Source organism: Homo sapiens, chromosome 10 (assembly GCF_000001405.40).
Source record: "Homo sapiens chromosome 10, GRCh38.p14 Primary Assembly".
NCBI lineage: Eukaryota > Metazoa > Chordata > Mammalia > Primates > Hominidae > Homo > Homo sapiens.
Genome location: NC_000010.11, coordinates 70,938,560 through 72,047,817, shown reverse-complemented (window position 1 = coordinate 72,047,817; position 1,109,258 = coordinate 70,938,560). Strand labels below are relative to the sequence as shown.

Genomic DNA, 1,109,258 nt, shown 5'->3' with positions numbered 1-1,109,258 from the left:
TCACAGCTAACTCTCATCCAACATGGGCGGATGAGAGCCCCTCTTAACTCGTCTCAGCCTCAGCTGTCTTAGGGGTGGGAGCAAACACCTTTTCCATAATTTCCATCTGTAGGTCCACTTTTCTGTTTTCCACCTTTTAAGAAATTTTTTAATGGAGATGGAGGTCTCACTATGTTGCCCAGGTTGATCTTGAACTTGTGGGCTCAAGTGATCCTCCTGCCTCAGCCTCCTAAAGTGCTGGGATAACACGTGTGAGTCACAGTGCTCGGCCTCTACTCATTTTTCAAAAATCAGATAGTATGGGTAAAACTCAGTGGTGTATTTTATTTTATTTTATTATTTTTGTTTATTTATTTTTTGAGATGGAGTCTCACTCTGTCACCCAGGCTGGAGTGCAGTGATGTGATCTCGGCTCACTGCAACCTCCACCTCCCATGTTCAAATGATCCTCTGCCTCAGCCTCCCGAGTAGCTGGGATTACAGGTGTGTGCCACCACGCCTGGGTAAGTTTTGTATTTTTAGTAGAGACGGAGTTTCACCATGTTGACCAGGCTCGCCTCGAACTCCTGACCTCAGGTGATCCACCCGCCTTGGCATCCCAAAGTGATGGGATTACAGGCATGAGTCACTGCGCCCAGCCTCAACAGTGTATTTAAATAATTGCCCAAACTCAGCCTTGCTGACAGACAAAGATGGCCACTGCCAAAGCTCATTTCTTGGCCGACACTTGGGCCTATCACAGCTCAAAGTGTTTGTGGGTTAACTGAGGCCTATGATGGCTGAATTTGGTGTAGATAAAAGGTAGTCTTAGGGTGTCAATGTCAAATGTTCAAAGGCCAAAGGTTTCGGGACTTGCATTTGCCTCAGTTTGTTCTTACCTGCTCTGGATATTGGTGATGGCTCTGTGTGGAAGATTATATTTTCCAAAGATGGTTGCAACATCCCTCAATCTACATGATGTTGAGTGACCTTGACACTCCTTCCATGGAGAGGTCTGTGTCCTGCATCTTTGAATCTGTTGGGCCTGTTGCTTGCTCATAGCCAATAGAAAGCAATGGAAGTAACACGGATGACTTCCAATCCTAGCCTATAGTATGTGATGCAGCTTCTGCTTGGTCAGTTAGAATACTTGGGCTTGGAGGCCCGAGCTGCCATATAAGTAGACTAGCCATCCTGAAGCTGCCATGCTGTTAGGAAGCACAAGCTGTCACACATGAAGAGACCACATGGAGAGGCCCTGAGACTATATGAAGAGAGACACTCGGCCATCCCTAGCTGTTCCAGTCTTGAGCCATTCCAACACCAGCCTCCATCTGACTACAACTTTATGAGATCCTTCCTGAGCCAGAACCACCCAACTGAGCCCATCCTGATTTCCTGGACCTCAGAAACTATGAGAGATAATAAAAGGATTGCTGTTGTGAACTTTAGTTCACTAAGTTCTGGGGTGATTTGTGACTCAGCAATAGATATTTGGAACACTTTTGAATATGTTCTGTAGATTTTCCTCTGAGGTTGGTGGAAAAGCCCTCCTAGGCTTGGGTGGAGTGAACAGCTTTCTGTATATTCTGATTTCAGTAACCTCCAAATATTCTTCTACTTGTGCCAGACAGTCGACAACTCTTGGCTGACTCTTTGCGATGTTGCTACCTGTCCTTCTTATGAAGAAGCGAACAGCGAGTGTCTGACCCCATCTCACTCTATCCTATTTTGAAGAAATGAGTCAGCCCCTTTCCTGAATGGGGCCAGCCGAGGGAGGCTGCCAGGTGTTCCCCTGGACAGATGGATTGTCTGATATTTGCAGATGCCTCAGCCCCTCATCGAGGCTTCCCTGCACCCTGTCCTCACACTCTATGAGCCAGCCTCCTTCCCAGTTGCCCTGCCTCTCCAGAGAACTCTCTACCCTCTTTAATGCCAAAAGCAGTCACTTATTTTCTCCTATGAACACTGGGAAATAGTAACTGACCACATTTTTGGTTTTGCTTTGGTTGCTTGAAGATGTATGGCCACAGTTGTGGCTTACCATGATAAGGGCATAGATCACGCTGGTAGAAGAATGATGAAAAAATACACAATTCTAATACTCAGAGATAAGGACACTTTGAAGTTTGTGGTACAGCCTCCCAGACTACACACATACGTAAAAGTGGGATTTTACAATACATAGAGTTTATACTGTGACTCTTGACTTCTTGGAGGCCATAGTCATTTCAAGAAGGTCATGAGACTTCTAGCTCCCTTTGAGGAAAAATCCTCTTAGGCCTATACATACAAACTTGCCATTAGGTTCTATAAATACATAAGTAGTAAATTAATTAGGTTCTATACCTATAACTTCAGTATTAATCACTGCATAATAAATATTATGAATTGAATTGTGTGGCTATATTGTAATTTATTTAATCAATTCCCTATCATTGAACATTTACATGGCTTCTGATGTTCCTCTGTTTTAAACTATACTCAAAATCTCGACCTGGTGTGGTGGCGTGCACCTATAGTCTCTACTAAGGAGGCTGAGGCAGGGAGACTGCTTGAGCCCAGGAGTTTGAGGCTGCAGTGAGCTAGGATCCCACCACGGCACTCCAGCCTGAGCAACAGAGTGAAACCCTGTCTCTTAAAAAAAAAAAAAAAAGTCATTCTGAGCATTTCATCCGAGTCTTCATTTACACTGGTTGCATCTGATGTGTCCTTGTAGCTGCTTTAGATCTTCTCTGGAACAAGGCAGGGCATGTTTAAATACATGCAGTGTTTTAAAAATGAGAAATACACCTTGGAACTGTCCCTAGCTGTGGCCCCAGGCGGATCCCGGTCCTGCCTCACCCACAGCTCCAGGAGGCCTGCGGAAGCAGGACTGGGCCCTGTTTCCAGGCAGCACGCGTCAGTGGTGCCTGTGATACATGCTGCCTGGCCAGAGAAGCAGTGACTTATGTTGTGGGTTGAGGAAGAACAGGGGCTGTGTGTTCATTCCTGGATTCAGGACCTCGCAGAGCTGGGTGGGGAGGGGGCTGGGAACGTGGCAGAGGCTGGCTGTCGGTCCTGTTTACCTCCTGGATGAGCAGGAGGGGGAAGCAGCTGGCTTCCAAGGGCCAGGGTGCACCAGCCGGCTGGTTCATGTGTCCACAAAGGCGGCCCTTCAGCAGCGGGCAGGGACTGTGTCCTCGTGCCTGCCAGCAGTGTCTGGAGGCTGCCCGTGGAGGTGGGTAGGGCCCAACACAAACAGCCACCAGAGAAAGGGGCCTTTATGGCCAGTGGAGGACGGCTGCTGGACTGCAGGGAGGATGCCAGCACCGTGCGGCCAGGGAAGTGGCCAGCAGGTGCTGCTCCAGGCCGTCCTGGCATGGTTGCACCAGGGCATTTGGGAAGAGGCTGTGTGCAGTGCTATGGGTCAGGGGCTTGTCTGCACTTCCTTCCTTCCTCCCTCCTTCCTTCCTTCTTGCCCTCCTTTCTTTCCTGTCTGTCTCCCTTTCATTTTTTTGTGGGGGGTGGTTCTTTCATCATTTTTCTTTCTTTCTTTTCTTTCTTTTTTTCTTTTCTTTTTTTTTTTTTTGAGACAGAGTCTCGCTCTGTTGCCCAAGCTGGAGTGCAGTGGCAAGATCTTGGCTCACTGCAACCTCCACCTCCCAGGTTCAAGCGATTATCCTGCCTCGGCCTCCTGAGTAGCTGGGATTACAGGCACCTGTCACCATGCCCAGCTAATTTTTGTATTTTTAGTAGAGATGGGGTTTCACCATATTGGCCAGTCTGATCTCAAACTCCTGACCTCAGGTGATTCACCTGCCTTGGCCCCCAAAGTGCTGGGATTACTGGCGTGAGCCACTGCATCGGGCCATGAGCTTCTTTTCAAATGGTGACTGGGCTGCTGATTTTCCTGTTGTCAATTTCCATTGTACATGCCTCTGGGGAACCCTCGTGGAGTAGGGGAGCTTGGTCCTGTTCACTTTCTTGCTGGGTGACACTTTCTTGCACTGATTGTCCATTTCTTCAGGGCTCAAGGATTGACAGTGTCACCTTTCAGGGTTGTTGTAAGGTAGTATCAGCTCGCAAAGCGCCATTGCCCTCAATCATCCTGACCACCTTTGCCTTTCATAGGCCCTGCCTCATCTAATTAGAGCACCCTCGTGAGATAGGGATGGCCGTTTCATCTATATTGCAGATAAGAAAACAGACCCAGAGAGGTTAAGCTGCTTGCCCAAAGTCACCCAGCAAGTAGACAGCACAGCCAGGATCCAAACCCAAGTGTGAGTTCTGAACTCAGCTCCTAACCACAGCGGAACCTCCCCCTCGGCGCCCCGTGTCACCTCTGCACGGATGCTCCCCTGCCTCTATCAGCCCCAGGAAAGCCCCTCTTCTCCTCCTTTCCCCAGAGACCCTTTCTCACCCAGCCTATCTCTCTCCCTTCCCTGCCAGCCCTGCAGGAGAGTGAGGACAGTAGGCTCCTGCCTGCCAGAGCTCACCCCAAACAGCTTCCTTACTGTTCAGCCAAGGAAACTGAGGCCCAGAGAGGGCTAAGGACTCATCCCAATCACACAGCAAATTGGCAACAGAGAACCAGAGCCCAGGCCTCCTGACCCCTTCCTCATTAGAACATTCTTTGCATTCCCCGTAGAGTTCATTGGGAACTGCTGAGGAATCTGTACCAGTTTGACCTGAATATGAAGGCATGTTACTTTCCACCCAAACACTGCTATCAGCTGGGGAAAGCCAAATGCCCCAATTTCTACCCCTTGGAGATATCTTGAGAAGATTCTCTGTTTTTCTGCTGACATAGTTTTCTGAATGAGTCCTGTCTAATTTAAAGTGCTGGTCTTGTTCCTGATTGGGCATTGCTTCTGCACGCCCTAGTGGGGGTCAGAGCTGAACCCTCACGGTGAGGGGTCTCTGACACTGAGGGGGCTCCTTCCATCTTTGTTTTGCTTGTTGCTGGGGACAGGAGCAGACTCGGGATGCAGGGGACACTCATGGGTTGTGGGTGGCTGAACTCTGATGTCCCAGCTGCTGGGGCCCTGCAGCTATGGGGGTCTCTTTGTAGATGGGCTGCATGGCCTGCATGGGCAGTGCCCAACTTCATGGCAGCCCCCCTGTGCTGAGGACCCTCAGAGAGGGGCCCTGGGTCCTGCCCGCAGTCACACCTTTACCCCTTCTGCAGCTCAGGCCCCTGGTTCCTCCCCCATCCTCACCCCCACCCACAGGGTTCCTTCACAGGGACGCCTTTCCTGCTTCCAAGGGCTGTGGGGGCCTGGGGCACCCCACATTTGCTTCTCAGGCCTCCTGCCCAGGCTGCTTCCCAGGTATGTGGCCTGTGCTATCGCCCAGGCCCTGTGCTTAGAAGGGCTTGGCGTTTGGTTTAACACTCTGCTGTCGTCTTGAAATTCCTCATAGTCTTTGAGGAGTGTTGGTAAGTTATCTTATAGAATGTCATTCAATTTGGATTTGTCTGATGATTTTCTCCTGGTTAGACTGGAGTTATGGGTTTTGTTTTGTTTTTTAGACAGAGTCTCCCTCTGTCACCCAGGGTGTAGTGCAGTAGCACGATCTTGGCTCACTGCAACCTCTGCCTCTCCAGTTCAAGAGCTTCTCCTGCCTCAGCCTCCCGAGTAGCTGGGACTACAGGCATGCACCATCATGCCTGGCTAATTTTTTGTATTGTAGTAGAGATGGGGTTTCACCATGTTGGCCAGGCTTGTCCTGAACTCCTGAGCTCAGGAAATCTGCCCGCTTCAGCCTCCCAAAGTGCTAGGATTATAGGTGTGAGCCACTGTGCCCACTGAGTTATGGGGTTTTGGGAGGACCCCAGAGGTAAAGTGCTCTTCCCCTCACATCATACCAAAGGCACATGGTACAAACATGGCCTCACCACTGACGTTAACCTTGCTCAGGAATCCTTGAACTAGAGCCCTGCATTTTTATCTTGTGTGGGGCCCTGCCTTTATCCCATGCATCCGTGAACACCTACTGGTGCAGCTTGCCCTCCTGTCATCCTGTCCTGTGAGCAAGTGAACTACGATGATAGTTCTGGGCCTCGTGCAGAGGGACCAGGCACCCCTTGCAAGCCAGGCCCTGTGCTGGGTGTTGGAGGCAGTGGGGGAAGCCAGACAAAGCTGAGCTCCATGGATTTCACAAGTTTGTGGATCCAGGACGATGAGGCAGAAATAAAGCATGTGAAAATAGTCACCAGCACCCAGCAGGCTGGGCTGCTCTACCCAGGCAGGTCAGGAAGGCCCTCCTGAGAAGGTGACTCGAAACTGAGAACTAAATTAGAACCACTGTTAATCCAGCAGTCCCACTACTGAGCATCGACCCAAAGGAAAAGAAGTCATTGTATCAAAAAGATACCTGCATTTGTATGTTTATAGCAGCACTATTTACAATAACAAAGATATGGAATCAACCTCAGTGTCCATCAATGGTTGATTGGATAAAGAAAATATGGTATATATGCTCATAAAATACTATGCAGGCATAAAAAAGAGTGAAATCATGTCTTTTACAGCAGCATGGATAGAACCAAAGGCCATTATCTTTTTTTTTTTTTCTTCCTGAGATGGAGTCTCTCTCTGTCACCCAGGCTGGAGTGCAGTGGCGTGATCTCAGCTCACTGCAACCTCCGCCTCCTGGGCTCAAGTGATTCTCCTGCCTCAGCCTCCCATGTAGCTGGGATTACAGGTGCCCACCACCACACCCAGCTAAATTTTGTATTTTTACTAGAGACAGGATTTCACCCTGTTGGCCAGGCTGGTCTCGAACTCCTGACCTCAGGTGATCCATCTACCTTGGCCTCCCAAAGTGCTGGAATGATAGGTGTGAGCCACTGCGCCTGGTCAAAGGCCATTATCTTAAGTGAATCAACTCAGAAAAAAAGTCAAATACCGCATATTCTCACTTGTAAGTGGGAGCTAAAAAAAAGGAGTGCACATGGACCCACAGAGGGGAATGAAGGACACTGCAGACTCGGGAGGGTGGGAGAGAGTGAGGGGTGAGGCATTACTCAATGGGTACAATGTAAACTATTCAGGAGATGGTTGCACTAAAACCCCAGACTTCACCTTATGCATGGAACAAAACTGCACCTGTACCTCTTATATTTATACAATTTTTTTTTAAAGAGAGAAACTAAGGCCTGAAGTATGAGGGAGCAGCAAGTGTTCCAGGCGAAGGGGACACCTTCATTACCCTGCCTGGGTGGTGAGAGATGTCATGGGGTCATCTCCAGCCCCAGCTGTCCAGCCTTGGGTCAGATAGGCATCTCCCGAGATGGGGGCCTGGCCCTCCCCAAGGCCCCTGGGTGCACCTTGCTGCAGGTGCCATCTCCACAGCTGCCAGTCATCCCTTGGCAGGAAAGTGTGGGCGGTTGGCCTGCTCCTCCTGGTTTTCCATCCTCTCTGTCCTCCTAGTCTTTCCTGGCCTCCTCACCGCCACCCCGCCCTGTAATTTCCCTGTCTGCCATGGGAGCTTATTTGGGACATACCCAGGAATGGTTTCACATAAGGCAAGAACAGGGTTCTCAGTGCTCACCCTGAGTCAGGGCGGCCACCCATCCACCACCACCACTTCCCTGCAGAGGCCTGTGCCATGGAGGTGTGGCTGGCAGAGCCCTGACCCTACGGCGGGGGGCTCGGACCTTGTCCTGGCATGCTTCAGCTCACTGGGTGACCCTGGGTACATCACTGACCCTCTCTGGACTTTTCCAAACTAACTCCACACAGTTCAACTGAGGAGAACTTAGAATCCCATGAGAATCTCAGGTGGCGAGAAGCCCGGCATCATCCCAGGGCACAGAGGGGGAAACTGAGGCTGTACCACAACACGTGAGACATCAGAGATGGCATCAGGGGTGCAGGCACTCAGTCCGGCGTCACGGTTCAGAAGCTTTCCAGTGTGGGGACAGGAAGCCAGGCCTAGACAGTGGAAGACTTGTCCCTGTTCTAGTCCCATCTCTGACCCCCACTGGCCGTGAGGCCTGGCCACACAAGACCCTCAGAACCTAGGTTTCTCCATCTGTAAAACGGCGTTAAAGCTTTTTTTCTCCCAGGGTTGCTGTGAAGTTAAAATGCAATAAGCAATGTTAAAGGGTCTTGTAGGGAGCATCTCCTGGGTAAGAGTCCTCACTCTCTACAGGACGAGGCCCCAGTCTCAGCCCTGCCCAAGCCTCTGAGAATACAAACCTCATGCGACTCAGGGACAGCTCAGAGGCACAGCTGTGGAAGACACCTCCTCCTGGGTGGCCGGGAGGAAGTCGAGAGGGGCGCTGTGACAGGGACGTACCTTCTTCAAAGGCTACTATGGGACAGTGGCTGACTACAGATAGGGAAGCCTTGAAACCTCAGCTCCCTTCTCTATAAATACAGATGCACATATTAGCAATTTACCAAGTGAGAAGCTGCTTGGCTTACTATTTGACTGCTTTTTATCTGCGAGGGCGGCATGAGGCAGATGTGCGCGCCTCCATTTTGCAGATGAGGACTGAGTGACAGAGGAGCCCAGTGCCAAGCTTGAGCCCCAACCTGCCATTCTCCAGGCGGGGATGGATGGGCTCCAGAGACTGGGTGGGACCAGGGAGGTCTGAAAGCCTGGGGACAGGGTCTAGCCTCCAACTCTGAAAAATCACATTAGGTCACCAGGGGACAGGGTGCTCTGAGGAGACAAAAACAAGGCCAAACCACTTCCCGGCCGGGTGCTGGAAGTCAACACCAACTCTTTTTGCTCTATAAATAAATTTCATATTTAAATAAATATGGAACAACGTGACCTTTTTTTTTCCTTCTGCAAAAGAAAAGAGCATTTATCCCACCTCCAGAAGCTCATTTCTTCTTTCCAGCTCCTCTGACATCACCCAGGGGCAGCCAGGGAGGAATTTTTTCTTCTGGGATGACTCGATCCCAGCATCAGGCACATCTGGGCGGCGCCTGCTCCACAAGCCACAGACAGGCCCTGTGCCCACGATTCTGCTACAAGTCGTTGTTCAGAACTCAGAGCGGATTTTCCCGTGGAAGCAATATTGCTAGGTGACCGTGATAACCATGACACCATGGACACTCACTTGGAAGCAATCTTGCGTGTGGGTGTTTGGTTCCCAGGCTAGACCAGCAGCCCATTTTGGAGGCAGGAGGGAAAGACAAGGGCTTTGGGGTCAGGTGTGTCCTGGCTGTGTGACCTTTAGAAGTGACTCAACTTCTGAGCGCCTCCCTTCCCCAGTCTGTTGACGCTGGGAGATCGTTCTCCAGGGCCCCTTGCATTCCTGCTTGTCTTGTGACAGCTTTTGTTCTGGATTATCTTTTCAAGGACGTTTGTGTAGTCAACAGCCTAGGAAGTGTACACAGAGTAGCTGAGACAAGTCCCAATCAATTTAGAAAATTTATTTTGCCACGGTTAAGGATGCGTCCTCAGGAGGTCCTGAGGACACATGCCCAAGGTAGTCGGGGCACAGCTTGGTTTTATACATTTTAGGAAAACATGAGACATCAGTCAATGTATGTAAGATGTATATTGGCTGAGTCTGGAAAGGTGGGACAACTCAAAGCAAGGAGGGGGCTTCCAGGTCATAGGGTGGATAAGAGACAAAAGGTTGCATTCTTTTGAGTTTCTGATTAGCTTTTCACTGAATACCCAATTTACAGGAATAGCTACTTGTGCCGTAGTCTGGCTTAGTGAAACAATAGGGCAGAGGAAATAATCAGACCTGCATTTGTCTCCTGTGAGCAGAGGGATGACTCTGAACTCTGTCTGTCCTTTGTCCACAAGGAATTTCCTTGTAGGCAAATTGTGAGGGAGGACAAGGAATTTCCTTGTAGGCAAATTGTGAGGGAGGTATGTAGCTTTGTCTTGGGAGGCAGGTTTGCACTACTCAGTTCCCAGGTTAAGGACCTGCTTGACTTAGTTCCCAGCTTGATTCTTCCCTTTGGCTTAGCGATTTTGGCGTCTCCCTCCAGGGAAGAGGGAAGATTTATTTGTTTGCTTTCCAGGGGAATAAAAACAATGCTTCCCATCAGGGCAAAGATTGGGCAAGTTTGCTGGAAGCCCCCTCCTAAGACTGGGAGTTTTCCAGGTTTGGGGTTCTTCAGCTAAACCCACTGAACATGGGCCCACCTCCAAATCTGCCCCACGAGACAAGGGGAACCAAGGCGAACATGAACTCCTGTTGCCTGTTGTGTTTGAGCAATAAAGCCCTTTGTCTGGGTCCCAGGAGTCTTGCGTCTTCTGCCAGCATCCATGAAACCATGGCAGGCTACCTTGCTAGCCTAAAAGCAGGGTGAAACTCAGACCCTGCAGTTCTTGACGGTCAATTCCATGCTTATAATACTCACCTTGTTGCTGTGAGGGAGATGCCGGGCCGTGCCTTGCCCTTGGTGGGTGGTTAATAAAAGGTGACTGTGGCAGTTTTACTATCAGTGGCCAGGAAGTTAGTTATTTACAAGCCACACAGGATTCCCACTCTGAGTGCCAGTGGTACAACCTGGCCCTAGCCCTGGGATTAGAAATTCCATTCCTTTTGTGGGGTCTGGGCGCCTGGATAGGCTCGCTGCGCCTGGGGGAAGGGCTCCGGAGGGTGAAAATCCTCCTTGGTCACCCCTTCAGCCCCTTCGGGTAACCGCTATAACCCATGTAAAATATATCTTTCTAGACCTTTCCCTGCACATCAGTATGTTTAGAGAATGTATAGCAGTTTGTTTTCATATAAATTATTTATACTGTATGTGTTGTTTTGCAATTTTCATTTTTCACTTAAAAATATTTCAGCCGGGCGCAGTGGCTCACGCTTGTAATCCCAGCACTTTGGGAGGCTGAGGCGGGCGGATCACGAGGTCAGGAGATCGAGACCATCCTGGCTAACATGGTGAAACCCCGTCTCTACTAAAAACACAAAAAAATTAGCCAGGTATGGTGGTGGGCACCTGTAGTCCCAGCTACTTGGGAGGCTGAGGCAGGAGAATGGCATGAACCCGGGAGGTGGAGCTTGCAGTGAGCCGAGATCGTGCCACTGCACTCCAGCCTGAGCCACAGAGTGAGACTCTGCCTCAAAAACAAAAAAACAAAACAAAACAAAAAATTCCTGGACACCTTTCTCTGTCAGCCCACCTAGCTTCTGACTGCTGCATACCTTTCATAATAGGACTCTCCAGCCATGTGTCTGCCCCTCCCCTCGTGGTGGACCTTTGGTTCTTTCCATTTCTCATCAGTTCAAAAATGCGCATTGCGTGGCCAGGCACGGTGGCTCACGCCTGTCATCCCAGCGCTTTGGGAGGCCGAGGCGGGTGGATCACCTGAAATTAGGAGTTCAAGACCAGCCTGGACAACATGGTGAAACCCCATCCCTACTGAAAAAACAAAAATTAGCCAGGCGTGGTGGCTTGCGCCTGTAATCCCAGCTACTTGGGAGGTTGAGGCATGAGAATCGCTTGAACCTGGGAGGCAGAGGTTGCAGTCAGCCAAGATTGCACCACTGCACCCCAGCCTGGGCCACAGAGCAAGATTCTGTCTCAAAAAAAAAAAAAAAAAAAAAGAAAGAAAAGAAATGCACATTGTGTGTGTTGGAAAAGCCTCCCTGGATGCACAGGGCAGGGCTTCCCCGGGGCAGAAGCGAAGACTTCACTTGCACGCTACAGCCTTGGAAATGGAGGCCCGAGGGGCTGTAATGTCCCAAGGTGAGGTCACACCAGGCGTCTCAGCCCCTCCTTTCAGGCCCTAGAGCCTGGTGTCCCCCTCCTTCCTCTCCACTGGGAGTCTCTGCCCTGAAAGAGGAGGGGAGGGACTAGGAGATCAGGCTGGGGAAAGGAGGGAAGGGGTGACTAGGTAACAGGGGGCTTCTCCCTGTGATGCTAGCAGACCCAGTGGGGACAACTGGGGAGGCAGCACAGAGACCCCTGAGGAGCTACCACACTGGAGGGGAAATACAGCCACCAAGGGCCACTGGGCCCCAGGTCTCCTGAGAACCCTCTCCTGGGTGTCCTGCTTTGGAAAAAGGCTCTGTCCAGAGTGACACTGACTCAGAAGCTATCAGGTAGGGGCCCAGACCCTTTGAGCTCAGCCTAGAACCCTGCATCCGCCAGCCCTAGGTCCTCTCAGGCTGCTGCCCCGTCACATGTTCTTACAGTACAGATACTGCACAGCAGATCCGTCAGGTCAGCCAACGAACGCTCAGGGCCGGAGGAAGAGGCCAGCTGAGCCTGTGCAGCCCACCCCTTTTCACAGCAGACCAGGTGACAGAAACGCCAACTCGGGTCCCCGAGAGCTCCTGCCATGCTTTGTGCTGGGCCTGCTGGGGACATCCACGGAAGGCACAGCTAGCTGAGGTTAAACTGGCAGGAGGATTTAGAAACTTCTAGGTGACATCACACAATAACAAGCAGAACAGACCTAACTAAAGGTTAACTAACCAACCACTGACTGGGAGCTTGAAACATGCCACATACTGTATCGAGCTGGCTCCCATCTCTCCTGCACTGGGAGGTCAGTGTTATGACAATCCCCCTTCTACAGACCAGGAAACAGGCTCGGAAGGGCACAGAACTTAGTCCAGTCCTGCAGGGGATAAGTAACGTGCCTGGGACTCAAACCCAGGCCTGTCTGACACTGACCTTCTGCTACTAAATGGTTTATAACCTTTGGAGTATCCTGGACCTCTATGAGATTTTTTTTTTTTTTTGAGACAGAGTCTCACTATGTTACCCAGGCGGAGTGCAGTGGTGCGATCACAGCTCACTGCAACCTCTGCCTCCCCGGCTCAAGTGATTCTGAGGCACAAGAGTACAGCTCTGGAGTAGCTGGGTTTACAGGCATGTGCCACCACACAGGGCTAATTTTTGTATTTTTAGAAGAGATGGGGTCTTGTCATGTTGGCCAGGCTGGTCTCAAACTCCTGACCTCAAGTGATCCGCCCACCTCAGCCTCCCAGAGGGCTGAGATTATGGGTGTTAGCCACTGTGCTGCCACCCTTTGAGATTCTAATGGAAGCCTGGAGCCCTTTAACCAGAAAAGTGCCTTGGTGTAAACACAACATGTGTGTGCAGGGCCTGCTTCCTGGGCATATGGCCTGGGCAGTTGCACAGGACCCCAAATTCACAAAAGCCCCATTTTTGGTTTAATGCTCTGCTGTTGCCATCATGAAATGCTTAATGCTTTTGTACAAGGGGTGCCACATTTTCATTTTGCCCCGGGCCCTGCAACTTCTGTAGTCTGTCCTGCATATGCGACACTGACACACACATGTCCACATGCACCACCACTTTGCAAATGACTTTAGGTGTGCAGGAATCCTATAGGCCATTATAGACTCAGGAGATACCCTTTCGCTTTGCCCTGCACCCTGGCAAGCTGTGCACACGTGCATGTGTGTGTGGAGGAAACTGTCAGGTGGATCTGAGTGTGGGCAGGGAGCTGGGCCAGCAAGCAGGGGAGGGGGCGGCAAGGCCAGCATCGACTTCCACACAGACCGTGACAGCAACTCCTACGCCTCCGGGAGAGGGAACCAGTCCTGGTAATAAATAGCCCATATCCTCAATCCATGTCCTTAAAAATCTGTCCCCTTCTTGGACAGGACAAGGGGCCTTTGTCAGGCATGGTGGCCTCAGAATAAACACAGGAAGGCGACCAGTGGCGGATGATCGGGCTGCTGTCTGGGGCAGAGTTTTCTAAGTCAGGCTTGGCATTTCACTCAGAATGCTCCTGCCTGTGGCCAACTGGAGGGATCCCTGTGCCCACGCCTGAAAGCAAGAATGTCCAGGCCGGGCAACGGGGCACAGAGATGGTTACACAAGCCTCTGAGGACAGAGAGAGCACCCTGAGCCTCTGCAGTCGGGAAGCGGCAGCTGGTGTGGGAAGGGGCTTTATACAATCTTCCCTTGATCTGTGTGATCTTGGGCAAGTGGCTTAATGTCTCCATGACTCAGTTTCCTATCTGTAAAATGCAGGTGATCATGATACCTACCCCAGGATTTTTGTGAATGTTGAATTATTGTCTAATGTCCTTCCAACAAAGCACAATAAATAATAGCTGTATTTATCATTATCATTATTATTATTTGAAACTAGGTTAGAGGACCAGGCTTCAACATAGCTGTGCTTTTAGTTTCACTGTTTGTTCATGTTATTTTTTAAAATCAGTTAAAGCCCCATGTGAGAGATCATATGCGGGGAGTGGGGAGGATTCACCAACAAAGGTTGGAGAATTAATACGGGGATGAAAAGCACCCAGGGAGAGACACAGGGCTGGTGTGTGTGTGTGTGGGGGGGGGGGTCATCCCATGACACAAGAGTCTGGAGTGCCTGGGAGGGAACGGGCCAGAGTCTAAGGCTAGGCTCTCTTCAGGGGAAAGGTTTGGAAAAGGAGCATTTCTTTTCTTTCCTTTTTCTTTTTATTATTATTTTTTTGAGACAGGTCTGTCATCCAGGCTGGAGTGCAGTGGCACGATCACAGATCACTGCATCCTCGCCCTTCTGGGCTCAAGCGATCCTCCTGCCTCAGCCTCCTGGGTACCTGGGACTACAGGTTCATGCCACCACTCCCAGCTAATACATTTTTTAATTTCTTTGTAGAAATGGGGTCTTGCTATGTTGCTAGGGCTGGTCTCAAACTCCTGGGCTCCAACTATCCTTCTACTTTGACCTCCCAAAGTGCCAATGTTACAGGAAAGGGGTCCCCACCCCATGTCCCAAGAGAGGGTTCTTGGATCTCGTGCAAGAAAGAATTCAGGGCAAGTCTGCGGTGCAGTGAAAGCAGGTTTATTAAGAAAGTAAAGGAATAAAAGAATGGCTACTCCATAGACAGAGCAGCCCTGAGAACTGCTGTTTGCCCATTTTTATGGTTATTTATTGATGATATGCTAAAAAAAAAAGGGGTGGATTATTCATGCCTCCCCTTTTTAGACCATATAGGGTAACTTCCTGATGTTGCCATGGCATCTGTAAACTGTCATGGCGCTGGTGGGAGTGTAGCAGTGAGGATGACCAGAGGTCACTCTCGTCACCATCTTGGTTTTGGTAGGATTTAGTGGCTTCTTTACTGCAAGCTGTTTCATCAGCTAGGTCTTTATGACCAGCATTTTGTGCTGACCTCCTGTCTCATCCTGTGACTTAGAATGTCTTAACTATCCGGAAATGCAGCCCAGTGGGTTTCAGCCTCATTTTACCCAGCTTCTATTCAAGATGGAGCTGCTCTGGTTCACATGCCTCTGACACTGGAATTACAGGTGTGAGTCACCTTGCTGGCCTCTTTTCCCTTTAGTAACAGCCAAGGGGCTGTTTCTGTGTCTTCACATGTGACAGATTCACGTGTGACACATCACTGGGCTCCGGGCTTGCGCCCAGCCTCGTCTTTCGGCCCAGTCACAGGAATAAGGTGCTCCGGGGGTTGTGAGCAGCCTCCTGGCACAGAGCAGGACAGGGTGTTGGGGGGCCAGGGAGGCTGGCAGTGGGGACTGGAAGGAGGGTCCCATGCTTTACCCCCCCACACACCCAGGGCTAAGAAGAGTGCTGCCCTGGAGTCCTGGGGCCTGAGAGGAGGGGGATTTAGTCATCACTGTTCACCCTCCCCCAGTATTCCAGAGGAATTGCAGCCATCTCTGTGGACAAGGCAGCTTGTTGTCTGTGAGCACTTTATGATTTTGAAATTCATCCCTGCCATAATTATAAATTAACATTTGGAGGGCTTTCTACATGCCAAGCTCTTTTCTAAGCCCTCCTGTCCGCCTTTTTTTGGAGTCAAGGTACCACTCTGTTGCCCAGGCTGGAGTGCAGTGGCTACATCTCAGCTCACTGCAGCCTCGATGTTCTGGGCTCAAGTGATCCTCCCGATTCAGCCTCCTAAGTAGCTGGGACTACAGGCATATGCCACCACGCCGGGCTAATTTTTAAATTTTCCATAGAAATGGGATCTCGCTAGGTTGCCCAGGTTAGTCTCCAGCTCCTGTCCTCAAATGATCCTCCTGCCTCGGCCTCCCAAAGTGCTGGGATTACAGGTGCGAGCTGCTGCATCCGGCCTCTTTTTAAGCTCTGTCTGCATTATCTCATTCAAATCTCACAACATTCACAACGTTCAGGGCTGAGAAAACTGAGGCTGTGAAAGGGACAATCACAAGCCCCAGGTTGCCCAGCCAGGGAAGCACTGTGAGCCGGGACGGGAACTCAGCTCAGGGGAACGTCAAAACTGTGTTCTTAACAACAGTCAGCCCAAACATTGGGTCCCTAAGCCCATGGCTTCAAGCTGGCCCTTCTCTGTGGGACAGTAGCAGCCCTCCCATCTGCTGATGTTTCTCTCTACCAGCCCCTCAGCATCTGGACAAGGCAGCTGACCCCTTCCACGTGCCCACATACCTTGGTAGCAGAGGGACCTCTCAGCATTTTTACTGGCTTTTCAGATTAAAAAAAAAGTTAGCCAGGTGTGGTGGTGGGCACCTCTATTTCCAGCTGCTTGGGAGGCTGACGCCCGAGAATTGCTTGAACTCGGGAGGCGGAGGCTGCAATGAGCCGAGATTGCGCCACTACACTTCAGCCTGGGCGACAGAGTGAGACTCCATCACAAAAAACCCCCAAAACAAAAAAAACAAAAACAAAAAAACTGGGAGAAGAAGGAAATGGGGAGGAGTTGAGCGGAGGCTCAGGAGAGTCAGGCAAATGAACCACAAGAAGCTGGGAGAGGGGCTGATCTTTCCATCTCCTGTGAAGGCAGCCGTGACATCCTCCACTGGAAGGATGAGTACCTGGGGCTGGAAGGGGTTGCACAACTTGCTCAAAGCCACCAGCCTTGTTCCTGACAACCTGACACCCTCACAGACCCACCATTGTCCCCCTGCCCAGAGTTCCAGCACTGCGTGGGGTGAGGCGGGAGGTGAGGCAGTGTTTGCAACAGCTCAAGGCCGCAGTCCAGGATGACCCTGCCTCCCCTTAAGCTGCCTGCCCGAGAGAACAAACACAAGGCTGCCGCCAGAACTGTTTGTTCCAGCCAAGCCCCGAAGATAGGGCCCCTGCTCCCACTCTCTGTAGGAAGATAGGAGCCTCACTCCCATGGCGCCGGTTAGCATTGGACCAAGCTCCTTCTCCCGGCTTTTTGTAATGTATCACTTTGTCCCATCCATCCTAATACACACACACACACACACACACACACACACACACACTCACAGGAGGACTGGTCAGGGTTCCCTGCACATGACCCTCATATTTTGTAGGGGAAACTGGGATTCATTTCGGATCATCCACTCTTTCCTCCCTCCTAAGACCATGTTCCTCATATTCCGCCACCTCAGACGAGGTGGGGCTCAGTCTTTGTTCAAGCCGTATTGCTTCAGCCTCATAACTTCAAGACCTTGAGCAAGTTACTTTACACCTCCAAGCCCTGGTTTCCTCATCTGCAAAGTGGGAATAATAAAATAATCTAGTTTGCAGAGTTGCTGAGAGATTGTTTTATTTTTGTTTAGTTTCTGTTTTGTTTTGCTTTTTTTGAGAAGGAGTCCCGCTCTGTTGCACAGGCTGGAATACAATGACGCAATCTCGGCTCACTGCAACCTCTGCCTCCCGGGTTCAAGTGATTCTCCTGCCTCAGCCTCCCGAGTAGCTGGGATTACAGGTGAGCACCACCAGGTTGGGCTAATTTTTGTATTTTAGTAGAGACGGGGTTTCACCATGTTGGCCAGGCTGAACTCCTGACCTTAGGTGATCCGCCCACCTCAGCCTCCCAAAGTGCTGGGATTACAGACGTGAGCCACCACGCCTGGCCAAGATTGTTTTACGTCAACAGCGAAACAGTATCTGGTACAGAGTAGGTGTTAAACAAATAATTGCTATTGTTATTTTGTTATTATCTGGTCCTCACCTCTATCCTCAAAAATAGCTCCAGTTGACTCAGTTATTCCTCTTTTATAAATCACTACCAAAACCAACACTTATCAAAACACCACTCTGTATCCCATAAATATATACAATTATTATATGTCAATTGAAAATAAAAGGGAAAAAAACCAATACAAACAAATAAAAAACACCCAGGTGTGTTTCAGCATCTCTCGTCTCCTTGGGGCACTAACTCCTTGCCACACTTCACCTGCATGAGAGCTGAGTAAGCTTCTGGAGCTTTGGAGAAAGTCTGGGGTCAGGAAATTGGGAGATGTTACTGGCACCTGAGAGGGGGAAGCTGTGAGTGGGGACAGGAGAGACTGCCCAGCTGCAGCTCAAGTCCAGAGTGGTTCAAAGGGCATGGCTGGGGGACAGAAAGCGTATACTCCCTTGCCTCCTGTACTAGTGCAGGAACTGTGAAATAGGCATTCAAATATGCAACTGGCAGGAATGTCATTTGTACAACCATTTCAGAACATTGGTTGGTAGGCTGGGATAGTGGCTCAGGCCTGTAATCTCAGTACTTTGGGAGGTTCAGGTGGGAGGACTGCTTGAGCCCAGGAGTTAGAGACCAGCCTGGGCAACATAGGGAGACCCCATGTCTATTATTTTTTAAAAACAAAAACAACAACAAAAAGAACATTAGTTGGCAGCATGAATTGAGAGATACTAAAATGTAGATTTTTGTTGTTGTTGTTTTGAGACAGAGTCTCACTGTGTCGCCCAGGGTGGAGTGCAGTGGCGCGATCTCGGCTCATTGCAGCCTCTGCCTCCTGGGTTTAAGTGATTCTCATGTCTCAGCTTCCCAAGTAGCTGGGATTACAGGCATTTACCATCACACCGGGCTAATTTTTGTATTATTAGTAGAGACGGGGTTTCACCATGTTGGCCATGCTGGTCTCGAACTCCTGACTTCAGGTGATCCACCCGCCTTGGCCTCCCAAAGTGCTGGGATCACAGGCGTGAGCCACCACACCCAGCCTAGATATTCTTTGATGCTAAAATTCTGTTAACAGAAATGTATCCTAGGAAGATAATAGAGTACGAGAAAAAAAAACCCCAGAGATGCAGATTGAGTTTTTTACATAAAGAGGTTCATGTTATGCTATTTAGAATAACAACAATTTGAAAGTAAATCTAATGCCCCAAATTAATGAGTAGTGGCACGACGTGTGACACCTCTGATTTAGCGAGGATTAGATTCACTCTTGAGTAATAGAGCACCCAAAATTACAGCAACATTATGAAACACAAACTTCACACACATTCCAGAGATAGGCTGTCCAAGGCTAGCGTGGTGCCTCCATAATTATCAAGGACTCAGGAGACGTCTATCCAGTTCTGCTGTCCTCAGTGAGTGGCTTTTACCCCACACTCCAATATGGCGGCTTGAGTCTTGCCATTATGTCTGCATTTGAGCTGTCATGAGGTGGAAGAAGCAAAAAAGAGTACCACTCTCCCTTTATGAAATCGCACCTAACGCTTCCACTTACTTTCCATTGGTTGGACATTAGTCACATAGGTACACCTAGCTGTAAGAGATGCCAGGAAAGACGATAAGACAATAAAGAAACACCTTTCTTTTTCTTCTTCTTTTTTTTTTTTTTTTTGAGACAGGTTCTCGCTTTGTCGTCCAGGCTGGAGTGAGATGATACAATCATGACTCACTGCAGCCTCCACCTCCTGGGCTCAAGTGATCCTGCCACCTTAGCCTCCCAAAGTGCTGGGATTACAGGCATGAGCCACCGCACCCAACCTAGACAGCTGACGCTGACCCAGAGCCCCAAGAGGTCAGGTCTCTGGCACCTTACAGCATTGGGGTTTCGGTCCATTTTTGTACCACAAATAGGTCTAAAATGATTTTGAGTGTGACTGTGTCTTTTATTTTCTGATAGACGGGGTGCTTTTAAATTTTCCCTTTTAGAGGCAGAGGTTGCAGTGAGCCGAGATCACACCGCTGCACTCCAGCCTGGGCCACAGAGTCAGACTCTGTCTCAAAAAACATACGTTAAAAAAATTAAAAAAATAAATTTTCCCTTTTAATGTTTTGCCCGTTTATTGCTGTTTCTGGGACCACAGGGCCTCAAAGCATGGATGTGAAACTAACCTGACTGGAAGCCCTCCCCACCTCCCTTGACTGCATTTTATAGATGGTAAAACAGATTCAGAGAGGCAAGAGGGCTTGGCTGCGGGGCTGCCCGAACCCAGTCGTAAAATGACTCACAGGACTATTGACACCTAGACTTTAAAACTTTCCAGCGATTTTCCTCCCATTTGAGATAAGGGGAATCATATAACAGTTCAACATTTCTCTCTCTCTCTCTCTTTTTTTGTTTTTTTCAATTAGGCTGGGAGGCTCCATGGGGGAGGTTATGGGCAAAGACGAAGATTTAAGAAAATGAAGATGGAATCTGTGTGCGCTGGGGCTGGGAAGACTGAGGGGTAGGAATCAACACACACATGCACACAGGCACACACACACCTGTATGCACATACATGAGTGCTTACCCGTGCCCTTTTGCCAGTTCCCACTCGGCTTGTTTGTATCAGACCCAAGGAGGCAGGATAGGTCAGCAGTCACATCTTCCAGATCAAGGTCTACTGTGGCATCATAAGGATTAATTTTTTTTAATTTTAATTTTTTTTTTTTGCGATGGGATCTTGCTCTGTTGCCCAGGCTGGAGTGCAGTGGCACGATCTCAGCTCACTGCAACCTCTGCCTCCCAGGTTCAAGCAATTCTCCTTACAGGCACTTGCCACCATGCCTGGCTAAGTTTTATATTTTTAGTAGAGACGGGGTTTCACCATGTTGACCAGACTGGTCTCGAACTCCTGACCTCCTGATCTGCCCATCTTGGACTCCCAAAGTGCTGGGATTACAGGCGTGAGCCACTGCGCCTGGCCGTCATAAGGATTAATTAGGATATTGCCTATAATTGCCTGGCCCAGGAGAGGTGAGATGTGCATGTCTTCCTCCCCAGTCCTCACCGTGGCTGCTTGGTCACTGGCTTGCCTGCTTGGTTTCTCTTTGAGGCTCCTCTGAGTAGGATTGGCCAGCATCCATGGGCCACTCCCTTCCTGAATGTACTGGGACCCAGTCTGCAATGAAGTCATTGTTTGAAGCATCTGCTCTTTGTTTGGTAAATCTTCCCACAGGGGGCTGGAAGCCCACAGCTCCCCTCTGCCAGGCCTCGGCTGGAGGCAGGGTCCACAGTCTTGCCTTGGCATCCTTGTGATTTATGTCCATGTGGGTCTCGCCAGGCGGAGGGATAAGGGTCATAGGATATCGGCTATTCCACAGACCAAGGCAAGTCGCTTTCTATCTGCTCAGTCGTAAGGAAGGCAAGTCATTGGGGATCTCTGCACATAGACAAGATGAGGGAATGTTTCTCCCAGAACAAAGGAAAGAAGGGGAGGCACTTGAGAGAAAATCAGAGCAATAAGATGTCAAGGAAACTGTAGACTCAGAGCCAAGAGATGCCACCAAGCGCTCCTGCCCCAGAGCTCAGCCAGGCCAGGCCACGTGGAGACGGCTCCTGCAAAGCTGCAGAGGGGCTAAGACCAGGATGTGGAAAGGGAACAGGAATTAGATGAGGTTGAAGCAGCTGGAGCTTAGCAAGTACTTAACTGAGAGCTGGATGTTTCTGCTTATTTCTACTTTTATGTTATTTATTTTTTTTAGAGTCCACGTCCTGCTGAAAGTGCTTATTTTTATAATGTGCTCTCGTAGAAGATTCTCCATAACTGGCCTTGATGGTGTGAACCATGGCTCTTCTGGGATACCCTGGGTGCTTTTAAACAACAGCTGCCAAAGAAACCCCACTCCAAACCAACCAAATCAGTCTCTGAGGACCGGGGGTGGGGTGGTGGTTCTCAAAGTTGGACCCGGGGACCAGCAGCATCAGCATCACCAGGGCACCTGTTAAAGTGCAAACTCTCAGGCCCCACCCTGACAACAGAATCCAAAGCTGTTAGGGTGGGGTCCAGAGATCTGTGTTTTAACAAGGCCTTCAGGAGCAGGGCGTCGCATACCCAGGAAAGTGTGAGAACTAGTGGGAGATTTTAACTTGTGTCCGGTGCTGAAAACCACTGGGTTTGTTTAGTATTGAGTTTGGGGACTCTTTCTTCCCTGTAGAGGGCCAGAGTTCAGAATGAGGAAAGCTGGTCTCTCTCTACTCCCTGTAGGGGAATGGGTATAATGACTTTACCATTCATTGAATCTCTTCTACATACATAAGTGAGAATAAGGAAAATCGATCGCCACAATTAATGTCCCTGACCACTGTTCTATCTCCAACACCAGTAACAGAAGAGATCCACCCCACCCCCGCGCAGGGCAGCCTTGCTAACTCTCCTGAAATGCTGAGACGTCCAGGACCCCGTCCCATAGCTGCGTCATGGCTAGCTTCTCTTAAACCAAGTTCACACCCTGCAAACACAAAGCCTTTTTCTTAGGTTTTGGCACCTCCTTCGCAACCCTGATCCTGAAGGAATTAATTTCTCATTTGGAGTAGTGGAGTTGTTGTGGGAAGTGGGTGGAGTGGGAACTTCTAGGAATCACAACTTCTTTCATGCACTTCTTTCTCTCATTTTCAACCTGATGCTCCCGTCAGCCCTTCCGACATGCTCGTCAGCCACAGTCACTCTGCTTTGTCTGGGGTCATGAGACATCCGCAGGCAGAGGGGCTACAGTATCCCTACAGGCCAGACCAACAGGAGGAGGGACTCTAGCTGAAGCTCCATGACCCTTCTGCCCTCCAGTCTGGGAGGAGGGGGCGTGTGTATGTGTGCGCGCGTGCGCGTGTGTGTGTAACAACTACAAGGTGTCCCAAATCCTGTTCTCCCATATCTGGAAAATCTGTGACCTACATAAAGCCAGTTCCTGCCTAGTGAGGAACAACAGGAAAGGATAGAAACCAAGGGCAGGTGGTCGCTTCTGGAGGCTGCTGCTGGCTTCAATGGGCATGCCTCTGTCTGGCCCATAATCTTGATTTCTGAACACATGGGTCTCAGCTCACCTGCCAGATGCGCCCCGGTTCCCACTTGGTTATTCACCATCCTCCTCTTTCCTGTCTGTCTCTTTGCCTCTATGGGTCCTTGCTGGCAACCCCACAGGGTTTCTCCTTGGCTTCTTCTAAGTCTGCTGGGCAAAGGAAGATGTCTTGGATTTATTAAATCAGCCCCATATTGGGGCCAGATGTTCCACAGCAAATGAGGTGGTCAGGACTGAAGTCAAGAAACTAAGTGAGGAAACAAGGAGGCCCCAGTGATGAACGATGGTCTCTCCTCAGCCCTTACTGAAAAATCTCCTTTCTGTCCTATTTTGCTCTCGGTATGAGCTCTGCTCTTCCTCTCCTCCCAAATCAAACATTTGGTGATGCATTTCTGCAAACTTCCACGTCTCGCTCTGGGGCCAGGAGACTGGTGTTTGCTGGGCTGTTTCTTCCAAGCCTTCTCTGCAGAAAAGGGCACGGAGGAGAAAACACGGGAGTTCTGGCAAGTGTGGGCTGAAGGCCTCACAGTAAGTCTGAGAGCGAGCGCCAACCTGGCAGGGAAGAGCTGGTGGGGACAGCTCTCGGGGACTCTGGGTGGCCAGAGGATATGGGCAGAGGCCAAGGCTTCTCACCTTCCTAATTGCAAAGGTTATATTAATAATTATAACAGTAATTAGTCATGGTGATAACAGTAACAGTAATGGATAACTGTGGGGTACTGTGCCAGGGGGAGCACACGGGTTGTATCATCTCACTTAGAGCCTTCCAACACCCACCCAGCCAGCGTCTTGGCTTTATTATTATTCTCTCCATCTTGTACCTGAAGACTGCGGCTCAGAGAGGTCTCAGCTAACCCATGATGGAATTGGGATTTGAACTCAGGCAGCCTAACTCTGAAGCCCAAGCTCTTAACTGCTATGTGATGACACAAGGAATACGTGTTTGTTAAAGAAATTGTTAACAATTCAGATAAAGAGAGGGAAAACCATAAAATACTCACCATCTACTGTCAACACTTTGGTTTCTTTCTTTTTTTTTTTTTTTTGAGACAGAACCTCGCTCTGTCACCCAGGCTGGAGTGCAGTGGCGCCATCTCGGCTCACTGCAAGCTCCGCCTCCCAGGTTCACGCCATTCTCCTGCCTCAGCCTCCTGAGTAGCTGGGACTACAGGCACCCACCACCACGCCTGGCTATTTTTTTTTTTTTTTGTATTTTTAGTAGAGACGGAGTTTCACCGTGTTAGCCAGGATGGTCTCGATCTCCTGACCTCGTGATCTGCCTGCCTCGGCCTCCCAAAGTGCTGGGATTACAGGCGTGAGCCACCGCGCCCGGCCTTGTCTTTGTGTTTTAACTAGCATTTCATGTTTTTATCTCTCTCTGCTGCATTCTGGGTAGTTTATGCCATGATAATTTATTCAGCTCTCTCTTTTAGATTTATTGTTTTCTTTTTAGTTGTGTTTAATCTACATTTTTTTTTTTTTTGAGACGGAGTCTCGCTCTGTCCCCCAGGCTGGAGTGCAGTGGCGCCATCTTGGCTCACTGCAAGCTCAGCCTCCCAGGTTCACCCCATTCTCCTGCCTCAGTCTCCCGAGTAGCTGGGACTACAGGTGCCCGCCACCATGCCTGGCAAATTTTTATTTATTTTTATTTATTTTTATTTTTAGTAGAGACGGGGTTTCACAGTGTTAGCCGGGATGGTCTCGATCTCCTGACCTCGTGATCCGACCGCCTCGGCCTCCCAAAGTGCTGGGATTACAGGCGTGAGCCACTGCGCCCGGCCGTCAACACTTTGGTTTCTATCTTTCCAATCATTTATCTGTGCAGATATATTCATATTAGAGATAATACTTCATTTCACAAAAATGAGGTCATATGGCGCTTGTTGTTTTACAGCCCACTTTTGTCATCTAATGTATCCTAAACATTTTTGTCATGAAAAAACCTGCATGATCATTTTAATGGCTGCAGAGAATCCATCATATGTGTAACCATACTGATGTAACCAGCCCCCTGTCATTCAGCAATTGAGTGGTTTTCCAGTTTTTTACTATTATAAACAACATTTAATGTTTAATAACATTAAATATTAGCATTCAGCCACAGTTAATTCCTTAGGATAAGTTCCTGTAACTGGGCCAGGTGCGGTGGCTCACGCCTGTAATCCCAGCACTTTGGGAGGCCGAGGTGGGTGGATCACTTGAGGCCAGGAGTTAGAGACCAGCCTGGCCAACACAGTAAAACTCTGTCTCTACCAAAACAAACAAACAAACAAACAAACAAACAAAATACAAAAATTAGCAGGGCGTGGTGGCATGTGCCTGTAGTCCCACCTATTCGGGAGGCTGAGGCAGGAGAATAGCTTGAACCCAGGAAGCAGAGGGTGCAGTGAGCTGAGATCGCCCCACTGGACTCCAGCCTGGGTGACACAGCGAGACCCTGTCTCAAAAATAAAATAAAATAAATTCCTGTAACTGGATTTGCTGGATGAAAGGGTAGGAAACATGTTAAGATGTTTGATACACGTCACCAAACTGCCCTTCAGAAGTCTCCCATCAAAAGAATGAATGTTTCCCCACACCTTCACCAGCACTGGGTTTTGCTTTTTTTTTGTTTGTTTTTGAGACGGAGTCTCACTCTGTTGCTCAGGCTGGAGTGCAGTGGCATGATCTTGGCTCCCAAAGTGCTGGGATTACAGACGTGAGCCACTTCGCCCAGCCAGGTTTTGCTATTTTTTAAAAAAAAAATATTGCCAGTGTAAGAGGTCACTGTTATTTGGGTTTGCCTTTCTTTGATCTCCACTGGGTCTGAGCTTTATTCCTGTGTTTATTTTGGGCTTGCATCTAGAATGGAACAGGAGACTTTGTCTAGGAGCTCTTCATGTGGTGTTTCCCTGCCTTTGCACAGCATCACTGGCATCAAAAGCCAAGTTCTTTTATTTTATTTTATTTTTTTTTTATTTTGAGACAGAGTCTCACTCTGTCCCCCAGGCTGGAGTGCAGTGGTGCCATCTCGGCTCACTGCAACCTCCGTCTCCTGGGTTCAAGCAATTCTCCCTGCCTCAGCCTCCCAAGTAGCTGGGATTACAGGCACCTGCCACCATGCCCAGCTAATTTTTGTGATTTTTAGTAGAGAAGGGGTTTCGCCATGTTGGCCGGGCTGGTCTTGAACTCCTGACCTCAGGTGATCTGTCTGCTTTGGCCTCCCAAAGAGCCGAGATTACAGGCGTGAGCCACTGTGTCCAGCTGCAATCTTGTCATTTTTGAAACAGACCCAATTATCCCATAGAACTGACATTTATGGCTACTTTGGAATAAATATTGAAATGAAACCTCCCAGTCTTGAAACTTGGCAAAGTTACATTTGTCTTATCTGAGTTCATTTCTCAGGAAACCAACCATCAGGCCTCCCTGATTGAAACTCACTGGATCTGGACAATGAGATGCCAGACCTCTCACCCTTCATGATTTCCTAAGCCAACGCCTGCCTGTTGTTGACCAACTCCTCTTCCTTACCCCTCCCTAATTCCTGTTTTCCTAGATGTAGTTACATTTCTTCCTTGCTATATAAACCCCTAAGTTTAATTGGTCAGGGAGACAGAGTTGGGACTGATCTCCTTGGATGCGGTACCCAGTTGAAGCCTTCTTCCCCGGCAATCCTCATTGTCTTAGTGATTGGCTTTCTGTGTTGTAAGCAGCAGGACCTAGCCCGAACCCCTGTGGTTTCAGTAACAATTTCTTGAAAGAAAAACCATTAGAACTTCCTGTTTTACCCTCTTCTACCTCCGGCCAGGCTCTTAGCATAGCAGTAATCATTTCTGAGCGCTTACTATGCGCCAATTTTCATGCATTAACTTAATACTTACAACAACCTCATGAGGTAGATACCAGCTTTATCCCCATTTCACAGATGAGGAAACTGCAGCAAAGACAGGCTGGGTACTTTGCCCTAGGCCACACAGCCATGAAATGGGCAGAGCCAGGACTTGAGACCAGGCAGATTGGCTCCAGATTCCACACTCTTGTCTTCCATGTCATACAAACACTGACATTTGCAAAGACAGTGCACCACTGTGTATTTAAAAAGACATGGCTGGGTGTGGTGGCTCATGGCTGTAATCCCAGAACTTTGGGAACCCAAGGCAGGAGGATCACTTAAGCCCAGGAGTTTGAGACCAGCCTGGGCAACATGGCAAAACCCTTTCTCTACAAAAAATACAAAAAAATTAAAATTAGCTGGCTGTGGTGGTGTGCACCTGTAGTCTTAGCTACCCAGGAGGCTGATGTGGGCTTGAGCCTGGGAGGCTGAGGCTGCAGTGAGCCATGATCATGCCACTGTACTCCAGCCTGGGCAACAGAGTGAGACCCTGTCTCCAAAAAAAAAAGTTCTTATTCCAAATGCTTCTAGAACTTTATCACCATTAATTAATTAATTCATTCAACCACTGATCTTGCTGGGTCAGGCACAGTGGCAGGCTATGTGAATGCTGAGGTCAGGGACCGAGGCTTAAACACCCCTCAAAGAGAAAGAGAAAGGCACTGGCGTCTAGAAGTAAGATGTCAGGAGCATTCCCCTGTAATGGGCATCTTGGATTCCTGCTTCCATGAGCAAGTCTTGATACATGTCTTCTCAACTGTTTCCCTGCTCCCCAGCCGAATAGGACATGTGTCAGGAAGTGGTGGGTCAGGCCAAGTGTGAACATGCCACTATTTGGGCTGGCCAGACCCCTCAAGAGCCAGGGCTGGAGGGAGAAGCACTGCCCATCAGCCAATGTCTTGAGTGAACTGATTTAAACCAGGGTCTTCTTGGTTCTAAGTGTCGGTCTCTCCACTGATAGAGACAGAGGCAGAGGGCATTTTTTCTTGGAAGGGAAACTGCTTAAATAAATCAACCTCAAGTCAGGGGAAAGAGAATGTTAAAAAAATACAGAAGTGGAATGAATGAACACTCCCAAAAGGAACGAGAAAACTCTCCCCTGCTCACTTGTTCAAACTCTGGGAATTGCTCCATGGGGTGTCTCAGAGTTGGTCCCTGGAACCTCAATTCTGGTTTTCAGTATTGTCCTGCAGTATTTGTCCTTTCAGTATTTGTCCAGGTTTACAGCCTGCCTGCCTGGGGCAGATGCCGAGGGACTCATTCTATGTGGCCCTAGGTTGCATGATAAGCTCCACTTGGGCCTCCATTCCAGACTTCAAAGTATTTGTTGATTCAGGCTCACTGCAAATCAGGCATGCGCCATACAGCACCCTACCCTTCCCGTCGATATTATCCCCCATTCTACACATGAGCTAGCTGAGGCTCAGAGAGGGCAAGTCACTGGTCCAAGGTCCCACAGCTAGGACACATTGTTGCTATTCAAGCGTGGAGAAGAGCAGACTCAGGGGCAGACTTTGGAAAGTTAGCACCCAAGAGAGAGCTGGGGCTTGCCCTGTATGACTCCAGAGAGAAGCCTGTGATTCTGGCTTGGGTTTCATAGCATGTACACAGTGTCTTCATCCAATTGTGTTGCTATTAGGTTGGTGCAAAAAAATTGCAGTTTTTTACGTTAAAGTAATGGCAAAAAACCCATGACTTTTGCACCAACTTAATATACTAAAATACCACAGACTGGGCAAGTTCTAAGCAATAGAAATTTATCTCTCAAGTTCTGGAGGCTGGATGTCCAAGATCCAGGTGCTGCAGGTTTGGTGTCTGGTGAGGGATGTTCTCTGCTTCCTGTCTTACTCTGGATTCTTCTGGAAACGACGAGTGCTGTGCTGTCACATGGCAGAGGGCAAAAAGGAGTGATTACTAGTTTCCTCCAGCCCTTTCATAAGGTTGCTAATTCCACTCTTTTTTTTTTTTTTTTTTTGAGACAGAGTCACTCTGTCTCCCAGGCTGACGTGCAATGGTGCGATCTCGGCTCACTGCAACCTCCGCCTCTCAGGCTCAAGCGATTCTCCTGCCTCAGCCTCCCGAGCAGCTGGGATTACAGGGGCCCACCACCATGCCTGACTAATTTTTGTATTTTTAGTAGAGATGGGGTTTCACCATGTGGGCCAGGCTGGTCTCAAACTCCTGACCTCATGATCTGCCCACCTCAGCCTCCCAAAGTGCTGGGATTACAGGTGTGAGCCACCGCACCCAGCTGCTAATTCCATTCTTGAAGGCTCTCTCCTCATGATTTACTTTCTAAACATCTCACTTCTTGATACTATCACACTGGTGATGAAGTTTCAACACATGAATCTTGGGGGACATTCAAACCATAGCACACAGCCCATGGGGTCTTAATACATTGGGTGGGAGGTGTGAGGCAAAGGATAGGACAGGAGGATCTAGGCTTGGAATCCAAGGATGAGTGGCGTGGGTTCATGTTCTGACGCTGCTGGTCATTTCAGCTCTCCGTGCCTCACTCTTCTCTCTGTAAAATAGAATACAGTTGATCAGACCAAACCACTCTGCTTCACTCTGCCTTTCAATGGCTCTCTATAGCTCTTAGGAGCAAGTCAGACCTCTTTTTCTTAGTACATTCGGGCCCCAGTTTTCCTCTCCAGCTTCCTGTCTCATCACCATCTCGGCCAGAGCAAACTGCTTCTTGGTCTCCAAACTTCCCATGTCCCCTTTATCCTCCAGGTCTTTGCACACACAGTGTCCTCTGTCACTCTGTTGAGCTTTCTTGTGTGGGAGAGAATGGAGAAGCATTTGAGCCCAGGCACTGGGAACTGCCATGCTGATCACAGTGAGCGCGTGCCCAAGGGGTCTGTGTGCCCCACAGAGGAGCATGCCCCACTGTGTGCACCGAGGCAGAAATGAGTTGAAAACATTCCAGGGGGCAGCTCTGGCGTGGACTGGATGCAGGCCTAGCCCTGTTCACCTCCAGGTGGGCAAAACCAGCTGTCCTCTTCTTCAGTGTTTATTCTGGCCATCTGCTTAGGTGGGCGGGAGAAGTCTAGGTAGGTGCCGTGAGAGATGGCCAGGGGGTGTTGAGTTCCATGGTGTGCAGACCAGGGAGAGCAACCACCTCATTCCTGAGGTCTAAGCATTAAGAAGCCTAGAGTGTATTTGTTTTTTTTTTAGTAGAGACACAGCTACTGGGGAGGCTGAGGCAGGAGAATGGCATGAACCCAGGAGGCGGAGCTTGCAGTGAGCCGAGATAGCACTGCACTCCAGCCTGGCGACAGAGCAAGACTCTGTCTCAAAAAAAAAGAAGCCTAGAGTGAATGTTGTCAGGAAAGCCAGCCCAGCCCTTAGCATTCCAGGACTTTAAGCCAGGGCTGCAAACCCAAATACCCGTAGTGGCTGGGGAGCTGTCACAGTGAATGGCTTGGGAGCCGTGGCCCTCTTGGCCTGACACTTTCTCATGTTGGACAGACATGAATTCACAGAGAAGATATTGTGTTGGAAGTCAAACATCAGTGCAAGTGCTATGATACATGGCAAAGGGCATTGCTGCCTCAGTAATTGGGGAGACCGGGGGATGGGCAGGTGGGGACCCTGACCTTCTCCGGTTAAAAAGGCTGCTGCCCCCTCCCACCAGAGCCTATTTTTCCTGTGGGAATGAGAGCACCCCAGGGCGTAGATGTTGTCAGACCGTGCCCTATCCCCTACACCTAACCTTTTACTGTGCTCTGGAAACTTCTAGCCACCTGTATCTTTACCTCTGAGTCTAATGGTTTGTTCCAGAGTTTGGGAATGCTGTTCTGCTGGGGCCAGCGGCTGTGCTGTGAAATTAATACCCTCCAAGAGCAGTCTCAGCCAGAAGCTGACAGGCACTGGTGTAGGAACCTTCAGACTCCCTCTCCTCACCCCGGGGTGGAGTGAGTCCAAGGCACCGGCTTTGCACTGTGGTTCCCAGAGGGATTCGGCTCCAGTTCCCCAAAGTGGCAGCTGGCTCAGCGGCACGGTTCTGCTGGCTGCCTGCCTCCTCTCCTCCCTTGCCGGACCATCCACAGCTCCTAAAGAAACCATTTTGCCCTTGTCCCAGTGTCAGCTGCCGGTGTAACCCAAACCAAGACACCTGATTTTCAAGAGGAGCCAAGTCTGCCTTTTATATAAAACCCCTTCAGTTTTTAGTGTTGTCCTTGAATGCCAACTGTTTGTTTTTGAGACAGAGTCTCACTTTGTCACCCAGGCTAGAGTGCAGTGATGTGATCACAGCTCACTGCAGCCTCAACCTCCTGGGCTTAGGCAATCCTCCCACCTCAGCCTCCCGAGTAGCTAGGACTACAGGTGCGCACCACCACACTCGGTGAATATTTTGTTTTGTATCTGTAGAGACAGGGTTTCACCGTGTTGCCCAGGCTGGTCTCACACTCCTGGATTCAAGTGATCCACCTGCCTTGGCCTCCCAGGGTGCTGGGGGTTATAGGTGTGAGCCACCGTGCTGGCCTGCCGATTGTTAAAAACAGAAACAAACATGGTGTGAGCCACATATCCATGGGGCAAATTAGCCCCATGGCCAAAGGTGTACAGGACTGAGTGTACCTGGGCTTGGCCTGACCCTCTAAACTCTTGGGCACTGTGGCTGTGGCTATCCCCAAGGGTGTTCTTTTCAACAACTTGGCTGTCTTCCTCCTCTGCATTGGCATGAAATGCATCCCACTGTCACCCTCCCTCCCTTCCTCTCTCCCTTCCTTTCCCAACCTTCCCCACCCTTCCTTCCTCTTTCTTTTTCTTCTTTTTAAGAGGTGGGATCTTGCCATGTTGACCAGGCTGTTCTCGAACTCCTAGCCGCAAGCAATCCTCCCATCTCAGCCTCCCAAAGTGCTGGAATTATAGGTGTGAGCCACCGCGCCCAGCCTCTTCCTCCCTTTTTTCCTTCTTTCCTCTTCTCTTCCCTCTCCTTCCTTCCCCCTCCCTCCCTTCCTTCTTTTTCCCCCTTCTAATTTTCTTGGGCGGGCCTCTCCTGCTGGGCACTTACTACCTGCTTCTTCTTCCAATAAACGGCCCGCAGATTTCAGCGAAGGTTTTACTAGCTACTAGAGGATTACACCTCCAGGAAACCTATTTACTGCTGGTAACCTTTGTCCCACTGTTTCAGAAATGGCTCCTTTAAGAGCAATCTCAAACTCCTATTTCTCAGATAAATAGTATCCCGTGGTGTTTATACCTGGCCTGGTTCTCCAGAGTTCCCACTCTCTGTGGGGTGTTCCACATCTTTTGGGTCATGCCACGGAGGCCCCACAGCGTGGGTTGAGTTGAGGAAGCCAAGAACCAGGGAGGTTTGGGGACAGCAAGTCTCAGGGCCTTGAACCCTGGCCCTCAGTGCCCCGAACCCTGGCTCTCAGTGCCCCTGAGGCTGCTGCAATCTCTGAGGGCTCCTCTTAGCCTGGCAGCTCGGGGAGGATGGTGTGAAGGGGGATGGGCCTTAAACCCAACCCTAGATTTTTTCTCCCAGCCAACTCACCCACCACCTAATGGCTGCTTAGGGTGGCTTTTGGTCCTACACACTTCCAGCTGCAGGCTGCTGGTAGCTACTAACTCTTTTGCAGAATGACAGAGTCTTGGCTAGGTATAGTGTCTCATGCCTATAATCCCAACACTTTGGTAGGCTGAGGCCGGCAGATTGCTTGAGTTCGGAGTTCAAGACCAGCCTAGGCAACATGGCGAGATCCCATTACTACAAAAAATACAAAAAAGCTAGCAAGTGTGGTGCATGCCTATAGTCCCAGCTACTTGGGAGGCTGAGGCAGGAGGACTGCTTGAGCCTGAGAGGTCCAGGCTGCAGTGAGCTGTGATTGCGTCATTGCACTCCCACCTGGGTGACAGAGTCTTAAAAAATAAAGAAGGCCAGAGTCTTGAAAAAGACTGTTGTTTGGAAAAAAGTTTTTCATGATAAACGAATTCCATAAAAATGGTTCTTTCTAGAAGGTAATCCTTAATGCTGGGTGAGTCAAAGGAAAGCGGCCTACCTGGAGCCTGTAATCGCAAATGTGCACTGTAACTTCCCAAGAGCAATCCTGTGACCACAGTTTCTCCAAACACACTTGAGGATGCTGCTGCAGGCTCCAGGGCTGGGCCAGTGCTGGGCCTGGCAGGGCTCTGTGGGCAATGGCACAGGTCCCTGACCCCAGCCCCCTGCTGATCAAACTGCTTTCCAGAGAGTCCCAGCCAACTCTCCCTGTCCCAGAGAGCCCACGGGGCGCTTGACTCCTCCCCAGGGTTGAGTAAATTGGGGTGTAGGAAGGAAGACTGACGATCCTGAAGGGGTCTGGGGGTGGGGGAAAGGAGGAGGAGGAGAGACGGTTCCGGCCTGGCAGCTGAGGGGTGGGTGGGTGGGGAGGTGTCCAGGCTTCTCTGCTCTGTGATTAGTGCAATTTGTTTCCCCAGGGGGTCATTTGTGGTAGGAAACACAGCCCAGAAATTAAACTAACTATATCCAGCCCCCAGCGTAGGGGAGACAGCAATAGCACCTGACTGGGGTGGGCAGCTTCTGTTCAGGTTGGGATGACAGGCACCGGCTCAAATACTTTAAGAGGTGGGAGGGAGCTGGCTTGAGCTTCCCAAGCCTGGACTGGGTGAACTGGCAGAGACACAGGTTAAGATTTGGGGAGGGGGGCCTGTTCCCTCACATTGAGCCTCTCTGAGTCTTCATTCCCTCACTCCAGGAGCCACTGTCCCCGTGCTCAGCCCTCCTCTGCCTCTTCCTGCAGCTGCTGGTCCTGCTACCCCTGTGTCCTGAGACCCACAAAGCCCCACCAGCTCTGGCTTCTGTGTTCCAAAATGAGCTCTCTCCCTTCTCCCCAGGGAAACACCCATGCTCTGCAGGCAGCTCTTGGGAGACAAGCAGGGCTGAAATGTAGTAAGAACTAAAGTTGTTATGACGGATGTAACTGCAATTTGAAAGGACTCCATTCAATTTCTTAGCTGAAAGGGTCCTTGGCAACCTTCTTATGTGTTTTTGGAGATTTAGTTGAAGGCCAAATAAATCTGAAATGCTATCTGAACACGTGAAGCAGATCAAAACGCACAGTGACTCTTGTTGAGAGGGTGCCGCCTGCCCTTTCAGCTGACTTTTGAATCCCTAATGGGGCTTTTTGGGAACAATGTTTGTGAACAACTGATTACACCTTCATTCTAAAAGGAAACTGGTGTCCAAGTAAGGGAAGTGACTTATGCAAGGTCACACAGCCAGACAGTGGCAAAGCTGGGACTCATCCCCAGGCCCCCTGACCGCTGGCCCAACACTCCTGTCTCTGCCCCCAAATACCTGGGTTTTCTCTCTCTCCGCTCAGCGCAGTCCCCATCAGCTCTGCCAGCCTGGTGACGCAAGGTACATTCATCCTGCCCCATATTCCCCTAGTGCCTTTGGTCCCTTGGGAATGGGCAGGGGGATTCTCTGTCCTGCTTCATGCTGGAAGTCACCTCCTTTCTACCACTGTTAATTAAAAAAAAAAAAAAATTATGACCCAATTGCTGCTGAGAACAAATGCAAAGGAAAAGGCAGAGACACGCTGCAGGTTTTGCTCATTGCATGATTTCATCTTTAATTAAATAAGTCAAGTAGGCCATCAGGAGTTGGGTTCACATTCTATTCTGCAAAGCAGGCCCTGACTGCTGGGGCTGCCAGCTCTCTGAAGGGCAGCCCCAGCGTTTCCAGGAGACGGCAGATTGTCTGTGGCCATGGCAAGGACATCTGGGACGACAGTGACAGCAATGGGGCTGGGAGCAATGTGGAACGGCGCCAGAGGCTGAGCAGAATGAGCTACATGCTACACATACACACACGTGGATGCATATGTACATACCATGGCAGTGTATGCCGTGAAGGGGTGTCTCGTACCATGCAGACATGAAATAGCAAACAGGGCTGAGGTGTTGGCAAAAAGACAGTGTGCAGGACCTGGGAGGGAGCAGGGGAGCCAGGAAAATTTGGACTAGAATATACAGCTGAGATGGAGACTTCAGGGGGTGCCCAGTTCAAGCCAATGGCAGAAGACGCAGACCACATGGGTCATTGTATCCCCCCAGCAAAGCACCTGATCCATGACATGAGCTAGGCCTGTGAGGATGGCGCCATGTCTGTAGCCTTGGAAACACGTAACAAATTTGTCCCCAGTCCAGTTACGGGGTGCCAAAGGACACGAGACCAAAGGATCTTGGAGCTCTTGAGACAAGTGAAGTTGCCAATTCTGCTTTGTGCTTTTGAGGTAAAGAGCAGCTTCCACTGTCTCTGAAACTGCAGCGAGTTGACAGGTGATGCGGCTGCATTTAGGAAGCCCTGGACCCTCTCCCTTCCATCTGGCTGCGCCTTGTCCTAGAAGCTTCACAAGCAAACCCACCAACTCAGGAGCCCTGGATTTCAGCAGATGGTCCTTCTATCAGCTTGTACAGATCAATAAGACACACTTGGCTTGTGCAGGCATCTGCTTCCACTCAGCCCCAATTTCTCTCCCCTTAGCTCTCCTTGCCTCAGGTATCAGCCCTTGAGATCTGGCTTCACTTTCTGACTTTGGGAATGGGGATGGGAGGGGACTGCCTTGAGGACACAGCCATCCAGTCTTCTGCTCCTGTCTTAGCAAGGGACAAGCCCTACAGTCAATTGGTCTCACCATGTTGCCCAGGCTGGTCTCCAACTCTTGGGCTCAAGCAATCCTCCCACCTTGGCCTCCCCAACTGCTGGGATTACAGGTATGAGCCACCGCACCTGGCCTCTACGGTCAATAGGCCCTAGTATAGGAGAGGATGACCCGGGGCTGGAAGACTTTAGGGTCAGGATATCTCCTCTACCACCCAGGCCAAGAATCAACCTTCTGGGAAGGACCTCCTGCTGAAGCTCCTTCCATTGCCAGACAGACAGATGGCAGAGATGGGAGGGAAAGATGTCGTGTGATGCCTGGTGCCCTCTGTTCTGTGGGGTTTGGTCAGCAGCTGCCCCACTACGCCAGCCTCTGGCAGTAGCTCCCAGGCTGAGGGTGCTAGCAGACCGGAAGTAAACTTGTTATTAAACATCTCTTTTCTGTTTATTTTCAAGTGCATGTATTGCAGAAGGACAAAAGCCTAAATTTGCTTTATGTTCCTCAGCTTTTGGAAAATAACTCGGTGACCACCTGCGGTGTATGTGACAGAGACTGGCTTCTATGCACATCTGGTCTTCTCTTTCCCTCTCTATGGGGACCTGAGAATCCTGCCCTCCACTAACTACTCCCAAGGACCCTCCAGGGCCCTCATCCATTCCTCAATTTATAAACAGGTCCCGAGGGGAAGATGGGAACAGGCAGAGTGGGGACAGCCTGTGAGCATTGGACGCTGCTGTGTCTCACCAAGGCCTGGAACGTTCTGAGCCATTTCTATATGCTGGGCCGCAGAACTCATCAACAAGAAAGAACATGAGTAAACACTCATTGCTGAATGGTCCCCTTGTGCTAGGGAGGCTGGCGGCCAGTGGAGAGAGGCCTCAGCTGCTCCCTCTGTCTCCGGGCAGGTGGGCACCTTGCAGGGGAAGGCTTCTGGCAGACAAGCTGGAACAGAGGAGAAGCCAGGGCTGGCCTCGCTGGAAAAAGAGGCCCGGCCACCAGTGCTTCCATCTTCTCCATCCCAGCTCCAAGCTGAAAATCATATCCACATGGGTGACTCCAACCATATCCATAACGTTTCAAGCCAATAGTCACACCACACTGTCCTTCCCCAAACCCCAAGGGTTCCCAGAGCATCGCTGAGCCCCAGGGGAATACACTTCCAGGAAACATCCACGCGCTTGTGACCTGTCTCAAACACCCGGGCAGAGGTAATACAGCAGCAAGGGCCCTGATGTAGCATCTCAGATCAACAAGAGAGAAACCAAGGGATCTCAGATCTTAAACAACGTCCTGGGGCCATCGTGGTGCTGGCGCTCCAGCTCATTCTCCTCTTGTGTTCTGAATCGTCTTCTGGTGTCCATGCATGAACGGAGTGTGTGAATGGTTTCTATTGTTATTTTGTCTTTCTTGATTTGGGTACAGCTTTGAGTCCCTGCAGATAATAAGGTATTTTCTGTCTCTTCTTTTCAAAAAATAAATAAATTAAGTCAACCTGCAGTGTGCACATTGTCAATGTCCTGAGAAGTCCCAAAGGCCCATTCTTGGTACCATCCTCAGAGGGCGGAGTGGGAGGTCTTGGCCCAGAGTAAGAAGGAGGGATAAAGTCTACTGTCCACATTAGCAGGGCCCCTAGGAAGAGCCTTGGATGGAGGTGGCTGCCCCCTCCCCAGTCCCAGCCCCTCCGACCTCCACATGGGGAACAGAGGAGGGAGCAGTGGGGAGGCTGGGGAAGAACGGCCAGCACTTCTGGGCCTGCCAGAAACATCCTGGCCCCACGGTCATGTTTTCAGAGCTGGTGTTCCTTTGAACTCCAAATTAGAACCATGTCTCTGCACAACTTACTCTTGGACTCTAAAACCAAGAGTGTTGGGGTGTTCAGGCAAAATAGCAAAAGAAAAGAAAATAAAAAAAACCCAAGAGTGGAGACCTCCTTGAATGACTGGAGTCCACAGTGACAGAGACCCAGCAGCTCAAATAGGCTGATTATAGCGAATCCCATGAGATGGTTACTGGCCTCACCTTCTCCAATGGTGGCTTCCTGCCAGGACACACTCTTCCCTCCCCCATGGCAATGTTGGACTCAGATCCTGTACTTCCATGGTGTCCATATTACTCAACCCAAAATGCAGCCCTCTGGGTTTACAATGGGCCGTATCTGACAGAGAAATTGTCCAGGAAACCAGAAGCAGAGCTGGGCAGCCCTCGGCAAACCCTTGCAGCTCCTTGTAAGCTCTGGATACTGAGTTCTGCTCCTGGGTTTGAGGTGGGAGTGGGGAAGGCCTTCTACTCTGGGTACACTTGTCGCTTGTCATGAGGCCCCTGCCCACCCAGGAAACATGTTAGGGCCTGTGAGGGATTTTCAAATCCAGCTTCTTCTCAGGGAGGGGCGAGGGCTGCAAATCTCTGCTGCTCTGGACACTAGGCAAGAACGCTGGTGGCTTTGAGATTCATCCCACATGGGGTTCAAACAGAAAAGCCCATAGGGCACTGTGGCCTGCCACGTGGCCACCTCTCCTCGTTCCTCCTGGGGAAGGCTCCTCCTCCTGTCCTCTCCCTCTGCCAGGAGCCAAGTGCTCCCTGCTGGTTTTCCCCAGCCTCCCTCAAGCCCTCAGGCCTCCACTGCTTGGAAGAGGCGCTCCTACAGAAACAAAAGCAAAAACACAGCCATGAAACAAGAAAGACACCAAGCCATAAATAAAAGCCCGAAACAAAACACCCAGCACATCCTGCGTTAAGCAATACTCTTCCCAGGGCCCTAAGGAGGAATTCCAGGCACTGGCTGTAACCACAGCAACCAACTGGCTGACTCCTGTCCACGAGGGAGAAGGCGGGCTTCTCAGGGGAGGGGGGGCATCCTGGTGGGACTTCTCCCCCACGGGCACTCTGTACTTTCCTCTTGGCCCTACCCCAGATGAGGCCTGGCTGGAAATGGAAGGCCCCGTGAGCTGCCTTTTGCCTCCAGGGACCACAGCTGCTTCTGCCTGCCAGGCCTGAGGCAGCCTTCAAATATGGACATGTTCGGGAGCCAGCCAAGCTAGACGGGGCCTTTGGCTGCACCATTTCAAAACATCCTGCCTGCCAGCCGCAAGGATGTGGATGGGTCAGAGGAGGTAGCCATGAGAATCTAAGGCGGGCAGGGGCTTTGAACGCTGCAGTTCTGAATCCACTGTTCAGTCCAAACCCGGCCAGGGAACTGTGTCATGTCATGGCCCTTTAACGCGTTTCTTTCCCCTGCCCTGCCCTCGAAATAATCCTACAAATGTTAAGCACAGGCTCCTCTGAGGTGTGTCATACAGAAAAACCCTGTGGGCATAAGCAGCGAGGAAGCTTGTCTGCATAGATGTGTGTGCACTTGTGCCTTTATGATGCTTGTCTATGTATGGTGTACATGTATGTATGTCTATACGCATGTGTGTGTTTTGCAGCTCTATAAGGGGCCCATATTCATCAGTAACCAGCACAGCCAACCCATTCATGAAAACGCTGAATCGCTCTGTACTAGTTGGTAAACAGCCACTGTCACCTCAAACGAGCCTCAAATGCCACCTTTGACACCCACGGCTGTCCTAGCCCCTCCTCCAAGGACCCACCCAGATTCCAGACTTCACCATCCAGACAAGAAACGGTTAACACCAAATAAAGCAGGAGGTCTGACTGTCACTGGTCAGAGCCTTGCCCCTTCTGATTGTTAAATATTTGGACTCTGGCCTGCAGGGTCTCCAGGCACGAATGTATGTTTCTGTGTGTGTGAGATCGAAGCTTGCCAACAGGCCCGGGCCTGCCTAGGCCTGCTCAGGAGGCTGCAACCCGTTGGGTCTGGGTGTGATGGCCCTCAAGGGGACCGGGCACTGTCCTGTTCTCCGCAATTAACCCTGGGGCCGCCGCTTTGGCTGGAGCGCTGGCTGGGGGCCCTACTGCTACAGGAGGCGCTGCCCGCTCATGGCGCTGTGCACCCGCCCTCTGCGAGGGCTGCGGCAGAAAGACGGGGCAGGCCTTTCACGAGGAGGGGCATACGGGGCCCCGGCCCCCCTACGTGACCCAGAAGGTGCCCCTCTCCTCCAGCAGGCTGACTGAGCGGTTGGTGAGGGCGGCGGCGTCCCGCGCCAGTTTGTAGCCGAAGAGGCGCATGGCAGGGCCGCAGGCGGCCTGCACCACCTGGGCCAGCTTGAAGGGCATGCTGAAGCGCCACTTCTCGAACTGCTCCGAGGAGTTCTTCTGCGTGGAGTAGATGCCGCTGCCGTCGTGGGCCGCCTGCGTGTTCTTTTGGATCCAGTCTTCCACCTGCGGGGTCAGGGGGATGCCGGCGAAGCGGTACATCTCGCGGGCCTTCTGCAGCGGCCCGCGTGCCACGTCCTCGTAGCGCACCAGCATGTAGCGGCCCCGCAGCCAGGCGGGCTGCCGCAGCCCCAGCTCCGCGGACAGGCGGATGCTCTCGCAGTTGCCCCGCAGCCGCTGCACCTCCTCTTCCCTCAGGCCGTCCTGGCCCTCGTCGTCCAGCCACTTCTTCCAGGTCTTATACTTGCCGGCGAAGGCCACCATGCGCGAGGCCAGCACGGCCCGGGGGTCGCGCACCAGCTGGATGACGCGCAGGTCCAGGCGGGGGTCCTCGGCCAGCGGCTGCAGGAACTCCAGCTGCCGGATGCGCACCGCCTTGAGGGCCATGTGCTCCTTGCGGCGGCAGGCCTCTGCGGCCAGCGTCACGTTGAGGGGGCCGCAGCGGCGGTTCTTGCAGTGGTACTTCTCGAAGACCTTCTTGACGAAGGGCGTACAGACGGGGTCCTCGCACAGGGAGCGGCTGGAGCCCCGGCGGAACATGAACTGAGTCAGGTGGTCCTCGGGCAGCGGCGTGATGAAGTGCTCCAGCACGTACAGGTCGCACAGGAAGAGCTGCTTGAGCACGTCGCGGTACACCAGGGCCGAGCCCGCGGCGTTGGCGCCCCCCGGCTCGAAGGACACTGTGCGCTCGATGTGCCACAGCGGCTCGAAGAGGTAGAAGATGTTGCCCTGCTGGTTGAAGAACTCGCCCACGAACGAGGAGCCGGTGCGCGTGGTGGCCATGAGCAGCACGTGGCGCCGGGGCCCCGCCACGGCCGGTCTGGGCGGCTCCTCCTCCTTTCTCTGCTCTTCCTCTTCCTCCCCTGCGGCCTCCATGGCTGGCTCCACGCCCAGCTGCAAGCTGAGGTTGCGGAGACGGCTCTGAAGCTGGGAGAAGGCTGAATCGAGCTCGCTCAGGGACAAGAGAGATGCGTTCTCAGCTAAGATCAGGGCTGGGTCGGTGCTGTTGGCATCTGCTAGAGCTTGGGGAATCTGCTTCAGCTTGTCTGAGACCCTGTGAGGACAAAGAAGATCAGGGTCAGTGGCTGACTGGGGACCCCGTCTCCTGGGCAACCCTAAGCAGTCCTCCAAGCAGATCACCAAAACCTGTCTCAGTTGGGTTTCCCCAAAAGCAGACGTTGAGGCAAGGATTTGTGTTTAAGTAAGTTTATTTGGGACATGATCACAGGAAGTACTGGATGGGGAAGTGAGGCAGGGGAGGAAAGAGGTGCATGATGGATGTGCTGCTAGGAGCAGGTGTGGGCATCGGAGGCTTAGTCTGATGGGGATCTGGGGGGGACAGTTACTCCCTAGTACTTCCGGCTTGCCAGTGTGCCAGTGGAGAGAAAGCTCTCAGGTGCAGAGCTGTAGGGGCTTGCAGTAGAACCCAATAGGCACAAGCTAGAACGGTCCTTGCTCAGTGACCCAAGGGGGGGGATTGACGGTGTCCACTATATTGCCCAATCCCTGACCCACCCATCTTAGCTAATGCTTTCTTGCAGGGCTTGTGCCTGGGAGGAGAACAGGCTAAGAAATCTTTCTACATCTAACAGGCCCACTGCACATAGCTGTATGCTGCCAATTCAAAGGGGTAAAGGGGCGTTCCCAGATTAGCCTATTTGAGGGACATGCCCCTGGAGTTGAGCAGTACACAACTTGGCAGCTGCACATTGGCAGCCTTGCCCATCAGAGTATCCATACTAGGACCTTGCCTTTCCATGGGCTCAGTGACATCAAGACTTCTATAGGGGATGTGCTGCTAATGCAAGGCCAGGAGGTAAATTAACAGTAATAGTCACAGCCAGCAAATACTGGACACCAACTATGTGCCAGGCAGTGGGCTAAATGCTTTTACATTTTCTCATTTAATCTTTACAACAATGCTGGTCCCATTATTAGCCATGTTTTACAAAAGAGGAACCGAAGACTCAGAAATGTTAAGTATCTTGTCTAACCTTTCACAGCTGTAGAGGGCCAACATGGGGGGGCTCCAACCCAGGCTGTTTGAGTCCAGAGCCCAAGTCTCACCCCTGTGCAGTCATGAGGACGTGTGCAGGAGCCACTGCCTGGGACATAGAAGGGGCCTGGGGATGGCTCGTTGAAGGAATGCATTTGCAGGTCCACAGAGAGCCCTGCAGTTACCTCCCTGTCCCCACCCACCCCACCTTGAAAGGAAGATGAAGACTTGGGCTTGCAACCCTCACCTTGATATGATTTTATTTTCCTTTTCGATGAAGACAAAAACTATCACCACAAAAACCAAGAAAAGGGCGTATTTGCTTCTCATCTTCAGGCTGTGCACAAAGTCCCGGCAGTCCTGGGGCAAAGTGAGTCCTTTCTCCATGGGGAAAGGTGGGGCCGTGGGGGCTCCTCGGGCCAGCCTTGGACACTCAGCTGAGGGGCATCACTCAGGACCCAGCTTGCCGTCTTCAGGTGGGGGACACCCTTGTCCTGCGGAGAGACAGGTGGTCAGAACACCCTTGTCTGTACACGAGGAATGCAGAGGATGTCTCTCCACCAGACTTTTGAGGATCTCGGCCCTGGTTAGCAGCCAGGACCCCAGACCCACTCTCCAGACAGACTGTGCCCCAGAGACACTGAAGGTCTCTTTAATAGGTCATTTAAAATGCTAATGAACCATCGGGTTCATCCATCCCACCTCCATCAGTTTCTCCCTTGACCTCACACATCAAAGGCCTGTGCACGGAAAAGAATAACCTTTGTAGCATAAATGTTTATAATAGCAAAAAGAGTGCAAACACCTAAATGAAAATGGTGGAGCATCCAGGTAATGGATTTTTATGTGGCCACAAAGAATAATGAGGTGGATGTATAAATGTGAATGATCCAGAAAATACATGAGAACACACACACACACACACACAGACACACACACACACACAAAGGTGCAGACCCTGTGCTTATGCAGGACGGGGCTTCCCAACCTCAGCACTGTTGACATTTTCCACCAGGTAAGTGGGGACTGTCCTGTGAATTATAGAATGTTTGACAGCAGTCTTGGCCTCTACCCACTAATTGCCAATAATTGTTTGTTTGTTTTTGAGACAGGGTCTCACTATGTTGCCCAGGCTGGAGTGCAGTGGCACGATCATAGTTTACTGCAGCCTCAACCTCCCAGGCTCAATTGATCCTCCCACCTCAGCCCCCTTAGTCACCACAAGTGCACACCACCACACCCAGCTAATTTTTAAAATTTTTTGTAGAGATGGGGTCTTGCCATGTTGCCCAGCCTGGTCTTGAACTCCTGAGTGCAAGCAATCCACCTGCCTCGGCCTCCCAAAGTGCTGGGATTATAGGCACGAGCCACCACGCCTGGCCCCCACTGCTCATCTGTAACCATCAAATATCTCCAGACATTGCTAAGTGTCTCCTGGGGTGGGAAGGTGGGGGGTGACAAATCATCCAAGGTGGAGAGACTCCGATGTAGCAAGCTCCCATTCAGAAACAAATGCCGGGAAGAAAATATAGATGCGGGATACAAATGGACTCTGGCTGCAGGAAAACGCAAGGCCTGGTAACAATGGCTGCATCTAGAAGGTGGACAGGTAGGTGGAGAGAGAAGGTGGAGTGAGGCTTATGTTTGCTATGTAACACTGTGCCTTGTTACACATTTTACCATGTGTATACGTAAATTATAAAAAATTAACGAAAGAAAAAAATATCATAGCGCATAAATTCTACCTAAATCCTTAACATGGCCTCAGCCTTCAGGTCTCCACTTTCTAGGCAGCCTCCCCCAGGCTATGTTAGGGCTCCCTACAGCCCCACCACTGTACAAAGATTATCATGAGCACCTGGGACTTTGTCATAAAGCCATAAAGCAACAATTGTTCAATACTGAACATCCCTTCAGGCAGGACAGGGAGTTCATCTGGGCCCCTCATTATCTCTCAATCCTGGGCCAGGCAAGAGATACACAGTTGGTGAACAACAGATGGATAAAGGAAAAAATGACCCTCGACTGAAATAGTATGTATCATTATTATTATTATTATTTTGAGATGGAGTCTCGCTCTGTCGTCCAGGCTGGAGTGCAATGGCGTAATCTTGGCTCACTGCAACCTCTGCCTCAAGCAATTCTCCTGCCTCAGCCTCCCGAGTAGCTGGGATTATAGGCATGCATCACTGCGCCCAGCTAATTTTTGTATTTTTAGTAGAGACGGGGTTTCACTATGTTGCCCAGGCTGGTCTTGAACTCCTGACCTCAGATGATCCACCTGCCTTGGTCTCCCAAAGTACTGGGATTACAGGTCATTATTATTATCTAAATAGATAATATCTAACAGGGTCTTGCTATATTGCCCAGGCTGGCCTCCAACTCCTAGGCTCAAGCAATCCTCCCTCCTCAGCCTCCGGAGTAGCTGGGACTATAGGTGTGCCACTGCACTTGGCTACAAAGTTGTTTACAGCTAGAGCAAATACAGCTGCAGAAAGAAGAGTCTATTCCCTTTTTTTTTTTTTTTTTGAGACAGAGTCTTGCTCTGCAACCCAGGCTGGAGTGCAGTGGTGCAATCTCAGCTCACTGCAATCTCCGCCTCCTGGGTTCAAGTAATTCTCGTGCCTCAGCCTCCTGAGTAGCTGGGATTACAGGCGTGTGCCACCACTCCCAGCTAATTTTTGTATTTTTTGGTAGAGATGGGGTTTCACCATGTTGGCCAAGTTGGTCTCGAACTCCTGACCTCAGGTGATCTGCTTGCCTCGGCCTCCCAAAGTGCTGGGATTACAGGTGTGAGCCACTGTGCCTGGCATAGGAGAGTCTATTCCTAACTGGAATAGTCCTGCCTCTTCCTAATTTTCCTGGGCCTTTTCTCATGAACTTATTAAGTTAATATTTTCTGAGCATTTACCTTGTGCTGGCTTCTGGCCTAGGCACTGAAAATATGGCGGTGAACAAGCAGGTATGGTCTGTGCCCTCCCGGGGCTTGCACTCTGGTTGGGAGGGCCAACCAATGATATGGGCAGCTTAAGTTTACTGAGTGCATATTTCTCTGTGCCAGGTGCCATGCTAAGCACTTGCACTCATCAAATCCTCAGCAAAGCCCTGTGAGGCAGCAACTAGCCCATTTTACAGGTGAGGAAACTGAGGTTGAGACAGGTTAGGTAACTGACCTAAGGTTCCTCCAGCAGAAGCCTCTGGCCACCCCTCCCAGGTCCAGGTCACTTGAGCTTCTTGGTGTACCTTGGGGACCCCCAACCTAGCTCCTATGGTGGGGCTTTCTGGCTGACCATCTCCCTTCCCAGAATGCAAGCACCCCAAAGTCGGGACTCGCATCTAGAATGGCACTTGGCACAGACCAGCTGTCCAAAAATCAATGGTGAGGCTGGTGCCTGGTAGCTGTTGGCATGAATGTGTAGAATGGCCAGTGGGGCTACGTCCCCCATGCACCCTGTTTAGCCTGTGGTGGGGTGTGAGGCCACCTGCCCCACTGACAGGGTGAGAACCACCACTGAGTTTTCAGAGTACGAGGTGTTGAAATCCTGACTTTCTGTCCTCTCCAATCTCAGGTTGTCTGGAGCTGATGATGTGAGGGAAGCAGAAGGAGCTAGGGTTAGAAGTCCTGGGCTCTAGTCCTTCCTGTGTCTCTACCATGCTGTGCAACCTTGTATAAGTGACAACCTCTCTGGGCCTGTTTGTAGCATGAAAAGGGCAGTCCCTGCTGATAAAGGTGCTGTGAGGAACATATCTGTTGATGCATGGTAAATGCTTGTGAAATAGGAGAGGGGTGAAAAGGCAGGTGCGGGTCGGGGAGCTGCCCTGGCTACCCCCTTCCCTCTGGGCCTGGCACCTTGGTAAGGTATAGAAGTTGGGGTGCCTAAATGACAAGCCTCTGAACCTTCTCCTTCCCTCCCTTCCAGGGACTATTTCTTTTTTTAAGTTGCTGTTCCAGCCTCCTCATCCCCAGAGCAACACAGCTTTCCTAAGATCCTTCTTGACGCTGCCCTAAGAGGAAGAAGCAAAGCTGGACACTTGGACAGGAAACCCAGGCAGGCTGTTGGCTCCCTTGCCCTGCCCAGACAGCTGCCCCTCTGTTTAGCTTTGGAAACCTAGCAGGCAGGTGGGCAGGCAGGTGAGAGAGGTTTGGAGCTTCCCAGAGCCAGAAGCGGGGAGAGGGTCATGGTGCCAGGAAGTCACAGGGCCATGAGGGAAGGGGATAGAGCCCGGATGGGGGTTACTCAGCAAAGCCCCACGCAGAACTCACCATGCAGGAGGCCCTTTACAAGAAGCAGGCCTGTGACACCTGTGACATCAGATACACCTTTGTATCACTTCTCTCCCACTTCCATGGTGCAAGGGCTAGGCCTGCCTCCCTTGCTTAGTTCATGGGTAGAACCGAAAAATCTCTTCCTCCTTCTCTTGGTCCCTCCTAGCCCCTAGTACTCAATACCTTTCATCCGGCCAGGCACGATGGTTCACGCCTGTAATCCCAGCACTTTGGGAGGCCAAGGCAGGTGGACCTGAGGTCTGGAGTTTGAGACCAGCCTGGCCAACATGGTGAAACCCTGTCTCTACTAAAAATACAAGAAGTAGCCAGGTGTGGTGGTGGTCGCCTGTAATCCCAGCTATTTGGGAGGCGGAGGCAGGAGAATTGCTTGAACCTGAGAGGTGGAGGTTGCAGTGAGCCGAGATCATGCCATTGTACCCCAGCCTAGGCACCCAGAGTAAAACTCTGTCTCAAAAAAAAAAACAACCCAAAAAACAAAAAAACCTTTCATCCCCTCAATGCCCCAGCAACTACATAACAGCCCAAGGAACGGGTGGTATCCCCTGCTTGGGCCCACTGGGGGCCTCTTTGCAGGGTGCCAGGGCCAACAGGAAGTATGCCAGAGGCATGTGCCAGGTCAGCTCTGCTTGAGGGCAGCAGGCAGTGGGACAGCTCCCTTGGCCCAGTTTTGTCCAGCACTCTGCATATTGACAGCAAACACCAGAGGCAGGAAAAGAGGCACAGTGCTGAGTTCTTTCAGGGCGGCGACCATCTGGTGAGTGCACACCACGTGCCAGGCCCTGGGCAGAGCCAGCCCAACCTTCTAGGTGCTGGCTGGGATGTGGACTCCTATCCCACCTACGATACAGTTCTCAAATCACTGTCCTCCCTCTGTCTCACATTCTCACCTGCCTGCCACCTCCCAGCTGTCTCATCTGGCTTCTGCCCCGCACCCCTCCACCGAATAATGCTCCCGACGGCGTCCACAATCTCCTGGGGGCCTAGTGTGGCTGGTGTGGGCTTCTCATCTTCCATGCTGCATCACCTCCTCCCTCCCCGCTGAGGCCCACACCCCTGCTGGCCTCCCCACACCCCCTCCTGCTTCCCTGGCTTCCTCAGGCCCAGCCTCTTCTATGGGATCACATGTGGGCAGCCACCCAGACAGGGGAACACCTGAGCACTGATTATAACTGTGCTGCCACCCAGCTTCTCAGCCACATGGAAACTTCTCGGAGGCACAGACAATAAGGCAGCTTCTGCTTCAAACACTCTATGCACTACTTGGTAAAATAAAAGCCCTGTAAGGGCCTTCAAGATCCAGACCCTGCTCACCCTTCCCACCTCTTCTCCCAACACCCCCACCCTGGCCCTTCCTGCCACTCCCCACCTGGGGGCTTCTGCATCAGCTGGTACCTCTGCCCGGGCCAGATCTGCTCTGGCTGGCTCCTTCTAAGCAATCAGGACTCAGCTCAAATGCCCCCCCAGCTCTGGAGTACTTCCCTGACCCCTGACCTAATGTGGGCCACCCCCATCACTTTCCCTCTTGGCGCCCTGCTTTACTCCCTTCATAGATGGAAATGCACTTGCTGATGGCCTCTCATCCCCCAGAACGTTGACTCCGGGAGAGGAGAGCTTCATCTGTCTGCTCCACCCTTGCATCTCCAGTGCCCAGAACTGTACCTGGCACAGAGTGGGTGCTTCATAAATACTTGCTGAATGAATGAATGAATGAATGAACGAATCAATGTCCTTCCCAAAGCATTGAGCCTACTGCAAGATGCTTAATCGTTCTAAGTTGACAGAAGATATGAAGAGGAAGAAAAAAAGGCAATTGCTCCATACATGAGTGGCTGTGAGCATGAGCGTGTGGGCCACAGGTGCATGCTGAGGGCGTGTGCTGGGACCACGGTGCGAACCATGGCCACCAACTGTGGGCAAAACTTCACACTTGGGACCGCACATAACTTTAGTCTCTTGAATTCTTGTTTCCATCCAGCCTCTCACAGCTGTGGGGTAACAAGGGGGAGGGCAGAAAACAGCCTAAGCCATCTGCAGACAAATGTGAGGGAGAGAACGCTGTGGAAAAAGGGGGCTGCGAGCTGAGGCCAGGCAAGCCCCAGCAAGTGAGGCTTCGGCTTCCCTCCCTTCTCTCCCCCAGGGGTCTTTCTGCTCAGGCCTCCCTCGTGACTTGGCAAGGTGCCTCCCAGAGAACGAGTTTTCTACTTGGATGGCCTCCAACCAGGCCCTTCCACTGAGGCCCAAAATGGACTGCGGCCTGTTCCGGCCTCCTCCGGGGAAGGTGGGGGTCCCAGCAAGTCGGCTGTGATAAGGGACGGCCCTGCCAGACATTGCATCAGGCAGCAAAACTCCACTCCCCTCGCCTGCCTGGGGCCAAGAGCACAGTGGGGTGGGGTGGGGTAGGGAGAGGTTGAGGGGATGCTCAGCTGTTGCTGGCCCGGCCTCTCGGCCTTTCCCACGAGCTGGAGGAGGAGCTGCATGGGAAAGAGGAGCCAAGGGAGGGCAAGAGCTGGTGACAGAGTAGCTCCGAGGCAGAGTGGGAGCGCTGAAACCCACTGCGGGAAAGCTCCATGTGTGCTGGGTGCTGGGAGGCTGCCCCCACCTTGTTGCCAAACACCTTGGAGTGGGCTCTTTTGTGAGTTTTCTCAGAATCTGCAGAGTGGAGAGAGGCGGCAGGGGAGCCCCCAGGCCACTGGCACAGTAGGGCAGGGAAATGGAGCTCCTATGCCAGCCTGCCTGGTTTTTATTTTTTAATTTTGTTCTTATCATTTAGCCCACAATGTCAACTGCCTTGGTTTTAGATGAGAAGAGCTTGTCCATCCGGTGGCCTGTCCAGCCCAGATTCCGTTTCACTTGGGGACAGCCAGAGACAGCTTGGGAAGGCCAAGGCCACCCAATCAGGAGTGTGTTGCCTGACAGGAGAGTAAACGCCCAGCCCAGAGGCTGCTGAATGAGTCAGTGAGCAAAAGAAGAGCAGGAATGAAAGAACGGGAAGTGAATGAATGCCTGGCTGCAGCTCCCCCACCACCTCCACCCCCCTGCACCCAGTATAGCCCCGGGGCTATGGGGCTATGTTACTCCCAAGAGCATCTGAGCACCCCAGGGCTCCAGCTTGCTCTTCCTCTCCCAAGAAAGAACCGATCTTTGATTTCCTTTTGTCCAACTGCTGCCAAGACTGAGTAGAAGCAGGCAAAGGTGTGTCACCTGAGTGTCAGTGGATGTCCACGTAGCTGTAAAGGGGCGAGTGCCATAGGTGGATCTTGGGGCTAAGGGCCAGCCTGGCAGGGGTGGGGCTGCCACAGACTCTGAGCCAGCCCTAGCCAGGACAGGCCTGGCTGCCCCTCGGCCCTTTATGCCTGAGTGGGGCTGTGGGGGAGCACACTTTCTTGCTCCCATTGGATACGATCCCTTCCAACAGCTGCAGGAAGTGCAGGACCTCAGGTTGGAGAGGTAGGAACTGACCTACACCTCCCGGCTTCACTGCACCTGCCTGGTCAGGAGCTGTGGCTGAAGCTGGTGTCCAGGATGCCCTCAACCATGTAGCCGGGCAGCCCCGGGAGGAGTCTGCTGGCTCATTCAGAACCGACCTGGACATAGACCAAGATTCATGCCCAAGGACGTGGCCCAAGTCCAGCATGGGAGAAGCATGGCGAGCATCTTATCAGAGCCGGCAGGCTGGGTAACTGTGGTGCATTGGCACAGTGAAAGCAAGCCATGCAGGGGGCACCATCACAGAGGCAGAGCTACAAAAACATAATGTTACGATTCTTTTCACCTTATGCCCTTTGATTTATTTATTTTTGGGGGGGACAGGGTCGCACTCTGTCACCCAGGCTGGGGTACAGTGGCATGATCTTGGCTCACTGCAGCCTCGACATCCCACACTCAGGCAATCCTCCCACCTCAGCTTCCCAAGGAGCTGGGAGCACAGGCACGTGCCACTACGCCTGGCTACATTTTTTCTTAAATCATTTATGGAGACTGGGCGTGGTGGCTTATGCTTGTAATCCCAGCACTTTGGGAGGCTAAGGTGGGTGGATCACGAGGTCAGGAGTTCAAGACCAGCCTGGCCAACATGGTGAAACCCCGTCTCTACTAAAAATACAAAAATTAGCTGGGCATGGTGGCGCATGCCTGTAATCTCAGCTACTCAGGAGGCTAAGGCAGGAGAAATGCTTGAATGAGGACCCGGGAGGTGGAGGTTGCAGTGCGCCGAGATCCCACCACTGCAAGACTCCGTCTCAAAAAAAAAAAAAAAAAAATTTATGGAGACAGGGTCTCTCTACATTGCCCAGGCTGGTATTCTCTTTTACACTGTTTGAATTTTTGGTAACCATACACCTGTATTGCTTTAGTAACCAAATCTAAAATTTCAAAAGAGGAATGTATTATCACTTTGGAAGTGGTATGAAAAATACATTAGAAGAGGGCAGGACTGGAGGCCAGGAGCCCAGTCAGTCCCTTCTGCAAGGGTCCAGGAGAGAGCAGGTGGCTGAGCGAGGCAGTGGCAGAGAGGTAGAGGGGGAGGTGACACCCACGAGATGTTTGAGAAGTCAAAATGATGCTAGCACCTCTTCCACACGGATGCTCCCAGAGGACATCACGCTTGGTGAGATAAGCTGGTCACCAAAGGAGAAATACTATACAATCTCACTTATCTATGAGGTACCCAGAGCGCCAAAATCATAGAGGCAGACAGAAGGGTGTCTGCCAGGGGCTGGGATGAAGGGCCGGGGGGTTGATGTTTAATGGGGACAGTTTCGGTTCTGCAAGATGAAAGGGGTTCTGCAGTGGAAGAGTGGGGAGGGTTACCCAACAGTGTGAATGTACTTAGTGCCACTGAACTGTACACTTGAAAATAGTTAAAACGGTCAATTTTATGCTATGTACATTTGACCACAATAAATAAATAAACAACGGCCAGGCACGGTGAGGCCGAGGCAGGAGATTGCTCGAGCCCAGGAGTTTGAGACCATCCTGAGCAACATAGTGAGACCCTGTCTCAAAAAAACAAAACAAAACAAAACAAAAAACAAAACAAACCAACCAACCCAGGAAAATACCCCCAGCAATGCCTGTGGGTGAGAGGAGGTTAGGGGGACAGAGGAAGCTAGGAGGAGCCCAGCTCTTGCCTCGGACAGTAGTCTTGTTCTCCACGATACCCACAGTGCCTGGCACGTGGCAGGGCTCAATGAATGTTTGTGAAGCAAATGAATGGACTTATGCACTGCCTTAAAGAGTTAGCTGTTGTTTCCTGTAGGCTGGCCTTCTTCCCCCAGAACCAGCAGAATATTGGGCACATACAAGATGCTTAATTAATACTCCACTGAAAAAAGAAGGCCAGCATAAAGTTAATTTATTGCCTAGAAAGATGCTTATGTTATGACGCTGCACCAAAAAATAGGACACACCAGTATCTCCAGTTGCAGTCTATTTTATAAAAAAAAAAGTGGGTGTATACATGCATATGCACACACACACACACACACACACGCAGAGACACATACGTTGGGGGGGGGTTGGTAGAGAGACAGAGAGAGGGAGAGAAAGAGAGAGAGTCTTGGCACAACGTCTGACAAAGTTAGCAATGAATCTCTGTGTAGCTATGAGTGCGTTCAGTTTCCTTGCTTTTGCTTATTGTCTTTGAGGTCCTATGACCTTAGGCAAGGAATTTAAACCTCTTTGAGTACAGTTTTCTCATAGGTGAAATAGGGACATTTACAGCAACTATTGTATACCTTTGTCCCTTGCTTGGCTTGTCTTTCATGAATGAGGGAGGAGGTGGAGGCACAGAGAGCCTGGGAAATGGCACAGAACTGCTGCCAATCCATTCCACACCACAGCTGGCAACGATCTTGACCCAGCTAATTTTATATTATTACTCACATGCCTTTATATGTTTTTGTGAATACAAACAGGACAGACTTTATTGTGCTTTGCTTTATTATGCTTCACAGATACTGTGTTTTCTACAAATCAAAGGTTGTGGCAACCCTGTCTTGAGCAAGTCTTATCAGTGCCATTTCTCCAAAAGCATGAGCTCTCTGTGTGTCTCTGTGTCACATTTTGGTAATTTTCGCAATAGTGCAGATTTTTTCATTATTATTATATCTGTTATGGTGATCTGTGATCAGTGATTGTTGATGTTACTATTGTAAGTGTTTTGGGGTGCCACAAACCACACCCATAGAAGACAATGGATTTAATCGATAAATGTCTGTGTTCTGACTGCCCCACCAACCAGCCATTCCCTGGTCTCTTTCCCTCTCTCCAGGCCTCTCCTTGTTCCTTGAAATGCAACAATATTGAAATTAGGCCAATTAATAACCCTGCCATGGCCTCTAAGTGTTCAAGTGAAAGAAAGAGTCACGCTTTTGTTGCTTAAAATCAAAAGCTAGAAATGATGGAGCTTAGTGAGGCAGGAATGCTGAAAGCCAGAAAGGCTAAAAGTGAGGCCTCTTGCACCAAACAGTTAGCCAAGCTGTGAGTGCGAAAGACAAATTCTTTTTTTTTTTTTTTTTTTGAGACAGACTCTCGCTCTGCCCAGGCTGGAGCGCAGTGGCGTGATCTCGGCTCACTGCAACCTCCACCTCCTGGGTTCAGGTGATTCTTGTGCCTCAACCTCCCAAGTAACTGGGATTACGGGTGCCTGCCACCACACCAGGCTAATTTTTGTATTTTTAGTAGAGAGGGGGTTTCATCAGGTTGGCCAGGCTGGTCTCGAACTCCTGACCTTAAGTGATCTGCCCACCTCAGCCTCCCAAAGTGCTGGGATTACAGGCGTGAGTCACCGCACCCGGCTGGAAAAGTTCTTGAAGGAAATGAAAAGGGCTACTCTAGTGAACACACAAATTATAATAATGTGAAAAAGACTTGTTGCTGATATGGAGAAAGTTTGAGTGGTCTGGATAGAAAATCAAACCAACCACAACATTCCCTTAAGCCAAAACCTAAACCAGAGCATGTCCCTAACTCTCTTCAATTCTAGGAAAGCTGAGAGAGACAAGGAAGCTGCAGAAAATTTGGAAGCTGCTAGCGTTGGTTGGTTCATGAGGTTTAAGGAAAGAAGACATCTCCATAACATAAAAGTGCAAGGTAAAGCAGGAAGTGCTGATGGAGAATTGGCAGCAAGTTATCCCAAGGATCTAGCTAAGATCACTGACGAAGGTGGCTACAATAATCAACAGGTTTTCGATGTAGACCAAACAGCCTTCTATTGAAAGAAGATACCATCTAGGACTTCCATAGCTAGAGAGGAGAAGTCAATGCTTGGCTTCAAAGCTTCAAAGGACAGACTGATTCTCTTGTTAGGGGCTAAGGTAGCTGGTGACTTTAAGCTGAAGCCAATGCTCGTTGACCCTTCTAAAACTCCTAGGGACCTTAACAATTAAGCAAGATGTACTCTGCCTGTGCTTGTAAATGGAACAGGCCTGGATGACAGCATATCTGTTTACAGTATGATTTATTCAATATTTTAAGCCCACTGTTGACACCTACTGCTTAAAATACTACTGCTCATTGACAATGCACCTGGTCTCCCAAGAGCTCTGATGGACAGGTAAGAGGAGAGTAATGTTTTCATGCCTGTTAACACAACATTAATTCTGCAGCCCATGGATCAAGGAGTAATTTTGACTTTCAAGTCTGTTTTTTAATTAATTAATTTTTTTTTTTTTTGAGACAGGGTTTTCTTACTCTGTCACCCAGGCTGGAATGCAGTAGCATGATTATGGCTTACTGTAGCCTCAAACTCCTGGGCTCAAGTGATCCTCCTGTCTCAGCCTCCCAAGTAGCTGGGACTACAGGTGCATGGTATTTCACCTGGCTAATTTTCGTTGTTGTTTTTGAATGGAGTCTCGCTTTGTCACCCAGGCTGGAGTATAGTGGCGTGATCTCGGCTCACTGCAACCTCCGCCTCCCGAGTTCAAGCGATTCTCCTGCCTCAGCCTCCCAAGTAGCTGGGATTACAGGTGCCCGCCACCACGCTTGGCTAATTTTTGTATTTTTAGCAGAGACAGGGTTTCATCATGTTGGCCAGGCTGGTCTTGAACTCCTGACCTCAGGTGATCCACCCACCTCAGCCTCCCAAAGTGTTGGGATTACAGATGTGAGCCACTGCACCCGGCCTCCTGGCTAATTTTTAAATTTTAATTTGTAGAGATGTCTCACTATGTTGCCCAGGCTGGTCTTGAACTCCTGGCCTCAAACAATCCTCCTCCCTTGGCCTCCCAAAGTGCTGAGATTACAGACGTGAACCACCATATCTGACCCTCAAGTTACATTATTTAAGAAATACATTTTGTAAGGCTATAGCTGCAATAGACAGTGATTCCTCTGTTGGATCTGGGCAAAGTAAACTGAAAACCTTCCATTGTAGATGCCAGTAAGAACATTTGTGACTCAGGAGAGGAGGTGAAAATATCAACATGAATAGGAATGTGGAAGAAGTGGATGCTAATTTAGAAGAAGTGGATGCTAAGAAGTGGATGGAGGAAGTGGATCCATGTGGATGATTTTGAGGGGTTTAAGACTTCAGTGGAGAAATGAACTGCAGATGTGGTGGAAGTAATAAGAGAAAACTAGAATTAGACATGAAGCCTGCAGATATGAGCGAATTGCTGCAATCTCATGATAAAACTTGAATGAATGAGTTGCTTCTTATGTATGAGTCAAGAAAGTGGTTTTTGAGATGGAAGCTACTCCTGGTGAAGATGCTGTGAATGACAACAAAGGATTTGGAGCAGGGTGTCCAGTCTTTTAGCTTTCCTGGGCCACACTGGAAGAAGAATTGCCTTGTTCTACACATAAAATACACTAACAACTAACGATATGTGATGAGAAAACAAACAAACAAAAAACGCAAAGAAAATCTCATAATATTTTAAGAAAATTTACAAATTTGTGTTGGGCCACATTCAAAGCCGTCCTGAGCTGCACGTGGCCTGCGGGTTGGACAAGCTTGATTTAGAATATTCTATAAATTGTCTGGGAGTGGTGGCTCACACCTGTAATCCCCACACTTTGGGGGGCCGGGGCAGGTGGATCACCTGAGATCAGGAGTTCAAGACCAGCCTGGCCAACATGGTGAAACCCTGCCTCTACTAAAAATACAAAAAATTAGCCAAGCGTGGTGGCGGACGCCTGTAATCCCACCTACTCTGGAGGCTGAGGCAGTAGAATTGCTTGAATCTGGGAGGTGGAGGTTGCAGTGAGCCGAGATCGTGCCACTGCACTCCAGCCTGGGCAACAAAAGTGAAACTCCATCTCAAAAAAAAAAAAAAAAAAAGAATATTCCATAAACTTAGTTGATAAAGCAGCAGCAGAGTTAGAAAGAATTGACTCTAATTTTGAAAGAAGTGCTACTGTGAATCAAACAGCATTGCATGCTACAGAGAAATCCGTCATGAAAAGAAGAGTCAATTGATGCAGCAAACTTTATTGTTGTGTTATTTTAAGAAATTGTGGCTGGGTGCAGTGGCTCACACCTGTAATCCCATCACTTTGGGAGGCCCAAGCGGGCCCAGGAACTCCTTGAGCCCAGGAGTTCGAGACCAGCCTGGGAAACATAGTGAGACTGTGTCTCTGCAAATAATAAAAACATAGGCTGGGTGTGGTGACATGCACTTGTGGTTCCAACTACTCGGAAGGCTGAGGTCGGGGCATTGCCAAGGTGATCAGGGCTGCTGCAAGCCATGATTGTGGCATTGCACTCCAGCCTGGGCAACAGAGCAAGACCCTGTCTCAAAACACAAAAAACAAAAACAAAAAAAATAAAAAGAAAGAAAGAAATTGCCATAGCCACCCTACTCTTCAGCAGTTAGTCAGCAGCCATCAACATTGAGGCAAGACCCTCTCCAGCAAAAAGACTACAAGTCGCTTGCTAAAGTCTCAGATGATTGTTAGCATTTTTTTCAGCAAATAAAGTATTTTTAAGTTATGTACTTTTTTTAGACATACTACTGTACACTTAATAGACTACAGTATAGTATAAAAGTAACTTTTTTTTTTTCAGACAGAGTTTTGCTCTTGTTGCCCAGGCTGGAGTGCAATGGCATGTATCTCGGCTCACTGCAACCTCTGCCGCCCGGGTTCCAGCGATTCTCCTGCCTCAGCCTCCCGAGTAGCTGGGATTACAGGTGCCTGCCACCATGCCTGGCTAATTTTTTGTATATTTAGTAGTGACGGGGTTTCACCATGTTGGCCAGGGTGGTCTCGAACTCCTGACCTCAGGTGATCCGCCTGACTTGGCCTCCCAAAGTGCTGGTATTACAGGTGCGAGCCACTGCACCCGGCCGTGTAAATGTAAATTTTATATGCACTGGGAAACAAAAAAATTTGTGTGATTTGCTTTATTGTGATATTAATTTTGTTGCAGTGGTCTGGAACTGAACCTGCAATACCTCTGAGGTATGCCTGTAACAGCCAAAATATAGAATGTCTTAGGGCTTCCCCACAAAAGGTTTTGGGGTTTTGGGAAAATTTGGGGAAGGCCACTGGAGTGTGTCTGGAGTGAACATAATCCCCTATGAATATTTCAGCAGAAAAAGGCGGAGGGCAACTGCCCAAAGAAAGCACAGACGTGCAGGGCAGAACGACAGTCTACATGACGCCATTTTTCATATATTTAATTAGCGAAGAACAAAACGCCCTGGAATATACTGTGTGGGTGAATTTCTGGGGAACCGACTGGCAGAGACGTGAGGCTCATCGAGTGGCCAGGGGCTCCTCCACATTGCCCAGACTCTTTTGCAGTCAGGCTGAGGCCATATGACTGGTTCTGACAGGTAGGATGTGGGTGAAAGTGATGTAAGCCACTTTGCTTAAAATTTTCCCACACATTCATCCAGGCCTCTCTCCCCTGGCTGTGGCAACAGTGGAGGCCACATGTTCCAACTGGCTTAGTTCACAATGGAAGCAGCCTGGATCCCTGGGATGCTGCTTAGAGAGCCACCCCATCTGCATCAGATGTGACGCAAGAGAAAAAACAAGCCTTTGCTGTGTTAAATACTAAGATTTGGGGGACTAATTGTTCCTACAGCATAGCCCGTCCCGTCCTAATACATAATGTTCATGGGAGTGTCCTTTCTGAAGGATGATTTGGCCAAACCATCACAAGTTTTAAATATGCATACTCTTAGCTATGGGCTGAATGTTTGTGCCCCTCTAAAATTTTTGTGTTGTAATCGAATCCCAGTGTGCTGGCATTAACAGGTAGGGCCTTTGGGAGGTGACTAGGTCACCAGTGTGGAGCCCTCATGAATGGGATTAGTGTTCTTTTTAGAGGCTGGGCATGGTGGCTCATGCCTGTAATTCCAGCACTTTGGGAGGCCGAGGCAGGTGGATCACCTGAGGGCGGGAGTTTGAGACCAGCCTGACCAATATGGACAAACCCCATCTCTAATAAAAATACAAAATTAGCTGGGCATGGAGGCGTATGCCTGTAATCTCAGCTACTCAGGAGGCTGAGGCAGGAGAATTGCTTGAACGTGGGAGGTGGAGGTTGCGGTGAGCCAAGATCACACCATTGCACTCCAGCCTGGGCAACAAGAGCAAAACTCCGTGTCAAAAAAAAAAAGAAAAATTATTAGAGCCCTAAGGGAGCTTGTCTGCTCCTTCCACCAGGTAAGGACGCCACAGGTAGGTGCCATCTTGGAAGCAGAGAGCAGCCCTCCCCAAATCAAATCTGCTGGCTCCTTGATTTTGGACTTCCCAGCCTCCAGAACCATGAGCAATAAATTTCTGCTACTTGTAAGTTTCTCAGTGTATGGTATTTGTTATAGCAGCCCCAAAGGACTGCTATAACACTCTTCGACCCAGGAATTCCACTTCTAGGAACTAATCTTGCTGATATATTTGCATGGATACAACAAGGACATATACAACAATAAATCGATTATAATTACAAAAGGCTAACCATGACATTAATGCATGTTAATAGGCAAAACCAAAACCAAAACAAAAAACAGCAACTTGTTAGCTCAATGTTAGGTACATTTATCAGTGCAATACTCTGTAATGATTAAAAAGAAAGAGGAAGTTCTGGAGGGCTGACATAAAATGCTGTTCAAGACATGAGTGATAAAAGCAAGGGCAAGAGTATGCGTGGCATGCTACCAACTGCCTACAAACTGGACTGGATCCATGCAAATGCTGGATATCTTTGGAGATGGAAAGAAGAGATTGACAAGAGTGGTTGAGGGAACTGGGGAATGGGTGGGAACTGTCACTGACTTTTAACTTCTACTTTCTTCTATTGTTTAAATTTGTTACCATGTTACTAAAATATCAATATAAGAGAAAGTTATAAAAATAATGGAAATAAAAAGCATATGGAGTTGTGTCCCAATCCATCATCCTACACACAGTTAGCGCTTAATATTTACTTGAATAACCAAGTCCATCTAAGCAGCTTTGTGATGAACCTAACCCAGAACAAGCAAGAGGGATCCTGACAAAAATGGTGACTGTATCAGGTTTCCAACTTTTTTTTTTCTTTTTGAGGACGGGTCTTGCTCCACTGCCTAGGCTGGAATACGGTGGTGTGATCATGGCTCACTGCAGCCTCAACCTCCTGGACTCAAGTGATCCTCCTGCTTCAGCCTCCCAAATAGCTGGGATCACAGGCATGTGCCACCACACCTCGCTATTTTTAAAAAAAGCTTTTTGGAGAGTCAGGGTCTTTCCCTGTTGTCCAGGCTTGTCTCGAACTCCTGGGCTCAAGCTGAGGCTGGCAAATTATTTTCTCCTTCCTTCCTTCCTTTCTTTTTCTTTCTTTCTTTCTGTCAGACAGAGCCTTGCTCTGTCGCCCAGGCTGGAATGCAGTGGCGCAATCTCAGCTCACTGCAACCTCCACCTCCTAAGTTCAAGAGATTCTCCTGCCTCAGCCTCCTGAGTAGATGGGATTACAGGTGAGTGCCAGCATGCCCGGCTAATTTTTACATTTTTGTAGAGATGGGGTTTCACCATTTTGGTCAGGCTGGTCTCGAATTCCTGACCTCAAGTGATCCACCTGCCTCGGACTCCCAAAGTGCTGGGATTACAGGTGTGAGCCACCACACCCGGCCTGGCAAATCATTTTCATCTCATGAGTAAAAGCTAATAGGTTGGTAATTGGCAGCCTGGAGCACTTTGATGAGAAGAATCCTGAGATCAGGCTTGTTTTCTGTGGGAAAGAACATGGCAGTTGAGTAGTGATGTCTGCTGTGTGTATAGATAGGGTGTATTAGGCTGTTTTTGCACTGCTATAAAGAAATACCTGAGACTGGGTAATTTATAAAGAAAAGCAGTTTAATTGGCTCTTGGTTCTGCAGGATGTACAAGAAGCATGGTGCTGGCATCTGCTTGGCTTCTGGTGAAGCCTCAGGGAGCTTTCAATCATGGCGGAAAGCAAAGCAGGAGCAGGCACTTCAAATGGCAAAAGCAGGAATGAGAGATAGAGAATGGGGAGGTGCCACACACTTTTAAATGACCTGATCTGGCAAGAACTCACTATGAGGAAGACAGCACCAAGCCATGAGGGATCCACCCCCATGACTCAAACACCTCCCACCAGGCCCCACTTCCAGCATTGGGGATTACAATTCAACATGAGATTTGGGTGCGGACAAATATCCCAACTATATCACAGGGGAAGGGCTGGCACATGTGCCATGTACTTATTACCCCTACTTTAGGAGGAGGTGGCTAAGGAAGCCTAGGAATCTTCTGGGCCCTGGAGTCCTTTTTCTTCCCTCATCCCTCATGTGCCCTATTTTTTCCCATTTTGGTCATGCTCATTATTACAAAACGCTGTGCTCATTTGTGGGGTTTGGAGCTTTTGTCAGTTTTATCAATCATCAACCTTTTGACCAGAAATGTGTGCATGTACGTATACATGCAATGGGTGCATCATACGTGCACATGCTCGGGAGAAGCCCATGGAAGCTGTGAGGGGACCATGGGCTAGCCTTCAATGGCTACACAATGGCCACAGCTTCCCATTTTGTTCTGCACCTCTGGAAAGACGGCTCCATTACAGGATTTCTGAGATAACCGGGTAGAGAAAAACTCTCCATGCATAAGTCTAGGATCCCTAATTCTTGCTCTATCCTCCTTCCTGACCTTCTAAGGAGGCTTTCTGATCCTGGAGAATGATCAAGTAAGGGACAGGACAGAGAGGAGAATTTCTTCTGCTCCCTGTTTTCTTCCAACCCTACTTCTATTTCCTCTGTCTTTTTTTTTTTTTTTTTTTGAGACAGTCTCACTCTTGTTACCCAGGGTGGAGTGCAGTGGCACAATCTTGGCTCAACGCAACCTCCGCCTCCCGGGTTCAAGCCATTCTCCTGCCTCAGCCTCCCGAGTAGTTGGGATTACAGTTAGGCACCACCACGCCCAGCTAATTTTTTTGTATTTTTAGTACAGACAGGGTTTCACCATGCGGACCAGGCTGGTCTTGAACTCCTGACCTCAAGTGATCTGCCCGCCTCAGCCTCCCAAAGTGCTGGGATTACAGATGTGAGTCACTGCGTCGGTCTCCTCTGTTTCTATACAGTGGCAACAGAATTTGAATCCTCTGGAGCTTCCTCAAACTCCCACTTAATGGTCCCATTGACAGCAGGAAGGGGTTTTATTCCTGTGATGAAAGGAGGAACTCCAGCCTCTTTTCTTCTTATTCTTTTTTTTTTTCCTGCTCCCGCCCTGACTTCAACCTCTTGTGTTCTGTCCAACATCTCTGCACTAGATCTGTAGGAGAAGCAGCGGTTAGGGAGAGAGGGGCCACAGGGGTCTTGGGCAGCAGGAGGCTTGGTCCGCATGTGTCTGCTGCTATCCTCTGACTGATCTATGGCCACAGAGGAGCCCATCTACACTCGGTCTGCCAGTGGAAACAGAGGTCAATTGTCTAACTGCTCTGAGCGTTGGACAGATGGCCCTGAACTCGGACAGACTTGGAGTGGGTCCCAGCTCTCCCACTTACTCTCTGCTGACGTTGGGTGAGGAATTTAACTTCTCTGAGCTTAGGCTGGCCCCACAGGGTTGTTGTGAGCATCAAGGAAGCTGTGTGAGCTCCGAAAATTGGGAAGATTGCACACAGGCTGGGCATTATTGCTGGTCTGAACAAATGTCAGCCAGAGCCCGTCTATGCCAATGGCACTGTTGGTTGGTATTTCTTGGGTACATCTCTCCCCATGCTGGGCTGCAGGGGAGGGACACTGGCTGATCCACTTCGGGTTTATCTTATAGAACCAGCCCCAGGCGATCTCTGCCTGCTGCAACTATTCCTATCGGTCAAGGGCCCACCTTTCCAGCATTACTTACAGGGACACTCACCTAACATGTCAGGCCTCGGGCCTGGGCACACCTGGACATGGCCATGGCCAAACGGTTTCTCAGCTAAGAGGGCAAGTCAATTTCCACCCCGGGCCAAAGCTGACAGATGGGAAGGGGCTGCCTGGAGCGCCGTATTTGAAAATACGAGTGCTGCGATTGCTCTGTGACATCTATCATGGGTGGAGGATGGCACAGCTATTGTGAATCTGCTGCGGCTGTTTTAGAGGACTGGTTTTCAACTCTGACAGCATAAGAATCATCCAGAGAAGTTTACAAATCACTGAGGCCTGGGTGCCACCTCCAGATTCAGATTGCATTGGTGTGGCCTGGGCATCAAGATTACTTAAAGCTCCTTAGGTGATTCTAACCTAGAATCAGCAAAGATGGAGAGCCACTACTTTTAGAGCACCCAACTTCACTACCCTGGCGCTCTTACAGACAGCGGGAGCTGCTGCCTGCACACACACTAGCTATCAGCAAGGCCAGAGTGGCAGCGGCCTGCTGAATCTCTTGCTAACCAGGGAGGGATGCCAGGAGAACAGGTCTGTGTCCCTTGTTTTACCTACTTAGTAAAAAAAAACAACACTGATACACATACAATAACTTGGATGAATTTCCAGGGAACTGTGCTGAGTGAAAACAGCCAATCACAAAAGGTTACACACTGCATAATTCCATTTATAGAACATTCCTGAAATGACAAAACTGTAAGAATGGAGAACAGACTAGTATTGCCAAGGGTCAAGGAAGGGGTGGGGGCAGGAGGGAAGTGAGTGTAGTTATAAAAGGGCACCACAGGGGATTCTGTATGAAGTCAACATTCTGATTGTGACATTAGGCTAGGCTTTCACAGAATGTTACCATAGGGGGAAGTGGGTAACAGATTCATGAGACCTCTCTGTACAATTTATTAAAATTGCGTGTGAATCTACTGTTATGTCAAAATGAAACTGTGTAATGAAAAGGAAAAAAAAGAAAAGAAAACTAGCTCCCACAACAGGAGGCAGGGTTTCAAGAGATCTTTGCAAGTTGGAAGTAGAGGTGGGGCAGTAAGATTGAGCAGAAATGGCCTTTCTAGGGCAGAGGAGTGAACTAGTTGGGTTCAAACTGGACCTCAACTGGAGTTTGGCTTTTTGCAGAACCATGAGAAAGTGACCTTCCTGGGATCTATTCATGTGTAGTGATAAGCGTGGGGACTTTCTGAGGGAAAGGCTAAATGAGGATGCTACTCCTCATGGCAGGGGGAGAAAAACAGGGGACAGGATCCTGGAGGGAATAGCATGATATGTGATCCCCCATCAGCTGGACAACATGGTGTGGGTTCTGGTAAGGAGGGGAGCTGGGACTAGCGGCTGCAGGCAGTGAGTCCCATGAGACCATGCAAGGCTTGGTGCCCAAGCAGTGCTGCTACAGGGCCCAAAAAGCTCTGCGCAACCTCAGCGGGTCAGGGGGTCGGCCAAGCATGGCCTTGGGGCGAAGGAGACTGGGGCAACCACGCCAGCTGCGCAGCACAGGCACTCTGGCTGGGAGGCTTGGGACATCTGGGTTATCTTTGAACGGCTCACTGGACTTTGCAAGGGGCAGAGCAAGCTTCAGGCTGCTCTATGGCAATTCTGCGGCAGGAAGGAGGAGAAGAAAGATTTGAAGAACTAAGATGGAAATTTGTAAGAGTGCAAGCTTTTGGGAAAGTACCTAAAGAATCTCTGAGTGACAAAAGCTCACATGAAACAAGTATATTCATTTGCTGAGGACTTGCTCTGGGCCAAGCATGGAACCAGGCACTAGGAACAGGAAGGAAAAGACACAGCCCCTGCCCTAGAGGAGCTGAATAGTAACAGAAGTTAACACAGTGAACAAGGAATTGTTCCAAGTACTTCATGTACATAAATGTACTTAATCTTTGGAAGAACCCTGGATAATGCTTATGGATAATAGTCACCATCCCCATCAAAGGCAAGGGGATGAGAAAACTTACCCTGAGTTAAAGGCAGAGCTGGGATCGGAACACAGGAAGCCTGGCTCCACAGTCCACAAATTCAACCACTATGCTCTGTGTCTGAGCAAGCTGATTTAGCCAGAAGGGAGCAGCTGTACAGCAGTGGACAGATCAGAGTCCTAGTCAGGAACTGATCTTTCAGGACCTGTCACCAACTTGTGGTGTGGCTTTGTGTTAAAGGTGGAGGGTGTCCAGGTTCTTGGTGTCTTGAACACAGAGTTAGACAAAACGCACAAAGCAAGGAAGGGATGAAGGGATTTACTGAGAAAGTGCGCTCCACAGCGTGGGGCGGCCCGAGCACAGGAGCTCAAAAGGCCGTCAGCCGAGCATGGTGGCTCACGCCTGTAATCTCAGCACTTTGGGAGGCTGAGGCGGGCAGATCACTTGAGGTCAGGAGTTCGAACCCAGCCTGGACAACATGATGAAACCCCGTCTCTACTAAAAATACAATAATTAGCTGGGTGCGGTGGCGCATGCCTGTAATCCCAGCTACTCGAGAGGCTGAGGCAGGAGAATTGCTTGAACCTGGGAGGCGGAGGCTGTAGTGAGCTGAGATTGCGCCACTGCGCTCCAGCCTGGGTGACAGAGTGAGACTGTGTCTCAAAACAAACAAACAAACAAAAGGCCCGTTACAGAATTTTGGGGAGTTTAAATACCCTCTAGAGGATTCCATTTGTTATTTTGGGTACGCCCTATGTAAATGGAGAGGATGAAGTAAAGTTACAAAGTCATTTACAGAGCACGAGCTATGGAGAGGGTATTTCCTGTTATAGCTGAAGTGTGATTGGCCTTACATTCCCTGCCTCTAGACCCTATTTTCCTGCCTCATCTGGAAAACTCTCTGTATTTGTTTGTATTTCATACTTTTACTCTAAAAAATATGCATGGTCTTGGGCAGGCGCAGTGGCTCACGCCTGTAATCCCAGCACTTTGGGAGGCCGAGGCAGGTGAATCACTTGAGTTCAGGAGTTCCAGACCAGCCTGAACAACATGGTGAAACCCCGTCTCTACTGAAAATACAAAAAATAGCCAGGCATCGTGGCATGTGCTTATAATCCCAGCCACCCAGGAGGCTGAGGCAAGAGAACTGTTTGAACCCGGGAGGCAGAGGTTGCAGTGAGCCAAGATTGAGCCACTGCACTCTAGCCTGGGCAACAGAACAAGACTCCTTTTCAAAAAAAAAGGCATGGTCCCAAATGCATGGTTCTAGGAGAATCTTGGAAGAAACATTTTGGAGGCACCAGGGCCACTGCTGGCTTCCTGGGAAACAGGAGCTCACTGGCCGTCCCAGATAAATGGCTGTCACTGGCTGTGGGTGACAAGGAGTAGAATGATGATTCTGGTCCCAATCCTGAGGTTCTCAATGGGAGCTGGGTTGCTGCATTATGTCAGATCTCAAAGACTGAGCAGGCCTGCGGGTCTGAGGCATCATCAAGAAATATGGCAGAGGAGACCAGACAGTGCCCTGTGGGCTCCATTCCTCCAAAATCAAGTCCAAACTCTTCCACCTGGGGACAACCTGGCCCACCCTATCTTTCCAACTGGTCTCCACCCCTCCCCTTCCTGGGGCCTCCCCCTGGCCAAACAAGCCTCACCAGCAGCACAGGACACACAGACAGAAGATGACAGAGCTGAGATTGAACCCATGTCTGTCTGACTGCCAAGAGGGGGCAGTGTGGTGAGGTGTGGTGGGCAGTGAAGAAGGGGTCGGACAACCTGGTTCTTCCAGCTCGGTAGCCCACTAGCTGGGTGAGCCCAGGTGACTGCCTGGCCCCCGTACTTCATCTGTAAAGCAGGGTTAATGACAGCCCCGTATCTGTTTCCTACTGCTGTTGTAACACATTGCCACAAACTTAGTACCTTCAAATAACACTTACTTTCTTTCCTTTTTTTTTGAGACAGGGTCATGCTCTGTTGCCCAGGCTGAGTGCAGTGGCATGATCATGGCCCACTGCAGCCTCAATCTCTCGGGTTCAAGAGATTCTCCCACCTCAGCTTCTGAATAGCCGGGGCAGATGCGTGCAACCACACTCAGCTAATTTTTTTATTTTTGTAGAGACAGGGGTTTCATCAGGTTGCCCAGGCTGGTCTCAAACTCCTGGCCTCAAGAGATCCTCCCGTTGCAGCCTCCCAAAGTGCTGTAATTATAGGCATAAGCCACCGTGCCCAGCTGGAACAACACACTGATTATCGTACAGTTCTGAATGTCAGAAGTGTGAGGTCAGTTTCACTGACTTAACATGAAGGTGCCAAAAGGCCTGGGTTCCTTCTGGAGAGTCTGCAGCCTTGCCTTTCCCAGCTTCTGGAGGCTATCTGCTTTCCATGGCTCATGCCCCCTTCCTCCATCTGCAAACCAGCAATGGCTGATAGTTTTTTTCACCATGCATTATTCTGACACTCCTCTTCTGTAGTCAAATCTTCTGCCTCCCTCTTATAAGGACACTTGTGATTATATTTAGGGCTCTCCTGGATAATCCAGGATAATCTCTCAACTCAAAATCCTTAACTTAATCCCATCTGGACAGTCCTTACCATGCAAGCTCACATATCCACAGGTGCTGGTGGCTCATACGTGGACATCTGTGGGGGCCACATTTCAGCATCCCATAAGCACCTGCTTCCTTAAATGGGGTACTCCAAGTTAAATGCTTAGCACAGCATCTGACAGACTGGAGGCCAGTGATGCTGCATCCCTGCTGGGCATGAGAATCACTCTGAGAGCTTTTAAAAAATATCAGTGCCAAGGGTTCACCCCTGAAGATTCTGAGGTGGGAGGAATCTGTGCCTGGGAATTTTTATAAGTTCCCTAGAGACTACTGGGCAGCCAGGGGCGGGGTTGACAGTAAGAAGCATTGAATTCATGTCAGCAGTTATTCTTATTCCCCACAGCTACTTAGCACCAAACCTCAGTGGCCAGGACTATTCAATAACTGACTGTTGAATTGGACAGAACGGAATCACTCCTGGGGCCTTACACTGCCCTGGGATGGGCGTTTCTCCCTGCTGCACCAGGGCCTGAAGAATGAGGTTCTGTGGGCAGACAGAGGCTCAGGCCTCTGAATCAACCTCACACCCAGAAATGGCTGCCTGGGGGGGCTGGAGTCCTTTCTCCTCCTCAAAGTCCAGTTGAGGGAGCTGACCTGGGCAGAATCTAGTCATCAACGGGCCATTGTTACTGGAACAGAAGTGCTCTGTGCCCACTGAACATTCCCCTCCCTCGCAAAGCTGCTCCCAGCTGAGGGCTGGCTTCTGGAGGGCTGCGAGGCTGGGGAGGGGCCCATGGAGGCCCCAAGGCTACAGAGGAGGAGGCTTAGGGGTGGGGGCTGACAGTCCCTGGTTGGAGAGCAGAAGCAGTTTGGGATACAGGCCAGTCTCCAAAGCTGGCAGGCTGCAAGGCCGAGGTGCTGCCGCGTGATACAATGCCAGGAAAATTTCCGGTTAAAGCTGGGAAACTGGGGACCGCCAGTGAAACCCACCAGACCCCTACCAGAGCCAGCGGGGACAGCCTTCCCCATGGGGCAGTCACGCTTGACCTACCTTCTTCCCTTTGAAAAAACAGAAAGTTGAAACCCACATGCTAAATAGCGCCTTTCATTGCCTTTAGAAGAACAGTGTTTTCAGAAAGGCTGGGAGGGTTTTATGTTCTGCAGGTCTGGGATTTGAGAGGCAGGGAATTCAACTAGGGCTAGGCATAAATGTCCCTTTGCTTAGCAGGCCTTTTCTACATGCAACACTTTATATTAATAGTGTGAGCTGGATTTTAGGAGGGTGGTGTTAAAGATCCCAACGACAATGCCTGACCAGCATCCTCAAGTATCTCAGAGATCCACCGTTCGGATGTTAGCAATCAGCAATTCTCATCCATTCAATAAAGCAAATCCCCTGATGGTCTTTGCCAAGGGAGCATGTTGCCTTAAAAACACCCCAGGAGGGTGGGTCTCAAAGTGGGGTCCCCAGACTGGCAGTATCAGCCCCTCCTGGGAACTTGGTGGAAATGCGAATCCTCAGGTCCCACTCCAGAACTAATGACTCAGAACCTCAGGAGAGGGGAGCAGATTGTTTTAGCACACTCTGCAGTTGAGTCTGATGCACACGAACGTTTGAAAATCGCTGGTCAACAGTGACATTTCTCAAACTGCAGGCTGTGCCAACAATTTGGTAGGTTAAGATAAGCTTTTTTTTTCTTTTTTAAACACAACAGCATTGTGTAGATTAGAAAATATCAGAATGCCTCTGTATCATAATGATAAGCATGAGTTGATAAGCATGAGTTTCTTTTTTCACTTTGTTGCCCGGGTTGGAGTACAACGCTGCAAACACTGCAGCCTTGATCCCCTGGGCTCAAGTGATCTTCCTACCTCGGCCTCCCAAAGTGTTTGGAATTACAGACATGAGCCACTGTGCCCAGCTAAAATATGGGTTTCATAAGGCTTTTGTTTCAGTTATGTGTGGGTGTCTGTGTCTGAGGTTTTAGTCTAAAAGTTGGAAAGCCACTGTTCTAGAGCTGGAATATGCTCACTGAGACTGGCTCCTTTTCTGTAATTTGTCTGAATGGGGAGGTTTTGAAGGCCATGGCCTGAAAGTTCCCCATTCCCTCTTTCCCCATCCGATACAGTCATGTAGGCAGCGGACAGAAGGGAAGGACTGTTTCAGGTGAGACAATCTTTCCAACTCTGGCCTGAAGGTAAATTTAAACTGTGCATTTTCCCTGTGCTTATAAAACTTTCTGGCCCTCCAGCCCCCATGCTCCCACTCCCACCCACCGGGTAGGCCTACTGAGGTGTCTATACGCATACGGACCAAATAACTAAACAGTTCCATCTGGGTGGTGGGAGTGGTGGTGATTTGCTGCATTCTTCTCTGTATTTACCCATTGTACTTGAATTTTACATACTAAGCATCTAGCATTATCACAAAAATAATATTCTGACTACCTTAGATAGAGAAAAAAAATAAAAACAATAAAGTCACTTCCTAAAAAGAATTCAAAGCTGAGAGTCCATCTCTGGGTGGAAATGCAGAAAAGGGAAGGCGGTACCGGAAGGGAGGGTGGCAACCATGAGCCTAGGGCTGGTGATGCCCAAAGCACCACCCCTCCCCCATCTGTGCCTGGCCAAATTCCACCCATCCCTTAAGGCCGAGCCCAAACCCTACACATCCCCAGAGCCTCCCTCCGACTTCCCCCACAGCCATAACCAATCCCCCAGGGGACTAGTCTAACCCCTCTCCTGCCATCTAACCCCTCTCCCGCCATCTAACCCCCCTCCCGAGACTCCGTCTAAAAAAACAAAAAAGAAAGCCCTTTTACACCTCCAATTCTCACAAGAGCCTGGCAGGCAACCTGGGTCCTCACCTCCACCCTCTCCTTCATTATCCAGATGAGAAACAGAGGTCCAGACACGCTGAGCGACCCGCCCAAGGCCACCGGCTGGAGGTTTGAGGCCAGGATGTGAAGGGAGGGCCTCCTACCACACGTTCCTCTCCCAGCACCATTCCTCTCTCTACCTTGCACCATTCATATCACTTTTCACCTTGTATTAGAGGTAACACGTGTGCGCTATCGCTGTATGGCACTGAATAAATATGTAAGGAAAGAAGGAAGAAAGGAAGGAAGGATGCAGGGAGGAGGGAAGGAAAGGGAAGGAACCTGTCCCAGGGCCAAGGAGAAACCTGGTATGTTATTGAACTTCCCCCTTGGCACTGGACTCCCCAAGGTCAGACATGGGGAGGCATCCTGGGGAGGGGTCCAGACATCGTCTATCTGTGCCTCAAACACTCCTGCTCTTGGCCCACAGAGCTGTGCTGAGCAGGGGCCCCTCGGAGGCCATTTCCAAAGGCTCAACAGAGAAGAGGCAGGGCGCCTCCCCTCTGGGTACAAGAGGAGCCCTGCATTCCCTAGAGGCCGGTTCTTCACTGCCCTTTAGACATGGGCTGCTTACCAGGCAGGCTCCTGTGCCTTGGGCTTATCTGCAAAAAGAGTATAAGGACAGCACCTACCACATGGGAGCGCTGTGAGGACTAAATGATCGATGTGTGCGCTTCTAGAACAATGCCTTGCACATAGTAAAGGGTAAAGAAGGTTAACTATGATTACTACTCTTGTTATTAAATGAGCTCTGGGGAATGAGAGGTTGCCCTGCAGAGGAAGGGAGCGGATTGTTGAGTTCATGATATTGTCCGGGGAAGCCTGGCAGCACGGGGTTAGGAATCTGGTGACTGGGGCCCAGCATGTTGGAGATCCAAGCCCAGCTGAGCCACTTTGTTTTTTTTTTTTTTTAAGACGGAGGCTCGGTCTATCGCCTAGGCTGGAGTGCAATGGTGTGATCTCGGCTCACCGCAACCTCCGTCTCCCTGGTTCAAGAGATTCTCCTGCCTCAGCCTCCCGAGTAGCTGGATTACAGCCGCCTGCCACCACGTCCAGCTAATTAGAGATGGGGTATCACCTTGTTGGTCAGGCTGGTCTCAAACTCCTGACCTCAAGTGATCCACCCACCTTGGCCTCCCAAAGTGTTGGGATTACAGGCATAAGCCAGTGAGTCCAGCCCTGAGCCACTTTGTACAGTGTGACCGGGCAAGTGACTGGCTTCTCCAGAAGTCAGCATAGAGGCATAGGAAGGCGTAGGAAGAAGCACAGAGGCAGGTTCAATATGAGGAGGTGGTGGTGCTGTTACTATTGCTGAATGCTTCATGGACTTCACTTCTCAGCCAGTGGCTCAGATCCAGCTGGTGGGAGACCTTCTTTAAAAAAATAAAAAAATCAGCCTGGCCAACATGATGAAACCCTGTCTCTACTAAAAACACAAAAATTAACTGGGTGTGGTGGTGCACACCTGTAATCCCAGCTACTCAGGAGGCTGAGGCAGGAGAATCACTTGAATCTGGGAGGCAGAGGTTGTGGTGAGCTGAGATCACGCCACTGCACTCAAACCTGGGCAACTGAGCAAGACCCTGTCTTCAAACAAACAAACAAACAAACAATCAAGCTCCAGCCTGGGCAACATAGAAAGACCCCTTCTCTAAAAAAAAATTTAAAAATTAGGTGGAGCACACCTGTAGTCCCACCTACTTGGGAGGCTGAGGTGGGAGGATCACTTGAGGTTGGGAGGTCAAGGCTGCAGTGAGCTATGGCTGTACCAATGCACTCCAGCCTGGGTGACAGAGTGAGACCCTGTCTCAAAAAAAAAAAAAAAAAAATCGAGCTTAGGGGACTCCGAATATACAGTCTGGCTAAGAGGCAGCATAGTTTGGTCAGATCACCCTTGCCATGCCCTGACCCCACAGCCCCAGCTGTGGCTACTGCCCTGCAAGACAAGAGGGGACAATGTTGAAGGGGCAGCTGGGAGGCCAGGGTTAGCCCAGAGCCTGAGACTGCTAGGCTTGGAAGCTGAGCGGGCAGGCTGGGGCTGGCCCCATTCATGCTGTGTGGGTGACTGCTCAGGTCTGGGGGCTGGGACTGTGGGCAGCAACACTTTTTGGGAAGGGACAGCCTTAGCAATGATCGTTATCATAATAACAGTCCTCGGGAAGAGCTGGACGCTGCAGGGGGCCCGATGCTATTTCCAGGTTATTTTTCAGGTTGTGCCTCGGTCAACCTAATTGTGAAACAGGGAAGGGTTTTGTTTTAAAGCTGGACAATTTAAACACAGCTTACACACACACACAAAACTAACAATGCTGAGTGTCTGAGTCCGGCATGGGAAAGAGACCACACATAGACTGTTTTGTGCCTTTTCAACTTTGCACCATGGACATGTATTATTGATTTTATACAATTTAATAAAACTAAAACCAAAATAAAAGTAGGTTCCAGTTTTCTATCCGTAGAGGCAAAGTTCTTTTGAGGGTAGCCTCTTGTTTGAGAAAAGTCATTTTAACAAGTCTTTGAATTTAAGCAGAGACAAAGGACAAATCCTATCACAGAAAGGAAAATTTGAGGGCAACTGGAAGAAAAATGGCCCCTCCAGTCTGAATTCAAGGCCTGCCTTCTCTGCAAGAGCAAAGACAGCTCCCCAGAAATTATTACAGCAACCATTGGGCCTGAGCCTGAGGAGGGGTAGTTACTGGTTTGAGTTCTCTCTCTCCTGGAGGGGAGGAATGGCCACCCCTGAAGCCTGATGAGACTGGGGCTGGGGAGGGCAGACTGTGAACTTATCAGCATTCCTGGGGGCTTCCCAGAAATCCTTGGGGTAGGGGCCAGAGTTGTACAAACTACACAGAACTGAGGCTTGGGGTACACTGATACACGCGTTAAAAGGCATGGGGGACCCCTGAAGACAGCAGGCCCGCAGACCCGTGTCCCCACAGCACCTGCCCACTGAGAGCAATGGCAATGTGCTGCATGCTGGGTAATGAGTCACCGCAGTGAGGCCCTTCCAGGGACAAGTACTGCCAGGACCAGGGTGGTGTTGGCATCTGGGTGGAGAAGGAACATTTTCCAAAGCCTGGAAAGGGCCTCTATGGCTTCAAAAGTGCTCCAAGAGCTTTTCTCCTACCCTAGAGGGTCATTTTCCCGAACCACAAAGAGCCAGTGACTGCAGAATGAATCAGAAGTGCAAGCCCCGAACAGAGAATCGAACAGGGCTGTGCTACCCAGTGTCAGAGGGCAAGCTGGCTCCTCCCTCCTCCAGGAAGAAACTGGCCATCTGCCTGCAGAAAGAAGACTTGAGTCTCGGTTCTACCGCGGGAGCTCAGGCCAAGGGAGCTCAGACAGCCAGAAAACTTCTCTAGGCCTCAGTGTCCTCACCTGGAAAGCAAGGATAATCACGCTTCCCTTGTGAAGGTGAGAGGATGTCATTCTGCACAGGGCACGGCCACTGGCCCCTCCACTCCAGCTGGCCTGACTGAGGGCGGCACCGGGAGAGAGCTGTGAGTTGCAGCAGCAGCTGCAAAGGCTGGCATCTGCGCCCACAGACAGGCCAAGGAAGCTGGCACTGGGCCCCTGGCTTGATTCATAGTCCGTTTCTAGGTGTGGCCACCAATGCCAGGACAGGCGCCCCCTGAGCCCCCGTGCTCCTTCCAGAGAAGAGAGTCAACAGACATTTAAAGAAACTTCTCACCCCAAACAGCCGCATGGGTGGGATTTGCACAGCCAGTGAAGCTGGATGTTCTCCTAAATGGATCTACAGACTTCAAGCCACTCTGGGGAGTGACCTACACTTTGAGATGAAAACTCCCTGTACTTCCTGTCTGCACTATACAATTTATCGGGCAAATGTTGGATATGTTCCACCTTCTGTGGTTCTCTGGTGGCTTTATTTGTGGCCGGATGGCAGAGTGGCTAAGAGCACATCTGGAGTTGGACAGTTATGGGTGTGAATCCTGGCTGTGTGGCCTTGGACAAGTTGCCTAACCTCTCTGGGCCTCGGGGATGGCATCTGTAAAATAAGACTACCTCGCGCAATCAGATGGACGAAAATAAAGCACTCAGTTCAAAGATGCTTAGTACAGAAAGAACTCTCAGACACTCAACTGTATTCTGCAGGAAGGCAGGGCCTGCCCGTCAGTCTGAATCTCCTCTAGGTCATGGCATAGTGCTGGTCACATAGCTCTACCAGGCTTTACTTTTTAAAAGTGATCCCACCCAAACAGCAGGCACCATTCTCAAGGAAAAGCAACTCTAAAAGCTCGACACAGGCTTCTGAGCTGTCCCCTCCCCACCCAGAATTCCAATCAAGGGCTTGGCATGGAAGCCCTTCTGGAAGCTCTTCATGCCCATCACCACTTCCAGAAGCTTCTGCCTCAGCAGTGTGTATGAGTAGGGCTGGGGCAGGGGACCCAGGCAGGGAAGGGAGTGGTGGGAAGGTGGGAGACAGTGGCTGGGGAGGAGAACCCAGTGCAGGAAGCTGGAGTGCTGACCTGGCCCTGCTACATGGGGTGTGCGGGTCCCCTTGCAGGACTTGGGGCACTGAGGTCATCAGGAGAACCATAGAGGGCAGACAGCAGGTGGGCGGCAGACAGTGAGACTCAGTGATGTCATGTTTTCCCCAAATGACTCAATGGTTTGCCCTGGGCTATGAATGGTGAGCTGTATGCTGTAGCCTCCAGTCCTCCCTACCCTCCAGGCCCGCCTGGCATCTCTCCCCGTCTCCACCCTGCCCCAGGGACCCACAGTTGCCACATTCCTGCTCTGCTCCTGGCTGCGGCCCCAGCCCAGGGCTCATCCCTGTGATGCCCCTGCCATGTCTCTCCAATCTTCACTTTGAGGGAAGACTCAAGCGACAGCAGACCTGGGTGTTATTACTGGCTCTGACTCTCCCTGACTGAGTGACTTTAGGCAGGTTACTCAACCTCTCTGAGCCTCAGTTTCCTCATCTGTGAAATGGAGACATTGCTAACAACCTTGCCGGGTTGTAGGGGGCTTGGTGAGAATGACTGTGAAGAATCTGGCACATGGCAGGTGCTTAGTGAATGGAAAGAATGACATTCAAGGGCCTCTATGATCTGACCTCAATTTCCTTTTCTAGCTGCATTAAAACATATACCTATATAATAATAGCTCACCCTTCCTGATGCTCAGTGTGCCAGGCACTGCTCTCAACACTTGTATAGAAATACATTTTATTCCCATGTCTTCCCCATGTGGGGGGTACCAGTAGTGAGAAAACTGAGCTCAGAGAAGGTAAGCAACTTGGCCACGGCCACACAGCCAGTAAGTGGGGAGTTGGGGTTCCCGTGAAGGCAGCCCGGCTCTAGAGCCTGTGTGCGTAACCACAACTCCATCCTGCCTGTCTCTCCTCGTGTATCCTATACATTTCAGTTCAGTCCAGCCAGACTCCTCACCAGTCCCTGTCTTCAATCGGAACTTTCCCATCCTCGTGCCTTTGCCCAGCTTCCCTCATGCACTGGAATGCCTGCCTCCTCTAGGAAGGCTTCCCCAAGTCTTCCCTCATGTCCACCTCTGTGGGCTCATCACAGTGGGACTCAAAGGTGGTTACTGGGGCACCCAGCTCTCCTCTCTTCCAGCTTGAAAGTCCCTCCTGTTATCCCACCATCTTGCAGTGTCAGCATGAGCATAGGCGCGCAGGACCTGGACAGGTGATGCCCAAGAACCCAGCACTCTGTGCCCCACTACTTTTGCAAGGACAGACAGCTTGAGGGCTGGAGGTGGGGCCACAGAACAGTTCTACCCACCCCTGGGGAGGCAGCCGGCCAGTAGGGCTTCCTTCTCTCTGCTCAGGGAAACGACTCAGCCACGGCAGGCCTCGTTACTTGCAGATGGGAACTGGACCCTGGGGCTGTTGAATGGCTCTCCACTTGCTGGTGGGGTTGAGCAGTGGGCCCAGAGTGCAGCCAGCCACCAGCCCAAAAACGGGCATCCAGGGCAGGCAGGCAGACAAGTGGCAGGACTGGAGGGGCTTCTGGAAGGGTTTCAGGCTCATCCTCAGTATCCCAGCCCAATACCCATGGGGTAATGACCTCAAGAGGCCATGTGCCGGGGTCCCACTCTTCCTGTCTGTCCCTTCCTTGGCCCACGTTAGCCACCCCTCCCGCTCACCACGACTCCTGCCACCCTCCCCAGACTCGAAGCGCTCCCTCACAGAAGCATCCTGGACTGGGCCTGCCCCACTGAGGGCTCTGTGCCACATCAGTCACTCATTCCTTCCATAATCAGGTAGCAGCATTCACTGCTAAGTCGGGGGCTACAAGGATGGACAAGGCAGACAGCTGTCCTGCCCTTGCACATCCCATTGCCTGGTGCAGACCACAGATCACTGAACCAGCAATCATAATACCACAGGCAAAGGGCAGTGAGGGGGACCTGTGGGCAGCCATGGGGAGGGCCACCACCCAGGCTTCCAGGAGAAGGTGGCATCCAAGCCAAGGGGAAAAGGGGGAAGGAGGGAATGTTCTTGGCAGCTGGGAAGGCTACAGAGAGCAGGGTGTGTGTGTCTGGGAAATTAGGACAATTTGGAACATGGGATACCGAGTCCAGGTGAGGCTGGGGAAGAAATATTTGCTGAAAGGTCACAGGGCCAGACATCACTCGGGGTGGGGTTCCTGTCTTGCTGGAATGGCCACTAGGGAGGCAGAAGTCCCTGGATCTGCCAGCTCCCCCTTGCTAACTGAGACCACACTCGCTGCCATCTGCACCCTTCCTGTGACCAGGTCAGGGCACAGGGGAGTGGCATCAGCAGAGCGGGCAAAAGACCCTGAGGCAGGATCCAAAATGCCCTGCCCAGGGCAGCCGGCAGGTACTGGAGTCAGACCTGGAGAAGGCCGAGGCTCACTGGTAGTGCCCACAATAGGCCATGCAACGCCAACATTGCCAGAGCTTCCCAGTCAGAACGCAATGACATGCACTGGCCACGGTTTGAAAATGAATGCCTGTGTGCTGTTTCTCCTCTCGGTGCAGCCACAACGGGACAGACGCACGCACAGGTGGTACTGAGAGCACAGACTCTGGAGTCAGCTGTGGGGCTCAGGCCCGGCTTTGCCCCTCACCGGCTGTGGCATGTCAGCAACTTATCCAGCTGTCTGCCTCTGTCTTCCCATCTGTAAAATGGTGGGAATAACCGGAGCCACCTCTAGAGCTTCTGGTGAGAACTCGGTGAGGACGCCTTGTAGGTGCTCAGGGCAGTATTAGGCACACCAGCTGCTCTTACTATTATTGTTTCCTGGGCACGCTACCCCCAGGCACCTACACCAGATGCAAGAGAAGGAAGAAAAGTGAAAGAGAAATAGCATGTCTCGGTAAAAAGAAAGCAAGTGGGTGACCTGCGAGGTCACAGTCAGTTCTTCATCCTCTGGTGGGTGACACTGCTTCGTGACTGGCAGGTTCTAGATTTCTATTCTCGGGGCCTCTTCAGACACATCAAACCTGCAGGACAGGCCCTCAGCTTCTCTCCGTGTCTCTAACAAGCCCCTGGAAGTCTCCAGAGGAAAGCCAGGCACCTGCGGCCCTGCCCTGTGGCTGGAGTGAAATTCCTTGCTGAAAATCAGTGTAGTCACAGTGCGGGGACGGGGGTGGCCCAGTGTGTTTTCAAAATATTTCCTCAGATAGCACTGTTTGGCTCAGACACATTAGCACTTTCCAGAATCTTGCAGATGGCGAGGCAGCTGGAGAGGAAGGGAGGAGAGGAGGGGGAAGCGGGAAAGGGTAGGGGAGATGCCCAGGGCTAAATCTCAGGTAGCTGTGTGGGCTGGGGCTGGCACAGGCACAGGCGGGCATCGGCGCAGCATGTGTGAACAGGAACAGCACACACATGACAGAAAGCTGATCAACCTGCAGACTGGTCTGCAGACGGCTAAGCTGTGAAGCCGTCTTATGAACCAGAACTTTTTTCAGAAGCCCAATATGTAGAATACGAACATGTGGACGTGCGGAGCGCAGGACTCACCCCACAACCACCCTCTCCAGAAGCCTGGCAGCAGCAGAACAAAGCAGGAACCAGAACCTTCCAGCAGTGCCCCACTCCCCAAATCCCAGAGGCTTCAGGGCTCGCTGACTCAGCTCAGCACAGCCACAGAGAACGAGAAGGGCCCTCAGCCACTCCCTGGATGCAAGGTGAGGACCCTCCGCTGCCAAGCCCTGGCTCTCCCCCTTCTAACCGGGTGCCTGGTTTTAAAGTTGGTCACTAAGTAAATTGAAGTTATTAAGAGATGGAAAATGTGCTTCCTATCCCACAGACTTAGTCACTCAGAATAGTGCTTGAGTTTCTGGAAATCATTGGTGTGACCTTACACCACCACCCCTGAGCTGATAGGACTCCAGCCCAAAGCAAAGAAACCTGACATTTTTGTCCAGGTAGCCTACAAAGTAAATGAATCTATGAGGGTTTGCTCACAGGTAGGCCCCGTCTTGGAGAGACATAACGGGAAAATTAGCTTTGGTCTATCCACCCTAAAGCAATGTTTAAGAAGCAAAGCTTCTCAGATGCCACAAAATGGAGAAAAGTCTCATCATTCTGCACCATCAAAGTTAAACTCACCAACCAACCAAGACGTCACCGTCTGCCTGCTGGGGAGGGTCCAGGCTTGGGACTGACTCAGAGGGAGCAGGGCTGAGCTGGGACCCCCGGCCGTCTTCTCTCCCATATACATGTTCCTCCTGTGCCCAGCCACCAGCGTCCCTGCAGCACAAGGACTGGCCAGCGGAGGGTGTGTTCCCTGACTTTTGAGGCTCTTAAAGTTAAGGAGGAGGGACTGGGCGGGGAGGGGGCAGGTGTAACCACAGAGGCCAAATAAGAACATCCCGGGCTGGCCTCCGAGGTGGTTGTTTACTTGCGGCATTCAGGAGAGGCTGAACTGGGAACTGGCTTGTTTATTTTCCACACTTTTTCTCCAAATCCTTTTCATAGAGTCCTCTGAAACCTCAGTGATAAATTTCCTAGGGCCCAGGGAAGCCACAGTCCCTCAGCACACAGCCATCTTTGTGAGGAGGTGGTGGGGGGTGAGGGGGATCAAGAGGACGGAGGGCAGCTGGAGACAAGAAGTCACTGGTGGTCAGGGGCTCCCGGGGCCCACCCTGCCCTCCAAGCTGGTGGCGGCCCAGCAGCCACAGGCCAGATTTGGGGCAATAGAGACAGAGGGCTGAAGCGTGTCCACCGGCAAGCACAGAACAAACCGTCCAGGCCTGCCAGGGGCCACCCCACACCCCGCTGTGGAGTCCACGCGCTCAGGGTAGGACCAGCAGCATTCTGTCATCTCTTTAGGCCTTAGAGAAGAAAAGGTGGCAAATATCATTTCTGTTTAACGAATGAAAAGGAGAAGTGTCTCCTCTCCTGAGGCATAACCTCACGAAAGCCAGAGACTCTCTGAGTGTTCCTTCGCAGCAAAGACCCTCTCTGTGCCGCCACTCTAGGAGTTCCCAGCAGAAGCATTCACGGCCCCTCCTGGGGCTTCACCCAGCATCTGACTACATTTCCAAGAACTTCCCATGCCTCAGGCACTGGGATGGAACCAGGGGTACAAAGATGGACAGCCCCGGCCCCTGCAGTGGGGTGGCTTCTCCCCACACCCAGTCCCCCAACTTCCGTCCTGGTCACTGTGTCCCCTCTGCAGTGGAGGGGGAGAGGGCTCCAGTTTCTTTGCAGCTCAGCACTAGGAAGGCTCTAAGAACTCACCCAGGTGGGCTTCCTGTGGAAGGTGGGCAGGGATCAGCTGGGCAGTGCTCATCCAATGCTCTTTGCGTCCTTTGAAGGGCGCCAGCCTTTCCCGTTCTATGGACATCTGTACTGGGGGCTCTCAGGGCAGAGATGAGGGTGGGTGGAGCAGTGAGGACCCTGCCCCAGCAGGGATAACCACTCTCAGCCCTTGGGGCCGGGGATAGAAAATACCACCCCGACTGAAAACGTGGCTGTCCCAGGCCTTTGCAGATGCCTGGCTTCGTGACCTTGGGCATCCACTGCACCTCTCTGAGCCTCATGTCCTCATCTGTAAAGTGGGGCCAACAGATAATTGCTGTCTCCCTGTGGGGCGTGGATGTAAAAGCAAGAGCTGGGGACCAGATGAGCGTGTGGTTATCACCTCCCCTGGCTGCTCCGGCTCTGCCCCATTCTTCTCTCCTGTGGACCAGGTGCTGCTGAGGAGTCCAGCTCTCCAGAACACGTGGCAGGGGTGGGAAGGACAGCTGTGACATGGCCCCTTATGTTCACCAGGTAAATGACAATAGGAGGTGTCAGGTGAAGGCTGATTTCCCCAGGTAATAGATTACCCTGGAGAGGACCAAAAAGGGGAAAAAAATACAGTAACCCATTTGAGGATGTTTGGTCTACCTGGCAATTTCTTCCCTATTCACGGTATGGTCACAAGAGGCAGCTTTGTCCCAACTTCTCAGATAAGCAGTGAGTCATGTCTCACTGGAATTACTGCAACATCTCCCTGTGTGCCCCCCCAAAATCTCCACAGTTTTCTGACTCCAGAGCCACACAGAAGGCTCCAGCAGCCTGGTACCACCCAGCCTTTGATTCCCACAGCCTAAGGTATATCCAGGCTCGGCAGAGTGTATGGAAAAAGAAGAATGCAAGCAGAGGCCCTGGGACCACGTTAGTAAGAAGCATCAGGGCTGTTTCCCTGTTGCCATGGAGAACCAATAAGGGCCTTGCAGACAGCCTGGCATGGTGGAGACAGGGTGGGTTCTGGAGTTAGACAATCTGGGTTCAAATACTGGCTTTGCAATTGCAGCAAAAACAAAAATTGACAAATGGGACCTAATTAAACTAAAGAGCCTCTGCACAGCAAAAGAAACTATCAACAGAGTAAACAGACAACCTACAGAACAGGAGAAAATATTTGCAAACTATGCATCCGACAAAAGTCTAATATCCAGAATCTATAAGGAACTTGAACAAGTTAACAAGCAAAAAACAACCCCATTAAAAAGTGGGCAAAGGACACAAACAGATACTTTTCAAAAGAAGACATACATGTGTCCAACAAACATATGAAAAAACGGTCAACATCACTAATCATTAGAAAAATGCAAATCAAAACCACAATGAGATACCATCTCATACCAGTCAGAATAGCTATTATTAAAAAGTCAAACATTAACAGATGCTGGCCAGGTTGTGGAGAAAAGGGAGTGCTGGCCAAGCGAGGCGGCTCATGCCTGTAATCCCAGCATTTTGCGGGGCTGAGGTGAGCAGATCACGAGGTCAGGAGATCGAGACCATTCTGGCCAACATGGTGAAACCTCGTCTCTACTAAAATACAAAAAAAAAAAAAAATTAGCCACGCATGGTGGTGCACGCCTATCAGGGGGCTGAGGCAGGGGAATTGCTTGAACCTGGGAGGTGGAAGTTGCAGTGAGCCAAGATCGCACCACTGTACTCCAGCCTGGTGACAGAGCAAGACTCCATCCCACCACTCCCACCAAAAACAAAAAACAAAAAACAGAGTGCTTATACACTGCTGATGGGTATGTAAATTAGTTCAGCCATTGTGGAAAGCAGTTTGGAGAGTTCTCAAAGAACTCAAAGTAGGATTACCATTCTACCAAGCAATCCCATTATTGGGTACATACCCAAAATAATATAAATTGTTCTACCATAAAGATACATGCACACGTATGTTTATCATAGCACTAGTCACAATAGCAAAAACATGAAATCAACCTAAATGCCCATCAACGGTAGACCAGATAAAGAAATGTGGTACATATATACCATGAAATACTATGTAGCCATAAAAGAGAATGAGATCATGTCCTTTGCAGCAACATGGATGGAGTTAGCGGCTATTATCCTAAGCAAACTAACACAGGAACAGAAAATCAAGTGCCCCATGCTCTCACTTAGAAGTGGGAGCTAAACATTGGGTACATCTGAACGCAAAGAAGGGAACAACAGACACCAGGACCTACTTGAGGGTGGAGACAGTGGGGAGGGTGAGGATCAAAAACCACCCATCTCGGGCCTGTGCAGTGTGTCAGACCTGTAATCCCAGCACTTTGGGAGGTGGAGGCAGGCAGATCGCTAGAGCTCCAGAGTTTGAGACCAGCCTGGGCAACATGGTAAAACCCTGTCTCTACAAAAAATACAAAAAAATTAGTCAGGCATGGTGGTGCCAGCTACTCGGGAGGCTGGGGCAGGAGGATCACCTGAGTCCAGGAGGTCGAGGCTATGGTGAGTGGCAGTGATCGTGCCACTGCACTCCTGCCTGAGCAATAGAGACCCTGTCTCAAACAAACCCAACAACTACCTATTGGGTACTATGCTTACTACCTGGATGATGAAATAATCTGTACACCAAACCCCCATGGCATACAATTTACCTATGTAACAAACCTGTATACGTACCTCTGAACCTAACATAAAGTTTAAAAAAACCAAATACACAAACACTGGCTTTGTCTCTCACTACCTGTGTGACATTGAAAAAGTTACTTAACTTTTCTGGTCCTCAGTTTCCTAATCTGCAAAATGGAGATGAAATGCTAACCTCATAGGGATATAATGATTTAATTAGAAAATGTATACAGAACTCTCGATTCACAGAGGGCATAATGAAGGTGGAAAGGTGATATAGGGAAGGAACTGGCTGCAGGGTTCCACCTGAAATTGGGGGTGCCCAAGCCCAGATCACCTCCTCTTTCATCTGAGGCCAGTCCTTGGTGCCGCCCACATGCCTTGCTAATTTCAGCATTTAGAAGTTTGAAATGCACACTGAACCTAGTCAGAGCTCTTCACAAGGGGGCAGGGGTGGGGAATGACACATTTCTTTTGGATGACATGCCCAGGCCACCCCCACATCTTTGTGCACTCTCAATCCCAAGACTACTGGCAATCCAGTTCCAGGAACACGAATGTTTCTGCTCCTCTGGGAAACTCATGCAAGCTGGCACAGGAGAACCCACAGCAATACTCAGTACAGGGACTGTGACCACTGCTCTACCTGCTGCCACCACAGAGCCAAGCCACTGCTGCAGAACACAGCTCCTAGACCCTTCATGAGACCCATCTCCAGCCAGGCCATCAGGAGCCAGGAAGAAAAACGGCTGCCCCCAAATTCTACATGTTCCCATGTTCCTCCTACCCCCAGCACATGCCCAGCAGCACGGCCCATCTCTTTCTCCACTTACCCACCCCTCTTCTCCAGCAGCCAGGAGATGGGAGGGTTGATGGAACCAACCCCTCTCTCTGCTGCAGATCTAAAGTTATTCTTCAATTGAGACCCCACAGAATCTGCCAAACAGCCTGCCATCTACCAAAACCCACATCAACCCCATCTTAGCCAGATACAGAAATGAAGCTTTTCCTGCTGCCCTCTTAGAGGGGCAGAGGCCAATGATGAGCTCCAGTCTCCCAAGGCCAGCCCACGGGACACAGTGGAACACACAGTGCCTGGGCCACTGGCCCAAGCAGATCAGGCAGGGCTCCTAGGAGCTACTCAGGCCCCCTTCTCTGCTGGAAAATCAATTTCAACCCAGCAGAGGCCCACTGGCCTTGCCGCACAGTGAGTCCATAATGAATGATAATTACCGGTGTCATTATTCATCAAGCAAGTACTGACTGAGTGCCCACTGTGCCAGGCACTATGCTAGGCCCAGGACAATCCCCCGTACATCCTGGGGCCCAGCAACACCACGCATCAGAAACCAAACACAACTTCAGGTGCAAGGAAAATAATGAAGGCGTCAGGCCTGCCTTGGTTTCTCCCTAACCTTTTAGGCTTAAATCCCCCCACCTCCCCTTACCCCGTCCACACCCAGGACTGGAATCTGCTCACCCGGTTCCCTTGGAAGTCCCTGGAGGAAGCACATCCGCTGGGGGGAAGGGTCCCTGCTTCCCTGGAAGACTGTCACGGCCACTACCCTTCTGTCTAGCGCAGCAACGGCCTGCCAGCCTCTTCCACGCTGCTCACAGACCCTGGCACGCCGGCTCTGAGTTTATGAATCACTCCCTCCTCTCTCCGGGCCTCGCCTCCGGAAGGGCTTCGCACACTCACACATCACCCAGACACCGAGTTTCCACACCAAATTCGCTCCTGCAGAACTCCGAGAACCGACTGCAACATCTGCTCCCCTTGGTCTCGGGGTTCTGGCCACAAGTTTTCAAAACCCAGGCAGCCTCTCTCCTGCCCGCTGCGCTTTGGGGGCTCCCTCTCCTTGGGGGCTGCGGGGGCAGCAGACAAAGGCCGTGGATGTGACGGAGGGGTGTGAGGACGTGCCTGCTGTAGAGGCCAAATCCCCCGCGCTCCCAGGAATGTGCATTTCGGTGTGTGGCATGTGCCTGGCCGGTGTGGGTGTGCGCAGATCAGCCTGCGCCGTGTGCGGGGTATGAGTGGCGATGAGCTGTGTGTACCTGGCAGGTGTGATCCGGTTGCAGCGGGTTGTGGGTGCCTGCCTGGGCTTTTCCCCGAGCTGGGAACTCCACCTCCCACCGTCCGCTTCGCCCCCTTCTCCCTCCAAAGTCTGGCGCGCGCGCCTGGACGCGGAAGGCGGGGGCTCCCGGCTGGGCGGCCTCCCCCGGGCTGGGCGGCGGTTCCAGGACGCCGGCGCCCCACTTACCCCGGCCGCCGAGACTCCACCGGCGGCCCCGACCCTCCGCGGCTGGGGTCCGGCGCGGGCAGCATCCGCTCGCAACTTCGCTTTCCTCCTGGAAGATCCCGGCAGAAGCGGTTCCGCGGCCCCGGCGCCCGCGCGGCCCGAGCTGTGCGTCTTCTCCGGGGCGGGCCGGAGGGATGGAGGCGCTGCGGGGCCGGTCGGCACGCTGGAAGGGAAGCGGCGCCAGGCGGGCGCCGTCCTGCGCAGCGAGCCTGCGAGAGGTCCTGCCTGGCGCCCTCCCCGCTCAGGCCCGAGCCGGCTAGCGGCGGCGGATTCCTGAACCGCGTCCAAGGCGTCCGGGAGCCCTTCTCCTCCTCCTCCTCCTCTTCCTCACCCCACCCAGCTCCCACCCCTGCGCGCCCGGCAACTTGGGAACCGTTGGCGAAGTTGGCGCTGCTCGGGCCGCGAGCCGGCCGGGCCTCTGGGGGAGGAAGGGGAGGAGAAGGAGGAGCTGGCGGGAGAGGAGAGGAGGGGAGAGAGGGGAGAGAGGGGAGCCGCCCCCGGGGAGCCGCTGTCTCCAGGACCCCTCTGCGGGCCTTTGTTCCGGGCGCTGCCCCTCGGCCCTCCAGTCCCCGGGGACTCGCTTGGGGCCGCTCGGGTATCCACGCTCTCCTGGCGAGGCTGGTGGGTGGAGGCTGCTTGGAGAACCCCCTTGGCTTCTCCGTGCCGGAGCGCCCGGGGCCGTTACGGCCGCCCCCTCCCCCGACCTTTGCCAGGGAGACCCTCTGGCTGCACGGGTTCCCCATCATCTCTGCCCGGAGAGGATCTTCCTGCTCCCCCCTGGGGCAAGTGGGCTGGAGGACGGTTTCCCTGGTTCCAAAGAACAGAGCACCGTCTCCCTGGGCGGCAGCAGGTCCCACATCCGCCCTCCTGCACTTTCCTGCGCCGCCAGCCAGTCCAAGGCTCCCCTAATTCAAGAACTGGGAAACGGGAGGGACAGAGGGTCTTCCCGGCCCGCCAGGGCTGCCTGGCATTATCTTCGGACCCTCCCAGGCAGCTGGGTCTCCGGCCGGGCTGCCAGGCAAGTGGGGTCCCAGTCGCCTCCCGTGCATGGCGTGGTCGGCTGGGCAGCACCGGCTGCGGGGTGCAAAGGCCAGCTTCTCGAGGGATGAGGTAAAGGGCTCAGAACTGGAACACAAACCGAACCTCCCTGTTCCTTTCCGAATCCTGGTGATGGCCCTGTCCCCGAGAAGGCGAGAACGTCTTGGATTCCACTTGCTGGGCATTCCTCCTGGGACTTCCAGTACGTAACGTCATGAGCTAATTCAGGCCTAAGACAGCACTCCTGACATTTAATGGGATAGTATGGGGTTTAGACAATAAGTTATTTCCTGTACAGGAGAAGTAGGAAAATCCAAAAAAGCTAAAACCTGATTATCTACACTTGGCCTCCCTCTGCCATTCTCAGCATTTACAGATGGACAGCAAATAGAGAACCAGATAGAACTAATCCTGACCCTGTTAGGGACAAGTTGCCCCAGGAACCCCCCGCCCCACACACAATGCAGCTGACCCTTACCCTGAATACTCCGAAGCTGCATTCCTGGACCCTTATCTAGGTGCTACAGCAAGGTCACCAGACTTGCTTACAGCCCAACAGGCAGCATGGGGAAGGTCACGAGAAATGTGGATAAACTTAAGTTACACCCTCTTCTAAATTCCTATATTGTAAGCGGTCACGAGATGATATGTGGTAAAGTTAACCGACAACCCCAGGGTCTCTCTCCCCCATATGAACCCCTCATTTTATAAGCTCCAGGGCTGCCTCCTCTGACTGTGGTGGAGCAGCCCGGCAGGATAAACTTACTCGCCTAACTTTGGGTCTCTCTCTTGTCCTTTCTCTCAGCTAACGTTACATTTTGGTGCCGAAACCCAGGAAGGGGACAGGCTCTGGCTGCGTGTCCTTAGAGGTGTCTCTCTCTCTCTCCCTCTCCCCCCTCCCCTCTCTCTCTCCTATCACCCCTCACCCAAGGGCCTTGTCCAGAATAGAGGAGACCTGAAGGACACCTGACTCGGTGGCTGCCTCTATTCCAGACAAGGCCTGCAGGACAGGGGACACCCTCTCTCGCCATCCTTGTCATCTGCAGTCTCTTCTTCCTCTACCCCCCACCCTCCATTCACTATGGGAGCCTCTCAGTCTACCCATCCCAAGACCACCCGCCTTGGCTGTCTCCTCTGCAATCTCAAGGCTCTCAGCCTCCATTCAGAGGTCCGTTCTAAGAGACTTATCTTTTACTGCAATACCACTTGGCCTCAATACCAATTGGACAATGGCTCCCAATGGCCTGAAAATGGCACTTTTGATTTCAATATACTTAGAGACTTAGACGACTTTTGCCATCGCAGTGGGAAATGGTCTGAGATTCCTTATGTTCAGGCTTTCTTCACTCTCCGTAACCGCCCTTCCCTCTGCCAGTACTGCTCCACTTTCCAAATCCTACTCACCAGACTTGTCTCCCACCACCCCCGTCTCCCACCACCCCCGCAACAGCCCCAGCCGACAACTCCTCTTTCTTTGACCCCGCCAATTTTGCCCCTCCCTGACAGCATCTTGATCCTCCACCAGAGCATCATGATTCTTCACGGTATGTCCCTGCTCTGGCTCTACCCATCTGTCCCCCTCTCTCCAACCACCCCGCTTCTGACTCTGAGTCCTCTCCATCTCCACCCCTCACCCGCTCTTGGGCCCAACATACTCAGCAACCAGTTCCCTTGCTTCCTCTCTGGGAAGTAGCAGGAGCAAGGGGATCATCCGTGTCCATTTCCCTTTCTCCCTCTCCAATCTCTCACAGATTGAAAAACGTCTCAGGTCCTTCTCCTCCGATCCTGATACTTATATCAAAGAATTTAAATATCTTACCCAATCTTATGAACTCACTTGGCATGATCTCTACATTATCCTCTCTTCTATACTCTCCTTCCAGAAGAGAAGGAAAGAGTGTGGCTTGTAGCACAGGCACACACTGACGATCTTCATGGGCAAGATCCTGCTAAGCCCATAGGAGCCACTGCTGTTCCCCAGGAAGAGCCTTCCTGGGAGTACCAACCCACAGACCCCAGCTGGGCGTCTGTAACTATATGATTACTTGCCTCATTGCAGGCCTTAACAAAGCTGCCGGGTAATGGCCAGGCGCTATGGCTCACACCTGTAATCCCAAAACTTTGGGAGGTCGAGGTGGGCGGATCACGAGGTCAGGAAATCGAGACCATCCTGGCTAACACCGTGAAACCACGTCTCTGGACTCTTCAGAGGACTCTTCCCAGAGTCCTCTCTTCCTGCTGTAGCTCATGATAGATTTTCAGATGTTTGGTGGGCACTCATACAGGCACCTGATTGTTACCTGAGAGACACAAGCAAATCCTATTCCCCATATAATTATCCACCCTTTGATTAAATTTAAAGGGCTATGTCACTCTCATATGAGTGACATAGAAAGGGGAATGCCTTTGTTGTACTGCTTGCTGTAAAGAATGAAATAAAAGATTAAGTTGGTCATTAGTCACATTTTGAATTAAGGCACATTCAATATTTTGTGTGGCTTGCACTACATAGGCTGAATCAGAAACAGTGTTTATTGGCTGTTTAAAAGTTTTTAACACTGTTATCACAGCCATAAGTTCAGCATTTTGAGCAGAAGCAAAGTCAGTTTGAAAAACTTGTTGTTGAGGTCCCACAAATGAGGCCTTTCCATTACTAGATCCATCAGTAAAAACAGTAATGGCCCCTTCAATAGGGGCTTTTTGAGTAATGGAAGGCAATATCCATGATATTAATTTAAGAAATTGGAATATTTTGGATTTAGGATAATGATTACCAAGAATGCCAATAAAACCTGCCAAATTAATTTGCCATTCCTGGGAATTAATATAAGCTTGCTGAATTTGTTGTTTGTTTAATGGAAGTATAATTTGATTTGGATCATATCCCATTAACTTTGTTGTGCACAGCCTTGCACACTACATTAATACAGCAACTTGATCTAAGTACAGAGTAAGCGTTTTGGTTGTATTGTGAGGTACAAAAAGCCGCTCAACCAGATCATTCTGTTGAACAATAATTCCTGTACGTGAATGTTTAGTAGGAAAAACTAAAAACTGTAATGACTGCAATGGGTCAACTCGAGTCACTTGTGCCTGTGGAAATTTTTCTTCAATTAATTGAAGTTTCTCTAATGCCTCCTTGGACAGGGAGTGTTTACTGTTTAAGTTAGAATCACCTCGTAAGGTAGAAAAGAGGTGAGACATAACATAAGTAGGACTGCCTAAAGTGGGATGAATCCAATTAATGTCTCCTAATAATTTTTGAAAATCATTAGAGGTTTTAAATTATCTCTTCTAATTTGAATGTTTTGAGGCTTAATAGTACTTTGTTCTACTTTCATTCCTAAATACTGAAAGGGAGTAGAAGTTTGGATTTTATCAGGGGCTATGATTAACCTTGCTGCTGTTACAGCCTTTTCCTCCCTAGTTTCAGCTGCACATAAAATATCATCCATGTAATGGATAATATAACATTTATTGAATTGTTCTCTAGCTGGCTTAATACCTTTTCTGACATAAGTTTGACAAATAGTAATACTTTCCAATGGTATTTGTCTGCTGGTTCTTTGTTATTTATAGCGGGAACAGTAAAAGCAAATTTTTCCTAATCTTGGGTAGCTAAAGGAATGGTAAAGAAGCAATCTTTTAAATTTATCACTATTAGAGGCCAGGATTTAGGAATCATAGTTGGGGAGGGCAGCTCTGGTTGCAGTGCACCCATGGGTAGAATGACAGCATTAACGGCCCTCAAATCTGTTAACATTCTCCATTTCTGGGATTTTTTCTTAATAACAAACACAGGAGAATTCCAAGGAGAGAGAGTAGGCTCTGTGTGTCCCTTTTGTAATTGTTTCTGTACCAATTATTTTAAAGCCTCCAGTTTTTCCTGTTTCAGTGGCCATTGCTCCACCCAAACTGGTTTAGCAGTTAACCAAACAAGAGGAATGGGAGCCGGAGGCTCAGCAATGGCCGTTCCTAAAAATGATACCCTAATCCAGTTTGATCTGTTTGTCCTTTTAGTTCTAAATGTTCTGGTTGGCCATTTTCATTTTTTCCTAGTCCCTTCCCTGGGAGATATCCCATTTTTCTCATCATTTGTTTACCGTTAATACTATACTGATCAATAGGAATAGGTATTTCAGCACCCCATTGTTGTAATAAGTCTCTACCCCATAGATCGACAGGAATAGGTGTAATAGGTTGAATTGTCCCTTCTTGGCCATCTGGCCCTTGGCATGGCAAAATTAAAGAACTTTGAAAAACTTCTGAGGCAGCCCCTACTCCAACAATACCAATGGATGCCTTTTGCTTAGGCCAATGCTGGGGCCATTGATTCAAACCAATATAGAAACATCAGCTCCAGTTATCTACTAGCCCTTCAAAGTTCTTTCCTTGAATGGTTACTGTACAAATAGGTCTCTTATCAGACACTTGATTAACCCAATATACAGCTTTTCCTGCTGGATTCATACTACCAAAGCCTCCCATTCTTTTTACTATGCTGCGTCCCAGTTTTGCATAAGGTAACAGTAACAACTGAGCGATTCTTTCTCCTGAGGAAGCAGACCATGGAATTGAGGAACTAGCAACTAATTGAATCTCTCTGGTATAATCAGAATCAATTATTCCTACATGCATAGTGACACCTCTAAAATTTAAACTAGACCTTCCTAGCAATAGACCAACTGTTCTGAGGGTAAAGGGCCCCTGACTCCCATGGGGACCTTCTTTGGTGGCTCCCCAGGAAGTAGGGAAATGGGAACTGTGCTGCAAAGATCTACAGCAACACTGCCTGCTGTGGCAGGGGACAACTGTTGTACATTTGTAAGGGCACTGAATGTGCCAGATATACCTTGGTTTGTTGAGGGGCCCGAGGTGGGCCCCTCTTCCCGTTTCCCAAAAAAAGGTTGCCCATCTTTGCTAAATTTAGAATGACACCGATTTGCCCAGTGATTGCCCTTCTTACATCAGGGGCATACGCCAGGACTTTTCTGTTGATTGATGGTAATAGTTTTTGCCTTTTGATTTTCTTTTCTACATTCCTTTTTTGTGTGTCCAAATTGCCCACAATTAAAACAAGAGCCTGAGAAACGGGGCATATTTTTTCCCACCTTTAGTCCAGCCATAGCTTGGGCTAAAAGAGTAGCCTTATTTAAGTTACCTCCAATGCCATCAGAAGCCTTAATATATTCAGCCAAATGAGCCTTCCCTCTCATAGGTCTAATAGCATTTTGACACTCTGTATTGGCATTATCATATGCAAGGAGTTGTATTACCACATCTTGAGCTATTTCATCAGTTATGGCTTTACGCACAGCCTCTTGGAGCCGAGCAATAAAGTCAGTATATGATTCTTTAGGTCCTTGTCAGACAGAACTGAAAGAAGGATATTTTTTCCCCATAACATTTATTTTTTTTCCATGCCCATAAACACACAGTGTGTAACTGAACAATGGCAACGTTTTTCATTACTGCTTGATTGTCTAGTCGGCCCCAATTAGGGCCCAACCCCATTAACTGTTCAAAGGAAACAGGCACAGGCGGCTGTGCTTGTGTGTTTTCTCTTGCTTGAGTTTGAGCTTCATCGGCCCACCAAGTTTTAAACTGCATGTACTGGGACGGAGTGAGAACAGGTTTTGTTAAAGTATCCCAGTCATATGGTATTAATCTATTATCAAGAGCCACATTTTTTAGTAAAGTTTGTACAAAAGGAGAATTTGGCCCATATTGACTAATGGCTTCCGCTTGAATTCCTTTAACAACTTAAAAGGAAAAGTGGCCCAATTAGCTATATTCTGCCCTCCTTGCTGGGTTATAGTAACTGGAAATTGCCATACTTCAAGGTCTCCCTCGGCTCTAGCCTTTTGAATAGAATTTTGTATAGCGCCACCAATAGCTCCAGGTTTTAATGTTGCAACTACAGGAGCAGTTTTTTAGTTTTTTAGCTAGTTCATGTTCTTGTCCATTAAGGGGAGAGGGAGGAGGTGGCCATTCACTTAATTCAGCAGGTGGAACCGACAGGCTAGTGAAATGTACCTTTTTCAGTTTCCCTCTCTTTTATTTAATTTCCTCTGGTTCCTGTTCCTCACATTCAGAATCTGAAGTTAATTTTTTACACTTGTCTGCCTCTTCCTCATCTGAATCTGTCTTGTCATTGTTTGAAATGGCTCAAGAGCTGCCTTTATCAATGCTCACACTGACCAAACAGAAACTGGAATTTTGGCTCCTTCTTTATGCACCTTTTTAAAATCTCTGCCAATTCTTTCCCATTCATCCAACCCCATTGTCCCTTGTTCTGGGAACCATGGGCAAACTGCTCTACTGTACTAAAGAGTGTTAATAAATTCTGAGTACTAACTTTCACTCCCCCTTTCCATAATAAATGCCTTAAGAAATTTAAATAACTAAGGCCGGGAGTGGTGGCTCACGCCTGTAATCCCAGCACTTTGGGAGGCCAAGGCAGGCATATCACAAGGTCAGGAGATCGAGACATTCCTGGCTAACACGGTGAAACCCTGTCTCTATTAAAAATACAAAAAATTAGCTGGGCATGGTGGCACATGCCTGTAGTCCCAGCTACTCGGGAGGCTGAGGTGGGAGAATGGCGTGAACTCGGGAGGCAGAGATTGCACTGAGCCGAGATCGTGCCACAGTACTGCAGCCTGGGTGACAGAGCAAGGCTCTGTCTCAAAAAATGTAGGGATCAGCCCTACAGGGCCTGTAGGTTTTTCTCCTTGTGTGCGGAGACGAGAGATCATAGAAATAAAGACACAAGACAAAGAGATAGAAGAAAAGACAGCTGGGCCCGGGTGACCACTACCACCAAAATGTGGAGACCGGTAGTGGCCCCGAATGCCTGGCTGTGCTGTTATTTATTGTATACAAGGCAAGGGGGCAGGGTAAGGAATGTGAGTCATTTCCAATGATAGGTAAGGTCATGTGAGTCACATGTCCACCAGACAGGGAGCCCTTCCCTGTTTGGCAGCTGAGGCAGAGAGAGAGAGAGGGGACAGCTTATGCCATTATTTCTTCTATGAATTTCTTGGAGAGATCAAAGACTTTAATATTCTCACTAATTCTGCTACTGCTATCTAGAAGGCAGAGCCAGGTGTACAGGGCTGAACATGAAAGTGGACAAGGAGCGTGACCGCTGAAGCACAGCATCACAGGGAGACGTTTAGGCCTCTGGATGGCTGTGGGTGGGCTTAACTGATGTCAGGCCTTTCACAAGAGGTGGTGGAGCAGAGTCTTCTCTAACTCCCCCAGGGAAGGGGAGACTCCCTTTCCCCGTCTGCTAAGTAACGGGTGCCTTCCCAGGCACTGGTACTACCGCTAGACCAAGGAGCCCTCTAGTGGCCCTGTCTGGGCGTGACAGAGGGCTCGCATTCTTGTCTTCTGGTCACTTCTCACCATGTCCCTTCAGCTCCTATCTCTGTATGGCCTGGTTTTTCCTAGGTTATAATTGTAAAACAGAGATTATTATAATATTGGAATAAAGAGTAATGCTACAAACTAATGATTGATAATATTCATATATAATCGTGTCTATATTCTACGTCTAATATAACTATTCTTATTTTAAGTATTTTCTTTATTATACTGTAACAAGCTTGTGCCTTCAGTCTCTTGCCTTGGCGCCTGGGTGGCTTGCCACCCACACACAAAAAAAAGAAATGTAAATAAGCAGAATGTTTACTTTCATTCTGTCCCATTGTTACCCTGGTTCTTACGAGTGCCCAGCTTACCTGCCGAGCTTCTTTCAGTCATCCTCGGGTGTCCTCTGACAATGTGTCCTCTGCTTCCACATGCTCTAGTGTTCCTTCACCAGGGTCTTCATAGCCCCATGTTGGGCGCCAGAAATGTTAGGGTGATCAGACCCAACACTAGGCCATGGGGGCTACGAAGTCTGGCAGAGTCAAATGAATGAGAAAAGACAAGTTAAGAGTGCATAAGGTGGGTCCAGGGGGCCAATGCTGGTATGGAGGCTGTGAAGCACCCGAGCTCTGGGAACCCACACTATTTATTGGTGATCAAACAAAGAAGCAGGTGGTGAGGACATGCGGATATGGGGGTAGAAAGGTAGCGGTGCATCAAGCGTAGCTGTGACACTTTAGCATTTTCTTTGACACATATGAATATGCTCTGCTGCTTGAGATAATGGAGAACATGTTTATGAGCCTGGGAGAGCAACCAACAAGTCTGTGCACATTCCAGAGGCTACGAGGGGTTGTATGCCCTGAGCCCTGGATTCCATCCAAGTCATGAGGAGTTTTATGCCCTGGGCTTAAATTTGTGGTGCGGCAGGGCAGCCTTCCACCCTTTGGCACAGAGCTTGGTGTTCCAAAGGCCACAAGGGGTTTTAGACCCGGACCCCGGACATCTTCCAATACTCTTTTATATTATGACAGACAAGCCAGTCCTGCCTCAGCAACTCTACCAACATCAAGTCTTAGTTGTGGGGGTTGATGGACTCATCTGACGTCCATGCACCAGCAGACCTCCTACTTGTTCCCTGTTTGATACCGTTTTCTCACACTCTTTCCTTATCATGCCTCGTTGCCCCACCCCCATTCTAGGCCAAGACCTTTTAGCCAAATTCAAAGCTTCTATCACCTTTTCCTGCTCCCCTCAAGCAGAGTCCCTCCTGCTCCTCTCCACTAGTCCAGCCTCTGATCCCTCTCCCCAGTACCACTTCCCGCCTCTCTCTTTAACCCAGTAGTGTGGGACACCACCATCCCTTCCATAGCTGCTCACCATGACCCCATCAAAATCCAGTTAAAAGACCCCTCCAAATTTCTCAATGTTCGCCAATACCCAATCTGCCTAACTCACCAAAAAGGCCTACAACCCATCATAAACAAGCTCTGCTTATGCACTCTTCTTAGACCGACACACTCTCCATATAACACCCCCATCCTCCCTGTTAAAAAATATGATGGCTCTGGGCCAGGCGCAGTGGCTCACGCCTGTAATCCCAGCACTTTGGGAGGCCAAGGCAGGTGGATTGCCTGAGGACAGGAGTTCGAGACCAGTCTGGCCAACATGGTGAAACCCCGTCTCTACTAAAAATAGAAAAAAATTAGCCAGGCATGGTGGCATGCACCTGTAATCCCAGCTACTCAGGAGGCTGAGGCAGGAGAATTGCTTTAACCGGGGAGGTGGAGGTTGCAGTGAGCCAAGATCACATCACTGCACTCCAGCCTGGGTGACAGAGCAAGACTTTGTCTCAAAAGAAAAAAAAAATCTGATGGCTCATACCAACTCGTTCAGGACCTCTGAGCCATCAATCAGGCTGTCCTCCCTATCCATCCCATAGTCCCTAGCCCCTATACACTTCTCTCTCTTGTCCCCACCAACACCACCCACTACACCACAATTGACCTGAAGGATGCCTTCTTTACCATTCCCCTACACCCTGATGCCCCAAACCTATTTGATTTCACCTGGACTGACCCTGACACCCTCCAGTTACAACAACTCACATGGACTGTCCTTCCTCAGGGCTTCAGGGATAGCCCTCATTTCTTCCGACAAGCTCTAGTCTGAGGCCTCACCTCCTTAAACCTGTCTCCCAGTCTTCTTGTTTAATACGTGGAAGACCTTCTTCTTTGCAGCCTCTCTCTAAGAGACTCTCAAATTCACACGGCCACTCTCTTAAACTTTCTCACTATCAAAAGGTATAGGGTCTCCCCCTCCAAGGCCCAACTAACTCTCCACCTCCATGGTGACCTACTTAGGAATTCAACTTTCCCCTGGGGCCTGGGTTATGACTCCAGCTGGGGCAGCATTAATAGATAATCTACCCCCATCCTCCTCCAAAAGCGAAATCCTTTCCTTCCTAGGGCTAGCAGGCTTCTTCAGAATATGGATTTCCAACTTTGTCCTCCTAGTTGATGTCCTCTATGAAGTGGCCAAAGGCCCTCTCAATGAACCCCTAAACCCCACACATAACATACACCCCAGCTTTCGCAAACTCCAAACTGCTCTTGTCACTGCATCAGCTCTGTCCTTACCTGATATCTCCCAACCTTTCACTCTCTATACTGCCGAAAGCCAAGGAATAGCCCTCGGTGTCTTAGCACAACAGAAAGGAAATCCTTCCTTTGCCCCTGTAGCTTACCTCTCTAAACAACTAGATAACACAGTCAAAGGGTGGCCAACCTGCCTTAAAGCACTAGCAGCAGTTACCGTTTTAGCTCTAGAAAGCAGGAAACTAACTTTCAGCCAGAATACCACCATCCACAGTCCTCATAATCTACAAGATCGCCTCTCCTCCCGAGCACTAAGCTCCCTTCCTCCTTCCTGGATTCAATTACTCCATGCCCTCTTTATCGAAAATCCCGAATCCAGTCTTGCCAAAAGTGCTCCCCTGAACCCAGCATCCTTACTCCCTGTATTCTCTTCCCCTCCTACTCATTCTTGCACTGACATTCTGGACCATGTACAGCTACATTTCCCAAACATTTCCTCCGAGTCTCTCACCAGCCTTGATGAACAACTATTCATAGATGGCTCCTCTTCTGGGCCCACCAGCTCCCCCAAAATTGCTGGATATACATTTGTTTCCCTTGACAAGTAATTGAAGCCAAGCCCCTACCCCCAGGAACCTCCTCCCAAAAGGCAGAACTCATAGCTCTCACCAGGGCTCTAACCCTTTCCAAAGGCAAATGAGTCAACATTTATACAGACTCCAAATATGCCTATCACATTCGTCATTCCCACACCTCCATCTGGCAAGAGAGAGGATTCCTTACTGCCAAAGGAACCCCCATCACTAACAGCCCCCTTATTTACCAACTCCTTCAGGTTGCACACCTCCCAGCGAAAGCAGGAGTTATACACTGTCGAGGACATCAAACAGGATCAGATGAAATCTCAAGAGGGAACAGAAAGGCCAATGAGGCAGCAAAAGAATCCTCCCTTTCTTCTGCCCCTCCCCCTCTCCTCCTCATTATCTCAGCAATCCAACCCAAGTACTCTCTCACTGAGAAAGCTTCGCTACTACAGCAAGGAGCCTCCTTTCAAGGGACTGGATAGTCAAAAATCAAAAGCTCATCCTCCCCCAAGAGCAAACCAAAGAAATTCTGACATCTCTTCACCAATCCTTCCATATTGGTGAGCACCCCTGTACCTACTCCATCGCCCTTATTTCTCCTCTCCCCTTCTATTCACGTCACTAAAAGACATAACCTTAAACTGTCATATATGCTGTGTTACTTCCTCCCAAGGGGCCCTCCGCTCTCCCCCTATTCCTACACATCAGCTCAGAGGAACACTCCCAGGGCAGGACTGGCAAGTAGACTTCACCCACATGCCTCCCGTCAAGAGGACAAAATTTCTTCTTACTCTTATAGATACCTTCTCTGGGTGGGTAGAAGCATTTCCTACCTTTCCAGAAAAGGCCGCAGATGTCCCCCAAATTCTTATAACAGAAATCATCCCTAGATTTGGTCTCCCTCACTCCATACAATCAGACAGTAGCCCTAGCTTCATCTCCCAAATCACCCAACAGGTTTCTCAGTCCCTCAGCATCCAGTGGTGACTTCATATCCCATACTGGCCCCAGTCATCTGGAAAAGTCAAGAGGGCAAATGGGATCCTTAAAGCTTAGTTGACCAAACTCATTCTTGAAGTCCAAAACCCATGGACCTCCCTTTTGCCCATAGCACTGGCCTGCATCAGAGCCAGTCCAAAAGCACCCTTGTTCCTCAGTCCATTTGAGTTAATGTATGGACAGCCTTTCCTCTTACAAAACAGGCCCCCTTCTAACTCTCAGCTAGGAGAATACCTCCCAACACTCTCCCTCATCCACCATCTCCTCCACCAACAAGCTGACCAGGCCCTCCCAAAACCCCACGAAGGCCCCCCAACCGGAATCTCCTTCCAGGACAGCATGTCTTGCTAAAAACTCTTAACCCAACAACCCTTAAACCAAAGTGGGAAGGCCCTTTTCAAGTTCTTCTCATACCCCCACTGCAGCTAAACTCTCAGGACATATCTCTTGGTACCATCTTTCCAGATTAAAAAGAGCCCCCGAAGCACCCACCGACCCACCAACTGCCATCCTCTGTCGATTCTCCAGTACTCTCCTTGGCCCAACCAAACCCCGCCTCACACCTGTCCTGAAGAAGACCATTGAACAATACCCAGACTCCTCCTTCCCTTCCTGACAATCATAAGTACACTCCTGATTTCTTAAATGCCCTGTTCTTGCCTACCTTGCTGTTTCACCCTCTTCCTCATCTCCGTTTGCCAAGACATCTCTTGGTTTCATCCCCAAACTCCCAATCTTGACTCTCTTGTAGAGTGGATAGATGACGTTCTCTTCCAAGGCACCCTATGTGACTTTTCCTCAGATGAAATGCACTTATTTACTTTCCTACTCACTCTTTGCCTGTCTACCTCTCCTACTCCCTTGGCTGCCCCACGTAGCCACATCTCCCCTTACAATAGTACCCGACTACCTCTATAAGACCCTTAACCTAACTCACTCCCTGCTAAACCAGTCCAACCCCATCCTAGCAAAAGACTGTGGGCTCTGCCCACAGTCCTATCAACTACCACCTATGTTGCCACCCCCGTTCACTCAAAAAACTGGGTTCTTAATTAACCTATCACACCCGTTATGAAGGAAAAAGCCCCTTTCAACTTTTAGACATGCAGCTATTGGCCGAGTTTTCTATCACAGATATGACAAAAAGCACTCTGACAGGGAACACAGTACAATTGTTACGCTCCTGTATCTCCAGTCTTACCCAACAGACAAGTAATAACAAGCCCATTCATGGCCCTGTGACCACCGACACCAGTCTAACTTTTCAAGCCCTAATATGTATCCAACACAACCTGTCCTCAGGTCTGACTTTAGGTCACCTACCATCCCATCAATGTAACTATACCTTACAGCTTCAAGTCCCAAACGACCACCAAAATTTTAAGGTCACCCAAACAGCCGAATTTAAACGGCTTGTCAGTTTTTCAGGACCCCCAAAGGTCATTACCAGCTCTTTACTAAATAAACATTCAGGATTTTGTAATGGCAGATATACGAACTGTATAACCATTCACCCATGGACCCCTTGCAGCATGGCTTCCCTCCCTGCCGAATGCCTCCTTATACCCTCTTTCAATTACTCCTCTGAATGGCTCCTAATAGACACAAAACGATTCTTTCTCCAATGGGAAAATAAAACACAAGGAGCCACTCAAACTATCCCTGCAACTCCTTTTCAGTCACTCACTGGAGCTGCCTTAGTAAGGACTCCAGGCATGTGGGAAAATGAAAACAATATACTCTCGCACCTTTTCAATAAACATAACCAGTTCTGTCTGCCCAGCCAAGGCATATTTTTCTTGTGCAGAACCTCAACCTATGTCTGCTTCTCTGCCAATTGGACCAGCACCTGCACCCTGGTCTTCTTAAGCCCCAAAATTGACATTGCCCCTGGAAATCAGAGTTTACCAGTCCCTGTTAAGGCTCAAGTCTGTCAGCGTGGAGCCGTACAGTTAATACTCCTGCTTATAGGACTAGGAATTACCACTGCAACAGGAACAAGGATAGCAGGCTTGTCCACTTCCCTGTCCTACTATCACGCTCTCTCAAAAGATCTCTCAGACAGCCTACAAGATATAACTGAATCCATCCTTGCTCTCCAATCCCAAATAGACTCTTTAGCAGCAGTGACACTTCAAAACTGTTGAGGTTTAGATCTCCTCACTGCCAAGAAAGGTGGACTGTGCATCTTTTTAGGAGATGAGTGCTGTTTCTATACTAACTGGTCAGGACTAGTGTGAGATGCCACCTGATGAATAAATGAAAAAGCTTTTGAAATCAGGCAGCACCTTTCAGACTCCTGGCCCCAGTGGTTTCGTAACTCCTGGGCACAATGGCTACTGCCCTTCCTAGGCCCTGCCATAACCCTCTTCCTCCTTTTAGCATTTGGCCCTTGTCTCTTATGTTTCCTTACCCAGTTTTTACAGGACCGTATTAGAGCCTTCACCCACGGAACAATACAGGATATGATGCTGCTCCAAGAATACCGACAACTCCAGGAATGGCAGTCCCCACCACCCAGACTCTCCCCATAACCGTCGCCCCTATCCAGCAAGAAGCAGCCAGATAACAATGGCACCCCTCTTCTATTACCTATTAAAAGGCTGGAATGTTAGGGACAAGCTGCCCCAGGACCCCCCACACACAATGCAGCTGACCCTTACCCTGAATACTCTGAAGCTGCATTCCTGGACCCTTATCTAGGTGCTACAGCAAGGTCACCAGACTTGCTTACAGCCCAACAGGCAGCATGGGGAAGGTCATGAGAAATGTGGATAAACCTAAGTTACACCCTCTTGTAAATTCCTATATTGTAAGCTGGTCACAAGATGATATGTGGTAAAGTTAATCGACCAACAACCCCAGGGTCTCTCTCCCTCATATAAACCCCTCATTTTGTAAGCTCAGGGCTTCCTCCTCTGACTGTGGTGGAGCAGCCTGGCAGGTTAATAAACTTACTTGCCTGACCTTGGGTCTCTCTTTCATCCTTTCTCTCAGCTAACCTTAGACCCACGTTTCCCAGGAGCCAGCCTCTCAGTCGGTGGGAGTCAAAAGTCCCAGTTCATCATCTGGGTCCAGGCCAGCTAAAGCTTCCACCAAGACTGCTGGGGGAGGGACCCGGATGAAGCACTCCAGATCCTCCTGTGAGACCAAAGAGTCTCTTTTAGCAGAAAAACCTGTTTGGGGGCCTTGGTCCTATTACTAATAGTTCTGTGACCTGCCCTAGGGAACCAGAGGTTTGCTGAGAATTCAGAGCCCAGCTCACCTCCAAGTCCCTGTCTGCATCTTCAGCAGCCCTGGCTGCCCTCACCCCACCCCACCCTACCGGTGGCCTCTGCCTTGGAATCAGTCTGCCTGCTCTCCAACAGCTTTTCAGCGCTCTTCTGTCTCAGATGGGAGGGCCATGGTTCAGCCTCACAAGTTTGTCAAGAAGCCACATTCTAACTGCACCTGCTGGCCTTATAAGGGGGCTTTCCACTGGGACATTTGGAGTGTTGTATTTTATTGCGGGAACTTTGTGATGCACCTCAGGGATACAAAGGTCAAATGCCAGAACTGTGTCACCATCAAATTAAGGAGAAAAGGACTGTGCTGCTGTTTTGGGGCAGAGTGGTGGTGGGATGAAAAATTCCCGTGTTAACCCACCCCTTGTTGAGCACATACTGGATGCCGGGTCCACAGGGGAAACAAGCCTTAGTCCTACTCTGTCTAGAGAAGACACACATACGTCTTAACAAATACTAATGAGAAAATGTGCACATGAGGTGAGGCTGGGGAGGGGTTTCCAGAGCAGAACCACAGGCTAGCACAACTCCAGGGGGTGCCAGGCACCCCTGGAATTGTACAATGCTGCAGCCTTATTTCTGGAGCTGAACCCTGGCCTGGGCTTGAGAGATGAACAGGAGTTCTAGAGGCAGAGAACAGGTAGAGGTGGGACAAGGGCTTTTCTAGAATCTTCTGATCTGTAGTCAGATGTGTTATCCATTGCACCACTGGCCCCTCCAAGGGCTTTCCAGATGAAGGAACCAGTAACAAAAAGAAAAAACAGGTGTGAAAGGACATTCGTTCTCCAAGCTGTGGACTGGCATGACAGCTAATGCTTGGGCCTCCAGTGATGGTATCTTGAGTGCAAATGAGAGCTAGAGGGTCTGATCCAGGACATAGGGAATTTTTGTCCTAAAATAGTTTCCAGGCTCAATTTCTTCCCACAGTTTCTCAACCAAGAGAATTAGTCTCATTTTCTACCCTGTTTGAAAAATGGAAAGAACTTTCCTGGCCAGAGGCAGAATTGCATAGTGGTTAAGAATATGGGAGCTTGAGTGGCCCCTGGGGATGATGGCTCATACCTGTAATCTGAGCACTTTGGGAGGCTGAGGCAGGAGAATCTCTTGAGCACAGGAGTTTGGGACCTGGACAACATCTCAAGACCCCATCTCTACAAAAAAATTTACAAAATAGCCAGGTGTGGTGGTGCATGCCTGTGGTCCCGGCTACTCGGGAGGCTGAGGTGGAGGACCACTTGAGCTCAGGAGTCCTAGGTTGAAGTGAGCCAAGATCACACCATTGCACTCCAACCTGGGTGACAGAGTGAGACCCTGTCTCAAAAAAAAAAAAAAATAAAAAGAAAGAGCTTGAGCACTATTTTAAACAAGCAATCCAAGTTACTATCACTAATAAGGGGACAAACCTCCTGATGCGATGCACTAAGAATACAACATTGAATGTGAGGTATTCCTGAAAAAAATGCATTGCTTGAATGGAATTATGAGGAAACATCAAACAGACTCAAACTGTTTACAAAACAAAGGATGTTTACAAAACAACTAGCCTGCAATATTTAAAATGCCAAGGACATGAAAGACAATAAAAAGGCTAAGAAACTGTTCCAGATCAGAAGAGACTAGAGACATAAACATGTGATAGGCAGATGTCAGTGATGAGATATCACTTCTGAGATTAGGTTACAAAGGACTGAGACTTCCATCTTGCTAGAATTCTCTTTCTGGCTCTTCTCAGCTTGCTTGTTCTGGTGAAGCAAGCTGCCAAATTGTGAGCTGCCCTCTGGAGAGGCCCATGTTTCAAGGAACTGAGGAATTCCTAGCCAACAGCCAGCCAGGAACTGAAGCCCTAAATCCAACAGTCTGCAGTGACCTGAATCCTGCCAACAATCACTGAATGAGCTTGGAAGCAGATCGTATTGCACTTGAATTCTGAGATGACTGTGGCCGACACCTTGGTTGCAGTCTTGTGAGAGACCCTGAGCTCAAGAGCCCAGCTAAGCCATGTCTAGATTCCTGACCCATGGAAACGGAGATGACAAATATTGTTTTGAGCTACCAAGTTTGTTGTGCAGCTAAATTTAACTAATACAACAACTAAATGCATCCTGAACTAGATCCTGAAACTGAAAAAAAGGATTACTGTGAAAGACACTATTTAGATAATTGGTAAAATATGAATAGGGACAAAATAGATAATATTGTCTCAATGTTAACTTTCCTGAGTGATAGCTGTACTGTGGTTTTATAAACAGAAGTTTTGTTCATTAAAGATTTTGTAGCAGGACCGGTCTTAGACAAGACCTCTCGGACACCAGTTTTAGGAAGGAATAGGCTTTAATCAGCTGGGAGCATTGGTAGACTCGTGTCTCAAGATCTGAGCTCCCCGAAGTCAAGATTCCTGTCCCTTTTAAGAGCTTACAACTAACTAAGGTGTCCAAGTGAAAGGGTCATGATACATTGTGCAAGCGGGGGCTACGTGACTGGGGCTGCATGCACCGGTGATCAGAACAGAACTGAACCGAACAGGGAGTTACACAATGCTCCCTCATGCAATGTCTGGAATCTATAGGTAACATAAGCGATTAGGTCAGGGGTCAATCTTTAACTACTAGGCCTGGGGTGTGGTGATGGGCTGTCTGACTATTGAATTTCACTTCTGCCTTTTCTTTAACTCCTACTTTCTCTTTCCTTTGAGGCAGAAATTAGGCAGAAGACAATATGAGACGTGGTCTCCTCCCTTAGTCCCCCCTTTGAGAACCTCACTTATTAGTGGGAGTTCTCATCTTCATCTTCACTATCTAGGTTTTCTTGTAAGACAGATCAATAGCAATTCATGTAGTACACTTGTGCTGAAGTATTTTGATGGACTAAGTTGTAACAAAACTTTTTATTACTTGAAGGAGCAAGGGCAGCACACAGGGAAGCAACAGGCAGGTTCCTATTATAATTTCTATTATAAGAGTTTTAAATCCTCTTAGCACTGGAAACCATTTTCTAAACATGGTCCCAGGATCAAACCCATGCCACACTTGCACGGGCACAAGTGCCAGCTTTGTTATATCTTTAACTATATTTTTAACTACTTGCCCTTTATGTGCAGGCAGCAATTGGTTAGGTTAAATTTCCCACAAACTCCTCTTTCAGCTGCTAGCAAGTAACCTAGGGCTAGTCTATTCTGATAAATGGCATTTCTCATCAGGGTTTCTTGCCTGGCTAAAACGGTCAAAGCTCTGCCAGTTTCATTAGTGATTATTTCTTTTTTTTTTTTTTGAGATGGAGTCTCACTCTGTCACCCAGGCTGGAGTGCAGTGGCACGATCTTGGCTCACTGCAAGCTCCGCCTCCCAGGTTCACACCATTCTCCTGCCTCAGCCTCCCAAGTAGCTGGGACTACAGGTGTCTGCCACCACACCTGGCTAATTGCTTTTTTGTATTTTTAGTAGAGATGGGGTTTCACTGTGTTAGCCAGGATAGTCTCGATCTCCTGACCTCATGATCCACCTGCCTCGGCCTCCCAAAGTGCTGGGATTACAGGCGGGAGCCACCACGCCTGGCCCATTAGTGATTATTTCTAAGACAGCTTGTAACCGTATAATCTGGTTGAGCACATAGATGGGGGTTCGGCATCCCTATGAGCAGTCTTGTGCCCATGTGGCAGGCCCATAGTACTGTATGATTCTTTCAGGGGGCCACTCATCATTTTTCCAATTGCCTATGGCTGTGCTCCTCTTTTCTCGGGAAGCATAGACAGGGAAGGCTAGGAGGTCACCCATTTTTATGGGCAGTAGGAAAAAGGATGGCTTAATGGTGCTAACAACACAACTACCTGCCCATTGGTCAGGTAGTTTGGTATAGGCTCTATGCCCGCATATCCAGTATAGTCCAGCTGGAGCCATCCAGTCCTGGTGAGACTCTGGATGGACCCAAACAGTTTTCAACTTAGGAAACTTACTAAATGGATTTTTCTTAGTATGGTTTAGACCCCACCAGGTGACTGTTCTTAATTTTATTTCAAAAACTGTGACCACAGGGGGCTCAGATGGGTTATAACACACATCAGGCTGGTGAGTTCCTGGGCTACATACCTTGTACTGGGTGGCATTATACAAACAAGTCCCTTTTAGGGTTCCAACATATTTACAATAACTATAGAACAAAATGACAGTTTTAACTTTTTGCCCTACCTCAGTGACCTGATATATACACTAGGAACAGTCCCTGGTTTGAGGGAGGTCAGTTGAAGTCCTTACTGTACAAGTCCAAAATTTAAGGAAAGTAAGTCCCATGGTGAGTTTCATTACACTTCGGCCGTGCATGGACCAGTTGGCTTCCAGGTGTAACTGGAGCAGGGCTTGTCATCTTCCTCAGAGTCACTTTGCAGGGATTGTCTGTGCTTGGTCTCGCCTCCCAGGTCTCAGGTGCTGCGGGTTTCAGGCGGCTGTGGTGGATCCAGGCTGGGATTCCTTCTACTTTCACAGCTGTGGGAGTGGTCAAGATGGCGGTCTGGGGTCCTTTCCACTGTGGCTCCAAGGGGGCTACGTTCCAATCCTTGATCCATACCCAATCGCCTTTGCTGTCTTCTGTACCAAGTCATCCACAAATGCTAACCCGTTGTCCGAGCCGATTTGCAAGGGCAGTCCAAACCTAGGGATGAGATCTCCACATTTGGGGGTCTCGGTGAAGTCTACCTGGGAATCTTCAAAGGGGGCTGCTCCATAAGCCTGTATGCCAGGCGGGATGGTTGGACCTTGCCTAGCATTGTGCTGCCGGCAGGTGACACACTGTGGCACCACTGTTTTGCCAAGGGCTGACAGATGTAAGATGTAGAAGTACAACTTTTTAAGTGACTCTTGGCCCAGGTGGGTGGACTCATGCACAGCCAGTACAACTGCGGCTCCTAGCAGTTGTGACATGGCTATTCTTCTGTCCAATAACCAGATCCATCCTTTTTCTATCACCTGCCTTCCCTCCGGCTGATGAAATGCCAGGGTGAAAGGGATAGCCAATTGGTGTAAAGCAAAAATGCCACTCCAGTTATTTGGCAGAGTGTCCAGTAAAGGTCCACCACAATACCACCACACATCCGCTTGGAGATGAACAAGGGCTGACTTGTTGGTAAGCTCTTGAAAGTTCTTAAACTCACTACATCCCTTCAGGTCTCCAAGGAAAACTAAGTTTCCTCCCTGTTGTGAGAGACACAAAGTGAACTTAGTGTTGGGAGACGGAAGCTGGATGGCCCTTGGGGGCTGACCCTCAGGGTACTGAACTTCGGGATATAGCAGAGAGAGAACTTGGCATGACCTTTACTTCAGGCTGTGGAATCCTGGAAAAGAGCTACCATGCAGCCCACGCCTGGTCAACTGGAGGACCACCTTAGTGGAAAGGGGACAATCTGGGCCTCTGGCCTGCCACGTGCACAAACATAACAATTGCTTTTGTTTAACGTGCGGACGGAATATTTGATCCTTTCCAACCAGGCATTTGCATCTTGGTATCCTGCCTTAATTGCCAAAGTTTGTTTTAAGTCTTTAACTTCTATGATACTCTAGTAAAATGAATGTATGGTTTTAGGAAATTACAAAAACCAGTTGGGGCAGTCATCCTTGCTCTTTAGTGATCCACAGAACATTGGACCAACTATGGCATAAAAGCTCTACATCAGGGGGCAATACTCCAGGTTGACACTGGGGTCTATCAAAATCTCCCCGGATTAAATGATCCCAATTTACTAATGCCCAGTCTGAGGACAGTCAGGAGGGACAGAGGTACTTTTCTGAAGTAGAGAGCTGTCTTTGAGACTTGGCAAGTCCCCACAGGGTATAACAAGGCAAGCATTAAATGCAATAGTTTGAGGCGAAATTGACTTGGTTATGTTAATAACTAGATGGTCAGCAATAGAACTAGGAAAGAAGAAAGAGTAATAGAATAGATGAAAGAGTTAAATTTTTCTTAGCTTTAGTTTGGTAGGGTTTTCCCCTGGGACTATGGCCCACAACTCCGGACCGGGTGGCGCTTTCTTGACTCGGGTGTGATGAGTCCATCCTTTTTTGCTGTACGAGCAGCAGTCTCGGTGGTTAGCAGCACAAAGTAGGGTCCTTCCCAGGCTGGCTGGAGTTTTCCTTCTTTCCACCCTTTGATGAGAACGTAATCTTCAGGCTGGTGCTGGTTTACAGGAAATTCTAGGGGTGGTACATGTGCTAAAAGACTTTTAGTTTTGAGGGAAAGGAAAGTGGAAGATAAACCAAGTATATAATTTCTAAGAAATTGACCTTTTGTTTTAAATGTGGGGTCATCAGCAGCAGATTTTATAGTCCTTGGTGCCTTTTTACTGAGAAATTTCCTTTAGCACCTATATTTATTAGTTTTTAGGCCAAAGAAAGCCATATACCATTTTATATCTGACGATGCTTCCTGTATGATTTTTATACCAGATAAGCTAAAGTTCACCTTTATATTAGTGTGTTATTAATGTCAAACTTAGTTTTAATAAAACTTTGTAGACATATTTATTCAATTTTTGATGTCTGACCATAAGGTAAGATTTTTATAGACTCTTTTTAACCTATTATAATTTTTGTTAAAGAGCAGGTTAGTGCTTTAAGAAAAACCCGTTGTGTTTTTACTTTAATGTCCAGTTCACAGAAAAACTGGATGATACCTCTTTAACTTTAGCCAATATGTTTATACACAGAATTTCTTTTACAATTAACGTTTTAAAACTTGCTTAAACCTTCAAAACAAAAACAATTTTTTAACTTTTTAATGTAGATAAAAATCCACATTTTTATGCCTCCTTATAATCCTTTTACTAAAAGTATATTTTACTTTCCTCATACACCTTGCATATAAACTGTTTCTTCAATAGTTTTACATTCAGGAGGCCTAATTACTTTTAAATTATACAACATTTCTTGCGTAAATTCCTTTTTTATAACACACATTTTTTTCTTCTTTCACGACTTTTACAGACAATTCTTCGACATGTCTCAATTTTCTGACTTATTGCAAACATCCTTTTCTTTAAACAACCAGTTAATTTATTTTAGGACAAGAATTTACCATATAACATTCTTTTTACATAAACTCCCCCCTGCCCCCCTCTCCCCCCCCCCCGCTTTTTCTCTCTCTTTTTTTTTTTTCCCCTAATTTCCCGGGAGGAACCATCTATCGTCCAGTCTTGAAGGGGGTTCCTCCTAGGTCTGGTCGGACCTTTGTAAGGTAATTAAGATTTAAATCCCTTGTTAGGAAACCTGCTGGGTTAAGGGAATTTTTATTGGTTAATATTAAATCATCTTTTTCTAACAGAATAGCCTCATACTTTAAGATTTTTGAGTCAGGAAGTTACGTTTTTGCTTTTTTTTTTTTTTTAATTTAGGATAGTTCTGAACTGGTGAAGTGTGCTCACAACGAGGTTTCCTCTAAAAGTTATTTTTCTACTTGCTTCTGTTAGCAAAGCCGTTGCCGCTGCAGATTGAATGTATATGGGCCATCTGTGGATTACTGGGCTAAGAAATTTTGATAGGGAGGCTACGGATTGCCAGTGGCCTCAGTGCTTTTGGGCTATGCCCTTGTTTACGCTGACAACAAAGTGGTATTGGAGTGTTACATGGTCACGGAGAAGACCTTTAATTATCAATTATAGGTTCCAAATTTAGCTTGGCTTTTAAAGGACTAGGACACACTGTTTTTTTCTTAACTACTTGTATATCTCTCTTTTTCTCTCTTTGACTTTCTTTTTTTCTCTTTGACTTTCTTTTTATCTCTGTCTCTTCCTCTCTCTGCCTCTCTCTCTCTTTGACTCCTCTTTGTCTCTCTGTCTCTTCCTCTGTCTTTCTTTCTCTCTTTGCCTCTTGTATTCTCTCTCTCTTTCCTCTCTCTCTTTCTCCTCTCTCTCTTTTTCTCTCTGCTGGTCTTTCCTTGCCTCTGTGAGCCGCGTATTCTGCTGTTCTCCTCTCTCCTTCCTCTTCCCCAAGGGAAAGGACCGACGGGAGTGGAGCTACTCTTTCTTCCTTGGCTGTCTGTCCCTTTGCCACTAGTACTACTACTGCTGCCTGTCCTCTTAACCACTGTGAGGGGTCTAAAACCAGCTGCAACCAAGTATCTATGTATGGAAACTGATCTGGGTGTCCTGATTTACCAGTTACTTTGTGCCATACCTTTGAAACTAGGGACCTGTCTAGGCTTCCTTCTGATGGCCATCCCACCTCTAATGCCGGCCAATCTATCTCACCAAAGCTTTAAGCTTTTCAGGTGTCATAGCGATTCCATAGGCCCCATTGAATCCTTTCTTGAAATTCTTTAACATAGTTCCTAACGGGGTAGGCTTACTTTGTGTTTTACTCATTTTCCTCTCTCAGGAGACAAAACAACACTCTTACCACAAAGAGGGAAGGGGAGAGGGGGCAAAAAGTCACCCGCTAACCAAGCAATTCACACTAAAACCAAAGTACGGATAAGGAGTTACTCATTCATTAAGCAATTTGAGCCAAGTCAGAACCGAAATCAAAGCCAAAACAGTTCAAATCCGAAGGTCAATACTGAAATCTAAACCAAAACAGTGCGAATCTAGTCAAAATCAAAACCAAAACCAAGGTACCGATAAAAGCACGTTGTGGGTGATCAGGCCAGGCTTCCACTCAAATGGAGTGGGCAAGTTCCAAGACCGCTTCTTACCATATTCCAGATGTCCGGACACCAAGCGACTCCAAGCGCCGATTCCTTGCCGGTGTTCATCCGCTGCGTTAATCCTCCGCGGGGCCCTACCATGCCCTGCTCTGGAGAGGCATTCCACCCGGGCAATTCCCTACCCGGGAGCGCTCTTTTCGCGTCACTAAAGCCTGCCAGAGTCCCCCGCAGGGATGCTCCACAGGGCAGGCCTAAGCCGCCTAAGGGGCTGCCTCAACCGTCCACTAATCACCTGGCTTCTTGGTCAGGGAACCAAGAAATGTAGCAGGACCTGTCTTAGACAAGACCTCTCAGACACCCGTTTTAGCAAGGAATAGGCTTTAATCAACTAGGAGCATTGGTAGACTCGCATCTCAAGATCCGACCTCCTCGATGTCAAGATTCCTGTCCCTTTTAAGGGCTTACAACTAACTAAGGGGTCCAAGTGAAAGGGTCGTGATACATTGTGCAAGCGGGGGCTATGTGACTGGGGCTGCATGCACCAGTGATCATAACAGAACAGAACTGAACAGGGAGTTAAACAATGCTCCCTCATACAATGTCTGGAATCTATAGGTAACATAAGTGATTAGGTCAGGGGTCGATCTTTAACCACCAGGCCTGGGGTGTGGCGCCAGGCTGTCTGACTATTGAATTTCACTTCTGCCTTTTCTTTAACTCCTACTTTCTCTTTCCTTTGAGGCAGAAATTAGGCAGAAAACAATATGAGAGATGGTCTCCTTTAATTTAGGGTTATGATTTTTGCCATTTCCTCTCAGATGGTTCAGAAATAATAAGTAATATTATATATATAACAAATAATTATAAAGTTTTATCCATATATTAATTTATCTGTTGCATAACTACCTCAAAACTTAATGCCTTAAAACAACAGAAATGTATTATTTCTCACAATTTTGTGGATTAACTGGATTCAGCTGGAAGATTCCTTTGCTCTGTATGGCATTAACTGAGATCATGCACTCTGCTTCGGTCAGCTGGGCTGGGCTGGGCTAGAAAGTCCAAGAAAGCTTCACTCACATGTATAGCACCTTGTTGTTTCTTAATATGGCCTCTATGGCTCAAGCTATGTGACTACCTTGGGTTTCCTCACAACATGGTGGTTTCAGAGGAGACAGACTTCTTGTATCGGCTAGCTTGCAAGAGGGAGAAATGTAAGCTGCCCATCCTCTTAAGGCAGGAAGTTGCTGAGCCATATCAGGATCTAGGGCAAATCCTCTTTTCTAGGCCAGGAAAAGCCAGTTAGGCAGTGACTCAGGGAGGAATCCTAGGGGCAAAAGAGGAGGAGGGAGAGGAAGAACACAAAGAGGCTCCCCCCAGACAGAGGTCAGAGGGTTCAGAGGTTCAGTAGCCTAGAGTACTTCCTTTGCCTCTAATATCTTTAGCCTAGGAGCTCATTTAAAGAAATCAAGGGGTGGAGAGGAAGGAAAATGTCACTGACTTAGCACAAAGTGCCAGGAGCTCTTTCACATCAACTCTGTGAAAAAAGCCATTACTATCTGCTTGAAAAGAAGAGGTAGCAGAGGACCTGTGAGCACACTCATGCTACATGTTTTGGATTAATGAACATATTTGCTTCTTTATTTCAGTGAATATCTTTTGGGCCAGGACTCTGCTTGGGAACACAAGGATGAATGATGTCTTAGTCAGCTATTGCTGCCATGATGCCATGTAACAAACATCCTCCAAATCTTGGTGGTTTACAACACCAAATATTTATTTTCCTCATTCACAGGTCAGTGGGTCTGCAGGCTTCTGTTGCAGACCAGGAGTTGGCTGGCGCTAGGACCAGGCTTTAGGTTGAGTTCAAGTCTACTCATATCTCCACACTCTACTTGGCCCAGTGGCTACCCTGGGATATGTTCTTCTCAAGAGAGATCACAGGAGTATGAATACAGGAGATGGGCCAAACCACACTGGCACAATGAAGACTTCTGCTTATATCATTGGCCAAAGCAAATCCCATACCCAAATCTAAAGTCACTGAGGCAGAGATGTGTATTCTGCCCACTGTGAAGCCATGATATGGCATAGCTGGATAATTAATGATGATAAGTCAGGAAGGGAGTGAAAAATTGAGAGCAATGATCCAGTCTGCTCCAAGTGATGAGGCACAAGCTTTGCTTGTACTCAGAGAGCTTACAGTCTAGTGGGGGGATTCATAAAGCAACAATTACAATGCAATAAGGCAAGTGCAATGAGGAGGCATAGGTGGGTGGCATGGGAGTGTGTGTGTGCACATGAATGCATATATATACATGTGCATGCAGGCAAGTCCCTGCAGCCATCTGGACATCTAGAAAGACTTTCTAGAGAAGGAGATGCCTAAGGTATAAGTGCAAAAGGGTAAAATAAGGACAAGCTCTTAGTTGAAATGGAGAGAAGTGGGTAGGGGAGGGAGGAAGGGCATTACAGGCCTTGAAGACTGTGTGAGCCAAGGCAGGAGGCCAGGAGCAGGGTGGTATGTGCAGGGAAAATGAGAAGCAGTTTTCTGTCACTGGAACATGCAGGGGGAGGGAGTAGGCATGAGGAGAAGAGAGGCAGAGGTTGGCAGGACCCAGCCACGGGGGGCTTTCTAATGCTCTGGACGTCTTCCTTTATCCCCCTGATCTCTTCTCATGTCCTACTCCATTTCTGTTGCTCGTAGCATAATACCTGAAACTGGATAATTCGTAAAGAAAAGAAATTTATTTTTTACGGTTATGGAGGCTGAGAAGTCCAAGGTGAGGGGCTGCATTTGGTGAGGGCCTTTTTGCTAGCAGAGACTCCCTTCAGTCTTGAGGTGGTGCAGGGCATCACACAGCAAAGAGGCTGAGTGTGCTGGCTCAGATCTCTTTTCTTCTTATAAAGCCACCATCCCACATCCATGATAACTCATTAGTCCATTCATCCATTAATCCATTAATGGGCGGAGACCTCATGACCCAATCACCTCTTAAAGGCCTCTCAGTACTGTCACTTTGGGGATTAAATTTAAACATGAGTTTTGGAGAGGACAAACATTCAACCATAGCACCGTAATTGCTCCACTTTGCTCCACGTCCTGGGTAGCTGACCTGTGTGGGCTGTCTCCAGAGCCTATCTTATTCTGGGAAGATGAAAGATAGCAGAATGTAGTTTTTGCCTTTCTCCATATTCCCCCTGTGATGGACTCAATTGTGCCCCCCACCTCCAATTCATATGTTGAAGCCTTAACTCCCAGAGAGACTATATTTGGAGAAAAGGCCTACTGCTATGGTTTTGAATATATGTGTGTCTCCAAAATTTATGTTGGAATTTAACCCCCAAAATAATGATATGGGCCAGACGCGGTGGCTCACATCTGTAATCCAGCACTTTGGGAGGCCAAGGTGGTGGATGGTTTGAGGTCAGGAGTTCAAGACCAGCCTGGCCAATATGGTGAAATCCTGTCTCTACTAAAAATACAAAAATTAGCTGGGCGTGGTGGTGCTCCTGTAGTTTCAGCTACTCAGGAGGCTGAGGCATGAGAATGGCTTGAACCTGGGGGGTGGAGTTTGCAGAGAGCCGAGATGGCACCATTGCACTCCAGCCTGGGCCACAGAGCAAGACTCTGTCTCAAACAAACAAACAAACCAAAAAAAAAAAAAAAACAAAAACCCAAAACAAAGGAATGATATGAAGAGGTCTGGCCTTTGGGAGGTGATTAGGCCAAGAGGGCTCCACCCTCATAAATAAGATTAACACCCTTATAAAAGAGGCTTCAGAAAGCTTCCTGGCCCTTCCATCTGCTCCACCATGTGAGGACACAGCAAGAGGCACCATCTTGAAAGCATACACCGGGCCTACACCAGACACCAGATTTACTGGTGCCTCAATCTTGGACTACTCAACCTTTAGAACTGTGAGAAAAAAAATTGCTATTCTTTATAAATTACTTAGTCTCACCCACAGAATGGGAGAAAATCTTTGCAAACTATGCATCCGGCAAAGGACTAGTGTCCAGAATCTATAAGGAACTCAAACAAATTAGCAAGAAAAAAAAACAAATATTCCCATCAAAAAGTGGGCTAAGGACATGTATAGATAATCCTCAAAAGAAGATATACAAATGGCCAACAAACATAGGAAAAAATGCTCAACATCACTAATTATCAGGAAAATGCAAATCAAAACCACAATGTGACAATATCACCTTACTCCTGCAAGAACAGCCATAATTTTTAAAATAAGAAAATAATTGATGTCGGTGTGGATGTGGTGAAAAGGGAACACTTTTACACTGCTGGTGGGAATGTAAACTAGTACAACCACTATGGAAAACAGTGTGAAGATTCCTTAAAGAACTAAAAGTAGATCTACCATTTGATCCAGGAATCCCACTACTGGGTATCTACCCAGAGGAAAAGAAGTCATATGAAAAAGATGCTTGCACATGCATGTTTATATTGTATATTATGATAGCAGCACAATTTGAAATTACAAAAATATGGCACCAGGGCCATGTGCAGTGGCTCATGCCTGTAATCCCAGCACTTTGGCATTGGTGAGGGGATTGCTTGAGCTCAGGGGTTTGAGACTAGCCTGGGCAACATAGCAAGACCTCATCTCTACTAAACAAACAAACAAACAAAAAAAAAAAAAAAAGAAAAGAAAGAACGAAAAAGATGGATCAATTCAAGCTACATAAAAATCAAAACTTCTGCTTGGTCACGAACAACAATAATAACAAAAATATGAAACCAGCCCAAATGCCCATCAATCAATAAGTGGATAAAGAAAATGTGGTATATATATGTTGAAATATATATATATACACACACACACACACATATACACACACACACACATATATATATACACACACGTATAACTCAGCCATGAAAAAGAATGAAATAATGGCATTTGCAAAAACCTGGATAGAGTTGGAGACTATTATTCTAACTGAAGTAACTCAGGTATGGAAAACCAAACATCATATATTCTCACTCATAAGTGGGAGCTAAGCTATGAGGACGCAAAGGCATAAGAATGATACAATGGACTTTGAAAACTTGGCGGGTGGTGGGGAAGGATGGAAGTGGGGTGAGAGATAAAAGACTACACATTGGGCCATCCTGGCTAACATGGTGAAGCCCCATCTCTACTAAAAATACAAAAGAAATTAGCTGGTCGTGGTGGCACATGCCTGTGATCCTAGCTACTCGGGAGGCTGAGGCAGAAGAATGGCTTGAACCTGGGAGGTGGAGCTTGCAGTGAGCTGAGATTGTGCCCCTGTACTCCAGCCTGGGCGACAGAGCGAGACTCTGTCTCAGGAAGAAACAACAACAACAAAAAACGCTACACATTGGGTACAGTGTACACTGCTTGGGTAATGGGTGCACCAAAATCTCAGAAATCACCACTAAAGAACTTATCTGGGGCTGGGCACAGAGGCTCACACCTGTAATCCCAGCACTTTGGGAGGCCGAGGGGGGTGGATCACGAGGTCAAGAGATCGAGACCATCCTGGCCAACGTGGTGAAACCCCATCTCTACTAAAAATACAAAAATTAGTTGGGCGTGGTGGCATGCACCTGTAGTCCCAGCTATTCAGGAGGCTGAGGCATGAGAATTGCTTGAACCTAGGAGGCAGAGGTTGCAGTGAGTGGAGATCGCTGCACTGCACTCCCGCCAGGCAACAGAGCGAGACTCTGTCTCAAAAAAAAAAAAAAAAAAAAAGGACTTATCCATGCAACCAAACACCACCTGTTCCCCAAAAACCTATTGAAATAAAAATAAATTAATAAAAAAAACTAGTCTTAGCTGTTTTTTTTTCTTTTTCTTTTTCTCATTGCCAGTGGAGGGAAATAGTCTTGGGTGTTTTTGTTCTTGTTTTTTTCTTACAGCAGCACAAATGAAACAAGATAGACCTTTATGGAGATTTAAAGGTCTAAATTACAATTAACTGAGGCCATAAGGGTGGGGCCCTAATCCAATAGGACTGGTGTCCTCATAAGAAGAAGACACAGCATACACCAGATATCTTCCTTTCTCTGCACCTGCACAGAGGAAAGTCTATGTGAGAACACAGCAAGAAGGTGGCTGTCTATAAGCTGGAAGAGAGGCCTCACCAGGAACCAAACTAATGGCACCTGATGTTGGACTTCCAGCCTCCAGAAAATAAGTTGCCATTGTGTAAGTCTGTTATGGCAGACCTAGTAGAATAATACACCCCAAATGAAAACAAAAGTAGGATTTTAAAAACCCCAGATCTACAGATCATATCCACAACAAAACTAGGTGACGGGTTAAACCCACAAGCTTAAGGTGCAGGTGGGTGGGGAAAAACCACAGCAGTTACAAAGGCTTCTTGCACCAAACAGTCAAGTTGTGAAGGCAAAGGAAAATTTCTTGAAGGAAATCAAAAGAGCTGCTCCAGTGAACACACAAATGATAAGAAAGCACAACAGTCTTGCTGATATGGAGAAAGTTTCTGAGTGGTATAGACAGAAGATCAAGCCAGCCATAACATTCCCTTAAGCCAAAGCCTAATGCAGAGCAAGGCCCCAACTATCTTCAATTCTATGAAGGCTGAGAGAGACGAGGAAGCTGCAGAAAAGTTGGAAGCTGGCAGAAGTGGGTTCATGGGGTTTAAGGAAATATGTCATATACATAACATAAAACCTGCAGAAAGTTATTCAGAAGATCCAGCTAAGGTCATTGATGAAGGTGGCTACACTAAACAACAGGTGTTTTAATGGAGACGACACAGCCTTACGTGGGAAGAAGAGGCCATCTAGGACTTTCACAGCTAGAGAGGAGAAGTCAGTGCCTGGCTTCAAAGCTTCAAGCGACAGGCTGACTCTCTTGTTAGGGGCAGCAGGTGACTTTAAGTTGTTAGGGGAAGCTGGTGACTTTAAGTTAAAGCCAATGCTCATTGACCATTCCAAAAGTCCTAGAGCCCTTAAAAATTATGCTAAATCAGCTGGGTGCGGTGGCTCACGCCTGTAATCCCAGCACTTTGAGAAGCTGAGGCGGTTGGATCACCTGAGGTCAGGAGTTCAAAACCAGCCTGGCCAACATGGTGAAACCCCATCTCTACTAAAAATACAAAAATTAGCCAGGTGCGGTGGTGGGCGCCTGTAATCCCAGCTACTTGGGAGGCTAAGGCAGGAGAATTGCTTGAACCTGGGAGGCGGAGGTTACAGTGAGCCGAGATTGCACCATTGCACTCCAGCCTGGGCGACAGAGTGAGACTCTGCCTCAAAAAAAAAAAAAAAAAAAAAAAAAAAAAACTAAATCTAGACTATATCAGATTATTATTGAAGTGGGGAAAAAAAAAGAATTATGCTAGGTTCACTCTGCCTGTGCTCTATAAAAAAAAAACTTGCACAACAGCTTATCTGTTCATTGAATATTTTCAGCCAACTGTTGAGACCTACTGCTCAGAAAAAATATTTTTTTTCAAAATATCACTGCTTACTGACAATGCATCTAGTCACCCATGGGCTCTGATGGAGATGTACAAGGAGATGAATGTTGTTTCCATGCCTGCAAACACAACATCCATTCTGTGGCCCATGGATCAAGGAGTAATTTCAACTTTCAAGCCTTCTTCTCCTTAAGTAATGCATTTCATAAGGCTATAGCTGCCACAGATAGTGATTCCTCTGATGGATCTGGGCAAAGTAAATTGAAAATTTTCTGGAAAGGAGTCACCATTCTAGATGCCATTAAGGCTGTTCAGGATTCATGGGAGGAGGTGAAAATATCAACATGAAGAGGAGTTTGGAAGAAATGGACCCCAACCCTCATAGATGACTGAGGGGGTTCAAGACTTCAGGAGGGAAAAAAACTTGCAGATCTGGTGGAAATAGCAAGAGAGCTAGAATTAGAAGCGGAGCCTGAAGACAGGATTGAATTGCAGCAATCTCATGAAGCTTGGACGGATGCGGAGCTGCTTCTATGGATAAATCAACTTAAGTGGTTTCTTAAGGTGGCATCTACTCCCAGGGAAGATGCTGTGAACATTGTTGAAATGACAACAAAGGATTCAGAATATTCCATAAACTCTGTTGATAAAGCAGCAGGAGGGTTAGAGAGGATTGACTCCAATTTTTAAAGAAATTCTACTGTGCGTAAAATGCTATCAAATAGCATCACATGCTACAGAGAAATCTTTCCTGAGCTGAAGAGTCAATTACTATGGCAAACTTTACGGTTATCTTATTTTAAGAAATTGCCACAGCCTCCCCAGCCTTCAGCAACCACCACCCTGATCAGTCAGCAGCCATCAATATCAAGGCAAGACCCTCCATCAATAAAAACATATGACTCACTGAAGACTCAGGTGATTGTAAACATTTTTTAACGTAAAGTTTTGTGGGATTTCTTTTTGAGACAGAGTCTTGCTCTGTTGCCCAGGCTGGAGTGGAGTGGAGTGATCATGGCTCACTGCAGACTTGACTTTCTGGGGCTTAAGTGATCCTCCCACCTCAACTTCCCAAGTGGCTGGGACTACAGGTGTGTGCCACTCCCCCCAGCTAATTTTTTCTACAGGGTCTCACTATGTTGCCTAGGCTGGTCTTGAATTCCTCGGCTCAAGCCATTCACCTGCCTGGGTCTCACAAAGTGTTGGGATTACAGGCATGAGCCACCATGTCTAGCCAGTTTTGTGGGTTTTTTAGAGACAGTCTTGCTCTGTCACCCAGGCCAGAGTGCAGTGGCATGATCATAGCTCCCTGTAACTTCAAACTCCCAAGCTCAAGGGAACCTTCCACCTCAGCCTCCTGAGTAGCTGGGACTACAAGCATGCACTACCACATATGGATAATTTTTTTTTCTGTAGTAGAGTCAGGGTCTTGCAATGTTGCCCGGGCTAGTCTCAAACTCCTGACCTCAAGTGATCCTTCTGCATCAGCCTCCCAAAGTGTTGGGAGTACAGGTGTGTGCCACTACCCAGCCTCATTTTACTTTATAAAGTAGCATCAGAAAAGGATCAAATGTGACTGGATGCAGTAGCACATACCTGTTGCCCCAGCTATTGGGAGGCTGAAGCAGGAGGATCATTTGAGCCTGGAAGGTCAAGGCTACAGCGTGCTATAATTGCACACCTGCACTCCAGCCTGGGCATAGCAAGACCCCGTCACTTAAAAAAAGAAAAAGGAAAAAAAGAAAGAGGTTGAATCTCATGTAAAATTATAAGAAAAAAGAGAATAAGTAGCAGAACAGAATTCCTACAAAGCAAGCATGCCAGAACATGTTCATGAAGCAGATGAAAACTACAACCTAATATTTCAAAGCAAAATTAGAAAAATTATTTAAATGGTAGACGTTATGAAGTTATATAAATCAAAATTAAACTCAGAAGTTAGGTAATTGGGGAAAAAAGAAGGGAGATTTGGGAAAAATGATAATAAGCCCTGGTGCCAGGGCTCCCGTCTCTAATCCTAGTGCTTTGGGAGGCCAAGGTGGGAGGATAGCTTCAGCCCAAAAGTTCGAGGCCACAGTGAACTATGATCGTGCCCCTGCACTTCAGCCCAGGTGACAGAGTGAGATCTTGACTCTTTTTTTTTTTTTTTGAGACGAAGTCTCGCTCTTGTCCCCCAGGCTGGAGTGAGATGGCGCAATCTCGGCTCACTGCAACCTCCGCCTCCCAGGTTCAAGCAATTCTCCTGCCTCGGTCCCCACTGAGTAGCTGGGATTACTGGCGCCTGCCACTATGCCTGGCTAATTTTTGTATTTTTAGTAGAGACAAGGTTTCACCATGTTGGCCAGGCTGGTCTAGAACTCCTGACCTCAGGTGATCCATCCACCTCGGCCTCCCAAAGTGCTGGGATTGCCCTTGACTCTTAAAAAATAAAAAGATTATAAAGGTCAGCAAATAATTAAATATAAAAGAACAACAATTTCAGAAATGAAGATGAAAACAAAAGAAATGAAAGAGAATAATTACAATAAATAAGACTTTAAGAGAAAAATAAGATACAAAAGAGGGCATTTACCAGCCTGCAACATAGTGAGACCGTCTCTAAAAAAAAAATTTTTAAATTAGCCAGGGATGGTGGGGCACACCTATTGTCCTGCCTTCTTGGGAGGCTGAGGTGGGAAGATCACTTGAGTCCAAAAGTTCAAAGCTGCAGTGAGCTATGATAGTACCACTGCACTCCAGCCCGGTGACAGAGCGAAATTCTGTCTCTAAAAATTAATTTTTTTATAAAATAAAAATAAAAAGAGGGCTTTTTTTTTTTTGAGACAGTTTTGCTCTTGTTGCCCAGGCTGAAGTGCAGTAGTACGATCTCAGCTCACTGGAAACTCTGCCTCCTGGGTTCAAGCGATTCTCCTGCCTCAGCCTCCCAATTAGCTGGGATTACAGGCGCCCGCCACCATGCCCAGCTAATTTTGTATTTTTAGTAGAGACAGGGTTTCACCATGTTGGCCAGGCTGGTCTCAAACTCATGACCTCAGGTGACCCAGTCGCCTTGGCCTCCCACAATGTTAGGATTACAGGCATGAGCCACCCCACCCTGCCAGCAATTTAAAATCTAGAAATAAAGGGGCTGTGAAGAACTCTAAAGAAAACCAAACCAGTAGATAGAACAAAAACCAAACTATAATTGAAAGAAATGATCCTCACATAAAACATGGCTTGAAATTAACTATTGGGCCGGGAGCGGTGGCTCACACCTGTAATCCCAGCACTTTGGGAGGCTGAGGCGGGCGGATCACGACATTGGGAGATCGAGACCATCCTGGCTAACACGGTGAAACCCCGTCTCTACTAATGATACAGAAAAATTAGCCGGGTGTGGCGGCGGGCGTCTGTAGTCCCAGCTACTGGGGAGGCTGAGGCAGGAGAATGGCGTGAACCCAGGAGGCGGAGCTTGCAGTGAGCCGAATCGTGCCACTGCAGTCCAGCCTGGGCGACAGAGCGAGACTCCGTCTTAAAAAAAAAAAAAAAGAAATTAACTATTGAAGAGGCACACTGTATTCCTGGACAAATCAACCCTGAGACCTGTGTCTAAGAAAACTACTGGGCATTGAAGAAAAAGGAAAAAATGCAGGGAATTCAAGAAAAAGACAAATCAGTCCGGGCGCGGTGGCTCAAGCCTGTAATCTCAGTACTTTGGGAGGTTGAGGTGGGTGGATCACCTGAGGTCAGGAGTTCGAGACCAGCCTGGCCAACATGGTGAAACCTCATCCCTACTAAAAATACAAAAAGTAGCGGGGCGTGGTGGTGCGTGCCTGTAGTCCCAGCTACTGCGGAGGCTAAGGCAGGAGAATCTCGTAAACCTGGGAGGTGGAGGTTGCAGTGAGCCGAGATCATGCCACTGCACTCCAGCCTGGGCAACAAGAGCGAAACTCAATCTCAAAATAAATAAATAAATAAATAAATAAATAGAAAAAAAGAAACAGACAAATCACTTATAAACAAAGGAAAAATAAATTGTCATCTTACTTTCAACAGCAATGCCTTATGCCAGAAGACAATCTAATGACATGTCTCAGGAAATGTGAACCAAGGATTTTATACTGAGTGAAACTGACCTTTAAGTATAAAAGACATAAATAAACTATTATGAACATGGAAAAACCCAAGGAATATTGTTTCTTTGAGCCTTTTCTGGATAATCCACTAAAAAGCAATCTTTTTTTTTTTTTTGAGTGAGGGTCTCACTCTGTTACCCAGGCTGGAATGCTGTGATGCAATCACGGCTGACTGTAGCCTTGACCTCCCATGCTCAAGCAATCCTCCCAAATCAGCCTCCTGAATAGCTGGGACCACAGGTGCATGCCACAACACACAGCTAATTTTTAAAAAAAATTTTAGAGACAGGGTCTCACTTTGTTGACCAGGCTGGTCTTACATTCCTGGTCTCAAGAGAGCCTCCTGCCTGAGTTTCCTGAGTTGCTGGGATTACAGGGATGAGCCACTGCAGCTGACAAAAAAACAATCTTCAGAAAACTGAAAAGATTGGTGAATCATTTACATGAAGTATGTGAAGTATTCCAACTAATAAACAAGGAACCATAGAAGTGGAATATCACTGTTTTGCAATCCGTAATGAGTTAAACAATGCAGGCAATGATTACCAGCAGTTGCTAATATCACAAAAAAAGATCATCAAGTATTATGTATCTCCTGATGGAAGAACAAAGTGTCACCTATTAAACAATCTTGCTGAAAAGAAGTAGAAAAAGGAAGAAGAGGAGAGAAGAAATGACCTAGAATCTGATAAAGTATGAGAGACCGTGGCATGGTGGCACACACCTGTAGTCCCAGCTACTCAGGAGCCTGAGATGGGAGGATCGCTTGAGCTCAGCAGTTCAAGAGTTCAGTGAGCTATGATCATGCCATTGCACTCCAGCCTGAGCGATAGAGCAAGACCCTGTCTCTGAAACAAAACAAATATAAAGGACAGAAGAATATTGCTAAAATGATACCACCAAGATCAGCATGCTCCAGACTGCGGAAAACTCTACCGATGGAAAACTCAAGGTTTTCAACAACCACCACCAAATAGAAATTATAAGGAAAAAAAAAAGAAGAGATATAAGGGAAACTTACAGAATAAACAAGATTGAAGGGGAAAAAAAGGAAACCTAAGGGATACTGTATTATATATTTGAAAAACTTCGTATTTTCCTGAAGCTTCAACATCCTCACAAACAGGCTGTGAACACCCCACCCAGGTGGCCAGGTGGCCAGGTGCCCCAGTGTGGGAAGGCTGGTCCCTCCCATAAGTCCCTCTCTCCTTATTCCACAACCCCCATAACTGCGACTTAGGGCCACTCAACACACAATGAAATCTTTATGCCTTTTAGCTCCCCACCTGCTCAGTGGATCCTGGGAGCTGCTTCCCAGTCGCCCTCCATGTGGCATGGTGTATCTCCTGTCTCCAGGACCTGTGAATATAAACCCTTCCACTGCATATGCCTCTCCAAGTGAGATTTCGTAGTTCATTTTGGGATGATACTCAAAGGCTCCATGAGAGGGGCTTACAGCCCATTTACAACACAGGCATATTAGGCAAACACAATGTGTGGACTTCGGCCGGGTGCGATGGCTCACACCTGTAATCCCAGCACTTTGGGAGGCTGAAGTGGGCTGATCACTTGAGGCCAGGAGTTTGAGACCAGCCTGGGCAACATGGTGAAAACCCATCTGTACAACAAATACCCAAATTAGCCGGGCATGGTGGGGTGCACCTGAGGATTGCTTGAGCCTGAGAGACGGAGGTTGCAGTGAACCGAGATCATGCCATTGCACTCCAACCTGGGCGACAGAGCCAAACCCTGACTCAAAAATAAATAAACAAATAAATAAATAAAAATAAAAACAATGCGTGGACTTTATATCTTGATTCAAACAAACTGTATTTTTTTAAAGATTTATAAAATAATTTGGTGAAATATGAATTTTGATGGCATATTTGATGATTTAAGAAACTGTCGTTACATTGTATAGGTGTGATAATGATATTGTGGTTCTGTTTTTGTGAAAAGGAGCCTTTGCCGTATAGAGTTATGTGCGGAAATACAGTTAAAATGATGTGCCTGATGTGTGGGATTCCCTTCCAAACACTCTGAAGAGAGGGAGGCATGGGTGGGTGGGAGTGGGTGGAAGTGTGGATGAAACCTGTGCCTTGTAGTGATCATTGTTGAAGCTGATGATGGGTATGTTGGGCTCATTAGACAATTCCTTTTAGTTTTTTACCTGTTTAAAAATTTCTTCGCTGGGCACAGTGGCTCATGCCTGTAATCCCAGCACTTTGGGAGGCTGAGGTGGGCGGATCACTTGAGGTCAGGAGTTTGAAACCAGCTTGGCCAACATGGTGAAACCCTGTCTCTGCTAAAGATACAAAAAGCAGCTGGGCATGGTGGCAGGCGCCTGTAATCCCAGCTACTCAGGAGACTGAGGCAAGAGAATCGCCAAGAGGCAGAGGTTGCAGTGAGGCAAGATCGCGCCACTGCACTCCTGCCTGGGCGACAGAGTGAGATCCCATCTCAAAAAAAAAAAAAAAAAAAAAAAAAAAATATTTTCTTCAGCCGGATGCGGTGGCTCATGCCTGTAACCCCAGCACTTCGGGAGGCCAAGGAGGGTGGATCACCTGAGGTCAGGAGTTCAAGACCAGCCTGGCCAACATGGCGAAATGCCGTCTCTACCAAAATACAAAAAATTAGCCAGGCGTAGTGGCGGGCGCCTGTAATCGCAGCTACTTGGGAGGCTGAGGCGGGAGAATCACTTGAACCGGGGAGGCAGAGGTTACAGTGAGCCAAGATCGTGCCACTGCACTCCAGCCTGGGCAACAAGAGTGAGATTTCATCTCAAACAAAACAAAACAAAAATTACAAAAAATTGGCTGGGTGTGGTGGCGTGTGCCTGTGGTCCCAGCTACTCAGGAGGCTGAGGCATGAGAATTGCTTGAACCTGGAAGGCGGAGGTTGCGATGAGCCGAGAGACTTTGTCTCAAAAAAAAAAAAAAAAAAAAAACAGGGGTTTCAGCTTCAGGCAGCCCTGAGCTCAAATGCCAGTTCCGCCATATGCTGGCTGTGACCTTTCTGCGTCTCAGGTTCCTCATCTGTAAGATGGGACAATAACGGACTCTACAGCATAGGTACTTAGCACAGGGCTGGCACAGAGTGTGAGACACTTACTGCTACTGTCATTGTGTGAGACGCAGGGAGAGGAATCCCCTTATACCCAGGGACACCACGGAAGGCTTTGCAGGGGAAGGATGCTTAACACAGGTTTTATGGTGATTCCATTTGCCTCCTTCACACCCCATCCACTCTCTGCGCTTCTCAGCTTGCTCTATGCCAAAGGGCTGGGCCTCTACAGGCGGCATTACCTGGGCCCTATCCTCTGGCTTCTAGCTGGACTCAGCCTATGAAACGCACTGGCAGAAGATGGAAGCAGGGAGGTGAGAGAGGTGGGAATATTTACTCCTCCCTGGATCCAGCTCTCCCTGGCTCCAGTAGCCCCCTACCTCTTCTTGCCCCAAAGGCCTCCAAGCTTACCCCAAGTGCTAGTCCCTAGATGGTTCCCATCCCATGTTACCCCCAACCCTGCCCACATCTCTGTCCTCTGTCCTTTCTTGAGAGCATCTTTAGTGTGCCGGGACCTTAACCAAATAAGATTGGAATCGGTGTCCCTGGTGAAAAGGGAACAGCATGTGCAAAGACACAGAGGCATTCATTCATTCACTCATTCATTCATTCATTCATTCATCATGTAGGACTAGCCACATAATTTGTAGGGCCTTGTGAAAAATGAAAATGCAGGTATGTTTGTTCAAATTATTAAGAACTTCAAGACAGCATCAGCAGAGCATACAAGTGCAAAGCCCTTCTAAGCCCAGGGCCCTGTGCAGTTGCACAGGTCGCACACTCACGAAGCTGGCCCCACATTCATCAAAAGTTTGACAAATATCTCGTACAGACCAAGCACTGGACCAAATATTGGGGATACATTGGGACCAAGACAGATAAGAACAGGGACCTTGGAGCAGGCAGACTGGTGGGCAGTAAAGCAGGTCTCACTGCGGGAACTGCAAGAGTTTCAGGGTTGAAATGTAAGGTGTGAAATGGGGAGTGCCTGAGAGACAGAAAGTCCAAGTGCCCCACAGAGTGGTGCTCTGTAGACAGCGAGAGGATTGGATTGCAGGAGGAGAACTAGAGGAACGGAGGCCCTCAGGACCTGTGATGCTCTAGAAGAGAGATGAACAAGGTGTGAGCAGGGCCAGGCAGATGGAGAGGAGGGGACATGAGTTATCTGATTCTAGAAATAACCAGCCGGTGCCCAGTCCTGGGGGACCTAAGGGAACGGTGACCACATGGGACTCCACAGACCAGACTCTGGCCTGCTCACTGATCCACACAGCCTTGGGTGTCTATTATCTCTTAAGGCCTCAGTTTCCCCTTCCACACATCAAGGGCATGGTGCCATAGCTCTGAGCACCCTCCCTGCTTGGGATTCTGCAACACGGAGCAAAACCAAGTGCTCTGTGCTCCAGCTTCGCCTCTGCCCCTCTGACTTCTGTGCACTCACTGGTCTGGTGCGTTTGGAGGATGTGCACATTGGCCAGCAAGTTCTCTGAGCGTTTCCCTTTTTTTTTTTTTTTTCGAGATGGAGTTTTGTTGTTGTTGCCCAGCCTGGAGTGCAATGGCGCGATCTCAGCTCATTGCAACCTCCGCATCCTGGGTTCAAACAATTCTCCTGCCTCAGCCTCCCGAGTAGCTGGGATTACAGACATGTGCCACTATGCCCGGCTAATTTTTGTATTTTTAGTAGAGATGGGGTTTTGCCATGTTGGCCAGGCTGGTCTCGAACTCCTGACCTCGTGATCTGCCCACCTCGGCCTCTCAAAGTGCTGGGATTACAGGTGTGAGCCACTGCGCCTGGCCTCTCTGAGCATTTCTAGAACACCTCCTGTGTGCAGAGCCGGTGTGTCAGTTGGAGCCAGACACACCAATGGCTTGTCCAAGCATTGCCTGTCTCCTCTTGGCTTTCTCTTCTTTCACCTCCCTGATTTCCAGCAGCTCAGGGTGGGAACGTGATGAGAAACATCTGAGTAAAATGGGAAACTCACAGGACTTGGAGCCAGGGGAGTTGGTCCCAGGCCTGCCTCTTCTATTAACTAACTGTGTGACCTTAAGCAAGTGACTTGCCTTCTCTGAGCATCAGTTTCCTCCTCCGTACAATGAGAGAGAACCTGGTGAACTCTGGAGCAGATGAGATCTTTCCTTCCTGCTCCCTTCACTTCTGGGCCACCCTCTCCCAGTGTGCTCCACCCCCTACAGCCAGCGTCTGCGTCTCTTTGTTGAAGGACTGTCCTGGGCTGCATCACCTGCCTGGCCCGTGCTCAGGAGGGAGCCCTGGAAGTACCTGGGAATTCACGCTCTCCTGGGGCAGATTTTTGTCAACAGCTGGCAAGTGGGGAGCCATAGAATTTCCAGCTCCCTTGTCACCTGATCAGGATAACTTTGAGATGTGTCAACCTAAATAACGGAGAGATGCTCTCCAAAAGAAAAGGAATATATTTGGAAATGGAGCATTGCTTTGGGAATATGCAGCCATAGTAAACTATGCGGGTATTCAGGGAGGTAAAAGAAGACAGAGGTTTCTAAGGGAAAAATGAGGAGGATTACATAATGGTCTTGAAATAATTATCCTTGGCTACAAAGATCAGTAACATGGTGACGCCAGTTCAAGTTTGGACAGGCAGTTGCCAGGCAGATGTCCTTGCAGAAAGACTTTTTGTGTAAGGTTGTGATTGGCCTTTCTGCAAGGCTGTGGTTTTGCAGTCTTTTGTGATAATTTTTGTTATCAGGCATACAAGCATGAGAACCATCTCTTCATGGCCTTCTCTGGCTCTATTTGTCAGGTTTTTTTTTTTTTTTTTTCTTTTTTAGTGTTAGTGACTGTTCGGCCAGGCACCATGGCTCACGACTGTAATCCCAGCACTTTGGGAGGCCGGGGTGGAGGGATCACCTGAGGTCAGGAGTTCGAGACCAGCCTGGCCAACATGGTGAAATCTCGTCTCTACTAAAACTACAAAACTTAGCTGGGCGTGGTGCTGGGCGCCTGTAATCCCGGCTACTCAGGAGGCTGAGGCAGGAGAATTGCTTAAACCCGGGAGGCAGAGGTTGCACTGAGCCGAGATCGCGCCATTGCACTCCAGCCTGGGCGACAAGAGTGAGACTCTGTCTCAAAAAAAAAAAAAAAAAAAAAAGGTAGTGACTGTTCTGACAACTTCATAGGTGTGACCCACGTTGCCTCCACAGCTGAGCTCTCTCCAGGACTGGGTACCCCCCACCTCCCCACCTGTGGTACATGACTTGACATTACCCCTTTGTTTGGCCTCCATCTCTCCCTACTCCCAAAGAATTCCAAATAATCACTTTCACACAAATCCTAGACTCAGGGCCTTGCTTCAGGGAATCCAACCTAAAACCATTTCCACTCTGACACTCACACCCTGCATGACCTTGGGCAAGTTGCTTCCCCTCTCTGGGCCTCAGTCTCCCCATCTGGACAACAAAGACATTGGATGAGTTGATGCTGAAGGTCCCTTGTAGCTCTGGAATCAGTGACTCTGCAGTCGCCTATTTTCCAGTCTTGAGCACAGGGTTCCAGCCACCCACAACCCCCTGCCAAATGTGCTAATCCTGGCAATCTCTCCTTTCTTGGAATCCTGATCAGAAACTGAGTCAACAGGTCAGCCCTGCAATCCTGGATACCCCAGGCCACTCTGAGCCTCTCCTCAGGGCCAGCTTGGGCAGGAGGGGCTGGTTGGATGCTGTCCAAAGATGTCCTTAGAAGGAAGCCCAGGGGCCCAGTTTCCATGGTGACCAGAATCCGCTTTGTGCTGGTGAGGAACACACAGACCCATCTGACTGTGACTGCAGGCCTGGCACTGGATACTGGCCTTTAGTCCAAGCTGGCCAAGGGTTTCATACAGGGGCCGGCCACATTAGTAACCCTTACCCTGCTGGAGAACTTTGAATGGGTTTTGCTGCCATGCTCAGAAATATCCCAGATGTCTACCATTCCCTCAAATCCCCTTGCTTAAACTCTCCAGGCAAGAGGTAGGAGGAAGGATCGTGGGTGTTTGGCAAACTCTTTTGCAGCCCCACCCACTAGGGACTCCACCAGGACAGCCTGGGACTGGAGGACCTGGGTTGAAATCCTGAGCGCAGCTGGAGCTAACTCTGCAGCCTCCTTCCATCACATAATCTCATTATGCCCCTGTAGTAGGATGGCAGATGGAAAAAGCAACCATTTAGCATCAGGCAAACTGAAACTGCCTTTGCAAAATTATGACAGACAGTGAAGATCTAACCTAACCTACTCTATCTTGCTTCTAACCTCTAAGCTGTCCTCATTCATTCCTGGGCGTTGACTGAACTAACTTTGGGAGGAACTTAGTTTATAGTTTATGGTTTAAAACAAAGACAATAACAGCCCTTTACCAAAACAAACTTCCTTCTTGCCCGGGGACAAGACTGCCTTTGTAAGGACTAATAAATTAGCCACAAGATTAGAAATTATAGTTTAGAAGTCATGCAGCTGGAGGCTACAAGATTCTGACCCTCCCTAAACTGCTCCTAACCTCAGTGCTTGGATATGTTGTAGACCCTGCACTTGATGGATCAGCTGACACCATGCAGATCCATAAACTGGCTCATCTGATCTTGTGGCCCCCACCCAGGAACTGACTCAGCACAGGAGGACAGCTTCGACTCCCTACAATTTTATCTCTGACCTGACCAATCAGCACTCCTAGCTCACTGGCTTCCCACCACCCACCAAGTTGTCCTTAAAAACTGATCCTGTTATGCTCAGGGAGACTGATTTGAGTAATAATAAAACTCCAGTCTCCTGCACAGCTAGCTCTGAGTGAATCACTCTTTATTGCAATTCCTCTGTCTTGATGAATCGGCTCTGTCTGTCTAGGCAGCGGGCAAGGTGAACCCATTGGGTGGTTACAAGACCTGGGTTCGGATCCGGACTTTGCCCCTGAATTTGTTCCGTGAAACCAGCTGATTGCCCTCAACATGCCATCCCTGCTCTAGGTGCTGAGATTCAGCTGCGATCAAAGCAGACTAAGTCCCTGTTCCCAAGGGGCTTATACTCTAGGGAGAAACAGGCCAGGATCTGATAACAGAATGGAAAGCAAATGACACTCCAGGAGGTAGAGGTTAATGCTGTCAAGGGATAGAATTCGGGGCTGCCTGCTCTGCCTATGGAGTAGTCACTCTTTATTCCTTTACTTTCTTAATAAACTTGCTTTCACTTTATGGACTCGCCTTGAATTCTTTCTTGTGCAAGATCCAAGAACCTGGCTGGGCACGGTGGCTCATGCCTGTAATCACAGCACTTCGGGAGGCTGAGGTGGGTGGATCACCTGAGGTCAGGAGTTCAAGATCAGCCTGACTAAAATGATGAAACTCCGTCTCTACTAAAAATACAAAAATTAGTTAGGCTTGGTGGTAGGTGCCTGTAATCCCAACTACTCTGGAGGCTGATGCAGGAGAATCACTTGAACCTGGAAGGTTGAGATTGCAATGAGCTGAGATCATGCGATTGCACTTCAGCCTAGGTGACAAGAGTGAGACTACATTTCAAAAAAAAAAAGAACCTTCTCTTGTGGTCTGGATTGGGACCCCTTTCTGGTAACATCTTTCAGGTGAACCACGGAAGGGACAATACTGAGGAAACCCCCAACCCAAAGAAAATAGACTATAGCACTGATTGGTTGACTTTAGATAAGTGGGATGCATTTACCTGGATAAAGGATGGGATTGGGTTAGAGGCCCAACTTAGGGGAGTTAGAGTCTCTCCTAAGACAGAGAAGTTTAAAGCTTCCTCTTAATGAAAGGTAAGAGGCAGGAGAATGGCATGAACCTGGGAGGCGGAGCTTGCAGTGAGCCGAGATCATACCACTGCACTACAGCCTGGCAACAGAGCGAGACTCTGCCTAAAAAAAAAAAAAAAAAAAAAGTAAGGACGCTTGATTGAACTTGGGTTCAAGTCTCAACTCAGGAAGGTTAAAGCCTTCCTAAAGTTTAGGGAGTTAGAGGCCCCCCACCTCAGTAAAGTCGCTCTCAGCAAAGAATGGGTTTGGCACTATAGGATGTTAACTGCTATTGTCTTTGAATTAATCTGCCTTGCACTCTTTGCTGAGGGCTGTTGGTGACAGGATTAGGCATGTACAGGGATATGGAACATGGGGAGTGTTTTCCTCCCTAGAAGGGGAAACTTGAGAGCTGATGGGACTGCTGGAAAAGATCCCTTTGCAACTGACAAGTGGCTGCCTGAACTTTTAATTCAGCATTGAGGCGATGGGTGGGTCTTTCTCTGGCTTCCCTGAGCACCTTGCCTTCCCCACCCTGCTGCAGGCAATGCTTTTCTCTCTCTCTTTCTCTCCTTTCCCTTTCTTATCTTTTCTGTTACTCAGGGCGACCATCTTGCCCAGAGACCACATGTTGAAAAATGTCCTTGGGAGCTTGACCTTGTAAACACGTGGCGGAACTTCCTCTTGGTCTCCACCATCCAGGGAATGGGAATTTAATTTAAAATGATCATTGCTCAAACCTAAGCCAGTAATTAAAAAAAAAAAAAAAAAAAAAAAGGGCCGGGCACGGTGGCTTACGCCTGTAATCCCAACACTTTGGGAGGCCCCGAGGTCAGGAGATCAAGACCAACCTGGTTAACATGGTGAAACCCCATCTCTACTAAAAATACAAAATTAGCCAGGTGTGGTGGCGGGTGCCTATAGTCCCAGCTACTCGGGAGGCTGAGGCAGGAGAATGGCGTACACCCAGGAGGTGGAGGTTGCAGTGAGCTGAGATCATGCCACTGCACTCCAGCCTGGGCGACAGAGTGAGACTCCATCTCAAAAAATATAATAATAATAATAATAAAAAGAGCTTAAATCAAACATTTAATCAGAAAAATAAAAAGTGTAATGCCTTTTGGTTCACATGACTTAAGTAATTTTTGGGAAATACAGACAGTTTTAAAGATTATTGGTAGATGGGTATGGTGGCTCACGCCTGTAATCCCAGCACTTTGGGAGGCTGAGGCAGGCAGATCACCTGAGGTTGGGAATTTGAGACCAGCCTGACCAACATGGACAAACCCTGTCTCTGCTGAAAATACAAAAAATTAGCCAGGCATAGTGGCGCATGCCTGTAATCCCAGCTACTCGGGAGGCTGAGGTAGAAGAATCAATTGAATCTGGGAGGTGGAGGTTGTGGTGAGCCGAGATTGTGCCATTGCTCTCCAGCCTGGGCAGCAAGAGCAAAACTCCGTCTCAAAAACAAACAAAAAAAGATTATTGGTAAAATAAAAGTGTCTTGAAAATTTAGACATTTGATCTAAATTAGGCAGGTCAGATATTAGGTTTGCTAAATGCTTTAAGGTCATAAATTGCTTCTTTGACTTTTAAAAATTGTTCAATTTACCTACTTTGGAGCATTAGATTCTAGAAAGGCTTGGGGACATGTGGATAACCATGCCCCCTGTGATGCTGGAAAGAGTCAGCCCTTACCTGCACTTCTGTCTGATGTCTTAGGCTTCACACCTAGTACATAAAAATGTAACATGTAATTGAGACTACTGAAGAAACAGTTTTACATGCAAGGTATATAAAGAAAGTGAAATGTGTTTTGGTAAAAGATTATAAGAAGTCATGGGAATTTTTTTTGGCTTTGCCTAAAGGATTAAAACATTAAGTTAGATAAGATAAAGCTGAAAGTTTAAGCAAGTTGTGGAAGGTTTGTGAAAAGTTAATCTTGTAAAAGAAATTCTGCATGTGAACATATTGGCTAAGGTTAAAGGGGTATTATTCGGTTTTTCTGTAAATTGAGCATTGGAATAAAAGCAGAACAGGTCTCTCTTAGAGCAGACCTACTCTTTAACAAAAATTGTAAAGGTTATAAAAAAAGATTTATGAGAATCTTAACCTTATGGTCAAACTTATTAACATGAAATACATTTGTCTATAAGGTTTTGTTAAGAATTGGGTTTAACGTCAATAATGCAACAGTGAAATTTGGCTTATTTGGTATAAAAATCATATAGGAAGCATTGTCAAATATGAAATGGTGTTTGGTTTTCTTTGTGCTGTATTTGTATAAATATGTAATTGGTATGTGTTCCAAAATTACAGGAAACTCTATAATTCTTGTACAACTTAGTGTATGTTATTAGTAGTTATAATTGTTAAGTAAATTGTTGTATGCCACAGAAATAACCAAAATTCCTAGTCAATTGTGGCTTTAATGGAGGCCCAAAGACCTTTTGTCATTCACAGACAATTGCTGTCTTGTTTCAATCCTCTTCAAAAGGTAGTTTTATAATCAACTATAGAACTCTTAACAGGTGCTCTTGAATGCAGATTTCTGATAACTTTGGAGACTGTGACATTAGAATAGAGAAAAAACATTCAGGACTCTCATGTACAGCTGAAATGTTCATGAATACCAAGCAGAACAGGAGTTAATAGCATGGAATAATCTTTCTGACTTTTTGGTTAAAACATTGCTGATCCTTTGTTTTATTTTTCAGAGTCAAGAAAACTTTTAAGCTATTTACAGCTTGTAGCAATTGAATAAAATATATCCCTGTGAACAAAATTTGGAACATACCTGATTTCTCCAAAATTTGGAAGCTATTTGTGAGTATTCTTAATTTATGGCAAAATAGTAATTTACACAAGTGCAATAAGAATCTGTTTTCTTTTGCAACAGGACACAATTTGATAAATTGATTATTTTACCAAGGCTTTGACTGGAATGGTGTGCTTTCCTTTAAGGAATCAAATTTGACTTATAAAGTCAATAAAAGCCCCTTGGGAAAACTGGCCTCATATCTTGTCTACACAGTCCATTTGCAGGGTTCCTGACCTGTGGTAAGTAAAGAATGTCACTTTCTTTTTTTTCCTTTTTTTTTTTTTTTTTTTTGAGACAGAGTCAAGTTCTGTTGCCCAGGCTGAAGTGCAGTGGTATGATCTCGGCTCACTGAAAATTCTGCCTCCTGGGTTCAAGCAGTTCTCCTACCTCAGCCTCCCAGGTAGGGGCTGGGATTACAGGCATGCACCATCACACCCGGCTAATTTTGTATTTTTAGTAGAGACAGGGTTTCACCATGTTAGCCAGGTTGTTCTTGAACTCCTGACCTCAGGTGATCCGTCTGCCTCAGCCTTATAAGCTTGTTGGCTGCTTCTGATTGGTTAAGTTCAACTTCTGTTTTTCTTTAATATAAGCATTTACAAGAAATAGCTTAAGTTCAGTTTTACTTATGTTTGTAAATCAAGCAAGGCTTAGATCATTTATGATGCCGAACTGGTTTTATCTGCTCGGGGATTCTTCAGGCCTGACCTCCATTTCAATTTAACACATACTAGATTCCCTTCTTCCTAAGGAGCTAGGGCTTTATTTTGTGGATTCTGGAGGAGAGGTAGGATGGAAGCTGAGTTTTAGTGAAACAACCTTGACAGGCATATAAAGGACCCCTAGTGTCTTCCTTGAGGCATGACAGCATGTAGCCACATGATCAATCTAAGACAGGCTGCAGAGGAATTCTGCCTCTCTAAAGTGATGGTGCCCAAGAAACAGGGATGGGCTTTACTGAAGGCTGCCTCAGCACCTGAGCCACCGGCCCCCCATGCTGCTCCTCCAGCCTCAGGTTTTTTTTTTTTTTTTTTGAGACAGAGTCTTGCTCTGTCACCCAGGCTGGAGTGCAGTGGTACGATCTTGGCTTACTGCAACCTCCATCTCCCTGGTTCAAGTGGCTCTCCTGCCTCAGCCTCCTGAGTTCCTGGGATTACAGGTGTGTGCCACCATGCCCGGCTAATTTTCATATTTTTAGTAGAGACAGGGTTCCTCCATGTTGGTCAGGCTGGTCTCGAACTCTTGACCTCCAGTAATTCACCTGTCTTGGCCTCCCAAAGTACTAGGATTACAGGCCACCACGCCTGATCCGGCCTCACCTTTTTATAGCAAGCCCCACTCTCAGCACCAACTGGTCTCCTTTGAGAAGTGGTGGTACACTCATATTTCCAGGACGGCCAGATGCAATTTGATGGTGGAAGTGAGACGATTGCAAAAAATCCAAAGGCCCCAGACTCCCTCCCCCATTTTGACTCCACTGCACCAAGTTCTGACCCCTAATTTGCCGAAGAGACTTCTGGCCACAGAGCATCACCAAAATGCAAGTCAAAGGGGCCAACCTAAGGTCTGAAGGTCTGCCAGGGAATTATATAGTACAGGGGTGGCCAGACTCCCAAATTATAGGGCTGCCAGGCTAGCTGGTGATTGGGGTGGATAAAAATAAGCCCTGGCCAAGGTTGGGAGGTGAAGGGGCATCTCCTCTTGGAGAACAGGGCTGGCTACAGACGTGGCCTTAGCAGGACATGGGTGGCAGGGTCACGCCTCTCCCTCTGTCCTGCGTCTCTGCCATTGACAGTCACTTGTCCACAGACAATCAAAGATAGAGGATATAACATGTTAACATTAGTTACTTCTCTTTTCTTCCATCTTTGGGGACTAATTAAAAAACATCTTGGGAAAATATTTTGGGGCCCATTTATAAAGCTTACAATATTGTGTTTTATTCTTAGTATCTTTACTTTTAAAATATGCCATTCCATCTTTGTGAAAATACCAGGAAAAAAAAAATTAAAGTGTGCTAGAAGGGCCAGGCATGGTGGCTCGCGCCTGTAGTCCTAGCATTTTAGGAGGTGGCAACAGAGGGAGACCCCCTCTCTACACGAAAAAACATTAACCAGATGTGGTGGCTCCTGTTTGTAGTTTGTACTTGGAAGGCTGAGGTAGGAGGATCGCTTGAGCCTGGGAGGTCGAGGCTGAGGTGAGCCGAGATCACGTCACTGCACTCTAGTCTGGGTGACAGAGATACCCTGTGTCTGAAACAAAACAAGTAGAATGTGCCAGAAGGGCAGAATTGTGTTCAGAGCTGGCTACCATTGTGTGAAATGGATTGGGAGAAATATATTACTATCTTTTTATATAGAAGCATGGATTATGCCCAGAAGAATTATATAGAAATTAATATGCTAGTTGCTTCCAGGAAGGGGAATTGGGTGACTGGGGCCAGAGGTGGGTAGAAAATATTTATGTTTTTCTTTTGCTTACTGAAGAGGGTCTCAAAAGACTCTCAAAAAGTTGACGGGGTGTCATGGAGGCATGCCTTGGACACAGCAATTTCATTTCTAGAAATTTGTCCTCAGAGATAACTGGTGAAGTGCACAAAGATGCACAAAGGGGCTGGGCATGGTGGCTCATGTCTGTATTCCCAGCACTTTGGGAGGCTGAGGTGGGAGGATTGCCCAAGGCCAGGAGTTCAAGACCAGCCTGGACAAGATAGTGAGACCCTGTCTCTATTAATAAATAAATAAGTAATAAAAAAAGAACTGCACAAAGTGTTTTACACGGTATTGTTTGTGTACTGAACTGGAACTATGAAAATAAATTATCTATGGAAAACTATGTAGCTATTAAAAAGGACAATGTAGATCTATAAACCTGGACCCTGAAAGACATCCATGTATTGCTGAGGGAAAATACGCACTATAAAGCCACATGAGCTGTATGGCTCCATTTGTGTGAAACCATGTGCATATGTCACATGGTCAATACCTGGGAAGATGATCACACAAGGGCAAGACTAACTTCTGGCTCCCAGGAGTGGCAGAGTCATTTATCTGCCATTGGCAGATGGACAAATCTGGCAATAACAATTACAGCTTTGGGGCCGGGTGCGGTGGCTCACACCTGTAATCCCAGCACTTTGGGAGCCCGAGGTGGGTGGATCACCTGAGGTCAGGAGTTTGAGACCAACCTGACCAACATGGAGAAACCCCATCTCTACTAAAAATACGAAAAATTAGCCGGGCATGGTGGTGCATGCCTGTAATCCCAGCTACTCAGAAGGCTGAGGCAGGAGAATTGCTTGAACCTGGGAGGCAGAGGTTGCAGTGAGCCAAAATCGCGCCATTGCACTCCAGCCTGGGCAACAAGAGTGAAACTCCATCTCAAAAACAACAACAACAACAAAAACAATTACAGCTCTGGATGCAATAGAAAAAAACAACCCTTTGAAGGCATTGGAGAACAGCACAGAGCAGGAGAGTGGAGTGGATGTGACTCTTGAAAGAAGGGGGTCGTGGGCTGACATCCATGTTTCTCCAGTTTTCCCTCTGGTATCCAGAGGATGAAAGCCACTGGACACTGGCTTCAGGGATCAGAGGTCAGAGTGTTACAGTAGATAGTTAGCGAGACATCAACAGGGCCCCCCAACACCAGGAATGTCAGGCAACCATCAGGTGATGGTCAGGCGGTTGTTAACTGTCTCTCTAAAATAATAAGTGGTTGCAGCCAGTGCCAGGGAAAGGCAGTCTCCTAATAGATAGAAACACCTGAAGCAGCTTCTGGGTAAGATCTCAGGAGTTAGGTGAGTGGGCTCCAGCATGCGCACTAAGAGGCAAAATGGTGGAGTTTAACTGGCATGTAACCTTCCTCTAGGAACACTCACTGGTAAGGGAAGAATGCCTCAAGTGAGCATGTGCCCAACTTCAGTACACACACTGAGCATGCTCCCTCCCAAGTGCTGTCATCCCACTGTGCATGCAGACAGCCCACCCCAAGGGAAGAATCAGGGGAGAAATAATGCAAAACCGCGGAAGCGTGCCAACATACAAAATCCCAAGTCAGAGGTTGAGCCGTGCACTTGACTCTCTCAAGTTGCCTGCTTGGCCCTCTTCCAAGTGTACTTTACTTCCTTTCATTCCTGCTCTAAAATTTTTTAATAAACTTTTGATCCTGCTCTAAAACATGCCTTGGTCTCTCACTCTGCCTTATGCCCTTTGGTTGAATTCTGTCTTCTGAGGAGGCAAGGATTGAGGTTGCTGCAGACCTGTGCAGATGACCATACAGATTCACTGCCTCTAAACTACTCTGGTGCCATGTGACTCAGAGACATCCCTAGTGGTAACAGGAGTTAAGGGCAGGTCCAGCAGCTAGGGATGGAGGGAGGAAATCCCAGCAGAGTAGGAGCCATGATTGGGGTTGGGGAGGGGGAGAGCAACATCTGCCTAAGAACACCCTAAGATTCTTTGCCAACTCCTGACCTGCACGTGTGCTGGGCGAGACTCTCAGGAGACCAGGGGAATTAAGAAGCCCATGGAAATCCTGGAATAGCCAGATACAATTCTGAAATAAAAAAATCTAGGCCGGGCGCGGTGGCTCACGCCTGTAATCCCAGCACTTTGGGAGGCCGAGGCGGGCCGATCACGAGGTCAGGAGATCGAGACCATCCCGGCTAAAACGGTGAAACCCCGTCTCTACTAAAAATACAAAAAATTAGCTGGGCGTAGTGGCGGGCGCCTGTAGTCCCAGCTACTTGGGAGGCTGAGGCAGGAGAATGGCGTGAACCCGGGAGGCGGAGCTTGCAGTGAGCCGAGATCCCACCACTGCACTCCAGCCTGGGCGACAGAGCGAGACTCCGTCTCAAAAAAAAAAAAAAAAAAAAAAAATCTACTGGGCTGGGCACAGTGGTTCACACCTGTAATCCCAGCACTTTGGGAGGCCAAGGCAAGCAGATCACCTAAGGTCAGGAGTTCGAGATCAGTCTGGCCAACATGGTGAAACCCTGTCTCTACTGAAAATACAAAAATTAGCCAGGCGTGGTGGTGCGTGCCTGTAATCCCAGCTACTCTGAAGGCTGAGGCAGGAGAATCGCTTGAACCCAGGAGGCAGAGGTTGCAGTGAGCCGAGATTGCACCCCTGCACTCCAGCCTGGGCAACAGAGCGAGACTCCGCCTCCAAAAAAAAAAAAAAAAAAAAAAACTATTGAAAGAGGGCTGGGCACAGTGGCTCATGCCTGTGACCTCAGTATAACTGTGAGAAGTTCATTGCCCAAAGCACACAGCATGTCAATACAAGACCCCAGGCTGCAGAAGAGAAAGAGGTTTAATCGTAGGGTCACCAAACAAAGAAATGGGAGAGAACCTCAAATCCATCTCCCTGAGGAGCCTGGGGCTAGGGTTCCTAAGGGTTTTGGAGTGGGCTGAAGTGTGGAGATCACTGATTGGTGGAAAAGTGCAGGGTGAAGTCATGGGACTGGGAGAGGAAGCAGCTGTATTCCCATGCTGATCCCATTCCTCTGTGGGAGTGTCCAAACTGGCTGCTGGAATTTGGCGTCTGAAAAACATCTGAAGTGATCCTTCAAGAAAAGCCTTATGATTCTTATGTCAGAGACCCTGTCTATGGGAACAATGGGGATGCAATCGGTCAGGATCTCATGCTGACTTCTAGAAACAAGGAAGTGGGCGAAAGTGTAGCCTGATTAATGCTTAATTGTAACTGTATTTCTGTCTAGAACCCAGCATGCAATGCTTGTCAACCCTTCACCAGCACTTTGGGAAGCCCAGGCAGGAGGATCACTTGAGCCCAGGAGGTTGAGGCTGCAGCGAGCTATGATTGCACCACTGCACTCCAGCCTGTGTGACAGAACACGACCCTGTCTCTAAGAAAATTTTAAAAATCTACTAAAAGAGGCCGGGCACGGTGGCTCATGCCTGTAATCCTAGCACTTTGGGAGGCCCAGGCGGGCGGATCACCTGAGGTCAGGAGCTCAAGACTGGCCTGACCAAAATGGCGAAACCCTGTCTCTACTGAAAATATGAAAAAATTAGCTGAGCGTGGTGATGGGCACCTGTAATCCCAGCTACTTGGGAGGCTGAGGCAGGAGAATCGTTTGAACCTGGGAGGCAGAGGTTGCAGAGAGCCAAGATCACACCACTGCTCTCCAGCCTGGGCAACAGAGTGAGATTCTGCCTCAAAATAAATAAATAAATAAATAAAAATCTACTAAAAGAAATTAATATTTTGTGCTTTTGTTATCTTTCACTTATAAATATTTTCTAATTTCCCTTGTGACTTTTTCCGTGGCCCAGAGAATATGTATTTAGAAGTCTTGCTTCCTTTGAGGGTGTTTCTGGATATCATATTGCTATTGATTTCTAAAAGAATTTTTTAAATTCCATTGGATCAAAGAACATACTCTGTATTGTTTCAATCCTGTTAAGTTTATTGAGACTCATTTTATGGTCCAACATACAGTTTGTCTTTTTTTTTTTTTTTTTTTTTGAGACAGGGTCTCACTCTGTCCCCCAGGCTGTCCCCCAGCCTTGACCTCCCAGGTTCAAGCGATTCTCCTACCTTAGCCTCCTGAGTGGCTGGGACTACAAGTGTGCTCCACTACTTCCAGTTAATTTTTTATATTTTCTGAAGAGATGGGGTTTTGCCATATTACCCAGGCTGGTCTTGAATGCCTGGGTTCAAGCAATCTGCCCACCTTGTCCTCCCAAAGTGCTGAGATTACAGATATGAGCTGCCATGCCTGGTCCATATGGTTTATCTTGACCAGCATTCCTTGGGTATTCTAGAAGAATGTGTATTCTACTGTTGGTGAGTATTGTGTTTTACATATTTCTGTCTCCTGCATGGCCAGCCCCACGTCAATTAGGTCTGAGTTCCAGGAGGAAGGAGACAGAAGACAAGTTTGCAGCCGTATCAGGAAAGCAAAGACTTTCCTGGGATTCCCCAGTAGCTTTCTTGGTCAAAATTGTGTCACATGGCCACTGCTAGCTGCAAGGGCTTGAGAAAAGGTGAGTTTGTAGTTGTCTAAGATCCTACCTGATCCAACTTGAATATGTGATGAGTGGCCCAACCCATAACACCTGCCACATTGTGTTAGTGAAACCACCTTTGCAAAATTATGACAGTGAGAGAACTCTGACAGAGTGGACTCCATCTTCCCTCTAACCTCCAAGCTGTCCTTGGTCATTCCTGGGCATAGGCCAAGCTGACTTTGGGAGGAATTTAGTTTTTAGCTTAAGGCAAGCATGGTAATAGCCCTTCCCAAAACTAAACCACCTTTGTAAAGCTAATAAAAGTCCACAAAGATAGGGTTATGAGAAGGGCCTGAACTCTGATAAGATGAAGGCGCAGTAAATTATTATCAGTATTGTTCCGGATGTCACAGATGTGTGACTTCCTCAGTTACTCCTATAAATAACAACACTCTTGTAGAACCGAAGATCGGCCTTTTGAGATGTCTTTTCAGACTTTTGCATTTCTGATGATCAACTGACCCCACCTGGACCACCGACTCGTGACTCAACTGGTCCTGTGGCCCCCACCCAGAGGACTTGGAGCACGAGGACAATTTTCCACACCCCTGTGATTTCACCCCAACCAATCAATATTCCTTCTCCCCCAGCCCCCTGCCCACCAAACTGTCCTTGAAAAACTCTAACCTCTGAGCCTTTGGGGACACTGATTTTAGTAATAACTCCGTCTTCCACGTAGCTACCTTCTTTCTCTACTGCAGTACCATGGTCTCAATGAATTGGTTTTGTTCGTACAGGAAGCAGGAGGAACCCATCGGCTAATCATATCTAAGTCACATCTAACCCTCACACCTTTGCACGTGTTGTTTCCTGTACTGGGAACACCTTTGTCTCTGCCATGAACATACCCAAACTTCAGGCTCATCCTAGATAGTACCTCCTCCATGAGGCCTTCCTGGCTCCCCAGTAATTTTTCTCTGTCTTTCTTTCTGTCTGTCTTTCTTCTTTCTTCCTTTCTTCCTTTCTGTCTTTTCTTTCTCTTTTCTTTCTTTTTTTTTTTTTTTTGACAGAGTTTTGCTCTTGTTGCCCAGGCTGGTGCAGTGGTGCAATCTCGGCTTACTGCAACCTCTGCCTCCCAGGTTCAAGTGATTCTCCTGCCTCAGGCTCTTGAGTTGCTGGGATTACAGGCACCCACCACCATGCCCAGCTTATTTTTGTATTTTTTAGTAGAGACAGGGTTTCACCATGTTGGCCAGGCTGGTCTTGAAATCCTGACCTCATGATCTGCCTGCATTGGCCTCCCAAAGTGTTGGGATTACAGGCGTGAGCCACGGGTCTCAAGAATAGCTTCTTTTTTTAATCTGGAGGCTTGCAGCCCTTTGTGCACACCTGTTCTTCTTCAATGAATACCTGTGTGCCCCCAACCCAGATTTCACCAATTCTTCACATTTTAGCATGTTTTCTCCCTCCCGTCCCCATCCTTTTAATCTCTGTCTCTGTGTCTCTATTTTCTTTTTCTTTTGTTTTTGTTTTTTGAGATGGAGTTTCCCTCTTGTTGCCCAGGCTGGAGTGCAATGGCATGATCTTTGCTCACTGCAACCTCCGCCTTCTGGGTTCAGGCGATTCTCCTGCCTCAGCCTCCCGAGCAGCTGGGATTACAGGCATGCACCACCATGCCCAGCTAATTTTTATATTTTTAGTAGAGACGGGGTTTCTCCATGTTGGTCAGGCTGGTCTCAAACTCCCGACCTCAGGTGATCCGCCTGCCTCGGCCTCCCAAAGTGCTGGGATTACAGGTGTGAGCCACTATGCCCAGCCTCTGTCTATTTTCTAATTTGAAAGTAACTTGCCAATCTCTTGGCCCTTCACCCATAAACACGAAGGTGTACGTCTCCTAAGAACAAAGATATCCTCCTACGGAATCACAGAATCATCATGACACCCGAGAATAACATTCATTCAAAAAGATCAGCAAACATGCAGTCTACAGGACATTCACATTTCTTCAACTTTTCCCTTAAATTGTCTTTTTTATTTCCTGATCCAGGATCCAATCAAATTTCCTGGCTACATTTGGTTGTTATGTCTCTCTGGTCTGGATTAGACTGAAACCATCTGCCAAGCCTGTGTGTTGTAGGGGTGACTTTGCTAGGTCTCAGGGCCCTTATTGATAGTCCCTCTGGCATACAAGATACTCAAGTTTTGGTTGTGATCGTTCCTGAGCACCTTAGTTTGGGTTTGTTACCTGGAAAAAAAAACCCAGGGGTTATCAATAGGCATTTTATTACTAGGTGTGAGTAAGGACGCTGGGAGGATTCTCTAAAGCAGTGCCTCTTCCAGGGAGAGTGACAGGAGGGTTTTATCGGGTGAGGAGAGGGGAGAGGTTGTGTGGTCGTGTGTACAGGCCAAGCCCCAGTGGCGTAGATGCAGTGAGCCATCACACCAGCACCTGGGCCGCATGCGATGGTGATGAAGCCATCTCTCCTCCTGAGTGGAGACCGTAGCAGGCTCATGAGGAGAGGTCACTTGGGTTCATCTGTAAGTTGAGGGCTCTGTCAGGAGCTGACTTTTTTTAATCTTGAGACAGAGTCTTGCTCTGTTGCTGAGGCTGGAGTGCAGTGGCGCAATCTCCGCTCACTGCAAACTGTCTCGCGGGTTCACGCCATTCTCCTGCCTCAGCCTCCCGAGTAACTGGGACTACAGGCGCCTGCCACCACGCCCGGCTAATTTTTTGTATTTTTAGTAGAGACAAGGTTTCACCGTGTTAGCCAGGATGGTCTTGATCTCCTGACCTCATGATCCGCCCGCCTCGGCCTCCCAGAGTGCTGGGATTACAGGCGTGAGCCACCGCGCCCAGCCTTTTTTTGGTGTGTGTGACAAGATCTTACTCTGTTGCCCAGGCTGGAATGCAGTGGCACCATCTTGGCTCACGGCAACCTCTGCCTCCCAGGCTCAAGGCTCAAACAATCCTCCCACCTAAGCCTCGCGAATAGCTGGAACTAATTAATTAGCCACCACACCCAGCTAATTTTTGTATTTTGTATTTTTATTTTTTGAGACAGAGTCTTGCTCTATCACCAGGCTGGAGTGCAGTGGCACGATCTTGGCTCACTGCAACCTTGAACCCCGCTTCCTGGGTTCAAGCAATTCTCCTGCGTGCCACTACACCCAGCTAATTTTTGTATTTTTAGTAGAGATGGGGTTTCACCTTGTTGGCCAGGGTGGTCTCGATCTCTTGACCTCAAGTGATCTGCCTTCCTCGGCCTCCCAAAGTGCCTGGATTACAGATGTCAGCCACTGTGCCCGGCCAATTTTTGTATCTTTTGTAGAGACAGGGTTTCACCATGTTCCCAGGCTGGTCTCAAACTCCTGGCCTCATGCGATCTGCCTGCCTTAGCCTCCCAAAGTGCTGGGATTACAGGCATGAGCCACCACGCCCGGCCAGGAGCTGATTTTAACCAAGTAGGCGAGTGCATTCCGCACGGGGTTTAGGAAGAAACAGGCTGCAGGTCAGGAGGCTATAAAACAAGTGGATTGTTCAGTTGATTAAATTCCTATGACCCTGGAGACCCTTACAGCTTCTGCTGGAAGCAGAGCCTCAGACAAGGACTTGGGTGCAAGAGTTTATCGGGGTCCTCCCAGGAAGCAGGGGTGAGGAAGGGAGGGGCTGCCACAGGGACAGTGGAAATGCTGACAAAAGGTGTGTGATTGAGGTTGCTTGTCTCATACAGAAGTCATCCCAGAATGGTCCATCCTGAACCCCTGGCTGGGGTCAAGCGATCCTCCTGCTTCAGCCTCCTGAGTAGCGCGATTGCAGGCACAAGGCATCACACCTGGCCCAGAATGGTCCATCTCAGGGTGGGAGGCTGGGGTTCCTCCCCTGGCTCCTCCCCGCACTGGCTGTGGATGGCCTGGAGGTCAGCTTCCCCACCCTACCAGGCTGTGCTTGCCCAGGGGCCCAGCAAGATTCTGCAGCTTTTGAGAAAGTCCTGGGACAGAGGAGTGGAGGGTCACAGAACGTAAGCTTTGAGGGATGAGCCACCATCAGCATCCATTTACAGCGGTCCACCACAACTGTGGCTGTCATCAGGGGCTGAAGGGGTGTGACAGGGCCATTAAAAGCATCTGCTTAGGTAGCCTTACCATCTAACTCAAGTAAAAGCTCTGGAAGGCACAGAGGAACAACGCTGTCTTGCCCTTCAAGGCTGGTGCTCACCTGGAGAAGGGCCCAGGCGTACACACGAGCCCTTGTTCTCTGTGGGTCTGTGTGCCCCAAATGGATTCAGGGCTCAGGAGAGGAGAGAAGGTATCCTATGCTTCTCTTTGGCCCTCCATCCTCCCGACAAAAGAGGAGGTACAGGTGAGCCCAATCGCACTGTGTTCAAGGAAGAGGTGCTCCCTGAGGGTTGACTGGGCTCCAGAAGGCAGGTGGGGAGGGTGTAGTGGCTGGGCTGGAAGGAGCTGAAGGCCAAGTCCAAAGGGAGGCAGCAGGGCCTTCTTGGTGGGAGAATCAGTACAGCAAGACAGCGCCTTTGGTGGCTAAAGGGTTCTTCCCTGAAGGAGTTGGAGCCAGAGAGGCCTGCCTAGCCTCCCAGGTCCTGAGAAATCTGGCCATGGTGATAGGCTGTTTTGTGTCTACTGTATTTATTTTCTGTTGCTGCTGTAACAAATAATCCCAAACTTTGTGGTTTAAAACAACATAAATTAATTGTCTTACAGTTCTAAAGACAAGAAGTGCAACACAGGTCTCACTGAGCTAAAATCCAGGTGTGGACAGGGCTGTGCTCCTGGAGGCTCTAGGGGAGAGGCCATTTTTTGGCCTTTTCCAAGTTCTAGAGGCTGCTCATGTTCCTTGGCCCACGGCCTCTTCTTCCATGTTCAAAGCCAGCAACTTCGCCTCTCTCCGACCACAGCTGGGAAGGGTTATCAGCTTTTAAGGACTTGTGTGATTAGTTTGGGCCCACCCAGTTAATCCAGTATTATCTCCACATCTTAAGTTCCTTCACCTTAATCACATCTGCAAAGCCCTTTGCCCCTGAGGTAACACAGTCCCCGGTTCTTGGGATGAGGAAGTGGAGCTCCCAGGATCCACACCTGCCTCCCTCGGCCTCCTCCCTGCCTGCTGGGGCTGATGTGTTTCCACCCGGGCAACCTTGGGCCTTGCAAAGAAGGGAAGAGCAGCTATTTTTTTTTTTTTTTTTGAGATGGAGTCTCGCTCTGTTGCCTAGGCCGGAGTGCAGTGGCACGATCTTGACTCACTGCAAGCTCTGCCTTCCAGGTTCACGCCATTCTCCTGCTTCAGCCTCCCGAGTAGCTGGTACTATAGGCGCCCGCCACCACGCCCAGCTAATTTTTTGTATTTTTAGTAGAGATGGGGTTTCACCGTGTTAGCCAGGATGGTCTCGATCTCCTGACCTCGTGATCCGCCCGCCTTAGCCTCCTGAGAGCAGCTATTTTTAAAGGCAGAAAACTTTTTACATCCAGGGCTGGGGAGCCTGGGGAGCAGGCACTCTCACCCTCTGTGCATGGGAGTGTAAATTTAGGAGAGTAAGTTGACAACAGGTACTAACATTTTAAATCCACTTCCCTCTGAATTAGCCATTCCACTTCCAGAAGTTGACCCTATAGAAATAAAGCGTGACAATGTCAGTTAGAGACTGATACAAATATATAGTTACAGGTGTAGATATTAATGTTTTCTGTAATCTTGTAATGCAGAAAACTGAAAATATGCAGCCATAAAAAAAGAATGAGATCAGCTGGGCGAGGTGCCTCATGCCTTTAATTCCAGCACTTTGGGAGGCCAAGGCAAGTGGATTACCTGAGGTTGGGAGTTCGAGACCAGCCTGACCAACATGGAGAAACCCTATCTCTACTAAAACTACAAAATTACCTGGGTGTGGTGGCGCATGCCTCTAATCCCAGCTACTCAGGAGACCGAGACAGGAGAATCGCTTGAACCTGGGAGGCGGAGTTTGCAGTGAGCTGAGATGGCACCATTGCACTGCAGCCTGGGGAAAAAGAGCGAAACTCTCTCTCTCAAAAAAAAAAAAAAAAAAAAAAAAGAATGAGATCATATCCTTTGCGGGAACATGGATGGAGCTAGAGGCCATTATCTCTAGGAAACTAAATCAGGAACAGAACAACAAATACTGCATGTTCTCACTTGTGAGTGGGAGCTAAATGATGAGAACACATACACACATGGAGGGGAACAACAGACACCGGGGCCTGCTAGAGGGTGGAGAGTGGGAGGAGGGAGAGGATCAGGAAAAAGTAAATACTGGGTACGAGGCTTAGTACCTGGGTCACGAAATAATCTGTACGCCAAACCCCTGTGACACGAGTTTACCAATATAACAAACCTGCACATGGACCCCAAACCGAAAATAAAGGTTTTTTAAAAATAAGAAAACTGAAAGTAACATCTATCTATATTTTTGTCTATGTTTATATGTATAGCTATATATCAATTGTGAACTGAGTGAATAAATTATGCTATGTCCATGCAATGAAATTCTATGCAGTCATTGGAAAAGGATAAGGTAAATCTATCAATACTGAGCTGAAAAAAATATCCATAGTATATTACTGAGTGTAAAAAATACAGATCAATATTAAGAGCATAATCCCATTGAAAAAATTTTTTTGAAATGGGGGTCTCACTGTGTTGCCCAGGCTGGTCTCAAACTCCTGAGCTTTAGTGGTCCTCCTGCCTCAGCCTCTCAAGTAGCTGGGACTACAGGTGTGCATCCCCACACCTGGCTCTATAATCCCATTTTTTTTTTCTGAGATGGAGTCTTGCTTGATCACCTAGGCTGGAGTGCAGTGGCATGATCTCTGCTCACTGCAACCTCCACCTCCCAGGTTCAAACCATTCTCCTGCCTCAGCCTCCCAAGTAGCTAGAATTACAGGCATGTGCCACCACACCCAGCTAATTTTTGTATTTTTAGTAGAGACAGGGTTTCACCATGTTGACCAGGCTGGTCTTGAACTCCTGACTGCAGGTGATCCACCCTCCTCGGCCTCCCAAAGTGTTGGGATTATAGGCATGAGCCACTGCGCCCGGCCTAATCCCATGTTTAAGAAGGAAAAAATGTATTATTCTGTAAACTATCTATACACTTACCCGTAAAGTGATGTCTACTTAAACTTGGGGAAAGTTTGGGAAGACTATGCCCCAAACCGGTAACAGAGGTTAGAATGTGGCAGGGGTGGGGGATGGGACGGTGGTGCTGGGAGCTGATGGGTAAAGATGGGCATTTCCCTTCTTACTGGACGATGTGTAGAGTGGTGGGATCTGGGGGTGATTTCTGAACTCTTTTTGTCTGTTTTTCAGCGTTAGAGAAAACATTAGGGATGCTTTGCCCGGACCATGGCATGCAGCCCAGCTGTGTGTCCAGGAGGGCATGTGAGGTGGGTGCTCATGTGGGGGCTGGGTCTTGGTCACACTGCATGGCTGACAGAGGCTCCATGTCCTGCACCATCTGGAAAGCAGGCGGAGGGGCCAGTCCAATGGGCCGTCAGCCTCTGCCCTACCAGCTTTAGGTGGGCCCTGAAATTGCTCCAAGGCACCTGAGGGACAGGACAGGAAGAGGGGTTCACGCCCCACTCTGCCCCAACATTTTCTGACAGTCACTCCATCCTCTCTGCCTCAGTCTCTCTCTCTTTAAACAGGAACCACATGGATTGCAAAGGCAAAGTTATGAAATATATACAATATGACCCTATAGTGTAAAACTATATATCAATTTTTATTTTTAATTATTATTATTATTTTTTGAGACAGAGTCTCGTTCTGTCACCCAGGCTGGAGCTCAGTGATGTGATCTCGGCTCACTGCAGCCTCTACCTCCTGGGTTCAAGTGATGCTCCTGCCGTGGCCTCCTGAGTAGCTGGGACTACAGATGTGCGCCACCATGCCCAGCTAATTTTTGTATTTTTAGTAGAGATGGCGTTTTGCCATATTGGCCAGGCTGGTCTTGAACTCTCGACCTCAGGTTATCTGCCTGCCTCAGCCTCCCAAAGTGCTGAGATTACAGGCATGAGCCACTGCACCTAGCACTTGAACCGGGGAGGCAGAGGCTGCAGTGATCCGAGATGGCACCATTGCACTCCAACCTGGGCAACAGAGCAAGAATCCATCTCAAAAAATAAAAAATAACAATAAAGCCAGGTACGGTGACTCATGCCTATAATCCCAGCACTTTGGGAGGCCGAGGTGGGCAGATCACCTGAGGTTGGGAGTTTGAGACCAGCCTGACCAACATGGAGAAACCCCGTCTCTACTAAAAAAAAACAAAAAACAAAAAACAAAAAAAAGTTAGCGAGGCTTGGTGGCACATGCCTGTAATCCCAGCCACTCGGGAGGCTGAGGCAGGAGAATCGCTTGAACCCAGGAGGCAAAGGTTGCGGTGAGCCGAGGTCATGCCATTGCACTCTAGCCTGGGCAACAGAAGCAAAACTCCGTCTTAAAAAATAAATAAATAAAATAAAATAAAATATAAAATAAAATGAATACACATGGAGAAAAAAAAAACTAGATGTCTATTTTCCAAGATATTCTCAATGGTTCTCTCTGAGGAGCAAGATTAGGGGCGACAGTTCTTTCTGCTTTCCAACAATGAACATTTAATTGATGCTATTGTTTTTCAGCTGTCTGATCCAAAGGAACTCACAGGGCTGCTGATTTGGGAAAATGTGTAAGGGGTTCTGCAAATGGCAGATGGAGGGAGGGAAGATGGGAATGGGGAGGGAAGATGGGAATGGGGAGGGAAGATGGGAATGGGGAGGGAAGATGGGAATGGGGAGGGAGAGAGGGAGGGCAAGCAGGGCAAACTGTAACAGCCACACATCTGCCGCCCCCCACCCCCCGTCATATTCAAGAAAAAGAGCAAATGACAAAATAATCTCAAGGGTATTCGAGGGACTTGTTCCCCAAAGCCACTTCCAGGGATGCCTGGGGATCGGGGACGGAGGGCATCTGTGCCATACCCTCCTTCCCCAGGCCGGCTGCACCCATCCACCACCCCAGGCTCAGCAGCTGCAGCGGATCATGGCCTCCACGGAGGACTGGCTAGCAAAGGGTTTGGGCCGAGTCCCCAGGAGTTGGTTTGCAAGAGCGCCTATGTCCCCCAGGCTACCATGCTGGGTCACTCTGTGCACACTACAGTAGCGTGACCACCTGTTCATGTCTGTGTCCAGATTCTCCACTAGACTGGAAAGCCTGGAAACAGAGCGAGAGTCCTGCTCCAGGCTACCTGCACAGTGTCCTGAACAGGCCTGGGCAACGACAGGCTCCCAAGAAGTGTTTGTTGAATGAATGCGTGATTCATACCCATTATCTGTCTCTGAGTGGTGACATGACTTGTTCAAGGTCACTCAAAATCACTCAGCCAGTTGGGGGGCAGGGCACATGACCTATTGAGACATCAGCTGGGGCAGCCAAGGGCATGCTGGCATCACCCCTCCCCTAACCCCAGGCTGCACAGCTCATGGCTCCAAAAGAGACCCCTTCCCTCCTCTTGAGGAGAGGAGAGGGGAAGAGTGGGGAGGACTTTTGTCTTGCATCTTGACTACCAGCTCAGCCACAGCAGGATAGGGCACTAGTCAGAGACCCCACTTCCAGGCCCTAGCTCCCAGATGACATTTCTATACACACCCTTGGCAGGAAGAGAACCTGTTGCCTTGAAGGGAAGGAGCCAGTCCTGGCAGCATTCACCCCCTGCTGACTGAAGAGCCCTTGGGCCCTGAATAACCAGCAGCGATGCCCAGGAGCTATGTCAAGGGCCTCAGTGAGCCTCTGAGACTTGCTGGCTTCAGGTGAGACTCAGCACATTCCCAGCTGTGGTGGCTGTGGGGTGAGGCTCCTTCCACTTGAGCAAAGCAGAGTGAAAAGTAAAGGGGACTTTGTCTTACACTTTAGGAACCAGCACAGCCACAGAGGGGTAGAGTGCCAAGTGGACTCTTGGGGTCCCCAATTCCAGGACTTGACTCTTGGGTGGCATTTCTGGGCCTACCCTGGGCCAGAGAGGAGCCCACTGCCCTGAAGGGTGAGTCCCAGCCATGCAGCATTCACCACAAGCTGACTGAAGAGCTTTTGGGCCTTAAGGGAACTCTGGCAGAACTCCCTGTGGGCCTGTGGTGGTGGTGGCCACGGGGTGAGGCTCCTCTGCCTTTAGAAAGGGGAGGGAACAGCGGGTAGGGCTGTGTCTTGTGATTTGAGTGCCAGCTCAGCCACAGTACAATAGAACACCAGGTAGACTTGTAAGATTTTGGACTCTAGTCCCTGGCTTGCAGACAGCATCTTTGGACCTGCCTAGGGCCTGGGAGACCTCACTGCCCTGGAAGGAAGGACACAGGCCTGGCTGGCTTTGCCACCAGCTGATTGCAGAGCCCCAGGCCCTTGAACTGTCATAGGCAGTGGCCAGGGAGTGGTTACAGCAGGCCTTGGGCAAGACCCATTGCTGTCTTGGCTTTGGGTCTGCAGCACTGTCACAGTGCTGGTGGCCACAGGGGTGCTTGTGTCACTCTACCCCCAGCTTCAGGTGGCTCAGAACAGAGAGAGAGACTCCATTTATTTGAGAGAAAGTTAGGGAAGAGAACAAGAGTCTCTGCCTGGTAATCCAGAGAATTCGCCCAGATCTTGTCTGAGACCATCAAGGCAGTACCTCTATGAGTCTGCAAGAACCACAGTGTTACTGGGTGTGGGTGCCCCCTAAAGCAGATACAGCTTAGATCACAACACCCAAGTCCTTTCAATATCTGGAAAGTCTTCCTAAGAAGGACGGGTACAGCTGGGCGCGGTGGCTCACGCCTCTAATCCCAGCACTTTGGGAGGCTGGGGAGAGTGGATCACGAGTCCAGGAGTTCAAGACCAGCCTGGCCAAGATGGTGAAACCCCATCTCTACTAAAAATACAAAAATTAGCCAGGCGTGGTGGCAGGCGCCTGTAATCCTAGCTACTTGGGAGGCTAAGGCAGAGAATTGCTTGAACCCGGAAGGCAGAGGTTGCAGTGAGCCGAGATCGCACCACTGCACTCCAGCCTGGGTGACAAAGTGAGACTTGATCTCAAAAAAAAAAAAAAAAAAAAAAAAGACAACTAAGGCTAGACAATGAAGACTGCAATAAATACTGAACTCTTCAATGCCCAGACACCGAAGAACATCTGCTAGCAGCATGACCCAGGAAAACATGACCTCCCCAAATGAACCAAATTAGACACCAGGGACCAATCCTGGAGAAACAGAGCTCTGACCTTTCAGACAGAATTCTGTTTGAGGAAACTCAAAGAAATTCAAAATAACACAGAGAAGGAATTCAGAATTCTATCAGATACATTTAACAAAGGGATTGAAATAATTAAAAAACATCCAGAGCAGAATTTCTGGAGCTGAAAAATGCAATTGGCATACTGAAGAATGCATCAGAGTCCTTTAATAGCAGAATTGGGCTGGGCGCAGTGGCTCATGCCTGTAATCCCAGCACCTTGGGAGGCCGAGATGGGTGAATCACCTGAGGTCAGGAGTTGGAGACCAGCCTGGCCAACATGGTGAAACTCCGTCTCTACTAAAATTGCAAAAATTAGTTGGGCATGGTGGTGGGCACCTGTAATCCCAGCTGCTCGGGAGGCTGAGGCAAGAGAATCGCTTGAACCTGGGAGGTGGAGGTTGCAGTGAGCTGAGATCTGGCCACTGCATTCCAGCCTGGGCAAGAGAGTGAGACTAAACAACAAAAAGTTAAAAAGTTGCCAAGACAGTATTAAATTGAAACAAAAATCAAGAAGCTTTTAAAAACAAAGTTAAAAAGCAGGAGATGCTGGGCACCATGGCTCATGGCTGGAATGACAATACATTAGGGGGCCGAAATGAGAGGATCACTTGAGCTTGGGAGCTTGAGACCAGACTGGGCAACATGGTGAGATCCCCATCTCTACAAAAAAAAAAAAAAAAACCCCAAAAAACAAAAAAAACAAAAAAAACTTAGTCGGATGTGGTGGCACATGTTTGTAGTCTGTGGTGGAAGGTGAGCCATGATTGTGCCACTGCATGCACACCAGCCTGGGTAACAGACTGAGACTCTGTTTCAAAAAAAAAAAAAAAAAAATGCGAGGGGACTAAGTTAAGAGGTAGTTTTGTTTGTTTGTTTTGTTTTGAGACAGAGTCTTGCTCTGTCAGCCAGGCTGGAGAGCAGTGGCACAATCTCGGCTCACTACAATCTCGGCTCACTGCAACCTCTGTCTCCCAGGCTCAAGCTATTGTCCTCCCTCAGCCTCCTGAGTAGCTGGGATTACAGACACGTGCCACCATGCCCAGCTAAGTTTTGTATTTTTAGTATAGATGGGGATTCACCATGTTGTCCATGCTGGCCTCGAACTCCTGACCTCAAGTGATCTGCCTGCCTTGGCCTCTCAAAGTGCTGGGATTACAGGCATGAACCACCATGCCCAGCCAGGAATCACATTTCAACATGAGATTTGGAGGACAAACGTCCAAACCGTATCAACCTTTATGCTTCTTTTTGGCTTCCAGGAAAAACAAGACCCCTCTCTCAGGTGCCCTTAAAGAACCCCATCCTTTTTCACAGCATCTAACCAAACTTTGGTTTTTTGAGACTAAATTTTTTTTGTTCCCTCACCAAATTATAAGTCCCATGTGGGCAGGACCTGGGCCCCTTTTGCTTCTCACTGTGTCCTCAGTGACTAGGACAGTGCCTGGCACTTTGCAGGTGCTCAAACATCTTTTCTTGGTTACATGAAAGAGTGAATGGCTTTTTTGAGCACCTACTAGAGATTAAAAGTTTTATAGATGTCAAGTTTTCCTAAAGCCAAGCACAGTGGTGGCCCGGTTTGGCACTCAATAACTTACTGAGTCCTTGCCACCCAGGTCTGCGTTCTGTCTCTCTGGGTTTAGGGGTCTGGGATGTGGCCTTCCCTAGGGCTGCTATGAGTTGCTGTGGAGGCAGAGAAGACAAGGCTTAGCCTGCTAGCTGGAGCACTTCAGGCATCATTACTGTGGGCAGCTCTGTGAGGTCACTCCTGCCCCAATCCCTGGGCACCCGGCTGAGTGTGAGGCTTTGAGGACCAACCTAGAGATTAGGAACAGGGTTTTAGGCCAGGCATGGTGGCTCATGCCCATAATTCCAGCACTTTGAGAGACCAAGGTGAGAGGGTCACTTGACCCGAGGAGTCGGGGATCAGCCTGGGCAACATAGTGAGTCCCCTTAGCTACACTTAAATTTAAAAAAATAGAAAAGAAGGAACAGAAAATAGAAAAGAAGCAAATAGAAATAGAAAAGAAAAAGAAAAGCAAGTATAATAGAAATAGAAAAGAAGCAAATACTGTATTCTTCTGCCGTCTCATGGTCAGTCCTAGAATAGCAAGGGAAGCTTCCCCACCTCTCTGGTACTATACTGGGAGTGACCGCCAGAGGGCAGTGTTCTCCACATTGTTGCACCCAATAGGTGTCCCACCACACAAACCCAGCTCTTTAAAAAGTAGATTTTTTTCTTATCCAAAGTCGATTCATACAAAAAGAAAAAGAAATAAAAAATAAATTATTTTAATGGCTTCATTGCTACATGTTTGTTTTTTTGAAAAGGAGTCTTGCTCTGTCGCCCAGGCTGGAGTGCAGGGGGGTGATCTCCCCTCACTGCAACCTCCGCCCCCTGGTTTCAAGCGATTCTCCTGCCTCAGCCTCCGAGTAGCTGGGTTTACAGGCATGAGCCACCACGCCCGGCTAATTTTTGTATTTTTAGTAGAGACAGAGTTTCACCATGTTGGCCAGGCTGTTCTTGAACTCCTGACCTCAAGTGATCTGCCCACCTTGGCCTCCCAAAGTGCTGGGATTACAGGCGCGAGACACCGAGCCCAGCCCTCATCTCTATTTTAAATTATAAAAAAATTTTTAAAAGAATTATTGAGGACCCAGATATTTATTAATTTATCAAAAAGTAATAATGAACTCATTACATGTAAACATAAACATATTTTTACGAAAAATACCTTCATTTCCAAAACAAAGAGAAATTTAGTGAGAAAAACAGCATTGTTTTACACTTTTGCAAATCTCTCAAGCAACTGTCTTAATTAAAGACTGTTGGAGCCTCATGTCTACTTCTGCATTCAGTCTGTTGCAATATGTTGGGGCTTTTAAAATTTTTATTTATTTTTTTATTTTGAAACAAAGTTTTGCCCTTGTCGCCCAGCCTGGAGTGTAATGTTGTGATCTTGGCTCACTGCATCCTCCACCTCCCAGGTTCAGGTGATTCTCCTGCCTCAGCCTCCCGAGTAGCTGGGATTACAGGAGTGCGCCACCACATCCAGCTAATTTTTTTGTATTTTTAGTAGAGATGGGGTTTCACCATGTTGGCCAGTCTGGTCTTGAACGCCTGACCTCAGGTGACCCGCCCACCTCAGCCTCCCAAACTGCTGGGATTATAAGCATGAACCACTGCGTCCCGCAATATATTGTTTTGATTGAAGAAAATCCAGCCTCCCGCAAACACGGAGTTGGAAAAAAAGACGAGTATTTTGATAGCTTTTTCAGATAATTGTGAATATTCTTCTTTAATGCTACGCCAAAACTTAACAAGCAATTGTTTCTTTAAGGTTGATTATAATGTAGAATCTGAACCCATATCAATGAACATTTCATGCTTTATTATATTAAAATGCACGGGCCTATCTTGTACTTTTGTTTGTTTGTTTGTTTTGGAGAAGGACTCTCACTCTGTTGCCCAGGCTGGAGTGCAGTGGTACCATCTTGGCTTACTGCAACCTCCACCTCCTGGGTTCAAGTGAGTCTCCCACCTCAGACTCCTGAGTAGCTGGGATTTCAGACACATGCCACCATGCTTGGCTAATTTTTCTGTTTTTAGTAGAGCTAGGATTTCACCATGTTGGCCAGGCTGGTCTCGAACTCCTGACCTCAAGTGATCTGCCTGCCTCAGCCTCCCAAGGTGCTAGGATTGCAGGCATGAGCCACTGTGCCTGGCCTATCTTGTACCGTGAATGGCTGTTTTACCTACATGTGATGTGCAGCATCATGTGGCCTCTTTGAAATTTTGTACCCATTAAATCACATACATCTCCCAAAAGATGACATGTCACTGAACAGTGTCAAAAAATAGCATTTGTTAGCACTGCCATCCATCGCATCAGAAAAATCTTTAAATATTGAGAAGTTGTCAAGCTTGTGGTGGTGTACACAAATTTTCCAAAATTCTAATTTTCCCTTGAAAGCTCCAAGTTCCAACTTTATCATTGGCAACAAATGCTTCAGTTTCTTGAAGGGACAGGCTCACTTTGCTCATTTATGAGAAAATGTCTGTCTGCCAAATGCCCAGATCTGAATACCCATCATGTGTCTGTTCGTCGTTCTTTCCCGTATAAACAGTGTTCTCGGCTGGGCGCAGTGGCTCACGCCTGTAATCCCAGCACTTTGGGAGACAGAGGCAAGCAGATCACGAGGTCAGGAGTTCGAGACCAGCCTGACCAACATGGTGACACCCCCCATCTTTACTAAAAATACAAAAATTACCCAGCCTGGTGGTGTGTGCCTGTGATCCCAGCTACTCAGGAGGCTGAGGCAGGAGAATTGCTTGAACCCAGGAAGCGGAGGTTGCAGTGAGCCAAGATCGAGCCATTGCACTCCAGCCTGGGTGACAGAGCAAGACTCCATCTCAAAAATAAATAAATAAATAAATTAATTAATTAATTTAAAAAATAAGATAAACTGTGTTCCCTGGACCAGAGGCTCGCGTGGCTCCACCTCTGACAAGTTGTTTCTGCGAGCCAGTCCCCTGCTCTGGAGCAGGCGCTCTGTGTGCATCCCTGCTTCATCACACAGGAGATCAAAAGGGTATGTACTTAAGTGACACAGGCATATTTTGTCCCCACAAGTGCTTATCTAGGGGAGTGCACAGAGACCTGCCTAGTCTGTGGCCACTGCCTTGCTTCCTGAAGTTCCAGCAGTTTCACCCATAGTGGCTTTTTTTTTTTTTTTTTTTTTTGAGGCTGGAGTGCAACGGCACGATCACGGCTCACTGCAGCCTCTACCACCCGAGCACAAGTAATTCTCCCACCTAAGCCTCCCATGTAGCTGGGACTATAGATGCGTGCCACCATGCCCAGATAATTTTATTATTATTATTATTATTATTATTATTATTACTTGTAGAGACGGGGTCTTGCCATGTTGCCTAGGCTGGTCTGGGCAAACTCTGCGGCTCAAGCTATCTGCCCGCCTCACCCTCCCAAAGTGCTGGGATTACAGGTGCGAGCCGCTGCACCCTGCCCACAGTGGCTTTTATGTCACCAATGCCATCACAGTGAAAAGGCAATACTGTCTTAGGATTGTGAGGGAAGGGTCTTAGGACTCCGGGACTCAGTGGGCAGCTGCTCACATTGCATGGGAAGCATCACAGATACCCAGCCACCAACGCCGATGGTGGAGGATGCTGTTTTGGTGACCTGAACCTGGGAGAGAAGCCGCTATCAGTGCTGTGATTCTCTGAAATGGTTAAACTCTTGGCGAAGTTCCCTACAAAACAAAGTCCAATCTTCCATTCATTTGTGTTCTCAGAGTATGTTTTAAAATATGCAAAAAGGCTGGGTGCAGTGGCTCACACCTGTAATCTCAGCACTTTGGGAGGTCGAGCCAGGTGGATAACCTGAGGTCAGGAATTCAAGACCAGACTGGGCAACATGGTGAAACCCCGCCTGTACTGAATATACAAAAATTAGCTGGGCATGGTGGTGCACGCCTGTAGTTCCAGCTACTCGGGAGGCTGAGGCACGAGAATCACTTGAACCCTGGAAGAGAAGGTTGCAGCGAGCCGAGATTGTGCCACTGCACTCCAGCCTGGCAACAAAGTGGGACTCTGTCTCAAAAATAAAAAATAGGCTGGGTGCCTGTAATCTCAGCACTTTGGGAGGCCGAGGTGGGTGGATCACCTGAGGTCAGGAGTTCAAGACCAGCCTGACCAACATGGTGAAACCCCATCTCTACTGGAAATACAAAATTAGTCAGGCGTGGTGGCGCATGCCTGTAATCCCAGCTACTTGGAAGGCTGAGGCAGGAGAATCGCTTGAACCCGGGAGGCGGAGTTTGCAGTGAGCCGAGATTGTGCAATTGCACTCCAGCCTGGGTAACAAGAGCAAAACTCCGTCTCAAAAAATACAATAAAATAAATAAAAAATAAAATAAAATAAAATATTCAAAAATACCTCATGTTTAGGTGTGAAATGGAGTTTGGTTTTTCAGTGACACGAATATGTGAAAGTGTCTTGTCTCACCCCCAGCCCTCAGCTAGGGTTGCCCCAAAAGTGGTGGCAGAGGAGTTCCCACAAGGGAGTGCCTGAATCATCCTGAAGGGGGGCCAGCTGGGATTCCAAAGAGAGAAGCACGAAGCGCCGGGGTGATGAGTCCAGGCTTTTATTAGGGGAGCTCACTTCCACAGGGCCGTGCACATCCTCAGGCAGCCAGGAGAGAAAGGGAGGTCCACCTAGGTGTGTCCACAGCCATGAGGTCAGGGTGTGGAATTTTTCTGAGGCTTTAAGGAATTGGGCTCAAGCCTGGGGCCAGTTTTGTTCAGGGTTTTGGGCAATAACCTAGACTTCTTTATCAGTGCCTGGGAATGTTCGAGGCCCTGGTTTGGGTTCAAGCCTGCTGGGAAGCCCTGCAGCTGGTTGGGTCATGAAACAGTCAAGGCACTCTAGATTTTCGGTCAGGACACGGAAAGAAAGTGGGACAAACTAGGGGACGCTACAGAAGGGACATTTGAAAATCAGAATACTTTGGACAGTTTTTTTGTTGTTGTTGTTCCAAAGGGCGGCTCTGAGCATTGCAGGATGTTCGGCCGTCCTGGTCTCTGGCCCAAACACCAGCAGTGCCTCCCACATCCCTGCAACAACCCAAACCGTCCCTATGAGTACTCAAAACGCCACGAGGCTCCAGCTCTGCCTGCTGGAGCCCCAAGGATCTAACCCCTCTGGAGCCAAGGACATGTTGCATGCCAGGGATCCCTTACTGGGTGACTGAAGCAGGGTTAGGGTCAGGGGAGGGACCCCAGTGAGCAGTTGATGAGCTCAGGTCGGCCATCTTGTGTGGTGCTGCTGGGAGGGTACAGGCCCAGAGCTGGGCACTTGCCGGGGAGACCAGATGTGTGTGCTGAAAAGTATCTGCATGATCTTGTCTTCAAGGAGCTGGTGAATGTCAGGCCTGGAAGGAGTTGAACAGCCAGGGAGACAGCAGGGCATGTGGCGTTTCCAGACCCTAAACCTGCTGTCAGCCTTGGGATGAGACCTCCCCAGGTGCAGCCTCACCCCTCCAGGGCCTGCATGCTGCGTGCTCTGCTTTTCCTTGGGCCTTCACATATGCCGCATCCTCAGCCTGCGGCACTCTCGCCGACCTGCTGTGTGTGCCTGGTGGACTTCCCTCCGCTTCTCACTTCAGATACTGCCTCCTCCAGGAAGCTCTCTCTGACCCCCTCAGTCTGAGCTGAGTGGCCTTGCAGGCCCTGTACTCACCCACTGAAGCATTTACCCCTCTCTATCCCTATTTGTGGGTCTCTCTCCCTAGTAGAGCTGGGAGTCCACAGAGGGCTCTAATTCTCTCTTGAATTCCCAGGCCTAACATAGGGCTGGCAACCATGGTCAGTAATATCTGTGGGCTGAAGGAGAAGGCAGAAACATAGAGTGGAAGGCAGGGAGGTGTAGGGAGACAGAGTTTGAGGGCAGGAAGGTTTGAAGGGTCAGAGGAGGAGGCGCCTGTGGAGGGTTGCAAAGACAAGAACGGTGCCAAGCCATGGCACGGAGGGAGGGACAAGGGCTGAAGGGAGAGACGCAGAATTCATGGTAGGGCCGGGCCCCAGGGACTCTAGGACAATGGCCCATGCCACTAGCCTGAGGAGTGTGCCCTCCGAGTGAGGACAAAACAAGAAACCATTACCGCGGAAGTGCACAGGCCCTAAAATGTCTAGAGTGCTGAGTTCACAGGACCCTTAAAGATCACAAATCTGAGCCCGGTGTGGTAGCTCACGCCTGTATTCCCAGCACTTTGAGAGGCCAAGGCAGGTGAATCACCTGAGGTCAGGAGTTTGAGACCAGCCTGACCAATATGGTGAAACCTCATCTCTACTAAAATTACAAAAATCAGCTGGATGTGGTGGCGTGCACCTGTAGTCCCAGCTACTTGGGAGGCTGAGGCAGGATAATTGCTTGAACCCAGGAGGCAGAGGTTGCAGTGAGCCGAGATTGCACTACTGTACTCCAGCCTGGGCGACAGAGAAAACAAACAAACAAACAAACAAAAAACAAACCACTAGTCTGATTGACCATTGTATAGATGAGGAAAACCAAGGCCGAGTCCAATGTGACATTTCTGGGGTCAAGGCCAGTCTGCCCCTGGAGAATTTCTTGTCCATAGAGGCTTAGGGTTTCTTATGGCAAAATACTTCCCCTACTGCACTCACTTGCACTCCAATTCCCGCTACTATGCATTTCTTCAGCTTAAGGCACCTAAAGCAGAAATGTCAGTTTCAGATCCCACAGGGCTCCCATGGCTGGGTGTGGACACTTCCCATGGCTCAGTGGAGCATGCATGACCCTGCAAGAACAGGTCAAACAGGCCGTGTGATCCCTTGATCTGAACTGTTGGCTACTAACTGAAATTATGTTTAAAAACCAGACATGATGCCTTTAAGACTGTGCAAGTCAAGCAGATCCTTTAGGGGACAGACTCAGTGGCCAACTGTCTGGGAGGCCCAGTTGGGACTTCCCATGATTTTGGAAATGGACTTCCTCATTATTTTGGAAATCCCCCAGAAGGGTATCCTTGGAGCCTCTTAGTCACCGATACCAACGGTACCATACTCAGAGATGTTTTCCAAAAGGAGGCTCAAATTGGGAGGGCTTTGGGGGGCTGGAGGATGGTAGGGAGGGAGGAGGGGAGCAGAGGGCAGAGGGGAAGCTGGCCTGTACAGGATTGAAAAAAAGAGAGAAGGAAAGTTGCTTCCTTCTAATGTGCTCATTTATGCCATTCATACAAAATTCCTGAGTTTGTTTAACTCCTTCATTTTATTTTTATTTTTTAATCACTTTTTTTTTTAAAGACAGGGTCTTGCTCTGTTGCCCAGGCTGGGGTGCAGTGGCAAGATCTCCGCTCACTCTAACCTCTGCCCCCCGGGCTCAAACGATCCTCCTGCCTCAGCCTGCAGGTAGCTGGAACTACAGGTGCCACCACACTGGGCTCACCTCCTTCATTTTAGAGCTGAGGAAATGGAAGTCCAATAAAAGAGTGACTTGCCCAAAGAACCAGCAGGTGGTGGCAGGGCTACCCTGTGGTAGGGGTTGGGGGCAGAGGTAGAATCCAGGTCTCCAGGCTCTTTCCTCTCTCAGGAAGAAGGTGAGGGTGAGTGTGCCCGGCGCTGGCCTCAGCACCACACAGCTTATCTCCATTTTACAGGGAGAGGGAAGAACTCTTACAAGGTTCCACAAGCAGCCGGTATCGGCATGGATGAGACCCCCTCAGGTTGGATAAGTTCGCAGGAGAGACAATTTCCCATGGGCTGGGAGAGACGGTTGTTTCTTGGAAGAGATGGCCCCAAAGGGTGGACAGGAAGGGATAGAGAGAGAGAAACAGAGAGAGGAGAGGGAGAGAGAGAGAGAGAGAGGACACACAGAGAGAGTTAAAGATCAATAAACAGCGGGGAAAGGTGTGAAGTGACAACTGAGCCCTTCCACAGACTCTCTCCCTAGTTCGACTGCCCCCCACCCCCACCCCCAAGGGACCCACTCGACGCTGCCCGCGCATGCCCCAACCCGTTCGTGCCCCCGCCTGGCCGCGTGCAGTCTCGCGGATGCGTCAGGCCACGAGTGCGCCACTGCTCGCCCCGCGCTGCGTCCCAGCAGACCTGCGCGCCTCTCCTCTGCCCCGGTCTGCGCCCTCAACCCCGCGCTTCCGCTATATTCCGGAGGAATCTGAAATCAGATTCAGATGTGAAGCGCGGTTTCGGATCCTCTTTCGCTTCTCTATCTCGAGAAACTTGAAACTGCGTCCTCTAGGATTGCATCAAACTGCATCTTGAGCGTGGAGGAGGACTGCTGAGCCCCACGGGTTCGCCGGGCTGGAGAGGTCTTGCGCAACCTGAGGGTTGGGGAGAGAGGGGTGTTAGCGGAGGGAATGGGCCCTGACGGCCCTAGAAGCTTCCCCGAGCGCCTCCCACCTCCAGCGGACTTGCTGTTAAAAACGCAATTAATGCGTCCTGTGAGTCAGAATAAGGATGACTACTTATGGAAGAGGAAGGAGTGACTGGGGTGGGGCGCGTGGAGAGACTTCTGCTGTGGCTGGCAAAGTTCTTTTTCTTGGTCTCGGAGGCAGTTCACTTTGTAGTAATTAGTTAAGCCGTACATCAGAACCATTGGATTCTGTATCCGGGTTTTATTTTTACAATAAAAATACGTTTAAAATAATCAGTTACAGTTATAAAACTGAAATTCTTCCCATTCTAATTTTCTTTCTCTTTTTCTTCCTTCTTTCTTTCTCTCCTCCTCCTCCTTTTTCTTCTTTTGTTGTTGTTGTTTTGTTTTTTATTTTTTATTTATTTATTTGAGACAAGAGTTTTGCTGTTGCCCACGCTGGAACACAGTGGCACGATCTGGCTCACTGCAGCCTTGACCTCCTGGGCTCAAGCGATCCTCCCTCCTCAGCTTCCCGAATAGCTAGGATCATAGGCGTGGACCATCACACCCGGCTAATATTTTTTATTATTTATGTAGAGACAGGGTCTCGCCATGTTGCCCAGGCTGGTCCTGAACTACTGGGCTCAAACGATCCTCCTACCTCAGTCTCCTAAAGGGTTGAGATTACACGTGTGAGCCACTTTGCCCGCCTGAGCAGCTTTTTAAGTCAGGCATTGAGTCAGTATCTCTGGGGACTGAGAAGAGGTATATATTTTTAAAGTTCCTCCAGTTTTTCAAAAGGGCAGCCAGGATTGAGAAACACTGGGCTATCATGGTGGGATTCCATATTAAGATTTTGAAAGCCACAGGCCTTGAAGAAGGAAGCAGAGGCTCCCAGAAGCCCAGGTGGATGCTCTGCCTGAGCCCTCCCAGCAGGCGAGGTGCAAAGCTGGCCTGGAGCAGGAACTCCCACTGCCCACGCCAGGGCTCTGCCCTCAGACCACCCTGAGTGTGCCTCCTTCATGCAAATTTCTCTGTCTTCAGATTGGAGATCATGGGGTAAAGATATATGTATATGTGTGTGTGAGAGTATATATATATATGATATATATATATATATGATATATATGATATATATATATAAAAGATATATATAAGGTGTATATATATAAAAGATATATATAAGGTATATGTATATATAAAAGTATATATATATTTTTTTTAAATTAAGATTTAGGCCAGGCATGGTGGCTCATGCTTGTAATCCCAGCACTTTGGGAGGCTGAGGCAGGTGGATCTCCTGATGTCAGGAGTTCGAGACCAGCCTGGCCAACATGGTGAAACCCCGTCTCTACTAAAAATACAAAAATTAGCTGGGCATGGTGGCACAAGCCTGTAATCCCAGCTATTCGAGAGGCCGAGGTGGGAGAATTTCTTGAAACTGGGAGGCAGGCGGAGGTTGCAGTGAGCTGAGATTGTGCCACTGCACTCCAGCCTGGGCAACAGAGTGAGACTCTTGTCTCAAAAAAAACAAAAACAAAAACAAAAACTAAGATTTATATTACTGTTGCAATTATTAAGGCAATGCAGTTCTAATAAATAACCATCCAAAGATGTACATAAATGCAATTCACAAAATAAGAAATCCACATAGGCTGTAATCATGGAAAAGGAGTCTCACCAAGTTTTAAAGAGACACAAATTAAACCAACAATGAAACATTTTCTCACCTATACCATTGGCAAAGATAAAATGCTAATGCTGCATAAATATGGGGAAATGAGTACTACCTTCAAATTCATACCTGTACAATCTTCTAAAAGGAATGTATTAATGTGGAGGAAAAGCATTAAACATGCCTTCTGTTTGCTCCAGCAATTACACTTCTAGGAAAAACACATGTGCCGAGGTATATGTTCATTGCAGAGTCATATGTCATGATTAAAGTAATTGGAAACAGCACAAAAATCCAGAGATAAGAGATTTGTTACCAAAAAAAAATTCTGCATCCTACAGTGGAAATTAAGCAGCCATCAAATAGAATGAAGTCTTTAAGTTAAAAAAAAAGAAAAAAGAAAGAAAAGAAAAAAGGGCTGGGCGCAGTGGCTCACACCTGTAATCCCAGCACTTTGGGAGGCCAAGGTGGGCGGATCACCTGAGGTCGGGAGTTCGAGACCAGTCTGACCAGCATGGAGAAACCCTGTCTCTACTAAAAATACAAAAAAATTGGCCGGGCGTGGTGGCTCATGCCTGTAATCCCAGCTACTCGGAAGGCTGAGGCAGGAGAATCGCTTGAACCTGGGAGTAGAGGTTATGGTGAGCCGAGATTGGGCCATTGCACTCCAGCCTGGGCAACAGGAGCAAAACTCCATCTCAATAAATAAATAAATAAATAAATAAATAAATAAATAAATAAATAAAAATAAAGGGAGGAAGAAGGAAGGAAAGGAAAGGAAAGGAAGAGGCAGCCAGGCACGGTGGCTCACACCTGTAATCTCAGCAATTTGGGAGGCCAAGGCGGGTGGATTGTGTGAGCCCAGGAGTTCAAGACCAGCCTGGGCAACATGGTGAAATCCGATGTCTACAAAATATACAAAAATTAGCCAGGCCTGGTGGTACATGCCTATATTCCCAGCTACTTGGGAAGCTGAGGTGAGGATGACTTGAGCCCGGGGAGGTCAAGGTTGCAGTAAGCTGTGTTCACGCTATTGCAGTCCAGCCTGGGTGACAGAATGAGAGCTTATCTCAAAAAAAACAAACAAACAAACAAAAAAAACAGAGATTGAGTCTGGCCAGGTGCAATGGCTCACGCCTGTAATTCCAGCACTTTGGAAGCCTGAGGTAGGAGGCTTGCTTGAGGTCAGGAGTTTGAGACCAGCCCGGCCAACATAGTGAAACCCCATCTCTAAAAAAAAAGGTTTTTTTAAATAAAGAAAAAATGTTAAATATAAAGGGGATGAGGCTGATTGATCTATATGAATTGATGTGGAGAAATGGATATATCATGTTACATGAAAAAATAAGTTCCAAAACAGTAGTTCTATATACACACATGTATATATGTGTATGTATTTGTGCATACATGCATGTCCATGTGTGTATATATATATACACACAGGTATGTGTATATGTGCATAAGTGCATGTATAGATACGGATGTGTATATGTAGTATGTATGTGTATATGTATGTATGCGTGTTGTAACCCAGAAAAGTGTCTGAGGCAAGTCTCCATCAATATTTAGAGGTCTATTTTGACAAGACTGAGGACGTGCCCCAAAAAAGAGGCATATGCCACAGTGGGATCTGTGGCCGCATAATTTTTTCAGAGAAGATTTTGAGGGCTTCAGTATTAGAAGGAGAAAGAGCAGGCAGGAGGGAAAGTGGGGAAGGAAAAAAAAAGGAGGGTAGGCAGTGAGATAAGGGGGCACATTTCTGTGAGGCTTTGATTAGTGCTCACCAAATCCACGTGTTACCTATGAAAGGAGAGGGTGGAGGCACAGGCAATTATGCCTCTGTCGCCGGCTCAGTAAATCTGCATTTGTCTCTGGGTGGCTGGAGGGGTGATTTCTAGTCTTGTCTTTGTCTTATACCTGTGAAGATAAGGTGTTAATGTACATGGTCAGGGTGAGGGAAGCCACCAGCGGAGACACGGTCTTCTATTTTGTAGCTATCTGCTTAGAAACAAAAAGAAAGGCAGTTTGACCAGGTGTGGTGGCTCACGCCTGTAATCCCAGCGTTTTGGGAGGCCGAGGCAGGTGGATCACCTGAGGTCAGGAGTTCGAAACCAGCCTGCCCAACATGGTGAAACCCCATTTCTACTAAAAATAAGAAAATTAGCCAGGCATAGTGGTGGGCACCTATAATACCAGCTACTCAGGAGGCTGAGGCAGGAGAATCGCTTGAACCCAGGAGGCAGAGGTTGCATTGAGCTGACATTGTGCCACTGCACTCTAGCCTGGGCAACAGAGTGAGAATCTGTCTCAAAAGAAAAAAAAAAGAAAGAAAGAAAGAAAAAAAGAAAGGGCAGCTTTTGGTGTGACTCAGTTTCCAAGCTTAACTTTTCCCTTTGGCATAGTGAGTTTGGGGTCCTGAGATTCTATTTTCCCTTCACTCTGTGTACGTGTATATGTGGGTGTCCATGTGTATATGTGTATATAGGTACAGGAATGTGACCACTTACCTCACTGCCTGTGTTTTATGTGTGTGTGCATGACTAAGAAAATATTAACTATTAACACTGGTTATCTCTGGGCAGTGGAATTACAGGGGTTCTTTCACTTTTTACTCTCATACATATCTATATTGTTTGTATTTTTATTTTTTTACCAGCAGAATGTACTGTTTTTTGTTTTTGTTTTTGTTTTTGTTTTTTGAGACAAGGTCTTGTTCTATCGCCCAGGCTGGAGTGCAGTAGCACGATCTGGGCTCACTGCAACCTCTGACTCCCAGGTTCAAGCGATTCTCATGCCTCAGCCTCCCAAGTAGCTGGGATTACAGGCATATGCCACCACAGCCTGGCTAATTTTTGTATTTTTAGTAGAGACGGGGTTTCACCATGTTGGTCAGGCTGGTCTTGAACTCCTGACCTCAATTGATCCACCGGCCTCGGGCTCCCAAAGTGCCACCATGCCTGGCCATACTGATTACTGATTTTATAATCAGAAAAGAAGTGTAAAATATTTTTCATTTTTAAAGAAAAAAGCAGGCCGGGTGCAGTGGCTCACACCTGCAATCCCAGCACTTTGGGAGGCAGAGGGGGGCGGATTACCTGAGGTCAGGAGTTCAGGTGGCTAACATAGTGAAACCCTGTTTTTACTAAAAATACAAAAAATTAGCCAGGTGTGGTGGTGCGCGCCTGTAATCCCAGTTACTTGGGAGGCTGAGGCAGGAGAATCACTTGAACCCGGGAAGCAGAGGTTGCAGTGAGCTGAGATTGCATCATTGCACCCAGCTTGGGCAACAAGAGTGAAACCCTGTCTGGAAAAAAAACAAGCAATACATATATATTAAAGAAAATGCCAACAAGAAGAATAAAAAACCCAAGTTCCCCAAGTTCTCCCCAGTTCCATCCCACAAAAGCCACTGCAGTACCGTTTTGGCCCATTTGCTTCCTATCTTTCTCCTATGCCTTTTTAAAATAGCTGTTGTTATTCAGCATAAATTATTTCACATCCTGTTTTTCTACACCTGACTTCTTGATGTTCATATTTTTCTCCGTTATGAAAAAGCCCTCACAAATGGCCCTCTGATTGGGCCTATAACATGTTGTGACTGTCTTGATTTTCTTAACAGCTTTCTTATTGTCAGACATTTGGCTCATCTCCAGTCTTTTACCATTGAACTAATGCCCTGATCAGCATCTCTGTATGAGTGTTTTCCTGGCCATAGGCCTTAGGACGCATTCCCAGCTGTTAAATTACTGGGCTAACGGAAAGGAACACATTTGAGTCCCTGACTCCTCATTGCCAAATTGCATTCTGCGCAGGTGGAGCCGTGGTGCCCCTCGAAAGATAATTTTTCTTTCGTTTTCTAGTAAGTCCAGTTGCTTTTCTGAATCTTCTTCCTGCAAACAGACTCAGTTTTCCCTGCTTCTGTCCTCCTTCCCCGTGGTTTAATGGACAGAGAAGGTCCTGTGGGTTCAACTCATAGCTGGGTCTAAGGCTGGCTATGTAGCTTTGGGAAAATCACTTGCCCTCCCTGGGCCTCCTCCATGTCTCTCCTCTAGCTCTTGCCTTCCTTCCCACGTGGCTTGAAAGATAATGTGCCTGACTTTGCCTTCCAGAGGTCAGATGGGGTTGGATAGTACTGTTATCTTTCTTCTCCAGGATAGCAGCAAACCTTTCCCTCCAAGTTTTCCTCCAGAGATCTGGCAAGAAATGTTCCCTTCGTTTGTAAGGAAGGCCTTCTGGTTTCCTACCTGGCACCATGGAGTGGAAAGGTGACCTTTCCTAGAACATCTCCCCAAGGCCAGCCTTCTCCCAAGAGAAAGAAAACAGGGCCTGTTGGCTCACGGTTCGTTCTGTTTTCCCTTCCTTGAAAATCAGGGTAGAGAAGCTCCAAGTAACTTTCCTCCTCCTTGGCCTGCCCAGAGGCCAAACAAGATTGTTACTGAAGACTCAGGGAGGCTGGGCATGATGGCTCACACCTGTAATCCCAGCACTTTGAGAGGCTGAGGTGAGTGGATCACAAGGTCAGGAGTTCAAGACCAGCCTGGCCAACGTGGTGAAACCCCGTCTCTACTAAAAATACAAAAATTAGCCAGGAATGGTGGCAGCCACCTGTAATCCCAGCTGCTTGGGAGGCTGAGGCAGAAAATTGCTTGAACCCAGAGGCGGAGGTTGCAGTGAGCTCAGATCGTGCCACTGCACTCCAGTCTAAAAAAAAAAAAAAAATTGCCGGGCATGGTACTGGGTGCCTGTAATCCCAGCTACTCAGGGGGCTGAGACTGGAGAATCGTTTGAACCCAGGAGGCAGAGGTTGCAGTGAGCCGAGATTGCACCTGGGTGACAGAGTGAGACTCTATCTCAAAAAAAAAGACTCAGGGAAACAGCACTAGAAACCCTGGATTCACCCATTCCCACATGCATGGGAAGGAGAGAAAAGACATCATCTTTGTTCATCCCTCACAAGTTCGTGATTGAGGCATTCTCCTCAAACAAAAGATAGATTGACAAGAAAAAGAAGCAATTTTATTTTTAACACGTGCTATGCCCATCATGTGGGAGAAACCTCAGTTCAAAAATATCTTTTGAAGGCTGGGCACAGTGGCTCACACCTGTAATCCTAGCATTTTGGGAGGCTGAGGCGGGGGAATCACTTGAGGCCTGGAGTTTGAGACCAGCCTGGGCAACATAGCAAGACCTTCGTCTCTACAAAAAAATTTACAGTTAGCTGGGCATGGTGGCTCAAACCTGTAGTCCCAGCCACTTGGGGGCAGGATCGATTGAGCCCCAGAGGTCAAAGCTGCAGTGAGCCTAGATTATGCCACTGCACTCCACCCTAGGTGACATATCAGGACCCTGTCACACACACACACACAAAGGCCGGGCACAGTGGCTCATGCCTGTAATCCCAGCTACTCGGGAGGCCAAGGCGGGTGGATCACCTGAGGTCAGGAGTTTGAGACCAGACTGACCAATATGGTGAAACCCTGTCTCTACTAAAAATACAGAATTGGACTCACACCTGTAATCCCAGCTACTCGGAAGGCTGAGGCAGGAGAATTGCTTGAACCTGGGAGGCAGAGGTTGCAGTGAGCCAGGATCGTGCCATTGCACTCCAGCCTGGGTGACAGAGCAAGACTGTCTCAAAAAAACAAAACAGAACAAAACAAAACAAAAAAATGTCAAGGAGGCATATTTTAGGGGTGGAATACTCTGGTTTCCTTCAAATGTATCAGTTCATTGTTACATTTATTCATGAAATAATTTGCTTAGTCACCTATTTAACTAGGGTTCCTGAAGGCCTTCTGTGGGGTGCCTGGCTTGGTGCCCTTGAGATGTGCCTGGGAGCCAGCTTCTGCCCCTTAGCATCACATGCTGAGGGAGGCATTGTGAGACAGTCATGGCTTCCCCTTCAGGCCTGCTGAGCTCTGCATGGCCCGGCTCACTTCCACCTCATGCCCAGCTCAGCCCTCCTTCTGCCAGACACATGTGCACCCAGGACTCTGCCTGGAAGATGAGCTCTGTGCCCCACCCCTCTGCCAGGCTGACTCTTGCCTATGCTTGGGTCTCAGCTCAGATCCGCCTGCTCCCAGAAGCCTTCTACGGCTGCCCAATTCTGGACTGGGTGGCTTCCGAGGCAGCCCCTCCCTTTAAATCTGACCACATGCCCTGTGGTCTCTGCCCCTTCTCTTGTAGGTCCCCCCCCCACCCCTGACCGCAGACTGTAACCTCTGGAGGGCAGAGATGGTATCTGTCTCATTAAGCCTTGGATCTGTTTTATCCCAAACAGTGTTCAGCATGCCCTAGGTGCCCAGTAAACACATGGGGAGAGGGGTGAAAGGTGTAAGGATTGCTGGGAGCAGCAGGCAATGTGCAGCGTAGCTCTCTGAAAGATACAGACCTCAGAAATGCTGCAGGAGCCCGGTGGGGCTGGGATGATGAGAGGAGACCTCCAGGATGCAGGGGGCATGCGCTGGCCTTGCAGAGTAAACAGGCACCAGACGAGCCGAGGGGAGGAGAGGCACTCGGGTGAGGCAAGCGGCATGAGCAAAGCACAGACGGTACACAGCATGGTGTGTACACATGAGCCAGTATTGGCTGGAGTAGAGGCATGGGCAGGGAGGTCCATGGGACAGGTGGGCATTGCAGGTTGAGGTCACTGGGGCAGAATGTTGTGGGAGCATGCTGGAGAGGTGGAGAGGTGGAGGGGAGAAGGAGAATAGAGCATTGACTGCCAGGGAGATGAATTTGGCATTGATCCCATGGGCATTAGAGAGCCAAAAGAGACTCTATCTCTGTTTTTTGTTTTTTTTTTTTTTCTTTCTTTTTTCTTTTTTTGAGACAGGGTTTCACTGTTGTTGCCCAGGCTGGAGTGCAGTGGTGCAATCTCAGCTCACTGCAACCTCCTCCTCCCAGGTTCAAGCGATTCTCCTGCCTCAGCCTCCCAAGTAGCTGGGATTACAGGTGCCCGCCACCACGCCTGGCTAATTTTTATATTTTTAGTAGAGATGGGGTTTCACCATGTTGGTGAGGCTGGTCTCAAACTCCTGACCTGAGGTGATGCACCTGCCTCGGCCTCCCAAAGTGCTGGGATTATAGGTGTGAGCCACCTTGCCTGGCCGAGAGTCCATCTTTAAAAATAAATAAATAAATAAATAAATAAAAAGTAATTTTATTTGAAAAACAGGAAGACCAGGCATGGTGGCCCACACTTGTAATCCCCACACTTTGGGAGGCTGAGGCAGGAGGATTGCTTGAGGCCAGGAATTTGAGACCAGCCTGGGTAACACAGTGAGACCCCATCTCTACAAAAAAAACTTAAAATGATCACTGCTCAAACCTAAGCCAGTAATAAAAAAAGAAAAAAAAGGGCTGGGCACGGTGGCTCACACCTGTAATCCCAGCACTTTGGGAGGCCAAAGTGAGCAGATCACGAGGTCAGGAGATTGAGACCATCCTGGCTAACACAGTGAAACCCTGTCTCTGCTAAAAATACAAAAAATTAGCCGGGCATGGTGGTGGGCACCTGTAGTCCCAGCTACTCGGGAGGCTGAGGCAGGAGAATGGCATGAACTTGGGAGGTGGAGCTTGCAGTGAGCCAAGATCGCGCCACTGCACTCCAGGCTGGAGGACAGAGTGAGACTCCATCTCAAAAAAAAAAAAAAAAGAGAAGAAAAGAAAAAGGAAAGAACAAAAATAGCCAGGTGTGGTGCTGTGCCTGTAGTCCCAGCTACTTGAGAGGCTGAGGCAGGAGGATCTCTTGAGCCCAGGATGTTGAGGCTGCAGTTAGCTATGATCGTGCCACTGCACTCCAGACTGCATGACAGAGTGAGACCCTGTCTCAAAAAAAGAAAAGAACAAGCATTACAGGGGCTGGGGGTAAGGGGGATGGGGATGGGACGTTATCGTTTAATGGGTACAGAGTTTCTGCTTTGCAAGATAAAGCGAGTTCTGGAGATGGGTGGTGGTGACTTTGCACAGCACAATGCGTGTATTTCATACCACTGAACTGTACACTTAACAAACAGTGAAGCTGGCAAATTTTATGTTATATATATTTTACTACAATTTTAAAAGCTGGGGGAAGAATTGCAAATTTTGGCTGCACAGCCTTTACATCAGAGGAGATGGCCCAGGTGCAGCCATGTGCGGTGGCTGCGGAGGCAACAGTGAAGATGACAATGATTGCTGACATTTAAGAAGTCCCCAGAGACAGCAGGGATAATGAGTAGGAAAAAACTCTGAGGGCAGGGGCTATGTCATACCCTCCTCTCCATACCCAGCACCAAGCCCATAGAGTGCAGTGGCGGGCTCTCAGCCACAGCGGCTGAGGAAGTGGTTGCGTCTGCATCGGCCTGCAGTGGACTGCCGGGGCAGGAAGAAGAACTAGCTTGTCTTTCACGGAGTCTTGTGTCCTTAAACCCAGATAAAGCGGCCTAGAGACAGTGAGAGAACAATGAGGGTTGTTGCAGACTAAAGCCGGGCCCTGGGCAATGTTTGGCCTCTGCCTGGGCCTCGGGCCCCACCCCCCATGTCCCCGGGCCCCACCCCCCAGGTCCCCGGGCCCCACCCCCCAGGTCCCCTTCCAGAACTTCACCAGTCTTGCCGGCCTCTCAGAGAGTCAGCCAACCCCTGAGGCCTTTCGGGGACTGATAACGCTCACCTTTGGCTCAGACTGAATCCAAACACTTCACCTCTTTTTCTTCACAGAGCCCCATCCTCCAAAGGACCCTGTTCCAGCTTGTGACAAACCCAGAGGCAATCCTGGTCATCCGGAGGAGGAGGTGTCTGTGCCGTTGCTTGGAGCTGACTGTAGGCCTAGAGGCACAGGATTATACAGGATTGTAAGAGAATTGTATTTTTCTTCCTTGCATTTTTCGGTGTTTTCTAAATTTTTTCAATGAGTATCCTTTTGAGAATCATTAAAAAAGAATACATTTTACTTGACAAGGTATATAAATACATGGGTTAAGATATTAAAATAGAAAGAGTAAGGATTGCTTGCACGTTACAGAGTCTGGGATTTGGAGCTCAGTGCCTGGCACTGAGGGGATCAAAGTGCCAGGTGCTCAAAGTGTTCGTTGAATGAGAGGCGGGGGTGGGGGTAATGGGTGGTGAGACTGCTACCCTGTCCCTCCTCCCTCACCACATCAATGTCTGTGAAGCATTTCTAGAGGATCTACTGTGCAATGGAACCCTGGGAGCCAGGGGTGACTGGGGAGGCAGCAGGTGCAGGTGCTGGTAATGCCGTGCCATTGGGAGCCCCACTGGGGGTCCTCCATGAATCACAGGGGACCCATACCCAGGATACTGAGGAAGCTTCCAGAAAAAAAGAGTGATGCTGGCCCTGGATTGTGAGGATGGGCAGGGGTTTTTTGGAGTGGGAGAAGGGTACAGGTGTTCCAGGTCATCAGTCCAAGTTCCTTCACTCCTTCATTATTTACTTGCTCAGTCATTTCACAAACAACCTTTTTTAAAATAATTAGACAGGGGTCTCACTATGTTGCACAGGCTGGTCTCTCACTCCTGGGCTCTGGCGGTCCTCCCGCCTTGGCCTCTGAAAGCGCTGGGATTGCAGGTGTGAGCCACCATGCCCAGCCTCACAAACATTTATCTGCAGTCCAAACTGGATCCAAACTCTCCTCACCGCACCTCTGTTTCTGGAGAATGCTTCCAGGGCGCCTAGAATATACCAGGTCCTGACCTAGTGACTAGAGATACAGCTGCCACTCATAAATAAACATATGCTAGCATGGCAAGAAGAAAAGATGGCAGGATGGCAGAGAGAAAGCTGCTAGGGAGCAGATGCAGAATGAATATCTGGAGCAGGAGCAAAGGGCAAGAGCCTCCAGACTGGGGGGAAACGACCTGGGCATGCTCAAAGGCAAAAGAGGCCACTGGAGATGTGTGAACAGCAAATGGTGTGATCTGATTGGGATCGTAAAGGATCACTTCCACACAACAGTGATCACACTTTGTCCACAGGCACCCTTTAAAAAACCCCTTTCAAATTTTTTTTTTTTTTTTTTGAGATGGACTCTCACTCTGTCACCCAGGCTGGAGTGCAATGGCACGACCTCGGCTCACTGCAACCTCCACTTCCCAGGTTCAAGCGATTCTCCTGCCTTAGCCTCCTGAGTAAGTGGGATTACAGGCACCTGCCACCATACCCGGCTAATCGTTATAGTTGCAGTAGAGACGGGGGTTTCACCATGTTGGCCAGGCTGGTCTCGAACTCCTGACCTCAGGTGATCCGCCCTCCTTGGCCTCCCAAAGTGCTGGGATTACAGGCATGAGCAAATGTGCCTGGCCCCTTTGAAATTTTTATCATTAGCCTAAACTTGCAAATGATGCATTTGGTGGTTTGCTGTAGACTGTATATCATCTTTAAATATTTTTTCCGCTCCCGCTCCCGCTCCCTCTCCCTCTCCCTCTCCCCACGGTCTCCCTCTCCCTTTCTTTCCACAGTCTCCCTCTGATGCCGAGCCGAAGCTGGATGGTACTGCTGCCATCTCGGCTCACTGCAACCTCCCTGCCTGATTCTCCTGCCTCAGCCTGCCGAGTGCCTGCGATTGCAGGCGCGCGCCGCCACGCCTGACTGGTTTTCGTATTTTTTTGGTGAAGACAGGGTTTCGCTGTGTTGGCCGGGCTGGTCTCCAGCTCCTAACCGCGAGTGATCCGCCAGCCTCGGCCTCCCGAGGTGCCGGGATTGCAGATGGAGTCTCGTTCACTCAGTGCTCAACGGTGCCCAGGCTGGAGTGCAGTGGCGTGATCTCGGCTTGCTACAACCTCCACCTCCCAGCCGCCTGCCTTGGCCTCCCAAAGTGCCGAGATTGCAGCCTCTGCCCGGCCGCCACCCCGTCTGGGAAGTGAGGAGCGTCTCTGCCTGGCCGCCCATCGTCGGGGATGTGAGGAGCCCCTCTGCCTGGCTGCCCAGTCTGGAAAGTGAGGAGCGTCTCTGCCTGGCCGCCATCCCATCTAGGAAGTGAGGAGCGCCTCTTCCCGGCCGCCATCACATCTGGGAAGTGAGGAGCGTCTCTGCCCGGCCGCCCATTGTCTGAGATGTGGGGAGCACCTCTGCCCTGACGCCCCGTCTGGGATGTGAGGAGCGTCTCTGCCCGGCCGCCCCGTCTGAGAAGTGAGGAGACCCTCTGCCTGGCAACCGCCCCGTCTGAGAAGTGAGGAGCCCCTCCGCCCAGCAGCCACCCCGTCTGGGAAGTGAGGAGCGTCTCCGCCCGGCAGCCACCTCGTCCGGGAGGGAGGTGGGGGGGTCAGCCCCCCGCCCGGCCAGCCGCCCCGTCTGGGAGGGAGGTGGGGGGGTCAGCCCCCCGCCCGGCCAGCCGCCCCGTCTGGGAGGGAGGTGGGGGGGTCAGCCCCCCGCCTGGCCAGCCGCCCCGTCCGGGAGGTGAGGGGCGCCTCTGCCCGGCCGCCCCTACTGGGAAGTGAGGAGCCCCTCTGCCCGGCCACCACCCGGTCTGGGAGGTGTACCCAACAGCTCATTGAGAACGGGCCATGATGACAATGGCGGTTTTGTGGAATAGAAAGGGGGGAAAGGTGGGGAAAAGATTGAGAAATCGGATGGTTGCCGTGTCTGTGTAGAAAGAGGTAGACATGGGAGACTTTTCATTTTGTTCTGTACTAAGAAAAATTCTTCTGCCTTGGGATCCTGTTGATCTGTGACCTTACCCCCAACCCTGTGCTCTCTGAAACATGTGCTGTATCCACTCAGGGTTGAATGGATTAAGGGCGGTGCAAGTTGTGCTTTGTTAAACAGATGCTTGAAGGCAGCATGCTCCTTAAGAGTCATCACCACTCCCTAATCGCAAGTACCCAGGGACACAAACACTGCGGAAGGCCGCAGGGTCCTCTGCCTAGGAAAACCAGAGACCTTTGTTCACGTGTTTATCTGCTGACCTTCCCTCCACTATTGTCCTCTGACCCTGCCAAATCCCCCTCTGCGAGAAACACCCAAGAATGATCAATAAAAAAAAATAAATAAATAAAAATAAATAAATAAATAAATATTTTTTCCACACAAAACTGGGGCTACACATTTAGTCCCTTTAAGAAGAATGCCTGCCACATCACGCCCCATCAACACAGTCAAGCAAGACAAGACTTTCTTTCTGTCAGAAAACCCTGGCTTCATGTTTGAAATTCAAATAAGGGTGTGGCCCCATGACAACGTTCTCACTTCTGAGCCTTATCTGGGCCAAAGGAGTGTGACCCTGGTTCCTGCCCTCATAGTGTGCTGAGAACAGGCTCTGCCTCCAGGTACCTCTCTAACTACCTACTGGGGGTAGGAGGTTGTTCACAGGGCACTGCCCCATGGAAGGCCCAGTTGGGCGGGAGTTGTGCCTTTCTTGTGTGAGGTGGCAGGATACCAAGAAAGGGGACACGGGGGGCTGGGCCCGGTGGCTCACGCTTGTAATCCCAGCACTTTAGGAGGCCAAGGCGGGTGGATCACGAGGTCAGGAGATCGAGACCATCCTGGCTAACACGGTGAAACCCCATCTCTCCTAAAAATACAGAAAATTAGCCGGACGTGGTGGCAGGTGCCTGTAGTCCTAGCTACTCGGGAGGCTGAGGCAGGAGAATGGTGTGAACCCGGGAGGCAGAGCTTGCAATGAGCAGAGATCGCGCCACTGCACTCCAGCCTGGGCGACAGAGCAAGACTACATCTCAAACAAAAAAAAAAAAAGAAAGAAAGAAAGGGGACACGGGGAAGCCAGACAGGAGGATGGCAGCCACATGACATTGCTGTGCATCCAGGATTTGAGCGTGGATAGCTCTGAGGGAGAGTTGTGTGGGATCTGCACCCAGGCTCCATGCTCTGACATGGAGGATGAAGAGTGGGGAAAAGAGAAGGATCCCGGATACCACTTAGAGGCCACTGAGGCCACCTGGGAGATGATGGTGGCCTGGACTGGGGTAGTAGTAGTGGAAGTGCTGAGAGCAGGTTTAGTTCAGGAAATATTTGCCTTCTCCCTGGGTTCTGGAGCCTGGCACGCTTATTTGCAAAGGGGACCTCCCCACCCACAGGGGCTGCAGGATTAGGAAGCCACACACAAACAAAGCCACACACCAGTCCAGGGCAAGGAACAATTTTTACAATCCAGTATAACAAGCTTCCAGGCTGTGTGCACACCTTCCAGATAGGCAGGGGGTTTGCAGATGAAAGGGAACCGGTGGCACAGCGCACACTGAGCTGAGAGTTGGGAACCTGGGTTTGAGTCTCTGATCTTCTCGGGGGGTAACCTTGGGCAAGGCCCTTGGCCTTTCAGAGCTGTGTGCTCCCCGTTGGGACAGTAAGGACAGTCATCTAGACCTTTCAGCTTTGAGGGTTTCAGTTCTAGTTTCCTGGGTCATGCTGGCTGTGTGCTCTCACTCCTTCTAGGGCTGTGGTTTTGCAGGCCTGGGACTTGGGCCCTTCTTTCTCATCAGGTATGGGACCCAAGCACAGTGGGTCCTCAACCGCCGGCTCACTGACTCTTCAACCCATCATGATGCTCAGAGATAGCAGTGGCTGGGTGACCAGATGTCCCTGGCCATGCTCAAAAGTGTCCTGGTGAGGATGATAAATTAGACACAAGTGGGCATGGTGGCTCACACCTGTAATCCCAGCACTTTGGGAGGCCTAGACGGGTGGATCATCTGAAATCAGGAGTTTGAGACCAGCCTGGCCAACATGGTGAAACCCTATCTCAGGCCGGGCGTGGTGGCTCATGCCTGTAATCCCAGCACTTTGGGAGGCCGAGGCAGGTGGATCACGAGGTCAGGAGTTTGGGACCAGCCTGGGCTGCATGGTGAAACCCCATCTCTACTAAAAAAATACAAAAAATTAGCCGGGCATGGTGGTGCGCACTTGTAATCCCAGCTACTTGGGAGGCTGAGGCAGGAGAATCGCTTGGATCGGGAGGCGGAGGTTGCAGTGAGCCAAGACTGGATCATGCCACTGCACTCCAGCCTGGGTGAGAGGGCGAAATTCCTTCTAAAAAAAAAAAAAAAAGAAAAGAAATCCATCTATACTAAAAATACAAAAATTAGCTGGAAGTGGTTGCACACCTGTAACCCCAACTACTCAGGAGGCTGACGCAGGAGAATTGCTTGAACCTGGGAGGCGAATGTTGCAGTGAGCCGAGATCGCGCCATTGCACTCCAGCCTGGGCAACAGGGCCAGACTCTGTCTCAAAAAAAAAAAAAAAAAAATTAGATGGTCACCTTTCCACTATAGGTTGTAGGACCCACCAACAACCTAAGATCACTTCCATCTCTGAAGGCCCAAGGGAGGCCAGAATCTGGCAGTCACCCTGAGTGGGGAGGGAAACAGAGAATAATGTGGAATCAGCTGAGTCACGGGGTCCAGCCGCATCCCCAGAAGGTGCCTTCTGGGACCTGCCCTGACCTGGAAAATTAAGCCTTTTCTAGAAATACAAGCTGCTACTGGCCTGGAGGAGGGTGGCACACATCAGTTTCTAGCCCTGCTATGTGGCCTTGTCCCTGTAACTCCTAGAACAAAGCTTAATAAACCCTCCTCGTCTTTCCTTGGGCAAGGCTTCTGAGGCCTCAGTGATTACATGAAATCCCAAGTTAATTTTTTAAGCAGATTATCTCTATGGCCAAAGACCAAAACAGTGGAAAAAGCCTTGCCCAGGGAGTCAGAAACTTGGGGGTTTTGTCCCAGCTCTAGCCTCTTGCTGGGTGACCTTGGGGGAGCCTCTTGATCCCTCTGGGCCTCAGTTTCTCTTCCTGTAAAAGGAGGCCATTGGACTAGGGTGCTCTCTGAGGGACTGCAAGCTCTATTTTATTTATTTATTTATTTATTTATTTATTTATTTATTTATTTATTTATTGAGATGGAGTCTTGCTCTGTTTCCCAGGCTGGAGTGCAGTGGCACCATCTCGGCTCAGCCTCCTGTGTTCAAGCAATTCTCCCGCTGCAGCCTCCCGGGTTCAAGCAATTCTCCCACCTCAGCCTCCCGAGTAGCTGGGATTACAGGCGCCCACCATCATGCCTGGCTAATTTTTATATTTTTAGTAGAGATGGGGTTTCACCATGTTGGCCAGGCTGGTCTCCAACTCCTGACCTCAAGTGATCCACCCACCACAGCCTCCCAAAGTGCTGGGATTATAGGCGTGAGCCACTGTGTCATGCCTATTTATTTATTTTAGAGACAGAGTCTTGCTCTGTCACCTAGGCTGGAGTGCAGTGGCATGTTCATGGCTCCCTGTAGCCTCAACCTCCTGGGCTCAAGTGATCCTCCCACCTCAGCCTCCCAAGCAGCTAAGACCACATGCCCACAACACCACACCCAGCTAATTTTGTGTATTTTTTGAGATGGGGTTTCGCCATGCTGCCGAGGCTGGTCTTGAACTCCTGGGCTCAAGTGACCCTCCCGCCTCAGCCCCCCAAAGTGTTGGGATTATAGGTGTGAACCACCGTGCCCTGCCAAATCAAATAATCAAATATTTTCTTGGCTTTACCTTTTTTTTTTTTTTTTGGAGACAGTCTTGCTCTGTTGCCCAGGCTGGAGTGCAATGGGGCGATCTTAGTTCACTGCAGCCTCCACCTTAGCTTTACTTCTGTATCTGTCCCAGCTGTGTTCTCTCAGTAGAGCTCATGAATCACTTCTGGTTTGGATCTGCCTGATTCATGAGTCATCATTTGCTCAAATAAACTTTCTACACCGGGCGCAGTGGTTCACGCCTGTAATCCCAGCACTTCAGGAGGCCGAGGCAGGTGGATCATTTGAGGTCAGGAGTTGGAAACCAGCCTGACCAACATGGTGAAACCCTGTCTCCACTGAAACAAAAACAAAAACAAAAACAAAAATTAGCCGGCGGTAGTGGCGCATGCCTGTAATCCCAGCTACTCGGGAGGCTGAGGCAGGAGAATTGCTTGAGCCTGGGAGGCAGAGGTTGCAGTGAGCCAAGATCGTGCCACTGTACTCCAGTCTGGGCAACAGAGTGAGACCCTGTCTTTAAATAAATAAATAAATAAAATAAAATATGAATAAATAAACCTTCTAATTTTATTGTGCCTCAGTTTACTTTTAAATGTGTTATTGAGAACTTACAGAGTGCTGGCATGGTTAAGGGTTTTTTGCTTTGTTTTTGCAGATTTTCATTAATTTAATTAGATTAATGAGTATTAACATTTACTTAATTTAAATTTTTTAGGTTAAATTTTTAATTTAATTTTATATTATTTTACTTAATGTTTAAAGTGAAAATAGTTGTAATTACTTATAGTTACTTAAAATTAGTATTTAATATTAACTTTTTCCTTTTTTTTTTTCTGGGATGGAATCTTGCTCTGTCGCCCAGGCTGGAGAGCAGAGGCGCGATCTTGGCTCACTGCAATCTCCGCCTCCTGGGTTCAAGCGATTCTCCTGCCTCAGCCTCCCGAGTACCTAGGACTGCAGGTGCCTGCCACTACTTCCAGCTAATTTTTGTATTTTTAGTAGAGACGGGGTTTCACCATATTGGCCAGGCTGGTTTCAAACTTCTGACCTTGTGATCCGCCCGCCTCGACCTCTCAAAGTGCTGGGATACTTTTTCCTTTTTTTTTTTCTTCTTAAGAAACTGGGTCTCCCACTGTTGCTCAAGCTGGAGTGCAGTAACATGATTATAGCTCTCTCCCTCTCCCTCTCCCTCTCCCTCCTCTCCCTCCTCTCCCTCCTCTCCCTCCTCTCCCTCCTCTCCCTCTCTTTCCACGGTCTCCCTCTGATGCAGAGCTGAAGCTGGACTGTACTGCTGCCATCTCGGCTCACTGCAACCTCCCTGCCTGATTCTCCTGCCTCAGCCTGCCGAGTGCCTGCGATTGCAGGCGCGCGCCGCCACGCCTGACTGGTTTTCGTATTTTTTTGGTGGAGACGGGGTTTTGCTGTGTTGGCCGGGCTGGTCTCCAGCTCCTAACCACGAGTGATCCACCAGCCTCGGCTTCCCGAGGTGCTGGGATTGCAGACGGAGTCTCGTTCACTCAGTGCTCAATGGTGCCCAGGCTGGAGTGCAGTGGCGTGATCTCGGCTCGCTACAACCTCCACCTCCCAGCAGCCTGCCTTGGCCTCCCAAAGTGCTGAGATTGCAGCCTCTGCCCGGCCGCCACCCCATCTGGGAAGTGAGGAGCGTCTCTGCCTGGCCGCCATCCCATCTAGGAAGTGAGGAGCGTCTCTGCCCGGCCGCCCATCGTCTGAGATGTGGGGAGCGCCTCTGCCCTGCTGCCCCGTCTGGGATGTGAGGAGCGTCTCTGCCCGGCCACCCCGTCTGAGAAGTGAGGAGCCCCTCCGCCCGGCAGCCGCACCGTCTGAGAAGTGAGGAGTCCCTCCCTCCGGCAGCCACCCCGTCTGGGAAGTGAGGAGCGTCTCCGCCAGGCCAGCCGCCCCGTCTGGGAGGGAGGTGGGGGTCAGCCCCCCGCCCGGCCAGCCGCCCCGTCCGGGAGGGAGGTGGGGGAGTCAGCCCCCCGCCCGGCCAGCCGCCCCGTCCGGGAGGGAGGTAGGGAGGGTCAGCCCCCTGCCCGGCCAGCCGCCCCATCCGGGAGGTGAGGGGCGCCTCTGCCCGGCCGCCCCTACTGGGAAGTGAGGAGCCCCTCTGCCCGGCCAGCCGCCCCGTCCGGGAGGGAGGTGGGGGGGTCAGCCCCCCGCCCGGCCAGCTGCCCCGTCTGGGAGGGAGGTGGGGGGGTCAGCCCCCCGCCCGGCCAGCCTCCCCGTCCGGGAGGGAGGTGGGGGGATCAGCCCCCCGCCCGGCCAGCCGCCCCGTCCGGGAGGTGAGGGGCGCCTCTGCCCGGCCGCCCCTACTGGGAAGTGAGGAGCCCCTCTGCCCGGCCAGCCGCCCCGTCCGGGAGGGAGGTGGGGGGGGTCAGCCATCCGTCCGGCCAGCCGCCCCATCCGGGAGGTGAGGGGCGCCTCTGCCCGGCCGCCCCTACTGGGAAGTGAGGAGCCCCTCTGCCCGGCCACCACCCCGTCTGGGAGGTGTACCCAACAGCTCATTGAGAATGGGCCATGATGACAATGGCGGTTTTGTGGAATAGAAAGGGGGGAAAGGTGGGGAAAAGATTGAGAAATCGGATGGTTGCCGTGTCTGTGTAGAAAGAGGTAGACATGGGAGACTTTTCATTTTGTGCTGTACTAAGAAAAATTCTTCTTCCTTGGGATCCTGTTGATCTGTGACCTTGCCCCCAACCCTGTGCTCTCTGAAACATGTGCTGTGTCCACTCAGGGTTGAATGGATTAAGGGTGGTGCAAGATGTGCTTTGTTAAACAGATGCTTGAAGGCAGCATGCTCCTTAAGAGTCATCACCACTCCCTAATCTCAAGTACCCAGGGACACAAACACTGCGGAAGGCCGCAGGGTCCTCTGCCTAGGAAAACCAGAGACCTCTGTTCACTTGTTTATCTGCTGACCTTCCCTCCACTATTGTCCTGTGACCCTGCCAAATCCCCCTCTGCGAGAAACACCCAAGAATGATCAATAAAAAAAAAAAAGAAAAAAAAAACATGATTATAGCTCCTTGCTGCCTTGAACTCCTGAGCTCAAGCAATCCGCTTCTCCCAGCTCATCCTCTTTTAACAGGTGTTGGTATCTCGGAGTGACGGTCTCCTTTGCCCTGCCCTGTGCTTGCCACACCAGAGCCACCATAATTTTTTGCTAACTTTCTGGAAGTGATGACATTTGGCATGGAGTCAAATGCCTGTGGCTCAGCATGTGACCCCGCTGAATCACATGGCTCACATAGGGTGTTCTGGGTGACCCAGACAATTCTGAGGAGGACTGAGCCCTGTGGCTTGGCATTCACTGAATCACATGACCTAAGCAGCTGCAGGCTGTGGCTTGCAGTGTGCATCCTCAAGGCTGTGACCCCAGGTGGGGCCCGAAGGCCCCAGGAGGGAGTGGAAGGGGCTGTGTTTACCCTGGGGAGGGTGGGTGCTGGCAATATCTCCTGCTGGGCCCTTGGACAACGTCAAGCCTTGCTTAAGGTGAGTGAAGGCCACCTCCCTTTGATAGGTCTCACAACATGCAGGAGATCAGGTTTTTAGTTATCCAAAGAAGAAAGGGTTTTCCCCGAAGGGAAAAATATTTTTACTTGTCTCTTTTCCGCTTTTCCGCATTTTCTCAGTTACTGATAGTGAACAAATATTGTAGTCGCCCTTATCTTCAGGGGATACTTTCCCAGAGCCCCAGTAGATGCCTGAGACCTAAGTGATAGTATCGAACCCTATATATGTTCTGCTTTTTCTATACATACACACCTGTGATAAAAGTTGAATTCATAAGTCAGGCACAGTAACGGATTAACAACAATAAATAAGTAGAACAATTATAACAATGTGCTGTAATAAAGTTAGGTCAGCATGCTCTCTCTCTCTCTCTCTCTCAAAATGTCTTAGTATTTTTGGAACTTAGTTGACCACAGGTAACTGAAACTGCAGAAAGCAAAACCTTGGATAAGCAAGGGGGACTACTGTACTGCCTTGGTAATCAGAAAATAAACCTTGTTATCATTATTTTCATGTCTTTTTCTTTCTTTCTTTTTTATTTTATTTATTTATTTATTTTTTTGAGACGGAGTTTCGCTCTTGTTGCCCAGGCTGGAGTGCAGTGGTGCGATCTCGGCTCACCACAACCTCCACCTCCTGGGTTCAAGAGATCCTCCTGCCTCAGCCTCCCTAGTAGCTGGGATTACAGGCATGCACCACCATGCCTGGCTAATTTTGTATTTTTAGTACAGACGAGGTTTCTCCATGTTGGTCAGACTGGTCTCCATCTCCTGACCTCAGGTGATCCACCCGCCTTGGCCTCCCAAAGCGCTGGGATTATAGGCGTGAGCCACTGTGCCTGGCCACTTATTATTTTGAGACAGGGTCTCACCCTGTCACCCAGGTTGGAGTGCAGTGGTGTCTCCCACTGCACTCCACCACCCAGTACCTCCCTGGACTCAAGTGATCCTCCTGCCTCAGCCTCCTGAGTAGCTGGAACTACAGGCACTTGCCACCATGCCCGGATAATTTTTTGTAGAGATGGAGTTTCGCTACGTTGCCCAGGCTGGTCTCGAACTCCTGGGCTCAAATGATCCACCTGCCTTGGCCTACCAAAGTGCTGGGATCTGGGATTAGATGTGTGAGTCACTGTGCCTGGCTACATGATTATTTTTTAATGCCATTCCTGAGACCATCAGCATTTACCACACTGCTCATCTCAGGATTTTTTTTAAGGGGTCCAGTACTGGGTGGTGGGAAGGAACATCAACTTCATGTCTGTAATCCCAGTACTTTGGGAGGCTGAGGGGGGCAGATTACTTGAGGTCAGGAGTTCGAGACCAGCCTGGGCATCGTGGCAAAACCCCGTCTCTACTAAAAATACAAACATTAGCCAGGCGTGGTGGTTCACACCTGTGCTCCCAGCTACTCAGGAGGCTGAGGCAGGAGAATTGCTTGAACCCTGGAGACAGAGATTGCAGTGAGCCAAGATGGCACCACTGCACTCCCGCCTGGGTGACAGAGCAAGACTCTGTCTCAAAAAAAAAAAAAAAAAAAAAAAGTGGAAAGCCCTGCCCCACCATTTTCTAGCGGTGTGTCCTTGGGCAAGCCACTTAGCTTCCCTGAGCCCCAAGTTCCTTATAAGATGGGACTAGTAATAACAACAGTTAACCTTATTGTGGGCTTAACGTGTGCCAGGCACTGTTCTGCCCAGTTGACATGTATTCAATCAGTCTGTCCCAACTACTCCGTTAGAAAGGTACTATTTTGGCCTCATTTTATAGATGGGGAAACTGAGGCACAGAGAAGGTAAATATTCTGCCCGGGTCACTCAGCTAGTCCATGGTGGAGATGGGATATGAGTCCAGACTGTCTGACCATGAGGCCTGGAAGAGCCTGCCCACTTATTCACACTGGACCCATGGGGTCGGTGAAGTTTAAATGAGGTGGAGCACATGGAGGGCACAGAGTCCCGCACACAGTAGGGTTCCAACCCTTGCCCTCACTCCTTCCAGGGCCAGAGAGAGCCCATGCAAATGGCCAGCATCATCTGGGACACCTACCACCAGAAGCACTGGCCTCCAGGGCCACTGTGCTACCATGGAGTGGGGCCTGGATGACCCGTACCCTGGCTCCCACAGTCACATTGGTGATGGGGACAGCGCAACCGGAGGGGCGCAGTGCCTTGCCCAAAGTCCCATAGCTTGGTTGTGATGAGTGTGGACTAGGAACCAGCTCAGACTCCTATCAGGGCCTTTTCTGTAGACCACAGCCTCTGAGTCCAGGAACAGCTCCCGCTGGGATGCAGGGGACAGGCTCTGACATCTTGGGTCTGGGTGTTGTCAGACACTGGCTCAGCAGCTGGGCAGGCGGGGGAGGGGATGGGGGGATGCTGGGAACACCTGGACTGTGGGCAGATGAGGGGAAGCAAGAGCCCAGCCCACAGTCAGCACAGCACGCTCCTCAGCAACTGCTGTTGGCAGGGTTGGTGGCAGTGGACTGAGGGTCTCTCTCCTCCCCCAGCATTGACATCACTCCAGCCTCGGCAGCCCCCTTGTCCTGCTACCAGCACTGGGGTGAGGCAACCATGGGGATGGGGCTGCCAGGTAACTACACTTGTGGGGGCTTGTGGAGCAGATATAGGCCCATGGCGGGGGTGGGGCTGGGAGAGGGGAGGTTGGAGAACAAAGGTCCCCTGGGATGCACAGGCTCTGGGATAGTTTCCCCACTTTCTTTCTCCATTAAGAAACCCTCCTCCCCTTCTTAATAAATAAAAGGGAAAGAACTTCCCCCAACACCATCATTCACCTGCAGCCTCCTCCGCCTGTTGTTCCTGCTGATGGCATCCTGACCAGCACACAGCAGGCCCAGTGCCAGGTGCATTTCCTCCCTGCCCTCCTCTCATTTTCACAACAGCCTAGGCCCAGGGGCTGTCCACCTTCTGAATGAGGACACCAAGGGTTGGTGCCCAGCAGGATCTCACAGTTGGTACAGCTAAGGGATAGAGCGGGATTTGGACCTTAGCGTCTCCTCCTCTGGACACTTTCAAGCTAGATTGCTTAAGAGAAATATTTTATTGCCTCTTTTTTTAAAAAAAAGAAGATGAAGATGAAGACGAAGAAGAAGAAGAAGAAGGAGAAGGAGGCCAGGCATGGTGACTCATGCCTATAATCACAGCACTGTGGGAGACTGTGGTGGGTGAATCAGTTGGGGTCAGAAGTTCGAGACCAGCCTGGCCAACATGATGAAACCCCATCTCTACTAAAAATACAAAAAAAAAAAAAAAAAAAAAAAATTAGCCGGGCTTGGTGGCATGCACCTGCAGTCCCAGCTGAGGCAGGAAAATCACTTGAATCCAGGAGGTGGAGGTTTTAGTGAGCCGAGACCTCACCACTGCGCTCCAGCCTGGGTGACAGAGCAAGGCTCCATCTCAAAAAAAAATAAAAATAGCTGGGTGCGGTGGCTCACGCCTGTAATCCCAGCACTTTGGGAGGCTGAAGCAGGCGGATCACCTGAGGTTGAGAGTTCGAGACCAGCCTGAGCAACATGGAGAAAACCCATCTCTACTAAAAATACAAAATTAGCCAGCCGTGGTGGTGCATGCCTGTAATCCCAGCTACTCGTGAGGCTGAGGCAGGAGAATTGCTTGAACCCGGGAGGCGGAGGTTGTGGTGAGCCAAGATTGCGCCACTGCACTCCAGCCTGGGCAATAAGAGCAAAACTCCATCTCAAAAAAATTTAAAAAAAAATGTTATTTGGGTGTGGTGGCACACACCTGTGGTTCCAGCTATTTGGGAGGCTGAGGCAGGAGGATCATGTGAACCCAGGAGGTCGAGGCTGTAATGTGCCATGATTGTGCCACTGCACTACAGCCTAGGCAACAGAGAGAGACCTTGTCTCAGAAAGAAGAAGAAAATTTTTTTATTGCGTTATAATTTATATACCATGCAATTCACACATTTAAAGTGTACAACTGGGGCCAGGCATGGTGGCTCACACCTGTAATCCCAGCACTTTGGGAGGCCGAGGTGGAGGGATCACTAGAGGTCAGGAGTTCGCCACCAGCCTGGCCAACATGGTGAAACCCTATCTCTATTAAAAATACAAAAATTAACTGGGTGTGGTGGCACATGTGGTGTAGTCCCTGCTACTCGGGAGGCTGAGGCAGGAGAATCACTTGAACCTGGGAGGCGAAGGTTGCAGTGAGCCTAGATCGTGCCACTGCACTCCAGCCTGGGTGAGAGAGCGAGACTCCGTCTCGGGGAAAAAAAAAGTGTACAATTTGCTGCGTGAGGTGGCTCATGCCTGTAATCCTGGCACTTTGGGAGGCCGAGGTGGGCTGATCGCTTGAGGACAGGAGTTTGAATCCAGCCTGGGCAACATAGCGAGACCTCATCTCTATTTATTATATAAATAAATAAATAAAGTGTACAAATCTGCCAGGCACAGTGGCTCATGCCTGTAATCTCAGCACTTTGGGAGGCTGAAGTGGGAGGATCCCTTGAGCCCGGGAATTCAAGACCAACCTGAGCAACATTGTGAGACCCTATCTTTACAAAAAATAAGACATTAGCTGGGTATGGTGATGTACACCAGTAGTCCCAGCTCCTCAGGAGGCTGAGGTGGGAGGATTGTTGAATTAATGTTTCAGTGGACGGATTTGATCTCAAACCAGGTTTATGCCCTTAAAGGCACAATGATTCCTTCGGTGGGCACAGCTCCTCCCAGTTGCCAGACTACGTCCATGTTCGTAATGCACGTACTGAAGTATGGGGAGGTGAAGTTCTCCCCAGAGGTGACTCAGCCAGCAAGAAGCAGATCAAGGAGGAGATTCCAGGTCCCTGACATGAAAGCCAGTCCTCTCTCTATAAGCAAAGCTCTCAGGTTTGGGTTGGGTGTTGGGTTCCTGGGTGAGGTAATTCGAACTCAGAGTAGTACTCAGTCAAACTCCTAATAAGATAAAGAAACTCTGAAGACAGGATCATAACTTATAATGGAAATCTCCAGAAAACCTAAAGATTCAGAGGCCCTAATTCCAGCCCACTTGTGTCCAAGGTCATTTAAGACACAAACGTCCAGCCTGAGCCAAGCGTGTTCTCAGTCCACTGCCCTGAGGATTAGGATAGGTGTCATTGTGGAGGCCAGGGGCCAATTGGGAAGTGTCTTCATAGGGTGTCACAATCTTGATGAAGACACTGGGGTCCAAGGATCTTGGTTTACCTGGCCCAAAGAAAAGGTTAAGGTTTTCAGGGTGAGGCTCCTGAAGAAACTTACAAGAGTCTGATACATAAACCAGATTAAGTCCTTAAGACTAAGCTGACCCCAGGGGACAGCTCTGTCACCTTAACAGATTTATCTGCACAGCTGAGCAGTACACTGCACCTCTGAGATCAGACTGGTCAGTCATAGCGTCTGCTCAGGCATGTGGAGTGGGAATGTGGAAAGGTGGAGTGCGATGGCATCAGCCCCCGGTGGCCTGGTGGATCTTTGTACTTCGTGTCTGCTTCCCTTGGGCAATTCTGATTCTCAATGGAGACAACATTGCATAGACTTCAGACCCCAAATGATCTTGGGCTTGAATCCTGGTTCTATCAGGACCAGGGACATCCTAGGCAAGTCGGCCTCTCTGAGACTTGGTTTCCCCATCTGTAAAATGGGAGTAATCAAACCTTTGATTTAAAAATTGGAGGCTTGGCCAGGCACGGTGGCTCATCCCAGCACTTTGGGAGGCCAAGGCGGGTGGATCACAAGGTCAGGAGTTCAAGACCAGCCTGGCCAACATGGTGAAACTCTGTCTCTACTAAAAATACAAAAATTAGCTAGGCATGGTGGCATGTGCCTGTGGTCCCTGCTACTTGGGAGGCTGAGGTGGGTGAATTGCTTGAGTCTAGGAGGTTGAGGCTGCAGTGAGCCGTGATCACACCACTGCGCTCCAGCCTGGGCAACAGAGTGAGACTGCCAAAAAAAAAAAAAGAAAGAAATAAAAGAAAGAAAGAAAGAATAGATTGGAGATTGGCTAGGTGTAGTGGCTCATAACTGCAATCTCAGTGCTTTGGGAGGCCAAGGCAAGAGGATCACCTGAGGCCAGGAGTTTGAGACCATTTTGAGACCGGCCTGGGCAACATAGTGAGATGCTATATTTATTTTAAAATAAAATAAATAAGTAGCCAGGCTTGGTGCCTCACATCTGTAATCCCAGCACTTTGGGAGGCCGAGGCGGGTGGATCACTTGAGGTCAGGAGTTCGAGACCAGCCTGACCAACATGGAGAAATCCCCTCTCTACTAAAAATACAAAATTAGCCGGGAGTGGTGGCACATGCCTGTAATCCCAGCTACTTGGGAGGCTGAGGCAGGAGAATCGCTTGAATCCGGGAGGTGGAGTTTGTAGTGAGCCGAGATTGTGCCATTGCACTCCAGCCTGGGCAACAAGAGCAAAACTCCATCTCAAATAAATAAATAAATAATAGAGATCATGTATATATTGACCAGGCATGGTGACTCATGCCTGTAATCCCAGCACTTTGGGAGGCCAAGGCGGGCAGATCACTTGAGGTCAGGAACTTGAGACCAGCCCGGCCAACATGATGAAACCTCGTCTCTACTAAAAATACAAAAATTAGCTGGGCATGGTGGTGCACGCCTGTAATCCCAGCTATTCAGGAGGTTGAGGAAGGTGAATTGCTTGAACCTGGGCAGCAAAGATTGCAGTGAGCTGAGATCGAGCCGCCACACTCCAGCCTGGGCAACAGAGCAAGATTCCATCTCAAAAAAAAAAAAAAAAAAAGAGAGATTATGTATATAGAGTGATCAGTTGACAGTCAGGTATATTAACAGGCAACTAATTAATGCCAGTTATTATTATTAGTATTATTATTGAGACAGTGTCTTGCTCTGTTGCCCAGGCTGGCGTGCAGTGGGTCAATCATAGCTCAAGCAATCCTCCCACCTAAGCCTCCTGTAGCTGGGACTATAGGCCCACACCACCACGCCCAGCTAAGAAGCTTTGGTTTTAAGATATGCTAACATGGTCAGTTTGATTACAGCCCAGTTCTTGCTTTCCTTTTCAGGCTCAGAAACAACTGATCTAATCTAGTCTTTGTTCTTTTCACCCTCCAAGTTCACCCAAGAGTAAGGGCTCTAGCAGCAAATCATCTGAAATTTAGAGAAGGAGAAAGGTGCCTGAGGCTAGAGGAAGCAGGGGGGCTTCCCAGGAGGTGAAATGCAGCTGGGCCTTGAAATAAAGGGAGGCTTTGATAGATGCCTGGCACAGGGACATAATCTGATAAATTGACAGGACTGTGACTCAGGAGAACTGGCTCTGATCTCAGTTCTATTATTTATTGGTGTTGTGAGCAGTTAAGTCACTTCCCCTCTTTGGGTTTACTAAGGTTCTCCTTCTGACATCCACAGATGGGTGGCTGAGGCCTGAGAGCCTCCTGAAGTCAGTGCAAAATGTGTCTGAGCATTTTTCTGGCAGAGTGTTCCCAGCTTTCATCAGATTCTCTAGGGGCTCTGACCTCACCAACTTGCAGACTGCTACAGTGACTCAGCAGCTCCCGGCCTGCCCCACTGCCCTGCTGCTGCTGACTCACCAGCTCATGCAAGGCCTTCTTGGCAGCTCCTGCTCTCCCCAAGAGAGCAGCTGATGGGGGCCGCCTGTCCAATAGGAATAACATCTGGGGACAGAGCTGTGGGGCCAGGCCGCATCCCATGCACTGATCGGCTCTCAGAATAGACTGACTGGGAATCTGATCACCCACAGCCCAGCGGGTGACAGGGCCTCAGGGTGCCGAATGGGACGTGTGTACAAGGAGCCCTGATGGAGCTGTGGGCCCGGCCAGCAATCTGGCTTCCCCGGAGTGGGGACATAACAACGAGCCTCTTGTGTGGCCTTTCCACTCAGCCTGCGTGCTTCATTTCTCTGTCTTCAGCCCTTGGTACAGTGCCTGGTATATACCAGGCACTCAATAAATGTATTGCTAAAAAAATAACAGGACAAAATAAGAAATGCTGTTGAGATGTGAACAGATCCCAGAGGGAGCAGTGAGGAGGAAGTGTCCACCAATTCCTAAAGCATAGCAAATAGCAAAGGTTTCCCTCTGGCAGTATCTGTTTTTTTTTTTTTTTTTTTTTTCTTTTTCTGATATAGAGTCTCACTCTGTCGCTCAGGCTGGAGTATAGTGGCATGATCTCAGCTCAACCTCCATACCACCTCCCCTCCCCGCCCCCACCAGGTTCAAGCGATTCTCCCGCCTCAGCCTTCTAAGCAGCTGGGATTACAGGCGCGTGACACCACGCCCAGCTAATTTTTTGTATTTTTAGTAGAGACGGGGTTTCACCATGTTGGCCAGGCTGGTCTTGAACTCCTGATCTCAAGTCATCCACCTGACTTGGCCTTCCAAAGCGCTGGGATTACAGGCATGATCCACCGTGCCTGGCCTTAAATGGATTTTGAAGGATGAATAAGAGTTTACCAGAGAAAGAGGCAGGGAATAGAATTCGAGGTAGGGGATGGGGGTATTTATAAGGCACATAAATGTGGAGCTGCATAGCTTATTTAGACAATCTTAGAGAATGTGGGCAGAGTAGGTGGAACCATGGGATGGAGGGCAAGGTCGGAAGTTTGAGAGAACAGAGATTGCAAAGCTGGGCTAGGACCAAGGCCTTGTGTTCCGTAAAGCAGGGGTGTCCATTCTGTGGCTTCCCTGAGCCATACTGGAAGAAGAAAAATTGTCTTGGGCAACATATAGAATACACTAACATTAATGATAACTGATGAGCTTAAAAAAAATCACACACAAAAAATCTCATAATGTTTTAAGAAAGTTTATAAATGTGTGTTGGGCTGCATTCAAAGCCGTCCTGGGCTGCATGTGACCTGCAGGCCGTGGGTTGGACAAGCTTGCTATAAAGAAATGGCGGCCTGGCGCAGTGGCTCACGCCTGTAATCCCAGCACTTTGAGGGGCTGAGGCAGGTGGATCACCTGAGGTCAGGAGTTCGAGACCAGCTTGACCAACATGGAGAAACACCCTCTCTACTAAAAATACAAAATTAGCTGGGTGTGGTGGTGCATGCCTGTAATCCCAGCTCCTCAGGAGGCTGAGGCAGGAGAATCGCTTGAACCTGGAAGGTGGAGGTTGCGGTGAGCCGAGATCGTGCCACTGCACTCCAACCTGGGCAACAAGAGCAAAACTCCATCTTAAAAAAAAAAAAAGCAAAAGAAATGGTCAGAGAAGTAGAAGGATGACTGAGAGCAAGCAGAGTATGGTGGTGGAATTCACTATATAGCTTCTTCTTTCAGGACCAAGCCACCCACTGTCTCTCCACCATGGGCTCGTCTGCTGAGGGCTCACAATTGTGCCATCTCCAGGAATTCCCCTCAGCCAACGGAGCCCCTCACCCAAGCTTACACTCCCTCCCCTGGGACATATTATCTTGGGCTTTAAAGGCCCACACCCCTTACCCCAGTTGACAGCCGTTCTGCAGCACCGTCCCTGCAGCGCGGTATGGGCTGAGGCCAATGTAACAACCTTGTCGCAGTTTGGTTTCCCCTATCTTGCTGCCCTCACGGCCTCACAGGTGTGATCCTGAGAACATACCCCAATAAACTCCTGCCTGCTCATCTCAGCCTTAGACTGTGGTTCCCAGGCAACCCCATCTGAGACAGACAGCAAATATGTTAACCCAAGAGCCAACTTTGAAAGCAGAGGAGTACCGAGTTGACAAGGCTTCAGGAGGCAAGGTCTATTGGTGATGTCTGCCATGAATGAGGAAGCAGGCAGTGGGGACGTGTGTGGTGCATATTCAGCATCCCTGTGGAGTGGCACCCTGTCACTGATGCCAAAGGCGGGGGCGGGAGAGGAGGACTTGTAGAAAGGAGAAGCAAACCAACAGTGCCAGAGGTGAAAGGGAACAGAAGGTGCTGGTGGACTTACCAAGAAGGAATTGACTGTCTACTTTCCAGAAGCCATTTGGGGGATCAGTGGGCTGGATTATAGTTGGGAGGGATAGTAGTAGTTATGGTGAGTGTATATGCCATACTGAGTATGGCACTGAAGGGAAGGTGAGAGAAAGCACAGTGGCTTATGTGAAAGTCAAGGTGAAGAAAGATTTCTTTTAGGATGGGAGAGCCTTGGGCATACTTATAGTCTGACAGGGAAAAGTCAGTGTACAGAGGGAGACAGAAGATATAAAAAAGGAAAGGGGCTGGGCACCATGGCTCAAACCTATAATCCCAGCACTTTGGGAGGCTGAGGCGGGCAGATCGCCTGAGATCAGGAGTTCGAGACAAGCCTGGCCAACATGGCAAAACCCCGTCTCTACTAAAAATACAAAAATTAGCCAGGTGTGGTAGTGTGTGCCTGTAATCCCAGCTACCTGGGAGATTGAGGTGGGACAATCGCTTGAACCCAGGAGACGGAGGTTGTAGTGAGCCAAGATCATACCACTTCACTCCAGCCTGGGTGACAGAGTGAGACTCCATCTCAAAAAAAAAAAAAAAAAAAGAAGGGGGCTGGACGCAATGGCTCACACCTGTAATCCCAGCACTGTGGGAGGCAGAGGCAGGTGGATCACTTAAGGTCAGGAGTTTGAGACCAGCCCGGTGAACATGGCGAAATCCTGCCTCTACTAAAAATACAAAAACTAGACAGGTGTGGTGGCACACGCCTGTAGCCCCAGCTACAAAGGAGGCTGAGGCAAGAGAATCATTTGAACCCAGGGGACGGAGGTTGCAATGAGCTGAGATCACACCGCTGCACTCCAGCCTGGGGGACAGAGCAAGGCTCCATCACAAAAAAAAAAAAAAAAAAAAAAAAAAAAAGAGAGAGAAAATAAAGAAAGAACAATTGACAAAGCAAAGTACCAGAGCGGTGATATTAAAAATATTCACCGATGATTCCTGGTGATATAGCAGTTAGGAAATAATTAATTCAACAAAGTGAAGGACGCAGGCATTAAACAACCAAAATAGACAGAATATCAGTCCTGTCCTAAAAGTCACAGGAGCTGATCAGCAAAAGCATAGTAGTGTTTAGTGGCTAAACTTGCAAAGGGGAGGAAAATACACAAAGCCTTGCAAAGAAGAGGAAGGACATCTTCTTAGAGAAAGGGAAGGAGTAAAACAGTAAATGGGTGTGAAATAAATTAAAAATTACATAGGGGCTTGAGCATTGTTAACAAGATTAGGAATGAAGCAGAAAACTGAAGATAACAAAAACTTAATAAAGATAGGAGTTTGTTTACATAAATAAAGCCCGCAAGGGACAGCCTAGAGCAGGTACAATCATCAGGGAGGCAGGCTCCTCTCTTGTTGCTTTGTCATCCTTAAAGAGGCTTCTACCTCATGGTCCAGGATGGATGCTTGAGCTCCTGCCATTATGTCTGCAATCCAGGCAGCGGGCCGAAGAAAGGAGATTGTAGCCAGGGCTGATATTTAGCTGATACATATCAGTAGAACTGTACCAGTAATTAAATTATAAAGAGCAGGGTTGGTGTAATCCAGCACTTTGGGAGGCCGAGGTGGGCAGATCACCTGAGGTCAGGAGTTCAACACCAGCCTGGCGAACATGGTGAAACACCATCTCTACTAAAAACACAAAAATTAGCCGGGCATAGTGGCGCAGGTCTGTAGTCCCAGCTACTCAGGAGGCTGAGGCAGGAGAATTGCTTGAACCCAGGAGGCAGAGGTTGCAGTGAGCCAAGATGGCACCACTGCACTCCAGTCTGAGCGACAGAGCAAGACTCCATCTCAAAATAAAAATAAATAAATAAATAAAAATAAAATAAAATAAAAATAAATAAATTATGAAGGACTTCGTACCAGTTGGTAACACCTGCTAGCCTCCTGCTGCCCACCCCCGCTGCCGGGTCATCCCCAGGAACCATCCACCCCTCCAAGACAGCAGCCTGGCTCAGTTGGGGCCTTCTAGGACATTCCCCCAGCACTATGGCCAGTGTCCTGGCAGTACTAGTTGTTAAATATTTGAATATTTGCACTGGATATATGCCTTCTTTTAAAAAGCAGTACCTAGAAGTCACAAATTGGGCACTTGTTTTTTTAAATCTCATTGGCCACAGTGAAGTCCCGTGGCTGCAAGGGAGGTTGGAATGTGTAGCTTTTATTTTAGGTGGCCATGTGCCCTGCTAGAAATAAGGGGTCTCATTAGTAACTATCAAATCAAGGAGAAGGGGGTGAATGATATTAGAGGGTGTAGCAGACTCTGCCACAGGGGAGGCTAAATAGGTGCTGAGAAGCACAGAGGGCTTGGTGAGCTTGGCTGCACTGTTGAGTGCTCCATCAGTCCAGGGGAGGTGGGGGTATAGGAGGAGAAGTCAGAGGTTGGGAATTGGTGGGTGATGGGAGAGGTGTCCCTGGGACAGCCTGAGCCTGCCTTGAGTGACACCTGAGGTCTCATTCCAGGCACAAGGACAAGTGCAGGCTAGAGGGTCTGAAGCCAGAGGTCTCGAGTAGGAAGATGCTGGAGGGAGAGAACCTGTCATTGTTTGAGACAGGGTGAGGGGTCAAGGGAGGCTTCCAGGGCATTAGGGGGCTCCAGGGTTGCTGTTTAGGGCACTGGAGTGGAGCCTTGGGGCCAAGCAGGTGGGCTGGGCCTCAATGGTAGATATGTCTTATCTCCTTGGCTGTCTTGGCCGGAACTTTCAGTTGTAGAAAAAGTAACAGATGGAGGCCATCTGGGGCCACAGGGAACATCATTATTATTATTTGAGATGGGGTCTTGCTCCGTTGCCCCGGCTGACAAGCAGAGGTGCACCACTGCAGCCTCAACCTCTTGGGCTCAAGCCGTCCTCCCGTCCCATAGCCTCTGGAGTAGCTGGGATCACAGACCTGTGTCGCCACACCTGGCTAATTTTTGCATTTTTTTGTAAAGACAGGGTTTCGTCATGTTGCCCAGGATAGTCTCCAACTCCTGGGCTCAAGTGATCCTCTCACCTTGGCCTCCCAAAGTGCTGGGATTACAGGCATGAGCCACCATGCCCGGCTGGAAAATTATTAAAAGGGTCTGACAGGTGGGGATTTCAAGAGATCTCAGACATGAAAATTGGGGCCTCATGCAGAACTGAGATCCAGAACTGGAAGGCCATTGAGAAACCTTAAGCGTGGCTCACATTTCTAAGGAAAAATATCTTTTCAGTTCCTTGAAGACTTGAGCTCCCAGAGGGTGGTAGTGGAAGGGATTTTCTTTTCTCTTTTAAAATTTCCTATATTAATTTTGTTTTTTAAAAATTGCAATGTGGACATTTCCATGAGTGAAATAATGCAAGATGAGTTAATCCAAAGTCAGAATTTCCCCCCTACTTCCAATTCTCTGTTCCCCTCCTGGCTGAAATCCTGCACTTGTGGGAGGGAGAGGGACAGGGTGGAGGGCCATGGCTGCCCGTGCATCCTCTCTTTGGGGTGCGGCAGGCTGCAGGATCTTTTTTTGTTTGTTTTTGGGGTTTTTTTTTTTTTTGAGAGAGTCTCGCTCTGTCATCCAGGCTACAGTGCAATGGTGCGATCTCAGCTCACTGCAACCTCTGCCTCCTGGGTTCAAGCGATTCTCATACCTTAGCCTCCCAGGTAGCTAGGATTACAGGCGCATGCCAATACACCCAGCTAATTTTTGTATTTTTAGTAGAGATGGGGTTTCACCATGTTGGCCAGGCTGGTCTCGATCTCCTGACCTCAAGTGGTCTGCCCGCCTCGACCTCCCAAATTGCTGGGATTACAGGTGTGAGCCACTGCGCCCGATGGGATCCAGGATCTAGAAGCTCTCCACCAGTTCTGCCATCCTCTCTGGGAAGTCAGCAGCAGGGCTTACTAGCAGATGGGGTTTGGCCTCTCACTCTGCCCATGTTTCTTGGGACCCACGTTCCTGGAAGACTTGCTGCAGCCTAGCCCTTGCTCCCTCCTCCTCCTGTTTCAAAGCTGCTTCAGTACCGTTGCTCTGTCCAGCCAGTTTCCACAGTCATCTCTTCATTGTTCAGCACTTGGGATCTTTCCAGCTTCCATGTTTCTAAAGGGCCCTTCTGTGAACACTTCGGACAAAATATTCCTTCACTTCTGGAGTATTTCCCTGAGGGTACATAGCTAGGAAAGGCATAAGAGAGCCAGAGGGTTTGAGGAGCTTCACAGCTCTTGTTGCCTACACGCAGATGGTTCAGAAGGTTTTTTTTTTTTTTTTTTAAGAGGATTTAAGCGTCTACTGACAAGGTAAAAAAATTAATAATAATCTACTTATTGCTTTTATATTCTTTGTTAAAATTCTGTCCTCATGGGGTTCAGGACGAGGCGGATGAAGCAGCATATTACTGTTGAGTTACAGGTGAGGAGATGAAAGGCAGCAAAAGTTTCTCTCAAAAACACTGACATATTCCTCTAGGTATGAAGGAGGAATATTTAAAAAAAAAAAAAAGGAGGGGTGTGGTGGCTCACACCTGTAATCCCAGCACTTTGGGAGGCCAAGGCAGGCAGATCACTTCAGGTCAGAGTTTGAGACCAGCCTGGTCAACATGGTGAAATCCTGTCTCTACCAAAAAATACAAGAAAACTAGCCAGGTGTGGTGGCGTGCACCTGTTATCCCAGCTACTCTGGAGGCTGAGGCAGGAGAATTGCTTGAACCTGGGAGGTAGAAGTGGCAGTGAGCTGAGATCGCACCATTGCACTCCAGCCTGGGTGATAGAGTGAGCCTCCATCTCCAAACAAAAAACAAAACAAAACAAAACAAAACAAAACAAAAAAAACAAGTCCTGGTTCAGGCTCTGTTGTTAACCAGCCCTGAGATGTCAGTAGCTCTATAAGATGAGAGGGGATGATCTGAGGTCTCTGAGCGTCCTTTTGGCTTGGGGTCCTGTAACCTCTGCATGGAGCACTGGGATGCTTTGCTCCTCCATCTGCAAGGAGCTGAAGGATGGGGGATTTGTCCTAGAGCCCCAGCTCCCTTGCTTTTTTTGTTTGTTTTTTTTTTGAGACGGAGTTTCGCTGTTGTTGCCCAGGCTGGAGTGCAGTGGCACGATCTCGGCTCACTGCAAGCTCCGCCTCCCGGGTTCACGCCATTCTCCTGCCTCAGCCTCCCGAGTAGCTGGGACTACAGGCGCCCGCCACATCGTGCGGCTAATTTTTTGTATTTTTAGTAGAGACGGGGTTTCACCCTGTTAGCCAGGATGGTCTCGATCTCCTGACCTCGTGATCTGCCTGCCTCGGCCTCCCAAAGTGCTGGGATTACAGGCGTGAGCCACCGCGCCCGGCTAGCTCCCTTGCTTTTAACCAGTTGTTGTGTGGTCTGCCCCACGCTTCTGCCTGGCCTTGGGAAGCCCAAAGGTGGAGCAGCCACGAAGTCTCCATCTGGCCACTGAGGCCGACCTGTGAGGCGTCCAGTTGAGACCACATCTTGTCCCAACTCACTCAGCTGCCTCACATGGCCCACTGTGGTGCATGGGGCACACTTCCCCATCTGGCTCCCCAGAGGAAGTCAGAGCTGTGGTGGGGGCTGGGGGCACTTAGGGAGATTGCAGGGGAGCAGAACTGAAGGTTCTGAGGCCTTAGTCCCTGGGGTTGTTCTCCAGAGCGGATTGCAGATTGGAGGAAGTTGGAGGAACTGTAGGTTTGCCCTTCCTGGGTCAGGAAACCTGGCTTCGGGCCAGGTTCTATCTCTACCTGTTGTGTGACCTTGGATAAACGTCTTGCCCTCTCCTAGGCTCAATGTCCCTACAGGTAAATGACCTCTAAGTGCCTGCCCTAAGGGGCTAAGATTCCCCTCCTTTCCCTGCCTTGCGGTTGGCAGGTTCTTATCCTTCTGGAGAGGGTCATCATCATTCTCTGTTCAGGTCCTGGCAGGGGCAGCCACAGGCAGAGGGTCTTTGGGTCTTAATTTCTGAAGGCTTCCATGTCACATAAAACGTTGATTACATAAATTTGTTATGCTTTTCTCTTAAGCTGTCTCGTTACAGGAGTGTTGGTTGTGACTCTTATGATCTCTTATGATGGGTGAGGAATGGTATTACATCTTTAACGGTACCACAATGTGAGGCTTAAAAGTTTTTTGTTTTTTTTTTTTTGGTGATGGGAATCTCTCTCGCTCTGTGGTCCAGGCTGCAGTGCAGTAGTGCGATCTTGACTCACGGCAACCTCCACCTCCCGGGTTTAAGCAATTTTCCTGCCTCTGCCTCCTGAAATAGCTGGAACCACAGGCGAGCGCCACCACGCCTGACTAATTTTTGTATTTTTAGTAGAGACAGGGTTTCACCATATTGGCCAGGCTGGTCTTGAACTCCTGACCTCATGATCCGCCCGCCTCGGCCTCCCAAAGTGTTAGGATTACAGGAGTGAGCCAGCATGCCCAGCCCAGACTTGCCTTTGACCAGGTGCCACCACCTGCCCCCACGTGCCCCTGGCCAGGACTGAGCCCTGTACCCTGTTACACGACTACTTATTCTATGTGAAACCCCAAGCTATTCTATGTGAAACCCGCTACTACAATGGGCTAATTTTTTTGTATTTTTTTTTTTGTAGAGATGGGGTTTCACCACGTTGCCCAGGCTAGTCTTGAACCCTCCGCCCGCCTCGGCCTCCCAAGTGTTGGGATTACAGGCGTCAGCCACCGCGGCCGGCCAACAATGTGGAGATTTAAAAGGTATTTTACATATATAATCTCTGACCTATTCAATTAGTAGGGCTTTTCTTTTATGACCTTTCCCTTCCCTTTCTCCAAGTTCTTCCTCACTCCTCCCCATAGCCCTTCCTTTCGCCCCTCCCATTGCCCCCTCCTATTGGCCTCCCCTTCGCGCAGGCGCCCTCAGAGGCGCTGAGTCAGGGCGCTGTTGAGCTCGGGCAGGCCCGGATGGGGCGGGGTTAGCGCCTGCGCTCTGGACGGCTTTGGGGCAGGGCAGATTTATATCTGCGGGGGATCAGCTGACGCTCCGCATTGCAGACTGCGGAGTCAGACGGCGCTATGTACGCCCTCTTCCTCCTGGCCAGCCTCCTGGGCGCGGGTAAGCCCTGGGACCCTCATCCTGGGGAGGAGGTGCCTCGCAGCGTCCATCTGCCCCAGAATGGGCTGTGCCGGGCCTGGCCCCTCTGCTCCCCCTGCCCTAGTTGGCAAGGGGGCGCGCGCACTGCGCAGGCGCGTTCGCTGGCTTTCTCTGGCTTTCTCTGGGCGGCTGGGGGCTGCGGGGGGCGGGCTGCGAAAATGCCCCCGGGAGGACGGCCCAGGCCCTGGGCAGCATCTCCTTCGGGGCTCGAGTGGGTTCCTGCGCGGCTGGGGCCCCGAGGCCTTCCCTCAGGCTGCGCTTCCCACTGTGGGGGTGGGTGAGTCTTGTAGGGTGACCCCTTGGGCAGCTGTGTTGTGCCTGTGCTGGGCGCACGTGATCGAGGTGGGCTGGAGCCCCGTCCCGCAGGACACTTTGGCCGTTGGCTTCAGTTGCCTGTTTGTAAGGGTAGCGAAGCTGCAGGAAGCACATGTGTATCATCTATATTGACGTTTGCATATGTATTTACTCTGGATTCTAGGTGTTGACAAAACGAGTCAAACTCTGTAAAAATATTTTGAGATTTATTCTGAGGCAAATATGAGTGACCATGGCCCGTGACACAGCCCTCAGGAGGTCCTGAGAACATGTGCCTAAGGTGGTTGGGATACAGCTGGGTTTTACATATTTTCGGGAGGCACGAGACATCAATCAAATACATTTAAGAAATACGTTGGTTTGGTTCAGAAGGGCGAAACAACTCAAAGCGGCGGGGGGCTTCCAGGCCATAGGTAAATTTAAACATTTTCTAGTTGATAATTGGTTGAGTTTATCTGAAAACCTAGAATCAATAGAAAGAAAGTATTCAAGTTAAGATAAAGGATTGTGGAGACCAAGTTTTATTGTGCAGAGGAAGCTCTCAGGTAGCCGACTAAGAGAGCGAGCACGTTGTAAAATATTTCTATGGAAATGAAAGGGTGACTGGCTCTTAGTTGATTATCTCCTGGATCTGGAGAGGAAGGAAGGAAAACATAGGGGAAAGGGGATTCTCTATAGAATGTGGATTTTTCCCACAAGAGACTTTGCAGGGCAATTTCAAGGTATGGCAAGGAAATATATTTTGGGGTTAGATATTTTGATTTTTTTTTCCTTGTCTTATAAAATGTTATGCCAGAGTCAGATTGGAAAGTAAGTCACGATATATGGGGTCAAATAAAACCCATCTGATGAGAGTTTATGGTTTGTAGGGTATGATTCCTACACCCCTTAGATAGGAATTTGGGCAAGCTAAAAAAAATCGGAGCTTAATTCTCATAGGTATTGAAGGCGATATAGGGTTTTCTGGTCCAGTTATTTTGCCATGGGGTCCTCATTTCACTTGCTTTGAAATGTCTTGCATCTGGGTGCGGTGGCTTATGCCTGTAATCCCAGCACATTGGGACACCGAGGTGGGAGGATCGCTTGAGCCTAGGAGTTGGAGACCAGCCTGGGCAACATAGCAAGACCCCACCTGTGAAAAAAAGAAAAAGAGAAAAGAAAGTCTTGCACGCTATTGGCCGTTTTTTTTTTGTTTGTTTGTTTTGTTTGTTTGTTTGTTTTTTGAGACGGAGTTTCGCTGTTGTTGCCCAGGCCGGAGTGGTGCAATGGCGTAGTCTCGGCTAACTGCAACCTCCGCCTTCCGGGTTCAAGCCATTCTCCCGCCTCAGCCTCCCAAAGTTCTGGGATTACAGGCGTGAGACACCGCACCCAGCCCCCACCACAATGTCTGTTTTTTAGTAACTATATGTAGTTTAAGGGCTGGCTGCCATTTTTAACCTAGCTACCCAAATTTTAATAAAAAGTAACAAAGTGGATGACAGGGTTGATGCAAAACCGAAGAAATGAGTTAGCTTTCAGCAGCTCTCAAGAATGTATCTTGACCCTATACGAAGCTCTTAAATTTGTTTTACTTGTACACAATGAAAGATGATCTGCTTATAAAAAAATCATTTTGATTTTATACTCAAGCTTATACTGCAGTTATTCCATGGTCTGTATAATAAACTAATGCTGGTCTCTAAATTTTTTATACTGATTCAGGGCAATTTTTTTTCTTTCTTTTTACATTATCCATTGTTCTTGTTGACGTTGAGTCACTCCTCACAAGACCCTTAAGAGTTCTGATTCATTCACATCACCCAAAAGGGACTCAATCGTGTCTCGGGAAATATAAAATCCACCTCTGGTATATATGGGCTTATGGTTAACCACAATATTTAGTTAACCAAGGGACCCTCTTCCGTGAACACTCGGGTAAATGGGAGGTATTGTAATGGCCTTGGTTTAACTTTGCTGTCCTACCTTTAGGATTAGGCCAAAGTCAGTGCTGATAACAGTGTTTGAATGCTCCCTGGCCTTCACAGCTCTGGCCCCTTTGTGATATTGTGAAAATGTTACTCCTAAAATTTCTAGACATGATAATGAGTTTTGTTAGTGAAAGTGCCTGGTGACTGCAGCCATTGTCTGCTGCCCGAGAGGCACTTAGAACTTTCTTCGTGACACTGTCGTAGTACAGAATGCCACCCTGAATCGGGATGGGCTTTGTATTTTGTGTTTCAGTGATGTCCTGGTGGTAGAGACACTTGCTTTTGAGTTACTTTTCTGCCCATCCAGCTGCCCCTCCTTTTTCCCCACCTAAAAGCGAAAGCAAAGCCATGGCACCATGAGAGAATTGGAGAGCATGTAATCTGACCCCTTTGTAAGGAATGAAGACCTGGAGGTGCCCAGAGGTGACTCTCCCAAATCATAGACCATTTACTGGGGATGCCAGGACCAGAACCCAAGACTCCACAGTGCTCGCTTTTTCCATATCCCTCTGTCCACATGGACCTCTTAACTTTTAAAAACTTAGTGTAAGTTACATACGTGGACGATTAAGTAGACAACTTGATGAATTACCACAAAGTGAGCAGCCCCCGAGGTTGGGGAGCAGTGCAGTAGCATCCAGAGGCCCCTGTTCACCCATTCACTGCCCTGTCCCACTTGCCCCGAAGGAAACATTGTTAACCTTTGAACACCATAGATGTGAAGGCTGCAGTTTCGATCTTTTACAAATGGGATCATGGAGGGTATTGCTGTTAGGTGAGTCCTCTGGTGGAAAAAGGAGCGTGTTCATCAGCTAGGTGTAAGGCATGAGGGATGGTGCCTGGGATGTGGCAGGTGCTCCCTGAAGCTTAGATGCCCTGATAGCTGTCAGCTGTGTGGTGGCTAGCCTGCTGAATGTTGTCTACACCACGCTAAGACAGTTATGTTTTCTGGGGATGCTAGAAGGTGTTATATATATTCTTTCAATAACATGTGAATTTATAGCCTGGCCTGCTGAATATCAGTAGGAACTTCAGGTCTTGGCCTGTCAGGGATTTTGGATAAATCTCCTGTTTATTAATAGTAAATCAGTTTTATTCTGTGAAAATAAGAGTATAATTCCTGAAGAAAGAAGGGTTTGTTTTAACAAATCAGTGATTTGTCAAGTCCTTGAAGTACATTTGACAGGTTGTTTTGTTTCTTTTTTTTTTTTTTGGAGCAGAAAGTTTAATAGGCAGAAGAAAGGAGAAAGGAGAGCAGCTCTCTCTTGTGAGAGAGAGGCATCCGAAAGGGAGAAGCCTGACAGGTTGTTATTGAGATGGGAGTCTTGCTCTGTCCCCAGGCTGGTGTGCAGTGGCGCGATCTCGGCTCACTGCCACTTCCGCCTTCCGGGTTCAAGCGATTTTCCCACCTCTGCCTCCCGAGTAGCTAGGATTATAGGTGCCCACCACCATGCCTATAAAATCCACCTCTGGTATATATGGGCTTATGGTTAACCACAATATTTAGTTGACCAAAGGACCCTCTTCCCTGAACACTCGGGTAAATGGGAGGTAATTTTTTGTATTTTAGTAGAGATGGGGTTTCACCATGTTGGCCAGGCTGGTCTTGAACTCCTGACCTCAAGTAATCCGCCTGCCTCGGCCTCCCAAAGTGCTGGGATTACAGGTGTGAGCCACCGCACCCGGCCCTGACAGGTTGTTTTGAGAACAAACTATGAGAGTTGAAGTGTGTTGGATTGATTGGTGTGGCATTTTGTAGATGAGGGAAAGGAGAACTTGGTCTTCCATTTTCTTGGTGAGTGAGACCATGGGATGTCCAGGCAGCTGTGGGGAAGTGGAAGGGTAGGGCGGGGTGTTGCTGGCTGGGAACAGCACCTAATGAGGCATGCTTAGGAAGTTCTCAAGGCCAAGACCAAAGCCACTTAGACAGGTGTGCATGGCAGCTTTGGAGGCAGCTTCTAGCAGAGATTCTAGGTTACTGGCTACCAGGCTGTAAGCCTTGCTTTCTGGCTCCTTTTTGGTTCTGCCACCAGGAAGGAGGGTCTGGATATTCTTCAGATCAATGAAAGAGAGTACTAATTAGAATTACATTGCCCTGCTTGCCTTTTTTTTTTTTTTTTTTTTTTTTTGAGACAGGGTCTTACTCTGTTGCCCAGGCTGGAGTGCAGTGGCACCATCTCAGCTCACTGCAACCTCCACCTCCCGGGTTTAAGTGATTCTCATACCTCAGCCTCCCAGGTAGCTGATAGCTGGGATTGCAGGCACCTGCCACCATGCCTGGCTAATTTTTGTATTTTTAGTAGAGAAAGGGTTTTGCCATGTTAGCCAGGCTGGTCTCAAACTCCTGACCTCAAGTGATCTGTCTGCCTCGGCCTCCCAAAGTGTTGGGATTACAGGCGTGAGTCGCCGCACCTGGCTTTTTTTTTTTTTTTTTTAAGGGCTTTAAAACAATGATGATAAATACAGTGATTGGGATGAAGATTTTGGCTGTTGCAAAAGTACTAATTGCTTTATTTTTTATTACATGAAGTTCCAAAAAAATAACTTTGTGGCATTTGTAATTTTGTATGTTGGGACAAGATGATAATGTGGAGTGGAAGTTTCACATTATCTCATTGCTGACAGTAGCCGTACGACCTTGGGCAAGTTGCTTAAACTCTCCCGTATTTCATCATTTGTAAAGTGGCATTACTCATCTATTTCACTGGGTTGCTGTTTAGCTTTAATAAATTAGGTTAATACAGAAAAGGGCTTAGTTAGTATTCTTTGTTGCTGTACCACTAATAAAAGTAATGTATTGTCAATATCTTTGTCCCCAACAGCACAGCGGCCTATTTTCTGCCCTTGATTTTGTGATTTCCTTTGGCGTCTTTAATTTCAAAGGACGTTGTGACTTTAACAAAATTAAATTGACTTATTAAAAACATACATGCTGGGTATAATTAGTGAGTCAGGAAAACAAGCCAGGGTAGGTAGACAGCAGTTAGGAGGGAGTTGGCAGGCAGTTCATAGTCTAGGTAGCCAAACTAGGTTTAGCTGCCAGGGGATCTTGACATCAGAGCAGCCCAGCAGATCAGAGCTGGTTCCTGGTAACCCGAATGCTTGGGTCTAGATCTGTTGTCACTAATCCTGGACCTGAGGTTGTCTGTTCCAGCCCCCTAGTTCGGTTTCCCCATTCGTAAATGGAGGCGAGCTGTTTAGAGTAGATAATAGATGGACGTGGGAAGCCAGGTCAGTCAGTAGAATGGAGTATAGAGTACAAGGTTTGTCCCTGCCACTGCTGTCCCCAGGCCCTCCCCAAACAGCCTGGTAGCAGCTCCCTTAGAAGCTTGCAGAGGTACATCCCATGTGTGAGTTCCTTCTGCCTTTTTTCTTTTTAACACAAATAGTAGTATATTCTACTGACTGTTTTGCTTGTTGCTCCTTAAATTGTGAAACATTTGAAAAGTGGAAAAGTGATTATCATAAACATGTGTACGCAACACCCAGGTTAAGAAATGGAACCTGATAACCCAGCTGCCCCCGTAGAGAGCCACCTTCCTGGACTTGTTTTTCCTCCCCGTTAGGTCTTTTTCCTTCCATACATGTGACTGGAAGCTTCAGCAGTGTGTATAGAGTATTGTTTTGGATATTTTAAACATTTTGCAAATATTGTATCCAATAAATAGTCTTTCTCTTTATCCTTGGGGGTTATGTTCCAAGACCCTCAGGGGTTGCCAGAAGCTGTGGGTGGGACCAAATCTTATTTATATATGTATGTTTTATCTTATGCATACATACCTGTGATAAAGTTTAGTTTATAAATTAGGCACAGTAAGGGATTAACAACAACTAGTAATACAGAACAATTAAAACAATATATAATAAAAATTATGTGAATGTGGTCTTTCTCAGGATACATTTTCAGACCACATTTGACTGTGGGAATACATTTTCAAACCACATTTGACCGTGGGTAACTGCAACGGTAGAAAAGGAAGCTATGGTTAAGGAGGGACCACTGTATATTGTTAGGTTAGTTTTTTGTTTTGCTAGGGAGGTTTTTCTATGTTGAAAATGTATAGATTACTGTTATGTCTTTTAGAATTTGTCTAGAAGGCTTTCTGGTTTTTACTGGAAAGCCCCCTACAAAAATATGTAGGTCTATTTCATTTTCACTACAATATAGTATTCCATTTATGTAATTTCTTTTTTTGACACAGAGTCTTGCTCTGTTGCCCAGGCTGGAGTGCAGTGGTGTGATCTTGGCTCACTGCAACCTCCACCTCCTGAGTTCAAGTGATTCTCCTGTCTCAGCCTCCCGAGTAGCTGGGATTATGGGTGCACGCCACCATGCCTGGCTAACGTTTGTATTTTTAGTACACACAGGGTTTCACCATGTTGGCCAGGCTGGTCTCAAACTCCTGACCTCAGGTGTTCTGCCCACCTCAGCCCCCCAAAGTGCTGGGATTAGAGGCATAAGCCACTGAGCCTGGCCTGTATCATTTCTGTTCTAGTGATAGACATTTAGATAATTTCTAGTTTTTTCTATTACAGCCTGCTTCTGTAAAAATTCTCGTACATGTCTCCTTGTGTACATGGAAAACATTTATCTAGGGCATATGTCTAAGAGCAGAATTGCTGAGTTGTGGAGTAACTAACAATTGTAGAAGTGCTCTCAAATGATCTTGGCAGTTGCCATTCCATAACGTATTCAGTTTCCAGTTACTGCATGCCCTTGTTAACATTTGATATTGTTAAAACTTTCAATTTTGCTAATTTGATAGGAGTAAAATGACTTAGTGGTTTCATTTGCATTTCTTCTTGTTTTCTTAAACAATATATCCTAGAGGTAATTTCATGCTAACACAGATAGATGTACTTAAATTTTAAAATTTGAGATAATGTTAGATTTACAGAAAAGTTACAAAGGTAGTATACTGAGTTCCTGTATACCCTTCCCCCAGCTTCCCCTACTGTTAACGTGTTGTATAACCATGGTACATTTGCCAAAAGCAAGTAATTAATATCAGGACACTGTCAGTATCTAGATTGCAAACTTTATTTGGATTTTTACCAGTTTTTCCACTAATCTCATTTTTTGGTTCCTGGGTCCAACCCAGTATGCCACATTGCCCTTGGCTGTCAGGTCTCCTTAATCTCTTCCCACTTCCCAGCTGAGTATTTCATTGTATGGATGTGTCTTTTTAATCCCTATTGATGGACATCGACGTCTAATAAACTGCTAGGTGAATTCTAATGAGACTTGCAAATGTAAAAATTGTAAATTCTGGCCACATTTGGACAGATACTGCCTTTAAAAAATTATTTACATGAGTGGAAACGTCATGACTAAGATTGAAGAAGACGCAGAGAAAGTTCTTTTGGCCAGTATTTGTCACGTTACTTATGACTCTCTCAGTAGCTGTGATGGGATGCTGTTCTGTACGAGTAAGTCTCTTTTTCAGGCATTGATACCAGAGGGCCATGTGGCTTCCTATAGCACTAGGAATAAAACTCAAGTGTGTCCGCAAGGTCGCCTGTCACCTGGTGATTGGCCACCTCTCAGCTCCTCCCCCTCTCTTCTGTCTGGCCTGCTGTCCAGCCTTCTGGCCCCTTCCTTCTTGGTGCTCAGAGATTTTCCATTTTGAATTCCACCTCTCTGGAACATCTTCCTCCCTGGGTAACCCATGGGGCTTCCTCTCTGTGCATTCGGGTCCCTGCTTGATGTTGCCTTATCAGAGTTCCCCACTGATGTGCCTGAAATAGCTGCCCCACCCCACCTTGCTTTATTTGTAGCACTCACCGCTACCTGGCGTTGTGATGTGTGTGTTGTCTTGATCGCTTGCTGTGTCTGCAGCATGTGCGGCAGTTTTGGCACATAACAGGTGCTTAGCATTGATGAGTGCCAGGAGGTGTAGCCAGGTAGACTTCAGCTGTGGAAGTGTAGGCTAGTGTGCCTGAAACTTCATTGCTTCATAGTGCCGAGTCTTTGTCATGATTAGATAGAATATTATCTTTTATTTTTCTGAAATTAATTTTAAGAAATTGTTTTTAGGAGTTATGAAATTAAGAGTGACTTTGGGCGCAAATGAAGTGTTGACTTTTATAATAGTTGATGATAGTTTGGGACCTGCCCCTCCCACACCTTTTGGGGAGGGTTCTATGTAGGTGATAGGTACAGGGAAGTCTAATATAATTTAGATGTTCATGGTGGCTCTGATTTGAGGTAAATCTGAAAAGGGAAGCAGCTATAAGTTGAGGAAATTATCCCTCCCACTTTTGGTTTCAGAAGTTGGTTGTTCTCCAGATGTTTAGCTTGGAGGCTCTCAAACTTTTGGTTGCAGGATCCCTATATACTAATTAGTTATTGAGGACCCCAAAGAGCTTGTGTTTACGTGGGCTGTATCTATCAATATTTAACATCTTATAAGTTAAACTGTCAGTGTTTAAAAATTAATGCTTTGAAATATTGATAAACCATTACATGTTAACATATATATATTTATTGTATGTATTATATTTTTAATGAAAAAATATTTTCCAAAACACAAATATTTAGTGAGCAGCCTGTTTTACATTTTTGCAATCCTTTTAACACCTGGCTGGATTATTAGCTGCTTGGGCATTCAGTCTGTTGCAATGTCATGTCACATGCCTCCGCAGAAACTCAACTGGACTTTTGTGAATGAGCAAAATGGCAACTGATGTCTTGGTTTTATCATGAGGATTTTGCCCTCACCCCCTGAAAGAGTCCCTGGGATGCTCGGCGTTTTGGACCACACTTTGAGAACCACTGGTTTAGATGATTTGCAGAAACTACAGAAATTATAATAGCTAACCCATGCGGAGATGTTCTGCTTTTTTTTTTTTTTTAAGACGGAGTCTCACTCTGTCACCCAGGTTGGAGTGCAGTGGCTTGATCTCGGCTCACTGCAACCTCTGCCTTGCAGGTTCAAGTGATTCTCCTGCCTCAGCCTCTTGAGTAGCTGGGACCACAGGTGTGTGCCACCATGCCTGGCTAATATATATATATGTAGTAGAGACCAGGTTTCACTGTGTTGGCCAGGCTGGTCTCGAACTCCTGACCTCAAGTAATCCACTCGCCTCGGCCTCCCAAAGTGCTGGAATTACAGGCGTGAGCCACTGCACCTGGCCATTTTTTGTATTTTTAGTAGAAATGGGGTTTCACTATGTTGCCCAGGCTGGTCTTGAACTCCAGGGCTTAGGTGATCTGCCTGCCTCTGCCTCCCACGGTGCTTGGATTACAGATGGGAGCCACTGTGCCTGGCCCGTTTTGCTTTTTATTGAACATTAATTCATTTAATTCTCATAACAGCCCTCTGTGGTGAAAGCAACTGAATCGGAATTCTGGGCCAGTCTGATATCCTCCCGTGACCCATGCTGTGGTCTGAACATTTTAGATTTCAAGTGAAGGCAGTATTCCTATAAAGTACTAACTGAAGGAAGCCAAAAGTGACATTTATAGTAGACTCACATATATCTGGAACTTTTAAGTTAGTAAACAGTAGATGAGACAGGTTCAGAATACTGAATTTCTTTAATGAGGTTTGCATGAAACCTTTTTCAGCATATGATTATCTTCTGCAAATGTGCAGAGACCACGCAGCTGGTCAGCAATGCTCAGTGTGGGAGCCAGCACCAGTTTGTGTGGGTGCCTGTGCCAACTGCGGTGCAGCATGCTGGATCTGCAGTGGAGCTTTCTCGAGGATGGGGAGCCATGCAGAGCCCGCCTCTGACCCCTGCCTCCACTTGCTCACTTGGCTGGAATCTGGATAGTCCTGCCAAGGGCTAGTTTTTCAGTCATGGATTACCATGTAATCTTATCTAAGGTGATCTAAGTTCTTCTTTGATCATCACCTGATATGTTGATGCTTTGGAAGAAAAGCTTTGTTAGGAGTTTTTATTGGACTACAGTACCCTTGAATGAACTAGTTAGGAATTGTCCCCAAATTAATTAAGCCTCCATTGCATACAATCTGAGAAGATTGCATTCTTGTCCCCAGCCTCAGTCATTACTGCACAAGGTAATTTCCCTGAGGACTCTGTTGCCTTCTCCGTGTAGATAATGTCCTGCCCTGGAATCATCTGGCTTGTAAGGAAAATTAAGAAGCGAGGCTGTAGCAGCAGAGGAGAAGCAGGGAAGAAAGGACCTTTGTCTTAACACTTTGAGGCCAGAGGTGATGGGATGTCAGCCTAGTGAGCTTAAGAGCTTTATTGCCACTGATTTCTTATGTGATATGAGGACTCTTGGACCTTAACTCCTCCAAATCAAGGGAGACTACCTCTGAGCGTATACTATTCTGAATGATTCAGTGAGCTGTGTTTTTATTCTGCTCTGCAGACTGTTTTCCAAAGGCAGGATTATCTATGAGGAAGAGACAAGTGCTCTTTGCCATAGAAGATATTTGTGGCAATAGCTGTTTGAGTAGCTAGTGTTGAGTGCATTGCATTATCTCCTGCTCTTAGGGGATGGAAGTGCATGAATTCCTCTGAGAAATGCCCTGCGGTAGAAGCCGCTCCTCCAGGGGTTATCCTCTCTTGGTTTCCTAGCAACCTGCCTGTTGCCATGGTGCCGCCTTACCCAGGCAGCAGATCTGCTGCCCTGTGGAATGTAGGCTCTGATTGTCAGCACTGGGAGGCTGCATGCATTTTCTGTTACCTCTTTTTTTTTTTTCTGGTAGCTAGATTCAAATTGTACTTAGCATGTTACTAAAATATTTAAAAGGAAAAGCATATGTTGTATGGCTAAAATAATGAGACTGATTGTTTTATCACATTCTAGGAAATGTTGTCCTGTCATTTTAAGATTGCTTCAGAAAATCTTTGGTGATTATGTTGTGTACTGGGCTTTTCGGTATCCTCACTGGGGTAAGCCAGGAAACACTTGTTGGGAGACCTTTCTGTAAGCGAGGTCGTTGATTAAGTATGTATATTAGTTGGGCTTAGGTTTGACTGTAAACAACAAATACATAGAATAATAATGGCTTATTTGTTTTTCTTATTTTTGATGGAGTCTCGCTCTGTCGCCCAGGCAGGAGTGCAGTGGCGTGATCTCGGCTTACTACAACCTCTGCCTCCTGAGTTCAAGCGATTCTCCTGCCTCAGCCTCCTGAGTAGCTGGGATTACAGGCACCTGCCACCACACCCAGCTAATTTTTGTATTTTTTGTAGAAATGGGGTTTTGTCGTGTTGCCAGGCTGGTCTTGATTTGTGAGCTCAAAATGATTCTCCTGCCTCAGCTTCCCAAAGTACTGGGGTTACAGGCATGAGCCACCGCACATGGCCCTGAAATCTATGTCTTTAAAAAAGTCCCATTGTGGGGCCAAGCATGGTGGCTCACGCTTGTAATCCTAGCACTTTGGGAGGCCGAGGCGGGTGGATCACGAGGTCAGGAGTTCGAAACCAGCCTGGCCAACACGGCAAAACCCTGTCTCTACTAAAAATACAAAAATTAGCTGGGCATGGTGGCAGGCGCCTATAATCTCAGCTAGTTGGGAGGCTGAGGCAGGAGAATCGCTTGAACCCGGGAAGTGGAGGCTGCAGTAAGCCGAGATCGTGCCACTGCACTCCAGCCTGGGCGACAAGAGCAAGACTCTGTCTCAAAAGAAAAAAAAAAGAGCCCGTTGTTCCAAGCTGTCTTGCCAGGCCCTTGAACTAAGAAGTGAAGTGCTCAATTTGCCCCGAGTGCTGTTCATGTCTTTATGACACATTTAATTGGAAATCTTTAGGAGGTCAAACATTCTAAGAACTTTTTTGGAGTTCAGCATACTGCCTCAGAGAAGGAAGCTGGTATTTGGGGGTAGGGTGTGGGAGGATGAGAATAGAGATTAAAGGCTTTGCTGGCCACATGTTTTGAGAAATAACTCACGAGAAAGTGTTTTTGGGTAGTGTTTATTTATTAGTTATAAATGCTGAAAATGTTATCTGCCTTGTTAGAGTGAAGACTTGGAGCTCCTCGGAGCTCTTTTAGTTCAGCCCACCACTGAAAGGATCCCTCTTATATAGAATTGCTCATAAGTTATGCATTTTGTTTCTGCTTGTTTGCTTCCACTGTTGGTGAGGTCATCACCTAATGATGCCACTCATTCTCTCTTTTTTTTCTGAGACAGGCTCTGGCTTTATTGCCCAGGCTGGAGTGCAGTGGTGCTGGGGCACTGGAGTGCAACCTCCGCCTCCTGGGCTCAATCGATCCTCCCACCTCAGCCTCCTTGGTAGCTGGGACTACTGAGGCGTGCACCACCACGTCCAGCTAATCCGTTCTCTTTTTATGCCCCTGGGTGGATGTTAAATGCATTCTTTACCTGGAGCTGTGGTCTGCTTCCTTGCACCCATTGTTCAGAGATCTGTGGTCTGGAGCCACTCATACCAGCTCCACACCCTGGTGGAAGGTGTACGGGATTCTCCCCCTCCTTGGAGATGACCGCGTGTCTCTGAAACATTCCTTCTCCCGTCACTCATCCCCAGTCCTCCAGGGGACTCTCTGGGTGGGGCCCCAGGCCCTCCCCTCCCTGGCCTCTGCTGAGCAGCTCACGTTGCTCATGGGCGTGTCTCTCCTGGTGCTATTGGCCCTTGCTGTTCTGTTTTCCCTTTGAGTCTGCACAACTTCTCATGGAACCCTGTTAGTGCCATTTGCCCATCTTGTTCTCTTGGACTCTGTGTTAGCCTCTCTTGGCTCTTGCTGCTTCCATTTCTCATGTGGACGTTTTTGAATTCGCCTTCCAGTTAGGTGCCTGACATTGGTATCTCCCACCTCCTCTTCAGTTCTGCCACCTTGTGCCTGGGTGGTTGAGACCCACACATGAGCTTGCCTGTCCTGTCCCTCCCAGAAATCCCTGAAGCTTCCTGCAGTATCGCCCACGGGGTTGAGCCCTCACCTTAGGGTGTGTGGGGCAGGTGAGACCATTCCCCCAAGCACCTGAGATCTGTCTGCCTTTGCAGCCTGGCTGCCGCTACTTCCCTTGGCTTCGCTCCTGAAAAGACAGGACAGTTTCTTCCCTTCCCCACAGAGAACTGGACTCCTTTGGAATGTTCTGGAATTCCCCACTCCCTCTCCACGTAGCCAGCCTTTTCTGTCACCATCTTGCAGGTGCCAATTCCAATTTCGTTTTGAGGAAGGCTCCGTTAGCATTGCCTTGCCGCTCCCATTCCCACCGATGCGTGGGATCACACACCATTACTTAGATGTCTGTTCCTCCTGCTCTTTGGGGTAAAGAAAATCGTGACTGTTCATTTGTTCTTTGGCCTGAGGGCCTCGGGCTCTGCGCAGTCAGTGGAGCTGGTAGCCATGCCTTCAGCTGGGTTGTTTACCTGCTTGTGTGGAGAAAAACCACCCTTGCCTGTAGAGCTTTATGATTAATCCACAGCTGGGACCTGAGAAGTTCCTCAAGTGCTAGGAGAAATGTGTGTGTAATAAAGTTTCTGGGAAAGGGATCCATGTCCCCAAAAGGTTCTGACCCACTGTTTGATCCCCTCTTAGGAGATCTGCTCTGGGAGTGGGCTTTGCACCTCTTGGCGGCTGGGAGCTCCCCAGCACCACCCAGTGGTGCCTGCCCTGAGGACACGCAGTCTATGAACGTATGTCATCATGTCGTTCATCCTGGGAGATGGAATCCGTTGCATACCACAGGCTGTTTTTGTAACATGCACCTTTATGTTTGGCTTGTGGTTGGAGGTAGAAGGGGGTGTCTTGCTAAGAAGGCACTTTCTAGGAGTTGGAATTTACGTGTTACTTCCTGTGTCCACGGAAATCTGTTTTACGCTGGAACTTGACTTTATAGGCGTACCGAATTCTCCACCATGCGTATCTTTTTGCCTCCAGATCTGAGGAAGAGGCCTGCTGCCATTCAGTAGGTCATGGATTGGGAAGTGACAGTCAGTTTGTATTAGCTGGGCCAGTTTCAGATACAAGGGGCTGCCCAAGATTATTTTCAGTCCAGGTTGGCCGGACCAAAACAAGTAACAAAGTCATCATGGAAAACGATTATTGTTTCACATTCCTAGAGGAAGTAGGCAGCCTACAAAGTATTCTCACATGGGCCTGTGAGAGTGTGTTGTGTTCCGGAAACACTCTAGATTTTGGTCAGCTGTAGCTAGTTCCCTGCTGAGAGGGCTGGAGAAAGTAGCTGGGTGGACATTACACTGGATGAGCATTTTTAAGAATCGGGGGTGCTGGTCACTTGCCCCTGCTTTTGGTGGTGACTCCTCTGTCTTGGCTCTGGTCTCCTGAGGTCTGAGCCCATCCTCTTCTGGCTTCCCTGTGTATCACTCTGCCTTCCTCTGCCTAGAGACTCATTTGGTAGCCTCCTGTTCATCTTGATTTGGAGGTAGGGCTAGGCAGTGTATCATGGTGTCATCATGGGTCCTTTTCAGAGTCCTAGGGGCCCAGGGCCTGCTAGGGTGTGGTGGGAGTCATCAGGTCTGGGGTTCCTATTTGTGCTGTCTCTGTGACCGCACAGTCCCCAGAGCCCTTACCCTCATGACTCAATTCTGCCTCCCCTCCACCGCTCCCCTGAGATTTATAACTGAGGCTGGCGCCAGCCATGCTTGGCTACACTGCGGGCTAACTAAGCTTTTGTGAGCCATCTGGGGAGCTTGGTACTGATTTGCATCTGGCACATGTTTTCCCCTGGAAACTAGAGTCCAAACCAGCAGCCTCTGGAATGTGGCCAGCTTGGTTGAGGTTGCGAACTGGACGTGTTTGTGATTTTGCTCCCAGGGGACAGGGAAGGCTATAATCTGGGCAGCAGATGAATAATTCATTTGCTTGTGTCTGAAGGGGTGAAGGTGATCTGACTCGAGCTTTGTGGGACTCAGTCTTTGTGTGAGTAGCTTGTGGAGGTAGTAATGAAAGAAAGCAGTTCATTCCTTACCCTCTCCTGGAGGAAGAACACGTACTGACCTATACAACACGTGTTTCCTATGTGTGTTACACACGTATGTAGAATTGGCTTACAGAGGGAAGCAGCATACAGCAAGATTCCTGAGGTTCTAAGTGTGTTTCTCAGGTGATTGTGTTTTGTTTTTTTTTTTTTTTTTTCTGTCTCAGACTTGGGTCAAGTATCTATTGCAGCAAAAGTTTGTTCAACCCTACTGAGATGCCTGTTGGAGTTTGACCCTCATGCCACCATCCTCTATGTGTAGTCCGATGTAATCTCTTGTTTCCTAGCTAAATAATTGGGCTAGAAGTGAGATGTGAATCTGAGGATTTTTTTCCCCATTTTTTTGGTTCTAAAATCAAGGACCTGTTTTAAGAAACATAGGCACTCTCAAGGCAGTTTATAAAATATTTTTAGGGCTAGGTATGGTAGCTCACCGCTGGAGTGCAGTGGTGAGATCTCGGCTCACTACAACCTCTGCCTCCTGGGCTCAAGCTATCCTCCCACCTCAGTCTCTCGAGTAGCTGGGATCACAGGTGCGTGCTACCATGCCCGGCTAATTTTTTGTAGAGATGAGGTTTTGCCATGTTGCCCAGGCTGGTCTCGAACTCCTGGACTCAACTGACCCCACCTCGGCCTCTCAAAGTGCTGAGATTATAGGCATGAGCCACCGGCAGCTGGCCATTGTTTTATGTTATAAGGGTATGAATTTTTTTTAATTTTAATTTTTATTTTATTTATTTATTTATTTATTTATTTATTTTTTGAAACGGAGTCTCGCTCTGTCACCCAGGCTCACTGCCAGCTCCGCCTCCCGGATTCACGCCATTCTCCTGCCTCAGCCTCCCGAGTAGCTGGAACTACAGGCGCCCGCCACCACACCTGGCTAATTGTTTTTTTTTGTATTTTTAGTAGAGATGGGGTTTCACTGTGTTAGCCAGGATGGTCTTGATCTCCTGACGTCGTGATCCACCCACCTTGGCCTCCCAAAGTGCTGGGATTATAGGCGTGAGCCACCGTGCCCAGCCTGTTTTTCTTTTTTAAAAAAACCCTTCATTCTACAGTTGTTATCCATTTTACAGAAGTCAAAATCTTCCCTGTATTTGAATTTGTTAGTCTTTTCTCCTATGGTTTCTTTTGTTACTTATGGAAACATTTTAAGGTTATGATGATACCTTATTACTTATGGAAACATTTTAAGGTTAAAGTTCTGATACTCCCTGATACTGTTTAAAGGTAGCTAGAGAGGATGAACGTGAACCAGATACATGAGTCCCTTCTAGCCCTGTGACAGACAAGCCAGCTTCTTGACCGGGACAGGCGTGTATCTGTGTGGCTGGTGTCCCATACAGCTTGGTGAGGGGCTGAGTAGCAGAGTCCAGCTCAAGGACAGTCGCCCTCAGCCCTGGGGAAATAAGTCAGGTCGACCTGGTTTGCTACAAAATGGGCCACCTCCTCACGTTGGTTTTCATTTTAGCTCTAGCCGGCCCGGTCCTTGGACTGAAAGAATGCACCAGGGGCTCGGCAGTGTGGTGCCAGAATGTGAAGACGGCGTCCGACTGCGGGGCAGTGAAGCACTGCCTGCAGACCGTTTGGAACAAGCCAACAGTGGTGAGTGCCGCTGCCCTCCAGTCCCAGCCGCAGCACTCCTCTTGGGTCCCCTTAGAACAGCTGTAACTCACTGCCATATTGACAGAGCACTTTTTCTTGCCTTGTTTTGTTTACTTCTCACTGTGACTCTGTGTGGGAGGCAGGACCTATTGGTGAATGTACCCATTTTACAGCAGAGGAGATGGAGGCTCAGAGAGGTTAAGGTTTCACTCTCCTGAGGCTACCTGGTTTCTTGTGGCAGACAGGATGAGGTCCCCCATGCCTGCGGCTCCAGGTGCCTGCCCCATGCTGCCTCTGGGCCTCTGTGCAGATCCCACTTCTCACCTTAGATAAGAGGCCAGTGGGTTGGCAGTGCCCATTCCCACCACTGGGCACATGGGCGCGGCTCTATCCTTGGTCACTCACTCCAAAAAGTAAATGCTGAGCTTTTCAGGTACTTTCTGCCTGTTTCATATTTTGTTCTCTCCTCACTCCTCTCAAACAGGCAAACTGCTGATTGAGATCCTGGAGTGCAGTTGCCATTTAAAATTGGTTTCCAGCTGTAACCACACTGAGGAAGCTAGCACTGATTTTTCATCTAAATAATGCTAAATGTAGCGTATTAATGTGGGGCATGGTCTAAGGCGACAAGCCATGGGTGTGTTCCTCACGGTCCCAAGCCCTCTCAGGAGATGCTCTGCTGACCATGCCAGCTCAACACAGAGCTGCTGCCCTGGGCTCACTTGGGGCTGTGCCGGCCATCATGTGGTACGGGCTGTGTTTGACTGAGTGGACTTTGGGTTCTAAAAAACTTGTCAGTGGCCACTACTGCTCCTTCAGTAAGAGAAGAAAGCTTAGCACCATTCTTTTAGAAACAGTTTGTGAATTATTCACTGGAAAACTGCCTTCTGTGGCCATACTTGCCCTTTTTTTTGGAGGCAGGGTCTGGCTCTGTCACCTAGGCTGGAGTGCAGTGGCACAATCATGGCTCACTGCAGCCTCAACCTCCTAGGCTCAAGCAATCCTCCCACCTCAGCCTCCTGAGTACTGGAACCACAGATGTGGACCAGTATGCCTGGCTAATTTTTGTATTTTTTGTAGAGATAGTGTTTTTACCATGTTGCCCAGGCTGGTCTTGAACTCCTGGGCTAAGGTCATCCTCCTGCCTCCCATAGTGCTGTGATTACAGGCGTGGGCTACCACGACTGGCCTGAAACTACTTTCAGATTTGGTTTCTAATTTGCCTTCAATCTTGTTTTTAATACTACTTCCTGTTTCCAGGTTTAATGTGTGTCCCGTAAGGACTTTAAAACTTGATTGGCTGGTCTTGTCATGGCCCGGCCTTCTGTTTTTGTTTTTTGTTTTTTTTTTTTTTTGAGATGGACTCTCACTCTGTTGCCTAGGCTGGAGTGCAGTGGCACGATCTTGGCTCACTGCAACCTCCGCCTCCCGGGTTCAAGCAATTCTTCTGCCTCAGCCTGCCAAGTAGCTGGGATTATAGGTGTACGCCACCATGCCCGGCTAATTTTTGTATTTTTAGTAGAGATGGGGTTTTCAACATGCTGGTCAGGCTGGTCTCGAACTCCTGACCTCGTGATCTGCCCGCCTCGGCCTCCCAAGTGAGCCACCACGCCCGGCCCGGCCCTCTCTTGATATGGTTCCATGCACAGTACCCTTGACCCTCTGTTTCCACAAATGTTGAGGGCTGTCTGTGGAACTTGAGCATCCTGGGGTTTGGGTGTCCATGGGGGTCCTGGAATTGATACCCCCTCAGATACCAAAGGATGACTGTATTAGCCTGACTAGGTTCAAGTTGGTTTCTCTAAATGCAGCTAAGTTCATAGGTGTTCCTCAGTCTCACCCAGACATGTTTCTTCTCCATGGATGGAAAGTCAGTTGACATCAAGAAGGGAGCCTGGGCATTCTTCCCCAAGGGCCGCAGGAACCAATTAGAATTTCCATGGCCTCTGGTCCAGGTGGGGGCCTTGGTGCCAATCAGAAGATTGGCTTTGGTGTGGTCTTGCCTTGTTAACATGCCTGGGAGGCAGGGGATGCGCAGGTGAACGGTTCAGTGTGGGTGTGCCTTCAGAGGTGGGTGGGGCGTTTGTTTCTCTGTCCCACCCACCTCTCTGCCATACTGATGTGACTCTGATTTCACCTGAGCCTCAGTTTCCTCAGAGGTGTTGTGAGCATTGATGTGAAATTGACCTGTGCCACATGGGGTGCTGTGTGGGTATGAGCAAAGGTTCTGTGTCCTGTAACTCACAGTGTGTTCTGGTGAGTCACACCTCTTCCCTCCCTGCCGTGCCCCAGCGCTGCTCATGCAGGGTGGAGAACCAGGATGTGACAGGAGCGCGGTCATGATCATATCCCTGGTTAGAGAGAATAGCGAAAAGGCCATGGGGAGTTCCAGCTGTGTGGGGTGTGAATTTGTGTCCTGCAAATACAAATTTCTCGTATTCTTTCTCTTAGAAATCCCTTCCCTGCGACATATGCAAAGACGTTGTCACCGCAGCTGGTGATATGCTGAAGGACAATGCCACTGAGGTGAGCGGCGGTGAGTGGGGATGGTGCTTGAGCCACGGGCACGTGCACTGGTTCCTAAGAGAGCTGTGATTCCGGGTGTCTAAAGAGGAATGGTGTAGGCCTGAGGGTGGCAAATGTCTTCCACAAAGGATCAAGGAGAAAAGATTTTAGGGTATATGAGCCGTATACTGTCCCTGTCACACAGTCTCTTTTTAAAAATGTAAAAAGAATGTAAACACCATTCCTTGAGTTCTGGGTTGTACAGAAATAAGCTGAAGGGCCTACTTTGCTGACCCCGGGACTAAATGCCCAAAGTTAATTGAGATGTTGTATTGCATGCCACTAATACCTAGGTCCATTTTGGCCATCTCTGCTTAGAATTCCCTGTGCCTGCGAGACTGCAGGTCCAGGGATTTTCATTTTGAATGCTCATGTCTGCTTTTGCCTGATTGACCTAATAGAGCCATAGGTAACATGGCCAAGTCCTTTTCCCTGAGGGCTGGCTGTTTTCCAGGCTTGGTTTTTCTGGGAGCTATTGAGGGCCTCTTGCCTTCAGCCCATTTATTTCCAGGGAGGAAAGCCTATCGTGATTCTGACCCTGGTGTCCTCTCGTAGGAGGAGATCCTTGTTTACTTGGAGAAGACCTGTGACTGGCTTCCGAAACCGAACATGTCTGCTTCATGCAAGGAGATAGTGGACTCCTACCTCCCTGTCATCCTGGACATCATTAAAGGAGAAATGGTAAGTGATGGGGAATAGGCTTTTCCTTGAAGGTGCTTCTGGGGCCCAGGAGAGGCAGTGGCCCAGAGTAGATTGATTAAAATGGAAAGTCTGTTCTTAGCTCTGGAATTCCTCAACAGCATTTTGCTACAATTTGACATCCAGAATAGCTCCTTTGGCACAGCAGGCCACTCTGTATGTAACTTGCCCTGGGGTTAGCGAGGGTGCGGCTGCTGGGGACTGGTCGGACTGCTGAAGGAATGTAAACCGGCATAACCTTCAGAGATGTGAGTTGGATACATCATGTCCAATCTTTAACTGACCCCTTTGAGCAGGCACAAAACCTCACTTCTGTGAATTTATTTCTGTGAACTTATAATCAAGGAATAATTCAGGGAATGTATTGGGGTCTTTCATTCATCAAGTATGTATTGTACACAGACACAAACCCTGTGTCACAGACTGGGTTTTTAGCAAAGAACACGGAGCTAGCTTTGTGGAATTTGGAAAGGCCTTGACAAAGAAGAGGTGTTTAAGTAACTGAAGAGGGCCAGTGGGGCAGGACTTTCCCAAGACAGGACCAAGGTTCTGGTGAGGAAGGCAGGGGTTGTGTCATACACAGCCTCCTAGGCCATCTTCAAGGATTGCAAGTGCAGCCTTGGAGTGTCATGATTGTAAGGGCATTTGTCAAAGGGTTTGGTCTAGGTCTAGGTCCCATTGAGGGAAGCTGCAAGTCCGGAAGCTGACAGGACCCTCAGGAGGTCATTGCTTTGTGAGTGAGATGTGATGTGGACAGTGGAAATGGCAGATGCAGATTCTCTTTTGGAGGATTAAATGGACTGGACTTGCTCATGAGGGGGATGTATAGGAGAGGAAGAGCTATAAATGTCTCCCTGGTTTCTGAGAAGATAAAGGTGGAGTTATTTGCTAAAATGGAGCTAGTTGGGCAGGATAGAATGAGGGGTAAGTTTGAGATGTCTGCAGGGTGGGCATGATTACAGAAGTTAAACACTTGGGAGCCATCAGCATATGGAAGGTGTTGAAAGCCATCGTGTTAGCTCATTTTGTGGGGAAGTGACTTAGAATTGCTGACTCTTCTCCTCCAGCAAGAAGCTCCTATTCCTTTATTTATTTATTTATTTATTTTTTTGAGACTGAGTCTCACTCTGTCGCCCAGCCTGGAGTGCAATGGCGCGATCTTGACTGACAGCACCTCTGCCTTCCGGGTTCAAGTGATTCTCCCATCTCAGCCTCCCAAGTAGCTGGGATCACAGGCACCCACCATCATGCCCGGCTAATTTTTGTATTTTTGTAGAGATGGGGTTTTACCACATTGGCCAGGGTGGTCTTGAACTCCTGACCTCAGGCGATCCGCCCGCCTCGGCCTCACAAAGTGCTGGGATTACAGGTGTGAGCCACTGCGCCTGGCCTCCTGTTCCTTTAAAGAAGAGCTGAGGGGAAAGAGGTAACATTTAGGAAGCCTGTATTAGTCCGTTTTCATGCTACTAATAAAGACATACCCGAGACTGGGTAATTTATAAAAAAAGAAAAAAAGGTTTAATGGACTCACAGTTCCACGTGGCTGGGGGGGCCTCAAAATCATGGTGGAAGGTGAAGGAGGAGCAAAGCCACATCTTACATGGCAGCAGGCAAGAGAGCATGTGCAGGGGAACTGCCCTTTATAAAACCATCAGATCATGAGACTTACTATCACTAAACAGCATGGGAAAACCCGCCCCCGTGATTCAGTTACCTCCCACTAGGTCCCTCACATGACACGTGGGGACTATGGCAGCTACAGTTCAAGATGAGATTTGGGTGGGGACACAGCCAAACTGCATCATTGCCTAATAGGAGAATTGAGGAAGCTTAGGGGCCACTGTGTGGTTAGGCACTCGGATTGGGTAATTTTGTCATTCTTGGTATGCTGAGCAGTTTGAATTTAGACAACAGGTTTGTGTTTCTTTTAAGGGATTTAAAGAGAGGGACTAATTCAGAGGCACTAGATGGCCTGTCTTATTTTCCCCTGGGGAGAGGATTTTCAGCAGGACTTCTTTCCATCCCACCAGAGCCGTCCTGGGGAGGTGTGCTCTGCTCTCAACCTCTGCGAGTCTCTCCAGAAGCACCTAGCAGAGCTGAATCACCAGAAGCAGCTGGAGTCCAATAAGATCCCAGAGCTGGACATGACTGAGGTGGTGGCCCCCTTCATGGCCAACATCCCTCTCCTCCTCTACCCTCAGGACGGCCCCCGCAGCAAGCCCCAGCCAAAGGTAAGACAACGGGCTGGCCACTGAGGACCCATTTTTGGTTGCACTGGAGATGAGAGACCAAAGGGACAGAGAGGGCACGTGTGGTTCTTAAACTGGGGCTTATCCCTGTGCGTGACTCTGCAGTCACATGAGCCAGCCTTTAAATGGTTGTACCATGAAGTTTCTAAAGAATGGGATATTTAAAATATGCAAAGATTAATCCCCTTTAAAAAAATTTACTTCTTTTATTTTTGAGACAGGGTCTCGTTCTGTCACCCAAGCTGGAGTGCAGTGGTGTGATCATGGTTCACTGCAGCCTCAACCTCTGAGGCTTAAGTGATCCTCCCACCTTAGCCTCCTAAGTAGCTGGGAGTACAAATGCACACCACCACACCTGGCTAATTTTTGTATTTTTTGTTTTGCCATGTTGCTCAGACTGGTCTCAAACTCCTGGGTTCAAGCGATCTGCCTGCCTCGGCTTCCCAAAGTGCTGGGATTACAGGTGTGAGCCACTGTGCCTGGCCAACCTTTTTATTTATACTAAACCCCCTTTTTATACCATACTGTTACTATAATGAACACTTAATCGATTTTAAGCCTATCAGTAATTTGAGAGCCTGTAAAGCATCTTAGGAACTGGTCAGCAAGTGCCCCCTAATGCTGCAGCCCTGAGTATATAAGGACGTTTTCCTAGGAATTTGAGTCCTCTTAAGTTGCAAACCTAACTGCCTCTTCTGTAGGATAATGGGGACGTTTGCCAGGACTGCATTCAGATGGTGACTGACATCCAGACTGCTGTACGGACCAACTCCACCTTTGTCCAGGCCTTGGTGGAACATGTCAAGGAGGAGTGTGACCGCCTGGGCCCTGGCATGGCCGACATAGTGAGCCTTGTGTCCTTGTGCATTGGGGATGTTCTGGGCCTGGGAGTTGGGCTGTGGAGGCTGGAGTAGGGCGTTCAGACAACATCCTTCTCTTTTTTCCCAGAAAGCAGCTTGAATAGGTAGTGCAGACTTGAATCTATTTTGGTTAATGGCATCTGGATATGTAACAAAACTGGGAACAAAAAGTAGGAGACTGTTTCTGGGAAGATTTTGTTTCCTGCCAGGCACCCTGTGTATTAGGAACACTGTAGAAATACTTTTTGCCCCCATTTTTTTTTTTTTTTTTTGAGACTGAGTGTTGCTCTGTTGCCCAGGCTGGAGTGCAGTGGCGTGATCTCAGCTCACTGCAACCTCTACCTCATGGGTTCCAGGGATTCTCCTGCCTTAGCCTCCCGAGTAGCTGGGATTACAGGTGTGTGCAATCACGCCCAGCTAATTTTTGTATTTTTAGTAGAGATGGGGTTTCACCGTGTTTGTCAGGCTGGTCTCAAACTCCTGATCTCAAGTGATCTGCCCGCTTCAGCCTCCCAAAGTGCTAGGATTACAGGCGTGAGTCTCTGCGCCCGGCCTTTACCCCATTTTTTTCTTTTCTTTTCTTTTTTTTTTTTCTTTTTTGAGACGGAGTCTCGCTCTGTCGCCCAGGCTGAAATGCAGTGGCGCGATCTCGGCTCACTGCAAGCTCCGCCTCCCGGGTTCACGCCATTCTCCTGCCTCAGCCTCCTGAGTAGCTGGGACTACAAGTGCCCGCCACCATGCCCGGCTAATTATTTTTGTATTTTTTAGTGGAGACGGGGTTTCACTGTGTTAGCCAGGATGGTCTCGATCTCCTGACCTCATGATCCGCCTGCCTCGGCCTCCCAAAGTGCTGGGATTACAGGCGTGAGCCACCGCGCCCGGCCATTTACCCCATTTTTGAAAGCTTGGCTAATGTATGTGACACTGAGAATTCCAGCTGTGCTCCTGCAGCAAGCATGGTCGCTGACCATGGTTCACCTGGAAGCCTCCCTTAGTCCTGTGGGCTCAGAAACTCATTTTCTTGGCCCCTTACTTAGATCGTTTCATTCTGGGACCCTATTCCAAGATTATTAATCACACTCAGGTGGATGTGTAAAACCAAAATGCCATTTTTAGTACCTGACAACTGAAGAAACCTGCTAGACTGGCAGCTGAGAAGCTGGTTGTAATTACTCTGTCCTTTGGGATCTAGCGAGGCTTTTTGGGTGGAGTGGCCGGCTCTAGGAGATGAGGCCTTCTCCATTTTTTTTTTTTTCTTGAGACAGGGTTTAGCTCTGTCACCCAGGCTGGAGTGCGGTGGCACAATCATAGCTCACTGCAGCCTTTACCTCCTGGGCTCAAACAATCCTCTTCTCAGCCTCCCAAGTAGCTGGGATTACAGGAGTGAGCCACCACGCCCAGCTGAGGGTTTCTCTCTGACTTTCCGTTAGGAATGTTAATCAGGTGAACATTCATTCATTTTGAAAGCCTAGGAATCCTGTAGCCTCATTTTAAGTGTCTTTGCATAACACCATTTAAACAGGTTTCCCAGTTGAACCCTCTCTGAGAGGCTGTATCATGTTACCTTTGGTCCTCTCTCTGTAGAAGCTCCCCAAATACAAGGAGCAATTCTGTGGAGTCTACTGGAAGTATCTAGATTGTCTGAAAATAAGCAGTTAAAAATCATTATAACTTGACTCTACTGGATTTAAGCTTTATAATGCCATCTGAGATTGTGTAAATGGCTTTGAAAGGTAAGCTCCAGTTCCTAAGCAGTGTATCTCCTAGCTGCCTTCTCTCCAAATTGCCACTGAATAGTTGCTGTGTGATCCTGGGGCACGTGAGGTTATAAGATAAAGGAGACAGGAGGGTGGAATCTTTAAGGTCCCTTAAGAAACATTTTCAAAACGTCTTTTGCACACATTTCCTATAAATGATAGAGTAACCAAATTGTCATTTTCATCTTATTAAAGCTGGCCCAGAGCAGACATTCATAAAATTCTACTTTAGAAACTTGCTTGATAGTCACCAGTTGACACTGTTGGAAATGCTGGGGGGTTTTTGTTGGTTGGGTTTTGGTGCATTGTTGCAGTGATTTGTTTAGCAATCTGTTTCTCTCTCCTCAGTGCAAGAACTATATCAGCCAGTATTCTGAAATTGCTATCCAGATGATGATGCACATGGTAGGTGGCACGGAGGCCCCTTGTTAGCATTTTTCTTTGTTTTTCAGGTTTCGTCATTTCTAGGAATTTTGAAAATTATATGGTTTAGTTTCCCTTTTTTACCTTAGAGTGCTGAATTGGGCTAAATCGACCCCTCTGGCTAGGAGACTCTCCACTTGCAATCTCAGTACCTCCCCTGTTACGGGAGAGGCAGGCTGAAGCATCTTGATCCCAGGACTGCCCTGGTGGCTTCCTGGCAATTTGTTTGCCTCTGCCCGTTCAGGCCAGCCATCAGGTTTCTAGGTCTGGCTTTAACCCTGGGATCTGTAGAAGTCAAGTGCTCTCTAACTAAGCCAGGCCTGAGAATGGCTGTGTTGCCACCTGAGTCGGGGGAATACTGCCTCCCGGAGTTTGTCCCGTGCATGGCAGCAGCGTCCGCTGAAGCTGCTGCTTGAGCTGGTAACTCCTGAGCTGGCTTTGGATGCATTCAGGTGGCAGGGGGCATTCCTTCATTAGAATCAAGAATACCCATTCAGGAAATGAGCTCGCTAGTCCACGCAGAGCAGGGCGGCCTGCTCACGTTGGGAACGGGCACTGCCTCCTTAGATCTGATTGGCAGGGCTGAGTGGGTGGGGGGCACCTTTTCCCTGTCTGTCATGCTTTCTGACTACTTGAGATTGACATACCAGCGTTTGAGTTTGTTCTCTGATCCAGGGGTCAGCAAACTGGCCCATCATGTTTTGTACTTAAAGGGTATTTTTTTGGAACACAGCGACGCCTGTTTTGTGCTACAGCAGCACAGTTGAGTAGTTGCAGCCAGATCTTATGGCCAAGGAGCCTGAAAGATTGACTCTCTGACCTGCTGTAACCACTCAAGCAAGCTGAGGAGGAGTAGTTTATTTGGGATTATTACTCACACCCTACCATGTTCTAAAAACAGTTAAAAGGCAGCTTACAGAGACATGCACCTGAAGTAGGTAAAGATAAGCATTGACGGGATTTAATCTCGTGAAGTACTTCCTCATAGCTAACTTAAAATATTTTTCTCATTATAAAAGTTATACTGTGTAGAAATGTGTTGAAAATATGGACAATACTTCCCACACAAAAATCATTTGGAGTTTCAGAATATATCAACGGGTTCATATATACTACCTTGTACTTTGTAGTTTGCATTTTTTGCCTAAAAATATGTTGGCCATTGAATATTCTTGTACAAATGACTAAATGCTTGCAGAATAATCACCTGTGTACATAGAAGAGAATTTACATAATTGGTCCCCGGTGGCCGGATGTATCTAGGTTGTTTTCAGGTTTGCCTTTGGGAAGATGAATATCCTTATAGCCAAATGCATACATATATGCATATCCCTGCCTTTCCCCTTATTATAGAGAACTAAAGCTGGAACTGCTGAATGGAAGCATGAGGCTTTGGATACATTGTTAAATTGGCCTTCCAGGCTGCCATTTGGCCACCTGCAGTAGATTGCCCTAGGATCCCTTACCCCTCAGGGATCCCTTACCCCCCTTACTTGGGCAGCCCTGTGTCTTGTTCTGTGGTGCTGCTGGTCACTAACCTGTGGGAAAGCCTTGTGGGCCCGGGGCCAGTGTGGGCTCCTGAGTATGGAGACCCTTCATCAAGCATTTTCTGGGGCTCTTGCTACACAGTGTTTTGAGTGTGATTTAGTGTGTAAGACCTGGAGATGGTGCACACAGAGCAGGACAGCCCCCAAATGGTCTATCCCTGCAGGGCCAGGAAAGCTTTCAGGGCCCCCTTGTCCGCAAGATAGCAGGAACAAGGTAGGTTGCTAAGATCTGATTGCAAGAGCATTTCCCCTGAACCTCTTGGGACATCCTTACACCTGGTTAACTGCTTGATTGTTGTTTTAATTTTTCTTAACTGTTGTGTCCTTTCCTTTCTCTTATTTTCACCTCCGATTTCCTGTTTTTTTGTTCAACAGCAGGATCAGGTATGTGTCGGGGAATCTGCTTGCAGTAGTGGTCTGCTGCTTCCTCTAGTTACTTTGCTTTTTTTTTTTTTGGGTATGGCATGATTAGCTCTGACAGATACAAGGAATGGTTACGAGAGGCAGGCTCCCTCTCTGTTAATAGGCTGGGGAGGGCTTCTGCATCTCTCCCCTGTAATTCAGCCCTTGAGGTTTTGGGGGTCTCATCTCCCCTTCGGGGTCCAGTAAAATGAAGCCAGCAGAGCCTTGTGCTCTGGTCACAGTCCACATACAGCATACGTACATGCAGGCCACCAGTGTGACAATGGGGAACCATGGGTGGCCCAGGAGGTGCCTCAGCCTCCTTCAACGTAGGCCAGTTAGGAAGTCCAGTGTAGGTCTGGCTTCCCCAGGGCACCTTGTGTCTGTCACAACGCAAGTAGGCATTGCATGTCTTTAGTGCTGTTTTTCATAAACACAGAAATGCTTCTGCTGCATGAGCAAACATTTGCAGACAGCCAGCAGACTGTTCCTGGCTGTTGGATCCAGAGAATTGGAAACAATCTCTTGATTGTGGCTTCTGCCCCTCTGGGTAACAGGGTCCTTTGGGATCTAGAGCCACATCAGATGGCATGCTACAAGAACCAAATGCCCAGTCCATACTTGCTCTGAGCCAGTGTCCTTCGGGGCCGTCCTGAACACTGCCACCTCTGAGCGTTGGCATCCATCTGCTAGGATTAGCATTGGAGCTTTTTTTGAAGGTATTTTGAAGTCTAATGGGAGAGGACTTTGGTTGAAATACCTGAATTTTTACCTAGGCCTCCTCAAGGAGTTGGAACAAAGCTGATCGAGGCAGAAGCAGCCCTATACCTCCTGAATATTGGCGTCTTTTTTTTTTTTCTAAAAAGCTTGCTGTATCTTCAGCTGCGTTCTTATTATTTATTTATTTATTTATTTATTTTTCATTCTTAAGGTGTGGCAGAGACAGGGTATTTGGGATATACTTTTCAGACTCCCCCGGTCTTATTAATTCTCGAACCTTCTTGATATTAAAACAAGATGAGCCATAGTCATGGTCTAGCTCTTTTCCCTTAACAGGTCCTGTTTTTAGCACTTTTGTTCCTGCTGCTTTAGGGTTTGGTGCTGGAAGGCAAATGCACTCAGGCTCAGAGCTAGTTGCTGGTTGCATTTATTTCCACAATATACAGAGTCTATACACTTGTCTCACTCTTGGCCATCAGAGTGTCATGGTCAGGATGTCTAGACTATCTAGTGCTCTGTGTTTGGTGTCTAAATGGTGAAAGGGGATCAATCTGGAGACCTTGTGGCTTAAAATGATTCATCCATTTGGCGGGTTGGGTTTTCATGTGCACTGTGTGCAGCTTGAACATAGAATGTGGTTTTTTAAAAAGCCAGCATTTCCCCTTAATGCATCATTTTAAATGGTCCTGCCGCTGAAAAATCTGGTGTGGTTTTATTTCTAACACATTTGGCTTTCTGTTAGTTTATGGGCATGGTAGTTCCCCCTCTAGAAAAAAGCATAGCTTAGTTCCTACCTAGAGTGACCTGAAAAGACACATTCTAGAACAGACCAGGTGTCCTTGGAGATGTGGAAGGTGCTGGGGAGTCTCCCTCGTGGTGGCCCTGGATGGAGACTCTGTTTGATGTTCCTTAGGAGCTTTGTGTGGTCTCCTCCCCGAGATGTAACTGGCACATATGCACTGCTTCAGACACGAGCCCTTTAACATGGAAACTGGAATCTGCCCCGTTGTGGGAGGGGGAGAGGGAGGTAGCCTTGACCTGGGCCCAGGGTGCTGTCCAGCTCCCTGTCCTCTGGCTGGATTGGGACTGAGGAGCAGTGGGCGTAGGCTTGCTGCTGACTGGTTGTTCTGTGCTCTCTTCAGCAACCCAAGGAGATCTGTGCGCTGGTTGGGTTCTGTGATGAGGTGAAAGAGATGCCCATGCAGACTCTGGTCCCCGCCAAAGTGGCCTCCAAGAATGTCATCCCTGCCCTGGAACTGGTGGAGCCCATTAAGGTACCTGGTGTCACTTTGTGTCCTGGTCAGGGCTGTGCAATGCCACACTACTCCCTGCTGTGTCACATCACATCTTACGAGTCACTTGTTTCTTTCGGTTCCCTGCCTGGCTCCTAAAGGTCTTTGAGTTTGTGATCACTGGTTTATCCTATCCCCTATACTAATGCAGCCCCCGACCCTGAGTTCTTTTGAAAACATTTTATTTCCTTGGTTGTAAACCCTAATGTTCGTGGGATCATTAGCCTGTGTATTTTCAGCATGCCATTCAAAGGTGACTTTGCAGTGCCTGGCTTCAGCCTCACCTTCTCACATGCACTGTCTGGGTCCTTCCCCATCCTGTGGCCCTGACAGACTGGATGTTCCCAGCACACCCCTCAGAGTGTACGGAAGCCTCACTGGGCCTGCAGCCTGTATACTAAGTACATGTGGGTGTCTATTTTATTTAACTAAAACACCTCACTTGGTGAAGATTAGACTACTTCATCCCATAATAAATTTGTATTTGGCATTTATTATGGGTCAGGCAGCATGTTAGGGGCTGTGGTGAACAGATGATGTCATTGTGCCCGTGGGGCTTACATTCTAGTTCTTCAAGGCCTGGGCTGTGTGATGCCTTAACACGTGGCACATGTACACGCTTCTTGTTCTAGAACATCCCACGGCACTTGACTGCCAGCTGTTGGTCTCTCTCTGCTGTCTCCTCTCTGCATGTGCAGAGTGTGTGACCCAGGGGCCAGGCCGAAGTGTCAGCTGGAATCCAGGAAGCACTGCTTCTTGCCTTCCTCTCCACCGGGTGCTCCTCAGCTCCAGCCTGCTGACCAAAGTGACGGCCAGAGAAAGTGAAGAGTTATAGCTCGCACTCCAACCACATGTGACTACTTAAATTTTAATGAAATACCATGGAGCAAAATTAAAAATTCAGCCCCTTGGCTACACCAGCCACATTGCAGGTGCTCAGTGCACAGGTAGCTGGAGCTTATAGTGGACAGCAGAGATAGAGAACATTTCCATTGCCACAGAACATCCTCTGTAACAGTATTGCCTTATTAAAGGTGGGTTCCAGAAGAGCATTCTCAAGTGCTAATGAGACATGGGAGACACACGAGCAGACCTGAAGTGTGTTCAACATTCTGTCTTCTAGATAGTGGACCGATAGTGAGCCCCTCACTTTGCTTTTGGTCCTTCATCCTCCTCCCCAAAATGAACCCTGAATGATGAAATGATTGTAACCGAACACATCATCAGGACAGCTCTTCGGGGTGGGGAAGGGACTTTCTGTCTCCTGAACTGTGAATTCCTGGGTTTTGTTTTGGTGGGGTTAGGGGGAGGTGGGGGTGGTAGAGGATTGGGGAAGGGGGTGAATGTAAAAATAGGGAATTAACTTGGATATTAGAAGCCACACGCCATTTGGAATTCAGGAGGCAGTGGCCCTTGATGTGCTAACCCACCCTGGTCTCTGTGTCCCCTTTCCTTTAGGGGAGCAAGACCAAGGGCTGTGAGTCCCAGCATTGAAAGTACTCTCCTTCTACTCTTTCCACAGAAGCACGAGGTCCCAGCAAAGTCTGATGTTTACTGTGAGGTGTGTGAATTCCTGGTGAAGGAGGTGACCAAGCTGATTGACAACAACAAGACTGAGGTATGCTGTCCTCCTGGCAGAGGGAGGGCCTCTCCTGCCCCCCCGAGCCTGAATGTCCCAGTGGGAAAGTCCCACAGGAGAGAGGGCTTGGCCCAGCCTTGACATGTGTACAGCCATGTCCCCATCTCGTGGAAGGCAATCCTCACCAGTGGGACCTCTAGGCTGGCGGGGGTCCGGGGAGGTGGACACCATTGCCCTGCTTTGTAGTTTGGTAGTTTTTTGTGGGTGGAAACGGCACCCACCATTGACTCATTTCCTGGCCATGTTAGTATTTTCAGAATGTCCCCCAACCCTTGTCCGGCCTCCCGTCTTCTCACACGATCCTCTCGTGTGTTTCAGAAAGAAATACTCGACGCTTTTGACAAAATGTGCTCGAAGCTGCCGAAGTCCCTGTCGGAAGAGTGCCAGGAGGTGGTGGACACGTACGGCAGCTCCATCCTGTCCATCCTGCTGGAGGAGGTCAGCCCTGAGCTGGTGTGCAGCATGCTGCACCTCTGCTCTGGCACGCGGCTGCCTGCACTGACCGGTGAGCGCTGGGTGTGGTGCGGGAGAGGATGGTGCCCCTCTTGGGTCTGGGAGGGCCCTGCCAGCGTTGAGCCCGCTGCCCTCTTATGTAGTTCACGTGACTCAGCCAAAGGACGGTGGCTTCTGCGAAGTGTGCAAGAAGCTGGTGGGTTATTTGGATCGCAACCTGGAGAAAAACAGCACCAAGCAGGAGATCCTGGCTGCTCTTGAGAAAGGCTGCAGCTTCCTGCCAGACCCTTACCAGAAGCAGGTACGCCCCGGGCTGGGCTGCGGTAGGCCAGCATGGCAGAACCTGATGAAGTATGCCAAGGCTGGGGTACATTTTGATGGAAAACCAGCTGTTTCTGCCTCCGGGCATGGAGTCCAATGAAGTTTTACTTGGAGGTGATTTGTTGGCTTAAGATGAGCCACTGGGGGAAGCAACCTGAAGTAGAGAGGCCAAATGTAGATAGGGTGTCTGGAAAGGGAGGCCCCAGGACCCAGTGGGCTGGGAATGCCAGGAGCTCTCAGGGAACAGTGTATCCAGGGCCTGCCTGGCCTTTTGTGCCCCACTATGCTCGGACACCCCCAGAGCTGGACCTGTGTCCCCACTTTCCTTTATAGTGTGATCAGTTTGTGGCAGAGTACGAGCCCGTGCTGATCGAGATCCTGGTGGAGGTGATGGATCCTTCCTTCGTGTGCTTGGTGAGCCTCACTGGGTGGTGTGGTCCTCTCGGGCAGCTGTAACCTGGGGGGCTGCAGAGACCCGGAAGGGTTGCTCTGAGACTTGGCCGTGGGGTGGAGTCTCTGGGTTCTGCTGCGGGAGAGCCAAGAAGGTAGGGAGCCAGCCCCCCAAGCCCCATCGCTTTCCTCAGCAACCCTGATGTTCTGAAAGAGCGTGGTGGAGCTGTGATCCTAGCTCCTTCTGGAAACTGTTTTCTTAGTTTTGAAAGCGATACATCGGGCAGCTCTCATTCTCCCCCTTTCTTCTTTCCTTTTCTCACCATATAGAAAATTGGAGCCTGCCCCTCGGCCCATAAGCCCTTGTTGGGAACTGAGAAGTGTATATGGGGCCCAAGCTACTGGTGCCAGAACACAGAGACAGCAGCCCAGTGCAATGTGAGTAGCTCAGCAGACAGTGTCACCAGCCTGTCTTGCCCTGGGGTAGCCTGTGTGAGAATCCTGCTTTAATGGGAACCCAGTGATCAACTCTCCACCCTGCTTTTATGTTATCAGAAAGCTGAGGCCCAGAGAGGTGGTTAGGCTTACTCATGGTCCCCTAGAAAAGACAGGGTGAACTACACTCTTGTAGTGAAGGGTGGGGTGGATTTTATTTATTTATTTTTTTTAGTATTTTTTTGCTTCTGCTTTGTTGCTTTTGTCTTCATTTCCCTTGTGACAGTGTCAGACTTGTACAAGGTCACTCCAGGGATTGTACAAGGTCTGTGGGATTCATTGCCCAGAGCTTTGCCCAGGTCCTGTCCCCCGGGAACATGTTTGCCCTTGCTGAAGCCGGGCCCGAGTCCTCACTCAAGGCCCTGAGAACTGGCCCCTGCCCAGCAGCCCTAGGGCACTGTGGCCCTGGCCTGGCCTGGCAGCCACCAGTTGGGTGACTTGTGCTGCTTCCCTGGGTGGGGATGTTTGGTTCGGTCCCTGTTACTTAATGTTGCTTTGTGCAACTTTTCCTTCCTCACCGGGCTTCCCTGTGACCATGTCAGTGGCGGTTGTGTCATTTCGGACCACTGCAGGGAGGGGCAGGGGGCCCCCATTCTGGCCATGTCCAGCTCTTTCCTCCAGCTAGGCTCCAGCCCATCTCCACCGCCAGCCCCACCCCACAGCTGGTTCTGCTGCTGTCCTGGGGAAATGTGGGCCTGCTTCTCAAGGCCCGAGCTGGTGTGTAGCCTAACTCAGGCAAGGAGGTTCTGCCTGGGAGTTAGTGTGCAGGCTGCTAGCAGGACGCTGGGTGCCGGGTGCAGGTAGATGAAGGGTCCTGAGCCCTGCCTGCGTGGGTACTCATCTGCAAACTGCTGCAGGCATCTGCTGCTCTGGACTCGTGCCTTAGAAGTTCCCAAAACTCTGATGGCCACGTGTTCCCTGTTTTTAAGTGAGATCCTGTCCTGGGTCTTCAGCATCTGGTGCCATCCAGCTGACCTAGGACAAGAGAACAGGTCCTGTTTTGGGGTGATATCTGATACATTGATGGGCCGGGAACGGAGTTTTTCATCCGAAGACTAAACTCAGCTTCCTCTCTCCTACCAGGCTGTCGAGCATTGCAAACGCCATGTGTGGAACTAGGAGGAGGAATATTCCATCTTGGCAGAAACCACAGCATTGGTTTTTTTCTACTTGTGTGTCTGGGGGAATGAACGCACAGATCTGTTTGACTTTGTTATAAAAATAGGGCTCCCCCACCTCCCCCATTTCTGTGTCCTTTATTGTAGCATTGCTGTCTGCAAGGGAGCCCCTAGCCCCTGGCAGACATAGCTGCTTCAGTGCCCCTTTTCTCTCTGCTAGATGGATGTTGATGCACTGGAGGTCTTTTAGCCTGCCCTTGCATGGCGCCTGCTGGAGGAGGAGAGAGCTCTGCTGGCATGAGCCACAGTTTCTTGACTGGAGGCCATCAACCCTCTTGGTTGAGGCCTTGTTCTGAGCCCTGACATGTGCTTGGGCACTGGTGGGCCTGGGCTTCTGAGGTGGCCTCCTGCCCTGATCAGGGACCCTCCCCGCTTTCCTGGGCCTCTCAGTTGAACAAAGCAGCAAAACAAAGGCAGTTTTATATGAAAGATTAGAAGCCTGGAATAATCAGGCTTTTTAAATGATGTAATTCCCACTGTAATAGCATAGGGATTTTGGAAGCAGCTGCTGGTGGCTTGGGACATCAGTGGGGCCAAGGGTTCTCTGTCCCTGGTTCAACTGTGATTTGGCTTTCCCGTGTCTTTCCTGGTGATGCCTTGTTTGGGGTTCTGTGGGTTTGGGTGGGAAGAGGGCCATCTGCCTGAATGTAACCTGCTAGCTCTCCGAAGGCCCTGCGGGCCTGGCTTGTGTGAGCGTGTGGACAGTGGTGGCCGCGCTGTGCCTGCTCGTGTTGCCTACATGTCCCTGGCTGTTGAGGCGCTGCTTCAGCCTGCACCCCTCCCTTGTCTCATAGATGCTCCTTTTGACCTTTTCAAATAAATATGGATGGCGAGCTCCTAGGCCTCTGGCTTCCTGGTAGAGGGCGGCATGCCGAAGGGTCTGCTGGGTGTGGATTGGATGCTGGGGTGTGGGGGTTGGAAGCTGTCTGTGGCCCACTTGGGCACCCACGCTTCTGTCCACTTCTGGTTGCCAGGAGACAGCAAGCAAAGCCAGCAGGACATGAAGTTGCTATTAAATGGACTTCGTGATTTTTGTTTTGCACTAAAGTTTCTGTGATTTAACAATAAAATTCTGTTAGCCAGATCTGGGCCTAATGTTTCTGTGACCCTTCAGCTGGAAGAGTTTGTTCCTCTCTGATGAGCTCTGAGCCCATGACACCTTTGGGGCCCAGCACTCCCATGACCCATCTTGGCCAGAGAATGAAAGCAAAGTGGATAAAGGAAGATCCCACCTCATCCTCCCCAAGACTCAGGGCCAGCAGTAGGTCAGGCGCACCTGAAGGTCGGCTCTGCTCTTCACCTGCCCCTGTCCCTGCTCCCTAGAGGCCAGAGTCAGAGCACGTTGCCAGTTCCTTGAGAGTTGCCTTGATTTTTAAACAAACCATTCCAGAAACTTGTAGTGAGTACCAGTTAAACAAAACCAAGGGGAAACTATTGAGGGAATAACTTAATTTAAAAAAGGAACACACACAAACACTCCACATTCAAAACCGGAGGGAACATCAGTCACTTCTGTTTATAAGCTGGGCACACATTTGGGAAGCCAGTGAAATGGAGAGAATGCTTGTTCATTGACATTGACTTTCTTGTCCACGTGGGGATGCCACCTCCACCTGGACGTCCAGCAGAGAGGGATGTGGCGGAAATGTAGCGAGACTTGGACTGGAGTCGGGTGTCCGGCCAGCAGGGGATGTCCGCGCTGGGCCTCCCTTGCGCCTGCTTAGCCGGAGGGGATGGTGCTTGCGGGGTGGAGCTGGGAGGGAGGAGGGCCTGTTTGGCCTCTTTCAGCTCAGCCTGAGCCAAGCTGGTCCCCAGACTCTTGGGCCCCAGTGACCCTCCTTACCTTGTCCTTAGATGCTTAACATTTTTGTTTGGTTTTCTTATAAAAATAACAGATCTTATGAAGGTAGAGGTCAGATGCTGAATGAGCGTCTGGCAAAAGTGGGATCTGAGCAGCTGATGCGGGCTGCCAGGGCCAAGCCAAGGTTGTCCCCAAGGCCTGGCCTTGGAGGGTCCCCCCCGACCGGCCCTGTCCCTGCCCTTGCTCCCTGGGAGGGGACGGTGGATGGGTGCTGCTCACACCCACAAGGCTTCCCTGTCTAGTCACAGCTCTGTGATCTCCAGGGGGGTCTCCATGATCACGTCGCGAAGTTTGTGCAGGGGTGTGGATTTGGCGGATTCTGTGCGGGCGTTGCGCTCGAAGGCAGTGGCCTCGGCAGCGGTCAGCGTCTCCAGCGAGCGGCCCAGGCCCTTCTGGTCTTCCTCGGGCAGGCTGTTGAGGTCGGTGGCCAGCAGCGTGCCCGTGCTGCCGTGCACCACATGGATCCCATCGGGCCCCTTGAGCTCCACTGGTGGCTTGTGGCGGAAGCGCAGGCTACCCTGCCCTGGGCTGTGGTCTCCTGGCTCCTCGTCCAGCTCAGTCTGTATCAGCTGCAAGAGGCCGGGACCCCCACATGCTCAGGGCCATGCCCAAGGGGTGAGCAGGTGGATGGCCCCAGAGACCCACTGGCTATGTGGCTGAACCTTGGGCTCCTACCGCAGCAGGCCTGTCAGACTCTGTTTCTCAAACTGCCTGCAAAGGGGAATCATGAATGCTTAAGTTGCTGCAGATGGGTTCTTGGGAGGATTGGCTTCTTGTGAAAATCTGTGTGTGTGTGTGTGTGTGTGTATCGGCTTCTTGTGAAAATTGTGTGTGTGTGTATCGGCTTCTTGTGAAAATTGTGTGTGTGTGTGTGTATGTGTGTGTAGACAGAGTCTCGCAGTGGCGCGATTTTGGCTCACTGCAATCTCCACCTCCTGACTTCAAGTGATTCTCCGGCCTCAGCCTCCCACGTAGGTGGGATTACAGGCACGCCATGTTGGCCAGGCTGGTCTGGAACTCCTGACCTCAGATGATCCACCAGCCTCAGCCTCCCAAAGTGCTGGGATTACAAGTGTGAGCCACCGCACCTGCCCTTTATTTATTTAGAGACAGGGTTTCTCTCTGTTGCCCAGGCTGGAATGCAGCAACGTAATCAAAGCTCAGTGCAGCCTCGGACTCCTGGGCTCAAGTGATCCTCCCATTTCAGTTTCCTGAGTAGCTGGGACTATGGGCGTGTGCCACCACATCTGGCTGAGAATCTTTAATTTTATGTATTAACTTTGGTGCTCTATAAACATCCTGGGATGCAACTGTGGTATCTGGGTTTGTTGCCAAATTGGCCTCAAGCAGATCACCTCTAATTGTGTCCAGGCAGAAAGTGTCAATAGGACAAGCTGCAGAGGATAAATAGGTGGGGTGGAGACTTGAAACTGGCACTGTTGTCCTCCTGTATGAGGCTATTCGACTAGCTTATTCCTGTTGAGAATATGGGCCCAGCTGGAGATTCGTTTTTAGGTAAAGCCTGACTTTTGTAAGTGTTGACATAATCATTACAGGCAAACATATGTAGGCCTATTTGACCCTGACGGCCAGTTTCTTTTCTTTCCTTTTTTTTTGAGACAAGTCTCACTCTGTCACCCAATGGAGTGCAGTGGCATGGTCTTGGTTCACTTCAACCTCCGCCTCCTGGGTTCCAGCAATTCTCCTGCCTCAGCCCCCTGAGTAGCTGGGATTATAGGCGTCCGCCACCAGGCCCGGCTAATTTTTTGTATTTTTAGTACAGATGGGGTTTCGCCACGTTGGCCAGACTGGTCTCGAACTCCTGGCCTCAATTGATCCTCCCACCTCAGCCTCCCAAAGTGCTGGGATTACAGGTGTGAACCACCGCACCCAGCCGGGTTTCTTAAAGTGACATCACCCCCAAAGGTATGTTCTTGAGGTCTTCCTCTAATCAGAGAAAGACTGCCTTAGAGACTACCCCATTCCTGTGAAAGCCCCCAAAAGCCCAGAAAGCAGATCCTGCTGTCTGACTTCCTGGCCCCCACCCATTGCTGTCTTTGGTCCTGGCTGCAGAGCTCCAGAGACATAGAGAAGGACAGCAGGACAGCAAGAGACAGAGAGCATCCCCAGGCTGGGGCACAGCACACAGCTCCCAGCCACCCAGCCGGCTACCTCAGAGATGGAGGAGTGGCAGGAGGAGGCTTTTTGCACCATCCGCTGTGCAAAGAGCTTTTTGAGCCGCAGGTAATCCTCCAGGACCACCTTCAGCAGCGAGCCCTGGGGGAGGGAAAGGGTTAACCCCCACCAAGGCCCTCCCCTGCCTGCCCCGCCCCTCGCCCACTCCCTCTGGGAGTAAGGGGTACACGGACATCTGATCCTGGTGATCCTAGGGCAGAGGATCAGCGGCAGAGCCTGGAGACAGTGGCCAGCCTGGACACAGGTGGACTCACTCCTGAGCCCTGCCCTTAAGGCCACCGCAGGCTGGAGTAGCCCCCCATCAGCCCTGGTGTTCTCGCCCCAGTGGAGGGTGGGTCTAGCTGAGCCTGGAGGTCTCTACCACCCTGTGTTCTCTGGAGTGGGGTCCAACCTCAGCCAAGGGACTGGGCGCGGAGCCTGCAGGGAAGGCTCACCTTGATTGGCCCCTCACGAATGATCTGGCCCAGCTTGGCAATGTTGTCATACTCCTGGATGGCAGCCCGCAGGTATCGGTCATCATCAGGCTTGACAGCTGCTGGCTCACGCCCAAAAGTTCCCTGGGGAGAGGGGATGTTAGCTGGAGCAGAGGCAGACCCCACACACATGTACAAGGGAGGGGGCCACCCCTTAAAGAACCCAGCTTCTTGGCCAGAGGTTGCAAAGACCCAGCCCCTCCACCCCTGCCCCTTGTGATGCCTGACCGCCTCTGGCTCACATGGGTGCGCGTGGGGCTGTTCCACAGGTCGGCGATCTCACTCAGGTTCTCCGGTAGGTCATCCTCATGCTCCGCCTGGGCGGCCAGCTCCAGGTTCCGACAGAAGGGATCCAGCCACACAGGGTTGGCTCTGCAGTTGGGGAGGGAAAAGGGTGGGGAGGGAGGGAAGGCTCGAGTAGACAGGTGCCCTTCCAGCCTCACCCCACATCCTGCCCATTTCCCTGGCCATATAGTGCCTTTCACTGACTTGGGGTGTGAGGCCCTGGTGCCTGTGGTGCATGCTCCCACCATAGGATCCTGCTGGAACCAGGACCGCATGTCAGTCTGGATTGCCTTTGGTGCAGAGGCTTCACCCTGCACCCACTGCCCAAAGTCTGCATCCCCTGGAACTTGAGGCCCACTGGGGTGGAGAGCCCCTGTCAGCCACGTGGTTTCTGAGGGTGGAGGGAGGGTGAAGGGAGGGTGGCCCGCCCACCAGGGGGCGCCCACAGCCTGGGTTTCGGCAGCCCCAGCGCTGGGAGACTGCAGCTCTCCCCAGCTGGGTCCTGGCAGGACTCCCCGCAGGGGACCGGGCAGGGCCAGTACCCCACTCACCCATCAAAGGAGTACTTGTTGGTGTTAGGCATGTCCATGATGTCGATGAAGCCACGATTCCCTGCAGGGAGAAGGGTTGGGGCATGGAGGGGAGGGGCATAGCCAGGGGTAGGGGTGGTGTTGGGGGGTGAGGGAGGATGGGGTGCGGGGCATGGTCCTGGGCCCAGTGAAGGGCCTGAGCCAGGCTTGTGGCTCCGGTGGGCACTCCAGGTCCCCAGCCCACTGCCTTCTCACCTGTGTCCCCACTATGGCCCTCACTTACCAGCTGAGCCAGCCACAATGGCCTTGAGCTTCCTCTTGTGTCTGGAGAGAAGCAGAGAGGGGCTGGTGAGGGGGGCCAAGCTGACGTCTCAGGCCCTGCCTGCCTCGTGGCCATCCGGGAGCAGGTGGTCGGCCCCCTGATGGCAGGGGTGGGGGACACTCACACAGTCCTGTAGTACCAGTTCATGAGGACAAAGAGCATGGCGGCCAGGAACAGGAGGATAGCCAGGACGATGATCGCCATCTGCGGGAGCAGGACCAGGGTAAGCCCGGGCAGTGGGGAGGGCGGCTAGGGCTGTGGGGCACGGTCGCCGGGTACCTGCAGGGCAGACATGTCATCCGGCAGCCGGACAGAGATGGCAGGCTGCACGTCCAGGACGTTGTAGTTCCGGAAAAGATTCCGTAGCTGCTCCTTGTTCTCATCGATCATCTGGATCACCCTGGGCGAGGGGCAGGGGTCTCAGCTCTCCTCCTCAGCCATTCCCCCACCACCGACAGTCTGCTCTGCTCCTGCCTCAAGCCTCCAAAGTTCAACAACCCCAAGCCTTGCAAGATTGAGGTCCACCGGCTGGGACAGCTTTGTGTTTTACAAGGTTCCTCGAACCTTCATGTAGGATCCTGTTCCATCCTTACAGTGGATGGAATACTCCCTTTTTTTTTTTTTTTTTTTTTTGAGATGGAGTCTTGCTCTGTTGCCCAGGCTGGAGTGCAGTGTGGCATGATCTCAGCCCACTGCAAACTCCACCTGCCAGGTTCAAGCGATTCTCCTGCCTCAGCCTCCTGAGTAGCTGGGATTACAGGTGTGTGCCACCATGCCAACTAATATTTGTATTTTTAGTAGAGACGAGGTTTCTCCATGTTGGTCAGGCTGGTCTTGAGCTCCTGACCTCAGGTGATCCACCTGGCTTGGCCTCCCAAAGTGCTGGGATTACAGGTGTGAGCCACTGCGCATGGCCTGAATACTCCCATGTTACAGATGGGGAGAGGGAGGCTCAGAGGGACAGAGTTGCTCATACCCCCAAACTCTGCTCTCTCTCCTAGCCCTGCCCCAGTCTGGGAGATGGCCCCACACAGTGGGCCTGATGGTGTGGTCTGTGTCTCCTTTGGTGTGTCCCCTCCCCTACTCCAGGGCAGGGAGGCAGGCAGACAGACAGGCTGACAGTCCAAACACAGGCCCCGACTCACCGGTCCACGTCCAGGATGCGGTTGGTATCGCGGTTCACCACGTGGATAAGCAGTTCTGTCTGCGCAAAGTTCACCCGGCCCTTCTTGTCCACATGGAACTAGATGAGAAGGGGTATTGTAGGGTGTGGCCACCACAGCAGGGGGCCACAGGGATGGGCAGGCCTCTTTTAGGAACCCCTTCTGCCCTTCCCTGCAAATAGACCCTTCACTACTGAATGTTTGAATGTTTGCTGAGGACCAGGCACGGTGCCAATCACTTCATCCACACTTGGCCAGGTACTATTTATTATTGGCCCCATTTTATGGAAGAGGAAACTGAGGCCCAGAGACCTGGGAGAACTTTATCAAAGCTGCACTGATAGGAAATGACTAAGTAGGGACTATACTGCCTTTCACGCCCTGGCCTTTGCACAATGCCCTGTCTCTCCTTGTGGCCTGGCCTCCCCTTCCTTCTCCCTCCACTGCCCCGGCCCCGGGTGGGCCCATGAGGCACCTGCACATTGTCAGTATTGACAATGGCCCCAGTGATGTTGGAGAGCAGGTGGATGAACTCCTCCTCGAAGCCGCGCACACGGTCGGGGATCTCGTTAATGACGATCTTGACGCGCTGGTCGTCCCTCAGGATGTAGATGCCGATGATGGCCGTGTCGTTGTGGCCTGCCAGGTCTCGGGCCACAATGTCCACCACGAAGTAGCCGGGGCTGTAGGCCATGAAGAGGTCGAAGGTGCGCAGAATGCCGTCCATGCTCCCTGCAGGAAGCCCAAAGGCGGGGTACGGCTCAGAGACTCAGTGCCCCGAATCCCCAGGAAGGGGCATGAGCCCTGGGGTAGGTGGGCACATCTAGGGGAGGCGGCACAAATGCCCACAGGGCACAGCAGGGAGCAAAGGTGACAGGCAAGTGGGAACGATGCCCATCTGAAGTGGAAATGGCTCGGGTCTCAGCCGGTTATCATCACAGGGGAGTGCGGATGACAAGTTTGTGACTCTGTTGTCCCATGCTAGGGTGCGAAGGACCATTTCTGAGCCCCCTGAGTGTCTGTCTGTTTCTCCTCTCTCTTTCAAACACATGTACCTCAGAATTCCACAAATAAGCCCGGGTGTGGTGGCTCACGCCTGAATCTCAACACTTTGGGAGGCTGAGGCGGGCAGATCACTTGAGGCCAGGAGTTTGAGACTAGCCTGGCCAACATGATGAAACCCCATCTGTACTAAAAATACAAAATCTAGCCAGGCATGGTGGTGCATGCACCTAATCCCAGCTACTTGGCAGGCTGAGGCAGGAGAATCACTTGAATCCAGGAGGCAGAGGCTGCAGTGAGCTGAGATTGCACCACTGCATTCCAGCCTGGGCAACAAACAGAGTGAGAGTCTATCACCAAAAAAAAAAAAAAAAAAAAAAAAGGAAAAAGAAAACAACAAAACCCATAGAAGAGAGATGGTCAGGTGGTACAGCATAGTCTTCTCTTAAAAGACAATAGATTGGGCTCAAAATTTGTCACTTTCTAGCTGCGTGACCTCAAGCAAGCTACTGAGCCTCTATGTGCCTTGATTTATTAAAATAAGAGCAGTGAGAGCTCAGAGGACAAAGGGATGGTGTCTGCTTGTGTAACTGGATGAGGTGGCACATGAACTAGACCTTGAAGGGTGGCGGAGGGATATCCGAAGGCAAAGAAGGGGTCAAAATGGCATTCCAGGCAATGAAGGCAGAGGGGTCAAAGGCCAGGGGAGAATGGGAGAGAGCAGGCCGTGGGGATGCTAAGCAGCTTAGCTAGGCTGGGCACAGGGCCCTTAAGGATAGCAGGTGACTGTGGAACAGAAAGAGGGATTAGGAGGAAGATCTAGTGAGCCTTGAATGCCAGGCCACAGACGAGGCATACAGAGGAGGAGCCTTTAGATGGAGAAGAAGGGGGAAGGGGTTGGGGCTGGGAGTAAGGTAATGGGACACCCACAGGGGCATCTTCTAGAGCCTGACCCAGAGGGTCTCAGCCATCCACACAGGTCAGTGCACAAGCAAACATGCACATCCATAGATATAAGTGTGAGCTTTGAATCCTGGTGCCCCAGTCCTAACACAATGCCTGACATAGGGGAAGGCGATGTGCGCAACTGAAAAAACAGGCAGATATTATGGGAGGGAGAGTGGGAAGATGGGTAGGTGGACAGATGAATGAAAGCAGGATGGATGGACAGATGGAAGAAAGGATGGATGGAAGAGACAGATGGACGGATGGAAGGATAAAATGAGGGATGGACAGATGGATGGAAGGATAGATGGACAGCCAGAAGTGTGGATACATGGATGGACGGATAACTAATGGATAGATGAGTTGAAAAGAAGAGAGAATGAAAAGAAAGGGCTGGTGGGTAGATGAAGAGGTGGATAGGTGGATACACTGGAGAACGGATTGCTGAATAGGTGGATGAATAGGATTGGTGTGGCTGGCTGGGGGGCCACCCATATCCTGTGGTGCTCCCACAGACCCCATCTCCCCCCAGATGACAGTCCATGCAGTGACTGAGAGGTCATGGCTAGAGGCCACTCATGTGCTGCCAGGCCCTACCCATGGTGAAGACCTGGCCCACATCTTCAGAGTCGTTGGCAAGGGCCCGGAAGTAGTGGATGGCCAGAATGCTGTAGAAGACAAGGCTGTTGTTGCCAATGTCTGCATCCAGGGCCAGCACCTGGATCAACTCTGAGCCCACCTTGGCGTCGGTGGCCACCCCTGCAGGAAGAGGCAGGTGGTGTAAGTGGCAGGGCAGGGGCCACCCCACACCTCGTGCCCAGGCTCCAGTCCCTGCACCTGCAGTGTACTCAGCCTTGGTGAAGCGTGGTGGCTGGTCGTTGATGTCCTCTAGCACAACGCGCACCTCCTGCAGTGTGAGGTCAGCAACCAGGTCGAGGGTTGGGGAGGGTCCACGGGGAGGTGTCCAGCTGCGATTGCTGGAGGCCTTGACGATGAAGGAGAAGATGGCTTCTCGCTCCCGGTCCAGGTCCCGCAGCACCAGCAGACACCCATCGGGCTGCAGATGGAAGTTCTTCTCTTCGTTGCCGGCTGAGGGTGGGATCATGGCACAGGGTGAGGGGGCAGGGCCAGGAGCAGGGCATATGTGGGTCATCTCTAGCCCCAGGGTAATCAGGGCACTAGCTCTGTCTGGCCCCACCTGCGATGAAGTAGTACACGATCGCGTTGGGGCCCTCATCTGCATCCACTGCGCCTGTCACGTTGCCCACGAGGGTGCCGCGTGGTGAGTGCTCAGGCACTGTCAGCAGCTGGTACTGGGGGCTGCCTTTCTGCAGAGGGAGGGGGATGTCATCACATGGGGCCAAGGGAAGACCCGAGCTTCCAGTCCCTGTTTCAGGGCCCTGGGCAGTGACTTTGTAGGTGCTGAGGGAGTTTACTGTCCAGGCCTTATGGGGTGAGTAGAACCGTTGTAACCTCAAGGGAGCAAAGCATGGCCCGCGGACCTGAGCTCTGCCCTCACGGAGTGTTGCCCAGAACCCAAATGAGTGCTTAAGTGAGAGAAGCACACACGTTACTCTTATATGCACATGCATGTGTATGCACTCACACTCAGCAGTCGCCAAGGAACATCACATCCCATGTGCACACAAGAAGAAAAAACAACCATGTCAGAGTTGGAGTCCACAGGAGGGGCCCTCAGCCTTGCTGTCAGATTTCATGTCAGCCCTATATCAATAAATCAGAGCTGGGCGGGGCGTAGTGGCTTATGCCTGTAGTCTCAGCATTTTGGGAGGCCAAGGCAGGAGTTTGAGACCAGCCTGGCCAACATGGCAAAAACCCGTCTCTACTAGAAATACAAAAATTAGCTGGGCATGGTGGCGGGTGCCTGTAATCCCAGCTACTTGGGAGGCTGAGGCAGAAGAATCACTTGAACCCGGGTGGAGGTTGCAGTGAGTCAAGGTCATGCCACTGCACTCCAGCCTCGGCAACGGAGCGAGACTCTGTCTCAAAAAAAAAAAAAAAAAATCAGAGCTGATTTTCATGCTTTGTGTGTGTGTATGTGTGTGTGCAGGCAAAGACAGGGCTATCAGCTCCATGAGTCAGGCATTTTGGTCTGCCTTTTTTTTTTTCAGCGCTCAATATAGCTCAATATAGTGTAACACAGCTGCTCAATAAATAGTTGTTCTTGCATGAAGTGCATGCAGACATGTTTCCGTGTCTAGCCAAATGTGTATTCTGGCACAGTGTATATAGGAGAGTGTGTGCTTGCAGGCAGGTGAGTCCCTGTGTGGGTGTGACCAGCGCAGGAGGTGGGCAAGCTCACTGGAGGCCTCACGAAAAGGGGTTCGTTGTCATCGATGTCCTCCAGGGCCACCTGCAGCGGCTGCATAGTCTCGTATGGCACTGGCTGGCCCAGGTCGCTGGCCACCAAGATGAGCTAGGAGCGGAAGAGCACAGTCAGAGGAAAAGACTGGGAGAGGGGATTGGCTTGGGGACTTCCCGGTGGCCAGTTCCCCTAGGGACTTTCCAGGAGGCGAGGTGCAAGACCCGCCCCCAGAAGAAAGCCCCGCCCCAGACCCCGCCCCTCGCACCGGGCCCCGCCCTTACGCTGTACACCGCCTGCGACTCGCGGTCCAGGCGCTGAGCAGTCTGGATGAGGCCGCTGATTGGGTCGATGATGAAGAACTCCCAGTCCCGGTTGCCCGCAGTCTTCAGGAAGCTGTAGCGCACCGCCCCGTTGAGGCCCTCATCCTTGTCCGTGGCGTAGACCTCGTACACGTTGGAGCGCAGCGGGATCTCCTGTGGGGAGCATGGGGAGGAAGGCTCCTGGACCCCTGAAAGAATCTCAGCTCCTAGGTCCTGAGGGAGCCCTTGCTCTTTCTCCTGCCGTAGCAGAATGTCCTCAACAGCTTACAGCACCCGCCAGGAGCGCCTGCCTGCTCGGCTGGATTCTCCTGGATTCTGGGCTTCTGCTAGCTGTTGTCCCTCTTCTCTCCTCCCCAACCCAAGCTAAGGCCATTGCACTGACAGTCCAGCCTGAGAACCACATGCTTCAAGCCTTCCCAGGGTGACCATCTTCCCAGGAGCTGCCTCCGCCCTTCCAGTCCCATTCATTGCATGCTGAGGTTTTGGGGACAGAGGGGATCTAAGTGCTGAGGCCACAGCCACCCTTCGTCCTGTATCAGTCTTGCTCTCTCTGCTACCCCAAACACAGGAATTCTGGGTGTCCCCAAACAACACCATCCATCCAATGGGGTACCTGAAAATGGGGGGGACACAGGCAGGGTGACATGGTGGATAGGATAGGGGTTGGCCATCAGGGTCTAGTCTGTTACTAACCTGCCTGGAACCTGGACTTGCCACCTCACTTCCCTGAGCCTCAGTCTCCTGAACGCTGTTGAGCTAAGTCCAAGATCTCGAAACCTCATTGAAATCATACATTGACCCATGACAAGGCTGCCCAGGGAAAAAGAAAGGGCACGTTTCTTTGCTTTTAGTTGAAAAATGATCAGCTCAGCATGGTTTCATTGTTTATCTCATGGATCATGACAACTGAAAGTTCTAAATGGCAGTTACGTCTAATTAATAACAAGTAGGACGACATATAGATAATTAATACATGCTGATTGTTCAGGAGACATAAATCTTTCCAAATGCAAAGCCCTTGAAGGGAAAGTGTTCATAAATGGGGCTTTTGGTGTGAAAAAGGACTAGATTATTATTAATTTGTACCCTGCCTCATTCCACAAAAGAGATTTAATGCAGGGGACAAGAATACATAAATTATAACAAGATTGATCAAGTTAAAAAACTAGAGTAAAGAAAAAAATTGGTCAGGAAGATGAAAGCTGAGGGGTGGGAAGCAAGGTGTAAGCCCTGTCCCTGCAGGGTCACTCGAGATATCCTGATCACTCTGAAAGAGCAAAGCAGAGCAAAGAGGACCGACTGCTCAATCACTGCCGATGAGACACTAGACACAAGGTAAAAAAGCAAAGCACCTGGTAAAGGCACAACGCTTCTTTGAGCTTAGCCTTGGGAGAGTTTTCTCCCGCAGGACCTCAAAGAGGAGACAGAGTGACATGATGGACTTAGCATGGACATTCTGAGATGTGGAGCCTGGGTGGAGTTTGGGGGACAAAGAACAAGTGGGAGACATTCTGATGGTGCCACTACGGAGCACTTTGGGCCTGTGTGCTTAGAAGAAAGGGGGAGAGCAGAAGACAAAGGAATACTTCCCCTATCTTTATATGGCAATTTAGACCGAGAAGTGGAAGACCTGGAGAGATTCCAGAACCTTGCCACTTCCCCTCATTTCTTATTTTGATGCTCAGCCTCAGCTCCTAGGCTGTCTCCACACTGTATCAGCAGGAACAACAGACAGATGGAAGGGGCGTGTGTGTTTATTCTGAGACAAGTATGGGGGAAGTGGGTTGTAGAGGAGTCTGTCCTTTTTGGTAGACATCTAGGAGCAAGAGATGGAGTATTTACTTATTAGTCCTGTTTTGCAGAGGAAAAAATAGACGTACAGAAAACAGACTTACAGAAGTCACTTGCTCAAAGTCGTTGGGCTGATAAGCGATAGAGTTAGACTTCAACTAAAGATTTTTTTTTTTTTTTTTTTTGACAAAGTCTCACTCTGTTGCCCGGGCTGGAGTGTAGTGGTGTGATCTTGGCTCACTGCAACCTCCGTCTCCCGGGTTCAAGCGATTATCCTGCGTCAGCCTCCCGAGTAGCTGGGATTACAGGCATGCACCACCATGCCCAGCCTTTTTTTTTTTTTTTTTTTTTTGCATTTTTAGTAGAGATCGGGTTTCACTATGTTGGCCAGGCTGGTCTCGAACTCCTGACCTCAAATGTTCCACCTGCCTTGGCCTCCCAAAGTGCTGGGATTATAGGTGTGAGCCACTGCACCTGGCCAAACCAAAGATCTTTTACTAGCACAGCCCATATAGTAACCACTGTTCAATACTGCCCTGTGTGGCACTGGGCAGGTCTGCTTCCTTCTCCGGCCTCAGTTTTCCCACCTTTACAAACTTTTATTTAATTAAAAAAGTTTTTTTTTTCCTGGAGCTACTTTCCTGAAGCCAAGTTTCCCCACCTTTAGAGTGGGGTGCTTCCACTCTTCTAGGCCACAGCTGGAAGAAGGAAATACTGGTGGGCAGGAGGCCCTCGGGGCAGGAGTACCTCTCTGATGTGGAGGATGGTGCCGTTGGGTGGGCGCACAAAGACAGGGCGGTTGTCATTGACGTCGATGACCTCCACCAGGAGCATGGTGGTGCCCCAGAGTGGGGGCTCTCCACCATCTGTGGCCACCACGGTCAGACTGAACTTCTCGTAGGACTGCAGTGGCCGCTGTGTGGTCACCAAGCCCGAGTCCATGTCCACATGGAAGGCCTCTGGCAGTGGGAGCAGGAGAGTAGCTCTGGTTGAGACATCCTTCCCACGCTTCCCTCTACTCCTGGCCTGGGCTGGCAGGCCTCCCCCTCCCACCCCCCAAGACATCATGGGTGTCCAAGGAAGGCCACATACCCACGCCAGGGCCCTCAAGTGAGTAGGTCAACTCTCCATTGGGACCTTCATCCTGGTCAGTGGCCATCATGGTGATGACCGAGGTGCCCGCCGGCTCATTCTCATACACGCTTGTGCTGAACTGGGGCTTGGAGAACTGTGGCCGGCAGTCATTGACATCCAGCACTTGGATCACCACCTGGGTGGATGGAGGTCAAGGCCAAAGGTAAGGAGCAGGATGGGGCAGCCTCAGCGGACCTGGTCATGCAGGAGTAAGCCTGGATAGAGGAAGGACAGGCACCAGCCTGGGAGGGAGGTAATGTCTTCTAATGTGTTGGAGTCTGACTTGAAGCAACTTATTTAACCCCCTGAGCCTCAGTTACCTTGGTTGCACAATCCTAGATCCTTGGCACAGTGCGTGGCTCAAGTAAACACTCAACAACTAGAACAGTGGTTAACAGGTAATCTGCACCTGGGCCCTGAAGCAGAAACCCCTTATCCCCTCACACCTCCTACTTTATTCCTTGCTGCTCCCCACAGGGCCCTATAAATCTGGCTCTAATCTCTATCCCTTAGTGCTGGATTGGTGGCATTCCTCCATTCCCCAAGGTTCTCTTGACTGCGATTTGTGTCTGGCCGGAGACTTGGCTTCCCTGGCTGACCCCCCAGCCCAGGGCAGGTCTTACAGACACAGCAAACCATGGGACCTTTGTTCCCTGGCTGCTGGGAGCTGCCTGAACTGCATCCTCTTCAGAGCCCTTGACAGCAGTGACTTCATTTTATTTTCTTCGATGGAGTTTCGCTCTTGTTGCCCAGGCTGGAGTGCAATGGCGCAATCTCGGCTCACTGCAACCTCCACCTCCTGGGTTCAAATGATTCTCCTGCCTCAGCCTCCCAAGTAGCTGGGATTACAGGCAAACACCACCATGCCTGGCTAATTTTTGTATTTCTAGTAGAGATGGGTTTTCACCATGTTGGCCAGGCTGGTCTTGAACTCCTAACCTCAGGTGATCCCCCCGCCTCGGCCTCCCAAAGTGCTGGGATTACAGGCATGAGCCACCATGCTCCGGCCAGCAGCCGTGACTTTAAAGATCCCCTTTCAGTGCACAGAGCACTTTCAAACCACCTCATGTCCCCAATTGCACATCTGCACCCTCCTTTGCAGATTTGACAATGGAGGCTCAGAGAGGTTGACTGACAAAGGCAGTGTGCTCAGCTCATGGAACTTGAGTCTTCTGGCCCCAAATGCTGTGTTTTTCCCAACACAGCACATGCATGTGTGACAGGGATGAGGTTTGGATATGTGCATGTGTTCCCAGCCCTTTCTCTCTACCTGCCAAAGAGAAGTGGTCTTGGCCCATTCAGCTGTTCACACCCCCGACCTTTCAAGAGAGTTTCCTTTGGATGATGAGATTATTGTGAGGGAGAAGTGAGTACTGCATACAGAAAGATAGGCCTGCCAAAGACAGAAGGGAGGAGAGAGAAAGAGGAAGCAAAACCTTGAGGCCTGGGACTTTGCATAGAAAAGGGGATTGAGAGCTGAGAGGGTGAGATGCTGGCCTCAGAACAGCTGCGTGGACACTGGAATGAGAATGGGGTTATGACTTGGAGCCCTCATTAGTATTCTTTAAGAGACATAAATAGGCCGGGCTCGGTGGCTCACATCTATAATCCCAGCACTTTGGGAGGCCGAGGTGGGCGAATCACCTGAGGTCGGGAGTTCGAGACCAGCCCGACCAACATGGAGAAACCCCGTCTCTACTGAAAATACAAAATTAGCCGGGTGTGGTAGCGCATGCCTGTAATCCCAGCTACTTGGGAGGCTGAGGCAGGAGAATTGCTTGAACCTGGGAGGTGGAGGTTGTGGTGAGCCGGATCACGCCATTGCACTCCAGCCTGGGCAACAAGAGTGAAACTCCATCTCAAAAAAAAAAAAAAAAAAAAAAGAGAGAGAGAGACATAAATAAAGATGATTCCTTTATAATTATGTTTGGTTTCTGGACTGTGTTTCTTTCAATGGGACACTATGGTGATACTGGGCCATGTGGAGCCCCAGGCATTATTTGGGTTACACCCAGGTATGTTTAGCTGCCTATTTGCCAAAATATTTTGCCAAATAGCAGTTTGGCAAAGATTTCTCCCAGAGGGTCCCTGTCTTCCTAAGCCACAGCCATTGTAACCCATCCAGTTACCCTCTTGCCTTCTCCTTTCTGTCACTGTGTCTCAAAGGGGACCGGGGGGCTCTGCTCCCAGTCTGCAGCAGTCCACTTGCTAGAGGCTTTGCTTGTTGCCTCCACAACCCCAGTCCCTGTCATCCCTGGCCCAGGTTGGCACCCCTCACCTGCACTGAATTTTCGCGACGGTTGCTGGCTACATCCCCAGGGTTGTCTTTGGCCAAGGCAGTCAGGATATAGTGGTCCTTCTTCTCCCGGTCCAGAGAAGACAGCACATAGATGTCACCCTAGTAGGGGGAGGGTGGCTTTAGGTCCTTCAATCATTCAAAAGATATTTATTGAGCACCTACTATGGCCAGATGCTGTTATGGGCTCTGGAGATTTGACACTGAACAAAAGAGACAATAACCTCTGCCCCCAGCAAGCTCCCATTCTAGGGGCTCTTCTTGCTCTCACTACCCCAACCTACCTGGGGATGGGGTGACCAGCCCAGCCTGGAGCTACCTGCCTGACCAGGAACTAGCATATAGTAGGCACCCCATAAATATGCAGTTGTCTTAATGCCAGGCCTGGAGCCATGTCTGATGGCTCATACCAAGCAGGAAGGAGTGAACCCCGCTGAAAGGGCAGAGTGCCAGAAGATGTGGACAGAGCAGGGCAGTGGGAGGCAAAGTCCAGTTCCAGCCCCAGCAACTGGGGAAGGCCCTGCCTGACCAACCAGACCTAGGCCACAGGGCTCTCTCTCTATACTGAAAATAACAGCTTTGAACCAATTAGCAGACATTTGAAATCATCACCCATCTTTTCTCCTGAATTTCTGGTCTTCCACAAGTCTGAGATTCAAGGAAATGTGTGGGAGGCACCCTTTGGGGCATCCTCCCTTCCCCAGCACTGAGTATAGGGCCATGTATACAGTAGGTGCTCAGACACTGTGCCCACTTTCTGCAGTGCTTCCCCTGCTTCTTTTCTGACTGTCTCAAAAAGAAGCCCCATGGACTTCAATCATGCTTTTTTAGTGTGGAGAGGACACATCTCAGATGTTGTCCCACAAAGGGCTCATTCCAAAAGACTTGGCCACTTCCTTAAACATCTGTTGAGACAGAAAGGCCACAGTCTACCAAATGTCTGGGACTCTGAGAACAGGGTTTGCTGACTTGGCTAAAGAACCTCTGGGGATGCAGATGTCCAGGCGACAAGACCCAGAGGGATTACTACAATACTTTTGGTGGCTGCTCAGTCTCTGACCCTGGGTCCTTCCCACTTCCAAATTCCAGGCCCTCCATCACTGCTCACCGTGGTGGGGTTGATGGCAAACTTGCTCTCTCCATCTCCAAGGCTGTACTCAATGAGTGCAAAGTTGCCTGAGTCAGCATCAGTGGCAGTGACTGTCAGGATGATTGTGCCCACAGGCACATCCTCAAAGACAGCCTCCTGGAGCCCAGGGGGCAGGGAGAGAGAGTAGGCCAAGGTCAGTCCCAGAGCCCGAGCACAGCCCTAGAACTCACTGATGCAGGCATCAAGCTGCTCGTGGGCTGGGCACTCCCAGGGGGCTTAGAGGCTGGCAGGGTGGGAGAGGAAGATGCCCAAAGACCCCAAGGAATGGGCGCAGGTCCTGGACCCAGCCTGTGGCCTGGCCACCCACCTGGTAGGAGGGCTGGTCAAAGATGGGGTTGTTGTCATTGATGTCCACGATTTCCAGGTAGACAGGGATCTCAGCTGCCCGGGGCGGGGACCCGTTGTCTGAGGCCCTCACGGTAAAGTTGAGCCAGTGCACCTCCTCGTAGTCCACTGTCCGGTTGGCAATGACCTTCCCTAAGACACAGAGGCTCCCACTGCCATTTTGGCCACTCCTCATTCATGGCAGCTCTCCAAAGTATGAGGAGAAAGACCTGGACTCCGAGGGGCAGCTGTGGTCACTTGAAGGAGGGTGGTCAGGCAGCACCACCCAGTTGCAGGGCACACGGCAGGGAGGGACTGGTGTCCAGTTTTTCTTATGGAGGGTGAAAAAGCTTCTCCCAGTCACAGGAATGAGCATCAACTAGCCCAGGACCTGAGACACCTCCTTCTTGGCCTTCCTGCTCCCTCGGTGGTACTAATAGTAGGAGCTTGGGTGGTGGGGTATCCCAGGTTTCCGGCAGACATCAAGAGGCTTCCATCCCAACCCAGGAGTAAGCACTCTGTCCCTTCCCCTGGTTTGGGCATCTGGAATCTGGCATGGAATGCTGGCCATCTTGGATCTGGCCCAGTCCACTGAGGAGCCACAGAGGGGCTGTGGTCTCTCTTGGGGACTAAGCAAGCAGAGATATATGTCCCCCAGCCCTCCTCTGACAGATTTCTAACCTACCTGCCGAGGAGTCCTCCAGCTGGACATACCCTGGGGGCACCAGGTCCAGCAGGGTGTAGGTGACCAGCCCATTAAGGCCCTTGTCAGGGTCCACGGCTGCCACAGCAATGAGTGTGGTCCCAGGGGTGGCCCCCTCCAGGATCCGCTCCATGTAGTAGGTGATCCCAAAGGGCTTGAACTGGGGCGTATTGTCATTGACGTCCAGGACGTTGACAGTCAGCTTGGCTGTGGTGGAGGCAGGGAGTGAGGGAGAGGGGAAGGACACTAGTGTGGCTGGGCCAGGCCTTCCTTAGCCTCAGCCAAGCCGGGTGAGCATGGCAGCATCCCACAGCCCCCCAGAGGCTGCCTGAGGATTGACCTGACCCTCAGGCTGCAGCACAGGAGGCTTTCCAGTGGTGTGCTCACTTGCTGTTCCATAAGAGGAAGGGCTAGGTGACCCTGGTGGAGCCCTCGGCCCTTCCTGTGCCCCGGTTTCCTAAACTGCTCAATGAGAAAGGGCAAGATAATCTTTAAGACCCTAGATCCTGTCTGAGCTGTATGTATCCCCTCTATGTAACCGGCCTGGGCCCTTAACCATCTGAGCCTCTGACATGGAAGAGATGACCAAGTCTGCCCTTCCTTCCGGAAAATGTGGGCTTCTGGGCTGTGAAGATAAGCAGTCATCATCTGCCAGGCCTGGCTTCCCCTATAGCAGCTGTCTGTACCTCATGGCTGAGGCAACTTGAGGCCACCCCATCCCCACTTCCCCCACTCAACTCTCGCTCTGCCCACACAAAATCCACCCCTCTGGCAGCCCCCTCCCAGCCCACGCCTCAGGCTGCAGGCAGGATGGCCTGGGCCCGATTGGCAGAAGGTAACACTGGGCCCCTCCGTTCTCCACCGTAAGTGCCTGCACCCCCAAAGCAGTGTCTGTGGCCTCAGGTTACCTCCCCTCATTCTTTGCTTCCTTTGTGCTAACCCTGTGGCTTCCTATAAGATCATAGGGTTCCCATCTCACATCCTACCCACACCCTGGTTACCAGTTCTGCTGGCTGAACCTAAGCCTCTGTCTAACCATTTTTTCTCAATCTGTTCCAGGCTCTACCAAGCCTCCTTCCTACTCTCAGCCTGGGGGTTCAGATCACACACAATTCTGAGCTTCTGGATCCTCCACTGCTGAGCTCTATGTAGCCATCACCACCCTGGGCCTCACGGTGGCTGCCACCTTTCATGCCTCTTGTGTTGCCTGACTCCTGGCCCCCAGAGCAACTGGGTCTTGTTGCTCCCTCCCTGGGGACAGACCAGTGCCTGTTCCCCACCTGCCCCCTGCCCTGATTGGCTCTGAGTGACCAATGAGAGATGTCTGCAGGGAACCTTACCATTTGGCACACTGACAGAGCGCTCTGGTAGGTCGCTGGCATTGTCAATCACTGAGAGAGTGACCTCATAGGTGGCAACCAGCTCCCGATTCATGGGGGACTTCACCATTACAGATCCTGTGGACCAGACCAGGCCAGGTTCAGCCTGAGAAGAACCCCCTAAAATCTGCCCTTCCCAGGGGTGCTCCTGGCCAAACCCTCCCAATCCCCACAAAGGATGACGGTCCCCAGTAGAATCTGGGACTTGTGGCTGGGGTGGGCCCACAGCCTCCTCATAAGCTTGGGTCACGTGGCTCTGCCCCTCCCATGATGCTTACTAAGCAGGTGATGTTGGGGAAGTTATGTCACCTCTCTGCACCTCTGTGTCCACATTTGTAAAACTAGATAATTACACTACCGACTGTCAACCCATCCTTTTCTCAATACCCTACTATTTTGAGGATTAGAAAAACAAAATGAGTTTCCATTTGTAAAGTACTTAGAACAGTGCGTGGCACACAGAAGCTATGTAACTGCTTGTTTAAAAACTGCTGTATTCCTTAACAATGCAAATGTACTTAACACTACTGGACTCTACAATTAAAAAGTGGCTAAAATGGTAAATTTCGTTATGTGTATTTTATCACCATTTAAAAAATGCTTAGATTCTAGGGAGATCAAGTTTAAAGGAAAGTCATGGTAGCTGAAAAGCCCTGAGGGGTTCCCTGGAGGGGACAGTGGTGGGACCGTCTGGATACTTCAGGCCCATCCCTTTGTCTTGATTAAATAGGGAGTGACATGGGCTGATTGTGGGACAGGAGCATTGGTTCCATGGCAGTCCTAGCAAGGGGTTTCCTTCTGTTCTACCCACTGCCTCCCAGAGTCCCTGCCTGCTCCCCAAATCAGAGAGGAACCCCCCAGAAGCATGGGCGGGGACTGGACAGACCTAGTTTGGCTGACCTCAGTGCTGCGTTTCTTGGGACCTTTCTTGTTCCTGCCTGTTAGAGGGCCTGGTGGCTTCTCCTCCCATTGGCTTCATCCCAGAGTGAGACCTCCTCTCCCTCTCAGGTACAGGGGTATCTGAGATTCCCTTCCCCCTTGGCAGATCCCCCTGCTGGGCTTCTGTCTTCCGTGGGTCCCCAGCCATGGGGTAGTCACTTACCCTGGGCCGCCTCCTCCTCCTCCTCCTCCTCCTCTTCCTACTCTCGCTCCCTGTCCCCCAGGCTGGGGAGCGAGGATGGGGAGAGGGCGGCTGCATTCAGTCTGCAAAGGCTGGGCCACGGCCTTGGCCCAGGCCCCACAGGACAGGAAGGGTGGTGGGGGTGTGGTGGGCATGGAGGAAGGCAATGGGGTGAGGCAGAGAAGAGATGAGGTGGGAAGTGACAGAGAAACAGAGCTCAAACCTGTGGGCCTGCCAGCCATGAGGAAGAGAGAAGAGGGTTAACATCAGTTAGTTCAGGGTGCAGCAGGGATGGAGCAGAGCAGGGCAGGGAGGATGGTGGGGACTCAGAGCTGACGGGGTGGGAGGAGGGAGGGAGGGGTGGAAACAGGGAGTGGGGAGGGGAAGAGGCACTGGGAAGGAAACCAGGGGAGCAAGTGGAAGCCCATTTGGAGTGGAGAGCTCAGGGGCTGAGGCTCTGGCAAGAAGAAAAGGTAGCAAAGTGGGCAAGGGAGGAGTGGAGGGCTGAGGAGGAGGGGGCAGAGAAGACACTGGAAAGAAAAATAGAGAAGAGAGTCAGCTGGAGGAAGGGGGAACAGGAAAGAGAAAAGCAGTAGGGGATTGAGCAGAGCCTCAAGTTGAGTAGGGACGTGGAGCAGCTCTCCATGGTCCTGACCAACCCATGCAGCCAGGAATTTTGCTAACCTGGGATGTAGCTGGTTCTATCTAACTTCTCCTAGTGCTCATGGTTTTTCCTTCTTCTGTTTCCCTTTGGGCCTCAAATGCAGATTGAGTTTATCATGTTCTTTGGCTCGCTGCACACTATGACCACTGGCACTTCTCTTGTTTTATGTGTGCGTCTACTCCCTTTCATTCCCATACTCATCTCTCCTTCCCTTCTCCCCTCAGGCAGTCATTGTAATGTATTGAAGTATATTTTTTGTTAATAAAAGTATTTCTGAAAATCATGTATTATTTTGTATGTATTTTACATTTATGGAAATGGTGCTGTGGCATATATCTCATCCCATTTATTATCCTTTTCAGTAAATACTTATTATTAGGATCCATCTACATTGCTCTGTGTGTGTCTAATTTATTGCTTCTCACCGCTGGCACTGCTGGCTGGTACCCCCATGATGCACACCCATGATATTTTACTCTTCAGTCTCCCAGAAATGGATACCTGCATGGCCCCAACTCCACCATCACCAATAACACTGCAGTGAGCATCCTCAGACAGTTTCATTAATGCCCTGAGACTTTCTCTGGAACATATACTGGGTAATGGTGGTACAAGTGTCCCTTATGCTGGATTGCTATCCAGACAGTGGAATCAGTCACAACTCCTACAGCAGTGCATGAGGGTTTCCATGTCCCCACACGGTCACCAATATCAACATTGTCCAGCATCCTAATGTCCACTAATCACGTGTGAAAAACTGATATCTTACTGCTGTTTTAGTGCTTTGTCACAGCCATGTTGATTCTTCTATCATTCCTCTGGGCCTTCCAAGAAGTACACGTATCAGCTCCATGTCCCTTTCCTAACTCCTCAAAGGAGAAAAACACTGAACTTTTGGGAAAATGATAAAACCATCAGCATTACAATAAACTACATACATTGTGAAAGATAAGCCATGGTTCTCTTGGTTTCGTGATAGTGTAAGAAAATCATTGATCGCATGCAACTTGCAGAGGATTTAAATGGCCAGCATACATATGAAGAAAGTGTTCAGCCACCTAGTTAGTAAAGAAATGCATATTAAACAAGGTATCACGGCTGGGTGCAGTGACTCACGCCTGTAATCCCAGCACTTGGGAGGCCGAGGCAGGTGGATCACCTGAGGTCAGGATGATCAAGACCAGCCTGGCCAACATGGTGAAACCATGTCTCTACTAAAAATACAAAAATTAGCTGGGTGTGGTGGCACATGTCTGTAATCTCAGCTACTCGGGAGGCTGAGGCAGGAGAATCACTTGAACCCAGGAGGCAGGGGTTGCAGTGAGCCGAGATTGCACCATTGCACTCCAGCCTAGGTGACAAGAGTGAAATTCCATCTCAAAAAAAAAGCCAAAACAAAAACAAAAAACAAAAGAACAAACAAGGTATTACTTTCCTCTAAAATTGCCAACATGAAAATGTTATCATATTTAATACTGGCATGATGTGGTGAGATAGGTGCTCTCATACACTGGTAGGGCGAGGGAATCAGGAAGGCCAGAGGAGCTGCTCAAGGGAGGATGAGGAAGCAGAGAAAGAAAGCAAGGGGAGAGATGGAAAAGAGAAGGACGGTTCTGGTTTCCCTCCAGAGGAGGGGGAGAGAAGAGAGTAGCAAGGGAACAGCAAAGAAAGAGAAAGGAGAAAGAAGGGGGAAGCAGGGAGCGAGGAGACAGGACTGGGAGCTGGGAGGGAGGTGGGAGGGGTGCAGGCCCTTGTACCTGTGTTGATATTCACAGCAAAGGCGTCCTCCTGGTTGGGCACCAGGCGATCAGTGTCGTCCTTGGCCACAATGCCGACAATGTGGTACTCTAGCTTTGGGTTGAGGTCGTGGTCAATGGCCGTGATATTGGCAATGACAGTGCCTGGCTCAGCCGACTCCAGCACGCTCACTGTCTGGATGGGGTTGAGGAACTCGGGGCGGGAGTCATTGATGTCATCGATCAGAATGGTGACAATGGCTGTGCCCGAGAGAGGAACGGTGCCCCGGTCGGTGGCCACCACCGTTAGCCTGTAGGACTCCTGCTCCTCTCTGTCGATGGTGGCATTACCAACACGGATGACCCCGGTGACCAGATGAATGAGGAAGCGGTCCTGAGCCCCAGCTTCTATTCGGTAGACCAGCTCCCCATTGAGGCCACTGTCCTCATCTGTGGCTGTGACTTGAAGGACTGAGAATCCTGTTGGAGAGGGAAAAGGGAGTAGCTGCGCACAGTGGCCTCTTCCAGAAAGATCTACCAAGACACATTTGTTGGTGATCTTCTCAAGTCCCCTTCTCATGACAGCCTTGACAGCATTTTCTTTTATACCTTTTTCATACTTGCAATTTTATAGGAAAATGGCATGTTATTTTATTTTATATTCTTTGATTAAACAATATTTTATAATGTAATAATTAGTTGTATCTTCTGCAAATGGTCTGCTTTTGTCTTTTGTCCATTTTTCTGTCAATTATACAAGTCACATAATTATGACAACTTGAGACATATATATATATATATATATATATTTTTTTTTTTTTTTTTTTTTTTTTTTTTTTTTAGATGGAGTCTTACACTGTCACCTAGGCTGGAGTGCAGTGGTGTGATCTCGGCTTACTGCAACCTCTGCTTCCCAGGTTCAAGTGATTCTTATGCAGCAGACTCCTGAGTAGCTGGGATTACAGGCACCCACTACCATGCCTGGCTAATTTTTTGTATTTTTAGTAGAGAAAGGGTTTCTCCATGTCAGGCTGGTCTGGAACTCCAGACCTCAAGTGATCCACCTGCCTCAGCCTCCCAAATTGCTGGGATTACAGGCGTGAGCCACCTCGCCTGGACCAAGACAAATATACTTTTTGGTTTGTTGTTTGCCTTTCAATATTGGCTATAATTATTTGATGTAACAAGGTTTAAATTAGCATGCATAGAAATTTAATATTTTTCCTCTTAAGTTCTTTTCTTTTATGCTTAGAACCTTCTTACCCAGAAATGAGTTATTCACCTAAGTTTTCTTCATTTATTGTTTAGTGTTTTCTACTTTTTAATATTTTCTTTTGGTTTTTATTTTGGTGTCTGACATGGGGGAGAATCTACACTAAATATTACATTATTATTATATTAGATTACATACAGATTATAATAATTGGATGTAATTGATTAGATTAAATAGGTTTTTGCACACTGAATAAGTAGCTTCCCCATTGGCCTCATTGCTTCCTTTATCACATCATATTTTATTCTTTAATTTACCAGTATCTGTTTCTGGGCTACTTTGTCCTGGAGTCTTGTGCCCATATTGCATGGCCTTAAATACTGTAGCTTTATAATATGTTATAAAATCTGGTAAGCCAAATCTGGCTTATTATACTTATGTTTTTCAAAATTTTCTTATTCTTCCAGAAGTTATATTTGATTTTGATGGGAATCATGTTGATCCTATTTTGACTTTAAAATAGTCAGTCTTTCCATCTGGGAATTCAAATGGAGAATACTTAGGAATCTTGTAGGCCAGGCGTGGTGGCTCACACCTGTAATCCCAGCACTTTGGGAGGCTGAGGCGAGTGGATCACCTGAGGTCAGGAGTTTGCGACCAGCCTGGCCAACAGGGTGAAACCCCGTCTCTACTAAAAATACAAAAATTAGCTGGGTGTGGTGGTGGGCGCCTGTAATCCCAGCTACTCGGGAGGCTGAGGCAGGAGAATCACTTGAACCTGGGAGGCTGAGGTTGCAGTGAGCCGAGATTGTGCCATTGCACTCCAGCCTGGGCAACAAGAGCAAAACTCCGTCTTAAAAAAAAAAAAAGAAAAGAAAAGAAAAAGAAAGAAAGGAAAAAAGAATCTTGTTTTGCAGGCAAGATACAGAAGCTCAGAGGAGGGAAGCAGGGGCCCAGGTCTCCTGACTCCCTCTCCAGTGTGTTCTACACTCACCCTGCTGCCCATCTTTCTCCCCACTGGAGGCAAACTCCGTGTCCAACCTGAGGCTCCAGTCCCCTGTGACCACCAACCGGCCCCTGGTTGTGGGGTGCTGGGGCCTGTCCCCTGCTTACCAGGCGGGCAGTTCTCTAGCAGATGGACAGTGAGGGTGGCAGGGCTAAAGGTGGGCCGGTTGTCATTGTCATCCAGGATGGTGATGAGCAGGTGGGCCGTGCTGTTGAGCAGCCCGATGTCCTCAGCCAGCAGCAGCAGCTCCAGGATGGGTGGCGAGAATGCCTCCCGGTCAATGATGACACCTGACCTCACGGTCACCACACCTGGCACCCGGTGCCGCCAGCCAGGGAAACACACAGAAAAGGGGTGCGGTGGGAAGACAGGGCAAGAACCAACAGGGAGAGAGCAGAGAAAGACAGGGGCACCATGGGACAGAGATGAAAGAGGAGCAGAGGCAGTAACAAAATGACTTTCTCCCCCACAGGCTCAACCACCCGTGCTGAGGGAGGGCCCCATGCATTTCCTGTGGTTGTCCCCTCTGCAGGTGCCCTCTGCTGTCTTCAAGACTCTTGCCTGGGAAGAGTGACCCAGGGCACAGGGTTGACCGTCTCTGTTGACAGATGTGCTTTCCTGTCGGCACCTGTCACCAAAGCGGCCTCCTGTCCAGGACCAGACGGATGTGGCATGGTCTGGTTGGAGGACAGGAAAGTCGCTCTGGCTACTTCTGCTGGACTAGGGGCCTGAGCCTCTGGCCTGCGCATGGGGAGATGACGGGAGTGGGCTGGGGGGCTCCCGGCCCAGGCTGAGAGTTCGTGCACCAACAGAGGTCCTGTGTATCGTCTCCAAGCCTCTTCCCACGTCCCCCTGCCAGGCCACTGGGTGATATAACCCAGCTGCAAGATGGGGACTCTGGGCTGTGAAAAATGGGGTCTCCACGGACAGCCTGGGTCCAGCACTGAGAAGGGAGGCCCTCAATCCAGCAGTGTGGCCATCCCCACCCCAGAATCAGGCTGGGAGTGCTGGGTGGCACAGAGGCCTCACCGGTGCTGCTGTTGATGTCAAAGAGGCCACTCTGGGCACCCAGCAGCTGGTAGGTCACCACGGCGTAGATGTCTTGGTCTGCATCCAGGGCCAGGATGGGCCCATTGAGCACCGTGAGAGGGGTGCCTGGGCCAGAAGGAGAGGGGTCACCACAAGACCAACCCAGCCCCCTGCCCTCCCACCTCCCCTGCCCTGTCCCGGTGAGCCATGGCTGACGATGGATGAGAGGGGAGGGAGGTGAGGTGGACAGGGTGGGGAGGCCCTGGGGGCGGGCCTGCGGCAGCCTTGGCAGACTGAACGCAGATGCCTGGGGAGCGGCCTCAAAGCCCTGCTGGGGAGAAAACATGAGAGTGGTGAGCAAGGCCCCGGCTGCCCAGAGCCACATCTGCCTTCCCAGCAGCCTTTGAGGCTGGCCGCTCCTCGGGAGGGTCTGGGGCTCCCTGACATCCCCTCCCCATGTGTGGGTCTCGCCTGTCAACACATGTGTTCACACAATGCTCTGCCTTTGGGGGCCTGGCCATACATGACTAGAAAAACCCACTCATGTGTGCATCAAGTTCTGTGTTCACATGGCCACAGGCACTTGTCCAGGAGCACGCACAGGCCTGGGATTCCCTGGTTGTGCACTCGTGTGCCTCTGCAGGTGGGCATGTCTGCACACGAGCGCATCAGTGGGCACCCATGTACCTATATGTGTCTGTGCACATGTGTAACCCCACGCACATGCCTTGGTATGGACACACACGGGCACATGTGTGAGCATACACACAGACAGGTTTAAGAATGAAATTCACCTAGGGGGGATGCCCAGCCAGAGATGAGGAACAGGGGCTGGGGAGACTGGAGGAGTGCAGGTGCCACCTCAGGGGACATCACAGAGGAGATTCTGTCCCTCTGGAGGGAGGTGAGCCTGGTCAGTGCATGTGTGTGGGGAGAGGGCTACACTGGCCTACCCAGGACCCCCTGACCTCCCACTTCTAGTTATAGATGCTCCCCAGGGCTTCCAGAAGGCCCTGGGATGCCCTGCACTCCTGGGGTGGAGGGAGCAGTGAGGGGTGGACCCACTCCCCTCCGGGGTAGTCCTCACACCTTACATGCCCTTCTTGAGGGATGGTGGGGCAGCTCTCAGACCACCCTGGGGAACAATGACCACGACTGTCTCTTCCAACCAGACCTGTGGCTTCTTTGTGCTCATAGGAGGCCCGGGAGCCCCAGCCCACCATCTCCCGGAGCTGCACCCATCCTTCCCCTCCCGCACCCACTGGGGTCTAGGTTCAGCTATGCCGTTAGGCATAAGGGAGGTCCTCAGGCATCCCAGGCCCCAGTGGTGCCTGGCAACAGCAGGAGCTCCCGGGTGGGCCCAGCACCTACCAGCGGGAGAGTTTTCCATCACCTCTGCCTGGTAGGTGCTTTTAGTGAAGAGGGGGTGGTTGTCATTCTCATCAGAAAGGAAGATCAGAAGCAAGTCATAATCCTGCAAGGGGCAGAATGGGGCACGTTGTAGGCCATGCTCAGCAAAGTGCCCCCACCTAGGTGGGAGGAGGGTTGGGAGGTTGGGGATTGGGGCACAGAGGTGGATGATCAGAAAAGCCCACACCAACATGAACTCACATTTTTCAAAAGAAGACATACAAGAGGGCAACAAACATGAAAAAATGTGGCCGGGTGCAGTGGCTCATGCCTGTAATCCCAGCACTTTGGGAGGCCAAGACGGGCAGATCACGAGGTCAGGAGATCGAGACCATCCTGGCTAACATGGTGAAACCCCGTCTCTACTAAAAGCACAAAAAATTAGCTGGGCGTGGTGGCACGCACCTGTAGTCCCAGCTACTTGGGAGGCTGAGGCAGGAGAATGGCATGAACCCAGGAGGCGGAGCTTGCAGCGAGCGGATATCACGCCACTGCACTCCAGCCCAGATGACAGAGCAAGACTCCATCTCAAAAAAAAAGAAAAAAAGAAAAAATGCTTAGTGTTGCTAATCATCAGAGAAATGCAATAAGCCACAGTGAGGTACCCTCTCACACCAGTCAGAACGGCTATTATTAAAAAGTCAAAAAACAACATGCTGGGCATGGTGGCTCACGCCTGTAATCCCAGCACTTTGGGAGTCTGAGGTGGGCGGATCACTTAAGGTCAGGAGTTCGAGACCAGCCTGGCCAATATGGTGAAACCCTGTCTCTACTTAAAATACAAAAAAATTAGCTGGGCATGATGGCTTACACCTGTAATCCCAGCTACTTGGGAAGTTGAGACAGGAGAATCGCTTGAACCCAGGAGGCAGAGATTGCAGTGAGCCGAGATTGTGCCACTGTACTCCAGCCTGGGCAAGAGAGCAAGACACCATCTCAAGAAAAAAACAACAGACACTGGTGAGGATGCAGAGAAAAGGGAATGCTCATACACTGCTGGTGGGAATGTAAATTCCTTCAGCCACTGTGGCAAGCAATATGGAGATTTCTCAAAGAACTAAAGACAGAATTACCCTTCAATCCCACAATACCCCTCTACTGGGTACCTGCCCAAAGGGAAATACATCGTTATATCAAAAAGATACTTACACTCACATGTTTATCGCCACACTATTCACAATAGCAAAGATATGGAATCAATGTAAGTGTCCATCCACAGAGGACTGACTAAAGAAAATGTGGTATATAGACCATGGAATACTACTCAACCGTAAGAAAGAGTGAAGTCGTGTCTTTTGCAGCAACATGGATGGAACTGAAGGCCATTATCCTAAGTGAAATGACTCAGAAATAGAAAGTCAAATATTGCATATTTTCACTTATAAGTGGGAGCTAAATAATGTGTAACCATGGATATACAGAATGGAATAAGAGTCATTGGAGACTCAGAAGGGTGGGAGGATGGGAAGAGGGTGAGGGTTGAAAAATTATTTATTAGGTACAATGTTCACTGTTCAGTGAGTGGCAGTGAGTTCACAGTTCAGTGAACATTGGACATAATAGGTAGTTTTGGGTACACCTGATGGGTACACTAAAAGCCCAGTCTTCACCACTACACAATATGGACATGTTAAGAAACCTGTGCTTGTACTCCCTGAATCTAAAAAAAAAAAAAAAAAAAAAATCTGAAAAGCGCCCACACCAGGGTTCAAAGACCTGGGTTGAAGACCCTATTCTGGGTGATCTTGGGTGCCTCATTTCCCCTGTCTGGGTCTCAGTTTTCTAGTCTGGCAAATAGGGATTTAACTCCTTCACGGAGGTGTGGCAAATGGGATTGAATCCTGTTCCATCTCACTTCAGGCGGGAAGATGAGTCCTGTTTCTCGACCTTCAAGGCCTTCCTGTTGCCCTGGCTGGAGTTCATTCAAACTCTGCCAGTGCCTCACTTCACACTCGCAAACCTCAGAACCTCCAGTACCCCTGTGCACTGTCACCACCTCAGAGACAAGGGAACCAAGGTGCAGAGATGGGGAGTGCCCATTCAGAGCCAAGTGGTGAGTTAGCAGCAGAGTGGGGCTTAGCCCCTAAGCCCACCGAGTCCTGCCACTCAATGCTGCTTTTACCCGGGGCCCTCCTGAAGCCAGGCAAGGGAGAGGAAAAATGAGAGCAGAAAAGAGAAAAAGTGGGGGCAAAAATGAGGGAGTAGAAGCTGGGCATGGTGGCTCACACCTGTAATCCCAGCACTTTGGGAGGCTGAGGCAGGTGGATTGCTTGAGGTCAGGAGTTTGAGACAAGCCTCGCCAACATGGTGAAATCCCATCTCTGCTAAAAATACAAAAATTAGCCGGGCAAGGTGGCGTGTGCATGTAATCCTAGCTACTCGGGAGACTGAGGCACAAGAATCGCTTGAACCTGGGAGGTGGAGGTTGCAGTGAGCTGAGATCACGATTGCACCACTGCACACCAGCTTGGGTGACAGAGTGAGACTCTGTCTCAAAAAAAAAAAAAAAAAAAAAGAGTAGGAAGCAGAGGAGCACCACATGGGAGGGGCATGTAGCTTATGAGTTTCTCCAGCCTGACGTCTCCTCTGGCTAGACCGATAGGGAAACTGAGGCCCAGAAAGAGTGGTGCCTTGGCTGAGCCACACAGCTAGTCAGGGGCAGAGCTGAGATGAACTGGGCCTGAAGGCTTCTGGCTAGGAATCTACCACAGATTCATGGGCTGGAAGGACAGAGCTGACCCCCAACCCAAAGGGACTGTTTGCTTTGCAACATCCACCTCCCTTTAGTCAAGAGCTCATTTCTTTGGCTTCTGAGGGGAGAGCCACCTGGAAAACGCAGCCCTTCCAGGACCTCAGAGCATGCTTGTGGGTGAATGCAGGCCCATGTGCCCCATGCACAAATGCAGTGTGTGTCCAGGTATCAGTGGTTTGGGGAGGAAACAATGATAGTTGATGTTCACTGAGTGTTTGTCACACTCCAGGCACTGTGCTGAGGCTTTCACATATATTGGCTCCTTCATCCTTTCTACAACTTTGGGGTAGGTGAGATCTTCATTTTGCAGAAGAGAAATGGAGGCCAAGAGGAGTTAACTAGCCAAAGCCACGCACCTACTGAAGGAGAGAACTGGGATTTGAAGCCAGCACGTGCTCACTCCAAAGCCTGTGCATCTAAGCCTGGCTATGCTGCCTGCAGGAGGGGTGATGTGTTCTCTCTCCATGCGCCTCTAGCTCCCAGCCCACTCCCACCAGTGCCCTCCAGTCTCACCCTCCTGGCTATGCGTGGATTCTCCGGGTTGTCCTTCACAGAAATGGTCAGCTTGTACTCTGGGATCCGCTCGCGGTCCAGGGGCCGGTTCACAGTGACGATCCCTGTCTGGGATGTGGAGGGTGGTGAGCTGCATGGAGACCTTTTCCCTGCTTTCTACTTTGGCCCACAGATGCCAACTGCTCTGCTTGGCCTCCCTAAATTGCCTAAGAGATGATCTAGAAGGCCAAAAATGTGGGTCGGCAGGGTCTCGCCGGGGCGAGAGTGACCCACTCATGCCCAGGCCTTGCTGCTTCTGAGAGATGGCCCTCGGAGGACCCCATGGTGTTGTTGGCCATCTACAGACACCTCAAGAGGCTAAGTGAGAACTTTGGTGCGTCTTGATTAAACCAAGTGGTCCCACAGGCTCTGGCCCCATCTCTGCACATGACAAGCTTCAGGGCTGGCTCTAGGTGGACTCCAGAGATGGTTCACTGGTGAATCCAAGATTCCATGCTTCCCACAGAGGTGTCCTCATCCCAGTGCAGGAACGGGAGCCCGGTGGAGCCCAGATGGTGGCAGCAGAAAAGCCTCTAGGGCAGGGTCCTCTTTTTCACTGGAAACCCTGGGAAGCTCCCTGGGGTCAGTCTAGGCCCTACCGTGGCATTGATGAAGAAGGCCCGCTCGCGGTTGCCCGCAGTGATGTTGAAGGTGAGGCGTGCATTGCAGCCACTGTCAGCGTCACTGGCCAGGACATGGGCGACAAAGCTGGAGACAGGGCTGTTCTCGCTGATGGTGATGTTCATGGGCAGGTTCAGCAGCACAGGGTCGTTGTCGTTGATGTCCAGCACCCGGATCCCCACCAGCATCTGGGCCAGTCAGAGAAGGAGGAGGGAGGGGAGGAAGAGCGACAGATGTTGTGCATGGCAACCGAGGAGGAGGTTCGCCAAGGGCGGCATGGAGGGAGGGAGGGTGCAGTTGGTCATGGAGAAGAAAGAGAAAAGGGGAGAGGAAGAAAGAAGAAAAAGAACATTAAAAAGGCAAGAAGATGAAAAGAGGATGATGAGGGAAGCAGGAAAGGCAGAGGCAGAGGAGGGGCAGTGATGGAGAAGGGAGTGATGGGGCAGGGGTTGGGTGCAGAGGGGCGCTGAAAGGCAGCCTCCCCAAAGAGTTGCTGGATGTGGCGAGAGGTCTATTAAGGGCCCCAGGGGCAGGCCTGGCCTGGCTCCAGGGCAGCCTGTGGCCTCTCTTGGCACAAGGGTAACAATGTTTACAAGAATCTCTGTGGCAAGTACAGGGGCAGCGAGGTGAAGCCAGCGGGTGGGGCCCCCAGACTCACTGTGGAGCTGAGTGGGGGCATCCCCCGGTCACGGGCACAGATGGTCAGGTTGTAGAAGGCGATGGTCTCCCGGTCCAGCTCCACGTCCTTCCGGACCCTTAGCACCCCCTCCACAGGAGAGATCACAAACTCCCCTGGGTGTCACCAGGAGAGGCCCAAGTTAGTCGGGCATTGGCAGGAACTGTGGAGACCCCAGGACTCCTTCTGCTTCCTCTAGCAAGCCTCACTCGTCACAGGTGGGGGACAGCTGGGGCCCGGGTCCTCCAGTGACCCCAGCTTCAGATCCTCATGAGATCTGCAAGGGCTGGGATGTGCAGGTGGGTGGTAGCGGATCACCACCACGGGTGCAGGCGGACACGGGCCACTCATGCCCTCATGTGCCAGACCAAGCAGCTTCCTTCCCTGGGCCACAGGCAGGCCAGAGACTGACCTGGGTAAGATGGCTATGTTGAAAAAGTGGGGGCTTCTTGCTACACTAGCACCCACTGTCTAAGCACTCTTGATCAATGAAGGCATCAGGTGCTTCGCAATGTACGATCCATCCCACATGCCATGGCTTGTAAAAAAGGATATTGGGAAGGGCAGAGCTGACCACAAAGCAATGCTTTGCTAATGGTGAATGCGCAGGCACCGGGCAGGCAGAAGGGGACGGATGAGGGGCAGGGAAGCCCCCAGTGCCCTCTATTTAGTCCCCATATTGAGCTATAGTTGGAAAGCAGAGTGGGTTCCCTACACCTGTGGTGACCCTGATTTCCTTTCCTTGATGTTTCTGAAGAGCCCCGCTGGCCCTGTGGCCCCAGAATCCTTTTCTTGGCTGGGCTGCAGGGCCCGATGTCTGACAGTCCAGAGCAAGAACCTCAGATTCTCAGATGCTGACCTGGAAGGCAGCCCAGAGACCGTCCAGTCCCTTGTGTCCTTTGGAGAATGAACTGGGAGCCCAGGGGAGGGTTACCACTTGTCTGCACTCCTGCAGCAAGTGAATGACAGACCAGGATTCAAACCCAGCACTCTGGGTCTTAACCCATTGCCTCGCACAGGACTTGTGTTCTTTCCAGACAGCACCACTCAGAGCTGACCGGGGCGGGGTGAGAACACGGAGGGTGGAGAGAAGAGACAGGGGGAAGGAAACCAGTGAGCAAGCGTGAGCCCAGCTGGAGAGGCAAGAATGGTGGGGGCTGTGGCTCTGGCAGGAAGAAAGTTGAGGGGATGTGAGCTAGGGAACTGGGAGAGCCTGCAGAAGAGAGGCCACCTCTCCGCATTCCCCCAGGAAATGGAATGGAGAGAAGGTTAGTTACCTCCTTCACTTTCCCTTTGAATACTTAGGGGGAAGGGCCCAGAATGGGGCACTGACTTGCTCTGGGACAGACAGCAGGAAGCACACAGCTCACAGGGCATGGCAAGGACAGGGGCCCAGGCGCCCCCACAGTTTTCTCTGCCTGTCTCTTCACATCCTACCTCACAATTCCCTGTCCCCAGCTCCTAACACTCTGATGTACAAAAACAGCCCCTCTCAGTCCCACCTGCAGCTGGGATTTCCCACCAGCCCTTCCGCTCCCAGGCTCTTCCCGTCCCATAGGCTTCACCCTGCCTGGGGGGTGGAAGCTGCTTAAAGCAGGATTTCCTGAGCATGACACCCCAAGGTCTCCAAAGAACTGGGGATTCCCTTTCTAGGTGTTTCCCAGCCCTGTCTCAAGCCCCGGCCATATGCAGGCAGAGGGCCTCTTGCTCTCCTTCCAAAGCCAGGAGGAGACACCAGCACCACTCCCTTGAAGGCTCAGGGAGGCAGGCCTGAGGGGCTGGGGGCTGGGCCAGCCTAGTTCCCCTGTGCAAATTCTTCTCCTTGGCAGCTTGCTCTGGGGCCAGACTTCCCCATCCCTCCACAACTCCTGGAGACAGGAGGTTAAAAGCCTAGGCTTTCGTCCAATCATATCTAGGTCTGCATCTGGACTTCATGCCTGTGTGCCCTTGGGCATGTTAAGGAGCCTTGCCTTGATGTTCTCATCTGAAAAATGGGCTAATAGAGAGATGCCACCTTGGGGTTGTGCTGATGCTGGACAAACCCTGGCCCACCTTGTGTGTGCTGATCCCGAAAGGGAGCCCAGGCAGGCCTCTGAAGGAACGGGGAGCTTTCAGGGAGGGTGAGGATGTAGGAAAGGGGTCCAAGGAATGGGTGTGACCAGAAAGGGCAGCTGAGAAGGCAGGCGCTGGCGGGAGAGGCTCAAGTGCATGTGGCCTGTCTCCCAGCTCTTCTTTGAGCACACAGCTCCTCCTAAGGGCTCAGTGGGGCTGGTAAGTGCTCAGAAATCTGGCATCTGTCTCCCTATAGAAAGCAGCCTTCCAGCCTCAGGCTGCAGTGTTGGGAAGGTGACCTTTAAGCTGGGGTCCCAGGCACGTCCCTCCATGCAGTGGTGCACTGTGAAACCAGCTCTCTCCAGACAGCGGTGCTGGCTGTAGCATCCGTCAACCCTTCAGTGACCAACATGAACCCCGAGGTGGGAGGAGATGTGGGAAATGGATGTCGTGACCCATGTCAGCAGTACCATCAGGCCTTCCTCACCTCTCTGGGCCTTCATTGATCATTTCTGAGATGCGGGTGGCGCTCAGAGACCCCAAAGTTATCTTTGGGCTCTAAATGTCTACTCTTCCTTCCTTGGGGGAGGAAGCCTCCCACCCAGGTCAGCCTTAGGAAACTCCTAGGCGTCTCTCACTCCTTTGAGAGCCTGCCTGTTAGTCTGCTGGGACTCCCCCACAAGGCCCCAAATTCTTAAGGCTCATCCCAATCACGTGTGGATTGAACCCAGGAAGTTTCGCTTGTGGCTTAAAGGCCATGGCATGGAGGTCTGCACTGTGCTGGAGCACAGGTGTGTGCTCTGTGCCTTGAGGCTGGGGTGCAGAGTGGGCCCCTCATGGGGAGGGGCTTCAGCTGCTCACCCAGCACCTGCCTCTCCACCAGGTGCCGGCATCCTCCTGTGCTCCAGGGACTCCCATAAAATTACAAAATCTCTGTGTTTGTGAAAACAGCAGAAGAGAAAGGCCCTTGCTCTGCTGGTTTCCAAAGAGGAAGGCCTAGTGCTTGGCCAGAGAGGAGACTTTGGGATCCGAAAGGGTAGCATGTCCGAACAGAGTGACCCCTCATAAGCTCTGGGCAGCAGGGGCTCTCATTCTGTCACTTGGGCCCTCCATATATAGGTTGTTGTTTTTTCCCCCAGCCTCTTAATTGCAAGCGAGGCTTGGGTTCACTGTTGAATCTTCGCACCGCTCTTTGTTTCCTGGATTTAAATACCTCTATGCTGACAACTCCCAAATACCCGTCTCCAGCCCAGACCTCTCTCCTGAACTCTTGGCTTGTATACGCAACCTCTACCTGGTATCTCGAACCGACCCTCCTTTCCCTCCACAACCTCCTGCTGCAGCCCTCCATCCGTCAATGGCAACGCCATCATCTTTTGGGTTGCTCACGCCAAAACCTTGACTTTCTCTCACATCCCACAGCCAATCAGTTAGCACATCCTACTGGCTCCACCTCTGAATTACACCAGAGGTGGCCACCTCTTTCCCTTTGGTGGTGATGCCACCACCCTCTCCCGGCTACCTCATTCTAGCCTGAGTGATTGCAGCAGGTTCCCATCCGACTTCCCTGCTCCTTTTCCTTCACCCCTACAGTCTGTTCTGATCACAGGAACCAGAGTGGTCCTGCTGAAACCTAAGTCAAATAATGTCTCTCCTCTGCTTAAAGCCCTCTTAGGGTTCCCACCTCAGAGCAAAAGCCACGCCCTCATGATGCCCCTCAAGGCCCGACAACATCTGGCCCCATTACCTCTCTGGTCTCATTTCTTCCTATGCTTCCCTTTGCTCAACTTTCCCCCAGCTGCAGGCCTTTTTGCTTCTCTGTGAACATCCCAGGCATGCTCCAACCTCAGTGCCTTTCCACTTGCTGTTTCCTCTGCCTGGAATGCTCTTCCCCAGATGTCACTTGACTCACCTTTGCCCTCCTTCAGGTTTTTGCCAACCTACAATTGCTGCCTTCACCCTGGCATTCCCCATCCTCCGGCTTGGTTTTATTTTTCTCCATAGCCCTTAGCACCTCCCAGTATACTAAGTCATCTACTTAGTCAGTTGGTTCATTGCCCGTGTCCTCCAACTGGAACGTACGTTCTACGGGGCAGGGATTTGCATCTGTTTGGTATCCCCAGCTCTTGGAACATGGCCGGCACACTGGAGGTACTCAAGAAATATTTCCTGCACGACCAATTAAAAAATCAGGATGTTTCACAAAGATTTGGATTTCTGCTTTTCTTTTCAAAATGGGCCCAGGTACTCCCAGGCTGGGATCTGGACACAGCTACTACTGGCAGGAGCTGAGTTGTGGCTGCGCAGTCCCCACTGCTCCTGATTCTTTCCTACACCATCTCCCACGAAGGCTCCTTGCCTGACCCTAGCTGGCGCCTTTGGATCTGGGATTCCCACTCTATAGTAATGAGTGAAAATGGACTTGAGAAGTTGCCCTCAAGGCCAAGGCAAACTCTGCTCTTCATCCAAGGAGAGGGCTGTGAATGGGTGACTATGAGATGTGCAGAGCAAGCCAGGCGCTCCCTTGGTGTGTGGGTTTGTGGTCCTGAGGGCGGGGGCTGTGTTCTGCACGCACTGTAAGGATGTGCTTCCCTCGTCTGCCCTGGGGCCCTTCCTCTGGGTATGCAACAGGGCATTTTTTAATCATGTTCTTAAAGGAGTCTGTGTCCCTCCAAGGCCACCAGCCCTTGTTCCCAGATTATAGGGTGTTCTCGCCACATCTCTGGGAATAAGAGGTGGGAGAAGATTATTTCCATCATTGTCATAGATGGGGAAACTGAGGCCCAGAGAGGACAAAATCACACAATGGTGAGGCCAAATGCCTTGAGACCTCCCTTCTTATCCTCCCCTGAGCGGGTGTGCAGGTGAGACCCTGTGGGTGGCATGCCCCAAGCCCCACTCACCCAGAGGGTCTCCATCCATGATGCTGTACTCCACCTGCCCGTTGGGTCCTGAGTCTCGGTCATGGGCCAGGAAGGTCCACACTCTGGGCCCCGGCTGGCCCTCAGTGACTTCAAATGGTCCCTCATAGTCCCGGGGGAAGGTAGGCACATTGTCGTTGATGTCATTCACATTCACAAGCACCTGAGATGGTGGAAAAGCTTAGCCAAGGCCTCACCCCAGCCAGCTTTGTGCTGGGCCTCAGTTCCTTCCTCTGTGAAATGGACCTGATAATTCTGCCTCATGAGGCCCATGCAGGAATCATATGGGAAGTCGGATATGGGTGGGGCTTTTAAGCTATGCATGTGGATGAGTTATCATTATTGCCAAAGCCTTTTATGGGCACAATCATCATATTAATAAAAATGCTATTGGCCAGACACAGTGGTTCACACTTGTAATCTCAGCACTTTGGGAGGCTGAGGCAGAGCCAGCCTGGGCAATATAGCAAGACCCCACCTCTACAAAAAATAAAAGAGTAATACATTAGCTGGGCATGGTGGTGCATGCCTGTAGTCCCAGCTACTTGGGAGGCTGAGGTGGGAGGATTGCTCTTGAGTCCAGGAGGTCGAGTCTGCAGTGAGCTGTGATCAAGCCACTACACTCCAGCCTGGATGATAGAGTGAAAACTTGTCTCAAAAAAATAATAATAGTACTGCCCATAAACTTCTATTTGTTGCTGCACTGTGGTTGTCTTACGTGGTTTCATTTACTCCTCTCACTCCTTAAAACATAGTTTGTATTGTCCTCCTTTCACAGATGAGGAAATGGAAGCAGGGAGGTTAAGCAACTTGCTCAGGGTCACACAGCTAGAAAGTGGAAGAGCAAGGACTTGAAACCCAGAGTTCATGGTTTTCCCATGAAGGAGAGGAGGGCAGGTATTGTCACTTGTCTGACAGATGTAGCCACACAGGGAAGTTCAGTGACCTCGTTAAAGTCACACAGCAAGTTTGAGTGAGTTGCTGAGATTAGGACAGGGGTCTTGGATTTAGGCATTTCCCTCAGACAATCTTCCCCTAACCCCTTCCCGCATCGGAGCTTTCTGGGTCCCATCCTTCGCCAACCTCCAAGCCCAAGTTGGGGCTGTGTCCCATGCACCCACCGTGGTGGTAGAGGTGAGGCGGTGGGATAAGATGGGGCACTGGTCTGTGGCAGTGACGATCAGGGTGTAGCGGCCGTGGCTGATCTCGTAGTCCAGCTCTTTGGCAGCAGTGATGACACCCTGGGGGACACAGGGAAGGGACAAGGATGGATCTAGGGGTGGTAGGTCTGCAGCACCCTCTGACCAATTTGGGAAGTAGGCCCTGACATTGGAGCTGTGATGGGGAACCACTGCCACCCCCTAGCCCAGGCTCCACTCCACCAAACTTTTCATCCTCCCACACTGAGTGCCCCCACAGTTTCCCCTAGACTGCATCTTTGCTCCATCCCCCTCCAGTGTCACTGAACTCCTTGCCAATCCCTGGATAGGTTTCGCCCCTTGTCTTGATCCTGCCATCAGCTGCTGACCATGTGTCTGTCGATGCGGAAGGTGTTGACGATGTTGCCTGCGACGATGGCATAGGTGACTGTGCCGTTGGGACCCTCATCCAGGTCCAGTGCCTGGATGGTGATGAGGCTGGTGTTGAGCGTGTCTGGGCCCTCATCCAGCAGCACCTCATAGTGGGGCTGCTGGAACATGGGCGCGTTATCATTCTCATCCACAATGGTCACGTACACGTGCGTGGTGGCCTGTGGAAAAGAGTGGGTCACGTCCTTGGTCAGGTGGCCAGAGGGACCAAGGTGGATCCAGATGGCTGTTCTCCTGGGCTGAACTCACTCCATGTGACTCAAACAGAAAGGGCAAGGAGAAGAAAGCAGGGGGTGGGTCACAGGCTGGTAGAGAGAGAAAGCTCAAAAACTCCACCAAAAGCCAAGTAAGGTAACTGCTCTGTCCAAGATGGCACTGGCACCACCACTCCTATGTCTGCGACCCCCAGCAGACATCACTAATCAATCACAGAACTGCTGAGGCCAGATGCAAACTTGGGATCCTTGTTAGCACAGTGGTCTAGTGATTAAGACTGGCATATGGGATGAACCCTGGTAGTCACCCCAGCTCAGAGCTTTACGAGGGCCTGTGTCTTATTGAGCCTATATGTCCTGCCAGACTACAAGAGGCAAGAATGTGAGGCACTCGGCCCAATGCCATATTTAACCTTCATCTATTGTTCATGTAAATGAAAGAAATACATATTTTCAGCATTTCCAGAAGGAGGACATTGGGTTTGTGGCAATTTCGTGGGCAGAACTTGTTGACCTGTGAAAAATAAGACTCACAGAACATAACTTCATTCCAAGAACAGCTTCTACAACATACTCTCCTGTGATCGGCCATCTCTGCCAATGCTTGAGTCAATTGGACCACAAGTAATATTCAGCTAATCAGAACTCGGCAATCAGCACTCAAGAATCAACTAGAAATGGTTCTTGCTCCTGCTTCCTGCCTTTCTCCACCTGGGAAGATGTCCCCTGTGGACTAACTGCCTTACCCTGGCTCCCTTGCTATCCAGCTTCCTGCTGGGTGTGGCCAATGGGAGGCCCTGGCTGAAGATGAAAGCAGTGGGGAGAAAGAGGCGGGGGTGTTTCTTCCACACTCCCTCCATTCCTCACTGCGGTTCTGCCCATGGCTGTGTTTCTCCTGCTTGGGGACAGGGGTCCCCCTTTCATAGCACCAGCTTTCACTGGGCTCCAGAACATCACTTCCTCTTCTTTCCCTTTGGACATGTGAGTGGTAGTGGCTTCCTGTGGTTGGTGCTAGTCTCTGGGTGCTTTACCAGCCTTCCTAAACAGTCCCTGTATTAAACTCTCTTCAGTTGAACCCTTTCTGAGTGTGCCATCTGTTTCCTGCCAGGACCCTAACTAATACAAATCATAATGAGTGACTAATATAAAATAATAAGGTGTTAATCACTGCAAAGGTGTCTGGGTAGAGAGAACGTGACTAGGCCATTGCCAGGCCAGAGAACAGAAAGCAGGTGGTACAGACAACTCAATGTAGGCAATTTGCATATGGTTTTTTCCTTGGGACTGGCTGGCTCTGGAGCTACCACTGGAAGAATGGACAGATGGGCAGGGGATCTGGACCCAAGAAGGCTGTCACTGCCCCTGAGGAGGCAATGATTCCTCTGATATGCAGCTCTGGATCTTGGGGGTGGAGGGCATTGGGTGTTTGCTGAAACGGTTTCCAAAGCAGATAGGGTTGGCAGCCTTGAAAAGGAGCTGCGTGGCCTTGGGCAGGTCACATCCCCTCTCTGGACCTTTTCTGTCTGTTTAATAAAGGACCTGGCTTGATTTCTAAAGTTGTTTCTAGCTCAGGGAGTTTGGGAGGTGAGTTTGGGAATGTGGGAAATGTCAGCATCCCCTCCCCAACAGGGAGGCTGGAATTCAGCCCCTTTCCTGCAATGTGGTGCTCTTGTATTCTTGCCGGCAAGTAAGGGGACTCAGGAAGGCTCAAGGCTGGGCCCCTCACCAGTAGAGAGTACTCACAGCTGCCTCCAGGCCCTGCAGAGCCACAAGATGGACATGGTGGCTTTCCTTGACAGTCATCTTTATTCGAATATTTGGGGCCTTCACCACTATTTTTAATGAAAACAAGCACAAACACATGATGGAGTGTGCAGGCTGCAGGGGCTGGGAGTGGAGAGTTTGAACAGAGTTGGGCCTTGGAGCCCCTCCTGCTCTGAGACCAGGTCTGGGCTTGGGGAGGGAAGGTGGGTTTGACTTCCTCTGGTCTCGGAGGGAGGAGAAAGTCAGTGCTCCAAAGGCCCTCTCAGCTGAGCCCTTCCTGTCCTGCCCTGGTGTTGAGGAAACAGTGCTTGAGGTTTCTGGACCATGGTCCTTGGGCAATGCCTGTGTCTCACCCTGATGCAACCCCAGGAGGCTCAGTGGTGGGCAGTGTGGTAGGGAGAAAGGAAGTGAAAAGGGGGGAGGGAACTGGGCCCAGCTCAGAGGCTCTATCCCCCTGGGGAAGGGGTTGGCAGGGCAATTGCTCCCCTTTCTCTAATTCCAGGCCCTCCCCGGCTGCTAGGCCCTGGGGAAGAGGGAGTCTGGTTTCAAGGGTGTCCTGAGCAAAGCCAGTCCAGGAAGGGTTGAGATGGGGTGGTGCTCTAGGATCTTGCCCTTAAGGGACCCCCCTCACTTGCCAGAGGATGTCAGGGTGAGAAGGGCCCGGTGTCCACCTGATCTCAGTTGGCTTTGTACCTCCCCTGGTGGAAGGGAGCTCATGCTATGCCAGCAGGAAGGGCCCTGGGCTGCCTTCCAAGGTGGGGTCACAAGGCCAGGAGCATGCCCAAGGACCTGGGTTATGTCCTGCCAGCCTCTGGGGCTCCCATCCTGGGGAGTTCACTGGCTCCAGGGGGACTGGGCCTGCACAAGTTCACTTAGTAATAACATGATGCCTCAGCCTTCCTCTGTTGTAGCCTTCCCTGCCCTTAGAGCAAGGGCTAAGGGCCTCCAGAGAGCCCGTGACTTGGATCAGGCCACCCACAAGGCCCCCAGGACTCCTGGCTCCCATTGAGTCCTGATACCCTGGTTCCTGACCCAGTCAGACTCTGAGTGTCCTCTGCCTCTCAGCCTAGGAGTCACCTATTAACCCAAGATCCCTAAAGTGCCAGAAAAACCCCTGGAAGCTTCAGCTAGACTGGGGTAAACTGAGTAAAATGGCTGTGCTCTTCCACTCCTGTGATCCCTGGTCCTGGCCACGATCACCTCTGCTCCTCCATCACACAATCACTCACTCACTCATTGGTTTGTCCATTCAGATAAAAGTGCAGTAAAACCTTCTCCACGCCCAGCTTTGTGCTAGGGTCTCAGAAACATCAGAGAGAGGTTTGTAGTTTCGCTCTGGAGGGCAGAACAGCCGGAAGAAGAACCAACTGCTGGTTATCTCAGGCTGGAGGTGGTAGCTGAAGGGGGTGTGGACAGTAAGGATTTGCCGGGAAAAAGGAAGGGTCAGGACATTTCGTGAAGTGGGAGGACTTGAGCTGAGCCCTGAGGGATGAGAAGAATTAGGAGGGGAGAGACATTCCAGTGGTGCCAGCAGTGCTGGGTGTGGGTGCAAGAGCAGAGGCACTAGAAGTTAGGGTGCATCAGAGTGTCCTGCAGATATCCAGGCACCAGGGAGGGAGGGCGGGTGCACAGCCAGGCGGACAGCTGAGGCCTCTGCCGGAGGGGAGCTTGCAGGATGTGCTGTGGGGCACGCCAACAGGTGTTGCCTGCATATCTGTGTGTGTCCCGGGGTAGGGATGTGCTGATCTTGGCGTGTAGTCCTGCACCTGTTCTGTGTGTGTGTGTGTGTGTGTGTGTGTGTGTGTGTGTGCGCGCGCGCATGCACTCAGGGTGCCTCAGGCTCTGAATCTACAGTTAAACTGGCTCCAGCTTGCCTAGCTCTTCACAATGTCAGATTTCATTCATTCACTCATTTACTCACTCATTCCACAGCTGGGAGTGCCTACCACATACCAAGCCCTGGTCTGGCTGGAGGATGTAGGGTACAAGTCTCTGTCCCCAGATCACTCAAAGGCTGGTGGCTGAGGGCAGATGCAAGCCATGGTAACGTCTATCACGCTGTTAGAGGTAGATCTACTTCTTAGGCTGCGCAGCAATAATAATTTCTCTCCAAAAGGACTGGGGGACGGTAGAACGGGCTTTAAACTGCCGATCAAGTGGAGCTGACTCGCTGGGACGCACGCTGGCTCCCCACCCACGGGGCCGGCCTCCGGGAAGCCCCTCCCACGCGGCCCTCGGAGAGGCAGTTCCCCCACACGGCCCCCCGGGGGCGCTGCGCGAAGGGGGCGGGTGCCTGGAGCACGGCGCTGGGGCCGCCCGCAGCGCTCACTCGCTCGCACTCAGTCGCGGGAGGCTTCCCCGCGCCGGCCGCGTCCCGCCCGCTCCCCGGCACCAGAAGTTCCTCTGCGCGTCCGACGGCGACATGGGCGTCCCCACGGCCCTGGAGGCCGGCAGCTGGCGCTGGGGATCCCTGCTCTTCGCTCTCTTCCTGGCTGCGTCCCTAGGTAAGGTCGGGGGAGGCGGGGCGCTGGGAAAAAGCTGGGAGAAGACAGCAGACTGGAGTGGGAACTGTGGGATGGGGGCGTCCTGGGGGCCCTCTCAGCCTGTGTGACCGTGCACCCCACTCCACCCACCGCCCAGAGGCTGCTGGGACCCCTAGGCAGGGTGCAGTGGCAACTGTGCCAAGTGCCCCAGCTAGGCATCGGGCACATCTGCATGCTCTGACAGCTGCCCAAGTGGCAGGCAGGGCTGTCCCCTGAGGGCTGCCTGTCCAGCCCTTCCCTGCCCAGAGAACCCAGGGCACAGGTAGCTTCTGCAAAGAAGGAGAGGCACAGGGTGGGGGCGGTCAGTGTGTTCTGGTGGATATCACTGGCTTTTGACAGCTGGCATCTTTCTGCCCCTCTAGTCTCAGGGCTCTAGTGTTGCAGAGGACACAGAGGGCGTGGTATGCTCAGCCAGTGCCCCATGCCCTGGTGAAACCCCTGGCTGAGCCTTGGTGGGCACTGGGCACTGGTCACGGTGGGTCCACTTTCAGACACAGAGGCAGCACTGCCCACCTGGTCCCTATTCTAAGGGTCTGATGGCCCAGGAATAAGTGGTCAGCTGATTCCTGCCATCCTAGCAAGGCTGCCACTCAGGGACCAGTGTGGAGTACTGGGGAGGATGTGGGACACTCTTCAGCTCAGCTATGAGCCCCTTCTGGGTCCCTGGATAAATTACGGCATCTCTCTGGCCTCAGTTTCCTCAGCTCAAACACAGAAGCCCACACAGGGAAGCACCATTTTCCCCTTCCAAAGTCCAGACTGTCAGCATGTTCAGATAGTATCCTGGCCCCAACACAGGGGCTCCCGGGCTGGGGGCAGAGGCCCTGGTACCCATGGCCTGGTTGCCTAGTTCTTGCCTGCCCAGAGCTGAAGAGGCTGGATCTCTTCAAAGAGCCTGTGGAACCAAACTTTATAGGGAGGGCCCAGGGAAAGTATGAGTCATGCAGGGACTCGGAGGGAGGCAGGAGGGAGGTGGAGGGCTTGGCACAGGGACCCAGTGGGCAGGATGGAATAGAAGGAGAGGGTGATAGGATAAGAGGGAGAGGAGGAGGCTGAACCTGGAAGATACCTTAGCAACCTGGGTGCCCACAGGCAGCTGGCTATCTCAGCACTTGGAGGCTGGCCTGGGCCTCTGAGGAGGAGGAGGGCTCCACATGTCACAGACACAGCTGCCCTAAGCCCCAGGGTGGATGCTTCTCAAGGTGACAGTCAGAGGGAGGAGGAGAATGGGAGGTGGAATGGACAGTCTCAGCACCAAGGCCATGGCTCATGGCAGGGCATGGCTTCCAGAAGGAACAGAGGATGGTGGCAGGCAGGCAAGCCAGCATCCCACCTGTCATGGGCCACCTGCCCTGCACTGCCCTCCCTGGTGGCCCTGTGAGACCCTTCCTGCTTTCTTGCCCACTTCCTGCCCTCACTTGGCTGGGCTGCCCTCTGTTCAGCAGCCCCAATTTGAGAAACATTTCTAGAGATCCAGGGCACAGGGACCCAGCTTGCAGAGCACCCAGTAGCAGAGAGGCCCCAAGAGGAGCTCAGGACGCCTTCCCCTATATTGCTTATATGGCCAGGGGCCTTTACTCCCAGAGGTCTTGGCTACTCAAACAACATGGTATACTAAAGGGTCATCTCTTCCTGGGCCCAGCACAGGGAGATGATTTAGGCTGGCTGCAGCTTTCCACTGAAAGGAGCCAGAAGCATTTGAATTGCTCTGGGACCTCAGGATTCTGAACTGTGACATGGACACACTATAATAGATATTCACCCAACTCCCTAGGACAGTGTGCACTGAGGGAGATAGCAGATGGGAGGCCTGGTTGCAGGCATGGTCAGCAGGATCTGTAAGTTGAGAAGATTGATCACCAGCCTGCCGAGGTGCTGGGTTGCCCTGGGTATGTTGCCCAAGGTCAAAGCCTTTATGCCAGGGAAAGTGAGATAGAGTGGCCGGGGCCAGCCTGTTCTCCAGCTCTTGGGGTTGGGCCAGCACTGAGGAGAATGGTAGTGATGAATGTGGTGTTCAGAAGCCCAGGAAACACCAAAGATACCCCTTTCCTGGGCCTGACTCAGGGTGAGATGGGTGGAGAGGTACACTTAGGGACCAGGACCCAGCAGATCTCAAGGGTAGCAGAGCCTCTTCTTCCCCACAGACATTCCCAGGACCCGAGGCAGTTACTGTCCTTGCCCTGTCCTCACAGGCTGACTCAGGACTCCCAACCTCTGGGACTAGCACATTTAAGTGCACTGGGGCTAGGGACGAGAGACCCCATCTTCTCCTTCATAGCAAACCAGGCTGCAGGGCCTTGTTGAGTAACCCAGTGCTGCAAGCCTCTGACGCAGCAATGGTCAGCTCTTAGGAAATCCACAACCCACTGCCCAGAGGCTCTGGAGTAGAGAGGAACAGCCTTGAGGCCAGTCCCTGGCATGAGGGGTCATCTACCCAATGCCAGGGACACCCAAGGGCCAGCAATACTGGGAGTCCCTTGCTGAGCTGTACTAGTTGTTCATGCTTCCACCCAAGCAGGGCAAAGGTTCCGCTGGGGTCTGACCTTCCTGGGAGAGGGTGGTCCAGGCAGGAGTGTGCTGCTGAGACGCTAAAGGGGTCACCTCCCTATCCGCACACAGTGTATGGGGTGTTAGGCCTGAGCAGATGAAAGGAAGAAAGGGATCCTCAAGGAGAACCCGTTGGCAGTGAGCGAGCCCCACATACCAAACTTGAGGCCCCAGGCTTTAGCCAACCAATGACCCAGGGTCAGTCTGGTCTCCCAGGGGAGGGTGGGCCAGGGATCAGCACTGTGGCTTCCAGTGGCCCCACAGATGCCCTTAGCTGCAGTCCCAGCATGCCTGTATATGGCAAAGCCAGGGACATGCATGCCAGGGCTTCCGTACAGCCCCTTGCTTAACTCTTGGGCTTTGTGAGTCACTCAGACCTAGGCTTAAATCCCAAGATGGCCATTTACTGCTCTGTGATATTGGACAAGTTATTCAGTCTCCCTGAGCAAGTTCCCCTCCCTCTAAAGTGGGAAGATGATACCACCTCCCTTGGAGGGCAACTGTGAAGAGCCAATGAACGAACACTTAACACAGCACCCGGCTCCTCGTGAATACTGTGTAATATTATGGTATTTCTTGGCTTCTGCAGGCCACATGCCATTGGCTTTCTATCTAAGCTGCTTGCTCTCTACAGGGCCTAATGGAGTGCCCAGGGCCTGGGAAGGCATTGGTGAGCTTCACTGGGACTAGATTCTCCAAAGCCTGGAGTATGAAGGGTGCATGGGCTGCGTCCAGCTACCTGTGAGCCCCTGTAGGCCCTCACAGTCTGAAATGCCCATGGAGGTGCCTACAGGTTCTCTTCTTAAAGTTGTCAGGAGATGGGGACATTGCAACTTGAAGGCAAGCCTGGCCCTGGGTTTGCTTATCTTGGTGGATCTTTCTTACATCTGATCTTTTTACATTCGGTCCATTCACTTTGGCTGGCCATCACCAAAGACAAAGACAGTGGCCACCATCTTTCTCATCAGTAATCCAATAATGAGGTTGCTCTGCTACTTACCAAGCCAAGCAAGCCCATTCCTTTAGCCTTTCTGCGTAGGATCTTATTTCCCATGGGGACCTGGGGTCAAACCCTGCCTCTGCTGTTCACTCATCATGGGAACACAAACACACACTTCCCCTTTGTCTGTGCAATGGACAGGTTGGGTGACGTGGTCTCAGTGAGGCTGACCACCCTCCTCTGAAGGTTAATTCCATGATGGTGTTTCCCTAGCTTCAGTCATTTGCTTATCACCTTTGTGATCTCTGCAGTGTCTGCCTTTCATAATATTTACTTATTTTTTTCTTTAAATCTACTCATTCTTTTATTTGAGTATGTAGATCTTTAAAAGGAAACTTTTTATCGCTGTCATTAGTGGAAAGCCAGTATCACTTGTCATAAATAGAACAAAACCATAAAAGAACGTAACAGGAAAACCATATAAGGGTATTGAATTCTAGTTGGAAACTTTAGCCTGGGAAGGCTCGGAGTCTGAAAACTGCTGCTTTCCCTTGCAAAAAATTAAAATAAAATAAAATTTAAAAAGAAAAGGAGATTAGCAAATGTTTTAGAGACATATTAGCATCAAACTGAGACTTTCTCTTTGATGTAATCAGGACTGAAATAATTGTAAAGGGAATAACCTCTTCTATATATGATTCAATGTTATTTAATGTAAAACCAAAAGTAAAACTATGTGGTAGACGTGGCCAGGCAAGCTGGGCTTTCATTGGTCATGACATTTGTCCGTCTTCAAGAAGGAGGTGGGGCCTCCAGTCAGTCCCCAGCTACCTCTATTCTCTAGAGAGTAGTCAGATGGCACCAGACCTCCAGAGGCTGACTACCTGGGTTCAGATCCTGACACCATCACTTATTAGTTGTGAGGCTGTGGGCAAGATACTAATCTCTCTGTGCTTCCGTTTTCTCATCTGTAAAATGGAGATGATACTAGTACCTACCTCATAGGGTGGAAGGATTACATAAACTAATCTATGTAAAAGTGTTTAGAATGAGGCCGAGCACAGTGGCTCATGCCTGTAATCCCAGCACTTTGGGAGGCTGAGGTGGGAGGATCTCTTGAAGCCAGGAGTTTCAAGCCAGGGGACCAGCCTGGACAACATAACGAGACCCCATCACTATGAAAAATTTAAAAATTAGCTGGGCATAGTGGCATGTGTCTGTAGTCCTAGTTGGGAGGCAGGGGTGGGAGGATAACTTGAGCCCATGAGTTCGAGGTTACAGTGGGCTATGATCTCATTGTCACTGCATTCCAGCCTGAGTGAAGAGCAAGACCCTAGCTCACTAAAGAAAACCAACCAAACGGCCAGGCACAGTGGCTCACTCCTGTAATCCCAGCACTTGGGGAGGACGAGGCGGGTGGATCACATGAGGTCAGGAGTTCAAGACCAGCCTGGCCAACGTGGTGAAACCCCGTCTCTACTAAAAATACAAAAATTAGCCAGGCGTGGTGGCGGGTGCCTGTAGTCCCAGCTACTCGGGAGGCTGAGGCAGGAGAGTTGCTTCAACCTGGGAGGCGGAGGTTGCAGTGAGCTGAGATTGCACCACTGAACTCCAGCCTGGGCAACAGAGCGAGACTCCATCTCAAACAACAACAACAACAACAACAGCAACAAAGCCAACCAAACAAACAAGCACTTAGAATGATGCCTGGCACAGAGTAGTAGGGGGCAAAAAGACTTGAGCTGGACCCTGAGGACGTCTTCACAGCATAGAAGCGTGAGGGTGGCTGGCTGGAGCCGGGAGCCTGAGCTGCACACAGTCCTCCTCCAAAAGGGCCTGGGGAGTCTGGGAGGGGTTCATCCACAGAAGCATCCACGGGCCGGGACCTCTGGCCAGCTGCCTAGGCCCTCCCTGGGGAGGCATGCTAGCCTCCAGCTCCAGCCCCGGATGCACGGAGGCTTTCCCAAGGTGCTGGAAGTGCCGCTTCCTTCAATAGAGCCTGGCTTCCCCTTCCCAGCCCCCTTGGTCTGATGTGAATGGACACTTCCTGCGGGGGCAGGTATCAATAAACACATCTGAGATGCCCTTTGTCCTCACTGGCCAGAAAGCCCCAGGGCAGACTTGCTGGCTTCAGGCCCTGAGCCTATGCCTTGTGACGCTTCCTTTCTTAGCCTTGGCAGCCCCAGTCCTGATTGATCCATGCCTCTGTTTCCCTCTGCATCTTGATAAAGACAGAACATAGTCTTTTCCTACAGCCCCAGCCCCAGCCTGTGGACCATCCTGGGGGATGGGGCCTGGCGGGGAGCTGGAACCAGGTCCCATTCTCTTTGGGATGTCCTGTGAGACCAAGGACGGGACCTTTTGCATCTAGTGCAGGGCCAGCCACAGCAGGCAATTAATAACTGTTTACTTGACAACCTCTAGCAGCTGGTCAGAGTTCAGCTGTTTGGGTGGGGCTTCCTAGGCCCGACTAACCAAGCTTGGGTCCCACCTCCAAAGGCTAGGGCGTTGCCTTGGCGACTGTGGGCTAAGCTCACGCCCTGTCATGAAAAATACACAGGCCTGTCCACACCCACACACACCCATCCCGTGCACACTCACAGGGGTCACCCGGGGCCTGCTGGGTGGAGAGAGGTGAAGGTCACAAAAACTGGCATTCTGAGAAGATGCCAACAAGAGCTCCTTTCCCTTGTACTGGGACAGAAACATCTGAGGGTGCCACAGCTAGAAATCTCAGGCACAGGTCCAGGCCCAAGTTCTGAGCAGATGCCCCTGATGGAACTCTGCATCCCCACAGCCTCCCTGCCTGGGCCTGGCCCATGTTAGGACCTTGGTAAATATTTGTGGAATGAAAGAATGATGTTTTCAGCTTGGGTCTGAGGCAGAGCAGGAATGTTGCACGGAGGGCGTGGAGGTCAATGCACGGTCAGTTCATTTTTTCTAAATAGCTGAAGGATGAGGCATCAGCCCCGCCTGCCCACTGGAGGGTTCTGGAGAGGTGGGTGGCTCTTCCTGTCTGCAGTGCTGGCCTGTCCAAGGTGTGAATCTCAGCTCAGTCACACAGCACTGTGTGGCCTTGGGCAAGTCACTTCTCTGAGTCTGTTTCCTCATCTTTAAAATAGGGATGATACCACCCATGTTGGGGGTGTTATGAGAACTAAATGTGACAGGTATAAGATGCTCAGCAAGAGCCTAGCACATAATACATGGTCATAAGACAGCTCTTCCCTCCTGCCCACAGGATTTTAGAGCTGGCAGCCCTCAGGTTAAGATGAAGAAACGGAGGCTCAGAGAAGGGTGGGATCTGCCCAAGGGCACACAATGAGGGCACAACTAAGTGGACACTGAGGCCCCAGGACGTTGCAATCCAAGCGAGAGTTTTACTCCTGAGACTCAGGCTTTCCCAGGTTCACGGCACTCTTCCTCTAGGTGGCCCTGCCTCCTTACCTGGTGGCAGGTGGCGGGTGGCGGGCGGGGGGCCTGGGTCTTGACAGCAGCACGGCAACTGGACGGTTCCCGCCTGGCACATGCTCAGGCCCAGGCCCCGGGTCATTTTCCTGTCCCACATGCTTTTGGCCACCCTGGAGCCAGGGGCTTTCCTCCCCACCCACTTTTCCCGGTCTCCGACAATGACCCAGGTGTCCAAAAGGATCTGCTCCTGACAATAAGCAACATCCTCTCGCCAAAGAATTGTAATTTTAGCCGGGCTGCACAGCTTCCCTGACAACACACAGGCATGTGCACAGATGTGGAGTCCGCGGGGCACGTGCAGGCCCCTCTGCGTGCTGTGCGCTGCCCCTCTCCCCCATGCCATGCCTTCGAGTGTCCTCCTAACGACAGGCTGCTGTGGGCCTTGTCCCAGCTGGAGTCTCAGACACAGTAAATGGGGTGTTTTCTGGCCTTCCCTCCCTCCCCAGGACAAACCCCTGTGGACCCTTGGTTTGTCCTGTCCCTCTGGCTTGTCCTGGACCCTCTCCTGTCTGGCCCTCTTGCTTGAAAACTGAACATCCTCCCCTGCTCCCCAAACTTGAATCCTAAGACAGCTTTTTTCTAAAAGGGGAACAACTCCTTTGGGACCTGTGGGATGGGTGGCCAGTGTGTGAGGGGTGGGGAGGTGTGGGGGATTGAGCAATGCCCCCTCTCCCGTACTCCCTGAACTCTGCTTTCTCTCTGATGCACCCACCCGCCGTGCATCTCAAGGAAGTTGCCTCCAGGGGAGAACATCCCTTCCCTACTGCTGCGGGTGCTATGGGTACAATCCTGGGGTCATTAACCCCATTGCTTAGACCCTGAGGGCTCCCAGCCTGGTGCCCTGCCCCACCTTGTTCACAGGGACACTCAGGCCAACAACCACGCTAGCCCCACTTGTCCACACCTCTGTCCACTTGAGGGCCCCCAACCCCACCCAGCTCAGCTTTGCGCATCTTGCTTTGGCTGCCAGCTCTACTCTGCCTGCCCTGCCATACCCTCCTCTGGCCTGCAGCCCCGTGTCTGCTGAGCCAGCCCTTTGGCCAGCCCCCAAGGTATGTGTGCTGGTGGTAAATACTACCGTAGCTGAAGCTGGAGCTGAATTCAGCTCCCAGCCCTGGGGTGGCTCTGGGGTAGGAGGTGATGTCAGGCAAAGGGAGAAAGGGGCAGAAGCTGGGAGAGGTGCTGGTGGGACCTGCCACATGGCCTGCTGGGGAAGGGGGCAGCACAGGGCCCCCTTGGGGCAGGTTTTGTTTCTTCCTGGGAGTACGTGGGAGAGCCCTTTCCCTAGGTCCTCCTCACTTCTGTTTCCCGGCAGAGCCATAGTTTTGCAGCTACACCCACCCCACTCAGGTGTGAAGGGGAAGTCCAGGCCAGCACGGACAAAACCAGGGGCACAGCCAAGCTTCCTGGGGCTCCTTTTCCACTGAGCCTGCTGCAGGGGTAAGGGCAGTGGGTTAGCAGAGGAGAGTTGGCTAGTCCCTGCACTGCCAGGCTTTCCCTGGGGACCCTGGGTGGATCATCTCCTCTCTTGAGTCTGTGGGTCAGATTTGTAGCATAATGGGTTTGGGCAGTAGAGTCCCATGCCAGCTAGCCCAAGAAGCCACACTCATTCATCACAAACTCAAATGTCCACAGGACCAAGAAACCACGGTGAGAGAGTGAAGCAGGCCAGGTGGAATTATTAGGGAGTAGTACGGACGGACTCTGGCGAACTGGAGTGCCGGTGCCCCCCAAAAGCTGCTACTGAGCCCCAGCTGACAGTTGCCCTGTGGGAAAGCTGGTTTAGCATTATCTTCTGATTTTCTAAGGAGAGCTGGAAGTCAGAATTTTCATGTCAAATTCCTGGTTTTTAAATGTTGCCATCTCAAGAAAATTAAAAAGATTTTGAGGATCCAATGAAATATGTGTGAAGGCTGGATGTGGCCTGTGGGCTCCCAGTTTCTGGCCTTTTTTTTCATCAGTATAGTGTCTATGTGTCTGAGTTTAATTCTAGCTCTAGCACTTGCTTGCTGTGTGATCATCAGTGAGTTACGTAAGTTCTCTGTGCCTTAGTTTCTTCATCAGTGCAATGGGAATAAAAACAATACCTTATGGCATTGTTAGATATGCCCATGAAACCCTTAGCGTAGTGCACAACACATGCTGTGTCTTCTTATTACGGTTCTGCCTAGATCCTGCGTTACCTGAAGTCCCCCATGCTCCAGGCTTTGAGATCATACCCTCTGGAACTTTGGAACTTCAGTCCAACCACTTTCCCTTTCTGGGTCTCTGTGTTTCTGCCTGAAAAGGAGACCTGTATCTTGCCAAAGAAGTTCTGAAATCTCTGCTCACCCTGACAATGACTCCAAAAATCTGGGGCTCCCAGACTTGGCTCTCTGCCTAAAACTCCACTCTTGCAGACATGCCGTTTGGGGCTTTGGTGCCTTTGGAGACTCTCCTTTAAACACAAGCGCCCCAGGATCGGATCACAAGTTGTTATCAGTCATTCACACCTTAGCAGGAAAGACTTTAAAGCTGGCTTCTCCATCCCACTGTGCTTCTCACTCCTAGGAGGCACTTCTTGACTTGCTGAATGAATTAGAGACCTGTCTAGCTCCCAAGTACCAAGCGCCGACTACTCGCATGGCACTTACAGAACACTTCATGTGAATTATTACTAACCGTTGCCTCAACTCTGCCAGGGAGATGTTTTCATTTCTGGGAAAAACATCTGTGAGTGAGGAGTCGGGGCTCAGCGTCTAAGTGGCTCACAGCTACTGGTCCAGTACAGGCTGGCCAGCTCCAGAAGCCCCACCAGGCTGCCTCCCTCCTGGCTGGGCAAGGCTTTCAGCTCTTCCAGTGGGTCCCAGCCTGCCGCCGAGGGTCCTGGGCTCTAAGGGCAGGGAAGGGGCATCTGAAGGAGGATGTGGCATTATATTGGTTCTGGGCAATGCCCCTGGCTGGGGCAATGAAAAGGATGTATCAGTTTGGATTCTGTACATAGTTCTAACCCTCCTTCCCTCTCTGCTAGACCCACAACAGCCTGACATGCCATTTAAAATAAAAATACCACTGGCCGGGCGTAGTGGGTCACACTTGTAATCCCAAGACTTTGAGAGGCCAAGGCAGGAGAATTGCTTGAAGCCAGGAGTTCAAGGTCAGCCTGGGCAACAGAGGGAGACTCCGTCTCAAAAACAAATAAATAAATAAAAATAACACCAACGCATAATAATTATAGCTATCCCTCAGATGTCTGCAGAGGGCATTAGAGCTCACATCTTGTGTTCTCATCTTTCCCTCATCTAGTCCTTTTGCAACCCTGCATTGTAGCCAATAGTTTTCTCACTGCACAGAGGAGGAAACTGAGGCTCATACAGTTAGATAGAAACGCGGCCTCTATCCAATATTCTGTTTTCAAAAGCTCATGGTTTTGAGGGTCAACCCAATTAAATGCTGGAGGATTGGGATAAGGCAAAGTGGACCAGGGAATTGCTTCATTTGCTTGGTGAAAAAAACCAAACAGAACTAGACAGTTTTCTAAGTTTGGCTGGAAGGACGTGCATGGATGAGATGACCTTTCATATACTCTCTGTCCCGGTCCCTCAGACACTGGGTTTTCCCATTTTCACACTATCTTGCCTAGGACACCCTTTCTACTGGCTGAAATCCTATCTATGCACCAAGTCCAAAGACTCTCCCTCCTTCAGGAAGTCCCTGACTGTCCCCAGAAGGCTGTTTCCTCCCTCCTCCAAGTGCCCTGAGGGCTGGCATTGGATTGCCTTTGCCATGGGGTTCTGCTGTCGGGAATGCAGGCCTCGTCTGCTCAAGGGGAGGCCATGCATTCAGCATGCAGGTGAGATGCAGCACCTGGCCCAGGCCTTGCACACGCAGGTGCTCTCTTAGTGCTCCCTGGCAAGGATGGGAAGGCATGTTCAGTCCTAGGAGTAGGAAGGGGCAGAGGTGTTGATGGCCCCTACAGAGCGGCCAAGGACAAGGAGCTGCTGTTCGAAACAGCCTTCCTGCTCCCCAACCTGCCTCCCACCCAACAGGTTTTGCATATACTCTACTGGGAAGAGGGACACACCCGACTGCATCACTGCCCTCCAAGTCTCTCCCTGCCCTGTCCAGCATCCAGGAGCACCCCTAGTTGGGGAAGCTTCTGTGACTCCCCCTACAACAGCCTAGGATGGAGTGGGGTTTGTGAACAAATGCAGAAGGCAGTCTTAGGGAGGTCAGCTGACATGCCCCTGGCCTGTGGCTGGGAAGTAGCAGAGGCTAAGGTTCTTCCCCGCTCTGGGGTTGCCAGGAGTAGCACTGGATCAGTCAGGTGACAGGGCTCTCCTCTCTCTGAGCAGGTCCGGTGGCAGCCTTCAAGGTCGCCACGCCGTATTCCCTGTATGTCTGTCCCGAGGGGCAGAACGTCACCCTCACCTGCAGGCTCTTGGGCCCTGTGGACAAAGGGCACGATGTGACCTTCTACAAGACGTGGTACCGCAGCTCGAGGGGCGAGGTGCAGACCTGCTCAGAGCGCCGGCCCATCCGCAACCTCACGTTCCAGGACCTTCACCTGCACCATGGAGGCCACCAGGCTGCCAACACCAGCCACGACCTGGCTCAGCGCCACGGGCTGGAGTCGGCCTCCGACCACCATGGCAACTTCTCCATCACCATGCGCAACCTGACCCTGCTGGATAGCGGCCTCTACTGCTGCCTGGTGGTGGAGATCAGGCACCACCACTCGGAGCACAGGGTCCATGGTGCCATGGAGCTGCAGGTGCAGACAGGTGAGGGCATCCTGCACGTGACAGCCTGGCGTGTGTGGAGGGCTGCCTGTCTGATGGTGTGACCATTCATGACACTGTGCTGGGCAGAGTGTGAGGCTGCATGGGTAACACTGGCACTCCAGGGAGTGTGTGGGTGAGATGGGGTGGTCAAGGGTGTGTGGAGTGTGGGTTTGTAGTTAGCTGGAGTGATGGAGAGGGAGGGTGTACCTGGCTCCATTTGTGACAGTGAGACTTTTTAATGTGTGAGGCTGTAGGTACCTGGGCTGGGAGTGTGACTGCTCATGATGACATCATGGCTGCTGTGGGTATAGGCATCAGTGGGACTGATTGGTGCCCTGGGGCATGACTCAGTGGATGGCTGAATGGCTGTTGGAGAATATATGCGTGTGTGTGTCTGTCTGTTCAGGTGAGAGTGCAAGGGCCCATGGTTCGGATAGAGGTGTGGGCACCAGCGGGTATTCACATGCCCCTGGGAGTGGCATGAAAATGGGCAGGGTGAGAACATGCCAGGGTGTGTGTGGGTGCACACGTGTGCAGGCTGCCACTGGGCCAACACTGCCGAGTAGGCACTAGCGTGAGAACCTGGGGCAGGAGGGGGACACTGGCCTGGACAAGCCTCCCTGGCCTCCTGGGCCTGACACCCACCTAATGGCCCTTCTGTTTGTTCCCACAGGCAAAGATGCACCATCCAACTGTGTGGTGTACCCATCCTCCTCCCAGGATAGTGAAAGTAAGGGACCAACCTCTTGCCCCTTTTGGGTTCTCTGTTTTCTTCTGTCCTCATCCTGCACCCAGACCCTGTTTGGAACTCTGGCCTCATCACCCCAAGCCCTCAGAACCCCCCGGTCCTCCTCCTTTTCTGCTGCTGCACATCCCTTCTGCTTCCTCCTTGGTGCAATCCCCAGAAGCCCACTCTCCTTCCATCTGCTCTGGAGTCTCTGCTCCTCTTGACTCTCTGGAGTGGCTGTGCCTTGGCAGTGACCTTTGGCCAGGGCAAGTGCCTCATGACAGGTACTGGGTGCCCCAGGCAGCTAAGTGCCGCCCTGCCCACCAGCCCCCTATGGCTTGGGAAGGCTGGGGGTCCTCTTGGCCTAGAATTAAACTACTTCAGATTTCTGTGTTCTGTGTTTCTATGTTCTTCAGATGTTCTCTGTTGCAGGGGAGGGAGGAGGAAGAGGTTCAGGAAGGGGAACAGAACTACCTTTCCTGAGTTCCCACTGTGCTGGGCACTGGACTAAGTCTTTTTAAGTATTATTATCTCAGGGATATATATATATATATATGTGTGTGTATATACATATATATACACATATATACATACATATATATGTATATACATATATATACATACATATATATGTATATACATATATATACACATATATACACACATATATATGTATATACATATATATACACACATATATATGTATATACATATATATACACACATATATATGTATATACATATATATACACACATATATGTATGTATGTGTGTGTGTATATGTGTGTGTATATATATGTGTGTGTGTATATATATGTGTGTGTGTATATATGTGTGTGTGTGTATATATGTGTGTGTGTATATATATGTATGTGTGTGTGTATATATATGTGTGTGTGTATATATATGTGTGTGTATATATATGTGTGTGTGTATATATGTGTGTGTGTATATATGTGTGTGTGTATATATGTGTGTGTGTATATGTGTGTGTGTGTATATATATGTGTGTGTGTGTGTATATGTGTGTGTGTGTGTGTGTGTGTGTGTATATTTTCTGAAACACGGTTTCACTCTGTTACCCAGGCTGGAGTGCAGTGGCGCGATCTGGGCTCACTGCAACCTCCGCCTCCCGGATTCAAGCGATTCTTCTGCCTCAGCCTCCCGAGTAGCTAGGATGAGATTACAGGCGTGCACCACAATGCCTGGCTAATTTTTGTATTTTTAGTGGAGCTGGGGTTTCACCATGTTGGCCAGGCTGGTCTCAAACTACTGACAAATGATCTAACTGCCTCGGCCTCCCAAAGTGCTGGGATTACAGGTGTGAGTCACCACGCCTGGCCTCAGGAATTTTTTTTTTTTTTGAGAAAGACTCTCTCTCTGTCACTCAGGCTGGAATGCAGTGGTGCAATCACAGCTCACTGAAGCCTCAAACTTCCAGATGCAAGTGATCTTCCTGCTTCATTCTCCCAAGTAGCTGGGACTACAGGCACGCATCACCATGTCTGGTGAATTTTTAAAAATTATTTTTGGGGTTAGGTGCGGTGGCTCACGCCTGTAATCCCAGCACTTTAGGAGGTCAAGGCAGGCAGATCGCTTGAGGCCAGGAGTTCGAGACCAGCCTGGCCAACAGGGTGAAACCCCATCTCTACTAAAAACACAAAAATTAGCCAGGCATGGTGGTGCACGCCTGTAGTCCCAGCTACTCAAGAGGCTGAGGCAAGAGAATCGCTTGAACCCGGGAGTCAGAGGTTACAGTGAGCCGAGATCGCGCCACTGCACTCCAGCCTGCTGATAGAGCAAGACTCCATCTCAAAAAAAAAACAACCCAAAATTTGCCTGGCATGGTGGCAGGCATCTGTAATCCCAGCTACTCGGGAGGCTGAGACATGAGAGCTGCTTGAACCTGGGAGGCAGAAGTTGCAGTGAGCCGAGATCACACCACTGCACTCCAGCCTGGGTGACAGAGCGAGACTCTGTCCCAAAAAATCAAAAAAATCACTTTTGGTAGAGATGCACTCTCGCTATGTTGCCCAGGCTGGTCTTGAACTCCTGGGCTCAATTGATCTTCCCACCTTGACCTCCAAAGTGCTGGGATTACAGGTGTGAGCCACCATGCCTAGCCTCAGGGAATTCTTATAAGAACTCTATGAAGTAGGCATCACCATCTTCTCTGTATCCATGGAAAGAGAGGCCTAGAGATGTATGCTAACTTGCCCAAGCTCACATAGCCCAGGGTAGCATAGCTGGGATCTGGCTGCAGGCCTGCTTAGCTCTGCATACTCACCTTCTTCCCAGCTTGGGGCAGTGCAGTGGGTAGCAGTTAGCCCCCCGGTGCTTGCCAGAGAGGTGCCCTACAGGGTAAGAGGGCACTGCCCTAAGGGTGCCTGGCGCTGAGAGGTTGGGTGAGAATACCCAGCAGCTTGGAGACAAAATGCAAGGGCACCTCCCTCTTCTGAGAAGAGGTCTTGGCTTCCACACCCCTCTATACCCTGTATGTGTCAGACATCCAGTGGGGACCAGCCCCTGCTAGGCCCTGGAGATACAAAGGCATCCAGGAGGACATGCACGAGGACCTAAGCCGGAATGGGGATCAGCTAAACCACGGACCCAACAAAACCCAACTCAAAGGCTACAGTGACTTTTTACTCAGCTACCCTTTTTTCAAACCAACAAACAGGCCAAGAGCAAAATTAGAACATGCATTTTGGTCAGAGCCATGTTGGTCAGGCTGGTCTCGAACTCCTGGGCTCAAGTGATCTACCCGCCTTGGCTCCCCAAAGTGCTGGGATTACAGGATTGAGCCACTATGCCCAGCCCCAGTGCCAGCCTCTTAATGTTATCCTTGGGAAGTAAGAGTGTAGCTTGACTATGAAATAACATGAAAGTACAAGTTAACCTGAGGTAGGGGAATGAGACTAGAGAAGTTGGTGCCCAAGGAGCTCCTGCATTGCTGAGGGGCTGTGGTTTCTCAGTGAGCTCAGAGAAGGGGTCTAGGCAGCTCATCTCCCTTTGAACTTCTTCCCACCCCCCAGCGCAGCAGAATGTGCTGTCTGCTTTCACCCAGCTTCCTCCCTGGGAAACCAGGCAGCCCAACCCTCAGCAGCCGAACTCCCTCCTCCATATATCCCCGTGGGCTACCAGGCAGGCCCTGGACAAAGGCCGCCTGAGCAGGCCAGGCCCCTCCCATCCCACCCTGCTGTGTCAGGGCCTGGCACACTCCTTAGTGCGGTGTCGGCAGCTACCTCTGCCAGCGCCTGATCACCTTCCCAGGATAAGCCTGGCTCTGGATGGTGAGTGAGTATGCCTGCCTTCCCCTGTGAGTGCCAGCCCAGGCACTGGCCACGCTTGGGGGAAGGGGTGGGGAACTGTGGCGAGGCTGAGCTCTGCAGAGATGCCTACGGCTTCAGAAAGCAGCTGGATCCACAGACTTGTCCCCAAACCTCTGCGCCCCTCTGCCCCAGCCTCAACTCAGCCCAGATCGTAAGGAAGCCTCAGGCTCTCAAAGTGAAATTAAGTCCTGATCTGATAGAGGGTCCACATAGGGGAAATCTCTACCTGGGGATAGAAGTTAGGCAGGGATATCTGGCCAAGCTCACCCTCCAAAGGCAGATAGGGAACAGGTATCAATGAGCACCTGGCAAAGCTCACAAAATGTTGCTTACTAGCCGTCCAGAGGAGACCTGCTTTGATCACTAGAAGAGAGTGCTTTGCAACTGGCTTCTCAAATATTGCCCACAATAAGGTCCTTTGATGGGGGTTTTGAAATACTGAGGTGTCTGGGTTATAGAATGTCTTTACTTTCAATATTCCACGTCAAAATGCAGCCTTGCTAAGATCTGCAGGGAACCTGCTGTAATGTGGAGCGGAACTTGCTTTGTAATTAGCATAGCAACTGTTCCTGTACCAGTGGGTACTTCTAAAGTGACTGAAAACAGTTTGTTCTCATTTGCAGTATGAACAAACCTCCTGAAAGCTTGTTTACGCTGTCGGATTGTAGAGCAAAACAAAAACAGCCTTTATTCCCAAACAAATAGCGGAAAGGCAACATTTAGACCACAGCCATTTACCTCTCAGAGCTCTTTGGGGCGAAGTTGACACTGTGACAAGGTATCCCAGCCCATCTTTTGGCCCTGGGAAAGGCTAAAATTGGGAAGGAAATGCGTTTATGTTGGTTGTGGTTCTGAGGGCACGTCTGTTCCCAGCTAAACTCCTGCAGTCAGCAGATGCCCTGAAATAAATCAAACCTCCTCATGCTGTTGGGACAGCGAAGCTTCGTGTACACCTTTTTGGAGGGCAATTTAGCAATAGCCTAAAAGAAAATGCACATACTCTTTGGCTCAGCACTTTGACCGCTAGGAATTTACTACAGATTTCCTTGCTGAGTGAGCCAGGCTGCGTGCACAAGTTCATTGCTACATTATTAGTTATGCTGAAAATGGAAACAACATGTCTACCAACAGGGGACTGCTTCAATAAATTTAGTGGGAGCCATGTGATAAAACTCTAAGCAGAATGAGGCAGGGGAGACAGAGAGATGTCCAAGCTGTGCTCAGTGGGAAAAGCATTGTCATATGATGCTGCGTCTGCTGTATTTGCAGGGAATATAACTAGGACCATAACACAAAAACCGGCACACAGGGATGATCTCTTCAGAGGGGGTCTTGGTACAAGGGGAGGAGGAGATTCGAATATTTTTTAAACTTGTACTTTTTTTGGTAGTTTAATAAGTTTAAAATTGAAAAACATTGTACAAGGATTCACGTTTTTCTAGTTCTCACCCCGGGTGTTTCTCCTGTGACTTGTGTGGTGAGATCAAGGGGTTCTAGAGGCCCCATCCCAGAGCTAAGGAGTCTCTGGGATGAGTTGGGGCTTTTTATCTATTATGATAAAACATATATAATGTAAAATTTGCCATTTCAACCATTTTAAGCCTACAGTTTGGTGGCATTAATTACATTCACAATGTGCAACCGTCACCACTGTCTATTTTCAAAACTTTCATCACTTAGGCTTCTTTTGACCTTGAGCTCTGTGGCATGGGGTCTGCGAAGGCCCTGCTCTCCCTTTTCAGAGAACAACCTGTAGCCAAGGGTGTTCCAGCTGTACCTTGTGGGCTGGGATGAGGACTCTGTTCCCTCTCTTGCCTGGAGCTGCCTGAGCTGTAGGTGACAGGTCTTGTTTCTGAGTGCTCCAGGGGCATAGGGCGGCAGGCACAGGGCTCTCTTTGAAAGGAGAACCGCCTTATCTTCCATGCCTCTGTAGGTTGCTGGGGGTCTAGCTGTGGGACTCTGGGGAAAGGCGGGTCTCCTGCTTCCTGGCCTTCCCTCTCTGAGCCTCAGTTTATGCTCAGGAGGAGCAATGGGAATGGGGCTTCACCTTGGCTACCTCTCTGCCCTTTCAGACATCACGGCTGCAGCCCTGGCTACGGGTGCCTGCATCGTAGGAATCCTCTGCCTCCCCCTCATCCTGCTCCTGGTCTACAAGCAAAGGCAGGCAGCCTCCAACCGCCGTGAGTATTCCTCCCTGCCTGGGGTGGGTGGACGGTGCGAGTGACCTGCTCCAGCCCCCAGTTCAGCCCCTGGGATTCGCAAAGGCACGATGCAGGCACAATTCCTTTTCATTTGAGAGTTGGGAGCAGCTGCACTTCCCGCCAGGAGCTGGGCGAAATGGCCGAGAGAAAGGAGGCATGCCATTTCCGGGGGCCAAGTGCCCACCAGCCCCTTTGGCTCCCAGGCAGTGCTGGCTCGGCACTCAATACATGTCTTCTGAATGAATGATCATATGCAGTAGCTCAAGTTGCTTTATAAAAGCAAGTTGCTGCCACTCAGAGATCCTTGGGGGACCTGTTTAAGGTATGGGCGTGCTTGTTTTGTAATTAGTAGCAATTGTTGGGACAAAAAATGATCTTTGGAATATCAGAAGTGGAAGGGGTCTTACAGACAACTTAGCTCAACCCTTTCTTTTTCCAGATGAGAAGGCTAAGATCAGTGGGGTTACATAACTGACTGAATGTTACGTAACTTAGTAAGTGGCAGAGCTAGGACTCAATCTCAGAGCTTTCAACGCATGCTCTTTCCAGGGAATAGAAGTCCACCATATAATAAAAATGCTCTCACTTACTCCTCATTGCAAGTCCAAGAATTTGGTCCTACCATTGTCCCCATTTTACTGATGGGCAAACGGAGGCACAGAGGGGTTAAGTAACTTGCCTAAGGAACCACACAGCAAATAAGTGGTGGGGCTGGGCTTTAAGTCATGGGCACAAACATCTTTCACCTCCCACCCTGGCCAGGTGACAGTGCCCCTTGCCTAGTTCCTGACCCTGCCCTTGAGTCTTGGTTAGTCTGAGTCCTCCAAGAAGGGGCTAGGGAGTTTTTTACCCTTGCCTCCCCTCCCTGGCCTCTTCCCGTCTGCCTGGCTACAGAGGTAACTGAGAAAGGATTGCTCTGGTGCCAGGTGGCTTTTGGCTCGCAACTTATTTCCTGTGGCCGGCCCTTAACAACTTGTCATCCCTCCCTCCCCTCATTCCCGGGGGCCCCCACGTGAAGCCCCATAGTGGGTCACTCGGGGGCTGTGGCCACCTCACCCTTGCTTTCAGAACTCCCCTATTCCTCTCCTAGAACACACCACAACCTACCTGCAGGAATACCCATGGCTGGGGGTGGGTGGGGGCAGGTAAAGGGCTTGGAACAGAAGAGCAACGCTGGGCAGCAGGGCAGGGGGAGCAGGTGTTGCTGTGCCCTCCCTGGTGGAAGGCTGGCCCAGAGAGCCTGCTCAGGAATGAGGCACTCTCAGGAAAAAAAGAAAAGGAAAGGGCTGGGAGCCTTGAGGACGGCAGTTTGCTGGAGAGGCCAACAGGTGTGGATTTCCATCCTGCTTTGGACTGAGCCTCAGTTTCCCCAGCTCTAAAATGGGACCAACAACCCTCACCCCAAAGGGTGGCACAGAGGATGAGATGAGGGAATACCCGTGTGCACCTGCACGAAGCCTGACCCATGAGTCGGCTGTAAGCAATAGCCATGGTTTGAATAGATTTCAGGAACTTTTGGGTAACTTCCCTGTGTTTGTTCTGTTGTTGTGCCCCTCCCCCACCATCTGTTTCCCCATCGTAATCAGCAGTAAATCTCCTTAAAACGAGAAGCATCTGTGGGAGGACATGGGGTGCTGCATGAAAGAGGGAAGTTGGGGTCACTGCATCTAATTGGTGGCCAGTTTGGGGGGTGGGGTGTCCCAAGGCTGAGGCAAGCGGCAGCAACTTGGATGAGAAGCAGAAAGTGAGTGAAGTGGCTGGGAAGTGATCGGGGACTTGCACCTTGTAAGGTTTCCCTGAGAGATGTCCCCTAGAATGCCACCCTATTAGGCAATGTAGGGGATAGGACAGAGAGGACCAGGAGCCCTCTAATTAGGAACTGACCTTAAACACTCCCACCCAGTAAGTCATGGCTAAAGACCAGAACCTGGCAAATGTTCAAACAAGAGACACCAGTTAGCAAATTCAAGAGTTGACCTTTGCTCGATACTTAAATCCTGAAGGTCTGACACTGTGTAAGTCAAGCCATAGGAGAAAGCGCTGGCTGCCTTTGGTCTCCTGATGGCAGATAGCGTTCTTACACTCCTGGAAAATGCAGATAGAGTTTCATTTATCAGTCGTCAAAATGGGCCCCTCATGGAGGCCCCATCTGCTGGACAGACACGCAGATCGCTTGCTGGACAGCACCCATGTGAAAAGAAATGGAGTCCGGAGCTGTGCAGGGCCCTCCTGGGCTCGCTCCTGTTCCCTGCAGGGCATCTGCCAGCAGGGGCAGGGATGTTGTATGGGGAAGCCTTCCCTTCCATGACCAGCTTCTCTGTCTGTCTGTCCCTAGGTGCCCAGGAGCTGGTGCGGATGGACAGGTAAGGCCCATGGAGACCTTCTTGAGAAAACTTCCTGGGCCGGCTATCCAGGAAGAGATACTTCTGTGCAGTAGGGGCCCTGTTTAGCTGCCTAGAGCAGCTGGTCAGAAGAGCCTCTGCCATCTGCTGCTGAAGCCTGCACATCTGTGCAGATTGGCTGTTCTCCTGCCACCCCGACTCAGCAGGCTGAGCTCTGATTCTGCTCAGATGTGTCATGCACCCACCTTCGGGTCTCAGTGGTCAGCCTGGGCCAGGATGGGGACAGGGAGGAAGCACTGTCTGGGGCAGACAGTGAGACATGCAAAGGAGGCCAGCGGGCCCAGCCCCAGCCACAGCCCTTGAGCTGTGCCTCCTGCCCGCAGAGAACTCCAAGGAGAAAGCTGTTAGGCCGCTGCAGGCCACAAGGGCAGAGGCTGAGGGGTCCCAGAGTGGTGCAGTGGGCTGGGTCTAGGGGCAGAGGGGATGGGGACTGTGTATTGGTGTGCTCTGGGCAGGAAGCTGCCATGCAGCCTGGCCTGGAGGGTGTGTTCAGGGAACCCAAGTTCCTGCCCCGGTACCTGCAACACCAAACACAAAGCTCCTCTAGGTGTTTGAAAGGGATGATCTTCAAGACAGGTTGAAGGAAGTCCTGCTTGCAACTCATCTAGAATCTAAGAGTTGCAGGGGTCTTCAGAAGTTATCCCACTCCCAACTGGGAAGAGAAGAGAACCCCTCCCCTCAGCTCAAGACAGGCTTTGGGGATGTTCGATCCTAATGCCATCAACTCTATTGACCAAAGAGAAACTTGTCCCCAAATTCCTGAGGCTGAAGTTCTAGAAGTGTCTGTGATTTTTGGCTTCCTGGCTGTGCCCGGGGTTGATGGTCAGACCACAGGGAGGAGCTGGGGTCTGTTCTGGTGGGCCCTGATGCCCTCAGCTCAGGACAGGTGGGCAGGTGCAGCCCATGGCCTTTGCTCTGTGGGCCTGGCTCCTGCCTTCTTGCTTGGAGATGCTGCTGAGGCTTGGGGATGGGGATGTAGGTGAGAGAAAGGGAGGAGAGAAAAACTGGGGGCAGGGAGGGCAGAGTTCACGCTCCGGACAGCACAGATGACCTTCCATTCTGGTTCTGTGGCAGCAACATTCAAGGGATTGAAAACCCCGGCTTTGAAGCCTCACCACCTGCCCAGGGGATACCCGAGGCCAAAGTCAGGCACCCCCTGTCCTATGTGGCCCAGCGGCAGCCTTCTGAGTCTGGGCGGCATCTGCTTTCGGAGCCCAGCACCCCCCTGTCTCCTCCAGGCCCCGGAGACGTCTTCTTCCCATCCCTGGGTAAGTGTTTCCTGACCTTCACAGCACGATGACCTGTAAGGTCATGACCTCATGGCCTGCAGGGCATCGGCCTCACTCCCTGCCCTCCCTGAAGAGTTCCACGGCCTCACGGGGTGGGGTTGAGGGTGAGGGACAGAGGGGCCCCCATTCACCTCCCTGAAGAGTTCCACGGCCTCACGGGGTGGGGTTGAGGGTGAGGGACAGAGGGGCCCCCATTCACCTCCCTGAAGAGTTCCACGGCCTCACGGGGTGGGGTTGAGGGTGAGGGACAGAGGGGCCCCCATTCACCTCCCTGAAGAGTTCCACGGCCTCACGGGGTGGGGTTGAGGGTGAGGGGCAGAGGGGCCCCGTTCACTTTGCTTCTCCTTTTCTTGCAGACCCTGTCCCTGACTCTCCAAACTTTGAGGTCATCTAGCCCAGCTGGGGGACAGTGGGCTGTTGTGGCTGGGTCTGGGGCAGGTGCATTTGAGCCAGGGCTGGCTCTGTGAGTGGCCTCCTTGGCCTCGGCCCTGGTTCCCTCCCTCCTGCTCTGGGCTCAGATACTGTGACATCCCAGAAGCCCAGCCCCTCAACCCCTCTGGATGCTACATGGGGATGCTGGACGGCTCAGCCCCTGTTCCAAGGATTTTGGGGTGCTGAGATTCTCCCCTAGAGACCTGAAATTCACCAGCTACAGATGCCAAATGACTTACATCTTAAGAAGTCTCAGAACGTCCAGCCCTTCAGCAGCTCTCGTTCTGAGACATGAGCCTTGGGATGTGGCAGCATCAGTGGGACAAGATGGACACTGGGCCACCCTCCCAGGCACCAGACACAGGGCACGGTGGAGAGACTTCTCCCCCGTGGCCGCCTTGGCTCCCCCGTTTTGCCCGAGGCTGCTCTTCTGTCAGACTTCCTCTTTGTACCACAGTGGCTCTGGGGCCAGGCCTGCCTGCCCACTGGCCATCGCCACCTTCCCCAGCTGCCTCCTACCAGCAGTTTCTCTGAAGATCTGTCAACAGGTTAAGTCAATCTGGGGCTTCCACTGCCTGCATTCCAGTCCCCAGAGCTTGGTGGTCCCGAAACGGGAAGTACATATTGGGGCATGGTGGCCTCCGTGAGCAAATGGTGTCTTGGGCAATCTGAGGCCAGGACAGATGTTGCCCCACCCACTGGAGATGGTGCTGAGGGAGGTGGGTGGGGCCTTCTGGGAAGGTGAGTGGAGAGGGGCACCTGCCCCCCGCCCTCCCCATCCCCTACTCCCACTGCTCAGCGCGGGCCATTGCAAGGGTGCCACACAATGTCTTGTCCACCCTGGGACACTTCTGAGTATGAAGCGGGATGCTATTAAAAACTACATGGGGAAACAGGTGCAAACCCTGGAGATGGATTGTAAGAGCCAGTTTAAATCTGCACTCTGCTGCTCCTCCCCCACCCCCACCTTCCACTCCATACAATCTGGGCCTGGTGGAGTCTTCGCTTCAGAGCCATTCGGCCAGGTGCGGGTGATGTTCCCATCTCCTGCTTGTGGGCATGCCCTGGCTTTGTTTTTATACACATAGGCAAGGTGAGTCCTCTGTGGAATTGTGATTGAAGGATTTTAAAGCAGGGGAGGAGAGTAGGGGGCATCTCTGTACACTCTGGGGGTAAAACAGGGAAGGCAGTGCCTGAGCATGGGGACAGGTGAGGTGGGGCTGGGCAGACCCCCTGTAGCGTTTAGCAGGATGGGGGCCCCAGGTACTGTGGAGAGCATAGTCCAGCCTGGGCATTTGTCTCCTAGCAGCCTACACTGGCTCTGCTGAGCTGGGCCTGGGTGCTGAAAGCCAGGATTTGGGGCTAGGCGGGAAGATGTTCGCCCAATTGCTTGGGGGGTTGGGGGGATGGAAAAGGGGAGCACCTCTAGGCTGCCTGGCAGCAGTGAGCCCTGGGCCTGTGGCTACAGCCAGGGAACCCCACCTGGACACATGGCCCTGCTTCTAAGCCCCCCAGTTAGGCCCAAAGGAATGGTCCACTGAGGGCCTCCTGCTCTGCCTGGGCTGGGCCAGGGGCTTTGAGGAGAGGGTAAACATAGGCCCGGAGATGGGGCTGACACCTCGAGTGGCCAGAATATGCCCAAACCCCGGCTTCTCCCTTGTCCCTAGGCAGAGGGGGGTCCCTTCTTTTGTTCCCTCTGGTCACCACAATGCTTGATGCCAGCTGCCATAGGAAGAGGGTGCTGGCTGGCCATGGTGGCACACACCTGTCCTCCCAGCACTTTGCAGGGCTGAGGTGGAAGGACCGCTTAAGCCCAGGTGTTCAAGGCTGCTGTGAGCTGTGTTCGAGCCACTACACTCCAGCCTGGGGACGGAGCAAAACTTTGCCTCAAAACAAATTTTAAAAAGAAAGAAAGAAGGAAAGAGGGTATGTTTTTCACAATTCATGGGGGCCTGCATGGCAGGAGTGGGGACAGGACACCTGCTGTTCCTGGAGTCGAAGGACAAGCCCACAGCCCAGATTCCGGTTCTCCCAACTCAGGAAGAGCATGCCCTGCCCTCTGGGGAGGCTGGCCTGGCCCCAGCCCTCAGCTGCTGACCTTGAGGCAGAGACAACTTCTAAGAATTTGGCTGCCAGACCCCAGGCCTGGCTGCTGCTGTGTGGAGAGGGAGGCGGCCCGCAGCAGAACAGCCACCGCACTTCCTCCTCAGCTTCCTCTGGTGCGGCCCTGCCCTCTCTTCTCTGGACCCTTTTACAACTGAACGCATCTGGGCTTCGTGGTTTCCTGTTTTCAGCGAAATTTACTCTGAGCTCCCAGTTCCATCTTCATCCATGGCCACAGGCCCTGCCTACAACGCACTAGGGACGTCCCTCCCTGCTGCTGCTGGGGAGGGGCAGGCTGCTGGAGCCGCCCTCTGAGTTGCCCGGGATGGTAGTGCCTCTGATGCCAGCCCTGGTGGCTGTGGGCTGGGGTGCATGGGAGAGCTGGGTGCGAGAACATGGCGCCTCCAGGGGGCGGGAGGAGCACTAGGGGCTGGGGCAGGAGGCTCCTGGAGCGCTGGATTCGTGGCACAGTCTGAGGCCCTGAGAGGGAAATCCATGCTTTTAAGAACTAATTCATTGTTAGGAGATCAATCAGGAATTAGGGGCCATCTTACCTATCTCCTGACATTCACAGTTTAATAGAGACTTCCTGCCTTTATTCCCTCCCAGGGAGAGGCTGAAGGAATGGAATTGAAAGCACCATTTGGAGGGTTTTGCTGACACAGCGGGGACTGCTCAGCACTCCCTAAAAACACACCATGGAGGCCACTGGTGACTGCTGGTGGGCAGGCTGGCCCTGCCTGGGGGAGTCCGTGGCGATGGGCGCTGGGGTGGAGGTGCAGGAGCCCCAGGACCTGCTTTTCAAAAGACTTCTGCCTGACCAGAGCTCCCACTACATGCAGTGGCCCAGGGCAGAGGGGCTGATACATGGCCTTTTTCAGGGGGTGCTCCTCGCGGGGTGGACTTGGGAGTGTGCAGTGGGACAGGGGGCTGCAGGGGTCCTGCCACCACCGAGCACCAACTTGGCCCCTGGGGTCCTGCCTCATGAATGAGGCCTTCCCCAGGGCTGGCCTGACTGTGCTGGGGGCTGGGTTAACGTTTTCTCAGGGAACCACAATGCACGAAAGAGGAACTGGGGTTGCTAACCAGGATGCTGGGAACAAAGGCCTCTTGAAGCCCAGCCACAGCCCAGCTGAGCATGAGGCCCAGCCCATAGACGGCACAGGCCACCTGGCCCATTCCCTGGGCATTCCCTGCTTTGCATTGCTGCTTCTCTTCACCCCATGGAGGCTATGTCACCCTAACTATCCTGGAATGTGTTGAGAGGGATTCTGAATGATCAATATAGCTTGGTGAGACAGTGCCGAGATAGATAGCCATGTCTGCCTTGGGCACGGGAGAGGGAAGTGGCAGCATGCATGCTGTTTCTTGGCCTTTTCTGTTAGAATACTTGGTGCTTTCCAACACACTTTCACATGTGTTGTAACTTGTTTGATCCACCCCCTTCCCTGAAAATCCTGGGAGGTTTTATTGCTGCCATTTAACACAGAGGGCAATAGAGGTTCTGAAAGGTCTGTGTCTTGTCAAAACAAGTAAACGGTGGAACTACGACTAAACCCTGGGTCTCCTGCTTCCTCCTCACTGAATGGATTGGTATTATGGGCCAGGGCCTGGCTTGGCCTTCACCTTGGACTTGCTTAGAGCACATACAAGGGCTCTGGGAGATGAACTTGTGCCCACAGGTCCAGGGCTCCACTGTACTGCACACCAGAAACGTTCCTATCTGTGCTCTGCCTGCCCTGGCCTGGGCCTTCTTCTGGGTCCAGAAGACGCTGCTGCTGATGGGTAGGCTCCTTCCATATCAGCTCCTGCCACTCCCTTTTCTGCCTGCCAACTGTGGAGCTAGAGGACTCCTGATAGGCACAGTGGCCCATGCACCCCTCTTGCTTGCATTAGGGGATGGGGAAGGGAGAAACCCTCAGCAGCTGAGCCCCAGGGTCTCTTGGAGGAACTTAGCCAGTTGTATGTGGAGCATCTGGGCAGCTGTGGAACATCCCTCAAGAAGCCAGGCCAAGGGAAGGGTCTGGATGTACTTGTGCTGGGTCAGGGAAGGCCAGCCTTCTTGGTGCCACAGAGGGTGAGGGCCAGGCTGGGACCTTCTGATCTCAAGCCAGGGGAAGCAGAGTTCACAATAGCAGGGTCCAAGTCTAATAAACAGAAGGGGCCTCTGCTCTAAAGACATGAGGTGTACTGCCAAGAGCAGTGTCCCCAGCTCATAGACCGTCACGGGGCCGCTGCTGGGGACTTGCATACCAGAAGGGGGCGGTGGGAGATTTCTGTCCTTCTGCCTGGATAGGTGACTTCTGCAGGTCCTCACCAGCCTGAGAAGCCAGGGCTTCTTATCTGGAATAGTAGTATCGGTTGGCTGCAATTCACGTGGCAGGGAGGCCACAGTTAGGCCCTCCCTCCCTCTCCACCCCACTGCCAAGTGCCTCTGAGGTTGGGCTAACTCCTGACCTCCCAGTTACCTTCCGCCCTTCCTCCCTGGGCCCAGCTCTTCCTTTGCAGGGGCCTCCCTGACAACCACTTAAACCCCTCCCCCAAGCCTGGCCTGTCTTCCCATGGCCTGGAGCTAGGCAGGGGCTGAGGCTCCACAATGACTCCCCCGGCCAGTGGCACACCATTGTGTGGCGGGCCTGGGTCTGGCCCAGATACCCCTTGCAGCACAGCTGTTCCGAGTTCGGGTGATATGGGCTGAGGCCGGATGGGGGTGGCCTAGGCTGTTTGCAGGAATGTCCAGCTCTCAGGAACCTGGGGGGACGAGGGTCTCAGGGAGAAAAGTAGAGCTGGAGGGACTCAGAGAATTTCTCTTGGCTCTGGGGAGGGTCTTAGCAGCCAAATCTCAGGCCCCCTGCTTAGGGAGCCACATCTTTCAAAACAGGGATGCAAATGATGCTTCCTCCAGAAAACCTGCCCTGGCTTCCAGGCTCCTAGCACTCTACCACATCACAGTGTCAGCTCTCCAGTACATGTGCCTTCCCCTGCCAGACCGTAGGCTCCTGGAGGGCAGACCTGTGCCTGATGTATCTCTGGTGTCCTAGCCTGTACTACAGGCCTCACACATAACACATACTTGGTGTTGGATGAACAAATGAATGAATCTTTCATGCCCTTGTCCTCCAGCAAGGTTGGTCCTGAGCCAGTGAAGGCCATTTTGAAGCCAGGCAGATAACTGCAGTGGGAGTAAAAGGATGGCAAGTGGGCCTGCTGGCTTTCTCTGGATGGATCTATGCAGGGTAGCAGCTGCTGTCTCACCCATTAGACTGTGGCAGCCATTCCTGGAATCTCAGGGTGGTTGGCTGCATGCTGCTCAGGTCTCTGGTTGCTCTAGGAGGGGCTGGGACAATGCTCCTTCCTCATACACGCATCCAGTGAAATCTGCCCAGAGGCAGAGAAGGGCTCTGCTCTTGGGGATATTCATAACCCTGAGGGGTTTACTGCCCAAAGTTGAGGGTCTGGTCAGTGGAAGCAAATCTTCAAGGGTCCAGTGCTCCTTGGAGGCAAGCTACCCTGGTAGGCACTGTGGGCTGCAGGACCCCTGCTTGCTAGCTCTGCCCCATCCCCACCTTGGCTCGGCCAGGCATGGAGGCAGTAGAGGGGGGGTCTTGAGAAGGCAGCGGGAGCAGCTCTTATGGCGAGTCCCATATACACTGTCCCGGGAGGATATGGAAATAGAGAGTCCTGCCCTTGGCCTTGGAAGCAGCCCCGGGCCTAAACCACCTGTGGCTCCCAGAACCCATCCCTGATTATTGCTTGCTCTTCAGCCTTTGTGCAGGCTGAACCCCAGAATATGCTTCTTTCTTGGCTGTGCTAACCAAGACTGACCAACAAGACTCGGCCCAGGTGTCACCTCCTCCAGGAAGCCTTCCCCAAGCCCTTCTCAGTGCCCCATTGCACACCAGTGTTTTCATTGCCTCCCTTACTCAACTTCATTTCTTCAGGCCACAGACCACATTTTCTTCATTTCGGTATCTCCAGTGCCTGGCACATAGTGGCCATTCAGGGACAATGGCTGAATGAATGAATGAGTGAATGAGTGAATGAGTGAATGAATGAATAAATATGGTTTAGTGCTAGTTTCTCTATGTCCCTATGGTCACTGCAATTCTTCACTGAGGTGTCCCCTGCAAAAACCAAATGATAGCAATATTTTCCCAACTTGGAGAAGCAGGGGGAAAAATTGAAGATGGATGGATTCTTTTCGACTTAAAATTGTTTTCCTATACATCTTTCAAGTTGGTACCTGTTGCTGTTTATATTACGGTCTGGAAGAAAGCATCATGGTTCAGCCCAGGAAGCCCCATATATATTCCCCTGGAGATGGATGGCCTCAGGGTCCCTGGTCCTAATCATCCTGAGGGTGTTTTCTGGGGCCTCAGGGAGCAGAGCTGGTGATGACCAGGATGAGCAGGGCGGATGCTACCCAGCTTCTCCTGCTCTCACCGGGGAGCTGGTATGGGCTGAGCCCTGCTTCAGTGAGAACCAGAATGTCAGGGGCTGACATGTGAGGTGGGAATGCTTATGCTCCCCAAGGGGTGGGATGGGTCCCTGCAGAGGGTTTGGCCAGCAGATGGAAACTCTTTTTAGCCATGGGGACCAATCCCAAGATTTTAAAGGATTGCTTGGATAGTGGCCCATGCATTCTGGGTGATTAACTGTGGCCAGGGTGATTTTCCATTTCTTCAATTCCCATTTATTCTGGGGACCCAAAGGAAGCCTGATTTTGCCTACAAACTGCAGGGTCTTAGAATGTTATGGATTCCACCGATGGTCTCCCTGAGAGACCCTAGGACTGTGGGGGTTGGAGTGTGGGTGGGGAGTGGGGGTGGTGCGTTGACTGGCCTGCATTAGGATTGGGGAGGGCAGTGTGGCAAATGCTGTCAGATGCCCACCCCAAATCCATTCTCCACTTCTTCCTCACTGACAGAGGCCTGCTTTTGTGTGGGAAGTGATATATCTGGCCCCCAAGTAATATGCTGACCATGATAATCCTGTCCCTCATTTTTTCTAACCTCCCTTGCAGCTAGGGTGCCCACGTGAGCCACTTCTGGCCAAGGAGACACAAGCAGCACTCTGGAGGGTGGTTCTGGGAAACCTGTTGCTTTCCTGATAAAAGGGCAGAAGTAGCTGCCATAGCCCTTTGCCATCTTTTTGTCATCTTCCTGCCTTGGATGCTGACTTGATGCCTAGAGTTATAGTAGCTATCTTGCCACCATGAGGGAAAGGCCAAGAAACATGAGCTCTGACACCTCTGAGCCTGAAATCCACATTCTCTGTAGAATTTTTGCTCTGTAGGAAAATGCATTTTGATTCTTTATGACTCCATAGTCAGTTTCTGTTACTTCACAAATGCTATTGAAGGGACGACCAAGATGATCCACCCTGAAGCCAAGTGCAGTGGGGTGGGGTCATGTCGAAACTGGGTCCTCCCACGTTAACACAATAAATGATACCCCTCTCTGCCCCAGCCCCACCCTGCCCAGTGAGTGACACGTGTCCTATAAATGTATCCTTGTTTAGCCCACTGGGTGTGAATGGCTGAGGTGGCTAGTGATGACACTGTGCAGCCATGGGGCTAAGGATGCCCACAGGGGTGCCCAGAGTCAGTCTCATTTCCTGGACTCCTCAGAATGTTGTGGTGGGGTGGGGATTCCTGGATTATTAACCCAATCCCAATTCCTGGAGTTATTGGACCAACATCTCCAGAGAAGCTCCAGACAAAGAGCCCTGCCCAGACCTGGTGTGACCCCACCTCCCACAGTGCTGCTGTCAAAGGGGAGAGGTCTAACCTGCTATGAGAGGGACAGAGCTGGGGCCTCATTTGCAATCAGGGTCCTTCCAGGAGACAGATTACAAAACTGTCCCTGAACTCTTCACCTTCCTTGTAACCACACTCTTTGCAGTGTGACTTTGTAGCTCATTCCTTCAGAAGGTAGAGTTTATTTTCCCATAGCTTGAGTCTGGGCTGGCCTTGTGACTTGCTTTGGCCAACAGATTGTGGTAGAAGTGACCTTGTGCCAGTTCCAAGCCAGGGACTCAAGAGGCCTTGCACGCCTCTGCTGTCTCTTCTGGACACTTTCCAGCCCCATAAGAACAGGCACGGGCTAGCCTTCTGGAGGATGAGTTGTCCCTGTCACCCCAGCTGCTGGCGAGCCAACCCTCAGAAGCATAGCACCCTGCTGACAGGCAGCTGCCCACATACAAATGCAGAAGCCCAGCTGAGACCAGAAGAACCACCCGGCTAAGCCATGTCCAGATTGCCAGCCTGCAGAATTAGCGCTAACTATGTGGTTATTGTTTTACTCCTCTGTTTTGTTTGGTTTGTAAGGCAGCATTATTGTGGCAATAGAGAACTAATAACAGTCCTCTTCCTCCTCATGGTTTACCAAGTGCTTCCACAGACATGAGCTAATTTGATTCCCCAAACAACACCTATGAGGTAGATATTATCTCCCTTTTGCAGATGACAAAAGCGATATGCTGAGAGGTTCTGACTTGCTCAAGATCATGCAGCCAGCCACAGTGCTCCTGACTCCAAATTCCCTGCTTTCAGTTTATAAGCCACTCCCAACACAGCTCATCAGCTCCTAGAGATCTCCATCCAGCCCTTGAGGACCACAAGTCCTTCCCTCACCTGGCAAACTTTGAACATTGCCTTGGGCAGTGGTGCTGTTCATTCGAGCGTTAGTGTGAACCACAGACACGAATCCCTTCCCACCCTGACGTGTTGTGACAGCATGCCACACCACACAATGTAGGGGAAGAGGGCCAGAGAGGCACCCTTTCTGTAAGACACCACCATGCACATTGGTGTGACCTCACAGTGCATAGGTGGGCAAGTGAAGCGGGGGCTAGATTCATACCCACTTGCTCCCTGGGCCAGGCCCCAATACAGAGGCTCAACCTGTACCACCCCATAGAGCTGCTCTGTGAGAGAAAAGAGGACTAAACAGAGCTTCTGAGTAGCTATAGACTCGGGAGGCCAAACTAGCACCCCAGCTTTGCACGCAACAGGCCTCCGTAAGGGGAGGCCATCTTGGGCAGATGGACTAAAGGCAGATGGACTAAAGGAGTTGTCAAGGATTCGCCTGCTGTGTGGAATTCCATTCTCACCCATCTTGTTCCCCTCACTCGGAGGCGGAGCTGCCCTGGCCCACCCGCTCCTCCCTGTGGCCACCCCCATCGCTCACCGACAGGGTTGGGGTGCCCTCGTCCTCCACAGTGGCCACCAGGTGGTAGAAGCTCTGGCGCTCGCGGTCAGGCGGGGCAGGCCGTGTGGCGATCTCACCGCTGATGCGGTCCATGCGGAAGGCCATGTCCTTGTTGCCCTCGGTGATGTAGTAGGACAGAACACTGTTGATCCCGATGTCACGGTCAGTGGCTCTCACCTGGACCACAGCAGTACCTCCACCCACGTTCTGGGAGGAGAGCAGGAGAGCAGTCATTCTGGACTCAAGGCATTGGGGCACAGTCTGGCACCTGCTCCTGTAGCCCGAAGGCTCCCCCTGTACCTCCCAAAAGCTTTGCTGCATCTACCCCAGAGCAATGATGGAGATAATAAGGATGATAGCAGCGAACATTCTGTGAGCACCTCTGATATGCTGGGGCCTGCATTAACTCACTGGGTCCTCTCTCCAACTCTGTGAGTTAGGTACTGGCATCATCATCCTCATTTACAGAAGAGAAAACTGAGGTGCAGGGAAGGAATGTGTGCAAGTCCACACAGCCAATCAGTGGGCTGAAGTGAGGGAGTCTGGCCTGAGAGCTAGACTCTGGCCACATGTCATCCTGCCTTCATGAACGTCCAACCTAGCATGATACCCAGCAATGCCAGGGCAGATTGGAGTGGCTCAGTCTTAGGGCTGAATAATAAATACATTTTTTAAAAAAGCAAGCTCCCGGGGTAAACCTCAGTTTCCTGTCTGGTGAAAGGCAACTTTCTTCTTTTTCTCTTTTCTCTTCTCCTCTACTCCAAAAAGATACTGCATTCTAGGATCCAGGCTAGGCGTTAGGGCTATCACTACGAATGAGCCACAGTTCCCATCCATGAGATCTGAGGGACCAGTGGGCCAGGCAGACATTTAAACAGGGGCTGCATGGTTGGCTCGTGCCCACGGTCCCCCCGTATGTCCAGCTATATGGGCCCCGGGGCTGCCCTCACCTCATTCACACTGACATTGTATCCAAAGGGGCTCTCGATGACTGGAGGGTTGTCATTGATGTCCAGGATGGTCACCTGCAGGATGTGGTCCTTCTTCCGTGGAGGGGTGCCTCGGTCAGAAGCCACAACCTGCAAGGAGGAGGGCAACTGGAGTCAGGGCTAAAGCGTGGCGGGCAGGATTGGGAATATGGAGTCCAAAAGGGCTGTGCAATCAGTGGGGAGCATTTGGGAGGGCAAAGAGACTCACTGAGAACCCCTGGGTGGCCTGGCCAGCCCTGGGCTCTCCCGGCCAGCCCTGGGCTCTCCCCAAAGCCTTCACCTTCTGCCCCATGCTGCAAATGATTCTTGCCCAATCGTCGTCTGACTTGGGATCCTCGTTTGGAATCTGATTAACATGTACCCAAGCCTTGACCTCCTGACCTACCTCTGACTGTATTCTGGGCTGTGCCAGCCTTTGACCATGACCCTGGGCCTGCAACCTGACCCAAGGCTCCTGTCTTTAGCTTCAAAGGCCTCTGTCCCACGCACTCTGTCCCATGATCTCTGGCAAACGGGAAAAGAGCCTCAAGTAATATTATAAGCAATGAGCTGGCGCCCTATGGCTGAGCCTGTTCCTGGGAGCCTTGATGCAGTCATAAGTGCTGCAGGAGCTGAGCCCTCTGCAGAAGCGCAGTCCTGAGGTTCCCAGAAAGCCCTTGGCAAACATCCCAGCCATGGCCATTCTGCAATAATGATAGCCTTCGTGGCTCCTCAAGCCTGCACTTGCTTCTTCCCTCCACAGGGCAGGCCAGACGGGGATTTTTTTGTACATTGCATAGGTGGGGAAAATGAGGCCCAGAGTTAATAACCTGTCCAAGGCCACACTGTATTTGTAGAAGAGCTGGGGCTCTCCCAGCTCCACCAGGCTCTCCCTCATCCTCCTGGCTCTTACAGCAGGGGAAGACACCTCAACTACCTCCTCCTGGGTATCTAAGGTCCCTCCCAGGTTTCCCTATCCTGGGTCAGCCTCACTGTGCTCTTGGCCCCGATGGGTGCAGCTGGCCCCATGTTACTTGGTGACAGCAGGGGCACTGACCACCAGAGTGTGCTGATGGACAGGCTCTCTCCTGGATGGAGAGTAGTGACCGGTCTAGGCACTTAGCCAGTGGTCTCTCAGTCCAAGGGAGGCCAGGCCCCACCTGGAGGATGTAGTGATCCAGCTCTTCTCTGTCCAGGGGCCTGGCCACAAACACTTCGCCAATGGAGTCATTGGTGGTGACGATCTCAAAGGCCCCCGCGATGTTGCCAGAGGCCAGGGAGAAGACCACCTGTGGGGAGAAGAGAGGGTGAGGGGTGAGCAGGTGTGGAGGAGAGGTGGCCAGGTCAAGCCAAGGGGGACTCCCTGGTCCTCCTCTGCCCACGTGGGCCCTCTGTTGAGCAAGGGCTTTTGGGAGTGCAGTGTTTTAAGCAGAAGTGATTCATCTCCCTCAAAATGGGGGTGCAGGCCCATGGAGGTAGTGTAGCACCCATGGAAAGTTCCGGGGCTAGGAGATATCAGTATCCTGGCCTGGAAGAGTGGGGCTTGAGTCCCATGGCACTGACGTCTTCCCAGGGTAGAGGGGATTGTGCTCACGCTGCTGGGGTGGGCACACGCTGCGGCATTACCTGGACTCTACTTGGTTCTTACGGCAACCTTGACAGAAAGCAACTGTTCTCAGTTCACAGAGAGGAGGCTCAGAAACATGGAACAACCAGCCAAGGTCACACAGCTTGCAAATGCCAGAGGTCTGAACCTACACACTTTTGTCTCCAAAGCCAGCATCCCTCGACCCCCTAGACCATGCAAGCCATGCTAACACCCGCAAACACACGGCCTAATGCACGGAACAGATGAAAGCTGTGTGAACACTGGCGGGTTTCATCACTTCTCCCTCTGCACTCTGGGGTGTCCAAACCTGGAGCGACAGCAAGCGCCTCCTGCCATGGGGCTGGGCCTAGGAAGCAGGAGAGAGGACGAGCATGTCCTCTCAGGGAGCTGGGGCTGCGTGGGAAGGAGTTACCCGGAAAACAACTTCACTGAGGGGTTGCGCCTTGGCTGGCCTTCGGGCTCCATGTCCACATGACCCAGGCAGGGCCACCGGCCTGCATAGCTCTGAGGCAGCTCTGTCCCTTCTCCCTGACCACAGACTGGGTGATTGCAGGGGCAGAGACCGGAAGAACCTGGTGCTTGGTGATGGGGGTGGCTCAGAAGGCCCCTCCAGCTGTGAGAGCTGTGGGAGCCCCGCTGACATGGTGGATCCTGGCTGTTTCACTCGGTGGCCCACCTGCCCATTGCTGCCAGCATCAGGGTCCCAGGCCTTGACAGTAGCCACTCGCTGGCCCACAGGGCAGTCCTCGGGTATGCTGACCGCCGAGTCGGAGGTGAAGTCAAACCGGGGGCTGTTGTCATTCTCGTCCAGCACAGTGATGTAGACCTGAGGGTGAACGTGGTCAGAGACCTACAGCCTCCTTCCCCTCCTTGGCCCCAAACACCTGGGTCCCACCGTGGGTCCAGTAGGGACCAGATCCCCAGTGGGTTCTGGAACATCAGCAAACCCTCAGAGCCCACCGAAGCCTATCCTGACTTTACAAAGGAGGCCCTGGGCCCATGGCTCCTAGCAGTCTGATTGGTGTGGGGTGGCAGGTAGACACACTTAAATCTTGGCTAGGAGGGCAAGGGAAGAGGCCTGGTGGGGAGACTGTCAGAGGTGGTGGGGACAGGAGAACTGAAAAGCCAGGCCATGGCTAAAGTGGATGGAGGCTAGGAATGCTGGTCTAGCATGAGCAAAGCTTCCTGTTTTTCATGAAAAATAAGGAATCTAGATTTTAAAGTGAAATTGGCTGATGAGTAATAAAATTTAGAGAAGAATATTATGTGTGGGCTGTCCAAAACACATCTGGTGGCCAGATATTGCCCGAAGGTGTCTTTGTTTGCAACCTTGGGCTTAGAGGGAAGGAAATGGGCCCAGGAGCAGGAGGGGGCTGCAAGGTGGCTTGGTTCCAGTGGGTAGAAGGGCAGATGGGGAAGGCATGTGAATTTCTGACTGTCAAATAAAAACCGGGCATGCAACAAATGGCACGCAAGAGCATATTGTTTTGTGTCTGTGGCTCGGGCTTCTTGTGGAGAGGCAGGAGAGTGAAGGCCTGCCGCGGGTGAGGCCTCCAGTCCACGGACGGCCACAGGCCACTGCGGCTGGAATCACAGGTACCCAGGGGTTCACTGATGAGGGTGTGAGGGGGGTTGGAGGAGCTCAGGTTTTAGGTATCCCAGGACAGGCCTTCTCCCACTGCCCTGCCCCAGGCCAGACCCCATTCTCTGCTTCCCTGCATGTGGGGTTCAGGGGCTCCCAGGTCCTGCTGACTCTGCACAGGACTCATGGGGAGCCGGCTAAGCCTGTGCATGCTGCAGAGGAAATTCCATGTCATTCTTCCTTCTATACAGGTTTGACTGCTCAGTCCCAGCCACACTCCCCTATCTGTAGGCAGCTCTCAGAAGTATAGGAGAGTGAGCCTGGGCTTCGCAGCTAGGCCAACCCAACCACTTATGAGCTGCACGATTTTGGAAAAAGTTATTCAAGCTCTCTGATTTTCCATTTCCTCAGCTGAAAATCAGAATGACACCTGTTGGGAGGAATAACTGAGCAAACAGAAAGTGAAGGGGTGGCACCTACTCTTCCCTGTTCCTGCTTCCTGCCTGGCAGACATTCATGATTTCTCTTGCCAAGACTCTACCCATCTGTCATGAGTTTTGCTATGGAGTTCCCTGAGGTCCCTGAGCCCCAGTCCGCCCATTTGAAATGGGAAAAACAATACCTATCACACTGTTCTCAGGGTGAAAACAGACAAGGGTCCTTGTGATCGGATCCCTCCCAAACCCCCTCACTCTAGCTAAGGCCTCATTTAGACTCACCGTGTTTCCTCACACCACAGGGCTTTTGTGCTTGCCGTTCCCTCTGCCCGAAATGCTCTTCCTTTTTAGGCTGGGTTAACTCTCATGCATTCTGACGCTCTCAGCTTGAGTCCCTTCCTCAGGGAAGCCCTCTTCTAGTTCCCTGACACCTTATTATAGGCTTTCTCTCAGGGCATACATTTACTGCTGTGATCATTTGATCAATGTCTTTCCCTCACTGTATCGTACACTTAGGAAGGCAAGGGATATGTCTAATTTTGGTTTCTTGCTGTAACCTGAACCCAGCCTAGTGCCTGGGACACAGCAGGTGTTCCCACAATGACTACTGCTCTGATCTTGGTGAGGCTGCAAGGCAGGGGTGAGGGGGGCTGCTGGACTTCCCAGTGGAAGGGGGTTGGCCTCAGTGGGTGAGGAAGGAGGACAGGTTCCCAGGCCTATGGGAATGAGATGGGTGTCTGTGTCTTCACCCAGGGCCTCACAATCCACATTGCCCTCCCCTACCCCCTGAAGGCCTGAACTTACTCAAGAGCTCTTATAGCAGAGCCATGCCCTACCCAGCCTGCCCCTTCTGGTCTGCCTGACCACTCCTTCTGGGGCCGGCCAGGGCTGCTGGGGACAGGGAGGAGCCAGGTGGAGGTGAGCTGTGGTTTGGGTTCCGGCCTAGCAGAGGAAATGTTTCCACCTTTAAAGGGCCCCTTCCTCTGCCTCCACCCTAGCACCTCAAACAGTGTTTGGGGCTACCGGGGCTGGTGGATCTGGGGCAGCGGCCCCTGGGAGCCTCTCAGAGGAAGCCAGGGCAGAACAAAAGGGGGTGGGCCCTGCTAACCGGAAGAGGGCAAAGCACTGTGGAAATACAGGGGCACAGGCAGAAGTGTGTGCTCCGAAGCCCTCAACAGCCGTGCTGAGGAAGTGGCTGGCAGTCCACGCAGGGGGACCTCCTTTCCATCCCTGCCACCCTTGGGCTCCCACTGGCCTCTCCTCCCAGCCTTCTCGCAACACCTGCTGTGTGAGGGCCAGGTGGGCCCATTGTATGAATGAAGAGGGTGAGGCTCAGTAAGAGGGTCCCACTTTACCCCTGAGTGTCTGCCCCTTGGCTGGGAGTGGCAGGACGCAGGTGGCTCGGCACCCACTGCCCGAGCGCTCTGCTCACCGGCTGCCCTTGGGGAGCATAGCTGAGGGGAGCTGTGGAGACTTCTTGCCCATCACAGCCTCACTCACCCCCAGGCTGGCCCCACGGATGGAGGGGGCCTTTAGGTATGGCCCAGCCACAACCAGTGCCGCTAGAACTGGGCACCTCCAGGGAGCCTTGGGGCCAAGAACCCCAAGAAATTGTGTTTGGCTCTTGGCTTGGACACTGAGTTGGCTTCTAGCTTTTTTAGGTTAATGTGACAGGGACTCAGCAGGGCGTGGCAATGTGGCTGTAACCAAGGCTGATGAGGAGCCTGATGCCCCAGGTGGTCTCTAGATGGTAGCTGATGTGACTGGCCAGTGTCCAGGCCAGATTGATGGCTGAGTGTCCTGGGATCACCACAGGATGCCATCCCATGGACCTCTCTCAGGTAGCTGGCCCTGGACCCACTCCCATTGCAACCCCAGCATGAGCTCCCCTGCCTGCCTCTCCCTTCAGGCCGGGCCGCCTCTTCTAGGAACGTTGTCTGGCTCTTCTGACCTCAGTGGGCCCCCCTCCCCCAGGGGCCCAGCACATGGTCTTCTCTGCCTTTACTTAGAGGCTGTCCTGAGGGAGAAACAACCTGTGCCCATGGTCCCCTTCCTAAGCGCTCCCAGGCCCCACAATGTGCATCCCACCCCACACACTTGCACCAACCCCCAGGAGAGGGAGGGGGTCCCCTTTATGGATGCAGCAGCTGAGGCATCAGGACAGAGCCCCACTGCAGTCACATCTGCTTCCAGGACTGGCTTACAAAGGGCTTTCTGCCTGCAATCTCTTGCTGCTTCCATCTCATCCTCTGAGGATGGCAGGGATGCTGGCATGACCCTCGTTTTAGACCCGAGGAAGGGAAGCACAGAGACGTTAAGCAGCTTGCCTGTGTCACACAGCCATCGAGGAGTGGAGCTGGGATGAGCCCTCAGTGGTCTTCCAGTGACTCCTTTGCTAGTACTCTCCCCACCCAAGACCCTACCGGGGCTAGGCAAGACACAGAGGACAGAGTTGGAGGCAGGGGACATGCCCCAGAGGGGCCTGAACTCAGGTGTGAGAGTGGAGGCACTGGGAGGGGGCCTGCTGCAGGCCTGTCCACGTGCCTTCTCTCTGGGAGAGGTGGGAAGGTCCAGGGCCAGGCAGAGCCCGGCCAGCACTGGCCACAGCCAACAGCACAGGGGAAGCTCCAGCCACAGGCTACTCACCTTCTGTAGGCAGAGGCAGCAGCAGGAGGGGAGTGAGAGAAAAGGCAAAGATGCAAATGGTTAGCCGTCTGTGGCTCTTCCAGACCCCACTCCCGGCAGTGTCTCTGGAGGTGCCACCCTCCACCTGCCTGAGGTCTCATCCTAGCCCAACCTGCTGGGAAGGTGTGGCATGGCTGGACATGGCGAAGCCTCAGGCTATCAAGACCCTCGCCCGCTGCCTGGCCCATACATTGGGTGGCTGGCGAGGACATGGGTTAGGAAGTGTCATGGCCAGCGATGGGCCGCACCTGAGGGACTCTCACCCTGGTCCCACTCACCACGGTGGAGTCCACCTTGGGGCCGCCGTCATCTGCCACCACTGTCAAGGTATAGAAGTCGCCCTTCTCACGGTCCACCAGGCCCTGGACTGTGATCACACCCTGCAGGGAAGGGGCCAGATGGGTGAGTGACAACATCGCACCCTTGTTAACCCTGGTCATTCTGCCCACTTTTCCACCTCCATGTCACTTCCTCTGTCCGGCATAACTTCCCCAGGACACTCTGTCTGTTGAATTCCTTCTTCTCTCTCACATTCCACTGGGAAGCCACCTCTTCCATGAAGCCTTCCTGCTTCCCCAGCCAGGTATGACTGCTGGGCCCTGAGGGGCTCCACTACCCCTCTGTTGTAGTTCTCTGCACATCTTCTTGTGGCGCTCTGATTTGCATCCTGGATTAGTTCCATTTCCACTTCTAGCCTGAGAACTCTTTGAGGACTGAGAAGGGTCTTGTTCATCTTTGTGTCCATTTGTGTTCCCAGTATCCTCTAGGACAAGGCCTGTCACGTTGTAGTGATTCACACCTTGCCTACTTTCAAAGAAGGAATTCTGATAAAAGATACACTAAAGCAAAGACGAAGGAGTAAGAGCCTGGCAGTAGATAAGAGACTGGTGTACCAGACAACTAGCTAAGAATAACTATTGCAATGAAGCCCAGCATTTATGTCTGAGCTTCCTAACAGCCAAGGTGAAAAGGGAAATATGACTTGCAGAGCTTTCTGTGACATTGTGATATAAGAAATATGCATTTGGTCTCTGTCCCTGGTTCCTGGCACAAAGCTCTTAATCCCCTGGCATTTCCTAGGTGATAGGAGTCTTTTGTTCTAATGAGGCAACTCTTGGTGGGGTCCTCGGTTGGGGCTGATCACCAGAAAGACCAAGCCAGGATAAACAGCTTGAAATGTTCAGCCCTGCCTCTACACCCTTTACTTTCCAGGAAGAGGACAGAGGCTGGAGATTCAGTTAATAATTGATCGTACCTATGTGATGAAGCCTCCATAGACATCCCTGAACTACAGAGAGCTTGCAGTCTGCTGAACATGTAGGGGTGCCTGGAGGGTGGCATGTCCGAGGAGGGCACCGAAGCTCTGGGCCCCTTCTCCCATGCCTTGCTCTGTGTGTCTCTTCATTCAGCTGTTTGTTGGTATCCTTTAGACTATCCTTCATAATACTTTGGTAATAGTAAGTAAAGTGTTTCCCTGAGTTCTGCAAGCTGCTCTAGCAAATTCATCGAACTTGTGGAGGGGGTTGTGGGAACTCTGATTTAGCCAGTTGGTCAGAAGCATGGGTCAAACAACCTAGAGGTTGTGATTGGCAGCTGAAGTGGAGGCAGTTTTGTGAGACTGAGCCCTCAACCTGTGGGATCTGACACTATGGTGTCTACTGGAGAATTGCGTGGTGTGTGGGAGGGACTGAGCTGTGAGCCTGTGGGATCTGACGCTAACTCCAGGTAGAAATGTTCAGAATTAAATCAAACTATAGGATTCCCAGCTGGTGTCAAGAGAGTCAGATAATTGGTTGCCGATAATGGGGGAAAACCCCACACACACTTCGATGACCAGAGGTGAAGGATCTGTGATGGGTGTGAAAACAGAAGGAAAAACAGAAGGATACCAGCCTGCATAGGTATAAACTTTATCTTACTCCTACATATGAAAATGGATGTGTTACAGGGATATTGATCTCGGGGACTTTTTTTTGTTTCTTTGTAAGAGACAAGGTCTCACTCTGTTGCCCGGGCTGGAGTGCAGTGGTGCAAACGCAGCTCACTGCAGCCTCCAAACTCCTGAGCTGAAGCAATCTTCCTGCCCCAGCCTCTCAAGCAGCTGGGACTACAGGTACCTAACACCACACTTGGCCATCTCAAGGACATTTTATGACAAAGAGGAGAGTGCTGTGCACACAGAAGGAGCTCAACCAATGTTGGTTAGATTGGAAGAAATGGTGCTCCCTGCCCCCAGCCCCTCACCGTGATGGCGTCTATCTTGAAGAGGGCTTTGGCCTGGGTGCTGGTGTAGGCGTTGAAGCGGTACGTGATTTGGTTGAGGTTGTCGATGGAGTAGGCCTGGACCCGCACAATCTCAGTACCCAGTGCCAGATTCTCCAGGATGGCAGCCTCGTATGAGGCATTGGAGAACTGCACGGCCTCGTCCAGCTCGTTGAGCAGAGTGATGTAGACGCTGCAGAAGCCCTGGTTGAAGGGCGGGGCCTGGTCAGTGGCCGACACATTCATCATGTAGCTGGTCTTGGTCTCGTAGTCCAGGTAATTCACGGTGATGATAAGCCCTGTGCTCTCGTCAATCTCAAACTTCCCCTCTGCGCCCGACAGGATGCGGTAGTTCACCAGGCCACCATCCCCTGTAGGAGGACACAGAGGCTGTGCAGTCCCAGATAGAACTGAGTGGGGCTGCGCTGTGGCTTCTCAAGCTGCCACACCCATACCCCCTGGGTGGCCCACCCAGCATGGGCTGCCCCACCTCTGCCGGCAGGATCATCCTCAGAGATGCAGCAGAGGATGTGTTAAGGTCAATGTGGATGGCAAGGTCCAGCATGCACTGTTGAGCCTTCCTCTGGGGCTTGGCCTTGGCACCAGAGATAGGACAGAAAGAGTTGGGTCTGCTCCTGGAGCCTCAAAATTCAAGCTCATGTACCTCCCTTTGATATCTGGACATACAAGCATTGGGGGAAATGAAGGATCTCTTGTAGTGGAGGCTTTGATCTAGAACGCATCCTCACAGATGGCCAAGCCTTGGTTTGGTCCCTTCGACAGAAGGGCTTCAGTGTCAGGGACACCTTCCCCCATCCTCCCCACTCCCTACGCCCCAAATTCCTGTGCCTTGAAACAAACCATTCAATCAGGAGCTAGAGCTGGGATTCCTAAGCTGAAGTTCACAGACCTCAAGGGGCCACAGCCGCGTATGTGCCCTAAACTCTCCTAACATGCCTGAGATTCCGCCTGAGAATTTGCAGCCATTCCTCCCTCCACCCCATCCCATGCATGCCACAGATAATCTGAGGATGCTGAGAGAGGAGTTGGGAGCCACCAGAGTAGCTGACATGAAGGATGAGCAGCTCAGGGAGCCTCTCTGGGGGACAGTGGGTCTCCAGAAAATGCTCCTTTTCAGCTGTATCCCTGACTGGGGTACAGGCCAGACAGCCCAGGCCGCACGGAGGGCCACAGAGACCCGGCATGCTTCCCCTTCATTTTGCACTGCGGGCTGTGGCCGCCTCTGGGGCTTGGGCCCTCAGCAAGGTTCAGGCTGCCTTCAGGCTACTGCCCTGCGGCACAGGAAGGGTACTGCCCCTTGTACAGGGTCAGGGGGTCTGCGTGTGCTAGGCCCTGAGCTGGTCCTGGAAGGCGTGGAGGGGCTGGAGGAGCAGGCCAGGCCGCAGCCAGCTTTCTGACCGGTCCTCTTTACCCCTCCCAGCTCTGCCCAGCCCCTCTCTAAAGGCTAGTGGGAGCTGCTGGGTCCTGGGATGACGGAGCTGGACTTCTCAAGCTTGTGGCCTCCCCTCTGTCCACCCAGTGGTTGGGACAACTCTCCCTGATTCCAACCCTCTCAGGCTGGGGCCACTGGTGGGAAGTGATCAAGACCATCCCAGCAGCCCCTCCCTGGCCTAGACATGGCTAAATGGGGAGCCTGAAGCATCAGGGATGACCGTTTCGAAGGAGGGGCTGGGTGAGCTGGGGAGGTTTGCTCTGAGCAATGGGATCCCCGGCTTCCTCCTGCCAGCCTCACCAGAGTCTCGGTCTGTGGCTTGGACCACGATGACTGACGTTCCAATGCCTGCGGTCTCTCGAAGCCCCAGACGGCTGTACTGCTGCTGTGTGAACACGGGGGCCTCATCGTTGATGTCCTCCACGTACACAATCACCTGTGGGAGCCGGGCCAGGGGTGCAAGGTCAGGGTGGGGTGGAGGCTGGGAAGCCCAGGGCTTGGCCCACTGTGGCCGCCTTGTGTGGTCACTGCTTTCCTGGGCCTGCTGTGAGCTCCCTCTAGGACCCCAGGCCTGTCTGGTGGGTCACTGTGACCACCACCTTGCACAGCACCTGGCGCGTGGCAGGTGCTCAAACATTACTTGTTTCGGAATGAACTTCATCTTGCTCTTGGCTTTTTGACTAATGCTGTGGAACATCTGACTAATTAGTGACTCTTTGGGGCCCCCAGTTTCCCAGCTATAAAGTGGTAATATTAAGATAATAATTCGGCCGGGCGCGGTGGCTCACGCCTGTAATCCCAGCAGCACTTTGGGAGGCCGAGGTGGGCAGATCACGAGGTCAGAAGATCGAGACCATCCTGGCTAACACGGTGAAACCCCATCTCTACTAAAAATACAAAAAATTAGCCGGGCGTGGTGGCGGGCGCCTGTAGTCCCAGCTACTCAGGAGGCTGAGGGAGGAGAATGGTGTGAACCCGGGAGGCAGAGGTTGCAGTGAACCAAGATCGCGCCACTGCACTCCAGCCTGGGCAACAGAGCGAGACTCCATCTCAAAAAAAAAAAATTAATAATAATAAAATAGTTCACACTCCATGCCACTCCTAAGGTTGTTATGAAGACAAAATGAGCCAGGGCCTGCAAAAGTTCTTGAAAAAATTCAAAGTGATCCCAATCAAATATTAAAATATATCTTGGAAAATAGAGGTGAAAATACAATGGCAGTTGTAGTAGAGAATGTCAGTGCTCAGTACTCTTTACTTGTGCACCTTCTCACGGCCAGCTCCCAGCCCCTAAGGCTCTTTGGGGAAGACCAACCCCACCCCACTGCACCCACACCCGGGCTGTTGGAAACCAGCCCAGTGAGCAGAAATGCCTGGGAACTTCCGTCCCCTAGGGCAGCCCTGAGCCAATGATTGATGGGCGTGGAGAGCAAAGACTCCAGCTTCCCTGGCCCTGTTTGGGGCAGTGAGGGGACGCTTTAGGGCTCCCTGGGGGACGGAGGCCTAGCTCCCTCCATGACACTTTGCTGTCTGTTTTTCCTTGCTGGTTGCACCCTGTTCCACCTTTTCCTGTGGGCGCTTCTTACACATTACTTTCACACCAATCCTTGTCTCAGGGTTTGCTTCTGAGGCCCCCATCCAAGGCAGTGGCTGTTTCTGAATTGTGCAATTACGCACCATTTTCCTCACCGCTTACCAGCACTAAGTTCTCTTTATGAATGTGTGCACTGTACATCATGAACGTAATACAGTTTAAAAGGTGTTTATGGAGGCCAGGCATGGTGGCTTTTGCCTGTAATCGCAGAAATTTGGGAGGTTGAAGTGGGAGGATCTCTTGAGCCCAGGCATTCGAGACCAGCCTGGGCAACATAGTGAGACTCTGTCTCTACAAAAATTACAAAAAAAAATTAGCCAGGGGTGATAGCACGCACCTGTAGTCCCAGCTACTAGGGAGGCGGAGGCAAGAGGATCGCTTGAGCCCAGGAGTTTGAGACCAGCCTGGGCAACATAATGAGACTCTGTCTCTAAAAAAAATTAGCCGGGGGTGGTGACATGCATCTGTAATCCCAGCTACTAGGGAGGCTGAGGCGGGAGGATTGCTGGAGCCCAGGAGTTTTTAGCTTTTAGCTCTTTGCTCTATGCTGGGGTGAGCTGGCCCCAGAACAGGAGAGGCACCCTCTTCCCAGCCAAACAGAGCTGGGGCCGGTAGGAACTTGCCAGCAAAGTAGAGAGGGAAGCAAATGGGGAAGGGGCTGTGATGCCCCATACAGACTTTGCATGTGGTGACCAGCACTAAGGGAGGGGCCTCTGCATGTGCAGCAGAGGCGTGTGTGTCTGGCATCTGGTCACTGCCTCTGGGATCAGCCCTGCTTTCTCTTTGGGGATTAGCTGGGAATCAGCTGGAGAGAAGTGACAGAGCTTCTGGCTGGTAGAAGCCGAAAACAGCAGCCTGACCAGTGGAGGACTCTGGGGTGGGGAGGGTGGCAGGGCTGGGGGCAGAGAGGCATATGGGTGTAAAAGTTTCTCTGCATCGCTGCTTCTAGGGTTCCCAAAGCTCTGCTGTGTCATTAGAATTTTCATGTCCAGACACCCAGAACCCACTATGCAAACTAACATGTCCACTCCAGAGCACAGCTGTTCACAGGCTGGAACCTAAATTTGGCTTCACCCAGAACTTGGCTGGGGAAGATCCTGGGTAGGGTGGGTGCGGGGGGGAGTTTGCATGGATGAATTTCAGGAACTCTTTTTCGGTAAACAGAAACTAACCACTCCTCTTGCAAAACTGTGCGCCTTACCCTTCCTCAATCTGCTTGTCCAAATGACCTTGACTCCAAGGGTTGTGGGGAAAAAACAGGGCCAGGCTGACAGTACAATGACAAGATGAGAGAGGTGGCAGGGAGCTGGGGTGTGGCCTGTCCTCCATGAGTCTGGCTACATGCCACCAGCCTCTGGTCGGTTTCAGCCTGTTTTTAGCAGCAGAGACAGGAGGAGGCAAGATGGTTTGCAAACCTGAGAGGCACAGATGTACAGGAAGCAGAGGTCTGTCAGGTTCTTGCTGAGCAAGTGGGAGCAACTGGGCTTCCTGGAGAACCAGACCTGCTTTCTGTCCAGTGCTGTGCCTGTCCAGTGCTGTGCCAGTGCAGTGCTTTGCCTCAGTTTCCTCATCTGCAAAATGGGGTGCTAGTGGTTAGGAGGACAGGGAGAGGAGGTGTGCGTGGGCATATGTGCGTGTGTGTGTGTGTATGTGTCGTGAACACCCTGAGACACCCAGTCTCTAAGGGGACTGTCTCACTCTGTACTCCCCGGCCCCTCACTGGGGCTGTCCCCGGTCTCTGAGGCAGGAACTGGAGGATGTGGATGGTTCCTGCAAGCCGTCTCTCCCCTGCTGCTGGGAAAATGAGTCCAGCGGAAAGCCAGAGTCCCCACATTGCCTTCAGGAAGGCCCCCAGCTCTCCCGGGTCTCATGGGTGTGGAGGCTGTGTACTACAGTGCCACCAAGCACCTGCCCCAGGGGCCAGCCCTCAAATTCTCACCTTAAAATTACCCTGTGGGGATGAGGCAGTGGTTTCTGACTGGGCTTTGAAGAGGCTTATGTGAGGCAGTGGAGTGTAGTGGTTAAGGGGACAGGCTCAAGCTGGCTGCCAAGGCATGAAGCCTGGCTCCACCCTTACCGCTGTGTGACCCTGAACAAGTCGGCTAATTCCTCTTTGCCTCAGTCTTGTCATCTGTAAGATGGGGGTATTAACAGTGCCTACTTCATAAGGCTATTATGAGGGTTACGGAGGTTAAAGTACACGAGGCATTTAGAAAAATATCGGGCACGTGTGAGGGTTTATTATTCCTCAGGGTTCAGGGGAGACGGGCAGGACGTAAGTAGCTGAGCAGGTGTGGCTCTGGGAGCCCCACCCCTGCACTGATTGTCACAGTCTGGCTTCGATCTGTTTTACACTGTACCCTGGGATGCTGCATATCATTTTGTGTATACAGAAGGTTTGTGGCTAAAGGAGGTTTGCAGCCACAATGCTGAGGCACTGATGGGAGGAGGCAGGAGCCCACCACGCCTGGGTGAGGGAGCGGGGAGCGAGGGCCACATGGAGGGCTGTGGTTAGGAAGCCTGAAGTCTGGAGACCCAACCCCAGCTTCGCTGACATCAGTCACTCTGTGCCCTGAAGTAGGCCCCACACAAGGCAGGCTCTGATGAGGGCGTACTGACCAGCCCACGAATAAGATTCACAGTCATGCAAGCCAGCATGGCTATGTGCATGTCCAGGTTACTGTGTCTGAGTCTCCATCACCAGGGCCCTGTAAGAACCAGGGGATCTGACCCTCTCAGCCATTTCCACAGGGCAGGTCTCACTCAGGGCAGTTGCAAGGACCCAGGTGTCTTCCCAGCTCTTCTTGGGGCAAAGCGTTGGAGGTGTCAGCAGGAGCTGGGTCAGGGCTGAGTCACCCACCCCAGCACAGCCCCTGAGCAATCAGACCCATCGTGTTTGTGATCGTGAGTACCCGGTGACCACCGCTCATTGTTTCCAGCCTGGGGGAAGCAGGGGGTGGAGATGGGGCTGATAAGAGGAGCCGGGCACTCAGTTCTGGGTGAAAGTCCCTGCTTGCTCTGCCTGACTCTTCCCATCTCCCTCCTACTCCTGATGTCTGGGGTCTGACTCACTGGTTTAGGGGAAGGGGCTGGGGGCTGCTGAGTGTGTAGGGGTGGGGGTGAAGCGGCCTTGAGAGGTCATCTCATTCATCTCAGTCATCCCCCTGCTGGCGGTAGTACACATAACACAACCAGTGGGAACATCTGTGTGTAGGTTTTCAGCCATTCGGGAGGACTAAGGCTGATTTGATTTTGGCTGCACAGATAAGGCTGGGCAGGAAAGAATACATTTGATGAGGCAGCTGGGAGAGGTGACTGGAATATATTAGGGTCACTTTCATTGGAAAGGGCACTGAACTTGGATTCAGAAGATGGGGGCTCCAGTCCTGATTCTATCACTAGCAACTTCTCTGTGCCTCAGTTTTCTCATCTGTAAAATGAGGTTAGCATCTGTACCTCCAAGATCACCCAAGTGAGATTTCCTTGACTTACCCTAGAGAGCTCTGTGGATACAGGGGTTAGTACAGTAAGGACACCTCTTTCATCCCTTAGGACAGACATCAGTATCACTGACTCCTTTCCACAGCTGGAGGAACAAACTCACAGCAAAATGACAAGTCCAAGTCCCAGGCTGGGCACCTGTCACCGAACCCTTAGGCCCAGATGTCATTCAGCACCTAAATCAGTGGTGGCCCTGCCCACACCAGGCGCCAACTAATGGCCTTCTCTGTTCTAGCTGTGGGCTTGGCCCCGTCCTGAGGTCAGCACCCCAGCCCGCCCCTAGCCTCACCCTGACGGAGCTCCGCATGGGGCCCAGGTCGTGGTTGTAGGCCTCCACTATCAGCACGTGGGATGAGTTCCGCTCCCGGTCCAGGGGCCGGGGCCCTCGCATCAGGAGCCCATTGCTGACATGGATCCGGAAGTTGTTGCCATGGTTACCTGTGTGGAGGGACAGACCCCCTGGAACACCGGCCCTGCCCAGAAGTCTCCTGCTGTGCTGGCCTGCCATGGTTGGGGGCAGAAGTTCACCAGTCCCCTCCTTGTGAGGAGGCTGCGGGTCTTCTGGGACACAGAATTCACAGTGGAGAGGAAGCTGGAGGACTCTGTGAGGTGGGGCAAGGCAGACAGGCCATCCCCAATGCGTTTCACCTGCTCCGGGAAGGCCTGCAGCTCTTTCCTGAAAGCCTTCATCTTGGTGTTGATGGTCCCCAGCAGGTGGGGCTCCTGCTGGTCCCCCTCGCCCTGCTCCTACACCCACAGATGTGGGTAGTGTGAGGCCTTTTTAATATTTCAGAAGAACCTGGGGCACTCCAAAAAGAGGGACTGAAACCAAATTCTCCATGGGTGGTTGAATCCAGGATTTAGTGGACATCTCAGGGCTGGTCCAGCACTCATTCCCCCATCTTTTGGGCACAGCACCCTGATTTTTCTTTGGGGATCTACTCTCCTCTACTGTCAGTCCATAACATTTGTGGGCAGTGACTTTACCCCTGATTCGAGAAGTGGGAGGATCAGCACATTTTATTCTCTGGCCATAGCGATTGGTTCAGGGATGGGCACTGGATTCTGATTGGACCAATGAGACCCAGTCCCTGGGGAGCGTGCTGCTGGGGGCTGCCCTGGGCTCTGGGCCCTCTCTGTCAGGGCCATGGCTTTGGGAAGCTCTGCAGGACAGCAGGACTTCAGGAACACGGCAATCAAAAGCCAACCCAGGGGCACGGTGGCTCACGCCTGTAATCCTAGCACTTTGGAAGGCTGAGATGGGTGGATCACAAGGTCAGGAGATCAAGGCCATCCTGGCTAACACGGTGAAACCCTGTCTCTACTAAAAGCACAAAAAATTACAGGCATGCGCCTGTAGTCCCAGCTACTGGGGACTGAGCTACTGGGGACGGGAGGCTGAGGCAGGAGAATCGCTTGAACCCAGGAGGCAGAGGTTGCAGTAGGCCGAGATCACGCCACTGCACTCCAGCCTGGGCGACAGAGGGAGACTCCGTCTCAAAAACAAATAATCAAAAAAGCTTCCCCCTCACCCACCTGGTGTGAATAAGGAGAATGTCCCTGTTTCCTCCCTCTGGCCTCGCCCCATGTATATGGCCCTGGGGGTTCTCTTGGCCTCATCTCCCAGACCTTTGGCAGCCTAGAGAAGCTCTGCCCTCCCCTGGGCAGGAGGACCGCCCCCCATCCTAGGGCAGCCCCACTTACCATGGAGGATGCGGTACCACACACGCCCAAACTCGCCCTCATCTGCGTCCGTGGCTTTCAGCTGAGGAAGAATGAGACACGAGTTACTTCTTGAATGCCACCCAGCAGGGAGAGAAGAGGTTTTTAGAGTTCCTTTCCTTCCCTTCACGCATCCTACCCCATCCTGCCAAAACCTGTGGTCTCCCTCAGAGGCTGGGGGTGTGGGAGACAAGGGGACGTGTATGTCTTTCTAATCCCCAAGAGGATGTCCGACCGCTGATGGCCCCTGCAGCCCTGTCCAGGACCAGCTCTGCCCCGATCCTCCTCCAGGTTCGCAGGGAGGCTGGGGGAGAAGGTGAAAGATGGCACTGCAGCTCGCTGGGTCCAGGCTTTCTCAGGCTGTTCCATCCCTCCACATTCCCTACCCGGCAGCCTTTCAGAGCCCAGGAGCCTCTCCCAGGGTGGCTGAACTGCATGGCTACTTCTTGCCCGCATTTCCTTGGCCTGAAGTTATTCTGGCCACACTGGGTCCCAGCCGGCACTGTACACTGTAACGGTCACTTCGTGGAAGCCCAGGAGCCCTCCTCCCACACAATGGCTCCATGCTCATTCACACGCACCATCACCCCAGTCTAGCTTCAGATCGGCCTGGCTGGCGTGGCTGCGACTCAGGCTTATGTGTTTATGTGTTTCCTCTGGTGGGCTTGTGTGTGGGGGGGGACGTTGTTGTCACTCTGAGACACTGCCTAGTGCTCAGCCCTTTTTACAAGGAGTGCAGCCTCGAGGCTACTGGCAGAACCATAGCTGACCCCAACATGAGTCCTGTCAAGCCAATAACTGAATACCTACTTTACCCACTGCCCACCCAAAACAAGTGGAGAACAAACACCCCCCAGGGCAGTGCAGGAAGAGGCTAGACCCTCCTATGACATGCTGTCCTGTTGGATCTGTGGTGAATTGCTTTGTAAGGCCCTGGGCTCTCCCACTTCTTTTGGGTCTGCCCCTTCTTGTCTCACCACCTCTCACTTCAGCCCTGTGGTGTGCATGGGAGCTGCCATTTTCTTCCTGACCCTGCCAAGACGGTCAGAGGGGATTGGTCCAGGACTGGGTGCCTGATCAAAGCTGAGCCAATCACATTCTTCTCTGGGATTGTTGACCTTGGGCCCAGAGAGATTGAGTCAGTCTTTCTAGCAGTAAAATGTGGGAATATCAACAGCCCCTCTCTTGCACATCCCTGGGCCCCACTTCCCACCACTCTCTCCTCTTAACTGCCCTGGCACACTGGTCTCCTGGCTGTTTCTTGAACACCAAGCGTGTGCTGGCCTCATGGCTTCTGCCCTGGCTGTTTCCTGGCAAGCTCTCCCTCCAGATATTTGCATGTTCATGCCCTCATCTCCTTCAGGTCTTTGTTCAAATATCTTCTCCTAAGACCCTCCCTGAGCACTGCATATGAAATTATAGCCCCCACTCCAATGTCCTGGCCTTCCCTACCCCTGGTCACCCTCTGATACATGCTATCTTTGCTTATTGCCCATATCCCCACAGGAAGAAAGGGCTTTGTGCACTGCGATATCCCTGGTCTCTGGAACAACAATCCTGGCACACAGTAGGGTCAAATATGTGAACGACTTAGGAGCAGAGCTCCAGGGAGAGGAACTAGGCTGACACTCAGTAAGCACGAATGCAGGACACATACAACATTCAGCCCTGGTTTGCATCCTTGGGCCCAGTTATTCCAGGAGCCCATCTGTGCCTCGCTCCCTGTTTGATTTTTCCTTTGATCCTGTAGGGTATCCCAGTATTGCTACAGTACACTTCTCCTTCTGCCTAGATTATTATTATTTTTTTTGTAGAGACAGGGTCTTGCTATATTGCCCAGGCTGGTCTCGAACTCCTGAGCTCAAGCAATCCTCCCGCCTTGGCTTCCCAAAGTGGTGGGATTACAGGCATGAGCCACCATGTCTGGCCCTGCCTAAGATAATATAGAATGGATTTTCTTTCTTGCCACCCGAAGCCCTAATGTAGGCTTTCCTATCGTTGCTCACTGGACAAAACTGCAGAGAAGATGGGGATGGGTTCCTGCTAGCAAAGATCAAGAAAGCAGTGAAGGTGGGATTGGCTGAAGGTTTCCAAAGGAGGGAGCTGGGTTTGGAAGGATGGAGGAAACCTGGCTTAGCAGAGAAGGTTGGGAAGAACATTTGTGCTGGGAAACAGTGTTAGCTGAAGTAGAGGCAGCTGGGGAGGCTAAGGAAGGAACTAGGACCCCAGTCTGGAGTGAAGGGCTCATGCAGGGACAGCAGAGGGCTGTGGTTGGAAGAGTGGAATGACAGCCTCAATCAGCAGCACTGATGCCCTGGAACCTCCACAGGACAGGGAGTATAGACATGGTGGTATGAAGGCAGAGCGAGGAGCCTGTAGCAGGCGCTGGCCTCGATGCACATCCGGGCACTGCGGTAAGTGTGTCTAAGGATTCTGATGAGCATGTTGATGGTGGGGAGGAGGACGAGTACACTGGAGCAAAAAGAACAAGGGCCCTGGGTCAGGCACACCCAAGCATGAATTTAGGCTTTGTCACTTACTCTCTATGGCACTATGGATAAGTACTTTAGCCCCCTTGAGCCTCAGTTTTCTCATCTCTAGACTGGGCACAATGATGACCAGCCTTGCAGGGTTGAGGGGAAGATCAGAAGTCATCTTGCAAAGCGTCTTGGCTGGTGCCTAGCATGGGGATGTGTGGTGAAGGTCAACATGAGTGATGCCACCTTCTCCAGAGAGCCCTCTGGATTTATGCCAGAGCTGGGGATGGCTGGATTGCCCCTTGCCGTGCAGTTCTTTCTCTCTCCATTCCCTGAGAAACCTTAGGAGCTGGCAGGTGGAGGGATGTAACAGGGTGCTTCAATTGTCCAGATCTGGAAGGGCTCAGGATGGTGAAGAGAGCCACGTTGCCCAGAGCATGCCCTTGCATGCCTATCCATGGTGAGATTTCCTTGATGCCTCCCTGCTCCAGCAGCCTGCACCACCCTGGAAGCTTTGTCTTCTGTCATCTCAGGAGGAATGGGGGCCACAGATGAAGTGTTCAGTTGGTTTCAGGAGAGGAAGTTAAGGAAAATGAAGGCAGTGAATGCTGTGATGGAAGGTGCAGGAATCCCAATGGGGACTCTGGGCATTGAAAACACCTTTGGGCCGGATGCTTTGCCTACCCTGGATGCCTACTGCCTGCCCCTGCCCACCCAGCACAGGGGAAACACCAAGTCCCCCACCACTCACTTGCTGGGTGCCCCTGGGCAGGTCACACCTCTCTGGGCCTCAGTTTGGTCATCTGAGAGAAGACGGGGGCTCTTTTCTCTCAGAAGAGGAGTTAGATGACCCCTGAGGACCTCTCCAGCTTTAACAGTCCATAGGAAATCTCTTGTCCATCTTGGGGTTGGCAGACAGTGCCTCTTTTTATGGGCAAGGGCAGGAGGGAACAGCTAAAAACCAGAAACTGGGGCTCCAAAAAAGGGAATGGGTCTGAGGCTCAGGTCTTGGACAGGGCCATGACTCCTGTCTTGAGTTGCATTTCTGGGAGCTTGGAGGTCCCTGGTGGGGAAGCTGCCAAAGACTTGGGCTCCTAAGCAGGCAGCTGGTTGTCAGGGAAGCTCTGGCTTCTGGGGAGAAAGAAGGCTGGGGGAGGGAAGTGTGTGTGTGTGTGTGTGTGTGTGTGTGTTTTGGAAAGAGCCTCCAGTGGAGGTCTCCCGTGGCCCACCCGCACTGTGGGGAGCATGGCCTTGGAGGTCCGTCAGTCCTATGCTTTCTGCCCTGGGATCCCCCTGACCTTTGAAGATGCCCCTCACCCCTCGCTTCTGTAGCCAGACACCTTCAAAGGGAAGGTGCTTTTCTACAAGCTGAGGGAAAAGCCTGGAAGGAATGGGGCCCAGGGACGCTGCAGGAGGGGCCTCAGGGGCTGCCAGGGACCAGCACTCTCCCTGCTCCCCTCCTGCCATGGCTTGTAGCCCCTCTCCAGGGTAACCTGGTGGCTGGCAGGCACTGAATAGCGAACCTCTGGCTGCCGCCGACCATACCATTCAAACTTCCGACAGGGGAAGGTGAGCGCCATGGGGCCGCAGAGGCAGTAAAACCCTCCCCCTGCGTCTCCCCAGAGTCTTCCACCCCTGAGAGGGCTCCAAGGAGACAGGCTGGAGAGAGGCGGTGGGAAGGCCAGGGGGCATCCCAGAGTCTCTGGACAGCTCCCCTCTCCCTCTTCCCAACCCAGTTGCCATCCCTACTCCCTTAGCTATCCCCTCCCCCAAGGCAGGGCCCAAACTCTTCTAGACAAAGCCAGGTCCAGCTGGGGAGTGACGGGGAGGCCACTCTGCTGGCCAGGCTGACCGAGGGCTGCAGGGCACAGCAGAGCCTGGCAGGGCTGGGGTCACAGGCACTGCCCAGGGCTCCTTGGGCCTCCCTTCCACAGCTGAGAAGACCTCTCCACGGAGCTCCGGACGGCTGGGGTCTGGCTCTGAGGTCAGTGCTTGGGGGACTGCAGGAGAAGGCTTGGAGAGGGAAGTGTGGTGGAGACCCTTGCTGGGGACTCCTGGGAGAATGTGAGGGTATGCTCAGACCTAGGCAGTCCTCTGGTTCTGTAGAGAGGGGAAACAAGGCCCAGTAAGGGGTAGGGACTAGCCCGAGGCCACACAGCAGTCTTCTCTGCCCACAGCAGGTCCTGCTCTGTGGAACTCCAAGGGAAGAGGAGGGTCCTAGACTGAGCTTGCAGAGATATGTCCAGAGCAGGGCCCGCTGGTGCACCCTGGCCCCAGTGGGAAGGGAGTGGCTTCAACTGCCCTCCAGATGATTCCTGGCCTTGGTCCGGGCAAGGCATCCTCTCCCAGTACTAGCTGGCCTTTGCTGGTTGGTCAGTAGCCGGGTGTCAAGGGGCCTGGCAGCTGGACTTGCCTCGTGCTCCAGGAAGGGTGTTGTGTTGTTTTCAAGCACTTAGGAATCTCTCGTTGCCACAGGAACTACTCAGATGCTAATTACAACTCCACTTATTTTTTTTTTATTTTTTATTTTTTTGAGACAGAGTGTTGCTCTGTCGCTCAGGCTGTAGCGCAGTGGCATGATTCTAGCTCGCTGTAGCCTCAAACTTTTGGGCTCAAATGATCCTTCTGCCTCAGCCTCCTGAGTAGCTGGGGCCACAGGCACATACTACCACACCTGGCTAATTAAAAAACCTTTTTTTTTTTTCTTTCAGAAATGAAGACTCACTATGTTGCCCAGGCTGTTCTCAAACTCCTGGGCTCAAGTGATCCTCCTGCCTTGGCCTCCCAAAGTGCTGGGATTACAGGTGAGAGCCAACACGCCTGGCCTCACTTATTTTTTAAATTAAAGCAGGTCCCAAGGCCTGAAGCCTGGATCCTATTTGCTAGCCCAGTAGGGTCTCCAGATTCCTTTGAAGGCCTTGAAATAACATTAGAACTAGTAGGATTGAGGCATCTCCCATTTCAGACTGCCCTTTTCTTACTCCTGGCCAAGCATTGTCCAGGGTAGGAGAGAGGGATGGCTGATTTTCTCCCCACGGGAATGAGCGGTGGGCACACCCCATCCCTCCTCCCTGCTCAGACTCAAGGAAAGGCCAACCCATGCACAGCTGCCCAGCCAGAGTGCTCTCTAGGCCTGATGCCGCAAAGGCGGAGGCCCTGGGCAGCTAGACGGGCATCACACTTTCCAGCCAGGCACTGGGAGGGGTCGTTTTCTGCCTGGAAGTGCTGGGAGGGGTGGTGGTGGGGAATGGGTGGGAGGTGGGGTGCTCTGCATGCCCTCAGTTGGCTGGGCGCAGGGAGCCAGGAGTGAGGTCCTGCGGCTGCTGGTGAGTGCCTGGGGTAGGGACAGGAGTCCCTCGGGTGGGGAACTAGGTGGCCCACTCCCCTCCCCACTACCTGTGGCAGGGTTTCTCTGAGCGTGACCTGACATCTTTCCTCCTCCTGAGCTTCCGTGCTAGAAACTCAACTGTTATCTAAGCTGCAAGCTGGGAAGGAGGAAAATCTGCTATCCCCCACCCTCATGAAAAGGAAAGACCCCAAGGTTAAAGGGAAATCATGACTTTTTATCAGACCCCCTGGGATTGCTTGTCCACGTCAGTAGAATTTAAATATCACACATGCTGACCTGCAAGCTGGACGTCCTCTGCTTATGTGTTTGGTTTGGCCTGTGTAGTGTTTCAAATATTTGAAAATTCATTTCACATTATTTTGAAATCAAGTTTATTTGGCTTTTGCTGTGTTCTCCCCCACCCCACCTCTCTTCTTTCTTGCCTTCAACAAATTTGAATTAGCTGCCAACATTTAAACGTCTAGAATGTTTGCCTTTAAAAAAATCCAGATTTCTGGCTTCTCTTGGGAAACTGACAGAGCTGACCACACTGGGCCTGCACTCCGGCACTGACAGCACCATTCTGGGCTGAGGCCCCTCCACTTCCTTGAGAGGGCCCAGCCAGTGCTCTCCAGGTGGCCCTGCTCATCTGTACCCTCTGGTCATGTGTTATCTGCTGGCCAGGATCTGTGAGCATTTTTATTACAACCCCAGACATATTGAGCCAAAAGCTCAGCCTGGTTTTCCATCGACAAGGACCGTCTGCTGCACTGCGTCTAATGGGATGATCTTCAGTGGGAAAGGAAATGCCCTGTCAGGTGTATGATGTCCCTGGGGGGTTTCCAGCCCCCTTGTCAACTCCTTGTGGGTTTATTTCCCACCTGTTCCCAGAGCAGCTCACTGAGCTCCGAAAGGGCTGGGGGCCAGAGGGGTGGCAAGGCCATGGGGCCAGGAGTCAGGAGACCTGCTTCTGACCTTCACTTGGCCATTGGCTCACAATGTGGCCTTGGCCTTCCCACCACCAAGCTGCCCCACCCCACCCTACTGTGACCCACAATGCAGCCAGCCAAGCCTTCCCAAGGAGTGAGCTCTGGCTTGTCACTCCCCACCTCTAAAACCTTCACTGGCTCCCTAATGCCAAATCCCCTCTTCGGACCTCAGTTTCCCACCTGTCGTGGGAGCAAGTTGGACTGCATGGGGAAGCAGTCACAGGAATCCCCACGGGGCCAGGCAGGTGAAATAAGGTGTGTGGTGGGCCTGTGGGGGAGGGTGGGGAGCTGGAGGTCAGTGCCCTGTCTACAGGGGGCAGCGGCTGCTCAGCCCCAGACACAGGGATGAGGCAGGAACATGGGCCAATGCCAGTGGTGAAATTCTGACATTTCAAGAGAATTCAGGCACCCATATATTTTTGTGAAATCTGTTATTATTTTGAAAATATTCATAATTACATTGATAAAAACATGGCAAGGACCCAACTAAACACACCCGTGGGCCCCCAGTTTGCAGCTTTGGTATTAGATTACTGCTAGGGACCCTGGCAGCTGCGGCCTCTTACCATCCATAACTCGTTCCTGGCCACAGAGCAAGTTATTGACAGAGTTGGTCTTAAGTTTCCAGGCCTAAGACCCTGTGATGATTCATGAGGATTGATTTGAAAATGCGGACAGGCCACCGCCCTCTTGTCTGCATGGCAGATGGGCACAGGGTGGAACAGGAAGAGGGCCTGAGCTTGGGCCCAGCTCCATCACTGCTCAGCTGTGTGTACACTTAGACTTGTGATGTCTCTGGACCTTGCTGTCTTAACCTGTGATGTGGCCATGATGCTGTCCAGTTTAACAGTGCCTTGCCCCCATCCACATTCCCTAGGTAAGTCTTCCCTATACCCGCTGCCCTGGGTCCAGCTGATCTGCCTTTGAGCTTCTGTCTTGTTGCTGTTGCAGGAGCCATGAGCACAGAGGGCCCCAGCCTCGCCAGCTCCCCAGCCATCAGCCCCCTCGCCTTTCTCTCAGCTCCCGTCACTCCCGGGACCCTTGCAGAGGCAACTGACCCCCTCCCCATGCTCATCGCCCTGGCCTGCATCTTCCTCCTGCTGGCCACCTGTCTGCTGTTCATGACGCTCTGCAAGCCGGCCGCGCTGGACCCGAGCCGCCGCAGGGCTCACGAGTGCATGCCCCACCACCCTGGGAGCCCCAGTGAGCCCCAGCTCCGGCTCTGGAAGCGCCTGGGCTCCTTGCGCCTCTCCCTGCACAGCTTCCGCCATGGCCGGCCCACCGTCCCTCGACAGCCCCTGCCGGGCCCCGAGGACAACCGCAGCCACTGTGACTACATGGAATCTACCAAGATGTAATGGGGTGTCCACAAACATGCCCCCACATCCCCCTAGGTCTACCTGTAGATCCTCCTGCTTCAGAGACCGGTGCTGCAGGCTGCAGGAAGACAGTGGCCCAAGCAGTCTGGGACACACACTCACCCCCCGAAGCTCCTTGCATGCCCAGGCCAGCGCCCTTTCCCAAAGATGATCCTCAGAAGAGCACCTTCCTCTCTGCAGACCCCCTCGCTGCTGCTTGATGAAAGACTTCTGGTCAAGAGATGTGCACTCGTGGTCATCTGGGCCTTTGGCCTGAGGCTCCACAGGGTACAACCTGGGGCTCGTAACCACCTCCTAGAAGCAGCACCCTCGCTCGCCACAGAAGCCTTGCCCTCCAGGTGCCAAAGCCCAGCATGGAGAAGTTGCCAAATGGCAAAGGTTCCCTTTAGTCAAGTGAAATGCTCAGCCTACACCGGGGCCAAGACACTGTCCTGGCATCTGTGCTGGCCCAGTGCTGGGGCAAAACCTCGGGGCTCTCTTCCTTGGGTTTCCCGGGTGCTGCCAGCATCTGCCTGGTGCCCTGTGGGAGCAGCTGCCTCCCTCCTGGTGGAACAGATGCCTGGGTGCCAGCTGGGAGGAGGAGCAAACAGGGCTCTCCAAGCATGGTCTTGGCAGCCGTCTTGGTGGCCCCTCTTCAGGGCACCCACGTTGGGATCAATCAGGAAGGGATTGAAGATGATCGAGGAGGCTCCCTTCAGAGGCCAGGGCGGGTGCTGTGACAGAGTGGCAAGAGGCAGGGCATTTCCAGCAGCTGGAGGTGATGCCACCTGGACTCGGAGGAGGACAGCTCACAGCAGCTCCACACCTCACCCAGGGAAAGCGGCAGCCTCCCCGAGGGTGGGATGGTCTGGACCTCTCCAGGACAGCTGTGGGGTCCCAAGTCCTGCCCACACTAGGGATGCTATCTGTGGTTTTGGTGAGTGCTTTGCTGATGACCCGTCAAAGCAGTCCCACCCCAGGATGGGCTTCTCAGAATCCCAAACCCTTGACCTCTCCTCACAACGCGAGGGTTAAACACTTTGGTCAGGTCCCAAATTTGAAGGGTGGGCAGAGGGAGGACCTGGGCTGCCCAGCTCCTGTCCCAGTCAGCTGGCCAGGATCCCACCACAAAGCTGCCCCACCCCCATCCTGCTGTGACCCACAGTGCAGCCAGCCACGTCTCCCCAAGGAGTGAGCTCTGGCTTGCCACTCCCCAGCTCCAAAACCTTCACTGGCTCCCTAATGCCAAATGGATATAGCCAAAGCTCCTCAGCGCAGTGTGCAGTGCCCTCTGGGAGCTGGCTCCAATTAATCTTTCTAGCCTCATCTTGATCCAAAACTCCAGGAAAACTGAAAGACCTGTCACCCACTAACTGTGGCTTATGCTTCACACACACCCACTCTGTGAAGCCCTCCTGCCTGGAGCCGCCCCTACTGTCTCCTACCTCTCTTGGGGAGGAAAAGGAACATTCTCTTGGCAGCATGGGTCCTTTTTGTCTATGTCTTCTCTTTCCTACCAGCTTGGGAGCTTGCAGAGAGCCAGACATTGTCCAGCCCCTCACTTTGACTCCCCAGTTCTGTGCACAGAAGTATGAGGCTTCTGTGTACAGAGTGAAGCGTGGCCCAGCCTGGGTGTGTCCCCACCCTCTGAGGCAGGAGTCTTGGTGGAAGCTGGCATAACACAGAGCCTCATCTTCCCTCAGATGACTCTAGAAAGATTTCTCTCCAAGCAGGCTCTATTGGAGAAGCCCACTGTCCCTTCCTTCCAAGTCAATCTGATCTCAAAAAGTGAGTCCGGCTTCACAAGAAACTTACCAAGAGGACCTTGGAGAAGTCATCCTGAGACGCTGCATTTCTCCCTGAGAAATGGGAGAACTCAGGGCTGCCCTATATTAACTCGCTGGCTCTAGGATTTCAGTAAGAGTAGTATTGTGTAAATAGAAACCAAGTCTTTGGGTTTAGAAAGTGGGGCAGGCCTCCTCCCTAAGGGTTTTGTTCCTTCCTCCCTTCCTGCTCAGTAACCTCTTCCTGGTTTGCTTCCCCTGGGGCCTCCCTGCAAATCCTAGGCTGGATTCAGCCTGTAGCCATCCACCTCACCAGCAGGCCCTGCTGGCCACTAGGCACTGTCTTCCTGGAGGTTGGGGTGGGGGTTGAGGCTGCCCTGAGGCCTGAAGAAGGAAAAGTCCAGGAGGGGGAGGGCTCTCAATTGGGTTTCAGGCACCAGGCCAGGGGGGTATGCTCCAAGTCCTCACAAGCTGAGGCCCTGATCGAGAGAACCCTCTACTTCCTCCTTCTGGAGCTAGCCACCACACTCTCGCAAATCCTCAGGGCTTTCTGGGCTCTCTGTGTTTCTGGGAGTCAGCTCCCTGCTCCCCAGCCCTTTCCTGCCCGCCTCCTGGTCCCGATGCAGGGAGGGGAGCATTGCCAGCCTCCCACGCTTCTGTCCCTCCCAAGCCCGGGAGCCTGCCCCAGTGGGCAGGCCCAGATTCCCTGTTTGGCTCAGCCTCCGAGTCGGAAACCCCATAGTTGGTAAAGAGACTCATTCACTCCGGGCCTCCCTCCCCACCCAGCAACTGAGGCCTCTGGGCAGAGGTGTGGGTGCACACCCAAATTGTTTTCAGGGTCCTCCCTTCTCTCCCTCTGAGCCTTGGAGCTGTTGCGCCTGCTCCCTGGGCAAAGGAGCCCTTTCTTCTTGTGCCTGTTTACTTCCCAAGAGGGGAGCCTCGGCCAAGGGCTCTGTGAAAGCAGCTCTGTTCTGGGCCTTGCTGGGCCCTGGCTCTCTTCTCAACTCCTTTCCGGGAAATTGTGACGTCTCTTTCTCCCCGCTACTCTGAAAGGCCCTTCTGGGTGGGGCGGGAGATATGCAGGGGGAGGCCAAGTCTTCCTCCTGTTTGTGGGGAGCCAGAGCCCTATCCTCAGCTCTGCAACCTGGGGGCCCACACTCCCTGGGATGGGAGAGGGCCTGGGTCCCCCTTTCCCCACAGCACCTTCCAGAGCAGCGGACCCACCCTGGGCCCCCACCTGCTTCCGCCTCTGGTGCCACTGAGCATGTGCCCTCAGGGCCGTGTGTGGCTCCGCCTCCCCCAGCCCACCACCTGCCCCAGAGGCCACGGGCCACCTGCCTGCAAGATGCTGTGGCCTTCAGGGATGTCCTCAGGGACGCTGGCCTCATAGCTGCTCTGCAGAAAGATGGGCCGGTTGTCATTCACATCCAGGACAGTGACGAACACGGTGGCTGTGCCCGTGTGTCGCTTCCCTACAGGGCCGTTGTCTGTGGGAGTTGAAGGAAGACAGGTGTTAGCAGCTGCCTGAGAGAGGGGCACACTTCCTGTGACTTTGCACACTCCCGGGCACCGGCCAGAGAGGTGCCCTGTTCCGCCCCATCTGCCCTAGCCTTTGCAAGGGGTGACTTCCTTTTTAGCTTAGGAATAACACTAACAGTATCAAATACTTAGATAACACCATGTGCCAGCCATTCTTCTAACCCATTCAGTCCTCACAGCAACCCCATGAAGCAGACACTTTACTGTCATCCCCATTTTACAGAGGAGGTAACTGAGGCACTCAAGTGGATTGAATGATGGCTCCCAAAAAAAACAGACCCATGTTAAACCCCTGGGAACCTGTGAAGATTAATTTATTTGGGAAAAGGGCCTTTGAAAATGTAATTACGTTAAGGATCTTGAGAAGTGATCATCCTGGGTGAGCTGGGTGGCCCATAAACCCAATGGCAAGTGTCCTTACAAGAGAAAGGCAGAGGGACATTTGAGACAGAGAGGAGGAGGCCACATGCAGATGGAGGCAGAGGCTGGAGTTATGCTGCCACAAGCCACCGAATGCCTAGCGACTCCAGAAACTGGGACGGTCAAGGACTGATTCTCTCTAGAGCCTTTGGAGGAAGCGTGACCCTGCCGACACCTTAATTTCTAACTTCTGGCCTTGAGAACCAGGAGAGAATACACTTCTGCTGTTTTAAGTTTGTGGTAGTTTGTCGTGGCAAATTTAGGATGCAGATACAGGTACTAAGAGCAAAAAGCCAACTGCTGTCAGGGACTGGCGGGTATAGCACCTGGGTCAAACACCTGGATGGGCCCCGCTGGAAGGGCAGCTGTCCTCCACTCCAGTCCACAGCGGACAGGCAGAATGTGGGCCCAGAGACACCAGATCTTCTGATTTCTCATGAGAAATTGAACATCTGAGCTTTTAAATAAAATCTCCTGATCTTTAAACTTTCACAACTAATGGTCATTCTTTATAAAATATTGGATAGGTCAAACAAACGTCCCCTCTGCATTCAGGAACACGGGCTTTGCTTGGGATCTAAGCTTAAGGTCCCCGGAGACTCTGTCCCTCCAGTTCCCACAGGACCCTCCCAGGGCTGGGAGGTGGTGAGGATGGGGCACTGACTCAGCCCCAGGCAGCTCTTGGGTTGTCCTCCCTGGAGGAAGGAGCTTGTAACCAGCGCTGCATGTCCAGGCAAGAGTGGTCACCCCAGGGGGTGGTGCAGGCAGCTGGAGTAGCCTGGAGACCTAGGGTGACGCCATCCTTCTTCCCCAGGCCAGCTGACCATACGTGGCAGTGCTGTCGCTCACTGGAGGTAGGTCTTCTCACCCTCCAAAGCTCCTCTCCAGACCAGCCTCCCACCACCCTTGGGGGTTGGCTTATTGCTCTGGCTGGGATTGGTGTGTGTGTGGGAGGCTCCCTAGAAGGCTGGCAGAAGCCCTCTCCTCCTGCCAGGCAATGCCCAAAGTGAGGGCTGGACTCAGGGGTGATAACAAGTCTCCAGAGGGTGGGCAGCCATTCCAGGAGGGGAGGAGAGCAGGGCAGAGGGCAGAGGCATCTGGGCATGGGCGGGCTGGGAAGGGATTGATGGTTGGAAAGAGTGAGGCCCAGAGAATTCATTCCCTTCTTACTCAGCTCACTGCAAACTTCCTGGGAGGACCAGGAGCACCCGGCGGCACAGGTCTCATCATACCACTCTTCCCCTCTGGGGCCCTCAAGGGCTCCCTGCTGCCCAGAGACCAAAGACCAAACTTCTTGGCCAATGTTTAGGCCTCCACACATGGCCCTACCTGATCACAGCCTCCCCTTCCCCAGTGTGGGCCACTCCATGGGCCAGCTGCGGTGCATGCACGCATGCTTGTGCACACAAGGCACTTTCCCACCTCCAGGCCCTTGCATGGGCTGGTGCCTCTGCCTGAAGTGCCCTCCCTGCTTCTTCATGTACTGAAACCTTATGTGGCCTCCAAGGCTGCAGTGGGCACCCCTTGTTTCTGTCCATCAGCACTGCCCTGTGCTCCCCTGGGAAGGCCATGTCCTGAATGTCCCCCTGTGGACCCTCCCTTCCAGGCTTTGAGGCCTGGGATGCTGGGTAGGTGGGACTGCCCCCAGCTCCCTGCACATCCTAGGCTGGATTCAGCCTGTAGCCATCCACCTCACCAGCAGGCCCTGCTGGCCACTAGGCACTGTCTTCCTGGAGGTTGGGGTGGGGGGTGAGGCTGCCCTGAGGCCTGAAGAAGGAAAAGCCCAGGAGCAGGAGGGCCCAGGATGGGCATGTGACTTAGGCTTAAGTAACCAGCACATCTCACTTCCCTGGCTACAGTGAGGGGCTCAGGAATGGGCACTGGGGCAGAATGGATCTATCTAGAGCTGATCTGAGGGCTTCTGCCAGGGAGGGGAAAGAGACAAGTGCTGTCTTCCATGCCGCTGCACTTGAACCTGAGAATGTGTACAGGTGAGGCTGGGGCAACGACCTGCCACCATGTGAGTTGAAGAATAAAGCCAACTGATATGGTTTGGCTTTGCGTCCCCACCCAGATCTCATCTTGAATTGTATTCCCATAATTTCCACATGTTGTGGGAGGGAGCCAGCGGGAGATCATTGAATCATGGGGGCATTTTCTCCTACACTGTTCTCGTGGTAGTAAATAAGTCTCATGAGATCTGATGGTTTTATCAGGGGTTTCTACTTTTGCGTCTTCCTCATTCTCTCTTTGCGTGCTACCATCCATGTAAGACAGGACTTGCTCCTCCTTGCCTTCTGCCATGATTGTGAGTTCCACGTGGCCTCCCCAGCCACGTGGAACTGTAAGTCCCATTAAACCCTTTTTCCTGTATAAATTACCCAGTCTCGGATATGTCTTTATCAGCAGCGTGAAAACAGACTAATACATCAACACACAGGAGGCAGCGCCAGCCAGTGCAGAGACTGAAGCCTGAGGTGTCACCTGAGCCCTGAATCCAGTCATACTGGGAGTTACATCTCCCAGTGGACTGGTTTTGTGAGCCCATATTGCTGAAGTCAGTTTATTTTATTTTAAAATTTTCAACTGAAAGGGTCCTAACTCACTCAAAGGCACTCCCAGATGCCGATTCGTGAAGGAAGCCTCCCGTGACCTCTCCCACTCTGTGTTTGCACCACTGCCCAATACTCTTATGTCATCCTTTTCCCTTCCTGCTGGCTTGCCTGGATTTGCAGTAATTTGTCTACATGTGGGTCTCCCATGTAGCTCCCACCTTACCATCCTAGTGTCTTGCATGTGGCACCATGCAGTGAGCCTCATGCCCGGCAAGTGCTGAGTAATGTTTGGTGAGTGCCTGGTGGCCCTTTCTCCACTGGCATCTGGGCAGAGTTCAGCCTTTAGCAAAAGGCCAGCTCCTGGGAGGCACCCTGTGTGAACTCTGCCCAGATCACTGTGTTGGTGGGTGCGGGACTGGTGCATACCGATGGCCTCCAGGATGAGCATGTAGGCGGCTGTGGTCTCCCGGTCCAGGCCCACCACGGTTCTCACAACGGCATCGCGGTAACCCACGCTGAACTTCCCATCCACGTTGCCACCTGTGGGTGAAGGAGAGGAAGCTTCCGGCTGGGAAACAGAGCTCCCGGCCAGGGGAAGCGGGGACTCTGCTCCTGAGCTGGGACCCGCGATGGTGAGTCCAGGAGTGGGAGGCTGTGCTGCTGATTCGGCCCTGCCTGAGGTGCTCTGATGCGGGTGCAGCTTGGGTGGGCTCAGCGGGGGTGCCAGATGCCTGGAATCCGTTCCTAACCTTCACGAAGCACCTCCTGTTTACAGGTACTTCATGCAGACCATTTCATTTAGCCTCCACCTCACAGAGGAGAACCCCTCACTCAGTGATGTGCCTGTGCCACTCTGGGTTTCTCCATGCGTGGGTCCCTGGGCTTATCCTTCACCCCTCTGCTCCCTGCCCGTCCTGCAGAAGCGTCTGAGCAGCTAACCTGCATAGGGGCTTGTATATGTTGCTGAGAACTCTGGGGTTGGCTGAGCATCCCCCAGGCCCCTCATCTCGGAGGTGAGATGGGCTGAGGAGCGAAGCTTCCTGAGTGGGGACATGGAGGCTCCACAGAGGGAGGAGTCAAGGCAGGTGTACAGGAGACAGGGATTACTGAGTCTCCTTGAGTTCTGGGACAGGTGGGAAGTGTGAGGGTCTCCTCTCGCGGTGGACGGGAGTCAGGAAGGAACTCCCAGAACAGCGTGGAGACCCCTCCCCTGCCAGCTGGCGAGCAGTGTGGTGTTCTGGGCAGCAGAGGGCGCCACGGCACCAGCTTTGTGGTGAGCTTGGGCAGGACTGGGCTCAGCTCCTTGCAGAATGTGCACTGAAAATCCGGGAGGGCTCTGGGCAGGTCAGCGGGAGCCCACCACTCTGGGGTGCTGAAGAGTCATCCTGCAGGCTGCCAGGTGCTCCCCCTGTTCTTGCTGGTTTGCCCCTAGGGAAAGCCTCCTGACCCCCAAACCTCCAGTGCTCCCCAGTGTCTGAAGTACCATCTGCAAGGGACACACTCTGACTCCCGGGGAGCCCAGGGCAGAACTAGGACGTAAATAGTGTGGGCAGTGGAGCCACGGAGCTGGTGCCATGTGAGGGGTCTTAGTAACTAAGCCCTCCCTAGGGCCGACTTGAGGGCCAGACTGTAAGGAGTGGGCCTGAGGGTGCTGGGCCCCTTCAGGGAGGTGAGGGAAGAAAGGGAAGGCTGAGGGCTGGGAGGTCACGTTGGCCGCAGCAAAGCCACAGATGGGCTGTGAGCTGGGCATCCTTGCTTCATGGGGAGGCATTGGGAAGGCTGGTGTGTGCCCTGCTCGTGTGTACAGGCACACATATGCAGAGGCAACATGTGTGTTGGTAGGCAGGTCATGGACAGAGAGAAGACTGAGCCAGTAAAAGGGCCAAAGAGGGTTGAGGAATGGGGAAGACTGCACCCCCATGTGTCCCAGCATCTCTCGTGTGTCGGGGAGGCTAAGAAGCTGTGTTCTCATCCAGGAATGGCAAACCCATGGCATGTGCGCCACCATCTACCAATCCTACCACTGTGGCAGACATCACTAATCCATTGCAGCTCACTTTCCCCTGTGAGCCAGGACATGGCCTCATCATCTGTGGCCACAGCTCTGCAGACAACAGCCAGGCAACATTTTTGAGCTAAAACCATTTCATTTAGGGAGATCAAAACCATCTGCCTCTAAACAGGTGGGAATTCTCAACAGGTCCCCAAGGAAGGATGAGGCCACATTCCTCCAAGTCACTGCTCTGTCACCCAGACTTGGGGCGGGGAGTGGGGCTCAGGGCTCCTCCCTAGGAATCATGGGGCCTTACCTCCCTCTAGAATGAACCTTGGTAGATGCTCCCCGTCCCTGCAACCAACAGGTTCAGGAGGTCCCCAGGGAGCCAGTCCAGAGTGATCCAGCTGCAAAGCCCTTGGGAAGAGCCAGGAGCAAATCCTCGGGAGGCACCACCAGAGGCTAAAGCCCAACAGTAGAGCCCTGACCTCTTTTCCACCCTCACCTGCCCCCACCTAGTCTGGCTGTCCATCTGGGAGGGGTGGAGGCAGGGCCCCAGGAGGCCTGCACAGGTGGGCGGAGGCCGGGGCAGCACCTGTGATGAAGTAGCTGAGCTCTGCATTGAGGCCCACGTCGTTGTCCGTGCAGTTCAGCCAGACCACCCGGAACTCGCGTGGCACGTCCTCGGACACAGACACATTGTACACGGCCGGGAAGAAGGTGGGCGTCTCGTCGTTCACATCCAGCACTGCGGGGCAGAACGGGCGCCGGGGCTAGGCCTGGCTTCTGCCGCAGAAGACCCAGCTCCAGAGCAGCGTCTCCAGCACCAGACCAAGTAGGGAATGAATTCCCAAGGGAGTCACGGGCTCCAAGTGGCATCTGTGTCAACACCTCCTGGCCATAAGCCCAGGGCCCCCCATGCCCACCGGGGCCAGGACCAGGCCCACCAGTGCTCCAGACCCTCCCGCTGTCCCTGTGCCCTGGGGGCTTATTGCTGCTCAGCTGTCAAAGGGAGGAGAGAAAACCTTAGAACCTCTCTCCAGTACGCACCTAACAACGACCATGGCAACACGGACAATCATGACAACGATGACGACAGTGACCATTTACGAGCTTGTCCAGCGTGCCAAGCCCATGCTGAGTGCTTCCCATACAGGACCACATGCAGCCCTCTGAGCACCCTAGGAGGTGGGCATTATTAGACACACTGTGGAGCTGAGGAAGCGGGAGCTCAGAGCAGCTGAGTGACTTGTCCAAAGTCACACAGTGGCACAGTGGAGGGCTGGAGCCTCAAGGTCTACCCTCAGCATGCAACGGACTTTCAGCAAAGGGAGCTCACTTTGAAAATCCCACCCCCCGAAATAAGGTTTAATTTCCCTTACAGATGTGTTTACTCCGCTCTGCATGCTAGGCCCCTATTCCTCAGGCAGATGGGGCTTGGACAACCTTCATAGCGAAGTGATCCCCACCCCACTTGGGTTCCTCTGAATGGTATCACCAGGAGAGATCCTGGGCCCATTTGATGTTATGGCTTCTGCTGAGTCTTGGAGAAAGGCCCTCCAGGGGTCCTCTCTTAAAGCTGGGACATATTCCCTGTCCATCATCGGCCAATAAGGGGGTCCTGAAACTGGCAACAGAAACCCACAGGCAAGCTTCGGACCAATGGGAGAGAGAATGTTGTGCTCTCTGAAATCCTCACCATCTTAGGTCTCAACTGAAGAGGGTCAGTGTCTGAGCCTGTGCTGAGCTAACTACACCCTCCCCCGCCCCCTACCATCCCATGGAGGCCAGCAGAGCTAGGATGGGATTGAACAGGCTCAGGGAACAGGCCATGTCTTGCCTGCTAAACTCTGCCCTTATTTCCCTGGGGTTATTCCTGGCCCCTTGGCAACAGCTCATGTCTGCATCCTGTCCTGAAAATTAAAGACTCATCCAGAGTGGAAACAGTACCCCGTCCCTTCACCAATAGAGGGCAGAGACACTGGGAATGAGCATGAGAGTCCCAGGGGGATGAGGATCTTAGGGAGTCTGGGAGTCCCAGCTGCTCTCTTCCCAGGGTGATGCCCTGCTACTGCCAGTCCAGGGGTTCCACACCCATGGGAGGGGGAGGTCTCCTTTATGTCTCCCAAACAAAAACTCTGGCCTTCCAAAGAAGACAAAGGGCTCTGCACCCTCCCTGCCTGTTCATGACCCTGAGGGTCCCGGGCCCTGCTCAAGCCCTCTCTGCTGTTGCCACGATCAGAGGCTAGGAGGGGTGGGGTTGATGGGGCTTTGGCAGCAGGTCCAGGCCACTGCCCCTGAGCTCTGGGGCACTGAAGGCAGTGGTCAGGTGTGGAGAAGGCTCTGCTGTGTTGAATGGCTCCAGCTGGGGAGGGCACCTCATTAACAAGGGAGCCTGTGCCTACAAGTCCAATAGACAGCAGTGGGGGACATGGGCTCCCCTCTACCCCTGCCCCTGACCCAGGCCTGTGCCCACACACTGAGCACACAGCAGAAGCCCCTGCGCCCCCTCACCATGGATGGTGAGCGTGCTGGTGGAGCTCTTGGTGGGCGTGCCTGCATCACTGGCCACCACCCGCAGCTGGTACTCCGCGATGCGCTCGCGGTCCAGCTCGGTGGTGGTGACCACCACGCCGCTGCTGCTGTTGATGAGGAAGTCCATGCGGGGCATGCCCACCGGCATGCGGTAGGACACCAGGCCGTTCAGGCCCTCATCGAGGTCGATGGCCACCACCTGAGGGCAAGGAGGGGCAGCATGAGGGTGGGGAGGGGACACTGGGATGGATGCTTCTCCCCCAAGAAGTGCTCCTCCTCCCTGCCAAGCCACACTTGGCTGCAGCTAGACACATCTGCTCCCCTCCAAGCCTTAGGCCAGGCCACTGTCCCCAGGGCACCCTCCCAGGCACCCTCTAAGGGGGTCGCATGTCAGCTGAAAGGCGTCCAGATGCACCAAGTGAGGCCGGTGATGGGGTGGCAGAGGGACTTTTTAGAATAAGAGCTCAGGTCTCTACAGCGCTTTCTCCCCTTCATCCCCTGCTCTCCCCATTAGGAAGCCCTCCCAGATTTGGAGCAGCTGTTCCAGCTTAAGGACCCCACCATTATCTGGAGTTCAACCACGTAGAAGGCTGGATTCACAGACTTCCCCTGCCCCGCTTTGCTTTGATTTGTGAGATAGTAACAACAAAAATAAAATTACATCAAGGGTTCTTTTTTAAAAGTCACTTGAGGATTTCATTATTATTATTTTTTTAAAAAACTGTTTGTGGCCATGCACAGGCAAGCCTCCTCCCAAATTCCTACACTGTTCTCATCTGCACCTCCAGTCCTGATCAGATTGCCCGACTCAAGACCCTGGTACCCTGAATGTTTTACTGAAGTGGATTCAAGGCATTTGGGGAAATGTGTAATAATAAATAAAATAAGAGTTTTGGATTAAGCCAAGACTCTCAGGATTGGGAGACAATATCAAGGTCGTCTGATCTATTTCACATCCAGCAAACTGGACGAGAGGTGTCTGGACTCAGCTTGAATGCTTTCCAGGACGGGGGGCTCAGTACTTTTACTTTACTTGCGCACAGCTCTACCCCCTGGAGAACGCTCTTCTCCACAACCAGCAGAAATCTGTATCTCCTGAGGTCCTAGGTGGGACCAGGGAGCCACAGTTCAAGGGAGGGCCCTCATCGTGTATGTGAGGACAGTTTCCAAGTTAAACGCTCCCCGCTCCTTCCTCTATGAACTCAGAAGTTGCATTGGTGGGCATCTTTCTTCGCTGGTTGTGAGCCCCCAGAGAACAGGGTTTGGGGGTTGACTTGCTCTCACCCCGCCTCCCCTCCGGTCTGGGGGCTTCCTCGGGGACCGACTGCCGTTCCCTGGATTGAGGCGCTCCCTGCTGGGAGTTTGGGGACCTGCCAAAGAACACCATTCACCTCCTCCTACAGATGAAGAAACTGAGGCACAGCGGGCCTGTGGGGCACCACCAAGCTCACCCCCTCTGGCATCCTGACAAACAACCCCATCTTCTTCTAATGAGAACAGGCTAACCTGATACAGCCATTGTGTCTCAGGTATAAGCCCTCGTGACCGACACACAGTGATCACCACAGCTACTGTGTTTCCTGTGTCCAAGTTCCAGGGTGCTTCATACGTGTGTCTGATTGAGTCCCCACAGCACAGCCAGGCAGGTACTATTATTATCTCCATTTCACAGATGAGAAGCTGAGACTCAGAGAGGTTAAGCAGTTTGCTCCAAGTACACAGCACCCTGGTGCTGGAGATGGGATTCACATCCCCGTTGGTTGGACTCCACGGCCCATGCTCTTAACCAGGAGGGTCTCCAGTGTTTCTGAATGGCCCCCGGAGGGCAGAGGTGTTGAAAGGACTTGAAACCCTGGATGTCATCTCCCCTAAACCAGCACCTTCAGGATCCCTCTAATCAGAGGATGATGGAACAGGAGGCAAAGAAGCCAGGCCCAAGATCAGACCATGTGCTTGGCCAAGGGGTCTTGGGCAAGTCTCTTTAGAGCCCTGCAAAGTAGACAGAGGCCCCTCTACTGTAGTAAAGGGAGCTGATCCGGGGCTTATGAGAAGGCATGGGAGAGGCAGATGCCCAGGGCTACACTCATCTGGCCTTCTTTGTATTCTAGAACCATCTGCAGGCTTAGGGAATGGAAGGTCCAAGGTCCTGGGCCAGACCTCCATAATCAGGCCCTGAGAAACTTGGACATGACTTCCAGAATTCCATCTTTGCCTCTCTCCCTCTCTCTACCTCTGCCTTTGCCCATCTCCCTATCCTTTTCCTGCCACACTTCCCTCCACATCTCCAGAGCCTCTGTCCTTCAAGACCCAGCTCCTCCCCTGCCCCAGCCCTGCAAAGTTTTCAGCCTGGGCTAGGCTCCTCAGGCACCCACTGCCCACCTCTGGGCTGGTAGGAATGAGATGATAGAGACTCACTTGGTAGATGGAGACCCCCGCCGGGATGCCTTCAAGCACCTCGGCCACAAAAGGCAGGTTCTGAAAGGTGGGGTCATTGTCATTGAGATCCAAGAGGTTCACAAACACTGTGGCACTGCTGGTGGCTTTCAGAGGGGGCCTGCCACCTGGGAAGACCAGGGCGAGAAGGGGCCAAGGACAGGGTAAGATGGGTGCAAGAGAAAACGGACAGGAAGAAGGCAAGTGGTGAGAGGGTGGCAGATTCAGAGCCCTCCATCCCAAAGGCCCCTCCAGGAAGCAGCCTAGGCCTCACAGCTCCCCTCCCCAGCTCCCTCCGTTCCCTCAGGGTGCTCTAGGAGTCACAACTGGGGCGTGGGTATTACTCTACTCTTGGTGATCAGACATAGACCTCCTGGGTGGGCCCCAGGTACCCCAGAGGCCCAGTCACCAGGGACACCCGCAGCCTAAGGTGTGGGGGCCGTGAGGGGCGAGAGGGGTCCATACAGTCAGTAACAGAGACGACGATTTTGCGCATCAGCTCGGCCTCATGGGGGTCGGGGTTCTCCCGGTCCAGCATGGCGTGGGTGGTGCGGATCTTGCCCGTGGTGCTGTTGAGGCTGTAGAACTTGTTGGGTGGCTGGATGCTGTACACCAGGGTGCCATTCTCCCCCAGGTCTGGGTCAACAGCCACCACCTGCCCGGGAGGGAGCAGACCCCTTCACTGAGCCGCGCCTGGGGAGGGTGTCTCTGGGCTGGCCGGGAGTATCTGAGCTCAGACGTTGGTCCTGGGGAGGGGACATCCTGGCTCTGGCCCAGGAAGTGGGCATCCCCGCTGGGCCCGGTAGGGGGGTCCGAGAGGGCTGGGAGGCAGGAGTTCTCTAGGGGAGGGGCTGGGAATGGCTGGGGAGTCTGTATTCCAGCTAAGATTTTTGAAAGGATTTGAAACCCTGGATTTTGGAGACTGGGTTCCTCCTCATCAAACCCTCCCTCCCTTCCTTCCTTTGAAGCATTAGATTGTGACACCAGAGATGACAGGGCATGTGAAGGAAGCCATGGCTGGGGCCCAGTTTCAGAAGGTGGGACCCAGTTAGCTGGGGCAGTCGCAGGGCTGGGGGAGTGTTAAGGAAGGAGAGGGTGGAGCTCCCTGGAAGGGAGGTACATGGTCCCTGATAAGGGGCAGGGTCTCAGGACTGGACCTCAGACACTCTGGCCCCTTCAACTCCCCGGCCTACAGCCTGGTTCCCCACTTATAACCCCCACGTCATGAAGGGGTCAGTGCTCAGTGCCATCCTAACCCAGGGGCGGTGAACCCCACAGCCTGCTGTCCCTTAGTGTCCCAGATCCCACACAGCCAGGTCATAAACAAAAGGCAAAGGGCCCCCTGCAGCCTTTGAGGGCTCCTCATCTTCGCCGAGGCCCCCTGCGTGCACCGATCCCCCGCTCTGTGGGGAAGCTCCCTCGTCCTCCAACCGCCCTACCTTCCACAAGGAGAAAGCAGAGCCCAGAGAGGCACAGGCCAGTCTTAGGGTCACACAGCACCAGCCTTGGAGCTGACCCAGCTCCCAGCCTGGAGGCTCCTGAGGTGGCCCCTTACCCCTCGCTCACCCCCGACCCTGCATTGCAGAGGCCACTGTGGCACCAGGGGTGGACAAGATCAGTGGTGGTGGGGGGAGAGAGGTGACTACAGTCCCTGGGGCCACATCAGGACAGTGTTATTCTTAACTGCAGGACACTCGGTGATGACAGCCAGGCTTGTCAGCTCCTTCATCTTACTTGATGTGGAGCCTTTTGTGCTTTGGCAGCAGAATCTGTCCCTCCTCTGCTTAATCCCCAGCCAGAGGTGTCTCTGGGGCCACCAGACCAGAACAGACAGATGAGCTGCCCTGGCTGAGAACTCCCATCTGCCCCTGTCCATGGGTCCTGGGGAGGCCGGGGAGAGAGAGGCTGATGGAGGGCTGAATGCTGTGGCACCCTAGGCAGGCTTCTCCTTCAGAGAGGTGGGGGCAGCCCCCACTCCCACCAGGGACTGCTCGGCCCTCCTCTCCCTTCCCAGCCTCGCAGCACCAAAGGGTAGAGGAGGGGAGGTCCCTGCCTTCCAGGTCTGAGGTGTCCTTATCTTGCTGTGGGCACATTGCCTCAGTTTCCCTAGCCTCCATAAAGGGAAGCCCAACACCCCCATTTTGCAAACAGGAGATAGGGCTCTTAGGTACTCCAGGCATAATTTAAAACAGGCCAAGTCGTTTCACAGATGGACATAGAAGACCAGCATTCCTTGTGTTTCTACAATGCTTCTCTCAACAGTTTGAAAAGGGAGAATTTTTTTTTCTTTGAGACGAAGTCTTGCTCCATCACCCAGGCTGGAGTGCAGTGGTGCAATCTCGGCTCACTGTAATCTCCACTTCTGGGGTTCAAGTGATCCTCCCACCTCAGCCTCCCGAGTAGCTGGGATTACAGGCAAAAGCCATCACGCCTGGCTAATTTTTGTATTTTTAATAGAGACAAGGTTTTACCATGTTGGCCAGGTTGGTCTCAAACTCTTGACCTCAAGTGATCCTCCCGCCTCGGCCTCCCAAAGTGCTAGGATTACAGGTGTGAGCGACCGCACCCAGCCTGGGGGAGAGATGATTTTCTCCCTATTTTATTTTTCTGGATGGGGAAACTGAGGAAGAGAGCAGCTAAATCACTTGTTCCAGGCCAGGCCTGTTGCTGAACAGGCTGAGATACATTTCACATGGTGGGTGGTTTCTCCTCTTCCATTCCCTCTTCCTGCCCCTACCATGCCAGAGAGTGCCAGGGTAGCTGCTTCCAAGTGATCCTGGTCAGGGCATGGGCAATGGTTTTGGGTCTCTTGACCCACTCTCTGGTCACAGGGCAGGTTGGGAGTACAGGAGAGGGTGGAGGGCTGTGACCTCTCCTGCAGGCTCCCTGCTGGGCGATTTTGTAGAATCTCACCACTTTCCCCTCATTTATTTCCCATTTCACGCCCGTCATTTTTCTCCTAGCCTGATGGGGAATAATTCTCTCCTTCTCCCCTCTCCTTTATTTTGCTGGAGGGCTTTGAAAGGCTCTAAATCAATGCCCATCAGCCAGGTCCTTGAAGGCAGCTGCAGGAGCCAGGAAGAAGAGTGGGACCAAAATCTCCCTTGCAGACAGAGAGACGGCCACTCCGCCAGCGCACACCAGTGCAGGTGGACATCCTCAGTGCCTGCATGCCAGGCCATACCCAGTGCATGCAGATGCACACACTGCACCAATTCCAAATGCACCCAAATGAAGCCACATGTGGGAAGACACTTGTCTGCATGCAAGCTCTGAAAATCACTGGGGTTGCCTTGTGCCTCCGACTCCAGGTGCTGTGGCCCATGCCATGTCTAGAGAGGGCTCTTGAGAGAGTCTTGGGCCATACGCCCTAGTCTACCTCCGACAAGGAAGACCCAGCCACCTCCTGGCTGAGCTAGGGGGTAGGGGAAAGGAAAGGTAAGATATTCACCAGCTGTATCAGTCCTCAACAACACATATTTTGAAATATTTTGAACACCTACAATGTGCCTGGAACTGTGCTAGGCAGTATGGTTTGACAGTGAACAAGACAAGTGCGATTCCAGCAAAGGAAGCAGATGATGGTAATGATAGTGATGATGGTGACAGCTACCATTTACCGACCACTCCCCATGTGCCAGTGCTTCCTATGTCTTGGCTCAGTAAGCGCTGATCACAGTTCTATCGGGTGGGGACTCTTACTAGCCCTATTTTTTAGATGAGAAGAACTGGAGCACAGAGAGGTTAAGCAACTTGCCCAAGGTCACACAGCTGGTAAGTGGTGTAGCTAGAGTGAGAACTTGGGCATTTTGGTACCAGAGGCTGCCTGCTTAATCACTAAACCACGTGCCTCTTAATAAGCAAATAGCCTACAAAACAAATAAGCACAGATTGTGGGTCCAGCTCTGCAGGAAACAGAATTTGGAGAGGGGTCAGAGCTACTTTAGACAGTAGTCAGGCAGGGCCTCTCTAAGACAGCTGACGTTTTAAGCTGGGACAGATGAAACAGAATGAGCTACCTATGAAAAGAGCAGGGGTCAGGGAGGAAAGGGCTCGTGCAAAGGCTCTGAGCTGGGGGAGAGTTGAGTGGGTGCAGGGAAACGAAAGGCCTGTGTGTTGGGGATGGGTGGTGGTTGTGGGCGTGGGTGTGTGCGGTGGGTGTGGGAAGGGTGGGGTGGGAGATGAGTCAGGTGGTGGGCCAGCCCCTGTTCAAATATCACCTCCTCCTTCTGTCACCTGAAACTCTGTTAGCTATTCCCTCTGTAGCCACCTCACCTCACACTTTGGCCACAGACCCTACCTCAACCTGGGGCACTGTGAGGCCCTAGAAGTCTCCAGGGGGTCCTCTCCAAGGTAATGAGACATACCCATGTATATACATATGTATGCATATATACATTTTATGGCTATAAAATTGGAAATAATTTTTATAACTTCCTTTTCAAAATATTTGGCTATGACAAACTTGACTAACATATAAGCTTCTTGATTTCTGATTTCCTGGCAATCATCATACGTAACTGGGAATTCCAGAAAATTCTGGAAAATTTTCAAGAATTCTAGAAAAATCTAACCTCCAATTTGTCCTCGAATGTAATGAAATTTTCACAAACACTAAATTTCATAGTTACTAAAGCTGCCATCTTTCATCTGATAGATGTTTCATATAACAAGTTTTAATTTTGATTTTGCCCTTTTATCTTTGAACTTTCAGGTCATCACATTTATTTTTCAGGTCTCAAATACTACCCTGGGGCACCAAAAATCTCCAGCCTGTGCCCACCTGACGCCAGCGGTGGAACAGCCACACCCGCTCTGTACTACAGATAGGGATGATGCGGCTGACTCCTCAGGGGTGACAATGGGGCAGACCCTGCGGGTTTTGTAGGTCTGGCAAGGGCTCTGGCTTTTGCACAGGGTGAGATGGGAACCACTGGGGTTTGAATAGAAGAGTGACATGACACTCCCCAAAGGCAGGCAGGGCGGGAGCTTCCTTTTTTTTTTTGAGACAGGGTCTCACTCTGTCACTCAGGCTGGAGTGCAGTGGTGTGATCTTGGCTCACTGCAGCTTCTATCATCCAGGCTCAAAAATCATCTTGCCTTAGCCTCCTGAGTATCTGGGACCACAGGTGTGCACCACCACACCTGGCTACTTAAAAAAAATTTTATAAAGGGGGTGGGGATCTTACTATGTTGCCCATACTGGTCTCAAACTCCTGGGCTCAAGCGATCTGCCTGCCTTGGCCTCCCAAAGTGCTGAGATTACAGGCGTGAGCCACTGCACCTGGCCTGGTGTTGCTTCCTGTACCCTCAGCCTGACAAGCGTGGGGCCTGGCATGCAGTAGGCATTCCCTGATAGCTCGTGGATTTCCTGGAAAGTGAGGAGGCACTGGGCAGCAGGTCCTTGGTCCATTGTCCATGCCTGCTCATGGCTCAGAAGGACATGTGGAGGGCAGGAGACCTGGTGAAGGGCGGGGGGACCAAAGCTTGCAGATGCCCAAGACTGTGTGCAGTCCTCACCTGGCACACCCACGCCTTGTCTGCCGGGTGTACTATTTGATAACGGCAATCCAGGCTGGTGTCCTGTGCAGCCCCCTTTTCCCAGAGCAACCTTCCTCACCTGCCCCTCAATCCCCTTTGGGAGGAATTTCCCAAAAACCTAAGGGAAAGGTGAGGGTTGACCAGAAGGTGTTCAGAGGTGAGATCCAGCCCCAGCTCTTGGAATCCCTGGCTGGGGTGGGGAGGAGGTTACCCTGGGCCAGTGCAGTGCCCACAAGGCGGCAGCAGAGAGCACCCACCAAAGAGCCTAGAGAGCTGTGTCAAAGGGCGAGGGTCCTGGTTTCTAAACCTGGCCCTGGGCTGGAAGGAATTCCTCTACGGGGCTTTGAAAAAAATCGCAGATTCCAGATCCCTCACCTCTGCCCTATTCCACTGTGCCTATTCCAGTGCCAGAGCCATACTTGGCAGTGGCTCTGGATGGGAGAGGAGGTCAACCTGGAAGGAAGGACAAAGAGGGAGGGAAGGATTGGCCGTCATGCCTATCTTCCTTTCCACATTGTTCACTGACTGGCTGTCAGCTGGTGTGTGGGTGCCCCCTCCCAGAGGAATAAGGACTGGGCCAGGTGGTTTCTAATCCCTTGTCTCCAAGTCAGACAGACCAGGGTTCGAGTCCTGACCGCACCCTTTACTAGCTTTGGGACCTTGGGCAAGCCTTTAAGCTCTAAGTCTGTCTCCTCCACAGTGCAGTGGCAACGGAATCCCTCTGCCTTGTGAGATTACAGTGAGGAGGAGAGAGTTCCTGAGAAGCCCTCAGGGGAGGCTCAGAGCACATCCCAGGTGTTCAGTCAATTGCCAGGATTCATGTCCCCCACAGGGCTGGGTGGGTGGCAGTGGGGATGTTCATGTGGGGACAAGCCTCCTCAAGTAAGGCCACGTGGTGTACAGGGTGGGGGAGGAGAAGGCTGAAAAATGTGGACCTCCCAGCAGAGCAGATGGTGTGGGGGTGGGACCTGGGCTTCCTCAGTTTCCCCAGGATTCTGGTCTCCGCTGGAGATGCCCTGGCTTTGACCGTGTCTCCCCTCTGCACCCTGAATTGTGCACATTCCTGCACATGAGCACACAACACACACAGGGGCCTGTGCAAACCTGGCAAACCTGTGCCAGAAAATTCCTGAGGTGAACAAAACCCCTGCTGGGCAGCCGTGGGGGCCAGCCCGTGGGGGAGGTGACCCAGATGGATGACTGCAGGGGCACAGCAGTGAAAGACAGGTGCTGGGGTGGAGCTGGGGCTTGTGCAGTGTAGGGGTGGGAGCTCTCCAGAGGGGGTGGCCAGAGTCCTGGGCTCTAAGGGCACGTGTGGCTCACAAGCGGAACCGGCCAGAGCTCCCCTGCCACTGTCCCTGGGCTGCCTGAAGCTCCCTTTGACAAAGCCTGAGGCCTACTGACACTGGAGGCCGGATGAGGGCTTTCCCTTGACCTCTGACTGCCTTTCACCATGCAGGAGAACCGCTAGAACTCTATTGCAAGAGCCAGCTCAGAGGGACACAGAGTCCACCAGCCCCATAGGGGAAGGCCCCCTGGAATCGCAGTGGGAGGGGCACAGACCCCTGGGAAGGGCCGCCTGGCAGTTCTGCTGCTCTGCCACCACCTACCGTGGTCACATCAGAGTCTGGAGGGGTCATCTCCACCAGGTTGATGTAGTAGGGTGCGTCCTTCCACGTGGGGTGGTTGTCATTGATGTCCAGGAGGGTGATGTTTACCTGTGAAGCCATAAGGGGCGCTGGGAGACACACCCAGCTGAGATGGGCCAGGGCAGGGCCTGCCAGGGGAAAAGTGCTCAGATGCCCACGGGCAATCTTCGCATTAATTCTGCCAGCTCCACCAACCTTGGGAGCCTTGGGCAGAGCCTGGGCTTTCGAGGGCAGGAAGGAGCCAGGCCGCTTCAGGAGAGAGAGTTCCAGTGTTGTCCCATCAGGAGGCAGTGGAATGGATGTGATAAGCCCTGAAATCCTTGCTGTGACCTGGGGCTTCCCCCATCCCTGCCTCCAGTCTTGGCTGAAGGTGACTGACAGGGTGGGGGATCTAATAGAATCCCTTGAGCCTCCCCGTCTCAGCTACAAGCCAAGCAATTTCCCTGCTCACCTGCCACCAGGTACATTATTTATAGGGCTCTGATTCCTATTAGTAGGAGCCTCCCTTGACAGAGTAGGGCACTGGGGATTTTTCCATCAAATCCCTGGCCACGCGATACCGTCTCCAGCCTCTCTGGCTGGGTAAGGATGGGGTGGCTGCTGCAGACTGGGTGAGGGCCACAGTTTTGAGGGTGAGCCAAAGAAACCGAATGGGGAACAAAGAGGGGAGGTGGCTGGAGTGACTGTCAGCTGGTCCTCCCGCTTCCTCTCCCACAGAGGGCTTCTCACTTCCCCTTTCACTTCTGCAGCCGAGAGCTCATTCGAGGCCCCCACGTTTCGTTCCTCTAGCTTTCTACTCTCTGGGGCACATTAGATGGGGGAGAACAAGCCCCCAGGGACCCTCCAGGGCCCTGCTTCCTGCTCTGAGCTGCTCTTCCTCGCAGGAATGCCTGCTTCTGCTTTGTTGACAGGCACCAAGGCAAGGAGGGGCCTATGGGGCTCATGCCTTCTGCCACCTGCCCTCCTGGATTTTTAGGGGCAGGAGAGAAAGTATTTCATTTTGCTCCTCCCAAGTGCCCCTACATTCCTGGTGGTGATGCCTTTCTTCCCCACAGCTGTGGTGGCCCCGGGGGCTGACCTCTGCTGCTGATGGGTTCATTTTCGCCCCCTTGCTCATTCTCACAAAGCCTCACACTGGCTCAGGACACGGGGGTCCAGAGGTACAAGCAGGGAGCAGCAGCCTGGCCGGCGAGGGGGAGCTGGGGCACGGGAGGGGAGCGCACTCACGGTGGCGATGCCAGTTTTCTGGTTGTGGCCCACACCCCCGTCCACTGCGCGAACGATGAGGATGTATTCAGACTTGGTCTCTCGGTCAAGCAGAGACGTGGTGGTGATTTCCCCTGCCAGAGAGAGAAGTGGGTGCGTGAGAGGGTTTGGGTGGGCCAGGGAGAGAGGGAGGGAAGAAGAGAGAGAGCGAGGGAAGGAGAGAGGGTGAGAACTTGCACGAGAAATGTTAGCAAGCTACCATGATCTGGCGGCCTGGATGTGTTCCTGAGCTGGTGCTCACAGTGGGAGACGGGAGAGCTCCTGTGCCTTGGGAGCTGGTTCCCCAGGGCTGGGCAACATAACCCCATGAGGAGGAAATATTTGCAGATGTGGGAAAATCTAGGCTGATTCTCGGGGTTAGGGGCTGGAGAACAGGGCAGGAGGGCCATTAGGCCTTAAGCTCAGTCACAGATCACCTCTTGTTTAGACTTTTGACATTATCTTACTGGCTTTCTCACCTGGAGCTAGTTACTTCAATCCTCTGTGCCTCAGTTTCCTCATAGGGTCCAAAGGGAACCATAATAGGAACTACCTCATAGGGCTATTGTGGGGTTAATTTAATTAAGATCATGGAAATCTTAGAACAGTGCCAGGCACTGTTTATTTATACAGTCACAGAAATACAATGACAGGAAATAAAAACACCGGGTGTTCACATGCGTCTAACTTGTGACTCATTACTGGACAGTTCAACCTATCCAACCTTATCGTGCATTGATAATTAATAGTTATAAAATAATTTCCTAATTACATTGTGAAGAGCATAATTACATTGCCTCGAGTTGTTTTAGTGTGCTAAATCTGAACAATTAAACAACATTTCTTGTTCGCCTGTATTTGGTCTTTCTTTGTATTTTGGTGTAACTGAAATGCAAACATCACCCTGATAGTGGCGTGCTGGTAAATGTTTGACAACTGGCTCCCCAAAATAAAAAAAAAAAAAGGCATTTGCCAATTTCCTTGGTGTAAATAGCCCCACCAGGGCCCATTTTAAGCTACCAACTTGGTGGTATTGAATATGGAGTTCACAATTGAGTGCCTCGCTAGCTCTTGGGAGCAGGGTGAGCCAGTCCCAGCAGACTTCAGCAATCACAGCAGCCAGGCCATTTACTATCTTGCATCAGCCATGGGAGAGCACCCACGTGGTGAAGATGTGAGATGTGGATTTGAATTCTGATTATGGCCCTTCCCAGACGCTTGGCCTTGGAGAATTTTAATTCTTTGAAGCTTCAGTTTTCTCATCTATAAAATGGAGATTAGTGTGACTTCCATGCAGAGCCGTTGTGAGGCTACAGTAATTCTAGGTGAGGCTCCCAACACTCAGAAAATGACTGTTTTCTTCCAATGGACCGTGAGCATTCTCCACGGGCAGGGCCTGTGTGCTATCCATCTTTTTATCCCCATTGCCTGAGCTGTGTGACCTGGGCCAAGTCGCTTAACTTCTCTGTGCTTGGTTCTTTCCACCATAAAACAAGGCAGCTGGACCAGATTGCTTTTAGGACTGCTTCTACCCTGACAGTTCCCTCTGTGGCACACTGGCTTGCCCTCTGGTCTGTGCAGGGGCTGAGCAGGGAGCTGGGGGTGGGTGACAGGGCAGCTTAGGTGCTGAGGCCAGGAATGGAAGACTCACAAAGGTCTGCCCAACGAGCCACACTCCCTGCCAGGGTGGTGTCAAGTAATTGGCAGGGCGAGGAAGAAATTAATCTCTAAAAAGTTTTAAACGTGAACTTGTCGGCATGATAGATGGCCTCTCCTGTCTAGGAAATTAGATCCAATTAAGGCCACCTCTGTGGAGCAGCCCTGGCTAATTTGACCGAGGAACTCAGAGGAAAACACTTACACCTTTGGAGACAAAGTCGTGTTAAGGCAGCAAGAAAATGTCTGTGTCATTAAAGGCCCCAGGTGGAGCTGGAGCCCCGACTGGGGAGGCAAGGGCGGGGGTGGCTAAAAGGCCAGGGAGCTACTCATATAATGGCGCCTTTAATGTTTGGATTCTGGAGTCAGAAGTTCGTGCTCTGCGAGTCCTCAGTCAGGTTACTTAACCTCCCCAGTGGCTCAGCTTCCTCATCTGGAAAATGGGGATAAGGCTAGTACCTGCCTCACAGGTGAGGAGGGCAGAATGAGATGCTGCTGCTGCTCAGAGCCCTGGGAACAGTGCTGGGCATGTGGTTCATATCCATTCATGACATGACTCTGAGACCCCTGGGAATGAGGGCTCACTGTGGGGGAAGCTCCTGAGAGCTGGGAGGAGGGCCCTCACTTTCTCAGAGATAGAAAAGGAGGCTCACAGTGGCCCTGGGTCCCCTTCCTCAGTCTTCGTACCCATCAGCACCGGCCATCTGCTCCCCAAGCCTCCAGGAAAAGGGATTGAAGGCTGACTTCCAACGTGGAGGGATGGATAGCAGGAAGAGCTGATGCCCTGCTGGCCACTGACCACCTGCAGCAGGGATGGCCAGTGTCCACCAAAGATTCCTGCTCCCTTCCCAGGGGAGAATTATTACTTGGATGTGACTGCCAGGCAGGGCCTGGCCCATAACCTCCTCCTAGTGCTCTGACAACCCATGCTCTCTTTTCCCTTCTGCAGTGACCTTGGAGCCACAACATGGAAGGGGCCTGGGTCCCAGAATCATCATGTGGAAGGCTGTCACTCAACATCTACATGGGTTGACTATATGAATTTGAATTTGTATTGTCTCAAGCCACTGAGATAGGGTGTAGCTGTTTAGCATCGACAGTTCCTTTAACTCATACAGAAATGCGTATTGGAAGTGGGGTGCCTTGCATGCCCACTGAGCTGACTAGCAACCTCATGAGGTCAGAGCCATGTCTTATTCCTTCCTGTACCCCAGCACCTGGCTCAGAGCAGCCCCCACCCCAATTTCTGAATGAACATATGAATAAATGAACATATGAATGAATGTACAGAAGTCCCAATTCTTCCCCAGGTCTGGCTGAAAGCCTGGATCTCTTGCTGCTTCTTTCTGCCCACTTTTTCTCCCAGCTTCAAGGAAGAGAGAAAACTGAGGAATGTACATGGAGAGACGAAGAAGAAAGAAGAGAGTTACATGGGCTGAGCTGGGAGCTGGGGGCAGGGGGCTCACAGGTGAATAAACAAAAGAGAATAATGATGGTAATTTTTTTTAGCACTTTTCGTGTGCCAGGGACTAATCAAAGTTGCTCCCTATTATGTATCATTTAATCCACACAACAGCCCTAATATGATCTTCCTCATTTTACAGGTGGGGAAACTGAGGCACACATCCGTGTAAGAAGAGGAGCCAGGCTTTAAGAATGAGGTCAGCAGCTGAGGGAGGGGGACCCTGAGGCTTTAATAAAGGTGTTCCTGAAGAGGGGTGTGTTAACCAGCTCTTTGTAAGATGGAGCACATTTAAAACATAATACAACTCTTCACCCTTGAAAGACGTCCTTCACTGGGTCAATTCACGTTGTGATTTTTTGGGTAAGATCAGTAATCACACTCAAATTAATATTTCATGGATTACACTGGTGCTCAAAGCTGGTCTGCTCAAAACTGAAAGGAAGGGGACCTGGGCCCAGAGGCTGGTCCTGGGGCCGGGTATGGACAGTCAGCCTCAGGGTGTGGAGGACCAGGGTACTTGGGGTGGGGGGGCTCACCTGAGCGGGCATTGATCCGAAACTGGGTGGAGCCTTCCAAGGAGTAGATGATGGACTCCTGGCCGTACTCCCGGGAGCGGTCCAGGTCTGTGGCATTCAGGAACAGCACCGTGGCTCCTTCAGGGGGAAAAAGGTGGGGGCAGGGGGTGCTGCTCACCCTGGGCCCCTGGCTTCAAGGCCCCAGCCCTGGGAGCAGCATTTGCGCTGGCCCAAGAGGAGGACGTGGGACCCTCCCAGTGACCAGCTCTCAGGGAGGTGGGAGGCCTGCCTGTTGCGACATCCCTGGGACAAGGGCGGCTCAATCGTTGCTCTTGGAGCTGAGATCGCTGGGCTGGGTGGGGACAAGGCTCATGAGAGGCTTAGGGATGGACTGGGCCCTCTGATGTCTTCCTGTCTCCCTGGCCCCTGCTTGGCTGGCCACTATATTAAATACACTCAGATTGGCCAACTGTCACTTGGAGTCAAAAGACATGAAATTCCATATTAAATTATTCTACATTTACTGTATTCAATTTCAGTCTAGTTTTATCTCGTTCAGGGGAATTTATAAGGGTTTTTATTTTCTCTTTAATGTTCAGTTAAGGCCTTCACTTTTATTTCCAGTTCCGTGAAATCCTGACTCAAGGTATCAGCTTTTCCAGCCACCCTGTCCAGACCCTGAGAACAGCTTGTCCTGAAGCTGTGCCCACCAAGGCTTCTGGCTCCAGCCCCTCCTGCCACCCAACTGCCAGCTCTGGCCCAGTGGTGAGGAGGTCCGGTGCACAGGTTCCTGGAATCTTCACACCCAGACTGGACCCCTCAGGGCCTCGGCAGGCGCCTTCACCTGCCTGAGCATCACTTCTTCCCCTGGGACCGGGTCTAAAGATACCCTCTAACTTGTGAGTTTGCTGCTGGGATCCTGAGGGATAAAGCATTGAGGCCACAGGCTGAGCCCCACAGGGAGCTCCACTGGGCTGCAGGGCTGGTGGTGACCATCCAGCGGATGAATCAGCAGTCCCGAGGGGCAAGGGGCCAGGCAGGCCATAGTGGCCCTGTGGCCCTGGGGCCTCAAATATGACCCTCAGGCCTGCCTTGAGCAGGAGGACAGGCACATGAGCCATAACATACCCCTGAAGAGAATTAAGTGCCATAGTGAAGGCTTCTCCTTGACACAGTCCCCAGGGATGGGGGTGTAGTGCTGGAGGCAGCTCTTTAGCAGTGACATTCTCCAGGGGATGCCTGACTAGGACAGGCAGGGTAGGCTGGGTGCAGCCCAGCACCCACCCAGCTCATTGTCAGGTGCCAGAGTGGTACCCAGAGGTTCTCTTTAGAAGGCCTCGTGGTGCCAGGAAAGACCAGTTCTGACTCCACCATACTGACTCCACCATCCCTGACTCCACCAACCCTGGCTCCACCACCCCTGACTCTACCACCCCTGACTCCACCATCCCTGACTCCACCACCCCTGGCTCCACCACCCCTGGCTCCACCACCCCTGACTCCACCACCCCTGGCTCCACCACCCCTGGCTCCACCACCCCTGGCTCCACCATCCCTGGCTCCACCACCCCTGACTCCACCACCCCTGACTCCACCACCCCTGGCTCCACCATCCCTGACTCCACCACCCCTGGACTCCACCACCCCTGACTCCACCACCGTTGGCTCCACCACCCCTGGCTCCACCACCCCTGGCTCCACCATCCCTGGCTCCACCACCCCTGGCTCCATCATCCCTGACTCCACCACCCCTGACTCCACCACCCCTGACTCCACCACCCCTGGCTCCACCACCGTTGGCTCCACCACCCCTGACTCCACCACCCCTGGCTCCACCATCCCTGGCTCCACCACCCCTGGCTCCACCACCCTTGACTCCACCACCCCTGACTCCACCACCCCTGGCTCCACCACCGTTGGCTCCACCACCCCTGACTCCACCACCCCTGGCTCCATCATCCCTGACTCCACCACCCCTGGCTCCACCACCCCTGGCTCCACCACCCCTGACTCCACCACCCCTGACTCCACAACCCCTGGCTCCACCATCCCTGACTCCACCATCCCTGGTTCCACCACCCCTGACTCCACCACCCCTGGCTCCACCATCCCTGGCTCCACGACCCCTGGCTCCACCATCCTTATTCCACCATCCCTGGCTCTACCATCCCTGGCTCCAGCATCTCTAACTCCAATGTCCCTGACTCCACTATCCATGACTCCACCATCCATGACTCTACTGTCCCTGATTCCAGCCTTCCTGTCTCCTTCAGCCACTGCAGCAGTTCCTGATATGGGCGTTTTCTTTGCTAGGATCATTTGCTCTGAGGGTAAGGGCGAAGCTGCCAGCCTGCCTCAAGGGCAGAACAGATCCCCTGGAACCTGAGTGTGGAGCTGGTGGTGCTGGGTCTGCAAACTGAGCCCTGCAACCTGAGCCTGGCCCAGAGATTAGCCTCTCAATCGCATCCTCACATAGGAACACATGCCCCGCTGTAAGGCCACCCCTCTGAAATCATGGCCCCTGGGACCTGCCTCACAGTGCTATAGTCTCAGAGCCCTCTGTATACTTGAGACTGTTTAATCAAGATTGCTTAATTAATCATGGATCATTATTCTTTCCCCACTAGACTATAGTTAGAGGAGAGCAGGAACCAAGTGCCCAGCACAGCACCTGCACATAGCAGGTGCTCTGGAACTAGCTGTTAGCTGGCAGGTAACTAGATGTTTCCAAAGGCTCCCCGATTTGTCAAGGAGCTTGGCCGGGGAAAGAGAAGGCCATGGACCTCCCACAATTTGTGTGCAGAGCCGGGGTCTGCACATCCTGGGTGCCGTGACTGCTGGCTGCCTACCTCCATGTGCCCCCCACCCCCCGACCTGAGCCTGTACCTGCCATGATGTTCTCCACCACGGAGACGAAGTAGGCGGGCTTGCTGAAGGTGGGAGGGTTGTCATTCTCATCCTGGAAGGAACACAGACAGGTTGCAGGAGGCTGCAGGGAGGCAGGTGGGCTGGCCAGATGTCTAAGGTGGGCACCAAGGAGTCAGGCTAGGTCTGGCTGGCCCTAAAGAGCTTTGGCCTCTCCGTATAACCAGAGCCAGGTGAGGTGTCAGCAGGGAGTCAGGTAACCCTCTGGCAGGCTACAGCTCTAGGAGGTAGGACCAGCCTTGGGGAAACATGCAGGCCTCAGGAAGGGATGGGGAGGCCCAGGAAGAGGGAGTGTGCCGGCAGCAGCTGGGACTGCCGACAGCTGCCAGCTCCCCAGGCTCCCCGCTGGTCCTCCAGCTGAGCCCCAGGCTCACTCCAGCACTCACACCCCCAGCTCCCATGCTGGGGATGCCCACTTGGACCCCTGCGTAGGTCCACCAGGATGATGACAAAAGCTTCTAGGACTCTCCTCAAAGATACTGAAGTATGCTATGGCAGCTCAGGGTCAGGTGGTTCCCAGAGCCCAAACTCTGGCCCTGGGCTGGCTGCTGGCAGGTACAGCTAGATTCCTCCTTGCACATGAGAACAACGGCTCTTCCAGCCCCTGGGCCACCCCTGGCCTAGAGCCCCACCCCTGTCAGTTCTAAAGCAATATCTCTTCCAGCCCAGCCTTTGCCAATAGCCAGAGCACGGTGCTTGGCTGAGGGGCTGAGCCTGGCAGGGTAGGGTGGGCAACTTCTGCCTCCTGCTACGCACCCCCCAACTCCTTCACACCGCGGCCCTTCCTCTTCAATTAGAAGAGACTTTCCTGCCCTTTAATACTCTTATCCTCACCAACCACTCTTGCAATCTCCCAACAAGAATTCCTCCCTGCTTCCCTCTTGGAGGAAGCCTCCCCAGCCCACTTGGCTCATGACCTTCTCCCCTTTCCCAAGAGTCCAGTGCAGAGCTCAGGAGTCAGGCTGAGTCCCGGCACCGTTGGGCAGTCTTTATGTTACAGTCTTTGGCAGTTCCTGTTCGTTTGCTAGTGCAAATAGGAGTTCCATGAGAAGGCCTGGCTTCTCATGGAACTGAGAGCTCTTAGGGGGAAAGGATCCTGTATGAAGCCCCCTTTGCTGGAGTCGCTGCTGACAGAGCAGCCATGAAAGATGGGGGCATGCTCTCTGGCTGCACCCCCCTTGGGACATCAGAGAATCTCAGCCTGCTAAGATTGTGGGTGCCCAGACAGGAGTGATCCTCTCTTTCTCCAATCTGCCCCTTGGCTCTGGATGGCACCCTGGGTCACGCTGACCTGCCCCTCTCCCCAGATACCCAGCAGTCTCAGGATTCCCCTGATGTCCAATGCCCCAGCTGCGTGCCTGGGCATCTCCCCTGTCCCTGGTGCGGGTGCGAGCGCCCCATATACTTATACATTTAAGCTTCTGCTTGGCTGCACGAAACGGTGTGGAGAATGTCAGTGACAGAGCATGAGGCAGAAACTTATTAGCGGTGATATTTCCCCGGATCTTGGCGCTGCATTCGCTATTAGTTCTAAATCAGCGGCTCGCTCTACAAAAGCTTATTGTCCCCTAATGGGAAATCTACAAACCGAGTTTGACTTCTTTATTAAAAACCAACAAGCAGTGGATGAAAAAGAATCACCTGGCCCCTCCGGCCCCTCCTCCTCCTGGAGCCCTGTGGTTTCCATCTGCCTCTCCCCACCCCCAACCTGTGCAGGAAATGCTGCCATCAACAACTTCATTGCTGCTGGGTTTTTAAATTCCAATTGGGAGAAAATCCTTTTGGTGGAGGGAGGAGGCCGCTTAGCCGAGTGACAGCTACTTAAAAACCAGCCACGTGCAAAATCACCCTGAAGGTGGTGACCTTTTCAAGTGTGGTCCTCAGACACAAGTGACTGTGCCATCCAGAGGCCCTGCTTGAGAGACAATGTTCACTCATAGCCAAGGTGGCACCTGTCTTTGTTGCCAGACTCTCCGGCTGCCCCAGGGCCAGGGTGTACTCGGAAGGGAAGTGCAGGGCCCCTGCTTGTCCCTGGGATGGCTTTGAGGGAATTTGAAAATGGGGCCTCTTCTACTAGGCCACTGTGGTTTCATGCCAGGGCACACCCTGGCTTCCCAAGTGCAAAGTGAGGTGGGTTCTTACCCCCACCCACCTCCTCTGTGGTCCCAGGGAGGGAGGCTGCTGGTCACACTTTTATTTGCAGGGACAAAAAGTGAGTTCAGTCCCTTCACCTTCATCTCTCTGCATGCTCCGGCCCCTTTTAGGGGGGCTGAGGCACAACGAGATGCTCCAGTCCCTGCCTTAGCTGAGCTACAGGTTGGGACAGGTCTGGGGTTTGGAGCAGAGCTCAGGTTTCAAAATCTCATGAGGGTGGGTCTCTGAAGGCCTTGCTCCTCAAAGTGTTGTCCCCTGACCAGAAGCATCCACATCACCTGCAAGCTGTGTGGGAGGACACACAGAATCCCAGCCCTGCCTCAGACCCACTAAATACGAATCTGCCTTTTAATGAAATCCCCAGAGAATTCCAGGGCCCAGGGAAGTTTGAGAAGCACTGGTCTCAGTCATATGTGGATAGGGATGACCAAGGTTCCAGGCCTGTGGCTGTGGTGGAAAGCATGTCAACATGGGAGTCATTCAGGTCAGGGTTCAAGTCCCAGCTCTGCCAGTAAGGAAGAAAGGCACTGGTGAGCCTGGGTCCTCCCTGAGCCTCAGCCTCCCCATCTGTAAAGTGGGACTGAAAGGGGCTGGGTCATGTGAAAGGACTTGGCACGTTCCTGGAGCTCAGCACATTTTAGTTTCCATTTCGCTACTTAGGCCTGTCTAGCCCCGGGCTAGCCAGAACACTTAACTTATTTCCCTAGACCTCCCTTACTCTTACCCTCTCCAGCATCCACTCCCCAAAGCCTGAATGGCTCCCTCTCTGCCTCAGCCCACTCATGGGAACTCCCATTTGCACTAGCGACAGGCTGGGGCATGGGTGCGGCTGCTGCTATGCATGGCTGTCATTACAGCGATAAGACATTCCAGGTGCCAGGTGCCACCTGCACAATCCCATTTCAGCCTCACAAAAATATCATGAGGCAGGTATCACGATTACCACCATTTTGCAGATGAGGAAGTTGTTTCAGAGACCCAGGTCACACAGCAAGAGGGCAGCAGAGCCAGGTTTCAAACCCATGTGCCTCCACAGCCACACCCCTCTTTCCACAGCCACACCCCTCTTTCCACTTGGTGTCTCCAGGGGGGGTGGAGCAGGCTGCACATTCACCTTCCTGTCCTACTGGGGGCCCAGCACAGAATTCACTGCCTCCTTGTGCAGAGCAGCATCCTGGCTGGTTGAAAGCGATGGGTGGGTTGGTCAGGGTTGTGAGTGCAGCTACGATTAGAGGAGGCTTGGGGGCTGTGGTCAAGTCTGGGAAACTAAGGCCAGGTTTAGGTGATGTGGTCAGGGTCGGGCCATGGGGTAAAGTGCCAGTCCATGGTCATGACTGCCAGGGAATGCATTATCGTTCCCTACCCTCGGTGTTTCTAGGTGGGAGGTTACAGGTTCGAGTCAGGCCGTTTTTTTTTGTTGTTGTTTGTTTGTTTGTTTGTTTTTTGAGATGGAGTTTTGCTTTTGTTGCCCAGGCTGAAGTGCAATGGTGCGATCTCGGCTCACTGCAACCTCCACCTCCTGAGTTCAAACGATTCTCCTGCCTCAGCCTCCCAAGTAGCTGGGATTACAGGCACCTGCCACGATGCCTGGCTAATTTTTGTATTTTTAGTAGCGATGGAGTTTCACCACGTTGGTCAGGCTAGTCTCAAGCTCCTGACCTCGTGATCCACCTGCCTCAGCCTCCCAGGGTGCTGGGATTACCGCGCCCAGCCCAGGTCAGTTTTAAGGTTTCTGAAGATCTCCTGGTCCCTGTCCTCCTTCCCCCAACACTCCCTGAAGTCTGAGGTGCCAGGCACAAGGACTCCAGAAGCCAGGCCCCAACTCTCTGCCCTTCCCTTTGCTATCCTGGTTCTGTATAGCCTCATCCTCCTGGCCCCCCCTAAATTCTGCTCCCACATGCCCAACTGGAAGGCTCTCCCATCAGGCATCACTTTGACTTTCCCATCACTTCCAGCTGCATCCTATTCAGCAAGCAAATTGGGTCCCTGGCCCAGACAATGGCCTTTCCGCTTGGAAGCTGGCCCTGGAGCTTCAGCCTCGGGTTGAGAAGACAGAGCTTGTTAAGGCCGGGCGTGGGCAGTGGCAGAGGCTGCTGGTGAAGCTGGCTGTGACAGGAAGGCTCTCCAGCATGTCTGCTCCAGGGTGAGATTTTCCTGAGCTTATGTGAAATCACAGCGCATCTCTGAACCTGACAACCTGATCTAATCCTCCCGGAGCCGATAATGCACTAACTCTTCGATCAACACGCGTTCGCTGTCTCCCACAGATGGGGAGGGGGCAGGCGGTGCATGCACAGGTGTGTGTGGGGAGGTCTCCATGCGGAGGGGCCCATTGGTCCCGCTGTCATACCACTCTCTGCATCCCCGTGTGGCATTGGGCAAATGAACCAGCGTGGAGATGGATTCAGCAACTGATAATTTCAGACACAGAAAATACTAAGGTGTGCTTGATATTCATGTCAGAGAAACTGTGGCTTGGTTTCAGACCGCTTTAGATCTTCAGAGGAGTGGAAAAGGGAAGAAAAAAAGGAAGAGCAGGATAGAGAGAGAGAGAGAGAGAAGGGAGAAGATGACCTTCTGGTCATTCTTCTGTTCTTCACAGAATGCAGCCATAAATGAAGGAAGCCCACGACATTTCCTCCTCACTTGACTCCCAGCTCCTGTTCCCCACCGAGGGTGTCCTGGGGCCCCCAGTGAAGTCAGAGCAGACAATGTGTCTCTTCCTGAGTACCAGGGCCCTGGGCCTTCCCTGGCCAAGCGGGGAGGCAGTGAAGTTGTTGCAGCAGTGGAGAGACTTGCTAAGGGCAGGCTTTGGGACAGATGGCTGGGTAAACTCCCCAAGGTGCAGGGACAGCCAAGGAGGTGGGGGCCACAGTCCTACAGTACTGGGTTCACAGGAAGCACTCACCATCCCTTACACTAGCAGGGCAAGGCCAGTGGCCCTGGGTACTTACAAACACCTCGATGGTGACAGGGACGGTGCTGTTGAGAGGGGGGTTGCCAGCATCCATGGCCATGACCGTCAGATAAATCAGCCCATTGGATATCTGTTCATAATCCAGGGGGCGACTGACGCTGATCACTGCAATGACAGGAACAGGCCAGATCCCTCTGTAAGCAGACTTGAGATGCCCGTCCAGACAGGGGTCCCCTTTGGGCAGAGAAGTTATGGCTGGCATGGCCCGGGCCAGCTCTGGCTTGTTTTCTGAACACCTGGAGCCTCAACATCTCGACTGAGGTTTCCTGACTGCCTGAAATGTGCCAGACCCTGTGCTGCGCCCACCAGGTGATAGCTGGTGGTAATGTAAGCCCCACTTTTACAGATGAAGAAACCAAGCTCAGAGATGTTCAGTAACTTGCCCAAGGTCACACAGCTCTCAACAGAGTGGGGAGATGAGCCTAGGTTTGGCTGAATCCAGAACCCAGGCTCTTTCTTAGTAGGTGCTCCTGTCTGCTTGTCTGTCTGTCTGTCTGTCTGTCTCACTCACTCATCTGGCACTTTATGGATTTTCCCCGTCAGTCTGGAAGCTGCTCGAAGGACAGGGTCATGCCTTGGGCCCTCCAGGCCTCCCTGTCACTACTCCTCTCTCCAGGTAAGCACAGAGTTCCCCAGAAGTTGCCCAGCACTGGGGATGCCAGGGAGGACCAGGCAGTGGGGTGCAGAAGGCAGGACCCTCCTCGGTCTCTAGCCCTATTTCTCTAATCTTCTTCCCTCCCTTCTCCTTTATTTATTTTCATTTAAAAAAATTTCTTTGTAGAAGCAGAGCCTGGCTGTGTTGCCTAGGCTGGTCTCGAACTTCTGCTTCAAGCAATCCTCCCGCCTCGGCCTCCCCAAGTGCTAGGATTACAGGCGTGAGCCACTGCCCCTGGCGTCTCTCTCTTCTCTTCCCTCCATTTCCTCCCCACTTTATGCTATGGGCTCTTCATACCCATCCAGTCACCTACTCTGGGCACTGTTTAGACCCCATGGGGAGGTACTCGGGGTTAGGTGCTGCAGACCTTACCTTCAACAGAACTCTGTTTAGAGGTGGGCGAAGAACCCTAAGGCCAAAGGCAGACCCAGGCTGAGAGGCAGGATTTGCAGGGAGCTAAGATAGATGCCTGTGCCCTGAAATATCCCTACCACTGCACACGACTGAAATCTCTCCATTAGTACTTGTTTGTGCTAAGCCATTGATTCTCAACTGGGGAGGGAAGGTATATTGGCTTGGGAGTGGGGGGCATGGGAGGTCTTAGAAGGCATTACAACAATATTAAATTACAACTTTCTATTTGGAAAAGGGAAACAAGATTATTGCTTTAGTAATATAAAATCTAAGGGGGATTCTTCTAGTTGAGAGGAGGGTGAGGTATGGGGCAGGCAGAAGCATGGAACTTTTAAGTTTTTGAAAGAGGGATGGGCCAGGCACAGTGGCTCACACCTGTAATCCCAGCACTTTGGGAGGCTGAGGCAGGAGGATGGCTTGAGGTCAGGAGTTCAAGACCAGCCTGGCCAACATTAGCAAAACCCCATCTCTACTAGAAATACAAAAATTAGCTGGGCGTGGTGGCACGACTGTAATCCCAGCTACTCGGGAGGCTGAGGCTGGAGAATTGTATGAACCCACAAGGCGGAGGTTGCAATGAGCCGAGATCGAGCCACTGCACTCCAGCCTGGGTGACAGAGTAAAACTCTGTCTCAAAAAAAAAAAAAAAAAGAAAAAGAAAAAAAAAAAAGAAAGACAGAGGGATGTAGATTTCATAGAGAATGCAATTTCTTTTTCTTTTTTTTTTTTTTTTTGAGACGGAGTGTCACTCTGTCACCAGGCTGGAGTGCAGTGGTGCAACCTGGGCTCCCTGCAACCTCCGCCTCCCAGGTTCAAGTGATTCTCCTGCCTCAGCCTTCCGAGTATCTGGGATTACAGGTGCACACCACCACGCCTGGCCAATTTTTGTATTTTTAGTAGAGACAGGGTTTCACCATGTTGGCCAGGCTGGTCTCAAACTCCTGACCTCAATTGATCCGCCGGTCTCGGCCTCCCAAAGTGCTGGGATTACAGACGTGAGCCACCGCGCTGGTCAGAACTGCAATTTCTACAGTGGCATTTCTCTGAACTGAACTAACTGTGGGGTAGTGGGAGGAATGACCACTGGACCCAGAGTCACTCAACGCACATCGATTCCTTCTGCCCTGGGGGCACCTAACCCAGGCTCCAGGAATCAGAGAAGCTTCCCAAAGGAGGAGGTGTTAAATGAGCCCTTAAAGCTAGCCAGGGGCTACACACTGGACAGCCAAAGGGAGGCAGGACCAAGGGGCAAGGAGGAAGGGCTTTCCTGGCAGAAGGAACAAACTCTGCAAAGACATGGGGGTGAACACCAGTAAGGGGAGACAGTGTCAAAGTGTTCAAAGAGGCTGGACTCTGGTGGGGCAAGGGCTGCTGAGAGCTGAGGCTCGCAAGGCAACCAAGGGCCAGACCACACGGGGACTTGGTGCCAAGCTCAGCAGCTTTGCAGGGTGAGCTCAGGCAAGTTGCTCCCTGTCTCTGGGCCTTAGCTGCTTTATCTGAAAAACAAAATAGTCTCTCTTGGGATCTTGGAGCTTGAGGTTGCTGCTATTTCCTACCAGGGCTCTAGGGATGGGGACCCACAGCAGGCAGCAGGGCATGGTGCAGAGTGCCTGGTCCCACACGGCCGCCCAAAAAGTAGGGAGTCTTGGCTAAAGAGCTTCCATCCCACGGACCTGCCTGCAGCCTTGGTAAGAAACAGAGAACCCCAGAGATTCTGTTAACATCACACTTCTGGCTCGATTGCAGGGCTGGCCATGGCCTAAGAACCAGAGAGAGATCCTGCTGATGAGGGACACAGATGTTGACCCTACGGAAGGGCGACTCAGGCCACATCCTGCTCCACCCCAGGTGCTCCGGGCAGCTTCCTGAGTAGCCCAGAGTGTCAGGGAGACAAGGAGTGCCCGCCTCATCCCCACAAGGGAGGTGTGAGTGCAGAGAGCCCCCCAGCCCTCCTCCTGGCTGGGCCCCGAGTTCTGCCCCACACCTACCTCCATAGCCCTCGTACAGGCTGATGTCGAAGTAGCTGCCAAAGGCAGATGCACTGACAATGCTGTAGGTGATCTGGTTGTTGGGAGGGGAGTCTTCATCTGTTGCCTGAAAGGAAGAGGGCAGACAAGGGCCGTGAGCCTGCAGGAGACTGGGGGCCAGAAGAGGGTGGGCAGCTGGGAGGGTGGGGAAGACTGGCCCTGTTCACAGCTCCTTTTTTGGGTGATCCAGCCCTGGGTCTTGTCCTGGCCCAGGACGCCAGGAGGCACCCCTTGTGCTTCAACTGGAGGCCGCACTCTGGCTCCCAGCAGACGCCCTGCTCCCCTCCATGTGCTGGGTGTGGAGGCAGCCTGGGGAATCTAGAGGGCAGGTGGGAGGCGCAGGAATAATGCAGAGGCCGGGCCTTCCCAGAGGCTGAGACACAATTACCTCCCACCCCCAACCCCAGCTGGAACACCCCCACCTGCAGATGCCCTCCCTGACTCCCGGAGCCGGTTAGGGCCCTAGGGTTGCATACCCCATTGGTCCCCTTACACCCAGTGGTAATTTCTTATCTAATTTCTGCCTCCCTCACTTAGACCGTCAGCTTCATGTGAGCAGGAACCTTGTTTCTTGATTGCTGCTGCATACCTACAGGCCAACACAGTATTTGGCCACAGTGGGTGTCTAATCCATGCATGTTGCATGAAAGCAAGGAGGAAAGAAGGCACCTGGAGTGGGGCCAGGGATCCCTCTACCCCTTGACTGTCTTCTCTGGGAGCTGAATTAATAAGCTTCTTTCCAGGTTGTCCCTCACTCTAGAGCCTCCAGTGGTCCCCACCACTCCGGGTACACCTGGAGCTGAGCAGGGAGGGCAGGGCAGGACAGGGTTGTACGGGGGGCCGTGGCCAGGCTGGGCGGGCACATGTTCTGTTCTTCTTGGTATCCCCTGTGCTCACCCTTCCAGCCTTGCCTTCATCCCTACCTGCTTCAGAAACAAGTTCCAAATGGAGGCTCTGGGTCCCATCCCTTGGGGTAGGCAGCATGGGGAAGGGGGGACATTTAAAAGTCTCTGGTTAAAGGTCACTGAAGCCTAGTGGGGGACTTGCTGCAGGAAGCACTTGGAGAATAGCATTCCGGGACTAGACCTGGCTCTGCTACCCGACTATGTCTTCGTGGGCAAGCCTCCTCCCCTCTGGGTTCCCCTTCTGTAAAATGGGGTTGCACTCCATGGTCTCTGTGGCTCCTTCCAGCTGCAGCACTTCCTGATTCTAGTCAGTCGTTAAAGGGCTTGGAGGAGGTCCTGACACAGGGAACTGCTCCCCACTCAATGCCCTTGCTAAGGGAGATGGCAGTGGATGGGTCGGGGGGTGGGATCTTTTGCTAAATTCTGACCTAATATTTAAGCTGAGACAGACACTGTGTATAAAGCCCCACTTGGTACCAAGGATATGAGGCGTTGCTCAGAGAAGGCCCAACACAGACCAAGAATTTGACTCTGAAATCTGTGCAGTATTCTTTGCGGATAGAAGGTCAGCCCCTCTTGCAGTGGGTTCCCTAGGGGGTTGGTCAAGAAGAAAGCACAGGCTAGGCACGGTGGCTCAAGCCTGTAGTCCCAGCTGCTAAGGAGGCAGAGACAGGAGGATTGCTTGAGCCCAGGAGTTTGGGGCCGCAATGAACTCTGATTGTACCACTGCACTCCAGCCTGGGTGAAAGAGTGAGACCTGTCTCATAAAAACAAAAACAAAAAAGAAGCAAGCAAGCAAGTACAGGGAGAAGGCTAAGATAAATGGCAGGAGTGCAGGGCTCCCTGGCACCTTACCCGGAGCCGCACCAGCTGTGTGACAGAAGGCTCGTTCTCCCGCAGAGCACCCACGTAGGCATCCTTCTGGAAGGTGGGCACGTTGTCGTTGACATCCAACACATTGATCCTGACCCGGCCTGTGGTCTCCTCGCCGCCCCCGTCCCGGGCAATGATCGTCAGGGTGAAGCGCTGGATGAGCTCATAGTCCAGCCTGGCAATCAGCATGATGAGTCCCGTGTCCTTGTCCAGCGAGAACCTGTGCCAGGCCGAGAGGATGGAGAGAAGGAACACCGTGGTTTAAAACAGGCTTGTTGATGGGGCCGGCATTTCCCAGCCTGTCCTTGCCCAGAGTGACAAACAGAAACAAATGAAGTCTGAAATCTGCCTTCCCTTTCACTTGCCCTGAGAAGAGCTGCTATTTCTAAAGGGGGTGGGTGGGTGGCGGGGATCAGGATCACACGAGGTGGGCAGGAGGAGTTGCCTGATTTAAGCAAGGAGGAAACCCAGGCAGAACAACCCTCCTGCTATGAACAGGAGTTCCTACCTACTGCAGATATTTAGATGCTGGAGAACTGTGAGGGTAAAAACGTGTGCCAACCCAGATCGTTTTGCACCAGAATGCTAGGAATGGGCAGAAAGCAGCTGGTGAAGGGCAGGGTGGTTGGTCCGCTTTTGGGAGCTGCCCCTTGACTTTGAGGAAATGAGCCTTGAGTGGGAGGCTGGTAGACATCTCCCAGGTAGCAGAAAGGTCCGGCAAGACAATGCCTCCAACTACCTCATCTAAATGTCCCCTCAGGAGCCTCATCTGAGCTGTCAGTTGACATCTGTGTGCTCTGACCACAGCTGCCAGCCACCAAGCCTGGAAGGTTCTGGCTTGGAGTGAGGAAAGTCTCAGGCCCAGAAGATGGGAAGAGGTGAGACCATCCAAGATGACCAGGATAAGGCCACGTGAACACGGGTTCCCTGGGGAAAGGGCTCCCTGTGCATTCAGCCATGCTGGTGACTTCCTCCCATTTCAGACCCCCATCACTGAGTGACAGAGAATGGACAGATGCCCCTAACAATCTCCCTGTCTCTTCTTTTTTGAGATAGGGTTTCACTGTGTCACCCAGGCTGGAGTGCAGTGGCACAATCTCAGCTCATTGCAACCTCTGCCTCCCAGGTTCATACCAGTCTCCTGCCTCAGCCTCCCAAGTAGCTGGGACTACAGGCGCCTGCCACCACGCCCGGCTAATTTTTGTATTTTTAGTAGAGATGGGGTTTCACCATGTTGGCCAGGCTGGTCTTGAACTCCTGACCTCAGGTGATCCACCCTCCTCAGCCTCCCAAAGTGCTGAGATTACAGGCATGAGCCATGGCATCCAGCTCCTTCCCCATCTTTTCTTGATCCTTCCCACGGATAGCTGGGGCCAGTCATTCAAGCTGACACCCACCGCCTCACTCACTCCACCGGGCTTCCCAGTGCATCAGACACGTGGCCTTCGAGCATGTTAAAAGTGAGAGGGGGCCGGGTGCAGTGGCTCATGCCTGTAATCCCAGCACTTGGGAGGCTGAGGTGGGTGGATCACCTGAGGTCAGGAGTTTGAGACCAGCCTGGCCAACATGGTGAAACCCCATCTCTACTAAAAATACAAAAATTAGCCAGGTGTGCTGGTGGGTGCCTGTAATCCCAGCTACTCAGGAGGCTGAGGCAGGAAAATTGCTTGAACCTAGGAGGTGGAGGTTGCAGTTTGAGCTGAGATTGCACCATTGCACTACAGCCTGGGCAACAGAGTGAGACTCTGTTTCAAAAAAAAAAAAAAAAAAAAGTTAGAGGGCTGCCTTTGGCTTGGATTAACTGAAGACAAGGGAAAGAGATGGCCCAAAATCAAGCCCGGACCAATTTACCATGAAGGGTGATGGGGCAAGGCTGGCATGTGTTAGGCAGGGAGGTGAGTAACCCACCTACAAGTTGCTGCATGTTGAGAGCCCTCTTGGGGCAGGCTGTGTAGCCTAGTGGTGAAGGTCACATGCAGAAGCCTGACCACGGCACTTATAGCTGTCTGACTTTGGACAAGTGACTTAGCCTCTCAGAGTTGCACTTTCCTCATCTGTAAAGTGGGGATGATAAAAGTGCCTAGCACTGAGTTCTTCTGTCATTTCACTGAGAGGATGACACAAGACAATGCCTGTGAAGCCCTTGGCCATCATGAGCCTGACATGTAGTAACTGCGGCTGGCGGTGGTGGCGGTGTGCTGTCGCTAGTACTTCAAAGCCTCTCAGAGACACAATGGATCCATTCCCAAAGCTAAAGGCTATCTTTTGAGGGTCAGATAAGCTGTGCCCCAGAGAGTTGAGGAGACTTGACCAAGGCTGTGCCACAATCAGAGTCAAACCAGCCACAGTGCCCATGGGTTCCAACTTCCAGTCCAGTGCTCTAGCCACAGGACCCAGCACCTCCCTCCCTGGGCACTGAAAAGTTCCCAGATCTCATGAGTCTGGGGAGGGCCAAGGACCACTGCGGAGGGGCCTGAGGGGCTGTGGGCAGAGTCTCACCTGTCAGGGTCATCACTGAAGAAGTAGCTGACTTCCCCAAAGGTGCCTGCATCATTGTCAGTTGCCTGCAACAGCGAGAACAAGAAGTCATTACTGCCAGGCCCAGCTGAGGCTTCAGGTCCACAGGAAACCCATGTTCCTCTCGCACGTCTCCTTTGGCCCAGGGTGAATTTTCTGAGGCCCAGACCCCAGTGAGGCCTGGTGAAAGCCTGCTGCCAGTCTGGGTTAGGAGCGGGTCAGAAGCAGAGTGGGACAGAAACTGGCCTCTCCACCGCCACCAGGTGTTCCTCCACACACCAGGTGTGGCCATCCCAGGGAGGCCCTCCTCCATCTCCCCTGACCTAAAGTTTTAATGGGGGTTTGGCTTTTGTGGCTTGGAATATTGGCTTCCATATTGTCCCTGGCATGGTTCTAATCCACAGTGCAGGCTAAATGACATCGTTCATTCACTCAACAGTTACTTATGAAACACATAATCCATGCAAGGATTATGTACTGTCTTGATGCCTCAGTTTCCCCATCTGTAAATTGGAGGTGGTGCTAATAATAGTACCTACCTCACAGGGCTGTTGTGAGGGTGAAGAGGTTGTACATAATCCATGCAGTACTTCGAGACAGTAAATAATCCATGCAGAGGTCTAGATGTGACCTCTGCTCTCTTCCCAGACCACTGCCCCAGAGCTGGGCAAACTGCTGCCTGCCACCAGATGCCCGTAGGGAAAGGCCTCAGACTGACTTTGGGGTCCACTTGCATCTGTTTTATATTTAAGGTATCTCTATAAGATTGTAAGTGGATAAAGCCCTCATGGCTAAAAATGTATTTTGATCCCTTTGCGCTCAATATTTTTGAGGTTCCTTTTAAAGTTCCTGGAGTCTATTAAATCTAGTAAATTCTATGTTCTTTATGATAAGCCTGAATTTTCAAGGAAAAGCTAATTTGTGTTTAGTACATTCAGTTCAGGAAGGCAGATAAGTGAAAAATATATTTCTATCCCAAATGAATGAAATGAAAAAAAGTTTATACCCAAAGGATTAAGATCTTAGTTATCCAGAAAACTTGGCTATACAGAAAGATGCCATTTCTGGGGGCTCTGGGCTGCCAGCTTGTATAGGGCTGCCTCTTGTGTTGGATTTCCTTTCAATATCCCCACAGCTTATGCTCCTATAGACGGTGCAGACCTCTGTCCCCGCCACCACCCCAGCCAGGCTCAGAGCTCATCCCAGGTTCTCAGGGGGTGCATGCTGAACAAGTGAAAGGAAGGCACTGAGCCATGTCACCACCCTCCAACCCAGGACTGGCTCCTGGACGGGGCCTCTCCCACTGCCTGTGCCATTCCTCACAACGGCAGCAGCGACTGCTGGCTCCTGCACGCCTTCTACCTACAACCCCTTCACCCTCACAACAGCCCTGTGAGGTAGGTACTATTATTAGCACCACCTCCAATTTACAGATGGGGAAACTGAGGCATCGAGACAGTACATCGTTCACTCAAGGCTTCACAGCTAGAGAAAGAACTGTGCTGGGTTTGAATCCTGTGCCACCTAGCCATGCCCTTGCCCTCCATCAGTGATTGCCTCTGAGCCAAGAGGGGCGCTTGTTCTCAGAAGGAAGGGAGCCTGGTTATTCCAGGCGAGAGGAGACCACACTGCCCAAAGTAACCCCAGATTCATCCTCATTTTACAGGGACGGAGGAGAAGGGGAGCAGGAGGAATCCCAGAGTCCTTCCCACCCCCAGGTTCCACTGACAATCATGGTCATCAATGCATGGTCTTGTTGGACTGTTACAACTGCAGCTTGGTCTTGGGAAGATCTGACTGCCATGTCATTGAACCCCTTGGCGAGGGGTCACTGTGGTGTGGAGGCCTCAGTTCCAGGTCACTGTGTGACCAAACCATACCTCCTTGGCCCCCATCATTTGCCTTTGTCAAAGGAAAAGGGTTTGGGGAAGGACGAGGGCAGGGCAGGCACCTGTGGGGCTCACTGCACAGCACAGACGGTGCCTGGCATGCAGTAGATGCTTCATAAATGCCTGAAAAATGAATAAGAAGGGGGTGGTGCAGAGAAAATAGGGAAGGGGCAGAGAGACAGCGGTGAAGACAAAGAAGGCAGGACTCAGAAGAAAGAGGACAGAAGTGAAGCAAATGACAGAAAGAAAAGGAAAAGGGAAGTAGAGGAGAGACAGCAGGCTAGGAGGTGGAGGAGAGCAGCTGAGAAGCAGAAAGTGGGGTGTGCAGGAAGGGAGGGGCCTGGGTCATGGGGGGTGTGCTGCCCCTGGAGAAGGTCACATCTGAGCCCTGGGGATGAGCCCTTCAGATCTGGGTGCCCCACAAAATTGCTCTGGACTGTCAGGACGGGAAGGATATGTGAGGTGCCTGCATCCCATCCCCTTCACCCTGGGGCCTGGAGCAGCTGAGGCCCAGGGAAATTAGGTGATGAGTGCCAGGAGACAGGACTGGACTGTCTTAGAGCAGAAGCTGGCTTCACACCCCCAACCCCTGCAAGGCTTGGCCTCCCCTGCCCACGTTGGACTGGGCACAGCCATGGTTCCCACAGTGACCCTTGTCCCCAGGGCCTCTCACTGCCTGCCCAGGCTGCGGATGCTGATCAGGGAAGATTTGTGAGTCCTTCAGTGCCACCGCCTAATGACCATGTGAAATATGTATGCCTGGGTGAGGAGGAGAGGGAGAGCTTCATTTTTCAAGTGTAGGAAGCCGAACTAGATGAAAAGCTGCTCCTTGCCTCTGCCAGGGTGAGGGCAGCAGCACTGACCTTGGGCCTTGATGGGTGCGGGGCCAGTGCCGGGCTGCAGCAGGGCCTGTCAGGGGCCCTGGGCCTGGGAGGAGGCGGTAGATCTGTGCTTGAAGGAAAACCCCTCCCCTCCTACACACATTGTCGGCCCTGAATGTCTAGCCTCATCTCTGACCCAGACTGGACCACGTGTAGCTCCCAGGACCTGGCTCTGCCCCCTCCGCTTGAACAGCGCCCCTCCCTCTCCTGCCTAGCTCACACCCTTCTGCCCTCCCTGACCCCCAAGGCAAAGTTAGGGCTCCTCCCTGCGCACACTCAGTATTCCCAGCCCTGATCACACTGAGGCACTGAAGCTAAGGTTAACGTGCGTCTCCCCCAACCAGGATGTGGCTCCCAGAGGGCAGCGTGGGGTCATGGGGTCCACATGTGCCCAGGGCCTAGTATAGGGCCTGGACATAAAGGCAGCTCAAGAAAGGTACGTCTATCTCTGTCACCTATAACTACAACTGCACCCACGTTCTCATGACACATATTAATGTATGAATTTAATTTTGACCAGAACTCCACAGGTAAGTACTGTCATTACCTCCCACCCACTTTTGCAAGTGAGGAAACAGAGGCGCAGTGGTGTTAAGTGACTTGCTCAAGATCTCACAGCTGGTGAGTGGAGCTGGTCTTCGTATTCCCAGAGCAGCCCCCCAGATGCTGGCTGACCCGACTCCAGAGAGGACCCACTGTGGCTGCTCCACCGCCCACCTGCCATCCTGCCCTATCCAGGCAGCAGGGGCAGCGACTGAGTCTATCCCAGCCCCAATCTGCTTGTCATGGCACCGTTTAAACAACCTCCTCCCAAGCAAGACTTGTTTGTGGTTGACCAACTGAAAGTCCAACAGACAAATAAAGTGGCAGACAGACAGTGACCCTTGGGGCCCATTTTAGGAAGGAGGGTTCGAGGAGTGCCAAGGGCCTATGTATAGAGAACAAAATTTCCTCTTCCTGCTGCAAACACCCCCTTCCCTGCAATGTTCTAGGAATGAGCATCTCTGTCTCCCTGCAGGGTAACTTCCAGGGTCTCACAGGCCAGCCAGATGGTGACAGGGATTGGGGAAGGGGATGGCCCAGCTGGCCATTTTCATATTGTACCTAAAAAATGCCAAACCAAAGGCCAGGCATGGTGGCTCACACCTGTAATCCCAGCACTTTGGTTTGGGAGGCCGAGGCGGATGGGTCACTTGAGGTCAGGAGTTCAAGACCAGTCTGGTCAACATGGTGAAACCCCATCTCTATTAAAAATAGAAAAATTAGCCAGGCATGGTGGCAATTGCCTGTAGTCCCAGCTACTCAGGAGGCTGAGGCAGGAGAATTGCTTGAACCTGGGAAGCGGAGGTTGCAGTGAACCGAGATTGCACCACTGCACTCCAGCCTGTGTGACAGTGAGACCCTGTCAAAAAAAAAAAAAAAAAAAAGATGCCAAATCAGGGCTCCAGGTGAGCACCTCAACTGTGCTCCAGGCTCCTCCCTCTGGTGTTTCTGTGTCTCTGTTGCCATCTAATGGCTCCCCACTGGCTCTAGGCTGGCACTCAGAGGTACACACTAGTGCATTTTACTACTTGTGAAGGCTCTCATAAGAGGCCCAGGGGCAAAAAGTCAAAGCCGGTAGCTAAAATTATTGTCCTTCTCTGCCCAAAATCCTTCAATGGCTCCCTATGATCTGCTGAATTAATTTCAGATCCATACCCTAGTGTCCACAGTCTGGTTGGGCTTAGTGTTCTCGTATCTACCTCTTCCCTGGTACACCCCAGACTGTTCTCTCATTGCTGGTTCCTCTATCCTTTCCTTCTGTAACTGCCTTCCAAACTCTGATCCACCCCCCAGGCCCATCCCAAATGCCCCTCTCCTAGAGTCCCTAACCATTCACTGGTCTTGACCCGGGAGCCCCTCGTCATCCCTCTCTTGGAACATGTGGCAGAATCTGCCATTCCTGAAAACTGTCTGTGTGTGCCCCACTTTCCTCCCTGTGAAGGAGAGAAGTTTGTCTAACTCATTTTTGCATCGTATGTAGTACCCCCATACAGGGCTCAACATCTCTGCCCAATTTAGTAGAATGTGTGATTTCCACTGCCAGCCACGGAGGGCCAGCATAACCTTCCTTCTGTGGGGCTGATACCCCACCATCAGACACCATGGTGGGCAGCAAGCAGCGACAGAGGGGTTGCTGGATTGCATGGGGCGAGGCGGGGTTTATAGAGCACCTCCAACACCCTGGCCCCTGCCGAGGCTCCCTATTGCCCCTGCCCTGCCCAGAAGGAGACAGGCACAGAGGATGTGCAGGAGCAGCTGAAGATGCCCGGCACACCTCTGAAGCCACCTTCATGAAAACAGTGACCAGACACTTGTTCAGTCACATATTTAGTAAATTTTTTTTTTGAGACGGAGTCTCGCTCTGTCACCCAGGCTGGAGTGCAATGGCGCGATCTTGGCTCACTGCAACCTCCGCCTCCCGGGTTCAAGCAATTCTCCTGTCTCAGCCTCCCGAGTAGCTGGGATTACAGGCGTGAGCCACCTTGCCCGGCCTAGTAATATTTTTTGAGCTTTTCCAATGTGCTGGCTGCTGTGCCCAACAGTGAAGTCACATCCTAAGCAGGACAACCTGGACTGCCACTTAAAATCAGAATGGGGAGGCCAGGCACGGTGGCTCACGCTTGTAATCCCAGCACTTTGGGAGGCCAAGGCAGGCAGATCACCTGAGATCAAGAGATCAAGGCCATTCTGGCCAACACGGTGAAACCCAGTCTCTATTAAAAATACAAAAATTAGCCGGACATAGTGGCACATGCCTGTAATCCAAGCTACTCAGGAGGCTGAGGCTGGAGAATCGCTTGAACCCGGGAGGTGGAGGTTGCAGTGAGCAGAGATGGCGCCACTGCACTTCAGCCTAGTGACAGAATGCGACTCCATCTTACAAAAAAAAAAAAAAGTCAGAATGGGGAGACAGATCACCAAGGGGAGAAATAACTAAGTAATGTAATTCCAGGCAATGGTAAGAACTACGAGGAAAACAAGGCTGAAAGTGGGCTTGAAGGTCACTGAGGCTGCTGGCTTAGAAAGATTCATCCTGGAGAAGCTGTCTTTGGGCAGGTGTATGCCAGTCTATGGGACAGTCATCGGCTGCGCACCTAGAAGTCCAGGTAGCTCCTGGAGAGAGGTGGGCACTTGCTGGCACCAAGGCCTGGAGAAGGCCTCAGGAAGCCTCTGCCTCCCCATCAGCCTCCCTCAGCAGAACCATCAGGGGAAGATCTGTGAAGATCAATGGCCGCTCAGCGCTCAGCACTGTCCTTGCAGTCAGCCTCTGCCCTACAGTCAGCATGTGGGGGAGAGGGTGCAGCCGAGACTGGCTGCTCCCTAGTGCCTGATTTATAAGGCGTTCCTTCTGATTCTCCCCAATGCTGGCATTACCAGCAAAACTAATTCTGTCATTTGGGCCTTTATAATCGCATCTGCAAGTGCTTATTTCTGTGATGGACAATGCCGGCAGAAGTGTAATTTTCTTCTGCTGACAAAAAGGAAAAAAATAAATACATACGGGGGTGAAAAATTCCAAGGTTAATACAAGGTGATTGGAGGAGCCTGTGGTGGGGGAATTGCTACATGCTTGGACTGGTGAGGCCTGAGTCAGCAATGCCAGTCTTTCTCCTGGCTGTAGCGAGGGGAAGGGGCAAGAGGGTGCCCCTCTGACATTTCGTTTTGAGCACTTAACTATGTGCCACCAAATTTACCAAGCATTTCCTGCACTTTATTTCATTCAGTCTTCCCAACAGCCCTATAGGACCAGCACCATAGTATCCCCACTTTATAGATGAAGGAGGGGACAGAGACTCAAGAGAGATCAATCGACTTGGCCAGGGTGAAACAGTCACAGCGCTAGAACATGAATCAACATGGTTAACTCCAAGGCGTGTGCTCTTAAGACCTCCCCTCCCTTGCTCCTCCCTTTGGTGGGGCTGGGGGAGTGAAGTCTGAGCCTGAGAAGTCTGAGTCTGAGCTTGAGAGCTCGGCCATGGGATCCAGGGTGCTCCTACTAGGGTCATCCTCCTCGCCCTGTTGAAGACCGATGGGCCCCCACAGGCAGTTTGCCCTTCTTGCCATGGTGGCTTCTGCTCCCTACGTTCTGCTTGGAAAGAGCGGGCTCCCAGCAACTCTAGCTATGCCTGCCAGCAAAGGTGGCAGGGGTCTCTGGCTGTGGTGGCAGGGGTCTCTGGCTGTGGTGGCAGGGGTCTCTGGCTGTGGTTTCCCAGGATGCAGCCCCTGAGCCTAGACCCTCAGATACCCAAGCAGGTGCTTCCCACAGACCCTTAAAGAAGGACTCCACCCCATCCCAGGCTTGGTCTTGGTCTGTGCAGGTGGCTTAGGGCCTGGATTGGAGGGAGCTGTGTGGCCCAACCTGAGGCCACCTTGGAAGGATGGGGCAGTCTGGCTGGCTGCAGGTGCCCTTCCTGACCCACCTGGGGCTTTTCCCATGGCACCCTCTCATGTAGTCCCCCTTCATCTTGTGCATTCAAAACTCTATGTCCAGCCCAGCTCCCGGCCCTCTGGTGCTCAGCGCAACATCTTATGCCCACTCTCTGGGGACCCGCTATTCCAACAGTGTTCAGGCCCTCCTGTCTCTTTGTCCCCTTCCTGAGAACCCCTTCTTACCCAGGCTTTCTTTGCAATTAACAGTCATCATCTCTCACCCTTTTCCATTGATTTGCCCTGGAACAGGGTCCCCCACCTTACAGGTTGCCTGCCTTGTGTGTCTTCGTGTCATCTCTCTTCCTGTGTCTCCATACTTCCTACTTCTTTAAACACATGCACGCACCACACACAACCCCTTTCTCTTCCTCTCTCTGCATCTCAGGCAGCTGCGAACAACTTTCTGCATCCTGTACCCCCTGCACACTCTCCTAGAAACTTTCCTTTTCTCTCCCTGTCTGGCTCAGGTAGACTCTACTCAGAGGTCTCCCACACCTCCACCCCTCACACACACACGCGCACACACACACACACACACACACACACACACACACACTCTCTCTCTCTTTCTCTGCCTCAAGCAGCACCCCTACTTGTCTCCAGCCCAGTCTCAGCCCCTGTGGTCTCCTCCACACCCCCTCCCTAGACACCTGGGTGTCTGTCCCTGCAGACCACAGGCTGGCAGGCACGCACTCAATCACTCCTCACCAGCGCCCACACTCCCGTCACGCACGCACACTCACAGGAATGCCCCGCACGGGGCTTCTGCTCTGAAGCAAGGCAGGCCCAGCTGCCTCCGCAGCAGCCCTGGGTCCCAGCAACAGAGGCAGGCGGCCGGTGCCGGTGAGGAGTTCTGCTCTCATGCACAAATCTGCAGAGAAGGGCACGCGGTACAATTTGTTCAGGAAACAATAGCAATGTTTGACATGTCATAAGGATTGATGGAGCAGAAATTTACATGGGAGAATGCATTTTTAAACAGCTCTGTGGAGCCCCGGTGCTTCGCTGGTAATGCTTTCCTCATTCATCATTCACTGAGCCCCTCTGTATAAGTCCTTAAACTGTGTGAGATTAACTGCACTCTTGTAAGCTCTGGGGGGTTGGAGTGGCTGGCAGGAGGTAGGAGGACTCTGCTGCAGGAACCCGGTAGCCCAGAGGCCAGGGTGACCTCCACATGCCTGCTGGGGCCCCCGAGGCCCTTTTTCCTTCCCTCCCATAGTGCTGTGGACAAGGGTTCCAGCTTCTCTCTGGCGTGTGAGGTAGAAGCCAATGGCCAGCAAATACCATCCAGTCTGCCCCACACTTCTAGGAAAATGCTTGGAGCCTTGATTTTCCCCTCTCATCTCAGAAGGAAGTGATTTAATCTGAGAAGGAAGCCAGGGCTGGATGGATGGGAGCATGGTGGGTGTTAGATGGGCAAAGGGGAAGTGTGGTGGGAAGCTGCTCTCTGAGTGCCTTTATGGGCATTCCTGGGGGTGGCCATGCACCTGGGAGAAAAGGAAATGATGGGTGCTTGAAGGAAAATGGCTCCCATTGCATTTTGTGTGACGGATAAGAGAGTACACGTCCTGGGTTGGCAATGGTACCAGGGAGTGAGCGGTGGGGTGGAGGGGAGATATTGGGGGGCTGTGATCACAGGAAAAGGCTCTCGTGCCTGCTCTGGGCCTTCTGAGCATGTGGGAGGCCGTAGAACAAGAGGGTGCTACTGGGAAGGGGGGCTGGGCTGGAGGCTCAAAGCACTGGTTGGGTGGAGGGACCAAGCAGGAGAGCAGTGAGGACAGGATGGGGACCTGACTAGTGGTGAGGCCTGCAGAGAAAGGGAAGGGGACCTTCCCTCCCTTTTGTTCCATTGTGGACTTGGGCTGGACAGCCAGCACTCCATCACCAGTGCCAATGGTAGACATTCCTAATGGATCACGGCATTGACTGCAGAGGAAGCCTCAGAATATCTCTCAATCAGTCTTTCCAACAACCAGTTGCAGGTGGAACTTGTGTTAACGCATCTTTGCTATCCTGTTGGACTCTCTGCTCCTTGAGAGTGAGAAATGTGCTTCTCCCTGGGGGGTGCAGTGCAAGACCAGGCACAAAAAGCCTCCAAAGGGATTTGTGGCCAGGTGCAAAGTCATGGAAATCCCACTGAGCTCGGGGGTGGGACCTGGGTTCTGCCCTACGTGCACGTGGGACGTTGGGTAAGACACTGGGGTTGGCCAGCATGCTGCATATGCCTTCTCCGCAGTGCCTGCTCCTGGCTGTCCTTGTGCCAGCGTCCATCCTCAAGCAGCCTCCTCACCTCGCCCACACACTGCCCTCTGCTCCTGCCTCTCAGACAGTCACTAGGCTCCTAACAGGCCAAGCGGCTGCAGCCTCACACCCTTTGCACCCACAGGTCCCTCTGCTAAGTCACTCTTCCCCAGATCTCTGGGTTGCTGCTCCTTCTCTTCCCTGCGACCTCAGTGGGCACACTCTGATCTACATTTGCAAAGCACTTGCATTTGTAAAAGCAAACTCTGACTACAACTCCAGGGCAGGAACAGAGGCTCCGAGATGAGGCAGTTAAGGCAGTCACACAGGGGTAGTGGGAGGCAGTGGGGGCTTGGACCAGGGTGGTCAGGGAAGTCCAGCTGGATGTGGCTGGACTCCAGGTATGTTTGGAATCTGGAGCTGACGGTTCTTGCCAGCGGATAGGTGTGGTGGGAGAAAGTCATGGTTTTGGTAAGAGCACCTGGGTGAATGTTGACTGGGCTTCCCCCCACCACTAGAATATAAGCTTTATGAGGGCAGGAACTGAGTCTGTCTTGTTTCCCAGGGATCCCCAGCACCCATCCAGTGCCTGACACACAGGAAGCCCTTAACAAATATCAGCTAAATAGATGAAAGAATAAATGAGATATCTGATGACTTATGAGGATCTTTTTTTAGCAGACAAGCTAAGGATCTTAATCCTGAGTAGATGGACTTCTAGGGAGGAAAGGACATCAGAAAGATGATGATGGGGGCTGGGGGAGAGATAAAGGAAGATGGGGAGGGGAGAGGGAGAAGGAGAGAAAGGAAGTGATCAAGGGAGGAGGAGAAGGAAGAGGGGAGAGAAGGGAGGAGGGGGAAGGGGGAGGAGATCAAAGGAAGAACAGAAGGAGTAATCACAGTAATATCTGCTCTGAGCCTCAGTTTTCCTATCTGTAAAATGGAGGTAATGAGAGCACCCACCTCAGGGAATTATTGTGAGGATTAAGGAAGGTAATGCACACAGGTGCTTTAGCTCTGTGCCCAGCACACAGGCGCCGCTTTCTAAGTGGAGCTAGTATTATTATTTCCACTTCCAGTTCTACAAGCTCTCTTTGTCCAGCCCTCTGCAAACATGCTGCTGCTGAGCCTCCTCCCAGGCCAGCCCTCCCACCTGCCTGTCCTGTGCCAGCAGCGGGTCCGTGGAGGTGGAGCGGAAGTGGTGCTAAGCCCTGCAGGAGGGATGCTCTAGGGAAGCCAGGCCCAGCCCTGGGTGGAGGCTGATGGGTGCTCTCGAGGTGTGAGGCCCTCGGCTTGTTTGTTATCACAGACATGGTGGTGTTCTTGGGCTCCGAAACCTTCTTCCTTATTTCCCTTTATTTTATTTTAAAACCTGGAAATAAAAATTGATGGGGAGCAAATTGCTCTGGCCAGCAGCTCTGGGCTTAAAGAAGTCGTAGTGGGGGAAGCAATTACGGTATGTCAAAGGCTGTCAGGGTGGCCGGTGTCTGCCTGTGCCAAGTGCCTGGCACCACCTGGTGGTCTCTGGGGCCTCTTGCTGGGGAGATGCCTGGAGGAGGGGTGTTGGGCTCCCCTCAGAGGCACAGGTCATTCCCTTGCTGAGTGCCATCTGTGGACCTGGCACTGTGCAAGGCACTTCATGCAACCAGTCCGTAATCCTTTTTTTTTTTTTTTGAGACAGAGTCTCACTCTGTCGCCGAGGCTGGTGTGCAGTGGCACGATCTTGGTTCACTGCAACCTCCGCCTCCTGGGTTCAAGCAACTCTCATGCCTTAGCCTCCAGAGTAGCTGGGATTACAGGTGCCCACCACCATGCTTGGCTAATTTCCTAATCTTTAAAATAACCAGAGACACAGGGGTCACATTCCATTTTACAGGCAAAGAGACTGGCTGACGATAACTGCAAAAATAGTAGTAATGCTCACTGATTTAATCCTTACTGGGTTCCAGGCATTATTCTAAGAAATGCACATGTATTGACACATTTAATCTTCACTCCCACTCTATGAGACAGGTACTAATACTACTTTCATTTTATGGACAAGGAAAGCGAGGCTCAGAGAGGTTAAGCAACATGCCTGAAGTCACAGTTCCCACACGGGGCAAGAAAAAAGACCCAGCAAGGCCAGAGGTTAAAAGTCCAAGGATGGTGTAGACAGGGAGTGGCAAGGGAGGCAAGGGCCGAGAGGAGTCCAGGGACCATGAGTCAGTCAGGGCTTCCTGGAGGAGGCAGAGCAGAGCTGCAGCTGGAAGAAGAGGTGGGGCCTTGAGATGCAGGGGAGACGGCATTCCCGGCAGGCAACTGAGGGAGAAGCCCAAGGAGGCTGCAGTCTGGGGTGGGTGGTTCAGAGACGGGTCGGGGCACGGAGAGAAAATACGAAAGCCGGCATTGGAAGAGCTGTCAGGTCCCCATGGCTAGCCCTTCACGTCCTTATCAACATGTCCCTGTCACTACTTAAGACACCTTCAAGGGTGTGTAATGGGTTGAATGGTGACCTCCCAAAATATAGATCCATGTCCCAACCTCTGGGACCCACAAATGTGACCTTATTTGGAAAAGGGGACTTTGAGAAAATAATTATGTGGAAGATTTTGAGGAGACCATCCTGGGTTATCTGGGCAGGCCATAAATCCAATGACAAGTGTCCTCATAAAGACATCCAGAGGAAAGGCACAGAGAAGACGCATGCAGAGACTGGAGTTCTGCAGCCACAGGCCCTGAACGCCTGGAGCCTCCAGAAGCTGGGAAAGGCCAGGCAGGATTCTCCGCTCAGCCTGAGGAGGAAGGACAGCCCTGCCAGCCCCTCCATTTCAGATTTCTGACTCCAGAGCTGCAGGAGAATACATTTCTGTAGTTTTAAGCCGCCCAGCTGGTGGCACCCTAGGAAACGGATACAGGCGATACCCAGGGAAGGGGCAAGGGAGCAAGAAGCTCACAGTCAGAAAGGACTTGGGCCCTCTCTGGGGCCAGTTATCGAGTTGGGATGATGTGGTAGAAAAGGAAAAGGGGAAGGGCCTGAGAGATGTGGGGACAGACACCGTGTCTGAGGCTCAGTTAAGTGGGACATTATGAGCCAAGGAGATGAGAGAAGGGGGCAAAGACAGTCCAGTCAACCCCCTGGGGGTGCAGCGAAACCTGGGCTGGTAATGACGCCTCCTACCATGACAGCATCTTCCCAGTGTCCCCACCACAAGTCATAAGTCTGACACCCTCCCTCCTCTCCCTTGCCCTGTGGGATACGCAGGTGTCAGGCAGCCCCCAGTCTAGTGGGAAGGTGGAGAGAGGTACCTGGGTGGAGGCTGGTCACTGCCTATGCTCCAGGGACATGTCCTCACTCCAAGGTGACTTGGTGCCTGGCAGGACACCCCCCACGCCTGTCACTGGCGGGTGCTGATTGGGTTGGCACATGCGGCTCACTAATGAACCATATTGATTCCACATTCTCATGTTGTCTCCCTAAATGGCAAGCCACACATCTGATAGATTAAATACCCACACGATTGCTCGCCTGACATCTCCGTCACTCCGCCCGCAGGTCCCTGATGAATTTTACAGCCCCAGGCTGCCGGAAGAAATTAAGGTCAAAGTCCCACGCGGGAAATATAAATCACCCATGATCTGTGAGACCAGCAGAGGCTGCGGGCCCAGCCCCTCACTCACCTGGGCCCACGCAGCCCAGGGCTGCACCGTGATGGTGCAGGGATGGTGCAGCTGGGTTCTGTGTGTGTGCGCGCAGGGTGTGAGGAGGCGCGCAGGGTGGAAGGGGGCGCGCTGGGTGGGAGGGGGCGCGCTGGGTGGGAGGGGACGTGCAGGGTGGGAGGGGACGTGCAGGGTGGGAGGGGGCGCAGGGTGGGAGGGGGCGTGCAGGGTGGGAGGGGGCGCGCAGGGTGGGAGGGGGCGCAGGGTGGGAGGGGGCGCGCAGGGTGGGAGGGCGCGCAGGGTGGGAGGGCGCGCAGGGTGGGAGGGGTACGCTAGGAGCACCCATGCCAAGAAGCAGCCCTCACTCCCAGTCCCCTGACATTTAGGTTTCCTGACTCCTCTGCCCACCCCACCCCAGTTATCAGAATGTCCTAAGGCAGGCTGGAGAAACCCACTGAGAGAAGAGCCGCCTATCTCATTTATTTGCTTCCCAAGGAATCCAAAACACTCTGGCCTCACTGTTTTAAAAACGTCCCCAGAAGGTAGAGAGGGCACAGTAACATCCTCCCCATTTTGCAGATGGAGAAACGGAGGTGTTCAGAGAAAAGGGGCTGGTCCAGGGTCATTCAGTGAGTCAAACACCTGAATCTTCTGACTACCAGTTTGTAGGTGGCGATACAGTGGAAGCCTAAAGGGCTCTTTTGTCCTGGCTTTGTTCCCTTTTTAGGTGGGTGGGTGGGTTTCTCCTGCAGGAGGCTGGGCCGGCAGAGGGAGCGCTGGGCCTGGGTCAGCTTGTATGTTGGCTAATCAAGTTCAGTTTCTGTCTCGTCACATCTCAGCCCTACAGATTCGCCAGGCTCTCGGGGAGCAGTTCAGTCTCCATGAGGGGGCTGCACTGCCCCATGGTTAAGGGAAAGAATTTTGGCATCTTGCAGACAAGGAGGTTCGTGCCTCCGTTATGCCCCTTTCATGGGAGTGTGGTCTGACACAGAGCTACCTTCTCTGAAACTCAGTGCTCTCATCTACAAAATGGGGAGGATAATTTCAGCCTCACCAGGTTGTCATGAGGCTTCGATAACACACGTGACAGGAGCGCAGCTTGGCACCAGGTCCTCAATATTAGTACCTATCATTTGATTAGCACCTGGTCTGTGTCAGGCATTGGGCTAAGCACTTTACATGTATGATTTCACTGAAGCCCACATAATTCTACAATGAACTATCACCACCCACACTTCCAAAAGAGGAAATGGAGGCACACAGAGGTGATCTGGCAGAGACTAAACAGCCATGCCTTCCCTAACTTTCACAAATTAACAGAAACTGATTTTTTTTTTTTAAGGTGGACACAATGCTACCTGGCTAAAAATGCTAAATTTCCCAGCCTCCTTTGCAGCTAAGCACAGCCATGTGAGACGAAATTTTGACCAGTGAAGTGAGATGAAAGCAGAAGTTTGCAAAGCACTTCCAGGAGGTATCCTTAAAAGGGAGGGGAGGTTCCCTTTTTCATTTCCTCCATCCTGTAGCTTGAGAGACGGATGTGATGGCTGGAGTTCTGGCAACCACCTGGGACCATGAAGATGAGGGACACACCCTAGGGGTGGTGGAGAAGAGAGCTGGAAGGAGCCGCCCAAGGCTGGTCATCTGTATACTGCTTTTACATGGGAGAAAAATACACCTTGATCGTATTTAAACAACTGTTTTTGGGGTCTCTGTTGCTGGTGGCTGTACTGGCTCATTGTTGATACAAGTAACCTATTCAAAATCATAGCTCAGAAATGGCTGAGTCAGGCCGGGCGCGGTGGCTCACTCACTTTGGGAGGCCGAGCGGGGTGGATCACGAGGTCAGGAGATCGAGACCATCCTGGCCAACATGGTGAAACCCCATCTCTACTAAAAATACAAAAATTAGCTGGGTGTGGTGGCACGCGCCTGTAATCCCGGCTACTCAGGAGGTTGAGGCAGGAGAATCGTTTGAACCAGGGAGTCAAAAGTTGCAGTGAGCCAAGATCGCACTATGGTACTCCAGCCTGGCAAGGGAGCGAGGCTCCGTCTAAAAAAAAAAAAAAAAAAAACGGAAAGAAAGAAAAGAAAAGAAAAGAAACAGCTGAGTCAGGGTAAACCTGGGTGATCTAAGTCTGGAGGACGCGGTCTTTATCCCTTTGCTCCCTGTAGTGAACACTAGAGAAATACAAGTTGATACTACCTTCCTCCTCCTCATCAGATGGTGAAGCAGAGAAGGCTCCTTCTAGAGAGGTTCAAACTTAGTTTGGTTGAACATCTATCCATTAGTTGGTCATGAAATCAATCTAGTCGTTCATGGTTAGCACTTAGAAAATGAAATCTAGCAGAATTAAATCAGAAAACACTAGAGTGTATTATTACATGTGTTCAGGAAGTACTGCTTTGCTGGAGATAAGTGTCCGTGTGAGTATGTGTCCTGGGTCATGAAGTTAAATGTCGTTTTTATGACAGGCATATGGAACTTTGAGCCACTCCAGAAACAAGCTGGTAGGAACCACAGCTACTATCCCCTGTACAGAGATTACAGAGTGAGATTAAGCCACCCCAAACCCACAGAGCCAGCTCAACCTCTCCCTAAACCTCTGTGGGTCCCCTACCCACCTGCTGCTCTAGGCTTTCTCCCAAATGTTCCCTGGACAAACTCTCAGGCCTAGTTCCCAGTGGCTGCTTCTGTCACTCTCTCCCCTCTCTCCCCTGTCACCTGAGTTCCAGGGCTCATAACCTTCCTAGCTCATGGCACTGGTGGACTCTGAACAGGCATTTGGTCTGCAGCATTTACAAACTCATTCTGGCGCTGGCCACTTGTACAGCTGCCCATTGTCCCCTGGCCCAGGGGGTCCATTGTCTTCGCTCTGGTGTTCTCTGAGTGATTGTCTGAGCAGGAACAATCAGCAGCGAACCTACTGAAGGGTGACTTCTGACAGGAGCAGAGCACAGGGTGTCACGGGCTCTCTGTGCTGGAGGTGACTGTCTACAGGAACACTCAGGTGTTGTTGGCACAGGGGGCCTTAGAGAGTGTCCAGCAGAACCCTTTCATTTTCCAGATGAGGACGCTGAGGCCCCTTCAGCCATGGACCTGCTCAAGGTCACCCAGGGAGTGAGCTGCTTCCACCTTGCAAGCCCACTTTCCCTGGACTTTGGAGACAGCTGACTCCAAAAGGCTGGAGCCCAGCTTGGGAGGTGAGCCCTGAGGGTGACTGGCAGAATGGAGGGGAAGCCAGGGGCTTTGGGGTCAGACCGTCTGGGGTCTGAATCCCGGCATGGCTGGTCACTAACTGGCTGGCCTGGGACACGCCGCTCACCTCTCCGGGCCCCAGCTTCTTCTACACAATGGGTACAGAAGAGACAGGGAACGCCCTGTAAAATGCCTGGCATTCACTAAGCTCACACCACTGCTTCACCAGGCCTGGGATGAACGCAGTATCCTCTTGTTTTGGCAAAGGGGCAAAGATTAGCCGCAGACAGAGCTGCTCGGTCAAGGATGGTAGATTCTGGAAGTGCTGGTGACAGAGGCTGTGGAGTGCTTCAAAGGCGGGACAGGCAGTGAGGCCTTAAATCAATTTGCCAAAAATCAATTTGTTGAATGACCAATCAGCTGAAAACCATCAGACCTCACACAAGGTCCAGGACAATTCACTTCCGAGGCAGAGGCGGGGGCACCCCAGCCGCAGTGGAAGAAAGGCGACAGCCTGCTATGTTCTCTCTCTCTCTCTCTCTCCATCTCTCGCTCTCTCCTCCCTCCCTCTCTCTTCCTCTTTCTCTCTCTCTACCCCGGTCCTACCTCTCACTCCACGCCATTTAGGTTTCAAAGACAGATATTTAGATTAAAGAGATAAACACAGGCGAGGGGCGCTGAGGCCTGACAGAGGAACTCCGGACCCGTCAATCACTGACAGCCAGCTCAGCCTCCTCCAGCTCCCACCCCAGCCCCTCTGAGGGAGATGAACAGAAGAGCCCATTAAAGGGGCCCAGAAGTACATCCGTAGACACCCCCAAATGGGAGCGAGTGTGTCCACAGAGGCCTTCCAGGCCAGCCTGGGGGCAGGGCTGGAATGACCTACTATTTTCTGTGTGTCTGTGTGTGTGTGTGTATGTGTCCCTCTCTATTTAGCCTCCCTCTTCCCCTCCCCAGGCTGCAGATAAAGAATTCAATTTTCTTTTAAACGGTGGGGAAATTGGAAGAGATTTTGTTCTGTTTAAGCACAGCTGGAGTCTCAGGTCTCAAGGGTTTGAGAACAATGAGATCAATTAAGATGCCAATGGTGGGGGTGTCAGGAGGGGGTGGGGAGGGAGGATACCTGGCAGGGGGGTGCTGGGGAATGCGCTGGAAGAGCTGAGCAGGCTCTGGAAGTCCAGCTTCTGATGATTCTTGGGCAGAGGCGCAAGGGCTGTCTACCCTGCTCTGACCGGCTTGTCCTCTTGGTTTTGCTAAAGCCTGTGGACCGGGCCTACCTCTTGGGCCCTGTTATCATCTCCCAGGCTTACTAATAATTCACGTTGGCAAGTTTTGTCATCAGCTTTATACAATGGTAGAATCAAGTCGAATGGATGCTATCAGAAGCAGGGAGAGACGACTATTCTAGAAAACCATGGAGAACCCTGGAGGTCTGACACAGCAGGCATTGGTACGCTTTTGGAGCACTTGCTGTAGGCAGGCCCTGGCCTATGACCTGGCCATACATTATTTCATAGCATTGCTGAGATAGGAATTACTCTTCCCATTTTATAGTTGAGAAAATGGAAACCCAGAGCCCTTCAGTCACCGGCTCAAGGCCAACCTGCAGGCAGGAAGCCGAGGCAGGACCCCAACCCCGCCTAGGGCCTACTTGCAGCCCTTTCCACTTGACATTCGGGATGGTGCAGGGCCCACCTGGTCAGTCAGGCGGAGATGGAGACGCATGCACCTTGCTGGCCTGGGAAGGAGAAGAGTGAAGCAACTCCAGCAAGGGTGGGGAGAGGAGGGTGAAGCAGCAGGAGGGATCTGGACTTCCACTGTCCCCACCTGCGTGGTTGGATACTCATCCTTCCCTGCTTCTTGCAGTAGCCTCAGGGCAGGTCTCCAGCTTCCACCCTGGTCCCCTCCATCCCCTACCCCCCGCCTATTCTCCACTGAGGAGCATCGAGGAGATCCATCCTCAGGGCTCTCCTAGACTTGCTACCCACGATGGGCTCCCAGGCCTCATCACCTCCCGGCCTCCATGCCCCTCCTGCTCTCTGTGCATCCACCACAGCCAGGCTGTTGCTCAGGGTCTTTCACCTGCATCCCTCACCTGGGCTACTCTTTCCTGCATTTTCAACCTGGATCCCAGCTGGCTTCCTTCCAGGTTGTTTCATGTCACTTTCCAGGAGAGGCCTGTCCTCCTGCACCACTTGATATAACGATGCAGTAGCAACCCCAGCCCTGGCACTCCCCGCCCCTGCCCAGTCGTATTTCCCCACATCACTCATCCCCATCCCATGGGCTCTGAAATTCCTTGTTCATCATCTGCCTCCTGCCCCTGGAACAGACAGGGAAGTTGTCTGGCTCACCACTGTCATTCCAGGCCTTAAATAGTCGCTGGATTTGCATCTGGAGGGCACCCTTTGTGCCAGAGAGTGCAGAGTTCTGCTCTGGGAGGGGAAGGAGGAGAGCAGACGATCCAGGGAGACACAGGGGCTCCCAGAGGGCCAGGAAGGCCCAGGGCACCTGGCCCTGCCCAGAAGTAGCCAGGGAAGCAGGGTCAGCTCCCGCCCACCTGTCTACAGGGCCAGACTGAGAGGCAGGGCAGATTTCAGCGTTGACCTTGGACTCGTATGCCCTGATTAGGACTAGGAGGCCCAGGCGATCCTGGAAGCTGGTGGCCATTACACCTCCCTACCCTTGGCCTTGGTCCTGGGGCTGCGGTCTGCATCCCCAGGGATGCCTGATCTATGAAGGGCATTCAGAAGGCCTCCAGCCCATCTTCTCCTTGGACTGAGCAGGAAACTAAGGTCTGGAGAGAGTATGAGAATGGGACAGGGTCACACAGCAACTCAGTGGCCTGGAAGCCAGGCCTTGGGGTTCTCTGGCCAGCAGTCTTCTGCATATGCTTGTCACCCGAGGGGATGTTGGGGGAGCCTGGCACAGAGAGTGAAATGTGGGGTTATGAGGCTTCAGGCTTGGACAAACATCTCCGTTGCCGATGGGCTGGGTGGCCTTGTGTATGTAATTTACCATCTCTGTGCCTCATGTGTCCCCATGAGGCCTCTGCTAACCTTCTCCTGCCCACATTCCTTCCTCCAGCAACTGTCCTAGATACCCCAGACCACCCCAGACACCAAAGTAGGAGTCCAGCCTACTTTGTGTTGCATACACCATGGGTGGGGCCCCTGAGACAGAGAGAACCTGCTTGGGGAAGGTTTTCAGTGGCGTGGGGAAGGAACACTTGCCAGCGAGCCCTCATACAGGGGTGGGAACAGCCACAGACAGCAAGGCACACAGCATGCTGGGGCCCCAGAGAAGAGGCAGAGGAACTCGAGAGGTGACACATGCCAGTTACCAGGAAAAGTGGGCTTTTTAAGGCGGTGCTGCCAAGGAGGCTGGCCCTGAGGTTCAGCAGATTTTGATGGTCTCCAATAGGAAGGAGGGAGAGGCAGGTGAGTAGCAAGTAAAGACGCCGTGGCAAGAAAATGCTGAGGGTTGAGGGGTGTTGAGGATCTGAGTGGGCAGGAGAGAAGGGTGTGAGGGGTATGGGGGCAAGGGCTGGAATAGCAGCTCAAGGCCAGGCTGCAGAGGCCAACCCAGGTCTAGAAGGCTTGAATTCCACTGGCCAGGGAGTGCCTGGGACAGCAGGGATCACTGTCTTTTCACTTCCCAGTCACGGAGAGCTCGTCCCAGGCTGGAAAGGGGATTTGCAGGTTTCCCTTCTGCTCTCCTGCTTCCTTTTGTGCCCTCCAGGAGGAGGTGAGGGAAATTGTGGCATCATGGCACTGTGCTCATGCATGACTGCTCAGAAGTGGTATGGAAAAGTGACCTCTGAGTGTTTCTATGACATTTACGTGTGTGTAAATTCTTGGACGTTCTCTCCATTGACAGCTGGGGAGATCTACGTCCTCTCTCCTTGAATCTGGACTTGCCCTGGTGACTTAAAACCAACAGAATTCAGCAGAAATGATGCAGTGTGACTTGGAGGCTGGGTTGAAAAACGCCACGCAGCTTCTGTCTGGATCTCTTGGGACACTCCTCCCCCAGAGGCCTCCCTGGGGGTGCGCCTGCTCAGAACTCCCATGCTGGGAGATGTCCGGACACGTGGGGAGGCTACATGTGGGTGCTTGGGCCACAGTCCGGCTGCACTCACCCTTCAGCCAAATGAGCCAAGGGCACAGTCGTGGCAGGGTGAGAACACCATCAGAATGGATCCTCCGGGCCCTCTGTTTCCAGACTCCAGCTGGTCGAGTCACCTCAGATCCCAAGGAAAGAGAAGGCCTCCCTACCGCACCCTTTCTGTATTCCTGACCCACCAAATCCATGAGCCATTTGTATTAAAAACAGCTATTGCTTTATGCCACTAAGTTTGGGTGGTTTCTTATGCGGCAATAAGAACTGAAGCAAGCTCTGTGGGAACAGAAGGCCCCAGCACTTCAGCCTTTGCTGACTGTTGACTGAATGTAGGGATCGATGAAAACCGTGGAGAGCCACTGAGTTTATTTGGGCAGAGAATGATAAACTCCTGTGCCAGGGCAAGCCACGTAAGCTGCAGGGCCCAGAGTAACATGAGCACGCAGGGCCTCTGTTCAGAAATTATCAGAATTTCAAGATGGTGACAGCAGAGCATTCCACCAAGTTTGGGGCCCTTCCGAGTCCATGTCCCCAGACCACCGCACAGGTCGCACACCTGGCAGCAACTATCGTCTGCGTCCCTCCGAAGAGGCTTGGTTCTCACCTGCAAGCTTGTTTAACCTTTCTCTGTGTTCTGTTCCTTGAGGCTAGACTCAGTGTGTTGGCTTCCCGGGGTTGAGCACAGACAAAAACTCAACCAACGCACCAACTGAGAGGACCCAGAGTCTAGGGAAGTCACAGCCAAAGGCAGAAAATCTAGGAACCAAGAGACCCAAGCTTAAATACCAATGCTCTCTGAAGTTCCACCGACTCCCAGATAAGACACCTGCCATTTACCCAGTGCCTTCTAATACACAAAGTGCTTTAAATGCCCCGTCTCTCTTCATTGTGGGATAAGTATTATTATTATTCTCTCTACAGCACACTCTGGAGACTGAGGGTCAGGACACAGCTAAGCACCTGCCCAGGGCCATAGAGACAGCAGGCAGCAGAGCCAGAATTTGAAGCTGGGTTTCTGGTTCCAAAGCCTTGCTCCTATAGCAAGGTTCCCTCCTGCAGTAGTAGATAGATACAGCTGAGAGGCTTCCACAGATGTTGCAGAGCAACATGTCCTTCTGCTGGGGGCAGAGGGACCAGGGAGGAACTGGGGTTTGCCCCAGGGAGCACCAAGACTAAGACAGGCAGTGAACTGGCTTTCCTGGATCATCTGGCTGGGCTATTAGGTTTCCAGCACCTTGAGTAGAACCCATGTTAGAGTTCTTGGATTCAGCAGCATGGAGGGACAGGGGTGATCTCTGAGCCTGAAGGCTGGGGGTGTCCTGACAGTTACAGAGCAGAGGGAGAGGCCCTGTGGCCTTACAGCTGGTGGAACAGGCCTGCTGCATTTGAAGTCCTCCAGGATTGAAGCTTGCCTTCAACACGGCCAGCCCAGGGCAATGACATCATACCCACCTTTTCCTTGTGGGGTCAATGCTGTGGGTGGGAGGGGAAGGAGAGATGGGGACAAACAGCAATGGGGCTGACATTGATGCAGCAGGGCTGTCTGCTGATGTGGCAGGAGAGGGAGGCTGGGCTGGACCAGGAGGAAAAGCCAGTTAGCTCTAGGAGGGGGAAGTGAAGTCCTGGGGAATCTTCCTGAGACTTCCAGATGGGAGCTGAGAGAGGAGGGGTAGGGCAGGAGACGGGCTCTAGAGGCCAGTGGGTGGGTGGGGACCCTTGCAGGGTGGGTGGCACGTTCATGTTGCTGGGCATGAAACTAAACAGCAAGAATGGCTCCCCTTTCTCCTTGGACAGTGCAAATTGGAATTAAAGCCTCACCAACCCAGAAGGCCCTGAACCAGCCCCTGGCCCAGTCATCTCACTGGGACCCAGAGGTTCAGTGACTGGCCAAGGTCACATGGCTGCCTGAGGCAGGGCCACAGCTCTGAGGGTGGTGTCCTTGCCCAGGGCCCGTGCTCCCTGGAGGCTCAGCCAGGAGGCCAGGCATGACTTGCTGACATTTCCAGCGTGTGTTCCTAGCCAGCCTCTGTGCTGTGTCTTCATGAATCATTTCATTTGATTCTCACAACAATCCTCCAAGGTAGGCTCCTAGCAGGTTATCTCCCCCAGCTCACAGAAGAGGAAACTGAGGCCCGGTGTCTTGTCCAGGGTCCACTGCGGCAGAGCTGGGCTTGTCCACAGGCCGAAGGGCTGGTGGGCAGCCAGGTGAGACCCTGAAGGCCAGTGATGAAAATACCCACTCCTGCCATCTGTAAATCTTACCTGTTTACACCACATCACTGCAATGGGTCTCCCAACAACCCAGCACTGCAGGCTGCGCAGGCACTACTTTCCCATTTCATAGGAAAAAAGCCAAGTCCCAGAGAAGGAGTGACCAGCTCATAGTAAGACAGGATTGCAGGGACTCCCTGGATGTCTTGTGGCCCTGCCCAAGATGCTGCCAGCCTCCCAAGGACAGGCTGGGAAGAGGGGGCAGGGAGATGAGAGAGGAGCAGGCTTTTAGGCCACCTCCAGCCAGCCCTGTCTGTCTGGAGCTGAGAGGTGGAGCTCTACCCACGGCTCAGCAAACCACAAGCTGGTCCTGGGGCCCCACACCTGCCCAGTCAGGACTTTTCAGGGCCTCTCCTTTCTTGGCTTCCTCCGACTGGGGAAGAAGCCTGTCTTGTCTGAAGTCCATCTTCTGCCCATTTCTGCCATGCCCCACCCCCTGCAGCAGGGATAGAAGGCCTTGGAGCTCAGTAAGCCCTGCGCCAGGGGGGCTGCCACCCTTCCTCAGCACTTCGCCTCTCCCACTGCCCAGAGGACATGGAGCTAATAAATAGAGGGACACGTGCCCCATGCTGCAAGAGGCCAAGCTGGCTCCTCACACATCCTAGGTACCACCTCTGCCAACTGTTTCCCAAACGCCTGCCACCGTCACAAGGATGGAACAGGCAAGGGGGTATGGATGGTTTGATATAGGCCTTCCCCACTATCAGAACAGCATCCCAAAGGGCATATTGTGGGGAGTATCAATTTGGGAAGAAGAGAAACAGCCAAGCCTCTTGTGCTTCAAAGGAGCAGGACCCCACTTCCCCACACATCACACACGTCCTCACTGTACTCCAGCCACGGGGCCTTTGCACATGCTGTTCTCTCCTCCAGTGGTTTTTTTTTTTTTTGAGATAGGGTCTCACTCTGTTGCACAGGCTGGAGTGCAGTGGCTCACGGCTCACTGGAGTGCAGTGGATCACGGCTCACTGAAGTCTCAACTTCCTGGGCTCAAGTGACATTCTCACCTCAGCCTCTACAGTAGCTGGAACTAAAGGTGTATGCCACCACAGCTGGCATTTTTTTTTTTTTTTTTTTGCAGAGACAGGGTTTTGCCATGTTGCCCAGGCTGATCTTGAACTCCTAGGCGCAAGTGATCCAGTTGCCTTGGCCTCCCAAAGTGTTGGGATTCCAGGCATGAGCCACTGCTCCCAGCCTCTTTTCTCCAATGTTATTCCCTGTCTGCCTTCACCAGTTAATGCTTACTCAAATGCCACTTCCTCAGGGAAGCTTTCCTGGACCCCAGGCAAGGTCAGGTACCCTATTAGAGGTTCGCGTACTCCCTGATCTCTCCATCACAGCAAGTAATACTCAGTGTGAAGATTCATTTCGTAGTTAGTCCAGTTTTCCTGGAAGACTATAAACTTTATAAGTACAAGACTCACATCACCATGTGTCCTCAGGGCCATGTGCCTAGCACACAGCAGGTATTCACCAAACGTTTGTTGAATCAATGAATGAATGAATAAATGATTAGGTTACTCTTGTACTTCTTGTACTGTCCAGTGGTGCCCACAAACCCTGCCAGGCCCCAGACACTGGCCAGGCTGCAGGGCTGCCCCAAGCCTAGCAGGGTCCCAGGATAAGACACTCCCTGGCCTTCTCATCTGATTTCAATTGCCAGGTCAGGAGGCAGGACTGGAAGGTGTGAATCACAGAGCAGCCTGGGATATGAGAGGGAATAAACCACACAGCCTAGAGGATGGGGAGCCACCAGCATCATCCATGCATCGGTACAGGCACATACATGTACACACACGTGTGCACATGAGACTTGTGCATATAGTGTACGCACATCCCCAAATGCATGTAGTCGTAACATGTACGTGCACAGGCACACATGCACACACACATGTATATTACATACACATACCTCTGAGTATACATAGCTGCAAACACATGTACATGCACAGGCACAAAAAAACATGCCTGCCTACACACACCCCCATACACATCCCACAAGCATACCTCACATGCCTGCGCACATATACACATATGCACCCCCGCACATCCTTCCTCTGTGTGATCACCCTTCAGAGCACATTCATCCTGAACCCTCCCTCCTTCCAGGGGACCTTTCCTCACAGAGACAGCTCTGGGCTGCCTTGGTATTCCTGCTTCCCTGAGCAAAGTGCTCGAATATCTCTGAAATGGTTTCTCCATCAGTGAAAACACTCACACAGCTCTGTCCCTGGAGCAGCTTAGGGCTCAGAGATGTGAAAATTCACCTGGTGGTGCCACAGGCCCTAAAAGTCTTGAGCGCCACCTAAGAACACACCACCTGGAGCGACCCTGGGACCTGTCCCTGTGGATACCGCAGAGAGCACTTTCCGGCTCCTCTCTTTACCCTCAGCTCTGAAGGTTGCTGAAAGGACTAGGCTCAGTGGTCCCACATAGAACCTTCTGGATGGGTGGCCTCGTGGTTAAGAGCCTGTGGCTTGGGATATGGAGTCGCTGTGTGAATCCAGTTTAGTCACTTACTAGCCCTGGGGCCCTGAGCAAGTTACTTAACTCCCTGAGCCTCATCTGTTTCCTCATCTGTAAAGTGAGAATAACAGCGCCTACTTAACAGGTTAGAGATACAGTTGGCCCTTGAACAGCACCTGTTTGAACTGTGTGGGTTCATTTGCATACAACATTTTTTTCAACCAAATTTGGATGGAAAATACAGTACTCCATATATGCAAAACCCCTGTATACATACAGAAGGTGGACTTTTTGTATGTGTGGGTTCTGCCAGCGCTGACTGTGTGCATGAGGGTGTCCCCACTCTTTTCCTGCCACCAGTGGAAACTCATTTTGCTGTAACTGGGGGCCATAAGGTCCAGGGACCTGGGAGGTGAGAAAGTCTGGCCCTTCCACCCCTGCTAGGACACCTGGACTGGTGGTGACAGCCCTTCCTATTCCAGCTTCCCCAAGCCATGTTAAATGACCACCTTCCCCCAGGACAGGTGACCAGCCACTGAAGCAGGGCCACGCCAGGATGAGAGCTGGGGACGCTCGGCTCCTGCCTTCATTGCATATTAAAACATTTCCTTTTCTTCATAATTTTTTTCCTGACACAACTCCCCATGAAACATTTTAATAACATCCCAGAAAAGGTCACGGAGAAGGAATTTTACAGTCCCTGAGCAGGCAGCCATAATTTCAGCCCCTTTTGTGGCAGAGGAGGTGGAGAGATTGGGCTGACCCCGGGTCTGAGCAGAGAGCTGCCGGGTGAAGGAGGCCAAGAGCAGGGCAGGGCGGTGTGGAGGGTGTGGCCAGGAAACACCCTGGGGAGACTGGGAGAGGAAGGGGGGAGGGTGGGTCACCCAGGATGTTTTTATATCTCCTTTACAGGAACAGAATTCCAGTTTAGTCACTTACTAGCTCTGGGGCCCATTTTGCAGATGAGAAAATGAAGGCGCTAAGAGTGGCATGGATAGGCCAGCACGCGGGGTCCCCACCATCTCCCTGCAGGGCCTGAACTCCTTTAGGCACACGGTCCTGCTGTGAGAGCTGTTACCTGATGAAATGGGCCCTCACCTTTCATGGCTTCATAAACCCTGGGGCTGGGAGCTTGAGAAGGGGGTGGGTGAGGCTTGGATGAAGGAAGCCAGGAACCCAGGGAGGCTGGCCGGATCTGCTGGTTCCTAGCGACTCACAGAGGAGGCTGAGCTCAGGCCCAGCAGCTGCCCCAGTTCTGGATAAAAACCTAGCCTGAGGGGCTCGGCTCACATTCACCAAAGCCTGCTCCCCAGCGCCAGCCCCAAACTGGACTGGGCCTGACACAGCTGTCCTTGGCACCACCGACCAAGGGATGCCCCTTCTCATATTTCACATCTCCTCCCGGCTCTATAGGTTTTCCCCATCCCTTTCCAAGGACCATGGGAACTTGGGACTACGAAGTGAGGAAACTCTGTCCCAAGCAAGAACACCTGGAAGGAATCCCCTGACACCCACTAAGCCTGGATCTGACACTAGAATTCTTTGCCACGTGGTCCCAGACCCACAGGGGACAGAGCCTCCCCTCCACTCTGAGGCCTCTAAAGCATAGGCTGTTGGCTGCCTTTTACCCAGTCCTTCGAAGGGGGATGGTGGGTAAAGACACACACTTTGGGTCCAGAAGGCCAGAGCCTCTGGCACTTGCTCTCTGGCTGGGCACTGAGAGGCTGAAGGAAGGTCCAGGGGGCCTCAAGCGCCTGGTGATTTATTGCAGGGAGCACCTTGGTGAAAGCTGGAGGAGTCATGGGCTAGAGACGCGGGAGGTGAAGAAAACAGCTGCCGCAGAATTATTGTTTACGTCTGACAGCCTGACTGGCTAAACATCTGTTTGAAATATTAATAACTGTCAGAGGGGAAGGGCCTGGGGGCTCAGTGCAGTTTCATACCATCTGTCTGTAGAGTAAACACACTTCGGAGCGGGGTCTTGGTATCACTCTGCTTGGAGTTGGGACGGAGCAAGAAATGGAAGCAAGGACTCTGGGAGCCCCAGGTGTGCAAGGAGGAGAAAGCAATGAGTTAAACTCCGTGACATTTATTGAGCACCGACTGGGCAAGACTCTGAGCTTGTGTAGCACACATCTACCACTTGGATCTGCTTAGCATTCAATCCCTTGTCTTAGAATAGAAGCCCCTTCCCCATTCTCAGACGGTGTAATTCAGGCGGGGCTGACCCCAACCCCTGGGTCCACTAGGGGGAGTGTGATCCCTCCCCGGCATACCAGAATCACAATTGGTTCCAGGATGACACAACCAACTGGGCCGATGAGAATCTGCTGGAATTACTGCAAAAGAACTTTTCCCACTAGGGGTGATAAATTGGTAAGAAGTCAGCCTAGAGGTGCTGGTGCCCCTCTTTGCCAATACAAAAAAGCAGAGCCCAGTGTTGAAGACAGATCCCTGCTCAACTGAGTGCTTGGATGCAGCCGTGCCTGAAATCACTTGCACTTTTTTTTTTTTTGAGACAGAATCTGGCTCTGTCGCCCAGGCTGGAGGGCAGTGACACAATCTCGGCTCACTGCAACCTCCGCCTCCTGGGTTCAAGCGATTCTCCTGCCTCAGCCTCCCTAGTAGCTGGGACTACAGGCGTGTGCCACCACACCCGGCTAATTTTTGTATTTTTAGTAGAGACGGGGTTTTGCCATGTTGGCCAGGCTGGTCTCAAACTCCCGACCTCAAGTGATCCGCCCACCTCGGCTTTCTCAAGGTGTTGGATGACAGGCGTGAGCCACCGAGCCCGGCCTGAAATCACTTATACTTTTGAGTTACATGAGCCAATCCTTTTTTGCTTGAACTACTTAAGGGTTTCTGTCCCTTGCAACCAAGAGTACTGACAGATACAAATGACACTGGGAGGGCCCCTTGTCAAAGGGCAAGTCCAGCCATGGGCAGCTGGGGGTGCCCCGGTACCCTCCAGGCGCCTGCCCCTCTCTGGTGCCTGTGCTCACATGGAGAGGGTTGCCCTTCTCAAGGATGGCTGGCACCTTCCCACCCATTTGAGGGGGCTTCCAGGGCTCCCAGCCCACCCTCACTGAGTCTCTCTCGGGGAAAGGCAGAAAACCAGTGTCCTCAGCTCAGTCTCGTCACCCCTCAGGTTGGCTCCTTTTCCATATTGCAACCTAGGTCAAGGGAGCCCCTTCCTGAAGAGTCCAAAAACTTTATTTAATACACCAACAAACACAGCTCAGGGATTTGGGGGTGCCTCCTTCCCTGATTGCTGAGGTCCCTTGGACAAAATCCCTCTGGGTGCCTCACCACAGTCGGCCCTGGAGAGCTCAGTGGCCCTGCAGTGAAGCGGGGACTCACCAGGACTGTCAGCACAGAGGTCCCCACGGTGACGTTCTCGTACAGGCTGATGTTGTACAGTGGCTGGCTGAAGATGGGCCGGTTGTCATTTTCATTGATGAGAGTGATCTTCACCTTGGCATAGCCCACATGGTCAGGCACACTCTCATTGGCAAAGAGCTGGGGGTGCAGAACAGGGGCCCAGGTAAGCTCCCACATGTCCCCTCCCAGAGTCCTTGTCCCTGTAAGTCCTCTCCATGCCTTTGCCGGCCCCAGCCCAGAGCACCTGTTAGAGTCTCTGCCCATCCCAGCTCTGTGCTACTGCGAGCCCGTCTGTTATTGCTCTAGGGATGGCTGCTGATTCTGCTAGGGCAGGAGGAGCTAGCAGGGGCTGATCTGGCAGGAGATGGGTTGCAGAGGCTCCTGATGGGAGTCTGGTAAAATTCCACTCAATTACTGGACATATCCTTTTCCTCCTTGGAAAAGGGAGACTCAGCCCGGCCCCTGCCGTCTCTTGGAGGGCTTATCTGAGTCAGATCCACAAGGGAAGATGGGCAGCAGTGGAAGGTGGGATCTAAGGGAATCTTCTACCCTACCCTCGCCTCCCCTGAAATCCACCCCCCACCCCACTCCAAAATGCCAGTGAGTGGGGCCTTACATCAAAGTCGTAGCGGTCCACGGTCTCGTAGTCCAGTGGGATGGCCACCCGAATACGAATGTCCGCCTTCCCCTGGACGGAGGTCGGGGAGATGATGAAGTGGTGGGAGTTGTTCCCCACCAAGTACACCTCAAACATGCTGTTCAGGCCCTGGGTCAAGAGTGCAGAAGAAGCCAGTCAGGAAGGGCACAGTGGCCAAAGCCTAGACCCAAATGGAGGAGCAGAGGCTCCTGGAGAGTGAGCCCAGAGCTGCTTTGGTTGGGGCAATGGATGAGGCGCTGGGACAGAGCAGGGCTTTCCCAGAGCAGCTCCAAGACTCCATGACCCACCCATGTCTAGGCCCTCTGGAAACCTCCTCTGGCTCTCTTTTCCTTCCTTGTGCTGTCGGATGCCCACAGTGTCCCCTTCAGGTGGTTTGGTTCACTCTCCATTTCCTGCTCCCTTTCTCTGTCCCAGTGACCCCAGCTGCGGAGGGACCGGCCAGCTGCAAGACCCAGCGGGGAGACAGAGGAAGGAGGAGGAGAGAGGATGTGAGGGGAGTGGAGAGAAGAGAAGCAGTTAAGCGGCCATGACAGGCTTGGCCAGGAGAGGACACAAGGGATGCAGATGCTGTTCTTCCCCTCCTCCTCTGGAACGTGTCCAGCAGGGAGAACACTGGTTTGCTGACATGTGAAATGGGAATAACCCAGAGACTGAGTGGCAATGTGAATGGCCAGGGATCCCACACTGTTGCCAGTCCCGGGGGGCCCAGGATCCCAGACTGAGCACAGGGTGGCCACCCCATCACAGGTTCTGCTGTGTCCCAGAGGCCCAAGCCCATCATTTCAGGGAGGTGGGTGCCTCACTCAAGTTCAGGCATTTCTGATTATTCTAACCAGGGCTGTGGCTCACAGAGCCCCTCAGATGCTACCTGACTCTCCTCACAGAAAGCATGTGATGTGACTGAAGTCTCCAGATCATGGGGAGGAGACATGGCTGAAGGTGGGAGATTCAGCTTACTGACTCCCTGAGGTCTGGCCTGCTCAGAAAGTGATTCTACTTCCTCTTCCTGCCTGCACTTGGGGCAAGGGGATCACCTGCGCCCCCAGACTCCCCTCCAACTGGGCAGGCGGCCTGTGATGTGTAAGAGCCTCCTTCTGACCTCTCTTGCAGGTGCCCAGTAGGTCACTGACCTTGGCTTTCAGTCCAGAGGCAGAGGCTCTGGCTTATGGTGCAGAGCCCACCCCTAGCCCAGTGGCCAGCTTGGCACATGGGCCCTTTTCTCTTGAACCAGTGGCTGGCAAGGGAAGCCCACCCTCACATCTTGGTTGCTTAGGGTATGTTGTGGGACTCCTCTTAGAAACCTGTTCCTGGTGAGAGGGTGGCTGCGAGGTCACCCTGGCCCCAAAGACTCTCCGTGGTCTAAGGGGATAGTCCCTGCAAGGCTGGTTCCCATCCCGCTCAGGGCAGAGGGGGAATGATCAGGAAGTGATACCCCCAGTGAAGCCTGAGAGTTCACAAGATTCATGGGCCCCTGGGGCTGCCCCCTAAATGCTCAAAGGCACTTGTGGAATGAATGCATGCTAACGTTTACCCATCAGTCTCTTGGGTTTTTCCCATTTTAGCAAACTGGCAAATACACTTGCTGCATTTAGACTTTTCTTAAAGCCTGGAGACAGGCCTGTGCCCTGTTACTGGCACAGAGGTTTGGATGGAGAGGTGGAAGCTGAGCTCCCTAAGCCCTCTCTTGCCAATTCTGGGGTCCAGGCAAGCCGCGGGGCTCCAGAGCCCCAGCCCAAAGTGGCTCCCCAGGGGATGTGGGGGCAAGGCTCCTCTGGGCCTGTCAGGCTGTGGAGGTTGCAGCGCTCCCTGGTGTGGAATGCGTCCCGTCACATGGAAGGGACCAATTAAATGCCCGAAGGGGCACTAATAGCTGAAGCCAGTGGGGTGTGACAGTTTGAACAGGTGACACCAACTCCTCTCCTTCCCCTGAACCTTTGGTCCCTCAACCACAGGAGCTGGGGGCCTGAGAGGGTGGGGGAGGGCTGAGCTGTGCCCTTTTCAAAGCCCCTCCCCACTGTGCCCACCACAAGCCCTCCCCAAGCCCAACCCCTGCCCTTCAGAGGCTCACTTACCAAATTCTGTCAATGGGAGTCGGTCAGTCAAAGGATATGGAGACAGACAGAAGGAGCCGGAGAGGTATGGAGAGGAGGAAGGAACCAGAGAGAAAAGACAGTGAGACCCTGGGTCATGGGAGGGACCCCAGGATCACACCCTAGAGGAGCAGCTGTCCCCAGCCTCTGATGGGCCATAGCTTCTGGGGTCTGGAGGAGGCGTATTGTGTGAGTGTGCACACATGTGTGCTGGACAGTGAAGAAGAGGGACAAGCATGGGACCCAGAAGAGGCTCAACGGCATGAAGGGTGAGGAGGTGAGGGGGGGGCAAGGGCTCCTGTCTCCCTGATCTCTGTCCACTCTCACCCAGAAGGCCTCAGTGTAGGCTGGGATGGGAGGGGCCATCCCTACATCCTACATCCCTGGAGCCTGGATAAAATCCCTGCAGGAAACAACCCCAAACACCCCCATGTTTTTATTTTCCTAACATAAAAAATGTCAGAGACATGATGAGCAGAGACATGGCAAATTTTCCAGAAGTTAAAAAGTGTAAGGGGAACACACGCCTCTCCCTCTCCCCCTGAGCCCAGGTACTGACAAACCTCCCAGGGCAGCCACCACACCCCATTCCTGGGTCTCTTTCCCCAGGAAATCCATGCCTATATGACCATTATGGGTACATGCCACCCTGCTGTGACACTAACAGCATGCTATGCACATTGCTCTGTGTCCAGTCTTTTCACTTAGAACTACATCTTGGTGATTGGTCCATAACTGTGCATATAGATGATGATGCGAACGAGGACACTAACAACCTAGCACCTACTCTTGGTCAGGCACTATTCTAAACACTTTGTAAGTACCAAGTATTTGCTTTGTTTTCCTTAATGGCTGCAGAGCACTTGCATCACTGGGTTACAGTTCCCTCTGTGATTATTCTGGAATGTCAGCAGCCCCTTGAGGCTGTAGACCATGCCTCAGGTGGTGAAGATTCCCCAGCAGACCATGACACACAGTGGGTGCTCAGGGAGTGCCTGGGCTTCAGCAGCTCTTCCTTGTGTGTTACTGCTACTCCTCCCACGGGCCCCTCCAGCCCCTCCAGTGGAATTGAGTTCAGAGAGGTTGACTGAGCAGCCCATGGTTGCATAGGGAGCTGGTGGCAGAGTGGGGGATAAGAGGCCGGGCCCAGGCCGGGTGCGGTGGCTCATGCCTGTAATCCCAGCACGTCGGGAAGCGGAGGTGGGTGGATCACTTGAGGTCAGGAGTTCGAGACCAGCCTGGCCAACATGGTGAAACCCCGTCTTTACAAAAATACAAAAAAATTAGCTGGGCATGTTGATGCACGCCTGTAATCCCAGCTACTCGGGAGGCTGAGACAGGAGAATTGCTTGAAGCCGGGAGGCGGAGGTTGGAGTGAGACGAGATCATGCCATTGCACTCCAGTCTGGGCGACAGAGTGAGACATCATCTCAAAAAAAAAAAAAAAAAAAAAAAGAGGCCGGGCCAGCTTCTGGGCCAATGCACCTTCCCACAACCCTGTGCTGCTGCCCCAGCCAAGGAAGTGGAGCTCATGTCTGATGCGGGCATTCCCCATTGGCAGCACGAGTCCACAGTGTGAAATGCATTGGCCTTGCAGTCAGCAATGTTAGTTACCAGAACAAACTGAGATGTACCATCTGAGCGCTCCAGGGCCCAGTCTAAGGGGAGGACAAGCAGAGGAGGTTGCCCCAAGAAGGGGAGTTCTGAGCTGGTGTTAGGAATGAAGGAAGGTATTATTATTATTATTATTATTTAGATGGAAGCTTGCTCTGTTGCCCAGGCCAGAGTGCAGTGGTACAATCTTGGCTCACTGCAACCTCTACTTCCCAGGTTCAAGCGATTCTCACACCTCAGGCTCCCGAGTAGTTGGGACTACAGGTGCACACCACCATGCCCGGCTAATTTTTGTATTTTGTTTTTGTTTTTTGTTTTTGGTAGAGACGGGTTTTCGCCTGTTGGCCAGGCTGGTCTCAAACTCCTGACCTCAAATGATCCACCCTCCTTAGCCTCCCAAAATGCTGGGATTACAGGCATGAGCCACTGTGTCTGGTCAGAAGGTATTATTTTTGGACTCTTTTGGACTGGCAGAAAAGGGATTTCGGGTGGAGGAAGTAGCTTTAAACACAGAGTTCTTGATCCTTAGATCCTTAGCGTGTCTCAGAATCACCTGCAGATTGCTCCCCGATTCTTCTCCCTCCCCCAGGAATTCCTGATTCTGTAGGCCTGGGTTGAGGCCTGTAACTTTGCATTTCTAACCAAGTTCCAGGCGACGCTGATCCTGATCTGAAGCCACCTTTTGAGGAGCACTGTCCTAAGCAAAGGCACGGAGTGTGGAGAAGAATCATCAATGACTTATTATTTGCAAAGGGTCCATGTCGAGAAGCTTGGAGTCCCAGGCAGATGCCATCCTGAGGATGGCATTATTTCCATGAGCGAGACGGAGCCACTCTGAGCTCTGCAGCAGGGGAGAGGGAGGTGGCCTTGCAGCCACGTGCGAATCACACCGGTGCTGCCCTCCTCTCCCTAGATACACAACAGAATCACCAGTGGCGTTCTAAAAAGAAATGCAGATGCCCAGAGCCAGTGTGTCATCATCTCTGGGGGCTGGGAAAAGCTACATTTCTCTCGTGCTCCCCAGGGAACCACACTGCATAGCCAGGGTTGGGAAGACATCACTGCGGCAGGGAGAGTAGCTTGGAGGCACCTATAGGAGTCGAGAAAAAGGTGAGCAGTTGGAGAGGCAAAGAGGGGTAGTTCTCCACTGGCCACATATCAAAATTACCTGGGGAGCTTTACATAGGGTGCTGCCTATGCTGCACCCTAGACCATGGAGACCAGACTGAGGGAGGGGGTGGAAGCATAGGCATCCGCATTCTATAAAGCTCTCCAGTTATTCATTCCAAAGTGTATCCAAGGATGAGAACTACAAGGGTAAAACAGTGGTTCTCCAAGTGTGGTCCTGGGACCACAGCATCAGCATCACCTGGAGCTTGTTAGAAATGCAAAATTGGGGGCCACGCCCAGATCTTCTGAGTCAGAAACTCTGGGGATTGGGCCCAGCACCGTTTCCTTTCTTTTTCTTTTTCTTTTTTTTTCAGACAGAGTCTTGCTTGGTCGCCCAGGCTGGAGTGCAGTGGCGTGATCTCAGCTCACTGCAACCTCTGCCTCCCGAGTCCCAGTCCAAGCAATTCTCCTGCCTCAGTCTCCCGAGTAGCTGGGATTACAGGCATGCGCCACCACGCCCGGGGAATTTTTGTATTTTTAGTAGAGACGGGGTTTCACCATGGTGGTCAGGCTGGTCTCGATTTCCTGACCTCATGATCCGCCTGCCTCGGCCTCCCAAAGTGCTGGGATTACAGGCGTGAGCCACCGCTCCCGGACTGGGCCCAGTACTGTTTTAACAAGCCCTTCAGGCATTCTGATGCTCACTAATGTCTGAGAACCATCAGGATAGAGTGATGCTGGGAAGAAGCAAGACAGAACTGAAGAGCATTGGCCTGTAAGGTATAAGCAGTAAGGTATGGTGGATGAGCAGAGAAGGCTTAGGAAGAACCATGTGTCGGCTGGGGCGGCACCAATCGTGTGCAGGCTGAGGTCAACAGTGAGGGACTGAAAAGATGGTGTGAGCTCAGTGATTTTGAGCTCAAAGATGCCTGGAAGATGGTGTGAGCTCAGTGTAGCTTCTGGTTAACTACCTGGTGAGGCAGGAGCACCCAGAGGGACAAGCCTTCGGGACAGCTTCCTGACCCCTTTAGGAGAATTCTTGGGGTTTCAAATGAATGAGACTTGCTCCCTTCTCCTTGATTTGCTGCCAGGGGCTGGAAAAGCTCACGCAGGCCAGACGCTGCAGTGGTCAGGACACATGTCCTAAGACCCTCAGGATCACCTACTGACCAAGTCCTCTAAAATGCTCAGCCTGTTCCTTCCAGGACTTTACCAGCTGGCCAATTCCTGCTTGGTCTGGATTTGTGACTGTCAGCCCTCAGGATAGGGGTGTGTGTGAGAGAGAGATATTCCAGTTTGCTAAGTTGGTGCAAAACCCCTACTGATCGCAGTCCTGTGCTGCTGAGCCTTTTATGACAACAGCTTCCATTTGTGAAGCCCGGCTATGACACAGGCGTCACACACCTTAACCAGAATCCACACGATGGCCCAAAGACAGCGTCAGTCCACTCCTTTTCTTGGAGAAAGAAACTGGGGCCAGAGGGGGTAAGTGTTCAAGCCACACAGCAGCCAAGGAAGGCTTGGAACTCAAGTTTGCCCCCACCCCGCCTCGGAGTCAGAGCTCTTAACCATGCAGCTCTCCTGGCCTTCCCACTACAGAACGCTGCTCCAAGTGCGATGCCAGGAGCTGGCATAGTGAACCCCTCCCTGTGCCACACGTGGCAGAAGGAGGCCCACAAGCACCTCAGCTCAGGTCAGGGCACAAAGCCTGGACTGGTGGAGGGCACACCCACCTCCCTGCTCCTGCTAGGCCTCCTCCCTGCCCTTGTCCCACAGGGGGCTGGGGGACTGCCTTCATGGGGTGGAGATGCGGAGGAGGCTGGAGGGGCTCTTGGAGCTGCAGAGGGGCGATTTTGTTGGAAGGGAGATAAACAGAAACATCAAAAGGAGCCCTAGTGTGTGTGGAGAGGAGCCTGTGGATTAAATTCTCCTCCAGCTGAGAGAGGCGATGAGAAGGCTGATAGCGCCCACCGCGGGTCCCGGAGCCAGAGCCCAGCCACTACAGGCTGCGGAGCTGGCAGCTGCCCGCGGGGAGGCCGAGGTGACAGCTTAGCTTTATTTATTTCTTGGGAGGGGAAGGACACATGAAATCCCTCCTGGCTCCCTGCCGGTCCCTCCCCGTGTAGCTCCTGCACTTTGCTCCTAGGGCTGCAGCTTTCCCACCCCCACGAGGGCAGCGCCTTATCAGCCGGCTGCCAGGAGGGCTGCCCCGCAACTTCCCTAGACCTTGCCCCCTCCCTGCCTCCCATTCCTGGAAGTGGGGGGTAGCTTTGAGAAGGGTCAGATGAGCCACTGCTCCCTCCTAGTCTCTCTAAGGCTCCCAGAGCCAGCCGACCTGAGTCTGTCCCAGCAGACCCGGCTCCGTGTGCTGACCCAGCGTGGTTGTCCAGCTGTTTGTTGAGCTTACATGTTGGGCCCTCAACAGACATCAGCTCGTTAAATACTCCCTTGGGAGGGAGGGTCAAGGGTGATATTTCCGCTACTTAACCACCTGCATGCAGACCTTTCCCTGCCTCAGAGGGGTGGATTTCAGTCTAGGTCCTGCCTTTGGGTTGGGTGGCCTGACTTCTAAGCATGGCTTCCCTTGGTCATTCATTACCTGAGGGCTCTCAGCACTGGCGCATTCCGCTGCAGGTGGCCTGGGCCCCCAAAGGGAGGGAGGCCTGAGCCAGCCTCCAGGCTCCCTCCAGCACAACGAGGCCTGCAGATGCCTCCTTTGTCTCTCTGGCTCTTTGGCCCTCCCCATCCTGAGGCACTGCCCTGCTATTGGTGACACCAGCTTGCCTCTCCGGGATGTTTGTCTCTCTCTGCCATCAGTCAGGGTGGCCCCTGGGTTAGTGACCCAGGGGCGTGACGCAATGTTAAGAGAGCACAGTTCAACGTTGAGGAACAGGCTGGGTCACTTCCTAGCTGTGTGACTTTAGACAACTCACTTCCTCTCCTGAAGCCTCAATTTCCTCATCTGTGAAGTGGGGAGGGTAAGCACATCTCACAGAATTAAATGAAAACAGTATCATTTCTCTGCTCCCCCGTGTTTTGTAAGCATGTGAATTGTGTTTTCTTGCCTAAGCCAGGAAATTCCCTATGGCAGGGACCTTGTGTGTTCTTTTCTTTGTACCTCAAATGCTAGGGGACCGTCAACCAACCCTGTAAACTACAATGTGCCCTTGGAGGAGGTCTTAATTCCTTTTCATGGAAGAGGAAGGACCAGGGTCATGTGAAGGCAGGGTGGCCTCAGGAGCCACAGCAAGGACCAAGGCCACCTTTATGTTTGGGGTCGGGGGGTAGGGGGATGCTGGGGCAAGATAAAGGGCCAGGGCTCTTGTGAGGCACCCAGGGAGTTCTGGTTGGTGGGCTGGTGTGACACCCTCAGCCCAAGCTGGATCGGGGCTGGGAATCTGGAGTGCGGAGTGGGGCCCCCAGAGTCAGTGCTGCCCTCACCAAAACCAACCCTGTCCCCAACTCGGGTCTGCCAGGGAAGAGCCCCATGACCTGAGCTTCCAGGGTATAGAACCTTGGAAGCCACAACCTCTGGAGTTGAGCCTAGGCTCAGGCACTGCCTTTTACAGCTGTGTGATTTTTGCATACACAATTTTATATCCTTGAGCCTCAATTTCCTCATCTGTAAAATGGGAAGAATGCAGCCTATTTGATAGGGCTACTGTGGGTGAGCTGCCAAATCTTGGTCAAGCATCTGGGACGGAATAAGTGTTCAATAGAGGAGAGCTATTATTATTGTTCTAGGAGTAGTGGGGGTAGGAGAGGAGGCATCCCTGGGAAGGAGCTGATTTCTAGACCATGGCCAGAAATGAAAGGAGCAGGCAGAGAAGGGCAAAGGCTTGGGTGACGGGACCCACCAGTCCCACCCTGGGCGTGGGGCGCAGGTTTCCCTCCTTCCTCGGCTGTACTTTCTGTTGGTCTCATCCATAACATTGAGCAGTAGAAAATAAAAGCCCATCGAATACATATTCTTTATCCTTCTTTGTCCATCCTTTCACTTAATTCACCCCAATCAGACATGGCAAAGGGGACCTCGGCAGGAGGTAGGCCTCTCCTTCCACCTTCAACTCAAAGCCAGCTGCTTCTCCCTCCAACCCCTACATTAAGGGGGGTGCTAAGTCTCTCTGCCCACTGAGATGCCAGGATACAGAAGGCAGTGGAAGGAGCCTGGCAGAGGACACTGCTTCCGTTTCTGACTCCACCTCAACCCCTGGTACCCAGCAAGCCCATGTCACATGGTGGGTGGCTCTGCCCTGCTGCCTCTTTTTCCTCTGCCCTTCAGGCCTGCCCCGCCACTCATGGCTCCAGGCCTCCGTTTCTCCACTGTGGGAGTGGAGCACCTCTTGGGCCTGCATCAAGGTGAAGGACGTCACCCTCATTTCAGGCTTTCATCCTCCTACCTATGTCCCCTCCCCAAGCTCCTCTGTGGCTTGGCCCTTGAGTACCATGGGCCTGAGGTCAGGAGTCTGTTTTCTCTGGAGCTGCCCTGTATTACTACGCAACTGGGGAAGGCCCTGTTTTCCTTCTGGGCTTCTGATCTACCACATGGGAAGCTTGGATGGGGTGATTCTCTAAGGCCCGTAATGCCCATTAATGTGGTGCTCTTTCTTTTCTCTGAGACAGAGTCTCACTCTGTCACCCAGGCTGGAGTGCAGTTGATGCAAACACTGCTCACTGCAGCCTCAACCTCCTGGGCTCAAGCAATCCTCTCAAGTAGCTGGGACCACATGTGTGCACCACTATGCCCAGCGAATGCTTTTTATTTTTTGCAGAGATGGGGTCTCCCTAAGTTGCCCAGGATGGTCTTGAACTCCTGGGCTCAAGCCATCCTCCCGCCTCGGCTTCCCAAAGTGCTGGGATTACAGGTGTGAGCTACCGCACCCGGCCCACTGTGCTCTTCCAACTGCTTTCCATGACTCCAGCCCAAACTCTCTCTCCCATTCTCCTGATTCTCTCTCCTCCCCTCTCTCCTCGCCTCCTCTTGTGACTCCTTTGCTTGTTTCTCTCTTTATCTCGCCCTCATTTCTTCTCATCTGCTGGAGACAGAATGCTGGTGTCCCCTTCCCCAAAATTCATGTTGAAATACTAACCCGCAAGGAGGGCAGGGCCTTTGGGAGGTGATTAGGTCATGAGTGCAGAGTCCTCATGAAAGGGATTAGTGCCCTTATAAAAGGGACCCCAGAACAATCCTTGCCCCTCCAGCCATGTGGGGACACAGTGGGAAGCAGGCCCTCACCAGACACCACATCTACTGGGCCCTTGATCTTGCACTTCCCAGCCTCCAGAACTGAGAGAAATAAGTTTCTATGTTTACAAGCCAACCGTCAATGGTAGTTTGTTACAGCAGCCTGTGCAGACTAAGCCTCTCTTCTCTCTCTCCTCTTCCTTTCCTTCTTCTGTCCCTCTTCTCCTTTCTCTTTCCTCCCCCCTTCTTGCCCTCTCACCTTCCTCTTTCCAATCTCTCCCTCTCCAACTCCCTCCTTCCCCCTCTTGCCCTGCCTCTCTGCCCTTCCTGTACCTCTCAGCCAGCCTCCCCTCCCTCCTCTCCGCAGGTTATCTGCTGAATTCCACACACGCCTGCACAGACGGGATCAATCCGAGGCTGCCTCGCCTTCAGCTTATCTCTGCTCCAAATGATTGATTTTCCCTCTTTAAGGGTAATTTGCTGGTGAATTCCATGTATTTCAAAAACCCTTGTGAAATCTAATTCAATCCGATTGGCAGCTGGCACTTTGGGGGAAGAATACCAGAGCACCATCATTTTCACCGCGGATGTGTGTATTATCTGTCTACAGATGAAGGCACGAGGTGGGCAGGTCCTCCTCACCTGCACGTGCAGACCTTCCCCCACTCCCTCCGGTCGGCCCTGAAGCCAGCCTCCGTTCTCCTGAGAAAAGAATTATAATGTGCGTTGGTACTTGCATTAAGGCAAATGAGGGGCAGGTGCTTTTGAATTCTATTTTCCTAATCTGCAGCCCACTGACCCAGTGCACTATGGGAATCTTATACTTCCAAAGCCCAGTTATACTTTACCACCTGTCTGTACCCACTCCTGTTCCTGGGCACAGACTTCCAACTCCTGGGACCCAGCCAAGCCCATGTCACATGGTTCATAGCTCAGCCTTGCTGTGTCTTTCTCTTCTGCATTCCAGACCCTGGACCTCTAGGGACTAGAGCAGTCAGCCCAGAGGGTACTTCCTGAAACAAAGTGGGCTTAGAGGGGCTAGCCAGGAGGGTGAGGCTCCCCTCAATCACGCCCATGGGTATGGCCAAAGGGCAAGCTTTATGTGGAGATCGGGGGACACACGGTCCTTTCCAGTTCTGTAGATGGAGCAGCTGCTGCTGCTACAGCCACCTGGACTGGTAATTCATGTGCAAAGGACAGAGGGAACCACAGAGGATTTATGTGGCCTGAGTTCTTAACTCAAGGACACCATGCTCTACCCTCCAGCCTCCCACGATCCCAGGGAAGCCAGGCCATGTCCTCTTCTCCCTTCCTCCAGCATGGGCTCTGTTTGGAAGGCACCTGGCCCACGTGGAAAACTCAGCAATCCCTTCCTTGTGGCCCTGTCTTGCAACCCCAGGCAAGCCTCCCAGCCCCAGTGGCCATATTTCCAACTTCAAGGTCTGCCATTCTCATCAGAATCTGCTAATTTGAACCTCATCACTCTACCTGGCCTCAATCCCTTTCCTCACTCCAATGGCAAACTCTGCACCCAACTTTTGGCTGGGGTTGGGGCAGGGGGCTAAAGTGGGGTGTAAGTGTTTTCAGAGATGCACGGAGAAGAGTCCAAAATGCAGGGCAAAAGGATGTGTGCACCCAGGCCTGTCCCAAGCCCAGGACTGTCCTGCCCCTCCTTCTGGGGCCCCTTCTGGGGAGAATCACAGGGCCTGAGGGGCAGCACCGCAGAGAGGGAGTACTCGCTGGCCTCACCAGCCTCCTGGGTCTCCAGCCCTCTGCTTTCTGGCCAGGCCCTCTAGAGGCCTCCAGGCAGGGAGCAGGGAGGGCCAGGGTGCAGAGCTGGGAGCTGGCTCTCCCAATCTGCAGCTGCCTGGCTCTGGCTATTTCCTATGCTAAAATGATTTCCCTCTTCCCACAGAGAAATGTGTGGCCAGGCAAAGAAATCTAAATGCCTTATGGAAATCAGGAGGGGACACCGCTACAGCTGCTAATCACACCGCTTTGTATTCCACTGCCTCTCCTCCAAGAGTGAGTCTGCCTCTCCTCCAAGAGTGATTCCACCTTTCCTGCATGGTTGGGTGGCAGAGAGGGAGCTGAGAAGAGTGGAGGGGACAGGAGATGGGGAGCGAGGACTGGCGCTGGCCTGCTTTGTGACCTCGTGCAAACTGTCTGCCCTCTCTGGGTTGCCTTTCTACATCAGGGATCCCACCGTCATAGGAGGCCATAAACTTGGTGTCCTGGAACCCTGGGAGCCAAGAAGGAGCAGGTAATTTCATCTCCCTCTCCTTTCTAGTCCTCTTCCAAGGGAGCTGCCCGGTCTTGGGTCCTCTTCCCAGTGAACAAAGACATCACAAATGTCTTAAGGAATAGGTCCTGGGCTGGGACAGGGTGCTGGGCTCCGGGTAGAGGGGTGACCATCCCTGGTGACAGTCCTGTGTGTCACTCAGCTGCCCCCAGGCAGGGCTGCTCAGGCATGCAAAGGGCTCCTCCTACTTGACATATTCCCTATCTTTGGGGCGTGGGGCGTGTATGTGTATTGGCCGCATAGTTGCTATGGGTGAATGGACGAAGGGATAAAGGCATGAATGAATGAGTTGCATGTGTTTATCTGCTGTGCATGTGTGAGTGTGAGAAAAAAAATCAGAAGATAGAGACAGACACAGAGAAGGAAGGATGGTGCTAGGGTTTGAATGTCCCCCTCCAAAATTCACGTTGAAATTTAATCCTCAGTGGCAGTATTGAGAGGTGGGGCCTTTAAGAGGTGATTGGATCGTGAGGGCTCTGCACCCATGAATGGACTAATCCATTCATGGATTAGTGGATTAATGGGTTAATGGATTAATGGGTTATCCTGGGAGGGGGACTAGAGGCTTTATAAGAGGAAGAGAGACCTGAGCTACTGCATGAGCACACGTAGTAATCTCATCATGCGAGATGCCCTGCACCACCCCGTGACTCTGCAGAGAGCCCCCACCAGCAAGAGGGCCCTCACCAGATGCAGCCCCCTGACCTTGGACTTCTCAGCCTCCATAGCTGTAAGAAATAAATTTTGTTTCTTAAGTTACTCAGTTTCAGTTATTCTGTTATAAGCAACACAAAATGGACTAAGACACGTGGGAAGGCAGGTGAGAGACAGAGAGACAGGGAGAGAGGATCAGATTCAAAGACAGATTAACAGAGGGAAAGAGAGGGCATGCAAAGGTGGTGGAGGGTGTTCAGGTGAGGAGCTATACTGAGGTAAAGATGGAACCTGGCCGCTGCACAGCAGGGTGGTGGCAGATGGTGGCAGCTCCCATCTTTTTCTCCATCTAGCCCCTCCCCCAGCCTGCCCTTTTGAGCTTCTGTCACTCCCATTGCTGGAACTCTAAACTGCAGCCTCATCTCAACCTCTGCCTTTCCTATAGACCCCACATCTAAGCAGTCCTGACCCCTCGTCCAGTCCCCACCCACCGGTGCTCTCTGTCATTGCCCACTGGTACCACCCCCATTCTCCATGTGTCTAGATTAATCAACCTAAAGCATAGCTCTGAGTACATCACTTATGCTCAAGGACCATCTATGGCTCCCAATTGCCTGCTGAATTAGATTGAATCTCACAGCGGTGTTCAAGGCCCTCTAACTGGCCTTTCTAGCTGTATAGGAGGGTGCAAATTACGCACTTGCTGATTTAATGACGGTGGAGAGAAGGATGGGGCTATCTTAGTCTAGAAGCCCACCAGTGCTGCTGCTCATGCTGGTGCCTCTCACTTCATCCTTTTTGGGGGATGGGTGTGGGGGTATTCCATAATTTATAGTTTATTTTCTTAATTAACATGTTGTAAAGTTGACTTTTTTTGGTATATAGTTCTATGAATTTTAACACATGCAAAGATTCTTGTTACCTATCCCCTCCAACCAGGATACAGAACAGTCCCACTGCCCCCAGCACTTCTTTGTCCCGTCTCTTTACAGGGACTCCTCTCCCACCCCCAGCCACCTCTGACCTGTTCTCTGTTCCTATAAGTTTGTCTTTTTTGAGAATGTCATGGAATTATGCAGCACAGGGCAATAGCGAGTGGCTTCTTTCAGCACAATGCCTTTGAGATTCCTCTGATTCTCAATTCCCTTTGGTGATCTATTTATTTAAGCACAGTCTGTCCCTGTAGGACTATTTAGCATATCTGAGTGATCTGCAGAGCTAGGGAGGGGACCTCTGGCATCCCTCTTAGAAGGGTGGCCCCCTGGTGTGCAAGAGGAGGGCTCTGGAGGCAGGAGAGAGAAAAGGGCCAAGAGGATTAAGAAAAGAAAAACAAATCCTGGTAGACCTGCTCTGTAAATGTTAGCAGGTTTGGACATTCCCTAATGAGGGCTATCACAACAAGGCATCATGCCAAAAACAGAAATGGACTAAGATATGCGTGTTAATTTGCCACTACTGAAAGACATTAGGGCTGCCTCCAAGTCTTCTGAGTCCTGCCTCTGTTCCTGCACACTCCACTCCCTCCTTCGCCTCAATCTTCCTCCTGTCATCAGTGCTCCCTCTTGCTCCTCTTCCCCTTCCCTTGGGGGTGGCTCCTCAGTCATCCTCATCTCCCCTAAAGTGAAGCATCAGGGTGTCCTGGGGCTGCCCAGTCCCCAGTCTCCTTTCTGCTCTATCCACATCCCTTTCCCAAGTGAACCCAGCTAGAGCGGTGGCTTTATTTATTCATTTGTTTTAGGTAGAGTTGGGGTCTTGCTCTGTTGCCCAGGCTGGAGTGCAGTGGTGTGATCACAGTTCACTGCAGCCTAAATCTCCGGGCTGAAGCGATCCTGCTGCCTCAGCTCCCCAGCAGCTAGGACTACAAGTGTGCGCCACCATGCCTAGCTAATTTTGAATTTTTTTGTAGAGATGGGGGTCTCAGTATGTTGCCCAGGCTGGTCTCAAACTCCTGGGCTCACATAATCCTCCTGCCTTGGCCTCCCAAAGTGCTGGGATTACAGGTGTGGGCCGCCATGCCGGCCACCGGTGGCTTTAAATACAATCTGGGTGTTGGCAACACTTTCATTCCCGCCTCCAGCCTGGATCCACATGGTGGTAGATGGGGTTCTAGAGGCTCCTGAGAGCCAATGGTTGGATTTCTAGAATCTGGGAGAGCCAGCTGAGGCCACGCCAGTAGCTTGAGATCGGCCATCGAGGAGCATTGACACCACAGAGATTACTAAATGCTATGAGGCAGCCCCTCACCGAGGCCCTGGAGCTGCTCGCTAGGTATCTACCAGCACAGCCCATGTGCCTTCTTGGCGTCTCCATCTGGGTGTCTAACAAGCATGTCAAACGTAACACGCTGGAAGCTAACCTACGGATTCCATCATGCCCTCACTGAATCGACTGCTTTACCGTATCAGGAAGTAAGAACTCCATTTTTCTAACTGCTCAGGCCAAAAACCTTGTGCAGTCACTCTTAACTCCCTTCCTCCCCTCCCCATATTGGCAAATCCCATTGACTCTCCCTTCAAAACAGATCCAGCGGCTGACCGCTCCTCACCCTCCACAGGCCCCATCTGAATGACGGCAGTCACTCCTAGGAAAGGCCCCTGCCCCTCAGGGTCAATTCACCCACCCCCACCCCTGGCAGACACAGCATCCTTTAAAAAAATTTTTAGGTTGAGTGCGATGACTCACGCCAGTAATCCCAGCACTTTGGGAGGCCAAGGCAGGATGATCTTATGAGGCCAGGGGTTTGAGACCAGCTTAGGCAATGTAGTGAGGCCCCATCTCTACAAAAAGTTTAAAAATTAGCTAGGCACAGTGGCATGTGCCTGTAGTCCCAGCTACTGGGGAGGCTGGGGTGGGAGGATCACTTGAGCCCAGGAGTTCGAGGCTGCAGTGAGTTATAATTACACCACTGCACTCCAGCCTGAGTGACAGAGTGATACGTTGTCTCAAAATAAAAAATAATAATAAAATAAATGTTTAAAAAATGGAGATACAATTCATATAACATAAAGGTCATCATTTTAACCATTTGAGAGCGAACAATTCAGCATTTTTCCTACATTCACTGGGTTGTACAACCACTACTCCCTCTATCTAGCTCCAAAACATTTTTGTGTCCCCCACAAATGAAGCTTTGTGCCCATTAAGCATCACTCCCCATTTCTCTCCCCCAACCCTTGGCAACCACTAATCTGCTTCCCGTGTCTGTGGATTTGCCTCTTCTGGATGTTTCCCACACGTGAAATCATCCACCAAGTGGCCTTTTGTGTTTCCCAGGGCTATGCCTGCTGTAGCAGCTCAGTGCTTCATTCACTCCTGCAATGGCTGAATAATGGCCCACCGCATGAAGGCATCACATTCAGTTTCTCCATTCGGCAGCGGATGTACAGAAGTTGGGTGTCTTCCACTGCACCTCCTCCCGAAACTTCACTCCTGTCACATCACTGCCTGCCTGCTTCCCTTAGGCGGCTTGCCATCTCATTCCTGTGAGAGCCAAGTCCTGACCACAGCCCTGGGCCTCTCTGACCTCCCCTCCCAGCCCCTGAGCCTCCTTCTGCAGAGCCACTGCACCTGCCCTTCCCTCTGCCTGAACGTTCTTCTGCCAGATATCCACAGAGCCTGGGCCCTCTCACTTCACCCAGGCCTGTCAAGGCCTCCTCTGATGGTTCTGCCCCTCCCAGGATTCCCTTAATCCCCTTCCCTGGCTTTCTTTTTCTCCGTGGCTCTTCTCACCACCTGACATCATTTGCATCTGTTTGTTTCTTTGGTCTTCCATCCTTGGAACCTTAGCTGCCCAAGGGCTGAACTTTGTGAATCGATGCTAGAATCACATCTGACACTCAGTAGGTGTTCAACAAATATTTGTTGAATGAATGAAGGAATAAGCCAATCCCGCCTCCCACTCAACGTGCACATCCCTCAGGGCATCTCTTCCTTGTTCCTGCCAGAGGCCCGTGGGCGCCTGCTACCTGTGTGCTTCGCTAGCCACCAGGCCTCTCTTCCCACGCTCTGTGACCTTCCCTAAAACATTTCCTCTCTGAGCCTCGTTTTGCCCATGTGAAAAGAGCAAAGATATCATCCGTGTGTTGATGCTAGCACTAGTCAGAACCAGGGAGGGGAAAACGTGCTCTGCACCTTGCAACCTGGGATGTAAACCTGTGACAACTTCGATGCTGAAAATTTTATCTCAGGCCGGATGTGGTGGTTCACACCTGTAATCTCAGCACTTTGGGAGGATGAGGCAGGAGGATCACTTGAGGTCAGGAGTTCAAGACCAGCCTGGTAGACATGGTGAAACCTCATCGCTACTAAACATACAAAAATTAGCTGGGTGTGGTAATAGGTGCCTGTAATCCCAACTACTCAGGAGGCTGAGGCAGGAGAATCACTTGAACTGGGAGGTGGAGGTTGCAGTGAGCCAAGATTGCGCCACTGCACTCCAGCATGGGCGACAGAGCAAGACTCTGTCTCAAAAACAAAAATTATCTCACTCTCAATTACTTTGATATGAATTCCTTTTTAACAGATGGAGAAACTGAGGCCTGGAGAGGAAGGGAGGGTCTGCCCTAAGCCTGCATGGACAGAGTGAGAGCACAACTGTGACACTTTGCTTTGCCATGAAATGCCTTGCCTCTCCCTCTGCCCTGTGCCCAGCCCCATCCCTGCACTATTCTCCCCTTTCGGGGGACAGAGTTAGTAGGCGCCTGGGCAAGCAGAGCCCAGCATGGGCTGGGAAGGAGGCTTCTGCGTTCCTGGTGGCCCACTGTTGCCACAGCTGCCCAGCAGGACTCTGCAGTTCCTCTTACTTGTTGATTAGGACATTTCACGGCCCATGATGGCGATGGGGTGAGACACACAGGCACAACTCCCAGCCGAGCTGTGCTTACTGCAGCCTTGTTCAAGACAGGGGGAAAACAAGACACACCTGTCACTGTTAGGGGTATGAGGTGGGGTGGCCAATGGGGCAGGCAGGGGGAGTATGGGAGGTTCCAGGGTGAACTGGGTTCACTGGCACCCACAACGAAGGGGCACCAGGGAGGGTACAAGCCAGCCAAGAGGTGCTGGGGAGAGGAAGAGGCATGGAGAAGAAAGTTTGCCAGCTCTGCTTCTGATTCCCATTGGGGTCTTCAGGAAGCCCCGCCACTGCTTTGAGGGAGCATGACTCCATGGGTAAAATGATTCTCACTACTTCCCATGGTGCCAGCCCTGCTCAGGAGTGTGGGTGGCCGTGGGTGTGGGGAAGGAGCCTGCCAGGGAGGCAGGTGAGAGGGGAACAATTTCCCAAATCCAACATGAAAGATGAACTCCAGCTGTTAGACGGGACTCCAGGCTGGGAGCTGCGGGAACCGGCGTGTGGAGGAGGTGAGGGGTGGGCACTGGTACCGCGGCTGCCACACAGGCCCTGCCTCACACCCCCTGCCAGGGGTACAGGGCTTGGCGTAAATAGCATGCTAATTAGATTTACAAAGAGACTAAATTAGGAGGTGTCTGACTCATGGCAGAGGCCACCCTCTGGTCCCCAGGGAGGCTGGAGCTTAGCACGCTGGGAGGAAGCACGCCATAGGATGCGGCCATGGACAGAAAAATCTTCATCATCATCATCATCATCATCATCACAATAAGGGCCTCACTGAAGGCAACTGGGGAGAAATTAATGGGAAAACGCACAGTCTGGGCTGTCCGCTCCCTCTAGCTTCTCTTCCAGAGTGGCTTTGCTTTGAAGTCAACAAATATTTTCCTGGAGAGACTAAATCTTGGGGGAGGAACCCTAGAAATGTGAGCTGAAGCTGTGAGACAACCGAGGCCTTGCAAACAGACCCCTGCCTACAGCCAGGGCAGAGGATGGGGAAACAGAGATGCGGAGAGGTGCTCACCGGGGCCCCAGGAATCCCAGGTACCAGCTGTGTGGACACTGTTTTGTGTGGATGCTCAACCCTTGCTGCGAGGTCAGAGTCACCAGAGAACCTTTTCAAAATAAGAACATCCAGGATGGGCTCCCTGGCTTCCGGCATGGGGCGAGGCAATGAAGACCCCCACTTCTCTGCATGCCTTGCCTTGATTGCTCCCTGGACAAGGGCCCTCTAACCCCTCTCTGCTTTACTTCATTGATGAAATCACAAGCTGGTGAGAGGTACAGAATGTTGGAGGCAATCCATCCATTTCCTTTTTCTAGCCAGATCCCAGTTACCACCTTCATGGAGGAGAAAGAAGGGTCTGGAAAATAGGACAATTGTACATCCGAGAGTACGAACCCTACATCTGCCCCACGGGATGCTGGCAGCCTGCCCCCTTCTTTCCCTCACCTCTCTTCACTGCTTCTAGAGTTTGGTTCTTAATTCAAGTTGCTTAGGAGACAGAAAAACAGAGGTCCATGCCCTAGGTCACACCAGCAGGTGGGGAGAGTTGAGGGCAGCTGCACCCACTCTCTGGGGTGGCAAGAATGTGCATTGACTGGGTCTCTCCCACTGAGCAGATGCTGGGGTGTACATTTCTGGGGCTCAGTTGAACAGTGTGGTCCAGAGCTGGAAAAGGGACCCTCAGCTGAACACGTGACATGGAGCCACGGGTCTTGTCTCCTCCCTGCTCCCACCCTGTCCATCCCCACACGGTGTACGGCTAAGGCTAAGGATGCCAGCTCTAAGAACCAGCAGACGTCAGCCTTGCAGTAAAGGCCCGAGTGGGGAGCTAGGGTTAGCGCAGTACAGGGACTAAGGGTGGGGTGTTCATCTTTTTGTGCCACGACCCTTCTGAGAGTCTGGTGAAGCCCAGGCACCCCCTTCTCAGAAGAATTTTTATTTTCCACACACTAAAATACAAGGAACCACAGAGCCAACTAATTATTTTGAAATACAGTTACCAAAGTATTCTAAAAGGTTGTTATAATCCTGTATGCGCTTCAGGATGCATTAAACAAGGAGACTTAGCAGTCAGTCTCATACATGCTGTAATTTCAGAGCAGTGATGAGCGTAAATGGTATTTTGAGATTTCTGTGACACCTGTAACGTGATATGAAAATATCTGAGATGTCTCTTGGGGTCAAAGCCACAGGTAATGCTAATACCACTGTGGTTTTTTCTGTATTTGTAATTAAAAGAATGCTGCGGCTCACTTAGAAGCTGGTGAAAAGAAAGATGCAGATTTTTCTCCACCCAGGGCCATGGATGCCTTGGGTGGTCCGTGGCCCCCCTTCCCCAGATGGGCTGAGAACTCCTGGACTGAAAGGAAGACTGAAAGGAAGCCGAAGAGGCCCGCAGGAGAAGCCTGCAGCCAGGAACGCAACCTTTGCAGAGCTGCGTGGGGAGGGCCTGGAGGCACTGCAGCCCAGACAAACTGCCTAACAGGACCAAATGTGAAAATAAATTTAAATAAATACAAGGTTGTGGGCTGATGCTGCCTGACAGGCCTGGAACACATGTGGAATGGAAAATGAGGGTGACGGATAAAAATAAAGACTGAGATGAGCAGGAGAACAAGAACAGTCTCCCCTTCTCACCTCCACCCCATCACTGCCTACCCCCACCCGCCCCCCAGCATTCAGGAATATGGCCTTTTCTCCTTGTCATTTTTTTTTTTTTTTTTTTTTTTTTTTTAATTTATTTGGTGATGTTTTCTCCATGGGGAGGTGGGTAATTCTTTCCGTTTTTTTTTTCTATGCCCCTCAAATAAATGAACCATGTCATCTCCTGCCTGAAACGGGAATCAGTTCCTGCCAGATGTGTCCCCGTTCACTCTGCAGTGCAGGCCCCTCCGCTCGGTGGGACCAAACCTTTGGGAGGTCGCCCAGTGGATTTGAGCCCTGTGACTGAATTCTCAACCCTCGGGTCCCAAGCGGCCCCCAGTGGGGGTGCGTCTCATGCCAGCAGAGGCTGACTTTCTATCCCCATTCACGGGGGGCTCTCACTTCTTTAAGGCCCTATTCAGAGCCGTTTTCCCCATATTGGACAGCTGTAGTCGGATGTGCCCACTCTTGTCTAATGCTGTCACTCAAGCTCATCTTCTCAGCAGACACTGGGAAGTAAAAATTATCAGAGTTTGGAAAACTGAGATGAGAGAGAACAGGAAGCCATGTTTGCAAATGGGGAGCCCTGCAACACATGCAAGAAGTGCAAGGTTGAGAGTTCAAGACCAAGTTCTGAGACCAACTAGCTGTGTGACCTTAGGCAAGCCGCTTAACTCCTCTGAGCCTTGACTTCTTCCTCTATAGAAAGGACAGGGGATAATAATAATAATAATAATAATAATAATAATAATAGCTAATGTCTAAAGTATGCTTTTTCTTTTCTTTTAGAGACAGGTTCTCTCTCTGTCACCCAGGCTGGAGTGCAGCCGTGCAATCATAGCCCATTGCAGCCTCAACCTCCTGGGCTGAAGCAATCCTCCTGCCTCAGCCTCCCAAGTAGCTGGGACTACAGGTGTGTGCCACCATGCCCCACTTCAAGAGTGCTTTTTATGGGTTGGCACTGTTCTAAATACAGATACGAACCCATTTAATCCTGATAGACGCTCTGTGAGGTACAGTGGCTATTGTCTCTACTTTGCAGATGAGAAAATGGCATCAGAGGATAAATAAGTCCCCAAGGTCACACAGATCAAAAGTACGAAAACCAAGTGGCAGACCCAGGCTGTCTGGCTGGTTAATTTTATTTCTAACAACTCCAGCTGCCTCTCTCGTCCTTCCCTGAAAAGGGATGCTGCAGGGGGTTTTGAATACACAAATACAAGGCAGGCTGGGGTTGGGGACAGAGATGAGGCCCAGAGAGGCGCCCAAGTCCCTCTGCTTGAAGTGGGAGCTGGGTTTGCCGGAACCGAGTCCGTGGAGCCGGCTCAGGGAAAGGAGGATGAGCTGGCTGCAGGGTCAGTGGGCAGGGGGAAGGCCCGGGCGGCACCTTCCCCTTCCTACCCGTGTCCTCTTGGATGAAGAGAACATTAGGATTTGTAGAGTCTTAAAGACTGACTGGCCCAACTCATTGTTTTCCAGAGGCAGACACTGAGGCACAGCGGGAGGACGAGTCTTGCCTGGAATCGCACCTGAATGCGGAAGAAGAACTGGGCTGAGAACCTGGCTTGGGCGCTCTCTCTGCCACCTTCTCAGGGCAGTTGGGGTAGGTGTGGTAGTGGAAGGCTGAGGTCAGAGTTCAAAATCCTGGGCTGATTTGAAATCACAGAGCCTCTGTCATAAAGGCTGAAGGGGCCAACTCAGTGTCCTGGGAAGAGTTCCTAAGAGCAGTTTCTATTGGACTTTTAGGGTTCTATGATCATGGAACTGGGGGTTCTCCAGCTTTCTGAAAACACCTTAAGAGGAAAATGGCTAAACTGCTAAACCGTCAGACACTGGAATGCATGGTCACGGGAGTGGGGAGTGTCTCCCGTGTGGGAGACTTCACTCCTTTTCACTGCTTCCACCCTGCACATTTCAACACAGCCATCAGAGGGCTCCTTGAGAAAGGCGACTCAGACCACATCAGCTCCCTGGCTTCCTGGGGCTCCCAGTAACAGAAAAACGCCTTCCTGTGCCTGACAAAGCCCTGCCTGCCCCCGATGAGGCTGCAGCCTGGCCTCCTGACACCTCCATCCTCTTGAGCTCTGTCCTGGACATCCACAAGAGCCTCTTTTCTGCTCCTTGAAAATGCCAGGCCATTTCCCTTTTGGGGATCTCTGCCCTTGTAGGGGAGCGTCTGCTGCCAGAAATGTTTTGCCTCCACAGCTCTGCATGGCTGCACCTTCCATGCCACTTAACCTCAGCTCCAACAGCACCTTTCTGAAGGCTTTCTGGGACCACAGTCAGGAATCACCCTATCCCACCCTGTCACTCACTCACCCTGTTTATAGAGTTCTGAACATCCATTTCTACTGCAATTCTGTCTCCCCACTGGAAGGAAATATAAGCTCTGGGAGGGCAGAGGCTACATCTTCAGCTCAGTCCCCCCAGGACCTAGCACAGTGGCAGGCACATAGTTGGTGCACATAACACTTGTTGCTTGAATTAATAACTAACCCCCAACCTGCGTAAGTTTCAGCATAGTCCCTCAGGAAGGCCAGGGGTTCGGCAAATTAATGAGGCCCGAAGGCCTTTCTGAAATATTCCAATTCCCAGAAGCAGCCAGAATCTGGCAGCTGAGGCCTCTCTGGGGTGGGGAAGAGAGTGGTGTCCCAATCCCTACCCCGATCCCTCTCCTCTGCACAAAATATTCTCAAGGACAGCAGCAAGTGTGTTCTGAGAAGCTGGGGGTCAGGAGTGAGGCAGAGGAAAGTGGATCAAATGCTCCCAGCTCTGGAGAAGGAAGGCAGGACATCCGCAAATGGTATTTCTCCTGACAGCGGATGAGAGGAACTGTCAGTTTTCAGCTATCTGGGTCAGCGGGGAGGGGTCGTGCATAATGAAACAACTATTTAAGAACAATACCCCTTGCTGGGATTTGTAAGGCACCCAGAGGTGTGGATGGTCTCCGAGCCACCCTGCCTCCGTCCCCCGCCCCCTTCTGCTAGTCTGACTCTTCGGAGGGGGATGCCACACAGAGGTAATCCACTGGCGCCTAAGTGGAGGAACGTTTTCTAGGACAACTGAACAGAAAATTCCAACCCGCGCAACAAACTGTCCCCATGCAGAAGGGAAAACAGGACTGCCAGTGGCTGACTCAGCTTCCAGGCATGTTAATGAGGTGAGGCAGGGGAGGGCTGCAGGCAAGGCCAGGAGAGGAAAAGTTGACCCAAGTGGAGAAAATACAAAGAATATGTTGGGGGCAAGGGCGGCACAGGGGGTTTAAGGATATATACATTATAGGACTCCAGGTGGGTGAGTGAGTTGCCGATTCACCGTGGCTCCCCAGAACACCAAGGAAGACACAAGAAAACGCCCAGCCACCAGGTGCAGGGGAATGAGGCTGCCACAACCTTTAATTTGAAACTCAGAGATGAGCTCCCAACACCAAGGCTGACTTCTGGGGCTTCTGCCTTTTGGATTTTTTTTTTTCTGATTTGCATCACAACCAGCTATTTGCATCTCAACTGTCACAAGGTACAAATGGGTTGTTGCTGGTTTCAGCCCACCCTGTCCTTTCCTTCCCTGGTGTCTGTGGGTTTTCTATAGCCAGGCAAAGGAAAAGAAATTACTCAGTGAGACTTGACAATGTGAATGGAGTCCTTGGGAGACAGAAAGGACTGCTTTCAAGCACCTTTGTTGTTGTGAATGGTCTAGCAGAGTCTGAGACTCAGTGAGAGACTGAGCAGAATCTTCGATCTGGTGGCGGCAGTGAATTCGATTAGCATCCTCATTAGGAGAGACTGCCACAGAGTTCCTATGGAGAGGTTACACTGCTTCTTCCTTCCCTTTCTGTTTTGCATCAGCTCCCTCGACTGCCCCGCAGAGGATTTCTGAGGTCATCCTTGCTACACAAACTCAGCCAGACCTGGTTTGGAAAAAGCCCTGGGCCATCTCGCTGATACTTGGGCATTTAACCATGCATTAACTCAACCAATGCTCATTTCCAGAGTGCCATCAACGTTCCAGGCAGAGCATGAGGGCCTGGATTACACTGGTGAGCCAAACTAAGCATGCCCCACCCCCGTGCACCATTCAGTGCAATCAGGAGTTAGATTTAGTGGGATCCTCACACTAATCGTGGGCATGTGAGAGTCACGTGGCTCCACAGAGCCTGGGACAGAGGGTTCTGACTGCTCTGCTGGCTCCCTTCCCTTCAGAGAATTTACTCAACGAACACATTTTCCTGCCACACCAAGCAAATCCAGAGTCACCTTCAACCCAGACACAAATCCCAACAGATGTATTTTTTCCTCAGAAATGGACTGGCAAGAAACAACACTTTTCTAAAAATCTTTTCTCTAACAGTTGCCTGATTTCTCTTTGTGGTTCCCTGATTTTTCTGGCTCTGGACACTCAGGCAATGTTTAACTGCTTTTGCAGTCCTTCTTTTGCTCCTGTTGACAATGTGGCTAAATGCTACACGGGGGTCCCTGGGCCTGATCCTCCATCATGATGGGGCCTCCCCTATATCCAAGACTGGTCCTCTGATGCATTCACCCGGCCAGCTCCGGATTCCTCCAGAGAAGAACATGAGATACACGAGAGCAGGGCTGGGCCGAAAGCAACTCATCCCTCCCTCTTATTGAGGAATGAGCCCGGTGCCACATGAGGGATGGTTTGGGGGCCGCCCCATCTGGAGGCTGGAAAATGGCCAAGGTGACCTCAGGGTTGGGTGGCCTGGGCTCCTGGGCTGCCTCTCCTCATTGGCTCTGTCTCTGCAAGTTATTGTGCCCTGGAGAAGAGGAGGCCAGGCCTGCACTGTCAGAGACACTGACCAGCTCCCTTGGGAAAACAGCCATGGAGAGCAGGGAATGGTCCCTGGTGGGGTTGGGTGCCCTGACTGCAGCGGGTGTGCCAATGGCTGAGCCTGGGTGGGGGGCGGTCACTAGAGGCGGGTTGGACCCAGATACTCCTGGGCATTCCTGCAGACATTTCAGAAAGTGCTTCTAGCAAAGGCAGCCTGAGATAAAATCGGAGGTGTCAGGGTTACATTGCCCCCAACCAGTTGGGGTGAGCAGTCCTGGGGGGTTCCGGCCTTACATCTGGTGGCACTCGCTGGACTCAGGCCTGGTCAGGAGCTGCGGCTCCTGAATGATGACAACGGCTAACGTACTGGGCGCTGTGCCACGCCCTGTACATGCCTCCTTCTCTGTGGCAGAGACAACTACTCGGCACCTTCCCCACGCTTCCTGGCCTGCTGGTGGTGAGGTGGGGGCACATAACTAGTTCTGGCCAATAGTCATTGGGTAGAAGTCACGGAGCCACTTCTGGGATGAAGCACAGAAGAGCTGGTACTTAGCCTTCCAGCTGCCTCTTCCCTGCTGCAGGGACCGAGGGACCTGCAGATCATGCTCCTCAGCCACTACACGGGGTAGGGTTTCCCTGTCCACCTGTGCTAGCCTAGTCGTCCACGTGAGAAATCAACTTTTATGTGGGGCCTAACTTGTTACTGCAATATAAGCTGATGGATGCATTCTCTTTCTTTTCTATTTGTTTTTTTAAACAAATGAACAAAGTGAGGCTCATTACTTTACCTGAGGTCACACAGCTAGTACATGGCAAGGCCAGGCTGAAACACAGGCCCTGTCTGACTCCAGAGCTTGTGCTGCCCCCACACAAGCTGTCTTCCTTCTGGGTTGCCTCCAAGATCAAGCCTCAATTCCTTGGCTTGGCATTTGAGGCCCTCTGAGACCTGGGTCCCGGCCTACCTCCCCACTGCACACATCCTTGCTTGCCTGGATTATGGCCTGCTGTGGCCAGCCAATCTTCCTGTGTGCCTCTGGGTGCAGCCCTAGGCCCCTCTCACCATAGAACCTCTCCTGATCCTCTCAGCCCCACAGCTGACCCCTCACTGCCTGTGGTCACTGGACCTGGACCCCACGCTGGTATCCACATTTCTCTTCTCTTGGGCATTATGGTTCTCCTGAAACCACAGATGGGACTTTCTTCTGAGCATCTCATTCATACAGTCATCTCCAAAAGGAGGTGCCTGCCCTAAAGGGGGATACAAGGTGATCCATTAGGGTGTGAGAACATATTAGAACTTGTTTTTATACCTGTTTTTTCCACCTTTTAAAACTACTACATTAAAAAATTTGTTTTTTGGGGTTTTTTTTTTTTTGAGACAGGGTCACCTAGGGTGGAGTGCAGTGGTGCAATCTCTGCTCACTGCACCCTCCGCCTCCCAGGTTCAAGCAATTCTTATGCCTCACCTTCCTGAGTAGCTGGGATTACAGGTGCACACCATCATGCCTGGCTAATTTTTGTATTTTTAGTAGAGATGGGGTTTCACCGTGTTGCCCAGGCTGGTCTCGAACTCCTGGCTTCAAGTGATCCACCTGCCTCGGCCTCCCAAAGTGTTGGGACTACAGGTGTGAGCCACTGTGCCCGGCTTAAAAATATGTTTTAAAATGTACGTACTGTATTTGTATCAACACACTGTTGACTCCTAGGACCATGGGTTATACTTGGCTCCCCAAGAGGCTAAATATAGCTCCTTGTAAACAGCAGGTGATCAATACTTACTTTAGTTATCTCAGACAGATAGGTATGGAATGCCTTACTTAGCAGGAGATGGAGACACACATGTACACACACACACACGTGTGCACACACACTTGAGCACACACACAGGCACATGGTGGGACTGACTTGCCCACGTGCCCTGAGTCCTTGGGGGGACCATGTCTGGTTGAGAGGAGCTGCCAGAGGGGGGCAAGAGACGTGGGCAGAGGGGCTCCTGGGTCAACAGGGTGGGTCACTGGCTAAGCAGCCAGAGTAGAGAGGGCTCTCCCGAGGACGGTGGAGGAAGCCCAGCCTGGAGCAAGGCCACCGCGGCAGCCCCACGCAAGGAGTAATCGAAGAGAAGCACCTCAGGCTGGAAAACCTAATGGAATTCCAGAGCAGAGTGGGCCAGGAGGAGCAGCAGCAATAAATAGAAGTCCTATTAGCATGGCAGCTGCTGACAGGCAGGGAGATGGGGTGCAAGGAGGGGTGAGGGCAGGGGAGGAGGCAGGCTGAGAGGGTCCTGAAGGGATGGAGACCTGGCCCCACCGAATAGAGGCCTCGCCGCCCTGCCCCCCTACGCCCGCCCCTGTGATGCAGGGTGTGTCAGGACCAGTGCAGGGGGCTGCCCCCACCCTGAGCCTCCTGCCTCCTCCTCTGCAGCTCTCCCTTACTTCCTTTTAAGGCTGGGCCCAGCCAGGGTAGACCCCCTGGTGATGCAGGGGTCTTCTTATGGCCCGGGATCCCCTCCAAAGCACTTAGGTCCTTTCACTCTTCACGTGGAAAAGCTGGGGTCATTATTACACCAAAAACAGGAATTAGACTTTCTGCTAAGGTCATTATTTGAACAGGAGCAAAAACGGGTACAGGCATCCCAAAGAGGGCAGCAGATGATCCATCAGGGTGTGTGAAAATACACATATGGTTTATTTCTACTTTTTTTTTTTTTGAGATGGAGTCTTACTCTTGTTGCCCAGGCTGGAGTGCAATGGTGCTATTTCAGCTCACTGCAACCTCCACCTCCCAGCTTCAAGCAATTCTCCTGCCTCAGCCTCTCACGTAGCTGGGATTACAGGTGCCCGCCACCACGCCCGGCTAATTTTTGTATTTTTAGTAGAGACGGGGTTTCCAGTGTTGGACAGGCTGGTCTCAAACTTCTAACCTCTTGATCTGCCGGCCTCCCAAAGGGCTGGGATTACAGATGTGAGCCACTGCACCTGGCCTTATTTCTACCTTTTAAAATTGCTATTTTTGTACATGCTTTACAATATCCCTACTAGATTAGTATGATGATCATGTATGTAACTTCTAAATAATAACCACACATATGGAAACATGTGCTTACATGTTTTTTGCAGGGTGTAGGGGATAATCCAAAAGTAGAGACTAGTGATTTTTTTTTCAGCCTTATTTATCCTCAGAACCTACCAGGAGTGGGGTGCCGCAATGTTTGTTTCTATTTTATAGCTGAGGACCTGAACAGCCCAGGCAGGGTGGTGGGTCTGGATGGGTGGTGGGTCTGCATGGGCCATGTGTCCAGGGACTCACCTCATCCTTGTCCACCACCTGGATGAAGAGTGGAAGGGCAAAGCCGACCTGTGCCAGCTCAGTGATGGCCACGCTGTACTCGGAGCTGTTGAACTCCGGGGCATTGTCATTGATGTCAATAACCAGGATATTGAAGGTCGTGGTGACTGTAGCGTCAGATGGGGTGCGGTCATCGTTCAGCTCCGTGCCCTATGGACAGAGATCAGTCACCCCGGAGTGAAGGCAGCTAATCACAGCAACAGCTCTTGCTTACCAAAGACTTTCTCAGCACCAGCCACTGTGCCTCAATGTGAATGATCCCATCTAATCCTCACCACAACTCCAGGAGGAGGATTTTATCATTAGTATCCCCATTTTAGTGATAAGGAAACTGAGGTTCAGAGAGACTAAGTAACTTGTATAAGGATTCACAGCCAGGGTAGATTTTAAGCTCAGGTAGTAGGATCCTAGGACTGACAGCAGATGGATGAGATGGGGTAGGGAGGACAAGACAGATCTGGGGGTTCATCGAGGGACAAGAGGGAAGTCTTCATTCTCTTTGGCAGATTGTGAAACTGAGGCCAAGAATGTTTGTGCTGGTGGTTAATCAAGACTTAACTGAGCATCTGCTATGGGCTGAACCCTGTGCTCGACTCTGAGGGTCAGCACAGATGGACTGATTCAGATACCTGGGTGTCCAGTCTCTGGGCCAGAGCCATGGGCCCAAAAGTGCCCATTCCCAGTTCTGAGTCAGCCTTCTGAATCTGAATCTCTCTGGGTGAGAGACACAGGAACAGATACCTTTCAATAGCTTTCCAGGGGATTCGGGTTCACAGCCAAGTGTGAGAACACACCCTCACATTTTATATAAAGACAGAAAAACTGAGTTCAAGTCCCGCAGTGGGGTGCTGGGACCAGGGGGCAGCTCTCTCTGGTAGAGCTGACCACCTCACTTCCATGGCAGGAGAGCAGACAGGAGGGAAGGATGGTGGTGGGAGCACGCCCTCCCATGGCTAACCCACACCTGAACAGCAGGGCCTCCCAAGGTCAAGGACAGCAATTAAGGGCCAGGCTGGGCTGCACCATCCTCCCCATGGCGCTGGAAGGGCCTCCTTCCCAGAGCCCCTGGCCTCAGTCTTTGGGCCACCCGTTTCTCTCAATCAACGGCTGATGGCCTGGGCTGGGAAGACCCCCCGTGGCTCAGACAGGATCCATACCCCTAAACGGGTTTCTCAGGGAATGGCTCTGCAAGTCACTGATTTGAATTGAAACCGACCGTGAGTGGCAGGCGGCTGCAGCGGGTGCGGGACTGTAGCTCTGCCTCACATCCTGGGGTGGAGACCCCAGCACATTGCTGTTGCATTGCTCCCTGCTGCATTGCTGTTTCTTAACAGGAAGTCATGGCACTTGGAAGTGGGACAGAACCCCAGAAATGGGGCAAATTCCAGAATTCCAGGTGGCTGCAACAGAGAACTTGGAATCCTGGGACAACAGTAAGGAAGGACCACAGGATGAGCACCTACTGTGTGCCTCCCGCTGAGAGGGGATAAAAGTTCCAACCCGTGTGGTTGTTGATGATGGATGCGGCAGGCCCAGCACACCTACAACTTCATAACGTGGGTGCCTTCCTGATGGGGCCCTGGGCACAGCCCCGGGAGGCAGTGCAGGGTGAGAGCACGGAAGCGAAGTGCTTCCGGCGCCACCACCGGGGGCAGGAGCCCTCGGACACTGCTGGAGGTTGGCATCCGAGTAGGGGCATCTCCTCTACCTGGGGTGAAGGTGCCCACCCAGGTCTCACCTTCACAGTCAGGATGAAGCCATGGCTGTACAGGGGGTTCTCCCGGTCCAGCAGGCCATTCAAGGTCAGCACTCCGCTGATGTAGTCCAGGGCAAAGATGCTGTTGGTATTCCCTGCAAGAGAGAGAAGCATTCAGGTGTGACCAGGCACAGGGCAGGGGGGCATGGAGCTGGGGGCAGGGGGGCATGGAGCTGGGGCCAGGGCTCCTCTCTGGGCATTAAAGACTCATCAGTTACTTGAAATGAATGCTGGTTCAAGAGTAATAGAAAGAGCCCTGGAGTCCATGGAGCAGCCGGCAGACAGCAACGGGTCCCAGAAGGAGAACAGCATGGCCTTTCCAATCTCCTTCTGGTCTCTGTGACCCAGCCAGGGAGAAAGTCTTGGTTTGGTGCTACTATGCTTTAACACTTCTCTAGACTCGCTTGATTTCTTTTTTAACAAAGAGAGAGCAGGCTTCAGGCTCAGAGCCTTCCAAAGGGAGTGGACGCCAGCCAGGATGCAATAACCTGGTTTTGTTTCTCTTGTGCTTATTTTTATGGTGACATTCTATTCTAGTCTAGTCTAGTCTAGTATATTCTATTCTAATTTTTTATTTATGACCGTGATGTAAAGTTTCCTTTTACAAAAAATGTAAATTAAAGACATAATTTTAAAAAAGTACTATGTTAAGTACTTATTAAAATTTAAGATATGTATTAAAGTACTGGCAAAAATTATCTATGAGCCACACTTGCCTCAAACCGATGTCTCTGTAAACCCACCCCTCTCCCTCTGCCACCTTCAATTTCTGCTTTCTCTCCACAGAAACTCACACTGGCGTCCTTGGGTTTCTCCAGATCACTATGCTCTTTCCTGCCTCCTCATCTTTTAGTGTCTGTCATTCTCTCTTGTCCTCATCCTCTGCCCAGCTCAGTGCCAGCCTCTTCTCCTCCTCCAGAAAGGCAGTCCTGACTTCTCTAGCTGGCCCTTTCTGGTCCCCACAGGCAGTAGCCACTGTTTTGTAACTAACTGTTCCCCAGTTGATTATTGGGTGTTCATTGGATCTCCCTTCCCGGCCCTCTGAAGATGGAGACCTTTCATGACTGTCCCTTAAGGTACCTGGCCAACGCTGGGCACACAGTGGCAGGCATGTTCCTCACCTGGGCCAGTCCTGCATGGGCCCCCACCTTGCCTATATGCCCTTCCCACATGTGAATTCACCTGGGAAAATCCCAATTCCACTCTGCTGTCTTCTTCACAAACCAGTTTGTTGGTTCATTCACATACTCACTCACTCCCATTCATTCACCCACCCAGCAATCTCTGGGGTAGGCTTTCCTATAGCAGGCCCTGAGCTGGGCATTGTTGGGCATGCAGATGTCAGCGTGCCAGGAATTCTGACACCAAAGCACTTTGCAGCCTGGTAAGTGATCTCTGGTACCCACCAGAATCGGCATCTCTGAGTTCACAGCAGGGAGGGGCTGTTTACAGATGGGAAAGCTCAAAGAAGGAAAGCTCCATAGAGGAGGGGTCATTAATTCCCTGGACCACTGACTGGCTGTGTGACCTTGGGCAACTTACCTAAACCCTCTGTGCTCTGGTTCCTCACTTGTAAAATACAGATAATAATGGCATCTGCCCCACAGGGTTATGAGAATTAAATAAGTGTGAAAGTATAGATATATTACTTTGGGACCATCCCCGGCACAAAATAAGGACTCAGTAGTGTTGTCGTTATTGTTTGAGGTGGTTCCTGGAGAATGGGCAGGACTGAGGAAGAGGATGGATGGACACCGATTCCACGTTAGAGAATTAATACCCAAGCCTTCAACACACGCAGGTGAACACCAGAATCACCGTGGAAGTGGCTGTAGCTCCCAGGTCTTCCCCTTCCCCAACTCTAAAGGGATCTGCATGTAGCAGAGGCTCATAGCCTCTCTTGGATTAACTAGGGAAAAAGTCAAGGGTGGGGCAATTTCCTCTTCTAACTTTAGACTTTGGGACAGAAGCTATTCTCAGCCAACCCATGCTGAGTCACCTGCCTGTGCTGGTCAGCAAGGCAGCTTACTTCTACCCAAGTTAGTGGCTAGTGGCCACTCTCACCTGTCCTCCCAGTCCACTGTATGGGCTGGGCAAGGCCAGGCAGAAGCTGCAGACAGTGGGGCCTGTTTAGAACTCAGTCTATCAGTCTATGCCTTCGGAATCTCTAACATGGGGCCAGCCCAGGAGGGGGTGTCACTGTAGCTATCCCCTTGCCTAAGGCTTCCTTTCCCAGCCATGGAGACTCCTAGGTCACTTCCTGCTGGGTTTTGTATGGCTGCGTTTGCATAGTGGGGAGTTGGGGGGACAGGATTGCAAGGAGGCATATAAATGTATGATAGAAGGGAGTTTCTTTAGCTGGGAATTTTGCTGCTAGAGAAACGAGATGTGTGTTTTCATCTGTTCATTCATTCAACAAACAGTTATTGTGCTTCTCTAATGAGCATACAGGCTGGGCGCGGTGGCTCATGCCTGTAATCCCAGCACTTTGGGAGGCGGAGATGGGCAGATCACTTGAAGTCAGGAGTTCAAGACCAGCCTGGCCAACATGGCAAAACCCCATCTCTACTAAAAATACAAAAAACAGCTGGGTGTGGTGGCGCATGCCTGTAATTCCAGCTACTCAGGAGGCTGAGGCATGAGAATCGCTTGAAGCTGGGAGGCGGAGGTTGCAGTGAGCCGAGATCACACCACTGCACTCCAGCCTGGGCGACAGAGCAAGACTGTCTCAAAAACAAATGGCGATACATTTTAATGGGGGCCACAGCACTCAACGTACAGGGTGATCAGTGCTGAGGCTGGGTGAAGCAGAGGCAGTGCAGGGCCCTGTAGGGGCTGAGGTCCTCTGAGCCCCTAAGGCTCAGCTGAAGGGCTGCCCTGAGGCAAGACCTCAGAGCCTCCGGCCTCCCACTCCTGCCCCAACACACTCACAGGCAGGGGTCCCCTCCCCAGCCCCCCCACAGACAGCATCCCAGCATTCCAGATTTTCATATAAATTTACTTTTTTAAATAAAGGAGCCTATCAAATGTTTAGCTAAATGTGATTCAATTTTTATCTTTGTGAGATTTTTCTTATAAATCATTCACAAACCTGAAGCCCCTTGTTGAATGACGTGCTTTCATTTTTGGTTTGAAAAACAGGGTTTTCAACCCTGGAACACTCACTTGTATTTCTTCACTCAGCTCCTATGCCCCGTTCACGTACACACTGCCCACTCCAAACCCGGCATCTGTCCCCAGCACATAAGACACCCCATGCCCCGACCTAGGCAACCTTCTCCAACAAACCTGCAGGCAAGTACCCCCCACACAGTCCACATTCAACCAAACTCAAGACACACATACATACACACACACACACACACACACACTTCTTTTTCACACATCTGTTTGCATGGAGTACACCTTCCCACCTCCTGCCAAGCACGAGTGATTAACTCCCCAGACCAACAGCCAGAAAGAGCTATACCTAGGGAGCCGACAAGGCCACCTGAGAGAGGACTGACTCAGTGAGATGCTCGGTAAGATGTTCTTACTGTCACCATAGCAACACTGGTACTCTCTGGGATGCTGCTAGGCTTGGGTAGGGGCAGGAGATGAGCCCTGCCTCCAAAGCTGGAAAGGCCAAGGGCACGTCTCATTCAAAGATTCATTGGTTTTTTTAATTCACTCATTCCTTCAAGTTCATATTGAGCACCTACTATGCGCAAGGTGTTGGAGAATCGGTAAAGAAAAGCAGGCAAGGTTGATGCCTTCAGTCTCATATGAATTGTCTGTGAAGACAGACATTCATGATAAAACCACACAATTGAAAGTGTAAGTACTCGCTGAGCTAAGGCCCCTGAAGAAAAGCAATTCGGAAAAGAAATGGTTAAGATTACACCCTCTGGAGGCAGACAGCACGGGTTCAAATCATGGGTCTGCTACTTACTGGCTGTGTGAACTTGATCAAGTGACTTATATGTGGGCCTCAGTTGCTTGGTCTGTAAAAGGGGGGCAATAATAGAACCCACCCCAGGCTGTCACTTTAAGGATTAAATAAGTTAATATAGTGCTGGGGACACAGGAAACTCCCAACAAATGTTGGCTGCCTGTGCTTTACCAAGATGGTACCACCATGGTCTCTCCCCACCACCCCAGCAGCCTGTGCCTACAGCTGTTTTCCCAGCAGTGACACTGAGCCAACCCCACACTTTTGCCAGGAGAGCCTCGCCACAGAGAGCTAGTGTTTACAGGCTGCCCTGAACTGAGGCTGAGAACAAAACCCTCAGGCCCACACACAGGGCCCTGAACCCAGAGCTCTGACCTCTGCTCCCCCCTCATTCAGGATGGTGGGTGCGGAGGGGAACTCCACATCCCTGCCTCGCTCCCTTCACTTCTTCCCTCACTTCCACGTCCTCCCCTCCACAGGCGCTGTGGGCTTGGCAGCCACACATGCAAGTTTCTCTGCTCTCCTGGAAACTGATACCTCCGTGTCGGCCTTCTGGTCTCCCAGACATTCTTCATCCAATTCCCATGGGGGGCTGGGGGGCTGGGGGCGCTCACCAGGGAAGCCTTTCATCTGTTCAGCCCCACTTCTGCTGAGCAGAAGGGCAGCTGCTTCCCCTGGGTGGACAGGTGCTGTCCTGAGTTCCAGGGTCGGGGAGTATCTGGTAGGGGAGGGGTTTTGGGGTGGGGTGGTGGCTGCACTTTTACCACCGTAAGGATTCTGGGAACTGGTGATTCAAATTGATCACAAAAGAAAAAAGCAGGTCATTACTGGCCCTGCTGGTTTTCCTGGGGGCAGCCACCTCCTCTAGGAGCTCCAGGAATCAAGACCTTTTCAGATTTGCAAGAGAGAGGCTGGGAGGAATGAATCATGTGTGAAAGGCTGCTGGGCAGGGGTCGGGGGGTGGGGATTGCAGCCTTCATTCTCCTATTTATTAAAAAGTAGCAGCCACTACTTATCAAACACTTACCATGTACCAGGCACTGAGCTAAGCTGTTTGCACAATCACATCACCTATTCGTTGCAACCACCTTATAAGAAGATATCCCATCTTCTGTGTGAGAAAGCAGGCTCAGAGATGCTCAATAACTTGCCTAAGGTCACATGGCTAGCAAGTGGCCAGCTTGGACTTAGATTTACATTTCTTTTTCTCTCCCTGCAAGCATTCGCCTTCCACACATTTGTGCACATTCTGCACCTGGCCCTGTGCTATGGGGCAAGGAAATAGGATGAGGCAAATAAGAGATCATCATCCTTCATAGAGTGGAGTGTCAACAAAGTGGCTTCTTCCTCAAGAGGGAGTCCTAGGGCTGGGCACAGTGGCTCATGCCTGTAATCCCAGCACATTGGGAGGCCGAGGTGGACAGATTACTTGAGGTCAGCATTTCAAGACCAGCATGGCCAACACAGTGAACCTTATCTCTATTAAAAATATAAAAATTAGCCGGGCATGCTGGCAGGTGCCTATAATTCCAGCTACTCGGGAGGCTGAGCAGGAGAATTGTTTGAACCTGGGAGACGGAGGTTGCAGTGAGCCAAGATCATGCCACTGAACTCCAGCCTGGGTGATAGAGTGAGACTCCGTCTCTCTCTCTCTCGTCTCTCTGTCTCTCTCACACACACACACACACACACACACACACACACACACACACACACGGGGGAGTCCTTACACATTCTGGAAAGTTCTAGATAAATTCCTCCATGGTAGAGTTTTACATAGCAGCAGAATGTCCATGTTGCGATGTCTTCCAGGTAGCTGGGGAGGTGGCCTACCATGGGGACTGGTGGGGGAAGGTAAGGCAAGAGACAAGAGCTGTCAGCACAATGGGGCTGGTGACGTTCGTCAGACACTGGGAAAAAGCGCACCAGGCGAGGCTGCTGTTTATGGCACATGTATAATTGGACGAGTATAACCAGGAATATTTAGAAGGTAGTGAAGGAGACAGAGAAGCAATGGCCAGAGAGGTAGATGGGAAACCAGCCTAGTGCCGGGTGCCCAGAGTCAGGGAAGGAGGCAGTCTTGAGAAAGAGACGGTCTGCAGGGTCAGATAGAGCAGAGAGCTCAGGAAGAGGAAGGTCTGGCAAAGGCCACTGACTGGGTCTTCAGATGTCCCCAGAGTCAGACTTTAAGATACTGAGGGACGGTGGGGCAGGGATGTGGGGACAGTGAGCACAGGTCCTGAGGTGCTGCTGCCCAGAGTTTGGTGTAAAAAACAAGGCAAGAGGCTGAGTGGCAGCTAGAGGGCGCCGCAGAGTCAAGCAAAGGACTTCTGCTGTTTTCTAGGTGGTCGGAGGGAGAGGGAGAGGGAGAGGGAGAGAGAAGTGGACTGGGAGGGGCTGCAGCAGGGGGTAGAAGGTCTGATGTTGGGGCGGGGCAGTTCTCTCTCTTCGAGCCATGTGGGGCAGGGGGAGCTTAGGCTTATCCCCCTACCTCTTTCTTCCTCCAGGCTGGAAGGCTACCCCCCTTCACGCCCCCTGCCCCACCTGCAGCATCGCCCCTCCTGCCTGCTGCCAAATCTCATCATTCCCACATCTTGTCCCCTTGTTATCTCACTGGCAGCATCTTGAACCACAGCAGAGCTGGGTCTGGGCGAAAAGCAGTTTAGTGAGTGGCCGATGGTGCGTGCGGGAACACAGGCTGATGACTTTCAATTGCTTTGTCTGCTCCGCTGGGCTAACAGCCCCTGAGTCCTGCCTCTGCTCTTCTGCACTCAGAGTTAAAGGAAAGCCTAAGGCTCCCCACTCGGCCTGGGAACTGCCCTTTCTGAAGGTCCAGTATCACCTGCTATAGGAAGCCCACCCGCATCTCTCGCCTGGAGGCTCTGCCACCTCTGGCTCCTCTGAGCCCTTGAGTGCTGGGCTCAGAACTCACGAGGCAGCTGCCCTGTGCAGTGCGCTTCTTTAATTCTCATGCCTGGAGACCCAGCGTGGCCTTGAGGATAAGGGCTGGGGTCTCATGCTGCAATCTCTGGCAGTCCCCAGAACAGCGCTCATTATATATTTGTTGGATGGCCTGAAGTTTCTCTTCCTCCCTCTGCAGCAATTCCAAAGGGTCAACCAGTATGTAAGAGGCAGCGGCATACTTGGGGCCTAGTCCTGTGTTGGGGCCGCAGGGGAGAGAAGAGAAGAAAAAAGCCATGGCTTATGAGGAGCTCGGGATCTTAGGAGCTGGGCCTAAGCAGCCATCTCTTTAAATGGCAGTGTCTGAATGGAGGCAGGAGGCTGGATGAGATTGACCTGTGCGATCCTGATCTCCACTGTGGCCTCTGACTTGGTCACCTGGCCCTGCCCAGGTCCAGCGTCAGGGACCTTACCCAGGGAAGGGAGCAGAACTGGGATCTGCTTCCATTCCTTCCAATGGTCTCTCTTCTAGTCATGGTCTGTGCCTGGAGTCTATTACGTCAACACCCTGGTGAAGACCGCATACTGAGCATGAACTCGCAGGATGTGAAAAAGACCTAGGTTCCAACAACAGCTCCATCACTTACCAGTTGTGAGACCTCCTGCAAACCACTCATTCCTTTGGGCCAAATTTCCCATCTGTAAAGTGTGGATAACAACTCCTACCTCACCAGGCTGTGTGAGCATCAGGAGTGATCATGTACGTAAGGCACTTATTGTGGTGCCTGACATGTAGCAGGTGGACACTTTGGTTTCTTCTTTCCTGCCATGCCTGTTTTCTTTTATTTTCTTTCCTTTTGTTTTGAGACAGAGTTTTGTTCTATCACCCAGGCTGGAGTGTGGTGGCTTGATCACAGCTCACTGCAGACTTAACCTCTTCAGCTCAAGTGATCCTCCCACCTCAGCCTCCCTAGTAGCTGGGACTGCAGGTGCACACCACTGCGCTCAGCTAATTTTTGTATGTTTTGTAGAGACAGGGTTTCACCATGTTGCCCAGGCTGGTCTTCAACTCCTGGGCCCAAGCAATCCTCTGGCCTCGGCCTCCAAAAGTGCTGGGATTACAGGCGTGAGCCACCACACCTGGCCATACCTGTTTTCGGAATAGTAGACTCAGAGCAAGCTAGTCCCAGCTGTGGCCCCTCTCACCCAGAGTTGTGAGGGGCATGCCCCACAATGGCCAACATAGATTGAGTTCTGACCTTGTGCTGGGCACTGCGCAAAGTGTCTTGTATGCATGTCTTATTCAGTCTCACAAAACCCCTGAGACAGACACACTATCCTCATTTTACAGAGGAAGAAACTGAGGCACAGCGAGGTTAAAAATAACCTGCACTCGATCATCCAGGCAGTGAGAGGTAGAGCAAGGAATTAAACTCAGCTTCCAGGAAGCTAAAGAGTTCATGTCCCATTCAGAGGCCCCTGGCCCTTCCTGTCTTCCCTGCCAGGTGTAGCCCATTAAGCAGCTGTGTGTGGGCAGCCTAAGCCCCCGCCCCTGGGGCAGGCTGGCTTGCAGGCCCATCGCTGTCCAGCGGAGCCATATCATTCTGACTGGTATAGAGTTGTATCACTGTATAATGAAAATTGGGAGTCAGTATGAGATATGGGCCTTGAGCAAGACATCTTATGAATTAAAAATCGTTACTTAGCTGCCTGATGACAAAAGGGGCCTGCATCCTGGATGGCATCTGGGCTGGGCTACATTCAACAGCCCCACGATCAACATATGGCAGCCAGCGGTGTGGGTTACCTCGGCTTTCAACCAGGAGAGGGGACCAGCCTGCCGAGAGTCTGCTGCCGCATAAGGATCCTGGGTCAGTCGGGGTGGGGGAAGACCGCCCCTCCCCAAAGCTTCCCAAGCTGCCTGGAGCCTCTTCCTGCAGGTCTCTTCTGTGTGCATTCAGGCCTCCATTCAAATGTCACTCCTCAGATTCCTCCCCAGTTACCCCCACCTTCCCACCCTCACCCCTGTCACTCTCTCTCCATTATCCTCTTTTATTTCTTTCAAAGCACTTCTACTTTCTGAACCTCTCTTCCATCTGTTTATGTGTTTCTTATTGTCTGTTTCTCCCTACTGGAATGTAAGCCCCAGGAGGGCAGGACTGGTTTCCCCAAGTGCCCAGCAGATGCCTAGCAGGTGATCAATCAATGTTTTCTGAATGGATGAATGGGCCACAGCAGGAATGTCTGAGGGCCACTCTGAGACTGGTCCAAAAGGCTGAGGAGCAGAGTGATACTGGGGTGACTCCTGATGTCACACATCATAAAGACACCACAGCTGCACTAGGGCCCACGAGGAGGGATCAGCCAATTAGTAATTCCAGTTGGGGCTGTAATACCCTCCTGATGCAGCCACAGTGCTATGTTTGTTTGAGCTGAGCCATCTCAGTTAATTAGTTATTACTGTCCAGTCAGGGTAAGACAAACTTCCAGTCCCTCAAGTAGGTGTGAACGGCAGTCCGCTTGTCTTACAGGCATTTTACACCACAACAGTTTTTATCAAGCTCACTTAAACCAACAAATTATAACCTCTCCTAATAAGGCTACAAACTGGACCCTGATTAATTTGCTAATAACTGGCTCCAGTTTATGAAGCATTAACTTGAGTAGCCAAAGATAGTGAAATCTATCATGCCAGTTTGCTAAGGGTCAAGCCACACTCTTCCACCCACAGCAATGCACTGTGCATGGCTCCCTGTAAAATGGAAAGCCTCAGAGAGGCGGCCCCTGGTCCTCTGAGGATGTTTTGATGGGGACCAGAAAGACATCACCAGGGACTATGGCTGAAATAAGAACCTATTTCCTGAAAAACCTTTACACTGCCATGGAGAGAATTTCTTCAAAGGGAATAATCATGAATGTGCCCATAAATGCAGTCACCAGGATGTTCACCATAGTGCTGTTTAGTAAGAAAAACTGGAGGTAACCTAGATGTCCAACAATAGGGGATTCATTAAATAAGTTATGATATGAAATGCAGCAAGCCACTAAAACGTTGCAGAAGAGATGCTTGTAACTTGAAAAAACAGATGTGTTTATGATGTGTTTTAAAAAAGGACAATGATCAGCACAGTTCCATAAGATACTTTTTTTGGCTTAAAAAATGTGCACATAGAAAAAAGGAATGAAATGTTAGCAAAATGTGAACACAGATTATCTGAGTGATAGTGCTAGGACAGAGGTTTTCAGACTCAGCACTGTGGCATTTGGGGCTGGATAATTCTTTGTTGTGGGAGGCAGTCCTGTGCATTGTGAGTTGTTCAGCAGCACCCCTGGCCTCTACCCACTAGATGCTGGTAGCACTTTCCCCCAGATATGACAATCAAAATAATCTCCAGACATTGCCAAATGTCTCCTGAGAGGCACAATCGCCCCAATGAAGAACCATTGCTCCAGCCATTTCAACTTTCTCTTTTGATTGATCTGAATTACATTTGTTGTCTTTCTTTTTTTTTTTAAAAAAAAAAGGTCAATACAAGTTCCTTTAAAAAATAATCCCCAAAGTTCTACAACTTCCTAGTGGTGACAGTTGTACAACACTGTGAATGTAATTAATGCCGCGGAATTGCACACTTTAAAATGGTAAATTTTACGTTATTCATATTTTACTGCACCAAAATACCCCCCAGTGTTTGATGGTGTGTGTCTTTGTGTTCCAAGTTGGTGCTAGATGCAGGCTGCTTTGCAAACTGATTCATTTTAATGTGTAATTCTTCCTCTCCCTGGGTTACCACAATTACTAACAACAATTCACCAGATTTAATCTCCCTGAGGGCAGGGGCCTTTCCCGCCCTGGTCTTGCTACATCAGCTAGGATGAAGGAAGGAATTTGCTCACAGAGGAGCTGCGAGGCACTGGAAAGGTGAGGTCTCTGCTTCCAAGTGGCATCTAGTCTAGATGAGGAAATAGGACCTGTGCCAAAAGGGGCCCAGTCCTGCTGAGGGCAGCTTGCCAGGCCCTGGAAGATTCTGCAGGAGGCTGGAGGAGGAGGGCAGGGCTGGGGTAAGTATGGAGGAAGAGGGCACTCCTGCTGGGGAGACTGGCCTGAGCAAAAGGGTGGAGGTGGGACCATGGCTTCCCAGGTGGGGAGCCAGCAGGAGAAGCAGAGAGTTCACAGGAAGCTGTCAGGAGAGGCTGATGCCCAGAGGAGGAAGCAGTTTGGATTTTTGTCTGGCTCTGAGGAGCTCCTGCAGGGGTTGGGCTGGAGGCAGGAAAGCCTGCTGGTGACGAGGGCATGGACTGGGTGATGGCAGAGAGAAAAGGGGCAATAACAAGGGCTGACGTTTCTTGTGGGCCCGCTGCGTGGCAGACGAGGTGCTCAGCACTTCATGTGAGTTGGTCAGCTACTCCTCAAGGCCTCCTCCTGTGAGGGCATCGTCATTATTCCACTCTTAGCTTTTAAAATTCTTTTTATTTATTTTTTATTTTTAGAGACAGGATCTCACCCTGTCACCCAGCCTGGAGTGCAGTGGCACAATCAGCTCATTGCAGCCTCAAACTCCTGGGCTCAAGGGATCCTCCTGCCTCAGCCTCCCATGTTGCTTAGATTACAGGCATGAGCCACCATGCCTGGCCTTCCATTATTATTGTTATTCCCATTTTACAGGTGAGAAAACAGAGGCACAGAGAGATTAAATGATTTGCCTGAAGTCACACCACTGGCCAGTCACAGAGCCAGGATTCCAGGCCAGCCTGTCTGCCTCTAGAGACTACAGGCTTAGTCCACATGCTGCTTGCCCCTGAGAGATGGGGAAGATGCGTGCTTCTGCCTGTTGACCAAGCGCTTCACATGTTTGTTCACATGCACGACCTCACTGGATCCACAAAATACCGTGTGAAGCCAGCACTGCTACCCATTTATCAGATGAGGAAACTGAGGCACTGTCAGGTGAAGTGACATGTCCAAGGATACATGGTTACTAAGTGACCATGCTGGGATTAGAACCTGGGTCTTTTGGGTCTCACATAGCCCTCATGGCTGCCATGGGCCTTGCCTCTCCTGTGTGGGACTGGTGCTCCCTCAGCCCTGGGGCCCGGAGTCTGGCCAGGAGGTGAGCAAGGTGAGGAAAAGGAGAGCAGGAAAAGGAGGCCCCCCCTGCTGCCTGCTTGGCACCCGGTTACCTCCGGGGCCTGGGGCAGGTAGGCCCAAACACCCATGCTTCCCTTCAACTGGGGTCTCTCCTTGGGCTAAGAGTGGGAGCCAAGGTGCCCCAGGTCCCCCAGCCTGTGCCTCCCAGAGGGCTGGCTGTCTGTTCTGCCTGTCACTGGGCAGGGCCCACATAACTCACCCGAGGCTTGGCACTCAAGAGAGGTCAGGGCACAGGGAGATTTACAGCCCCGATAAAGCCATCTCAGTCTGTGCATAAGCAGTGTTTGATATTTGATGATCTGAAAGGCCTTGTCCCAGGGAAGGAGGGGGAGGGAGGAAGGAGTGGGAGAGACACTTAAGAAAACAAAGAGGACGGTGATCAGACGCCCAAGGAGAAGAAAGCCCATGGCAGGAGGAGGGGGCACGCGCTGTCTGTCATCCTGGACGTGTTGTCACCCCCTCCTCTGGCTCCAATCCAGCAATGGGACATGGGAAAGATGGGCCCAGGGATGAAGCTTCTCGGGAAGTGGGGACACCAGAGACCACCTATCTACCACTGGGCCTGTCCGTACCAGGTATGGGGTGGGTCATACCCCCAGGGAGCCCACCGTCTAATGGGGAAGATTGGTCATCTTCGGGGAAGGACAAGGCACATGTATGAGGAAGCCGACTGGAGAACTCATAAAGGAGTGGATGTGAATTTAAGAGACTGGTTTCATCATTTGGGGCTTGTGGACATTCTGAGATTCAGTTTCCTCTTTGGAGGTGAGAATACCTTCCCCTCTCACAGGGCTGTTTAGAGGTTCAGTGAGATAAGGAATCTGAAGATGCTTTACAAACTGTAAAGTGCTGAACCCATGTCAGGATGCGTCAAAGATGGTGAACTGGGTGCCTGGGGCAGGTGGAGCTGTGCAGTGCCACAGACTGGATGACGTTAAGCAGGAAAGATGGGCAGAGCGGGGCAGGGTGGGGTGCAATGGCAGTGACAGGTGCACCCTGAAGTTTGTGGGACAAAGAGGGTTGGTGCCCCTGAAACTTCCCTCCAAATCCTACTGCCCAGGGTCCAGCCTCCCCCTCCAACTGCCATCTGTTCAGTCCTTTGTCTTGCATCACTGAGATCATGTGGAAGCAGTGTGGGCCTCAGAGGGTACTGAGTTCAAATCCTAGCTCCACTACTTCTAGCTATGTGGCTTTGGGCAAGTGACTTTGCCTTTGAGCCTCAGTTTCCTCACTTGCCAAAGAGGGACACTGACAGACTCTGCCTCCTGGGGCTGCTGGGAGAACAGAGCTGGTACAGAGCGGCTCTCACTGATTGTCCGAGCCCTCTCCATCTTCCCTGCCATCTTTCCTCCATGAACACTAATCCTGACAGTGCCACGGCTGCCCCTGCCCTCCCGCCCCAAGTGCTGCAAGTTCCAGAGTGAATGACTTTCAAATCTGTGGAAGGAGAACCCATCACACACACCTTGAGCCGGGTAATTTATGAATCAAATTGTGCTCCGTCAGGACTCTGCAGCCCAGAAATAGATGTGGTCGGACGAGGTTCAGGGAGCCAGCCTCAGACACAGTTATCTTCATAGAAACTGGCCACCAGCTGGCTGAACCAGCCCGAATGACCGACCTTGAGGGGTCCCCTGGGGGCTGCAGAGCCCCCCCCCCTCCGCCGCCCACCCAGCCCAGGCCCTGCTCCAATGCCTGAAGGGAGAACAGAGATCTGCCTGGGGCTCAGAAGACAGCTGTGACCCTGGGCCAGTCACTTCACTTCTCTGGGCCTCAGGGTTTTCTCCTGTTTAAAAAAGAGGGGGCTTTTCCATGGCAGTGGTTTTTCAAATGTCTTTGTTTCAGTAGCAGATTCTTGTATCAGACAAAATTTCACACAGAGCTCCAGTATAGAAAACAGCCAAAATCAGAGCTAGTTGCCCTGGCTGAAGCAGATGACGGGGTGTGGAGTCCAGCACACCCAGCACCCCGTTACCCTCCAAGGGGGCCCTGAGGGATGGGGTTCAGGGAATCTGGAGATTCCCAGGACGTTTTCAGTTTTAAGATGCCATGGGAGATCTGATCTTTTTGAAAGGGCAGATATTGCAGTGGCTAGGACCAGGGTTCGAACCTCAGCATTACTTCTCACTAGCTGTGTGACCGTGGGCAAGTTATCTACCCTCTCTGGGCTTGCGTTTCTTTAACCATAAAAAGGGGAGGAGTAATTCTTATCTTATAGGGCTGATGTGAGGATAAAAGCAGGTAATAATCCTACTTAGTTCAGCACAGTGTCCAGCACATCACAGATGCTCAACAAATGTTAGACCTCATTGATTAGTAAACTGAGGATAGAGGTGAAAAAGTCATAAGGCTTGTAAGTGGTCGCACTGAGATTTGAAGCCATGGCCTTTAATGCCAATGCCTATATTCCTTCTCCTACTCCTCCCTAGAAACAATGCTTCTAGAAGGCTCCACCAGAAAGGATGCAGATTGTGCCAGGCCCAGTTTCCTAATGTTGGAGGGTTTTCCGGCATTTGGTCAGTGACTCAGAGTATAACATCAAAGCAGATGATTCTGGTCAGGGCATGACTGAAGGAAAAAAACTACAGATTTGGTTAAGCACAAACCCACTCAGCAATGTGGAAAACATCAAACATCTTGGGTTCGAGTGAGTATGAGTCAGAGTCATCATATTTATGAGAAAAGATGGCAAATTTGTCCTACAGAGTCAGAGCCCCCAGTCTGAAAACAGAAAGGCCAGGGTTTCCCCAGGAACTCTGATACCATGGGGTATAGGAAAGGTCAACTTTTAAAAGCTCTGTGGTCTGCCGGGCATGGTGGCTCAAGCCTGTAATCCCAGCACTTTGGGAGGCCGAGGCGTGTGGATCACAAGGTCAGGAGATCGAGACCATTGCGGCTAACACGGTGAAATCTTGTCTCGACTGAAAATACAAAAAATTAGCTGGGCGTGGTGGTGCGTGTCCGTAGTCCCAGCTACTCAGGAGGCTGAGGCAGGAGAATCGCTTGAACCCGGGAGGCAGAGGTTGCAGTGAGCTGAGATAGTGCCACTGCACTCCAGCCTGGTGACAGAGTGACACTCCGTCTCAAAAAAAAAAAAAAAAAAAAAGTTCTGCGGTCAAACAAATCTGGGAAATGCTCAACAGACATCTTCACTGCTGGACTTGTCAGAGCCTTTAATGTGCTCATGGGCATTGTGATTTGCCAGCACAAGGAAATTGTGATGCAGTGTCTCTCTAACTTATTTGACCACAGAGCCCTTTTTGCAAAGCTTATCTCCTAAAGCATCAGTGGGCCAACCCACTGAAGAAATTGAAGGTGTGGCCGGGTACGGTCGCTCACGCCTGTAATCCCAGCACTTTGGGAGGCCAAGGCAGGTGGATCAACTGAGGTCAGGAGTTTGAGACCAGCCTGGCCAACATGGTAAAACCCTGTCTCTACTAAAAGTACAAAATTAGCCGGGTGTAGTAGCACACATCTGTAATTTTAGCTGCTCGGGAGGCTGAGGCAGGAGATTTGCTTGAACCTGGGAGGCGGAGGTTGCAGTAAGCCGAGATCGCATCATTGCACTCCAGCCTGGGCAACAAGAGTGAAACTCTGTCTCACCAAAAAAAAAAAAAAAAAAAAAAAAAAGGAAAGACATTGAAGGTGTAAATGGGACTATTCCCACAGTTTCCCTCCAGTGGAGTCTCTGAGCATACAAGTTAGATGTGTCAAGTGTCAGAGGTGGAAAATGGAAAGATGCTTAAAGCCTAGCAGGTTCCAACTTTTCCTTCATCCCCTGGAGAAGTGAGAATCAGAGATGAGAAGTAACTTGGTCAACAACACACAGCACGTTAGAAGCAGAACTGGCACCAGATGGGTGGACCAGAAGTCTGGCTCAAGTCTGGACTCCTGTCCAGGCCACAGGTCAGATGTGGCTCTCTGGTCTGCTTTGAGAAGCTTTGGGGACCACACATAAAAGTTTTACTATGGAAAATTTCAAAGAAACACAAATGTAGAGACAAGAGCACAATGAAGCTCTCGGTACCATCACCCAGATGCAACAATCATCAAAATTTTGCCAATCTTATCTTAAAATCACCCCCCACAACACTACCAATTTTTCACGGTGTTAACAGAGGAAATCCCAGTTCATCTTTACATACTGTATGCATCTCTCATAAGGACTTTCAAAAATGCAACAAAACATGCCATTTTCACCCTAAATAAAATAAATGATTCCTCAATGTCACCTAAGACACAGTCCACATTCAAGTCAGGGATGCCATTTTTGAAGCCAACGTCAGGATCAGAGGTTTTTACCTTTTCTGCTCAGCGCTCACAGAACAGGCCTCTGAGATGATTGAAATCAAAGAAAAGGTGCCTTCAACAATAGCTGCAATGTTCCCTTTCTTAAACAAGAACAAAAAGAAGAGCAAAAAAGATCCAAAGCAAATATGGCAAAATGTCAACAAATGTTATCAGGGTGGTGAATACATGGGGGTGTGCTGTGTTGGTTTCTGTACTTTTCTAAATATTTAATATTTCACATTTGCCAGTGAACTTGGCCCTGCTTCTCTGACAAAGGCCAGGGGTCCCGGGCTGGGATGTGGGGTGGAGTGTGGGGTGGGGTGGGTGGTTGGCCATTTCATCCCGGCAGCCTGCCTCCAGAATGCCCTCATCCTCCCAGCTGGAGGCTCAGCCCCAGATGTCATATTATGTCCCAAGCCCTTGGCCCAGTGCCCCACACCAAGTAGGCGTTCAGAGAATGCTTGATGAATGAGCCCAGCCAGATAGGGAGGGATGTCCCAAGACGCTCCCATCCCTTGGCTCACACAGGCAGAAACTTCTGCTGAGCAAGCGAGAAACAGGAAAAAGAGAGACGTCCTTGCCTTTTCGACCAGGGAGGAGGCTCCACAACCCAAATCTTTCCAAAGCCTCTGGCCGCTTTTTTGAAAAAGAGAAGTCACAGGAGCGACTTTTGGGTCTTTCCCACTGGGCCACCCTACAGATGCGTGGCCTGGTGTCCTTCTCAATTACATGGGTTCCTGGCCCTGCCTCCTTCCCCATCAGCTGTTCTGGGTTACAGACCCCTAGTCTGTCGGCAGGAGGGAAGGCAGGCTCTCTGGGAAGTGCTCCAAAGCAGTGGATACCCTATAGCACTCCCACTCCAAACTCTGGGCATAGGCCCTCCTGGAGAGGGCCCGGAGCAAAGGGTCCTGCTACAGACAGATGGCGTCACTTGGGGTGTTTGCAAGCTTGAGACTCAGCACTCATAGAAAAGAGGAAGTAACCTCTTTGCTTGTGGAGGAAGCTCTTGGCACTGCTCCTGGCACCAAGCAGAGCCTCAGAGCCCAAACACTGTCCCCAGCCTAGGCCAGAACAGAGGGCAGCCTTTGATCTTCAGCTCCCTCTACAAACCTCTGCCCAGATGTACTCACTCTCCCTCCCAGCACTAAACCCCAAGCAAGGTCAGCTGTGGCCTCCCCAGCCTACAGGCTCCCGTCGGAAGATGACTTACGGCTTTAATTACGAAAGGCCGGGTGGAGCCTCAGGAAGGAGCCAGCCCCACCATGCTTGGTCCCTGTCGACGTGGAGCTGCCAAGTTGGCAAGGCTGGTACTGGTGCCTGCCTACACATTGCCACACCAACCCCTACTCTCTGTGCTATGGCCAGGCCCTCCCCTCCCTTCCCAGTTGCCCACAGCCTGGGCCTACCCCGCCTTTGAGGGTGGGGGTGGGGCGGGATCATGGATACAACAGAGTACACACTCTGTTAGAAGAGAGGCTCTGAGGGCGACAGTTTTGTCTGTCCTGTTCATGGCCATATCCCCAGCAGTGAGTACGAGAGGTGCCTGATAAATATTTATGAATTATCAAATAAGTCCAAAGTCCTGTATTGCAAAGGTGGACAATGGTAGCCATTAAACTGTCTAGCAAGCTAAAGGCAGAGCCAATAGACCAGAAGCAACTACCCTGACCCCCAGGGCCACACCTCTCCTTCCTCACTGCTTGGTGGATGAGCTGCCAGGTCCTGCCAATCCCTACTGCCCTCCTGCACTGAAAGGAGCCTCCTTGGGAGGTAGGTTCCAAGGACCACCACAGCAGGCTCTGAGGAGCCCCTGCCCCTGTCCTTGACAGCCCTGTACCTGTGGCAGCTTCAGGGCGGATGAGGTGGGGAGTGGGGAGGGAGAAGTAATGGTGAGGACAGCTGGGGCAGAGTAGCCCCAAGAGCCAGGTGGGAAACAGTCCCTTTCTCAAGCTCTGGGCCTCTGCTTTCTCATCTTGGGGCTTGGAAAGGCTCAACTGGATGATATCCGGGTCCCTGTGGCCTGTGACAGGTGAGGTCCATGAAACCAGCCCCATGTTGGGAGAAAGACGGAGACCAGCTAGGGGACAGAGGAGGTGGCGATGCCTGCTCTGCTCCCCACCCTCCCGGCCCCAGGACTGCCATCGGTTCCTGCCCAGGCCTGGGTTATCAATCTCCTTCCACCTGGAGAACTCCCCTAAATGAAATTCCTGTTGGCGTGGGGCCTATGATATAACAAGTCAGTCACTTTGCCTGGGAAATGAAAGATGATGAGGCAGAGTTCCCAGGACAGAGGCGACCTCCATAAATCTGCCAGAGTGTGCTGGGGATTACTTTGTGGGATTAATTATCTGTCCTTCAAACAAAGACCTGACCTCAGTGGCCCAATGTCCCCAACCTGGGAGGGAGGAAGGGAGTGCCGGGCAGCGGGGAGGTGGGGACCGGGGCTGGGAGGCAGGCCCTGGGGCGGGCTGGGCAAGGGGCATTGTGGAGTGCCAGTTCAGCACTTCACTCCTCCTGTAAGATCCTACGTGCTCCCCCCTGCCCAACACGGCAAGTCCACCTGGCTTCCAGCACTTTCTGCAACTTGGCCCTTTGTGACCTATCCAACAACTTTGTGACCCATTCCCATCTGCTTCTCATGTCTGTCCAGAGCAACCCTACCCTCAGCTCCTCTCCTGGTTACCCCTCATGCTGCCACACTGGAGGGAGAGGGGTCCTGGCGTGGAAGGGAAGGGTCTGTGTACAGTGGACCGAATAAAGGCTGGATCAGGGGCCAGCCAGTATCTATCACTTTACCAACCATATGGCCTTGAGTTTCCTGAGCTCCCTGAGCCTCAGTTTACCCATCTGTGTGATGGAAATAGTAGAGGCAGGGTCTGCACATGACAGGGTTGTCATGACCATCCAATGAGGAGGGTGGTCCCTGAGGACTTCAGACTCATGCAGACCTGGGTTCGAATCCTGGCTCTGCCACTTCTTGGCCTAGCATGACCCTACATGTTATGTTACCTTTCTGAGCCTCAATTTCCTTATCTGTGAAATGGGGATATTGATAGTGCTTGTTGTAAGTGTAAGATGCAACCTCGAGAGAGGGCCTTGCATGACATCCTTGTGTGGGATCCCACCGACATCCTAATTATGGCTGCAAAAAAGTGGGGTTCAAGGGGCTTGTTTCCTCTCTCACTGTAGGCCAGTCTCTCCCCACTGCTGAGGTGTGTGCCTCCCACCACCCCTGAGCAGGGCCAGGCAGAAGGCGCCACCCTTGGTGCCAGGGAAAACCAGTGCTAATCACAGAGGGGGCTGCCCAGAGCCAAGCCCCAATTAGCAGTTCTGAGTCACACGGACCATGGAGGAAAGTCAGTTGGTGTGGGCTTCAGTTTCCCTGGAGAGGTAAGAGAAAGAGAAGGATTTCACAGGAGGGACATTGGAGTCACGTGGTCACCTCTGGGCTTGAAAGTGGCTGGGGTGTGACAGAAAGGCCTTGGATATGGGTGTGGGTGGTTTGGTGCCAATTGCTGGCAGTGCCACGCATAACCTGGGCAGTCCCAGGCAGGCCACATCAAGGCTGGGCCTCTGGTTCTCAGGGTACAGTGGGAGGCAATGACTCCCGCAGAGCGTTGTCTCGGCGGATGACAGGGGAAGGCCCCTGCAGGTGCTTGGGATGCCCCTTGGGAAAGGATGGCTCCTTTCTGGGTTGTGAGGGCCGTGTGTTTGGGACCTGCAGATTCCCAGGGATTCAGTGGTTACCATGGGGGGAAGGAAAGAATGTCAAAGAGACAAATACTTGTGAACCCCAGGCCAACCAGGTGGCCATGCCAGAGGTGACACTGTCCTGGGCACAGGGTCCAAGGATGGTGGAGTAAGCATGAACCTCCGCATTGGAAATAGAATGGGGGCGACAAACCTGCTACTGTCAGTTAAGTAGATGATGCAAGCGGGTGGTCAGGGAAGGCTTCCTGGGGGAGGTGAGTGTGAAGATAAGTTTTTAAGGAGGGGAGGGATACAGAAAGATCGCTAAGATGGAAAAGAGGGGAACGGGCAGACTAATTAGAGAAATAGGATGGCAGAGGCTCCTCCCTGCTTTTCCCTAGCAGCCTTCTTTCAAGATGGTACAATGAAAGGCAGCCATTTTCTCTAGGTGATGTCAATGAACTCGTGATCGATAGTAATTTACCCTGCACTTACTATATGCCAGGCACTGCTGTGCAATGCCTCATCGAAGTAGGTATTTTGAACTCTATTTACAGAACTGATTTGTCAAGGCCCCACAGGAAGCTGAACTCAGAGCCAGGATTTAAACTTGGACCTATGTGATCCCAAGCCCTTGGCTGATATCTCAGTATATTAATGCCAGAGCCCTTTCTCATGGCACATCCTGTCAGTAATTTTGCCCTGTGGGTAAATTAAATATTAATCTATTTTGCTGTATATATATGTCTATGAATTTGAACCATAACAAATTGCTGACATTAAATCATTTTGTCACTACGAAAATGGGGATTTTATATGGTTCAACCTGATAGCATGTGGCTTCTAACTGATGCAGAGTGTGTGGGGGTCAGCAAACTTTCTTTCAAAGGGCTATAGTGAATATTTCAAACTTTGCAGGTCAAGAGGCCAAATCAAGGACATTATGTTGATACTAGAAAGAAAGCAGGCTGGGTGCGGTGGCTCATGCCTGTAATCCCAGCACTTTGGGAGGCCAAGGCGGGCAGAGACCTGAGGTCGGGAGTTCAAGACCAGCCTGACCAACATGGAGAAACCCCATCTCTACTAAAAAAATACAAAAATTAGCCAGGTGTGGTGGTGCATGCCCATAATCCCAGCTACTCGGGAGGCTGAGGCAGGAGAATTGCTTGAACTCAGGAGGCGGAGTTTGTGGTGAGCCAAGATTGTGCCATTGCACTCCAGCCTGGGCAATAAGAGGGAAACTCTGTCAAAAAGAAAGAGAGACAGAGAGAGAGAGAGAGGGAGGGAGAGAGAGAGAGAGAAAGAAAGAAACAGGAAGGAAGGAAGAAAGAAAGGAAGAAAGAAAACAAATTTCCACAAACATTTTTGAGGAATTCAAAATATAATAATAATTGAGCACAATTTTTTATACTACAGTCCTGCTAATGAGAAGAATGGAATTTTTGTGGTGGGGGATAACATTTTGCTTAACTGGAGTTCACAGATCATGTTTACTACCCTCAGATCAATGGCAAAAATACTTATCTTTCTTTCTTTTATCCTTTTTAGAGAAAAGGTTTCACTCTATCGCCCAGGCTGTAGTGCAATGGCATGATCATAGCTCACTGTAACCTCAAACTCCTGGGGTCAAGCAATCCTCCCAACCTTCCAAGTAGCTAGGACTGCAGGCATGGGTTACCACACCCATGGAGATGAGGCCTTACTCCGTTGCCCAGGCTGGTCTAAACTCCTGGCCTCAGTGATCCACCTCTTTGGCCTTACAGAGCTTTGGGATTACAGGTGTGAGCCACTGCACCAGGCCTAAAAATAGTTATATTTAAAACCCATTCTCAGCTTGCAGGCTGCACAAAAACAGGGAGGATTTGGCTCCTGTGTCAATGTGGGGTGTGAAGAGGTTAGTCACTGCAGTTACCATTTGCGTTCCCCTGATTTTTAGTCGGTTTCAGCATCTTTACATGTGTCCACCAGTCACTGGGGTTTCCCACTCTATGAATATCCTGTGCTTATTTTCGTATTGGATTTTCCAACTTTTTCCTCTCGATCTGCAGGAATTCCTTATATATGCTAGCTATTAGTTCCTTGGTTTTAATTGTTGCAAAAATTTCCCCATATATCATTTGCTGTTAACTTTGTCTATATATTCTGATTGAATTGGAACTCCTTTGACGTAGAACAATTTTTCTTCTATGGCATGTGCTCCGGGGGTGCCGAGAAGTCCTTTCCTACTACAAGGTCACGAAGATATACCCCCACATTTCCTTTTATGAGCTTTATATTTTACGTTTCACATTTAGGTCTTGAATCCATCTGGAGTCTACCTTGGTATATGGTGTATGGTAGGGATCTTGCTTTATTTTTTTTCAACGTGGTGAGCTAGTTTTCCCAACACCAGCTACTAAACAAGTCATCCTTTCCTCGGTGATTTGCGGTGCCACCTTTATCATATAACAAGTTCCCATATTTATATCTGGGTCTGGTTCTAAGAGCTCTATTCTGTCCCATCAGTCTGTCTATCTTTGAAAGTGTACTAGATGTATTTGGGGCCTGCCCCACGCATGGCCCCACCACCCTCTCCTGTACCGGCTGCCTAGGGGACAGCATCTCAGGCTGCCAGCTCCCACGGCTTGTGGTGGACACTGCTGTAGTGGTAAGCTGGCCAATCTGACCCCTCTAGGAAACTCAGAATGGGATAACTAGAGTGTAGAGGTGCTTGGCAGCTGGGACAGCAGCTGAAAGGGCATTTCAAGAGCGGCGCGAAGAAGAGGCAGTGTAGACATCATGGCCCAGGTGAGACTGTAAGGGAGCCAGTAGAGAGAGGCAGATGCTCAGAGAGGGCACGGATGCTATGGTGGGCTGAAGAATGGCCATCAAATGCACCCAGGTCCGAAACGCTGCAAGCTCTGCATGCTACTTACATGGCAAAGGGGACTTTGCAGATGTAGTTTGGTTAAAGATCTTGCAATGGGAGATTAGCATGGATTGTCTGGGTGGGCCCTAAATGTAATCACAAGGGTCCTCATTAGAGGGAGGCAGGGGGAAATTTGACTACAGGAGAGGACAAGGCAATGGGACCAGGGAAGAGGGGATCGGAACAACACAGTCACAAGCCAAGTGATGCTGGCAGCCACCAGAAGAGGTGGAAGAGGCAAGGATGGGATTATCTCCTGGAGTTTCTAGAAGGAACCAGCCCTGCTGACACCTTGATTTTAACCCCATAAGCCTCACTTCAGACTTCTGACCTCTAGAACTGTAAGAGAATAAACTTCTGTGGTTTTTAAGCCACTAAGTTAGTGGCATTTTATTATGGCAACTATAGGAAATGAATACAGATGCTGTAGGAAAGGAGAAAACATCCAAGCTTCGTTCCTAGTTCCTGAGCCAGGAGATCCAATGCTGAGGAGGGTCAGCTCAGAATGTCCATGGGAACCCTGAGCCTCACAGCAAGCCCCTTTTCCTGAGCTCCTGAGAGATCTTGGGTTCTTGTAAACACAGATGCCCTGAAAGGAACAATCCACACTCCTTAGCTTGGCCCAAGACCCTTCAAATCATCTTGCATCTTTCCCTTTCTGCAGTCTGGTCAGTCTGTTCATCTTCATCTTTCCCTTTCTGCAGTCTGATCCGTCTGTCCACTGTCCTTTAAATGTTTCTTGGTCCTCCCTCTAAGCCTTTGCTCATCACAGCCTCTCCTGCTTGGGATGCTTTCCTTGCCACCTAACCAACCCACACCTCAGTCCCAGCAGCAGCGCCAAAAACATTGCCGTGTGGGTGCTAGTGCACCCCATTTCCAAGGGCCATTCCATCCAACAGAGAGCTGGCATTTCCTGAGCACCTGCCCTGGGCCAGGAGCTGTTCTGAGCCCTTCACATGCATTGAGGTGACTCTCAGAAGGAAAGTCAGTCAAGGAAAGGCCCAAGTCAAGTGACTCCTACATCAGCATTGCCTGATCTTCAGTCATGTGGATGCCAGCCTCCCAATTTCTGCTATATATGTATGAAACTTCTATTATTATTTGTTTAGTAGTTTTCTTTAATTTTTTTAAACATCATCTTAAAAAAACTCTTTAAGGGTATCACACATGGAGAACCAGTTCATCAGCCATGTGTAGAGGGTGGCTGTAACATGGGGAGATGAGCCTGTGTCGTTTGCCTCCATGGTTAGCTGCATCAGCTTGGCCTCTGAAGGCTCCAGCAGCTCTCCTTGTGTCCAGTGGGGACACGAGCCCAGTTGAAGAGGTGCTAAAGACATGAGCACCCAACTGAACCCTTTCCTGGGTAGAACTGACAGAAATGGAAATTCTGTAAGAGAATCAAGAATGGAATAACCGTCTCTTTGTGTGATTCAATGTTATTTCACGCCCCATCCATGCACCACTTAAAATCATCCCTTGGGAGTATCATCTTACAGTTGGGGAACCAGCATTCGGGTGAAGCTGTTATCCTCGCCTCTGCCCCAGCCCTCAGCCCTCTCGGCCTCCTCTGATCTCCCCCAGGAACTTACTGACAGCACCAGCCGCTCAGCAAATGCTGTGATGGAGGAGCGATTTCTCATACGTTTACCTCTGTAGCAAATCCTCAAGCTTCTTGGTGGCTTGGTTTTACATTTTCAGTTTCCATTTATATAGTCTTGTCTGTCTCCTCAAGACCACCCATGTGGAAGCTGGCACATTAAGACCTTGCCAACCACATGCTGAGTCATGAATGGCCAATTCCCCAGTCCCTAGAGAAGAGACTGGTGTTTTTTTTTGTTTTTTTTTGTTTTTTTTTTTTTAGAGACAGGGTCTCACTCTGTTGCCCGGGCTGGAGTCTGGAGTGCAGTGGGGCCATCTTAGTTCACTGCAGCTTCGAACCCCTGGGCTCAAGTGATTCTCCCATCTCAGCCTCTGGAGTAGCTAGGACTACAGGCACTCGCCACCAGGCCCAGCTCCTACAGACTTCTAAAGAGGACTGAAAGCATCCCAGGGACTCAAATCCTCATTTGCAAAGTGCTCCTTTCAATCTCAACTAAATTGCTTTTGCTGACATTTGGTACTACCACTGTCATTATAAAGAAAAACTAGTCACAAGCCCCTTTAAAATAATCCTTGGTCTGCCGGACGTCGTTGTGAAGTGCCCTTCAGCATCTGCCTTTATGGATTCAAAAGTGCTTCAATGACGTGATCCTACAAGTGAGGGCGGGGAGATCCTCACGAACTGGCAGTCAAAGGGGGTAGGAGGGGCAGTGAGATAGAAAGCAGAAGCAGCCTGATTCCACCCACCTTGCACCCAAAAAGAAATGCCTTCAAGTGGTGGGGAGGGGTAAGGCTGGGATGGGGGCACAGCCCAACAGAATCAGATGTTGAGCAATAATTTCGTTCTGTGCCAGAATGTTTGTTCACTTCAATGAATGTCTGAAAATATCTGCTCTGAAATCTCTGTTTCCAGGATATTGGTCAAATATTTGAATGGGGGCAGCCAGTTAATTGACTCAGAGCATTTGACGGAGAGGCAGAGAGAGAGGTGGCAGAGGAGCACAGGAAGTTTAGCCAAGTCCAGAGGTAGACCCAGTGATTCTCAGCCTGTGGCAGCCCGCTCAAGTGCTCAGGGCAGGGAGCGGTGGAGAAAAATGGGCTTACAGCCAGCCTGCTGGGTTCAGTATCCAGTTCTATCACCTACCAGCCATGAAATCTTAGGCAACTGGGCCTCAGTTTCCTCCTCTGTAAAATGGGGATAACAGTAATAGGACAGTCTCATGGGTTTATTGAGAGGATTAAAAGAGTTGATGTAGGTAAAGCATTTAGGTCCGTTCCCACACATCCAAGAAGTGGTAGCTATTAATATGATGTCATTATTACTCCCTAGTTTGGCATTCAAACCTTTCCCAATGTGGGTTCCAACGTGCAGGAGAATGTTAGGGCAGGGGTTGGGGGAAGGTCCTGGGAGCGTGTGCTCACACCCTACCCTGCGGGTGGCAACCCTTCTTCCTCACCATCTCCCCAAACTCTCCTTCAAGGGCTGCCTTTCCTGGGGAGAACAAACCCTTTCCTAACCTCCGAAAGTGTGTATTACATATGCCATGCTTCAGGCACCCATGATGAATTATTTGTGTAGTTGGTTCTCCCTAGGGTCTGTACTGGACATGTCTGGGGAATGGGTGGGGTGGGCTTTAAGTAAGCTGATATTTTGGCTAAAAGAAAGCTTTCTTTTCTCCTCCTCCTTTCCTTCCTTCTTTTAAAAAAATTGCTTTAGGCTGGGCACGGTGGCTCACGCCTGTAATCCCAGCACTTTCGGAGGCCAAGGTGGGTGGATCACAAGGTCAGGAATTCAAAACCAGCCTGGCCAATATGGTGAAACCCTGTCTCTACTAAAAATACAAAAATTAGCTGGGTGTGGTGGCGGGTGCCTGTAGTCCCAACTACTTGGGAGGCTAAGGCAGGAGAATTGCTTGAACCCTGGAGGCAGAGGTTGCAGTGAGCCAAGATCGCTCCACTGCACTCCAGCCTGAGTGACAGAGTGAGACTGTCTCAAAAAAAAAAATTACTTTAAACAATGGGCTCTGTAAGAAAGATGGGTGAGGAGGGTGGCATGGTGTCCTCATGGCCTTTCCTGGCCCTGTAGAGGGAAGGGCTGCAGACTGGAGCTGGGGGAGCTGTTTGCGTGTGAGTGGGGAGGGGCACGCAGTGCACAGGGCTCAGGCAGTGGAGCTATGGGACCCAGATCCCAAGTGCAGCCTGCAGCAGGGGGATGAGCAGACAATCCATCTGGCTCCAGGGTCATGGGCGCCCAGGAGATGCTGGGCCATTTCAGGGGCTAGAGAGGGTGCCTACAGCAGAGGCCTGGTGAGTTACCCACCTGCAGCGGCTTTGTGCAGGGAACACCCAGAGGGATGAGGGCAGGAGAGCTGGCAGGGCAGTTAGAAAGTGCAGGGGAACTGCCTCCTCCCCATCCTGTAGGTGCCTCTGCAATATTTTGTGGGGATTTTATAGAGAACTGAAGTCTTAGGGTTATACAGACATGGAGGAAGGCCACGAGTCAGTGAAATCTGGATTTTTAGAGACCCCATTAATACCTACAGGCTGAGGAATCCAGGCATTGTTTTTCTTGTTTGTGTTTGTCATCAACTAGACTATAATTTTTTTAATGCTAATAATAATAATAAATAATAATAATAAAGTGTGCCTACTATGTGTTAGGCACTGTTTTGAGAGCTTTACTTGTATTAACTCATCTGACGCTTAAAATAACCCTATGAATATTCCCATTTCACAGATGAAGAAACTGAGGCACAGGTGGATGTAACCGGCTCAAGGTCACCTGAGATTTGAGCCCAGACTGACTGTGGGAAGGGATTGTGATGAAGGTTTCTTGCCTGCTCTCTCTCCCCAGGGTGCCTTGCCCGTGGCAGGCACATAATAAATACTGATGACACGGACACGCTGATAGAAACGTAGGTGCAGATGTCAATGTTTTTGTTCCCCAGGGAAGCCATGAATCAGAGCTGTGTGGGGTGGGAGGTGGCTGATGGGCTGAGTAACTAGAACTCCATCTGGCTGCTCACCCTCTCCGCAGGGTACCCCAGGGGGTCTCCCTCCTACGGCCCCCACCAAGTTCTGTCATCCTTCCTGCTCCAGCAGCAGCTAAGCTGAGCCCAGAGAGACAAGGAAATAGCAATGTGGACTTGTGGGTGTCTTCAGGCTTAATATCTTTGTAACCATATTGCAAAAGGGCATGCCTAAGACAGCGCCTTATGCTTAATCTTTCTCTCTTATTGCTTTTTCTTTTGTATGATTTAACCTTGCACCAGGTATCAAGCTAGATAAATAAAAACTTTTATTTCAGATTAGCCCCGGCTGGGGGCTGCCTTGAAAGCTAAGCAGTCATCCAGGGAGTCAGATGAAAAAGGGAGCTGGGAATCTGAGCTGCTTAGAGGGGCTCGTCTCAGGTTCAAAGCCCCCAGAAGATATTGGAGACCTTTTCTGAGGTGGGAGCTACGAGGATCTCCTCCCATGCCCATAACCTGGAAAGGTGGATGCAGGCAGCTGAAATTTCCCTGGTCCAGCCTTCCTAAATCCCCTTCCTAGATGCCTTCCTAGGTACCCTCTCCTCACCCTGGTATTTTCTTCCTGATGTTTAACACAGCGGGGAAACACTCTCTTTGCTGATTTATTTATGATCCCTTTTCTCCACTAACATGTGAACTCTACGAGGGTGGTGATGGTGGCTTTCAGTTCACAGTTGGTCCCCAGGGTCTAGCATGGAGCTTGGCACACAGTAGCCACTCAATAAGTACTCACTGGCTAGCTGAATGAATGAATGAACAAATGAATGAATGAATAAAGGAATGATTGAATGAATCTTAATATTCCACTCCTACACACAGACCACCAGGCTGACATGAATCCCTTGGCTTCTCAGGCAGAATAGCAAACAATAGCAGGAAAAAAAATGTGAGTTTTAGAAGCAGGAAGGTCTAGGTTTGAATCCTGGATCTGCCGCTCATTTGCCATGCGGCCCTAAGCATGTTTCATGAGCTCTTTGCGTCTTAGCTTCCTCATCTGTTAAATGGCTCTAGCCAGCCACATTTGGGGGTTATGATGGGGGTGAGAGATGACGTATGTAGCTGAAGGCAAACTCTTGCACACATCCAGAGAGAGATACACAGATGTTCATAGCAGCACAGTTTGTAATAGCAAAAATCAACCCATCAACAGGGAAATGGATGAATAAACTACAGTATTCTCCCATGATGGAGTAATATGCATAGCAAACATGAAAAACAATACCCACCTGACAGCATGGATGAGTCTTGGATATATACTATCGAGGATAAAATAGGAGTCCCAGGAGCCTATGTATAACATGATATTTGTAAAATAAAGTTCAAAGACAACTAAATTCAAGCAATATGTCATCCACATATATGCGATAAGATATTTGCCAAAAGGAAGAGAATAAGAGAATGCAGGATTCAAATATGTGGTTCTGGAGGATGGGAGGCAGGGAATGGGGTAGAGGAGGAACACACAGGTGGTAAGGTGTGGGTAAGGTGAGGGTAAGGTGTGGGTAAGGTATGAATAAGGTGTGGGTAAGGCGAGGTAAGGCATGGGTGATGGTCTTGCTCTAGGTGAGCTGGTGAGTTTCACAGGCATCCACAATATTATTAAGGCTAAGAATGAAACAAAAGAGAGCTACACATGGACCAATGTTAATCGTGAGCCGAGAATTACGTTTAAATCAATTCTGTGTACCAGAGGTGGACCAAGTTAAAATAGAAAGAGAATGCAAACTGAATGGTGGCTAATTTCTTATTCCTCCAAAGATCTCAAAGCTCTTGAAAGTCAATAAAAAGCAGTTATCTTACAGATTGAGGAAAAAGCAGAAAAGAAACAAAAAAGAAAAAAAGACAAGTTCCTGTTGACATGTGGTAACCAGAATCGCCCACCAAAACAACCTCCAGCCATGAGCTAGAAACCCCCCAACCCCACAGAGCTGCCTCAGCCATGGCTCTGGCTCAGAGATGTGGTTCCCTGAGCTGAGTGGACCAATAAAAAGAGCCCGTGCAGTCCATGCTTTGCCCAGCTGGGGAAGTGGACTCAGGTCTAGCAGAAGGGAGAGGCCTTGAGGGTGTTTCCACAGCACTCTATGTCCCGAGCAAGGGACAGAGACAGACTCCTGCCCATGGGGAGGGTATGGGGAAGACGAGACGCAGAAAGGGAGAGTCCTAGACTGTGCTTCAGTGAAACCTCTTAAAAGTCCACCCACCAGTGTTATTTATGGGAAGGAAGCAAGGGGCAAGCCACTGTTGCTGACAAAGAGCATACAGGACCTCATTAAAGGAGAGAGGAAGAACAGGGAATCATGAGCATGGCTATAAAGACTGGTTTATCACAAAGGCGAGCTCATGAGAGCATCAGGAGAGGCCGGCTGGCAGGAAGCACACCCTGCAGAGAAGAGGGCGAAAGATCAGGGGGAAGGAAGAAGTGCAGACTTTTCTGTGGCTCATCAGGAGAAAGTGAGTGTTGGTGTGATGCATTATTGCTGTCTCGGCATGATGGTGGGAGAGAACTGCAAATAACAGGCCAGCGTGTTTGTATAATTAAATTAAAAACCCTCTAGAGGCTCTGTCCCTAGATACTCTTGAAAGAAGAGAGCTACAGGATACAAATGGGCTAAACCTGCACTTTGGACAGCAGGTTTGTTCCAGCTTGAGAGAGAATGCTTCTCAACTGCTAGTGGCTGCCAGAGGGCAGGTAAGAAAGGCTTGGAGGCCCATCCTTGTGCTGGGATCAATTAGTGATGTCTGCCATGGATGAAGAATGGGGTGTTTTGGTACATGTGGGTCTAGGGTGGCATTCACAGATATTAACAGGCTTTTCCTATGAATATGCCCCTTTCTGCCTAGGCCACCACCATGATCCGAGAAACCTAGACTCAGACGTTAGTAGTTTCTTTGTCTCCTCCTTTTCCCACATCATCTATTTTCAGTACATCACCAGAGCCTGCTGACTCGGTTCCTGTACGTCACCACAATGACCCCCAGACCTCCCCGCGGCAAGGACAGATTAGAGCCACAGCCTGTTAGCAGATCGCCCTCATTCCAGTGCTTCCTGCTCCAATCCACCCAGAACTGATGAATCTCCTGGTGACCCCGCGTTCACTTCCCCGACCCCAGCTGCACTCAATAACCTACTTCTTTTGCTTTCTCTGTCTTCTAGCAAATGTCCTGCCACCCCTCTCTGATCTGCCCTGGACTCCTTCCTGGTGACCTCTGGCTCCAGCCAGGTGAGCCATTCCCCAAGATGCCCTGAGATGTTTGGGGCTTCCAGGCAGCCATTGTGCTACCCTAAGCCAGGAGCTGTGGTGTGCGATTCAGAGTTCCAAAGCAATTCTGCTTTTCCTGAGTTTTTACTTCTCAGGGGAAGAAAATGCCAAGCAGCTTAATCACAAGGGCTTTGAAGTGTTTCGCACGATGGTCTCCTATGATAGCTGTCCCCCACTAGGCCATGGCCAGAGGCCCGATTCAGTTATTGGCATATGTGGGGGGTGTGAGGTTGTGCAAGTCTGACTGTATCTGATTATTCTCCCTGCGTACACACACACACACACACACACACACACACACAGACTTCCCTTCAAAGCAATCAGTGTATTTTCATGTATTTCAGTATATTTTAAAGCACTCAATGTACCTCCTCACTTGGGTAGCATTAAAATAAAATTCAGAGACAAGCAAGGGAAGGCTCTGTCCTTCACTACCATAGTGCCCCAGTGTGACCTGGAAGTGAGGCCACTGCCTTGAAAGTTGAAAGTGAGGGGTTTCGGCCTGATATTTCTCACCTACCCTTGATTCTAGAGGGTTTCTCAACCTTCTCTTCATCATCACCCACCCCACTCAACCCCTTGCCCCAGGAGCCACTTTAGACATTTTTACGTAATTGCTTTCCTCCCCCGACATGAAATGTCAACACCATGGATATAATGTAAATCTGCTTTAAACATTAAAAGAGTAAGATCTTCCCCAGTACAAAATTTTGCCGCCATTGAGAACACACGCTCCTTTAGACCAGAGCTTCTCAAAGTGTGGTCCCCAGACCAGCAGCATCAGTGTTGCCCGGGCGCACCCACAGAGTTTCTGATTCTTTAGGTTTAGTGGGGATGCAAAACCTTGCATTTCTAATAATTCCCAGATGATGCTGATGCTGCTGCTCTGGGGAGCACACTTTGAGAACTAGTGGGTTGTCATGGAAACTGGGAGGTTCTGGAACCCGAGGGACTTGGGTTCAAATCTCTGCTCTGCCTCTTAGTAGCTGTGACTATTGGCCAATCTATGTAAACTCTCTGAGCCTTGCTTTCCTTGTCTATGTCTCTCTCATAGACTGTTTTGAGGGATAACTTGTGTCCAGGCAGTGCCTGGTGCACGGCAGGCACCCAATAAACAGGGTTCTCCTCCCGTCACTCGGGGATGGTCCTGAGCTGCGGACGACAGCAGATGGGGAAACGGATGTGGGCGGCAAGAAGAGATTAAGCCTTTTCAGCATGAAAAGAGGACAGAGCTCTGCCCTCACCCACAGCACTTGTCCTATCAGCACCTCCTCTAAGGCCTCCATGCCCCCTTGGCCTCTGTCTCCTAATGTGGCCTGTGGCTGGGCAGTCGGGGCTGTGACTGTCTCTCAGCTGGACACCCCAACCTCTTCCCTACCTGCTCCTACCTGCTGTCCCCCAACCTGTCTGCTCCACCTTGACCACAGTGGGCTTCCCAAACGCAATCCTGACTATGCACCCCACTCCCAAGACCCCCCAGGTGGCCCCCTGCTGCTCCCAGGACCAGGGCTGGCATTCTCCTGAGCCGGGCACTCCACATGCTGCATGGCCCGCCCTGCCTCCCTCTGCGGCCTCAGCACCGGACCCCCGCCCCCACCCCGCCTCCCCTGTGCACTCTGCCCGGCCACGCTGAGCTACTGCAGATGCATGAATGTGGCTCCTCTCCTACTGCAGAGTCTCTGTACACACTGTTCTTTCTGCCTGTCCGCCCCTCTTTCCGGCAAATTCCTACTCCTCCTGCAATGCCTGGCTTTTGTGATCTCTCCTCATGGAGTCTCCCCACCCTGCGTTGAGTGGATGAGGCACCCCCTCCCAAGGATCTTTTCTCCCTTCTTATCATGGATATTTTTGAACACACACAGAAGTAGATAAAACAGTCTAACAGGCCCCCAGGGAGCCATCACTGCATGTCAACATCAGCATATCTTGTGCCTCCTCTTCACAGAGTTCCACCGAGGTATTAAAGCTGCCGCTGCATAGGTCTGTCTCCTGACCAAACTGCAGGTTCCCAGGGCGAAGATGGTGCCCTGGTCTCCACCACTTCTCAGGACATTAGCACAGCTCCTGGCCCAGGGAAGGCCCTCGGTCAACTGTGGGTGGGAATGAAGAGTCCACGCTGCTCAGTGCCTTAGCTACGAGATCAGGTGCTCTTCTGAGTGCTGACTCGGCTCAGCTCACTAAACCCCCACAGGCCTGTGAGGCAGAGGCTGTTATCTCCATTTTACAGATTGGAAAACGGATGCTTAGAAGGTTATGCAGCTGGTCAGTGGCAGAAGCTAAGCCGAGGCCACCTAACTCTAGAACACAGCCACCAACAGAAATAGAATATGGGCACATGGGGGATTTTAAATTCTCTAGTAGCCACAAAAAAGAAATAGATAACATTAATTTTAATAATATGTTGTATTTCACCCAGTATATCCAAAATATTATCATTTCAACATGTCATCAATATAAAACACTACCAGTGAGATATTTTATCACCTTTTTTTGCACACTAGGTCTTCAAAATCCTATGTGTTTTATTGACAGCACATCTCAATTCAGACTAGCCGCACTTCAAGTGCCCAGTAGCTACATGGGCTTGTGGGCAAATGCACTGGCCGGCACAGCTAGAGGTCACTACCATGGACAGCGGCTCCAGAGCCTGTACTCTCAACCACTGCCCTGTGCTCAAACAAATAAAGGAGGAAATGAATGAATGAGTCCCAAGGACCCCTGGGTCCTGCTTGTTACTTGACAATGCATAATCCTTAATATTTTATGGCCCTTTAGAGTCTCTCCAGCACCCTCTCATCCATGTGTGGATTATTAACCTGGTTCCACGGGCGAGGACCACAGGATTGAGAGGTCGAACATCTTGCTCAGATACATTGCTGGCAGGTGGCACAGCTGGGCCTCGAACCCACAATTTCTGACTCCAAGTTCAGTGCTCTGTTGGGGGGGTGAGTGCAGCTGCCCCTTGAAGGAGGACTGTGGCTGTCTGGCAGAGGAAGGATGAGGCCAGAGGGGGTGTCTGTTGAGACCACAGGCTGGGCAGTCCTTTGGGGATGGGAGCCTGCAGAACTCTGTTTTGGTCAGGCCCCCAAGAAAATGATGCCACTTGTGGGTGGCAGGGCAGGCACAGGCTGAGGGAGCAGATGGGGCCCATGCCAGGTCCTCTGTGGGAACTTGTCATTCCTCAGTCTCAGTTTGGCCACAAAGGGCTGAGAACAAATTGATGGCAATGGAGCCATAACTTAGTGCTGAAGGCCTCTTTGTTCTTGGCAAAACAGAGGGGTCATTAGTAATGGGGAAAGCACTGGTGTGCAGACATAAATCCCCACAGCTGCGGGGCTGATAAACAGCCTGGAGGGGACAGGGCCTCAGGGGACTGGGCAAGTTAACTGTGGGCCACGGATCCATTGTGGGCTCAGGCCTGTCTCCAGCCACGTGGGGCAGACAGACCTCACCCACTGCAGACAGAGCCACCACCAGCCCAGGCTTCTGGGGGTGCCCCAGAGACTCAAGTCACCCATGTCAGTGACACTCAGGACTCTCCATTTGGCTCTGCCCACCCCCTACAAAGCCCTTAATTCTTTCTTTCAAAGGAAAATGGTTCCTGAGCAGCTAGGGCTGGGGCAGGCCCCTACCGGGCACTCAGGGCAAGCTTGGGGCAATCAGCTGTGAAGATGCCCTCAGGGTGACATGAACCATCCCTTCTGCCTGCTTTCCAATAAACAGGCACTGGCCAGGCCACCCAGGAGAGGGCTGTGACCAAATGTCACCAGAGAGGCAGGTGTGTGAGACAGACCCTTGGCAGACAATGTTCTTTTCAGCCACGTCTACACTGGTGGAAGGAAGTAGAGATGAGGCCAAATCCTAGCCTGCTGTCCACCTGCTCCCCTGGGGACAGTGCCCTCCTGCCCATTAGCCTGCTTTAGGCTCATGCTGAGGATGGCTCTCAGGGAGACTGTGCCAGCCCAGGGCCACAGAGAAAGGGGTAGGAATGGGGGGTGGGGGCAGCCCTGTTGAGCCACCCTTACCTACCTTTCTTACCTAGGTAAGAAAGAGCAGGGCTGTCATTTGCTCAAGGGGCTCATTACCCAACAGGGGTTTGGGTGAAGTGAGGTGCTGACAAACACCCACGAAATAGGTAAAGGAAGTTCTAAGGCCACCCTGCACGTGTTGTTCAAGTGGTAACATAGCAAGGATGGCAAATATTTGTCAAACAGTGGCCCTATCCCTTGCCACATCCATAGCAGACTCTGCCAATTGAATACTGCACTCATGAGCCTATTTGGTTCCATGATCCTCTGCAGGCAGCCATTACCAATCAATCAAAGCTGGCATGTGAGAGGTAACCCATTTGTCATCCTTTCTAAAAGCCCTTAAGACACATCTGTGCTGGCAGTGGGAATCCTATAAAGCTATGCTGAATGCCTCAGGCCTTCCAGAAGTTTCTGTCTCCTGCCCTCGCCTCCACACACATCCCTTCCCTGTGGTTTCAAATCCTGGGTCTCCCTTCTCACCCTGTTGTTTGTACTTGGGAGCCTGTCCCAGGAGATTTTGCCACTGGAGATGCTGCAGGCAGTTGTGCCCGGACTCCAAGCTCCAGAGTCCAGCCCAGACACCAAAGGCTTAGCAGCTTGGATCTCCAGCCTCCTTCCCCAGAAGGATAGAGTAGAGAGGTGGGTCTGGCTGGAGCCATCTTTGAAGACTGGAGAGGACCTAAGGGTCTGGACTGGCAGCCTGGCACCCAGCATGAACCTGGAATGGGCCAGCGCCCTGGAGGATGGGCTCACAGGGTCTCTGCAGGAGTTCCCATTCTAAGCATGACCTTGAACCAAGTCCTGGCTCTCTGCTCCCCACCTCCATCCAGGCTGGGGTATATCTGGAACCAGCCCGGAGGCTGTGAGCACATAAGAGACACGCCCCTGCCCAGCCCAGCACCCCCTTCCTGCTGCCGCTCTGTCCTGGCTCCCCAGCTCCATCACCCAGGGCTCACCGGTGTTCCCTCAGTTCTCCAGCACAAGCCCCTGGTCACTGGGAGGCTCCTGCTCTGTGTCTCAATTTGCAAAATTCATGAAGAAGATCAGCACCAAGACAGGCCTCCCCTTCTGCTCTGCCCACCTAGAAAGGGCCTCGATTCCCAGGCAGGTCCTGCCTTCCTGCAGAACAGTTTCCTTCCTGGGCCTGGCTTCCTCACATCCCCGTCTGAAGACTGCCTGCACCTGAGCTGCCTGGGGTGCTGTGAGAAAGGACCATTCTTGGGCCCATCCCAGACCTCCAGAAGGAGAATCTCCATGGGGCCCAAGGACTTCGTAGTTTTGGTAGGAGCCCCGGGAGATTCTTGGGCATGCTGGAGTTTGAAAACTCACTCCCCTAGAGTGACATTCATTCATTTTGCAAGTACATATCGGGGTTTACGCTACACCAGGTCCTGTGCTGGACACCAGAATAATGAAATGGGGGAGGGGGTGGTGCAGAGGCCCAAACCCATGTTCCTGCTGCCAGTCACCACCTGTGCTGGGCTGGGAGTTGCTCTGGGTCCTGGGGTTCCCTGGGCTTAGAGGTGCAACAATAGTCATGTCAGCAGCTGCGGGTCCCAGGGAGCCCATGACACCCCTGGTTTCCTGCATTGCCAAGGACATGAGGTGTCTCCCTCCTACTAGCTAACCCCTAGCTTCCCAAGGTAGCATTAGCTGCTAGCTGTAGTAATAACCACAGCTAACACTTACGTGGTACTTTACATACGTTAACTAAGCCCTTTATATGTTAAATCATCTGACCCTTACATCACCTTGAAGTAGGTACTCTTGTTGCTCCAATTTTATGGAGGTACAGGCAAATTGAGGGACAGGGACCCAGTGAAAATGACATGGCACAGTAGACTCCATCCTCCTCCATGTTCTTGATCACTATGCTTTGCTGTCCTCTGAGCTTTAGGGGCAGGATGCTACTCCAACAATGCCACTCCCAGTTCTGGGGATGTGGGGGTATGGTAGGGAGAGGCAGTGGGTAGAATCTGGCCTGGTGGCCAGATGTCCTTTCGGCCATCAACCTGGCCTGCCCAGATACACCAGGCTGACCCTTCACTGACTCGTGGGTTGGGCAGGGAGGCTGTGTATGGCATGTATGGGGGGGTGGGCAGAGCCAGAGTCTGTGGGCGAGCAGCCTGTCACCACATCCTCAAGGCAACCTTGCTCTAAAACCACCCAGCCCTGGGACAGCCGAACAGAGCTGCCATTTGTCAGTCTTTGGGTGGGGCGTGGGTCAGGGATCCCATCACCCGGAACCATCTCTGCCGTCAGTCACTATTCTGCTCAACCAAGGCAGCTGGGCGGCAAGGGGGCTGATGTTCCCCCCCGCAACATTCCAGATGCGACATGAATTCTTAAGGGTTGGAAATGTGAAAAGAACATGAAATCAGCTGTAGTTGCAGCTCCGTTTGTTCTAAAATGATGCTAGAACTGCCACCTTTTCATCAAATACGAGAAGAAAAAGACAAACCCAGAGCGCTGCAGGAGGTTAGATAGGAGTCACCAAAGTCCCAGGCCCAGAGCCCCAAAGTGCCCAACCGTCTCAGACCTTGGACAGCGGCACACGCGCCCACCCCCCAGTGCCCACCAAGCAGCCCCCAGACAGCTTAGCCTCTGTCGGCTTCCCAGCACCTCTTCTCCCTGTTCCTCCTGCCTTCACTCAGTCACCTTCCTGGCCCTTTGGCGAGGACTGTCCCTGTAGTCAGGTCTCCTACCCTGTCCCACATGCCCGCAGACCTCTCCTTAGCCCTCAGAGCCTGAGATGCCTACTGGCTCTCCTTGGGTGGAGGACAGAGGGGTGAGAGGAGAGAGGGGCAGCCTTCTGTCTTACCTGAAACGATGGTGTAGCCAATGCCCCGGGGACGTCCTTTATCCTGGTCTATGGCGGTGATGATGCGCACCGTCGTGCCCTGGGCAGAAGAGAGGAGGGACTTGAGTTTGGGTCCCCTGGCTGCTGTCTTTCTTTGTAGCTATCATGGCACCCACAGCTTCCCTCCCCAGGCTGATCCTGGCTGCAAGGGCAACCCAGGAAGTAGATGCCAAGGGCTCAGGCATCAGCTGCCCTGGGCACACACTGCAGTTCCCAGGCAAACACCCTAGGGTCCACGGGGAGGCCAAACCTTACCGATGTTATCATTCCCCTTTCCCCTTCCCATATCCCTTATTCAAATGGACCACCACGGAAGAACAGATGAGGGGCATCCAGCGAAGAGACAAGAGATCTGGTCTCAAGCTCAACCACCCATCACGTTGCTGTGTGACCTTAGGAAGGTTGCTGCACCTCTCTGGCCTCACTTTCCCTCCACCTTAATAAGAATAACAGCAAAAAGCCTGGGACCTTGTTTTCACTGGGGTCTGAATAAAGGAGAACATGGTGGCTCAACTACTTTAGGGATGAAAGCATAAATCATGAAAGCAGGTATCTCGGGGGATGACGGTGGCAACTCAGGAGGCCGCCATGGCCCTAGGAACCATGGCCCACACAGCACTGTGCCTGGCAATTCCTGCTTGGAATGGCTCTGCCCACACCCCTACTCATTCTCTCTGCAGCACTGATGGAGAAGGGGCAGGAGCTGGAACTAACAGTATAGGAAGCCAGGGGAACGCGTTCTTGGGGAGCACAGCCTATGGCATGAAGTCAAGAACATCTGAGCAGACAGCTGCTATACGCATATTAGGAGTGCGAATACACATATGGCTCACATGGAGAAACGTACAAAAAAGGGGAGAAGTCCACCTGGAGGAATTGGCGAATGGTCGTACAGATGGCAACATTCAGCATGGGTCATGAAGCATGAGTAGGAGTTTGCCAGGGAGAGAACATGAAGAGGAAGGTGCTCTGGGCAGAAGGCAGAGCTCAGGCAAGTGCCTGGAGGCATAAGACTGTCCTAGGAAGAGATCCTGGCATACAACTGGCACATTCGAATATCAATTGATGGGTTGATTGATTGACTGAATAAACAAACGAACAAACAAGAGTTTGTTTAAACCTTCACAGAGCCCTTAAACCTTAGGGTGGAAGGTCACCGCCACCACTCGCTGAGTCGCCCCTTGCCTGGGGCAGCCTTTACTTGGTTCCCCAGGTCCTATCACACCATGGCCAGTGCCAGCCATGCCTGCCCACCATGCCTGCCTGAGGCTCTGGCTCCAGGCCACAGTGTTCCCCTGGGTGATGGAGAGCAAGATAAGCCTGTCCCCACCCCCTAGGGAAATGTCAACCCTGGCATCTGCATGGCTAATGAAGGGCTCTTGTGTCCTCGGCCACTTCCCTCCACTCACTGTTTATCAGCAGGAGGCTGAAGCCCGAGCTGCACCCCCACCCCCTTCACCTGTGCAGAGGCTTGTTCCCTGACACGCATGCCCTGCGCTCTTGTGGGGCAAGCTACCCCTCCTCTAACTCCACCCAGTCTCGCTGCCATGACACAGCAGGGGCACCCCCCACCTCACCCTCCCCAAGCACTTGTATCCCTTCACAGCAGTTGCTCCGTGCTCTCCTGGCTTGCTAGGATAACTGGGCCTGAGGCCCACTGGATCACCACCCCAGAGAGTCACTAAGCAGTACTCAGGGGCAATTGCATGTCCCAGACACACATGCAGAGCAGGGCTAGGCCAGGCCTGGGACAGTGATCCTCAGGGGGAGACACGAGGGGGCTGGTGCAGGCTTGTGCAGAGGAGACCTGGCGACAAAAGTGCCCTCAGTCCTCAGAGCCCGTGCTGGGCTCCTGCATGGGGCTGCCCAGAGGCCCCCTGGGCGGGCAGGGCTCTGTGGAGGCCAGTCGGTTCTCCAGGACAGGAGGACAATGGGGACTCTTCCTAAAAGAGTCATACCCGAGCTTCTACGAAGCAAGCTCTGACAGGCTCCTGGCAAAGTTTGGGGTTTCATCTTTTTTTGGGTAAATAAATCCACTTTTAATAAAACCCTGAGCTTTTAATACAAGTGCAGCCAGAAAGACTGGAAACATTATGAGAAGGAATTAACAGGGAGGAATGGGGGCTCCTGGGAGCCCACAGCTCTTGTTTCAGAGGCTCAGTGATTATATTTTCAATATACTGAAACTTATTTCCAAAGACGGGGGATGGAGAAGTGCGGCTGTGCTCGGCCCGGAGCCGACCCTGCTCCCAAGGGCACGCTGCCTGCTGTGCTTCTCCAGGGAGCCAGTCCAGCTGGGGTGTGCGCCAGGGTGCGACCTGCCAAGGGCTTCTGCCCTGCACAGGAATCCACATTTCAGGGAGTAGGACGCCTCCGAGAGAGAGGCTACAGTGTGCAGGCCTGCAGGGGCCCCGCTGTTTGTAATGGGAGGAGCAGAAAAGCACCACAAGGTGGTTAAGGGTTTGACTCTGCTGCCAGACTGCGTGCGCTCGAATCCTTTGAGTAAGTTACTTATAACCTCTTTCTGCCTTGTTTTCCCCATCTATAAAATGGGTAAAAATCACAATCCCCACCCCTCAGCAGCCGATAAACGTGAAGCACTCAGAAGAGCACCTGGCACATGGTGAATGCTATAAACGTGATTGTTACTTTATTTGGGCCTGGAATCACTGTGTGCATCTGATGACAACTCAGGGGCCTCTTTCCAGAAAATGCACATCCACGTGGATTTTTCCAAAGAATTTCAGCAAATTCAGACTCCCCAACACCCCATATTAATCATCTCTACCTAGAGGCAAGTGGCTTTCTGTGCATTGTGAGGACAGCTAGCAGCCTCCAGGGCAGAACTGGCACTAGTGGAGTGTCTACGATGTTCCACTGTGTGGGGCCCCCAGCAAGGTTCCCCCTCTCTCTCTTTCCTCACATGGGGGTATGTGTGAGCAAACCGAGGCTCAGAGTGCTCAGGGATTTGCTGAGAGTCACATGGTGCAGTGGGGGGTGGGGTGGAGGGAGGCGGAGGTGACTGGGGAATGGAGGGCAGTGTGGGGTGTGCCTGGGGGACCCCTTTGCTCTCTGGAGGAGGCAAGGGCTCAGGGCTCTGCACCCAGTGCGTGTGCCAAGATGAGGAGGGGGTGAGGTGTGAGACACAGCCCCAGCCTCTGAGGCCCGGGCAGTGGGGACACAGTTGAGAGAAGCTGGACTTCTCTTCCCTCTGTGGCTTGTCCCCTTCCAAAGATGCCCTTGTCAGGAAAGCCGTGGACACAGGAGCCCAGCTGGGCTGTTCCTGGCCTCAGGGACCCACGTCCTCCTCCTGCTCAGCAAGCTCAGCCGGGACACCCCCTACCCCATTTCCATGACGGGATTAAGGACTTGAAAGGTGAACGTGCAGCTTGCTTCAGGAGTAGGAGGCGTCCTTGGGGGGAGCAGGCTGGTGGGGGCTGAAGGGGACTTCCGATGAGAGCTGCCACAGCAGATTCTGAGGTAGCAAATCCTATTTCTCAGTCCTTAATTCCAGTCAATTCCAGTCGAAAGGCTGATAGGCATCGGCTGGCAGTAATTTGTGCAGTTTATCCGCTCTTTTCACCTTCTATCGGCCCTTCACTGACGGGCAGGCCGACATGCTGCTGCTCGAGTGAGGAAATTAAAATCTGATGCAATAATCCCAAATAAGAAGGATTTTATTAGGTAATATATACACTTTAGATGAGGCATGCTAACCTGATACGCTGATAGGGGGAGGCATACATGCTGTGAGCCGCAGATAAAGAGGGGGAGTTGGGGAGAGTGGGGAAAGGTCCGGTGGGGGCCCCGGGGCAGCAGAGGCAAGGCTGGGAATGGGGGTGCTGGGGTCCTCTGGCCTGGGAGGCAGAACAGGCCAGGGTGCATCTCAGCCTGGGCCCGGCCTGGGAATGCTGCGTTAAATCAGGGTTCTACACTGTAAAGGGACATGGAGGGCCCAGATCAAGGCACAGAAACCAATTAGCAGCCGGGAAGGATCAGGCTGGCAGTGCAAGGGAATCGGCCTGCAGGAGAGAGGCTCTGCAAGAGGCGAGGGAACCTGAGAACTCCTCAAGTGTGGAGACTGGAGGAAGGGCAGAGATGTGTGGACACGGAGGCAGATTCTGTGGGCCCCAGGGGAGCCGGGCCAGGCTGGAGGGTCTGAAACCCTCAATGCACTGCCTTTTCTGGCTCCCCCAGCCCAGCCATAAGCCAAGCTGTGGGGCTGAAACCTGCACCACCCAGATCGGGGGTCTAGCAGCTCCCTGGGCATGGGCCTTAGTGCCCTTGTGGAGACAAAGGAACAATACTGGTGAGGCAAAGAGACATCAAGATCCTTGCGTCTGAGAGAGGAGAATCACAGCATATGCCAAGAAATGGAGCATCAGGAGACCGGAAGCTAAGGAGGGCAAGGCTCTGGTTTGCTGAGACTGAGGAGTTGTCCTAGCAGGGGCCTGTGGGATCACCTGTAGAGCAGAGGGCATGGCTTAGCATGGGGCCTGCACATGGGACCAGCCGCATCAATGTCTGATGGGTGCATAAAAGGATGAAGTGCAGACCCAATGGATGGACAGCTCAGAAATCTGCAGGTCTGAAATAAAAGCATGCAAACTTAGCATTGCACGATATACTAAAAAGATACTAGAAAAAGACAACCTAGGGGTCTCAGGGGACACTCACACCAAGAACACACCTCTTGCCAACTACAACGACTCTGAAAGGAAGCTGAAGCTGGGAGCCCCAACCCAACCTAGCTACTGTAATTGACTGACCAGGTCACTGCCCAGCGTGGTTTAATGTCCGCTAATTGGCAGCACTTGCTGTGTGTTTTATGTGCATTATCTCCAACCGTTAAAACCCTAAGGAGAGGGAGGCACCACTGCAGGCACAATTATCCCCCTTTCCCAGTGAGGACCTGGTCAGGAGGCCGTTTGATTCAGCCAAAGTGAGTACGGCAGTGCGGGACTCCTCTGAGCTCCTCTGGCTGCCCAGCCACTGCCATGTTCTATACTTCAATCTAGTTGGCCTTGGGCATCTTCCCTGCACTTAGCTCTGGGCATGATGCCCTGGAGACCCAAAGGAAGGATGAGATCATGTCCCAGAGACTCAGGTACCTTGATTACTGGGGGCTCAGAAGTAACCCACATATATAGGTAACATTACAGGCGAGACTATAATTAAGTGGAAAATTACACAGCATAGAGAGAGTTAATTCTACCAGGGTTGAGGGAGAGGAGTTGCTATCTCTGGGACGGATAGGGAAGAAGCCAGGGAAAAAATTATAAGAAAGGTAGAGAGTGAACTGGGAACAAATGGGTGGGTGGACTTTGGGCTGGCGACAAGAGCAGGCACAGGGGCGGAGAGGGTGCAGGATGGTGAGTATGCTGGTCTGCCCAGGGTGAGGGTGCTTGTTCATTTATCCATTCCATTACCATCTCCTGAGCACACACTGTATGTTATGCCCACAGCAGACCCTGTCCCTGCTGAACTGCACGCTTCCAGTCCTTCAGGGGAGCAGAGGTGGGGCAAGTTGTTCAAGAGTGCTGACCACTCAGGAGATGTCCAGGGGCCATGGGCAGATTGTGGGCCCTGCCTCATCTGAAAACAGCACGTCACAGCTGACCTGATGCTGAGAAGGTATCGGCCTGGCAAAGTTGGGCTAGGGGCAGAGAGAAAAGGGGCTAGGAAAGTCATGGGAAATGGGCTGGGCTGTGCTGAGAAGAGACAGCCTTCAGTCTCAAAAGCAGGGGCTCCCACTGCCCACGGAATGCTAAGAAAGAGAAGGCTGGGGAATTGGGGGCATTGATCTGTCCCCCTCTACTCTCAAAGCAGCTTCAAACACTCAACAGTAGCAGGCCGGAAAGGATCCTGCTTCTTAGAGCCTCCCTCCACACCTGTCCCAAGAAGGAAGTGGCCAAATGCCAGCCCCATACACCAGGAGACTGCGGCCTCATGCTGTGAAGGGAGGCCAGTGGCCAGGGCAGCCATGGTCTCCAAATGAGGGGTCAGGCCCAGGAGCACAGCCTGCACCCCAGTCAAGGGAAGCTCACCTGTCACACTCAATTCTGTGAGCCTGTGCAGGGGTGCGGGTGGGGCCCTGAACGCTCACGAGCCTTAGGCGGGTGCCCCACTTTGCTCCCAAAGCTGAGTCCTTCCTTTAAGCACACTGAGTTCTCTCAAAAGAAGGGGCTCATTTTTCTTTCCCCAAACGCTGTTCCCTAAGCTAATGACCAGGGATTGTGACTGCCTAGGGGAGGCGCATTTTTCTAATTTTTCCACCCACAGCCGGTGTTGCATTCAAGTTTGCACAGACGCACGAATGGTTATGAGACTAGAGATGGCTGCCGTTGCCCGTCTGGCCCACAGCTGAGCAAAGCTGCTCCATCCACAGCCTTGCAGAGTGGGCCGAGGCATGTTTTGTCCTCTAAGACACCCATGGGTAGCCGATCTACAGGCTGGTGACCTATGACCTTGCAACACACCAGAAAAATCAGGAGCCTTTCTTGGAAACCTGGACTTAAGAAATCCAAAGACTGGGCATTAGGGAGGGCAGAAGGAGCTGCAAGCTCGCAGGGAAGAGCCGGGGCCAAGAGGACCCTTGAAGAAGGGCAGCTGCCACCCTCTCTGGCAGTGCTCATCAGCAGAGAGGGACAGACTGACACGGCAGAGACACGGCTGAGCCACACTGATGTTCTGTGGAGCCAGACTGAGTCCATTCTTCAGCACAGGCTGAATTTTCCATGGGATCCCCATCCCTCCACATAAGTCTGTCTGAATGGCTCCCCGTTACTTGCCCTGGAAGCCTTTGTTCTTTGCCACACAGAGCCCCTTGGGTAGAGTGAGAGGGTGAGGAGATGGGCGTGGTGTGAAGAGTGGCTGGGGTTTCGCTGTGCCAGAACACTCATCACTGCCACGCACAGGGACTGCGGAGGAGCCAAGGAGGAGCCCAGCCCACTAACAGGGCCCATCCCTAACAGGAGCTCAGAAGGAAGTCCCTCTGAGAAGGGACTTCTGAGAAGGAAGGGCCAGGAGTCTTACCGGAGGAGAATGCTCGTAGATGTTGGTGCTGTAAGGCAGGTTGATGAAGATGGGGTCCATGTCCTGGACATCTGTGATGATGATGGCCAAGTTGGCCAGGGTGGACAGAGGCCTGGTCTTGTCTTGATCCTTAGAGAGCGGAGAGAACACACAGCCTTAGGTTGAGTGATGGTGGGGACACTCACACACATATGTACACACACACACAGACCTGCACCGTGCAGCACATAAGTGCAAACACATGCACACGCACACACACACCCATGCTCTTGCACTCCAGCAGGGAAGGGCTTAGTAAAAGGAAGCTTAAGAATTCTAAGAAGCCATGGTGATTTCTGAGCTGTACAGGAAAACACAAACAGCATCCCCAAGGTCCAGAGGAAGGCAGCTTATCCAGTGTTACAAAGCAGGGCTGGGGTACAGCTAGACCTCCAGCCCCTAGTAGCCCAGGCCTGACTTCCTTGGACATCCGGTGGTGGGATGACCAGCTTGGAGTAGATATGGTGCTGCCCTCAGCTCCTTTGCTGAGTTCAGCTGGAGGTCACCACCCCTCTCTGTGCCCACTTCCTGCCCCCACTCATCCCAGGGCAGCAGAGGATTGACAAAGATGGGGACTCCTCAGAAGAAAGGCCACAGAGGGGATTAATCTGGCACCTGTGTCCCTGCATTCATGAGTCCCTTGCTTTGGGCTGGGGATTTACTGGTTCAGTGACTTTTCCCAATCCAACCAGCAGGGGGAGCTCCAGGGTCTGTGACATCTGGGGGACTCCGAGAAAGACTCCTGAGAGGTCACACAGGCCATCCCCCTGCAGCCAGGCAAGCAATATTTAAACCGTCAGTTGGGAATTTCATTGTATAAAACCTCAACGATGCATCTGTAGTCCCAGCTGCTCAGGAGGCTGAGGTGGGGCAATCACTTGAGCCCAGGAGTTCGAGGCTGTTGTGCACCAAGATTGCACCTGTGAATAGCCACTGCACTCCAGCCTGGACAACATAGCGAGACCCCCATCTCAAAAAAAAAATTTTTTTTTAATGCTTGGCAAGAAAGAAAACTCCAAATCTATCTTCTACTGTTTAAGTAGCCTGCTGCAACTGAATAACAATAGCCAGCAATAATAGTAACTGCAGTGCTTTGTACAGATGACGTGGCAGCCACTCTACCGGGCACTTCACTCGCATCTGTAGTTATGATGAGCCCATTATTCAGATGAGTTAACAGAGACTCAGAGAGGCTGAGTAACTTGTCCACAGTCATACAACTTCTAAGTGTGTAGCCAGAACTCAAACTCAGATCCTTTCACATAAAAATTTGCCACTAACAGTTTTGACTTGGGGCTCTAACATCAGTTCGGTCTCTTAATTTGCTGAGTAACCTCAAATGAGTTCTTTTTCCCCCTGGGAATCTGATGTCCTTTTCTGTGAGATGAAGGGGCTCAAGTGAATGACTTCTAAGGCCCCTCAGGCTCGAACATTCTCTGAGCTAAGATTTGAGGAGCGACTGTCCCCAGGTTAGCTCTCCCTTAGTTTGTCTGGGGTGACTTGAATGAAGCAAGGCATTCCTGGAGTTCCAAGAAGCCTGGTGCCTCCTCCTGGCCTGCAGAGATGGAGCTGCTGTGCCTAGGAGAAGGGAGGGCTGGTTGTCTTTAGGAATCCTCAGGGACAGCCAATGAGAGGGTGGGAGGGCCTTTAGGGATGGGAGTGGGTGCTGCAAGGGAGAGGAAGGTCTGGAAGCAGGAGGTGAGCAGAGAGGTTCTCGGCAGGCAGCCTCCCAGGCTCCAGGACTGGGGCCCACACGGCAGGCTTGGGCACTGCCCATGGGGAGAGCTCCCAGCTAGGGACCTGAATGACCACCAGGCACCCAGGGCTGGAGCGGGGAAGCTCAAAACAAGTCCCCTGACCTCTTGGACAGGGGATGCCAGTGGCTCTGATTTGCCATAACCAGGCTTTTGCAGGCAGCTGGCTTTTGTCTAGCCTGGCACAGGCCCTCTCTGTCCCATACCTGTGACTGCAGTCCTGTTCATGCCACAAATGCCCCTGCCCAGCCCACTCTGGACTCTGTGGTGGGGAAAGGGGAGTGATCCTGTCAGGCTCCCAGCTGTAACTCTGGGGCCCATGGCTCTCAGCAGCTTGTTCCCAGAGGATGCCTCAATTTCCCCATCCTGGTACCAGCTCAGTGGTGGCTGGGAACTGACACTGTTGCCCGCAATGCCAGGCCGAGAATCTCCTTCCTTGGGGAAGTGCTCAGCAGCCAAGGGCACAGCACCAGCCCCGAGAAGGACTCGGTGTCAGCTCCTCCAGAAGCAAGGGAGAAGCCATCTAGAGAGGGACTTCTAGGGCCCCTCCTGTTCTGCTGCTTCCAAGCCTGATTACTGGGAGAGTAACAGCAATTTAACTGTATTCATCATCCCAGCTTGAGCCCAGTCCTCTTGATAGGCCCCGCCACCCAGATTCTTGCCTGTGCCCAGCTCTGGTCTATTCCCCACGGTCCAAAGCCATTTTTATGGTGGGTGGAAATTATCCCACAGCGGGCAAGCATCTGCGTGTTTCTGGGCCCTGGTGTGTGCAAACAGTGCGGTGGAGGGGCAGCGCATGTGTGGGTGCCAGGCTGCATGGAAGGTGCAGGCAAATGTGCACAAAAAGCAAATCCTGGGCTTGCATGTCCCCTTGACCTCTGAGGTCAGTTTTACAAACAGCAGCACACAGCTCCTCCCAGGCAACTAACACTTAAACAGGGGAGAAGGAAAGAACGTGAGTGTCACCTGCAGTGACCTCCCCACAGCCACTGGGCCAGGGCCAAACAAGAAGTTCGCATTTCCTGGGTCTTGAGGCCTCTCTCTGCATCTTGGCCAAGTCTGGGGGCACCCCATCTTTCAAAACTGGATTCTGGACCCAGTCCAGATCCAGAGCCTTGGATCTAGAGCCTGTGACCTACCAAGGAGAGCCCCCCAGCGCTGCCGGCAGGCCCCTTGACAGCTATGTGGGTCAGGAGTGGATGCTGAGTGTCAGGCAGATAGGACCTGGAGGGTTGAGAGGGACTCCCATGTTTTTTTGCTCTTGGCGTAAGCTTTGTCAACAGAATCTAAGGGACAACAGGCCAGCTTACGGCCCTGCTGCCAGCTGATGGCTCCAGCTATGCCCTGAGGCAGCAGCTGGGAGCAAGGAGAGGGGGCGGGTAGGGGGAGGACCCTATTTAGAGTGTGGCTTGCCTGTTCCCCAGGATCTCCCAAACAGCTGGCACAAAGGGCATGCTGCGATGTTCTTGAGACCTGGAGATGTCTAGCCATGGGGCATGGTGGTCAGGGCACTGGACTGAGAGGTGGACAACCTGGTTTGGGTTCTTGCTCCGCCACTACTCATGGGCTGTGTGACCCTCAACAGAGTCAGCCATCAGATGGGATAATTACCCTCTCCTGCCTTCTGCCCTTGACTCACTCATCCTGGAATTCCCAGGGGCCAGCAATGTGCTTGGCACAGAGGGATGATGTGGAATGTCACCACTCTGTGGAGTAGAGGCAGGATGCCTGAACTCCTTTGGGCCCTGCAGGTTGGATGGTGTCAGGACACAGCTGGGTGAACACCTCTGTCCTGTGTCCCAGAGAGCAAGAGGCACTCTGCACTAAGAATGTCTCAAGGAAGTTACCCGAGCAGGCTATGGAGTCGGGCTCCTGGGTGACCATGGAAAGTCACTGAATTGCTCCTGTGCCTCAGTTTTCTCATCTGCAAAGTGGGCATCTTAACAATACTTATGACACGGGGCTGCTTGAGGTTTAAAGTCCCTTTGAGTGCTCAGCACGGTGCCAGGGACACAGCACAAAGCCTCAGTAATGCCAGCCTCATTTCTATCATGACTGTCACCACTATAATTATTATAGATCATCGAGTGTGTGCCACTGGGTCAATGTCCCATTGGAATGCCCCGTCACTCTCTTCCAGGGTGGGAAGAGGCAGCTGGGACGGCCGGGGCCCCAGCATGGAGACTCACTGTGGCGTTGACCGTGAGCTGGTAGGCCTGTGTGGTCTCGTAGTCCAGCTCCCGGATCACTGTGACGATACCGCGGGCGCTGTCAATGGCGAAGAATTGGGAGGGGGGCTGGAAGGAGTAGAGGACGCTGCCCCCTGCCCCCAAGTCGGGGTCTGTGGCATTCACGATGAAGATGGGCGTCCCCACTGGTGTATTCTGGGGATGAGAGCAAAGCAAGTACAAGGGTGAGCCAGTGCGGAGCAGCTGCGCCATCAGGGCTGAGTCCCTCAAAGCCCATTCTCTACATCCTTCAGCCAACCAGACCCGAGGCCTTGTCATTTTCATTCTAGGAGGGGCCCCAAAATTTAAAATGCGGTATCTTTTCTTTTCCTCTTCTTCATTTTTTGATGGCCTCCTGGTGGCTGTAAAGAGCACCAGTTCCAAAGATGATTTGCTTAACCTAGAGTTCTGGATGAGGGGTCTTACGGTCCCCAAACCTGTTTCTTGGTGGTTTCGCTTCCTCTGTCAAATGCTCCTTGGCTGCCCAAGCTGCAGGCTTCCTTTTTGGGGACCAGCCTCAAGCCTCCCTCCTGGCAGCCCTTCACAGACAGACCATGCACTTAACACAGGGGTGCTCTTTACGGGGCCCCTGGTCAGGCTGGAAAGGGCCTCCGGAGAACAATGGATGGGGCTGCTGAGGGTTCTTCCTGGGTTTGTGGATTTGCCCCCATCAGCAGACAAGTGTCAACCTGAATGGGCAGGCTCACGTCCTGCCTGTTCCAACCACTCTGTCCACTGGGGACAGGAGGCAGATGCAGGGCGCCCCTCTCCTCCTCACCATCCGTGACTCCCCAGTGCCCTTTGCATAGAACACAGGCCCTTGTGGTCCATTCCCGTCTCCCCCTTCACATTTTATTTCCTGGAGGCATGGAGCTATTTATACTTCTTGAACCCAGCAGGCTCCCTCACACCTCTGGCTGTCTGAATGTGCTTTTCCTTTGCTAGGTTTGCCTATCCTAATTCAGCTGCTTGGAAGATGCTCATTCCCTCCAAAACAGAATCAAGTCTGCAAGGGGGCAAAGCAGACAAGTGCTAGAGTTTCAGGGATGGACAGACCATTTGTTGGAATCCCAGCCTTGTTGTGTGTCTTTGGGTTAATTACATAATCTCTCTGATCCTTAATCCCTTCACTGTACACTGAAGCTAATCATATCTCACAGGGTTAGTGTGAAGAATACATAAGATCATGAGTGTAAACATTCTAGCACATAAGTGCTGAGAAGACAGTAGTTGCAATTTTAATTTCTGGAAACCTAGAGGGGCACAGACAAGGGCACCTTCAAGGGTGGGGCAGGGAGGTGTCAAGAAGCACTGATATTAACAGTACCATCCAGGGCATTCCCTGTCTACCCACTCCCCTGGCACCATGATCCACCCAGTTCTGCCTTTCCCCAATCCCCGGGCTCTCAATGGATTGCATCTCCAGGCTCTCTTGCTGGCTGGCTTCCAGCTGGATTCTGCCAATGGGAAGTTCTGGTAGGAGCTCCCAGAGCAGGAAGAGAAAGAGTTTGGGGTCTTACTTCCTCTACCCCCTCCAGCTCTACCCCAGCAGGCTCTCTTCCATGGCCCCAACTCTCAGTGGGCTCTGATAATACAATTTTCGTCTCCTTTCCCTTCAGCCCTAGGGGTAGAACTTTCCCCTGTTGCTAAGCCCTGGGTACCTTAGCATCCCTTATTTCCACCACCCCTCCCCCACCTTAAGGAGATCTTTCTGAGGTTCTCAGCTAACCCACAGTTCTCTGTCCTGCCCTCTCTCTTTCTAGATCACACAGAAGTGCCAGAGCCAGTCCCATGAATCCAGAACGAAACACTTCATGGGGGCCCACGGCTCCTGCCACAAGAAAGGAGGGCCACATTCTGATTTCAGAGCTGCCAGCCCCCTGTGTGAAAGTCTGCTTTTGTACTTCATATGTATCTATATCTAGCCATGAATAATATAAGATACTGTTTTGTGGGTATTTGTAAATAGATGGTTTTCATATACAATAGATCACTCTGAAGCTTGCTTTTTAATTCAACATTATGCTTTTATGTTTATTTGATTCGGTAATCAAAAATCTTCCAACAAAGAAAAGCACAGGACTCAACAGCTTCACTGGTGAATTCTACCAAATATTTAACAACAACAACAACAACAGGAAACAGGGTAGCCGGCCCTCACTTCAGAGCACTCGGCCAGTCTACTTAAACCACTCTGTATGAAGCTGGCGCCCAGAGGAGAGGGACGGCTCCCGTGAGATGTCAGCTCTCCAGCTCCCTGCCTCGGGGAGGCGAGGACATTTGACTGTCCATACCGCATGGTCCTGAGGGGAAGCCTCTCTGATCCTTCTGCATCTGATCAGAGGATTTAAGAGCAAGATTCAGGAAATGGTGGAAAAGGGGAAAAAGAAGTGATGGTCTCCACGTCTGACCTTCTTGGATTATGTTTCATGCCCTGCGGTGAAAACCCATTTAATTTCTGCATAACTTAGAGAAGGTTTTAAATGGGCCTGGCAAGGAGCCATTCATATACTTAGAAGGGACAAACTATTGGAGAGAAAAGAATGCTGACTTCCTGCATTTCAGGTCCTGGGCACCATGCTCTATCAGGGAAGTAGATGCGGGGAAGGAGGGGCGCTCATCAGCACATACACTGGGGGCTTGTCTGAACACCCAGCTGCTGTTCCATGGAAATGCACAGACATGCACACAGATCTGCAGACTCAATGCAAGCAGATTTGCTTTATGGGGCCAGGTGCATCTGGGTTTCCAGGTAGGCTACAGGGAGTAACACTTGGTGGCTCAGAGCATGAATTCTGAGTTAGACTCCCTAACTTTGAGTCTGGAACTTTCCCCTGGGAGATTGCAGACATATGCTGTTAAACCTCTTTTTGGCCTCAGTTTCCTCATCTGTAAAATGGAGCTGTTAGCAGCTCCTACCCAGGAGTTCAAGACTAGGCTGGCCAACATGGTGAAACCCCGTCTCTACTAAAAATACAAAAATTAGCTGGGCGTGGTGGTGCGTGCCTGTAATCCCAGCTACTGGGGAGGCTGAGGCAGGAGAACGGCTTGAACCCAGGAGGCGGAGGTAGCAGTGAGCCAAGATCATGCCACTGCACTCCAGCCTGGGTGACAGAGCAAGACTCCGTCTCAAAAAAGAAAAAAAAAAAAAGAAAAAAGAAAAAAAAAGTATTATAAGAGATAAGGTGTGAAAAAAAGAGAGTCTCCTTGGGCCAGACACACAGCAACACTGAGCAACACTCGATAAATGGTTATTGCACTTATTACTATAGTAATAAAATATCATTACAGGCAGGGTGAGATGAGCCCCACATAAAGGGGGAAGTATTAGAAATAGTGTAAACAGTTAATGAATCTCTTCACCATGAACTTGGGACAAATGGGCACCTTAAAATTCAGAAAGAGAACATCTCTGCTGATTGGATCCTGGCTGCTGAAGACAAGATGAGGATGGAAGAGCCCCAGAAGACCTTCCACAATGGGCTTGAGAGCCTGTGAGGGGAGGGGTGGGATCTGAGGCAGGGGTGAGGGGGGCACCTGGGGGCCTGGGAGGCTCCTAAACGAGGAAGCCAGTCCTGACCATACACCACCCTGGATGGCTGGAATGCAGGAGCTGGAAGGAACCTTGGGGTCATCTAGTCCAGCCTCCCCATTTCCTAGGGTGGACTACAGATGTGAAAATGAGCCCAGAGAGGGGATGTGCCTTGCTCCAGGCCTCACAAGTGGATCATGACAGAGTCGAAGAGTGGAAATCGGGTGCCTTGACTCATACGGAGTGCTCTTTCCACCCCACCCAAAGAGATACCAACAGCTGCCTCCCCACCCACCCTCCTTCCAAGAACAGCTGCTCCTCATGACCACAGCTCTGCTCTAGGTGATGGGTCTAGGCACTCATGTTTGTTCCAAGTGACTTCAGACCCAGGCCATGCCAATCAGGTGGGGCCTGAGAAATTAAATCAATTTTCTCTGAGAATCTGAAAGAAAGATCTTGTTATCTGGCTGGAGTGGGCACCATGACAGGCCGAGAGCCACACAAAAGCCACAGTTACAGGGTGGCAGAGATGCCACAGGCAGTCAGAGGAAGCCCACCTGCAGTGAGCGGAGCAGAGCACAGTGCAGGAGAAAAAATGGAGATGAGGGCCTCCAAGAGCCTCCCACCCTGGCTGTCCCAGGCCCCGCTGACTTTGTCTCCTGCCCATGGCTGCGGTGCTGGGACCTGCCTGTGCCGTCCTTTCTATGGGCACCCCACTTGCTCACGCTGGCCTGCATGGGTCTCAGCTCCTTGCTCCTGCCCCCCAGAACATGCCCAGCCATGGGCAGGGCCTCCTCATTTCCATGGCTCTGCCCCAGGCTCACCCAGACCCTCTGCTGATGGGACTCTACCTCTTTAGCGCCCACAGCAAGCAAAGTGCCAGGCCACCACTCCTGGACTGCTAATGAGGGCACAGTGCCCGCCACCCGAGGCTGGAAGTTACAATGGGGAGAAGAATCAAGGAGCCTGGGTAAATGCCAGCTCCCTCTTCTTTTTAACCGTCTCCAGACACTCCTATTAACGTGCAAATCCAGGTTGCAGGCAATTATCAGCATGCGCATGGGGAGGTGGCCGGACGGGCAAGGGATGGCTTGATCATGGACTTCACACAGTCAGCCAGGACAGGCCTTGAAGAGAGATGCTCGGCAGGGCCAGACTTTGCCATCTGAGGACAAGGAGAATGAGTGGAAGATGTCGCTCTGGTGTCTGGGGTGGGGTTCGGGGCGTCTGGGGTGGGGCTTGGAGTGTCTGGGGTTGGGGCTGCACGGGTTGGAGTTGTAGAAGCAGCACCAAGAGGCCTGTTGCAGCTGGGGGTTGGGCTCCTCCTTTCCAGGGTAGCTTCTTCCAACACCTCCATTGTGGACACTCGCCCTGGGTCCAGCTTCTTGCTGGAAAGGAGCAGCCGTGGTCTTTGGAAGAAAGACCCCATGGGGCATGATCACTTCTGCTTCTGAGGGAGGCCTCTTGACCCACTTCTCTGCCCCACCCCTGCTTCCCTCCTCCCCTCCTTCATGGTACCCCCCTGCCCAGTCCCACCTACTCCCTTATGGCTTCTGGGCCATTTCAAAGGAAGTCTCCCCAAATGTACACCCATGCCTTCAGGGGACCAGGGAGCATGTCTAGGCATTATCCCCTTCAAAATTCTTGCACCTGCCAGGTTGTCTCTCTCGCCAAGTAACCCACGGCAGGTCTTGCCTCTTCCAGTTCCCATTTAAGCTCCATATCACTTCTGATGGACCTGCTGTAAATGGGCCACCCTGTGCAATTCAGAGACAAATAAATCTTTTTGCTACTCCTGGGGTGACAAGGGAATAGACTCTGGGAAAGTTCTGCCGTGCAAAGGATCTTGTTTGTTAATAATAATGATAAATAGCTCACTTCTCACATGCAGTGTGAGTTACATTACACTCCAGGCCTCTCCAGAGGTGGCTAGGTTGCTCACTGGAACAGGGTGAGGGAGGGTGTGCAGCAAGGGAGAAAAGGCCAGAGGGAGTGGGGCAGAGAGGCAGGAAGGAGGAACCAGACAGAGAGAGCAGTAAAGAAAGGGGGGCAGGGAGGAGGGGCAAGGAGAAGGAAGAGCACAGGAACACAGAGGAAAATGCGGTGAGAACAGTGAGAGGGGCAGGACTGAGGGCCAGAGTGAAAACGGGATAAAGTGGAAAGATAATTTGCGAGAGAAAAGGGAGGAAAGGAAACTTGGGGAGAAAGGAACTAACTGAAACAGGAAAAAAAAGAGACATTCTAGAGGAAAACTTATGAACAGAGGAAAAGACATACAAAAATTAAGCAGCAAGAGAAAGGAAGATAGGAGAGAGAGAGAAAAGAAGGACGCCACACCCTCTCACCTTTAGGGTGCACCTGCTCCCTTCACCCCCTTCAAGATTTATGCTGTACCCTTGACCAAACTTTGGCAAAAAGCCCTACCATTTCCACCATAGGTGCCATCTCTAAAGGTGTTATTAATATTTATGGAATGCTTGCTAGATGCTGCTACAGTCTTTAATATCTTATTACAGAGCCTGTTATAAAATGCATTAGTAATAAATTCCTGACAGATGGAGTCCTGACAAGGTGCAGGCTTCTCGGTGGATCAGAGCTGGTAACAGCCTCCTGTGCTACTCAGAGGCTGGGCAGCTGTCTGCTGGGGCTGGGGTGGGGAGAGGAGAGGGGCTAGTGGGATTCTGCCCTCCCATCCTCTGCCCTCAGTTGCATTTTTATACACCTCCGCTCCCTGCTTCCTTTTCCCAGATGGGGAAAATGGAAGGTCAGAGAAATGAAGCCACTTGTCCAAGGTCGCACAGATTGTAAGTGGTGGAATCAGGATTCAAAGTCGGGTCACCTTTCTGTGCCCAGACCTCAGGATTCCAGAGAAAAGGGTGGAGAGTGGGCTCAGGGCCCCTCCTCAAGTGGGACTTCCTGGTCTGGAAGGGCTGGGGATGAGGGTGGCAGCTGAAGACGCCTCTAGGTAAGAGAACAGAGGTTTGGTGGGGAGCTGTAGCCAAAAAAGAGCTTAGGAAGGAAGGAGGGTACTTCAAAATTGCACACTTTCACTGAGAATAAGAAAATGGGCTCCCATTGGAACAAGAAGAATTCAAGTCAGAGGCAAGGAACTTTCTGAACATGGGCTCCTGGGGCAGAGGAGAAACATCTGCACTTCGGTTTCTGTTGGATGCTAAAGCAGGCGCCTCTCCTACTGGGATGCTTTGGGAGGATGTCACTTCCAAATATGGGGGTTTGTGGCATTCCAGCTTATGGGGGAGCAGTGATGGAGGAGAAATGGGGTCTATGGGAGAGGTGGGCTATGTTTCTTTCTCAAATAGGCAGGAAGGCACTTGAGCGCAGGAGGACGAGGTCCACACAGAGGACAGTATAGGGGAGAGAAGCAGGAGGGGCGAATGCCCATGGGGCACCAACACATATCTCAGGGAGCCCCATTCTGGTCAGGGAGGGGCACATGTGTGCATAAACCCATGTGTACCCATACTCCGGCATCTCTGCCTGGAGGAATCGGGGAGCGATAATTTGACGACATCTCTTCTTTCTACCAGTATTTGCTCTCTTGGGTGAAATGTACTGGATCTAAAATGTGCCAGGTATGCTCTGAGAGCCGGGGTGGGCTGCCAGCTCTGTGGCCTGGGCCCTAAGTCACTCACACCCTGACATGGCTCGAGGACATCTCTCTGGGCCTAAGCTGGTCTCCCCAGCTGTTCTGGTCTCCTCCAGAGCCAACTCAGCACCCTCCCATCTCCAAGTCCCTCCTCAGAGTCCCTCCTTCACAGCTTCCAGCTGTGTACTGGCTTTTTGGAATCCCTGAAAGACACTCATCAAAGTGCTTATCGAATGGCCCTCCTGACCTGCTGCAGCCATACGAGACCTCCCCCTCTTTCCCAGCTCCCACTCTTCACCCTCCTCTTCCTTTTTGCTATTTACCTTGGATACCTCTTTAGTCCTGGCACTGTCACTTGTGCATAGAAGGCATTCAATAAATGTTTTAAAAGAATCAGGATTTTGTGGTAAACATGGCAGATTGAACACATCCATTTAATTCTGTTTTTGTCCCAGCCCCTCACCAAAATGACAATAAAGGAATTAAAAATGCACAAATCCACAAGGGCAAAAAGAACAGGAGAGGAGACAACAGCAGATGAGAGATGTCAACAAAATTCTGGAAACTGGAAACAGATGGGCCAGTTATAACTGCCTTAGGAGACGGGTGAGCTGAAGCTCAGGCCGGCATCTCAGAACACTGGAAAAGCTCAGGACCCGGAGACACCAGGTGATGCTGAGTGGGAGGGAATGGGGTGGGGCCAAACAGCTTTAAAAAGAGTGGTTAGACTCCCAGATCCCTTCCCCAACTCTTGCAGAAAATGTGAGATTTACTTTCTAGAGGGTCTGAGTTAGTTGGGTTCTGGACTCATGGATGGAAGCTGAACCAGGCACTGAAAACAGGGAGGTTAGGAGGAAATCTGTACCCTCCCCACCAATCCCATCCCTCTTCAGTTCTCTTTAGCCATTCAGCCTCCTGAAGGCTCCAGGCAGTAAAAAGGAAAACTGGTGCAAGAGAAAACACAAACATTGACATGTTGCAGATCCCTCGAAAGAACAGCCAGGTCCTCCTCCAATCATCCCATAATGGAGCCCACTGGCTAACAAGCAGTCCCAACCATGCCCTGCTCCACACATACACAGCAAGCTTCCAGGCAGCTACACGTGAACTCACTGGTATATATGAAGAGACAACTAAGGATCACTAAACATTTGAGAAGAGCCTCTAACATGAAAGACAGAGTGGGAAAAAACAGTAAAAAGGAATAACAACAATAAGCATCTTTAATATGCTCAGAAAGACAAGACACAACATCTTTGGAAAAAGAATATTCCAAGAGGAAAAAAGGCCCAGTAGAAATTTAAAAACTTAAGAGAAGAGTTGGAAGATAAAGAAATTTCCCCAAAAGTAGAAACAAATTCAAAGGGATGAAATGGGAGAGAAAAGTAAGAAAATTAGAGGAGCAGTTCAGAATATCCAACATTCCAACTAATAGGAATTCCAGAGGAAAAAAAATACAGGCCAGGCATGGTGGCTCATGCCTGTAATCCCAGCACTTTGGGAGGCCGAGGCAGGTGAATCACCTGAGGTCAGGAGTTCGAGACCAGCCTGGTCAACATGGTGAAACCCCTGTCTCTACTAAAAATACAAAAAATTAGTTGGGCATGGTAGTGGGTGCCCATAATCCCAGCTACTCAGGAGGCTGAGGCAGGAGAAACGCTTGAACCCAGGAGGGAGATGTTGCAGTGAGCCAAGACCATGCCATTACACACCAGCCTGGGTGACAGAGTGAGACTCTGTCTCAAAAATAAATAAATAAATAAGTTAAAAAAAAGAGTAAATGAAGAGGAAGAAATCATCCAAAAAGTAACATAAGAAAATCTCCCAGATCTGAAGGACCTGTTTCCAGATTGAAAGAGACCAGTATGTGTTCAGAAGAAAGACTCATACTGAGGCATAAAACCATGAAGTTTCAAAAACGTTGATTATTTTTAAAAAATCCTGAGACTTTCAGAGAGAAAACAAAAGGTCATATACAAAGGATCAAGAGTCAAAGTGGCACCAAATTTCATAACAGTGACACTATAGGCTGAAACACTAAGGAAGAAATAAGCTCACATTATAAAGAACACTATTTCCATTCCAGAATTCTATACACAGCCAAACTATCAACAAACAAAAGCATAGCATGAACGCATTGTTCAGATGAAGTGAAAAAAATTCCCATGAACACTTTTTTCTGAAAATTACTGAAGAGTGTACTTCAAGAAACTGTAAACCAAGAAACAGGAAAATATGACATTCATGAAAAGGGATCCAATAGAGAAGAGAGATAACAGATTCCTCAGAGTGACCCTCTTTTCCTCTCCAATGCCCACCCCACATCAAGCCTCCAGAACACCACACAAGTCAGAGCACAGCTGGCCCATGTTGAGACAGGAGGGTGGACACTCCAGGGAGAATGTTGTTAAGAAAAATGAAAATCAAATTTTAAAAACTCAATATACTTTGAATATGCTGAGAGGCTCCCTACATCAAGCATTAAGGAACACTAAGAAACAAACAAAAAAAGAAGTGATTACTAATTCTAGAGAAAATAAAAGAGGAAATATAATTACAGTATATTATGTGGCTCAGCTGTGAATAACATTTACATAATCATAATACTGTGTACACTAAATGCTGTTTTAGCTAAAAAGAGAAATATAATTAAGTTTGGAGGATGGATAGTGAATGTTAAGAGAAGGGTGTTTATGTAGGGTGTATGTATGTTAAGAGTAGGACATAGTGAAAGTTATGAGTAGGATGTTTGTGTAGGGTGTATATATGTTAAGAGTAGGGTTCAGTGAATGTTAAGAGTAGGGTGCATGCTCCAGTGTGTGTGTATAGCAAAGATAAGGTAGAGGATGGTGTAAAAGTGAAATTCTCATCCTTCATAGGTGAAAAATCAATAGATAATATTCAAAACTAAAACAATGTATAGGCATGTGATTTAGAAATAAGGAAGTAAATATCAGAAATTGAATGAGGTTCTCTATGGGTGGGAAGCAGGAGTGGTAAAGAATGAATCAGGGTCTGCTGCTTTTATTATAAGCTGAGCTGTACTATTTGACTTTTAAATTCATACATATATTACTTTGATAAAGGTTAATATCAAAATTAAAAACAGTTTTTCCCTATGGCTGCACCACTGAGTGGCCTCCTCCCTTTCTTTTCTTTTCTTTTTTTTTTTTGAGACCGAGTCTCGCTCTGTCACCCAGACTGGACTGCAATGGCATGAACCTCCGCCTCCCAGGTTCAAGCAATTCTCCTGCCTCAGCCTCCCCAGTAGCTGGGATTACAGGCTTGTGTCACCATGATCAGATAATTTTTGTATTTTTAGTAGAGACAGGGTTTTACCATGTTGGCCAGGCTGGTCTTGAACTCCTGACCTCAAGTGATCTGCCTGCCTCAGCCTCCCAAAGTGCTGGGATTACAGGCATGAGCCATGGTGCCCAGCTGCCTCCTCCCTTTCAACTCTGCCCCCTGCAATGGATCCTGAAAGTCCCTGCCTTAAAGCACTCATCCAGCATCTCATTTCCCCCCAAATCACCATCATCTGCTCCAAGGCAAAGTCTCCCAAGCCTTGACCATCATGATAGTCTCAACAAACTTTCTCTCTTTAAACTCTTCTTTCACTACTGCTCCACTGAGGTCCTCGATTTCAGTTCAGCTATTCTATGTGCCAGCCCCAAAGTGTGGTCCCCTTCCAGGCCTGTGCTCATGGTGCCTCTGTCTTTTTGACCTGCCTTCCTTTGGATATTTCCCCTAGAGAGCAGACGTCAGACATCACCACCCAATGACTGACACTCCCTCCCTTCTTAGAAGAGGCTGTTGGCTCCACCCAGGTTTCTAGCACACATGCCTGGGTCTGGGGCAAGACACCCTCTCCCTCACCCCATGCACACATGCTGGACATGCAGAGCTAGGTGGAGTCTCATCAGAGGGACATCTGGGGCCTCCCTCCCTTCTTCTCAGGAGCTTGACTTTCAAGGCCAAGTGTGATACCCAAGCATGAAACAGCCCCAGCTCCTTCCTATTCAGAGACTAAGGAGCTCCAAGGCAAGTTTCCTTACCCTTGACTCCAACTGAGTGACCTTCCTGTAGAATGAATGACAGTAGAATTTGGAGATCCCCCAGTGCCACCTGCCATCACTGACAATATTCCAGGGCCGTCCCTGCACCTGCCTCCTCCAGGCTCCCCCTGCATCTTCTCACTTGCAGACCAGCAGGAGCAGAGGGAGAGAGCACGTGGCAGCAGAGGGTATCATGCATCAGGGACGGACGGCTGGCCCACATACAAAGGATCAAGAGTCAAAGTGGCACCAAAGTTCATAACAGTGACACTATAGGCTGAAACACTAAGGAAGAAATAATTTCACGTTATAAAGAATGCTATTTCCATTCCCAGCAGTGGGCTAAGGGCTGTGCGCAAAGAAAAAGGGAACAGGGAGGGCCGTGGTGACGGTGCAGCCCTGATACCCACCCTGGCCCCAGCGCCCAGGACATCTGCTTTCAACACCAGGCAGCATGTACCAGGTACCACCCCCTCCCTCGTGGGCTGGGCTTCTGTTTTCCTCTCCATGAAATGGGAGGAAACCAAGAATAAAGGTATGAGTTGGGAAATCCAGTTCTTAGCTATTTAGAGTCATAATCTCATACCCCTCCCTAGCCAGAGTGATTGGTCTGATTGGCTGCTGGAAGCCTCATACCCCCGTGCCCTCAAGTAGGGACTTGGAAACAAGCTTCTGGAGACCAGGAAGGATCCGTGTGGTGCCTGTATTCCTCTCCATGCACACTGGCCTGATTAGGAAAGTCCCAGAAACAACTGTCCCAGACTCTGGGTCACAGTCCAGCTGCTCTCCAATAACTTCCCACTTCCTTCTCTGTTGCTATGCAATGTCAACATAAACATCTGATGCCTCAGTGTTTCCATCCAGGAAATGGGTATAGTAATCCCTATACTATCTTCTATAGAGAGCTGGGGTGGAGATAAAATGAGTTAACTATGGAAACATATTTTGAAAAATCAAAGGCCAAAAAAAAAAAAATTCTCACAACTTTCTGCAGAGGCAGAAAACTCCAAGAGAAAAATCCAGGGAATGATACGATGTGATCTATAAGAAGAGTCCTGTCTAAAAAGCTAGCCTGTAGTCCAGAAGCTGGGCCATCACGGTTCCAGGGCACTGTCTCTGAACCCAGGGCTGCAGGGGCTGGAGGCATACAGTAACCTTGAGACTTGGTAGATTCTGAAAAGTGGTGACTGAGAGACGCAAGGAGTCTCCTGGAATTTTTTTTAAATAAGAAAAAGACTAGCACTTTGGGAGGCTGAGGTGGGAGGATTGCTAGAGCCCAGGAGTTGGAGACCAGCCTGGGCAACATAGTGAGACCATCTCTACCAAAAAAAAAAAAAAATTAGTCCAGTGTGGTGGTGTGCACCTGTGGTTCCAGCTACTTGGGACTCTAAGATGGGAAGAATGCTTGAGCCCAGGACATTGAGGCTGCAGTGAGCTGTGACTGCACTGCTGCACTCCAGCTGGGGCCACAGAGTGAGACCCTGTCTCAAAAAATGAAAAACAAAAATCCGACAAAACAAAAAAGAAAACCTGCCTCATGGAGATACAGTGAGGCTTATGGGAGACAAAGCGTGTAAAGTGTTTAGTGCATAATAGGTGCTCAGTAAATCTTTGGCTCTGTCATAATGCTATTACCTCACGGGGCTGTGTAAGGGTTAAGGTGGAAATGTGTATAGACAAGGGTCAGTAAACTGCAAAGTGCTTTGCAGATGTTACTTATGGTGGGAAGGTCTGGAAGGGGAGGGGAAGGTTCTAAAGGCTGAGGTCCCTGCTTTGCCCTTAGCAGAGATAAAACTCCCAGGGAACCCTCTGGGGATCATATGTCTCCCACCTCCATCCCAAAGGGGACCACTCTGGGTGTGCAAAAGCCTCTAACACTGCCCTGAGCTCTTTGTACCCAGATCTATTGCTCACAAATGGGGCTCCATCTCCCAGCCCCCAAATTCATTCCTTTGCATGATGATGAATCATGTTAAACAAAATGAATATGCAAATCTCCTCAGGGCGGGCCTTACATCTATGGGAAGCGGTGCCTAACAAATGGATTCTGAATAAGAAGACAGCTCCAGCAACGCAGCTCTCCTGCTGTCTCTCCTCCCCTGCCCCTCGGACTCCTCCCACCCCTGTCCCTCTGTCCCAAGCCTGGGTGAGTGTACATTCTGAAGGAGTGGGTGAAGGGGGCAGCAGAGGCCTGGGCAGGTATGAGTGTGGTGGGGTAGGCCTGGTGTGGTTTCTGCCTCTCCAATCCTGAGGCTACTGCTGCCGGCCCTTCAGGCGGTGTGATGTGATAAGTGGAACCTGTCACTTGGTGCCCTGGGGCTTAGGGGCAGACAGAGCTGGGGAAGGTTCGAACGGGGCTGCAGAGGAGCTGAGGGGTGGTGAGGGCCGGGGGGTTTGAGGAGATTGCGGGGAGCTGGACCCAGGCAGGGAGAGGGCAGTTGCAGAGTCACTGGGCTCTGGGGACCTTGGAGGAATGGCTTAAGCTTCAATCAGTGAAGAAGGACCGAATGATCCTATTCCAATGTCTATTCCAATGGTTCACACCCCTGGCTGCATATTAGAATCACCTGGGGAGCTTTTAAAAAATAGCAGGCTGGCGCCCAGTCCCTGACTCTGTATCTTTAAATTCCCATCAAGTTCTCATGTACAGCCAAGGTGGGGAAGCACTGCCCTAGCCCAGGAACCCTGTCTTACAGATGAAAAAGCTGAAGCTGGGAGTGGGGGGACTGGATGGTGGTCACACAGACGGTTTCTGCAGTGAGTTCTGCCTGCAGGTGCCCATGTTAGTGCTGACTCCCTGACGTCCCCTACCTTGTCCAAACATGGATGCAAGGTGGCTTCCCAAACACACAGCATTCTTAACCTCGAGGGAAGCAGCATGGGGTGGAAGAAAGAGCCCTGGATGGGGGACAGAAGACCCTGGACCAGGGTCCCCTGTGTGATTCTGGACAAGAATCAAAGCTTTTTGGCTTTCCGGTCCTTGTCCATCCAATGAGGGGGCAGAACCACATCACTCCGCACTCCCTTCCTGCTCAGTTGTGAGTCCTTCCTCAAATCCAAGGCACTCTAGTTCCAAGCCAGCCTCTTTGCTCTGGGACCATCCTTGGAATATAGAAAGGCAGCACGTTCTGAAGCAAAAATCAATGAAAGCATTTCTCCCTCCCTTTCCTGTTTTTTTTCTGAGCCTCACTCTCCAGTGAGATATATGACACTCTCATGCAGATGAAGCACAGGTTAAAACGCCCCACGGCTGGCTATGGGCACCTGCCATGTGCCAGGACTGCAGGGCACAGTCCCTGCATGTGGGCGACCAGTGAAGGAAGGACTTTCTGAGAGTCAAGGGCACTATAAGCCAGGACGCCAGAGGCCTGGCCCCCTGTTGCCCTGTCCCTCCAGCTCTCATGTGGATCACTAGCTGGAAAGGATGGGAGGACACAGAGACATCAATGTGACAACCCAGACACCTGTCTTGTTCCCCTCTTCCACCTCTGTGTGAAAAGTACTGAAGCTCTCTGAGCCTCAGTTTTCTCATCTGTAAAATGGGGGCAATAACACCTTCCTCCTGCATCTGTGGGCCTAGCAGTAATGATTCTGAGACACACAGCCTGAGGCCTGGCCCACAGTCATAGCGGTAGTAGCCATCACTGCAGGAAACTTCATTATTGCCAGTGGCAGCCTCAGGTTCTTATACTTGGGCGGGGACAGCCCAAGGAGGTCCACTCACCTGAGGAGCATTCCCTGAGAGGGGAGGGTGCCCGGCTATGTTGTCTTCAGGAGCTGTCCCAGGATGGGGTCCTGAGAGCTCTAAAGGCTGGATGATGGTGCCTCTGTCCCTGCTGGGGGAGGTGGGCCCTGCCGCAGGGGTTGTGGGAGGAACAGGGCAGAGGGTCCAATTCCTTGGTCTATTGTGTCTCGGAGACCAAGGCCCACTGGGCTCCACTGCTGGCTTCAGGGACAGCTAGAGGTCCTGAGGGTCCTTGGGGTCAGTCTGATAGTCTTCTCATGTCACACAAAGACCATGAGAAGACCACCAGGCTGACACTAAGAAAAGAGGGAAACCAGAATCCTGGGTGCTCCCTGCTGGAAGGCTTTCCTAGGATGGCCATGGTCTCATCTGTTAAGATCAGGCTTGACCAAGAAACAAACTAGCCTTCTCTTCCCTACCAGAACCTCAAGAAGGTATCTTCTGGGTAACTGAAGTGGATAACCAACCGATCAGGAAGTTCCAAGGGCCTTCCAAGCCCCTTCTGGAATGAAGAATGCGGAGACTCGATTTCCACCTAGAAACAGAGTCCCACCCCTCCCTCCTTCTCCTCCTGGCCCCGGGGGTGCCCAGTGAAGGGCCCAACAGCTCCTAGGGCACCCTGACCTTCCCCCAGGAAGTGGGAGAGACCAGCGGTAGGAATTGCAAATGACGTTCATTAAGCAGGATGCTAATACCATGAATTACAAATGAAACCCAGATGAAGAGGACCCTGGCAGCCTTACCTCTGTTAGATATTAATTGGGCGACACTTTGTTTTAATGGTACGTTAATTAATGCGGAATTTCGACGGAAGTCCTCGTGACACTCACATTAATACAAACGAATTCATTACTGTCGGTGTTATTACAAGAAATGACAAATAAATCTGTAACAGTGGGACCCTTCAAATAATAATCACGAATCATTAGGTTTGCCGCTCGTTTGTACTGTAGCTTGCAAATATGTGTATATGTTTTCTGCTGCGAGGAAGCCTTGCCTTTTGGCTAGGGGAGGCAGCCGGTGGGGGCTGGCTCTGGTGGTGGAGGGGAAGCATCTTCCAGACTTTTCTACATCTGCTTTTCCTTCCCTCCTCCACCCACCCCAGGACACTCCTCTTTCTCTTCCCAGAGCTTCCCCCAGGCTTAGCAAGCCCCGTGTCAGCAGCATAATTGATGCTGCCCCCACACCTGCAAATCCAGCATGCCTGGTGTACACTCAGTGGCCTTGAGGATGGGACGGTGGGGGAAAGAGTAACAGCACTGGGGCCCTGGGGTGGACTTGGGCCTGAAGCAGCTGTTCATTCTCAACACGTTTCCCACAGGCAGCCTTGTCTTTTTTCTTTCTCTTTTCCTTTTCTTTCTTTCTTTCTTTTTCTTTTTTCTTTTTTTTTTTTTTTTTTGAGACAGGGTCTCACTCTGTTGCCCAGGGTAAAGTGCAGTGGCACGATCACAGCTTACTGCAGCCTGAAATTCCTGGGCTTAAGTAATCCTCCCATGTGTCAGTCTCCCAAGTAGCTGGGACTGCAGGTGCACACTACTACATCTAGCTCACTTATGTTTATTTTAATTTTACAGAGATGGGCTCTTGATATGTTGCCCAGGCTGGTCTCAAACTCTTGGCCTCAAGCGATCCCCGACTCCTCAGCCTGCCAAGTCACTGGAATAGTCAGTCTGGTCTTAATGTGTCACCCCAAACCTCAGAACATCTGTGGGAGAATTCATATGTCCCATGACCAAGGCTGTACTAGAAGTTTTACGTACTTTCTCCTCTTCAGCCCTCACAACAGTCCCTGAGGCTTTATCCCCATTGTAAAGGAGGAGAAACAAGTGTAGAGAGCTCAAGGCCTTATTCCTAGCTCCTGAGAGGAGGGCCAGTCTTGGGACTCAGCTCTGCCTTAATCTAAAGCTCCCAATACCCTGTTTCCAAAGAGAAGTTTCCATCTGCGGGAAGCCCGTTAATATCCTGGCGGAGGCAGGGATAGCTAGATAAACCCAGCAGGCTGGTCCCAACTCTCCACCCTGCTCTGTGCTTCAAGGTCTGTGGGACCTTGTAGTCCCACAAGGTCAAGAAAGGAACCTCCCCGACCCCGCCCCACAAGCTGGGTCTGCAGCTGCCTTCCTGATCATCTCTCACACCCTCTAGTGCCTTGAAGTTGCAGTCAAGACCGTTTTCGCTTCTCTGGGGCAGTAAGTGAGGCCCCAAGAAACTACCTTGGAGAAAAGTGTAAAACCCGCCTGAGTGACCCAGGTGGATTTTGATCTGAAAATGGCCCGCAGGCTGCCTCTCCTCTGTTCTGCACTCAGGGCAGGCAGTGCCAGTCAAGCACAGTGCTCTTCCCAGACTGAGCCTCGGGATTCTCTACCCAACATGCTGATAAGCAGCTTCCATCGAAGGCCTGGAGTTGGCACATGATTTGAATTGCTGCTTGTTACCCCTGTTTAGAGCATCTTTCCCTGGAGGACTTTAAAATAGAGCCCAGTCTCCTCTGACAGGGATGCCCCAGAGCAGTTCAGCTCAGTGGTCAAGAGATCCAGTAGATGACCCCTCTCTGGAGTCCCTCCAACCCCACAGGCTGGGACTCTATGCATCCGTGCCCCCTCCCCTCCTATATGGGCTAATCGGTCAGTCTTATCATTCACTTACAACAGCTTTCTGACCTTTGGCAAACAGGTGAAACAATATGGAAGCCAAATCCAGTTCTTTCCAGCCCTGAATGTCCACTAATGGGACAAACTCTGTGGGCCCTGCCCAGTGACCTGCCCTCTGCTCTGGCCCAAGGAGCCCCAGCTCTTGGAGGTGAATGCCTTTTAGCTGTTGGCTGCTGTTTCAGGGGTCAGATCCTGGCTGATCAGTAGTGGGCCATATCCACATTTGGGTGTCTGGGGGCTCTGGCCCCTCCCCTGCTTACGCTCTGCCTCATTCACAATGGTGCTGAATGAACCAATTAATCACCTAACACTGTTAACTGTACTAATTACGCTTGCTCTTGAAACTTGTGGAACAATTATTTACTGTCTCTGTCTCATGAGCTATCGGTTATGGTGATTGCAGGCAGGAAGTCATTTCTCTTGAACCAAGATAGAGGCCTAGTCAGGCTCAGAGCTGGTTTTTCAAGAACTCTCTGGAAGGCTTTGCCTAAGTATGGCAAAGCCAGTGGCTTCTTCATGGGGACAGGCTTTGCAGTCTAATAAAGGAGGCAGCTCAACACTGATCTTAAATGAAGTCTTTATTATACCAAAGTTGTTCCCCTAAAAGATAAAATGACAACCACTAAGTACTACCCTGAGGACTGTACTACTTCCTTTTTCCCTCTGTCTCTGTGTGTACACAGTGCCCCCCTTGGCAAGGTTTGGCATCACACACCCAGAGACCTGCAGGGAGGCTGCACATGCACATGGGACTGTGTTTTCCTCCTGGTTCCCCAAGTTGGGGCTCTACATTACCTCTTCCCAGCCCACCTCTGATGTTGCTTCTCCTGTCCCCTAATCCCTTCCACTTGGAGGAGAGCTGGTGCCTCTGACCAAGATCTACATGAAGATAAAGAAGACGTATTCGGTGGAGGCAGCTGTCAGGCTCTGTGCACCCCTCCTGGACCTCGAGATATTCCTGTACTCTGAGGCCACTGGATTAGGAGCTCAAGTCCATATGCCATCACCCCCCTCCACCACGCACACACATACACAAAGACACTCTCCCCTCTCTGTCTCCACCCCGCATGACTGCGTGTGATGTGGCAAACACGTATTTACTCAGGCGTGCAGCAGGCCCCCGCAGGCTGTGGCCCTGTCCCCTGGGCTCCCTCCCCAATCCCAGCCCTCCCGCTGCCCCAGTGCTCATTTCTGAACGTCAGGGCAAAAAGCACTTAGAGCCAACTGCTGAGCCCAAATCTATTCCGGTGCAGAGAAATGCATTCCGTCACCACGCAGCTGACAGGCTCCAGGCAGGCTGGAGGAGCAGCGGCCAGCCTCCGACTGACCCTACCCCACGGGGCCTCTCTTCCGGCTCCTGTTCCCGGCTGGAGTCAAGCACGCCAAGTGGCTGCTTAGCCCTGGCCACAGCAGTTGAGACACTCCCATCTCCATGGAGGCCTCTCTGGGTCCCAAACAAGCCACCGTCCACTTGATGCCTCTGCAGGAGTCTCAAAGACGGCATAGATTCAGCACGCCTAAGAACAAACTCTGGAAACTGTGTCCCCGGCTCCATGAATGTCAATACATTCCCTCTGCACCCACCACTGAGCCAGAAACCAGACTCTTCCTTGCAATTCTGCCTCCAGGAGCAGTTTGCTCCTGTCCCTCCCACCCACCACCACCCCTGCGGGGACCGGCTCACTGGGCTCCACAGCCTCTCTGGCCCTGCAATGTGGACTCCCCCGTGGCGCTATGAATGCCCTGAAATACATATCTGGGCGTGTCGCCACAACCCTATTCCAGTCCTCCAGTAACTCCACAGTGGCTTCCTGTTGACCTCCAGATAAACACCACAGAAGCCCTTCCACACCTGCGCTGCCTGGCCTGCCTGGTTGCCCTTCTCGGCTTCACTGACTCCTCGCCTCCCTCCAGCCCTCTGGCCTTGCACTTCCTCAGATGAACTGGGTGTTGCGCTGCCTCCAGCCGCTGCCTGTGCCATCCGTCTGCTAGAATCCTTTCCTCATCTTCACCCCCAACTCTTGCCTATTCAGCCTTCACATCTCACCCAGGCCTGTTTCCTCCAGAGGCTTCTCTGACCCCCAGTCTGGATCGGGTCCTTGGCTGTATTTGCTCAGAGTTACCTGGCTATTCTCTGGGTCTCCAATCCCACTGACATTAGGTGACTCTCTGGTCACCATCTGACTCCCCACTAGACTGTAAGCTCCTTGGGGTGGGTCCATGCCCAAGTCTGCTCTCCACTGTGTCCCCAGGGCCCGGCCCAGTGCCCTGTATTAAACAGGTACTGAAAAACATCACTGTTGAATGAATGACACCCTGGCCACCCGTCTCTTGACCTGCCCCTCATCTGCCTATTTAATGAGATGGCTGGGAAATACCAGCTCTGAAGTCTCTCCCTCTCATTCATTCAACAAATATTCACCGAGCACTGTGTCCTAGCCCCTGCTGGGAAGTGGAGGCACACTGACAGGCACCTAGAGAGTCTGAAGGCATCTGTGAAGGCAGAGTGCCCATCTTCATGTCAGGAGGTGTGACAGGAAGGGCGATGCACCTGTGTCCTAGTTCCCAGCTCCTCCACTGCCTGAATCTGGTACCTGTGGATCTTTGCTCATGCTGTTCTGTCTGTCTGGAACATTCTTCCCCATTCATTCATTCCACTAATAATGACCGTGCACCTACTATATATCAGGCATGTTCTGTGTTCTAGGTGCAGTGGACACGCAGGCCAACTCCTATGCATGTTTCAGTCCCAACTTGTTTATCACCTCCTCTGGAAAGCCCTCCCTAATTCCCTGAACCTGGGTTGGGTGCCCCTTCTGTGGGCTCCCAGAGCCCACATTCTGCACTGCCTCCATCACAGCATTTATTACACCACCTTAAAATTGCTTGCGTTGCATTAAAACTCCACAACTGCCTTGCTCACCACAGTAGCTCCGGTACCATCATATCGCTCTGCCTGGTATAGAGGAGCCACTCAAAATCCATTTTTCCGCACGAGCAAATGCCTCTGTTTCTTTTACGAATGTCTCCACAAGCTCTAAAGGTAGAGAGGAAGATGCTTTGGACTGAGTTACAGTTGCTGAAATAAACATGGAGAAGGGGCATTGGTAAGGAGACCATGACCAGCACTGGAGAGGCGGAGGGGCTTTGAGACAAGACACCGAGAGGGGATATGAGCTGGAAAACAGTGATTTCCCTGTCCTGGGTGTGAGAATGCTGTGGCCATCAGATCAGAGGGGAAATGAGGCTGCAAGACCAGAAATCCTTGGATGGGCAAACTTGGACAGCCGGGTTACACAAGACTCCAAAACCCTCTGCTTTCAGTCTTACTTCTGTTTGGCCCTGGTACTTCCCTCGGGTGTCTATACCACCCCAGATGTCCTCCTGGCATTGCCCGTCACTCCCTGGGGGGTGGGGGTGGCCTCTGCAATCACTCTGTCCTCTACCTGGAGAGTCACCTCCCCTAAGATAATGCGTGCTTCACTCCCTCAAGGTCTCTGCTCACATGTCCTCAGAGAGGCCCTCCCTGGCCACAAAGCCTGCGCTAGCCACTTGCCTGCTTTATTTTTCTTTGTGGCCCTTCTCACCAGCAGACATAGATGTATGCGTTGGTTGTCTTGTCTCCCCCACTAGATGAAAGGTGCCAACAGCAGGGACTCCATCAGTTTTGTTTGGCTGCGTCCCCAGCTCTGGGAACAGTGCTTAGCACACAGTAGGCCCTGAAGAACTGTTTCTTGAATGAATAAATGAATGATAGCAAATAGGAAGATGGTATGTGGCATCTAAAGCTTATCAGACTAACTGAAAGTGCAAAAGACTCTTTGGGGGTAAGCATCGGGTCTCCTTATGGAGCAAACAGAAATCAGCCCCTGCAGGGGACACAGGGCAGGCTCATTGATGACGACAACCTGAAGACAGCCCGAGAAAGTGGAAGGTGCAAACTGTCTCACTTTTAATGAAACGCACGGTGGATGAGAACGGTCTAATGGGTTTCTCCGAAGGCCACTGACCTCTCTGGCAGGGACAGCTGCTCTGTCCTCCCCCTCCCCTGCCGTGGCCTGGGAGCACGGTGCCTGTCTCAATATCACCTCTCCTCTCTGCAGTCTTCTTTCCCTCTTGTAGCAGGAGCTAAAGAGATTAAATGATCAACCCCCAGGAAAGGCTGGGGTGAGCACTGCTGTCTCTTTCAAGCTATTGCATCTGGTGCTTCTGGCCTAATGGCTGTTTAGTGGATGCGAATCCCTCCTTCGACAGTAACTTACAGGGTGGACGTGGCTTTCCCCTCCTGCTACTGTCACCAGGGGTTGGGGTCGGGGACTGACTCTGTCCCCAGGGTTACCCCAGGGCACACACTGCACCAGTCACAGACACCAGACCCCAGCCACAGACCACCTCCAACCTCTAAATCTAGCCATAAAATGACTCTCTAACTGTCAAGAAATTGGAACATCATTCGATGGGCTCCTGACTGGCGGAGAAGTCAACTGAAAATGATCCGACTCCCTTTGAAGGTGGGGAGAGTTAGAAAACGGAGCACTATCTTCTTCCCCCAGATAGCTGTGGCCAAAGTTCTTTGCCTCGTGGGTCTTGTCTGTGGCATTGGTGGCTTCTACTTCATGCCTGATTGTGGGAGGGGTATTTGGGGTGTGCAGCGTGTCCCAGGGCAACGTGCCTGTGGCCCCGGGCCTGGTGTAGGTATGCTCCTCCTCTTTTCCATCCCGGTCACTAACCGGTTAACCCTCTGCCAGCATTCCCACTCCTGTGGCTGGAACACAAGGCAGAGGGTGGGAGCGGGCGTGGGGCAGGCTCTGCTGGCAGGGCTCTGATTGCCTTGCCTGCCACTGTCCAGCCCCCAGCCTACTCCCATCGCCAGCTTCGTCCACTCTGCCCTCCCCCTGGTGAGGCTGGGGGTGATTGGAACCCCTTCTGCTAGAGCTGATTAGGCCTGATTTCACCAGCCTGCTTCCACCTCTGGAAACTTCCCCTGTTATTAGAGTTGTTTTCCGCCCACTCTCTCGGTCCACTGGATGAGGAGAGTTTATTTGATTTGATTTCTACCCCCATCTCCCTTTTTTCCGCTACTCCCGTCCACCTCTCCTGCATCTGTGGCAGCCAAGCAGACCAGAGTTCGGTAAAAACCAGGAAAATTAGCTTCTAACCTCAGGAAAGAGCTATAATAAAGCCAGGTGAATAATAAAAGCTTTATCTAACATAACTCTGATTAAAAGCTCAGGCCTGCCTCCTTATCCTATCCTGCCCCACGAGGACGAGGCTGGCCCTTTAAAGCAGCTGATGGTTGAAGGGATGGAAAATACAGCCTGCTCTTGCTTCCAATTTGCTTTTTTCCATCTTTTTTTTTTCTCCTTCTCAAGCTTTGTTTTACAAATTGGGGCACTCTCTAAGAGGCCCAAGGATCCGTCTGCTGCACTTCATTCTGCTCTACAGTACTTAGCAGCTTTGGGAGAACCAAGTCACTGTGAAGCAACAGGTCCCAGCAGCCCTGGGATCCTCCACATCCCCACATGGGGTGGGGTGGCTGGTAAGAGGGTGCTGGGAGGTTCAGCTCCACCCTGGCCCCTGAACTCTATAGAGCCTGAAGGTAATCACAGTGCCCATCTGGGCCTCAGTTTCCCATCTGTCAAATGGAAAGAACCTTTTCCCTTGCTAGAGTGGCTAGGAGAAGCATGAGGACTTGTAAAATTCAGATTGCTGATGGAAAAAAAATGGTTGACTTCCTCCCTCTTAGCTTGCACTGTTATAACCAGAATCATCTATGCGGAACTGGGTGAACAGGAAATCACTTGGCATGTATTCACCCGGCATGGACAGCATCGGCTGCATATGGACCCTAATAAACATGCTGTGGGCCAGACCCTGGAGAGGTCATTACCATCAGACATCTGATCTGTGGGTGCTTTGACAGTGAGGGTAAGGAGAGAGGGGAGCTGTCCCCATCCTCAGGTCTACTACAGCAAGGTTTCTTCCAGTGCTCTCTGGATAATGGAGGTCCTCGGGGACAACAGGCCTGAGGATGAGGGTGACAAGTTCTGGACCATACTGGGCTGCAGAAGTGAAAGCCCTGCTCCAGAAATCAGACACTTGGGTCCCCACCCAACTCCCTGTACTCCTGGGTGGGGCCGGGTGCTCAGCTCTCCGGGCCTTGGTGTCCACACCTGCTGAATGGGGCCCTGGAGGAACAGCGTCTCATAAGTCTGTGCATTCGGGCTGTTCTGAGAAGTTCTGGACTTGCTAGCCTTGCATTACAATGACCTTAGAGCACTGCAACGCTGGCCTCTGGACAGGCCTAATTCCACAAGGCAAGGGCACTCCCATCCAATTCCCCTTTTTGGTGGTTGTCCCCCACTTCAAAACCAGGGGCCCACTAAAGCCCCTAGGCTCACAGAAGCCCCCTGCACGCTGCCACCCTGGAAAGGGGCTTGCTGTTCAGAGCCTCGAAGAACCCGCTCAGCCTGTGCCTCCCCCAGGGGAAGGGGTGGGGAGAGCTGAAGTGTGGCAGCCTGGAGCCTGGCCCTGCTGGCTGGGCGGGTCAGTTTCATTCACCATTCCCAGCCTTCTCTCCCTCAGGGCACCAGGCTGTGGAGGCAGGAGTCTGGTGCTTTTCAATTTCACGCCAGGTATCAGCAGCCAGGTCTTGGCTGGCCTTATCTTCTCGGCCTCCTGCCTAGGTGGGCGCCTGCTGAGCTCAGCCTCCCTGCAAAGCCCAGAGAGAGGCTGTACAGGGCAAAGACTTGTGGGCAGAGGGGGCCCTGGAGAACTGACATCTGTTGGGCAGGCAGGGAGGCCAGGCCCTGAGTCCTGCCATCGGAGGTGGCAGCCTTGTGACCAAGAATCCTTAAGCACAGCAAGACCCTAAAGACAGAGGATTGAGGGCTGCAAATCACAGAGTCACAGATTAATCAATATTCTCCCAGCTGGACGATCCTAGGGATTCTTTTGTCCTCTATCCCACTCTCCCTCATTCTCCATATGAGGAAAAGGAGGTTCTGGAGAAAAGAAGTAACTTGCCCAAGGTCACATGGAGCGAGCAGAGCTGGGATCCAACCCCAGGCTGTGATGCCCAGATACCTGGCTGTTAATTACTAAGCTACGCCACCTTTCTATCTCCAAGTCAACTACATCGAAGATCCTGAGAGGGTCTTCACACACTGAGCGATCCCTAGATAGAAGGCGCCTTCCTCCTGCATGGGACCAAGCCACTGCCTCTCACAGCCTCAGTTTCCTTATCTGGAAAATGAGGAGAGGAAAAAAGTCCTTACCGTCTTTTGTAGATATAAATCAGGGGTCAGCAAACTATGGTCTGTGGGCCAAATCTGGCCCACTGCCTGTCTTTGTTGAAACCACCAGCAAAGAATGATTTTTACATTTTTAAGTGCTTAGCAAAAAATCAAAAGAAGAATAATATTTTGTGATGTGTAAAAGTTATATAAAATTCAAATCTCAGCATCTATAAACTTGTATTGGAACACGTTGTCCTCAGTCTTTTATATGCTATCTGTGGCTGCTTTTGTATCACAAGAAAGGTGAGTGGTTGCAACAGAGTCCATATGGCCTGCAAAGCCTTGAACATTTACTCTCTGGCCCTTTATAGAAAATCTTTGCTGACCTCTGATGTAAGACTGAACTAAGCCTGGCCTCCAAACCCCCAGAGCAGCCAGGAGTGGGAAAACCCAAGGAGGGAGCTGGGTGCAGAAACTCCTGCCGGAAGTTCTCTAGCCACACATGCACAGGTGAATCCCATCAAATGATAGCACGCACACTCTCCACAGTGCTCCTCAATGTCCAGAGTGAAGAAGTTTCCTCCTAGCAGCCTGCAGCTCTGGGACCTGCCCTCTAGCCCAGGGCCAGGGCCCCAGACTTGCCTTTCCAAAGTCTCTGTTCCTACTAACTTTGCTGTGGCTCACAGGTCCATAGGTTCCCTGCCCGGCTGGCTGAGGCTTGAGTGTGTTGTCAATAGGCAGGTGACCGTGTGGCTGTTGCGGGGGCCAGGAGGAGAGGAATCAGAGCGGGTAATTGCTGCGTGAAAATGACAGCACAGCTATTTATCCACCCCAAACTGGGCCTTGGCATACCAAGAGGCGGCCAGCGGCTGGGAATCAATACCGCCCCAGAGGAGGGATTATTAGGGAGAGAAGGGGGTTTGAAAGATCCATAAGAGCCTGATGACTGTCTATTTCCAGGGGGGCCATCAGCTGCATGAGAATTGTGTGCTCAGGAGCAGGGCTCTGGCAGCATGTGCAAGGGACGCTGGGCTTGCAGGAGATCTGGGGCCCTCTCCTTATTTACCTCCTGACCACCAGAGGGATGGAGTTGGGTAGGGCCTGCGTGGGAGGAACCTGGGTTCCAAGAACCAGACTTTGGGGTGGAAACTGGGGAACATGAGAGAGACCCATTCACCCAAAGTGTGCAGCTGGCCCAGGGACAGCAAGCAGAAGACCTTGTCCTGGTCTTAGCTCCAGCCTGATCGGCTATGTCATGCTGGATAAGCCCTCCCATCAGGGCCTGCCATCTCCAGTCCAACAAGACCCAAGGGACAGGAAGTCACCTGGGCACTTGGGATTTGCACAGAGCTGGGCTGCTGGGGAATTTCTCAGCTGGGGCCCTGGTCGGCACAACTGAGAGACGGTAGGTGGAGACTCCTTCCTGAGCTGACCTTCTCTAGCCCCATCTCAGAGCCTTCTTTTCCTTTCTCTGTCCAAAAGAGCAGGGAAGAAGTGAAATGGGGGGAATAAGCAGGGGGTCTTCCTGGGGTAGTGAGACCAGCTAAGTCATCACCAACAGCACGTGTGGTTTGTGCAGGCAGCAACGTCACAGACCCCACGATTCTATCAATCTCCAAGGGCCAGTAGTTGTGAGTCTGGGAAGGCTGGGGCGGGTGAGACATTCCTTGACCACAGTCTAGTAACTGGCCCATACAGGCATGCCTGCAGGAGCCTTAGCACCATGCACTGAATAACCCAGTCAAGCTGAAATTGCCTAGTGAGAGGGGGAAAGGCAGAGGAGAATGAGCTGCTTTCTGGTCCAGGGTCTGGGCTGATAAGAGGGTGGGTTCCCTAGTGCAGACCCAGGAGGATTGTGCACTCTGGTCTGCACGTGAGCCTCGGCCCCCTCCAGCTCCATCCCCCTACCCCGGAGGAAGATCATACTGCCTGACGGCTTAACATCTGAGATGGCCTATGCCCCACATCCTTAGTGAGCAGAAAGTCATGGTCCACCCAGGACTGCCCCCACCAGCACACTAGCGGGGTCCTGTTAAAAGGGAGGTCCCTGGCTCCCCACCAGGGTCCAGGCAGCAAAGAAAGTGTTCTGAAGCCAACTTGCTCCCTGCCAGGCGCTACACCAGTGAGCATCCTTGCTCTTCCACCATTTAACAAGACAAAGGCAAACACATGCAGCCTGTCTTCAAGGAGAGGGAAAGGGGAAGATGGGTGGGGAGCAAGCAGGAGAGGGAGAAAGAGAAGAAACAGGGAGACAGAGAGAGGTCAAGAGAGTCAGAGAAAGGGGTAAATGGGAGAAGATGGGAAAGAAAGAAGGTAGAGAGTCTAAGAGAAACAGGTATGGAGAGAAGGGAGAGAGGAAAGAGAGAGAAGGGAGCAAAGAAGTAGAGTGGAGTGGGAAGGCAGGAGAGGGAGAGGGCTTGAATATGCATAGTTCTCCAAGGAGGAGAGAGGCTGGGTTTGCAATGCAGCCCTCAGGAGACAGCAGGAACAAATTGGGTTTTGAAATGGGAGATAAAAGGAGCTGTTATATCTCTAGTTTTGCATCATTTAGTTCATCAGGCTTGACATGCGTCTAACAAACAAAGCCACAAGCAGAGAAAGAAAGACCAGAGAGAGAGAGAAAGAGAGAGAGAAAAGCAAGTGGTCCTCCCCTGGCCCTGCACACTAAGCTGACACCTCTGATTTTTATTCCAAAGACTTGGTCTCCTGCTGGAAGGAGCCAGGAGGGAGCCCTGGAGTGCCAGGCTATAGGTGGGCTGGGTCCAGGAGGGCTGGGACTGGTCTGGACAGGCATGAGGGTCCTAGGCTGGGGCTGCACCATAAGCCAGGGTGCTCACTCTGGGTTCCTGGCTGGGGTTCCCAGGGGAAGGGCAAAGGGGCTACGGCGTGGATGGGTCCAGGTGTCTGCCCTCTGGAGGACACTGTCACACACCTGTCCCACCAGTGGGGAGAGAACTAGGGAGTGGTAGTTCCCTAGGCAGAGCCACAGCGTGAGGAGGATTCATGTCTGGACTGGAAGGACCAAGGCACCGGAAACTCCCCAGGTTCCCTGGATACAGGCTGAGCCATGTTCCCAGGGTCAAAATCAAGTGAGGAGAGCAGTTTCAGGGCTTCAGGCTTTTGTTCTCTCGTCCCTACACATGTCTCCTGATTTCTTATTCTGTCCCTTTACCAACCATGAGAACTTGGCAAAACACTGCCTCCAGCCTTGGTTTCCTCATCTATACTGAGCGGTAAGAACTCCCACACTGGCCACAGGTGAGGATTTAGTAGAGTAGGGCAGGCAAAAGCACCTGGTATACTTTCAGAACCCAGATGCACTCATTCACAGAAAAGAAAATACAGTTATGAATGATTGCAAACTCCTGCGAGTTTGTTGCACGCTGTATCCATGGACAAGGCAGTTGTTCTAGCTGCCTGTCATTTGCTGGAGTATATTCGCCTCAGCATCAGACAGTCTTGATGCACTTGCCTTGTACCGTTTTGCTAAAATCAGATTAATCGGAGAAACAGAAAAAAAAATATGTTGGACATGACAGGGAAGCAGGAAGAGAAATGGCTTTTGGCTGGGGCGGGCCAATGGCTCCAGCAATCACGGGCCCTAGAACAAGTCATTTCACTCGTCTGGGCCTCAGTTTTCCCAAACGTCGAGTGAGGCCAGACAGGCTGGAAGGTCCCTTCCAATTCTGATAGTTGATCCTCTGGAATCTGGGAGGTTGATGGTGGCCATGCAATAAGCCAAGAAACTGCCAGGCACCAGGCTGACATATTTTCCCTCACTGGGGGACCTGGTGGCGAGTTATTAACACATGCTGGAGACTGTGAGAAGTTCTCAGCTTTCGTCAACCCCTAGTGTATCGGAAATGAACTCATTGATCACTTTCGTAGTTGTTCTTCCTGAGCAACGTGACCATGGAGACCTGGTGGGGGCGGGTAGGGCCAGGAGCAATGCAGACCTGCGTATCTTTTTCCTGGCCTTGCTGTACATATTGGCCTGACTTTGGATCTCAGTGACTCCCATCTGTAAAATGGACTCAGTGATGTGGACAGTGCTGGCTGCTGAGGCTTAGAGGGAAACCGACAGCTTTACTCTGTGCAGGGCTCCCTACTGAGGGAGTGGGAGAACCATAGGCTTGAATCCCAGCTCTGCTCTATACCAGCCGAGTGAGTGGGAGGAGTCGGCTTCAGTTCTTGGCCTCAGTCTCTTTGTTTGTGAAATAAGATGATAATAACACCATCATCGCAAAAACAGTCAGGAGAGGGAAACGAAGTGATGTTTGACTCAGTTAACACAGCGTGGGCCCAAACTCAGGGCTCCTTCAAGGGCCACTGTCACTGTCGATTTGGGGCCTAGGATAAAGCCAGATAAATGGCTGAGATGCCTTCAGCTGGGGTTTTTTTGGGATGGACTGATGGGACAGGCAGGAGGAGAAACCAAAAGCCTGCGGTCCACACACTGTTCCTTCATCACTGGGCTCCTTGGACATCAAAATGAGAAAGGCTCTTTATATTCCCTTAAAAACACCCAGTTTTTAAGGCCACTTGGCAGAGGCCAAGCTACTCCTGGCTGCACTGTCCTCAGCATCAGTGATACCAAGAAAAATGTCTTATATGAATGTGTTTTCTAGTGTCTTGACTTTTTTGAGGGGGGCAGGAATGCTAGTGACATTCTGCTAGCAAACGAAAATGCAAATGGGATGACTACCCCTCCCCACCGTGTCAGATCCCTGACGGATCATGTCCCGGGCTCTCCGCTGTGTTTATTACCACTAATGACTTTCTCGTTATGATTTGGCTCCGAAACATAACCGATGATTCTAGGAGAAATCCCATTATTTCCACATATTATTCAATTAGGGAACCAAGCTGCTCTTCTGCTTGGGGAGTAGGGGTTGCCAGCCCCAAAGGGTGGGCACTTGCCTCTTGCTTTCACCCCCAGGCCCTCAGCCATGGGCCCATGAAGGTTGGGAAAATGGAGATGGAGCTGGGGGGAGCAGTTGGAGGGTCAGCGCCAGCTCCTGTGGCAGTCCTGTCCAGTGCACGGTGGCGAAGGCAATATGGAGCCTTTCAGAGCAGCCTCGCAATCAAATATCCAAATGGTTCTGCCTCTCATTCCAGTTTTATAGGCCAGACTGTCCTCAAGGCTCGCAGGACAGCAGAGGTCTCCCATGGCAAGAGGAGCACAGCTCAGGTACTTGCATCTTTGTATTCCATGGTCTCCTGGCCCCCAGAGACCCCACTGCACCCTGATGGGTCCCTTCCACCACCTCCTCCACTTGGGATCCTGGCCCCTTCTCTTCATTGTGACCTTCTCCTGAAGACCTTTCCCCATCACATCACATATCCAGCTTACCCTACTGACCCGTTTGGGTCTGGATGGGACAGGGGACTATGCGTTGAATATCAGCAATGGATTTCCATTGTCCACTGTCTTCAACCCTGCCCCACCCAAAAGTGAGTCTCCAGCCCCATTCCAAATTCAATCTACAACCCAAATCCCAGCAGCCTTGTCCACTCATTTCCTGTTTTCGTGATCGTCCTCCTCCCAGCCTACTCTCATTTGTGTCATGCCGTCACTCTAAAACCTTCAGTGACTCACTATTTTCATTACATCAAAAGCAAACCTGCCTTTCAAAGCCCTCACAGTCTATTCCTTCCACTGTTCGCAGCCCACCCCTCCCTCTTGCCCAGGGCCTTCTCTGGCTCCATTGAACCAGCCTCCTCCTCACTAGCCCCAGTCAGACCAAACTCATTCCTCCTTCTGCTCCTCTGTCCACTCCCTAAATGTGTCCCCTTCATTGCCTTGGCCTCCATCAAGCCATACCGTTCAGGGTGCCTCGAGCCCTCCTTCCACAGAGGCCTGTCAGCACCTACAGCCTGCTCTCCATGGAGTAACCCTCCCTGTGCCTCCTTGTCCCCATGACACCATGCTCACTTCTATGTTTGGTTCCCTTTCCCACGATGCAAGCGCAGGCTTCCTGAGGGCAGGGGCCATGCCACAGCAAGGCGCGTGCACCTTCTGCTTGCCTTCTGACCCCCAGCCCATGCAGATCTCGGGCAACCAGCCCCGAGGCCTGGAGATCGAGGACTTCTGCCGAGAGCGTGTGTCCTTTCCTTGGCCATTTCCCTGACTGTCTGTCTTGGCCTGATATTGTCTGTTTTGGTAATGGGCACTTTCCCTGTGTCCCAACTCAACACCGTGTGGAGAGAGCTGCCTATGCAGCACATCTGGGCCGGAGCACAGTGAAAATGTAATGCCACTTGCCTGGCTCAAACCCTCATGTCCTCAGGGCACATGGGACAGGGTGGGCTCCAGCTGTGCCCTGGCAGATAACCAAGTCCCTGCCCTGGGGCTCACATCAGGGTCCATCTCCTCCAGCTAGCCAGCCAGGGACAGTTGCCGCTGGCCTGGGGAACACTCAGAACTGGCTACCAGGCAGAACACAGGTCAAGTCCTATCCCACAGAGCTCCACATGGTGAAAGCCCATGCGAGGGTGTCTGTCTATGGATGAAGCTTTCTTCCCACTTCTTCAGACCCCCTGAGTGGCCTCACCATGAGGCATTTTCCTTGGCGTTTTCCAGGATGTGGAGCGAAACCTTCTACAGTGCCACAAAGCCCACTAGGCCTGGAAGTCAGGCTCATGCAGGAGGTGCTGACTCGTGGTGCTCATGGTTCCGAAGACTCCTCACCACCGGAACGGGCTGGGAAAGGCAGGAGGGGCCACGCCCTGTGTGAGGGAATCAGAGCTCACCCTCCTCCCGGTAGAACATGGAGACCTGATCAGGAATGCAAAGTGGGCCCGGAGCAAGACACAGGCTATAATTTACACAGTGTCTTTGGGCTTACCCAGAGGTTACAAGCACCATCCACCCGCTCCCAACCAGTCTGCCCTTCCTTCAGTCCTACTGCTGTCTTTCTCCTGCTCCATAAACCACCAGCTCCAAGCCATAAAAAGTGCAATGAGCAGTCTGGATGGAAAAGACTGGGCATGGAGCAGGCAGTCAGCCATGCTTCCCTGAAGAGCCGCGGAGGGCACAGGCAAAGTGAGCCCAGCCCCCAGGGGCCCTCTCCTGACAGCCCACACAGGGAGGGGAAGACAGGGGCTCTTCAGGCATCAGGCCAGGAATGACTGGCTTCCTCAGCTGGAAGGACCTCTTCCCTCAGCCTGTCCAAACCAGGAGGGGCCTCCAGGAGCCTGGAGTTTAGAGCAAGAATGAATCCCACAGATCCCCACAAGCCTTGCTTCTTGGTTTGGAGCAATACTTTGGGGCTGTGCCAATGTCCAAACCTGTCATATCTTCCAGCACAGGCAGCAACTGCCATTCTCAGAACAGAGCCACTGGACAGCAGAAGTCAGGGCAAAGGAAAGAACCTTAAAATGTCACGGGGTCGAACATTTCAGGGAAGTGGCTCTGACTATCACATGAGTTTAACTGTTGGTTCTGACATAGGGGGTGGTGGCAGAACTGGGCTGGAAAATGCAGATGGGTCTGCTTGTCAAGCTGGCAGGATTCTTCTGAACTTTAGGAATGAAAGGTATTTCAAGAAAGTGTAGGGGTCAGAGAGTTTTAAGTAGAATTATTTCATTTCTGTATCAGTAGCAAAAGACTGACTTGAGTAAGGGGAGCAGCAAGGATGGGGCTGTGGGGATTCCGCAGCGATGGGAAGTTTTTCTCCGCAGTGATAGCGCTGTGGTGGTTGCTAGGGGCAGCCAAGACCCCCAGACATGAGAGTGGCAAGAAAACTGTGAAAAATCAGGACAGGTGCTCTGTGGTGGAGTTGAGGGGCCTGTTCCGTGGGCTAGTTTATGAGCCAGCCTGACCCAGATTCAGCCCGAGATGATGGACACTTGGCTCCAAAGTTTATGGATCGGGGGTGGGCTGGAAATATGCTGGCCACCTGGAAGGAACCAGTGGGATCTGGGGACAATCATGTATCCAGGGTGGGGACAAGATTGGGCATCTCGGCGCAAAGGGATGCAGCAGTGCCCTGAGGGACAGCCTGACACACTTAGGAAATGTGTGGGAAAACACTGGGCTGTTTATCATAAAATCGGTAAAGAAAATAGGATGGTTAAAATTCAGACCCTGGCCGGGAATGAGGAGGGGACAGTGGGAGCTTCAAAGGTGCTGGTTTTGAAACCTCAGGAAAAAATAATGCTGGGAAATAGGAAGTGGGATGAGATCTCTTTCCTAGAACAGAGTTATAGATTTAGACAGCTGGTAATGAGAGCGGGCTGGGGGAGAGAATATTTATTTGCACGTCTTGCTCTGCCACCCCATCTACCGTCTCTGCAGCCACCAGAGACCCCTCCCAAAAGCAGAGCTACAACTGCATCCTTCCCTGACCCCAAAGCCCTCCAACCTCTCCAGTGCCAAAGAGGAGAAAATCCAAACCACTGACTGGGATGTGCTGCATCCTGTGTCACATAGCTCTAATCACCTACGCTTTTAACAGGCTGCCCCAACTAAGTGCCTTCTGGCCTCTGCAGCCCCAGCCAGTGTGTGTGTGTGTGTGTGTGTGTGTGTGTGTGTGTGTGTGTGTGGTGTCCAGCCAGCCTAGGGTCACAATTGCGTGGGTTTCTACTTGTCTCCCTCATTAGACCACAGGCTTCTGCGGGGCAGGGCGGTGTTTCATTTGTGTGTCTTCCATATCCGAGAAGCCAATGAGTATTTGAGTATTTGTTGAATTTGTTACCCATAAAATCAAAGGCTAAATACAGCATGGCATGGCCTAACCCTGTGAGGTGGCAGGGAGGTATTCCTGTCCTCATTATGCAGACAAGGAAGCCAAGGTCCAGATAATAAGTGACACTCAAAGTCAACTGACTGATGGCAGAAACAGGATGAGAATCAAGGGGTCTTGTGATTCCGGAGCTCACCATGCCGCTTCTCCAAGCCGCCTTCGGGGCAGGCAGTGCCAGCAATCCATGGTCTACAAAGACGTAGTCCCACCCAGCAGAGGCCAGAACACAGGGAGAGTGTCACACCCACAGTGCCAGATACAGCGCTGGGCACACACAGACAATTAAAAATACTCGGCTGGGCGCAGTGGCTCACGCCTGTAATCCCAGCACTTTGAGAGGGCAAGGCGAGTGGATCACTTGAGGTCAGGAGTTCCAGACCAGCCTGGCCCACATGGTGAAACCCCGTCTCTATTAAAAAATACAAAAAATTAGCCAGGCATGGTGGTGGATGCCTGTAATCCCACTTACTTGGGAGGCTGATGCAGGAGAATCGCTTGAACCTAGGAGGTAGAGGTTGCAGTGAGCTGAGAGTGTGCCACTGCACTCCAGCCTGGATGACAGAGTGATACTCCGTCTCAAAAAAAAAAAAAAAAAAAACAAAAAAAAAAAAAAACAAAAACAAAAGAAAACTTGCCAACATCAAACTTAATCCTACTCATCAGAAGGCCTTAGTATAAGGAAAGCTCAGGGCTGGGGACTCAAAAGGTCAGGTTGCCTGAGTCTCCATCCAGCCCCAGAGGGAGTTAAAAGTGGACCTCAGAGAGGGCCCCTCTGGGAGGGCTTCTGCCGTGGGGTGTGCCTGGCTGGCACAGATCCCCAGCCTCTGGATCTGGAAGGCTAAGGGTTAACTCACCTCTCCAAGTTCCACCAGCTCCCCTCCACCCCTGACGCTCAGTGCTCCTAAAGAAGGGCCTGCCATTACCCTGATTGGACTCTCCAAGGTAATCGGGGCCTCAGAGCCCAGCTGCTCGGTTGCAGGCGCTCTCTCCCTTAGACGCAGCCAGGAGGCTGGCGGAGAGCAGTCTCTGTGAGAGGCAGATGGGGCTGTAATGAACTGAAGACGTGTGACAGCTACAGAGGAACAAGTTCATCAATTAGAGGCTCCTTGCCCAAGGGCTTCTGGGAATGGCTGTTGTTGGGGAAGGAGAAGGCTGACTGGGCTTCCTGCAAAGGTCCTGATGCCTCAAGCTAACTCACTTCCCCATCTTAGGCCCCTGGAGGAGTCTCAGCCCCTCCTTCCTGGCTCCCAAACAGCTTTTCCTACCTTTTGCTCTGGGGTCTCTCTGAGGGACTCCCCATTTTTGGGAGGAGCTGGCTGGTAGTTTCCCTGGGGACTAAGGGTCTTTTGAACAAGACTGAGAAACGTTTAGTCCAGCCCCAAACTCTTCAACTCCTTAGAAAATCAAATTTGTGAGCAGAATGGAATCACTGACACTGTTGTTCCCCTCTTTGGCTCTGAATCACACATTCAGAGACCAAAGGTATAAAGAAGATCTTGGTTCAAAGCTGACCCTGAGGCACCACAGTGACACAGAACCAATCTATGTGTAGGAGTCAAAAATGTCACCACTTCCTGCCTGCACAGGAAGTGCCAAATATGGGTGTTGTCTATGGCTAGGAAGACAAGGGCAGTGATGGGCCATGGAGGCTCTCTGGTCCTCAGCCGCTACCTCAGCTCCCCCTCCCTACCCAGCCTGGCTCCCCATCCCTACCCTAGGGCTGGGAAGGGTAAGCCATGCCCACTTTCCCAAGGCTAATGAGCACAGAGCAGTCACTCTAGTGGGGTGAGTGCAGCTACTACTTGTGCAGGCAAAGGCTGTGGGCGACTAACTCACACACATTTCAACTGCATATATTTTAAAATAAGGGGCAAATGGGCATCTTAGAATTGGAAAATACAATATTTTTAGAGACATGTGGGTGTCAATGGAGGTTCAGAATCATGAAGAGGTGATGCTGGGCTTATGACCTTATGCAGGGAATGAGGGGACACCGATTGTTTGCACTGGCAAAAAGCTAGAATGCAGCCCAAGGGTCCGCAGCTGGGGGAGTCTTGGCAAATGAAGGACAGCTCTGAGGCCTCTTTGCTCTTTATAAACCCTGGTAAGCCAGTTACAAGCTAGTCAGAGGTTCACACGCTGCTGCTGCTGGGCCCAAGGGCTGGGTTCAACCCCGTGGCAGCCTCTTAGGGGTGAACTGTCATAGACCCTATCCCAACCAGCAAATCTGGAACCATGTGGTGCAAATGGCAGGGAAGCCTATACCAGCTTGACATAGGAGGAATTTTCTTATGATGTAGAGATGCCTGAACTTGCCACAGAGCCGAGAGCCTCATGCCAAAGCAAGGTGTTCAGACAGGCTCTCTATGTATCATGCATATTCTGAGGTCTGCTGGCCAGCTGTGTAACCCAGGGCAGTCACATTCTGGGTCTCTGCTTTTTTATCTACATGATGGGAAGAGTGAATGAGCCTTCCTCCAAGGTGGTCGAAGAATGAAACGATGCCTAGAAAGTGCTGAGCACAGTTTCTGGCCCATGGGACATGTTCGGTAAGGATTAACTGCACATGATGCTGTGCATTGGTCGGACAGAAGGTTGGGGAGATGAGTGTTCTGACTCCTCCCTCTTCTGATGGTCACGAAGGCTGTGAATGCCAACCCTGGTTGGGGACATGTGAGATGAGAGGCTGTCGGAATTGTAGGTGCTTGGGAAAGAGGGAGAAATATGTGATAGCTCTGCTCACCTGCAAGACCTCGAGAGACCTAGCCTCACACACCTGCCCCCCGATGCCATGCCAGCCAGGCAACAAGAATGACAGCACAATCCCCACGGTCCTTGGCAGAGCAACACAGAGTGGAAAGGGGGTGCTTCAGGCCAGGCGGCGGGTGGAGAACGGCTTGGCAGTCTGCAGAGGCCTATTCACCTGTCCTGGGACTGTGACTCCGGCTGCTGAGAGGCCCCACTGTGGGCACCGGCAGGGTGAGAGGAAGGCCTGAGCTGGCCAGACAGAGCCGGGAAAGGTGGGCCTCTCTCTCCTCACCCAGCCTGGCCGACGGGTCCAGAGCCCCCAAGGAGGGCTTGTTACATGCCAGTGGAGTCCTGTGTAAGGAAAGCCTGGCTGACAGAGATAAGCTGTGGCATCCCAGCACCAGCCCGGGCTCCTAGGAGCTGCTGAAGCATATATTAATGGGACCCATTCAGCTCAGCCCGCATGGCAATTAATAACCGGCCAGGCAGAGACTGAGTCTGGGGAGAGTGTGTGTGTGTGTGTGTGTGTGTGTGTGTGTGTGTCTGTATGTGTGTATGTGTGCAAATGCCTGAGTCTCCATCCAGCCCCAGAGGGAGTTACAAGTGGACCTCAGAGAGGGGTAAGCTGCAGGCTGGGGTGGGTGGGTCAGAGTCTCTTTCCTTAAGGACCTCCTCCTTGCAGCAGACCTGTTCCCACCCCAGGCTGGGTGAGAGGGGCCTGTCCTAGCTTAACCCTTCCAGCTGAGTTCCGTGGGTAAGGAGGAGGTGGGAGGCAGGAAAGGGCCTGTTTCTTGGGCTTGTAGGGCTCAGGTGGCCGGGAGCCACCCAGCCAGGTGGAGCTGGGGGCGAGTAAGGGAGAGACAGTCTTAAAGTATGAGTGTGATACACTCTAGTTTCCCTTCTCCTTGATTTCCATGTTCTGCTAGATGTTCTGAGATTGGAAGGGTGTGTGACGGAGGGAGGAATAGGGATATGCAGAAACATGCCATCTGGTGCTTTTGTGACAACTTAGAAAAACATACCCTTCAGAGTGGACCCTACCCTATGAGTGCAAAGCTCCATGAAAAAATGGCCCCTCTGTGCCGAGAAAAGCATGCTCCTTCCTCCAGACAAGGCCACCCCGCTCCAGGATACGCAGCTTCCTGAGCAGTGAGCAGTGCTGGGCTGCATCTCACCAGCGCTCTCCTCCCTGCACCGGGTACTACGTGCATGACCCCAGAGGGCGGCCCTGCTCCAGAACTGGCTGTTGCCACCCTGGGTGGGTCCCTCCCAGCTGAGTCCTGTGTTGAACATCTGGGTCACTCTTGCTTGGCCCATGGCCCTGGCTGCTTCCTAGAACCTTTGTCTTCAAAGTGAGGTCGGAGGACCAGCAGCACTGGCATCGCCTGGGAGCTTAGTGGAAACAGAGTCTCAGGCCCCACCCAGAGCTACTGAATCAGGATCCACATTTTAACAAATGCTCAGCTGACTCACATGTGTGTTAAAATACGGCTGAGAAAACACTGGGGTTGTCCAAATAGTGGCAGAGGTGGAGTAGAACATGGGGGAAGAGAGACTCAAAGTAGAGAGAGAGAGACCCTCCCATAGAACAGGGGAAACAGACGTGTGCTAACCAAAGACAAAGCAGTGAGCAGGGGGCTTGGGGACACAGGAAACAACCTGTTCTGCTGGTTTTAGTGCAGTGCCCCATCCCCCTGCTCAAAGACCTATCATCAGAGACCCTCCCCCATCCCCAGCATGTGGGGGCTTTGGCTATCTGCCCCAGGTGGGCGGAGGCCCAGCCTGGCAGCTCAGAGTCCCAGGGGAGCATGTTGCAGGGCAGGCTTGGGCCCCCAGGGTGGGGAACAGGGTTCTGGGGGCCTGGCTCTACTCCTTGCCAATAGACCCCTATCTCTCCACAGACCTTTCATCAGGATTCCCAGGCTGCTGCGGAGGCCCGGGCACCTCAATCACTCCTATCGCGCTGGTCGCAGGAAGAGAATAGCTTTCAGCTCAATTACCCTTCACATTCCAATATCATAACGCTCCGATGAGGCTTTTTAACCAAAAACAAAAAAGCTGTGTCTGCCGCAGGCCGGCTGCAAGGCCAGCCGTGCAGAAGGGACGGGCCTGCCTGCCTGACAGTCACTGCTCAGCCCTCTGGGTGAGTTATGGGAAGGGACCCGTCCCAAGGCACTGGCCAGGCCGAGGGGGCACTGAGGTCCTGGACCTCAGTTTACCAACATACGCCCTGCCTCTACATTAACTGTTAGAATTTGATTGACCCATGACCTTCTTTAGGGAGAGAACACCGAGACCCAAGTCCCAAGAGGCCTGGCGGTGGAGTGACATACCCCACCTACCCCAGGATGGTCTTTCTTGTCACAGTAGCCCTGTCTTCTCTTTCTGGGCACAGGAATGCTACGAGACCCTTTTAGTGCCATGGCATGATGGCATTATTCAGCCAGGCCACGGCCTGGAGAGATAGACTCTTGGTTTACATGCCATTACACACCCTTTGGCTCATGTGTTTCTTATAACACTGACCAGCCGGGAAGCTAGCCAGAGTCAAAGTTACTAACCCCACTGCACAGATGGGTAAACTGAGGCCCAGAGAGATGAGATGAGAGGCCCCCAAGCATATGGAAACATCCCAGTCCAGCCATGGGGACCAGGGAGGTGAGGTCTGCTCCAGCCAAAAGGGTCCAGGTGGACGCAAACTGATCTCTCCTCTTCTATGCTGGAAGTGACATGCAAGGGTCCCCTGCAGCAGGCAAGTCCTGTTCCTAAGTGCTTCATGTGCATTGCAGAAGCCTTATAAAGTTTGTGATCGTCCCCATTTCACATGAGAAAAACTGAGGCTCAGAGAGGCGAAATCACTTGCACAGGGTCAGAATTCATACCCAGGCCTGGCTAACTCCTGGTGCCCTGGTCTTGCTTCTCTGCTATATTCAAGATGGAACACCTCTAAACCACCCCAGGCATGGGAGAAGCTGTCCCCATGTGGACACTGTTCTCACAGGGAGACAAAACCAAGCATCCAGGCCATGAACTGTGCACGCCCAGTGAATGATCAGACAGCACACACATCCCACACTGTCCCGTCCCACGTCACACCTTGAAGGGCTACACACAGGGCCCAGAGGAGGAGGCTGGGCTGCTCTCTTCCAATCAGCTGTGCTGCGTCGACCTGGCAAGCTCAGTGCTAATGGCCTTGATGGCAGCATTCCCTCCCTGTGTCCTGCTGGCCTCCCGCTGGCTGTGGCTGATTTGCTCATGATTTAGCACTTGGGGGCACTGACCCGTGAGGGAGACACCCGGGACAGAAGGAGGCAGGGCGGCTGTGGCAACTGAGGTGTGTGCACGCGTGCGTGCCCTGTGCAGGGGCGGGAGGCTGTCTCTCCAGGAACAAGCTGCCCAGCCTGGCTCTCTAAGACTGAGAGAGGTGTCTGGCATCCCCACCCCACTCTGTCCTACGCTGACCTAGGGCACTGGGGTGGGGCTGGAGAGAGGGGTGGTGGGAGACCTCAGGAAGGCTGCAAGGTGCCACAGTCCAGGTGTCCTGCCCTACGAGCCCAGCACCACTCTCACAATGGTCTGTCATCTGCTGGGTTCTCTGAGAACCCCGGCCACATGCGCCCGACACTCGAGACATAAACACCTCTGCAGCCCAGCCCTTGGTCAATAGAGGTGCAGCATGGTAAGGGGTGCTGGGAGTGACTGACAGAGTCCACATCCCATCTCTGCTCTGTGACGTGGGCAAGACTTAACCTCTCTGAGCCCCAGCTTCCTCATTTTTAAAAGAGGGAGAATCCCAACGCCTTGGCCATAGATTGGTTATAAAAAGCACCCGAGTGACGCATGCAGTCTCCATGATCGTTATTATTATTGCTGTTCAGCGTTTCCCCTCCATCCAGTACCCCTGGGGTTTAGAGGTTCAAGGAAATGATAAGATACAGACCCCATTTTTTATCATTTGTGAATCCTGGAGCTTGAGACTAAGAGGTCCCAGGTGTCATACGAGTGGCATAAGCAGAAACTGGAGAAGGAGGTCAGTGCAGGGAACGGTCTATCTGAGCCCATGCCAGGCCTGTGCCCTGCCCCTTCCTCCTTCATGCCCCTAACTTCAGGCAGCCCTTTTCCATCTTTTGGGGCCTCCGCCCACCTCAGAAATAGAGAAGCAGACAGATAACTCAGAAACGGGGGAAGTCCCTCTGCTCACCTTGGACCCAGGCAGTCCCTCTTCCTGCCTCCTGGGCCCACGTGGAGAGCCACAGGTGAGCGCTGGATGCTGCAGTGGGGGCAAGTGTAGGGGTGGGACAGGACAGGGACAGCCACTTTGCTAGGCTCATCTGAAGCTCATTTGACCCAATTCTACCGCCTAGAGGAAGATGTGCTTGATACATGCCACAGGAGGACCAGGGACTTGGGAACCAAGGCAGGGCCCGGCTTTCTTGTAGCACCAAAGCTGGGATGGGTGAACCCCCTGCTCCACCCCCTCAGCGATGCAGAGGGCCGAGCTTTTGCTGGTGGCTATCTGGGTCCTCAAGCACTGGGTCTTGCATCCTGTTGCTGTGGGTGAAGGCTTTCAGCCAGGATCTGCTGGAGGCCAGGGACTCATTCCTCTTGGGTTCCCAGCACCAAGCATGGGCTTGGCACCCAGCAGGCCCTCAGGCAATGTTTGGTGAGTGAGTAGATGAATGAATGAATGAGGGTGGGGTTGGCACATGGAAGCAACACTCTAGCATGCCTCTGCCACTCTGCTGTAGCAAGCCAAGCAGGGACGCCTCTTTCTCTGGTTTCTGGGCTGCTGCCAAGAAGCCAGGTTTCCCAGGAGGGTCACGGATGCTCAGGCCCCCGCTGAACCCTCCTCTGTGGTGTCCCAGCAGTGTGGTGGCCACTTGTTGGATGTAGCACCACCAGCACCCCGTACCTGCCATCTCTCCCTCTCTCCCCACCTATGGTATGGGTTCCTGCCTGCAGCTGGCAGCTCTGGGTTCCTGGACTCTACCACTCCACCCCTACTGGCTTCCATGGGGCCTCTTCCCAGCCAGCTACCCTCCCTAGTCCTGGATGCTCTGCCCACGGCTGGCCCTCGTGGATTGTTCCCAAAAACCACCAGCTTCCCACTGTTGTGCAGACAACCTGCTTCCATCCTCCTGCCTGAAGGCCACAGAGAAGCAAGGCAGGTAGAGCCTGGGGGTGCTTCAGGGGTGCACTTTAGAACACATGTCCCACTGCTCTGCCTCCAAAGCACCTTGAGTCAGTTTCCTATGGCTGCTGTAACAAGTTACTACATACGTAGTGGCTTAAAACAACACAGATTTATCACCTTGTGGTTCTAAAGGTCAGAAGTCCAACATGGGCCTCAGGGGGCTAAAATCCAGGTGTCGGCCGGGCACAGTGGCTCACGCCTGTAATCCCAGCACTTTGGGGGGCCGAGGTGGGCAGATCACTTGAAGTCAGTAGTTCAAGGCCAGCCTGGCCAAATGGTGAAACCCAGTCTCTACTAAAAATACAAAAATTAGCTGGGCATGGTGGTGCACGCCTGTAATCCCAGCTACTTGGGAAGCTGAGGCAGCAGAATCACTTGAACCCAAGAGGCAGAGGTTGCAGTGAGCTGAGACTATACTAGAGCCTGGGTGACAGAGTAAGACTCTGTCTCAGAAAATAAGTAAATAATAAAATGAAATAAAATACAGGTGTCGCAGGGCTGCGTTCCTTCTGGAGGCTCCAAGGGAAATCTGTTTCCTTCCCTTTTTCAGTTTCTAGAGGACACCCACATTCTTTGGCTCCTGTCCTCTTCCTCCATCCTCAAAGCCAGCAACATAACAACCTCAGATCCCAACACTCACCTCTGCATCCACTGTCATGTCTTCTCCTCTGACCCTCCTACCTGCTTCTTATAAGGACCCTGGTGATTACAGAGGCCTCACAGAGAGGTCCTTAACCGCAAAATCCCCTTTTCCATGTGGGGTCACACAGTCACAGGTTCCAGGAATTCTGATGTGGCCATCTTTGGTGGGCAAGGGGGCATTACTCTGCTTACCACACTCCAGCCCCATTAGATGACGCGATTTCCTCCAGTAGCCCTGAGCAAGGCATCCTCCTTTTGCCCCTAGCTGCCTTTGACTGACGAGGCCAGACTCAGCCCTTCTCCCACGGCCTGGCAGGGAGCTCGAACCGCACTTCTGAGCTACCTTCAGCACGGGTCTTGGAAGAGAGCACACCAAGGGCTGGTTCATGGAATTCCTCTCTTAAAGGATATGGGCTACAGAGGAGCGGGAGGAAGCTCCCTGAGGGCAGGGACGGCATCCTGCAACAAATCCGCTGAGTCCCCACCGTGCGCCAGGCCCTGAGGGTCCGTCCACGGTGGAAAGCCACATGTCCCTGCCCCTGCTTTCACAGAGCTCACAGTCACCCGTAAGAAGCTAACAGTGATCAAATAGTCCTGCATATATGTGAGTAATTACACCTCAAGGTCAAAGCTATAGAAGCTCTGCTGCTCTGAAAGCCCAAGAACAGAAAAATCTTTCTGCATTGGGAGGAGGGATGAATTAGGAATGGAAGATCCCAGGGGAAGCTGGGAGTTCATGAAAAACGGGGAGGGTGATGTGTTCCAGGGAAGTAGAAAGGCCGTGCAAAGGCCCTGTGGCCTAGTGCCCTTGGGGACCACAAAGAAGGTGGAGGTGCAGGAATACAGAAGAGCAGGGGAAAGAATCTTTAAGGGGAGGCTGGAGAGGGGGCCGGGATGAGACCCCGCCAGCCTTCCGGGCTTCTGGTCGTCAGCTTCAGAGCACTACAGAAAGGTTTTTGCAACATCCCTGGCACATCCCAGGGACTCAATACATTTGAATGAATAGATGGATGGATGGAGAATACATGAATGAGCCTCTCTACCCTCCTCCTGCCCCTCACCAGTGACCTGCCCCATCCCTCCCTTCTGCACAGCAACGGTTAAACGGGATCTCTAAGGCTTGCTCACTTATTTATTTATTTCCCCCCGGCTGCTGGCTCCGACCCGTGCCTCCCGAGTGTGGCTCCGTGGAAATGTCTGTAATCGCCAGCACACTTTAGGCATTACTTCCACACCATTTAGAGCTTTCCGCCCCAATAGCTGCTATTGCATTTCCCTCCATCTCCATCTTTTGGGCTGTGTTGGGCGGAATATTTTTTTCTAAGGTTTGGTAGTCCCCGAGTTTGAGGGATCTGGTGGTTTGGGGGAGGTGAGGAGAAAGACAATGCTTTAGAAGAATTTATTATTCTTCTCCCATTGCCCTGGCCCTGCCCCAGCCTTGACCAGGAAAGGAAAAAACAATCAGTTCTAGCCGCTAAGGAGCCCTTAAAGATTTTTGTGTTTTCCCATGCAGGACTGAGATTGGGTTGCTGATGTGAACAGAAGCTTTGTGGGAGGCTGGAGGTGCTAGAACACAATAAAGGTCATCTTGGATGAATCCCTCCCCTAACCAAACACCCTCCCTGCTTCCACCTTTTCATCTCAGGGCCGGCTCCTCTAAAGGCAGCAGCCGGGCAGTAAAACCCCAAACCCTGAGTGTCTATTCCAAGGGTTAAATGCATTTGGGCTTGCTTTGGGGGGCAGACAAGAGCCGTAAGATGTGAGACAAGCTGTGTGACCTTGGACAAGTCACTGAACCTCTCTGGGTGTTTTTTCCCCAGCTCTAACATGAAGACAATCACACCTTTCTTACCAACTGGAAGGACTACACTGAGGATGGAAGGAGACAGTATGAGGGGAAAAGACCCCTCTCCTTTTTTCCCTTCTCCTTCCTCTCTATCCAACTTTTTTCCCCATCCCATTCACCTCCCTATGATTCCTCTTCACCCATCCAGCCTCTTATCCCAGCACCTAGGCAGCTCCATATCCACCTGAAAGATGACCCTGGACAAGGGAGAGAGTGTCTCAAGGTAATGACCACAGGGGTTAGCTCCCCCTGGTGCGTGCAATGTATAGGCGGACTGTCCCATATCACCTGCACAGTGGGGACCTTGTGTCAGCACCACATGCATTTGATCAGAGACAGTAAGCTTCCCAGTGACACACAGATGTAAGTGGTAAGAGCAGGATTCAAACTCTTCTGTGGTACTCCTAATACCATGCTCCTAACCAGTGTGGGGAGTGGCCCCCAAGAGGAAGCTGGCTGCCTGCTCCCAGGGGCTTACATGTTAACAGAAACCCACTGGAATGGATATAATAAAATGACAATGGGCAAAAGCAAGCCACGGGGTTAGAAGCCAGGACAGTGGCTACCTTTAAGGGAAGGGAGAGGGACAGGGAGGGGCACAGTGGGATCTCTAGATGCTGGTGAGGCTCTGCTTCTCGATCCGGGTGCAGTTACACAAATGCATTCACTTTGCAATCACTCATAAAGCTGAATATTTATGAGTGTTTGCTTCTCCATATGTAAGCTTAAGTAATACGTTTCCTCAAAAAATAAGACAAAAAAAAAAACCTGTGTAAGCTTGTGGGGGCCACCAGAAAAAATACTCTAGGAATTAACTCATGCCACTGGCATGAGGCTTTAAGCTCCAGACAGCATGGAGTGGACAGGCCCAGGACAAGCATTTACAGAGGAGCAGCTGAGCCCTGGAAGTGAGACGACTCGCCCAAGACTCAGGGTTGAGCTGCACTTGTCTTACTGTGCACAGGCAGGCGACCGCCCCTGTCTGCAGGTGGGGGGCCAGGGGCCACCCCAGGAAGGAAAGGCTGGGCCAAGGTCAAGAGGCAGAGGGCCCACCTGGGAGGCGGGTTTAGAAGCTCGGATGGGTGGGTATAAGGAGCAGAGACTTGTGCCTCCAAATCCAGAGGAGAGAGGACTAAGTGAAGAGCCGGGGCCGGCCCTCAGCAGCTGCTTCTGAAGGGGATATGTGCTCTGACATCTCTAGCACTTGGCTTGCTTATCTGTAGAATGGGGATAAAGGACCAACCTCCCCTACCCTCTCCCACGGGATGGTTCTGAGGAAGGAAGTGTCAGGTTTGGCTCCTGGCAGGAAGGAAGATGGTGCTGTGGGCTTGGATGGCAGCATCTCAGGGGAGGGCACCGCAGGAACAAAGGCTGGGTGGCAGGAAAGTGACCACTTGGTATTGGGATAGGAATGACAGGAACACCAGGGGCTCAAAGCCTCACACGGATGGGATGGATTTCTGAAATGGAGGGTTCGTCTCAGCAATGGTGGGAAGTGTGGGCTCAGACTGGGAGGTGCAGGGATGGGAAGGGGTCAGTGGGAAAAGGCCTCCCACACCATTTCCCTCTCTTGGGAGCAGGATTGGGAGAGGGGACCAGCCTGAGCCCACGACTCTCCGGGGCAAGGACGTGAGTGGGCATTGGGCTCCCTGGGGCTGGCAGTGCCCCATGCCTGGGAGGTGGGCTGGCTGATCAATGATGAAGACAGTGAGTGGGGACGATTACATTGTATCTAGTGATTATGCCCCGGGTGACATCTCTCGGTGGCATTATCTCATCTGGAGAGAAGAGCGGGCTTTTTAATAGATGGACAGGTGGCTTCCACTTAAGGTTATTATAAAGAGGGAGAGCCCAGCCCTCACAGCTTCCAGCCAACACCACAAAGTTGCTAAGTAATTAAAGGCTGCTAAGGAATCAGAGAAATTATAATAATTCCATCAACCCAAAGCTCGCTCTGTCTCGTTTTCCCCCTCCTGGTAGAAAACAAGGTGGGTCAGGCAGCCTGCGCACACATCAAAACAAGCCTATTGTGTGGTGGGCCTCCATGTCACAGGGGCTGCCAGGCCTGTCCCCAGGCTGTTTGGATAATACTTGAACTTGTTAGGATAAGTGAAGGGACCAAGATAAAAACTGTAGAGACCCCAGAAACAGGAAAACAATAGCAGTGTGCTGGTGGCTGATCAGACACCTGTGGACACCTGTGACCTGCATCAAGAAGGCAGTCCGGGCCTACTGCTCATGGGGTTTGGGGAGCTGCCCAGAGGGGAGCACCCTCATCCCAGCCCTGTTCTGGACACTCAGGCCTTACCTGGGAAAGCAGTGCTGTGCCTCTGGCCCAGGGCTGAGCTCCGTTTCATAGGTTCTGGAAGCCAGTTCCTGAGAATCTTCCCCAGCCACCTTTGATGGCCCATGCTTTGCCACTAATTGCGGGGTGACCCTGGGCAGATCCTTGACCCTTACTCAGTGTGTTGCTCGCCCACAGAGTGTGCGGCTGGATTAAGTCACCTCCAGGGTCACCCTGTGCTGGTTTCACAGAGTCTACGTGGAAGTCTAGGCCTATTACCAGCTGTTTCTTGATGACTCTTTCATTTTTTTCCCTTGCCATGTCTTTGTTTTATGTTTCCCACACATTTCCTGACTGCCACTGGAATGTCAGTTTCCTGACCACCAATGCCCTGACTTCAGCCAATCAGTCCACGGGGATGAGTCCATCTGTCGAGCTCCTCGGACTTCCAGGCAACTTTCCTGAAGTTCTCAAAGCTTTTCATAACAGTGGTAATACTCTTCAGGTCAGGCGAGAGGGCTCATGCCTGTGATCCCAGCACTTTAGGAAGCCGCAGCAGGCAGGCTGCCTGGACCCAGAAGTTTGAGGCCAGCCTGGGCAGCGTGGTGAGACCCTGTCTCTACAAAATGCTGGTGGCCCTACAAAAAATACAAAAATTAGCTAGGCATGTTGGTATGTGCCTGTAGTCCCAGCTACTTGGGAGGCTGATGTAGGAGGATCACTTGAACCCAGGAGGTTAAGGCTGCAGTGAGCTGTGATCACACCATGCCACTGCACTCCAGCCTGGGTGACAGAGTGAGACCCTGTCTCAAAAAAAAAAAAAGAAAAAAGAAAAAGAAAAGAAAAAAGGTAATACCCATCAGTTACCAAGTACAACCTATGTATGTGGTGCTTCATACACGTGCTCTCATTAAACTTTCACAACTCAGTGTATCCCTATTTTACAGATGAAAAAACTGAGGCTCAGAGAGGCTAACACCTTGTTTATGGCCTCCCAGTGTGCAGTTAGAGCCCACATGTGCACAGCCCCATCACAATGCAGTTGAAGTCTGGTCCCCATGTCACAGATGGACACAGGTTCTCACGATACAAAGCTGCCCTTGGCTGTAGGTGGGGCCTTTCTAGACCCTTGGTTTCCTAAGTCTGCCCCCACTTGGGGTGCCCCACTGCCTGGAGGAAAAGGCATACAGGCAGAAGACCCTGTACCCTCCCTCCATCAGGCCCCACCATGGGGGCAAGGAAACCATTTAAAAGAAAGGAGCTGAAAAATGGCAGATGGACTCAGCGTGCGAGGCTGACAGCCCAACACTGCAGCAGAACTAGCAGGCAGCTATCATCTCCTTCCATTTAGAGGTTCTTTATTTAAAGGGCAGGGGGCACAATAAAAGGTGTTCCGGTGAGTGCCGTAGAATCCCTAATGCTTGAGAGCTGGGCTCTGCACAGTCCCCCTGCTTCGTATTCATGGCAGAGGGTCCCGCAATCATTGCAATAGAATTATATGGGCCCCCAAAGACTCCCAGCTAGAATCGGCGAGGAAACTGATGTAATTAAGAACATTATTACCATTAAAACAAAATAATAATTACAGGGGGGCTCCCTCCATCTCCTGCTCCCACGCTGTCCTCTTTCGTGGTGCTGTGGGTGGTGGAGGACGCCCACAGCCTTGGCCACGCCCCCAATGGGCATGGAAGAGGTGGTGTTACAGGGGACATGAGGGACCAGGGGTCCTTGGCTTCACCCCACTGGGTGGAGGAGGAAGCAAGCAGCTTCTGAGTGTGTGGCTGGGCTGAGCTCAGGGCCCTGGTTTTGTGGGACCCTGTTGACTCCCTCCTTGGCACCTAAGAACCAGAAAGAGGTGGCAGAAAATGTTGAATCTTCCCTGCAGGCAAGGGGAGCAGGCTGGCATTTAGCCTGTGTGTGTGTGGGCAGGGGAAGGGGGTCATCACCTGCTTCTCACAAACAATGCTGTGTGCACAGCTGATGACCGAAATCACGGAGGTGCCTCTGCAGCACACTAACACTGCAGGCCACAAGGAAGGGGTGTCACTATGACCGTGGCTGGGTCCTGAGCTACAAGGTGATGCCCAGCAGGGGTGGTCCTCACTGCAGACAGCCAGCAGTGAGCTCTGAGTACAGTTTCTCCACTGGACCTCCTAAGCCTGTGCATGAGGCCCAGAGTTCCCTGTCGCTTACCCCAGCCAGGGATGGATCAGGGCCTCAGCCCTGCAACTTATTGCAAATCAAAAGCAGGCCATGGCAAATTGCAAAACAATACATGCAAAGATGCTGGCAGGTGAGAACGAGTTCATAGGGCCCTCTGGGAGGCAGGACACAGGATGGAACATGCTGCAGGTCTATCTGACTCTGGGGAACTTGGAGAAGTCAGTGAATTTGTCTTGGCCTCAGTTTCTTATATATAAAATGAAAAGAATAATTCCCCCCTAACTTACAGAGTTGTCATGAGGACAAATGAAAGACAGTGAAAACACTAGGAGATACAGAAGATATTATTTAAATAAGAACACACACACACACACACATACACACACACAACCCTCAGGACTGTGTAGAAAGCCCTGCTGCTCTGCCCACAAGCATATGTCGCTTCACCACTACCAGCCCAGAGCTTGCTGTCCTGGCTGCCGCAGGCGATGGCATCTGCCTGCCGCAAGAGAGCAGGGCTCCAGGCATGTGTCACTGTGCTGACAGAGGGGACAGACCAGGGAAAGGGCAGGCACCTCAGGGTGGTCGCCGAGGGCCATAGAGACATCGTCTGGGGCTGCCGCTCAGCCAGAAAAACCCACTCTGGCTGTGGCCTGCAGGAGTCCAGAGCCCCTGCGATGATTTATTGGTCTCCCTCTCCCAGATCAATAGGTGCATGGTTATAGATGCAGAGGGGCCGCCAAGGCCCGTGGCCCCAAGGTATAAATTAATATGGCCTGTCAAGGGGCTGCCTCTCCTGGCGTGGGAGATGACACGCTCATGAGTGGAGCTGTCAACTCAGGGGCCATGGCAGGCACAAGCCAGTGGGAGCCCCCTCGCATCTCCCCCCCAGCTTCTCGCTGCAACCTGAGGATGCAGTTTATAAATCATTCAGCATCTGACAGGCACGCCATGTGGGAAGGTAGCTGGGGCACTGCTGCTGGCTGCGGTGGGTGCTAATAAGTTGGCCTCTTGGACCAAATCCACCTCTGCACGCTCTGGACCCTGTCTGGCCACCACTCCAGGGCTCCTCACATGCCAAAGCACACAGGATGACAGGGCTGAGATCCAGGAACTAGTGGGCACCAGCAGAGGGCAAGGTGCTTTCAGTGTCTGGGAGGAAAGTGGAGTGCAAGGCACATGTGAAAGTGCCCTTGCCAGCTCAGTGCTAGGCCTCACCGCTCCTCACCCAGCCCTGGACCATGCACAGTAAGGAAGCCCTCACCTCGGTAGACCAGCTGGCCGAGCAAAGTACTTTGTGTAAATGTTCCTTTTGTCCTCACACCGCCCAAGAGGCAGAGGGAGCCGCATGGCTGTCTGCATTTGTGAATTCCATTCACCCAATTCACTCAAAAGACACTGAGCACAGTCCATACGCCAGGCCTGGGGCAGGGTGCTGAGGATGCACAGATGACCAAGCTCAGTCCTTGCTTAGTCTGGCGGGAGGGATGAACACACAAACAACAGCCACAGCCATCTCCTGAGCAAGCACTTATCCTGGGACCCGGGCTGAGCACTCTACGTGAGTGATCTCATTTACTTTAATCCTCACTACGATGTTTGCAAGGCAGGTATAATTATTTCTACTTTGCAGGTAGAAGTGAAGCTACATGTCAAAAAGTCGTGCCACCCCAGGCCTGCCTCCTAATCCTGGCTCCATCCCTTTGACTAGCTTTGGGCATGCCATGTAACTGTCCTACTTCAGTGTCTGTCTCTGTAGGATGGGAATGACAAGAGTGGCTACCCCAGGAGGTGGTGGTGAGGGCTCCCTGAGATCCCATGCAGAAAACAGTGTTGGGCACACAGGAAACCAACAACAACAATCGATTTATTATTACTGTCACCATAGAAATAAATTATGTATTTGATTTCATTGACAAATGGCATCCAGGGATACCCTTCTCTCTGCTTTCCCATCTCTAGTAAGGAGGTACAGGGAATGAGCAGCTTTCATCCTTGTTAAGGGACATGGAGAGGTGGTTCAGGTTAGTGGGGCCCAGGGCCAGGAGGCGTGGCTTCGGCTCTGACCCTGATCGCAGCCAGCACTGAGGCTCAGGCAAGGACCCTCCACCTCTCAGGCTCCCAGGATCTCACCCCAGCTCCAGCCCTTCCCCATAGTAGCCTCATCCCCACCTCAAGCTGGTCACCTGAGGCCATGGGACAAGGATCTGTACAGGACCTGTCACAGAGACCTGGGCAGGGACACAGAGGCTCACTTCCAGCCTGGCTTTGTTTCTGTGAGGTAACAGTGGGGACCTGCAAAGGACACACACCCACTTAGCCACTGTCCCTCCTCAGCAGTGTCTCTAATCATAAATCAGAGTTGACTTTCCTCTGGGAAATTCCAATATATGAAAATAAGCTATAGGATCCCTGAAAGTGAGTGATATTCATAGACACCATAGTCTCTTTCTCTAACAAACTCCTACTCAGCCTCTAAGGCCCCAAACAAATAGCCCCCATGTACAGACCACACTGTTTCCAATACACTGTGCACATACAAAGCTACCATGGCATTTAATACATTTAGATGTAGTTAGACATTCACTTATTTGACTTTCTCTTAGTAAAATTGCCTTCACCAAGGACAAAGACCTTGGTCTTAATCACCAGCATTTTACTGAATACACTACAAGCCACAGGCTGTGCTAAGGACTTTTCCTAGCTACATTCTCTACAGCAATCCTGCAAGACAGATATTGTTGCTCATCTTACAGATAAGAAAGCTGAAATCCAGAGAGGTTAAGTCACTTGTCTAAAGTCACACAGTTGGGAAATGGTAGCATTTTTTCCTATCCTGCATGCCCAAGTCAGCTCAGAATCCCTGGACCCTGCTCAGTAGCTGTTCAACAAATGTTTGCTGTGTTCATTAAAAAAAAAAATTGGGCAGATCCGAACATGGTAGGTGAGATGTGGGCTTTGAACGACAGGCAGAGTTGAGTTAGGCTGAACTCCAGTACTAGTTAGAAAAGTACAATGTGTATGTGTGCGTGTGTGTGTGTGTGTGTGTGTGTGAGAGAGAGAGAGAGAGAGAGAGAGAGAGAGAGAGAGAAACAGACAGGTATCCATTGCCATTGAATTGGCTCTATGGCTGATAGGAGAGTTCATATGAAGGAATAGCAGAAGAGAATACCGAAAAATAAGTTGGGAAAGGTAGGTTGATGCTAGATGGATAAAGGCCTAGACTGCCCAGCTAAGGAGGCTGAACTTGTCAGAACTTCAAGGACAGCCACCTCTGAGACTCCAGCAGGTCCTCCAGATTCCCTGACCCAGTGAGCCATCTGGCACCACCAGACTTCTAACCTCACACCCATCCTCCTGCCTAAACACCCCAGCACCAGGGTCACCTCCCTGGGGCACACTGGAGGGCTGAGGGGGTGGCCCTGGGAGGAGCAGGGAGGGGGCAGTGCTGAAGGTCAGCGAGGCGGGCACGCGCCCCTAACGGAGGTACTGGAGCAGCACCTCTGGGCACAGACACAGGCAAACACGTTTGAGCAAATTGGAACGCCATAAAAGTCTATTACAGCAAATCAAACAGCAGTCAGCATGACAGCCATTAGCCTGAAATGAATACACGGGGACTTAATGAGGTCTGTCGAGGCTGGCTTGGTGAATTAAGTTGCCAATTCTAGCAGGATTTCCCTTTTCTTTATGGACTTGAAAGCATCTACACTGCCTCGTTAGGACTTCGACAAGTGAATTGCAGGGCCTTTCACCCTGATAAAATGGATAATTACATGGAGAACAGCTTAGTGAGGGGAGTGGGGTGGGCAGGAGGGGAACGAGAACAAACAAACTCAAACACACACCTGCCCAGCTTCTCCTGAGCTGGGGGCTGGACCCGGCAGAGGCTTTCAGAGGGAGTGGGGGCCAAGGAGAGGCAGGCAGCGGGGCAATGCCTAGCCTTGAACCGCCTCCCACTCCCTGCTGTTCCTGGCCTGAGGACTTGGGTCCAGGTGGGTCATGTCTCCAGGCAGCCATGGAGGGGCTGAAAGTTCACATCCAAGATTGGCTACCCCTCAGCACCTCTCAGAAAACCTCTAGTGGGATCCTCCAAGGCTCCCCAGACCTGGCTGTTCTCACCATTACCAGAGGAGTTTGTAAAAAATGCAGCTTCCTGGGCTGGCTCTCCCCAGCCTACTGATTCACAATTGCAGAGGTTGGGAATATGCTTTCTAACCAGTCCCCTGGGAAATTCTGCTGGGGCATGTTTGGGACCCTCTGATTCATCACTTCCCCAACACGCAGTGCTAGATGGCTGGAGAGAAGTGGTCCTCCTACTTCTGCTTGCATAACTCCAGGGATGGGGAGCTCAGCACATTCTCAGCAAGGCAGGGGCATAGACTGTGTGTGCATGGGTGTGTGTGGGCAGTCTTATTATTAGGAAGCTCTTCCTTAGATAGACCTGGATTTGCCACCCTGTAACTTACTCCCTGTGCCAATCCTTGGGTTCTGCACACAACAGACTCCATCATTATTAGGGCCCTAGATGGCTGAGATGGCCAAGAGAGGAATTGAATGGATGGAAGCAGCCACCAGAGCTTCTCCGCCATCCTGCAAAGAACGATAAGGTGCTGAAGGATGGGAAGGACCTTCTCCTGCTGGGTTTCATCCTCTGATCATGGGATGTCAGCCCTGGAAGGGGCTGGGTTCAACTCCCTAGTTTGAAAGCTGTAGGGCCTGAAGCCAGCAGACTAGAACCCAGGTGTCCTGACTCCAGTTTCTCTCTTCCCACGAAACAGCACAAGAGCAACCACTGCTTACCTCAGCCAGACTCTGCTGGAAACCCACCTCCTCCAGGAAGCCTGCTGAGATTTCTCTGATCACCCTGGCAGACCCTGGCATTCACACCTAACAGGGTCTGCAGTGCTCCCTCACCCCATTTCTCTGGCTTGCATCCTCACCCTGTTCACATTTGCAGGGCCCTTTGCTGCTGAATCACACTCTAAAGGGCAGGGGCCTGGGGTTTCCAGGGTGACCTCAATGCAAGCAGGAAAGCTTGGGCTCATTTCCGGGGCAGGGGCCAGTAGACTCTGGGCTAGTACCCCAGCTGTGGTCAGAGCCAGGCAGCTAGTTTCCAGCTCAGGTGACCACACCAGGCAAGGGCTGGTCAATGTCAAGGTACCTCAGATCAGGAGTAGCCAGGCCTCCGTCCAGCTGATACCACATCCCCACTGGCCACACTGAGCAGCCCCAAGCAGGGCATCGAGTATCAGGCCACTAAAGCAACCAGGGATGTTTACACACGAGCAATTAAACCATGTGGGCCTTCCTCCAAGGACGGTGTGTCCTTTGCAGCTGGCTCCTCTCAGCCTACCCTCTCCTTGTCAGATGGGTATCATGCAGGCCACTTTATCCACCTGCCCTTTGTTTTTATTAGATAAGGAGGGCCATGGCACAGAGAGGTGAAGTGACATGCCCAAACACATTCAGCAAGCTGGGAACAGAGCAGGGGCTGGACCCAGGGTCTCTTGCCTCTAGTTCTAACTCCTGTCATTCCACATTCCTGTGGCCTCCCAGGTCTCTGCACAATGACAGCCTGGCTCAGAGCCAAGCCCACAGCAGACATTCAATAAATATTTGTTAAATAAATGAATGAATGACTTGAAGAGACTCTCTCCTTGGAGGCACAGGCCTTTGGAGAATCCCAGGGGATTCCAACAGGGCCGAGTGTTGGAAGTCACATCTCCTGAAGCAGGAGAGAGGAAAAGGCTGGCCCCCAGCCCAAGGGCAGGAGAGGAGGGACATGACCCCTCGTCTCCTTGCCAGTGCGGCTCCCTGCTGCCCCATGAGAGGGAAGAGAGGGCAGCCATGCCTGCCAGGATGGCAGCTGAGCAATGGGTCCAAGGCTCATTAACTCTGAGCCGTGCCCTTGGTTTCTGAGCCCAGGCCCGGAGTGCAGGCTGGCACGTAGAGACCCTTAATTAAATTAGGGAGACTTCCAAATGAGAGAGAGCAGGAGCCAAGCTGCAGTCCCTGGGCACACCGGCCACAGCTCAGAGCACCATGCCCCCATGTTTAGGACTGCGGGCTCCCCAGTTCTCTCCCGCCCCAGGCAGGCGAAGTGCATGGTGCCTCCGCTGCATCCCCACCTGCACATCTGTCCTCTCTTCCATCTGGTGCCAGCATAGGACCGTTGGCTCGCAGCTCAGTAACAGAGGCCAGGGAGTGGGGTGTATGAGCAAGATCTCGTCACCCTCGAGGGAGGCTGAGCCTGCCCTAGAAGCCAGGTGGCTCGAAGTTAAAGCTGTGCGACCTCGGGCAAGTCACTCTCCCATGCCCAGCCTCATCCATGAACTGACTGCGATATTCTCTCAGGGCTTTTTACTCCCTGATCAGTCATTGGATCAAGGAGTTAGAACTCAAATGACATGGTGCCAACCTGCCTTTCCAGAGGGTTCTACCTTCCACTGTTCCCATCCCAACCCTTCACTGCCACCGCCCAGCCCAAAACCCCGAGGGCAGGCCCGAGGGACACCCAGTGAGAAGCCCTTTACCCTCCCACTTCAGAGTCTTTGAATCACTAACTGCCAGACCATAAGACTGCCATCAGCCACCCAGGAGAGGGGCCGCAAGCAGTGGGAACCCTGGTGCCATCGGGAGCTGGCAGCCAGCTTATTAACGAACCGTTTGTAATGCAATAATTTGTACTTCTCAATTACCAGCAATGGCTTGATTTTACACGCATGCACTCATGCAAACATACTCAGAGTACACAGTACAGGGGCCTGGGAGACCATGGTGGAGAGCGCGGGGCTAGGGAAAGCCCCTTCCTAGAACTGCATGCTCCCTGAGTCCTGGAGGGACCTGATTCTGGCCAAAGCAGGAAGATCTGGGGTTAGGCCTGCCCACCCACCCTGCCCAGGCCCACATTTGGATACGAGTGGAAGGAAAGAGGGTGCAACACCTGCTTCTCCCAACTCTTGTCCCACCATTGACTCCAGCTGGAGGTGTGGGGCTCAGCCTCCAGCACAAGGCTCCCAACCTACCGGCCCAACTGCTCTTCCCAACCCCAGGCTGGGCCCCGATTCCCAGGGTACCAGCATGTTCGCCAACCTGCTCAGAGTTGGCACCTGGGCTGAGGTCTGGGCAGAAGAGCCACAGCTGCTCTCCCCACCTGACTCTTCACCTACACCATGGTGGTCTGGGGAGCAGCAGGTCTCTGATACCCTCAAGGGTAACCCCAGTGGCTCCTACCTCAGGGATGCGGACGCTGTAGGGCTGATTGTGAAATGTGGGCGCGTTGTCATTCACATCCCCAACCTGGATGTTCACCTTCCGTGTGATCACCTGGCAAGAGAAAGGCGGGCAATTAGCGCCGCCACCTGACTCTGGCCTCTTCCACCCTAGGGGTCCAGAAATCCTGTGACCCCAGGAACATGCCTCCAGGGCCCCAGGGAACACTCACCCCCTGGTGGTCGCTGACAGAGAACTCCACGGTGAACTCTGACTTGGTCTGAAAGAAAAGTGAGAGAGGGAGGGGGGCAGTTAGGCGGTGCTGAGGTCCTGGGTCCTGGGCCCTAAATGGGGCGGGAGGGGCTCCAGGATTGCCCTAGGAGCTTGCCTGGAACCAGGCACCCAAAGGCTTCCCTAAAATACCAGCATTGCCCTTTGGGTTGGGGAAGCAGGTGTGGAATATGGATCCTTGCTTTAAGAGAGCAATAAAAGACAGAAGCCGAGCATCTTGGGTGCTAGTCTTGGCTCTGCCTCTAAGATGCTGTGTGACACTGAGCAAGTCACTACACACCTCTATGGTTCCTTCCTCAAACTCAAGGAGAGGGTAAGGGTTGGGGATGTGTTCACGTCTTTACCTTAACTTGCTAAGGGCTACCATGCCGTCAATTCCTGCTTCTCTGGATATTGGGGGAATGTTTACTGGGGGTAGGGGTAGACTTGTACCCTCCATGGAGGGCCATTCTACAAGGGATGAACACAGGGTCACTGTCCCTCTTGCCTCTCCAATGTAGCTGCTTGCTTGGAGACACCTCTAGCCACCCATTCCAACCCTAAGTCCAGACACCAGCATTGGCCCTTGAAGAGGAATACCATTCAGGCAGGAAGATGCCACTGTGGAGTCAGAATGGGGTCTTAGAGGAAGACGCCAAAAGATGGCGGGCCGTCCTTCCCCCAGTGTCTCCTCCTGTCCCCAGGAGAGAATTGGGGCAGGGGTATGGGCAAGTCATACCTCTCTGTCCAGTGGCTGCCGGAGCCACACCACGCCAGTGTCAGGCTCCACTGCAAAGAAGCGAGAGGCCTCCTCCCCAGACACGCCAAACACCAGGGGGTCATTGTCCATGTCTTGGGCCAGCAACTGGGTCACAGAAGAACCTGGAGTAGCCAAGGGAGAGAGCAGAGGGAAAATAAGAGAGGTCACGTTTATGCCTTCCTACCTTGCCCAGGTGGCTGAACTCTCAGCAGGGAGTGGCCATTCAGCAATCCTCCAGCAGGCCACAGATCATCACAAGGCCCTGGCGCATCTGGGAGCTCTGATCCAGGTACCCCACCTCCACCCTGGTCCACTTGTCACAGTGTGTCATGATGGTATCAGGGAACCACCACTCACCATGTTCTGAGTGTGTAAAAGACACTTATGACTTCTGCCTGCCCCCCTTTCTCTGATTTTAATTTGAAGACCTCCTTCTCCAAGTGGCTCAGATGAGGACAGGCCCCCAATATTTCAAGTCTTATGTTCCAAGATGAGCATATAAGTCAGCGCTAGCCAATCAGAGTGTGCCATTTCCCTGGTCATGATGACTGGTTCAGGGATGAGCATGTGACCCAAACTAGCCAATCAAAGCCAGCCCTGGGACTTTTGCTGGAACTACTGGGAAAGAGGAGCTCTCTTTCATGGGAGTTGCTCATTGGCACTGCGGGCAGCCATCTTTGGCACCACACAAGAAGAGCCTGTCTGAGAATGAAGCACACAAAGGAAAACAGAGGCAAATGATGTATGGAGAGACAGATTCCTGATGGCTTTCTGAGGGTCTGTCACCAGCTCTGCTGACATTAGCTCCATCCTCTGGACTTCTCAGCTATATGAGCTAATAATTCCCCTTGCAACCTTTTCTTTGGCCTAAGTCAGTTTAGTTGGACTTCTGTCTTTTGCAAATGGAAGCACCTTCTCTAATTCAGAATACTTTGCAAAATCTTTTGGCATTCATTCAAGAGTGACCAGGTGCTGCCCTTATGATGAGCACTGGAGTACACAGAGGTTAAGAAGATGTAGCTGAGCCTCAAGGAACTCCAGTCTAGAACTGGGTGACAAGGTCTAGTTCCCATCCTCAAGAAGGGGATTGAGAGGCAGGTGTCATCCCTTACCAGGAAGCAAAGCCCTGGCCTGAGGGCACCTAGGCTTCAGGATGCCTGGTCTATACCCTCCCTAAGAAGTGCAGGGCATCATCTCCTGGGGCTCACAGCTCCCCTGTGTAGCTTTCAGGTAGGGTCACTAACTGCCCTGCTTTGCCCAGGACTGAAGCATTTCCCAGCACATGTGCTAAAACCAGGAAGCCCCAGGCAAACTGGGATGGTTGGTCTCCTTAGCTTCAGGAGGTCCTTAAACTCACTAGAACTGTATACAAAATGTGATAAGTGTACAGCGCGTCATTTTCCGAAGACAATGTCTATAGTCTTCCTCTGATTCTCAAAGGGGTGAGGAGATCGGAGCCATGGCCTAAGGCAAATCACTTATTTCCAGGTTTCAGTTTCCCCTATAAAATGAGACAGACACTACCTGCCCCAAATACTGACTCTCACATTTACCAAATAGCTCTGAAAATCAAGCTAGATAGAAAGAAAGGATTCCAAATTCTTGGAATTTTATCTAGAAAAGAACTTTTAGGACAGTTCTAACATGATGATGCTAGCAAACATTTCTGAGCCCTAATCATAAGCCAGGCATAAGCTGAGCTATTTCCATGCACTAATTCAGTCCATAATGCAATTCCCCCCATTTAACGGATAAGGCAACAAAGAGTGATGAGGTGATTACCATGTCCTCATGGTCAGCAAATGGCAGAGCTGGAATCCACATCCCAGGCATTTGGGGCTCAGAGCCTACATTTCTTTCCACAGCACAGATATCTCAACACTCAATATGTAAACTCAAGATTCAGGACTTCATGGACATGACCTATCAGATCCTAACAAGAAGCCCAAGATCTGGAAAAGGAAGACATTGGACATTCACTGGGCTCTTATGATATGCCAGACACAAGGTCCATTCATGTGGATTCTCTCATTAAATCCTCCCAGCAAGTCTGTTTGGTAGTTGTTATTCTATCCATTTTGCAGATTAGGAAGCTGAGTCTCAGAGAGGTGAAGCAGCTTCTCCAAGGTCAAACAGCAGAACAGCAGAGCAGGAAATGGCAGCATCCAAGGTGATGGGAGAAGGTGAGAAGGAGGAGTAAAATCCTGGGACATCTTCAGAGCCCAACCCTCCCATTTCGGAGTTGGAAAAGCTGAAGGCATTTGGCAAGTTGCCCAAAGCACAATGGTGAGCCACAAAGGCAGGGTTCAAACCCAAGTTTCCAGACTCCCAGATTCCCAGTTCATTGCTCTTTCTAGACGGTGTAAGAGGAAGTATGTGAAAGTCACAGATAAACCAAGCACATCTTTCCAAAGCGTTTGCATTGCCCGGTGACAAATAAATGTTTTATACTAAAACGAACAGGAAGACATTGGGAGCAGCATTTGATTGATTAATTAATTATTTTTTGGGTGGCAGGGTCTCGCTCTGTCACCCAGGCTGGAGTGCAAGTGGCATGATCTCAGCTCACTGCAACCTCCACCTCGCAGGTTCAAGTGCTTCTCCTGCCTCAGCCTCCCCAGTAGCTGGGATTACAGGCATCAGCCACCATGCCCAGCTAATTTTTCGTAGTTTTAGTAGAGATGGGGTTTCATCATGTTGGCCAGCCTGATATTGAACTCCTGACCCCAAGTGATCTGCCCACCTCGGCCTACCAAAGTGCTGGGATTACAGGTGCGAGCCACCATGTCCGGCCTAATTTATTTATGTTTAATTTATTTGTAAAGATATAATCTAAAGCCATAAATGAATTTCTAGCCTCCCCTGACTTCTAGGAGTATACATTTCTTTTCCATTGCTCTCAGGTAATCTCTAGTGGCAAAGTTTGGGAAACACTGAGTTACCTCCCAAAGCCTTGGGCAGATTCCAGATGGGGAAACTGAGGCCCATAAGCGCCTTGCTTGTCCAGGTGCAACAATGAGTCCATGGCAGCCTGCAGCCCCCTGGACCGCAATCCTCACCTGCTGTACCTCAGGGCCCAGCCCAGGTGGAGGATCTGGGGCCAAGCTCCCAGCTGGCCAAGAGGATTCTGGGAAGACCACCCTGGCCTTCCAGCCAAGGTTGCACAACTGGGCCCAATATCCCAAATGGCTCTCTCAGGCTTGACGCTCAGGTCCTCCCAAGAAGGGGGGCGCTGGGCAGGACAGGGATGGGGCCATCAGCTGCTGTCACCCACCCTGTAATTTCCCGGACTTTTATCCATTTTCCCCTCAATTATGTGCTGCTCAAAATGGTCCTTTTCAGCTTCTTCATGGGCTCTTGCCTGCTCATGCCTTCTTTGTGTCCCAGGTAATTGCTAGTGACCTTTTCTAAGTGTACTAATTAAAGGTGCCGATTTAATATTATATTTAAGACAAGACGCCCTGCAATTTTCCAGCTGGGCACATACTCCTCCGCCCAGCGCTGCTCTGCCTCTCTACAGAAGCTGGGCCCAGCCCTGGCTTCTCCGGGAAGCAAGGCTTGTTTCTCCACCAGGGGAGGTTTCCAGCAACCTATGGTTGTGCTATTCCTACAGGAGTGAGGCCAGTCTCTGGGGTTCAGCTCCAGCCCAGTGTTCTTAGTTACAGCCATGCAGGAGAACCATCTCTGGCTGGGGGACCCTGGGGTACACATGCCACACAGGTTTGCTTCCCACCTGAGAAACAATATACCTTGCATCTCAGGGCTGAAGGATATCTGGAGTTCCTTTTGTAAAAATTTGTGGTAAAATACACATCACATGCAATTTACCTCTTCAACCATTTAAAGTACACAATTCAGTGGCATTTAGTACATTCACGATGCTGTGCAACCATCACCACTAATTCCACACGATTTTCATCCTTTCCAAAGGAAACTCCATGCCCATGAACCAGTCACTCCCCATGAATCCCTTCCCCAGCCCTGGCAACCACGAATCCATTTTCTGTTTCTATGGATTCGCCTATCCTAGATATTTTATATGAATGAAATAATACAGTATGTGGCCTTTTGTGCCTGACCTCTTTCACTTAGCCAAATGTTTTCATGGTTCATTCATGTTGTAGCATGTATCAGTACTTCACTCCTTTTTAACAGCTGAATAATATTCCCTTGTGTGAATGTAACACATTTTGTTCATTCATTGATCAGTTGACAGCTATTTATGTTGTTCCCATCTGTTGACTATTGGAAATAATGCCGCTATGAACATTTATGTACAAGTTTTTGTTTGAACATCTGTTTTTAATTATTTTGGATGTATACTTAGGAGCACAATTGCTGGAACATACAGTAATTCTATGTTTAAATTATTGAGGAACTGCCAAAGTGTTCTCCATGGTGGCTGTATTATTTTACATTCTCACCAGCAATGGATGAGGCCTGGTGTTTTTTCAGCGGTAAGGAGGATACCCTGCTATTCACAGGGGCTGGAATGCCCTCTTATGATAGAGAGATGGGAGCTGGCTGGGTCTCCGCAGCAGACGCTATTGGTACCCTGCCCTCTGTCCCTCAGCACACACATTTCCACACACACCAGCCTGACTTCTAACTGCCAGCGCCTGTGAGTGTTCTCCCGAGGGGTTCCGGCCATCAGAGACTGCTCCTCCTAAACACAGCACAGCCGGGAAGTGCCGGGAACCAATGCCCCAGTAAGCGGAGCTCGCCGAGTTACTGTGGAAGATGATAGATAAGGATGACCTTGTCTACCATGGTTAGAGCTAAAAAATGTTAGCTATCATCATCATGTTAGAACCCTCCTAAAAGTTCACTTACAAAAGCTGCTTAGTCTTCTTTTCTAGATAAAATTCCAAGAATTTGGAATCCTTCCTTTCTGGCTTGACTTTCAGAGCTCTGTGGATAAGGTAGGTAAACAGCCCAGCTTTGGCACCTCTCAAGAGCATAACTCAGAGGTCCGTGTTCTACACTGGCAACTTGGTTGACAATAACGCATCTTTATGGCTTCCCTCCCTTCCTGTCTCACTTCCTCACTCCCTACTTGTGTTTCCTGGAACCTCCTCCCCAGTAAGCTTCTTGCACTTAAATCTTCATCACAAGATCTATTTCTGGGGGAGCCCAAATTTCCAATGCATGTTTAAGACGGTACATTGGAACTACTGTAGAGCTTTACAATGCAAATTCCCAGGCCCTCTTGACTGGGTTGGCTACTGGGAAGCCCAGAGTATAAACTTTTAAACAGCAGCCCCCACTCTCCCTGCAGGAGACGCTCACACACAGCCAGGTTAGAAGTCCTGTAGCTGGTTTATAGCAGGATGATATTCAAATATTTAACAACAGGCACAGTACAGGCATCAACCAATCAGAAAAAACGCTGGCCGTAAACAACCAGACCAGTAAGTACTGCCTGTAAGTCAGCCTGGTTTATGGCTCCCATTTTAGATGCAGAGAAAAGCTCCACCCGTCCCAGGATGACTGAAAGGCCCAGTCTTAGGACTCCTGGCTCAATCAGTGCGGCAGAGGATTCTGTGCACTTGGCCTCTCCTACCCTCATGGGGAAGGGGCATCCAGCTAGGCCAGCCCCTCCACTCTGTGCCACCCAAACCATGCCCAGTCTAACCTCATGGGTGGAAAGCAGAACATTCAAGAACTTAATCACTGTGCATCTGTGTTCATGCCAGCATTCTTTGCAATAGCCAAGAAGGGGGAAGCGATCCAAGTATCTGTCCACAGATGAATGGATAATCAAAATGTGGTAGATACAGCCAATGGAATATTATTCAGCCTTAAAAAGAAAGGAAATTCTGACACATGCTACAATATGGATAAACCCTGAGGACATTATGCTCAGTGAAATAAGCCAGTCCCAGAAAGACAAATACAGTACAATGTGATCTCCCTGATATAAGGTACCTAGAGTAATCCAATTCATAGAGACAGAAAGTAGAATGGTGAGTGCCAGGGGTCGGGAAGGGCAGAATGGAGAACTATTATTCAATGGCTACAGTTTCAGTTTTCAACAGAAAAAGAGTTCTGGAGGTCGGTTAGGCAACAGTGTCAATGTGCTTAACACTACTAAACTATACACTTAAAAATGGCTAAGATGGCAAATTTCATGTTATGTATATTTTACCATAATTAAATTAAAAAAAAAAAACCTTAAATTGACCATTTCTAAGGCCCTAGTGATCTGGTCCAAGATGACATCCATCACTGAATCTCACAGGCTCACTGGGCTGAGCCCCATCTGGCCCCACATGCCTTCTTTCTGTTCCCGAACAGGACAAGTTTGTGGCTGCCTCGGGACCCTCGCCCTGATTGTGCCTTTGGCTGGGAAGGTTCCTACCCTAGGTCACTCCACCTCTACGGCAGCTTCCTCATTATTCACCTCTCGGGTGGCGAGTTAGCACGTTGGGGAGGCCTTCCTCAAATTCTCAATCAGCAGAGTCTAGCTAAAGAGACGCCTGGTTACTCAGTGTCCTAAGACTCCACGTTATTGTCTTCACAGTCCTCTCTCTCTGAAAGGATCTGCTTATTCACTTGACTTGCTGACCACCTACCCCAACCCCCTGCCCATCACGCAGCACATTCAGCCTGACCTGCCTATTCCTTGTCATATCCCTAAGCCTAACACAGGGATTGACATCCTGGAGGCACTCAATAAATAGTCATTGGGTAAATAAATGAATCCTGCTAACAACTGCCCAGAGGTGTTAGGAAAAGACAGCCCCCCAAAGTCATGAAGGTCTCTGAGCCACAACGGGAAGAGAGAGTATAGCAAGTTAATTCTTAACTGTGTGCACAAATGGACAGGGGAAAGGATAGCTGATCAAAACCTAATAACACCCAAATCAGTAGCACTTGTCTTTGGGCCCAGGCAGGAATCACAGCTGTGCAATGACTGGGGGTCCAGTCTCTGAGGAACCGGCCCTGTACCCCATCCTGGGGGCTGTGTACCCCATCTTGGAGGTAGGAGGTAGGAATCTGCCCACCAGACTGCTAAGGCCCCTTGGGAGTTGCAAAGCTGGTGGCACATCCTCCACCGTGGCCTCGGCCCTCAGCAGCAGTCCACATCTGCCTTCCAGGCAAGGGGTGGACAATCACAGCTTCCCCTGAGGCCCCACTGGGCCCATGCTGATCGCTGAGATGACTGTTATTACTCTTATTGTTGTTATTTGCACTGAGGGGCAAGGGCTGGGATTGGGGATTGTGGTCATGCGGCTCCTGGAGAGCAGTACCTGCTAGATGAGGGGCGGGCCAGAAACTCTGGCAGGGCAGCACAGGCTGCAGGGCTTTTTATTTTCTCTAGATGAGAGAAGGATGAAAGCAATATTTGTTACCAAAACACGGAGGGGTGAATAAGCGGTGTGAGAACATACCCTGCTCCCTCCTTGCAGCAGCATCTCCTTAAAGCACACCTTCCATTGTGCCACACTCTGCTCAAACGCCTGCTTAGTTCCCAGAGAATGAAAACGAATTCCTTACCATGATGTCTAGTGCTTCCCAATGCATCCTCAACCTCCCTGGCCATGCACATTTCCCTCTGCACCCCTGGGCCCGGCCTGCCAGACTGCTGTCACCCGAAAGCATACCAGGCCCCTGCATGGATTCATTGTTTGCACCTCTGCACAGCAGGCAAGAGGCCATCACCCCTTGAAGGTAGAAGTTGATATTCTGGGACACGCTTGGCAAATCTTCCTTCTCCTCTTCCCCATCCCTCATGATTAACTACTGCTTTTCTAGGGCCAGGGAGCTAGCCAGTCCCAGCTCTTGCCCACACAGACCTTATTAATCAATCACAGCACCTTTTCCCAGTGAATCTGCATTCAACTTCAGAATCCTTCACAATACAGGGTTCCATGCAGCCACCATAATCAATCCTAAAAGGCACAAGAAAGCAAGGCTTTTGCAACCTGTGACCTAAAAGGACTTCACACCAGCTGTGATCTACTGTCCTTCCCCATCTAGGGGCCAAGAACCTAGTGGTCTGCCTCTGCCAGGCTCAGGGCTGTTAGAGAGACAGAACCAGCCTTGGTGTCTGCAGGCTAGCTCAGAAGCAGGGACTAGTTATCGCTGAAGTGAGAACCAAACAGACAAAGCCCCCTTCTCATTTTGCAGAGAGGGAAGCAAGGGTCCTGGCCGGGAGAGGGCCGCCTGGGATAGAGCTATGCATGTGTGAGTAGCTGAGCCAAGGAGTTGCAAACAGCAGGGCCCCAGCCTCAAATTCCAAGGCCACGGGTATGGCCAGGGTTTTCTGAGAATAACTACTCCTCACTCCAACTGTCCCACCATGGCCATCAAGCCTGCTGCACACCCCCACCTGCAAGAAGGGAAACCCACCCTCCTCCTCCTGGCTGGCCGGGTCCCTGCCAGGGCCAGGGGCTCCTGCCCTCCCACTCTCCCTGGGATGGGCTCCCCAGAGCCTGAGCTGGCCTTGGAGCCTGCCATCTCATTTGTCTCTCCTCTGGGATCAGACAGGCCAGTTAAGTGCCTTGATTCCTGGGGATAATCTCATTTGTCTTAGGTCCCACCTCCCACCCTTCTGCCTTCAGTCTCTCAAATGCCCTGGGTCCTGAACTTGGTTTGACCTCAGGGGAGCTCTTTTCTTCATCTTAGGCTTCACCAATATCTCCACCTGGGGGAAGTCAGAGGGAGTAGAGTGAGCTCTGACACTGGCCGGTTCTCTCCTGAGAGGCAGGCGGCCTCTAGGCTCACCCTTCACTGATCGACGCCCTCACTGTCATCAGAAAACCCTTGACCTGGGTCAAAGGAACCATCTCTACCTTCAAAGCCCACAGGCCAGCTTCACTCCTGTGCTCTCCTGCAACTCCGTCCACTTGGAGGGGACGGCATGAACTGTCAGGGGGAAAGGAAACCAGCATTCTGTTTCCTGGGCATGACTCTTTGCCAGGTACCACACTCAATGGTTTTCATTCATTTACTCTGTCACTTATTTCTCCTAATGGCCTTACACAGAGGGGTTAGCATCCCTGTTATACAGGTAGGAAAACTGAGGCTCAGGCCAGGTGCAGTGCCTCACGCCTTGTAATCCCAGCACTTTGGGAGGCCAAGGTGGGTGGATCACTTCAGGTCAGGAGTTCAAGACCAGCCTGGCCAACATGGTTAAACCCCGTCTCTACTAAAAATACAAAAGTTAGCTGGGGGTGGTGTCACAGGCCTGTAATCCCAGCTACTCGAGGCTGAGGCAGGAGAATTGCTAGAGCCCAGGAGGCAGAGGTCACAGTGAGCCAAGATCATGCCACTGCACTCCAGCCTGGAGGACAGAGCGAGACTCTGTCTCAAAACAAAACAAACAAAACAAAAAAAGAAAGAAAGAAAGGAAGAAAAGAAAAGAAAGGAAAGGAAAGAGAAAAGAAAAGAAAAGAAAAGAAAAGAAAAGAAAAGAAAAGAAAAGAAAAGAAAAGAAAACAGGCTCAGAGGGGTAAAGTGACCTACCCAAGGTCAGCAAGCCAGGAGTCCAACCCAAGTCTTTCTCATTCCACAACCCTCATGGTTTTTATCACAAAGCCTTTTATCCAAATCCAAAACTCAGCTCCTGAATACAGCCTTCTTCTCACCCCAAAGCAACTAACCCCATGGGGGCGGCCTCCAGGTGGACCCTGGTCTGAAGGTGAGCAGCCCTGAGGCAGAGACTTGGTGGGGATGGGCTCCCCTCTAGCACCCTGGCTTTCCTCAGTCTACTTATTGCTACCAGCAAGACGGCCATTCCCTCCTGAGAGTCAGAGAAGGGGCTGCGGGCTCACCTGGCCACACAGGTGTCTGCACTGATGGGGACAGGCTAATCCAGGGAAGAAGGAGGCACTAAACAGAGCCGGACGACACAAACCCAGAGGCTCTGGGGGCAGGGAAGAGGAGGAATAAGTGAAGTACACACAGGCACATATATTTTTTAAAATGTATTTATTTTATTGATACATAATAATTGTACATATTTACGGGGTACCTGTGATATTTTGATACATACACAATGTGTAATGATCGGATCACAGTATTTAGGATATCCATCACCTCAAACACTTATCATTTCTTTGTGTTGAGAACACTTCAGATCTTCTCTTCTAGCTCTTTTAAAATATACAATAAATTATTGCTAACTATAGCCACCCTATTGTGCTACACAGCACTATCCTTTTTTTTTTTTTTTTTTTTGAGATGGAGTCTCGCTCTGTCACCCAGGCTGAAGGGCAGTGGTGCTCTCTTTCAGCTCACTGCAACCTCTACCTCCCAGGCTCAAGCGATTCTCCTGCCTCAGCCTCCCGAGTAGCTGGGATTACAAGCGGGTGCCACCACACCTGGCTAGTTTTTGTTTATTTGTTTTGTTTGTTTTTGAGACAGAATTTCACTCTTGTTGCTCAGGCTGGAGTGCAATGGCATGATCTCAGCTCACTGCAACCTCTGCGTCGTGGGGTCAAGCGATTCTCCTGCCTCAGCCTCCCAAGTAGCTGGGATTACAGGCATGCACCACCATGCTCAGCTGATTTTGTATTTTTAGTAGAGACGAGGTTTCTCCATGTTGGTCAGGCTGATCTCAAACTCCCTACCTCAAGTGATCCACCTGCCTCCGCCTCCCAAAGTGCTGGGATTACAGGCGTGAGCCACGGCACCTGGCTGGAATTTCACTCTTGTTGCCTAGGCTGGAGTGCAATGGCATGATATCAGCTCACTGCAACCTCCACCTCATGGGTTCAAGCAGTTCTCTTGCCTCAGCCTCCCAAGTAGCTCGGATTACAAGCATGTGCCACTATGCGTGGCTAATTTTTGTATTTTTAGTAGAGATAGGGTTTTGCCATGTTGGTCAGGTTGATCTTGAACTCCTGACCTCAGGTGATCTGCCTGCCTCAGCCTCCCAAAGTGCTGGGATTATAGGTGTGAGCTAACTATATTTTTTTACTCATCAACCATCCCCTCTTTCACTCTCTCCCCAGCCACTGGTAACCATCATTCCACACTCTACTTCCATGAGATCCACTTTTTAAGCTCCCACACGTGACTGAGAACATGCGACATTTGTCTTTCTGTGCCTGGCTTATTTCACTTAACATGATGATCTTCAATTCCATCTATGTGGCTGCAAATGATAGGATTTCCTTTTTATAGCTGAATAGTATTCCATTGTGTATATATACCACATTTCTTTATCCATTTATCATTGACGGACACTTAGGTTGATTCCATATCTTGGCTATTGCAAATAGTGCCGCAATAAGCATGGGAGGCAGCTATCCCTTTGATATCCTGATTTCCTTCCCTTCACACACACATTTTTTAAAAATTAATATGCCCCAGAGGAAAGATCAGACATTGAATACCAATACTTCAGGGACCTGGCCCTGACTCTTAGAAACCCGGAGCTCCTCTGCCTCTGACATAGCAAATAAGGACCATCATTTGCTGAGGGCTGCGAGGACCAGTCATAGGCACCTATGTGCTCTATTCCCCTACAACCCAATGCATCACAGAGAGGTCAAGTTACTTGCCTAAAGTCACACAGCTAGCACAAGGCAGAGCTGGGATTGCTCAGTGACCCTCCTGTTGACATCCTCCACTGATTCCCTCAGCAAACACTGCCTGGGCACCTGCTGTCCCTGGTACTGCTGTAGGCACTGATGATAAAACAAACACTGCAGCCAGAAGAACCTGCCCTCCTGCAGCTGACAGTCCAGCGGGCAGACCTACATATCTATCACACTGCACACTTCTCCTGGCCTTTCCCCGGGACCCTGGGGAAGTTCAGGATGGACTGGCAGCTGTTTGCAAACTGTAGGCATGAAGAACTGCATCCCTGCCCTTCACCTGGCCCGAATGTGACCCTCAGGACGAGCATTCCAGGGAGTCCAAGGACAGGAGGTTGAGGACTTGGAACACAGGCTCAAAGGGCACAGGAGAAGCTTTGGGAGCAAGGCAGCCTTAGAGAAGTCCCTGCCTTTAAGGCTGAGAGAATCAGCCGGGCCTAGAACTGATGTGGCTGGCCCTGGTTCACACTCAGCCAGGACTAGCTGTGTGACCATGGGCAAATCGCTGCTGTCTCTGAGCTTCTCCTTCCCCACTGACACTACGAAGGGGCTGGCATCAATGGCCAAAGTGCAGAGGTCCACGAGGAGAACTGAAAACAATCTTGGCAAATGGGTCAAGTTTCATGTGCCCACTCCAACCTCCGGGTCATGGTTTTGTGGGTGTCGTGCTGGGGAGTGTGAGGTTGCATCTGAGGTCAGTAGGAAGAAGTGTGTGATCTGCCAGTGACACACGATGCACACAGGGGAGGGAGTAGCTCTACTTGGCCGAATATTTGCATTCTTGATATGGCCAACAAGCTCATTTTACAAAGGAGAAAACAGGGCTGGGTGGCCCGGTGACAAGTCCACAGTCAACCAGCTCAACAGCTAGCAGGTGGAGGAGCTGCCTCTCAAATTGGTCCCTGGACTCCCCATACGCTGTTCTTTCCACCACACCACATTAAGGTCCCTTCCAGTTTAGATATCTACGATATTAAGGCTCTGTTTTCCACATACTGTGTACAAGGAAGGCGCTCCGCAGCGGAGGATAGACAGGCAGAGAAGACCCAACCCGGCTCCCAAGGGTTTACAATCTGGTTTGGACACTTGGGGAATGAGCTACCGCAGAGCCAGCAGCCAGGGTCCATGGCAGACTGGATATTTTTTTTTTCTGCCCTGAAATAGCAGCCTGAGCATGAAACAGCCATGAATAAAGGGGCCCTGGAATGTTCTGTTTGACCTTCCTGAATCCTTGCGGCAGCTCCCAGGCCCATGAGGGTTGAAGTCTTGTCTCAGGGCTTGGAGAGCCAAGAGGTAGTTACCAGATTTAATAACAGTGATAACAGTGGGGTGGGTGTGTTTTTTTTCCCCTCTCCTGAAACTTTTCAATTCATTGAATTGTTCAATTAACTTTACAAAAGGAAATGTTGAAAAATGACGGCAAATTGAACTTGACATTATCATTAAAATAAACAGAGCACTGCAGGCCATTAAAGGCTCACAAAGAGATTATCCAAACACTTGCAGGCACATGCTGGTTCCTTCCTTCTCAGAAGTGATCCTGATGTCCCCTTCTGCCCTAAGCTACAGGGAGAAGTCACCAGTCACCCTCCCCATAGCTCAAGAATGAGGCTGCACTCGTGAACCCATCCTCACAGTCCCCTGAATGTGACCGTGGGGGAACAGCAGTGGCCTGGCTGGAGGATGACTCTCCACTACGAGGCTGCCATCTCCGGGGCATCCCTTCCGTCTTGGGCCTCTGTCCCAGTGCAACAAAGGGTCATTTCAGCCCTGGCTGCAGCTTAGAATCACCTGTAGCCCTTTTGACATCCCAACTGTCCATCTGTACACCAGACCACATACATCAGGATCTCCAGGGAGGGACTCAAGCATCGGGATTTAAGAACAAGCTGAACCACTCGAGTGATTCCAATGGGCTGTGGAGTTGATATCCAGGGTCTTGATGATTTCTGAGGTTCCTTCAATCTTCAGGACATATCTGAGAAACTGTGATGGAGGAAAACCTAGAGGTCAGCAGTTCCCACACTTGTCAGCACACTGGAATCAGCTGGAGCTTTCGAGCAATACTGGTGTCTGCATCCCACACTCCCAACGTTGTGACTAGCTGGCCTAGGGGCCAGCTTGGGCTTTGGAAAGTTCTAAATCGCCAGGTGATGTACTGGGCAGGCAAGAATGGGAATCACTCCTCCAGGGAGGCCAGCTTCCCTGAGCCTCTTCCAGTTCTCCATGTGCTTACCCATGTGGAACCCAGCTACAATGGGGGCACCCCAGGCACATTCAGCTTAGGCCAATCCACAGGTGGAGCAAAAAAAAAAAAAATGTTTTGCTTTGTTGCCACTTCCCATGTTCAAAATTTTCCAATCCCAATATTAAAAAGATGTTAATTAATGGCTTTGAGGCCATGCATCTCAACCTGATTTCATATTAGCATCACCTGGAGAGCTTCTAAAAATAAGGATGCCCAGGCCCCAACCACTAAGGATTCTGTCTTAATTAATTGGTCTAGTGCAGGACCCAGACAGCAGTATTCTGATATAAATCCTCAAATGATTCCCACGTACAGCCAAGTTAAGAACCACCCGGTTAGAGCAGTGATTCTCAAACTTGAGTGTGCATCAGAACTACCAAGAGAGCTATTAAAAACAGATTTATGGGCCCCTCCCAGACTTTCAGGTTCTGAATATGCATTTCTAACAAGCTCCCAATTGCCACTAATGCTGCCTGTCTGAGACCACATTTTTGAGAACCCCTAAGTTAGAGTTTCCATGAGTCCAGGTCCTAGAAATTTAAGATTTTTCTTTTCTTTCTTTCCTTCTTTCTTTCTTTCTTTCTTTTTTTTTTTTTCCAAAACCTCTGTCACCTGGGCTGGTGCAGTGGCACAATCATAACTCCTGGGCTCAAGTGATCCTCCTGTCTCAGCCTCCCAAGTAGCTAGGACTACAAGTGCGCCACTGCACCTGGCTAATTTTACAATTTTTTTTTTTAATAGAGATGAGGTCTTGTTGTGTTGCCCAGGCTGGGTTCAAACTCCTGGGCTCAAGCAATCCTCCCACCCCAGCCTCCCAAAGTGCTGGGATTACAGGCGTGAGCCACCGTGCCCGGCTTAAGATTCTTTTCTAAAATAATTTGGCTCTGGGGAATTTGGGACTCAAGGCCTGATTTCAAAATTCCATCACCTCCTGTACCCCTGCTGTCCACCCCTTAGCCAGAGACCCAACCCAGCTTGTCTTCACCTTTCAATAGCAGGAAAAGAAATGAAGAAAGGCGCAATCATAAAAGCAGGTGAGCAAGACAACCTCCCTTCTGCCCTGCCCTCCTCCCACCCTCCTGCCGCGAAGGAGGTCAGAAAAGTCCCTCCAGAAATCACTTCCTCTTTGAGGAGACTCGTAATTACCCACAATGATCACAGCACCATTCATTTTGCCCTAAAATTAATACATCACGTTGAGAATGATATCGCACTAATTTATCACAAGATTTATGAAACTTGCACTTTTTCTAATGAGATTTATGCAAATGCCGTTCTTGCCTCTGTTTGTGTTTTTAAAAGTTTTGACAGGGAAGTGGGGGTCCAGCCCAGTTGGCAGAGGCCCTGCCCCCACTCAGGGGCAGGGCTGGGGCTCCGTGGTGGTTCCCACCCTCCGAAGGCCCCAGGTGAGCAAGCGCCTTCAGGCTTTTCACTGGGCTCATTCTCCATTCCTCTCCCCCTGGGTACACACCCTTTATTCATCTCATGGGGCTCACCTGCTTTCAGGTGGGCAGGCAGTTACAGGGGCAGGGCTGGGTCTCTCTCATCCTACCAGAGGCCTTCCAGGTACTCAGTCTCTGAGATCAACTGGGGGTTATGGGTGCCGGGGTAGCAGGACCCAGCTAGACAGGGTGGAAACTAGCATGAGGCAAGTCAGGCACCCAGGAGGCACTCACGCTTAGGTCCTGCCCCTGTACTTGCACAAGTCTGAGAATGTCTCCTGAATTTCTGTGCCCTGGGGGCCAGCTTGCTTCACCGCAGTCCCGGCCTTGCCACTATTTATTGAGCATCTACCGTATGGGAGACACTCTGTTAAGCACTTTGCACACACAACCTCATTCAATATTTACCACAAACACGTGAGGAAGGTATTCCCGCACTCCAATGAGGAGACTGAGTCACAGAGAGGTTTAGCAACTTGCCGAAGATCACACAGCTAGGAAGAGGTAGAGCCAGGATTTAAGATTCAGGACTGCCTGACCCCATATACAATGTTCTTATCCAGTACCAGCCCCAGATGATTCACAGAAGGCCTTCCCTCTGCTGGAGTCACATCCTACACACCCAGTTATCCAAGACATAGACAAAAAGCAGGAAATTAGCCCCAAAGGCCTTTGAGCAGGTAAAAGCCATGGCACAAAATACATGCACTAAATTTCAAGCTCATTACAGAAATGAGAGATAGGGCCAAGTCCTCACTCAGAGCCTGTTGACTTGTACTTTACACACAGTTATGATGAGCTTGGCACTTTGCTGCTTGCGATTTATGGTAATCCCAAGCAGGTGCATGGACAATAATAGGAAGCAAATGAACAACAGCTTCTGCTGCTCACAAAAGGGAAAGGCAAAAAATTCTCCGAAAAATGAAAACTAAAATAATTTGAGTCCCTTCACTAGCTCTTGTAAATGACAAAGCATCATCATAGATTGCTATTCATGGTGATATGTTCAACCACAGGCCAAGGAAGTGCTGAATGATGAGTCATCCCTATATAAGAAGGCAGGTAGGTATATAAGAGATCTTATGAATATTCTATGCACGCTATTATAATTAAAAAAAAGGATTTTGTGTGTAAAGGAATGCTTCCCAAAGTGTATTTCGCGAATCATTAATTCCCTGGCAGGCTAACGGGTGCTCTGTGAAAAAACGTTCCTTGGTCCAAAAGATCTAGGGAACATTGCATTAGAAAAAAAATCTGAACAGGTTTCTTTCCTGCAGGATCTCTCAGAGCCTTTATTACAGTAACGTGTGCTGTGAAGCTCCACAAGGTGGTAAAGAAAATACAGCCTTCCCCACATCTATTTGTTCAGGAAGCCCTTTATTCCGAGAGCCTCTCAAAGGATGCCAGTGGAATGGGAAATAATAACTGGGGAAATGCTGGGCCAGGGGCTTTTCTGGCTGTTCTTACCTCAGGCATGTCTCTTCTTGGGGTGAGTAGATGGATGGATGGATGGACAGACGGACAGATGAGCAAATGAGTTAAGGAAAAACAAGCTGTTCTCAACAGAATCTCTGTTGTGGAGGGGGATGCATGAGTGTGGAGTCTGAGAACACTGCCTAGATGATTTCTGCCCGGATCCCTGCCAGCTTGCAAGTCACCACCTCATGGGTGGGGAACCTGGGCCTCTCTGCTTCTAAGGGTGGCAGGTCAGGGGCAGTTTGAGCTGCTTTCACTCAGGCCAAATCCTGAGCACCTGGGATCATAATCATAATAACTTGAAATATGTACACAATGCACATACTTTCCTGGCCACCGATTCTGGGATTCCCCTGCCAACAACCCCACCACTCCCCCACGCAATGAGCTGTCTGGGGGCTACACACTCTCTTAACAGATGAGGAAACTATGGCTCAGCACTGCTGAGTAGTGTGCCCACAGCTGTACAGCATGGGCTTCTGGACATGGAGTCAGGCGCTGAGGTTCCACTCTCGGCCCTTCTGTGTAGCCTAGGCAAGTTGCCCCACTTCTTTGGCCTTGTTGCTGCCTAAGAAGCTGTGGCAGGGGCAAGCCGGGAAACACAAGAGGAGCGCTGAATCAATCCCACAATCTGGAAGAGGCCACGAGCCCCCCACGGCAGACTCCAAGCGCAGCACACCCCGCCCTGTGTCCTTACTGGCCTTCGATCCTCTGGACAACATCTCTCACGTGACTGTGAGCGCCCTGAAGGCAGGAACTCTGACCTGTGTTCTCTGCTGTATACCCAGAGCCTTGAGGAGTGCCTGGCACAGACAGGCCTGTGGTCAATGTCTACTAAACAAATGATGGATGAATGGATGAATGAAAAAATGAGAGTGACCTGGTTCTAGTGTTTGCAGGAGTGTGGTTCTTGTAATGTCAAAAGCCACACCAAGGACTCCATTCCATCTCTGCAAAGCACATCCCAAGGAGCGTCCTGCTGTCTTTGTTTGAGGGGCAGAGAGAAGAGAGTAAGGGTCAGTTTTCCCAATGCCTGACCTGTCTGGGGTCTGCCTAATTGGGATGGATGTTCTTTAGTTGGGTGTGTTTGGTTTTTAACTAGGCAGAGGGAAAACTCCTAGAGTCCTCAGATGTCCTCTTTCCATTGGAATTAGTATCTACCCTTCCAGTCTAGTATAGACAGAGCTAGAAGCTCTCAGGCCCCACATCATGGAACTGGTAAATGTGGGTGGGCAGGAGGCAGGAATGGGTAAGTTGAGGGTAGGCTGCAGAGAGCTCCCTTTGCCATTTAGCCAAGGGGCTGCCCAGAGATTGGCCCCTACACACCTCTGTGCCACCTGTGACACCTGTCACCCATGGCTTTCAATGCCCTCTGTTCCTGAACATCGAGTAATTTCACTCCTGGAGACTGTGGCAGGACTCTGGGCTCTGTGCTCTCTCTAGCTGGGGCCTCCCTCTTAAACTGCCTCTCTCCAGGGTGCGGCACCACTGTGAAGCTGTGCTGGGCAGCGCAGTAGGGCAATAAGCCCTGGACGTGACCTCCCTGGGTTGCTGGCACCAGGACCTGCGTGTGCTCGAGTGGGGAAGGCTCGCCTCTGGTTCCAGTGGGAATCGCAGAACGTCAGAGCTGAACAGGGCCTTAGACCCACCAAGTGCCCTCCAATTGCTCAAAGAGGCAGGCGAGGGCTGCTGGACACCCCACAAACAGGAGCAGATTTGGGGCTAAACTCCTGCTCTCCTTTGTTGCTATGAAGACCTCTTTACCTCATCTTTTCCAATGTGTGTCTCCCCCATCTGCCAACTTTGCTGAAACCCTCATCCTCTGACAAACTGTACTGAATATCTCAACAACCTCAGAGGATTAAAGTGTGATACTCCTAGTTGTGTTACAAATGAAGGGCGTAGAGTATGGCCTCTGCTGAGGTCAAAAAGAGAAGAAATAGCTCACTCCTCCAAAAACACCTTGGCCAAACCAACACCCACTACCTTGGTTCAACAGAAGCTCTTACCTCGTAAACAGGTCTGGGGCTAAGGTCACTGTGGGCATTTTGTTGGATTTCGACAGTGTGCCCAAGGCTGTGCAAGTCTGTTTGCTTGCCTGCATGTCTCAGGGTCTCTCAAGGTGACTGATGTTTCCTGGGGTGTGCAGGAGGAGGGAGCTGATGAGTTAGCCACACTGGACTGACAGCAGCACTGGGGGAGAAGTCTAAGGGGGTTCAAGCAAGATGCAGCCACACTGCAAAGTAATCAAAGTACCCCAACCCCATCATGCCACCAGCCAGTGTGTGGAAGGAGGGTCTCAGGGCAGACCTCCACCAATCAATCTCAATCTGTGATCACATGACGCGAGGAGCTCCCAGCCTGACTTTAAAGCACCCAATCGATGCATTTGGTGCACGGCTACCTGGAATGGCACCCAGGTTGGTGGGGGAGCCAAGACTGGTTACAGCCCCTCTTTTTATTTTATTTTATTTTTTTTGCGATGGAGTCTCGCTCTGTTGTCCAGGCTGGAGTGCAGAGGTGTGATCTCAGCCCCTCTTAATACAGCAGTTGGGAGGGTGGGCTCTGCAGCTAGATTTGCTTGTGTTTCAATCCTGGATCTGCCACTTTTACAAGCTGAGTGACCTTGGACAAGTTACTTTGCCTCCCTGTGCCTCAGTTTCCTCATCTGTAAAATGGGAATAATAACAGTATCTACTACACAAGCTTGTTGTGAGAATTAATACATGTAAAGCTTTAAAAAGTGTCTAACAAACACATAAGTCCATGTTCAATAAGTGTCAGTCGTTACTATTATTTCCCAAGTCATTCATAAGATATCAGGGTGGCCTGTTCTGAGCCAGGCCCTGGCTGTCCCTAATGACCCTCATTCGTGTAGCCCTGGCTCAGCTATCAACTACTGTTCAGCTTTGGAAAGTTACTTGGCCTCTTTGGGCCTCAATTTCCTCCTATGTAATATGACGATCTCCCATTTTATCAACTAATCTACTCATTATTCACTCACCTACTCAGGCACTTGTTACTCAATTAACGTTTACGGAGGACCTACCATGTGGCTTCAGTATGTGTGCCAGACACAACCCTGGACAATGAGAATCAACAAAAGTCATAAGATAAATAGAAAAAAATCCTGCTCTCAAATAGGCCATAGTTTAAGTGGTCATGATTTCTGATTCTAATAACATGCAGTAGGTACCTGGATCAACTTGAAATTTGCAAACAACTGAAAATAGCAGATAAAATGTGTTTAAACGTATTAAATGAATAAATGAGCTGATAAAAAAATCAAGAATACTCAGGTCAAATACTAAATGAAGGAAGAAACTCAGAGAGGCTGGGTCATTTACAGAACCAGGTAAACCCAAGTTTTCATTATTACAGTCCCCGGGGCCCAGAAAAGAGGAGAAAAGGCCTAAGGCAGAATCTTGCCCCACCCAGCATAGGGGTCTAATAGGAAACACCCCCCTCAAGCAGGCACCCCAAAGAACCTCCCCCTTATTGTCAGAGTGACTAGAAATAAATTCATACCCCCACACAAGCCAGTCTTTAAAAAAAAGAAAGAAAAGAAAATGAACTCTCTGAAATCGTGGTGCTGAATAGAGAGGGGAACGTGACTCTTAAGGATTTGTAACCCTAATGGCCCACATCTGCATTTGCAGCCCAAATTCACACGGCCTGGGTATCTAAAATCCTTAAGTGAAGAATTTAATTTAAAGTAGTCCCAGACAAGTAGTGAGCTTAAGTGCTTAAGAAAAACAAATACAAATTCCCTCTGGAGGAACTCTGACCTTTATCTCAGGTCTCAAAGAATCACTCTCTCAACCAACCAAATGAGTAGCTCACAGTCAAAATTCACACACACACACACACACACACACACACACACACACACACCCCGAGGCACTGTGAATGAAAACCTAAAGAAAAAAATAGATGGCATAATCAGGCCCTCAAATAGTTCAGATATTACAATTATCAGGCATAGAATGTAAAACATGTTTACTGTGTTTCAATAATGGAAAGAGAGGCTTGCAAATACCAGTAAAGACCAAGGAAAATTTTTAAAGGGTCAAATAGAGCCCTTAGGAATCAAAATATGATCATTTGAATTTCAAACACATTAGCTTTGTAGAGGATTAGACATAGCTGGAAAGAGAATTAGTGAATTGAAAGGTAAAATTGAAGAAATTACCCAGAACGCCACACAGAGGGGTTAGAGATGGAAAATACAACAGAAAGGCTAAGAAGAATGGAGGATACAATAAATGATCTAACTTACATTTAACTGAGATTCCAGAAGCAAAGAATGGAGCAGATGCAATATTTGAAGAGATAATGGCTGAGAACGTTCCAGAATTAATCAAAAACTCCATAGATTAAAGAAGACAAATGAAATCCAGCAGGATAAATAAATAGAAATTCAAACCCAGATAGGTCATAGTAAAACTTCAGAATACCAAAGAAAAACAGAGTATTTTAAAGGCAACCAAAGAAGAAAAACAGACTACCTTCAAGGTACCAACATTTAAACTTACAGGTGATTTCTCAATGATCACAGTGGATCCCAAAGTCAATAGACTGAAAGTACTGAAAGGTACTTCAAAGTACTGAAAGTAAATGGCAACCTAGAATTCCATATTAAGCAAAAATATCTTTTAAGAACAAGAATGATACAGACATGTTCAGGCTATTTAATTAGTCAATGCCACTAGGGATAAGTAGGAAAAAAAGATGAAGAAAGAAGTTCAGGTGAACAATGTAGTGAGTTGCAGGGCACATATGTCCCGTTTAAGGCAGGGAGCTTTCTCAGTTCCCACTGATTGTTGCCAGGTGCAATCAACAAAAACTGGAAATTCATGTTTGCAAGAAACATTTCAATGTTTAAGTCTTAACAATCAGATGTTTAAAGAAACTCTGAGTGGGTCAAACAAATCAAGGCTGGGAACAGAATGCAGCAGATGGATCATGGGTATACTATCGGTTTGGAGGGATGAAATGATTGACAAGTCAGATGGACCAGGAAAAGGGGTGTTAAAGTGGCCAGGGCAGCACTAGAAAAGGTTCTGCTGCCAATCTCAGTGACTCAGGTCCAAGATTGGCAGGTAGCCCTCACTCCTGCGCAGAAAGATTCCCATCTTTTTCTCTAGGAGCTGTACCCAAATTTACGGCATCTTGTACTCAGGAGAAGGTGCCAGGCCAAAGTTCCTCTGTCTGGAAAACCTTTTACCTCCTTTCTCTTAGTAAATGCCTTTCCTCCACACTTCCACCCAGGCACCTCCTGACTTTCCCTCCATGCTGCCTGTGCTCACTGGCAGATTCAGCCACACAAAACAACTGTTGATGGTCCATCTCCCACTCTCCTGCAGGCCTGACTATGACCCAGGGCCTGGCCCCTTGAAGGGCACAGAGTTGGTACCTAGTGGACAATAGCTGAGGTTCCCAGAAAGGTACAGAGAGGGGCAGGGGCCAAGGCCTGAGGAGTGCAGATGTTGCCATATTATGTATGCAATGATGGTGTACGCACAGGGTGGATATATTATGCAAGGGCCTCTAGGCTGGATGCATAAGTGGTCATAAAGAGCATTAATAAGCAAAAAATGAGAAGGAAGTAGGCTGTTTTTATGCATGGGGTGGGAGAAGGAGAGAGGTGAGAATAGTAGCTGGCCTGAGGATGATGACTGGTTATCCTCCAAGGCTCACCAGGGTGTCTAGGCATGGGGTTCCCATGGTGGGCAAGACCACTTACAACCAGGGGGTGGAAACAAACTCTAAATAAATAACCACACCATGAATTATTTCATTACCATGGTGATAAGGGCCATACGGAGAAAAGTGAGCAGTTAGGCCCCACCCCACCAAATGATTTAACGATTCTTTTTAAACTTGTGTTTTTAATAATTATTTGATTCATTTAAATTTTATTATGCCATTAATTTACATAATTCAAAATTCAAAAGGAACACAGAGCCTCCTACCCATCCAGCCCTTTGCAAGAACCGCTGTTTGCAGTTTCTTATGTCTCTTTCTAGAGACACGCTTATGTCACGTCCATGTAAGCAAGTATGTATGTGCATGTACAGCTGACCCTTGAACAACACGGGTCTGAACGGCTTGGGCTAAGTTCTCAGGGAGTCAAAAGTTATATGAGGATTTCTGACTGTGTGGTGGTCAGCACCCCTAACCCCCACATTGCTCAAGGGTCATCTGTATACACATATACACACTCATATATATTTATATACACTTTATTTCTCTTTTTTACACACGTAGTAGTCTACTGTCTTGCACTTTGCTATATCTCTGACAGTAGATTTTAGAGATAAAGGAAATGACGTGTGAACTTGGACCTGGAGGATGAGTTGGAGGTGAGAGGTGAGAGAGCAGAGAAGGCCATTCCAGGCAGGGGAAACAGCTGGTTCTAGATGCACCTTGGGGAGGTGGGGGAGGCCAACAGGGGAAGGGGTACAGAGCATATGCCTGGCCCAGGGTTGTGTCCCTCCCAGTGGGCAGTCTGTGCCCAATGAGTGATTGGTGGGAAGGTACCAAGGCCTGGCTCTCTTGCTCAGCAGGGATCAGCCCCTCCCCAGGGCTCCCCAGAGGGTCGGCTGAGGCCTTTCCAGCAGCTGCATTGCAGCTCCACTTCTCCCTCTGCCCAGTCCTGCTCCCTCACTCCTGCACACCCCCGTAAGCCTCCTGCACAGCAATTTCCAGCTCAGTCTGTCTCTAGAGACCCTGGCCTAGGACAATGAAGAGTAGCCCAAGAGTACAGCGCTGGAGTTTGACACACCAGGTCAGGTCCAGCTGCGCCCCCTACTGACCATGCAACTGTGGCTATGGCCTGAGCCTCCGTTTCCCATCTAGAAAATGAGGACTATGATACCTGTCCTACTCTGCTGGAGGTCTGGTGTAAGATGATATTTGGGGAAACCCTGGTAGACAGTGATGTCACCTTATGCCACATTACTTGCAGCTGAGCCCCTGTCATGTGTCCCCTCGAGCCCCTGTCATGTGTCCCCTCATAATCCCCGCCTCCTGCCCCCACTCTAGGCTGGCCTGTGCTACAAAAGCACCAGGCTGCTCCCCTCCTCTCATCCCATCTTTCCCAGTTCAAGGCCCACCCCCTCCAGGAAGCCTTCCCTGATGGTCACACATTCATTCTTCTGCCTCCCTTTCCTCTGTAATCCCAGAGTGCCTAGAGTCTCCACCAAATAACCTGTTCATTCAGTAATTCACATCAAAACATCCCTAGATGCAGAGGAGACAGGGACTAGTACCTCTGGAAATAAGGACCCCAAAGAGGCAGACCCCAAAGATGAAATTGATTCAGAGTCTTGTGTTTAATAATGTCTTCGCAGCTTAATTCTCCCATTTATCCATTCAATAAGTTGTCACTGACATCTACATAATGACAGGACAGGCGTGGCTCCAGGAGCTTAGGGTCAAGTGGGTCTGACCTGAAAATCTACATAAACTCTGTCTTCTACTCCAAATATATTGATGCTTCTTTTAATATAAAATTTTTCTTTCTCCATCCATTTGCAAATAAAATTAGTCCCCCAGGAAGATAAGTCAGACTTCTCTGTGGCTTCTCAAGTGCCAGCTGGGCATGAGCATCTCAGACTGAGACGCCTGGACAACCTCCTGTTCAAATGTGGCTTTGTCATAGAATTGGAGCACCCTGAGGGCAGGATGACACCCATCTGGAGTAAGGGACTCCAGCATGACCACCCACAATGGCAGATGTGCCTACCTGGCAACCACGCCCATCCCACCCCACACTGCTTCTCTGCCCACACAGCCCCAATCTGTTCAGACAGCCAGTGGAGGTAGGACCATCTCCTGCCTCGGGGCATGAATCATTGCTGGGCTGGGGCAGTCAAACAGCCTCACCTGCCCTGGCTGACTCTGGCCAATGAGATGGAAGGGGAAGTTGGCTTGGGAGCAGGTGGGAATATCCTCTCAAACAAAGAGCTTTCAGCTCCTCCTCCCTTGCACCTGCCTGGAATGTCGCAGACATGGCAGCCTGAGCACAAAAGGTCAATGCAGGACGGATGGCCAAAGACAGAAAAAGCTGAGGTCTCTAATGGTGTCATTCATTCCCTGAGCCAACCAACTCTGCAACCACCAACTTTCAGACCACTTTTTATAAGAAAAACACACACCCAGCCAGGCGCAGTGGCTCACTCCTGTGATCCCAGCACTTTGGGAAGCCGAGGCAGGTGGATCACGAGGTCAGGAGATTGAGACCATGCTGGCTAACACGGTGAAACCCCGTCTCTACTAAAAATACAAAAATTAGCCGGGCATGGTGGCACATACCTGTAGTCCCAGCTACTCAGGAGGCTGAGGCAGGAGAATCACTTGAACCTGGGAGGCGGAGGTTGCCGTAAGCCGAGATCGCACCACTGCCCTCCAGCCTGGGTGACAGAGCAAGACTCCGTCCCACAAAAAAAAAAAAAAAAAAAGAAAAAAGAAACGAAAAGAAAGAAAAACACACACCCCTATTTGTGGACACCACTGCCAGCCAATTTTCTGTAACTTGCAGCCAATACACTCCTAAATGACACAGCCCTTTAGTGTGTACATGAACTTGTATGTAAGTTGCTCATTCAAGTCCCCATTTTACAGACATCAATGCATAGGAGAAAGTCAACACCTATTTGTAATAAAACCCCAGCAAACTAGGAATAGAAGGGAACATCCTTAACTCAACAGAATGTATATACCAAAAACCTACAGCAGGCATTGCACTTAATGAAAAAAACTTTAGACACAGTCCTTTTGAGATCAGAAACAAGATAGAGGATGCCCAGCATTGCTGATAATGTTTACAAATGACACAGTGGGTGGTCCAAAGGCACCCCCAAGGTCACCACCAGGAGATGGCAGAGCAGGGCCGGGCTCTGACCTCCTGACTCTCAGTCCTGCACGCGGCTGAAAGAGCTGTCAGAGCATTCCCTGAGTGCCACACAAACGCCGGGGCCCAGGGAGTGCCAGCCTCCCCAGCAGCCAGCCTGTCCTGTGCTGCCCAGCTCCTCTGAGTCTGGAAAAAGGTGATCCTGCGGCCCCTCTCTGGGTTGGAGGAACACCTCCTGTTAAGTTTCCTGCCGCTGCCTCCTCTTTCTCCTGCTCCCCTGGGAGATGGAGGAAGAGAGAGGACGGTACTTGGCAGGTGTCTTGCAAGCACTTTGGCCCTGTCTGCTTATCTGCGTCCCTACCACCTCGCCACGGCAAATTGCTTGTTGATAAATGAAGCTATTTAAGAGCAAATGATGCTGGCATTACAGTTATTAATGAGGACGACGTGGAGAGATATTTAAGAGCGGCTCGACTGTTCTCGCGTCCTCCCACCTGTGAGTAATGGGGCCACCATGCCTCAAGCCCTCACCCCCCACATCCAGATACAGGCCCTGGGACCACAGCTGCACGCTGTGGCCGTGGGAGGTGTGGAATGGTGGGAGGATCCCAGAACCATGATTTCCACAGGTGCGCTCGGGCTGGAGGACAAGACCCAGCACCTCCTTTGAAGGCTCCGCAGCAAGGATGTAAAAATGTGCATGTGAGGGGGCATGTGTGTGTGCACAGGCACATGTGTGTGGGGGGAGAGTGAACATGTGTGTGGGGGGAGAGTGAACACAGAAACACAGGAAATGTGTGTGAGCATGTACACCAAAACAGTGATTTTTGCATTACCTAGTCCCAGGACTGGCACTTAAACTCTCTATGCCTCAGTTCCCCACCTGAAAAATGGGTGTAGGATTGCATCCACCACACAGGCCACTAGGAGGATTAAATCAGCTGATGCACCTAAAAGGCTGAGCCCAGGGACCAGCCCTTAGGACGGCGAAGGCCCAGGAAAGGGTGAGGAGCTTCTCCCTCATCCCATGACTGCAGTGATTAAGACGCACTTGCACGTGGGAGCTAGTGGGGGAAAGTGCCAGAGTGGAAGAAGAGAGATGGTGCTCGCCTGGGTTCTTGAGGGAGGCTGGGAACAGGGCAGAGAGACTGGCAAAGTGAGGAGCAAGATGAGGGGCGGGGTTGAGACCCAGCTGGGAATCACCAGAATAGCCACACTGGTTGTTAAAATGTCCAACACCATCTGCAGATTGATAAAGAGCTGCTGTCCTAGGCACTCCCACCCCGCTGCCTGGGCCTGCTCCCCAAAAAGTTCAACCCTCCCCACCAGCCTCTTGTGGGCTTGGGTGTCCCATGCTGGATAGGTAAGTGAGCATGTTGAACGTCACCCCTGGAAGGGTGAGAGTGAATGCACAGTTATGCTGGGGTGGGTCACCAAGTCCTAAGGACAGCCTGGCATCCAGGGAGCTTCCCAGAAGGCAAAGCCCCCAGCCCCAGCCTTACTGGCACCCAGGCCCCAGCTGAGTTGTGATTTAATGTTAGACCCCTGCCTCCATCCGCCAGGACGGGCCACTGAACAGCATTTTTGTATCTTCTGCAAAACTGCAGCTGAAGATGCTGTTGACTGCACCTCTCAATGTCCTTTGTACCAAGACCCACATGATCAATTCCTGCTGGAGATTTACTTCCACAGAGAAAAACTGCTCTACAGATTAATGGGCACGCTTTCTGTTGCCTGGAAACACTTCAGGATGGCTCCCTCTTGGATTTAACTGTCAGAAAACTTAGGGCCAAATGCAATGCCCCAAATGTTGTAATCCGCTCAACTCGGGCACCTGACACCACCTAATCCCTCTGCTTCCTCCGGATGAGCCACAATATTTTATCCTCCTGTGTCTCCATTCGCACTCGGCTTTTCCTGCTAAGTGCCCCCAGGTCTTTTTGGAGGCAAGAGATCTGAAACAAACCAGCCCAGCAGCATTGATGATACCCCTAACCCCTCCACCTGCCCAGCAGTCCAGTGCCCCCACAGGTGGTCCTGAGCACTGGCACACCCCCACCAATGGGGTGGAGGAGGCAGCCTCTCCCATTCCTATGGGGCCTGTCCCCCCAACCTCAGGTGTCCACTATGGCCTAGAGAACAGGAGGCTTCCCAAGGGTCAAGAAACTTCTGGCATCAACTTTAAAGCAGTCCTATGCTAAGAAGAAGAAGATAGAGAGGTATCTTTGTTGGGGCAGGGGTCCAGGTAGGTGGGGAGGGGTAGACCTGCAAGGGATTCTGGGACCTGAGGTCCTTTATGACAGGGAACTCTACTTTGGAAGTTCAATACTAGAGGGAATAAAGAAATGCAAAGGGAGAAAGGAGAGAAGGGGAGGGAAAGAGACAGAGGGAGAAAAGGAGGGAGGAAGAAAGTGACGAAGGGAGCAAGGAAGAAAGAGAGGGAAGGCAGAAAGGAGGAAGGAAGGTGGGGGAAGGCTTTGGCAGTGGGCCTCATACCTGGAAGCCCGCTATGGTCATGGGGATGGCGAATCACAGAATGGGGACCGCCACCAGGGACTTGGCCAGGCCCTCATTGCGAAGGGCCTCAGTCAGGCTCCTGATGCTCTGGACGGGGAGGGTGGGAAGAGGACTCACACTCACGCCAGCCCCGACTCCCCCCACCCTTTGCAGCCCAGGCTCTCCTGGCCACTCAGCAGGAAGCTGACCTAAAGCAGATGCCACACAAGCCCGCTGCTGTGGGCTGGCAGGGGCTCAGTCACCCATGTAGGCAAGAGGACCCCACACAGTGCGAGACTCAGGGCTGCCCCACAGGACCCCACACGCAGCCACGTCTCAAGGGTTAGCTCTGCGAGCTGAAGGAGAGGAAGCCCCCAGATGTTGGGAGCTTGGCTCAGGATGGAATTGTGGAGGAGAAACTGATCCAAGAAGTCCTTTGCTCCCATTTGCCACGTCCAGTAATTTCCCAGCTTCCAGCACTTAAAAGCTTTCCTACCTGGACCTATTTGTCCACCATTTAGACAGAGGCTGGTACTGACCACACTATCTGCTGAATGACACCCAAAAGGGGAGGGATGTGGAAGGTGAGCCTAGCCTAAGGCACCCAGGGCCCCAGCCACTCTTATCTCACGTGCACCCTGAGAAGAGGCGCCATTTAGACACTGCCTCAAACCCTGTTCTCTTTGGTGGGGCCATGTGGGGTCTCCTGCCTTTCCCCCCACCATCACACACCTCTCCTTTCCCCATTTCCTGACTCCCAAGGGTGGCTGTGAGCTGGCAGCAGACTGCCTGTTCCAGGGAAGGCCCAGTTAATGCCTTCACCCCTTCGCTCATCCTGGCTGCTCTGCACCCTCTGGAGGCAGGGAACTCCCTCCCTTTTAATGAATCTGTTTAGCAGGGTGCCGGTGACTGTGCTGGGGCCCTGCAGACACCCAGGATAAGCCAGTGCACCCATGAGCAGAGCAAAGTTCCAGCCCTCCAGCCATGAAAATGGGGCTGCCACCCAGGCCACAGCTGGGCAACGGGAAATGGGGCTCCCCAGGGATCTCAAAGTCCCCTTTCCCAACCTCAACCCCACCCCAAGTTTCCCAGGCTGTCAGGCTGCAGATTTTCACAAAGCCATCTCAACACATCCACTTGGATACCCAAAGCCAGCAAGTCTAAAATGGAACTTCCATTTTCCTCCGAAGGGGTCCGTGGAAGACATCACTACCTGTCCAGCTCCAAAAACCAGACACTGGGAGCCATCCTAGATTCTTCCATCTCCCTCATATCATTCCTTTGGCAAGTGCTATCGAGTCCACCCCCAAATATAACCCATCTCCATCATGTCCTTCTTCTTGTGTGAGCCGAGACCACACAGCCGCCCCCATCCAGTCTCCCTACACTCATCCTGGCTCCTCCAGCCTTCTCTGCACTCAGTATCCTGACCCCATCTGTTTCCTCACCAGCCCCAGCAGTGGCTCCTGGCTCACAGGTCGTGGACGCCATCCCTGATGTGTGCAGCAGGTCCTGCTCCATCTTGCCTTCATACCTTTGTTCCTCTGCCCTCCTCACTGGAAACACTCCTCCATCCTCACATCCAAGTTGTCCCTCAAGTCTCAGCTCCAATGCAGCAGCCACCTCAATGCCTCTCCAACAGCCCAGGCTCCAGCAGGCCTTCAGAGCAGCCTGTGCTGGGCCTCACTTTCGAGATGGGTTGGCTGATGTTAGTCTAGCCCCCGTCCGACCCGGACAGCAGTGTCTGCATCCTGCTCACCACTGTCCTCCCAGAGTACAGCCTGGCTTAAGTGCTTGTTGAATAAACTGCTGCAGAAACGATAGGGCCAGACTGGGGTAAGGACAGAACGGGAATGTGGGCAGACGCGCTGCAGACTGAACACCACAGGTCCTGCCCGGCCACCCACTCCCTGAGAATCTCGAGCAACCCCTCATTTTCCAGTCCCCTGGCACTTCAGGGGGGCCATGCACTAGGTCTGGCCAATGGGCCACAGGAGGAAATGACCTGTGTCACCTCCCAGCTAAGGTGTGGGGGAGCAGAGGTGCTTCTCTCCACCCCTCCTCCCTGTGCCACGGTGGATTCTAGAGGCAACATGTTGAGACAGCAGCAGAGTCATGGGACTGAAGCAGGTGGATCGCTGGATTACCACGTGGCAGGCAGGTATCCAGAGAGTCACCCAATTTGCATTTTGTGTGAGCCTTGACTGTGTGAAGCCCCTGTGATGATACTAACAGGAACATCATCTCAGCCATGTCTCTGACCTATGGCTCCCCGAGCCCCTAAATCCAGTCCCCTTATGGATGCACACACACATCCCAGCCTCTCCGCTGCTCCCACAGGAGTGTATGCTGCTGGCATCCTCCCCTTCCCTTCCCCACCCCAGCATCACCCCAGCTTGGTTTCCCTGCCCCTGATCCTCACCGGGCCCCTGCTCTCTAACTTCCTGGCAGGGGCAGACCCTCACCCAAGTCATGACCCAATAACCTGGGTAAGATGTGAGGCTTCCCAGGAGCACGTTACCTTTTGAAGAATCAAAAGTATAAAAACCCAAAGGAATGGCTCCCTAATGGTGGGCTTTATGGCATTAGCAGGAGCAGGAAGCCTTCCTGGCTCAAGAGAGCCTGTTGTGTCTCTCCAAATCCACTCTGCCCCTTGCAAGGCTCCTGCAGATGGACAGGCTCACCTTGGCCGCAGTCCCTTCCCCTCTCACTCCTGCTTTCCTGCGGGATTCAGTTCACCCGCCCCCAAATCCTTAGACAAAAACCTCCTGAAGGTGTCCACACTGCGGGTTCCCTGAGGAACCCTGAGACAAGAGAGAAGAGGTAAGAAATGAGCATGAGGAAACCCCAAAATGTTAGCTCTGCCTTCGCTCCCCCTTCACATGAGCAGCCTAGAGATCAGTCTGGAAGAAATCAGTCTGGATATGAGTTTGGGAGACAGCCAAACCTGGGTTTGAATCCTGCCTCCTTTAATTACCTGCTGTGTGAGCCCGGTCAGGGCACTTAACCTCTCTGAGCCTCATCTTACATAATGGGGACAATTATTTAGTTTCTCAAGGCTGTTCTGAGGACTCAGTGAAGAACCATACGTGGAAGTCCCCTCCTTGAAGTGGACACTCGGTAAATGGCCACTCCCTTCCTCTCTCAACCCAAATGCATAAAGTCTCCATGTGACCCATGAACAGACATAAAAAATAACAGGACAAATAAACCATGCCTGCTCAGGCTTTCCATTCTTATAAAAAAGAAGAAGAAAAGACCTTGTTTTTGGCCAAGTCATTTGTTAAGGAGGGGCTCTAAGAAAATATGAAAATGTTTTCATTTATATATTTCAGGCTTTGGAGACGGGCTCTTAGATTCCTCCACAGCCACTGGAGTTACTAATGTACCATTGAATTTGGGGTGACCCTTAGCCAAGGAGAGCAGCACCAGAGACCAGAGATAGATGGGAGGGGGCAGGGGAGGCATGGGATCCAGACCCCTGCCCCAACAGCATCTAATGAACTACCTGGGGCCATGTTTGCCTGGACCAGCACCAGATCCTGGAGATGTAAAATGAACCAGATGCAGCAGAAATTGCAAATGAACCTCAGTGACAAGCTCTATCATGCAGGGCTGCTCAGGATGCTCCAGGAGAACCGAGGGGGACAACTCCCTGTGACAGGGGAAGGGGCCATGGCAGTGCAGGAAGATAGGACCTTGAAGGATGAGAAGGCATCATCAGGAGGCTGAGGAAGGGGAGGGCACTAGGCAGAGGGAACTGCAGGTGCAAAGGCCCTGAGGTGTAAGGTTGCATGATGCATCAATAGAACTGTGAATCTCCAGGCACAGCAGGAGGGAGGGGGTCAACCATACAGTGGTAAGAGATGACGGTGAGAAGCTGAGAGCACTCGGCAGAGTATGTATGCCAGGCTAAGAAGCTTTTATTCTATCCTGTTGGCAAAAGAGAGCTATGAAAGGACTTTAAAATAGAAGGATAACCTGGCTTCTTTTGTACTTTTAGAAGATTCTTTTGGCAGACATGTAGAAGACAGATTTGTGTGGACAGACACTGAAAGCAAGGAGACTAGTTGGAAGGTTATTATGAAACCTAGGCCATAAATAGCAAATCACTTTTATCTTATGTGCCAATTCTCATAGATTGGTAGGGGCTGCCTGGGGTACTGTGTGGAGAAGAGAAAAAGTACCATGATAGAGTAGTGATGTCTGGCCCGGGCACGTGATAGGAGAAATGTGGCATCAGTGCTGGGGATTTACCAGTCCTGCCTAAGCCGGGATAATAAGAGCCCAGCAGAGAGAGAAAGGGACAGGCAGTGTGAGCGACATTTCACAAGTAGAAACAGCAAGATCTAGTGACTTAGTGAATTGGTTTAAGAACAAGAAAGTTGGCATACAAAGCTCTGGCTTAGGCAACGAACTGAATGTTGGATGAGAGGGAGAAGAAAGACTTGGTGTCTGAGGTGCTTGCAGATGTCTCGAGTAAGATGCAGGGCATGCTCGTTCAGTGCTCTCAGGATACAGGATGGGCTGGAGGAGGTTTTTGGAGCTGGACCCTGCACATGGCAGCCGAAGCCATGAGAGTGGTGAGGTCCAGAAGAAAGGATTGTAGAGGGAGCAGGGAAGGGGCTGAAGACAGAGGCCTGAGGAAGATTCAAAGAGGAGCCTGGGGCTGGGCGCGGTGGCTCACGCCTATAATCCTAACACTTTGGGAGGCCGAGGCAGGTGGATCACCTGAGGTCAGGAGTTTGAGACCAGCCTGGCCAACATGGTGAAATCCCATCTCTACCAAAAATACAAAAATTAGCCGGGCATGGTGGCAGGTGCCTGTAATCCCATCTGCTCGGGAAGCTGAGGCAGGAGAATCGCTTGAACCTGGGAGGCGGAGGTTGCAGTAAGCAGAGATCGCGCCAATGCACTCCAGCCTGGGTGATAGAGCAAGACTCCATTTCAAAAAAACAAAAACAAAAACAAAGGGAGGCATTCACCTGGCTTAGCCCTCAGACACACAACATCTGCAGGAACTGCCCAGGAGCGTCCCTGGTTTCTCTACCCTGCTGGGACCTCCCAAGTGAGCCTTGGATGAAGGCCAAGGAGGAAGATGGAGAAGAGTTAGGGGTCGGTCATGTGGGATGCTGCACAGATCTCAAGAAGCAAAGATTGAGGAGTGGCTCCCTCTGGGATCTCATTCAAGGTCAAGGGTAGAACAGCCCTAACATTTCCAGTGCTCCTCTCAGCCAAGGCACTGTTCCCAGATTCTCTCAGGAATGTTCTCACTCTGGAAGAGCCATGAGAGGAGGCGTGTCCGGCTGGGAGCAGGAGGGAGCAGGTCAAGCCAGCACGCCAAAGGGGGTGCTTTGAAGTTCCTGGCAATGTCCAGGGTGAGATCATACATGTGTTTGGTTTATCATACATGTGTTTTCTTTAACTCGTATATCCAGGTTCTACGATACACCCTTCTGTCTATGTGATATATTGCACACTTGAAATCAAAAGTACAAATAGGAAGTTGAAAGTAGGGGCAGACAAACCCTCTCTTAAGCTGCTGGTGCTCCCATCCTCTGTCCTCTTGGCCAAGTCAGTGGTTTTCCATTTGTACTTGAAGTGTCTGTTCCAGCCCCAAATCTTTCCAGAGAATCCTCAGGAGCAAATTGGAGCTGGGGACACATCTTGCCCCTTTCTTGGCTTCCTACCCAGCCATCTGCCATGTGACCTTGAGCATGTCACTTCCCTTCTCCGGGCCCTGGGTTCCTTCTCAATACAGTGAGAAGCCTGGGCTAGAGATACTGGAAGATCCTTTCAGACACAAGTCTCAGATTCTCCCAAATCGCCGACTTGCTATTACCAGGTTCAAGATGAGGAGATAACAAAGACACAGTCCTCCTCTGCATGAAGGGGTGGGGACGGGGGCATGTGCATGAAAGATGCAGCCATGAACTGCAGCATCCTGTACTTTTCCTGGGAGGGGGAAGGAAAACTCCCCTTGCATTGTTGATGCCCTATTTAAATAGTCCCTCCCCACCTGCGTGCTCTGTGTCTCTGTACAGTTATCCTCAGCTCCCATCAAACCAATCACCAAATGTCTGGGAGCTGCCAGGGAGGTGGGGGCTCCACATGAACGACCAGAGGACAAAGGACCTCAGAAACCATCTCAGCCACCCCCTTGCTTTGAAGAGTGGAAACTGAGGCCCAGGGAGGGCAGCCAACCTGCCTAGGCCACATGGCAGATGGGAAATGGAGCCAGAGATAACCCCAGGCCCCGGCTCCTGCAGGGTGACATTCTTCCCACCTGCCTGCAGGCTTCTGACCCCAGGCATGGAACTGGGGCCTGCTCCCTGCCTTCCAGCCTCCGCCCCTCAGGGCCTGCATTCCAGCTATTGGCTGCAATCCCCAACCCTGTCACTGGCCAGATCCTCCCTACCTTTTCCTTCATACCCCTGCCTCCCAGCCTGCCATCCCTGCTCAGGCAAAGCCAGCAGGGGACGGGGACCCCTCGGGTGACAGATGGGCCTCACACTGTTTTCAATTGTCACGCGGGCATACAGGATGACAGACCTTGGGAACCGGGCATTAATACCGAAGATTTATAGTCAAATCTGTCACGCCTGAAGGCTCTTCCCCCAAAGTTGGCTCAGCCTGAAGGTCGCTTTTCAGAGGTGATAAGTGCAAAAAAGCTGTCCTCAACCGCCCTCCTAGACCCTCCCCTCTCGGGAGCCAAGAGCTCAGGCTGCACACAGGAAACAGAAAGGGAAGCAGGAACAGGAACTCCAAACCAGAGAGTCTAAGACCATCCCCCAAGTGCTTTCTCTCTTCCTACCCCGCCCTCCCCACTGTGATGCTCACACTTGGGAGGTCCCAGCAGGCTGGAGAGGTCAGGGACGCTCCTGGGCAGCTCCTGCGGATGTCGTGTGTCTGAGGGCTAAGCCAGGTGAATGCCTCCCTGTGCTGGTGGTGAGAAGAGAGCCACACTGGCCCAGAAAAGCAGCCCTGCACTAAGGTTACACAGCTCTGACCAGCAGCTACTCTCAGTCCCCATCTGAGAACTGGAAGGCACCCTGCAGGGCCTGGAGGGGCAAATAGTCACCATTCCCGTCTTCCTAGTGAGAGGCAGAAGCCAGCATCCATCCACTCACCAAATTCTTACTTGAAGTCATCAAGGGTCTTGAATGAAAGAGATGAGAGCAGTCTTAGACATTGACCAAGCCAATGGCCCCATTTTACAGATGGGGAAACTAAGGCTCAGAAAGAAGTAAGAATCCAGGTTTATTCATTCATTCAACAGTTACTTGGCATGCGCTGGGGGCTCGGCCTGCTAGCCGGGGCTCTTGACCTGCTGTCTGCTCTGAGCACAACCCCTGTCTGTGCTGAGCACACAGAGGAGCGCAAGGACAAGTAAGTTCTCTTAAGAAGGAAAGACTACCAGAAGATGCATGTGGACCTGTGAAACACAATGGGAAAGTTAAAAGCAACGATCGTGGCAATGCACTGGCTCATCTCACCCACCCCGTGCCCCTAATGAGCAATATGTTATTTTCTCCATTTTACCAGAGAGGAAACTGAGGCACAGGTCTAACAGCTGCTAGTTGCCAGAATGCAAGGCCCACCTTCTGAGCACCGTATTCCACTGTCTCCCAGGAGAAGGCAACATGGCAAACGCTGTTTGCTGCCAAATGTTTGACCAGTGAGAGCTCTACTAAGTGGGGAAAGGTCTCTGTGGGCTAAGGTGGTCTCTGAAGGCTTCCTGAAGGAGGCGACAGAGGCATTAGAACTGACAGAGCCAAAGCCTCAGCAGGGATGGTACCCTAATAAAAAGGAAGCCTCCCAGACTGAACCTCCTGTTTCAAACTTACTCCTGGAGCTGATTGGCACATACTCTGACCCCTTCCTTAGGGATTTTCCCTTTGGCCCCACCCTGAGGGCTCCCTGGAGGTGAAGGCCACTGGACCCTCTGCAGAACAAGCTGGCCCTGGTGGCATGTGGGAACAGGCTGTACTGGCAGCTGGTGCCTCTGGCATTGTGGAGAGGAGGTGGGGGAGGGAGCGGGCACCAACATCCTGGACTCTGGAGCCTGGCATGAGAGCAGTGCCATTCCTAGGTTATAGATGAGCTAAATTAGCTGTGACGCTCATTAGCGGCAGCTCCTAATTAGTGAAAATTAATATTGGCTTTGATAAAGACGTCGGCGCCAGCTCTCCAAGGCAGAGGCATTATCATCCTTGTCAGCTGGGCTAACGACTGGGTAAGTGGAGGAGCCAGGGGGCCTGGGAGTGGGCAACAGGTCCCTGGGGAGGGAGCTTGATGCTCACAGGGGCCAGCTGTGGGCACCCCTGCCCACTGCTCACCTGACCCTCTAGTAGCCATACTGCAAGGGCCTGGCCCCACGTCTAGAGCTGCAGCTACAATCATCATCCATAATATTGTTGGGTTCTTCTGTGCCCCAGGCAGTGTAGCAAATGTTTTCACATGTATTTGATGATCCCAAGAATGTTGGAAGTAAGTACTTTTTTATCTCCATTTTACAGACGAGAAAAATTGAGGCTCAGAGAGGTTGAGGAACTTGCCCTGGGACCTCTGGATACCAGGATTTGGGCCCAGGCAGCCTGACTCAAGAGCCATGATCCTGACTTTGGTATTATCCTGCCCTTCCCTTCAACCTCACCCCCAAAAGGGGCACTCTGGATGCCAGCCCCATCGTATACCAGCACGTAACATCATATCCGGCACACAGTAGGTGATCAGCAAATACTTATGAATGAACACACAGGTGCACAGAGGGCCCTTGGTATTCCTCCATGGCATTTATATTGACTTTTTATGTCTTCCTTCTCCATCCACTTGATGCTGTGGAGAACCTGTACTTCCATTTACAGCCCCTGAGTAAGTCCAGGACAAAGTCTCCAGGCTCTGTATTCCAGAACACCGCCTCTCCAGTAGGGAAGACTCCGGGAGCATCCTGCCTTCCCAGGCGGGAATGGAGGCCAGGAGGCTTTGCCCAGACCTTGACTGTGCTATTGCCAAGTGACCAGCTCTGGGGCCTGGCTCCTCTGCCACTTGGGAGAGGACTCGGCAGATGGGCTTCCCTTCACCCCAGTCCCTGCTCCCCAGCCAGAGACCCTGAGTTCCAGCCCAGGGTAATGAGGGGAAGTAACAGATACACCTACTTTTAATCCAAATAAAGGAAAAATGTTTGCCACCATGGAGTTTATAAAAATAACAATGCATTATTCGGGTATTAATAACAATAAAGATGTCAAACTGTCAGATAAGAAGTTAATCTCATTCCGAGCACAATTAAAGATGCTATTTTCCCACCACCTGGGACCACACTGGAGTCTACCACTCAGCAGGCTTAATAGATAAAGGGCCATGCACAGAGCACAGGAGTCCTTGGCACTGCCAACCTGCCCTCCCACCACTTGCTGCCACCTCCAGACCCCTCCCTTGGCAACCCCAGCACAAGGGCTCAGGCCTCGCTTCGCTGTGGAGTATCTGGCAGGACCTTCAAGGCCAAAGGGCGAGGGCAGAGCAAGTTGAAGCCTGGCCCATGTGCCTGCCATTCACCCAGGCATTTCCTGGACAAGTGAATGCTGGGCCAGCACTGTACAAGCAGAGGGGACAGTCCCTGGCAGCTGGGCTGAGTGAGGGTCCAACCAGAAAGAAGGAGACACTGTTAGAGCTGCGAAGAGAGGGGATTTAACGTGGGGAATCGGTCACACGGGTGATAGAGGAGCCAAGAGGCCAAACAGGGCGGTGTGGTGACCCAGACAGAGGCCCAGCAGAAAGCCACACTGCCAGCCCTTTGCGGGAGGGACAAGGGAGGAGGTGGTGTTAACAGGAGCCAAGAGACACAAACTTTGGAGCTACCACCCGAGGAGAGAAGGAAAGAAACACCCTGGCTCCTCCCTTCCTCCCACCATCCAGTCTCCTGCCAGGGCCTCCTGTTGGCTAAACCCAGGCAGAAGCCAGCTGATCTGGGAGCCTGAGGAAGGCAGCCCATGGGGTCAGCTCCCCGCCACTCGGAGCAGGGCTGGAGGTGGCCAAGAATGGAGCTGAGGACAAACAAGCTCGGGACTGGCCCAGGTCCAGCCCTGAAACTGAATCACCTATCATCTGTCGAGCACCAGATCCATTCCAGGCACACCTGTAGATGTGGGGGACAAAAATACAAATTAGAAGTCACATTGACTCTCAAAGCAATTACCACCTATTGGGGGAAATAAGCATATAAACAGATGGTTTCCACGTAGGATGTGTGTACATGCTAAGCTGTATTACAGGCCATGAGTACAGAGGAAAGATCCCAAGGATGGAATCCCAGCAAAGCTTCCGGGAAGAGAGACGGCTTGAGATGCATGAAGGAAAAGAAAAAGGAAAGGAAACCTAGGGCAGGTGTACCAGGCCGCAGGAATGGCAGGAACAAGGCCCTGGGGTCAGAAACAACACGGCGTGGGATGGTTAGAGAGGGAGGGTTTGGGGAAAAGTTCTCACGGGGACACGTCAATGGGGGTGGCGCTGGCCCTCCTGGTGCAGCTTCCAGGGCTCAGCTGGGTCCACGCAACTGGAGTCCAGGAAGGTGGCTGGGCTGGAGACTGGGTATCACTGGCTTGGGGGTGGTCATAAAGCAAATATGAGGGAAATCGCACCACAGAGAGCACATAAAGGGGGCAGAGGGTGCGTGCCTGGGAAGCATCACTGCTGAGTGGGAGACGGAGACAGAGAAGGCACAATCACAGTGGTGGGAGAGAAGCAGGGGTCCCTGAGGAACACAGTTCCAGGTCGTGAGTGACCTGCAGGGTCAAATCCAGGGAAAGGTCCCAGGCATATACCATCTGCAACACATTTGCTGAACTCGGCAGAGTGAGAGCCACTGGCTGGCCTTAGTGGGTACCACGTCAGTGTTGTGGTGGGAGCAAGAGCCGGGCTGCGCGCAGATGGCAGTGCAGTAAGCCAGGGACTGCGGTCAAGAGTGGGCGAGTGCATGAGCTTGGCTGAAAGACCCGCAAAATTAAACTTCTGCTCTTCAAAAGACACTGCCAAGAGAATGAAAAGACAAGCCACAGACTGGGAGAAAATATTTGCAAATCATATATCTGCTAAAGGACTCAGATATATGAGTCCTTTATCTGTATATAAGGAACCCTCAAAACTCAATTATCAGAACATGAATAACTCATTTTCTAAACATGGTCAAAGATTTGAATAGCCACTTCACCAAAGTAGATATATGGATGGCAAATAAATTTGTACATGAAAAGATGCTCAACATCATTAATCATTAGGAAAATGCAAATAAAATGACAATGAGATACTATCACATAAGTATTAGAATGGCTAAAATAAAAAATAAGGGCCAGGCACAGTGGCTCATGCCTGTAATCCCAGCACTTTGAGAGGCCAAGGCGGGAGGATCACTTCAGCCCAGGAGTTAGACCAGCCCAGACAACACAGCAAGACCCCACCCATCTCTACAAAACATAAAAAATTAGCTGGGTGTAGTGGCACATGCCTGTAGTCCCAGCTACTCAGGAGGCTGATATGGAAGGACTGCTAGAGCCTAGGATGCTGAGGCTGAAGTGGGCCGTGATGGTGCTACTGCACTCCAGCCTGGGTGATAGAGCAAGACAAAAAAAAAAAAGTAAAATTAAAAATCAAATACGTCCCATAGTGGACATTGCTAGGGGGTAGGAGGAAGGGAGAATGAGAAGTTATTATCTAATGGGTACAGAATTTCTGTTTGGAACAAGTAAGTTGGTTCTGGAAACAGGCAGTGGTGATGGTTGCACAACACTGTGAATGTAATTAATGCCACTGAACTGTACACATAGAAATGGTTAAAATGGTAAATTTTACATTATGTATATTTTACCACAATAAAAAGAAAAGCCTCTCATGCCACATGCTGGCAAGAGGAGCAGCTGGGACCCCCGCCCACTGCCAGTGGGAAGGTGAAAGGGTACAACCACTTTGAAAACCAGCGTGTCAGTTCCTTAAAAAGTTAAACTTATGCTGGGTGCAGCTGTGTCAGCCTGTAATTCCTGCTACTCAGGAGGCTGAGGTGGGAGGATCACATGAGCCCAGGAATTGGAGACCAGCCTGGGCAACATAGCACAAATTTTTTTTTATTTTTAAAAAGGAAATGAAAACATTAAACCTATACATATGATTCAGCAATCTCATTCCTAAAAATTTTCCCAAGAGAAATAAAAACATGTGTCCACACAAAGTACACAAATGGGCCAGGCATGGTGGCTCACACCTGTAATCCCTGCACTTTGTGAGGCCAAGGCGGGCAGACCACCTGAGGTCAAGAGTTTGAGACCAGCCTCGCCAACATGTGGAAACCCCATCTCTACTAAAAATACAAAAATTAGCTGGGCATGCAGCACACGCCTGTACTCCAAGTTACTTGGGAGGCTGAGGTAGGAGAATCTCTTGAACCCAGGAGGTACAGGTTGCAGCGAGCTGAGATTGTGCCACTGCACTCCAGCCTGGGCAACACAGCAAGACCCTGTCTCAAAAAAAACAAGGGGGGGACACAAATGTTCACGAAAGCTTTATTTGGAATAGCCAAAAACTGGAAATAACCCAAATGTCTATCAATGAGTGAAAAGAGAAATTGTGATATAGCTTTTACAATGGAATATAACTCAACGATAAAAAGGAATAAACTGTGGTTATACACAATATAAAAGGACTCCAAAATAATTACGCTAAGTGGAAGAAGACAGACAAAAAGAGTACATACAGTATTATTCCATGTACGTAAAGTTCTGGAGAATGCAAACTAACATATAGTGACAGGGAGCAGCTCCAAGGTTGCCTGGGGAAGGAGGAGGAGTGGAAAGGAAGGGCATGAAGGGGCATGAGGAAACCTGGGGGTGATGGATATGTTCGCTATCTTAATGGTGGTGATGGTTTCAAGGGCGTGTGCCTATGTTGAAACTTATCCATTATACACTTTAAGTGGTGCAGTCTATCATATGTCAATTACACTTCAATAACACTATAGAATAAAGATTGCTTTTCTTTAAAGGAGCTTGGCTGAAAAAGGAACGAAAGTGGTAGAGGGAGATACAGGGTCCAGGAGGGTTGTGTGTTAGGACGCAAGAGGCATGAGCCTGCTTTGGGGCTCTTGGAGGGAAAGGGAGCTACTGAGCCTCCCTCAGGCCCACAGAGAAGGAGCCTGGCAGAAAGACAGCTCCTGAGAGCCAGCCTGAGGGCAGTCACATGCTGAAGGCTGGGAGGGAGGAGGAGGGTGTCCTGGAGCAGGTGAGGAACAGAGGCGTGCGTGGAGTAAGGCACCTGCCTCACCCCTGCCCTGTCTCCTGCCGGGCCCCGGCAGAGGGGTACAGGGACTATGCAGGGGAGCGTGTTTACTAGGAACAAGTGTTCGAGTTAAGAGGGCCACAAATCACCATAAACAAAGGGAGGGTATAGGAATCGTGAGTTCCCAAAAGCTGAGGTGCCAGACACCATTTCCAGTGACAGATCAGGGAGGACTTTGTGGAAGGGCACCTAGGAGGGAAAAGGTGGCAGAAGCCAGAGCTGAACAGGGCAGGGCAAGTGCAGCCTGGCCATGCTGTCTGGAGCTGTACAACAGGATGGCCCTTAGAAAGTGTGGGAGATGATAGCAATCTTTTTAGGGGACCAAGCATCCACACAGGCTGGAAGGATCATGCATCATGGATGCTAGTACAGATGGCCTGGCCTGGTAAGCCAAGGAGCCTGGGATTGATGTGTGGGCAGTAGGAGCTACTGAAGGTTTCTGAGCTGAGGAGTGACACCAAGAGAGCAATGCTTCAAAGACCCTGCATTTATCATGTCCAAGCACCTGCCATGGCTCACCATTACCCAGGCTCAAGTCCAAGTGTTAAGGATTTGGCTTAAGGGCCCCACAGCGGGACCCTGTCTTTTCATACTCTTTCCTGCCATCAAGTCTCAAGTTTGGCAGCTCCAGGGCTTGGCAGAGCCAGGAGCTTTACTGGCAGAGCTAGAGGAACTGGGGACAGAGGAGGACAGGGGGCCAGGTCACAGGTGGACAGCAAGGAGCGTGTGGGCTGGGGCAGAGCTCAGAGCTTCCATCAGGGTTTGTTTCGCCCGCAATTCCTCTCTAAGAGGGAAGAAATTAAGTGTCTGCCCACTTTTCCCCATGAAGGAAGGCTCAGGAAGCATCTGCTAGGGTAGGCCAGAGCTCCCATAAAGCAAAATTGAGGAGGCCAGGGTGGGAGAAGTGGGGAGCAGAGGCACTGGCCGGGAGTCATGGGACCTGGGTTCTCATTCTAGCTTTGCCTTAACTTGAAGTGTGACCTCAGTTTGCTCCTCTGCGCAGTGGGGATAATAACATGAGCCGATACACATAATGCTGTTTAGGTGCCAGGCACTAGTCTAAGCTTTTTACACGCACTAAGTTTCTGCACATCAGCCCTGTATAGTAGATATGATCATCCTCCACACTTCATGGACAAGGAAGCCTTGGCACAGAGAGGTTCAGAACCTTGTCTAAAGGCACACAGGTGGTGGCGGCAGAGTCAGATTTGAACCCCCCAGTCAGCTCCTGTGCTCTTCATCTCTGCTCCTAACCACTATGGCGCACTGCCTCCCACCCAACCTCACAGGCTGGTGGTGCTGGGGGTGCGTTAAAGGATTTGTCAGAGGTGTGCATCAGTAGTTCTCAAAGTGGGTTCCCCAGACCAGCAGCATCACCATCGCCTGGAAGCTTCTTAGAAATACCAGTTCTCAGGCCTCGCCTCAGACCTGCTCAACCAGAAACTCTGAGGATCGGGCCCAGCCATCTGTTTCAGCAAGCCTTCCAGAGGATTCTCATGCACACGGAAGCCTGAGAACCACTGGCATACATTATCACCTACAAAATGTTCTTGTTCAAGTTCACACGTTTATGTCTGTACAGTTAATACACTGAACTGAGGTTCAGGTCTTAGGACCCAGCAGCCCAGGTCCTGGGTGGTCCTTCCCTCTTCCCTCTGGGGTCTCTGAAGGGGCTCGCGGAGCCATTCTGCCTTGTGCCCAGCCCCTCCTTGCAGCTCTTGCTAGCATCCTCTGCGGAGAAACACCTTTGGCTCCACAAAGAAAATAGAGGCAATGTCCTTTAAGTAATGACAACCCTGAGTAGAGCACACCCATCCCTGTGGGGCTCACAAGCTGTCTTTTGCTCTCCCTAGATTCCAGCCTTATAATGAACAGCAGTCTCCAAGGCAGTCTGCAACCCCACAGATATATGCACGTGCACACACACACACACACACCCCTCATGCTGTCTTGTCAATGGGCGGAGATTTTCCATGTGGGTTGCTACAAATATATAGAAGAAGCAAAGTATGAAATAAAGGTGAAGTCACACACTCTTAAACACATACCACGCAAGAAGGCAGAGGTGTGTTTGTAAGCGGGACACCACCCCACAAACACATCAGTACCTACACACACACACAAATGTGGACAAGGACGCACTCACATATGCACATACACACAAGCAAAGATACACTCGCACATACACTGTGAGAAGGGACACACACTCTCATATACACATGAGCATGGACACACTCACACATGCACACATGTGCAGGGACAAACACACGTGGGTAGGCACACACACTTTCACTCACACATCAGCAGGGACACACGCATATCCGTGAGGTGGGGCACACTCACACACTCTCACATGCACATGCATGTACACTCACACATGGGCAGGGGCTCACACACACAGGCAGGTACACATTCTTACTATCACACACGGGCAGGGACACACATGAGCACACACACATGAGCTGGTACATACACACATGCATGCTCATATACATGGGAAGGGACTCACACACATGGGCAGGTATACACGTTCACATATGTGGGCAGAGGCACACTAACATGTGTGTATACACATGCAAACAGGGACACACTTCACATGCTCATACACACGTGTGCACATGCACACACACAGACGGGCACATACACCCACAGTCTCTCCCTTTCTCAGACACACACCTATACACACACAGGGCACACCCCTGCAAGGGGTGGCCCTGGAGTGGGTGAGAGGAAGCAAAGTCTCTCTTGCTTTTCCGGAATGTCCTGCCTGCGTTGAAGCCGTCCCTGGGGAGCAGCAGCAAGAGCCGCCCAGCACAGGCCGGGGTGACGCACAGGCTCTTTTGAGACATCACCTTCCAAACACCCTATTCCTCCCACCCTCCGGAGAAAAATTATGACTTTCTAGGGAGGATATTTTTCCTCTCTGGTGTTTTCTTCCTCTCCCCTTGTTCAGTACCCGGCACTAATTTATGACTATTTTTCCAACTCCACTGAAGTAAGAGGGTAATGGCTTTCGGCCGTTTGCTTTCTCTCACCTGTCACTCAGCGCGGCTACCTGACAGGACTGCAGACAATGTTCCAATCACAGGGTTGTTTTTTTCCCAGGGAAGCAAAGAATTCATAGTAGCTGTGGGGAGAGTTATTTCATTCCTGGACTGAACAGCGTCAGGTAAACAGCGGTAAAAATTCACGGCCAGCAGGGCTGCTCTGGTTGAGGGGTGGGCCTATCAGCCACGGGGGCACCCCCCTGCCCTGAGCTGGCCTAGCCAGAGATCCAGACCACTCGGTGGCACTCGATGGCTCAGGGCCCTCCGTTTCTATTACCCAGGCCACTCGAGGAGTCTCTCGACCCTGGGGAGGTCACACTGCCTCTTTGTACCTCAAATGCCTCGTGGCTAGAGAATGTCCTTTGTCTTAGGGATAGGGGATGATAGCTAGGCATTGAGAACACTGGTCAAGACCACAGGAGCTCCTTCAGGGGCTGCCTGCCCCCAGCTGAGTCACTCTGGGCAGGTAGCTGAGTCTGTTTCTCTTTTATAAAATACAACTCTATACCAGCGCTGTGCAACAGACTTCACTGCCATTATGGAAACACTTTCTATCACAATGCCTAATACAGTAACCACTCAACACATGTGGCTGCCCAACACCTGCAGTGTGGCCAGTGTGAGTAAGAAAGTTAACTCTACGTTATTTAATTGTAATTAATTTGCATGTAAAGAGCTACACGTGGCTAATGACTACTGTATTAGCTCTAGACTTTTCTGCATGCCTGAAGTATCTCACACTGAAATAAGTGGAGATAGAATCACTGTGTCTTCATCCTAGGTTGTTGTGAGGACTGAATGAGATCATGCATACATAGTCCTGGCACCTAATTGGCCCTCCATAAGTGACAGCTCTCATGAGCTCTATGGGACACAGTCAGAAGGACAGGAGAAAGGGGGACTGGATTTGAACTTAGGAGTGTCAGAGTATAAGGAGACTTCACAGAACTTACTTTCCTGTCATTAGTATTTGATTTAACTGATAAAGAGATCTAGCTTCCACCAGTAAGAGGCACATGGGAACACATGAGCTGGGCCAACAATCAGTCATCCACAGGAGGCCTGCTGTCCTGCTCTACCCACTCACTCCCACTCCCACCAGCCCCCTCCCCACCACCCTGACATTGGCATCATTGGGAACTGACAGCAAGTCATCCACCCAGGCTCCAGCATAGTGGGGCTGAGCAGAATTGCTTCCAGATGAGACAAGTCCTCATCACTGATACCTGGTGGGCCTCAGAAGACCCCTCTTCCTTGGAGCCAGAGCATCCAGGAAGTGCAGCAGGACCAGTGGGGGAATGACTGCTGGACCATCTTCTCCATCCCTGCAGGTAGGGAGACACAGACAGGCTGCCTTGGATTTCAGTCTTGGCTCCACTGTTAACTAGTTCTATGATCATGGGCAAATTCATTGTTCTTTCTGAGCCTCAGTTTCCTCATCTGCCACACAGAGGCGGACATAAATATCTACATGATGGGTTATCATAAAGATCTGATGCAATAATGTATATAAAGCACCTGGCACCTTATAGGTGCTCAATAACCAGGTGCTGCTATTACTCTGTCATTATTATTATTAGCAGGTAGCAGAACACCTTGGTTAGGAGGATGGGTGCTGGTGCCAGACAGCCTAAGTTCAAATCCCAGTCCCACTCCCATTCACTAGCTGCATGATCTTGGGTAAGTCACTTCAACTCTGTTTGCCTCCATTTTCCTATCTATAAAATGGGAATGATAATTGTACTTTCCTCACAGGTTGTCATAAGGATTAAAAGGGCTTATAGTAGTTATGGATGGAGAGCAAGTCCTATAGGTGTTGATTTAGTGAAAATATTCTAATGGGGACTCCAGGGATTGGGTATTGGGTAGAAAACATCTACACCTTCCTTACAAAGAAGTGGCCAGTGTAGGGAACCCCAGCAGGCCTAGGTTTTGATCTGTTGATGGCAGGACACTGCCCAGATGGAGAGACACAGAATGAGAAACTCAGCCGACAAATTTCAGGCAAAACAGGTGAAGTTCTACCATGAAGATGTCTTTGATCTCTGGGTCCTGGCTCTCAGACACCCAGGGAACTTCACACCCACTGATGCTTGGTAACAAGAGAGTCACTGTCCTAATTTACAGACAAGAACACCCTGGCAGGAGAGATGGCAGGTAAGGGAATACTAACTTCCCCCACCCTCCCTTCAGCGATCCCTGCTGAGCACTCCCTCTCCCAGCGCTGTGGGGACCCAGAGAGGGGCTCCTGAGAAAGGTGCCTTCTGGAGCAGGAAGAATGGCAGGGGATGCGGGGTGGCCCTCAACCCATTGTTCATTACTCTTTTAATGGGCAGAGGACTGGGCAGAAAATAATTGGATTTCAGGAAAGGAAAACACTTCTTGGCAGCCGGGTGCGGACAGGCTGGGATTTACTGGCCTTGATGGTGTGCCAGACTCTGTGTTGGGCATATGTCACATGTCATGTGCCATCTCACCAAATGAGGGTACCAGGCTGGAGCAGGGACAGGCACCCTTGGGCTCCCGGGCAGCCTGCCTTCTTTCTCAATATGGTCCCGATCTAATTTCAGAACGCGGCCTCTTTACTGCCATTTCTCAAATAGACTCAGATATTTATATTTTGGGAGCTAAGAAGCAGTACCAGTTTTCTCATTGACACATTTCTAGTCAATCAAGTAGGTAATCTAGGTTGTGAAAATATACGCCCCCCTCCCCATGGCATTCAATGAAGCGATTTTCATTTTAGACGGGGGAAATGCAGCCGGTAAGCATTTAAATTTTCCTGAGTTGGCCTTTAGGCCAATGAAGAGGTTGTTCACTCTTGGACCCAGGCTCTCTGAGGGTGGAGGCCTGGCCCAAAGAAGCACTCCCACGTGTATCTTCTGGTTGCCTGTGTCTGAAGATTGAGTGGGGACTGAGGCCGACCTAGGACTGTTGACATATGAAGAGCCTTTGCTTCTGAAAAGCACCTGTGCAGGCAGGGGCAGGTGCGGCTTCCCAGGTACAACAGGAGTTGCCATCCTGATCACTGAGCACCTGGTGGGGGCCAGGCCCTGTGCTGGCCACATTTATTATTTCACTAAACAATCAAAACAGATCTGCAGAGAATGCTTGACCAGCTCCATCTGACAGATAAGAGAGCTGAGGCTCTGAGAGGTGACAGAACCACCCCAGGTCTCTGCATGCGTTAGGGCAGAGCCAGGGTGCAGAGCACTTTGCTCCTTGGCACATGGCCTCTCACGTCACACTGTGAGTGTGGTGACCGGTGGCTTGACCATTCACTCTTGAGGACAGCGGGTTCACTGGCTTCAGAAGCCCCACTCTTCCTCCTTCTCCTCCTCCCTGAAGCCCCACTTCCACTGACCCACAGCTCCAGCAGGGCTCCCTCTAAAGCAGATGGCGGTGGGGCGCCTGAAGAGGGAGACAGTTCCTTTCTCCTTAATTGACTGTAAATTGTTCCAGAGTCTTTAATGAAGGCCGTCAGGAGTAATTATGTCCACTGCTGCACCACCACTCTGTGTAAACACACAAGGCGGGGCCGGGCAGGGGCGAACTGCACTGGGCATCTCAGCACCTCGCCTCCCGGGCCTGCCTTCCCCCATGGGCCCCCTCTTAATTCACACATCTGCTATCCGATGATAAGCCCCAGCTGAGCTTCAGAGACACAGGCGATGTCTCAGGCAGGGGACTCTCGAAACGACCAGGTGGGTCCCCAAGCCCAGCATGCTGCCCAAAGGGCAGGCGCTGCCAGGAGCTGACCAGGCGGGTGATGGAGGACTCACCCCAGACTCATGGAGCCAATTCAGGAGGCTAGGAAGCTGCATGGCCAGGGCAGCGGTCCTAAGTGGCCCAGCCACAGCAACATTACTGAAGAATTTCTTGGAAATGCAGATTCCAAGAAGCCGGGCACTGCCAACATGAGCCCACACCCCAGGGGTTGGACTATAACCTTGGTGCTGATGTGTAATGAACGCTCTGACTTTGCACAAGTCACTAGCTTTTCCTCATTATAAAGTGGGGGTGAGGGTGGCCTTCGGGGTTGCGATGAGGACCTAATGTGTGGGAACACGGCACAGGGCTTGCAAGCCACTCTCAGCCCAAGTCGCGGTGGCCGCGCTGTCCTGTGAGGTGATGGACCGTGCATGGAGATGTACAAGCATGGAGGAGACATGGATCGTGCAAAAGATGACAGAAGGCTGGTGCACCACTCCCAGGGCAATGTCTGTTCAGGATCACCCTGGCGCTGTTCTCCAGACTCCCGCTGTGGGGAGGCCCCTGCTGTCCCTGTGTGTCTCCCGTCATTCCCTCTCCAGACACCTCTTCCGGAGAAAAGGCTTCCCCAGCCTAAGGCTGTCACAGCCCAGGATGGATGTCTTGTGGGCTGACAGGTACTTAAGGCATCACCCATAGAACTGGCCCTTTCTGTGTGCCACACCCCATGCCAAGTCCCCAGGGGACTCCGAGGGAGAAAGGCCATCATGCCCACTGTCAGTGTGGTGCACACTACAGGCCATCCCACCTAACAAGGCTCAAAGACATGGGCTCGGCCTCCAAAGAGTTTGTGGTTTGGACTCTTCCCTGTCTCCTGATGGTCCCCTAGAATACTGTGTGGCTGCAGGGGTGGAGGGAGCAGTGGCTGATTAGGACAAACACCCAGGGTGGACAGAGTTGAGCTGAACTGAACTTCCAGGTCCCCACGAGGGGCTTTGCTTCCCTGGCCTCATGCCTCTGTGTGTACTGTTTCCCAATAGTGCACTAAGTCCCTGCACTACAGATCCTTTCTGATATCCCAAGGAATATGCAGAGGTGGTGTCCCTAGTGACCAGGCTGGGCTACTCGTCGGGGAGACAGGTGTAAGAAACCAAAGAGATGTGTCCACAGGCTCTGCCCACTCACTTCTGCTCTTCCTGGACTGTCCAAGGCAGCCTGGAGCAAGGGACCACAGCAGGAACCAACCAGCTGGCCACTACCGCCCCAACTCCACATTCAGGAGCAGGACAGGGCAAGAGACGGGGCTGGGATGAGCAGGATGGGAGGGACAATGGTTGGCACCGCGATGAGGCTGGAAGCTGATTCTTGGCTCATGGATGGGGCGAGCAGGGTGTCTGGGCCCTGTCGGACTGCTCACTCCAGAGTGTGGGAGACAAACGCCGCTCCTGGCCCGTCAGGCCTGAGTTATCTACAACATAGGGTTTCTCCAGAGAGCTCATAAAGCAGCCGATGCGGCAAAGCAGGTTCAACACTCAATAATCTCTCCATCTCACTCCAGTCGGACGCCAGCATATTCATCTTGAATTATCCTTTCAAAGGCCAAATCAATCCTAGCAAGTGTGCGGGTTCCCGCCGCACACAGTCCTGCTGCCAAGAGAGCCCAGGAAAGGAGGGCCCACAGGCGGTGCTGTGACACCAGGGCACATCCTCTCCCTTGCCCAAGGGCACACGGCCAGAGGGGACCAAGGTTGGAGGATCTTGTGCCCTGTCCACCGTGTTATGAAGGCAAGTAAGGAAGATGGTAGGTGGGGACCCTGTACCAGCCCCTGGGCTGGAAGTTTCTCCTCTTCATCCACTCTGTTCTGTGCCAAGAAGAGTAAAGCATTGGTTATGGAGAGAGAGAGAGACATGTGGGCTTGAATTCAGCTCAGCAGCTTAATGCCTATGAGCCCTTGGGTGGGCAGCAACCTCTCTAAGCCTCAGTTTCCTTGTCTGTAAAATGGGCTCCATAACTACCTCCTTCATGGGGCGTTGTGAGGATTAAATGAGTGAGGCACACAAAACATCCCTAGCACAATTTCTGGAACACAGGAAGGTGACCAGGAGGGAGAAGTTGGGCCAAGTCTGTGGATAAGGACCAGCTACAAGAGCTGGCCACCTCTAGAATAAAGAACAGCAGACTTAGGAAAGCCCTGCAGACCCTGGAGAGCCACCGTATGAAGAAGAACAGGCTGCCTCCAGGGAGCTCTGGGGCTGGCCAGGGGTAGTAACAGCAGGAGGCAGTCAGCCTGCTAGTAGCAGGTGGTGCTCACTGCCTGCTGAGAGGTAGAGTTGCCCGCTGCCAGGGCCCACCAGCGCTTGCACCACCTGTTGGTAGGCAGCTGCATTAAGGGGATTCCTGGTTAGGCTAGGAGGTGGGCCCAGGAGCCTCTAGGCCTCTTCCTCCTGGAGAGTGAAAATGTCCCTTGGAAGAGTAACGCATCAAACCACATCACATATTTACGTGGCAGCACAGTGGGCTTTGGCCACATAGAATATCATTCCTGTCCCCGAGCTGCTTCTCACCTAGTTGGGAAAAGCACTGGCCGACAACAGCACCACCGCAAATAATAATAGTTAACTTCTCCTAGTGCTTACTATTTGCCAAGCACGGTTTAAAATACCTGACTTAACCAGGCACAGTGGCTCATGCCCCCACTTTGGGAGGCCAAAGTGGGAGGACTGCTTGCGCTCAGGATTCAAGACCAGCCTCAGCAACACAGGGAGACCCCCATCTCTACAAAAAAAATTTAAAAAACAATTAGCCAGGTGTGGTGGCACACACCTGTGGTCCCAGCTACTTGGGAGGCTGAGATGGGAGGATCACTTGAGCCCAGGAGGTCGAGGTTGCAGTGAGCTGTGATCTTGCCACTGCGTGCCAGCCTCGGTGACAGAGCAAGACCCTATCTCACAAAAAAAAAAAAAAAAAAGGCCAGGTGTGGTGGCTCACACCTGTAATCCCAGCACTTTGGGAGGCCAGGGCGGGCTGGATCACAAGGTCGAGATCGAGACCATCCTGGCTAACACGGTGAAACCCCGCCTCTACTAAAAATACAAAAAATTAGCTGGGCATGGTGGCAGGTGCCTGTAGTCCCAGCTACTTGGGAGGCTGAGGCAGAAGAATCGCGTGAACCCGGGAGGTGGAGCTTGCAGTGAGCCGAGATCGCGCCACTGCACTCCAGCCCAGGAAACAGAGCGAGACTCCATCTCAAAAACAAAAACAAAACAAAACAAAAAACCCTTACTTTAATCTTACTTTAATTTTACTTTAATTAACTTACTTAATTCTCACTGCAGCTCTATTAGTAAATACAGTGTGATCATTATCCACAATTTTGAACTGAGTAAACTGGGACAGAGAGAGGTGAAGTAGCTGGTGATACAGTCCACACTTGCTAAAGATGCAAAGGAGGGCTTCTTGGAAGAGGAAGCATTTAAAGATGAATTGCTCAATAAAAACAATGTCCACCATTTGTACAGCTATTTCACTTCTAAAGCTCTTTCATTAGCTCCCTATGAGGTTGTCCAGGCAAGTATGATCATCTCAATTTCCAGAAGAGGGAAACGAGGTTCAGAGAGGTTAAGGGACTTGCCTGTGGTCACACGCTAATAAGTGGCAGAGCTGGCATTGAAACCCAGGCCTTGTGCCTCCCACTCCATGCACTGTGCTCAGATGTGGAAAGGAGGAAGGGAAGGCACATGGGTGAGGGGACCTTCAAGGAAATCCTTGCACCAAAGAACAACTTTCCTGGCCATCCAAGCCCTTTCTTGGTCAAGGGCTGACAGAACAACTTGATCTCCTATTCCAGACAAAGCTGTTGTTGGACAGTCAGGCTCACAGGTCCCCTGAGGGGTGTAAAGAACAGTCCTGATGAGGGGAGTGATGACAAGTTCAAAGTCGGCTCTGCCTGCCCGTCTCCTCAGCCAGCTGGAGGGTATTCAGCTCTTGTAAATTACACCTTTGCCAGTTACTAGGGAGTCCAAGTGTTCTCGGTTGGCTGCAAGCTCAGCACATCCTCGTCCCAATGGCACACCTGTGCCAGGCTCATGTGTCAGCCCCCCACCCCTGCAAAGGGGGTGCCTGCTTCCTGGCCACTGCACAGCTGGACGAGACCCCCACCGCCATCACCACTGGTCACTGGAAAAGGCTGTGGACCCAGGAGCAAGCAAGCTGACTAATCTCATACTTTCATCTATTTTCCCCAAAGTCATTTTCAGCACTCTTGCTAACTCTGCATAGTATATCCAGCAAGGAATGCATCTTCTGAGAAACAGGGAAGCAAGGGCTGAACAGGGAAATTGACTTGCCCAGGCTCACACGGTTGCATAGGGGCAATGCCAGGCCTGGGACTCAGGCACCGGCCCCAGTCCGGGGCCTGGTCTCCCAGATTGAGCTGGGCTGGCCAACCTCCCCTCCTTAGGAGCAGCTGCTCCTTCACCCAGCACCTGCCCCATGTGGACCCTTGGCCACTGAGGCTCTTTCCTAGGTAACAGACTGAGGAAAGACCCTACACAATCCTGGGAGGCAGCATTGCAGGGCGGTAAGAGTGTGGTCATTGGAGATTGAATACGTGGAATTCAAATCCTGACTCTACTGCTTACTGGCTATGGGACCTTGGGCAGCTTGCTGGATCTCTCTCTGAGCCTGGAACAAGGTGATCGTACTAGAACAGATTTCCTGTCATCACTGTAAGGGTTAAACAAGATTGTGCAGGTAACCTAACTAGTAAAACACAGGGGCTAAATAATTACTATTGTTATTTTCATTTTTAACCACAACAACTTCAAGACACAACACAAATTGCTTGCCTCACAGCTGGTCAGCCTGTTCCATTGCCTTCTTGTGAAATGCCTCCCCTCCAGCTTCAGCCTATCAAAACCCAACCAATCAAGGCCACCTCTACTATGAAGATTTCTCTGTCCCTGTGCCCAGGATGAGTTTCTTCCTCCTCGGGGCATTAGCAAGGCTCTGTAGTTCATGCCTCCCACTTGCCTGGTGTGAGGTGGTCATTTACCATTGGTTCTCTTCTCCACTCCAGACTGGAGCTCCTTAAAAGCAAAGACCTACATACAGAATCCCAGACTTGTGGTTAAGTGCACAGGCTTTGGGGCCAGAGGGCGATAGGTTCAGGTTCAATTTTGACTCTACACAAGCTGTGTGAGCCTGTGTGAGTTACTTAACCTCTCTGAGCCTCTGCTCCTCAACTGCAAAATGAGGGTTATAAGACTCACTTTTTTGCTGTTAGAATTCAACGAAGCAATGTGTATGAACGGCTGATCTAGAGAGATTAAGTATGTAATAAAAGCTAGTCACTATTTCCCCAGTTATCTCTAATGTGCATGTCCCTACCCCACCCCCCAGCACAGGCTGGCACAGGTGTTCAGTGCCTGGCATTAATGGCATGCTCACACGACAGGTGGCACATCATCATTATCATTAGTGTTATTATGGCCGCATCCAAAACACCAGCCCCGCCCCATACCCACACCTGTGTGTTGAGGGGCAGTCCATAGCCGGGGCTGCCACAGGCTCCAGATGTGCCCAGACAGGGACCGCTTGGGAGTGGCTACAGCCCAAAGGACCCCCAAGAAGACACAGTCTGTTCTATCACCTTAGAGGGCCTATGCTGCCCTGGATAATGGCAGAGAGGAAGCAAGGACGCAGAAGCACCCAAGCCCTCCTGGGGGTTCTGTCAGTCATCCCCCAACTCCTAGAAGGGAGAGAAAAGTCCTCCCTTCTGTGAGGGCACCAAGAGCCCAAAGCCCTGGGTCCCTTGGTTCCAGCACCGATCACCTGGATGGATACTAGATCACCTCCTTCCTCCAAAACCACAGCCCACTTGCCAACAGCCCCAGGAAGCCTCCAGGCTACCCTCCCTTCCCCTCCTTAAGCGCTCTAGCTCCAGATCCCAGCAGCTGCGAGGCACCTGGAGACTCTTCTCCAAACTTCAATTCCCGAGCTCACAGCCCACCAACCCAGGAGGACGCCCCTTCTTGCCCAGGCCTGGAGGCACCAGTGACTGCCTGGACAGAAACCCTGGAATTCCCTCTGCAGCTGGTGTGCGAAGTCAGGGCAGCTGCAATCCGGACCCCAGCAGTAACTCACTAGGGACCCTGGGCAATCGCCCCATTCTCCACCTCAGTTTCTCCATCTGTGCAACTGTTTGTCTAACAAAGTGGTCACAAACTGTCCGACAGGAGGCCCCAGGGGTTTTTCATGGGTCCTCTGATTTAATATAGGAGTGAATGCACAGGTGGAAAATACAGGCTCTTTCACCCCTCACTGCTACCCGTGACTTTAATTTCTACCAAAGATGGTTCTTCTTCCTTAGCACCTGTTACAATTGAACATACTGTATATATTTTTTTCTATGCTGCTTTCTGCCTGCTCCCCGCTCTAGAATGTCAGTTCCATGAGGACAGGGATTTTTGTCTCTTCTGTTCGCATGCACAATACCTGGAACAGTGTCTGATGCATAGAAGACACTCAAGGAAACATTTGTTGAACGAATGAATATAAGTATATATGTGCATCTGTCCGTCTACCTATCTATCTATCTAATCTATCTATCCTAGACTTCTGGGCAAGATTACATTTGCCCAAACAGTTCCACAGCTTAAAAAGAAGTTTAAAAATCATCTTAATTGCAGAAAAAAAAAACATTAGTGGGAAAGTTGATAAAATTTGCATAAACTCTCATTAATAGTATTACATCAAAGTCATTTTTCTGGTTTCCATAATTGTATCATGGTTATGCAAGATGTGAACATTATGGGGAGCTGGGTGAAGGGTATATGGGAACTCTGTACAATTTTCAACTTTTCCGTAAGTCTAAAATTATTTCAAAGTAAAAAGTTTAAAAATAAAATAAGGGGCCAGGTGCAGTGGCTCATGCCTGTAATCTCAGTGCTTTGGGAGGCCAAGGCAGGAGGATTGCTTAAAGCCAGGAGTTCGAGACTAGGCTGGGCAACATAGCAAGACTCCTATCTCACACACACAAAAATTAAAAATTAGCCAGGTGTTGCTTCATTAGCCTGTAATCAGCTACTTGAGAGGCTGAGGTGGGAGGATCACTTGAGTCCAGAAGTTTGAGGCTGCAGTGAGCCATGATTGCGCCACTGCACTCCAGCCTGGGCAATAGGGATCCTGTTTCTAAAAAAAAAAAAAAATAAAATGTAAAAAAAATATAGTATGTATTTATTTTAATATGTGTTAGGAAAAGCCAGTCAGCATCTCAGCCCTGGGATTTCACTCTGATGGTAGAAAATGGACATCTGTCTTTCTATGGAGGTGCTGTGTCCAGTTCCACCCCTCCTCTTTTTGGAGACTGTCCCATTGGGTGTAGCTGGGAGGGGCAGACAGTCACTATCCCCTGCCCCTTTGCAGCCTGAGCACAGACACATACCCAAGTTGGCTTGGCCACCTGGACACTGCTGCCCGTGCCATGAGTGGTAGAATTCATTCAGAGTGACAGCAGTGACCGGCTGGACAGATTGGCCAATTTCCAGTCTAGGTTCTTTTGTTGTGGTCAATTCCAAGAGCCTCCAGCAGCCTTCCAATAGAAAGGACAGCCAGAGGCAGTTTCTTCAGCGGGCAACCAGGAAGCTTGTCTGACACATTAAAGTTTCCTTTCGAAAATATGTTTATAGGAGCTTAAAAGCAAGCGAGCGAGTTTAAATTACAGCTTGGATTTCTATGGGCCAGACACAGTTCTAAGGGTTTTACAATTTGCTCGTTTAATATTCACATAAACCCAAAGAGGTAAACTGAACGTTATTCCCATTTTGCAGAAGAGGAAAGTGAGGTACACTGCTAGTAAGAGGCAGAGCTGGGATTCACATCCAGGCAGTCTGGGCCTCACTTTCTCCATCTTCAAAGTGGGAATGTTTGATAAAAACAGTGGCTCTCAAACTACAAGTCCATCCTGGGCCCTCTGAGAACACTTCAGGGGAGGGTGAAGGCAAAGGTGGACAATACAGACTGTTACACCCCCACTGTCTACCTCCCATCTTAACTCCAACCAAAGTTGATTATTTCTCCTGGGCACTTATTATTGTCTAACACCCCCTATATTTTTTTTCGTAGAGCTGATATCTATCAGGCTATACCACCTCTGTGAACACGGTGGGCAGAAAAGCCCTAACTATGCAGACAGCACACACCCAGCTGATGTCCGGGAGCCACTGGACTCCTCCCATCCCCGTCCCTTTAGCCCCACAATTCCTGTGGCTTTGCCACCAGCCCTCGCTGTGGGACAGCTCTGGGGTACCATGACCCCTCTCACCTGTGTCAATCTTAAGCAACCTTCTGGTTAAGAGAAAAATAATTCTCCCACTGTGGTTCTCCACCCTCTCCCAAGAGATGCTTCTCCTCTTTAAAGGGACATTGGGAGGAGGTTTCAGGGAGGAGGGACAGTTCCTTCTGGAGCACCAGGGCTGAAACTAGTCCCAGAAAAGTCCCCAATGCCTCCCAGACTCCTCTTTCACCTATGCCTCCGTGCCTGCCAGCATCTATGCTCGTCACTCCTGAGCCTTGGCTGCCCACAAAGCCCACCATCTGCCCTCCCTGGCCTCCCATTCAGCTCTACAGGGGCTGCTCCTGCGGGGAGTTGCCGGCCTGCTTGCAGGCGCACCGCTCCTCCGTCTGCAGAGACTGCCGATGCGGGGTCAGCCCACCTGAAAACTGCTCTCCCTGGGTCCAGAAGAAACAGCTGGGCATTGATGGAGTTTGGAGAGAAATTAATCAGCACCGACTGGCAGCAGTGCCAGGCGCTGCCTGGGACCAATCCATCCTAATGAATCCCGGGTTCCCACCTTAATGGCTCTTGACAAGACTAATTTACTCGTGTAGGTGATTAGCATGGCATGATCACCTTAATTGTGGCTTAAGATGCTTTTGGGGTGCTGGTGGTTCTGGCTGGGGAAGTCAGCTCCATGTGTACCAACCTCAGTGACAAAAGGAAGGACAGGGAGCCAAGGGGAGGGGACCCAGCAGGACATCTGACATCCACTCACCCATCCACTCATCTACCCACTCACCCACCAAGCACTTGCTGAGGCCGCCTTTGTGCCAGGCACCATGCTTGGTACAGAGATGGAGGCCCAGCTTGTTCCTCTGTCAAATGCAGATCATGCCATCTCTCCAGGACAATCACTGCAAGGTCTCACAGGAGGCCATGCACTTGAAGTGCCTAATAGAGGCTCGGGCAAGAGGCTGGCTGTCAACAAACCATAGCTCACATTAGCACTCCTCAGTCTTGTATAATAGAGACACTAAAATCGCTGTTAATTATAATGTCAATATTAATAAGATTAATAAGTAAAAATTAATAGACCAATGGGGAGTTCCACACAAATAGCCACGCTAGAGTGTGCTGAGGGCTTTCACAGATGCAGACAAAGCCAGCAGAAGGGCAGGCTGGGGAGGCTTCAGAAGCCTCTAAGCACAAGGGACATCTGAGCTGCAGCTTGAAAGAGGAGCAGGACTTTGCCAGGCAGGGAAGGGAAAGGGCACCCCTGGCCAAGGAAACAGCATGGTTGAGGGCACGGCAGTGCAACAGTGTGCGAGGTGTCAGTGCTGGGGGGCAAGGTGTCTGTGGAGAGTGGGGGCGACTCGCTGAGATACAGAGCTCTACTTCTTCCTGCAGGCACTCGGGAGGCTTCTGGCTGCGGGCGGTTACCACTGTGGCAGGAACCCTGCCCCCCTCCAGGGCATGGGGTATGAAGGTGGTGGCCAAGGTGCAGGGCCTCAATGCCCTCCAGGATCCCTTCTAGACCCCCTTGGTCAACTTGGTGTCTCCAAGCCAGGCTTCATGCTGCTACCTCTGCGTTCTTCCCCCAGGGCCAGCCATGGCTCAGGGCCCCAAGGTCCCCGGCAAATATTCTACATACAGCTCAGGCGGGCAGCTGGGATGATAAAAACAGGACCTCTGGCACAGCGCGGGCCTTGCCGTTCACAAGCATAGGCACGTACAGCATCTGTGCCATCTGCGGGAAAGTGCTCTCCTGGGCCCACTCCCTGGGCAGCCATCCCCATCGCCACCAACACCTCGCTCCCGACATGCCCTGGGGAGGGGAGCGCCTGGCCTGAGGCTCCAGGAGGGATGTTGAACAGGGCATGGAGCCAGCCCCCGGGTCCTGCCTTGGAAGATTCCCCTACATGCTCACCAAGTCCAGACATGCACTCCTTCCCTAAGTTCCAGGCGCACACCAGGCGCAGGGCTAGGCCCTGGGGACACAGTGATGGCCAGGCCACCTGGAGGCATTCACAGGCCAAGAAGGGAGCCAGAAGAGCAACTGAGTAACAGCAGCATCTCCATGGGGCTAACAGAGAGGATGGCCAGGCCCCGGAAAAAGCAAAGGGAGCAGCACTTAACCCCCAACAAGGAGACCCAGGAAGGCCACCCAGAGGCGGTGGCATCTGAAAGAGCCTGGTAAGCGCAGGTTCATAATGTTCCAGGTAGCAGGAACAACAGCTGCAAAGACCGTGAAGTGGGAGCTTGCCTTTCACACTTAGGGAACTAGAGGGAGACCAGCACAGATGAAGTAGAGCTAGCGAGGGGGATAGCGGGGTGGGGGCGAGGTCTGACAGGTGGCAGGTGCTGGGCTGCAAACAGCCTGGTTGCCATTGAGGAACACGGGCTTTTACTCCGTGTGGGAGGGAGAGACTTGAGCAGGCCTTGGAGCAGGCTCTGCCTCAGGCTGGGCAGGGCCATCCATGGCTGGGATAAAAAAGGCCGCAGCGTGGGTGAGGGCCGAGTCAGGGAGAACACTGAGACCTGAGGAAGCTGCTGGGGTAACTGGGCTTGGACCTTGGTGATGGGAGTGGAAGGGCCGAGAGGTGAGAAGATTCTGGGATGATTTTGGAGACTGAGCCAACAGGATGCCCTAAGGGATGGGAGGGGAGGGGAGGGAGAAAAAGAGGCACAGGAATGAGTCCCAGCTTTTGGCCTGGGCAACTGGCAGGATGGAGCCACAGCTGAGATGGGGAAGGCTGCCGGTGAGGCAGGAATCTGGGGGAGGTCAGGATTCCAGCTTTGGACAAACTGAGGATGAAAATGTCCCTTTAGACATCAGGCAGAAATGTTGAGTAGAGAGGTGGCTATAGGAGTCTGGAGTCTTCCCTGAGAGCAGCCCAGACAGAAAATATAAAGCTAGGAGTTGTCAGCATATAGGTAGTGTCCAAGCCAGGAGGCTAGATGGGACCACCACGGGAATGAGAATGAGGAGAGGAGAGACAAGAGCTGAGCCCTGGGGCCCTCTGATGCTAAGAGGTGCGGGAGGAACCAGCAGAGAGGCTGGGAAGGGGCGGGTGGTGTCCTGGAGGAGAAAAAGATCAACCAATTGAAGGCCACAAGGTCTGGGAAGAAATGATGGGATTTAGCAACACAGAGGTGGTTGGTGATCTCGACATCAGCAAGGCTGGTGGGGCATTTCAAGTAGATTCAGGGCAAGACGCGGTGGCTCACGCCTGTAATCCTAGCACTTTGGGAGGCTGAGGTGGGTGGATCACCTGAGGTCGGGAGTTTGAGACCAGCCTGGACAACGTGGTGAAACCCCGTCTCTACTAAAAACATAAAAAAATTAGCTGGGAGTGGTGGCGTGTGCCTGTAATCCCAGCTACCCAGGAGGCTGAGGCAGGAGAATCACTGGAACCCGGGAGGTGGAGGCTGCAGTGAGCCAAGATTGTGCCACTGCACTCCAGCCTGGGTGACAGAGTGAGACTCCGTCTCAAAAAAAAAAAAAAAAAAAAAGTAGATTCAGGAGGTTAAGTGGGAGACAGCACCCCTGCAGCACCTGTCCCTCATGCTAAAGGCATCATGTGACCATTCAGGGCTGATAGGCAGGGCCAAGGTGTGGGTGAGGCCAACCAGCCTGACCAGGGACTGAGCTGCTGATCTGCCCTCACGCCACTCCACGCATTCCAGGCTCTGCTGCCAACAACTGATATTAACGTCTGGAGCAAGACATGCAGGGATTCAGGGCCCTGTCTGGGGAAGCAGGGCGATGTGAACAGACCAGGAGAAGGCAGCACTAGTTAATGACTTCATTTGGCTTCTGTCTTCTCCGGCTGGTAGACGGTCTTCAAAAAGAACATTACACAGAGGGAACTGGAGCCTGAGATAGGTGAGGAGATAGTAATGAACACGTAGGCTCTGTGAGGGATTTCAGATGGCCATGCTGTGCCCTCCCATTCTGCTCCCAGGCCACTGGCCCCCTGTTGGAACGCAGGCAAGAGCATACAAAACGAGAAGGCTCAGAAGGTTGGGGGTGGATAAAAGTCTCAGTCTCTAACCCAGGAAAGCACATTCACAGAAGCTACATATAGATAGACCCTGTAGCCCAACTCTACCTCTGATTCTTAAAAGGAATTTTTAAAATGAATTAATGCATAAAAACACTTAGGACACTGCCTTGAACAGTCAATAAATGCTGTTGTTATAATAATTTATGATATATCTATATATCTATATATATAGTATGTCATATGTGTTATATTATCATTTTTAATCTATGAGGCTCCAGCAATCAGAATTAGACCCAATGGGTAGTTCCAGGGAGGCAGGTTTCCTGTTAATCTTAGGAAGAATTTTTTCTTCCTGGAACCGTCCCACAGCACAGAGTGAGCTGCCTTGTAGGCCCACGAGCTGACCATCACTGGGTGTCTAAGGAGAAGCCAGGTAATGAGGCCTCGAGCTGGAAGTTTGATCTGCTTACAACTCCAACCTCTGGTGAGCCGACACGGTCAGCCTGGCTTGGGCTCTGCCTCTTGCCACTGGCACTGAGCACCACCCTGGACCCAGCTTATCTGTGTGTTTGTCCACCCTGAAAGCCCATGGCTTGTAGGACAGCCCAATCTGCCATCCCTGGGCCACACATGGGCTCTCCCTTTAGTAAAAACAAAACATTCCTGGGTTGGAAGCTTTAGAGGTGGTGGTATTGTATGTAAACTTCCCAACAATCCAGTGAGGGATCCAGTCACCCATTTTGGTGACTGGAACCCTGAGTCAAAGAGTGAACAGTTCATGAGAGCCAAGTCTCAAAGTCAAGTCTCTAGACCACCCCACTCCCCATGGCAGGAAAAAGGCCAGTCCCCTGGACAAGCCATTTCAACCTCCCCCTCTCCCTGGCCTGCTGGTGGGAGGCCTGCACCCATGGAGCCCACACGTCCATGTGAGTCCATACCCACCATCTGCTTGGCCCAGGGACAAGTGGGTGCCAGCACCCAGCAGAGGGCTCCAGGCTGGTCTCCTCTGAGAACCTAGAAACAACTGGGGCCAGCCAGGCTGCCCCAGCCAAAGTCCACTGGGCTCATCTTTCCAATGCCCACTCATTGTTGAAATGAGGAGATAGAGGCCCAGAGAGGTGCAGTGCTGTGCCCAAGGTTACACAGCGAGAAACAGATGTTGGGCTCCTGACTTTCAGGTGAAAGCTGTGCTGTTCCCATACTGATGCAAAAAGAAGAGAAGAGGCTGGGAGGGCGCTGAGGCAGCTCCGCACCCACCCCCTGCCTAGAGAGAAGAGCATAGCTATCTTCCAGCTCACTGAGCCCCCTCTCAATCCTATGGCACCCTGGAGTCAGGGATCAATCCCCATGGCACTAGACAGCCACCCTGCTGTGACTGCCAAGTGCAGCCTTAACAGGGCTCGAGGCCTGGGAGCTGCTTCCGGAGGCCGATCGATGCTGGCGTTTGCAAAAGACAATCAAGAGCCAGAGCTGAAGGCAGCAGGAGAAGGACCTGCTGAAGGGCTGGCCACATGGGCTTCCAGCCCGGGCTTGTCACCATCAGCACAGGCCATGCAATGCCCATCCCTCCCCAACCCATCCCAATACATAGGCCTCTGAGGACCCCACGCTCAGAACCTGGCATGCAGGTCACAGATGTGGGGACAGAGCAGGGACCACTCACTTGAGAGGGGCCTTCACTTTCCCCAGCCGGCAGCAGGGTCAGTTAGTGACTGGCCACACCACTGCCTCAGTGGCCCACCTGCTCCAAATATATCCCTCCACCACAAAGGGATCTCCCAGAGGATGAGATTTAAATGGACATGAATAATGATAAATGCTGCTAACAGCACATCCATCTGCCTAGACACATGCACTGTGTGCTGCTATGTTGGCTCCATGCCAGCCCCACCCCAGGTCTGGGTGGAGAGAGGAGTCACAGGTGAATTCCACCCAAAGAATACAGGTGTGTTACAAGTCCAGTCGTCCACAAATATCCCTCAACCCAATCCAAAGGGGAGCAAACAGCTTAGCAGGGTCCCCAAGGGACGTGGGTATGCTCTCTACCCCCAGAAAGGGGCTCTGCCTATGAGAGGGCATTCCAAAAAGGCAGGAACCTTCTTCCTGGGGAGCCCTCAAACACCCAGATCCCCAAACCCTACCCCCAAATCTAGCCTTACAACACTGATCTATCACCAAAGGAGTAGCCGTTTTCCACAGAGGGCCCCCCACAGCCCCCAGGAACAAAGTGCTACTGGGCCGTGGGGACAATCCCCACAACAAACAGCCAGACACACACCTGCTGGGCCCAGCACCCCCTGAAAAAAAACCTCCACCAGGAAGAGTGAAAGGCGCTGCTCACAGGCCCCCACTGACAGCAGGGGAGAGTCTGGGCCCGCGTAAGGCACCCCACTGGAGCAGAGATCGTTGAAGAATTATGCATCCACTCTACTGCACACCTACACTGGGTTTCATATGAAAGAGTGTGTACATGACCTATTAGGTAAGCATCTTGATACCCCGCCCCACTCCGAGCCATCCTGCCTCATTTCCAAGTTCAAGTGATGCTCCCTAAAGATGCACCATGCTGACCCCTGATGCACTTGGCCTCTGGCACACAGGCCTGCCTTTGCACATGTAGAGATGGCAGACCCGAGAGTAAGAAGCCCCGGATGACAGGCACTTTCCCTAAAGTGACACCAGCGAGAATGACATGACACAGGAGGGCTGTCGGTGGAGGTGGGCAGGCCCTTTTCAGGTGCTGCTGTTTGGCTGCCTGCACACGGGCACAGGTGCCTCCCCATCAGCACAGCTATAAGACAGCTCCTGCAATTCAGCCTCAGTTTCCTGAGAAGCTTCTGGGTCCTAAGAGCTGAGCTAGGACAATGGGGCCACAGATGTAGGAGGCAGGCCCTCAGTAGGGGGCCAGACACTGGGACAGACCTGAGTGATGGGGCGACGGGCTGAGCACCAAGATGTTTATAATCACCCCCTAAATAGTTCATGTTTTTTCTAATGCCAAAGCCAGGCAAACTCAATGCAGAAAACTTAGTAATCACAGAAAATTACAAAAGGCCACAAAACAAAGTCTACAACAGCTGCCATCTTCAAATATTCACAAGGCCTTCAAGTGCAAGAGGAATCCAAACTAGTGCCAGAAGTGGGAGTGGAGCATCTGAGGCTCAATGTGATAAACCCTTTGACGTTCAGAGCTCCCCTCTGTGGGACTGAGTGCCCTGTCCCTGGAGGCATCCTAGCAGGGGCCTTTCTACACAATGGAAAAGATTCCAAAATCAGGTGGAAGATGACCTCAACCTGTAAGATCCCCTTCACTTGTGGGAAGGGATTGCACCCCAGGCCATCTGCACGCCCACCAGCCCATGCCCCCACTCACCCACAGGCGTGTCCTCGCTGATCAGCAGGTATGTATCAAAGAAGTGGTTGGTGAAGAAGGGCAGCCGGTTCACCTGGCCTGGAAGTCAGAGGACAAGAGCGTCAGCCAAGTACCCCCCATCAGCTTTACACACTCTATAAGGTGACACAGGGTGAGGGCTGCAGTGGGCACTGAGCCTGTGTCCATGGCCATGGTCAACTTCCCAGGACCCTGGAAGTCACTATCCTGCCTCAAGGCAAGTGGGGGACAATGCCAGTAGGTCGGCAGGCAGCTGTCTGGTGTGTGGCAAGTGAGGCCACCGGCCACACGTGCCTGCTGAGCATGGCCCACATGGAGCAAGCACATGACAGGGGCTCCTCAGGCAAAAGACAGGATTTAGAAGCCTCTGTATGAAAAAAATTAGTGTAAAATAGCTCACTGATCTTTTACATTGATTATATATTGAAATGATTCTATTTTGGATATATTGGATCAAGTAAAATATATGATTAAAATGAATGTCACCTGTTTCTTTTTAATTTGCCGATTTTTTTTTTTTTTTTTTTTTTGAGACAGAGTCTCACTCTGTCACCCAGGCTGAAGAGTAGCAGTGTGATCATGGCTCACGGCAGGCCGGACCACCCAAGCTAAAGCGATTTTCCTGCCTCAGCCTCCCAATTAGCTGGGACCACAGGCATGCCCCATGCCAGGCTATTTTACTTTATTTTTTTTGTATAGATGCAGTGGGGAGGGTCTTACTATGTTGCCCAGGCTGGTCTCCAACTCCTGGGCTCAAGCAATCCTCCTGCCTTGGCCTCCTAAAGTGCTGAGATTACAGGCGTGAGCCATCGCACGTTGTCTCTTTTTACTTTTCTAGTGCGGCTCCTAGAACATTTAAAATCACATGTGGCTTGCATTGTCTTTCTATTGGGCAGTGTGGCTCTAGCAGAATATGAGCTCTGCAAGGACAGGGCTTGGTTGACGGGTGGAACCCTGGTGCCCAGAACAGGGCCTGACACTTAGACAACCCACAAGACGATTTGGTGTGTGAAGGGATGGCCAGCTGATCCCACAGAATAATAACGATGATGATAATAGCTGCCATCTCAGGAACCCCTTCTCCATACCAGCTATTTAAACCACCTCACTCAATCCTGATGGCAAGGCAGGTGCTATCACATCCCTATTTTACTGGGGAAAATGAGAACTCCAGGGCATAAGTAACATGCCTTGCTTTCACAGCTGGCAAGTGGCGGTGGCCATCCAGGAAGCCAGACCCCAAAGCTCGTGCTGTTAACCACGTGCTGCTCTGTGATGGCTTCAGAGCGGGCTGGGTCTGGAGGGGGTCAGGGTGATACCTACATGGGCTGGGGAGCTTGGCACCTATGAGGAGCCCCCACATGAAGTTTCCCTGAGCTGACCCCACCTGTCCCCCAGCTTCTCTTAGGGGCCTTCAGTAGGCAAGTGAGGGCACTTCCCCTCAGTCCCTCCCAACCAGGAGGCAGCTGGTCTAGCTGGAAGTGGGACTGTCATTGTGCAGCACCTGCCATCAGGGGCACCTGCTCAGCCCTCCAGGGGCCCTGAGTGTGGGTGTATGGGGCAGCTCTCTCTCCCTTCCTTTCTGCTGACCCGGGGCTCCCTCAGAGCATGTGCCAGGCTCCCAGAGGGTGAGAAGGTTGGCATCTGGGTATGGCACTTCCTCCTCCAACCCAAGATGCCTCCTAGTTGGGACCAGGCAGAGCTGGGAGACTGGCCTCTTTTCCTCCTCCCCACCTCGATGTGCTCAGGCAGCCAAGCTGATGCCATTTCTAGTCCCTTATTCTGCCCTCTCTCACTTACTGGCCAGGACCGATGGCCCTTCTGCCTTCATTTGCCAAATTCCTATTCATCCTCCAAATCTCATTTCCATTGGCCCTTCTTCCAGGAAGCCCTCCCTGACCACCCCAAATACTCACATGCACCCACGTACACACCTCCCCAGTCTCCTGTCAGGAGCACAACAGCCTCAGACAGAGGTGGTGGTCAAGGGCCTCACCTTTTTTGAAACCTCCCTGTGCCTCTTTCTAGCCACATGATCATCCCATGTCTCAGTTTACCCATGTGTAAAATAGCCATAATAATAGGACTTCATGGCTAACCTGAGGATTAAATGAGATTACATACATAAAGCGCTTAGCGCTGTGCCACTGGCACACAGCAAGCACTCCATAAATGGTAGCCAGTATTAACAGTGGTATTAATAAATACGCTGCCTTTGCAGCCGACGGGAAGGCTTTTGATCCCTGCTGGGGGCCTTGGGCTCAGGATACAGGAGAGCAGGACGCAGCCCAGCCGAGGCAAATGAGTGCCCAGAGAATTCAATAGCTGCTTTGGGCTGTTGAGGCCAGGAAACCAGTGAGGAAAAAAAATCACCTGCAGTGGCATCGTTCATTTCTAAATTTTACTTTACAGGGCCTGCCACTAATCAGTCACTGGGAGCTCTGCACAGACAGCTAGGCAGACTCCGGGACGTGGGTCGCCTGCCACATACCAAACAGGACCTGTGTTCCCAGAGCAGGCCCACCACAGGCGGGGCAGACAGGTGACTTATTCTCAAAGCCGCTGTTAAAGCGCAGCAGCTGTGTGCTCAGCAGCTTTGGGGCCTCCAGCGAAGCGGGAATGTAAGTGGATGTAGAAGGGGAGGGGCAGGGGGTGATTTCTTCGGGGGAAGGAGAATCCCAGCTTCCCAAGTGCAGGACCCCTCTCTCTGTCCCAAGCCCCACGTGGCCCACCCCATTGTGGGTCTGTGGCTTGTGAGCACTGCCCTGAGCCCTCTCCCGCCCTCTCTGCCACCCCCATGGCCATTCCCCAACTAGAGCCTGCAAAGGCAGACCGGGAGGGCATGTGCCTGCTTTACTTAGTTCTAGCACCCTAAGGGGCCTGAGGAGAGAGGGGAGAGAAGGGCACAGAGAGGGCACAGCATTCCAGCTGCCTGCTGAATGACAAGCATTTCCCACACACAGGGGTAAACAGAGGCTGGGTGGCGGCATGGAGGTGGCATCCAGGGGACCTGATCTGGGACTGAAGGGACGTCGGTGTGCTTGTATGGGGAAGGTCCCCACCGGATCAGGGTGGGCCAAGCCAGGAAGCATAAACTTCACCCTGAATTGCGGGGTGGGGGTTCCTCTGAGGGCATGAAGAACCCAGGCAAGTGGAGGGTCCAGATTCCAGCCAGGCCAGTCTGAGTCCAAGCCCCGGTCGCCTCCCCAGGCCTCAGGGCGGTGGTGGGGGCTGAAGGTGCAGTGGCTCTGCTGAGATCCCTGCTGGAGAGATCCTCAGAGTGCCCCCGCCAGTCGCCCCTTGACAAGGAAGGCGCACTGGACAGGGAGTGCAGGGATAAATTCAAGGAGTCAGGGACTTTGCATGCTCTGCCACTGCTGCTGGGGAGCTTAGGCAGATCCCTCTCCCTCTGCCTCGCCCTCCGCCCCATTTTCCAGCCTCAGGATGGGGACAAAAAGCCCTGCCCTGCCCTCCAGTCCTGCCTCCCGGCCACAGGTGTCCCATGCACCCTGGTCACCATTGAGGTGACTGCAGCGTGGCCCACATGAGCCCCAGGGGACAGAAGCCTGACATGTTGTCGGGTGGGGAAGCCAGGTGGCCGCATGGTCAGAGGCCTCTCCCACCCAGCAACTGGGGACAGAAGGAGTGACCCAGCAGAATGCTTGCTGGCTAGTCAGTCTAGGATGGGGTGGGGCAGGCCTGCCCAGGCCTTCGCTTCCTGCCTCCCCAACAAGCCCACGGATGAAGAAGGAGAATTGCTAGAGTACATTGAGGCCAGAGGGGAGAAGGGCAGGAGGCTTCAAAGAGAGAAGGCAGGCTGGCAAGGGGTTTTGAAATCCCTGAGCCCTACCCATCCCTGACTACCAGGTAGGGGGGTAGAGATCGGCTGGGGTGACGGGGTCAGGTGGAAACAAAGTGGCGAGGGCAGTGTGGTCTGATCTGGGGCACAAGTGAAGGGCTAGGTCAGGGGTGTCTAGAGGGCCTGGGAAGGTGGTTCAGTCACCCACTCTCCCCTAGTCTCTAAAGTCAGCCACTGCCCCACTAGGCCAAAGGAACAGCACTGGCTGCTTCAGACAGGGACCAGAAAGAGGTGACTGTGCCAAGCAATGAGAGAGTGAGGGACCCTTGTGCGTATGGCAAAGCAGGCTAGTCCACATGCAGGCCGACCATACACGCTTTGGCATAGAATTGCTGGGTGACCTTGGGCAATTTGCTTAGCTTCTCTGTTTTCTATGCCCCATTTTGCTCCCCTTAGAGAAAGATAACTTCTGATAATAAAGGAGCCAACACTTAATAAGCACTTCATCTGTGCCAGGCACTATTCTAAGTGCTTGATGTACAGATTAATCCATTTGATCACTTTGACAACCTGAGAAGGAAAGTCCTATTATTGTTCCCATTTTAAAGACAAGGAAATTAAAGCACAGCAAGGTTAAGACACTCGCCCAAGGGACCCCTTAGCTGGAGCGGGAGTGGAAGACAGGAGGTCAGCTCTGGCTATACACTCTGTTCTTGTCCTCACCCTGAATGCACGAAGCATCTTTCATCTGGAGAGCTCAAGGGGAGACTGCCGTGTCTCACAGAGGAAAGCAGCCAAGGGCTTAGCACCTCCTTTATTTCTACTGATGTATTTTTTTTTTTCTTTTTTCTTTTTTTGAGACAGAGTCTCACTCTTTCACCCAGGCTGGAATTCAATGGCACAATCTCGGCTCACTGCAACCTCCGCCTCCTGGGTTCCAGCGATTCTTGTGCCTCAGCCTCCCAAGTAGCTGCGACTACAAGTGTGCGCCACCACCATGTCCAGCTAATTTTTGTATTTTTATTAGAGTTGGGGTTGTGCCATGTTTGCCAGGCTGGTCTTGAACTCCTGACCACAAGTGATCCTCCCACCTCTGCTTCCCAAAGTGCTGGGATTATAAGCAAGAGCCACCATGCCGGGCCAAATGTATTTCTTTTTAACGGATGAAGAAAGTGAGTGGAACAGAATGGGGGAGGAGGGTGGATCCCAGGTGGCAGAGTCCCCGGGGAGGCTGAAGAAAGTGTCCTGACTCCCACCGTGCAGCGAACATGGAGGCCACGGCTGCTCTCAGGAGCCCCGATTGAAGCCTCCCACATGAGGCAGGGGGGGAGCGGGGTGAGGGGGGTGATATCCTGACAGAAGCCCCCATGGAGGATAACAGACCCCTGCTTTGTACAGCCTTGGGCCAGTAGCTTCTCCAGGGTTCGGTGTCTCCTCTGTAAAATGAGCTGGGAGTTAAAAAAGCGCCTGAGGCTCCCTTGCACTCTGAGAGTCTTTGAGACTGTGCTGTACTCCTGGGCTGCCTGGATGGGAGTGAGCTTCCCATCACAGGGGGGATTCCAGTAGGGATCCCTTCAAACATGGAGGCAAGGAGAGGGAATCCTCGAGGGATACTCAGGCTGCAGGACGCTAGCAACACTCCAACAAGCACGAGGCTGCAGCAGCCTCCAGAGACTCCGCCTGGCTCCCTGGAGGGGAGAAGGAGCTGGCCCCCCACAGGAATGTGTTTGCGTGTGTCACCAGGTACACCATGCCCACGGCTCTTCTCTGGGGATGCTATGGCCCTGGGGGATGCCACATCAGGCATGCCTGCTCTCCTGGCCTGCCTTCAGTGCAGCCCAGGGCTGCTTTGCTCCCCACCACCTGCTGTCCAGGGGCCAAGCGAGAAGCAAATGCCCAGGCCTCTCCTACCCTCCTCCGTGGGCTCTGGAGCTGGCACTCTGAGCTGGCTGCTGGAAGGCCAGGAAAGGAGGGCAGAGGGGAAGGCTCCTGGCTGCCATAGCTTTGCTCAGACTATGCCCTCCAGCAGGACGCCTTTCTTCCTGCTCACCTAGTTTAAAACTACTTCTTGGTCTTCACAGCCCAGATCAAATGCTGACCCTTCTGGCTGGGTTTCTCCTGTCCCCTCAGGCCCAATTCATCTTTTCTTCCGATGGACATCCCTGGAGCCGCGCCCATCTTTCATTACCACTCTATTCACCCTGCAGTATAGGAAATCCTGCATGTGTCTTTCTCCCCTGCCAGGCTCTGAGCTTCTTGAGAATGAGTTATTTCCTCCATTCCCTCAGAGCTGGGTGCAGTAGGTCACACACAGTGCAAACAGTAGGTGCTCAGAACACAGCCGTGGAACTGAATAGAGCTGTGGCCAGTCCCTGCACCCCAGGAGGAGGACGGTTCACGGTCACAGGTGCCTCCTTCCCTTAGAGCTCAAGTATTTCTCAAGGCTCCTCCCATTCCCTCTTGTGTCCCAGGCTTTGGGGACAGCTGGTATTTTCAGCCCTGTGAGAGCTGCAGAAGGCAACTGAGGCCCAGAGAGGGAAGTATGTGCCTCAGTCACACAGTAAGACAGTGTCTCCAGAGTCCCAGAGCACAAAGATGAACCACCAGCCCCAACACCCTCCAGCCTGGCCTCCCGTGCAGAGGCTGCCCATGGGATAGACACGGGGAGGACTGGACTTACCCCAGCATCCAGAGATCAGCACCAAAAGCCAGGCCACGTGGCAGCTGGTGGCAACATGGCGCCCCATGGCTCCTGGGGACACAAAGAAAGAGAAGAGGGTGAGAAGCTTCCTGGGTGGCAGAGGGTCTGCTCCTCAGCCCCTCCCACCTCTGCAGCTCCAGAGAGAACTGGGGCTGGGAAGGGAGGAGAAGGAATCAACCCAGATGGAGGGTTTAGGAGCACATGGGAGAAAGGAGAGGGTCTGTATCATTTGGTTTTAACATTGTCCTATCCTGGGTATAGCACAGTGGCCTGTGAGTCACTGGGTGAGGCTGGGGCCTATTGGGTCCTCTTTGCCCTCCTGGGGGACTGGCTGTCCTGCGAGGGGACTCTGGGCAAAGAGTGACATATTCTAGGCCCAGTAGATGGAGGCAGGGGCTGCTGCCTTCAGCCTCCAGGACCACATCCCCCAAGAGTGACAGAGCCTGGTTATCCTGAGGACAGCATTGAGGAGATGGGCACTGACCGGGAAGACAGCGGTCTAACAGGGGGCTTGGCAAGTCCAACAAGCCCAATCCCACCACCAGTGCCCAATGAGCATATCTCTTCCTGTTTTTTTTTATTTTTTATATTCACCACATTATCCCATAACCTTGTATATGAAGGGATGCAGCAGGTCATGGTGTCCAAAGAGGCACAGAGAGGGGAGGCAACCTGCCCAGGACCTCACAGCAAGTCTGTGGAGGCTAAAGCTGAATTTTGAAGGGCTCAGAGCTAAGCTCTAGTGAGATCGGGGGCTCAGTTGACAGAGGTTCTGAAAGACCAGATCCTATTTCTAAGGGTGGCTGGGAGGGTAGACAGCTCTCTCCCATATGGCAACAGTCCCCACTCTGGTCCCATTCCATCAGGGCCCTGGTCCTCCAGCGGCTCAGGAGCAGGCCTCCCTAGAGCCCAGCAGTGACACCAGGGGGACCACACTCACCAACCAGGAATCCTAACCTCCTACAGAACTGTCTGCCCTGGTAGTGCAGGGCCAGACTCACACACATTACCCTTCAGTGCATACCTACTGTGCATCTGGCCTGGGGCGTGTTCATCTCCCTGGCTCACAAAGTAGGCTTAGAGCCATCAGACAATTTGTTCAGAGACCTCCAACTAGAGAGCAGAGCCAGCATCAAGACCCAAGCTGGTGTCCTATCTCTCTTGTCAATAAGTGACCAGGAAAGACACAGGGCAGTGAATAGAGCTGGAGGAAAGGATTTTTGGAGAGACTTCCACATCTCTGCCAAGATATAGGGGTGAGGGATTAAGAAAGAGCTGAGAGCGTGGACCCCTTAATTCTGGACTTGGAGAGGCCTCAATCCCTCTCAGCCCATGTCCTCAGTGAACAATGAGGTGACCCTACCAGATGTTCCTGACCAACACGACATACAACAGTCCCCTTTTGCTTTCCTTCTGATATTATACTTAAAACATCCTAATTACAAAGTATGAGACAGTCATTTGAAGAATAAAAGATTCTTTTCCTTTTTCTTTTTTTTCTTTCTTTCTTTCTTTTTTTTTTTTTTTTTTGTTTGAGACAGAATCTCACTCTGTCACCCAGGCTGGAGTGCAGTGGGGTGATCTCGGCTCACTGCAACCTCCACCTCCTGGATTCCAGTGATTCTCCTGCCTCAGCCCCCCCGAGTAGCTGGGATTACAGGTGCGTGCCACCACGCTTGGCTCATTTTTTTGTATTTTGAGTAGAGATGGGGTTTCACCATGTTGGTCAGGCTGGTCTCAAACTCCTGAACTCAAGTGATCCACCCGGCTCAGCCTCCCAAAGTGCTGGGATTACAGGCGTGAGCCACCATGCATGACGAAACACAAAAGATTCTAAGATGTATTTGAATAATAAGAGGCAACTCTTCCCCCTACACATCCTATCCCTGTGTTTCCACTGCCTTGAGTTTCTGAATATTAACAGCCTATCACAGGGGTTGCAAACTGAAATGCTTACAAGGCCAGCAGGGAATTTAGATGAGGGTGTTGCTGGGTGGGTGGGGATGATGGCCAGTTGGAGTCCACATGCTCTCTGTTGAAAAGTGGCAGCTGCTGATGTGTTTCAGCCAAGAGGGAATGTGGGCCCAGTGTGGCGGAGCTTCTGATTTTTCTCAATGAAAAACTAGAAATCAGGCTTTTCACATGAATTCAATTTTTAAATGTTGGCAAATAACTCAATTTGTAAGGAATACTTTGTGAGTCAAACATGACCATGGCCAGAGTGGGCAGGCAAGGGCTGGCATGCATCCTACCAGGCCTTTCTCTGCACCCAAGAAATATGTTCCCATTACACACATGTACAGAGCCGTGAGGCTACTGTTTACTTTGAGAATAATGGAGTTACCCTCTACATACAAGAAACTTGCTTTTCGCACATCAAGAAATCCCACAGACAGCACTCCAGGCCAACATTGCTTAGAATTACCTCTTTCTTTTTAGGAGATAATAATAGCTCATGGTATGGATGTTTCCTAATGGAGATTTCATCCCTTACTGATGGGCATTTGGATGTTTCCAGGTTCCTGCCCCCAAAAGCAATGCCACCGCGAACATCTCTCTGTACATAATTGTGTTGGGATTTGGCTCTTCAGTGTGGTTCTCCAACAGTGGGAGTGCTGGGTCAATTAAATACAACCCAGAGTGTGTATGTGAACTTTTACTAGACGCTGCCATATTATCTTCTGGAAAAGGCTGTGGCAATTCTCAGTCCCACCAGCAGTATATGAGAGGGCCTATGTGCCCACCTGGAAGTGATCTCTCTTTTAAATGGCTGCCAATCGAACACATGAAAAATGGTATAGCATTGCAGCTTTAATTTGCATTTCCCTAACTACTAGCGGGGTTGAGCAAGATGCCTTTCTCTAAATGTTCAAACCACTTTCCATCTGTTATCTTGCATTACCCTATCATATCCTGCAAAGAAGCTAGCCAGCAGCACTAGCGTTATCCCTGATTTACAAGTGGAGAAACCGAGGCATTGGGCAATTAAGTGACAATCTGACATCTCACAGTGAGTGAGTATCTTCTACAGAAAAAACTCCAGCCCTCTGCCATTCCAAACCAGATGTTATGAGAATTAAACAACATCTGCTAAGAACATCATCCACAAATAGCTGGGGAGAGCACACCATTCTGCTGGGTGCTGCAGGAAGTTTGCGGTGGAAGGAAGGAAGGAGGGAAGGAAATGAACAATTGTTAGGCAATCCCACAGGCCAAGGATTTTCACGGGTATTATTTTTATTCAATCTTCCAAAACACTTCTGTGAAGTAGGTCTTCTTGTCCCCATTTTACAGACGAGGACATTGAGGCTCAGAGAGGTCACTCTAGGATTGACCAGGTCTGCCTGAGTCAGAGTCTCCTGATGTTTCCATCACACCATGCTGCTGTTCCCGTTTCCTGACTTTGTAAGAGGGGAAGACATGGCCCCTCCCTCACGGAGCACAATATGCATCACACAAAAAACACAGGGTGAATGTCTGCCAAAAAGTGAGCGCCTGCATACACATGCATGCATAATGCCTTTCGCTTTCCACAGTGCAGGCTCAGGCTCCAACACTGCCAGGCACACTGGGCCCCCAACCTCTCAAGTGCCTGTTCTCCTTTCCCCATCGGAGGCGATCAGACTGCCTCAGTGCCCAGATCCATCAGTCAGGGGTAGATGCACACAACCCTAATTCTGCAGGATTGGCAGGGACTGCCTCCAAAGCATTCGGAAGCAGGGACCATCTCAGCTCCAACCTGACTCTGCCTCCATCCTCCCCACAGGGTGAGGTGGCACCGACACTAGGTCAAGGTGGCACAGGCTCCAAAGGGTAAAGCAAAGCAGCTGGGCCTGAAGGGCTCCACCCTGCTGCTGGGTTTTCCCTGAGGTCCCAGATCTTCCTCTGGCTCCTCTGTCTACGGGAGGAAAGCAAGGCCCAGAGAGAGCAGAGGCTGATGCCAGAGGGAAGAGACAGACTCCTAAGCCCTGACCTCCAGCCTCAGTGTGGTGAGGGATGCTGCTTTGCCTGCTGGCATTCCTCAGTACCCAGGCCATGGTGAGCAGCATGGGTCCCCAGGGAGAGCCTGACCTCACTCTGCTCTGTGCAATAGCTGTTCCCCCAGCCTCCTGGCCTCCTCACTTCCCATTCAGCACAGCCAAGTGGCTTCCTCCACCATCCTCAGGCCCACCTTCAGGATGCGGCCTGAGCTCCCACCAATCCTGTCTCCCCACTGGATCAGGAAACACAGACACACCCTTCTGTGCTGGGCTTCCTGCTTGGACCTGGGATAGGTGCCAGAGACCTGCTCCAGAGGTAAGGGCAGGGCCACAGCCAGCTGCCCCCAAATCTCTCAAGTGCTGGCTTAGAGCCCTCCTCCTAAGAAGACACATAGCCAGTCCCCAAAGCCCTCAGACTCCAATTTCCAACATTCTCCTTCATGCCAAACTTTGTGCCAGGCACAGTGGGAGGACATAGGGCCATGAGAACATACGGCTGTGACTGGAAACATGTGCTAGGTGTCAAATAAGTGAAACAGACTGTCACTGCCCAGGGCCATCAGGAGAGAGAAAATCCCAGGGCTCCCAGTTTTCAGGGTTCAAGCTACCCACACATCAGATTCATAATTCTAACATTTACTGAGTCTATGTTCTATGCCAGTCATTGTGATACACAATGCATTCTACATGCTGGGGCTCAGAGAGGCTAAACAACTTGCTCAAGGTCACACAGCTAATAAGTGTCAAGTCTGGATTTGAACTCCATTCTGATGGCCATCATGGCCAGGCTCCCAGCCTCAGCCCCAACCCTTGCTGAGCTCAGACATGTGACCCAGGGGAGGGTCCTGCAGAGGCGCCTGATAGGAAGTCTCTGGGCAAGACCCTGTGGCATCTACTCAGCGAGCCCAGTGAGAATTCCAACATGCTCACAGCCAAGGTATGCTGGGCCAGCAGGAGGTAAGCTGCACATGCCAAGAAGAAGGCAGATGGCTGGGGTGGTGGGTGGGCTTTTGTTTCATCTGCCCTCCCAGGCTGTTGGCATCTCACACGCATTGCTCCTAGAACCAGTAGCAATAGGAGAATGCATGCTCCATCAGGGGTGAGCAAGTCTCCCCCCTCCTCACCCGCTACTGCTTCCCTCCACCACCTTCCCCTCAAGGTTGACACCTTTGTCCCTGGCAGAAGCTGACTGCAAATTTCTCAGATTTAGAGCAGCAGCCCCGCCCACATTAACCACCTTCTCCTGTCATCACCCAGGAAGACCTGCTGCTCAGACCAGCTCTGGGCTGAGGGCTGGCTGGGGAGGCTCTGAGAGGTGGTTCAGTGACAGCATCCATGGAGTCACCCACATAGGAATCACCCCTGCCCCCCACCAAGTCAAATCAAAGTCTTATACCACAGAGAGCCAGTGAGCTGCAAGGTGAGGCTTCAGGCAGTGGGGGATCCAGCTGGGTCTGGCCACACTGCGCACATCTGCCCTGACATGCCCTACTGTGTGCTAGGCACTGTGCTAGAGCTTAAGGACACAGAAAGGAACAAGGTAAAGCCCGCACCCTGGGGGAGCTGAGACTGCCTGGGAGAGACCAACCCCAACAGAGCAGGTGAGTGAGTCATCCAGTGTTGGGAGTGAGGTGCCCTGGGAAAGAAGGAGCAGTGCAGGAACCAGCTGAGGGTCACTGGGGAGGTGACATATGAGCATGCACTCGCAGGAGAGTGGGCCATGTGGATATCTGGGAGGAATGCCTTCCAGGCAGAGGGAGCGGCCTGTGCAAAGGCCCTGAGGCAAGAGCATGCCTAGTGCGCTTGAGGAGCATGAGGAGGCCAGCGTGGCTGGAAGGGGTGCACAGCGGGAAGAGTTGCAGGAGATGAGGGCAGAGAGATCTCAGGGTCCATCATGGACACTTTGTAGGCCACTGATTGTGAGGAAACACGTGATATGAATAACCAGTTTTCAAGAAGCACCCTGGCTGCTGTGATGAGGACACACTGTAGGGGGCATGGGTGGGAGTGGCTAGACTGGTGTCCAGGCTCCTGCAGGGATGCAGGCAGGGATGATGAGCTCCAGGCAGGGGAGCGGTGTGGGATCTGGCAGATTCTGGGCATGTTTCAAAGTAGAGCTGAGAGGGTTTCCTGCTGGTGGGGATCTGGCTGTGCAAGAATGAATTGAGCCCAAGCACCTGGGAGGATGGCATTGCCATTAGCTAGGACAGGAGAGGCTGCAGGTGGAGCTGGCTGAGGGACAAGATCGGAAGTTCATTTGAGACATGGCGAGTCTGGCATGGCTGTTGACAACCAAGTAGCAACAGTGGGTCAGCAGCTGGACATGCTCAGCCAAGGTCCAGGATGGGCTGGAAGCAGAAGTGTGGGAGCCACCAGCAGGGAGGTGGTGCTTACCGCCACCAGAGGGGCAAGATCAGCAGGGCTCCCAAACCCCTGAGCTGAGGCAACTGGACAGAGAATCAGTCCGTCTTTGAAAATTGTCCAAAGAGCCTGAAAATGCATATACCCTGTGGCCCAGCAATTCCACCTCCTGAACCTCAGCTGAGGAAATTGCCATAGCTGTACGTGGACACCAAGCCACAGGGATGCCCACTGCTGCGTAACTTATGATAGATACCCAAAAGGGGACTGGCTCAACTGTGGGATGTCCCTAGGAAGCAACAGGGGATGGTGTTTGGATTCCTAGTGTGTGAATGTATGCAGGGGAGTGTGCGCATACAGCACTGTGGAGTGAAGCCAGGGTGTTGTGTGAGTGGTGAGGTTATGGGAAGTTTTATTGTCTTCTAGCTAGTTTCTGCATTCCGCCTATCTTCTGCAATAAGCATTCAACGTGTTGACATCAGTGGCCTCATTTATGGCCACCCTACCAAAATCTTGCCACAGCCTATGAACACATGGACAACCCTGATTAGACGTTCTCTCCCGCACTGTCCTGAGCCTCCCTGAAGGCCAGAGTCCCAGGTGCAAACACCAGGGGAGACTCTGGGAGCTGGGAGGGTCCTCGGCGGTCCTCTGGCTGACACCCCTCCCTGGGCTGCTACCAGACGTTTCTAGGGACATGGAGCTCCTTTTATCCTGGGCCGTGGGTCCCAGCTCGGGAGGCGCTGCCTCTCCATCCCGAGTCCAGCCCCACTGGGTCTTTCCTCGCTAGGCGAGGAGGTCGGATTGCTCCCATCACCAGGAGGGCTCCCTCATGCTCTGCCTGCAGGCAGCCACGAGCAGCAGAATGGGCTAAAACCCAGGCTCGGAGACAAGGCCCAAGGCTGGCACTTGGCCCCATACTGAGGGTTCTCCTTTCCCCAGGTGAGGACCAACAGTGTGAAAGAAAACTTGTGCCTGAAAGCACACACACACACTCTCTCACACACTCACCCACACACTCACACTCACCCACACACTGCACACACACACTCTCAAACACACACCTACACACTCACATGCTCTCACACACACGCTCTCAAACACACACTCACCCACACACTCACACACACACAAACACACACCACACAACTCACACACTCTCAAACACACACCCAGACTCTCACACTCACACACCGCACACACACTTTTTCAAACACACACCCACACATTCACACACTCACACACACACTCTCAAACACACTCATGCACACACACACTCTCAAACACATGCACACACACACATTCTCAAACACACTCATGTGCACACACTCACACACACACAATTGCGTTCTGCCACCCCCTCCAGGAGATGCATCCACAAAATGCCCCCACCCCACTGCACAACCCTGGAGGGCCCCTCCTTCCTGTTCCCACTCCTTTGCCCAGGTTGGAGGAAGCCAGGTTCCTTGCAAAGCTCCCCATGACCTGTAGGGGTTTCACCAAACACCTCTGAATCCCAGAAAAAAACCTAAGAGGAAGCCCGTTGAAGCCTGGTGTCCTAGACTGGAAAGGCACATTCCATGTCTCTGCTGGAGCAAGGCACACTCCCCTCTTTTGGGAAATAGGCAGTTCTGGGCCTAACTCCCGGGGCAGGGCCCCCACCGTGACCATCTCCCATCTCTCCCTGCAGCCCGGTCAGGAGGTACAAGGGCAGAGGGCACACTGCTGCCTGCCAACAGGCAACGCCTCCTGGCCTAGCAGGCAGGGGGGGACATGAGAGAATAGAGCAGGGGGAAGGAAAAGGGCAGGAGGGGACATCTGGGCAGCGTTTCAGTTTCTCGGGAGTGAGAGATTTTCACAGCATGGTGCCACGATTTAGTTTGAACTGTTATGAATTCCCATAAAATCAGATGCACTCAACTTTGAATAGAAATACAGAAATGCGCTGCAGAAATCAAATACAATTTGGTGATTATTCACCACTGCTACACACAGAGAGGTTCGTGCGTGCAAGAAGGCGCCTGCAGATGACACCATTAGGGCTGCTAATGGCCAAGCCCTTGTAGGTCACCGATGACCACGCTTCAAAGCCCACACTATCCAGGCCACTGCCGGGGAGGCTGCTGTGATGGAAAGAGTAGACAAGACCACCTCATGGCTATTCTGTTCTTGCACCCTCCCCTGGATCCCTCCCAGAAGCTTCCATGAAGTGGTGCCTGGGGCAGGAAGGCAGGGCACGACCTGAGACCCCCAGGGTGGGGAGCCACAGACATCAGCCTCCCCCATATGAAGCCTGGTGTCTCTGAGTTCCCCTCACCGACTCTTAAAAATATCATACAGCAAAAGATTTATTTTACTTTATTCTTTTGGGGAGCAGTGTACGGACGTAGTAAATAACTAAAAAGAAAGGGTGTACAGCAGGAAGCGAATCTCCTGTCTCCCCATCCCACAACTCCTTCCCAGAGGCAACGCTCAAGGTCTCATTCCAGAAGTTCTGTATGTTCATATTAGCACATGGGCCCCTCCCTCTCTTTAAAGAAAATGTGAGTGGTACTCATGCTATCCGACTCCTAGCTTTTTACATGACCATGTATCCTGAGGACTGTTCCATTTCAGTACATACGGAGTTGCTTGTTCTTTTTAGCAGCTGCAGGGTGTCCTTCTATATGGGGGACCATCCTTTAACCAGTCCTCTGCCAGTGGACATTTAGGCTGTTCTTTTTTGTTTTTTTTCTGTCACCCAGGCTGGAGTGCAGTGGCGCGATCTCGGCTCACTGCAACCTCCGCCTCCCAGGTTCAAGTGATTCTCCTGCCTCAGCCTCCTGAGTAGCTGGGAGTACATGGGAGTACAGGCTCCCACCACCAGGCCAGGCTAACATTTTTGTATTTTTAGTAGAGACGGGATTTCATCATGTTGGTCAGGTTGTCTCGAACTCCTAACCTCAAATGATCCGCCCACCTCGGCCTCCCAAAGTGCTGGGATTACAGGCGTGAGCCACTGTGCCCGGCCTAGGCTGTTCTTAATCTTTTGCTTTGATGAAGAAAGCCACGACAAATATCTTTGTTCCTCTGTCTGTGCGTAGTGGTGCATTTAGAAGCAGGAAATTTTCATATTTTCATAGCTGTTGGCAAACTGCCCTCCAAAGAGGGTGCACCAAGTTATACCCCCTCCACCACCAACAATGAGGAAAAAGCGGTTTCCCCACATCTTTGCCATCACTGGGCTCTCACTTTTTTTTTTTTGAGTTCCAAAAAGACAGCAGAGGCTCCTGATCCTCATATCCCCAGCCCCTGCTGGGCACATGGACAAGAATGGAGTGATCAAAGTCAGCTTCCTCCTATCCCCTGGCTCACCAGCAGGGGAACAGCCCACAGACCCCAGCTCAGGCCTGGCATGTTGCTGAAACCTGCACCCACCCCCTCACTGGGGTCACTGCCAGTCACCCACCCTGTGTTCTCCCTGTGCCCTGACCCTGTGGCTCCCTCCACCTGGAGCATCCCTAGCTCCACCTTTCACATCCCACCTTACAGCTCAAATGCCCTTCATCTACGAAGCCACCTTGGAACGCTGCTGGAACAGGAAGCTGAGTTGTCCTCATCCTTACTACATTGTTGGAGGCACCTATCTCAGCTGCGTGGGACAGCTGGCCATGCCCTTGTCCTCCTGCTGCCAGAAGACCCACAGATCCTTGCAAGCAGAGTCTACTTCATCTCATACAGCCATTTGCCCACCAGCATGTGTCTCTAAAATTTAACAGGTCTGGCAGTGAGCTGATTTCTTCCCTAAATAGTTTCCAGTCCTTGCCTTTCCCATCTCAGCACATTCATCTCTATCCAGCCAGTCAGTCACGATACCTTCTTTTGATTAATTCAGTTAACGAACATCTTCCACGCACCCGCTAAATACGACTTTCCCCCCTGTCCCCGATCACTGTATTTCAGCCACACTAGCCCCTCTCAGCCTCAAACCTGCCAGCTCATTCCCACCTCTTGGCCATCACTGGGCTTGATCAGATTCTCGATCCCAGCCCTTCACTCCTCTTCAGAAGAATGATGTGTCCACACCCATGCGGGGTCTCCCACCTCTTATGCTGAGCTTGGCTGTGAGACTCACTTTGCCCAAGCTCCACAGTAGCATGAGCATGTACCTTGTGCAGAGGGACTTGTCTATTGAGCTCCTGCCATTCAATTTGAGAAGAACACACCCCATGCAGACCCCTGGCCCCAGAAGAATGAGCAGACAGAACCCATGCACAGCCTAGAGTCAAGCTCAGTCACGTCCAGCCTAGATTTGCTGACCTTCCCTCCAGCTGACCCCTGACACATAAGAAAGAATAAATGACTGCTGTGGTGTTTTGCTGTGCAGCTTTATCGAGATAACAATGACTGATAACACTATGGATATGACACCAAAAACACAGGCAAGAAATGGAAAAAATCGATAAATTGGACTTCATCAAAATGAAAAACTTTTATGCATCAGAGGACACTATCAACAGAGTAAAAACGCAACCTACAGAAAATATCTACAAATCACATGCCAGATAAGGGATTAATGTCTAAAATATAGAAAAGACCCTAAAACTCAAAACAAACAACCCAATTCGAAAGGAGGCAAATTTCTCCATAGAAGATATACAAATGGCCAGCCAGGCGTGGTGGCTCAGGCCTGTAATCCCAGCACTTTGGGAGGCCAAGGCAGGCAGATTGCCCAAGGTCAGGAGTTTGAGACCAGTCTGGCCAACATGGTAAAAACCCGTCTCTACTAAAAATACAAAAAATTAGCCCAACTTGGTGGCGTGCACCTGTAATCCCAGCTACTCAGGAGGCTGAGGCAGGGGAATTGCTTGAACCAGGGAGGTGGAGGTTGCAGTGAGCTGAGATCGCGCCACTGCACTCCAGCCTGGGCAATGGAGTGAGACTCCATCTCGATTAAAAAAAAAAGAAGAAGATATACAAATGGCCAATAAGCCCATGAAACAATGCTCACCATCACTACCATTAGGGAGCTATAAATCAAAACCGCAATGAGATACCAGTTCATACTCACTAAAATGGCTATTATAACACACACACACACACATAAAACAAGTGTTGGAGGCCAGGCGTGGTGGCTCGCATCTGTAATCCCAACACTTTGGGAGGCTGAGGTGGGCGGATCACTTGAGGTCAGGAGTTCAAGACCAGCCTGACCAACATGGTGAAACCCCATCTCTACTAAAAATACAAAAATTAGCTGGGCCTGGTGATGCATCCCTGTAATTCCAGCTACTCAGGAGGCTGAGGCATGAGAATTGCTTGAACCCAGGAGGCGGAGGTTGCAGTAAGCCGAGATCGTGCCACTGCACTCCAGCCTGGGCGACAATGAGACTCTGTTTCAAAAAAAAAAAAAAAAAAGAAAGAAAGAAACAAGTGTTGGTGAGCATGTGCAAAAGTTGGAATTCCTGTGCATTTCTGGTGGGACTATAATATGACACAGCTACTGGAGAAAGTAGCATGACAGTTCTTTATAAAAGTACAATAGGGCCGGGCACAGTGGGTCACGCCTGTAATTCCAGCACTTTGGGAGGCCAAGGCAGGAGGATCACTTGAGGTCAGGAGTTTGAGACCAGCCTGGCCAACATGGTGAAACCCCGTCTCTACTAAAAATACAAAAATTAGCCAGGCATAGCAGCATGCGCCTGCAGTCCCAGCTACTCAGGAGGCTGAGGCAGGAGAATCGCTTTAACCCAGGAGGTGGAGGTTGCAGTGAGCCAGGATTGCACCACCGCACTCCAGCCTGGGCAACAGAGTGAGACTCCATCTAAAAAAAAAAAAAAAAAAGTAAGCATAGAATTACCCTATGCTCCAGGAATTCCACTTCTGAGAATATACACAAAAGAACTGAAAGCAAAAACTGGAACCTGTATTTGTACACCAATGTTTATGGCATCATTATTCATAATAGCCAAAACATGAAAACAAACCAAATGTCCTTCAGCAGGCAAATGAATAAACAAAATGTGGTATATCCGTTGGTATATCACAACGAAATGTTATCCAGCCATGAAAAGGAATGGAGACTGACGCCTGCCTCAACAAGGATGAACCCTGAGAACCTGACGCCACCAGCCAGTCACCAAGGACCACATATTATGAGTTTGTTTATGTGAAATGTCCAGAAGAGGTAAATCTTAGAGGCAGAAAGTAGATCTGTGGTTGCCAGGGGCTGGGGGTAACGGGGAGGGAGGGTAGCTAAAAAGTATGGGCTTGCTTGCTTTCTTCTTTCTCTCTTTCTCTTTCTTTCTTTCCCTTTCTTTCTTTCTTTCTTTCTTTCTTTCTTTCTTTCTTTCTTTCTTTCTCTTTCCTTCCTTCCTTCCTTCTTTCTTTTTTTTTTTTTTTTGAGACAGGGTCTCACTCTGTTGCCCAGGCTGGATGGAGTGCAGTGGTGCAGTCACAGCTCACTGCAGCCTCAACCTCCTGGGCTCAAGCAATCCTCCCACCTCAGCCTTCCGAGTAGCTGGGACTACAGGAGCGTGCCACTATGCCTAGCTAATTTTTTAATTTTTATTTTTGTAGAAACAAGGTCTCACTGTGTTGCTGAGGCTGGTCTCAAACTCCTGGACTCAAGCAATTCTTCCATCTCTGCCTCCCAAAGTGCTAGGATTACAGGTGTGAGCCACTGCGCCCAGCTAAAGGTATCTTTGTGAGATGATAAAATGTTCCAAAATAGGCTGTGACTATGGTTGCACATATCTGTGCATGCCCTAATAACCATTGAATTGTACACTTTAAATGGGCTTATTGGATCATATGTGAATAACATATCAATAGAACAGTTTTAAAAAATTAAAAAATGAATTCAATAACAAATAAATAAAGCTAGTGTAGAAACCAAAGCTTATCAAAACTAAGTGAGGTAAACTGCCAAGTTCACCCTTGGTGCAGACCCCCTTCCAGTCCCCTTACTTCCTCGCAGCCCCCACTTGCCTCCCTGGGCCCCACCTCTCACTCCCAGCCAGAAAGTCAGCTTGGCCTCACCTAGCCCCCTCCTGCCTCACCTGAAGTCCATCTCCCGTGGTGAGCCAACCTGTGCCAGCCAGCTCATTTGACAGACAAGGGAAACAAGGCTCACAGAGGCTGCCTTCCCTGTCTTCAGACCATCAGTCCAAGAGCCAAGGATGGAAAGGAAGACCCCAGGTCCTGGGCCTGTCCCCCATTCTCTCACAGGATGGCCCTTAGAAAGTCCTGGCCCCCCTCTGAAAGTGCAGAGCAGACTTGGTACCCTCAGGCATTTTCAACTCTGCTCTTCTCAGCCTCTCGGATGCTGACCCCATCACTGCTCCCAAGTCAAAACCATTTGCTCAGGGGCCATGCAGGTGGTCGATAGAACTATGGGTGAGGCCAAGGCCACTCCTAGTGTCCGCCTGTTCAACTTCCACCGGCTAATTCACTGCCAAGCCCTCCTGCCCTCCCCAAGACAGAGGGGTGGGAGGGGAGCCAGGACATCCTTTCTTATTTCCCCTTCTCCCCAGTCAATAGAAAGGTTCACAAGTATCCCAAGTCTCCACCTTCTTCTCTCCTTTGCTTTCTCTGCTCTCATCCCTTGCACCCCAAAACCTTCCCAAAAGGAATCTCAATGCTGAGAACCCAGCAGCTTCCATCCTGTGTCCTCCAACTCCACACAGCTGCCAGAACACCTCCGTGATGACTTTAACTCTGCAAAATCTTTCTGTACATGTGACTGCAAATCTAGACAGGGTGATGTTATGCCCATTTCACAGATAGGGGCACTGAGCTCTCAGAGGATCAACTTGACCCTGAGGATCAGCCAGGGAGTCAGCAACAGAGTCTGGGCCTCTCATCTGAAGAGAGAGCTTCCTCCTGGCACAGAACCCCATGCAGGCTGCAAGGAGTGAAAGTGAGGCAAACAGCATGCAACTGCCCACTCCCAGCTGTGCTCCTACCCACACAGGAGCTCCAAACCCCCAGCTGGGGTAGCACTGTCCTGCAGATGGGCGGGGCTGGCTCTAGACCAGTCACACTCAAAAGTGAAGGCCTCTCTCAGGCTCCTCCCTCCCATGTGATCTAATAACCTGGGAGCCTATTCTTTTTTCTTTCTTTCTTTCCTTCCCTTCCTTCCCTCCTTCCTTCCTTCCTTCCTTCCTTCCTTCCTTCCTTCCTTCTCCTCTCTCTTTCTCTCTGCCCCACTGTGACTATTCTTTGTTCTTTCTTTCCTTTCCTTCCCTTCCTTCTCCTCCTTCGTTCCTTCCTTTCTTCCTTCCTTCCTCTCTCTCTCTCTCTCTCTCTCTCTCTCTCTCTCTCCCTCTCTCTCTCTGCCCCACTGTGATTTTAGCCAAGCCGGTTTCCTCCCCTTCCACCCTCACCCACTCCAGGGCACCTTCCACAACATTCTCCAGTCTTCACAGACACCCCTTCTGCACTCAGTCCCTCTTCACTGACATTAGGTACAAATAGGAGTTCTCACCCCAAGCAGAGCCATGGGTCAGCCGTGTGACCCTGGGCAAGGTGGCAGATCTCTCCAGGCCTCAGCGTCCTTGTCTGCAAAATGCCACTTGGGACACAGCTTCCGCCTTCGCTTAGACAGGGCCCTGTGACCAGATGCCCTTCCTCCCACTGGGCATGCGGGGACTGAGGAGCCTTCCCTGAGCTCCTCTCAGCCCCCCAGGCAGAAGCAGTCCCTTTACTCTGTGTCTGGGGTCTCTGAGATGTGACTCATGCTGCTTTTGAGCCTAGTGTGGTGCAGCTGGAGCTCTGCTGTGTGTGACAGTGTCACTGTCTATGCTGCAGGCTTCCCCCCAGCCTGCCCAGAGCCTGGCGGACAGTAGGTGCACAGTGAGCACTGGATGAATCATGAATCAATGACTGAACAAAATAAAGGAACGAGGTCCCTTCAAGTGTGAACAGCCTGACACTATGTTGCAGGGAAGGCCTGGGCACAGCCCCACCAGCCAGCTGCCAGGCACACCCTCAGCTGGGGGAAGGGGATCCCTGTGGGGATGAGTGGGGGTATCGAGGAGACAGGGCAAGGCACACGCTCTCTAACAGCAAGTTGATCATTTTCCCTTTGAGTTAAGTGATACATCTTTTCCAGATTGCCTGTGACAGCCACTTCCTCCCCACATAATTGTGTGAGATGCTGTTTGGATTGTTTTTACGCGTGTTAATATCACAGCTTCTAAAAGGAGCAAGGGGCATGCAGTGGGGGCTTGACCAGAAGGAGCTTTGGGCTCCTGAGAGCTCAGTGGGAAACCCAGGTCCCACCAGGTTACCTTACTGCAGGTGGAGAGAAAGGGACAAGTCTACCTGGGAACCATCAGGCGGGGAGCGAGATCCAGTTTCAAATCCCTGCTTAGCCTCAGTTTCCTCTCTATGCTGACGGAGGCAGCACCTACGTGGCGGGATATAGTGAGGACTCAAAGGCGGCACACTTGAGAACACCCACAGGTGCACCTGGCACGCGATGCGTGTCCAGTCCACCCAAGCGTCCTCTTGCCTTGCCTCTTCCCAGTCCCCACCTCTTCTGCCCAATTCTCAAGCCAACAGTCATAGTGACAACCATGCTCCGTTGTATGTAGAGCATGTCACCCTTGTTGCACTCATCACAAGCACCCGACACCTGGACTGCAGGTTCTGTGAGAGCAGGCAGGGCAGACCCAGACCAGGCGATCTTAGAACAGAGCAGAGAGCACCACCCGTCCTGCCCTGCCCAGCGAGCACCACCAGCCTCTCAGGTCACTTGGCCTTCACTGGCCTTGGAGGCAGGAACACCACCTCATTTTCCAAATGGTGAAAATGAACCTCAGAGAGGATAGAGGCATGACCCTAAAACCCTGCAGTGCTGAGGCCCCAGTATGACTGACAGAACTAGAAATTTGGGGCTTAGGCTGAGTCTCCCCTAAAGCTGTCACCTCCTGCCACCAGCTTCTCTGCCTCCCTCCCCTCATCCCATTCTCCAGCAAATGCATCACCCCCCTGGAGCTGCTGGTTGGCTCTATCTCCTGCCTGTCTATTGCTAACCTCCCCCTAAACTGTGCTCCTCACAGGAGCCCAGCCAAGGAGCACCTTCCTACTCCAGAGGCAATGGACTTGCCCAGAGCCTGCAGCAGGGAGTGGTTTCAAATCCAGCCTCAGGTGAAATGCACAGCTGGACATTTGATTGTTGCCAAGCCACAGCCCTGTAGAGGCACCAAATCCACAGCAAGTTCCTTCTCCTCCTTCAACAGGGCTTGGCCATCACCTCCTTTGGAGTCTCCTCTGATTTTACCAGCTAGGCTGCATCAGGCCTTCCTCCACCCCACTGTGTTTCTGACAAACAGATGTCCCCGTTCGAACCCTCCATGCACTGTGTGTGTGCACACGCCTGTCTCTTTCACTGGACCTTAAACTCCTGGAGGACCCTAGGATCAGGGCATGCCTATTTCACCCTGATTGCTCCAGAGCCTAACACAAGGGCCGTCATAACATAGGAGGTGTTCAATAGTAGTGGCTGAAATATAAAACATAATATAAATATAAAAACATAAATGGAAGGGGAGAGAGAGGGAAAGAGGGAGGCCAAGCACAACCCCTCCTCCCAAAACCAAACTCTCAAGAATTCCAAAGGCTTTGCCCCTCTGCTCTGCCCTCCCCCAGTGAAGTTGCCCAGGAAATGGAGTCATGGGGCTGTGGTAGCAGCAGGTAAGCATACTGTTCTTCCCCTCTCTGGGCCTCAACTTTCCCACCCATGAAATGGAGATCCAGTTTCCTGATGGCAGATCAAGCACATGGAGAGCTTACAGTGGGTCCTTCAGCTAGGAAAGCCACCCACATTGATGCAGGTGGTGAGGAAGGAGGTCCAAGCAGTTGGGCAGGCCTGTGGAGGCCTTGAGATCCCAGGGGGCCTAGCTCCTCACCTCAACAATTTTTCTTCCTTATACAAGGAACGCTAAAAACCAGTGACAGAAATCTAGAGCCAGAAGAAGCTTGGAGATCCTCAGCATGCTGCTCATTTCACAGATGGGGAAACTGAGGCCCAGAAAGGCAGAAGGGAAGGATATTGGCATGTGCTGAGTGAGCCTACTGTGTGCTAAACTTTCTATAGAACTTCATAAATATCACCACTCCCTGTGAGGGGGTCTTGCTGACCCACTTTGCAGATGAAGAAATGGGGACTCAGGAAGAGTCTAGTTGACTGAGGTCTCACAGAAGTAAGTGACAATGGCAGAATTCGAACCCAGGTAGCTCTGGCTCCAAAGACCAAGCTCTTTGCATGGCACCACAGGGCAAAGGCTCCCTGGAGCCAGGACCACCAGAACCAGTGATTTCAAGATGATGGTTCCTTGACACCCAATCCAGTGCTCACTTCTGTACACACTGTAGGGCTGCCCCACAATGTCCCACCTTCTAGACCCATGTGTCTGCCATGTGTCTGATTCAGAAAATCATTAAACACCATGATTGGAGATTACTATAGTTGGCTCCTCATCTAACTGTTGTGCTTTATAGCATCCTCCCTCATAGACCTTCAACCCAAACTTGTATACATCCAGGGGTGGGAAGCTCACTACCTACTCAGGACACATTCCATCTTTTGGACAACTTGGTTAATAAGGATGCCTTTCCTCTTAACACCCTTCCTCTTTTAATGACCCAAAAGCTTCACACGACTCCTAGTTCACTGTGTCCACATTTGCCCCCATTCAGACACACACACACACACACACACACGCTTCCTCACAATCCACCACACCAGCCTCTTTTAATTTATTTTCTAGCCTTCTCCCTCCTGCCCTTCCCCAGTAACTACTTTCTAACCTTTACTAAGGACAAGTATATCTTTTTTAAAATACTCAATTTAAGAAAAAATATTTCACATCTGCATGAGCAATACACAAATCATAATTTTTAAAAATAACAAATTGCAGGCCAGAGTAATCATAAGTAAATTGATATTGATAAATAAGCTTTTCTCCAGAGCAGTAGGTGGTTTATTTTAATCTAATGAGTTTTGTATTTTCCCAGCTTTCAGATTCCATGATGAAGGGCTGTCTGCAATAGAATTACGACGCTCTCCGAAATATTGTAATTTAATGCCTCATTTTGTCAAGACTTTCTTGAAAATGAGATTTGTTCCCAGTGAAGAATTTTACTCGGCTCTTTCTCATATGCCCCCACCCACTCCCCAGGCACACAGGTTCTCCTCAGGTGGGGCAGGTGGTGGGGCGCAAGGGCAGGGGGCCAACAGGCCAGGTTAAATAAACATGGTGGCAGAAGGCAGAGGGCTGGGCAGGGAGCAGGAGTGGAACCGCTCCTGGCTGGACACAGCCTTGCTGTCTGACCGGGCATTACCCAAGGCCCACTCTGGGCCTAACACTGCCTCCTGCAAACAAAGAGGGGATCACAGGCTTCATCTTTCCTATGAGGAGCTGAAAGGGCTCCTATCTGGGGGTTAAAGAGAGCAGTATAAGAACCTGGAGACCTCTGAAGTCTGGAGAGAATGACAGACCCCACAGGCAGGGGAGCAGCAGAAACCAAGGGTTGGGGGGAAAGGAACAAAGCTATTTGCAGAGAGCCTCTGGGGGTCCTATGGTTGAATGCTCTCCAGGGACAGGGAGCTCAGCACCTCCTCAGCCAGCCTGCTGCTCTGTGAGGTTACTATAGCCAGGCGACGGGGGGTACCTTCCGGATGGGGGTGGTGCCGAGAAATGCTGAAGTGAGTAAAGCAGAGGCCAAGAGAGCAGCCAGGCTGACTGCCAAACTTGCTATGTGAGCTTGCATGAGCTGCTTAGCTGCTCTGTGCCTCAGTTTCCCTAATCTCTTAAATGGAGATAATAGTCATACCTACTTCATAGGGTTGTTATAAGTATCAAATAACATAATACTTGTGAAATCTCTGGAATACAAACTCACCTATATTAAGTTCCCAATAAGTGCTATTATTAGTAGCAGCAGCATCACCATCACCATCATCACCATCATCATCATCATCATCATCACCATCATCATATCACCATCATCATCATCATCATCACCTTCACCATCATCACCATCACCATTACCATCATCACCATCACCATCATCATCACCATCATCATTATCATCACCATCATAATGACCATCATCATCATCATCACCATCACCATCATCATCACCATCACCATCATCATCATGTGTGTGCATAGACTACTGGAGAGGACACTGAGAAAGCAGAAAAGGACAACTTCTGGGAGCGAAGCCTAGGTGTCTGGAGGAGAGAGGTGGGAGAGAAGAGTTTCACTGGATTCCACTTTGGGCCTTTTGAATTTTCTACATATGTTATTATTGCCTGCCCAAAAATAAAAGTGAAAAAAAAAGATAATTTGGTATTTTAGAAAAGAGAAAGGAAGAAAGACAAATTGCTCTTCTAATGTACCCCAATCTGCCTTCCAGTAACTTTCCCTCCCTATTTGGATTTCTGGACTCTGGAGTCACACAGTCAACCCCCGCCTTTTAAAGGAAGTAATTCATTGGCTCAATAAACCCTTCCTGAGCACCAGCTATAGCTGCTGAGTGCAAGGCATCCAGCAGTAGCCGGGACAGACTCCATCCCTACAGCCTGGCAGGTGAGAGACATGCTCAGCCTCACCATCTGGGTCCCAGGTGCCCCAAGTGAAACCCCTGGTGACATCACCTGCTCCCCTTCTTGGCCCACTCTCCCCTAAACAGCTGTTCTCCTGCCTGAATAAAGTTTCAGGTCCCCACTTTTGATTGTTAAATTAGATGAGTTCACCACTTACTGATACACATGCTGAGGTGTTTACAGGTAAAGTGAGCTGCTGTTCACCAGTAACTCTGAAATGCATCCAAAACAATGGTCTGATGGAAGGATGGGAAGTGAATAGATAGAAAAAGTAAAGGAAATGTAACAAAATGTACTCTATAGAATTCCAGTGGTGAGTACCTAGGGGTTCACTGGACAAGTCTTTTGACCTTTCTGCATGCTCAAAAATTAATTAAAATGTTAGGGGGAAATTAGGAGAATTCAAAACCACCAAACCTCCAGGTGGTTTTTCACATCTGAGTGTCCCTCCAGTGCCCTTTTCCTATGGGCTAGAGACTTTCCATGGGGTAATGTCCCTGCATGTCCATGTTAAAGGGCCTGGGTGTTGCCTCCAGGGCCTTTCTCATACCAGCCCCCACTGGAAAGGGCACAGTGATGTACTGGGGTGGACAGGGAGCAGGGGGAGAGCAGAGGCTAAGGGATGTTGCTCCATTCCCCCTCAAGGTCACTTCATTCTTCAGAGAGTCCATTCCTGTAGCACAAGCAGCTCTGGGACAGGCCCACCTAAGGAGAAGAAAGGTATTGCAAGGAGAAGGGAAGGGAGCCATAGAGGGAGGGGAGAGTATGCATATGTCTTAGAGGGCAGGGAGAGGAAGTGGGTGGCTGAATCCATGCTGAGGCCACAGAGGAACACTAACCCTCAGTCCCCTCAAAGTCATGCTATGAAACCCCTAACACCTTCCCACAGTTTTTTCTTACTTGATAGTACAATAACAAAAACAAAGCTAAAAATGTATTATTATAGTAGCTATCCTTTGTTGAGTGCATACTACATGCAAACATTGTGTTTATTAGTTAGTTCCCACAGCCATCTGATGAGGAGGATGCAATTATTACTATACCCATTTCACAGATAAAGAGATTGAGACTAAGAGAGAAGAGGTCATTAACCCAAGGTTACTCAGCTAGTAAACAGTGAACCAGGATTTAAATCCCAATTGGGTACCACTTGCAATTATGATTTAATAACCATGGCAGGTCAACAATCTCCATGAGACTAGAAAATTGGGTCCAAAAAATAAAAATCCACTTGAAGGTACCAGAGAACCGTCAGGTTAGACAGAAGCTACGGTATGACGATCCAGAGAACGGAATCTCCCAGAAGTAAGCCCAGACTTCTGAGAGCCTCTTTTGCACTCAGAGCTTTGGCACAGAATGAGAATGGAAGAGCGGGCAGAATGTTGGCCTTCCTGTGAGCCTGGGGAGATCAAGATTGAGTTGGGGCTAACAAGGCAGCAAGGACTTGAGGATCCCAGATCCCAGAGAGGAGGGAGGCACAGAGACATGAACTCAGACCCCTGGAGAGTTGCTGATGGACTGTGGATGAACTAGATGAAAATGAAGCATTACAATGACTAACCGAATCTGGAGTCAGCTCAGGCCCTGACTGGATTAAGATGATCAGCTGCTCTGCTGCCTGCTGGATGATACAATGAATCTTCCCTGAAAAGAAACAGCATCATTCAGATCCTCTACAATTTTTCATACGAAATGACTGACATTCATTAAAACATTACTAGCTATATCATAAACAGGAGAAAGAAAAAAACAGTCAATAAAAACAAGCCCATAGGTGACTCAGTTACTAGATTATCAAATATGGGCTTAAAAATTATAGTGATTAATATGTTCAAGACAATAGTTGAAAAAAGATGAATGATGTCACCAAGGAACTAGAAACTTCAAAACAAATAAAAATAAATTCCCAAAAGGAATAATATAATAATTAGAATCAGGATCTTAATAGATGGGTTTAACAGTGAATTAGATACAGTTGAAGAGAAGATGAGTGAACTGAAAATAGACCCGCAGAAAATAACTGGAATGAGCTGGGTGCAGTGGCTCATGCCTGTAATTCCAGCATTTTTAAGGCCAAGGCAGGCTGATCATTTGAGCTCATGAGTTAGAGACCATCCTGGGCAACATGACAAAACCCCATCTCTACAAAACATACAAAAATTAGCCAGGCATCATGGTGAGCACCTGTAGTCCCAGCTACTTGAGAGGCTGCACTGGGAGGATGGCTTGAGCCCTGGAGGTGGAAATAGCAGTGAGCTGAGATTGTGCCACTGCACTCTAACCTGGGTGATAGAGACAGAACTTGTCTCAAAGAAAAAGAAGGACAGATGAGAAAGTGATAAAATAGCTTAAGAGATATATGGGACATGGTGAAAATATCTAGTACATGTGTATAATTTAAGTCCTGAAGAAAGAGAGAGATTAAGTCAGAAGCAATAGTTGAAAATAAAATGACCGAAAATCTTTTGAAACTGATTGAAATATCAAGCCAAAGATTGGATAAATCCTAAGGATACAAAGTAGGATAAATAAAAGTATAACTGTAGAAAACCAAAGGCAAGGTCGGGCACGGTGGCTCAGATCTGTAATCCCAGCACTTTGGGAGGCCGAGGCAGGCGGATCACCTGAGGTCAGTAGTTTGAGAACAGCCTGGCCAACATGGTGAAACCCTGTCTCTACTAAAAATACAAAAATTAGCTGGGTGTGGTGGTGTGCGCCTGTAGTCCCAGGTACTTGGGAGGCTGAGGCAGGAGAATCACTTGAACCCGAGCAGCAGAGGTTGGCAGTGAGCCGAGATCGTGCCACTGCACTCCAGCCTGGGTGACAGAGCCAGACTCCGTCTCAATTTAAAAAAAAAAAGAAAAGAAAAGAAGAAAGGAAAAGACAAAAAAGAAAGAAAGAAAAAAAAAGAAAACCAAAGGCAAAACAAAAAAAGAAAAAAAATTTAAAGGAGCCAGAGAGAAAAGACACATTAATTCAAAAGTGCTAATAAAACTTATAGGTGACTTTTTGAAACAAACAATGGGAGCCAGAAGGCAATGAAATGAATGACCTCTTTAGTGTGACAAGAAAATTTTATACTCAGTAAAAATATCCTTCAAAATTGCCTGGCATGGTGGCACATGCTTGTAGTCCTACCTATTTGGGAGACTGGGGTGGGAGGATCGCTTGAGCCCAGGAGTTCAAGGTTGCAGTGACCTATGATCACACCACTGCACACTCTAGCCTGGGTGACAGAGTGAGACCCTGTCTCTAAAAATAAAAAGCAAAGGTATAATAAATACATTCAAAGATGAGCAAAAACTGCAAAAATTCAATAGCAGATCCACACCAAAAGGAGACATCTTCAGACAATGAGAAAATTACTCCAAAGGAAAATGTAAAATACAATGAAGAATAAAGAATATCAGGGTAAATATGTAAGCAAACGAATGCTGGCTGAAAGAAAATAATGTCTTATGGATGTAAAATATATATACAATTAAAATTTATAACAACCACTAACACTAAAGGTAGAAATGGAGTAAGTGGAGTTAAAGTGTTCCAAAGTCCTAGCTTTGTCCAAGAGATAGTAGAAAAAAATTACTCTAATAAGTTAAGAATACAGGCTATAGCTGGGCACAGTGGCTTATGCCTGTAATCCCAGCACTTCAGGAGGCCAAGGCGGGCGGATCACTTGAGGTCAGGAGTTCTAGAGCAACCTGGCCAACATGGTAAAACCACTTCTCTACTAAAAATACAAAAATTAGCCGGGCATGGTGGTGCGCACCTGTAATCCCAGCTAATTGGGAGGCTGAGGCAGGAGAATTGCTTGAACCTGGGAGGTGGAGGTTGCAGTGAGCCAAGATCATGCCACTGCACTCAATAACCATAGAAAAGGTGAAAAACAAATCAGTAAGGACACCAATATCTGAATGATAAGATGTACATATTTAACCTCATTGATAAAATTGAACACAGTATACAATAACAGAATAAACACTATTCTTGTGGGACAATGAAAAATATTTATAAAAATTCCCCATGCTGGGCCATAAAGTAACTCTCAAAACATGTCAAAGAACTGGAATCAGTAAAAGTATATTCTTTGATCATAACAGAATTAAGCTTAAAAACAACTGTAAAAAGTATGAAATCCCCAAATGCTTGGAAATAAAGCAATGAGGTTTAAAAACCCATAAATCAAAGAGGAAACTATAACAGAAATTAGAAAACACTTTGAACCTCACAACAATAAAAATATGACATCAAAATTTGTGACATACTAATAGCTGTGCTTAAAAGAAAATTTACAGCCTTAAGTTCAGATTTTAGAAAAGAAGAAAATCTATAAAACAATGAGCTATGTATGTATCTCAAAAAGTATTTTAAGAAGTAAATTAAAACTGAAGAAAAGAAATACAAATTCTGATGAAAAATTAATGACATAGAACACAAAATTTAATACACAAAAATCAGTAAAACTGAAAAATTGTTTTTTTGAAAAGATCAATACAATTGATTAATCCAGTGATCAATAAGATGACAAAGAAAATGAGACGGATGGCTGGGCACAGTGGCTCACGCCTGTAATAGCAGTTTAGGAGGTAGAGGAAGGAGGATCATTTGAGCCCAGGATTTGAAGAATAGCCTAAGCAACACAGCGAGACCTCATCTCTACAAGTAATTTAAAAATTAGCCAGGTGTGATAGTGCATTCCTGAGAAGGCTAAGACAGGAGGATTGCTTGAGCCCAGGAGGTAGAGGTTGTAGTGAGCTGTGATTATGCCACTGCACTCCAGCCTGGGCACTAGAGTGAGACCCTATCTAAAAAATAATAACAATAATAATAAAGAAATAAAAATGAAAGAGAAGATACAAGTTACCAATTTCATCCATGAAAAGATATCACTGTAGATTCTATAGAGAGTATAAAAATGCATGAGGACAATTAAGGAGATTTTACAAATAACTTTATGTCAATTCTTTTGGAATTACGCATAAAATGGATAAAATTCTAAAAAATGCAATGTACTAACACTGACACACAAAAACATAAGAATATAAATGGTCCTATATTTATTACAGAAATTGAAACTGTACTTTATAACTTTCCTACTAAGAAATCTAACCTCACATGGCTTCTCCATCGAATTGTTCTAAACTTTTAAGGATAAAAATAACACAAATCTTATCCACACTCCTCCAGAAAACAAACAGAAAAAGAAGGAACAGTTCCCAATTTGTATTATGAGGTCAGCAGAACTCGATACTATAATCTGACAATGATTTTACAAGAAAGAAAAAAATCACATGAACACAGATGAAAAAAATCTTAAGCAGAACATTAGCAATTCATTTATGCCAAAATACAGTCAAACAAAAGCTGTTGTAGCTATTGCAATAACAGATAAGGGGTTATGAGAAGAATAACACATCATGACAAAGTTGGATTTATTCCAAGAATGCAAGGTTGGTTAACTTTTGAAAATCAACCAGTGTAATTTACCACATTAGCAGAAGAAAGAAGGAAAATTATATGATCATTTCAATAGACACAAACATACATTTGATAAAATTCTATGCACATTTATGAAAAAACTCTTAACAAAAAGGAACAAAAGTGGCCATAAATGGAAAAGCCCACAGCTAGTATCATACACAATGGCAAAAGACTGAATGCTTTTCTCCTAAGATCAGGAACAAAACAAGGATGCCTTCTATTGCCATTTCCATTTAACATAGTATTGGACGTTGTAGCCAGAGCAATTAGACAAGAAAGAGAAAGAAAAGGTGTGCAAATTGGAAAGGAAGAAGTAAAATTATTTCTCTTTGCAGAAGACATGATCATACATGCAAAAAACTCTAACAATTACACACACACACACACACACACACACACACACACACAAAACCCAGGAGCTAATAAATTCAGCAAAATTGCAGTACAAAAAATCAACACACAAAAATCAGTTGTATTTCTAAATACCAATAATGAACAATCAGAAAAGGAAATAAGGAAAACAGTTCCATTTACAATAGCATCAAAAAGAAGACAATATTTAGAAATAAATTTAACCCAGGAAGCAAACAACTTGTACATTGAAAACTAACAAATATTGCTAAGCTAGGCATGGTGTCACATGCCTGTAGTCTCAGCTGCTTGGGAAGCTGAAGCAAGAGGATCAACTTGAGCCCAGGAGTTTGCCTCTAGCTTGAGCAACATAGTGAGACCTCATCTCTAAAAAAAACAATTTTAAGGAAAAGAAAGTAAAGAAGACATAAATAAATGAAAAGACATCCCATGTTCATAAACTGGAAAACTTAGTATTGTTAAGATACCATATTTAATATTGTTAAGATAGTACTATTGTTCAGATACACTACTGCCCAAAGCAATCTACAGACTTAATGTAATTCTTATCAAAAGCTCAATGGTGTTTTTCACAGAAATAGAAAAACCCATTCTAAGATTTTATGTGGAATCTCAAAGTACCCCCAAATAGTCAAAACGATCTTGAAAAAACAAAAGAACAAAGTTGGAGTACTCACACTTTCTATTTCAAAACTTACTACACAGCTACAGTGATCAAAAAGGTGGAACTTACATAAAGACAGACTTACAGACAAATGGAACAGAACCGAGAGCCTAGAAATAAACTGTCACATAAACAAACAATTGATTTTTAACAAGGGTGCTAAGATCATTCAATGGGGAAAGGACAGTTTTTTCAACAAATGATGCTGAGAAAACTGTCTATCCACATGCAAAATAATCAAGTTGGACTCTAATCTTATACCATATACAAAAATTAACTCAAAACAGATAAAAGACCTAAACATAAGAACCACAACTATAAACTTCTTAGATGAAAACACAGGGGAAACCACGATATTGGATTTAGCAATGATTTATTGGATATGACACCAAAAGCACAGGCAACAACAACAGCAAAAAGGTATTTGTACTTCATCAAAATTAAAATTTTTTCTGCATCAAAGCACACTATCTATGGAGCAAAAAAGCCACCCAGAGGACGGTGAACATATCTGTAAATCACACATCTGATAAAGGATTAATATCCAAAATATATAAAGATCACCTACAAGTCAACAGCAACAAGACAAACAACCCAATTCAAAAATATTTTGCCATAAAAGATATACAAATAAGCCCATGAAAAGATGCTCAACATCACTAGCCATTAGGGAAATGCAAATCAAAACCACAGTGAGATACCACTTCACACCCATTAGGATGACTATTATCAAAAAACAAAAAATTAGCTGGGTGCAGTGGTACACTCCTGTAGGCCCAGCTACTTGGGAAGCTGAGGCGTGAAGATCACTTGAGCTCAGGAGTTCTAAACTGTAGTGCACAACTGTGTAGTGTAGTTTAGAACTGTGCACTACAGTTTAGTGTAGCCACTGCACTCCAGCCTGGTCAACACAGCAAGACAACCATCTCTGAAAAATAAAATAAAATAATAAGTGTTGGTAAGGAAATGGAGAAATTGTCAGCCTTGTACATTGCTAGTGGGAATATAAAATGGTGCAGCTACAATGGAAAACAGTACGGCAGTTCCTCAAAAAATTAAACATAAAATTACCATATTATCCAGGAACTCCACACCTAGGTATACACTCAAAAGAATTGATAGCAGAGACTCAAACAGGTATTTATAGACCAACATTCATAGCATCATTATTGATAAGAACCAGAAGGTGGCAACAATCCAAATGTCCATTAACAGATGAATGGATATAAAATATGGTATATTCATACATGGAATATTATTCAGCTTTTAAAAGGCCTTAAATTCATACACCTACTAGAACATGGATGAATCTTGAAAACATTATGCTAAGTGAAATAAGCCAGACATAAAAGGATGAATATTGTATGATTCCACTCATACCAGATACCCAGAATAGGCAAATTCATAGAGAAATAAATTAGGATCAAGGTTACATGGGCAGATGGGAGAAGGAATGGGGAGTTACTGTTTAATGGGTACAGTATTTCCATTTCAGATGATGCAGAAGTTTTAGAAATGCATAGTGGTGATAGTTGCACAACACTGTGAATATACTAATGCCACTGAACTGCACACTGAAAAAGGGTTTAAAAGGTAAATTTTATGTTATGTACATTTTACTATAATTTTGAAAAAATTAGAAGAAAACTTTCCTAATTTGAAAAATGACAGCTATTAAAAGAAACCTACAGCAAACATCACACTTAATGATAAAATATTGAAAGCTTTCTCCTTGATACCAGAATTGAAGTAAGTATGCTTATTATTACCACTTCCATTCAATATTATGCTAGAACTCCTTGCCATTGCAATAAAGCAAGAAAAATGATATAAGTATTGTAAAAGAAGATATAAAACTGTTATTATTTATAGAAAACATAATCATATATGTTTTTAAAAATCAAAAAATGCAATAACCTATAAGAATAAATAAGTAAATTTAACAATGGTTGTGTAATCAATGAAAAAATCAGTTATACTTCTATATGACAAGTTAATAATACAAAATGAAAAAATTTCGAATTACTTACAATAGTATCGAAAAACATAAAACACATAGAAGGAAATCCAGTTTTAAAAATATAAGAATGCTACACTAAAAAGCATTATTGAATATAATGTATTAAAACTTAGAAAAATAGAGGAGTATATCTTGTTCATGGATTGAAAAACTCAATATTGTAAAGATGTCAATTTTCCTCAAATTGACTTACATATTTTTGATGCAGTCTCAATCAAAATCTCAGCAGGGCTTTTATGGAATTTCAGAAGCCAATTCTAAAATGTATATGTAAATGCAGAAAGCCAAAATTAAACAAGAGTCTTGAAGAAGAACAAAACTGAAGAATTTACACTGGCAATATCAAGACTACATCTGTAAAGCTATAGTAATTAAGCTCTAAAGCTTGTGTTGGTAAAAGGATAGTCAAATACTTATAGAATTGCATATACCTATATGTACACCAAAGGACACACATACAAATGTTCTTAACAGCCTCTTTTGTAATAGCCAAGAATAAAAGCAACCCGCCAGTCCAACAACAGTAGAATGGATGAATTGTGGTATATTCACAACATGGAATACTACACAGCAATGAAGAGAAACACATTAACTATACGCAACAGGATGACTCCCACAAACAAGTTAAGCAGAAGGAAACATCACAAAGAGAACCCACTGCATTATTCAACTTATATAAAGTTCAAAATAGGCAAAATGAATCTACTGTATTAGAAGTCAGGATAGGAGTTAACTTCAGAGGATGACGGGTAATGGCTCTGGTAATCACTTTTTTCTTAGTCTGGGTGGCAGTTACATGAGCATGGCCCTTTTGCAACAACTCAGGATAAACACATTTGCACACTTTTCTGCATGTATTATACTTCATTTAAAAAGTTGCCTTAAGAAGTCTCTTAGCACCAACATCAGTGCTACTAACAGCTGTCCTGCTTTGCCTCTCTTCCTGCCCTCCTGCCATGGGAAGCACAGTGCTGGTGGGCATAGAGCAAAGCTGCAGCCTCAGGGCAAGGGACCTCCCAGTCCTGGAAATCTTCCAGGACTGCACCCCCTCAACCTACAGCCTTTCTCATAGGTATGATAGTTACTCTTGGCACCCCCAGGCAGCCTGCAAGACTGTGAGCTCCCAGAATGCAGAAGCTGAGAATAACAGTAGCATAATAATAAACAATAGCAACATTTGTTGAACATTTACTATGTGCCAAGCACTTTTTCTAAGCATTTTATGTGCAATAACTCATTTAATCCTCCCAATAACCCTTTGAATTGGGTACTATTATTCTCATTTTGCGGAAGAGAAAACAAGACACAGATGAGTAATGATTAATTAAATTGCCAGAAGCCCACACAGTTCATAAGTGAAAGAGCTAGGATTTGAACCTGGGTGGTCTGGCTCCAGAGCCAGAAACACTTCCTCTCATTTAGGGTTTGGGCCCAGAGGTAAGGCCTGCTGCTCAGAGCCCTGGCCACACCCACCCAGACCAGGCACAAAGGGAGAGATGCTTCCCATTTCTTACAGGCAGGCCAGTGTGTCTGTGGACAGCGATGAGGTGTGTACCCTCCTGAAAGCCTGGTTCTAAGACTTCAGGGCAGCAGGCAGGCCCCAGCCCATGGGACTGGGCTCTTAAGCCTGGGGAAGCAGGTTGAGGCTGCAGCATGGGTCTGGGGAGAGAAGTCCCTTTCTAGTCCTAGGGAAGAGGGTCTTGGAGCTCCTCAGGGGTCAGGCCCCTGCTGACAGCACTCAGAACAAAGGAGGAAGTAGACACCAAGGGCACCTTTTCCTGTCCCAAGCACTGCCCGGGTGCCCTCTGCTTTCCACTCCCAAATCATTTCATCCATCCCACCCCCAGGCCAGCAGTCAGGAAACAGCCACGTGGAAGGTAAAGCCAGTCTACTCTGGGAATGAATTCTAGCGCCTCCCCATCCTCCGTCCCTTACCCAACATACCACATAACAAGTTTTTCCTTGGGTTTGCCTTTAACCCCTCCCGGTACAGTTTCCTCTCAGTTCCCTTTGCTCTTAAACAATGAGTTTAAGCTCATTGCCCTTGGAAGAGGCCCTCACCTATGCTCAGAGACTTTCTTTGTCTACCTGAGAGGTACTGGGGTTCACCAGCCCCTTTGTGTCAGGTCTGGATGAGTTTAGCCAGAGCTTCATGACGGACCCCACACATTAGAAGGGAACACCAGGGAATCCCCTGCCCCTTACATCAAACAGGGCCCCTTGGTCAGAGGCCAAAGCCTCAGGAGACAAAAAGTCCTGCCCAGGAGCCTTCTTAGTCTACAGCAGCCAGATACTTAAAAGTGACATCACACGTCTGTTCCAGAGACTAGGGGCAGGCCTGATATCCAGTTCAGCAAACAAACCTTGTGATCAGGCCAAGGGGCAGGGTGCAAGAGAAAGCCCACCCTTACATCAGCCAATGCATGCACATGCACACACACACACGTGCACACATGGCCAAGGCCGTCTGCATCAACACTAGAAAGGAGAGGCAGCAAGTTAGTACCACGGACTTCTGAGCCAGGCAGTTGAAAGGAAAGTAGGAAGGAAAAACAGATAAACTATGTCTACACCTGGCCTTTCCCATTCCCCTCTGCCCTTGCCCCTGACACCCAGGCCCTCCACAGCGGCTCCCAAGGAAGCTGTGAAACACACAGGTGCAACGAGGTCACCTAGTTAACAGCCTCTCTCCCGCTGTATTATTCATGGGCTCCCTTCTTCCGGCCTGAGCTCCAGTTTCCAACAGCCCTCAGGCAGGCAGCAGACACAGCTTGGCAGATCAGCTGCCTGGCAGGTCCTAGCCCATGGCCACCCCCACTCTCTACACCCCATGCCTGTCCCAGCCCCTCCTAGGATGTAGCCATCCCATGGTAACTCAGACCCAGCGGTCACCAGCACTTCAGGTGAGGGGGAGAATTTGGGGGCAGTGAGGAAGATCAGAGAAGGAAAACCTTGGCCTTGGTCAGGCACGAGATGCTGATATTTCCTAAGGAGATGCAATTCTCTCTCTTTCTCTCTCTCTCTCTCTCTTCTTCTAACACACACACATCCTGAATTGATTGCCCTGAATACAGCACTCTGAATAAGTGTGAGAGCTCATGGGGGACAAGGGCCATGCTTTGTCTACTTCTGTATCTCAGTGTGCCCTGCATAGTATCCTGCAAACAGTAGGTGCTTAATAAATATCAATTGACTTGTACAAATCCAAAAAAGATGGATGTCAAATTGTTAAGAGTGAGCATAAAGAGTTACATCAAGCCATTGCAAAGACATTGCTCCTGGGGTTTCGAGATCGTCATGTTATTTAAATGTCCAACTGTATATATCTCGTAAATCCCACATAATTCAAGTCATTAATACTTAGTAAAAATTAATTACAATGACACATACTATTTGCATAGCACGATTTTTAGGTTATCGCAACTCATTTTGCTGAGCACTTTTATGTCTCTCATGAGAGACCCCTACTCACTGAATCAAGTGATTGGTCAGAAGGGGATTTTTCCCCTATTTTACAGATGAGAAAACTGTGGCTCAGAGAATTAAAGCACTTGGGTCAATGAAAGGACTATCACTAAAGTCTTCACACACTTGCCAGGGGCATTTTTCTTCATTATTCACACCTATTTCACTGCCTCATGATTACCACCCATACAGCAACATGATAAAACTACAAGCTCTGATAAGGTTACTTGGGTCGAGACCCGGAAAGCCCAGGCTAAGGTCAGCTTAGGACTAAGATGCACGGCCAGAAATACCCAAGAGCTCCTGAGCCAGCCTGGCCAATGGCGGGGAAAGGTGTGGGGTTGGGGTTAAATTATAGACACCACTGCATGCAAACCCCTAGCTTTACAGATGGGAAGGGCTGGGGTCCAGGCAAGTGCAGAGACCCTGACATACATGGCCTTCCCAGATGGGGGTAACCTGCTCAGGGTAGAAAACCATCCACCTCATTCACTCCCATGGATGTTTAAATCCCAGCCAGCCTCACTCTCTCACATCCCCTGCCCAAATGCTGGAGGCGCCTGAACATTCAACCTCAGCCCAGGATCAATTATAGGGGAAGTCAGGACTGTAATAAACACACCTGGCAGGGCTGGATAGAAAGGGGGTGTCCCAGAACCCAGCCCCAGCTCTGTCATTGCCTCTCTGTGGATCCCAGGTGGGACTTTTGTCCTTTCTTGAGTTCAGTTTCCATCTGTATAGTGAAAGGTTTGGCTCTGGCCTTCTGTAAGTGCAGTACAAAGTAATGATCAAGGAATCAGACTGCCTTCATGCAAAAATCTGCCTCACCGCCTGCAAGCTATGTGACTTTGGGCAAATTGCGTAACCTCTCTGTGCCTCATATTTCTCACCTGTAACATAAGAGTAACAGCTGACCCTAATTCGTAGGGTTGTTGTAAGGACTAAGTGAGGTATTTTAGATGAAGTGCTAAGCTCAGGGCCTGGCACACAGTACTTAATAAATGTTTCTCATTACTACTGTCAGCTCTGACACTAAGTCTATGGTCATAAACTGGCCATCTATGGGCCACATGCAGCTTGCCAAAGGGTTTTCCCTACCATAGACACTTCACAAGGGTAGGGGCCACTGATGGGCCCCAAGGGCCTAGAACAGCACCTGACACACAGTAAGGGTTCAATGACTATTTCCTAAATGAATGAATGGCCTCGCTGTGTTTTCAAATATTAAATTCGTTGCTAACATCTCAAATAGAAAGATTTTTTTTTAATCTCGATGTTTAGATTCTTTTGAAAAATCAAAGTGTCCGGCAAGCCTAAAAGCTGTTCTGTACTGCTGCTTAGCAACATAGACCAAACAGTAGCAGGGGCCCCCATTAGCCGAGGTAAGTATGTGCAGTTTGCCACAGTGTCTTCCCAGTTGTCTGGACCCTGGAGCCACCTGAATGCCTCCTGGGGGAACCCTGACACCCTTGGCCCAGGGTATATCACAGGAGAAGTGCAGACAGCATGGAAAGTTTGCATTTACCTGGCCCCAGGGCTTCTGCCCCCAGAGATTGCCCCAGGTCTGCTAAGTGCCCATGATACTCTGGCATCCAAGCCCCCTCTGCTGTGGACAGGCCAGACCCTCTTCCCCAGAGGAAAGCCTCAAACACTCCACGTTGCTGCAACTTCCTTAGCTTTCTAGGCTGTGTCACTCCCTGCTTGGAAAACTCCCAAAAGCAAAAAGCAACAGAAAGATGAATTTAATACTTATCCTTCTCACAGAAAGAGCACAGAGATAGGGAGACACATCTTGGGAGGCTCAGGTGGGAAGATCACTTGAGCCCAGGAGGTCAAGGCTGCAATGAACTGTGATCTCACCACTGCACTCTAGCCTGGGCGACAGAGAAAGACCTTGCCTCAAAAAAAAAAAAAAATTACCTGCTTTTTTTAACTTTTTCCAAGTGGACACTAGAAAATTTAAAACTGCACATGTGGCTTGCATTATTTTTCTACTGGGCAGTGCAGCTGTGGACTCTCAGCTTGAAGTCCCACCAACTAGACGGAGGTTGGGACACAGGTGATGCTCAGTATTGGCTGAGGAATGGCCTCCCCAACAGTAGATGTGAGATCTTAAAGCACAGACAGGATGGGTTTGGAAGGATCCCCCACCCCACCACCCAGTTATGTTCTGGTTTTCTAGTGAAAGTCCATCCGTGGCTGGGCACGATGGCTCATGCCTATAATCCCAGCACTTTGGGAGGCCAAGGCAGGTGGATCACCTGAGGTCAGGAGTTCAAGACCAGCCTGGCCAACATGGTGAAATCCCATCTCTACTAAAAATACAAAAATTAGCCTGGCGTGATGGCATGCACCTGTAGTCCCAGCTACTTGGGAGGCTGAAGCAGGAGAATTGTTTGAATCTGGGAGGTGGCGGTTGCAGTGAGCCGAGATTGCACCACTGTACTCATTCCAGTCCGGGCGACAGGGAGAGACACTGTCTCAAAAAAAAAAAAAAAAAAAGATAGTCTACCCATGCCTCACCCTCTAAGACAAAGCCTTAGGCCCCCATAGAGTGTCTGAGAAAGGTCTAGCCCAGAGTTCCATTGCCACTGGTTCCCTGGAGATGACATCAGTGATCCTGGCTCCAGGAAAGAAGGGCAAGATCAGCCTCCTCCCGGGCCAGGGGCAGTTCGGAGCAGGAGAAGGAACATGGGGTGCTGGAGGAGAATAAAGTCCCTTATAAGCCAGGGCAGGATGGCTAATCTCCTGTCTGTGTAGGCAAAGAACAGAAGAAAAGTGGGCAGAGCTAAAGGGCATCCCTCAGAGGGACTCAGCCCACACTAACCCGAAGCCAGGGAAAGCCAGCATTCCTCGGGGACAGAATTAGTGATACAAATGGAAACCCAGACAGAGTCGCGGCTGCCCTTTTTGTTTTCCCTTTCTGCCCTCCCACTCTCTCTTGCTCTCTCCTCTACTTCCCTCCCTCCCTTGCTTTCGCTGGCTCCCAAATTACAGCCTTCTTTCAGAAACAGACACAATCAAGGTGGTGTGCATGGCCCTTGTCACAAATGGCATCTCAGGTCCTCTCCAAATGGAGCATGGCCTTTAAAGAGGAAGGTGATATCGCTAACCGCCTGCCTCAAGGAAGATGCATCTCCAGGAAGACACAGGCTAGAAAAAAACTCCCACCCTCTTCGGCTGATTGGCCTGTGGCAGGCTCTGGGTGGCTGATTGCAGGGCCAGGCCCGGGGCTGCTGGGGTCTGAAAGACAAGGCATGCCCGCCCTCCTCAACACTCCTTGTGCTGGAGCGGGAAGAGCAGGGCTCTGCCCTTGACTGGCCAGCATTCAGGCTCAGCTTCATCTGGGTTCCTTGAACAAGCTTACTCTCTGACTCCAAGTCTCAGTTTCACCACTTGTAAAATGGTAAGACTAGCTGGTCTCTGAGAACACTTCCAGACCTTGAGTACAGGTCACAAACTCAAATGGCTAAAGGAGCAAGGGGGTATCGGAAATGAATAAAGTGGGGTCCAAAGTGAGGCAATAGGGAATGGTCGGGACTGTGGAGAACTGCAAGCTGCAGGCTCACGTAAATTTAAAAGGCAGCTGCAGGCAAAACTCACAGGGGCGACATAAATCAGAGTGAAGTCAGAAGAGTAGTTACTTCTGGAGTGGGATAACATGGGGTGGGAGGGGGCATAAGAGAGCCTGCCAAGGCACTGGAGATGTTCTGTATCTCCATGGCAGTGAGGCGGTTACACAGGTGTATATATATGCGAAAATTCACCACTTCCACTTAAGATCTGTTGACATTATTTTATGTATGTATTCTTCCGTGAATTTATTTATTTATTTATTTTTTTGAGACAGGGTCTTGCTCTGCCGCCCAGGCTGGAGTGCAGTGGCACGATCTCGGCTCATGGCAACCTCTGCCTCCCGGGTTGAAGAGATTCTCCTGCCTCAGTTTTCCGAAAAACTGGGACTGCAGGCATGTGCCACCATGCCCAGCTAAATGTTTTACGTTTTTAGTAGAGACGGGGTTTCACCATGTTGGTCAGGCTGGTCTCTAGCTCCTGACCTCAAATGATCCACCCACCTCGGCCTCCCAAAGTACTGGGATTACAGGCATGAGCCACTGTGCCTGGCCCATTAAATAATTTTTAAAAGAAAACAGCACTTTGGGAGGCCGAGGTGGGCAGATTACGAGGTCAAGAGGTTGAGACCATCCCGGTAAACATGGTGAAACCCCGTTTCTACTAAAAATACAAAAATTAGCTGGGCGTGGTGGTGTGCACCTGTAGTCCCAGCTACTTGGGAGGCTGAGGCAGGAGAATCACTTGAATCCGGGAGGCGGAGGTTGCAGTAAGCTGAGATTGCGCCACTGCACTCCAGGTTGGCGAAAGAGAGAGACTCCATCAAAAAAAAAAAGAAAGAAAGAAGGAAAGAAAGGAAGGAAGGAAGGAAGGAAGGAAGGAAGGAAGGAAGGAAGGAAGGAAGGAAAGGAAGGAAGGAAGGAAGGAAGGAAGGAAGGAAGGAAGGAAGGAAGAGAAAGAAAGAAAGAAAGAAAGAAAGAAAGAAAGAAAGAAAGAAAGAAAGAAAGAAAGAAAGAAAGAAAGAAAGAAAGAAAGGAAGGAAGGAAGAAAGAGAAAGAGAAAGCAAGCAAATGAAAGGGGTACCGGCAACTCAGCTCCAACCAACAACTGTTCAACTGTTGATTGGGAACATGGACACAATGTTGCCAGTTCTAATCAGCAATGCCAGAAGTCTAGATGTTTATACAGACTGCTGGATTTGTTTTTTTTTGGTTGTTGTTTTTTGTTTTTTGGTTCTTTTGAGATGGAGTCTGGCTCTGTCGCCCAGGCTGGAGTGCAGTGGCGCGATCTCGGCTCACTGCAAGCTCCGCCTCCTGGGTTCACCCCATTCTCCTGCCTCAGCCTCCCGAGTAGCTGGGACTACAGGCACCCGCCACCACGCTCGGCTAATTTTTTTTTTCTGTATTTTTAGTAGAGACGTGGTTTCACCGTGTTAGCCAGGATGGTCTCGATCTGCTGACCTCGTGATCCACCCACCTCAGTCTCCCAAAGTGCTGGGATTACAGGCGTGAGCCACCACGCCTGGCCAGCTGGATTTTTAAATGTTATCAGTAAGTAATTACAAAAGAAAAACCACAACAACCCCCATCCAACGCGCATGTGCGCGCGCGCGCGTGCACACACACACACACACACACACACACACACACACACACTCAGGAAGAATTCAATTTATGAATGTATAGATTGTCAAGCTCTGAAAATAAGAAGAGTTTTCACCTCTTTACTAGAATACAATGTGCCTAACATATAAGTAAGTCAAAGGGATACAATAAAAGCTACTACATTTTGCATGTATACTGTGCGCCAGGTACTACACAATGCCTTGTAAAGTTGTCCTCTCATTAATGCTCATAGCAAGCCTATAGGGCAATTGAAAAATTATTCCCATTTTACAGATGAGAAAACTAAGCCAGACCCAAGGCTTCAGAGCTCTAGTGGAAGAACTGGTGCTCAATATCAAGTCTGTCGGCCTGCAAACTGCCTTATGAAAATCACGAAGTGAATGCATTATGATCATAATAATAACCAACACTTGCCTGGGGTTTTAGAATATGTAAAAAATATGAATGCTAAAACTGAACCTGCTGTGTCACTCTCAGCAACACAGCCTGCAGCCCCTGAGGCTGAGAAGGGCTGTCTGATATTCCCATTCCCCTCACCAATACATTGAGCTATGCCAACATTTATTATCGAGGTGACACAGGGCCCCAAGACCGCAAACCCTGAGGCCCCAAATATATGGAGCTGTGGGCGGCAGCAGCGGCCCACCCCACTCACCATTGACAGATCCTGATCAACTTTCACACTGAAAGACTAGAAAACTGTCTCCATGTGGCTACGTTTTAAATATGCCAGTTTTCTGGCTGACACCTTTCTCGTCAATGAGGTTGGTAAGAATATGCATTTTCTGCCCTATGGGATTCAATAAAGCCATTTTCATGTTGAATCCAAATAAACATGGCCTATAAATGTTCTAATGTTTTCCGAATTGGCTCTTTTGCAAAAATGATCATTCACCACTGTTGCAGACATTCAGATCAAGCATTAGAAATGTGCAGCACGCCAGCAGCACCCCTGTGCCCCAGTCATTATGCCCCCGGGAATAACCATTATTCTGACTTCCATCACGTAGATGGGTTTTGCCCCTTCTCTATGGGGCCTATGCTTTTCAGTTCTCCCCAGTCCCCACCACTCCCTATTGTGTTACATGCTTTACTCTTTTGTCTGCATCCTCACCTCTCTAGGCATGCAAATGTCCGAGAGCAGATGCCTAGAGTCCAGAGTACAGCAAGGTGGACATTCACCACCCATCTGGAAAGTACCACCATGAAGAGTTAAAACTGGATATAGGCACAGCAAACGGTTGGTGTGTTAATGATCACTTAAGAATAGGGCTGGAGAAGGTAAGAGAACCATCACCCAGGGATAAGCCATTGGGTCAATGAACAGTTACTGAGCACCAACTACTCCACTAGTGTGGAGGAAAAAGATGCAGCCTGTGCCCTGGAGGAGCTCAGTGGCTACTGAGAGGCCAGAGCCATGCAGAATGGTAAGAAGCACCAAGGAAGGACCGTGAGCGAGGGAGGCACAGGCTGGAGGGGCAGCCCACCCGCACCAGCCACCCCACCCGAGGACTCAGGAGGGCTTCCTGGAGTTGACGACTCCTGAGCAGCGTCAGTGTCACCCACATTATGCACAGGAGGCTGGAATACAGAAGAACCCAATCTGATCTGCACTTCTCTACTGAGGGCAAAAGTACTCCCACCCTGAAATAACCTATCCAGTAGGGTTCGACTTGTAAATGACCTTGCTCATCTATTCATGGACAAACAGGATTGCCCCAGCGCCAAGAGGAACCCAAAGCAAGGCTCAAAATAAAATAAAATACAATGTTTAAAAAACAACTAAAACTGAATTTGAAAACAATGAGTTCAATGGGAAATTAGGTCAATTTTTACAATCATCTTTACACATTAAGACCTGGGGGTTCAAGAAAACAGTGAGACTTATTAACCTAGTTATTTTTAAATTTCTATTATTTTTATTGATTGATTGATTTTGAGATGGAGTCTCACTCTGTCGCCCAGGCTGGAATGCAGTGGCATGATCTCGGCTCACTGCAACCTCCATGGTCCAGGTTCAAGCGATTCTCCTTCCTCAGCCTCTCACGTAGCTGGGATTACAGGTGCCCACCACCACGTCTGGGTAATTTTTGTATTTTTAGTAGAGCCAGGTTTCACCATGCTGGCCAAGCTGGTCTCAAACTCCTGGCCTCAAGTGATCCACCTGCCTTGGCCTCCGAAAGTGCTAGGATTATAGGTGTGAGCCACTGCACCCAGCCTAACCTAACTATTTTTGAACTCACTGATTTTCAAATCGATGTCTGAATGTCTTCACATTAGCTCGCTCTTTGTAAGGCCCATGACTGTGTCTCCCATAGTTCCTCCTCATCACCTTGTCCCCTGGCAGAGCTGCCCTCTCTCTGGGAAAGAGGCTAGCTTAGGGGAAGGACTGCCTCTTTGGGCAGGGTGGGATGCCTGAGCCATGCGATGACCTTTCACCTGTGACACCATCGGCTACACCAGGCCTCTGATCCAAATCTCTCCAGCAGTGTTTCAAATCTCCTACTCTCAGGCCAGCCTTGATGCCTTCAGGGTCATCATCCAGAGGACCAGGGGTATAACTTGCCACCATGCCTCGGCATCATCCCTGTATCTTGAAGCTAGAGGCCTCGAACCACCTTAGGGCAGTAGAAGTGGGATGTCCAGTCCAGGCTGGGGTCAGGGGAGAGCTTGGTCAGTATCTTCCCCTCTGGAGGCTGTTCCAAATTGGCTCTCATGCTCCTCCCCTCTGCATAAGTCCTAAGGCCGCTGAGAGGTGTTATTAATTGGCTGATCCACCCATCTGGGAGGGGCAGATGAGGTGGAGAGTAGTTGCTCAATTCCTTCTGCTTGAGGGACAGCATCTAGTCTCCGTCTCAGGCGTCCTAGAGGCAGAGTGTGTACACCCAGCTTCCGGAAACCCTGCCCCCTCCACTCACCTCTTTCTGGCCCATGTGCAGGGGTTTTTGTTGGTTTTCTTTAGAGACAGGGTCTCATTATATTGCCCAGCCTGGAGTACAGTGGCTATTCACAAGCACGGTCCTAGCACACTACAGCCTTGAACTCCTGGGCTCTAGCAATCCTGTTGCCTCAGCCTCCCCATTAGCTGGGACTATAGGAGTTCACCACTGCACCCAGTTCCATGTACAGTTTTGACTGCACACAAAGCTGAGATGTTATTCTAATCTATTTAAAAAACCCTAAAACACAAACACTCTTGTGGCATTAGCATGGTACAACCCGAAGGGGCCAGTGGTGGACTATTAATCCGAGCCTAGCAAAACTGGCCAAAGAGAGAAGCTCCAATCTCATTCTCATCTCTGTGTTCTTATCCACTGCCCTATACAACACTCTGCACCAAGGAACTATGCAATGCCTCTTAGAGAAGGCACTGTGGACCACAGCTCAAACTTTACTGAGCACATGAGTCACCCAAGGATCTTACCAAATGCAGATTCTGATTCAGAAGGTCTGGGGTGGGGCCCAAGAGTCTGCATTTCTAACAAGTCCCCAGGTGATGCCGACGCTGCATGTCCACAGGCCACACTCTGAGGAGCAAGGTTCCGCTACACCTTCACCTCCCAGAAGAATGTGCATTTTAAATGAGCACTTCAGGAAGGTGCCCTTTAAAATACTTGGCTCAAATAAATGAACCTCAAATGGTGAAACTGCAGGTAAGGTAGCTTGTTGAGTGGGGGAGCTATTCCAGAGGCAACCAGGACCATCTGCTATCACAACCCTCAAATCAAGCCCTTTGGTAAGCAGACGTGAGGAGCCCAGCTGTTTAGAGGTGAGGAAGGCCAAGTCTGAGAAGTATATGCGGACCCAGCACAGACGGGGCCAGGATGCTAGCTCTGGGCCTCCCACCCCTCACTGCTGTCCTCCAGCACTCGAGGCAGAGCTTCCTGGTTCACACCAGTGGCTTCTGTGTGCCACCTTCCCAACTCACGGGGGACACCCACCCTCTACCACGAGACACTCTGCCTTCCTGCCCTCCCCAGCCCTGGCAGCCAGAACCAAGCCTTGCTATTCCCCCAGGCAAGGGGCCCCTTCCCAGCTCCTCCTTGGCAGAGTAACATCTAGTGCCCCCACCCCTGTAGGTGCTGACCGCAGTGCGCCTACCCCTGCACCACGAACCAAGCACTAACTCCAAGCCAGCTCTCCCCATCGTGGGCTGACTCATCATCACCATGCAACTGGCCCCAACTAGGTTCTTAAAGCCCGCCCCACCCCACACCCCACAACCTAATTCTTCCCTGTGTGAGGGTCTGACTCCACCCAACACACACACACACACACACACACACACACACACACACACACACACACTCCTGTGTCTCTCTAGCTTATTTCAAAATCCAAATTAGGGTTGGGGCACTTCCCAAGGGGCTGGAAGGCGAGGTCAATGTCAATGCCAGCTCTGGTCTGAGAGGGCAAAGGACGTAGAAAAAGAAGGCTCTGCTTTCTGAATTACTAGGGAGGATGGGGGAGTATTACTACCGAGGAAAGGCTAATTTCCTCCCAGTGGACCGCTGACAGCACTAGGGCTGGGGCTGGGGTCGCAGTGGGGCGGCGGCTGGCATCGGATCTCCGCTCACAGCACGGAGGCAGCCTCTCTAGGTGCCCGCTCCGAGAAAGCCAGGCAGAGTCCCCGCCGGCTGGCGCCGTCACTGCCTTGGAACACGCGGGCTCTGCTCGAGTCCTGGGCTGACCTACGGTGGAGATGAGGGGCAGTGCTCCCGGGTGCCAGCTCCTGGGGGCAGCCAGCACCGCTCGTAGCGGACCAGTTCCAGGGCCAGGAAGGCGAAGCGAGAGCCGCAAAAGGCTCCCGGCTCCTCGAGGGGCGCGTCTTCCCATAGCTGGACCGAATTTGGGAGGATGTGTAAGTCCCCTGGGGTCTCCCGCGGGCACAGGGACTTGATGAGGGGAGGGGAGAACTACGTGCCTTTAGTTCCCCTCAGCGCCTCTGCCCAGCCCGCAGTAGGGGTGCGCCCCACCCCATCCCCACTGTCCAAATGGGGACCCAGGGCTCAGAAGGGGAGGGGATTGGATCCCAACGCGCTCCACTCTCGAAAATCTCTCCACCCCAGACCTGGACCCTCTCCGTAGCGCCGAGAGCAAAGCCCCCAAATGTTCGCGGTCCCAGGACCGGGGATGGGGGATGGGATGCCTGTCCTCCCAAGGCCAACGCGAATGGAATTCGAGTTCCCAGGAATCAAAGTTGCCGCGCGTCGGGGAGCTCGGAGCGGGGCGCGAGGCTAGGGCCAGGGGCCTGGGACCGAAGGATGCCGCGAGCGCCCGCCACGGGCGATGGCCGCGCTGGGAACAAGTGGTTCGGCAGCCGCGGTCACCACCAACTTCCCCGCCGCGCGGCGGGCGAACGGCGAGGGGAAGGAGAGGGAAGCGAGGAGGGAAGAGGCGGTGCGTGGCTCCGGGTACCGTGTGCGTGTGTGCAGCGGCGCCGCGCCTCGCCTCGCCTCGGGCTCTGCTCTCCGCCGGATCGGCCCCCGCGGGCCGCCTGCTCTGGCCCTGGCCACCGCCGCGTCTTCCCGCCGGCGCGAAGGCTCATCCGCGGCGTGCCGGCAGCTCCTGGGTCTCCGCGGGCCGCTCGCCGCTCGCCGCTCGCCGCTCGCAACTTCAGGCGCGCCGGGGGCTCGGACTGGGCGCGCCCCAAACGTCCAGAGGCTCTGCCACCCCGCGCTCCATGCCCAGGCCGGGCTGACTAGCCCCGACCACCTCAGCGTCCGGCCGCCGTCGGACGCGTCCTCTAGCCAAGCATCGCGCCTGCAGCCCGCGTCCCTCTCTCCCGAGCCGCCGCCGCCGCTCAAGTCCGCGATCAACTTTCCCTTGCTTCCCCCGCCCCGCTCGGCCCCCGCCCCGCTCGGCCCCCGCCGTCCAGACCCCGCCTCCCGCAGCTCCCTCCCTCACCTCCCGCCTCGCCCGGCCCCCGCCCGCCCGCCCGCGCTCGGCGCTCCCCCACCCCTCAGGCCGCCAGGACCCCCGAGCTCCCGCCCGGCCCCGCCCGGACCCCCGGGAGCGGCGCCGAGCCCCGCCGGGCGCTCAGGGCATGAATATTTCAGTGCTGGCGAAGCTGCCCTCTGCCGATGTCATGGCACCGGCTGCTGTGGCAACTCTACGAATCCCCCAAAGGGGCAGGGAGGAAGCCCGCGGAAGAGGCCCCAGGTGCGAGACAGAGCAGTGCCCCGCCAGGCCGCCAGCCGTCCCGCAGAGGGGCGCGCAGGGGGATGGGGCCCCCAGCGTCTCGTCCGCCCCGCGCCTCAGGCAGAGCGAGGTAACGCTCCCGGGAAGCCCGGGCGGGCGAGCGGGCGCTCGGCCTAGGTGAGCCCGCGCCATCTGTTGGCTTTAAGCGCCCCCTCTCTGCTCCCAGAGTCGCTGAGCAGTCCCTCTAGTCCTTGGGGCCTCTTGGCCTACGCTTCTCTCCAACCAGCTGCCTTTGCCCACCCGACTCGTGCGCTCCCATCTGCGCCTCCTCCCTCACTAGAGCTCAAGAGGCCTCCAAGTGCTTAGAAATGGAGGACCCCGGGTTGGAGGAGACCCGTGAGGTCACTTAGGCGCCCTCACCCCTGCGGGAGCTCCGTCTGCAGTGCCCGAGTCATGGTCTCCCGGCTCCTTTTTGCACACCTATAGGGACAGAGACTTTATGGCTTTCTGAGACAGCTGGATCAAGAAAGGGTCCATATGCAGGTAATGGAAGAGGTTTATCCCCTACCTTTGATCTTTACTTCCCCGGGGCTAAGCATTCTGATTTTTTAAAACTATTTCTCACATGACAGGATTTCCGAGCTGTCACTGTTCCAGTCAGTACATTGACAGTACCTGCCTGGAGCCAGGCTCTGGGCTGAGACTTTCTGGGCCTCAACTCATTCTATCTTCAATAAAGTCTTTCTGGTGGGCCCTGCCATTATCCCAGTTTTACAGTGAGAAACAGGCTTTAGGAGGTTGGGGACTTGCCCCTGTGGTGGAGTCGGGTATTGAACCCAGAATCTATCTGGTTCCAAAGCTCCAGTTCCTTACCATTCGCTCATTCATTATTCATTCATTCATTCACAGTCACTGCTATGTGCTAGCTAACTGAAATAGTTTCTAGGAATAGGATGGAGAACAAAACAGGCTTGGTCTTTGTGCCCCATGAAGCTTCTCTAGTAGGGGAACCAGACATTCATCAATGAAACACATAAGCAGGTAAAATTACAGCCAGAATCAGTGCTAGGAAGAAGAGTGCTTTAATGGCGCCTGGCCGAGGGGATCAGGGAAGACCTCCTAGAGGAGGTGACTGAGCTGAAGGATGAGCAAGGGAGAGAGAGTGGAGTTTTAGGCAGGAGAAACAGCATGTGCAAAGGCCCCAGGTGCCCACTGCAGGCAACGGCTGGGCCAGGAACAATGGTTTGGTGACCGCAGTCGCAATCAACTTGTGCAAAGGTGGGAAGGAGCTGGCATATGTCAGGAAGTCCAGAAAGGGTGGGGAGAGCTCCGTGCCTCCAGCGTACGAGGAAACGCTCCTGGGAAGCTTGGGAGGGTGAGTGAGCCTGCACCATCTGTTGGCTTTAAGCACCCCCTCTCTGATCCGAGTCACTGAGTGGTCCCTCTAGTCCTTGGCAGTGACTGTAAAGCCACAATGGAGTGGGGGCCAGACTGTGCAGGTGTGTTGGCCTTAATCAGGAGTTGATCTTTATCCTAAGACTGAAAGCTTCAGAGGCCGGGCTTGGTGGCTGACACCTATAATGGCAGCATTTTGGGAGGCTGAGGCAGTAGGATCACTAAGACTCTATCTAAAAAAAAATAAGAGAGAGAGAGAATTGATTGGGAGGCAACAGTTGATGAGAAGAGACTGCTTCAATTAAAAGTATTTATTTGTCAAATACTATGTGCCAAGAAATTTTCTAGACCAGGGGTGAGCACACCGCTACCCAGAGGTCAAATCTGCCTCATCACATGTTTTTGTAAAGAAAGTTTTAGTGGCACACAGACATGGCCTGTTTGGTTGTGTCTCCTTTCACACTACAACTACAGACATAAGGAATTTCAAGAGGGACCGCATGGCCTGCAAAAACAAGAAATATTTACAGCCTGGCCCTTTACAGAAAACGTTAGTTAACCCCTGTGAATTTAGACACTTTGGATATGTCAATGAACAACACACACAAGCACACACACACAGGCACACACACATGCACACAGACACGCATGCTTGCGCCAAACAAATCCTTGCCCTGGTGAAGCTTACATGTCCTCAGGCTGCTGCAGTGTCTAGGTGATTGGTGACAGAGGCCTGGAATGAGGGGGTGGGTAGAAGTGGAGAGAAGTGACTTTCAGGAGGTAAAAATCTACAGGGCCAGGAGGACAGGGAGTGGTTATACGTGAGATAGAGCAAAGGGTCAAGGAGACTTCTGGGTTTCTGGCTTGTGGTGGTAGATGGACAGTGTGCTGTTTCCTGTGATGGGGCCCTCTGAGGAGGCCACTATGGAGACCTGAGCAAGAGCTCCCTTGGGACATGTTGTGTGAGAGGCCTGTGCAGTCACAGAACAGAGATGCCAAGTAGGCTCTTGGACAAATGAACTGGAGTCGTGGTCCTACATGTCTTAGGTGGTCATGCTTTTACACAGTGTGATGGAGCCAGGAGTCCGGAGAGCGGGATCTGAGTTCTAGGTCACCCTCTAGCTGGATGGTAGCGGGCTGGACACTGGACCTCTCTTGGCCTTGTGTTCCCCATTCGTAAAATGAAAGCATGAGAAGAGGTGTTCTTCAAGGTTCTCCACCCCTCAAACCTTCTGTTACACACTGTGCCAAGCACCGTGCTGGGAACTGGGGTGTCAGTTGGGATGCAGCCAGCCCACAGAACCACCGTGAGTGTGTAACAGACAGGGAATGGAAGGGCTGAGAATTCTAACTGGATGGCGAGGCGACCCAGAGTGCAGCAACAGCAGAAAGTGTGCCACCCCTAGACTGGAGGGATAAGGGAGGAAGCAGAGTGACCAGGATCAGGGCACACGGTGGAAGGTGAGACCACAGTGGGCCTGTGTGGTGTGGGCTCGAGTCACAGAAACACAGCTACTGCCAGAGACGGTGGAGTGTGAAGACACATCCCGGCTTCTTTCCCCAGCCCTCTCGTCTCCCACCTGAAGACAGTGGACCTGGGAGTTTGCGGGGTCAGCCTGCTGTGATGCAGAGCAGCACCACAGAGGGGAGGAGAGAATGGCCCTGAGGGGAACAGGCCAGCACCGCACACCGGGGACACAGATGTGAGTGACATCCATCCTGTCTTCAAGGCACTCCCAGTGGGAGAGAGGGGCAGATGAATCAGTTACAACCTAGAAAGGTAAGTGTGGCAAAGTGGACAAATGGCCCAAAGGAGAGTGGGGTGATTCATTGTCATGAAATCTTGAGTCCAGAAAGGCTGCCTGGACAAGGGGACATCAGAGCTGGCTGCAGTGAGCCGAGATTGACCAGGAGGTCACAGGCAGCAGAAGCAGAAGGGCGCTCCAGGTGGAGGAGCAGCATGTGCGGAAGCCTGGAGGCATGCACAGGGACTCTCCCCAGGCAGCCATGGGAGCTACTGGATCCCGGAGGTGAACAGCAGTCTTGCTCTTCTGCACATGAACCAGCCAAAGGCAGGAGATGGCGTTTGCAGGAGGCTCAGAGCTGGGGGGAAGAACCCAGCCTCTATTCTCTGAACCAGCATCTCAGAAATTCTAATCTCTTCATTCCAGGAGATGAATCACCTAAGTTTTCACCTTTCTGTCTTTCTGGGATTTCCATTCCTGAAACCGTATCAGGGCTGTTTCAACAACAGCTCTCGAAGTTCTCCCTAGAGCCCTTCCCTCAGGAAACATTTGCCTCCTCTCCAAGCCCCTGGGGCATCAAGGAAAGTACACCAGTGTGATAAAGAAGCACCCCTTGCCACCTTATGTGGTCCTGGACAAGTCGCTGAACCACTCTGTGCCTTGTTTCCATTTCTGAAAATGAGAGAATGGTGCCTGCCCAGCCTCCCTCCTGGGGTGGATATGAAAGCGCTTGGACAGCCACGAAGAGCCACAGAGATGCCAACTTCCCAGGACCCAGCATCATCCAAACCCCACTCCTACTGGGGGACCCCCACTGTATGAAGTAAGGGGTAAGACCAGGCCCTGCTTTAATTGCAAAAGCTAAAAAGGGAGGTCCTCATTTGTCCTGCCTTCTGCCTGCAGGGCACAGTGCATGACTAGGCAAGCCAGTCAGAAGCTCCACTCTCAACTTTGAACCTTGAGAAGGACCATAACGTTTGTAAACAGTCAAGAATCATTTTGAAGCTATGCAAAGCACCTAGCCCTGACTCCAGGACTTCTGAAGCCTGACCTGGGTTGTATTTTCAGCTGCATCCTTAGCCACCAGCCTCCTTTTGTTCCTATTTGTTGTCTGGGCCTGTCCTCCAGTCTTCTGGTTGAATCTGCCCCTGTTAACTAACTAGTGAGTTCAATTTTTGCATCAGGTAGCCAGAGTTCATTTCTGTTGCTAGCGACCATGAGAACCCTGCCTGGTACAGACCATCTGATGATTCCTCTGGTGATTGTAGTAGGGAGTGTAGAGCAGCGTAGAGTCAGCATTGTTAGAGAAATGCTACCTCCCCTTTCCCAAAATTAAAAAGAAAAGAGAAAGAAAGAAAAAAAGTGATATACAGTTCCTTCCATATCCAGGGCATCTTGCCCAGGGATCTCCAGAAGCGGCCACATCTGTACAGCGGCTTCAAGATCATGTTTAGTCCACAGCACACTTGATTTTAAGATTCTCGAAGGCAGGGACTGTGTGTTTGTTCATTTACCTAACACATGTTCCTGAAGGGCCCACAGTGTGCCAGCCTGTGGGCTGGGTGCCGAGGACACAAAGAGCAAATGACATCATTTTGGTCCTCAGAGAAGCTACAGTCCAGTTGGAGAGATAGAGACAGAAACAGTTGGGAAGCAGTAGGATGATGCCATCCTTCAGGCTGGGACTAGATTCAGCATTGACAGAGGGGACCCCGAGCAGGGTGCAATCCACTCTAACCAAGGAGATTAGGGAAGACCCCAAACTGGAGAGACCACTTAAATAGAGCCTTGAAAGACAAGGGTACATGGCAAGGTAAGACCAGCAAGGACATCTGAGGAAGCAGGGACTGTGTGTGCAAGGTCACAGGGGCAGCACACAGTTTACAGACTTCAAGTAGTGTGGCAATAGGGCTGGACCAAGCAAGGAGTGTGCTGTGCAGAGGCAGCAAGGGCTAGACCATGAAGGGGTGGGGGCCCCACGAGGAGCCCAGGTTTTTTTCAGCAAGCAATGCTGGAGGTGGAGGAGCTAGGCTTGGAGGTGCAGATACACAGTAGAAAGCATGACCAGCTGCAGGAGGAAGAGGGGACAGTGCATTGTCCCAGGGTGACCTGGGCTGACATCTTGGAGGAAGGGGCACCTCCCCTTCAATGTCTTTGCATCCCCACACACCAAATAACCAGCTGGCTTACTGGCACTCTCAGAGAATGAGGATGCAAAGAAGAGAGGGAATCCAAATCTGTTGTTTTAACATGCCAAACCCTGGAACCACCTGGAATTGGACTCCATTCCACCTTGGCTTTCCAGCCTCCACAGGGGTGCTTTCTGCCCCTGCTGCCTTGCCCCTGGGGAATGCAAGAGAGGCAGGGTGGTGCAACACAAAGCTCGCTCCACCAGGTTGCGGTTCACATGGGTCTTAGCCTACTGGTCCAAGCATCAGGTTCCTCAACTATAAATGGGCATGATAACTCCCAGGTGCTGAAACACCTCTCAAGGCTGCCATTCAGATCAAAAGAGAAAAACACACATTAAAGTGCTTTACAAACTGTAAAAACAGAGCAGCCCTCACAGACGAGTCTTTCCTCCCCATGAGGGTCGATGATTATTTTTAAAGCACACAAACGCCTCTCCTGTGGGCTCCTCCATAGCAGCTTCCCCATCCCTTCCTGCTCCCCCTTTCATGCCCCCACCCCACAGCTGATAAAGAGCTGTTTGTTGCTTCCTGCCGTCATCGTCCCCAGCCTATGCGCCCTCTCCCGGGGCAGCGCCTGCCACCATAAACCAGACGTGTGCTCCCGAGTTTAGTTTGTGAGCCCTTGGAGCCTGGCACAGCTGTGGCGGCCCAGCTTGGCTTGTGGAGGAGCAGGCTGGAAGGCTGACAATGTGGGCTGAGGCCACCCCTCTGCAGCGTGGAGGCCCCCAGGAAAGCCCCAGGGGCATGAGGTTCCCTGGGCCCAGCCTTGGAAGCTTACCCCTCCCTTTTGTGGCTGAAGAAAAGACGGTCCTTCCCTCACATTCCTGCCCTGCTCGCCACTCCCCTCGCCCATCATTTATTTATAAGGTGTTCAGAGCAAAATGAATGACAAAAAGTTAGAAGCTAATTAAAGCTGGCACAGATTGGCACATGGGGGCATGAATTATGCATTGGTGCAGAATGGCACTTGGTGGCAAGGACTGGCACCAAGTGCCCTGGGCACTGGTAGGAAGTGGGCATGAGCCCCAGCTCTGCCTCGGCCCCCGCCCTGCCTCTCCAAGGCACTCTCCGTCCAGGGCCCTCTGCCTCTCTCTGGGGCAGCTGGCACCTTGTCAGCCACCACCCCTCAGTGGGCAATTCCACTCTGCACAGCCCAGCACATCCTGGCTGTGAGAAGATCAATACCATAACCACAGGCTGGACTCGTCCCACAGAAGTGGTCTCTGGTTCTCCAAGCACATGCCTGTTGCCGCCTCTGCATTCACGAGAAAGGGCAAGCTTCCACAAATATGAGGGCAAGTGGAGAAGGCCCGAGACCCAGCCAGCCGATCGCGACAAAGGCGCATTAGAGCTGGAAGACACTGTTCAAGACCCTGCAGTCCAAACCCCACAGTGTGCTCACACATAGAGGACCTGAGTGAGGCCCAGAGGGGGACAGGTTCTATGCAAAGGCACACAGCAAAAATAATAATAACTATAACAACTATAATAAGGGTAAGATTTATTTAAAGCTCATCTTGTGCTAGCTGCTGTTCCAAGTCTTTGTACGGCTGGTCTCATTCAATCCTCACGTGAGGAAGACACTACAGTTATCCAAACTGACAGGTGAGAAAACTGAGGCAGCACAGAACTGTTAAAGCAGTGTGCCCAAAGTCACAGAGCTAATGAGAGGCAAAGTCCGGATCCAATGAAATCCAAAGAGCCTGACTCTGAGCCCTTTCTCCTGTGGGCAAGGACAGTGGTTCTCACCCTGGCTACACTTCAGAAACTCCTGGAAGATGAGGGGGGCACAAAAATAGAATCAGTGATTCCAATTTTTTTGGTCTTAACATCTGAACATGGCATTCTGAAAGCTCCTCAGATGATTCTAATGTGCAGAAAAAAAAAAAACATTGGTAGGGGGAGGGTTGTGGATTTTAACCCCAAAAGTTATGGATGTGAGTTCTTGCTCTGCCACTACTGACTTAGTGACTTTGAGCCTAGGGCTCAACCTCTGTGGGTCTCAGTTTCCTCAGCTGTATAATGGGGTTTGTGATAACATGGCTCTGGAGTTGGACTGTTGGGATTTGCTTTGAACCCTGGCTCTGCCTCCTGGGCAGATTACCTAACTTTTGTTTCCCTCAGTTTGCTCATCTGTAAAATGGCGACAATACTAGCAGAGCTGTCGTGAGGACTGAGTGACGTGGCAACTATGAAGTGGCACCCGGCATAGTAGGTGCTCATGAAAATGGGAGACTTGGGATTGAGGAACCCTGCCTCTCATGTCCCACAGGGCTGTGGCCAAGATCAAACGAGGCCACGTATAACAGAATGACTGCGTGCACAGCAGGACACAGTGAGAGGCTGTCAATCAGAAGAGACTGGGTCTCCTGGCTGCCTGTCTCTGACTTTCTCTTTCTTTGCATATGGGAGACATGAACACATTATCACCATGAACATTACAGACCACGTAGACAAACCACTGTTCTCAATTTGGTGTATTTCCTTCCAAGGAATGTTCTATGTGCATATGGAAATGTATAGTTTTTGGCTAGGGGCAGGGGTAGGAGAGAAAGATATCTATCATGACACACTTCTGTACTTTTGAATTTTGAACCATATGAATGGCTCAAATATAAAAATAAATACAAAAGGGTATGCTTTAGGCAGAAGGAAAGTGGTCCCAGATGGAAGCTTGGATATTCAGAAAGGAAACAAGAGCAATAGAAAGGGAAATACGGGTAAATACAAATGAATCTTGGCTGTATAAAACAATAAAACTAATGTGTAAAATATATAGGGAGAATTAAAATACGCAATCCAATGGCACATAAGCAGGAAGGGGGTAAATGGAGTTAGAATGCTCTGAGGTCCTCGCCTTGTCCAATAAGCGAGTAGAAATGGGAGTGTCTGGTAAACATGAATAAATCAAGGATGTCTGCTCCATCTCCAGGCTAACCCTAGAAGAGTGGTAATTGGACGTATCACTAACCAGCCAGTTGAGGGAAAATGGAATAATGAAGTGTGTGTGTGTTTGTTTTTAAAATTTTAAGAATTTTTTGTTTTGACAAATACAGCCATACTGCACATACTGTCTATAACTTTTTTTTTTCTCTTAAGATATGTCCTGTAGCTCTTTCCACAATGGTCCCCAGAGGGTCTGCCTCCTTTTTGTCTGCCAGTGTGTATCCCATGGAATGATGGCAACAATCGAGCATTAAACCGAGTGTTGAGCTCTTCCAAACACAGGGCTCTATGTGACAGCGCAGGTCACACATCCACGGAGCCCGCCCTGACTGTAGATGATGGTGCAGGGAGAAGGCAATTCCCATTCTCCTTGTAATGCCCCCAGAAAAGTGTCTTTTTTTTTTTTATGTCCAGAGATCACTTTCTTCTTTTATTGGGAAGCAGACCCAGAGTTAGAGTCTCCACAACCTATAGTCAGGGACAGTAAGCAAAATCTGTTCTCTTTTGTTCTGAACCCCCACACCCCACCCCGACCCATCAGTCCCACACAAGAAAACCTAATGTCCACCAAAAAGAGGGGCAGATTTTGATCATCTGGCCCAGTCCTCCATCCCTGGGCCCTACTGCTGTCAAACTACCCCACAAAAGAACTTGCTGTCATTCTGGTGACAGTCTTCAGAGGACAGGATGCCCATTCGGTGTGGTCTACAAGTCACTTTCTGCCAGATGCAAGCTTTCTTCAGGTGACCTCTTTGAATCGCATGGTGAGAAAGTTATTCCCCTGTCAGTTCTGTCCTAGCGTATACAAACAAGCAAAGGAGAAAGTCTCAATTTGTGCTATTATGTCTTTTAACACTTGATAATCCCTCTTCCTTGAACCAGAAGGAATCAGGCCTTCCGCTCTGCCTCTGGCAGGCAATTATGGCTGTATTTAATAATACTGTTTTGCTATCATTGTATTTATTTCAATAGTTATCTTGTATTTATTGCAAGTAGCATTGTTTTTATTTTTTAAAAAAATCTGGGAGGCCGAGACGGGCTGATCACGAGGTCAGGAGATCGAGACCATCCTGGCTAACACGGTGAAACCCCATCTCTACTAAAAATACAAAAAAAAAAATTAGCCAGGTGTGGTGGCAGGCGCCTGTAGTCCCAGCTACTCAGGAGGCAGAGGTGGGAGAATGGTGTGAACCCAGGAGGCAGAGCTTGCAGTGAGCCAAGATCTCACCAATGCACTCCAGCCTGGGCGACAGAGCGAGACTTTGTCTAAAAAACAAACAAACTAAATTATATGATGGTGATAAAAAGTCTTTTAAAATAAATGTATGAGTTTAAAAGTGAGGGATTAAAATTTAAATTGGGTCACTAACAGTATAGTTGTCACATGAATAGGCCAAAATTGGTAAATATGGTAAGCAAATGATTGAAACTGGGAGGTCTTGGCCTGAAAAATTAAGTCAAACCATCTCTGTATTACTCACATTCAAAAGCCTTCCAAACCCTACAACACCATTCCTGCAAATCAGACCACCATACCTTTCCAGGTACAACCCAACCTCTCTTCTCTAGAAAACCTCTATCTCAGCTGACAAAATACACAGATACATAGAGGGGTGTTTAGTGCAGTGCTCTTTATAATAGGGGTCAAAAAGGGGAAGAAATCTACTTGTCCCTCAAACTGGTTAAACATACCATGCTTTGATCTATCTGTTCTATGGACCATTCTGCTCCTTGACCTCCCTTTCTCCTGGCCTGGGATTATACTGTTGTCTCCCCCACCATTGCCCTCTGCCCACTCCTCCTCTCTGCTGAAATCCGTTCTTCAAATCCCATCAGCTCCCAGAAGCCTTTTCTGCCCACTTCCCAGACCCCCCAGGTCCTTGTCTTCCTCTGGCCCTCAGAACCCTCACTGTCTGGATGACTCTCGCATCTGGGTATAGCATGGAATCTTGAATGATCTTTCCACAGTATGTCTGTCTTGTTTCCAATTAGATCATGAGCTCCCAGAAGGCAGGGACCAAAATGTGTCTGAAAATACATTGGACAGGGCTCAGAAAGTCAGGATTCAGCCCTGACTCTCCCACCATTTGCCTGCATGACCTTGAACAAGGCATCCCCTCCTCTGCCCCAAGCCTTGGTGTCCTCATCTAAACATGAAATGTGAGTTCAAGTTCCCAGGGCCCCGCTTGCTCTGAGCATGTAGGATCATTTCATACTGTTCTGTATCTTCCCATAGAATGATAAAAACTAAGATTTTTACATCTTAAGAGGGTTGCATCCACGATCTCATTTAACCCTCACAACAACTCTATGACAGTAGTGCTATTGTTATCCCCATTTTCACTGATGAGAAAATTGAGGCACAGGGAGGCTGCATCCGTAAAATTAACCTAGGTTACACTGTGGTATAAACAAACCCTGAAGCCTCAGTGGCAATAAAAGTTTACTTCTTGCTCATATATAACACGATGCTGGTGGGGTGGCTTTCCTCTGAGAGTGGCTTGGGGGATCTAGGGTGCTTCTATCTTAGTGCTTTACCATGGAAACACAAGGCCCTTTGGCCACACACAGGTCACTGTGGCAGGGCAAGAAAGGGTAGAGGAATCCACAGTCTCTTACCTGCCTTGGCCTAGAGTGACACATGCCCACGTCACTCCTGTTCCCCCATTTCCCTGGCCAGAGCTAGTGAGTCACATGGCTCTAACCTAGCTTCCAGGAGCCTGTGCTATGTAGTGTTGAGCACTAAGAATCTGCAACACGGGAGCCGCTCGACCGAGGCCACACAGGAAGGCGCAGAGGCAAGGTTTTGCACACAGACGGTGAGAACTGGGGCCTTCCACTTAACTGCTCTTCTATATTGTCTTCCAGGCAGTACCAGGTCTGTAGGGCATGGATAACAGAGCTTGGCGGTGACTGGTAAGGCATGGTGTGATGGATTGCCATTGTGAGGTGGGAAAGACTAAGAAGAGATAGCTGCCAGGCAGATGTGACATCAGGACAGGCAGCCACTGTCCATGGGAATAATCCTGACAGTTCCCGTCTGCTGAGTGCCTGCAATGGGCCAGGCATTTTTTTTTTTTCTTTTTGAGATGGAGTTTCACTCTTATTGCCCAGGCTGGAGTGCAATGGTGCGATCTTGGCTCACTGCAACCTCCACCTCTCAGGTTCAAGCGATTCTCCTGCCTCAGCCTCCCGAGTAGCTGGGATTACAAGCATGTGCCACTACACCTAGCTAATTTTTGTATTTTTAGTGGAGACGGGTTTCTCCATGTTGGCCAGGCTGATCTCGAACTCCCGACCTCAGGTGATCCACCCACCTCGGCCTCCCAAAGTGCTGGGATTACAGGCGTAAGCCACCGCACCCGGCCCTAATTTTTGTATTTTTAGTAGAGACAGAGTTTCACCGTGTTGGCCAGGCTGGTCTCGAACTCCTGACCTCGTGATCCGCCCACCTCAGCCTCCCAAAGTGCTGGGATTACAGGTGTGAGCCACCATGCCCAGCCTGGGCCAGGCATTTTATAAATGTTCCATCTGATCCTCCCAGTACCCTGGAAATAAAACCCACTTCTGCTCTACAGATGAAGAAAGTAGGCATCCAAGAGGCTCAGTAAACTGGCCAAGGTCAAGCAGCTGGATGACCTCAAGTCCTTCTGAGGTTTCTCACCCAGGGCCCTGCAGAGGGCATGACCAGGGAGGAAGGAGTTGAGGTGTGAGTTCCCATCTGGGCCCTGTCAGCCATCTGCTGCCACAGCCACAGCCAGGCATAGGCGGCCAGGGTGAGAGGGGAGCTGTTGTCTAGGGGCATCCTGAAAACGCTGGTGAGAGACCCACTGCCCTGGTCCCACCCCGCCCAGCCACAGGAAAATCCCCTGCAGGCTCCCATTCCCTGGGGGAGTACAGAACTGCAGTGTGGGGCGCCACCTGCAGGCCGAGTGCTGCACGACACCTCTCACCCCTCCCAGCTCTGGGTCACCTCCCCAAGCCCTACTTTGAAGGGAAGGCTAAAGGGCAACTCCTAGAAAAAAGCAGCAGGTTGGTGGTCTCCAGCAAGGCCTGTTCTTTACCATCTGCTCCTCCCCGCTGCTCCCCTATCCTCAGCCATCCAGGGATTCTCCCTAGCCTTGTTTCTATCACAAATATTAATGGATGGCTGGGTGCAGTGGCTCATGCCTGTAGTTCCAGCACTTTGGGAGGCCGAGGCAGGAGGATCACCTGACCCAGGAGGTCAAGGCTGTAGTAAGCCATGTTTGTGTCGCTGCACTTCAGTCTGGGCAACAGAGTGAGATCCTGTCTCTAAAACAAAAATGAAAAACAAATGAAAAAACAAATACGACTTGAAGATTTCCTACGGGCCAGGTACTTTTATGGGCTCATTTTGGAACTGGAAGTCTGGACTGTTGGTTTCAGTCTCTGCCCAGCCACTAGCTGGCTGTGTGACTCTGGGAAAATCACTGCCCATTTCTGGGCCTTGGCTGCCTTCCTTATTATAAAATGCAGGTAACAACTAGAGGCAACATTGTGGGGCCTGGAGTCAGGTAGGCTTGAATTTGAATCCCACCTGTGCCACTTCCTTGCTGTGTCACCCTTTGGGCAACTTAATTAACTTTTGTGTGCCCCATTTAATTCATCTGTAAAATGGGTTGATGGTGCCTATCCAAAGAGTCTTTTTTTTTTTTTTTTTTTTGAGACAGCATCTCACTCTGTCGCCTAGACTGGAGTCCAGTGGCATGATCTCAGCTCACTGCAACCTCTGCCTCACAGGCTCAAATGATTCTCTTGCCTCAGCCTCCCCAGTACCTGGGATTACAGGCGTGCGCCACTACTGCCTGGCTAATTTTTGTATTTTTAGTAGAGACAGGGTTTCACCACTTTGGCCAGGCTGCTCTTGAACTCCTGACCTCAAATGATTCACTCACCTCAGCCTCCCAAAATGTTGGGATTACAGGTGTGAGCCACTGCACCCGGCCCCAAAGAGTCTTATTATCAGATTAAATTATTGCTTACATATGATACAGTATAGGTAATAACGCACGTGAAGTACCCAGCTCAGAGTCTTGCTCCCTTTCCTTAACTCCCTCACATTTTGAAACTTACGGTTCACTTCCCAAGTCCTTCCTACGCTTCTCCCTAGGAAGGGCGGAGATCAGCCTCCTGATGCTGCCACTCTGATGCCAGACCCTGCCTATTCAGGGAATGCCAGGAGCCCTGGTTCCTGGAACAGGACTCCTAACCCAGGCCCAGTCAGTGTATAGAGAGGGCCCTCTATCACCTCCTAGAGTCACCCCCAACTTTATGGTGAGGACTTAACTTCTTTGCTGATTCATTGCTGTTATGATGAATGAGATCCCTCTGCTAGAGTTGCACAGTTACAACCACAGCAGCTGTTCATGGCTGCCCTGATGTTGAAATTCTCAGTAACTAAAAACAGGCGCACTGGGATACAGCCCCATACCAGGTAGGGTGAGAGGAAGGGCTAGCAGGCAGAATCCTTGTAGCTTTAGAAGGTCTCAAGAAGACCTGTAACTCCAGCTGAGACAGAGGCCTAGCTCCTCTGGAGGGCAAAGCTTAGACACGTCTCCTGATGCATCCAAATTGGGATGGGGTGGCTCTAGCTCTTAACGTTTGCAGGCCTTGTGTTTATTCTCTCTGAGCCTCAGTTTCCTCGTCTGTAATATGTGGGGATAATCCCTGGCCTGTTTACTTTCTCTGGTTGTGAGATAAAGAAAAATCTGAAAGTCTTCTATAAACTCTCCAGTCCTGTTGAGATGTAGTTCCACCCATAGCACACTGAATTCCTTTACTTATTTTTTTGAGCACACAGCTGGGCAAGGGGGTAGTTGGCTGGGGTTGTAATGGTGAGTACAATAGGCATCTTTCTTCCCCTCAAACATCTTGAGGGACAAAGGAGAAAAGAATTATCTAGCACCTTCCCAAGGAGCACTACAGCCTCCTTCTCCTTCCCTGCCTCCATTTCCTTCCAGGAAGGACTTCCTAGGTGACTCACATTGTGCCCAGCACATCACACACATATGTCACATCATTTGATCTTTCAGCCAACTGAGGCAGTGCCATCACCCCCATTTTAGAGATCAGAAAACTGAGGCTCAGGAAATGTAACTTTAAGCGGAGGAAGCTGGATTCAAATCCAGATTTTTCTGGGCTCTCCAATGAGAGTTAACCTCTGCACCATACAGGAAACAGATAATAAACAATTACTGAGGGCTTGTTAGGTGTCAAAGGACAGTGCCAGACACTTTCTGGACTTTATTTTACTGAAACCCTACACCGACCATGCCAGTTAGGTATATTAACCCAGTTTTACAGATGAGGAAACTGAGTCTCCAAGAGAATAAGGGAAGCCTCTCATTGCCATGCTGGTTGACGTCTTGGGAGTTGGACAGATTACAGTAATCAGCTAATGGCTGAGCAGTGCTCTGAAGATGAAAAGCCCTTATTGAAAGTGCTAAGCATGATGATTAAGTTGGAAGGTGGAATTAGCTGCACAGTGGGAGCAGGCTGCAGCCAACAGGAGAGGATTAGCGACTACTTGCCTGATTCTGTGGAAGGCAGGTTAGGAGCGAAAAAAACTGAGAAAGGTTTTCAGCTCCATGGTGGTGCTCACATCCAAGAGGATGAGACAGTCTGTGGACCTGCAAGGCAGTGATCACACCCCAGTGTTGAAGGGATCAGACAGCATCCATGGAAAGCAAAGTGGGCTCCCAGCTCCCTTTGCCTTTTCTCCATCCATCCATCCTTCCATCCATTCATCCACCCATCCATCCATCCATCCAACAATTACTCACCAAGGACCTAGTAGGCCTCACGCAAGCTCTCATGAGGCTCCCAACCCAGTGGAGGGAGATACACATTTAACAATAATCACATACCAAAGAATTATTGTTCATTTTTTAGATTTAATAACAGGAGCTTTGCTCTTTTGATTTTATTTTTTAAGACTTAACTTTTTTAGAGTAGTTTTAAGTTCACAGGAAAATTGAGAAGATGGTACAGAGACTGCCCCCACGTTGTGCACAGCCTGCCACAGTATCAACATCCCCCAGCAGAGCAGAGCATTTGATACAGTAGTGAGCCTGCACTGACACACCATCATCACCCCAAGTCCATAGCTCACATTAGGGTTCACTCTTGGTGTTGTACATTCTGTGGGTTTGGATAAATGTATAATGACATGTATTTGTGGTTATGTTTTATACAAGAGCCCTTATTTTTAGCAATACCTACCAAAACATTTACAAATGTGTTGCCTCAAATTAATACTAGGAGGCAGGAGTGAGTAGGGGTAGAGATAAAACAAGATTGACCTCGAGTTGATCATTGTTGAAGCTGGGTGATAGGTATATGGAGTCTGTGATACTGTTCTGTTTTGGGTTTTTCTGGTAAATGTTGGAAACTTTTCATAATAAAGTTTTGTTTAAAAAAACAAATATTGATAAATAATTAGCACTTATAATAAGTGCCACAAAGGAAGAATGAATGGCGTGATGAGAGATTATTGTAGAGGGACCCACTTTAGACTTGGGGGTGGGAGTAGGGGGTCGGTTTGGGACAGGGTGAAGCATTGGGGCATCCTTAAGCCTCGTGATTGCCAAAGTAACCCTTTCTGTCTCCTTCCTCCCAGAAGGGCAGGCTGGCAGTGTCCTGGGGAGAGACCCCTACCTTTTGAGCATCACTAGCAACCTACTGGGAGACCAGGATCCTGGAGAAGTCAAGATCAGCCCCAAAGTCCCTCATCAATTGTGATGGAGGGAACAGAGGGAAGTCCCAATTGCAACCTGCACCCATCGCTGTGCATGCCCATGTTGTGTGTGTACATTATTTACCTACTATGAGCACGGCCTCATTAGAACAACCTCAGGGGAGGGGAGCAGGACTCCCCACTTTACAGATGAGAAAAATAAGGCTCTGAGAGGTAAAAAAGGACTCGCTCAAAGTCAGCAGCAGAGCCAAATACCAAGGTTTATCATCTTGTTAGTGTCTCCCCAACCGCCCCCCGACCTGTTAACACAGCCATCATTCCTACATCGCAGGGAGAAAAATTGTTAACAAGACGGCTGGAACCTCAAGCCACAGGAGCTGTGGGCCCAGAGAAGGCAGGGCCATTCCTCTTAAGTGTAAAAGCCGTGGGGTGAGGGCATGCGGGAAGGGAGTGAGAGCTATAGTTTGCTGGAAATCTGAAGAACCAAATGACCTTGGGCCTCCAAACATGAGACAAAACAGAGTTCAGGGGTAAGCGCTCCTCCCCATCCCTTCTAGTGTCCCTCGGATGCAGATCTGGCTCAATTTCCAGGTATCTGTGAAAGGAAGGGTTCCAGCTCCAGGTTAAGGGGCACATGCTTGGTCACATGCTGTGGGCTGGAGGGTATAGGGATGGACCTTGAGGGAGTATGGGGTAAAGGACCTTAGGCACTGGGAGCCAGGGAGCTCTCAGGCCAGTGTGCCCCACTATTTCAGGCCAGCAGTGTCCACAAAGTGCACTCGGGATTTTTCCAAAGTGTCCAGCCTATAGCACTCCTCACAACAAAACTGGATCCCTGTATCAAAAGACAAAATGATAAGAAATTTAGCTTAAAGATCTCAAATGGCTTTATTGCAATTATAGAATCTGGCAACACTTCATTCCATAAAATAGAATAAGTGTTCTGATAAGCTGAGCAGAGGGAGTTGGTTTTATAGACAGAGAGGGCTGAAGGAAACAGAAGAGAAGAACAAAGAGCCTATTAGTTGCTTCAGAGCCACTTCCCTCACGAGGTGGGGACAGGGAGACAGAATGATAGAAAAACAACTGATTCATTAGCATCAGGTTACTCAACGCTACTTCTTTCATATAAGGAATAAAGCAGAGGGGATTCACTCTTGTGACCATTGAGATTTGAACTGGCCTGTTTGGGACATTGGCTGTTACCTCTTTTCAGGTAACTACTTAGTTTGGGTTTAGTGCCATGGAACTTTAGCATGGGTGACTCCCTTTGGATTTTTAGCCTGGTCTGCTGGGGCCTAATTCAGAAACTTAGTCCAAAACAATGGCCTCCTACAATTTTCATTTAACGCTTGCCTGCTCTGAGAAGAGGAGGAATGACAAGAGAGCAAAACATGGGCTGGCCCTCTGCCCTCACTGGTAAGGAGCTCACCTTTTGGACTCAGACCTGGATTCAAATTCTTGGGCAAGCCACTTAAATCCTCCAAACCCTAGTTTCCCCGTTGGGGGGCAACATCTCCCTCTCAACTGAGGCATTGTGAGGGTGAAGCAGACAATGAGAGCAAAGCATTTGGCAGAGCATTTGGTCCTCCCTGAAGCCAGCCATCGTCCTCCTCCTCACTGGGCAATGACACCTCCCCTAGTTGTTCTCATCTAAGGTGGTGTTTCTCTAGAAGCTGATCCCAGACAAGGATTAAAGTGCAAGTCGTTTATTAGAAGTGAATTCAGGAAGCTCCAGCTGAAGAATGAGGAAGTGAGACAAGAAAGGGAAGGAGACCAAAAAAAGATGTGTTATCAAGCAGGTTACCATTGTAGACAACGGGAGCTCAAGCCCATAAGGGAGCTCTGGGGAACAGCCTAGCAGAACAGTCGTTCTCAAACTTCAGCACAGACTCACTAGGAGGGCTTGTTAAAACACCAATGACTGGGCCCCAGCCCCTACAATTTTAGATTCAGTAGGTACAGGGTAGTAGTAGGCTAAGAATTTGCATTTCTAACTAGTTCTCAAGTGGTACAGTTTGCTGCTGGTTTGGGACTACACCCTAAGAACCACAAAGTGTCTCAGCATGATCTCACTTGAGGGATGAGGAAGCTAGGGAATTTATCCACCAACTCCCTGTTCATCAGTATTTGGGAGCTGCTTCTGAGGGCATTCACCCTCTGGCACTCAAGTTGACTCAGGCTAAAATCGCTCCTATGGCCAGAAAAGCCCTATTAAGCCTGTTGCTAGGGTCTCAGGTCCTTTGGCTGGGAGACAGGGTGGGAGGAGAACCGCAGAGAAGCTTGCAAGGTAGTTTGACATCTGACTGAAGGATTTCAAGGGAAGCTAAGGGTCAAAGACGGCTTCGTTGAGTCCCTAGCTATGCATTCATATGGTCGTATATTTTTGTAAAATTAGCAAAAATATTTTGTTATGATTTCTTTTTACATTCTAAGTTCATTTTTGTACCTAACTTTATATTTGTAATTTTTTATTCTTTTTTCCAAAAGAGGACCCCCCCCCCCAACATTGTCTAAGCTTCAGACCCCATAAAACCTGGATTGGCCCTGCATGGCCTAGTAGGAACACAGATTTAGGTTTGCTGAACTGAAATGAGTGTCCACGGTTTGACTCATTAAGAACTCAAGCCACCTGAGTTCATGCCCACCCAAGTTCAAATTCCAGCTCTGACACTCCCTAGTTTGAGGTAGTTTGGCCAAGATGCTTAATCTGTCTAAACTCCTATTTTCTCATTTACAACTTGGGACAGCAAAATCAGATGATCAAATTAAGTAATCCTTGCAAAGAGCCAGGCCGACAGTAAGTGCTCAACAAATATGAGTATCTTTTTTATCATTATTTGTTCCCCTGGTTTATTTCTGTTTCTTATCATTTGCCTTGACGATCTTCCTCCAAGACCAGGTAGGAATGAGTGATCTGGGGACAAAACAAAAAGCCGCTTCCAAAATTGGCAGGTCGCCTCTCTCTAGGGCTTTCTTGCCAGTTCTTCCAGCCCTACTGGCTCCGCTCCCTCTACTGGGCGTCCACCTCGTTGCCGGGTAACTACCGACGGCCCCCGCGCGGGCATTGGCTGTGCGGCCCGGCTCCCGGCCTGCCCCGCGGCTCCCGGAAGCCCTCGCGGCCATCTATTTCGTGGCCGGTGGCTGTTTGCCTGCCAGAGGCCAGCGGGGGCGGTCCAGTCCCTGGCTCTAGGAGCTGTTTCTGGCCGAGCTGAGCGCGGCGGGCTCGGCATAGCCATGAGTTGCTGAACTGGGTGGTTTTGCGGACCTGACGATTCGCCATACCCCGCTTGGTGTGTCACTGCCGTGGGCGTCTCCAGGTAGCCTCAGCCCAGGGGATACCTGGAGCGGCAGCTTAGAGCATCTTCCGGGAGCATCCGCCGGCGGCCTGGGCACCTCCCCATCAGCCCCTGCCGTGCCACCCCAGCCTGGGCCTTGAGGCCCGGAGATCTGAGCACTTCGGGACCTATCCCTCAGCCTAACCATCTTGGTTCAGCTCTGTGACACTGGGCCAAGTGACCTTGAGAAAAGACAGGGCCGGGCGCGGTGGCTCACGCCTGTAATCCCAGCACTTTGGGAGGGTGAGGTCTTGAGGTCAGGAGTTCGAGACCAGCCTGGGCAACATGGTGAAACCTCGCCTCTACTAAAAATATAAAAATTAGCCGGGCGTGGTGGCAGGTGCCTGTAATCCCAGCTACTCGGGAGGCTGAGGCAGAGGCAGAGGCAGGAGAATCTCCTGAATCCAGGAGGTGGAGTTTGCAATAAGCTGAGATCACACCACTGCATTCCAGTCTGGGCAACGAAGGGAGACTCCATCTCAAAACAAAACAAAACAAAAAAACACAGAAACAAAAACCCACTTCTAATTGCTGCTACTCAGCATATACATTCAGGGAAACTTGAATCTATGCTCCTGGGTGGCCATCCTCAAGCTTTGGGCTTGAATAAACTCTATAGCTAGTCATATTTTCTATATCTTATTATTTAAGGTTGACAAACTTCAGAAGCTTCTTTGCCCTTCTGGTACTGATAATACCAACAGTGAATAATAAGTGACATTGTTATTGGTTGCTTACTTCCTACCCCTGATAAATGGTCTAATGTTGAAATCTAAGAGGTATAATAGTTATTACATGCATTTAGTAGAATGGGTATAATGAATGAGGAAATAGGCTCAGGGAAGAATTTGATTTGCTCTGACACAGCTCTACAGGGCCAGATTTCCAACCCAGGCTAGTCAAGTCCAGAGCCTGCAATTTTCACTTCAAGTCTTCCTGTGAGGATTGACAAGAGGATGTTCAGTCTTAGCCAGGTGCCTGGCAGCTACTGAGGGCCCAGTGGAGGTTAGTGGGCAAATCATCATAGTAGTTTCAATAAGCAATAGTTCTATCAGTATCAAAGAGTGGCTGTGGTCAGAGCTTTGTAAGAGACACATTGCCGTGTTTACTTAGGACAGGAACAATCTGGAGTTTGTTTCCACCACTCCCTGGAGTTTCAAGTCCTTAAAAATGTTCAAGCTGGTTTGGCTTTGTGTCTTCTATTTCCTGTTTACACTTTGCCCCACCTCTATTTTTGCCCCTTCTTCCCCCTCTTCTAGTTATACCTAACACCACTGCTGACGCTCTTCGCTTCTGAAAAATGGCCAGCTTTCTGCCCTCAATTTAAAGGGATCAATCAGTGGCCCCAGAAGTTCTTATTTTTCTTGGCTAAAATGAAAATGGTGAAAACACCAACCACAAAAGGCAGACTCTTGTTAATGGGGGTCCTAAATGTGAAAGGGAGAACTTACCTGGCCCATGAGTATCTGTTTGGCTTTCAGGGGAGACAGCCGTCTGTGTTCTTCCTAAATGTCAGCTTATACCACTCTGGGGTTTGGGGATTCCTGCCTGATTCTCCATTTCCTTGCCTATGAAATGAATAATATTAGTCACGTCCGAGTACCACCTGCATTTTTTTTAAAGTGCTTCTTAAATTGATTTTTTTAGTTGATTTACTTATATTTACTTTTAAAATCTGTATGTCATTACTTTAATGGAAAACCACTATCACCTGGCGTAAATAGAAAGTAAGAAACCACATAAAGAGATGAAAATTAAAATATTGTTTTCAATTCTAGTGGGCAAAACCTTGATCTCTTTGTTAAAAAGGGAAACTGTTGAGTTTTAGTGAGGTGTTGAAGAATGCAAGCACTAAACTGCAAGTTTCTCCTGTGGGTAATCAGGATTGAACGTACTGAAAAGGGGAGAACTTGGACGTGCTGCAGTTCTGTGTTTAATACTCTGCTTGGTAGCACCTAAAGTCACACAGCACAGTACCAGCACTTCACTCTTTCCACATGTGGAGAAACGGTGGCCGCAGTAGTCCTTGGAGCCTTCAGTGCTCATGTCTAATAACAAGCATTTGCTCTGATTCTCTTAGGGTCGGTGGGGCAGGTGGGATGGGGTGCAAATGGATCTAAGAGCAGGATAATAACAAGAGCTAATATCTGATAGGGTTTTTGCAGTTCACAAAGCTCTCTCACAAGCCTGCTACTTCTGTACTCCCACCTGCGCTATTCCTCCTCTGCATTATCGCCATCTCAGGCATAGGTGAGATGAGCTGTTCAGCAGGATTTGATATGTACCAAAAGCTGTTCTACTACTGCTGCATCCTCCCAGGACCCCAAGAAGCAAGCGGGGAGCAGCTATTCTCATCTTACTTTCTGGAGCAGGAGAGGCTTGACTCACAGAGGCAAGCGACCCCATTTCTGGACCAGTCTCTGCACTGTCAAACAGTGTCTGAATAGGAAGGGGATGTTGGAAGAGGGTTTTACATGGAGCAAAACGTGGATAATGACACGCTAGCGGCAAGCCAAGGAGGTTAGGGGATCCAGGTTCTACACCAGAAGGGGCCCAACTCAAAGTGGTGAAGTCGCTGGCTGCTGCCTTTCACCAGCTGCCTTTCTCCCGCTGCCAGCTGAGGACCTGCACCCTTCCAGGATGGAGATGGGGACAGGGGCAGGCAACATTACTCTTCTTGTAGTTCTCTGCCCAAAAATCTAGGCTTCTCAGGCCTGCTTCCCACAACACACACACACACACCCCAACATGGAGCCTCTTGGCTTACCTTCGGGTTACCATGGCGGGAGCAGAATGGAGCTCTATCTTCTTACCATGAAGTTACACAGATATCATTATCTTGAAACCTCTTAAGAGGTAAAAAGGTGGCCAGCCATTGACCAGAGAGGACCCTTGGCCCCTGCCTATCATCTGTCACGCATGTCCTGAGGGGGTGGGAAATGGTTAAAGGGAGAGAGGAAAGGGAGCCCCCTAAATCTCTACCAATCCTGGCTATATATCCTAATAAGGCTCAGCTATGCATATTTAGGAAGACAGAGGAGAGGGAAATAGGAAGAGAGGTACAAATAATGAGGAAAGCAAGAGGTCTGCCTGGCTCAAAGGAAGTGAATTCAAACTTCTAGTAATGAAAATGGGCCCAGGACAATAATACAAATGGAGGCCCTATACCAGGTGTTTTCATATGTAAGTTACACATCAATGACTAAACTTAAAATATCTTCTCCCTTCTACCTTGACACATATATACCTTTATAACAACCTGGAAGGTCAGGTTGGAATCTAGAATTCTCTGACTTCTCAGAATTCTGCTCAGTCCCACATCTAGAAGGGTCTCCTGTGAACGAATGTAGATATCCCAACCTATAAGTCCCAACTCTGCACCCCTTGCAAACAGCCATTCCTTGCACCCAGGTGTGCCCTTAGCAGTCTGCCCTTGGGGCCATGGGTCTGGGAAAAGGCCTTCCCAGCCCTTCCTTATAGGTTCAAGCCCATTTAGGCAAGGGATTCAAGTGTCCCACGTACCCAGAGCATGGCAGAAGGGAAGAGGGCTGTGAGCTCCTGGTTATCATGTCCCTTTGGTCCTACAGACTCCTTGTCCCATAGGATGGGGTGCAAATGGATCTAAGGGCAGGATAATAATAAGAGCTAATATCTGATACGCTTTTTGCAGTTCACAAGGCACTCTGACAGGATCAGAATGTCGAGGCATGCAGGATTAATATCTCCATTTTACGGATGAGGATACTGAGGTTCAGAGTTCTCTGATTCCAAGCCCTGTGTCCTGACTCCCCTATTTCAAGAATCGAGGTGGCTGTTCCTTACCCAACAGGGCAGAGCCTGAGGTTCTTGAGCAGCAGAAAGCAAGGAAAGGGAAATTTCCCGACATCCTCACAACAGGCCAGGGCCAGCACACTTTGACATTTGACCTGTCCTATTCCTTTCTCCCAGAGCTTTATAAGCAGAAAGCAAGCCACAGACATCTGTCTTCTGAAAGACAAGGCCAGAGTTCTGCATTCGTAATTCACACAACATTATTAGAAAATGCAGTCAATTCAGTTTCTGTTTGAAAAAGTGTTGCTGGTTGGTAATGGCTCATTTCCCCTTTTTGAGTCTCAGCAAAGACTCAGAAAATGAAAAACAGTTAACATCACCTCAGCAGCTAATGAATTCCAGAGGACAGATAGGAGGTGTGACTACACCCTGGTAGGAGGCAGCCCCGCACCCCTCACCCACTGCTCCCCAGTTACAGGAATGCCTGCGAGGGGGTGAGATCACAGCGCCTTCCAGCCTGTCATCGCACGCATGCCTTGAGACTTGCCCCTCAGCCTCACTGTCTCGCCCCCGCCCCTGTCCCTCCTCCCTCCTCAATATTGATGGTGTTGGGCCTCAGCTGAAGGGAGCAGGTGGGAAAGACACAAGTGAGGAGTAAAGCCACCAGGCGCCAACCTTGGGGCGTGGTGAAGAAGATGAGCTTGGCACTTAAAATGCAAAGGCCCTGCCCTGAATCTGTGATCATTTTCAAGGAAGGTTGAGTGAGTGTCCACAATGCATTAGCTTCATTAAAGACTTTCCGGTTCCTGAGGCCTCAACTGGAACAGCAGCAGATGAAGCCCTCACTTTCTCTCCCCGGGCCAGGTGTGAGCTGATGACAACCCCTCATCACTCTTTGGTTTAGCACAGTGGTTCTCCTCGTGGGGTTCTCAGACCAGCAGCATCAGCACCACCTGGGAACTTGTTGGAACTACAAATTCTCAGGTCCCACACCAGACCTATGGAATCAGGGACTCTGGGAGTGGATACAGCAATCTGCATTTACCAAGTGCTCCAGGTGATTCTAATGAGGACTGCTGCTATTGTGACCATCAGGCACTTGAGTCTTGGAGTCAGGCAGACCTGGGTTTGAATCTCAGTTCTGCCACTTAGCAGCTATGTGAGTCTTAGTTTTGGCACATATAAAATGGGGATAATAATCCTTCCACCTAGTGACTGAATGGATTAAGTAAGATTATGCATTCACTTGCCCGGTTCATAGTGCTCAATAAGCAGTAGTTCCTCTATTTCTCTGGAAATCTGATTAGACAGAGGGACTTCAAGAAGTTCACCGTGAAGATGCTAACAGGCCAGTTCAGGTGTGTGGCTCCTGACTCACGCCTAAAGCCACCTCTTGCATCCTGTGACCGATGACTGGTTCTCACTACTTAACCAGGACTGAAACTGTCGATAGATCTGGTTTATTCCCCAGCTCTCTAAAAGGAATCCTCCTGCCTCTGAGAGCAGTGTGCAGACTTCCTCTTTGCAATGATTTCATGAAACAGCAGGACCTGCTGCACTTGCAGGCAGAGCTCTGGAACTGGGCTATTATTTCTGTCGTTCTTCCTCATTGAAAAAGTGGTCAGGATAACCTCTGCCCTGCCAACCTCCAAGGGCGATGGGAGGAGAAGTAATCATTTAGCCTGGATGGAGAGCTTTATATGGATTAAATCATTTAATCTTCACAACAATCCCATGAGGATAGACACACTGTCAATCCCTTTTACAGATAAGGAAACAGAGACACAGAGAGGTTAAGAAACCTGTCCAAGATCACTGACTAATAAGACATAGAGTCGGGGTTCAAAATCAGGCAGTCTGGCTTCTAAGTCCCTGCTCTTAAGCACTGTGCTCTGTCCATTGCTCTGTCCAGGAACACCATTAAACAGGACGGGTCACTGTAGCTTGGCACCCAGGGGCTCGGAAACCTTGGAATGCAGACCTCTTTGACTATCTGATGTAAGCTATAGCCCCTCTCCCAAAGCACAGAAACTTCTGCATATGATCTCAGGGGTTCCATGAATCCCTCTTTCCACCCAGAGGCCCCAGATTAAGACCCACATAAGACTCTTAGAAGGAAGTAGCAAGGACATCAGAAGTCTAGAGCCATGAGAACATTCTGCCCTGGTTAAACTCCAAGGAGTGGGGCGGGCTAGTGCAGTAGTGATGGAGGCCGTTGGGTGAAAGTGCTGGGAAGAGGACCTCACATCCTTCACCCTGGAGTGAGTGCATAGGAAGTGGGCTAGGAACGTGGGGGCTTTTTCCAGAATCGGAACAGCAATCAGTAAGACCTAGTGCTTGATGGATCAGTATTCACTACACTTTACAATAATCTATCATACATTTCAAAATAGCTAGAAGAGAATCATTCGGGCCAAGCGCGATGACTCACACCTGTAATCCCAGCACTTTGGGAGGCTGAGGTGAGTAGATCGTTTGAGCTCAGGAGTTCGAGACCAGCCTGGGCAACATAAAGAGACCCTGTCTCTATTAAAAATTAAAAAATAAATAATAAAATAATTTAGATGTTTCTAGTATAAAGAAAAGACAAATATTTAAGGTGATGGCTATCCCAATTGCCCTGATTTGATCTTTACAAATGATATCAGTGTATTAAATTATCATATGTACCCTGAAAATATATACCTCTATTATGTATCAATAAAAAATTACATTAAAAACTGCAAAACAATGGCACTTTTCTCACCAATATTTTGTTTTGGAAAATATAGTTATATTTCATTTTTTTAAAAAGCTGGGCACAGTGTCACATGCCTGTAGTCCCAGCTACTTGGGAGGCTGAGGTGGGAGGATCACTTGAGCCTAGGAGTTGGAGGTTGCAGTGAGCTATGATTGCACTTCCGAACAGCCACTGCACTCCAACCTCAGCAACATAGCAAGACTCCATCTCTTAAAATATATATAATAAATAAATAAACAAATAAGAAGGACAGCACTGAGGACGTTCAATCTCCTTGGGCCTCCGGAACTTAAATCTGTTAGAAACTGCTGGTCAGCACAGGCCTGGTGCCAGCTGGTTTACAGTAGCCCAAGTATGGTCTTGCTGAGGGGCAGAGGTTGGACTTGGTGGCCTCAGGGCCCCACCAGCTCTAGGCATATGTTTTAAGTTGGGAACAGAAGGCATGGTTATCCTAGAACTTCATACTTTACTCTTCTCTGTGTCTGCGAAGGTGGACCCACCCACGGTTCCTTGGCACGTTGGAGAGGACAGGCTTGAGGCATGTGGCACCTGAGATCCAGATGGTGAAGCTCTCTGCCTGTATCACATGCTCTGTAAATCTTGCTCTTGCCTTCATGAACCTTATGTTTCAAGTGCCTATAACATCTGCAGCCTTGGGTATTGATGACCAGTGACCCATCAGTGCCACCATAGAAGCACTGAGGGCAGGCTGGGTGGCCCCTGTCCCTCACACCGGACAAGTTCATCCTGACTCTGCTTCTCCCCCTCCTTACCCTGTCTACCCAGCATGTGCTCTGGGCGTCCTCAGATCCACAAACCATGTAAACTGGAAGTGCCCTTCTCAATCTTTTAAGGCAGCAGGGTGAAGAGGAAAGACAGGCTTTGGAGCCTCCTAGCTCTGGTCTGAATTCTAACATGGTCTCTTACTGACTTAATCTTTCTGAGTCTCAGTTTCCTCATCTGTAAAATGGGGATGACCCACCCCACCTGGCAGGGATACTGTACATAGGCAGAGCCTGACCATAGTAGCTGCTCAATGGTCAGTGCCTCCCTTTACTTTGATGTAGACCACACTCATCCTGCTGCAGAAGCAGGGCCTGCTCCCAAGCTCATGGCCAGCAGTGGATTGCAGAGCCCAGGTTGGATTGTTGCTCTACTCTGATCTCCTTAGCAAACAGTCATTTGTTTACGCTACACCTGTAGTGTTCTCATTTTTTGCAATATGAATAGGCTGAGGATTTTCCAAATCTTTAAGTTCTGCTTCCTTTTTACTTCACCATTCCATATTTAAGTCATTTCTCTTTTCTCACATGTTATTAGGAGAAGCCAAGCCACACTTTCAATATATTGCATAGAAATGTCCTCAGCTAAACATCTTGTTTCATCACTCTCAAGTTCTACCTGCCACAAAACACTAGAACACAAACACAGTTCAGCCAAGCTCCTTGACATTTGTCTTAGTCTGTTCACACTACTATAACAAAAATATCATAGCCTGGGTGGCTTCTATACAATAGAAATTTATTCCTCACAGTTCTAGAGGCTGGAAGATCCAAGATCAAGGTTGCAGCAGATTTGGTGTGTGCTGAGGGTCTGCTTCCTGGTTGACAGAGGGCCATCTTCTCACTGTGTTCTCACACGGCACAGGGGTGAGGGAGCTCTGTTGACTCTTTTATAAGGTTACTAATCACATTCATGAGGGTTCTACTCTCATGATCTAATCACCTCCCAAACATCCAACCTCCTAATACCATCAAGTTGGGGGTTAGGATTGGAACATGTGAATTTGGGGAGGACACAAACATTCATCTGTAGCACTAGGCTCCATTCCAAATGTTTTATGTGCATTGCCAGTATATCATCATAACCAGAGATGAGAGCAGTACTACAATCGCCCCTAGTGTTCAGATGAGAAAATGGAGGAGGGGATTGGACTTACCTTCAGTCACACAGCCAGGAAGTAGTAAGGACTCAAACCTAGGCAGAATGGCTCCAGAGCCCAGGCTCTTGGAACCCCGTTGGAACTACACTGGTTTCTAAAGGGCATCTTTGTTCATGGCTGTGCATTCATGATAGTGATAGAATGGGTAGTGGGGTGCCCAATTTTCCAGCTGAGGCATAGAAAAAAAAATGAAACAGCCTGTCCAAAGGACAAAGTGAGTGGTCTGGGGTCTTGGATTTCCAGCTTTGTGCCCAGTGTGTCCTGCCCCCAGGTCAGGCATGCCTGGGCAGGGAGATCCAGACAGGGGGCCTGAGCATCAAACAAGTGTCAGGTTCTAGGCCTGGGGGCCAGGCGAGGGGCCTGGCAAGTCCATTGAGCACTGGGTACAGGGTACAGCCTGCCATAGGGAAGCAGCTGGCATTGCAACAAGTTGTCCAGGCAGCAGCAAAAAGTGGAAGAAAACCAAGTTTGTTGAGGATCTATCATATGCCAGATACTTTGCATACAACATTAGGGCTTATTTAATCCTTTCTACAGCCCTGAGAGGCTTCTCATTTTATTTTTTATTTTTTTTAGAGACATAGTCTCTAGATACTCTGTTGCCCAGGCTGGGGTGCAGTGGTGCAATTCTAGCTCACTGTAACCTCCACCTCCTGGGCTCAAACAATCCTCCTGCCTCAGCCTCTTGAGTAGCTGGGACTATAGGCATGTACCACTAGGCCTGGCTAATTTTTGTATATATATATTTTTGTAGCGACAGGGTCTTACTATGTTGTCCAGGCTGGTCTTGAACTCCTGGCCTCAAGTGATTCTCCCGCCTTAGCCTCCCAAAGTGCTGGGATTATAGGTGTGAGCCACCATGCCTGGCCGGCTTATTTTAGACATCAGAAAAGGGCACCAGCAGGACGTGGCTAAAGTGACCCAGCTAGGAGGTGGCAGAAACAGCATTCCAACCTCGGTCTGAGTGTCTGAATCCTGTGACTGTTAATTCCTTGGCCCTATGCTGTGGCCCTGGAGCTCCTCTAACTTCCAGTCAAGCACCGGAACTGTTCTTAGCAGAGAGCACAGGGCCAATGGGTCAGCTGGCTGGAACCTTGTAGGGGCAGAGAGTATGGCTACCTTTGTCACTCTCCTTCAGGGTCAAGCCCAGGGAAGCCTGAAGTTGAGTTCGCCATCTCAGGCTGAGGCTGCCCTGGACTTCCTGAGTGGCAGAAACCTGGTGGCAGTAGGGGGTGTGCACTGTGCCCTGAGTTGCCTGCTGCAAAGGCTGTGACCCCTGGTGCATCTCTTGCCTATGTGGGCTGGGGAGTGGGTGTGACTGGGGTGAAAGGCTGGCTTAGTGGCACAGCAGATGGTCACAGCTCTGGGACTTACTATTATCCCTATTTTACAGATGAGGAAATGAGACTCAGGAAGGTTGACTCACACAGATGGTGCCTTGTGGGGCTGGGAGCAAGACTTCCTGACCTCTAAAGCTCTGTCTCATGTCCCACAACCCTGCTGTTCCAAGACAGGTTTGTCAGCAGCGAGCCATGCAGGGGTCACCTCAGCAGCAGGGGCTGGTGAACTGGGTGCAACTTAGTCTATCATCTCCAGGCTCTACCATCACCACGGCTGGCCCCCCGCCTCCCCTTGTGCTCCACACTAACTGCAAATCATCTCTCTAACAGAGATGCCTCCTCCACTTCTTTGAAAGCCATTCCCCTACAACACAGCATGAGAGACCCCCACTACTCCTTTCCCAATAGCCAGCTCTATGGCTACCTGACTAGTCCTAGCTTCTACCTGATGGTGGGGCAGAAATTCTTTCTAGGATCCTGCTGGAGTCAAAGCTAGACCGGGAACCAGGCAGCCTCAGCGAGTGGGTGAAGAGCAACAGTGACTCAGGCCCAGAGGCATACTGGCACTGACAATGCTGCCACCAAGGAAGTGACGATGGTAGAATAGGCACGAGGTACTCCCACTCAGAAAGCCCACCAAGTGGAGACATGCATGGGCTCTCAGTTCACATTCGACTGGAATGTACTATAAATATGTCAACAGGCTTTGCCTCCTCTTCTACGTGGAGTTCTCTATAAAAGCGTGACACTGGCTCAGAAGTTAAGCGCCCACATCACCTCCGAGCTGATGAAGAGGCCGAAGTCTTCTCCCTGGAGCACTGAGTGGAAGGCAGCTGAATGAGGGGTCTTTGCTCATAATACCACCCCTGGTTGAAGTTTCCCCCAGCTCCTATGCATGTAGGAATAAGCATGTTCTCAGAAATCCCTGTCACCCACTGGTTGAAGAGTCCCCTCATGTAGCTTTGTTAACTGAATAAAGGAGAAAAATGGTTGGGCATGGTGGCTCATGCCTGTAATCCCAGCACTTTGGGAGGCCGAGGTGGGAGAATTGCTTGAGTCCTCCCACCTTTTCACTTCACCATTCCATATTTAAGTCATTTCTCTCTCACATTTTATTATAAGCAGTCAGGAGGAGCCAAGCCACACTTTCAATACATTGCATAGAAATGTCCTCAGCCAAACATCTGATTTCATCACTCTCAAGTTCTACCTTTCACAAAACACTAGAACACAAACACGGTGTTTGCTTGAGTGGTTAGAGACCAGCCTAGGCAACATGGTGAGACTCTGCCTCTATAAAAAATTTTTTAAAAATTAGCTACGTGTGGTGGCAGGCACCCATGGTCCTAGCTCCTAGGGAGGCTGAGGTGTGAGGATTGCTTGAGCCCAGGAGGTCGAGGCTGCAGTGAGCTGTGATCATGCCACTGCACTCCAGCCTGGGTGACAAACTGAGACCTTGTCTCAAAGAAACCAAAACATTAAAAATTAAAAAGAAGGAAAATGAACATGTGTATGGTGCCCTAAAAACTGCCATTTGGAATTAAATCAGAGAACTCTTAGATAAAGACAACCTCTCAAGGCACCCCCTCTACCTCCCTCATTGAAAACTCCCCTCCTTTTTGGTGAGTTTTGTTCACCCCTCCAAACATATGAGCTGGTTCCAAGCCTGCTGGGTTCACATGAGACTTGAGATCCAGAGCAGCCAAAGCCCACGAACTGCTTCTCACGGCGGAGGGGGAACAAGCACGTCTGAACTCCCCCATCCACCCTTCTGCCTGGAGATGGATTTTTATTTTCCTTCCTCCCTCCCTGGGAGGGAATGACCCTCTGTGAAGTGCCCACTAAGGTGAGTAACCAAGCAGAGTGAGCAAAAGCCTGGATGATCCCCAACAGCCAAGCCGCCAGCCCCTCCCAACAGAGCGGCCTCTCCTCCCCTGGCAAAGTGGATGCAACTTAGTCTATCATCTCTATGCCCTGCCATCACCATGGCTGGCCCCCCAACTCCCCCTGTGCTCCACACTAACTGCAAATCATCTCTCTAATGGAGATGCCACCTCCACTTCTTTGAAAGCCCATTCCCCTACAACAGAGCATGAGAGACCCCCACTACTCCTTCCCCAATAGCTGCAAGGTGATCGCTCCAAGATGGTCCCCATCTCTGAGCTCAGAGACTGCTGGTTTACTTTAAGGCAGGCATGGTGCCCATTTCTTTTTCTTTTTCTTTCTTTTTTTCTTTTTGAGACGGAGTTTTGCCCTTTTTGCCCAGGCTGGAGTCCAATGGCATGGTCTCAGCTCACTGCAACATCCACCTCCCAGGTTCAAGTGATTCTCCTGACTCAGCCTCCCGAGTAGCTGGGATTACAGGCGTGCCCACCACCATGCCCGGCTAATTTTTGTATTTTCAGTAGAGACGGGATTTCGACATGTTGGTCAGGCTGGTCTCGAACTCCTGACCTCAGGTGGCCCGCCTGCCTCGGCCTCCCAAAGTGCTGGGATTACAGGCATGAACCACCATGCCCGGCCCATGCTGCTCATTTCTAAAACACTTGTGGTTGAGATGAGTCACCAGCTAGACCAACATCCCAAATCATCCGCAGCACTAAAGTCAATGAAAAAACCAAGGGGGAGACTTCAGGCTCCTGCAAAGGGAAGGGAGAACTTTTTCTTTTTGGTAGGTATCGAGTTCAGAAACCCTTTCAAGGTGTCCTCTTTAATTCTTCGGCCAAGGAGAGGGAATGTGTACTAGGCTGAGACGGTGGGGAGCATGAACTGCTGCCACCGGCTGGATTACTGACTGCTTCTGTTTCATCAGCCTCTGCAGGGCACCAATGAGCCAGTGCGCTTCTGCAGAGAAGCAAAGGGCTGATTCACGGCTCCAAGGGTTGCCACATCTTGGGGGTAAGTTCTGTTCTTTCTGCAGGACTCTTGAGAGAGAGCTCCTCGTCTGATCTGGTTCCTTTCTCTCTCTGATTCCCGTGCCATGCTGTTTTCCAAGGAATAGGCTTTTGGGAGCCTTCTAGACACCTGAAAAAAATATAAATTACTCTTCATGTCAGGAGATCGCCAATGTGAGGGGCCACAGCCCCCCCAGATAGAGCAATGGAACCTGGGCGTCGTCTTTTGAAACAACAGCTTCAACATACACAACTATTAGCAACAAACCAGAACAAAGCAACACCTAATCCTGCTGCTCAAAGCTTCAGAGCTTCAGTGATGTTCACAAAAAAGAAACCTGTGAAAGCCAAGGTGCTAGCTGGTCCTGCAATGCATGAGACTCTGGGCCAGACACCTTCCTGCTTCTCCAGGCCACTCTCTACCCTCTCCACCTGCTGCTGGCTGGGCTTTAGTCCAAGGGGCATGGAAATCAGAGGATGAATGGAGGGAATTTATTCCTTCAGCTTCCTCCTGCAGGGTTACAGCAGGCTGGCCATCCCATCCCCAGACAAAGTCACTCCCTAGGTTCTAGGACTCCCTCCCCTCCCCACATCAGGCCTGAGCTGGAATGGCCTATTACTAGTTTTTAGATAGAATGCACAACCCCCTGGGGTTCCTACACCTGCTCTTAAAACATCCTCAAGGTTGCAGTGAGCCGAGATTGAGCCACTGCACTCCAGCCTGGGTGACAGAGCAAGACTTCATCTCAAAAAAAAAAAAAAGAAAAGAAAAAGGAAAAAAAGAAAAAAAAATCCTCAAATTAGGCTGGGCACAGTGGCTCACACCTATAATCCCAGCACTTTGGGAAGCTGAGGTGGGAGGATCGCTTGAGCTCAGGAATTTGAGACCAGGCTGAGCAACATAGTAATACCCCATCTCTATGAAAAATTTTAAAAATACAGAAATTAGCGAGGCATGGTGGTGTGCACCTGTAGTCCCAGCTACTCAGGAGGCTGAGGCTGGAAGATCACTGGAGCCCAGGAGTTCAAGGCTGCAGTGAGCTATGATCGAGCCACTGCACTCCAGCCTGGGTGACAGAGCAATATCTTGTCTCAATAATAATAATAAATTTTAAAAAATCCTCAAATTGCCTAATCTGAGTGTGCCATTGCTTGTTAAGACTCTAACAGAGACATCAATGAGGCTTACATTGAATACGCAAGTATTTATTACGCCCTTGAACCAATGGCTTTGACATGTTGTAAACAGGAACACTGAAAGACCCTCATCTTGACCCAGGCCATAGACCACCAGGTCATGAGGATCCCTCTTTTTTTGAAAACCCAGGCCAGACATGCTTGATCCCTTGCACAGGGAGGCCCTCTGGTCCCTCTGGAATGAAGCATTCATGGAAGGCCCATCTTTCTGGGTTTTCCAGTCTGGTTAGTGGGCAGTTGTTCACCCACAGAACACAGGGGTCTGTGCACACTTGAGTCTTGGGCCTGAGGACTGACCATGCCAGGGGACTTCCATTCCAGGGAGACCCCTTCAGGGTAAGGAGAGCTGAGCATTTGCTTGCATCTCGCTGTCAGCTGGAATGAGCGCAGCTGGGAGGTTGCAAAGAGCCCATGGCTGGGTTTTGGCACTGGCTTTGTAATAACTCTAGGGCGAACACTGGCAGCATCTTTGAAGGGCTAGAAAGAAGGTGGAATGTTAACCATCAGCTGTGAAGGGAGTACCCCTGATTTGTGCTATTTCTTCTTCAACTGTCTCAGGAGTGTTCTGTTAATATGACTGGAATATCTGCCTTGCACGGAATGGGCATGGACGTGGCTCACTGGCATCTTGGGAGGGATGAGGCCCGAGTGTGCTCTGCTCTCTGTCCCCAAGTGAAACTTTAGGCCTTTCCTCCATGGCCCCCAGCCCTCCTGCACTCTCTTCTCATCTTCAAAGGCTCTGAAGCACCAATGTCCTTGTGTCCTCCCTTCTAGATGAGGTGCACCAGGAGGGTAGAGCAGGCTGAGCCCAGTGTTAAGCCCAAGCACACATAAAAGGACATCACCACTCCCGTGGCCTCAGCCAGCTCCCTGGGCACAATCTTAGGCCCGTAGAGGAGGGCCAGGGTGCTGAGGTAGCCGTTGCTGAGCCCCAGCAGGGAGCTGAGGAGTGCGGGGTACACATCGGACTGGAAGACCACAGTCTTCAGGTGGACGCGGGGCTGGTAGTTACAGAGCACGAAGAGGGGGATGAGGCAGGTCCGGAGGAGCACGAACCCTGGGAGCGCCTTGCTATTGGGCCCTGGCACCTGGATCCAGGCGGTGAGCTGCCGGCCACATAGGTCAGCAAAGTTGTACAGGAGGAAGGTAGTGAGGGGGATGAAAAACTTGGTGGTCCACAGTGAGCCCGAACCCTTGTTGAGGGACTCGATGTTGGTGCAGATGGCGGGGTAGATGAGGCTGGTGATGAAGAAGACGTAGGTGACACAGAAGCCCAGGCTGGCCGTCTTCTTCAGGATGGGGCGGAGAGGGGGTGTGTGGGAATCAATGAATCTGGAGGCCACCGAAGGGGCACTGAGGGAGTCCTGGGGAAGCTCCTCTTCACCAGAAAACACATGGGCCGCAAGAACAGGCCTCATGTAGTACCTGCAGGGAGGAGACAGGGCCACCATCAAGCAGGTTGCTTGGGATCTGAGTCAGCACAGCCAGGGGTGGGCACTCAGAACAGAACCTTCCAGCCCAGCATGGAGAGCCCAAGCCCCGTATGCCCACAGCTCCAGCGTTCCCTGAGATGACAGATGCTGTCACGGGGTGGCCAGGGGAAGGCCTGCGTTGTCCCTGGCCTGCCTGCCAGCGCGGTGGCCATGCCATGAGCAGGGACAGAGGAAACCAGGACTGACCACTGCATGGTGAGTCTGGGCCCCTGTCCTGGCTCACCTGTTTTTGTTATATTTTAGGAGAGTAGAGGTAAAATAGTATTAAAAATGCAGATTTCTAAAATGATAAAAGGAATGCAAGCTTGATACAACAAACCCAAATAATACAGAAAATAAATGATATAGTATTAATAGAAAGGGGACTCTGACCTCTTCCCACTTCTGATTTCACTCCTTAGTGGTACTGGCTGTTAACATTCTAGGCCGGGCATGATGGCTCACGCCTATAATCCCAATACTTTGGGAGATAGAGGCAGAAGGATTGCTTGAGCCCCAGAGTTCAACATCAGCCTGCACAACCAAGTGAAACTCTGTCTCTACAAAAATGACGATAATAATAATTGTAAAATAAAAGAAATTAGCCAGGTGTGGTGGTATATGCCCATAGTCCCAGCTACTGGGGAGGCTGAGGCAGGAGGATTGCTTGAGCCCAGTTGTTCAATATAGTGAGCTATGATCACACTACCACACTCCAGCCTGGATAACAGAGCGAGACCCTGTCTCAACAAAACAAAACAAAACAAAACAAAACAGAAAAACCAATCTGGTACATACTGTTCCATGCACACACAAACAACACTCACACAGTTACATTTCTTAAGCAAGAGTGGGGTCAAGCCATACATATTGTAAAACTTTCTGCAACAGTGTAATGCCTAAATACAATATCTGTAAATAATATATATAAATGCCTTATACTAACTGCCTAAATCATGCATAACTGTGAAACATAAATGAATACATAAAATTGCATAAAGAACAGTATCTTGTGGCCATCCTTCTACACAGGAACATGTGGCCTATGTCTCCCTTATGTTACTCTATGATGGTTCACCGGATGGATGTACAATTTAACTGCTCCTCTACTGATGGACACTTAGGTTGCCTCGACTTTTCATTACTACAGACAATGTTGCAATGAATATCCCTACACATAAATCCTTGCACATGTATACTAGTATTTTGGTAGGGCAGATTTCTAGAAGAGGAAATTACTGGATTAAAAGGTTTATACCTTTAACATTTTGATAGCTACTGATAAACTGCTCTCCTAATAGGTACTACCAGTTTAACTCTGCCCAGCACCATTTACCCACCCTAACTGAAGTAACTTGCCCTGTTCATCTCTACCAGAGGCACCTGTTTAGTTCCTTCAAAAGAACTAACCACAATCTACAGTAATTGCATTGGTTTACTTGTTTATCATGTGTCTCCTTCGGTAGAAGACAGGTTCTTGTCATCCTTGTAATCCCAGCACTTTGGGAGGCCAAGGCGGGCGGGTCACTTGAGGTTAGGAGTTCAAGACCAGCCTGACCCAATGGTGAAACCCCACCTCTACTAAAAATACAAAAATTAGCCAGGCATGGTGGTGTGCAACTGTAGTCCCAGCTACTCAGGAGGCTGAGGCAGGAGAATCACCTAAACTCGGGAGATGGACATTGCAGTGAGCCAAGACCGCATCACTGCACTCCAGCCTAGGTGACAGAGTAAGATTCCGTCTCAAAAAAAAAAAAAAAAAAAAAAAAAAAGAAGAAGAAGACAGGTTCCTGGAGCAAGGACCACATTTGACTGTTTCCAGCTAAATCTTCAGGCACGGAGTAGCCCTTCAACACATAACTGTTGAAAGAACTGAGAAGCAGCCTATAGAAGTGTCTTCCTTATCCTCAACACTGAATATCATTAATCTTTCCAACTTCTGCACTCTGACCAATAAGAAAGCTTAGATCACTTTCCCTTACTGTGTGACCTTGCCTGAGCCACTCAACCTCTCTGGGTCCCAGGTATCTGAAAACCAGGAGACACAGGCTGACTGTATTAATGCAGCTCAAACAGAGGGAGTTGGTGTAGGGGTGTGTGTGTAAGCAGTAACTTGGTTCTGGTTTCAGCCTTGTCTCTGCCTCCCTGTGTGATCTTGGGCCAGGCACACCCCTCTCTGGGCCTGCTTCCTCCTCTGTAAAATGGAGGTTTCAAACAGCCAAGAAGTTTTGAAGCCCCAGTCAGTCCTCCCACCCTGAGGACCTGCAGATAACACCCATGTGGGTGAGTGGGTGTGTGGGAGGGCCCGTCCCCAGAATCCAGAATCACTCTTCAGTGACGGTGAACGGGGTGCTTCAGCCAAAAGCCCTGTCTGGTTTCACAATCGCTATCTACGGAAAGGAATATTCTTACTTCCCCTCTATTCAGCGTCGTCAGGTCCTTGCCTTAAGTCTGCTCTCAGGAAATTCCCCACCAAGTTCCTCTGGTCGCAGCTCTTCCTCCTAAGTTCTTCCAAATTTTCCTGCATCGCCTCACTCTCCCAAATGTAGGACGGGCGAGCTTGCCTTTTCAGGAAGATTTAGTCCAAGCAGACCTGGGAGCACAGCTCTCTCCATGAGCCCCATCCTTAGAGAAGTGTCTGTGAGCCCACAGATCCAGACCCTAGTTTTAATCAGCAAAGAAACAGAAGCTTCGGTCCAGGCACAGTGGCTCGTGCCTGTAATCAATCCCAGCACTTTGGGAGGCTGAGGCGGGTGGATCACTTGAGGTCAGGAGTTTGAGACCAGCCTGGCCAACACGGTGAAACTCTGTCTCTACAAAAAATACAAAAATTAGCTGGGCGTGGCAGCCCATGCCTGTTGTCCCAGCTACTCGGGAGGCTAACTTGAGGATCGCTTGAGCCCTGGAGATAAAGGCTGCCGTGAGCCGTGATTGTGCCACTGCACTCCAACCTGGGCGACAGAGTGAGACTCCATCACAAAAAAAGAAAAAGAAAAAGAAATAGAAGCGTCTACAGGATAGCATGGTCCTGGGTGTTCTCTGTCTCACATGCTCAGCTGGAAGGGACTCTGGCCTGCCCAAATGAGACTAGGAGCTAGGCTGACCAACCATCCTGGTTTGCCTGAAATTGTCCTGGTTTTAATACTTACAGTCCCTTGTCCTGGGAGCTCCTTTGGCTCTAGGCAAGCAAGGAAGGTTGGCTACCCTGCTGGAAACAGACCCACCCAAAGCACCAGAAACAGGACACGAGCAAACAACACAAGGAGTGGGGCGACCCTCCTGTTCCTCTGTTCATTCAGTGGCTGGAGAATCATTTAAGGCACAACGCTGAGGTGCCAGGCAGTGTACAGGATGCTGGGGGATGGAGAGCCAGCCAGGGCACAGGAAGCACGGGGACGTCAGCCTGGAGCCACAGCTAGGCAATTTCTGATGACAGCCCTGAAGGGGCGGGGAGGACTGGGCAGCCCAGGGGTCTGTAGGTGCCTGGGATACTGCATAGCTCAAGCAGATCAGCCCCCTCCTATCCTCAGAACCCTGAGGACTGCTGAAGCGGTGAAGAATCCTTTAGCTGGGGAAAGTGGCTCACTACCAGCCCAGGGGGAATCGCTGTTCTGCTGAAAGGCTGGGGGTTCTAGGGGTTAACGAAGTGACTCTCCTCATGAGGACAGGGAGAATGAATGATGAGATAAGGCCCTTGCAGTTGCGAGCCAGGGATGCAGCATGATCCGGTGGGGAGAGGCTACTCCAGAAACAGCTCCAGTCCTGCCGTGACTCACCAGATGAGTGACCTGGGGCATGCTTGTGAACTCTCCAAAGCTTCAGTTTCCCCAGCTCTCAAGTGAGAAAATACGATCACAGCTGCACAGATTGTCATAAATCATAAACAAAAATATACACATAAACTGCTTAGCTTTGTGCCACTGCAAAAAATAGCTTCCTGTGGAACAGGGCCGCATCAGGGGCAGATCTCTCCCCAGCTCTGCTGGCTAACGCACCTGGCACTTCACTTAGCCTTCTCTTGGTCTCAGTTTCCTCACCTGTTAAATGGGGATAACTCCTGCCTTTCCTACATCAAATAAGATAGTGGATAGGAAAATGCTTTGAAAAGAATAAAACACGAGAGAAAGACAAGCGTTGTTTTTATAAAAAGCAGCAGGCAGCAAGAAAGCAAAAGGAGGAACTGGAGACAGAAAGCAAGAGTAAGACTCGAGACAAGAAAACAGGTCCTAGAGGTGGAAAGGAGCCCCATAAGGCAGCAAGTTGTCCAAGCACAGGTTTGGAGTCATCTTAAAATCCTGCCTGGCTCTACTGCCTACTGGCTCTGAGATTCAGGCAAGTAATAATTTAACCTCTTTGTGCTGGGCATGGTGGCTCATGCCTGTAATCCTAGCACTTTGGGAGGCTGAGGCAGGAGGATCACTTGAGCACAGGAGTTCAAGACCACCCTGGGCAACATAGTGAGACTCTGTCTCTATACAAGCTTTTTTTTTTTGAGATGGAGGCTTGCTCTGTCGCCCAGGCTGGAGTGCAGGGGTGCGATCTCAGCTCACTGCAAGCTCCGTCTCCCAGGTTCACACCATTCTCTTGCCTCAGCCGCCCGAGTAGCTGGGACTACAGGCACCCGCCACCATGCCCGGCTAATTTTTTGTATTTTTAGTAGAGATGGGGTTTCACTGTGTTAGCCAGGATGGTCTCGATCTCCTGACCTGATGATCCGGCCTGCCTTGGCCTCCCAAAGTGCTGGGATTACAGGCGTGAGCCACCGTGCCTGGCCTACAAAAACTTTTTTAAAAAATAGCTGGGTGTGGTGGCACACCTGGAGTCCCAGCTATTTGGGAGGCTGAGGTGGAAGGACAGCTTGAGCCCAGGAGGTCAAGGCTGCAGCAGGCCACGATTGCATCCCTGCACTCCAGCCTGGCCTGCAGAGTGAAACCCTGTCTCTACTAAAACAACAGCAATTTAATCTCTCTGAACCCTGGTTTTCTAATCTGTGCATGGGAATAATAAAAAATAATAATAGTACTGTACTCTAAGAGGAACAGGGGAGTGTGAGTTTGTCTTTTGTTTGTTTGTTCATTTTCAGAGAGACAGGGTCTTGCCGTCACCCAGGCTGGAATTGCAGTAGTGCAGTCAGCTCACTGCAGCCTCCAACTCCTGGGCTCAAGTGATCCTCCCACTTCAGCCTCCTGAGTAGCTGGGACTAGAGGCACATGCGGCCATGCCCAGCTAATTTTTTATTTTTTGTAGAGACAGGGTCTCACTGTGTTGCCCAGAATGGGTCTTGAACTCCTGGGCTCAAGCGATCCACTGCCTTGGCCTCCCAAAGTGCTGGGATTACAGGTGTGCTCCACGGTGCCTGGATAGAGGTGTGAGCATTGTATGAGGTAGGACACATCAAGCTCGCAGGAACACAGCGCTGGAATAAGGGGTTGTGTTTCACCAGTGTGAACTATTATTCACCATGATTAAACTTGAGGCTCCAACTGCTTGACTGTGGCACAGAGCCAGCCTCTCACGTCCACCAGCCAAGCCTATTTGTTGAACAACTGCTTTGAGCCATAGCACCTAGACAAAGAAGCCAGCATAGAAGCTGCTGAGAAAAAGAAGCATGGCTATAACTGGATACACAGGAAGGAGGCATGGACAGTGAGTGGCACCTTCACCTGGCATACTCCAGCCTGGACAGCAGCAGGTAGAGTCCCATGCAGAGCACGAGGAAGACAGTGGCCGTCAGGAAGAAGGCCAGGGCGCTGTTCCTCACATCACTGGATGCAGCCAAGTCCACCAATGAGGCCACGGCGCTGACCGTCCCGCCCATGGCTCCTCCTGCAGAGAACAGAGGACACGCAGAGATGGTGAGGGGTGGGCGAGGAGGAGTGGCTGCGGGCCCCTCCCTGCTTGGGTTTCACAAACCAAAATAAAAATTCCTCCGTGCGAAAAATGCCAAAGCTCTCTCAGTGTCCTGAAGCCTCAGAGACAGGGAGGGCCCAGCAGCCAAGCATTTCCAGCATTTCCTGAGTTTCCAAGGGGGTCATTTTCCCCTCCCTCTGCTGGACTTGTAAGAGGCTGCTGCCTGAGGTGGCACATGGCCTTCAGGGGACCACCAGTCCTCTGCCTTTCCTGTTTCACCTCTGACCCTCAACCTCCATCTCTCTTTATTGCCCTTCTAGTGGGGGCTGAAATTTTAGATTTAGGGGCAGGAAGTGCCAGAGACCTCTGGATTTCCTCTTCTCTGCCCCCGGCCCAAAGTACCCACCAACCAAACTGGGAAGGAGGCTCAGGGACTGTCCTCACATAGGGTCCCCTGCTGCCCAGAGGCCACCCTTTCTGGGGGTGTCCTCACTGGCTATAAACCCCCACCATTGCCCACCCATGAGCTCACAGAACCTACTGTGTACCCCAAGGCGGCTGTGGCACCATGCACATGTGAATGCATGTGTAACACATACAACACTCACACACACAGTCATACACCTACATGCACACACAAGCACGCAACCACCCCACCACATGGAATGTTCTCCTTGCCAATGGCTTTGACACACATTACCTGTGAGACCGTGTGGCTGCCACACCTTTCACTGCTACCTAACAGAGGAGGCCACACGACCTACTCGGGTGCCAACGGGGCTAGGAGTCAGGCGGATGGACGTGTCACCCTGGACTCTGCTACTTGCTAGCTGGGACCCTAGGGGTAACGTGGCTTCTCTGACTTTACAGTTTGCTCGCTTATAGAATGGGAATAACAACCCCTGCCCTGTGTGTTGCTTTGAGGACTGACTGAGATGTTCACAAAGGGCCTGGCACACAGTAGACTTCAACAAACGCTATGCCCTGCCTCGCCACGACTGCATTGTTGCTTCTGGGAGGCAGCAGACATGTCTTTCTGTTCCTTCGAACCCTCACAGCCATGGGTCATCTTCCTGTGCTGGCCATGAGTCAGAAGGTCTGTGTGCAGCATTGCTTGGGAACACTGGCACCAGCGTGGGCTGATCACTTACTTTCTTCCCTGCCTGTGTTTATTTGCCTGGAAAGTGGGGCTAACACTTGTCCTGTTCATCACAGGTGACCGTAGTGAGGTGGAAACAGGACGATGAGTGGAAAAGCACTGACAACAAGGCCAACACCATCACCATCAATGCGGGAAGGGCCTGATGGATGAGCTGGGTTGACTGGCGGGATGAACCTGCCCACTTCAGAGGATCAGAATGTCCATTCCTGAAGAGGTGGGAAGAAGGCTGGGTCCGTGTGGGCATGGCCTGCTCTGTCTCCATCAGGCAGCTCTTACACAGCACCACTTTCCTGCCCACTATTGCACGAAGCAGAGGGGAAGGGGGACAGTCAGGCCCCGTCCACCGTGCGCACCATCACGGCTCCCCATGCTCTGCCTGTGGCCTCTATGGCTCTACAGAGAATAGCCCTTGGTCTGACGGAGGATCCTTTCCCCAGCCTCTCCACCATAAGTTCTATTAGCCTGGGTAGTACTTGAGGGAGGGCAAAGGTATAAAAATTAGCACTGTAATTAGGAACTCAGACTCCAGAATCAAAACATCCGAGTCCAAACCTGGCTCTACTTCTTCTAGTTGTGTGACCTTCAGCAAGTCCCTTAACCTCACTGTGCCTCTGTATCCTCATCTATACAATGGGGGTGTTAATAATACCCACCTCGTAGGGCTGTGATGAAGATTAAAAGGATTATTACACGTGAAGCACTCAGAAGCCTGCCTGGTGCGGAGAAGTGCCAAATACCAAACAAATCCTTTCTGATTCCCAGTTAGGTGCTTGGCTATTTCTGTGCTTCCCACATCAAAGCAGCAACAACGGGTAAACCCTTTGCCAAGAGGATGCCCACTTCTGAGAAGCTGTAATCCCCGCCTAGACATTTTGCAAGAACTGGGGTTAAACTCAGTAAGACACTCCCCAGCTGCCCCAAGGAGGAGATCTTAACATCACTGCCTACTGATTTTCCTCTCTCTCTTTCCAACTTGTAGAGAATTTACAATATTATCATCAACAACAAACCAGGCCTCCGGGAGCTCATCCTTCATGACTCTCCACTTTTATCTCATCAGTTATGGAAATACATGCAAATGAGGGGTTTAAAAAAACACCAGCGCAAAACAAATGAATTGTTCCTCAGATGCCAACGCGTGCGGAATTCACAGACGGGCTGTGCTGGAAAAAAGCAAGTGGGGCTGGCGAGGTGGTCTTGTGGCCTCTGGAAGACTGGGACACCTTGATTTTCCAGGGTGTTGGGCACCCACGAGGGCCCAATACAGTGGTGACCACGGTTTAGACTCAGGGTCATTAATACTGGCGTAGAAGTACTAAACTTCCCCACTTTTCTGAACGGACTTTCTGAAAAATCCATAGGAGACTCCCCATCCCTAGAAGATCACAGGTGGACAGATTAACCCGAGGACCGCTTGCCAATGTAAATGGTGAGTTTGGTCACTGGCTCCTGGAGAGCCTGCCAGCAAGGATGGAAGGAACTAAGGGGATAAGAGCCTCCTTCTGAGATGGCGGTGACAGAAGGAATTAAATCCCATGTCCAGTGGCCACTGCCTTCAGTCCAGAAATGCCCGTTTGAAAGCATCGCTGATGCATGTTGCCTGCACCCAGGAAACTTAGCAACAAGTCCATTTTTATTTTATCTTAGGCCCAAGTGTTTCCCAGGATACAGCCAGAAGCCTAATCTGATCTCAGAAATGGCAAACAGATTGAAGCTCACATCTAGACTCTGATCTGCTGAGAGTAACTGCCTCAAGTGCTGCGCTGAGAAGGATTTAGAAGCTCAGGATGAAAGATAGAGATCCACCAGTGATGTCTGGCACTGGCTCGAGTGGGGAAGGGACATACCCTTGTCAAAGTATTGTCATCCTGGCCACATGCTTCCTGGCATTATTAACTAAGGGGCACAGCACAGGTTCCTTGTGAAATTGCTGTCAGTGGGCAAATGTTTAGAGCTCTCCTCTGCATAACAGGGGCATGTGGAAGGGCAGACACAGCAGCAGAACCTCCAGTCTTGCTCCCAGGGACTGTGGCCTCCTGGCAAAGCACCAATGGTTCCTGACCCGCTCCTTTTTACCTGGCTGGGTCATCTGGGTGAGAGATGTGTGTGTCTCCAGCTTAGAGAACAAAAGTGCCAAGGCCTCCGGAACAGGCTCATCAACATCAGCATCAAACATCAGCTAGAGGGGTCGGCCCACGTCGTGCACAGGCATACCCACGGGATACCAAAGCTTGGGGGTGCTGGGGGTGAGAGTTTATTCACTGAGCCATCAGCTCCGAGGGGACTGGTGCTTGTTCATCTTTGCATCCCCAGGACATAGCAGGTCCTCTATAAAATCAGAAAGGAAGAAAAGACAGAAGGAAGGAAAGGAGACAAGAAGGGGAAGAAAGATAAGGAAAAGGAAAAATAGGAGAGGAATAGGAGAAGGAGGGAAGGAAAGGGAGGAAGGCTGGTTTCAGGAATTGCCTTTTGTAGGCAGACCATGTTATCCAAAAATAGCTGCGACTCTGTCTCCCCTCCTGCCTACCTTCTCACAGTCACGGTGGGAGACTTTCATACTCTCCCAGAGGTGGGTCCATCTGTCTTGAGTCTGGGTGAGCTTATGGCTATGGCAGAACTGACCCTATGTGGCTTCTTTTGCTAAATCAGAAATAAAGCTTCTGCCTGGATCTCCTGAAATGCCGGCTTTTGCAACCCAGACACCATGCCATGAGGAAGTCAAAGTTGCCATTTGAGGTCCACATAGAGAGGAACGGAAGTCCCTGGCCCCAGCCCAGCCCTGGCTAAGCTTCCAGCCAGCAGCCACTATCAACACGCCAGCCAGGAGGGCGTGCCACCTGGAACTGGATCCTCCGCTCCCCGTCGAGCTATGCTGGCTGATGCCATGGGGAGAAGAGAAGAGCTACACCTGCAAACTCCTGTCCAAGCTGCAAATTTGTGAGTAGTAGAAATGACCGTTGTTGTTCTACAACACTAGATGACTGAAACACAATCAGCACCCATGCCATTTCCTTTTCAGAAAAGGCCACCACATGCTCATCTCTGGCTCCCTCCCATGACTCCTGGGTGGATGAACCTGGTCAGCTGCCCGGACCCTGGCTCTCACCTGATATCAGTGCCTGGGAGTTCCTCATAGGAAAGGAGCCGGTCATGCCGTAGATGCTGCTGCTGAAGACAGTGGAGGCACCGCTGAGGATCACCATGCAGACAATGGTGACCGCAAAAAAGCCACGGGTCCAGGAGGAAGTGTCCACCTTCACCAGTGCAGTTATCACCATGAAGATGGCCAGGATGACCGTCAGTGAGGCCAGGACACGGATGTGGACTGCAACCCTGGGGCGAGGATGCCAGAAGCAGTTAGACACCCCTTCGGGGCTCCTGTGTGGGCTGGGGCTGGTGAGCCACCTTAAGGGAAGCAGGCGAGCTTAGCAGTTAGGACTGTTCACTCTGCAGTCAAGAGGCCTGCACTCGAATCCTGCCTTCCCGGCTCCCTAGCTGTGTGGCCTTGGGTAAGGGACTCAGTTGCTCTGGTTTCAGCTTTTGAACTTGTACAATGGGGAGAGTTGATTCAACTCACAGGGGGGTGAGGCTGAAGAGGTGAGCAGTGTGGGGTGCAAGCGGCAGTGCCTGGCTCAGGGCCAGCGCTCAGTGGGTTCTGCTGCTTTTCACCTTGCTGTGAGGTTCAAGGACACGAGGACACCAGGATGTTCAAGGCAAACCCCTGCTCTTCCTGCCACAGGGCTGAGCTCCTGCTGGCTTTGTCTAGTGTTTAAACAGAGCAGCCACCCACTGAGCTTCCTTTCCCCAAAACTTAGCAGGAGGTTTGGGGGCAAAGGGAAGAAGGAAAGAAAATCATCGTCGTCATCTTCATCATCATCGTCGCCATAGCAAACACTCAAACAGTGTTTAATGCATACTTTTCTAGCACTCTTCTAGGCATTTTCTGTATGCCAGTGTGTTTGATTGTTACACCGGTTCTGTAAGACAGGTATTCGTACCTATCCCATGTATACAGATAAGGAAGCTGACATCAGAGAGGCTGAGGAACTAGCTCAAAGTCACTCAGCAATGAACCCAGGAGGCCTGGCTCTGGTCAGTTCTCAGAATGATGCTCTACTGCCTCCCCTGGAGTGAGGAAATATGGATGGCACAGAAGTGGTGGCCAGGGCAGGGGCATCCTCCTGTGATGGCCTCAGTCATCATGGGGAGCAGGTGATGCCAAGTTAGTGCTGCCTGGGGCCAAGGGAACCCCCACACTCCCCAGCACCATGCCTGCATATGAGCCATGTACTCTTCCCAGCCCCCATACTGGCCTGGGGAGAAAAGCAGGGAAGGATTCTATCTGAGAAGCTGCACATTTTTATTCTAGGAAGCAAGAACATCATCTCAAGGGGCTGCTTAAATCATCAGATTAGACTAAGCTTTAAACCGGATTGGATGTGTAGTTAATTTTCCTGCTAACCAGTGGGAGGGGGCTGGGAGAAAAGCCAGATTACATACTTTTTTTTAATTAAAAAAAGAAAAACTTGAAAGGTAGGAAAAATACACACACACACACACACACACACACACACACACACGTAGGTGTGAAATGATGAGCAAGAAAAGCAAGAAAGGAATTTTTTCAAAGTGCTTTTGTGGCCCCAGGCTAATTTGAGTTTCCCTCTGGTCCTCAGCTAAAGGGAGAGCAGGTGCTGTCACTGCTTTCTAAGGGGTATGAGGAAGCCCAAGAAATGAAGGGACAGTTCAAGGTTGTGGAGTGAGTCTGTAGGGAGCTGGGATGAGAACCCAGGTGTGCTGAGCCCCAGCCCATCACTCAGTCTGTTAACATGTGTACTCAATGGTGTGGTCATTCCGCAAATGTGCATTGAGCAACTACTGTGTGTCCAGTACTATGCTGGATGCCCAGGACACGGGACAGACCAGCAACAGATATGTCATCTCACTGTGGTAGGTGCTCCATCAGGAGGCCCCAGGGCATCACACAGCACATCTGAGGGGCACAAAACCCACCCTGGGCATCGTGGAAGGCCATTTGGAGGCAATGTCTATGCTGGATGGTAACGACGAATGGGAGGATATAAGTGCATGTGTCTTGGGAGAGAGAGTGAGGCATGTTCAGGGAGCTGCAAATGGACTCTGGCTGTAGTCAAGATGCGAGCAGAGGAGCACAGAGGTGATGCTGGGGAGAGGCGTGGACTCATGTCCTGGAGGAGGGCGGGGTGTGGGGCCTTTGTCTGCCAGCACAATGTTCCCTGGGAGAACATTCCTTCGCCTAGTCATCCTGGGGAGGTGGTCAGCCAGGTTGCCCACACCCACACCCACACAGCCACAAACAACAGGCATGTGACGCAGCCTGGGGCAGTCAGTGTTGCCTGCTCCTAGACCCTGGGGTTGAGTTAGGAATTAGCATGTGACCCACATAGGATCTTTAAGTCTTCCCTGGGACTGCTACATGGGAGCCGTGGAGAGAAGCTCACTGCCGAGACTGTGTCTGGGGCTGCTGGCTGCCATCTAGCCAGTTGCGTAGGGCGAGGCTAGACATGGAGGAAAAGCCATGCAGAGACACACGGAGCCCAGGGGTGGTGCAGAGGAGATCCCCTAGATCCAAAGATGCCTAAAGGTGGACCTGCCTTTAATTTTCACTTAAAGAGGACATCCTTTTATTGTGGGTACTCAAAGTACCCACTAACGCAAAGAGGTACATCAGGGTTTCAAGCTGGGAATGATATGGTCAGAAGCTACAGCAATGCTGCTGGTGTCCTGCCCATGTGCCCTCCCTTTTACAACTCCAGGAGTGGTGTTACTTACCTGGGAGTGACAGGTAAGGAACACCTCCTAAGAGCAGCCTTCAACCAATGACTAGGGAAGTTGGTACATAAATACCCCAGCTCCCTCCTGCTCAGCCATGCTCCACACTGGCTCTCCAAGATCCCCAGCAGGACTGTGTTCTTGTCCCTCCTGAAGGAGCTGACTTGATAAGGCATCCTCTGCTGACTGCCTTCCCTTTCCTGTCCCCATTCCATACTCTCCCACCTTCACCTCCCAGATAAACTACTCGCATTTGAATCCTTGTTTCAGGGCCTGCTTGTGGGGAACCTTGCATTAAGATGCCCATGAAGACCTCACACTGACACACATCTTCTCAAGGTCTGCAGGGGCTTTGGCCTGGACAGGAGCTGTTGGGCAGCCAGGTAGACACCTGGACCCTTGGCGGCCCGGAGCATCTATCGTAAGAGTACAGCAGGGGCCCTGGAGGCCAGCAGTCAAGACTTACCCCTGATGCTCGAGGTGGTCCTACACACTCAGCTCTGTCACACAGTGTCCCCACCCTCTCCTAGCAGCTGGAGCTGTCCCACCCACTCCCAAGATAAGGGCCAGCAGGGCATGGAGCCTGAGTCAGGAGACCGGAGCCCTGCCCAGCTCTGTCATCGGCTCTCCGTGTAACCCCTGACAAATATTCAACCTCTCTGGGCCTCAGTCCCTTCATCTCTAAAAAGAAGCAGCTAGACCCGATAATATTAAGGTCCCTAACAGCTAATGATTCTAAATCTGAAAAAATTCAAGTGGAGAGAGAGGTTGGGAACAAATGCCAAGAAGTTTGAACCAGTTCCTTGGGGCAAGAAGGAGGCAAAGGCCAGGCTGGAAAGATGAGGCGCGCTGCAAAGGCAGAGCCCTGCCTTGTTCTCCCCCAGCACAGGCACAGGGCCTGGCAGGCACTGGGTAAATATTTGCTGGATGTACAAATTGACAAGCAAGGGAGATCAGTAGCACCCGGGGGTGGGGAGGTTTCATGCTGGTCTGAACCTCCCAGCGGCTGTCTGCTTCTTGATCCCTGCTGCCTCAGCATGGCAGGAAGTCCAGCTGGAAGCATCCGCCAGCCTCGGGAATGGCCTCTGCCTCTAACTGCCTCCTCACAGACACGGCCAGGAAAAAGTCCAGCAGGAATGGTGCAGCATCATGGGAGCCCTCCTGTGTGCCTGTCGCTACAAGGTAATAAGTTCCTTGAACAGGAAGGTTGTTTTGCAGAGAGCTGGGGGACTGCTTACTCAGGTACCCCCAGGGCAGGAAAGTTGGGGAGGAATCAGAGAGGAGGAGGTCAATACCAAATGCATTCCAGAAACGATGCAGTGTGGAACGCTGCTCTGTCCCCTCCTCTGTCCCCCTACATGGCCCTTCACCCGCACAGGTCTCCTTCCCGCCTGCTAATTATCTGCTGCATAAACCACTCTTGCCCAGAGCCTCCATCCGTGGGCTCTAGGGCTATTTTCAACATTCATCAAGCTTCATGAAATGTGCCAGCTGCAAGCCTGGTCCACAGGCATGAACAGAGGACACTGGCTTCCCTCTCTGCTGCTTCCACCCAGGAAGGGAGAGTGGCCCAGGGGACAGTCGTGCTCTTAGGGTCTTAGGAAAGTCTAGACTTTCAGCTGCTGTAATGTCTGGGGTTCTACTTGGAGACAGGGCATGGCCAAGAGGACAGCTTCAAGACCAAGACCCTGGGGCAGGTCTCAGTCCTGTGAAGACTCTTGGAGAGGCTGCCTCCAGTACCCAGGTTGCCGGTCCCCCGACTCCCTGACTCGTGAGGGCTCAGGACCCCACTTATGATTTCTTCATAAGTCTCCAAGATGTAAATCCTCCTCATAAGTATTTATGATGCTGCAGATTTAACATAATAAAACACTTGGCGATTATGGATAAGCCAGTCGGGAAAGCCACGGTTCTCCAGGAGGGGAGAAAAGGAGACTTTTCAATCTCGCACATTAAATAAAAAACAGCTTAGCCCCAGACCATCTTCCCACAGCCTGGAAACAGATGGAGGCCTCAGAGGATGTTCCTGCATTGCCCTTGCCCCCTCTCCTAGAGCCTAGGAGGAGCAGGGGCAGGCCAGGGGTGGGCTAATTCCCTCTGAGAATGTCCTGTAACTGCTGAGCCATCTGCCGGGACCCAATCTCAGAGGGTAGCTGGCCTGGGGGCCCACATCTCACTGGAGACAGACCCAGCCCTTCTTAACCACCCCCTTCCATCGCAGCAGCCTGAATCCCGGAGAGACAGGGCTCTCACTAGAAGGATCTTGGGAGTGGTTCTGCCTGCAGGGGCAGGGGTGGGTGCAAAGCTGGGGAACTAGGATGTAGGTGGCTCAGGGGTTCCAAGCACAGATGTAGGGTGAGAAGGTCCCAGTTCAAATCCTGACTCCTCCCTTTCATTCTAGCCAAGGCTGGAGTGCAGTGACGTGACCATAGCTCACTGCAGACTTGAACTCCTCGGCTCAAGCGATCCTCCTGCCTCAGCCTACTGAGTAGCTGGGACTACATGCATGTGTCACCGTGCCAGGCTAATTTTTTAAAAATTTATTTTTGTAGAAACAGTATCTTGCTATAGTGCCCAGCGTTCTCTCAAACTCCTGGGCTCAAGCAATCCTCCTGACTTGGCCTCCCAAAGTGCTGAGATTACAGGTTTGAGCCACTGCACTCCGCCTGGCTCCATCCTTAATGGCCACCTTCCCTTGGGCCAGTCACCTCCATGAGCCTGTTTTCCCATCTCAAACCAGGGTCACAGCAGTTTCCAGCTCTTAGGCTGCCGTGAGGGTTAAAAGAGATAATGCATCTGCAGGATATAATGCTCAGAAGTGCTACTGTTAATTGGCTAGCATTCTCTCACAGCCCAGAGGCTGGACGTTCCCTGCCACTCCTGACCCATGGCCCAGGAGTACTTTCAGCCTGTGGGACCTCCAGACCACTGAAGAGGCAACAGGCAGACTCAGCTGTCCCATGGTGCCCCTGTGGTCTCCTGATTTCCACCTGGAAAATGAGGCAATGTCACAGCCTCCCTCCTGGGTTGCAGTGCAGCCTAAGGGACATGACAAGGGGTGATCGAGGCATTACACTCTTGCTATAGTTCAGATGGTGATTCTGGAACTGGAAGGGGCTGGGAGCTCTCTCTAGGCTATCTGGGCTGGACAAACAGCCCCACATCCTCTGGGCGGGCTGAGCGAGTAGACAGATAAAACCATAAGTGAGCCAAGGGCTCCCCCCACCACGGCTGTCTCCCCTCTTCCTCGCCTCCTGCTCCTGCCTGCACTGGCTCTCAACACACCCTCTCTCCTGCGAGGCGCAGCCGGGACCCCTGCTCTGCCCTCCTCTACTCTCCTCCTGGGGTGGCGGTCTCCGCAGGCTGTGCCCCCTCTGCTAGGACACTGACTATGGCCCTAGCTTCGAAGGCAGGAGTGAGGCCTGTGAAGGCCAGTTGGCTGGTGAGAGGGGCTGCAACGCCCCTCTCCTTCTCATTCTTCCAGACTGCACTTTGGTTTGGAGAAGGGTGCAAATTCCATTGGGAGGTGGGATCTATGTCCCCTTGAAATGAAGGGGGCTTTGTGACTGCCCAAACCAGTCAAGTGTGGCAAAAGTGACAGCACATGACTTCCAAGACCAGGTTGTAAAAACCACGCAGCCTCTCCCTTGTTCTCAGCCACTGGGTAAGCCATCCTATTACCCTGAGGCTGACATGTGACACTACAAAGAGAGAAGAGAGAGAGAGAGGGGATATGAATGGCTGCAGCTCCAGCTGCCATCTGACTGCAACTGCAGGAGAGAGTATGACAGCTGAACCTCGATAACCCCCAGAACATGAGAAGTACTCATGACTTGTATTGTTTTAAGCCACTATGCTTTGGGATCATATTATGTAACAGATAACTGCAATATCCCCATGACATAATATGTTTGGAAAGACTGATCTATTCAGGCTCAGCATGTAAAAGACACTCGTGGTGCCCTCTCTCCTCTTGCACCCAGAGCAGACATCACTAATCAATCCCAGCACCCTCCCTGAAGCCAGACCTGCCTTAGAATCTTGTCCAGCTAGAGATCTGGCAGTCACTACAAATTGATTAGAACTGGGCAAAACAGATTTGCTATCAGTGACCTCAGGTTTTAGTAGGCCATGGCGAACAGCAGCCCAGGTTTCTGGACCGACCATAACATAGCCATTGATATCATTTAGTGGCAGCTTAGGAGAAATGCAGGCAAAGTAGCTAGGGCTATTGTCTTTGTAAACTCAAATTGAGAATTTGAGCCAGCAAGTCACCCACGGGGGTCTATGGACATGCTAATTTGCCCAGCTAGCTCCTGAATAACTCCTTCCCAGGCATATCCAGATGGAGCCTCTCGTGGCCCTTACCATTACAATGTTGGAACTTCCCCCGTGAGCCCTCTTGGGAGTGGTTGACACAGGAGCTGGTGTTACCAGCTTAGCACTGAACAGTCAGGTGACCCATTCTGGGCCACAGACTTGCAGACTGACAGGATCCCTGAGAAGAGAAGGGAGGAAGACCCCTGCATCCCCACACACTTCCCACTGGCTGCTGCCACAATGTCACAGCGATGTCACAGTATGTGGCTGGAGAGTGACAGCCCAGCTCCCTGGGGGCATCACCAGGGATCTGATCTGACTTCTCACTCTTCATGCATAAATCTGAGCTGCTGCATCCTACTTTGGTGACCACCACTTAAGTAGGCAGAAAAAAAGCAGCTGCAGGCAAGAGGGGAGTAGAGGAGGCAGGAGACCAAGGCAGAGGCCTGAGAGAGGGAAGAGAGTCGCCTACCTGTTGACAAGCAGGAAGTTGGCCACCAGGCACAGCATGGAGGGCACGGTGGAGGCAACGGCAAGGTAGCTCTCAAAGTAGTTCTGCAAGCACACAAGTGAGGAGGTGCTGCGGTCACTCAGGGATGGAGGTGAGCAGTTCCACGCGAGCAGAGACAGGGCCCCTCTCTGTGGGGCTTCTCCCCACTGTCTTCAGACACCCAGGAGCCGTGGGTGAGCCCACCTCCAAACAAGGCCCCACCCCATCTCCAGCCTAAGACCGCTCACTCAGCCACTCAACAAATAGCTGCCAATGTCAGCTGTACTAAGTGCTAGAGGCATAGGAAGGATAAGTCGTTCCTGTCCCCAGTGAGGCCCTTGGTGCTGTGCAGCCCACACTTCTGCCCATGGACTGAGGCCATGGGGACAGAACTCAGTGTTATGTCTGAAAAGAAAAGTTTGACCTATCAGCCTTCTTGGCCTATCACCAAAATGCAAGACTATCCACGTTTTTGTTTTTAAGTTTTTAGTAGAGACGAGGTCTTGCTATGTTGCCCAGGCTGGTCTCAAACTCCTGAGCTCAAGTGATCCTCTCGCCTTGGCCCCGCAAAGTGCTGGTATTACAGGCATGAGGCACCGCTCGCTTGGGTTTTCTTGTGACCCAACCACATTCTCGCTTTCTTGCCACAAAGTGACCTCTTAGATATACAAGAGGCCCTGCTCCCTACAGGGAAACTCTGTTCTCACTCTGGATTTTCTCTCTTGATAGAGCAGCTACAGAAGGTCAAAGCCATTTGGGGAAGTAGCTCCTAGATTGCACAGAATGAGGAAAAAGGGCATTTTCTGGCAGCAGCTCAGGGGTGTGACAAAGAACTGTGCAAACACAGACAGATGAATTGCCTGATTATGATGTGCTGGAACTCACAGCTAAAGCAGCTGTGTGGCAGCTGTATGTGTCTGTGAAAACTCAAAGAATGTCCAGTCATTAGGATGGACTGTACTATGTGTGCATTATCTCTTAATATACCTATCTTTAAAAACAAAACAAGGCTGGGCATGGTGACTCATACTTGTAATCCCAGCATTTTGGGAGGCCAAGGTGGGAGGATGGCTTGAACCCAGGAGACCACCCTGGGCAAATAGTGAGACTCTGTCTCTACAAAAAATAAAAAAATTAGTCGGGCATGGTGGTATGCACCTGTAAGTCCCAGCTACTCAGAAGGCTGAGGCAGGGGGATTGCTGGAGCAAGGAGTTCGAGGCTGCAGTGAGTAAACCACTGCACTTTAGCCTGGGCAACAGAGTGAGACCCCATCTCTAAAAAATAACAGAAAGAAAGATGTCATGGGCCCCTTTGAGTCTGAAGCACAAGCCTTCCATAGTTCCCTTTGAAGCCTGCAGAGTGCTTTGTGGTCTTTGAAATCTGTACCCTGAATATAAGGCTGTGGTGGCCTTGCAATTAAAATGATAATCGCAGCTAGTGAGGTCCGTCAACCATGAGCCTGAGAAATAGCCTTTGAGCTGCACCTCATTGTTCCTGCCCTGATGGGCTCAGTAGAGCCTGGACTGGTCGGGGGCACTCAGTCAATTACATCTTGACACAGTGGCTGGGCCTCTGAGGCTGGGAGGACACTGAGTAGAATGAAGGAGAGAGGCCCTTAGGAGGAGAGGGCTGCAGATGGGGCTGCGTCTGCCCCCAGCCCAAGCCCCGGTGAGGCCCCTTCATCCAGTGGCTGCTCGATCTGTGTAATGCAGAATCTCTGATGATTTTGTTTCTTCGAGCAGGCTCAGGTTCCCTGAATGAGAATTTTTCAGGTAACTGAATGTGCCTGTTTGTTGATATTGAAGCAGTAAAAGGTATCATTTAATGTTGAAAAGCTTTTTGGATATTGACCACTGGATAAGACTCTGAGTCTCTTTCTGTTGTCTGGGCCCATTTCTCTGCCTTACAAAGAACTCAGAGAACAGACTTGAGGCCAGGCCATCATTCCATGAGCACAGATCAGGAGATGGAGATGCACATGGTGACAGGAGTTGACTCAGCACATCCCACAGAATTTATAAAAACAAACCACTTAATTCCTGATAGAAACACATGGTGGGTTGTATTCAATTATTTGCTGCTTTTGCCTATAGGAAAAGTTCTAAAATGAGGTGTGGTGGCAGACTCTAAGGTGGCCCGTGATCCGTGCCTCCTGATGCTCACACCTGTGCGATGCCCTCCCCTGAGTGTGGATGAGACCTGTGGCTGCTTCCAACCGAGAGAGTAGAGCAAACATGAGGTGTTACATAGGACTGTAGCACCCACATTGCTGGACTCTTTTCCTCCCTTGCCAGATTTGGGGAGGCAAGTGGCCATGTTGGGGAACCCTACCTGGCATGGAACCCCAAGTTGCTGAGGGCGGTCTCCAGCCCTCTCCCCACAAGAAACTGAAGCTCTCAGGCCTACAACCACTAGGAACTGAATTCTGCCAACAACTGGAGTGGGCTTGGAAGTGACCTTTCTCCAGCTAAGCCTCAGAGGAGACTGTAGCTCTGGCTGACTGATTGCAGCCTTGTGCAAATTCAGGCAGGAGACCCAGCTAAGCTGTGCCTGGACTTCTGGCCCACAGAAACCCTGTAATTATAAATCCAGGTTGTTTTAAGCCACTCATTTGTAGTATTTTGCTAGGCAGAGATAGATTCCTAATTCATGAGGGTTTCCGATAGCTGGGTTCCTACTAATCAGGGTTTTCCTGAATATTTCAGCCTTCCTGTTTCAATTTAAATTCAGTTCCTTGAAGAAAACCAGGACAGTTGATCATGTTCCTTTCTTTGACCCCCCAAGAGACAGGAGGAGCAGTGTGCTCACCCATGAGGGGCACAGAGGGTTAGCACACCAGTCCCTGCAGCCCTTCCCCACCAAACCCTCTGCTGAAATTAGGGTTTTTGCAGGTGGCATGTGCTGATTTCAAGAAACGGACTTAGTGGATGTTGCTCCAGACGGACTTACCCTGCCTGCCCCTCAGGTAACTCACCTTGGTCCCCTGTCCACAGCCATTGGTCCCATGGTCATAAAATCACTGCCACTGCTGCCACCACTGCCACCAAAGGAGGAGCTGACCCCCACAGAGAGACCCCACGCCCTGCTAGGCTGCACCAGTGGCTGTGAGAGGGGTGGGGGACGCTCCCCTGAGGATGGGGGAGTCAAGCCCCGTGAGACCCACTTTAACCAATGAGAGGCAGGAGCTGGAAGGAGCCCACAGATCGTTCGCCCGCCTCTCCTCTCCCCAGACTGGCTGCTCTGAACGTGGTGGCTCCACAAGACTTTTCCAAGGTGTTCCGTGTGTGCTGCTGCAAAGCTGTGGCCGCTCCAAAATACCATCGCCCATTGTGTTTGCTCTCTGTGTCCCAGCCCTACTTCCCTTTCCCTCCCTCTTACTTCCCTGGACCGCACTCCCTGATGGAGTATTCCCACCAGCACTGCCTTCCTAAGAAACCAGCGGCGAAGGTCTACGTTCCACTCTTGATTATTTACTTTGTAGCCAGGCAGCTGGCATGTCCCTCCTGGGTTCATCTCATTTGCTTCCAAGAGGTGTTGGGGCTATCTTCTCCCATTTTACTTACGGAAATGTGAAAACATTTGAATACAGCTCCAAACTCACTGTGACTAGGATGGTAACAAGACTGCCCCCAAAGCAATCCATCCATCTAATGAATGGGGGATTTTATGTACAGCAGTGTTTGGGGATCGTTCACAGAGTTCACCTCCACTGGGGCCTGATTCCTGAGAGCTCCCTCAAAAGTCTGTTTTGATTTGTTCTACCCCTACAACCAACTCCACTTCTAGAGATGAGCACATGGACCCAAAGGCCAGCTCCAGCCATAGAGGAGTTGGGGGATGAGAAGATCGTCAGGGAGCTGGCAGTGGGGCCACTGTGTATGATGGTGGAGGTTGAACTTTGCACAACTCCAGGGGCACCAGACCTGTAGGCTTGTGATAGGAATGGCGCCACTCAGAATTATGCCACAGCAGCTCTGTTTACATAGCTGACTAAAAGCCTGGAGGCCTGGGGGTCAATGTGGGCCTTATAGAACCAGAGGTGAAAGGCTGGGTATGACTCAGCAAGAAGGCAGGGCTGGAACGCAGGTGGATGCAGGGCAAAGACATTAGGAGGTGACAGGCCTCCCAAGCAAGTTTCTCTGCCCCAGCAGGAGGGCCCTGGGCAGGAGACCCTTAGGCTGGTTAGTAATCTCATGGTGCTCAGCCCTGGCTGGGCAGCCACTTCTGTGCAGGTCAGCACCTCTTCCTGTTTTGACCTGTCCCTTTGTTTGCTGAAGAGGTGTCAAGCCCGTGTGCCAGTGCTGTGCTGGTGGCTGGGTGGATACAACGGAGGAGCTGTGGCACCTGCGTGCCCTCGGGGAGGTGGACGCAAGCCTGGAGCTGGAGTACAACAGATACAAAGTGTTGGGGGGCATGGAAGGAGGGGCTCTGGGGGGTTTCCACCAGGGCCATCTTGGACGGCAGCTGGAAAGATTGGGGGAAGCATGTCAGACAGATATGGCAGGTATGGGTGCCAGTGGGGAGAGAAACATTCCCAACAGGACAGAACGGCTGGCACAAAAGCATGAAGGGATGCTTCCCCACCAGTGAGGATGCCAGCGCAGCTCATCTGTTGAAAGCAACCTGAGGCTTCCTTAGCACCAACAGCCCCTCCTGAGCTGAAGCAAACCACACTGTGTTGTCCATCCCATCCACAGGAGGGCTGGCAGAACCTCAAGCAGCCAAGGCACTCAACCCCCAGAGCGCTAATGGCAGAGAGGCCCATCAGTCACCTCTGAATTCTCAAACCCACGTGGGAGAGGCCCAGCTCTGAGGAACAGAGGGATAGCTGTGCTCCCTGAATGTGAGATCTGATCTCCCTGCGCACCACTATCTCCCTAGCGTTATCTGCACCCTGCAATGACCTGGAGCTCAGGCAGGGTGTGGGACTCAACATCCAGTCTCTAAGTAATCGCATCAAAGTCAGTTAACCCAGGTGGGGAAGTGGGAGCTCTGCAGAATGCCAGGGAACTCTGACATGCAAGCAGCACAGCTTCCAGAGGGCCTGCACACACCCCAGCCCATGTGCTCTTACCACAGCCAGTGAGGGCGAGGCAGGGCTGGAATCGCTCTCATTTTACAGATAAGCAGCCTGAGGCTCACAGAGGTAGAGGAATTTCCCAGAGGTACACAGAGGTCCACATTGGGAGTGCTGGTGGCAGCATCTTTTGCTGCAGAGCAGGGCAGAGACCGGGTGGAGACATATTTATCATCCCCCTACAAATGTATAAGCTGCTCTAGCTGAGGTTGTCTGTCTCCTGGAGGCACAAGCCCAAACACTATCACTGGGGTCGCGGTGCATCACCAGGAAGCCTCAGATGCTGGGCCTGGCAGCCACATGCCTTCCAGCAGCAAGCAGGAATGTGAGACACGTTCCTCTCAGGGAGGGCAGTGTCTTTCTTCTACCTGGCCCTAAGGTGCAGGTGACCTGCCCAAGCCAGCAAATGACAGAGTTTGATTTTTTTTTCTTTTTTTTCGAGACAGAGTCTCGCTCTGTCGCTCAGGCTGGAGTGCAGTGGCATGATCCTGGCTGACTGCAACCTCCGCCTCCTGGGTTCAAGCAATTCTCCCACCTCAGCCTCCCGAGTAGCTGGGATTACAGGCGTACAATACCACACGCAGCTAATTTTGTATTTTTAGTAGAGACAGTGTTTCACCATGTTAGCCAGGATGGTCTTGAGCTCCCGACCTCAGGTGATCCACCTGCTTTGACCTCCCAAAGTGTTGGGATTACAGGTGCTGAGCCATGGTGCCCGGCCAGGGTTTGATTTCTTTCTCCTCTTTCTGCAGTGGTAGACAAGAGTAAAGGAATACATTAGCTAATCTTTTCTCTCAAATCCCACCGCCCATTCCCCTCAGCATTTCCAGAGGCCTATGGGTCTTCGTAGTTTTAAAAAGAAAAGAAAAGAAAAAGATTAAGAGAAAAGCCCCCACCTCTGTCAGTTACCCAAAATTGACGGACATGGTTGGCAGCTAAGCAAAGACCATGTTAAAGAGTGTCTGTGGGTGGGCAGCATGGGGCAGGCTTCCAAGCTCTCGCCTTACTCTGCAACCCCTGCAAAGAGCCCCAGAGTGGGCATGGGGGCCTCACCCAGACTGGCCCAGGGTGGGCATGGGGGTTCCTCACCCAGACTGTGGACAGGCCCTGGCCCAGGGGTGCCAGGCGCCAGGGTACCCCCATATGGTGGGTGAATGTGGATGAGCCACTGCTGGCCTGGGCAGGGGGGCACTTGAGTTGCTCGCTATGGTGAGAAGGAAACTCATTTCCATTTGCTACACTGACCCAGTTTGCGAACACCAGGAAAGGGGAGAGATGCTCTTCAAACACAATTTAAAAGCCCACCAGAGCCAGCTGGCCAGATGTGAGGCCCATTTTATGACGGGCCACATTTCCTCTCCTCCGCCACACTGAGAGGCTCCGTGCTAAGGGTCTCTTCTGGAAGAATTCAATTCCAGGCTCAGAGTCCAGGTAAAGAGGTTTCTTCGGGCAGGGAGGCCCCGAAATGAGCCCGTTTATCTCTGGCAGACCCTGGTTAAGCTTTCTCTTCCCTGAATGCCATTTGGGCACTTTGAAATAAGTGCAGCAAATTAGTCACGAGCTGCGGCAGACTCAGTGTCCGTGCTGCTGAGTGGCTTCTGCGAGGCAGCTTTGTGCAGCCCCCACCTCCAGGAAGCAGCAGCAGAGGCAGCTGGGCTCCTACCGGGCGGGCGAGGAAAAGCGATTCAAGCCTGGGGGTGGCAGCTCAAGGCAGCAGAGCGTTACCTGGATCACAGGGGCATGAAATTAGCAGCAGCGAGCAGGTTGGAGCCAAGAATAGTTTGCCATTGCAAACTTGCCGCTTTCGGATAGCTGAGTTCTGCGGCCTGGGATATTGCAGGGGAGGTGCCCTTGCCCTGGGCATCAGCCCAGATCATTCCTGAGCAAAATGAGGTGAGCAGAGGGCAGATGTCCCCATAAGGGGTGGGGCTGGTAACCTTTCTGCAAGTTCCAAGGCCCTGTGTTTGGAGCACTGGCTCAGGAAAGATAATGGGTGTGTGGCCAAGGGCAGGGACCAGCTGGGAGGGCTGGCTGGGCAGGGAAGGGGGGCAATGCCTGTTCCAGGGGCCAGGCAGGAGGCTAGATGCAGCCAGGCTGAAGGGGAGGCCAGAGGCCCAAGGGAAGGACAAATCTGGGGTCAGAATCAGACAGGTAAGCTCTGGAAAATGCTGGCCAGACAGACGAAGCCACTGTGGCCACCCTAAGGAAGAGGGTCCCCATCTGACCCTTGCATGCAACCGTCCCTCCTTTGGCCTCTCATGACAGCTCCAGGCCTGGGCTCACTGTAAATCTTGCTCTCTGAGCACCCCGGGGCTCTCCCCAGCCTTCAATCCTTTCTCACACCTCCTCAGGAATCCCTGCTGGACGATGAGCAAAGTTCCTGTCTTCTGGAATGAGCTTCCCCGCCTTCCTCCTTGCAGTGTGTGCAAGGCTTTCTGGAGCACACCTCCTTTCCACTCCGCAAAAAGGGCTCTTCCTCCAGCCTAAGCTGACTTCCTGGAGACTCACACCATGAATCCCACCTTTCTTGCCTGCATTTTCTCTTTCCCTCACTGCTGCTTGTTCCTTTCTCTGCTGGCCAAGAGACTCTCTTAGGTCTCCCTTTGGGTAAAGAAAAAAAAACTACTTTAACTTTGCTGCCTCCAGGAACCAGGCCCCTCCTCCCCTTCACTCCACACTCCTTGAAAATGTAGTCCATGTTGCCACTGCCAAAGCCGTGTCCCTCCCGGCTGCCCTGGGGAAACATTTCCTCTAAGGGTCCTCAGCGTCCTCCTCGCAGCCCACCTGTAACCAAGGCCTGGTCTTGTTCCTCACAATCCAGACACTGCATGCTACCCCGTCTAGAGGGGGCTGAATTCATGCCCCCAAAATTCATGTCTACCCAGAACCTCAGGATGTGACTTATCTGGACATAGGGTCTTTGCAGACATGCTTAGTTAAGAGGAGATCCTACTGGAGGAGGAATGACCCCTCAATCCACAGTATACGGGAAAAGAGGGAAGGACACACAGACACACAGGCAGAGGCTGCGTGAAGACAGAGCCACAGACTGCAGTGATGCTGCCATGAGCCAAAAAATGCCAAAGCAGCAGCAAGGAAATGTTATTCCCTAGAGCCTTGCTTTTCAGCTACCCAGTTTGTGGTACTTGGTGAAGGCAGCCACAAGAAACTAATGCAATGTCCTTCCAGCACTCCTCTCCTCCAGATTCACAAGGACACACCCGCCCCCACCTCCACACTTCCTCATCATCTCTGTCCACCTCTGGCTCCCTCCACCATCCCAAGGTGCCCCCTGAGCTCCATCCTTCGTTTCCTGCCCTCCTTTTGTAAGGGTGGGGGTGGTGGTAGGAGAAGCTCACCTCCCCTGGCTTCATGACCTCTACCCATACATCCGTCTCTTCATCCAGAACAACCGCTTGGGGGTCCTGCTGAGCCCAAACCCCAAGCTCCTCAAATCAAAGGCCTTCAAGAGAAGACTCCCAAGCAGCCCCTCTGAAGGCCCCATGGTCATCCTCCTTTTCTCAGCCCCTCTTCAAAGCTTCCTTGGTTTCTCCTTCACCCTCACCCCAGTCAATCACATCTACTGGCCCCGTCTCCACATCACCTGACTATGGCTCACGTGTCCACCCAGTCTCCCCTCGGGTTCTAGCCTCTCCCCCAGGCATCCCCTCCACGCCTTTGCTCAAGTTCCTCCCTGGGCCTGGCCACCCTCAGCCTCTGCGCCTTATAAATCAGCCTCCCTGTGACTGCCACGCCCCTCCTCCTTGCAGCCTCGCTTCCAGGCCCCTCCTGCACCTTGCTGCATTGTCCCCTCGCTTGGCTCCTTTGCCGGAAACCTTGGGGGCTCCACTTGGAGAAATGATGGGGCGCGTGGAGGCAAGGGTGGCTGAGGGCCGATTCGCGGGTGGTCTCAGGCAGCTGCCTAAAGAGGGGTTTTGTTTTGGAAGGTACTGGGGAGCTCTGGGGGCTTCTCAACGCCAAACAGTATGGGGGGCAGTGCTGGGTGTAGAAGGAATCACCTGGCAGAAATGGGTGGAGGGAGCAGATGGGAAGAAGCAGGTAGCAGTGGTTAATTTATTCATTCATCTATTCACTCACTAAAGGTGAAAGGCAGTTGACCTTCTAGAGCTCATTCACTCATTCAACAAATGATGGCCAAGCAGCTTGTATGTGCTCAATGTGTTCTAGGGGCTGGGAATGCCAGTGTTCTAGGGAGGGAGGCACAAAAAAAAAAAAAAAGAAAAAAAAAGAGTCAACAGCAAGTGGGGGGAAAAAAGACTGCAAATTAGGATAAATGCAATAAAACTAAAATACAAATAATTGGCTAACCTAGAGCCTGGACAGAGGGAACAGCGTACGGTTGGCCCTGAGTCGGGAATGAGCTTGATGTGCTCAAGCCTCCACAGGGGTGAGCTGGAGTATGAATGGGGATGGGGGGAGGCTGGGGCCCAGGCAGGTCCGGGTGTGCAGGCTGTGGTGGAGGTGCACTGCGGGATCACGGTGCACAATCCAGCGATGGCGGTTCTTCCTCCTGTCCCTGTCTCCTCTCCACAAATACTCAGAGATGGATTCATCCTTCTGCAAATATTTACTGAGCTCGCTAGATGTTGTAGACATGGGAGATTCAGCTCAAGTTCCTGCCTTTATGGAACTGCCCATCTAGTCAAAGAGATGGCTAGCAAATGCATAAACAAATAGATAATAGGCCAGGCAGTGGTCAGTGATATGAAGACAAATTCAGCAGGGTAGGTACCACTATAATAGATCACAGAACTGGGAAAGAGCTGTAAGTGAGTGTTCCCAGTCCAGAGGTTAGCAGCGGGTTACCCCCGGGCCAAATCTGCCCTCTTCCTTTGTGTGAACACTGGAACGCGGTCGGCCTTCGGTCAGCCCATTTGTTTACATGTTGTCAAGGGCAGCTTTCACTCTGCAAGGGCAGGGCTGAGTAGCAAACAGAGACTGTGGGGCCCACAAAGCCTAAAATACGAACCATCTGGCCCTTTGCGGGAAAAGTTTCTGGGTCCCAATCTACGGTCTCATATCTTCATTCCTCAAAGGAGGACATGGTCTCAAGTCACCCAGCAAGTTTGAAACACAGTCAGAAACAGAAGCCAGCTCTCCTGAATCCAGAGTCTTTCTGCCAGGCAGGGTGAGCAAGGAAGATGGAAACCTCATTTCTACCTACCTTTATACCCTGCCTCGGCCAAGCCTTCGCAAGGTCCCCTAGCAAGGGGCAAGCTGACTGCTCTGATTCTTATCCCCTTTATTCCCCTCATGTACTCTCAGGCTGTAACCAGAATAGGCAGAGTAAGGGCTCAGAAACCAAGGGGTCAGAGAAACAGGGAACCTCACGGATCCATGCACGAGTGACCCCAAGCTCCCTGAGGATGAGCTGATCAGAGGCTCAGCCACTGCTGATGCTCGGGCCAGCCAGTCTTTCCTCTTCTGCAGCCTGACTTCTGCCATGTGATAGGGAAAAGAGGAAGAAGGCCTTTCAAGAAAACACCCCACCTACTCTTGCCTGACCGGGCAGGCTTCTGCATCCCCCAGAGGGTCCCGTGCATCAGTGTCACAAGGCTGATGACCAGGGACAAGGGCCATGCCCTGTGGCCTGGTGGTAATGAGGAGGTGGTCTGGGGGTGCTCCAGCCTCTCTCTGTAGTAGAAAACCTTAGGGACCATCAGGAAGAGGGAGTCCTTAGCCAACCCCTGGCAGGCACTTCCTCAACAACAGACTGCTCCCGCCTTGGGAAGGCTGTTTCTCTTTGGAGGTGCATGTGGGCAGAAACCACAGGCTGCTCTAGGCCTCAGGTGCCTGCATGCAGACAGGCACAGACGTGCACAGAAACACAGGCACATAGGGAGAAACAGCAGCTGTCCTCTGCCTCCACTAGAGTACTCATTAACCCATTAAACAGGCAAAGGCTGTTACACAGTCCTCCCAGGCAGTGAGGACCGGCAAGAGGCCAGCAAGGAGGTCCCAGGCACCCAGTGCTGCAGACCCTTCCCAGGCTGCCTGCCTGTGTCAAAAGCGCTGGGCTCCTTGGTGGAGACTCTAATTTAGGTTCCGCTCTCTGGACACTTGTGATATCAATCATGTTAAAGAGACACTGGAGCACTTAAGGTCCAGGCCATCTTCTAATTTGTCCAGGAAATCGCCTCTGGATTTTAAGGATATATGCAGGAAGAAATAAAATCGAAGGCAGAGAGGGAGCAGTCAATAGCCTGGAGGGCAAGGGAGCGCAGCGCGGGTGGGGAAGAAGGGTCGTGAGCACTTAGGGAGAAAATAAGAAGAGAACTAGAGAAGCTGAGGCCACCAAAGGCATGACTGACAGCGTTTCAAACTAGGCTTTTTTCCCCTCTGCAGGATGCAGCAAGAGCTAAAAACAGAAGAAAAAGCCATCACAGGTGTATTATTTATTGGGAATGGCACGCTGGCTGGGCCCGCAGTTAGAATCAGAGGGTGGACAAGGGGATTTTAAAAAATGACTCACTTTTGGTTCTAATTTTTAAAAATGGTGTAGAGCAGTCATCCACGCCAGCCAAAGCAACTGGCAGCCACTCATGCACACCCAGTGGCAGAAAGCCTGAAGCCCATGCTGCCTGACCTCAGACTCCCCATCTCTTTTCCTAGGATGACAAAGCTCAGGCAAAATCCCACTTTAATACACTTCTTTCTATGCGGGGAGGAGGGGTGTTGTGCCCTTCTCCACTCTTGGGAATTCTGCTCTTAAACATTGGATTGCTGGTAGGGTGCAGTGGTTCACGCCTGTAATCCCAGCACTTTGAGAGGCCAAGGTGGGCGGATCACTTGAGGTCAGGAGTTCAAGACCAACCTGGCCAACATGGTGAAACCCCATCTCTACCAAAAATACAAAAATTAGCCAGGTGTGGTGGCGGGCGCCTGTAATCCCAGCTACTCAGGAGGCTGAGGCAGCAGAATCACTTGAACCCGGGAGGCAGAGTGAACCCAGGAGCCAAGATCGCACTACTGCACTCCAACCTCGGCGATACAATAAGAATGTGTCTCAAAAAAAAAAAAAAGAAAAAAAAGAAAAAGAAAAGAGAAGAAAAAAGAAAAAAAGAATAAAAGAGGATTGCAAAGGGAGTCTAAACATTGTTTCCATTTGGAGAGAGATCTGAGTAGCACTAAAACGGTTCTGCAGGAACACCACCTGGCACAAAGGAGAGACTCCTAGATACCTGCTCCCCTGGCCAGCTGGCAACAGGACCACCTGGCAACAGTGCCCAGGCCTCACCCAGGGAGATAAAGCCATCAGGGAAGGGTCTAGGAATCCGGGTATTTGGCAAGTGTCCCAGGAAATCTGATACTGATTCAGGTACCCTGGGCTGCCACCCCCCTTCTTATTAGCTATGTGGCACCAACGAGTTACTTACTGTCTCTACTTTCCTCCTCTGTGGAATGAGGACATGACGCATCCTCATAGATGGCTACAAAGTTAGGGGAAACAGGCAGAGCAGGGTTTTTCAAACTACAGGTTGCACAGCTCATTAAAGAATATGAAATTCATTTGATGGGTCACGACCAGAATTTTATTTTATTCTATTTAATCCTTTGTTGCCTTCTTTCTTACTAAAGGTGAGTGAGCTGTCTGCATCTTTTTCTGGAACCCTTCTCTGTGCACCTGAGCCCTCTGGCCTGCTCATGGACCTCGCTGAGCTATGCTCCCTCTTCTTCATCATGCGTTTTTCCTTCTCTGCTGGATCATTTGCTTCCACACACAAACTGCCTGCTATGTCTCTCGTATTAAAAATAAAAGAACAGAAAATTCTCCCCCTTCTGAATCACAGTTCCCTGCAGCTTGTGCCTCATTGTCCTGCTCCCATTTAAAGCAAAATTCCTTGAGTTTGCTGTCTCCTCTGTCTCTCCCCCCATCCTCCACGATGCTGCTCCCCAAGGTCACCATGAACCTGCACAAGGTCAAACTCAAGGACAAACTTTCCATCCTCATCCTGCATGGCTTACAACCAGCACTGCCACTGTTGCATCACTTGCTCCTCCTTGAAACTGCAGTCAGAGTGGAGTTTTCTTTTTTTAAGTACAGACGCAGCTTCATGAAACTGTTGTTTGCATTATAGACACAAATATCTTGCCAGGTGAGACAGCCATCATGCTCCAAAAAATTTCGAAAATGCTGATATAAAGCACTGGGGTTAAGATCACGGATACCTGGGTTGACAGGGCCCAGGTCTGAGTCCCAGTCATCACTTACTTTGTACCTGGGAGCAAATGACTTAAACTTTTCAACCTTGGTTTCCTTCTCTGTATAATGGGTATAATAAACCTATGTCTTTGGGCTGTAAAAAAAAAACAAACAAAAGATCATGAAAAAAAAAGCTTCTAGTACACAGTAGATTGCTTAATAAATATTGCTGAGTTAATGAATGAATCTGTGCCCTTAGCAGTGCCTGGCACATGGTAAGAGCTTAGTAAAGGCAGCGAATGTTGGGATTTAGTGAAGTCCTCATGCAGGAGCCACCATCTATAAGGCACACCATAACTGTCAGGACTTTCCACCCTACCTGTGTCTGCAGCGTTATGTAAATGCTGCCAGGTGGGTCTGTGGGCAAAAGGCCCAAGGGCGACAGAGCATGCCTCCAACCCACACAGTGGGTAAGGGCACTGCTAGACTAGAGTCCCTCTGTTGCCAAATCTGGGTTCCTCCCAGCTACCTTGTGGTCCTATGAGACAGGACCAATCCACCTTTCACCTAGCTGTGGAGCCTTTACCAAATAGATATCCTGTGACTTTTAAACCTCTGGGAACAGGGAGCCTCCACTCCCTGACACAGCACAGAGAGGTTACCCAGCTGGGTCAGGGCCTCAGGACTGCCTCTCTTCTGCTCTCCCAGTTTCACTTGCTCTTGCTTTGTGCCACCCCAGGTGTAGGATGCCCATGTTGAGCCCAGTTGGCCCTATCACTCCTTTTCCAGGAGCCTGGGAAATTGGAAGGAAGAGGAGGGTGGCTGTGGAGCCCCCATCTCCTAACTATATCCCTTGGCCCCCTGGCCCAGCAAAGGGGAGCATTACCAAGAGAAAGGGCAAAGGCTCTTCCAGGGGCCACCACTGGCTGGCGTGGAACTGTGGGCTTGCGGGTGGAGCTCAAGCCCAGAGCATTTCCGTTAGACAAGCACCGAACCCTCCAACCACCTACATTTGTAGGGAGTCCCATGAGGAACCCCACACTCGAGGTAGACTAGGCCAACTCCTTAGACTTCCCACAGGATGTGGCCCTAATTCTCCAAGGGGGAAACTGTCCCCTTCACTGCCAGGTTTGACAACTCGACTTGCATGGCAGGAAGTTCTCCCAGAAGGCTCACCTAAGTCTCTCATGATGTAGCCTTTGCCTGTTTAATGGGTTAATGGGTACTCTAGTGGAGGCAGAGGACAGCTGCTTTTTCTCCCTATGTGGTAACATTTTACTTGAATCATAGTCCTTTTTGTTTTGAGACTGGTGTTTCACTATGTTGCCAAGTCTGAACTCGAACTCCTGGGCTCAAGCTCACTGTTCTGTTCTCCCACCTCAGCCTCCTGAGTAGCTGGAACTACAGGCACACGCGACCACACCTGGCTTGGATCACGGTTCTTATCTGGCTACACATTAGCCTTATCTAGAGAACTTAAAATGCTTGTGCCCAGGCCCCTCAGAATGAATTAGAATTGGGTGAGTGGAACACGTGGGATGTGGGGTATTTTCTTTTCTTTTTTTTTTTTTTTTGAGACAGAGTCTTGCTCTGTTGCCCAGGCTGGAGTGCAGTGCCACGATCATGGCTCACTGCAGCCTCTGCCTCCCAGGTTCCAACGAATCTCCTGCCTCAGCCTCCTGGGTAGCTGGGATTACAGGCACACGCAGGTGGGGTATTTTCTAAAAGCTTCCCAGGTGATCCCGATGTGCAGCCAGGGCTGAGCGTGCCAAGGTAGACAGATAGCTTGGAGAACACGCTGGTTATAAGCATGGGCTCTGCAGTTCTATCACTTGCTAGCAAATAACCTTGGGTCAGTGGCCTAAAATCTGTGAGCCTTGGTTTCATTTGGCAACTGGAATGGCAGCACCTAGCTCACCAGGATGTCATGTGGAAAAAGAAGATGGCAGGTCAAGCGGGAGGTGGGTACAGGCTGCATGGCAGGGACTTGGTAACCTCTGATAACCTGTCCTCCAGTATCCTCTTCTCCACACAAGCTCATCCTGCTTCCTTTGAACACTTCCTCCTTGGATTGGGAGGTCAGCCCTTCAAGGGCAGATCCCAAGTATGCTATCTTGCTTCTTTGCAGGGCTGAGAGACTGGACCAGAACTAAGGAACTGGAAATAAGGGGAGGGGATGCCCTAGGTCCCCCACTTGCTGAACCAGGACAACCTGGCTACCTTCCCTATGGCAGGAACCCCACTTCATGTCTATGCCAACACACCTGAAAGATCAAAACTCCTTTACTGGTAGCCACTGTGACTCCCAGATCTTCTTCTGCTCCCTTGCAGAGCCATGGCATCACTATCATGGATTGGGTTGTGGAGCTTTCCTTCTCAGACTTACAATAACTAATGTGACAAATATTTATGTGCTATTATGTGTTGGGTGTCATGCCAGGTGTACCAGGGGCATAGGATGTAGAGTAAGAGAGTTTTATTCACCAGCGGGGGAGGCCTCCTCATCTGTCATGGTGGATGATAACAGTTCCTGACCTACGGGTGCTGCAGCGCTGCATGAGATAATGCAGGCAAAGTGCTGAGAGCAGGAGCTCCCACCCAGCCAGCGCTCGGTCTCCATGAGCTGTAGGGCAGGAACGTGATGGGGAAGTATGATGCAGCTCTGAAGACCCAGGCATGGAGCCCCTAACTCAGAGAGGTGGCTTCAGGGGACGTGCCCAGGGATGAGCTGCTTCTGTCTCCTGCCTCACCCCTGGGACTGAGTGTTGGGGTACCTCCTGGTCAGATGGGGGGATGGACAGGGGCATCAGTAGAGTGCCTAGCCCGGGTCCCAGCCCTGCTGACACTAAGTCGGGCTGTAGGTCCCACTCATGACCTGGCCGCATCCTGCAGTCCCTCAGAGAGGAGTCCCTGGGCAGACCGAGGTACACAGGAAGGAAGGTGTAGAGAGCGGCTGTGGGGGCCTTGCAGCAAGGAATGGCCAGGAGAAGGTGCAGACACTCTTCTCTCCGGGGTAGGAAGTAGGGCTTGTCCAGCTCACTGTTTTGTTCTTGGCCAAGGGCAGCCAATACAGGCCTGCAGGAGAGCCTGGGGGAGGGCAAGGAGGCCCCACAGGGCAGGGGATGGCTTACAACCCCAGAGCCGGGGAGGACCTCCAGCTAAACAGGTCAGGTAGGGAAGGGACAAGGGACGCTGGGTCCAGGACCCAGGTGTAGAACCCAGGCACCTGGGGTTTCAGGCTGGAAAAGGAGGCCAGACCAGGGGCAGGCTCTCCAAAGGAAGGAAGATGGTGTTTGGTGGAGTCAAAGTGTGGGGGTGGGGGGTGGGGAATCTCCAGGATAGTACCCTACATACCACTCTCTGAGTATGAATGAGTCTGTAATCATCTGTCCACCTCAATGCCCCGTGAAATTCCCTATAGCCCTTCCTAGCTGTGTAATCTCAGGCAGGTTACCTAGCCTCTCTGAGCCTCTGGCTTTTTGTCTTAAGAAAATGGTTACTAAGATCTGCATTGCAGGGCTGAGAAACAACACATGCAATACCCCTGCCAGGATGGTGGGCCCAGAGTCGGGCTCAGGCAATGGCGGCTGTTGCAGGCCCCTGTGCCATCTTCTCTTATCAATTCTTCCTCATTTATGCTCTAAATTTTGTTTTGCCCTGGGCCAATACACCTGTGATATATTTATTGGAGGTTCTTATTCCAGAGAATAGAGACAGGAGGGCAGAGTGAGCAGGATACTTTCTAAGCCATCCCCACATTTGTCCAGGCAGAAGGAAATGAGCCCGCTGACCTTGAAAGTGACATAATTTGGGGGAGAGGGTGTCTGGGTAAACCTTCCTCCTGGGTCAAGCTCCCCATCAAATGGCATCCATCCCCAGAAAATGTTCAAAGGAAAGTACAGGAAAGAATAAACATCTAGACCCACAGCTAATTGAGTTGCAGGTGGTGGCTAGAGACAGGCCAATTTGACTCTCCCCCTCCTTCCCCTAAAGTGGCCCTCAGGTGACAGGGCAGACGGGCAGCCTCTCACAGGGAAATCAGGAAGAGAGGAGGAAAGAGCTGGGGAGGTGGGTGGCTGGGATGAGGAATGAGGCAAAGAGAAATGGCCCGCAAAATGCAGAAATGCCTCAGCATGCTCGCTTCCCAATCCCGGCCCATGAATCGAGGGGTGACAGGTCTCTCATCTCCGATGCCAAGAGCCAGGAGCTCCGGGCAGCTGAAGGTACTACATCTGCACCTGCCAGCAGTTGGAGAGAGGCCATAAAGCATCGTAGCAGGGCTCAGAATGCCAAGTGCCTGCAGCTGGGAAGGGATCGCCTTGCGGTGAAAGCAGTACACGAGGCGAGGGCTGCTCCCAGAGCCAGGCCTGGACACCCCTCCCTCCAGAGGCTGCTTGATCCCGGGGACCTGGCAGTGGACAGAGGAGGGGCAGGGCAGGTGCACACGCAATCTAGCTCTGTGCCGGCCGAGACAGGCAGGGACCTTCTGGAGGAAGCCCAGTAGGCCAGGTGATTTACCACGGCTGGCAGAAAGCTGGGACGTTGGAGTCACTGGTAAATAAAAGCGGATTGTAAAGCACCCCGGCTAAGCCTGCGCCTGTGGAAATGCACCAGGGCTGCAGGCAGCTTAGAAGTATGGGCCCATCCCTCAAATGATCATCACAATAATAGTGTTTATAAAGCACTTCAGATAGGGGTGCCAGGCCCTGTCCTAAGTGCTTTTTAATACATATTAATTTACTTAATCCTCACAACAGCCCTAAGAAGTTGGTGGTGGTATTATAATATCTTCCTTTAACATACCAGAAAGATGGCCGGGTGTGGTGGCTCATGCCTGTAACCCCAGCACTTTGGGAGGCTGAGGCGGGCGGATCTCTTGAGCCCAGGAGTTTGAGACCAGCCTGGGCAACATAGTGAGACCCTGTCTCTACCAAAAATACAAAAAAACTGGTCAGGCATGGTGGTGTGTGCCTGTAGTCTCAGCTACTCAGGAGGCTGAGGCAAGAGCATCACTTGAGCCCAGGGAGGTTGAGGCTGCAGTGAGCCTTGACTGCACCACTGCACTCCAGCCTGGGTGACAGTGCAAGACCCTGTCTCAAAAAAAAAAAAAAAAAAAGTACTAATATAGTCCAGAAATATGAGGCAGCATGGAGAGTTCACACAGCCAAGCCCTGTCCAGTGCACCACAAACTCTACTGTGCCCTTCAGTCACCCGAGGGGCTTGGTAGCTCGAAGGCCCTGTCTCAATTGGCCTCGAGTGGGTGGGAGACTGCATCACTAACAAGCTCCCAGGTGAGGCTGCTGGTCCAAGGACACACCTTGAGTTGAGGGGCTGTAAACTACTCTGCGGCGTTCCTGTGGCACTTCCTCAGCTGTAGAAATGGTTTATATCCCATTGCTCTGGCCCTGGGAGGCATCTGTGAATTCCTCAGTTAACAGAAAAGGCCCTCACAGGTGTCAGATCATGGGGGGAGTTGAGGGGTGGAGTACAGGAGTGTGGAAGTGTGAAGTTGTAAACATATCAATGTTCACACCCCAGCTCAGGCTAATCCAGTCAGAATCCCTGGGGCGTGGCCCGCATTGGTATTTTTATTCCTTTTCATCGGACGGGTAATGTGCCGATGACATAACAAGGTTTGAGGGAGGCCCATCTCACACATGTGCGTGGAAACCCAGTCATCACACTCATGAACTACAAAAGGACTCTGGACTGGTATTTTTTAAGAAGCTGCCTGGGTGACCCACATGTGTAGCTGCAGTGAGTCCTTGAGATGGACAACAGGGATGCCTCCCTCACTATGGCAGATTCATGCCTATAAAACTGAGGACAGCTCCTCAGGGCGAGGCCAAGGATTTCCTTCTGGGAAGCAGTGATGAGCCACCTCCTGGGCCACTGGAAGGTGCGGCTGGGGTGCTAGCATACCCCCTTCTTGTTTCTGATGCTCCCCTGGAGAAGAAGGGCACAGCTGGGCAGCTGGCAACATCTCATCTCGGCATTTGTCGGAGAAGCCCTTGCCTCCCCGTGCTCTCAAGTGAGATCAGACACCAGCCTGGGGCAGCCGTGGAAACGGAGGCTCCTGACCAAGACTCTCATTGACCTAACTTTCGTCAGGCTCCTCTGAGCCCCATCCTCGACCTTGGCCCGACCCCCCAGTCCTGACTTCTGCCTGCCCAACTCAGTCTTAGCCAAGAATCCTTCAAAGTCAGATTAGCCAGCATCCCCCCACCTTTGAGATCTGATCAAGTTCCTCATTCCCCACCTCTGATGTATAGCTGTCCCTCCATATACTCAGGGCATTGGTCCAGGACTCCCACCTATACCCAAATCCACACATACTCAGGTCCCTAGCCAGCCTTGTGGAACCCAGCTCTCCCTGTAATCAGGTTTTGAACTCCACTAATAGTACATTTTCCATCAGCATTTGTTTGAAAAACTTCACATATAAATGAACCCCTGCAATTCAAACCCATATTGTTTAACAGTAGACTGTGTAAGTCCTAGACCTGCTTTCAACAAGAATTCTGTTGGGCCAGTTGAGCCAGAATATTCCCTTATCTCACATCTGATCAAGCGCCTCACCCCACTCAGTATACCCAAGGGATTGGTTCCAGGATCCCCCCATATACCAAAACCCAAGCATACTCAGTCGGTCTTACAGAACCAGGAATAGGAAATGTCGGCCCTCTGTATATGCAGGTTTCACAACTCACAAATACTGTATTTTCCATGTTTGGCTGAAACAAAAATCTGCATCTAAAGTGAACCCTTGTTGTTCAAGGGTTGACTGTGTAAGTCCTGGGCCTGCTTTCAGCAAGCAGAGGCCTCGCCTTGACGTCTCCTCTTAGAAATGTTCCATCCTCCAGCCCTCATGCTGCTCCTTGGCTATAAATCCCCATCTCCTCTTCAGAGTTGAGCTCCATTTATCTCCCCTACTACAATAGTCTTAAATAAAGCTTTCCTTACTGTTTTAACGAGTGTCAGTATAATTTTTTTCCTTAATCCTCTTCCCCTACTGCCCCCACCTCTCTGGAAAAGCCACCCAGCAAAGTGAGCAGCCCTGTCAACTAAACAAAATTGACTCCTCACCTGGACATTCAAGGCCCCAGGCAATGATCTCAAGACCTCTTGCTCTTACTTGTGCCCCAAACACAGCTTCACAGTTTGTCATACACACCTGAACTTTCCTCCCATTCTGCCGTTGCCCAGCCTTTTTCTTCTACCTGGATCGTTTCCTCCCCTTTCTTGAAACCCACCAACTCCCAAGTCACAGCAATCTCTCCCATGGTGATCAGACTAATTATCCCTTCGGATTCATTTTCCTTGTCTTCCATAACAGAACCTCCCATTTTAGCAGGCACATGGTTCTGAGATAAAGCTACATTGAAAGACTACATTTCCCAGCCTGCTCTGCAAGCTGATGTGGTCACATGCCTAAGTTTTGACCAATGCAATGTAAGAAGAGCAATGTATGTTACTTCCAGGAAGTGTTCGTACAGGCAACAGGCATTTCCTCCTTCTCCTCTTGCTTTTTCCTACTGATGTAATGGCTGGACTTACAACAGCCGTCTTGCACTATGAGGTGGCCTTGGCCATGAAAGCTGCACAGAAGTGAAGCAACTGGGTTCCTAATGCCATAGAACATCATACCAGCCTTGGGCTGTCCCGACCAGAATTGAACATGGGAGAAAAATGACCTTCCATCTCATTTTAGTTACTAGTCTTTTGGAATTTTCTGTAACTCATAGCTGAACATAACACTATTCAGTCCATACCTTCACATCCCTGGAGGCATGGACTCTGGATTTATGGGTTTACCATACACACCACATGGAACCATAATTTGCATCTTCTTCCCAAGCTAAACAGTAAGTGATCTAAAGGCTGGAAATGTGTCTGAAATCTCCATCTTCCCCTGCATGTGAGGCATGAGGCCTCTGTATGCTCCCACCAGCCTTGCAGGAGAAACATGCCCTTACCAGGATGTCTGAGCCCTCAGGGTCCTCCCCGGTGGCTGGGCTGGAGGAGTTGCGGAGTTTGAACATCCAGTACTCCTTGGCAGTGATAAAGAAGTTCCATGGCAGTAGACTGCCAATGCCCAGGCTGAAGAAGATGATGTATGTGCCACAGAAGCGGTCCTCGGGCCTCTGCAGGCCAGGGGGCGGGCGGTCCAGCAGCTTCTCAAGCAGTGCCTCCTGGTCAGCTCGGAGACTGCTGCTTGTGGTTCTGTAGGTGGAGTTTGAACTGTGCTGAAAGTCGTCCTCTGAGACAACGGCCACTATTGGAGCAAGGAGGGCAACAGAGACAGGGTAGGTGAGTAGAAACCAAGGCTGGGGGACAGCTGGGGACCCACCCAGCCTACAAAATGACCATGCCCCCTCACCCTGGGCTCTGTAAAGTCACCAAAGCCTGGTTGGAGAGCTTCATTTTAAGGATCAGGGAGAAAGACAAAAATCAGACCTGGAGAAGGGCAGGATGTCAGAACTGTAAGTGTCCTCAGAGGTCACCCCAACCATGCAAGGGCAACAGAGGTAGCAGTAGCACATAACTGTGGAACAGGCTGGGTTTTGTAAAACACTGCATGATAGTGGGGACTGTGGCAATGTACCCAGAAAGGCAAACCTGGTCTAAGGGCATTCACAGTTCTGTGCAGCCATAAAAAAGAATTAGGACCCTTAATGGGCAAAGAATGATCTCTAAACCCTTTTCGATTTCAGGTGAAAGAAATAAGGAGCAGGATGGTGTGTAGAATATGCTACTATGTGTGTAAAAAAAGTGGGGAGAGAAAATATACATACACATATGTATTTGTATATGCACAGAATATCTCTGGAAGGCTACATAAGAAGTTTCTAACAGTGGCTGTCTCTAAGGAGGGAAACTGGGATGGTGGGGGGCGGGGAGGGGGACTTCCCTGCATTCTTATTTGTGTCTCTTGAATTTTGAACTATGTGACTAGTTTATTACCGGTTCAAAAACAAAATTAAAAGTGTAAATTTAAAAAAATTCAAATTAAGTAATAATTGTTTAAAAAACTGGTAGTGTCCAGGGCTGCCTCCAGAAGCTGGTGTGTAGCCTCTGACAGTCCATTCCCATTTCATTTGTGAGGAAAGAGAGGTCCAAAGAACTGAAGGCCATAGGCCACGTAAATGGCCAAGCCTGGGTTTGCAGCTCCTGCCTGGGTCCCACCTCTGCTCATCACACCCTACAAGGAGCCAGCCACTTTCAATCTATGGTAGCGCCTAAGATAAATGGAAGAGCCTAGGCTGCCAGCAACTATTGCCTACATGGCCTTGGGCAAGTTACCACATTTCTGTGCCTCAATTTCCCCAAATGTAAACCCAGAGAAGCTGTTTTTATGATAGTTATGCAACTGCAACTGGCTGGCAATGCCTGGCCTATAAGCAGCTGTTGAACAAATGTCAGCATCTCCCTGGCATCCTGGGCCTGTCGCATGGCTGGCTGGCTGGCTGCTGAATTTGGCTGTAAGGTAGCATGCCTGCTTCTTTGCTCTACATAGCACCTAGGATGTGGCAGCAGCTTGATAAATGAGAAATGTCTCCAAAATGCTGAGGATGGGACACTTCAGAGTCCCTTCTGCAGTAGCCTCTTCCCCACCCAATAAACTAATAAATAAATGCATCTTGGTTTCTATAGGAGGCTAAGCCTAACTCAAAGCATCGTACCAAGAAGACTGGGGCCTTTATTCCCTGGTGGGATGGGAACACCTCCTCACATGGGTGCAGAACCTTATCCACTATTTCAGGAGAACCTCAGAGCATCCCTTGGAATTAGGCAGGGCAGAAAACATTGCCCCCTTTTTTCAGATGGAAAAACTGAGGTCTGGAAGGCACTTGCTATGTCCCACAAATAGAAAGAACTCCCAATAGCTAAACTTAAGTCCAGTGATCACAAATGCCAAGGTCTGTGCCTAACAGAGGTCACACTTGAGGCTGACAACAGCCTAATATATTAGGTACTACTCTAAGACCCATTTCACAGAGGGGTCTGAGGCTCAGAAAGGTTGAGTAACTTGCCCAGGGTCACATAACTAGTAGATGACAAGAGTGAAGTTACACAGCCAAGCAGACTGGGGCCCATGCTGGACTCCTCAGCACACCGGGGAGGACTGGCTGGGAATGGGAATCTGTGTCTGCTGGTTCCAAGTACAGGCATCCTTCCTGCAAGCCTTGAAGCCAGTGAGTCGGGAGGGGCCCAGGCACACTGCAGGCACCCTTGTCAATGTTTGCTGAATGAACGGACTCTGCACGACCAGGACATTCTCCCCTGCTGGGGTAGCATGTACCCTGGAGCCAGCAGGTGGGGGGCCACTGGATGCCCAAGTGCAATGCATCCAGCCAGCAAGTCTATTTTAAACTCCCCTGGTTAGCAGAGCCCCTCCCCAGCCTGGATTCGCATGGAGGCCAGCATTAACAAGCTCACTGTCTGGAAGCTCACTGTGTGGAAAATCGCTTTTTCCACATGCACCCACTCATAGAGGAAAAGCCATGTGAAGGCACAGCAAGAAGGAGGCTGTCTGCAAGCCAGGAAGAGAGCCCTCATCAGAAACCAAATCAACCAGCACCTTGATCTTGCCCTTCCCAGCCTCCAGATCCATGAGAAACAAATTTTGTTTAAGCCACCCAGTCTATGCTATTTTGTCTGGCACAAAATGGTACAAATGTAACAAGCTCACTTGTTACATTTTAAAAATTAGTGTTTAAAATGTAAAAAATAATCATGACCCACCCACATAGAACAAGAGAGAACCGGCAAGTGGTTCTTTCCAGAGGCTCCAGCTACCTGTGGGGGCGGCTAGAAGGTCCACCAGCCCTGTCACTCAGGACCACACCTGGCTAGGGCCCCCTTCTCAGTTCCTAGCGTCTATTTGTCAAGGCTTGACTGAGCTTCTGAAGAAGGAGCCAGGAATTTTCTCTAACCAGGGTCACAGGCCAGGGCACTGGAGTGAGCAAAGTCTTATTAGTCTTTATAAAAGCTAGCTGCTGGCTTCTGGATTAAAAAATAAAGAGAAAGGCAGGCAAGGAAGTGCCCAACCTTCCCCAAAACAAGCTGGCTGTGGCCTGGAACGTGCTCCTGGGTCACCTGCGGGAGCCCGGCCATGCACAGACAGACAGCCCCACACAAGGAGGCAGGCACTGCTGGGGCCGCGGCAAAACCTCATCTGGGCTGGGAAGCCTGGGTGCTGGTTCCAAGGAGGTTCCTGACTCTGGCTAGGTGGCTCGCCCCTCTGTGCCTCGATCTCCTGGGCTGTGAACCGGGGTGGGGAGCTGGTAGGGCTAACCTGTGGGAAGGCACTGGGAAGCGCAGGGCACCGCCTACTGGCCGCGGCAGAACCGGCTTTGCGGTGTAAACAGCCCCAGCCTCAGGCCCCGCAGCTGGGACCGAGAGAATCAGCCACCGTCTGGATACTTCGGGCCGACGGGTCCATACCAGGCCCCCACCATACAGGCGGTGAGGTCCAGTCTCAGGGAGGAGGAGGGGAGAGGATTTGGGGAAGAGAAGATAGAGACCCAGAAAGAGGGGTGGCAGAGAGCAAGGAGAGAGAGGAGGGACGGTGGGGAAGGGACCACGGATGGGGTAGGGTCCTGCGGCTCCCCTGGCAGCCCGCAGCCGCCCCCAGGGCCCGGGAGGGAGGTCGCTGAGCGCGAGTCTGGGGGCGGCCGGGACCGTAGCCGGAAGAGCCCGAGCCGGCCCGCACTTACTGTCGCCGCTGCGCCACGCCGCCGCTGCCTCCGGCGCACGGCCAGGACCACTGGGCTTGGCAGGCGGCAGGCGGGCTCCTCCCCCGGCCCCGCCCCGCCCCTCGCGGCAGCACGCCGCCGCTTCCCCGTTTGCAAACACGCTTTTTTCCTTTGTCTTCTGCCGGCGCGCCGGGGCTCCCCCTTCTGGCGCTGAGCTGGGGCCTGCGTGCGCCCATTTTATAGGAGAAAAAGTGAGTCACCCAGTCTTAAACGCACTGCCCATGCTTGCGATGGGTGCGCTGCGCATCAGGCCTTTTGGTTGCTGCTCCTTCTTTACCTTGGAGCCAGACCCCACTGTCTCAGACCTCCCCTTTAGCTACTATAACCTGCACCCCAGGACTCAAAGGAGCCCTCATCTTGTCCCCAGGCCGCTGCAGAGACCCCTCTCCAAAGGCCGCTTCTACCCTTACCGGCTGCCGCTGCTCTGGAGGTGAAGCGGGACCCACACCCGGACTGAACTGGGCCTCCCAGGCCAGGCAGCTATTTTCAGTAGACCCAGAACATGGCAGTCAGCAATTCCAGCCCTCACACTTGACCTCAGCCATAGCGTGTAACACACAGCTGCCGCGTGTTCTTTAAGAAAGCAGGGGCCGGGCGCGGTGGCTCACGCCTGTAATCCCAGCACTTTGGGAGGCCGAAGCAGGCGGATCACCTGAGGTCGGGAGTTTGAGACCAGCCTGGCCAACATGGCGAAACCTCGTCTCTACTGAAAATACAAAAGTAGCCGGGCATGGTGGTGCGTGCCAGTGATCCCAGCTATGTGGGAGGCTGAGGCAGGAGAATCGCTTGAACCCGGGAGGCGGAGATTTCAGTGAACCGAGATGGTGCCACTGCACTCCAGCCTGGAGCCTGGGCGACAGAGCAAGACTCCATCTCAAAAAAAAAAAAAAAAAAAAAAAGGCGGAAACCTTCCTGACTCCCGGTCCTGGCCCAGTTGGCCTATTCAGAGCGGGGATCTGGATGCTTCACAGGGCCTGAAGATCTGTGACCATGGATAGTAAATTCTTGCAGTTGCCATCCCAGGGCTCAGGGGTGCCACAGAACCCATTGAGGCTGTCAGTGTGTGGACAGGTTCTCAGAACATCCCCACTCCCTGCCCCAGCCTCTCATTTTATAACCACCATTCCCCAAACACTGGCCTGATCATAAAAGTCTCGAGTACACATCCAGATTCTGGGGACCTCTCCCCAGGAGGGTTGCTGCCACTCCCCAATCCCTGAGGGTGGTGCTGTATCTGCTTTGTTTGCTCTTCCCTCATCGTGGGCACATAATTTGTGTTCAATAAATACCTGGATTAATACAACCCATCACTCAGGGGGTGCAGAATGGGGATCCAGAATGGATCTATTTAACAAGCTCCACCAGCAGGCGAGTTTGGAGACTAGCACCCTAAATTGTCAGAAAGCCCCCCGGCCCAGGAGAGGAAGGGGCTTAGCTCCAGGCTTACAAGCTGAGGGATAATGGTAAAATTACTAAACCTCTCTGAAACCCAGGGTCGGCTTAGGACTGTCGGGAGAATTAAGTCAGGTGATCCATGCCAGGCACTCAATGCAAATTTCCATCACTTCCAAGGAAGACACTCCCCACCCCCAAAATGTGATAGTGTATATGTTAGTTTAGTCATCAGGCCTTATTTTTAGCCTCTTTACGTTGGAAAAAAATCCTCTAATATACAGAGCATTTTCATGAACAGTCTCCCATTTGATTCCACCCCCCCACCCCAGTACCCAGTGAAATGGGACTGTTGTCCCCATTTTACAGATGAGGAAAGCCAGGCTCAAAGAGGTCAAGTGGCTTCCCAGGGCACACAGCTGGCAGTGATGGAGTGGCAGAACCCAGAGCCAAGGCTCTTTTTGTCATGCCCGGTTACAGGCAGGCAGGTGAGGCTGAGGGGAGCTGGGACAGCACGAGGGACAAAGCCGTAGGATTCAGTGAGGGCAGCAGATCAGGGCTATTTCTGGTCCAGCCCCAAGACCATGACCCATGTCTGTGAAGCTCCGGTGCTTTGTCACTTGATTGCTTTTACTTCATGCAGAGTCCTGAGTTGTTTGTAGTCATTGTTATCTTTATCTTTGGAGAATGTGCATGTATGTGAGTGAGTGAGACAGTTTCAGGACACCTGCTTAGAGAATCAGAGGTGCCAGGAGCCCTCTTCCAGAGCTCTGAGGCTGAGGTCTTTCTCCAAATGGAGGAGGCGCCAGCCACTTGGGGATTTGCTGGTTGCTAGGGCTGAGTTCAGGAAGGGGCTCTGGGGATGGCCTCCATCATGAAAGCAGAAAGCCGTGGGAGGAAACAGGTTGCTAATGCATCCGTGGGGCTGCTTCCCGGACAATGTGGGCTTGTCTTCTCCTCCAGGATCTAGGCGGATGGCGGTGGTAATGTCTAGCTTGGGGACAAGATGAGTCAGGTACTGTTGGGCACACAGCTTCCCAGGGAATGTTTGAGGCTTTGGGGGATCAGGGAAGGAACAGGAGAATGGGGGTCCAGAGCCCTGAGCTCTGAGTCTGCCCTGGCCCCTGACCAGCAGGCCCTTCAGTGACCAGGTAATAAAAACATTTACCCTGACAGATGATCAGAAAAGAGGGAGATTGGGTCAAGAAAGGGAAGTAGAGAGGAAACAGAATAAAAGTGTTTTCACAATACCTACTTCATAGCAGCGGACTCCAGGGAGGGGAGGGATGGGGAGGCTGGGGTGGGCAGGCCTCAGAAATTGGCTGGGTTCCTGTCCCTTGCCTGAAGTTATCCTGAACATTGCTTTTGATAAGTGCTATAGGAGCGGAAAGGTAATTTTTTCTAGCCTTCATGAGGTAGGGTAGACACCTGAAACAATCTTGAGATTGAGAAGAGAAAAACAAACAGAAGTTTAGTAATGTGTATATGTCATGTGCACTTGGGAAATACTCAGAGAAATAAGTAAATCTCCAAAAACCACGGCTTTGAGTTCAGGCTTAAATGCCATCTTCAACTGAAACAAAGAAAGAAGGCCCAGCTGTGGGGATGTGGGCAGGAAAAGCTTAGTCAACAAGGGGAAGGTTGGTCTTGCAGACTGAAGTCCATGCCTTCTCCATTGGTGTTTCTAGTGATTAGAGACATCTTTCTCTTCCTGGTGCAGACAGGGAGACACCCTGATGTATGATTTCTTTTAAAGATGTAAGTTTCTCTTTCAAAGGGTAAGTTTTCCTTTTGTTCTTAGAGCTTCTCCTGTGTCTGCAGTTTCTCAAAATAACCAGCTCAGAATTATTCTTATGCCAAGGAGCCATATTTTGGGTGGCCTATTCTGGTCTGGTCTCCTACAGTCATAAGTTTGCGGTAGTGTGTCCTGAACCCCATCTGTGTCTAGGAATGCAGTGGCCATGCTTTTCTGCCTTGATAGCTCCCAACTCTGTATCTGGCTGGGGCATATGAGGCATTGCAACCGAGTGGATTCAATGACAACAACCATCTGTGCTCAAGTATTGTTGGAGAAGGTCAGGGAAAATATTTGTAAATGGTAAAGTACTACATCCATTAGGCATCTTTATTCTTATACATGAGGAGAAAAAGAGGAGGAGGATAAGAAGGAGAAGAGAAGGAAGGAAAACTCCAAATGGCCAAAGCACTTTCCACTGGATCGACATTTTACAATCCTTAATCCTTTGAAAAAGCACCCTGGCCGGGCGCAGTGGCTTGCGCCTGTAATCCCAAGCGCGATTATTTTGGGAGGCCAAGGCGGGCAGATCACGAGGTCAGGAGTTTGAGATCAGTATGGCCAACATGGTGAAACCCCATCTCTACTAAAACTACAAAAAAAAAAAAAATAGCTGAGCATGGTGGTGGGCACCTGTAATCCCAGCTACTCGGGGTGCTGATGCAGGAGAATTGCTTGAACCCAGGAAGGCGGAGGGTGCAGTGAGCCGAGATTGCGCTACTGCACTCCAGCCTGGGCAACAAGAGCGAGACTCTGTCTCAAAAAAAAAAAAAAAAAAGATAGAAAGAAAAAGAAAAAGAAAAGAAAAAGCACCTTGTTTCTCCTTGGTTTGGAAATGCCCTGAAAGGTTCTGAGTGCTGGCAGAAGCCATCCCAGTATCACAAGAGGACCAGCTCCAGGCCCAGGGAACTGGAGGATGAGATGCCAAGGCTGGCCAGGGTGGCCGATAGGGAAGCCTCTTGGCTTGGTGGTCAGAACTGGGCCCTGGAGCCAGACAGACCTGGGCTAGGATGCTTTTTATGTGGCCCTACGAAGTCAAGCCTCAGTTTTCTCATCTGTAAAGGGGGTGAGAATAACAACCTAACAGCCTTCTAGGAGGCACAGAGTAGGTGTATGGATTGCTGTTAAAGACGGTGAGCCAGAGGACACAGCTCCCGCTCTGCCTCCAGCCCCCTGACGGCCGCCCCCATCCCGTAGAATCCACCACACACCATGAGGTCGGTGCAATTGTCAGCCCCGTTTAGCTTATGCGGAAACTGGGGCACAAAGAGGTTAGTACCTCATTCAGAGTCACACAGCTAGTCAGCGGCAGAGCCAAAATTCACATGGTTGCCTTTCTGCCTCCAGAACCCACCCAGGAGACTCCATGAAAAGTGGTTGGGAGTGGGGGTCACACAAGCCCTCATCTTTAAGACTGGAGCCCTACAGGCTCTCCTCTTCTTCTCTTCCCCAGGGTCTGTTGACCTGCAGGCGACATAACAATCAGGAAGAGTCAGAATATTTTTCACAGGCTCCTTTTGGGGGAGGGTGCGGGGCGTTGGGGCGGGGGGGCGGTGCGACGGGCGGAGCGGAGAGCGCCAGGCATAAGGCTCATGGGCCGATGCTGCCATCTCGTGGAACTTCTCTATCAGTGCAATGCTCACAGATTGGGGTCACTCACTCACTACGGTCTTTCTTTCCAGGGTTACTGGATACCCGTGCGAGGCACGAGGATTCTGAGAGATAGGGTTAGTAGTTATGGTGATAAAGCCATAACTACGGACTCATAACTTCTCTGCTTCCACATCACTAATTTATTTTTTAAGAGCCAGGGTATTGCTCTGTCACCCAGGCTGGAGTGCAGTGGCATGATTGTAGCTCACAGCAGCGTCCAGCTCCTGAGCTCAAGTAATCCTCCCGTCTCAGCCTCCCCGAGTAGCTGGAACTACAGGTGCAGGCCACCACTCCCGGCTAATTAAAAAAAATTTTATTCAGAAATGGGGGTCTCACTATGTTGCCCAGGCTGGTCTCAAACTCTTGGCTTCAAGTGATCCTCCCACCTTAGCCCCCCAAGATGCTGGGATTACAGGCGTGAGCCACCACGGATGGCCCACATCACTGATTCGAATTCCAGTCCCCTTTCTGATTCTAGCCACCTCTCCTTGCTGTGTGCTGGTCAGTGGCTCCCTCCAGGAACGTTCTGGACTTCCGGGAGATGCCAGCACTGACTCCTCTGTCTTCCCTTCATCCATCAAGCATGTCCTTCCTTCTATCTTCAGGCAGCTTAGATCCCAAGGTTCACCATGTCAGTAACATCTTCGCAGTACCCTGAACTCCCATGTCCCTCATCTCCCCGTGGCAGCGTGGGCCCACCCTGGGGGAGCCCAGCTACAGCTGACAAATGATCCTCACTGGAGAGTCCCCAGCAGACCAGCGAGTCTGCTTGGAACTCACAGTTATCAACGCCAGATGGGCCTGAGGATTCCCTGCAGTTCTACCACGTGTCTTGGCTCCTGCTTGCTGTAAGAACTGTTGCCATCTTCCTCCTCCACTTGGCCCAGGGCCCTGAACACATCCCTCCCGGAGATGGTCTTTACGGAGAAAACAGAGTCCACCAGTTAGGGATGTTCCCATTTGTCAGCGCCAATCTATCTCTTGCTCCACAGTTACAACAGGGAAATTGCTCCACGTCCCCTCCCCGTTTTTCTTTGGTATCCTTGTTTGGGTTCTTTTTATGGAAGTACCACCTACATAGAGACTAGTGTGCAGATCGTAAGTGTAGAGTTCATGAATGATCACAGAATGGTGACGTCTGTTCCACCAGCACCCGGAACAAGAAAGTGAACGCTCTTAAAGCCCCAGAAGCTGCTCTCCTCTGATTACTATGTGTACAAAACAAACGACCCCCAAATGTAGTGGTGCCAAAAAAAATTTGTTATGGCACAGATTCTGTGGGTTGGGAAATGGACAGGGCAGGATGAGCATGCCTTGTCTCTGTGCTGCGCCCCCACTCGCCCCCCATGGCTGTGGCCTCGGCTGGAAGACCCAAAGGTTGGGAGTTGGAATCATCTGAAAGTGTCCTCCCTTTCTTGTGTCTGGCAGTTGATGCTGGTTGTTGGCTGGGCTTCCACTGGGATTACTGTCCACAGCTCCTTCAAGTGGCCTCTTTCTGTGCCTTCTTAGGCTTAAGGAAATACAGGGTGTTTTTAGGATCCAGCCTTGGGAGTTATGCATGGCCACTTCTGCTGTACTCTGTTGGTCAAGGAGTCACTGAGGTCCACCCAGGATCCAGGGGGAGGGGACATAGACTTCAACTCTTGATGGAAGAGTGCCAAGGTCAAGTTGGAAGAAAAGCATGTCAAGTGGTACATATTATTGCAGTGATAGTTGGAAAATATAATCTGCTATGATGGTCATATGATCTTTGTCTTTATTCTATTAATGTGGTAAATTTACATTAATTGATTTTCAAATGTTAAATCAGCCTTGCATTTCTGGAATAAACCCAGCTTGATTATGATGTATCGCTTTTTAAAAATATTACTCTGGCCAGGTGCAGTGACTCATGCCTGTAATCCCAGTGCTTTGGGAGACTGGAAAAAGAGGATTGCTTGAGGCCAGGAGTTTAAGACTACCCTGGCAGCATGGTAAGATTTTGTTTCTACAAAATAAATAAATAAATAAATAAATAAATAAACAAACAAATAAATAATTTAAACAATGTGTTGCTTAATTCTACCTGTTAGTATTTTGCTTGGGATTTTTGTATCTTTGTTCATGAGATAGTTTGGTCCATGGCTTTCTTTTCTTGTAATGTGTGTTTTGTTTTTGGTTTTTGCCTTAATGTGTATTTTCCTAATTTTAGTGGAATTACACTAGCTTCATTTTGAATAGTGTTTCTATGATATATCTTTCTTCATTCTTATAATTTTATCAGATATCCTTATATGTAGGGCATGTTTACGGTAAATGGGGCATATACTTAAGAAAAAATCCACTCTAACTATCTTTACCTTTAACTTGAAGTCTTTTGTCCATTTATATTTAATATAATTACTGGTAGACAGATATATTTGAGTTTAATGCTACTACTTTTTTCCCAACAGCACACCTTGTCTATGTTCCTTTTTTCCCCTCCTTTCTTGTCTCTTTTTGGATTGATCAATTTAAAAAACTATTTCTTTCTCACTTCTATAAGTTAAATATTCTCTAGAGCTTATATTTATCCATACATGATTTACTAGACTCTAATATCAATTAGTACATTTCCCACTTTCCCAGGTGTTGCAGGTACCTTAGAATACCTTAATTACACTTACCCTGACCCAACTTTTGTGTTACCATTTTAACATAATTTAATTTACATTATTTTAAAACTCATAAGATATTACTTTTTTTCTTTTTTACAGTTCATATTAATTTCTATTTACTCACATATTTACCCATTCTCATTGTTTCTCATTCCTTCCTGCATTTGCTTCTTCCTGGAGTCATTTCTGTAAGCGCAAAAGGCTCCCATTAGTATTTCTTTCTAATGTCAGTCTTTTAGCAATGAAGTTTCTCAATTTTTGTTGGCCTGGAAATGCCCTTTGCCCTATTTTCACCAGGTCTGGAATTCTAGATTGATGCTTATTTTCTTTTGGCACTTTAAAGATCATTTCACTGCCTTTTGCATTCCATGGCTTCCATTAAGAAGCTAGCTATGAGTCTTACTGTTCCTTTGAAGGTAAAGTCAGGCCAGGAGAGGATGCTCTGGTGCTGGCCCTGCCGCCCTCCCACTTCCCTGGAGAGAGAAACACAGTTTGAGGGGCACTGGGAAGGAGGTCGGCATCCGGGACTCTAACCAGCCTGGGGAATTCAGATCCTTCCTGGTCCCAGTCACATCAATTTTCAGATGCCACGTGGTGGCTGCTTTCATATTGTCCCACTGGACCTGTGGCCACACAGCATGGGATCCGATCCTGCTGCAGTGCCCAAAGGGCAAGAGTTCCAGGAGGCTGGTGGGTGACCTCTCTTTCACCCAAAGGTTGACCAGCTGTCTGGACCCTAGACTCTTTCTCCACCTTGTCCCCAGCCCCATATACATATGGTCTCAGATCAGCCAGATTTTGGGTGGAAGTAATGCTCTTGTCTGGGGCTCTGGACTCTGTATGTCTAGGACTTGGTTCAGGTATGTGTGAGGATTTCATGTCTCAAGTGAGGTGGGTAGGAGGACTCATTCTCTGTCCTCATGGGAGTCTGAACCTGCCAGTTCTTAGACTTTAGAGTCAATCAGGGGTCTAGACTTCCAGGGTCAACCAGATATCCGGTGGGGGTGAGATTCAAGTCTAGGGCTCTAGTCTCTGTGTGGTAAGGATTTATTCTTCATGTGAAAGTGGACTTAGCGTCTGTGAGAACAAGGATCTTCTGTCCAGTGTCAGGCTTGGGATATAGTCCCTGTTGTCAAAGATCTGGAATCTCTCTCTCTCTTTCTCTGGTCAGGTGGGGAGAACTGGGTCCTGAGTACACTAGGTGTCTGGACTCAGGGAATAAAAAGATGACCAGAATCAGGGCTCACTCAGATGTATGTATGTGTAGTTTCTATTATCTGTTATTTTTCTTGGTCCTGTCTATTGGGATGTCCAGTAATTTTTTACTGAATGTTAGACATTGTAAATGAAAACTTAGAGGCGTGCTGATCTTCCCACAAGGAGAATTACCTTTAGCTTCTGGTAGGGATTGGAGTGGGGATTAAGAACGGCTGGATTTCGGTCTTTTTAAGGCCTGATCTGCTTCCTGTTTGCTCTTATCCTAGGCTGTGGCCATTCCGAGACCCCAGGCCAAGGGCTGGGTTGTTGGCCAGGGCTCCCCCTTCACTCCCAGTGTTGCCCCCTGTAGCGGTGGGTCTGTCAAAAGCTCTGCCTGGCTTCTCAGCCCCTTAGCTGCTGCTTTCAGTTTGGCACTCACTGGTTAGAAATCAACAAGTGGCTTGGGCAGAGGGGCTGGGGTGGGGGAAGAAGGACAGAATATCAAATTTCTCTGAGCTTCCCTTCTCTCTAAGATACTGGTTTCTCAGTTCCCCTATCTGTTTTGGTAGTGCTGAAGTGATCTTCCCCTGACTTCCCCAGCTATCCTCACTCATAACCTGGCTTTATTTTTTGTGTATCTTTACATATCACGTTTTTAAATTGTCTGTCTTCCTTCCACCAACATGAGAACTGTAAACGTTTGTTTAGTGGAAGCAGGATTGTATTGAGCTGAGATTGAACCTGGCTAATCATCTACGCTAGCCCAGATGCTCTGGAGTTCTGGTTCTGACCCAGGTGGGCCAGGTACTAATTGTCCTGTGCTTTTCCATCTGTGAGGCCAAGAGGAGGGTCCCTGTCCTGACTATCTCCAGTGGTGTGGCAGTGGGATTAATTCTGGTAATCAAGGAGAGCATTGGTATGAAGGTGCTTGGGGAATGCCACAAAGGTACGTCAATGTCAGGAGCAGTACAGATTGTGGAGGAAGGGCTGCAGCTGGCTTGTGTTTCCCACTGTGTGGGGCTGTAGTGGGAGCACTGGACTGGGAGTCAGTGCTCTAGCCACGTGGCTCACTGGCCTTCTCCTAGCTACATAAAAAGAGAAAATGTGGGGCACATGGTGCTTTGTAATCTCAGGTGTCTGCAAATGCAAGGAGCATATTCCTCCCTCTTATCTTCATCTAATGGGAGAGAGGTGATAGTGATCATCCAGTGACACACCTGCAACTGCTATTGATCCCGATGATGACAAAATGGAAAGAGATTCATACTGATTACTCTCTTAATATTTACACATATTACCTCATTTAGTCCTTACAGGAAGTCTATAAGGAAGGGCTTGTCATCCTCATTGCTGGAAAATCTGAGGTTCCAGGAGTTTAGGCAATTGGCTCAAGGTCACATGGAGAGCAGATGGTAGAGTCTGGCCATAAACCAAGGTCAGGCTGACCCCAAAGCTTGTTCCCTTAAACCTGCAGCTGAGCTGGAACTATGGATAATGTTAGCTTCATAACTACCCTGTGGGAATTGAGGAAAGGGAGGCAAGCCACCAGAACCCAGAGGGAGCACCAATGGGCACATGGATGCTGAGCCCAGCCACGCGAGAGACTGGGAGCACTTAGGAGGAGGAGAAGAGGCAGTGTGGGCCAAGAAAGCTGTTTTCAAATATTTGAAAAGGTGGCATGGAGTGGAAGGCTTAGGCTTAACTCCCATTGATTCCTGTGGGTAAAATCAGCCCCTACAGTGAAAATAAGTAGTCATTTATTAAAATGCCAGCTATTATTACAATTAAGAAGTAGAGAGTTCCTCATCTCTGGAAGTATTCAAGGAGAAACTGGGGAAGCCCTTGTCTGAGTCACTGTGGAGGGACTTCTGGAATCAGATGAGGATGGATTAGATAGCAGCCAAGGACCCCCACCTCTGCCATCCTAGAAGCCTATGAAAGAGACCCCAATGAACCCCTGCAGTCCTTGGCCATAGCCTCTGCCTGGTGTACCCCCTTTGGGTAATTGCAGTATTTACTGAGGTGGGTGCTGGGCCTCTGTCCCTAGGTACCTGGTAGCAGGAGAATTGCTGCAACCTGAGGGCCTGGTAGCCAAGCCCTGCCCTGAATTTCATCAGGCATAGAAGAGGCTCGTGGGGAGAGGACCAGCCTCACCCACCATCCCACAGAGGAATGCAGGAGGGAGGTAGCTGGTGTGGGCATCATGGTCCCCTGATGCAACCCAGGGAAAGCAACACCTGGGCAGGGGCACCTGGTGATCTCTAGAGAGGGCCAGGGGCTCAGGACTGTGTCCCAGCTAGCAAACCCCTGAACCTAAGCCTGACCCTCCGCTGCTTCAAAACCTTCCCATAGCTTCCCATTGCCCAGCAGATCACAAACTGGATGGATCTTGTTTGGCCTGCAGTTTACAAACAATTTGAGCTAACAGTTACAAATAGAATGATTTCACATACGTTTCTGAATCCTGGTTTCTGGTTTCTAAAAGCAGGAGGTTGGAGCAGTCCTGGGCACTCACAGATTTGAGTAGTGAGGGCCTACCCCTTCCAGTGCACTCTGTGGTCACCATTTGGCTGTAGTCCCCACTTCTCCCTATCGCTTCCCTATAGCACTGCAGCCAAATGTGAGAGGCCACTGAACAGGACATCTATCCTCTATTTCACTCAAGTAGAGACCCGTGCTGCTAAGAGAAGTGAGGAATGAATGATATGCTGAGACAGCCTGATGTTTCAAGAAACAGCTGAGCAGGCACATTTCTCTGTGAAGTGAATTGCTGGTTTGGCGGCTTCTCTCATTCACGTGACTGAGCGGCCTGGACACATTCGTGTTTTTGACCCTTGGTCTGTGGACAAACTCCTGAGGACAAGCTTCTGTGAGCGGACCCCAATGCCCAGAAGCACATCTATGTGAACCTAGAGCAGGTGACCAATAGGGAGCCACACCCCTCTGTCCTTCCCAGACCCCAGGCTGCTCCTGTCCTCTCTCCCCATGCTGGGCTTCTCCACACTGCACCCAGGATAATGCTGTTGCCTGCATCCCTGCCCCAATCTCCACCTGCATGCACATCACCATCTCTCGAGGTGGGGCAGCTAGAGGGACCCCTTCCCATCTTCCTGCTCCCACACACTCTGCTGGTACCGTCTCAGGGTGTGTGGTACCAGCTATGTGAATTCAGTTTGTATTCTACTGTGAGCTGCTTGGGGGCTGAGTCCAGGCCTGATGTATCCCCTTCCCCCAGTGCTAGGCCCATCAGGGGATTAGGGCTGTATTGATTGAATTTCTAGGTATTGAGGACCCTCATGTTGAGGAAGCCTTTTAGGTTGAGAAACTAGGCTGTGCAGATTCGAGCCACCCCCAGTGGGCCTGGATGCCCAGCCCCTCCTGATTGCAGGAAAGCAGGAACTCACTTGTGCCCCTCCCCACATTCCCCAGCTCCTGGGTTGGGGTCACTGAGAGGACATCAACTTACATTCATATAAACAGGCGCGAGTAGGGCCTGTGACCATCTGAGCACCTCTGGCAGACAGCAGCCTTCATGTCTAGCCTGCTAAAGGGACATCAGCATCTTTTCTTAGTAAGAAGGGGTTTTTGTTATTTTTTTTAGAGAGAGGGTCTCAGTCTGTTACCCAGGCTGGAGTGCAGTGACCCCCTTATAGCTCACTGTAGCCTTCAACTCCTGGACTCAAGGGATCTTCTTGCCTCAGCTTCCCAAATAGCTGGGATTACAGGTGTGTGACACCTGGCAATTTTTTAAAACTTTTTTTTGTAGAGATGGAGTCTCACTGTGTTGTCCAGGCTGGTCTCCAACTACTGGCCTCAAGCAATCCTCCTGCCTTGGCTTCTCAAAGTGCTGGGATTACAGGTGTAAGCCACCATACCCAGCCAAGAAGTTTCATGAAAGAAAGCTATTGTAAACTTTTGCCTACAAGTGTCTCCCACAAAATGCATACCTGAGAAGCTATGACTCAGGGAAACCAACCCCAGTGTTGGAAAATACCGTCTCTTCCAGAAAGGCTTTCTGGACCCCCAGGCTTGGTCAGGAGCCGCTCCGAGTTTCCAAAGCCCCTCACCCTGTTGATGTGTCTCCTCTTTTGACTGTAGGCTCCCAAGGGCATTGTGTGCGACTTTTGTCCTTTACCCCGGAGGTGACCAATGCAATTGGCTGAATGGGTTGTTGAACTGGAGCACGGTTGTCCCCAACACTATTTGTGTTTTGAAAAATCAGGACTTGGGCCAGGCGCGGTGGCTCACGCCTGTAATCCCAGCACTTTGAGAGGCTGAGACGGGCGGATCATGAGGTCAGGAGTTCGAGACCAGCCTCACCAACATGGTGAAACCCTGTCTCATTTAAATACAAAAATTAGCTGGGCATGGTGGCGGGCACCTGCAATCCCAGTTACTCGGGAGGCTGAGGCAGGAAAATTGTTTGAACCTGGGAGGCGGAGGTTGCAGTGAACCCAGATCGTGCCATTGCACTCCAGCCTGGAGGACAGGGCGAGAATCCATCTCAAAAAAAAAAAAAAAGGAAAAAAAAAGAAAAGAAAAATCAGGACTTGGGAAGTCCTCATCTCCAGGTCCGCCTGTCCCTGGAATGTTCTATGCAGGCCAGGGGTTATGGTAGAAATAGCGTCTTGTTGGCCGGGCGTGGTGGCTCACACCTGTAATCCCAGCACTTTGGGAAGCCGAGGCTAGTGGATCACCTGAGGTCAGGAGTTCAAGACCAGCCTGACCAACATGGTGAAACCCAGTATCTACTAAAAATACAAAAATTAACTGGGCGTGGTGGTGGGCACTTGTAATCCCAGCTACTCAGGAGGCGGAGGCAGGAGAATCACTTGAACCCAGGAGGTGGAGGTTGCAGTGAGCCGAGATCGTGGCACTGCACTCCAGCCCGGGTGACAGAGCAAGACTCCGTCTCAAAAAAAAAAAAAAAAAAAAAAGAAAGAAAGAAATTAAAAGAAGAAAAGAAACAGTGTCTTGTTGATAACAAACAGTCACTGGATTCTCCAGGGCCCAGTTCTAAGGAGGCTGGGGTCTTGGTGTGAGATGCCTGTGCTGGTGCAGGAGACAGAAGCGTTTTGATGGCAGCTTTTCCTATCAAATGATGAAGGAGGGAGACATCGCTGTTGAGGGAGGGGAGGCAGGCAGCCCCAGCCTTCAGTGGCCTGCACTGGGGCTCTCAGAGAGCTTTAGTTAAAGGTGACGATGGAGTTCCAGGATGGCCTGGTTGAGCCTTAGCAACAAAATGAGACCGTCTTAGTAATAGCAAGCAAGGGAAAAGCCAGGGACCTCCACATGTCCTTAGGGAGCCTGCTAGCCAGTGGGAGGGATGGCGTTGACAAAATGAATTTCCGAGCAGTTATTGGAAAAATAAAACTGTTTCATGTTTATACCTCGAGGGTTTGAGGCTCCTGGATCAAATCCATTATATTTAAATATTTACATGTACAAATACGTGTATGTATATGCACAGATCTTCCTAGGAGGCTACAGAAGAAATGTAGCAATTGCCTCTATGGGAGTGGGGTGGGGACTAGGGACAGGGGTGGAGAGGAAAATGAAGTAGAGACAGAGGAAGGAGGGAAATCTACTTTTCACCGATTCTGTTGTACCTCTTGATTTTTTTTTTTTAAACGGTAGGCATGTGTCATTTTCAATTAAAATGGACAAAGGTTTTGAAAATTTGCTGGGCAGTACTGTGTCTGACCTCAAGCTGTCAGCTGCAGTTGGAGTGGATTTCCTCTTCTTAGGGTCCCTAGTGGAGAAGGGGGTACACTTTTATGAGTGACAGGCCTGCAGTGTGCTGGCTGTGCCAGGCTGGCCAGTTGGGAGGGTCTTGTGCCACTGGCTCTGACCCCTCACTGGGCACCCGCACAGCCCCAGGCTGCAACCAGCCCCTTTGCTGCCTTCTCCTGGTTGTCCCTCAACCATCCCCTGGGCTTGGCACAGAAAGTAGGGTTCAAGGGGTGCAGCTGTCACACTCCTGCCTAGAGCCAGGACCCCCCACCCCACACCCTGCCAATTACAGAATTACACCAGCCAGAGGGCTCTCACAGGGTAGCAGATCTATGCCCCACATTTCACAGATGGAGAAACTGAGGCTCAGGGAAGGATAGTGACTCCACAGCATCAGGGCTGGGACCCAGGACCCCTACCTTCAGCACCAGAGCTCTTTGCACCCCACCTGCTGCCCAACCTGGTTTTAGTTGAGATTCCAAGGGACAGTGGCAGGTAGAGAATGAAGTTTAAATGGGTCGCCTTGACTCCTGGGGGACCCCAGACTGTCTGCCTGCTTGTAGGGGCTACTTGCATGAAATAGCTGCCCCACACCTGGCTCTGCCCACCCCTTAGCTGGGCTGCTGCCCGCCTCCTGTATCCCTCCCTTCACCCCCCATCCTCATGAAGCTGTCCCTTTCCTCTTCTTCTCCCTTATAAATCCTTACCCCCAAATCATCTCTGCTAGGAAGGTCATGCTGAATGTGACCGCTCCAGGTCTTCTGGGTCCCCAGGGAAAGATGATGATCTGAGCCTGGGGGTCTGCATGCAGGTGGGTGCCATTGTGCCCTGCCTGCCCCACCTCCTCCGCCAGAGGACAGACATGGGTTTTCTCTTGTCTCGGTAACTTTCAGTCTCAGACCCAGCCCACAGGTGCTCCCCATTCCCAGGAGGACAGCTAGGTGATACAGCCACATAGAACCCAGAGCCACAGGTCCCAGAAAGTCAGGGCTGGCAGGGCCTATAGGCACCACATAGTCAGGCTGTGAAAACAAGTTCCAAGGCCAAATCTATCTGGGATGTCTGTGTTAATATGAGACCAGCTGCTTCCTGCAGGGCTTTTCAGAGCCTTTAACATGCTGATTGGGCAACATGACTGTCCAAGATGGGGCCAGAGGGTGCTCTCACCCCAAACTTAAGACACCGCAGAATCTACTCATGGAGCAGGCAATCCATGCTGGGAAATTCTCAGGCCAGACTCAACTCATAAAGGGAAAGACTTGAGGTCCACAGGGTGGAGGGGACCAGCTGAAATGGGACCCTTGCCAGTCTTCTTACAGCACGTCTGTGCACGTGAGAACAAGGCACCCTCTCCTCAATAGCAAGGTACTGCTTTTATTAGCACAAGACCCTTTACTGCCATCTGCTGGAAATATCTCAGCAAATACACAAATCTACAACATACATGGGAATGGAGCCACCCTCCCCTTTAGATATGGTACTCTTGCCCAGTGCGTTACCTGCCCAACCATGCCTGGCAGCCTGGGGCGGAGTCATATGATCCCAACCTGCCCATCACTCCCTTTCAGCCTGCACAATAGTCATATATCCTAGGTGAGGTTTCTGAACTGACCTCACAGCCTCAGCACCCTTGGGGATACCCCCTTCTGAACTCCTCAGAGACGGACAGGGATGCTGGGGCTTCATCTCTGTGTCATCCCTCTCAACCATTACCTAGCCCCTGGCAGACTCACATGACAAACTCCTGAACAGATCCGGATGCACAAGGACCGGGATCCAGATGGACCACAGGCTCCTCCTTGCTGTGTGACTCTAGGGAAGTCCTTACCCCTCTCTGAACCAGTTTTCCCTTCTATAAAATGAGGCAGTTGGGCTTGCTCATCTCCTGGGGGTCAGATAGCTCTGAACTGACAGTGACACCTCCACCTTCCATGGAATTTTGAGAAGAGCAACGGAGTCATTCCCAATTACCAACAGGAAGACAGCCAAATGCAACCCGGATTTTATTAGACTAGGAAATATAATTTATTTCATAAAAATTAATTTTGTTACAATAGGAATGCTAAAGGTTATTTATAGGTTGCAGTTTACAGAATAAACAGAGGTGGGATTGGGGGCCATCCCTGGGGCCCTGCACCCCCCTCTCCCGGGCATATAACCATGTCCACAGACCTGGCAGGGGTCCAGCCCTTTGCCCCACCAAGAGCTCCCTGCACCAAAGCTCCTGGTCACCTCCCCTAAGGGACCCGGCTCAGCTGCCTAGGAGCTGGGGAATAGGGACCAGAGTGCCCTGGAGGGTCCAGGAGATGAGAAGGATCCCCTGCACCCTCAGGAGAACCCCTACCCCTGAGCTCTGGAGCCGGGGGCACTGTGAGAGAAGGCAGAGGGAGAGGCACGTAGAAGATACATTGACTGACCCTGTGGGCTCAGGGAGGGCAGAAGACAGGCACACCAAACCCTAGACGTCCAAACCTGGGACGCAGAGGAGCACACACACACGCTCGCTCAGGTGGGGACACGTGCACATGCTCTCCGAGGGGCATCCTGATGTGCCCACAGAGAAAAGCATAGGCACGCACACGCGCACGCACACACGCACCCCAGAGAGGAGAGAGAGAGAAATACCTGCGTAAGGGCCCTGCAACCCCCAAGGGTACCTGAGCTGCTTCCCACCAGGTACATGCCCTCGGGGGCTACCTCTTGGGTCTGAATTGGAGGAGAAACCACCCATCCCACCCCGGAGGCAGGCAGCCTCCACAGACGGATGGAGTCGGCAAAGCCTTTCTGGGCATTTCTCATAGAGCTGATGGTTTGAACCCTCCCAGGAGGCTCCAGCCAATGGGTCTGTGCTCTAGGACATGGTGCACATTTCTGGAAGTCAGACTGGAAATGGCACCTGGGTGGCTGGCTGCACTTCATCCGTCAAGCTCCTGTCCTGGGGGCAGAGCAAGCAGCTTCTGAGGGTGGGGTGGGGAGGACAGAAAAGAACAGGGAGGAGGGGCACGGCAGATCACAAGGTCCCCTACAGAAGCCTAGAACAGTGTGTCTGAACCCAAAGAGCCTCAGACCGCAGACTTCTAGGTATGAAAAGGACACTGAAGCCCAGAGAAGGCAGTGATATGCCTGAAGTCGCACAGCAGTTTAATGGCAGATTTGCAAGTTGATTCTTGGTCTTTGGACTGCCAGGCTACATGTGGGCACATTAGAGCCTGCGAGGGGAATGGCACCCCCTGTCACGGCACGTGTGGTCTAGCCTGGTCAGACTGCCCTCAAAGCCACGTGACCGAGGCCCACACGTGTTCATGGGCTAACAGTGACCAGTGAGGCCGAGCCCATGGGATGGGCACTTTGGCAGGGAAGGCTCACTGCCTTTGTCTGAGGCAGCATCCACATGGAGGCACCAGGGTCGAAAGCCTTAGTCTCAGCCTCCGGGCCCAGCCAGAGCCTAGCCCCTGATGCAGGCCTGGCCCCTCAGCAGCCCTGGTAGAAGGAATCTTCTCTCAAATCTCCAGGCAAGTCCTCCTTTGCCCACAGCCAGGCCGCACCCCAGCGGGGCTGGTGGGTGGTAAGAAGCCCCACGAGCTACTGAGTCCATGGCAGGGAAGCCAGGCTGGGGACGCTGGCTGGAACTGCGGCCCTAAAACCTGCCCTCCTCTCAGGATATCAGACTTTCAAAGGCCAGGATGTGCTGAGACGGGTCCCAGTGGCTGCTCGGAGACCTGCTGGGGCATGCCCTAGGGTCACTGCCTGGAGGTGTTGGGGAAGCGGGCACCTGCCTTGCCTGGAGTGCCAAGAGGGAGAGGCCTTTGAAGAGGCCTCTGTGCTGGCTGCAAGATCCTTGTCCCAGCCACTGCCAGGCAGCTGCACAGGGCAGGGACTCATCCCGTGCCATGCAGGGCCCCTCGAACAGGTTGGGTGGGGGTGGTATGTGCTGTCCCCTCAACCCTGGCAACCCTGCCCACTGGGAAAGGTTATTTCAGATCTCTCAGACCGTAGCGGGGTGGGTGAGAGGAGGGTTATAGGAGGTGCCTGTGGAGATCAGAGCTGGGAAACCAGCTTCTCAGCCTCCTTCTCCACTCCTGGGCATATGAAGCACAGCCAGGCCACCCGCCTCCAAGGCTCCCACGTTGCAGAGCTGACTGACACCGGGAAGCTCAGGCTTCTGCAGCTAGAGAGGACTTCTCAGCCATCACTCTGCTTTACAGAAGGAGAAACCAAGGTTGGGGAAGGGCAGATTCTGGATTCCTGGCCATCAAGAGAGCACCACGCTGCTCTAGAGGCTGCTGGGCTGAGGAGGGGATGAGGGTGTCAGGGCTGGCCCCACCCTAGGGTAAAGCTATCCAGCCGCCAGGAGAGAGATGCCCGTGGAGGACTCCCCTCCCCTACTTCATCTCTCTGTTTGAGTCCCACTTCTGGGCCACATCCCTTTCTAGGAGCCACCAGACCAAAACCAGACTGGAACATTCTCCCTGGCTCACAACTGGCCTGAGCAGTCCTCCTCTTTCATCCCAACTTTCTTAATCCAGATTCCCAGGAGTCCAGATGTATCTCCCTGGGGCTGTGGGAGGGAGGGCCCACCCACTCCAGCCCTCAGCACTCCTTGGCTTTATGGATTCAGCATCTGCTTAAGATTTTAGAGGAAAATCTAACCAGCTAAATCTAGACAGTGAAAACCCTGTCTGACCTACTCCCTGCACAACTGGGGAAACTGAGGCCTTGTCAGAATTTAGTCCAAGATGGATTCGTTAGCAGCAAAGTACTCTCTGTTCAGTCTCTCTCTCCTCAATGCACACGCGTACATGTACACACACACACACACACACACACACACACACAGGCACATTCACTCCTGGCCAGAAGTGTGAGCGTGCCCATTCTCATCCACACTCAAGAAAAGAGTTTTCTATTTTTTTTGTGTTGTTTTTCATTTTCTTTTTTTTTCTTAAAAAGGACTTATCCAAATAATCTGGATAATAAATCGTTTGCGTTTCCTAAGAAACTGGGTTTTTCTTTTCCCTTGTGGTTTTGGTGTTTTTCTTCTTCTTTGAGCCTTACTAGCGGTCTGAAGCTTTCTTTCTTTCCTTTGCCTTTTTGCTTTTGGACAGGAGAAAGCAGTTTGTCTGAATTGTACTTGACTCTTCAAAGAGGAAAAGGGCGTGGAAGCAGAAGGGGGCTTAGGGAGAAAGGAGAAATCAATAACGGAGGAAGAAAACGAGAACGGAACTAAAACCCATGGAACCCAGAAGTTGCCGGGCTGAGGGTGGGGGGGTGGAGGGAGGGCCTCCTGCCTGCCCGCCCCCAACCAACTGCCTCCAGAGGCTTCAGCCCCATCTTGGTTCCTGCACAGAGATCTCAGGCCAAGAGAGAGAGAGCGGGGGTGGAGAAGGAACTCTGGGCCCTCTAACAACAGAGTACATGGATTTTCTAAGGCTGGTCATGGTCTGGGGGTTGGGGAAGAGGAGGAGGAGAGGCAACTCTGGCTGTGAACTGGGAGGAAGCAGAGGCCAAACATCCCCATCAGGAGGCTGCCCCAGGCCTCCCTGCACCTGCCTCCTGCCAGTCCCTGCCAGCCCGCTGTCCCAGGAGGCTCAGCAGTCCCCGTCGGTGGCCACAGCCACCAGCATCTCACTCTTGCCCATCTCCTCCAAGGCACTCGCCAGGCTGTTGAGGTCCCCATCGTCCTGCTGCAGAGCTTCCCAGAGGTCCAGGATCACACCCGTGGGGCTCGCTTTGGTGGCAAAGTAATTCAGGTACCTGGCAGAGGGAAGGAGGGCACTGAGGTTCCCAAGCACTTAGCCCCTCCCCGGAGCCTGGAGGTGAAGGGGCACAAGGGGAAGTGGGAAGGCTGTGAGCTTTGGTGTCCCACTGTCCTGGGTCTGAATTGCAGCTACTGTGCTGCAGTCTGTGTGGCTCTCGGCAATTCAGAACCTATGGCTCAGAATCTCAGTCTCCTTGTCTCTAAAATGGGAACAATGCCAGTTACCGCTCAGCAAGATCCAAGATCATATAAAGTAAGGGTCTAGCGTTGTCTCTAGCATGTAACCATCTTGTTCATCATCATCATTATTATCATTGAAAGACACTGGCCCCAAGAGAGAATGACCACGTCTAGCATGTGGTCATTCCTCCCACCCGTGTTCCCTCCTGCTCCCATGAACTCCCCTGATAGGAGGAATAAAGCCTTAGCCATCTTTGTAAGTCCTATTCATTTCTAGTAAAATGTCTTATCTAAAGCATATTTTATTTATTTATTTTTTGAGACTCAATGCAGGTTTATTACACATCTTTCAATAAGTATAATATTTATTATCATTGGCCTTATATTTATCCAGCACTTATCCAGCATTTGAGGTTCTCCAAAGGAGTTTTGACACCAAAGTGTATCTTGGTCAGTCAGCAAGCATCTCGCAGCACATTCTCTGTCCTAGATACCAGGTGCTGACAATGATGGCACCAAGCTGATGCCCTGGCTTTGAGTCTCCTGCTGTTCGGTGAGATGGGCAGGTGGAGCATTATCCCCACACAATGGGAAAAGAGCAGGGTCTGAGAGTCTGCCTGGCTCAAGGACCAGTGCTCTGAGCATGATGCTCCTCAAGGGAGCAGTATTCTTGAACTTTGCATATCCAATCCTGAGTTGCTGATTTGCCACAAATGGTGGCAAAAGGGCAGCTGGTCTGGGAGATGGTCGTGGCTGTCAGGCTGCCTGCCCTGCCTGCCCCTGTGAGACCTTGAGGACGAAGGCAGATGGGGATGGGCTGTGGTTTGGGATACTCACCGGTCCATAGAGAGCTTCTGTGCTAACATCCGCCAGTCATTGCCCCGTGAGTTGGGGGCATCTAGGCTGTTGCATATCTTCTGGCGGATGGACAGTGGGATCTTGAAGGCATAAGGTCCCAGCTGGGTGGTGACAGTGCTGCCAGGGGCAGAGCAGAGAGTGTCCAGGGAGCCAGCAGGTGTCTGCAAGGGTGGGGGCCAAGAGTGAGAGGGGCACAGTGCTGGGCATCTGCCCTCCAGCCTCCCTCCCCTTGGACTGTGAGCTCATTGAGCCTTGAGTCACTCCCACCTCCTCTGGACAGACTCCCACTGTTCAGGCAGGGGCTTCTCCCTTGAAGGGTCGGTTCCCAAGGGCAAGGCCTGCATGGCCACCCTTCAGGCCTCAGGGGGTGCACCATGCTTACCTAAGGCCCCAGGCAAATGCAGATGCAGCCTCATGGTTAGGAAGCCCCAAGGAGGCCCAGCCACAGTCTAATCCACATGCACCCTCTTGTACAGGTGGAAAGTGAAGTCTAGAAAAGGGGAGTGGCTTGCTCATGGCCACATGCCAAGTTAGTGGCAGACCTGGGTCCAGACCTGTATCCAGTGCTCTTTACAATGCCCCAAGAGGAGGATCTAGTGTTGTCACCCTGGGTGGCCTGGGTTTTTAAATCTCAATCCGGATTTTTAACGGTTGAGAACCACAGGCCTGGTCCTTGCATCAACCTGGGTTCGAATCCAGTCTTGCCACTGGTGTACTGTGTGCAAATCCTTGCCCTTCCTAAAACCTACTTTCTCACCTCCCAGGTGGGGATGATATCTGTCATGCATCTCCCGGTGCTTGTGAGATCATGTAAGTTTTTTGGTATATGCCAAGCATGTGAATGGCACTCAATCAATAAATGACACTTGTTAGAAAAACATGACCAGATACCCGCTCAGACTTGGGAGGTGAGAGGGAACTACAGGGTTCTGTGTGCTGCAGCCCAGCCCCAAACCCTAGAGGTATCCTCTGGCCCTCACCTCCACCAGCGTGGTGTGCAGCTGGAATATCTGGCGGCCCTTCCCTCACCTATGCCACAGTGCTGTGCAGCCGGAATATCTGGCCGCCCTTCCCTCACCTCCACCAGAGTGGTGTGCAGCCGGAATATCTGGCCGCCCTTCCCTCACCTCCGCCAGCGTGGTGTGCAGCTGGAATATCTGCCCCACCCTTCCCTCACCTCCGCCAGCGTGGTGTGCAGCTGGAATATCTGCCCCACCCTTCCCTCACCTCCGCCAGCGTGGTGTGCAGCTGGAATATCTGCCCCACCCTTCCCTCACCTCCGCCAGTGTGGTGTGCAGCTGGAATATGTGGCCCCGACTTCCCTCACCTCTGCCAGAGTGGTATGCAGCTGGAATATCTGGCCCTCCCCTTCCACTTGCCGCACGCAGATCTTGCAGGTGAGCTCTGTGGAGGCCAAGCTGTGCCTCTCCAGGGTGAAAGTGCAGTGGAGGGCCTTCTGGCTGCCACTCCAAATGTGATAGAAGGGGATCTCCTGCAGGAGGAGGGGGTCAGGACCAGGCAGGCAAGGCCAGCCTGCCCTGTCCTCATAGAAATGGAGGCTCAGGGAGGGTTGGGAGCTTTGGGGGGCAGTTCAGGCCTCTCCACCCAGATAGGGAGGGGTCAAGTGCCCTAAGCTAGCCAGCTGAGTTGGTGTCAGGCCCTCAGTTCCAGAAGGGAGCTGAGGGTGGGTAGGTGGGGGAGGGAAAGGCACAGGTGTGTGTGTGTCAGGGGCTAGGGGGCCTTGTGGTCTCAGGCGCTGCTGGGTGGGCAGCGGGCTGTGGCTGTCAGAGATGAGATGGGCAGTCTGCCAGGAGGGCATGCCCTGAAGGGTGAGGAGCCTCTGTGAGGATGAAGGGCATAGTCGTCTGTGCGTGTGAGGGTGTGACAGGGCAGAAGTGTGCATGTGGCTGCCCATTGCCCTGAATTTGGGGACGTGCCTGGGGATGGCTGAAAGCCTAGAGACTGGGGTGGGAGGAGACAGAGACAGTGAGAGATCCAGGGAGGGGTAAGGCCACAGGACAGAGCTAGGAGGCAGGGCCCGGGAGGGAGCTGGGCTTCCCGGGCAGCCCTTAAGTGGTGCCCCTCCCCATCCATCAGCCCAGCCCTCACCTGGTATTTGGCCAGCAGCTTGCTCCTCCAATGGGCATGGGGGAGGTCATGGAGGGAGAGGCGCAGGTTGTGGTAACTGTCCTTGAACATTAGCGGTTTCGGCTCCTCCACCAAGTATCCGCCCAGAGTCCGCTCCAGCTCCAGCACCTCCTGTGGGCCAGGGGCATGGGGAAGGGGAACCCATCACACCTGGCCAATGGGCCTCTTCTGTGGCACTGTGCGGGGCAGGGGGCAGGGGCCCATCTGAGTGCATGGCTGGGCATTTGCAAGAGCTCACAGAGGGCTTATGGTGTGAGAAGATGAATAGATGACGGATGGATAGACAGACAGTGGGAAAGATGACTAGATGAATGAATCTATAGATGACCGTATGGCTAGAGGGACTAATAAATGGACAGATGGATGGATAAACGGATTGATGGCTAGAAAGACAGACAGATGAATATACAGATGGATATACAAGGATGGGTATATGAATAGAAAGATGGAAGAAAAGATAAATGAATGGATAGACGAGCAATGACTGGGTAAACAGATGGGCTGCTGACTGAATGGGTATATGGTCAGATGAACAGAAAGACAGATGGATGGATGAACAGATGGACAGATGGATGGATGGAGGGTTGAATAAACAAAGAATGCCATCAGGCCCAAACCTGGTAACTTCTCTCTTGATTTCTATACCACTCTCTGGCCAAAGCTGGCCATTAGCCAACGCCCCAGGACCAAGAGATCCAGCTGCAGGAGCACTTCCCAGGCACCTTGCACCCATCACAGGGCCACTGGCATCTCAAGCCAGGGTCCTCCCAGCAGGGGACACTCCTTCTCCCATGGGCCTTTCACCTATGTTGTCTGCAGTGTGGGCTTTGGGACAAGTCCCATGAGCCTGGGAGATGAAGGAGCTGGACGGGGCCAGGGAGCAGGAACAGAAAGTGCATGGAGCCATGGGAAAGGACCATGAGGCGCTGAGGAGGGCAGATGGGAGGAGGGAGGGGAAGGGGCTCACACACGGCCAAGTGTCTGTATGCTTCCAGGGTTACATCAGGATGAGCCTGAGCTCCTGAGAATGGGAGGAGAACTTGGGGGAATGCACAAGGGCTCTGAGGCTGGCAGGGGACAGTGGTGCTAACACGGGGCTCCATACCTGCCATCATCAGGCTCTAGGTACTAAAAGACCCTTCCCTCCCCTTCCCTCCCTCCTGTCCCAACCACCCCTCATCTGCATGACCCTTCCTTCACTTGGGGCACCGCTCTCCATCCTTCTGCATATGCTAGGAGCCTGGCTGTCAGCCTTAACTTCCCTCTCCCACTGCCCATCCCATCAGTCACCGGTTCTGTCCATTTGACTGAGCACACGCAGCATCCAGCCCCGCCTCTCCTGGCTGCTGTCACTCCCTGTGGCCCAGGGTCCAACCCCAGCTTCCCAACAGGCCTCTCCACCTCTCATCTACCCACCCAAGTATAGCCACAGGGGCTTTCTAAAGAGCACCTGTGAACAGGTGTCTACCAGGTCCATTCCCCTTCCTGCCGGATGGATTCCAAATTCCTTGGCAAGGGGCCCTGAGGCTTCTGGGAAGCTGAGCCCTGCCCATCTCGCCCGCCCTCACATTCACACATTCCCTATGCCTTTTAGTTGGTCATGCTGAAACGCTTATGAAACGCAGTCATTTCTGTCGGTCTGGAATGCCCTTCACTCCTTTCTGCTGAAACTCCTACATGTCAGCCTTCTCAGAGTCCCTCCCTACCAGCCCAAGCCCCTCCCAGTCTGATGCTCCCTCAGTCCTGGGGCAGACCCCATCAGAGCCTTCAGGGATCCCTGGTCTGCCTCCCACCTCTAACCTGGATCTTGGTGAGGCAGGCCCTGTGCCCAAGGCTGTTTCAGTGTGTGAGGGTCGCAAGCGGGACCTAATAATGCTGGTGGCGGGGAGGGGTTCCTGGGAGGACCCATGAGCCTGGGGTGGGGGATTCTGGCAGGGATCATGCAGCTGGCCGGCCAGGGCTGTGTGGGCACCTGCAGCTGGCCCTACCTTCAGTGCTACAGGCGTGTCCTCCAGGCAGTAGACCCGGAGGCTGTACTCCAGGGAGGTGCAGAGGGCGGGGGCGAAGACGGCCAGCTGGAGCCGCTTGACTGCTGAGCGGGAATAGGACTCGCCCGTGAACACGTAGGTGCCCAGCTGGTCCAGCAGGATGTGACAGGCCCTGGGCTCCAGCTGGCAGTAGCAGGGTGTGTTCAGGGTCTCCTCATCCAGGGTCACCACCTCCTGTAGGGGACAGCAAGGGTGGGGTAGTGGTCACAGTTATTCAGGCTGGGCCAGAGGAAAAGGGCTTTCTTTTGCCTCCCTGGGCAGGTTGGGAGAGCTGGGCCAGCCTTCACCGTGGCTCCTCACCTCCCAGTGGCCCTGGTGGGCCTGGGTCTTGAGCTGAAAGATCCAGTCACGGGCACTGACTTCGGCACAGTGGGGCATGGTGAGGATGACGGGGCGGCACAGCAGGAGGCCTGTGGGTCCACAGGTCACCGAGGGGCTCAATACTGTCTGGGTCCCTTCTGAAAGCGGGCTGGAGGAGGACACAGGGTAGGAGAGAGGCAGTGAAGAGCTCGGCAAAGGTGCAGGCTCCTGCTGGGCTCCCAAGTCTGCCCAGGGCCCGGGAGGTGGAGGGCAGCTCTTTGCCACTCAGGGCTCTGCATTCCCAGAGGTCATGGGGGCAAAGGAGGCAAAGAAAATGGCATGAACCTTGAGGTTGTTTCCAGATTTTTGCTATTCCACTGCAACATTATCATAGCTCAAAATTCCTGGCTTATATTTTCCAAGGTTGTGTAATCTTGGAAGGTTTTCAATAGGTCACGCTAAAGTGCCCTCCAGGGAGCTGGTTCCAATCTATACTCCCGGCCACGTGCCACAGAAGGCCATGTTCCCACCCCCTTGCCAGCAAGAGGGTATTATCATTTGGGAAAAGGTCCTTGCAAATTCCTTAATAATAATAATTTAAAAATCCCAGTATACCTTGTGGTGGTTTTCATTAGTTTTCTCTGCAAATTAGACTAAACATTTTCTCATAACCTACTGGCCAGTGTGTTTGTGTGAGACAGTGTGTGTGAATCACGTGTTCATATCCTTTGCCCATTTTCACAGTGAGATGTTTACTTTTTCTTATTGATCTACAAAATCTCTTTACATAGTAAGGATATTCAGCCCTTTGTCACACTTGTAGCCAGCTTGTCAACCGCCTTTGAGTTTTACAATTTACGGTGTTGGTTCTGCAAGTTTTCAATATGGACACAGTAAGATTAATACTTTCCTTGGAGGACTGTTTGGTCTTGGCATCAGGCTTAGAAGGGGAGCCACGTGTGGGCAGGCAGCAAGGGATGGGAGGAAGAAAAAGGAGCAGCGGCTGGGGCTCTACTCACAGGGTACTTTCTGCCTTGTTGATGAGTAGATACATCTCGTAGAACTTGCCCTGGGGAATGGCTCCATTGGGCACCAGCAAGCTGACCCCTAGGGGGAGAGGGAAGTCAGCAGGGAGTCCAGGAGCTTAGGAGAACAAGTGTTTGGGAAGTTGGCCCCAGCTTGGGGCTGGGAGAGAAAGATATCTCCTGAGCTCCAGGTAGTCCCCAGCCAGGGGTGGGAGACAGGGTCTGGGGACTGGATGCAAGCAGAGGCCAGGCCACTGACCAGTGCTGGCTTGTCTAGGAAGACAGGGGTCTCTGACATTGCTATGGTGTCTGGAGGTCCAAGTGCCAGCTCTACTCCTAGCTTAGTATATGATGCTGGGAAGCTGTTAATTGCTGGCTTTGCAAACTAAAACAGGCGCCCCTGTCCCTCTGCTGCTAGTTCCAGGACAGTGCTTTGTAGGTCTGCTGAACTACGTTGGAATATTCTCTCTCACACAACAGAGACACTGAAGCTTAGAAGATGGCTGGCCCAAGGTTCCTCTGCCCTAGTGAGGGCATAGGCAGGCTTGAAGCCTAGCTTTTCTAGTCAGACCTCTCTATTTTATACTCACTTCCTGCCTTCAGGCCTCCCTTTCCCCATCTGTGAGATGGGATTAGGGCAGCCCTATCTTCTGCTGGATGGGTGTTGGGGCAGTCCACAGAGGAGGTGCTAAGGCCAGGCTGACGCACAAGCAGGGCAGGGGCTCACCTGTGCCGGGGATGCTGAGCCTCCCACCCAGGCAGCCAAAGGTGCCGCTGACGCTGCTCCCTGGGTCTCGGGGCAGGCCCAAGAGCTGCTGGGAACCGAGGCTGGCGCTGCGCAGGTGCAGGAAGTGGGTGTCCCGGGCGAAATCGCTAGGGTATGTGCCAGGCGGCAAGACCCCCAGCAGGTCAGCCCCATCTGCCAGGCCTGGCCCAGAGCCCGTGGTGCTGGAGCTGTAGACCTTGACCTTAAGGCTGGGTAAGGGGTCCAGCAGAGGAGAGTTGGTCATGGGGATTTTGTCGGTGGAGTCCTGCAGGGCATACACGGGTCCGCGGTAGATGCCGGCGCTGGCTGTCAGGTCAGGAGGCACAGAGGGGTGTAGGAGCTGCGGGTTGCCTGCAGGAGTAGGGGCTATAGTCAGACCCAGCTGTGCCTCAGCTCACTGGCCCAGCTCCCACTGCAAAATCCCACCCAAATGTCCAGCTGTGAAAGGCCCAATTGCTGCCAGCTGCAGGAAGCTTTGGGAATCCCGCAGCCTGGGTCACTCCCTTCCTTCTCGGTAGTTCTCTAATCCATACCCATCCACATAGTTATCTCTAGAGCAAACTCTGGAAAAACCCTGGGAGGGAGTCAGGAGCCTGGCTCTGGTCTGGGTACCACCAGAGCCCTCTGGGTATCCTGCCTCTGCCAACCACCCCAGACATCCTCGGGTTCTTACTGGGCCTTGCCGTCTTAAAGTTGACGGGGTGGAAACCACCAGTCAGGGCAGCAGATGAGTCAGTGATGTCTGTGTCGAAGTCACGGCAGTTGCGGCGGTACACCACCACCCCCACCGCCATGAGGATTGCCACGACCACGAAGATGGCCACCACGAGCCCCGCATACAGCGCCGCATCCCCTGAGGCCTCCAGCACTGCGGGGACAGGAGGACCACATAAGGGGCAGCAGAGACCAGGCCCTGGGGCAATCAGGGAGGCCCTGGGTCCCTGGAAAGGGCAGGGCCCAGGGCCAACCGGCCCGGTGCTGAGTTCCAGTCTGAGCCCTGCCTACACAGGCTGGCAACCTCGGGCTAGCCTTGAACCTCTCTATCGGTAAAATGGGCTCGAAGTCCCTGCCTTACTGCCCTCCTAGTTGTGGCATGAGAAACAAAAGAACAAACATGTTCATGCCATGTGTTAATTCATTGCTTGCTGCTGATGAGACAGGGTCTGTGGCTCAGAGTCACTGGGGCTACATAATTTGCCCTGTGAGTGCTGGGGCTGAAACCTCTGAGTCTGTAGCAATTTCCAGAGGACCAAAGGTCCTGGCTCTGTTATCTTTGTATGTAGATAAGGTCTTCTGGCTCTGTTATCTTTGTAAGTAGCTGTTCTGAACTCTTCTTCCATTCCATGCTCTGAGGGTGGGAAGTGGAGGGACGGGGAGCTGAAGAAGTGGAATGAGATGCACAACAATGCGGTGGAGAAGAGGTGAGCATGTGGGAAGAAGGATGGGCCCAGGGAGGCAACCCACGGCTACACTTTCCTCCCCCAGGCAAACATGGCCAGGCGGGAAGCCTCAAGGTCAAAGTGGCAGGGTCTGAAGTAGGGTTGTCTGGTGGAGCTTTCTACAGTGGTAGAAAATCCTATGGCTGCACTGTCCCGTATGCAGCCACTAGTCACATATGGCTCCTGAACAACTCAAATGTAGCCAGTACCGCTGAGGAACTGAATTTAAAAATTTATTTAATTTTAATTAAGCTAAGTATAAGTTTGAACGGCTTTCACACTGGGCAGTTCAGGGAGAGCAAAAATGGCGGCCAAGATGGCTGCTCTTCCCCTTGCTTCCTTTGGGAGCTCCAGGAAGCACCTGTCCACGCACTTCCTCCCTGGGGGGCCCTCAGAGAAGTAGCCCTGCTTCCTCTGCCTGGAGTCCTCCACACCCTGCACTTGGCGTCAGCCTAAGGCTTTCAGCAAGGCAGGGCATGGCTCCCAGCCCCGGATGTCTGCCCACTTCCGACTTCTGTCCCCCTGTATCTCTCCTCAGCAGCCCTCACTCTTGGGCTCCCCAGAGGACCCCTCAGGGCTGGGCTCCTGGTTCAGCAGAGAAATGGTTCCCCCAGCTTGGCTCTGCCTCCTAATGCCTTCACTGACACTGGGGCCACTTGCCTGGTGACTTACACTTGAATCATCCCCAGCCCGACCCCCAGTGAGCTCGGCCGAGGGCCTCACTGATTTTATGATTCCAGAACTAACTGGAAATTGTGGTTTAATTACCATGGGCCAACCTGCTCAAGTGGCTTTGCTGCTCTGATATGATTGCAGTGGTGGCGCAGCCTCTGGGGCTGGAGGGTGAGCCCTCCAGAGCTGACGCAGGGCAGCGGGCAACAGAGACAATTTGGGAGGCTTGGCCCAGCTGCTGGGGCAGAGAGGTACAGCAAGGGGCATGAGGGGGGACTGGAGTGGTGATGTCCCGGCCTTGGCCCAGAGAGGAGGGCCAAGGGCATATGGTTAAGAACAACAGCTTTGGCTATAAAAATATTTGGGTTCAAATCTTGGCTCTACTATTTCTTGCCTGTGTCTCTGGCCAAGTCCCTTCCTCTCTCTGTGACTCAGTTTCCCCTCTTATGAGAGGAGGCTCAGTAGGGTGCCCTAAGGCCTTTCTTTTCTGTCAGCCAAGGGTTTGCCTGTCTGCCGGTGATGGAGATGCAGACACATGCAGTGTCAGGTGTAGATGATCCCGTGGGGGGTGGGTAGGCACCTTCAGCTCTCCCTGCCCTGCACCCTGATCCCGGGAAAAGCCAGCCAAAGAGAACCAGGGATCCCCCAGAGGAAAGAGGACAGCCATGAAATGGGACTTACGGTGGCTGTTGGGGTCGCTTAGAGTTTTCTTATCTGTCAAGGGAAATAAAGGGAAAGACAATGACATAGGTGACAGGGAAAGGGTGGCAGAGAAGGCAATGGGAAGGATGAGATGAGATGATGGATGTGGTGGGGGGACAGAGGCCCTGAGGACTGCCGTGCTGCAGGCTGGGCACTGAGGCATGGGGCCGGGTTTGGGGGACCCTTACATGGCTCCAGAGTCCCCACCCCCAGGGCCCCACCTTCCCTGTGACTCACTTTGCATGCACAGCCCATCTGTGCAGTTCTTAGAGTCGAGCAGCGTCCCGCTGCAGTCACGGCCTCCGTTCTGGGGTGGGGGCGCCATGCACTCGCGGCTACGCCAGTGGGCACACTCAGTGCTGCAGGCTGACCACTTGCTCCACTCCGTCCACGCCCCATCGACTGTAAGAGCATGGCATACAGGAGCATGTGCACGCAGAGACATGTGCACACATAGTTATGTGTGCAGAACAGAGCAATGTGCCAACACACATGCATGCATACACACCATGGAAGGAAATGAGGAACCCAGAACACATGTGTGCCACACAGAGAAATCCACATGATATCCACATAACCCCATGCCAATGAACAGCCAGATGCACCTGGCAGGTGGACAAAGAGGGTACAGATAGATGTATAAGGTCATCAACACGATATAGCCCAGTGCACGATTTACACACACAGACACAAACCCAGGGTAAAGAAAAACAGCGTAGGCACAAACATACAACCCAAGGGAGAGAACACAGCACATGTGCGGGGGTAGGGGAGCAGAGGGGCTGCACAGAGGATGAGAGGAATAGGAGGACTGTCAGTATGAATAGGGTCTGTGGCCACGGTGTGTCTTAACAGTCAGGAGCAACAGGCTGTCCCTGAGGCCGGGGAGCTCTGAAACCTTGGCCTGGGGCTGACATGCTGACACTGAGAACCCTCAGCTTGGAGGGCAGAAGAGCCCAGGCTAGAGGGTCAGGGAGAAGGGGCTAACCCTCAAAGCCTCTGCCTCCATCTCACCAGCAGCCCAGGGCAGAATAAGGGGTCAGAGATCAGAGCATCTAGTCAGCCTGGGCAGCCGGCTGTGGGCTCGGGACAAGCACCTTCTGCTCCCCATGCTGGGGAGAGAATGGCTGTCCCGGCTCTGGCACACAAAACAGAAGGTGGGACAGGGTTCGGGGTGGGGCTGGACATGGACAAGGCTCCTTACCTGGGCAGATGGTGGTGCAGGCGGTCTTCTGGAATGCCTGGCCCTCGCAGAAGGCCCCTCCGTTGAGTGGAGCGGGGTTGGTGCAGGTCCGGGTGCGCTTCTGCCAGCCTCGGCCACAGCGGTTGGAGCAGGGTGACCACTCTGCCCAGCTGGACCAGCCGCCATTCACTGCAAGGCGGCAGCTGTCAACTGGATGGCTTGGCTCTGGAACCCTCTGCCCTCCCCCAAACCCGTCCCTCACCCTGACGAGGCCCCTCTGCTGAAGCCTGGCCTTCCTAGTGAGACCCCTTTTGCCTACAGTGTAGGGACTCAGAACTGGCAGATAGAGCTGGGCTGTAACCGTCAGCACCAGAGGGGATCCGGGAAGTCACTGTCTATGCCCCACCTCATTGTAAGACGGCAAAGAAGGTCCAGAAAGGGCTGCCACTTCCCCAGGGTCACCCTGGGAGTGATGGGGGCCTGGGACTGCCTGCAGCTGGAACCTAGCACAAGGTTCTTTCTAAAACTCTGTCAAGTCACCTCAGCTGTGGCTCCACTCCTCCCACCCATAGGGCCCAAGGGGGCAGCAGAGAATAGCTCACAAGCCTGGGCAATGGTCCTTAACTCTACCAGGACAACAGCCTTCTGGACATACTGACTGGGCCCTGCCTCAGCCCCCAGACTTGGAGAACTCCTTCAGAGTTAGGCAAGGCATCTTGAGAACTGGGGAGTGTTCCTGGCTGGGAACCCAGGAATGCCCAACTTGGCCATGAATTCTGCTGTGTTGTGATCTTGGTCAATTCACTTCCCCTCTCTGGGCTGCATCCTCCCTACCAATCCAGGGGTCCCCCCTACCCCCAGGCTCTCTCCTCCCTCCCTTGGCCGTGTCTGCCCCTCCCACTCCGAAAGGCCCGCACCGTAGACGATGACGGTGGCAGTGGTGCTCCGGCGTTTGGCCACGATGTTCTTGGCCACGCAGGTATAGTTGGCAGTGTCCGACAGGCGGGCCTGGCGGATGATGAGGTTGTGGTCGATGGTGAGCAGGAAGTTGGTGTCCTGGGTGGGGTCGATGACATCCTCATTCTTGAGCCATTCCACCTGCAAGAGTGGGGGTGAGGGGGCAGTGAGGGCCCAGGACAGGTTTGATCATAAACAGAAGAAGGGCAGTTCTACCTGGGTCCACGCCATAGTCGTGGCAGTGAGGCAGGGCCTTGGTGGGACTATAGCACTGGACACTGTACAGCTCTGGGGTTAAGAGCACCATTTGCCAGCTGGGTGGTCTTGGGAGGGGACTTACCACTCAGGGACTCAATTTCATCAACTGCAAGATGGAATTGAATAGCACCTACCCCATAGGGATCCATCGCGAGGATTACATGAGTTAGCATGTGTAAGGTGCCGAGAACAATGCTCAGAGGAAGTTGAGTTAAACTAACTAAATAGGTGCTAGCCAGGAGTATCTGTCTTCATCATTAACTCCTCCCAGCTCTGCTAGCCAGGAAGAAAAGCCTGGGAGGTGATACGAAGAAGGTCCCCGGGTCTGGCAGACCTGGGTCCAAACCCCAGCTCTGCCACTCACCAGCTGCCTCACCCTAGGTGGCCACTGGGCCCCTCCCAGCCCTGCTTCCTTGCTGTGGGATGGAATGGTAACATCCACTTTGCAGGGTTGTTGCAGAGACCAGCGTGCTAAGTGCCTAGCATATATGGGCCAGGGGTATTTGTCTGAGCCCACTACGCAGAGGAGGGTTTGGGCTGGGAGAGGCTGAATGATGAGTGCATGGTTTTGGGATCAGAGAGGGCTGATCCCAGGCTGGAAGTCAGGGTCCTGACTGCCCCAGCCGTCCACTCTGCTGGGCAAAGCTGAGATGCAGCTCTAATCCCTGGACCACCAGTGCAGGGAGTATGTCTGGAACATAGGTAAGGATGGCGAGAGAGGACAGCAATCCAAAGACTGTGGTTTCAGGAAGGGGTGATCAGCTCGTGGGGGAGAACACACTCACACACACGCATGATGGGATCCTTTCGCATCCAGAAAGCTGGGGCCTTGGGTTCTGGGTGGGGCAGGAGATAGAGACTGAGCTGGAGGTCTACCTAAGGAGCCCCTGAGTTCTGGGGATTTCTGCCTTAGCCACCCCATCCCGTGGGGTTATGCCTGTGGCAGACCCAGCTGGGATCTGGCATTGCTGCGTTCGACAGAGGTAACAGTTCTCTTCTCTGTGCTAAGCCTCGATCTCATCTGCGAAAGGGGCAGGGCTCTGGGAGACTAGCACCATGGCTGGTGGTAAATACCATGCCTGCCTGGCTTCTGCAGGCATGGCCACAGGGCCGTGCTCAGTGGTCCCTACGTCCCCGCTCACCTCGGCCACAGGCACCCCCTCCGGCGGGCGGCACTGCAGGAGAACCTCATGGTCCAGGGGCACCTCCTTGCCCAGAGGCTCCTGATCGAAGTTCTTGCGCAGGTCTGGGAGAAGCGAGAGGGTCCCAAGGCAGTCAGGTGCGGGCAGGATCAGAACCTGATGTGCTACACTGTAGCCACTGGGTGGCAGTGCAGACCCAGGGTACTGTTGATGGGCCCACCTGGCCTTTGCCTGGGAAATTTCCTCTTCTCCAAAGGAGGGGTCTCACTAGGCAGACTTGGGGGAACAGGGTTCCCTCCCTGACTCTGGGATCCTAAGCATATAGTGGCTCAGGATGGGGGAGGAAGCTGCCAGCTTCTTTTATACAGAAGTAGATGAAAAGAGGCCTAGGTTCTGGGTCTAGGAGCCCTCTCTGAGCTGGCATCCATGTGCTGGGATGTCTCTGCCGTGGGCATCCTCAGCCAGGGATGCTGGAGGAGGCCCCACAGATGTGAAGTTCCCTCTCCAGCATCCTCAGGGATGGGGAAGGTTCCTGCAGGGACAGGGTGGGGGTCAGGGTGGCGTACAGGCGATGCGGACGTAGGCTCGGCGACTCTTGGTGGTGCCCGCGGAGCTCCAGGCCACGCACTGGCACCAGTAATCCTCCAGCCCAAAGAGCTCCTCCACCTGCTGCCGCGACACCTCGATCTGCACCTCGCGCACCCGCAGGCCTGGGAGGAGAAGAGAGAGCCGTCAGGGGGCAGGGGCAAAGCAAGGATGTGAGGCACAGGACACCCCCGGCCTTCCACCTCGGATCCTGCTGGCACTCTTGCCCAAGTGCCTTTCCCTCCATTCCTCTTGTCTCCTGTCTCCACCCTGGCTCAAGCTTCATGGCCACTCACCTGCACATTGCAGTGGCTAACACAAGCCCTCTGCCCCACCAATGCATCTTCTACCTGGCAGCTAGTGTCATCTCCAAAATGCACAAGTGGTGTGTCATTCCCCCCGTTATGAGACCCTTCATGCGGGGTCTCAGTGGCCTGCAGGCGGGTAGGGTCATCCCCAGGAGTGGCTCTGAGCTGCACTGTGCATCCACCATCCCCATCCCACTGCAGCCTCACCGGGTGTCTTCCAGGCCCTCATGTTCCCTGGCTCTGCAGCCACGGGGCCCTTGCACATCAGTCCCCTGCCTGGAATCTTCTGTCTCCTCTGGGCCTGGTGGCCTCCCAGTCCCTGCCAGATTTCGGATCAGCCTCACTTCCCGAGGAAAGCCCCCTCCACCCTGCGCCTCCCCGACAGCTCTCCCAGCACTGCTCGGCACTCCCACCACTGTGCCCGGAAGTTCGTCTATGCAGCAGTCACTCCCCTACCCAGCTTCGTCTCCTCCCAGCACCCACCATTAGCTGGACTCAGATTATTTATGGACGCATTCATGTGTTAAATGTCTGTCTCCTGCAGGAGAACAAGATGGGGCTTTGTCCTGCTTGCTGCTGTGGCCCAGGGCTTGGCACAGAAAGGGGGCTCAGCACGTGCAGAGGTGGGATGCCTGCTCTCCCTGGTCACTACTCAGGCCCTGTGGGCCTGGAGCTGAGGAAGTCCCTCTCCCAGGGAGCCCCTGATCTCTCAATGGCTCCCCGGTCAGGGCCTGGGAAACTCCCTACATAACAGGACCTACCGGCCTACACAAGGGGGTCACTCGGTTTTCTGTTAACCATCCCTCAACGAAGCCCTCCATGCTCAGGAAAGGGGGGAACCTGCCAGGAAAGGGGACATTCATCTGAAGTTCCTCCCCAAAGGTTACAGAGCCCTCTTCCTCCTCCAGGAAGCCTCCCTGACTGCCTTGTGTCTCAGAATTTCTAAAGCTGCTCCTCCCTGCCACGATGTGTCCTATCTCATCCTCTCATTGCACCATGGATTGTTAAGGTACGCACAGCCGGTGGCATGGTGGGTAAGGACAGGGTTGGATGGCTGGACAGGTTTGTGTCCTGGCCCCACCCTCAAACCCCAGCTGGGTGACCTTTGTGAAGTTACTCAGTCTCTCTGAGCCTCAGATCCCTCATCATAGTAAACTCTCAAGGTAAACTCTAGACAAGTTATGGTGACTACTCCGCCACAGCGCCCAGCCCGGGCCAGACACAAATATACTCTGGCAGGTCATCTGGATCTCAACCAGCTTCTTCTGTTACCTTTGAAGAAACTGAGGCTCAGAGAGGGTAGGTGGCAGGCACCAAGTCCCCTAGCAAGCTGTTGCAGAGCAGAGGTCAGCTCCCTGGTGTCTTTCCCAGGTTAGAGCTTGGTCCCCTCACCCACAACTCCTCTCTTTTTTTTTTTGAGACGGAGTCTCGCTCTGTTGCCCAGGCTGGAGTGCAGCGGCGCAATCTCGGCTCACTGCAACCTCCGCCTCCTGGGTTCACACAATTCTCCTGCTTCAGCCTCCCGAGTAGCTGGGACTACAGGCGCCTGCCACCACGCCTGGCTAATTTTTTTTTGTATTTTTTTGTAGAGACACAGTTTCACTGTGTTAGCCAGGATGGTCTCGATCTCCTGACCTCGTGAATTGCCCGCCTCGGCCTCCCAAAGTGCTGGGATTACAGGCATGAGCCACTGCGCCCGGCCCCACAACTCCTCTCTGGACCTCTCCTGATGAAGTCATTGCTGTAACTCTCCTATTGTTGAGGAGGGTGGGGTCCTTGTGCAGGGAGTCCAGATGGGGGACAGCCCCGTCCTGATGGCCAAGGATGTAAATGGGAGGTGGCTAGGGGTATGCCATCCAGGGAAGAGGCTGCTTCAGGGGTGGGTGACAGTGCCTGCCTGCCATGGCTGCCCACAGGCTGGCTCCACAGTCAATGATGCATGACCCAGGGAGCACAGCCCCTGCCCCTTGCTTACCAGACTGTGAACCTGTAAGAGTGTGCCCTTTTAAGGGGGTCATCCATGCAAGAAGGTTTCAGCAGCACCAATAGCTGGATAGAAGGAAACAACCACCAGGGAGGAGGCGTGACACCTCATCCATGATCACCAGCAAGCAGAGATGCAGGGAGCATAGGACAGGGACCTTCGGTCTCCCAGGCTTGAGGCCCAGCATCAGACTGCCCTCCCAAGCATGGCAATGCCTGGCCCAGGACACCCAGGGTTGGGCTGCCTGCCCCAATCTGGCATAAGCTGGTGGGGGGCTGTTCTGCCTCTCCTGGCCCCCAGCTGTCCTCTTCTGTGTTTTCAGGCCTCAGACCAAGGCTAGAGAGTAGGAGGCTGAAGTGGAATCAGGCCCCACCACTGCCAAGGAAGCTCTGCCCATTATTTGCAGCTAATGGGGACAACAGTGCCCCAATTTCTAGGGCTGGCAGGGCCTGTGTGCCTGGTGGCAGGGTTTTGGTAAGGGCCATGCTGTTACTATTAGTAATAATCACAGGGTTATTATTACTATGCTAACGGCCTGTGAGGGGCCCCAGCAGGCACACTGTTCCCTCGCCTTGCCTGGACCCCGATGGCTGACCTCTGATACAGGCCAGAGGGGCTCAGTGGGCAGAGAGGTAAGGACCGTTTGAGAGAAAGAGGCCAAGGAAAGCCCGGAAAGAGGACAGAGGAAGCAGGTGTTTATCGACTGCCTGCTGGGCCCTGGCATGCTGTTCTGTGCTATGTGTACGCCACCTGGCTCTACCCTCACCAGGACCTTCAGTCAACTTCCCAGTTTACGAAGAGAAGAACTGGGGCTCAGAGAGGTTGAGTGACTTCCCCAGGGTCACTCAGAAAAAGAGTGGGGGCAGCTGGAAAATATGTGTTGTTTTGTTTCCCCTTAAAAATTCCTTTTTCTAGCTGGGTGTGGTGGCTCACGCCTGTAATCCCAGCACTTTGGGAGGCCAAGGCCGGGGGATCACGAGGTCAGGAGATTGAGACCATCCTGGCTAACACGGTGAAATCCCAACTTTACTAAAAATACAAAAAATTAGCCTGGCATGGTGGCACGCGCCTGTAGTCCCAGCTACTTGGGAGGCTGAGGTAGGAGAATTGCTTGAATCTGGGAGGCGGAGGTTGCAGTGAGCCGAGATTGCGCCACTGTACTCTAGCCCGGGTGACAGAGCGAGACTCTGTCTCCAAAAAAAAAAAAAAATTCCTTTTTCCATTTTTATATTTTGGGTGAGCATGGGACTCCAAATCTATTGTTTAAAATTATGTTTAAATTGTGGTAAAATACACATTCTATAAAACTTAGCATTTTAACCATTTGTAAGCATATGGTTCAGTGACCTCGAGTACATTCTAGAGTATGGTTTTAAGCCTGACTGTTTCTGAAATCTGTGAGCTTTACATGACAAAACAGAAACTAAAGAAGGGGGAAAGAAGGACAGTGAGACAGCATGTCAGGGAGACAGAGAGTGAGACAGAGAGAGGGGGATGAAGAGAAAAAGAAAGAAGCAAAACAGGCACATAGGGAAAAGAGAGAGAGAGAAATGAGCAGGGAGAGGCAGGGAAATAAACAGAGCTGAAGAAGGAGAAAGCAAAGGATCCAGAAAGAGACGGGAAAAACAAAACAAAACCCAGGAAGGCTACTCGGGAGCCCCCTGAGTCTGGGGTAGGCTGGCTCTGTCAGGTGACTGAAGGGGGGGTCCCATCTGCCTGTCTTAAGCCCCAGGAAGGGCTTTTCACCCCGAGGGCTCCTGCACTATCAACAGGGACCTGGTGACAAGTGAGCAAGAGCCCCTCACTTAGACTCGAGGGCACCCTGGGGGCAGGCCCAGTTCTGGGAGATGTGGGGAGCCCCAGGGCTCTGCCTCCTCCTCTGGGAGTACCGAGAGCTCCCCACATATCCGAGAAGGAAGGGACCCCAGGCTTCCTCGAGTTTCCCAGTTTCAGCTGCTCTCCTCTTTCCCTCCAGATTTGGTCTACATCCCAGCACCACTTGGATGGTTATTTACTTAATACTATCAACTTTTTCTTTTTAACCTAAAACAATTTATTTCAACACAGGAAATGCCATATCATTATTGTGAATGGAAACCAGTATCACTTTCCACAAACAGAAGGGAACTGTAAAAATAACGATTGCATTGAATTCTGGGTCGGTGCCGTGGGGTGCCAGGGCTGTGAGGCAGAGACCTGCCCTCTTTGTTAAACAGGGAGATTAGCAGGTGTTTGGGAGGGCTCAAGAACCCCCACCTGACGGGAACTTGCTCCCTAACAGAAGCAGAAAGATGGAAAGTGGAAAAGGGAGTGAGGGCTCACAGGGCACTCGGTGCTGTCCAATGCAGTGGAGATGGTCCCAAAGTCAGGCTGGGACATGTGGCCAGCACTTGGGGAAATGCTAATCCAAGGGGGCACCATGGCTGTGTGAAGTCTCACATGGAGCTAGGCCTGTGCCTCTGGGCCTGGGGTGTCCTGGGGTGCCCAGGCAAGTGGGGCGGGCTCACCGGTGGCCTCATCCAGGCCTTCCTGTGTGACGTGGTCGTTCTGGCTGACCCACTCGCCGTTGCACTTGAAGTAGATCTGTGTGGCGGGGAAGGCGCGGCAGCGGAGCTCCACAGGCTTGTTCTTCACAATGTAGGCGTCCTGTGGCTCCTGCAGGAAGTAGGGCAGCGGCTCTGCTGGCGCTGACGGGAAGGAGTCAGGGAGCACCTCGCTGCCAGAATCAGTGCCTGCAGAGTGAGTGGAGACCTCCATGAGGCTGTGTGCTGGGAGGGCCCTGTGGCACCCCTCGCCCACCCCGGGGGCCCACCGCAGACGAAGAGGACAGGGGAGGCAGAGGTGGGGCAGCCAGAGCCCTCCTGGGGACGTAATCTGCAACCGGGGTCAAGTCTGGCACTCCTGCGGCCTCAGTTTCCCATCTTGCCCTGCTTTTAAGAGGCTGGGCTTTATAAAGAGCCAGTTCCCACTCTGCAATGCTGTGTGACTGTACTTCATTACAGACAGAGAGGCCAAGGAGGTCCCGGGAGGGGAGGCGATCTGTCTGGGTGAGGACACCCCTTGGGCCCCCCCACAACGTCTGCTCCACTGTCCCTGCCCGGCTTCTATCCAGTTCCTCATGGTGACGCCACGAGATGCAATGGGCTGGAAACGGGGCTGGAGCTCAAACCAGGCCAGCTCTGCCCTGGAGTCACAGCTGCCCTTTGCAGCCCCTGCCAGGCTGGCAAGCGGGACAGGAGCCAGGGCTGCGGGGCAGGGGTGGGATGAGCCGGCTGAAGCAGGCCTGGACTCCATGGTGCTCAGCCCCCTGCAGGTCTCCTCTCCCAGGGGAAGCCCTCCTTCCCAGAAGCTTCCTCACAGAGCTCACCTCCCATGGTCTGTGGCTCTCACCCATCCCTTGGCCTCTTCTTCCCAACCCCCACCCCAGCCAGATCCAGCCCTCAGCACAGCAGATGAGGAGACTTCAGAGCAGATGGGGGCTGTGCCTGTGGCAGTCTCCTCCCACAAAGGGGGCCAGATGGAAATCCTGGCCCACCGTCTCCCTGGAAAGAACTGCACCTCAGGAGGTGAGACAAACAGGAAGGGGGGTGTGGCCACCGCCAGTGCCCAGAAGCGGGGGAAACCAGGCCATTGACCTGCTGGTTTACAATCCACCTAGAAAAATGAATTTTCCAGTGCCAAATGCCAAATGATCAGGTGGCTGGGCACAAGCCGTTGGGGGCTTGTCCTCTTCTGCTAACTGCCCAGAGGACACAGTGAATGAAGCTGTGGGGTGGCGCATGGCCGCCCAGCCCCTCCAGCTAGAGGCCCCACCTACAGCGGAGGGAGGGGAGCGGGTGGTGTCCCGGGAGGCCTGTGTGGCCACTGGGATCGTGCACTTGTTCTCTGGTCTAGGAGGCCACATCTGGCTCTAGGGAGTCCCCCCTACAGTCAGAGGGGCCAAGGGGACACCTGGTTTTCCAAGAACAGAATGTCTGACTATGCTTTCTCTTTGTGGACCAGGAGACCATGCTGAGACTGGGGAGCTTAGGAGAAAATGCATGAACTATCACTGGCTTGGGGCCTAGGCCCTGGGCAGTGTGTGTACGGGCGGTGGGGGTGGGGTAGCTAACAAGATGACACATGACTCCAGCTCCATCCAGCATGTTCTGTAGGGCCCAGGGAGAGAACCTTAACACCTACCTCGTTATGTCTGATGAGCACAAGAGGTGGACAACCTTACCCCGTCTCTGGGCTGCTCTGAGGATGAGACAAACATGCATGAACACCTAGGCGGTGCCTGGCACACAGTAGGTACGTACATGTTGCTGCATCGAACGAACAACTAAGGCTCACCCAGCATCAGGTGCTATGTTTGCAGGAATTTAAGTTGTTAACTTATCGAATTCTGGCACCAACCCTGTAAGGTATGTTCTATTAGACCCCATTTTAGAGATGGGTAAATGGGAGGCTCAGGGAGGTTAAGCAACTTGTCCAAGGTCATACAGCTAACAAGAGGCAGATCAAAAGTTTGAACCTGAGAAAAGACTTCAGCGTTTGGGCTGTTGCCCCAGACTCCACACCACCTATCATTGATCTACGTAGCTCTGTAATGGTGTAGGTGTCTCCACACCCAGGAATCCTAATAGCACCCTGACAGGGCCAGAACTCCACAGTCCACAGGGCTCTCTCATCAAGGGACCTGCAAGGCTGGAAATGTCCTCATTTCAAAGCAGAGGAAACTGAAGACCATTCAGATGGTTCCCATGACTTGCCCGAGGCCACCCGGTGAGTGGGTAGCTAATGTGGGAAGAGCAAGGCAGATTCCTGAGGCCAGGCCAGGGCTCCCTGACACCTGCTTCCCACTGCCAGGTACAGGGATACATTCACTATAGGCAAACTGGTAGCCCCCTAGGGCTGCTTGGGGATTTGATGAGGAGATGACACAGTGACTTGATCACAACCCAGGGAGCTGAACATTGGCTTTCAGTGGCCTGAGAGCTGGTTGCTGTGCATGCCCTGAGATGGCCACTGAGGCCTCCCTGCCAGGCCAGACAGCTCTGAGATAGCAGGATGGAGCCAGGAGGGCATCTGGGCAGCAGAGAACCTGCCAGGCTCCATGCCCACCACCCACCACCAGCATCTTGTCTCCGTCTCAGCCCTGAGGGGTGTGGGACAGAGCTCTGCCTTCAGACTCAAGAGGCCCCTGGGTCTGAACCAGCCCCTTGCTGGCCTCAGGCAGCTCATCTTTGAAATGGCAGGATTGAGCCTCCCTCTGGGGGCAGGTCATGGCCACAGGAGAAGGGGCATGGGGGCCCATGGGTGCATGTCACGTGCCTGCCCCCATCTTCTAACCGCACCACCCCCAGCCCCGGGGTGACAGCCGCCTCTGTGCTCTGCAGCACTGCAGGCTGTATTATGACTTTGTTTTATAACTCTAATGCAGACCATTTATTAAGTGGGTGCAGACATGACTGAGGAAAGCAAACATTAGACATCCATTAGTGCAGCAGGCCCTGCGTCTGGCAGCCCCACCGCCCTACTCTTCCTACCCCGCCCCTCCTCTCAGCCCTGGTGCAAAGATTCAGCTCTGGCCTTGGCAGGGGCGCAGGCCAAGTGTCCCCTCTGTGCCTCTCTGTTGCAGCAGTACCGGATGGCTCTTGATGTAGCTGTTGCCCTCTTGCTGTCCCTATACCCTAGGTGTCCTGGAGGCAGAGACTGCCAGGACATAAGGAAGAATGAGAGGCCCACCTGAGGTTCCTGCCTGGAGGGACCATGAGTGGACTCTGCTGGCCAGCACACAGCAGGTGCACAGTGAATGCAACTTCAGTAAGGGAGTAGGCCGGGCGCAGTGGCTCACGCCTGTAATCCCAGCATTTTGGGAGGCCGAGGTGGGTGGACTGCCTGAGCTCAGGAGCTCGAGACCAGCCAGGCCATCGCGGTGGAACCCCATCTCTACTAAAAATACAAAAATTAGCCGGGCATGGTGGTGTGCACCTCTAATCCCAGCTACTCGGGAGGCTGAGGTGGGAGAACTGCTTGAACCCGAGAGGCGGAGGTTGCAGTGAGTGGAGATCGCACCACTGCACTCCAGCCTGGGCGACAAAGTGAGACTCTGTTTCCAAAACAACGAGAGCCCTCACTTCTCCTTGGCCCTGGCTTGGGCCCCAGTGACTGAGGAAGGCTTGAAAGGTGGGCTAGATGAGAGCGACCTATGGCCAGGCTGCACGGATACCAGCTGGGTGGGAGAATAATGGGGTCTCGGGGTTCCTGGATGCTTACCCTGCCAGGCGCCGCTCAGAGAGTGGTTCATATGAACTCAATGAGCTCCATAATAACCCTAGACAGAGATGCACAAACGTTTTGATTTTTAGTGCCTCAGTAATTTTTTTTAAGCTATCCCAAGGCCAAAAAGAAGTCCCTAACAGGAATGTATTAGGTAATTAGATCCAAACAGCTTTGTAAATATTTATATCCTAAAATCTTAGGATAAATTGAAAGAAAAAATATATTTTTATCCCATTCCTAATAGCCACAAAGACTTACGAACAGGGATGTGTGCACCTGTCGGGCACTGCACAACTTCTCAAACTTTGGAATCCAAGCGGACACCACTATTCTTACTGTTTGTCATGGGTTACTCAAGTGCCACAATCCCAGCTTTGCAAAGATATGGTGCCAAATAAAGGAAAACAGAGTGATATGATGCTGAAACTGAGCTACCTGGAGCTACTTGTTGGTGCAGTGTCTGACAGCTATCTAGTATTACCGTGTCTCCCACATTAAAAATATCCCACAGCTTCCCTGTGAGTGTGCTGATGAACCCTGGGATAACTTGGCAGGTAGTTTGGGAACCACAAGCCTATGAGTTGGATATGATTATTATCCCCACAGTGCAGATGAGGAAACTGAGACCAAAAGCGTTTAAGTGACTGGCATAGAGCTATAAAGCTAGTAAGTGGCACCGCTAGGGGGCAAATTCAGGTGATCTGATACTAGAATCTGTCTTCCGAGCTCTGCTGAACTGGAAATGGGCATTTAGGTCTACTATGTGCTACTCCTTGCAATTCTTCCCATTTTACAAATGAAAACGAGGGGCAACAAGGGACATGAAGGGTCACCTGGTCGATGGCAGGAAGCAAGGCTTGAGCCATGTCTCTCAGCCCTGCCTCCCTGGCCTCTCTGCAGGACTTCCTGCTGCTCCGTCTCTACAGAGGAACCACATCTAAGACAGGCTCCCCTAGAAGTTCTTGCCTCAGCCAGGCCGGATCTGGGTTTCCTGCTGGCAGGAAAATTCCCACATGAAGTGTTTTTTCCCAAGAGTAGAACTCGTTTGGGCCTAAATTGCAAAAGTGCAGCCTGCCTTTAAAGCTGCATCCAAGAATGGTCCAGATATCCCGCCAAGAAGCTATGAAAGAAGACACATCCCTGCACAGATGTAATGACAAGACAGTCAAATGAAGGACACGAAAGATCGCTGGAGGCAGAGGCCCTGGGTTTGCATCCCAGCTGGGGACTGGCATTGCTGTGTGGCCATTCTCTCCCAGGCCCTGGAGTTTCTGTCTGTAAAATGAGGAGGTTGGCCAAGTCAGTCTCTCAAGCCCTCCTCTGCTTCTAACACTTTGAGGTTTAAAGATCCCTTATGGGGAATCTGTTCATGTGTGAAAATGTCCTGTTGAGTAAATTTTTTTCTTCAGAAAGCAAATTTGCTTAAATTAGGGTCACTTTCCTTGCCATTGCTATACGGTGGTCCTAAAGCAGAGCGTAGGTAGAACCCAGGGAAGGAGGAGGAGGAAACACTGTTGGGCTCGCCTAACCATGCTCCAGCCCACCCATCCCAGGCCTTAGATCAAAATGACCACCAGCACCTCTGGATGGGACCTCCGAGGGGTGCCATCCAAACTCTCACCTCTAATTTGCCTTTACCTGCCTCTTTATGAGGTCTCTTTATGAGGTCTCTACATGAGACCTCTTTATGAAGTCTCTATAGAAGTTACTTAAAGGGCCATCTCATCCAACGTCTCCCATCAACTCCTCAGCCAACCTTGACTCACATACCTGTGGGGATGGGGAATTCATCACTGCTTTTCTCAGCCAGGTTCTTCTTCGGACAGACCTAATAGTTAGAAAAGCCTTCCTTACTCACAGCTGCAATTTGAGATTCAGCCATTGCTAGACTTCTAATTTCTATTTTATTTTATTTTTTTTTTTTTTTGAGACAGAGTCTCGCTCTGTGGCCCAGCTGGAGTGCAGTGGTGCAATCTCGGCTCACTGCAACCTCCGCCTCCCGGGTTCAAGCAACTCTCTGCCTCAGCCCCCTGAGTAGCTGGGATTACAGGCACCCGCCACCACAACTGGCTAATTTTTGTATTTTTAGTAGAGACAGGGTTTCACTATCTTGGCCAGGCTGGTCTTGAACTCCTGATCTCATGATCCAACTGCCTTGGCCTCCCAAAGTGCTGGGATTACAGGCATGAGCCACCGCACCCAGCCTAGAATTCTAACTTCTAAACTAACTAAACAGCACACTTCTAACTAAACAGTGCACTTCCCAGTCTGGAGGTTGCAGCCTGGTCCCCCAGTCTGTCTTATCCAAATATTCTCTAGAAGACACAGTTTTGCACCTCTCACCTCCATGCTGGCTTCCTTATGGACAAGTTCCTCATGTCACCCACCCATTTAAAATGCAGGAGGGTGAGGTGACCAGGCTAGGGTCTAGAGGGCACCTTCCTGCTTCTGGCAAGTCTGTTTTGAGTCAGACAGCTCAAAGCCTCCTTTGCAGTTTTGGTGGCTGCTCCTGGAGGGCAGGGAACACACTATGTTCTTCCTGGTGTCCCCCATGGGCAACAGGGCGCCCGTCTAGGAGTGGAGTGGAGCTTGTCGGACAGCAGGCCCTGTGCCCGTCTGTAGGCTTCTTCCCAGGGGCTGGGCCTGTGCAGTGCCTGCTGTGGAGACACAAGCTTGTATAAGAGGTGTCAGAATCTGACCCACCTGGATGAGCAGGAGTGAGGGCCCAGGAGGCGAAGGAATGACTTCAGGACAAATGTAAAGACACTGTACCTCTCAGAGGGTCTTCTCAGAGGAGGGGGTGGCTCCAACATTCCTGAGAGGGAGATTGTCACTATCCCTAGGGGAAGCCAGAGGAGTGCTGTGGCCCTTACCATGACTCTGAGCCTGGGCCCAGGCTGACCCAAGAGCCAACAGTCCTGGTTCCAAGCCTCACCCAGCACTGTGAGACCTTGGGAGGTTGTTTGACCTCTCAGAGCCTCAGTTTCCCCATCTATAAAGAAGTGACTAGCAGTTCCTGCTCTGTCAACTTTGGGGTATTGCTGTGAAAGGTCAACTGAGAAAACAGATGCAAATATCTTTCTTAACAAGCACTGTGGGCCGGGCGCGGCGGCTCACGCCTATAATCCCAGCACTTTGGAAGTCCAAGGCGGGCGGATCACCTGAGGTCAGGAGTTCGAGACAAGCCTGGATAACATGGCGAAAGCCTGTCTCTACTAAAAATACAAAAATTAGCTGGGTGTGGTGGCGGATGCCTGTAATCCCAGCTACTCGGGGGGCTGAGGCACAAGAATTGCTTAAACCTGGGAGGTGGAAGTTGCAGTGAGTGAGATCTCACTATTGCATTCCAGCCTGGGCAATGGAGCAAGACTCCATCTCAAAACAAACAAACAAACAAACAAACAAACAGGCAGTGCATGTGCCTGGGAGTGGCAGCAGGCAGGAGCTGTTCTCTAGCTGAACTGTGTGTGGGAGGTCAGAAGCCCCACAGACTGTTTCCTTGGCCTGGCACCATCTGAGCCCACGTAGACCAGACACAGAAAGTCAACGTTCAGAGAGCCTGGAGCCCTTGGAGCCCCGCGTTCTACCGGATCAGAGAGGGGAAGTGACTAATGCAACACCACACAGCAAATTAACAGCCAAGCTGGACCAGAGCCCAGTTGCTGATTCAGGACTGAGGAGGGACAGGGGGCCCAGAAAGACAGCACAGCCACGGCAGGGTTGTGGGTGAAGGCTTGGGCTCTGTGATTCCCATGCCTGGGATGGAAATTCCTGCTATCCATCTCAGCCGGGTCCACTTCCGGTCAGCCCTGTTGCCCAGGGCGGAGACCTCAGAGGGAGGCTGCTGTGGTCTGGTAGGGAAGGCCTTGAAACCCCCACCGCTGGCTTTTGTCCACAGGCCTGGGACCCCCAGGCTTCCACCAGGGGTGGGCATCTGTAGCCATGCAGGGCTGTGTGTCTCCAGGGCTGACTGGCTCAGGACAGGGAGGGGAGGAGTCAGGCGGGAGGTGAGGACAGAGAAACGCCCCACGCTGGGCACATTTATCATCAGCAATCACAGTCTTTCTCTAGCCCCTGGACACCGGCTAATTCTCCCCAGACTTGACCTCCCACTGCATGGAAAATCTCTCCCATTCACTGCGTGGCTGATGTGCTCAGTGGGGAGTGGGGAGAGTTGGGGGAGAGGAGCCAATTTATTATTATGTTTTAAAAACACACAACCTCACATGGAAGGACCCCTCCCTGGACACAAAGCTCTTCCTCCATCTGGCCCTGGCTCCTTGCGGCTGTGGGGTTCAGGCAGGGGCCCCCTCGGAGGCGGTCACAATGGCCGTTACCGATGACAAATGGGGGCTGGCGGGCTCGGGGGACGCCAAGTCATTCCTAACAAAGGTGGCTCCTCACGCAGCCCTCTTCCCACACCCTCTGCACCCATCTGTGCCCTGACATCACTTCCTCTGCTGTCACAGGAAGCGGCTTCGCCAAGGTGGCCAGCTGGGGCAGGGGCCTGCATCCTGAAGGGGGTGTCCATCTGCTCCTGTGAAACGTCTCCCTCGAAGGACTGTGAGGCAGGTGAAGAAGTGGATGGGAGGCTGGGGTCGAGGCCCCAGGGCAGGTGCAGTGCTGGGATGAGCCCGGGCCTGGCTATGGGGGCCACGCTGCTTACAGAGCTGGAAAGGGCACTAGAGTCACTGGGTCACTGGCCACCCTGACTTCCACCCCCAAGGCCCTCCCTCCAGACCCTTCCTCTGGCTTTGGGTTCCTTTGGCTCAGTCTTGGGGCTAATTTTTGGTTCCTTTTCCAAGTTTCAGGTCCGATGGGGTCACTGTGATGGAGGCCTGGGCCCTGAGGAGGGGATATTCTGTTTCCCCTTCTTCTCCCAGACAAGGAGCTCAAAGCCCTTTCATCCATGCTCCTGCAGATAATAAGCATATTCCCACCACCTGGCACTGAAAATCCTGTGTGTTCCAACGAGACAGCGCACATTATTGTCAACACAATGACCCTGCGAAGCTGTTCCATTTTACAGATGCGAAAACGAGGCAGAAGAGTGAAAGGGCGTGTTCGAGGTCACAGCCACCAAAACCCAGCAGGGACAGCTATTGTTCTGTCCTCTCAGGAGCTCCCTAGCTTGCTGGAGGGGACGGGGTCTCAGCTTCCTGACTCCAGCACTTGGCTTCCCTTGCTCTGTGGACCTGCCCCTCCCAAACCGAGATCCAGGAGTAAGGCCTGGGGCCAGCCTGGCCCCCCACTCAGTGACAGGTGGCAAGCCCCCTCAGACACACACATGCCCAGCCAGGTTACATCCACAGCTATCTCTGGGGACACCCTGAGAGCCCCACCCAGGCTGGGACCACAGTGCCTTTCTCAGGGTGGGCCTTTGTTAATGCTGCTGTCCCCCTAAGGCAATGGCAGGCTCCCCACCTGTGACTCAGACCTGCTATTTTATAGGTCACCTCTCCCTGACCCAGGGTTGGCATGGGGTGAGTTTGAGCTGCAATCTTAGACTCCGCCAAGCACCCAGTTGTTCAGGTCCCATCTGGGAGGATGCCTGGTGGCTCCCTTTCCTTCACCCCACTTCCAGTCCGTGCTGCTGGAGGGACCTGGTGCTGCTAGATGAACCTGGAAGATGTGCCTCACACTGCACGACCACCCCCACCACCCGCTGCAGTCTCCAAGCCCAGGTCTTCCCGCCTGGACCCTTCCTCTCTCTGGGCTCCCTACCTTTCCTTTTGCCCCTAAAATCCACTTTCCTCTTAACACCAGAGTGATCTCATAAGAGAGAAACCCTGCCCTCTAGTGGTGTACAGCCTCCTGCGGCTTCTCTGTGACCCTGGAGAAAGTCCTAAGCTACCCAGAACCCTCTAACTTCATGGACTCACCAGTCTTCCCTCCCTCCCTCCCTGCCTCCCACCCTCCCTCCCTCCCTCCCTCCCTCCCTCCCTTCCGCAGAGTCTCATTCTGTCACCCAGGCTGGAGTGCAGCGGCATGATCTCAGCTCACTGCAACCTCCGCCTCCTGGGTTCTCCTGCATCAGCCTCCCAAGTATCTGAGATTACAGGCACATACCACCACGCCCAGCTAATTTTTGTGTCTTTAGTAGACACGGGGTTTCACCATGTTGCCCAGGCTGGTCTCGAACTCCTGACCTCAGGTGATCCACCTGCCTTGGCTTCCCAAAGTGCTGGGATTACAGGCGTGAGCCACTGCACCCGGCCAACTCACCTATCTTTCACTGTGCTCCAAGCCCCACCAGGCGTGTTTTCCTGGGACATGCCTTGCTTGTTCTAGCCTCAGCGCCTCTGCTGGTCTCTTGTTTTGGAGCGCCTCCCCCAACCCCTCCCACACACACATATTCTCTTGGCTGACTCTTTGTCATTGAGATCCCAACTCAAATGCCACCTCTCCAGTGAGGCCTTCCCTGACCACCCAGTGAAAATGCACCATTCTCTTTCCTCCCTGTGCTATCTCCCCAATGCCTTTTTTTTTCTCTTGGCAGGCTCACCTCCCTCTGGAATGACCTGCTTTGTGTATGTGTTTGTAAGCTTGCTGTCTGTTTCTGGACAGAAAGGAACTTGCCTTTCTGGAAGGCAAGTTCCTTGAGGGCCTGGGAATCTTGTTTGCGGTGTAGATGGGCCCACTGGGGACACAGGACAAGCACTGGGGTGGCAGGTGGAGGGGGAGGGAGCAGTCAGAGGGGGTTTGGGCAGCAGGAGCGGGTAGGAGGGCTGACCTGGGCTACAGGAGCCCATCCCTTGGGAAATTCCATGCTGCAGGACTCCACTAACTGATGGAACTTCACAGACCATCTAATCACTGCCCTCAAGGATGGAGACCAGAGAGGGTGTGGTCTGGCTCCAGATCACACAGCACCTGAGCAGCAGAGCCAGAAAGAGAAACTGTGCACCAGACTCCCAGGAAAGGAGAAGTTGTGGGGGGGGGACTTCATTTTTCTAAACTTTTTTTTTAATTGAAAACAGATGTTTGGGTTTATTCTGATTACAAAGGTAGTAGCCTCACTGTAAACAATCTAGAAAAAAAAAAGATGAAAATAAAAGCCGCCCCATTCCCACCCCAGCTGAGTTACACTGGATGTTGATCCTCTCTGACTTTTTTAGATGCATGAATATTTAGTTACCTAAATCTGGTCTCACCATGTAAGTTGCATATCCCATGCTTTCCCTTAAAGGCTATTGACTGAGGACTTTTGAATCATAAGCAGAACACGCTGGGCATCTCTCTCTGTCTCCCCCCACCAGCCCCCGCACGGTCACACGTGTCAGACGGGTGAGGGCCAGCTGGGCTGCCTGCTCCTGCCACGCGTTTCAGGTTGCTGGAGGAGCTGAAGGACGCAGAGCTGGCACGGGGAGTGAGGCTGGCAATGCTGTCAAGTTGGCTGTGTGTTTGGGTTCTGGGCAGGAAGATGCCCAGTGTCCTGTCACTTTCTCCCAGAAAAGTCCAAAATGCCTTGGTACAGTCTTGGGTCTAGGGGCTGCCCGGACGAGGCCAGACAGGACAGTGCTTACATCCCCATGCCGCCCTGAAAGCCCAGGGTTAAGGCTGTTCTTAGAGCACCAAGGGCACACAAATTTCCCCCGTCTCCCTCAGCGCCACGCTCTAGAACCGAACAACCCTTCCTCGCAAAGGGGAGGCAACTGCCAAACACATTTCCAAGTGGAAAAACTGCTGCAGTCCTTGCCTGTTGCCTGCTGTCAGCACCACCACCAGGAGGCAGCTCAGATCCTGGGCTATGGGGCCTTCAAAACTGCATCCAAGCCCTTCACCTCCAGTCGGGGACCCTTCACCTCCAGCTGGGGACCCTTCATCTCCAGCTGGGGACCCTGAGGCCAGACAGGGGCAATGACTTGTGCAAGGGCAAACAAACAGTCTGTGGCTGCAGCGTCACTCCTATCTTGGCATCACACTGGCATAAAAGAAGTCACAGAAAGGACAGAGAAAAAGGAGTGGCCAGACTCTGGCCTTTGCCAATCTGTGAAATGGGCATGAGAAGGAGAGGGCAAATGGGCGAGATAAACAGAGGTAGAGATGGTGCCACGAGGAGAGGGAGAAAGAGCCCCTGAGAGCGCCTGGCAGTAAGGGGTGAATAGAAGGGGTCCTTGGAACTGGGTAGGGGTTTCCCCTTGGATTTTCCTGAATGTGGAAGCCACTTGGATTCCTGCTCAGTCCCCAGGGGTGAGGGAGGAAGGCAGCCATCTCTGGCCTCCATTCCCAAGGCAGGACTGGGGCTCAGGTTCCATGGGCCCCGGGGAGGCCAGGCCTTGTAGACTCAGAGTCCCAGGAACATCCTGGGGACCTCAGAGGAGTAGTAACTTGCCTCAGATCACACAGCAGTTAGGAGGCCAAGCCAGGACTGGAATGTGGGCATCCTGGCATGCAGGCCATGGTTCCTGTGTTTGCCTCTCTGGTCCCAGTGCTGGGAAAGACCCCGGCCCTGGGTTTGGGTGAGCAGCTGAGTTGTCAGCTGGTGAGATATGGGGAGACAGGTGGCACTGGCCAAAGGGAAGGCCTGTGTGGCTGCACAGATGCACTTCAAGGGAGGCAGATGGTGAGCAAGCACTCACTCCCATTCATTCATTCATTCATTCACTCATTCATCAAACACTTCCTGGGGGCCTCCTCTTGACCATGCCTGTGGTGAGGCTCAGAGAGCAATAACCAAGCTTCAGTTCCACAAGTGGGAAGCTCACAGCAAATTTTCAAGGTTAAGAATCCAGACATCGAGACTTCTTAGACCAGTGCCCAGTCTGCCTCCAGCCTACCCCCATAGCCATGTAATGGTCCCTTTGCCTGCCCACCCACCATCAGTGCAGAAATCACTCCATAGCTCTTTCAGTAGCTGTCTCCTCCTCGGCCAAGGAATCAGCTCACTTTCTCTAGGAAGCAGGCTTTAACTACTTCCAACTTGATGACTATAGGGATTTTTCAATCTCCAGGCTCTTATAATCCCATGCGCTTCTTGAGGTGAAATGCGTTGGTGCTGTCAGTGACTCACAAGACAACCCCTGGGCAGCCACTTCCCTCTGGGCCTCAATTTTCCTTTCTGAGAAATGGGACCACTTTTACTTGCTTTGACTGACAGGGCTGTTGGAAACACCAAAGTCAGAAGTACAAAAATATTTTGCCAGCTGGGCAGCCCTATGCACTAGCTAATTTCTATTACAGGAGTCCCCGTATCTGTGGGGGATACGTTCCAAGACCCCCCGTGGATGCCTGAAAACTTGAATAGTACCAAGCTCTAGACAGATGATTTTTTTTTCGATCTGATAATGGAGACAGCCACTGAGTGACTAAGTGACGGATGGTGTATACAGTGTGGACACCCTGGACAAAGGGATGGTTCACATCCTGGGCAGGATGGAGTGAGACAGTGGGAGATTCCATCATGCTACTCAGAATCACACACAATTTAAAATGTGTGAACTGCTGATTTCTGGAATGTTCTGTTTAATATTTTGGTGTCACAGTTGGCCATGGGTAACTGAAACTGTGGACAGGGAGACCTCGAGTAAGGGGGGAATATTGTACTCCATTCTCAGGAAAAAACAGTGAGTGGACCTTCCAGGCTGCCAGGGTCCCGGCGAGCCCCACACCTCACCTCCACCCCTGCCCCAGCCTCCCAGCTGCTGCCTTGGCCCACTCTGTGATGACACAGAGCTGCAAAAGGCTGATGCAAGCTAGAAGGAGGGAATGAAACAGACTCGTGTGGGGCGGATGGAGTGCCGTCTCCAGCCCCGAGGGACGCCCGTCCCTGCTCCCGCCTGCTTGTTTGCACCTGCTGATGTAATCGCTGGGCCGCCTTGGCTCAGGGCTCGGCCCGCTCCCCATGTCCTCTGAGTGAGCAGCAGAGGAAGGGTGCAAGGGCCAGAGGGCAGGCATCCAGCTGAGGACACCGTGAGAGGGCTCCTCCAGGAGGGGCACCAGGAAGCGGGGAGGGTGAAGGGGAGCAAAAAGCCCAAAACCTGCAGGAGGTTAGCCAAGGAGAAGGCGCTCTGGAGTGCGTGGGACCTGCTTCAATCCCATCCTGCCCCCATTTGCTGGGGGAACCACCCCCTGCCTCTGAGCCTGGTTCCCCTCACAGCTGCAGGATCTCATGAAATGAGCCTGGTACATGTCAGGCACTAAGTTTGTCAGTTCCCTTCTAGGGATTTCTTGAGGAGGGATAAGGAAGTATGAGGTAGGGGTGAAAAAAGAAAGGATAGAAGCACGGCCTAGTGACAGGAAATACCAGAACACTTTTGGGCCACCAGTTCAGTGGGTGACTCTGGGCCCTAGTCTTAGCTCCTGGGACCTCGGTTTGTTTCTCTGTAGAATAGGTGCACCTTCACCGTTCCCACCTCACAGAGATAGCTAGAGGCCAGAGGTGTGAAAGAAAGTGTGGCATCACACTAAGGCATGTGGCCAGCATGGGGGACCTGGGGACAGCCAGCAGTGGGGGTGGGGTGGTGCCTCACCAAGAGCCTGGGGTTCCCAGAGGCTGGGCAGGCCCTTACCAAGCAGTGGAAGCACAGGGAAGGTGGAGCCCGTCCACTGTGCTCGCTGCCCGGCTGGCCCAGAGCCTCTCCTTAGGGAGGAAGAGGAGCGCACGGCTCCCCTGAGGCCTCCAATCACCATTGAAAACACACGGGTGGAGGGGAAGAGAGCAAAGACATGTTCCTGGAAGCTGCCAGGCCACAGCATGCAGCTGAAGCCCCCATGAGCCCAGGGTCTGGGGATCGCCACATCACCAGACCGTCATTCTCAGAGCTGGTTTCCCTGAGAAAGCGGCGGAGAAAAGTTCTTAGTTCACGCGTCTCTTTGGTTGGCATCATAAGCTCAGGGAAGACAGGGAGCCCCTGCTAGACAGGGCAGGCCAGGTGGGGAGGAAATGTCCATCCCAGACACCCCTGATGCCCTCAGCCTGCAAGGGTTACCTCTGTTACCCGGGCCCCCAGTCCCGCCAGGTTGCCCTAGAGGGGAAGCTTCACCCCAGCTGGGATTAAACGGCTTCCCTGGCCACAAAGAACCACCTTTCCCTTTAGTACCTCTTCAGTGCTAGCAGGTAATTCAGGTAATGAGTTAACAGCTACCATTTACAGTGCTAACTAGCTCTCAGGTTCTGCGCCAAGTACTTGGAATAATTATCTAACTGAACCCTCCCCGCAACTCTTTCTGGTAGGTATTCTTATCATTAGCCCCAGTTTGCAGGCACAGGGAGATTAAGTTACTTGTCTAATGTCACAGAGCAGGGTTGTCAGCATTTGAATCTGGGTCTCTTTGACTTTAAGCCCATACTCTTTTTTTTTTTTTTTTTTTTATAGAGACAGGGGTCTCACTATGTTGCCCAGGCTGGTCCCAAACTCCTGGGCTCCAGCAATCCTCCTATTTCGGCTTCCCAAAGTGCTGGGATTACAGGTACGAGCCATGGCGCCCGGCCAAGTCCATCCTCTTTAACCTTGGTGCCAGTGGTACTCAAACCATGGCCTGCACCAGGACCACCTGGAGTGCTCGCTAAAACCCAGGCTCCTGCCCCCAAGTTCTGATTCAGTCGGTGTGGGGTGGGCCTTGAGAATGTACATTTCTAAGAAATGTCTAGGTGCTGCCGCCAGTCCACACACGGCTCTATGCTCTCTTGCCTCCCGACAGAAATATCAAACGCTTAGTGCACATAATGGTGCTTAACATATGTCAGCTTCCTTTTCCTTAACACTTCTATGATTCAGCTGGAGACTTTTCAAAAGGAGCTGAAGGAATTACACAGCAGCATGGTGCCAGGCTTTCGCTATCTGAGCCGGAATCAGGACCTGCTGTGTGGCAATAACAATAAATGATGGCCATCACCTGTGTTCCTGCAAATTCGCCTCTCTGGGCCTCCATTTCCTTCTCTGCAGAATGGGGTAATAGTATTTCTAGCATGGATTAGACATGTTAATACACGCAATGAGCTTAGAGGAGTGCTGGGCATGTTAAAAAGACTTAATGAACAAAAGCGGCATTCTTGTTTTTATTATTACCATTGCTAATACCTATATCTTCTACATTATTTCATTTAATTGTTGCAGCAATCTTATGAGGTTGGTATCAATAGCCATCTCTATTGTTTATCTAAAGTTGTACAAAGTCAGACAGTTACTAAGTGGCAGAGGAAAGATTCTAAGCCAGGTTTGCCACCCCAATGGCAGGAACTATCCACCATTAGCAAATAGGGATGCCCATTCTGACTGCTTCCTCTGGAAAGGATAAAGAGTTATTTTCTTATATTTCCAGCAATTTCTTCTAGTTCAACATTCCCCATTCCCTGCCACCCATTTAGCTCAGAGTACATCAATATCACTGGTGAAGGAAGAATGTCTCAAATGGGGCAACCAGAAGCTGTGTCAGCCACCAATGCTTGGTGACTTTGGGCAGCTAGACTCCCTCCCTGTCTGTCTGTTTGTCCCCTGGTACCTTACTGGGCACCCCTGTGGCTCAAGGACTGGCTTGGTGTTGGCTAGCCCAGCCCCTGGGAGAGGGGATGGTCATTTGCTTCTCCTGAGAAGCCCTGCCCCCAAGTCCTCTGGGATTCCAAGTTCAAAACAATAGAGGCTTCAGGTTGCCCTTGATGTAAAGGTTTAGTAGGTGGCTAATTTTAGCTGAGAAATACTCGGCATTTTCCCAGCCGCTGTCACTGCCGCACTCCGTGTTGGACAAATGGCCTTGGTTTTCCTCTCTGATTGTTCTCGGCTGGGGGCTGGGGGCTGGCTCTATCTAGCTCAGGACAATTCTCTTTGTGTCTGCTTCCGGGTGGCTCTTAATAACTCAGAGAAGGGGATGGGATGTCTGGAGCTCTCAGCTCGAGCTCTCTGGCCCCCTCCCCCGTGCCCTGGCTGCCTTTCAGTCATCAGGGGCATCCCGAAAAGTGGCATTTGAACAGAACTTGCTGGACTCCTCAAAACCTCAGGCTTGGGGAGGGAGGGCTTGTGGCCTGAAGGGGCCTCCCTTTGGACAGATGAGGAAACTGAGGCCCACAGAGGGTGTGACTAGCCTGAGGCCACACAGTTCCTGGCAGAGCTGGGCCTGAGCACCAAGTCTACAGACTTAGTCCAGTGCTCTTTGTATGACATGCAGGAGAAACCCCACTGCCTCCACCCCGGTGTGGGGACACCTCAGAACGTAGGATGCCCAGGCTGCAAGCCTCCATGGAGACACCTGGAATGCTGCCTTCCCACCCCTACCTGGCTAAACCCTGTTCCTTCTCCAGGTATCACCTTAAAGTTCACTTCCCCAGAGAGCCCTGACTGCACCACTCCCACCTAAACCAGGGCCCTGGCTCTTCGTCTGGCATCTCTTTTCCTTATTACCCTCATTACCTTTTCAAGTTATATACTTATTTGTGTATTTCCTTTAATGTCTGTGCCCCCATCGACTGTGTGGTCCCAGGGCAGAGGCTCAGTGACAGCCACACATTTAACCTGCGTGGGCAGCCAACAGTCTGACAGGGTTCTGGGGGAGGGTCCTGGGGCCCTGCTGTGCCAAGTGAGGCCCAGGGGGTTCAGGGGAGTGACTGGGGTGACTAGAGGGTAATCAAGGCTCATGATGGTGGCCATTTGCCATCAATGTGGACTTCTTCAGATATTTCCAGCAGCAAGATGGCTTTAATGTGCTTTCTCCTTGAACATCATTTCTGGCTGGATGGCACCTGTTTACCCACTGCTGTAACCCAGTGCCAGCCTGGCACACAGTAGATGCTTAATAAATCCTTCGTGCATGAATGAATGAGTCTCCCGGGCGGGCTCCTCTGGGTCCTGTTCTCCCCAAGGAAGTGGCCTGGATTCGATCTATGCCCCATCCCTCCCAACGATGACTCTGAAAGCAAGACAAATGAGGAGCCCAGGACAGCCCCCCCACAATCCTGGCCCTGCCCCATCCCCCCAGCCAGCTCAGAGTCTCTCTCTGCCTACACAGGCCTCCACTGTGGTCTCCCTCCCCCAACCCACTCCAGCCCGGACCCAGTATGCTATAATTAGAGTCCTCCTTCCAGGCTCCGGTAATGAGGGGGTGTCGGGTGCCAGCCGTAATTACAGCCTGGTTAGAACGAACAGGAGCCACCTCCAAGCCAAATTACAAAGTCTGCAGCCAGACTCCCTCCTGCCCCACTCCCTTTTTATGGGGCTGGTTAAAGGAAGGGACCAGGAGTTTATGGAGAAGCCAGCTCAGGCTGGGGCTGCGGTCTCGGGAGAGTTGAGAGCGAACAGTCTGGGCCTGTGTTGCTTTGAAACTATCTTCCCACCTCCCCCCTACCCCATCCCACCCCCGTCCAAATTCCCATCCAAAGCCAAGGTCAGAATAGGCAAAGAAGTCAACTGAGGCCTCTCTTGTAACCCTTCCCGTCAGAGCCCCCATCTAAGGGCTGGGTGTTCTGTGCCAGGCCTGGGGTCACAGGCTTTATGTAGTTGTATTCAATGGGCACAGCAACCCTGTGGACAGGTACCATTACCCCTATTTTACTAACCAAGGTTCAGTGCTTAAAATAACTTGCCCCCAGTCACACAGCCAGTAAGAGGCAGATGCAGGGCTCCAGCCAGGCCTGCACAGGGCAAGACTCTAGAGTGTAGGTACACTCCATCTTGCACTCCTCACTGCACTGGGCACAAGGAGGGGCACAAGGAAGGACTCGGTTAATACTAAGAATGATGTGTTTTGCAGGTTGAGGCAGGTGAGAGGTCCAGCTGAGTCCTTCTCTCCCTTTGAAAGATGAAGAAATTGAGGCTCAGATTTCCACTGACGTCTCAGGGAAGGATGTCCTTTGGGGAAGTCAGGGCCAGCATTTGGGAGGTCTTTTGCATGCCAGCCTGGGCTTTGTCAGCCTCAGAATCTCAGGATATTAGAGTGTGCAAGGGCTATAGAGTCAATCTAGTCTAGGGGCAAATGCACGGCCACCTGGCCAATCCTGAGGCTGTGGCAAGCATCACTAATAAATTGTGGCACATCTGGACAAGGCCTCCTTCTCAGCACAGGACTATACTCAGCCACAACCAATCAAGTGATGAAGATATTCCACCCCCTCCCCATCTCATTAATCCCTATTCACCCTCACTCAACCCAAGGGAAAAACAGGGTCCAGAGAGTTGGGGTGACTTGCCTAAAGAACTGAGGGGCCCTTATTCCATAATGACAGCCTCTAGGTACTGCCAGCTTGCCACCCTCGGTGCAGCCCTGTCAATTATGGGCTTCCCAAATGGAAAGATTGGGACTCAAGGTCCCATCCTCTCCCCATTCCCACGCTGGCCCCTAATAGTGAACCAGCCGGCTGCTCTGCTGCCCTCACCAGAAGGTGGCTTTCGTAAGGGCTGCGGGGGAGCAGTCTTGCTCAGCAGCGGAGGTGTCCCAGCGCAACAGCAGCAACCTCTCCGCAGGGCTCCCAGCTGCCTGCCCGCCCCTTCCTGGGCCTCTTGGCTGGGCTTTCCTCCCAGCCTGAAAACCTGGCTCCAGCCACCCACTGCCCACTCATCACAATTGGCCTGCAGTGACTCAGTCTCCTTGCTACCTCCTCCTCCCGTCTTCTGGCCCTGGCGTCCCCCAGCTCTTAGGAGCCTCTTCAATAGTGCCTTTGATCCTGGCTGCCGAGGCTCTTTAATGAGGACGGCCTGCTGCCTTCAGCAATGGGATGGCAGAGAACAGCTTCTGGGAGCACAGTGACGATAACAGGGTGAACATAGCCCTGATGCCCCCCAGCCTCCCCCAGATGACCAAGGGCCCTGAGCCCAGAGGCCCTGCAGGGAAGACAGGAAAGCTGCTGAGATTTTTTGGGAGGTGCCTGCCTCACCCAGCAGCACTGGGCCTGGACCGGAGGGCATTTTCATAAGGGCACTTTAATTAGGAAACAAGGCAGCTAGCCAGCGGGACTATGGGCCACACCCGGTGCCATTAGAGGCCTCCGTGCTCCCGGGCCCAGCCCGCCTCTCTCGCCTCCACCCACTCCACCTCCTCCCTAGGGTTGTGGGGAAAGGCGGTCCCCGAGCACCCCTGCTTGCCTCCCCTATCCTGAGGCCCCTGGCAAGGAATGGAATGCCGGATTTCTCAGGTGTGGTTTCTCAAGCTGAGTTTTGGATCTCAGGCTGGAGACAGCTGGCAAAAGCAGAGAAGCCACCCCCTTGGGCAGTGGCCAGAGCGGTGGCCACCCCCATGCTGGGCCACAGGAAGGAGAGGGCATCAGTGCCTCTGCTCCTGATGCTTCATGCCCCCCCTACCTCTCTCCACCAGGAGCTACCATGATGAAGCTCCTGCCTGGCAGTTGGCTTGTTTGTCCCCTAGAGGCTCCAGCTTAAACCCAAACTGTGCTGTTCCAGGCACTGTCCCCAGCAGGCAGTGTTCCCACAGCCACGATGGGCAGACTCCGAGCTGCCCCTATCCAGTCCCCTGGGCTATCTACCCCAAACTCAGGAGGTGGGCAGAATACACCCTTGAGACCCTCAGCAAGTTGGGCAGGGACCCACGCCCACTGACCTGGCTGAGCCTGGCTATGGCTGAGCTACCGAACTCCACACTCCCTCCCTGTGGGGCCTGGGCAAGTCACGGGTCTATATTTCCTCCTCTATAAAATGGGACAATCCACAGGAATCTCCCAGGGCTGTCGTTATGGTAAACAGAGTCATGTATGTGAATGTATCAAGCACAGGGCCTGACTGCAGCGTTCAGTAAACTCACGCTGACCTTGTGTAGGCTGAAGTCCTCCCCACAGTCTAACTGGCTGTGTGACTGGGCTAGCCACTTTGCCTCTCTGAGCCTCGGTTTCTTAGTCTTTGAATGGGTGAACAGAACACATTCTCTTATAGATGCAGAAGTGCTTCATAAACTATGAAGGGCTGCCCAAGTCCAAGATTAGTCATTATTATTTTTCTCTTTTCCTTTTTTTTTTTTTTTTGAGATGGAGTCTCGCTATATCACCCAGGCTATAGGGCAGTGGCATATCGGCTCACTACAACCTCTGCCTCCCGGGTTCAAATGATTCTCCTGCCTCAGCCTCCTGAGTAGCTGGAATTACAGGCACACACCACCACACCTGGCTAGTTTTTGTATTTTCAGTAGAGAAGGGTTTTGCCATGTTGGCCAGGCTGGTCTTGAACTCCTGACCTCAGGCAATCCTATTGCATTGGCCTCCCAAAGTGCTGGGATTATAGGTGTGAGCCACTGCACCCGGCCCAGTCATTACTTTTCTAATGAATGGCCATACTTCACCTCCCTCCACCCTGCCCATGAGGAAAGGCTGGGCCATTCTATCCCAGTTCACCCGATGGGACCCTGGTGACATTGGGCTCACGTGGCCTCACACGGGCTGCCTGCCCTGAGGCTCAGCTCTTCCCTGTTGCCTGTCAGCTGCCTCCTGGACAGGGCAGTACCTGGCTGGCCACTGGGCGGGGAGGACAAGAGGGGATTGGGATGCTCAGTTCTTCAGCAGGAGGGTCTTTACCCATCTGGCAGCTCCTCTGCTGGGTTGGGAATCAACTCCTCGGGAAAAGGCAATGTTGGGGCAGGGTGGGGACCTTGGTGACTCTGGAGGCAAGTGGGTGCCAGCTTGGCCAAGCTCACCCTTGGCTCCTCCTGTCCTTTCTCTGAAGAGCTCCAGCAGGGCTGCTTGGGATGTCGCTAGCTGTGTGACCTTGGACAAGTCCCTTCCCCTCTCTGGACCTTCCTCCTCTGAAAGGACGCTGCCCAAGACCACGGCTTGTCCTGCTGCTCTCAGGTGCTCTGGAGTGGAGGTTCCAGAAGAAGCATAGAGAGCTGGCCACACAGCTCAGGAAGGGGCCAGGCTTCCTGGAGGAGCTACAGGGCTGGGCTTGGAGGAGGAATGGGTGGTCTTGGGACCCTCAAGAAACAAAAATGGCTGAGACCACCAGGTCTTCAGCCCAGAGTCTCCCAATTTGTGAGCCCTCTCTTTCTGTCCTGGACTTGGCCAGCAGGTGGGCAGAGACAAGCCTGAGGCAATACAGATTCCTGTATCCTAGGAGGGGAGTGGGGGGCCCTGCATCTGCCCTGCCCTGGCCCAGACTGAGGGCACCCCATGTGGCACTAGAGAGTGAGGGAACCTTACTCAGTGGAAAGAGCCCAACATCCGCAGGATAGAGTCTCGGCATCGATAGCTGTGGGGCCTTCAGGCAGGTGATTTTGTCTCCCTGGCCTTGGTTTCTCCGCCTGTAAAATGGGCTAACAGTCCCTAGCCTAGAGGATAAGTAATGCCTTAGCTCCTGTGCACCTGGCATCAGGTGAACTCTCAAAAACAGTTCCCAGTGAAAGCACGTGTTTCTTGGGCATGGCACTTCAAGCCTCTGGCCTCTGTTTCCCCACCTCTAAAGAGGGTATCAGAACATTGCCTACCTCCAGGAGCTCACATATATCAAACGGCTTTAGCACAGGCAGGTGCCTATGCACAGCACGGATTCTAGGTGTTTGTGGAAGCCACTGAGCCAGATGACCTGAAAGAGTTCCCTGCACACCTGGCCACAGCCTGCAGTGATTCCAGGGAGGGGACAGAGGTTCCTCTTTGCCCTACAACAGGCGCGGTTGTTTCCTCACTCCTTGTCAGGCCCCAGAGGGCTGCTGGGCCCCAAGCCATGGAAAACATCTTCCAAACCCACACAGCACCTCCAAGGAGCACCTGGCATGTACATCTCTCCACGGTGAGAATTCAGTCCAGGCTGGTGCAGCTCACCACCGAGGCGCTCCTCGAAGATGCTGTGTGGGCTTGGCATGCAGGAGGAAGCTCACCACCCAGTCAGGGATATGCCTTCTTGCCAGGGGCTGGGAGGGGAGCCCATTTCACAGATGGGATACACTGAGGCACTAGCAACCTATGTGACTCGCCTGGGTGGGCCTGGAGGGGGAAGGGGGCAAGAGAGGTGCCAGGGGTCCTGAGACATCTGAACTGAGGTGGGCGTCTCTTCTTCCCTTCGGCTTTCTCTCAACCTGAACTTCCCTATTCACTTACCTCCCACTTACCCTTTGAGGTAGGCATAACGGTCCCATTTAAGAAGACACAGAGAGAGGCTCAGGAGAGCTGAGTGGTGGGCCATGCTGGCTGGAGGACATCAGTGGAAAGGAGCTAGGTGGGATCCGGGGGTGCTCACCCCTCAGGGCCCAGCAGAGCCCCAGGAAGCACCTGCTGGCTCACAGAGGGAACCCAGTGGGGCTGTGGGTTTCCAGGTCCCCCTTAACCCTCCCTTACCAGGAGGGTCGATGCCAGCTGCTGCACCCCTTCCTCTGGGCCCCGCTGTTGGGGCTGTCCCAGCCTCCTCCTTAGCATCCTCTTTAATCCCTGACCATGACTGTCGTCTTCCTGCACCTTCCCTGCTCTGTGCTCACCCTCCTGCCCACCCTGCCCAAGGTCTTCCTCTCCACTCCACACCGGCTGCCGTGTTCTTGTGACATCCCAGGGTTCTTGTCTCAGCTCAGTAACTAACATGCTGTGTGACCCTGGACAAGTCCCTGACCCTTTCTGGGCCCCTGCTTCCCCATCTATCATTGAGGGGGTTAGGTGAGAAGCTTGGATGTTCTAAGAATATCAAAACCCACACACCAAATGCACGGGCAGGTGTGCTGCTAGGCCTCTGGGGCCTTGGGCTCCTGGCCCACCTCTTGGCTCCCTTCTGGGGGCCCTGGAGAAGCCAGTCTGGGGACTGGGCTGCCAGGAAGTGCCACCCTCTGCACGCCCGAGTCCCCACCTGGGCTCCATCTGCTCTCAGAGCCTTCAGCGCCTCTGCCTCTGGCCTCTGCCCAAGTCCCCTCTGTTCCCGAACCTATCCTTGCCCTGAGGCAATGGTGGTTGCCCCTGTCACTGGAGCCAGCTCCTGGCAGAATTATCTCCCTCCATTCGAGCTTCCATTAGTCCATAAGTACACTGGGCCCAGGCAGGGCACTGGGGAGACGCGGCAGCCATAAATCACCATGGCTCTCCTGAGCCCAGCTGCCAATGGCCTGAGAGCTCTGCTGGCTCAGCGGAGGGAGGCTCCCTTCCTGGAGGAGCTGGGGCCAGGGCTGGGAGTGGCTGTGTGAGTGGCAGCAGCATAGGGGTGTGGCGGGTACTCGTCCACTCACCTGTTCACCTCTGGGGTATGACATTGTGACAGCAGTGCCACAGCTCCATGTGCAATGTCACCTGGAGATCTTCCAAAGAAGGGGCTATGGTAGGGACCTTGACAAGTCATTGCAACTCAGAGCTTACAGATAAGTTTCCTTATCTGTAAAATGGGTGCTCATACCAATCTCACAGGGTTCACAGAAGGATCACTGAGAACATGCCCCCGCCCAACCGAACAAATGTCCAGCACGGAGCCTGCCAGGGCGTATGACTCAATACATAGTCGATTTCCTCCCCACCGTGGGGGCTCAGAGCAGGCAGTGGCAGCTGCTTGCCTATGTTTAAAGCCACAGCTTTTACACTATGCTCTTGCCTTTTGTTGTTGGACAGAGACAGCCCTTTGGCTTCGGATGCAAGCTGCTGGAGGCCAGACAAATCTCAGCAGAGCTTGCAGAAGTCCAGAGCCACTGTTTGGAAAGGGTGAGAATTCAGTCCGGGCTGGTGGAGTGCTTTTGGCTTCCTCTGTGAATGAAGTTTGGTTGAGAAAATTAAATGAGATCACAGGGGTGATATTAAAAGAGCAAATTACTTTAAAGGGCTTCCGCTCATTCCAGATCTGACTGGGGATGGATGGCGCTAATTACGAACAAGGAGTGGCCTCTTAGTAAAGCCTGTCCCTAAAGCCCGGGGGTGTTTCTAAGTTAGGGACCCTGGAAGTGAGAGCCCCAAGCTCCTTTTGTGTCAATTCACATTCCCTCCCCCCATAATCAGTGACAGCCGGTGACATTTGGAAGTCTGGGCTGTCTAGGAAATACTTCTTACCACCCTGTGGGCCCATGAACAACTGCTGGGACTTCGGAGAATGACAACTTGGTGACGACACTTGCATCAAATCCACAAAGCAATCTAGCAGCGTGTATGAATGAGGGCGTGTCTTTTTACCTAGAATTCTACTTTTGGGAATCTCTCCCAAGGAACCCAACCAAGCTGTGAGCATGGAGATGTTCAACGCAGTGTTATTTACCAGAGTAAGATACCCAACAAAGGGAGAACTGCTTGAGTAAATTAAAGTATATCCCCACTGTGGGTTCTTCTCGGGTATTAATGGCTAATTATGAAGTCTATGTAATTATACGAGAAAGATTCATGGAATAATGTTAAGTGTAGAGGCCTGAGCATGAAATGAAACCTGTAAGTATGTGATGACATCATAAAACAAACCTGGGCATGAGCCTGAAAGGAAACACACGAATATGCAAGTAGTAGTTGTGTCTGGGTGGGATTAAGGGTGATTATTTTTCAGAACTTAGTTCCCACCATTTGGGGAAATATGGCAACATTATCTGGACTGTAGAAACAAACAAACAAGCCACTTCCTGGACCCAGAAATAGTGGAGAAAGGGTCAGTGCCTGGTGTTGTTTCTAAGGGCGCCAGGCTGCTGTTCTGGAAGCAGGACCAATGGTGGAGGCTCACCACGTGCACAGCTGGAACCTATGGGGGCCTGGGTGGTGGTCATCCACCCTGCTCAGTGCACCTGTTGCCACAGGAAGGCCTCTCTGGGGATGTCCCATTGTTCTCCAGCCAGGAGGAAGGTGGGAGGCGGGAGAATGGCTGGTTTTAAAGCCAGGAAATAAATCTCCCTCCCCCCAACCCAGCCTCTCCATTCAGGCCAGCTTATTGATGGGGACCCAGGGGGCCTGGAGACAGTAAGCCGACTTCCCAGGACTCGTGAGAAAACCTCCCCAAGCCAGGCCCACACTGTCGTGTGGACTCTAGGGGCCTATCCAGAGGCTTCCTCTGGCCATTTCCTGGCATTGTCAGCCCTATGCCCCCCACGACAGCAGGACGCCAGGTACCCATGGTCCCAGAGCCATTTGTGCTCCTCCTGATCACCACAGAAGGTTGGGGCCCAGGCCCTGAGTCAGATAGTGGGTAAAACAATTACCACGAGCCCTTTCAGAACTGATAGTCTTGTGACGGGAGAAGACTCCCGCCAGCCCCAGTAGGGCACAAAACCCCCTCTGCTAGGCGTAGGTAGGAAGCCACAGACATTTGCATATAATTTACATTACTTTGCATAACCACCTGCTATAGGGGAAAGAGCATTGAACCAAGAGTCAGACTTCGGAGTCCAGTCCCAACAATACTGCTGACTTGATGTGACGTTGAGCTCATTTTTGTCCTCTCTACTAGGCATCCGTTTCCCCCTGTGCTGAGTTGGGAAACTGGACTGCTGGTTGGCGAGCGTGGACCTGGCTAAAGGTTGATGGAGTTGACATGATATAGTGAGCAGGAAGGACACGCCTGGAACCAGAAGGGGGTCCCTGGGACCCTCCACCTTGCAGCGATCCCCATCTTAACAAATGCTCCCTGAACACCTCCTGGGAGACATGCGTGAACCAGCTTTCCTAGTGTCCTGCGGACCCCTGCTCCCCTACTGACCAGGGGTACAGTGTCCACCTCTCACTCCCAGGCTATGGGGATCTCTGGGGAGGAGGACCCTCACACCCCCACCCAACTCTCCTGCCCCTCCTCCCCTTGGCAGCCCTGGCGATGCCAACAGCTTCTGACACCCTGGAAATGCTTTCAGCCAGGAACCAGGGAGCTTGGCAGGGGAGAGGGAGACAAAGCCCCAGCTTGCCCTGGGACTGAGTGGACTTAGCACACAGACATACACCCCACCCCCACTGTGGTCAGAACCAAAACAATGCTGGGGAGCAGTGACATCAGATGCGCCTGGCCTTCCCTGCCAGCCTGCCCACCTGCTACAGGTATTTCCAGGGCAATGGACGAGGAGAAGGTGGAAAGAAAGCCTCATTCCCAGGAAGCTGCACTGCTGCTGCTCCTCCTTGGGCATGGTGTCGGGGGAAGGGAAGGACACCCAAACTCGGGTACTGTCTACTCCTGGGCCTGGGCCTTGCAGTAGGGTGGCCAGCATCACTAAGACCAAGCTACGGGGAAAGGAGGTGGTGGCCCCCTTTAATGGCAGGGCTGTGGCACTTCTGATACTCAGTGCTGGGGAGGGTTGGGCCTTTGGGGTTCCCCCGAGGTTGGAGTCTGCAGCAAGGAAGTGTGAGAAGCAGAGGGTGCAGACCCAGAGTCCACAGGTGAGGAGGTGAAGTGTGGAAATGAGGGGAGGATTTTAGAGGTCTGAGCTGCAAGGAAGCAAAGAGCTAAGAGGGATGGAGGGAAATGCCTGGGGTCCTGAGAAATGACCAATGTCCTGGACACAGGTCCTGGGGCTTGTGCTCTGTCTCTCTTCTCTCCTCCTGTCCCTTGAGCTCTCTAAGAAAACCCCCTCTTCTCTGTCCTAACCCTCAAGCCTCACCTCCCCATCCACCGTCTACTCTCCTGGGGAGACCCGAACAGACTGCCAGGCTGAGTCAGGTCCTGGGGGTCTCTGGGGCTCCTGCTGTCACTCCCTGCCCGCTCTCTGGAATGGACTTCACTGCTACCAATGCCTTCCCTCTCCTTGCAGGTGCCGTCTCACAAGGCAGGTCTCTGTGAAGGGGTCTGGCCTTGGGCAAATCACTTCACCTCTCTGAGTCTGTTTCCTTCACAATAAGATGGGAGAAATGATGCCTACCTCATAGGGTTAGGGTTGCTCTGAAGAATAAATGAGGCAATGCATTCAACAAGCTCGCGCAGTGCCTGGCACATAATAAAAGCTGAAAAACTGCTAGTGGTTGTCATTATTAGCAATCTCTCCAAGCCCAGGTTTCTTTCCTCTTTTGTACAATGCAATACCAGTCCCGCCTTCACAGGGTAATTGTGAGATGAGAGGAATGAGAGATTTGAAAGCGCTCTCACAGAAGCAGGCAGTGAGGTGGAGGGCGTGGCTGCTATTAACTGCAGGGCTCTGGGACTCATGGCAGGACACTTGGTAGGCAGCAGGTCAAACTCTATCCTGCTCAATGCAGAGACACAAAAGGGAGCCACCCTCACAGCCTGGTGCTCTATCACGCTTCCTGCTGCTCAGGCCCAAAGTTAGCCCATTTGATAGATGGCAAAACAGGCCCAGAGAGGGCAAGAGATCAGCCTAGAGTCACTGTGAATGATCAACTATATAGGGACTAGACCTGGAAAAATAAAATTCAAGATTCAGATACCACTGAAGAGCATGTTAACTGTCCCTTCACCCATTTTTAAAGCACAGGCATTTGGGAAAATATTGTAATATATATATGTGACACTTATTTTTAACCCAGATTTCAAATCACTTTTTTGTTGGAGGAGGTGAAGGGGAACATTACACAGCACTTCATTTACTTACAAAGATGTCACACCTGGTACACTTAAAGAGGCAAAGTCCTAGAAAAGCAAGGTCAATTTGAGAGGAAATAAAATCAATGACTTGAGGTATACATCTCCAGCCTGTGGGTTTTTTTCCTGGGGGAAAACAACTTAAAGAAAAATAAATATCCTCAATTCTTCCCTGTGTGTGCTTCAGCCTGTGGCACTGAGACTCTCACAGGAGAGGAATTATCTTGGTTCATTCATTCCCCTATGTGGCAAGGGTTTCAGATATGGACCGAGAAGACCCCTTCTGGGTCTTTGCAGGAACCATGTATACTCTGCAACTTTAATCACTTTGTCTGCAGGCATGAGCGAAACGATCTCCAGAGACAGCCAGCATTTAAAAGCAAATTTATTAAAGTAGACACCACCTTCCTGACACAATGGCACATGATGGATTCTTATTTCCCATTGTGGAGCAAATGGAAAATCGCTCTTGCAGATGGGGAGATAAACTGTGCTCTGGGGCCTGCAAGTCTGAAGTCCAGGGTGGCTGCCAGAAGAAAATCCAATTTGCCTTTAAATGCCATGTACAGCGTTTCTATTGTACCTACCACCTACTATATCAAAAGGTGAAAGTTTAAAAGTTTAAAAACCGCATGAAGACATACAAAGACTACAGCTGTAGGAACCAGTCTCAGAAAGACACATCATCAGTTTGTCTATCCAGGCTTTGAAGATTCTACCTTCCTTACCCTGACCTCTGACAGGGAAACTCCTTTGGAAGGAGTGAGGATTCTCTAACCATCCAAGCAAGCAGCGGGGTAACCTCTGACAGATTACCCACTCTGAGTCCTAGTTTCCATATCAATATATTTGGAAGACTGAAATAAAACAGGGATAGCAATACCTTGGTACAACTACTACCATGGCTGAGCCCATGACAGACATCACTAATTGACCCAACTGAGCCAGATCTGAGTCTCTGAATCAGCACATCTCCTGAAAGTCATCACTGTTTGTTCAGGATTGGTAGCAAGAGGAGACCTACTTGCCATCCCTGAACTCAGTGATCTCTAGAATTCCTTCCACCTCTAGCATGCTGTAAGTATTCCCCTCTTCAGTGTCTACTATGTATCTAGATCTATATTAGAATCTGTAGGAGACAGAAGTATACTCCCATAGATTATAAATTAGAAAAGTTATAATCTCTACCCCAAAGTGCTGGGAGCTAGGAGGGGGATAACCCTTCAGGAAACCACTGCAGCGCAGCAACAATACTTTAGAATTTAGCCCTGGATCTGTTTTGGCATGTGCCCAGCCTGAGAGCCACCACCTCCCCATCCCACACCACAGCAGACATCACTAATTAATGCTGACTTCTGTAAATGAGTCCAGATGTGGCCCTAGATTTCTCAACACTACACCCTGGGAAGTCACCCTCAAACTTTCAAAACAGCCACCTGAGATAAACCGTTTGCCACTGCTGCCCTAGATTTTGAGGTACAGGCTATACAGGTCTGGGGAGGTTGGAGCTATCAGGAAAAGATTCCTCGGAAAGTCAGGAATTAAGCTGGGACTTGAGGAAGCATCCACACACCCAAGCCAGGCCAGACAGATGAAGAAGAGAGGCCAAGGCTGGGAGAGGGGCAATGATGGGGACTTCCAGAAGGGGCCTAGCTCATGCAACCCGGTAGGAAGTATCCCATTTGGACCCAGCAGAACGGCCGGAGGCTCGGGGTCATCCCTAGGGCCGGGGGGAAAGGAGTTCTGATGTCTCCCCCACCGGCACTGCCCCTTCATTCAAGGCATCCTGGGGAGCAGGGCCTGGGGCACCACCTGGTAAGAGGCCTTCAGCAGGCAGGTGGCTCAGGCCCAGCGGGGTTTGCCATGGGCTCCCAGCACCTCTGCCCTGCTCAAGAGTGGTGAGATGCCTGGTGTCATGGCAGTCTCCTGAAGAGGCACAGAGATGGGCACCTGTGGCCACACACTTTCCACTTAGCTCCTCTGGGCTGTTCTCCTGAGCCTAAACATATGCTTGGGGAGAGGAACCACGTCCCCACCCCATCCCAACCAGAACCACAGCCTGAGCACTGGAGTGGGAAGAGGGAAATCTGGGCTCCAAAAGCCCTCATGGCACTGGGATACGTGGCCAGTGCCCCTAAGAGGGACCTTTCCAGAAGATTCTCTAAGTAACCTATCTGTTCCATGCCCTAACCTCCTGCAGCCTTGGTTTTTCCTTCTGTATAATGGACTACCCCACCAATCAGATATCTGCACTGCCCACTGCATTACCTGCCTTCTACCTGCTCTGTGCTTTGTGGCTGTGGGAGAGAGATGAGGGTGGTAGGAGGAGCCAGGGACCATGCCAGGGGACTCTCCTGGAGTTAGAAATGACAGCTGGAAAGCCACATTCTCAGAGATGGCTCTGGATCCCAAGGGCCTCACCTGTATAGCATGGTCTCGGCACAGAGGTGCAAGGTGCGTTCCACAGAACCAGGGGCCCAACCCAGCTTAACAAGCTTGGAATATACACTCACACATAGGGTTATCACTCTCTGTCACTTTTGTCCCCACCCCCTGGGGAGCCCTCAATCCTTGCAAGCTGGTGCTGGGGCAGCTGGGCCAAGTTTTGAGGGGCAGCCAGGAATTGGCAATCCCAAATGGGGTCCCTTTGGCAGCCTAGCTATGTCAGGGCAATAGCTTAGGCCATGCCAGGTTACTGGTGCCCAGGCTGCAGGCTCTGGAGGGGAGCATGCCTGAGAAGCCCAGGAGGACTTTGTAGCTGGTGCCAGCCCACAGCATGTGAGCACACTGGAGCTGTGGCCGTGGTCACGTTCTCATGAGTGCGTTCAACCCTGGGGTGAGGTGCCTGTGTAGGGCTGTGCAAAAAGGGACTGAAAGCTTGGACACAGAATGGGACATCTGAATGTCATGCTGGGGCCCAGTAGCCTCTTTGCCAGAGGGAGCTATGTTTGGGATCACCTGGCCAACAGATGCAAATACAAGCATATGTGTACATACTGCCCACAGGAAGGAGTGGGGTGCAGGTGGGAGTGGAGATGGCTGGTCTGACATGGTGTGTGTTTTACATCTATGAGTGTGTGTGTGTGTGTGTGTGTGTGTGTGTGAGAGAGAGAGAGAGAGAGACAGAGAGAGGGAGGAGCCTGTACCCACTGCTTCAGTGTGCCTGCCTGTAAGTGGGTGCATGTCAATGTTCTCTATGAGTTCAGGCATCCTCTGCTGTGTACCCCTGAGCATGTACACAGGTCTGTGTAAAAGTGCATGCCTAGGAGCCACTTTGAAAACAAAGACCTTGGGCTGCAAAGAAAAATGATGAGATTCTTAAGAACGGTGAGTGCAGCAGATATTAGCCGGTCTACTGGGGGTTGTTACACTAACCGTGTGTCCATTCTGCCTAATACATAAATTACTAATGTAAATTAAAGGATAATTGAAGCCCTTTAGGCCCAAATATTTAAATTATTCAACAGGCTGTCAGGAATAGGAGAAAAAGGAAGAGCTGAGTTTAACACTCAAAGAGAAAAGTGCCAACTCAGGGGAAGAAGGGGAAAGTGGGCCCCCCTTCTCCCTGCCTCCCGCTAGCTCATTCTGCTCTGGAGGTGCGGGGGGCTTTTCTCCAGGGCGCTGTGTGTATTGCCTCCCTCCTGGCCGTATAGGCTCCCAGGGCGTCCCTGCTTGGGAAAGTGCTGCCAAGGCCAGAGGCAAGGCTGCCTACCTGAGAGGTGGAAGCAAGTGGGGGGAGCTCAACTCCTCTTCTGCTCCTCAGAGACAGGACCCAGGGAGGCCCCAAGACTGCTATCAAAGAGCTGAGAGCTGGTACCAGGGACCTGGGTGCTTGGATGGTTCCCAGGGTGAAACCAGTATCTCCTTCCCTGAGATACCACAAGCCTGGAAAGGCAGTGCTAGAAGTCAGAGGCTTTGGCAAAGGGGAGAGAGAAGGGGGCAATTGAGTCCACTCCTACCCATTATACAGAGTAGGAAAGTAAAGGCCACATAGGAGGAGGTGAATCAGCAGCTTGCCAAAGGCAGATGCGGCATTCCCATCCTTTCTCCTTTTCCCTGAGGCCTTGAGAGGGTTTTCCAGGTCTCAAGGACACAAGTAAGACCCCCAAATCACTAGGGAGCCTTACTTCACTTGGGTCCTACATCCCAGGGCAAAGCAAAAAAGGAAGCATGTCTTCCCTTAGCCCCCGGTCTGATTTCTATAGAACTCACTGCCTGGTTTCTCTTTGTTCTATGGCACAGAACTCCCAACCATGCAAAGGTCCCAGTGTGGGTGCTGTGGCTCGCTCACATCCATGCTGGGGCCTGGGGACTGGGGGTGTACAGCTGAGGAAGGCCCAGACTCAGACTCCTGAAACAGTCCAACTCAGCTGGGGCCAGGGTGCCAGGTTAAAGTGCAGAGGGTCAGGTCTGGGAGCTCAGAAGGTGAGGCCTCCAGCTGACTGCAACGTCTGGGAGCCTGTCCAACAGCGAGGCCTCAGTGGGCAAGAAAGAAACAAGCCAGGCCTGCTGAATCACCTCTCCTCTCCGCATGTTAGCCAGGTAGGGGCAGGGGTGGAGGGGACTGCTGCAAGGCTGGGTAGATGGAACAGTGCCTTCCCTACAGCCATGGCCCTCTCTGTACACCCAGTGCCAATGGCACCTGCTCCAGGGAGCCTTCCCTGATGTTCTGGATGTTCACTCTGCAGCCCAAGATGCTGTCACCTCTGAGTGACCTCTCTGTTCTGACTCCATAGGCACCTTCAGGGCAGGGATAGGCCTTTACTATCCTATTGTCTCAAGGAACCTCTGTGAATAAGCTGGTGGTCTATTATTGCTCAGTAGTGAGCTTCCTGGACAATGCTGCTGGGCCTGCACACGGCCCCAGTGAACAACCTGGGTCATGCACTTCCTCATTTGGTTTGCACTGGAATCTGGGCAAAGGCTGGAGGCTGAAAGCTCCTGGCGCTGACATTCTCCAGGTAGCAGGGGCGTGATCAGACAGGTCCTGGACGGCTTCAGGGTGGGGCTCTGGTCACACAGGGAGTGGGCAAGGGAGTGTGAATGACTCAGTGCCAAGCCCTCCCTGCTTCAGGGAGCACCGTGAACCCGGAGTGTTTAAAGAAGTGGTCGCCCCAGAGGGAGCCTGCCGGCTGGTCAGCCGCCCTCTGCTCCCCTCTCTGGCCTGGGTCTTAGTCTTATTGACACTACGAATATAGTCTCAGCTTTATCTCCTTCAAAGGATGGGTGTGGGATCAAAAGAATGTGGCTGGCTCTGAAAGGGTTTTGACAGATGTGGAGCGCTGGGGTGATTATATTCATTGTTCATCCTTCCTCCTTTCCTTCCATCTACTTATCCAGCCACCCATCCAACTGTCAGTTTGTCCCTCCCTCCCTCACTTCCCTCCCTTCTTCCTTCCCTCAACCCAGTCACTCACCAATCCTGTACCCACTGATTGTTGGTGAATAGATATTGAATATGTAGGACTCTGACCCACAGCTTGGTCCCTGTGCAGAGAGGGAGCTCAGAGAGCCCACAGGGTGCTTCCCTGATTCAGCCCCACCTCCCTCAGGTGGGCTCCCCTACCATCCTGGCCCCCCACCCCACTGTGATCTCACCTGCCCCTGGGTGTGGAGAGCCACAAAGCCATCCTTCTGGAAGGAACCTCTCGGATCCTCTCCCCTTGGGGTCCTCCGCCTTTCTGGGACCTCCATGCCTCCTCAGCGTCATACCTCTCCCAGCGTACAGTATGCAGCCCCCCAAGCCACGCCAGTCTTGTTGACGAATGAACTCCTACCAGGTCTCCCTTACCGAGGGCAGCCTTCACCAACTGCTGGGCTTCTGAACTGGGGGCTGGTTTCTCCTTAGGCTTCCACAGGCGGGAGTCTTGTTTCCCAGCTAAGCCACCAGCTGCCTGAGGACAGCCTGAGCTTCAGTTCTCTCGGGGCCGCCCCCACCTCCACCTCCAGCCAGGTGTGCCAGGCCTTCCGCACACCCTCGCTCAGATACAGAGAGGAGGGAGCCATGACGCCCAGAAATGAGGAGGGTGCTGGCGGTGTATCACCAGTAAGTCACAGCCCCGTGTCCTTGGGACTGCCCTGAGACCAACAGAGCTGATACGATTTGCTCTATTTTCACAGGAGGCAGGATGACAAGCCGGGTCACAATGGAACGGGAGGACACCAGCTTGTGGCACCCCACCTGAGCACCCAGAGTGCCTACAGAATAGACAGGGAGGGCCAGACCCATCTCCAGAGGGCAGCTGTGGGTGGAGCAGGGACTCACAGGAGCCCACAGAGCAGATCTAGGACTGGCCCAAACCTAGTGGCCATGTGGCACGGCGAGGCTGGCATGGGACCTAGTCTGTGGCCATGCTGGCTACCAGGGATGAGGTGGCATATTCTCTGGATGAATCCACCCCTTTGCCTCCCCACATCAGAGACTAGCTGGGCTGCCTCTCCCCGCCAGCCCACCCAGAAGGACAGTTCAGACCCCAAGCTCTGAGGGCTCAGGGCCTCTCAGTCTGTACCACCAGGCCCTACTGGGATTCTGCTAAAGAAGACCTGATAGAAGGGTCCCCCCTGCCAGACTCAGCCTCCATTACCCCATCAATAAGACAGAGCTAGGCTCACGGTAAACGCGAATGTAGGTGCGAATACCTTGGGATCTTGTCAAAACGCAGACTGATTGTGGTCTGGGACAGTGCTGAGGCCTCGAATTCCTAACAAGCTTCCAGGTGATGCTGGTAGCAAAGCTCTAAGGGGCTCCCAGCTCTAAGCCCTAGCTCCCAGAGAGATGGTGTTATGGAGAGAGCACACGTCATGTAGGATAAAAAGAAATCTTTTCAAAAGTGGTCCCCAGGGTTGGGGGAGAGGAGGTCAGAGAAGGGAGCCCGGGGACAATAGTGAATAGAATTGGGATTATTTCCTGAACTCTGATTCCTCGTGGGAACGAGGTTTTGAAAAGCTTTTCTTAAAATGGTTATTATTTAGTGGCCTGTCCAAAATAAACACACACATGCACTGCACGGAGCCAGGCAGGAAGTGAGGAACATCTGGGAGACATCTGGCTGCTGGAGAACTGAGAAGTGGGTTGGGGAGGGCCAGCGGGAGCTGGAGGCGGTCTGCGTGCCATGGTCGCCCACAGTCACACAAGCACGCCAGCACGCCCCCGCCGCCAACCAGTTCGGCGCACACAGGCATGCATGCATGCACACAGGGTGTCCCTAGGACCTGCAGGACCTTGCTGGCAGCGGCTGCAGATCGCGGGTTCTCGGAAGCGGACATCCTAGCTCTCAGGATCCGCCTTCCCTCCTCCCTCCTCTCCTCTTGGAGGTTGTGATATTTATGACTTGCCTCTCTACGTATGCAAGCTGAGTGTTTTCCTTCCACCTGCTCCCCGGCTAGCCTCAGAAAGAAGCAGGGGCCTGAGTAGGGGCAAACTTAGGGCAAGTCTCCAGGTTCCTCCAGATCTGTGCCCTCTGTAAGAAGGATATGACTCTTCTGCCTGGCTCACTGGAACACTAGAGGCCATTCACCCAACTGATATTTACTGTAAACCTTCTGCAGTGCCAGGCAACGTCCCAGGGGCTAGGTGTCATCTTAGGAGATTATAACCAAACCTTAACACCCAAGTTTAGGGTGTCGTCATAATGCCTGAGTGGCCCTGGGGTGGGGGGCCACCCTTACCCAGCAGGCATTGGCCCAGGCTGTAGGGATGAACCTGCCACCACCCTGTGAAGGCCAGGGCTCAGAGTCTCATGCTGATTATGCCTGGGGGCACCCTGCATCATTTCTGTTGTGGGCGTGTTGTGCAGGGAGTTCCTCCAAGGAGACTAAGAGGGCAGGAACCTTGTGTTGCACAATTCTCTGTCCCTAAAGATGCCTGGCCCAGTACTAGATACAGCAGAATAGGTGATGGCTAAATAAATGGAGAGACCTGGGCTTGTACAAAGGGCACAGTCTCTGCAGACAGACACACCCAGGTGCAGATCCTGGCACTACCACACACCAGCTGTGTGACCTCGGGCAAGTTGCTTCATCTCTCTGGGCCTCGGTGTACTCAATTATAAACTATGGAGAACAATGGTTAGCTCCAAGGGTTAAGCAGCCTGATACATAAGGTCCTTCACGCAGTGCCTGGTATTTGGTTAGAACTCAACCAATGTTATTATCACGAGGCACAGAAGAGATTTTAAAAGTAGTATTCACCCAGTGACCTTAGGTGATCCCTGTAGCTGTGGTTCTGATTTTCCTCCATGTTCCTTCCAGCCCACCCTGGACTGTCTAGTCTCTCCAACCTTGGCCATCCAGGTGGGGTGGCCTCTGAGGAGGGGGTGGCGAAGGCTTCCCAAGCCCCCCGGGGAACAGGGAAGGGAACTAACCCTGGCTGAGAACCTTGGTGTTGGGCACTTGATGGATGGCATCTTCCCAGAAGCCTTCAGAGCTGTGCCATCCAACACAGTGGCCACTAGCCATATGTGGCTGTTTAAACTTTAATTAAAATTAAAAGTTCAGTTCCTTCATCACCCTGGCCATATTTCCAGTGCTCAATAGCCACGTGTGGCTAGTGGCTACCAGACTGGGCAGTGCAGGCAGAAGACGTCCCCATCCCTGCAAGAAGTTTCACTGCACAGTGCTGCTGCAGGGAAGGTGTGACAGCCCCCACTGCACAGATGGGGAAACTGATCTGAAGCCCAGGCTCTTTCTGCTTGGCCCTAAAGCAGCCCCCAGACTCTTTTTCTTTTATTTTTCTTTTGAGACTGAGTCTCCCTCTGTCGCCCAGGCTGGAGTGCCGTGATGAGATCTGAGTTCACTGCAACCTCCGCCTCCTGGGTTCAAGCAATTCTCCTGCCTCAGCCTCCCAAGTAGCTGGGATTATAGGCGCGTGCCACCATGCCCGGCTAATTTTTGTATTTTTAATAGAAAATACAAAATACAGCCTGTTGGCCAGGCTGGCCTTGAACTCCTGACCTCAGGTGATCCGCCCGCTTCAGCCTCCCAAAGTGCTGGGATTACAGGCCTGAGCCACCGCGCCCGGCTCCCCAGACTCTTGAATGGGTGGGCTGAGGTCCTCATTGGGTGTTCCATGGCCCCACCTGCTGGAAGGCTGGGACACACCCAGTGCCCTGCTGCTGGCAGGGCCAAGCCCAGGACAGAGAGAGTGACACCGTGGCCCCGTCTCCCTCACCCAGGCATCATAAAGACACCTCCAACACGTGTGTGTGAGATTCTGGGGGCCGCCGACCAAGAGCCCAGACCCAATCATCTACAGGAACGGATGTGGCAGGAGAGGGCACTGGGCACTCCTGGCCTGCCATGGCAGACCGCCAACCCTCTGCAGGGACAGCCAGGGTCTCACACGGACAATGGCTATACAAGGGCCTGAACTGCAGGGTGACCACATTCCAGCTACAAAGTGGATCCCCCTGGAATCTTGGTGACCACAGGCTGTGTTGATGTCTCTAGAGGGTGGACAGGCCCTGCCCAGGGAGAGGGGGGCAGACCTGACTGTATTGGTGCAGGGCCCAGATGAAGAGGAAGCTGCCCACTCAGCTGCTGGAAAGAAGCCCACGCCAGGCTCTCCTCTCCCTCAGCAGTCTTTCCTCTCTGCTGAACTAGCTCGGGGGACCTCAAAGTACCTCACAATGAGCACTACCACTTTCTGGCCATGTCGTTTTGGGCACTGTGGGCCTCAGCTTCCTCATCCCTACAAAGGAGATCATCTCACCCAGGGGGAGGTGGGGCGAGGTCACATGTCATAGTAACAGACACAGGGTCTGGGCCACGGCCGACGGACGCCACGCAGGAAGGGAGTCACAGGGAGGGCCTGAGACAGACTGTGAGGGAATGCCACGCCCCCCCATGTCCTCTCCCCACTGCACTCCAGGGGGCTGGGGTTGGCCTAGGAAGAAGGGCCTCAGGCCTCCACAAAGCCGACCAGCAAGCTGGGCCTCTGTGCAGCCTCTCTGAGCACCAGGTCGTGTGTGGGCATCTCACTGGCAGCCAGGGACTGCTAGGCAAGTCTCACCTCCTTCTGTGGTGACTCTAGGCCAGCCCCACATTCCCTCCAGGCTGTAATCACATAGGAGGTGATACACAAGATAACTAACAGGCTGCTATTATCTCTATTGTTAGAAGTTTATTATTACTGTTAGCCTGGCCTTCACCCACTCTAATGGCCCAGGTGCACCATGATGATCCTGCGTCCTTGGGCGGCACTTAGAAGCACTGGGCCTCCACTTGGGCAATGGTAATGGGAGGCTCTTTCCAGTTCCGACAGCCTGTGATTTAAAGATAGAGATCTCCTGGGGAGATGCCAGGCCAAGGAGAAGACGGGCCTTCTGTCGTGGTGCCAGTTACTACTGTTATTGTTCAAGTACAGCTCAGCCTCCCAGGGACAGAGCTAGATGTGCCCGATAAGCACATTTCCCCTCTCTCTGCAGCCTCCCCCTGCTCAGATAATACATGTGTTCACCAGGGCCTCTGGCTCACTCCTGGAGCAGACTAGAGCCCTGGAGACAGCACTAACCCAGGACACGAGCTAGTTCTCTGACTGGAGAGGGCTACGCGGCAGTGGGGATATGGGGCATTTGAGGAGGTCTTCATGTGTCTTTACAAGCCAGGTGCCTGTAGGATGTTTCTGCGGGGCTCTTGCTGAAGCTACTCAGTTACAGACTCTCTGGGGGGGCCTTCGGCACTGGCAACCCACCAAGCTTCTCAGGCCTGCTTAGGCAACCTCTCCTCTAGCTAAAGTGAATCACAGCTAACTGAGTCTCAAGACAGGAGCCCTGGGAGGTCTGGAGCTAGGACATGAAACCCAGCTGGTTGCTTGACTTCTCTAAGCCTCAGTTTTCTCCTCTGTAAAATGGGGGCCTAGTTCTTGCCTAAGGAGGCTTTGAAGATGAATAGGGTCAATACAAGTAGAGTGATCTGACCAGTTCCTGGCATACATGTAGGCTACCATGATGATGGACTCTCAGACACATCAAGTCCAAAAACAACAACAACAACAAAATTATAGAATCTTGGATTCGCAGGCTGCTAATTACAAGAAGCTCAGCAGGCCATCCTGAACTTGCCCTTCAGGCAGGGATTCCTATTAAAGTCTTCTTCTTGGCCCTTGGGGACTGGTACCAAGGGGCCTGCCCCATCTTCTTCTAAGGGCCGTCAAAGGAACCTTTTGGTTTCTCAGCCACAGGCATTCTCAAGCTAGACAGATGGACAGCCAGAAATATCAGCTACGCCTCTGCTGTTCCTGCCCCCATCCTCCCCTCAGGTCTTTTAGAAATGAGACCGAGTAGTGGAGCGACAGTGGGGGAGGAGGAGCAGGCGGCGGGCAGCTGCTGGGCCGGGAGGAAATCATTGCTGGTAGCCTCTGCTCAGCCGTGACCCTAACAGGAAGCGATCGTGAGGGCCCCTTGGGAGGCTGGAGTCTGAAGACAGGGCGAGGGATGGGGTTTGGACCTTCCAGGCCTCATCACCCGTGTCCACCCTGCTGGCCCTGTGCCCACGGCCTGTGCCTATCAGAGGCAGGCCACGGGCATCACCACTATGGCTAGTCCACCCTGAGAGCCTGCCTTCCTTCCTGGGGTTACTGGGGTCCCCCCTACTGGGAGAAGGGGTATCACGCTCAAGAGGTTACATGAGAAGAGGAATTGAAGTATCCTTGGTGGTGAGTGGCTGGCCTGGGCCAGTGGGCAGAAGCCAGAGGATGCAGATTTGGGCCGGACACCAACAGCTGCCCAAGTCATCCAAAAAAATGCAGCAGGCCGCATGGCAGAAGAGTGAGCATGCCCATGGGGGGAGGGGGCACAGGTTGGCACACGAGAAGCGCGGCTCATAATCTCCGGGACTCCCTCCTGCAGCAGGGCTTCTGAGGTGGAGAATGGAGAGACCGTGAGGGTGGGTGGGGTAGGTGGGGAGGGAAGGAAGGCTCAGCAGGAACAGCAGCTAACATGCCACCTTCCCTCACCCGCCTGGAGCCCCAGCCCAGCCTTTCCTGCCTCCAGGCACCCCACACTGGGCACCTGTTTATTTCTCCATGAGCCCAAGGCCAGTCCCCTCACAGAATGGGCAGCCTCCCGAGGGCAGGCCCAGGGGTTTAGTATATATACAGGGTCTGCCAAATCCAGATGTGTGTGTGCTCACATGCAGATCACAGGAGGGAACCCTGTGAAGATGACCGGAGGAATCTGGGCTTCAGGGTCACCCAGGGGCCCTCTGGCACCAGCCACCATATGCTCTGCTTATAATCTCTGGGGCTCCCACCCATCCAGCAGGGGTGTGTGCCCACTGCCCGCCCCCGTGGATGCCCTGCTCTTGCACTGCTGAACAGAGGACTGGGGGTGGAGTGGGCTCTCCAGACTGGGCCACTGCAGCTAAGCACCAGAAGCTAACCTCAGCGCTGGGCAGGGCCTGGCATGGACCTTTTGACTAACATGCACAGCCTCCCATGAGGCTGGAACTATTAGTGATGGGGAAACAGGGCCCAAGAGGTTAAGTGATCAGCCAGTGACATGCATGAGGAGCCCCTAACTGCTCAGTCAGGACGGGCGACCCTCATCCCACCCACCCGAACTCGATGGCCACCCTCAGGCCCATTCCCTCCCTGTGCCTGGGGCCTCCTGCCACCTCAGGCACCCCCTCTTCATAACGAGGTTCTCCTGGGGGTGGGGCGTCACCTCTGTTAATGTTCCTTTATAGAAAATGTTTCCCCTTCCCAAGGCCGCTGCTAAAACCTGCCCCACTACCCCCAATGCCATCCCAACGCAAGTAAGCCCTGGACACTAAGGTATCTACTAGCTGAGAGGTTTTCTGGCACATTGAGGGAGATGATAAGTCAGTCTTCCCTGGGTCACTGGCACTGTGGGGGCAGAGGTTGGCTTAGGGTGGCTGGGAGACACGCCACTCAAATCTGAACCCACCCTCTCTTCCACCATCCCAGGACAGCTCAAGGGCAGGGAAATGAACAGGGTGTTACCAGGCCTCCATTTCTAAGTCTGAGCAGGCAGAAGCCTTAACTCCCTCGTCTAAAGCCTCTAGGGATTAGCCAGGCATGATGGTGCACACCTGTAGTCCTAGCTACTAGGGAGGCTGGGGCGGGAGATCATTTGAGCCCAGGAGGTCGAGGCTGCAGTGAGCTATGATTGCGCCATTGCACTCAAGCCTGGATAACAGAACAAGACCCTGTCTTTAAAATAGTAATAATAATTAAGCTTCTGAGGATATGTATAAGAGAGTGAAAATGCTGCCCAGGTGTGTAATCCCAGCACTTTGGGAGGCCTGAGGCAGACAGATCACCTGAGGTCAGGAGTTCAAGACCAGCCTGGCCAAGATGGTGAAACCCCATCTCTACTAAAAATACAAAAAGTAGCCGGGCCTGGTGGCTCATGCCTGTAATCCCAACTACTTGGGAAGCTGAACCCAGGAGGTGGAGGTGGCAATGAGCTGAGATCACGACTCTGAGCTCCAGCCTGGGTGACAGAGTGAGACTAAAAAAAAATAAATGCAAATGTAAGCATGGAGTCGAGGCCTCAGACGTCCAGCAGGGCCTATCGCTAATCAGAAACCACAAGACATTCTGAGTGACAGGATTGAGAACAGGAGTGAGTGTGAGCAACAAAACTTGGGGTCACTGGAAACTTTGGGAAGAAAAGAGCCACTCTGGAGAAGTGGGCCCTGGGCAGGGTGGGCGTTGTGGGGATTTTGCCTGACTTTCAGGACCCTTTGCACCCTCCAGAACAGTTTACCCCTGAGGTCTTCGAGCAACCCCTTCCTGTGGCTCCAAATGGTAGGGAGACTGGTGTTTCCAACAGGAAACGGGCTTTCCACCCAGGGCAGGGGGGCTCCCAGCACCTCTAGTTTTTAATGATCACACTCCTATTTATTTAGCTTCTGAACAGCTCCAGATTTCTGCCTGAGGGAGTTACAGGCTGTTGGGCTATTTGTGGCGAAGTTAATGAGGCGACTCAGTGGAAGCTGCCTTGTCTCCCGTCCCCTTCTGTGGGAAGACACAGGAAGCCCCTTGATCCCCAATTACCTGCCTGACAGGAGCCTCTCCCCACCTTCCTCATCTTCCCCAGCTCCAGGTACCACACCTCTTCCCCCAGGCTCACCTGGCTCATCACCAATGAGGGAAATGGACTGGCTGAGGTTTTACCATTTCCACTTGCCTTAAGGTGAGCATCAAATATTTCTTGAGACAGAATAAAGGACTTACAAAGTCCTAGTAAAGACCACTTCTGCTCCCAGTAAAACTACCTCCTTCCCGATCCTATAGAGGCCACAGGCTGGAGATGGAGGCAGGAGGCTTCCAATACGGACTTCACCGCACCTCCTTCACACTAGGTGCTGCAGGAACACCTTGCATAATAATAGTTAATGCACTCAGGATTGCCAGCTTTGTGCTGAGGACTTCCCGTGTATTTACTTATTGACGTCTCACTGCTCTTACCCCCACTTTACAGATGAGAGAACTGAGGTCTTAAGAGGTGACCCCAAGGGCACATGGTCAGTAAGAGGCAGAGCCGAGTTTCAGACCCAGGCTAACCAACTCCAAAAATGCCCAAGCACTGAGTGAGACGGCTCTCTCTCTAAAATCTCATTTAAACCTCATGGAGACGTTATGGGGTAGATTGCTATTAATTCCACTTTGTGGTTGAAGACGAGGCTCACATGGGCTAAACTGTCCAGGAACACGTGGTTTGGAAGCAGGGAGGGTAGTATTTGAACCCATGCTGTTGCCAGAGCTTTTCCACATAAACACGAGTCTTGGTGACCAGGCAAACAGGGGTCATTAGGGAACGTGCACTTGGTCCCCAGAGTGGGCCTCTGCTCACAGGCTCTGTGGCCTTTGCTATTCCACACCCAGCCTGGGATCCTAGCTACCCTCCGCCCAGGCAGGCCTGTTTGCCCACCACCTGTGCTTCCTGCCTCTTCTCCAAACCTCTGAATACCCTGGAGCCCCCATCTACACCTCCACCTCCTCCAGGAAGCCTTCCACATCCCAGCCGTGGAGCTCACTCCTCTGAGCTGGAGAAAATGTGGGCGTTCTCTTCAGGGGCATGCATCTTCTCTCATTCCTAAGTGGAATTTTGTGAGCTCCTTGGGGGTAGGTTCTGGGTCCCCTTGGAGCGAGGCACAGAGAAGGGAATGATAAATATGGGGGTTCACTGCTCTCAGGACCAGGGTCCCTCTGGCCTCTTGAGGGCTTCACTGGACCTCCCCATCCATTCTCCCAGAGGAGAAGCAGAGCAGACTTCCTTTGCACAGAGAGGAAACCAAGGCACAGCTAATGGCAAGAGCCAGGGAGTCTCCAGTGGGGGCTCGGGCAGGGAAGCCCAGCACCCATGAATGAGGAGGCCACTGCCGGTCAGTGTGGGGCGGGAGGGCCCTGGGTCCCAGCTCTGAGGAGCTCTGAGAAACGCTTTACGACTTTCTAAATGGGCCTCTGCTGACAGCTTAACAGCCAGCTCCTCCCTGCCCCGGCTTCATATTTACGAGCTGGCTCTGAAGGGGGGCTCAGGAATCCGGCCCACACCACCCGATCCTCAGCCCTCTGGCTCCAGGGCCAGGAAGCCATAAAAAATGATCTTGCATTGCTTCCCTTCCCCCACATGTTTTAGGTGAGGCAGGGCGGGCATGGCAAGGGATGCTGGGGGCAGGGAAGGTGTAGGGTCTTTCTCTAAGGCTACACAAGCACATTCTCACAGAGGGGAACTCAACTGCCCAGGCTTTGCCCAGTCCTGAGGTCCCTAGTCTGAGCTGTCAAGGGCTGGACATACTCATACTTATGGGGCACCTACTGTAAGCCAAGGTGTCACCTTCAATATCTCATTGAATCTTACAACAACCCTGAGGAGTTTGACAAAGTTTGGAAAGGTCTTTGGACTCAGATCTCCACTGTTCCCTCCTGCCCCGACCAGAAGGCCCCTTCAGTTTACAGTTGACGAGTGAGACCCAGAGATGGAAAGGAACTTGCCTAACGTCACACAGCGTATTAGTGGCAGAGTGTGGACCTGAACTAGGGCTCCCAGCTCCCAGGGCAGTAGGACCCATGCTGCAGGCTCCTGACATGCCAGTGGGCGAGGTGGGGATGATCCCTTTGCCTTCCACATGGGTCCCTCTGTCTATAGATGGCCCAGATGCGACCAGGTGCTCTCTAGGGCTCTCAGCGGCTTGGGCACTCTAAGGCTGGAATTCCACAATGGTGCCTGGTCTGAAGCCCAGTTGGTGGGGAGCTGCCCTTCCTTTTCAGGTTGAGGCCAAGAGGCCACACCAGCCCTGGCCATTCTCTAAGCTCAGTCCTCAGGGCTGGAGGCTGGGCTCCGGGAACCCCCTAGGACCCCCCTACCAGTCCCTAAGTGTCCTCCCACCGTCTGGCCTGGGAAGGGCCAATGTCTCCCACAGGATGTGGCCGTCTGGCTGGCTGAAGCCTCTACCACATCCCCTCTGGGTGCTCTCCAGGCCCAAGGCTGAGGAACGCTGACCACGGAAGGAACCCCACCCTCTGTCCCCATCCCAGCCCACGCTGGCACAACCTCCAGTCCACATACCCTCTTCTTCCCGCTGAAGTGGGTCAGTCCCACCCAGGGAAACCAGTCCTCAGCTCTCTGCTGAGTTCAGGGCTCTGGCTACAGTGGGGGCTCAGCAAATGACCATCAAGCCCCCAGAGGGGTTCAGAAGGGCTGGTGGCTGCAGGCCTGTTAGTCCCACCCCTCCTGTCTTTCTCTGTGGTCTGGGCCCCTTCCCTGGTGGCTCCCCTAGCGAGGGGCTGTCTGCAGATAATCAGGGAACAGATTTGGAAAGAAGGAGGAAAAAAAGCACTCCGGCGCCAGACAGGATCCTTATCTTCTGGGGCGGGATGTCTGTCAGAGGCAGAGGCAGAGGCAGAGGCAGAGTCAGAGGCAGCGGCAGCGAGTCCTGCAATAGGGGCCCGGCATTGCAGCCAGGCCGGGGGAGGAGGGGCCCCCCTGGGCGCTGGGGGTGGGAAGGGCTGGCCTCTCCTTCTGGGCCAGGAGACCAGTGGGAATCTATCTGGCCTGCTGGGGAGGGGATCTGGATGCCAAATCCTGTCCCCTCAACCCAGCTTTTAGGATGAGTCTCCCTGATGTGTTCAGAATGACCCTGGGACCTCTGCAAATAGAGCAGAGGAAGAGAGGCCCAGGTTTCCAAGTCTCCCAAGTTCCTAACAAGGCAGCAGGGCCCCCAGACCCAGCAGCCTGGAACTGGCTGGGGAACTGTCTTAGCCACAAGACTCTGGCCAAGTATTCTAGCTGCATCTAGGTGCTCTCACCTGTAGAATGGGGATGAAACCCCACACGCCTCTTGCACTGAGCTATTAGGCTTCTCCCCAGGGATTCCATCTAGAAAGTGCCTTGCAAAGGGAAGGTGTGTTCTGCCTGGGGCTTTGAGCTTCCCACCCCAGGGGCTCCCTGCTGGTTCTCACACAGCTTGACAGACCAAAGGAAGGTCATACAAGGGGCTTTGCTTCTTATGCTGGTCCCCAGAATACTTTTCAGTGAAACCCCACAACATGGTGAAGGTCCTTTTCATAGAGCAGAGAGCAGGTTTTCCGATGGGGTACTGTTTCCCCAGGGCAGTCCATAAACCTTGGGACCAAGAAGCTTCGATTCCCTGGCTTGGACTTCTCTGGGCCAGGCCTGAATCTCAAGAATGAAGCCTCATCTCCGTGAGGGCCCCAGCAAAAGCCCCTGGAGGGGGCGGTGTCAAGTGCGGGCCAAGGGCACAGGCCCTAATCAGGCTCCAAATCCAGGCTCTTTTGCTGCTTCCTGGCTGTGTGACCCTGGGCAAGTGTCCTTATCTCCGCCCCCCACCCCCGAGGTTAATTTCCTCATCTATAAAATGAGGAAGATATCTCTTCAGTGCTAACATTTTGTAACTTCACACTTGACCTAACCGGCTCTGCCCCTGAGAAACTTGAACCGTAAAAAGAAGGGAGCCATATAACACATATAACTGTACTTGCACACTCATCAGGCAGAGAAGCATCAAATCAAGTGTGCCTGTGTGGCCTGGAGCACCCTGGGACCAGGTTCCTTTGTGGACCCTGTTTCTAATCTCCTGGCGGCCTCAGCCAAGAGCAGTTAGAGTGGGCTGGCCTCCTGCAGGAGTTGGACCAGTTCATCTCCCAGGGATGGGCTGCAGGAGGAAATGCCAGCAAGGGTCCTGACAAAGAAGGAAAGGCTTCTGTCTGGTGCTGGGGATTAAAGGCACACTCCCCTGTGCCCCACCTCCAGTTCCCTGTGCCCCACCCCAGCCCCACCAGAACCTGGCTGGCCTGTCTCCCAGCTGCCATCTGTAGGGGTTGGTCCTCATTAACTGCTGTGGCAGCTGAGGGGCTGGGAGAGGGAGATGCAGGCTGCAGAGCTAGAAACTAAAGCCAGGCTGGGACGGTGGCCACCTCTGGAGCTAGAGTGATGGACCGTGGAGTGGGGAGGCAGAGGGAAGGGGGAGACAAGGGAGTATAGGGACGGGTGACAGGCTTGGCCAGTGGGAGAGGCAAAGGTGAGAGCTGGCTGAAGCCGCCAGCATCTTCCGGGCTGTTATTCTGGGCAACATTTTATTTATTCAGAGGCTAGGGATGCGGCTCAGCATTGGTTGGCTCAATATTTATTACAAGTGCATTGACCTTGTACTGTGGACCCCGTGATGGGGCCACCTCAGGACCCCGGGATGGGGCCACCTCAGGATCCTCATCTCCTCGGTGCTAGGACACACTTGAAAACCTGCAACGAAAAGCCGAGGGGTCCTACCTTCCTGGAAGACCACCCAGTCCAACTCTTGCTTTACCTTTGGGAAAATTGAGGTCTGAGGCAGAAACAACCTTGCTCAAGGTCACAGGGCACACTGGTCCTTGATCCCTGTTCTCTTGGCATTTAGGCCATCAGAATGGACAAGTGCTGTGGAAGTAGAAATACTGCAGACCACATTCAGAGGGACAGCGACCTGCCCACAAGTCCCCCATCAGGTGCAGACACAGCTGGCAGAAATCCTGGAGTAAGGTCGCAGCTTTGTGTACAAGGCACTCAAGCTCCCTGAGCTTTGGTTTCTTCCTCTCCACGAGCAAGGTAATCATGCCCATCTCACAGAGTGGTTGGGAGGACTGCATGAGAACACCCTGGAAACTGTCAAGCCCCATCCTACTGGAATTGGTTTATTCACTGACATGCTGCATGGCAGGCTGTGCTGGGAAGTGAGGCAGCATGGCCATGGGGGACTGGCATCCATCCATGGCCCCTAAACCCCTTCCTTATCACAGCTACCAAGGCTAGGCAGGCGGCAACTAATAAATCGGCAGTAAGAGCTCCTTCTTAACCAACTGAAGACATGTAAATGACCCAAAGCAAGGCCAGGGCTGCCAACTGGCGGAGCTCACGGTGACATCACATGCCCATTTGCTCCAAGCCTTCCAGCAGCTGAGGTCAGCTTGCAAAGTGGGAGCCCCTCCCCCTCCAGCCCCGTGCTGAGCCAAGAGGAGCATGGCACTGCCAGGGCTGGGGCTGGGGCCGGGGCTGGGCCACCAGCTCAGGTTCCACGAGTTCCTCCCTCCTTGTGCACTCCCTCTGCAATCGGCTCTCCTCCACCCTCCCTGACTGCATTTCCCTCATGAACACAAGATTGCTACTTCTCATATAACACATACGCGGTGGTGTGAACTTCTGGTAAATGAAGATCTTATTTAAAACTGTGTGCTATCAGAGGAGGAGATGAGATAGGTTTTGACACAGCTCAGCTGGCTTGCCAGGAAAAGGAGGTGCTGGGGGGCTGTGCACAGAGCCACAGGCCATTCCTGGGAGTTCCTGGGCAGTCATCGGAGATGGGCCACAAGGCTTCTGGCAATGCTTTCAACTCATCTATGAGGGTCAAAAAGGGTATCCCTTTCTTCATCTTTGCAGGAGGGTTCAACAAGGAGGTTTCCCCATTTGAGAATTCAGTTTGCTGTGTGGAACAAGTGGCTTAACCTTGCAGGGCTTTCCAAGAATGCAGAATTTTGGATCAGAGAGGCCTTGGAGATCCTCAGGTTCCAGGGTCCTCTACCTCAGCTACACAAGAGGACCACCTGGGGGACTTTTAAAGATCCTGACGGCCAGGCCAGAACCCAAGACCAATTAAGTCAGGATCTCTGGGTGGGACCTAGGTGCCAGGTGATCCCATTGTCCAGCTAAGGTTGAGAATGACCAAGCTAGTCTCTTTTTAACATAAGTGTGCCACAGAATCACCTGGGGTGTTTTGTCAAAATTCATATGCCCAAACCTGGCCCACAGTCCCTAAACCAGAACCTTTAGGGTAAAGGCCAGGCATGTGCATTAAAAAAAAAAAACTCTTAAGATTTTTACGTACGATTGTGGTTTTTCGTTTGCTAAGCACCTGTTCACAAGGGCCCACCGTGTGCTGGGCACCGTTCTGAGCATTTAGGGTACATTGCTGAGCGTACACAGCCCTGCGCTCCCAGGCTGGGGAGTCAACACATAAGTCTGTATTCAAACAACCATTCCAGATGGCAAGAAGTGCTGGAAGAAGAGTAAAAGAGGCAGGGGGCCAGGAAAGGACTCTCTGGGGAGGGGCCATTGGAGCCGAGACCTGGATGACAAGGAGCCAGCCACGCCAAGCTCAGTGCGAGAGCACTCCCTCCAGAGGCACGTTTGCTGATGTGTGAAATGACGACTCTAGCAATGGCCGAGCCCATACTCTCGCCAACCCCCACCTCACCCCTACTGTATTTTTAGGGTGCCCAGCAGGAAATGCTTGGAAGAGGCCAGTGGGTGTCACAATGGCACCTTCTGCCCCTCAGGAAATTCTATAGGCTGCTGGGCTAAGGGGACTTTACGATGCACAGCTTATATAGCTTTCATATAAGGAATCCTATGGTTCACTAGTCCAACCCCCTCATTTAACAGACAGGGAAACTGAGGCTCAGAGAGAGGAAGTGATTTGCCTTGCTGTAGCATCTCTGCTCTGACAGGGTTAAATGGGACAATGACTTCACCATGGAGGTGGCTTGCTGCTGTCAAGCCCATTGTCTTTACCCCCAGCCACACCCCAAATCCCTGTTCCTGGCTGCTCTCCATATAAACAACCTGTGTGTTCCAGCCATGGTACAAGTCTGTGACACATCCAGGGAGCTTGAGTGGTGGGAAGGTGGGGAACCCCCACTTCCCTGCTTCCCTGCCCCATAATCTTTCTGTGGGCGGGAGGTCCTTCCTCCCACACAAGGAAACCCATGAAAGGCCAGACAGAATGGTGCCAGATAAGGCCATGGAATTTGGAATTTGGTGGGATCTAGAATTTCCCTTATGGGGAAGGCTGGTCCCAGCTGTCCACCCATGGTGAGTATCCAAAGGGAGGCTGTGCCAGGCTCCAGGGATGTGGGGGGAGGCCCACATACCCAGGGCCGGAGGCCTGATGAGGTGGGGAGGGCAGAGAGAAGGTGGCTGGTTGTCTTTGGAATGTCCCTCCCCAGAGAGGCAGGCTAGGTCCACAGGTCACTTGGTGGACAGGACATTGAAAGCAATTTTGACCTTGGCCACTGGCCTGCTCTGCTCAGTCTGATGTCCACGTTTGTGGTATAGCCAGGAGGGCTAGAGGCTAGGGACTGCCTGTCTTCAACCTGCTTGGCCTTGGCTTCTCTGTGTGTTCAGGGGTCAGCAGCTTCCCTCGCTGAGCCATGGAGTGGAGGTAAGTTCCTGGCTCCCAAACAGGCCTGCACCCCTCCTCACTCTGACCAATCAGAGTGAGGGCCCTCAGGTTCCTCCTAATCACAGCTGAGTTCCCCTAGGGAAAACATGGAGGTAAGACAGGGTGTCCTTGAAGGACTATCTAGAATGGTCTACAATGCTTCTTTTCTTAATCTTTCTCAGCTACCAAACCAAGGCAAGAGCAGAGAGGAGGAGGTAGGGGTGAAAAGTCAGATGATAACAGTGTAGGTCAGGAGGTAGCTCTGTCTCAGTTTGCCCAGCCATAAAAGGGCAGTGAAAACACTCCCCCTGATGACTTCGTGGGGCTCTTGAGAAGCTCAGAGTCAATAAGAGGGTGTTTCTGCATGCCGCGCTCTGTGCCTGGGAGCAACAGGCATCACCCTGACCAGCGACGGTGGGACAGCCAGAGATGGCATGGGGCTGATTCTCACCACCAGCTCTTACTCAAGCCAAGGGACACGGGGCCCTCATGCACCCCTTTATAGGGTCTGCAAGACTGCGGTTCCTAAGAAGCTCTGAGAACTACACGCCCTGCCCCAGAAGCACAACAACTCCCTAGAAGGAGCCTTGGAAAGGAAGTCCAGGGAAGTGAGAGGGAGATGCCCCAAGGTCCCAGGGAATTTCTGTTTAGCCTGCCCTTCCAGCAGAGATCAGGGCCTCCGGGAGCTCGGGCAAGCGCTCTGGTCCAGTGGGCCGTGATGGGAAGGAGGGTGGATGGCTTGATCCACGCTTCCAGCGACCCCTTTCCCTTGAGAGGTCAGACCCTCAGCAGGCCCTGCCCCGCCCTCTGCAGGCTCCTCAGGATCCAGGGGCAGGGGCGGAGGAGGACACTGTCAAGGGTGTAATAAACAACTTACTGACTGGAAAGCAGAATTCTCAGGCTTGGAGCAGGACCTTCCGGCAATCATGCCCCCACCATCCTCCCAGGGTCTCCTCTGCTCTCTATAGGAGCTGAGGTCTGGCTCAGCCTCTTTTCCAGCAGACCAGCTGATCTGCCCCTGGGGCTTGTTGCTCCCCATGCACCCACAAACACCCACTCTCTCTGACCAATCCTTAAAATGGGAAAGGGGCTGACTGAGGCTGGCTGACTGGCCTGTGGGAAAGTGCCAGTTCCGTCCATCAATCAACAGCTCTTTAGCGAGACAACAATCACGTTGGTGGAGGAGTCTGCATTTTATAAAGCAGCTCCAAGTTCGATTCCCTCACCGCCCAGTCACTCCACAGGCAACTCCAGAGCATCCAGCACTCCCTGGGCATTGAGGGAGGTGCGCAGGGGATAAGGCCCAGTCCCTGCCTTGGGGAGTGGGTGTAGGGTGGGCTCATGGAAGGAGCACCGAATCTGGAGTCCAAAGGCTAGGGCTGAACCCAGATGAGGCCCTGACACTAAAAGCTAGATTAGGGTGGGTCACTTCACTTTCCTGAGCCCCAGTTTGCTCTTCTGCTAAGACCTTCCTCCCAGAGCCATCGCAAGGACTGAGTGAGACAATGCATACACAATGGCCAAGGTGGGCACAGAGGAGGCCCCGTGGGTGCCCCTCGGGTGCTCAAGCCCCCTCCACAACTGAATGTGAGGCCACAGTGTTTCATGTTTTCCCGTCTGGTAAATGAGAAATGGTATCTTGTAGTTGTTTTACAATATGTGTTTATCTAATTCTGAGTAAGTCTGTTCGAGGGTCATTGTTCTATTTTATTTTGTGCATTGTCTGTCCGTGTCTTTTTCTTCCACCTTTCTGTGAGGGCTTGATCCTTTGTTCCTTGATATTTAAAAGCACTTTATATACCATAAATATCAGCCCTTCGTCTGTGGCATATGTTAGGAATATTTCTCTCAGTTTGTCAAGTACTTTGTCTTCTGACTTTGTTTAAGGTGTTCTGTGATTTTTTTTTTTGTCGAAAATTTAAAAATGTTCATGTAATAAAACTGATCAGTTTTTTTATTTTATTGCCTCTAGATCTTAAGTCATAGTTAGAAAGCCTTTCCCACCCACAAGTTTAAAAAGGAATTTACCCATGTTTTCATTTAGTAGTTGTATCATTGTTTACATCTAGATCCCAAATCCACTTGGAGTTCATCTCTCTGTATGGTGTGAGACTTGAATCAAATTTCACCTTTTCCCACATAGCTACCCAGTAGTCCGAGCACCATTTATTAAAAAGTCTGTCTTAACCCCAGTGACCTGTGATACCACCTTTGTTATGTACTGTATTTCCGTAGACATTTGGGTCTAATTCTGAACTTACTATTATCTTTGGTCTATTTGCCAATTCACACACCAGTAAGCACACTGTTTTAATTACAGAGGCTTTCCAGTATGTTTTACTATCTGGCAGGAATAGTTTTACTTCTTCTTTACCCCTTTCTAATGCTTCTAATTGACTTCTCTCATTTAATCACATTTGCTAATACCTCTAGCGGTGAATACTAGCAGAGGTGAATACCAGCAGGGTATCTATTACTGATCTTACTGAAAGTACCTTTAGTGTTTCCCCATTAAATAAGATACCAGCTTTAGGACTAGGGTATGTATGTGTGTGTGTGTGTGTGTGTGTGTGTGTGTGTGTGTGTATATGTGTGTATATATATGTGTATATATATGTATATATGTGTATATATATGTATATATATGTATATGTGTATATATATGTATATATGTATATATATGTATATATGTATGTATACAAAATTTATTTTTATTTTTATTTTGTTTCAATAGTTTTTGGGAACAGGTGGTATTTGGTTACATGGATAATAAGTTATTTAGTGGTGATTTCTGAGATTTTGATGAACCCATCACATAAGCAATGCACACTGTACCCAATGTGTAGTCTTTTATCCCTCACCCCCTCCCACATTTCCCCCATCTCCCTAAAGTCCATTATATCATTCTTATGCTTTTGCATCCTCATAGCTTAGCTCCCACTTACAAGTGAGAACATATGATTTTTAGTTTTCCATTCCTGAGTTACTTCACTTAGAATAATGGTCTCTGGCTGGGTGCGATGGCTCACACCTGTAATCCCAGCACTTTGAGAGGCTGAGGCGGGCAGATCACCTGAGGTCAGGAGTTCGAGACCAGCCTGGCCAACATGGTGAAACCCCGTCTCTACTAAAAATACAAAAATTAGCTGGGCATGGTGGCACACACCTCTAATTCCAGCTACTCGGGAGGCTGAGGCAGGAGAATTGCTTGAACCCAGGAGGCGGAGGTTGTAGTGAGCCAATTTTGTGCCATTGAACTCCAGCCTGGGCAACAGAGCAAGACTCCGTTTCAAGGAAAAAAAAAAAAAAAGAAGAATGGTCTCCAACTCCATCCAGGTTGCTGTGAATGCCATTATTTCATTCCTTTTTATGACTGAGTAGTATTCCATGGTATATATATCTATCTATCTCATCTGAAAAGTATCCCTTAATTCCTATTTCTTTTAGTGTAGTATTTTATCCAAGCTTTGTTCAGCATCTATGAAGATAATAATATGATTTTGTTTCCTCAGATTCATTAATATGGAACATGATATTAATATGGCATGTTATTAATATTAGCGAATTCATTTGGAACCACTCTTGCATTCCTGCAATAAATCAGATCTGGTCATGATGTTAAAAAGAGAGAATGGAATTGGATGCTGCTGATCAGAGCTACCATCACTAAATACTTTCTCCATCCTCTCCAAGTATTATCTGATTCCATCCTTAAGGCAGCTCTGGGAAGCAGGCTTCATGATTCCCACTTCACTGATGAGGAAACCGGGACTAACAAGAGTGAAGTTGCCTGGCAAACATCATGCAGCCAGCAAATGAAGGAGACAGGATGGGATCTTGGGTCTCAGTGATTCCAAAGACCCTAATGATACATGGGTGGTGTTATCTGGCTGTTATTCAGTTATTAAAAATGCTTATGGGCTGGGCGAGGTGGCTCATGCCCGTAATCCCAGCACTTTGGGAGGCCGAGGCAAGCGGATCACTTGAGGTCAGGAGTTTGAGACCAGCCTGGCCAACTTGGTGAAACCCCATCTCTACTAAAAATACAAAAATTAGCCGAGTGTGGTGGCGGGCGCCTGTAATCCCAGCTACTTGAGAGGCTGAGGCATGAGAATCACTTGAACCTGGGAGGCAGAGATTGCAGTGAGCCGAGATGGTGCCACTGCACTCCAGCCTGGGTGATAGAGCAAGACTCAGTCTCAAAAATAAAAAATAAAATAAATAAAAATAAATAAAAACGCTTATGATCTGATAAGATTTTGGAAAGATAATATCTCTGTAGGAACTAGGGGGTGGGGAGGAGGAGACTCTATTTGTCCTAGAAGCTTGAGTGGTCCTCCTCAACCCACCACAGGCTCAGCAGAGGAGCCGTGTGAGGGGCTGGCAAGGTGTGGCCAGCCAGGTGTGCTGCCAGCAGGTAGTGTCTGCAGGGTGTCCTCAAGTCTGTGTGGCACGGTGGCAAGCAGTCCTCAAGACCCATGTCCCCTTCCAACTTGAGCTTCTCTCTGCCTTGGCACTTACGTCTCAGGCTCTGAACAGTGTGGGAGCAACTCAGAGAGTGAAGACTGGTCCAGGGATGTGGTGGGCTGGGAGGGAACAAAATGCAGAGAAGAAAACTCTAACTCTCTACTCCCTGCTGGTCCTGCCTGCCCCGTTTTCTAAGAATGGGCAGCCGGCCGAGGGATTATGTAACTTCTGGTGGGCATGGCAGATGGTGTGCTGGCTCAGACAGTATCAAACCCAGCACTGACACTAACCTTCTCTGACGTGGCACCCGGGCCTCCTCCGCTCTGGGATGTGGGGTGTGCAATGGGGTCAGGGTATGGGGGCACAAAGATGGATGAGAAGTGGCTAAAACTCTTGTCACTTAGCTCAACAGCTGTGGCCAGCCAGGCATGGGAGGTGCCAGGGAAATGGGCACGTGGGCCCTCTCATCCCTGCCACACAGGCAGCAGTTCCCAGGATGCACCGCATAGTCCAGGGACTGTTCTGCAGGCCTCCTGCTGCCTCAGATCAGCGACCCCCGTGGGTTTGGAGAACAGTTTCTGAAGCACCTCTCTGGGTGTTTTCTCACTTGGCCCTACCTGGCATTCAACTTCTTTTGTTCCTTTTGCTGATGGGTAAACTGAGGCTCAAAGAAGGTGGGTGAGATTTGCGTATCACACAGAGACAGATTTGGCCTTAGAGCTGGAGATTCCAGACTCCTAGTCCAGTGCTCTTTCCAAATGTGTCTAACAAGGCAGGCTCTCCCAAATGTGTATAACAAGGCAGGCTCTCCCCTCGCTGATAACCCTCAGACGATTACCAAGTCACCCCACAGGACTTCCTGAACTGTATCCACGGTGCTTTACAGCGATGGGCTTTGAAGGCTGGAAGGTATCTCAGAAGTCTGTAGGATAACCCTACTGTACCTTATGTCTAATATGCCCATGTCAAGAAGGCAATATCAGAAAGAAAGAAGGCGGGCTCTGTGGATTTGGGATCCAGCAATCCAAAATCCCACTAGAAGGCAGGATCCAGCAATTTGTGGATTTCCTTCTGGGTGGAAAGGAAAGAAAACCGACCTTCACTGACCATGCCCATTTCCTTTAATGTCCCCACAACCAATTGGGGGCCCAGTTTATAGTGAGGAGATGGAGGCTCATGAAATTGCAGTTAGTGATGGGGCCAGGACTTGAATCCAGGTTTTCTGATTCCAGGGCAGAACCTCTTCATTTGGACAGAGGAAGCTCAGAGAGGGAAAAGGACTGGCCCAATGTCACAAAGCAGATTAGCTACATGGCTAGGATTAGAATCCAGTTTTTTATTTCCAAAAAAAGAAAAAAAAGAATCCAGTTTTCCCAATCCTCAACTTGGGGCTTTTTCTGCTGTCATTTCGTGTGTGTGTGTGTGTGTGTGTGTGTGTGTGTGTGTGTGTGTGTGTGTGTGTCTACATACAGAAGTGGGATGGACCAGGAGGAAAATGTGGGGCTGGATCAAATTTGCAGCAGGGGTCACTGTGCCCAGCAGCCCCGGCTTTCCTGGTGTGTGTGTGTGTGTCTGTGTGTGTGTGTCTGTGTCTGTGTCTACATACAGAAGTGGGATGGACCAGGAGGAAAATGTGGGGCTGGATCAAATTTGCAGCAGGGGTCACTGTGCCCAGCAGCCCCGGCTTTCCTGGGCTGCCAGGGAGGAATTCCAGATCAGCCTCTGGCAGGGACTCCTGACAAGGACCAGTGAGCCACCAGCTGAGGATGGTCACTGGGCCAGGCTTGTTGCTGCCTGGGGATGTTTAATCTCCCAAAGATGTCAGTACTGGACATGATGCCACCCAGAGTCTATATCAGCCAGACCCCATGGCCAGAACTGCTCTCCTGCACCAAGCCCAGCTCCTGCTAAGAAGCTGGTAGCAGTTGCTATAGAGGGCTGAGGCCTGGAGTCAGATCTGGCCATGGCCTTTAGATACACCTGCTCAGCCCACACTTGCTCTCAGGCCTCACGGCCAGTTGTCCATGCGGTAAGCATTCTCTTGAGCCACAAGAAGGCAAGGTGGGGAGAAGTGATAATGGGCTTGTGGCTACAAGTAGGAAAGAAACATTTTAAAGTCGCCTGGACCAGCTGTGCCTTACAAGGGCCACCTTGCAGATAAGTACAAAATTTACCAGCCCAGCAAGTGTCTGCCAGTCTACTTTCTCTATGTAAAGGGGCCCAGGGCACTTGACTGCAAAACTTGGTTAATTCTCTGTGGCTCCGCTGGATTTAGTGAATAAATTCCTTCCTACCTAGGGGCTCTGATCACTGAAGATTTGGCTCTGGCTTCCACCATGTTGGGTACACAGTAAGTGCTCAAAGAAAGCAAGCAGCAGATAATGAAGGGAGGGAAGCAGGCAGGCAGGAGGGGAAGGCTGGAAGCAAAGGAATGAAAAAATCTTCTAATTCTTTGGTTACTCATCCACAGCAGCAGGTCCACGCACAGCTGGGACAAAATCACAGCTACTTCTCGGGTGAGTAAGGCCTGACCATGAGTTCTCATTCATCCATTCTACAGAGATTTATTCAGTACCTTCTGGGTGCCAGGAATCCACACGAGTGAGCCAAATCAGGCCCAGCCTCCCTAGTCACCTAGTGCCATGGCTGCTCTGCCATCACCTAGTCGTTTCAATCCATGCTGGCTGCCCCTGCTGAACCTGTCTCCCCAACCCTGGAGCCCTGGCTTGGTGACAAGGAAAAGGAAAGAACGCAGGCTGCCCCATCCGACAGACTCCCATCCCACCACAGGTCACTGCTCACTCCGAATGTCACTCTGCTCTGCTGTGTCACAGAATGACCAAAGGTGGGATAGGGATGGGGGAGGGGGTCAGGGACAACTTTCCTGGAATTCCTGACTCAATTTCTTGTAAGCTCTGCATCCTGCATGGGTGTCCAGGTCCCCAGCCAGGCAGGCGGACGCCTCTGATCGCATTACAGAGCTGCTTTCCTTTGGGCTTTGTCTCCTGAAGGCAGTAATGCCTCCAGATGCCGCTTGGGGCCTCTGGGGGTTGCAGGCTCCTGGGTGATCTCAGCAGAAGACTCCCTGGGGATGCCTCCTGGGTCAGGGCAGGCCCAGGTGAACACCAGGGACCAGAAAAAGCAGCCTCTCTCTTCCTGCCCCTCTCCTTGGCTCTCTGGCCAACCTGGAAACTGCCACTTTGGGACTCTCTGTCCCACTGTTCTGCCCAGAGATGCACAGGGAGAGAATCAGGGCCCAGGCCCAGCCCTAGCCCTATCCAGAGGTCAGCCAAATCGGGGGGTGGAGGAGGGGCAGGAAGAGAAGGGAAGGCAATGGAAATCCACAGAGCACCCACTCTGCCAAGACTGTATATGTGTGTGTTCACGTCACATCAGCACCTGGTGAAGGTGGTGGAATCATGCCTATCTCATGAATTGGGAAGCTGAGGCACAGAGAGTGAGCCACCTCTGGAAGATTCAAATCCTAAAGGCTGGGGCTCTTTCCACTAAGAGACCTCTGGCCCTAGAAGTCTTGAGTTGCTAGATGATCAGACACGAGTCAGAAGCTGAATGTAGAATTTGTCTCCTGGGTAGATGTGCCAGACATTCACACCCATACCTTCACGTACACATCCCCTACCAGGGCCACACTCTCCATTTACCCAAAGTCTCTCATCTTTCAAGGGCCAGTCAAGTGCAAACCTTCCCTCTTCCAGGAAGCCTTTTCTGACTGCCCAGACCACAAGAGCTTCTTCCTCTCAACATCCAGACATTTCCCTTCGTTCCACGCAATACATGGTGCCCATATGATGATGATGATGATGATGATGATGATGACAGTAGTGAATGTCACTGAGCACTTCAGAATATGCAACACACTTTTAAGCATGATCTCATTTATCCCCAAATCTAATGAGATTGGTGCTGTTACTACTCCCATTTTACAAATGAAGGAACTAAGCTCAGAACTAAGCTCAGAGAGGGTAAGCAACTTGCTCTAAGACACACAGCCAGATGGTGGCACTGCCAGGATTTGAACCCAAGTAATGTGACTGCACAGCCTGCCCTCTAAACATCGCGCAAGACCCCTCCCAAGACACACACATCTTGGCTCATGCTTGAATGATTCATATCTGTTGCATCATCCTAATCCCCCTTGCACCCCAGCATCACAGGCCAGGCACTTGGCCCATGCTTCAAGAAGCAGCACAAAGCCCATCAGTTCTTCAAGAGTCAGGCCCATGGTTTTTAAGCTTCTGACTGCGGAGCTCAGCACTTGCTCAGGCTGAATGAATGGGCATGTGCATCAGGTTTTAGGGTGGGCTGGTGTTCTGATACCCTACATGGAGACAGGAGTCCTCATTCCCCAACCCCCAAGATTGGCCTCCCCCTGCCTCTGAGAAATGAAGCTATGCATGACACGGGGGCCAGGCCTGCAAAGTCTGTCTCTAACACCCTCAGCAGGGCGCACTTGAGCTTCGGAGTGGGTGACAAGGGGGGGGACCACAGGCCCCTTCTCGCACATGCCCAGGCTGCCTCTGCCAGTGGGGCCCTTCTCTACCTCCTGGGCCCTGCTTGGCATCTGGGGTTCTCAGTTTCTGAAGCAGGAAATGCTTATGGAGCAGGAAAAAGGGACCGAGTTCCCAGAGGGTGATTTATGGCTTCGGTGAGAGAGACACCCAGGGCTGCATAATGCGTGCAAGGGCATTCCAGTCAATATACTGACTTTCCAGAGGGGCCTCTGTAAACACAAGTGGTTCTGGACCTCGGCTACCTCTGTTTCTTTCTGACTGCTGGAGCCTCTTCAGATAGAACCAGACAAAAACCCCACATCCTGTATGGATCATCCTTCCACCTCTGCCCCACTCCGGACTTACAGATGGGAAGGGAAACCAAACAATCAGAACCCAGAGAGGGAAAGGCACTTGCCTAGGGTCTCACAGCAAATGAAAATCAAGAGCCAGAGTCTACTAACTCCTCAGCCAGGAGCAGCTGAGACTCCTGGTCCTGACCTCCCAGCTTTCACTCCCGTGGAGGAAGATGATGATGCATTGCTAGGCTCTCTCCGGGGCAGGCTGCATGCCAACAGGCCCTGAGTGATCACTGTGTGCCGGGCACTGTGCTAAGGGCTTTACCATACATCAGCTCATGAGACTCTCAAGGCAATTCTGAGGATGATGTTATTATTACCCCCATTTTACAGATGAGAAAATGGAGGTACAGTCCAGTTAGGTGAGCTGCCCAACGTCACCAAGTTAGTCAGTGACAATGCTGGGAGGCCGTGTTAACCTCCTTAGAATTCCAATTGGCAATGCCATGCACTCTTCTGCACCCGCAGCTAAGGCCCCGGGGAGAGGTGTGTGTGGAAAGAGAGCAGCTGGGGGTTCCCAGAGGTGGTGATGACAAAGGATCTCCCCACCCCTACCCCTGCCAAATGGCTCACAGAAGTGCTAGGCAGATTCCATCCTTCCCCTTCTTACCCACTTTGTGTTCTCTGGTGGGGGCAGGGCAGAAAGTAGGGAGATACCTCCCCATGTCTCCACCCCCAATATGATCCCTACCAGTGCTTAGAAAGTATTTTCTGGGCTCGTTCCACCTTTGGGAGCCATACAGAGAGATCCAAGAAGAAGGCCTTTTGCCTCCAGGGCCTGCCATGGTCCTAGCCCACAGAGTCAGAAGCAGCTGAGAGGGTTCGTGACCCAAGCGCACACATTCAGTAGAACCTGGGATGCTGGGAGGTGGAATGGGGCCAGAGGGTTTGTTCTCCAAGGATTGGTGTCCACCTCAAGATAGTGAACACAGCAGATGCTAACAGGGGCAAATTTCCCAAGAGTAAGGAGAGGTCGGCTGGCACCCCTGCCCACATACCCAGCTAGCTAGCCCCCATCCCATCCTCTCTTCAGGACATGCTCTCAGAAGAACTGGAAAAGGACAGTCAAGGTCTGGCACTCATCACCTGCCCCAGGAAGCCCCATGCCTTAAAACCTTGGCTCTGCTATGCTCTTCCCTGCATATCATCTGTCACCCTCACATGGCATCTGCAATGCTCTGAATGCCACTTAACATTTCTAGAGTGGACATCAGCAACACTTACAGACAGCACCTCCTCGAGGGCTGTGGCCAGGGCTGCTTAGGAGTTCTGACCTTGTGATGGTTAATACTGAGTGTCAACTTGATTGGATGGAAGGATGCAAAGTATTGATCCTGGGTGTGTCTGTGAGGGTGTTGCCAAAGGAGATTAACATTTGAGTCAGTGGGCTGGGAAAGGCAGGCCCACCCTTAATCTGGGTGGGCACAATCTAATCAGCTGCCAGCAGGGCTAGAATATAAGCAGACAGAAAAACGTGAAAAGAGAGACTGGCCTAGCCTCCCAGCCTACATCTTTCTCCCGTGCTGGATGCTTTCTGCCCTCGAACATCAGACTAGAAGTTCTTCGGTTTTGGAACTCGGACTGGCTCTCCTTGCTCCTCAGCCAGCAGAAGGCCTATTGTGGGACCTTGTGATCGTGTGAGTTAATACTTACTAAACTCTCCTTTATATATATATTAGTTCTTTCCCTCTAGAGAACCCTGACTAATACAAACCTGGGTCCCAGTCCTGTCTCTTCAGCCTTCTAAGTGAGAGCTTCCACCTTCTCGGTGAGTTCTTACAAGGACAAAGTGAGACTGCACATATAAAAGGGTTTTGTAAACTGTAAAGCAACATGCACACCAGGGTGGGGCGAGGGACTGTGATTTTCCTATAGGCCTCCCTGCTCCAGAACAGTCCATCTTATCCTAGAGTTGAAGTGATGGAAGTCCTTCCTGTGGACAGCCCTGGGAAAGCAGGTAAGCGCTTCTGTGACCAAGAAAGTTGTAACGACAGTGGAGTCCAGCATGTGTGTGGGTGTGTCTGTCCTCTTTAAATTGCTACCGCTGAGAGTCCCAGGCCCCAGCCACGTCAGCCTGAGATGGGGTTCTCCACTGGGGATCCCACCCACTCAAGCTCTGCTGGCCCCTTCTCCAGCAAACTCTAGAGGAGAACTCACTCCCTTTGGGGGAGACAGGCTGAAGCATAAGCTGACCCAGGTCAGAGAGCAGATCTCCAAACCACAGCCGCTCCCATGCTCTGGGGAAGCTGGGAGTTGACTGCAGAAGACTCCAGGTCTGGGACTCTGATCTTCCTGGGGGCAGTAGCCCAAGCTGCTGGGCTGGCTTAGGGTCCATCTCTGCCAACCTTCCTCCCCCTGGAGCACCAGGACCCACCTGCAGGCAGGCCTATCCCATCTGCACTCAGCAGGGGAAGCTGTCCTCTGCCCTTCCAACAGCAGAACCTGGCACTCAGGCCAAACCCTGCTCACAGTGCAGGTGTGGGGCAAAATGAGGTCTCTTAAGTGCTGATGGGCAAATGGCCTGGGTCCCATCCTGAAGTGGAATCCCCAACGGAATACAATGGATGGAGCTTCCCATGCCTGGTGGTGACTCACTGTCTCCACATTACACATACCTATTTATACACAAACACACCACAAGTGTGCCCATGTGACATTGCCCACCCCACACACACCCAAACACAGACACAGCCTATACATCACACCTCCTGAGTTACAAAAGGCACAACCCTCCTCAAACACACATCCATCCTCCGGCACACACCCAGTCCATGCCTCGCCCCCACACACACCTGACACCCCAGTGCAACACCACACCCACCCTCCCCTCCCTGCAAACTCCCACCTCCGCCCACCTGCTTAATACACATTCTCACCCCCCACACACTCCTTAATACATACTCTCACACCCACAAGCCTGCCTTCTTGGAGAAGTGAGCCGAGCCGTGCAGCGCCGCGAAGGGGTAAGTTGCAAGCACTGGGGGCAGCCTGTTCTGGGAGGTGAGAAGGAGGGCGGCTCCGTGCACTCACTCGCTAGGCGGTGGCGTTAGAGCTCCCGGGGCTCCGCAGACCGATTTAGCTCGGCTGGGGAGGGAGGTGGAGATGGGGACTGGGGGTGGGGGACGCAGGAGAGGGTAGAATCCAGCCCCACAAGCGGCGGCGATGCTAATCAGGCCGCTAAGATGGAAAAGGTAAATTCTGGCGCCCAGCAGCCCAGCGCTTTTGGAGAGAAGGAAGAGGAAACAAAAGGGGTGGGGGTGGGGGAGCGGGGAGGCGGCTGATTTATGCCTGCACTTCAGCAAATATTTTCGCTGCCATTAGCATCCCCGAAGACCGGGAGGAACGCCGCGGGGACCTGTGGCTTAGCGCGCTCCGCCCGGGCTTGTCTGCCCGCGGGGGCGCAGCGGCTGAGGCGGCTCCGGGCCGGAGTTCCAATCAAGCGCCACCCAACTCCCAGTCGGGGGCCGAGGCCAGCGCCGGGATGCCAGCTTCCCCCAAAAAGATCCTGCCTCAGGGAAATGCATGGAGCCGGCGGAAAAGCCCGCGGCGCCCCCGGCGGATCGCAGACCCTAAGGGGGCGGGAGGTGGCGCCCCAGTCCCAACCTCTTGAGCCAACCCAGTGGGTGGGAAGTGCCCTTACCCTAGGCCTTCCGCAAAGTGTTCTCTCCTTGTATTATTCTAATTACGGTATTTTTAATTTCCTTAAAAAAATAAGAAACAGAAAAGCACAGAACGCACTTGTTTGGTTTCATTTTGCCTTCACAGCTTTAATGACTCTATTTGTGGAAGCTGTTTAGGAAACTGGTGAGGAGGAGAAGGAGGAGGACGCCAAGAGAAGCGCCAGCTCTGGCCTGAGCGCCGGCTTTCTCCTCCCTACCCTCTGGGGGCCATCTGCCCAGGCAGCAGTTTCCCTGGGCCCAGGCTCCCACCCCCAAGTCCCAGCCTATGACCCAGCCCCCTCTGCCCTTTCCTGAAGGCGGCAGTGGCCTCCAAACTGTCTCCTTTCCACCCAACCCCAACTCTGAGGGTCAAAAGACGGGCTGCCTGCAGGCCCTGGGGGAGGGAGGTACCAGCACTGTCTATTCAGAATCACTAACCTGGTCCGAGAGCACTTGGAATGGAAATGATCCATCTCCCCCCAGCCCATCCCCAAAGTCTTAGGCAGCCCACAAACCTCCTTAGAAAACCTCTGTGGCTCAGGGAATGGGGCGTAGGAGGCAGACCTCGTCTTAAGCCTGACACCCAGGAAAAGGGTCACTAGACCTGCGGTCCAGGAGAAACTCAACAACAAAGGTGGGGGAGGGCACTGGCTCCTAAAGCTTTGAATATAAGTAAAAAGTAAAAACATATTCTGTCCCCAACTCTACAAATGGGTGCAGAGCTATAAAATGCTAATGTTTATTTGGCCATGCAGCCCAAGGGAGCTTGGCTTGTGACCTGTCTCCCTTCCCCAGGTCAGGGCAGTTGCTCAGGAGGCCAATGCTGGGGGTTGGGGGAGCCACCTTTGGGCACTTGCCTGGTCTCAGAGCTTCACTCCTGACCTTTGGCTCTGCCCTGTTCCCCCTCTCCTGGAACACCTCTTCACCCTTCCAACTCTCAACCTCTTTCCTCCATCCTGCCATGAGTTCCAGTCTAAAGCAGCCATCAAAGCGATCTTATCTTTAGCTGCCTGCCTTAAGTGGTGCCTCAATTTCAGAGTCTCAAGCCCACACCCATGATGGTGGGTCTCCAGCCCAGATGGAATGAAGGAGCTAGAAGCACTAGATTGAGGTTGTGAGGCCTCAGTTCAAGTCCTGGCGCTACCGGTGAGTCCCAGTGTGACCTTGGGCAAGTTGGCCTGTCCCAAAGTGTCAACAGTTAAATAAATGGATTGGAAAAGAGGGGAACTGTTTTATCCTACAGAATTCCCTGTTTGTGGGGGAGGGGAGAGAGGTGGAGGAGAGAGATTACAGGAGAAATTCCTCCCCTGCAGTGGTACTTTCACTTTAATGAGAAAACCCATTAAGACACTTGATTTTCCATTTGTTTAAGTGAGATGGGTGTTTGCTACAGTGAGTGCAGAGGGAGACAAGGACAGGCTATCATTGTGTGTGCACAGGCGCATGCACGCGAGCACACACACACACACACACACACACACACACACACACCAAGCAGAGACACTACAAAAACTCTGATTTTAATTGCACCTTAAAAAGAAGTATTATCTTGACACCTCGACTCCTTCTCAACCATCCCAGCCAGAGGCCATGGAAAGGCTCATTAAAAGCTCCAGGAAGGGCTGAAAGGTGGGGTGGGAGGAGATTTCCAGGGCCAACCAGAGCTTTTGAAGTGGCCTTTTCTGGCTAGTCACTTGCTGACATTACCTTCTAAGGGTCTGGGGTTTTATGGTTCCAGTTTTGATTTCTCCAGCATCAGACTTTACAGCTTAAAAATATTCTCAGTGCTGTAAAGGGAGCTCATTCCCATATTCACCAGGGATGGGGTGGGGTGGGGAAAAGGAGAGAGAGGTGCCTGCCACTTGAGGGGAGCTTGGACACCCCCAGTAAAGATCCCTCTTTGCAGAGAGAGCCTCGCCTGCCTCAGTCTGTTATGAGTCTCATGGCAGAGGGGTGGGTGGATAAGAATAGGAGGGAGGGTCTGCTGGGCTTGAATCAGTCTGGCTATTGGACAGGAGCCCTTCACATGTCTTCAATCTGTGGCCAAGTGAAGGCAAGATTTGGAGAAAGCCAACACTCTGGCCTTGATTTTCCCCATCAGTGAAATGGAGCTTGTGAAGGATCCAATGGAAAAACCCAAAGAACATTCTGAAAGAATGATGCTCTGTGCCTGTGGCATTAGAGAAAAACAAGATTGTGTGGGAGGAAGGGACATGTTCTCCCTCCTGAAGGCAGGTTTCTAAGGGCCACACATTCTGGGCAATGAGAAGGCTGCAGGCCGACCCCACCAGTTGGCCCCTCTCCAGGCTGGTGGGCAGGCAGCTACTGCCGCACTAAGTAATGAGCACAATTCCAACACCGCTTCTGCTCGCTGGTGAGAAATCAAAGCCGGGTATTAGAGGCCATTTCTGACTGGGCACCATTCGTGCCCAAATCCATCAAAGCCCTGGGCCTGGGGTTTCTTCTGGGGAAGGTGGGGGCTGGATGCTTTGTTAAGCAGGAAATGCAGGCCACCCCCAGCCTTCTTGGCCAAGCCCACCCACCCAGAGAACTATAGGCCAACCAGTCTTGTCTTTCTCCTACAGCAGCCCCTCATTCCTGGTAACCTAAGTATTTATTCCTGATCCCACTGTCCTGCTGGTACAAAAGCAGCTTCCCAAGACACAACCCTGCCCATGTGCCATTTACAGAGACTTCACCCTACCCTTCAATCATCTCCTCAAACCCCCTCCAACCAGAAACCAGCACCCCAACCAAGCACCTCCCACGTCTAACTGCACCCTTTAAAACAAGGTTGGACATTCAGCAGCCTGCCTTCCCCATCCCCATCATTACCTTCCAACTTCAAAACACTGCTTTAAATACCAGAGTCTGCCCAAATCATAATTAACTTGGATCAAATGGTTGAGTGTTGTAACTCTACTGCACAGGACTTGCACCAGAAAAAAAAAAAAAAGTGGGGAATGTGCTAAAGCCAAGCCCTCACTCCTGGCCGTGGGAATCACTAATTCCAGAATGAGGAATCTTTGGCTATGGAGGGGGGAAGGGCGGATGTCAACTTCGCAGCAGGAGGTAGGAGGTGGGGAGGGCTGCGTCATCTCGTCCACTTTCTGCTCCAGTTTTCCTGCTCCATTCTCAGCCTCAACTCAGAGAGGACTCCGTGCAGGAGGCCCCGTCCCCACCTGGCTCCGGAGCCGAGCCGCCCGGCAGCCGTGGCCAGCCCACTTGCTTGGGTTCGGGTACCAGAGAGAGGCTGGCTCCATTCAGTCCACAGCCTCCCCGAGAAGACGCAGCCCAGCCAGCGACGCCGGGTCCAGCTACAGGACGAGCGAGAAACGTATTCATCCACGGCGAGAGAGGAGGGTTAGGGACTTTATTTCGGAGCCCACCAGTTCGCTGAAGTCATCTTGGTGGGTCCAGAGCGGGCGCTGTACCAAGGAGAGCGCACCTAGTCTGTTCCCCGGACAGCGAGAATGTCAGTGACCAATTTAAAAGGAAACTCCGCAGGATCGCTAAGAACCCCTACCCGCATCCAACACACACACACACACACACACACACACACACACTCTCCAACACTCAGAAAATTAATAATAATAATAATAATAATAATAATAATAATTCTTCCAGACCTGCGGGCCCAGCGATCTCGGGGAAAGCTATGTGTGCAAGACTTAGCCCTCCCCGCTTCAGGAGCCCTGCAAGCCGGCCTGCCGAGGCTACCGAAGCGCTTCCTGTGTTCAGCAGGTCTTTTCGCTCTCTCCCTCTAGTCTGCAGATTGCTGTCCCTATAGCGCGTAAGAGCCTAGGCGAGCCGGGACCAGACTAGTAAGTTACCGGCGTACGGCAGCGAGCGCACACCTTGCTTATGTAGCCAATGTTCTTTTTCGGGGCGGATGCCAGGCGCGCGGAGAGCCGGGCGTCCCCAGGAGGCGGATCCTCCCGGAGACTCAGACCCTGACTCCTACACCCCTTCCAGGGAGAAGAAGGGATCCCTTTCAGGAGCGAGCAGGGACCTTTCAGCTTACTGTGAAGCCCCTTCCCTGCTCCCCGCTCCCGCGATGTGGATGCGCCATTGCCCACTTTGGGAGGCAGTAAAATCTACATTCTAACTTGGGCGCCCTTGCCGCTTTTCCTGCGCGCATCGATGCGACGAAAGACCACCTCAACTTCAGGACAGAGTGAGGCGCAAGGGTCCCCTAGCCCCGCGCCCCCAGACCCGATCGCTTCCTACCTGCTTGGCTCAGCCTCGGGTCCCAGCAGAGCAGCAGTGCCAGCAGCAGCGCGCCCCGAGCTCCGCTCCGGGCCCCCATGCTCCCGCGGCCTGGTTCGGGCGCCTCTCCCCCAGGGCTGTCTCCCTGGCCCCAGTCTCGCCGCCGCCGTCTCCGCCGCCGCCGCCTCCTCCTCGCCGTCCTCCCCGGCGCCCGGCAGCGCCAGCCCGTGCCTTCCGTGGGGGCAGCGGAAGCCACGCTGCGCGGAGGGCCGCCTGGCACTCGGAGCGCGGTGGGTGCCTGGCGCCGGCTCTCGAACGAGGCTCCGGCGCGCCCCTCTGGCTCCGGGTCTCTGAGCGCTCGCCTGGCTCCGGCGCTGTGCCTCCGAAGTTGCGCGACCGCTCAGTGGCGCTCGCAGCGGCGGCGCCGCGCAGTCCCAGCCCCAGTGCGCGCCTCTCGGAGCCCCGCGGCTGCGTGCGGCTCCGGCGCCCTAGCCGGCCCCAGCCGCCTGCCACAATGCCGAGCGCCGCCGCTCGCTCGCCGGAGTGAGTTCGCCAACCGAGGGGACCGCGCGCGGCCGGGGCGGGGCCTGGGCGACCGAGGGCGGAGCCGACAGGGGGACCTTGAGGGGGGATCCGACGGCCATCTGGGCGCGGCCGCGGCAGAGCTGGGGGACCCGGGGGGAGGGTCCTCGCGAGACGCTGGGCGCAGCGTTTTGAAAAACCCGGCCGCTGGAGAATGGCTGGACGTGGAGGCGGCCCAATTTTCGCTCCCCCAAATTAAGGAAATCTGGCTTTGCGCCTTCATTTGGCTTGGCCATGTCAGCTTTCTCCTCTGATTAAACATAGGACTCTCACTTTTGGCTCCCCTGTCTGTAGTATGCGCTCTGCCTTCCACATGTGGGGGTCTTTCCAAAAAAAAGGCTCCCAAAATGAGAACACCCAAGTCCTGGTTACGCGGGGGCTTACAGCGATATGAAGCTGGGTATAGATTAGGATCATCCTGGCTGGCTCTGCTTGTCTGTATGATCTCCGGCAGAACTGTTAACCAGACCCCTGGAAACCCCTCCAGCACTCTGATCCTGCGTTGTTGTAAACTAGCCTCCTACCTGACAGTGGGACAGCCATTTTTGGCTCAGTGTAAACTTGGACTCTGCCCCTTATTTACTGTGTGACCTTGAACAAGTTACTTAACAATTCTATTGCTCCCTTCATCATCATCTGTAAAATGGAGGAAAAGGATAACTATTTCATAAGGGGGTATAGAATTAAATTTTAAAACTTGTGTGGAAATTGCAGTGCAAGTGTCAATAATCTCTTTCCAAGATTCTCCCCTCCCAGCCAGTCTGATTCCAGGGGGAAAGTCCTGACCACCCAAAGGTGGTCCAAGGAGCACGTGGGGACAGGTGAGGTTTGAAGGATGGGCAGTGTCTTGGGATTGAAACCCAGAGAGATCAGAACGAGCGGATCAGCTAACATAGGCAAAGACCTTCCCTGTGCCAGGCACAGGGCTAAGCACTCTGTATGCATCATGTCAGTTAATTCTCACAACCCTCTGAAGTAAGCACCATTTACATCCCATTTTACAGATGAAGGACCTGAGGCACAGAGGTGTAAAGCCACCTGCCGGAGATCACACTGCTTGGAGTGACTGAGTGACTGAGCAAAGGGGATGGGGGAGATGGGATTGGAAAGAAACCCTCTAAACGGGGGAGCCTCACTTGAACACCTTCCCTGGGGCTGGATTGGGCTGTGCGAAGGGGACTGTCCTAGCTGTTTCCCCAGAGGTGAGGTGAAGGCAGGACTAGTACCCTCTCCACACACACTCCCCTCACAAGCCGGGGTCTTGGAGTATCTAGGGGAGGTCGTGCATGCCATCAGCACATCTCCCTAACCCTCTCTGACTGGGCACCCAGCATCAGGAGGGTGGCAACAGGTGGACTGGGACTCCCTGGGGGAAGAACTTCCATCAATTGAGAAAGGCTGCTGTGGGCAAAGGTAGGTTGCTTAGCTTGGCCTCTGACAGCCCTAGCAAGGGCAGTGGATGAGACAGTCAACAGCTCAGCACACCCAAACCAACTCCACCTTGCAAATACACATGCACACACACAACTACCCACCCATACACACCTGCAAAGGTACACACACGAAAACATACAACAAAGACAACAGGTGCAATGTTTCACCTCCCATAAACATCACACCTACAAATAGGCACCCGACTCCAGAGACACCCACATACCAAAGATGTATGCCTAAAAAAAGCAAACACACAGGCGCACACAACTAAAAACACAAATAGGCAGATGACTCCCAAGACAAATAGATATTTGGATACTTAACTACTGCCAGGAAACACATACAGGCACGCCTGTGCCAAGACCCACATCTGACGGTCATCCCCTGGATGCAGGCACATGGTCAAGGTTGTGCCTGTGCTGGAGAGCTCAGCAGGGACCTCAGCAGAGACGGGCAGCATGCAGAGACCACAGCATGTTCTCTCTCTCTCCCCAACCTCTTTCTCTCTCTCCTTCAGGCCAGTGGGGTATTGGAGATTTTTCTAAAAAGTTCCACCCCTTGGAACTTTGCTGTTTAGGTGGTAAAGTGTACCCAGCAGGCCCTTCTAGTCCAAGTATCAGGTTTCACGGCTTTAATTCCTGGGTGGAGAGAAGGGGGACTGGAGATGGGGGCAAGCAAAAGGAAGACATTACCCCCTCTCCTGCCAGTCCCTGCCCCACTTCCCTTCTCAGCCTAACCACTCTCTCAACTCTTGAAATATACTCTTGGGAGGTCCCGGGCCCTGCTCTCCCTCCAGGACTCCAGCATCAGGGCATGGGATTTTGCATGTTGGGAATCTCTCTGTAACTGCTCTGTGCCCCTGCTCCTGTACCAAGTCTCTGAGCCTTCTCTAGCCACCTGCAGCTGAGCAGTTGCAGATGTGGTTCCTCTCCAGCCCTGGCATCTCAAGAGTGCAGGCTGTCAGTTGAGGCCAGGCAAGGGGCTTCAGAGGGAGTCAGACTCCCCCTGAGCCATACCTTTCCCCGGGATGGGTGAAGAATGGGCAGGGTCCCTGCCTGGGGGATGACACATTAGGATAGCAGGATTAAGATTTGCCAGGGTGTTCCCAAACCGAGTGCCATGGGCCTCACAGCAAAGGCATCCTGCTGGGAGTTAAGCATGAGGACGAAGCAGTGAGTTGCTTGAAGTCAGGTGCCCTGTGTTCCCTGTTCCCCATGATATATCTAGCACTGAAGACAGTTTCTGGCATAGCAGGGATGCAATCAACCTTGGTTGAGTGGGTACATCAATAAGGCTGGGGGGAAAGGGGTTGATGGTCAAAGGGCCTAAGAGTTGCTATGTGAGCCCCACCCTCCCCTCCCCTCTATTTCCTGGGGTCTGGGGGTTCTGAGGCTGAAAGTAGGGCAGGCTTTGTGGCATAGATCTGCTTTGAAATCAGTCCCAGAGCCAGTTCTCACCCTTGGTGGGGACTGCAGATGCTTCCAGCGGCTACCATCACTTGTCTCAAACCACAGGAGTGTGTAGGAAAGAGTTCTGGATCTGGAGGGCTGTGGCCCTAAACCTGGGGGCTGCTCTTACCTGCTGGCGGATCTTAAGCCAGTTACTGAAACTTTCCCAGCGTCAGTTTCCTCAACTGTAAAACAGGAATAATAATTACTTCACAGTATTAAGAAGAATAATAAGGCCAATAATCTGGCTGTATAAAAACCGCCTATTTGATAACAATTACGATTTAAAAGCAGCTGTAGGGGCTCCCGGCAGGAGTGGCTGCCGGCTTGGGGTTGACGCCTCCCGCTCCGTCGGGACCGTGTGCGCGAAGGTGCCACCAGGCGGCGCGCTGCCGCTTACGCCTCCCCGTGGCCGCCAGTCTCCCTCCTCCGGCGATGGGAGAATTGTCCTGGCCCCACCCCGCCTGGGGCCGCCCTGACAGAGTCCTTGTCCCGGGTTGTCAGGGGAAGTGGCACTCAGACGACTCCGTTTGCAGGATCTTGAGTGGGAAGGCTTGGGAATGAGTTCACGGTGCCTCCCCTGAGTCGTTCGGTCCAGAACGGACCCCAAAAACCTGGACCCTGGAGAAGGGAAGCGCCTAAAGCTGAAGTCCTTAACGCTTTACCATCTCTTTGTAATAATATTATCAGAGCTAAGGTTGAGTGCTTACTATATGCCAGGTACTATTCTAAATCTCTTCGGCCGGGCACAGTGGCTCCCGCCTGTAATGCCAGCACTTTGGGAGGCGGAGGCGGGCGGATCACTTGAGGTCAGGAGTTCAAGACCAGCCTGGCCAACATGGCGAAACCCCATCCCTACTAGCAATACAAAAATTAGCTAGACATGGTATCGTGCTCTGTTAATCCCAACTACTCGGGAGGCCGAGGCACGAGAATCGCTTGAACCCAGAAGGCAGAGGTTTTCTGTGAGCCGAGATCGTGCCACTGCACTCCAGCCTGGGCGACAGAGTGATACTCTGTCTCAAAAAAAAAAAAAAAAAAAAAAAAGTACCGCTTTAAACATTTTAAAGTGCACAATCCAGTGGTTTTTAGTATATTCCCAATGTTGTGCAGCCATCACCACTACCTAATTGGAGAACATTTTTATCACCTCCAAAAGAAACCCCATACCATTAACCCCATTCTCCCCTCCCCCAGCCCCTGGCACCCACTAATCTACTTTCTATCCTATTCTGGACATTTCATATAAATGGAATCATACTATATGTGGCCTGGGTCATTAAACTTGGACTCTTAACCTCTACTAAGTACTGTGACAACCTTCTTCCTTCCATCCTTCTTACCCAGTCTTTTCCACCAACCCCTCCAGGGTCTTCTCACTGCTGTTCAGGCAATGCAAGCCGTTGGTCACAAAAGCCTTGGGCTCAGGCAGATCCGGGTTCAAATCTCAATTCTGTCTTGGACATTATAACTTATTTATCGCCTCTGCTGTCACCTTCTCAAAATTCTTTTATTGTTGTAAATGTTTAAAAGGCCATCTTTTCATTTTAGAAGAGTTTTAGTTTTACAGAAAAATTGCAAATATAGTACAGAAAGTTCCCATATGCCCCTCACCCAGTCTCCTTAATTATTAACCTCTTACATTAGCATGGTACCTTTACTACAATTAATGAACCACTGATACATTATTATGTGCTAAAGTTCATTCAGATCTCCTTAGTTTTTACCTAATGTCCTTCTGTTTTCTGTTCCAGGATCCCATTCAGGATCCCACATTGCATACAGTCATTGTGACTCCTCAGGCTCCCCTTGGCTGTGACAGTTTCTCAGTCTTTCCTTGTTTTTGATGACCTTGACACTTTTGAGAATTATTCATTGGGTATTTTGTAGAATGTCCCTCAACTAGGATTTATCCATTTCATAATTCTTAATAATTTGGAAAAAAGGGCTCTGATTTCCACTTTATACTGGGCCCTGGAGATTATGTATCCAGTCCTGCTTATGCTTTATGGGGCAGAGAAAAGGCAGGCTGAGCCAGAGCTGGCACATGCAGCAGGCTGTAGCTAGCATGCCCTGGCATTGCCGGGGGTGGGGATTGGGGGGCTTATCTGAGTGGGGGATGCTGGAAGCTAGACCTAGGAGTGAGAAGGAAACCTTAAACATGGAGAACTCAGGAGGGAGTCCAGGCAGAGCAAACCACGTGAGCAAAGGCCTAGAGTTATGTATGTGATGGTATGGTCAGGAGGTGGCCACATCCTCATACTGCCCCTCAAACAGCACACCAGAAGGCCAAGAAGGGAAAAATCTCTACACAAGGGCAAGGCCTGCAGTGCTAGAGATGAGATTTGATTCTGTAAGAAACAGGAGTCATGGGTGCTGATTGAGCTGGAGAGAGGCCTCATTGGAGCTGTGCCATGGGAGCTTCCTTGCAGCTGGATGTCAGGGCAGACTGAGCAGGAGCCAACAAGGTGGCCACTGCATGCTCCTGGGACAATGGGGCCTTGGCCCAGGGATTCAGGTGGCAGAAAGTAGGGACTCTGCAGAGGGAGAAAGAGTTCCCCAGATTTGGTGCCTGAGGGAGGGTGGGTACTTAGGGATGGAGGAAGGGAGGGGAGCTGGGTCGAGTGGCAGAGGTTGCAAGGAGAGACATGGTGAAAGGAGGAGGATGGCTGGGCTGGGGAGAGGGTGGTGGATTTGGGTTTGGACTTGGTGAGTTAAAGGTCCCTGTGGACTTCCCAGCACATAGCAGTGAGCACAGGACTGACTGATGCTACAGGAGTGGTCAATATCTTAAGAAATAAGCATGCTAGCTAGTGTATGCTGGGTGTATTAGTCAGGGTTCTCCAGAGGGACGGAACCCATAGGATATATGTATGTATATAGGGAGAATAGGCTCACATGCTCACAAGACGAAGTCCCATGATAGGCCGTCTGCAAGCTGGGGAAGAGAGAAGCTGGTAGCAGCTCAGTCCGAGTCCGAAAGCCTCAAAACCAGGGAAGCAGATGATGCAGCCTTCAGTCTGTGGCCAAAGGTGTGAGAGCCCCCGGCAAGCCACTGGTGCAAGTCCCACAGTCCAAAGGTTGAAGAATCTGGAGTCTGATGTCCGAGGGCAGCAGGAGCCAAGGGAAGCATCCAGCACAGGGGAAAAAGAAGGGAGCTAGAAGACCCAGCAAGTAAGGTTATCCCACCTCCTTCCTCCTGCTTTGTTTTGGCCACACTGGCAGCTGATTGGATGGTGCTCACCCACATCGAGAGTGGGTCTTTCTTTTCCAGTCCACTGTCTCAGATGTTAATCTCCTCTGGCAACACCCTCACAGATACCCCCAGAAACAATGCTATATCAGTCTTCTAGGCATCCCTCAATCCAATCAAGTTGGCACCTAATATTAACCATCGCACAGGCAACTATAGCAAGCTAGAAACCCTGCCAAGAGCTCCGTCTGAGTTAGCTCCTTCATTCTCCATGATTACCCATGAGGAGATGTTATGATTTTCCCCATTAAAAAGTAGTTCTCATTGCTGGTATCTTTTAAGCAGGACTAGAAGCCATTAGTATGTACAGAAGTTCCCCACCCTTATCTGCGGTTTTCCTTTCCATGGTTTCAGTTATCCACAGTCGAATGAAGTCCAAAAATATTAAATGAAAAATTCCAAAAGCAAAACAATTCATAAGTCTTAAATTCTGTGACTTTCTGAGTGATGAAATCATCCCTTTGTCCATCCCTTTTAAAAATGGGAAAACAGACTTGGTTTCCCTGCTTAGCTAGAAACTGAGGCTAGAATCAAACCTAGGCTGTTGGCTTCTAAGCTTATATGTTAAACAAACACAAGACGCTGCCTCTTTAAATCCCCTGTGTGTAGTTCTTTTATCTTAATGACATGATTTCCCACTGATCATCTCAATTGTTCCTAGAGGCTGGTGTTAATCATGGCCTATGACAAAGGAAACCACAGCTCCAAAAGGGAAAATGACTTGTCTAAGGTCAGCTGGTAAGTACTGACCCTGAGCTTTTAGACGCACATTCTTATGACTAGTCCACGTTACCAACCTTTTCAAGGTTCTGCCTGGACTTACGGATGGGGAGTTATCTGTGTAGGGGGATGAGGAAGGGCAGAGGCTACATATAGTCTAACAGGGCTTAAAATAATGAGATAGTCCTATTAAACTTTCTCACTCTCAATTGTTTTAAACATTCCAATTTAAATGTATTCAGGTAAATATCAAGTTAATTTGTCTAATAAAAACATCAGGCCACTTCACATTTGTCCTAAAACTACAATGAAACACCTTTTGACATATAAAAATGTCTTTTGCCATTTCAAATATATTCAATTTCAGCATTGTGCATGTGATACTTCCAGTATTGTTCATGTGTCATGGACCCTTAATCAAATTAAACACAATATTTATACTATCCAGAGAGTACAAGATAAAGTAAATAATTCACTCAATGGGATTAATATGTAAATCAGCTTTATTTACAAAACACTAGCTCAAGAATTATAATACTGTGAAGCTTTCATTTAGGCAGAAGTGTAATCACTGAAGGTATAGCACTTCCTTAAACTAAAAATGAGAGATAATTAAAAATAAATTTGGAAGAGACAAAATTCCCACGTTTCTTGTTGTAGTTCTGGATTTTCAGTAGCAGGCTCTTTTGAAAGCTGAGTCAGCACTGAAGATAATTCACTATTATTTTCAGGATAAATGCCAAAGATATCTTCCAGTGGCAAGTATGCTGAAGGTGATTCACAGATGCTTTCTGAAAGACCAGGAGGAAGAGGAGGTCCCCGTGCTGTGGACTGTCCTCCTGGATACATTGGCTATAAAGATCTTTACTGAAGGAAGAGGCAGAGGAAAGAAACCCTATAGCAAAGTGGAGTATGCGTGTGTGCGGGAGGAGAGGTAGGTGAAAAACTCTTTTCTGTTGTCTTCTGACTCCTTGATGAATGGCCGTATGGGGAGTGCCCCTTGTCAAATATCCCATCCTTCTTGAAATTTCAGCAGCCAACCTCTGGTTTAGAATATTTAGATTTCTCTTTGTTCAACTCTTTTGTTATCAAATCGATTTCTTCTGAACTAAAAGTTGGATCTGGTTAGCTTTTTATTAATTGCTTCTAGATCTGCTGTTCCTAATGACTCTTCATCATTGCTGGCATCGTGTAAGCAGGACTCAAAGCTGTCACTATGTGCAGAAGTCCCCCCTTATCCAAGGTTTCACGTACCCACAGTCAGCTGAAGTCCAAAAATATTAAATAGAAAATTCCAGAAACAATTCATGTCTTTTGTTTTTGAGATAGGGTCTCTGTCACCCAGGCTGGAATGCAGTTATGTGAACAAGGCTTACTGCAGCTTCGACCTTCTGGGCTCAAATGATCCTCCCATCTCAGCTAAGCCTCCTGAGCAGCTGAGACCACAGGCATATGCCACCACACCTGGCGATTTTAATTTTTTTTTTGTAGTGACACGGTTTCACCATGTCACTCTGTGACACCATGTCAGTCTGTGGCCAAAGGCCTGAGACCGGTCTCGAGCTCCTAGACTCGAGCAATGCTCCTGCCTCAGCCTCCCACGGTGCTGGGATTACAGGCATGAGCCACTGTACCTGGCTTTCAAAAGTCTTAAACTGCGACTTTCTGAGTACAGTGATGAAATTTCACACCATCCCACTCTGTCCCACCTAGGACATGAATCATCCATTTGCCTAGTGTATGGACACTGTCTACCTTACCTGCCTGTTAGTAACTCAGTAGTCATCTTTATTATCAGATCCACTGTGGTGGTATCTTAATGCTTGTGTTCAAGTAATTCTTATTTGACATAATAATGGCCCCAAAACACAAGAGTAGCAATGCTGGCTAATTGGTATAATTGCTGTATTTTATTATTCATTATTATTCATCTCTTACTGTGCCTAATTTATAAATTAAACTTTTTCATAGGTGTGTATGTATAGGAAAAAACAGTATATAATAGGGTTTGGGACTATCCAAGCTTTCAGGCATCCACCAGGGTCTAGGAATGTAGACTCCAGGTTAAGTGGGGGGACTACCATATGCGTTTGTAGAGATAAGAGTTCTCTCTTAATATGGCGAAACTTTTTAAGAATTCTACGTTTTCTTTAAATTAATTTTGTAAGTTGTATGTTGAGTTATTTTTAAACAAGTGACAACTTCTGCTCCAAATTGAGAAAGCTGTGAAAAATTCAGTGATTGTTGCCCAGAACATTATCACCCAAGGACATGTAGGAAACAGGACCTAGGCTGATGCTGGCTGGGGAGTGTTGACTGTTGGAATGAGGGGAACCCAGTGGTGGAGAAGGTCAAGGACAGGAAAGTTAAAGAGCTAGCATACCCATGTTCCTGCTCTGTTTCCTCTTCTCTCTCTTTTTAGAAAGTTGAATGAGGTGTGATTTACATACAATGAGATACACAGGTCTAAAGTGTAAGATTCTATGAAATTTGACAAGTAAAGACATCTAGTAACCACAATCCTAACCAAGATAGGAACATTTCCATCATCTCAGAAAATTCCCTTGAGCTCCTTCCCAGGTAATCGTCATCCTGCAGAGGCAGCCACTATTCTGATTTCTAACATCATAGGTGAGTTTTGCTAATTCCAGAACGTCACATAAATGGAAACAGATAATATGTACAGTAGTCCTACCTTATCTACTGGAGATGTATTCCATGACCCCCAGTGGACACCTGAAATTGGATAGTATCAAGCCCTCTATATATAGTTGGCCCCCTGTATCTGTGGGTTCCTAATCCATGGGTTCAACCATCTGCAGATCAAAAGTATTTTTTTAAAAAAGCAATAGAAAATAACAATAACAAACTACAAATTTTAAAAATACAGTCTAACAACGGTTTATATAGCATATACATTGTATTAGGTATTATAAATAATATAGAGATGTTTAAAGTATATGGGAGGATGTGCATAGATTATTTGTGTTAACTTTAAAAATCATGAGATCTGTAAATATAGAAAAGGTGACTTTATTTCCTGTAAAAGGTTACAGCCTGTGAAGTGGCCATCCTGCAGGCTGGAACGCATAGCCTCAGGCAAAGACCAGAGTCTGGCACTTTGAAGGAGGAGGGGTTGGGGTAGCAGCTTTGTATAGAAAGGGTTGGCTAAATATACATATTCAACAGGTTACAGGGGAAATTATGAATATTCATGAGGGTAGTCCTGAATGCAGGTATATAGAACATGCATGTAACATACAACCCATGTTCACCTTGGGGTGGAGACTTAATATTTAAATGTATTACAGTAAGGCCCTATAAGTCAAAAGGCAGGCAGAGACACAAAGGCACTCAACTCACAGCCTCTGTAACTGGGCCAGAACCAGTCCACGGTCAGTGGTCTCCTTAATCAGAAGGTTACTGGAATCAGCAGTCCAATCAAAGCTATAGTTGTGGTGGAACAGGGGCTGGGGTCATTTACTCAGCATCTGATGGAGCTACAAATTGTGTTAATCTTGCTTATCTCCAGGCCAGTGCTTGTTTAGCTGCTAGAGAGAAAGAAAAGCCTGTGGCAGTTATAACACAGCTTCTCCTTTAAGTGTAGGGGGTATGCAACTTAACATATTTCTGGCATGGCCTAAGGTCCTGTTTATAATTTGTTATCTTATTGCCACAAAGAGTCTGTTCTGTCAGTCTTACAGTCTCTATTTTAATATCAATGGTGGTCAGTTGTTGTGTCTAAACTCTAAAAGGGAGGAGGTATAATGAGGAGTGTCTGACCTCCCGTCCTGTCATTTCCAGGAACTCAGTTTTTAAGGCTTTTCCAGGGTCCCCTTGGGCAAGAGGCAGTCCATTCAGTTGGTAGGGGACTTAGGATTTTATTTTTAGTTTACATATGCAAATACTATGCCATTTTATATAAGGGACTTGAGCAACCATAGATTTTGGTATCCATGGGGGCTGGGGAGGGGGCTGTCCTAGAACCAATCCTCTGAGAATACCAAGAGACAACTTTCCTATAGATACATATCCACGAAAAAGTTTAATTTATAAATTAGTTACAGTAAGACAACAAATAATAAGATGGAACAATGATAACAACATGCCAGCATCACTGCTCCTGTGTCTTGGGACCATTATTAAGTCAGAGAAGGGCTGCTTGAACCCATGCACTGCAATGTAGTACAGTGGATCTGATAACCAAGATGGCTATGAAGTTAGTAATGGGTTCGTCACATATATAGGATGGGTATGCTGGACAAATGGATGACTGAGATTTCATTACGCTACTCAGAAAGGTGTGTGTGCAATTTAAAACTTGCTTGTTGTTTATTTCTGGAAATTTTTCTTTTTTCTTTTTTGAGACAGAGTCTCTTGCTCTGTCTCCCAGGCTGGAGTGCGGTGGTGCGATATCAGCTCACTGCAACCTCTCCCTCCTGGGTTCAAGCAATTCTCCTGCCTCAGCCTCCCGAGTAGCTGGGATTACAGGCGTGTGACACCACAGCCAGCTAATTTTTGTATTTTTAGTAGAGATGAGGTTTCGCCATGTTGGCCAGGCTGGTCTCTCTTCTGATCTCAGGTGATCCGCCCATCTCGGCCTCCCAAAGCTTTGGGATTACAGGCGTGAGCCACCACGCCCGGCCTGGAATTTTTCATTTAATATTTTTGGACCCCAGGTAACTGAAACTGTGGACATTAAAACTGTGAATAAGAGGGGGCTACTGTGTACTTTTCATTTTCGTCTTTCCAAGTTCAATTTGGGTCTTTTTAATGTCTTTCATGTCTCTGACTTTTTAACAAACAGAATACATTTATAAGAACTGTTTAAGTTGACAATATAAGAATTGGTAAATTTTTTATTGACTGATTACTCCATGAATCGTATTTTCCACTTCTCTTCAGCATGGTAAATTTTGATTGTCTAGCAGACATTATGAATTATCCTTTTAGGGTGCTGAAAATTTTGTTTTTCTATAAATATTCTTGAACTTTGTTTTGGGACACAATTAAGTTACTTGGAAAGTTATTCAGGTCTTGTTTTTGAGATATTTTTAGACAGGACCAGCAGTGTTTAGTTGAGAGCTAGTTATGTCCTGTCACTAGGGTAAGACCCTTCTCAGTGCTCTACCCAATGTCCATAACTGTGAGGTTTTCCAGTCTGGCTGGTGGAAGGAGGCACTGTTCCCAGCCCTGTGTGGGCTTTAGACACTGTTCCCTTGAATCATCTCAAGTGGTTCCTTGCCGATCAGTACCCTGCTGGCTAGTCTATGGGTGCTCTCTGCAGATCTCTTGAGTCCCTCCTCTGTGCCATCTTCTCCTCTCTGGTGCTCTGTCTTGCAAACTCTAGATGCCTCAGTCTCCCTGGACTCTCATCTCTATCTCCTCAACTCAGGGTGTCTACCAGGCTCTACCTGAAACCCCCCTCTTGCCCCAGTACCCTGGAAACTCTAAAACAGTATGCTGGGGCAATCATAGGTCTCCCTCATTTGTTCCCATATCTCAGGAATCACTGTTCTTCACTTTTTGATGTCCAGTGTCTTGAAAAGCATATTTCATATATTTTGTCATTTTTTGTTACTGTTTCACATGGCAGGGTATATGCAGCCCCCGTTACTGCATCTTGTCTAAAAGCAGAATTTATTTTCTCTTATTAGAAAATTTACAAATTTACAAGGCCAGGCACAGTGGCTCATGCCTGTAATCCCAGCATTTTGGGAGGCTGAGGCAGGTGGATCACGAGGTCGAGTTCAAGACCTGCCTGGCCAACATGGTGAAACCCCATCTCTACTAAAAATACAAAAATTAGCTGGGCATGGTGGCTAATCCCATTACAGTGCCTGTAATCCCAGCTACTCCGGAGGCTGAGGCAGGAGAATTGCTTGAACCAGGACCCAGGAGGCAGAGGTAGCAGTGAGTGAGATCGTGCCATTGCACTCCAGCCTGGGCTACAGTGCAAGACTCTGTCTCAAAAAAAAAAAAAAAAAAAATTACGAATTTACAGAATTTACAAATTTCTCTTGATTTATTTAAAAAGAAAAAGAGTATTTTATAGTTAGCTATTTTCATTCCTTTCTATAGATGTGAGTTTCCTTCAGCCATAATTTCCCATTAGTCTGATGAGCATCCTCTATCATGTCTTTTAATGTGACTATAATGGCAATAAATTCTTTCGTATTCTACTTATCTGAAAAATGCTTTATTTTGATGTTATTTTTAAAGCCTACTTTTGCAGCATATAGAATTGTAAGTTGACAGGTTTGTTTGTTTTCTTTTTTAAACCATGGTAAAAATCTTATTATATTCTAGTTTGCATTGTTTCTTTTTGGAAGTAATGTTATTTCTTACTGTTGTTCCTCTGAATATAATGAGTCATTTTCCCCTATTTGCTTTCAGGTTTTCTCTTTGCATTAGGTATCTATTGCTGTGTAACAAATTATCCTCCAAACTTAGTGATTTACAAATTAAACAACTATTTTATAGTATCTGTGGGTCAGGAATGTGGGAGCAGCTTAGTTTCATGGCACTTGCTTAGGATCTTTCACGAGACTGTAATCAAGATGTTGGCTGGAACTACCATCGTCTAAAGGTTGAATTGAGATTGGAGGATCCACCTCTGGATGGCTCACTCATAAGGCCATTGGCAGGAGGCATTAGTTCTTTGCTAATTGTTGGCAAGAACCCTCATTGTTTTCTTTTACTATGTGGACCTCACCATGGGTCTGCTTGAGTCTCCTCACTATATGACATCTGACTTCTCCTAGGGTGAGTAATCTAAGGGTGAGCACAGAGGCAGCCACAGCACCTTTTATGACCTTGTCTTAACTTACACACTGTCTCTTTTGCCACCCGCTTTACCAGAAGGAAGTCACTAAGTTAGACCTACACTTACGGGGAGAAGAATTAGGCATCACTTCTTGAAGGGATAGGTATCAAAGAATTTGTAGATATCTTATAAAACCACCATACTCTACATTTTTTTAAATCAAGTTGACTATGATATGCCTAGGATGTTTTGTCTGTTTTTGTTTTTGACTTATCCTGCTTGGGGTTCACTGAACATCTTAGATCTACAAGTTAATATTTCTCTTCGTGCAACATTATTTCTTCAAATATGTTTTTTTCTGCCACATTATCTATCCTTTCCTTCTGGGACTCCAAATAGTGTACACATCGGATAGTTTAGTATTAACCCAGAGGTTACTGATGCTCTATTCATTATTTTTCAATTATTTTTCTTTATCTGCTTTTGTTTGCATAATTGGCATTGATCTAGCTTCAAGTTTCACTCATCCTTTCTTCTGTAGTGTCTAAGACCATAAATGAATCCTTTATTTCAGATAATAAAATTTTTATTTCTATTATATCCACTTAGTTCACTTTAGAGTTACTATTTCTCTTCTGAAAAACTCCATCTCTTCACCCTTTGTGCCCATATTTTTCTGTATATTCCCTAAAATATTTATAATAGCTACTTTAAAGTCCCTTTCTGCTTAATAACTAGGCCATCTATTGATCTGCTTCTAGTGACTGTTTTTTCTCTTGATTATAGGTCATATTTTCATTGGTATGTATAAATGTTTAACAATCAGCTCTCTGAAGAGGCAGCAGCAGCAAGTCAACAATGCAGCAGCCCTGATTTGTAGCATTTGCCAATTATCATTGTATAAATACCCTCACTATAGCTGAGTTCAAGCTACTAGCACAATTTAACATGACAGAACAGACAATTAGGAAAAGATATGCACAATTGGCTTTTGTGAACAGAACTGGCTCCAGTACACCACTACGTATTTTCCTACTTCCTCATACATAAGAATATTTTTTAAAACTTTATCTGAATATAGTCTATAAAAAAGAAATATAATTTTTCCTTTATTTGCTTGTTTCTCTCACATAGCATATAAGCATTTTTCTCTGTTGGGTAGTATTTTAGTCTGTTTTCATACTGCTATAAAGAACTGCCTGAGACTGGGTAATTTATAAAGGAAAGAGGTTTAACTGACTCACAGTTCAGCATGGCTGGGGAGGATTCAGAAAACTTACAATCATGGTAGAAGGCAAAGGGGAAGACAGGCACCTACTTTACAAGGTGGCAGGAAGGAGAGATGCCAAGTGAAGGGGGAAGAGCCCCTTATAAAACCATCAGATCTTGTGCAAACTCACTATCATGAGAGCACCATGGGGGAACCGCCCCCATGATTAAATTACCTCCACCTGGTCTCTCCCTTGACGTGTGAGGATTTATGGGGATTACAATTCAAGATGAGATTTGGGGACAAAGAGCCTAACTATATTAGGTGGTTAGGGTGAGGGGCAGATCAACCAGATTCTTCTTGGGTTGAGTTGATTTGTTCTGGGCTTCAGTTGTAATTAGACTGAGTTCACCTATGCTTAACCAACCTCAAGGGCCATGAGCAGCTTTTTGATCTTGTTATATGAACTGGGGAAAGGTTTGGCTGCAGTCTTAGATGATCTTTTGGCTTCCCTTTGAATTCAAGTCCTAGAGGAATGCCTAGCACCGTATGATTTATTCATTCATTCTGTCTCTCTCTCTCAAAGGTGAGGTGGTGAAACTCAGAGGCTGTGGAGTCAGATTGCTTGGACTGGGATCAAGCTCCTCTCTTTGACAGTTGTGTGAATTTCAACAAGACACAGCCTGTCCCAGCCTCAGTTTCCCATGTGGGAAATGAGGGTGATGCCTGCCTGGTGGGGTTGCTGTGAGGAGGAAATGAGCCAAGCACTGTGATGTGACTAGCGCAGTGCCTGGCTGTAGGGTAAATGCCCCTGACAGCAATAACAAGCATACCCTTAGAATGACCCTGCATGGCAGATGCACCTGAGTGTGTGTTCCGAACTAGGGGATCCCAACGTGGCCAACCAGGAGATTGGTTCCTTGTCTATGAGGAACATTTGAGCCCCTGGCCTGTCCTGTGGAACACGGGCCATACAGGAGATTGAGGCCCTGAGTTTGGGGTTAAATGAAGGTTACTAGGTGGAGGCTGTTAAGAGGAAGGTGTTAAGTGAAAATGCGATGTAAACTGCACGCTGTTTCAAGCTGTTGTAGTTTTCCTGTCCAGCTGCTGCTGGGCTATGCAGCTATGCTGTCCAGCCTGCTGCCACTGGGCTGTGGGAAGGTGGATCTCTTTTCCAGCTTGCCGCCGCTGGACTGTAGATGTAAGGCGGTTCCCCTGTCCAGTCCACCACCTCTGGCCTCTCTGTATGTAGGCCCCTAATAACACCCCATGCCTCCTTTGCTGGCTCCAGGTCTCTTCTTCGGCCTTCTTCTTCTTCTCAAACCTTATACCTTCCCTATTGAGGCTAACAGGGTTTCACCACAGCACTGACACGCAGTGGCCTCCCATTAAATGGTGGGTAATCCAGTCCTCTGAGGTCAGAGTACTCCTCTCTTATGGAGGGGCTGCCTCAGGCCCATCTTTTGCCAGTGGCAACACCAAAAGGGGGCCCTGTATGGGGCTTTAATCCCCCCATAATTTCTACCTGCCCTTCGCCAAAGCCATCACCCAAAATAATACTGCTTGATATGGACAACTGGTATTTTTTTCTGAAACTTATATAAAAGCATGATGAAGAGCCCTGGAATGGGTTGAATTGTCTCCCCCAATTGTCTCCTTGTTGATCGTGTGTCTTTGTCTGGGGCTGGAGGCTTTGTCTGTCCTCTCATGGCTGAATCTCCAGCCCAGAGAATAGCACCTGCACACAGTAGGTGCTTGGTCAGTTGTTGTTGTTGGAGTTGAATGGGAACAGCATGCTGGCTGGGTTAGGAGTCAGGGATGGGGTGGGGGTGGGAGGTGAGTTTGTAGGGGAAGCTTGGCTGCACTGGGTGAATCTTGCCTGTGTCAGTTGCAGAAAGTTATGAAGTTGGTAAAGTTGGTCTTTGATTCTTAGGCTGTTGACTCTCTAGACTGGCATCCCAATCCCATATCTGCCAGATGGCAGCTCATGCTCACTAAGGTCTTATCTGATGAGCTGTCTCTGCCTCTTACAGATACACACCTGTAGTTTAACAAGATCCAAGGGGAATATAAAGTACTGAGGATCCAAAGGGAAGTGCTAATGGTATTTCAGACATTGTGAAACACTACGGGAGACATATTTTGGGGCGATTAGTGTGTAAGCAGGTGCACAAAGCCCTCCAGGTGTGCAGTGACTCACTCCAGAGGAGGACAGCTACCTGACGTTCAGACCCACCCATCTCGACCTTCTCATTTGACCAAAATGGTCCTAAAGCCCAGAGAGGGGAGTGACTTGCCTGAAGTCAATGGCAAGACAATGGCCTGTGCTATTTGGCCCAATCCTTCTGGCTCCCAGTCATTTCTGCGCCTCAGTTATTTTTCAATCTGTGCTGCCCAGAGAGGGCTGCGGGGAGGGGTGTTGAGTAGGAGGATTCTAGACACCCCACCTCCCTCCTTCAGAGGAGCTGGTTTACACATTGGGATCTGTTTAAAGAAAGGGTCCCACTACTAAATGTTTGGAAACCACAGTGAGCCTGGGTAAGGGGAGTGCGTGGGTGGGGACTTTGGAAAGGTGGAGGGGGCAGGAGGCTGGTCTCTTTGTGAGGTTGTAGCATCCCTGAGATGGTTTGGACCAGGGAGGGAATATTTAGTGGGTGACATCTCAGGGAAGACCTTGGTCTATGGAGGAAGAATATGCTCAGAATCTGGTGTAGAGGAAAAATTAGAGCGTGCTTTAGGAATTGTAAAACTTTGAAAAATTGCATTTTTCATCACAGATGTGTTTGACTGAATGTATTAGCAAGATAGGTCTATTCCTATAGACAGACAGATGAGGTGCCCCAAGTGTTCAAAGAGAGAGGAGTCTTTGAAGAGAAACGGGAAGCAGAATGTTAGCAACGTTCCCTTACCATCTTGATTTGCAAACCCAGCTTGCCACAGGACAGCTGTCTTCTTTTCTTTTCTTTTCTTTTTTTTTTTTTTTTGAGACAGAGTCTTGTTCTGTTGCCCAGGCTGGAGTACAGTGGCGTGATCTTGGCTCACTGCAACCTCTGCCTCCCGGGTTCAAGCAATTCTCCTGCCTCAGCCTCCTGAGTAGCTGGGATTACAGATGTGCACCACCATGCCTGGCTAACTTTTGTATTTTTAGTGGAGACGGGGTTTCGCCATGTTGGCCAGACTGGTCTCAAACTCCTGACCTCAGGTGATCTACCCACCTTGGCTTCCCAAAGTGCTAGCATTACGGGCATGAGCCACCACGCCCAGCCAGGACAGCCATTTTCTTACTGGGTCTGGGATCCAGCTGCCAGGTACTGAGAGCTCCTATCTCTGCATGCTTGCACACACACAGTACTTTTTTTTTTTTTTTCCCCCAGCTTGCTTTCCCTCTGTAAAGGTGTGGGACATAAGAGGGGATTCCAGGAGAGTGTTCCTACTTGGTAAAGCAGGCACAGAGAAGCCAAGTGACTCTCCCAAGGCCACCCAGCAATTCCAGTCCAGCTCTCCAGCCCCTAGAAACTGCCTTGTTTAGAATTTCCCCCTTTAGATTCTCTCCTTGTGACAAGGACCAGGTCAAAGATGATTTCAAGGACTGATTAAAATCCTGTGCCATGAAAAGGATCCACAGAGACTGGGGACAGAGAGAAATGTAACAGGCCAGGGAAGCTGATCTGGTTCCTCCCTAGACCTGGGGAAGGGGGATGTGGCCCTAGCTTCATCTTCCCTTGGGCAAATCTGTGTTGGGCTGGGGAGCTTTGAGCAGAGCTGGGAGCCTGAGGTGGGCTCTACATGCAGGTGGCCAAGTCCAGACATTTTGAGACAGGAACTGGGGTCATATTTTACTGGCCTGTGTCTTCCTTCTGTGGCTTCAGATCTAACAGGTCTGATGGGTGTCACCTTTGAGGAGCTATCCCCAGCTTTGTGCTCCCCTGGGCGCCCCCTGCCAGCACCAGCTGCAGGAAGCTTGTAGAGGCCTAGGCCCATGATGCCTGCCCTGGGCCTGCCTGAGCTGAGATTAGGCCAGGGGAAGGGAGGTGGGAAGGGTGGGCGATGTCTGCTTTCCATGCCTGGCTGGACCAAGGACTTCTCTGGGTACCATAGGGCGGGGGTGGGGGACACTGCTGCCTAGAAACAGAACTCCAACTCACACATCTTAGTCACAGACTCTAGGCATCTTGAATAAAACAGACTTAAAGACTTAAAATCATAGCACCTTTTTTTCTAATGTTGAGGTGAACCTGGGGTACTCCGAGAGCACACAGAAGGAGTCCTATTTACTCTTGGGGAGCAGGAAGACCTCCCAGGGCACTTACATCTGAGTCACTTAAGGGCTCGTACAGATTCTAATGCTAAATTCAGGCCAGCATTCAAGACCTTCCACACTGTCAGTAGAAACATAATGCAAGTCACATATGTGATGTTTTTAATCTGAAGGTATTAATACATACTTTAGTGAGGAAATAGTTTCAATATGTGACAAATCTTCCAAAGCATAAAGAAGACACGAGCATGCTGCACACATTTTATCAGGCTAGCGGGAGATTGACCACAAAATCTGTCAAGGACAATAGGAGAAACAAAATTCATGGATGAATCTTAATTATAAGCATACATGTGAAACCTTAGGAAAAGATGAACAAAGTAAACCTAAGTTAAAAAGAAGGCGTAAAATAATAAAGGGTAGAACCAAACAAAATCAGAGCCAGACAAACAAAACAGAAAATTCACAAAGTCAAACGGAAAATATCAATTGAATAAACACGTAACTATACTGATTAGCAAAAAAGAGAACACATACCACCAAAGTTAGAATTTAAAGAGGTATTATCAATGTGGGTTTCACAGATATTAAAATGAATTAGACATGTAATATTACATTTTCTAGTTGCTACATTAAAAAAGCAAAAAGAGTTAAGGTGGAAATAATTTTGGTATATTTAACTCAATATGGTCCATATATTAATATTTCAACACGTAATTGATATAAATATTATTCATCATTATAACGTTCTTTTTATACTAAGTCTTTGAAATTGCATGTATATTTTCACTCTTAGGGCACATCTCAATTTGGAGGCTAAATTTTCTTAATACTTTTTTTTTTTTTGAGACAAGATCTCTCTCTGTTGCCGAGGCTGGAGGTCAGTGGTGTGATCCTGGCTCACTGCAGCCTCAAACTCCTGTGCTCAAGGGATCCTCCCACCTCAGCCCCCTAGAGTAGCTGGGACCACAGGCACACACCACCAAGCCCAGCTAATTAAAAAAATTTTTTTTGTAGAGACAGGTCTCGCTATGTTGCCCAGGCTGGTCTCAAACTCCTGGACTCAAACAAGCCTCCTGCCTTGGCCTCCCAAAGTGCTAGAATCACAGGCATGAGCCACCCCATCTGGCTGGATGCTAAATTTTCATTAGAAATGCTTGATGAGTGTTTAGATTTCATAAAACTTATAGCAAAAAATAGTACACACATCGTTCCAAACATATTAAAAAATTTTCTAGTAACTGACTCAGGTACCGGTTTTAAAACTTAAATGAATTCAAATTAAATAAAAGTAAAATTTCAGGCCCTCAGTGACTAGCCTCACGGCAAGGGCTCAGCAGCCACCGTGGCCCCGGCTACTGCATTGGACAGTGCAGATATCACCGGGATCTTAAATTTGCCTCCAGCTGCATGCTCACTGGTCCCCTCTCCTCCTGCCTCTCTGGAGCTCCCTCGTCACCGCCTTCCTGTCTCTTCACAGACCATTCCCCAGGATGCCTTGTCCTCATCCGCACCTCTAGGCTCCGCCCCTTCTCAGACCCCACCTCTTGCAGGAATCCTTCTGTTAAATGACCACAGAAGGGGCTCCCACCCCCACTCCCATCTCTGAGCCGACTTTTCATCCATACAGGAGGGGATTGGAGTAGCCGGGCATCCCCACCCTGACAGTCCCTGCCTCTCACTGTGCCTCTGTCACTTCCTGACCCTACAGCCTGTGAGGACAGCCTGTCGCCGCATGGGAAGTTGGCAGCAGAGCAGGGGCAAGACCCTCCCTTCCCTTTCCCAGATCTCTTCCCATGCCCCCCTGCCCCTCACCCTCCTGGCGCTATGCCAAGGCATTCAGGGAGGCAGATACGGTCATGACGCTCCGAGCACTGATGCCATTGCCCTTCCTGACCCCCTTCTCTGGGGCTTTTCAGGCTTTGCCATGGGAGGGGGGCAGGCCCACAGCCTTGTTCTCCCTCTTCAGAGAGCTGAACTCAGGAGCAGAAAAGGAGCTGCCAGGGAGTCACAGGAGGATGGGTCAAGTGCACCAGGGCTTGTCCAGAGCAGGAACGGTAACTGCTCCAGGAGAGACCCTGCCTCGACTCAAACCCTGAGCCTCCCAAGCACTCTGAGCCTGTTTTCCCATCTGCCCAAAGAGATCTCCTAATTCTTTAAAGATGGTGACCTTTGAGAGGACAGCAGGGTGAGCTTGCCAAATTTAACGCACCCCTGGGCCGCCTCTGTTAACCCCTGGAGCACTTGCTCAGCCATGCCCTGGGGCATGTTCTAGATGCTGAGTTCCATCCAGCAGGGCTGTGTGGCACCCTAGCCTCATAAAGACCCCATATCACCACCTGCTCCTCTCCTGCCAATTCCCCACAAAAGAAGGGCCAGTTCTCTCTGTCCCTTGGTTTCTTTCCCTTGGGAGACTTTTTGCCCCATTCTGTCCTATGAGCTCAATCATTGAATGGAATGATGTTTCCACCTCCTTTGAGAAAACACACTCTCCATCTTCTGTGGCTCCTGCCAGCCAATATCTCCTCAAACATATCTTTCTGCAGTTTGCATTGCAAAAACAATAGATATGTTACATGTGCATTTCCAAATTGGACAGGCCTATCCCATCCCAGATAGAGTCCTATGTCTGTCCCATTCCTTCCTCTCAGAAAAGAGGTACATACCCGTGTCAAGATGAGGAAATGGAGACACCCAGCATAGTGCCTGGCACACACCAGGGGCTCGAGCTGTCGAAGAAGGCACGGACGAAGAGTAGGTCAGAGGGCCCTCTCTTCAGTGTGGGTCCTTTAGGGCACAGAGTGGAAATGTGATAGAAGGATCCAGAAAGGGAGGTGAGCATTTAAAGGTATCTGACATAATTGTTTGTTGCTGTTGTTGTTTTTGGGACAGTCTCTCTCTGTTGCCCAGGCTGGGGTGCAGTGGCACTATCTGAGCTCGCTGCAACCTCCGCCTCCCAGGTTGAAGCGATTCTTGTGCTGCAGCCTCCCGAGTAGCTGGGATTACAGGCATGCGCCACCATACCCTGCTAATTTTTGTAATTTTAGTAGGGATAGGGTTTCGCCATGTTGGCCAGGCTGGTCTCGAACTTTTGGCCTCAGGTCATCCACCTGCCTCGGCCTCCCAAAGTGCTGGGATTACAGGCATGAGCCACCATAACTGGCCCTGATATAATTGTTGAATGAATGATCAAGTCTTCCCAAAGACAGGGACGGTTCTGCAAAGAAGCCCTGGGCACTGGTCCGTGGTGACCACCGGCCAGCGGTTGCCAGGGGTGTGCCTGATACTGCTTGGAGAAGGACACCATCCCAGGGCAGGAAGGGCCACAGGAGTGTTCCACATCTGATGTGCAGCTGCTGTGAAAGTCTGGAAGCATGGAGGTGCCCACCATGTTTAGTTCTTTTTTTTTTCTTTTTCTTTTCTTTTCTTTTCTTTTCTTTTTTTTTTTGAGACAGAGTCTTGCTCTGGAGTTCAGTGGCGCAGTCTTAGCTCACTGCAACCTCTGCCTCCCGGGCTCAAGCAATTCTCCCACCTTGTCATCCCGAGTAGCTGGTACTACAGACGTATGCCACCACACCCAGCTAATTTTTGTATTTTTGGTAGAGACAGGGTTTTGCCATGTTGCCCAGGCTGGTCTCGAACTCCTGGACTCAAGTGATCTGCCCTCCTCAGACTCCCAGAGTGCTAACATTCCAGGGGTGAGTCACTGTGCCTGTCTCATGTTTAGTTTTTTTTGAAGTTTTACTTATTATGGGTAGGAAAATAAATAACCCATAATCTCATCACCTCCTTTTGGGATTATGTAAAACAAGATGAGTTAATGTCCTCCTGGCCAGCTCTTACCCAGTCACCACAGATAACCAAATTCTTAGCCTCTGTTAACAGTTCGGGGGAAGGTTTCTCAATCATGTCCTAAGATTATAGCGACAGGTCAATTTCTATCAACATAATGAAAATATCTATTTTTAAAAATAAAAATAGGTATATGGGGCCAGGCGCAGTGGCTCACGCCTGTAACCCCAATATTTTGGGAGACCATGGCAGGCAGATCACCTGAGGTCAGGAGTTCAAGACCAGCCTGGCCAACATGGTGAAACCACGTCTCTACTAAAAATACAAAAATTATCCAGGTTTGGTGGCAGGCACTTGTAGTCCCAGCTACTTGGGAGGCTGAGGCAGGAGAATCAGTTGAACCTGGGAGGCAGAGTTTGCAGTGAGCCAAGATCCCACCATTGCACTTGAGCCTGGGTGACAGAGCGAGACTGTTTTTCAATAAATAAATAAATAGGTATACAGATTTTTTTTTTTTTGCAACCAGCTTTCTCAGGTTGAAGTATTTGCTTTATGTTGGTGTACAACTTGCTTTTCTACTTACTATAACATTGATGCTATTCTAAGTCAATATGCAAAAATCTACGTCCTCTTTTCAATGCCTACGTGGTAGTTTATAGAATTGGAGGCACCATAATTTGCTCAGCCAGTCATCCACCAATGGGTGTTTGAGTTGTTTTTAGGCGTGGAGTGTGGGTATGAACATAAACAATGCCTCAAGGCCATCTAGGCCAGGGGGCTTTAGGAGAAATGCCATCTCTTGGCCACACTTGGTGCCCCTGCCACCAGCTTTGTTGTAAATCCCCGGGGGCTGGAGGCCTGAATAATGAGAATGTGGAGGAGGAAATGCCTTCTGCCCACTGCTGGGGAGGTGGCAGGCAGTGTGCAGAGTGGTGGTAGACCCCAGCTTTCCCCTTGAGACTCTATCCCCTGTCATCGGTGCTGGCACCCTCCTACCCTCCTCACCCTAATCTTTCCAGGAGAGAACCAGGAGTGGGCAGGCATAGGAAATCTCTTACCTGGAGCATGAGGATGAAATAAAGCAGCATCCTTGTGTGGTCCCAGTCTGGGAAGATGAACTAATCCAGGGAAACCTGGTACCAAGAGAGGGAGGCCTTCCAGGAGGCAGAGGGAGTGCTAGGAATGGCTTATGACAGTCCCTTCTGTGGTACCAGCCTGGCCCTGGCCCAACTACCAGCCCAGCTGCTGTAGGCAGATAGAGCTGAGCTTGTGGGGTGGCTTGGACTGACCCCCAGTCCCTGAGGAACCAAAGGAGAAGCTGCCAGGCCTGGCAGAGAGGCCAGTGGGGAGTCCCACAGTCAATGCCCACAGCTACCACTCTGGACTTGGTCTAGGTGAAGAGAGCAGACCGCACCATGATGACATCCCTCCCACTCCCCCCACTCCATAGGAAGGGAGTAAATATCGGGTCAGCGGCCTTCTTTCTCCTCCTCCCCTCTGCTGGGAGGATGGCCCTGGGGTTGCCAAGGAATTGGAGAGGGGATAGGTTAGAAGCATCTAGGGACTTGGGAGGAGGAGAAATGCTATTAAAAATATAATTTGTTATGTGTGTTTTTTCTGATTACAAAAGCAATGCATATTCATTGCAGAAAATTTGGAAAATAGAGATAAGCACAAAAAGCAAATAAAATCCCCTCGTAATCTCCCCATTCAGGGCCAGCCACTCATATATCCAATGTGATGGTTAAGAACACAGGCTCAGGGCCTGAATACTGGCTCGAATCCCAGTTTTGCCACTAACTAGCTGTGTGACCTTGGACGAGTGCCTTAACCTCCTGTACTTCTGAAAATAGTAATAGCATCTCTCTCCTGGCATTGCTGTGCTGTAAGTGAAATGTCTGAAGTTCTTGGCTCAAGTGTGTTAGCCATGATTATGATAATGAACTCCCTCTCTACCTCCACCTGATGGCTGGCAGTTTTCTCAAACTTTTTTTGTTTTGTTTGATACAGAGTCACTCTGTCACCCAGGCTGGAGTACAGTGGTGCAATCTCGGTTCACTGCAAACTCCACCTCCCAGGTTCAAGGATTTCACTGCCTCAACCTCCAGAGTAGCTGAGATTACAAACACCTGCCACCATCCCCGGCTAATTTTTACTAGAGACGGGGTTTCACCAGGTTAGCCAGGCTGGTCTCAAAATCCTGACCTCAAGTGATCCGTCCGCCTCGGCCTCCCTAAGTGTTGGGATTACAGGCGTGAGCCACTGCACCTGGCCAGTGTTCTCAAACAGCCTAGCTATAACAGGATTCTTGGCGCCACCCATTATCCGCCCAAAATGTTTGCCCTTGAGCTTTCTCCTCTCTTGGAGAAAGGTACCCCCAGTGCCTGGATGTCCGGGCACTCGGGGTTGTCCTTGAGGCTTCTTTGGATGTCAGCCCACCCACCAGAAGTCTTCCAGGTCAGGAAGGAAGCGGAGAAGGAGAAAGAAGGAAGATGAGCCAGAGAGGGAGAGGAGAAGAGTGGGGAAGAGATGTTGGCACCCAGGAAAGGGCAAGTCGAGGAAAGAGCGAGCAGCAAGAGAGAAACACTCTCATATACCCTCCTTCCCAGGGGTGAGCACATGCAGACTCCTCCCCGCACCTCAGGCCCACCTGCCCAAGCCCACCATAGCTACCCTCACAGGCACAGTGCAGGATCTGGCCCCAGCCCACCTCCGCCCAGGCCAGAGCCTTGCCACTCTCTCTGTCCTGTCGATAATTTATTGCCTGCAGGGTACACTATCAATAATGCACAGACAATAATCAAGCTCTCTGCACAATCATGTTACTCCTAATGTATGCAGGGCTGGGTCCTGGCTCCAAGCCTGCTCACCGTTCCTTCCCCAGAAGGACCCCCAGTGGCTCAGGAGAAGAGCGAGGCTGGCCCAGGGGGAGAGTGTCAGGTGGGGTGGCCAGCTGTGTCCCATCTCACAGAACTGCCTCCTCCAAGCCGTGGGGAGAGGCCAGGTCGCATGGTCCCCCAAGAAGGGCCCATTTTTTTCCTGCCTCTTTGTTCTAATAGTCAAACTAGAAGGCAGGGGGTGCCCCAAAGCCCACCCAGTGGGTAGCTGCCAGTTTACTTAGTTCTAATCCCACCACCTCACTTGCTAACAGTTTCCTCATCTGTAACGGGACAGCTAACCTCCCTCCCCCGACTTCATGCTGGCTTGGAAAGCTGTGGCAGCACTTTGCAAGCCCCCACTGTCAGGACTGATGGCTAGGCATGGTGATTTTCACCATCTGGGCAGCACCTGGGCCAGACATTTTGGGGGCTGGATAGAAGCAGAGTGGGGACACAGAAACGCAGACTCTGCTCTCAGTGGACTTGCTGTAGGAGACAGGCAGGTAACTGTGAGGCTGTAGGGAGCGGTGGGGACTGTGGAGAAGTGGAGATGTAGCTCCTATATAAAATAGGTACTATTGGATAACAGCAGACAACAATACCACGTGGGTTCATGGGTCTAGTGTTGCCACATTTACTTACCTGTCAAGGAGAACTGAGAGTGTGGATGTTTATGAAAAACTCTCTTGATTTTTAAACATGGGTTGAAAATTTAAAATATTGATTTACTGGCAAAGCAAATCTACCAGTGGGCCATTCAGGCCCCAGGCCCCAGGCCCCAGGCTAAGCCTTCAAACTGGTTGTTTTCTCCTTTTCCAGGAAAAGAACAATCCTAGCAGCAGAGAGTGATGGAAGGAGCTTTGGGCTGGGAGTCAGGAAGCCTCAGCTGTGGGAGTTGTGTGGCTTCCTTCTGTGTCTTGTTTCCTCCTCTGTAAAATAGGAGTGCTGGACTAGACGGCTCATGAGCTCTTCCCAGCTTTAGGGCTAGTGTGGGAATGTATTGTTATTATTCCTAGTTCCAGACAGAGGCTGACGTCTAGGGGCTTGGCTTTCAGCAGGTGTCACAGGCTGGGCAGTTTGGGATGGTGGAAGGAAAGGCTTAGGGGTGCCCCTAAAGGGCAGGGCCACAAGCACAGGCTTCACTAGAGTCTGTAGGACACAGCCCACGGGGTCACTCTTTAATAGCGTCTCATCAGTGGACCACCTGGGTTCAGAGCCTCTTTGGTCTTTGGTAGTGAGGCCATCTGGGTAGGGTCTAAGCCAAGCTTTCCATGGCTAGACTTTGTCTATGGCAAATTGATGCTGCCAACACTAATGTCAGTGGTCGGACTGCCACCTGTTGAGCTTGTTATTTCACTATCATGTTGAAGCCTCACAACATCCCTGTGAGGTAGCATTATCCTTGCATAAGAGAGAAAACAAAAAAGTGAAAAAAAAAAAAAACTAAACTAAACTAAACCAGCTCACTAAGGCTCAGAGAGGTTAAGCAACTTGCCCAAGGTCACATAGACAACGAATGTGGAAGCCATAACTCAAATTTAAGTGTATGAAACTCCACATCTCAATCCCACACTACACTCCCCTGCTCCAAAGGGGGTATTATTATTTTGAGACAGAGTCTGGCTCTGTCGTCCAGGCTGGAATGCAGTGGCACAATCCCAGCTCACTGCAATTTCAGCCTCCCGGGTTCAAGTGATTCTCCTGCCTCAGCTTCCCAAGTAGCTGGGATTACAGGCATGTGCCGCCACACCCGGCTAATTTTTGTATTTTTAGTAGAGATGGGGTTTCACCATGTTGGCCAGGCTGGTCTCAAACTCCTGACCTCAGGTGATCCATCGTCCTTGGCCTCCCAAAGTGCTCGGACTGCAGGTGTGAGCCACTGTGCCTGGCACCAAAGTGGGTTTTAAAGGTTTCCTGGCATGTGGCTTTCATCAAATCTGGAGTGGTACTTGCTCCCATAGCTGCAGGGGAGAGGGAGCTGTGGAGTGAAACTTTCCCGCTGCTGTCTGCAGAGCTGGGATAAGCCACAGGGAACTTGGTGAGGTTCTCAGGTCACCCTTCCTGAGCTCCTCCTGACCACCCTGATGAAGGCTGAGCAGAACAAAGTACACGCATTATCTAGGGGGACTTTGAGGCCAGAGAGGAGCTCAGTCCTGCCGGTGGCAAAGCTGTGGACTGCTGGGGAAAAGCACAGCCCGGCATGGGGATCCTGGCTCTGCCCTTCTACAACTCCAGATCAGTGGCCCAGAGCCTCAGGTGCACCTCTTTTGCTGGGCTATGGGGCGAGTGCAGGCAGAGGCCATCGTGGAAGCACCTGGCTCCTCTTGAGCACTTGAGCATGTGTGTGACGAAAATAGGAGACACACTTCTTAATCACCACGCTGTTTCCCTGCTATCTTGGTTAGGGGACAGGGGCATTGCAGTTGCTACATTACCATGACCTGCACTATCTGATGCTACTGTAGATCGTTGTTGTGACTAAATTTAAAAAAGAAAAGCAGCCAAGTTGAGGCTGTGGTTCTAGACCCCCAGCAGAATTGAGGGTGTGGACATAGGGAAGTGGAGCATGGGAGGCTGGAGTGTGGGTCTGGGGCCTGACAGCCTTACCTGTACTCCTTGGCTCCATAGTTACCAGTGGGCCCATCCTTGGGGACAATAATTTCACCTAGGTAAAGCCAGTCCCTAAAGCTAGGGCTTAAAAGGTGGACTTGTCCCAAGCCAGGAACTAGAGGTGGGTGGGTAGGACGGGACCAGCAGCATGGGCTGCCCTGGGCTGAGAACCTGGGCGGAGTGGGGCAGTTCAGAGGCTCAGGGACTGAGGCTGAGATGGGGCTGGGAGCCAGGAATCACTTTGAAGGACACTTGTTATTTAAATTACTCCTTCATTTCTCATCACCCATCTTAGGCTCATCTCACCACTTTGCACCACCAATTTGATCAGAGCAATGTCTTCATGACCCTAGCAAGGGTCCAGTTCTTACCTAATTAGGGGGAACTGGTAAATTAGCACTGATGAGGCCCAGAGAGGTATCAGTATGTGTCCAGGTCACACAGCAAAATTGGGACTTGAATTCAGAAGAAGAAACTCCTCCTCATAACCCTCTACTCCACACCCCCCTACTCCGGTTCTCAGGTGATTCCCCTTAAAACGTGTGCAATTGCATCTTTCCAGATAGGCCTCATCTGGGAGGGGCCCCTGAGGGTCTGGCCTCCCCTCTCCACACCTGTGGCTGGGCCGCTCCTGAAATCATTATCTGGCTCTTTCCAATGTTTCATCTGTTTTCTATTTCACATCACCCCTGCTACCTCCTTCTCACATTTGAGCTTGGGATCATGAAAAACAGATGTGCTGACCCTACCTGTCCTTACGCTTTGCCCAGGTTTGGGACTTAACAGGAAGTGATCTTCTTCAAATGTTCTTCCAGTCACTTGATTCCTTGGTCCCTTAGCCCTGCCTGTCCAGCTGGGCTTATCAAAGGATACTAAGGAAAGAAAACAACAGTTACCTGAGGAATGTGAGCCTTTTCAAATTATTAGGCACAGCACTGGGCGCAGCGGCTCACGCAGCAGGTGGATCACTTGATGTCAGGTGTTCGAGACCAGCCTGACCAATATGGTGAAACCCCGTCTCTACTAAAAATACAAAAATTAGCTGGGCGTGGTGGTGTGCGCCTGTAGTCCCAGCTTCTCAGAAGGCTGAGACAGTAGAATTGCCTGAACCCAGGAGGCAGAGGTTGCAGTGAGCTGAGATCGCGCCACTGCACTCCAGCCTGGGCCACAGAGCGAGACTCAGTCTCAAAAAAACCAAATTATTAGGCCCAGAGAGGCACTAAAATGAGACAGCAACCATGCCCTACTTCCCCTGTTCATCTGTTGAAACTGCTTGCTGTTGCCCCAGGTAACTATGAATTAACCTAAAAATGCCTCACTGGACGCTACGTCCCACACTCTGTAGCTTAATGTATAGCCAGTCGCTAATCAAGTTATTTCTGTAAACTAACGAGAATTCCTGATAACTTTGTATCAGTCCGCTCCCTGTTCTCTTATTTTTTTGCCTTTAAAAACCTGCCTGTAAGGTGAACTGGAGCTCATAACCAAGCTTCCTTGGGTCTGAGTCTTCCAGGCAGCTGTCCTCACTTTGGCTCAAGTAAACTTTTTGAAATCACATTTTGTGCTTTAGCTTCTTCCTTTTACGTTGACCTTGCTTCTGAGTCCAGCTCTCACCTTTTCAAAGTGTGCTTCTGTACATTGTGTATTCCTGGGCAGGCAGGAATTTGGCCGCCGGGGCTGAGAGACGCTGACCTACTTGCCCAAGGCCACACAGAAATTGTCAATGGTTTTGAAGGGGCAGGACTCTGGGGCCCCCTTCCTTTCTTGCTGGTCCACCAATATACACCCCAAACCTGCATTTTCTAACAGAACGGGCTGCAAGGCCCAAGCGCTTTTCTTTTTGTCACATGGTGGAAGTAGAATCTAGGAGTAAGGGAAGAGGCAGGAGGAAGCAGAGGCTGCCATGGCTGGTACTCAGCTTTGAACATATCATATCCTTCCTTGGGGGCCTTCAATGGCTCCCTGTTAACCATGAAAAACAGCCTAGCACCTCAGTTTTGTAAGGAAGGTCCTTGGGGAAACTGGCTGAAGCCACCTTCCCACCTGCCTCTCACTCCTCGCCCGTCTCCAGCAGTCGCGTGGGGTGCTTTACCTTCCTTGGACCCCTGCCGGAGTTGCACTGCCTCTTCCGGGCTTTTGGAAGACTTTTTCCTCCCAATCTAGATCAATGGTTCTCCAGCCAACCAAGGGTTCTGCACAGAGAACCCCTTGATTCTGCTTCTATTGCCTTGGGCTGGAGCCTGGGCATCAGCATCTTGACCTGTGACACTTGGTAGCCGATAAACAGATAAATGATGAAAACAGACCCACCTCCCACAGGCTCACAGTCTACCTTAGATTGAGCCTCCCCGGGGTAGTAGAGAGTTTTAAAAGCTTGATTTTGCATCTCATTTAAATATTACCCCATATCGAAATATCTCATAGGCCACATACATATATATACCTGCTATGTACCCATGAACATGTTTTTTAAAAGTCAAAAAAATATATATCCCTCTGTCCCTGTGAAAGCTGGTGTGGGTGTTTTCCAGAGCTGGGGAGACCCCTTGCCCCACACCAGGTCTGGGGCTGGAAAGAACCCCAGGGGACCACAGGAGAGCCTCCCCAGGGCTCTCACCAGTGCACTCCCCACCCTGCATGGATCCTGATCACTGCTTCCCTGTCACGCCCCCACCAGGCTGCAAACTCTTCCAGAGCAAAGGGCTCCATCTTTTACCTCTACCTTTTAGCACCAAGCACAGTGCTTGACACTCAAATAGCACTCAATAATAAATGTTGCCCGAACTCATCAAAAATATGGTCCAGTCTCAGCACTCTGTCTGAGGCAAGACAAGATTCAAGGACGGCAAGTAACTGACAGTGTCCCCAAAGGTGTTGGTGGCAGAGCTGGGCCTAGACCCCAGCTCCTGGATTTCCAGGATGTGCTCCACACTCCCGCAACCTCTTCTGCCTTCCTTCTCCCACCTGCCTGGACCCTAATCCAGGAATCAGACAACCAGCACTGCCTTCCCATTCCCAAGAGACAGTAGGACTCCCTGAGTTTTGCTGAGGTCCTAGGGGACCCCAAAGCCCTTCAAAATCAATGCGGGCCACTCTCCTTAGCCAATCCCAAGGAATCAACCCTAAAGTACTAAAGCTATTCCCATGAGCCCAGCTCCGCCCATGCCTTCATTAAAGGGGCGGCACTGGCCCTTTCCACCTCCAGAGGCTCCAGAACAGTGGTTCTCAATGTGTGGGCTGCAAACTAGCAATAGTGGAACCACCTGGGAGCATGTTTGAAATGAAAATTCTCCAGGTCTAGCCCATACTTACTGATTCAGAAACTCTGGGGATGAGGCCCAGCAGTCTTGGTTTAACAAGCCCTCCAGGGTATTCTGATGCATGCCAAAGGTTTGAAACACCTGATCTAGAAGGAGGTGGAGGATCTGGGCCCTATAAAAACCTTCATGCAGCAAGCACCCTGGCTGGACAGATGGATGTAGGGGCTGCTTGCCCAAGATACATCCTCAGCTGTCTAAATTCTAGGCCAAAGCGGGTCTCCGATGAAGGGCTGATGTGGTCTGTGTCTGGGTGAAACCAGTTAGGTTCTTAGGCTGAGGCCCACTAGCAGGAACGAACTCACTTGGGAGGATGGCCATACCTGCTGCATCTGGAGGTGACCCCTGTCTCCAGGAGAACTGTGAGGTTCCACCATCACGCGTACTGCTGGCCAATGGGGATGAAGTTCTGACTGAAGGCTCTGTCCACCAGGCCTGGTGCTCTGGCAGGAGGAGCTGGGCCTTGGGCTGCTTCTCCAGGTGACACCCTCACTCTGGATGGGGTGAGGTCCACTGGCCTGGTGACTGCGATGCTCTTGACTTGGGCCTGGGATAAGGACTGCGTGGAAGCTCTGAGGACCAGCCTGCCCTCAGCGTGGGGTTATCTAGGGGCTAGGGCTTGGGGGAGGTGGCTACTTGCTGGTCTCCCACAGGTCCTGAGGGTTTGTGGGTCCTGGCAGCCTTCCCTAGAGGAGGAAATTGAAGCACCCCTGCTTGGGGAAGACGGGGTGGGTGTCGTGCTTAGCCAGGTAGGCCCTGGGGAGAAAGGATTGGGGATGAGACGTTTCTAGAGTGCAGCTTTGCACCCCCATTACTTGATGAAGGGTGAAATGGGAGGAAACGGGGTGCTGGTGCTTGGATAGCCTCTGGTCTGGGCTAGAAAGAAACCTGATGTTTGGCTGTGGAGTATGTGACAAAAAGGGAACTCCAGAGCCGAGCACGGCTGTCTTTGTTCAATCCTGGGCTCTGGGTCCTAGGCCTGTCTGGGTTCCTGAGCTGGGTGGATTTTGGATGGTTTGGAGGTTGGCTAGGAAAAGAGGCAAGGTCTTGGCCTTGCTCATAGCAATGAGGCCCCTATGCCCTGCCTCCAGCACCTGGGAGGGCTGCACCTGGCTGCTGCCCCCACAGCAGGGCTGGGTTCTGGAAAGGAGACCAGAGTCTTTAAGCAGCAGCTTGGCTGGCTGGGAAGCCAGTGGCCAGGTGCTGTGAAATCCTTTGGCAGCCACTGCAGCACCTGACCCCTTGGGATCAGAGTCTGGCTTGGGCTGGTGGCTCAGGAAGAAGCTAGCAGGCAAAAGCTCCAAGTGCCTGTGTGGACAACACGAGCTTGGTGCGCTCCTAACCTCTCACTTTCGCTTGAACTTGTCCTACTTGGGGATGTTGTCTACTGTCCCATGGTGCCTATGGGGAGAGGCTAGAGCCCAGTCCTTCAGGCCTCCCTGAATGCAGGAAGTCACAGGGGGATGAGCCCTCGGGGAGAACACCTAGGTGCTGGGGACAAGTAAATCATCCTTTATCACCCCATACAGTGACTTCCTGGGGCAGGGCCTCCTAAGACAAGGATGACTAGGATGGAGTCCTACTCAGCTCAAGGCCTCTAGTCTAGCAGGGGTGGAGGGAAAGAGGAGAGAACAGACACTGGCCCAGCGCTGAGGGGGAAAGAAGGCATACTGAGCCATGGGGAGGTGTGTAGTAGAAGAGGCGTGGGCTGCAGGTGGGAAGCAATGAGGATATTAATGTCTTGCTTGCATTGGAAAGAAGCTGGGCTGTGATGAAGACTGGACCCAGGGCTGAGGAGGCTGGTGGCTGTCTAGGGAGGGAGGAGGGGTGGGCCAGGTATGGAGAATGAGGGGCTGGAGTGGGGCTGGCACCAATTAAGTGGTAGCAGCTGGTTAAGTGGCTGTGGAGCAGCCTTTACGTGGGCTGCCCTGGCTCCCCACCCACATCCAACAGCTGAGCTTTGTGGGCCGGATAGCTCCGCCCAAACTACTGTCCCCCCGACTGCTGTAGCTGTTATGGGGGAGCTGGGGTGCTCCTGTCCTGTCCCAGGACACCTCCTCCATGAGAATCCTGTCCCCGTGATGGGTCATGTCTCTACTGTGCCCTGGGATCCTGTTCTTGTCTCTGCTGCTCCCTCAGGAGGCAGTGTCCCCAGGCAGGGGCACCTCTATGTACCCTGAGAGCAGCCCCTCCTGGCCCTGGCCTCTGAAAGGCTTTCTCCAAAAAGCCTCAGCCCTCTACCCAGGGCCACTGATCTCAATGGTCTTTTTGTTCCTTTGCCTGTTGTCTGCCTTTCTTCAACTTCTTTCTCTTCACAGAAAAAGTGTAAGAATGTTGGAGCCAAATCACCTAGGGAATGGGGTTTCCTTCTCTCCCGTCTGTGGGTCTTTCCACTCCGCCTTCAGTCTCCCTAAGCCTTGGGATGTCCCCCTTAGATGTCTCTTTTGAGACCCCTCTCCTCTGGATGCCCATCCTCTGTGCCTCAGCTGTGCTTCTCGCATGATCTCTGCCCTCTCCTGGGAGATTTCCTTGATCCCGACCTCGGTGAGCTACCCTGTTCCTTGGTTAGATCGGTCCTGCTCTCACAGCAGCTGGATCCTAGCTACTCATGCCTAATCTAGTGTTGCCAATATCCTTAATACTCTCGGCCTGTTTTAATATTTGTGACTCTGAAATCTGATGAGGTAAATAATGGGAACTAGTTACACTCCTGGTGTCTGGCTTGTACTCCCTCTTCCTGGGGGTGTTGGCCGCTGTCTGGCGATGTCTGTGGGGGAGGGCCAGACCTCACTCCTTGAAGGACTCCTGACCACAGTGAGGATGAGTGGGGTGGGGGTGTGGTGGGGAAAAATGAGCCATAGTGTAGAGCACCTGGGAGTGCCAGCAAGCTAGCTAATACTGCTCTCCACCCCACAAAATGACTCTGCCTCTGCTTTGCCTACTGGGCAGAAACAGTGATAGGAAGCATCAGCCTGTGACTCTCCAGCCCCAGGGAGAGAGTGGCAAAGGTGGGAGGTTTCCTTGCCTGGGGACTGGAAAGCAACTCCCCATCTGTGACTTCTTAGCTCAGGGTTTTTGTTTTTTTTTTTTTTCCTCTTGTGAACTTGCATAGAGAATGAAGCTCAGGACTCTTTGCCTCGTCCTGATTTTAGTCCTGAAGACACCTGGCCCAGAGGTGAGTTCCTGCAGGCATCAGGCAGGCCCTGTCCCAGTGTAATGGGAGAGGTGAGAGCAGAACTCAAATACCTTGGCCCCTAATTAATCTTCCACAGCTGTGCCAGGCTGCTTTCTGCCCCAGGAGAGAGCCAGTCCCCTAGTGCCAGGTCAAAGCTGCCCCTATGCTGGAGACTTCTAGTCTTTTTCCTCTGGTTTATTGTCCTTCTTTCTCTCAGCTTGATCCTGGTGGAAGGAGTTAGCAACTGGGGTCAACCTCCTTAGAGCTAGGAATGGATCCGATCTCCTTGTTTCCCAAAGCTTTAAGGTACTCATAGGTTACAACTTTGGACTGATTTCATTTTTTGGTAGTCATAGTGAATAGAAACAAACTGAGTATGCAAAATGGACCCAGGAAGGCCATGATGAAACTCCTGAGTCCATGCTGCTCTCAAAACTGTTCTTTCAGGCTATGTGTTCCCCAAAGCCCTTGCCTTCCCTGCCTCATTGCCAAGGCCGTCTATCTTGATTGTCCTCCAGTCTTTCCTTGCTTGGTTTACTTTCTCTTCTAATATCTTCCTAAGTCACCCTCTCTGGAAGAGCTGTGAGTTCATTCAGATCCACTCCTGGGATCATCTGTCAGATATAAAGACTCACTGACAGGTATTGGGCCAATGTACAGACCAAAAAGGGCTATACTGCAGAAACTCACCTGTGCCACCAGGCCCAGCTCTCTTAGGAAAGATGCCAAGTCATCTGCAAGATCCAGAGTACTTAAAAGTGGCCTTTCCTGTTGCAAGCCTCCTGGGGTCTCCTGTCAGACCTGTTGACCTGTCACAGCAGCTCGCATTCCTGGGATGGGAAGTGATTCTAGTAACCAGCTACTGAATATGCAGCTTGTCAGCCTTAACTAGGGACTGCTGTGCTCAAGCAAGGCTTCTTTCCGCCTTGTTTGTGTACAAACCTTTCCTCTGAATCTCAACTCATTTCTTCTGACTTTCACCTTTCCTGTGTACTTGATTCCTGCCAGCTGACCTGCAATTCTATCTGGAATGACCTGCCTTCTCACTAAAGAATTTCCCTCAGTATTAAGTATGACTCTGCTGGTAACATCCTAAGCTTTTGTCTGTATCTCTGTCTCACATCAACTTCTAAAGGGGATTTTTTTTTTTTTTATTGGTCAGATATAGAGCTCTGGGTTCTCTCCCTCGGCACTGTTTAGATGGTTACTGTCTTCTGGCTTCTTGTGGGTTTGAGAGATGAGCCATGATCCATAGTGTGTCTTCCTGGCTGTTCCTGGGATTTTTATCTCGGTGGTTATCCAAGCTGACATGGCCTATCTTTTATTAACCTACTTGGTTTGAGGTTTGAACTTCTTGGGTCTCTGGGTTTGTGTCTTAGTTGGAAAACTCTTGGTTACTCCCTTCAAACTCTTGTCCCACCCTTTCTTCCTTTTGAGTCGGACTTTACTAATTAGGCTATCTGCTATGATCCTTCTGGTGTAGAGCAGTAGCTTATGGGAAGTTACTGCAGGCATGAAGAAGGCAGCCTCTGACCCTGGTTCTTGCTGAGCCTGTCTCCTTGAGGATGAAAGTTGGCTAGCCTCTCCCTGAGCCATGCTTCGGCTGTGATACTAGGGTGAGCTTGGGGCTGCTGCGAAGCTCAGCTTTGTGCTCAGAGCTGCTCTGGCACCAGGATGGGACTGTTGGCCCGGGAGGTGCCCCCTCACTGGGAAGGCATGGAGGGAAATACAAGGTCTAGGCCCGGGTCCAGTGCCTCTGGAGACCATGGGAAATGGCTCACTTATCTGCTTGTCTTGGTTTTTCTAGAGAACGGGTAGGGTAGAACAGAAGTCCTGTATGCCTGGTGGGACCCAGCCTTTCAAGGAAGGGGAAAAAAGGTTAGCATGGGCTCAACTAGACCTCATGGGCTTCTTCCTGGGCATTTTTAGGGAAGGGGTCAGACTATGGCATCTGTGACTGAGATCAGAAGTCTGTGGATCAATTCAGGGTCTATCTTTACTCATGAATGTCCCTGGTCCCTACCCAGGGGTATCTATACTAGGCATAGAAGACGGTTCTACCCCAAGGTCGCCTAGCTCAGGTTTTGTCAAGGACTAGCCCTCCTCATACCATTGACATACTGTTTCTTGCTCTTTAATACCTGGAGGAAGACTTTCCTATCTAAAAACACTGGGCTTTTTTAATCTCCAAAGGCACTGATACTTCCTAATTCTTACCTTGTTTATCTTGAATCTTCCAGCTTAAGAATTCCTAGCTTTTAAAGTCAGATCATAGGTGATCTGAGATGCTGCCTTACTGACAAGAAGGGCAGATTCCTGTTGCAAACTACAAGGGTCTACTAGGGAAGGGGACCAGGTTAAAGTCTCTCAGCTAAGACTTATGGCACCATTCTTGGTGACTCCTGGCCATCTAGCCGTCCCTTGCTTTGAGAGAGGCTCTGGAAAATAGTGTGAGGTGTCTCTGGGCCTGTCTCAGCCCAAGCTTCACAGTGGCCCCAAGCTGGCCCTAGTATCACAGCCGGAGCATGGCTTAGAGAGAGGCTGCCCGTCATTCAGCCTGTCAAGGAGACAGGCTCAGCAAGAACCAGGGCAGGGCTTGAGGGCATCCTGGTAGAGTAACAGGTATACTTAGGGGTAAATTTAATGGCCTTGGAAGGCACTTAAGCCTTCCTGATATCATCTCAGGGGAGGATGCCTCACTGGGCTGAGAAGGCTTAGGTGGCGGTTCTGAACTTGCCTAAGTAGGAGGCCTCACAAAGGCCTCTGTTCTTTCTTCTGAAGAAAAGGCTGGCAGAAAATAGCCCAGCCCTGGCCAAAGTGGGAGACCAGGGCTTGGCAGGGAAACCAAGCTGGCTGCCAGGTATGGCAGGAGGGACAGTGATGTGTGGAAAATGAGAAGGCTCTAGAATTCTGCCTCTGGGCAGTGGACAGGACTTGGCAATGCCTTGGATGAAGAACCTAATATGCAGGTGGTCCAGGAATGCTAAGTCCGTAGTGGGGGGAAGACTAACCCTGAACACCTGCTAGAATTTGGGAAGCTAAGCCCTGCCTGTCAGAAACCCTGGTCAGATTAATTTCTCTGTGCCCTTTACTTTGGGAATCTTCTACTGCAGTAGTTTCAAGCTCACTAATTCTTCCCTTGGAGGTGTCCAGTCTACTGATCCCATCAAAAGCATTTTCAGTCTAAGAATCTGACTTCTAGCATTTCTTCAGTCCTTTCTTACAGCTTCCATCTGTTTATATTGTCCATCTGCCCTTGTATGTTGCCTGTCTTAAATTCCTTATCTGATAATTTCAAGATCTGTCCTGAGTCTTATAATGCTTTTCTCATGTCTCTTAGCATATGCTGTAGCATTCAATGAGCTGGGTTAAATATGTTAGCTGTAGGGGCAAGAGACTAGCTTCCTCTGTCCTGTCTGAATCTTCCTAGGAACCCCTTAAGTAGGATCTGTATCTTGGGGCTCACTTGTAATCCGCTGGTACACTACAGCCCTGTTGAGATGGTTGGGTGTAAGGGAGGAAAGACAGTTTTCTAAACCTGTGCCCACCCCCTCTTTCCCTTGTGAAACAGGAAGGCTGGAGGGGGTTGAAGCTAACTATGCTTCTCCCAGGGCAGAAGGCTCCAGTAATACGGCTTCCTCAGAAAATGGCTTCATAATGGAGAATGGTCTCAGCACACTTTAAAATGTTTACTACCCATCCTGGCCTACAACCCTGAAGGTCTGAAATAGGGTTTTCCTCTAACCCTCACCATAAGAACCTGATAGGGCTCCTGGAGGTAGAACCCACAAATCTATAAGCCTTCTACCATTATGGTCCCTGGAGTTCCTCACTCAAGCTGGTTCAGAAACCCCACCTCCAGCAACCTCTCAGTTACCATTCAAGTGTCTTTTGTAAGCTACTGGCTTCAGCAGCTTCTGCAGAAGTTAATCTTGGTTGAAAGTCCACATATTTGCCTGTCTCAATTTCTGGGTGACAGTATGTCCTATGACCACACTCTTAAGAGAAATTGCTTGTTCAGTGTTGTTGGGAGAGGAGTGACCTCAAAGCTCTCAGCACATTGGGGCTAGTTTCCATCTAAGCCTTTCTCTGTTCAGCTGGTCACAGAACATGCCTGCAGTGTTTCCCACCATGAACTACTTAGGCCTCATATAGCAGAAGGACTGTCAGCTGTCTAGGCTGTGACTTTGGGCCTCTTGGGAGTTGGTGGGGGGGCCTTCCTTTGAAGTCTGAGACAAACTCATAGCTTAGTCACCTGTAGGCTTGTTGCAGAAGCTAGTGCAGCAAGAGGTGTTCTTGCCTCCCACCTAACCTGTGGCGTAAGACAGGCCCAGTCTTGGGTGTAGCATGCTGACAATACTGGGGCCATGATCGTGCTCACTTGGCTCACTCATGAAGTAGAGGTTCCATGCCAGGAAACCCAAGCTAAGATGATCAGATACTGTCGCTGTCCGTGTCAAACATCCCGAGCCCTTTGGATAGGGTTCTTCTACCTATGATTTTAAATCTGGGATCGGAACCTCCCAGGTCAGTGAAGGGAAGAATGGTTTCTAGATTGGATGGAGTTGGCCTCCTCAGCTTAGTGTCTTCAGAGGATCTGGTGTTCCCTGCTGATCCCACCTCTTCCTGTGCTCTGGGTGAGGCACCAAGCAACATGACATCAAACCAACTTCAAGTACTTGGTGACTTGTTTGACAGCAGGTGAAGTTATAAATAGGTATGTGGCCATCTCTTGCTCATGCCATACGTGGATTCGCTTTGAGATTCTGGATTCTAGGGTCCAACTGGTATGGTCTAGATGAATCTATTTCATTAAAAGTAAATTTTTAAATTTAGTTTTATTCTTTTATTATTTTTATTATATTATTCAATTATTCTTGACTCCTATAGGAATGTCAGGAATGTATGGCCATCATGAGAACCTCAAATACCAGACAACCAATTTTAGAGACTGTGGTCCTAGAAAGCTGGGCCTGGGTCTATAAAGCTTGGGATCTGAGCCTCAGTGGGTTTTCCTCCAGGTTCAATGAAAAGGGCTGGTCAGGTTTGGTCACAGGCTACCCTAGCAACAGGACTGCTGAGATCTCTCCCTAATACCTTGGAGCAGTCAGGGATTGCTGCCCCATTCGATTGTTCCTAGGGGGTACTAGAAGCTCATGGGTTGTGGGGTGGTGGGGAGCGATAAAATCTCTGCTAGGAAGAGTCCTCTGGACTAAAGGTGAAGCTTTCCCTGCTCTTACAAGGCTGAGGTGGCATGGCTGGGTTCCAATCTACCTGCTGTGGGTTGAGTTCCCTAGCAAGCAGACTCAGATGGAGATCAACGTGAAGATTTATTAGGACATGTTCTTGGGACTAATGCCTATTGAAGAAAAGTGATGCAGGACTGGGCAGGGAAGCTGACTTGGGATGTGGTCTCAACTGAAGCCTCAGCCACCTCACTGGAGTGCTCTGAAAGTACAGCACCCATCTTCAGAGCTGTTCCAACTCGGGGCAAAAGGATTAGGCCTTTCTAATGTCATGTGGATCCTTCTATAATTATGGGTATGGTGGCTCTCCTCTAAGGCAATTCCCAAGGGTGATACTAGAACTTTATACTGGTGGCTGGGGTAAGCCCTACTCCTGAGGAAGGATCTAGAAGCCTATCAGTGTTCAATATGCTTCCTGACCTGTACCCTGCAGTAGTAGAATGTGAAAACCTCGAAGAATCTGTCTAGGACATAGCAAAATGACTGACTGTAACAGGGCCCTTCTGATACTGCCTTTCCTTTTTCCCAACATCTTCCATCCCCATTCACCCTGTTCCCTCGAGCATTGTGTTCTGCCATGCTTATACTGGGGAGTGGTTGGTTGTTAGTGTGCTCATCTTTGTAAATGGCACATACCTATCACTTCTAGTTAAGCGCTTCTGAGACTTAGCCACATTGTTGCTATATAAGTCTAGGCAACCACTTATGGCACAGCGTGCCATTTGGTGCAGATACATGTGCTTGTCTGGCTATAGTGTGAAGAGCTGACATCCTGTCTCCTATGGGCCAGGCATAGTGCTCACACCTATAATCCCAGCACTTTGGGTGGCTGAGGTGGGAGAACAGCTTGAGTCCAAGAGCTCAAGACCTGGGCAAAAGGATAAACCCTGTCTCTACCAAAAAATGCAAAAATTGGCCAGGTGTGGTGGCATGCATCTGTAGTCCCAGCTACTTGGAGGGCTGAGGTGGATCAACTGAGCCCAAGGAGGTTGAGGCTGCAGTGATCTATGTTCGTGCCATGGCACTTCAGCTTGAGCGACAAGAGAGCCTGTCTCAAAGTTTCTTATGTACTTATCAGGCAGAGGTATCTACCTCTCCATGGGATCACTGGGGCACAGGCATACTCAAGGTCACTAAGCACAACTCCAAGCTGAAGGTGTTCGTATTTCTTCCACAACTCCACTAGAACCTAGACTTCCTAACTTGATAGGTTAAATCATGACCACAAACCTGTAGTTCTGATTAGTAGAACAACATATTTCACTTGTAAGTCACTTGTCTCTCTTTTCTGAGCTACCTGTTAATATACTTAATATTACTGGCATTTTAATCTCACTTTGTAGGTATTCCCTACATCTTCTAGATACTGCCTGCCTTCCGTGTTATCTGACTTATCTTCCAATCAAATTCTGATATGACCAGAAGGGAGCAGACCTAAACCCTTGTTCTATCTTTTTATTCCCTTGTCTCATGACTTTAGTGTTGAAGGATTTCTTAACCTCAGGGTCAAACTAATAGCCTGAACTTCCCCATATGGAAACTTCAAACACATACAAAAGTAGAACATTCTAGCTTCTGAAATCCTAACTCTTAGCAGCAAAACCTGGCTTACAAGCTTCTATGTGAACATCATGTGGTTTTTATTCCCTATGGGGGAAAATGTCAGATTCTGTTCAAACCAGAGCCTTTTGAACAGAATCTGTAGCACTTTTTTCCATCAGGGAGAACCAGAATGTCTCTAACCCATAAATCTGGGTTTAGAAGCCACAATCAAAGGAAAACAAGGGTGAGAGAAAAGACCCTCTGTAAATACTGGGAAACCTAGAGCTAGTGTCTTGAAGTCCCTTGGGATTAACAGTCTGAAGGCTCTTCTGTAATTCCCACCTTGTTGCTGTGCTACAGCCCTCACCAGACAAGCCCACGACTGGGCCAGTGGCAGGACTCCATAGCTCAATAGCTAGCAATCGGCTACAAAGGCAATTGAAGGTATTGGAACTTGCATCCTTTTCAAAGCACCTGTAGGCTTCTATGACTTGGATCTAAGGACAAAGCAGAGACTGGCTACCAGCCTTTTGAGCTCTGACTCTTCCATTTGAGAAGTCCAGCCTAGGCTGACAATGTGGGCTCCTGAGGGGCCAGGGAGATGTGTGCTATATGGGATCCAAAGGCCTTGGGAGAACAGGGCCTCCAGCATGTTGGGGTGCCATGGCTTGCTTTCATTTAGCTGGGTAGGCTTGAGCTTGAAGTCTTATTTTCTCACTTTTCATTTAACTTGACAGTTCTTGAACCAAACACTACCTTAAATTGTAAACAGATTCTTGATGCCAGCAACTGCTGGGTGAAATAATCAAGTCAAACGAAACAGGGCTTCCAGCTCTGCCTTCAGATCAGTGGTGACTGAGGTACCTTCTCAGCTTCAGTTCAGCTGGTGAGAGGGCTGCCTTTCCTGCTTGGCCAGTCAGGAGTTTCTGTAGGCATGCTATTTGCCTCAACTATGGTTCCAGCTTGCCCTAGAACTTATAGGTATTAGGATGGAAAAATCCTCTATTAGCTTCTGACTATAACATCCCAAATGCTCCAGCTGAGTGCTGGCCTTCTCATCTTCTTGCTTACTGTGAGACCTGTATCTAGTATCTTACAGATGTTTCCAGAGTTTGCCTGTCTCTAAGTATGATCCATTTCAAATAGGTCACAGAAACATGGACTTAGTTTATCTAAAACATCTTTGGGCTATGTTTTTCTTTGAGCTTTAGGAACTTATTTAGGCATCTTAGGCCTGTGTAAGAGTTAGATTTCTGAGATAACATGATATAGGACTTGGATGTACTCCATCTGTAGGAAAGAACACACAGATCTGACTCTTCAAAAAGCTTACTGTTGGAGACTAGACTGTCCAAAGGTCTAAAAAATTGGGTCTCCTATAGTAAAAACAGGCTTACGTCCTGTCTTATTCTTTAATCAATTTCTATGAATGCAGTAGGCTATAAACCTTTTTAGTCTACAGAGTGAGCAGAAAGGTAAAGAGCTCAATCTTCAGACCACCCATGCCATAAGTATCAAGACAAAATATCAAGCCCCATGAAAGTTTAGTTTTCTTCTAGGTATACCTAGTGATTGAAAGTGAATACACTAAACTGTCCTATATCTCCCACCACTTGACCTGCTCTGCCAGCTCAAGTGAGCTAATCTTGTAATTAGCCAGTAGTGGCAAGTCTTTGAAATAAGCACGTAAACTTAAGATACAGTTCCAGCGAGCCAAGGCTGCAGGGGCTGTGGTGTGGTACCTCCCTGCCTGTCTGCTTGTTCACATGCAGTAATCCATAACCTGTTTAATGACTGAATCCTTCCTTCACTTTGGAAGTGCTTGAGGAATAGCTTAGAGAAGTCACAAGAGACCACTTGAAAAGCAAATGAAGGCCACTGAATCAGGTAAGTGTGATATCTGGGCATCATGCAACTCCTCCCAGCCTAAATTAGCTTTTGTCCAGTTTTTGTTCCTTACCAGCTAAACTCAAAGGCAGACTATCCAGATTTGTATTTGAAGATATGACCCTATACAACATCCTGCCTGCCTGAGGTTGAGTGAGATCTTATACTACTTTCATTTAGAGAAAGAGAAAATTAGATAATATAAATTTAAAGAAATACACTGCTATAATAGAACAGGCTGGGAGTTTTATAGGTCTTTCCCTGCCTCTTAAAATAGAGGTCAGCAAGCCTTGACTACAAACAGCCGGATAGTTACTATCTTAGGTACTGTGAACAAGAGACAAAATTGCAGATATTATGGAGGTACTTATGGGAACTTCAAGGCTTCTATTGATCCAATTCTAAGACATAACTGAATACAACTTGCCTTATAGGTCTAATAAGGAAAAATAGAACTAGTTGAGATACCTACTTGAGTTCAGTTAGTGTTCCTCATAATATCAATTGCAAGTGTTCATCTGTTGACAGTTTATTCTTCACTGTGTCCAAAGACCTAAAAATGAGGTCTCATTTGTAGTCAAATGCTCATCTATAAGACTTCATGTATTTTTGTAAGACCCTTCAGGCAGGAAAGTGCTACCAAACCCTAACTTATTAGTAGACCAGTATTATAAGATCATACACTATCCTCTTTAATGTTAGCAATAAAATCATTTAGCTAAACTTGTCCCTTAGGAGGAGGGTTCAGGAGCACAGTAGGTAAGAAGGCAGTAAAGACAGAGATAGAACAGAAACAAGGGGCACATGTACTGTGAAGGATCCAAAGGGACTGACATAATCTGAGCACACTGCATAGCCCCCAAATAAGACAGTGAGTGTTGGCAAAGATATAGGGTAACTGACACCCTTATTTTACTGGGAGGATGTAAAATGGTACAGTTGCTGTTAAACAGGCTGAAGTTCTCTAAACAGAACTGTTATAATTAGAAAGCATCTGGGTATCTCTGACCATCAGGGTGAAGTCTTTAGATAGCTCTTCTACCCCAAAGAGTAGCAAAACCATAACCATCCTGGGCCATGGAACAACTATTGGACTGCTAGGATCTAAAAGACCAGTCTAAATATAATAGGACACTCTGGTCTTTGACCTAGTCTTGCTGGTAAGTATTAAGGATATTTGGGAAGTCTCAGACACCCCTACATCCAATCTTCCAGGCTGGTCCAGTCACTGACTTTGAGAGTTCAAAAGCCAATCTAACTTTTATCTCAGGTATAAAGATTCTAGGCGTGCCTATGTTGGGAGTAGTGGTGGCAGCCGTATAAACTAGAATCTTACAAGAAGCACAAGTAAAGCTAAAATGCAAATAGGGACAATGTCAGACCACATAGTAAGTATGGTAAATCACCTTCCTTGTTGACCATGCCACCTTCCCGTACTGATGGAAGACTTATTTTCCAGATTTATCTTCCTACATTCTTATAGGTAAGATTAGATGCAATTAGATTCTGCCAACTAGATGAGCTTGAAGCTACCATCTAATGGCAAGCCAGTAATGGGGATGGTCTCCTGTTTGCAGAGATGTTCTACTATTCAGCACTAGCTTTGGAGTCGAGGAAGTTGTGGCAATGGCTTCCTGCTTCCCCATATCCTAAGTCATGACAAAGGTATCAGCTCCTCTGGTGGGCAAGTTCTATGGTGCTACTCTGGCAATAATTCTTGGAAGCCAGATAAACTTACAATAGCATGTTCTGCTTAAGAGATCTAGGTGTTAGGATCTAGAGATCCTAAGTCTTAAGGCCATGTTAGAACTACATAGCTATTTAAACAAGTAGATGTCAGACTTCTTGAAGGTTGCTCTAGTTGGGGGGAAAAAAAAAAAAACATTGTAGGGGTAAACACAAGTTAAGAAACCAGTTAACCAAAAATGGTGATTAACAATGGAGACTAGACCGTACATGAGTTTAAGACTTTGGTAGAAATGACAGGACTTGGTAACCAGGTCATGGAGAAAAGGAACAAATAAGCCTAAGTATCTGGCAGTCACCAACTAAGTACACAAATGCATTGTTATGTGAGTTAGAGAACATTAGAAGAGTATCAGTTGGGATTCATGGGAAAAATTATCCGGCCTTGGGTAAGCTTAGTCTGCACTGCTTATGATATAAACATCAAACAGGTAATTAGGAGAATGAACTTGGAGCTCCCGAGAACAAGACCAGTGCCAGGAAAATAGACCTGGGATCCACTGGCTAGGAAAGATACAGCTATCAAATAACTATAATAACTGCCTGTGTGACAATGGGGTAACCTGAAGTGCCCTAACAATTAATGGCTGGGCAGAAACATAGGCAAAAGGGGACTGAGAAGCAAGAGATTGCAGTGATAAAGCAATCAAAAGTGGAAGCTTCAAGAGTCAATCCTTGAAGGGCTTAGTAAGGCAAACATAGAATAGCATCTGTCCCATTTTCAGGAACCAAATAACTGGTAACTTGGTGTCCTTAGCTGTTAATAGTAAAAGCAAGCTTGACTATGTAAAGTAATGAATATGGAGTACAGACAACTTATTAACACTTTAAGTTCAGGGGTATGTGTGCAGGTTTGTTACATAGGTAGACTTGGGTCATGGGGGTTTATATAGATTTTGTCACCCAGGTATTAAGCCTACTACCCGTTAGTTATTTTTACCTGATCCTCTCCTTCCTCCCACCCTCTATTAAGCCCCAGTGTGTGGTGTTCCCCTGTGTCATGTGTCCTCATTTAGCTCCCACTTACAAGTGAATATGCAGTATCTGGTCTTCTGTTCCTGAATTTGCTAAGGATAATGGCCTCCAGCTCATCCATGTTACTGCAAAGAGCATGATCTTGTTCTTTTGTGGCTGCCTAGTATTCCATGGTGTATATGTACCACACTCTTTATCCAGTCTATCATTGGTCATTTAAGTGGATTTCGTGTCTTTGCTATTGTGAAGAGTGCTGCAGTGAACATACATGTGCATGTGTCTTTGATAGAATGACTTATATGTCTCTGGGTCTATACCTGGTAATGGGTTTCCTGGGTTGAATAGTATTTGTCTTTAGACCTTTGAGGAATCGCCACTGTCTTCCACAGTGGCTGAACTAATTCACACTCCCAACAGTGTATAAGCATTCTTTTTCTCCACAATCTTTCCAGCATCTGTTATCTTTTTAACTTTTTAATAGCTGTTCTGACTGGTATGAGATAGCATCTCATTGTGGTTTTGATTTGCATTTCTCTAATGATCAGTGATGTTGAGCTTATGCTTTTTGGCCACATGTATGTCTACTTTTGAAAGGTATCTGTTCATGTCCTTTGCCTACTTTTTTCTTTTTTGAGATAGAGTCTTGCTCTTGTCACTCAGGCTGGGGTACAATGGTGCAATCTTGGTTCACTGCAACCTCTGCCACCCGAGTTCCAGCAATTCTCCTGCCTCAGCCTCCTGAGTAGCTGGGATTACAGGTGCCCACCACCATGCCAGCCTAATTCTTTGTATTTTTAGTAGAGATGGGGTTTCACCATGTTGGCCAGGCTAGTCTTGAACTCCTGACCTCAGGTGATTCACCCACTCGGCCTCCCAAAGTGCTGGGATTACAGGTGTGAGCCACGGCACCCAGCCCTTTGCCCACTTTTTAATGGGGTTTTTCATGTAAGTGTAAGTTCCTTATAGATGCTGGATATTAGATCTTTGTCAGATGCACAATTTGCAAATATCTTCTCCCATTCTATAGGTTGTCTGCTACTCTGACAGTTTTTTACTATGCAGAAACTCTTTAGTTTAGTTAGATCCCACTTACCAATTTTTGTTTTTGTTGCAGTTGCTTTTGGCATCTTTATCATGAGACATTTGCCTGTTCCTATGTCTAGAATGGTATTGCCTAGGTTGTCTTCCAGGATTCTTACAGTTCCTGAGTTTTACACTTAAGTCTCTAATCCATCTTCAGTTGATTTTTGTATATGGTACAAGGAGGGGGTCCAGTTTCAATTTTCTACATATGGCTAGCCACCAATTATCCCAGCACCATTTATTGAATAGGGAATCCTTTCCCTGTTGCTTGTCAGGTTAAAGATCAGATAGTTGTAGGTGTGAAGCCTTATTTCTGGGTTCTCTGTTCTGTTCCATTGCTGTATTTGTGTTTTATACCAGTACCGTGCTGTTTTGGTTACTGTAGCCCTGTAGTACAGTTCAAAATTGGGTAGCGTGATGGCACCAGCTTTGTTCTTTTTGCTTAGAATTGCCTGGGCTATTCAGGCTCTCTTGGTTCCATGTGAATTTTAAAAGTTTTTTCTAGGTCTGAAATCTCAATGGTAGTCTAATAGGAATAATACTGAATTTATGAACTGCTTTGGGTGATATGGCCATTTTAATGATATTCTTTCTATCCATGAGCATATAATATTCTTCTACTTGTTTGTCATCTGAATTCTTTGAGCAGTGTTTTATAGCTTTCCTTGTGGAGATCTCTTGCCTCCCTAGTTAGCTGTATTCCTAGGTATTGTATTCTTTTCGTGGCAGTTGTGAATGGGAGTACATTCCTGACTTGGCTCTTGGCTTGACTGTTGGTATGTAGGAAGGCCTGTGACTCTTGTACATCTTTTGTATTTTGAGACTTTCAAATTTATCCACTTGAGCTTTTGGGCTGAGACTATGGTGTTTTCTAGACAGAGGATCATGTTTGCAAATGGGGGTGGCTTGACGTCCTCTCTTCCTACTTGGATGCCCTTTCATTCCCTTGCCTGATTGTTCTGTCCAGGACTTCTAAAACTATGTTGAATAGGAGTAGTAAGAGAGGGTATCCTTGTCTCTTGCCAGTTTTCAAGGGCAATGCTTCCAGCTTTTGCCCATTCAGTATGATGTTGTCTATGGGTTTGTCATAGATGGCTCTTATTCTGAGGTATGTTCTCTCAATACCTAGTTTGAGTTTTTTACGTGAAGGGATGTCAAATTTTATGAAAAGCATCATCTATTGAGATAATATCGTTTGTCTCTAGTTCTGCTTATATAACATTTATTGATTTGTATATTGAACCAACCTTGCATCCCAGGGACAAAACCTACTTGATCACAATAGACAAGCTTTTGATGTGTTGCCTGGGTAACCCCAGGGTTTCCTTGTTCTTACTCCTTGGCTCCTTGCTAGGCTTGTTGCTGGTCATAGGATCTTTTCTCCTGGATTCTTCTATCCCTTTGTTCCTGTTCCCTCTCTCTAATGGGACTGCTCATTGTTCTTAAATATATAGTATATAGTAGCTGGTTTAGTGGCCACATCCCATGGTACTAGGTCAGGTTAAAGGCTGGTGACTGGCCCAAGTATGGGCCAAGTGCCATCAGTCAAAGTATTCACCTCATTGGGTCTGTTTCTGGACATGTCTCCACTGGCACTGATGTCTACACTATAGATAAACTGAAGCTTTGGTATCTGGAGTCTGGCAGTAAGATGAGTTTTCCTACTTTACCTGTGTGGGCTGGTAGTGCTGCTCATAGACTAACTTGGAACGCTTTTCTGGCATGTGATATAGTAATGGTCTTCCTCTTAACATCTCTCCTGTCTGGACCTTGGTCTGTCCTAAAAACCCTTAACTGCATCTGCTTGAGGGCAACGTCCCTCACCATTTCCTCTGACCAGAGCCTTTGGGCAGGAACAACTTCTGACCTCTGCTTTACTCTTAGGTAGCCATAATTATCCCTGGGATCTGTTTGGTTCCCCTTTGCTGGGGTCTATCACTATTCATGATTGGAAGTGTGACCTGGGAAACTAGCTGGCTATAGGCCTCCATCGTGCTGAATAACGCTGGGATTTGGCTCTAAGCATGTCTGGCGGAGGCTGGTCGTGTGGGAAACCCAGTACAGTAAGCCTTAAGACAAACATGAGTCTGCAGTCTATGCTTAGGGTCTCCATCCTGGATACCTATAGTCCTCGGGCTATAGGTATAAGTCATGTTGGGCTCTTATATAGTTTATGGTTAGATCTAATGCCATGCTGGGCTTGCTTGCAAAGTTTCCTAGGACCTGGTAGGGCTATTTTTTTTTTTTAACCTTTCTCTTATTAAGAAGTAGTATTCTATCCAGGGGCTGCAGACAGATTCTGGCAGTCTTACTGATCACACCCTGGATCCTCGACTTGATCCTGTCTGAAGCATCATCTTCAGAAGCCTTTCCCGATTGATGGCCTATTACCCCTTCTGCTCGGGATGGCCATTCCCATCAACTAGGCAACAGAATTATAGTGGCAGCTGAAATGATAATGAAAGCAGTTTGTAGCCTCCTTGCTATGTCCAGGATCTCCTGTCTGTTCTCCAGTGAGGTCTTCTGATCTGACACCTCTTGTCTTTGGGCATGAAGTTTTGATAGTGAGGTGTCTTACCATACATACAAGGATATCTGGGTCTTAACGAGTGTCAGTATTGGGCATGATGCTTGGCTCTCTTGCCACATCCACCTGTATGGCTGGGCTCTCAGCTGAGAATGGGCTTTGGGCTACTCTAGAGGCTTAAGATCCCAGAATGAAGGTCTCTGATAGCCTCTGGTCCCATACTACACCTTGGCGACCCCTCTGTATATAGGTTAGACTCTCATCCCTCTCTTCTACCTACTTTCTTTTCTAATGATTGTACATGGTCAGATGGACAGCCTTGGAAGCCTCTTGGGGGGCCATCCCTGCACTGGAGGACTAGAGAACAGTCAGGACTTGGCAGTTAGAGGCCCTGAAGCCAGCTGCTATCATGTAGGTCCCAGGCAGAAAAGTCTGAGTGAGAAACTAAGGGTGGCACATAAGAAGTCAAGCTAGTACCTTCTCCAGTCTGTCCTTGGATCCAAGCTCATATGTAGAGCCCAGTTCTAGGTCTTTCCAAGACCAGATAGGACCATCTTCTCCGTGCTGAGGATGTTACTTTTCCCACTGCCAGCAGCTATAGCAGGATGTCCTAGACGTTCCTGCTACTCATGCACTGGGCCCGTGTTCCGTTCTGCGTGTAGAAATCCTTTCCTGGTCTAAGACCTGTCCCCTCTCTCTCCTTCCTGGGAACTCATCCCTGGGATTTCTGGAGAAGAGCAATGGCACCTGCAGCCACTGGCATCAGGACACGGCTTATGCTCTGATTCTTGCTTGGTTGAACACAGGACCTCTTTCAGGGAAGTTTCTCCTGGGTCCTGAGAAGACTGTTTCTTTGACCTTTGACTTTAAGGAGTTCGTTTTCTTAGAATCCAGGCTCCATTTAAGTTACTTATAGAACAGGCTCTTGGCGTCTATCAGAAACGACTCAGTCAGGTTCGTGTCTGGCTTCTCTGTCATTTGATGCCCAGGAGTCTGGCCAGTGCCCTGCTGAGAGGGATAGGTATAAACAGAGTTGCCTTTGCCATAGTTCTCCTGGCTGAGCATGACAGGGGCTCTCTTCCTGTTGAGTCATTCTCTTCTGCATGCAAATTTGCTAGGGCTGCCATGAAGTAGCATAAACTAAGTGCCTCAAACAGAAGTCTGTCTTGATTCAGGAAGTTAGTCTGATATCAAGGTGTTAGTGGGGCTGCTTCCTCCCAAGAATGTGAAGGCATATTCTGCAGCTCTTACCTAGCTTCAGGTGGCTTGCTGGCCATCTGAGCTTCCTTAGCTTGAAGCGTCACTCCATCTGTCCTTACCTTCACACGGCATCCTCCATGTATGTCTGCCCAAATCTCTAAGGAGGATATCCTTCATATGAGACTAGAGCCTACCATAATGACTTCCTTTAACTTTACCTCTGTAAAGACCTCATCTTCAAACAAGGTAATATTCTAAGGTATGGTGGGTTTAAGGCCTCAATCTGTTTAGAGGGACCTGATTCAACCCACAACACTATAATCACCTTCAACTTAAAGCCCAAGGTCTGCTAAGTCTAACTGTAACCTAGAGTTGAACTCATAGGTACAGCAATAAATGTTAGGCCTCTTGTTTAGGGACTACCATATTAAGGCAGTGGGCTCAGGTGAGTTGACCATCCAGTCTCAGTCTAACTCTGGTCCATGGTGGTTATTCTGTAACTCATTTGGCTTGACTTTCCTAGGTCGGGTGACACATAACCCTAGATAGTGGTATGGGGTATGTCCAAGGGCATCCCCCACAGAGCTAGGATCTGCTTGGCTACAGAGTTCCTGCAGCTTGAGCGGGGCTCATGTTTTCACAGAAGGTGGCTCAGACATCCCAGACTGCTGTCTGGATGCAACCTGAGTTGGAGTTTAGGAGATACTAAGAAACCACTAAGCCATGGAGGCTGGTTCCTGCCAGGCTTCCCAGAGGGGTTGATAGAACTGAACTGCTTCCCTATCATTCTCACCTCTCGACTGAGGCAGGACTGCAGGATGCACCAAGATGAGGGGCAGCATTCGGATTCTGGTGGATTGGGGTCACTTAGATTTAAAAATTCAGGGATCTTCTTCTAAGCCTCTCCTTCCCAGGGACCAGAGCTGGAATTAGTCCTTGGGAGGGGATTTAAAGAAAAAAACCAAGAGTCTGACTTGTCTCAAGCCAGATATCTGTTATACAAAGACCTCAGATAGGATCTAAAGCTCTGCCAGAAACCAGACCCTCACCCTACCTGAGGGCATCTTAGCAACTAGATAATTAAGCAAGGGTAATTCTAGATACCTTCTAAAATCCTGGGCTAGATCTGTCAGTTGGCCTCATTAGGGTAGCTCTTAGACTAAAGAGCATGAAGAAGGAACAAACTTAACCCAGCTGAAGTCGTGGTTTTTTGGGAGTTTGTCTTTCCCATCACCCAGGTAAGTCAGGCTTGTTTCAGAAGATCAGTTGTTTTTGAGAGCTTCTATTTAAACATCGACCCTGCTGCTGAGAACAGATATGATGAAATCCAATGGATCATATGGTGGTGTGAGGCAAGGCATGCGGCTTGTGGCGCCTGGTTGTATAGATACCTCCAGAAAGTGTCATGTGACCCTGACATCTTTCTCTTGGGTCACTGCTTTTCCTCCCCTTTTGTCAAAAAGGCTTCCTGAGGATCTGCCTTTGTGTGGCATGGTGGCACTGCCTCTCTTCTGGAAGACGTAAATCCTAAATGGCATTTCTCTCTTCCAGTTCCTCTCTTGATCCTGGGGCCCATCCCCCCAGACTTTCCCCCTCCTGGTCTGCTGTGCTCCTGGGCAGCATGTATTCATTTCAATTTCTGTGTTTAAGTGGCCCCAGGTATGCTGCAGGTTTTTAGAATCTTCTTAGCTTTGGCCTGGCCTTGAGCTGCCTATCCCAGATCCTGCAGTTTGCCTTCAAGGTATTTGACCTTGCCTCAACTCAGCTCTGCTTAGTTCAGCTCAGCTATAGTCACCTTACTAGTTGGGTTAGCATGTTCCCCAAGCTGTCTATCCTCATCCTGACCATGCAATCTACTTCTAGGATCTAATATCTTATAAAATCCTCTCTACTTGTTCTATAGCTATTATCTACTCGCTGTCTAAAACTACTCGCTGTTCATCTTTCTTACTATGATCAGGGCCTTCTCCCAAAACTAGCTATTAATCAATCAGACTCATGACTATTGAAGACTATTGAGGCATTCCTTTGTGTGGCCTCAGAAGGACTAAAGTGATGAGAACCTAAGGAACACGTGACCCCAGGAGTATCTTCTCATCATCTCTTACCCTCCAAATCTGAGGTCTATGGGAATAAGACCCTCCAAATCTGAGGTCTATGGGAATAAGACCCTCCAAATCTGAGGTCTATTGAATATGAAGTTGAGATGCTGCTAGCCTAATAAGTCAGTGATAGCATAGCAGGTAGGACATGGTGTGTAGAAAGAATAAACGGCTCTGCCTTTGAAATCCTAACTGTATTGGCTGGGTAGAAGAGGCTCCTGGTACTCTGCCAGGCCCCTAAGGAAGCTTGCCAGTAGGTGAAATGCAAGTCATTTGGCTCTACTTGTATTGACTCTAGCGATATCCTTGGGACTCTCATAGGCTTGAGATCCCAGGATCTCTGGTACACCTAACTTTTAGGTGTTAGTCTTCTAGTATCCTTGGAAAAGCAGACATAAGAGAATTCCTGGATGTGTGGGACCCTATGAGAAAGATGTCATGTTTAGGTGTATTGCATCAACAGGAAAAGGCTAAGTTTGAGGCCAGGGATCTCTGGGAGATGGGTTAATTTCCTGGGTCTAGATGTACAACAGACAGTCCTAAGTCCTTAAGATATCACTTTGATCTGTGCACCTACAGATGACAGCCATTATCTGGCTTTGCCTCAAACTAGGGATCTATCCAGGCCTGACTGCTTCTAGACACTATCTAGAAGCCATGTGGAAATAAGCCAACTCAGGAAGGCCATATTGACCATAGAGGTCAACCAGGGACAGGTTTCACTCTTATTCCCATTCTAGCAGCCCTGGGATTCTGGGGGGTAGGTGTCAGGGTCAACCTTCAGGAAAAACCTGGGACTTCTGGCTCAGCCCTTCCTCATGGCACCATTACAGGAAGGTTCATAGAGGAAAGGCTGGCACTAGTGACTAGAGGGAACTTGTGCCAACCAAAGGAGTCACAGGTGCCAGCTCTGCAGGAAGACCATGGAGAAGACCAGGACTTGCATGGCAAGGCCAGGAATGGGACCTGGGATTATTCTTTGATAGGGATATAACTTACAGGTATATATGACCCTTTCTGGGTCAGTGGAGGAAGAACTTAATTCTACAGTCCTTTCCCAAGCTTGGCTATCAGGTCTACTGGTTAGCCTGGCCCAGTTAGGATATCATGTGAGTTTCTCTTGTCACACCTGAAGGATGACTTCCAGAATTGGCATCTAGGGATGACAAAGTGGGTGAAGCAGACCTGTCCTTTGATAGCCTTAAAGTCCAGTCTTATGTTTTACCATTGACTTGTTCCTGTCCTTAAGGTGGCCAGTTATATGGCCAACCCCAGAGAAGTCCTGAGGTCTACAGTGTCACTCTTTCCTTTTGGGCCACAGGTGCTTTTCTGTAGATTTCACTTGAGCCACTGGGTCTCCTTATTGGTGCCTGACCTGTTTCCAGGGAAGTCTGGTGGGAAGGTTCAGTTTGCTGGTGTCCCAGGGTGCCTTCCCCATTCTAAGGCCTGTCCTACCTGCATTCCCTTACTGCCTTATGAAATGGGCCTGTTGAGGCCATTGTCTGTTTTCTCTGATTCTATTTCCAGTCTAGAGATGTTCTGCTTTGGTGCTGCCTCTTTATAACCATGTTTCAACTGCAGTTTTGCCACTGCCTCCTTTAGGCCAGCTGCAGCCATCTGTTAGGTGAATGTGACTGACCTTGGTCCTGCCTGGCCCCCATGCTATAACCTGGCAAGGGCTTCCCGACCATGTTGAACTCCATAGCCTTTGTGCTCCCTGGCTCAGTCCCTAAGGCCTGTGAGTCCTTAACCTGAGTCTACTCTCCCAGGACCCTGTCTATAGTGTCCACCACTGTTCCCTGGGTCAGCTTTCCTACTGCATCTGCATATGAAATTTTTTTCCATAAGAAACCACTTATCTTCCAGTTGTATGAAGCTTTCCTGTGACTGCTTATAATACCATTTAAGGGTAATCTTCCAGTGATGTTGACTACTATACCAAGAATATAACATGACATTTTTTATATTAGAACATCTTTGTCATGAATATATTCCCCCTTTCTGAGACAGTCTTGCTCTGTCACCCATGCTGGAGTACAGTGGCACAATCACGGCTCACTGCAGCCTTGACCACCTAGTGATCCTCCTGTCTCATCCTCCTGAGCAGCTGGGACTACAGGTGCACACTACCATACCTGGCTAACTTACGTAATTTTTGCAGAGGTGGGGTTTTGCCATGTTGTCCAGGCTGGCCTAACTCCCAGACTGGAGTGATCCAACCGTCTCAGCCTCCCATGCCTACTGGGATTGTAGACATGAGCCACTGTGCCCAGCCAAATTGTTTTCTAACTTCAAGAATGTATTGGTTACAAGCTCTTTAACAGGCATGTACTACTACAATGAAAGAACAGAATGCAACCACTTCCATGTGGAACATGCTCCAGACCTAGCCCTAAACTTAGTTCATATAAACTATGATGGTGTGGTGGTAGATATCTGCATGTATGCTGACCATGTTAATCTTAGTTTCCAGGTGATATATTGACAGATTGTATTGGTGTTGGATTCTGTGAAGGGATAAACATGCTTATAAACATTTTCCTATCTCTTATCTACTTTATTGCATAGAAGAATGGCCTGGGAGCTGGCCAAATGGGCCTCCCTCATGACTGAAAATTCCTGGGATTCAGTCGAATACCAAAAGTTTTCTCCAGACTTAAGACCTCATGGAATTTCTCTCAGCAGCTTTGTGACAGTTTTAGATCACAAATCATTGTGTGGTTTGACTCCTAATATATTCGAAGTTGTACAATCACTGCAACTCTAGAACATTTATCATCCCCAAATAAACTCCATGCCTGCTAATAGTCACTCTTCATTTTTCCCCCCAACATCTCTTTCCTGCAGCCATGAGTCTATTACTCTGATAGAACTTCTTTCACTTTCACTGGGGCCTCATTCTCCTGGAGTGACTAGCCTCACTTGGCAACTGTGGCGCTTGGGCATCCTTGCCATTTAGGCCCTGGTTTTTTGCTTTTCTCCAGGCTGTTTTTCTGCAGGGTTGTTACCTCTGATGTAAGGCCTGCTCTTAACTCCTCTACCTGAGGCCTCCATTGCCAACAACTGAGGGGAACAGACATAGTAGCTGTGGCCACTGACATTGAGACTGGCTATGTTGTTCCGAGTGTGGGAACTGACCCTTCTCCGGGAATATCCTTAACCTGATAAGGTTGGTCTCCTTTAGAACTTTGAATGTGAGGTCTTATTTTTTCCTTGGAATCTAAGACCCTATTTACATTCTTGCCTACACATAAAGAATGGACCTCTGGCATTTGTTAGAAAAAGTTGTTGCATACCTTACCTGAATCTGCCATTTCTGGCTGGCAGGGAAAATACAAATAAACCTTTATCCCTCACTGCCGTGGTCATCTTCTCCTGCCCCTGCTTGACTGGATCTTGTCTGCTCTATAGCTTTCAGTCTCCTGTAATACAAGGATGTCCTTGGGCTCTTGCCTCCATGGAGTTGAGCTCACAGGTCTAGTGGGGACCACTGGAGTGTAGTGGCCTGCAGGTTAGTGATGACCTGCCCTATCACCTGGTTGACTTTGATCTCCATTCTCTATGCTGCTGCTTGGCCCTAGTTTCCTGGGCTCATAGAATGAGGGGCTCATAGAAGAAGGGACCCATAAAAATAGTATCTGTCTCTGGTAGAATTTGGGGCCCCCAAGTAGAATCCAACTAGCCCATGGCCTGGCTTTTTTTTTCTTTTTTTTTAATAGCAGGTGGTCAGGGTTTCAGGTTATATGGGAAGTGAAGGATTTGTGCTTGAAGATGAATGCTGCCAACTAATCATAATGCCTGGTCACTTGTTATGAAGGCATTGAAGAATTGCCTAGTAGGTGAGACAGATTTAGGCTGTTTCACTATAGACTTCAATATGGAAACTGCAAAGCACCGTTGGGGTTCAGGGCGTAGTCCAGATCAGGCTACATCTGGGAAGAAGGGACAAACCAAGGATCCTGCTTTGGTCCCTCCCAGGAACATGGTATAAAAGCTGCTGGAAGAGAACTGGCATTGGCCCTCAGGGGGGACGTACTAACCAAGGAAGTCAGCCAGGAAGTTCACCTTCAAGTTAGCACTGGAGAGGGGTATTTGAGCTCATGCAGCAGAGCCCAGGTTGTGACCAAGGACAGGGCTTCTTGGGCCTTTATCTTTTGGGGATGTAATGTACAGTTATATAGATGTCAGGTGGCCTGTCGGGGGCCACCTTAGTCCTGAATCATGGGATTCCTATTCCTGGATACCTAAGCTTGGGCATTAGGTCTGCTACTCAGCCTGGTCAAGTTCAACTTGGACAATATGGCACATGGGAGTGAACATTTATCCCCTACATGCTGGCTCAGGTGTGATAATACATAATACATAGATGTTCCTTAGATCTATATCTTGGCCTATCTGTCTTGGAAGGCACTACTCAATAGCTGCATGGCAGTATGGGGATGTGGCCACAGTGGCTCCTAGAAGACTTCTCTTTGGACTTGGTCCTGGAGGGATGACACACATCTTAGGTTTTTGTCCCTCTAGCTTCTCCTAAAACCACCTTCTCCAGCTTCTGGTCCCTATGCCCTTGGGTTAAGATGGCTCTGTCTCTTCCTATCACTTCTCATGTGGCTCCTTCTGAATTCCCACAGACACTAGAGTCTGCCACAATAATCAATGGGGAAGGACAGCCTCTGCTTAAATTGACCCCAAGGTGGGTAGAAGACCAAGGGTTTAAGGGGACATTCCTTCTGTGACCTATAATGCTGAAGAAAGCTAGAACTAGATGAGAATGTGTTCATAGAAAAGCATGGGATGTAGTTGTAGGCATGTACAGAGTACGCTTGGTCAAGGTGTCCATGCTGAGAATAGCACTGTTTGGCTAGGGGACTTGGACAGATGCCAAAGCAAGGGGCCTGGGAATCTTAGAATAAGAGACAAACAAGTCCATAGCATAGCCTTATTTCTGTTAGTATCTTCATGCTTCTGAAGCCTGAAAATCTCCCAAGAGGGTAGCTCTTAAGTTTCTGGAACCTACAGTAGAGATGGTTGAATCAATGATGCTGGTTGGTTTATTTATTTTTTGGACAGTTTGGCTCTGTTGCCCAGGCTGGAGTGCAGTGGCGCGATCTCTGCTCACTGCAACCTCCACCTCCCGGGTTCAAGTGATTCTCCTGCCTCAGCCTCCCAAGTAGCTGGGATTTATATGCACGTGCCACCACACCCGGCTTTTTGTATTTTTAGTAGAAATGGGGTTTCACCATGTTGGCCAGGCTGGTCTTGAACTCCTGACCTCAGGTGGTCTGCCTGCCTCAGCCTCCTAAAGTGCTGGGGCTACAGACATTGAGCCACTGCATCTGGCACAATGATGCTGTTAATTTGTGGTATGCTAACATCCTTGGACTACAGGTGAGTGCTTCTACTTATTCCATCTCCCTGCTGTCATTCCCGCCAACCCCAGTCACCCACAATCAAATATACAAGGTCTGTTCCCTTGCACTGTCAAAGTGTCATGTGCATACATTAACTACACACCATCTTTGCTCTGCTCGGTCACACCTGACACACACCTATGTAGACATCTAGTCTCTACTGCATGTGGTACTCCATGGCATGCTGCCACCACACCATTTCCTGCCGCTCTTCCAGGAACAGGCACCCAATTACCGCCATCTCTGTCACTACAAACAACCCTGAGAACAGCTGTATATAGGTACCCTCATTTACCTCTAGGACAAATTTTTTTACTCCCAGGCATAGAACAGCTTAACTTGACTAAGGTGATACCAGATAGTTCTCCGGAATGTTCCCAGGATGATGCATGAGTATTCCTGTACCCCGACTCCTCCATGTAACCCAGCTGTCTAGCACTTGGTAGCCCAATGGGTGTGAAGGGATCTTATCGTGTTGCTTGCATTTGACTTTGAACACTTTCTGATGACAGCAATTTGAGTGTCCCTCACTTTTCTTTTGGGGTTCTCCTCTGTCTCCTTTTAGAGGAATTCTTCTCAGAGAATTCCTTATTGGCTTCAGATATGACACCTTAATCTATCTGAGCTTTATTCACAGTACCTTCCATTGAACAGAAGCTTCATTTTGATGCTGCTCAAGTCTTTGCTTATGGCTTGTGCTATTAGGGTCTGATGAAGCTGTGTCCTATCTTCGGGTCATATCATTTGTATTCTCTATTCTCTTCATTTTACAGAAATAACTCTGGCTAAGAAGCTTTCCTGAAAAGATTAGGAACATACAATGTGATGGTATCCAGTTACATTTTTCTTCTAGAGAAGCTGGCTTCCCTATACAAATTTGTCCTTCACCATTGATTCATGGTAGCTCTTTCATCATAGTTAATGGCCGTGGACACTTGGGCCTTGCTGCTTTGGTCCATTTGCCCTTGTGCAAATACCCCAATAGCTCTAGCGTGACCCTAAACGGACAGAGCCGGTCCCCTTCTTTCATACTGTGGTTGGTTTTGCTACTTATGGGTTGTCTTCCTCATGTGAATTTTAGAGTAAGCTTGTGCTCTTAAATTAAGCAAGATCTAACCTCACTGGAAACAAAAAACTAAGCAAGGATTTTAGAATTATTTTAAGGTTATAAACTTCTCTAGGAGGAACTAAGTCTTAGTCTGTATTCTAGGAACTGATTTTACCTGGATTGTCCTATTAGAACCTTTTCTAACTCCTAGGAACCATATAGATAAGAACACTCCCTTATATTGACTTGCTAAGTCTGCTAGATACTGAATGGCTGGATTACTTAGATCTTTGGAAAGTGCCTTTTCCTTCTTCACATATGAATGTAGGAAGACACTTGGGTAGATTTTTCTGAAGTCCTAAGATAAAAGCTAGTTGATCATGGTATAATCCTAAATACACTGTTAGACTCAGTTAGCTTACTTCTAGCTTAGTTTTTTATATCCATGTGTATAAGTGAAATGGGCTTAAGACACTACTTCTGGCTGGGAGTTGTGACTTCCGTAGTGGTGAAAGAATCATTCTGCCACAAATCAAGTCTGCAAGCTCTACCTTCTGGAATGACTGGGACACAACCAGGCCTGGAAATAATTTCTTCCAACTCCTCACACAAGCCCAGGATTGACTTTACCCATCGTGGTGATCTTCCTGTCAGCAGAGCTGATGTGTCCAAGTCAGGCTGATTCCAGAGCACTTCCCCTGGCACCCCCCAACACCCACACCCCTCCCACCTCAGGGGTTGTCTGGCAAATATCTTCTCCAGCATTATCTCCAGAGGAGTTTTTCAGGTTCAGACATAGCAAGGGTCTGAACTTATGGGACCATTTAAGAGCTTAGTGCCCATTATGTCTCTGGCTTTAGTCAAATAAGAACAGACTATGCTTTTCTAGATTATTCTGTACTTACAACGTTTTAGTAGCTTTTTTATAGCAGTATATTACTACATAAAGTAGACATGCAAAAACATGTTCCTATCACTAGAGATCACTACTATAATGGCTTAGTACTTTTCATATATAAAGATATCTGAAATGATACCAAACCGCAGGTACTCTCCTAACCTACTTATGTCTTTCACGTCAGTGAGTGCTCGTTCATATTCTAGACTTTCCCACTGACCTCTTAAGTATCCTTTATGGTTCATTCAGTTCTGAATCCAGTAACATGCCTTATATCTGGCTATATCTAGTCTCAATCTAGTTCCTTTAGATCTTTGGAGTCAGGGAAATAGTCCTGCAGATGTCTCACCTTCTAGATTGGTTTCAATGCTGCTCAATGTTGTCTAGCTTGTCCTTCTCTTATATCCTAGAGCCTAGAATTAGCATCTAAATGCTCAATGTAGTCTAGCTGAAAGTCTTGAATGTGAATCTATTACAGATGTTAGTGTTCTGTGTTGTATTATGTTAGACACTAATGACAGTACCTCTACTGGATTAGAGAACCAAGAGTCTGATCCCTCAGTTTAAATCATCGCCATGTGATTAGGAAGGAATTCAAAATGTTATTCCAGCATTGGACAAATATCCAGTGTCCAACCTCTGGCAAGCTATCTATATAAACTGATGATCCTTGCCTGAATGTGGGGTGCTATGCTTTTTAGAGACAACTCTAGCCCCAGCTACTTCTGCAGAGGGTTTGAGATACTTGCAGAAAGAGGTACGTCCTGGTTCTCCTGGGCAATTTACCATATTTCCTGCTTCTCCTGAATGAACAGTAGCTACTTCACAAAGTGATCCAATAGTAAGTGAATCTGCTCAGACTACGTGTGAGCAGAGGCCTGATAAGGACCTAGTTGACTCCCAGTAGCCTCTCTTAATAGAGCTTCTCAGTGGTTTTTATGCTTAAATTATCACTGAGATTCCCAAGGGTGCTCTCCTAGGAAAGACAGCTGCTTTGGAACAGATGGTTGCTTACAGCTGACTGTGCTACTCAACATCCTCTAAACATGGAGTCTCCATGCTGGAGTACTACTTCGTATGTGGCAGGGAATGGTAGGCCTGTGCCTCAGGTGAATGACTGTATGGGAATTGCAGACTTATGATCATGCCACTGACTTGGGTCAAGCCAACTTTTGAGAGTTTCACAGAATTTCACTCAGATCTGCTGCGGCTCACATCAGGCTGGTGCTCTGATTGCACCTATGAAGCCTCTGCAGCTGGCCCTCTTGACTCTGACTTCAGGTCCTGATGCTTTGGGAATGAGGACCTGTCACAGAAGCTGCTGAGAAGCAGATGCCCCTAGTAAATGACATAGGCTGCAAAACTCTGAGCTTTGCCTTGACAGTGACTTATCCCTGTGTCAAAGGGAGGAACTTTCTCTTTGATCTCTGTACAAGGCTATTCCTGAATGTTTCTGGCCCTCAAATGTCTTCCTGTGCTGGTATCTCTAGTACTTGGTGATGGGTAAAGCCTACCATGTATGGGAGGCCACAGTTGGCATCTCTGCCTGGCTTTTGGGGGCTGTTCCCCAGAAGCTGTCTTCACCGATCTTTCAGTGTGGTGGTAGTACTGTCTCTTACAAGTCCAGCATGTAGTGGCTGGGCCAAGAGAATAAGGACCTTGCTGTCATTGATCTTCATGACCATCTATATGCCTTCTCTATTTCCTAGTCCCCGTGCTTCTGGTCACATGACTGATCTCCCCCAACATGATATGAGTAAAGGCAATGTTGCTTCTGGCTTGAGGAATTGGAGTGGCTCTGCCTTCCCCAGGCTTTTGCCATGCAGAAGTGACCCTGCCTGGAGGCTCCACCTATTCTAGACAATGCAGCTGAAGACAGGCCATACCTAGGCCTACACTAGGAAGAGCCTTGCGCATACCACCTTACCCCCTTGATGTGAACAAAAGAAACCTTTGTCACACTGCCTGGATCTGAATCTGTTATGATGGCACTGCTTACTATTACCTGGACTGACGCTTGTCCTCATGGACTGGGAAGTTGTCTCCCTACCAACTTCATCACTGCCCATCTCCTTGCCTCAGCTGTGACAGGGAATCATTGCTGTTCCTGTGAACCTAGTTGCTCCCTGCAGCTATGACTTTGGGGCCCTTCTAAGCTTGGGGGTTGAATGCCCCAGTGAGACATGTCTCCTTTATCAGGTCCCTCCCATCCATGCTAGATCTCTGATGCTTAGTTTCTTTCTGGACTTTGTCGATGTTGGGCACCAGAGAACTACTTGTCATATTAACCTTGCTTCATTTGTCCTTGTTCCTGGGAAACAGTACATAGTCTTGTTTTCCTGGGTTCTTTCTTCTAAGCTCTTAGGCCACCTTCAGAAAGAGTTTAGACATTGTCATCTTCTTTGGTACAAACTAAAGACAGAACACCACTGGTTTTTCCATAGATATCTTGAGCTAACAAATATTACTTTCTCATACTTCTAAAGATGTCATCTTTATCTGTTAAACACCAAAGTTAGACCTTGGATTAAAATTTTTAAGGGAAAAACACTTGAGGGTTCTGCCACAAGAATATGGATAGAAAAGCACACTGTTTAAAAACTGATATTCCGTCTGCTTGATGTTCTGATGTTGCTTCTAGCCTTCATTTAGCGTATGGGGACTTAGCCAGGCATGGATCTGGTTCTATGACACACATGTAGACCTGGGGGCTGTTCAGCCAGTCATAGGAGCCCAAACAGTGCTCTTGGCCATTTGAATTGGTGTCTTGGCCTTATCAGAGGTAAAGACCTCTATCAGTACCTCCTGACCTGCCACTAGCTCACTGCTGCTCAAGGTTTCTCCCTGGGGCCTGCCCATAAGCTGGCCTGGGGCCTTCCTACTCCATGGAGAACCCCTGGAACTCCACTGATGGAGAATGACTGAGGCTGGATAACCAGGTCAACCAGCTCCTGCCTAGAAGGTACCACAGAGTGTGTACTTTATGCCCCAGGGGCCATCCTGTGGCCCAGGGCAGAAGAGCCTTTAGAAAAGCAGGAGGCTGTGGTGGGATTCCCGGGATTACTGCCTGAAGCCTTGCTATTGGGAGCCCCCAGCTGCCTGGGTGTAGGGGTAAGGGGCTGGGGATGCCCTGGGCTTGGATCCTTACCTCGCTCTTCCTGCACCATGTTTGGAGCCCTGCCCAGGCAACTTCTCTCACCTTTCCTTTGAGTCTCCATTCCTTAAAGGGGGAGGGCAGGAAAGGACACAGCAGGCAGCACCTGGAGATCCCTCCTTATGCCCTGGCTCACTGCCCTGCTCAGCATGTATGTGTGTGGGGGCTTGTCTTTGAGGATCATTGTCCTGGTCCCCCTGGCCTGTTCTGTCTTCTCCCAGGTGGGACTTCCTGACATCCTCTAACTCGGGGTTATCTCCATGGCCAGCAGCATGGAGGAAGATGTTTTGTGTCTTTGTCTGTGTTCTGGGTCTCCCAGTGACTGCTCTCCCTAATCTTGACAGGCTGCTGCTTCACTTAGACTCTAACCTCTCCCGTTTGCTCACATCAGTATTCATCAAGACTGATCTGATGGATGTTCCTTGTACTGGTTTTGGATGTCTAGGTACTAAACTGGCCTTGGACTACTAGGGTATGGGGCTGTGGTGGCTGTGGATGAGACACTTCAGTGTTTTCTCTGAACCCACTCTGAATACACAGATGGGGCAAATGTGGGTAAGACCCTGCATTTCTCATGATCTCACTCCTGGTTACCTACATGCAAACTTTCTTCCTCTTTTTGACATCAATTACCATCCTGAACTTTGGGTCACGTAGCTGAGCACTCTCCCCTCCCTGAAGGAGGCAGTTGTGTGACTGTAGCAGGGAAGGATTAATCCTCAGGCAGGGAAGCATCCCTAGGCAGTGGCTCACCAGCCTTCTTTCTGGCATCTGGCCTGTTCTGCCTCATATTGTTGAGGTTCTTATCTCTGGTGTTAGTTGGGGTACAATGGTGACCAGGGAAAATAAGCTGAGTTGATGGGATACTAGGAGTCCCCATCACTCCCTGAGGGTGGCCCAATCAGCCAGGTAGGATATATGGACATGCTTAACACTACATGTATAGTGATGCCAGGCAAGCTGCCCACAGGACTCTTATAACTGAGGCCACAGATCACCTACGTATAGAGGTTCTTAGACTAAGTCAAGGCATAGCACTATCAGATGCAGAGAGAAACTAGGGGTGATATTGGAGAAGGAGCTTATTTCATTCTTTCCCAACTTACAAGATTCACCAGAAGATAGGTTTAAGTGCTCAAATCCTCCACCTTGAGTCTCTTTGGAGAGACTGGGATGTTCTGTGGCAACTCCAGAGGCTTGGAAGGCTTTGGAAGCTGAAGGTCCACTTGCTGGCACTTGTCCTGAGCTGGTCCAGACTTTGGGACTCCTCTTTGAGATCCAGTGTCTGATTTCATGGGCATCAAGTCATGCCCATATAAAATATGCCAATCCTCGTGTCTAGACTGTCATTTCTATCCAGAAATAAGGCTGAAATTCCCTATGTCTGCAGGGAGAAAGCAAGTTATAGCCTTGCTGGAAGCACTGGTGGTTCTGAGTGGCATAACTCTTTCCTGTGACACTAAGTCAGCTGGTGCTAGGACCCTAGCAGCTAAAGTTTTCCAACTGGGCTATCCAGGGAGGACTGGGGCCAGATACAAAGGGGGCTGGGTGTTAGCCAGGAATCTGAGGATGTCTTTATCACATTGTATAAGGGGAGAACAAACGGTCTTGCCTGTATAGTATCCTTGGGCCTCTTGAGTCTTGTTCCTTCTCTTTTCTACCACCTCAAACGGGAGTGGCCTTGGGGATATAAGAAAGAAAAGTGGCTGTGGGGATGGGATTGCTGAACAGGGCTACATCGAGGTAGAAGCTGCTTTGCCTACAGTGTTCTAGACTAATATCCTAGGAAACAAGCATGAGAAGCCTAGAGGGTTCTGGGAAGATGTTAACTTCTGTGGGCTTCCTCACCCTAGCCCTAGGATGTGCTGAGGTAGAAACAAATGACCCAGGCAGAGGGCCTCTGCTGGGTATGGGTGACAAAGCAGGGCAGGGCGGTAAGACACTGGATCTCATGGGATCTGACTCTGGGTCCAGGCAGCATTTCTGGGGATGATGGAATCTGTTTAGACAGCAGAAATTGGGGAAAGAAAAGGGGAAAGAGGCCAGTAAACACCCAATGGTTGGTGTAGAAGTTTGAAGCTCTCTATAAGGACCTGAGGTCTAGCTTAACACAAAATAATGCAGAACTGTGGCATGGAACTAGCTTCAAACGGCTTAAGCCCAGACGGTTTTGTAGAGAAAACTGTGGGGAAATCGGGTCCATCTAGGTTCTCACGTGGCCCTCCCAGCCCTGAGACCTGTTAGTGACAGACAAACTTCAAGCATTATAACATCATAGTCTAGGAGATGGGAATAGGCTCCCAGGGCCAGACTGTCTATGGAGAGAAGTCTTGGGGTATCTCTCCTGGGTACTGTGGCCTCCCTAACTCTCTGCCTCCTCACAGGGAGATCTGTACTATTGGGAAGCCGTGACTATGCTCTCACAACATCCTAGTAGCATGGCTCTGGAGCTGGTCCTCTGTCCTGAGCAGAAGGTGGCTCTACATGAGGCTGTCCAAGCCATCACTTGTTCCTGGCCTGACCACATCTAAGACTAGGCTGAGATCACAAGTACATATATCCTACAAATACAGGGGTTCCTTATTTTCTCCAACTCGAGCCCCTTGAAAGGATAAGAGGCCCTGTGGGGAGAATAGGTAGGAGGCTATAGGTTAGAGTAGGGAGAACCAACCCCCTGCAACAGCTAGGTCTGAGGGTAAAGGTTAGAATGGTAGAGGGGGAAGTGCTGCTGTCTTAGACTGTGCCCAACTTGTGGGCATTCTTCAGAGCCATGCAAAGACTAGGTGGACTGATCTGGTCTGAAGCACTGGCAGCTATGAGATGCCACCCAACGTTAGAACTTTCCAGATTCTTTGTAAAAGGTTTTGGTGTTTCAAGTCAACAGTATGTGTTCCTACTTAAACCAGAATTTGTGTTGGACCAAGCTGGAGTTTGAAGCCAGACACTGCTGAGCTTGGTTGGGGGCCCTGATCTCTATGTAGACCTCAGCAGAGGATGACACTGGCCAGTTGTGGCCCTGCAGCTGGGCATCCTCACCCTGACACTGAACGGAACACGTGAGCAGTAGATTCCCCAACAGTCATTGCTGTGGAGCAGCCAGGAAATCTTCCCAGCAGGCATGCAGCTGGCACAGGAGAAAACTAGGGATCTTTCTTATCTTTCTCTGGGAGCACTGGTCTTTCCCACAAGCAGCATCTGATTCTCCCCTTGGAGTCCAGGACACACAGGGAACTAGAGACCCACATGACTGAGTAATGTGGGCTCCATTCAACTCTGAACCTGTCCAGGCTGGCCCATGGGATAGGTGGGGCTGTCTGGCTCTGGGAAGACATGCTGAGAAGACCAAGCCACCTCTGCTCAAAGGACTTACAGTTCTTGCGTGGGGCTCATCCCTATACTACATGACTTGGTTACTATTCCTTCTGAGAATCTGCAGTTGCCTCACAGACTAAACCTCTTGCTAAAACAAGACTTCAGCCTCAAGGCCCCTGGTTCATACTCAGCAGAAGTATCTTCCCACATCTGCCTTAAAGCCTCCCACATTCTTGTTACAGCTCCTGGACGTCTATTCAGGTAAAACCTCCCCTATCCACAGTGGCATTTGGGTTTCTGCTTGTACCTAGTTAGGTGTGGACCTACGTTGAGTACTGTCGCCCATTCTATCAGGGGTCCTGAGGGCACTGAGCAGCCCCTTCAGGCTGACCAGGCCAGTAGCTGAGTCCTTGTCTCTACAGAACCCAGGGCTCTACCAGGGGTGACTTTTCTGACCCCCCTTTTACCTCTGTAGGTTCCAGGACTCCTGGGGAAGAGTTGGCAGACTTGGGCCAAAGCCAACATGAAGAACCAGAAGTAGCAAACACGTATGTCTGCTAGAGGCAGATCAGGGCCTAGACTACTTATGCTACCCACTGGCTACCCGTGACAGGTTGAGGGGTGGGGTGAGATGTGCCTACAGGGCCTGAGGCTGTGATGTAGCCCTGGGGGCCCAAAGTCTTCATGCCTTCGCTATGGCTGAAGGTCAAGCCTCTTCTCTTGGGAGAGATGAGACCAGGAGAGTAGAAGACAATGTATTATATACTCCTGTTCCTGGACTAGCCTCTGAGGCCTGTGGCTAGAAGGGGTGCAGATGATCACAAAGGGTAAAGGGATGAGGGGGGCTGACAATTGCAATCTAGACTCCAGTGTGCCATCCTAACAAAGCCATGAAAGTCTTTTTCTTTTTGCTCAGAAGCAGGTACTGCCCCATTAGCCTAGTAGCAGTAGCCCTGCAGCCCAGGCTTTGTGTGGAAGCTGGCCTTCTCATGGTGGCTATGGTTTGGCATAGGGACATTCCCTCGGTGGCTCTTGAGTGAAGGCACTCCCAAGCATTTGCCTTGGAGACTGGATTATCTCTCCCTTAGCTGTGGTACAAGAGACTTCGGGGCTTTCATCCTATGTGAACAGGGTAAGGACCAAACCTGGGAAAGTCAAGGTTATATAGACAAAACTAGCCTTGCTTGCTATCCCTGGCCACCTGGATCTGAGTCCCTCTGCCTGTGTTTGGGGTATTCTTTACCCTCTATCTTAGTGGGAAGTAGCACTCACTTGCTCTTATAGCAACAGAAATTCCAATAACCTTTCTCCCAGTCCCTCTTGCAGGTAGAGAATAGACACGTGACCTAGGCTCCGTGGATCAGACGAATCCTTCCCAGACTTGGAATAGAAGCCAATGAGGCAAAGTTTCTAGGACTGGATACCTTCCCAACTGACAGTTGCAACAAGACCAAGCTTTGGGCAGCTCTGGCAATGGCCACACCTACATCCTGCCAGTGGGACAGCGTTTAGTGCTTGGTGGGGCCAATGTATCCTCAACCAGGCAGGTCTGTGGTGTGGCCTCGGAACCTCGGGCCCTAGTATTCCTGTGAGTTCTGCGGGCCACCCCTAGTTTTCATCATGAGTTCTTTCTGCTTAATCTGGCAAAACTGTTTTGTTGCTGGTGACAAAGAATGCTGGCTGAGAAGTTGCTAGCTGGGCTGGCTGCAGGAAACTGTCTTCAGGGAAATGACTGGTATGCTGGCCTGGTTGGGGCTGAAGTTGGTGACAATCCAGCTGGTACTAAGTTGAGGCTCCCACAGCCTGTGGCATGTGGAAACTAAACAAATTCTCACTGAGAATGAGATGTCCTTAAAGCTGTTCTGCCATCACCAGCTTAATCACCTTTGTCACACCTTTCATGTTTTAAAGGAGTAGCTTGCCACTCAAAGCCTCGCCTTTAGTAGACTGGTGGCTGCTGGGCCTCACTTCTCTTTAGAAGGCACCACAGTACCCTGGGCTGCTTTGGTTTTTGAAAATGGTTTATGTCACACTCAAGCCTCATCGGTGGTGATGTGACAGACTGGCAGCTTCGAGTGGTTCTCAGAGTAAGCAGAGACTTGGCCGGCACAGGATGGAGCTGCAAAGCCCTGCCACTTGGTTCCTGTGTCCCAGCAGGATGCTGGCATCCAAGCCTCTAGCGAACGAGGCCACTGTTTGGAACTTCCAGCAAGCCCCCAGCAGCAGGGGAATCTTGGTGGAGGCCTCCAGGGTTTGAGGGTAGAGCCAAGCTGCCTTCCACCTGTAGCTGCTCTTGAAGTGTGGTGCTTGCTATTTGGTCCCTACAGAAAGTGAATACTGCCTATGTGATCAGGGTATGAGTTGACACACCTCGCCATCACCGGGCATGCCCAGTGGTCTCAATTGAAGTCTTTTGTAGGAGGGCACCAGCAGTCCCTAAAATCATGTAAGTAGCATGAACAGTTGGCTGATGTGTACGCCTAATTCTATTGCACTGTTACCCACACCTACAACTCGTGCAGAAAGCCTAGGGACTCATAAGTGGCTCTAGACAACACACTGGTATCAGCTGGATAGACTGCTATGGCATTCTAGCCCCATTCAAGGTGACCCTGAAGGACCATCGGGAAGGGATCTTCCTAAAGGGCAGGACTTTGCACAGGCCACTGTCTCTTGCCTAGAAGGGTGCAGTCTAAAATGAAGATCTACATAGATCTATGGTTGGAGGCTAAAGATGTGACTGGCTGGTCATGGACTTGGAGCAAGATTACATGAATAGTGACAAGGAGGTTTAGGAAAGGAATGTACAGATTGGGGGCCTTAGAACCGATTCCAAGTGTGAGATCTCTTGTGAAAGCTCATGAAGGTATGACTCTAGACAAGGATCTTGCTAAATGAGTGGGGCTCCTGCCCTTAAAATGGTCAGCTTCCTTCCCTAGTCAACCCTGTCCTTGCTTGAAGGAGTCATGGATGAGCAACCATGGGAGGAAGGAGTTAAGGTGCCCCGCATGGCATCTGTAACTTGCCTTTCTCCCAAGGGCTGAACTCTCAGCTGCTAAGACCAACTTGAAACAGCGACCCTGGGCCCCCTAGTAAAGCATCTTAATACTGGGAGACACAGCCATCTACCAGTCCCCATTTGCCTTCTACCATGGAGTGGGAGGGTACTGGCCATTTGTCATGACCCAATATTCCTTGGATTTATACCTGTCCCTGCCTGACAGGCTTGCTTGAAAAATACGATCTGTGAATTTGACATTCAGCTTCATTGTTCACCATACAGCATTGCAACTGACAAAGGGACTCCTGCCTCAGCACAAGTGAATCGATAGGCAGAAGCCCATGGCTATTGTGCACCTCGACTCCCAGGAGCAGCTGACTCTATAGAATGGTGAGAAGTCTTCCGAAACCTCCATTATGGTGCTACCTGGGATTCACTGCTTTGGGAGGCTGGAGTACTGTTAATAGAAGGGGTGGCATGTGTTCTGAACCAATGACTGTGATAGTATATTCCTCATATACAGACTGCTTGGACCCAGATACTCAACAGTAGAAACAAGGTACCTCTCAATGTAACAGCTAAAGTCCTACTCCTAACTTGACTTGCCCTCCTGGGTTTGTGGATTCTGCTAGTTTTAGAAGTCTTAGTAACTTAGGGAAGAATGCTTCTACCAAGGGAACACAACTTTATCACTAAAGCAGAAGTGGGGACAGCCTCTGGTCACTTGCACCTGCCGCTTTGAACAGGCAAATGATGGTTACAGAGCTGGCTGGGGAGTTTGCGTCAAAGATCGCCCTCTCCGCAGTAGAGGCAGGGGAAGTAGTCCAGGGAGTCCCAGGCCAACCTTCTGCCACTCAGGGGTGGGTGAATAGATGACAGCCTAACCCTGGCCATACTACCAAGGGTATACATCAGTAGAAAGACTTCAGATCATTCCACCACCTAAATTAGCTGAAGATGTAGATTAAGGGAAAGGAAACAAATAACCTAGAACTGTTCCTTCTAGGGCTCCTGGGGGTTGTGGGAAGTTTGAACAGTAAGAATCCAGTATTCTTTGCCTCCTTGTCCTGAGGAACAGCCAGGACAGTGCCTGGCCTGCCCTCCTCACTCCAGCAGTGCTTTGCTTAGTCCCCCAGACACAAACCTACTTCGGCCTGTGGTAAGGAATACCACTCCTGTCTTTGACCTCAGTGCCAGGTGGGCTAGAGGGCTCTGATGGAAACTTAGCCATGGTGTGAACTTGATTGCCAAACTTCAGCTGGAGGTGGAGGTACCAGCTGGCGATAAGGCCTTGGATAAGACGATCCAGGAGAGGACAGTCACACGCTCTCTATTCACTGCTGCCTCTTGTGTCTGCCCTGAATATCTAGGGCAGAGCTGGATAGAGCTGCCCAGATGCAGCTCATGTCTTTAAAAGCTTCCTAATTGGTCTCTGGGTTTTCATTCCTGTTCTCTTCCCATCTATCCTCAATGTTTCAAGTGTAATTGTTATAAGCACACAACATGGGTCTTCCCTGACAGCCCATGACTCCTAGTAGAAATTCAGATACTGTCTAGCAGAGCCCTGACTCCAATCACTTGCTTCCAGAAACAATTGTCTCACCCCTTTATATCACCTGGGTTATTCACTGTGCATAGAACTCCAAGGCACCCTGGTGCCCAGGAGATAAGAGCAGCAGTGCTTAGTATGGGCTGGGTGTGAAGTCTGGAAGACTCAATCCACTGTTTCCGACTGAGGAAGGTAAGGTAGGAACTGCACCATGCCTCGCTGTGATGCTCCTGTGAGTGGGGCTTGTCGAGAGAAGGTGACTATTAGCAGGGTATGGTGGCTCATGCCTGTAATCCCAGCACTTTGGGAGGCTGAGGTGGGTAGATCATGAGGTCAGGAGTTTAAGACCAGACCGACCAACATGGTAAACCCCCTCCCCCGTCTCTAGCAAAAATACAAAATTTAGCCAGATGTGGTGGGGTGCACCTATAATCCCAGCTACTTAGGAGGCTGAGGCAGGAGAATCACTTGAATCTGGGAGGCAGAGGTTGCAGTGAGCTGAGATCATTCCACTGCACTCCAAGCCTGGGCAACAGACTCCGTTCCCCCCCAGAAAAAGTGACCATCGCTAATACCTACCTGGCACTTAGGGTGCTGTTATGCATTTGCCATGTATGAACTCATTTGGTCCTCACAGCCACATGGAAAGTACTGTCCTCTTACAAGCGAGGACACAGAAGCCTAGAGGAGTCATTTGCCTAGGCTTACATGGTTGGGAAGTGGTAGAGCCAAGACTTTATTTCAGGCTGTCTAGTCCCAGGGTATATACTTCTTCCCCAATATCTTATGAGAACTCAAATATAGAGCCCAGTTGACAGAACCTTAGCACCCATCTCTTAACATTTCACAAAGCTTGTTTTGTCACTTTATACCCTATCACCCATTAATATTTTTTTTTTTGTTTGTTTTTGAGATGGAGTTTCACTCTGTCACCCAGCCTGGAGTGCAGTTGTGTGACCTTGGCTCACTCCAACCTCCATCTCCTGGGTTGAAGTGATTCTCCTCACTCAGCCTCCCAAGTAGCTGGGATCACAGGTATGTGCCACCATGCTGGCTAATTTTTGTATTTTTAGTAGAGGTGGGGTTTTGCCATGTTGGCCAGGCTGGTTGCATTTCAAAATAAGTTGCAGTCGTCTGTATACTTTCCCTAAATACTTCAGCATACATATGAACTGGAGTTTGAGATTTCAGTTTTGTTTTTTGATGTAAAATTGACATGAACTTATGCTTTCAACCACCATGCTCTACTGCTGTGCTCAGGGAACACAAGACAGGCTAGGCCATCAGATGGTAATTTTGCAAGTGTTCACTGAACTGTCATATGCAAGAGGACTCATGGTTATGAAGGTACAAGAAACTCCCTGCTACGGGAGCTCACACCAGATGCAAAATTGAGCAGCACCCAGTTTGGAACACGGAGACACAATGGAAGAACAAGCATGAGGCAATCCACACAAAATCAGGGAAGGTTTCGCGGAGAAGGTGCTGGGTGGAGTTTTGAAGTAGGACACAACTGGCCGGGAATGGCATCTCAGGTGGCAGGCACTGCAAAGCCAGGGAGGTGTGAAGTGGGGTGGCTTACACAGCTGCAGGTAGCCTGGTGTTGCTGGAACATAGAATGGGCATGGGAATGTGGTTCTCTATTGCTGCAAGAAATTACAAACGATGACTGCAGACTTGGCTCAAAACAACGTGTACTTGTAGTTTTGGGGGTCAGAAGTCTGAAGTGGGTCTCACTGGGCCAAAATAAAGGTGATACCAGGGATCCCTTCTGGAGCCCCAAGGGAGAGATCTGTTTCCTTACATTTTCCAGGATCTAAAAACTTTCTGCAGTCTTGGCACTCGGCCCCCTCCTGTCTTCAAAGCCAGTGATGCTGGTGGCATCCTATGCTGCATCATGTTGGCATTGCTTTCTCTGTCACATGGTATTTAGCTCTCTTCTTCCATTATGAGGACCCTGGTGATTACACCTAGGGCTCACCTGGATAATCCAGATCATCTCAAGATCTGAGCCCCTTTTGCCATGTGAAGTAACACAAGCCTGGGTTCCAGTTGTCAGGATGTGAACATCTTTGTGGGAGCCAGTATTCCACTGGCCATGGAGGGACTGGGTGGCAGGGACACTTAGGGCTATGTGAGCTTGGTCTTGGGCTGAGCCTCCTGGGAGGAGGCAGCTTTGGATGGACTTGACCTGGCAGAGAAAGGGCTGAGTGGCATGAGGAGAGGGGAATAGTCCAAGTCTTCTCTACTTGTCAGGCTTGGCATGGAGGATGAATTTGCAAACTGAACAAAGAATGAGGTGAGCCTGGCTGGCGGCCAGGTGCAGTGCGGGGAGCAGCCAGTGTTGAGCTGAGTGGGAGATCTTCCAGGGAGTGAGCCGGGGACCACAGCAGGAGGGCGGGGCTCTCTACTCGTGAGGGTTAAGACAAGTCTATTACTGTTTCCTTGTCACTCTGTCACCCATCTAATGGCCATCGATACTAGTTGAATGAGAATTGATGGGGAGATATAGATTTAATTAACCCCAGTGTCAGCGGCTGCCGGGCCACCAGTTTGTGTGTTAATAGAGCTGCTGCCCGGCCTCTCCTGGGCTTTGGCTGGGAGCCCGAGGCCAGAGGAGCAATTCTGCTCGGCAGCGGAGGTGGCCCGGCAGAGGGAGGAGAAGCAGGAGCTTGGCTTGGGCTGCTGCTGTCTTCCACTGAGACCTGGCAGCCACCTTGTCGGTCATGACTGGGCCACCTGGCTCTGCTCTCTTGGCTGGAGATCTGAGCAGGGTGAGGAGGAGGACCCAGAGCCCACTGTGCCTCCTTGGCCTGAAGACGAGCGCCCTGGAGGTTCTACCTGGCATCCAAGTCACTCAGTGCAGCTCTGTTCTTGGTGGCCCCCTGCTCAGTGCCTGGGACTGAGACCCCCAGCATAGTGTACATTCTCCATGCCTGAACTCTCCCTGTCCCTCTGTTTTTCTTGGTCTAGATGCCACCCATGCTCGCAGCATGCTCCTTGGGTACCCGCCCTCCTGTGTTACCCACCCCAGCCCCACCTTCACTTTATTTCTTGATGGGCTTTTTCATAGCTGCCTTGTGTGCTGGCTTGACCCCTCAGCTGTGCAATCAACTGAGCATGACTGTGCTGGCAGTGGTGCCAGGAGGCTGCCCCTGCCTTGGACACCCATCCTTTGTGTAACAGCAGGGCCCATCTTCCCATTCTATAAAATGGGAGTTTGCATAAGATGAGTGGCCCCAAGCAGGCAGTGCTGCTGGGCACCCAGCTCCTGAGGCCCACTGTCTGGGCTTCTGACTTTCTCTTGTGTAAGGTCCCATGGTGGTGACTGGTAATGAGGGGACAGGAGGGGGAAGGACTCTGTTCTCTTTGGGATGGTAAACTCGCAGCACAGGAACCCTGTTGGTTTCACTGAGGACCGTGTGCCCAGCATGGTGGAAGCTCCATATTTGTTGAATGCACACTGCGATTGGGCCTGCCCCAGGGGCTGACCATGGAGAGTCAGGCCTCTTGAAGATCTGGATCACGCCTATGGCCTGGATGAGACTGGCTCCCTTGGCAGGGAGAATCTATTTCTAACAATCTCAGCTTTCCACTCACGGTTCTTTGCCTCCACAGCTGTGTGACCTTGGGCAAGTCACTTTATCACCCTAAGTCTCAGGTTGTGGGCACAAAAATAGTCTTTCTCCCAGGTGTGACACAAGATTCAATGAGGTGGTGAACAGGCCAGGCTCTAGGATGTGCGTTTTGGTCAGTGTCAAGCCCCTTTTCCCTGGAACTGGTTCCCTACAGTAACTGCCACCCACCGGCTTTGGCAGGGAGGGGATGCTGGAGCCTGGAATCCAGAGCCCACTCAGGCTCTGTCCTCCAAGGACCCCAGACCACTCCTGATGAGCAGGCATTGGCCTACCCTGTGGCATCACAATAGGGAATATCTGTGTGTGGACTTTGACAGTGCTTAAGAACTGACAGACTGATGCATACATCTCCTTGTCAAATCAGGCCTGGGTCGGGGCCTGCTCTTTGAGTTGAGGGGTGTGCTCGTAGCTCCCACTGGCCACTTGCTTCCTAGAGTGTCTGGGCACTGGGGCAGGGGCCACGCTGACTCTGAGGCAGGTGTGTGGCAGCAACCACTTGGCCCGCTAGCACCCAGTGTCTGTCTGGCAGCCTCCTTCCCTGCTTCACACTTCTGCTGCCTTTCATTTTCAGCTCTGATTGGTTTTCTTGTTTTAACACATACCCCAGGCTCTGTCTTTGACCCCGATGATGTATTCAGCTGCTCCCTGGGACTCCAGCTGCCAAGCTCGTCTGGAGCTGCTGGGAGTAGGGGAGAGAGGGGCAGTGGTGGAAATTACCCTCTATTCCAGGCTCAGTGGGGGTGGGGGACGCCTTCCTCAGAGTCTGGAGGTGGCTTGTGGCAAAGCAGTGAAGAGCAGGTCCCCTGGTGTGGAAGGATGGGGGGTTGGGGACTGTCAGGCTGTCACAGGAAATGGATTTTCCCTCCCTGGGCCTCCGATTCCTCTTCCATACAAGAGGATGTGGTGGTTGTGGACTGCTCATGTCTAAGAGATGGAAAGTCAGAGTCCTCGAATGAATGGGACATTGATTTCCCTTCGTGCCCCCTGGATGTGCCTGCTGCAAATGTCTGCCTGCTGCCGTGAGGCGGCCTCTGGAGAATGGGCCAAGCAACAGCATTGAATGCCCTGGGGCTGCAACTGGAGGGAGGGCCTAGGCTGGGGAGGGCAACAGAATGACCAGGGGTGACCTCCTCTGGACATTTGGTGGGAGGTCAGGGTGTGATTTGCATGAGTAAAGCACCTCCTGGACCTGTAGCCCTCAGAACAAAATGGAGCCCCTGTCCTGGTTCCTGCCAGGCTGAGGATGGCTATACCCAGATGTGGGGGCCAGGGTGTCCAGTGCCCCATGGTGCTGTGGAGGCATCGGATATCTGGCTGAATGGCCTCTCTTCAGACAGGTGTCTGTGCTTGCTGTCTGAGCCTGGAGACCAGGGAGGTCATTAAGTCTGGGGGGGTGGGGCTTTTCATGCTTCATGTTCTCTCCCACTTCTCTCCTGATTTTTTTTTTCCTTAAGTTTAAAATGTATAACCAATACATTGTTGTGGTAACAGATGACACAATCCAATAATAAAGCAGTTGAGAAAATACCAAATTCACCCTTAAACACACCACGGGCACATACATACACGCTGGTTATATATTTGTTACGGATCGTTTGTCCCCTCCAAAATTCATATGCTGAAGCCCTAAGCCTTTGTGTGGGTGTATTTGAAAATGGGGCCTCAAAGGAAGAAATTAAGGTTAAGATTATAAAGGTGGGGCCCTGATCTGATAGGATTGATGTCCTTGAAAGAAGACACAAGAGCTCACTCACAGAGGCAAAGCCGGGGGAGGACACAGCATGAAGATGGCCGTCTACCAGCCAGGAAGAGCCCTCCCAGAACCCGAATTTGCTGGTACCTTGATCTTGGAATTCCCAGCCTCCACAGCTGAGAAAATAAGTTTGTTTACACAACCTAGTCTGCAGTATTTTATTGGAGCAGTCTGAGCTAAGACAACATGTGTATATAAATAAAACTAAATGGAAATATACTTTATCCTGTAACTTGCTTTTGTCAAGGCAATAGTAAACTTGTAGGCATTCATACATTCTGATGTTTTTCTTCTAATGAAACACCCAGAGACAGGTGCTGTGATACACCCTTGGTTGCGTACACACGTCTCACAGCACCCAGGAGTAACCTGTCATGTGCTCTCCTTGTCTCCTGTACATGATGCCCCTCTCCCACACTGCCTCCTTCAGGCTCTGCACCTGCGGTAATAACCCCGCAGTAGGGGGAAGCTGGGAGGAGCCCAAGTGCTTTGCAACTCTGCTACCAGTTGTCTGTTTGGCCTTGGGCCAGATGCTGCCCACCCTGGCCTGTTTCACCATCTGTGAAGACCCTTCTGTGTCTGACAGACTATGATTCAACATGCACAGGTGTGTACTTTTGAGGGTATTTCCCACAGGTGAGCTGGGCCAGCCCTGATCCTGGGGACAAGGGACTGGTGTTGAAAGCTATGTGACCATGCAGGGGCTGTGACAGAGCTCCAAGCAAGTGGGGGGAGCAGCTGGGCTCACGTCCATCTGAGACCCTGCTCAATTTGGCAGTGGCCCTGAGCGGTCCATGTTCAACCCTCATCCCTTCTGCATGTGGGGCTGGGGCTGGCACTGGGTGGGGCCCAGGGACAGAGAGGAAAGAATCTGAGGACTTGGTGTTCTAGGCCAATTCTCTTCTTTCTAGCTGTGGGACTTCTGGAAAGCCTCTCTGAGCCTCATTTACTTCCTCCTGAAAGTTGGAGCATTGGCGACGCATAATACCCAGGTAGTTATTAAATGCCTTGTTAATTGCAAGGGGCCGTTTGGCTATTTTCTTCAGTATAGAACCTCAGTGGCAGCACCATGGTCTCAGGCAGGGCCCAGCTGGCTTTGTCTCCTCCCTGCTGTGGGTCCTTCAGTAGGAACCATGATAATGGTAAGAGCCCCAAATGCTAAGTCCTCACATGCGTCAGGGACTAAGCTCAGGAAGGGGGTTGCCAGTGGGATGTCAGACAGGCTCCTGCATTCTGGGGCTTGATGCCTGACCTAAGAGGCCAGATCTATATCCTGAGTTGGCAGAGAACTGACAAGTACAAGATATGCTGTTCCAATGGCCCAGCCCTTAGAAACTCAAGGAGATGGAAGGGCACCCAGGCCAAGGAGGCTTCTCGCTGTGGGGTAACACTGAGCTAGGGCTTGAGGGACAAATAGCACTTAGACGTGGGGAAAGAAGCAGAGAGGGGGCTCCTGGTAGAGTGGGGAGGCAAGTATATCCCAGGAGGGCCTGGTGGTGGAAATGACATGGCCTGCTATTCATGCAGAGAGAAGAGAAAGGCTTGTCTCATTAAGTCCTGGTACTGTGGGGTGCCTGGGGCTTGGAGGATGAAAGCAAAACTCCCAGCTGTCCCCTGCTCCTCAGCAGGACTGTCCCTACCCCTCATGCAAAAGGACCACCCCCTGTTCCTGGGCCCTGGTCCTTTAAGCCCTTGCCTCCAGGCAGCCAGTCTACCCTACCCTGCCCTTCCCAGGGTACACGTGCAGACTCTGTCAGAACATCTCAGTCCAAGTCAGTAGAAAATGGCTAAAAAAGTGAATAATAGCAACAAAATCATGTCATTTTGAAAGATGAAAGTAAACACCAAGAGAAACAGCTATGAGCATTAGATGTGGCTGCCTCTGGGCAGCTGGACTAAGGGGCGGGGACGAGGGGGGAGCAGGGGGCCACCCCCTGGTGTGGCTCAGGGAAGGAGATTCTCATTAACTTCAACAAAAATTAACAAATCTCTCTGGTTAACCTAAATCCCTATTAGGTGGGAAGGCCATCTCTTGGTGTCCTTAGAACAAAGTTGGGTGGCAATATTATAGCTTTGTTGGGGGGGGGGTCCCTTGGAGACTCTCCCCTGGCTGACAATGGGGAGAAGTCCTCAGCCCTTGAGCTTATGGCCAACAGAGGGAAGAGTTGCCTTTGCTCTTCTAGGCTCCAATCCTGATCAACACAAATAAGGTGGAAGCCCAGAGCTCAGGAATCTCCTGGGATCCTCCCCCAAGCCTCGCTGTGACGTGGGAGGGCTATGTGTGGTCTCGGAGCCATGCCATACCTGGCTTCAGCCTTGGTTCTCCAGCCACCAGCTCATTCATTTTGGGCAAGTTATGTCACCGCTCAGTGCTTCCTCAGTTTCCCCATGGGTGAAGCAGGTCTGCTCACTTTCCCCCCTCAGGGTTTCAGGAGGCATAAACAAGATGCAGCCTATGACACACGGAGCCTGGTATGTCACAGGCACTTGACACATGTGAGCTGTTTGCTCTCTAGATTTTGGAAGTGCAGATGTTTATGAAATACTAGGATATCGATGCTGCACATAAAAGGAATCGGAGAGATCCTCTTCGTTTTGTGTGGAGGCAACCAAGGTTCTGAAAAGCCTGAGGAGAGGAACCTGGAGAGCGATATTCAATCCCCCTACCACACTCCCCAGCAGACAGGTGGAGCTGGGGACGCTGGGAAGTGACTTCGGAGCTGTGCGTGGACTTGGGGCTGTTGGGACAGGGGAGAAGAGGGAGGATGGAAGAGAGGGAAGGAAGCAGGAAGCAGGTGCCATGGAGGGTGGAAATGGGCTGCCCTGAGCTTAAAGGACGCTGGGCTGCTGAGTGTGTGGCAGGAAGTGGCTGGAGGGGGTGTGTGCTGCAGCCTGTTCAGTGCAAGGCCAGAGCTGGCTGGGCAGACAGAGCCTTCCCAACTGCCCACACCCTCAAACTATGCCCAAGCCTGGGATGGGGACTGAGCAGCAGCTGCGCTGGGGCCTGAGGGGCGTTGTGGGCAGGTGTGGGTGTGTGGTGTGGGGGCTGCTGTCACAAATTCTGAAGGTTGCAGAGCACCCTGGGGGCTTGTGGCCTGGGGGTGTCACGTGATGTGAGTGACCTCCAGCCACAGAAAGGGGTGCCTGTAGGGACAGACATAAGTTTCCTTCAGAAGTCAGCTGCCCTCCCAGCCAGTCCCACAAGGCCTGCCTAGTCTCAGAGCTCAGAAGACAGGTGCTGGAGTCTTCTCTGTGACTGGGCCAGTACCAGGCCCCCAAATGTCTTTGGGACTCCCAAAGCGGGCAAGGAGGAAAGAATGTGTCTGAGGAGCAAAATGTGTGTAGGGCAAGGAGGGGGTCCAGGATTTCTACACAGGAGGGTTCAAGGACAGCAGCTAACCCCGGGGCTGGTAGATGCTTGTCTTGAAGCTGCGTTTGTGTATTCATTCAGGGGGACTTGGGGGCCTGATGGAGATTGAAGGAGATAATGGAGCCCACTGAAGGGGAAGGGCTTTTATATATGTCCCGAGTGCTAGGGTGAGGGGTGGCTTTCAAATCTCCAGAGCTTGGCAAACCCTCATGCTTCTCCTTGCCTAGGAGCTAGGAGGAATCTGGCTGGTGGGACCGGGTCACTCCTCCCATGCTGCCCTACCCTTCAGGGCTGGCCCCACCTTAGGAGGAGGGAGAGCAGAGGCTGCATGGAGGTGGGAAGAGGTGGCTCTGTGCTGGAACTAAGAACATTTTGCCACCCACTTGCTGTATGACCTTGGGTTTGTCACCATCCCCCCGTACCCTGCCCTGGGACCCTATTTCTCAGACTAACATGAAGGCAGGTACACTTGAATACCTCCAGGAACTCTACCAGTCCAAGTCCAGCCCAGAGAGGGGCACCAAAAGGGACAAGGCAGGCCCAGGGCACGACTGGTAGCTGCCCACCTTGCAGGCATCAGGAGGTAGGCAGGGGCAGGAGCCATCTGTGGGCTCATCTGAGCAGGCATCTTCTCTTCCTGGAGTCCTTGGGAGATCTAGGTGACTTTGAACATGAATCTCAGAATCATGGAATCCAAATCGATAGCAGAGTGATCTGCTGCAGCCTTGTACCCAGGTCAGAAGCTAGCCAGGCAGCTCCCAGCCTGGGTGTGGACCTTGTAACTCTTAGGCAGCCCGCGGCTTAGAAAGTTCTTTTCTGTGAGCCTCAGCTTCCCTTTGGTAATTATATCGGCTGAGTCTCGTCTAGTTGGCTGCAGCCAGAGGCACCGGTCTGATCTCTGTTCTCAGGCCAGCCCTGCCACGGCTAGTATCAGTGTCACATCCCCTGGAGTCCTCTCCAGGTGAACATCGGGCTTTTCCTCATGATGACAGCAGGACGGAGCGGAGTGGAACCAATCCCTCTTGGGACCTAAGACTTTTCCTTGGCAACCAGGCACATCTTGAATTGGCATGTATTTTTCCGCATAAATTACTGCTTTTAACTCGTTATCTCTCCCAAGCTCTGCTTATTCACATTCTTTCCCCCAGAAAAGTGCAGGATTTTACATTTACCCTTCTTAACCCTGTTTCAAGCTGTCGAAATTTTTTTGTATCTTGATTCCAGCATGCCACCATATGAGCTTTTTCACTCCCACCCTTGTGTCCTCTGTAAATCTGATAAGTGGCCTTCTGTGCCTTTATTCAAGCCACTGATGAAAACATTAAACAAGACCTGGTCAAGTTCATAGAGAGCCCTGTCATCTCTAGAGAACCCTCCAATTTCATATTGATTCATTCATTAGGTCTCTTTGGACATGGTTGTTCAACCAGCTATGGATCTAGCTAACATCCTTGTCCACAGGAAAATCTTGAAAGACTTTATCAAACACCCTGCTGAAACCCAGAAATTCTGGATGTATAGCAATCTTCTGATTTATGTGTCCAGTGACCTTAACAAAAATGGGGACTGAGTGGGTTTGGCATGACTTCCTCCTGGTGCCCACATGCCCTTTGGTCGTTGTTCTTGAACTACCAGCTTAGTGATCAGTTCTACAGTTTTACTCAGAACTAGCATAAAATTAACTTGCCTGACATTTCTGGAATCTATCTTTCTCTTTTTTGGAAAACTGGGACATTCATTGACCTCCTTTTGCCCCTTTTGTTTTCCATGTTTTTTCAAGCATTGTTGTTTCAGGTTCTGCAAACATGTCTGCTAGTTCTTCCCAAAGCTTCAAAGATAGCTTATTCATACTAAGAAGCAAACTTGTTTAAAGCAGCTAGCTGTCTGGCAAACAAAAAGAAAAAAAAACATTGTGTTTGGCTCCACAAACAACTTTAAACACATTGATGGAAAAAATGCCTCTCCAAAATAAAACATAGTTATAAAAATGTTTGCTTCAAATATGACAAGTGATTAATTTTTCTATCATAAAAACAGATCTTAAAAATCAGCCGGGTGCAGTGGTTCATGGCTGTAATCCCAGCACTTTGGGAGGCTGAGGCCGGCAGATCACCTGAGGCCAGGAATTGGAGACCAGCCTGGCCAACATGGTGAAACCCCATCTCTACTAAAACACAAAAAAATTAAGCAGGCGTGGTGGTGCACGCCTGTAATCCCAGCTACTCAGCAGGCTGAAGCAGGAGAATTGCTTGAACCCGGGAGGTGGGGGTTGTAGTGAGCTGAGATCGCGCCACTGCACTCCAGCCTGGGTGACAGAGCAAGACTCCATCTCAAAAAAAAAAAAAAAAAAAATTAAAAAAAGATATACAGCCCATGAAAAATGGATAAAGGATATGAATAGATATACAAAAGACCAATAAACGTATGAAAATATGCTCAATCTTTCATGATTAATGCAAATCAACAATGACATTTAATCTGTAGATCATCAGATTAGCAAAAATTAAAATCTGATAAAACTTAATGCTGGCAAGGATATGGAGACAGGGGCACTTGCCTATATGGTTGTTGAATGTGTAAATTGCTATATTTGAAGTGTAGTTTAATAATATTGATCAAAAATTTAAATGCCTGTGCCTTTGCATTTAGGGATCTGATCACATAACACAAATATATATGTACTAGGATATTCATTGCAAGATTGAGAAAGCATTAGAAACAAATTAAACATTAGTCACTAGGTGGCTGGTCACACTGGCTTACCTGTTAACTGAACTAGCATTAGCCACTAGAAAGAATGAAATAGACTTACCTGCGCTTATATAAAAAGAGCTCCGACACATTTGGTGGAAAAAAGCTACAAAACAGCCTGGCAATATGGCTGTGTGTGTGTGTGTGTCTGTGTGTGTGCATGCTATGGATTTATAAAAATATATATCTTGAAAGATATATAAGAAATGCAAATACCTCTGAAGAATAGGACTGGGGTTTGGGGAGGGGGGAAATTTTGATTCTTTAAAAATATCTTTGCATATGGCTTTGATTTCTTTAATCAAATGCATGCATTTATTTCATCATGTGTCTTGTCCTCCCCGCCATTCAGGTGCTCACCAAAAGCCCTGCAGGTTTCGTCTATTCTCTTTATTAAAGAAGGATGCAAGACAGGATTTGAGGGTTCTGCTTTCTCTGTCCCGGTTTCACTCTGCACCATCAAGACCTTCCAGTCTGCATGTGGTTAAAAGTCCCTTTGTGGCTGTTATTTTGTTATTTTTTTAGTGGAGCTTTTTCTCCATAATTTATCCTCATTCCGGGTGCCAGCCTGCAAACTACACATCCATTTTGGCCCTTTTGCCTCTCGGTGTTGATTGTGTCTCTCTTTCCAGCCTCTGCCTGGGTCCTTAGTAAATCTGTAACCACCCGACAGGTTCTTCCTGCCTGCTGCACAGACAAAATCTACTCACTGAGACCATGGCATTGTAGGAAAGAGAGTTTAATAGACATGAGGCTGATCATACCGTGCAGAAGACGGAGTTATTGCTGAAATCAATCTCCCTGAAGGCTCAGAGGTTAGGGGTTTTTCAAAGATAGCTTGGTGAGCAGGGGGCTAGGGTAGGGGGCATGTTTATTTGTTAGGTTGGAGATAAAATCATAGGGAATTGAAGCTGTCCTCTTGTGCTGAATCACTTCCTGGATGGGGGCCACAGGACTGGTTGCTGGGTGGGGCCACCCGATTGTTGGAAACATAAAAACTTGAAAAGACATCTCAAAAGGCCAATCTTGGGTTCCACAATAGTGATGTTATCTGCAGGAGTAACTGGGAAGTTGCAAATCTTATGACCTCCGGAATAATGGCTGGTAGTTATTTAGAATCCAAGTGCCTCTCATTTTCCTAACCTGTTGGCCTTTCATTAGTTTTACAAGAACAGATTAGTTTTGGGGAAGGACTATTATTTAAACTATAAACTACTCCCAAAGTTAGCTTGGCCCACACCCAGGAATGAGTAAAGACAGCCAACCTGTGAGGCTAGAAGCAAGATGGAGTCAACCATGTCAGATTTTTCTTACTGTCATAGTTTTATAAAGGCTAAGGTTTCAAAGCATAGTCTACATGTTAGAACCTCTCCTTGTCTTCCTTGATAGCAGCTGTGTTCCAAGGTCAGCATCAGCACAGGATGAGGGGCCATATCCGTCTTTGCTCTGAACATGTTCACCTCGGTTTTCCTGAAGTGCAAGGGATCTTTATTCAGCACAACCCCACTGGGCCCCAGGGTGCTAGGGAGCCACAGCAGGGAATCAGACAGGAAGCCAGCCCTCAAAGGGTGTAAATCACACCAGGAGCGATGTGTATGCTGATGAATTATAATACAGATTTAAACCATCAGTGTGTCCAAAGTAATGCCTCAACATACCCTTGACTGTCCTTGCACAGGTTTAAGTCTTTCAGGAGGTGGAAGGGCAAGGAAAATGTATTATCTGGCCTGTTTTCTCCATCCCACTCCTAATCTGATTGTAATGCTATGGAGATAGCATTTGAAAGAAAACGGTGTTCCATTTCTGGTTCTTGGGAAAACTTGGGCCACAAAGAATTGGTAAGGACATGATTGTTCCATTTCAGTTGGGGGTTAGAAAACAGAGTCATTAAAAGCTCTCTGAGCTTGGGAGACTCGTATGTGTGTATACACATGTGTGCACGTAAGCACACACGTGCGCACACGGAAACAGAATGAGGGGATATCTGCTTTCATGAAGCAATGGGTGTAGGAGGTGGTGGAGGAATGTAAAGGGGGAGTTTGGAATCCCCTCCCCCACTAGAATAAAAATTGCAGTAACTGCAGATTAAGTGCTGCTGACCCCAGGTGACAAGCCAGTCTGTTTCCAAGGGAACCACATGCCTCAATCAAGGCCCCTGAAAAGGAGGGTGAACCAGGGTGGAGCAGCCCTTCAGCCTTCCTGGAGCAGCTGCCCCCATCGCAGAGCCCTCAGCCCGCTGCTCCAGCCTGCTCAGAGACCCTGAGCAGGTCACCTCAACCCTCCTGGCTGAACTTTCACTGGCAGGGGTGCTAGGTGCAGCTGGAGTCTCTTAGGCTGTGTCCTAGCAGGAATGGGCAGGTGACTGGGGAACTTGGCTACTCCCATTCCTCTAGGTCTCTGAATAGCCTTGGGATAGTTCCTTGGCTTCTCTGGGTGTGGCTCCTCCAACCCCACAATAAAAGCATTGGGTAAATAGTCTCTAAGGATCCTGCTAGCTCTATGATCACCTCTGAAAGCAACCCCATCTCCTGTCATGTCCAACTCTCCTGACCAAAAGTGTGACAGGGGCGGAGGACCCAGGGAAACCATTCCCCCTTGCCAGTCTGCCCTTACCAAGTAGCTCTAGCTGCGCCATCCCTGGAGCAGTGGAGCAGCTCCTCATCTTCATGGAATGAGGAGAGCCCTCCGAGAGGCCAGCAGTGCTTTCTCAGCAGCTTCAAGCAAGAGCAGAGATGGGAACAGAAGGGTCGGGAAGGCTCTGAGCTGAGGGACAGGTGAGAAAGGGCCTCCACAGCCCACAGCCCTTCAGTGGGGCCCCTGGAAAGTCAGGAGCCGAGCCCAGCTCTTGTCCAGGACCTCCTGGCCAGGGGCCTGCCCAGCCTCCATAGGACCCAGTGTAAGGCAGCCCAGCCTCTGATCTGCAGTGTCAGAAGACACGGCGGTGCCAGGGAGTAGAAAGAGCTGTTGGAGTCAGGCAGCTGGTTTCATATCCCAGCTCTTCTTCTTACTGCTGGCGTGACTGGGGGCAGGTCACTAACCACCCTGCACCTCAGCCTCCATAGTACCCATGTCATAGGGTTATTACGAGGATTCGGTGAGATAAGTAAAATACCCAGCAGAACTCCTGACACGTGGTAAGTGCTCTGCAAATGGCAGATTCTTTCTATGAATAGGTGTTTTTATAGATGATCCACGTTAACAGTTCTCAGCTGTGGCTGCACATTAGAATTATAAAGGGAGCTTTTTAAATTCCCAGTATCATAACAGAGGGCAAAATGGCTGACTAGACGCAGCCAGGTGGAGCAGCTGCCACTGAGGGACCGAGAGCCTGGCGCACTAACAGATCTTCAGAGGGAAGACACTGAGAATGGACGGAGGGAAGAACGAAAGCTGGGCCGAAGCATGAGGAAGCTGGGAACACTGCATGGGGCTACCACACAGCAGGACTTGTTCCTGACCCCCAGTGACTCCAGGGGAATGGATGAGTTGAACTGACAAGGAGCAACCTGCTCTCACCACAAGCCTCTGGAATCCCACCAGGAGGAGGAGACCCCTTGACCCCCACAGACACTCGAATTGGCAGGGAGAGCAGCTTAGAGAAGTGATAGGAATAGCAAGCCAGCTGATATGGAGCCCAGGGGGTTTGATGTGGGAGCCTCTGTAGTGGAGCACAGCCATGGATGGCCATGCCCCTAGGCTTGACTGCTTCAGTAGGATACTTCAGCCCAAGGGAAACTGTTGGGGCTGAACTCTGCAGGGCAGTCTTGCTCATCAGATAAGCCTGGTCAGCCCTGAGCACCCCTTGGTCTGCTGGCTTCGCCTGGGGCCCCAGCCTGGCTGCGCCTGCTTCCAGGGCAGCCTCAGGTGCCTTGGGGGCCTACATCATAGCTTCTGTGCTGGTGGACAGTGCCTTACTGGTGGAAAGCTCCAGCAGGTCGGCCCCCACATCCACACACCAGCACACAAGCTCCTTCCCCACACTGCAGTTTCCCCCAGGCCCACGGCAACCCCTCACATTGATTTGCTGATGTATGTGTGTACGGGCAGTATTTACTTTCCTTGCCCTGCCAGCGTGCCTGTGTGCCTGCACCCTGCCCAGCCACTGCTGCATCAGGAGTGTAGTCTGCCCCCGCTCCCCCTGCCAACTGCCACTGTAGTCAGAGCCTTGGGCACAGAACCAGCCACCAGTGCCCCACCCTTGCACCAACACTGCCATGGGAGTGAAACCAGACACAGAGAACAGTGGATCTTCCTCCACGCTAAGCAACCACCCCTGCCTGCTGGCAAAAGGAATGTACACAGACCTGCATCTGCCAGTGCTCTTCTCCCCATGTCAACACAACCACCAGTGTGATGGTCACCAGCCAGCAGGGGCCCCCCTTCCCTGCCAGCTGCATTGCCTCCACCACTGTGGCGAATGCGCACATGGTGTCAGGCACCCCAGCACCTGCTAGCACCCTACCGCAGCTGATGAGCATCCACCCTGCTGCACCGCTACTGCAACTGGCGTGTACAAACAAGGACAGATTTTGCTGTCACATTACAAAACACTTTGATACCACCCATTGGAGTGTAGTGACCAGTGGTCTGAGAGCACCTCAGCCCCAACCCAGGGCAGTGGATTCTTAAGGAGCCAGAGAACAAATTTGGGGCCCAATACAAGTCCCCCAGAGTTAAAGCACACAGACCAGGAGTTGGGAGCTGAGCATTGGCCCCCTAAAATCTTCCAGAAACAAAGCCAGTTGGCCAAATCCATCTTATACCACAATCAAACCCCCAAGGTCATCAAATAAGATAAAAATATCGAAGGGCAGCAACTTTAAAGATCGAAGGAACATAAGCCAACGCAGATGAGAAAGAACCAGTGCAAAACCCTGACAACTCAAAAAGCCAGAGTGCCTTCTTTCCTCCAAACAACTGCCCCATCTCTCCAGTAGGGGTTCTGAACTGGGCTGAGATGGCTGAAATGACAGAAATAGAATTCAGAATATGGAGAGGTATGAAGACCATTGAGATGTAGGAATATATCGAAACCCAATCCAAGGAAGCTAAGAATCAGAATAAAATGATATAGGAGCTGAAAGACAAAATAGCCAGTATAGAAAAGAACATAACTGACCTGATAGAGCTTAAAATACATAATATAAGAATTTCATACTGCAATCGCAAGTATTAATAACAGAATAGGCCAAATGAAAGAAACTCAGAGCTTGAAGATAAGACAGTCAGACAAGCATAGAGAAAAAAGAATGAAAAAGAATAAACAAAATCTCTGAAAAATATAAGACTATGCAAAGAGACCAAATATATGACTCACTGGTGTCATGAAAGAGATGGCGAGAATGTAAGCAACTTGGAAAACATGTGTCAGGATATCATCCATGAGAACTTCTCCAACCTAGCTAGGGAGGCCAACATTCAAATAGAGGGAAATGCAGAGAACCCCAGTAAGATACTTCACAAGAAGATCATCCCCAAGACACATAATCATCAGATTCTCCAAGGTTGAAATGAAAGGAAAAAATGTGAAAGGCAGCTAGAGAGAAAGGTTAGGTCCCCTACAAAGGGAAGTCCGTCAGACTAACAGTAGACCTCTCAGCAGAAACCCTACAAGCCAGAAGAGATTGGGGGTCAATATTCAACATTTTTTTTTTTTTGACATGGAGTCTCGCTCTGTCACCAGGCTGCAGTGCAGTGGCACAATCTTGGCTCACTGCAACCTCTGCCTCCCAGGTTCAAGTGATTATCCTGCCTCAGCCTCCTGAGTAGCTGGGACTACAGGCATGCACCACCATGCCCAGCTAATTTTTGTATTTTTAGTAGAGATGGGATTTCACCATGTTGGCCAGGCTGGTCTTGATCTCTTGACCTCGTGATCCACCTGTCTTGGCCTCCCAAAGTGCTGGGATTACAGGCATAAGATGCCGCTCCTGACCTCAACATTCTTAAAAGAAATTCCAACCCAGAATTTCATATCTGGCCAAACTAAGCTTCATAAGCAAAGGAAAAATAAGATCCTTCCCAGACAAGCAAATGCTCTGAGAATTCATTACCACCAGAACTTACAAAAGCTCCTGAAGGAAGCACTAAATATGGAAAGGAAAGATTGTTACCAGGCACTACACAAATACACTGAAGTACACAGATCAGTGACACTATAAAGCAACCATATAAAAAGTCTTCATAATAACCAGCTAACATAATGATGACAGGATCAAATCCACATATATCAATATTAACTTTGAATGTAAATGGGCTAAATGCCCCCAGTTAAAAGGCACAGAGTGGTAAGCTGGATAAAGAACCAAGACCCATTGGCATGCTGTCTTCAAGACATCCATCTCACATGTAATGACAGCCATAGGCTCAAAATAAAGGGACAGAGAAAAATCTACCAAGCAAATGGAAAACAGAAAAAATGAGGGATTACAATCCTAATAGCAGACAAACTTTAAGCCAACCAATATTTAAAAGGACAAAGAATGGTAAAGGGTTCAATTCAACAAGCAGACCTAACTATCCTAAACATATATGCACCCAACACAGGAGCAACCAGATTCATAAAGCAAGTCCTTAGAGACCTTCAAAGAGACTTAGACTCCCACACAGTAACAGTGGGAGATTTCAACACCCCACTGACAGATCATCAAAGCAGAAAATTAGCAAAGATATTCAGGACCCGAACTCAGCACTGGATCAAATGAACCTGATAGATAGCCACAGAACTGTCCACCCAAAAACAACAGAATATATATTCTTCCCATCACCCCACTGCACATACTCTAAAATAATCACATAATTGGAAATAAAACACTCCCCAGCAAATGCAGAAGAGCTGAAATCATAACAACCAATCTCTCAGACCACAGCACAATCAAATGAGCTATCAAGACTAAGAAATTCACTGAAAACCATACAATTATGTGGAAATTGAATAACCTGCTTTTGAATGACTTTTGGGTAAATAATGAAATTAAGGCAGAAATTAAGTTCTTTGAAACTACTGGGAGCAAAGATACAACATACCAGAATCCCTGGGACACAGTTAAGGTGGTGTTAAGATGGAAATTCATAGCACTAAATGCCCACATCAAAATGTTAGAAAGATCCCAAATTAACAACCTAACATCACAACTAGAAGAACTAGAGAACCAAGAGAAAACCAACCTCAAAGCCAGCAGGAGACAAGAAATGACCAAAATCAGAGCTGAACTGAAGCAGATTGAGACACAAAAAACCATTAAAAAGATTAACAAATCCAAGAGTTGGCTTTTTGAAAAATATTAATAAAATGGAGAGACTACTTGCTACACTAATAAAGAAGAAAGGAGGGAAGATCCAAATAAATATTATCAAAAATGACAAAGGGGATATTACCATAGACCCCACAGAAGTACAAATAACCATCAGAGAATACTATGAGCACCCTATGCACATAAACAAGAAAATCTAGAAGAAATGGATAAATTCCCAGACATATACACCCTCCCAAAACTGAGGCAGGAAGAAATTGAACCCCTGAACAAACCAATAAAGAGCTCCAAAATTGAATCAGTAATAAATAGCCTACCAACCAAAAAAAGCCCAGGACCACTCAGATTCACAGCTGAATTCTACCAGATGTACAAAGAGCTGGTACTATTCCTGCTAAAACTATTCAAAAAAAGTTAAGGAGGAAGGACTCTACCATAGCTCATGTTATGAGGTCAGCATCATCCTGGTACCAAAGCTTGGCAGAGACACAACGAAAAAAGAAAACTTCAGGCCAATATCCTTGATGAACATCATTGCAAAAATTTTAAACAAAATACTGGCAAACTGAATCTAGCACATCAAAAACCTTATCCACCATGATCAAACAGGCTTTATCCCTGAGATGCAAGATTGGTTCAACATACACAAATCAATAAACGTAATTCATCACATAAACAGAACTAAAGACAAAAACCACATGATTATCTCAGTAGATGCAGAAAAGGCTTTTGATAAAATTTAACACTCCTTCATGTTAAAAACTCTCAATAAACTAGGTATTGAAGGAACATATCTCAGAATAATAAGAGCCATCTATGACAAACCGATAGCCAACATCATACTGAATGGGCAAAAGCTGGAAGCATTCCCCTTGAAAACTGGCACAAGGCAATGATGCCCTCTCTCACCACTCCTATTCAACATAGTATTGGAAGTCCTGGCCAGAGCAATTAGGCAAGAGACAGAAATAAAGAGCATCCAAATAGAAAGAGAGGAAGTCAAAGTATCCCTATTTGCAGACATGATCCCCATAGTCTCGGCCCAAAAGCTCCTTAAACTGTTAAACAACTTCAGCGAAGTCTCAGGATACAAAATCAATGTACAAAAATTACTAGCATTCCTATACATCAATCACAGTCAAGCAGAGAGCCAAGTCAGGAATGTACTCCCTTTCACAATTGCCACAAAAAGAATAAAATACCTAGAATACAGCTAACTAGGGAGGTGAGAGATCTCTACAAGTAGAACTACAAAACACTGCTCAAAGAAATCAGAGATGACACAAACAAATGAAAAAATATTCGATGCTCATGGATAGGAAGAATCAATGTTGTTAAAATGGTGATACTCCCCAAAGCCATTTATAGATTCAACGCGATTCCTATTAAACTACCAATGACATTATTCGTGGAACTGGAAAAAACTATTTTAAAATTCACTTGGAACCAAAAAGAACCCCAATAGCCAAGGCAATCCTAACCCAAAAGAACAAAGCTGGAGGCATCATGCTACCTGACTTCAAACTATACTACAGAGCTATGATAACCAAAACAGCATGGTGCTGTTATAAATACAGATACTTAGATGAATGAAACAGAATAGAGTCCAGAAATAAGACCACACACCTACAACTATCTGATCTTTGACAAAGCTGACAAAAACAAGCAATGGGGAAAAGACTCCATATTCAATAAATGGTGCTGTGATAACTGGCTAGCCATATACAGAAGATGGAAACTGGACCCCTTCCCTGCACCATATACAAAAATCATTCAAGATGGATTAAAGACTTAAATGTAAAACCCAAAACTATAAAAACCCTGGAAGACAACCTAGGCAATACCATTCTGGACATAGAAATGGGCAAAGCACTCATGACAAAGATGCCAAAAGCAATTGCAATAAAAGCAAAAATTGACAAATGAGATCTAACTAAACTAAAGAGCTTCTGCACAACAAAAGAAACTATCAACACAGTAAACAGACAACCTACAGAATGGGAGAAGATATTTGCAAACTATGCATCTGACAAAGGTCTAATATTTAGCATCTATAAGGAACTTACATTTACATGAAAACAAGCAACCGCATTAAAAAGTGGGTAAAGGACATGAACATACACTTTTCTAAAGGAAACATGTATGCAGCCACGAAGCATATGAAAATAATAAAATACCTAGGAATTTTAAATACCTTGGAAGGTAACCTCACAAGGCTCAAATCAAGGTGTCAATTTTTTGCATTTTCATCTGGATGTTGGGATCATCAAAAGTTCAACATCACTGATCATTACAGAATGCAAACCAAAACCACAATGAGATACTGTCTCATACCAGTCAGAATGGCTGTTATTAAAAAGTCAAAAAATAACAGATGCTGGTGAGGTTATGGAGAAAGAGGAATGCTTTTACACTCTTCGTGGGAATGTAAATTAGTTCAACCATTGTGGAAAACAGTGTGGCAATTTGTCAAAGACCTAAAAACAGACATACCATTTTAGCCAGCAATACTGGGTATATATCCAAAGGAAAATAAATCAGTCTGTCATAAAAACACATGTACGTGCATGTTTATTGCTGCAGTATTCACAATAGCAAAGACATGGAATCAACCTAAACGTCCATCAATGGTAGACTGTGTAAAGAAAACGTGGTACACATACACCATGGAATACTATGCAGCCATAAAAAAGAATGGGATCATGTCCTTTTCAGGAGCATGGGTGGAGCTGGAGGCCATTGTCCTTAGCAAACTAATGTGGGAACAGAAAACCAAATACTGCATGTTCTCACTTATAATTAGGTGCTAAATGATGAGGACACATGGATACATAGATGGAAATAACATACATTGGGGCCTATTGGAGGGTGAAGGGTGGGAGTAGGGAGAGAATCAGATATCTAATGAGTACTAGGCTTAACACTTGGGTGACAAAATAATCTCTACAACAAACCCTAATGACACAAGTTTACTTATAACTAACTTGCACATGTACCCCTGAACTTAAAAGTTAAATAAAAATCAATCAATAAATACCCAATGTCCAGGTCTGCCCCCAGAACACCCTGGTATGGGATTCATGTTTCAATATTTAAAAGGCTCCCCAGGGATGTCTGTTTCCAGCTGTATTAGCCCATTTTCACACTGCTGATAAAGATATACCTGAGACTGGGCAATTTACAAAAGAAAGAGGTTTAATTGACTTACAGTTCCATGTGGCTGGGGAAGCCTCACAATCATGGAAGAAAGCAAGGAGGACCAAGTCATGTCTTACATAGATGGCAGCAGGCAAAGAGAGAGAGCTCATGCGGGGAAACTCCCTCTTATAGAACCATCAGATCTTGTGAGACCCATCTACTATCACAAGAACAGCATGGGAAAGACCTGCCCCCATGATCAATCACCTCCCACTGGGTCCCTCCCACAACATGTGGGGATTCAAGATGAGATTTGGATGGAGACACAGCCAAACCATTCTGCCCCTGGCTCCTCCCAAATCTCATGTCCTCACATTTCAAAACCAATCATGCCTTCCCAAAAGTCCCCCAGAGTCTTAATTCATTTCAGCATTAACTCAATATTCCACAGTCCTAAATCTCATCTGAGACAAGGTAAGGCAAGTCCCTTCTACCTATGAGTCTGTAAAATCAAAAGCAAGTTAGTTACTTCTTAGATACAATGGGGATACAGGCATTGGGTAAATACAACCATTCTGAATGGGAGAAATTGGCCAAAGGGATAAAGGCTCCATGCAAGTTCGAATTCCAGCAGGGTAGACAAATTTTAAAGCTCCAAAGTGATCTCCTTTGACTCCATGTCTCACATCTAGATCATACTGATGCAAGAGGTGGGTTCCCATGGTCTTGGGCAGCTCCAGCCCAGTGGCTTTGCAGGGTACAGCTACCCTCCCAGCTGCCTACATGAGCTGGCATTGAGTGTGGCTTTTCCAAGTGCATGGTGCAAGCTGTCAGTAAATCTACCAGTCTAGGGTCTAGAGGACAGTGGCCCTCTTCTCACAGCTCCACTAGGCAGTGCCCCAGTAGGGACTCTGTGTGGGGGTTCTGACCCCACATTTCCCTTCTGCACTGCTTTAGCAGAGGTCATCCATGAGAGCCCTGCCCCTGCAACAAACTTCAGCCTGGATATCCAGGCATTTCCATACAACTTGTGAAATCTAAGCAGAGGTTCCCAAACCTCAATTCTTGACTTCTGTGCACTTGCAGGGTCAACACCATGTGGAAGTTGTGAAGGTTTGGGGTTTGCACCCTCTGAAGCCACGGCCCAAGCTCTACGTTGGCCCCTTTCAGCATGGCTGGAGTGGCTGAGACTCAGGGCACCAAGTCCCTAGGCTGCACACAGCACAGAGACCCTGGGCTTGGCTCATGAAACCACTTTTTCCTCCTAGGCCTCCAGGCCTGTGATGGAAGGGGTTGCCAGGAAGACCTCTGACATGGCCTGGAGACATTTCCGCCATTGTCTTGGTGATTAACATTTGGCACCTCGTTACTTATGCAAATTTCTGCAGCTGACTTGAATTTCTCCTCAGAAAATGGGATTTTCTTTTCTATTGCATTGTCAGGCTGCAAATTTTCTGAACTTTTATGCTCTACTTCCCTTATAAAACTGAATGCCTTTAACAGCACCCAAGTCACCTCTTGAATGCTTTGCTGCTTAGAAATTTCTTCTGCCAGATAACCTAAATCATCTCTCTCAAGTTCAAAGTTCCACAAATCTCTAGGGCAGGAGCAAAATGCTGCCAGTCTCTTTGCTAAAACATAACAAGAGTCACCTTTGCTCCAGTTCCCAACAAGTTCCTCACCTCTATCTGAGACCACCTTAGCCTGGATTTCATTGTCCATATCATTATCAGCATTTTGGTCAAAGTCATTCTAACAAGTCTCTAGGAAGTTCCAAACCTTCCAACATTTTCCTGTCTTCTTCTGAGCTCTCCCAACTGTTCCAACCTCTAAGGCTTTGGGTAGCTCTGCCCCTTGCCTGGCACATGCCTGTAACCCCAGCTACTCAGGAGGCTGAGGTAGGAGGATCCCTTAAACCCAGGAGTTCAAGGCTTCAAGGGTGAGTTGGCCAGGTGCAGCCTCTATGGCTGCTCTCAAGGTTGGAATTGAGTGCCTTAGGCTTTTTGAGGCTTAGGGTGCAAGCTACCAGTGGCTCTACCCTTCTGGGTCTGGAGGTGACAGGTCCCTTCCCATAGCTCCAGTAGTCAGTGCCCTGTGTGGGGGGGTTCCACCCCTGCAACAGGCTTCTGTCTGAGCACCCAGGCTTTCCTGTTCATCCTCTGAAATCTAGGGAGAAGCTGCCAAGCCTCCTTAACTCTTGCATTCTGTGCTCCTGCAAACTAAACACCATGTGAAAATCGCCAGGGTTCATGGTGGTTTGCAGTCTCCAAAGTGGCAGCCCAAGCTTTATCTGGGGCTCTTTGAGCTATGGCTGGAGCTGGGGCTCCCAGAATGTGGGGAGCAGCCTCCTGAGACTGAGCAGGGCAGCAGGGCCCCAGGCCTAATGCCTGAAACCATTTTTTCCTCCTAGGCCTCTTGGCCTGTGATGGGAGAGCTGCCTTGGAGATTTCTGAAATTCCTTCAAGGCTCTTTTCCCATTGTTTTGACCTTTAGCACTTGGCTGCCTTTAGTTATGCAAATCTCTCCAGCAAATGGTTGCTCCTCAGGCTGCTTGAATTCCTTTCCTGAAAGCACCTTTTCTTGCTCTATCACATAGGCTGCAAATTTTCTAAACTTTTATGCTCTGCTTCCCATTTAATTATAAGTTCCAACCTTAGGTCATTTCTTTGCTCTTATATCTGATTGTAGGCTATTAGAAGCAGCCACATTGTTTCTTAAATGCCTTGCTACTTAGAAATTTGTTCTGCCAGATACCTTAAGTTCAGCCTTCTACAAAGCCCTAGGACATGGACACAAGGCAGCCAAGCTCTTTGCTAGGGCATAACAAGTGTGACCTTTACTCCAGTTCCCAATAAATTCCTTCATTTCCATCTGAGAAGCCATCAGCCTGGACTTCACTGTCCATACCACTATCAGCATTTTGGTCATAACTGCTTACAAATCTCTAAGAAGTTCCAAAAGTTTCCTCGCCTTCCTGTCTTCTTCTGAGCCCTCCAAATTATTCCAACCTCTGCTGCTTCCACACCTTCAGGTATCTTTATATCAATACCCTACTCCTTGGTATCAGTTTTCTATGTTAGGCCATTTTGGGTCACTCAAAAGGAATACCTGAGGGTGGGTAATTTATGAAGAAAAGAGGTTTCTTTTGGCTCACAGTTCTACAGGCTACATGAGAAGCATGGTACTGGCATCTGCTTCTGGTAAGGTCTCAGGAAGCTTCCAATCATGGCAGAAGGCAAAGGAGGAGTGGGCATGTCACATGATGAGAGAGGGAGCAAGAACGGAGAAGTGCCACACTCTCAAACAACCAGGTCTTGCATGAACACAGAGCAAGAACTCACTCATTACTGTGAGGATGATATTAAGCCATTAATGAGGGATCTGCCCCCATGACCCAAACACCTCCCACTAGGCCCCACCTTCAACACTGGAAATTACATTTCAACATGAGATTTGGAGGGGATATACATCAAAACCATATCAGTCAGTCTTTTCAACATTTATAATTCCAATAAGTATGTAGTGGTACCTAATTGTGATTTTAACTTGCATTTTCCTAATGACTAATAATGTTGAGCATCTTTTCATGTGCTTATGTGCTATCCAGATTTCCTCGTTAGTGGAATATCAATTTCACAAATACCTTTTGCAAATTTTATGTCAGATTTTTTTCATATTATGGAATTTTGAGTTCTCTGTGTATGTTCTGGAAACAAGTCCCTTATCATACATATGCTTTGCAAAGATTTTCTCCAAGATTCATTCTTTTAAGTGCATATTTTGAAGAAAAGACGTTTTAAATTTTCATGAGGTTCAATTTGTCAATTTATTCTTTTATGGATAATGCTTTTGGTGATCCATAAGATTTTAGCAAATCTTTGCCTGACTGAAGGTAACAAAGATTTTCTTTTAACTTTCCTTCTAGATGTTCTATAGTTTTGGATTTTACAGTTTTAGGTGCATAATTCATTTTGAGTTAATTTGTGTATGACATGAATTATAGATCAAAGTTTTTTGCATATGAATATCCAGTTGTCCCAGTATCATTTACTAAAAAGATTATCAGTTTTCCATTGAATTGCCTTTGTGCCTTAGTAAAAAATCAATTATCCATATATGTGTGGTTTCACTTCTGGACTTTCTATTCTGGTCAACTTAACTATTCTCTGTTTTTAAGGCTATAGTATAGTGTTTTGATTATTGTAGCTTTATAATGTCTTGAAATCAGATAGTATTAGCTCTCTAACTTTGTTCTTTTTTCAAAGTTTTTTGCTTTTTAAGGTCTTTGCATTTTCATATACAATTTGGATTTAATTGTTCAATTTCTATCAAAAGCCTGATAGGATTTTGACTGAGATTTTATGCAACTGATAGAAAAATGTGGAGAAAACTGATGTTTTAACAATATTGACCCTTGTGATTCATGAACATAATATGTCTTTCATTGAGGTATTCTTTAATTTATTTGAGCAATATATCATAGTTTCTAGTGTAGAAGAATTGCACACATTTTACTAAATCTATTCCAGAGTATTTTATATTACTGTTGCTGTTATAAACAATATTTTAAATTTGAATTCTCAATTGTTCATTCTTAGTATACAGAAACACGATAGATTTTTATATTCTGTTACTATGTCTCTCGTCAATTCTAATAGCTTTTTTTCCAATCCCTTAGGATTTTCTACATAAATGTGATCATGTTATCTGTGAACAAGACAGCTTTAATTTTTCCTTTCCAATCTGTATGCTTTTTATTTCTTTTTATTGCCTGCTTGCCTGGTTGCACTGGCTAGTACCTCCATTATAATGCTCAACAGAAATGGTGAGGGTGGAAATCCTTGCCCTGTTTTTTAACATTAGGGAAAACATTCAGCCTTTCACCATTAAGTGTGATTTTAGTGCTTAGTTTTTCCATAGATGCCTTTTATCAGGTTGAAAAAATTTCCTTTTATCCCCAGTTTGCTGAGAGTTTGCTTTTTAACATCATGAATGCATGTTCAATTTTCTCAAATGCCTTTTCTGTACCCATTTAGGTAACTATAATGTTCTTTCTCTTTTTCAGTCTTTTGAGCTAGTTAAATACTTTGTTTTTTGAATGCTGAACAACTTTGCATTTTTAGGATAACCTCCACTAGTCATGGTATAATTCATTTTCATGTATTGCTAGATTTGGTTTACTAGTATTTTGTTAAGGTGTTTTGCCTTTTATTGATATGAGATATTGGACTATAGCTTTCCTTTCTTATCTTTGATTTTGGTATTAGGGCAATGCTTGTCTCATAAAATGAGACAGGAAGTATTCTCTCTTCTTCTATTTTCTGCAAGAGTTTTCTGTAGAATTGAAGTTACTTTGTCAATCAATTCCTGGTAGAATTCAATAGTGAAGACACCTGAACCTAGAGTTTTCTCTATGGGAAGGAATTAAATTCCTTTAATAGATATAAGGCAATTCAGGATATCTATTTCTTTTTGAGTGATCTTTGGTAATCTGTCTTTCAAGGAATTTGTCAATTTCATCTATGTTAAATTTATTGACAGAAAAGTTTTCATAATATTCCCTTATTGGGTTCCAAAATGGTGGCATAGAAGCAAGCTGGCTTTACAACTCACCCCCACAAAAAGCCCCAAAACAAGTATACAGTACCAAGACTATCACCAGCCATATATCAGAACTGAAATATGAGAATGAGACTCTTCTTGGGGCCACAGAGAAGTGAAAAAACTGAGAAGATGATAAAAGAATCAAACTTACACATCCACAATGCCTCTCACCTCAGTCTGCCCAGCACTAACCATGTGGAAAATTTCCCCTGACTCACAGTTTCTACACTGGAATAAGTGAGGTCAAGTTGGGCAATTAGTTTCCTCATTATTTTGGGTTCCCTGGCAGGTGACCTGTCTCTACTTCAACCCATGGGAAGAATTGCAAGTGTCTGAGGTGAGAAATACCCCTAAGGTCACCCAGAACAATGGGGGATATAGGACTACCATTCCCAGCCCTGGAAACTCTGTTCTGTAACTTGTGCAAAGGAGATGCCAAGTCAGAGTGGCTGTTCAGCAGCACCATGCTGTAGGAGTTCTCCTAGGCATGAACTCCTAGTTAGTCTCCCCACACAGCTGGGATATTCCCTCTGGGTGCTCCCCCATTTGAGATTAGCATCATGCTGATTGTTTACTAGAGCTGAGGCAAACCTGGGCTTAAGGCACCATCAGAGGCCAACAAGGAGGCAGAGACCTTGTGAAAAAAATTCAACAGGTAAATTACAAAGACTCTCTATGCTGACATATTTAATAAAATTTTAAAAAGCCAGATAGAGAACACTGGAATAAATAAATAATCATTCAATGCAAGACATAGATTTATATCCATAAGGAACAACAGCAAACAGGGGCCCATGACATCCCTGAATGGACAAAGTAAGGAACTGATGACTAACCCTAATGAAACAACAATTTGTGAGGTATCTGACCAGGAATTTGAAATAGCAGTTTTAAGGAAATGCAGTGATCTTCGAGATAACACAGAGAAGCAATTCAGACAGTTATCAGGGAAATTTAACAAAGAGATTAAAATAATTTTTAAAAAATCAAACAGGAATATTAAAACAGAAATACATTTGCTGAACTGGAAAATTCATTAGAGGCTTTCAATAGCAGAATGAATCAAGTGGAGAAAAGAATCAGTGATCTCGAAGATAGGCTATTTGAAAATGCACAGTCAGCAGAGAAATAAGAAAAAAAAAAGAGAAAAGAATGAAGATTGCCTAAAAGATATAGAAAATTACCTCAAAAGGCCAAATCCAAAAAAATACAATTATTGGTGTTTGAGAGGGAGCTGAGCAAGAGCAAAGGGTAGAAAGCTTATTCAAAGAAATAATTAAAATTTTACAAAACTTGAGAAAAAATATATATCTAGGTACAAGAAGGTCAGAAGGACCAAACAGATTCAACCAAAATAAAACTATACCCAGGCATATAATAACCAATTTTCAAAGGTCAAGAAGAAAGAGAGGATCCTAAAAGCAGCAGAGAAAAGAGGTAAATAACATATAAAGGAGCTCCAATTTATCTTGCAACACACTTCTCAACAAAAACAGGAGTGGGATGATGTTTTCAAAGTGCTGAAAGAAAGAGACCTCTGCCATTCTAGAATACTATAGCCTGGGTCGGGTGTGGTGGCTCACGCTTATAATCCCAGCACTTTGGGAGGCTGAGGTGGGCGGATCACAAGTTCAGGAGCTTGAGACCATCCTGGCTAACACAGTGAAACCTCATCTCTACTAAAAATACAAACAATTAGCCAGGCATGGTGATGCGTGCCTGTAGTCCCAGCTACTTGGGAGGCTGAGGCAGGAGAATCACTTGAACCCAGGAGGCAGAGGTTGTAGTGAGCTGAGATCGCACCACTGCACTCCAGTCTGGGCGACAGAGAGTAAGACTCCGTCTCAAAATAAATAAATAAATAAATAAATAAATAATACTATACCCAGCAAATTTATCCTTCAAATGTGAAGGAGAGTAAAGTCTTTCACAGACAAACAAAAGCTGAGAGAATTCACCACCACCAGACCTATCTTACAAGAAATACTAAAGCACATTCTTCAGTCTGAAAGAAGAAAAAAAAGTTTAATGTGCAAAAAGAAAACACTTGAAGGTATAAAATCCACTGGCTAAATGAAGTATATAGACAAACAGAATACTCTACTGTAATTGTAGTGTGCAACCCATTCGTAACTGTAGTATGAAGCCTAAAAGACAAATCTATCAAAAACAGTAAAAACTAGAGCAACTTGTTAAGGGATAGGCAATATAAAACATATAAATTGAAAAAGAAAGAAGGTCAAAAAGTGGGAGAGATGAAGTTAAAATGTAGCGTTATTTTTAAAGTTTTATAGTTTCTATTTTTGTGTGTGTGATATAAGTTGTCACTTCTTTAAAATAACTTGTTGTACCTATATGATGTTTTTTGTAAGTCTCTTGGTAACCACAGTGCAAAAACCTATAATATAGTTAATAAAAATCAAAAGCAGTGAATTAAAACATACCACAAGAGAAAATCACTTAACCACAAAGGAAGACGGTAAAAAAAAATAAAAAATAAAAGAAAGAAAGGGAAAGAGGAGTTACAAGACAACCAGAAAACAAGCAACAAAATGGCAGTAGTAAATCCTTACTAATCAATAGTAACAGAGGCTGGACATGGTGGCTCACAGCTGTGATCCCAGCACTTGGGGAGGCTGAGGCAGGAGGACTGCTTGAGCCCCATAGTTCAAGACCAGCCTGGGCAACATGGTGAAACCCCGTTTAAATTAGCCATGAGTGGTAGCACATGCCTGTAGTCCCAGCTACCCAGGAGGCTGAAGTGGGAGGATTGCTTGAGCCCAGGATGCAGAGGCTGCAGCAAGCTGTAATTGCACCACTACATTCCAGCCTGGGTGGCAGGGCAAGACCCTGTCTCTAAAAAAAAACAAAACCAACCAACCAAAGAAACAAAAATTGAATGTAAGTCAACTCATTTCTCCAGTTAAAAGACACAGAATGGCTAAATAGATAAAGAAACATGACCCAACCATATGCTACCTACGAAAATGTACTTCACCTATAAAGACACACATACACTGAAATTGAAGGGATGGAAAAAGATTACATGCAAGTGGAAACCAAAAAAAAAGCAGGAGTAACTATGCTTATATCAGATAAAATAGACTATAGACTACAAGTTAAAGACTGTAATAAAAGACAAAGTCACTATATCATGATAAAGGGGTCAATTCAGCAACAGAATAAAACAATTATAAACATCTATGCCCCCAATACCACAGCACCCAAGTAAATAAATCAAACTTTAATAGATCTAAAGGGAGAGAGAGACTGCAATACACTAACATTAGGGAATTTTAGCACCCCACTCTCAGCAATGGACAGATCATGTAGACAGAAAATCAACAAACCTCAGATTTAAACTGCATTATAGACCAAATGGAGCTTACAGACATTTAAGAATATTTTACCCAACTTCTGCAGAATACATATTCTTTTCATCAGCATATGGCATGTTCTCCGTAATAGACCATATTTAAGGCTACAAAACAAATCTCAACAAATTTTAAAAAGTCAAAACCATTTCAAGTATCTTTTCTGACCACAATGGAATTAAACTAGAAATCAATAACAAAAGGAACCTCAGAAACTATACGAGCACCTGGAAATTAAACAACATGCTCCTGCACAACCAATGGGTCAATGAAGAAATTAAGAAGGAAATTAAAAAATTTAATGAAACAAATGAAAATGGAACTACAACATACCCAAATCTATGCGATATAGCAAAAGCATTAGTAAGAGGGAAGTTTATAGCAATATATGCATACATGAAAAAAGTAAAAAGTCTAACAACTAACACCCTAACAATGCACCTTAAGGGATTAGAAAAGCAAGAACAAGCCAAACCCCAAATTACTAAAAGAAAATAAACAATAAAGAGTAGAGCAGAAATAAAAGAAATTGAGACTGAAAAATACAAAAGATCAATGAAATGAAAAGTCGGTTTTATGAAAAGATAAACAATATTGACAAACCTTTGGTTAGACTAAGAAAAAAGAGAGATGACTCAGATAAAGAACATCAGAAATGAAAAGAGACATAACAATTGAGACCACAAAAATACAAAGAATCATTAGAGGCTATCACAAACAACAAATTGGAAAACCTAGAAGAAACGGGTAAATTTTTGGACACATACAACCTACCAAGATTGAATCATGAATAAACAGAAAATCTCAACAAACCAATAACTAGTAACAAGATCAAAGCCATAATAAAATGTCTCCATCAAAGAAAAGCTCAGGACCTGAAGCGTTCACATTTGAATTCTACCAAACATTTAAAGAACTAATACCAATTCTACTCAAACTCCTTGAAAAAATGGAAGAGAAGAGAATATTTCCAAACTCATTCTAAAAGGCCAGCATTGCCCTGATACCAAAATCAGACAAAAACAAACAAAAAAGAAACTATTGGCTAATATCACTGATGCACATAATGCAAAATCCTCAACAAAATACTAGCAAACAGAATTCAACAACACATTAGAAAGATTATTTACCAGCTGGGCACAGTGGCTCACGCCTATAATCCTACCACTTTGGCAGGTTGAGGTGGGTGGATTGCTTGAGCCCAGGAGTTCAAGACCAGCCTGGGCAACATGGTGAAACTCTGCCCCTACTAAAAATACAAAAAATTAGCCAGGCATGGTGGTGTGCACCTGTAGTCTCAGCTACTCAAGAGGATCGAGCCATGGCACTCTAGCCTGGGTGACAGAGCCAGACCCCATTTCAAAAAAAAAAAAAATTATTCACCATTATAGTGTGATAAGTCCCCCACCTGGTTATTTAAGCATGTTTGTCCATCGCTTGAACCCTGAAGTCTGATCAATGTGCAAAGGCCATGGTGCCCACCCAAGGAGCAGGTGTCTCTGAGAACCTATACATCCTGGGGCATAACTGGGAACGTACCAAGGAAAGAATTTCATCTCTCACACACACAGTAGGCAAAGAGTCATAAAATTAGCTTAATATCAGCTTAGAGATGGGAGGTAGAGCAGATCTCTGGAGTGGTCCAGCTGTCACCCAGGAATGCTGCTGATAAAGACACACCCAAAAGTGGGAACAAAAAGAGGTTTCATTGGACTCAGAGTTCCACATGGCTGAGGAGGCCTCAGGATCATGGCAGGAGGAAAAAAGAGACTTCTTACATGGCAGCAGCAGGAGAAAATGAGGAAGAAGCAAAAGCAGAAGCTGCTGATAAACCCATCAGATTTCATGAAACTTACTCACTATGATGAAACTAGCACAACAAAGACTGGCCCACATGATTCAATTACCTCCCCCTGTGTCCCTCCCATAACACGTGGGAATTCTGGAAGATACAATTCAAGTTGAGATTTGGGTGAGGACACAGCCAAACCATATCATTCCACCCTGGCCCCTCCAAATCTCATGTCCTCACATTTCAAAATCAATCATGCCTTCCCAACAGTCCCCCAGAGTTTTAACTCATTTTAGCATTAACCCAAAAGTCCACAGTCCAAAGTCTCATTTGAGACAAGGCAAGTCCCTTCTGCTTATAAGCCTGTAAAATAAAAAGCAAGCTAGTTACTTCCTAGATACAATGGGGGTACAGGTATTGGGTAAATGCAGCCATTCCAAATGGGAGAAGTTGGCCAAATCAAAGGCATTATAGGCCCCATGCAAGTTTGAAATCCAACAGGGCAGTCAAATTTTAAAGCTCCAGAGTGACCCCCTTTGACTCTATGTCTCACATCCAGGTCACACTGATGCCAGACGTGGATTTCCATGGTCTTGGGCAGTTCCACCCTTGTGGCTTTGCAGGGTGCCTCTCTCCTGCCTGCTTTCACAGGCTGGCACTGAGTGTCTGTGGCTTTTCCAGGTACATGGTGCAAGCTGTCTGTGGATCTGCCATTCTGGGGTCTGGAGGATGGTGGCCCTATTCTCACAGCTCCACTAGGCAGTGCCCTAGTAGGGACTCTATATGGGTGTTCTGACCCCACATTTCCCTTCTGCACTGCCCTAGCAGACGTTCGCCATGAGGGCCCCACCCCACCGTGAACTTTTGCCTGGGCATCCAGGTGTTTCCATACATCTGAAATCTAGGCGGAGGTTCCCAAACCCCAATTCTTGACTTCTGTGCACCCACAGGCTCAACACCACATGGAAGCCAACGCTTGGGGCTTCCACCCTCTGGAGCCACAGCCTGAGCTCCACGTTGGCCCCTTTCAGCCATGGCTGGAGTGACTGGGACATAGAGCACCAAGTCCCTAGGCTGCACACAGCATGGGGACCCTGGGCCTGGCCCACGAAACCACTTTTTCCTTCTGGGCCTCTGGGCCTGTGATGGGAGGGGCTGCCATGAAGGTCCCTGACATGCCCTGGAGACATTTTCCCCATTGTCTTGGGGATTAACATTAGGCTCCTTGCTACTTATGCAAATTTCTGTAGCCGGCTTGAATTTCTCCTAAGAAAATGGGTTTTTCTTTTCGACTGCATCATCAGGCTGCAAATTTTCTGAACTTTTATGCTCTGTTTCTCTTTTAAAATGGGATGCTTTTAACAGCACCCAAGTCACCTTTTGAACACTTTGCTGTTTAGAAATTTCTTCTGCCAGATACCCTAAATCATCTCTCTCAAGTTCAAAGTTCCACAAATCTCTAGGGCAGAGACAAAATCCTGCCAGTCTTTTTGCTAAAACATAACAAGAGTCACCTTTGCTGCACTCTCCAAGTTTCTCATCTCCATCTGAGACTACCTCAGCCTGGACTTTACTGTTCATATCACTATCAGCATATTTGTCAAAGCCATTCAACAAGTTTCTAGGAGGTTCCAAACTTTCCCACATTTTCCTGTCTTCTTCTGAGCCCTCCAAACTGTTTGAACCGCTGCCTGTTACCCAGTTCCAAAGTCACTTCCACATTTTCGGGTATCTTTTCGGCAATGTCCCACTCTACTGGTACCAATTTATTGTATTAGTCTATTTTCATGTGGCTGATAAAGATATACCTGAAACTGGGAAAAAAAGAGGTTTGATTGGACTTACAGTTCCACATGGCTGGGGAGGCCTCAGAATCATGCGGAAGGCAAAAGTCACTTCTTACATAGTGGTGGCAAGAGAAAATGAGGAAGAAGCAAAAGCGGAAACCCCAGATAAAACCATCAGACCTTGTGAGACTTATTCACTACCACAAGAATAGCACAGGAAAGGCTGGCCCCCATGATTCAATTACCTCTCACTGGGTCCCTCCCACAACACGTGGGAATTCTGGGAGATACAATTAAAGTTGAGATTTGGGTGGGGACACAGCCAAACCATATCATGTACCTAGCATAAAGAAAAGGTAAATATTTAAGGTGATAGATATCCCAATGACCTTGACTTTATCTTTACACATTATATAAATGTATCACATTACCACATATACTATAAGAATATGTACAGATATTATTTATCAATAAAAATATATTCTCATTACCTTTTAATATCTTTAGAATTTGTAGTGATATCAAGTCTGATTACTGATATTGGTCATTTGTGTATATTCCCTGCTTTTTTTTTCCTGAATGTTCTTGCTGGAGTTTAGCAACTTTATTGATCTTCTAAAACAACAAAATTTTGGTTTCATTAAATTTTTCTATTCTTTTTGTTTTCTGTTTCATTGATATGCACTTTAATGTTTATTATTTTCTTTCTTTGGGTTTTATTTGCTCTTCTTTTTCTAGTGTCCTAAAATTGGAAGCTGAAGCTATTGATTTGAAAACTTTCTCCTTTTCCAATATAAAGAGATGTAGTTTATTGCTATAAACTTCCCAAGTACTGCTTTAGCAGCCTTCCACAAATTCTGATATGCTATCAAATTCCCTTTTTAAAAATAAACTTTTTTTTTTTTAGATAGAGTCTCACTCTGTCGCCAGGCAGGAGTGCAGTGGCACTATCTCAGCTCACTGCAACCTCCGACTCCCTGGTTCAAGCAATTATCCTGCCTCAGCCTCCCAAATAGCTGGGATTACAGGCATGTGTCACCAGGCCCAGCTAATTTTTGTAGTTTTTCGTAGACACGGGGTTTCACCATGTTGGCCAGGATGGTCTCGATCTCCTGACCTCGTGACCCGCCCGCCTCGGCTTCCCAAAGTGCCGGGATTATAGGCGTGAGCCACCATGCCCAGCCATAAATTTTATTTTTTAGAACATTTTAACTTTACAGAAAAATTAAGTAGTACACAGAGTTTTGCACCATGCAAGTTTGAAATCCAGCAGGGCAGTCAACACAGATCCCCATGCTGTGTGCAGTCTAGGGACTTGGTGCCCCATGTCTCAGTCACTCCAGCTGTGGCTGAAAGGGGCCAACATAGAGCTCAGGCTGTGGCTTCAGAGGGTGGAAGCCCCAAGCCTTGGCAGCTTCCACGTGGTGTTCAGCCTGTGGGTGCACAGAAGTCAAACTGCATCTAGTTTTTCCTATTAACATCTTACAGTACTATAATTAATGAGCCAATATTCATATGTTATTATTAACTGAAGTCTACAGTTTATTTAGATTTTCTTAATTTTTACTAGTGCCCTTTTTCTGTTCCAGGATCCCATCCACAATACTACATTGCATTTAGTTGTCATATCTCCTTAGGTTTCTTGGCGATGTCAATTTCTCATGCTTTTCTTTTTTTTTTTCCTTTCATTCTCAAAGGAGGTGAAACTTTTCTTGTTTTCAATGACCTTGACAGTTTTGAGGAGTTTTGCCACATATGTTGTAGGACGCCTCTCTACTCTACTCAGTCAGAATTTGTGTGATGATTTTCTCATCATTATACTGGAGTTATGGATTATTAAGAGGAAGACAGAAAGGTAAAGAGCCATTTTCATCACAGCATATCAAAAGTTGAATTGTGTCCCTCCAAAAGAGATCTGTTTAGGCTCCAACTCACAGTACCTCAGAATGTGACCTTATTTGGAAATAAGGTGTTCACAGAGATAATGAAATTATTCAACGATATCCCCTGGCTGTAATCCAATATGGCTGGTGTCCTTATAGAAAAGGGAACGTTGGACACAGAAACAGGTACAGAGAGAAGATTATGTGAAGATACACAGGGAGAAGACAGCCGTATGATTTGAGTGGTGCATGTAGAATGAACATCATGAATTGCTGGCAAGCACCAAAAGCTAGAATAGTCAAGGACGGATTCTCCCCTAGAGCTGTCAGAGAGAGCATGACACTGTCGACATCTTGATTTCAAACTTCTAGCCTCCAGAACTGTGAAACAATAAATTTCTGTTTTTTTAAGCCTCCCAGTCTTTGGTACTTGTTACGGCAGCCTAGGAAATGGATACAGGTCCATACTATCAGCATGATTTATGACTGTAGATATTGGCCTTAATCACTTAGCTGAGGCAGTGTCTGTAAAGTTCCCAGGTGATTTTATGTCACAGAAACAGGAGGCAATGGAGAGAAGGCCTTCAGGCTCTTTACTGGTGACAACTCTGGCTTTTAAGTTGTTGCTGAAGAGAAGGTACCACAGCAAGCAAACAGCTCACCCACAAGGAGCTTGTCTTCCATGCCAGGCACTGATAAACCTAGATCTCTCAGTTCTGCTGTGAGCTGCAGGCTGCCTCAGAGGCAATGCTGTGTGAAGGTGAGAGCATTGGTGGTTGGGGCCTCCTTCTTTACAGGGGACAGATGAGACAAGAGACATTCAAGTGCTTCTGTTTAAGGCCTAAACTGGAGCTTTAGTCAGAGGCCAACTCCCTGTTTCTGGCCCAAGTATTATGAAGGGGGAAATACCTAGAATGGATAGAAGTTAAAAGACAACCAGCTCCTCCATTGGTCCCTCTAAAAATAAAGGTACACATGGGGCAAGGTATCCAGAGCCTAGAGAAAGAAAATTGGCAGGAACAAAGGCTAAAGAAGTAAGTTTGGGGTTTTTTTTGGTAATTTTGTTCAGGATATTAGATATTTTGACCCTCTATGTGCTTTATTTACCCAATCCCTTACTGACGGACAGCGATAATATTTTCTATTTTTTACTATATAATACAGCTATGAGTCTCTACATACCTATTAATTTCTACAACCATACTGGAAGATAGATTCCTGAAAGTGAAACTGCTGGATCGGAGGGCAAGGGCCTTTTAAATTTTGATATATACCTCCAAATAACTCCTAAAAAATCACACAGTTTCATATTCCTGCCAACATCATAATGCCCCTTTCCTTACATAAAATAGGCTTCTTAGAGCAACACATAGTTTGGTCTTGCCTTTTTAATCCTACCTTAACATGTCTGCCTTTTAACTGGAGTGTTTAGATGACCTTAAATTTTATGTAATTATTGATATCTCTAAATTTAAACTTACATCAATGCTATTTTAATTTTTTTGCCAAGCAGTTTTTTTTGGTTGTAATTTCCTGTATGAGCTTTTGCTTTTTTGTTTTATTTTTTCTTAGTTGCTCTAGGATTTACATTATACATGTTAAACTTATCACAGTCTACCTTCAAGCAATATTACAGCACTTCACTTATATTGTAAGAATCTTACAACAGTATACTTCCATTTCTCCTCTCTCGGCCTTTGTGTATTTTTGCCATACATGTTATTTCTGCATATCTTTTAAACCCCAAATATGTTATTATTATTTTATCTTGAAATAGTCAATTATAGGCCCAAGAAAGAGTATCAGGAACCAGATTTACCCTCCCATCCAACACAATAAATTTTTAAAAACATACACAAAATATAAAAAACAACACTTTGAAAGACATTGGACACCAGGCACTTAAGGAGTATTATCTCTGGGGAAGGTTTCAATAACAGAAATATGAAAAATCTCCAAATATTTGAAAAATAATATATGTCAAAATAACCTTTGGGTCAAAGAAGAAATCAAAATGGGAATTTGATGACAGAAAATGAGATGATTTGACTTATCTTTCAGAGTAGACAAATCAGTAAAAAGATAACATCTAGTATTGGTAATGATGTAAGTCCCCAGGACTCATGCTTTTTGTTATTTAGTTTTTAATGGAAGGTTTTCTTTTTTTTAACTGTTGCTGCAGTAATAAAATCAGGCCTCTCACTTCTCAATGTATGGACTTTTGACAATTCTATCATGTTTCTAAAGATTAAGATGTTAGCTTTGTCTTCTGAACTTAGGGAGTCCACTAGGTTCTGCCTGGATTCTTCCTCCCTGCATCAAAGCCTGAAAACTCTTTCAGGGAAATAAGCTGCAGCAAAGGGAGGGCTCGCCTGCTTTATTTCCTGTTTCCCAGAGATAATACTTCTTAAGTGCCTGGTGTCCAATGTCTTTCAAAGTGTTGTTTTTTATATTTTGTGTATGTTTTAAAAAATTTATTGTGTTGGATGGGAGGGTAAATCTGGTTCCTGATATTCCTTCTTGGGCTTATAATTGACTATTTCAAGATAAAATAATAATAACATATTTGGGGTTTAAAAGATATGCAGAAATAACATGTATGGCAACAATACACAAAGCCTGAGAGAGGAGAAATGGAAGTATACTATTGTAAGATTCTTAAGTAATATAAGTGAAGTGCTATAATATTACTTGAAGGTAGACTATGATAAGTTTAACATGTATAATGTAAATCCTAGAGCAACTAAGAAAAAATAAAACAAAAAAGCAAAAGCTCATACAGGAAATTACAACCAAAAAACAAAAAACCACATGGCAAAAAAATTAAAATAGCATTGATGTAAGTTTAAATTTAGAGATATCAATAATTACATAAAATTTAAGGTCATCTAAACACTCCAATTAAAAGGCAGACATGTTAAGGTAGGATTAAAAAGGCAAGACCAAACTATGTGTTGCTATAAGAAGCCTATTTTACGTTTGAGGATGAGGATAGGTTAAAAGTAAAAAGATGGACAAACATATACCACGTAAGCCTTAATCTAAAGAACGCTAGTGTGGTTATATCATACAAAGCAGACTTCAGAACAAGGAATATTACCAGGCATAAAGAGAGACATTTCATAATGATAAATGGATCAATTAATCAAAAGGACATTGCAATCCCAAGTGTGTATGCATTGAACATTAGTGCTTCAAAATATATGAAATAAAAACTGATAGAGATAAAAAATAGATTTACAGTTAAAGTTGGAAATGTCAACATTCTTCTCTCAGTAGTTGCTAGAACATGTACACAAAAAATCAGTAAGAATAGAGAAAAATTTAACAACACTATCAATCAACTTGACCTAATTGACCTTTATAGAACACCTAACAACAGCAGAATGCCCATTCTTTTCGAGTGCTCATGGAACATTTACCAAGATAGAGCAAGCATATTCTGGACCATAAAACAAAACCAAGAAGGCTGAAATCATACAAAGTATGTTCTTTGAACATGACAGAAATAGATTTTAAGTCAATGACAGAAACATGTCTGGAAAATCTCCAAATATTTGGTAATTAAGTGATGTACTCCTAAATAAACAAGGAGTCAAAGAAGAAATTACAAGGGAAATCACAAGATATTTTGCACTGGAAGAAAATGAAAGCAAAGCATATCAAAATTTGCAGGATACATCTCAAACAGTGTTTAGAAGGAAATGTAGAGCATTAAATGGTTGTATTAGAAAAAGAAAAAAGATCTTAAATCAATGATGTAAGTTTTACTTCAAGAAACTAGAGAAAGAAAAGAAAATTAAATCAAAAGTAAACGGGAGAAAAATAATAAAAATAAGAGAAGAAAGTTTTAAAAATAGAGGTGGGAAGGAGAGTGGGATAGGAGGGAGAGTGAGACGGAGGGAGGGAAAGAGGCAGAGAGAGAGAGAGAAAGAGAGAGAGAGAATGAGGGACTGACTTAGTGAAAGCAAAAGCTGGTTCTTTGCAAATATGAATAAAATTTACAAACCCCTAGCCATACTAGTCAGGAAAAAATAAGGGAGAAAGAGAGGAGACATAAATTACCAAAATCAAGAATGAAAAAGGTACTATCACAATGAGTTCTATAGTTAATAAAAGAATAATACAGGAATATTATAAACAAACTTTGCCCAATAAATTTTACAACTTAGATGAAATAGACAAAATACTTGAAATGCACAAATGATCAAGGTTTACATTAGAAGAAATCAAATTCCGAATAGCCCTTTATTTTTTTACTGAGATAATTTATATAATAAAATTTTATGTAACATAAAATTCACCATCTTAAGGTGTACATTTCAATGGTTTTCAACATATTCACAAGGTTGTGCAACCATCACCTCCATCTAGTTCCAACATTTTCATCAACCTAAAAAGAATCCCCATACCTGTTAGCAATCACTATCCATACTCTCCTATCCCAGCCTCTGATATCACTAATCTACTTTCTGTCTCTATGGCAGATTCTGAACATTCCACATAAACGGAATCATATAATATATGACCTTTTGTGTCTGGCTTCTTTCACTGAGAATAACTTTTCAAGATTCATCCATGTTGCAGCATGTATCAGTACTTCATTCTTGTTTGTGACTAATATTCCATTGAATGGACATGCCACATTTTGTTTATTCAGTCATTAGTTGATGGACATTTAGGTTGTTTTGCCTTTTCAACTATTATGAATAATGCTGCTACTAACATTCCTTAACAAGTATTTGTGTAAGCATATGCTTTTTACTTCTCTTGGTTATTGTATTAGTCAGAGTTCTCTTAGAAGGACAGAACTAATAGGATATATATATGTTTATTAAGTATTGGCTTACATGATCACAAGGTGCCACAATAGGCTGTCTGCAAGCTGAAAAGCAAGGAAAGCCAGTCTGAATCCAAAAACTGAAGAACTTGGAGTCTGATGTTTGAGGGCAGGAAGCATCAAGCATGGGAGAAAGATGTAGACCTGGAGGCAGGGCCGTCTCCCTTTTCCACACTTTTCTGCCTGCTTTATATTTGTTGGAAGCGGATTAAATTGTGCCCACCAGATGAAGGGTAGATCTGCCTTCCCCAGCCCACTGACTCAAATGTTAATCTCTTTTGGCAACACCCACACAGACACACCCAGGATTAATATTTTGTTTCCCTCAATCCATTCAAGTTGACACTCAGTATTAACCATCACAGTTACATATACCTTGAAGTAAAATTTCTGGGTCATATAGTAACCCATGTTTAACTTTTTGAAGAACTACCAAACTGTTTTCCAAAGCAGCAGCACTGTTTTACACTCTCACTAGCAATGAATGAGTGTTCCAGTTTCTCCACATCTTGTTATTTCTGTTTTTTGTATTTGTTTTTATAGCCATCTTAGTAGGTGTGAAGTGGTATCTCATTGTGATTTTGATTTGCATTTCCCTAATGGCTAATGATGTTAAGCATCTTTTCATATGCTTGTTGGCCATTTATATATCTTTGGAGAAATGTCTATTCAAATCTTTTGCTCATTTATAAGATTGAGTTGTCTTTTTGTTGTTGAGTTGTAATAGTTCTTTATATATTCTGGATACTAGGTCCTTATCAGACATATAATTTGCGAATACTTCCTCCCGTTCTGTGGATTGTCTTTGCACTTTCTTGATAGTGTCTTTTTATGCACATTTATTATTTTTATGAAATACAATTTTTCTATTTTTTCTTAGGTTGTTTGTGCTTTTGGTGTCACATCTAAGAAACCAACACCTAATCCAAGGTCAAGAAAATGCAAACCTATGCTTCCTTTTAAGAGTTTTATAATTTTCACCTTTATATTTTGGTCTTTGATGTATTTTAAGTCAATTTTTATGTATGGCATGAGATAGGATTCATCCATTCTTTTGCATGTGGATATCCAGTTGTTTCAGCACCTTTTGTTAAAAAACTCAGTCTTTCAACCCCCATTGAATGATATTTGTACCCTTGTTGAAAATCAATTGACCATAGATGTATGGGTTTATTTCTAGACCCTCAATTATATTCTGTTGTTCTATATGTCTGTCTTTATATCAGTACCACACTGTCTTGATTACTGTGGCTTTGTAATAAGTTTTAAAATCAGATAGTGTGATTTTTAAGCTTTCTTCAAGCTTGTTCTTCTTTATCTACTCTGCCTTGACTGTTTTGAGTCCCTTGCATTTTTCATATGAATTTTAGGATCAGCTTGTCCATTTCCACAAAAAAAAAAGGCAATTTGAATTTTGATAGAAATTTCACTGAGGATCAACTCCAGGAGTACTGCTATCCTAGTAATATTAAGTGTTCCAATCCAGGAGCATGGGATATCTTTCCATTTATTTAGGTTCCCTTTCATTGCTTTTAATAATGTTCTGTCATTTTTAGTGTACAAATCTTTAACTTTTTGGTTGCATTTATTTCTAAGTATTTTATTCTTCTTGATGGTATTGTAGGTGGAATTATTTTTAAATTTTATATTCTGATAATTGTTTGCTAGACTACAGAAATACAATCGATTTCTATATTTGGATTTTGTATCCCACATTTTTCCTAGTCATTTACTAGCTCCAGTAGTTTGTGTGTATGTGTGCGTGTGTGCATATTCTTTAGAATATTCTGCCTACAGGATCATGTCATCTGCAAATAGAGATAGTTTCACATCTTCCTTCCAACATGGATGCCTTTTATTTCTTTTTCCTCCCTAGTTTCTCTGGCTAGAATCTCTAGTACAATGTTGAAAAGAAGTAGTGGATGCAGACAACATTGTTCTTCTTCCTGATTTTAGAGCCCAGTTCGTATTTGTTTGTTTGTTTTTAAAATCAATTCTGTAGTTAAAAAACATTCCTATAGAGAAAATGCCAGGCCCAGATGGCTTACCTGGTTAATTATATCAAACATTTAAAGACAAAATAATACCAATTCTACAGAAACTCTTCCAGAAAACACAAGAGGAGGGAATACTTAATTTCTTTTATGAGGCAAGCATTATCCTGATACCTAAACCAAAGACATTATAAGAAAGGAAAGTTACAGTCTGATATCCCACATCAACAAAAAGCAAAATACCTTAACAAAGTATTAGTGAACTGCATCTGGCAATATATGAAAAAATTAACATATCATGACTAAGTGGAGTTCATCTCAAGAATGCAAGGTTATTTTAGCATTCAAAAATCAGTATATTTCACCAGCTTAATAGACCATGAGAAGGAAACATGATTATCTTAATAGATATAGAAAAGGCATTAGAGAAAATTTGCATATTCATTCATAATTTTAAAAGACTGAAAAACCAAAAACAATCTCAGCAAAGCAGGAGTAGAACTTTCTCACACCCTGAGAACGGGCATATATAATAAATTGAGAGCTAATGTCACACTTAATGGTGAAAGAGTGTATGTTTCCCCCTAAGATTAAAAACAAGGCAAGGCTTTTTATTCTCATCATTTCTGTTGACCAGTGTAAGAGAGGTCCTAGTCAGTGTAAGCAAGCAAAAAGTGAAAAATAAGAAACAATAGCAGGCTTACAGATTGGAAAGAAAAAACTATCTTTTCTTGCAGATTACATAATCATCTGTCTATGCAGAAAATCCTGAATGATCGACAAAAAATCTACTAGAATTGATTAGTGGGGTTAGCACAGTAACAAGATTCAAGGTTAATATACAAAAACTGATTGTATTTCTGTATACCAGAAATAAATAATTGGAAATTGAAATTTAAAAATACTATTTACAATAGCATGAAAAGTATGAAATACTTTGGAATAAATGTGATAAAATATGTGCAATTCCTGTACATTAAAACTATAAATTATTGCTTACAGTAATTTAAAAAATGATCTAAATAAACAGAGAGACAGTCTATGTTCATGAATCAGAAGATGCAGTAGTGTTAAAAGAGTCATTGTGTTTGCTATCAAAATCCCACTAGGATATTTAAAGAAATTGACAAGCCCATTCTAAAATTCACATGGAAATACAAAGGATTTCTAATAGCCCAAACAATTTTCAGAAAGAAAACAGATCACTTGGAGATATTACCGTATCAGATTTCAAGACTTAATATTAAGCTACAATAAAGAAGACCCTGAGGCATTGGCACAATTATAGATAATTAGCTCAGTGGAACACAATAGATAGTTCAGAAATAGACCTAAAATAGATGGTCAGTTGATTTTGACAAAGGTAAAGTAAGCCAATGGGGAGAGAATAACCTTTTCAACAAATAATACTAAAGTAATTAGATATTCATGGGCCAAAACATAAACCCTTACCTCACACCACACACACACACACACACACACACACACACACACTTAACACACACACACACACACACACACACTTAAGGTGGATCACAGAGCTAAATGTGGGAGCTAAATCTCTAAACTTATATGACAAAACATAGGAGAAAGTTAGTGTGATCTTCGGTTCATCAGAGATTTCCTAAATCTCTAATTTTAAAAAAAGCACAAACCATAAAAGAAAAAACTTAAATAAGGTGGACTTAACCAAAGTTAAACAAAAGCATACCTTTTGTTCTTCAAAATTTAATAAGAAGTTAAAAAGGCAAGCTATAGATTGTAAAAAATATTTGTATAATAAGATATTTATAAAGGACTTGTAACCAGGATGTATAAATTCTTACAACTGAATAATAAGATGGCAAACAGTTGAATAAAATGCGAGCAAAAGATTTAAATAGACTCTTCAGCAAGGATACAAAAATGGAAGATAAAGTATTAGTGACAGTGCTATGATGCTCATGAAAAGATGCTCAAGCATGAAAAGATGCTCAACATCATTAATCATCAGGGAGATTCAAACTAAATTACAATATTATTCTATACACTCACCAGAATGGTGAAATTGATGAAGTCTGGCAATATCGAGTGTTGGCAAGGCTGTGAAATGCTCATTTATTGCTGATGGGGGTATAAGATGGTGCAGTTACTTTGGAAAGACCATTTGGTAGTTACTCATAAAATTAAGCATATACCCAACGTGACCTAGCAATCTCACCCCTAGGTATTTATGCAAGAGAAATGCAAACAAATGTTCATGTTCACGCAAATAATTTACTTGAATGTTCGTAACAGTCTTGTGCCTAATGGGCAACCCCAGATATTCCTCAACTGGTGAATGGATAAACAAATTGTGGCGCATCCACACAATGGAATACTAGTCAGCAGTAGAAAGGAATAAACTACCCATGCACACAGCATGGGTGAATTTAGAATGCATTATGCTAAGTTAAAGAAACCAGACACAAAAGACTACATTTTGTATGATTCCATTTTTAGGAAATTTCAGAAACATTGAAACCATAATGTCAAAAAGCTAACCAGTGGTTGTCAGAGGCTGGTGTTGAAGTGGGTGTGGACTGCCAGAGGGTGTGGTTTGTGGTGATGGAAATGTTCTATATGTTGATCGTGGTGGTGGTACATGACTATATATATTTGGCACAACTGATCAAATGGTACATTTAAAGTTGGTGACTCTTATTGTCTGTAAATTATATCTCAATAAAGCAAATTAGCTCCCTAGGTAATTTCAGTAATTTCAATATGCAGCCAGGGTGGAGATCACTAATCCAGACTCACTCCCTTATTGTACTGGTGGGAAACCACCAAGGCTCGGGGAGGGAAAGTACCCAGAAGACTGAGTCAATGTCTTTTCAGTGAGTGGTGAATGAATTGGTGAATAACATGACTGAATAAGATCATGGCAGATTAAACACTAGAATTACGTCATCTTGTATTCAGAAGATCTTTTTCCTTGCTTTAAAATTAAAGAAGATTTGAGAATTGGCTCTTAATGGAGGTAGGTAAATACAGGGTCAGAGCAGCCTCGGAGACAATGTGTGGCCCTCATCAGGGTAGGTGGGGACCAGGTCAGGAATCTGAGCTACTGGCCTGGTATGGTGGACCTGGCCACCTCTAAACTTCCCCACCAAGCTTTGGGTCCCCAGCTAGGTGAGGCTGAATGGATGGATTAGGACTCGTGAGAAGGAGTAGAACTCTGCTACTCAGAGTGTCATCTGGATCAGAAGCATCCACGTCAGCTGGGAGCTTGCTGGAAATGTGACCCTCAAGCCTCACCCCAGACTACTGAATCAGAATCTGCATTTTAGAGCTTGAGAAGTACTCTAGTAGAAGACTATATTAGTCCTTTTTCACACTGCTATAAAGACATACCCAAGACTGGGTAATGTATAAAGAAAAGAGGTTTAATTGACTCACAGTTCTACGTGGCTAGGGAGGCCTCAGGAAACAAACAATCATGGCAGAAGGGGAAGAGGCACGTCTCACATGGTGGCAGGCAAGACAGAGTGAGCAAGAGCAGGGAAAGAGCAGGGAAAACCACATTATGAAACTCTCAGATCTCATGGGAACTCACTCACTATCATGAGAACTGCATGGGGGAAACCATGCCCATGATCCAACCACCTCCCACCTGGTCCCTCCCTTGACATATGGGGATTATGGGGATTACCATTCAAGATGAGTTTTGGGTGGGGACACAGAGCCAAACCATAACAAAGACTTTGCAAAATTTGAGGGGCTTGAGGAGGGAACCAAGGCCAGGGATCACGTCTGATTCTTCTCCAGAGGCAGCAAGCCATAAAGAGAAGAATGCTGGACTGGGGGAGTCAAGAGCCAGTCACCTTGGGTTGGTTACTTCCCTTTCCTGAGCTTTACTGTTCTCATCTGTAACATGGGCACAAGGAGAGTTCCTGTTAGCCTACCTAACATAATAGAGAAAAGGAAAAGGCAGGTGTGAAATAACCCCGAAGCTGCTGGCTGCTGGCACATACTGTCCTGCCCCTCCCTGCTCCCTCCTTGCCCCATGATCTGCTGCTTCCACTCTGGCACGTACTGGCCTCTCAAGCTCCCAGGTCAGGCCCAGACCCACAGTTGGTGCTCAGAAAGTCCTCAGGGCCTGATGGTGGTTTTTTGGCCATCTGATCCCCCTTTTACATTTCTCCTCTTCCTGGTTCCTGAAAGTAGGTGAGAACAAGTGAGGGCCCCATCCCAGGTGTGTTAAGGGGAGGAGGAAAGTTGGAACTTTTTCCAGGACCCTTGAACCTCCTCTCACTCCAGTAGTTGGTTCCTGGGAGAGCTGATCCCCTCTGAGCAGGGGCCTGTCTTGCTCAGGCACATGGAAATGGTTCCAGAGACAGGAAGGGTCTTTGCAATTCGAGCTTCTTCTGAAAAGGGAGGACACAGGGGTGAGGCAGGAAAGCAGCAGCCCTGGGCTCTCAGAGCCAGGTGTTGACAGACCCCTGCTTGGCTCAGGCAGCTGGGATCTCACTCCTGCTGCATCCATGGCTAGTCCAATGGCACATGGCCTGTCCCAGGCTTATTCCTTGACCCCTCTGGTTCCCTCACATGCCAGGTCACTCCCCTGACATACAAAGTCACTCCCTGCATTCACTATCCTCCCCAACATGCCAAAGCTACTCCTTTGTTACTCCTCTCAGCTTCTATTGTCTGTCTTCTGGCATGCACTGCTACATCCCTAGTATCAAGTTAACTTGCCTAGCATTCATTGTGACCCCCTGGCACCGACTGTTATTTCTGGAATGCCTGGGGACAGCCCTGGCATGAGCCGGCACTTGCTCTGGTGCAGGAAGAATTCCCTTCTTGCACATGCACAGACATTTGGTATGCTCTGGACAAGGGCCTCCGAATCTTTCTAGTTCTCTTTCCTTGCATAACCAGTAGGCATTACCCTGTGGCTTTTTCAAGGCCCTGCATGGACATTTGGGCTTAGATTTCATCAGGCCGTGCCATTTTTAGCAGCAATGGTGTCTCACATTCCTCTCAAGCCTAATGGAGCCAAAACAGAACTTTTGATCCTGCTACCAAAACCTACTCCCCATCTCAGTAAGCGGCACTGTCACCCACTTCCTTATGCTGAAAAACTCAGGTGTCATCCTTGACTCCCCTTTCCTTTCTTCGCCACATCCAAACCTCCTGGTTCCCCAACAACTCCCATGCCATCTAACACAGTGATTGCCTTTCTATACAAATCTTCTTTCGAGAGAGAGACAGGGTCTCAGGCTGTCACTGAGGCAGGAGTGCAGTGGTGCACACAGCTCACTGCAGTCTCAACCTCCTGGGATCAAGCAATTCTCCTGCCTTAACCTTCCAAGTAGCTGGGACCACAGGTGCCCACCACCATGCCCGGCCAATTTAAATTTTGTGTGTGTGTGTGTGTGTGTGTGTGTGTGTGTGTGTGGAGATGGAGTCTTGCTTTGTTGTCCAAGTTGGTCTCAAACTCCTGGGCTCAAGTGATCGTTCTGCCTCTGCCTCCCAAAGTGCTGGGATTACAGGCATGAGCCACTGTGCCCAGCCACAAATCTGTATTAGCTTCCTATGGTTGCTGTGACACATTCCCACCAGCGTCGTGGCTTAAAAACAACAAGAATTTATCCTCCTGCAGTGCTGGAGGCCAGATGTCTGAGATCAGTTTCACTGGGCTGAAAACAAGGTGTCAGCAGGGACACACAGCCTCGGGAGGCTCTAGGGGAGAATTTGTTCCATGCCTTTTCCAGCTTCTGGTGGCTGCTGGCATTCCTTGGAGGTTTAGGCCCTCCCCCAGATAATCCAAGATAATCTCTCCATCTCAAAATCCTTAATTTAATCACACCTGCAATGTCCTCTTGTGCCATATAAAGTAATATTTGCAGGCTGCAGGAATTAGGATGTGGACATCTTTTGGGGGGCCATTATTCAGGCTGCCACACTATCTTTTTCAGCAGTTGATCCTGTCTTTGAAGATCTCTCCTCTCTTTGTTTCCGTGCATCTCCTTCCCCACTGGTCACCCCTTCTCAATCACTTTTGAAGACTCCACAAGCAGGGTTTCTGCCATTCATTCCATTTCTCAGGGTGAAAACCCGTGGGCTTTTTTTTGGTTTGGGGGCACAGAGTTTTGTTATTGTCGCCCAGGCTGGAGTGCAGTGGTGCGATCTCGGCTCACTGCAACCTCCGCCTCCCAGGTTCAAGCAATTATCCTGCCTCAGCCTCCCGAATAGCTGGGATTACAGGCGCCCACTACCACGCCTAGCTAACTTTTTTTTTTTTTAGTAAAGATGGGGTTTTACCATGTTGGACAGGCTGGTCTCAAACTTCTGACCTCAGGTGATCTGCCTGCCTCCCAAAGTGCTGGGATTACAGACATGAGCCACCATGCCTGGCCTGTCGGCCATTTTGATTCCACTTCCCCCTCATCCCCTTCCACAGATGCTTTATCAGCCAGTCCTGTTGGCCCAACCTCCAAAATACAGCCCAAACCTTCCATCTTCACATCTCCTAACTCATTTCTGTCTGCACAGCCACCCTCCTTCCTCACCCTCAGTAGGCTCTGCAGCCAAAGCAGTGTCTCAGAGTCTCTGCTGAACAGCCTCTCAGCCTGTCTCTGACTCCCACCATCATAGAAATGGCAGCCTCCATGTCCATGATAGTTTCCGCCAAGAATATCTTACCTCAAGGACAGGATGTGTGATGTTTGCTTTCTGCGCTAGGGCTTCTCTGATGCCACAGCATGGGACCCCAGCAGGAGCCTACATGGCATGGGCATGTGCAGTCTGGACGCACGTGGGGTAGTCCACCGCCCTGGGGAACCCTTGGTCAATGCGGGACAGGAGCCGATGCATGAATGCATCCCCCCATGGGTCGCGGTGTGGACAACTCCAAGAGGCATTCAATGTCCTGCACAGAGGTAGGTACAGGGATCACCTGGCCCTATGATGGCGAACAGTCCTGGTTTCCCATGATGGGGAACATCTCAGTAATGCACCCTTGGATTGGCTTTTCTCCTCCCTCTTTTCCTCTCCCTCATCCCTCATCTTAGATACCTGGGATCACCTTCCACATCAACTGCCTGCACACAGTTCCTTCCTTCAGGCCCTGCTTTGGAGGGTACCCAGGCGGAAACAGTGAACTTCCCAAAATGCCCCTCTCCCACCCCATTGAGAAGCTTTCAGTAGCTCCCAGCGTTCCTGTGTTAAGGAGGCAGCTCTTTCTGTGACCGATGAGGGTCTGAGATGTCTGGTCCCTGCCTGCCTTTCCAGCCCCACTCCCGCACCCTTCCCACTCCTATCCCAGCCTCACTGGCCTCCTTTCATGGCCCATAGCTCTCTTGAGTTGTCCCTTCCCAGGGCTTTTGTGCAAGCTGTTCCTTCTTCCTGGGGCTCTCTTGCCACCCCACTCCTCTTCCGGGTGACTCCAGTCTCTTCCTCACCTCTCAGCTCAGCATCATTTTCTCAGGGATGCGTCCCTTACACTCTGCACTGTGCATTCTCCTAGCGTACCTTTGGGTAACTTTTCCTTCTCTGAAATGTTAGTTATGGTTGCAGTTTTTATTTGTGTTACTATCTGATTAATGCCTGTCTCCATTCATTGATAAGCCCCAGGAGGATGGAGACTGTGTCAGGTTTTTTGTTTGTTTGTTTGAGACGGAGTCTCACTCTGTCGCCAGGCTGGAGTGCGGTGGCGCGGTCTCAGCTCACTGCAACCTCCGCCTCCTGGGTTCAAGCGATTCTCCTGCCTCAGCCTCCTGAGTAGCTGGGATTACAGGCATGCACCACCACACCTGGCTGATTTTTGAATTTTTAGTAGAGATGGGGTTTCACCATGTTGCCCACGCTGGTCTCGAACTCCTGGCCTCAGGTGATCCACCCACCTCAGCCTCCCAAAGTGCTGGGATTACAGGCATAAGCCTCCACCCCTGGTGAGGCTGTGCCAGTTTTTGCTCCCCAGGTATCCTCAAGGCCAGGCATACATTGTAAATATTCAGTATTTGTTGAATGAATGAAACGATGTATAATTATTCCACAATGCTAAAGGTATACCTAGTGCCACATTTATTTAGCCTTTCTAAACCAAATTAAATCCAGCTTCTGTGACCACCAAATAATACCAATAACCTTCCAGATTTCCTCCCAAGCCTTGGGCTGAACATATGTCCCAGGCTTATAAGAGTCCTGCAACAGCAGGCTGGGCCCCACGGCTTTGCTAGATGTATGGAGTCTTCACCACCATTCCTCCTTGCTTAGCCTTAATCAAGTACACACTCCCTTCCAAGGTTGGTGGCTCTACTGGAGAGTCCATCCCTTCACTGCCAGGTAGGCCAAAGGTCCTTGGCCTTGCCATACAGTGACCATACAGTCATCACAGCCTCGCCTAGTGAGCCTGTGGGAGGTCCATGTTCTCTCCCTTCCTGGGAGGCTGAAGGACTGTTCCCATCACAATAACACTCAGGTGCCAATTGTCCTGTGCCTCTCAATCCCAACACACATAGTCTTCCTTCCCACTGCTCTTTTCTTTCTCAAAGTGCTGGATGATCCTGAGCATCATGTCCCAGCCTAGAACCTTGGAGGAGCTTGTTTACCTTTACTGGGGAGGTGAGTGGCATGGAAACACAGCAGTTAGTTTCTCCCCTCTGCATGGTGGTAAGCTCTCTGCCTCCAAGGTCATCCTCTCCTGAGGATAGACAGAAAATACTAAAGCATCTACAATATTGAATTCTTTTTTTTTTCCTTTTTTTTTGTGAGACAGAGTCTCCCTCTGTTGCCCAGGCTGGAGTGCAGTGGTGTGATCTTGGCTTACTGCAATCTCCACCTCCCAGGTTCTAAGCGATTCTCCTGCCTCAGCCTCCTGAGTAGCTGGGATTACAGGCACGCACCACAACTCCCGGCTAATTTTGTATTTTTAGTAGAGACAGGCTTTTGCCATGTTGGCCAGGCTGGTTTCTAACTCCTGACCTCTGGTGATCCACCCATCTCGGCCTCCCAAAGTGTTGGGATTACAGGCATGAACCACTGTGCCTGGCCTACAATACCGAATTCTTAATGACTCAGCCTATTATACGACTTTGCATACAGCTGCAGGTGGCTGACAGTTATCTTCTACTGTGAGCCCATGATGCTGCATGACGAAATGTTTTGCCACCTTTTTTGGTGTATTGCTGTCCATGATGCTGAAGCATCCTTTGGTTCAGGGGTGAGTGGTTTCTCTTATTCTTTGTCTACTCCTCTCCAACCTTCCCCAGGACTCATGCTTTTTGTTATTTAGTTTTTTAATGGAAGATTTTTTTTTAAACTGTTGCCGCAGAAATAAAATCAGGCCTCTCGCTTCTCAATGTATGGGCTTTTGACAATTCTATCATGTTTCTAAAGATTAAACTTTTCCTTCTGGGATGTTATGGGAGGGCTGAGGCCCGTGTCCCCTCTGCACACTGTTTTCAGGTATCGGCGTGACCGGGAGAGATGCTGAGGCCTGGATGGGGGAGGCAGCGTATGCTTGGCCTGTCGGAAGCATGGCTGATTTCATTCATTTTCTTTGGCAAAATGCGGAGTAGATTCTTTCCACTTGGTTGCCTTAGCTAGAGGCCTCTGCGTCATCTTCAACTCCTCCATCCTTTCCCCTCTACAGCCTGTGAATCACCAATGCTAGCTCAGAATTGTGTTCATTCACTTATTTCCATACCACCGCTGTGGCTTTTATCAGACCTTCATCTCTGAATCAAGGTACCAGCTTCTCACAGATCTCTCTGCTGCCACATTAAACCTGCCAATCCCCCACACCACTTGGAGGTTCCCCATTGTACTCAAGTGTCTAGACCAAGCTCATTAACATGGCCTCAGGTTGACCAGCCCTGGTCCATCCCTCCCCTATGCCTCTGCAAATGCCCTACCCACCTTCACTCCCTCCACTCCTCTGTCTGGCAAAGTGCCCCGTCTTCCACACCCAGTCCAACGGCCCCCTTTCCTGGAGACTTTCCTGACCCTCTGGGCTCCCACAGGTCCACAGCCCCACACCACACAGCTCCTCTCTCCTCCCTCAGCTACAGCAGCCTCACCTTTCTATCCCAGACTCTCTGCACCAGGCCCAGCAAACGATACATGCTCAAGAATTTGCTGAACGCATATCTGGCTGGTAGATTTTATCTGGTCTGGCCTATCATTTAAGTCATCCTCAGAAATCAGCCTCTCTCCTGTCTACCTGCCAGCCATGACGGAGCTTCTCTTAGCCTCACTCCCTCTCACCAAAACGTGCATTCACTTCTTTAGAAGCATATAGTAGCTGTCCCCACCATCCTAGCTCCTGGCTTTCCAAAGCCTGAAGCCTGTGTTTGCACCATCTCTAACCCACTGTGGTTCCAATCTCTGGAAAAAAGGATTCCATTCCCTTTTGCCTGGAATAGCAATGGTTTCTGTGCAGGGCATTACTCACCTTTCAGTTACAAGGAGCTGAGAGTTTATGGTAGATCCAGCACAGCTGGTCTCAGACCCACATTTTGCTTGCTAGAGGATCTCATAGACTGTTTAATTCAAGGGTGATGCTTTATTTTAACATGGCAGTTTTTGGTCAGGGAGCCTGAATTACCTGCACAGTTCACAAGGCCTGGAAGCTGGAAATATTCTTCCCTAGGCCAGTACTCTGCTCTCTCCATTTTTCCTTCTCCTGCCATCCAGGAGCTGAGATCTCCCAGCATCTGCCCAACCCTCAGCCTGCCTAAAATGCTCCATGAATCATGCTCAGAACTAGGAAATTAAGCAAATATTTACTTCATGCATAGAAGAGAAGGAAATCTCCTCGGTTGGAAATGAGTCCTAATATCCCCCTGCAGGTGTGTCTCATTCACTCGGGCAGAGCCCGAAAGCACTTTTTCCCTAGGGCATGGGGAGGGACATGGGTCTGGAGGAGCCAGCGCTCAGGGTGGGAGGCAAGAAGACGAGGGGGCTCAGGCTTTCCGGGGTCCTGTTTTATGTGCAGGGGGAAGGGCAATATTCCCAGTATTGTGGATTTGGGGTTTGAGATGATGACTCCGTGTGGATGTAGGAGCCAGATGTGATAATAGAGGGAGAGGGAGATGTTACAGATGTGGGGGGCATGGTTCCAGGAGTGAGGAGAGGGACGGTGTCCCAAAGCAATGCAGAAGTAGTGAGACGGGGAAAAGGTTCCAGTGTGCATAAGGCTGAATGGAAGGCTCTAGGTGTGGGGCAATTTTAGATGTGGGTGGAGCACTCAAATTTAGATGTGGGTGGGGACATTCTGGGTCCGTGTACTGGGAATAGAATTCTAGATGTGGGATATCTGTGGAGAGGGTAGAATTCTAGGTGTGCTGAATGGGGACACGAAGGTAAGTGTGTCTGTGTTTGTGTGCATGTGTGTATTTGTGTGCGTGTGTGTCTATGTCTGGCCCGTGGGCCACCCGTTTGAGGCCCCAAGGGAATAGCGAGTGCTTTGGCTGACTAAAGGCATATGACAAAGGCCTTGAATGCCCAGCCCAACTGAAGCAGGAAATTCTTTAATAACACAGGGTGTCGCCTGCCAAGGATCACAAGGGAACAGTCGTTTCTGGATGGGGTATTACCCACCATCTTGTTATTAATACAAAGAGCTAATAGTTGATTGTAGCCTCAGCACCGTTGGCCTTGGCCTCCTATTTTGCTTGCTAGAGGACCTCTTTCCCTCTTTTTCAAGGCCTTCAACCTGAGGACCCATCTACAAAGTCCCCCTCCCCAACTTGCTCCCAGGCTGTTTTGCTTTATGTCCAGACCTGTCATCTCCCAGCCCAACACAGCACTCCAGCGAGCATTTCCAAGCTGCCCTGGCCCCGCCTGCTTCCTGCAGGGCTGGTCCTTTGGGGTATGACCCTCCCACCCGCTTCCAGAGTCACCTAATCCCCTTTCATCCCCCTCTGGCAAGGTAGACAGAGGAGGGGTCCAGGCACCCCAGCTCCCATTGTCTGTGCTCCTTGAAACGTTTAAAGGGATTAGGGGTTGGGGGCTGGGCGCAGGCCGCCTTCAGGGACACGTGTTCAGTGGCCGAGAAGATGAGATTCCTCTTTCTTCCATCCTGCTCGTCCAGAGGGCTGGCGAGTGCAAGATAGATGGCGTGGATAAGGAGGCATCCAATTAATTCCAATTTAAACCCAATTTGGTCTCCTTTATAATTAGAACAGCAGGTGTGTTTCAATAGTGGATTATCTCTCCCAGGCAGTTGTTTGTCATCACTCTGTCTTTACCGTGTCTTCCTGGACCACCCCACCCGATGGGAGAGATGGAGATGGGATGCAGGGCAGGGCATCGAATGGGGAGACTGCTGGGTAATGGTGCAGACAGGAGTGGCCACAGATGCTCTGCCTCATCTCAGCCCAGCTCTCACCTGAGAGAGCCCTGCTCTGTGCCTCAGTTTCCCTGTCTGTCAAATGGGGGAGGAGCATGTCAATGAACATTCTTTACTCCAACAGCCATAGCTCAGGAAGGGGAAGACACTGATGGGAGATCTAGAAGGTGAGGCCACAGGAGCTCAGCAGGGGAATTGGAGAAACGGGCACTGCTGTGTGACCCCGGGTGAGTCACTGACCTTTCTGTGCTTCCGTTTTCTCACCTGCCAAACAGGACAGTGATAATGATCATCTGATACAAGATATCACTTAATAAAAATGTCTGAAAATGGCCCCACAGCTAAAGGTTTTCAAGTGAACTCTCACACAGAAGGCCCCAGCATCCCTCCCCACCCCTTCCCTACAGAAGTGCTTTGGGAACACACTAGTCAAAAACCACAGTCAGAAAATAGGAAGTGGGTGGCCCTACCTTAGCTCTGCCAGGGATTCAGGAGGTTTCCAGGGGAACTTCAGATATGATCCTGAAGATTCCAAAACCCTCCTGGGAAAAACGCAGTTCCTGCAGCAGTTGCAGGGTTCCCATGATTGAGTTTGAGTTGAGTCACATGGGTGGGAGGCCTGGGGTGGCTGCCCCCAACTCTTCCGACTGTGTGGGCCCTCTGCAGTCTGGCATGTACATTTCCAGTCTGTGTTTGTTTGGGCCTTGGCCCCCCACAACCTATCAAGTTGACAAGGCAATTGCCATCATTGCCATTGGCGGGTAAGGAAACTGAGGCTCAGGGAGGAAAAAGTAATTGCTTAAGGCCAGCGTGTTCTTTCAAGGCAGAGCAAGCTCAATGGCCCTGAGTCCTGAGTCTAGCCATGCCCTGGCACCCATTCCTCATTTTGCAGATGACACACCCCAGGCACCCAGCTCCAGCACTGGACCACTGGCTGGTGGCTTTTTCCCAGGCTCTGGGGATCTATCCACAAGGGTCAGGGTCTGCTCTGGGCAACACAGAACCCCTTGCCCACAAACTCCGCCACCCTCTCCCTCCCCACCGCTCAGCACCAGGGCCTTAGCCACCACCTGCAGCCTCACAAATCCTCCCAGGGACGTCTGGGTAATTAGGAGATTCTTCATTTACTGATGACGCTTCTCATTACCCAGCATGAACACACACTTGTTCCCTTCACAGCGCCCAGGCGGGGCTGTGGGATTGGTGGGATTGATGGGTTGGGCAGGCCTGGTGCCTCCTCCCCCAGGCTGTAAGATGGCTGTCTTTGCCCATAGGTGAGAGATCCTGAGGGCACTGGCTCTCTGCCTTCTCCGAGGGCTGGGCCTTGTGCTTGGCATCCCTGCATTGAACCCACATAGTCACCACCCTCTGCTTGACTGTCACTGCCTTCTCTTTTACACGAGGAGATGGAGGCTCAGAGAGGCCAAACCACTTTCCCAAAGTCACAAAGTGGGTGGGTGAAAAAAATATAGGCGCCTCCCCCCTACCCCTGCCTAGAGCCCCATATATATATATATACACGCACAGTTCACTGGATCCAACAATTTGAAAATTCCTAATTTTACAACTAAATGTGAAAGGAAAGCCAAAATACCTGATTCAGGAACAGCCAACTTGCCCTCAGAGGAGCGGTCTCAGAGTTTGTGGTGAGAGGCCACTGCAAGGGTCGAGTCACCACTCGGCACTGGGCCTCCAGCTTCCCCAAGACAGGGCTCTGGAAAGGCTCTGAAGCTCTGGTACTGGCGTGGACACTCCCCAGGCAGCCTGGCTTGGAGAGTTTGGGTTTCTTTGCTGACCTATCTGCTGAACTTCTGCGTATGGATGCATCACAGAGTCTCTGGAACCAGAGGGTGGGACGGGAGGCCCCTGAGTCTCCTTCCCCACACTCAGGCTTGCTGTCACTCTAAGGCACTGAAACTTGCCTAGGGAAGTTCCTGCTTAGAGCTAATATGAGTTTCTCCAACTGCACTGGAGAGGAACTCCTGTACTAAACCAGAGGAAAGTCCTGAATTGCGGGGGGAAGGGATGCTGGGGAGTGAAGATGGGGAACTTAACGTGTCAACATCTCTCAAAGGCTGGAAACATGAGGCTCTTGCCAGAAAAGGTTTTTGTGTCCTGAGGGAATTACATAACAGCAGTATAGTTTATTTATATATGTAAATATACATATGTATATATATATATATACATGCATGCACACACATTTTGTGGTATTTGTGTGAACTTAGAGTGCAGTATGAAAGCTTAAAGCTGACAAGTGAAATTGAGTTAGCAGGGCGATCCTTATTCCTGATTCATGACTTCACCAGGCACTTGTGCAGGCTGCAGGGCTGGAGAACCGGTGGCAGCGGGAGCCGGCGACCCAGGCACCAGTTGAATTATGAGCCACAATTTATAAACCATTACGTGCTGTGGGTTCCAGGGATATTTATTGCAGTCTGACCACTTGCAATTCAAAACTCAGTTTTGCAAATGGGGAGGAGAAAGACACCTTAAAAATGTGTCTTAGAGCCAGGCCTCCCCTGAGGCTGCCTTAAGTCAGCCTGCAGTCTACAGGCCTGGGGATAGATAGACGCCCATCCCCTAACCTCTCCCTCCACATACCCCAGTCCCCCTGACAGTAGCACCCAAGAGGCTCAGTCCATTTTGTTGGAGTAAAGACTTCATCCTATTTTTATGGATAGAATCCAAAAGGAAGATAAAAGAAATCCACCATTTATTAACCTCCTACTATGTACTAGGCACCACGGGGAGGTGCTTGCTTCATAACAAGCCTGAGAAAGAAGTATCCTTAATCCCCCATTGACAGCTGAGAAGTTGAGGCCCAGAGAGAGGCATTGATTTATTCCTAGAGGCTGTACAACATTATGGTTAGCAGCATGGGCTTTGGAGCCAGACTGCAGGAGGATCCAATAATGTTTGTGACATTGGGCAAGAGACTCAAGCTCTCTGAGCCTGTTTCCCCAACAGAAAAAAAAAAATAGGGATTATGACCGACAATATGTGGGATGGAACTTTAGGAAGACTGAATGCATGGTAACTATTTATTAGGATGAGTACATCTGGTAGAACGAATGGCAGACTTGAGACCAGGTTTGTGGCACTCCAAAGCTCCAGCTCTTTCCACTCCATTACCTTGCCCATCAAGTTGAGTGACTTACTCAGGCCCACAGCCAAGGAGGGCATCACCAGGGAGCCTAGCCACACTCTTCCTACTTCTCTTCCCTTGGGGTCATCACCCAAGCAGCTCCTTTACTTGGCCACTTGCCAGTTGCATTTGGTGGGGAGCAGATTGATAGGATCTCAGCTTGTTCCTCGAAAAGTCCCACAGAACCCAGTGAGATCTGGGGTCTGCAGAACACAGTGAGTCTCAAGCATTCCACCATCAAACAATTTGAGACACCCTGGGTCTGTCACAGCTGCACTGGTTTCTCCCCTGCAGACCTTCTCAGAGCCTTCACTACACCATGAGGCATCTTGTGGCTCCCTGAGAAGGTGCTACGGTCTGAATATGTGTGTCCTTTCAAAATTCATAGTTGAAAATTAATACCAAATTCAATATTGTATTAAGAGGTGGGACCTTTGGGAGGTGATTGGGGCATGAGGGCTCTAACAACATGAATGGAATTAATGCCCTTCGAAAAGAGGCTTGGGAGATCCTGCATGTCCCTCTGCCATGTAGGGGTGCAGCAACCAGGTGCCGTCCATGAAGAATGGGCCCTCACCAAACACCAAAGCTGCTGGCGCCTTGATCTCAGACTTTACAGCCCTTAGAACCATGCGCAATAAATGTATGCTGTTTATAAATTACCCAGTCTAAGGTATTTTTGTTATAGTAGCCCAAACAGACTAAGGCAGAAAGTCTGTGGTTTGAAGTGTTTCCTAACTTACTGACCAGAGGCGTTTTTGGTGGGAGAGACCCTTGTTAACGTGAAGAGGCTTGGGAAACTAGTCTGGTGGATGGGGCTGTTTCTTGGTCATCACGATGCAATCTCTGCTTTCTGTATCACTCGGTTGTGACCTTGTAAAGCCCACTTGACCCCTCATGACTCGTAGGGCGTCCCCTGGGTGTATTTGGGTCAGTTAGAGCAGCAGGATGGAGGATGTCAAACAGAAAAGAGAGGGTCAGAGCCATGTGGCTGATGGAAGATCAAGTGTCCTGGGAAGAGCTGAGCACAGACCACTGTTTGCCCTTGGCAGGCACCGTCCCCTCTCTGGGCCTCAGTTTCCCTATCTGTTATTAATAGGTCTTCAAGACCCCTGATCTTGAAGGGTCCTTTGGTTCAGGCTTTGTGCACTTAGGGCGTCTGCAGGGCTGGAGTCCTGGCTTCTCTTGAACTCTCTGCCTCAGTGCCTCCAGCCCCAACCACTGCCTCCTGCACCCCAGGGAGAATGATGAAGCAGCCAACAGACCAACCCAGGCTTAATGTAGCTGGAGCAAATTAATAATTGATGCACGAAGAGACAAAATCTGTCTCAGAGGGATGTGAGGGAGGGGAGCCCAGGAGGAGGGGGCCAGCCACATGCAGGAGGACTGTGCTGTTCAGGCCAGGCTGGGAACAGGGTGGGCCCTTGTGGCCACATGACATGGCTCAGGCACCTGGAGGGGTGGCTTCCCTGGAGACCTTTGTCAGGCTCTGCCCAGAAAGACCTGAGGATGTGGCCCTGGGAACAGAGCGCTACCTTGGCTGTCAGTGAGCAGAGGGTATTAGGGAGTTCTGACAAAGAGGATGTTGAGGGTTGTTTTTATTTTGAGACCACAGGGCCTAGGGTGGGTGGAGCCTGGCCACACCCAGTGGATTCTTGAGGTTGGACAATCCCGGCTTTATGTTACTAGAACATGTGATGATGGAAAGCAGATGGGCTGAGGGGACCCTTCGGGGAGGCCAGCCTGGGCTGGTCAAGATGTCCTGTGATGGCTGCTTATCCCCCTGCCATGCAGTGAGTCCTGGACCCTGATGTGGGGAGCCTGGAGGCCTGGGCTAGCCTATGACCTTGCAGGGTGTGACAGGTCAGTCTCTTCGTCTCTCTGGGTCTCTGCCACATATGAGGGATGGGCAGGTGACTGCGAGGCTCTTCATGCTTGCTCAGAGACCAGCCCTGAGCCTGAGGGCTGGTCTGGCACAGCCACCATCCCAGGGACAAAGGTGGGGAGTGGGAGAGGACAGCAGAGCCTGAGCCTCCCAGAGGATCCCAGCCCAGCCAACACTCAGCTGACTGGTCCTTTGGGGCCTCCAGAGTTGGCAAACCCTCACGTGCTCAACCCCTTACTCTCAGGATTCCAGGAGCGAAGGGGGTTGTCAGGACACATCAGCTGCCAGCCCCAAGACTGTCACTGTCAGACACATCAGCACAACTCAAAGAGGCCTTTGCATTCACGCGCTGTGCTGTCTGTGTTCTTGGGAAGCTGTGTGGCCCACCCGGGGCAGCATGCGGAGCCTCTCCTCTGACGGACCTGCCCTCCCAGGGCCTTGCTGCCCCTCTGTGGGGGGCAGCCGTGACGGTTGGTCCTCCCTGCTGTCCTCCTGGGAAGGCCGCAGTGATATTCAGATCTCTCCAGCTGCTTGGGCAGGACTCTGCCAGGCTGAGGGGAGAGGGAGGCCAATGGCCAACAGCAGTGTTTCTCTGGCCAGCCCCAGAGAGGATGGGGCCAAGGGAGGACCCGCATCACACCCGACACCAGAAGACCTAGATCACCTCATTTAAACCCACTAGCACCCCAAAAGATGCATATGGTCTCTCTCATCTCATGTCAGGCAATGGAGGCTTAAAGAAGTCACCTGTCCCAAAGTGACCACATCTTCTTGTCTAGAGTCTGCTAACTTCATCCATCCAGTCACCCAAAGCAGAACCCTAGGGTCACGCTTGACTTTCCCACCTGCAGCTAAGTGCAGGGCCAGGATGTGTCCTGTTGGACTCCCTCTGATGCTGGAGCCTGAGTTCTTAACTCCTTGGTGGTGCTGCCCCTTTCACACCCTCACCCAACATTCGCTTGCTAAGGAAGCATTTTGTAATGACTGCTCCACACTTACTCACCTCTGATAGCACATGAGGGTTTGGGGAATTATTAGGAAGTCCCAAGGCCCAGGCATTCAGAGGAAAGGGAACAGCAAATGCAAAGCCCTGTAGGTGAGAAAGCGTGGCCCACTCAGAGGAAAGAATGGCTGGAGTGTGGAGTCAGGGTCAGGGCGCCATGGGAGGAGGCTGCGCTGCCAAATAGGACATGCCAAGGAGCTTGGACTTCATCCTTGGTCAAGAGTCTATTATCGAAGGGTTTTCAAAAGAAGGTGATGTTTTGGAAAGACCTTCAGCTCTGATGTGTCATACAGAGTGAAAGGGAATGGGAACAGGGGCAAGGCTTAAGTTAGGGGGAGGCCAAGGCATTTATTCAAGTGAAGGTGATGAGGACGCGCGCTAGGGGTGTGGTCACAGAGGTGACAAGATGAGGACGGACATCTAACAGGGGAGACATGCATACTGTGCCGCTGGGCTGGGGAGCAGGTGGGAAAGTCAAGAGTGGTCCTCGGGTTCCGCTTTGGGTGACCAGATGGATGGTGCACGAAGTTAGCAGACTTTGGACAAGGAGAGGATGTGGTCACCTGGGGACAGGTGGGGTTGGAGGTTGCTGAGGGACCTCCAGGTAGAGATGTCTCCTTACCGCCAAATATGTGGGGTCTGAAGGTGAAGAGATTTGAGGCCATCCGCATGGCAGGTGGTGAGGTCAAGAGTAGAAGAGCTTGCCAAGGAAGAAGGCAGGAGATAGAGTGAGGAGAGGAGAAAGGCCGGCCTGGCCTTCTGAGGGAAATGCAGCAGATGAGGTGAGCAGAAAGAGGGAATCTGAGAAGCCTCGGCCACTCAAGGTCAACAAACCCTGGGGAACCCCCAGCCAGGACCCAGGAGGTGACCGAAGCCTTCTTCCTTATACAGGTTGGCTCCCGGGATGGTGCTAAGTAGCTGCCAGTTCATGTGTCTTTGCCTCCCCTAATAGTGTGGAAGCTCAGGTCCCTCTGACTCAATGCCATCTTGTGAAGGTTGCAGGGGGTCCCATCTGTCCTCTCACTGGCCTGTGAGAAGGCAGCGTGGGACTGAGGCCCAGGGCAGCCATGGATTCCCAGGCCCACATTGTGGCTGGGAGCAAAGCCCTCTGGCTCCCCTGACTTTTCAGGGCTAGAGCCCTGCAGGGAAGTGTACTCTACACCCCTAGACCCACTGTTCAAAAGCACTGCCTCCCCTTTAAGGGCCCTGGCCTTGCAGGGGTGTCCACCTGAGCACAAACTTCCAGAGGTGTCTTTGAATCCCCGACACTGCAGTCTGTTATCACTGGAGGGTGGTGGATTTTGGAGAGGGTACAGCACACACCACGGTGCCAGGCCTAGGGTGCAGAAGCTGTGGGGAAAGGGGTGGGCACACCCCAGCCCTCTGTACACTCCAGGGAAGAGCCAGCTGGGAAGGGTAACAGTCCCTGTCCCCTCCAGCATATCGCCAACTGGTTACCTCCTGGTCCATCCACTGCAACTCCAGGTGGACCCTGGATCACACACATTCTCCTTCTGTATCTGACCCAGAACAGGCCCCCTGAAACCTATTCATTCATTCACTCATTTAAGAAAAATTATGATGAGGCAGATGTGGCAATGAACTCTGAGGATACCCTGGTGAGTGAAGTTTTGATTTATTTCTGTTGAGCTCAGGTTCTGCAGGAGGAATGCATGGCCTTGTGATGGTTCATAATATGCTTGACCCAATCTGGAGCATCAAGGAGGGCTCTCAGAGGAGGTGACATTAAGACAGAGCCCCGAGGAATGCCCAGGAGTTAATTAGGTGAAGGGACTAGGGGTGAGGAGGGGAGGGGAGTGGGAGAGCGTTGTCCGGGCAGAAGGGACAGCCTGAAAGAAGATGCAGGGCTGAGGGGAGCATGGTGTCCAGCGGGGCTGACATCCGCCTTGAGCCACGTGCTGAGCCGCATGCTGTGATTCTCTTATCATATTCAAGAGCCTGGCCAGTGGCTTCAGCTCAGAGTTGGTTCCTGTAAGCCCAGAGGCTCTAATCCAGAAGTCGTCCTGCTTCCTCCTCCTATGTGTGCACTGCTGTTTTGGGAGCCAGTGGCAGAAGCTGTCCATGCCGGCCCATCGGGTTCCCCTGGGTGTCATGGGCAGGCAGTTCCCAAGCATGCAATTGGCTCCCAGAGTCTCCCTGACTCAGGGCTCTCACTCTGCCAGGGCAAGCCCAGGGCAAGCCAGAAGTGCCAGAAAAGCTGCAGCCCTCACCTATGAGGGTGGAAGTTGGTGGGTTAGCAACACAGCTTCATCGACCTTCCAGAGAGAAAGCTCTGAGGTTGCTTCCACATAGGCTCTCAGAGGGCACTCCCTGGGGGCCCAAGCCAGGACCTGAGCTGTAACCTCCTTACCACACATTTTCATGGCTCTCCCTGCTTCCTGCCTCCCTGCCTGCCTTCTGCCTCTCTCGTAGCACTTCCTGGGGGCATCTCCTAAGCAAATTACTTGCAGTTGAATCTTTGACCCAGAGTCTGCTTTGGGGAGCTCCTGCTATAAGACAAGACACAGTTGCGAGACTGGAACTCTATTCCCATTCAGGGTCCCTGTGACTCCCCTCCTCATCCCAGGCTGCCAAGAGCTCTGTGCCTACTGACTCTGACTCTGTCCCTGGCTCCTCCTCCCTGTGTGCTCCTTGAACTTGCTCAGGGTCAGGCACTTCAGGGGCCCCAGGAAACAACAGCAAGAACATGGCACCTGGGGGATTGGAGAAGCTCCTTGTTGGCTGAGGTCTGCAGCGCCTCAGCTAGTTTGAGCTGGGCGGCGTGGAATCGTCAGGCTGATTGCAGAGCTCTGTGTGTAGCTGGAGGAGGAGTAGCAATTAGCTGCTGCAGTGACAGCTGAGACAGGGCTGCTAAATGGGCCCATTAGAGGGCATTAGCGAAACTACAGGATGGTGGCTGAGCAGAGACACAACGCTCTTGCTGGCTGGGACTGGGGCTGGGGCCTGAGGGAGGTTTACCTGAGAATGTCAGGGAGGCTGGGGCCCCCAAGGTGAGCACTACTTTAAAAGGGGAGGGATGCCCCTGTCCTGCAGCCACAGCCCTCCGTCGGGTGCCCATCTGTGGTCACTCAGAGTCCACTTGCAAAGTGGTGCCCGCTCAGCCGGCAGATTATGGCTTTAATGGGGGCCCTGCACGTAGTGTACTTAACACGTTTCTGAGGTCCTGGTCCCAGCCATTAGCTCATTAGCTCCAGCCTTCGAGGCCCATTTTGCAGACGGGGGTGGGGCAGGGACCCATGAAGTGATATGTTAAAGGTCAACTGGTGGGTTGATCTGAACAGAATTCCACAAGTTCCTTATCCAAAACCAAACCTACATGGCCTTGCCCCAGAGATTTAACCCCCTTGAGACTTGAGACTGGATTTTACTTGTCACTGACACCCCAGCGTCCGGTGTCAGGGCTGGCATAGAGCAGGTCTTTTTAAAAAATGGTTATTTAGGAGGAAGATGAAGACCCAGCAGCTACTGCAGCCCCCAGCCCAGGCTCCCCTATGCCTCAGCCATGTGGGGCCACCGTCACAGAGGCCGGCAGACATGGGCTGGGCTCCTGGATGCGTCACTCCACTGTGTGGTCTCAGCCGAGTTACTGAACCTCCCAGAGCCTCGGTTTCCTCATCTATAGAATGGGGCTAATAATAGGACCAGCTCATGGGGTTGTGTGAGGATTTGATGAGACATTTCATTTTTACCCATCCATGTGGTGGGCTGCATTGGGAGCCCTTGTCTAAACAACAGCAGCTGTGCCTCCTGGAAGGTGACCCAGGACTGGACTTGCTGAGGCAGCAGGAAAGAACAGGACAAAGCCCAGTTGGCAAGTGCAGGCAGGCTCCGTGGCAAGGATTCTGGGCTTCAGTTTCTCTTAAACATGTAGAAGTTGGGGCTTGATAATTTCTAAGGGTGCTTTCAGCTCTAAAAGCCTCTTGGCTCTGTCCAGGGAAGGGTTACTGTGTGTCAAGTATGGGCTGGCACTGCTGAGGATGGGGGCACAGTGGGGACAGCCCAGAGGACCAGGTTTCCTGGAAGAGGGCCAGATCCTGGGCTGATAAATGTCGGCGGCTCTAAAGCCATCCCCTGCTTGACACCGTGTGCCCAGCCCATTCATCACTAAGTAGAGCAGCAGGGGCCTGGGGACGGAGCACTGGCTCAGAGACAGGCCTGCCTTGTCCTTAGCTGCACCCTCTGGGAGGTGGGGAGGGGTGAGGCGGTGCAGTCTTGCTGTATTTGGGCTGTGACTGCAGCAAGAGCATCTCTGCTACTGGGCAGCTCAGAGAGAACCCCGGCCCCAGCTCTGCCACCTCCCACAACTCCAGGGGGAGCCACGCCTGCTATGAATACAGAGCGAACCTGCCAGCCCCTTACTAATCGCCCCTTGTTTGCTTTCTGGGGCTTGATATCCTCTGTACCCATTATTGAATTCTGGCTGCATCTGGAGAAACAGAGATGGGGCCCTCTCTCCAGTGCACGGAATGGGAAACTGAGGCAGAGAAAAGCTGGGTGACTTGCATGCGGCTGATACTCACTGCAGTTCTGTGGGGGAACTGAGAGGAGATGGGCATAGAGAGGAACAAGACAGAGTCCTGGAGAGCAGAATGGAGTGCACCTGGGGCCCCGCTTCAGCTCCCAGCCTGTTTCCAGGCACCTCTTGTCATCTGCGGCTGTCAGCAGCCCCAGAGTGGAGGCAGAACAGGAGAATTAAATAGGCCTATCTTACAGATGAGGAAATGGAGGCCCACAGAGGAGCTATAAGGTATTGAAAGCTTTTACTGAGCACTGCTTATTTGTAATGAAAATCATGAGCAGAAAGCCACAGAGATAGTATCTTGAATGCCCTGGGGCTGGAAGGAGTGGTTTTGTTGTTTGACCACCTTCCGAGGCTGTGGAGTTTCCAGAATTTGTCAGTGCAGGGTCAGGCACAGTTTCTGCTGTGGCTCTGTTAACCAGCTTAGGGGCCAACAGTGGGAAAAGCCCATTGCAAGGGACACTCTGATGGCTTGGTCATTTGTCACTCCAGCTTTCTGACCCCGAAGACCAAGGGGCACGGACTGGATCTCCCCAGGCACTAGTTAGTGTGGCTCTGCCTCCTTCCCACACTGGAGCAGCTCAGCCTTGACCGCTATGGGGCACTCCCAACCCCACCTGCAGAGACCCCTCCCTCCCACCCTCCCTTCCTGTAAGTTGCGCATGCCCAGTGCCAAGGAGCATCACTGACACAGATCAGGATGCGAATGCACCCTGGAGTCGCCCAGGGCACACTGGTGGGACCCTGGCAGCCACCATTCCCACCTGGCTTTGAAGGCATTTGTGCCCAAGGCAGACTCTGCCCCTGGATTTCTAAGCTGACTCTTAATCCCACACCCTGGTTGTCATGCAGTCCCTGAGCACCTGAATCCCTATCCATAAGAAGTGGGGATGACAATAGCACCTACCTACCAGGACTCGGATCGTGGCTGAGAGAAGGCCTGCAGGGAGAGCACTGAGCCCAGTGCCTGGCGGGGAGCACTCTGCAAAGAGCAGCCGCGTGTGGCATTATCTGTCCTGGCGTCACTGCCCTGTGCCACGGCACTGGGAAGTGAGCACAGATGCACAGTCCCTGCTCTCCAGGAGCGCAAAGTCTGCTCCCCCAACATGGCCAGCTCACAAGTGGCCTCTTCTGAAGTCCCCACCCCACTGCAGCTTGCAGGTAAGGGTCCTCCTGCTGTGTCTATCATAGCTGGTGTTGCTGCTCCATGGCTGCCTGCTCTTCCAGGTGCTGAGACCCAAAAGCCAGGGCCAGGGATGGATTTTGGCTGTGTCCCCAGCATGCATCACAGACCAGGACCTGAAGAAATCAGCGTGAAATGAGTGCACATTGAACTCCTGTCTTCCTCCAGCATCCATTAGCCCTCACTCTGTGTGTGTTGAGCCCAGCGCTGCATGTTTGAATCCATTGCCAAATTTCTTCCTCAGGACAACGTTGAGGGAGGTGCTGTCCACTTGGTACAGGTGAAGAAGCAAGCTAGGAAGCCACACTATTTGTTGTTCCAGTCTGGTTCTAACTAGGAAAAGAGGCAGAAAAGACAGGGGAGTTATGTGCAGGAAATCCATTTCACAGGTGATGGAGGAGCTGAGAGGCAAATTCGCATGGACGTATCCCCATGCAGCCTTTAAAACAGATCAGCGATGGCACGAGGCCACCGCCACCCTATACCGGAGGGATGCAAGGAGAGTTGGAGTCTCATGGGTTTGTTTTGTGGAGCTGGAGTCACAGAGAAGACAGCTGCTGTGGGGCCTACTGCCCAAGGCAGAGAGGGAGGGGAGAAGCCCTGGGCTTCCCTTTCTCCAGCCCTCAGCCTCCCCCTGTGCCTCTCATGGTTGGAAGGCAGCTGAGCCAGGGCCTGGGAGACACAGCCTGCAGGAGTCAGTGCCCCAGCAATGGAGAGTAAAGCTGGGTGAGGCTGAAGGGCTGCCTCAGAAGAGTTCGGTGGTCTTCCCACAGGTCCGCCAGTAGGAAGTGGCGCTGTCCGGCTTTGCTCCAGGCACTCTGGCACACCTGGCCCCAGGCGTCCTGCCTCTGCCCTCCCTGACCTAGACTCTGTCATTCCTGTTGGCTCCCACCCCTTCCTCAGCTCCCAGAGAACCAGCTATCTACCCAGGACTATCCTAGTGGCCTCCTGGGCCCAGAGTCCCAGCAGAGCAGCCTGGATCCTGAGTGTGGCAGGAGCGGCCACAGTCTATCCCCTCCTTCAGGCCCTGCTGTCCCTGGGACCCAATATGTTCAGCACCTTCACCCCTGGACTCCTTGACAGCCCAAGAAAGATGCTCATCTCCACCCCTCCCGGCTTCAGCGTCCCATTCACCGCCTTCCGTGACTCCCCTGATCCTCCCAGCCTCCACCTCCAGTGCTGCCCTCTCTCCGGCTCCACAAGTCTCTTTCTTGCCCTTGGCTCATTCTCTTTGGCCTTTGCAGGTGCTCTGCTCCTCCTCCTAACAATAGCTCTCCACTGGCCCTGGGTTCCCCTTCCACTGTCTGGACAGCAGCACGTCGCCTGCAGTCATCTCTGGAATCTCTGGCTCCTAATCCCCGCTCCTCCTTCTCCTCCCTCACTGCAGTGAATGTGGGTTCTTGTCGAGATCTCCAGTCACTGGAGGTTGCCCCACCCAATGCTCCCGCTGCTGTCCTCATGATCTCTGATGTCCAGCAATGTCCTGCTCAGTTGACCACTCCCTCCTTCTGGGCAGTCTTCCTTGGCTTCTTGCTCTGGTCCTCCTCCTGCCTCACTGCCTCCTGGGTGATCCTTGTGGATTTTCCCCTGCCCAGCCTCTCAGTGTTGGGAAGCACCAGGCCCCAGTCCGAGTCCTTCTCCTCTATCCCAGCCACACTCCTCCTGGATCAGCTCACACAGTTTCATCCTTTTCCTCTATCCCAGCCACTCTCCTCCCAGATCAGCTCACACAGTTTCATGGTTTTAAAGACCACCCCCTCCGTGATGGCTTCCAAACTTGGTTTGCAGCTCAAGCCACGACACTTAACTCCACATTCATTGCTATAATACCTGCCCAGTGTATTCACACGGACGCATCCCCATGCAGCCTTGAAAGTCATCCTAGTCAAAACAGAACTTTCAGCGCACCCATCACCTCTCAATGGAAAGAGCCTCCGCCTTTTGGTAACGGGCACTGCCATCCACCCTACTGCTTAGCCCAAACCTGGTGGATATCCTCAGTTCCTCTCTCCCCACCTCCACCACATCCCATCCATCAGAAGGCTGTGGCTCAATTTCTGAGGTATAGCTCCAAACCATCCTCTCCTCTCCATTGTCACTGCCTTCACCCCCGTCCAGGCCGCTGCCATTTCTCCTCATGACTGTAGGAATAACCCCCCTCAATACACCTGAGTCAGGGCACGTCACTCCCATCCTTAGCACCCTCCAGTGACTTCCCATGGCACCTAGAATAACAGGCCAACTCCTCCCTGGAGCCTACGTGGCTCTCCTGGATCTGACCCAGCTGCTTCTACAAACAGCCCCTCTTTCCCAGCTCATGCACGGGGTCCCAGACACAGAGGCCTTCCTTCTCACTGTCTCCTGAGCATGCCTGGTCCCTTCCTGCCTATGGGCTTCCTTTGCTGAGAGGCTTCTGCCCCGGTTCTTCAGGCCTGCCCTGTCCCCCAGGCTAGAGGGGCTTTTCCCTGCCGCTTGAGGACGTAACCCTGCTCTCACATGCACAGACATACGTTCCGTGAGAACAGAGGGTTTGTCCTTCTTGTTTCCAATGGCTTCTCCAGCACACAGTAGACACTCAATATAAGCTGAGTAAATGAATAACCCCATTGTACAGGTGAAAAAAACTGAGTCCCAAGCAAAGACTGCCATTTGGTGATGGTTACACAGCTGGGGGCAGCCAAGCTGGCCCAGCTCCCCCACGTGGCCTGCTCTATCTCCATCTAGTCCAAGGGGCTGGTGGCAGTGGCCAGGGCCTGCTTGCTCAGCAAGCTGAGAGGGAGGGCTGGGGACAGGAGACCTGAGAGCCCCTTTGCTATGCCCACAGACCCTCCCTTCTAGTGCCTGTCTGCCTGTGATGGATGCTCAGCTCTGGGATTTTTTCCCCTTCATTCCTCCTCTTTTTTTCCCCACTGGGTCTTTTTAGGCAGTATTTACAGCCGAAGTGGACAATCTGTCTTTTTTATTTTTAGGCTTTGTGGCTCAGACACCAGGCCCTGGACAGAAAGTGCTGCCTAGAAATAGGTGGCTGGTGCCTGAGCAGGGTTCTGCCGGGGCTGGCAGTGAGCAGGGGTGGTGGGCTGAGGTCGGGGTGTTGATGTGCACATCCCTGCCATGGGCTGGGGTGTGAGGAGAGCCACGTCTGCTCTGTGACCTTGGGCAAGTCCCTGGCCCTCTCTGTGCCTCACCTTCCGGCCCAGACACAATGGAGGTTAGGACTAAATGAGCTCCCCAATCTCCGAGGTTTCCAGCGGCGGGGGCCATAGGGCTGGCCCGGAGGGAGGGGTGTTCCTGGCGTCACGGCGCTGAGATAACGGGAAGGATGCGCCGCCTGGAGAGCCACCTGGACAGCCGTCCCGCTGATGAGTGATGGTCCTTCACACCTTTCCTGTCCTCCTCTGCTTCTTCCTGTGGCCTTCGCTTTCTCATTGTCCCAAAGTTAGATGTGGCTCATCCTTCCTCCTCCGACTGCCCCCACCCAGTTTCCCTATTCTCTTAGGGCTCAGGGGACCTGGCCGTCACCCGCAGGGGCTGACAAACAGGAGGTGGCAGGCCCAGGGCCCAGCTCCAACAGGCCCAGCTGTTTCCTGGGGTGCCCTGGCCTCTGCCTGGCCGGCCTGACCCCTGCCTCTGCAGGCTGCGCTGGCGGCCATCTCCTCAGGGGCTTCCTCCATATGTCTATCCACTCATTTACTTACCTACTCATTTACAAAATTCCTCGGGAGCCAGGTGCTGAGGCTGTGGCAGTGAACAGATGAGCAGCTTTCCTTCTCATTGGAGGAAACAGACCACAACACCACAACCAAATAGAGAAGTTTCAGATAAAGATAAGTGCTATGAAGACACAAGAAAAGGCTTATAGCATTGAGGTGGGCAGCAGGGTGGCTGCTTCTGAGAAGATGGTGAGGGACAGCATGGGTGAGCTGAGGCCTACGTGATGGGAGGGAGGGCGGGTTAGGACATGGGACACTGTGACTGACAGGGAGGGCTGTGTGCCCCTCCTGGAGGACTGGGCTTCTGGGGGTGAGGAGCCTCACTGTGTTGAGGACAGACTGGGGGAACCCTGGGGATTCAGGAACTCGGCCCACACCATTCTCCCCTCTGTAGGGCTGAGGAAGCTTCTGGGAGCTTTAGGAGAAATCTGAGCTGGAGTCCAAGACTTCACGGGACTGACGTTTCTGAGCCAATTGGCTCCTCTGGGTAAATAAATGCAGACCTGCAATGGTGGCTTTTCCTTCTTGGCCCTTTGGGAGTTGATTTTGGAATCCCAAAGGGCTGAGCTACAAGGCGGCTCCTAGAGAAGAGCCCAGTTCTTGTAGACAGGGCTGGACATGACCGAGGTCACACAGCCAGCCAGCAGCAGGGCAGGCACTGTCCAGGGGTCCCTGCCCCCACGTAGAGTGCTTCCCACTGGCTCCCTGCCTTCTGCAGACAAAGGTTTAGGGAGTGCAAAGGGAGGTGTTGTGGGGAATACAGCTCAGCAGGCAGCCTTTCTGGAGGGCAGCAGGGACACCAGGAGTCACTGAAGCCTGAGTGGTGGGAAAGAGGCCAGGAGACAGGATGGGGCATCATCCCAACAACCCCAGGCCTGCTCTGTCCTGGAGAGCCCGCATCCCTGACTCCCAACTACAGGGATTAGTCGGGACTTATTTCGCAGGCAATTCCCCAGGCCTCTGGCAGGGATTGGCAGCTGACTCATTAGGCAGGAGGAAATGGCCTGTCCTGGAAGCTGTGGGCACCGAAAGTATTGCTGGGAGCCCAGCTGGGAGGATCCTGGCACTGCGGCCCCTGGGTCTCCGGTCTGAAGGGTGGAGGCCTGACCTGGCAGCCTGAAAGCTGCTCTTGCCCAGTTATCTGGGATGCTCAGAGAAGGAGGTATTTTCGCTCATGGCAAGGCCTCTTCCCTATGCAACACAACTAAACAGAATCTTTATTTTGCATTATTTTGGCCCACGAGAAGCCATCGCTCCAAAAGGTGTTTATCCCACTTTCTTTTTTAATCCTGTGTGTATGTGTGTGCGCGTGTGCATGCACCCGTGAGCATGGTTGGATACTTAGACCCCTAGGATAAGAAGGGACCCACAGGTCCCATTCTGTCTCCCCTCTACTGCCACACCCAGTTCAGAAATCCCCTCCACATCATCTCTGACCTGTGTTCCCTCAGGCCTCGCTCACCTGCCTCCCATGACAAGAAGCGTGTCCCCTCCAAAGGCAGCCTGTCACCTACTGAGAGGCCCTGGCTCTTAGAAGGAACTTCCCTGTGCCTTCCTTCCTCCCTTCACCTGAGGGCCCCAAGTCAGTGCAGGCTTGCTGGCAAGGAGGAAGGGTCTGAGCGAAGCCCCTGCCTCTCCCAGGAACCCATCCTGGGTCACCCCGGCCCACCAAACTGTCTCCCTCCTCTGACTTTCCCACTGATAGCAACTGTCTCCCCTTAAGAACGTTTCTGTTTCTCACCAGGTCTCCTGTCACATGGGTCCTGTTTCCCCAGCCAGACAAGGAGCCTCACGAGGACAGAGGCCTGCCTTCTTCCTCACACCCTCGGCCCTGAGTGAGAAGAGAAAGAGAGAGAGAGAGTGCTTAGAACAGTGCCTGGCCCGTGATAAGCGGGTGCCAGCTATTATAATAAGAAATACTGTTGTTACTCTTCTTATTTCCATCATCATAATCTCCATCCCCATCTACCATGGCCCCCCTATGGTACAAGTGAGTGCACTCCATGGGGACCTCACAATCCTGCCCCTCATTCAGCCAGGCGGGCAACAACAGGGGCAGAGCTACGGGGCCCTCCCCACCTACCAGGTCCTGTTCTAAACATCAATCCTTGCACCCGATAATGCTTCCCTTTTACAGATGAGTAGACTGAGGCACAGAGCGTTCAGATCACTTGCCCGAGGTGGCATAGCTGCAATGGCAGAGCCGGCAGGCTGTAGCTAGAGTCCATGCTTCTAATCACATCTCTCCCTGCCACCACAAGTACTCAGAGCTGCAGCCACACCTCCTGAAGGTAAGAGAATGCATGTTATGTGGCATTGTAGCACAAGACACACAGTGAGTGTCTGCGGCCTGCATCTTCATTCCTGGGGCCCCTGAACATCCTTGGCTTTCCCTGAGGAAGGTGGGAGCGGGCCGGTCCAGGCAGCTCTCATGTCTGCTGGATCCTCCGGCCTCCTTTGTGCAGTGGGTCCTGGCTGCAGCTCTGAGCGCCCCAGCTTTCAGTTGGCTCCTTTCCAAGTTCTTTTATTAATTCCCTCACTCTCCAGCAAGAGAACTTTAATTAGCCCGGCCGATTTATCTATATAAATACAAACGGCAAGCACTCCACGGTGGGGTGGGGAAGTAAAAGGGGAGCTGGCAGCGGGTTGCCTGGGGCAGGGGAAGTGACGACCGCGCCTCCCCAGCAACCAAAAATATGACTTTAATATCACCCACACGTGTGTGGGTGTGTGCGCTTTCTGGGCTGGCTGATGGCGCTGGTAGAGCAGTGTCTGCAGGTCGGGTGCAGGCTGTCACCGTGTGATGGGGAACATGTTTCCAGAGCTGGACTGTTTCTGCTTTCCCAGGAAGGTCTTAATCTCCTCACCTAGGAGCGACATTGACACATTCCCACTCATCGAACTCCCCTCCCTCTCACACCTCCCCCAGGGAGGCAGGGGACACATGACAAAGTCACCCTGTTCCAAAGGCTCCCTTTGGACTTCCAGGACTTTTACCAGGATTGGGGCAGGAGGATGAGCCCAATGACAGCTCAATTCCAGTCCAGGCTCAGGAGACTCAGTGTTGGAGAACCGGCCCTAAGTGTTGGATGCACCTCTGTCTTGCTTACACGTGGTCTCCCGAGGGCCAAACCTTTCTCTGAGCACTTGCAGTGGTGGAGAGAGATGTGGTTATAAGCACGGACTCTAGCTACGGCCTGCCGGCTCTGCCACTATAGCCGCCCACCTCAGGCAAGTGATTTCACCACTTTGTGCCTCAGTCTACTCATCTGTGAAATGGAAGTATTCTCAGGGGCGAGGACCGATGCTTAGAACAGGACCTGGCAGGTGGGGAGGGCCCCATAGCTCCACCCCTATTGTTGCCCGCCTGGCTGAATGAGGGGCAGGATGGGAGCTCACCATGGGGCGCACTGATTTATGCCACTGGGGAGACCATGGCAGATGGGGGTGGAGGTTATGATGATGGAAATAAGAAGAGTAACAACAGTATTTCTTATTATAATAGCTGGCACCCGCTTATCACGGGCCAGGCACTGTTCTAAGCACTCTCTCTCTCTCTTTCTCTTCTCACTCAGGGCCGAGGGTGTGAGGAAGAAGGCAGGCCTCTGTCCTCGTGAGGCTCCTTGTCTGGCTGGGGAAACAGGACCCATGTGACAGGAGACCTGGTGAGAAACAGAAACGTTCTTAAGGGGAGACAGTTGCTATCAGTGGGAAAGTCAGAGGAGGGAGACAGTTTGGCGGGCCGGGGTGACCCAGGATGGGTTCCTGGGAGAGGCAGGGGCTTCGCTCAGACCCTTCCTCCTTGCCAGCAAGCCTGCACTGACTTGGGGCCCTCAGGTGAAGGGAGGAAGGAAGGCACAGGGAAGTTCCTTCTAAGAGCCAGGGCCTCTCAGTAGGTGACAGGCTGCCTTTGGAGGGGACACGCTTCTTGTCATGGGAGGCAGGTGAGCGAGGCCTGAGGGAACACAGGTCAGAGATGATGTGGAGGGGATTTCTGAACTGGGTGTGGCAGTAGAGGGGAGATAGGATGTGACCCCCCCGGGGTCTCTTCTCATTCTAGGAGTCTAAGTATCCAACCATGCTCACAGGTGCATGTACACAGGCAGGCACACACACACACACACACACACACACACACGCACACACACACACTGGCTGCTACTGCCCAGTCATCCAGGAAGCTTGGAGAAGGAGGCTTCTTTGTGCCTGGCCAGCCCCTCTCTGTGCACCACTACCACACAGGGACTTGACACTGTGTACCCTCATTCTGCCAACCAAGCAGTAGTAACAGAGCACAGAGATGTGGGGCCCTCTGTTAATCCTCACAACCTAGAACGCTCCCATTTTACAGTTGTCAACTGAGTAAAATAAGGCACGGAGTGGTGAAATAACTCACCCAAAGTTACACAGCTCTAAGTGGTAGAGCCAGGATTCCAACCCAGCTAATCTGCAATTGGAGTCTGTGCTCCTAACCGCCTCGCACACACCGCCACCATGAAAATGTTCATCCGCCCAGACAAGGTTTCTATGGTCTTGCTGTCGACCAAACCTGGCCTTCATTGTCAGGGTCACTGGCAAGTGTTGGGGTGGGATGGAGAAAGGGCAGTAAGGAGGCTGCAACTGGGCAGTGGAGAGGTGAAAAGGAAACCCAGTTTCACTTTGTGGGTGTTGCCTCCACGAAAGGAACGAGCCCTGGGGTCAAATCCTGGCTCCTCCATTTAGCAGCTGGGGGACCTCAGACATGTCCCTTGCCTCTCTGACTCAATTGCCTCTGCCGAGCAATGGGCTGAGAGGATCCGATGCACAAAGGGCACTCGGGTTGTCCTGGTGCACGCGGAGGGACTCTCAATAGTGTCTGTTCAAATAGTCCAAATCACCAAGTTTTCTGAGGTGGCGAGTTCCCCCTTGTTTACTCCTCCTGGGCCCCATTTGGGCTTCAGAAGCAGGCTGACATGGTGCTGGCCTTCAGCCTCATGGCCTGGTGAGGCTGAGGAGGAGGCTCCAGGGCCCTGGACCTGGGACACCGAGGAGCGGCAGACATGGAAAACTCTTGTGTCATGGCAGCGTTTCCGAGCAGAGCCCAGGAGTGGTAAACTCTATTCTTAGTCAGTGTCCCATCACGTGGAGGGAAGCTTGTCGTTAGTGGGGAGTGAGGGAGGAGCTGCTGCATTTAACCCTGCAAGGGCCAGAGTGCTGCAAAGAACTGGAGAAGAAACCTGCTGCCTCTTGGGGAGGGGTGGAAATGTGAGTTGGACGGAGCTGGAGTCGAAGGGGCACCCCACGGGAGACACTCGTCAATACCTATGGGATGGATGCAATAACTAAGGCTCCCCAAGCAGGAATTGCAGGGGGAGCTAGGTGGCTTTCTAAGGGGACAGCAGCCAAGCATGCTCTGCAGGAAGTTTCCAGAAGGAGGCACTCTAAGAGAATATGCAAAGAGTCCTGATGGGCATCAGGAGACCAAATCCACTCCTGTCTCTACCACAGATAAGCTACGTGGCTGGGGACAAACCACAGCCCTTCTCTGGCCTTTGGTCTACGAATGAGGCAGTTAAACTCCCTAACTCCTCTGCTCAACCCCACGTGGGGTAAGAGCTGAGAGCAACACCCAAGACTGTGACCCCCTAGCGTGAGCTGCCAGGTCATTTATTTTTGCCACTAGAAGTCATTGATCGAACGAGTGTTTATTCCCTGTTCTTACTTAACCCTGATGTGCCCCTTGCCATATTATCCTTTTATTTTTATTTTTGAGGCAGGGTCTCTCCCAGGCTGCAGTGCAGTGGCACGATCTCAGCTCACTGCATCTTCTGCCTCCTGGGCTCAAAACATCCTCTCACCTCAGCCTCCCGAGTAGCTGGGACTACAGGCGCACACCACCACACCTGGCTAATTTTTGTATTTTTTTGTAGAGATGGGGTTACCCAGGCTGGTCTTGAACTTCTGAGTTCAAAGGATCCTCCCGCTTTGGCCTCCCAAAGTGCCGGGATTACAGGCGTGAGCCACCACGCCTGGCCTCACATTATCCTTCTAATATCATTTGTCAGGGAATGGCACAAGAGGGCCTGGGATCTAAGTGAGAGTAGTGTGACAATGCTGGATGGGGCAAAGCTAGATGTAAAGGCAAGAGAAGCATCTGGACAAGGCAGGACCTGGAGGAGATGCTGGTGGCCTGGGACCTGGGTGGGCAGCAAGTGGACATCCTGGAAGGAAATGTCCGGGCTCCCTGCACACCCTCCTGCCTCCTCCTCTCAGCCTCGGGTCTCGCCTGCTCTGTGTGAGTGTGTCCTCTCTGCCTCCTGGAGGCCGGCCCCTGTGTCCCTTGGTCCGCCAGGCAGGCACTCCTTGAGCTCAGCCTGCACTTGTTCAGGCCTCCCTGGGCCCTGGTGCTGCCAAGCCAGCCCCAAGCCCACCCTCCTGTCCCTGCCTCCCGCCCCAAGCCCTGGCTGTGCTGGCCACTCATTTCCTTTGTAATTAATCACTGCTGGTCTCCAGCGGTGTCTTCCCCTCTCCAGCTCATTTGCCTAAAGAAATGAGTTGCTTTGTGGAGGAAAAACAAATGCTCCCAGCTCTATGTCCTCTGTTTCCTCTCTCTCCTCCTCAGCCCTGAGAAATGTAGGGGCCAGGGTTTTCTCTGGCCATCTCTAGGACAAAGAGGAGGAGGCACTTGATTGCAGGGAAAACAGCCTCAGTTTCCCCACGTAAATTAAGATAAGCAATTCCCAGGAAGCCCTGGAAAGAGAAAAGTGCTTTCAGGCCCTGGTGGGGGTGGGAGGGAGAGAGTGGTGAAGCTCAGGCCTTCCACATGTTCACTGTCTCCTGGAACGCACCCCACCTGTGCCTGTCCCACCAGACCAAAGCAGCTAGAATGTTCTGTGAAGTTAATGAGCTTTGGATCCCCAAACAGAACAGAACTTGTCAGCTGGTCTCTCTCAAGCAGATACGCAAAGCCCGCCGTGCAGGCCATGACTCGTGTTGTCATGGGGGAAGAAGAGGGAAGGAAGATAGTATTTGAGTGGCTGAAACAGATAGGGAGCGAAAGGCTGTTGGGAGGAGGCAGGGGCTCCACCATGGAGGGGCTCCCCGGACTCTGGCACTGCCCAGGGAACTGCAGGGGGGCCGGGCCTTCTATCAAGACCTCCAGCACGGTGACCCTCCCAAGTGCAGCGCACACTGTGGCACTGGGTCAGAAACAGTTTCTGGAGTCTTCCTGGACTCCACCCAGTGACTGAGAGGCCTGGGTCCAAACCCTATTGCAGCTGCTGGCAAGGGTGATGCCTCTGAGACTGTGTTCCCATCTGAAGAATGGGGGTAGCAGTAGTCACTGCCTTTCAGCATTGTTAGAGGAAGAGTCAAGATCCTGCAGACAGAGCACTCAGCATAGTGACTGGCACGGAGTAAGTACCCCATAAATACCAGCTATTGCTTATTATCGCTATTATCAAGGTCTCCCGTGTTAGCATCAGAATGCAAGCAGTTGAGAGGGGCAGCATTCCAGGGGTGGCCTTGAATCAACTCTAATTTATTTTTCAAAAGTAAATTATATGCTAACTCTGCCATTCTGTGATTGCTGGTGAGCATGGCACTGAAACCCCTCATGGCTGATGGAGAGCCGGCATAGGGCCCAGCACCGGGGCTGAGGGCCAGGCTGGCTGCCCCAGGCCACCAGAGAGCCAGGGGTTGTGAGCTACAGCTTCAGAAAGGAAACCACCCAGCAGCCCTGAAATCCTCAGTGTCCCCAGGTGGCTGCATTGCTTTGGCCATCCCAGCTGGGCGTGGGGGTCCTGGAGGGGCTTGCCTGGGTCTGTGATGAAGCAAGCTGCATCGACAGAGACCAGGCCTGAGTGAGATGCAGCTGGCTGACCCCAGTCCTGAATGGGGATTTGGCCAGCCCATCTACCTGTTCTGAGCCTGGGGTGTCCTTCCTTCCCCCACAATGGAAGCCCAGGTTTGAGTTTCTGGGAACATCCCAGAGCCCTCTGCAATGCCTCAGGGCTGGGCTAAAGTAAGCAGAGAGACTCTGAGCTCTGGAATTAGACTGGAAGACACTGAAACAGATTTCTGCTGAGAAAAGTGACATCTTCTTGTGGCCCTGCCCTGGAGGAGTCCCCGGAGCTGCAGAAAGAGCAGGGCTCTTGGTCAGGGCCTGGGCTCCGGTCTTCACTCCGTGGTGGGACCGTATGCTCCCTCTACTCTACTGCCCTGACTCTAGAAGGAAAGATTGGACTACGGCTCCCCTGTGATTTCAGATCCCCTCCAGCCGAAACCGCTGAGGAGCTGTGGCAGCAAAGGCTGAGAGAGGAGGGGCGGCAGATTTGAGGAGGTCACTGCTGGGGGTGGGGTGGACCTGACCTGGCAGGCAGGGGCCTGGCTTTCCTGCCTGGGAAAGGGAGCTGTCCCTGTCCTTCCTCAGTGTGGCCACGATGGAGAATGACACAGGGACTTCAGCTTCCTGGCTTCTGTGAGTTTAGTGACCCCAGCCTGCTGACAGGGGAGACCTGAGCTGGGCTGGGTCTTCTGGGATGAAACCTGGTAGACACACCCTGGAGCGTGGCAGGTACAGGTCTGAGAAGGAGCATGTGGGTGACCAGCTCTAACCAAAATTAATATTTATGTAGCACTTTGTAGTTTAAAACGTAGAAACATCTAGCATCTCATCAAATCAGCCCAACTACCTCTTATCACACCCTGTTTACACATCAGAAAACTCATGCCAGAGGGGGTTAAGGGTTCTTCCCAGAATCAAGAGGACCCTCCTGCTTTTACCATTTTACCAGAGGCCCTCGTCTGGCTGGGAGAGACCTCAGGACCAACCTGGGCAGTTAGTTTCGACAGCAAGCCTGCCACATACAGTTGGGCAGGTTGTTAACTGCACAAAGCTGCTTGTCTGAGGGGGTGATTATGGGGGCTGGAATCCAGCTTCACTCTTGTCGCCAAGCCACACTCCCCAGTGTGGGACAATCTACCGAGAGCACAAAGGTACCATGTGGGCCAGTGGTGCCATAGGGGGCCACCCAGTGGAGCTGCCCCCAGCCTCAGCTTGCTGAATTGAAACACAAGGGTAATCCTCTCTCCTCCAAACTCCTCATCCCTCAAGGGAAGTGGGGCCAGTGAGTGGTTGAGAAAATCAATACACTACAAGTGCTTTGAGCTCCTTGAAGATAAGCTTTGTGACCAAGAGGGAGGTGATTAAAGGCAGGAGCTCTTTCTCTGTGGCACTGATAGGGATGGAGGAACGGGTCAGGCTGTCTGGGATGGGGATTTGCATGTGTGCATGGCAGATACTGGCCTCTGGACACTGGCGTTAGCATCCATCCCTCCTGCTGGACTGGGGGCTGAAGCTTGTGTCTCCCTTGTTTCTGAGCCCCTCCATGTCTCTCCCCGTGACTTGCACTTTGCAGAAGATCAATACACATTTGTTCTCGCTGAATTCAATTTTCTGTACATCCTATCATCGCGCTCCTCCATTCTGCTCCCTGTACAAACATGCAGTCATTCATGAGCACACACCCAACCTCGGGCTGGGAATCCCGAGACCTGTGTCCAAAGCCTGACTCTGCCCCCACGATGCTGCAACCTATGTACACTGCCTCTGCCCGAACCTCAGTTTCCCCATGTGCCAAGCGAGGCATTGGATAATATGGGTGGCAGGCTCCTTACCGCACAACGCAGGCTGGAGTCGCGGATGCCTCATGGCTATGCGCCTATGCAGAGCCCCCCTTTTGTCTCTGAAGGAGCGGAGATAAAACGGAGCCTAATCCGCACCAGGGAGACGAGTTCTCTGCCCGAGGGGCCAAGGGCACAAATTGGGCCGTCGTGTTGCATTACTTCCGCCAAGCTGGGCTCCACCATCTCACCTCTGTACCCCTGCAGACAGGGACAGTGATGGGCAGACAGCGCAGTGGGGGCAGGGGACCTGAGCCACCACGAGGCCCCCTGTCTCCACCATCAAAGGCAATGGGCGAGGGAGGGGGCCCAGCCCAGGAGGATTTTTAATGACCCCAAATCCTGGCAACTCATTATGTCTCTGATAAGGCAATGGGAGCTGTCATTCTGAGATGCAGCCAAGGAGGCTCCCTAGAGAAATTTTGCCGCCTTCTCGCTAATCTTCTTATAAACATTGTTATTTATTTTTTCTTATTTTATCCGACATGTGTCAAGCAGCCCCTGCTAAACCTGTGACATCTCCAGGGAGGCTGGCAGAGGTTTGGGGTTGGCCTGTCCCTCCCCAGCCCTCTCCAGCCCTGGCGCACAGCCCCTATAGGCCTGTTCTCTGGGCAGCCCACGTTCTGTCCACGCTGGCAGCTTTGAGATGCCCACAGGAGCTGGGTCTTGGGCCAGGAGACACAGGCCATCTGGGAGCTGGCCGTCAAGTGAGTGGATCACAGACTATGCCAGTTGGGGCTGGTTCCAAGGAGAAGGCAGGGCTGCCGCCACCACTGGCATCACAGAGTGCCACACCGCTGTGCTGGGAAGCCCCAGGCTTGCTGTGGGGCGCTCGGTCAACACCAAAGTAGCTATCACTGTATCTGCCACTGATGGCAACCACCTTCTCCCAGGCACCGTGCTCAGCCTTCTGAACACAAGAGAGCTCATTCACTCCCCGTGAAGTGGGTATTGATGTCAGCCCCACTTGTAGGTGAGGAAACTGAGGCCCAGAGGTTAAACCACTCACTAATGGTGTCCAGGCAGGAAGGGGCAAACTAGGGTTTTGAATCCTGGTGCTCAGAGGTAGAGCTGATGTCATATTTTCCTCATGGCCAGCCTACTTTGGAACCTCCAGGGGTCCCGGGAGAGAAGCAAAGCCTGAAATCATCTCTGCATTTCACAGATGAAGAAACAGGCTCAGAGAGAGCACGTGGCTTCCCTTAGGGATGCATTGCCAGGTCTCCTGACTTCTGGCTCAGAGTCTTTTTTTTTTTTTTTTTTTTTCAGGAAGTTCTCAGGACAGCTCCCAGACAGCATCTCCAGGATTTTGTCCTGTGTTATGGGGTGCTGATCTCTATAACATGGGCTGGGGCAATGCTAGGTGGGGAGGCCACAGAACTTCCACAGAGCACAAGGAGGTTTCCAGAAAGTCTTGGAGAGCCCCTCTAAACTGTAGTCCCTGGCAACGTTTGTGATAAACCTTACGGATCTCTCACAATGGTTTGTTACTAATAAAGCAGGCTGTAAAACAGTGCATATAGCATGATCCCATTTTACTGATACATAGTTATATGTATGCAAAGTATATATTGCAGAGGGAACCAAAGATTGGATTTACTGCTTTTGAAATAGCCTGGCTATTTTTTTTTTTTTTTTACATTCTTCTCCTCATTTAAGGCCAATATTTCAACCTTTTGGAGATCCTGAACCCAGAACAAGGCATGTGTTTCTTTAAAATGTTTTATTCTAAAATAATTTTAGATTTACAGAAGGGTTCAAAGATAGCACAGAGTTCCTGTGCACTCTTCACCCAGCTCCCCCTAATGCTCCTGCTAATGTTCACAGTGTTTCTCCTGGTGCAACACTGTGGGTTTCACTGTGGATCTCTTTCACATCACAGCAGGGGTGCACACATCAACAGGACTTAGCACTGGTGACGCTAACCTTGATCGCTGGGCTAAGCCGTATCTGCCAGCTTTCTCCACTGCGGTGTTGTTTTCCCCTCTTCTTATTCTATTATTAGAAGCAAGTTGCTAAGAGTAGCCCACACTCAAGAATAGAGGAATTAAGCTTCAGCTCTACTTCTACCTTCGTATATATTAATGCGTACACATCTGTTAAAACTACCGCAGTGATTAATATGTTTGGGGGAGACACTTGGAGGCTCTGCAGTGTCCTGCTTCTCCTTGAAGATTTGCCCACTAACTTTACCTTCCACTGCTGGATCCGGCCTGCAGACGTTCCTACTGTGTGTCCTAATGGTGACTTTTGATTTCTCATTCCTTCTACATTATTTGTTAGGATTCAGTACTCTTGTTATATATTGTGTTGCTCAGATTGTTGCAGCTTGGGCCTTCAAAACTCTTGCAGATGGATTCCTCTGTTCTTTTGACATGAGCCCCATCATATATATACATATATGTCAATCATACTGCTGCTTTTCATTTGTTTTTTTTTTTTTTTTTGTATTTTTGTTTGTTTTTGCACTACCTTACTTTCTGGCCCCACAAAATCCTCCAGGGTCATCTAGTACAATCTCTTACCAGCCCTAGGACCAGCCATCTCTCCAAGGAGTCCTGGTTCCTTTTATTGGCAAACAGTATTTGGAAACCAAGACCTGGGTGCTAGGAAGGCACATATTTTTGGACTTTTTTTTTTTTTTTAGATGGAGTCTCACACCGTCGCCCAGGCTGGAGTGCAGTGGCGCAATCTCGGCTCACTGAAAGCTCCGCCTCCCAGGTTCAAGCGATTTTCCTGCCTCAGCCTCCCATGTAGCTGGGATTACAGGCACCCGCCACCACGCCTGGCCAATTTTTGTATTTTTAGTAGAAACAGGGTTTCACCATGTTGGCCAGGCTGGTTTCAAACTCCTGACCTCAGGTGATCCACCTGCCTCGGCCTCCCAAAGTGCTGAGATTACAGGCGTGAGCCACTATGCCCGGCCAGGAAGGCACATATTTTTGAAGTCAGTTTTTATACTGAAAGACATCTGGAACTTGATATCTAGAAATGGATTGGCATCAGTCATAATCAGGTGTTCTTATACCTTTGCAATTAAGTATGCTTATGTAAACACATCTGGATCTCCATGTCCCACTTGAGCCTCACCCATAGAATGAACTTGAAAGGTCACTGCAAGGGTGAGGAGTGTTGCTCTGGGTTCAAATCTGTGCTGCTGGCATTTTAGTGCCGCTCAGCAGCTCGCCTCCAGTATAAACATCCAACTTTTCATCTGCACTCTCAGGATGTGCAAGCCGTAGAATTCGACATGTCTTTAAAATGTCGATGAACCATTTGGGAAATATTAGATCATGATTTAACGATTCTCCCCAGGTTTTACTCAATTATAAATTTAATATTCTTGACATTTTCCTTCACTCCTATGACACCTCTGAGACTCCAGAGACTGGGGAGAGAGCTCCAGAAACAAGGGTGTGATTGCAAAGGAACTAAGCAGGGCAAGGTACCTCAGCTCTCTGGCTAGTGTCCACCTTCTAAAATGGGAACAATGAAAACAAATGAGAGCACGATGAAAAAAATGCAGTGTTTATCACTATGAATGGTTATTGTTCTGTTTGCATGGCATGTGGTGTTCAGGCTCTGGACCCAGACAAACCTTGGTTCAAATCCTAGCTCTATCACTGACACCTGTGCAACTGTGGGCATGTCGGCTCACCTCTCTAGGCATCAGTTGTTTCATCTATAAAGTGGGGCACCAGTTCCGACCTCAGGGCACGTTATGAGGGTCAGATTAGATGATCAGAGTCAACTGCTTAGCACAGTGCCTGACAGATAATTCAATAACTTAGTAATAATAATCCCAGCAGGAATAATAGAGTTCCAATGACCTGTCAGAGGAAATGTTACTGGGTCATGTTGCATGGATTTAAGATCAAAACAGGAATCAAATTTAAGTATATTTAATGCAATAATTTTTTAAAATAGACTTTATTTTCAAAAGCAGTTTAAGACTCAACAGCAAAATTGAGCAGAAGGTACAGAGATTTTCCATATACCTCCTGTCCCTTCCACCTTCCCCACCATCAAAATCCCACTCCAGAGTGGTACATTTGTTGTGATCGATGAACCTATGATGACATGTCATCATCACCCAGAGTCCACAGTTTACAGCAGGCTTCGCTCTTGGTGTTGTACATTCCAGGGGTTTTGGAAAATGTATAATGACACGCAATCACAATTATTTTATCATGCAAGGTAATTTCACTTTCCTAAAAATCCTTTGTGCTCTCCCTGTTCATCCCTCCCTTTCCCCAACCTCAGCAACCACTGATCTTTTTTTCTTTTCTTTTTTTTCTTGTTTTCTTTGAGACAGAGTCTCATTCTGGAGTGCAGTGGCGCAATCTTGGCTCACTGCAACCTCCACCTCCTGGGTTCAAGCGATTCTCCTGCCTCAGCCTCCCGAGTACCTGGGACTACAGGCGCGCACCACCAGCCCAGCTAATTTTTGTATTTTTAGTGGAGACGGGGTTTCACCATGTTGGCCAGGATGGTCTCAATCTCTTGATCCACTCACCTTGGCCTCCCAAAGTGCTGGGATTACAGGCGTGAGCCACGGCGCCTGGCCCCACTGATCTTTTTACTGTCTCCATAGTTTTGCCTTTTCCAGAATGGCATGTAGCTGGAATCTTACAATACGTGGCCTTTTCAGATTGTTTTCTTTCACTTATTAAAATGCACTTCAGTTTCCTCCATGTCTTTTCATGGCTTCATAACTCATTCTTTTTTAGTGCTGAATAATATTTTCATTGTTTGAATGTATCACAGTTTATCCATTCACTTACTCAAAGACATCTTAGTTGCTTCCAAATTTTGACACATATGAATAAAGCTGCTATAAATAGCCATGTGCAAGTTTTTGTGCAGACATAAGTTTTCAATTCATTTCAGTAAATATCAAAGAGCACGATTGCTGGATATATGATAAAAGTGCGTTTAGTTTGATAAGAAACTGTCAAAACTGTCTTCCAAAGTAGCTGTAGCTTTTTGCATTCCTACCAGCAATGAATGAGAGTTTCTGTTACTCTACATCCTTGCCAGCATTTGGTGTTGTCAGTGTTTTTGGATTTTTGCCATGCTAAGAGGTGTGGAGTGGTATCTTATTGTTGGTTTAGTTTGCAATTCCTTAATAATGTATGATTTTGAACATCTTTTCATATGCTTATTTGATATTTGTACATCTTCTTTGGTGAGGTGTCTGTTCAGGTCTTTTGCCCATTTTTAAAATGGGTTGTTTCCTTCCTCCCTTCCTCCCTTCCTCCCTTCCTCCCTCCCTCTCTCTCTCTTTCTTTCTTCTTTCTTTCTCTTTCTTTCTTTCTTTCTTCTTTCCTTTCTTTCTCCTTTCTTTCCTTTCTTTTCTTTCTTTCTTTCTTTCTTTCTTTCTTTCTTTCTTTCTTTCTTTCTTTCTTTCTTTCTTTCTTTCTCTTTCTTTCTTTCTTTCCCTCCCTTCCTTCCTTCCTTCCTTCCTTCCTTCCTTTCTTTCTTTCTTTTTTTCTTTCTTTCTTTCTTTCTTTCTTTCTTTCTTTCTTTCTTTCTTTCTTTCTCTCTCTCTCTCTCTCTCTCTCTCTCTCTCTCTCTCTCTTTCTTTCTTTCTTTCTTTCTTCTCTTCCTTTCTTCCTTTCTTTCTCTCTTTCTGAGACAGGGTTTCAGTTCCATCACCCAGACTGGAGTGTGGTGGCACGAAGTTGACTCACTGCAGCCTCTATCTATCTCCTGGGCTCAAACGATCCTCCCACCTCAGCCTCCTGAGTAGCTGGGACTACAGGCACATGTCACCATGCCTGGCTAATTTTTTTTTTTTTTTGCATTTTTTTGTAGAGATTTTGGGGGTTTGCCATGTTGCCCAGGTCCTGAGCTCAAGTAATCCACCTGCCTCAGCCTTCTAAATTGCTGGGATTACAGGCATGAGCCACCATGCCTGGCCATTGTTTGTGTTTCCTTATTGTTGAGTTCTAAGAGTTCTTTGTATATTTTGGATACCAGTCCTTTATCAACTGTGTCTTTTGCAAATGTTTTCTCCCAGTTTGTAGCTGGTCTTCTCATTCTCTTGGCAGTGTCTTTCACAGGGCAGAAGTTTTTATTTTAATTCTAATGAAGACCAACTTATCAATTATTTCTTTCATGGACTATGCCTCCAGTTTCATATCTAAAAAGTTATTGCCATACCCAAGGTCATCTAGGTTTTCTTCTATGTTATCTTCTAGGAGTTTTATAGTTTTGCATTTTACATTTAAGTCTTTAATCGGTTTTGAGTTAATTTTTTGAACAGTATAAGATTTGTGTCTAGATCCTTTTTTTTCTTTTTTTTGCGTGTGGATGGTCCAGTTATTCCAGCACCATTTGTTGAAAAGACTATCTTTGCTCCATTCACATATGTTTTTATCTTGAGATTTTCAAGGACATCCCTGAACAGAGTCCCCAGCTTTCCCCCAAATGCCCCCACATCCACACACCATTCCAGTGAGAAAGGGACCTCCGGAGAGAAGACCTGGGCCTGATAGCCAGAGCCCTGACTGTAATCAAGCATCCCCTCAAGGTCAAGGATTAGCTGGAGCTGTGTGCGGGGCCAGGTGACTGAGGTTGGGGGCAGGTGGCTCTCAGTACAAGGCTGCAGAGGGGTGACCAATTTCTAGGTTGGAAGCGGGGAGACTGACCAAGGGGGCCCTGTGGTAGGGGAGCTGGTAGCCTCGGGCTCCGTGGAGATTACAGAGCCGGGGGGTGGGTGACCCTGCAATTAGATGCATGAGCACATTCACAACTCACACCCCACCTTCCCCAGGAACACAGACAGAGGCTTATCAGGCCATACCAGGCCCGGCCAATTAACCTCTCCTGTTGCCACCTCCCTTCCTGGGGTTTAATTAGGGGCACCTGGATCCTCAGTGGGCTGGGGGCAGGGGGAAGGTTTCTGCTCTGTGCCATTCTCAGGAGGCCACTGGGGAGACAAGGCCTGTGGACACAGGGCTGCTTCCTCCTGCCCCTGGTCAGCACCCTGGGGTGGAACGTGCTTCAGGGCTGTGTTCTGAAGGCTTCAGTGTCTGTTTTCACCACGGTGAAGGGGATAGTATAAGACCCGATCCTCCCTTGGGACCCCACCCTCAGCCCTCATCTCAGCCCAGTCCTCATCCAGGTTGAGGCAGCTAGCAAGTGGGGCTCCCAGAGGTCCAGGCCTCCTTCCTTCCTCCCAGGGCCTCTCCTACCCAGAGGAGCCCGGGGCCACTCACAGCATGGTCACTGAGAGCCAGGTTCCGTGCTGGCCCCTCCCCACCCACAGTGTCTCATTCAGCCCAAGACAAGTCCACCAAGCTGACATCACTACTCTCATTCCGCAGATGTGAAGCCCAGGAAGGCAGCTCAGCAGGTGGTCAGAGCCACCCCTTAGCTCAGAGCATGTCACTGAGGCATTTTCAGTCTCAGTTTTCCCACCTATAAAATGGGACTAATTCTACCTTCCTCCTTGAGCTGTTGGGAGATGCACATGAGGTGGTGGAGGTAGAGCACTCAGCTGCAGCTCAGAGTGAGTGCTGGGGTGGTGGTTAGGTGATGGCTTCAGTTCGTATTACTGTGAGCAGTGGTCCTGGGGTCTGAACCAGGAATGCCTGGCTCGGAGGCTCATTGCCTTTCTTCTACCCACACTCCTGCATGCCAATTGACTGCTAGTGCAAGTCCTTAAGATGGCTCCATGGGCCCTCCTGGGAAGACCCACAGCCTGTGGGAGTGGGTGCCTGTCTAGACAGAGCCCAAAGCTGAGGATGTGGACCTGGAAAAGGCCATGCCTGTGGTTCCGGTCTCTCCTGCCAGTCTTGTTTCTCTGCATCCTTCTCTCACTTGGGCAAACAGCCAAGCCCAGAGAGGGCCAGAGACCAGGCCAAGGTCACACAGTAGGCTTCTGGCTCCCAGCCGTGGTGCTCCCCAGAGGAGCCATCACTCCTGATAAGCAAAGTCAGCATGCCAGCTGCTCTGTAACCACTGACCACGCCATGCACTTGTCCCCCTGGGCTGGATGCAATGTCCCCAGGGAATAAAATTCATTTTCTTTATGTCTCACGGAGGATTGAATGCTCGGCTGAAATCCAGCAAATCATAGTGATTGCAAAAACAAGCAGAGCACGGCTCTGGTGATGTGCAGTGCACGCTCAAACCCACATGCGCTGTCACAGTCCCCTGCAGGCTCACACACTCAGCCACACGGGCATGCACACTCATGCACATTCAAATCCAAACACATATACCAGTTCACACTCACACAGCCTCAGCCTCACACACATATGCACACTGCATGCACACACTAGCTCACAGATTCATGCACTCTCACATGCATTTGTGCTCCCAATCTCACACACTCACATATACTTGCACTTGCTCTTGCTCACACACACACAGTTTTACGCACCTATGCACACTGCATACTTATACACTAATGTAAAACACACGCAAGCTCACACTGTCATGCACTTGCTGTCATATCAGTGACATGCACTGAGACTCCCAGTCCTGTCATATCAGTGATAACCTCCCAAGGATGGACACATCCCAGCAGAAGCCACTTCTCATCTCCCTCCCCAAATCTCATCACCGGGCAGAATCCCTCCAAGCCCAGCACAGATTTGCTTCCCCGAGGAAGGCTCCCAGCTGCCTGCCAGCCTGCTGGGGACTCTCCTTCCTCCCTGGGCCCCTGTGAAGTTAATAGCAGCACATATCTCTGCTCTTGCCCAGCAGCCACATTTGATGAGCACCTACTATGTTAAGGCACAGTGAATCTCATGGCCTCCTTCCCTGGACAGAGAGAACCCCTTGAGGGTAGGGCGGGTGTCATGTCATCTGTGCCCACCACTCAGGAGGGCCTGGGCACGGGGTACCTATTTAAATGCCTGTGCAGAGTAGATGAAAGCTCATCTTTTCCAGGCTCCTGTTGGCCAACGCTCTGCCGGTGACCAAGTGTTTCCCAAACCCAGCTCTTACTCACACAGTTCCCTCTTGGAGCACCCTTTCCCTCCGCACCCATGTCCTCCTGCACATCTGTGCAGATCCCCCCAGGTGCCATCTCCTCCGGGAGGCCTTTGGTGCATTGCCTCCCAGAGATGGTCTGCTCTAGGCTAGCCCTTGTCTGTCCAGCACAGGATTCCCGACAGTTGCCTCCAGGGCAGGGCTGGGGGCCAAGCAGCTTTGTGTCTACAGGGCCTCCAGGAGTAGCTTCAGTTAGGTTTTGAGTTGGACACCGCAAGACATGCTTTTTCTCATGGAAAACATATCTCTCCAGAGCAGCAAGAGCCAGGACAGCCTCCAGACTCCCCTCTTCTGCTGAAGCCCAGGTCCCAGGGATGCTGCAGTTTGCAGACTCTCAGAGAAACTTCCCTTCAGCTGAAGCTCCCACAGTGATGATGCTTCAATTTTGGGGAGAAAACTGCAGGGCTAGCAGCACAGAGCTGGGAAGGCAGGGCGGGGCTGTGGTATGAGTCCAGGTTAGGCCTGGCCTGCCTCAGGCAGGATCAAGGGTGGAGGGGAGGGCAAAGGAAGGAGCAGCCTGGGCTGCTGGGATTTTCCTAAAGCCAGCTTTGGAGGGAGGTGGAGGCAGCCGCGGAAGGCAGGTAATCGAAGGAGGCAGAAGCAGCATCGTCGCTGGTGACCACAGTCCAGGGAATTAGGGGATTTGCCTGAATTGGTTCTCCCCAGGTCAAGAGTCTCCTGGGCATGGGGTCTGCTTGTCCTACCTGTTCCTAGAACAGCCTCTGCATAACCTGGCCTTCAGCACAGATGATCAGATTGGGGGCACTCAGGACTCTAGAGCATGCCGGGGGCAGGGGACAGCTGGGGAGCTAGGACTAAAGGTCTCAGAGAAGGGACAAGACTCACAGGACCAGGAAAGCTCAAGGTGGCCACCAACCTGGGAGGAAAGGGAAAAACAAGAATTCGATAGACACTAGATATGTTGCTCCTCCTTTGCTGCCTGTAGCATTTATTGCACACCTGCTGTGTACCAAACACCATGCTAGGCCCTGGAGATGCTACAGGGATCAGGCCAGGTAAAACATCTGTCTTCTCAGCATGCACAGGCTAGGATGACAGATGCAGAACAGCAAACCTACAGAACAGGGTGGGGCTATAACAGGGCCGGCGGACCCAAAGGAGGGCCGCTGAATAGATGTGGGGCAACAGAGGAGGTCTCCTGGGGAAAGGGACATAAAAACTGAGACATGAAGGAGGAAGTAGCGGGGTTGCAGGCCTAAGGTAAAAGAATCGTCGGAGGGAGTGGCAGGGGTTCAAGGTGACAGGAACAGCATGTGTGTGTGTGTGTGTGTGCATGTGTGTGTGTGTGCATTCATGAGAGTGTGTATGTATGTGTGTGTGTATAAGAGTATGTGTGTGGGAGTGTGAGAGTGTGTGTGTAGGATCATGGATCTCAGCATGGGACTGGCTAACATGGCACTCTCAAAGTCAGGCGAGAGCTTGGCAAGGCCCATTCCCAGGAGGCCCTGCCCTTGGCTGCCTCTCTTTCCTGGGTTCCTAGACAAACAAGAGTGCCCATTGCCTTATTTCCACCTCTGCAACCGGTGTCCAGTTCCTCTCCCATCTCTCCCCTCCCATGCTGGAAGCCCAACTCCCTGCCCACAAACTTACTTCTTGCCCACTTTTCTCCGTGTTCCGGGGGAACCTCTGCCCCCTCCCTGCAAATCTGCTGGCTCTTTAGATGCTGCCCTGGGAAATAAAGGCGGAACAGGCCTCTTTGCCTCTGGGGACTAGATGGGGGCTGGAGAAGGCAGCTGCTACCCCTTCATGAGGTTTTGGAGCCAAAGGGAGTGACAGGAACCGGGAAGGTGAGAGGTCACTAGGAAGCCTGCATCCTGACAGCACAGGCAAGCACACCCACTGACCCAGTGTCCAAGCCCTGGCTCTGAGTCTCCCTCACTGTGTGACCTTCAGCGAGTCTGATAACTTTGTGCATCCCCCGGCATGTCATTCAAGGGCCTCCACCCAGAACAGTCTTTGCATAATCCTTATGACTTTCCTTGGCAATCCCTGGAAAGCAAATTCCCAAACATGCCGGGCAATTTCTGCCTACAGACTTTGTTCGTTGCAACTGCCTCTGCTGGAGCATCTCACTCCCAAATTCAAATGGTGTAAATACTCCCCCTCCTTTGAGCTCCAGGGCAAATGTCACCGCCTCCAGGGAGACTTCTCTGACTGCCCCAAGTGCTGCAATCTCCACCTCTGCTGAATTCTCAGAGGTTCCTCTCTGTGGCTCATGTACAGCCTTGTCCATATTCTCTCTGGCCTTGCAAAGTGTGTATGGCTGTGAAGACTGTAAACTGAACAACTCTAGGGGGTACCTGTGACATTGTGCCCTGTGTAAATTGTACCACCTGGAGTTGGGCAGTGTCTAACATGTGTGACTATACACGGCAGCCCTGCCTGTCTCCTGCCCCTCAGGACTGCTCCAAGGATCCCATAAGATTATGAAACTGTGGGCACCCAGGGAGTTTAGGAAACCTGGGCAGATCCACGAAGCTGGGCTAAGTCTCCAGGCTCAGATGAAGGGGCTCCCTTCCTTTTGTTTAACCTGCATTTGTTCTCCATCGATTCACTCTCCTGGGTGCTCTCACCTAGGCCCATGGCTTAAAATACCATTTCTAAGCTGATGACTGGACTCAGATTGATTGTCTGTAGCCTTAACCTCTGCTCCAAGCTCTAGACTCGTATCTCTGGCTGCCTCTTGGGAATCTCCACTGAGAGATCTCACAGACATTGCAAATTTAATACCGCCCAGACCAACCTCTTGAGTTTCCCTACTGTACACCTGTTCTTCTGCCAGTTGTCTTTTTTTTTTTTTTTTTTTTTTTTTTTTTTTTTTTTTGAGATGGGGTTTCACTCTTGTTGCCCAGGCTGGAATGTAATGGCATGATCTTGGCTCACTGCAACCTCCGCCCCCGCTGGGTTCAAGTGATTCTCCTGCCTCAGCCTCCCGAGTAGCTGGGATTACAGGCACCCACCACCACGCCCGGCTAATTTTTTGTATTTCAGTAGAGACGGGTTTTCACCATGTTGGCCAGGCTGGTCTCAAACTCCTGACCTCAGGTGATCTGCCTGCCTTGGCCTCCCAAAGTTCTGGGATTACAGGCGTGAGCCAGCAAGCCTGGCCCAGTCTTCTTAATTTTAGTAAACCTTCAACCTTCAAGCCAAAGTCCTCAGAGTCATCCTTGATTCCTCCCCTTTCCTCATCCTCTATAGCAAATCCACTGGCTTGTCCTATTGCCTGGATGGCATAGTATATCCTGGGTCCATCTCTGGATTCTCTGCCCTCCACAGCCATCACCTCCTCCAAGCCACCATCATCTCTCCTTTGTCTGTCTTACTTTAGGTTCCCTCAAGAGCAGAGTGTGAAACAAATATTTGAATGCAGGTTGTTTATTTGGGAGGCAATCACAGAAAACACAGATGAGCACAAGCAAGACAGGAGAAAGGAAAGGCTACCTTAGTCTGTGTGGGCTGCTATATAACAAAATACCATGGACCGGGTGACTTATAAACAACAGAAATGTATTTCTCACGGTTCTGGAGATGGGGGGGTCCATGATCAAGGCACCAGAAGATTCAGTGTCTAGTGAGGGCCTGTTCCTCATAGACAGAGGCTTCTGACAGCATTCTTCCACTGCAAGAGGGGCAAGGTGGCTCTCTGGGGCCTCTTTCATAAGGACACTGGTCCCCTTCTTGAAGGCTCTGCCCCCGACCTCATCACTTCCCCAAAGCCTCACCTCCTAACAATATCACCTTAGGGGCTGGGATTTCAACATATGCATTTTGGTGCAACACATTCAGCTCATAGCACCATCCCGGTGTGTGTTTCTGAATCACTGATGCTGCTGAGGGCAAGTGTAGCTCATTCCTACAGAAACTGTGTGGCCCACTTCTCAGAACTGTCCCTCCAAAGGACAGAGGCTGGGGCTTTTGTTTATTGACTCTCGATCCCCACTGATGGATGGTTGTCCCCAGAGGCCTTGACTCCCTGTCCTCCTAATACTCCCAGGGTGTCTTATGCAGGTCGAGTAAGCCCTTGGAGCTCCCCCAAAAGCCCCATAGAAGAAAAGCAGAGAGGAGAAGCAAGCATTTGAGGATGTTTGTCCTTGACTCATCAGCTGCAGGTAAAATCACAAATGGGCTGTGGCATAGGGCACCAGAAGCATCAGTTTCAACTCCCGTGGTCCCCACCCTGTACCTTGCCCATCTAGGCAGGACCACCAGGTTGACCTTTTAAAACTAGGGGTCAGATCCTATCATTCCATTGCCTGACCTCCTTTCCAAGGTCCCTATTGCCCTTGGAATGGAGCCTTTGCCATGGCTGGCCAGGTCACACCCTCTCTGCCCTCATGCCCTGCCCGCTAAGTTCCATGCACACTGGCCTTTCAGGGCCTCAAAGTTCACAGGCTTAGTCCAGCCTTGGGGTGTTTGCACGTGCCAGCTGTCTAACTGCACCCTTCCCCATGGTCTTCACGTGCCTGGTTCCTCCTAGTCACCAAGTCCTAACTCACAGGCCACTTCCTTAGAGAGACCTTCCCTGCCCACCTAATCCCAAGTAGTCCCCCCCGCACCCATTCCCCACCCCAATGCCTTCTCCTGTCCTCAGCTCTCGTGTCTAACCCATTTACCTATTTGTTTACCTGCTTGTCACCTTTCTCCCCCGCTGGCAGTCATTATCACTGTGCACCTCCAGGGTCTAGCCCAGTGCCTGGCATGTGATAAATGTACAATAAATACCTGCCAAATGAATGAATTGAATGCGTCCAGTTCTCCCAGGGGCAAGCAGAGCCTGAGTTAGGGTTTTGTGCACATAACGAGGAGGGGCTGCCCTCAGGTGAGCCCCATAATGGGATGAAGGGAGAAGATTAGGGCAAGAAGAAAAACTAGGCAAAGATGAGGGTGCAGCTGAGGCCTAGCCACAGATTTACCCCATGGGGGCTTCCAGAGCATCGGGAGCCCCCTTTAGGCCAGGGCACCAGCCTTTTGTACCCCATCTCAGTCAGTCATCACATGAGGGCTACCCTGTGGAGGCATAAACTCCAGAGCATTTCCAGATGAGCTGGCTTCCTTCTGCCCAGTACAGAGGGTTAGGGGAGGCATGAGCTAAAGCTCCCAGCAGCTGGGGAGAGTCATGGGCCTGGTGACAGGATCTGGGAGGGGCAGCCACACCAGTCACCTCAAGAAGGGGCCGTCTCCCTGCCACTCACAGACCCCAGGGCCGAAGAGAGCTCTGCAGCCTGGGTACCTCGGGGAGCAGAAGTCTCATGTGAGTAGGCAGGTCGGGCTTCTGATGACCCATCTCTGTGTCCAGATGCCTGTTCATATCTGCCCCACATCCTGCTTGCTGCCTCAGCCCATTCTCTCTTGTGTTTTCTCACTGGTTCTGAGAAGGATGGGTGAGCATTTTCCCCAAAATGAAAAGGTTCAGAGAGACACTGCAGGGTCCCCAGCCCCACCTGCAGGTCTCTCTGAAGCCGTGTGATCCTAGCAGTGGATGGCCGTACCGACAGCCTGTCACTGACCGCAGGAGTGCCTCACTACAGCCTCAGTTCAATTCTGCACATTTCCTGACAAATGAAGGCCCAGGAGACAGAGTTGCCAAGGCCAAAAGTCTGAGAAGCCACAGGAAGATGCACTGCCTCCCAGTTCCTCTTCTGGGTACATCCAACGCTGTGAGAGCAGGCCAGGCGAGCAGAGCTTGGCATTGACAAATGGCCTGGCCCACTGACCCTGCACTTCCCCTTGCTCAACAGCTATTGACAGCTGCTGGGCACTTGAGTTTTTCTCTTTTCTCTGTTGGCTCTTTTAATTGGAAAATATAAAGAAAATGCCTATTGATTCCACGTAACTGATAAGCTCCCCACTCCTGGGCCTTTGTAATCAGGAGCCGGAGCCTGACCCTGGCTTGAAGCCCGAAGGAGGAGGAGTGGGAGGGGAGGAACACAGCCAGTCCAGCTCTGGGGGGCTCCCCTGCCCCTCCCGACAAACTCATACACAGGCCTCCAGGACTGGGGATACAAGAAAATTTAAGAACCTTCCCCGCTTCTAAGGAAGTTCGCTGCTCCGAATTTTCAAAGCATATAATTTTCCCTAACATTTACACACACTGTGTTTACAAAGCAATTTACATTTGCAAAGCCCTTCAACATTTATTGTCTCATTTGATCAAGTTATTTACTGCGGAGGACAACTAGCCCTGTAGTCCCCCCTGCACTCACCAAGCTGTGCCTGTGGGAAACTGAAGCCCTGCTCCCAACAGTCGTACGAAGTGGTCTGGAAAGATTACCGTCCCGTTTTATAGATGAGGGCATTGAAGTTCAGCGACATTGTAACTTACAAGGTCACACAATTGGAAATGGGTCAAAGTGAGACCTCTGAGCCCAGCCAGGTGTTCTACTCCCTAGGAATGAGGTTCTTTGGTCATGTGGTTGTCAAGATACGGGGCCTGCCTGGCAGACTCCTGCTTAATGTGAACCACAGTCGGATTTGAAGAAGAGCTTCCTAAGAGAAAGGGTGATTGATAATTGTGATGAGCAAACCAGATGATATCCCCTGCCATGGAGAATGCTCATCTCAGGCAGGCTAGGGCCTGCAGCAGGGGGCTGGACAAGATGACCTCCCTAAGCCCCTTTGGCACAAGAAGGCTGTGATTCCCAGAGTGCCAGGGAAATGGATGCCCATCAGCCTAAATGGAACCACCCCGGCCTACTTGTCTTCCTTTCGGCACACACCAAGACATGAGTCATAGAAGGTCCATGGAAAATTTATTGTATTATCAATATTTAATATCTCCAGAGAGGTGACATCAGCAAAATTGCCTGGCCTGGCCCAGCCATCTAGATGGACAGTGGGACAGGCCCTTCATCTCCCCAGACACCTTATCCTCCCCACATGGGGGACAGGTACAATTTATGGGCTTCTGGAAGTGGAGGGTGGCATGTTCCTCCAGCACTGTGTGTGCTGGGGTGAATGGCTCATTCCTTAGGATTGAAACTTGGGGTCTCTGGCTGTTCTGAAATGCCAGTGAAGGGTGAGATGCTTTGGAGGTACTGTGTGGTTCCCTGCACCAGGGTCCCAGACCACGCAGCTGTGATCCCCTGCCCAGCACATGTACCCAGGGCGCTGATGTCACCAAAGCCTGAGAAAAACTTGGCAGGTGGCAGAAGACATAGAATAAGGCAGAGTTAACTCCTCATGGCCACCTTCACGCCAGTCCTGCCTGGCTGCACCATTCCTCTTCATCAGCCAAGTAAGTGAAACTCTGGGCCTCAGTTTCCTCCTCTGTAAAATGGGTTATGCTCTCTGCCTGACAGGCTTGTTGCAAGGATGGAAATATGGTTCCATTTGATATATGCCTGGCCCAGATTGGCCCAAGAGGGGTCCAATTCACCCGTGGTCTCAGCCCCCTCCACCCTGCCCCAGGGGAGAAGGGGAGGGCACAAGGCATGATGGCAGCAGGCAGACTTTGGGGGACCAGGACATACAAGAAAGGGCAGCACTGTGAATGAGGCTGCATGCTGTTTCTGGCTCTCCAGTGCCTCTCATTTAGCCCCCATTATTCATAGCTGGGGAGAGGGAGGCTCCGAGAGACCGAATGATGTGTCCAAGCTGACATGTAGCAGAGCTGAAATCTGAACCTATTGGATCTTTTTTGCATCTTTAAAGTGCCCGAGGTCTGGGTGAGATGGGGAAACTGAGGCAATGGCAGAGGCAGTTCAAAGCTGTACAGGCTGATCTCAGGGAGCATCCCAGAACCCAGAGTGTCTATGTCCCAGAGGGGATTCTCCTCCCATGAGCTCTTGTCCTGCCCGGGGTATGGTAACCTCTGCCCAGTCTGACCGGTGCACCATGGCTCCTCCAGCAGGAGCAAGACCTCCCACCCCAGCCCTCAGGACTCTACCTGCCCAACCCCATGGGCCCCTTAAGGCCTGAGAGTCAGAAAGTTCTGAGGTGCCCAAGAAGTGGTTGCTGCCTCTCTTGGGGCACCAAAAGAACACTCCCAGATGCTGTTTTGACAGCAGGAAGAACCTCAGCCTTGGTCCTGCTTGGATGTATAACTTTAGGCAAGTTTCTTCTACTTTCTGGGCCTCAATTATCCCATCCCTAAAGAGAGGGGCTGGGATGGATTATCCCTATGTGACAAGCTTTCCTGGAGAGCACAGCATGGTCTCTGCCCATGGAGAGTTCCATCCAGGGGCAGAGATTCCCAAATAAATGGCGGTGACAGTGCTGCACGAAACAAGCTAGGCACAAGTGCTACTCAGGGCTCTGGGGACATCCACATCCATTCGAGGGATTCTCAGCCCAGCCTGCCAGGCCAGGTGAGGCCCATGGGGCAGGGCACCCACTGGAGAAGATGTGGAGTTTTGGAGCATGGGAATGACTCAGCCAGACAAGGAGGGGACAGGGAAAGAGGAGCTGGCCAGGGAGCAGCTGGGGACATACAGGGAGCTGTCTGGGGTTGTGGGGGATCCCCAGCAGTTCTGGGCCCCGAGGTGAGAGGATCAGTTGGTGACACTGGAAGTGATCAGAAGTGGAGGTCGAGGTGACAGAAATAGCAGACAAGGGACTTGGGGTCAAGTTCTAAAGTGGGGGGTCGGCAGCTTGCACCCATCCCACTTGAGGGCAGGAATGACCACGATGGGGAGAGGTAGGCACATGATCCCAGCTGTGTGGAGAAGAGGCATATTACTTTCCTAGGACTGCCACAACAAACTATTACCAACTAGCGGCTTAAAACAACAAGAGCTTATTCCTCACAGTTCTGGAGGCCAGAAGTCCAAAACCAAGGTGTCAGGAAGGTCATGCTCTCTCCAAAGTCTCCAAGGATGCTCCTTCCTTGCCTCCTCCAGCCTCTGGTCGTGGCCAACATCCCGAGGGTTCCTTGGCTTGCAGATGAATCACTTAATCCCACCCCCATCATCACATGGCAGTCCCCCTGTGTAGCTCAGCTCTGTCCAAATTTCCCCTTTCCTACAAGGACATTAGTCACTGGATTATGACACAGCTCATCTTAACTGGATTATATCTGCAAAGACCCTGTTATATCTGCAAAGACGAGTTAACATTCACATGTTCCAGGGGAGATATGAATTTTAAGGGGACAGTATTGGACCCAGTATAGGAGGGCAGGCAGCAGCGAGGGAGCCAGGGAGGGCTGGCCTGACTTGAGCCTGTTTGAAAAGCATCATCCTCCTACCAAGACTGGGGGCTGCTGGTTCTGACAAGGTTTGCAGGATCAGCTGGGATGATGGGTTGCAACCACTCCTTCGAGCTACGTTGGACCCCTGGGCCCACTTACAGCAAGGAGCTTGCCCCTCCGTGTAGCTCTCCGTCAGTGTGGGAAAATCTGAGTGAGCCAGAGAAGGGTGAGATTCCCCCTGCAGAGCAGGCAGTACTGAGCAAATCCAGGATCCAGGAACTCCAGTTCTAATCCTGGCTCTTGCCTGCTTTCCTGTGTGACCCTGGGGAAGTGGTTTTCCCTCTCTGAGACTCTCCTTCCCCATGTGAGTCACAAGGGCTGGGCCTAGCTGACCCCCAAGGCCCTTACATGAGTGGATAGTTGCATTTTAAACCTGGTGCTCCCCAGGATAAGGGAGTCAACCCCAAGGAGACTGGGGTTTCTCCTGAGCCTGGCCCCTGGGGATGAGCACTCACTGTGGAAAAAGCTGGCCACTTCTTAGCCCTTGTCATGGGCAGAAAACATGCCCCTCCAGCCCCACCAGCACCAACACACAGCCAAGCTCACTGTTTCATTTTTAGAGAGAAATCAGGGCTTTCGGTGCAGCTGAGTGACACAGACAAGGGGCGGGGGGACATGAAAGGGAGCGGGCAAGGACGGAAATTACACTTCTCCTAGCAACCTGGTTCTGCAGCTCCTAGGCCTGGGGCCGCGTGATACATGCCATTCCCAATTAACGGGATGTTAAATATACCCCGGCTCAGCCTGCCCCATGCTGAGCCCCGCCTGGGGCAGTGCAGGGAGCCATGTGATGGTGTAGAGCACTCTGCAACACCCCATATTCATGTTCCCACTCCTAGGGCCCCGCTCGGTCCCCAGGAGGCCAGAGCGGTCCTGCCCTCTGCCCTGAGCATGGCTCAGCTCCAGCCTCCACTTGCCCTCCCCTATGCTGGCCAGCTCGGGGGTCTGCAGGCAGCCTGTGGGGCAGGGCCAGTTGGCCAAACTCTCCAAGCCAGAAGCCCCTCGAGTTTACATGGAAACACACGTATATACACACACACACACAGACACACACACACACACACACGGTCATGCGTATCCTCCCACATTTACATATGTACAGACACGCCTGCCTACCCACAGCTGTCACACTCACATGTGTCCCATGACCCCCATGACCAGTCCCTAGATCAGTGTAGGTATGCTCTAATACGGGCTCCAAGCATGTGCCCAGGAGGATGTGGGGCTCATCCTGCACACCCTGCTGCTGGGAGGGGAGCTGGTACAGGCGGGGCCCCTCTTTGCTTAGGAAACCTGTGCAGCTTCTGAGAGGCTGTTTCTCAGCCCTTCCCCCCCACACCCCCATGTAGGGCACACTAGCAGACCCGACCCAGCCCCCGATGCCACCCTGTCTTAATTTGAGTATCTGTATAAACAGCCTGGGACAAGAAATTTGGGTGCAAGTGGTTTGAGAGGGGATCCCAGGAGACTTGTTGGGGAAGTGAGACATCAGGCATGGAGGGAAAGGCAATAAGGGTGTGTTCACCAATGCGTTCCAGCTGGGGGCAACCAGAGTGCAATCCTATTTGGAATATTCTGGACGACTGAATAGGACACACCTTAAAACCACTCCCCTGTATACAGGATCCTAGTATTTACCTTCCCATGTGGGCTCTGGGGACAAAGGAGATGTTTACAAGGTCCTTTGGGAGGGAGATGCTGCACCCAGCTCAGTGGCCAGCACTGCCCTCGTCCTGTGCATCTGTGCCCATGAGCACCTCCTCTGGGCAGCTGCCAGGAGGGGTCTATCTGAGGCCACTGCCCATCCAGGCTGCCATCCATCTGTCTGCCAATCTTTCTGTGAGCACTTACCAGAAATACCTGGTATTTACCTGTCCCTTCTTATTCTTCATTGCTTGAGGATTGTCCACCCCCTGGGACATCCGTCCTACCCACCTGGAGGGCCAGGCTGCTCCCTTAGCCAGAGGAGAGAGGTGGGAACTGTGGTCAGGGCAGCAGGTGACGGCTGGGGTGACTGAGGGGAGCCATCCCACTGTCTGTTTGTCTGTGTCCCCTTGTGTAAACATCTGCACACACACACAGCACACATCTTAGCCATTCTCCCTCCTCTCCCCCGCTAGGTCCTCTGTTCCCAACACCCTGTTCACTGTGGGACCCAGGGAAGCAGGGACCTGGGCATTTCCCCAGATCTAGGAGCCCTCCTTCCCCAAAACCCTCCCCACCACCACTTGGCTCTTGGGTTTCAGCACCTGGCTTTAGCCCAGTCTATCAGCCGCAACCTCAGGCTTTGGAGCCAGAGACTCCCCAGGCAGACAAAGGGGCGGCTGCGAGGCGGGGGCCTCTGGGGTGCCAGTCCAGGTGTGCGGCGATTATCTTGAGGGCCTAATCAAGGTGCCTTGTCCCTAGCTCGGCGAGTGAATGACTGCCCCCCCGCCCCTCCTACCTCTTTCCCCATGCTGGCTGCCAGGATGGTGACAGACACCTGCTAGGCCATGGGCCCCTTCCCTCCCCTGCCTGGGTTCTTTTTGTGCTATCACAAAGGGGGACAAAGCCACAGCCCACCTGTTGAGGGGAGGCCTCAGGGCTCCCTATTTTTCAGCTGTGACCAGGCTCCCCCAGGTACAAGTCAGAGGGAGTGGACTGAAACTGCCTGTGAAAACCAGAAAATGGTATTGAGTGAGGGGTACCCATGGAGAGATTGGCAGAGAGATGGATGGCAGCCCAGATGGGCATCGGCATCAGAAGACCCCTTCTGGCAGCTGCCCAGAGGAGGTGCTTATGGGTGCGGGTGCACAAGACGAGGGACATGTTGGTCACTGAGCTGGGGGCAGTCTCCCTCCCAAAGGACCCTGTCAAGACCTTTGTCCCCAGGGCCCACATGGGTAGCTGAGCCAGAACCAGCCCTATCTTCTATAGAAGCAGCTGGGGGAGAAATAAAGCTCAGAAAAACAGATGGAACAGCCATAGTCACTCCACGCTGGGCCCCAAACTAGGTGCTGAGTGCCTGGGTGCCTGGCTGGGACACCTCCTTCAGACACCTGTCTTAGTGCCTGAGGTAAGTTGCCCTCTGCAGGGTGGGCACATAGAGGGAGCTGGCATCACAGACTGGCCCAAGCTGTCCATGAGCAGTCTCCTGGTCAGTTGCCTTCCCCTGGGGCCAGTGATATCCAGGCCCTTGCCTCCCCTTCCTCCCCACAATTTCCAAACTGTGTCTAAGCCTGCTGCCCAGCAGGGCTGTTGATTCCCACATACAATATGAGCAGTGCAGGCATGTGACACAGTGGACTGCAACTTTTCCTTGCAGGCTGGGGGAGAGAGAAAGAAACAAATGCATGTAGAGGGAGGGAGAGAGAGATCATCTGGAGAATAGTTAGAGACCATGAGTAAGACAGAAACAGAGAGAAGCCAAGTTTCTCTGATGGGAAGTGATGATTGCTGGTAAGACTGGCTTGCTAGGCCCCACAGTGCCCAGGCCATTAAGATGAGCCATGGCTTCCCCAGGACCATCCTTCAGAGCTGGGGGGTTGCCGAGGGGAGGGAACACATTATTCACAGCTAAAGAAAGACTCATTACTTTCCACCAACCTTTGGCTGGTATTGAATATACCATCGCTCCCCTGTTAACAAATGGCTTCTGGAGGGTTTAATTAACTTCTTAGCACCCTCCGGCAGGCAGCCTGTCCCCTACCACTGGGCAAAGGCTGAGTCAGCCATGTTGAGGGGCAGGGATGGCCTTCAGGAGAGGCAACTCCCACCCATGTGGCAGGGACAGGGAGGGGCAGTGTCCCTGTCTGACCTTGGCCAATCTACTGTTGTTACAGATGGGATGACCAAAGCCTAGATAGGAGAAGGTGGGCTGGGCAACTTGCCTGAGGTTACACAGCAAAAGGGAGGTTTAACCAGGCCTAGAATCCAAGCCTTGACAAACAGAGGGACCATTCTGGAACCTTAGCCATTCTTTCCCTGCCAAGGTCATCAGGTGTGATGAATCCACAGCACAGTGATTCTGTAATGACAGTCAGATGTCACTTAATGATGGAAATACATTCTAAGAAATGCATCATTAGGTGATTTTGTCATTGTATGAACATCACAGAGTGGACTTGCACAAACCTAGATGGTACACCCTCCTACACACCTAGGCTATACTATATTGCTCCCAGGCTACAAACCTGTACTACAAGTCACTGTATGGAATACTGCAAGCAACGGTAACACAATGGTAAGAATTTGTATATCTAGGCCAGGTGTGGTGGCACACGCCTGTAATACCAGCACTTTGGGAGGCCAAGACGGGTGGATCACGAGGTCAGGAGATCGAGACCATCCTGGCTAACACGGTGAAACCCTGTCTCCACTAAAAATACAAAAAAAAAAAAAAAAATTAGCCAGGCATTTTTTTAGTGGTGGGTGCCTGTAGTCCCAGCTACTCGGGAGGCTGAGGCAGGAGAATGGCGTGAACGCGGGAGACAGAGCTTGCAGTGAGCCAAGATCGCGCCACTGCACTCCAGCCTGGGTGACAGAACGAGACTCCATCTCAAAAAACAAACAAACAAAAAAAAGAATTTGTATACCTAAACAGAAAAGGTAATGCATTTTGCTGCGATGTTACAACATCACTAGGCAATAGGAAGTTTTCAGTTCCATTATCATCTTACAGGACCACCATCAAATATGTGGTTTGTCGTTGACTGAAATGTCACTATGTGGCGCACAACTATAATGGAGTAACTTGATCAAGACTCACGGCAAAGCTGTCCTGAAACTAACTCCTTTCAAATCCTCCTCCTCCTCATCACCAACATTTATCAAGCCTTCCCTAAGTGTCAGACACTGTGCTCACCCCTTTCATGTATAATTTCATTTAATCCTCACATGAACCCCATAGGGTATTATTACTATCCCCGTTTTTCAGATGAGGAAACTGAGGCTCAGAAAGATTAACTCCCTAGAGGTCACCTTTCCAGGACCACTAGGCTATACAGCCTCTCTTGAGAAGAACCCACATTATTGGACCCAATCTTCCCACTGAAAGGGAAACTGAGGTCTTGCCCAAAGTCACTTAGTTCATAAGTGGCCTCAAACTCATGGCTTCTGATTCCATGTTCAGCAAAGGCCCCTTTGACCTCATCACATACCCATCCTCTCTGCTTTACTCCAGGCCTCCTGCCCAACTTACCATCCTTCCTTTCTCGTGGGGCCAGGCCCCCAGCTTCCTGAGCCACACTAAACAGCCCCTTTATTAAAACTCAACCCAGACTTGGGAGTCAGACAGATCCAGGTTGAAATTCTACTCTACCATTTTGTGCTGTGGTTCTTGGACAAGCCACTCCCCCTAGCAGAGCCTCAATTTCTTCATCTGGCAAATAAAAACGCGCCCCATGGGACGTTTGTGAGAATTAAATATGTGCTCTAAGCATTTAGCCCAGTGTCTGACACATCATAGAATGCACTCAATAATAGTATCATTAGGATAAGGGTTCCACCTGGCCAGGAATACCCTCCTCCCTTCTACACCCAGCAATTGCAGTGCCCCTCCTCAGGAGGGTCTTCCCAATACCTCCCCCAGTTAGAATTGAGACAGAAAAGCTCTGGAGGACACTAGATGCTGGAACAGAGCCCTCTCCACCCAGGGGTGTGTGAGAGCTGCCTTTCCGGCTGCGGGCTAATTAATTGTGCAGGGCTGACAGCAAAGAGGGGCTACGCTTCTTGCCGGCAAGTCCAGAGCAATGATGGAATAATGGGCTTTAATGCACTGGGCTTCTCCAGGGACCTGTCTTTCATCCCCAACAAAACTAATTAATGATAGCAATAAATAAACCAATCCAGCCCCCACTACCTGGAGCAGCCAGGGCTCTTGGAGAAAAGCCTGTTGCTGGCTAGGGCAGGGAGTGCTGTGGCCCAGGGTTTTCTGCATGGTTCAGGGAGGGGTGAGGGCCCTATGATGTCAGGTGGGCTGGGGTAAGGGGAATCAGGTCCAAAAGATGCACTTGAATGCTGGCTGAAAACTTGGAAGATGTGAGTTCTAATTCCAGAGAAACTACCACACTGCCGTGTGACCTTGCCGGGTCATTCCACATATCTGAGCTTGGGGATGTCAACCTCATTGAGATAAAACACATGTAGCCTATAAGCCAGGAGGGGTCATGTTTCCTCTTATGGCTTAGAAAGCAGGATATTGCCAGGCACATCTCAGGAGGGGCCTCATTCATGGGCCTCCAGTCAGTGAATGCTGAAACACAAAAGCACTCTGGTTGATGGTTCTCAGCTTCAGCGCACATCAGAATCCCCCAGAGGACTCAGTGGAACCCAGACTATGGGCCCTGTCCCCAGAGTTTCAGAGTCAGTGGGGCCTGAGAAGTTATGTTTCCAACAAGTTTCCAGGGCTTGCTGAGGCTGCTGGTGGGGGACCCCACTCCGAGAACCACTGCCCTAGACTAAGTGTCAAAGACTTGGGTTCTCATCCCATTCCACTTCCAGCTGCCTTGGGGCCCCTTGCTCCCCCTCTCTGCACCTCAGTTTCTCCATTGGTAAGCTAGAGTGCACACGTGTGTAGAGGCGCAGGACTGTGTTGGGGGCAGGATTCTTTATGACTCTGGGGCTTTTCTCTACCTCTCGAGGCAGCTCAAGGCACCCCATTTAAAATCAGGCCACTTTATGTGGATCTCTGTCCTCTTGGCCAAACGCTCAAAGCAGAGGGACAACAGAGATCACAAGACAGGCATTTTTCAGGAAGCTTTCAGCTCCATTTATAGAGACCCACTGGCCCCCAGGAGACGGCAGCCCCTATAGTCAGTAGAAATCCTTGCCCCTCAGTGCATCTGCACCCAGTGATTCCCACCTCTTCCACCTTTCCTTACATACCTCTACTAACAGGGAGCTCACTCTCTCCCATGGCAGGGTGTCCCATTCCAAAGTCATAAGAGAGTATTTTGGGGGGTCTTTTTTTCATTTTTTTTTAAATTTTATTATTATTATACTTTAAGTTTTAGGGTACATGTGCACAATGTGCAGGTTAGTTACATATGTATACATGTGCCATGCTGGTGTGCTGCACCCATTAACTTGTCATTTAGCATTAGGTATATCTCCTAAAGCTATCCCTCTCCCCTCCCCCCACCCCACAACAGTCCCCAGAGTGTGATATTCCCCTTCCTGTGTCCATGTGTTCTCATTGTTTAATTCCCACCTATGAGTGAGAATATGCGGTGTTTGGTTTTTTGTTCTTGCGATAGTTTACTGAGAATGATGATTTCCAATTTCATCCATGTCCCTACAAAGGACATGAACTCATCATTTTTTATGGCTGCATAGTATTCCATGGTGTATATGTGCCACATTTTCTTAATCCAGTCTATCATTGTTGGACATTTGGGTTGGTTCCAAGTCTTTGCTGTTGTGAATAATGCCACAAAGTTCAAAATCTGAGTCCCTGTGATAGGCTCCCTTGGCCACCCCTGTCCTGGGCCTCAGTGTCCTCCAACATTCCTTTCAGCCTTGACATTAAACACCTGGGTTGGGACTGGTCTCTACTTGTCATTGCTATGGGACCTTGGGAAAGCCAGTGGGAGCCTCTGAGCTCCCACTTCCCCTCTGTAGGATGGGTAGAAATGAGAAAACAGGGGAAAAGGTACAGCTGAGTGTAAACACCAGAGGCTCTCATCACTGTTCTGTGATAACACAGCCCTTGCTCAGGCTGGAGTTAGGCAGGAATTCTACTCCTAGGCCAGCTGCCTTTCCCAAGGTCTTTCTGTCTGCAGGTGGTCGTGAGCTACAGCCCCTTCCTGGATTCAGGGCATTTTTAATCATAAGTGACCCCCTGATGTTGGAGTTTGTGCCTGACCCTTCTGGGGGCCATGGCCGGTGCTCTGGAGTGGCCTCCACTGGGTTCCTCTGATGGAAGTGCAGGGTGGCCACAGATGTGGTGCTCACACCATCAGCAGTGTGTGTCCTGGCTCTGGCTCCCCTCAGCCGCAGCTGAGCCTGAGGGGCCTGGTCCAGGATCTCACCAGTGTCTGAGTCCAGCAATGGGTATGATAGAGACTCCACCCTCCTCTGAATAATGTAGAGTCCTAGATGCAGCCAGAAGAAATCAACACCGATTGAACAGAAATAGGATGTACTGAACGTAATCCAGGGACTCACAGAATCACTGGGAAGGACTGGAAAGCACTGCGGCCAGACCGAAGACCAAACAGCCATGCCACTAAACCAGTCTAAGGACATTGCCAGCCTCCAGGGGAAGCCACCCCTTGCTCTGCCTCCAGGGCCATGGGAGCCGCACGTGCTGCCCACTGCCATGCTGCCCTGGAGGCTCAGGGAGCTGCTCTGCTGCCTACCACCAGAAAGGCTTTTCCAGGGTCCCGCTGGTGTGCATCCTGGCCCGCTCGACAGGCAGACCTCAGGGAACGGGTCTGCACCTGTGCTGTAAGGGAGGCTGGGAAACCGAGGAGCCGGAATTTTCTATAGCAGCAGATAGACACGGAATAGCCTCCAAATACAAAAGGAGGGCTCAGATCTGGGGCAGGAAAAACATCCTAGTGGTCACTCCTATTCACTGCAGCCCACCTTTGGCAAGCATCCACATGCAGAAAGGTCACGGGCAAGATGCAGAGAAAAATACTAGCTCGCCCTGAGCGCTTGCTCTGTGTCAGCCACTCTTCTGAGCAATTGTTGAGGATCACCCCCTCCACGCCTCTCAGCACCTCGTGGGCAAGGAGCTTTATCATTATAATCATCTCTCTTTCATCAACAAGAAAACTGAGGCCCAGAGAGGTTGCTTGCAGTCACGCAGCTAGTAGAAAGCAGAACCTGGCTTGAACCCGGCTGTCCAGTCCCTGGGTCGGCAGTGAGCCGAGATCGTGCCATTGCACACCAGCCTGGGTGACAGAGCGAGACTCTGTCTCAAAAAAAGAAAAGTGATAGCTACCATCATCATCATCATCACCATTATTATCATCACCATCATTATCATCACCATAATCATCATCACCATCATCATCACCATCATTATCATCTTCATCATCACCATCTTCATCATTATTATCATCTTCATCAGCACCATCATCCCCACTCTCATCACCACCACCACCACCATCACTATCATCACCATCATTATCATCTTTATCACCATTACCATCATTATCACCACCACCATCATCATTATTATCATCTTCATCACCACCACCATCATTGCCATCACCATCATCATCATTGTTATCATCGCTACCACCATTGATGCCTTTGCTTATTCTGGCCCTTCCTCCTGGATTGCCCTTCATTCCTTTCTGCTCCATGTATAGAGAAGGTTAAGTGAGCATAGATCCTACTCACTGTCCATGGCCCAGCTCAAATTACTCATCCTCCATGGCCCAGTTTAAATGCAGCCTCCATGATGTCCACAGTTAAGGAATGCAGGAAGCCTACCACTTCCCCCTGTCTGCTGTGTGTGCGTGCGTGTGTGTGTGTGTCTTTATATTCTTCTCTCTTGTACCAAACTACCAAACTTCCCAGTTCACCAGCCCCTGCTCATGTAACACTGTCTTTCCTTCCCTTCATCTCCTCCCAGCTCCTTTAAGCAGCTTTCTTTCCCTGGGTTCATTGCTATATCCCAGTCCTGTCTCCCTGGACCCTATTAACTGCCTCACCCTCTATGTCCCTTCCCTACCTGTGCACCATAATTCCTCTTCTGTCTTAGATGATGGCACAGTTCATAGGCCATACATCTGGGTTTGAGTCTGGATTCTGTCGCTTTCTGGGCATATCTTCTTGGATGAGTTGCCCCCCTTTGGGCCCCTGAGTTGTCTCTGCATCCACAGAATATGTAGGTGCTTGAATGGATTTCTCAGCCCCTTTCTCACTCAAGCATTCTGAGTTTCAGCCTAGGTAGGTAAAGGGTTTGTGCCATACTCACGTGGCTCTCCTCCTTTCCTAAATAATAGATGTTGCATGGTGGTTTGAGGACTCCTTTAATTTGGTTCTGCATGGATCAGGTCTCCTCTCTACCCGGAAAGGTAGTGGCAGTCTCTCCTCTGCTCTGGGGTGGTGGGCTGGGCTGGGGTGTAAGGCAGACTGCATGTGAGGCACCCTCGGCACCCCTCTCAGCTGAGAGGCTCAGAGCTCTTGGCCCAAGAGCCTGAGGGGAGGGATATTTACGGTTTAATAACTGGCCTATTGATTCTCATTTATATGCTTCCAGTAGGGCTTACAGAGGAAGAGAAGGCAAAAGGGCTATGTTTGTAAATAAGCCTGCAGTTGGCCCCATCACTCAGCCTGCCATGCTTGCTTCTGGACAGGGAGGTGAGCTGGGTTAATATACTGCACTGCCCTCTGCTTAGCAGAGCCCTGACATGCAGCTGCAGGGACACTCACCCTCGGGCCAATCCCCAGACCCTCCTGAGCCCAGCCCCTTTTTATGCTCCTTCTAGTTAGCAATGTACTTCCCTATGTATTACTTGTGACTGCCTCCTTTGAAGGAGGAAGAGCAGGATTTAGTAGCCCCACTTAACAGATGAGAACACGGAGACTTCCAGAGATTCTATGGTTTATCTGAAGTCACACTGCTAGGAAAGGGAGAAGCAAGGCTGAACCTTGGAGAGTTTTGAGTGTCTTTCTTAGTGAGCTATTGCTGTGTAACGAACTGCCCCCAAATTTAGTCGCTGAAAATAACAACTGTCATTTCTCATGAGTCTCTGGGTCAGCTGGGCAGTTTGGCTAATCTGAACCAGCCTCAGTTGATATGGATTGGGCTCACTCAGGTGTCTGTGGTGAGCTGGAGGATGAGCTGGTGCTGGCTGCTGTAGGATGACTTTGGCTGGGACACATGAGCTCTTCTCCATGTGTCTCTCGCATCCCTCGAGCAGGCTGTCCAGGGCTTGTTCTCAGGAGGTGGCCGGGGTCCAGGAAAGAATGTGGAAAAAACTAGGCATCTTTACAAGCCTCTGCTTACATCAAGTTTGCTGCTATCCCACTGCCCGAAGTAAGTCAATGTTGGAGGGTGCCACTTAAACCCATGGATACAGCAAGTGCTAAACTGAGGCCACTAGTGCCAGCAGTCTACCACACTGACCCAAGAGCCTTGCTCTTTGTTTCCACTCTTCTCCAGCATTTTTTCCCTTGCACGCAACTGAAACAACTGACGAACAGGAAATCCTGTTGTCTTTCCCCAAGTCTGAATAGCAGGGCAGCCCTCTTAAGAAGCATGAGGCTTAATCTGGGTGGCACCAAAATGCAGAACTGAGACCTAAAGGTATGGGCCTAGGATGTGGAGTGACTTTACGAGGGCCGAGGCTGCCCCACAATAGAAAAGGCTCCTAGAGGTAGTGAGCTCCCTGTCACTGGGAATGTATAAGCACAGATAGGTGCTGACTACATGGTTGCAGGAAAGATTTTGCTTCTGATGAGACCGGATGCAGACCAAGTAAGCGTTAAGCTCCCTTTGGCTCCATAAGTCTAGAAGCTTATAAAAGAGTGGGCCCATTACCCCAGACCCAAGGCCGAGGAACGCTGCTCTCCAGCCCCTACCTCTGCTTCTGGTCTGGTCCCAGGCATAGCATGTTCCAACAGCAAGTTCATAAGAGAACATACGTCCAGCAGAGAACATTAGAGCATGAGAGACCTCAGAAATCTCCTCTCCAGCCCCATGGAAAAGAAGGGGAGATTGAAGCTAGGAACGGAAAGCCCTCTGCCAGCACCGGAGAGGCAGCCCAGTAAGGAGAAGCTGTGCACGCTGGGGTCACGCGCACCTGGATGGAATCCACCTGGGGCAAACGCTTCTCATTCCGAACCTCAGTGCATACAGGGGGATGCTGCTACCTTTCAGGAGGCTGTGATCTGAAATACAATCGCAGACGGGAACTTCCATGAACGGAAAAGTAGACTCTGCAACTGTGTTTTCTCCTTTCTTTTTGAGTCACAGCAGATAAACACAACAGCTGACATCAAATCCCTGTGCCCTGTGTGGACCTTAGCTGCACGCCCACCGCCTGGCTTGTTCAGAGACGGCAGCTCAGAGGGGGACACAGACCCTGAAGGCAGGCAGGGCCAGGCCAGGGAGAAGCGGCTCCTGTTCAGTCCCCACTCCCACCCACCCCCCCATGGGGATGGCAGCAGGGCTGACTGGAACCACTCCCCCACCCCCTGCCCCCTCCTCCAATTCCGGCCTCCGGGAAGCGCCCCTTCTCTGTGGCAGGAACCTCATTAATGGAGAGAGAGGTGTGGAGGGGGAAGCAGGACAGGGCTATTGATGGCCTTTTCCACTTTCCGGAGCCTCCGGAGCGCTCTTCGCTAATAATAGTAACAGAGCCTCACTGCTGTTGAACAGGGCCTTGGAGTTCTCCCCAGTCTGCAGGGTTCTTAATGAACTGGCTCAGCATGGAGAGGGTGAGCTGGCCCTGCAGCTGCCTGGCTGGGTGGCTGGGGTGCGGCCTGACTCACAGCTACCTGCATGACAGACATACAGACAGACAGCCAGACAGACCGTGCAGGGACTGTGGGCAGAGCATGTCTGAGTGAAGCCCTGGGCATCAACTAAGGCTGTCTCCCCAACTGGCTGAGGTGCTGGCGTGGTGACTGGCCCATTCATTGACTGACTGATGGAGCTAACTGTCAGCCTGGGGCTGCTTGACCCACGTGTGAGACCTGGCTGTCTCACACGACTCAGGCCTGACAAGTTATCTGTCTGACTAGGGTCTGACTGACAGACTCAGGGGTTTCCTGACTAAAGACTGTCTCACCAACAGGCTGGCTGAAGTAGAGAAAGTCTGTCTGGCAGGCTGCTGGCTGGCTGCTTCATTGCTGACTGACTCTCTCACCAATTGCCATTCTGACTGACCTACTGACTGGCTGAGCGGCTGACTTGCCAATGACTGAGCCCTCCATGGACCCATGGGCCTTTCCCACCAACCCTTGCAACCACAGTTGGCAGTGGGGTTGGGTAGTGGTAACTCCCCGATACCTGACAACAATGACTACACGTTGACGGACAGAGGAACAACCACCGTCCTAACAAGCGGATGCCCTAGCTGACTGGGAATAGGAAGCACTAACTGCTCAGGGACTCAAACTGACTTGCTGGCTGCTGGACTGACCCACAGCTTAACTTACCGTGCTGTTGCCTGGCTGACCCTGACTATCACAGATAGGGAGCTGACTGGCCAACAACACGACGGCTGCCGGCTGTGCCCACCAATAGGCCTAACAGTCGACAGGATTCTTTGCTGTGGACTAAAGTGGTTTTTAAGAGTCTTGTTAATTTTTTATTATTTGAGATGGGATCTCGCTCTGTTGCCCAGGCTGGAGTGCAGTGGCGCCATCACAGCTCACAGCAGCCTCAAACTCCCCAGACTTAGGTGATCCTCCTGCTTCAGCCTCCCAAGTAGCTGGGATTGCAGGTGCATGCCACCACACCCGGCTAATTTTTAATTTTTTTGTAGAGATGAGGTTTCGGCATGTTGCCCAGGCTGGTCTTGAACTCCTGGGCTCAAGTGATCCGCCCGCCTCAGCCTCCCGAAGTGTTGGGATTATAGGAATGAGCCACTGCGCCTGGCCTAAGAATCCTTTTTAGTTGCTTGTTCTTTTTCCTCCCTGACCCCATAGATCTGGATTATTATTTTTTTTAATTTGCACTCTTTTAAAAAACATTTTATATTTTGTGTGTGCCTTATACATACAAAGGAACACAGATAGCATACATGAAAAGCCTAAAAGATGAAGAGAAAATGAACACCTGTATATCCCCCAGTCCAGACTGGAGTAGGGGCCTCTACCTGCTTCACCGTGCAGCCCCTGGGAGCTGTTCACAAAGCCACGCCTGGGCTCCGCGCCCAGGGCTGCTCATATTGCTGGTCTCCAGGGGACCTGGCGTCAGTGCTTTTGAGAAGCTCCTGGAGTGAGTCCGATGTGTGGTGAGGGTCAAGCATCCCCAGGCTGGGCCATCGCCGCCTCTTGGCTCATCCTCACTACCCAAAATGTGGTCTGGATCCACAGGGTCAACCTCACCTGGAAGCCTGTAGAAGACACAGACTCTCAGGCCCTACCTGAAACCCACCGAATGAGAATCAAATCGCATGTTAACCAGACCCCTGTGTGATGTGTGCCCATTAATGTTTGAGAAGCACTGCTTAGACAGTCCCTTTCTGCTTCTGCCCAGCTGCCCTGCAGAGGTGGCCACGGTTTCCAATTTGGCCTGTCATTCCCTTGCCTTTCTTTCCAAACCCCTAAACCATCATGTTGCACTCACCCACGCAGATTCTTTATATCAACAAGATCACTGCAGGTATTCTTCTACAGTACCTTTCCTGCCCACATTGTATTTTGTAGATTTTTTCCATCTTGTATGCAGTTACGACTCCATTTTTCACTTCCATATGGTATTCCAGTGTGTGGCTATACCACCATTATTTACCCATCCTCAAAATGCACAACGGTTGTTTCTAATGGTTGTTATTAGGAGCTATTGGATGGTTTGTTGCTTGCTGCTACATACATTCCTATACATCTCTCTTGGTGCCCTCATGGCCAGTGGGAAGACATATCCAGCAGGATATGCAAACCCCTGGCTTGTTCAGGAAGGGCAAACTGCTCCCCCCACAACACACACACAGAGAACATTTGCTCCACCTCTCCCTGTTGGTGACAGCCTGGTTTAGAAGCCACAGCCTTCAGCCCTTCCTGACACCCCTTCCAGTGGGACAAGTGAAACCACAGGGGAAGGAGCGACTCTCCCCAAGAGGCCTGGGAGCATGTCACAGAGAAGGTCAACCCTGAGTATGGTAGTTTTCTGTAGCTGCTATAACTAGTTCACAAACTCAGTGGCTTCAAACAATGGCTATTTATTATCTCGTGGTTTTGGAGGCCAGAGGTCTGAAATCGAGGTGTCAGCAAGGCAGTGCTTCTTTGGAGGCTCAGGGGCAGAATTCTTCCTTGACTCTTCCAGCTTCCTCCAGTCTTCCAGTGGTGGCTGGTAGTCCTTGACTTGTGGCCACGTCACTCCAGCCCTTGCCTCTGAAGTCATGTTGCCTCCTCCCTATCTCTGTCAAATCTCCCTCTGCCTCATCTTACAAGGATACTTGTTATTGGATTTAGGGCCCACCTGGATAATCCAGATCGATGTCTTTATCTGAAGATCTTATTTTAATTACACCTCCAAAGGCTTTTTCTCCCCCATTCATAGGTTCTAGAGATTAGGTATGGAGCCCAGCATTCTGCGCACTACCTGGGGATTAGCCAGGCAAAAGCAGGCGGGTGAGGGATGAGGAGAGCATCCCAATGGAAAGGAGCTGCATGAGCAGGGCTCCATCAGGAGTAGCCAGGCAGTGTGGGGTAGATGGCGAAGCTGGAGCTACAGGCTGGGGCCAGGCAGCAAAGGCCTCGTTGATGGAAGTAAAGACATTGGCCATTTTCTCACCAAGCAAGGACGAATCCAGATGGGTTCACCTGCGGGGTGAGGCTCCATCAGATCACGTTTTGGTGGTCCTGTGGAGGACAGGCCAGAGTCCAGGGCACCTCCCATAGGTAGTAAGGACTAGACCTCAGCAGTGGCTGAAAGGACACGAAAAAGAAAATGCATTCAAGAGCGTTTCCAGAAGCAGATCTGGCTGTGGAGGGAGAGATGGGGGGAAGCCAGGTGGGCTTCAGGTTTCTGACGTAGGAGACAGAAATAATGGGGAACAGGGGAAGGGGCAGGTGATTTCAAGGAAAGAAGAGATCAGTTTGGAGTGGATTGGTTTTGAAGATATTGAGGAATCTCCCAGTGCAACTCTCTAGCCCTGTAGGTCTGGAGCATAAAAGTGATTGGTGGGAAAGAGAAGTTAGGGGAGCTATCGGCATGAAAGTGACTCTTATTAAACAAGGGGGGAAACACTAAATAGCATCCTGGAGCCTGGAGGTGGGGGACAGGGGAGTGGAGCAAACCTGCTTGTGAGTGCTGATGGGAATGGTCCCACGTTTCAGGTCAGGGGGCTGGCTTCCAGTCCTGACCCTTCCATTAACTTCCAGAATAACAGGGCATCCTTCTGAGCCTTGATCTCCCAATGTTTCCAATGGGGTGACTGAGCAAGAAGATTCAGAGACATTTATTATCTCCCACGGTGGCTGTTCCAAGTCAGCCACTGCCCACTTCCCAGGTCATATGGAGGGCACCCAGGCCTGGAAGACAAGATGAGCTCCTGGTTGAGCATCTTCCTGGGGAGCGCTCCCATAAAGGACAGAAAGAAAGAATGGAAGGAACCAAGGGAGGAAGGAAGGAAAAAAAAAAAAGAAAAGGAGGGAGGATCTGAGAGTAGCCATGGAGCCACAGAGGCCCGAGGATCCTGGCCCTTACCTTCGAGAAACTTTTGTTTTGATTTGGGAGCTCAAGGTGTGATTGGTGGAAAGGCCCAAGCTTTGTTGCTAAGCAACAGGTGAGTACTGGACTCAGGAATGCAGCCATCAAACTGTGATGCTTGGATCACCTGAGAGGTTTTTTCTTTTTTAATTCATTTTACTTCAAAATTATCATACGTAGAATTGGTGTGCAGTTCTGTAGATTTTTTCCAGCTTTATTAAGGTATAATTGGCAATTAAAATCATTATATGTTTAAGCTTTATAACTTGATAATTTGATATATCTATGCATTGTGAAATAATCACCAGTTTTGTGAACTTTCACATATATAGATTCATGTAACCACCACCACAATCAGAGTACAGAACAGTCCTATCACTCCCCAAAACCCCTTCATGCTGTGCCTTTATAGTCACAACCCTATGGCAACCGCTGATCTGCCCTCCAACGCTATACTCTCGGCTTTTCGAGAAGGTAGTATAGATAAAATCATGCAGAAGGTAACCTTGTGATAGTGGCTTCTGCTCAGCATAAGCCTTTGCGATTCATACAAGTTGCTGCATGCAGTTCGAGTAGCCTGGTCCTTTTTATCGCTGACTAGTATTCTATTGCATGGCTCTACGGCAGTTTGTTTATCCATTCCGCCACTGCAGAATATTTGGACTGAGTCCAGTTTGGGCAATTGTGAAGTAGAGTTTCTACTAATATTCACATACAGGTTTTTCTGTGAACATAAGTTTCCATTTCTCTAGGGTAAAGGCTCAAGTATTGGCTTGTTTGGTGAAATGGCCGTTGTATGTTTCCCTTTATAAGACCATGCCGAACTGTTTTCTGGAGTGGCTGCACTATTTTTTATTCTCGCTAGAATTGTATAAGAATTCCAGTTGCTCCACATATTTGTCAGGACTTGGTATGGTTGTTTTTTTAAATTATTTTACTCATTCTTATAGATGTTGTCCATTTCATGTTGTTATCACAGAACATAGACCGGGTGGTTTATTAAAAAAAAATTATTTCTCATGAATTTTTTTAGTTCTGGAGCCTGAGAAGTCCAATACCAAGGCGACAGCATCTGAGGAGGGCCTTTTTGCTGTGTCATCCCATGTGGAAGGTGGAAGGGCAAAGGAGCACACATGAAAGAGAAAGCAAGAGGGAATCACACTCACTTTTTATAACAAACCCAGTCTCACAATAACTAACCCACTCCTGTGATAACAGCATTAGTCCATTCATAAGGGCAGAGCCCCCACGACCTAATCATTTCTTAATGGTCTTGCCTCTCCACACGGTTGCACTGGGGATTGTTTCCAGCACATGAATTAGGCGAGGAGGGGTGCACATTCTTCTTTTGTTTGTTTGTTTGAGCCAGGGTCTCACTCTGTTGCCCAGGCTGGCATGCAGTGGCACGATAACAGCTCACTGCAGCCTCAACCTTCTGGGTTCAAACAATCGTTCCACCTCAGCCTCCTGAGTAGCTGAGACCACAGGCGTGTGCCACCATACCGGGCTAATTTTTTTATTTTTGTAGAGATGAGGTCTCATTATGTATCCCAGGTTGGTCTCGAACTCCTATGCTCAAGCAATCTGCCCCCCTCAGCCTCCCAAAGTGTTGGGATTACAGGCATGAGCCACCATGCGTGGCTGTTTGTATTTCTTTAATGACTAGAGACATTGAACATTTTTTCATTCCCTTATTTGACACTGTGTGGGTTAATACTGAGCGTCAGCCTGATTGGATGGAAGGATAGAAGGTATTCATCTTGGGTGTGTCTGTGAGGGTGTTGCCCAAAGGAGATTAGCATTTGAGTCAGTGGGCTGGGAAAGGCAGATCCACCCTTAATCTGGGTGGGCACAATGTAATCAGCTGCCAGCACAGCTAGAATATAAGCAGACAGAAACATGTGAAAAGAGAGACTGGCCTAGCCTCCTAGCCTACTTCTTTCTCCCGTGCTGGATGCTTCCCACCCTGAATATCAGACTCCAGGTTCTTCAGTTTTGAAACATGGATTGGCTCTTCTTGCGCCTCAGCCTGAAGGTGGCCTATAGTGGGACCTTGTGATAATATATAATATATATATAATATTATATATATAAATATATAATGTATATTTTTATATATTTATATATTTATATATAAATATATAAATATATATAAATATATATAAATATATTTTTATAATAATTACATATAATTATTATTTTAAAAATTATATATATTATATAAATATATGTTATATATATTTATATAATATATATAATTTTATATATATAAAATAATTATATATAATTTTATATATATAAAATAATTATATATAAAAATATAATTTTTATAATATATATAAAATATATAAATATATATAAAAATATATAAAAAGTAAATATATATATTTATAAAATATAAATATATAAATATATTTACAAATATATAAATAGATATATAAAATATATAAATATATAATATATAATATATATTTATATTTACAAATCTATAAATATATAAATATGTATTTATATATTAATATATAAATATGTATTTATATATTTATATATAAATATATATTTACAACATAGTTATATATAAATATATATACAATATATTTATATATATATTTACAATATATTTATATATATATTTACAACATATTTATATATATATTTACAATATATTTATATATAAATCTATATTTACAATATATTTATATAGATATAAATTTATATATTCACAATGCCTTGTGAAATATATATATATATCATATATATATTCTGTTAGTTCTATCCCTCTAGAGAACCCTGACTAATACAGATTTTGGTGCCAGGAGTGTTCTAGAGGAACAGAACATTAACGATGGAGTTCTTTCATTGGTTTGGGGGCTCCTGGAGTTGGCTGCTTCATATGACTAGACCCCAAAATGCTAAGGATTCTACTTCTAATAGTATAGAGAACACTGATAGTCCTTGGTGTGAACTGTTTAGAGAGTTATGCAAAGTAAATGCGTTTGGCACTCCTAATTCCTCACTTGTGAGAGGCAAGGAGTTTAGTGACTCATACATAATATCTTTGACATATGTGGAGAACTAAGGAACATAATGAAGCTAAATTCAGTGGACAAAGTGATGAAAAAAAATGATAAACTCAGGGATTCTATCTCCCAGCTTCAGAAGCAGATACTGAGCCACAAATCTGCTAAGATTGTCCTGAGAGTCTTATCTCCTGTAGGGAAAGAGCTGAAATTGTGGAAAAACAGACACAAGCTTTTACCATGCAAGTGGCTGACCTGCAACAAAAGTGCATGCACAGCCTCGCCAGGTGTCTACTGTTAAAGTCGGGGCATTGATTGGAAAAGAATGGGACCCTGCAACTTGGAATGGGGATGTGTGGGAGGACCCTGATGAAGTTGGGGACAGTGAGTTTGTAAACTCTGATGAAGCTTTTTTTGCCAGAAGAAACGGCTTCCCCATCCCCAGTAGTGGCAACATCCCCTCCCCAATCCAAGCTGCCATCAGCCTTTCCACCTTTGTCTGAGGAGATAAACCTTGCACTGCCTAAGGCAACACTGATGGCCTCCCCTGGGGCAGTTGCCAGGCAAAATAATGTTGGTTCTCCTCAGGGCCACGCCCAACACCCTTATTTGCTTCTGGACTTATAACTAAAGTCCCTGTGGGCCCCTAGAGGTGAGGTTGAGAGTGTGACCCACGAGGAGGTGTGCTACACTTAAAAAGAACTGCTTGAGTTTTCTAATTTATATAAACAGAAATCTCGAGAACAAGCATGGGAATGGATATTACGGGTGTGGGATAATGGTAGAAGGAACATAGAGTTGGATCAGGCTGAATTTAATTGATTTGGGCCCACTAAGTAGGGACTCTGCATTTAATGTTGTAGCTCAAGGAGTTAAAAAAAGGTTCTAATAGTTTATTTGCTTGGTTAGCTGAAATACGGATTAAAAGATGGCCCACTGTGAGCGAGCTGGAAATGCCCGATCTCCCTTGGTTTAACGTAGAGGAAGGGATCCAAGGGCTTAGGCAGACTGGGATGGTGGAGTGGATTAATCAGTTTAGACATACTCATCCCAGCTGGGAGGGTCCAGAAGATATACTCTTGACCAATGCTTTGTGAAATAGTTTTGTGAGGGTAGCACCTGCATCTTTGAAGAGCCCTATAATTGCTCTTCTCTTGTATGTCAGATCTAACGGTGGGAACCGCAGTCACTCAACTACAAAGTGGCAGTTGCCAGGCAAAATAATGTTGATTTTCCCCAGGGCCATCCCCAATACCCCTGTTTGCTTCTGGACTTATAACTAGACTAAAGTCCCTGCAGGCCCCTAGAAGTGAGGTTGACAGTGTGACCCATGAGGAGGTGTGCTACACTTAAATAGCCCTTAAATACAATGGGAATAATTGGATCTTGAAGTAGAAGGGGCCAAGTGGCAGCACTCAACTGTCAAAGGCAAGGTGGTCATACCTACTGTAATGGACAGCAGAGGAAAAACGGCAATCAGAATAGTCTGACTCATGTAGAGCTCTGGTATTGGCTAACTAATCACTGTGTTCCTAGAAGTGAAATTGATAGGAAGCCTACTGCATTCCTACTTAAATTATACAAACAGAAAACTTCTAGGTCAAATGGATAAAAACTAATTTGAGTTATAAAAATAGAGAATAATGGCCCCTCAATCAATTTCCAGACTTGAGCCAGTTTACAGACCCAGAACCCCTTGAATGAAGCGGAGGCCGAGTTTCCCTGAGGAAGGACCCCACTACATTATCAACAATTTACACAGTGAATCTTTCTCCCATCTTTCCCCAAGGAGACCTCTGGCCTTTTACCAGGGTAACTGTGCATTGGGGAAAGGGAAATGATCTGACATTTCGGGGAATGCTGGACACCAGCTCTGAGCTGACATTGATTCCAGAGTACCCAAAACATCATTGTGGTCCTCCAGTTAAAGTAGGGGCTTACAGAGGTCAGGTAATTAATGGAGTTTTAGCTCAGGTCTGACTTACAGTGGGTCTAGTGGGTTCCCGGACTCATCCTATGATCATTTCCTTAGTGCCAGAATGCATAATTGGCATAGACATGCTTAGCAGCTGGCAGAACCCCCACATTGGCCCCCTGACTGGTAGGGTGAGGGCTATTACAGTGGAAAAGGCCAAATGGAAGCCATTAGAGCTACCTCTACCTAGAAAAATAGTAAATCAAAAAAATATATATATCGCATCCCTGGAGGGATTGCGGAGATTAGTGCCACCATCAAGGACTTGAAAGACACAGGGGTGGTGATTCCCACCACATGCATTTTCAACTCTCCCATTTAGCCTGTGAAAAAGACAGATAGATCTTGGAGAACGACCATGGATTCTCATAAGCTTAACCAAGTGGTGACTCCAATTGCAGCTGCTGTACCAGATGTGGTTTCATTGCCTCAGAAAATATAACACATCTCCTGGTATGCAGCCATTGACTTGGCAAATGCCTTTTTCTCCATTTCTGCCCATAAGGCCCACCAGAAGCAATTTGTCTTCAGCTGGCAAGGCCAGCAATATACCTTCACTGTCCTACCTCAGGGGTATATCAACTCTCCAGCTTTGTGTCATAATCTTGTTTGGAGAGACCTTGATCTCTTTTCACTTCTGAAAGATATCACACTGAACCATTACACTGATGACATTATGCTGATTGGATCCAATCAGCAAGAAGTAGCAAACACATTGGACTTATTGGTGAGAAATTTGTGTGTCAGAGGATGGGAAATAAATCTGACTAAAATTCAGGGAACTTCTACCTAAGTAAAATTTCTAGGGGTCCAGTGGTGTGGAGCCTGTCAAGATATTCCTTCTAAGGTAAAGAATAAGTTGCTACACTTGGCCCCTCCTACAACCAAGAAAGAGGCACAATGCCTACTGGGCCTATTTGGATTTTGGAGGCAACACATTCCTCACTGGGTGTGTTCCCCTAGCCCATTTATCAAGTGACCCGAAAGGCTGCCAGTTTTGAGGGAGGTCCAGAACAGGAGAAGGCTCTGCAACAGGTACAGGCTGCTATGTAAGCTGCTCTGCCACGTGGGCCATAAGACCCAACAAATTCAGTGGTGCTTGAGGTGTGGCAGATAGGGATGCTGTTTGTAGCCTTTGGCAGGCCCCCCTAGGTGAATCACAGCGGAGGCCTCTAGGATTTTGGAGCAAGGCCCTGCCATCTTCTGCAGATAACTATTCTCCTTTTGAGAGACAGCCCTTGGCCTGTTACTGGGCTTTGGTGGAAACTGAACGTTTGACTATGGGTCATCAAGTCACCATGCAACCTGAACTGCCTATCATGAACTGGGTGCTTTCTGACCCATCTAGCCATAAAGTGGGTCATGCACAGTAGCATTCCATCATCAAATGGAAGTGGTATATACATTACTGGACTCTAGCAGGTCCTGAGGCACAAGTAAGTTACATGAAGAAGTGGCTCAAGTGGCCATGGTCTCCACTCATGCCACCCTGCCTTCTCTCCCCCAGCCTGCACTGATAGCCTCATGGGGAGTTCCCTATGATCAGTTGACAGAGGAAGAGAAGACTAGGGCCTGGTTCACAGGTGGATCTGCATGATATGCAGGCACCACCTGAAAGTGGACAGCTGCAGCACTACAGCCCCTTTCCAGGACATCCCTGAAGGACAGTTGTGAAGAAAAATCTTCCTAGCGGGCAGAACTTCGAGCAGTGCACCTGGCTGTGCGCTTTGCATGGAAAGAGAAACGGCCAGATATGCAATTATGTACTGATTCATGGGCTGTAGTCAATGATTTGGCTGGAAGGTTAGGGACTTGGAAGAAGCATGATTGGAAAATTGGTGACAAAGAAATTTTGGGAAGAGGTATGTGGATGGACATCTCTGAGTGGTCAAAAAGTGTGAAGATATTTGTATCCCATGTGAGTGCTCACCAATGGGTGACCTCAGTAGAGAAATGTTTAATAATCAAGTGGATAGGATGACCCATTCTGTGGACACCACTCAGCCTCTTTCCCTAGCCACCCCTGTCATCGCCCAATGGGCCCATGAGCAAAGGGCCGTGGTAACAGGGATGGAGGTTATGCATGGGCTCAGCAACATAGACTTCCACTCAGCAAAGCTGACCTGGCTACAGCCACTGCTAAGCGCCCAATTTGCCAGCAGCAGAGACCAACACTGAACCCTCTATATGGCACCATTCCTAGGGGTGATCAGCCAGCTACCTGGTGGCAGGTTGATTATATTGGACCTCTTCCATTATGAAAGGGGCAGAGGTTTGTCCTCACTGGAATAGACACTTACTCCGGATATGGGTTTTCCTATCCTGCACACAATGCTTCTGCCAAGACTACCATCCGTAGACTCACGGAATGCCTTATCCACCATCATGATATTCCACACAGCATTGCCTCTGACCAAGGCACTTGCTTTACAGCTAAAGAAGTTCAGCAGCTCGCTCATGCTCATGGAATTCACTGGTCTTACCATGTTCCCCATCATCCCGAAGCACCTGGATTGATGGAAAGGTGGAGTGTCCTTTTGAAGTCACAATTACAATACCAACTAGGTGACAGTACTTTGCAGGGCTGGAGCAAAGTTCTCCAGAAGGCCATGTATGCTCTGAATCAGCGTCCAATATATGGTACTCTTTCTCCCATAGCCAGGATTCATGGGTCCAGGAATCAAGGAGTGGAAGTGGAAGTGGCACCACTCAGCATCACCCCTAGTTATCCACTAGCAAAATGTTCCCTTCCTCTTCCCATGACATTATGTTCTGCTGGCCTGGAGGTCTTAGTTCCAGAGGGAGGAACATTCCCACCAGGAGACACAACAACGATTCCATTAAACTGGAAGTTAAGGTTGCCACCTGGACAGTTTGGGATCCTCCTACCTTTAAGTCAACAGGCTGAGAAGGGAGTTACAGTGTTGGCTGGGGTGACTGATCCAGACTATCAAGTAGAAATCAGTCTATTACTCCACAACGGAGGTAGGGAAGAGTATGCATGGAATACAGGAGATCCATTAGGGTGTCTCTTAGTATTACCATGCCCTGTGATTAAGGTCGAAAGGAAACTACAACATCCCAATCCAGGCAGGACTACAAAAGACCCAGACTCTTCAGAAATGAAGGTTTGTGTCACTCCACCAGGAAAAAAACCAAGACCTGCTGAGATGCTTGCTAAAGGCAAAGGGAATACAGAATGGGTAGTAGAAGAAGGTAGTCATCAATAACAGCCACAACCAAGTGACCAGTTGCAGAAACGGGGACTGTAATTGTCCTTCTTTTGTTAAAAACATGTTTGTGCATGTATACACTTGTACTAAGAAAATATCTTCATTTTATCACCTTTCTCCTTTATCATGTGACATAGGATTTGTTGACTTAGCATCAGCATTTAGTATCATTCACTTTATGTAATGGTATTTGGGTTGGAGATTGGTGTGTTTCCAGTTGTACAAAGGATAGTTGTATTATGTTAGGCGTAATTAAGACCTCATTATTGTCTTTCTTAGAAGATTATGTATGATCTCAGGAGATACGTATGGGTTCAAATTGACAAACGGTGGACTTGTGATGGTTAATACTGAGTGTCAACTTGATTGGATTGAAGGATACAAAGTATTAATCCTGGGTGTATCTGTGAGGGTGTTGCCAAAGGAGATTAACATTTGAGTCAGTGGGCTGGGAAAGGCAGTCCCACCCTTAATATGGGTGGGCATGACCTAATCAGCTGCCAGAATGGCTACAATAGAAGCAGGCAGAAAAATGTGAAAAGAGAGACTGGCTTAGCCTGCTAGCCTACATCTTTATCCCATGCTGGATGCTTCCTGCCCTCCATCATCGGACTCCAAGTTCTTCAGTTTCGGAACTTGTACTGGCTCTCCTTGCTCCTCGGCCTGCAGATGGCCTATTGTGGGACTTTGTGATTGTGAATATATACACATATATATATATTCACCTAATATATAATATATAATGAATATATATATGCATTATATATAATTATATATATAATGCATATATATATATACACACATTAGTTCTGTCCCTCTAGAGAACCCTGACTAATACAGCCAGGCTCATGTCCTTTTTAGTGATGTATCTGTTCAATTCTTTTATCCATTTCTTAGTTGGTCTGTTTATTTTCTTACTGTGGAGTTTTTAGAGCTTTTTAAATATATTCTGGATATAGATCCTTTGGCAAGTACTATATGTGATTTCTCTCAGTCTGTAGTATGTCTTTGAATTCTTTTAACAGTGCCTCTTTAATTCTGATGCCATCCAAGTTATCAGCTTTTGCTGTTCTAGATGTTTCTTTGGGCATCATCCCTAAGAGCTCTTTGGCTATTCCTAGATCACCTATGTTTTCTCCTATGTTTTATTTTTCTAAACATTTTAGATTAGATCTATGATCTCTTTGGGTTAATTTTTGTATAAGCTATGAGGTTTAGGTTGAAGTTCATTTTTCTCGTGTGGATGTTCAGTTGTTCCAGCACCATTTGTTGAAAAGACTATCCCTTCTCAATGGAATCACCTTTACACCTTTGTTAGAAATCAATTGGCTATATTTATGTGGGTCTATTTTTAAACTCTCTATTCTGTTCCATTACTCTATGTGTCTATATTTTTGCCAATACCATATTGCCTTACTGTAGTTTTTTTTTTTTTTTTTTTTTTTACAAATTCTGATTTCTGGGTCCCACCCCAGCCAAATAGAGTATCTGTAAGTGGGGGTATGGGGATCTGCATTTCCGCAAGCTCCCTGGGGGATTCCTGAAGACCTTAAGAGCTTGCACTCATGATCACAGACCTTTAGAACCATGTTACAGAGATTGGCTGCATCTTCATGCTATATAACTATTTCCTCTCCGGCTGCCTAACCAAGTGGTGGCCCACCTCTGCTGGGATGTCTGATGTAATGGTGAGATCACCACTTCCTCAGGAAATTAGCTGTAATGGTGCTTGCTTCTTCTACACTGAGTTCCATCTTCCTGAAACTTCCAGCTGTAGGTCTGGGTTTCTTTGTCGCCTCCCGAGGCCCCTGACGTGGTGGGCACCATCTGGGGATGCAGTCAGAGCCCCTGTGCGGCTTTACCAGCATACGACCTCCTATTGCCCCCCAAAACCTATGCTGGCTTCCTCTCATTTATAACCCATCCTCTTCTCAAGTGTTGTTCATGCAAATGTCCTTTCCAGAGAGGCTTCAAGGTAGAGTGGGAAGCAACTTAGGAGTCAGATGTCAAATGATAACAACAGTAAGCTTTAAGTGAGAGTTTACTATGTAACAGACATTGTACCAAGTATTTTATAAACATCATCTCCTTTTGTCTGCACAAGGTCTTTATAATGAATTAGGTCATATTCTATGCATACACATGAATGTGTGTGTGTGTGTGTGTATGTGTGCGTGTGCATGTGCGTGTGTATTTCTAACCAAAAGGTAGTACACTTTACATGCTGTTCCGCACCTTGATGTTTTTTTCTCTCAACAATATACCTTTAGATTATTCCATTTCATTACATATAGAGTATTCCAGTGCATGGTTGTACTATAATTTAGAAAATAAACGTCTTTGACGGATATTTAGATTTTTTCCGATATTTCTTTTACTTGGTTCATTTTGGGAATAAATTCTTAAAAGGTGAATCTCAGCATCACTGTAAGTAACTCAAGGAATTGGAGCCACTGGGGTGGGGTTCAGGTGGGAAGGAAAGTCAGACTGTGATTCTTAGAGGAGGAAGGGATGAGAAAGAGGGGGAAGTTGAGAGGATCAAGGAGGACAGATAGTAAAAGAGCTGCTGGAGGGGTCCCATTTCTGGAGGCAGCAGCATGGAGCTGGGGCTGGGCAGAGCTGTGCGCTGCATGCCCCAGGGATGCCTTGGGGCTGTGCAGGTGGGTAGGGTTGAGGAGGGAGTAGAAGGCCCAAGGTCTGCTCCAAACTGCCATGCCCCACCTCTCCCTTTACCTCCCCACCCCCACCATACTTCCCTCCTGCTCTCCTTTCCTCCCCAGCCTGGGAAAATTCTGTCAGAATTAATAAACGCAGCAGATTGCTTGGAGATGGAGGGTGAGGGATGGAGACAGTCTGGGGCTCTGATATTTCCCTCATGTGCAATAATCTGGTGGTGAGATCTGGAATTAAAACCTCTTTCCTGGAGCCTTTATTAACATTAGCTCCTAATGCATAATTACCCGGCAAGCCCAGGGGGCTGATGCTTGTGTCGCCCCATCTATGCCTCTCTCCTTGAACAGGCCACCTGCTCCTTGGGGCCAGGAGAGCAGAGGCCCTGGTGGAGAAGGAAGGGCTGGCTCTTCCAGCACAGGTGGAGCCAGTCTGGTGGCCTGGGTTCCTGAGCTACTAGCCTGCTGGTGACCTTGAGCATTTCACTGTCCCTCCATAACCTCAGAGGGACTGTGGGGTCCAGGTATAGGTGGGGGTTCAGACGGAGCAGCCAGTATCAGACACAGCTTGGCTGCCTGTTCCTTTCAGCCCTCCTGGCTATTGAAGCGGTCACCATGGTAGTGGTGGGGTTATAACCAGCACAAGTGGGTGGCTGTGAGTTCTGACTGGCCCATCTCCAGGGCAGCCATCATCGTATCCTCCTGACTGTGACTACTAGAAACCTCTCAGGCCTGAGTAGGGCTGGGGAACAGCTAGAACTTGTTTTCTTCTCTGAAGGCAGGAGGCTTGTTGCTGCACGGCAGGGCCTCAGCTCTGCAGTGGTTGTTCCCACGTGGACTTGGTGGGCTTTGGCAAATGCTTGTCTTCTCTGTCCTTGGTTTCTCTAGCCCGACAATAAGGGTGTCGCCCAGGGCTCCTCCTCTGCTCCTCATATTCAGAGTCTGTGGAGGTGTCAGGAGTCCCAGAGTTGGCAAAAACACAGTCTGAGCAGATGAAAACCAAGGATAGGGTGTTCTGAGAGCCCCACTCTCCTGGGTCCCCATGTTAATTACCAGCAGATGTACTGGCTGCAGTCCTGGCTCCCAGCTGGATTAAGCAGGCAGTTTGCACACAACAGGAGGAAGTACCTCATTGTTTCTCCCATCAAGCTCTGCCTGCCATAGGGCCTTTGCACATGCTGTTCCTCCTGTCTATAATATTCTTTCCACCCTCTTATTTCCTACTCTTCCTTCAGAACTCAGGCCAATCATCATTTCTTACAGGAAGCCTTCCCTGACTTCCCCACTGAGGTCAGATTCGTGGCGCCCCATAAGTCTCCTTCATGGTGATTCTGAGTTGCTGAAATCAGGGCATGAAAAAAGTGGCTGTATTTTTGTGTCACTGAACTTAAGTTCTACTATAAGTGCCCATTCTGCCAGGAGGCAGGAATGTAATCGAAAGCCATTCAGGGTCCTCCTGCTTTCCCTGGCATTTCGTGTGCTGAGCCTCCCACGCCTCAGTGTTGGCTGCTCCCTGGCATCCTTGAACCGGCTCTTCTAGCACAGGTGCACATCCTTGTTCCTGTCCCATCTCTGCACCCACAGCCCCTACTGCATCATTACCAGCCTGACCTGAGTCCCCTGCTACGACCCATGCTGCTCCCATTTCTTCTGCTCCCATGTGATGCTGGGCACAGGGAAACTTGGGGGACCCCACCAGGTAGGGTGAACAGGGGAGGGGCGGATGCAGATTCTCTCTGTCCTGAAAGTCCCCAAGTGGGTGGGGGTGGGGGAGGAAGGGAAACAGTGACAGGCGTACCTCCTTGGGGGCCTACCAATCCTCAGTGCTTTTTCTGGTCCTTTCACTCTCCTCTCCCCCTCCCTGCCAGGCGCTGAGGCTCTTCCTGGAGTCTGGGGAGAGGGAGAGGTGCCATCTAGCAAAGGTCTGCAGCAACACCTGCAAACATGCTGCTTCTGCCCTGCACTGCTCAAGAACAAACTCTGTTCTGCTGCAGCATCCTGGTGGTAAGAAGAGGGGGCAGGGAGAGAACAAGATATACCAGAGAGGGCAGACTGTGGTGGGCACATGAGGAGGCAGGGTCATTCCGTGGTTACAGTAAGGTGATATTCTGGAGCCAGATGGCCTGGGTTCAAGCCCAGCTCTGCTGCCTGCCTGCTGTGCAAACTTGGGCAAGTTACTTTATCTCTCTGGTCCTCGGTTTCCTGTGGGACACTGACAATGTCCACCTGAGTCAGGATGAACCAAGGTAATGTGCACAAAGTGACTGGCACATAGGAAACATTCAGGAGATAATTGCTGTTCCCTTAAAAACAGCACTTTCCTTCTCCCCACGCCACCCCCATCCCCAGTAAAGCTTATCATTGCTTGGTGAGTTTGTGATTAGAGTCAGTCTCCCCCACCACACTGTGCACTCCAGGAGGGTGGAGCCAAGGCTGCATTGTGGACTGCTTGCTGGTCTGGGGTAACATTGTGTAGGCCCAGTGCTGGCACACTCTGTATGCTGCGGTTCCGGTTTGCATCCCTGATAGCCCTGCACACACCTGACCATGGCCTTGCCCACCTGTCCTGCCCATGGTTCTTCCAGGAAGCCTTCCCTGATACCCCCACTTAGAAAACTCTCCCCCAACCTCAGGGCTCTCCACAGCCCCCATCGAGAGTGTGGCTCCATCTTCCCCGGCAAGAAGTGCAAGTCCCTTGAGGCCGGGAGCTGCACCCAGCTCACCTGTTTCCCGAACTGGGCCCAGCTGAGGGGCTCCAGGTAAGGTTGGTCTCAGTTCTCTTTAGTGTACTTGAGCCCAGAGAAGAAGGCAAAGCAGGCCTTATCCCCATCTTGTGGCTAGAACTGAGACTCAGAGAGGTTAATCAGCTTACTCATATCACACAGCTGCCGAGGGGAGAGGTTGGGACTGGGACTTGGGGGACAGGACACCCAGCCTCTGTTTCCCCTCTTGACCCAGGGAGCTCACACTCTAACTGGGGGAACATAGGATGGGGCAAAGGAATCACTCAGAAGACAATGACAGATAAAAACAAAGTCACCATGAGCTAGTGCAGTCCTGAGACCTCTGGAGATCTTTTGTAAGAATGAGTGAGGAAATCACTGCAGGCCTCAGTGCCAGGATGAGGCAGGGCCAGGATCTCCCAGAGTCCCTGACAGTGACCTGAGGTACTGGCCCACCTGCCCATGGCTAAGGTCAAGGAAACAGGGCACCGCAGCCTTCACCCCGAGCTGGGGCAGCTTCATCATCAGCTGAGTTCCTGAGGACCTGCTATGTGCACATCTCCATCCTCCCACACCCTCCCCAGTTCTCACCATGACAACAATCACGTCTAAGGCCCAGAGAGGGGAAGGGACTCATCCAGAGCACGCAGCCTGGTGCCACAGCCCTTAGATTGGATCTGCAAGGAGCCAGGAGCCCCAGTGGCTCTGTTCTCAACTTCCAGACCATTATCTCAAGGTCCTTATCAAGACCTCCCCACTCTGGGCAACCAGGAGCCAGGATACAAAGTTTTAAGCTAGCCCCTCTCCAGCCGCAAACCCAGGTTGGTTTCTTGGGTTCTTCACCCTGCAACAAGTTGGGCCACCTGCTTTTTTGCAGCTAGACTGAAAGGCAATTGATATGGTTTGTCTCCAGCCAAATCTCATCTGGAACTGTAATCCCCAAGTGTGGAGGGAGGGACCTTGTGGGAGGTGATTGGATAATGGGGACGGTTTCCCCCATGCTGTTCTTGTGATGGTGAGTGAGTGCTCATGAGATCCGATGTTTTAAAAGTTTTTGGCGTTTCCCCTCACTGTTCTCTCTCCTGGGGCCATGAGAAGACGTGCCTTGCTTCCCCTTTGCCTTCTGCCATGATTGCAAGTTTCCTGAGGCCTCCCCAGTCATGCAGACTATGAGTTAATTAAACCTTTTTCCTTTATAAAGTACCCAGTCTCAGGTATTCTTTACAGCTGTGTGAAAATGGACTAATACAGCAACTCACACTGCCCTCTGGCTGGGCTGACCTAGATCAGCAGAAAATAACTCCTTCCAGGAAAAATAACCCAAACGCACCACCAGCTCCCTGTTCTATCCCTCAGGAAGCCACTGAGCCCAGCCGGGGCCCAGGCCCTCAACACTGAAGGAGCTGGGAGGGCAAAGAGGACAAGGACCCCTGGGTGAGGACCATGGCCTGAGATGGAAGCCCCCCTTCCCTGTCTCTCCCATGGCTCTCAAGCTGGCATTTAGTCTCATTTCATCTTCACGGTATCGGGAAGTGGCCATTATTGGCCCCAGTTGTCTGGGAAGGAACCTGAGGCTCCAAGAGGTAAAGTGATTCACCCAAGCTCACACAGCAAGGAAACAGCAAGGACAATGCTGGTTCTGGCTCCAGAGTAGGAGCTGGTTTCATGGCCTGCACTGTGTCTCTGAAGGTCCTGGAAGTCCTGCTCAGGCCCACTTCTTCCAAGAGATGCTGATCCCTGGCCCCATGGGGACTTGGTCTGCTCAAGCAACTGCACCTCTGCTTCTTTCTCCTGCCAACCCCCTAAACTCACTCTGGTAGGCTAGGGTGGTGGCTAAGGGTTCAAGCTCCAGACTCTGACTGCCTGGTGTTGGATCCTAACTCTACTTCTTAGGAACTGATTTGGGCCAGTCATAACCTCAGTTACCTCATCTGTAAAATGGGACTGATAATAATGGCGACTGCTTCCTGGGGTTGTTTTCAGGAGCTTGTAAAGTTGCCTGTGGCATATGGGAAGGGCACAGTGGGTGCTGGCTTCTGCAGGTAGTTTTCTTCTCATGACCGTGAGCTGCCTTTAAAGCAAGGTAACTGGTACCCAGGGACTCCCCAGTCACTTTCCCTTTTCTGCCCCCTTCCAGCTGGGTTGCATCCTCAGTTTCTATCCCAGCCAACCAGAGACTCCTTTTGTTCAAAGAGAATCAGCAGGAACGAGAAGGACCCGGGTCCACATCCCACATTTCCTGGCCGAAGCCAGAGCACTGGACTGGGGCAGGGACACCCGGGTCCTGCTCCCCACTTTGTGATTTATCAGCACCCTGGCATTCAGCAGGTCACTTAATTTCTGAGTTTCAGTTTCTATATCATCTAGCTCTAGCTAGCTAGCTGATTAAAAGCCCTTATTGGTCTCGAGGGGTTGTTATGACCATCAAATAGGAAAATAGACACAAATTGTAAAGTGATGCCCCTATAAATGGAGTTATCATTGTGTGTTTATGTATGGAGAGAATTCCAGATAGCGAATGGATGAGATGTGGGACCTTGGGGAAGGCCCTACCCTCTCTTAGCCTCAGTTTCCCTGTCCGTGCAGCTCATCTAGCTCTAAAACACCAGGCAGTGGATTCCTCCATGAGAAAATGGACAAGCCAACAGGACTTCTGTGTCTGCAACATGATCTCCCCTCTCTCAGGGGACACAAACTCCCTGCCGGCGTGGCTAGTGATTAATAGGCTCTGAGTGGGGCCCCTGACCCCTTGTCAGGGCCATCAAGGTAAGTGCCCATCCACAAGCTGAGGGCTCCATCGATGAATAAATAATAACAGCAGTGAAGTAATGGGATCCGGGGAGGCCGCTTAGGATAATGGAGCAACAGACGCGGTGTTCAAGCCCCAGGGACCGGAGCATCCGGAAGAGCTGCCGGAATAGCGGCAGGAGCCTGGGCGTGTGCACATCCTGGCTGATGTTCGTCTGTGACCGTGACGACAATCAGGCTCTGTCCCAGCCTGGGTGACTTTGCAGCAGTGTGGTTCATACTGAAGTGACGAGCACAGGCTTTGGAGCCACATGGACCTGGTGTCACTTGGCCTGGCTGAGACCCAGTCCCCACATTTGCACACTAGACATGACAATAAGCATTTCTTGGGGCTGAAGATAGAGCAAATAGGAGCCGGTGTGGGTTGTCATGGGCCCCCACTAGTCCCAGTGCTGAATGTCCTGAAAGCAATTCCATTACTTGTCAGCTCATTCAATTTTTAATGCAAACCTGCCCTATGGACCAGGCAGGTCAAGGATGGTGCCCATTTGCCAGATGAGGAAACTGAGGCTCAGAAAGATCCCTCTCTCTTTCCAAAAACACCCTAGCTCTGCCTCTGGCCACTTTTCCCCAACACTGGTGGGCCCTCAGGTGACACTGGTGAGTCAATCCGTGTCCCAGAAGATCTCACAGTCATGAGGTCAGGGCAGTCAAGGCAAGGGGTGGGTCCCCAAAATAGGCTCCCAAATGAAAACGACAACGAAATCTCAATATACATACATTAGAATGGCCCATACACTAGGTTGATGAGGATGTGGGTCAACTGGAACTCTCGCTCATTGCTGGTGACAGCATAAGATGACCCAACCACTTGGGAAAAGGCGCGACAGCTTCTAATAAGTCTAAACATAGGACTGTCCTTTACCCAGCAATTCCACTCCTAGATATTAGCCAAGAGAAAAGAAAACATATGTCTACACAAAGACTTGTACACAAATCGCCAAACCCTAGAAACAACCCAAATGTCCACGCAGGTGAAGGGAGAAATAGATTGCAGTATGCAGTGGGATGCTACGAAACTGCTGACACAGGAAACGACGTGGATCAATCTCAAAAATATGATGTGAAGCAAAAGAACCCAGACACGATAGAGTACATACCGTATGCTTTCATTTCTGTGAAATCCTAGAAATCTAGAGAGTCACTAGTAACAGGACGGAGACCAGAGGTTGCTCTCTGGGTTCACATCGGGTGGAGGCATGACTGCAAAGGGCTGTAATAGAAATGTTCTATATCCTGACTGTGGTGCTGGTTACATGAGTGTACACATTTGTCAAACCCCACAGAACTGTACATTTTTATGGGTGCATTTTGTTGTATTTAAATTTTACTTCAATAAAGTTGATTTAACAGCAGGTCAAAACAAAACACAAGCACCAAAAAGAAAATTGCCAACTAGAGAGTAATCCAAATAGCTGGTACTCCCCCGAGAGCATATGACTCTAAAGAGTCACCAACTGGAAGACCCAGTGCAGACAACCCACTTGGCATGCGGTTGGTGGCTGGCCTGGCGGGAGGGAGACACTTTGCCATCCCTGGGCTGGCTGAGCCGTGGTGCCATAGAGCCTGGGGTCTCTCCCTCCTGGCCCAGTCTCCTGCCTACTCCTCTCCAGGGGCTCTCTTTGAGCTGAAGATCAGCTCAGGGCTGCCAATAGCCTGCATAGCTTCTCCCTGAGAATCCCAAAACGCAGGCCCTGGGCTGGGGTCCTACCTTACCAAGATAGCATGCCAAAGAAAAAGGCTCCTCTTCTCTGAGCAGGCACAGCTCTCCACCACTTGGTGGGCACAGCAAGGACTGGATTTCAGCCCCCACTTGCCCTTCAGTCTAGGCCTTGTGCACAATCCCACCTGCAGGTTTCATACTGAGCCTCCATCCTGGAAACCGCTCTGCTCTGTCTGTCCTTGAGCAAGTCCCTGCTTCTCCCTGGGTCCCATTTTTCCCATTTGTCAAATGGGGCCAAACAGCTGGGAAGATCCAATGAGATAAGAGAAAGAAAGTTGCTTTGAAAAGTAAGATATGCGTGACAAATGTCAGTTTCTTCCTGGCCCACTGGATGAATGGGTGGATGAATGGTTGGTCAGATGGATGGATGTGTAGATGGATGGATGTGTGGATGGAGGGATGGTTGGATGGGTAGATGGATGATGGATGAATGGGTGGTTGGACAGATGGATGGATGGTTAGATAACAAGATAATCTCTGAATTCCAGTTCTATGCTCTCTGCACTTTCTAGAGCAGTGAAAAGCCCGAGATTTGGGGCCCAAACGTTAGTGTCTTCTGACCACCCTTTTGTCCCCCCAGTTATCCCCAACTATGTCACTCCCCAGCTCTGTACCATTTGGACCACCAATGCTATGGATAAACCTCTTCTTCACGCTGATAGGAATGAGTTTGGCATGAGGCTGAAGGACTGAGCCCCTTCCTCCCCCTACCGAGCCCCTCCCTCCATGGGGTGGAGGACCCTAGTTGAGGAGTTCCCCTTTCTAGGCCTTGATCTATAATGAGATAACTGATTGTTCTTGCCTCTTAGTCTCTTTCTCGATAAAGGGATAGACAGAGATGAGACAATTAAAAGACAGGCTCCCAACCACCCTGGAGAGATTCAATGAATATTAACAGACTTCCAGCTGCCGTCTGGCTGAGGCCTTGGGAACAGACAGCTCCAAAAAGGCTTAAGGGGCCCAGCGGGATGACTTAATTTTCAAGAGAACAATGGCCACAGGAGAGGGAGGGTCACTGAGTATCTCCTTCAGGAGGGGCTGCAGTTCTCCAGCCTGCCCAGCCTTCTGCCCTATGCCAGGCTCAGAAGGCAGGGTGGGGAGATTCTGAAGTCAGGTGCATTAGGGTCGTGTCCCAGCTGTGGCCCTGCCCAAGCTGTGTGGCCTCAGGTACATGTGTGAGCCTCTCTGAGCCTCTGTTTCTGCCCGTGGGAGATGGGGTGACAATGAAGCAACCCTCACAGGCGTTTCCCACCTGAGCTCAGGTGAGGTGCTCTGCTGTGTCTGGAGGCAGCTAAGACCAATGGGTCAGTAGAGGCAGAGCCAGTGGGCATGCAAAGGGCTGGGATCTGCATGCTCAGGGTCATCAGGCCCCTTGTTGCCTGGGGGTCTTTCTTTAGAGAGCAGGGGGCAGGGTCAGGGAGGGGGCTGCCCGTCCCATGCACATGCATGCCCCAAATCTCCTCTTCTCTCCACCCACAGCCCCGGCCCCATCGGCTTACTGAGAGCCTGAGTCCAGCCCTGAGGTTCAGCACAGATGACTGAGGCCCAGGAACTCAGGCCAGGGAGTCAGGGCTTGCCTGCAGGCAGCGTAGCACTTGTGCCTTTGTTTCGTGGACTGAGAACCAGAGGGAGAAATGGCTTGCCCAAGGTCCCACAGCTACTGAGTGGCGGAGGGAGGGCACTGGAGCTCACTGAGCTAAACCAAATGTCCTTTGCAACATAGTACTGCTATTGGGGTGGGGAACAGTGGCCAGAAGTGCCCATAGGCAGGCCGTGGACTTCCGGGTGGCAGCAATCAAGCCCAGCCCTAACTCGGCCCCAGCCTAGCTGCACTGGCTCCCCCGCCCAGTGGAATGCTTACTGGGAAGTGCAAAAATAGCTGCACAGTGGAGCCATGGCAGCAAGGTGAAGACGGATGGAGCGCGATGGAGAGCCGGGTGAGCGATGAGCTCATTAGGGAGGTGAGCGACGAGCCCACGCACAGGTGTTTACTTAGTGAGCGGGAGCTTGGGAGGCTGAGGACGGACCTGTGCATCTGTCCCACTCTGGCGCTTGGCTCGAGTTTTAGCCCATGATAGGCTCTAGTGTCACCAAGGACATAGGAGAGGCCTGCTCCAGCCTCACCCACCCTGGCTCTGCCCTGGGCTAGGCCTGCTGGGGCCTCTGTCACTCTGGGAACCATATGGGGAACTTCCCCACAGAGGTCAAGCATCCAGGGCTCATCCCCATGAACTTTTTCATCCTTCGTCACCCCATTCCTCATCTCTGAGGCTCTCAAACTCAGCCAGGGCCTGAAGAGCTGAGGAAGGAGCACTGTTCTGGGAGCCCAGAGTCCCAGATTTCAGGTCCGGTGCCTGGCTTCAGTCAGCACAGCACTTGACGGCTGGCAGAGATCATGCAAACAGGATCTCATCAGAACCAGACCCACACTGCGTTTTAGGCAGGTCTGGGACTGTGATCTCCATTCTAGAGACAAGGAAAGCTGAGACCCAGAAGGCGGAAGTCAGCGTGAGATGGGGCTGGGTACACACCCAGGTCTGTGGGCTTCCAGGCCAGTTCCATTTCCTCATCTGATCTCTGCTGCCATATCGCCTGCCCCTCCTGGGGCCTCAGTTTCCCCATTTACACAAGAGGGTTCCCTAAGGGAGCATCAGCTTCCCTCATCCTTCCTGTCACCAGCTCCTTGCTGACACAGCCCAGGAGAGCACAGGGCTGTCAAGAGGGTAAGGCCCCAGCCACAGCCACGGGCCCAGGATGGGCATGAAGGTGCACACAAAGGCAGGGCTGTGGGGATGCCAGTCAGCCTCCACCTGGGACCCTAGGATCTCCTGGGACTGGCCAAACAGGGGGGCCACACAGGGATGGGCTTGGGAGAGGGCAGCTAAGACCAATGGGTGAGTAGAGGCAGAGCCAGTGGGCAGAGGATCTGGGCTCTCAGCTCACAGAGGAGAGAGGAGGCGCCATCTGCCTCCCAGCTTTAAGCTTTTCTCCTTAGGGAGAGTGAGCACAAAGAGAAACCTCTCCTTTCTTCTCAGGTCTCTCATCTTGACCCTTTCCAGGTCAGGTGGGGACAGCCCGGAGTTTTGAGAGGTGGATGAACACTGGTCTGGCTGTGACAGGTGCTCCATCTGGGGCTGCTGGGGAAGGGGCAAGGCTGCCCTCCCCAAGGTAGGTTCCCTGCAGGACGGCCACCTTGCTGCCGGCAGAGCAGGAGCCTGCCTGGCTGAGAACTACCCTACTCCTGATACATGGTCCCCCTCGTCTTGTCTGTCTTTCAGACCCAAATACACGCAGACCTGGCAACAGTGAGAAACAGGACTGGCTTTCTCCTCATGGGGCCATGAAAGGGGCAGGTCTGGCTCCAGGTCACAGAGCAAGACAGTGGCAGAGGCAGGACCAGGGGATGGCCAGGACCCAGATGCTGCCTGTCCACACAGCATGCGGCAGGGACCTGGAAGGGAGCACCATGGGCTCCGCAGCCAGCTGGGCTTGGGGGCAAATCACAGCTCCTGCTTCCCCAACAGGAGGACACAGGCCAAGCTCCCTGAAGGGCGCTCCTAGAAAACAGTCCTCAGGAAAGTGTGGGAGATCACTAACTAGCACCAGTAAAGTAGTCAGGCCCACGGGGAAAGCCTTTGGAACCATCTGGAGCGATCGGAGTGAGAGAGAGAGATGGGACCACTGTTGTAAGAATAGCAGAAGGAGCCACTCATGTCGGAGAAGCCTCCCCGTGTGGAAACGACCCTTGTGTGGGTAACTCAGGGTCCCTTGGGGGCCCTCTTTCTGGGAAGAGGCTGTATTACCTTCAGTTTTCTGCTGCTGGGTCTCTGTTTCCATGATCTTTGCCATTAGAGAAATTTTACTTTCCATCAGGGACCATCTCATCGTGACCCCCCCACGTGCTAACTTCTCTGAGCCCAGTTTCCTGATGAGGCATGGGGGCCACAGGACACAGGCCTGGAAGCAGTGAGAAGCAGTTTCAAGAGGGAGTGCATCCAGGTGCAGAGATCTGGGACCGAGATCTCTTTCTTTGCCTCCCCCACTTCACCTGGGTACCCCTGTGATGGTTACTATTGAGTGTCAACTTGACTGGATTGAAGGATGCAAAGTATTGTTCCTGGGTGTGTCTGTGAGGGTGTTGCCAAAGGAGATTAACCTTTGAGTCAGTGGACTGGGAAAGGCAGACCCACCCCCAGTCTGGGTGGGCACAATCTAATCAGCTGCCAGAGTGGCCAGAATAAAAGCAGGTAGAAGAACGTGGAAATTCTAGACTGGTTTAGTCTTCCAGCCTACATCTTTCTCCCGTACTGGATGCTTCCTGCCCGCGAACATCAGACTCCAAGTTCTTCAGCTTTGGGACTCTTGGACCTTCGACCACAGACTGAAGGCTGCACTGTTGGCTTCCCTACTTTTGGGGTTTTGGGATTCGGACTGGCTTTCTTGCACCTCAGCTTGCAGATGGCCTATTGTAGGACCTCACCTTGTGATCATGTGAGTCAATACTCCGTAATAAACTCCCCTTCATCTATACATCTATCCTGTTAGCACTGTCCCTTTAGAGAACCCTAACTAATACAACCTACCCATCCTTCAGAAGGTGGCTGAGTCATCACCTCCTCAAGGAAACCTTCCCTGACGTTCCAAGCTAGGGGAGTCCCACATAGTATCTGTCCTCAGAGAATCATGGAATTCTTCCTAGCACTAATCCCAAGGGTAATTTTATATTTATTTGTGTGATCATTTGATTAATGTCTACCTCTCCCCAAAGACTATAATAATCTCCACAAGGGTAGGGTCACAACCATTTTCATTCGCTCCTGCATATTCAGAGCCTTTATGTAGGGTGTGGAGCACGGAAGCTTGATAAGTATCTGTTGTGTACATGAATGAATGAATGAATGAGTGAATGAATGAATAGCACATGGCCAAGAAGGAGAGGATCACTGAGGGCTTTCTGGACTATGGCAGGACTTTGGGAGTCTGGGCTGGCAAGAGTAAGTTTTATGTTGGGTAGAAAAGAGCTCTCCCTAAAGCAGGGGCCAAACCAGTCCGCTAGGGCTGTGTTTACAGCTAGGGTGGAATTGGTGAGATGGGGAGAGATGCCTTGGGGGTGAATTCAGTTTACCCCCCTACATCCTACTCTCAAGGAAATGCATCTATTCTATTCTCCCTGGTCCCCAGACTCTTCCAGATGTAGGCTGCTAGCCCTGGGCCCATGCCTAAAATTAGTAATCTCCCTGGAGTGGCCATGAAGAGGAACTCCTCCATAGAACCAGTCATCCTGTTCACCGGATTGTTGAGGGCCCTTGTAGAAGGCCCACATTGTTGAAGGCCCTCAACAATGTGAGACTCAAAGATCCACACACTTTGGGCTCATTCCCATTGGCCCATCCATAGGCTTTCTCCAGCCTTCCTTGTATCCAGTCATCCAGTCTTGCTCCCTTCTGTGATCTTGACCAATCAGCTAAGCTATTTGTCACTTACCCAGTCTTCTTAGAAAGGAGCTAAGTGATCATTAATAGAATGTTCATAGAAATATGGATGGTAATGGCCATTCTGATGAAGTCTCAGATAGAAATGAGGAATATGTTATTGGAAACTGGAGGAAAAGTGATCCTTGTTATAAAATGGCAAAGAATTTGGTAGTATTGTGTTCCTGTCCTAGTGCTTTGTGGAAGCTAGAACTTCTGAGCAATGAAACAAGACATTCAGTGGAAGAAATCTCTAAACAAAGTTATTGAGGATGTGGCATGGCTTCTCTTGACTGTGGTAAAAACACAAGAAGATATAAATTAATTAAAGATGCAATTTATAGTCAAAAGGGAAGCAGAACTTAAAGATTTGGAAAATTCTTAGCCTGGCCAGGTTGTAAAGAATGTAAAAGTGTGTTTGAGAGATAACACCAACAGTGTGTGGCCAAGTGAAGGTTGGCCAGATGCTATTCATCAAGACAATGGATGAATAATCCCCAAAATATTTTGGCAGTCTTCAAGACTGCCACTCCCTTTACCAGAATGCCCGGGCATCGGGGGCAGAATGGTTTCAAAGCTCTTCTCCCCAAATTCTTGTACAATGCTCCTTGGTCACCCAGCTGTGGCTCAAGAGAGCTCAGGTGTGGCTTGGGCCAACTATCAGGTAGGCACAGATGAGGAACCATGGTGGCATCAACACAGTGCCAACTCCAGGAGTGTGCAGAGTGAACAAGTTGTGGGGACATGGCTACCTCCACCTAGATTTCAAGGGATGCCCTGGAGAACCTCAGGTCCCAGCCCAAGAACTGCCACAGGGGTGGGGCCACCACAGAGATCCTCCACTAGAGTGATGTCCAGTGGACCCACAGGGGCAGAGCTAGAGCTGCCCCTTAGACTACAGGCCAGTAGAGCCACCAGCAGGTAATTCTACCTTGGGAGAACCACATACATGTGATTCCAACCCATTAGGGCTGCAGTGTGGGCTGTGCTTAGCACAGCCATGGGAGCACGGCCACCCAAAGCCACGTGAGCCAACCCCTACCACAGTTTGTCCAGAAGTAGGACAACAAGTCTAAGACATTATTTGCAGGCTTTAAGATTTAATGTTGTTTTCCCTGTTGGGTTTTGGACTTACTTGGGACCAGTTACCTCTTTCTTCTTACTTCTCTTTTTTGTAATGGACATGTCTATCCTATGCCTGTCCCACTGTTGCATTTTGAAAGCACATAAATTGTTTAATTTCACAGGTTCACAGCTGGAAAGCAATTTGCTTCAGGATGGAGGTACCTTAAGTCTCAGCCATATCTGATTTAGATGATATTTAGATAAGACTCTGGACTTTAGACTTCTGAGCTGATGCTGAAATGAGTTATTGTTTGTGGGGCTACTGGGATGGAATGAATGTATTTTGCCTGTGAGAGGGACGTGAATTTTGGGGGAGCAAGGGAGGAATACTATGGTTTAAACGTTTTTGTCCCCCCGCACACAAAATTCATATGTTGAAACCTACCATCCAAGGTGGTGGTATTAAGAAGGGGGACCTTAGGCCGGGCGCGGTGGCTCACACCTGTAATCCCAGGACTTTGGGAGGCCGAGGCAGAAAGATCACGAGGTCAGGAGATTGAGACAATCCTGGCTAACACAGTGAAACCCTGCCTCTACTAAAAATACAAAAAATTAGCCAGGCGTGGTGGCGGGATCCTGTAATCCCAGCTACTCGGGAGGCTGAGGCAGGAGAATGGCATGAACCCAGGAGTTTGCAGTGAGCCAAGATTGCACCACTGCACTCCAGCCTGGGTGACAGAGCAAGACTCTGTCTCAAAAAAAAAAAAAAAAAAAAAAAAGAAGGGGGACCTTTGAGAGGTGATTAGGTCATGAGGGCTTCCCCACCCCTCATAAATGAAATTAGTGCCCTAATAAAAGCTTGAGGGAGCTCATTTACCCCATCTGCCATATGAGGACACAGCAACAGGCGTCATCTTTGAAGCAGAGACCAAGCCCTTGCCACGACACTGATTCTGTTGGCACACTTGATCTTGGACTTCCCAGCCTCCAGAACTGTGAACGATAACTTTCTCTTGTAAATTACCTAGCCTAAGGTATTTTGTTATAGCAGCCTGAACTAAGACAGGCCCCGAGGGCAATAAACACAGGAAGTATTTATTCATTAGTTTTCATCTCCCATTGGTCAAAGGTTGCCTGTGGGCATTAACTGCCCTCTACACACACACACACACACACACACACACACACAAGAGGCATGTGCACACACACATACAGAGACAGAGGGAGACACAAGAGACATGCACGCACACACCTATGCAGAGACGGAGAGAGACATAAGAGACATGTGCACACACACAGAGACAGAGACACGAGAGACATGTGCAGACACACAGAGACAGAGACAGGAGAGACATGTGCACACACACACAGAGACACAGAGAGGCACGAGAGACATGCGTGCACACACACACAGACACGAGAGATGTGCACACACACAGAGACAGAGGAAGACACAAGAGGCATGTGCACACACACAGAGACATAGGGAGACACAAGAGATATGTACACACACACAGAGACATGAGAGATGTGCACACACACAGAGACAGAGACAGGAGAGACATATTCACACACAGAGATGGAGGGAGACATGAGAGACATGTGCACACACACAGAGACAGAGACAGGAGAGACATATGCACACACACACACAGAGACAGAGGGAGACATGAGAGACATGTGCACACACACAGAGACAGAGACAGGAGAGACATATGCACACACACAGAGACAGAGGGAGACATGAGAGACGTGCACACACACACAGGTGTCTGCACACATATTGACACATTTCCGATTTGCACATGCAGAAGTGCCACCTAGATTCCTGCAGATGTCTCACGTCATGACAAGGGGGCCTCATTCGCACCTGGAGTAAGGTGAGTCACTGTCAGGTTGCACCTGAGGGAGGTCTATCAGTCTGTTTTGTGTTGCTATAAAGGAATACCTGAGGCTGGGTAATTTATTTTAAAAAGGAGTTTATTTGGTTTATGGTTCCGCAGGCTGTACAAGAAGCATGGCACCAGCATCTGCATCTAGTGAGGCCTCAGCGAGTTTTTACTTATGGCAGAGGATGAAGAGGAGATGGCATCACATGGCTAGAGGGGGAGCAAGAGAGAGGAAGGAGGTGCCACATTGCTTTTTTAACAACCAGCTCTCGGGTTAACTAATAGAGCAAGAACTCCTTCATTACCGAGGGGAGGGCACCAAGCCATTCATGTGGGATCCACCCCCATGACCCAAACACCTCCCACTAAACCCACCTCCAACATTTGGGGATCACAGTTCAACGTGAGATTTGGAAGGGCCAAGCCTCCAAACTATATCAGGAGGCTACCAGCCTGTGTAGAGCTGGTCAGCCCAGGAGGGAGAGGTATGGCTGAGTGACCTGAGGTGTCTGATAGCATTACCTGCTTCAAGGTGTGCAGGCAGAACTCAAACTGGATGTTTTCAGTACAGGCAAAGGCTGGGCCCAAAGAGTGAACCCATCCATTCCTGGGTCCACCCATCCCTGTGACCATAATACCTCTGTGCAAAGAGGTCCCATGAGTGGTTTAGGGATGGGGGAGGGTAGCCAGGGTCTGAGCAGAGGGTCTGAGCTGGGCCCTGTGGTAGGCATAGGGGGTGTTTCTGAAGTCCCTGGAGGAGGGACCCCCGTCTGATTTGAAAAATGGTCTCGTTCTCCCTGCCTCACCATAACAAAGGTATCCTGGTCAGGAGACACGAGTGCGGCTTGCACATGTCAACTGTGAGGCTGGGACACTCCCAGAAAAGCTTTCCTGCCTGCCACAGCATCCCTGTCCTGCTGGTGTAATTAACCCTGAGCTAATGGGGCGAGGCCTGCAAGGAAGCAGTGTGCCATACCATAAGGTGGGTCTCAGCACTCCTTCCCGGCCCCTCCACATGCTTTCCCTTTCCTCTGCCCCCTGATTCATGGACGCCTCCCAGCCCCAGCCCCACTGAGAGTTCCTGGGCCAGGAGGAGCAACAGCGAGGATCCCAGGGCATCATGGACGTGGCCCAGAAAGCCCCCTGGACCCCCTTCCTCAAATCCAACAAGAGCCATTGATCAGGAGATTCTTTCTTGTTCTGGCCTAAATGTGCTGGTGGTATTCCTAGCCCAGAACCTAGAGACCCTGCTCCTTGCCCTAGGGGTTTCAGGGTATAGGGAGTCTCATCTCAACATTCCTCTTTCCTGACCCTCCTGGGGAAAGAGGGGCTTTGAGGGTAGAGCACGCTCCTGGGGGACCCCTGATAAAAGCCAGCTCTCCCACCACATGGAGAACCAGCCCCACACTCAGCCACAGAGGCTTTGTGGAGCTTGGGCCTTGGAAGTGGGCAGGCCTGGGTATAAATGCTGCTTCTGAGAGGCCTTGAGCAAGTTGCTACACCTCCTAAGTGTGCATTTTCTCACCTGTGAAATGCGGAAAAACTAGGACTAGCTCACAGGGTTGTCATCAGCACGAGCACTGAGGTGTGAACAGCACTTGGCACATAGTACACTCTCAGTAAATGATGGTTCTTATGACGATGATGCCAGGATGGAGATAGTGGACAGGGGCATCCTGCTGTCCAGAGGATGATGTTCAAGGCTGCAGCTGGGAAGAGAGGAGAGCAAGGGCTCACGTGGACGTCCACAGGACCACCAATGTGGGGCCCAGCTCCCCACAGGGCCTCCCAGACAAGCCCAGGCAGCCAACCCTCCACTGCCTGCCCCATCCTGCCCAACCCCACCACCCACCAATATCAGAAGAGACTGGAATCTAGAAAGGAGGGGAGTGTTTTCCCTCCTGGATGTCAAAGATGGGGAGTAGGACAGCAAGAGCCTTGAATTAAATGGGAGCCTGCAGGATTTAAATAAACAGAACTGGCTTTTAGAGAACGGGAGTAAGACTACTTAATAAACAAGTCAGGAAGCTGTGGTTAATGGAGCTCGATCCTCCAGGGTGGGTGTGTTAACAGGGTATCGACAGTTACTGGGGGGAAAACTAGCCGCTTCATGTTCACATCTCCATGAGCTGGGATGCCTGACTGGACATTGTTATCATCCTTTTCATTCATTAGGCGAACAGTATTATTTGTTGAGTACCTGCTGGTACAACTACCTCCCTTCACCAAGTGCCCTGAGGATGCATAGTCAGGGAACTTAGCTGGGTGCCTCTCAGGTCCCTGTTCCCCTGGGAAGGAGGCTCTGACTCAGTGCCTCAGGGGCACAAGTCAAGCAGGTCACATCCTAAAGCATGGGGAACCAAGGACCTGACAAGAGTGGCCTCCTGCAGTGCTAAAGGCATGAAGCCCACCTGAGTGTGAAGAGGGCAGCAAAGGGCCACAGCCCACAGCCAGCTTGGCAGTAGGAGGTGACATGCCCACAGTCCTGCAGCAGGGTCAGCTGAGTTGGGCTGGTCCCCAGGTCCCCAAGGTTCATGGTACAACCATCTCAGGTGAAACTGGCTCATGGCAGCTCATTCTGCCCCACACTTGAGTCCTGCCTCCCTCTTTCTTTCTCTCTGTCTCTCTCTCTGTCCCTACAAGTAGGATGGTGGGTGAGCAAACATCCTCCAAATGCAGGGGAGCCTGGGTCTGTCTGTGTCCCACTCCCCATCCCGCTTTGTAGCCCCTCCAGAACACTACCTCCCCTCATCTCTGGCCAGCTGACATCTTACCATCCCTCCCTGCCAAGGTAAGTCGGTGTCAGATGGTTTAATTCATAGCAATGAACCCACCTACCTGTACAAAAATAATGCCTGGGAGGTACCCTCGGCCTTTATTCACCTCAGTTCTAATTCTATCTTTACTACTGTCTGGCTTGGTGACCTTGGCAAGTCACTTTGTCACTGGGCCTCAGTTTCCCCATCTGGCCCATCATGAGATTGAACTAAGTCACTTCTAAAGTTCTTTCTAGAATTGAGCCTTCCCCACCCAGCACCCCTTAACAACAAGCAGCAGCAACACTTCTCTCCCCTCTCTACAATGTCAGCTCCACCAGAGGACAGGGACTTGTGTCTGTCTTGTTCACTCCAGCATCCTAAGACACAGAACAGTGCCTGGGACATAATTGCCATTCAAGAAATATCTGTCAAGTGAATGGAAGAATCAGCCACAGCTCCTATTTATTAAGGGTGTACTGAGTCCAACACCGGCCTAAACGCTCTGCAGGCATGGCCAGAGGACAAGCTATTCAGGTGGCTGTGCATCACGGTGGGGAGCAGCAGGGCTGGGTGGGTCAAGCTGGGAGCCCAGAGACAGACTGTGAGTGGCCCAGGATCACTCACTCTCTTTAAAATCTGGAAAGCCCTGTAACTGAAGTCCTTCCTAAGTCATTGTCAGATCTTGCTTTTCTCCCTTCAATTTCATTTTTTCTGTTTGATTCTCAGAAAAGGGGGAAAGTACCATTTTATATCAGCTATTTATATACCCCAAAATCTTATTACATTCTTCCCAAGAACGCTGTGACAAAGCCAAAAGGCAAATAACAAACTGGAAAAAAAACATTTTTACCATATATGAAAGACAAAGGGTTAACAGTCTTAATACAAAGAGCACTTCAAACCATTGGGAAAAGATAAACTAGGAATTCACAAATTCAAAGAGCCAATAAACCAGAAGGAAAATTAGAAAAATTGTCAACTTCACTAATAATTCATGACATGCAAACTCAAATAATAGTAAGATGCAACTTAACACGTAGCAAATTAGCAAAGATTCGCTCAATCCAGTGTTGGTTTGTGTGTCGGGAAAAGCGCATCATGATGGTATACTGTGGGTATGAGTGAGAAGTGGCACATCCTTCTCCAGGTGGGGGCGATTGGGCTGTCAAACCTGAGACTCTTTAACACAGGCATACTCTTCAACCCAGTGATCCTACTCCTAAGTATTAATCTGAAGAAATGCCTCAAGGATGTGTATCTAAATGTTAATCAAGTGTTCTTAAGAAGTGCCTGGTTGCCCAGTGATTAAGCTTTAGTCAAATGATTCCAGGTGCCGCCACACAATGGAATACCTTGAGCCATGAAGAATGATGCATACACACCATCACGTCTTTAGACCATCTTTAGACAGACTCAGAAAACTGCTAATAGTGGGGGTCCCTTCAGAGGCAAATGAGGGGTGGAGAGACAGGGATGGGAGGGGAATTCATTTTCCATTCTGTTCTCTTTTGTACTGTTAGACTTATTTATCACATGCATGTATTAACCAGTGAAAATAAAATTAATTACAAATGATATAGAAATCTATTTTTGTCAAAAGATAATAAAGTTTGGATGGCTGTCTATAAAGTGTGAGCCAGAGTTATTGGTGGAGGGAACTCCCACCTGTCTCTACACTTTGGCCCCTCTTCCCACCCTCTCCTCTCCTCCACCTCATAAGCGAGGAGGAGTTTAACTGAGAGTGGTCCAAGCCTAGGATATTTGGGGGCCACCTTCACTAGGGGGCAAGGTCACTGCACTGAACAGCCACTAGTGAAGCACTTCTTCCACCCCTGTCCCAGGCTGCAGAAGGCAGGTCGGTCCTGCCCCAAAGAGGCTGCCGGCTTTGATTTCGTGGGAAAGGGGTAGAAAGCCCCTCAAAGGCTTCAGGCCTGGGCCATATTCTCCATCCTATCCCTTACCAGGGTTCCACATTCATTCATAAATCTACTCATAGAGTAGCAATTGGAATCTCATCCGGCCACTGTTTCTTGTATACAAGTTCCTCGATCAGAATTCCGCACGGGGTTGGGGAAGGGGAGTTGTGATCTGGGAATTTCTGGGTGCTTGGCTCTATCTAGTATCATAACAACCCAGAAACTTCACCCAGAACTCAGAACCATTCTCTCTGGGTAATGGGATATTATAGGATATTTTAATTTTCATGTTTGTGCCAGTCTGCTTTTCCTAATCTTTTCAATATTTAGTAATTCTTAAATTTTTTTTCCAAAGAAAAAGAACGGGAAAATCCCCTCTGGGACAACCTTGCTGAAGACAGGGCCCTGGTCAATGTTTTTCGCAAGATAGACACCTGCCCCACAACTTCCTTTTAATCAGGTCATCGAATTCTCCCAAGAAGTCTTTTGTGGACATCAAATTGCCTCTGTGCTTGGAAGGGATTAGGAAATGCCAGTTTTTATCCCAGGGGATTGGTTTTTGGAAGAACCATGTCTTCTGAAGACCAGAGGGGCTGTGAGAGAGAGTATTCGAGTCAACACGTATTAATGCCTGACATTTGTACAACATCCTGCGATTTACAGAGATCGTCCACATCCATTATCCCCTTTGATCCTCCTACAAACCCTGGGAGAAGGAGACCTTCCTCCTGGGAATGGGAAATAAATTATTAGTAATCCCATTTGACTCACAAGGAAACTGAGGCACAGAGAGGTTAATTGCCCTAGGTGGTAGAGCCCGGCTATAGACACAAGCACTCTGCCTCTGAATCCCACACCCTTGCACTGTATTCTCCCCAAGCTGAGTGAGGTGAGCAAAGTGCCTAACCCTCCTGAACCTCAGTTTTTCCATCTGACAAGTGGGAAAAATAATAGTACCTTCTGCCCTAGGGTTGTTGTTAGAGTTAATTGAGTTAATATGTGTGATGTCTTTTTTTAAAAAAAAACAGATTTAGGGGATACAAGAGCACTTTTGTTATATGAATATATTGCATAGTGATGAAAGCCGGGAATATGTGTCATATCTTAAGACTGCGTCTAGCAGGTAGTAAGTATTCAATAACTGAACGATTATTAAAGGTGGAATCTCCCAGGTGTGTGCCACACCAAGTCCTAGTCTTGCTCACCATGCCGGTCTGCAGCCTGCCTATTTGCTGAGTGCCTCCTCTGCACAGGGCTCTGCAGGGAGAGAGAACTAGACAAGGTAGAGGGACTGCCTATAAGAAGTTCACCCTCTAGCAGGACAGAGGCATTTACACACCCCAGCCCAGTAACTAGGCACAACAAAGGCATTGAGACTGCGGGGCAGAAGGCTTTATTCTTCTTTGGAAGAAGGATTCTGGGAAGGCTTCCTGGAGGAGGTGCTGAGGCACCTGGCTGATGTGATCCTCCAGGATGAGGACTGAGTTCCAGTAATGGAAGGATAGAGGGTGGCCTGACAGATGTGGTCCATTTCTGGCCACAGTAAGGATGTTTTCCCCTTCTCCACCCAGCACAAAATGGGAGGCAAATAATAGCTTGGGAGATGTCGCTTCTTGGAGCCACTTCCCCTGTTGCAAATCAGATAGCCAGGCCAGGTGTAGTGATGTAGGGTCTATGGGGTTGGATAGAGAGGAAAGGAAACATACCAGCAGCCTCTCCCTGCCGTCTCCCGCCACAGCCTTGCCATGCCCAGCAAGCTTTCCAAAGTCAGGCTACCCTGTACAGGTGCCAAAGTCTGTGGACGGAGGCTCTCAACAAAGAGACAGAATGGTGAGCGGGTGGAAGCTGCCTTCCCCTCCCTATGCCACCACACCCCGTTGTTCCCATCCTCACCATGGGCACTCCAGGCCTTCACCCTTCAGAACTGGCTCTCAGGAAAGGCTCCAAAGAGCTGGATGCCACTGAGGGAAAAGTGTCCGCAACCCCTGTGACTCCAGAGGAGTCTGTAGATCCAGGGGAACACGCACACCTACCCTTAGTCAGCCCGAGAACACTGCTTCCCTGTGGAGCCCAGAGGAGCACTCAGTCCTGCTTGCAGCTGTGGGGCCTTGAGCAAGTCAGCGAACCTCTCCAGGGTCCGTGCTCCTCACCTACGGGGGCTGGGAAGGAGCCTGCTTACTCCTGTTGCCCTAGCATAACAGGTACTGCCTGACAGCCTCAAAACTGTTCCGGTTTGGATGATAAAGTGCACAGTCTCGCTAGATTACCTGTGAAGTGGGACTAGTCACACTCTGTATTGGGGAATCCAATGAGATAATCATGGAAATACTTTGCGCTGGCCAACTGTGATACATTCTGTTTTGGAAGGGGTTAAAATAGTATTGGATGTTTTTAAAAAGTCAGTCTTAATTTAATATCTGAAAGAGGCACTTTTGAAATAATGATAACTAGTGTGCTCTCTAATTCTGCTGGTACTTTTTCTGAACAAGAATATTCCATGCAGCCGGGCACTGTGGCTCACACCTGTATTCCAGCACTTTGGGAGGCCGAGGTGGGTGGATCACTTGAGCCGCCCGAGTCCAAGACCGGCTTGACAAACATGGCAAAACCTTGTCTCTACTAAAAAATACAAAAATTAGCTGGGCGTGGTGGCGCATGCCTGTGATCACAGCTACTTAGGATTTGCTTGAACCTGGGAGGCAGAAGCTGCAGTAAGCTGAGATCGTGCCTCTGCACTCCAGCCTGGGCAACAGAGTGAGACTCTGTCTCGAAAAACAAAAAAAAAAAAAAAAAAAAGAAAGAAAGAAAAAGAAAAAAGAATATTCCATGTGTTTAGTTCAACCCTACTTGCAACTCCTTCATACTGTAGGCAAAGTTAGCGGAAGAGCCTTGGGAAAAGCACAGGGGCACACTATACATCTTGGTCTAAGAGAATATGTTGCAACCTCTATTGTATGTTTTACTGTGGCCTTGCAGACAAATTCCAAAACCTGCTAGCTTGTGGAGGGTTCAAAGGCCAGTCCCCTCCCCAGGACTTGCTGCTGGAGCCAGGTTACACCTGTGCAAGAGAGCTGGTTGTTAAAACTTCAGAAATTTCAAGAACCAGTTGATGGTTGGTAGCTGGAAACTGGCCGTGGTGGGAGCATTTACACCACAGAAATTGGCACACATGACAAAGCAGGGCTTCCCCTCCGCCTCCTGGAGATCAGACTGTTAAATATTTAGCCACATGCCACTACTGAACGCCCACAATATTTAGCAATCTGTGACAAGAGACTGAGAAGGAGGTCCCATCTTAATCCCAGGGCTAACATGTGTGCTGCCTCATTTCATTTCCTCTCCCCACTATTTCTTTCCAGCCCTGGACCGGTGAGGCCCAGGAGCTCCCACTTTGCTGTGGGATCGCGAGGGAGGAGACTGCAGTTTGATGTAAAACATGTTTAGCTGCAGGAACTCTCCAGGGTGTAGAGGCCTGAATTAATGGCATCTGGGGTGCCCAGTGTCTAGCGGGGTGCCCTTCCCCCAGCTCTCCTGTCTGCCCAAGTGTCCACACTGCCTGAGATGTACAATGTGTGCCTGCAGGCTCATCTCCTCAAACAAATAAGCCTGGGTGTGGGTGCTTAGGCATTTCTTTCCCAACAGACCTCCTGCCAGGGATGCAAACCCTGGGTAAGGAAACAGCATCCGGCCACAACCCGACCACCGCCCGCCCTGGACCCAGGCGCTAGAGAGGAGGCAGCACTAGATGCCCAGAGCAGGGATCCTGGCTCTGGTCCCATCTTGGCCAGTGCCATGCCCACCACCCTCCCTCCCCAATCCTCTGTCTGCCTTTCTGTAAAACAAGACAAAGGAGAAGGAGGCACTTTTACTTTCTCAACAGTCACCCCGGGAATTCCTCTTGGGGACCACGCTGTATTTATTTGGAGAAATAATATGTTGGTCTGCCTCTTGGGTTGAGGAATGAGACTCCGAGGAACATGTTAATATCACAAAATATGGTCCCTGAGCTGCCTTCTCACAGAGCCTGGGTCCTATTCACAGTGCCCTTTGGTGCGCTGCGCCTGATGCTGGGTCTGAGTTTGTTATTTGGGGGCAGGAGCCTCGTCAAACATAAAATGCTCTACATAATTAGCGGGCAGGAAATGGCAGATCCTGGGGGGATGTGGAGGGCCAGGGGGCAGGCTTGTGAAGAGGAAGCTTGAGAGTCTGACACTTGGTGGAGACAGAGGAGATAAAAACAGACCATCGTCCGGCCGCAGTGGTTCACACCTGTAATCCCAGCACTTTGGGAGGCCGAGATGGGCAGATCATGAGGTCAGGAGATTGAGACCATCCTGGCTAACATGGTGAAACCCCATCTCTACTAAAAATACAAAAAAATTAGCTGGACATGGTGGCGGGCGCCTGTAGTCCCAGCTATTTGGGAGGCTGAGGCAGGAGAATGGCGTGAACCCAGGAGGCGGAGCTTGCAATGAGCCGAGATCACGCCACTGCACTCCAGCCTGGGCGACAGAGAGAGACTCCGTCTCGGAAAACAAACAAACAAACAAACAAACAAACAAAACAACAACAACAAAAAAACCAGACCATCGAACCCAGTGGTGCCAAGTCAGAGAAGGAACTTCAGCTAGGGAAGACAAAGCTCATGGGGGTTTTCTTTTAAATGTCCTATTGAAGGATAACACACAAAGACAAAGCACACAATCACACTGCCACCGTTCAATGGATCGTGGCAAAGTGAAGACGTGCAGAGCAAACTTCCAGGTCAGACACAGGACACTGCGGGATTTGCATGCCTTTCCCAGGAAACTATCTCCCCACAAAGCAACCGCCGCAGAGATTGTCTTTGCCTGCCTCTAACGTCGCAGAAACAGAATCATACAGGTGTGTTATTTCGTGTCTGGCTTCTTTATCTCAGCGTTTTCTCTGTGAGTTTCAGCCATGTTGCTGCACTGTAGCTATAGCTTTTTTATCCTCATCCCATGGAGTATTCCACTGGCTGAGTAGCTCACGGTTTACTTACCTATTCTACCTGGAAGAGAATGTGGGTCATTCCCATTTTTGACAATTATGCACAGTGCTGCTGCTCTGAACGTTCTTTTGTTGAACACATGTACACGCTGCTGCTGGCGCGTGCTCAGGAGTGGAAGGCCTGGCTCATGGTCTGTGTATGTGCAGCTTGCAGGACAGTTTTTCTAAAGTTGCTGTGCAAGTTCACATCCCACCAGCTGTGAGGGAAAGACCCAGCTGCGGTATGCACCAACCCACACTGGGCCTTGTCTGTCTCTCTCATGATCATCTTCCTGGTGGGTCTAAGGAGGTGACTGCTGTCACCTCCATTACATTTCCAGGGAAGTCCATGGAGCTCACAGACACCCTTGGACAAGGGATTCTTTCCGGTAAGTCAAAGGGGTGCCAAGCTAAACCTTCAACTAGGCCATGGAGGGAAGGCAGAGGCCGTTCTCATGGAAGTGGGAGCAGAGGCTGAGAAGGGGTCTGACCTCTGGATTCCAGAGGGGAGTGGCTCCATGAACCCCACCCTCCAACTCCTAAGTTCCCAGGACTCCTGAAATTCCTGCCTCGCACACACAGCTGGCTCTCAGGAAACTGCCTCTTGTCTCTGATTGCCACACCCAGTCTGTGGGGTGCACTCATCTCTCTATCTCCTGCCCCTCCTTGATACCCTCAATCTCTGCAACCCCAGACCCAGGCCCAGAGTAGGAGGCAGTAACGGCCAAGCCCAGTGCCTGCCAGTCATCATGATGATGTGCAGCTGAAACTCCAGCGGGACCTCAGGCTGCATAAATAGAGGCACAGTACCCAGAACAAGGAGGGGACAGACCCACTCTCCACCTCTCAGGCCCAGGACCAGACTCCCCTCTGCCTGAGACGCACACAGACTACCCAAAAGACACCCAAGGTGGAGCGGCCATGACGTCACTCGAGTAGGCAGTACTTCCTGAGCTCATTCTGGGTGCCAGGCCCAGCTCCAGGTGCTAGGGACACCTCTGAACAACAGGGACCAGTACCATGCCTTTGTGGGAGATAGGGCCTAGTGATGCAGAGCTTTAAAACCCCGGAATAAGGTTACTTCTGGAATTACTGAGAACTGTGAAGTAATTGAAGAAGAATGGTGGAAAAGAGCGTGGCTAGAGTGCGAGGGGTGGCACAGCAGCTGGAAGTAGGAAGGTCAGGGGAAATGTCATCTCTCAGGAGGTGACATTGGGAGGGAAATCCAGAGAGGAGGAGCCAGAGAGAAGAGGCTGGGGAAAGCATTCCAGGCAGAAGGAACTACAAGTGCAGAGGCCTGGAGGCAGGAAAAAGCTTGGAATTTTCTGGAATCTGACAGAAGGCTAAAGGGTAGGGGTGTGGGGACAGTGGTGAGGAGTGAGGAGAGAAGGTATTTAGAGGCCTGATTGGGCAGAGCCTCAAAGGCTGCCTTAAGAGGTTAAATTTCATTCTAAGGTCAACAGAAAGCCTCTGAAGGAAACATTTAGAAAAGATGTGGCAGACACCCGGCATCCTGGCCTTGCTATCTCAGCTGCAGCCTGGTAGGCCTCATGCTGGCGGGGTCCATCCTCGGGACACCTGCACACCCTCAGGACGTGTTCAGCCTCAGGGCTTTCTCTGACACCTGGGGAGCCCCTGCGCCTGCACGGGAGCTTAGTCCCCAAATGCAGGGGAATAAGCTCCTGCACAGCCACACTCAAACACAGGACCAAGCCCATGGATAAACGCTCCAGTGCCCATGCTGCTTCAGGGGCAACCCTGGAGGCCTTCTGCATGTTTCTTGAGAGACCCGGCAGAAGCAAGCCCCCCAGCTCATGGCGGCAGCCTCAATAACACACTCTTCCATCAGCTCCTCCTCCTTCCCCTCCTCACGCTCCAGATACTTCCATGATACCTCCCGGGATCACCGCCCAGCTCAGCCACCTGCACCCAAACCGCTGCCATGGTCTCTTCTTGATGGGAGGCCATGGCGCCATCCCACTGATGCTCTTGTTGATGCAGAGTGGGCAGTGGGTAGGAGGGGGAAGGTGGGAAGCCCAGAGGCCGGTCAGGGGCTCCCCTGGTCGTGCAGGAAGAAATGGGGTGGCCTGGATCACAGTAGTGGAGGTGGAGTGGAGGTTGCATCCAGGCTGTGTTTTAAAGACTGTACTTGGTGATGGTTTGGATGTGCTCAACCAACAAGACTTTGAGGATCCAGGACTGTTTTGCTTGAGCAAGTGGAGATTCGGGTAGCACTTACCGCCTGCACCCTCCACCCCAGCCACAGTGTGAAAGATTGTCCTGGAGAAGAGACTCGACCATAGGCAGACAGGCCATAGGCTTCAGCAATGAGGACAGGGGACTGGCAGGTAATGAGTGTCAAGCTTATGCCAAGCACACACTCATCTGCCTATCCCCAGCCTCATGTGGTCCCTGGGTGCTTGACTGCAAGGTGCTTAGTGACACACCAGGTCTCAAAGGCTTAGAATAAGAAGAGAATGAGAAATATCTTGTTAATGCTTTTTTACATTAAATATATTTTGAAATAATATTTTAGATATATTAGATTAAATGCATGTATTATTAGAAATTAATTTCACCTGTTTGTTTCTTTTCACTTCTTTAATTGGGCCCCTGGACAATATAACACTACGCACCTGCCTTACATCTGAGGCCCACATCCTATTTCTATAGGCTGGAGCTGGGCTAGAGGGTGTGCGTCCACTGAACACTCAGGCCACGCGACATCATGTGAGGAGACTGCTCCTGCCCATTTCCAAGCAGCAAGGCTGAAGTTCAGAGAAAGCAAAGCTCCGAAGTCCAAGCTTCTTTCTACACTGCGTGCCCCTTAAGGGGCAGTAGCTTTTTATACTAGAGTTTCTACACTGCCAGGGTAAGGGCTCAAGCACCGGACAGAGGAGGCAAGTTTAGGGTGATTGACCTTGAAGGTCACTTCCAGCCCTGACACTGTGCTTGGGTGTCGGTGGAGGGACGTAAGGACCCTTCTCCCCTCCCCCATCACTCTCCAGGGGCCTCCTGACCCCAGGACGACTAATGGTTCCTCAGCCCCACCTTCCCACCCACTGGGCTCCACCCGCCCTCTTCCCACTGTATCAATCCCCTGAGTAATTTATGAGAGCCATCAAAGTTAATTAATGCCGTAGTTACGAAGCCATCCCAATGTAATTATTGTGTAATTGGATTATAACTTAGGTAATTTCTGACAAAGCACCTAATACTTATGCAAGAAAGCCAGGGATTTTTGCCGAGTGATTGATGGGGGTGTCCGGGCCAGATGGGGAGGTTAGGGGCTGTGTATGAGGTTGGGGAGGCTCCCCGGGAGGAAATCACAGCTTTCAGGCTGAGGCATCCTGTCTGAGCTGGAGGGGAGAAAGGCAGGTGTGTGTGGGCTCCTCACCCTCAGCCTCAGGCCTTCCCTCAAGGCGGGACTGGTTTGGGCCCACCTGCAGCCTCCTTCCTCCCTGTTAGCTCTGCCTCCACCTTCAGGCTAATTTGCAGCAGCTTTAGTCCCACCCAACACCACAGTGACCTGTTTATTCAAACTCAACTGCCAAGTCACCTTCCCCACCCAGCCCTGCTCTGGCCTGTTCCATGAGCGAGGCCCTATTTGGTCTGGCATGACTCTGCCTGCCAGCTGCTCCAGGGCCACAGGTGGTTGGACAGTCAGCGACAGGAAGGAAAGTGGTCAGCCACACGCAGAGAGAAGCAGACACAAGGTGGAAGTGGCTGAGCTGTAATCCTTAAACTCTTGAAGGTGTTACCAGAAAGGGGCCTGATCAGACCCCAAGAGAGGGTTCTTGGATCTCGCACAAGAAAGAATTCTGGGCGGGTCCATACAGTAAACTAAAAGCAAATTTATTAGGAAAGTAAATGAATAAAAGAATGGCTACTCCGTAAGCCCTCAGGGCTACTGGTCACTCATTTTTATGGTTACTTCTTGATTATATGCTAAACAAAGGGTGGATTATTCATGAGTTTTCAGGGAAAGGAGTGGGCAATTCCTCGAACTGAGGGTTTCTCCCTTTCTTAGACCATGTAGGGTAACTTCCTGACATTGCCGTGGCATTTGGAAAATGTCATGGTGCTGGTGGGAGTGTAGCAGTGAGGACAACCAGAGGTCACTCTTGTTGCCATCTTGGTTTTGGTAGGATTTAGCCGGCTTCTTTACTCCAACTTGTTTTATCAGCAAGATCTTTATGACCTGTATCTTATGTTGACCCCCTTTCTCATCCTGTGACTTAGAATGCTAACTTACTGGAGTAAATGTTCTTTACTCCAGCCTGTTTTATCAGCAAGATCTTTACGACTGTATCTTATGTTGACCCCTTTCTCATCCTGTGACTTAGAATGCTAACTCGCTGGGAATGAAGCCCAGCAGGTTTTAGCCTTATTTTACCCAGGCCCTATTCAAGATGGAGTTGCTCTGGTTTAAACGCCTCTGACAAAAAGGTGACCCAGGCCCTCCACTGCCTGGGACCAACAGCCTTCTAGACCCCCATGTGCCCAGCTGCTCTATGCTAAGAGCTTTAAGCACAGCCAGAGCAGCCTTCACAACCTGACTCATGCAGGCCACTGCCAGCCTATATGATCTGACAACACCAAAACTTCTGGGAGCCTCAGTTTCCTTGTTAAAGGGAATAATACTACCATGATGCCTGGTGTGGTTTGGATCTGTGTCCCCACTCAAATCTCATGTCGAAATGTAATCCCCAGTGCTGGAGGTAGGGCCTGGTGGGAGGTGATGGGATCATGGAGGCAGTTTCTCATGAATGGTTTAGCACCATCCTTCTTGGTGTTGTTGTGAGTTCTCATAAGATCTGGTTGTTTAAAAGTGTGTAGCACCTCCTCCCTTGCTCTGTCTTGCTCCTGCTCTCACCAAGTGAGACACCTTACTCCCCTTTTGCCTCCCACCATGATTGGAAAGCTTCCTGAGGCCTCCCCAGAAGCAGAAGCTGCTACGCTTCCTGGACAGCCTGCAGAACCATGTGCCAATTACCTCTTTTCTTTATAAATTACCCAGTCTCAGGTATTTCCTTATAGCAATGCAAGAACGGACTAATATAATGCCTTGTAGAGTTTGTGGTTGTAAGCAACAGAAAGCACCTCTAGCTAACTTAAGCAAAACAAGATCTCCTAAAAGCCTACAGGGAAATTTGGATGATCAACAGATTTCCAAGAAAATGTAAGAAACAGAAACCAGCAAACTAGCAATGACCTTGTGCCAGACAATGTGCATTCACTGCCACCACCCACTACCTAGGAAGTGTCCTAGGAGGATGGAGGGTGGCGGGACACAGAAGGAAGGGCAAGAGCTCCTTGGATGGGCCCCTCTACCAAGGCCATAGCTTCCACTGTGCGGCCGCTCCTACAGCTTTTCTCTACAGAGGTATGGCCATGCCTTCCCTTTGCCCCTCATATTGGGGTGGTGAGAGCTCCCACTGTTAGCCTCAGGGTACTGTATCACCCTTGATGGTTTTCCTTAGCCCTGCTCATACACTAATTCACTGTCCTCATCGAATTCTCCTCCAATAGCCCCTAGGAGTGTGCCACATGTTTCCTGCTGGAACCCCAGCACACAAAGGCTCCTACCAATGCTGTGATATCAACTCTACCCACTTCCGTCCATCCCAGCTTCACCTCCTGGGTATCCAAAGTCCTGGGAGGGTGTCTGATACCGGCTCACCTCCTGACTGTCCCTAGGGTGGGAAGAGGAAAGATCTGCCCCCGCTTAGTGTCTGACAATGAATACCTGGAATTGCCCTTCTCCCAAGGACTTGACATAATAAGGATGGGTTGGTGTCCTAGAGGGCCACCAGGAAGGGGGTTAGATGTCGAGCATTAAAACCTGCTCCTTTGTATTCTTTGCAATGGTAAACTAGTGTGTAGAAAATGCTTAGCCAGTGCCTGGTACACAGTCCGTGATCCCAGTAAATGATAGCTGCTGTTATTTGGCTTGTTCAGGTGGGATCCTGAACACAGTTTACCTTGATATCCTTAGATAAACTTTGTCCCTTGTGGCAGCCTAAGCAAGCCTCTGTCCCTTGCCACCCTGAGGCCCTGGCAGGCTCACTTTACAGCCTCTTCTCACCACATGTCATTGGCCCAGCACATGTGAGGAAGACAAGAGGCCTGTCTGTGTGCAGTATCCTCCCTTGTCTGGGTGTGGGCCACTTCTCAAGATGTTCTCCCATTTCACAAGCATTGATTGAGTGACTTCTGTGTACCAGGCTCTGTCCTGGGCACTAGGATAGGGCAGAGAGCAGGACTAACAGAGCTCCAGCCTGCAGACCAACAGACACTGGACATGTGGTCAGAGGAGGATGCATGACTTGGGAGGATGTCTGCCCTGTGACCTGAGGGAAGACTAAGAATTCAGGGCATGTCTGATGGCCCAAGTCATCCCGCTCTGAAGGTGTGTATTTCTCCAGCATTTCCTTTCTACTGTGTGCCCATCCTGTGCACACGGATGGGGCCAAAAAGTGTCCCAAACTCTGTTCCCAGCTGCTCATAATGGAGCCAGCTGAAGCCTGCTGACAGTCAGGGAGGGAGAAGCTAAGAGGATAGAACATGTCTGTGGGCTTCCTGGAGGAGGCTGAGGTTTGAAAGGTGATGAGAAGGGATTGGGGCAAAAACATTGCACTTGGTGCTGCCTGAGCCAACAGCCATTCCCTGTGACCGGGGGAATTCCCTGTGGGTTCTAGGAGCAAGACCTGGAAGGACTCTGGGGTGCTGGCCCCAGCAAGGGGCTGTCAGAGGCTGGGCACAGGCTTGACCAATACTGCCTGTACCACAGGCTGGAGTCCAGTAGACACTGCCTGGAACATGCCATGCCAAAGTTTGATTCGTGTTCTCTCTGAGTGCAGCACAGACCTAATCTTTGTCACGTGTGCATCTGCCGTGAATGTATGTTAGCTCCAGCCAGGCTTGTAAAACCAGAAAATTTCTAGGTTTCACTTTCAGTCCAGTCTTTAGCATGTTTTCTGATAGGTTCAAGTTATTTTCTCTTGCTAAAAATAATGTGCTTGGAAGCTTTTCTATTTAGGGCAGAGCCTCCAATGTGTAGTGTTTATGCCTGTTATATTTAGCTAAGGCATGTCAGGATTTGAGGCGACATGACATGTTCCCTCAAGGCAGAGCCTGAGGCAGGGATTCGAGGCACAAGATTTTCTGAAGGAGCAGCTTCTTCAGTAAAGCCCTCATGGGAGGGAGGTTGGGGAGCAGGATAGGAAGGGAAGGGAAGGTCTTAGGGAAGGCCTGGCCTTGACCCGACACACTGAGAGCCTTTAGAGAGTAAATCATGGCACAGTGAAGTTGTTCTGTTTACGGAAGGGGCCAAGTAGGCTGACAGCAGGAGAGACTGTCACCTTCGGCTGTTTGTGGGCAGCAGCTCTGGCCCCCAGGGAAGTCGCTGGAGTTGTAAGCGCTGGTCACCCAGCAGCAGCTGGGGAACGGGCCCATCTTCAGGCAAAGGGAGCCCTGGGTGAGGCCCAACAGCACCTTCTGCAGCATCTTCTCACCACACTGAGCCACTTTTATTATTTTCTTCCCATACACCTGAAAGATTGTATCAGTCTCTGCCTCTGCAGCTTTCCCCCAAAACAATTCCAGCCTCTATCTAGCCTGGAGCCGCACAGAGCAAAAGCATACAAAGCATGTGGAGAGAGAACGATGAATAGAAAATATGAGTGCACAGGACTGCTCCCTGAGTGCCCCCCAAGTACCTGACTCTATTGGCTTGACGTCCCTCCCTCCGCTGAGGGGCTGGTGGGGATGACCAGAGGGCCAGGGGGCAGAACTAGGCCTGGGGGCTCAGCCTAACTCAGTGACCACAGGATTCAGAGCAGGCCACCTCCCATCACTGGGGCTCACTTCCCTCCCTCAGAGAGTGGGTAAAAATTTCCCCAGCCCTGCCAGGAGGGGCCTGTGGGGTAATGGAGGAAGCAAAGACGCAGAGAGGAGGTGTGACTGGCCCATCCTCCACTGCAAGGAGGTGGGAGGAGAGGACAGGGCAGGCCCAGCCTCAGCCTGACCCGAGTCCTCCACAGGTGGCAGGCAGGCAGCCCCCCTGCAGCCCTGAGACTCCCTAAGGAGTCAGATAAAGTCCATAATAGGTGCTGAGGGCCTGTTGCCTTCTGGCTGGGCCTTGGCCCTGGAGCCACACCTGGTGCACTCTCCGCATCGGGCCACTCCTCTGGTCCTGCAGGGGCTGGGGAGGCAGGGATGCTGGGAACACCCTAGACAGCCCCAGCCACAGCATCACCCACAGCTGCATTCTCCCTCTGTGTGTAGGCAATGCTAAGCCCAGCCCCGGGCAGGCAGAGATGACCCAAAGGGATAGAAGGGCAGGCCTGAGGCTGGGGGTGGGGGGGCAGGCCCACCCATATTCCTGTGCGCTGCAGTGTGTGAGACGCTGCACTGGCTGCAGAGTGACAGGGAAGAATGTCACATCTCATGGGGCCCTCACAGAGTCCTAAGTTTAATTAGGGAATAAAAATACCTATTACTCTCAGTATCTGTACAGCTCTGTACAGTTTGCCAAGATCTTTCGTGCATGCACACACAATCCTTGAACATCATTTGTGCAACATTTGGTATCTTTCAACACCATTCCAATGGAGGCCTCATCCCCATTTCACAGATGAGGGAAAGTGAGGTCTGGAGCTCCAAGGTCACCCCGTTAATAAAGAGCACAGCCCAGACTCAGAATCAGGCCTTCAGACATTAAATTCCCATGCTTTCTGCTGAGCCATACTGAAAGAGGAATTAATGAGGCTGATGTCTTTAATATCATAACAATATCATAAATAACTTCAGGGGCCCTGGGCTTTGCTTTTTAATAATTGTTTTAGCAAAGTCAGAGGCATATAGAACATGCTGTTTTGCAGCCTGCTTTTTTTTTCTTCCTTAACAACATCTTGTGAACATTTCCCCCATGTCGTTAAATATTCTTTTACTGGGCCATCATTTTTAATGGCTGCATGGTATTCCATCACATGGATGCCCCATAATTTATTTAACCAATCTCTGTGTTGGACCTTTAAGCTATTTCCAGTTTTTTGCCCTCATAAACAAGGCTGTGATGAGCATCCTTGTGCATACATCTTTGCACCCATTTCAAATTGCATCCTGAGGGTCAAAAGGATGCATTCTTTTTAAAAATTATGCATTATTTTGATGTCTATTACCACATTTCCTGAGGTTGTTCATTTTCCCTTGTCCTCAAAGTGGTAAAAAAAAAATTTAAATTTTGAAATACTCAAAATGTTAAAAATTGCATCATTGTCCCCAATCAGTCAGGTAATCAGTTGTGTGACTTTGCCAGGTCACCTGGCCTCTCTGATCCTCCGTAAATTCATGTATCAAATGAGGGCCGGGCAAGCGGGTCCCTAAATCTCCTTCTGCTCATAGAGCTCCAGGAGAGCCCCAGACTGCTCAGGTTACAGCACTCAGAGGACAGAGAAAGTGCTGAGGGTTTCCTGCGAGGAAGAGGGGCTTGTACTACCACTGGAAGATACATAAGGATTAGGAATGGGCATAGAGGGAAAAGTGAGTCTGGGTGGAGTCCTCACAACCTCTGCTCTGCCGAGCTTAGAGATGGGCCTCTTGGTTAGCCAGGGCTGCCAGATGTCTGCTCTAGTGTCTTCCTGGTCCCAGTAATTTAGCACAGGGGCAGGAGAAGTGTTAGGGACATTTGTACGTCACACACTGTTGTCTGGAACAACATAAGGACCTCTACTGGCTTCCCTTGCTGCCCTTTAAGGGAGTATAACACCATCATTGGGAGCACATAATTGGCTCCCACGAATAAGGATCCTGTCCCCACATGGGGGGGCAGAACCAGGTATCACCAGGTGTGATTTTCTGGTTCTGATAAGTGGGATTTTGGCCAGGTGATACCACCTCATTATTCCTCAGTTTCCAAGCTGAAGAGCAGAAGCAGTGATACCGACCACATTCATTCATGGACCCACTCATTGGTGGACCAAATGAGTACCTCCTGTGGTAGGGCACTGTGCTAAACACCGGGCACTCCTTCCACCTGCACAGAGACAGTGAGCTGGCATGGAGCTTACCCTCTGAGGGAGGCAGACGTTAAAGAAACCATTACTAAATAGATACATACATGCAAACAGATTTCCACAGGGCTCTGAGGAAGCACGAGAGCTATCGGAATGTGAGAGGGGCAGTGGGAAATAATCTGGCCTGTAGAGAGGGATCGGGAAAAGTGTCCAAGAAAAAAATGACATTTACAATGAGAGATAAAAGATAGAGTGGAGGAATGAAGTGTCGGGAAATGGGAATAGCATGGGAAGTGCACAGTGGCAGGAGGAAGGATGAGGCCATTGGGAGCCTCCAATGGCAGAGTAGCTGGAGCCTGTGCCACTGGGAGGGTGAGCCCCGAGGAATGGAGAGTCTGGCAGGGGCCCCTCCAGGCAAGGCCTCCACCTGAGTCTGGGAAGGTAGTCCTGGAGGGCTGCCAGCAGGGAAGGGTGCCCCAGCCAGTGGTGCTCAGGGTAGGGAAGGGGCAAGAAGAAATAGACGCAGAGGAATGGAAGGCAGGGACTGAACTCTGTGGCACTCACCTGCTGGGGTGGGCAACCAGGGTTGGGTTACCACAGGTGACAAGTGTGGAGGCTTCTCCTTCCTGAAAGCCACAGGAGCTGGGGACCAGGGAGGCTGCGGAGGAGAAGGTCAGCCTTTGATTTTCTCATCATTCAGCTTGTGGCAGGGGCGGGAGATGGTGGCAGTGGTGACATGTTGGCCTGTCATACCACCACCTGTTGCCTAGAGACCTTTCTTGTAGAATAAGACTTCACCCCTGACCTTGGCCAGATAGTGCACATGCAGAAACACACACACACACACTCACACACACAAAGGGCAGCTTTGGGAAAATTGGCACTGGAGGCCAGAGGACTTTCCAGCCAGCCCAAGCAGAAAAAGATAACCTCCACCCCACCTGCCAAGTTCTGACCTGAGGGGGACACTTAGGTGCAGAGCAGGAGCCTGGACAACGTGCCGGACCCCAAGCTGCTACTTCCACCAACGTCCTCAACTCTCACCATGCTGGGATGATTAGGCACCCCAATGTGGCAGGAGGGGAAACTGAGGCTGGGGAGTGCAGCTTACCCATGGTCATGTAGCTAGCAGCTGGAGAAGGTGGCTTCAACTCAAACTTGTCAGCCGCCCCGCCCAGTGCTCCTTAGGTTAAGCCCAGGTGCTGGTGGGATACACAAGAAAAGCTTAGACTCACACAAGAGGGGTGAAAGCAGGCAGCCTGGTCTGGAGCTAAAAATACTGGACTTGGAATTGACAGAGCTGCCCTCCCCTCCCCAGTGATTCACTCGCTGACCTCGGTTAATCAGACACAGCAGCTCTCTGCCTCAGTTTACCCATTTGGATGTCAAATGTCACACTCACAAAGAGGGGTGAGGACCATGGAGAAGTGTGTTTCGGAGGAAAACAAAAGTGTGGTACAAGCCACGAATGGTGTCGTTGGCCTCGTTATTAATGTCATTAACAATAATACCAGTAATAAATCGCCAGGCTGCTGAAAAGTGCGCTAAGTAGAGGGGTGACGACTGATTTCCCTCACACTTGTCTGGCACTCTGGGCTCCTTATGGCTTCCTCCCATCCATCATCCCTGCAGTCATCCTGAGGCCCACCCATCAGGGCGGCCAGGCAGGGACTGCGGGAGGCGAGGTCTCCCGAGATCAGAACAGATGGGGACCTGAGGCCGGGGAGCAGAGGACTCACCAGGGTCCCCCAGCCAGGGGAAGAGGGACTGGGACGTGGGCCCAACCTGCAGATTCTGATGCAGCTCCTCCAGCTCCCCCTCCACCCACCCACCTCCCACTGCACCCCAGAAGAATTGGCACCTTCGGCAAAGCAGTGGAGCGCCTGCAGCGAGGCCTCAGGCCTCAGAGCAGAGCAGCAGGTGAGGAGGCAGGCGAGGCCCTTCACAAAGGCTTCGAGAAGGGGCTTCATCTCTCGGCTCTCTTTTTCCCACCTGCTTCTCCTTCCCCACGTGGAGGAGGCCCTGAGCTTGGTGGGAAGATGTAGAGAAATGACAGCCGGCCTCCCTCATGCATTCCTCAGAGTCTTCTTATGGCTCTGCCTCAATTTCCCCACCTTGGCAATGGGTCCAGGGACCTTGCTACCTAAGGGAAGGAACAACCATCAAAGGAATCCCAGACTGACATTGAATGGGACACTGGAGGGAAGTGAAGGCTGCCCACGGTCCCTCCTGTCTCAGGGAGGCTGCAGTCCTGGGTGGGAGGGGCTTTGTCCGGCTCCTCTGGTAAGTGGCCTCCTGGGGGGCCACTAGGTGCTTCAGGCTCATGTGTCCCCCTGCTCTGGAAAAGGAGGTTTGAACAGAGAAGCTCTCATCCCCACCTAGGACTTCTCCCTCATATGGGCCACCTTCCTCCACTCAGTCTTATTTCCCCCTTCCCTCCCCTCTCTCCCCATTTCTGAGTTTAGACTTTGTGGGTACCCCTCTCTGAATCCAGCACCCCCACATACATACGTAGACACACAAGTTTTTCTCCCACACACTGCCCCTTTTGGAGGCCTTCAGTGGTTTCCCAGGGCCCTAAGGACAAAAGCCTAAACTCCCAGACCTATGTTCAAGACCTCTGTGATCAGTGATCATGCCCCAACCACTAACTGCTGCTGCCCTGCGGAATCCAGCCCTCTAGTCAAGAGGGAACACCTGCTCTTCTCTAAGTACCTGTTTCCCCACCTCCACCCCTTGCCCTGCAGTCCCCTTCCTAGAAGCCCCTCCCTCCACCTCTGTGGACTCAAGTCTTTCCCAAGCCCTTCAAAGGCCACATCCTCCAGGCTCGCTGGTTCTCCACACAGAGAGGCCATCCCTACACCATGAGCCCCCAAGGCTCTGTTCCTCCTCTCTGGTGGCACCTCCATATTCAACCAGAGTTCTGCCGAATGTGTCTGCTACTCCCCCTCCACACACACACACCCCCTAGGCCCTTCAGAGAAGAAATCTTATCCAGCCCAGGGAGTGTCATTCAGCAACTCACATACCAAAGGGATTCGACAACTCTCTGTTGCATCAAAATTGCATTAAACCATCCCAAACCCAGAAATGCCACTCCTGGATATACACCCAACGGAAATGCATGCATATGGTCTTCAACATATATGTACTAGAATGTTCAGAGCAACAGTATGCATAATAGCTAAAAACTGGAAATAAGTCCTGTCAATAGACATGAGAGTGAATAAATTGTGGAATACTATGCAGCAGTGAAAATGAGCTGCTGCTGCCCACATCACACATGAGTCGCACAGACAGTGTTGAAGGAAAGAAAGAGACATAGGAGAGAACATACCACAGTTTATGATCCCAATTATAGAGAGTTCTAAATCAGACTAAACTAACGTAAGGTGATAGAAGTCAGAATAGTGGCTTATTTTATGGGGAGGGAAACATCAGGGATATGCAGGCGGGAAACCTGGGGTGCTGGAAATCTGCAATTTCTTCAGTAGGGTGGTCGTTTTAAAACACAGGATTGAGTGCCCCTGCATGATATCACACAAATCACCTGACCTCTGAAGTTTTCATTTTTCCCAATGTAAAAGGGCCAGAATGCCCACACCCAACTTCTTCCAGCTATCCGAAGACTATGTGAGAATGCACTTGAGGGCCGGGAAGATAGAGTGTCCCAAAGCCTGAAAAGTTTGCGGGAAAACCGCCACCTTTCTCCATAGCTGCAATGGCTCCCAACATACAAACCAGTTTACCTTGACATTGTTCGGGGTAGGCAGCTAGTGCAGCTTTGTCTGGCCTCACATGGGCAGATATTTGCCTGGAAAATGACCTAGTGGCCTGGGGTACTAGGTACAGCTGCTCCTGCTCTCTGACTTCAGTGGTATACTGAAAATTGTTTAACGACTGGCATGGTGGTGGGGGTGGGGAGTGAAAATGCCCTGGTTTGTAGTGTTTGCCAGTTCCCATGGTGTAAATATTCTCACTGTGGATAATTTCAAGCTACTAAAGTGATGTTCCTGAGCATGTTGTGGGGAAGAGATGTGCATAACTGGACCTTGTGAACCGGTGTAAGGCAGCTCCAATATACCACTGGGTTAATCCTCCTAAAGCACAGCTTCCTGGGTCCAGTGTTGGAGGCAGGAGCCAGGGGTCTGAGGATGTGAGCCATGCAGAAGGCTTGGTCTATGAGAGGGTCCTCCTTGGCATTCCCCTTTCAGAAAGGCCACTTCTTTCTGCCAAATCGTATTCCAATCTGGGTCCAGCCTTCTTCCCTCTTACTGCAGCCTCACTCCAATCCCTCTCCAACCCCCGTAAGTAATCTCTCACCAAAGTCCTTTGGCTCCTCTGAAGCTCTCACATCCCTCCTCTCCTCATCCGCCTTCACAGTCCCAGTCCCTCCCACGCCATCTTCCATCTGACCTGCCCATGCAGCCTCTGCTCTGCCCCCGTCTCCTGCTCCCCAGCAGCCTCTCTTTTACAGTAAAGTCATAGTGATCTTTATAAAACAGACTTCATTGTAGCATGCCCTCCCTTGAAAACACCTCGTGGCTTCCCACTGTCTACGCAAGGGCCAAAAGCTTGTCAGCCTGGCATTTTTGATGGTCCTAGCTCAGGCATTCCCTACCCCTGGAGTGTCCACACACTCTTCTACAACCCTGTGTAAACAGTCCCTGTATTAAAGGACTCCTCAAAGCCTGTCTGTTTTCTGCTGGGATCCTGACAGACGTGAAGAGGAAGACCTATTTACCCACCGGATCTATCCCACATGGAACAGGCTGCTTCAAGAGGAGTGAGCTCCCTGTTTCTAGAGCTGATCAAGCAGAGGCTTGTCTGACATGTTGTTGGAGAGATTTCAGCATTAATTGGGGCCTCAGTTAGAAGACCTTTATGGTCCCCAGCCACCTGAGAGCCCCTGCTCTTGTGCCTGCCTCACCAAAAAGCATCTGGCCCCAGTGCCTCTGCGGCTGTGCTTTGATGACTCATCACAGTCAGCAGTCATCACCCTGGGCCAGGTCCTGTCACAGCCTCTTACCATCAGCTTCGGGCTTACACCCCAGGCACCGAGAAACACAGGGTAGAAGGGATTCTTCCCTTCCCCACTTTGCCTCCTCCTTTACTTCCAATCCAGCAGCAGATAAGGTGGTAGAGGGGATACTGGGGGAGAGAAAAAGTGGAGAGGAGAACAGCCCCCAAGTAAGGACAGGAGACCCAGGATGGAGAATGTTATTTTAAAGATGGGGAAACTGAGTCCCAGAGTGACAGCACATGCCCCACAATTCTACAGGAACATTGGTGCTGCCCTTTCCTGGCGCCAGCCAAAGACCCCATCCTCTCCCCGCTGCTTCGCTGGTGTCATTGTGGCACTGTGTTTGGGGGATAATAATACGTCACTCCCGCTTATGCATCAGAGGTGAAAGTAAACACAAGGAATCTAAACTGTAGTTTCTCCCCCTACCCTTTCTCCCCAAGTGACGAGGCTTTTGAGCAATGGAGAGAGGCAGTCCCCCAGTCCTGAAACACAGGTTTGAGCTCAGCCCCGCCATTCCAGCTGTGTGCTCCTGAGAAAGTCACTCAAATTCTGCCCCCTGAGCTTTCTCAGCTGTAAGAAGATGCTTACAATGTCGAAGATGATATATTTGAATATATTTGAACGCACCTTGCACAGTGCGTGGCTCTTGGTAGATGCTCACCCATGGCTATTTCCTTTCATGTTAATCAACTTTATTGAAGTATAATCTACATCTAAGCAAGGGCATCCATTTTAAGTGGGCAGCTCATGAGTCTAACAAAGGTCAAAATCACAGCCAAGAGGTAAAATGTTTCCCTCAGCCCCCAAATTTCCTCCTGCCTTTTTGAAATCCTCCTGACTTTGGACACAGGTGACCACTGATCTGCTTTAGATTTATTGTTGCCTATTCTAGAATTTCATATAAATGGAATCTAACATGTGTACCTTTTGGGGTTTGGCTTCTTTCAGTCAGCATAATGATTTTTTAGATTTATCTGTGTTGTCATATATATATCAATCCACTCCTTTTCATTGCTGAGTAGTATTCCATTATATGAATATATAGAATGAACCTTACCCATTTTATTATTTCTAGTTTCAGTGACTAGAAATAAAGCTGATGTAAAAATTCATATGCAGGTCTTTTCATGAACATGTTTTCATTTTTCTTGGATAAATATTTAGGAGTAGGATTGTTGGATCATATGACAAGTTATTTAACATTATTTTAAAAAGCTGTATCTGCTTTCTAAAGTATTTGTACTATTTTGCATCCCTACTAGCAATATGAGAATTCCAGTTACTCTGCATCCTCTCCAGCTTTTGTTGTTTTAAAATTAGCTGTTTTAATAAGTGTGTAGTGGGATTTCACTGCAGTTTAATTTTTCATTTCCCTGGTAACGAATGATGTTAAACATCTTTTACTTATGTATTTGCCATCTGTGTCCCTTCTTTAGTGAACGTCCAAATATTTTGCCGATTTTAAAAACCGTTGTTTTTTTTCTAATTATTGAGTTGTGAAGTTTCTTTATATATTTTAAATGCAAGTTCTTTATCATTTACAGATGTTTTCTCCAAATCTACAGCCATCTTTTCACTTTCTTACTAGTCTTTCCAAGATGAGAAGTTTAAAATTTCATGAATTCCAATTTAATCTAAATGTTCTCTTATTGTTTGTGCTTTCTGTGTCTAATCTAATAAATCTTTGCCTAACTCAAGGTCATAAAGATTTTCTCCTATATTATCTTCTAGTAATTTTGTAGTTTTACATATTGCATTTAGGTCTATGATCCATTTGGAATTAATTTCTGTGTATGGTGTGAGGTAGGAGTCAGCATTTCAATTTTGCTTATGGATGACCAATTGTTCCAGCATAATTTATTGAAAAGATGATTTTTCTCCATTGAATCACCTGGCACTTTTGTCAAAAATTAATTGGCCACATATGTGTGGGTCTAATACTGGTCTCTATTTTTTTCATCTACCTATTTGTCATGATTATGGTAATTATTTGGCAAGTTTGAAAATGGTAGTATGAGTTGTCCAACTTTGTTCTTTTTAAAAATACTTTTGGCTATTTCAAGTTCTTTTATTTCCATATACATTTTGGAATCACTCTGTCAATATTTATAAGAAAGTATGCTGGAATTTTTATTAGGATTACATGAAACCTATAAATAATATGGGAAAAATTAACTGCTTAACCATATTCAGTCTTCTGATCTATAAACAATATTTTATATCTCTCCATTTATTTAGATCTTCTTTGATTTCTCTCATCAATTTTGTAGTTTTTAGCACACAAAGCTTACACATATTTTGTTGGATTGATCCCCAAGCATTTCACATTTTCATGCTATTGTAAATGGATTTTTTAAAATTACAATTTCTAATTGTTCATTGCTAGTACACAGAAATACAATTAAATTTTGTATATTACCCTTTTTTCCTGAAACCTTGCTAAATTCGTATGTTCTAGTAGTTTTTTGGTACATTCTGTTGGGATTTTATATGTAGACAATTATGTCATCTGCAAATAAAGACAGTTCTTTACGTTCCTTTCCAATCTGGGTACTTTTAGTCCTTTTTCTTGCCATATTGCACTGGCAAGTCTTCCAATACAATGTTAAATAGGAATCGTGTAAGTGGACATTCTTGTCTTGTCCTGATCTTATGGGGAAAGCATCAGTTTCTCATTATTAATTATATTACATCCTTATCAGGTTGAAGAAATTCTCTTCTATTCCTAGGTTGCTAAGAATATTTGTCATGGATGAGTGGTAAATTTTGTCAAATGCTTTTTCTGTATCTACTGAAATTATCGATGGTTTTTCTAGTTTAATCTCTTGATATGGTGAATTACATAGATTGATTTTTCAAATGGTGAACCAAACTTGCATTTCTGGGATAAGCCCCACTTGCCTATGATGTATTAACTGTTTAATAGAATTTAAAATTCAACTGGCTAAAATTTTGTAAAGAATTTTTGAATCTATGTTCTTGAAGGGTATTAGTCTAAATTTTTCTTATACTTTAACACGTTTATCTGTTATCTGTTTTGGTGTCAGGGTACTACTTTCCTCATAAAATGAGTTGAGAATGTTCCCATATCTGTATCAAGTATTTTTTATTGAATGCTGGGCATTGTTAATTTCATGTTGTAGAGTGCTAATCTTATTGTAGTTTTTAAAAAGTGTTGGACTTTGTTTTAACATGCAGTTAGGTTACTTACAGATCCTCTACTTACAGAGGACTTTTAATCCTCTAAAGTCTTGTTAAATTCACTCAAGATGAGTTTAGAGTACGCTGCCCCTTGAACTTGTTGAGGCCTATTACTAAGGCATCACCCTCCTGGGGACTCTCCATTCTGACTGGTCAGAACTTGAAGGTCTTCCATGCCTATGTAAATTTGGGGAAACGCTCAGTTTACAGCTCCCTGGTCACTGTTTGCTAGGCTTGTGGAGTTTTACCCTAAATAGTCATGTCTTAAGACTTGGCAACAGAATCCGGGGAATTCCTATGGAGATTTCCAAAGTCTTTTGTCTGCATAGCTTCCTTGTATCCAGTTCTCTGCTCCACAAATTCCAGCTGCCTCAGCCTGATCCAATGCCAATCCATCCCCTCAAATAAGAGAGTTCACTGAGCTCTCCTTGGGCCCCTCCTCCTTACGGTGCAGTCGGAATAGTGCCTTCAGGCAGGGGTGAACATAGGGTCCACCTAATTTGTTTTCTTCATCCCAACAATCACAGTCAATAGCTACCTACTGTCAATGTCTGAAAATAGTTGTTTCATGTATTTTGTCTAGTTCTGTAGGTATTTATGGGGGGAGGGTAAGTCCAGTCTCAGTAACTCAGTAACTCTAACATGGCTGGAAATGGTGTTGTCTCTTTCCTTATTGTAGTCCTTTCCATCTGCCACACCTCTGCCAGCAGAAGACACCTTCTCCTCCTAAAACCTGGGCATGTTGGAGGGGAAGAAATCTGGGCATGACCAGGAAAAGGCCATGCAAGCCTATCTTTCTCCATGCAGCCTCCTTCCTCAACCCCTGCCCACTCCCTCCTCCCCACTCAGGTTTCCTTGGAGCCTGTCTTAGTCTGTTTGTATTGCTATAAGGGAACACCTGCAGCTGAGTAATTTATAATGAAAGAGATAAATTTGGCTCACGGTTCTGCAGGCAGTATAGGAAGCATGGCACCAGCACCTGCTCCTGGTGAGGCCTCAGGAAGCTTCCACTCATGACAGAAGGCGAAGGGGAGTTGGCATCACATGGTGAGAGGAAGGAAGCAAGAGAGAGGAGAGGGAGGTGCCAGGCTCCTGTCCACACTCAGTTCTCCGGGAAATAATAGCATGAAAACCCACTCATTACTACAAGGATGGCACCAAGGCATTCAGGAGGGAGCCATCTCCCACCCCATAACCCAAACAGGTCCCATTAGGCCTCACCTCCAACATTAGGGATGAAATTTCAACATGAGATTTGGAGGGGAAAAATATCCAAAATTATATCAGAGCCCAAGCCTGGTATATTCTTTCAAACCTAGAGTATTGAAACCAATAGGTTTGGCCCTTTTGTGGCAAACACTGACCTGGGTGCTCTTAAAGAATCTTTTTTTTTTTCAGTCCTCACAGTATTTCTCTAAGTTGCTCTGTGCTGGGCATCGTGCAAGGCATTTTATACACATGATTCCGTCAAATATTCACCATAGTTCTATGATATAGTTAACATAGCATGATGTAGTTGCTACTGGGCCCCCTTTTACAGATGAGGAAACAGAGGTGCAGAGACGTTGATTGACTTAAGTGCCCAAGGTCCTACAGCTAAGAAGTGCAGGAGAACCTGCGAAGATGCACAGGGTTTCCAAGGCCAGGAACCCTGCTCTCCCCCGCAGCCCCCACTACACTGGCTCAGCTAGAGCCTCCTTGGTAGGAGCTCATCAGGAGCCTGCAGGCCACTACTCTAGGGCCATTCTCCCCCAGCCTGCCTGCTGTCAGCCTGCAGCTCCAGCGTGCCGCTTGGGCAGGGTGGGTGGCTTGCAGAGAAGGAGGGGCAGTCATTGAGGTTCTCTGACCCTGTGACCCTTCTCAACCGGCCCCCACCGGCCCAGCCTGAGCACCAGGACCCCAAGGAGCCCCTGCCCATCTGTAATCCCCTTGTGACCAATTCAGTTAGTTCCAGTCCCTGCACTCACACCTTGAGCAGGCCACAGGTCACAGGCCCTGTTATGCCTCTGCCCCTTCTCATCCCGCCCTGGGGTCCAGGGGAGGGGGCTTGTGAGGGTCCGAGAACTGCCAGTGCTTACATCTGAAAATTTAATGTGTCCCTTGGGGGAATTCCTAGGACCCTGGGACTCCCTGGGGAGCCACCACCACATTCCAGCCACTATCAATAAAGAAAATGTCACTGACTGAGGGTAGTGGGTCCACTCAGCTCACCTGTCTACTCCTGAATGCAGGTCCACTTTCCTAGGGAAACTTATTCTTGGTTTAGGGGAAAGGGAACATGAAGCCAAGAGCAGGCCTTCCTACCTCCTTCTCTCCCTGACTTCATCACCTTGAACTTCAAGCCTTCCCTGCTCAGTGGGGACAAGGGAGGCAGGACATTATTGAAGAGCTTGGGCCAGGCTTTCTGTGCTTCCTATCCAGTGCACCAAACTCAAATCAAATCAGCCCCCAGGTGCACAGCTCTTGTGTGAAAAACAAAAATGATGTCCCTCATTTGGGTAATGTCTTAACCTTGCCAGTGTGAAAATAATAATAACAGCAGTAGTTACCACTTGCCAAGTCTTGACTGTGAGCCAGGCACTTCACATAATTTACTGCTAATCCTCACAGCCTATAGCATAGATATTACAAAGCCATTTGGCCATGGAGGAAACTGAGGCATAGAGAGATGAGGTAACTTGGCCAAAGGCCCCAGAGCAGGGAAAGTCCTTCCAGCTCAGGAGTACTTGCTTGTATTCCCCACCTGTCTCTGCCATGTAACGAGCAACCTCACCCCTTCTCCAGTTACTCAAGGGACCTGTGAGAGAGACAGAGTTGGCATCAGCATGCCCTGCGACAGATGGGGAAACCGAGGCACCTGGCCTTAAGTCCCCCAGCAGGCTGAGAGCAGAGCCAAGAGAGCAACGTGAGCTTCCATGGCCTCTGAGGGACCTCTCTGCCCACACACATGTGAATGGGTGGAGTTATGTTGTTCCCATGGAAACTTGACAGTCATCACAAAAGCCAAGGGTCTAAAAAGAAACTGGTACAGTTTCAGGGCTGGCCTCACAGACATCTGCTTTAGGAGTCCCTCGATGAGACCCACAACTCATGGGGTGCACATCACTCTAGAGTTTACAAAGCCCTTTCTCGTGTATCATGAAATTCGATCCAACAAGTGAGGCAGGGATTATTTCACTCACTTCGCAGCTAAGGAGCCCGAGGTTCTGGTTAGTGACAGGTGGCCAGATGGTGAATCATCATGAGGCCAGCATGTATCTGAACATCCTCGGTCCAAAAGGTGCTAATGAACTGGGGGAAGGGCAAGGCCTTGGGAGCAGCCAGGCCCTCTGGGTCAGGGCTGACAACCTGAATTGGATGAGGTGCGCAGGAAGCCCCAGGAAGCCGTGGCCAGGAGGCCACTGCCAGGTCTCTCTCCCAGGGCACTAACTGGGGCTGACTGGATCAAGGGGCCATGTTATCCCACCGGAGCTGGTGTCTGGAGCCAGGCAGGGGGTGAACAGCCTTTGTCTCTCCTTTTGTTCCTTTGACCTCAGAGCAGAGGCCTGCATGAGGTTGCCCTGGGGAACCTGGAATCTGAGCTAATGAGGCGACTTCCTGGCCCAACCCAGACAGCTGAGGCTGCAGCACCATCGGTAGTAAGGGACAGGTAGCCTGGGACCTCTTCTGAGCCTAACAGTCTGGGTCCCCTTGTGGGTAAAAGCATCCAACAAGTGTCTGTGTGTGCTGTGAACAAGTACACTGGACAATAGGTGTAGACAGGGACCATCCGGAACACTGAAAGACATGGTCATCCCGCCTGTACCATCAGCATCCTCATCTCCATCTAAAAGACAAGCCAAGGATCACAGAGACTGCCACTTGCCCAGGGACACAGCTGGGCAGAGGCAAGCCTCAGATCTGAATCAGACCAGAATCCAGCTTTTGCTCCTGTCCCCTGACAGACCCTCCACCCTCCACTTGCCATGGTAATAATATCTCTCATTGATCAAGCACTCATTCCAGGCCAGACACTGTGCTAAGCGCTTTACATTCATTATCTCATTAAATTCTCATAATCAGTCTAAAAAGGGGGACTATTATCGCCTTTTTAGAGATGAAGAAATGGGGCACAGAAAGGCTAAGCAATTTGCCCAGAGTCACATAGATAGGAATTCGTTAGATAGTCCAAGAGGTCTTAAGTCAGGCCAGCTGGGAAATGTGCCAGCTACCAGATGGGGGAGGTGGGGGGAACATGGAGATATGCTAATCCTGGAGGACTTTCTAGAGGAGGCAGCTGGCATCTAATGGAGGGGCCGGTATGGAAGATCACAGCACAACCTCCCAGCTCAGCCACCTCTCTCCTCCCATCACTCCCAGACCTCCAGCAGCTTGCAGAAGAATGCACGTTCCAGGTTTGGCATCCAAACCTGGTGGGTCGAGATCCTGGGTTTCTATGGCAACCGTATCCTTAATAGCATCCAATAAGGACATTATTTGGCTGCAGTAAGCGCACACGATCTTTTGATTACTGCTGAAGGTATCAAGAGGCAGCCCTCCCCCTCTCCAAGGGCCCCCATCCTTCCTTGGAAAAACAGATGCTGCCCTCCCAAAAAGTGGGGGTATAGAAATCAGGGGAAAGTTCTCACACAAGAGAGGGGGAAATGGTCAAAAAAAAAATCAATGTTTGCATTAATGGAGTTGCCTGTTCAGCATTTCTCCTCTTTTATAGATTTAGATAACATGCTCGTCAGGGATATATCTTCATTTCCCAGAGCAAAGAAATTGATTACTCACTAATGGCACAATTCAGAAATTAATTTGTGCTACCGTCTCAAATATGTTGTTATTAATCAATTGAGAGTGTGGGGCTGGCAGGGGAAAAGGTGTCCACCAGGGTCTGAGGCTCTCAAGGCTGACCTATATTTGATGGACATTTCCAGAGGCTCAACTTGGGCCACTCAAAACCAGGGGCCAGAGGGTACAGACCCGAAAGACGATTCCGAGGATGCTGTGGGAAGAACATTAGACCGGAAGTTGGATGACTCAAAATCTAGGATTGACTTTGGGCGAGTCCCTCTGGGTCTCAGTTTTCCTGTCTACACTGAGAAAGGTTGGATTTGAGCAGTGCTTCTCAACCCTCCTCTAACTGCAGAGTTCGTTTTATAAAACAGCTTGCAGAATTCCAGGGTGCAAGATGTGCAGGTGGGAGCAGGAGTGGGGGGCCTGGAGGCTCTGACCCCCCCCCCCCAGTTATGGTCCCCAGGGCTCTGCAGAGCACTATCGAGCACTCTTGGGGAGAGAGTGTCAGAGGTTTTGTCATTTGGGGAGGTGGCCGTGGTTTCACCCTTCGGCACCCTGTTCAGCTCCAGCACAAGCTCTCAGTGCTAGACAGGCAGCACTAACAAGGCTGCCCTTCCATGCCAGAAACAGGGCCTGGTACACAGCAGGCACTCAATAAGTGCTTATTGTATGAGTAATGGTTTGGCCTTAGACCACTAGGATGGAGAGGGCTGGCCAAGTGGGCAGTGCCACATGAAAATGGGGAGCCTGGGTGAGTTTGGCTCGTGAGGAGGGGCAGCAGAGGCGGGCAGGGCCCTCAGGATGAAGGTCAGAAGAGGTCAGATGGGAGCGACAGGTGTCAGGCACCCAGGACAATGCTGGAACAGGAACACAGTGGCAGTGACTGCGTGCTGACGCAGCCAGGCATGGCACTCGGCGCTCATACACAGATGTCTTAGTTAATCCTCACCACAGCCCCCCAAGCCCTATTACCACTATTCCCCCATTCCACAAATGAGAGGCTGCCCAGGGCGTGCAGCTGGGGTGGAAGAGCCACTTTCAAATCCCAGCATCATGGCTGGGGGCCCATGCCCTCACCCACCATGCGCTTCACCTCTGCGTCGTGACTGGCTTGCAATCTGCTATTTCTCTGTGACCCTTCAGAGTCTCTGCAGGTCTTTATTCCCCTCACCTGGCTTGGTGCTGGGAGGTGGGCAGGGTCCATATCACTCTCCCCATTTGACAAATGAGGGAATGAGGCTCAGAGAACCCAAACCAGCAAGCATAGACAGAGGGGAGGCTTACACCCAGGCCTCCTGGAGTCCGACCTCGTCCTGGCAGGGCAGGGCAAATGGCCTCACCGGATAGATAGTGGGGCCGGCTCACTGAAGGCAAAGGCCAAAGCACCCGAACTGTGTGCAGAACAACCCGTTAGTGCAGGGGTGTTTCACCAGAGCCACAGGGACCCGTGGGGTCTGAGCTATCGATGGAGCAACTGCATCATTGTAGAGATGGGGAAACTGAGTCCCAGTGTGGGGAAGGGCCAACCAAGACTGCCCAGCAAAGGAAGACAGGATTCTCTAGGGTGAGACCCTGGGAGAGAACTTATCCCCTGCAGGATTCATAGCCCATGGGACAGGCACCTCTGTGCCGTTGGTGCCTTAGGGGTGGGTCTTGCTAGACACTGGAGGGCGGGCAGGATGGGCCTCTGGCTCCATTAAGGCCTGAAGATGTGGGATTCAGCATGTGGAAGCAGCAAGTGAGCTGGCCAGGAAACAGCAGGTCAGAGATGATTTCCCAGGTGATCTGTGAGCCTCGGGAGAAGCAACAAGAAAGAGCTGCAGTGCCTGGGGCTGCAGGAGAAAGAGCCGGGCTCCTCTTAGAAGCCAGTATTTCCTGAGTACCTACTATGTGCCAGCCATCTCCATCTGTCATTCCACTTAGTCTTCAGCACCATTCCCACCTGCAGATGAAGAAATGAGGGCTGGAGAGGGCAGGGGCTGGCCCCAAGTCACCCAGTTAGGCACAGGGCTAGAGTGCAGGGAACGCAGGGAACGGCGGAGCAGCTGAGAGGAGGGATGGGTTAGAGAAAGAGTGTTCACTGTGGTTTCCCTGGAGACGCTGACTGCCCACAGCCACTCTTACCCAACACAAATAATGGTGAAAATCTGCACCATCAGGTACACTCTCAGCAGCTCCTGTTCCCAGGGAAGGGGGAGCAGCAGGGTTTTACAGGCTTTGCAGCCAGGAGGGCTGTCATGGTCCTGGCTCTGCCCCGGGCCCTGGTGGGACCTTGGACAAGTGAGCCTCCATTCTCTCATCAGTAAAATGCAGTTAAATCCCTCAGGTTTGGTGAAAAGACCCAAACAAGAGGACTCAGGTGAAGGGCTTGGGGAACTGGAAAACACTGCGTAAGCATCCATGATTGCCCCCTGGCTAGAAGTTTCTTGGCTTTACAGGCCTCCTCTAAAAGTCCAGGAGCCTCTCACTGACTTCCACCAAGCATTTATTTCACCACGGTATGGTGTGGGCCTACTATGTGACAGGCTCATTGCTACACCAGAGCCATAGACACAGCCAGCTCAAGGCAGCCACCTCTGTCTGTAGCCTCCTCTCCAGCAGCTGCACTGACACACACTTGGCATGCACACATGCACGCATCATGCAGCATACACATCCACACTCATATACATGCTCACCTTGTTCACCCACAGCCACACACATATTCTCTCAACCCAAAGACACATGTGCACATGTACACATGCGTGTGCACACACGCACACACAATACACTTCTCTCTCTGTCTCTCATTTACACCATTTTGTCACAAACACATCCAGATAGTCACACATATGCGGTGGTACGTGAGCCACAAGTGCAAACACACATACGCACACTCACATCCTGACCACGAATGTGAACTGAGGCGCGGTGGCAAGAGCATAACTGCTGCTCCTTTCAAGGGAAGAAAGCGAGCCTGGGCGCCAGCAAAATCCTTCCGCTTCAGCCCTTCCTCTCTTTCTCCCTCCCCGTTGTAGCTTTCCTGGTGCTCTGCAGATGGCCCTGCCCTGGCAGGAGCTGGCACTACCCCAGGGCCACTCCCTGCCCCACACCATCCCTGACCAGCTGAGAAGGATCAAGGAAGCTCTCCTTTCCGTCAGGGGGTGGTCTGAGAACCATAGAGGCGCAGTCGCCTGCCTAAGGCCACATCACAACACTTGGAGTCCCACAGTTAAACGTGGGGTTCCCCGTGGTCCCCTCCCCACCCCTGCCATCCAACGCTTCCTTCTCTCAACACCTCCCTTCTTCATCTCTGTCCCTGACTCATGCTTCTGTCTGTCTCTCCTGGTCTCTATTTGCTTCTCTGTCTCTCTATGACACTGTGGTCCAGTGTCCCTCCCTGTTTGTGGCTCTGTGTAACTGTCTCCCTGGGCTGGGTGTGGAAGAGCATGAGTCTCTTAAGTACACTACTCACCTGGCCTGTGCACCTTTAGCCAGGTGGAGGCTGAGAGAAGGCAACTCATGGACCTTCTCTACAGACCTGACTGTGCCCCAAGACCATTGAGACACTAGGTGGAGGTGGGGGCCCTGAGCGGGGTATGTTGTGATTGTGAGTGTGTATAGAGGGTTTACTAATCCCCTGTTGCTCCTTTCCTGCTCCCTAAGGGGTGGGATTTCCCCAGCAGAGGGGCAACGGGGCTTGGCGTTACCTGGCTCAGCCAGGCACCTTTGTGCAAGGTACAACCTATTTAACCATACACAGTGCCCATTGGCAGAGTAGATGCCATTACGTTTAAGTAGGTTGAGTTGGGTTGGGTGGGCTTGGGTAGAAATTGGTGGGTTTGTGTGTGAAAGGTGAAGTTAAAATATGATGAGTACAAATGGGGAGTTGGGCTTTATTAGGCTAAGTTTGGGATGCACTGAGTTGGAGAGTATCCATGTGGAAGGAGGGTTGGGGGCTCACTTTGTGTTTTCGGAGTCATAGCAGCCATAGGGATGCGTGTCTGGTCACCTGTTCCTTATTTAGTGCTTATTACAACAGAACTAGGCTCAGCCCCAGGAAGTGCGGGAACTGATTAAAATGTGTGCAGATCCAATCTTGGGAAACCTCACTGTAAGTCTTCTAGGCCAGGCTTTCAAATTACATGGCTCCTCTCTCTCTTTCCGGTCTGGCCCCCTCTGCTTCCTACAGGGTATTCCTTAAACAATCAGACCTTGCCGCTGAGACCCCAGCCAGAGCACATTCCTGGAGGAGGGAGGGTGCCAGGTGCTGCAGGAGCAGTGTGGGGTTTTGAGGCCAGGTGAGAGTAGCGGCAGGATACATTAGTGAAGAGCATTAGGCATTGGGCATTCTCTGCTGCACTCCTCAAACCATACCTTTCCTGGTGGCAGCTCCAGATCTCTGGAGAAGCCTGTCTAATCCAGTCAGCTAGTCCTGCTCAGGATCTGTGGTCCTGGTCCTCCTCAGGAAGAAGTTGCCTTTTCCCAGGGGCTCCTGGACACGATGCTCTGACCTCCAGATGGAAGTTCTATGGGGATCTCTGTCTACTTGGTAGGCTGGGCAGGGAGGAAACATTTTGAAAATTTAGTGACTTTTGGTCCCCATCCAGTCACAAAGTGAAGGACACTACTGACTTCCTCTAGGTCAAGACCAGCCCCAAGCTGGGAGATGTGTCCCCAGCTTCATGCCAACGGTTGTGAGGAGGTGCCTTGGAGAAGACCCCTCTGTGGAGCCACCTGTGGAGCCACCTTCTCTGTGGAGATGGGTCTGCACCGTGAGAGGAGGAAAGGAAGGATAGAGTAGATGGACTCTGATTCCTTCCAGCACACATGGCGACTGTCACAGAATGAGGGCCTCATGAGTTCCTCAGTTTAACTGGCTCTGGCTCTGCAGCCCACCCCAGGGCTTAGGAAATACTGATTGGTGAGCGATGCTGATCTCTGCCCCTGGAGGGTCCTGAAGTTCTCCTCCTTCGATCCACAGCCTTGGCCTCCCTCCCCCTCCATTAATGCCCTTCACTCCCCCGACAAACTGATGTATGCCTTACTGTGCTCTGTGAGGAGGGTGAAGACATGGAGGTGGCCAGAAGCGGCGGTGGCTGGGTGAGCTGGAGAGCCCTCTCCGCCTCTGCCTCCCTGCCCCTCCCCACCTTACCTGGAGAATAACCTGGCTACCCTTCTGAACCTCTGGCCCGGCAGGAGCAGGCCCTCACTCACCATGGCAGCCTCAGCCCTGCTTGCCAGCCAGGCAATGGAGCCAAGGACATGGGGATTGGATTGTCAGGGAAGAGCCAGCTTTCCCCATCATAGCTGAGGGTGGGAGAGTAACAGCAGCGCACACACACTCACACATACACTTACACATACACACTCACACACTCACACATTCTCTCACACACTCACACATTCTCTCACACACTCACACCCACTTACACATACACACTCTAACACTCACACACATTCCCACACACACTCTCACACACACTCACACATTCACACTCTCACTCTCACACCCACTTACACACACTCTCACATACATTCTCACACACTTACATTATCTCACACACTCACACACACTACTCTCACACACTCTCACACTCACACACACATTCTCACATACACATACTCATTCTCACACACACATACACGCACACACTCACACTCACATACACATGCACACACACCTTCACACACACACTTATACATACACACATTCTCACACATACACACACGTTCTCACACACACACGCTCACATGCTCACACTCACACATTCCTCACATTCCCACACTCACACACACATTCTCACACACTCCATCACACACTCTTACTCTATGCACACATTCTCACACACTCACACATTCTCACACTCACATTCTCACACATAGATACATTCAGTCTCACACATATACACACACTCACATGCACTCACAAATACACACTCACATACACACTCAAACATACACATACACAATGCTGACACATACACATTCTTGCACTCACACATATACACATTCACACTCGCAATTCTCACACATGCTCTCACACACAATTCTCACACACATTCTCACACTCACACATATACATACTCTTACACACACATACTCGCACACTCACACTCAGACCCACATGCACTCACACAAATACACATTCTCACACTCATACACACATACATACTCTCACACACTCACACTCACACACATTTTCACAACACTCACACGCCCACACACATTTTCACAACACTCTCACACTCACACACTCACACACATTCTCACACACACTAAAAGGTCCCTGCAGCAGGGCCACAGCATAGGATTCTTGGCCCTCATATACATAATATATCATAACATGGGACAAAAATTTATAGGAAGATCTGTTTGGGTTCCACATAAAAGAGAACAGTCTAAGAATTAGAACAGTCTCACTATTAAATAGGCTGCCTTGGAAGTAGTGAGCAACTAACCCCTGGAGGGAATGCAAGCTGATGCCGTCCTTCTTGTTAGAGGCCTACAAAAAGGGTTCCTGCTCCCAGAGGTGCTGACCTAGAGGGCCTGTCCATATTAGGGCTTTATGATTCTGGCTAGGACAGTGGGACGTGGAAGAAGGTAAGGAGCTAGGATGGGGGTTCTAGTCCCAATATTTCTATTCACTGTGTGACCCTAGGCAAGCCACAGACCCACAGACCTTCTTGGAGCCTCAGTTTCTCTGCTAGAAAACCACCAGAATGGATGAATCCATGGGTTTCAAACTATGCCCTATGGATCTCAGAGTTCCCTGGAGCTGCCTCAGAGATGCCGTGGGAGTGATGAGAAGGTAGAGGGAACAGGGCCTCCTGCCCATCCCCCAATTCCAAGACACAGCTGTGCAGCTTCCACGTAAGACTTCATTTGAACCAAGGGTGCCTGCAAAGAAAGGTATCAAAACCCAGGAAGGATATTTTGTAAGGATAGTTCTGATGTCTGGACTCGAAATTTCATTTCAGAGATGCTGACTGACCTTCATAAATTAAACTTCGTTCGTGCCCGGCCTCATTCTGGGTACCACTGGGGACCCAGAGAAATCTAAGCCATGGTCTCTACCCTCGGTCCCCTGAAGAAGACAAAATCATGTCTGATCACAAAGTCTGGTGGTTGTCTTTGGGTTTGGTACAATCCATTACTTAGTTTTCATAAAGTGTCCCACTGCTTCCTGGGAGTAACCTGAGAACTGGTCAACCTTAGGGAGTTGGGGCATGGCTGGTGGGGCAAAATCCTTTTCTGTATTCTCTGAGGTGGATGGGGGTGATCCCAGAGGAAATGAGAATGGGGAACAGAGGGAAGAACACCCACATCAGTGTGAAAGGATGTGAGTAAGGAAATCCTTGGGTATGTCCAGCATAATAAGTGACTTTCCTCTAACGGCTGCCACCACCAGGGACAGCTCTCTTCCTGGTAGTACCAGCCGGCTGGGGGGAGAGCTCCATATAGTCCAGAGCACACTATATTCAAAAGGATCTGGGCCAGAGAAGTCTTCATTGGTCTACCAGGCACTGACTTGCAGATGCAGACTCAAGACCTTGAGTTCACCCAGAACTTTCAAGTGTGCAGTGTAACCTGCTAGGGCGGGTCTCGGGGCAGGGGAAACATGCCAACCCCACCACTGACCCTTCTTGCTGCAGACATATTTAGAGCAGCTTCTGCAGTCAAGTGCGTGCAGCAGTATAGTGAGCTCCAGGAATTGAAAGAAGGGAGAAATCCTTGGGAGTTGAAACTGACATGGTGTAGTCCAGTTATTTATCTATGCGTAACAAACTACCTCAAATCTTAATGACTTAAGAACAGTAGTTTATTATTATTGTATCTTTCTGTACTGTGGGTCAGTGATTCAGACAGAGAACAGTGGGGATGGCTTGTCTTTGCTCCATGATGTCCGTGGCCTCAGCTGGGATGACTAATGGCTGGGAGCTGAAACTGACCAGGCATCTCTCACCACATGGCCTTTCCACATGGCTAGCTTGGGCTTCTTTTCTGCATGATGTCTCGGCATAGCCAAAGTTCTTAAATGGCAGGTCCCAGCTCCAAGAAACCAATGTGGGAGCAGCCAGTATTTTTATTTGTTTGTTTGTTTGTTTGTTTGGAGATGGAGTCTTCCTCTGTCACCTAGGCTGGAGTGCAGTGGCACGATCTCGGCTCACTGCAAACTCTGCCTCCCAGGTTCAAGCGATTCTCCTGCCTCAGCCTCCCGAGTAGCTGGGATTACAGGCGCCCGCCATCACACCTGGCTAATTTTTGTATTTTCAGTAGAGATGGGGTTTCACCATGTTGGCCAGGTTGGTCTTGAACTCCTGACCTCAGGTGATCCACCTGCCTTGGCCTCCCAAAGTGCTGGGATTACAGGCATGAGCCACTGTGCCTGGCCTCAGTGTTTTTAAAGATTGGACCTGGAACTGGTATATGTTCACTTCTGCTGGCCACCTTGGTCAAAGCAGTCACGGACCAGCTGAGATTAAAGGGCTGGGGAAGCACCTCCACCTCTCAGTATGTCAAAGACTTTGTGGCCCTATTTAATGCACTGCCAATGATGTGCTAGTTTCTATCGCTGCTGTAACAAATTATCACACATTCAGCAGCTTAAACCATACCTATTTATCACCTCGCAGTTCTGTAGGTTGGAAATCTGGGCACGGCACAGCTCAGCTGGTTCTCTGCTCTGGGATTCACAAAGCCGAAATCAAGGTGTCATCAGGGCTGTGTTCCTTTCTCAGGGCTCTGGGGAGGAATCTGCTTGTAGGCTCATTCATGTTGTGGGCAGAATTCAGTTCCTTGCCATTGCAGGATCAAGGTCCCCATTTTTTTGCCATGATTCTGAGCTTTTGAAGGCTGTCCACATCCTCAGTTCCTGGCCTCTTCCCACATCTTCAAAGCCAGCAATGCAGTGTCAAGTCCTCCTTGCACTGTGACTTGCTCTGCTCTGACCTTCTCTTCTGCCTCATCTCTCTGCCCTCCCCTTCCACCACATCTCTCTGATTGACTCTGCTGCCCTCCTCTGCTGCTTTTAAGGGCTCATGTGATTATATTTGGGCCACTCAGATAATCCAGGTTAATCTCCCTACTTGAAGGTCAGCTGATTAGTAGCATTAATTTCTTCTGCAAAATCCCTTCTTCACAGCCTACCTAGATTCATATTCAACTGAACAGCTAGGGACAGGAGTCTTGGGGCAATGTCTTTAGAATTGTGCCTACCACCAATGGCTTCCTAGAGAAGATGGTGCGTAGCCTGAGCTCTGCACAACAGTGAGACCTGGGTGGCATGGAGGAAAGAATGCCCCAGCAGGAGGCACAGCACAGGCTAGGACATGAAGGCAGGAATTGTCATGTGTGTTGGAGAAGAGTAAGTTCACTGTGATGCTGCAGAGAGAGTCTGAGAAGGGGGCAGGGGGTGGGTGCCAGGGTCCCCAGATGGGTCCACACTGAAGGAATCAGACTTCAGGGGAGCAGCACTTTTGTTTGGAGATAACTAACTGGGATTTCATGGACCCCTCTGGCAGACACAGTGGGATTCAGGATGCCCTAAAATTTCATAATAAATACTATCCGTACATGAATACATGCATTTTTCTAGGGAACTTTCATCATATTCCCCAAAGAACCCATGACCTACAAAAAGCACAGACCAGCGATATAATCTGTCTCACCCTTACCCCTCCACTTAGCCAAACTCCAAGTTAGTAACTCCTAGAAGAATCCTTTTGTGACACAAAATAATCCCCTCAACTTCGATGTTACAAATCTGTAGCCAACAGAATTCCAAGCCCCATTTATTTTTCAGGCTTCTTTCCTCCCTCCATAGGGCCCCTAAGAAGGGACAGATGGTTCCACTCATTTTTGGACTTGTTACCTCCCAGGTCTTTCAGGTGCCTGCCTTGGCGCAGGCCACACTGGAGTGTGAGAACCGAGGGCCAGCCTGCTGTCATATGGTAGGAAGCATGCATGTGTTCCCCATGGGCCTGGACATACCCCTGGTGGTGGAAACTGGGTGAGGGCAGGAGAGGAGAGTATAACAGGAGGCCATCCCGAGCTGCATTCTGCACAGCCACCATCAGAGAAGGGGGCAGAAGGTGGTCCATGTAATGTCTCAAAAGGACCAACAAAAACACCATCCCAAACACCAGCCTCGGAGAACCTGACACCCAGGACATCAGCAGTGGGTTACAACAGTGACGGGGACCTAAGACTTTTAGCCCCTTTTTCTACTATTCCTCTATCTCCTTGCTCTGACTCTCAAGGAGCCAGCAGCAGCAGAAGGGCAAGAAAGCAGAAGTGAAGCAAAAGAACAGACCAATCTTATCTCCAAGCCATGGGTCAGCCCTGAGCTGAAGGAAAGGAAGAAGTTTTCAACTGGATGTGAGCATAAATCTCTGAGGCTGGACTGGCCCTGAAAGCGAGTCCTAATTACTAAGATGAGACTCTTCTTACAACCAACAGTAACCGAAAACTTAGAATCTGTCCAAGATGTTGTCAAGAGACAGGGCAAGGAGGCTTAATAGGAGCATGTTTAAAGCAGTGATTGGAAAAAATGAAGCCATTTCCTATTTGCATCCCATCAAGTTTAACCCCTTTATATTAGTCAGAGTAATTCCCACTAGCCACTCTAATAAGTAGCCCCAACATCTCGGTGGCTTTGTGCAGGAAGGTTGATTTCTCAGTGGCTTTGCGCAGTGAGGTTGATTTCTTACTCATATGACCCATGTCAAGCAGCTTTCCTAGATGTCTCTCTTCTGTGTGGTGACTCAGAGATACAGGTTCCTTTCATCTTGTGGCTCCACCATCTTGCAGCTTCAAAATGATCTTGGCATCACTCAGGCAACAAGGATTGTAGAAAAGCACACCAGGTAATTATTCACCTCATTCCAGGTAACATATATACCTTCTGCTCACATCCCATTTGCTGGAGTGAGTCATGTGACCAACCTAAGAGCAAGGGAGGCTGAGAAGTATAAAGAAACTCTCAGATGTGAGTGAACACCAACAGCCTTACCATGGTACTCATTGTACTGGTCAAGCAGCCATCAATCATTACATCTTTCCTTCTACTAATTCTTATCAAAGGCCATCTGTGAGCTAGGCCAGTGCCTACTACATGAACAAGAGTGTCTCAGAGCTTGCTCCTCCTATGGGTATAGCATGTGGGGTATTAGGTGTTGACAATTCAGAGTGATGACTGCCAAGATGGGGAAGTACAGAGTATCATGGAAGCATGGATGAGGAGCACAAAACTCAGGAGTTAGGGGAGGCTTCCTGGAGAAAGCGAGACCTGAAGGATGAAAGGAGTCAGCCAGGTGCAAGGTGGCAGGTGGAGGGCATCAGAAGAGGATTCCAGGCAACAGTTGCAAAGGCCTAGAGACCAGAAAGAGCCTCTGGGGTAGCGTAGCCATCCAGCTCTTTTCCTGGGTGCCCATGAGCCCTTTCTCCCACTAGCTCTGGACCCAGGTGGGTCCTGGCTGTGCATGATCCCACTTGGCCTGCCCCTACCCCTCCAAGCTGGGCAGTTAGGAAAGGTGGCGCATTTCACTTGTGCTGTGTGACCTTGGGCAAGTCAGTAACCCCCTCTGGGCCTTGGCTTCCCATTAGTTGAATAAAGCAGTTGGAAAGTTCCTGAAGGCCCTGTAGCTCAGTAGATGACCTTGCCCAGATGAGACGTCTTTTGGGAATTCCTTTGCCCTATTCTAATCCTGCCTCAACAGCAAAGTAAGGCAAGCTTGGTCACGGAGGGAGAGGGAAAGCCCGTGGGCTGGGGGAGGCAGGGGAGACAGCCTGCTTCTCACCTTCCATCCCGAACCCACCACTAATGAGGCCTGTCTGTGGAGTAATTAGCCACAATCACAGTGGGGTGCATTAGGCAGACACAGCCTCAGTGCAGCGGCAGCAGCTCTTGGGAAGCAAGAGCCCAGGGCTTTGAACACTGCATTACAACAGGGGATGCGTCCTAATGTCACTTAATTACCCCAGACAGCCTCAGATGTAATCGAGCCTGGATGGGCTGGCGGGAGCAGGCACAGGCGTCCAGAGGAGGCTGATGCGTTTATAATGATGCCACTTTGCAAGACAAATCTGGCCTTGGTGGGCTGAAGATGAGGAGGAGGAGGCCGGGGTGAGAGGGAGGAGGCTGTGGTGGCATCCAGACAAGGGTGCCTTCATTCTCCAAAGCCCTAGGAGATCTTCCAGATTTCTCCAGGCAGCAGGAAACTGGGGGACAGGTCTTTACTTCCCACCCCATCATCCAAGAGGCTGTACAGGTTAAGATTTTCCTCTTCGTTCTTTCATTTCATTCCCTGTGAAAGGTGAATAACAGGAACTGTGAGTGGCAGATAAGGGAGGAGGTCCTGGCAGGTGAGACACTGAAGACCAGACACTGTGAGGGGCCGATGGATGTGCTGAGGGAAGAAGGTGGGGAAGTGCCCTCAAGGATGCTGGCTTCCAAGAAAGTCCCATGGACAGGAGGAAGAGCTCTGAGGTACAAATCTGCACACTGAGTTTCAAGGGAGGACTCTCAAGATAATGCTCTTGCCAATGCATGTGCCTCCAGAGGCCAGAGACCCAGCAATGCAGGCACCTGGGGCCTCTGAAAGGCCCTGCAAGACAGGAATCATGTCTGCCCTGCTCATCTTCATTTTCCCAGCACCTAGCACAGTGCCTCAATAAATATTTATTGATTTGAGAAAATGAACAAATACCACTAACCCACTGATCCCTTTGGGCTGGGTCATTGCTTTCCCTGGACCTCAGTGATGTCATCTGGGAAATGGGGCCAACAATGCCCAGCTCACCTCCCAGGGCTGTGGTAGCAGGAGTCAGGCAAGCTAATGCTCACAAGACCACTTGCAGTGGTGAGGAGCCCCTGGCAGAGGTAAGGGGAACAACTGCATCTGGAGTCACTCTGTCTCCTGCTTCCTCCATCAAATCCCACAGGCCCACCCAGGCCAGACTGACCACCTGGACCAGAAAGAAGCGAAGATCTCAGTGGCCAGGGTTGGGGTGAAACTGCTCTAGGCCTGAAGAGAAGCCAAGAACTCACTCTACCCTTTTCTCTTTCCATCCCTCTCCCCTCTTTGGCCTGACTTATTTCCTATACACCAGGAATGCAGGCTTCTGGCATCTAGCTGTAATACTTCCAAAACTTCAAGAATGGTTGCCATGGAAGAGAATGTTCTTTGGAGAGGTTTTTCCAAAATACTAATGGGGAGAGGGCATGGTGATGGGACACCACTCAGGTGGGGACCTTGCACTGGGAGTGAGTTCAGAATGCCAAGTGGAATGCACGATGACAAATGGTATTTGGGCCCATGCCTCTCATGGATAAGCAGACAGATGGATGGGGGGCCCTTGGAGGACAACCGGCCCTCAGCGGGCATGAGCTAAGGCTCAGAGGTTGGGAGTGGAAGGCAGATGGTGTGGGCTGCAGAGTGAGGAGGAAGAGAAGGTGCAAACGGATCATCAAGGTCTCTAATACCAGGCAAAAAGTGGGACCCTCCCCTCCCACTGCCCTGCAGGTGAGAACAGTGCTACAGTGATACATCCTGAGGTCACTCTTCTCCCTCCCCTGGACCGCTGAGGACCTTTGCAGCAATCTCTGACCTTAGCTAGCTGTGTGACCTTGGTCAACTCACTATCCCTTCCTGGGCCTGTATACTTCCACTTGGACAATGAGCTAGCAGGATTATATGGTAGTTATCACACTTCTAACTCTGACCTTCTGTCTGCCTGTCACAAAAAGGGGGCTGTGGGAGGCACTGGCTTTCCCTGGGGTCTTTGTCACTTCACTCCAGAGCCTACATGTCCCCTCCCTGGGGTCCCAGCCACCACTGTGACCTACAGTGACATTGAGGGACGTGTTATTCTCTACCCTGTCCAATGGGCCATGTGCCAACACCTGCCTTTTCCGCATGAGCCATCCGTCACTGTCTTGGTGTGTTGGTGGGAAGACAGCTTCATTAGCTCCTCCCGAGCCATTCATCCCCCAGTGCAGAGACAAATGAGGCCCTCCAACCCCCATCAGCCTGGGAGAGTACAGAGTCCTAAGGGTAGTTTCTAAAGGGGTGCCCTGACATTTCTGCTCTCTGTAAAGTTCTTCTGCTGGAGGTCATAGACATTCTCCACAAGGCAGGAGACTCAGCCTCAGCAGGGATCCCCAAAATCTCCATCACCACATGTCACGATGCCTGAAGTCCCCACCATTAGAGGGGTCACGAGGCACTTCAGCCTCCACAATTCTATTAAAATGCAAACACTTCTGGCAGGAGGAGGAAGAGCCTGAGACTGAGAGCCAAGAGTCAAAGATGCTCCTTTCTCTGCTGTGTGAGCTCGGGCAACTGATTTTCCCTTCCTGGGGAAATCTCAGTTTTCCCATCTTTAAAAAAAGGAGTTGGTCTAGAATCTAAGATCATCTCCAAGCCCTTTGATCACTGATAAGAGGTTCAACAGGGCAAACGCTGGGATTCCGAGAATGTGCCAGTATATTTGAGGGAAGGTAAGTGCTCTGAGCCCTCTTTCCCAGAGGACCTGAGGCCATCAAGCACATGGCTTCAGTTTGTCAGACACAGTCAGGTCCGTTAGCAAACACAGCTCTCCCCTCTAAACCATTTGGAACTTCTGGTTACTAGCCATGGCTTTAGGGGCTCTGCCAAGCAGTGGGCAGTGGGCAGAGTGGATACCAAGGCCTGTCCTGGTGAATTGGCTGATAATAGGCCTAGAGAGGAGAGAATTTTCTTCCCAAGAATTTTTTTCTAGACTATCAGGATGTGGTTCTGCCTGCTTAGCTGAGATGAGGAGTCCCTCATCTCATGATGCCCATCTTTGCATGATGCCCACCTCATGCATGATGCCACCTCTGGGCCATTTTTAGTTCCCCATGGGTTTAACGAAGAAAAGAGAGCCACCACTTCTCTACTTGCTTGCCCGGCCCAATAGATGGAAGCTCCTTATTTATGGAGGGCAGAGGGAGAGGCAACTCACCTGTATGGGAACAGTGTGCAGAGAAACTCTCACATCTCCACTAATCAAGTTGGATCCTCCGCGGTTGAGCTCCAGAGAGAAAACTTTATGAGGTAGTCTGAGCTCTAGTGGGGTGAGTGGGTTGGAAGCTCCCTGAAAGGTCCCTAAAGTTGAAGGTGGGACAGCTGTGACCACCATACAATGAGGGCATTGGGTCAACTCTCATAGGCTCAGAGTAAACAGAGATGGAGGCTTGTGTGTGTGACCCACCATGTCTCGGCCACTCCATGGAGGCATGAGGCAGAATTATCTGTCTACATAAGTGTGACCTCGGCCACCCATGCCAGCTTGGAGTGGGAGCCTCAGAAAGATTCTGTCTCAAAGAGGGGGCCACAAGCCTCAGCTAAGCACTTCTTGGAGTAATCTTCTTTCACCGGCAGCCTTGAAAGAGCAATCATAAGTTTTATTAAAAGAGCTTATTGGGTCAAAATACCACAAGTACTCACCCATGCTCCACACACATGGTCATGGGAAACTGTGAGCCACTGATTACTGATTTGGACTATGACCCTGGCCCCAGGGAGTCCCTCAAGGGGAGCCATGTAAGACACAGCCATATAAGACAAAAGAAACTGAAAGCACACTGAGTATAAGGCCATTGTTTTTCAAGAGGGGGCCCAGGTGGTCAGTGCTCCCAGAGATCAGGAAGGGAGACAGTCAGAGGCAGAAGGAGGGCAGTGGGGATGGCAAAGGCTCAGGGGAAGAAAAGAAGAGTGTGTCTGGGGCCTGAGAGAAGGCTCATCTGGCTGGAATGAGGGCAAAGCCAGGAAGTGGACAGGGGCCAGAGAGGGCCTTCAGGGCCTGGCTATAGGATTTGTAGCTCGATCCTATAAGCAGAAGGAATCTCTTGAAGGCTTTTGATAACAGAAAGGGCTAGTGCTTGAGGGCCCTGAGAGAACACCTAATTTGGCCCTTCATTTTAAAGGTGGAAATCCTGAGACCCAGAGTTGGGAAGGAACACACTTAAAGTCATCCAGGCCTTTTAGAACCATGGCAAGGCAGGTAAATTTAAGCCACTGACCACTCCATGCCAGAAGTAATTGTGTTCTGTGGGAAAGAGATGCACCCTGCCACCCCAGCCCTGGGGACAGGGCTTTCAACACCACATAGGCTGTGGACAGCTTCCAGCCACCCAGCTTTCCCGTTGGAATCAGACAAGAGGCAGGGTATAGAGGGTTTCAGCACCACTCAAATTGTGGAGCGTTCCTGTCCATTGCCTTCCCACCAGAAGAGGGTTTGTAGATGCCTTCAGCACCTCGCAAAGCCATGGACAGCTCCTGGACACTCAGTTTCCCCACTGGGGAGCCCAAGCCGGGAGTGAGAAAGCAGTGGGGAGAGGGGCTGGTGTGCTGACTTCTATTATCAGGGGGCCCAGATGCAAAATGAATGCCTGTCATATTTATCCTTGTCATCACTAATAATAAGTGGCCTGATTTGTCAAGCGGGGATAGATCCAAAGATGCCAATTAAGAAGAGAGAAAAGCCCAGCTGCATTGTATTTATCTGCTGTACAGATGCATGGTGACAAAAAAGAGTCCAGATCTTGGGACCTCCATGCCCCAACCCCTACCCCCCTCCCACCTTCTTTCCACCTCACTTCCCCTGCCTCATCTGCCTCCTCTTCGTCTCTTCTGCCTCCTGCTCTCTCTTTTCCATCATGTCTTGTCCTCACATTTTACTGCACTTTCATCTCTCTTCGAACCCTTTATTTTATTCTCTCCTCCATCTTTTCTATTTCTCCCTTCAACAGTCACCCCTCCCTCTCTCCTAGACCACTGGATTACTTACCATTCACTCTCACTCTTTGGTTTACCAATATCCCCCCTTTACCTTCCCCACTACATCCCTGTATCCCCCCCTCCCAGGTCCCTCTCCTCCAAACCTCTGGATGCTATGACCCTTGTCTTCCGAACTGGCTTCCTCTCATAATCTCAGTTCACAAAGCATATTCTAGATTCAGAGGGTTAAATGGATGTGAACTACTGAAGGAAAACTAGAAAAGCCATAAATATGAAGGTTTTTACTTAAACTGCAAGCAAGCAGAGCCAATTTTTTAGAGGTTTTAGCTTTGAAAACTAAAATAAGATCTTAGGGAGACAGTTTGACTGGGTCCCTGAATCTAGATTAAAGTCTGAACCTATGCAAAAACTTCTCAATACTGCCTTCCCTGGCCCTGAACCAATCATGTCTGAGCCCTGAGGTCATCAGAGCAGGCCTTTTTCAGGTAGCAGAGGGGTTCTAAATAGCACCAAGAATCTTCATTCTATATCTTAGGTCTCTCCAATCAAGAAGTCACAGAGAAATGCCCCCAAAATATAAATAGCCCCACAAAGCCATTGTACTCTAAGTGGGGTTCAGGTAGGATGTGAAGATGTATCCACTTTGGTGTCTTTTATGGGGTTAAGGAGAGGGTGACAATGCATCATCCTGGTGGTCTCCACTCACTATCATTATGAGAGATTATTGTCCTCTTGTGGAGGACACATCCCACCCAGATATCCCAAGCTGGGCTATGCATCTTTTCCTGTCTCTGCTCCACTAAGGCCATGACCTTCACTCTCCAGGGGATAGTGAAAATCGTTCCCTGGATTTGGGGATTCTGAGTCCAAAGCTGCTTGTATAAGCAGAGGTCCCCTCTTTTTGGACCTCCAGCCCCAGACCCACGACCTCTCCAGCACACGATGACTTCACATTGCAGGACACCAAGGCTGACCATTGAGATGGGGTGGGGTTGCATTCAGTCTGGCTGAGATGAAGGGCTAGAGAGCAGGCCAGTCTATGGCCAGGAAGAAAAGAAAGCCACATGACCTCTGAGAGACCACTGGTCTTGCCATCCTGGCCAGAACCAGCTTCCCTGGACTTCACCAACTGGGTGTGGACAGGAGGCCCTTAAGTCACATCCTGAAATGTACCTGCATGCATAGGGAAATGAGAAAAACTGCCCCAAACTGGTCGGAATGCCAGTAACTACCTCACTTTCTGGTTTAATAACTGCCAGTCTCATCCTCCTCTGCCTTTCCTCCATCCCCAGGGGCCAGCTGAGAGCATCCCCCACTGATGTCCCTGAGCAAGAACTTCAGGCCTTCCTCCCAAGGTCCAAGGTTCCCCAGGCACTCTTTCTTCTTCCCAGGCTGCCTGCGCCAGAGGCTAAGCCTGAGCCATCCTTAGAGTGGCATGATGACATGTAAGGCTTCTGTAGTGGCCATGGTTTCTTAGGCCCTTTGGAAGCCCCCAGGGCACAGGAATCAAGTCACCTGGCTCTAGTCCCAACTCTGGATGCTAATTTATAGTTTTCAAAGTAGTTCCACATTCATGATTTTTTTTTCATGACCTTATGTGATCCTCACAACAGCCCTAGGAAGAGACCAAGATGATGTGGTTTTATCCCCACATTTCAGACAAGGAACTTGACATTCATTTTAGAGCCCAAATTAGAATTCAGACTCCTTGGCCAAGTATGGTGGCTCACGCCTATAATCCCAACACTTTGGGAGGCCAAGGCATGAGGATCACTTGAGGCCAGGAGTTCAAGACCAGCCTGGGCAACATAGCAAGATACTATCTGTATAAAAAATAAAATAAATAAAATTAAATAAGATTCCAGACTCCTTGCAACATAGCAAGACACTGTCTCTACAAAACAAAATAAAATAAAAATTAAATAAGAACCCACACTTCTTGTTCAATGTTCCTTCCTCTGCTCCATATCTTCAGAGACTATTTCAAGGACAGTCTTGAGATCATGCAATAATCACTAGGTTAATGTCTGAAGCTGATCTTGAGTTCTTGGGGAGACAGGTGTCATAGACAAAGAAATGATTGTCACAACCAGTACCTATGAGCAGAGACATATAAAGTCACTTGCTGCTGGTTCAATTTATGCTCACAAAGTCCAGAAATGCTGCATGAGCCTGTTTAACACCTCCAAGACCCAGGAATGGCCTTATCAGACAAGAACTGCCTACTCCATTTTTCTCATTATATTATATTATATTATATTATATTATATTATATTATATTATATTATATTATTTTCTTGAGACAGTCTTGCTCTGTTGCCCAGGCTGGAGTGCAGTGGCATGATAGCTCACTGCAATCTCCACCTCCTGGATTCAAGCAATCCTCCTGCCTCAGCCTCCTGAGAAGCTGGGACCAGAGGCATGCACCATCACACCTGGCTAATTTTTGTGTATTCAGTAGAGACAGGGTTTTACTATGTTGTCAGAATGGTCTTGAACTCCTGACCTCAGGTGATCCGCCCGCCTCAGCCTCCCAAAATGCTGGGATTACAGCTGTGAGCAACCACACCTGGCCGCCTGTTTAACTCCTAACGACAAAGTGGGCCACTGAAAATCACTCTGGGCTGGTAAGTTGGCAGTGTTTTCTACAAGCCTGCATCTTGCTCCTCCCTTTTTTACCTATCATTGGAATAATAAAATCATAATGATAACAAACATTCATTGGGCACATAATGTATTCAAGGCACTGGGCTAAATACTTTACAGATATCATTTCATTTATTGATCACAACAATCCCACAGCGTGGGTAGTATTATCTCCCCTTTTTCAGAGGAGAAGACTCAAGTTCAAGGATAATAAGTAACTTGCTCAAGGATGCAGCTTGAAAGTGGCAATCAGCACTTGAACTCAGATCTGTATTTCTCAAGTGCTGGCGCTTAGGACCAAATTCTTTGCAGCCTCCTGTCTTGAGGTCTGGCCCCCAGACTGAGGCCTTGGCGAAGGTGCAGATGGAGGCAATTCTTCCACCAGCAGCAGCCCTCAGAGTCCATCCACCTAGACTTGGCAGAAACTGAGCAGTGCTCTACCTTCCTTTCTTGGACGTTCTCACAACTCAGCCACTGTAGCAAACACTGTTGGTTCTCCACCTATATCCCCTCTTCCTTCCCATTTCAGGGCACACTGGCCCAACCGCCAACTGCCATCTTTATTTCTTTGCCTGAGGACTTTGACTGCTGGGTCCTCTTTGCTGAAGAGAAGGCCAGAAATGTCAAGGATGCCTCCTGGGAGCAGCCTTCAAGCAATGGCTGGTGAGACTTGCTACATAAACCCCCCTGCTCCCTCACTCCTTGGGTGGGCGCATGTGCCATGCCAGCTCTCAGGTTCCCCAGCAGGACTGGGCTTCACTCATCCACCATGGAAGCTGGCTCGGTAATGCCCCTCCTGCCTTCCTGCTGTCCCTACGGTGTTTCTTGCACTTAAACACACATCTCAGGATCGGCTTCTGGCGGAACCCAAACTAAATCTCCCTCTTCCTACTCTCAGCAGCATCCCCGGGGAGGCCACCGGATGAAGTTCAGACTCTAAGTTGGTGTGCAATGCCCTGCGTGCTCTAGCCCTCGCCCACCTCACTTCTGGATACCCCTCTTCCCACACTTGCAAGACTCTCCTCACACCACTCGCCCTACCCGAAGACCCACCCCGCAACCCCATCCCCTCCACTTGGTGAATATTACTCACCTTTCAAGACTCAGCTCAATGGCTGCTTCCTCTAGGAATTCATTTCTGACCACCCTCCCTCAGTGAAAGGCAATCATTCCTGCCAGGGAGCCCTAGGTGACCTGAACTTGCCCCTTGCTCCCTCGTTCCTTGGGGGGGTGCATGTGCTATCCCCATCCCTGTGACCCATTGTGGGGCTTACTGTTCATGGGGCCACCTCTCCCACTCAGTGGTGAGCCCCTTGAGGGCAGGGGACAGCCTGATCCATCTCCCAGCTGTCAGGCCAGCTCCCTAATAAATGTGTCCTGAATGAATGACGGTGTCTCTGAGATGAGAGGAGGAAAGGCAGGCAGGAGGTAGTTGGGGCAGGCGGCTGCTGGAACTCATGGTGCAGGGTGTGTTTGGTCCCATCATGGTCTCAGAACCTGTCCTCCCATGCCCCAGGAGCTCAGCAGTTGGGCCCATTGAATCCAATGGGTGCTCTGATCTCTTCCTTTCAGCTCTGCCTGCCCTGGTCAACGAGCCCACATCTAACGCAGGGTCTCCCTTGTACTGGCCCCATCCCAGGTGATCAGTGGAGATAAGCTGATATTCTGGAAAGAGCACCAACCTGAGTTTAAATTCCACTGACTATGGGTCCTTGAGCAAATTAAATGGCCTCCGTTTTCTCATCTGAACCTCAGTTTCCCCAACTGTAATGGGTAATAATTGACTCTCCCTCACAGGGAAGCTGTAGGCATTTGAGATGATAACCATGAAGGGCCTGGCACATCTACTGGAAGGTGAGTTGTGCAGGACATGGGAGGTGTGGAACACATTGGGCATTGAAATTTGTCAATTTCAGCCCAGTCCTCCACTTCACAGATGGGAAGCCAGGCCCAGAGAGCAGTTACCTTCGCAAGGTCACGGAGACTGTCAGGGACAGGCCTGCAGGTCTGAGCTGCTTGGCTGTGTTTGTTCCACTGCACCAAGTGGCTGATTTGCAGCCATCGTTGTTTAGCTAAAAATAGTTTAAAATCTCTTCTTCCCTTTTCCCCATGGTGGTCCTTGTGCAGAGTTCACTGATGACTCCCCATTCACTACCCTACCTTGGCAAGCCTGCCCCACACCTGGCTGCCCATACCTGCGCACACCTCACCTTCATCAGCAAAGATCTATCCACTCCCCAGGTTGTGGATCTCCAGGGCTGCAAGGCTGAGGGCACTGAAAGAGGCTGGGGACTTGTGGAGTCGTGGATCCACCTGCCCTCTCTCTCCCACCATCCCCACCCATGACCCCAACATCACTCAGCAAGAAGGCCAGACTTGGAGACCAGCTGGGGGGCAGAGGACCCCTTATTCCCTTAGCAAATGTCTGTTGCCCTCCCATGAAGCTCCAAGCTCTGTGCTAAGCTTTAGGGAGGCAGAGCTAAAACTGTCACTAGATGCACCCCAAGATATTCAGGGTTAGGGTAAGTGAAGAGACAAAGCAAGCAAAGAATGAGCTCTTTATGTGAGAGCCAACACTCCTCAAGGCAAACACCAGGAACTGGGGGAATGGGGGCAGCAGGAGTGGGTGGGCACTGGCCTGGGGACACTTCCTTCAGGACTCACAAAATCCTGAGCATCACGGGGCCTGGCAGCAAACCCCAGATCCCCCAGAAAATGCCTGTGATCGGATCAGCTTGCAGAGGGGAGCCCAACTTGGTGAGAAGAAAGTAGGGGACCATCCTCTCCCCTCCCGCAGCTCTCCATTCTCCCATCCCCCACAGCCCCAGCTCCTGCCCCTCCGCCTCTCACACCGTCCTATTAATAACTTGTGATACCATTAGCTTTTGCTGTCACCAGCAATGACAACTCAGAAGCCCCCGAGAGCTGTCTGCAAAGACAATAAACGAGAACTCTTAATTAACACCTCCCTTAACTAAATAAATTAATTTTATGCAGTTGCGATGTCAGCAATGTGACTTGCCAATGACTGAGGCCACTCGGACAGACTTGGCAAGGGCTGCAGGGCAGGCTCAGCGGGGTGTTAAGCTCTGCGGGGTGTCAGTGGACAGCAGGGCATGGGCATGAGCGCCAGCCTAGCCTGCGGATGGCATCCCGGGCAGGACAGCCAGGTGGCTGCATGTGGAGTTCCAGAGGGGCAGTCTGGGGACCCAGGGCCTTTCCCAGCTTTGCCTCTACCTCCTGAGTGGCATTAGGCAAGCTTCCTCCCAGGGCCTCTGTTTTTCTCATCTGTAACACGGGCATCCTCTCTTGTCATGCCTGCTTCTCAGGGCTGTGGAGAGGATAAGAAGATGCAGGGTAGGAAAGGGGTTATAAACTATAGAGTGTCGTGCATGTGTGAGAAATGCTGATGACACCACCCTCCAGCTGCTAGTCAGTGCTAGCTGGGCAATTCTGTCCTTCCCCTGACAACACACAGACAGGGTGAAATGGCCCCTGGGTCCCTGGGCAGCCCTGAGCTTCCCCGAGGACAACCTGGGGACAGGAGGACTTCTTCAAGGCCATCACCCTCAGAAAGCTTTGGTTATCCACCCACTCAGCTTATGTGCTCAGAGCAAATGAGGCCAGGACAGTGAGCCATTCCCAGTGCTCCTATTGGACAGAATCTGCACTGGCCCCAGGCTGACACTGGCCCTGACCTGGTGAGACCTCTGGTCCAGCCCTGAGTTGAGGTCCTGAAGCCAACCCCAGCTGTACCCAGCTCTGACCAACTTCTTCATTCAGGATCCGCGTGAGCCCCCAGCCATTGCCTGAGCCATCCCCTGACCTCAACCCCTGGCCAAGCCCCGACCCAGCCCTCCCTGTCACCCTTCAGTTCCAATGCCAGTCCACATGCCCCCACCCCAACCAAGCCTAGGACAGCCCCCTCCTCCCACTCAAAACTACACTGTGCTCCAAACCGTGTCAGCCTTGCCTTGGGAAAAAGAGAGAGACCCCAGTGTCCCCAGCAGTTTACACTGCGGGCACCTTCCACAAACTGCAGAGCCCTCCTGCCCACACTATCCCCTCAGCACATGCCTGTCATTAGCCATTCTTCCCAGTTGGCACTATTTTCAGGTATCTGCACACAGAGACATCTAGCAACTCACCAAAAGCCACACAGCATAGCTGTGGCTGGGCGAGGACTCAGATGGCCACCAAGAGATTCCTAATTCACTCACTCAGCCATTCAGTCACTAAACAAACATGCACTGAGTACCCACATCCATGCCAGGCCCTCGGGGTCAGTTATTGGAAAACAGACATGGCCCCTGCTCTCAAGGGGCTCACAGGCTGGGCAAAGATGAGACTTGTTCCCTGTAACTGCACCAAACTTCTTGCAGTTGCTGCCTCATTCCCTCCCCAACACACACACACACACACACACACACACACACACACACACACACACACGCTCCACCCTCCAGGCTGGCAAAGTGGAGACACACCTGAAATTAGCATAATGGGCTTGGGGGGGTGGAGGGAGGCCCAGGACCTCTTTGTCCATCTGTGATGCTACCAGGAATGAGGCCCGTGTTGGTGGCCGTGGGAACACGCAGTGCTGCATCAGTAATTGGGTCCATGTGGGAAGGGGATGAGCAATGATGTCCCCATGTCCCTAAGCACACAGGGTGACTTGCAGTGACCCTGCCTAAAGCCCACATCTCCACAGCCATGATGGAGTAGCAGGCAGCAGCCACTGGGCTGAGGCTGCAGGAGACCTGCCCACCAGGCCTTCACACATGTGCGGGCTCTGCACAGGGCAGGATGTCAGGGAGGCTGAGGACAGAAGCCCAGGGGCTGTCCCCAGCTTCTAACATCAGCGGGTCATAGAACTTCCTGCCTCAGCTTCTTGAAATCATGGCGTCCTTGACCTCAGGTACCCCTTCCATTATGCTCCGGCTCTCCCAACTTCTTAGAAGCCTCCTCAACTCCTGGCCCCTTTTGCGGAGGAGGCGGGAGGCAGTGAAATCATGGCATGAAGAGGTGGCGGACCCAAGCTCCAGCCCCCATGCTGCAGGAGCAGCTGTGTGACCTTTTGGGCAGGTCACCCAGCCTCATGCACCACCTCAGTGTCTCATCTAAGAAACAAGGCTGTGGGAGCCCTTCCCACAGGGTGGTGGTGACATCAGACTGCCACTGTGCTTGGCTAAAGGCTGGAGGCACAGAGGGTACCCAGCCAACGGGAGTTCCTTCATCTTATCTCACCTGCCACAGAGCCAGTCTCCCAGCACCACAGCCCCAAAGCAGCCCCCCAGGTGGGAAATGCCTTGGGGGTACCTACTGTTCCTTTGCTCACCACCCCTCCACAGCCTCCTCTTGGGTGGTCTTCAACTTCTACTTTCCCTCCCCCACGCCCTGACATCTGCCTCCTCCTCCCCACCCCTCACACAGAGCTCTCCTGATGCCCTGAGGCCTCCAGTGCCTCCATTCACAAGGAACTGCAATGGTACAGCCTTAATCTGTGTTCCTTCTCCTGGGCCTCCATATTTTGGAAGCTGGGACTGTTGACCTAAATGTATCCAAAGAAATGACTTCCTAATGGTGGAATTACGGGTATCGGGCATCTTGGTAGGAGGGAGCTTTGAGAATGAGAGCCTTCTTAACACCTCTCCAATCATACCCCATGGCTCCCCTTCAGGGTAAGAGTCTTCCTACACAGAGATCAGTGGATCTGGAATAAAGCCAACAGCCGCCGCCTAGCCCTGAGCATGCTTGGAAACCCACAGCCTGCTCTTGGACAGGAAGGTTCAGCCACAGCAGCCAGGACAGCTGCAGCTTTAAGAACGACTCCTGAGCCCAGAGAAGCATGGAGTGGAGGGGATTGATTTTTGGGTCCTCCTGGAGACTGGGATCCAAAATCAATCTGGCAATTAATAGGCAAGGTGTGAAATGGCTCTGGTTTCAGGCTCCCAGTGTCCCTGGTTGTCTTCCCCAGAGAAGGGCCCTGCTGCCTCTGTGCTTCCTTCCACTCCCCATATTCTGGGGCTCTGGTGACAGCTCCTGAGAAGTCCAGCTGGCTGGCCCTCTTCCAGGGCCTTGTCACCTGGACAGGGCCACAGGATAAGCTTGGCCAGCTGGCAGGGCTGGGAGGAGGGAGCAGGCAGCCTGGATTAGTGGCCAGGGAAGGGAAAGCCACCAGGGGCCCTTTCAAGCCCCTCCATCTCCACCCCTACATCACAGGTAAGAAGCAGGACATGGCGGGGCTTCTAGGGACTCTAAATTTCCAGAGGGCCAGCACCATGGGGGCAAATAACTGTCCATCCTATGTCCTCCAACCACTCTGCTGACCGAGCCTGGTGGACAGGCCCTCCCCCATTGCACAGACAGGCTGCTTGAGCTCCTAAGAATGTGTCCATCCAAGCGCCAAGTGGGTGGAATGGCCCCCAGATGCTCAGAACAGAACTGGGTGTGGGCTATGAGCCCATAAGAGAAGGTTTCTTGGAGAGGCAGGGACTCAGCTGAGTGATTGGGGTGAAACCCAGAAAGGCAAAAAGGAGAAAAGTGGCACGCCCAGTGAGGGATGAGTACGTGCCAAGGTCAGGGGATAAGATAAACAGGTCACAGCACAGTGCGTGACAGTAGGGGGACAGAATGGCCCAGCTCAAGGGCTGGAGCACAGCAGCCTTCAAGGTGTGGGCAGCTGATGTCAGCAGCCAACTCCTGTCCACCCTGCATGCCATGCTGGGGTCACCCCAGACCCACTGATCTACATCTCTTCCTTGTTCTCCAAGCGGCCCCTCTCTCCGGCCAATGGGCCAGCTGTCAATAGCTACATTTACAATCTCCATTATATCTCCATTGCCCAAATTTCTTTTCCTCATTTTTCTTACTAAAAGACAGTCTTTAAAAAGGAGTCCCTGAGCTCAGCCCTTTTCCAGCCTCGTTAATTTCATGCCCCACCTCATTTGTTCCAAGGACCTACTTTCCCCTCGCCCGCTGCCGCCTTCCTCCCGCCAGCTATATTCGGATCTCTGCTCCGTCCTCTGTAACCTTGTGTGCCGCTCAGAGTTCTGCGGGTGTTTTTCTCTGCCGAGGAACTCTGGACTCAAAGGAACCGCAGAGGTTGTCTGTTCACATCCAACCCCCTCCTCATGCCTGAAACTGGAATCCCTTTTCCAGCCCAAGGTTATCTGGTCTCAGTTGCACTCCTGCAAGGACAGGCTGCTGCTCACTGCAGGGCAGCTTTAACTGAGACCAGCTTCTTCCAGAAAGGTGGAACCAATCTGCCACTGATTGCCGTTTCCTCTCTGTGTTTTGTCTGAGTCAAGTCTCACAGACAATACTGTCAGCCCCCAGGTGCAGGGCTCAGTCATCCCTTTCTTTGGAATCCTTTGGACTAAATGTCCTTTGGTTACCTTGGATGTGCAAGACATGTGACAAAGCACCATCCCTTGCTCACACTGCTGCTAGTGCTGAGACACTCACTCCTGCCCCTGTGCCTCCAGCAGCCACTGGGGGAGAGTGGCAACCTAGAAACTTCTCCTCATTTGAGCTGAAAATCACCTCTTGGCCCTCCCCACCCTCTGGAGCTAGCTCTCCCTTCAGGAATCACCTGGAGCAAGTGGAATTCTCCTTCCCCCAGACAGACATTCAGACCTTGAGAATTCCATCATGTTCCTCCCAAGTCCTGCCCTGGCCTGGCTCTGCAGCCCAGGCACCACCCACTCCTCTCCAAAAGACACAGGGCAGTTCACCAACATTTATCCAAGGGTAGGGTCCCTCACTCGGGCTGAGGTCTGTGCACAGCCAGACCGATGTCAACAGTTAATGCAATGCAAACCTGCACAGGGCTTTGGCAGCTGCTCACACTGTTAGTTCGTGTGAAGTTAACAAACGTTCCCAAGCAGATTTTGCACAAACTTCCCTCAAGCTGAGCCATGGGCCCTTCATACCTAGCTGGCAGACTTCACATTTCTCTCTGTTGAATCCCACTTCTTCATTTCACTCAGGAGTCCCAGCCTGCAGAAATTCTTTGGGGACCTGTTGTGGCTTCTGTTGGGTGGGCCGTCCCTCTCAGCCTGGTGACATGGCCAGACTGGATCATCAGAGGCTGTCTCTAGCAGGGTAATTGTGAGGAGAGAACCCTGGGGCCCCTGGAAACATATTGTCACCCCAACCCCGCCCAACCACCTTGGCTTGCCAGGGGAAGGAGTTTACTGTGGTTCTGCAGTTTCATAAACTGGTTTGGTGGAGCGGGAGTGTGGGGGTTGGCAAACAAGGACCCCAGCCCCTCAGCACAACACCTAAGTGAGCCAAGGCCTCTGAGTCTGATCCCAACCTGCTCCTGCCCACAGGTCCAGCAGGAGGTGCCGGGAGCCCAGGAAGCAGGTGGAAAAGCTGGGGGCATGGGCAACTTTGAGGGTACAGAGAGGCCACGAGGGACCAAGCTCTGCGGGATCAACTGTTCCTGGCTCCCAGGGAGATATAACCCCCCAAATGAGTGCCCAGACCTCAACAGAAGCTGTCTCTGCTCCTCCTTCTGGTTCTTGCTGGGTGAGGGCCCCACCCACTGC

General features: G+C 50.6%; 7 protein-coding genes, 13 long non-coding RNA genes, 2 other non-coding genes and 1 pseudogene across 49 annotated transcripts, besides 139 other annotated features; 12 read left to right on the top strand and 11 right to left on the bottom strand.

Annotated features, from left to right (window-relative positions):
- Window positions 1-18,898: 18,898 nt before the first annotated feature.
- LOC124902448 (uncharacterized) lies at window positions 18,899-20,507 on the bottom strand. The gene is made up of 2 exons (XR_007062187.1): window positions 20,335-20,507; window positions 18,899-19,358 (listed from the first exon to the last, which is right to left on the bottom strand). It is a non-coding gene; the product is annotated as an uncharacterized LOC124902448 (long non-coding RNA).
- Window positions 34,260-83,423, bottom strand: CHST3 (carbohydrate sulfotransferase 3). Of its 4 annotated transcripts, none has more exons than NM_004273.5 (3): window positions 83,124-83,423; window positions 41,836-42,082; window positions 34,260-40,646 (listed from the first exon to the last, which is right to left on the bottom strand). In NM_004273.5, the coding sequence occupies exons 2-3, from the start codon at window positions 41,973-41,975 to the stop codon at window positions 39,347-39,349; spliced, it is 1,440 nt and encodes a 479-aa protein (NP_004264.2). In that variant the 5' UTR covers window positions 41,976-42,082; window positions 83,124-83,423; the 3' UTR covers window positions 34,260-39,346. The 4 variants fall into 4 exon arrangements, with proteins under 4 accessions (NP_004264.2, NP_001428131.1, NP_001428130.1 ...); NM_001441202.1 differs by lacking the exon at window positions 83,124-83,423 and adding an exon at window positions 82,918-83,019; NM_001441201.1 differs by lacking the exon at window positions 83,124-83,423 and adding an exon at window positions 82,343-82,477.
- Window positions 49,140-50,092: an enhancer, noted in NCBI's record as "H3K27ac-H3K4me1 hESC enhancer chr10:73757484-73758436 (GRCh37/hg19 assembly coordinates)". NCBI's record gives its function as "activates a minimal SCP1, AML or CMV promoter by ChIP-STARR-seq in naive H9 embryonic stem cells {active_cell/tissue: H9 hESC(naive)}" and the evidence as "EXISTENCE:reporter gene assay evidence [ECO:0000049][PMID:30033119]".
- Window positions 56,026-56,199: a silencer, noted in NCBI's record as "fragment chr10:73751377-73751550 (GRCh37/hg19 assembly coordinates)". NCBI's record gives its function as "represses an EF-1alpha promoter that drives an FKBP-Casp9 reporter gene in an ReSE screen in K562 erythroleukemia cells {active_cell/tissue: K562}" and the evidence as "EXISTENCE:reporter gene assay evidence [ECO:0000049][PMID:32094911]".
- Window positions 62,671-62,740: an enhancer, noted in NCBI's record as "active region_3527". NCBI's record gives its function as "activates an Ori minimal core promoter by ATAC-STARR-seq in GM12878 lymphoblastoid cells {active_cell/tissue: GM12878}" and the evidence as "EXISTENCE:reporter gene assay evidence [ECO:0000049][PMID:35858748]".
- Window positions 62,801-62,850: an enhancer, noted in NCBI's record as "active region_3526". NCBI's record gives its function as "activates an Ori minimal core promoter by ATAC-STARR-seq in GM12878 lymphoblastoid cells {active_cell/tissue: GM12878}" and the evidence as "EXISTENCE:reporter gene assay evidence [ECO:0000049][PMID:35858748]".
- Window positions 68,388-68,889: an enhancer, noted in NCBI's record as "H3K4me1 hESC enhancer chr10:73738687-73739188 (GRCh37/hg19 assembly coordinates)". NCBI's record gives its function as "activates a minimal SCP1, AML or CMV promoter by ChIP-STARR-seq in primed H9 embryonic stem cells {active_cell/tissue: H9 hESC(primed)}" and the evidence as "EXISTENCE:reporter gene assay evidence [ECO:0000049][PMID:30033119]".
- Window positions 73,888-74,387: an enhancer, noted in NCBI's record as "H3K4me1 hESC enhancer chr10:73733189-73733688 (GRCh37/hg19 assembly coordinates)". NCBI's record gives its function as "activates a minimal SCP1, AML or CMV promoter by ChIP-STARR-seq in primed H9 embryonic stem cells {active_cell/tissue: H9 hESC(primed)}" and the evidence as "EXISTENCE:reporter gene assay evidence [ECO:0000049][PMID:30033119]".
- Window positions 77,150-77,693: an enhancer, noted in NCBI's record as "H3K4me1 hESC enhancer chr10:73729883-73730426 (GRCh37/hg19 assembly coordinates)". NCBI's record gives its function as "activates a minimal SCP1, AML or CMV promoter by ChIP-STARR-seq in primed H9 embryonic stem cells {active_cell/tissue: H9 hESC(primed)}" and the evidence as "EXISTENCE:reporter gene assay evidence [ECO:0000049][PMID:30033119]".
- Window positions 77,694-78,237: an enhancer, noted in NCBI's record as "H3K4me1 hESC enhancer chr10:73729339-73729882 (GRCh37/hg19 assembly coordinates)". NCBI's record gives its function as "activates a minimal SCP1, AML or CMV promoter by ChIP-STARR-seq in naive H9 embryonic stem cells {active_cell/tissue: H9 hESC(naive)}" and the evidence as "EXISTENCE:reporter gene assay evidence [ECO:0000049][PMID:30033119]".
- Window positions 90,872-91,091: a silencer, noted in NCBI's record as "fragment chr10:73716485-73716704 (GRCh37/hg19 assembly coordinates)". NCBI's record gives its function as "represses an EF-1alpha promoter that drives an FKBP-Casp9 reporter gene in an ReSE screen in K562 erythroleukemia cells {active_cell/tissue: K562}" and the evidence as "EXISTENCE:reporter gene assay evidence [ECO:0000049][PMID:32094911]".
- Window positions 91,539-91,648: a silencer, noted in NCBI's record as "silent region_2468". NCBI's record gives its function as "represses an Ori minimal core promoter by ATAC-STARR-seq in GM12878 lymphoblastoid cells {active_cell/tissue: GM12878}" and the evidence as "EXISTENCE:reporter gene assay evidence [ECO:0000049][PMID:35858748]".
- Window positions 92,113-92,328: a silencer, noted in NCBI's record as "fragment chr10:73715248-73715463 (GRCh37/hg19 assembly coordinates)". NCBI's record gives its function as "represses an EF-1alpha promoter that drives an FKBP-Casp9 reporter gene in an ReSE screen in phorbol 12-myristate 13-acetate-treated (for megakaryocytic differentiation) K562 erythroleukemia cells {active_cell/tissue: K562(+PMA)}" and the evidence as "EXISTENCE:reporter gene assay evidence [ECO:0000049][PMID:32094911]".
- Window positions 109,382-109,538: a silencer, noted in NCBI's record as "fragment chr10:73698038-73698194 (GRCh37/hg19 assembly coordinates)". NCBI's record gives its function as "represses an EF-1alpha promoter that drives an FKBP-Casp9 reporter gene in an ReSE screen in phorbol 12-myristate 13-acetate-treated (for megakaryocytic differentiation) K562 erythroleukemia cells {active_cell/tissue: K562(+PMA)}" and the evidence as "EXISTENCE:reporter gene assay evidence [ECO:0000049][PMID:32094911]".
- Window positions 138,026-138,255: an enhancer, noted in NCBI's record as "active region_3525". NCBI's record gives its function as "activates an Ori minimal core promoter by ATAC-STARR-seq in GM12878 lymphoblastoid cells {active_cell/tissue: GM12878}" and the evidence as "EXISTENCE:reporter gene assay evidence [ECO:0000049][PMID:35858748]".
- Window positions 141,652-142,151: an enhancer, noted in NCBI's record as "H3K27ac hESC enhancer chr10:73665425-73665924 (GRCh37/hg19 assembly coordinates)". NCBI's record gives its function as "activates a minimal SCP1, AML or CMV promoter by ChIP-STARR-seq in primed H9 embryonic stem cells {active_cell/tissue: H9 hESC(primed)}" and the evidence as "EXISTENCE:reporter gene assay evidence [ECO:0000049][PMID:30033119]".
- Window positions 158,651-158,740: a silencer, noted in NCBI's record as "silent region_2467". NCBI's record gives its function as "represses an Ori minimal core promoter by ATAC-STARR-seq in GM12878 lymphoblastoid cells {active_cell/tissue: GM12878}" and the evidence as "EXISTENCE:reporter gene assay evidence [ECO:0000049][PMID:35858748]".
- LINC03139 (long intergenic non-protein coding RNA 3139) lies at window positions 168,711-169,731 on the bottom strand. The gene is made up of 2 exons (XR_007062186.1): window positions 169,333-169,731; window positions 168,711-169,105 (listed from the first exon to the last, which is right to left on the bottom strand). It is a non-coding gene; the product is annotated as a long intergenic non-protein coding RNA 3139 (long non-coding RNA).
- Window positions 170,941-171,821: an enhancer, noted in NCBI's record as "H3K27ac-H3K4me1 hESC enhancer chr10:73635755-73636635 (GRCh37/hg19 assembly coordinates)". NCBI's record gives its function as "activates a minimal SCP1, AML or CMV promoter by ChIP-STARR-seq in naive H9 embryonic stem cells {active_cell/tissue: H9 hESC(naive)}" and the evidence as "EXISTENCE:reporter gene assay evidence [ECO:0000049][PMID:30033119]".
- Window positions 174,130-174,199: an enhancer, noted in NCBI's record as "active region_3524". NCBI's record gives its function as "activates an Ori minimal core promoter by ATAC-STARR-seq in GM12878 lymphoblastoid cells {active_cell/tissue: GM12878}" and the evidence as "EXISTENCE:reporter gene assay evidence [ECO:0000049][PMID:35858748]".
- Window positions 186,561-187,580: a transcriptional cis regulatory region, noted in NCBI's record as "candidate enhancer chr10.2502 targeted for multiplex CRISPR interference". NCBI's record gives its function as "positively regulates PSAP gene expression with high confidence in K562 cells {active_cell/tissue: K562}" and the evidence as "EXISTENCE:mutant phenotype evidence [ECO:0000015][PMID:30612741]".
- Window positions 187,018-187,117: an enhancer, noted in NCBI's record as "active region_3523". NCBI's record gives its function as "activates an Ori minimal core promoter by ATAC-STARR-seq in GM12878 lymphoblastoid cells {active_cell/tissue: GM12878}" and the evidence as "EXISTENCE:reporter gene assay evidence [ECO:0000049][PMID:35858748]".
- Window positions 187,120-187,264: an enhancer, noted in NCBI's record as "145 bp enhancer 43 fragment used in the MPRA reporter construct; PK_construct_3526". NCBI's record gives its function as "activates an SV40 promoter by MPRA in HepG2 and K562 cells {active_cell/tissue: HepG2 | K562}" and the evidence as "EXISTENCE:reporter gene assay evidence [ECO:0000049][PMID:23512712]".
- Window positions 187,160-187,304: an enhancer, noted in NCBI's record as "145 bp enhancer 138 fragment used in the MPRA reporter construct; PK_construct_3763". NCBI's record gives its function as "activates an SV40 promoter by MPRA in HepG2 and K562 cells {active_cell/tissue: HepG2 | K562}" and the evidence as "EXISTENCE:reporter gene assay evidence [ECO:0000049][PMID:23512712]".
- Window positions 187,187-187,197: a transcriptional cis regulatory region, noted in NCBI's record as "NFE2L2 motif; MPRA enhancer 43 activity is reduced when this motif is scrambled". NCBI's record gives its function as "necessary for full MPRA enhancer 43 activity {active_cell/tissue: HepG2 | K562}" and the evidence as "EXISTENCE:site-directed mutagenesis evidence [ECO:0005528][PMID:23512712]".
- Window positions 187,227-187,237: a transcriptional cis regulatory region, noted in NCBI's record as "NFE2L2 motif; MPRA enhancer 138 activity is reduced when this motif is scrambled". NCBI's record gives its function as "necessary for full MPRA enhancer 138 activity {active_cell/tissue: HepG2 | K562}" and the evidence as "EXISTENCE:site-directed mutagenesis evidence [ECO:0005528][PMID:23512712]".
- Window positions 187,729-187,963: a silencer, noted in NCBI's record as "fragment chr10:73619612-73619846 (GRCh37/hg19 assembly coordinates)". NCBI's record gives its function as "represses an EF-1alpha promoter that drives an FKBP-Casp9 reporter gene in an ReSE screen in K562 erythroleukemia cells {active_cell/tissue: K562}" and the evidence as "EXISTENCE:reporter gene assay evidence [ECO:0000049][PMID:32094911]".
- Window positions 196,356-196,886: an enhancer, noted in NCBI's record as "H3K27ac-H3K4me1 hESC enhancer chr10:73610689-73611219 (GRCh37/hg19 assembly coordinates)". NCBI's record gives its function as "activates a minimal SCP1, AML or CMV promoter by ChIP-STARR-seq in primed H9 embryonic stem cells {active_cell/tissue: H9 hESC(primed)}" and the evidence as "EXISTENCE:reporter gene assay evidence [ECO:0000049][PMID:30033119]".
- Window positions 196,567-231,520, top strand: PSAP (prosaposin). 3 transcript variants are annotated; one of them, NM_001042466.3, is made up of 15 exons: window positions 196,567-196,636; window positions 213,313-213,446; window positions 215,898-215,972; window positions 216,567-216,692; window positions 218,741-218,941; window positions 219,661-219,804; window positions 221,925-221,981; window positions 223,925-223,930; window positions 225,811-225,942; window positions 227,483-227,578; window positions 227,918-228,104; window positions 228,196-228,353; window positions 228,707-228,787; window positions 229,094-229,201; window positions 230,342-231,520. In NM_001042466.3, exons 1-15 carry the CDS (start codon window positions 196,597-196,599, stop codon window positions 230,375-230,377), a joined length of 1,581 nt encoding a protein of 526 aa, NP_001035931.1. In that variant the 5' UTR covers window positions 196,567-196,596; the 3' UTR covers window positions 230,378-231,520. The 3 variants fall into 3 exon arrangements, with proteins under 3 accessions (NP_001035931.1, NP_001035930.1, NP_002769.1); NM_001042465.3 differs by having other exon boundaries at window positions 223,922-223,930; NM_002778.4 differs by lacking the exon at window positions 223,925-223,930.
- Window positions 196,887-197,417: an enhancer, noted in NCBI's record as "H3K27ac hESC enhancer chr10:73610158-73610688 (GRCh37/hg19 assembly coordinates)". NCBI's record gives its function as "activates a minimal SCP1, AML or CMV promoter by ChIP-STARR-seq in primed H9 embryonic stem cells {active_cell/tissue: H9 hESC(primed)}" and the evidence as "EXISTENCE:reporter gene assay evidence [ECO:0000049][PMID:30033119]".
- Window positions 197,809-198,308: an enhancer, noted in NCBI's record as "H3K4me1 hESC enhancer chr10:73609267-73609766 (GRCh37/hg19 assembly coordinates)". NCBI's record gives its function as "activates a minimal SCP1, AML or CMV promoter by ChIP-STARR-seq in naive H9 embryonic stem cells {active_cell/tissue: H9 hESC(naive)}" and the evidence as "EXISTENCE:reporter gene assay evidence [ECO:0000049][PMID:30033119]".
- RNU7-38P (RNA, U7 small nuclear 38 pseudogene) lies at window positions 203,026-203,081 on the top strand (annotated as a pseudogene).
- Window positions 208,864-209,632: an enhancer, noted in NCBI's record as "H3K27ac-H3K4me1 hESC enhancer chr10:73597943-73598711 (GRCh37/hg19 assembly coordinates)". NCBI's record gives its function as "activates a minimal SCP1, AML or CMV promoter by ChIP-STARR-seq in primed H9 embryonic stem cells {active_cell/tissue: H9 hESC(primed)}" and the evidence as "EXISTENCE:reporter gene assay evidence [ECO:0000049][PMID:30033119]".
- Window positions 210,403-211,172: an enhancer, noted in NCBI's record as "H3K27ac-H3K4me1 hESC enhancer chr10:73596403-73597172 (GRCh37/hg19 assembly coordinates)". NCBI's record gives its function as "activates a minimal SCP1, AML or CMV promoter by ChIP-STARR-seq in primed H9 embryonic stem cells {active_cell/tissue: H9 hESC(primed)}" and the evidence as "EXISTENCE:reporter gene assay evidence [ECO:0000049][PMID:30033119]".
- Window positions 210,403-211,175: a biological region, named in NCBI's record as "H3K27ac-H3K4me1 hESC enhancer GRCh37_chr10:73596403-73597172".
- Window positions 211,076-211,175: an enhancer, noted in NCBI's record as "active region_3522". NCBI's record gives its function as "activates an Ori minimal core promoter by ATAC-STARR-seq in GM12878 lymphoblastoid cells {active_cell/tissue: GM12878}" and the evidence as "EXISTENCE:reporter gene assay evidence [ECO:0000049][PMID:35858748]".
- Window positions 211,173-211,942: an enhancer, noted in NCBI's record as "H3K27ac hESC enhancer chr10:73595633-73596402 (GRCh37/hg19 assembly coordinates)". NCBI's record gives its function as "activates a minimal SCP1, AML or CMV promoter by ChIP-STARR-seq in naive H9 embryonic stem cells {active_cell/tissue: H9 hESC(naive)}" and the evidence as "EXISTENCE:reporter gene assay evidence [ECO:0000049][PMID:30033119]".
- Window positions 211,286-211,355: an enhancer, noted in NCBI's record as "active region_3521". NCBI's record gives its function as "activates an Ori minimal core promoter by ATAC-STARR-seq in GM12878 lymphoblastoid cells {active_cell/tissue: GM12878}" and the evidence as "EXISTENCE:reporter gene assay evidence [ECO:0000049][PMID:35858748]".
- CDH23 (cadherin related 23) lies at window positions 231,871-650,898 on the bottom strand. Of its 9 annotated transcripts, NM_022124.6 has the most exons (70): window positions 650,500-650,898; window positions 607,920-607,991; window positions 601,423-601,500; window positions 537,594-537,736; window positions 536,817-536,864; window positions 536,606-536,698; window positions 480,882-481,076; window positions 476,900-477,028; window positions 469,826-469,904; window positions 432,202-432,314; window positions 430,425-430,613; window positions 403,952-403,957; window positions 401,838-401,987; window positions 401,201-401,359; window positions 372,642-372,706; window positions 370,125-370,362; window positions 368,326-368,431; window positions 365,246-365,373; window positions 360,099-360,171; window positions 357,234-357,350; window positions 353,559-353,671; window positions 352,293-352,400; window positions 345,607-345,796; window positions 345,124-345,269; window positions 342,688-342,907; window positions 340,769-340,921; window positions 338,607-338,720; window positions 335,005-335,153; window positions 323,713-323,773; window positions 322,298-322,446; window positions 317,214-317,349; window positions 315,443-315,831; window positions 313,477-313,578; window positions 313,160-313,162; window positions 309,171-309,320; window positions 308,046-308,174; window positions 306,868-306,996; window positions 305,897-306,124; window positions 269,917-270,138; window positions 269,510-269,629; window positions 268,371-268,551; window positions 263,398-263,531; window positions 262,718-262,927; window positions 262,080-262,187; window positions 258,776-258,878; window positions 257,405-257,530; window positions 256,483-256,686; window positions 254,178-254,636; window positions 250,598-250,714; window positions 249,240-249,464; window positions 248,538-248,707; window positions 248,189-248,326; window positions 247,063-247,182; window positions 244,743-244,920; window positions 244,398-244,609; window positions 241,821-242,012; window positions 241,537-241,650; window positions 240,412-240,541; window positions 240,051-240,302; window positions 239,811-239,972; window positions 237,742-237,998; window positions 237,249-237,346; window positions 236,383-236,503; window positions 236,228-236,307; window positions 236,065-236,105; window positions 235,803-235,863; window positions 235,209-235,338; window positions 234,928-235,050; window positions 234,470-234,574; window positions 231,871-232,866 (listed from the first exon to the last, which is right to left on the bottom strand). In NM_022124.6, the coding sequence occupies exons 2-70, from the start codon at window positions 607,984-607,986 to the stop codon at window positions 232,540-232,542; spliced, it is 10,065 nt and encodes a 3,354-aa protein (NP_071407.4). In that variant the 5' UTR covers window positions 607,987-607,991; window positions 650,500-650,898; the 3' UTR covers window positions 231,871-232,539. The 9 variants fall into 9 exon arrangements, with proteins under 9 accessions (NP_071407.4, NP_001165404.1, NP_001165405.1 ...); NM_001171930.2 differs by lacking the exons at window positions 231,871-232,866; window positions 234,470-234,574; window positions 234,928-235,050; ... (33 more) ...; window positions 313,160-313,162; window positions 313,477-313,578 and having other exon boundaries at window positions 315,093-315,831; NM_001171931.2 differs by lacking the exons at window positions 231,871-232,866; window positions 234,470-234,574; window positions 234,928-235,050; ... (39 more) ...; window positions 335,005-335,153; window positions 338,607-338,720 and having other exon boundaries at window positions 340,308-340,921.
- LOC124902446 (uncharacterized) lies at window positions 235,060-238,674 on the top strand. The gene is made up of 2 exons (XR_007062185.1): window positions 235,060-236,326; window positions 237,193-238,674. It is a non-coding gene; the product is annotated as an uncharacterized LOC124902446 (long non-coding RNA).
- Window positions 236,253-236,755: an enhancer, noted in NCBI's record as "H3K4me1 hESC enhancer chr10:73570820-73571322 (GRCh37/hg19 assembly coordinates)". NCBI's record gives its function as "activates a minimal SCP1, AML or CMV promoter by ChIP-STARR-seq in primed H9 embryonic stem cells {active_cell/tissue: H9 hESC(primed)}" and the evidence as "EXISTENCE:reporter gene assay evidence [ECO:0000049][PMID:30033119]".
- Window positions 241,692-241,986: an enhancer, noted in NCBI's record as "tiled region #2121; K562 Activating DNase unmatched - State 4:PromP". NCBI's record gives its function as "activates a minimal TATA promoter and a strong SV40 promoter by Sharpr-MPRA in K562 cells {active_cell/tissue: K562}" and the evidence as "EXISTENCE:reporter gene assay evidence [ECO:0000049][PMID:27701403]".
- Window positions 256,631-257,530: an enhancer, noted in NCBI's record as "H3K27ac-H3K4me1 hESC enhancer chr10:73550045-73550944 (GRCh37/hg19 assembly coordinates)". NCBI's record gives its function as "activates a minimal SCP1, AML or CMV promoter by ChIP-STARR-seq in naive H9 embryonic stem cells {active_cell/tissue: H9 hESC(naive)}" and the evidence as "EXISTENCE:reporter gene assay evidence [ECO:0000049][PMID:30033119]".
- On the bottom strand, window positions 257,018-257,071 carry MIR7152 (microRNA 7152). Its single transcript, NR_106974.1, has one exon. It is a non-coding gene; the product is annotated as a microRNA 7152 (primary transcript).
- Window positions 269,657-269,812: a silencer, noted in NCBI's record as "fragment chr10:73537763-73537918 (GRCh37/hg19 assembly coordinates)". NCBI's record gives its function as "represses an EF-1alpha promoter that drives an FKBP-Casp9 reporter gene in an ReSE screen in K562 erythroleukemia cells {active_cell/tissue: K562}" and the evidence as "EXISTENCE:reporter gene assay evidence [ECO:0000049][PMID:32094911]".
- Window positions 274,069-274,398: a silencer, noted in NCBI's record as "silent region_2466". NCBI's record gives its function as "represses an Ori minimal core promoter by ATAC-STARR-seq in GM12878 lymphoblastoid cells {active_cell/tissue: GM12878}" and the evidence as "EXISTENCE:reporter gene assay evidence [ECO:0000049][PMID:35858748]".
- Window positions 274,298-300,262, top strand: VSIR (V-set immunoregulatory receptor). The gene is made up of 7 exons (NM_022153.2): window positions 274,298-274,460; window positions 285,792-286,220; window positions 286,894-286,950; window positions 292,352-292,459; window positions 294,816-294,843; window positions 295,957-296,150; window positions 296,528-300,262. Exons 1-7 carry the CDS (start codon window positions 274,379-274,381, stop codon window positions 296,563-296,565), a joined length of 936 nt encoding a protein of 311 aa, NP_071436.1. The 5' UTR covers window positions 274,298-274,378; the 3' UTR covers window positions 296,566-300,262.
- Window positions 274,419-274,498: a silencer, noted in NCBI's record as "silent region_2465". NCBI's record gives its function as "represses an Ori minimal core promoter by ATAC-STARR-seq in GM12878 lymphoblastoid cells {active_cell/tissue: GM12878}" and the evidence as "EXISTENCE:reporter gene assay evidence [ECO:0000049][PMID:35858748]".
- Window positions 280,282-281,481: an enhancer, noted in NCBI's record as "P300/CBP strongly-dependent group 1 enhancer chr10:73526094-73527293 (GRCh37/hg19 assembly coordinates)". NCBI's record gives its function as "activates an origin of replication core promoter dependent on BRD2, BRD4, P300/CBP, MED14 and CDK7 cofactors, with strong dependence on P300/CBP, by STARR-seq in HCT116 cells {active_cell/tissue: HCT116}" and the evidence as "EXISTENCE:reporter gene assay evidence [ECO:0000049][PMID:35650434]".
- Window positions 289,688-290,223: an enhancer, noted in NCBI's record as "H3K4me1 hESC enhancer chr10:73517352-73517887 (GRCh37/hg19 assembly coordinates)". NCBI's record gives its function as "activates a minimal SCP1, AML or CMV promoter by ChIP-STARR-seq in naive H9 embryonic stem cells {active_cell/tissue: H9 hESC(naive)}" and the evidence as "EXISTENCE:reporter gene assay evidence [ECO:0000049][PMID:30033119]".
- Window positions 298,846-298,975: an enhancer, noted in NCBI's record as "active region_3520". NCBI's record gives its function as "activates an Ori minimal core promoter by ATAC-STARR-seq in GM12878 lymphoblastoid cells {active_cell/tissue: GM12878}" and the evidence as "EXISTENCE:reporter gene assay evidence [ECO:0000049][PMID:35858748]".
- Window positions 299,176-299,225: an enhancer, noted in NCBI's record as "active region_3519". NCBI's record gives its function as "activates an Ori minimal core promoter by ATAC-STARR-seq in GM12878 lymphoblastoid cells {active_cell/tissue: GM12878}" and the evidence as "EXISTENCE:reporter gene assay evidence [ECO:0000049][PMID:35858748]".
- Window positions 299,611-299,820: an enhancer, noted in NCBI's record as "active region_3518". NCBI's record gives its function as "activates an Ori minimal core promoter by ATAC-STARR-seq in GM12878 lymphoblastoid cells {active_cell/tissue: GM12878}" and the evidence as "EXISTENCE:reporter gene assay evidence [ECO:0000049][PMID:35858748]".
- On the top strand, window positions 309,968-336,117 carry C10orf105 (chromosome 10 open reading frame 105). 2 transcript variants are annotated; one of them, NM_001168390.2, is made up of 2 exons: window positions 309,968-310,090; window positions 331,476-336,117. In NM_001168390.2, exon 2 carries the CDS (start codon window positions 331,481-331,483, stop codon window positions 331,880-331,882), a length of 402 nt encoding a protein of 133 aa, NP_001161862.1. In that variant the 5' UTR covers window positions 309,968-310,090; window positions 331,476-331,480; the 3' UTR covers window positions 331,883-336,117. The 2 variants fall into 2 exon arrangements, with proteins under 2 accessions (NP_001161862.1, NP_001157847.1); NM_001164375.3 differs by lacking the exon at window positions 309,968-310,090 and adding an exon at window positions 328,040-328,191.
- Window positions 318,137-318,328: a silencer, noted in NCBI's record as "fragment chr10:73489247-73489438 (GRCh37/hg19 assembly coordinates)". NCBI's record gives its function as "represses an EF-1alpha promoter that drives an FKBP-Casp9 reporter gene in an ReSE screen in K562 erythroleukemia cells {active_cell/tissue: K562}" and the evidence as "EXISTENCE:reporter gene assay evidence [ECO:0000049][PMID:32094911]".
- Window positions 320,562-321,334: an enhancer, noted in NCBI's record as "H3K4me1 hESC enhancer chr10:73486241-73487013 (GRCh37/hg19 assembly coordinates)". NCBI's record gives its function as "activates a minimal SCP1, AML or CMV promoter by ChIP-STARR-seq in naive H9 embryonic stem cells {active_cell/tissue: H9 hESC(naive)}" and the evidence as "EXISTENCE:reporter gene assay evidence [ECO:0000049][PMID:30033119]".
- Window positions 320,562-322,293: a biological region, named in NCBI's record as "CDK7 strongly-dependent group 2 enhancer GRCh37_chr10:73485282-73486481".
- Window positions 321,094-322,293: an enhancer, noted in NCBI's record as "CDK7 strongly-dependent group 2 enhancer chr10:73485282-73486481 (GRCh37/hg19 assembly coordinates)". NCBI's record gives its function as "activates an origin of replication core promoter dependent on BRD2, BRD4, P300/CBP, MED14 and CDK7 cofactors, with strong dependence on CDK7, by STARR-seq in HCT116 cells {active_cell/tissue: HCT116}" and the evidence as "EXISTENCE:reporter gene assay evidence [ECO:0000049][PMID:35650434]".
- Window positions 321,335-322,106: an enhancer, noted in NCBI's record as "H3K4me1 hESC enhancer chr10:73485469-73486240 (GRCh37/hg19 assembly coordinates)". NCBI's record gives its function as "activates a minimal SCP1, AML or CMV promoter by ChIP-STARR-seq in naive and primed H9 embryonic stem cells {active_cell/tissue: H9 hESC(naive and primed)}" and the evidence as "EXISTENCE:reporter gene assay evidence [ECO:0000049][PMID:30033119]".
- Window positions 327,903-328,651: an enhancer, noted in NCBI's record as "H3K4me1 hESC enhancer chr10:73478924-73479672 (GRCh37/hg19 assembly coordinates)". NCBI's record gives its function as "activates a minimal SCP1, AML or CMV promoter by ChIP-STARR-seq in naive H9 embryonic stem cells {active_cell/tissue: H9 hESC(naive)}" and the evidence as "EXISTENCE:reporter gene assay evidence [ECO:0000049][PMID:30033119]".
- Window positions 330,568-330,765: a silencer, noted in NCBI's record as "fragment chr10:73476810-73477007 (GRCh37/hg19 assembly coordinates)". NCBI's record gives its function as "represses an EF-1alpha promoter that drives an FKBP-Casp9 reporter gene in an ReSE screen in HepG2 liver carcinoma cells {active_cell/tissue: HepG2}" and the evidence as "EXISTENCE:reporter gene assay evidence [ECO:0000049][PMID:32094911]".
- Window positions 345,294-346,207: an enhancer, noted in NCBI's record as "H3K4me1 hESC enhancer chr10:73461368-73462281 (GRCh37/hg19 assembly coordinates)". NCBI's record gives its function as "activates a minimal SCP1, AML or CMV promoter by ChIP-STARR-seq in naive H9 embryonic stem cells {active_cell/tissue: H9 hESC(naive)}" and the evidence as "EXISTENCE:reporter gene assay evidence [ECO:0000049][PMID:30033119]".
- Window positions 346,208-347,122: an enhancer, noted in NCBI's record as "H3K4me1 hESC enhancer chr10:73460453-73461367 (GRCh37/hg19 assembly coordinates)". NCBI's record gives its function as "activates a minimal SCP1, AML or CMV promoter by ChIP-STARR-seq in primed H9 embryonic stem cells {active_cell/tissue: H9 hESC(primed)}" and the evidence as "EXISTENCE:reporter gene assay evidence [ECO:0000049][PMID:30033119]".
- Window positions 353,696-353,765: an enhancer, noted in NCBI's record as "active region_3517". NCBI's record gives its function as "activates an Ori minimal core promoter by ATAC-STARR-seq in GM12878 lymphoblastoid cells {active_cell/tissue: GM12878}" and the evidence as "EXISTENCE:reporter gene assay evidence [ECO:0000049][PMID:35858748]".
- Window positions 359,973-360,487: an enhancer, noted in NCBI's record as "H3K4me1 hESC enhancer chr10:73447088-73447602 (GRCh37/hg19 assembly coordinates)". NCBI's record gives its function as "activates a minimal SCP1, AML or CMV promoter by ChIP-STARR-seq in naive H9 embryonic stem cells {active_cell/tissue: H9 hESC(naive)}" and the evidence as "EXISTENCE:reporter gene assay evidence [ECO:0000049][PMID:30033119]".
- Window positions 389,041-389,764: an enhancer, noted in NCBI's record as "OCT4-NANOG-H3K27ac-H3K4me1 hESC enhancer chr10:73417811-73418534 (GRCh37/hg19 assembly coordinates)". NCBI's record gives its function as "activates a minimal SCP1, AML or CMV promoter by ChIP-STARR-seq in naive H9 embryonic stem cells {active_cell/tissue: H9 hESC(naive)}" and the evidence as "EXISTENCE:reporter gene assay evidence [ECO:0000049][PMID:30033119]".
- Window positions 389,765-390,488: an enhancer, noted in NCBI's record as "OCT4-NANOG-H3K4me1 hESC enhancer chr10:73417087-73417810 (GRCh37/hg19 assembly coordinates)". NCBI's record gives its function as "activates a minimal SCP1, AML or CMV promoter by ChIP-STARR-seq in primed H9 embryonic stem cells {active_cell/tissue: H9 hESC(primed)}" and the evidence as "EXISTENCE:reporter gene assay evidence [ECO:0000049][PMID:30033119]".
- Window positions 402,965-403,014: an enhancer, noted in NCBI's record as "active region_3516". NCBI's record gives its function as "activates an Ori minimal core promoter by ATAC-STARR-seq in GM12878 lymphoblastoid cells {active_cell/tissue: GM12878}" and the evidence as "EXISTENCE:reporter gene assay evidence [ECO:0000049][PMID:35858748]".
- Window positions 403,455-403,654: an enhancer, noted in NCBI's record as "active region_3515". NCBI's record gives its function as "activates an Ori minimal core promoter by ATAC-STARR-seq in GM12878 lymphoblastoid cells {active_cell/tissue: GM12878}" and the evidence as "EXISTENCE:reporter gene assay evidence [ECO:0000049][PMID:35858748]".
- Window positions 404,456-405,100: an enhancer, noted in NCBI's record as "NANOG-H3K4me1 hESC enhancer chr10:73402475-73403119 (GRCh37/hg19 assembly coordinates)". NCBI's record gives its function as "activates a minimal SCP1, AML or CMV promoter by ChIP-STARR-seq in naive H9 embryonic stem cells {active_cell/tissue: H9 hESC(naive)}" and the evidence as "EXISTENCE:reporter gene assay evidence [ECO:0000049][PMID:30033119]".
- Window positions 407,997-408,934: an enhancer, noted in NCBI's record as "NANOG-H3K4me1 hESC enhancer chr10:73398641-73399578 (GRCh37/hg19 assembly coordinates)". NCBI's record gives its function as "activates a minimal SCP1, AML or CMV promoter by ChIP-STARR-seq in naive H9 embryonic stem cells {active_cell/tissue: H9 hESC(naive)}" and the evidence as "EXISTENCE:reporter gene assay evidence [ECO:0000049][PMID:30033119]".
- Window positions 409,392-409,686: an enhancer, noted in NCBI's record as "tiled region #11817; HepG2 Activating DNase unmatched - State 1:Tss". NCBI's record gives its function as "activates a minimal TATA promoter and a strong SV40 promoter by Sharpr-MPRA in HepG2 cells {active_cell/tissue: HepG2}" and the evidence as "EXISTENCE:reporter gene assay evidence [ECO:0000049][PMID:27701403]".
- Window positions 413,575-414,110: an enhancer, noted in NCBI's record as "H3K4me1 hESC enhancer chr10:73393465-73394000 (GRCh37/hg19 assembly coordinates)". NCBI's record gives its function as "activates a minimal SCP1, AML or CMV promoter by ChIP-STARR-seq in primed H9 embryonic stem cells {active_cell/tissue: H9 hESC(primed)}" and the evidence as "EXISTENCE:reporter gene assay evidence [ECO:0000049][PMID:30033119]".
- Window positions 414,111-414,646: an enhancer, noted in NCBI's record as "H3K4me1 hESC enhancer chr10:73392929-73393464 (GRCh37/hg19 assembly coordinates)". NCBI's record gives its function as "activates a minimal SCP1, AML or CMV promoter by ChIP-STARR-seq in primed H9 embryonic stem cells {active_cell/tissue: H9 hESC(primed)}" and the evidence as "EXISTENCE:reporter gene assay evidence [ECO:0000049][PMID:30033119]".
- Window positions 416,541-417,371: an enhancer, noted in NCBI's record as "H3K4me1 hESC enhancer chr10:73390204-73391034 (GRCh37/hg19 assembly coordinates)". NCBI's record gives its function as "activates a minimal SCP1, AML or CMV promoter by ChIP-STARR-seq in naive H9 embryonic stem cells {active_cell/tissue: H9 hESC(naive)}" and the evidence as "EXISTENCE:reporter gene assay evidence [ECO:0000049][PMID:30033119]".
- Window positions 425,007-425,610: an enhancer, noted in NCBI's record as "H3K27ac-H3K4me1 hESC enhancer chr10:73381965-73382568 (GRCh37/hg19 assembly coordinates)". NCBI's record gives its function as "activates a minimal SCP1, AML or CMV promoter by ChIP-STARR-seq in naive H9 embryonic stem cells {active_cell/tissue: H9 hESC(naive)}" and the evidence as "EXISTENCE:reporter gene assay evidence [ECO:0000049][PMID:30033119]".
- Window positions 435,012-435,526: an enhancer, noted in NCBI's record as "H3K4me1 hESC enhancer chr10:73372049-73372563 (GRCh37/hg19 assembly coordinates)". NCBI's record gives its function as "activates a minimal SCP1, AML or CMV promoter by ChIP-STARR-seq in primed H9 embryonic stem cells {active_cell/tissue: H9 hESC(primed)}" and the evidence as "EXISTENCE:reporter gene assay evidence [ECO:0000049][PMID:30033119]".
- Window positions 475,503-476,004: an enhancer, noted in NCBI's record as "H3K27ac hESC enhancer chr10:73331571-73332072 (GRCh37/hg19 assembly coordinates)". NCBI's record gives its function as "activates a minimal SCP1, AML or CMV promoter by ChIP-STARR-seq in naive H9 embryonic stem cells {active_cell/tissue: H9 hESC(naive)}" and the evidence as "EXISTENCE:reporter gene assay evidence [ECO:0000049][PMID:30033119]".
- Window positions 479,406-480,227: an enhancer, noted in NCBI's record as "NANOG-H3K4me1 hESC enhancer chr10:73327348-73328169 (GRCh37/hg19 assembly coordinates)". NCBI's record gives its function as "activates a minimal SCP1, AML or CMV promoter by ChIP-STARR-seq in naive H9 embryonic stem cells {active_cell/tissue: H9 hESC(naive)}" and the evidence as "EXISTENCE:reporter gene assay evidence [ECO:0000049][PMID:30033119]".
- Window positions 484,703-485,226: an enhancer, noted in NCBI's record as "H3K4me1 hESC enhancer chr10:73322349-73322872 (GRCh37/hg19 assembly coordinates)". NCBI's record gives its function as "activates a minimal SCP1, AML or CMV promoter by ChIP-STARR-seq in primed H9 embryonic stem cells {active_cell/tissue: H9 hESC(primed)}" and the evidence as "EXISTENCE:reporter gene assay evidence [ECO:0000049][PMID:30033119]".
- Window positions 485,227-485,750: an enhancer, noted in NCBI's record as "H3K4me1 hESC enhancer chr10:73321825-73322348 (GRCh37/hg19 assembly coordinates)". NCBI's record gives its function as "activates a minimal SCP1, AML or CMV promoter by ChIP-STARR-seq in primed H9 embryonic stem cells {active_cell/tissue: H9 hESC(primed)}" and the evidence as "EXISTENCE:reporter gene assay evidence [ECO:0000049][PMID:30033119]".
- Window positions 494,129-496,781, top strand: LOC105378355 (uncharacterized). Its single transcript, XR_946054.3, has 2 exons — window positions 494,129-494,260; window positions 496,282-496,781. It is a non-coding gene; the product is annotated as an uncharacterized LOC105378355 (long non-coding RNA).
- Window positions 500,079-500,273: a silencer, noted in NCBI's record as "fragment chr10:73307302-73307496 (GRCh37/hg19 assembly coordinates)". NCBI's record gives its function as "represses an EF-1alpha promoter that drives an FKBP-Casp9 reporter gene in an ReSE screen in K562 erythroleukemia cells {active_cell/tissue: K562}" and the evidence as "EXISTENCE:reporter gene assay evidence [ECO:0000049][PMID:32094911]".
- Window positions 503,298-503,807: an enhancer, noted in NCBI's record as "H3K4me1 hESC enhancer chr10:73303768-73304277 (GRCh37/hg19 assembly coordinates)". NCBI's record gives its function as "activates a minimal SCP1, AML or CMV promoter by ChIP-STARR-seq in naive H9 embryonic stem cells {active_cell/tissue: H9 hESC(naive)}" and the evidence as "EXISTENCE:reporter gene assay evidence [ECO:0000049][PMID:30033119]".
- Window positions 505,059-505,638: an enhancer, noted in NCBI's record as "H3K27ac-H3K4me1 hESC enhancer chr10:73301937-73302516 (GRCh37/hg19 assembly coordinates)". NCBI's record gives its function as "activates a minimal SCP1, AML or CMV promoter by ChIP-STARR-seq in primed H9 embryonic stem cells {active_cell/tissue: H9 hESC(primed)}" and the evidence as "EXISTENCE:reporter gene assay evidence [ECO:0000049][PMID:30033119]".
- Window positions 506,303-507,000: an enhancer, noted in NCBI's record as "H3K4me1 hESC enhancer chr10:73300575-73301272 (GRCh37/hg19 assembly coordinates)". NCBI's record gives its function as "activates a minimal SCP1, AML or CMV promoter by ChIP-STARR-seq in naive H9 embryonic stem cells {active_cell/tissue: H9 hESC(naive)}" and the evidence as "EXISTENCE:reporter gene assay evidence [ECO:0000049][PMID:30033119]".
- Window positions 511,719-512,540: an enhancer, noted in NCBI's record as "H3K27ac-H3K4me1 hESC enhancer chr10:73295035-73295856 (GRCh37/hg19 assembly coordinates)". NCBI's record gives its function as "activates a minimal SCP1, AML or CMV promoter by ChIP-STARR-seq in naive H9 embryonic stem cells {active_cell/tissue: H9 hESC(naive)}" and the evidence as "EXISTENCE:reporter gene assay evidence [ECO:0000049][PMID:30033119]".
- Window positions 519,986-520,496: an enhancer, noted in NCBI's record as "H3K4me1 hESC enhancer chr10:73287079-73287589 (GRCh37/hg19 assembly coordinates)". NCBI's record gives its function as "activates a minimal SCP1, AML or CMV promoter by ChIP-STARR-seq in naive H9 embryonic stem cells {active_cell/tissue: H9 hESC(naive)}" and the evidence as "EXISTENCE:reporter gene assay evidence [ECO:0000049][PMID:30033119]".
- Window positions 529,790-530,290: an enhancer, noted in NCBI's record as "H3K4me1 hESC enhancer chr10:73277285-73277785 (GRCh37/hg19 assembly coordinates)". NCBI's record gives its function as "activates a minimal SCP1, AML or CMV promoter by ChIP-STARR-seq in naive H9 embryonic stem cells {active_cell/tissue: H9 hESC(naive)}" and the evidence as "EXISTENCE:reporter gene assay evidence [ECO:0000049][PMID:30033119]".
- On the top strand, window positions 535,898-539,665 carry CDH23-AS1 (CDH23 antisense RNA 1). Its single transcript, NR_120672.1, has 3 exons — window positions 535,898-536,040; window positions 537,808-537,903; window positions 539,480-539,665. It is a non-coding gene; the product is annotated as a CDH23 antisense RNA 1 (long non-coding RNA).
- Window positions 545,958-546,478: an enhancer, noted in NCBI's record as "H3K4me1 hESC enhancer chr10:73261097-73261617 (GRCh37/hg19 assembly coordinates)". NCBI's record gives its function as "activates a minimal SCP1, AML or CMV promoter by ChIP-STARR-seq in naive H9 embryonic stem cells {active_cell/tissue: H9 hESC(naive)}" and the evidence as "EXISTENCE:reporter gene assay evidence [ECO:0000049][PMID:30033119]".
- Window positions 552,311-552,810: an enhancer, noted in NCBI's record as "H3K4me1 hESC enhancer chr10:73254765-73255264 (GRCh37/hg19 assembly coordinates)". NCBI's record gives its function as "activates a minimal SCP1, AML or CMV promoter by ChIP-STARR-seq in naive H9 embryonic stem cells {active_cell/tissue: H9 hESC(naive)}" and the evidence as "EXISTENCE:reporter gene assay evidence [ECO:0000049][PMID:30033119]".
- Window positions 560,418-560,918: an enhancer, noted in NCBI's record as "H3K4me1 hESC enhancer chr10:73246657-73247157 (GRCh37/hg19 assembly coordinates)". NCBI's record gives its function as "activates a minimal SCP1, AML or CMV promoter by ChIP-STARR-seq in primed H9 embryonic stem cells {active_cell/tissue: H9 hESC(primed)}" and the evidence as "EXISTENCE:reporter gene assay evidence [ECO:0000049][PMID:30033119]".
- Window positions 560,919-561,419: an enhancer, noted in NCBI's record as "H3K4me1 hESC enhancer chr10:73246156-73246656 (GRCh37/hg19 assembly coordinates)". NCBI's record gives its function as "activates a minimal SCP1, AML or CMV promoter by ChIP-STARR-seq in primed H9 embryonic stem cells {active_cell/tissue: H9 hESC(primed)}" and the evidence as "EXISTENCE:reporter gene assay evidence [ECO:0000049][PMID:30033119]".
- LOC105378356 (uncharacterized) lies at window positions 573,764-574,940 on the top strand. Of its 2 annotated transcripts, XR_946055.3 has the most exons (3): window positions 573,764-573,918; window positions 574,202-574,406; window positions 574,529-574,940. It is a non-coding gene; the product is annotated as an uncharacterized LOC105378356 (long non-coding RNA). The 2 variants fall into 2 exon arrangements; XR_007062184.1 differs by having other exon boundaries at window positions 574,202-574,940.
- Window positions 581,325-582,046: an enhancer, noted in NCBI's record as "H3K4me1 hESC enhancer chr10:73225529-73226250 (GRCh37/hg19 assembly coordinates)". NCBI's record gives its function as "activates a minimal SCP1, AML or CMV promoter by ChIP-STARR-seq in primed H9 embryonic stem cells {active_cell/tissue: H9 hESC(primed)}" and the evidence as "EXISTENCE:reporter gene assay evidence [ECO:0000049][PMID:30033119]".
- Window positions 584,419-584,610: a silencer, noted in NCBI's record as "fragment chr10:73222965-73223156 (GRCh37/hg19 assembly coordinates)". NCBI's record gives its function as "represses an EF-1alpha promoter that drives an FKBP-Casp9 reporter gene in an ReSE screen in phorbol 12-myristate 13-acetate-treated (for megakaryocytic differentiation) K562 erythroleukemia cells {active_cell/tissue: K562(+PMA)}" and the evidence as "EXISTENCE:reporter gene assay evidence [ECO:0000049][PMID:32094911]".
- Window positions 605,200-605,585: a transcriptional cis regulatory region, noted in NCBI's record as "silencer region targeted for CRISPR/Cas9 deletion". NCBI's record gives its function as "negatively regulates CDH23 gene expression in K562 erythroleukemia cells {active_cell/tissue: K562}" and the evidence as "EXISTENCE:knockout evidence [ECO:0001091][PMID:32094911]".
- Window positions 605,312-605,476: a silencer, noted in NCBI's record as "fragment chr10:73202099-73202263 (GRCh37/hg19 assembly coordinates)". NCBI's record gives its function as "represses an EF-1alpha promoter that drives an FKBP-Casp9 reporter gene in an ReSE screen, or a PGK promoter in conventional reporter assays, in K562 erythroleukemia cells {active_cell/tissue: K562}" and the evidence as "EXISTENCE:reporter gene assay evidence [ECO:0000049][PMID:32094911]".
- Window positions 650,095-650,606: an enhancer, noted in NCBI's record as "H3K4me1 hESC enhancer chr10:73156969-73157480 (GRCh37/hg19 assembly coordinates)". NCBI's record gives its function as "activates a minimal SCP1, AML or CMV promoter by ChIP-STARR-seq in naive H9 embryonic stem cells {active_cell/tissue: H9 hESC(naive)}" and the evidence as "EXISTENCE:reporter gene assay evidence [ECO:0000049][PMID:30033119]".
- Window positions 651,290-651,379: a silencer, noted in NCBI's record as "silent region_2464". NCBI's record gives its function as "represses an Ori minimal core promoter by ATAC-STARR-seq in GM12878 lymphoblastoid cells {active_cell/tissue: GM12878}" and the evidence as "EXISTENCE:reporter gene assay evidence [ECO:0000049][PMID:35858748]".
- Window positions 666,395-728,559, bottom strand: SLC29A3 (solute carrier family 29 member 3). Of its 7 annotated transcripts, XM_047425425.1 has the most exons (7): window positions 728,508-728,559; window positions 724,764-725,062; window positions 703,527-703,609; window positions 696,030-696,256; window positions 691,575-691,737; window positions 672,007-672,123; window positions 666,395-668,052 (listed from the first exon to the last, which is right to left on the bottom strand). In XM_047425425.1, coding segments are annotated over exons 1-6 (864 nt in total). In that variant the 5' UTR covers window positions 728,509-728,559; the 3' UTR covers window positions 666,395-668,052; window positions 672,007-672,032. The 7 variants fall into 7 exon arrangements, 5 of the variants coding, with proteins under 5 accessions (XP_047281381.1, XP_047281380.1, NP_001350447.1 ...); XM_047425424.1 differs by lacking the exons at window positions 666,395-668,052; window positions 672,007-672,123 and adding an exon at window positions 681,443-683,372; NM_001363518.2 differs by lacking the exons at window positions 666,395-668,052; window positions 672,007-672,123 and adding an exon at window positions 684,433-685,864 and having other exon boundaries at window positions 728,087-728,559.
- Window positions 670,226-670,295: a silencer, noted in NCBI's record as "silent region_2463". NCBI's record gives its function as "represses an Ori minimal core promoter by ATAC-STARR-seq in GM12878 lymphoblastoid cells {active_cell/tissue: GM12878}" and the evidence as "EXISTENCE:reporter gene assay evidence [ECO:0000049][PMID:35858748]".
- Window positions 670,426-670,575: an enhancer, noted in NCBI's record as "active region_3514". NCBI's record gives its function as "activates an Ori minimal core promoter by ATAC-STARR-seq in GM12878 lymphoblastoid cells {active_cell/tissue: GM12878}" and the evidence as "EXISTENCE:reporter gene assay evidence [ECO:0000049][PMID:35858748]".
- Window positions 670,631-671,191: an enhancer, noted in NCBI's record as "H3K4me1 hESC enhancer chr10:73136384-73136944 (GRCh37/hg19 assembly coordinates)". NCBI's record gives its function as "activates a minimal SCP1, AML or CMV promoter by ChIP-STARR-seq in primed H9 embryonic stem cells {active_cell/tissue: H9 hESC(primed)}" and the evidence as "EXISTENCE:reporter gene assay evidence [ECO:0000049][PMID:30033119]".
- Window positions 674,435-674,484: an enhancer, noted in NCBI's record as "active region_3513". NCBI's record gives its function as "activates an Ori minimal core promoter by ATAC-STARR-seq in GM12878 lymphoblastoid cells {active_cell/tissue: GM12878}" and the evidence as "EXISTENCE:reporter gene assay evidence [ECO:0000049][PMID:35858748]".
- Window positions 688,144-688,233: a silencer, noted in NCBI's record as "silent region_2462". NCBI's record gives its function as "represses an Ori minimal core promoter by ATAC-STARR-seq in GM12878 lymphoblastoid cells {active_cell/tissue: GM12878}" and the evidence as "EXISTENCE:reporter gene assay evidence [ECO:0000049][PMID:35858748]".
- Window positions 695,864-696,364: an enhancer, noted in NCBI's record as "H3K4me1 hESC enhancer chr10:73111211-73111711 (GRCh37/hg19 assembly coordinates)". NCBI's record gives its function as "activates a minimal SCP1, AML or CMV promoter by ChIP-STARR-seq in naive H9 embryonic stem cells {active_cell/tissue: H9 hESC(naive)}" and the evidence as "EXISTENCE:reporter gene assay evidence [ECO:0000049][PMID:30033119]".
- Window positions 696,365-696,865: an enhancer, noted in NCBI's record as "H3K4me1 hESC enhancer chr10:73110710-73111210 (GRCh37/hg19 assembly coordinates)". NCBI's record gives its function as "activates a minimal SCP1, AML or CMV promoter by ChIP-STARR-seq in primed H9 embryonic stem cells {active_cell/tissue: H9 hESC(primed)}" and the evidence as "EXISTENCE:reporter gene assay evidence [ECO:0000049][PMID:30033119]".
- On the top strand, window positions 699,751-707,145 carry LOC105378353 (uncharacterized). 2 transcript variants are annotated; one of them, XR_946051.3, is made up of 3 exons: window positions 699,751-699,916; window positions 706,437-706,510; window positions 706,776-707,145. It is a non-coding gene; the product is annotated as an uncharacterized LOC105378353 (long non-coding RNA). The 2 variants fall into 2 exon arrangements; XR_001747496.2 differs by having other exon boundaries at window positions 706,437-707,145.
- Window positions 701,465-702,170: an enhancer, noted in NCBI's record as "H3K27ac-H3K4me1 hESC enhancer chr10:73105405-73106110 (GRCh37/hg19 assembly coordinates)". NCBI's record gives its function as "activates a minimal SCP1, AML or CMV promoter by ChIP-STARR-seq in naive H9 embryonic stem cells {active_cell/tissue: H9 hESC(naive)}" and the evidence as "EXISTENCE:reporter gene assay evidence [ECO:0000049][PMID:30033119]".
- Window positions 702,877-703,582: an enhancer, noted in NCBI's record as "OCT4-NANOG-H3K27ac-H3K4me1 hESC enhancer chr10:73103993-73104698 (GRCh37/hg19 assembly coordinates)". NCBI's record gives its function as "activates a minimal SCP1, AML or CMV promoter by ChIP-STARR-seq in naive H9 embryonic stem cells {active_cell/tissue: H9 hESC(naive)}" and the evidence as "EXISTENCE:reporter gene assay evidence [ECO:0000049][PMID:30033119]".
- Window positions 719,141-719,716: an enhancer, noted in NCBI's record as "H3K27ac-H3K4me1 hESC enhancer chr10:73087859-73088434 (GRCh37/hg19 assembly coordinates)". NCBI's record gives its function as "activates a minimal SCP1, AML or CMV promoter by ChIP-STARR-seq in naive H9 embryonic stem cells {active_cell/tissue: H9 hESC(naive)}" and the evidence as "EXISTENCE:reporter gene assay evidence [ECO:0000049][PMID:30033119]".
- Window positions 719,717-720,292: an enhancer, noted in NCBI's record as "H3K27ac-H3K4me1 hESC enhancer chr10:73087283-73087858 (GRCh37/hg19 assembly coordinates)". NCBI's record gives its function as "activates a minimal SCP1, AML or CMV promoter by ChIP-STARR-seq in naive H9 embryonic stem cells {active_cell/tissue: H9 hESC(naive)}" and the evidence as "EXISTENCE:reporter gene assay evidence [ECO:0000049][PMID:30033119]".
- Window positions 720,673-721,172: an enhancer, noted in NCBI's record as "H3K4me1 hESC enhancer chr10:73086403-73086902 (GRCh37/hg19 assembly coordinates)". NCBI's record gives its function as "activates a minimal SCP1, AML or CMV promoter by ChIP-STARR-seq in primed H9 embryonic stem cells {active_cell/tissue: H9 hESC(primed)}" and the evidence as "EXISTENCE:reporter gene assay evidence [ECO:0000049][PMID:30033119]".
- LOC124902574 (small nucleolar RNA U13) lies at window positions 722,387-722,490 on the bottom strand. The gene has a single exon (XR_007062407.1). It is a non-coding gene; the product is annotated as a small nucleolar RNA U13 (small nucleolar RNA).
- LOC124902445 (uncharacterized) lies at window positions 728,155-729,849 on the top strand. The gene is made up of 2 exons (XR_007062183.1): window positions 728,155-728,256; window positions 728,914-729,849. It is a non-coding gene; the product is annotated as an uncharacterized LOC124902445 (long non-coding RNA).
- Window positions 728,313-728,762: a silencer, noted in NCBI's record as "silent region_2461". NCBI's record gives its function as "represses an Ori minimal core promoter by ATAC-STARR-seq in GM12878 lymphoblastoid cells {active_cell/tissue: GM12878}" and the evidence as "EXISTENCE:reporter gene assay evidence [ECO:0000049][PMID:35858748]".
- Window positions 743,378-743,878: an enhancer, noted in NCBI's record as "H3K27ac hESC enhancer chr10:73063697-73064197 (GRCh37/hg19 assembly coordinates)". NCBI's record gives its function as "activates a minimal SCP1, AML or CMV promoter by ChIP-STARR-seq in primed H9 embryonic stem cells {active_cell/tissue: H9 hESC(primed)}" and the evidence as "EXISTENCE:reporter gene assay evidence [ECO:0000049][PMID:30033119]".
- On the bottom strand, window positions 744,954-835,248 carry UNC5B (unc-5 netrin receptor B). 2 transcript variants are annotated; one of them, NM_170744.5, is made up of 17 exons: window positions 834,754-835,248; window positions 767,773-767,997; window positions 762,955-763,098; window positions 762,389-762,492; window positions 760,949-761,129; window positions 760,053-760,220; window positions 759,086-759,250; window positions 758,828-758,860; window positions 756,709-756,903; window positions 755,997-756,386; window positions 755,264-755,351; window positions 754,245-754,413; window positions 753,885-754,118; window positions 751,858-752,007; window positions 751,076-751,240; window positions 749,728-749,909; window positions 744,954-748,706 (listed from the first exon to the last, which is right to left on the bottom strand). In NM_170744.5, the coding sequence occupies exons 1-17, from the start codon at window positions 834,830-834,832 to the stop codon at window positions 748,541-748,543; spliced, it is 2,838 nt and encodes a 945-aa protein (NP_734465.2). In that variant the 5' UTR covers window positions 834,833-835,248; the 3' UTR covers window positions 744,954-748,540. The 2 variants fall into 2 exon arrangements, with proteins under 2 accessions (NP_734465.2, NP_001231818.1); NM_001244889.2 differs by lacking the exon at window positions 758,828-758,860.
- Window positions 751,551-752,358: an enhancer, noted in NCBI's record as "NANOG-H3K4me1 hESC enhancer chr10:73055217-73056024 (GRCh37/hg19 assembly coordinates)". NCBI's record gives its function as "activates a minimal SCP1, AML or CMV promoter by ChIP-STARR-seq in naive H9 embryonic stem cells {active_cell/tissue: H9 hESC(naive)}" and the evidence as "EXISTENCE:reporter gene assay evidence [ECO:0000049][PMID:30033119]".
- Window positions 761,849-762,348: an enhancer, noted in NCBI's record as "H3K4me1 hESC enhancer chr10:73045227-73045726 (GRCh37/hg19 assembly coordinates)". NCBI's record gives its function as "activates a minimal SCP1, AML or CMV promoter by ChIP-STARR-seq in primed H9 embryonic stem cells {active_cell/tissue: H9 hESC(primed)}" and the evidence as "EXISTENCE:reporter gene assay evidence [ECO:0000049][PMID:30033119]".
- Window positions 762,345-762,414: an enhancer, noted in NCBI's record as "active region_3512". NCBI's record gives its function as "activates an Ori minimal core promoter by ATAC-STARR-seq in GM12878 lymphoblastoid cells {active_cell/tissue: GM12878}" and the evidence as "EXISTENCE:reporter gene assay evidence [ECO:0000049][PMID:35858748]".
- Window positions 762,345-762,850: a biological region, named in NCBI's record as "H3K4me1 hESC enhancer GRCh37_chr10:73044725-73045226".
- Window positions 762,349-762,850: an enhancer, noted in NCBI's record as "H3K4me1 hESC enhancer chr10:73044725-73045226 (GRCh37/hg19 assembly coordinates)". NCBI's record gives its function as "activates a minimal SCP1, AML or CMV promoter by ChIP-STARR-seq in naive and primed H9 embryonic stem cells {active_cell/tissue: H9 hESC(naive and primed)}" and the evidence as "EXISTENCE:reporter gene assay evidence [ECO:0000049][PMID:30033119]".
- Window positions 767,935-768,460: an enhancer, noted in NCBI's record as "H3K27ac-H3K4me1 hESC enhancer chr10:73039115-73039640 (GRCh37/hg19 assembly coordinates)". NCBI's record gives its function as "activates a minimal SCP1, AML or CMV promoter by ChIP-STARR-seq in primed H9 embryonic stem cells {active_cell/tissue: H9 hESC(primed)}" and the evidence as "EXISTENCE:reporter gene assay evidence [ECO:0000049][PMID:30033119]".
- Window positions 768,461-768,985: an enhancer, noted in NCBI's record as "H3K27ac-H3K4me1 hESC enhancer chr10:73038590-73039114 (GRCh37/hg19 assembly coordinates)". NCBI's record gives its function as "activates a minimal SCP1, AML or CMV promoter by ChIP-STARR-seq in primed H9 embryonic stem cells {active_cell/tissue: H9 hESC(primed)}" and the evidence as "EXISTENCE:reporter gene assay evidence [ECO:0000049][PMID:30033119]".
- Window positions 776,375-777,094: an enhancer, noted in NCBI's record as "H3K27ac-H3K4me1 hESC enhancer chr10:73030481-73031200 (GRCh37/hg19 assembly coordinates)". NCBI's record gives its function as "activates a minimal SCP1, AML or CMV promoter by ChIP-STARR-seq in naive and primed H9 embryonic stem cells {active_cell/tissue: H9 hESC(naive and primed)}" and the evidence as "EXISTENCE:reporter gene assay evidence [ECO:0000049][PMID:30033119]".
- Window positions 777,095-777,816: an enhancer, noted in NCBI's record as "NANOG-H3K27ac-H3K4me1 hESC enhancer chr10:73029759-73030480 (GRCh37/hg19 assembly coordinates)". NCBI's record gives its function as "activates a minimal SCP1, AML or CMV promoter by ChIP-STARR-seq in primed H9 embryonic stem cells {active_cell/tissue: H9 hESC(primed)}" and the evidence as "EXISTENCE:reporter gene assay evidence [ECO:0000049][PMID:30033119]".
- Window positions 777,095-777,986: a biological region, named in NCBI's record as "Sharpr-MPRA regulatory region 4598".
- Window positions 777,692-777,986: an enhancer, noted in NCBI's record as "tiled region #4598; K562 Activating DNase matched - State 5:Enh". NCBI's record gives its function as "activates a minimal TATA promoter and a strong SV40 promoter by Sharpr-MPRA in K562 cells {active_cell/tissue: K562}" and the evidence as "EXISTENCE:reporter gene assay evidence [ECO:0000049][PMID:27701403]".
- Window positions 779,979-780,700: an enhancer, noted in NCBI's record as "H3K27ac hESC enhancer chr10:73026875-73027596 (GRCh37/hg19 assembly coordinates)". NCBI's record gives its function as "activates a minimal SCP1, AML or CMV promoter by ChIP-STARR-seq in primed H9 embryonic stem cells {active_cell/tissue: H9 hESC(primed)}" and the evidence as "EXISTENCE:reporter gene assay evidence [ECO:0000049][PMID:30033119]".
- Window positions 780,892-781,885: an enhancer, noted in NCBI's record as "H3K27ac-H3K4me1 hESC enhancer chr10:73025690-73026683 (GRCh37/hg19 assembly coordinates)". NCBI's record gives its function as "activates a minimal SCP1, AML or CMV promoter by ChIP-STARR-seq in primed H9 embryonic stem cells {active_cell/tissue: H9 hESC(primed)}" and the evidence as "EXISTENCE:reporter gene assay evidence [ECO:0000049][PMID:30033119]".
- Window positions 787,269-788,121: an enhancer, noted in NCBI's record as "H3K4me1 hESC enhancer chr10:73019454-73020306 (GRCh37/hg19 assembly coordinates)". NCBI's record gives its function as "activates a minimal SCP1, AML or CMV promoter by ChIP-STARR-seq in naive H9 embryonic stem cells {active_cell/tissue: H9 hESC(naive)}" and the evidence as "EXISTENCE:reporter gene assay evidence [ECO:0000049][PMID:30033119]".
- LOC112268061 (uncharacterized) lies at window positions 788,409-828,210 on the bottom strand. Of its 2 annotated transcripts, none has more exons than XR_002957082.2 (2): window positions 801,264-828,210; window positions 788,409-799,731 (listed from the first exon to the last, which is right to left on the bottom strand). It is a non-coding gene; the product is annotated as an uncharacterized LOC112268061 (long non-coding RNA). The 2 variants fall into 2 exon arrangements; XR_002957083.2 differs by having other exon boundaries at window positions 801,445-828,210.
- Window positions 800,226-801,425: an enhancer, noted in NCBI's record as "CDK7 strongly-dependent group 2 enhancer chr10:73006150-73007349 (GRCh37/hg19 assembly coordinates)". NCBI's record gives its function as "activates an origin of replication core promoter dependent on BRD2, BRD4, P300/CBP, MED14 and CDK7 cofactors, with strong dependence on CDK7, by STARR-seq in HCT116 cells {active_cell/tissue: HCT116}" and the evidence as "EXISTENCE:reporter gene assay evidence [ECO:0000049][PMID:35650434]".
- Window positions 800,226-801,650: a biological region, named in NCBI's record as "CDK7 strongly-dependent group 2 enhancer GRCh37_chr10:73006150-73007349".
- Window positions 800,731-801,650: an enhancer, noted in NCBI's record as "H3K27ac-H3K4me1 hESC enhancer chr10:73005925-73006844 (GRCh37/hg19 assembly coordinates)". NCBI's record gives its function as "activates a minimal SCP1, AML or CMV promoter by ChIP-STARR-seq in naive H9 embryonic stem cells {active_cell/tissue: H9 hESC(naive)}" and the evidence as "EXISTENCE:reporter gene assay evidence [ECO:0000049][PMID:30033119]".
- Window positions 810,250-810,996: an enhancer, noted in NCBI's record as "H3K4me1 hESC enhancer chr10:72996579-72997325 (GRCh37/hg19 assembly coordinates)". NCBI's record gives its function as "activates a minimal SCP1, AML or CMV promoter by ChIP-STARR-seq in naive H9 embryonic stem cells {active_cell/tissue: H9 hESC(naive)}" and the evidence as "EXISTENCE:reporter gene assay evidence [ECO:0000049][PMID:30033119]".
- Window positions 810,997-811,744: an enhancer, noted in NCBI's record as "H3K4me1 hESC enhancer chr10:72995831-72996578 (GRCh37/hg19 assembly coordinates)". NCBI's record gives its function as "activates a minimal SCP1, AML or CMV promoter by ChIP-STARR-seq in primed H9 embryonic stem cells {active_cell/tissue: H9 hESC(primed)}" and the evidence as "EXISTENCE:reporter gene assay evidence [ECO:0000049][PMID:30033119]".
- Window positions 811,753-812,504: an enhancer, noted in NCBI's record as "H3K4me1 hESC enhancer chr10:72995071-72995822 (GRCh37/hg19 assembly coordinates)". NCBI's record gives its function as "activates a minimal SCP1, AML or CMV promoter by ChIP-STARR-seq in naive H9 embryonic stem cells {active_cell/tissue: H9 hESC(naive)}" and the evidence as "EXISTENCE:reporter gene assay evidence [ECO:0000049][PMID:30033119]".
- Window positions 814,013-814,766: an enhancer, noted in NCBI's record as "H3K4me1 hESC enhancer chr10:72992809-72993562 (GRCh37/hg19 assembly coordinates)". NCBI's record gives its function as "activates a minimal SCP1, AML or CMV promoter by ChIP-STARR-seq in naive H9 embryonic stem cells {active_cell/tissue: H9 hESC(naive)}" and the evidence as "EXISTENCE:reporter gene assay evidence [ECO:0000049][PMID:30033119]".
- Window positions 814,812-815,322: an enhancer, noted in NCBI's record as "H3K4me1 hESC enhancer chr10:72992253-72992763 (GRCh37/hg19 assembly coordinates)". NCBI's record gives its function as "activates a minimal SCP1, AML or CMV promoter by ChIP-STARR-seq in naive H9 embryonic stem cells {active_cell/tissue: H9 hESC(naive)}" and the evidence as "EXISTENCE:reporter gene assay evidence [ECO:0000049][PMID:30033119]".
- Window positions 826,499-827,000: an enhancer, noted in NCBI's record as "H3K4me1 hESC enhancer chr10:72980575-72981076 (GRCh37/hg19 assembly coordinates)". NCBI's record gives its function as "activates a minimal SCP1, AML or CMV promoter by ChIP-STARR-seq in primed H9 embryonic stem cells {active_cell/tissue: H9 hESC(primed)}" and the evidence as "EXISTENCE:reporter gene assay evidence [ECO:0000049][PMID:30033119]".
- UNC5B-AS1 (UNC5B antisense RNA 1) lies at window positions 829,590-830,594 on the top strand. Its single transcript, NR_038453.1, has 2 exons — window positions 829,590-829,824; window positions 830,183-830,594. It is a non-coding gene; the product is annotated as an UNC5B antisense RNA 1 (long non-coding RNA).
- Window positions 831,602-832,221: an enhancer, noted in NCBI's record as "NANOG hESC enhancer chr10:72975354-72975973 (GRCh37/hg19 assembly coordinates)". NCBI's record gives its function as "activates a minimal SCP1, AML or CMV promoter by ChIP-STARR-seq in naive and primed H9 embryonic stem cells {active_cell/tissue: H9 hESC(naive and primed)}" and the evidence as "EXISTENCE:reporter gene assay evidence [ECO:0000049][PMID:30033119]".
- Window positions 835,088-835,347: a silencer, noted in NCBI's record as "silent region_2460". NCBI's record gives its function as "represses an Ori minimal core promoter by ATAC-STARR-seq in GM12878 lymphoblastoid cells {active_cell/tissue: GM12878}" and the evidence as "EXISTENCE:reporter gene assay evidence [ECO:0000049][PMID:35858748]".
- Window positions 835,088-835,486: a biological region, named in NCBI's record as "Sharpr-MPRA regulatory region 4082".
- Window positions 835,192-835,486: an enhancer, noted in NCBI's record as "tiled region #4082; K562 Activating DNase matched - State 4:PromP". NCBI's record gives its function as "activates a minimal TATA promoter and a strong SV40 promoter by Sharpr-MPRA in K562 cells {active_cell/tissue: K562}" and the evidence as "EXISTENCE:reporter gene assay evidence [ECO:0000049][PMID:27701403]".
- Window positions 838,488-838,547: a silencer, noted in NCBI's record as "silent region_2459". NCBI's record gives its function as "represses an Ori minimal core promoter by ATAC-STARR-seq in GM12878 lymphoblastoid cells {active_cell/tissue: GM12878}" and the evidence as "EXISTENCE:reporter gene assay evidence [ECO:0000049][PMID:35858748]".
- Window positions 914,665-915,218: an enhancer, noted in NCBI's record as "H3K4me1 hESC enhancer chr10:72892357-72892910 (GRCh37/hg19 assembly coordinates)". NCBI's record gives its function as "activates a minimal SCP1, AML or CMV promoter by ChIP-STARR-seq in naive H9 embryonic stem cells {active_cell/tissue: H9 hESC(naive)}" and the evidence as "EXISTENCE:reporter gene assay evidence [ECO:0000049][PMID:30033119]".
- Window positions 969,224-970,174: an enhancer, noted in NCBI's record as "H3K4me1 hESC enhancer chr10:72837401-72838351 (GRCh37/hg19 assembly coordinates)". NCBI's record gives its function as "activates a minimal SCP1, AML or CMV promoter by ChIP-STARR-seq in primed H9 embryonic stem cells {active_cell/tissue: H9 hESC(primed)}" and the evidence as "EXISTENCE:reporter gene assay evidence [ECO:0000049][PMID:30033119]".
- Window positions 985,129-985,894: an enhancer, noted in NCBI's record as "H3K4me1 hESC enhancer chr10:72821681-72822446 (GRCh37/hg19 assembly coordinates)". NCBI's record gives its function as "activates a minimal SCP1, AML or CMV promoter by ChIP-STARR-seq in naive H9 embryonic stem cells {active_cell/tissue: H9 hESC(naive)}" and the evidence as "EXISTENCE:reporter gene assay evidence [ECO:0000049][PMID:30033119]".
- Window positions 1,006,647-1,007,294: an enhancer, noted in NCBI's record as "H3K4me1 hESC enhancer chr10:72800281-72800928 (GRCh37/hg19 assembly coordinates)". NCBI's record gives its function as "activates a minimal SCP1, AML or CMV promoter by ChIP-STARR-seq in naive H9 embryonic stem cells {active_cell/tissue: H9 hESC(naive)}" and the evidence as "EXISTENCE:reporter gene assay evidence [ECO:0000049][PMID:30033119]".
- Window positions 1,041,611-1,042,409: an enhancer, noted in NCBI's record as "H3K27ac-H3K4me1 hESC enhancer chr10:72765166-72765964 (GRCh37/hg19 assembly coordinates)". NCBI's record gives its function as "activates a minimal SCP1, AML or CMV promoter by ChIP-STARR-seq in naive H9 embryonic stem cells {active_cell/tissue: H9 hESC(naive)}" and the evidence as "EXISTENCE:reporter gene assay evidence [ECO:0000049][PMID:30033119]".
- Window positions 1,042,058-1,044,703, top strand: LOC105378351 (uncharacterized). Of its 3 annotated transcripts, none has more exons than XR_946048.4 (3): window positions 1,042,058-1,042,135; window positions 1,043,234-1,043,342; window positions 1,044,048-1,044,703. It is a non-coding gene; the product is annotated as an uncharacterized LOC105378351 (long non-coding RNA). The 3 variants fall into 3 exon arrangements; XR_946047.2 differs by having other exon boundaries at window positions 1,042,066-1,042,135; window positions 1,043,453-1,044,691; XR_001747494.1 differs by having other exon boundaries at window positions 1,042,081-1,042,135; window positions 1,043,210-1,043,342; window positions 1,043,453-1,044,691.
- A 3,969-nt stretch (window positions 1,044,704-1,048,672) lies between these two features.
- Window positions 1,048,673-1,068,961, bottom strand: LOC105378350 (uncharacterized). The gene is made up of 3 exons (XR_001747493.2): window positions 1,068,868-1,068,961; window positions 1,050,125-1,050,308; window positions 1,048,673-1,048,809 (listed from the first exon to the last, which is right to left on the bottom strand). It is a non-coding gene; the product is annotated as an uncharacterized LOC105378350 (long non-coding RNA).
- Window positions 1,065,047-1,065,126: a silencer, noted in NCBI's record as "silent region_2458". NCBI's record gives its function as "represses an Ori minimal core promoter by ATAC-STARR-seq in GM12878 lymphoblastoid cells {active_cell/tissue: GM12878}" and the evidence as "EXISTENCE:reporter gene assay evidence [ECO:0000049][PMID:35858748]".
- Window positions 1,065,853-1,066,352: an enhancer, noted in NCBI's record as "H3K4me1 hESC enhancer chr10:72741223-72741722 (GRCh37/hg19 assembly coordinates)". NCBI's record gives its function as "activates a minimal SCP1, AML or CMV promoter by ChIP-STARR-seq in primed H9 embryonic stem cells {active_cell/tissue: H9 hESC(primed)}" and the evidence as "EXISTENCE:reporter gene assay evidence [ECO:0000049][PMID:30033119]".
- Window positions 1,066,353-1,066,854: an enhancer, noted in NCBI's record as "H3K4me1 hESC enhancer chr10:72740721-72741222 (GRCh37/hg19 assembly coordinates)". NCBI's record gives its function as "activates a minimal SCP1, AML or CMV promoter by ChIP-STARR-seq in primed H9 embryonic stem cells {active_cell/tissue: H9 hESC(primed)}" and the evidence as "EXISTENCE:reporter gene assay evidence [ECO:0000049][PMID:30033119]".
- Window positions 1,076,422-1,077,043: an enhancer, noted in NCBI's record as "OCT4-NANOG-H3K27ac hESC enhancer chr10:72730532-72731153 (GRCh37/hg19 assembly coordinates)". NCBI's record gives its function as "activates a minimal SCP1, AML or CMV promoter by ChIP-STARR-seq in naive H9 embryonic stem cells {active_cell/tissue: H9 hESC(naive)}" and the evidence as "EXISTENCE:reporter gene assay evidence [ECO:0000049][PMID:30033119]".
- LINC02622 (long intergenic non-protein coding RNA 2622) lies at window positions 1,092,177-1,108,765 on the bottom strand. 2 transcript variants are annotated; one of them, NR_134313.1, is made up of 3 exons: window positions 1,108,638-1,108,765; window positions 1,093,272-1,093,599; window positions 1,092,177-1,092,254 (listed from the first exon to the last, which is right to left on the bottom strand). It is a non-coding gene; the product is annotated as a long intergenic non-protein coding RNA 2622 (long non-coding RNA). The 2 variants fall into 2 exon arrangements; NR_134314.1 differs by lacking the exons at window positions 1,092,177-1,092,254; window positions 1,093,272-1,093,599 and adding an exon at window positions 1,103,674-1,104,034.
- Between the last annotated feature and the right edge of the window lie 493 nt (window positions 1,108,766-1,109,258).

Excerpts from the sequence above, each read along its gene's own strand:
- CHST3 (NM_004273.5), bottom strand. The coding sequence starts at position 41,975 with ATGGAGAAAGGACTCACTTTGCCCCAGGACTGCCGGGACTTTGTGCAC. Across the intron at positions 40,647-41,835 it reads GAAAATAAAATCATATCAAG|GGTCTCAGACAAGCTGAAGC; the intron begins GTGAGGGTTGCA and ends TTGTCCTCACAG.
- PSAP (NM_001042465.3), top strand. The coding sequence starts at position 196,597 with ATGTACGCCCTCTTCCTCCTGGCCAGCCTCCTGGGCGCGG. Across the intron at positions 213,447-215,897 it reads TTTGGAACAAGCCAACAGTG|AAATCCCTTCCCTGCGACAT; the intron begins GTGAGTGCCGCT and ends TCTTTCTCTTAG. Across the intron at positions 216,693-218,740 it reads ACATCATTAAAGGAGAAATG|AGCCGTCCTGGGGAGGTGTG; the intron begins GTAAGTGATGGG and ends CCATCCCACCAG.
- VSIR (NM_022153.2), top strand. The coding sequence starts at position 274,379 with ATGGGCGTCCCCACGGCCCTGGAGGCCGGCAGCTGGCGCTGGGGATCC. Across the intron at positions 274,461-285,791 it reads CTTCCTGGCTGCGTCCCTAG|GTCCGGTGGCAGCCTTCAAG; the intron begins GTAAGGTCGGGG and ends CTCTCTGAGCAG. Across the intron at positions 286,951-292,351 it reads CTCCTCCCAGGATAGTGAAA|ACATCACGGCTGCAGCCCTG; the intron begins GTAAGGGACCAA and ends CTGCCCTTTCAG.
- C10orf105 (NM_001168390.2), top strand. The coding sequence starts at position 331,481 with ATGAGCACAGAGGGCCCCAGCCTCGCCAGCTCCCCAGCCATCAGCCCC.
- CDH23 (NM_022124.6), bottom strand. The coding sequence starts at position 607,986 with ATGGGGCGCCATGTTGCCACCAGCTGCCACGTGGCCTGGCTTTTGGTG. Across the intron at positions 365,374-368,325 it reads CCTGTACGAGGGCTATGGAG|TGATCAGCGTCAGTCGCCCC; the intron begins GTAGGTGTGGGG and ends CTGTCATTGCAG. Across the intron at positions 270,139-305,896 it reads AGGGCACCCCAACCCTGTCG|GCCACCACGCACGTGTACGT; the intron begins GTGAGCGATGGG and ends TCTTTTCCACAG.
- SLC29A3 (NM_018344.6), bottom strand. Across the intron at positions 696,257-703,526 it reads AACTTCCTGCTTGTCAACAG|GGTTGCAGTCCACATCCGTG; the intron begins GTAGGCGACTCT and ends TCCTCGCCCCAG. Across the intron at positions 691,738-696,029 it reads CTCCCAGGCACTGATATCAG|GAGGAGCCATGGGCGGGACG; the intron begins GTGAGAGCCAGG and ends TGTTCTCTGCAG.
- UNC5B (NM_170744.5), bottom strand. The coding sequence starts at position 834,832 with ATGGGGGCCCGGAGCGGAGCTCGGGGCGCGCTGCTGCTGGCACTGCTG. Across the intron at positions 758,861-759,085 it reads AGATGGGCTGTGCATGCAAA|ATAAGAAAACTCTAAGCGAC; the intron begins GTGAGTCACAGG and ends TTCCCTTGACAG. Across the intron at positions 754,414-755,263 it reads AACAAGGCAGAAAGTACCCT|CCCGCTTTCAGAAGGGACCC; the intron begins GTGAGTAGAGCC and ends GTCCTCCTCCAG.